At 41.1% G+C, this 1,130,593-nt stretch overlaps 2 protein-coding genes and 2 long non-coding RNA genes across 13 annotated transcripts; 2 read left to right on the top strand and 2 right to left on the bottom strand.

Annotated features, from left to right (window-relative positions):
* Window positions 1-18,240: 18,240 nt before the first annotated feature.
* BCL6 (BCL6 transcription repressor) lies at window positions 18,241-41,956 on the bottom strand. 2 transcript variants are annotated; one of them, XM_058556134.1, is made up of 10 exons: window positions 41,898-41,956; window positions 31,486-31,524; window positions 30,478-30,649; window positions 29,046-29,267; window positions 25,890-26,861; window positions 25,165-25,349; window positions 23,598-23,765; window positions 22,389-22,519; window positions 22,137-22,274; window positions 18,241-19,446 (listed from the first exon to the last, which is right to left on the bottom strand). In XM_058556134.1, the coding sequence occupies exons 3-10, from the start codon at window positions 30,636-30,638 to the stop codon at window positions 19,303-19,305; spliced, it is 2,121 nt and encodes a 706-aa protein (XP_058412117.1). In that variant the 5' UTR covers window positions 30,639-30,649; window positions 31,486-31,524; window positions 41,898-41,956; the 3' UTR covers window positions 18,241-19,302. The 2 variants fall into 2 exon arrangements, with proteins under 2 accessions (XP_058412117.1, XP_058412118.1); XM_058556135.1 differs by lacking the exon at window positions 41,898-41,956 and adding an exon at window positions 32,687-41,877.
* A 391-nt stretch (window positions 41,957-42,347) lies between these two features.
* On the top strand, window positions 42,348-51,240 carry LOC131414872 (uncharacterized). The gene is made up of 3 exons (XR_009222250.1): window positions 42,348-42,564; window positions 47,018-47,100; window positions 49,952-51,240. It is a non-coding gene; the product is annotated as an uncharacterized LOC131414872 (long non-coding RNA).
* Window positions 51,241-227,910: 176,670 nt separating this feature from the next.
* Window positions 227,911-252,913, bottom strand: LOC131414871 (uncharacterized). Of its 2 annotated transcripts, XR_009222249.1 has the most exons (3): window positions 252,628-252,913; window positions 231,695-231,820; window positions 227,911-230,417 (listed from the first exon to the last, which is right to left on the bottom strand). It is a non-coding gene; the product is annotated as an uncharacterized LOC131414871 (long non-coding RNA). The 2 variants fall into 2 exon arrangements; XR_009222248.1 differs by lacking the exons at window positions 227,911-230,417; window positions 231,695-231,820 and adding an exon at window positions 252,159-252,317.
* Window positions 252,914-391,889: 138,976 nt separating this feature from the next.
* On the top strand, window positions 391,890-1,038,818 carry LPP (LIM domain containing preferred translocation partner in lipoma). 8 transcript variants are annotated; one of them, XM_058556128.1, is made up of 13 exons: window positions 391,890-392,022; window positions 461,973-462,105; window positions 547,832-547,942; window positions 566,481-566,544; window positions 613,599-613,800; window positions 682,391-682,503; window positions 711,573-711,695; window positions 795,567-796,256; window positions 885,844-885,970; window positions 932,974-933,143; window positions 1,026,658-1,026,836; window positions 1,032,474-1,032,594; window positions 1,035,336-1,038,818. In XM_058556128.1, the coding sequence occupies exons 5-13, from the start codon at window positions 613,608-613,610 to the stop codon at window positions 1,035,462-1,035,464; spliced, it is 1,845 nt and encodes a 614-aa protein (XP_058412111.1). In that variant the 5' UTR covers window positions 391,890-392,022; window positions 461,973-462,105; window positions 547,832-547,942; window positions 566,481-566,544; window positions 613,599-613,607; the 3' UTR covers window positions 1,035,465-1,038,818. The 8 variants fall into 8 exon arrangements, with proteins under 8 accessions (XP_058412111.1, XP_058412110.1, XP_058412108.1 ...); XM_058556127.1 differs by lacking the exon at window positions 547,832-547,942 and adding an exon at window positions 487,208-487,353; XM_058556125.1 differs by lacking the exon at window positions 547,832-547,942.
* The last annotated feature ends 91,775 nt before the right edge of the window (window positions 1,038,819-1,130,593 follow it).

The following is a 1,130,593-nucleotide window of genomic DNA, read 5'->3' as shown; positions in this document are numbered from 1 at the left end:
CCATCAGACTTCCTCGGCTAGACTCAGAGAACCTGCCAGTTTCTGATGGGCTGAGGCTCAGCACAGATGCACAAACAACCATGACTTCTGTCTGGGACAATCCCAGGCATCATGACAGAGTGAAAAGGAAGTATGGGGGAGCTTACACAGCTTCAAAGCTTCCATTCTGAAATGACATTCCTCACTTACCCTCACATTCTATTGGCCAAAGAAAGTCGTACAGCCAAGCCTGCAGTGGGGCAGGGAAATACATCTTGCCAAAGGGAGTGGGAGGGCACTTTAAGGAGTGGCATCAAATATTTTGAACAACAATAAAATCCATCACAGAACCCCTCTGAATGATGGGCACCTTGCTGGAACAATGGAGCTAAACAGGTTCTATGATGCAGTGTAGTCAGAAATCCTGAATTCTAATGCCTACTCTTTCACTAACTGCTCTGTGACCTTAGTGAAAAAGAGAGCCATGGAGGATGGAGACTGTATGTCCTAGATTCTCCAGGAAGATCTGCATTTCAAGGCTACTGCACTTATTTTGTAAGCGTACAAGTACTTAGCAGACTATGGGAAACAGTGGCCAGTATCTATAAATTGTGAACCTTGATCTAGATCCTTGGGAATCCAGCCCTCAAACCCTAATGAAATGACTTTACTAAGTTTCCTTGCAGAGTGGAGCAGAGAGACATTTGCAAAAATGGTAATTAACAAAATTAAAGCATGCACTTCAACACCACAGCTTCTGACCACCACCCAGACTGTTCTAGAGGACATCATTCTGGTGGTTGGCAGTGAGCATGCTACTCTGCCTAGTCCCAGTTATTGGAGGACAGGACTACAAGGACCAACCTTTCTGCTGACCACAAATTGAAAAATGCTGCTGAAAATAATGTTTATGAAAGCATTAATGATATGATAAGATGGTAAAGCACCCTTAGGCCAAAATCTACCTGAAGGCAGGAACCCAGAAAGATGAGCAGAGCGTTGATGCTACTTTTACTCTGAAGTCAGTTGCCAAATCTGCTGAAATAGAGCTGTCATATTTATCCCTTCAGAGGACCCAGGACATTGGAAGACAGCCCAGGGTCCACCCAAGGCAGGAGCATAATAAGAGACCCTTTGCCCAGAGAGCTGGACCACGAAGGGTCACACATTCAGTAATGGTGAATGTGAATCACCAGGTCCAGCCACAACTCCCAGAGCGCTGCAAGGATAATTGCCTTGACCATGAGTAGGGAAAGGTACTGATTTGCTTCAGAATTGGATAAATACTTATCTTGTAATGATATGAGGATAGCTACTAAATGAATAGGAGGAACAGAGCATATATAACTTTCATACAAAGAGAGAGAAAAATAGTGTAATTATTAGAAAACATATAATCCAAAAGAAAACAAGAAGAAGAGAAAGATAATCAAATATGGTGAGACCAATAGAAAGCAAAAAATCAGATGATGGATATAAATCCAGATATATTAGCAAACATGTTAAGCATAAATAAACTGTATGTCCAGTTAAAAGACAATGATTGTCTGACCGAATTAAAAACAAACTCAAATTACAACCTCAATAGAATATTTTTAGATACACTCCTGATTGGCAAAAATAAAGATGCCGATTGTGCCAAGGGTTGGTGAGGAAGTAGAGCAGCATGAGCTGTCATGGACAGTTGGTGGAAATTTATATAACTCTTTTGGGGAACAATCTATCATTGTCTTGCAAGGCTGAACGTTCAAGAACTATATGATCTAGCAATTATACTCCTGGATGTATACCCTGGAGAAACCCTTTCACATTTTCCCCAGAATTCCTGTTTGATAATGTGCGTAACATCATTGTTTAAAATGACCCAAATTATATTCCAATGCGTTTCATTCCATTTCTCTCTATCCCATTCTATTCCTTTTCATTCATTCTATTCCTTTCCATTCCATTCCATGTCTCTCCACAAATGTCCATCAACAGAATGGATACACACACACACTGGAATACTACAGAACAATAAAAATTAATTACTTCTATGCACATCAACATGACAGAATCTCACAGTGTTGAGCAAAAGAAGTAAATCATATATATAGACAAGTTAAAAAAATTTGAAACTTAAACTATGTCGTTTTGGGATGAATATATATGTGACAAATATATTTTTTTAAAAAACAAGAAAATGATTATCATAAGTGTCAAGGCAGTAGTTATATCTGTGGTGAGGGAGAAAGGCGGTTGTGATAGGGGATTATTACATATTGTACATATCGTGGACGGGAGAGTTTCCAGTGGGCTGGCAAAGTTTTTTCTGGCCTGGGTGTTTGTTATGCAAGTTTTCAATGTATAATTATTCTTTAAATTGTATGTATATGTTTTATGTACTCTTCTGTGTATATGATATATTTCACAATTTCAAACAAAACGGACACCAGCCCCTGTCTGGAACAGACCCCCCTTTCCCCATTGCTCAGGTGGCCCCAAAATACAAGCATCTAGCAATGGACCTCCTGAACATCTTCATTAAGATGGTGATAGAGTTTAAAACTGAAAGAGGCCTAGAAAAACCATCATCCCCCTACCCTGAGAAAGGCATCAGACAGATAAGCGAAGGAAAGTCAAAGAAGGATACAATGAGAGACAGCGCCTGGTAAACAGGAAGCACTGAGGAAATGTCCTGGGATCTTGAACACTCTTCCTTTATAACACCTGCCATACTGTCATTGCATTCCTCCACAGGACTGTCTTATTCATCTTTGTGTTTTCTCCAGTGACTAACAAAACCTCAAAAGCATATTAGGTGCTCAGTAAAGTCTTGTTTAGTGAATGAATATCAATGAGACTTGACTGTGTATGTCCTTTACTGTTCACACTGAATGTAAACTCCAATAACACAGGAACCATATAATGTCTCTCCACAGACCCCATAGCATATGGATTGGCATATAATAGAGGTAAAATAAGTGCTGTGAATTCGATTCAGTTTGTAGCAACAAGGATTCATTTACTATCCATGACATGTGAGGATGAGCACTCAGTGCCATGGGGGACACGTAAATACATGCTCTGCCCAGGCAGGCAGGAAGCACCCTTCAAACGGTGGGATTGAAGGGGAGCTTTAACACTCACAGCATATTGGAATTAGGTTTACAATCAAAAATCTAGAAGATTATTCTTCCTGGTACTATAATCTTAACACAATGCAGATTATCAGAAAGAGGGGTAAAACCCTGAATCCACCCAAAACTGCCCTCAAGGAGGTTATCTAATATTTAAATAGAATTCTTACTTCACTCAGACATATTAGACACCTCAGCCACCATTCTAAGAAGTATCAGAGACCATAATCTGTATGCTAGGGCTACAGACCAGTCTTGGCTGTGGGTGATGCTATTCATAAGCCACTTCAGCAGATAAGCTTGAAAAGACATATTTTTTAAATCATAAGTTCATACTCATATTTTCCAATGGAGTTTTAACATTACTTTATTGCAAAACTGTTTATACTCTAACTGTAATTTCAGCCCTTTCTTCTTATAAAATGATGCTATAAATTAATTAAGCCAATAAAAATAATTGTTTTGTCTGTCAATAAAAAGTCCAAAATGATAATACTGACTGTAAAAACACTAAATAATTAATAATTAGAATATCATTAATTTTTTTTTCATATGTCCCACTCATTACATACACTCAAATCACTTTATTTCAAGTTACAAGTAATAAATTACCTATGCTCTGGTGATTTAATCACTTACATGATAAATTGTATCCTTTAGTTTCATTTATTCATTCAACATTCAACAAATACTCATTGAGTACTTAATGTGTGTCTAAGTCCTTTTTTACCTGCTGGGGATAATACAGTGCAAAAAAGACAAAAATTCCTGCCTTCACAGTGCTACATTCTCCTAGGAGGGGATAAACAATAAAATAAACACTATGGTAGATGCTAATAGAAAGTAGATTTAAAAAATCAACAGGAAAGGGAGATAGAAAAGGTATGGATGAAGGGTAGGGAGGATTACAGTTTAGACAGTGTGGAAGGAGAAGGCTTCAGATGAAAGTGACATTTGAGAAAAACATAAGAGATGAGGAAGGAAGTCATGCATATATGAGGAGAAGCATTCCAGACAGGGAACAGCACATGCAAAGTCCCTGTGTTAGTTTCCTGAGGCTGCTGGAACAAATTACCACGACAGAAATTTATTCTCTCACAGTTCTGGATGCCAAAAGTCTGAAAACAGTATCACGGGGCCAAAACCAAGGTGTTGACAAGGTCACACCCCCTCCGGAAGCCCTAGAGAAGAATCCATTCCTTGGTTTGTGGCCAATCACCACTCTGATCTTCAAGACCAGTGTCCTGGAATCTCTCTCTGCTCTGTCTTCACATCGTCTTCTCTGTGTGTAGTAGAATTTTCCTCTGCCTCTCTCCTATACATGTGATTGCATTTAGGACCCACTCAGATAATCCAGGGAAATCTCCCCATCTCAAGATTCTTAACTTAATCACATCTGCAAAGACCTATTTTTGCTGTATAAAGTAACATTCTCAGGTCCCGAGGATTAGGATGTGACTATCTCTTGGGGGCCATTTTTCAGTCTACCTCAGCCCCTCAGCGGCAGTGCACCTGATGTGTCCCAGGAACAGTGAGAATGCCATGTGGCCAGAGCTGAGCAAGCTGGTGTAGGAGAGTGGGAGGAGATGAAAAACTCACAAGGTGAGAGCCAGATCTCACAGGGCCTGCTAGGTCATTTATGTGGGATGGTAAGAAGCTTTTGAGTAGCAGAGTAACATAATGCTACTTAAATTTTAATAGAATCACCCAAGGGCCATGTTGGAAATAGACTGTGGAGATAAGTGAGGATCCAGAGGGAGAAATTAGGATGCTATTTCAATATAAGAGAAGATTGTATCTTGGCCACAGTGACAGTGTGGTGTGGTCAGACTGTGGTGATATGGCCAGATTCTACACATATTTTAACAGCATGTACCAAAAGATTGAATGTGGAGTATGAGAGAGACAGAGAGAGAAGAGTCAAGGATGACCCCTAGATATTTGACCTGAGCACCTGAGTGGCCATCACAGAGGTAGGAAGAAGGAGAAGCAGGTTTGTGGGGAGATCAGGAGCACAGTTTGGAAGATGTTAAAATTTAAGAAATTCAAGCTGATATGTCAAGTTTGTATTCAGATGTGGTTTAACTGTTACATGGCAATAGCTTTCAGTTATTGGTTCTTATTTGGTAGCAGCATTCAGTTACTGGAGGGTTAGGAAAGATGCTTAGAAAATACAAGCAGCCTAATCCCCACAGTGATGTACCAGAGTCTTTCACACTCCTTTTCGGTAATGACTCAATGTACACTTATATGTACACAGTTTATCTGTGGGTGTCCTTGCTGGATAAACCCCATCTGTATACAATGGACATAGAACTTCTAGTACTGTTATTGAGAATCTTTCAATGTAGCACCCAGAACTCTTGGTTTTAAGTTTGGAGCAAACTACCAATTGACCTCAATGTTACAGGTCAAAGAGAATGAAAGACATGTGTTCTTAGACACTCCTTTCTAGATGTATCCAACTCAACCTCAAATTTACTAAATATTTTCTCATCTTGCTTCAATATTAAATTTTTATATTTATCTTTTCTCCTTTGCAACACCACCAAGCTTTTCCTCTGAGCACACAATGTATTTGGATAAATATGTGCACCACACTTTTTTAAAAGAGGCTTCCAGAAGGGATGAGGCATGAATAAACCCTGGAAGAATGAGCAATTGACAGCTAAACAGAGAAGGAGGATAAATGTATTCTTATTTTTTTTCTTCTTCTTCTTCTTTTTTTTTTTTTTTTTTTTGTAGAGAAGATCAGCCCTGTGCTAACATCTGCCAATCCTCCTCTTTTTTTGCTGGAAGACTGGCCCTGGGCTAACATCCGTGCCCATCTTCCTCCACTTTATATGGGACGCGGCCACAGCAAGGCTTGCCAAGCGGTGCCTTGGTGCGCGCCCGGGGTCCGGGCCGGTGAACCTCGGGCCGCCGCATTGGAGCGCGCGCTTCACCACTTGTGCCACTGGGCCAGCCCCGATAAATGTACTCTAAGCAGAGGGAACCATGGGCAAAGACTTTGAGGATAAAATAATCTAGAATCATTCTTGAAACTCCATATCATTTTGTACGCCTGGATCACAGAGAAAAGTGATAAGGGTTGAGGCCTGAGAGATACGTGGGACCTGGATTACGAAGGACTTTTTTTAAACTTTTTTTTTCCAGTTTTATGGAGATATAATTGACATACATCACTGTGTAGGGTGTAGAGCATAATGGTTTGATTTACATATTTTGTGAAATGATTACCACTGTAAATTTAGTTAGCATCTATCATCTCATATAGATACAATAAAAAGAGAAAGCATAAAAAGAAAAAAAAATTTTTTTCCTTGTGATGATAACTCTTAGGATCTATTCTCTTAACAACTTTCTTGTAATTGTACAGCAGTGTTAACTATAGTCATCATGTTGTACATTACATCCCTAGTACTTCTTCTTGTAACTGGGAGGTACGTATCTTTTGACCATACCTTCCTCCTATTCCTCCTCCACCCTCCCCCACCTCTGATAACCACAAATCTGATCCCTTTTTCTATGAGTTTGGTTTTGGGTTTTCTTTTTTTTTAGATTCTGCTTATAAGTGAGATCATACAGTATTTATCTTTCTGTGACTTATTTCACTTAGCATAATGCCCTCAAGTTCCATCCATGTTGTTGCAAATGGCAGGATTTCCTCATTTTTTTTTGACTGAATAATATCCCATTGTATATATATGCCACGATTTCTTTACCCATTAATCCATTGATGGACACTTAGGTCGTTTCCATGTCTGGGCTAGTGTAAATAATGCTGCAGTGAACATGGCAGTTATCTTTTCGAGTGCAGGTATCTTCTCTAGTTAGTGTTTACGAAGGATTTTTAAATGTCATGAAGAGTTAAGATTTTGTCTAAGAGGAGATGTGGAATCACTAAACTGTTTTAAGCCTGAAGTACATGATCAGATTTGCATATCAACAATGGGCCATTCAGGCCATCACTCTCTCTCTCTTTCCCCATGGATTGGCTGGTGCTTCACAATGCTGTTCTCAAGACACCCTTGCCCTGGGTTCTGATCTATCTAGCTTCTTAAAAATCCAGACTCTGCAGGGAGAGTGGGAAGATCCTTCACTTGATCACACAAAACAACTCCATGGAGAGTTCTGTTGTGTGCTGCCAATCGAGACCTAGGGGATTAAGTGCCATGAGAAAATGGAGAAATAAATAATTTACAGTGTTTATATTGGAAAGCAATTAACACTCAGAATTTGAAATATTAAATGTTTCTTAATGAGTTTATATTGTCAATAAAGCTTCTGTGGACCATTTTCCCCAATGGAGTTCATGTGAGCAAGAAATGGATACACTGAGGCTTATAAATCTGCATTAGTACCTCAGCGTTTGTCAGATGAACACAGACACCCACAGGATATATCCATCAAATTGCCTTAAATCTCCTACCTCTTTTTAAAAGATGATAAAGGGGGGCAGGAAAATCTTAAGGTGGATTTATGCTGATAGGCAGGAGAAAGCGGGACTTTGAAAACAACTTATACTAGAGAGTAAACTCAATGATGATAAAGTAGAAACTGCAATTTCAAGAAGCGTAACAGTTACTTAATCTGTGTCGCTCCCTCCAAGGCAATTAAGCAAAATCCAAGAGGGCGAGGAAACTCTAAGATTCAGTCCAGAATGGTTTCAATGTCCAAGGGGACTTATTGATGGAAACTGGTCAGAGTACAACACCAAACTCATGGGTAGCTGCAGTTTCCACTTGGGAGTCCAGGTCCTTCTTCCAAGAAACTTTATCTGATGCAAGAAACAGCAGAAGCTGCAACCGAGTTCTTGAGGACCCAGGAACTGGGCAAGGAAACAGATTATTTCCTCTTCTTAAAGCCTAATTAGGAGAGAAATCCTAATAAACCTCAATTATAACAAAAGTTAATAGTGAAAGAGTGCTTACTTTGTATCATGAGTTTTTCTAAGTACTTTACATATATTAATTCCTTAAAGCACACAAGAACTCTATGAGGCTGATACTATAATTATTATGCCCATGGTACATATGAGGAAACTGAGGCATAGAAAGGCTGAGTAATTTACTGAGAGTCACATAGTTAATAAGTGACAGTTGCAGGATTTGAACCCAAACAGTCTGGCTCACCAACTACGTGCATTTATCCACTACATTTTCCCTTAGGCCCAGTTTTAAAAGTAATAAACTCATTGTGAAACGTCAAGCAAAACAAAAATATATTAATGAATAAATGAAGGTTCTACAGTCTCTTCACTCCACCTCTCCTTACTCTTCATTTTTTTTTTGTCAAGTTATTATAGGTAAAAATTTAGAATTAATTTGATTATAGAACGTATTTTATTAAAAATGGATCATAATGTCTTATAGTGTCTACAGTTCTTTTTCAGATGTTATATAGCATTGATATCTCTCCAGGTCAGTGCGTAATGACTTCTGAGACACAGAGCCTTGTTTGTGAGCCTGTGTTAGCCACTGAGCGCCCCGTCTGAGGCCAGCATCAGCACCGCAGCAGTGGCATCCCACTGGGCTCACATGTGCTACTGTCGCATCCTTGTGACATCATTGCAATACTGCCTCTGTGTGGAAAATGATTATCAAAAGAGGGAGGAAATTCTATTAAAAGTTGAAAAAGTGGTTAATTTGTGATGTGAAGCCACGCTTTGGCAACCCATGATTCTCTCTAACCGTGATTCCAGGAAAAACCAGAAAGCCTTTGCAAACATCTCTGAGTTTTTGACTTGGGGGATTTCTGGAAGTCCTGGCAAATATTCTGTGGCAAAGTCACGGGTCTACTCCGCTGGCATATGGAGAGCCAGGAGACCTAGGTTCTCTTCTCAAACTTGTCATAACCCCGGATCAGTCACTTTCACTCCCTGAGCATTGATTTTCGTTTTCCAAATTTCACACGTGCTGACCTCTCCAGCCCGTTCACTGCTGAGATTTTGGTGTCAATAGGCACGATGAAAAGCAAGGTGCTCTCGTTGACCCTAGTATGGATGTCCATCCCCTAAATGTACCATTTCTACACACCTCTATCCCTGTTTTGGTGTGCTTTTGCCTCCAGTGGCCCACAGCTTCTTCCAGCTTTGTCTGTACTTAAAGATGCGTCCACAGTGGGGTCTATTTTTTAATCCATCAGTAAACAGTTTTTGCCTCCCTGTTAGTGCTGAGTGTTAGGTGAGGCTCTGAGGTGACCGGGATGATCAAAATACGGTCCCTGCCCTCCTGGACTCAGCCTGGGGCAGCATAGTACTGCTTTTGTTTACCACCTTGAAACAATCGCACCTTCACCTCACGACACCCTATCCGTGCACCCTCAGCTCTCTCACTAGAAAAAACTCCTGCCCTCTTCTTCTCTGATGTGCAAATTGTTTACAAGCTAAAATCTTTTTAAAATTTACACACAAATGGAATTTTTCCAGTTCCCTTTTTATTATCGATTTTTAGCTTAATTATATTGTCTTGAGAAAGCATGGTCTGTATGGTACCAATCATTTGACATTTGTTCTTTCTTTATTATGCATCTCTGTATTTAGTTTTAAAAAATTTACATTTAATCTATTTAGAGACATAGTATAATATTATAATTAAAGCCTCAGACTCTAGAGCCAGATCTGGATTTTAATCTCAGCTCTGCCAGTCACTGGCTGCGTAAAATTGGGTGATGAACTGAGTCTCCACATCTGCAAAGTAGGGACAATAACAGAGACCATTGCAACGGGTTGTTGAGAGGATCAATGAGCTCATCCTTGTACAGAGCTAAAAACAATTCCTGGCACATAGTGAATGCTCAATAAAGGTTATTTATTATTCCACTATATTAGATCGTTATTATGATATTCCATCTATAGAACATTCTCAAAACGACAAAATTATACAGATGAAGAACAGATTAGTGGATGCCAGGGGTTAGGGATGAAGGGAGGGGGAGAGGACGACTATGAAGAGGTAGCAAGAGGGAGCCTTGTAGTGAGGGGACAGTCATGTGTCTTGATTGTGGTACTGGCTCCATGAATCTACACGGAAGATAAAATTGCATAAAACCACCCCCCCACACACACACCCACACACACACCCACACACACACACTAGTGCATGTAAAACTGGTGAAATCTAAACAAGACCTGTGTTTTATACCAACTGTGTCAACTTCCTGGCTTTGATATTCTGCTATAGCTCTGTAAGGCGTCCCATTGGGGAAGCTGGGAGAAGGGGACACAGAACCTCTCTGTACTATTTTCTAACTTCCTGTGAATCTATAATTATTTACAAATAAAAAGTTTTTAAAAAAAGATTCTGAAACACTGTGAGCGTTTAATAAATATTATTATTTCTATTTTTGTCATAGCTATTTTTCAAGTTTTTCTGCATTTAACATATTAATTTTGAAATTAAATAGACAGGTATAAATGTTATTTTTAAAAAGAATGACTATGCCTCAGCAAAGTTACAAATTGTTAAATATACAGGAACTTTGAGCCCCTTGTGAACCGTTAAGTCATTAGAGTTTTTGATAACTAGCGTCGTTTGAATTATGAAAACATGGGGAGGCGTGTACAGGGAAGCCCCAAATCCTGGGTCTGTGAATGTTAGTCTACTAGATACAGGAAACACTGGACACAATAGAGAAGAAGGGGCTCACCTCCAGCATTAGAACTGTGCTCTTGATGAGTGATTTCTCTTCCCAAGACACCCACCCCCAGTAAAAGCAATCTCCCATCTCTGTCTCCCAGTTACTTAGGCTGGAAAAGTATGTCACGGTTTCCAGAAGGGGCCATGGAGATGATCCTGGGCAGTCTTTTCATTTATAGTCAGAAACTGAGAGCCAGGGAGAAGAAGCTTCCTGACCAAGGCCAGTGACCTTGAATCAAGGCCAGAGTGTTTGCCCTGATCTCACTTTGGCGGGGCCCAGGCCGGCAGAGAGTGGATGATGCCCCCACCACAACTACCCAGGGTCACTGAGTACGATGGGGAGAGGAAAGCTTAGGGGCATCCCCCAGACCCTCGGCATTGAAGGGGAGCAGTGAGGTGCCCAGTGCAGCCGGCCCACACCTGGTACCAGGCATCCAGAGTTCAGGACACTGTGACGTAAATAGCGAGCTACATCACATGCCCTGGTGGCTTCCTGTCTACGTTCAGAATTTAGGATTTTGACCCAAAGAGAATTCCAGTTCTGCTATCCTAAACTCTCTTCTTAGACTAGTTGTACAGTTGGAACCTGCACTTTTTTGCTAATTCATCAGCTGACACACAAAGGTACTGTCTGTGCTAGCTGAGCCCCTGACGGCAAGTCAGAGGTAAATGTTCCATTCCCAGCCCTGCCACTTACTAGTCATGTGTTATTAGGCTCTCCTCCCCGAACCTCAGTTTCTTCATCTGCCAAATGGCATTTTTCTTCATTAACTGGCAGGATTGTGGTGAGAATTAAGTGAACTCTTGGAAATGAAAGCCTCTGTTGATCTGTAAAGTTAGTTATACTTATTATTAGTGTCATCTCATAAGCCCCTCCCTCCCTCTAGGATTCTATTAGGGATTGGCCTATTTTGCCTGAGAATTGAGATATGACTCCCTCCTTCCAAGGAGAGCCGCAAACCTAAATCTCAGAAGAATGACTTTCAGAGTGGAAATTTACGCACCCAAGTAGGCCACCAAAGAAGAGATGTTGGGGCCAGAGGAACTCAAGTCCATCCCACAGGCCACTAGCCAATTCCACTGGATGGCTTGGCTGAGAGGAAGGAGAGAATTATAGGAAGGGAACAGGCACAAAGGTAAAGGAGGTGAACTAGAAAAAAGAGCACTGCTCCATTTACACCTTCCTGTATCCTTGCAACCAGAAAAGTGGCGCTGTAGCCTTCACTGCTTGGTCTACCCCGCCACCTTGTGGCTATTTGGTAGACTGCACAGGTAGAACAGCCTCATACAATCTAGGCACCAGGAGAACTTTAAAACCAACTGGAACCCTTAATCACACATTTGCTCTCTCATTCCATCATTCAACAAACCTGTACAGATACTCATGGTTTTCCAGGCTGAGGAAATCCATGGATGGCTGGTCTTGAAGTAGTTTCTGGGGTGGGGTGCGGGGGAGAGTAGAAGGAGAAAAATGACGTGCCAAGCAAAGGGCATGGTGTATACAAGGACAACGGAGCCTGGTATGTTTGGGAGACGATGCATTTCTCCATATGACTGAAAGAGAGGAGCACCAGGGAGAAACAGTGGGAGATGAGGTATAGTCCCACTATCAGGAAACGATGTGTGGGAAACCCCAAGCCAGGGTGAGCGGGAAAAAAAAGAGATGGACACAAGCCACCCCTGGAATGCAGCTTGGTTCAGGGCTACAAGAGCTGTCCAACCCGACAGAAATTGGCCCCAGACTCACGTGATCACGCCCTTCTCTATTGAGAGTCATAGCAGACCCGTGACCTCTTTCCATAATGGGGATAGGATCTTAGATAATCTCAAGCTTGAAAGGGACCTTAGAGTCATTTAGTCCAACCCTCTCCTCCCTGGACCAGCCCCAAGTCAACATCGCTGCCGACTTATCTTGCATCTTCTGCTTTCTCACCTCAAGTATGAGCTCAGGAGCCAGTCATCCTTAGACATCTGTTCAGAAACCCTTTATTCTATCCAGCTGAGTTCTGCTTTTTCATAATTCCTACCCATTGGTCTAAGTTTTGCTCCCCTAGGGTCACACCAAAGAAGTGATTAGATATATGAAGATTTATGAAGAAAGCAATCATTTAAGGGATGTATTAAGGTTTCTGGAAATAGAAAATGCTGGCAGTGTGAGGAAGGCAAAGATTTTAGTGGCAAGAACACCGGCTTAGGTACTTGGGGAGCTGTGTCTTAGTCCTTATAGAATGTCTTTGCTTAGTGTCATTTGGCTTCTTTTTATGTGTGATGAAGGGACTGGATTAGATGAGAGATTCTCACTCTGGCTGCACGTGAGTGTCGCCTGGTGGGCAGGTAGCAGTGCCTTGAAATATTTCCTATGGCGGAGAGCTGGTGGATTAGATCATCCCCAGGGTACTTGCACATACTCCATGACTTTTCAAAATACGATGAACTGTAATAGTCTCCAGTTCTTGTTAAGGGGCTTTTATCAAACCTGTAATGGCCTGGTATACATGTTCTTGGTGATTCCTATTCCACAGAGACCTACAGTGATCTTTTTCTCCCTTCTGGATAACCAAAGTGTGGTTGTTCACTGAGCATTACTTTGTCCCCTTGTGCGACTAAGAGGGGACATGAAAAACACAGCTGGTTGGAGGACAAAGAGGAGAAGCACTGCCCAGCCTCAGCCTAGTGACCCGACTTCTCTGCATCTCATTCCTCTCATCTGTGAGAGGTCAAGCAAGCCCCGCTTAGTGAGTTGTTATGAAGGTGACTGAGAAAATGGGTACAGATCTCAGTGTCTGGCGTCCAGAACACCCTCCAAATCTCAATTCCCTTTGCCTTTGGCAGCAGGGAGAAAGTGCAAAGGAGAAGTGAGGATGGTGCCACTTCTGAGAGCACCTCACTATGGCCCATCCCACAAACAATCCCTTTCGTGGATTGAATTATGTCCCCCCAAAATTTGTATGTTGAAATCCTAACCCCCAGCACCTCATAATGTCACCTGATTTGGAAATAGGGTCATTACATATATGACTAGCTAAGATGAGGTCATTAGGGTGGGCTCTATTCCGATTTTATAGGTAGCCATATAAAAAGGGGAAATTTGGACACAGAGACATGCACACAGGGAGAATGCCATGTGAAGATGAAGACAGAGGTCAAGATGATGTTTCTAAAGCGAAGGAGTGCCAAGGATTGCCACCAAACTTCCAGAAGCTAGGAGAGAAGACTGCAATAAGATTCTTCCTCACAGCCCTCAGAAGAAACCAACACCTTGATCTCGGGCTTCTATCCTCCAGAACTGTGAGACAATGCCCTTCTGTTGTCTGCACAACTCAGTTTGTGGCGCTTTGTTACAGCAGCCTTAGTGAGCTAAATCCCCTCCAGAGACGGCTCTTATTGGTGACATCAAGGAAGACGGCTCTTTCCAGACAGAAGGAGGCACTGCAGTCTCACAGAAGGGAGGAGAGACACTTGCAAGCCCTGAGAACGCTTCTACAGGCTGTCTGCCTCGTGCTTCCCTAAAAAAACAATTTGCCATTCTGACAACACTCCTGCTGAAAGCCCCTGAATCCTCAGGAACGTCATTTATTAGCCATAATGTGATGTCTCTTTGTGTTTCTTGATTTCCCTTCCATATCTGTCCACTTTTGTTTTCCCAACTTGACTGCACCCTTGTTGAAGGCTGGGACTGTGCTACAAAGCAAACAGGGAGTCAGGAGACCTCTTTGATAAAAATAATTTGTGTGACGTTAGGCATGTCACCTTTCCCCTCCAGGCCTGGTTTCTTCACCCATCGAATAGGATCATAATCGCTAAGGCCCCTCCAGTCATGATATTCTGTCTTTCTGACTCTTAGTCAGATGCTTGCTATTTAACCAACCCACCTGATTGGAGTGCAATGGGGAGGGAGAGACCTGGGAATCTCGTCTCTTAGATGTGCTGAGAAGCCAGTCATTTGGGGTTAAATGAGTCAGACTCATTTAATAAGAAGGCTAGACCCCCAGGCGTAGGGGGCAATATGGCACTCCGGGGGCTCCAAGCCCCAGTGGATCCCCATCCTAGACTCCAAGGCCATCCTGCTTCAGCACCTGCCTTTCTAGAAGGCCACTTCCTTAGTGCTCACTGAGGCTTCCTCCTTCCTTGAAGGTGTGTGGCCCTGGATACTATATTGCATGCACCCGTGGGGGGCTGGGCTCCTTCATGTTTTTTGGAAGCCTCATGTCGCTGCATTGGGGGCTTGAAGGAGCACTGTCTTTCCAAGTGGTTATGACATTTTGGTTAGACCATTTTTTGTGTCTTACCTCAGAGGGATTACAGCATGCCTCAGCCCCTACTATTGAGAAGGCTGAACCCAATCTAAGAGTATTTAAAAGTCTTCTTAATGGCAGACACCAGGAGACCAAGGCATCTGTGCAAATTGTGCTCTTTTGGTTCCAGGAAACAGGGACTCACACAGACCAGACCAAGTACGGTGGGTGGTGTAGGAGTAGAAGCATGGACCTCATTATGAAGTGGTTATAAAAGGGATGGAATCTTCTAGAAATCTAAGACCAGAATCCTCCAATCAATGACAAGCTTCATAGAACCTGGTACTGGAAGGTCGTTCTAGTTCCAAGCTTCCTCCAGGACCTCACTCCAGGGCTCTGCCGTTAATGACATCCGACTCCTCCCCAGGGATCAACTTCTCTCTGCATCTCCCTGCTTCTCTTCCCCATTCCCATTCTCTTAGTGTTTTCTGAAGGATGCCTCTGGTAGAACACGAGATAACTTCTAGAAGGCACATGAGTGAACATTTTTATCTCGAATGCTAACTATATTAATTTATATTTGGGGAAAAATATATCTAAAAAGTGAATTGATTTAAAGAAAAATAGTACATAAATATTCAAAGTATGATGCCATAGCAAAATCATGAAGGTGGATCACAAATGACTGAAATTGGAGAAACACTGGACTAGCTGGTTGCCTCCATATTTCACTACAAATTCCTAGGACACAGAAACATAGCAGCCCAATTTATTACCAGTCCCTATTTAGGCAGCATTTTACATGCCATACAGGCTACACGCCTGCCAGTGGTTGGTTTCCCTTGGATCCAGCGTCCATCCTTAGACAAATCAGTGGTTAGGGAGGTAGGTCCCACGATATGGAATATGGCTGCCCGAGTTCTGACTCTTCAGCAGGAGCTGAGGACAAAGCAGTTTCTTTTGGAGAATTTTGTGGGCAGGTACAGTTTGATGCATTCTTATGAGCCCCTGGTTCAACCATAACTCTTGGGGCACTGCCACCATCAGGGAGTTTCCGAGGTGGACATGTGGTTTCCGCCCCCTACTGTAACCTGTACTCCGAAGGGTGGTTGTGAGAATTGAATGTGATCACTGATACAAAAGTGCTTTGAAAATCAAAAGCACCTCAAGATGTTATAATCACTTGTTTAATACAATTATTACTACGAGTGACACAGAGAGAGGAATGGGAACCCAGATTCCAAAGAAAATACCTCATTTTTCCCAAGAAAAGAAAATGATTGAAGTTCTACCAACAACCAGTTGTGCGAACTGAGACCAGTTGGCCAATTCTTAGCTATGCGACTTTGGACAAGTCCCTGTCTCAGTTTCCTCATTTCTAAAATGGGAACATTTGTGTCTGTTCTTCCTTCCCTCAAGGTTGGGTTGAGGAGCGGGAGCCTGTCCTCCACCCTCCGCCCCAGTGTGCTGGCCAACAGTGGGCAAGTTTCTTCATGCCTTTTGCCTCAGTGCCTTCATGGGTAGATGATAGATTTGAACTAGGTGATCCTTACCATCCCCATCCCTTCCAGCTCTTGAATAGCTCTGCTCCATTCCAACCACCACACCTCTCCAATTCTACCCTCCAACCACCACCCTGGTCCTCAGAAAACTTTCTTCTAAAAACCTTACAATATAGAGCAGAACGTCATGCACACTCAGTTTTATAAGTTATGTACTTGTGAAAAGTTGCATTCACATCCCACTTTTGTAATAAAATTCTATGTTCCCTTTGCCCTAGCTTATCTGTTTAGAGATGTTTGCCTTTTACTTATTATTGATCGTCAGTTGGCCACAGTCACTCATTCTTTGATCTTCCCTTTTGTTTGAACTTGAATGCCACCCACACTGTCTGCCCTGGCCCCCTAGTCTTTCCATTAAACAGTAATGATACATAAACAAGCTTGGAGGCCCTCAGGGAGCAAAGGGGCCCTGGGGCCAGCCTCCCTCGGGCCTGTGAATTGTCATTCCTGAAGCCGTCTGTTTTGTTAAGTTCTTCTGCCAAGTTTCTCTGAGAGCAGAGGGATCATTTTCTCCCTTTTCAAAGAGCAGGGTGAGCTGAGGCCTCGAGCTGGCAAGTCCTTTAAAGTCATTTTCAAAGGAAACCTGAGCTGAAAGGCCATGCGGCTGGCCGAGGGCGGCATGACTTTCTGAGGCTGTCTCTGGGGCTTTGGGTGGTCAGTTCCCCTGAGCTTCCCAGCACGTGCTCAGAGCCTGCTGCAAAGGCACTGCCAAGGGACACCACTGTCTAACTGGTAGCCCAAGGGCCCAGGGAAAGTCTTCACTTTGCGTCCCCCCACCCACTGCCACCCAGGAACGGGAAGTGGGCATTGCAAACTTTCTCCTCTGGGCCAGGGGCCAGAACAACACTTGTTGTCACCATTCTTAGGTCTTGTCAATCAAACTTGATCCTTGGGGTTTTTTGAGGTAAAATAAAACTGAATGCCAAAGCAAGCTAGGGTGAACTTATGTCTGAACTGTGGAATCATAAATGATCTAGTTAATCCAATCCCCTCATGGACAGGTTGGGAAGAGGACCCAGAGGGGAAGTGGTTGTCCCAAGACACACAGGAGGAGGTGACTGACTTCCACCAGAGTTCTTTGGACAAAGAGCACTTCTGCAGGGATGGAGGTTTGCTTGGCTAATAGCCATCCATAAAGCTTCTGAGTCTACATTGTCTTTCAATGATCCAGCAGATACCAAAAAGACTCCAAAGGCAGCAAGGCTGAGAAATGTATGATGGGGCCAGATGCCTTCAACTGTCCCCTGGACCCAGAAGAGAGAAATTATGTATGAAACCAGGAGGCAAGATGAGCCTTCTCGCTTCACAGAATGGACAAATTCTCCAAGGCCCAGAGGAGGGAAGGACTCATACACATCTGTGTCAGAAAGGCTAGAACTGAAGTCATTAAATGCTCAGCCTAGAGCTCTGAGTGACAAAACAGACAGAGGAGGGAACTAGCCAGAAATAGAGGTGAGAGGTCCATCCAAATTCCCCCACCTGAGCTCCCCATGACCATGGTCTGGAGTCTGCGGTCCCTCCTGGTGCTGGGAACTGAATGTGGGTCCGCGCTCAGCTGCAAGAAGCAAACCCCAGCCTCGGCCTCTCCAAGACTCCACCAGCCAGCAGCCGCTCCCCTCCGTGAGCGTTTCCCACTAGGTTAAGAGTCGAGAGACCCTTTCAAGTCCCAATTCCAACACAAGGAAAGACTTCCAGAACAAGCCGATTTGACTTTTCAACATTTTATTCTTGTATTTATACAGCTATATTTTACAACGCGGTAATGCAGTTTAGACACAGCCAAACCCTGTCTCCGTAGTAGTTATAACACAAGCATGACGCAGAATGTGATGAGACAAACATTCCCAAAGAGAGCTTAGTTAGTGACAACTTCAAGTCCCTGTGTCTGCCTACACTTCAAAAAAGGATGGCGCGCTCGTCCATCGTTGAAAACTTCCATGAAAAAAGGCACCGTAGGACACGTTGTACAGGTATATACAAACCAAAAACTAAAACAAAACTACACGTTTTTCCTTCTGCAGTTTTTTTTTGTTCTTTTTTTTTTAATACACACTTTGTAAATTGTAAACCTTCACTTGCAAAAAAATACAAATACACTGAGGCATTTTAGACAAAATATTTTCTTACTTATACAGATGCAATACTTAAAATATTCTCTTAAGTGCTCTTTCTCAATAAAGATTCTCAGATCCGTGTCTGCCTGCAGATACAAAATCGAGCCTTTAACGCAGTTTTATATTTTTAATATATCTTTTTTAGGTTTATATATATTTATTATATATATATATTTATATATTTACAACTCTGCCATATATTCCTTCAACTTTGGTTAAAAAAATTAAAGCCCTCTCTTTGATAACATACCGTTAAGTCTCTTCTTTTAAAAGAATGCACATTTACATACAAAAGAAACATCTGTTCCCACAAAACATATACATTCCTCATTTTGCAGACTAAGTCAAGTCAGAACTTTTGCCTACTCCCCCACTTCGATATAGAAAATGATTTTGCTTTTTGCTGACATGGTTCGCCTTACACATAGGAGAAGAAGCAATATTATTTTCTTAAAGTTTTATGGCAGTGGGGGAAGGGGAGCTGCCTCGGCTCCCGGTCCCCACGCCCCTCCCCCCACCCCACCCCCAGCTATGATTTGCACTAGTGGATGAAAGAGGCACTACATCGTGGGATGAACATCGTAAAGTGTTACAGTATCCTTTGGGTAGATTCCGAGAAGGGGCTCGAATGGAAAGCATCAACACTCCATGCTTCAGCAGGCTTTGGGGAGCTCCGGGGGCAGGTCAGTGGCGGACACGCGGTATTGCACCTTGGTGTTGGTGATGGCGCCGTGCTTCTGGCGCAAGTGAAGACGCAGCTGGCTTTTGTGACGGAAATGCAGGTTACACTTCTCGCACTGAAGGAAAAGCAGAGGCACACTGTTAACCGTCATCCACCCAAGAAATAAGTCATTGCTCAAAGACCTAGAAAAGGAGATTCTCCCGGCGAGGGATCCGGCAGCTCTCCCCTCTCGAAAGGCAGGTTAGGAACCCGTATGATTCCCGGCTTCTGCTAAGGGACAAGTAAGCTTTGTGCAAATATCCCTTCCCCGCTTTCCAAAGTGTTGCTCACGCTTTTCCCCTCCTTGAGATGGGTTTCCCTGCCTTGACTCCACAAGTTCAAGTCTTATCCAAAAATGCAGTTCGGATGTAAACTCCTCTAATTATAAGGGCTTTCCTGAACCTCTCTAAGGTGAAAATAATCCATCTTTCCTTTGAACCTCTGTAAGATTTCCAGCCTTGCTATCCCGAGCATTAGCATCCTTATCAGGTGGGGAATGTTTTGAGGGCAGTGACTACTTCTTGCGAAACTTTATCATCTTCCTAGTACCTAGTAGAATATGCCTCTTAGGCAATTATGCAATAAATCTGAACACATTTGGACAAATGAGTTAGACCGGTTTGAATTCATGAAAATTCTCAAGTCCAGGACATACTTTAAAAAACACAGTTATATTCCTTCTTAGTGTGTACACCTTAGATAAGCTAGCAAGGCATTAGCAAGTAGAGCTGTTTCTCGCTTTGATTCAATGAAAGGATGATAAGAGTTTTAGTGAAGAAGTTACTTAAAAGTCAAATGGATGACTAAATGTAATAGGGTAACCTGGATGCAATCCTGGAACAGAAAAAGGACATTTAAGGTCAAAACTAAGAAAATCCAAATAAAGTATGAACTTTAGTTTATAATAATGTATCAGTTATGAGTTCATTAGTTGTGACAAATGTATCCTCCTAATGTAAGACCTTAACAACAGGGGAAACTGGGTGCATATGGGAACTCTCTGTACGATCTTTGCAACTTTTCTATAAATCTAAAACTATTCCCAAATAAAAAGTGTAATAAAATATGTTCATATAAAGAATTTGTTTTAAAGTAAAAATGAAAATACATTTAGAAAACTGAAAAATAAAATGAGTGGGTAGTGAGTAGAAAGAGTCCTGGTCTCGGGAGATGTGGGGCCCACAGAGTCTATGCCACTTGCTGCTGTGTGTCCTGAGTGTGTCATTTCTCTCTCCAGGCCTTGGCTTTCCTTCTGTAAAGGGACAGAGTCTATACATTCTAAAGGTCACCCTTAACTCTGACATTCTGTGCATCTAAACTTCTAGCAAATAATTATAATACCAAATATTTATTGTACTCTTACGATGTGCCAAGCACTATTCTGAACACTATCGAATTCGTTAACTTAATACAACAACTCCATGAGGTAGGTACCAGGATCAGGCTCATTTTACAGATGAGGAAATTAAGGTGCTGAGAGAATAACTAATTTGCCAAGAACAAACAGCAAGTAAGAAGATATTCACTCAAGGAGTGATAAACAAGGGAATGAAAATAACCACATTGCGCAGGCTAACATTTGTGACGTGGGTTAACCACTCATTGATTCATTCCCGTGCCGTCACTACCTAAGTGATGCCATAAACCCACCAAAGGCAGCATTGCCTAGAACAGGAGTTTCCACACTCGTGAGCCATGGGGCTCTTTTTTCAAATTAAATGGAAACTGAAAAGGTGAAAGAGGTTGCAGTCTTAGTCCAGCCCTGCCCTTCGGGGTTGCAGAACCTCAATGACTGAGAGAGCACAGTTTGAAAACTGCTCATCATTTTATACAGAAAGAAAACTGTGGCCCAGCGAGAGGGTCAGGGCTTGCCCGAGGCCTTGAAAAGGGCTAGTGTCAGAGTCAGAATAAGAACCCAGATCTCTCAGCTGCCCAGCCAATATCTTTCCCTTCTCCAGCAGAGATCAGCCAACTATTTCTGTAAAGAGCCAGATAGTAAGTATCTTAGGCTTTGAGGGTCGTACATCCTCTAACACAACTACTCAACCCTGCGGTTGCAGTATAATTATAAGCAGCCATAGACAATACGTAAGCAAAATGAGCGTGGTGGTGTTCCAATAAAACTTTATTTATGGACACTGAAATTTAAATTTTATATAATTTGCAGGTCACAAAATATTATTCTTTTGATTTTTTTTAGCCATTTAAAAATTTAAAAACTATTCTAGCTCACGGAATGTTCAAAAATTAGCCCACAAGCCCCAGTTTGCTGAGAGCCTGCTCTAGAACACTACGATTCCAATGGCCCGATCACGGCATCTTGCTGCTGGCCACCTGCTCCTTCTTGAAATGGACTTTTCTCTGTTTTTTTTTTTTTTTTTTCTTATATCACCACATTCTTCTGGTTCTCCTCCTACTCCTCTGACTGCTCCTTCTCAAACACCTTAGCTCCTCTTGGGCATGTTATAAGCATTCAGTAAGTATTTGTGGAATGAACGAATGACTCCAAAATCTATGCATCCATAGTCCAGACCTCTTCCTAAGGCCCAGATCACCTAGCCCAATACCCCCGCTTTAAAGATGAGCAAACTGAGACCTAGGCCAAGGTCAAGTAGGGTGTCTTTGAAAATCAGGCCCCAATCCAGGGCTTTTGTTCAGTGGTCGTCCCACTGTGTCCTTGAGATTGGAGCAAACAGTTCTGCTGCCCCACCCCTCCACCTCCCTGCCCCTCCCCTGGCAGCCAGTAGCCACAAGAGGCTCACGTACATGGTAAGGTTTCTCTCCCGTGTGGATTCGCAGGTGGCTCTTCAGAGTCTGAAGGTGCCGGAAACGGGTGCCACAGATTTCACAGGGATAGGGCTTCTCGCCAGTGTGGATGAGCACGTGGGCACGGAGGTGGGCCACCTGAATGGGAGACCGAAGCATGAGACGTTCTGTCGGGGTGGGCTGCAGACCCCTCAGCAGCCCCCCATCAGCACGCACAGGTTGAGGGGTCCTTTCCCTACGCCCCCTGCTCACCTGTACAAATCTGGCTCCGCAGGTTTCGCATTTGTAGGGCTTCTCTCCAGAGTGAATTCGAGTATGGGTTTTCAGATTGGCTGGCCGGTTGAACTGGGCCCCACAGATATTACAACGATAGGGTTTCTCACCTATTACCAAGAGAAAGAGAAGAAGGAAAGCCATATTCAGCAGAGGTCTCCATAGTTCCTGGGCCCTGGATTTCAAAGCAAGCTGCCACGTTGGCTTTCTTTCCCATAGAAGATGTCAGAGAAGATCTGGGGTCTGCCTCCTGGCCTGCCACCCTTCTCTCACGCACACATCAGCATGCCTTGCAGGCGACCAGGTCAAGAAGCTGGCGGTGACAAGAAGTGGAAACAATGCCGGGCGTGGGACAGGGAAAGAGCGAGCTTCCAGGAAGCCTTAGAACCAGCTTTGTCATTAGGATTCTCTAACTGCGGGACCTGGATGAGTGACTCCTTCTCTGTGCCTCAGTTTCTCTCTCTGGAACCTGAGAATGTAGATGACCTGGGGAGGCTCTTCCAGCTCTTTGCTTGGATAAGACTGATTCAATAATCACCCTCTCACCAGGGAGATACAATCAGGAGGCTGCTTTTATTTCTCTCTTTTAGAACAAACATGCTCTTGCCCTCATGGCAGCTACAGCTAAATTCCATTTGCAAGAGAGGTGGGGCCTGAGTTGGAGTAGATGCTCAGACCTGGGAACCTAACAGAAGGGCTGAGCCTTCCTCCATGCAAAGTTTCTGGGCTAATGGACCCATTTAAAATATCGAGAGTCAACTCTGGACAACAATCAGGTTATTAGAAGCTACCTGGTAAAGGAATGTGAGTTGATAAGGAACAAGCCCTTAGAGGAAACCAAGAGGCCTTTTGTTTTTTTCTGGATTTACAAAAACTGAATCTGCTTTGCCTTTCTCAGCCTCAGTTTCTTCCCCTGTACAGTGGGAGTAACACTTCTGACGCCAGCGAAGGCAGAGAAACAGGACAGAGCATCTCAGAGGGAAGACAAAGCAGACAGAGAGTGGACGAGTCGCCTGGCGAAGACATGACAGGGCGAAGCCCCTCATTCAGGCGGGGACGGGCCCACTCCCTGCCTCACCCCACCAGGTACCAAGGCCCCGCACTGCTTTCTCCAGGATCCTCTTCCCGTCCTGCCCCGAGGAACCCTGGCAAGCTGGGGCGGGTGGGCGTGGAGGGGCAGGGCCATACCCGTGTGGACGGTCTTGTGGCTGGCGAGGTTGCCTTTGTAGCGGAAGGAGGCCTGGCATCGATCGCACTTGTAGGGTTTGTCACTGTGGGTCTGCAGCGTGTGCCTCTTGAGCGAGGCCTCCTCAGAGAAGCGGCAATCACACTCATTGCAGAAGAAGGCCCCATTCTCTGTTGGATGGTGGGAGGGGGACATCGACGTCAGCACGAGGAAGGGGGAAGGGCTCCGAGGCCTCTCTCTTCTGTAGCTACCCCCAGTGCCAAACTGAACTCCCGGCCCCCTGCCCACCTGACATTTGTAGGAGCCCAGAGCAAAGGGCCTGTGGGGGTTTTATTTTTCTTAGCATTTAGAGTCTAGTCATGGAGGAAAAAGGAGACAGATTTGAATATTAAGGTACAGAAGAGAAACACAAACCAACAGGGCCCCATATGGCCTGCAGCAGCTTGAGGAAGGCTCAGCAGGGCTCTGAGAACAGACTGTTCTTATCAGTTCATAGTTTTATTTACATTCCTACACAGAAGCCCTCAGGCAAGACCCTTCACCTCCCTGAGTCCTGTCTGTGGCTCTATCTCCAAAATCAGGATTATAAATCCCATTCTGCCTACTGTATAACACAAAGCATTACAGGAATGTAAGATATAAATCAAATTCAATGACACTGTGAGGTCACTGAAGGAGGAATTAATGGTGAACATGGTCACCTTTGTCCCCATCTGGATTTCATGTCTCCTGAACACTTCTGTGAGATTGGGAGACCAAGGATGCTGATGGAAGTAGAAACAGAGGCCCAGAGAGAAGGAAATGGAGTGCAGAGCACAGGCAAATGGCCAGGGGGACAGGAGGGGACAGTCCCTGCACTCCCAACTATGGGTCCATGAACCTGTGCCAAACCGCTCAATGTAAGGAAGTAATTTTTTTCTTTTGTTATAACAGTTTGAAAATGACATGTCATGGTGGCTTACCCCCAATTAGGTATTATTGGGCTCTACGACTGCAGCCAGAGCTGGGCAAGAGGCAGACTTTCTTATCTGGCAAAAACTGGGGATGCCAATCAGACCATCCAGAAACTTTAATTTAATAATTCAGGTCAACTAATCGAATTCAGCTACCATTAACTGAGTATCTACTCTGTGCTAGAGACTTACTAGGATCTATGGGAGATGCAGGAATGAATAATTCTTCTCCTCATAGAATGGGCAGCCTAGCAGGGTGAACTAACACGCACCCAGATCAGTAAAGAGGCTGGGTCCGGAGGGACTGAGAAAGTTCTGGGAGTTGTACAGCCAGCCCCACAAGCTACGTTTGCTGGCATGAAGCTGAAGAGGCTATTTGGTCATTCTCTGTTACCCCAGATTAACTCTAAGATGCCATCCTTGTTTGGTCAGCCTAGTTCCCTAAAAGGTCAAGAGAGGGGCGATCGACTGGTGACTTTAAATGCCAACGGACTTCCAATCAGTGACTTCTCCCAGTCGATGACAACAGTGTAAATAAAATGAAAACACAAACCCTGTGGAGCAGAGGCAGGGCCTTCCTTCTCCCTGGCAAGCAGAGGGTAGGGAAGGGACTCACCACAGCTAGAATCCGAGTACTCAGACTGGGTCTCCCCCATCTCCTCGGGGAACGTGGGGCCGGCGGTGTGGAGGCACATCTCCGCGTGCTGCGGGGACTGAGAGCCGCAGGACGTGCACTTGGGGGGGTGCAGGTAGAGTGGCGAGTGGCTCTCGCTGCTGCTGCGGGGGGAGCCTGTCAGGGACCTGCGGGTAGAAGGACAGAGGCTCTGAGCTGGAGCAGGGTGGAGCATTCTGCCTGGCCTCAATGCCATGCCCTCCTCCCAGGGCTCAGGCAAGCCCAGAGGCCCCTCTGGACCTGGGGCCTCAGCTATCCTCAAGCCTACCTCCAAACACATACACACAGAGGCCACTGACAGGGTCAAGCTGAGCCAAAACCCCACTCCAGGGCCCAGTTCTTCCCCTCAGCACTGCAGACACAGTCTCTCTCAGTCCAGGGCAAGAGTGAGGATTCCCTCTGCCACACTGATACCACAGGAGTGGCCTTTGGGATTCACGGAATGCTCTTCTACCATAGAAGAGAATCATCTCTCTTGCTATGAAAAAATATACTAAAGCTTAATATCCTTCCTTAGGCTAACTCAATCAATAGGCACTTATCTCACACCTCTAATATGCTCAGCATTGCAGGCAAGAAAAGAACACAGCCCTGCATCCATCAGAAGTGACCCCAGAACCCTGTCCAGGTAAGCCCTGACCGCAGGCCTGCCCTGCCTTTGAAATCACCTGTTGACAATGTTATTGAGCCGGCTGGCCTGTGGGATGGTAGAGTCCTCCCCGTTGGCACTGAGCTTAGTTGGGGACTGGAGGTCAAGGTTCTCGGGCTCCATGGGCGGCTGGCAGGCCGGTGGTGCAGTGTAGGCTCGAGGGGAAAGGCGGCCCAGCTCAGCCTGCTCGGGCCCCTCTGGTTTGGCATTCTGGTTGAGGCTGTTGAGCACGATGAACTTGTATTTCTTCCAGTTGCAGGCTTTGGGGTCAGTGGGGCTCTTGGCTGGAGGGGAGCCAGAGGTCTGGAGGATGCAGGCATTCTTGCTGCTGCAGGACTCCGTGGGCGAGTTAGGCTGGCAGTCGGACTTCTGGGGGCTCTGTGGACTAACCAGACCCTTCCGGTTCAGGGGTGCACTGGGGGGCTCGAAATGCAGGGCAATCTCATCCTCTGAAGAAGGCCTCTCTTCCTCCTTGCCAGCCTTGTCACAGGGGAAATATGGGGCGTTCCGGGCCAAGGGGGCAGCAGGCTTGGGGCCCTCGGCCACGCTGTAGTGCATGTCACTCCGTGCCTCTTCTGGGGCTGCCTCTTTGGGCGAGTAGATGTTGCTGTGGCATACACTGTGGGACAGCTCCATGGCAGGCCGGCTGTACTCACCAGGGACTGGCCTGGCACTATCGCAGGGGTGGGCCCGCTCCTTAGGGAAGGGATTGGCCACAGGCATCCGGACATCGCGCAACTCCTCATCGGAGAAGAGGAAACTGCTGACCGGGAGGTGGCTGTACACGGGATAAGAGGCTGGCGGTGTGGACAGGCCGCTGTACAGGCTGGGGGGAAAGGCTCTGCTCTCACACCCGGGGGCGTTCCTCAGCGGCAGGCTGTTCTCCATCACCTCACGACCCCGATAGGCCATGATGTCTTGGGGCATCAGCATCCGGCTGTTCAGGAACTCTTCACGGGGAGGTTTGATGGCAGGAACCATCTCTGCTTCACTGTAGGAGAAAAAAGAGAGGAGACACGGGCCTCTAAATCAGAACTGTTAAAGATTTTATTTATTTATTTTTCCCCCCAAAGCCCCAGTAGATAGTTGTATGTCATAGCTGCACATCCTTCTAGTTGCTGTATGTGGGATGCGGTCTCAGCATGGCCGGAGAAGCGGTGCGTCGGTGCGCGCCTGGATCCGAACCCAGGCCGCCAGCAGCAGAGCGCGCGCACTTAACCGCTAAGCCACGGGGCCGGTCCTAAATCAGAACTGTTAAATGGATGACCTTCCAAGTGACACTGGTCTATGTAACCACATTTGTGCTTGGGTCAGCTAGACATCAGGGATGGGCTTTGGAGTCGGGAAGTACTTGCAGTTACAAGGCATTTATGCTAGAAGTCTAGCAAAAGCCCACAGTTGGGGAAACAAGGCCCAGAGAAGGGAAGTGAGTTACCCACACAGTCTGTGCCTACGTAAACATGGTCTTGTAGCTTTAAATCACATGTATGTATGTGTGTGAATCCATATAGAATGTAAAGCTTTCAGAGCCCTTATCTCATTCCCCCCATGCAAAATCCTGCAAAGAAGAAAAGGCAGGTGGAAACTGAGGCTCAGGGAGGGAAGAATTTATACAATACTGGTGCCACACCAGTTTTCGGAGGGTCATAGACAAACTGGTGCTCTGTCAAAGAAAGGACTTGCCCTATATGCCGACCAGAGTCAGTGGGAAGTTGACTGTGGAGAACAGGCAGCGTCTGCCAGTGCAGGAAGCCTGGCTCCGAAGCAGCCAGACCTGCTTTTCAATCCCAGCTGTGCCACTTAGCAGCTATGTGACCTGGAGCAATTTACTTAACCGCTCCAAGCGCAAGGCCTGACGCAGAGAAAGTCCTCACAAATGACAGCAATGATGATCTTGCCACCATTATCATGCACTGGAGACAAAGAGCTCTAGCTGCACATACTTGAAGGGACATTATGTGGGCGAAAAATAGGCCAGCTAAACATGATCACAGTTAACAGAGCTAGAACCAGTGAGTGAAGGTTAAGGGAACCAGATTTCAGTTCGCCATAAAGAAGAGCTTTCTAACTGTCCAAGGTAGACTGCATGGCTCTGGGAACACTGAGTTCCCGGCTCCTGAAGGTGTGCAGACAGAGGCTGGAAACACTTCTGCTTGAGAAGGGATGCAATCACCCTAGAGCAGCTGAATCAAATGATTCTAAAGCAGTCAAGCCCCAAGTCTCTGTTCCACTTAGCAAAGCTCTTCACCTCTTTGGCTCTCAGGTTCCTCCCCTTTATTTTTTACTTATTTATTTTTTTTGTGAGGAAGATCGGCCCTGAGCTAACATCTGCCAACCCTTTTTTTGCTGAAGAGGGCCAACCCTGGGCCAACATCCATGCCCATCCTCCTCTACTTTATATGGGACGCCACCACAGCATGGCTCATCGACAAGCAGTGCGTCGGTGCGTGCCCAGGATCTGAACTGGCGAACCCTGGGCCGCCGCAGCAGAGCGTGCACACTTAACCACTTGTGCCACCGGGCCGGCCCCTGAGGTTCCTCACCTTTAAATGATGGTCATGTCTTACCAGCCCTCAGGTAGTGGGTTAGAGCCAATGAACTCAATTTAATTCCATAAATGTCCTCTCTAGTAGGAACAGGGTGACATAAATGATGAGTAAAGCAGCTCAGAGTCTGGTAGGGGAACTAAGGCACATATGTAAATAGTTATAATAGAAGTCTAAAGGAGAACTAAAACATATATGCAAACATATATAGATAGAAGGAAGATAGAACTTAAGATAGAAGGAAGGTCTAAAGGGCAGGCAAAAGGCTTTGGAACACTTTTTGGAGAGGAAGGGCTGAGGAACGAGCTGAGTGATAATCATAAGAACATGTACCAAGGAGATGGCATCCCAGCTTGGCCTTGTAGGATGGGTGGGAGGTGAGGGTATATCAAGAGAATGGAAGAAAGCATGATGTGAGGATGCACAAGACACATCTGGACAGCAGGAAGGAGTCGAGTCTGTCTAAAGTGTTAAGAGTTAATTAAGGGCAAAAGTGTGCAAAAATAGTGGAAACATAGGTTGTGGTGTGTCACAGAAGATTATTTTTTCTGTATGCATGCATCATCAAGGGTTTCTGCTCCCTTCTGATCCCTTCCATCTCCAAGGCTTCCATCTGCATGGCAGCTCACCTGCCCTTGATAAACTTCCGGCAAGTGTCCACAACATGCTCCATCTGCAGGTACATGGCTGTGGCCATCACGGCCATGATGTTGCCCTCCCGCAGATTGAGCCGTGACGTGTACATGAAGTCCAGGAGGATGCAGAACCCCTCGGGGTTGATCTCAGGATCCAGATTGATCACGCTAAGGTTGCATTTCAACTGGTCTGTGAAGATGCTGTAGAACAGGCCACTGTAAAACAAACGAATGTCTCACTAAACAGACACACAGAATCTGTCATCAATTACAGCCAGCATCAATGCTCAGCCCCTCTCCCCTAGCCCTAGCTCCAGAACTTCCATGGCAATGAATAATAGCTGCCATTTATGGAGAGCTTACTAATACTCACTTATAGAGAGCCAGAGGCATTAAGCACTTCACATACATTATCCTGTGTTCCTCACAACCTTCCAAGGTAGACACTACCATTCTCCCCCTTTACAGATGGGGGAACTAAGATCGGAGAGTTTAAGTGATTTTCTCAAAGTCACAGGACCTGTTTTCCTTTTAGTCTTAACTGCAAAGATTACCAGAGTTAAATTTAGCACTCAATTGCAGTAACAAGTTTTAGTCTCTAACTTTGGGATAAGCATTTCCCTTCTTGTTCCATCACATTATCCTTATTTAAAAAATCCTATTGTATTTTCTTGGAAGCAAGTTGGGTATTGATAACAAATAATTAAAATGATGCCTACATCTACAGTCTATGTCTACAGATAGTCCATAGACTATCATAAGGTCAATATTTCTAGAAGGTTCCAAGTCAAACTTCAAGCCACACCTCCAGGTACCGTGTGGTCTAGTAGAGGAAAGAGCACGTCAGTTCACCTAAGAGTATCTTTGTTTTATCACCTGTAAAATGGAGGTCATCATTATAACACAGGTCACTATGAAGATCCAGGGAGATGAGGTAATACAAAATTGCTCTGAACACTTGAAATACTTGACAAACATAAGAATCAGCTGGCTCACTTTCACTAACTTACATCTACTCTGAAAGACCCATGAAAATATCGTCACAGTATAAAATAAATATGGTTACAGAATAAAAGAGAAAAGATTTCAAATTAACTTGCTTAAAATATTTTATAACTCTCACTTTTCATTTTTTCCCTGGTTAACTGAAGTTATTCTCTATGTTTGCCCCAAGCACGTCCCTTCTTGAGATAGCATATGATTTCTTCTCTCTCTAATCCCACAGAACAGAAACTCTTTCTTTTCTAGAAGTGTGTTCATTCATTCGCTTCCTGGGAAGCTACTCTGCCCAGCCATGTGCTGGAGATCTGGAGACCAATGAGATGTGATCCCAAACACAACAAAAGGCCCATAGGTTCCGCCTTGCTGACGGCCAGCACCATAGCTCCGCCTGTAGCCATCCATCTTTCCCTTCCACAACCCTCACCTGCAGGCCATGAGAACCGTCTTATGGGCTCTAAACTGCTCACGGCTCACCACTATGACAACATCAGTCAAGATGTCACGGCTCCGGAGGCGATTAAGGTTGAGAAGAACGTCACTGGCATGGCGGGTGAACTGGATACAGCTGTCAGCCAGCGAGGTCATTTTGTCTTCACCTGAAAAAAAGGGTCAAAATCCTGTTAGTTCTCCAGAACCTGCTTCCTGCTTACCAGGAGTGTGAGAACAGGTGGCCCGGCCTGCTAACGTGCTGAATGCAAACTGAGGTCCCTTGAGTGGTCTGTGAACAATGCATGGCTCATCTCTGGCCACTATTCTTTACATGTGTAAAATGGGGAGAATAATCTTTACCCAACAAGTTGGACTAGAAAGTGCTTTAGGGGAAAGGGGAAGGGAATGAGTATTTGTGGAGCGTTTTTCCCGCATGCCAAATACTCTGCCAACACCGAGAGGCAGCAAGTGTGTGACAGGGGACAGAATCCATGCTTTGAAGGTTCTAATGCGACCTTTACCTTTTGCTAGCTGTGTGACTTGGAGAGGCCTGTTTACTGTTTCTGGGCTTCTGTTTCCCAAAACGGGAGTAGTAATGCCTATGTGATTGTAAAAATTAGAGATATGTGCCTGGTGCATACTAGATTCTCAAAAATTGCAGCTATTCTCATCAGTATCTCATTTCATTATCCTAGCCACCAGCTGTCTCTCCTCTATTAGGCTTTAGAATTAATTGTTTGAATGTACCTGGAGCACCTAGCACATTGTGCCCCAATTAATTTGAACTAAGAAATGAGTAAGGGAATGCATGATCACACAATGGTGTCAAGATAGTCTAATGCAGGGGTCAGGGGGTGAGGGCTGGGAGCGATGGAGAGGGAATCAGCTATCCTTTATCACATCTAACGGAAAGTGGCAAAGTTCACAAAAACACATGCATTGGCAAATTCAAAAGAAACAGTTTGTCCACAAAATTTTAAAGCATATTATTCAATTTACTTACCCTATGCCTTGATTCACAGTCCAAAGTTTTGCTTAAAACCTGCAAGGAAGAGAAAAAAGCAAACAGAAATTGATTTAACGAATGTAAGATTGTCCACTATAGTCTTATTTTAGGACACACGTATTTAGTTTTACTTTGATAGCTGCAGCCTGCCAGCTGGTGTGGTTTCACCACAAGCTAGCAAACATTTTTCCAGCTCGGCTCTCACAGATACAACAGGCACCCGAAGCTATGTGATAATAATGTTTTTACCCTGAGTACTGGGAATGCAATTACATACATTAATTACATATACATATACACATATATTTCCTTTCTCAAAGTAAAAAATGTATACCATTCAAAGGCCCTTGAGTTTATGGGAAAGAAAAAAAATAAGAAAAGTAATTCTTTCAATATTAACGAGTATGATCCTTGAGGGACCTAAACACTCCGGATGCCTTACAAAATCCACTAAAACATTATCTGTCATGTCTCAGAACGATTCTGCAAGGCCAACAGGGTCAATATCTTTATTCCTATTTCACTGGTGACAAAACTGAGCCTCAGGGGTTCAAGTGGCTTGTTTAGGACAAACAGCCAGGCAGTATTTCCTGATCATCTCAAACACTTAAGACTGAATACGGAAACTGCGGAATACAACCTGAGATGGTGTATCTACACTTTTCTTGAGAATCTTTGCCTTCTTTTTCAAAGTTTCCTCTCCCTTCCCTCCTGGGTCTAAGACCAGATATAACGCTACAAACTTCCAAGTTTGTGCTTCCCCCTACTGGTGAAAGATTTAACTGTGTGGTTTAGCTGAGAACTGGCCAGGGAGCACTCATAAAGTATGTACCCTCTCCAAATTGGTTTCTCTAAAGCAAAATAATTTAAAGTACAGGTGTAAGACTCTTATTTATGATCATATGTGGGCTGCAAAACAAAACAATATTTGAACCTTCTTTCCTCTTTTTTTTTTTAACATAGCCCTTTAGAGCTATTTTCCGGGTAAAGGGGCCTGAGGCCAGGGAGGTCATGTTGGGCCACATAGATGGTCAGTGGCCCGGCCCTAGATCTTCTGGCTCAAATTCCTTTCCCCTTTCCAAATCAGCCTACGTGCTGTGGAACACGCAAGACAGCACCCTGATGTGGGTGAATCTCATTTTTAAGTTTCTTCCCCCACACAAACACTTTGCCCCCATTCCAGGCTGCTGAGTCTTACCAAATGAGCACTCTAAAATGAGAGGTTTCCTTGAGTCTGTAACCAAACACTCTGACATTTCTCTGTGGTCCCAAGTGCCAGTCACTCAATTTCATCAGCTTCAAGGTTAGTGTGTGCATGTGAGTGAGTGGGGACGGGGGGAAGGAAATGGGGAAAGGGAGAGGACAGAAAAAGACAAAAGAACCTATTTCCTCCTCTCCCCATCCTAACTCAAGATGGGCAGAGAGATACACTAAATTGGTCCTAACCAAAGTTCGACGATTATCTCCTCTGTAAAAGAATGCTGAAGACACATGTGAAGTTTATTTATAAACCTTCTCCTCTTTCCCCATGGAAGAGATCTCTAAACACTTCTGGAATACCTAAGGCAGTCCTTTAACCAGCTTCAGCCACTAGCTCGCTTGTGGATTTCTAGTCACTGACTTTTGGAACCACAGGAAGCCCAGATTTGCCATTTCACCTTGACAAGTGGCAATGACTCACTCCAGATAAGGAATGAAACAAACAAACAAAACAATTCCCCTGGGTCCACCGTCAGTCCGGCCCGGGCTAGGCACTTATCACCCTAAAACTCTGCCTGGCTTGGCCAAAAACAAATGCACATACACTAAGGCCCACGTCCTTATTAGGTCCACTCCTTCCTTGGCTAGCTCTGTCTTAGGAGGTCCCATAACTAGTGACTATGTGAGTTATGGTGGGTGTGGGCAATGGTGCCTCCCTCTAGATGCTGCAGGTTTGGAAGCACCACTAGCATTTGGTTTGTTTTTTACAGACCACTCAGGTCTTTCCCATCCATCATTGCATCTGATCCTCAGCCCTGATTTACTGGGGAGGACACTGAGGTTTCAGCCAGTAAGCCTTGCCCAGGATCTCAAAACCCTGTCTACTAGCTTCGGCCATCCTACCAATGCCACACACAAGACTCATTCCACAAAAACAACCAAAAGAGCAGAGCTGTCAAGGAGAAACTGACAACTCAACGGCCCAAACCGGACTCCCCCGACCCCAACCCCACCCGCAGTAACCACCAAGTGAGAGTCAAACTTTGTCTTCTCCACCCCACACACTTTCTCTCCTCTGGTGCTTTCCCTGTGTATTTTCAATTAAGCACCTTGAGAAGAAGGCAGATCTTTTAAAGGATTTAGAGAAGAAAAAAGAGGGACATTCCCCTAAAAAAAAAAAAAAGGCAAAGAGAAAGAAGACAGCAGAAACGAGAGGGAGAGAGACAAGACAGGAGGTGACAGAAGAGCGAGAGGCGAGGTTAAGAGCGAGAGCGAGCCAATACGAAGACCCCATCTTTTCCCTCCCTCCTCCAATCGGCGGGCGCTAGGCAGCCCCACTCTCTCGCTCACACACGTGGGCACAACCTGAGTCCTGCGGCCCCCGGGGCAAACCCGCGCAGCTTCGCCCACCCCCACCATATCATACCTGTCTGCCAGAGACCGCCCACCCCCGGGTGCTCTGCGGGCACTCGAAGCCCCTGCAGGCGCGACGGAGGCCCCGTGGTATGACCGCGGCTGCCCTTAATTTGGTTACATTCGAGTAAAACTTTTTGTGCACCTCGGTAGCTAACATTGTGTGTGCCTTTCTTTTTCCTGTTACGCCGTCAAAGCAGGGGGCAGTGAGGGGAATGGCACAGCCCTCTCATTCCCGGAACGTAGTCGATCTCAGCTCAGCGGATTTCACAGAACACTCTCTGCCTATCGCCGGCTCCAACGAGAAGTAACTTTCCAGGAAGCTGCCGGCCCCGACAGCCGCCAGGATCGCTGCTTGCGCCGCGCGGGCCTCCGGGGATTCACCCGAGGAGGGGGGCTGCCCGAGGAGGCTCGCCGGGAACACGGCATACTTTCCCCTAAATACCTCGTCCGCGCCAGGTCCAGGACTCTTACAGTTCACTTAATCCAACCCTTCCCCCACAACAATTTTATAAACGAGAAAAGGCAGACAAATTAGTAGGAGAGCCGGCCTAGAACCCAGGATTTCGGGTCCAATCCGAGGCTCATTTCAAGACTTCAATTTGCCCAATTCTGGCCTTTTTTGCCTGGTGCATCGTTTCTTCTTTTCTCTTTTTCTCTCTTTTTGTTTGGCCCCCTTCCCTCTTTTTTTAAAGGTGTGATTAGGCGAGGCGTCAAGGTCAAAAAGATGGAGTCCCTAGGGCTGAGGGTCTCCATCCAGCGCGCCCCAGCCGGGTGAGAGAAAAACTAAACCGAAAGTCCCTTCCGCCTACGTTGGCAAGAAGGGGAACCCAGCTCGGCTCTATTTCCGCCCAAAGACTTGAGCATAGGAGCTGCCAGGACGAACCTGGCCAGGTTTCGGGAGTTCTGAATCTCATTTCTCCGAAACGGTAGAGACATGGTTAGGATTTGGCAGAGGCCGGGAGGCAGACGCCAGGGCGCGCACGGGCGCGCTCCAAGGGTGCCTCGCCTTCCCGTGGCCTTCCTTGGAATTATAACTCCGGGGCGCCATCTACTAAGGGGTTTCAGTATGGGCTCCCAGAGGCGCTTTCGGGGGCCGAGGGTAGCGGTTGAGGGGCGAGAAACACGCAGCCTCTAAGGCCGCAGTCCAGTCCTGAAACTGGCGGGTGGCGTCACTGCGCCGCGCATCCTATTAGTGACGGAGGCGGGGTCAGCGTCGGTCCATAAAGACTGGGCCTCTTCCGCCTCATAAAATCCTTCTTTGAGGCTTTCTCATCCCTTCGCCCCGTGGGATAAAGGTGAAAGCCGAGGCTGAAACAATATGGGAAGGGGTGAGAATCTAGAAAGGGAAGTTAAAATAAAGTAAATCCACTTATTGGAAATTAGGAGTCCCACGGTTCCGGGAGCTCAAACCTAATCATGTCTTACCGCTGCCTAACACTAGAGAGAGCCCTCCATCAAGGCTTGAAACCAACAACCCCCTTGTCGCCCCGCCCCTCCTTCCCATTGACCTACTTTAGACACAGTCTCCAGATTTGGAGAACACCTTCCGCCCTTCCCCCCCTCTTCTCTATCCCGGCCGGCCTTTGGATTATTGGTAATCTAATAACTCCAATAACTCGCTGAGAAATCCAAAGGAGAATGTGGAAGTGCAAAGCACTGTTTAGGGGCAAGGACGAGGAATTTTAATAAGGCTGGAGCTGCTGCAGTGAAACCCGCATCAGGGCTTCTGCCGGAGCGCTCCCTTTCTCCGCAGCGTCTCAACTAACGAGCTGTTCAGGTCTGGCCACAGTGGTCCGGCAGTAGGGGGTGGGGTCCACCTGCGGAGTCGTTTTTGTTCTAGGGGCGAAACACTCAGCGCTCTTGGCTGGGAGGCGAGAGGGTGAGGAAACGACAGGAGATGAAAGCGAATTTGATAATGCGGTGGCCTCGGCAGTCGCTTTGAGTGACCGAGGTGCTCGGGGACATTATGCCCGGACTTTCATTTCTATCACGTTTCCTGCTAACAGCGTTCTTGCAAGCCTGCAAGCTTCTAGGAAATGAAATAAAATAGAAGGATGTGTTTTATCATCAAGATCTCTAGAAGAGCTGCAGAAGGGACGTTCCTCATGCGCCCAGCTCGCGACAGCCTGCCAGAAAGGCCGGAAGACAATGCCAGCAAACCACGTCCCCGAGCAAAGATATCTTGGCCATCCTGGCTGGACCGGGCTCGGCCTTTGCAAAAAAAGGCTGGCGGGGGAGGGGAGCGGCATGATCTCCCCCAGCAAACAATGCCTTTAAAAATCCGATACGGACAGAAGTCAGCCAAGGTCTTTATTCACGTTAATGAAGATGGAAGGCACTAACTGTCCTTGGAAAGGGATGAGTCAAACTTGACCGCTCTTCAAACACGTCCCCAGATTCGTTTCCAACCCGAACAGAGGCGCGTTTCTCCGACGCGGCCTCCAACAGCTCCCGCAGTGGGAGAGGCTGAACTCGATTCCGGCCGATCAGGGCGGTGGAGACGACGGCGTCCCCCGCGGGTGTGCGCGCCGGCGGTCGCTAGGGGTCGCCAGCACGCGGACGCCAGTTTGCCATCTTAAGTTTTGAGCTCCGAGAAAGAAAACTTTTCTGAGAAGATGTTGTGGCACAAATTCTAAGAGAATTACACTCTGCCTATCCATATGAGCCCCACACACAAGTGGTTGCTAACCAAGCCACCGAACTAAGATCGGATGGAAAGGGAAGGGAGTGATGTCAGGATCCAATTGTGAGCCATGGGCGCAGGGGGGTGCACCTCCACAAGTCTAGGAACCGGGCCTTAATCACCCCCTAATAAACGCACACACCCCAAGATCTGAGACCCCCACCCCTCAGCACTACAGTAGAACTTTCATGTGTGTTATTGAAAATCTTAGGCCGTACTTTCTAAACAAATTCCTCCAAGATTGCTAAGCAACCGTTTCCAACTACGGTGACCTAAGAGGTTAAAATCATGGCTCTCTCTGAGTGCTGCTCCTTTCTCTTAGATACCTCGAAGGAGCGGAGATAAACTCGCCTTTGAGACACTGACCCGGAATTCAGAAGCTTAAAATCTGGTCCGGGTTAGGTTAGTAACTCACCATTAACAGACCCCCTCATCACGCCTATTTCCTCAATTGTAAAGAGTTATATATCCTACAGCCCCGTGGCATCCTTCCACCACCGACTTCCCCCGGGGAGAGGCTACAGCGACAGGGAGATAGTGTTCAAAACCGGTTATTTTGTGGTTCTATTACTGGAGGCAGATGCCCATCGCTGAGTGACCGTGGACAGGGCAAGCATCCGGAGGCTTTCTAATTTTCATCCATGTTACCCAAACATTGGAGGTTGGAAGTCATCCTCACTGGAGGGTGCCCTCCCTCTGTCAGTTCTAGCGCCTAGTCGGAATACTTGGGGACCCGAAGGGACGCGGTTGGCCCACCGCCCAAGGCGGGGAACTCGGCCACGATCTGCCACTAGGTGGCAGACTCAGTCTGTCCGAAAATCACCGCGCGGCCACAGCCTTCCACATCCGACTGCCCCCCACTTTTTTTTTTTTTCTGTTAGGGGGTGGCGGTTGCCTCCATAGGCAAAGCTGAAAAACGTTTAATTTACTGGATGTAATTCCGTTCTTCTCGATGCTCACGCCTCTAGTAACCATAACACGGTATCTAGAGTTGCGTTCATATATTATACATTGATTTTTCCAGCTGGAAAGGCTGAATGTATTGGGAAGAGAAAGAAACAGTACACTTGTCTTCAAAAAGCAGAATGGCACACGACGGTATTAGCAGAGATTCCTGCCAAACGCTGGTCGACCAGCACAGAAAGTCGGGAATAAACTCCTGATCCCCACGGAGAAAAGGGGCCCTGGAGGCCAAGGGCAGGGTCCCACCCAGGCTTACAGCGCTCGGCAAAGCTGGGGGTGGGGACAGGGGGACGAGCATGGTCTTTGGTGGGGCTGCTCGTCTCAGACTGGGAGGCGGGGAGGGTTGGGAGGAGCCGTTCCTGGCTTCCAGTGGAGAAAAGAGAAACCTGCCAGCTTTGCCACAACACAGCATCCTCACTCGGATCACTGCGGCGGCGTTCCCACTTGTTGCGCAGTGCAGGAAACCGGTGCGCGCCACTCTACTTTGCCTCCCAGGGGGCTCCAAACGCAGCTATAGGCCAGCCTACCATTGCCCCACGCCATCCACAAACCTCCCTCCTCAACCTGCTCCGCACATTCACCACCATCAGCGCCAGCGAAACAGCAGGATTTCCAGTCACTATGGTTTTTTACACCAAAACATTCCTCCATGTCTCAACGTCAGACAAGCAGCAGAATTCAGTTGCCCTAAGTCAAGTCCAAGGAGGAAGGAGGGCCACCTCAGCCTGGAGAACTCGCCTACTTAAAGCCAACCAGTCAACCCCGCCTCGCGCCCGCGCGCACACACTTATTCGAACTGCTTTGCCTGTTATGACACCATCCTCGCTGGAAATCAACTTTTTTCCTCCCCATTTCAGAGATCAACTGTAAAGTCCTTTTTTTTTAAAGTTAGCTTTCTCTCCTCTTCCTAAAGAAAAAAACAAAACAAAACTCTTCATAAAGTCATTTCACAATATTTTTCAAATACTTGACTTTTGCAAATACTAGAGAGTTGCACCCACCGAGGGGTGGCGCTGCCGCACCACCGCCTCTGAATCTCTCTAAGTTTTTCACAACAAAGTGGGTTGTGAGTGTGGCTACCCCGCAGGGGAGAGAGGGAAGGAAGGATTTTGACATCTAGTCATGGCTACCATTTACTCAACCAATAACTGGAACTCTTCAAGGGTCAGCAAACGACAGCTTAAGAGTTTAGAGTCCCATCCCAGTCCACCAAACCCAGAATAAATGCGAGAGTCTTTTCAAGAAAGCACGGGGTAAAACCCTTCAACATAGCAGAGGAAAAGTCCAGTTGGAGAATTCCTGCTTATTCTGGCTGCCTTCTCCTTCAAGTTGCCCAGTTTTTACAAACAGCTTCTAGCCTTATTGTCACTATCAACAGACCCTTAAAATCAGCCAATGCTTGGGCCTGTAGAATTGGAAAATCTTCCAAATAGGATATTGGAAACTTCTATTTATAAATGGGGGGGGGATGGGAGGGAATATTTCCCATCTACAGGTTTCTATTTTGGCCTGAAAACTTAAATGCAGTCATTTTAGCAAGGGAATGCCCATCTCCTCGTGCTCTCTTTCCATTTCCTCCTCCCCTAGAGACAAATATCTTTTCTCCTTAAAAAAAAAAAAAAGTATATATTTTAAAGCGAGAATGTGATTTCACCTTGTTCCTTTGAGCTCATGTTTGCTACCTCCAGGAATAGCGTGTGGACTAGGGCCAGATGAACTTCAACTTGGGCTGCAGATTTACGAGGTTCTGTTCCAGTGCCAAAGGCTCTTGGTAGTAAATAGTGAGCAAAATAGATACCTGTCTCCTGACGGATCTTGCCGGCCCCCCTCTTATTTTTTTAAGTTATTTATTAAAACCACACACACCTTGCAAAGAAAAAGGGAAACTGGCAGTCTCTGTAGAGGAAGCCGGTGGCATCGCTCAGAGCCACAAACTGTATTTCTAAACAGCCCTTTCCCTGGTTCCTTCTCTCCTGCCCCACTTTTTTTTTTTTTTTTTTCCGGACAGTAAAAAATGTATCTATTGACACTCACTTAAAAAAACAGAGAGAGAGAGAGAGAGAGTAAAGCATTACAAGATTTTCCTCCTGGAAACTATAAACTGATTGGAAAAAAAAATCCATAAACGATTAAATCAGTTTCCTGGGGGAGATGACCAGCTCTCTGAGGCGGGTCAGGGACCCAGTCACAGCTCTGGACTTTCAGCACCCTGTTTGGGGTCATTTCCCCGGCTCAGCTGTCAGGACCCCCACCACCAACTCAACCATTGCGAGAAAGGGGGCACAACATAAAAGGGGTCTTTTTCATTCTTTTTTTTATCTATTGGGTAGTGTTCTTGTTTTCCACGAGGGAGCTTTAAAACTCATTATTGCAACACTAGTTCCATTTTTCGCCGGAGTTCCAATAACACGGTATCATAAAGGCAACGCAATCCACAGTTCTCAAGACATTTACCGCGGTCAATACATCCGGCAGCGGGGTGGCCCCTCGCTCCCGCTGCCTCCGAGCGCAGCCCATTTCCGAGGCTCCAACTCCCTACCCGCTCCCGCCCCGGGCCGCCGCCGCCGCCGCCTTCCCCCATTCCTACTCCCTCGAGGAGAGCCACAGGTTGCAAATCCAACCAACCTCGCAATACATTTTTGCAAAATCACTCACAAAGATCTCCCCTTCGCGCCCGCGCCCCCTCCTCCCGCGCCAGGTCCCCCAGCCAGGGTCACAAATTGCCCTTCTCTCCTCCCGGGTCTTGCACATAGGAACGCGGGCTGGGGCTGTTTGTTTTTCCCCTCACCCAGCGCAACTACCTCGGGAATCTGAAGGCTGACGTCGGCTACTCTCCGGCCCGCAGTTATCTTTTTACAAAGCTTGCACCATGGGAAAAATAAAATTTAGGAAAGAGGGGAACAGCCATTGGGAGCTAACACCGAGTCACGCAGCGTCCAAAATACAAACACCGCGACCGCCAGAACTCCCGCCACCTTCCCGCTCGGCTGGGCTGTCCTGTTAAGGTTTCCGGAGTCCCTGCATGCTGAACGGCACCGCAGGTGCAAACGCGCACCCCTTCCCCACCCACCCCCCAAATCCCTGTCCCGCCATCAGCCTCTCTCCGGAGGATGGGGAGAGGGAGCGCGCGGGGGTTCCCGACTCCCTCGACTGCAACCAAGAAAGAATAATTTTCAAAGTATTCAACATCCCCGCCCCCAGGCAAGCTAAACCTCCCCCAAAACACAGGAGAAGGGGACACCGAAACACTCGGATCTCCTTAAGAAGATCACGGCTCTGAAAAGAAATAGTAGAAACGATACTTCATCTGGGTTTATGAAAAGAAGAAAAAAAAACCCGAGGAGTTCGCGTGCATTTTTCCTCCCAAATCTCGCCTCGGAGGCAGGGAATCTAGAGGACCGAGGCCGGTGGAAGGGAGCCAGCGGGGCGAGCGAGCGGGCAGCCTCCCTCCTCGCCTGCCGGAGTTACCAAGAAGGACAGGAGAGGGGAAGGAAGGAGAGGCGAGGGAAAGGAGGAGGGAGGGAGGGAAGGGGAGGCAGGAGCGAGGGAGCAAGGAAGGCAGTTTGCAAGCGAGAGAAAAAGGGAGAAAACACAGCCGCGCGAATCCAGCGAGATCACAAGCCGTAGGCAAGCAGCAGCAGAAAGAGCGAGAGCGCGAGCGCGCGTCCTCTCCGCCGTCTGGGGCCAGACAGCCCCCAGACTTTCCCGAATCACCCCCCAAACACTGTCTCGTCCTCTCTGCTCCGGCCGCCCCCTAATTCCCCTCCTTCCTCTCCTCCACCTCCTTTTCCAAAACCAAAACAACACAAGGGAGGGTGGCAAAAGCCTCCCCAAACCGGCCGATTCACTCCAAGACAGCAAGAATAAAATAATAAATATATAAAAATCTATATCCTAGAATGGGAGAGACGTGGGACTAATCTTCGGCATTTATTTTAACACCTGACAGCTAGAATAAATAAATATATACATTTATAACAATAGATACACATAGGAAACTTGGAGCCAAAGCATTTGGCAAGAGCGGAAAAAAAAAGAATTAAAAGGTAAAATAATGATCATGAGCAGCGGCGGCGGCAGCGGCACCAGCGGCAACAGCGGCGGCGGCGGCGGCAGCAGCAGCGGCGGCAGCAACAGCAATAATCACCTGGTGTCCGGCCTTTCCTAGAAACTTCTTGCATCACCACTTCTAAGAACCCCAGTTCTAAGAATCAACAGAGCTCAATTCTCGGAATTTGAGCTGAAGACTTTACCACTGCTACGTGGCAGGGGAGGACTCGGTGTCAGCTCTCCGGGACTTTTGCCTCCTCTGGCCCATAAAAAGCCTTCCAAGCCACAAAATTTTCCCACTATCCGGCATATTTTGAGGCCCACACAGGCTAGACGTCTCGGATTTGGAGGTTCGGGTTCGAGGTTCGAGGGGCCACACGGTGGTCCACCCTCCCCGGGCCCAGGACTATGGTACGGCCTGCTCCGCCACCGTCACGTGGGCGCCCCCTCTGTGACGTCGGCGTCTTCTCTGTAGCAAAGCTCGGCCTCTGGAATTCTGAGAACTAATTTGCTATTCGGTGACATAAGAGGGGGAGTGCTCTTTGCTTTCCCGGGGTCTGGGGCTAATTCCTCCTCTCTTACCCATAAACTCAGCTCCTCGAGCTAAATACACAAAAGGGAGCGAGAGGTTCGATCCGTTGGAAAAAGTCTGTTATATATAGTAGGGTTAGAGGCGAGTTAAGAGAAAAAAACAATAAACACCACAGCTCTTTCCAGCTAGAATATTAGGCACCACGAGAAAAATATTTGCCAAGCAGTTTTCGGTGGGTTCATTTGCTTTATTTTTATTTGGGACAGTTTTTTGTTGTTGTTGTTGTTTTTTCCTTGTTGGTGTGGTGGCTTGGGATTTTTGGTGCTTGTATTTTGATGATTTTCGGATTTTTGCTTCTGATTTTTGCCTTTTCCAAGTTTGTGATGTTACGTAAATCATAGGATCCCGCATCGGTTGGATTTTCTTTTGAGTGGTTTTTTTCCCTGTCTAATCTCTCAGGCGTTTTAAAGAAGATCTGTTATTTTAATACTGATACTGTGGAAAGAAGGTTAAATTTTTGGTCGTATATAACAATCCTAACCCCCACTTTTTTTTTTTTTTGGGTGCAATTTTCTTTTTCTTCTTGGACTTTTACAGAGAGGAGCCTCTCCTGCACTTGAGAGACATGTTCAAAGGATTTGTTTTGTTTTGGTTTGTTTCTTTCCAGGACAGCAAGTGGTGGGTTTATTCTTTCTGTTATTGTGGACTCATAGGAAATTTCTGGTTGCAAGAAACGTGTGTGTATTTGGGTATGTGTACGCGAGTGTTCTCCAGAATTCTGTAGAGCCAAATATATGTTTGTGTTTTGCTTTTTCTTAAGGTCTTCATCTCCCTCCCTCCCAGCCCTCGTTTCAAGGTCGTTGTAAAAAAATCTCTTCTGTCTGTGTTTGAGAGATCAGCGGAGGGAATTCTAAAGGCCTGCGGTGCCAGTATCACAGATACTGCGTGTATTTAGAACAGACTGTGCTACAACTACGGCGCGCTGCACGCAGCACCGTCCTCTTAGCTTTCGAACTGAGTTGGGAGGCGGAGGAGAAGGGGGAATCTTTCTTTCTTTCTTTCTTCCTTTCTTTTTAAAGGCAAATGCAGTGCAGAATCATTTCACTGTGGGCCTTGGTTTGTTTATTCAGAACTGCCAGTTTCCCTATTTAAATGTTGGTTGGGGTTTTTTCCCCTCCTACTCATCCCTGAATGAGGGAGACTCTTGTTTCTTTTATGTCTCTCTTAAAAGAAGGGTGTGAGGGGAAAATAATATTTCAGATTCCTCAAGAATTAACCCAAAATGTTTGGATCAGAAGCAGCTTTCAAAGGTCAGGCTGTTCTGAGCCTTGGCTATGAGAGTCCTTCAGGCGACTCATTCAATTACAGATGAGTTCTTAAAGGTTCCGCAAAATTTCTGCACATGTTAATTTCCAATAAAGATACTCCCAAAATAATCTCCCTCTCCGAACCCCAAATTTGGGTTTATAATGGAGAAGCGAGCAGAGCTATGAAAGATTGCTGGCTGTTTCCTGGGATATTTGGGATCTTCTTTCCAGAAGAAGTCCATAAGAAGTTCATATCTATCGCTGAAAATGCAGCCCCCCTTTTCGAAAAGGCTGTGTTGGGGGTTTTAGAACCAAGAGAGGTCCAAAGAGGTTGATTATTTCCCCACAAGGGCCAGTGCTCAGGATATATGCATAAGTGTCTATCCCTATGAAATCTGAATATTTTAATTCTTATTGACAGATGGATTACTGCAGCCTCTGCAGAAAAGCCTGTCTTGTGAAGGATTTTTGAAAAATATACATAGGCCTAATCCTGTCATTGTTGTTGAAATGAACATTTTACCCCCAAAGCCACATGATATTGTCAAGTGCAGATTTATTCTGCCAGAAGGCAATCTGCTTTTTTATTGCCTCCTTCCCCCTCATTTTCAGAGTTTAAAATGAATCCCACTGGATTCAAAATGACGCCCCGATTTTGCTGAAGTGATTTTCTTTGTGTATGTATAGGTGTGATATTTTTATTCTATCTCTTATGAACAATAAGAACTTTAGGTGTATCTCTGTGGTTTGGAATGTGAATTATATGGCTGTGCCCTATCCTTGATCCCACAATGAGATTACTTTTGTGATTTTTGGTCACTTTTCTTGTCAAAGTTGCCATCCTGCCTCATTGGTCCCTCCTGCATTCTCTTTGCCACTCCAATTTTAGCCCCGTGGGGGCGCTGCAGAGCAAAGGGAAATGTGCTCCCTCTGGCAGTAGAACCAACCAGAGTGGGGGCTGGGAAGGAATTCACCCTTCTTGTACCTCAGCCCTTTTAACTCTCTGCAAGGAGCCCTTGGAGAACCCACCAGGCCTGGTTTATAGATAACTAACCCCAACACCAGGGACCTCAAAGTTCTCAGCGCAGTATTTCTAGGACCAAGTGCCACAGTCCCACATTTCTACTACTGTTTTTTTTTGCCAAATCAAACTGTTTACATTGAAAGAAATTGATCAGAACAGAAGGAAACCATTAAAAGAAGAAAACGATGATTGAAAATATTCTAAAGTTAGAGACTGACTTTTAGGTAGGTCCCTTTCTCTCTACTGAATGAACAGTGAGGAAAATTGTGTATCCACCTCTTGATCTCTTTTCAATTCCTAGGAAAGTAACTTTATCAAATTTTATACCAATTGAATTTTTTCTAGAATGTCCTTCCTTCTCTCATTCTTGATCTCTCCCCATTAGTAGCCAGATGGCATCACTGTGTGGCCCTCCTTCACTCCAGCAGTGCTATGTTACAGGATTAAAGAAAGAATCGACTTGAATACATTCAAATTCTTTTAAATCATCCTTAAGAAGCTCTTAAGAGAGATTCCATGTCTGGGGTCTTATGTGTGATTCCTGAAGACTTGGAGAGACTATCAACCAGTCCTATGATTTAATGGTTACTGGCAGTTCATATTTGGAACAGAGGACCAGGCCAGCCCCTTTGCCCCGTGGACTGCGCGTCGTAATAGGTTCCTAATCACAGCTGCTGGGTAAATATAAGTTTTGCTACAAAATAAAATAGGCTGGTCTTAATAATACATCTATTTAAGGAAAGGAACAGATTTCGCATCCAGTTCTGCTCACAAAACCTTCCCCACAATCCAGTCATAGCTGAAAAGGAACCTATCCTTGGAATAAACACAGTCTTGTGCTCTTTCTAAGGGGGCTCCACAAAGGAAACTTGTTTCCCTTGTCAGGAACTTCTGGTACTTTGGTAGATCTTGAAACTAATCACACCACAGAATTATAGATTTTAGAACTGGAAGGAAACTTGCAGATAATCCCTCAACTCCTCCAGGCTTCCTTCTTTCCGGAGGACAGGCCGGCCCTCACTAGAGGCGTGCATGACCCCAGAACACAGCTGAAATGGGTCTGCGTGGTGGGATGGTCCTGTTTCATTTTAGAGAATCAGGCTGATCTGCCACCTGGGTTTGGAGGTGAGTGTCTTGTTTTCTGGCAGACTGAGGAAAGCAAGGCTGCTTTGGGCTCTATGTAAACTGAAAACTGGTTCTTGGAACAAACTCCAAGTCACGATGAGTATTGAGTTTTGATAGTCATTTGGGTTGGGTTGTGCTCGTTACCTGTGCTGGAGCCCTTGACAGTACTTTTGATGGGCATGGGAGATGTTATCTACCTGACATGTAAATTTTACTCATTCATTTTATTTCAAATCCTTCATTTAGAACTATTGTAAACAAGCTCCCTATATTATCCCTGGAGAAAGGAGTTTTCTTAGTCTGTTTTAGAGAAATTGAGCAGAGAGTTTTGAGACATAACAACAACAACAAAAAAATAGATTTCCAGCCACTACCTTCTGAAAAGCGTCAAGCAGTGTTTAGTTTTGATCCATATGCTGCCTGCTTTCAGCCTGTATTATTCCGAGACTTTTTTTTTCTTTAGAAACCTTTTCAGCCTAGCTCAAAGTTTTCCCCTAAAACACTGATTTTCCACACTTTTCTCACTTATTTAGAATGAAAATAAATATCTATCGGGAGCTTAAAATAGAGAAGTGATGGGGGGACGCATAATCATTTGTTTATTGCATTTGATCACTGTTTTGAACAGCAGGGTTTTCACTGCCTATGAAACCTTAGCATGAGGGAAAGCAGCAGCTGGACTACGAGGGGGATAAAGGGAGGAGAGCCCTGGAGTGTTTGTAAACTCAGGGTGGCTGGCCGACCCTGCCACCAGACTGCTGCACTTAGCTGTCTTCACTACCTAAGGCTAGAAGTGGAAAAACCTGATTTGCGTGTTGTGCCTGCATTTTTTTCCTTTCGTCTCCACACTGCCCTCTGTACACCTGACCGTGCAGAAGCCTATCCGAAGCCGGCTTGATGTCAGGGAGAGCTGGAGAGCGGAAGAATGTGTGCAGGGAGGGAGTGCTCGGTACTTTTCCATTCACATCTCCACAGTGGCTTTTCTTGTTTATTTCAACCTCCACCCGCAGAAACCTTTCAGCTGCCTGAAATTCGAGTCATTACACTGTTCCCTGAGGTCAGACTACAGATGCTTGGTGCATGCTTCCTACACGTCCGCGTCTGTGTAATGTATGTACATACAGAGACATACACACAAACGTCTAACTCTGCCGGGGCACAGTGTGAGGTAGGGAAAAAAAAACAACAACTGGATTTGTTGCCAGAAAAACCTTGGTTTCTAATTACAGCTCTGCCTGGAACTCCTTAAGGGACCTGAGCAGAACCACTAGTCAGGACTCAGTTTCCTCAACTGGATGAAGGAATAACCCAGGTGATTTGCGTGATGGCTGTCTGTTCTAAATTCCATACCTTTATATCTAAATACATATTTGCATAACTTTGGGGGGTGGAAAGGAGTATATGTGTATATGTGTACCTGCGGTGGGGGAAGGGGTTAAAATTTAAACTTCTAAGTAAAGAAGGCAGTCCCAGAATCCTCACTTCTATCAATTTTTAACCAATTGTAGACCAAAGTCTGGGATAATGCTGAGTGGGTCCAAAAGCCAATTGAACATTTTAAACGTTAAAAGTTGGAGAAGACAAGTTCTTAAGACCTTGTACCTTTGATCTCCAGCATTCGTAATCAGATGTGACAGTTCTCAGTGTCTTTTCCGCACTCTATTTTTTTTTCCTCTTCTGTTTGTTTTTGGAAACTGTCCCAGTCAATGATAGGAAGGAGATGACACTTGTAAACTGGGCAGTCTTTAAGACACTGGGCCCCATGTGGATGTGAGAAATATGTCGTAACATTCACACTCACACACACACAAAAAGAAAGAAAGAAGGAAAGAAAAAGAAAAAAACCTAGAGAGATTCCTAGTAAGAAACTTAGACGTAGCTCAGCCATCACTGCATGAAAGGTGATTATTTGAAGTCAGAGGAAATAACAGATGAGGAGTTTGCCGTTACCAATAAAAAAAAGAAGCCTTGATCTACCAGAGCAAACTTGAAGGCAATGAAAGAGATACTTTCCATCAATATTTCCTATACTTTTTTGATCTCCATTCTTTAAAAAGAAGGATCTGACATTTCTCAGGCCTGATTATATAGACAAAATTAGGCCTTTCACAGACCTCAGCATCCTCAGAAAATAATCAAGTAGTTCCTATTTATTAGCAGTGACCTCCCCACCACCACCATCCCTCTGCTGGCTTAGACCTTCTGCAATATTGATGCCCATGTACAAGGAGAGGTGGAGCCAATCACATTCTCTCAATGGGAAACTACTGAAAGTTATAATATGCTAGAACTAGGAGTGTCCTTAACAGTTGTCCAACCCAACAGAACTGATTTTTTATCATTGGAAATTGAGGCCCAGACAGAATGCATTTGCCACATACACTGAATCACTGACAGAGCTGGATCCGGAACTTTGATGCCCAGGTTCTAAATGCACTGTTTTTTCCATGGCTTGTCATGGAAAGAGGATATGGGTTGGGCAGCCCTGCAAAGGAGCCATTTGCTGTGCCCTTAGATTCAGAGAAGTTTTCACATTTGGACTTTTGACTTGATCTCCACTGAGGTTGTACATCAGTCTTAGTGCTACACTGACAGGATGGAAAGGAGAACACTGTCATACACAAATCATGTGAGTGGGTCCCAGTGTAGGAGCCCCCACTGGCTCCTATGGTACTGTGATTTACTACTCTTGATAAATCTATAATTGTCTTACGAATAGTGCAATTGTATTATAACTATATGTATGTTGGTGTTAAAAACGTAACATTTAAAATATATTTGGCCTAGAAGCAATGATGCCACAGTAGCAATGACAGATCTTGATTTCTGATACTGTTCTCCAGTAATGGGAAACAAAGCTCCTTGGAGAAATGGTTGATTCTAGGCCTGGGTCAAGAAATATACAAAATTAGGATGGAACATCTTGTAGCACCATAAAGTAAGGATTTGCTTTAAAAAAAACCTACACTGGGGGCCAGTCCCATGGCCTAGTGGTTAAGTTTGGCACACTCTGCTTCAGCCGCCCAGGTTCGGTTCCTGGGTGTGGACTTATACCACTTGTCGGTGGCCATGCTGTGGCGACGACCCACATACAAAATAGAGGAAGACTGGCACAGACATTAGCTCAGGGTGAATCTTCCTCAAGCAAAAAGAGGAAGATTGGCAATAGATGTTAGCTCAAGGTGAATCTTCCTCAGCCAAAAAGAAAAAAAAAAAACCCTACATTGATGGGGGATATTTCAAAGAGACGTTGGAGTCACCTGAAGAGCTCCCAATGGCCAAAGGTGGAAAATCTTAAGCAACAAAATAGAGTAATATTAGATTATAACACAAAGTATAAAATAAATATCCATGAGTCCACACAGCTATAAATAAATTATTGAAAAAATTAATAAATGGAAAAGAAGAGACAAATCTCTCTTGCAAAAGAATTCCAAATAATTTATGCAGATACACTGCTCTCAAGGAGAGGGAGTAGCACTCCCCATTCCCTTAAGTGTGAGCTATGCACAGTGACTTCCTTCCTAAGAGTACAGTATGGGAAAGGGGAAGGGGGAGGTAATTTTATGTGGAGAAACCTGACCAACACTACATCAGCCAGGTCATCAAGGTCAATATCAACAGTGATAAACCATGTTGATTGTATGTACCTTTGGTACGAGTTGATAAAAATGGTTCATTACCTCTGTGGTCTTCACACCGTACCCCAGTCTATTTATGAGAAAAGCGTCACACAAATTCCAATAGAGGGGCATCCTACAAAATACTTGACCTCTTCAAAATGATCAAGGTCATCAAAAACAGGGAAAGTCTGAGAAACTGTCACAGCCAAGTGTAGCCTTAGGAGACATGACAACTTAATGTAATGTCGTATCTTGGATGGGTTCATGACAGAAAAAGACCTAAGGTAAACCTAAACAAATCTGAATAAATCATGGACTTTAGTTAATAATATTGTATCAATATTGTTTTGTTAATTGTTACAAATGTGCCATACTAATGTAAATGTTAATAATAGGAGAAACTGGGTACGGAGTTGTTATCCATACAATCTTCTCAATTTTTCTGTATATGTATATGTTTTTTCCTGTATATATATATTTTTTTCTGCATATGTATATTCACTTTTTTCATTTCTCTCTTTTTTTTTCCCCCAATTCCAGAAACCTCCAAAGCTGACCCAGGCCTCTCTTAAAATCTGAGAAGTCCTGCTTCCCACTCAACCACGTCCCCAAAATAGAGTCAGGGAAATGAAGGAACCTGCCATTATTATTTTAGTATACCAAATTGGAAGCAATTTAATAATTTCTGTATGCCACTGTCTGGATAGAGAACTATCAGGAGAACACTGGGGAGGTGCCAAAGGCCAAATGTCTTCATGGTGGTAGATGATTCAAGCCACTTCATCAATCCATTTGTTCAACTTTTCTCTGTGGAAGCCCTCCATGGAAACAAGACCCTGAAAGATGTTGCCGTCGGTCCATACAGGACATATGGAACTTGGAGATTCATCACTGAGGATGGAGATGCCCCAAGAGCTTCCTAGAATATCTGCTATTTGATTGTAGAACGCCAATAGAGCCATGAATCTCATCAGAGTTGTAACTCTGGGTGTCTAGAGAAGAACAGCTGACCGGACCCCATAACTCTATGAGTTTGTCTTCCTTATCTGGATATGACCCCATAATCTAAACTCTCCTCATCTTTCAGTTCTACAGTTCTACATTTGAGAAAGGCCCAGAGAGGGACATGGTTTGCAAAGACCACCCCACAAATTACTGGTAGAGTTGATTCCCATCAACTTGTCCACCCTGAATCATTTATTTTGCTGCAGTATCCATTTTGGTAAACTGAGGACTGGTATTACATTGATGTACATTGTTTCAGAAATGCCTCATTAATTTCTAACCAATTGTCACTTATCAATGGTGTCTAGTTCCAATGCTGCCCTTGAGTTCTAAATGTCTCTTCCTTCTTTCCCTTCACCTTTTCCCACTTCTATCAGCCTCTCTGCCAAGTAGTTATAAGATCTTTGAACCAACACTTAGATTCACTATGGAGGCTGACATTTAAATAATTCTTGGTGAAAATATGGTGAGACTGACTCCTATCATACTCCATATTGGTTAGCATGACTCTTCCAGCGATCTATTTGGTCACATGTATCAAGAATCATAAATGTAGTTATGCCCTTTGACCCAGTAATTCTACTTCTAGAAATCTATCTTCAAGGCACAATTCAACATACAGGGGAAAAATATCTTTGAATAAATATATGCATCCAAGCCTAATATATAACAACAGAAAATTTGCACAACGCACCTGTGCCATCATGACTGGGTTAGGGGAGAGGGTGTTGGATGGAGAATGTTTAAGTAAATTAGTAAATTATAATACAACTTGTTTTTAAAAATTAGAGTTGGAAAATACTTATGGTAACAGGTAAGGTGAAAAGAAGAGGTATATGTATATATAATATATGTATATATAATATATGTATATCATATATTCATAACTATGTTTCAAAATACTCTATAAAAAATAGACTGGATATAAATAAGAGTACATAACTAACAGAAAATATTTATAGTGGCTATCTTAGGGTGGTAGGGTAATGAATGCTTTTCACCTCCTTTATTCTTTTCTTTATCTTCCAAATTATATAATGTTTGCATATTAGTTTGATATCTATCTATCTCACAAGCACACACACAAGAAACTGAAAACCCTTTTAAATGCAAACAATTAGTCCCCTAATTCACAGTTTAGAGTGTTTGACCTAAGTGGAAGCTGCCCACATCTTTAGGGCCTACAGCAAAGTGAGAAGTGCACACTCACTCTTGGAGAAGACCTTTCACTCTGGGAGACACTTGTCTCCACACCAACTAAACAGCACCCTTTCTGAGCACATTGACCATAATGAGATTAAGTAGATACTGTAAATCTTTGATCTGTCTCCACCCCCTTGGTCTTCTTGTGCTTGTTTGTTGGTGTTTCACAGCATTTGCAAATGTCAGAGGGTTTCCTGGTTAATTTGCTGTCTCTGTGAGGCCACCCAGGAGCTCTCCTGGTAGATAGAACTTTTTGGGATCCTTCTGGAGCTACAGGAGGTTTGTTTTTGATTCTTATAACATGTTTGGCTAGTGAATGGTAAGGAAAATAATTTTAAAATAAACTATATCAATTTTTTTTCTTCAGAGAATCACACAGCTGTTAGGAACTTTGGAGGGTATACTATTATTTGAATTACTAGTTCTCGAAAAAGGGCATGAGGATAGACATTAGGATCTAGGGAGTGAGGGTAAGGACCATGGTTCTGATAAGCCCCTCTTCCCTTAAACTACTGATGGAATTCTTCATGCTCAACTCACTCTATTCCCTCACTCATTCACTCATTCAAGCAATACACAGATGATTGGCAGTCTTTTGTGGGGTAGACACTGTGCTAGATGCTGGGGAAACAAATATGAATACAACAGTGGACCCTGACCCCAGGGAGCACACAGTCTACTGAGGAAACACAGGCCCAGAAAGGTGCTAAAACTTGCTTTAGGTCATGCAAAAGATAGTCCCTGAGCCAGGACTGGGCCCCAAATGTCCTGATTCTGAGCCCAATAAAACTCGATGGCTTCTTCTCAGATGCTGCATCCTACCTCCCATTCCAACATCAGTGCAAGGCATTGACTCCCTCACTAGGCAGTTTCAGCCTCTGAGCTTTTCATCCAGTATTGATTAGGACAGGACTAACCCAGCCACCCCAACATACCATCCAGTCATACCCGATACCCAATGTGGGAAGATCCACAAGAGCCTGGAGCACACACAAAGCCTCAACTATCTCCACCACCACAATCAACAGTTTGGCTCATTGTACCTGTACCTTCTTGTACCTGACAGGCTGTACCCTGAACAGACAGATCACCCAGCATCATGCCATTCCAAAGTACACAGCCTCAAGTAACAGCCACAGCCTGGATTCCAGAAGCCAACACCATTCCTAACAGGAAGTGGGCACCTAACAGATCCTGATGCCACTCAACTAAGCCCAAGTTCACCCCAATCCTGTGGGCATCCCAAACCTTTGGGTAATAAACTGACAGGTGATATCTCCAGGTGCCAACCCTGCATCCAGACCAGTTTCCACATCACCCTAGTCACCAAGGCCCAGCCTGCCCTCAGGGTTGGACCTATGTGCCAGAAGTTGTAACCATTTTCTTTCTGTGGCCAGGCAAGGATGAGTTGCATATAATGGCACGTGCATAATACGACCAGACACGATTTCAGCAATCTTACAACTAGTTGGAAGTCCAGCAGCTTTCAACATGTAAACATCAAGTTACTAAGAATTGCTGTACCCTTTGGAGGCACTGGCACAAAAATACCAGCAAAATGCTCAAAAGAAAATGGGACAGAAAAAGATTAGTAATGACATTAATAAAGGCCATAATTTGGGACGGTATATTGAGAAGACTTGATGATGGTGACAGTGAATCAATAAATCAAGCACTTTAGGGCCTCAAACTTCTTTCTAGTCTCATCTCCTACAATATTCTACACCAGACTCTTAGCGTTCTCTGAAGACCCAGGCACTTACCCCGACTCCACACCCATGCCTTGATGTCTGTCTGTCTTTGATAGGTTGGAAGCTCCTTAGGGACAAGAGTAGTTCATTTTTGTTCTTTTAGACTTGTGTCCAACACATGGTACTCACTTAGAAAATGTTGTTTAAATTAAAGTAGGTAGAACTGAAAGAGAATTTGATGTGAAATCTGGTGATCTGGGTTCCAGTTAAAGTTCCACAACTGACTAACTTCTGTGGGTCTCAGTTTCTTGTTCTCTAAAATGGTAATTTCTGTTAAGCGACTACATCACAGGATTCTCATGAGAATCAAGTATAATGGAGGGGAAAGTACTTTGAAAATTATAATGCACGGTTCGAAGTGGTTGTTGACTGTTGAATGAACGGACAAACTAATATGTGAACTATCACGGTTAAGTAAAGCCAACAGGTTAGTCCGTAACAGACTCTGTGACTCAGAATACATCTGGGGAACAATGCATTTAAAGTGCCCTGTCTTGACTTTGTAACCATCCTCAAACATAGTTATTTCACTTCCCAAAATATTTTAACTCTTTAAATGCAGGAAGACATAAATTACTGCTAAGGATTCATACTGATCCAAAAAGAATTAAAAAGACCATCAGAAAGTCTTTTTGTTCTTGAAATGCAGAATTGGAAATGAACCATTTCCCATTAGTGGGAACTGAAATCCAGTGTTAGATCCTCCTTTTTGGTACCTTCTTCCTCTTTCTTCCTCCACTTTCTACGTTAACCCCTCCCAACCCTCCCCTGCACCCAGATGGAAAAAGTCATTTGTTTTGAGCTAACTTCAGTCTTAGAAAAAGGTATAACCCAAGTCCAAATTTATCAGGGCTGTCTTCTAGGATCAACAAAATTTCTATAAATTTTTTGAACGGTTGAGTTGATGGGTGAGTTACTAAAACAAGGTAGGATAACTTTCTACCCAAGGCCTGACCTGAATGATGGGAAGAGCCCTGCGCCAACTCCGTCCTGCTAAGCGAATCCCTGAATCTAACCCTCCCATCTCTGCAACAAATGCAGAGTGGATCCCACAAATGTGGAGGTGAATATAAAAAGGGATTAGGAACAAGTTGGTCTTCATAGGGAGGAGGAAAGAAAACATGAGCTTGGGTGCTGGAGAGAAGGAGTGAGGGCTTCACTCTAGTAATGGAGTGAGGCGATAATCAGAGGAAGCAACAGACATTGTTAGAGTTGAAAAACTACTCAGAAGCCCTTATCCTATGTCCTGCGATCTATAACAGTAGGCATCTAAATGGAACAAAATACCCAGTGGGCTCAGCCAGAACAGGTGCACAGTCTCCAAAAGGACCAGGGGCAGTGGGTGGTGGCCACAAGCGAAAACTCCTAGATTTGGGAGCCTGTCTGCCCATACTTGCCAATTTTGCCAGCACCAAGCCCATGATCAACAGCTTGTTTATTTTTGGATTCCTAGAGGTGGGAAGAAGAGAATACTGGATATATATGGCATTAAAAAAGAAACTCTCATGTGGGTGAGCTGGGATGATGTCCAAGCTGTACAAGGGCAGCCACCTCCCCCATATGGTTCCTTTTTATTGCCTTTCCATCCCTCCTGTTCCCAACACCTCTCACCCAGCCATACCTGTGCAAGCCACCTTCTTGCACAAAGCCAAATGTGTATAGGGGGAGCAAAGCAAAAGAACATAAAATCAAGATACTTCCCTTCTCAACTCTGAAAACTGGTCAGGTTCAGTAAGAAAATGGAGGAGTGCTGCAAGATTCTAGGGGTTGGGAACTGAGAAGATTGGAGAAACAGGACATATTAAACTATATTTCCTTATTTTATTACACATTTGTTTGGACTTTTTCAGCACAAAATAAACATCTGTTGATATTTTCAGGTCTTGCCAATATGCAGCCACATGTGTTATGAATTGAACACCTACTATCTGCTAAGCACTGGGCTGGACTTTGCATCTACGAAGAATAATTGCAGACCTGTTCCTAGAAGAGCCTATAGTCTCGTTGAGAAGACAAGTATTACACAAGTAAATCCACAGATGAGTATTTATGATAAATTATGATAACTGAGATACAGGAAATAAGTAAGGTGCTATGAGATGGGGGAAGGACATAATTTACTCAGTGTACAGGCCTCTCTCTTAAAGTAAGCTGAGATCTGAAAAAAGGAGGATGGGTTAGTTAGGCCAAGAGTGAGGGGGAAAGAGTAAGATGCAGAGGGAATAGAGGTCAAACAACCCTAAAGGGGGTAAAACCGTGGCAGCTTCAGAGACCTGAAAGAGACCGGCATGGCACAAGCAGAGAGAGTGGCAGAGGATGAATTTGGAGGGAGAATGAGGAGCTAGACCATGTAGGCCTTTGTCGACCATGGCCAGGAATTTAGAGTTTATTCTAAGTGTATTGAGAAGGTATTTCAGGTTTATAGGCAGGGTGATGACATAATCTGATTTATATTTTAAGAAAAGCACCCAGCTATTGTGTGGAAGATGAATTAGAAGGGAGCAAGAGTCTTTTAGGGGCTATTGTAGGAGTCCTGGTGAGAGATGAAAGTAGCTTGGACTAGGGAGGTGGCAGTGTAGGTGGTGTGGCGTAGAAAGATTTGAGACATGCTTTGAAGGCAGAATTGACAGGATTGAAAGAAAGATTGGATTGAGCAAGAATGGGTGGTGAAGGAGAGAGGGGTATTAAGAATGAATCCCAAGTTTCCAGTTTGGGCAATTGGGTGGATGTGTTTCCATTTACTGAGTTAGAAATACCGTGAAGGAAAACCTTGCAGGGGGGAAATTGCTGGCAACCAAGATCTCGGTTTTGAACATGGTGTGTTTGAGATGTCTCTGAGGTAGATGTCAACATAGGCAGTTGGATATTCAAGACCTGAACTCAAAATAGATGTCTGGTGTGAAGATATAAATTTGAGGTTCATCAAAATAAAGGTAGTATTTGAAGCTAAGAGAAAGAACTGGTTTTCATATCAGACCATGTATTACAAAATGGAATAATAAAGAGTAAAGGTGGAATGATCCTTAGAAATCCAGTCCAGTCCAAACTCTTCTCAACTGATAGCAAAATTGGGACCTAAAAAAATGAAGCCATTTGTGAAAGTGCAGTTGGTGAGAGACTAGGTCTCCCTTCTGGACCAGTTTTTTTCTTTCACCCTCCCCCTTATTTTATATTCTCACTTGCTGTATATAAACCACCACACCCCCATAACTATTGCTCCCCTCTTCTTTTAGTCAACTTGGAACCTTCTCCCCTGGTTTCTTACTTATTGAAAAAGAAGTTTCAGTCATCCCAAATGAACATACCTGGGCATTTGATATCGAGGAGGTCCAGGACTTAGAGTGGGGACTAAGCTGCTGGAGGCACATTCCTGTGTACTTCCATCCTACTCATTTAGCACCTGTGTCCCCCTGTCATTATTTAGTAACTGGACTGTTTTTCCTCTTTAATGTGAATATCAGGAGCTGTTTTTTCTTCTCCTTGGTATCTTAATCCAGCCCTGGCACCTAGGATAAGTAACTTACCCATCTAATACAGATTTTGAATGGAACCCATTAAACTGAATCCTTTTGTTGGAGTTTATGCACCTTTAGTTATCTATCCATCCTTCCAAGTAAATACATTCACTGAGCACATACTATGTGTCAGGCATGGTGCTAAAAAGTTTAATTTTGTTCAGTCTTTAAAATACAGTTATCATGTAGATGTCGTTATTAGCTATTGTCCATTATATTCAGGTTTATTTACGAGTATACATTTGCTTACCTTCCATCCAACTCAACAAAGATTTAATGTGTATTGACTATGTGCACAGAGGTATAAGAGGAAGGCTCTGTCACTCAGGGCTCGAGGGCCCATGTGGGAGAGATCTCAACACACACACAGTGATGAGGGTTATCACTGAGCTACAACCAATATATTTTGGTTGAATACGGGAACATGATTGCTTTAAACGAAGAGATCTAGGAAAATTTCTTGGAGGGGTGGAGTTTGAACAAAATAATAAGATAATGAACATGTCCTTGAAATAATAAACATTAAAACAACAAGCATAGCCTTGAAATAATGTGTTAACATTTGTATGGTACTTAGGATATATTGTTCTAAGTACTTTACACTTGTTAACTTCTTTAATCCTTACAACCATTTTATAAAATGGGTGATGTTGTTATTCTCACTTTACCGATGGAGAGCTGAAGCACAGAAAGGTTAAGTAACTTACCTAGGACAAACAGGAGAGTTGGGATTTAAACTGTAGCAATTTAAGTCTTTGCTCTTAGCCTTTATGCTCTGCTGCCTTCTGAATGAAGGGTAGGACTTCATCAAGCAAGTTAAGGAGAGGGGATGTGGGGAAGGAGGGCATTTCAGGCAGAGAGAAGAGCTGAAACAATGGCACAGAGATTAGAGATTTATACACCTCATAGTGCTTTATTGGGTCTGGAAAGCTGACTAGTTTGCAAAGAACTTTCTCAGCCATTCTTTAATGTGCTCCTCATTGTGACCCTGTGAAGTATGCCAAGTTATTATTCCAATTAGAAAGACAAGGAAATTGGGACCTACAATGGGAAGATACCAGCGGGCTAGTTAACTGCCATGTGAGGTTCAAAACCTGGTCGTTTAACTTCAGGCAAGTGCCTGTGCCATGTTGCAGTATTGACAAGTAAACACATTCATGGCTCCCTACTCTGAGCAAGGCCGTGTGCTAACCTTTTCATATATGTCCTCATTTCATCCCCACAGTAGCCCTGAGAGGTAGGTGTTGTTACATTTCAAAAGAGGAAACAGTTCAATTCTGCCTCTACTTGACTTTTTTTTTTTTGAAAATACTAGCAATTTCCCATGAGGCATGTTGGTTTTCAGTTTCATGCTTTGCCCACTCTTTGGTCCCTGGGAACCCCTGGGGATGGAGCATCACCTGTACATTAGCACATACAGCTTCTTGAGAATGGAAAATCCCAATTAATCTTTTTGTCAGAATCTTCCAGTCACTCCTGCGTTTGGCCAACCTTTCCTGTGTGGTCAAAGTCAACATTTAAATATGAAACTCAGCTTCAGTTTCCAAAAATGTAATTGTGTCATTAGGAATTGGTTGAAACTGGGCTTTGTGAATCTTTGAGGGAAAGGTTGGGAATAAGGCTGACCAGACATTCAAGGCTGGCCAGCAGTTTGGTGCAGTTGCTGAAATACTTGATGTACTCTGGGAACCGCACGGGTTGGCCGTACCAGCTCCAGCTCAGTGAGTACCGGCTGTGTAGAGCGTGGTTCTAGGCTCTCTGAGGGGAGTAGGAATCAGTGGCTAGAGAAAGAGGCTGGCTCTACCGTGGATACAATGACAAGTACATCAAATGCCTAAGAAAGAGTGAGGCAAGAGCCAGTAAAAATTCACAGCCAGCCCACAGCCTCAGGCAGCAGGGGCTGCATTCCCGAGCATCAGCTTTGTTTGTGCATGTTCAGTGCAGGAACCAGGTACGAAGACTCTGTGTTCAGTCCTGCTGCCTTCTGTTTTTGATTAAGGCTCTTAGGAGAGTCATGACCTCAGCCTTGAATGGCAACATTTGAAGGAGACAACAAAGAAGAGAGAGAAGATGACTGAAGCTTTTAGTGCAAGAGGAGGGAGAATGGATGGAGTGAAAATTGGGAAGTTTCCACTTCAAGGCCAGGGGTATACCGAAGGGCCTTGTTTTTTCGTGCTGTTGTCAAGCCTTTCAAAAGAGTATTCCCTGCAGGCTGGATGCCACACCAAAGGTCTAAGAGGATTTCTCTCCATGCCTCTTGCCTTGGTTCCCTTAGTTGTAAAAGGGGTAAGCAATTGCTACCTCACAGGTCTTCTTTTGAGGATTAAATGCAGTAAAGCACAGTAAATGGCTCGTTAACAAAAATGTGTAGAAAGGAGACTGTTTGATATAATGTTCAGCTATCCCAGCCATCTGGTGAAAAATAGGACTAGATCTTTAGACTCATTTAACAGAACTTTAGAGATCATCTGGCCGAACATCTGAATGTGGTAGGAGAAGGGAGAAGGCCGTAAGTGCCTTGCCCAAGGGTGCTGAGGAGTTCGAGGCTGAGTGAGTGTTTGTGGGTGTGGGGACAGGTGACATGCTGAGAAATGCTATGAGACAGCTACTCTGCTGAGCCCCTTACGATATAGTCTTATTTCATACTGACGGGAGACATAGGCAGGTATCTTCATTTCGTAAGTCAAGAGCCAGAGGTTCTTGGAAATAGCCTCCCTAAGATCAAAGAGATAATAAGCAGATGACTGGGATTCAATCCCTGGTTGAGCTAAACACAAAGCCCGTGTTCTTGACCTTACACCGTCTAACAAAGTTTTCTGCTTCCTTGAAAGACCCATTTTTCAGGGTTTCCATAGCATCTACAGAAAACAGTGATGGCTAGGGAGAGAGTTTTTATTTCTATTTTTTAAAAGTCTGACTATGGGGCTGGCCCGGTGATGTAGTGGTAGGTTCGTGGGCTCCGCTTCGGTGGCCTGAGTTTCGCAGGTTTGGATCCCGGGCATGAACCTACGCACCGCTAGTCAAGCCATGCTGTGTTGGCATCCCATATACAAAGTAGAGGAAGATTGGCACAGATGTTAGCTCAGGGACCATCTTCCTCAAGAAAAAAAGAAAGAAAGAAAGAAAGAAAAGTCTGTCTATGAATCATTGTGTAACCCTCCTTTATGCAGCTCAATTTTGTAATCTAAAATGGCTGAGTGCCCCCGATGACCCAGGTCTCTTTTGCCCCTAACACTCTGTAATTGGTACTTCACACCAAAGGGATAATGGTCCTGCTTTGCCTCCAAATCTAAGTGGTTCTTACCTGCAAACATCACTTATTTAAAAGTGTCTGTTTATGTTTCTTATGGTTATCTGAGGCCCATGCAAAGAGATATGCCTCCCATTTCTTTCCACCAGTAACCAGTAGGTAGTCAATAAACTTCCTGGCACATAAATTTTTAAAGCGAATATTCTGTCAGCATCCTATACATTGTTACAGGCTATTTTTTTGGGGGGGAGGCATTTCTCTGACCAATGGGCCCAGAATCCATCCATCTGTACATCCATCAACCATCCAAATGAATTCACATACCTAATTACCAAAACTGATACCCATTACCATACATGTTATACATATACACAGAGATACCTGCATATATTCAGTGACATTGGTTAAGCCCCAGTATGTGGCAGGCAACAGGCGAGTTGCTGCAGAAGTGTCACCAGTTAAAATTGAGACTGAGATTGCTAATCATCCAAAAAGTCACATCATTTCTTATACCACTGCTTTTAAAAAAATTTCTGATACTTAGAAAGACCAATGGGCACTGTTCCCAGCTTAATTATTCTTATGCTCTTACTGATACTTTAGCTTGAAAGTCTCGTTTCTTCTAAATTGCTACCATGTACTCCTGCAAGCAACCATTCATAGGCCAAGGCAGTGGCCTACAGGAGGGTTGGGACTCACAGGGGACATACCAACCTTGCTTTTCACTTTTAGAATTACATTTATTAGCTCGGACTCTGCTATCTGCCTGGACCCCTGATGTTAGACTCGTGTATTATTCACTTGCCCAAATTCAGGCAACTGAGGCAGCACTGTCGCTGCTGAACTGTTTGCATCAAGGTCTCTGAAAAGGCAGCCTGGAAAGAACACAGACTCTTGAGACAAAGCTGGTTTCTTCTGACTCTGACACCAAATACCTGTGTGACTATGGGCAAGTTACTTTACCTCTCTGAGCCTTGTTTCCTTATCTTTAAAGAAGGGGGTAATGATGCCCAACTCACAAATGTATGTGAGGATGAAAGCAGAAGAAGTAATCCCCAGAACCTGGTGCACAGGGAATAAATAGCACCTCACTGGGACACGAGCCACGTCCTCAGGAAGGTACCTCTTCCAGTCCCCCTCCTGCGTCCCTCTCATACTAGAAAGCCCAGATGAAGGATTTCTGAATTAGTCACCAATTGGGAACCCTCTCCCCCGCTTGCCTTGCCACTGAGGTAGATAATCTATATGTGAGTCTGAGCAATTATTCCAGCGGCACACTCATGCATTTCACTAATCCCCACTACAACCGCCCAGCTCTCAGAGTGTGAAGCACTTTCCCATCCATTACCTCATTTGATCTTTACAAGGACCCCATGAGAACACAAACCGGTGTTGTTATCCTTCTTTGACAGATGACCAAGCAGAGGGTTAGAGAGGTTAAGTGGCTCATCCGGGGTCACACTTCTAGATTCAGGTCTATGACTCTGAGTTCCATCCAGGGCTTTCTATTATACCACACAGCCATGAGATTTTTACTCCATACTAAAAGATAGACAATACGTATTCTGGAAGAAATAAAACTAGGGAGGTAAAGGCAGACGGAGAACGGGTCAGTTAGTCCGGCCCTCCCCATCCCATGGGGCCCCACGCAGCCTTTGCCCAGTGTCTCTCTTTCCCAAGCACTTTTTTCTCAGCCTGTGGTCCCTCAGATCCTCCTCTGGTTCAGAGCATTGCTCAAACCCAGGCTCCTCCCTGAAGCCTTTGGTCAGCCCCCCCCCCCGCCCATTTCTTCAACTAATATTTGCTGAATGCCAGGCACTGTGCTCCACTGTCCTTTGGAGTCTCCTTCTAAAGGGCAAAAACAAACAATAAACTCGATAGTAAATATGTACAGTAGTTTTTATAGTAATAAAGGCTAAAAAAGGGGAAAAAACAGGGAAGAGCGACAGGGCATGTGTGAGGGGGAAGGATGCAATGTGAGATAGGGTCCCAGGGAAGGCACCACTGCGCAGGTTACATTAAAGACTGAGAAGAGGTGAAGGAGAGAACCATTGGGTATCTGGAATAAGGGCACCAGACAGAGGGAGCCGCATGCACCAAGGCCCTGAGCTGAGTGTGCCTGGCATGTTTGAGGAACAGAGAGGAGGCTGGTGCAGCTACAGCGGAGTGGAGGAGGGTGGGGCGGTGGAAGAGGAGGATGGAGAGGAAAAGGAAGTACTTTGTATACACCTCATAGGGCACTGGAAGAACTTTCTATTACCCTGGATGAGATGGAAAGACATTGATGGTTTGGACAGGATCTCAAGTTTATTTTCACAGAATCTCTCTGGCTGCCCTGTTGACATGGGCAAGGTAGGATCATAGAGACCACTTAGGAAGTGGATTATTAGAATAATCCCGGAGAGAGATGATGGGAACTTGGACTAGGACATGGTGAGAAGTGTTCAAATTCTATATATGTATTTAAGGCAGAGCCAAAAGAGTTACTGGTAGTTTGGATGTGGGTTGTGGTGAAACAGGAGTCAAGCCCGGCTCCAAGTTCTTTGGCCTGAGCAACTGTAACAAATAGAATTGTTCTTTCTCCAAATGGACAGGCAGTAGGTGGAGCAGATTTGAAGGAGTTAGCGGCACATCAGGAACTCTAATTTGGATGAGTTCAGTTAGAGAAGGCAAAGAGACAGTCAAGGGGAGATGGCTGAGCAGGCAGCTGGATTCTGAGTCTGGAGTTACAGAGAGAAATCTAAACTGGAGATAGAAATTTAGGAGTTGTCAGCATTAAGATTTTATTAAAACTGTAAAACTGAGCAAGATCCCCAGGGAAGTGCGCACAGAACAAGAAGAGGTCCAATGGCTGAGCCTTGGGACGCCCCCCAGTTACAGGTTTGGAGAAGACACCAGCCATCTTCATTCAAGGAGTGGCCAGGGAGAGAGGAGAAAACCTTAATTAACCTTTCTGCAAAATCCTAACGAAACTTGTCCATCCTCTTCAACTCTTGGGTTATGTTTCCTTGATGGAGGCAGACTAGAGGCACCTTCAGAGTGAGAATCATTTCACTTCTCCACTGTCTACAGTGGTCAGCATTTGGGAGCCTTTCAGTTAAAACTCAACCAGTTGTCTTACAGCTGAATCACAAGACAATCGAGTGTAAGGGACCCAAGAAATCTTCTGGCTTTGTGATTTCCCAACTACATTCTTCTGGAGCAAGTCAAGGAGTTATTTTCTTTCATTATTGGGAAACATATAAAGCTGTGATCCCTCCTTTCCTAGAAGGGCTAATAACAGCACTAGCGTCCTGGCAGTCAAAGGCTTTACCCCTCCCTTCTCAGAAATATTTGTCATTTTCATCAGAACTTCAGACGTTGCAGAAAGTTCCAAGTGTGTGGATCTAGTCAAGAATATCCACAGGGCATAGGGGTGTACACGCTGTACTCTGCCAACTCCGGCCTCGTTTTAGGCTGATTTGAGAAGGGAAGACACCATTAACCACATTCCTCCCTCCTAAGACCAACTGAAGTCCTGGAATCCTAGACAGGATGGTAGAGATTGTCTAGTCCAACCACATCCTAGAAAGATGAGGAACTTGGGCCTAGAAAGTCCCCAGAATCTTGTTCAAAATCATATACTAAATCTGTTCGATCCAAGACTAAAAACCACGTCACCTCAACTCGAAACTTTCTGCTCAGATTCAGGTTCAACTAAACTCTATTAGCATTTCCTATATGCCTGGAAACATCCCAGGTGCTTTTACATTGATCATGCTTTTTTTTTTTTAACTTCCAGGCTTGCTGTTTCTTTTTTTTTTGCAGGGGAAGATTCACCCTAAGCTAACATCTATTGCCAATCTTCCTCCTTTTTCTTCCTTTTTCTCTCCCAAAGCCTCAGTACATAGTTGTGTATAGTTGTAAATTCTTCTGGTACTTCTATGTGAGCTATTGCCACAGCGTGGCTACTGATAGACAACTGGTGTGGTTCCATGCCCAGGAACCGAACCTGGGCCACCAAAGCAGAGTGTGCTGAACTTTAATTGCTAGGCCATCAGGGCTGGCTCTACACTGATCTTTTTTAATCCTCACTACAACCTCCAAGACTGATACCATCATCCCCCTTTTACAGATGAGAACACTGACACTCAGACAGGAAAGTGACGTGGCCAGGGTCGCATGGCTGGCATGTTGGAAGAACAGGATTGGAGCCCATGTCTGTGTGACTCCAAGTCCAGTGCTCATTCCAGCACACCTGCTGCCTTCCTCAGTAGGACTCCTCTTACAATGTTATATATTCCCATAGTATAAGCAACTGCCCCGAGACCCTGCCCTCCTACCAAGAGGTGAGGCCTCTGCAGCTTGGTGTGTTAGTAAGTGACTTAACTTTGAGTCCAGGGGTGGACTCTAGAACCAAACTGCCTGGGTTTGAATCATGACTCCACCACTTGGGCCGTGTAACTTCCCTAAGCCCCAGTTTCTTCATCTATAAAATGGGAGCAATGATGTACTTACCCCTGGGGAGTTAGGTTTAGGTAATATAATACATGTAAATCACTTGGCACAATGTCTCACATGTAGAGCAGATGTTCAAGAAATGTTAAATGTAATAGTCAATGGCTGACTTTTTAAAAACCCTGGAGCTCCAAAATTCTTTTCTGCTCTATGTCCAGGTGGGGAAGCCAATAGCAAAATCCAGACCTGGCATGTTTTAGGAGTTTCAGCAACATGCTCTGTATCAATCAAGGTTCAAGTAGGAAAGAGAAGCATGACAAGTGATACGGAAGTATAGGAACTAGATCTTTCCAACTGATATAAGACCGAAGGTTTGTAGTGATGATAAGTTCTAAAAACCCCTTTGAAATACCAATGAAAAAGTATTAACAGTAAATATGTACGTATACGTACGGAAAGAACACTGGAAGGAAACTCACCAAAATGTTCACAGAGGATATTTCTGAGTGATGGGATAATGAGAAGTTTTATTTTTACTTTCATTTACTTGCATTCTAATTTTGTACAGTAAACAGGTATTCAAATCAGAAATTATTTAATTGTTAATATTTATTGTTCATTTATTTCTTACTTTACCTAACACCTTTTTTCTATTAAAAAAACAATGTATTGGAAGCCTTTACGATTATAAAGCTAATTATGGGGAAGAGACCAGGTGGAAGAAGGAGTTAGAATGAATATAGAGTAGGAATGCAGGGTAGGTAATCGCTTGATTTAAAGTAGTAAATTTAATCCTCTGGATCCTGAGTCATGAACAGAATATATTATTTTATCCAAGTGAGAGCTTAAAGAAAGAAATATCCAGCATGGTAGTGGCAGGGCATCTCAGCTGGGGTGTCAGGGCCTCTGGGCTGGAGTCCAGGACCATCGCAGGAACTGACCAGGTCTCACACTCCCTGTGACTCCCTTTTCTCCTCTTTAAAGTGAGAGCCCTCTGCATGAGGGGTTTCCCAGTGTGTCTGTGTGTTTCATTTGCCAGCATCTAAGGTCACCGGGCAGAGGAAAGGACTGGGGCGGGTGGGGGGTGGGCATCTGGGTGATCACAGTGAAACCTCTAACTACCATTGGAAAAAGGGGCTATTCCTCCTGCCCACTGTCATCCTGGCAACCATGGTAAGAGAGAGGCAAACTCAAGACAAAATGCTTGGGGAACTTTTGGCATTCTTGGTTATGCATGTTCAGACCAGAATCTGATATTCTAGATAGAATCAAAGAATTTCGGGCCTGGAAGTGTCAAAGGCCATAAAGTCTAACTTCCCATTTGATAGATGAGGACACTGAAACTCACAAAGTCAAATCATTTGTCTAAGACCACGCAGAGCCTGGAGAGAAGAGGAGACGTCACACTCCTAGCTGAGTGCACTCTCCACCATACCTTGAGCTCTCCAAGGTCCCACCCGTGGTTGGTGTTATGAGGCTGATAATGATCGAGAGAGGAGGAGAGAGAGAAGGAAAGGCCCTTTAATCTTAGCCTTATTTAGTAGGAACTGGAAAATGTCTCCCACCGGTAGGCACACTAAATTGGTTAGCTTTAAGATTCTGGACTTCTCATAGCAGCAGACCCAGCTTCTGTTCCAACCATCCTCGCTTCTCTTCCCAGTATTCCAGAAGTGATCCAAGTGGTTATCAAACAGTCTAGATGCTGCTAGAAAAAGCTCTCGGGCAGTGCCGACTAACTTGACATGTGCTCTTCATCTTGTTTCTCACACTCAGAACAGATATACACCTGCCTAAAGTTGCTCCCTGGATCTCAACAGAAACTTCATCATCAGTCATTGCTCCCAGAAAACCTTCCTACCAGTACACTTGCACAGAGCTGGCCACTCAGCTAAGACAAGTAATGAGCCAAGAAAAACCAAAAAGAGTATGGTTTTGATATACAGAATTTTATTACTGGCATTAATCAAGTAATTTTGGGCCAGTGAATGTTCAAAGTAGTCTTAAAAAATAATCCTTCCCCTTGAAACTTAGACATTGTTCAGAGAAAGAAGGATGAAAACATAACCTTTTCAAAGCTCCATTTTTCCTAGTCCTTTTAGTAACTCCATGGATCCAACTCTAGAGTCTAAAGACTGAATCTTAAGAGATTATTGTGTGGAAAGAGGCAGCAAGATGTAGAAAAAAACATGCTGAGCCTAAAGTCAGAAAAGTGACTGTGTTTCGGTGCTTCTTTCTATCAGGTGGATGACCCTGAGCAAAGCACTTCCCTTTCTGGCCCTGGTTTCCTCCAGGAAAAATTGGGATAATATTCATACTTGTCCTTTCAAACCCTACTGTGTTGTTCAGAGGATCAACACAGTGGGTATGAAAACATTGGGATATTTTTATTTTCACTAATTATAGTTTTAGTATTAGTTTTCAATGGCGTTAGGCCTCTCCACAAAATTGGTCTCCAGGTATCAGATGCTTGTGTTTCTGAGTGGATTGGGAAAAGAAGGTAGAAGGAGCAAAAAAATAAGTCATTCTTTTCCTGGAAAGCTATGTTGTTTAATCTTCTTCTTGGAGTAAAAAAATCCCAGCCACACTGTAGGGAACAGAACACGGGCTTCTCTTTGATGTCACCACTCACCCCATGGCCAGTATCATTTCCCTTTTTTCACCAACAGATTCAAAACCTTTATGTCTGGGCTTCTCTGATGACCACGTTAAACATTTAAATACCCTGCTTGAACATGTACCACAACCTAAGCAAGCAAAAGGAAGATGGAGGCAGAGGAAGAGGAGAGAGGGCAGAAAGAGAGAGATACGGTTGCAGTCTTTGGAAGGAGGATGGTTAATGAGACTTACATTTTAGTTTAGAGCCAAATAGTTTTCTTCAAACAGAGAAGGTCACAGCAACCCCAGACAGGAGCAGGCAGGAGAAGAAACACGAGCCCTGCTCTACAACTATTGTTACCACACATTAGTGGTTCCTGAGAGAGAACACTGGAGCGAGCCAGGCCCTAACACCCTGCCCAGCATTGACAAGCATGGACCTGGCCTTTCAGTTACAATCCTTCTAGGGATGGGCCTCTCTCCCGGTCTTCAGTTCTGCCTGAAGCCAGGGTGAGTCCTGTAAAGATTCCGAACCTTTCTTGATCCACACAGACCAAGCTGCCATGCCTACCACCATTGGACTACACTACTCCTTTATCCAGCCAGCAAATCAACACAAACCCAAGGTGAGTCATGGAAATCAGAAAAAATGAGGGGAGCATAGGGCCTTCTAAAGAGCCCTAGAAGAGAGTTAGGGTAGGAAACTTCTTCAGTAGCTCCTTTACTATGCCATTCTTTAACTCCTGAGTTACTCTTCACACCCCACAGTTCAAACCAGGACTCAACCGCCTTACCAGATCTGGACGGATGCTGTAAACTACCTCTTGTACGACAATGGCAATTTGACACGGTGTTCTCCCTGTTGCATTTCAGATCTTCCCATGCACCTTCTTTCAAGTGGTCAGTTCTCAGCTGGATCAAGGAAAGACCAGCCTGGCAAAGACAAAGCCAGAGATCATCAGCCAGTGTTGAGCCTTGAGCAGTGCATGCGCAGTTATACTTATCAGTTGATTGATGCAGGTTCAGTTGGGAAATACTACATTTTAAGGAAGTGCAACCTTTTAACTTCTGAGTTGAACAGGCAGCATGCCAAGAGGAGAAGGATTTGATTAAACTATTGAACAATGCTTTGAACCATGGGCACTGAGCTGAGCACAGACCAAGCCGGGATTCTCAGAGGATCCAGGGAGAAGTGGGGAGGCAGATAATTTTCAGGTACCATAGCAAATACCAGAAAGGTGATCTTGCCCCCTCCTGTTTGCCAAGTCCAGGTTTGGGCATGTCAGTTACCTCTACTGAACTTTTTTCACAATACTGCCATCTATATTTAATCAAAATTCATTACCCAGAAACCCATGGCCCAGAATCCTGGAATATTTGTGTCTTTAGTGTTAAAAGACTCAATTAGCCTATGTGCAAAGTTGGCTTCTCTCTCTTCCTCTACAGGTTTGAACAACTCATTTATTTTTTAATATAAAGATAAAACACATCACCCACATTCCCAGAATTAGCCTGATAAGAGTGGGTAGAGCTAGAAAATCACAAAATTGTTGGGTTCGAAAGGACTTTACAGATCACTCCATATCTGAATCTCCCCTAACACCCCTAGCAAAGTGTCATGGAACTCCTTCCTAGATATCTCCAGTCTGGGAACTCTCTGCCTCCCAAGGTGGCCCATTCCACAGTTGGTCAGATTCAGAAGTTTAAACTTGGACTTAATTATTGGTTCAATTATAGGAAGGGATTCATCATACCAAGGTAGCACTTACCAAAGATATTTGGGGCTGTGTGTGGTTGGTGATCTCAATGGATGCAAACAGGATCCATGACCACAGACCATACCCCAAATCCCAACCCATATGTAAGTCCTTGGAAAGCAGAGTGGACAGAAAAAATTGTATGCTGCACATAGTGCATATCTCTTGCCAGGACTAGAGAAATATTTACAAACAACGGTCTTAGGTACTGATGATAAGGCTTGTGTGGAAATCCTTCCTCGGTCACAGAGAAAGGAATTTGATCTGATCTACTTCGACTTTAGCTTTTAAGAGAACATGTGAAAATCAGGTCAGTATCACACTTTTTCAGACATGAGATAGACAGTTAATCTCTCCCACCACCTCGGTCATTTCTACATGTTTTCTTCCTCATAAACCTATGCCTAAGTCAAAAAATCATAAGGTTCGGTACCTAATACAGTTTTAGAACTGGAAGTTTCCCAGAAGAAATCTTATCTTATTTCCTCATCTTAAAACTAGGTAACTGAGGCCCAGAGAGAGGAGATAACTGACCCAAGGTCACAGGGCCCTTTTGAGATAGAGTCAGGACTAGATCACAGCTCTCCCTACTCCTAGTAGAGTGCTCTACTCTTCCATTATCAATGATAATATGTTGAGTATGTACAGAGAGTGATGGTCTCTCCAGTATGCTTTGAAACAGGCACTATAGAAAGTTTTATGGAATAGAGGAATAAGCCAGCCTTTCCTGGTTCCAGGAGAGGTAGCAACCTCATGGAATAAGGATTGCTAACATGCATTTTAAAATATCAATCCACAACCCATAAATACACTGCAAACACCATCTAACTGTATCTGCATGTGAATATATCAAAATGATCCCCATCATAAGAACTGCTGGTCATTGAGCATCTATCTGCTATGTTCCAGGCACTTTATATACCTTATTAGCTCTAATCCTCCCAATGACTCTGTGAGGTTGGTATTATTATGATTGTTTTTCAGGCAAATAAACGGAGGTTCAGAAGACACATAGCCAGTGTGGCAGAGTCAAAATTTGGGGCCCAGTCTTCCTGGCTTCAACGCCTGTGTCATATTCACATAGCCACCACCTTCTCTAGATTATCGCAAACCTACTCCTGTGCCCCATCCAATGACAAGTCCTAAACATGTTATATGGCTGGTGCTGGTGTGGAATAAACTTGATATATTTTTAGGAATTCCTTGACTATTCAACTTAGTTATCTCATTAGTCAATTTGGGAAATATCTCCCCTATTTATTGGTGTGTTCTTCATATTTAATGTATCTTATAGAAAACAGAGCAAATTAAGACCCTAACATCTGGTAGTAAGTTGCACTGTTTGATATGTAAACACAAATAAATAGAAATATTAACATTTTGAAAATATTTATTCATTAGTCATAATCTTTAAAGCTGCTGTTTGTACTAAAACATGTTTATATTAAAAGACTATCTACAAAATTTAAAATCAGAACGTTTTTGCAGCAGAGCTAGGTCCAGCATCTGGTTATAAATTCTTTGCATAAATAATTTTTTTTCTTTAATATAGATATTTTTAAAATACACATTTTGATGTTTTAAATAGAAAAGAAATACATGGATTAAATAAGCATTGCTTTAATAAAACAATATCTACCTTCTAGGTTAGAGTAACGTTTATATACCAAAAATGGATTCTGAGAGGTGCAATGGTCTGGTAAAGTGAAAGAAAATGTAATTGTGTGACTTTAGCAGAATCATTCAATGCTCCTCTTAAAGTCTTGGGTTAAAGTCCACACACATGGAACATCATGCTCCACTTGGAGTTCTACTGCAGAGGACAATTATACGGCAGTTTAGAGAAGCCAGTCCCTGGGCCGATGAGAGAACTGTCATCCTATGAATGAAGCTGTTATGAGATGCAAGATGTATGTATACTCCTATTTCACACCCAAGTGAAATGTAAGCATCCTCTCTTCCTTCTAAAATTCACTGGGGAACCCTTCAGTTCAAATATACAAACAATTAGAGTCAATGGTAGAAGCACAATAAAAATAGCTAAACTTCAGTGAGTGCTTCCTATAAGCCAGGCGTTGTTCTGTGCACTTTATGGATATTAACTCTTTGGTCTTCACAACAACCTAGTGAAAGAGGAATTGTTACTATCTCCACTTTTATATATGCCCCAGTTTGCAGAGGTGCTACAGGAGGAAGCCTTTGTTCAGAGTGAGGCAGTGACTCCAGGAGCCTGGGATCTCCTACCACGATGCTACGCTGCCTCCATGGAGCCCTGGCCAGTGAGCAGATTCTCCACTCCACAGACAGTAGCCCAAGTAGGAAGGGTGAAGTCTATTGTGGTAAATGTTTGAGCAGAGTCTTCACGGTTTCTTCCACCTCGATGCAACCATCTTCCTTACCAGACAGATCTTCCTATTTTGATGGGTGAGTCATCCAGTTATTCTTCGTGATCTTCAGCTGAATTTCCTCTTTGTGGAGAGGATTCTTCCTGGTCAGCATTCGGCTGATTTTATTGGTCACCTCTAAATTTTTGTGGTCATTCCCATAGTTTGAATTATCTTTACTCTGCCAGTGTCTACTCTTTCTTAGGCCTGAAAAATACTGGTCAGTCCTTATCTTACCAAAATATATGCACCCAAAGACCAGGACTCATGTCTGATTTAGTCTTTATTCCTATACCATCTGCCCAGTACATAGCAGCCTTTTGATGAATGTTGAAAGAATGAGTGACTCCCCTTTGAGGGCTTTCTAGACTCAGCAGCTCCCTGACATCGATTCCTTCAGTCATTAACTCAGCAAATATTCATTGAGTGTCCACTGCCTGAAAGGGCATGTAAAGTCCGTGCATAGAATGAGAATATTCATGCTTGCAGATTCACACTTTCTTCATTCACCTCATTCACTCAATACGCATTTCTTGAGTACTTCCTATGCTAAGAAGATGCAGTGAATGGTGGCATAGATGTTATAAAAACCGTAAATTAGACTAGAAATCCATAGTTTCCAATTTGACATCACCCCTTAATAGCTGTGTACTTGGGCAACTTTCTTAACCGCTCTAGGACTCTGTTTTCTCATTTGCAAATTGAGAGAAATACCAGTATCAACATCCTCAGTTAGCTGTAGGGATTAAAGGAGATCACACATGTTAAGTGCTCAATAAATCTTAGCCATTAGCTATTATCATTTCCTTGGTAGGTGAAACTAAGAGGAAGTAGAGATAATCCTTCTTCTCAAGGAACCAACAAATTAATGAGAATATAAATTATTAGAATATGAGGTACAAAGAAAAATGCTCCAGTAGAGATGATTTACAACAGAGAAATCAGAGATGGCATGCTTCCTGAATGAGGCTGAATTTAAGCTGGTTTGGACATGCTGACATGTGGAGGAAAGGCATTCCAGGAGGTGGAAATAGCCCAACAAATACATGGAGGTATTAAGAGCAAGCCCATATTCTGGGATCCTGAGTGACTGGGCAATTAATTTGATAGGAGTACAAGAGGCATAATGAGGATAGAGAGAGATAATCTTAGAGAAAACAGTAGGAAATGTCTTGGGGAGGACTTTGAAAACCAGTCAAGGAGTTTGAGTTTCATTCCATATAGACCAGGTATATCTGTGAATTTGTGTACATCATTCTCTAATTTCATTTTTGTTTTCAACTGTGGATGGGTATGGACATCTGTATTCAAACCTTTTAGATTTTAAGTTATTTACTCCTTCATGTTGGGAAATTTGATCACCTCCCAATGTGCTTTAACATCTGTCATGTCACCCGAGTGACTCAGCAGCCCTATGAAGTAGGCCACATGGACAGATGAAGAAACTCACATGGACAGGTGAGACAACCTGCCTATGGCAAGAGCTGTTACCTGGATGGACTGGGATGCGAAGGTCATGGCTTCTGATCCCAAGACTTTCTGTTTTCTGAGGTGGGGGAATTCAAAGAGACTGCAAGAGGGAAGCCAAGGCCATGTTGCCTGAGTGGCGGAGAAGAGAAATTTTGATAACAGGGCTCTCCAGCTGGGGTTACTTCTTCCAGAACCGGCTGCTCTCTTCTGCTGTGATTTGCAGCAGTAAGTGCTATGTAAAATGAAATCAGCTATAGATATTTCCCTGCTCTTCTGGCTTGGCCTAGTGGGTACCTCTCCTCTGGCCTCAACCCAAGTTTCTTAAAGGGCTTCAAAAGAAATTGTTATTGACTGAACTTGGGTTATTTATAATGGAAATCCAGTCTCTCATTCCTCCCATCCTCCACAGAAGACTTGGGCTCTTAGTCTGAACCTTGGGGAATCAGAGGCCCAGTTTGCTTTATTTAGCTTTCAGAACATTGGATTTTTTTTGCAAAGAGCTCCAAGTTCCACTGAAGATAAAAGTATCCTATGTCCCAGTGTCTTGACCAATTTCAGTAACTCACTTTCTTTTTCTCCAAATCCTATTCTCATATTTCCCAAAGTCAGACATTCTCCCTTATTCCTTTCCTTAAGCAGTTGTATAAAAGGGCAGTTTGGATAAGAACCAACTTTTGAGCACACCCCAGAGGCAATTTACTTCAGAGGTGTACACACACACACAAAATAATTTAAGTGCATTTATCTGACAATTTATCCAGGAGTTTGTGAGGTCCAAGGAGGAGGCTCTGTGACCACGTGTTCTGTGTTCTCCAGACTTGAACAACTGTCCTTGCACACGAGAAGTGCTTGATCATTTGTTGGTCAATGAATCAGTTAGTAAGTGTGCAAGTGTCTGTGTGAAGAAGTGCAGAGCTACAATCTGTGGTCAATTACAGTGATTTTCTTTAGCTTCAATTTTCTTATGCTTTTCTGCCTGTTTCCCCTGCCTTCTAACACACACTCACACAGACACACAAATTCACTAGTTAGGTTTTAACATTTTGCCTATGTTCTATTGTGCTGATACCTTGATTGTAAGCCTCTCAAGACTTTTGAAAAGTTTTATTTTGACAGACGTGGTATAAAGTAATATCAAATATACCATGTATACTTCTAAAAACTTGTCTTTTTCACTTAACACTTGTGTGACCTTAGTCAAGTTATTTAGATGCTTTGGGCTTCAGTTTCCTCATCTATAAAATGGAGATAATAATGGTACCTACCTCTTGATAAGTAAATAAGATGATGGAGAATAGAGTATTTAGCCCAGTCTCTGGCACATATCATGTGCTCAATAAATGCTCAAGTTGACAACAGTGATTTTTTTTGTCTAGGCGAAAGGATTGGCACAATGATGTATATGCATTTATAAGCTAAAAAACCAACTTCTTTTCTCGTAAGAGGTCAGATAAAAAAATCTAATAAAATATTTTAATTATTCATGCACTTATTATCTATAGACTACCCATTTAATCAAAGTATTTGAGAAGGCTTACAATAAAATAGTGTAAACATTATTATTATTACCTTTGGATTAGAAAAACCATGAGCATTTATTGAAACCAAATAGTTATATAGACCTTTACAGACTACCTGGTGCTTTCTCAAACGTTATCTGTTCCTGTCCTAATTTTCACAACTCTTGTTAGGGAGGCATTACTACTTATCCTATCTGAGGAAGAGTACAGTGACTTGTCCTAGCTCTCACTGCTTAGTGTGTGGTTAAGGGATTCAAAAATGTTCAGGAGTCCAGGATCACAGAGTCCAATTGAAGAGCTAGGAGTCAATTACCCCTTGGTATTCCCTTAAACCCCTGGGTTCCCTTTTCCAAGGTCAGGCTGTGCTGAAGGGACAATAAGGCAGTAATCAGCTCTGGCACTAGATCTGATGTAAACCTTGGCCCTACTACTTGCCAGCTGTGTGACCTGAGGCAAGTAAGACAGTCCCCTGAGCTTCATTTGGCTAGTCTATAAGGTTAGAATAATGACACCTCACCGATTTTCATGAAGATTAAATGAGACAGTGCTTACTGTGGGCACAGAAGCTTGGAGCACAGGGCACGTGATGCCTGGCTATATACAAATCGGACTTTGGCTTTGATGGCCCTAAAGACTTGAGAGTCTTGGCTGTCAGAAGATGTGAATCAGAAAAAGGTGTGTGTGGAGATGGGGCAGAAGGGGTGGGGGGATGTCCAAACCGTAAAGAGAAAGGGTGAGGGCTTATAGAAAGAATAAGAGCCTGTGCCTACCCAGCCCATTGGGCCTGGAGGCTAGCCCAAGCGATAGGGGAAAAGAATGGACCAAAACCCAGAAGATCTGAGTTCTAGACTTTTTGTTGCTAATTCAATAGTATGACCTTGGTCAGATCCTTCTCCTTTCTGGGCCTCAGTTTACCATATGAAAAAAATGGACATCAGGTAATCTGATCTCTAAGGTTTCTTTCAGCCTTGATATTCCATCACAAATTCCAGGCAATCAAGATTTGGCTAGAGAAAGAGAACATGAAAGGGTTGAATCCAGAAGTTGTGAGTGTGTCTATTTGGTTCTTAAATGCTAATTGATTTGAAATATTGAGCATTTTACATTTTGTGTCTAAACAACTCTCTCCCCCAGTTATATTCAAACCCTTAGGAAGTAAGGGTTTGATTCTATTCTACATCCTGTGTAGCAACAAACTGGAAAAAATGTCATCTAAGTCAGGTAAGGGTTAGATCCATTAGCAATTCTTAGCCATCGTGTGATTAAATAAGGAAACATGTTGGATCAAAAAGTTTCTAACTAGGCTGTCACTTTAATGATCAAACTAGATCCAGCTAATTGTGAGAATGTCTCAGTGATAAACAGTGGGGCACCTATCAAAGCAAAGAAGGAGCAGAGAAAAGGAGAAGAAGCAAGAGGGAGTCAAGAGGAGGGGTGGAGGGAAGGAAAAGAAAGGGGAGGAGGAGAAGGGAAAGAAGGAGAAAGGGAAGAAGTTACTGACTCTTGGATGGCAATTCACAGTTTGCAAAGCACCTAAACAAAATAGGATCCCATCCTGATCCTCATAATCACTCTGTGGTTACTATGCTTTTGCAGAAGAGGAAACTAAAGCCCAAAGAACTGAAGTGACTGCCAAGGCTGTGTGAATTGATTTCATTCCAGGGGTCTTCCTTTTGACAAATCCCTTTCTGTGTTGTATGAGAGGTTTTTGGGGTATGTGTGTGTGGTCCTCCCCACTATTCTGTGTGAGCCTCTAAGGACAAGAGCCAGATTACATTCAAGTCTATTCTCCCCACAGAGTCTGAGTTTCAACACCTTGCACATAGTGCGTGCTCAGCAGATGTGTTGTTGGGTGAATGAGCAAATCCCCAAGTATAGCACCTAAATCAGACGCCATAAAACTGGACTTCTCCCTCCCCTAGTTTCATTCTCTTGGTGATGGGCAGGGCTCAGGTGACACTGTTTATCTACACATGCCCACTCATCATTTCAGGAGTCAGCCTACAGACCCAGGTAATGGTATTTAGTCATTTATTGAGCAGTTTTTGAGTGTGGAGTCCTGTATACTTTAAGAAATTCTCATACTGGTTATTTCATGCCATGAGGAGGCAAAGCAGGAATCGTTTGTGACTCATATTTTGCAGAAGAGAAGACTGCGGTCTGGGGAAGTTAAGTGGCTTGCTTAACTCCAGTGTGGAGTGGCTGAGCCCAGATTTGAAATCTTCCACCGAGGCTCTGGGCCCTGTTCTCAGGGCTCTTTCTTTGTGTGTATCTCTGACACCTCCTGATGTCTTAACCAGCTAAACAGGAATACCGCCTGCCTGAGCCCAAGCCATCTGATAATGTTAACACTCATAGAATCAAGATAATATGAGAGCCTTACAATCTAAAGAAAGAGCTTCACAACAGTACAGTCACTGTCATGGATGACATGGTTACATGGCACCTCTCTCTGTAAAACTGTTTAAGTTTCCCAGGAGGAAAGAAAACATTGGTCATTTGTACATGCTCTACAACTTGGTAGAAATGGCCCCATGATGAGTGACAGAATAGGACTTCTGGGTCTTCAAGTCTCCTGAACTTTGTCCAGTTGACTGCTCGCTTGGCCCTTCCACAGTGCCCTGAAATTCTCCATGCTTGGTAATGATCTCAGAGGGACTTTTAATACTCTTTGTGGTCACTGTTTTTATATCTGAGAAAAAATAAATTTTTCCTAATTCGAATTATTCTGTCAGAGAGAGTACACATTGCCCAATAAAATAAAATAAAATAGTCAATATATGAAAAAAGTAGCTCACTCTGAATATTCATTTAATAAATATTTATTGAATGTCTACTATATACCACACACACCTCTAAGCACTGGAGATACAAGAATGAATGAATGCAATAGACAAAATCTCTGAACCCATAGAGCTTACATTCTAGCAGGAAGAAACAGATAAGAGAGACATGGATAGGAAATATAAAGACATGGTGATGGGATGCTAAACACTATGCAGAAGAATACATTCGGGGAAGGGAGATATAGACTGATGGGGGCAGAGGGTTACTATTTAGTATAGGTGAGATTTGAACTGAGGTCTGAAGGAAGGAGCACACCCTGTTGCCATCTGGGGGAAGAGTGTTCCAGATGGTGGGAACATCATTTGAAAAGCTCTTGTGATGGAAGTATGTTTGGGTGTCCTTGGAACAGCAAGAAGGCCAGTGTGGCTGGGCAGAATTCATGAGGGAAAAGGGGTAGGAGATGAGGTCTGAGAGGCAGCAGGGGAGCCTTAGAGCCTGTCAGGGCCTGACTGGGATTATGGCTCTGACTCTGAATGAGACAGGAAGTCACCGGAGCATTTTGAGTAGAGGTGTCATGTGATCTGACTTAGGTTTCAATTGGATTACCCTTGCTGCTATGTGGAGAATAGACTTGGTAGGGTGGGCAGAGAAGGGAGGTGAGTATGGCGAGGAGAAGGGAGATGGATAAATAGACTAATCCAAGAGTTTAAGCAGAAAATGATTGTGGCTTGGACCATAATAGTCTATACTGTTGGCCCAAAATAAATCTCTGGGCCAAATGTAGAGATAACTAATCTTTAAAGGCTTGAACTATGGGAGAGAGTTCAGGAAAATTTAAACTCAATTTAAAGTTATGTGACTGTTTCTACCTCTCTAGAGTAATGCAAATAAATATTATCTTTGATAAGTATATATAATTTTTCCTTTCAACTCTGGAAAATAAAGTAACATTCCATATTACTTCTCTTGGTTCTTATACAACTTGAATCATTAAATGGGTTTTGAGCTGCATAATTCAGCCAACTGTTAAGTGATAAAAGAAGCAAAAGAAAATAATTCACAGGACTCTACAGAAGTTAATGGTAAAGTAGAGTATACTACAATCAGAAAAATTGAAATTCTCTCAGAACTCATAGTGTTATCTTAACATATGAAAGAGGCACAGGTCGCTAGACGTGGAAGAGATCTCACTTTGTAAATGAAGAAACTGAGACTCAGAAGGGAGATAAACTGTCCAAATTACCCCAAAATTACTAAGTTTGGACCAGAACCTGATCTCAGTCCCGCATGTTGTCTCCTCCACAAAAATTGTCCTTATAAATATACTTTGTTGCTAATATGTTACAGCGATTCAAGTTGATCATCTATGGCTACTCCTGTCAAGAACCCCAGTCCTCTCCGTTTCTTCAGCACCTGACATGAACTGGCTCCCATCCATGTTGTTCTGACCACACCATCTTGGTCCCTTGATCTCCTCTCTCTGTCTCACACTCTGTCCTCACACAGCCCCATGGGAATTATTGTTCTTCTGCTCTGACTGCTTTTCCTTGGGGAATCTGCCTGCCTGGCTTGTATCCTCTCACTTTATGGAGAGCAAGAAGCTAAGCAGATAATACCTACATGTTCTGATGGGTCAGGAGAACCTCCAAACTTTAATGTTTTTGTTCCTTCACAAAAAGGATTTACATTTTCAAGTCTTGGAATTTCCATGTGTGACTTTGTTCTCACTACTTTATGTTTATTTGTGCATTAATTTTTTGAGGAAGGAACACAGTGTGAATTTGACTGTCAAAAATGCATAGGATTCTTTTTATTATGTTTATGGTAAAACAACTTTGAAAAAAAAATGAAAACAAGCATCAGTTAACTTGGGAAGGCACAAAAAGCTAGACCCAGCTCTAGACTCAGGAGCTTTGTCACTTTCATCAAGGCCATTTTCCTTCAGGGCCTCAACTTTCTGACCTGTGAAATGAAGCGAAGAGGAGCCTGGGGTCTTGCTGCCAGGATCTGCTTGGAGATCTCAAAGGCTCATTCCTAAGACTACCATGTGCATGGCAGACTTTTTCTTCACATCTCCAGGCCATTTATGCAGTACCTTCCGCACCCCACAATCCCAGCATCCTCCTTCATAGTCTCAAATTCTGAGACTCCCATTCAGACTAATAAATATTTGCTGAAAGCTTCTCTTGTGCTCACTGCTGTACTGGTCACTGGGAAGCAATAAAAAAGAAACAGAGGACATCATTTCTTCCCTCAAGGAAAACTAATTGGAAGAGAGGCCTGTTTGCATTAGTGAAAAGTTTGCATTATAGATTTTTTAAAAAAGGAATGAAGTTTTAGTGTCTTTATGCGCCTTTAGTAATTCAAAATAAGCCCAGAAAGCACTGCTTAGGAAAGCACTTAGAGGAATGCTTTAATTAATCCACCAAAGTCTTTGAAATGAACAAATCCAGGGCTTCTTTGTAAATGGGGAGATCAGAGACTCGGAAAACAATTCATTCTCTTAAATATTTTAAACATTTTTGTCATAGTTTTACAATATTAATTTGTTCTATTATAGAGGAAAAAATAGCAGTGTAGGGATTTTCTGAGGGATCACATTTTCAGAATGATTGGAATCTAAAATCTGAATGAAAAGTATAATCCCTCTGCCTGAAATGTTTTGTTGCTCTTTTTCACTTGTCAAAATTCTAACCATCTTTGAAGGTTGAGATCAAATATTGCCTCATTCATAATAATAATAATAATAATGATAATAATAATAATAATAATAATAATAATAATCCCCTCCTTTAAATTCGTGTGTTTGACCATCTGCACTGCCTTAGCGCACTCATGACCTCTCCCTTGCCTCATAGCAATTTGAGTACGTGCCGTCTTTTGTCCTGGGCTGGGCTCCCTGGAGCAGGGAGCATGCCTAATTCACCTGCTCACACTGTACTTTGTTAGTAGCAGGGTTTTACATGATCTTAGAGCAGTGGTCTTGTTGCCATTCTGTGATGGATGACTACATCAGTGAAGATACGGGCACAGCCATTCTAACACAGACCCAAAATTATAATGGCTGAAACAAATTAGAAATGTCTTACTTGTTACATAAAAATCACCCACAAGGAAACTAGGGCTAGCCAGGTAGCGCTAAAACGTTTGGAAGCCAGACCCCTCCTATCTTGTTGCTCTGCCATCTCTAGAATGTTACCCTTATTTACATGGTCTAAAATGGATTCTTCATCATGTCTGTATTCCAGACCATTGGAAGGAGGAAAAGGGGAAGTGAAGGTCCCCCACTTCCACTTAAGGTACAACTGGGCAGCTGCTTCCACTCACATCCCATGGAGAAATTCATCTTATAGTCTCACGTCTCCAGTGGTATGCTGGAGCCCACTCCTGTGGCATGTGAGAGCCAATTGTGTACATTTCCTCCCAACTCCATGTTCAATGAGTCATGTTGGTAGGTTAAAATCAGCCATGGGAGAACTAAGACCACTAATATTAGCAAATGCTACAAATCAGGGCTTATTTTCCCTTTCATGAGAGCTGATTTTTAAACATTTACCTGTAATCTGCTGCACCTAGCTGCAGGAGAAGCTGGAAAATGTAACCTTTTTTTCCTGGACAGCCAGATTTCCAGCTAACAATTCTGTATATGGGAACAAGGAATTGTATTTCTAAAGAAGCTACAAATTAATATTTGAAAACAATTAGAAGTCTTTATAAACATGACATCATCTGGAAACAGAAAAAAGAAAACTGGAAAACCTGTTTTTAACTGTGAGAGAACAGATCTATCTATAAGTATGTGTATATACTGGTTTATTGTGCCATCTTCCAGTTATGAAGGGCCGAACTAGAGAGAAGTTAAGTTTATTTGTGTGGGCTCAAGGTATAGACCTCTGGGTGGAGGTTGCACGAGCCAAATTCTGCTCCATTTTGACTATTAGCACTCTCCAAAGATGCAACACTGGTTCCCATCACCGCAAGTGTCCAGGCAGGAGCTGAATGATCACTTATGATGTTTCCAAAGGGGAGATTTCATTCTGAATGGAGGTTACCCTAGCCATCTCCAAGTCTCAACCTTCAGTCTCAAGAACACTTTTCCTGACTCCTCAGATTCTTAGGGCTTCCAGTACTTTCCTTTGCTCCACTCACCACAGTTGTAATTATTAGTATATTAATTTGGTTAATGTCAATATCCTCAACTAGATTATAAAAGCAGCAACAGTGCTGTTCTCCTCATCGTGTCTGCTGCACAGAGTCAAGTGCACGGCCACAGTCGTGACTCAAGAAATTCGAGCTGAATGGAGGACGGTTGCTATGAGATATCATGTGTGCAAGTGCCTTGTAAACTGCTCACAGTAATTATTCTTTAAAAATAAGATATTTAGATATAAAACAGAACAGAAAGCAGGTGAAGGAAGTGGCAGTAAATATTACCAGACATATATGGGGAACTGAATTTGATTCTAAGCTTCCTGGAAACTAAGCACAAAAAGAGAACACGTTGAGTTACCGAATTTTCTTTTTCTAATGGGACAAAACTTGTGAAGTCACCTACAGAAGCCAAGTTTTCCTAGTGATTTATTAAAATGAGACTATTGTTTCCTTCCAGTTAATGTTTAAACATAATCAAATCTCTCCTAACTTAAAAAGATCGTGAAAGAAAATAAAAGAAACCTTCCTTGACTACCCTTAGCAGCTGTCCTATCTCTCCGAATTCCTTCATACACGGTCTGCGCTGTCTCCACATCCATATCTCCCATTCGTGGTTCAGCTCACTGCAGTCTTGCTTCTGCTCTCACCATTCTGCTGGAGCTGCTGTCATTAGGGCAATAATAAATTTGTCCTGGCCCTATCTCTGCTTCCATCTTTATTGCAGTAGACATTTCCTAATTACTTGAAACTCTGGCCCTTGCTAGATCACATTCCTTGGTCCTGTGACACTGAACTCTACTGGTTTTCTTCTTATCTTTCTGGATGCTCTTGCTCAGTCTCTTTTAAGGACTACTTGAACTCTGTTCCTCTATTAAATGTTGGCATTCCTTGGGCTTTAAAATTTTTTCTTTGACCCTTTTCTTTTCTCACTCTATGTACTCTCCCTAGGAAATTTTATCTGCTCTAATGGCTTTAATTACTCTCTAGATTCTAACGCCTCCCAATTTTAGATCTTTATACTGGATTACCCACTGGAGTTTCAAACCCACATATTTAACTTTCTTGTGGCTATCTCATATGCACCTTATATTCAGCGTGCCCCTAATTTAGCCATATTTTTGCTTCTTCTTAACCTTTTATTCCTCATGTGTTCCCCATCTCAGAGAAGGGCCCTTCCACGTACCTTCCACCAAGTTTCTCAAGATAGAAATCTTGTCATCATCAACTCCTCCCTCTCTTTGACTCCTCATCCCCCAACACTCAACCACCAAGTCTTATCAACTCTACTTCCTAAATATCTCTCAGATCAGTCCACTGATCCCTATCACCAATGTTACTACCTTAGTGCAGGCCCCTGGATTTCTGCCACAGTTCTTAACCAGCTATGCCTTGGGCTTGCCCTCCTTCTAATTGATTTTCCACAAAGCAGCCAAAGTGGTCTTTCTGACGCAACTCTCTGAACTTGTACTTGTCCTGCTTAAAACTTATCAATGGCCTTCAGGATAAAGTCCTAACTCCATAATGAAGTTTAAGCGGCTCAGCCTCATCTGACTCCTACTTACATTCCAGTCTTATCTCCTTCTTACTCCCATACCCCATTCATAAACTCCACATACCCTCAGCTGGACTGCACCTGCTCTCCATGGCACTTGGCTCTCTCTTGGCCTCAGGATCATTGCACATTCCATACTCCTTCTCTACCACATTCCACACTTTCGGATTACTCCAATCATCCTTTCACTCTCACCTTAGAAGTAACCTTGTTCTTTCATTCATTTAATAAATATTTACTGAGTAGCCTACTATGTTCCAAGCACCATATAGGCACTTGTAATACAACAGTGAGCAAGACATACATGGTTTCTGCCCCCATGGTGTTAGTCTAAGAGGCCTTCTTTGACTTTCTAGGACTGTGCTAGGTCTCCCGTGGACCCCTGTCCTTATCACACATGGCACTGTCTCCAGCGTATTTTAAGCACTTTTAAACCAGGGTATAAACCAGGTCAACAAACTTTTTCTGTAAAGGGACAGATGACAGATAATACATATATTTGGCTTTGCAAGACAGACAGTCTCTGCCAGAACTACTCAACTCTGCAGTTGTAGAGGGAAAGCAGCCATAGGCAATACATAGATGAATGGGCGTGCTGTGCCCCAATAAAACTTTATTCACAAAAACAGATGGAGAGCTAGATTTGGCCCATTGGGCGTAGTTGATTGACCCCTGGTCTAAACAGCTAAACTAGATGTTCTTATTCACCTTTGTATCCACAGTGTGAGCATAGTGTGTCACATAGAGGATTCTACATAAAACTTTGTTGGATGAATAAATGAATGATAAGAGATCAAATTAGGACAGACCTCCTTGATCACAATATGTTCCACATTCGTCCTATATAGTCAGTGAACTCCTGGCAGGATGATTTCCATCTGCTGTGCTCATCTAAACATTTGGTTGAGCAAATACCATATCAAAAGTTTTGTTTCCTTTGGTGAGAGTGGTCAAGTTTTAAATCCTTTGTCACCACCCTCCCTACCATCCCCTGTAGCATACTGTTTTATTTTTTCTTAGGTATGACAGGTAAATATTGGATTATCCAGATACACTTCATATAATTCATTATAGACTTAAGTCGTTTTATTTGTGTGTGTATTGATGTATTCAATTGTTTGTTTCATGAATATTTATTTAAACCTACCTTAAAACCTTTCTGGAGCAGACAGGACATTAGAAAAAAAATCCCTCAATTAAATCAATGTACAAAGCACTTATTATGCATTGGGCACTAGGAGAAGTTTCAGTGTGCAGTGGGAGAAAGATAACTCAGATGAGGTATTGTCACTAGGGGTGTATAGCACAGAAAGGAAATAAGGTGAATAAGTAATTCCAATACAATGTAGAAAGTCCTAAGTCCTTTGAGGAAGGGATCAGCAAAGTGTTCTGGGACTTTCATAGGAAGTAAAATTTATCTTCAGCCAAAGAGATCAAAGAAGGCTCTAAGGGAGAGTATTCAACCTGAACATGGAAAGGTAGGTATTTAGAATACTGATATGGCACTAAAGGGCCTTTGAGACAGAGGAAAGTATAGGCACACCCACAAGTTACTAGAAAGCAAGTTTTAATGAATCTATGTCCAGGGACTGGCTGATAAAAGTGCAGCCAAATCCCTTCAAGAAGGTGCCAAGTCCATTCTGATCTGGAATGCATTGATAATTGGGACACTATGCTCAGAGCCTGCAAATTGACATTCTGTCGTCATCCCTCTTAGAATAGAAACCCTGATCCTTTAAAGTAATTAGCACCAATTTGGATCATGTGTGCAAAAATAAATCACAAGTGTCCAAAAACAGATACATTAAGTTCAATGGTTACGAAGCAAACGTTCTTATTAGCTCCGCCTACGTAAACAAAATCAGAAGCAATTAGCATTTAAAAATAGAAGAGACAAGGAGAGTTTGCAGTTCCCACTGGAAAATTATTATTTATATAAATGTCCACAATGATAACTTACACTCGCCCTTCCTGATCTCGGTCACGTTATTTCAACAGCTAAATGATCAGTTTTCTTTCCTGAGGGTTAGGAGGGAGAACCATGATTCTGTGCATGCTGTCCTGTTTGGAATTTAAAGGTATTTGTCCTCTAGCCAACAAACAGGGTAGGGCTCCATCTCCTCTGCCCTACCTCTTCCTTGTGCCTCATGCCATTCTCTGCATGGATGAGAAGATTTGCTGTGTCTCAAGATTGTCAGCAGATCTGACCCCAGAAGCCCACTTGCACAAAGCAATGTTGGCCTTTGCCAATAAGACACCTGCCACAATGGCCCACCCTGGAGAAGGGTGGCAATTCCCGTGAACTCACCAGTGCACACTTTGGAGTGGCCTTGACATGCCCTCCAGAACATGGTATGTATCGGTCAAGGATGGAGCCTCACTGCTCGCGTTAGGTGTCAGAATGGAGAGGCAAACTGGCCATGGAGCACCTGAGGAACTGAGGCGGAGACGTGGGAACGTTTGGTGTAGTAAAGAAGAGCACTGGCAGCTGGCTCAACAGGACTCTGAGTCCTAGCTGTGTCATTAACTTGCTATGTAAACTTGGCCAAGCCACCTGATCTTTCTGGGCCTCAGTTTCCCCAGCCTTAAAATTAGGAGCTGAACTGGGTTATCTTTTTGCTTTATTCCGTATAGTTTTTTTACCCTTTTAAAGATGTAACTCAAGTCTTTTATCTGCCTATTCCCACCTACTTGTCTGAAAAAATGTGGTGAATGTGGTAAATCTACTTGCCTGAAAGATGTCGTGGAGTGGGGTGTAGGATTCATATATTTTTCTATTCATCATTTATAAAATATGTGAAAATGCACTCCACATTTCCTTCCTTGAAAGATTGTGGCTTTAGGAACACAGAAGGCATGGCGGACACAGAAGGTCCACTTGGCAGGGGCATGGCAGAACCCACTAGAATGCTATCAGTCTGAGAAACAAACATCATATTTAAAGTTGATGGGACCTTGGAATAATTAAGTGCTAAACAAGAAGGGAATTGCTCCAAGTGGCATGTTAACAACAGCTATGATCCAACCTCTTGGTTCTAAATCCTCTTTCCACCGTGTCTTTCTTCCTTGGCTTTAGGATGTCGAACCTGGAATCGGGGCTTAGGGATCAATGAAGATACGTCCTCTTTAAAAAAATATATCAGTAGGAAAGTGGATTAAATCTTTGATGTTAGTGTTTTTTAGGGCTTCACTCATTTTTTCATACTTTCTTCCCCAAGTTTTTTGGTTTTTGTCCTTGTAATTAATCCCAGTCCCCCGATCACCTTGTTTTTACACAAGGTGTTTTCTTCTTTTTTTTTGCAAAAATTAATAGCTCAAATATCTCCTTTTTGTGTATCTTCCCATCTGCCAGTAAGTCTATATTCCAATGCCTCATCCATACTTTCCCTAGCAATTACGTCAAGCTTTTCTAATTTCCCTGTGTACAAGTCCCTCCCCTCTGTTGCATTGTAAGCTCTTGGAGAACTGGGAACATCTTTGTATCCCTGTTTCCAACCCCAGAAATGCTGCTCGGTTATGTTTATTGAATAAATTAGTGGAAGAAAGAGGCACTTCATCTGTATCCAGATTGTGCCCTAGAAGCCCCTCAGGGTGATGATAAGCTTAGCCGTGGCCTCCTTTGTATCTGTTACAAAGAACAGGAGAGGTCAGAGAATGAGCAGATCTGTCCTGGCTGCATCAGATCTCCTGTCTATGTCTTTATGACTGTAAATTCACAGCAGTCCTCCACGATCACTCATGGGTGGCCAGAGTACACAGAGAGACTCTGCCCAGGCTTAGGAGATGAGAGAAAAGAGCAAGACGCCAACTCCTAAACTTTGGGTTGCTCGTCTTAGCATGCGGGCATCTCAGAGCCAACCCCCCACTGGCTTTGGACAGGGGTCTGGGTCTGTTCTCTGTGCATCAACATTGGTCAACCTGGCCATTAGAAGGGAATCCTGGCAAGGGTGAGGCACCAGGGGTGGTACCTGAAACAATTTTGGGTAGAGTGGGAGGCTGTATGGCCTCTTTGCTCAGAGGCTTAGAGGAGGAGAAGGAGGAGGAGATAATACATAAAGCCATCTGACTTCTGTCCAACCGTACAGGCAGGAGAGCAAAGGAGAGGCTTCTCAAATGCTGGTGAAAGATGAGTTGGCATGGGGGTGGGGAGTGAGAAGAAGTCCTTATGGACAGGAGAGGGAGGAAGAGTCTGGACTGAGGATGCGGGAATGAGAGGCAGAGATAAGAAAGACTGAGAACAAATAAACATGAGAAGGAAGGGAAGGAGGGAAGGAAGAAAGAAGAAAGGAAGGAAAGAAGGAAGGAGGGGAGGAGAGAGGGGAGGGAGGAAGGAAGGAAGAGAGGGAGGGAGGGAGGGGGGAAGGAAGGAAGGAAGGAAGGAGGGAAGGAAGGAAGGAAGGAAAGAAGGAAGGAAGGAAGGAAGGAAAGAAGGAAGGAAGGAAGGAAGGGAAGTTAAAATGAGAAAAAGAGAAAAGCACAAACATCCAGAGAGAAAATCAGAACTAGGTTGGGAATGGAAGAAAAATTTGAGGCGAGAAAAGAAGTAGGAGAGCAGTGAAGGAGTGTGGGTGCATGCACAAGACACCGACAACTTAAAGCCTACCTGATTTGCTCAGCTCGGGAAACTCTTTTGTAAGCCTGGCACGGGGAAGATCTGTACACAGAAGAAAATGTGCTGACTCCTGCCCAGGGCCTGTCGGAGGACAGAAACAGATCAATTAACCTGGGTGGAGCCTCCTGTGCCAGGCCTGGCACTGCCAGTTCTCAGCACCCGGCCAGGCCAGGCCAAGGACTCTCACATGACCATTAAGCTATTAAAGGGCCATCAGCTGCAGGGCCGAATCAGCCTTTTACCCTGAGAAAAACCATCTTCCTGTGCTGACATCACCTCTGCTGGCCCGGCCACCACCTTTCTGGGTGGCCCAGCCCTGGACTCAGTCAGACCGTGCCCGTTGGCCCAGGGGAATTGGCCATTGGGAATCTGAACAGGCTTCAAGGATCTGCCAGGGGCCAGCACAGCCTGGTACATCCAATTGATGTGATGATCCTGGAGCATATTTGTGGGTGGAGCAGGAGGGGTCTGGAGCGGAATGTTCCCATAGATCTTGCACAACAGGATGCACATTATAGGGAGAAAGATTTCAGCGCCAGGAAGGACTTTGAAATCAAACCTAGACAAAAGCGGGATTCATTAATTCATACATTCATTATCTTTCCAACAATTTTTGAGCATTTATAGTGTATGGGGCACTGTGCTAAATGTTGAAGAGATAAGTCAACATATTTGCTGCCCTCGGGGGAAAGCAATGGTGACAAGTGCTCCCTCTACTTAACATAACAGAAAGTGTGCACTGAGTGTGTCGTGAGCACGGAAGAGAATGTGACTGACAAGGTTTCTAGGAAGGGCACATTTGAGCACAGCCTTAAAGATTGGCTAAGATCCATCAGGCAGAGAAAGCAGAATGCTTCTAGACCAAGAGAAATCCAGGTGAACGTGAGAAGGCGTAGAAGCCCAGGTGTCTCATCTGAGGGATGAATGGTGGCAGACACCAGGCCTGGCAAAAGATAAGGGGGATGGACGTGGGTCCAGGCAAGGATAAGGAAATATAAAAGCACAGAGACACACAAAATTTTAGTCAGAAGGGAGCTTAGAGATGATGGAAGTCATCTTTGTCATTGTACTTGTTTTTTCAATTTTGTGAGTGTGAGTGAAATAGACTTTATTGAAGAGTGCCTGAGGTTGGACACAGAGGAAGGGGACAGGAGAGCAGCTCAAATAATTTAGAACTAAATGTGTTACTCCTCTTCTCTTAAGAGACCTACTAGGATGTTTTCAGTGACTGCTTTACCCTCTGTGGTGGCCCCCAGTCTCATGCTGTCTCAGTGGTTTTTCTCTACATTCTCTGCCATCTCAAGTCCTCATCCATCCCTGCAGACTGCACCCAGGCACAGGAAATTCTCTGTTGGATCTCCTCTAGGTAATGGTAGGTAATCAGAGAACCAAAGAATCTCCTGTTTACCCAGATCCTCCTTCCTTAGAAGGCAGGTGTTAGTTTATATTTGAAAAGTTCTAAAAGTACAAAAAAGTAAAAATTACATAACGAAGCAAAAGTTTCCTCCTTCAGTCTGTTAACATTTATCAGTCAAGATATTTTCCTGAGTTAAATCAAATATATCTTTCTCTACATATATATACATGTACACTCACGTACACATATTTATAGAAAGGAAATTATGCCTTGCACATTGTTCTGATTTTTTATTTAAAAATATATTGTGAAAAATTTTCCAATGCCATACTTCATATACAGTCTAGTCCATAGACTAGATATATCATAAGTTTCAACTATTTTTCTCTTGATAGACATTTACGATAATTCCACCTGTTTACTTTTACAAATGCTGATGTTACAAAACATCCTCGCACAGGAATCCTTATGTATTCTTGCTATTATCTCTACAGATGGATTTCTAGAGGTTAGGTTGTTAAATCAAAGAATAGGCACATTTTACATCTTATTAGGAATTATTCTTTTTAAAAAGTTTGGACTAGTTTACACTCCAACAGACAATTGAATGGGCGTACCTCTTCTACACGCGCCCTCCAATGCTTGAACTGCCTCATCATTTGACGGATGAAGACATGGCATAGAGAGGATTAGCAGTTATCTAATAACACACACCTAGGTTTTGGCAAGGCTGACACCAAGATTTCAGATCTATTGTCACTATACAATGAGATAATGCATGTAAAATATTAAGGACTATGCCTGGCACAATGTAAGTGCTCAATAAATGTTGGTTGTTGCTATTAGTAAAGCACACCGCCATGATAGGGACCTATTAGAAGCTTTTTTTTTTTTTTTTTTTTTTTTTTTTTTTTTTTTTTTTTGTGAGGAGATCAGCCCTGAGCTAACATCCGCCAATCCTCCTCCTTTTTTGCTGAGGAAGACGGCCCTGGGCTAACATCGGTGCCTATCTTCCTCCACTTTATATGGGACGCCGCCACAGCATGGCTTACCAAGCAGTGCGTCGGTGCGCGCCCGGGATCCGAACCAGTGAACCCCGGGCCGCCGCAGCGGAGCGCGCGCACCCAACCGCTTGCGCCACCGGGCCGGCCCCCTATTAGAAGCTTTTAATAGCTGGTTCAGTGTGGAAGATGGACTAGAGAGGAGAGAGAAGAGAGGCAGGGAGGCTCCAGGGAGCTCCTCCCAGGCTGGGTGCAATGCTCCTTCTCCTGTCCTCCCAGAACTCTGTGCCTGCCTCTTCACAACATTAAATTTACTTAGTTGGTTCATTGTCCACCATAATACTGTCCCTGGAGGACAAGAAAGTGAGAAGCTATGTTCTCCAACATCAGAGACTGATGACCTATAGGCTAGGATGCTATAGTCATCCTCAAATAGCCAGAAGGAATTTGAAGTGATAAACTTACAAGTTTGAGATTCTCTCACTCTATTGGTTGTTTAATGCCCAAAAGTTACCAAGAAGAAAGAGACAGTTATTGTCATAAATTATTGTGTGGTTTTTTTTCACATGAGTCTCCTTTCTTCAATTAGGATGCAAACTCTTTAAAGGAGGGATCATATCTTAAACTTCTTTTATGATCTCTCCCACCAAGACAACTAGTGTGTTGAGGAGCCCATGATTGGCACTCAATACACACAAAATGGGGAAAAGTAACAGGACTGGGTTTTGGTGTGATTTAAGGAAACCAGTCCCTTTGCTTTAGAGTCGTGTCTCATAGGTGTTGATTGATTACATCACCATGTGGCTATTTATCTAAAAGTCAATTTCACCTTTGCAAAGTGAGGAACGTACCCTCAACTACCCTCAGAACGGCGCTAGCCTCTCCGCTGCACACGTTCACCAGGGCATGCCTCACATTCTTCAGCTGCAAGTTGTGGATCTGGGTGGGCCAGAGAGGAATGTCTGGGGAAATGGGATTTCAGAAGGTAACAGCCATTGGAAGAATTTGGCCCCAAAGCCAAGGACTCCTCAATCAATATGCATGACTTTCGGAATTCCTATTTTAATCAGCGAAACAGAAATGAAATTCCAATGTATCTTTTAGTTAAAAAAAAAACAAATTACAAGTGGTATATGATATTCATGCATACCATTTCCTCTGAAATTCTTTTTAAGAATTGAAGAAAATAACCATATAACATACTGGAAAGAACACTAGCCTAGGCGTCCAGAGATTTAATTTCATGCCCTAAATTTATCACCTAGTAGCTATGTGATCAAAAGCAGTCAATTCCCCTATCTTACTTCATTTCACTCACTATAGAATGAGAGGATGGATGATATGTAAGCTCCACTTCAGGCCCAATAATAAATGAGTCCATAATTCCTTGACTAGTGTTGAAGACCCATCCATCCATCCATCTATCCATCCATCCATCCATCCATCCTTTCCACAAACATTTACTGAATTCCTACTTGTGCTATGTCCACGTGATTTGAGTCCTTCTGCTTTGGGTTGATAGGTTGATGGCATCATCATCCTTCCAAGTACCCAGACTCAAAATCTTGGGTAAATTCTGACCCCCTCCTCTTCTCTCATCCACTTCACCTTCAACCAGTCCCCAGTGTTTATCCTTTCTCAGTGTCTATCTCTGGTCCTTCCTCTCCATTCCCTGCCCACTCCATTGCTCTTCTTCCAGCCTCAGCAGCTCTCGTTTGAAATGTTGCAAAAACATCCTAAGTGGTCTCTCAGCCTCAATAATCTTCCTTCCCAATCCATTACACACGCCATGCCTAGAATTATCTCCAATCTTTCATTTTAACCAACATTCTCTGAAGGTTTGTTGAACGTAGACACTGTGCCTGGACCTTAAGGAGCTCACAGTCCAGAGAGGAAGGCAGACAAAACTAAAGGTAAGTACAATACGATGCGGGACTTCGATGGGGGAGGAACACTCAGAATGTTAGATTTCTTCCTTTCCTCTCCTAAAGGCTTCTTCCTTAGTTGCTTCCTAAGCCTGCTTCCTCCATGCCCCTCATAGCACTTTTTTTTCTTGTTTCTAGCATCTCACTCATTACGTCCTCTTTCCTGTTCTTTCTCCACCTGTCTCTCTCCTTGACCAGCCTATGAGCTCCTTGATGGCAGGGATATGATCAACAGAAGCCATCCTACCAAGTCAGAAACGTTAGGTGGCTCCCTTTTGCCCTCAGGGGGAAGTCCAAACCTTTATATTGGACATTTAAAGCCCTTAAGAGTTTGAGTCTAACTATCTTTCCAATTAACTGTGCTAATCGACCCATATTCAATCCCATCCCAATCCCAAACCCTCTTATTCTCACCCCACTTAACCTCTGGAATCTCATTCTTTAGGTACACAACAGCTTGACCACACCCAGTACTCTCACATTCACTGTCTTTGGGCAAGCCATTCCCTCTTTTGAGAATACCCAATATACTTTTTTCCCCTATTCCCCTGCCTACAGGGATTTGCTTAAAGGATCCTATCCCCTCATCAAGATCTAGTTTAAATTCTATTCTTTCCAAGAACCTTTGCAGAGATCAGATCCACCCATTCAGAATTAATTTTCACCTGGTCCCAAATACTTCTTATAGCAAATGTTCTAACACATTGTGTGGTCACTCTTTTGTAGAGATTTTATGAACCTTTCTGTCTACTTCTTATATTATGAGCTCCTGGGGAGAAGTGCCCATGTCACTTGGGTTTTTGCATCCTCTATAGCACAGAGCCTAGTGCCTGGCACTTAGGCTCGCTCTGTACTGAGCAGTTGCCATATGCCAGGTACTGCACAGGTTTTGTGACATTTCATCCTCCCAGCAGATCAGGAAACCGGGCTCAGAATGAGGCTAAGTAAACCTGCCCAAGGCACCAGCAGGTATGTGATATGATTTAGATTTGAACACAGGTGACTTTTAACAACCAAGCTACATTGCTTCCCTACAAAGTGCCACAATCAATGCTGAATGGTTTTGAAGCCATTTGGAGGAGAGATTGAAGATACAGTGAACAAACATTTCCTGATTATCTAGGGAGATTTCTAAAGCTTTTTTGAATGAGTTGGCATCTGATCTTGTCCTCGAAGACTAAATAGGAATTTGACAAAGAAAAAAAGGTAAGAATATTCTAGAAAGAGAATAAAATTTGAACTAACTTCCTAATAAAGTGAATAAGGGGTGTTTTGGAGAGAAGATGGGAGCTTTTACTGACTCACTTCCCCAGCCAGACAGTAAGCAATTGAAGGAAGGGAACGTCTTGGTCTTGCTTGGGGTTGCATCTCTATTGCCCACGGCGGAGTCTAACACAGAGCACATGTTGAATAAATATTTTGTATGAATTAATCGACTAAATAAATACTATTGAGGCATTTTTTGTGTTCATGTAATTTTGCACTCACTCTCGGCCTAGAATGCTGAACATCCTAAATGTCTTTTTGGAGGCTGTAAGAGCCCAAACCAAAACTTTCAGACCCCGAAAGTGAAACCTCCAGTCCCTAGAAAGTTTCACTGACCAACCCAGTTTCACTGACTGGCTGAGTAAAAAACAAACATTAAACCAACAGAACAAGCTATGAAAAATCAAATAAGAAAAAAATCTTTCAGTTCCAAGAAACTTAGGTATTTTCAGTAATGTGCCTCCTGAAAGGAAACCAGAGGTCTTAGGCGGTGTCAGTTTCATTTCCAGTAGAGAGCTTTGACCTTCTGTCTCCTAAGGACTGAGGAAAAGCCCCTCCGCCCAGCAGCTGTGCAGGGGGCCTGGGTCTGAAGACACAAAGGGAACTGAGGCAGAATTGATGAGGTTCTTCTCACATTGTATTAGGTCGTTTCACGTCTCCTCGGTTTGTATTAGAATAAGCTGTGAGCAGGTCTGTGTCAGCGAGCATATTCAGATCACATTTGTTGAATCAGTGAGTCAGAAAATAGCTCAAAGCAGAGCTAGTGAGAGAGAATTTAGCATGATCAAGTACAAAATGCATTCAACTTGGAGCCTGAGAATGAGCCTGTTCTTTCTCCACCACATATTAGCTGGGTGACCCTGAGCAGTCACCAATTTTCTCTGGGCCTCAGTTTCCCCGTTCAGCTCTGAATATTTGGCTGATCAGTTAAGAACCACAGTGCCTGAGTTGCATTCCCAACTGAAACTGACAGATTCCTTAGAATAACGCAGCTGAGGATGGACTTGGGAGGGTGTGGAAACCAGGCACGGAGGCTTCCTTCACTCTTAAGGACTTGGAGGTGGGGCATCCCAGGGAGCTTGGGAAAGATAGAAGTACACAGGGTCTGGAGGCAGGAAATTGGCATTTGAATCCCTGCATTATCACCGATTGGCTGTGTGATCTTCATCATACTGCTTAACCTCTCTGAGCCTCAGAGTCCCCATAAATCCAAAGGATGTAATACCTCCTCTCCGTGAATCTTCCTTCCATCTTCCACACACACCACCAAAATATTGTTAGGAAGGCTGAAAGTAATGTATGTGAAAGACACTGTGAGCTAAAAAAGCACAAGTCAAATATGTGTTATCATTCTGAAGATTTTTTTTTCCCTAAGAGAGCACAGAAAAGGAAATTTATTCCTGGATAATTTTTCTGTCAAGAGCAGTAATGGTGACATTGTAGGTACCACCACTGCAGTAATGAAGACAACAAATAATGGAGAAGATTCTCAGGGAATACTGTCACAGTGCCAGCTCCAAGATTTGATTTCCATTGGGTCATGAGTTAGCATTTTTCCAGTAGAAATGAAAGGCCTCCTCAAAGAAGGAATCATGGTGTTAGGCAAAGGCAAGAATGTACCATTTGGCTGTTCAGGTACCTGTAAGTAACTTGGCCCTACACTCACTTGTCAACAAGGCTATCACCCTGGAAGGTGGCTAGGTGACCCATGTCTTTAGCAACTAAGAACTTCAGAACTAAGAGAGGCTTTTGAATGTTGGCTGGTTCCTCAGAGGGGGAGTCAAGGAGCTCTTGCAAGGGCGGCCCTCCCAACGCCTCAGGCCAAGCCAAATCTCACTGGGCCCAGGGTTAGAACTGCACTCTCCAGTTGTGGGAAAGTTCACATCTAGAGTAACATCCTAGCAAGCAGTCTAGATACCAGGCCAACAGGCTGGTGACTGTCCAGGAAGCTTAACTAGCTCAGAAACAATGTAGAATTTCAGATCAGAAACCTCTAGGGCCCAAGGGACAGGTTCAAGTTGGAAAGAATAATATAACTCGCACTTGTAAATGCTTTGATTTATGGATCACTTGTTCGTCCTTTGAGGGAAATATAGAAAAGTGGCTAAGCGCATTCACTTCTGAGCCCCGAGTGTGTATCCTGGCTGTGCTCCTTGCTAGCTGTGCGATCGTGGACACCCAGTGGGTGCTATGTCAATGTTAGCTGTACTCTTTGATGTGCTACTTCATGCTCACAGCAACCTCTGAGGTCAGTGGTATAATCATCTTCTCGTTGCAGATGGGGAATCTAAAGTTCAGACAAGTGTATCCCCACACCCCTTTGCCCTACTCTTCCTCTCAAATGACACTTCCTTCTATATCTGCTATCTAAATGCCATCTGTCCCTTGGGTCTGTTCAAATGCTAGCTCCTCTACAAATTCTGCCTCCAGAATGGAATTAATTTCAGCCTCCTCCAAGATCCATAGCATTTTGTTGGTATCTCTATTACACTATGGCACTCACTTGTGCCATAGTAGGCAATAAAAAGGACCCAGATAAGCACATAGGGCACTGCAGACTGGGATGAAGACCAGAGAGAGAAGCACAGATGAAGAACTCGGGAGGATCAAAGGAAGGAAGGTTTCCTCCCCGACGCATTCATTCCCTGTTTCTCTCATCTGACAGTCACAATACGTCACGGTACCTTTGAAAGCCCTTACCACTTTCTGGTTCCAATCAAATCTAACTCCATATATGCTCTCTCCCTTCTGAGAGGGAGTATCTCAGGGGGTGAAACAGTTCAGATTCACCTCCACATCCTCCACAGCACATGGCCAAAGGTTGCAAGCGCTCAAAAATGCGTATGGCACTGAACTGAGAGAAGCTTGCTGACAGTGGGTGATGGTGCTGGATGACGGCGGAGATGAAATGATAACAGGGAGGTTAACTGAACCGAAACCCAGCCGTCACGAAGGGTGATGTACATACGACATTTCACTATGACTGAGTGATCAACAAGAGATCCACGAATCAGACCTAGAAATGCAGCCTACTCATTGGCAAACTGAAAAGAAACTGGAAAATGGAAAAGTCATATGGGCGGGGACAATCTTAGCTTAAGCCTGATCTATAGATTAATGTAGCAGTTGCATATGGAAATACTGTTTCCCCTGACTGTTTAAAAAATGTAGGTTTTGAAATCACTAGAAAAACTCTATTATTGTTCCTCATTAGGAAGATATAGAAAATATCTAAAGATATAGATAAGAGAAACAGTCTCATCACAGCAAGTTGGGTGTCATTAAATTTCATTGGAGTTCCCTTGATCTTCCTGTCTGATTTTATGTAATTGAGATCATACTGATTCTGTACATTACAAAATATATTTTATTTCTTTTTTGAATAAATAACACACGCATAAGGTACAAAATTGAAGAGGCACAAAAGGGCAGACAGTAAAAAGTCAGTCTATCTCCCACTCCTTCCTCCCACCCCCCAGCTTTCTCCCAAGTCTCTCATGTAAGTAACCTTTGAGAGAAGTCCTGTGCCTACCGTTGTACATTTTTTGAGTGAGTTGGTAGCCCTTAATCCTTCAAGGTTTTCAGGAACCAAAAATTGTCTATAAGAACAAAACATGTCCCTAATGTAATGTATCTGTGCTGATAAAAGACACAATTATGCCACCTTTATGCCAGTTACATAACCAGGATTACACAGTGCAACTCTTTCTAAATAATATTCTCAACCGACAAAGGTAGTTGGAGGTGCTTAATCATGATACAATCCCTTCACAGGCCTCTGTCCCAAAGATTTCCCTGAGATGTTCCCAGTACCTCCACGGTGGTTCAAAAAGCTCAGAACTTGAAATCAGAGTCTGCATGTGTCTGGGTTGTAGTGACTAAGACATTGACCCCAGGCCTATGTCCCTAATGGCAGGACTCCCCTTCTCCCAAGTTCAAGCGTGGCGAGGATTTCTTCATCTTGCTCTGCCCTACAGTGCTGGGCTAGGACGTGTGCGAAGAGTCGGTGGGGGAATTCCAGTTCCAATGAAGCAATTTAAAGAAAGTCATTTCCATAAAATCTAGCACAAAATAGAGAAAGCCATTCTATACTTACCCAAACTCTGTGCTTTTCAAACTCACCTCCCCACCCCACACACAAAGAAGTGGAGGAGTGGAACCCAGAATTTTCCTTGAGAGCTGGTGCCATGCGCTGCCCCACAGGCTCACATTGTCACAAATCATCCCACGGTGAGTATGTGCTGCCCACTACCTCATTGTGGCTCTTCTTCCAGTAGGCAGTGTCAAGAGTTTTTCAGGAAACTGCTGCAATTTGGAAGTTTATTTACCAGTGAAGTGAATTTCCCTCTCTGCTCTCCTTCCTCTCCTCCCAGTACCCATCTGATAAAGTTACAGAAGGCATCTTGGATTCATAACCCCTCCACCAGCCCCTCACTGAATAACACGTTGTCTGGCAACAGGAGGCATTTGCTTACATTTGGAGGGAACGCCTGCATCAACTCCACTTGTCCCTGAATTGGAACCGATGGGCCTCACGTGCTGCAGCCAACAGTTCGCTTTCACCCACTCCCCTCTCTGAGATGAACTTTTCCCAGGGAGAACAAGAAACCTACATGCCATCCTGGGTGAGAGACGAACAGGAGCTGTGTCCCAGCATCACATCCCAGGCATGGCAGGCAAGAACACACTCTGAGGGGTTTCCAACAGCAAGCCATGCTTCAAGCATCGCTGGAGAGACCCTGTAAACCAGATGATACAAATTCTCCCTCCAGAGTACTGTAGGCTCTGTATTTACTTCAGCTCATGGGCATTGAGTTCTTACCGTGTGCAGTATAAGGCACCAAGCTACTGGCTCCTTTAGCAAGCCTCTGTAACCTCCCTCCCCTGAGTCTGACTTTGCTCAGTTAGTCACTGTAGCAGGCAGAACAATGGCTCCCCAAAGATGTCCACATCCTAATATCCAGAAGCTGTGAATATGTTATGTTACATGGCAAGGGGTAGCTAAGATTGTAGATGGAATTAAGCGTGCTAGTCAGTTGATCTTAAAAAATAGAAAGATTATCCAGGATTATCCACGTGGCCACACTGTAATCACCAAGATCCTTAATAGAGAAGACAGAAGCAGAAGAGTCAGAACCAGAGTGGTGTCATGAGGAGAAAGACTCAGGCTGCCATGCTGGCTTCGAATGTCTAGGAAGGGGCTGTGAACCAAGGAATGTGGGCAGTCTCTACAATCTGGAAAAGACAAGAAAATTCGGTCTCCCCTAGAGCTTCCTTGTGGTTTGTACCTTGTACCAGTCATCAGGGTCCAACCAGGGAAACCGAAGCCACTCTAAATGTCTAAACACAGGTAATCTAATACAGATCATTGGCTGTCCAGGTGACAGAAGAAGTTGAGAAGCCAATCCAGCCATTAGCAATAGCAAAGGTTGCTGCTAAGCTGGGCTAGAAGGACAAAGAGAAGAGGTCATGTTACCAGAGTCCAGAGGCCAGAGTCACCTGGTGGCAGATGGACCATGGTGGGCCTGTCCAGCAGGAGCTGGGGCCATGGAGGGGACAGAGCCCTGCAGTAGATGCTGCCTGAGGCAGAAAGGGAGAGAGAGAGATACTCTGGTTTCTCCCTTTCTCTTGCCCTCCAGTCTCCTGCCAAAGCCTCCCATTGGCTGTTGCCAGCTGGAAGACAGCTGAGATGGCAGCCTGGGATACACAGGGGTCAACCCTCCCACAGCACAGAGCAGAGCTGGGGAAGAGCAGTGAATGGGTTAGTGGATCTAAGGATGAACAGGCCCAAGACTGTCACACACCTCCTTTCTGCATTGATCACCACGAATCTGGAAACATAATTTATTATTTAAAATCCAAATTCTTTACCATGGTTTCTTGCAGCCTACATAATCTGGCCTTTTTCTAACTTCTCTGCCCTCATCCTGTAAAGTTCTCCCCTCATTCACAGCACCCTCACCACATTGGGCTTTGCTCTGTTCTCAACATGCCAGCAAGTCCCATCTCAGGACCTTGTACTTGTTTGTTGTGGCCTCTGCTGGACTCCCCACCCCTGTCTCTTCCCCAGCTGACCCCTTTTCATCATTCGCATCTCAGCTCAGATAACACCCTCCCCCATCTAAGATAGGCCCCCTTGCCCAAAGTCACCATCATAGCCCCTTATTTTATTTTCTTCAGAGCACCCATTATTGCCTGAAATTATCTTGGTTATGTTTACTTGTTTATCATAACCTTCCCCAAACTGTAAGCTCCTTGAGGTTAGAGGTCCTGTCTTGTTACTTGCTATTTCCTTGTATCAGAGTTGGCTGGATACACCAACTCTGGATACACCAAAATCTGTTCCTTCTTCCTGCAAACAGAGCAAGGCTCATTTCAGATTCGTTTGTAATTAAATGTGACAGAGTTCTAGCTAATGGAACATGAGTGGAAATGCATGGTGCTGCTTCCAGCCTGGCCGTGAAAACCTCCCAGCATACTCCTGGATGTTTTTCACCTTCTACCAGGTGATGACAAGGCCCTAGGGGATAGTAGAGGCACAAGACGCAAGAAACCTGGGCTCTTGAGTGACTAAGTGAAGGAGAGTTGCCCTAGCAACCTATACACCTATCCAAGACTGTTAGGCGAACAAGAAATAAATGTGTTTTGTGCTGAGTCATGACATTAGCCTACCCTAACTAAAACAATTCCCAATGCCAAGAATTCCCAATGCCTGGTCAGCAATGGACCCTTAATTGCTATTGAATGACTGAATGTTAGGCACTCAATAATTATGCATTCAGTGATGGAATGTCTTTTTCTTGCCCTCACTCCTTACCTACCAATCTCCTGGGGGAAAGGGAAGTGTTATATTAATCTCTGTACTCTTGGTGCTTGCCATTGAATCAAAACCTTAGTAGATGTTCAAGGGATGTGTGTTGCACTGAGTTTCTAGGCAGCAGGAGAGAGACAATGAATGACAAAGCATGCTCTAGAAGCATGAGTTGAAGGAGGAGCTCTACATTGCTGTAACTACCAATGTTTGTGCCCCTCTTTAGAGTTTACAAAGGGCTCTTCACTTGAGTCTTATGATAACTCTGAAAGGAAATTACTATTATGATTCCCATTTTACAGATGATGAATCTGAACTCAGAAGGGTTAATTAACTTGTTCAAGATCTTACGTTTTCAAGAGAAGAAGCTGGAATTAATTCATTGGTCCAAACATTTATGGAGTGCCTGTGATGTGCTAGCCCTTGGCTGAAGCTTCTGCACCTAGTAGGGGCTTAGGAAATAGGAGAACCCAAAGCTCAAAAACATTAGAATTACTTCCCAGGAGCCGAAAGGGAGGCCCCTGGTTCCAGCGGGGGACCGAGGACCAAGAGTATTGCCTGTGACCTGCAGCTTATGTGTTAAGGTGGGACTCTGCTACTGCTGCTATGTGCCTGAGTGCAAGTTTCTGGGTGGTCTGTCAGGCTTGCCTGCAGGCACCAACATTGCAGTGACCCCTCAGCAGCTCTCCCACTTGCCCAGGCTAACGGCCCTGGCATTCTAATCTGCCCTTTTCCATACATTCTTTCTTCCTTCCCGTGCCAAGATTTCAGTCGATGATTTAGGGGGGGTTTCAGGCCATTTAGCTCAGCCAGAGATTTGGGTGAAAGTTTCCTTCCACCCACCCCAGGCCTCAGATAACCCATCAGAGTGTGACAGCCTGCGTGAAGGTGGGGGAAGAAACGCTGTGGAGATTTTCAGGCACAGGACTGGAGCAAAAGTTTCTGCAGCTGCTGCATTTATCCGCTCTATTCTGGCTGTACAAAATGTGTCAGTGATGGGTTGGTTGGAAAACTAAGGACAAAAAGCCAAAGAGGATGTAACGTGTCTAAACAGAGATGGCAAAGGCCTCTGGATGGTCGCCTGCAGCCCAGGTTATTAGTCAATGTGAGGAGGACAAGAGCTGCTGTCTGAGGGGCAGGTGGATGACGAGGAAGAGGAAGGTTAGACGGTCGAGTCTTTGCCAGGGCTCAGTCTTTCCCAGCCTGACGACACTCCTCTCCACACTTGGGTGCCTCTCTCTGTAAATAAATCCTGGCTGCTCTTACAGCGCAGGATATCCCACATACCACACGACTGAGGCGGGGTGAAATACAAATATGCCTTTTCATAATAGCTTTACACCTGGAGCAGCAGAGGACTGGTTTATTACCTTGGTAAACAAAAGTTAGAATTCAAGCAAAGTACAAACTTTGCCCAAGGCACTTCTGACAGTGCACTTTGTGTTTGTGAAGTGAACTCAAGATATATACTATGTGAAGCAATGGAAGGCTGGGCTTTTTCTTTTTTTTTTTCCTCTCCCTTGTCTGATTTCCAAAGTTTAAAAGTTCGTGGGGGATGGCGGGGTTGGGGGAGTGAGGGCAGAGAGAGAATTTGCTTTGGCTCTGGTTTTTTTGAGCATTTTGAAATCATGCTGTTTGGTGTGAAAAACTATGTGAGCCAATTTATATCGTTTTCCAGAGAGGGAGAGTATACTTTCCAGAGAGCGTACTTCTTGAGGCTCTCAAGTTGACAATTAGAGTTCGTGGGTGGGAGGCAGGGTAAACCAGTTTGAGGAACACATAAAGGAATCAAGATTTGTGTTGAACTTAAACATTAAATAAATAATAAATATTTATTCAGTGCCTATTTGGTGCCAAGGGCAGAACCATGAACTTTCATAAACATTATTTCATTTAATCTTCACAACGACATGGAGTAGGAATTATTGATCAAAATGTCCATGTTACAGGTGAGGAAACTAAGGCTATGGTTACTGAAGAGATTCAAACCCCAGTTTTCTTTTTCTTTTTTTCTGGTTTTATTGAGAAATAATGGACATCCATCACTGTATAAGTTTAAGGCGTACAGCATGATGGTTTGATTTACGTATGCTATGAAACGGTTACCGCGATAGGTTCAGCTAACATCCATCTTCTCATATAGATACAATAAAAAGAAAAGAAGAAAAGGAAAAAAATTTCTCCCTGTGATAAGAGCTCTCAGGATCTACTCTCTGAACAACTTTCCTATATATCCTACAGCAGTGTTAGCTGTAGTCACCATGCTGTACATTACGTCCCTAGTACTTGTTTATCAGCCCCATTTTCTAATTCCAAATTTAGCATTTTTTGTACTGTCCTCCAACCTCCATACAGGGTCACAGACTATGTCCTATCCTGTTTCTTTGCTTGTCCCCAGTCGATCCCCTATTTTTCTGCCTCATTCTTGGCCTGCACTTGAGGAAACAACTGGTCTCCATTCTTTGAAGCATTTCTCCCGAGAGGATCACCATACTCGTTACCAGCCACCTGGCCATCTGGGCCGCTCTCTCACCAACCAGCACCTCCATGCATTCAAGTGCAAAGGATTCGAAACATGTGGATTAGATTTCCCCTCAAAACACACGTGAGCTTAAAAGCAAAGGCAGCAACAGGGAAGCGAGAACACATCTCGTGTTCAGTCGGCTCTACAAATGCCTCTGCGTTCTCCCGTCCCCAGCTTGAATAAATCAGATAAGCTTCAGCAAAAGCATCTGAACTTTTTGGGTCCTTTTCCAAAACAAGCCTTTGAACCTGAAGAACTTTGCCCTTCTCTGTTTGTGTGTTTACTTCTCAAACGTTCAGCTGGGGCTTGCCTGTTGTCTAGCTCAAGCCAGTGAAATTTTAACTCTTTCATCTGCAGATTAATTCCCAAGCCTTCTAAAATGAGAGTGGACTCATTAGGGTTATTTTTAAAAGAACTCTAAATGAATGTATCAACTTGTCCCTGTCTTCACAGATGAAGGATTCCTTGTGGGAACATATTGAGCTGAGGCTGGGGAGAGGTGATGTCATTAAGGCATTGTCAAGTCAGCAGTTTCAGGGTACCAGAGCTGTGGCTGCTTGTGTTTAGCGGGATTCCAAGGGAAAGCCCGGTCCCCCTCCTCCAACTCCCCTTCCATCCCCACCCTCTACCATTAATGCACCCTTAATTGCAGCTCCTTGAGGAAGGCCTTTGGCTTTATTTATTGCAAGCTTTTAAAAAATTATTGGAACACAAATATTCGTTGCAAGGAAACAGATTTCAGTTGCAAATGAATTAAACACAATCCTTGTACTGGAACCCTTGAGGGAAAATAAACGGGGATCTCTGGGCTGTGAGGATGCTTGCTTTGAGGACTCTGCTCCGAAAACCCAGGCAAGCCAAATAGTGGAATATTAGCCCTTAAATGAACTTTAAAGAACATCTAACCCAAGCCCTTTCTCTCACATAGGAGGAAACCGAGGCTCAGAGTGGAACAAGTAAGGCTGAGGCTTACATAGACAGCCAGTGACAGGTCTCCTCAACTTCCCTGGCCAGGGCCCATAACTATCCCCCATGCTGTCTTTCACTCTGGGAGAAAGTGAAATTAAATAAAGACAAAAACCTGGTCCTAAATCCTGGCCAGGATACACTTATCCTAGTTTTTCATCACTGCTTGTCAATACGTGTCCATAGATTGAGTCCATGGAAAGATGTTTACCCTAAGAAGAGAGATAGGAAACCTCGAATACTTCTGAAACATTGATTAGAAATCTTATCCAAGGTTAAGAGGTCTTAGTGCATCTTTACATGGTTATGATTATAGACCAGATAAGCAATGCTTAAAAAGAATCCATATTCTTTTCCTACTTTCAATCTCATTCTCATTAGCTTTTTTGATTTTCATGTCGGTGACTTTAAGTTGCTGTGGGTCCCTGTCATCGGGAAATGCAGTTAGTCAGGCCGTGATGGTGTCCTAAATTGAAGTAACTGATAGAACCTTGAACTATTAGGGCTAAAAGGAAATTTAGTGATAGTCTGGACCATATTCCTCACTTTACAGATGAGTATAATGGAGCTGAGAGAGGGTAAGTGACTTATCCGGGGTTACCCAGCATACCAATGGACTACAACCATCCATTCTCCCAGCCGTGTAGAAGGAGGGTCCTTCCATCTGACAAGTACAAAGCAGCACTCTTTGTAATGCTCAGGTGTAATGTATAAATAATGAATGGATTTTGCCCAACTCCAGGGAGTTGAATACTTATTGCAGCCTGGGTCTGACAAATCCACAGGCATCTCCATGAGGTATGGATCATGAGTTGTCCATGCCATCTTTTGTTTCGTGGAAAGACTGGTATACAGGAAACAAGGGAATTTTCCAAGATTATATGATGAATCAGCACAGGCTCTGAGGCGACATGCTATTACTGGATGAGGCATCAGAAGACATAAATTCCAGTCCTCACACTATCTCTAATCATGTGGGATCTTGAGCAACTCACTTCCCTTTCTGAGCCTCAGTTTCCCCATCCATGGAAGGGCTTTGCTGGATGACCTCTAAGAACCTTTCAGCTCTGATGGCCTGTGGATCTAGAAAACAAGGCTCAGAGCTATTTCTTGCCTAGAACATGATGGTATGAAGCCAGAAATTGACTGCTACAATAACACACTGCCAGCATTTTCAAACTGTAGGGGATAAAAGGGTTCTGCCTCCAAAATAGAATAATAGTGTCTTGTAGCAATTTGTATGCAAAAAATAATAAATTCAGTTTTATTTTTTTACGACTTTTTTTCTCAAGCTCTTTGTGCATGTTATCACTTGTCTGCTTGCCAGGACGAGCATATAACACAACAAATAAACTAATAGAAAAATAGCAATAGGGAAACTCAGAAATATGATATCTTCATCATTCTTACTTTTTGAGGTATAGGAAGGAAAATAAATAATATTTATTGGACACTTACTACAGTTTATATACATCATCTTATTTAAGATGTTTAAAGAATCAGTGTTATCTTTACAGGAGAAGGCACTGAGGCTCAGAGATGAAATAATTTGCCTAGTACACACACAACTGTTAAGCAGTAAAGCCCAGATTTGAAGCCACCTTTCCTCACTCTAAAGCCCACATTTTCCACAATCCTAAATTGCATGCATAAAACACAGCCATATTGTTTGTTAGCAAACTTGCTTTTCCATAAGAGACGGAAATGAAATATATCAACATTTCATTGGGTTCCACGAAGAACAACATCATGGTTTCCCTGGGCTCCAACGTCTGATCATCTTTAAAAACAGGCAGAGAATGCAAGGCATTAGTCTGACTTTCCCCAATAATTTTGAAGAGAGGGGACACTTACGTCTAGAAATATTCTAATCAGAAACATTTACTAATATATCCATATTAAAGGCCAGGTGGCTATTTCTTTGTTTAGAATTCATGTTACTTCAAACATGCACGAGGCTTTTTGTTCTGACCCCCTCCCTTGTTATTCAATCCTGTAATCCTCCCAGGGATATAGGGCAAGATTACAGTGGACTTGAAGAACCTGTTTCTGATTCAGTCTCCCCTAAGAGGGAGTACATAGTATCTCCTCAAAGTGGCCCATACACCAGTTCCCAAACCTATGGAGTAACCGGGACCAGATCCCACAAGTTCATTCATCCAACATTTATTGACAGCCTCAGATGCTTCTGGCACAGTGCAAGACTGATGTTACCAAGACAAATATAATTTAGCCTTGACCTGGCCTTGGACACCTAACCCAGGCCTGACCTAGACCCCAGGAACAACCGTGGGAGGCTGCATTGTCTTGTGCCTGCTTCCAGGATTTAGAGATAAAGTCATGTGATGTGGCAAAAGGCCCTGCATTTTCTGCTTTGGCTTTCATCGGAATGAAAATAGCTGTGCCCATTTTATCTCCTGGTAATTGCCAGAAAACCAGAGAATGTTAAAGTTTGAAATGACTGTAGAGATTTGGCTGTCACTTCAGTTCAAATCCCTCCTTTTAGAGATTAGGTTACTGAGGTTCAGAGGGTGGAAGGGTTGTCCAAAGTCACCTATGGAGTGTGGGGCAAGACTGGGATTAAAACTCAGATCTCCTGGCTCCAGGCTGCCTTCACTGCTGTTGTCTAATTGCCTGGGTAGTGGGAAAGACATTAGCCCGATAGGAAGAGAAGTCAATCTTTGTTTAAGGAAAATTTATGACCCAATGGATAGACAGATCTGTACTTCCTCAAACTACAGCGGCTCATGGTTGTGTTGGGCTGATTCTGTGACTTCGTAACAAAAACACCTTATGCTGCAGCCACTCTGAACATCCTGAAGACATCAGATCTTTTCATGCTCTGCACATTATGCCCCGCATCTGGAATATCCTTCCCCGTTCTCCTCCTGACAAACGCTTACCCTTTCAGACTCAATTCCGTCACTTCCTCTGTGGAACTGTGGTGGATTTGTTCTGGCTCAACTTAGGTAAGCTGGAACTGTGTTTCCCAGACTCCTCTTCCCTGCATAGGTCCATAGTCATGTTGGCCACAGGCCACAACCTGCCATGTCTTACGCAGGTTGTCCCTGATCTGCTGGCTCACCTGTTGAGGTGGGGCAGCAGCTGAGCCCTCAGCTCCTCCAGTTCCCACCAGATCTCCTCTTGTAGCTCCTCTGATTCCTGGATCAGCATGGAGAACTCCATGGGGAAGGCCAGCTTGTCCTGCAGGTCTTTAACATCATCACCTGGAGGCAGTGAGAAGCAGAAACAGGCTCCAGTTTGTCCATGCAGGTTGCAGTCTATCCTTGCTTTTTCCACTTCATGCCCATTTGTCTTTCCAACTGCCTGCCCTGCCAATTCCAAGTCGAGCACCGAACTCTGAAGCCGCAGCCTCAGATGAGCCAGTTCCTACAATTATGAGGTTTGAGCCCCTCTAGTGAACCTCTGATTCTATATCACACATAGTGGTTCTGCTTCTCTGATGGCACTCTAACTGATCAGGAGTCTTCTGTGAATCCCTCAGAATCAAGCATCTCTCGGCTGTGCACTTCTATAAAAGCACACAACACACCATGCTGCCCTTTAATGATTGACAAGTCTCTCGCTCCCATTAACGGGGATAGCTGACACGAATTGTATGCTGAATTTGTGCCAGAAACTATTTCGAGCACTCATTCAATCCTAACAACAACCTAATGAGGTAAGTGTTGTTATTATTATTTCCATTTTGTAGACAAGACAGCTGGGGACCAGAAAAGTTAAATGATTCGCCCAGGCTTTCAAAACTAGGAAGGGGAAGACCCGGGATTCAAAACCAGGCAGCCTGGTCCGGAGCCAGCACTCTGACCTTCCCTGTGGTGAGCTCTTCAATGAGCAAGTCTCATCCATTGCTAAACCCTGGCACTAGAATGAATGAATGAATGATCCATCTACTTCATCTGTGGAGAAAATAACTTTTCTACAAAGTCGATGGAGAATTGATGAAAATGGAAGCTTTGGGGCCTAGGATCCTACTGTACCTCGAATGCTATGCTTCCAGACTGGAAGGTGAGATTATAAACGGTCCATGGTCAAGATCTTGTTAGTGGACAAGAGACCTGCTTACACATCCGTCAGCACACCACCGGGTGAGCCTGCTGTTCTCCCCCGCCCAGGCAGATGCCGCACCCTGGGTGGAGCCCTCTCTACTCTGTGAGTCTCCCCAAGTGGAGGGCTGAGCCTGGCTGGAGGGAAGAATTCCTACACAGGTGCCAGGCATACAATTAGTGTTTAACACTTCACTTTTTATATGTAATGATGAAATGTGACTTCAAAATTATCTTGTTGTATGTAGGAAACATGGACTGGGACTCATGGTTAATTTTTAATGTGGTTGTCAATTTCTAGATATCAAACTAGAATAAAAATTCAATTTTGAATTTCAAACTAGAGTATCTTGGGCAATATGTTCATATGAATTTCAATATGAAATTGGGCTTTCCCGGCTCCCCTATCCAGAAGGGATACAGGGAAATTTATGGCCTCTGTCTTATGTATGACACACCAAAAATTTTTAAAAAGAAGAAGAAGAAAGAAAAAAATGGCAAATAAATTAGAATATGTTGGAAAAAATGGTAAGAAACAAACATTAATTGCTACAACAGTTAGGTCAAATGCCCATATTTCTCTTCGAGGACACTGAAGGGAGGCAGATAAAGGTCTAAAGGCTTTGTGCAACTTGAAGTGTTCTACTATTCACACAAGAGGGGAAAACCCTCACGACATTCCAAGTTTCATTAATTTCCAGTATTGATATTATGTACATGTTCTGCATAAGCCAAACCAGGAGAAGTGTTTGTAAGATGCGAATGCAGGGCTTTTATTCAGGGCCAAATTTGGAGAGGACTTCTGAATTGATCTAGTCCAACCTTTCATTTCACAGATGAGGAAACTGAGGCTCTGGGAAGATAGATCATCCAATTTTCAACTGATACTAGCTGACCTGAAAAACAGGCCCAGAGAAAAGATGTCACAGCTGGGAAGCAGGAGAGTCATGTGAGACCCAGGGCTCCACCTCCAACACAGCTCCCACCCTGGTCATGCAGTTTCCTCTGCTTCCTGGAGCCCTACAGCACCCCACGCCTCCTCTGTGGGATGCTAAAGCAAGTGCGCTGACCTGAGGCCCTGCAGGCAATAAAATCCTGTCGCCCAGCCTGTGGCTGGTTCTAACCTTCCTGAGATTTTAGCCCAAGCTCATTAACCCTTTCCATTCTTCCCACCCCTTCTGAGAGGTAGCTTTCCAAAACAGCCCCTGCCACATCCCCCAGTCCCCTGATAGGAGCCTCATAAGAACTCCTTTTTTCATTTCAAATCCAAAGGAGAAAAGGGGCCCAGAAGGTGGGGATAGAGCCCCTAAGGAGATTTATTTCCCCTTCCCTTACAAATCTTCTTCCCATCAAGAAACATTTCCCCTAGAATAAAATACCACCAGTGCTGAGAGCCACTGTAAACATTCCAGGTCAATTCATCCACTTATTGGATGAGACTGAGACCCAGATAAGGGGAGTGCCCTGTCTAAGGGAGTGCACAGAGTGAGGTGGGCTGGGCCAGAGGAGGGATCTCCGTCCCTGGGTACTGCTCCTCCCACCAAACCAGCCCAATGTGTGTGTGTGTGTGTGTGTGTGTGTTGTGTGTGTGTGCGTGCCTGCACGTATGTATTTGATACCAGGAACCAGGATTGCACTGAGAAGTTTTCCTACGTATCAGGGAGGAATGGGCAGTGGAGAAGTGGATATGTTTGCAGGTATAATCAAAAGGACTTGCATATGGTGGATGAAATGTCTATCTTCAACTGAACTAAAAATGAAGAGTCCACCCCACAATTTTGCCTACTACCTATTTTGAACAATCATCAACTGAAAAGTAACGTATGTTTATTACAGAAAATTTGAAAGTTAAAAGAAATGTAAAAGAATTAAAACTATCCATAATTCCACCACCTACAAACAACCTTTGTCAATATTTTGGTTTACATTTTTCAATGTCTTGTTTTTTTTTCAATGTAGTTATATGGCGTGTTCTACTTGGCAATCTAATAACTGTATGTTCTAATGAAACTTTTTTTAATAATACTAAATGTTCTTCCATGGGATGTTTTTAATGGCTACCTAGTTATTCCATTCTAGTGATCTATCCATTCAACCCATTTCTTACTGTTGAGCATTTTGGTAGCTCCTCTTTTTTCCCATCACAAATAATAGAGAGATATATATCTCTGGGTCTTTGGTTATTCCTGGATGAAATTCTCAAAATAGAATTGGTGGAAGTAACAGAATGACACTTTAAAAGTTTGACCTATAATTTCCATGTCATGCTTTGGAAAACTTGGGTCTATTTACACTCCCAGCAGCGGTGTAGTATATGAGCATTTGTTTCTCTATTACCTTTTACACATAATTTTCTAGAACTCCAAGGAACTTTAGAAATTATTTTAACTACTTATATACAGACATTCACTATTTTCCACTTGGTTTTTACAAAAATTATAAAACTGAAAATACTACAAAATGAGGGACTGACCCAGGTCTATTTCACGTTGTTTGAATTTTGGTCTTTCTTAATAAACTTTTTCACAGAATCATAAGTATATGTAGGCAACTTGGCATTCTTTTATGTAAAGTGCCATATTGAGCATACTTGACATTTTAAAACTATGAAATATCTTTAAAGCACTGTAATGATCCAAAGTGTAGATATGTTGTGGTTTGGTGGGCCAGATATTTATTTTTGAGTATTTGAGCCATTTTCAGTTTGATTGGAATTAACAGGTAGAGTGCCTGAAGACTTGCCAAGTTCCTGATATGTGTTAGTATCTCACATTGAACTGTGCTCTGTGCATCATTGGGAACAAAACCAGCCTCCGTAATTGCTTCTGGATGACAATTTTTGCAAACATTTTAATTTTTATATGAATTAACATTTTTTTCAAACTCCCAAATCTCTATTTTACAGTTTACTGTGATCACCCAAAAGGAAATGAAAAACTGAAGGAAGTATTGAAATTATAGTTATATATTTATATGTACTTTTTAAACTTTTTTATTATACACTAATATATGTTATATGTAGGAAGTTACAGAACAGAAATAAAACAGAAGAAAATTAACTTGTAGTCATATCATGCAAAGATAATGCTGTTAATATAATATGTTAATATCCTTCCAGTCTTTTCCCTATGGAAATAAATACGCACTGTCTATAGCACTTTTGTAACCCACCATGATATGTTGTGAAGGTATTATTATGCCAATATGCCACAAGTACATATTTTTAAACAGCTTCTAGTATGTGCCAGGCACAGTGAGACACAATTATGAGCAAAACATGACCCCATCCTCAGGGAGCTTACAGGCCACATTGGAAGAGCAGGAAAGAACACAGGCTTTCTGAGCCCTGGTCTAGTGCCCCTTCTTCCCGGTTAATTCTCATTACTAGGTAAAGCTTGACCCCCTAGCATTCTTTTATTTTTTACTTTTTTTTTTTTTTAACCATCTCAGCAATTTTAAGTCTCAGTTTTCTTAAACTTGTCTTCAGGTCACAGTGTCCTACTTATTTACCTTTCATCCATAAGCAATCAAGACTTTTAGTCATATTGCCTTTTATATTCAGGGAGCCCCTATGTGGCATGGCAGATCCTGGGTACCAGAAGTTGTGGAAGCAAATCTTCCCTATAGCAGGCGCTGCCAGCAGTACTACAAGTAGAAATGGATCCTGGCTTTGGGGAATACAGGTCTTCTTTGTTCCTGCAGCATACCTCTACCAAGGGAGGACCTTCTCACTTCACAGAAGGCTTTCTGCTCCTTAACACCTGCCATGACTCCGGCAGACTCCTGTGAGGTGGGTCGAGCTCTCCAGAAAGGGAAGCTGAGGCTGAGACAGAGGGAGGGATGTGACTGAGGTCCAGCCTAGTAGAGGCAGAGCGGGGACAGGATGAAGCACTGCCTCGTGGTGCCAGCACGGTGCTCTTTCTACTCTTCCTGACCTCCACTGAAGGACTGGCTGACTTGGCTGAAGAACCTGAACAGGTCAAAGATAGGCCACTACTGGCTGCTCTTCTCAAACATGCACAGACACACACACACACACACACATAACCTTGAAACACACATGTGAGCACACTCACATAAAAACAGGCAATCCCAACCAAAATGCTCCCAGGAATTCTGTAAGGGCTCCACCCCTGGAAGGATCTGCCTCGTCTTGTGGTGCTTGCACCGTTGCTGGAGCCTGATTCATACTTAATGATTGTTTGGTCCAGACCACCCACAGCAAGAGACCTTCTCCAGGCAAGCCAGGATCCCTTCCACTGGGAGTTTCCAGCTCTGCATCACACACGCCCCGGAGGCATGCTCTCCCCAGGCAGGTGGGGTCAAGAGGCTCAGTGTGATGAGTCCCAGACAGCAGCCTCCCAGTGAGCATCTCTGAAGAGCAAGATGCAGGTCTAGGTTGTGAAGAGAACCCCGGGATGATATAACATTCTGGAAAGCACTCTATATGCACTAGAATAATATTATCACACAACATGTGGATTATGCTTTATGATTCACAGGTATAGTCTCACCTGCATGAGCCCTGCAGGAAGGGTGTATTATTAATTACATTTAGCAGATGAAGACACTGAGGTTCAGAGAGGCTTACTGGCCTCTAGATCAGACAGTGAGTAGCACAGCTTGGAGCTAAACCCCAGTTATTCTGACTCAGAAACCAATGTCCCACACTCTCTCAAACATCGACCTCAATATGTTATGATTCTCATTTCTCACTGTGACCTAGGAGGTGAATTTGGTGAGGTTCACTATCCTCGTTTGACAGGTGGGGAAACAGGCTCTAAGAAGTGAAGACAGCTAGCCATGGTCACCAGGGGTCTTCTGGCTCCACATCTGGTCCCCTTCCTCTTCACCTGGCCCTTGTTGTGGACAAGCTCCCCAGAGAGCAGGAGATTGTGAACACAGCCAGAATAACAGAGATTTAGAGCAGGTTGTGAGCTCCTTAAGAGGGCTGCGGGCAAATGTTTTGGGTACATCTGCTGAGAACCCTCCCTGGGGGAGCCCTAGCCCCTGTCCAGCACACAAGTTTAATGTATGTTTTGTGGTCATGTCTTGCTTCCTCTTAGATCTTGTCACCTGTAATCTTCCCTCTGGCCTAAGCCAGGATGCCGCTTTCTACTGACCAAGTATAGAGTCCTACCTTAGAATGTCCAACTGTTGTTCAGCAGTGTGGTTTCTTTGAAGACAACTGTGAACAGAGCAAGGTGGGAGGAAGTTGGCAAAGGACCACAAATGCACGTACTGGCATTGTCTACTGCCTGTTCTTGGAAAGGCTTGTAGAGCATTTTACATTGGCCCTGGCCTGTTGCTTTCACTGTGTATATCAAATGTTATGCTCCTCATTTTATAAAGACATCAATGGGAAGTAAGAGTGGGAGATCAGATAGACTATTGCAGAAACTCAGATGGGATACAATGGGGACTTAAAAGTGGCATTAGGGTCAGGAAGTGGACATAGACTAAAGAAAGACTTGAGAGGAAGAACCAAACAGTCTGAGGAATTGGATAGTAGAGAGAAGGAAAGAGAGGGAGAACAGCTTAGGATGACTTCTGGGGTACTAACCTAGGCATCTAGGTGGATGAGCATGCCAGGGAAAGAGCTAAGGACCACAGAAGAAGGAGAAAGTTTGGGGAGAGTATGATGAGCTTAGTTTTTTATATGCTGAAGATACATACCCGGAGAACATTTTCATGAAAGTGACAAGAAGGCAAGGTACTCAGAAAAGAGGTCCTCTGACTCCACTTTAAGTGTTCATGGACATTGCCTCATCACCACTGCAGACCTAATAAGGTGGGATTTGGGAAGGGGGATTGGAAAAGAGTGGGCTCTGTTTATGGAATTCATAATGTACAAAGGAAGGATCTCGATCAGGAGCAAGTAGGCTTCCCGGATTCCCTTACAGCCTATTATTTCCGTGGATTTTTTGTTAGACCGTACCAAGGTCTCAGTGGAAGTGTCATAATGGAATGACTTGAGCATCTGGAGTTAGAAGGCCTGAATTTGGCATCATAAATTATCAGCTGTGTGATCTGGGGCAAAACATTTACCTCTCCTGATCATCCTTCCTTCTCTGTAAAATGGTTGTCTTGTGAAGATGCTGTGTAAATTATAAGCGATTGTTCAGTAGATTATCAGTTTAATATGTCATACCAACAAGCAACTAATTTTGTAACTGAAATTAAATGCTTACCAATTTGAGAAGCTAAAGCTTTAAGGAGGAAGTACTAACAGATTGGAAAAACCCTGTAAATTTTTCAGACCAAATTATAGGAAACCCTCAGAGCTCCAGTATCCTGTAGCAACGTCTTTAGGGAAAAGAAGATGCAAGAATGGAAGTCAGGGGATGTCCCACCAGCCTCCTCACCCCATCCCCCGATCACCAGCAGTGGTGGTGTTTGCATGTGATATAAATCTCTATACTTGTGGGTGCTGTGTTTACTGCTGTGGCACAGCTCTATGTCATTCTGTATATCCCTGGGTCTCATATAGGTTTTAGGTTTTCACCTTCTTGGGTACCAGCTGCTTGGTATCACTCAACAAGTAATCAATTCAGCACCAACTCTTGAGGCTATAAAAGGGGTATGGGGTATGAACTTCCATTTAATAAAAAACAAACTCCTTGCACTTTCCAGGCACTGTGCTAAACAATGGAGATTGAATGCCGAACCAGAGGCCAGCCCAGCAGCGTAGCAGTTAAGTTCTCGAGCTCTGCTTTGGTGGCCTGGGATTTGCAGGTTCGGATCCTGGGCGCGGACCGACGCACCACTTGTCAAGTCATGCTGTGGCGGCATCTCATATAAAGTAGAGGAAGATGGACATGGATGTTAGCCCAGGACCAATCTTCCTCAGCAAAAAGAGGAGGATTGGCATCGGATGTTAGCTCAGGGCTAATCTTCCTCACACAAAAAAAAGAATGCTGAACCAAACAGACCAGGTCTCTGCCCTCAGGAAGCTTTCACTCTGCCAAATTTCAGAACTGGAAGAGATCTTAGAGACTGTCTGGATGAACATAATGGAAAAAGAAGCATGGCATGAAAAATGGAAGCCACAATTTGGAGTAATGATTCAGAGTCAGTCACTCAAAACCTATACAATTTTGGACAAGTTTATGTCACTGAGAAATGAGAATGATGATAAAAATAAGAACTACCTTCCTTACAGTATACTGTGAAGAAAAAAATGAGGATGCACATTTTAGTTGGCAAAGCACTGGACAAAGAGAAGTTTATTATCAGTAAGATATTTTATTTCAAAAAAGAAAAGGAAGGAAGACATATACTCAGGGCTGATGCATATCTTGAAAAAATACTAAATGCCTATTAAATTCTTTCCTAATTTTTCTATCTCCTCTTGTGTCTATTCACACTGGTATCCTGTTACCAATGAATTGGTCAAGATGGTACTATTAATCGGTACAATATAAGCCAATATTGCTTTGAAAAAAGAGAGGATGTATTTTCTGTTGACACATATATTATAAAAACACTCCAAGAAAAATAAAAACACACACGCATTGGAGTTTGTTGCTCTCATTCTTGTTTTTATTAACAGAGTTCCTGAGTGAGTTCCCCGCAGTCTGAGGCTTCATAAATTTTCTGCAGTCCAGTCTCCAGTTTAGCCGAGAATTCCACGTGAAAAGCCTGCAATGATCAAAGAGTGAAAGGTGTGTGGAGATAATTAGAGGTTACGGAACAAACAATATCATTTGTGTTCACTCATATCTGAAATCAGAAGGGAGTAAATTCCTTGTGTGGACAAGAAAGAGTGGTTGCTTCATACAAAAAAATTTTTTTTAAATACACACATATAAATATATTTACATAATTTTCTTCTATGTATCTGAAAAATGAAATGCATGTTTTCCCAATAGATAACTATGCCTTGTTTAGAATATAATAAATGAGGACACGGATTTCAGTAATTTTAGAGCCATTTTACTAAAGTATAATTTTCAATCTTATGCCTACATCTCTGCTCTAGGATTTGAGAAAATGAAATCTATATGTATGTTGTTAAAAGAAAAGGGCAAGTGGCATTTCCTGAGAGCCTCCTATGTGCTAGGCACTATGTGATACATTTTCTACATATACTATCTCACGATCTCACTAATCCTTACCACCACGCTCTCTCCCATCTAGATCTTTGGACAAGGGAATCCGTGTGCTCAGAACATTTTTTTGGATCCCTCTTCTCCCTCAACAGCATTTGCCCCTTCTCAGTCCACTCTTCACCTGGATAACTCTTCCCCTTCAAGATTTAGCCCAAGCCCAAGTCTGCCTAGGTTTTCCCTGTCCATGTTTCCTCAGTATCCAGAATTTCCTCTATCACACATTATCAGAGTGTAACTTTAGACTGCGATCTATTTTCCTCATTAAAGGGGGAGCTTCAGAAGGACAGGGGACGTCTCTCTTTTCATTGGGATGAGCCCAGTGCATAGGGCGGTTCTTAGCACGTAGAATACCCCCTATGATGTTGAAGGAAAAACTGAATGAGTTATTGAGTGAGCTAAGTAATATTAGTCCCCAATTTTCAGATAAGAAAAAGGAGGCTCAGAGACGGTTGGTAAGTGGTTACGCTATAGTAGACATGTTTGATCTAGTAGGTCTAGGATTGGAACCAAATTGTCTGACTTGTGCTCTCAGTTACTATCAACAAGAGTGGGAGAATCCTGAAGCCCTGCTGCCAATCCTCTCTATCCTCACCTTGTTGGTCTATAATAAGAAAGCATTACTGAAAAACAAGAGTCTCAAAGCATCTAAGGACAACCTAGGGTGCAGGGGCTAGCAATTAATCTGGAGCCCAGGAGCACCCAGAAGCCCTGCTAAGGACAGAGAACTGAGGTAGATGAATTCAGCACAGATTTTGTGTCTACTGTGTATTTCACCCGTGCTGTAAGCTGTGGAGGGTTTTGTCTCACTAATGTGGAGATCGGCATCAGACACATCCCGGCCCTCAGACTGCTTACAGGCTCTCCAACATGACACACACACATGGATGAAATAGTCCAAATCAGAGGAGGCAGATAAGTAGAAGGGAAAGGCCCCCAGCCAGAATCAGAAGGCCTGTCTCTGCCTTTTTCTACCCATGACCTTTGGAGAACCACTTACTTCCCTCTTAGAGTTTCAGTTTCCATACCTGCAAAATTTGGCAAATGGACTAGAATCAGGGCACTCAGCAGGCAGCTCTGACCCTCAGATTTGTTTTTGTCCTGCTCATATGTTATGCACTGAATTGTGTCTCCTCAAAATTCACATGTTGAAGTCCTAACCCTTAGTATCTCAGAATGTGACCTTATTTGGAGAAGAGGTCTTTACAGAGAGAATCAAGTTAAAATGAGGTCATTAGGGTGGGCTCTAATCCGATATGACTGGTGTCCTTATTAAACAGACATGCATATGGGGTGAATGACCTGTGAACTTGAAGACAGCCATCTACAAGCCAAGGAGAGTGGCCTGGAGCAGATCTTTCCTCAGAGCTCTCAGGAGGAAGAAACTCTATCAATACCTTGCCTTCAGACTTGTAGTCTCCAGAACTGTAAGATAATAAATTCCTGTTGTTTAAGCCACCCAATCTATAATACTTTGTTATGGCAGTCCTAGCAAAAAAAAAAAATGTATTTTTTTTTATGTTGGTTTGTTTTTTAATTTAAACACTTTGGGTTTTTCCCCACATTCTGTACCATTCTCTATTTTCTTCCACCCAGCTGCTTGGTCCATTTACTCTATCAGCTGGTTCTTCAAGCATTTAAGTTCGTCTTCCCTGGATGAGACCATCCAAAGGTCTCCTTGAGTGCTCACATTTCATGACTATCCCCTGCAAGTCTTTAAAGACTAAGAAGGAAGGGTCATATTCCACAAGAAGGTCTATTTCTGGACCTAGTAGACCAGACTGAATACACCCAAGCCAGTGGTGTGCTGGTAAATATTTAATAATCAGCTCTCAGGGGAAGGGAGAGGGGAAGCCCTGATTTGTAGTACTTGTCAACTTCCCACCATGACCAATTTCAAGCTTTTGACATGAACTCATTGAAAGTAGAGATGGGAGGGGATGTGTACCATTGGCTCTGGGAGCTGGTGGAAGCGACTCCAGCACACTACTGCCACAGCCTCCCCAGCGCACTACAGTTGGGCACAGAGTTCTCTGCACCTGATGACCTAAAGCCTGAGCTCTTTAAACCACCTGAGCTGAATATCAGGACCAGGGTCCAATTCCACTTCTTCTCTTGACTCACTGAGTGAATTAGGATAAGCCTGCAGGCCTCCACAACTATTTCATTTCTAAAATGAAAACGTTTGAACCAATTTGAGGCTTACCGGTTTGGTAGCTTGTTCTCCACACCACCAGGCAGAGGGCAAGTAAACTAGGCCCCCCAACCGCACTTCCACCAGAGGCGTTTGCCTTTAAATACTTTAGATATTGGGGGTCTAGAGCAGGTTTGGGGGGAAAAAGGGAGCAGGTTCCACTGCTTAGGAAAAAAGGGGTGACTTCTGAGTTTCCTCCAGCTGAAATGTTTTATGACCCTCAGATTCTAGGCCAGAACTCTCAGCTACATCCACAAACTTTAAGAAGGGAGCATGGAAGGGGGTGGTTGAGGGAAGAAGAACCAACAGGGAGCCCAATTCCAAAGAAGCTAGGCAATGGCGGGGACAGGCCACAACCACTGGATGGGCCCCAGTGATGCTGCACATTTCCTGAACATGTTTCTTCCAGAAGGCTACTCCAACAATTTATGTGAAGGGAGGAATATTTTAACTTGTGCTTCGATGACATCCAGGTCTGGGGTGGAAGGTGGCAGCTGTTTAACAGCCCACGGTAACACTGCACAGCACTTAGGGCAGGAAGTGAAGAAGGCTGCATGGCCCTGAAGCTGCCAAGGTGGAATCGAGGTCAAGAGAATGCAATGCCTTCAAATTGAATTCAGCCTCCTGCCCCAACTGGACGTCCTCTACCACTGACTGGGGCATCTGGGGGAGCAGGGGGTGGTTTTCTATGGAGAAGAGGCCTTCTTAAAGCTGTGGCCTAGCTAGATCCCAATGTGCAAGGGCAGAGCAAGGGCAAGAGAATGCCAGCGCAGAGGACACCATCCTCACTGTGCTTGGGGACCATCTGCAGTGGCAATGTGGAGGATGGGTTAAGGGGAGGGCTGGGTCAGGGGGACCAGGCAGTGATGACAGTGATTGTCTGGGTGACAGATCATACACATTTGCCTCAGTCAGAAACAATGACAAAGATGGGGTTCATTCTCAGGGGACCAGGCACTTCATAGGGATTATACATTTTTGCTTGGACCTCCCTTTTGTTGACACTTCCAGCTTCTCCATTGTCCCTCTGGGTTGGCCTCTGGGCTTGGCAGTTCCTCCGATTGAGGGAAAGACAGCCTTTCCTTCTGTATTTCTTTCACGCCATATTTATACTTGGGCACGGAACAGGAACAAGTAAACATCATCCCAGGAACCTCAGGGGTGGAATGGGAGTCACGACTTTCACGTGGGCTTAATATTCGAGTCAAAAAGCAGGAGCCTTGAGAGAATTTGGATCTATTTAAGAAAGTAGCACGGCATCTCTCCCCATACTTGTGCAGGAAAATTTGTGGAGGTGATGATGGGATTCTAGTGCAGTCAAGGAATTTTAGGGCTAGAAGGGGCCATAGAGATTGACCTTGGGTCAAGGAAATTGTGTTGGCTCCATCTTGAAAATATACATGCAGAATCTAATCACTTTTCACCCCCTGCAGCTATCCCTCCCTGGATTGTTGCAATCGCCTCCTACCTGGTTTTCCTGCTTCTACCCTTGTGCTCCTTAGTATATTCTCAACTCAGAAGTCAGAATACCCTTTCAAAATGTGCATCTAATCGTTCTACTCCTCTGCTGAAATCCCTGCCTTGGTGTCCCATTTCTCTCCAAGAGAAACCCCCAGTCCTCAAAATAGCCTACAAGGCCCTACAGGACCTGGCTTTGCACAGTCTCTCCGACCTTACCTCCTACTACCCTCCCAGACCAAGCCCAATCACGCTACCCCAGCCGTGCAGACCTCCTGGGTGTTCCTAGAGGCTGCTCTTGTCTAGACCTCTGCCTTCCCCTGGCATGCTCTTCCCGACCAAGATATCTGCTTGGTTAACTCCCTCCTGTCCTTCAAGTCTACTCGAATCTCATCTTCTCAAGCAAGTCCCCCTTGACCGTTGATGTGACAGTCTGCAGGTCCCTCCCCATCACCCCAAACCTGGGACTTCTGCTCTCCCATATTCTGTTCCACTTTTTCCCCCATAAGACTGAACACTTTCTGTATTAGATTGTATTAACAGACACTTTTCATGTTTCTTGTGTGGATTAATGTTTGTCTCTCCCTGCTAGCGTGTAAGCTCCAAGGACAGAGTTCTCTCTTGTTCACTGAAGTATGCCTGCGTCATGGTGAAACTGGTTGAATGAAAGAGAATGTAATTAAAGAGAATGTAACTTTTTTTTTAACATTTTATTTTGAAGTAATTTCAAACTTACAGAAGGGTTGCAAAAATACTACAAAGTGATCAAATATATCCCTCACAGAGATTTGTTTACATTTTACCACTATGTTTCCTTTGAGAATGTTTAATGATATTAATATTAGCATTAACAATGATAATAGAACCAAAATTCATATGTTGAAATCTTAACCCCGAAGGTGATGGTATTAGGAGGTGGGCCCTTTCAGAGGTGATTAGGTCATGAGGGAGAAGCTCTCATGAATGGGATTAGTGTCCTTATAAACTGAGGTTCCTGAGAGCTCCTTTGCTCTTCCACCATGTGAGGACACAGAAGAAAGTGCCAGCTATGAATCAGAAAGTGGGCCCTCAGCTGAACATGACCACGCTAGTGCCTTGATCTTGGACTTCCCAGCTTCCAGAACTGTAAGACATAATTTTCTGTTCCTTATAAACCACCCAGTCTGTGACGTTTTGTTGTAGCAGCCTGAACAGACTAAAACACGTGCACAACCTTCTAGGTTTGCAAAAGCCTTCTTTTTTCACGCATTAGCCTACTGACAACTCTCCACATCTCCCAGATAGGGCAAGTAAAGACCATTGTACCCATAAACAGATGAGAAGAATGAGGCTCATCAAGTTTACGTGACAACATGCCAAGGTCACACCACTGGAAAGAGCAAGAGCAGAGCTGCGAGTGGAGCTGAAGTTTTCTAACTCAACGGTAGGCACCGTCTCTTCTGCACAGTACTGCCCGTGTAGAGCCTAACTCCCTCTCCTCTGCTCTTAGCCTGGTAGCTGCCTGGGCCCAGAGTGACTCTCTGACAAAGTGAAGATGGCAGCTGCCTCATCCAGGCTGGGATGCTCCCGGAACAGCTGTGACAACACTACAAAGGGCGTGAGTCACCCACATTCTTGTAGTCTCCCTGCATGTGCTTCCTTCACTCAGAGCCTCCGCCCTGTGCCCGCAGTGCCAGTGTGGGAGATGGGCTGCCAGCCTGGGGCTGACCAGAGGGTCCTCAGGCGCCCTCCAACCTGGTGACTGAGATGCCATCTGGCACCCACCACAGCTGCAGGGCCTCCAGCCTGGCCCTGGGAGGCGGGAGGACGGGAACATGGTATAGGTAGGAGAGAGACTTCCCACCTCTGGTCCAGGCTCTGTTGCTTCCTAGATGGGACAAGTTAACGATCCTCTCCAGGCCTCAGCTTCCTCAGCTGTATAATAGAGAGAATAAATCATTCTGAGATTGATCATGATTTCTCGATCCTGAGTTGTCTCAGCCCATGTGTCCTACATTCAAGGAAGAAGTTTCAGGTCTGGATCCCCAAACAGAAAAGCTGCCAGGAGTGGGGATCCACCAGTAGAGATAAAGGAGGGGCAGGAAGTGTCAAAAGGAGAGGGATCTGACTTAGAAGCTACTGTTAGGATTAAATGAGTTAATATAGGGAAAGCATGTGGTCAGTGGTGAAAAAATATTTGCAATTACAGTGATGAGAGAGTATCTGCCCTTGAGTCTCCCTCCGTGCCTGCCACCTGCCCGCAGCCGGGCTCTGGTTTTCTCATTTCTGAAATTCTGCAGTAGCCTCCAGTGCAGTCTTCTGGTCACCAGCACCTCCCCTTTCCAACCCAACCTGCCCACTGCTATTGGAGGACTTTCCCTGAAACACAGTAGTAGCGTGCGGCCCCCTCCTGTTCATAACACTTCAGTGGCCCCTGCAGCCTTCTGAGTTAGGTTCAAATGACTCTCCCTGGCAGTCAAGCCCCTCAACAAACTAAGCCCCAACCTTCCTTTCCCTCTGCATTCCAACTACTCTCCCCTCACCTGTCCAGTGCTTCAGTCAGCATACTCCTCGCTGCCCTCCGTGCAAGCTCTAGCTGTCCATCCCTTGCCGAGAGTGATAAGATGGTGTCATAGTTAAAAGACGGAGTTCTGGAGTCAGAAAACCTAAGTGTAAGTAGTTGTGTGGCCTTGGGTGAGTTGCATAACCTCTCTGAGCTTTAGTTTCCTCATCATCTGTAAACGAGGGTTTAATAATGGTACCTCCTGTAGGGATGGTTGTGAGGATAAAAGTATAAAAAGCCATTGATGTACAGTGAATACTCAATTAATGCTTCTCATTACTTAATCCTTACACTGAATATGTCCTCCCCACCCTGTGGCCCTTGTCAGTTAACATCTTCCTGCCTGCCAGATGAAACCCTCCCCACTCCTCTCCTCCACTCACCTTCTGAGGCACTCCCTTCTTTCCCTTTCACAAGGTAGTCTCTTGATTAGGTTCATTTTCCTCCCTGACTGTGACGTCCTCAAGGGCAGGGAAGAACCCGTGTCTCAAAGGTTTCTGTATCTCAGGATCTAGAACAGCGACCAGCACCTAGAAGTCTTAGTAAGGAAGTGTTGGGTGAAAGAATAAAGGAATGAGATCGTGGAAGGTTCGATGATGCAAAGGTTATGAACTAAGTGAAGTTTGGAGAAGCAAGCATCCTGATGACCTGGCAATATAATGCAACTTCCCAAAACGGGGGACACTTGCTGGCTGAGCACGGTCTCCGGGTTAGAAATGCTCCCCTTTCATCACTGTCCCAGGGATAAAGCCACCCCAGAGCCCAGGGCCGAGAGACCATCTCTGTCCAGGGCCCTGTTGTGCTGGTGTAGGTGCGGGGTGTGATGGACAAGCCCTGGACGAGGTGGGTGGGAGGTAGGGGGAGGGGCTGTCAGAGAGTAGGGCTCTATTCTAGATGTCTCTAACTTGCTAAGGTATCTTGGAGGAGTCTCCTCTCCTCTCCTGGCTCTGAAGGGAAAATTTGGTCTGGATCAGTGGTTCTCACAGCTCATCCCCAGAACAATAACACTGGGGACCCGTGGGAGCTGGTTAGCAATACAGAATATCAGCCCCACCCCAACATATTGACTCAGCACCTCTGGGGAGGGACCCAGCCATCTGTGTTTTATCTAGCCCTCCAGGAGATCTGAGGCATGCTCAAGTTCGAGAAACACTGGGCTAGATCAACGGGGGCTTCCAAGGTTGTCTGTTTTTTTGTTTGTAATTGCAGTGGACTCTTTCTTGTTTAGTTTTTCCCAATGAAATCTCAGGCAGATGCCCAATATGTAAAGTGGATTAGAGCAGAGCCCCTCTGGTTGATGGAGGGGCCAGGCCCACCCACTCTGACTCTCCCTCATCATGGGCACTCAGCTGGATAAGACTCCCCGGTCTAGCAGCCCTCCAGCCAGCAAAAGAGTATAGGATTCAAGACTTGCCAAGCCCGGCGCTGCCAGTGGACCGTGCCTCCCGAGAAGGCACCCCTTGCTGGCTCTGTCCGTGCTCACTCCCCCAGCAGACACTGCTGTGTATCCAGGAAGCTTGACATGGAGTGGGACCCCAGGCCATGGGGATGGCAGCCTTGAGGCCTGGGGGAGCCCTGACCTAGGAGGGTGGCTGAAGCCCTTGGTGCTGACCAATAGGCGTCTGTCCTGAGGCTCCCCTGCCAGCCGCTGAGCCACATTTGAGCGTGTGAGGCAGGAGCTGCCCTGCATTATGGGGAGGCAGCAGTCACACTTCATTTTCATGCTGGCTGCTTTTAGAGACAATATGGCACCACTCAGATTTTTATATCTTCCCTTTCATGAAGCTCAGCAGATCGTGCGAAGCAATCAAGAGGCCTGCAGACATACTCATCTGGACCCACAAACTCCCTCTCTCTGCTTCTCCCCTCCTGCTACATACCCTGATGAGTCACTTGACTTTCTTTTTCATTCTTTTTCTGAGATGAAGATGATGGTGAGGGGGAGCCTGTGGGGGTGGGGAGGTGTTGGGGAAACCCATGGTTAGACAACTTCACAGAAGAGGCCACACTGTTGGAGAAGCAGAAGAGAGAATGCTCTGGAGACAGTTATAAAAGGTAGATGACGGCTGGGAGATTCTTTAAGGGCAGAGAACCGGAGAGAGGCCAGAGATTACTTCCCTGATCTAAGGGAGGACCAGAGGATGCGCCCTTTGCCCTAGAGCAGAGCCCATACCAATAGCAGAGGGTGGCGGGGGGCGGGGAGGGGGGGGCTGAGCAGTGGGAATGTGTGAAGAAGAGAAGTAGGTGCTGGGGCAACCCATTTGATGTGAAAGTGGCCATCTTCCTGATTCCATCGCAGGATATGTGTGCCCTCCTGCAGCTGGGCAGAAGGAAATCTCCATGGTCTGGGGCACTGCCCCAGACAGTTATGTAATGGTGTCATTCTCAGAAGGAGAGGAAGTACCAGGCCGTGGGCAGGCACTGAAGTCCTCCCAACGTAGGAAGACCTCTTGGTCCAGGTTCTATGGAGCAGGACTCACGTACCTTCACATCTCTGCGCCTTGATTTCAGCATCTCGAAATAGAGAATAATAACATCAAGTTGCTTCAGAAAAAGCACATAAAGCAGGCATCATCATATTAGCACCTCCCATTTATCTAATGTTACAAAGTGCTTCACATTCATGATCTCATCTGATCCTCCAATCAAGCCAATTGTCACCCTTGTGAGGAAACCGAAACTCAGAGAGGTTAAGTGTTCTCCTGAGATCAAGCAGCAAGTCAATGGTGGCACAGGTTTCCTGATTCCCAGTTCATTGCTTTCTCCTGGATCCTGCTGCTTCCCCATCTGTGAAATGCAAAGACCTTTCAAGAGACAGATTACTCCTAGTTGTGCCATTATCCTTTCTTGTTGCTCCAAACACTTGCAATCTTAACAAACTATATTACATTTCCCCCGCTCCTGGAACTCTGTCTCTTCCCTCCATAAAGATGCGCTCTGTGTTTCCTTGGGGCAGGCTAGCAGCAGAGTTGGCTTTGACTTTTGCCCTACTTATCCCTGGGCCCAGACAGAATTCCTTAGAATTCCATGGGGCTCATTCCACTTTCTACATCACAATTAGAGTCAGTGGGAAACATTGCTTTCCTGTGGATTCCAGAGAGCTTGACTCCCTGTCTTCAGAGACTATTCTCACCCTGACACTGTGTAACTTTATCACCTAGAAGGGAAAAACTCAAAGGAGTTCCCGGGGGGTGGTGGGATCATGGTGTGTGGTTGGAAATCACTGAGTCAAGATCCAGTTGAGAAGTGTGTAGGCTCAGGCGCTGGGCAGTTCTGGAACTAGGGGCCTCTTCCCACCTGCTCACGTGGTGGCAGGCCCCTCAACAGTCTCTGAACTCCCTTTTCACCACATTTCTGAAATAGAAGTTGTAACAGCTGTCTGTGAAATGCTTTGTGACCAAGCAGCAGGCGTTGTACGGTGGCCAAGTACAGATGAGCTTTGTCTGAACCCATCTTCCAAGGCATCCAAGTGTAGAATATTTGGAGGAACACAAAATTCCATTGCTGGAAGGGGTATTTTAGCTGTTATCTAGCCAAACCATCTACTATCTAAATATATGCTCTGTACACCACTCTCAAGGAGGGATGTTCCAGCCTCTGCTTGAATGCTTCCAAGGACAGCAAGCTCACTATTCCAGAAGGCAGCCCCTTTCTCTGTTGTACACTTCTGTCAGGAAGCACTGCCTTGTAAGGAGTAGGAAGCTGGTTGCTTTTAATTTTCACCTCTTTCCTCTAATTCTGTCTGCTAGGGACTCCTCAAAGTAAATCTAGCTTCTACCCCTACTTCTACCCTTTTTATATAGAATGTACTTGAAGGTGGCTCCAATGGCCTTTCCTTAAGGGAGCCCGTGGTTGCCATCTGACCAGGTATGGATGATATGTTCGGAGAAGGTGGGAAATGTGGCATTGAGACACTGGGTTCTGCCTTGGTCTCTTCCAGCCCTCCCTATACATCCTCACGTCCCTGACTCCAGCAGGTGCATGGAGGCCAGTCCATTTTACTAGGCAGCTTATCAATCAGAGTGCTGTTTATCATACCTCTGCATAAGGGCACAGTCAAACATTAATAAGAAAATTAAAAAAGGAAGGAAGGATTAACTGACTGAGTGGAGGATGGAATGCTTCTGTGATGGTTTCGGCACTGAGGCGGAAAAGAAAGACGCTCACTCTGTCGTGTGCGCCTCTGGCCCTTGGACGGGATATTTATCACAGATGGACTGGGCTTCTGTTCAGGGATTAGAAGCCACTAGTGCCCCCTGCCATGCACAATCCTCAAGACTGCAGGCTCATACAGAACAGCACTTCAAAACACCAAAAGGGAGGCTATTTATTCTATGGCTATGGTAAAGAATTTCCGATAGCTCAAATGTCTGATGTTCTAGGATTCATTTTCTGTTTGAGGAGCAGAGCAGAGAAAGATTAAGGGATTTGAGTCCAAAAGACTGGGTTTGGATATGGGATCTGTCACTTCTTGGCTATATGATTATTGGGCTTGTCACTTCACCCTATAAGTCTCAGTTTCTGAATCAGTAAGCTAGAGAAAGAAAAATTCCTAAACTGTGTGTGGGGGGATGTTGTGTGTTTGTTATTTTCAGGATTAAATGAGCTCAAGTTTCCTCTGTAAACTGCATTAACTATTGTCACCTTTAGAATGGTCTGCCTCAAAGTCCTTCTCCAGTCATCAAAGATATCAAGTGCCAGTTTGTAAGGTGACGGTTCTTTGTTGTACTCAGTTTTTTGGAAAGTTAGATTATATAAATATAAGTTTGAGTCTTTATCAACCAATCAACATATGTTAAAGAGTATAGCATAACTCTTACATGCTTTTATAAATATTGGGAAATGAAACTCTTGTCTTCCATTTTAGTTGAAATCTTTGTAATATATTATAGGCCCGTATATCTTTGTAGTTTGCACCTCAGGCCATCAGGAAAAATATCAAGTTACATTCTAAAGAAACCACACCCAACCTAGGGCTTTGGCTTTTTTCCACCCATCCATTCATTCTTCCATCCATCCACTACTTCATTCATTCAATGACCACGCTTACTACGTCTCTGCTATGTGCTGTGAAGGATCCAGTGTGGTACCTTGTCTAAAGAGCTCACAGTATAGCTCGGGAAATGAGAGATGTGCACACATAACAGCAATATATGGCAGGATGAAGTAAGTATCACATGATATTTACAAATAAGCTGTCATGGAAACTCAAGGAGAGAGCAGCTAATTCCATCTCCCCATTCGTAGGGAGAGGAAGAGGGTTTAGTGAAAGCTTTACTTGTTTAAACAAGTAAAATTAAACTAAAACACACACACAGTGATAGAATGTGGGAATTTGGAATCCTCCTGGATTTGGTTCCTGGCTTCCCCATTTCCTAGCTCTGTGGTTTTGGGCAGGTCTCTGTCTCTCAGCTTTCTCATAATTGTACCTGTCTCTTGGAATTATTGTGAAGGTTAAATGAGATAATACAGGGTCTGGTAGGTAGTAAGAGGTCAATAAATTTTAGCTGATATTGTTATTATTTTACACGGGAGGTGGAGGCTCAGTAAAACTTTGAAAGATAGCAGTGGAGAGCAAGGGTGTTCCAAGCAGAGGGAACAACCTGAACAAAGGCCCAGAGGAGGAAAGTTTTCAGAGAAAGATGAGCAGCCCTGTGTGTTTGTATAGTGCAGCGTGTGGGTGATTATGGGAATGGGCAGGGCTGGTGACGGTTGGAGGTATGTCTAAAGAATTAGGTCACTGATCTCAGAAGACTAAGGAATCTGATCTTGGTAGATAAGGGGTTTCTAAAGAGGAGTGTATGCTCCCAGGAGGGTGTGTAAATCATACTGAAATCTTCATTTATATTTCATTTATTTACATAAAAGAAGGTAAAAATTCCTATTATTTCCCATATAGTTTGACTATGGGACCCTTCTTGAATCCCTATGTCAAATGAATTCGTCACACCTCCAGCTAAGGTTATTTTGAGGAAGGGGTAGGGATTCTATGCCCCAGAAAGTCCATGAGGTACCCATACTGCTGTTCTCATTTAACTAGTTTCTTGGATTTATAGATTCTTTACCTATATTTTACTAAATAAATCCTCACAAAATGGACAAGTGGTTTTAAAAGATTCCTGCAAAGAACCCGTGGATTGAGAATAATACTTAAAACAAACACAAGAAAACAACAAGAAAATGGCAGAGCTGAGTTTTCTCCTATTCCTGGCTTTCCACTGGCCACATTTCAGGGGTTAAAGCCAATGATGACCTAATCAGATACAGCAAGCAGTCAGCCAAAAAAAAAAAAATTTCAAAATTCTTAGGAAGAATACTTGAAATATGGGTTTACATTCACTATTATTAATGATGAACTCCACCTGGAGTGTTGATTATACATTGAGATAGTAGAAAAAATAGTATGATGTTATGAAGATAACCAGACATTTTAAAGTATTCTTTATTTCATATTTATCTCTTCTTTTATAATTTCTATTTTTTATTTTTAGAACATGCATAACGTATTGACGTGGTTTTACACACATTCACACACATATTATAAATCTATTTGAAGCAGGCAAATCTTTTTCCTGATGGGGCTACATACTCAGAAATGTTTGGAAGCTGCTGACTGGGGCCATAGGAGACCACTATTGGAGGCTCTTGAGCAGTGGGAGACATGATCAGAGCTGAGTTTGAGATTATAAACCTCATCACATTTTCTCAAGGAAAAAAAAGAATGTGTTGCACAATGAATACAGGAAAGTGGAGTCTGGAAGAGAGTCATTCAACAGCTTGGCTCTTCCTCTTCCAAAAATGTTGTTCTCTCTTTCCTACTAAGGTAAACCACTGACCTCGTCAAACCACCAGCGGGAGCTATGTAGGACATGTTCCCTGAGCCAGGCTTTCTCTGGCTGCCTGCACAGGAAGAAGACTGCCTAGAACATCCTTCAGCTAATTTCCACTCTTCCGTGCTTTATGAGAAGCCAACTCTAAGACAGTCCTCAGCTTTGACTCACCATTGAGGTGACTGAACTTGTCGTGTGACATGGGGGTTCCAGGCTTTCCTACCTGAAGGAGGCAGAATTCCAGAATGGTCAGAGGCATGGCCTCTGGAGGTAGACAACCTATGTCCAGCTCTACTGGGTATTCCTGGACTCACCTTGGCTAACTACTTACTTTCTTCACGCTAGTTTCCTCATCTGTAAAATGGCGATAACCATTTACCTGTGCATTAGTGATGAGAAGTAAACAAGATAATAAGTGTAAAAGGCAGAGCACAATTCCTGGCATAGAATAAGTTCCCAAGGAATGTGAATTCTTCTCGTTACAAAAGAATGAATTGGAGCCTGGTCTGAAGGGCCCCAGGGAACAAAAGGGGAAGGAGGCTTCCAGGAATACAGATCCTTTAATCTCCTTAAAGCAATATCCAAACAAAAGTATAAATTTCTATGGAAGCCAGCAAGCTCAAAGATGCCAGTTAGGGGGAGCTGAGATGGTTGCCTCTGAGTCACCCTCTCTCCTTGACTCATCTGTCACCTCTGTCATCTCTGGCTATTGCCACAGAGAAATTATGAAATAAATGGCCTGCGCAGTAATGCCTGGGTGAATAGGTGAACCCCGGGCATGTGGCCAACTCTCCACGCACTTTAAACATCCTTCACTTTAGTAGACTTTATGTGATTTAATTTCCTTAAAGAAAAAAAAAATGCTACTAATCCTGTTCAGGAGGACTTACAAATGCAAAGCGAACATTGTGAGGCCTTACAGGGTGGGATTTACCCAAAGAAGAAAGATGTGGTGGGTGGCAAGAGTAAACTGCTCATTTGGAGCCACACCCTCTTGTTTCCAGATGTAAGCAACAGCCTGGAGTACAGGGACAGGTCATGGTGGTAATAATTAAGTCATCATGCCAATAACTCTGCTCATTTATACTGGGCTAGAGAATTTCCAAAGTGCTTGCATAGGTGATGATATCAACGATGATGATGATGACGATGACGATGATAATAATAATAAATTCTTTTGCTTGGCCCTTTATCACCTCCTTTCTCTTTCAATCTCTCAGCAGTTCCTGTGAAAGTGCAATAATCCTCATTTTACGTGTGACAAAACCGAGACCCAGAGATTTTGAGGAACCCGATCGCAATAACACAGCTGGAAAATAGTAGTCAGGTGAAAACCCAGGTCTTCAGGCTAGAAGCAGAGTCCTTTTTCCACTCCACTATGGCTATCTCCCCATTTTGTTCATGTGCTCTTCATAAAATAATCCAGATCACTTTGGTCTGGAGGGAATTTTCCTTCTCTGTCAGACGTTTTGTCTTCCCCAGGCAGATCCGGCCATTGCTTTAACATGGCTTGGTCAATTCCTCTGTGAAAGCATGTGTTACACCATATGATGATCATCTTCTTATGAGTGTCCTCTCCCATGGGACTGTGATCTCCTGAAGGACTGAGATGTTATCTAACTCATCTGTGTGTGCCCAGCACCTAGCTCAGAGCCTGGCATGTGGTAGATGCTTATCGATTGAATGATGAATAAATGAATGCCTCCAAACTAAATGTCCTCCATACTCCTTTCTGCCTCTTCTATTCTGATCTGTCTTTCTAGCCCCAGCTTAGGGCCCATGATGTTATCCATCTCTTCTGAACCTCTATAGAATCACAGTCTCAGCCATATTCTTAGAGCATATATATCTTATCTCTTCAGTCCACAGGGTTCTTGAGGGTAAAGATTACATCTGAGTGTCCAATGGGTCCCTCTGGGGATCTAGGTCAGTTCTAGGCAGAGTGCGTGCATGGTGATTGCCTGTGCCCACGTTCCCATGGTTGCCTGCACTTTGGCAAGAGCTGGTGGGACATGTTGGTGGCAGAGCCCAAGGTGCCATGGCAAAGACTTAATTGGTAAGAGCAGATGGCCAGGATCCCAGTCTTTACCTGGCTTATCAGTATGCCCCTTTCACAATCACTGTAACTGTGTCTCATGGATGCTTTTGCAGATGAGGAATTCTCTGAAGCCAGACAATAGACCTTTGAAGGGATCAAGCTTCAGGGTGAAAAGTTATCACTGCAACTTATTTGTGTAAAGAAGATATATAAAGCAGAGTTCATTTTCAGGAAGGAGCAAATATAAAGGACTCTGTGAACAAGTTAAATGTGAACAGGGACAAATCAGGAAACTGAGACCTTGAGCTAGTTAATTACTGAGTTGGTAAACTAATGAGTTAGTTTGCCTAAATGAGGGAGGAAAACTGTGATTAAAAATAAATAAATTGAAGGAAGTAACAACCAACAATTTCATCAAGTTCCCATCTCTTTTGACCCAACAATTCCACTGTTGGAGATTTATTCTAAGAAAATAATCCAAGACTAGGAAAAGAGATGGCAGAAAAGTGGCCAAAGAGGTATTATTGATAACAGAAGTGAATTGGAGATAAAATAAATGTCTCACAATAATTTTGGAATGCTGATATAAATGACAGTATATTCACTAGAGTAATATTTTGAAGCCATTCAAATAGGTCATTATAAAGACCACATTGGAATTGTTCATTGTATGATGCTTATGAAAAAGATAAGGATGCAAAATTATATTTGTGCTGCATGTCCAACACTGTGAGAAAAGATGCTTTTTTGGAAAAGACAGGAAAGAATGAAAATAGATGATTTATAAAGATAGTAAGCTTGTGGGTGGCTTTTTATTTCCATAATCATGGTATTATGTTTTCGTATAATATAAAAAAATTTATGTTAATCAGATATTTAAATGAAAAGCTCCTTAACAAAAGGTGTGTTGCACCCAGCGGTCATTTCAGAGAAGCTAAATATCAAACATGTTTCTTTTCATACTCTCATCTTCAAACACAGGTCCAGTTTAGATTTCTCTCACTGGTAACAAGTTTGAAATTGCATACTTGAAAGTCAGAAAGACTTTGGATACACAGCTATAGATATAGATACAGACATGGATATGGATACAGATATGGATATAGATATAATTTCCCATGAAAGATACACCTCATGAGTTCCCTCATGTATCAAATGCCTCACACAAAATGAGTCCTGTATATGACGAGCAGAAAAATTATGAATGTGTGACTATAAATATCCTTCAAAATGCGTGAGAGCTTAAAAACCAAGGGAGACTGTGTTTAAGGGATCCAAGTGGGAAAAAGTTCTGATCTTGTTTTCAAATGTTTCCCAGACACCCAGACACCACCTGTCTTTCCCCAGTCACCTTGTCACTTGGTCCTGGGAGTTAGCCCTGCCAGATATCTTAGCAATTGGAAAACCCAGACATCTTTGAGCTCACAGAAAGATTACTAGTCCACGTTCTCAATAAGTATCAAAGTCAACAATAAGAAGGAAATCATCATAATAAATCCAAAAACACTCCTTCCCCTTTCTTAAAGAGCTAGATGTCTGCCTTTCAGGAATCTTATTTCTCTAACTCTCAGAAAAAATTCCAGGTCTTTCTTGGGTGGTTCAACATCAGATTATCCTGTTCATCCACTTGCCTCAGACACTAGCAACTGCAATTGTTGATAAAAGTATTAAAGCAATACTTAGATTAAAAAAATGAACTGATAAGTTTTGCATAACATTTTTCAGCATTGTTATGAATCACGTTTTATAGAGTATTACTATCACAGAAGGCAATTGTATGTCTCTATTAAGTACATCGCAATTTCCACAGGCCTTTAACGTTCTAGTGCTCACAGTATTTCTTAGTTTCTTCCAATTTTTTTTAATGCTGGAATGTTATAACAAAAAACTGAATATAGAAGTAGATTCCTCAATTTATTCAAGTTTCTCTTTAAATAGCCAGATCTATAATAGCCAGAAAGTAGATTCTATAGTTAGTTTGGGGTTATTTATATATGAATCCTCTTTCTCATATTTTTTCTTCTGATTTTATTATATTTTATTGGAGTATCACTTATATTTTATATCTGACAGTTTTCAATTTAGAAAAACCATTTTCTCTAAATAAATGAATAAACCTTTAAAAGTGAGAAAGTCAAACTTTGATCTGTTTGGTTGTAATAGATTGCTAATAGTATTAACAGCAAGCAATAATTCATATTAAATAACAGGGGTTAGGGTAAATTCAAAATTAATTTTATTTTCCTCCAAAGATCATAATTCAATGTTTCTTTGAAGATCTTCTACTGTTTTGCTTATTTCTTCTAGTGCATTTTATGTCTTATTTCTATTAAATTTAATTGCTTTAATAGCATTCTCCATCAGGTGTTCAAGAATCCTTGTCAGGTCAAATATGATGGATGTTGCTCTGTCTTTGGAAGATCCACAAAAAAGGAATATAATCTTTGAATTGTTCCAAAGAATGTGATTTCAATTAGCATGACTGAGGCTCATCTTCCGGTAACAAATTTAAACTATGAACCATATATAGCACAAAGAATGCTTCTGGATTTTGGGTAAAACCCCAGTGTATATATTCTTTTCCTTATCATCTATGTTAGCGTCATTACCATTATAGGTTTGCCTTCGACAACCTTTCTTTTTTAAACCACTTTATTGAGACATAATTGACATAAAAAAAGTTTACACATATTTAACTCACACAACTTAATGAGTTTGGACATAAGTATCCACTCATGAAACCATCACTACAATCTATGCCATAAACATATCCATCACCTCCACAAGTTTCCTCCTGCACTCTTTTATTTACTTATTTACTTATTATTATTATTATTGTGTTACAAACACTTAACATAAGATCTACGCTCTTTGCAAGTTTTTTAGTATACCATACAGCATTGTTAACTATAGGCACTATGCCGTACAGTAGATGTCTAGGACTTACTCATCTTGTGTAACTGAAACGTTGTACACTTTGACTAATATTAACTCATTTCTCCCTCTCCCCAGCCCCTGGCAACCACCATTCTACTCTCTGCTTCTATGAGTTTGACTATTTTATATTCCCCTTATAAGTGGTAGCATGTCAAAATGGCTTAAAGACTTAAACATAAGATCTGACGCCGTAAAACTCCTAGAAGAAAACATAGGGAAAAAGCTTCTAGACATTGGCCTTGGCATGATTTCTTGAATATGACACCAAAAGCACAGACAACAAAAGCAAAATAGACAAGTGGGACTACATCAAACTAAAAAGCTCTGCGCAGCAAAGGAAACAATCAACAAAATGAAAAGGCAACCTACAGAATGGGAGAAATAGTTGCAAATCATATATCTGATAAAGGGTTAAAATCCAAAATATATAAGGAACTCCTAAAACTCAATAGCAAACAACAAATAATCCAGTTTAAAAATGGGCAGAGAGGAGGCTGGCCCAGTAACATAGTGGTTAAGTTCACACGCTCCACTTCAGCAGCCTGGGGTTTGCAGGTTTGGATCCTGGGTGCGGACCTACACCACTCATCAAGTCATGCTGTGGTGGCATCCCGTATACAAACTAGAGGAAGACGGACAAAGATGTTAGCTCAGGGCCAGTCTTCCTCAAGCAAAAAGAGGAGGATTGGCAACAGATGTTAGCTCAGGGCTAATCTTCCTCACCAAAAAAAAAAAAGAAAAAGAAAAAAAGTGGGCAGAGGAATTGAATAGGCATTTCTCCAAAGAAGACATACAAATGGCAACCTTCTAAATAAACACTAAAAGCTGAAAATTGCTTTTTTTAGTCTTTTACTTAAATAAAAACCTGTACTTTTTTACGAGAGATGTAAAACCAATGAAATATTCCTGAAAAGATGGATCCATTTATGCCATGAAAAGCATCATATTTGGCTAAGTATTCACTAAATAATATTACTATAAAAACTTCATACTAACATTCAAGCATTTGCTTTGTCTTTATCTTCTCAATTACTATTTTTTCCAGCATTTTTTTTTCAGTTCATGTAATTGCATATAGGCTTTTTCTGCGCAGGTCTATTTGCTCACTTTCATTACTTCTATTTTAAAGAATTAGGCAGACCATCTCTTTATTTATTCTTCTCTTCAAACTTTCTTCTTTTCTTAGGTCTTCCTGTGCTTTTTCTATTTCTATTATCACCTAGACTTCTGCTCATTGTCAATGACCTGAAAATGTGTTGTCCAATATAAAAGCCACTAGCCACATGTGGATATTTAAATTTAAATCAGTTAAAATTTAATATAAATTAAATTAAAAGTTCTTCACTTGCACTAGTCACATTTCATATGCTCAATAGCCACATATATCTAGTGACTACCATCTAGACAGCACAGACGTAGACTATTTCCATCACAGCAGAAAGTTCTACTGGACTGTGCTGATCTAAAGGGTTATAAAACAAATTGTTAATTGTATTATAAGGGTATAAAATTTGAATATATTTTCATTAAAAATGTAAATGAAAATAAGTGTAAAAAAGTTAAAAATTAAAATTCCTTTCCATCTATATTTTCAAAAATATTTCTTCAAAAATATTTTAAATATCAAAAATTATTAATTAAAACTAAAAAGGAAACTACAAATAAGTTAAAATTAATAGATATCAACATTTAACTAAAAATTATTTAAGTAAAGCTAATATTTTTAATTTAATTTTTTAAAAATTTAATTAAATTTTATATATTTCTTTAAAAATTAAACTATTTACAATGCCGGCTTTTAATGTCTACTTAGTTGAAAATGTTATGAATCTGTATCACACTTGGCATATAGATTATATGACAACCTACATATACACAAATTTAAGAGTAATATGAACCGTTTAATTTTATAAAATATTCGTCAGCTGCCATGTAAAACAGTTGGAAATCCATGCTAATTCAGGACTACCTCCAGAGTCATGAATTATAACATAAAGAGAAGTAAGAAAATGGACACTCAGCACTACTTTCTGATCAAAGCTCTATGCATTTATGCTACCTGAAAGGAGGGATTTGACAAGTTAATTCATTGTTTAATTTCTCTTACCTAAGTGCTTTAACCATTCAAATGTTCCCTTCTCCAAAGCAGTATTTTCCTTCAAAGTGGGTAAAGGCACAACCCTTAAACTTTGAGAGCATCCAGACATAGTTGCCTTTTGTTTCAAGGACATAGGGCAAAAGATCTGAAGACGTGGGGGCCTGAATGGTGTTTGTCATAAGAGTGGATGTTTTTGGTTATAAGTCTTGCTGTGCCAGCTCTGAGTACAGGATCCTGAATGACAAAGTGCCTATGTCTTCTTTTTCAGATTTATTTGTTTTCAAATGTGATATCTGTCCTCAAGAGTAAAGCCAGGAGCCCTCTTGCCTGAGTCTTAGGGCAGCACCGTCAAGAGTCACATGGCTGTGTTAAATAACAGTGCTAGGAAACACCGGTTGGACACGCCTATCACACACATAATTGATGAAGCACTTCCATGTGCTACAAATCAGGCCCTCCTCAAGGAAACACTGAGGAAAGCATTAGTATCCTTCAAATCCATTTTTCAGAGGACAAACTGAGGCTTTAGAAGAGGGAAGTAACTTGGTAAAGATAATAGAGCTGATAAGAGGCAGAGCCAACTTTCAAAACTAGGACTATCTGAAGCCAAATCTCTCTATCTAACCACTTCACTGTCTCACCTCATATGGACGGCTGAGCTGTGGATGGGGGAGCCCCTAGCTCCCTGGAGTCGATCACCTGAAGGGAAGCTCTTTCTGAGAAGAGGTTGGTGCTGAAATCTGCCTTATTTTATGGCTGAGGAGAGTAGGACTGAAGGTTGATGAGATGATACCTGAGAATGTGGATTCCCAGCAGGAAGGTGACTGGGGAAGAGAGCACGTAGATCTACTCGCATCTCTACTCCACCCAAAAATCTCTACTGGTACTGTGGTGCCTTCAGGACAGGACACACTCCTTGGCTTCTTGTTAAGAACAGCCCCAATCTTTCCCCAACCAACTTATTCAGAGATATCTCCTCCATTCCCACCTACCCCCAACATAGCCCTGATTTTAGTCTCCAAGAACTCCATATTCTCAGAAAACAATATGCTCTTTCGTCCCTCCCACCTTTGAATATGCTGTTCCTCTACCTAGAATGCCCTGTTTCCCTCCCACCCGTCTGGAGAAACTTTACTCATCCTTTGAGTTATAATTCAAATGTCACCTCCTGGGTCACTTGTTCCTAGATCCTCACAGGGGTTTAGTCACACCCTCTTCCGAGGCCTCTAGAGTTTCATTCAGACCTAAGTTAGAGCCTCCTCAACACAGACCATGATATTTCCCTCTATGTCCAGCTTTCTCTCTAGATAGTGAGCTCCTGGATGACAGAGGCCATTTCATATTGATCTCTGCATTCTCTCTGCCCCCATCCCCATGCTCCAAGCAGAATCCCTAAGATACAGTAGGCTTACTAACTCTTGAGTGTTGAATGAATAAACAAGTAAGAACCAAGGGAAGGTGACCTGGGGGCTTGGTTTTCTAGGAGGAGACTGCCTTTAGCACACACAGCCCCCTTTGAGCAATGTCCTATCCCTGGCATTGAGCCACTAGCTGAGGCCATTGCAGCAGCAGGAGCTTAGGGTGGGGCTGATGTAAAAACAAATAAGGAAGGCAAAACAAGGAGTATGTTGAAACCTTGAAAATGTTCTACTCCTTGGTGCTCAAAGTCGCCACACCTTCTAAGTCAGGTGGTTCTTAGCCTGGAGAAGACCAATTGTAGGTACAGGGGCTTTGGGATCAGGGCCAAGGGGCAAGGGAGAGACAAGGGATGTGAAACTGGCTTCCTTGTTTAGCTTTTCTCTTTGTGGGCATGTTTGTCTTTCCAGACAGAAGAAATCCTAACCTTTCCCTGCTTTAATTACCTATTTGGACACATTGGGCTGTTGCATCACCACATGACATTGTTCTGTCAGAGATACTGCACTGGGATGGATCTAGGTTTAGGGAGATGCAACTGACAGGAAACAGGTTCTGACAGCCAGGGAAATGTTGCACAGAGGAAGAGTTCTAGGGGAGGGAGCGAAGGGAGGGGACAGGAGGAAAGAGGAAATGTTTGGTACAGCGGGAAGAAAATATCTTGGGTGAGGTGGCAGCAAGGTTAGCAAAACTGGATGTCTCCATCTGGATTTCCCAGATCGGGCCTCAGGGAGATTGTGCCCAAGCAGACAAACCGGTATGCTACAGGGCCCTGAAAGGAACAAAGTTAGAGAGCTCAGGTTGTCATTCTGGGGACGACATCTGGCTGAGAAGTTTTCTTCACTCTGGACCTCAGTTTCCTCTCCTTAGAAACAAGGCTAGATTTGGCATTTTTCTCAGAAGCCCCAAAAAGCTTCTTACTTAAATACTCTCGAGACAAAAATGGAAGACATAATCAAAACAATCATAAAGCCCTTCACAAATAATGCTATTCAAGCAGTTAATATTGAGGATTCTGAAAACACACACAGTCAGAGTATTTGTCACAATTGTGAAACACAGTCCTAGCAAAGTTTAATTCTAGTCTCTAAATATTGTATATGGAGGAATCTAAGGAGGACATGTTGCACAGAAGCTAAAAGCTTGAAGATCTTGAAACTTGAGGGCAAAGCAGTGTGTTTCAGTGTGATGAGCCTGGGCTGGGGATCTGGAGACCTGGGTTTTAGACCAACTCTGTATTTATTACTTTACATATGTGAACCTAGATTTCTCAGGGGTAGAATAAAAGGATGAATTTCTGTAGGGTTCGTGTTCCTCAGGGTAGGGGTGCGGGATTATGCAGCAAGATACTGGAGGCCGCAGTTAAGTATAATCTTATCTTCCTGGATCATCAATTTTACTTCATGGCAAACACTTTAAAACATTATTTTTCATCCAAAAATTAAATCATTTGTTTAATAGATATTTATTGAGCCCTCGCTATATGCCAGGTACTGTTTTAAGCACTGTTTTAATATCAAAGTAAAGCTGGATATGTTGTGGAACAATGTGCATAGTTTATATGACCTAAGGTAAACAGGGTCCCTAAAATTATTTCTCACGTGCTGGGGTACTGCTGGTTGTGTCCGTCTACTCTCACCTCCAACCAAATAATATGTATTTGTTCTCCTTTACCCCTGGCACACTTCAAAGGATAGGTGTGCCAGTGGTCTTAAACCCCTTCCGAGTAGATACAGCCTATCCTGTCAAGACCACCTGAATTAAGCAAATCTTTGTTGTTAACAATAGGCTGGATATTCATATCCACCAGACAAAAGCAAGGAAAGGGAGCTAACTTATAGTAAGTACCACTACCTGCCTACAGATAATAAGTGTGTCAGCCTTTTTAAAGCAATTTCATGTGGAATTGCTGGATTCTATGGTAGTTCTATTTTTAATTTTTTGAGGAACCTCCATAGTATTTTCCATAGTGGCTGCACCAATTTATATTCCCACCAACAATGAGCAAGGGTTCCCTTTTCTCCATAGCCTCATCAACATTTGTTATTTGTTTTCTTTTTGATAATAGCCATTCTGACAGGTATGAGGTAATATTTCATTGTGGTTTTGATTTGCATTTCCCTGAGGATTAGATATGGCGAGCATCTTTTTGTGTGTCTGTTGGCCTCTGTATGTCTTCTTTGGAAAGAAGTCTATTTAGGTCTTCCCCCCATTTTTTAATCAGATTGTTTTTTTGTTGATATTCAGTTGTATGAGTTCTTTACATATTTTGGATATTAACCCCTTGGAAATATATATAGATTTTTATTTTTTGTATATCATTTGCAAATATTTTCTCCCATTCAGTAGATTGCCTTTTTGTTTCCAGCAATTCCACTTCTGGGTATCTATTTGAAGAAAATTAAAACACTAACTTGAAAAGAAATATACACCCCTATGTTCATTGCAGCATTATTTACAATAGCCAAGATAGAGAAGCAACCTAAGTGTCCACTGATAGATGAATTGATAAAGAAGATTCTGTATATATATACAATGGAATATTACTCCAGTCATAAAAAAGAATGAAATCTTGCCATTTGTGACAACATGGACGGACCTAGAGTGTATTACACTAAGTGAAATAAGTCAGACAGAGAAAGACAAATACCATATGATTTCACCTATATGTGGAATTAAAAAACAAAACAGGGGGGCCGGCCCGGTGGCGCAAGCGGTTAAGTGTGCACGCTCCGCTGCGGTGGCCCGGGGTTCGCTGGTTCGGATCCCGGGCGCGCACCGACGCACTGCTTGGCAAGCCATGCTGTGGCGGCGTCCCATATAAAGTGGAGGAAGATGGGCACAGATGTTAGCCCAGGGCCGTCTTCCTCAGCAAAAAAAGAGGAGGATTGGCGGATGTTAGCACAGGGCTGATCTCCTCACAAAAAAAAAAAAAAAACAAAAAAAAAACAGGGCCTGCCCCGTGGCTTAGCAGTTAAGTGCACGCACTCTGCTGCTGGCGGCCTGGGTTCGGATCCCGGGCACACACCGACGCACCGCTTCTCCAGCCACGCTGTGGCGGTGTCCCACATACAGCAACTGGAAGGATGTGCAGCTATGTCATACAACTATCTACTGGGGCTTTGGGGGAAAAAATAAATAAATAAAATTATAAAAAAAAAAAACAAATGAACAAACAAGACAAAACAGAAACACACTTATAGATACAAAGGACAAACTGGTGGTCACTAGAGGGGAAGCAGGTGGGAAGATGGGTGAAATAGGTGTGGGGGTTAACAGGTACAAACTTTCACTTATAAAATAAATAAGCCACAGAGATGTAATGTACAGCATAGAGAATATAGTCAATAATATTGTAATAACTTTGTATGGTGACAGATGGTTACTAGATGTATCGTGGCGATCACTTTGTAGTATATATAAACGTCGAATCACTACGTTGTACACCTGAAACTAATATAATATTGTTTGTCAATTATACTTCAATAAATAAATAAATAAGACAATTGTATCTTCACAACCATCCATCCAGAGAAAGGAAGCAATTTTCCCAAGGTCTCCCAGAAAAACAAAGTCAGGCTCTGCACAGGAACTCAGGTCTCCCAACTCCCATCCACCCAATCCTAAACTCCACCCCCAGTTTCTCCCCAGGCCATCTCCTCTGAATCAACAAGGTGAACTCACAGGCAGAACACTCTTCAGTGCCCTGTCAAACACACCACAATGCCTCCAGCTCCACTGGAGCGCCCTCTCCAAAGTTCCCCAAGTGCGATCCTGCTATCGCCACACCAGCCCCGAGAGGAGAAATGTGGAAAACACTCACCCTCTCATGGTATCATTGGAGAAACTGAAGCCCAGAAAAGACTCAACGTCTGCCTGTGAATCAGTATCATAAAACACCAGAACCCGGGAATCAATCCCGCTTCTCACGCTTTGCCACCGGACTCTTCCCTCTCCCCGCTTTGTGGCCTCCTGGAGAGAAGAGGCTGAGTTTTCATAGGCTGTGGCAGCCCCTGGCACCTCCTAGCACCAGGCATGGCTCGTGATAGGTACTGCGCACACGGTTGATCAGTGACTGAGACACTAACTTCTCTCTGAGCTTCCTGTTTTCTCATCTGTAAAATGCCAGGGTTAAATTAGATGACCTCTGAGACACTTTCCACTTCTAACGGGTATTTTTAGGCAAGTAGAGTACCTTAGCTTGGTAAATGGGAATAGTGGACATCAAATTAGGAGAGTAGGTTGGGGTCCCAACGATTAATGGAGGACCTACCACTGGGTGAACAGAGGTTAAAATGAGGGAGATCTGTGAGAGATAAGCCCTGCCCTCATGGAGCCCACAGCCTGGGGCAAAGTAACATCCTCACTAAGAATGGGGACAGACAGGCAGGGCTGCTCAGTGGAAAGAACCTCCATAAGCTTGGGAGTCGGGAGAACTGGGTTCCTGTGCAGAGCTTGATTTTGTTTTGCTGGGGGACCCTGGGAAAATTATTTCCTTTCTCTAGACCTCATTGGTTTTAAGTCATATATGTCCACTCCTCTACAAGGTCATGAAAGGAAGATCTTCTCTCCCTTGACAGGGGTGGAGCAGGGAGACCTCTTCTCCTATTGCCTGGGATTCTTTCTTCAAAACACTGGTCACGTAGCTAACATGGCTCATTTTTACATGAGAATTCTTTGGAGCAGGCCATGGCCTCAGTTCTGACTCTGTGTTTACAGAAATTTGTGGAAACCTGCGTACGTTATAGACCTTGATCTCCTCTAATTCCTTCAAGTGTGTTCCCTTCTCCTTCCTTTTGTTAATATTTTAGGTCAGACACCCTGCACAAAGCAAATTACAGACTCTCTGGGTTAGAAGTGATCTGAGGGTCTTTATATCTTGATCTTCTTCTATCTCAACATATACACATCCAGGATCTGTCTGAACATCCCCAGAAGCAAGGATCTCACCAACTCCCAATTCTGTCTGGGACAGTTCTGTCTATTAGAAAGTTTTTTGAAGGAAAGCTGACAGCTTCCTTATTTAAACACACCTCAATGCTGTCAGTGGTCAGCTCGCCAGCTATTTTTTGGGGATCTGTCTCTGGAAAAATAGCTTGGTTTTCCCCGGGAGGATTATCCTTCCACACAGGTCATACTTGTAGATGAATTGCCTCAGCAGGTGTTCCCACTTCCAATCCCAAATCATAGCCTTCACACTTTAGGTCCATCTTGATCATTCACAAATCCCACAGTTACTTGTTGCTTGCTAAGTAATATTTGACTTTGACACTTTTTTTTTGTACTCCATTTTCTTTAAGGGAGTGTAACTCAGTGGTTAATTCCACGAGTTAATTTCATACAACCGATCAGGTTTAAGTCTTGACTTGATCCAGGTCTTAGTTCTTGCACATCCAGTAGTGGTGTGACCTTGGTTAAGTTATTTACCCTCTCTCAGTTTCCTAGTCGACAAAAATTAATTATACTTACCTCATGGGTTGTTGAAGGAATTAAACTAAATAGCGCAGATAAAGTGTTTGTTCTAGGAAGAGGACTTACGTACCTTGTAGTTCATCTTTATGTAGAGTCCAAATCCATCTCTCTGGAGCAATTACCATCTTCTTTGTCCTAGTTCTATCTTCTGGGACCATGCAGAATAGGCCTAAATCCCTCTTCCACACGGCAACCCTTCAAATATTTCCATTTGACCACAACTCCTCTACATGGCAAAGCGCCTCACCAGAGAAACTGAGGTGGGATAAAGCATATCCAGAGCCTCGCCACAATCTGGAAGGAGAACCGAGAAACGCTGACTTGCCTGGCCTGGAGTGACCACTCCAACATCTGCCTCCAAGAAGAGTGGAGTGAGCCAGGGTTCCTGGAAAACTCAACTCTGGCAACACATGACATTGAAGTGTTGAAACATGCCACTTTGATGCGGCATTAGGTCATGATATTGCTTTATTTTCTTAATTTAGAAGAAAAGCACAGCTGCTAGAATTTTTAATATAATAATAAGTATGGTGGTGCACCAAAGATTTTTAGGAATTTTTCCACAAGAGCACTGCACCCAATTGTGTAATTTTTTTTATATCCATGCAAATGTACTTTTCACTATTATGCAAAGACCTTCTTTTAAATTGTTTTCTAACCTTTCCACCTTTGAACAATTGAAACCTGAGTGACTAATGTACTCTGTCTAGTTGAAACAATTTCTAGAACGAGATAGGGTTTAAATAAATAAACAAATACTTAGACTAAATTGCTCTATTTGTTGAATGGAGATTTTAGGAAATCTGTTTGCTGTCTTTCCACCTGCTTGGCATGTGAGCATTATTTGATCCCACGTTTTGAACTCACTAGAATGAGACCACTAGATAAACGCAAAGTATTATTCTTATCAGCCAGTTCCATAACCTATTCCATAGGCAAGTTTCCTATCTCTGGATGCTTTTCAAGGTTAGACTGCTGTGACCACAGTTCCAGGGTTCTATTATGTTATTTTCTGTGTAATACTAGAAATTTCTCTATCTCATGGTAAACAGCGTGGTCAAGATAGGACCAATCAAAGATCAATAATTTTTCTTTTGTTTTCTTTACCAGTCTCAATGCCCAATTCATTGATTATTTATTGGGCAGAATAAATTTGGTAACTATTTTTATTAGTCATATTTATCTACCTTCAGAACTTCCCACATAGTGTTTGCCCAATGGGTTCCAAAAGTGGCCAGAAATTGATGCTATCAGCCTTCTGGACCTAGAGCAGCCAGGATTCTGGACCAGTTGCCTCCAGTAGCAAGCAGCCTTCTCTGTTTACCCCAGTATAACAAAGAAATATATCAGTTTCTTTGTGTGCCATGCCATGGAAGGGTTTGGGAAGCACTGAGCTTCACTGTAAATTTTAGATCTTTCAAAATGCACAATATAATTTCAATATTGTGGAGACAGTTGAAACTGGCCACTTTGTTTTCTTCATATATATTTTTTTAAGTTATACTTATGGGGATCCTCTCCATTCCATGCGACCTAGTGACCATGGGTTAGTCATCCCTGCCTGACTCCATTTGCCATCTGGAGAACAGTAGCTATAACTTTGAAGACAGTTAAATCTCAGGAGCTCCGTCAAGTAAAATGAGCAAAACATTCTCACCAATACGCTTCCCTCACTGCCCTCAAATAGGCCCCTACCTCAGATCCTATACATTCAGCTCAGATGCAATTTCCTCTAAGAAGCGTTCTCTGACTCATCACATTCCATCACTCAAATTAGAAATAATCTCTCTATTCTCTGAATTTCCTTAGCTCTTGTCCTGTCCTTTTCTGACAACATTTAGCCGTTTTTGAATCCTGGTCAGTCATATGATAATAGCTCTACTTGAATGTAAACTTTTGGAGGGTAACGTCATGTCTTATTTTCAATATCCCTTAAAACATTCCTGACAGGACTTGAATTACACATGAAAGGCGCTCAACCAGCTAAACAAAAGACAGATTAATTTGACACTTCTCTTTGCTTTGGCCACAAAGCACTTATATCTGATTAATATGGAAATTTGTGTTCCTTTTCAAAAAATTCTGAAAATTTATGGCAGCTTATTTTTAATTTTAATAATATGATCTAGACAAGAAGAAAAACACATGGAAAGCATTAAACTTTACTACTAAACAGAGAAGTACAAATGACAACAAATTTGAAGCACTGTTTTCTACATATTTAAGTAGAAAAAAACTTCAAGCCATGCGTGGAAGAGTTGTGGTTCACTTGGTTAACAGTATTTTAAATTAACACTTTTTTTTAAGTAGTATACAAAAGTCATAAAGACTTCCCCAGTCATCCCATTCATAGGGATTTTAGAATTTGTGCAAAGGTAACAACTCAACAGCTACAAAAACAAAAAGCAAAATATGCAAAAGGGACAAGGATGTCCATGACAGCATTCACTATAATAGCAAAAAAGCAAAGAAACAACAAAAAGATTAAAGACAATCCAAATGTCTCAAAGTAGGGGAATGATTTTATTAATTATAAAACAGTATCAAAAATTGTATTATCTAGTCATTAAAATGCAAACTTTAGAATGAAAATGCTTATTATATAATGTTAAGTGGAAAAAAATCAGGCCATAAAATGAAATGTGCATTATGCATGCATGATAATGACTACAAGCAATAGACAAGAATGTATAAAAATACAAATAGTTGAATATGATGCAGGATCCTGGCTTGTTTTCTGTTTTAAAGTCATTACATCACCTTTTCAATGACAGACTACAGTTTAAGTAATTGAAAGCAAAGTCTCATTAGCCTTGTCCTTGTGTAAATTCCCAAAGAACACATCGTTCTTATTCATTTCTACCTCTACTACTTGTCTTTGATTTGGACCGGCTCCATCCTCTTCTCCCACTTCTTACCCCGCTAGCTAGACGGGAAAAAGACCCTCATCAAACAAGGAAGCAAAAGGCACCAAGTTTACCAGAAGCCGTGTATCCAAATAGGCAAACGTCGGAGGGCAGGATCTGATATCTCGCTCCCACTGTTGCAAAGGCAGATCCAGATTCTTCAACGACCACAAGTGGCCTTGGTTTAACAAGCCTTGCCAACAAAGCACAATGTTCCCGTCCTCAGAAATAGTCCCCGACAGAGCTTCTAGGGGCCCATAAAAGTCTTCACTCTTTGAACAATGTGACAACTCTGGCGTAAAACACCAATTTGTCATTTTCTATAATAATAGAATGTTCAGTTGCATCTGGCTTTTTTAGCAGGGCCAACACTTAGTAAAATTTTGAGGTTGGCAAAGTGAGCTTTCACCTAGCCCAAGACTCCTTTCCCTGCCTCCAGATGATCAATAAAGTCACTTCACGTTACAGTTTACAGAGCCCTTTCACATCCAATATCTCATTTGAATCTTGCATCAGCCCAGTGAGGTTGGTGTTATTATTTACTTTTCAGAAGGATCCTGAGAATCGAGGAAGTGAAATGACTTGTCTAAGGCCACACAGCGAGTCAATAATTGAATGAGAACACAAGCCCAACCCTGACTTCCAATCGGTCCTCCTTCCACTTTCCCTATGTGCTGCCTCTTCTTCCAGGTCAGGGGAAGCACTGACCCAGTGCACCCCCTCACACCAGTACTCAGGGTGCTGCCATCCCAGGGATACCTATGAGTTAAATGGAAGGATGATGTGTGACCTATAAGGACAGTCAAGTGGAGTTCCTAAGAAGATGCTGCACTAGCCTGAACTATTGGCTCCTTCCCCCAAGGTCAACTCTGAGGAAATATGGAGGAAAAAGATTAAGTTGGAGAGAAAGCTGTGAGAACCCCCTAGAGAGAGAAAAGCAGTTTTGACTGGCATGTATGTGTGTCTGGAATGGTCCTAACCTAAGGTAGAGAGTATCCAGGCTGCTGTGGCAGGACAAAATAAGAAAGCAGCAGTTGCTTTTTAGAGTCTTCATCTCCCCTCTACCCTTACCCCCATTGCCTTAGGACAGACAGGACTCGAGCTTACACTTCTTGAGCAAGTGCTCCTCAGGTGTAAAACCAGGGCAGTGCAGAAGCCCTGCACCTGATGGGAGGTGAGGAAAACACACAAAGATTGACTGGTCTCAGGTGGTCACTGCCCTCTCCTTCGAAACCCCCAAGGCTGGTAGATTACAACAGCTCTTCTAGATACTAATTCTTCCCAATGTAAAGAACACATCTGAGGAGCTGTTTGGTGGGGTGAGGAATGATTAGCTCTGCTTTTCTGATGCTTGGAACCCTCCACTCTAGGTTCATCCTCCATTCTCAACCCCCGACTTTGAACACACTGGTGCCGACACAGATGGAGGTCTGGACTGCAGCACTTCCTCCATCGGCATTGCTGGACAGACTAGCCTATAATCCCAGAGGAATGGAAGCTCATGAGCCAAAAGAAAAGCACTAATATTTCCAAAGAAAAACAACAAGCTGAGTTTCAGATTTCACAGGAACCAGGGGTACTAGAAGTGACAGATCAAGAATTTACATACATTTTTAAGAATTTATTAAATTTTTATATTTAAAAAATAAGGGATGATATTAGCAATGTATAATGAAAACCTGAAACCATAAAATGAATCAAGCGGAAATGTGAAGTATGAAAAATATAATAGGTGAGATAATGAACACAATAAATGGTAATAGGTAGAATGGATTCCACTGAGGAATGAATTAGTGAACTGGGGGGTCAGATTGAGGAATTCCCCCTACCAGAAAATTATTTAAAAAATAGAAAATATAAAAGTTAAAGTATAAAAAGCAAAAGTAGTCCCAGAAAGAAAAAAAATAGATACAAATGGAGAGGAGGAAATATTTGAAGGAATATGGAGATAATTCACCCAGAATTAATGAAAAATAAAAAGCCTTAGATTGAAAGGATCCCTAGAGAGCAAAAGAGGAGACAGAAGGAAAATCATACTTCTAGACATAAATTATGTTGAAATTTAAGAATATCAAAGACAAGGTAAAACTGTAAAACTTTCAGAGAGAAAAGGAAAGATCACTTTCAAAGGAACAAGAATAGTACTGATATCAGATTTTTCAGCAGTATGCAAGGAAGCAAGAAGGCAATAGAGAAGTGTTTTCAAAATTTTGAAAGTACAGAATTTCATATCCAGCTACACTTTCATTCAAATGTGAAGGCATGATAAAAATACTCTAAGACCTACAGAGTCTCAGAGCGTTTGCCACACAAAGACTCATGTATAAAACATTTTTTAATGACATACTTACATAGATAGAAACAAATCTAAGGGATGATGGAAGAAATACGTGAAGTAAAGGTGATTAAATACATGTATAAAGTTTGTGGTTGTCTTAAAAAATAACTGAGACCAAAAAAAGAGAGAAAGCAAAAGCATATCCATAAAAAACAAGAATTAAAATTCTAGATAAACTCAACATGATGGAGTAGGGGGGAGCCAAGGACATCTGATCATATCAATGCCCTTGTCTTATCTGAAAGAAAACATAGACAACTTTAAAACAATAAACAAAAGAATAAAAAACGTAGAAAGAAGTGTGACAAACTGAAATAATCAACTAATAGAGTAGAAGAAGGTCCTGATGTATGGATAACTGCCCTAAATGAAAATGAACTAACTCGCCAAATAAAAAACAAAATCCAGGTATCTGCTACTCACTAGACACGTTCTAAAGTAACATACATGCAAAAGATGAAAATAAAAGGATGAAAAATGATTAATCAGGCAAGTAGAGCAAAATAAAGCTACTGTCAATATAATATTATCAGAGGACCGGCCCGGTGGCTTAGCGGTTAAGTGCACGCACCTCGCTACTGGTGGCCCGGGTTCGGATCCCAGCCGCGCACTGACGCACCGCTTCTCCCGCCATGCTGACGCCATGTCCCATATACAGCAACTAGAAGGATGTGCAACTATGATATACAACTATCTAATGGGGCTTTGGGGAAGAAAAAAAAGAGGAGGATTGGCAATAGATGTTAGCTCAGAGCTGGTCTTCCTCAGCAAAAAGAGGAGGATTAGCACGGATGTTAGCGCAGGGCTGACCTCCCTCACAAAAAAAATAAAAAAAAAATAAAAAAAAATATATATATAATATTATCAGATAACATGAAGATTGCAACCTTTAAACCAAAACTAACAAAGAGCTGTAAGAAAGGACAATCACATAGCTATGCCACTTATTGCTATAGATATAAAAGTCCTAAAGAAAGTTTTGGTAAATCAAATCCAATAGTGCATTAAAATTACCATATACCACACTCAGCTTTCCCCAGGTATATGAGGATAGTTTTAACATCAGAAAATCTATAAACATAATTCACCATATCAGCTAAATATTGCTAGTACAATAAGAAAAGAAAAAGATATTAGAAGCTTAAGAATTGAAAAGGAGGAAATAAAATTATTTTCAGGTGATGTTATTTTTTTTGACCAGTTTTCATGGTTGTTTTTGGTGAGAAGCTTAGTCATGGCTGGAACTGGAAGTTTGTAAAACCACCTAGAAAAACATCTTGATATTACAGTCACACATCGCTTAACAACAGAGAGACATTCTGAGAAATGCGTCGTTAGGTGATTTTGTTATATGAACATCATAGAGTGCACTTATACAAACCTAGGTGGTACAGCCTACTTCTTACCTAGGCTCTATGGTACTAATCGTATAAGATCACCATTGTATATGTCATCTGTCATTGACTGAAACGTCATTATGCAGTGCATGACTGTACGTCATAAAATTGAACTTTATGAACCCTATAACTCAGCAATTCTCCTCCTATGACTACGCTTAAAAGAATCACTTGCATATGTACACCAGAAAATGCAGATCAGAGTGTTCATAACACTACTGTACATATTAACAGACAAAAAAATTCCCATCAATAGGGGAGTTGATGAATAAGCTATGGCATATTCAAATTAAATGAACTACAGGAAGAAGCAATAATATGGACAAATCTTCACAATATAATATCAATTAAAAAGTAAAGGGCCAGTCCAGTGGCATAGTGGTTAAGTTTGTGCACTCCGCTTCGGCAGCCCGGGGTTCGCAGATTTGAACCACGGGCTCAGACTGATGCATCGCTCATCAAGCCATGCTGTGGCAGCATCCCATATACAAAAAATAGAGGAAGATGGGCACAGATGTTAGCTCAGAGCTAATCTTCCTCAGCAAAAAGAGGAGGATTGGTGATGGATGTTAGCTCAGAGCCAGTCCTCCTCACCAAAAAAAAAAAAACAACAACAAAGTAAAAATATCAAAGCATGATGTCTTTTCTACAATATTAAGAACAATGTTAATAAAATATACTTTTAAAGGAATGCATATAAATGAGATAAAACTAAAAAGGAAAGCAAAGGAATGATGAATACAAGATTCATGATGGTGGTTACCTTGGGTGTGGGTAGCAGGGGTTGAGCAGGGGAAGACCACAGGGGAAGATGTGGTCAAGTTACTATCAAAGTCCTAGTTTTCACATTGAAGAATCATTCATGAATGCTTATTATATTAGATTAACTAAGTAAATAAATACAATAGTGGAATACATGAAACAAGGATTGTGATTAATCCAGTTCCAAGTCCCTGAGATCTAAAAGAAATATTTCAAATGGGAGACTTAAGGCAGAGGCCCTGGAGGCGGAGATTTCTTTGAGCAGGAGAGCTCTTTGAGTCATGCATTTTAGTGGCCATTTGCTCCATTAGCCCTGGAGGCCGGCCTAGTTCCTTAAATATTGGTACCAAACCTGTTTAGAAGGTCATGGGCAAAGATCCTAAATTTCCATGCTCAGACATCCTGACATTAACCAGAGGCAGGGGTTTGCTTCTCCTGCAGCAGTAGTATCCTAACTAGTCTCCTTACCTCAAGCCCTACCCTCCCTTACAGTTCTCCCCCATACTGCCTCCACAGTGTTACGGCTAAGCTGCAAAGCTGACCAGATTACTTTTCCTATATCACTATCTCTAGAATCAAGTCTTTGGCTGGGTATTATAGGACCTCAGTGATCTTTCCCCAGCAAAATACCTCTGCATTACTCACCAATCCTTGAATACTTCCTGCAGTTTCACACCACCCTGCGTTTGCTCACGCTGTTCAGTCTATCTGAAATGCCCTTATCCTTATCTGTTGACATTTCTCTCATTTTCAAATATCAGTCCCCTTCTTCATATTCTATGATGTCCCGGAGGGAGAGGGCAGTGGTCAGGGAGGGTGGGACTATCCAGGTGCTCAGGAATAGCTGCAGCTTTAATATGGACAACGTTTAGACATATAGAATTAAGCCAGTGACAGAGTCTGCAAATCACATCCAGGCTGAGGCTTGATTCTGGTGATCCCCACCTGTGTCAGTAGTGACACTCTAGGTGGGCCTGAAATTCTGATCCCTTTCCCAGTCTCCCAGAGGCGGTTTCTAGGCAGCAGTGTGGAAAGAGCTAGGGCTTTGGAGTCAGGCTGACTTGAGTCAATTCTGGATTTACCCTTTAAAATACATCAAATCTCTGGGAATTTAAATATTAGCACTCTGAAAAATGAGAGAACAATTTAAATAGTGCATATGATTCCGCCCATCATTTCATTAAGTTGGCAGGCATACCCCAGGGAACCTGAGATGACACGTAAGAATCTGTTGCTTACGCAAAACCACATATACTGTACTTTACTGACAAATTAAAGGATTTCCAATGTAATTTTGACTACGAGCACTGTTTACCTTGATTTTGAAATCCCGACCCCTGGGTGAGATGCTATTCCATTGTATGAACTATGTGACTTTGTACATGTCTCTCAATCTCCCTGAACTTTGATTTCCTCATTCTTATGTTCTTTTAGGAGCGTGGCAGGCTGTATTTTCCAGAGGGGTCACAGCAATATCTGCCATCCTACCTGAGCTCTCTTCCCACAAAGGGTGGGATCTATGTCCCTTCCCTTGGAATATAGGTACGCTAGTGACTTGCTTATAACCAATAGAGTAAAGCAAAAAGAATACACTGTGACTTCAGAGTTGGTCACAAAAGGTGACCCAGCTCCCAGCTTTTTTTTTCTGAAACACTTGCTTTTGGAGCACAGAGCCTCAGTGTAAGAAATTTGATTACCATGAGGCCACCATGCTGTGTGGAAGCCCAGGCCACAGAGAGAGGCCACATATAGGTGCTCCCGTCCCTGTAGACAGGTAGTAGCAACTGCCAGACCTGTGATTGATGATGCCTCCAGAAGATTCCAATTCACAGCTGTTGAGCCCCTCAGATTTTGCATCTTTCAGCTGAGGACTCAGACATCATGGAGCAGAAACAAGCTGTCTCTTTTATGACCTTCCTGAATTCCTGACCCACAGAATCCATGCTCATAATAAAATTGTTGTTTTATACCACTAAGTTTGAGGGTAGTTTTTAAAGCAGCAATAAAAACTGAATCAAAGATTTTTCTGAGGGCTGAATAAAATAACTCAACATAAATTACCTAGCACAAAGCATGTGCTCAGAGAGTGGTAGCTGGTATCTGTATTGTGTCCCACACCTGGCCTAGCAGCATTAGATCAGCCACTCTATTTTTCTGGGCCTAAAACTTCTCTTTAGGAATACCTGCCTGAGTAACTCAAAAGTTTGTTGTGTGGATTAAATAGGATGACAGACATGAAAGTGCTTCAGAAACTGTAATGTTCTGTACTAATCAAAGGAATTCTTATATTTATGTTATATCCATCCACTAAGGGCTTAAGCTAGGAAGGCACTCTTAATAATCCTTTAGTGGCAGTCAGTGTCTGAAACTCTGATATCAAAGGACCTTGACCTGAGGCCCCACATTTCCTCCCTTTTAGAAATCATTAATTTCAACCATTCATCTAATAAGCTTTTGTTAAGAACCTACTGCAAGCAGAAAACTATTAAATGTTGTGCATTTTCTGAAGAAATTTGGATACTCCATCCAGTCACCTAAGAAAATTCTGTGTTAGAAATAAATGTAATGGTGGTAGAATGGAGGCTTTCTGCATGGTTATGTTTCAGGAGGTACCTAAAAGAGAGAGAGGAAGAAGAGGACTATTGTGTTTTGAGAACCTGAGATGTGTCAGGTTCTGTGCGAATCTCTTTACATACATTGTCTTCCTCAATTCTCACGATGACTCTACAAGATGGGTTATTTATTAGATGGCTTTACAAATGAGGAAACAGATGCTTGGAGAGAATAAATGTCTGATCCAACATCACAGCAGTAGCAAATCAGCATTGAAATCCAGGTCTGGAGACACTCTACCATGCTGTTACCCTTGAATATATTTTTCTGCCTCAAAGAATTATTTCTCCATCCAGACTACCAAAAAATATACTCATCTGAGATTGAAATATTTACCTATTAGATAATAACATTCCTGTTCAATTAATTTTCTTCTGAAACTTCATGTCATATAATTAATAATAATAATGTCGCATTAGCACAGAACTTTAGCATTTACAAAGCACATTCACATCTTTTTCTTCCTTGGTCCTTCGACAGCCCCATGTGAGAGGCATAGCATTATACCCAAGGTCTCACAGATAACAAGTGAGCAAAGGGTTGCACTTTAGTTTGTCGCTACATTGTAAGAAGAATACTAAATGTTTCCTTAATGGTATGTATTTTGTCTCATATTATATATCACATGATTTTAAACATCCCTGAAAATTTTATAAAGGCTTGTCATCATGTTCAAGATGTCTTAGAAATGATGATGGCTCATCCCATCATTGACAAAATATGCATCTCATGACACAACATACATGTACGTTGTGGACAACTGTGGATATAAATTCATCTTCAAAATATCTTCTTGATAATTTCAATTACTTTTTGGTCAACTTCCTATCAGCTCAAGTGAGATGATTACCGTGTTTTCCTTGAAATGTGTGGCAGAGAGTTTTTACCAGGAGTAGAAGGGTGAGCTCTGTCATTTCCTTGTTTGGTTGTGCTTGCAGCATAGGTATTTTCTTCAATCTACTGCTTGTCAAAATCTTTTAAGGCAGAAATCATTTTAACTCATTGAGGTCCATTTTGAAAAGGTTAGTTTAGTTGAAATTGGATAATGTAATCCATAGATCCACTTGATGGGGCTCACGTAAACTAAAGAATGTCACAATACTCTGAGAGCCTAAGAAAGAATGAGAGTGATTGCCACACCATTCAACATCTGTTCTCCCTTCAAGAGTCTCAGGTATGTTTACAAGGATGCGATTATCTCACGTATGTATGGACACCGAAATGGGTAGCAGTACCCGCCCATTTATTAAACATTGGTAAAGTTTTCTATTTTTTTAGATTTAAAATATAAAAATAGAAGTTCTTGGTGGTTACACAAATCTACACGTGAAAAAATTGCATAGAACCACACACATACATATACATACACACAAATAAGTTTAAGTAAAAATTGGGGAAAGGTGAACAAGCTTTGTCAACTGTACTGATGTTGATATCCTTCTTTTGACATTGGACTATAGTTATGCAAAATGCTATCTCTGGGGAAAACTAGGTGAAGAGTACAATATGATCTCCTTTAATTTTGTTTTTGCAACTTCCTGTGAATCTATAATTATGTCAAAAGTTACAAAAACAAAAGTTCTAATACCTTTTTGGCATCTCATTTGATTGTTTGGTGCACTCCCAAACATGCCCTTTTTGAAGACCATGGCTCTGGCTGACCTGGGAGAATTGGTTTCCTCTCTTCAGGCCTCATTTTCCTCATCTATAAAAATGGATAGGTCGGCCTAAATCTCCCCTCAGCTCCAAAATTCTAGGATTGTGTATGCACAATTTTGGGGAGGTGTAAATCTCTCTCAGCTTATAAAATCACACAGAACATCTCTAGCTGGTAGAGGGAAATGTGGTCAGCTGTTTGATACCAAGTCCTTTTTCCTGGAAACTGGACTTGGAGCCATTCACCCCCTCCCACAGGCTCCTTCTAAGGATAATCTGCTAAGCAAAACTCAGAAATTTTGAAAATATTTTCATCAAGAACTTTGAATAAAACATCACAGAAACAATAAAAGAAAAATGTAACATTATCTGCTGAAGATGATGTCCTCAGTAGCATACCCTCAGAGTCCATATAGAGCACTTGGTAGCTATACCCTACTTTCCATGACCTGTTCAGGCTGTCCAGAATGCTGGCTGTGAAGGAAAATACCCTTTCAGCAGCCAAGTTGGAAGAGATGTAAAGGGATTTGTAAATAAGACTTAGCGCCTGCAGGAATTTGTAAATGTCACCCTGACATTGAAGGAGGAAAGCTGATTGTTCTCCAGTGCAGAGTAATTAAACAGCTCATCCTTGGAGAAAGCCAAGGGGTGTGGCTATATTTTTTTCACATCTGTAGACACTCCCTTAACTCTGGTAACTGCTCTGTTGGGAATATTTATTTACCTTGGATATAGGAAACAGGAAAAATACTTCTTGTCATGGTTTTCATGGTAGTCCAAATCTTAGAGTTTTTTCAGCTATATATTTCCGTCTCTTTCTTTCTCTCTCTCTCTCCCCCTCTTCCTCTCTCCCTCTCTCTCTCTCTCTTTCTTTCTTTTCTTTCTGTCTACTTGATATTTTAGAGCAGTGTTAGGTTCACAGCAAAATTGCGTGGAAAGTAGAGAGATTTCTCATATACTCCCTGCTCCTACACATGTATAGCCCCCTCCATTATCACCCTCCCTGGCTAGAGTGGTACATTTGTTACAATTGAACTGACACATCATTATCACCCAGAGTCCATAGTTCAGAATAGGTTTTACTCTTAGTGTTGCACATTCTATGAGTTTGGACAAATGTATAGTGATATGTATCTGCCACTGTAGCATCCAAGAGAATAGTTTCCCTAAAAATATAATTGCCCTAAAAATCCTCTATGCTCTGCCTATCGATCCCTTCTTGCCCCCTAATTCCTGGCAACCACTTATCTTTTTACTGTCTCCATAATTTTGCCTTTTCCAGAATGTCATATAATTGGAATCATTTGGTATGTAGTCTTTTCAGATTGGCTTGTTTCACTTAGTAATATGCACTTAAGTTTCCTCCATGTCTTTTCATGGCTTGATAGCTTATTTCTTACTAGTGCTGAAAAATATTCCATTGTTCGGATGTACCACAGTTTATTTATCCATTCACCTACTGAAGGACATCTTGGTCACTTCCAAGTTTTAGCAATTATGAATAAGGCTAAACATCCATGTGTAAGTTTTTGTGTGGACATAAGTTTTCAATTCATTTGGGTAAATACCAAAGAGCAGGATCATTGGATTTATGGTAAGTGTATGTTTAGTTTTGCAAGAAACTGCCAAACTGTCTTCCAAAGTGATAGTACTGTTTTGCATTTCCACAAACAATGAATGAGAGTTCCTATTGCTCTATATCCGTGTTAGCATTTGGTGCTGTCAGTGTTCCAGATTTTGGCCATTCTAATAGATATGTAGTGGTATCTCATTGTACTAATTTTCAATTCCCTGACTACATATGATATAGAGCATCTTTTCAAATGCTTATTGCCATCTGTATATCTTCTTTGGCAAGATATCTGTTCAGGTCCTTTGCCTATATTTTAATCTATTAGTTCTATTTCCTATTATTGAGTTTTAAGAGTTCTTTGCATAATTTGGATAATGGTTTTTTATCAGATGTGTCTTTTGCTAATATTTTCTTCCAATCTGTGACTTGTCTCCTCATTCTCTTGACATTGTCTTTCATAAAGCAGAAGTTTTTAATTTTAGTAAAGTCCAGTTTATCAATTATTTCTTTCATTGATCATGTCTTTGGTATTGTGTCTAAAAAGTCATTGTCATATCTGAAGTCATCTAGATTTTCTCCTATGTTATCTCAAAGGAATTTTATAGTTGTGCATGTTACATTTAGGTCTATGATCCATTTTGAGTTAATTTTTGTGAAGAGTGTAAGGTCTGTGTCTAGATTAATGTTTTTGCATCTGCATATCCATTTGTTTCATCACCATTTGTTGAAAAGACTATGTTTGTTCCATTATATTGCCTTTGCCCCTTTGTCAAAGATCAGCTGACTATATTTACGAGGATCTATTTCTAAGCTCTCTATTCTGTTCCATTGATCTGTCTATTCTTTTACCAATACCACACTATCTTGATTACTGTAGCTTTAAGGTAAGTCTTGAAGTTGGGTAGTGTCAGTCCTCTGGCTTTGGTCTTCTTCAATGTGAGTTGGCTACTCTGGGTCTTCTGCCTCTCCATAAAATCTGTAGAATTAGTTTGTCAATATCCACAAAATAGCTTTCTGTAATTTTGATTGGGATTGCATTGAATCTATAGATCAAGTTGGGAAGATCTGGCACCTTGGCAATATTGAATCTTCCTATCCATAAACATGGAATAGCTCTTCATTTATTTAGTTCTTCTTTGATATCTTTCATCAGAGTTTTGTGGTTTTCCTCATAAAGGTCTTGTACATAATTTTGCTAGAGTCATACCTAACTATGTCATTTTTTTGGAGTACTAATGTAAATGGTAGTGTTTTTAATTTCAAATTTTACTTGTTCATTGCTGGTATATAGGGAAGTGATTGACTTTTATATATTAATCTTGTATCCTGCAGCTTTGCTATAAACACTTATTAGTTCCAAGAGGTTTTTTTAATTGATTCTTTCAGATTTGCTACATAGACAATCAAGTCAACTGAGATCAAAGACAGTTTTATTTTTTTCTTCCCAATCTGTATACCTTTTATTTACTTTTCACGCCTTATTGCATTAGCAAGGACTTTCAGTATGATGTTGAAAAGCAGTTGTGGGAGAATACATCTTTGCCTTGTTCCTGATCTTAGCAGGAAAGCTTTGAGTTTCTCTTCATAAAGTATGATGTTAGCTATAGGTTTTTTTTTTTTGCTGAGGAATATTAGCGCTGAGCCAACATCTGTTGCCAATCTTCCTCTTTTTGCTTGAGGAAGACTCACCCTGAGCTAACATCTGTGCCAATCTTCCTCTCTTTTGTATGTGGGGCATTGCCACAGCGTGGCTGCCAACAAGTGGTATAGGTCCTCGCCTGGAACTGAACCCGGGCCCGTGAAGCAGAGTGCACCAAAATTAACCACTAGGCCATGGGGATGGCCCCATGGTAGATTTTTTATGGCTATTCTTTGTCAAATTGAGGAAGTTCCCCTTTATTCTTAGATTGCTGAGAGTTTTTATCATGAATGGGTTTTGGATTTTGTCAAATGCTTTTTCTGCATCTGTTGATGTGATCATGTGATATTTCTTCTTTAGCCCATTGATATGATGGATTACATTAATTGATTTTCAAATATTGAATAAGTCTTGCATACCTAGAATAAATTTCACTTGGTCATGGTGTATAAATCTTTTTATACATTGTTGGATTCAATTTGCTAATATATTTTGAGGATCTTTGCAACTATGTTTATGAGAGATATTGATCTGTAGTTTTCTTTGTCTTTGTCTGGTTTTCATATTAAGTAATGCTGGCCTCATACAGTGATTTAGGAAGTATTCCCTCTGTTTCTGTCTTATGGAAGAGATTGTAGAGAATTTATATTATTTCTTCCTTAAATGTTTTGTAGAATTCACCATTAAATCTATCTGGGCCACATTTTCTTAAATGAAAATTTGACTGAGATTTTTATAGATTCACATACAGGCACAAGAAATAATACAGAAAGATCCCATGTGCCCTTTATCCAGTTTCCCCCAATGATAACATCTTTCACTACTATAGTGCAATATCACAGTCAAGATATTGACATTGATACAGTCCATCTATCTTACTCATAGTTCCAATTTGTGTGGGTGTATTTAGTTCTATACAATTGTATCACATGTGTAGGCTTGTTATCCACTACCACAGTTAAGATCCAAATAAATTCAGGTTTCTTTTTATTGTTTCTGCAGAAGTCTGGATACTGTAATACTAAGTGACAGAAACTCAGTGAGTAATTATCAACCCATTTTCTTAAGAGATTTCATATGTTACAACTCATAGGTGTTTTCTAGGATCTCTTTTGTTCTTTTGTCCCTAGAACCAACCCCATAGGCCATTGCAAAGGACTATGGTTGATGGGCTTATTTCTGCATCAGAGTTGCTGAATTCGCATCTTGTTCTTGTCCTATACACATCACATTTTAACTTTTAGAAGTTAATGAGAGTGACACAACCTCCTTCCCCAGGTGAAATAACCCATCTACATTTCCAGGGCTGAGGAATGACACTTTACATCCATGACGGTCAACAGGATAAGTATCAGGTTCAACTTGACTTCTGAGATTCTAAGATATAATCACACAATTCATTGATGGTGTGGAGGAAAAAGTACCATATGATATAACTTATTTATTCATTAAACAAGTTTTGAGAGATGCTTATGCATCACCTTTGGTAGGGATACAAAGATGAATTGAACAAAGATTTTTGCTCTAAAAGAACATATGTACTAGCCAGGGAGATATGACATATAAATATAACTAGTCTTTTTTCCCACTATTTCATTTCCCAGCCCTGTGCTCTAGCCAAACAAACTACCCATTCACTAGTCACCAAACTTCACATGGTTTCCCTGTCTCTGATTGGCCTCCTCTTGCTTTTGCTTCTCAGGGCCATTCCTTTACCAAAACCAAGTTCAAATGCAAACTCCTCCACAAAGACTTTCCTGATAGCTATACAAACAGTAAGGGATCTCTCTCCCCTCTAAATTCCTTTCTATTCACTTTAAAATGTCGTATTCTGTTTGAGTTATTTATATCCATGTCTGAGCTCCCTGGTAGATATGAGCTCTGAAGGCAAGATCTATGCCTTCAGAAGCTGAGGATCCAATCGTGTTCCACCAAATGTAATCAACTGCAATACTATTTGGACAGAGCATGGTTAATTTTCATAGCAAGTGTTACTTCTATCTTCCCTTCTTCCTCTCCACATATGAAAATTAAAATGTGGTTGTGCTGTGAACATTTGATATGGACCTTAGAAAATACGAGCCAAGAGCACAGGACAGCATAATATTCTTATGTTTCTTTTCTAATATTTGTTTTAAATCCTAAGGCTTGCAAGCATTCCCAGACTTCCTGTGGCAAAGATCATCCTAGTTGCTAAGCAAATTCCCCTAAGGAAGAAAAGTATTGGGCAATATTCTGCTATGGAATGTCAGAGCTGGAAGGTAGCTTAGGGATTATTTAGTTGAATCAACTTGTTTTAAATATGGGGAAACTGAGGCTTGGAAGTGGGTGAGGCTTGTCCAAGGTCACAAGGTGATTCAGGGACCAAGATAGACCTAGAACATGGGTCTCTTGTTGGTTACTGCAATGTCTCTGTCTGTATACAAGGCCAGGTTGCCAAGCTGACTCTGCCCAACACCCTGTCTGAAGATTCTGCCTGAAATGAGCCCAGACCATCATAAGCATTACAACAGGCCTTCCAGAAGCTTTGCTGAGCAGATCACTTGCCCAGCCTTACATGAAATTGAAGAACTCTGCAATGAGGGAAGTAGCTGGACACAATGGGTCACCAAGAGTCCCAAAAGAAGCACATGGTTATCAACACAATACTAAGCCCAAAGACAGCAGCCAGAGCTGGTATGGGACTATGTCTTCAGAGTGATGGACTCCTGGAGCTGGAGAAAACCTTGGAGATCATCTGGAAGAGAAAGCAGCACTGCAACATGAGGTAGGGGTCTTGTCTTCTAGAAACAACCCTATTATTTACCTGCCGTGTAACATTAGGCAAGTTACTCCCCCCATCTACGCATCTACGCCTCAGTTTCCCAGGGTATAAAATAAACAGGTTGGGTTAAAAGGTACTTTTTGAATATGATACTTTGCTATTCTACAAAGCATCCCATTTCCCAGTTTGACAGGTGATGAAAAGGAGGCTTACAGAGGTTGAATAACTTGCCTAAGATCACACAGTGTGTTGGTAGCACAGTGGTGACCAGAGCCCAGGCCAGCATTTTATCTACTGCCCCACATGGCTAGAATCATCCCTTCCAAGCTGCCTTGTGGTCTTGTGGTGAATTGTGCAAGTGCTGTCCCAAGGCTGTTGCAATTGCCCTCTTCTCTACCCCTTAGGACTACTGGCAGCATGCAGAGGGTGCCAGAGAGAGGTCTGAGCAGTCTCTACCCTGGAAGTGGAGCAAGGATCAAATCAGCTCTTTCTTTCCTCTGTCTGGTAAAATGAAGCCAAAACCAAACTCCTTAACTTAGGGGGTAGAGATGCTGGAGAAGAGGTGCCCCTCATCCTCTGCTTATGAAGAGCCCCAGCACTACTCACACCTGGGTGTGAAGGCTCTTCTCCAGAGGTAGGTGGATCTCCTGCCTGAGTCTCTGCAGAATGAAGCCAAATGCTGAGTGAGAACCAGAACAAGGCACTTGACCCAGGAGAAGCACCACTGGGTCAAGGTGCAGAAAGACTCTATCCCTCACGGCTCAAAGACTTACTTTCTGAGTGACTCTGAGTCACTTCAGATCCCAACTAGAAATGGAGAAGGGGATATGCAGAAGGAAAAAGAATTATGCTTTAAATCTAACATCGCCTTTGAGATTTACAGCTTCTCTTGGGGCCAGATACAGAAAGTATTTTCCTTACCTATTTCCTTTGCAATATAGTAGAAAAGCTGTTTTAAAAAGAGCAATTGAAGTGGACCAGCCCTGAATATCAGACATTGTTATTAGAAAATCTGATTGGTTTCTTATCTTAAAGGCACATATAACCTAAGTCTTTTATTTCTTCCTCAAGAGGAAGCCACATGGCTTCACAAACCCTCAAGCCAGGAGAACCCTTATTGGAAATCCTGCTTTTGATGTGACTTGCCCAGAGTTACAAGAAAGGCAGCAGCAGAGGCAAAAATTACATGCAGATTGCGGGTCTTCCAGTTCCCTTTCCCTGTTGTTGAAGGAACATAATGGAAGTAAGAAAGGAAGCGGGTCTCCAGAGAGATATAATGGTTATTCCTAAGCCTTTTTAAAAATAAGCTTGAGATAATCAGAAGTTCGAGGTCAGAGGATAACTTAAGGCCATTAGAAGTTGGCCAAATTGGACTCAGGTCCTCTAGAGAATTCTGTCCTTTTGGCAATCAGATACAGGGATGAACGCCAAGCCAAGCCTGCGATTTGGGCACAGCTCCAGGCTCCAGCCCCCTCTGAGCCTGGGCTTCAATATGCACAAGGACTGCAGCAGCAAGCAGGAGCCATTCCTGAACATACGCTTTTAATCAGAAGCGCTGGGACCTGGATGGGACCTTGGGTATGATTTAATTCCTCTCACTTTGCAGATGTAGAAATCAAAGGCCAGACTGGAGGATGGGACATGGCACGCTTGCACAAGGTCACTTGGCAATTTAGGAAACATCACGGTAGGGTGGAAAGGGGTAGCTTTGGGTGGTAATAACCTAGTTCCAAGTCCCAGCTCTGCCACTTATTAGCTAAGAAACCCCAGGTAAGTCACTTGAGCTCCCTGAGTATCAATGTTCTAATCCATAAAATGGGAGGGAACCATAATTACATTGCCTAAATTACAGAATTTTTATGATAATTAAAGGAGATGAAAAATATCAAAGTGATTTGTAAACAGGAAGTCATTATTCATACTTTAATGTTAGTATTAAATTATAATAAAACACAATCTAATAACAACAACAGTGCACACTTTTCTGAATGCCTACCACATGTCAAATCCTTCACATACAGCATTTCTTTTGATTCCTGCAAAGACCCAAGAAAGACTCTCACCAATAACCATATACTTGGGGCAGGGTTTAAACCAGGTCTTATACACAGCAGGATTTAAACACAATCTCTCACACACTACCTTCAACTCTACAGTCCAGAAGCCTGGGCCTGGCGTTCCGTTCCCAGGCCACACTTGCTTCCCCCTTCTCTCACGCACCCCCTCTCCATTGAATGGGTGGCTCTTGGCTGTTGAGAGCAGGGCACTCTCCTCATGTTTGTTTGCCCGAGGAGATATCGCAGTACTTTGCACAAGGTAAATATCAGTTAAAAGTAAATAAATAAATATAAAGTAGGGGCTGGCCTCGTAGTGTAGTGGTTAAGTTTAGCACAGTCCACTTCAGTGGCTGGGGTTCGCAGGTTCAGTTCCCAGGCATGGACCTACACCACTCATCAGTCATGCTGTGGTGGTGACCTACATACAAAATAGAGGAAGATTGGCATAGACGTTAGTTCAGGGCTAATCTTCCTCAAGCAGAAAGAGGAAGATTGGCAACAGATGTTAGCTCAGGGTGAATCTTCTTCAGTAAAATATATATGTGTGTACATATATATAAAATAAAGAGCAACCTGATAGATAAATTAATATTTCTTCTTAAAAAATAGCTTCATTGACGGTTAATTGAGTGGGAAAGGATCTTTGCTTTCTATTCAGAATCCACCAACTTTCAGCTAAGCCAAGTGGAGGATAAGGATGTTCCAAGATAACTAAACCCTGTAGAAAACCTGAGCTTGTAAACGTTTTCAAACGAGAAGTTGAGTCTATAAGATATAATCTGGAACTTTGTAAAGAGCTCTTTCATAAACATCCTCTCTGTTAGCTTTTCACTACACTGATTAATCTGCAGAAATACAATTTTAGGACCTTCCCTAATACGCCCCCTCCCACTGCCAGTTTAACATACTCCTTTGTTAAATGATAGGACGTTGCTGGTATTTTTTCAGCCTCTTCACTAAGGGACTTGTCTGTCAATAAGAGACTATGCTTTATAATTAACTTACTTGGTGCAGAAATAACTGCCCCTTCTTCCCAGGGTTTGAGACACTTAATCTTTTCTCTGAGAGTGTTACAGCCTTTCCTTCCTTGGCAGACTGCATTTTTTTAATTATTATTTTATTGAGGTGGTAATAGTTTATAACGTTGTGAAATTTCTGGTGTACATTATTATTTATCAGTCACCATATATATGTGCCCTTTACCCCGTTTGCCCACCCCAAACCCCCTTCCCCTCTGGTAACCCTAATCTGTTCTCTTTGTCCATGTATTTGTTTATCTTCCACATATGAGTGAAATCATGCGGTGATTGTCTTTCTCTGTCTGGCTATTTCTCTTAACATAATACCCTCAAGGTCCATCCGTATTGCTGCAAATGGGACGATTTTGTCTTTTTTTATGGTGGAGTAATATTCATTGTATACATATACCACATCTTCTTTACCCATTCATCAATTGATAGGCACTTGTGTTGCTTCCACATCTTGGCTATTGTGAATAATGCTGCAATGAACATAGGGGTGCATAAGTCTCTTTGAACTGTTGATTTCAAGTTCTTTAGATAACTACTCAGTAGTGTAGGGACAGCTGGGTCCTATGGTATTTCTATTCTTAATTTTTTGAAGAATCTCCGTACTGTTTTCCACAGTAGCTGTACCAGTTTGCATTCCCAGCAGCAATGTATGAGGGTTCCATTTTCTCCATATCCACTCCAACATTTGTTATTTTTTAGGCAGACTGCATTTTTTGAAGATGACTGCAACAATCTCTCCCACACCATGTGTTCTTCTAGAAACTTGCCATTCCTCCCATCAAAAGGTGGGGTCTAAATCTCCTTTTGAATCTGGGTGTGGTTGCGACGCACTTGCAATCATTTCAGTACAGTGTAAGTGATGCTGTATGATTTCTGAAGCTACATCGTGAAAGGCAATGATGCTGTTTCTTCCTTGTTCATGAGGAGCCCTGAGCTGCCAAGTAAGCAGTCTGACTGCCCTGAGGCTGCCATGCTGTGGGGAAGCTCAAAGTGGCCCACACAGAGGGACCACATGGAGGAGTCCTGAGAGATGCCTGGCCAGCTCTCAGCTGCTCCAATACTCCCTTCCCAACTCTTCCCACTGTGTGCAACCACATGAGAGCCTCTGAGCCAGAAATGCCCAGCCTAGCCCCTCCCAAACTCCTAACCCACAGTTTAAACCACTAGGTTTTAGGATGCTTTGTTTGCTGCAATAACAACTAGAATATGCCCTTTTCTCCATCCTGCTGCTGAATCTGTTACAGCAGCATAGACACATGCCAGGGAATCATGGAAAACATTCATCCACACTCCTTTCTTCTGCTATTTGGTAAGAGCAATGCACGCTGGCTCTGTCATCTACCACACGAATGCTCTTAGGAAGATCACGACATCTCAGACCTGGTTTCCCTCAACAGGAAAAGGGGAATAAGAATTGTTGCTCAATAGGACAATCTGTGAGGGCTCTACAGACAACAATTTTTATGATATTGTACAACACTCCACGATTTCCTGACAATGTCCACACACACTGTCTCATGTTAATATTTACAACAACCTGGTGAGGGAAGATGTCATTATCCCTCTTGCCCAGTTGAGGAAAAGGATATCCAGAGAGGTTGAATGACTTAGGTAAATCCAAGGAGCACCTGGTCCAGTTGGAACCAGAGTCCAGAAAATTTCTGGAACCTAACCTTGGTTGGCACAATCCCATGAAATATCACGGTTCCTGACCTGCTTTCGTTTCTCTCCACTTATATTTTATCTTTCTTCTCTGAGAATCTGCTCCATTTTGCCTGCTGCACCTAACCAACCTTCTCTCCATCTTTAGCTCTCCCAATTCAGTAGAGACTCAGTCTATCAAGGCCCTATAATGTCCCCTCGGATCATTACTCTCAAAGAAACATGAGGTGCACTCTCTTGGGAAGGGGAGCTGGATTGCGTGGAATTCTCCATGAATGAACAAGAGTTTAGATTTCAGATAGCCAGAGCCAGAATCCATTTAGAGGTTCCCATCACTAACCTCATATATTTGGAATTTCAACCAACCCCATCAAACTGATCTCCTGGAATTGAGAAATCCAGATCTGGGAGGTTATCTAGTCCTGCTCCTGGTTAGCCCACAATTGCAGAATGAGATAAGAGCCAAGCTGAGTCTTGACCTCCAGTATTATGGCTTCAAAGCCAATACTTGTTTTACTCCTTGCTTTGGGCACGGGGAAAAATTTTGCAAAAGCTCTGCTCACCACTTCCAGTGGGTGCTGGTCATCATGAAGCAGAACCTACAAAGAGTCAAGGAAGGGACTTCAACCTCTTATGGGAAAGTCTTGTGCCTCAACACATGCAGAACCCCAGGTAGTACACCTGAGAAGAGCCAAATCTGGGGCCCAAGGAAGAAGGCCTTTGAACGTTATTCAGTTCTCTTGGGTTTGCAAGGACTCAGAGAGCTTTAAGGTAGTGTCAAAGGGAAGAGTTAAGACCAATTATTTAGTAAACTTAAATTTTGGAAGTCATAAGGAGCACTAAATAAATACATGACTTGGGGACAATCAATTCCTCTCACTTTCTTTCTTTTGTAAAGGGATCAACTAGAAGTGGTATGGATAGCCAGCTCTACCATGTTCTACTGTGATGTTCTAGAACATTACTTAATCCTTCTGAGCCCCAGCTTCCGCATCTGTAAAACAGGAATAATAGCTACATAACAAGGTTGTAGTGAGAATTAAATTAGATGGTATGTATGGAAAAGTGTAGCCTTGTATCTTGAACTAAGTGGTTGATAAATGCTATTTCCCTTCCACCAACTCCTTCCCCTTGCATTCTAATATTCTCTGTTCTTCTGACCAAATTTACCAGACAGTTGCTAGATTTTCTCTGATCCCAGTCAAGTCAGAGAAGGCTAGTGAGGTCGTGGTGCATAAACCATTCTGAGGGTCAAGGGTGAGTTTTAGGTAAATTGTGGTTTTAATGTTTGAGAAAGAGCCCATAACTAGTGTGGGTTTCCATTTTCCAGGGGCGAAATGCAGCAAGCATGGATTTGCAGTAATGCAAAGCTCCTCTGCTCTTGGCAATCTTCTGGCCAAAGATGTTTTAAAAGGCCCTGTGCTCGGATGACCCTGTTACTGATTAGCAAAGTGTCATTTCTATTTTTAGTTCCACAAAGAGAAAGGCAAGTGAAATTTGCCCTACCTCACCATCTCCAAATGGGTGATATTTGGGGAAAAAAATCTGTTTTATTTATATTTTTAGGTCCATATTGAAAGTGCAAGTTCATGGATAACCCAGATGTCCAAAATCCAATACACACCTGGTTATTTTCCTTACAAAAACTTTTCTCCCTTTTTTAGAATCAGAGTGTTTGTCACATGCCACAACGTATGTGTTGAGTGAAGAAGAGATTAAGCTGGAAAATTCTATGTTTCTAAAATAATGATGATGATGATAACAGGAGTTCACACTTGTAGAGCATTTTATAGGCGGTAAAGAGATTTCATTGCTCTCTTTTCTCTTAAGTCTCCCAGCCACCCTGTGAGGTAGATACGGAAAGAAATTTTATCCCCGAGAGACAGTTGGGAAAATAGAGAGTTTGGGGTTTAAGTGACTGGCCCAAAGTCAAGCTGCATTTCCTGAGCCCGAGTGCCCCAGGAAGACTTCCGGCAACCTCCAGGCATGGAGCCCATGAGTTTATCAGTTATAAATCCCAGCAATGCAGGAGCTCCATGTTGGCCCACCGAAGAAGGAGAGCAGGTGGAGGGAGACTTGGGCACAGCCCACTAGCCTACTCAGAAGCTGGGTACAAGTTGGGAGGAAGAAAACAGGAGCCTTAGTGCTTGGGGACTGGGGAGCTCAAGGTAGAAGTAACGTGAGTTTCCTATTGCTGCTGTAACAAATTACCACAAACTGGATGGCTTAAAGCAACAAAGCTATTCTCTTACAGTTCTGGAAGCCAGAAATCCAAATTTAGTTTTTTGGGGCTTTGAAGTCAAGATGTCTGCAGGGAGGGCTCCTTCTGGAGGCTGTAAAGGAGAATTTGTTTCTTTGCCTATTTCAATTTCTAGAGGCTACTTGTATTCTTTGCTTTGTGGCCCCTTCCTCCATCTTCACAGATTATCACTCCAGTCTCTGCTTCCATTGTCACATAGCCATCTCTCTGACTCTGACTCTGTCACATCCCTCTTATAAAGACCTTTGTGATTACATTGGGCCCATTTGCATAATCCAGGATAATCTACCCATCTCAAGATCCTTAACTTAATCACATCTATAAAGTCCCTTTACTCTGTAATGTAACATATTCACAGGTTCCTGCGATTAGAATATGGGCACCTTTGGGGCCATTACTCAGCCTACTACAGGTGACAAGGTGACAGGTGGATGGTGACAGCCGTTTTTTTGCTGGTAAATGCATCACTTGCATGGCTATGTTTGCTTGTCTGAAAGCCACACTCTTCGCTGCCACCTGACGTGTAGGGGACAAAATAGAACCCATATCTTGTGATTCCAAGTAACGTGCTCTTTCAGGCACATCACACCCGCCATCTCAACACTATATTTACATTCATTTTTGCAAATAGCTCACCCTTGTATAGAAGGTAATTAATATTTGCATAATGCTTTAGAGTTTATAATGTCCTTTTTTATTTACATGAAGTCATTTAAATCTCTACAATAACCCTCTGAGACAGTTATTATTAACACATTTTACATATGAAGAAGCTAAGTCTAGAAGGGGTGAAGAGATTTGCCCAAGGTCACCCAGCTGGTAAGGGCAAGACCACAATGCAAATCCCAAAAGTTTCACTACACGCAGCTCTAAATAATGAATCTACGCTTAAGTCCACTTTACTAGAAGTGGTAGTTTATCTTTTGGGAATACTGTGAAGGTGACTGGGATCTCCAGTGTGTTTTTGAGAGAAAATGAACCAATAAATGTGAAAGTGCTTTGTAGCAGTATGACTCACTACTATAGAAAGTTATTGATGGCGTGATCATCATCATTATCATCATCATCATTATCATCAACTGCCCCGGAGACCGAGAGAATGCATACAGGTCAACACCTCTAATTGCTGTGTTTAAAACATTGACCCTACCATCTTGCAGTCCCTGGGGACAGTGTCATAATAACACATCTCAGGGTTCTGTGGTTTCCTGACCACTGTGCAGGTGTGGCTGATGGGAGCAGAGCCCTGAATGGATAAACCAAGTTCCTGTGCCCTTGCAGATAAAAAAGTGGCCCCTTGCTCTATAAAGCAGGAGTTCCCAGAAAAATTTAATTTGTGTGAAAGGACACTGACCCTTCCAGGTGCATGGTGATATTTTACAGCTTTTACAGTTTTTTGGGTTTTTTTTTTCCCTCCTGTCTTTATTCTTTTTTCAATGAGACCATTTGCTCTGCATTTCCAATGTGTCTAATGTGGTGGGGAGGAGGGGGTTGGGAGGTAATTGATAGCAATGGAGAGTGAGATGCAGAGTGCTGCTGGCAAGTCCTGAGACCAGTCAGCTCTCTGGCAGGTAAAATTTCACTTCAACTCTCCCTCTCCTCCCTCACCTTTTTAAAGAGCAGCATCAACCTTCTAAAATTTGCAACTTCAAAACCAGACCGTAACACTGAGAAGGAATAACCAGGGCATCCTGCAAGTGTGGCTGAGCAGTCAGCCGGCCGCCACCTCATTTGAGTGAGACCGCCAAAAGCCTTCACGTGGGGCTTGGGCCACAGGACCACAATTAGGAAGCACTCCCTGCCCCTCACAACGGCCACCCTCACCAGGCAGGGGGGACGGAAGAGAGGCAGGTGCATTCAAATCATCCTGGTTTGACCAAGGGAAATGAAGCACTAAAACAGCTTGGTCCCACAATGAGTCAGGAGGGGGGCAGGGAGGGGCGCCCAGAGCCTTCTGACCCTTCTTGGGAACTAGTCCTGCTTATGGTCGTCCAGCCCTGAGAATCCAGCATTTGGCGTGAGTCTCAGCTCTTGCACGCCATTGCTGCAGGACGGGAGGCAAGAAACTGCCTGAGGTCTCAACAGTTGATTCCACCTGTAAACACAGTTGCTTATCAAACAAGCTCTCTCCACCTGAAATGCGCCCCCATCCCTAACAACCGCCACCTCTGCCTGCTCAAATCCTACCCGCGCTTTGTGCCTATATCCCACCTCTTCTAGGAAGCCTTCCTCATGCCTCTAGTGAAATCTAGGAATCTCCTCTTCCTCTGAACCATCTTTAGCCCTTCTCTCAGATATTCATGTACATCACTTTCTGAATGAAAATAATTTCTCCCCTATTAAATCAGGCACCTTGCTAAGCACTTTCACACTTGCTGTTTAATTTGCTGTTTAGCTCCCCCTAACATTAGACAGAAACTCCTTGAAGACAGAGACCACGTCTGACTCATCACTCTACTCCCCACTAGGCACTATGCTCTCAATAAATAGTTATTGGGTTAATAATTTTAGAAAATTATTTGAAAAAAATGGTAAATTAGTAGAGACTTTGAAGTAAGCATGAAACAATCTATTTGTCCATGTCCCACTCAAAGAAGCCGGGCTGACCTCAATGAGAACTGCCCTGGCGAGTCCCTGTCTCATAAGAACTCTGGGTCCAAGAAGGGCCTTCAAAGTATACTCAGGTTCCACCTTGGGTCTTCATCTGTCCCCACTCCGCAGACCTCCCTCGGGACGCTCACTTAGTTCTAGACTTTTAAGCACCATCAACATCCTGAGGTCTCCTGTATCTCTATCTCCAGCCCCTACTTCTAGTCCAACTACCACATTCGTCTTCCCAAATGCACCCCACATCTCCAGTGGAGTATTTCTGCAGAAGCTTAAAACAGTATGCTCAAAAGAGAACTCACTTTCCCCACCTCTCACTCCAGCTTTACTAAACCTGCTCCACATCCTTTGTGGTCAGCCCTGGTTAATAGCATTCACATCTAAAGCTAGAAATCACTGGGTCACCCTCAGACGCTTCCTTCCCTCACCCTCCACATGCCAGTCATCAACCCTAGGAGCTTAACTTCAGAAACTAACATCTCTCATGCATCCTGCCTCTCCATCCATGACAGCCTGGCTCAAGCGCTCACTAGTTTCCAGTGGGACCACTGCAACATTTGCTTTCTGCCCTCCAGGTCTCCTTGGGTTATCTTCTTAAAAAGCAAATCTAACCAAGATATGCTCTTGCTTAGGAATCCCTGTTAACGCTCCATTGCCTACAGAATTGAGGCAAAATTCCTCGGCAGGGGTGCATAACACCCTTCACAATCTGATCCCATCTTCATCTCCTGGCTTCTCACCCACGTAGTCACCCTGAACTTCTTACCCCAACATACCAATGTCTTGCACAATTTTGGGCTTTTGCACATGCTGTTCCCCTTTTCTGGAATGTACTTCTTCCCTTCTCTGATTGGAAAACTCAGTCATATTTCATGACCTTACTCACATTTCACCATCTCTGTGAGGTCACCCTTATTCCTTCCAGGCAAAACTATTTGCTCTGTCCTGATCTCCCACAGCACTTGTTTATATCTCCAAATAACACTTACCACACTGTACTATAATTTTCCTTTTCAAGTGTCAGTCCATTATACTTTAAGATCCAGGAGTTTAAGAACCTGCACTTGTTAATTTTTAACATCCCCAGAGTCTAGCCCAAGATCTGCTCATAGTGGGACCTTAGGAAAATACATATCAAATACATTAGTCAATATACTCAAAGGTTCTCTATGCTGAAAGGAGCATTACATCACACTGCATTGACTCTGGATGCTAGTCCCAGTTCTGTTGTTAATGGTTAAAAAAAAAAGATGGACTTTGCAGTCAGACGTATGTTCAACTCCCACCTCTGCAACTTACTAGTTGTGAGATCTCAGGCAAGTAACTCCCAAGTCGATGTTTTAGTTTTCTCATCTCCAAATGGGGATAATAACTACTTCATAGCATTGTCATGGATTATATAAGAAGTTGAATATGTAAAGTGTGTAGCACAGGGTCTGGAACCTAGCAAATAGCCATGATTATTACCATGAATTAATTGTGTTGCCCTGAGCCAGCCTCTTCCTCTCTCTGGGCCTCCTGAGAAACTCTCAGTATAAAAACAAAGGTTCAGGCTGGTATCTCTGAGGTTCCCTCAAGCTCCATCTCTGTAAGACTTGATTGCAGTCCAAAATTGCAGTGTCACTTCATTCAGCCCTGAAACTTACCCTGCCTGGTAAGATGAACTCTAATAGTTTGTTGGGCATAAGCTTTGCTCACTGTAACTGAAGTCAAAATCATCAATGGTACTGGAGCTCTTTAAGGGAACAAACTAGTGCCTTTGTTCTCCTGTAGGATCTGGCTCAGGGCTGGGCGCAGAGAAGGTATCCCAATCTACTCAGTAGAAGAAGCAATAGCATGGATGCCTGTCTCTGAGGGGTCACACGAATTAAAAGGACAGGGTGGTACAGACTCCCATTCACACAATGTGCTCCTCACTAAAATGACTTTGTGAACTTATTTCCCAATTCCTGTGTTTGTCTCCAGCTCATTCTTATTAATGTCCTGTTAACAGCTTAATTTGAATTGTGGCCACTGCATTTCACACAAAAAACACACATGAGTCTATTTAAATTTTCTTTTGGATTCTCCCAGACAGGAGGTGTCTTCTTCCCACATTTGCACATTTAAAATTTATTTTTGACATCTTAATATGATTATTTTTGTTCTTGTAAAATCATAGAGTAAAAAAGAAAAATAGCTGGTTGGGTTTCTTTCCCCAACATTAAAAACAGAGAAAAGAGCCAATTCTTTGGAAGCCAGTTGTTTGGAGTAAGATTTGAGGTCTTGCTGAGTGAAATAATTAGGCACTTCTAAAGAATCAAGCAGCAAAGCATTGTGGGAAAACAGCGCACTTAAACCATTCAGCAGACCTCGGGCAGCTTTCCCGCTCCAGGGCAATAAACATCTCCAGAGTCACCCAGTATCTGGGGAGGAACACGGGCATTGGGGTCAGTCAAACCTGGATTTAACCTCATCCCTCCCACTTGCCAGTTGTGAGATTCAGGCAATTTCTCCAATTCTATGAGACTCAATGAAGTCTCATGTAAAATGAAGATAATGATAATACATACCTCATGGTGATGTTGAGAGAACTAAAAGAAATAATATATATAAGCACATAGTGGATATCAAGAAATATAAGTTCTCTTCTATGAAGAGATCATGGTTGAAGTGGAATGAAGCTACGTATATTTTTACCCTACCTTGTTCCACAAAGGAATTAAGGCAATTTGTACTGATGCTTCTAATATACCAAAGTGAAATTAACGCAAAAAAAGGAAAAGAAAAATGAGGCAAAGGAAAGTAATGATGATAAATTTGGACCCAAGAGATCAGGCTACGTGCCGGCCTGGTGGTATAGTGGTTAAGTGCACATGCTCTGCTTCGGCTGCCCGGGGTTCACAGGTTTGGGTGTGGACCTACGCACTGCTTATCAAGCCATGATATGGCAGGCGTCCCACATATAAAGTAGAGGAAGACGGGCAGGGCATGAATGTTAGCCCAGGGCCAATCTTCCTCAGCAAACAAAGAGGAGGATTGACAACGGATGTTAGCTCAGGGCTAATCTTCCTCACAAAAAAAAAAAGCAAGAAAGAAATCAGGCTGATTTGCAAAATGCATGCAGAATCCTGTGGCCACGATACAGGTGTATGACAAGGTTCAGCAGTTGTAAGGTAACCTGTCACTCAAGAAAAGCCCAGCTATTCCTGATTGAAAAATCAAAAAGATTTTTGTTTCTTATGGCAAATGAGCACTAGGCAACAAAAGACCTAATTTCCCTTCTTTTTTCAGCAGTTATTCCACTATGTGACACTGTACAAATCACATTACCACTCTGGGCCCTCTCTCCTCATCTATGCACATGAAGGTTGGATGAGATGAATTCCAAAACACTTTCTAGCCCCTACATTTAATGACTTGATTCTATTCTGCAAAATGTCTACAGCTTCCTCCTCTAAGCATTTGCTATTCATGTGACGTTCTCATTGAAATATCAGTATACACTAACAAAACTAGTTCTTCATTCTGAAGTGTAGGTTTATTTCCTTTCAGTCCTTCATGGGCCTCACGACAGAACTTATGGAACCAATAGTCTCAGTGTAATAACCACTTGTTACCTAAACCTTACAATGAAACTATTAAAAGCAGTTAATGTTAACTTGGGCAGATCCGGGTTTATTCAGAGCTAAGGTATTTTATTCTCAACCTTCTCTGCGCTCTCAATTTCTAATTCCTTACATATTTGATATGAAATTTTTTCATAATTTCCTTTGGGATGGCTAAGGGTCTGAGTAAGAAAGAGCATAGGAAGTAGCTGATGAAGAGGTTACTGTATGGACTCTGCTCATGAGAATCAATTGCTCAGAAAATGACTCTGGCCTGGCTCTTTAGCCATAGCTTCTTGATTTGTATTCTAAGTGATAACAGGAATTCAATTGAACTGGCTTTGACTTGGGTGGCACAGAGAGGAAAGATATTTTGGACATTAGGAAAAGACTATCTTCTATAACATCTACCTCATCCACCACTACCTTTCCATCTCCTCTGAGCCTGTCCTCTTACAAATTCCCAACTCCTCTCAGCAGGAAAAACTATGACTCCCCACCTTGCACGTTACCCCCCACCACTTCTTTGATGTGCACTACCTTGCTCCAGATTCTGTGTGCTCTTGCTCATGGCTGTTTCTCAGAGAGAGTAAGTAACTCACCCAAGAACATGCACCCACTGAGAGACAGAGCTGAGGTTCAAATTCCAGTCTGCATAACCTCGAAGCCAACAAATTAATCCTCACTGTTAAACTGAATCTCCAATAGAATTTTATACAAACTCTTCCAGAAAAACTTTCTCAATTTCTCTATTAAAATGTCTTTTTACTTTTTTGTGTCTCCCAGTTCTTCCATTATACCAGTGGTTTCCAAAGTGGTTTGCACATTAGAATCTCCTGGGGATCTTTTAAAACTTCCAAAACCCAGGACACACCTCAAACAAATTAAATCAGAATCTCTGGGGGAATGGGATACAGCCATCAATAGTCTCTTAAGCTCCCCAGGAGATTCAAAGTGCAGACAAGTTCATACTACTGTTATAACTCGACATAACTCAGCCCTGTATTATAATTGCCATGATTATAAACTGTAAGCTACTTGAGAGCAGAAATCTTATTTTATTCAAATTTGTGTCCCCCACAGCACCAAGAAAAAAAAAATAGTAGCTCAGTGAGTGTTATTAAATGATCATATCTGTCCAATTTAGGTTCTATCAATTTAAACATAGACAAATTAACAAGAGTCCAAACAACAGGATTGGAAATGCCTGATGTTTTGGAGTGTTTCCTGAAATAGAAAAGGCCACAGAATTGTAATTGCTTTGGGTCAAAACAGAGGACACTGATAAGGTCCTTAACAATTGTCTCCAATCACAAGAAAAGGAAAAAGAGAATGGTATGTGTTTGTTTTTGATCTCTGCTAAGGAAACAGGTTTAGGCTACCACAGAAGTTGAGTGGGTTAGACCTTAGGAACCAACCAACTTTCCATTATCCAGAATGGAAAGTTCTAGAATGGCGACCAAAGAAGTCCACAGAATTGCCTTCTCAAGGGAGGTTGAAGAAAGGATGAGACCACATGTTGCTTTCAGTTCTTGACTTGAAGAGGTTGGATACAACTTCCACTATGAGCTACAAAGATAATTTTATTTTTTGAAGCTGGCAATGTGGTGAGTTCCTGATTCTTTCTGGGGATTACAAAACAATTCATTGTATGGGGTCCAGGCTATAAATTCAGGCTCGCAGATTGCTCAGAAGACAGTTCGAGAAAGCAATAGGCAGATTGTCCAATCTGGCCGCTCCATGTGCCAGGAGTTATTAATTATGTCTGTTCTAATAACAAGAGCTGGGAAGCAGCAAACTCAAAACATGCGGGGAAAACAACACAAAATAAGACAGTGGTTTGCCTTAATGAGAGGAAGTAAGAGGCAACAGCTACAGCACCAGACTCCGTAGACTGGGTCCAAATCCTGCAAGCAACTGATTTTAGCTGCCACTGGGCATGATCACCATAGTAGCTACAGAGGTCGTGGAATCCCAGTGGACTCTCCAACATCTGCCCAGTGACCGATGAGGTCACTTTCTTTTCTGGGACGGGTGAGAGAGGTTGCAAGATGTCATTGAAGAGGGGCAAATCAAGATCTGCTCTTCTGTGGATCATAGATTATCAGAGTTGGAAGGAACATTACAGATCAAACTGTTCAACCCTACCCATTTCTATACATGAAGAAACTGAGGTTCGGAGAAGTTAAGAGACATAACCCAGGTGACCCAACAGTGGCAGACCAGGACCAGAGTTTTCTCCATTCATCTCCTTGCTGGTTAATAGTAGACTTCCTTTCATCGTAAGAAACTGGCTTTCCTTAGACTCCTACCAGCTCCCTGAATAACCAGCAGCCTCAATAGTGCATCTGCCTAGGTGTTTTAGCCTCCATCATAGGCATGGCCCTGGATCAGTTCCGCTTGGTGGGCAGTCATCCTCTACCTTTCTTAGAACTCTTCTCATGGTCTAAACCTCAGAAATGCAGGGTCTAGGAGGCTATGACATTTCTACCAAATGTTATATGGTAGCTTCTGCTTGGTAGGACAGTCATCATTTTACCAGTGAAGCATACATGGGGTTGGTAATACAAACGACTATCAGATTTTCCTGAGGGTGTCATCCCCCGACCTCCTCATCAGCATGCTGCCTAAGAGTTCTTTAAGATCAAAACTTTGGAGGGCTGAGCTCTTCTCTGACCAACTGGACTCTGAGCATATGGAGTTCAGGAACTAGGTTGTTTTCATATTCATATCCTGCTTATCACTTAGAAGATGCTCAGTCAATTTTAATAAATGAATAGGCCCAACACTTAAAGGGAGAACTTTACAAAGTGGAACTCAGAGGAGAGCAACCAAGACTGTGAAAATTTGGAAAGGATAGGGATAGCTTAGAAAATGAGATCTCCAACTTGGGAATACTCACTGAGGAATTAATTGTCATCTTCAAATAGTCAAAGGGCTGTCTTGGGGAAGATGAGGAATGGGAGAAACTAACTATGTGGGGGATGACTTCAGATGAACATAAGCAGAATCTTTGGGAAAGGAAGTCAGCATCCCACCTCTAGTGAGGACCATCTCTCAAAAGAAAGTTGAAGGGAGGAGAGAATCAGCAAGGGAGGGAGGTTGGCTCATGACTTCTAAGTCTATGGAACCTTGGCCACCTGGGAATAGAGGACACTTGGTGGCACTTGCATTGGAGGAAACATTGAAGGAAAGGGGTAAGCATTTGCAGCAAACTGAACTGGACACAGAGGTAGAAAAAAATTGAGTTTGAGGGTAGGAAAAGCATGCTTGGTCCTCCTAAGATCCCTCTTTCTCTAATAATAACAATAGAGGCTAGTGAGTGCTTCTATTTGCCAAGCACCATATTATAACTTTAGTCTGACTGATGATAATTCCGATACAGCAACAATCAGGAAGCCCCATTTCATGCAAGTTCAACTTGAAAAAATAAAGGAAATTGATTTTTAAAAACATGCTGGCAAGGTTTGTGTGAAGCTGGCACACCCGTGTGTGGAACAGAAATTGAATACAAATTGAAACAATCCTTTTGGAGAGCCATTTGGCAATACTTTTCAAGAGCCATAAAACTCATCTAATAATCCCACTCCAAGGGATTTACCCTAATGAAAATAACTCCAAAAAAGAAAAAACCTGTATGTTCAATGCTCTTTAAAATATCAAAACCTGGAAAGAATCCAAATTCCCAACAATTTGGGAATGGTTAAATAATTTATGATATATTAACTCCACGGAAAATTATGTAGCCATTAAAATGATAAATGGGAAGACTTTGTGGCAACATGAAAGGCATATAATAAATAACGTTCAAAGATGAGGGTGAATTGCAAAATTGTACTTGTGCTCTGATTATAACTCTGTAAAAATACTTACGGCTAGAAGTTGAAAGGGACAACAGAGAAATATAAAAAACTATTTTATTTTATGAGATTTTGTATATAATCATTGTTTGTATACCTTAAAAAATGAAAACAGAAGAACTCTTGCCCTAGCTAGGGAAATTTGAGATTCCTAGCGTGTAAGTTTGAAAACATCTTATAGGTCCTTGGCTAACACTCTCATTTGACAGTTAAGGAAACGGAAGCCCTGAGAAAAGTAGCCTGTCTGCCACACAATTTTAGTGGCAGAACTGGGACTAGAACATGGAAGCACAAAGTAGAGGATCTGTGGAAGTTTTTATTCCAGGGACTGGTAATTTGTGGAGACTGATAATCTGTGGAGCAAAGAAGGCAAGAGGAAAAATAGGGAGGCCTGTCATAAAAATTCTCAGATATGGATAGTAAATTCAGTCAGTTAAGAACATAACCTCATCATCTACAGAAGACCAGCTCCCATCCACTCATTAAGTACATAATGAAACTGGAAAGGGAGGATCTGTGTTTCTGCCTTTAAAGGCCATCTCCTCCCCATCCTCATTACCACTTCCAGAGGTCAAGGCCTTGTCAATCATTCTGTAAACACTTTGTGGGCACCTGTTACATCGCAGGTGCTATACTACCTGGAGATACAGTGGTAAGAAAGACACATAGCTCTGGCTCTGATGGTCCTCTCAAGTTAGGATTGGAGACATACGATTCACAGGCATACAAATACATAAGATGATTTAATACGGTAGTGAGTACCACTGAAAAACAACAACAGGAATTTGTGATGAACAATAACCGAGTAGGAGAGATGCATGGAGTATGCAGGGTCGTAAGCGAGGAGGGGATATGATCTGATTTATACATTTGAAAGCTCCCTGGCTGCCTTTATTATTAGGACAATTGCAATGGCCTCCTCAGCAGCAGTCTCTGTCTCTTTTTACTGTGGCCAAAGAGGTCTTAATAAAATGTAAATCTGATGTGACACTTCTCCATCTGGAAACTTTCAAAAGCTGCTTGCCACCCCCAAGATAGAGCTCAAGCACTTGGCACAGATTTGAGATCTCCACAGTAGGCCTACACATCACGTTCACCTGGGCCATAACACGTCCCACATCCCACCCACACAGCCTCTTCAAGAGTCCCACTGGATGCTCACTGCTCTCTTCGCATTTGCACAGGCTGCCCTCACTCTATGATCCCCTTCCTCCCTCTTTGTTTATAAAACTCTTTCTCTTCCTTTCAGGTTTTGTTTGAATGTCACCTCTTCTTAAAAGTCTTCCCTTACTTTTCCAGGCAGAGCAGGTGACTCACTGCCTTCGATGCACTCATAACATGCTTTGTTCACACTTGCATTAAAACGCATCACACTGAATCATAACTATTAATGTGTGTGTACATGGCGAGCAGGGATCATGTCTTAGTCATGTTTTTATATCCGGAGCCAAACACAGGCCAAGCACCTAGTGTTAGTGGATATTTAGCAAGCGAGTTGGTGGATACATCATTGGATGGAAGGATGGGTAGGTGGTTGAATGAATTACTAAATGAATGAATGGAGTCTATCCCCCTCATTTTAAAAGCAAGGCAACTATCTGGTTCATCATCTGTGAAATGAAGTATCAGACTAGATGATTTTTAAGGTTACCTCCAGCTCTGACGTTCCTGGGTCTGAGAGTCTATAGATCACGACTGGTTATTGCCATTGGAGTCACAAAGCCTTCTTGGCTTGACCGCTTGAGAGAATTCAAAAGGCTCCCGGGTTCATGACTAAGGATCAAAAAGCTCATGGAGCCCTGCTGCACTGGAATAAATAAAACCTGGGCGTGGGCTGGGTGTCCTCCTGTCCTAGTTGGCAACACTCACCATACCTCAACATACCTACTGAGGGAAGAAGCCTCAAGCAAAACAGGTTTCAAGACAGCTCAGCAACAGCGCAACTATACATTCCTGTAAATTTCCTGGGCCACGTGAGGGCCTGGGCAGGCGAGCATGGGCCGCTATGTTACATAGTTCCAGTGTCTGCCTTTGCTTATCCCATAATCTGCGGGTGTGGTTTTCAGGATAGACTAGTGTAGATGTAGGTCAGAGGTGAGGACAGAAATAATTCCTAACTTAGCTTTCAATGGAGGGGAAAAGAGTGGGGATGCACCATTTCCTCTCTATCAGGCTAAAGGAGAAGGTGACCTCAGATTCAGTTCAAGCCAGAGGGCCTGTCTTGATGCCAGTCACACGCTCAGCCTTATAAGAGGTGCTATGGAGAATACAAAGAGGGATGAAATGTGTCCTGTCCTCAAAGAATTTGCAGTCTAGAGAGGGAGATCAGAAATATTCTTAAGATGATGTAGGTAAGTTCTTTGGGGAGCAGAGAAGAAAGAAAGTCCATGTGGATGAAGGTTGGAGGAGGAAGAAGGAATACTTCACAAAGGAGAAAGTGTATGCACCAGACAGAAATGGCATTGACCATGTCAGTCAGGAAAAGTACTTGAACGAGTGTCTGGAGGGATCGGAGCACAAGGCAGTAGAGGAAGGCAGGCAGTGTGTTTGACTACAGCAGAGGGTGTATAAGAGAAGGAAGGGGGACTTTTCACCATGCTGGAAAGGGTGGGTCTGAAGGGCTCAGCCAGGTCTTAGAGACTTGCCTCCTTATTTGTTCCAACAGTACTTACTCAGTGCCAGTTTTTGCCAGACCCTGTTCCCATCTTTGAGTGCCAATCTCCAAGGTTTAGAGTGCATTCTTTTGGTAGCGGGGGTCACTGGAGGATCCCCAGAGGGGGTGAGGTAGACAGTATGGAGAGCCTTACTCTGACTGCTTCCCTTTCTTACCTACATGACCACTGGCAGAAGTGGCTTGGGAGTGACATCACTCAAGCCTCATGGAGGGTTGGAACCATGACCTTTATGATCCTTTCTTAGGAGATTCTGTGATCAGTCAACACAAATCTTTTACAGAAAATATCAGGATAACATATGTGCGCGCGCGCGCACACACACACACACACACACACACACACACACACACCTCTGAGAAGAAATCACCTGGAGCTACAAAGATAGAAATAGAAGGCCAGAGATCAAAAGTACCTTTCTGGCAACAGTAATAGCAGGAGTTGGGGCCCTCAGAGCCTAGGATGGGTCTCAGGTGAGATTTCCTCCTTCACTCTGGAAGGCAGTGGAGATCTCAACCCTCTGTGGTTTCGCATGCGCAACAGCAGATTTCCAGGCCGTGATCAAAGGCAGGAGTGAGAGCACAGAGAATGATAAGAGGAAAAGAGACAAATCAGACTTTGAAACTACGGAAAAGAAAACACCTCTAAACCAACAGAGCAACTCATTTTAAAGAGATTGAGTCCTGCCTTTCAAAAATACAATCAGCATTAGAATCATTAATTTCCTTCTTCCTCTTCCTAGACAGAGAGGTGTTTAGCGTCAATTAATTTGGAAGTTAAGTGAGTACAAACTTACTTTTGAAAGTATCCAACAGGTAGAGATAGGAGTGAAGCAAGCCTCAAAACATAGGCAATGCAAAGAAGGATGCTAGGAATTTAAACCCAACTGGTGGCTTTTTATAAAGTTACTCTTGCAGATGTGGGGAGGTGCATGGCTCTTTGCTATTTTTGAAAAGTTTTCATTTTGACTGGATCCTGGGGACTTCATTAGTTCTTTACCCTGGGAACTGTCTCAGAGAAGGGCCAGAGCTTTTATACAGAAGAGGACTTTGATGACCTTTAAACAGTATTGATAATGGTGAGTTCCTAGCATCCCTGTGCAAAGGGAACATTGCTTCTCTGTCTCTCTGTTTCCCGCTGTGCAGAAACTCTGCCTATTGTAGGAGTCAGACTGCTAAAAAGAGCCCTGGCCTTAGCCCCAGGAGGCGTGGGCTCTACCATCCACTCTGACCCTTCACAGCCACAAGACTATAGCAGACTCACCCTCTCTGGGCCTTAGTTTTCTTTTATAAGAATCCATTGAATTAGGCATGTTATTTCTTTGGTCCCCAACAAAACTAATGAACTGAACTATGAACTGAATTTGTTCAGACACTGATCTGGTCGATTAAATGAATGAGATTCTTTTCTTTTTTTCCTGATGTTCTTTAGGGAAAAAAATAAATGGTAAAATAGTAACTTATCATATACCAGATACTGTGCTAATCTGTTTACTTTTACTATTTCACTTGTCAACAAACTGATATCCAGGATGAAATGATTCAACTCGACCACAAGAGCAACTCCAATGGCCTGATTGGGGCTTGCTACAGATGCAGCCCAATGTTCCCACCTTCTGCATTTCCACCCGGTATTCCAGAAAAAGAGGTTACGATCTTCATGATGGTATTGAATGTTAATAGATCCTGAAGTATCTTATGAATGATCAAAGAAAGCTTAAATTATACCAGTGCATGATTTTAGTGTTTACAAAGTGTGTCGTAATTTACTTCTTTGGAAACCAAGAATCAGTAAATGATATAGATGGTAACCAGATGAACCAGAATTTTCCATTGCCCAGAATACCCCATTGCCTAGCCATCTGAGGTAAACAGGAATTTACTACGGCATTAACATAATAATAGCCTCCAAGAACTAAATTCCGGTAGTCTCTGGCTTGCCAACTGTCCAGCAATGTGTCAACTGCAGAGATCACTGTCCACTCCAGCTGGGCATTACCAGGACCCAATCAGACTCCACTTCAGAAATCATGGGCGGTGTTTCCATGGAGCTCTGCCCAAAAAGAGGTGATCTAAATCTTGCATGAGAGATGTACATCAACAGGGAGCTTTGCCTAGAACATTGTGACCTAAAAAATCATATTAAGGAACTCAGAATGCAGAGTCAGTTTCAGAGACACCAAGTGACCTTGTGCAAGGCATCTTGCAGATTGCCTTGCCTACTCGACTCCCCTAAAGAGTGGTGACTGCCTCATGAGTACCTGGGCTGGTGGCACGCCCCAGCCAGGGGCAAACATTCTGATTTTCACTGCCCTATTTTTTAAAGGCAGCCTGCTCCTTCTATTAATCATCTTGCTGTTTGTTTGTTCTGGGAAGGCAACACTGATTCACAGAGGGAAATATCACCTAGTGGTTAGACTGGAACAATATCTTTGCTGCATCTCCTTTTGAAGATAGAGCCCATTTTATTTTTTGATATCCCTTTACTAAAGATGCCTATGATACATTTCTTATGGGGTTTAGGGCCAGGAATGATTTGGTCCATCTCCTTGCCCCCCATCCATACACAGCTGTTCTTCCTTTATTAGACGAAGAGGACTGTATAATACAATACATTTCCCTTTTTGTCTAAGCTGCTAGGAAGCTCAAAATCACACTATATGCTTCATTAAAATTACTCTGAGTTTTCTTCTTCCTCACTGTTCTTTTCTTTCAACACCAGATATTAATCTTTTTATCTGTGTTTTGATGATGTTGTTGTCTCTATATCTTATAAAGTTGCTTTGAATACTTTTTGGAAGTGTCATGCTAATAAATCAATAATGTGGACTAATATGTTTCACAAGTGCTTTCCAGATGAGAAAATTTGGAAGATTAATGCTTATTCTATGATGAAGTCTGAAATTTCACTTCTAACGCAAACTAATCGTGACTATTTAAAAGCTTATATATAGTAGTAACTATGAACTTTTGCACAGTCCTTACCATTCATGAGGTAAATGCATTCAAATATGTGCTCTCATTTTGTAATTAGTGTTCACACTTTACAGATGAGAAAAGTGAAGTTTAGAGAGATTAAGTGGCTTGCCAGAGGTCACAGAGTTAGTAAACACAGATCTTTTCACGCTAAGCCAGGTCTTTTGTTGTTCCCTGCTCTCTTGACATCATCTCGTCCCTCACTGACTTCTCATTTAAACCAGCATTCTTCTCAATATCCTTACCTAAGTTGTTTGTTTGTGTTTTTAATGTGTTGATCAGATTGAAGTAAAAGACCAACTTAGTGGTTATTTCTCTTTCTGAGATCATCTGCAGAAAGTCTGAAAACCACTGATCTAAGGTCTAAAGGGTCAAGCTTGAAATGGTCACTTCCAGAAGATCTGAGCTCCCTCCTGCCATCCTGGGATTTCATGCTTCAATTTAACTGACACATCATGTGCAACTCTGTTTGAGGTATAAAGGGAAAATGGGGAAAACATGATCTCTAACATGCTTTTCTCTTCTAAATAAGTTATTTAAAATACCTCTCCTAGGCCTCCCAGGTACTTGAGTGGCACGCAGAATACCAAATCCACAGATTGTTGGGACAGTCAAGGAGACGAACACTTCATTGCTTCTTAGGGCTTGTTGGTGTGAAAACTCACCATAGCTTCTATACGCAGAGCCTCAGGGTCATGTTGTTCCCTCAGGTGGGCCAGTCAACCAACCTGCCTTAATGTGACTTTGAAAATAAGGTAAATGCTACATTTGTATTTTTGTTTTCTCTCAGTTCGAGCCACCTACCTACCACCAACTGCAAGTTGAAAAGCTTTGGGGATAGTTAGTCCAGAAGGTCTACTGCCTGTAGAACCTTCTGAGAGGCCAAGCACCCTATCAGAGATGTGCACCCGACAACCTTCTCTCTGATCTCCTCCAGAGAGGAGACCCAATTCTGGTTTCCCATTAGGCCTCAGATTCTGCCCACAGTCTGGGGGCTGGAGAGGCTAATCTCAAAGGGCTAGAAATGAGTCAGTTTCCACGCTCAGCTTCAGGCGTGTGGCTTCCTGAAGCACAGACGAGGAAGCTCTGAATTTCAAAGAGCGATTTTTTTTCTTTGCATACTATATCCGGAACTGAAACCACCAATTCATTTCACTTAAGATCTCACACTACATTCAGATCATCAATAACATTCCAGAGATAAGATACCAAGGCTTCATCAACTGGGTCATTCTGTCTCTTTCGCTCTCTTTTCTTTTGGTGGTGGTGATGCTGACTGTTTCTTCTTTTCTTCTTTTTTCTTAGTCCTGACAACACAGAATTTGGAGGCCTTTTTTCTCTTCACAGGTGTTCATGAGAATTAGGAGCCAATACCTAAAACTCTGCTGAGGGTTTGACCCTACTCATAGCTTTCTGCTTTCCCTTGCTAGTCAGCTTGGCTGGGTGTGAGTGAAAGTTCACAGATTCAATGTCCCAGTCCAGAGGGCAATTGACTTCGCTGAGAACTTCCACACTTAGGTAACAGGTCACCTCACTAACCCGTCAAAGTGGTTCAAAAGATGGAGTCTGTGGAGAGAGTCATGCAAACCACTCTCACGAAACAGGAAAGCAACAGAAAATATACTCATCCTCCTGATGCCAGCAGTAACGTCAACATGTTAGGAGGAAGAAGGATCTTCACCATTTATGTAGTACTTTACAATTTATAAACCACATTCGTGATCTCTCTCTGTCTTGATTCTCACCAGAACTTGTGAATCAGCCAGACAAGCATTATTCTCTCAGTTTGAGAAGAAAGTACCCAGTGTTAACAAAAGTGGAGTGATGGGCCCAAGTAGTAACAGTGGAAAAGCCAGAGATCTCAGAGTAGAAGCCAGTTCAATGGATTCCAAGTCCAGTGTTCTTGTAACTCCCATCTAACCTTATATATAATATAATATTACATCATAATCCATGAGCTAATACTAAGCAGTCATTTGTTGACATTTTTAAATTTCAGGTTCTTATAGGGTTAATGGCCATTGGTCATTACTTTTGTATAACCCTTTCAGGCCTCTGCTTTCTTTATTTAAAAAATAGAGGAATGGCATTAAATTCTGTGTTACTCTCAGTTCTAACATTCTGTGTGCCCCTGTGTCAGTGACTACTGAATCCATGAGATTACCCAAAAATGTTACCCAAACTGTTCACTGTGGAGCATCAGCTCCCAGAACGATAGTAGTATTAGGTAAAAATGGTTACCATGGTCAAACAAGTTAGAGAAAAGCAGGATTATTCAAAATGAAACATGTTTCTTTGCTCCAGCTCTTCTCAGAGCCTTTACATGCAAATCTACAAGGGGAGGGGAGGCTGTGGATGGGCAACATTCCTTTAAGCTGGCTCTAGGACATGGATCTTATGGAATTAGCATTCTATGGAGCCCATTTTGATAAAGAGTGGGACATTTTTTGATGATCCCATTGGTGTCTCAAAGCAGCAGCATAAATTCCAACCACCCCAGCACCACCACCCTCCACTGCACCCCACACCAGTGCTGCACTTGTTAGGCCATGGAGGGTGCTCCTCTAAGCCCGGTACCACCAGCACTGAGCACCCAGCTGCACAATGTGGAGCACATCACTTCAGCCACAGAAGCCTTTGTGCTGACAAAACCCCCACAATCCATCTGGAAGCAAGCACTTCCACGTATTGCCTGAACAGAGGACTAGAGGCAGCTCTTTTTGTTGCCCTGGAAATTAACTGTCCTTTCATTTCCCCGAGAGCAGGATCCCATCATTGTCCTATTGTGGAGAAGAAAGGCGAGGCCAGTGAAGGATTTTCCATTCTACTATTGTCATTCTGACTCCCATGGCTCCTCCAGCCCCTTCCTCTTTGGAAAAAGGAATTCTAAACTCTCAGAGAGGCTCTTAGGTGTGACAGACCACAGGAGGCTTTATCCACTCTGCAGGCCCTCTTAGCTTGACTCTTGTCCTTCAGCATCCCTCCCACAGCCTCTCTCAAACAGCTCCTGGGATGTGACGCTCTCTTTCTCAGAGGCAGCCTGGCTCCACGTTTCAACAGTTTAGATTGTTCGAAAGTTCTGAACCACACTCTGTCTTGTGGAAACTTCCTCCTATGGTTGGCTCCAAACACGTCTGATCTTTCTTCCACAAACACGAAATGCATCTCTGCCAGTCTGGCAGCTGCCTCTACTTTTCTTAAATCCATATCTTAAAAGTCCCATGAGCAGCGCGTACTTCCATTCTGGAGCCCAGCGTACCTTGTGAATCACTCTTGGATCACCTCCTCCAGTCTCTCTTGCTCTAGAGGGAAAGTCTTTGTGGTGCCAAAGGTATTATTGACCTATTTGATTGGGGATCCTCCACTCAGTTTAGACTTCCTGCCCTGGGTCTAGGTCAGCAAATGCCATCTTGAGTGTAATGTTTCTGCTTTTGACCTCAGCCACACTGTGCTTGGTTGAAGATTGCTAGCTGTATGATAGACTGAGACAAACTTAGTTCTAGAATGACATGAAACTTCCTAGTACTGAACTATGCAAAGGAAACTTCAGGCTGAAAGAAAGTATATAGGCAAACAGACATTTAAAATGGCCTTGGGGGGCTGGCCTGGTGGCACAAGCGGTTAAGTGCGTGCGCTCCGCTGCAGCGGCCCGGGGTTCACCAGTTCGGATCCCAGGCGCGCACCGACGCACTGCTTGTCAAGCCATGCTGTGGCAGTGTCCCATGTAAAGTAGAGGAAGATGGGCACGGATTTTGGCTCAGTGCCAAGCTTCCACAGGAAAAAAGAGGAGGATTGGGATCAGATGTTAGCTCAGGGCTGATCTTCCTCACACAAAAAAAAAAGGCCTTGGGACTTCCGTTTTATTTGCAATAAGAAAAAAATTCTCACTTTTCTCTTGACAGGGGTGGGTATTTTGCAGTCTTTATCAACCATCTAGTTAGTGCTTTAAGATTTTACATGAATATTTCACATTCATTAGCTTATTTATCCCCATAACAGCCATTTCAGGTCAGATATTATTGTACCATGTCATTACACTTTATGAAAGCACTGGTGTTTCTGAGGCTGTGGTTATGGGCTAGCATTTTAATCTTTTGTTCTATTGTTAGAATCCTGGACTGCAATTCAGAAGCCCTGGGTTCTAACCCCTGCATGACCTTAGGCAAGTTACTTTCTCTCTTTGGCCCTCAGCTTCTCCATCTGTAAAATGGAAGAGGTGTGGGATGAACTAGAACAGCTCCAAGAGCCCTTATCCTGTTCAGCCTCTTGCAACTACTTGTCCCTGTTCACAATGTAAACAGAAGAGACAAAAACACAGCTGGATCCAGGAGGGCAAACCTTTCCCACTATTTGCCACACTCCTGGTGAGTGAGAAATGTTAGCTCATTATCTTTACATCTAAAAGGTCAACATACCCGTAATCATTAATTACAGCTGGCACAGTGACGATTATTTTTTAATGTAGAAATCCTGCTTGGTTCAAGTAAAGAAATTTTTGAGAGAAAGTTCAAGTTTTGAAACCGCTAATGCTTTCCTGTGATGGTATGTGGGACGCGGTGGGGGTGGGGAACAATGGGCCAGACAGTTCATCTTAGGGGTAACCTCTTTGGTTTATGTAAAATATATGACTCAAAGCAAAGTTATTCTTATAGGCTGCCATGCCTGAAAGAGGATGAAGCCTCTCTCAAAAGAGATTGAGCCCTTCCTACGATTAATCAGCTACATCTCTGTGTTGAATGTTGCGATGTCTAATTTCCAGAGGAAAGATCGTTTTCAAACCACATAAATGATGATGCTTTTGGAAAAAAAAAAAAAAAAGCAACAAAAAGGAAAACCCACCTCTCCTAAATGTAAAGATTTCGATATGAACTTGCCTATTGTTTGTATTTCACACCCACAGTCTTGATGCCTCTTATCTCTGAAATCATTTCAGTTTCCAAAAATCATTTGAAACCCTCCTACACTCCGGGGCTTTTGATAAACAGTCCAGCTTTTACAGACAGAAACAGTTGTGTGTGTGTGTGTGTGTGTGTGTGTTTGTGTGTGTGTTTGAGATTGAGAGACAGAGAAAGACAAGTTAAGGAGGAGAGGGAGAGAAAGTGAGAACACGCTTGTGAACTACACGGCATGGACACCTGCAAAGATCTGAGTAGGTTTTACTGCAACATGCAAAGAAATTCTATGAGCATGCATCTCCCCTCCGTGGATCTCTCTTTAGAGACTGCAAGAAAGTTTTGGGTAATTTTATTCTGATGCTAAGAATAAAAATAATGATTAATATTGTTGAGCACTTACAATGCCCTGGCAACTTTTCTAAGAGCTTTAATACATATGAACTCACATATTACTCAGAAGTCTGTGAGGTTGATACTGTTTAATCCCATTCTACAGATGAAAAAACCGAGTCACAGAGAAGTAAACTCCCCAATCTCTGGCTCATTACACTGAATTAAAACTCTGCCTGACCGCCATCGAGACTGAAGTTGCCACTTCTCTGGGAAGCACTTTCAATGAGACAGAATCTCACTCTCCTCTGAACAACCCAGAGCTCTCGTGGCATTGAAGCCCCTGCCTTAAATGACAGAAATCTGTGCACACGCCAAATCATCTCTGTAAGACTCTAAGTTCCTTATGATCAAGGTGGTATTAAAGTTATCCCTGTTTTCCCACAGCCGTAGCAGAGTGCCTGGCAGTGCATTGGCACATAGGAAATATCAGTTGCGTAAATGAATGAAGAGACCCAAGTTTCAGATCTGAGTTCTTACAGTCATGTTAGAAAAATTAATACAGCCAGATCTCCAGGGTCGAAGCCAGCTGAAGCTTGAGACAACTATCTGTGACTTTTAAAATAAAACATCTCCTTTGTTTTTAGCCCTGTAGGGTTTTCCTCTGTACTCATCTTCACCTCTTGGATGGTCATGGTGGGTGGCCTGGAAAGTAGGTTTCAAAAGAAATATTGTAATGAGAGAGAGGAAGCTTAAGTCGTGTCAAGATCTGAAGTTGGTTGTACTCCCCACTGTTGATCCTGAAGTTAACTTCATACACGTTAAATTGATATAATTCGTCTTAGCTTTCAAAGAGTTCCTTACCCTTTTAGAAAGAGAGCAGAACCCTATGAGGACACAGGACAAACCTCATCCCCAAAGCATAGCAAAACCATATAGAAAAACTGAGATGTAGCAAGATGCCTCTGATAAAGGTGTAATCTTATAAGGAGCTCATTAAAATAGACATTTCCCCAAAGGTCACCTAGTTTAACCCTCTCATTTGGCAGATGGGGATAATGTGGTCCACAGAGAGGAAATGAGTTGCCAAAGGTGACAGATCAGTTTAATAAAAGAAGTAGAGTAGACTCAGGACAGGTCACTCCCAAACGAGCCTCCTTTCCCTATCACATTTGGCTAGTCTTCATGACTCAGTTACAAGGCAGTGATTCCTAAAATAAAGCCTATCTGGTTACATTTGGGGTAAAAGTTTGATTTGGGTTTGAGAAAGTCCTCAGGCAAGACCAATCCTAAGGAACTGGATGACAGGGGTCACTATTTTTGATCACATACTAAACATTTGTACCTACCAAGCCATGGCAGGATAAATTAGTTGGCTGGCGTCAAAAGAGCATGAGTCACTGTTCTCACCAGCAATAAATCCAATTGCTGGCACAGAATGGATCAAATGCAAAATGACAGCTGAGATTGGAGCATGTTGGCCCCTCTCCATCCAGAGTCTTCAGTCCATGTCCATGCTGGTAGAAAATGTTACATTGCCCTCACAGTGTTGGTCAAGTGTTTCAAAGTAGTTATGATCTTTAATTTTGCTGGTGGATAAAGCCAGCAAAAATAAACAATGCCTGAGAAAATGGCAATGACAAGCAAGTGAGGTCCCAGCTTTGATCCTGACTCTGTACATGACCTTGGACGTGCCATGTGCCTCTGTGGGCTGCATATCCCCCATCCGAAAATTGAAGGGGTGGGTCCGGGGATGTGTAGATCTCCCTCCACTTCTAGGATTCACTGAGCCTATGAAAGTATCAATTCCTTCTTTCTCTAGTGTGGCTCTGTGAGTCGTCAGGTGAGCAGAAGCTCAGAAACTTGTCATTTCAGCTCATAGTCTTGACATCATCAAATAAAGGCCATTTTACTGGGGCTGGAAAAGTGCACCAATTTTACAGTCAAAAGTACGAGCTCAGTTCCAGTCTCAGCTCTACACCTGGGGGATCTTGAACAACCTCAGTTTCCTTTCTGAACCTCCAATTCTTCCTCTGAAAATTCTGAGTAATAATATCTATTTCATATAGCTGTCTTGCGGGTCAGATGAGATTATGGATGCCAAAGTGCTTGCAACCTGAAAAGCATAAGGGTTGTGTGGGTGAGGATGAGGATGAAGATGTAGAGAAGTTAAGAGCATTTTTTGATTTTCCATAAAGATATAAATGAGCTATAGGTTCAGGGTCAACAGATAAGGGCAGGGAGGGAGATGTTCTATCTGAGCGCCTGTGCTCTGCCCACCCTGAGAACTACACCAGTAGCTCCTGTGTAACCCTTTCCTTACCACCATCACTCCTCTGTCCCCTTAGTCCAATAGAAAGTATCGCCTGCCTTACGTCTTGCGCCTTCCTTCCCCCCACCCTCCTCACTGCAGACCCAGCTGGAGTGTCAAATCAAAACCTCCGTACAGATATTTCACCCTCACTTCTTTAGTCTTCTAGACCATCTAAAAGAAAACAGCAGAGGCGCTCCCTCCACCCACACATTTCCCTTTGTTTTGAGGGCTGTGGCAGCCTAGCCTGGTGGCAGTTAATGCTCCCTTCCAGAAAACCTCCTCCATCTCCCAGCCATCACTTGGCATCAGCTTTCCGGGTGTTCAGCAGGCTACCTGGCATTTTTAGGGTGATAAAGCGTGATGGTGTCTGATTGGAATGACACATTAGGTAGAAAACATGGCTTTTCACATCGATCCACAAGCTTATGGAGCCGCCAAGGACATTAGGAACTATCTGGTTCAAGCCTTTGTTGTTTACAGATGCACAAACTATGCCCTAGAGAAGAGAAGCAACATGTACTGTTATTTAGAAGTAGCACCAGAGGATCTTTAAAGGACGTCTAGACCAAACTCCCCATTGGACAGATGAGGAAACTGAGGCCCAGTGATGTTAACTGACTTGCTGTTGAGTTAAAGAACTGGTACCGAAACCCATAACCTCTGATTCAATGTTCAGATCCTATTTCATGAGACCACATATAAGATACATAGTGTGGAAACTATGTATGTGAATCCAGGTTCTGAGGATATATAGATAAAACAATAGGTTACTATCTTAATGTAAATTTGGGGAAATAAATTTATATCTCTGATTTAGAATTCCTATTTTACTCGACAAGAGATTCTTCCTATATTCTTGTGTATAAAATGTGATGAAGATCATAATTAAATCTGTGGTGAAGGTTTAGGATATATGGCTATAGGCATAAAATAGCTACTAAGAATTACTTTCACCCCAAACTTGAAGCCCAAAGGAGCCTTGTAAAAGCTAATTTTCTATCATCAGGAAGAAGCTTGTCTGTGATGGTCCAAAGCTAGTCTCTACTAGGTGAAAGTTGAGCCTGGAAACAAGGAATCTGTGTGTGTCTTGGGCCCAAAGCCTATTACTTATTGAAGTGTTGTCTGGCTTTGAGGCCAGATCAGTGGTATGCTGGTAAATGTTTAACAACTGGCTCCAAAGGGAAGGGAATTGGTGAGAAGAAGCCCTCATTTGTCATATTTTCCAATATCCCTGGTATAAATATTCCCGCCATGGCCCCTTTCAAGCTACCAGTGCAGCAATCCTAAATGTGGAGTTTGGAAGAGACACACAGCAGAACACCATCATATAATATTTCTAACATATAGATACAAGAAATATTAATGACCTCAAGAGCATATATAATTATAAAATGTCATAGAATAAATAGAAAGTGGTGAATTTTGAGTATTTACCTTCGTTTCATATAATTTATTTATATGTTTACATGATTTAATTTTTAATAATGGTTGTACTTTTCAACCAGTTCACAAAATTCTTGGTAATGTTACAGCTCTTTTAATCTGGAACAAGTCACCTCCTGAGAGTCAGATGTGAGTTGGAATCTTGGCCTATCATTCTGCTAGCTGTGTGACATTGGGTGAGGTTTTGAACTTCTCTGAGCTTTAGTTTCTTCAGCTGTTGAAGGTGACACAGTAATAACAACTTCATGGGTTTATTGGTGATGCTTAAATGAGATAATGCTTAGCACAGTTGCTATACATAATAAATGCTTGACAAATCACTATTAATGGATTCCAAAGCCAAATGCATTCCCTCAATAAACATTTTGCGGGACTGGCCCAGTGGCATACTGGTTACGCATGTTCCGCTTTGGTGGCCCAGAGTTTGCTGGTTCAGATCCTGGGCACAGACATACACACCACTCATGAAGCCATGCTGTGGCAGGCATCCCACATATAAAGTGGAGGAAGATGGGCACGGATGTTAGCCCAGGGCCAGTCTTCCTCAGCAAAAAGAGGAGGCTTGGCAACAGATGTTAGCTCAGGGTTAATCTTCATCACCAAAAAATAAAATAAAATAAAATAAATAAACATTCTGTAGAAATGTATTTTACCAGTGCTTCCTGAAGTACATTGTCTCCAGTATTAGGTACTATGGGGGTACAAAGTGCCTCAAACATTGCTCTTGCCCTGCTCACAAAGAGCTCATGGTCTAGCACAACGGGATATAAGACATGGACACCAGTTGATATAACCCAGAGTAAGCTATGATCAGCTCAGAAAAAAGTAAAGAGCTTGGGAAGGGTAGGAAAAGGAGTGAAGGAAGGATTCATGGAGGCAACTGTATTTGAGCCATATATTTCAGAATAGACTTGGACATGCAGAGATGTCTAGGAAAGAGTGTCCCAAGAGGAGAGAGTAAAGAGAGTAAAGACAAAGCTAAAGGAATATGGAGTCATAGGCGTGTAAGATTTGGTGGAACAAAGAGTATAGAAAGGGGTACTGAGGAGATGTTGGAAAGGCAGACAACTTCCAGGTCATGTTAGCCTTGAATGCCGAGGAATTTGGTTTATGTTCGCTTAGGTGATGATGAGCCCGGGGAACTGTTTTCCTCTGATAAGTGACACAAATCAGATTCTTTGTTTACTTATCATACTACTTTTAATATTTGTTCATTGAATAAGTTTTTTATGGTAACTGTTGTTCTTTCCTTTAACAGGAATAGTTAAGAGTTAACTAGGTAGCAAAATACATTTTTAAACTAAGCAAATTTCCCCTATAGAAAAAAACCCTATGTTCAGGGATAGAGGGTGGCATTATAATTCCCAGTTGAAAACAAAGTCATTATTTAAAGCCTTTGCTAAATATTAGGAAGGCTCAAGCCAGTGGCAGTATTTCATGAGTTTTGAATTGTCTGCTGCGTCCCTCTTGCATTATGCTTCACACACAAAAAAGTCATATGACCTACATCTTTATCTGCTCCAGTCTTAAGCTTCTATATATAGGCTTCGGTTATGAATGTTTTTTCCTATGAAAAGGTCAGACCTTGCACATGTACCATCAATGCAAAGCCCTGCTTATTAAAAAGCAGGCAGGCAAGTTTATAAAAGTCATTGAAATATTACTGATGTAGGGAAAAGCTTGGCAGTTTGCTGAAAAAGAAATGGCCTCCAAACTTCCTCAGAGAGGAGATGGGGAAGCCTCTCTCTTGTGATTACAGAAGCATTTTCCTTTTGGCTAACGCGGCCTGTAGCTGTCTGCGGCACACGTTCACAGAAGCAGGCTGGGACACTCCCGCCCCCAGCTCTCTCGTGCATGGCGGTGCACACACTCGCCTCTATCAGAGACACCAAGCTCCGTTAACTCCTCCTCCACACCTCAAACCCCCATGGAACATCTGGAGGTGGAGCTGGGGAAGGTACCTCAGTCAGACCGATGCAAACCCAATTTGGGGTTTCCGGTTTTACGCAGAGAGCAGCAGCCACCCTTGGCCAAGATTGCAACACCAGAGAGAACTGGGGGAGAGCTGAACTCTTACTTTTAAGCCAAAAGTTCACAGGTTCAAATACCCCTCTAATGTCAGCGGCTCCCTAGGGCTAACCTTTGAGTCTGAATGCTTCGAAAAGATGGAGCTGCTTCCAGAAAGAGGCCCACTGATTCCGTTTGGATCCTTTCTCAACAAGGCCAAGCTCTTTCCCAAAATGAAATTATTTAATAGCTATATAAACTAGGTGTGATGCTCCTTTTCTTTAACAGATAAGAAATTGAAGTTCAAAGAGGGTAAGTGACTTGTCCAAGTTCACTCAACAAGTCGGGCTCTCGTTGATTCGACATGTGGCCAAGGAACCAGTACTGGGATGGACATTGTTGTCATATAAAGCAGTAGATTCCCTTGTGCCTTTGCTCAGTTGGTTCATATCTATTTGCTAAGACAAGCCTCACAAGGGGACCTTAAAAAATAGGGATCACCAGGTTATAGTGAATAAAGTACTGAGTTGAATGTCAGAAGAACTTCATTATGGTTTTAGCTCAGATGCTATCAGACACTTGTTCATTAACTCACTCACTCATTTATTCATCCAATAAATACTTCTTGAGAATGTGCCAGTCCTCTTTCTAGGCACTGGGGTTACAGTGATGTGAAGGAAACAGACACAGTCCTGACCTCATCAGGCTGAGACTGGTGGCCTTGTACGTATACATTTTAGAATCTTTATATAATTTGGCGGGGGCTTACCCCTTTATCTACCTCCTAGAGTGTGAGCCCCTCAGAGACAGGAGCCATGGATAACCCAATTGTGAATTTCCCTGCCTGGCACCCAGATCTGTGAGTCTTCCCCAATCATTCAGCTAAAAGAAGTAGAGGCTTCTCAAAAGGAGTTAGAGTTGAGATTCATTTTGGGTTCTTCATCTGTTTCTTGACTAACAAAGTGATTCCTGAAGCCCTGCTCATGGGCTTTGGCTGAAGAGGCCACAGGGACAGTAGTTCCTTCTTAACTTCCACCTCTAAGCACCGTGTCTTAGGAAGGAAGTCCAGCCAGGTGGACTTCCTTCCCCTATTCTAGCTAAGTTTGTCTTTCTTGAGGGTCCTGAGCCTCGTGAATCCAGTCCCTACAAAATTCCCTTGCACAATAGGTTTTAGGCCTGTGGGGGTTACCAACATGGTGATACTGAGATAAAGACATTCTTAGATTGGAATAAAACAGTGCTGAGCAACTGTTGTTAAATAAGAAAGAAAACAAAAGAACAAAAACTCATCCTAGCAGTCAGACCTGTCCAAGGAGAGCAGGTTGCTTCCTGGGGTAAAGATTCCCCATCACTGGAGGGGTCCACCAGAAGCCAGGCCACCACCCCAACGATGAAGTGGGGAAAGTCAAGCACGGGATGGGGACATGTCACTCCTAAGATCCCTCCCATCTAATCCTCTGTGACTACCTCTCCATTCTTCACCTTTTTGAGAATCAATGATCTACTAAATTCCTGAAATTTCATCCCCTCTTTTTCATGATGAGTCCAACTTGAAAAACTAATTTTCATCTACCTTCATCTTTACCAATCCACAGATTATGGTAATAGTGCTGGTCCAAGATGAATGGCTTTCTCCTATTTTATTAATTTAACACTCTTAAAATTCCACTTTTGATGCACTACATACTCCCCTGCTCTGAAACCCTTCATAGTTCCCTATCAAGTCCAGGCTACACACCAATCACGTTAGCCTGGCACTCAAGATCCTTCACCAGCAGGCTCCAACATCTCACCTTTTCAGCCTCATCTTGAATGATCCTTTATCCACCACCTAGTTCTCTAGTCTGTTAAATGCAGAGCCTCCAGAACACTCTTCATCTTTTCCATCTCCACATTTTTCTTTACATTATTTCAATACCAATCATATTTGTGGTATCTATTTCCTTCTTCCTTGGAATGTTTCCTTATTTGCTTATGCCCCCATGTCTTCATCATCATGTGCCAGTGCCCAGTCTGGCTCTCAGGCCACATTTCTTGGCTGGAATTGACTCAGATTAGAAAACATTTTTCCATGCAAGGAGGCAGAACGACATGTTGGTTAAGAGCACAGATTCTGAAGCCAGCCTCCTTGGTGTGAGTCTTAGTCTTACCACTCACTGGTGGGGTGACCCCAAGTTACTTAAACTTCCAGGGACTCAGTTTCCTCACTTGTAGAATGGGGAAAATAATAGCGCCTACCTCATATCATGGGGTTTAAATGAGTTGATTGGTATGAAGTGTTTACTTCAGTGCCTGGCACACAGCTATCCACTTAGATGGTGCCTATTCATTCTTTAAGATGCCCTTTTATTTCTCCCTCCTTCACGAATATTAATTCTATTTTCCATGTATAAAGCACTTCAGAGTTTACGAAGACCTTTCATATGTGTTTCACATTTAATCATCGCAGTAATATGTGAGGTGGGTGTTGCCATCCCCGGAGACTTTTGGTGACACAGGTAAAAGCGGAGGGAGGGGGACTGTGACAGGAACTCAGCGATTCTGGTTCTCTGTCCCACGTGTGTTCAGCTGCAACATGTGACTCCAGTCTGCCGGCCGTGGCACTGTCCAGCATGATTCCAGATAAGCCTCATCCCTGCCCTAGAGGAAGAGTCCAGAAACCCAGAGCCAAGGCTGTTGTTCCTGCAGTGCCTAAGCACACCTGTTTGCGTTTCTGGACCAGCCTTTGTCTCACAGCCATCTCGGGGAAAGGGATGTCCTGGCTTCACGCACTCCCCGGAGGCTTTGTGGTTTCATTTCACCTTTGCTGAAGATTGTTCTGTGACTTTGCTCCATCTCTGTATGCAAACCTTTCTCACTGCAGAACACCAGGTAACGTAACAACAGAACAGAACACTCATGTTAGAAGGGATCTAGGAGATCATTAAGTCCAGTCTTCCCAAACCGTTTTACAAATGAGAACACTGAGTTTCAGGAAAGGAAATTGCTTGTCCAAAGATTCTACTAGTTTATGTGCTCCAAGGCAGGGTCATGTTCAGGCACTGGAGAAATAAGGACAAGACACTTGCTTTCAGGAAACACATAGTCTAGTAAACTGTGTCCTATTCATCTTAATCTCCAGTGTCTTACCCAGTGCCTAACACACATAGTAGGTACTCCATAAATGCTTCCTGAATAAGTGAGTGAATGAATAAATGAATGTCACTGGCCAGTTACTGGTTGAGCTGGTACTAGACGCTGGGCTCCAGATTACCAAGCTGAGACTCCCCACTGCTCATACTTTCTGCCTCTCCCATTCAGACTCACTTCACAGTAAGGCTTGAGAAACAGCTCAGAAACGTGACCAAAAGGTATTGCAAATACCAAATACAGACATTCTCTCTCCTGAAGTGACGAAAGCTAAACAGGGAAGCAGAGATCCAGCAGAAAACCAGCCTCAACAGACCCAGGACCTGCCAGGGCTATCTAAAACATTCCCGTGTCTTTGCTGTACAGACAGAAACCAACACACAATGCATGTTGGTTCATGATGACTATTTTAACATGTTTCAAATTTCTTCTGATTTCATTCATTTCATAGAATGTCCAAGCTGGAGGGTGCTTGGAGATAATCGGGCTTAATGGCAATCCCTTTATGAGATAGGTAAAAAATCAGGAGTCAGAGGGGGAAATTGAGTGGCTCATAGTCACATAGCATGTCAGCAGCTCAGACTAACCTGGAACCCAGGCTTTCTGGATTCCAGTTAAGAGATTCTTTTCAAGCCCCATACTGCTAGACTTGGCATTAAGCCAGCAGACTACCTCAAGGTAAGCGTCTCAGGAGCCCAGGTTCTATATGACTTGCCTTTCTCTCTTGCACTGCTGGCATAGTGTTTTGCACTTCACAGAAACTCCTTCCCTGCTCAGCACCGTGGAGTTCTCGAAGAGTTTTCACGTTCATCATGAGTCCCATTTTATAGATCAGGGAGCCTCAGGTGGTGCAAAGGGGCAAAGGGTTCATGGCCTCAGAAAAATGGTAGGAGAACTTGAACCTCTGTCTTCTAAAAACCAGTCCACGCCCTTCCTCTACATTGCGTATTCAATCAATAACTATTTGATGACCAAGTGAATGAACGATGATGGGATGAATGAATGAATGAAAGACTGGCATAGGAATCAATTAATTACTCTTGAGAAACAGATTTAAAAAAATTAGTAACTCCAGCTGCTCACTCTGCTTGGACCCGTGGTGACCTGCTTTAGCTCTCTCACCTTTGGTTTCTCGTCACTTGACACCTCACAGGTGTGTTTAAAGGAAGATGAAAAACCTAACACCACCAAACCTCCATGTTCTTTAAGGGGCCAATTTCTCTGATGCTTATTATATCCAATTTGGATGATGCCAGAAAAGCCTAGAGAAAGAAATTTAATCCATCCAAATGTCACCATCCAGGGATTACTAACAGTTAACATTTTGGTGAACATCCATCCTTTCTCAGTCTTTTTTATCAAAGCCTGTATATAATCTGTTTAGTGGATTCATACTAAACAAACTGCTTAACAATGTTTTGGTCATTTAATAATAAATCCAAAATATTTAGTCAGGTCATAAGTGGATCAAGTGAGAGAATGAGCATAATATTTAGACAACATTTGATCTGTTGAGTAATACATGGAAGTGGAGATTCCTAAACACTGCTTTCCATTGTTTCAAGGGCCCAATGGAGCCATTTTACCAGGGTCTGCCTGAGATTTTCTAAAAGTCACTAAGATGGCCATGGCTATAACATTGTTAGGACATGAGTAATTACAATAGCTTGGAATAACAGCTTTCAATTTGCTAACCTCTTTTACACACGTACACACACACACACACACACACACACACACGCACCCCCTATTACATGTCAATCAGTGTGCTCGGTAGGCAGAGAGAGACACCACACATCTCATACATTCCTTGTAACAACCCTGGAAGAGAAGCAGGGCTCACGTCATCATTTTAAAGATGGGAAATAGAGGACAAGGGAGATTACATATACATGCCTGAGGTTTCTGTTTTGTTCCGTCTTCTAAATAATATCTTCAGAAATAAAAGAAGTAAACAAAACTGAGCCAATGTTCAAAGGGGAGTTTCTTATGGTTGAAGATTAATAGAAGATTTAATTCGTTCATAGTGGAGTGGAGACTTGAACTCATTTTTGATCTTTCCTTCCAGACTGCTCTTTATATCAAGCTACACTATCTTCCTGACTCAAAATTCGTTTGGAAGTTTTGGGGATTTTATCATTCATTTCATAGAATAGAATATCCATATATGAAGGTGCCCCACCTCCATCAGCACGAGTGCTGACGGTGCATTCTGTGGCCTCCACAGATGGGCTGACTGCCTGTCACGTCTGTCAACGAGGTTTAATTTGATTAACGTGGGCCACTGGTCAGGACAACCTCCCCTGCTCAGCGAAGCGAGGGCCACTGGGCATGGCTGGCTGGAGGGCCAGAGAAAGGTTGTGATTCATTTCTGCCCCAGGCACCCACCTGGCTGGCCTAGTGCAAGGGCTGTGGGACCAGGGGAAAGTGAGAGGCTGCAGGCGCCCTGCCTGTGAGCTGGGCCTTGGGAGTAATAGCGAGAAGAAGGGTGAGAGGAGCAGCTGCTGAGGTTGATATTTATATAATGACTCTCTGTGTTTGAGGCAGGAAGTGAAACCAAGGTTCTGCTGAGACACTTTCCTTCCCCCATACCGCTGCCCACGGGCAGATCCAAAGGAGTGACATGAGGAGAGCCTCAGCAGGTTATGCCCAAGTGGGTACAGAGATACACCATTCCCCAGGCTGCTCGCTGCAATGTCTGAGCCAAGGATCTGCCTGCTGGACCCCAGAGGCTCCCCTCTCTCAGTGCTCTCTGCCTTGGCCCCTTCTTTCTCTCCACCGAGTTCCCCTCCATGATGGGGAGAGCCCTGCTGTTCTCTTGCAGCTTTGAAGGAATGCTGTGAGGGTACACGAGATAATATCTATAAAACACAGGCCACTCATGCATCTCTGCAGAATTAGCATTAAGCTCTTTGTTGCTTTTCTATAACCATCTCCAACACCAACATCTGTGGTTTTGGTGGATGGTTGTTCCAAGACTTTTCTACCTGCCTCAGGCAAACTTGCTGCCTTGTTCCTCTCTTTTCTTTTCAAGCATTGATATCATTTCAGACTCTCTCAGGCTTCAGAGCAAATATCCCCATCAGTGCCCATCTTCTCTCTTGCTTAAGCCCAGGCTTAGGAATTCTATCCTTACCTCTTTTCAGCAAAAGAGTATTTTATGTAATGGTGTACTATCTAAAGAGGCCTTAGTACTGGGGACTGTTTGAATCAGGGAGTGTTCACAGCCAAAAAGGACCTTAAAAATTATATAGTGCCCAGAGCCGTGGCAGAGTGGTTAAATTTCCACATGCTCTGCTTCGGTGGCCCGGGTTCACAGGTTCGGATCCCGGGTGCGGATACATTCCACTCACCAGCCATGTGGTGGAGATGTCCCACGTACAAAGCAATAGAGGAGGATTGGCATGGATGTCAGCTCAGGGCGAACCTTCCTCAGCAAAAAAAAAAAAAAAAAAAAAAAATTATTTAGCCACCTGCTTCTCCACTAGTGAAAGACCAGGAGCAGCAGCATTGAGGAGCTTGTTAGAACCGCAGAATCTGAGGCCCCACTCCAGAATTACAGAGCCAGGATCTGCATTTTACCAAGATCTCTAGATGATTCATACGCACGTTACACTTTGAGAAGCACTGCCTGAGCCCCAGACTCTCAGCAGGTGGAGGAAATAAGGGCTCAAAGCGGGAGTTAGACCTGCCCAGAGAACGCCATCAGGATGGTACTTAGCGGACTGTCTGGTTCAAGTCTCTTTCCTCTGCATGAGGCCCTAATGATGATAGAGTTCCAGTGCCAGCACTAGGAAACAAGCAGGACAATCTCTTTCCCCTTTTATTTTTGCTCTGAATTTCATTTATGGGTATTTTTGCAATTAACTTGACTAATAGAAAATCAATACAAATGATTTTCCCTCTTCTCCTCCAAGCTCTTGTCTGGTCTAAGATGCCGTTCTCGATGCTGAGGTCCACAGACCCTAGTGTGCTTCGTTAGGGATGTTCACTCAGAGTTTATTTGAAGGCGAGGGAGAGGAGGTACATGATCGGATGTTTCAGGTAACCCAGCCTTGCCCCTTAGGGACCTTGCCAGGAAGAACTAAGAATGACAGTATATTTTAGAACCAAAAAATGATAAAACTGGAAGGTACATTAGAGATCATCTCATCCAACCCCTTCAAGTCTCCGATGGGGACACTGAGCTATAGAGAGAAGTGACTTTCTCAGGTTTATCCAACAAGTTAGTAGCATATTTGGGTCAAGAGTTCAGATCTCTTGCCTCTCAAGTCGGAGTTCCATGCTGTAGTAGTTCTGCCCCCGTCCAACTAAATGGAATGGACAAACTAAATAAATAAATCACCTGGACCAGATGGCATTTACCCCAGAATTCTGAAGTAAGTCATGGGTAGAATTGTAGAGCCTAATTTCCAGAATGAAAATTTCCAGAATAAAGAATCCTCTCTTTATAAATGGCCACTGAACCAGGGGGGTTGTCACACTGCCAATGGGATTCCACCCAAATGAAGGGCTACCTGGGAATTATAAGCCACTGAATCTCACTGCCATGTCTGGAATCTACAATAAAGAGTGGGATCATGGAAATGTAACAAACGCAAGCTATTACGGGAAAAGAAAATAGAAGGACTTGAACAAACCAATGTTCTCTAAGAGACTAGGGCTAGAGTCCAAGTAGGGAACTATTGACACACAATGCTTTCAATTTTCATAGATTCAAGATATCTGTGACTGGATTTTTACATCAAAGAGCAGCTTGATTCCAGAATTGGTTGGCATGGTACTATGTCATCTTTGACAAGGATCATGGAAATAATATGGTAATATTGTTGCAACTTCGCTGAAGAGAGAATATTAACAGAGAGATCTCCAGAAATTAGAAATCACTCCGAATTGGGTTTTACTTCACATTTTAATAAAAGACATGGAAGAAGGAATACGAAGGAGTGAAACTTCTAATTTTGTAAATGTCACTGAACATTTCTAGTCATCATGATGCTTCATTTTCAGACTACCTTAATGGTTTCGCCATTAGTATCTCATCGATGCTCAAGGTGCCCGGTGAGGTAAGCAGAGACAGATCTATCACCCCCATTTGAGATGAGGAACCCAAGCCCCAGGGAGTAGAACTTCTTTCTAAAGCTTTCATCTAATTCAGTTCCAGTTGGACTCCAAATCCAGTGCTCTTTCTGTTACACAATGTTGTTTCCAGGTAAAGAAATACCACAACAAACCATAGCTTCTAATATCTGCACACCTCTTTAGAAGTTGCAAAGCATCTGGACAACTTCGTGACGGGAAGGAACACAACTAATTGCAGAGAACCTGCTGTGTTGGACCAGGAGCTACATTAGATGTTGCACGTAGTTGTCTCATGGAATTATGACAGTCTCTCTGAGATGAACGTTATTATTTCTATCTACATTTTAGGAAACTGTGCAAGGTTAAGCAGCTTGTTCATGATCAGAAAGCTAGAAATTGATGGAGCTAGGATTTGAGTCCTGAGTCTATTTGAGTTCAAAGCCTGTGTTTCCAGGTCGAATATTTCTATTATCTCAATGCCACAGTCAAAGAAATGAATTTAGGGATGTTAATGAACCAAAATAGCGGAGCTAATAAATCATAGAGAAAGGATTCAAACCGGAGTCCCCTGACTTTAAATCTCGGGGCATAAAGATCTCAGGAGAATGAGAAAAAAAAAAAAACATGTAACAACTGAGCTTCAGTTGGGGCAAATCTAAAGCAGTGCTCTTAGGTAAAATATACTCCAGTCTGTATTTATAAAACGATGGACTCTAATGTATCGCAACTCAAGAAATGATTTAAGTTCACTTCATTTCACTCCCATAATGAGGTATTGAGCACAGACTCTGAACCAGGTACCATGCAGACCGTTTGCATGGATCTTCTCTTTCTGGAGTCTCTTAACAATTTTTTGAAGTATTATTTCCCCCATTTTAGAAAGGAAAATTAGAGACCTGTCCAGGGTCACACAGGAATAAGTGGCAGGGCAGAAATTGAGATCAGCTCTGACAAATCTGAACTCCAGTAGCTACTTAAGCTGAGACACTCACAGGAATGTTGGATTTCATCGGAAAGAGTATGTAAGCCAAATAGAAAGGCATTATCCCATGTTCAAATCAAAGCAGTGTGTGGGCTCAGGAAAAATGTGGTAGTTCTATTCTCAGGCCTTCAAGAAAAATTCAGTGGAGCTGGGGAGGTGAGGGAAGGCCAGAGAATTATTCAAATCAGCAATATGATGGAGCTTGTTGGTATAAAGATAGACAACAAAATTAGATTTCCTCAATCAAAAAAGAGAAGACCAACAGGGTATATGACAATGCTTGATAGAATGGAACTATATACTTAATCAGCAAATCTCAGAAAAACAGAACTATCCCAACCTCCTCTTACCCCCAAGTTTGCAAGAGTTAAATTTAGAGAAAATAAAAGGAAGTACTACTTTACATAGTAGATAGTAAACTTAATGAGCCCAAAAGATAGTAACTGACTGGGAGTACAGATGCACAAATGGACTTAAGAAGGGATTATTTAAATACCACAAATACTCATAAATTCTACATGGGTTTAATAAAGAGGTGTGAGACCTTGAAGATCACCAGACCCAACCTCCTACGTCATGGGCATCCACTTGGTCATCTCCAATGGCAAAGAGCTTACTCTCTCCCAAGGCAGATCATTCCAGCTATTGACAGCTCTGCATGTCATAAAGATCTTTCTTAGGTTTAATCAAAACTTATCTCTATTTATTACATCCATTTTGGATCTTGCTCTGCCTTTAGGATTTCACACAAAAAATTCGAAGACTCTTCCTTTTTATATCCCATCGGGTATTTAAATGCAGCCCTTACTCCTAACTGTTGAAATCAATGTCTTGAACAGAAATCATATCTAGCCAGCAATTGTTTAGGGGGACTTTCAAAATTCTAAAAAAGAGTGCAATGTGGTGTTTCCAGCTGTGAGAGGGCTAAAGGAATAAGTATGAACTGGGAATCAGGAGACATAGGTTCTATTCGGGTTCTGTGACTTTTTATATGAAGTCCATGTCACCGTATCTGCCACTAGTAAGTAGTTGGATCTTAGAGGGCAGGGACCTCGCATTTCTGGACCACAGTTCTCTCTCTCTCTCTCCTGTTTTTTTTTTTTTTTTTTTTTAACACATCCCTCTCTCCTTAACCTTCAGAATCATTTTCCAATTGCCTTATGAATATCTTTATTTTCATATCCAGCAGGCAATTTACACTAAGTATGTCCAACACCAAATTCACTGCCTTTCACTCCCACATACACTCCTTTTTTTTCAGTTTAATTGAGATATAATTGACATATAACATTGTAGAAGTTAAGATGTTGATTCGATACACATTTATATTGCAAAATGATTACCACCATAGAGTAAGCTAACACCTGTATCACATCACATAATTACCATTTCTTTTTTGTGGTAAGAACACTTAAGATCTACTCTCTTAGCAATTTTCAAGTATATAATACAGTATTGTTAACTCTAATCACTATGCTGTACATTAGATCCTCGGAACTTACTCATCTTATAACTAGAAGTTTGTGATTTTTAACCAACGTCTTCCCTTTCCCTCTACCCCAGCCCCTGGCAACCACCGTTATAGTATCTGTTTCTATGAGTTTGGCTTTCTAAGATTCCACATATAAGTGAGATCATACAGTATTTGTCTTTCTGTGTCTGACATTTTTCACTTAGCATAATGCCCTCAAGGTCCATCCGTGTTGTCTCAAATGGCAGGATTTCTTTCTTTCTCATGGCTGAAAAATATTCCGTTGTGTTTGTGTGTGTGTGTATATATATATATATCTTCTTTATCTATTCATCTGTTGATGGATGTTTAGGATGCTTCCACGTCTTGGCCATTGTGGCAATGAACCACGGTTCTTTTAACTGTAAGATAAAGAGGTTGAACAAAATAGTGTTTGTTTTCCCTTCTGCCCATGATTCTCTGGCTTAAACTTAGTTAACCAGTGGTGGTTCTGAGACCCAAATCTAAACTTCTGAAACTTCCTTCAATATGTGGTCACTGGAGAGGAGTTTTACCAGTCCCTTAAGATGGACCAACACCATTGGGTGGAAATTTCATTGATCATGATTATTGGGCACTAACTCCCCTACCTCCTTTCCCTGTGAAAGCAAGTTCATCTGACGATAGAGCAGATTTCATCAGATTTTGTTCTTTTTCGGCTAAGCTGCTTACTAATAGCCAGAGAAAAGTTAATATGTAGAAAGCAAGCAAGAAACAGCAAGAACAGTTAGAAATTTAGTTGCATATATTGAACATGATCCATGGGACAAGGACCATTCAATAGACATGTTTAGGGCCAGTGACCCTGGTCCTGTCCCTACATGAATGGGAGTTACCTGAACAAAGGAGTTTCTTGTCTGTGAAAACTCTATGAGATGGTGAAACAGAGGAGGGTCCCCAAGCATTTGTGCTGAAGAAGGTCATATTAGCCAAGGGGCAGTGTTGGAAAGTACGTAGGTGTCCAGAGATTCCCAAGGTCTCCCAGCTAGTTAATGGCACAACTAAACTAGAACAGCTCGCCCAGGTATCTGACGTTGTGAGAGCTATAACTTTATAATTTATTAAGCAGCTACTCCACGCCCAGCATTGTGCTAAGCTCATTAACACATGTCATCAAATTTAATCTCTATTATCACATAAACTTTGAGGGAGCAGGGATTTCAGCTGTCTTGCTCATGATTTTAACTCACTCTCAAGAATATCACCTGGCACATAACAAGAGCTCAATAAATATCTGTGTAATGAATTTAAATAAGCAAATTAATAAGTTAAATATTATTAATATCCTCATCTTAATTGAGGATCAGAGAGATAAATTGATTTGATGAAAATAAAAAAGATTAGGAAACAGCAGAGCTGGCATTTGAGCCCAGGTTTCCTGATGTCAAGGTTAGTGCTCTTCTCAGTAGAGCATAGCTGCCTCTCAGCTTAATCACTTTAAAAACCTAAAATAAAATTGAGGTTAATCTCTTCGAAACATAAAGTTAAATTTGTGGAACACGCATAAATTTCTTAATGCTTGTCTTTTTGCCATTCAAATCCTTCAGATATAATTGGTGACTGTAAATTCTCTGCCCACGAAAGCAACATTCAAGAGATTTAAAAGGTTCCACTAAACTTCAAAACAAAACAAAACAAGCAAACGAACAAAAATAGCTTGCAATTTTCATGGAGGTTGTGAATATCTTTCTTATCGAAGACATATATTCTCCCCAAACTTCCTGTGGCCCTGGAAGAATGATGGCTGGGAACGCGAGTGGGATAAAGACAGAAGCTGACCTACAGAGAACAGCTGGTCAGGAGCGAGTGCCTGCGAGTCTTGTGGGGTACCAGGGGCGCTTCACTCCTAGTCGTCTACCTTGCCCATCCTTCTCATCCACCCCAATCTTGCAAGGGGACAGGATGCAGCACTAGCCCTCAAGTCAGAAGATGTGGATTCTAGCCAAGCTGCCGACAGTCACTGCCTGTTGGACCATGGACAAGCCCATTGCCTCTTGACTCCTGTCCCCACATGCAGAATAGAGGAGTTAGCCAAAATGACACCAGGGCCCCGTCCTTCTCTGACAGCCTCTCATTCCATTATTCCCTTGTTTCTTCCATCCAGCCCCAAACAGTGCGGGTGCTGGTAGCCCAGAGTGATTTCGGGGACTCCCCACCGCTGCCACTGCCAGAGCCTCTCCACGCAGCTGCACAGCGACAGCTGCTGCATCCTGCACCGCTGACCGCTCCGATTTACCTATGCAGATGAGGCTATGAATAAACACAGTCTGCAAAAGTGAAAAGGCTCTCATTCATCATGCTCTTCGCAGCCTTTCACTTTCCCTAAGTCAAGAGTGGCCAAGATGAGGCTCCCTTTCCAGCGCCCTCTCCCTGAGGACTCAATCCTGCATTCCACCTGCACAGTAGGACTAGGTTTGGATAAGGAGGAATTGATGTAGGGTTTTCAGTAGGGTTTTCTATTTCATAGTTTTGTTTAGCGTTCCTGCTCACCACACACATACATACACACCCACAGACACACACAAAACAGTGTGAGCTTATTTAGTCATTCTAAGACATAAACACTGGTCAGTCAATACCCCTTAGTCTTGGAAAAGACAGGCCAGCATTACTGCCTAAGTGGGCATCATAGTCCCCTGTGCTCTGACCCAGTCAGGTTCGCCTTTCTGGGACAGCCTTCCGACTTTAACTCTGTATACCATAGCTCCTTCTCGCAAACAACTTCTGGAGATCAGTGGAAATCTGGCCCGTTCTTGAAGTCTCTGCTCCTCGAACATGTTCTCCATAACGTCTTCCCTCATCTTCGTCCTTGGCTCCTCCTTCCCTTATTTTGAATTACCTGTTGCTTCTTCCATAGTCCCATGGCATGTGTTTTATACATTCTTATGGCACATTTGCAGTATGCTTTGTCTGATTATTTAGAACTATGTCATCTTTTTCCAAGTAGACTGTGAACTCTTTGGGACAAGAGTTGTGTCTTGCCCATGTTGATATTCTTCAAGGGCCTGACTCGAGGTAAGTACTAAACTTGGATAATTTCAATAACTTCATGCCCACTAGTGTGTCAGGCATCTTCTTTCCTCTGGCTTCTACCGCGAGAAAGACACGTGGGGCCAATTAAGGGTTAAATGGAAGACTTATGATTCATCCGGTCGCACCCTAAGATGCTTCTTCCAGCTTCTGTTGGCTTCTCCTGTTACCAGGCAAACACAAACACTGTCGTTTCCCTTCTACCTATTTTCTTGGTCCCCTGGGTTGCACTCCTGTGCCAGGATCTTTTCTTTCTGATCCACCTTTCTTTGAATGTATTTATTTGCATTTCCCTCAACACGTGCCTCAAAACAATATTGTCAGTTTAATTTTGGTTTTATGGTTAACTTTATTTGAAGCATAGATGCTAGAACTCTTCTATCTCCTGTCCCAACAAGTACTCATTCACTAATGTCTTTATTACTTCATCAAATAACTAAATAGCAGCCAAGACACTAAGGAATACAAACTTGAAAGTGATCACTTTCTTGACTGCAAGGTGATCTCAGTCTAGTAGGAGAGATAAGACACGCACAGAAATTATTATGCTACGAGATAGATGGCAATTAAAGCCTTAAAAGAAGAGACCGAGCCATCAGGTATTATATACACTCCGAGGCGTGAGGGATCACTCCCCTGGGAGAGGGGAGAGGGCAGGACCAGGAAAGACGTCATAGCGGAGGTGGCATTGAAGTGGGACCTGAAAGAATGAATTTGGATCTGCACTCACAGGGAGAGTAGAGATGAAGGGAAAAAAACACCAGCAAAGCCCAGAGATGGAAAAGTACAGGACCAGGAAGAGTGAGTAGTTCACCCGGTCTGCAGCGCTGCATGCTCAGGCGGAGCACTGAGAGATATGGCTCAACAGGTAGGTTGGGATCCATGTGGGAGTGGAATGGAGCAGGAGGAGACTGGAGCAGAGAGACTAGCTGAGAGGCATTTGCAACCTTCTGGGTGAGAAGTGAGAGGGTGGTGGCAGTGAAAATGGAGGGAAGGAATGGGTGTGAGAAATGTTTCAACAGAGATGCCTAAGTTCTTCCAAATCTCCTGGACTGATTCTCCTCAATAACTCACACCCATTTTCATTGCTGGTCTCATACTACCTTCCCTGCCCCCTCTTTGGAAGCTTATCTTTTTATCTTCCAGGTGCATGACTTTCTGCCCAATTACTTGTCTTCAACCCATCAGAGCAGGTCAACCGTGCAGCTCAGAAGTCTCACTGTCACACTTGGCCTAGGTTGCTCCCGTGCACTGTCTCTGTCATCAGCACTCTTCGTCTGCGTACTTGGAGAACGATAGCTCTAAGTCTCCTGTGCCCTCATGTGGAGGTTTGGTCGGAAGGTGAAACCTGAGCAGAGACTTTAGCACAGGATAGAGGAGGAAGTGGTGAAGGGGGTGAAATGGAGCCCTCATCCGACTTCATCTTTTGTACCCACCCTGGACTCAACTCCACCACGTCCCTCTCTTACTGGGAGGCCAAGCAAGGACTAAGATAAGAGTCTGGTCAGGGGAGGGATACTGGGAGGAAAAAAGAGGGGCTCATTTTGGCCCAGTGGGACAACCCAGCTGTATAACCACCATCAGTCCTGGGAGTCACTGGCAGAGAAAATCAGAACTGGGAATGCAAAAGTTCTGCTTTGTCTCTACTGAGCAATGTGACCTTGGGTCTCTTTCTCTCTCTGAGCCTCAGTTTTGATGTCTATCAAATAAGGATTATGACATCCACCTGATCTGCCTCCACTGAGCTGTTTGTAAAACTAGAATAAGGTAAGTGAGTATGGACCCACTCTGAACACGTAAAACACTATTTCGTAGGCTTATTCTCATTCAACTCAGACCACTCATTAGGATATGTAGACATGGAGAGAAGAAAGAGAAATATAGACGCCTAGAGAGCAGAAGTTGAAGGGGTCCCTGTTTTCCACAATAGATCTAAGTTGACTGGCAGTGTGAAGCATCTAGTCCAGTCTCCTCATTTGACAGATGAGGAAACTGAAGCGCAAAGAGAGGGAGTGAATGGTCCATGGTCACAAGGTGAATCAAAGGACAAACCTAGGTCCTGAGGATCCCAGGCTAGTCCTTTTCCCGCCCCACATCCCTGGATCTCAAAATTGAAGCCACAATGGAGGCCACTGGCCCAGAAGCTGGGCTTGCTTAACTCCCAAATTATTGGCGAATAGTTACATAATTGGAACCAAAGAAGAAATTAGTGTGAGCTGGATCAGATCCCATTTCTTTTAAATGTTGTATTAGAATCCTGGATAACCATTTCCTAAGATCCAGAACATTCATGTCCTGAAAAGAAAGACTCAAGTTCCAAATTTGGAAGTGCCTATGGACCTTCTCACCTCTTCCTCAGGCACTAGTGGGCTCCACGCTGGGAAAAGAAAGGATGATTCTTCCTATTAGCTAGTAGCTGACAAATATCAAGAACTTTGAGGTGTCAATCCTCCAATAAACATTTTACATGTAGCTCACCTTATTCCATCTTCATAACAACCTTAGGTGGTAAATAATCTCAGTATCTGCATTTTCAGGTTAAAAAAAGAACCCTAAGGGGCCGGCCCGGTGGTGTAGTGGTTAAGTTAGCACACGCTGCTTCGGTGGCCCGGGATTCGCAGGCTCGGATCTCGGGCGCAGACCTACGCACTACTCATCAAGCCATGCTGTGGTGGCATCCCACATACAAAATAGAGGAAGATGGGCACAGATGTTAGTTCAGGGCCAGTCTTCCTCACCAAAAAAAAAAAAAAAACCCCAAGACTCGGACAACTCAAGTGTCTTGTCTTGAGTCATAAGCTGGTGCCAGCTGAGTGCCCAAGATCTCTCAAAACCACAGGGAGATTTTTCATTAGGGAGCTGCAGCTTTGGCTCCAAATTTTTTTTGCATGGGCCCCTACAAAGTATCAGAACTGTCCGATGACATGCTCCTTTCACCCATGAGAGTCTATGAGATACAGACTTTCTCTGCTTCGACCACTAGCTGGTATGTTTCCGTCTTTCAGTTCATTCATCATTACACAAGCATTTTCTGATGATGGCACTGTGCTGGGACTGAGGGGGCTCAACCACACCCCTGCCTTCAAGATTTTGAAGGCTGGCGAAGGTGGGGGATAGGGGGAGACACATCGTCAGATAGCTCCAATCAAAGGAGAATAGCCATGTCACCAGAGAGGCACAGATGTGTATCTGGGGGTGTAGAGGTGGGAGAGCAGAGAAGGGAACACATCCGCACAACTAGTGTGTCCGTATGTTCAGGGAAGGCAAGCAGGGGTGGATGGTCCAGGCTGAGGGTAGGATGAAAGATGAGGAAGAGTGAGAGTTCAGACCAGAAAGCCTGGGGCTAGTGTTTGAAGGACTTCTTCCCAGAGTTTGCCAGCACTAGATCAGCCCAGGTGTAGGTGCCGCCCCTCTGTGGCTACTTAGAGCCTCAGTTTCCCCTTCTGCAAAATGGAAGCCATGAGTGTTGCCTGTAAGTGACCTGTGTGAAGGGGGGGCAGGGGGAAGCAATAGCACAATGTGTTGAACTCCTCCAGGGTAGGGTGTGAAGGGAATGCAAATCACAGATATTTATAATTGCAGCAAACTGAGACTGAAAAGACATTGCTGCGGTCTGCCAAGCACTCCCTCTGGAAATCCTGAAAACCTGCTGCTGTGGGGCTGTGCCCAATTCCCAGCTGGAAGCCGACTTATCTCTTCTCAGCTCCTGCCAGGCTGTTCCTCATACAACAAACACTAAGCTCCCCGCATAATTCCACCTACAGAGGAGGAATCTTGCATCCTTCTGCCCTCCCCTTTCAAAGCTGAGTTCTAAGCTCTCAGGTCATGACAAGCTTCTGTTTTGCCATCCGTGCCTCACCAGCCAGCCCTGTCAAGGCTAGACCCTCGGAGCTAGGAAGGATATGGCTTGGGAAACAATCCGATGTCCCACTAGTCTCCTAACACAATCTCTCATTTATGGAGCCTCCCCCGTGCCAGGCTTGTGCTAGGCATTCAAGGAGCTAATGGGAAAAGCAAGGGAGTGGGGGGCCTGGCCCTGAAGGAGTGACAGGGAGCAGGGTCCTAACATCAGCAGAATTTCCTCTTCTACCAAAGGAAGGGAAAGACCACATTGATTTCAATCTTTTTTCTCTTTTTTCAAGTGCAAATGGAACCTCTTTTCAAATGTTATTTTCTATGGGACCCCAAATATACAACTGGAGAGCACCTGTTAGTGACCCCCTCAGATACTTCAGAGGGATTCTAGAACAATGCTTCCCCAACTTTAATGTGCATACAAATCCATAGTGGATCTCATTCAAATGCAGATTCTGATTTAGAGGTCTGGGATGGGAGCTGGAATTCTGCATTTCTAACAAGATCCCGGTTGATGTTGATGCTGGTGATCCATGGACCACACTTTAAGTAGCAAGAGTCTAGAGCTCTAGGATTATAGTTTGAAAACCACTCGTCTTTAGGATAGAGAGACAATGAGCCTCCCCAGTCCTCATCCCTCGAGCTATTAAACCAAGTCTCCTGGCTTAGATTCTCCTTCTCTGGATTGAAGTCAGCTCTGCAATCAACTCCAAACCAAGATTCTAAGATGGTCTCCTTCATACCTCCCTATGGTTCTAGGTATCTATCGTCTCCACAAGGCAGTCTGGGAAAATCCTTAAGAGGCTTGGCCATGAAGAAGAGCTCTAAGGTGTAGCCTTCACTCTAACAGAAAAATACAAAAGTTTCAGGTAAATCCTCTCCACCCCCACCTGCCACCCCAACACACACAGAGGAAAGAGAGACAGAGAGAGAGGGATCAAGCCAGTGTTCCCAATGGCTCTTGAAAAGGACGGACTTGTGACAGCCACCTTCTCCCTGCCCTCTCCTAAACGCAGCTGACGAATGATGGAAGCCATTTCCCCCACAGCCTCCCTGTCCCTTAGGCTCACCCCCTTCAGGACTGAGATGCTCCCACTGAGGTCAAAGGTATTTTTAGCTATGCTCTTGTGGGCACATGCTTGGCCAACTCTCTCTGGACATTAATCTTGGATTCCACAAATGCCAGGTCTTCTAATCCAGGAGGCACAGAGGCGACAGGGAAATCTGAGTGCACTGGAAAATGCAGCACATGGCCTTTTGAGGATTTTGTCCACATGCCATGTATGATAAAAACAACAACAGTCATATCTAATGCTCAGAAAATGCTTCAGCGTTTACAGACAACTTCCACCAGCATTGCCTCATTTGATCTTCCCAAGAGGCTTATGGGAAAGGTAAGGCAAAAATGATTCTTATTTCTATTTAATGGACAAGCCAGGTAACTCAGCAAGATGGCAGAGCTAACAGGTGGCAAACTTGGGTTTTCAGCCTCCAGGTCCAAACTCAGTGCCCTTTACCATACCCCATACAATCCCAAACTTTTGCTTCTCTCTCTAGCTTGATTTTATTTTTTGGTTAAACATTGCAAGGAGCAATATCTACAGACATTTATGTTAAAAGCCTGGGGTCATAAATGCTTTTAAGAAATGGAAGACTAGAGACAAGGAAGAATGAGGCAGCTTATATCAGTCGTTGTCCTGGGAGGAAGCAGAGGACACACTCGAAAGAAGGTGACCAAAGAGAGATTAATTAAAGGATAATTTACAAAGGTGTGGGTAGGGTTAAGGAAAACCAAGAGATGGCGATGCACCCTGAGGCTAACAACAACTGAGAGCTGTTACCAGTCCTTGGTCTGAAAGGGTAAAGGGAGAGGCAGTTACCAGAATCTGTCAACTGTGCTGGTAAGTTAGGAGAGGGCTGCCCAATAGGAGCTGTGGCCTTTGACAGAAGCGTGCAGCCATTGCCAACCTATAGCCAGCAAAGAGGGGGCTAGGGGAGGAGACAGCCACACTTCTCCCTTCTCCCACTCTCAGATCACCTAGTCAGTGCTGGGCTGAATCCAACCAGAAGCCAGAGGGCATGGGAACCTACTGATCTCCACAAAGGTCAGCCACCTGGAGAGGCAGGAAGAGAAGGAGGGAGAATAGGTTTGGAGGGTCACACAGCTTCTGGCAGCTACTATAGCCAAGAAATTGGGGGAAGGGGACATGGCATAGAGTCTGAGGGGCTGGAATTTGAGGGGGAGATGGTAGCCCCGGTCCTCTCAGAGTGGAGTCACCCCAGAGCCCAGCTGCAGCTCTCTGGGAGCCAATCTGGCCCTGGGTCTCGGGGGAGCATAAGAAAAACCAAACCAAGAACTCTCAAGAGACTCTACTAACCCCACATGCAGCATTGGCCATCCTGGGGCCTGAGTTTAAATCCCAGTTCCTTCATTTTGCTTTGTGTGACCCTAGACAATTCATTTAATCTCTCCGAGTCACTTTGTCCTTGTCTGTGAAATGAGTATAATAATAATCATCTCTGTGCTGCCTGTCTCAGGGCAGGCCAGCACTTTACACACTGGGAAGCCACGTAAGAATGCCGCATAAGGAAGCCACGTAAGAATTCCCCGTAAGTACACCATGTAAGAATGCTGTAGATGCCAAATGACCTAGACCACATAAACCTCGTTTGCTCTCTGTAAAACACAGCTCCTAATACTTAGATTTGAGGAAGGTTGAAGCCAAAGAAGCCCTAGAATTATCTCAACTTTCTCTCATATAAAAAGAGGAACCTGAGAAAGAGGTCCCAGAGTTAGTGGCAGAGCTGGGACCACACAGGTCTCTTCTAACAGTCCCATAGTGCCACTCCTACCTGCCCTTGCACATGACAGTCAAGTGAGATAAAGGACGAGGAAGTGTTTTGTTGATTGTATCATTGGTTGTTATAATTGTCATTAACAATCTTTCCCCTACAAACCTATCCCAGGGCTGAAAAGTCCCATCATAACCTATGTCTTCAAGGGCATGGTAAAATGTGAATATTTTACAGGGGCAAAGTGCATGAATACCCAAGAGCACGCCAGCAGGTGTGTTCATTAGAGTAGCTAATAATAAATGTCACTTATCAGAGGACAGGATCCCAAAGCGACAGGACATAGGACAGGTAAGTTGTGATGGGCAGCAGGTGGCAGGAGCTTGATATGTTCCCTATGAAGGGAGGAAAGCTCAGTGGAGACATAGAGATTAGGAGCTTAGTCCCAGCCCTAACTAGCTAGAGGGGGAACTGGATGCAAGAGGAAAGCCCAGCCCGGAAAGGCTGACGGCCTTTGCCAGGGCCTTCCTGAGAATTGGCAGAATTGGGCTCTGCTCTCAAGGCCCTTCTTTAGCAGCCAGACTCTACGGGGTAGCCTTCAGCAGACATTTCCATACATGGCCTCTTCACTCTCTTCAATGGAGAGTTTGTTTGTTACAAAGGGATAATAAGCTACATTATAGCTTTTGATCTGAAAGCAAAAATCTTAACTCTTAGTGAAGATCTCCAGCTTTCAGCCTGTCTGGACCAGTTCACACTCCACTGAGCTAGTTCTGTTCTGCTTCTCTCAGATTTCCCAGCACTCTAATCCAACTGCTCCTCTACCCCACCAGATTCAATCATTCTTCCATACATTCACTCAACAAACATTCGTTGAACATCTACTACAAGTCAGGCACAGTGCCTATCACTAGGAATACAGTGATGGAGCTCTGCCCGCACAGAGCTGACCATCCAGAGGAGGTTGATGGAAGCCACCAAACTTCACGGAAACAAACACATGAGCAACGACTGGCTCAATCCAGAGCCCAAGACTGAGCAAAGCCCTTTACTGCTCTTGGAAGGACCATCTTCAACACAAATATCCTAAATAGGATTGTCCGTAGTACATCCAGAGAGCCCACCCTCTCTTTATAAAGACAAGGGCAGTATAGTGCTGTGTCTCAGAACAAGAGAGAGAGTTGGACTCCCTATGGGGGGACAATTCCCAACCCCACTGCTTAGTGTGCCACTTTGAGTGAGTTCCTTCATGTCTCTGAGCCTCCTTTTCCTCCTCTGGGCTATGGCAATAATTATAGTGCCTCCCTCAAGGAACTGCTATAAGAATCAGATAGGGTAATACATGTCAAGGTCTGAGAACAGTTCCTGGCATGGAAAATACTCAATAAATAGTCACGGTTACAGGTAAACTGGGGCCAAGGAAGGATGTGACTCCCCTAATGCCTCTCACCTAGTTAGGAGAAGATCTAGGGTTGAAACCTAAATGTCCCAATGCCAGGCCAGTGTTCTTTCCACTCTGCATACCTACTACTTCCCACCAGGCAATCCACAATGTGAATTTAACCATATCCCATTTGAATGTTTAAACAAACTAGGAAATTTGAGATCGTATTACCATACAGAGCCTTTCTTATTTGGGCCACTGGAAAGGTTACGTTTCTTCCACTCAAGTAACCCCATTGCCAGCAGCCAATCATCTGCTTCACCCTCCTTGTTAAAGAAACTGAAGCCTCTGACTGCATAGCCAGCACTCAAGACCAAGTATTTCCTCCCGGCCTTATCTCACTGAATCACTATGCCCCTACAGCCCAAATCTTTACAGTTACTTCCCCATCTCACTTCTTCACTTAGATTGAGCACTGTTTTCACAATCCCCTTGGCTAGAGGTTTACATACAGGTGCAGAATCTATGAGTCCCTGATGTGAAGATCCGCGGCCCTGCAATGGGTCAGCAGATCTACCCAATTCACAGCTGGGGTGGTGGCAAGCCATTGCCAGAACTCAGTGACACTAACAGACACAGGTATCTGTGGCACACCAGAGCATACTTAATAGCCCACTGACAACACACAGCCTGAGCCCTAACCACTTACGATTCCACTGAATCACAAAGTGTTAGAGCTTGGTGCAACTTTAGAAATGATTGGCTCTCATCTCCCTTTTTGTAGAAGTGCTAGAGTCTTAGCATAGAAACTAGAATGAAAAGGAACAGAGTGTAGGGGTTCAGAGTTTGGGCTCTGTAGCCAAACCGCCTGGGCTCATCCTGATTCTAGCAATTACCGTGAGGCCTTGGCCAAATTACTTCACATATCCATGCCTCAGTTTCCTCATCAGTAAAATGGGGTAAAGGTACTTACCTTATAGGACTGTTATGAGAATTGAATAAGTTAATAATTTAAAAAGTGCCTAGCACAGTGCCTGGGACAAAACAAGCACCATGTGTTTGTAGAGTAAATAAACTAAGAAGACAGGAGACTATATGAGTCTCTGTTAGTTACATGCCCACTCGGGGCACTCACAGATTGGATTAAATACTGCCTAGGGGCCCCTGTCTTTCACTATCATGGTGATGGCATTCCTTGCTGGGACAGTTACACTGGAAATCCCACCCTGTGCTGCTCTCCGAGATGTAAAAGCAGCTCTTTGGAAGTGCCAAGGAAAAGGATGATCACCTGAGGCTGAACTCTGCAGTGGCTCACATGGCTGAAGCAAAAGCCTCTGCAACTTTCATTTTGGCCTTGGCCTTAGCCAAAGCCATCGCAGGAGGCTCCTTGGGAGATTGGAAACGAGAGTGTGCCCACTACGATCTCCACGGTGTTGTCAGATCACTGCACCAAGCAGGCGCTGGGCCCTCTCCCGCCTCTCGTCCTCCCTCTCCGTCTCTCCCTGATCCGCCTCCCGTTTGATCTCTTGAAGGTGGCCGAGGACTCAGAAGCCACTCCTGGTTCCACTCAGGTGTTCTCCTTCAGACCCTGATTCCATGAAAATAACTCCATACTTTATTTGATTCTGCTGCTTTGGGGTTTTGGGAGTGAGGAAAAGAGAGTGATGGAGAAAAGGTACAAATTGGATGTGTACAGAGTTCTCATTCGGAGGGTGCGCTGCCCACTGAAGATGAGGCAAGAGTGCCAGTGGCCTCGCTGGTGCCTGGCATGAGACTTGAGTGACAGGAAAGCTCCCCAGACACCTGCGGAACCTCCCAGGGTGCAGGCTGTCTTTATACATCTCCTTTTCTGTTTGCTGTGCCTTTGATGCTGAGAGCAGGGGTGGACCGAGAGATGTTCAGACTCATGTTGCTCTTCTCTTTCCCCCCCGACACCTCTGGCTCAAGCCTGCATCACTGTCACCTTATACTCCAGTCTCTCAGCCACCTCCTCGCCTTCAGACCTCTCTGAGGCCACTTGCACTCGCTGCTAAATCACCACTCCAGGAGACAACTTCCTGCTCCACACTCCCAGGTTCCCTGCAGCCTCCAGGACACAGTCAAACTCCTCACTGGCCCTCAGGTCCCACTGGTCTTAACCCCCATGCCTCCCCTGCCCAATCAAAATGATGCCATGCTTTTCAACTCCAAGTTGTCGTTCTTTATCCTCCACTAAGAATACCTCACCTGCATACCTCCATGGAAACCGTGGGCTCTAATCATTTACTAGCTGGATGGCCTTGGGAAAATTACTTAAACTCTCTGAGCCTCATGTTCTTCATTTACAAAATGATGCTATCCAAGAGACCTGTCCTTGTGGCCATTCCCATATTCTACGTGCTATTATAGTGGTTTTCCCACTTATCCCATGTCCCTCTTTGGAAGCAGAGAATGTGACTGACCCACCTCTGGATCCTTTGTCTCACCTAAAACTAGATCCTGGCATTTCGTAGGTGCTCAGTAAAGGTTTTTTTCATTTCTATATTCCTCTGGACCCTGGAAGGAGGGCCAGAGAATGTCGATGGTGATCCTGAGCTGCTGGAGAGTGATGGGTCCCTCTTCAGAGATGAGAAAGAGCCACTCACTGTGGGACTCCGCCCGCAGGGACACACAGCACAGCCTGGGCAGCCAGAGGGACCAACTGGTTAGCTCTGTGAACTTTGCCCTCATGCCCCAACACCCTACTTCCCAAAGCTGGGAGAAGTGCTGTTCTTGGTCACCAGAAAGAACAGGGGAAGTAAGTGTGAGAAAGTGCTGCATTACCACTGAAAGTCTGCTTGGGAAATGGGAGAAGGGGAGGAGAAGCGATCCTATTCTCTGAGACTTGGGGAAGGAAAATGGCAGTGGGAGGGAAACGATCTGTGGCTTATGCTGCCCCAGGCTCAAAGGGAAGATGCTGCCTGTACATGGACTTTATTAGGCAAATCCTCCTCCTAGGTACACGGAGCTCCACAGCTTGAGGAGGGTGAACGCAGAAGGGTCCCACCTTTCTGATTCATCTAAACCGCAAGCCGTGGTTGGCAGGCGCACAGTTGCCTCTGCCCCAAGCTGACCTCATTTGAAATTCTCTGTGCTGCAGCTGTGGCCAGAGCTAAAGCCTGGTCACAGGACTCAGTCGCTCTAGGCTGTAGGTCAGTTCACTCACAGTAGCTGTCCTCTCTGAATTCTGACCTGAAGAGACAGGCTGGCCTGCCCCACACCTCCCAGGAGTTAAGATCTGAAAGGAGCTCCAGGGACCATGCAGTCTAGTCTAAGACTGGCCCTGAGGGGAAGAGTCACACCATTGGGCGGTGATGGAGCCAGCCCTGGAACGCAGGGCTCTGGCTCTCAATCTGGTGCACTCTCCACTCCCTCAAGATGCTCCCAAGGGCTGTTCAATCCAAGGACATAACCCACGAAGAAAGGAGGAGGTTGTGAAATGCTTCCATTAGAAGCCCAGGGCTGACTGAAAACCTGGGTGGGTCTCTCCCAATCCTCCTAACCTAGTCTCAATTCAGCAGTTTTCAGCTCACTCTTTGGTGTTAACCTGTCTTCCCCACGAGGCCAAGGCCTGCCTTCCAATGAGCAGCCCCTGAGAACAGCTGAGCCGACTTCTGCTTGCACCTTCGCGGACACCTTTACTGGCAAGACCTTTCCATTGAGCAATCACCTTGTGCAAACTGACTCCTCCTTGCCCTCCACAATTACTCGGCAACTCTGCAAAACAGTAACCCAACTGTTTATTTTTATTTCAAGTTCAAGATTGAAAAGCTAGCTTTGTATTTTTTTCTTTCACTTGAGGAAGTTGCTAGAGACCTGAGGGATTTCTGGTCTTTGACTCCTGACTACCAGCTTGACACACCTCCATCTTCTGTTAGCTCCCTGTCTATGCCAGGTGACACAGGAGGGGTCAGGGAGGAAACAGGATATCCCTCTAGAAGGAAGATGCCCCCCACGTGTAGACTTGCCATTCACTCAGTCTCCCCCGAACCACCCACCCCAGGGCCACCAACCAATTCACGCTTCCATTGTATCCCACCAGCCTGGGTCTTGATCTCCCACATTTGTTCAGCCATTTTATAGTTTACGAAGCATTTTAACCTCATTGTATGTGATGTCCAGGATCTCCCTGAAGGATAGTCAGGGCAGATTTTCCCTTTAGAGAGGAGATAATCGTATATATTTATGTATGTATCTGGGACTGATCTGACCAAGTTGACACAGTTAGAAAACAGGACAGTCAGCCTCCTGACTCCAAGTTCAGTGCTCCTTATGATCTTTCTTCTCCCATCTACTTTCCTTATTATCTATCTTGCATACCCAGCTAAAAGGAACTTTTTAGAACACCATTCTTCTCAGACTACTCTCATATTCACAAAGCTTCAGAGCCCCCTAAATACCTGCAGGATAGAATTCCAATCATTCAGCTGATCTTTCAAGGCCTTCCTACACAGCATGACTCCAAAGTATCTCCCCAACGTTATTTCCATGGCTTCAGCCTGGTGGGTCTATTTGAATTTCCTGCAATGTCCTATGCGCTTGTTAAACCTTTAGACCTTTATCTTGCCGCTTCCCTAGACCTCCCCACACTTCAGCTCAGATTTATCCTTCAAGATGCTGCTTCATTAAGTGCTACTTCCTGCTAGAAGTCTCCCCTGGATACCCCCAGCCCACAGTGAACTCTCCTTGTGAAATTACACAGCCTTTGTCAACCACAGTACTCTCTGGGCGTAGAGAACAAGCTTGCATCAGGCTGGGATTGAAACTTGACTCTACCTTCCATCTCCCACCTCAGCCCTGGGCTGGGCTTAGCATGTCAGGAAAGGGTTATCACATGCATCTATTGGTGGTTCTCTGCTAAATATCAGGTTCAAGAAGAGTTTGGGGTAGGATTTGCCTTCTCCTGACTAAACAAGAAACACAGTAGAAAAAATGTTGGATCAAAAGTAAAAAACTTTAATTCCATCACCAAAGTATTAAATGTGCCCTCCTTTGTCAAAGGAGGAAGAGAAAGGGTAGGGAGGAGGAGAGGCTGGAGAGGGATGCTCAAGTTCAGAGCAAAGAGGTCTGATTCTCATCTCCGGCTCCTCAGCGCCTTCTAATGAACAGACAGCACCAGGAGCAGAGTCCCAGCACTATGGGTCACTAGTGGTATCCTTATTCCATTTCGCATTGGAGCCTCAGGTTTCCCAACAGGAAAATGCGGGTGATTGCTTCTGCCCAGCCCATCTCACTGGATAATAGATATGACTGCGTTTTGTAAGTGTGAATACTAGACCTATATGTGGGACAGTTAATTTTCAAAGCCCAGACCATGCCTCCTCCCCAAGCCTGCCCAATGTCTTTCCCCTGCTAAAATCCATGAGACCATTTGGATCCATAGAGGAGTGAATACTCCCTCTTGTACCTATACTGTTGACTGATGGCCCTCTGATGCTGGAAATGTCCCATGATCCTTGAGCTATTATTAGGGATGGTTAGATCGGCAGAGGGAGGCTATAAACAGCCAGCATGGCCATCTCTAACATTTTGGTTTCCCATTTCAGTAACCAGTTTCAACATAAAACCTTTCCTTTAAAGAGAGTACATTTCAGCAGTTCTTCACAACACACTGAAAGGAAGGAGAATTGCGCTTTGCAAGATTGGGGAATTTGTCTTCCGTGAGTTTGCTCAGCCCCAGCCCTTAACCCTGGAACACTCGTTCCAAACTGCTACTTGAGCCTTGACATTCAGCCAAGTTGGGTGGACTTCTGGGAGCCTCCCCTGTTGGCTTGTTTGAGCCTCAGTGCCTTGCCCTGGGACCAATATCCATGACTCCAAATGGGGCAGAACCTCAGGGAACAGCAAGGGGGTTAGGGAGGGAGGAATTTGGGGCTGAGGGACTCCAGGGTTTTTGCTCCCGAGTCCATGCCTGCCTCTGATCTACCCCTGGCAAGTTACACCTCCCGCATTTTCGTCTGAAATACGCTTGGGTTCCGGGGTCCCGTGGCCTGGCAGGCTGCAGTGAACCATCCTTAACCGCCCCCCTCCCCTAACACAAATTTGCAATCTCGCTTCATTTACCACCCCCACCTCCTCTAAAGCAGCCAAGATATTTTAAAACCCTTGTTTTGATCTTCTTTGCATATCAGTTACACTATTTCTGAGCGTGTTTATTTTTATTTTTTTTTCCGGTGGTGAGCCCGTTGCTTTGAGCCCTCTGCTCGCACGTTTCCACTTCCTCTCACTTTCCTGCACACTGCTGTGGCCTCCAGGCCTGTGGCTCAGGCTAGGCTGGATGGTTCTCATGGGTCTGCGGCTTTGATGGAGCCAGGGGAGGTGGGTTCTCCTGACACTGGTGCTCCATTGCTTCTGACATCTCTAGAGGCAAGATGAAATTTCAGTTATGTTTTCTCTGCCTCATCTCCCAAGGAAGTAATTCTATCAGTCGGGGGAGGGGGAGGTGGTTAGGGAAGGGGCCCGGGACCAGGCATGAGAAGATCAGAGTTCTAGTTCCATCTTTGACACTGACCTTGAGATAATCCTCTACTCTCTTACAGTTGGACTTAAAATTTCTAAATCTCCTTCTGGCTCCAACTTTCTAGGATTCTAACCAACATCAGGATGCTGCTCTATCCATATAGTAGGTAGCAAAGGAACTCCTTTATTGAGGGTCGGCTTAGGGCCAGGTTCTGAGATGGATATGATAAAGGTACAGCGATAATTGAGATACCCCACTCTCAGGGAGTGATGATTGAGATTTGTGGGGTAAAGCAGCCCCTCATGGTAGGTTTTTGTGAAATACGTGTGATATGACTTATGCAAGGCCCCTGCTAAACCCTAATGAATCACGACACGTGAAGACCACATGCTTCCTAACATTTTTCGTATTATGGCATACTTAGAAAATGATGTTATTTGTACAGTATACTGGGCAAATGAACAAGGCTGCTCTTGCTTGGTGGCAACCAACCCATTAAATCAGGCTGTTCTGGGCCCTTCCTGGCCCTCCAAGGACTGGGGAGACAATATTTGAGCCCATTGGGGTCCAGATTTGGGAAGACTTTGTTGAAAGGATTAGGGCAACTCCTTGTTGAAGCAGAAAAACAATGGTGTTCTGGTCTATGAAAAATCACAAAATTCTAGAGAAGGCAAAACAGGTAAGAAGGTGGGTCCTGGAACCAGACCATGGGATTCAGATAGAGAATCCACCATTTGCCAACTTGGTGCCTTCTGGAAACATTAAAGCTCAGTTTCCTCTGTCTTGGAAAAGGAAATAATATTCTCAACCTCCATAGGACTAAATAGGGGAATGTACCTCAGCATATTCTAAGGACTCAATAAATGTTAGCTATCATTATTACGGCTGGTGCAAGACGGGAAATTAAAGGTCATCTGGTCCAATCCTCTCATTTGAGAGAAGAGGAGACTTTGGCTCGATCAAAGTCACACAGCTAGCTAGCAGCTGAGCTGGGACTAGAACCTAAGTCTTCAAATTTCAGTTCAGTCCTGTGCTTTTATATAACACAGGGAATGATATATCACTCTGTATTAAAAAGTATCCAAATTCCTTAGTATTTAGGGTGTGTTCTCCTTCCATGATGAAGTTTGGAAGATAGGACTATTCATATCATTTTAAATTGGTTTACCAGTGACCCTGCCTTAGGCACGGGCATGAATGAGATGACCTCCTGGAATTTTGCCTCATATTCCAAGTAGGCAGCCAAGGACCTGCTTCCTTGGCCTCTGAAGGCATGGAACGGGTACAGCTGCTACACACCTAGCATCCCAGATGCCAAAGGCACTCGGTCATCCATCCAGAAGCCGCATTTTATGTGTGAACATGCTGAATCTCTGGTTCACTCAGAGCCACACATCGTGTTCAATAGCAAAATGAAGACTAGAACTTGGATCTCAGACTTGCTGCCAGTGCTCTTTCCACAGAACTCATAAAGAAAGGTAGGATTTAAGACTCATTTTCTGCATACACTGACCATGTCACCCAAGCCTATAAACATACTGACTTGCCCTGCAAACTCAATTACTCATTTAAATGTGTTTTCTTCCTTTCTTTTTTTCCTACCAGCCACAAAGAGTTAAGGCAACTTATAGGGAATACAATAATGAATCAAGTAGCGTGCATAACAATAAACTCTAATATCTTACAAATAAACCTAGGATATCCAGGCCCGTGCTGTCCAATGTGGTAGCCACCAGGCACATGTGTCTATTTAAATTTAAATTAATTAAAATTAAATACAATAAAAAATTTAGTTCCTCAAGTTCACCAGCCGCATTTCAAGTGCTCAGTAGGCACATGTGGCTAGTGGTTACTTATTGGACATTGCAAATACCGAATATTTCCACGATTCTAGAAAGTTCTATTAGACAGTGTTGTCTAGACAGGTAACTAGGTCCTACAGTCCTACACATTTACAATAATTCAGCCAAAATTTTGGTTCTGAGCTTTGCGTTAGCACAGCCAAAAAACCAAGCTAAGTCAGTTGTGTCATGACCAGTTCCTCAAGGGAAGCAAAGCTTTTCTAGCACTTAGACTTAAAAGAATTCCTCATACAGGGCTTTATAGAAAAGGGCACTGAGTGACATGGTGAATAATGTCCTCGGGAATCACAAGGGACAGGGAAGCACAAATTTCAACGTCAACTTTTATATTAACTCACTATAAAAATTGAGGGTATAATTCACCTAAATTCAACTAAATGAAAACACTTCTCCTGTGGGGTTGGGATACTTATGTACATGGTCCTAGAGAGGAATACCTTAGCAACACTGGTCAGGTGAATGACATTTGTGCTGAGGCCTGAATGGCAAGATGAAGCAGCCATTGGAGATCTGGAAGAAGAGCATCTAAATAGAAGAAAAAGCAAGTGCAAATGTCCTCAAATTGGAAAGTATTGGCAGGTTTGAAGGAGAAAAAGGCCAGTGAACACCGTGGACGAGTCTGAGAATGGAGAGAGATGATGCTAGACAGGCAGCCAGGGGCCAGGCCCTGTAGAGTTTTATAGCTCACATTGAGAGGATTCAACAGAGAGGTGACTTTGTGATTTATGGCTTTAAAAACATCATTCTGCCTACTGCATGAAAAGCAGACTTCAGGGGGCAAAACTTTGGACAGGAAAAACATGACGATAGTTGGAATAAGATGGTCAGCAGTTGAGATGAGGAAAAATGGTCTAAGTTGACATATACTTTAGATGGTCACTAGGTCACTAGGACTTAGTGAGGGATTAAACGTGGGGTTTGAGAGAAAGAAAGCAAACCAGAATGACTCAGTTATTTACCCTGAACAAGCGGCTAGGAGGCTCAGCTCCCACTTACTATGACAGGGATGACTTGGGGGTGGGGTAGGGGTAAATCAATTGTTTGGTTTGGGTCGTGGTTTGTGTGAAGTGCCGATTAAATACACAATTAGAGTTATCAAGTCTGGAGCTCAAGGGAGAAGTCAGATGGAGATAGAGATTTGGAGTTATCTGCATATAGATGGTATATTAAAGCCATGGGACTCAATAAGTTCATCCAGGAAATGTAGAGACAGAATAGAGACAAGAACCCCAGAGCAATCCAAAATTTGGTGTAGAGGAGGAAGAACCAGACAAGGAGACAGGTAAGTAAAGGCAAACGGGGTGAGTGTGGAATCACAGAAGCCTAGAGAAGAAAATGGTCAAAGAAGTAGGAAGTATTAGTCATGGCAACTTCTACTGAATAGTCCAGTTAGCTGAGTACTTTTGGCTTTGGAAACACGTAGATCATTGGTGACTTTGATAAGAGCTATTTAAGTGGAGTGAAAGGATCAGAAGAAACTTGGAGAAGAGTTGAGGAGAGAATGAGAGAGGTGACAAATAGAGACAGGAAATGTAGATCTTACTTTTTGATGTTTTTTGTGAAGTCATCAAAAAAATAGGGTGGTAGCTGGAGGGACATGTAAGGTCATGGGAGAGTTGTTGTTTTTTAATGGTTGTTGTAAAGGCATATTTGTATGCTGACAGGATGGGTGTAACTGAACAAAAGAAAACAATGTGGCAGAAAAGTACATGAAAGGAGATAGAATCCAGACAAGTGAAAGGATTGACCTTAGAAGCCATGTCACTCCCTCCAGTGTAATAGGAGGGAGGTGGTGTATGTGGGTAAGGACGCAGGTGAGTTAAGAATTTGGTGGTAGAAAGATGGAATAATTCTCTCATAGCAAAGAAGGAAGGTCATCACCCTGGGGTGTGGAGAGGGTAAAGCATGGTGGAGATTTAAGGAGGGAAGTAAAGGTGCGAAAGAGTTGATCCAGAGACTGAAAAAGCAAATATTCTAGAAGTGTTATAGGGCCCTCTGGCAGGGTCCATTTGAGGTTTGTGGTCGTAAATTTAAAGTGAGTTGGTCAGTATGGTCTGCAATGTTTTAACAGCATTCTGCTGCTTAGGTGCAAGCAAAGGAGGAGGGAGAGGATAATTACATTTTACCAGGATTGAGGTTTTGCCCCAAGGTACAGTGAAGGGAAAAGGAGCAAAAGAATTTAAGGTGTTGGAAAGAGAGTGGTTATGATACATAGCAGAGAGAGTTAAGGCTGGGATAGGAGTTAAGGCTGGTCAGTAACACAACATCATAGGATTCCACGTATATCCAAACTGTCTGCTTGGACCATCAATATGCCCAGAGTTGTCCTTCCCCTGAAAAAGGAGCTCATTACTGACTTCTCTTGATTCTCGCAGCATCTAGAATCCCCCCTTCAGAGTTATGCAACCAATTAGAAACTGAGGGTTGGGCAGCAAACTGGAAGGAAGAGCCACTTCTGAGCACAGAGGGGAACATCTTTCCTAGTAACATACACTCTGCAGCCGAGTCTCACCGCATCGCATGTACCTAGGTGACAGTGTGGCTGGCAGGGAAACACCCCAGACTTGCAGAGAGAAGACCTGGGTTTCCGTCAATGTCTGTTGCACTTACCAAGTGAGAAGATTCCCTCACACCCTGAGCTTCTGTTCCCTCTTGTCGTAACTCTGGCCCTGCCTAAATGACAGCTTGTTGCACAGATCTGATGAGATGGTAAATGCAAAACCATCTCAAGTGCAAGGAATTATGGAGATGTGCAAAATTACATTATTATTATGACCCTATATGATGGCACCAAATGCAAATCGAAGGCAATTACGGGTGTGGGATTTTGATTTCAAATGTCTGCAAATATAGTTCACCATGGTTTATAAGCAATTTGCCTTAAAATTGGAAAATGATGAAATGCTGAAAATGAAAGGCAAGTGCATTTCAAAACAGAAGCAATGGGAAGCAAACTTCTCTCTTTTTTGTGCAACATCCTATGAACTAGTGGCTCTCACAGCCCAGGATATTGCTGCAGTTGGCAGCCCAGTGTGTTTTGAACAGTACAGAGCTAATCCCTGAGTCACTCTGCAATCCTGAGTGAATGACTTTACCTTTCGATACCTCAGTCATCTTCTCTGTAAAGTGGGAAGAATTGTACCACCTCCTACTCAACTTAACGGACATCAGGAAGATTTGATGTTTTTAAAAGAAAGAAAAATCACTGGAAAGCACTCTTGGTTACCTTGAGAAGCAGTTGGTATAAATGTGAAGTGTCGCTATTATTAAGTGTGAAGCAATCCTCCCCACCCCCACCATGTCCCCAGGCTACAACGTGAGCTGTGTGACAAGCTATTTTTAAACTCTCATCTCTGGAAGCATATGGTCCTGCCCAGTGCCAAAAACGAGCAAATTGACCTGCTTCTGTTTGCTGGCTTGTTTGTTTTGATCTGATGGAGCATTTTCTATGTTCTGATAGAGATTATCCTTTCTACCCTAAACTTTTAAAGTGAGTCCTAAAATTTTTTGCAACACAGCCTGAAACAGACGGTGGCAATATACCTTGCTTACGTAACGGTAAAGGCCATCGTAGGGCAATGGTGTGTTTGTACAGATCTCCTTCCCTCTGTATCAGTTAAGAAGTTTCAAGGTTTGCCTGGTTGTTTATTATTATTACTATTTCTTTTGTTTTTGTGTCTTATTAATATCAACTACTACTGATGGAAGCCCTTTCCTACTCCAAATATACAGTACCTCTATTTATAAGCTTCGTTTTTGCTGCCCCCTCTAACTGACCTGACTTCACCCTCTCTGCCTGGCTATTTGGCAAGATTGTTCTGAACCTAGTCAAACTTCCCACTCATTGGATTTGATTTCTGACACCAAATCTCTGGAAAGATGTCCAGCTGACCAATTGAAAAAGGAAAGAGATGAAAACATCTATATTATGGGTTCGTGGGACCTGAATTTCGTGCAAGGGCAAAAAAATCCCCCAGTGGAAGTAAAGAAGAAGGGTAAGAAGGATCTCATAAGTCTTTCTTTGTTTTTTATGTATTCATTTATTCTGTAAGGTCCAGAATCTGACTCTCTTGTCTTTGGGTCAAGTGATAAATAAAAATAGAAGTGACGAGATTTTGTGGCACTTTACTTATTTAATGTAAACAGTAATTTACAAATGAGGGGGATGAGGAAAACTCAGGAAGACGGGGCCTGCATCTTCAATTAAATGGCTGAATCAAGAAGATGTAAGAGGAGTTTAAAGTGTTCTCTATGACCCTGGAGGCCAATAAGAAATCCAATCAGGAAAATTCACAAAAGCTCAAAATTAAAACACTGTGAAACTACAGACAGATCCAACCGTGGAAAGGTCTTCAAGTGGTAATGAACTCCCACCATTAGAGAGGTTCAGGAAGAGGATGGATTAGAACTTGGTGGGGATATTGGAGCAGAAATTCTTAAATGGCCACACATATGACTGGGTAACCTTTATGGTCCCATCCAACTCTGAAAATCTATGATTCTGTGGATTAGCCGACAACTTCAAATTCTTTTTGATAGATAGACGAATAGACACTGTGAGATCAATTTGGATTTTCAAGAATCTTCCAATGTACATATGAAGATACTCCCTACTTTTGCCCCTCCTTGCCCAGTTTAACTCAAATCCCAAAGTTTAGACACCAAGAGAGGAGGACATGACTTGTCCTCCTGCTACAAACATAACTATCCTTCACTTACATGGATTTCTTTCTCTTATCATTTCCATTGATCTGGTCCAGAACCACATCATCCCCAGCCTGGATTTCTACAGCAGCCTCTTCTCTCCTGTATCTCCCTACAAGTCCTTCTTTTACATATACATCCTCCCAAGTCATCATTTCATCATAACCTAGCATTGGTCTAAAAACTGCTCTGACTTCCCCTTACCTGTAACTCTCCTCAAATTCTTAAATCCCTAACTCCAGCTTGACTGGAAGTTCTAACTCCAAGTAAATTGGTCCACCCAAAGTCTACCAAGAAAACCCTCCACTGGTTAACTGAGTTGTGCCACACCCATGAAGACCTTCTTAATCTTCTCTGTCTACTACAACACCCAACTCACGCCCCACCTCCTCCAGGAGATATTCTCAACTTCTCTAGCCAATTAATGATCTCCCACTTCTCTGCACTCCTAAAGGGCTCGGAGTCCTTAGCTATCATTTAAGTAGTAAATACAGCCTTGAGGTGTGACATACCTGTTTAGTTTGGGTGTATCTTGGTTTCCCAATACGGAGTTGTAAGTTTCTGGAGGGTAGGGATCATTTCTTACATTTCTTTTGTTACCCCCCAGTGCCTAGCACACTGTTGGGCACAAAGTAGTAGCAACAATCCTTCACACTCATGGCAGGCTTTAGAGTTTAAACAGTGCTTCCATGTGTCATACATTTTGATGCTCACAATAACTAAGTGAGGTCTGCAAGGCAGATAATGAGTAGTATCTTATGCGTGAGGAAACTGAGGTTCAGAGAGCTTGTTACACTGGCAGGTGCAACAGGTTTTCTAGTCCAATGCTCTCTCAATGATAGTTATTAATTGAGTCGACAAATGAACAGATCTCACAGTTCAAGAGTTTGTGAGTAGCCAAAGGGAACTGTGAGTAGCCAAAGGGAACATATTTGGCAACTGTCCCATTTTGTTGTTGTAGGTTGACCTCCAAAATAGGTCAAAGAATCCACTTTGTATGGATGGACTCCATTTTAGAAACAAATGGCCCGTGTCTCTTTGACTTTGGTCATGTTCTACTAATGAGAAGAGATTCCAGTGAGAACCATGAGTTCATTGGGATGTGTTTATATGGGAGCCTAGATGGAGACCTGCAACCTCAGACATTGCTCTGGGCAACCTCAGGGCCTACCCACCTTGAGGCTTCCAGGACTCTATGACCTAGGCAGACAGAAGGGCCCTGTCTGGAAGAGGCCTTAGGAACCAAATGGTCCTCAGTGCCCTTCATTTTTTTAACTACTAAATTCACCCAATCACATTTAACTACATTTTAAGAGCCTTGGAAATATGTTCCTGTTCCTCCAGAAATTACCTCTGAATTTTCTAGTAAAAGGTCTGCTAGCGTTGTTCAGCCAAGTTCCTTTTCCCCCTCTTTCCTTTGACAGTGAAAGCAGCTTTGGCGCCAACGCTCAGATCTAGCAGGTGTCTGATGCCACATGTTCTGTGATAAATGTTTGTTACGTAAGTTCATTCAAGCTAGCTACCATAGCTTTTGAGGCATCGTTGCTGCTAATCAGAAAACTGTCCTTGAAAGCTAGAAACCCAAGATATTCAACAAGAATCTTTTTTTTTCTTTCTTCTTTTAGATTCTCTGTGTCTCTCCACGTCTGGTGCAATGGAGAGAGGAGACAGGAGAAGTCAAGAGACAGGTGCCTGAATCCCAATTCTGCCCCAAGCTGGCTGTGTGACCCTGGTGAAATCACTTCTCAGGTCTGAGCCTTAGGCTGCTCTTTTGTCCAGTGAAGAGTTGGGAGCTGTGACTGCCAAGGTCTCTGCTGCAAGTTCTGACATGTCTTGACGATATGACAAACTGGTGAGAAAAAAGCAATTTCAGTCAAGTTGAAACACACACTTGCCTTTCCTTACCCAGAATGCACTTTACATAACTGAATTTGCTTCCTTTTTTAATGGCTCATTTTCTAGTCAGGAGCAAGGGGAGCAAAGCTGCCCACACCAGCATGGAGAGGGTGAATATACAGGTATATATGTTGGGGGGTGCTATGCTGATGAGTAAAGGAGGTGCTGACATCACTAATTACTTCAACTGTATCACACTTCTTATTTCTATGATTATATTATATTAGAATTAAAGGACCTTCAGAGTATTTAAAGTATAAAAACCTACAAAACTATTAAGAAACTTTCAGTTCCATGACTTTCCTGATAAGGCATTCAGAAACTCTAATTCTGCAAATCAGATTATTTTTTGAGGGAAAAAAAGTGAGAAAAATATTTTCATATCAAGAAGAAAAAAATATCACCTTGATGTTCTTTTCCCTCAAAACTTTTAACTGGCCCATTTAGAATCAGACTATAGGTCTTTCCATGCATTAAAGTTTGTACCAAAAAACGTTCAAACACATTATATCACTTGATCTTTGAAAGAGCCTTTTGAAAGAAAGCAGTTGTCAATGTGTCCATTCTATAGGTAAGGAAATTGAGGGTCTAACAGGTCTAGCAACTTGTTAGTGTATTCAAACCACAGGTGACAAAGGTGAGAGTTAACCCAGATCCCCTGCCTCCTGGTCGAGAACTCTCTCTGCTACCGTGCTCTAAGGCATTCTTCCACACTGTCCCATGGGCAGCTGTTATTGGCTTCAAGCAGAGAGGTAAATAATTATCTACAAGCCTGGATCGGCGGTTATGTCTTTGTTCTCTCAAGTACTGATGTACAATCAGAGGCTATCAAAGCAACAAAGATCACCTCAGAAATCTCCCAAGTCTTTTTCTTCAGCTCAGTACCTCTCTGGTACCCAGGTGCTCCGAGACAAGTTGGCGGCAAAACCAGCACCGAAATCCTTTAATTCTTATCTTATATTTTTCAAGAGACTTGGTATTAAAAACCAAAGTGATTCAGCAGTTCAATCACTAAATAGCAGATCAAGAATTATTTTTTTCAAGCCACTTAATAGTCCTGTTGGCCAAGGTTGGACAGAGACAACTTTTAGCTCAGTTTCTTCAATGATTTCCATTAACCAGCTCCACCATTATCGTACAGAGGGGCCAAGGCAGAAAGAAATGTGACTGCCCATGAGTCATTAATGCTTGACCTTCAGCATTTTTGAAAACGTATTGTGAAATGCTTACCAATCAATAATTCCATCAGCAGGCAGTAGAGAAGCCATGAGTTGTGCAAGAGGGGAAGCAGGGCATTCATGCCGGCTCACTCAGAAGGTTCCAAACTTCTGCTGAGGGCAGGACCTACAGGAGGACCTAAAGACATAAGGTTCCCATAAAAGTTTTTAAAGGACTGAAAGAGAGGACCAAGGACAAAAGGGGAGTGAAAGGGGACTCCTTTCATCACACGGGCTCAGTAAAGTGCGGCTAGCAGTTGTTTGCAGCTACTCCCAAGCAGCATATCTGTCCTTTTCCGTCAAGGGCTAATACAGATGCTCTATCCCAGGCTGCTGCCAGCAGCCCTTCTCTACGCCCCAGACAGGAGACGGAGCTCCAGGTGCTGCAGGTGTCCTGGGTGAAGGAGAGGGCCTGGCACAAGGGGAAGGAGTGCAGAACAAGGAGGCAGAAGGCCCAGTTCAAGCTCCTGTCTGCCACTTGGTGGTCCTATAACTCTGGGAGTGGTCGTGTCATTTGTCAGATCTTCAGGCCCTTCCTCTCTACCAAGAGGAGAAGGCATCTGCCCCGCAGACCACACAAAGCTCACAAGTGATGAGGGATACGAAAACACTTCGCAAACTATACGAATATGAGGGATATAAGCAGAAAACCATCCATCTGACTTTGCAAGCTCAGACAGAGAGTCTGTGATGTAAGGAATGGCATGATCCCATGAATGGAGTATGACTTGTGGTTAGAGGCAAAACTGACACGGAAGATGATCCCATGCAGATGACAGAGGAGAATTTTCAAACTCTCAGTTTGTGCCTGTCACTGTCAGCTGTAAGCAGTGATGTGCTGGTAAATGTTCAACTGGCTGTCTGGGATGAAAAAGCCCTGGATGGTAACGTGGGCTGATTTCCATGGTGTAAATTCTTGCGCCATAGCCGATTTCAAGCTACTGCTGTGACATCACGAAACCACGAAGTGAGGAAAAGATGCCCACAACTGGCTCTCACTAGTGGGTGCAAGCCAGCTCCAGCTCACCACGGAAACTTGACTGAAGGCTTACATTGGTATAACGAACTTTGGAATCCTTCTCGATACATGGGATTCAAGTTCTAACAGACAGCCACAGTGTCTACTCCTCCAATAATTCAAAAATAGGGATTCTTATTTTTATTTAAATTTGTACTTGGCATTTTTATAACAAATCATAATTGCAAATTCCTTTATGGACATTATTGAGGCCTCAAATATAGTTCTATCATCCTTAGTAACGTTCCTCAACTTTCCAATCTGATAGTGTAAGAGATCAGCAAGCCAGGTGGAATGGAACACAGCGTGAAAACGGAGTCAGGAAAACCGGGATCAGGTGCTAGCAATCTCATCTGTGTGAGCTTGTACCAGTCACCCGCCTTCTCTGAGTCTCAGTTTCTACATCTGTAAAATGGGAACAGCTCTAGTTTGCCTGCCTCGCAAGACTATTATGAGATCAGAGGAAATAATGCAACTGCAAGAGTTTTGAGAACAGCAAAAGCCTATTTGGCTTTGAATGATGATTATTTACTTCAAAAATTGATTACTGGACATTATTATTCATAATAATTACCACTGTATGCTCTTCTGGCCAAGCCCTGCGCAGGAGCTAGCATCCTCTAGCCAGAGTATAAGCCTCTACGGTGTCTCTGCTAAGTAGAGCCGAGTTCAGGTGGGGCCTGTGTGACATGAAAAGAATGGCCCCCGGGGTCTGTGGGGCAGCTTAGCACTATTGAACTGGGCCTGGGGGCATTGGAAACAGCCTGTGCCTACACACCTTCACACCAAATGGCCCGAGGAGGTGAAAAACAAGATCAAGCCCATGCTCTGTAAATTTAGAGCTATAACAGTACCACCCAGGAGCTAGGCAACGGGGCCTGCTTGAAAATTTTCTCTAGCCAACTTTGAGGCCATCTTTGAGGCAGGGGTCTGGGGGGGGTGTGCGAGGAAACATGGGGAATGTGCATTTTAAACAAGTGCCCCAGTTAATTCAGGTACACTTGACAAAAACTCTATATGATATGAAACTTGGTGGAGCGGAGCAAGGAAAGAATTCTCCATGGATGCTATGCCAGGTACTTGATAGAAAGCAATATCTCTTGGGGGAAACCCTGGGTGTACAGGGAGACACTCTTAAAATCCATTTCCTGGTGGGTGGGGCTTCTTCTTTCCCTTAATATAATATTACCTGCCCTACCTTTCCCCCAACCCACCCACACACAGGATGGTCAAGGTATACAGATTTGCCTGGTCAGGCACACAGAAAGTCAGCCAGTGAGGCCTCTGCAAATAGCAAAACCATTCATGTCAGCCACCAGCTTCTACCAGAGGCTAGCACAGAGAGATGAATTCAGAGAGGTTTATCTAAGGAGCTGTCTATCCACCCACTCCTCCAGATATTCTAAAGGAAGAGTTCTGTTGACCCCCATACGACCACTCAACACATCCTAACTCAATCCCACTGGGCCACATAAAACAGTACTCTATCTTCTCATCCACCCATTTGGTCAACAAGTATTTATCAGGCTCCAAGTATGTCACGTACATGTATAGAGTTGGAAACCTAGGATGACTGAGATTCCATTTCTGTCTTTAAGGAGTTGATATTCTAGGAGGATTGAGAAACTAAGCAGTTACAGCACCACGTGGTAAGTATAACTGAGATACACTCAGGAACTGGGGGATATGGAGGGGCGAACCTAACTAGGGTAGGTGTTGAAAGAGGATCAGAAAAGCTTCCCAGAATGGAGGACACCAGGTGTGCAAAGAAGGAGGGATTTCTGCAGGAATAGCCTGTGTAAAGCATAGAGGCACAAGCAGTGATGCGTCCTGAGGAAGCAAAGAGCCTGTGTTAGAGAATTTGTAAGAGGTGTGGCAGCAGACGAGGCTGGAAACTGAGCAGGTGAAAGGCCGCCTCTGCCAAGCCAGGAGTTTAGATTTCACCTTCAAGGCAAAGGGCAGCTTTTGGAGGGTTTTCAGAACGATTAGATTTCCATTTATTATAGATCAGTTTCTAGAGAGGCCGTGTGGAGAACAGGTTGAAATAATAAGAAGGTAAGTTAAGAAGCCATTGCAATAGCCCCGGTGACAGATGGTGAGGGCTTGACAGAAAGTGGTGGTGATGGGGGTGAAGAGGAGAGGAGGGATTTAAACAAAATCAAGGAGACAGAGTTTCCAGGTTTGATTGGATGTGGGCTGGAGGTTGGCGGAGGAGTCATCTAAACATCCTGAGATTTTTCTGGCAAGAACAGCTTGTGTATGTGATGTTTTAACCAAGATAACGAACACAAGGCGATGAACTAATTTCAGAAAGACGTTAACAAGTTCAGTTTGGAATATATTCAGTTTGAGGTGACTCCAGATTATCTAGGTGAAGAAATTTAGTCAGTAGTTAATATGGGCCTGGAGTTCAAAAAGGGAAATGAGATGGAAATATGAGAAGGAATTTCCTGCATTAGATGTAACACTCTTGCTAAAGGCATATTCATTACCCTTGAGAATTACTCAGTATTAAATTCCTTTTCAAAACTAGTACCAGAAAAAAAAAAATTTCAAACAATCAAGATACTCCTTTCAATCAGATAAAAAAATTACATAAGTCATCATGTTTACTTTTTTGCCCTGCCTACCAGGAAGCTCGGAGTTATATTTAATACTCAATTGCAATGGTTATACTAAGCCTTATAACTAACATAGTTGCTTTCTTGCCTTTTTATGGCTTTAATTTTTGATTTACAAATTAATATCCTCAGTGTTTGTCCCATATTATAAGCTGCCTCCACTTTTCTTTGGAAATAAAAAGTATGTTATGTTTTCATTTGATATTATTAAGTTAAGGCTGGGCCCTATCCACTTCAAACATCTTTTAGGCTCCTGAGAAGGAGTTTCTCTTTATAATCTGTAAGAGTAATTATTCTTCCCCCAAGTAAAGAGAGAAAACAAAAAAAAAGCCCTCTTTGAAAAGGTCCTTGGGGACTAGGTAGAGCCCAGGGGGCCAGAAGCTTGCAGATCGTTATAGAAAGCCAGAGCCATTGATCCAAAGAGAGCATCAAAAAGGAATGAGGAACAATATCTAAGCAGATGAATCCAACCCAGCTCCTTTCCTGCTTCTCAGCCAAGTGGCACTTTTTACTCCCAGAATGAAGTGGGACCACAACATAAATAGCATCATAGAGAGTTTGGGTAAATTCCTTTCAGGTTAGGGGCTACCTTTAACCTTTGAGGAAAAAGAATACATCATAATAATAGCAATTGTTGTACTTTTAAAACGCCCTTGCATTATTCTCTAACTTAATGCTCTCCAGTGTTCCGACAGGTAGGCAGAGCAGGAACTGTGGTTGTGCACACTTTGTAGCTATGTGTCCTCTTGTGTAATGTCTCTTGGAGCCACTTTTAGGGAAGGAATACTGAGCTGGGTTTCCTTCCCTCCGCTAAGACCATTCATGGTTGAGGAAGTATAATAACAAGATTGAAAATAATGCTCCCTGATTTTCGCCCAGCATTTTCCGTCTCCAGAGCAGTGTCAGCTCCAACATCGTATGTGACCCTCACAGCCACTCCTTGAGGAAGACTGGGAAGGATTTATCATCCCCATTTCATAGATACAGAAACTGAGTCTCAGAGAGGTACACTAATAAGTTGTGCTCCGTCTGAGCTGGATTTGCAGACTTAAAGGGAGGATACTGAGACCCTGTGCTCCTGAGATGTCCCCCACTGTGCCCTACAGATTGGGGTCCTCTCATGCTTTCAGAGGGAGGCCCTACTTCAGGCTTCAACAACTCGCTTACTGGCATAGTGAGATGCTAATGGTAGAAACCACCAAATGGACCATTCTAGCTAATCTGACTTCCCTCTTCACTAATGAATGCAGCCACTTTGTCCCACAAAATCAGGAGAGGGTTGGGACCCCTTCTTTCCTTCTGATGGAATTCACCTGCCTCTGGTTTCACCAGATAGTGGGCCTGGAAGCAGCCAGTCGATAAAGCAGTAATTTAACAGATTTTCAAAGGAATCAATGAAATTTAGAACAGTGGAGAATAAATAGGCCTCATAGCAGATCTTCTTAGCCATGTGGCCTTATGCAAGTCATTTCACTTCTCTGAGTCTTGGTACAATCTGCAAAATGGGTCAATAATAACCTCTATCCTGCCTCATCTCATAGGCTGGTTATGAAGATCACAGTTATGTATTATTAGCACCTTATAAATGTGTTCTCAGAATATGAGGGATACTTAATCCAATCTGTGCAGGATATTCCAAACCTGTAACTCAAGGGGCAGGGAGGTAGCATAGGAAAAGCACGGGTCTCGTGGGTCAGGTGCTACTGGGCGTGGCCTGTGCAGCACGACCTGCGTCAGTGGGAAGAGAAACACTGGCGTGACATCACAGCTATGCAGTGACCCCCGTCCGCATACATCCAGGCTGACAAATGTCATCAGAAAATACAATCAGAAATTCCTTTCAAAAAATCAATTCAACCATTCTATTCCCCAGGGGAAGATAAAATGTATACACTTCCTGTAATCAATCTACCCCACGAATTTCTTGAAACTTTAATTAGAGACTTTGCAAAATGCTAAATAATACACATTTTTTGAAGGTGACAGACTAGAGATGGGAAGGAAACAGTGGGCTCGTTAATACATGCAAATGAAACCATCACCCTGGTCTTTATAGAGTTCTGAGAAACTCTCAATGTTCCACCAGGAGACCAGAATTTTAAAGTCACAGACAATAGAGTCAGAAAACCTCTTAGAGGCCATTTTTCTAATTTATCCTCCCCCCACCCATTTTACAGAGAAGGAAACACAGACTCAGAGAGACATGACCTGCTTGCAGTCATACCATGAGGCAGAATCCGATGAAAGCATGAGTTACGTCCCTTGTTGCATTTAATCCAGCACATATTTACCGAGCACCTACTAAATTCTTGCTGGGGAAATGAAGGTGAATAAGACAGAGAATCTATCTTCAAGAAATTCAAAGTCCATTAGGGGAGATAAACATATAAGCAGATGATTCCAGCATAAGGTGGTATGTGCAATATTAACAAGGATACAAAACGTTATGGGGACACACAGAATGCAGAGTGGCCGATTCTGCCTGGGCTTATCAGAGAAGGCTCCATCTAGTAGGTGGCATTTGAGTGTACTGAGCAGACAGAGTGGAAGAGCATTCCAGGTAAAGGGAACGGAGTGAGCTGAAGCAAGGGATGGAGAAAGAACACAGCATGCGCTGAGAGCCACACACAAATAGTTTTCAACAGCTGGAGGGTTTATAGAAAGTCCTTCAGAACAATCTCAGGGGATGTTAACAGGTCTCAGCTGCCATCCTACACCTGGTTGGGCACGCTCCCTGGGGCCATGGCCTGTATCCACCTAATGGACCAGTACGACACCTGGCCAAGTGCCGATGGCAGTGTGCAGCTTCATGAGTCCCCTTTGAAGATGAGAGGATTGTGCAGGAGAAAAGAATTTGCCACTCAAATGAGTCAACCGGAATGGAAGGTGTGTCCTGTCTTCTCGGACCCAGCACTCTGGCTGGTCGACCAGATAGCCGGGGTCACCTCCCCTGGGGCCACTGGGTTCCACTTGGGAACATCAAGTCTTTTTTCAGCAAGTCGTTCCTAAGCCACAACACTTCTGGCTCAGCCCTTGCCTTCGTAGTTTTACTAGTGTAATTGATCCCAGAGCTCGGTTTCCACCATACCTGTTGGTTTCCTAGGGGGTGATGGTATATTCGGGTTCCCTACAGCACCAGCACACCTCGGCCTCCTGGGGAATAGCATGGAGGGATGTGTAAGAGGCAGACATAAATAGTCTTCAGTTGTGTTGTCATCCTTTTGGGTGCTCTGAGCTTCCTGTCCTGAGCTAAGGTTTTCTCTTGGGGTCAGCTGAGGCACAAGAGATAAACAAAGCTTTAAAGTGACTCTCCCCATTGGAAAGCTAAAAGCTCTCCCAGCACACTGCTTTTTCCTACCTTCTGATGAAAGTGTCCCAGCCTTCCCATCCTCACACCCTTGTGAAGACTCTCTAAGGTATGTGTGCGGAGTGGAGCGACCACTTGAGTGCGAAACTTCCCTCAGGTGTCCTCCCATATCTGTTGGGTCTACAAAATGTCAAAACAGCCAGGCAAATCATGCCAGGATTCACTGTGGCAGGGGAAACCAGTCACCCCTGCTATTCAGCACTGAGCAGCCCAAACAAGCCTTAGTGAGTAAGGTTTTTTCCACTTACACCTGGTTCTTTTGCTTTCACTACACAATTGTCTTAGCAAATGAGATCCTTGAGTAAGCAAAATAGATCCTTCACAAATTCTCTTTTAAGAACACATTCCTTAGCCTACTACAGATATTTAGAGTCAGGGAACATTCATTCACACAGGCTTTTCAAAATACACCTCCAAGCCATTTTCACCATGTAGTTCCTGTGACCTGAAAAATCAAGTATGTGCAGAAACAGGCAGCCAGTGGCTTGCAAGAGAATAAGAACCGGGCAATGAACAAAATTAAAAGTCAGTCACAGATGCGTTTACAACTTATGTAACTGACAAATGATTAATATCCAAAATACATGGGGAGAAATCCTACACATCCACAAGAAGAAGAAAAAAACAATAGAAATAAATTGGCAGACTATATGAACAAGCAGATCACAGAAAAGAACATGATCCTTGGCATATGGAAGGATGCTCAATTTCACCAATAATCAAAGACATGCAAATTTAAAAATTAAGAGAAGGTATTTCACACACATCAGATTGGGCAAAGTTTTTCAAGTCTGACAATTAAAGTGTTTATATGAAGATATAAAGCAACAACAGAGCACAAACACACTGATAATAGAACTGTAAACGGGTACAAACACTTTAGAGAGAAATTTGGTAATATCTGCTAAATTTGAGGTGACATACACTTTATATCCCAGCAATTCCACTCTCAAGTATACAACTGAGAGAAATTCTTGCACATATACCCAAAGAGCTTTATACAAGGATGTTCACTGCATCATTGTTTACAAGAGGGAAAAGAAATTTAAAAGCCCACTGATAGGGAAATGCTTAATAAATTGTGACACATTCATAAAAAAGAATATGATATAGAAGTTAAAGTGAATAAGCTAAAACTGATGTATCCATATCAGTACATGTAAAACAAAAACATTGAATGAAAAAAGCAATTTGCATAATAAATCAGTGTTATAGCATTCATGCAAATTTTAGAAACATGAAACAACATGTTGTTTTATTATATATAATGTTGGATACATTATGTTGGATACATTCTTATGGAGTAAATGTACCAAACATGGACAGGATAGAAGCATACCATCTTTGGGATGGTAGTTGTGGTGGGGGAAAAGGAGAAGGGCTGTGAAGAGGCAAGGTACAAAGGAACTCAGTTATTTTTGGTGATGTTTGTTTCTTTAAAAAGCTGAAGGAGGCGTAAGGAAATGTTAACATTCTTAAAAGTCAGGATGGTGGGACTATGAATGTAAAGGTCGGGACAGGTTAGCTTTTGCTGCAGTAACAAAAACCCTGAATCTCAGTGTCCTCCAACAACAAAGATTTCTTTTGTGTTCATACATGGAGGGGTTCTGCTTATTGTTGTCACGTAGGGACCAAGGCTAACAGAGTAGCCACCACCTCCTTGCTGGTGGCTGTGCCAGAGGGAAAGAGCAATTACGTGCTCCAGCCTAGAAGTGACACAAGTCACCTCCTCTCACAACGAATTGGCCAGAACTAGTCCCATGGTCCTACCTTGCACAAGGGAGCCAGGAAGTGCAATTCCACCACATGCCCAGAAGGAAAGAACTGGAAATATCTGGCTAACAACAAGAAAGTTTACCGCAATGAGTGTTTATTATGGTACTTGTCATCCTCTTTTACCTATGTGAATTATGTTTCATATTTTATAAAACAGAACAAAAAGCCCTGGTTTGGGAATCAGCAGGCTTGGGCTTTGGACTGAGGAATGGAAAGTGAGAGAGACAGAGTGGGTGGACAGAAGTAGTAAGGCTATCAGCCCAAAAGTCTGTTCCCAGGCCTGTCACCATGATTGTCATACCCACACTGATGCTGCAATTATCTCTTCTTCAGAAACGGACCTCCCTATAAACGACTTTGAGCAGGTTGACCTTCCTTGTTTTTGTTTATTTCCATGGAGGCTGAGTTGGCAATAGGAAGCCTGATCCGAAGAGATGTGGTGCCTAGAGCATGGATCATAAAGTCCAAAGATTTAACTGAGCCTCAGGTCTGCCACTCACACCTCCTGTCACCTTGGACAAGTCACCATACCTCCAGGGTACGTTTTCCTCATCTGTAAAATGGGCATAACAATAACACCAACATCTCCGAATAGTTGTGATAAACAAATGAGCTATGTAAAGTGCTTTGCAACTGTAACGTGCTGCACAAACGTTCACTATTATTAATGACCTAAATTTTGCTGCAAGGGAAGCCTCAGGCCAGATTTACATTTCTGGCCGACAATGACTCATACAACTTCCCTCACCAGAGCCACCTGGTTGACAAAATAGGCCCCGGCATCATCCTGTGGTCCAACCGCTTGAAGAATCTATTGATTTCCTCTTGTGAAAGTGAGTCTGGCAGCAGGGATTAAGCATTGTTGCAGATTCCCTGGGGAGAATAAGAGAGGAGGGACTGGATGGGGAGCTGGTCCAGGCCTAGACTGAAACCTGGGTCCCTGGAATTCATCAAATAATTGACCTGGAAGAGTCTAGAAGGGAGAGAACAGTTCTTCCAATCTCTTTATTTTCCAAATGAAAAAACTGAGGCCAGGTGAGGCCAAAAGGATGACCCTTCCCAAACAGCAATAGATAGAGAATCAAGAGAGCTGGCATTCACTGTGGGGTCTTCTATTAACTCAGAGTAACCAGGGCAAGACTTTTACTGCCAAATCTTTCAATCTCCTCACGTGCAAAGCAAGGGAATTGAATCTGACTCCCACGGTTATTTCTAATGCCTATTGTTTTTAAAACACCCAGTTCCATCAAATATGAAATGCAGTAGAGTCTTCCTTAAAAGTGAGCTTTCTGGTTTGGGTTATTGATTTTGTTGGTTTGACTCTCAGGATTTGTCTTCTTGTCTCCCCACACCCTGAATGCCACCTGTTTGCCTTCCTCTATCTGCTGAAAGACCGTTTCCTGGTGTCTTGTCTTTTTTTCTGTTAGCCCTTGGAGCCCTAATGCTCTGGAGTACCCCTCACATAACAAATATCCCCCTAGCTGCCAGTGTTACTCACTCTGGGGATGGGGCCAGATAAACCTTCACTGGGCAGCAGAGAACACAGGACATCAAACAGCTCACGGGCACCTGAGTCTGGCCCCAAAAGTCACTCCCAGAGGATGCTTTGCACGGCAATATTGCTGCTGACAATACTTCCTCAGAGGTCACAGGAAGCTACACAGCCAGATGCAAGAGTAAGTCTGACCCGCCGGCCACAGGTGCATCCTGCTCTGACAGGAGGAGCAAACTCCACAGGAGGATCTCTCACCATATTACCTGGGGCCTTGTCCCTGAGGCTGTCGCAGCCCCCTTCCCATAGTGGCTAAGTCATTCCACCAGCAATTCCCCCAGGAGTAGAGAAGAGACTAATGTCCCCATCTGTAGTAACAAGAGGTGGCCATTACACCTGCAAAGCATGTCACCTGTAACGCACTTCTCAGTCTGCAAAGCACTTTCATACCCATTAGCTCATTTGACTTTTATGAAGAACTGAGAGCTAGCCAGAGAAAGGATTATTCTCCCGTGTTCTAGATGAGGAAGTTCATGTGAGGCCCAGAGAGGTTGAAAGACTTAAAGTCAGATCTTCTAACTCTAATTCTGATTCTTTCTCCATAGTACAATTAAAGTATTGTTACCTTATTATAAAACTATATTAATGACCAAGCCAGCAGGCTGGTATTTAAATCATTTTCAAATACAAAGGCACTCATTAGCTCACTTCTGCCCTTCAATAAACAGTCTAGGAGGAGAAAGCATTTCTGAAACCAAAACAGCATTTACATTGTGGTTTGTGTCATATCTGGTTTCTATAATCCAGGTCTTCAGCATCTTTCCGCCCCTTGTCCACTTTCACCTTCTAACTGGATTTTTATTTTGAGTCAGTACAACTGAGGAAAGGAGGATATAAAGCAGATGCTCACATGGACCCCACTTGCTGTACCAGTCATGCGTGTGTGTGTGTGTGTGTGTGTGTGTGTGTGCAACCTCAGATGTCAAAGGGATGTGTAAGGCTGGTGATAGCAGGAACTCCTTCCCTACTGTTTAAAATCCTCAGTGATTCCCCGACGCTCGGAGTGGTCCATAGCCAGCAGCGTCAACATCATCTGGGAGTCTATTAGAAATGCAGAATTTCGGGCCCCACCCTACACTTACTGCGTCAGGAACTGTATTTTAATAAGATCTCCAGGGGTCTGCACAGAAAGGTTGAGAAACGCTGATATAAAGAATCTGACCCAATTTCCTGACCCTGGTGGTCTTTACTCATCCTGGCTGCCTGAAGACAACAGTCATCACTCCCCACATCTTCACACTTCCCTTCTCACCTTTGTTCCTGCAATGACCTCTTCTCCTGGTTTTTCCCTGGATCAAATCCTTCCCATTCTTTGAAGTCTGCTTCACAATCCACCTCCTCCAAGAAGCCAAGCCAAATCTTCCCACTGGAGAGTGATCTTTCCTTCCTCTAAACCCCAGTGCTCCAGACCCTGCAGTTTCTATCTTGGATTATAATTTTTATGAGCATGATTTATCTCACACTCTAAATTATGAGCCCTTCAAGGTCAAGGTCAAGGTCTAGGTCTGATTCATTTCTATATTTCCCAAAGCCACACGATACTTTGCAAAGTTCCTACCACAAACTGGTTCCTCAATACATTTGTCTTTAATGTTTCTTTCTGTCTGTAATTGAGGTATCCAGCGAGATGAAGAAATTCAGATTATTATTCTTATTTTAGACAACCATTGCCACGTATGATTATGATCTAGACTTGGAAATGTTTACCTAAAATATTCGGTCACTGTAATCAAGCATATACACAGACCCCCCCCCCCACATACACACATACATTTGCTCTTCACCATTAGAAGAGCAATTGGCCATAACTTACTGAGAGTAGAGGAGAAGTCACTGCTATACACACGCCAGTTCCAGACTGATATAGAATCTTACCAAGAGAGAAGAAAGAACTTGATCCTATTACAGAATGGAACGTAGTACCCAGATCCCAAAGTCTCTATCATGACCTGTACTTGGGACAAGCAAAGTTCCCCTGGCCCTCATTCAGGCACTTAATGGAGAAGACTCCAAAGACAGAACGCCACTGGTGTTCTTCCAATTATAGAGTCATCTGATTAGAATTACAGTAAATGCATAGCTCAGTTTGCATTGTCCTGAGGTGAACCGCAAACCAAGCTGCTCTGATTGGAGCATGTGAGGGTACTGAACTCTGAAAGTCCATTGTCTCATCGCAGTGGGGCCTTCATGCAAGGGCTAACCTGGAAAGGGTACAGACACAAGTTGGGATACTCCATTTCTGGGGCCCCTGGAGCTCTAGGGGCCAGAGCTAGATGTACAAATTCATCAATGTTTGGAAGAAAAACTCAAATAGCACACACTCTAGACATTCAACCAATCCAGACCTTTGGAAAAAAGGTTTGTCTTGGGATAATTTTAGAATTAATTATTCTAGTTTATTTCCACCCTGTCAGCATTGAGCCTTGAGAGGTGGTCTACACAGCACAAGTTTTTCCAACCATGGGGTAATATTTTAGTCCATGGCTAAATGGGTTTTCTTGCTCTGTCTGGCTACAGAAGACAAGGCAGGATTTCTATGGAAGCATCACAAACCCATCCATCGCCTTCTACCTATTCCACTTACAGCATGAAGATTGGGAATCATTAGAGTGTCAGACCAAACCTGACTGCTGTGTTATTGTTGTTTCTAATTTAACTACCAGAATGTCGAGCTTTACTGCCCCAAACCCAGCCAGGGGGTAGGCATCACACTTTGAAGCCACCAAGTCAAAGTGCTATTGGATGAAACTCCGCTCTATTGGACCATGAAATGGGTTTTCAAAGGGACAGAGAATGACAAACATGCAAGCCATGATGAAAACTGTCTCACCAGAGTGGTAACGCTCATAATGGAGCAAAAAAGAAGCACCACCACATGACAGGAATGTGCCCAAGTCCTCAGTAGAGCCAGGCCAGGTAGCAAACCAGAGGACACGTTGGAGATTAGCTATGGAGCCTCTGTTCCCTCATCTACAAAACTAGATTAATATGTGCCTAATGAGAGACACATACAGTTCCACATTCATTTTTTTTTTTTAAGGTAGCAGTTGAATTCTAGTGCTGCAACTTCCTCGCTGGGTGAATTTCTGAGCCTGTCTTTTCTCATCCAGGCCTACCCACCTCACACGGTTGTCATGAGCATCCAAGGAAAACAATGTGAGTTGGGGGTGGCCCTGATTCAAGTCAGGAGAATGAATCTACTTTCTTATTTTCTACAAGTCTTTAGTATGGAAGAGATGAGAAAGCTCATCAATAATAGGCTTTTTCTAGCATTACGGCTCTCGCCCCTTGCCTTTCCTGTTCCGAACCAACCTCAGGAATCAAAGATGTATAAACATCAGGAAAGACACAGGAATCAAACCATAGGATATATATGTATGCACATACACATACATGCACACACATGTAATTGTAAATGTATTTTTACAAAACTTATCAAATTTAACAAGCAAACTCTTAACTGTCAGAGAAATTCATTCTCAGTTAGGAGCTGGGAAGGAGAGCACTGGATAGTGGGGGTGAAGGGGAAAGCTTTAATTACCAGTTGTTTGGAGCAAACCAATCTGCCCATCCCTACCTGGCTATGCCTGATGGTGCTATCCATCACCTTTCCCTTGCCCTACTCTGATTGATCACTGCACTGCCTGTATTATAAACAAAACCTAATTTGGCGTCAGTTCAGACTCACTGGGCCTTCATCAACAGAAAGACTTGAAATTATGGAGAAGTCATCCACGAAATTCTGGTACTGAAAGTGTTGTAGAGAAAGCTTGTTTGCAGCTTGGAATTAGGAGATAGGATGACAGCAAGAAAGAGAATGGGCCCTTCCAGACAACAAACATAGGCCAATGGTGATCCAAACCCAGGATCTGCCAGGATCTAATACTACCCAAGGTCTTCCTGTGAAGGCTTCAAGTACTAGAAACACAGCATGTCAGGGGCTACAAAGACTCAGAAATCTTGGAGCAACCACCTTGTTGTGGAGATGGGGAAACCGGGCCTCAGCTTGTGGAGATGACTGTGTCCAAGGTCACACAACCACTGTGTGGCAGAACTGAAGCTAGAGGCCAAAATGCCCACTGACAATCTGAGGACTATCACTGCCCTTCAAGCTCTTAGGGATAGGAATTTATTGAATAACGTGAACACATTTTCTCATTTGCTTCTGAAGGTTGCAGAATCTAAGCACTCTTAGGCTGTTGTACAACAAACCGGAAAACTCTGCCAGGGCTTCAGCTCTCAGAAAGTGGCAGTTCAGGGCTGTGGAAATCTGGATCCTACTAGTTCAGACACTAATTCTCGTGTCTAACGTGCTTCAGATCCAAACTGAAGCCCCTTTGTAGCCCAAGAAGAAAAAGGGTGCTAGAAATTAAGGAAAATGAAGGCAGTTTTCTCTTTTCAGGAGCATCCCAAGAAGCACAGCGGTGGTGTCAGTACCCTGCATCTATTCAAAGCCCATCTCTTCATTTAGGCATAGGCGGACATGGAAATGAAAACCCACACCTGGCTACTAGAGGCTGACAATATTAAGTCCTGGACTGTGTGTGTGCATGTGTGTGTGTTTAATCAACACTCCGAAGCTCTTTTCTGACTTTTTACATCAACTCCAAATTGTTATTCCTTGAGTGAATATCTAGAGACAACTTGTATTTTGTCACTTCTTATTAATATCAGTATTCTGAAAGGTGCATAGGTGTTTTCTATTCCACTTTATAGATGAAGACACTGAGACGCAAATGTCCTAGTCACAGAGCAAAACCCAGGAGTGGAAGCCACTGAAAGATCCAAGACCAGGGATCAGCTGCCGCTTCCTAGGATGTGTGCAAGGGCAAGGCTTCGATAACCCCAACAAGGTGCCACCAGCTTCCAGACCACTCTGCACTTTTATTTTGCTAGAATGCTTGTTATTTCATTTGTCTTTTCTCTGTTAATGCCATCCTTCTGGGACAATATTTCCTCTCCCTATCCCATCTCCACCACTCCTCAACACACACATGATCTGATTACTCCCATTGACATTTTTAGATTCAGCTTAAGTGCTATTTCTTCAAAGAGGCCCTTCCTTACCATCACCACCCCCCAAAATAGATCCCCTGTTCCATGGTCTCTCACACCATCTTCCTTTCCTTTTGAACATTCTCCAAGTTTGCAAACATCCACTGAATTGTGACCATCTGATACAGGTCTCCAACCTATTTGATGGCAGGGACTGGCCCTGCCTTTTATTCTCCACTGTACCCCTAAACTCCTAGACCTGCATCTGGTACCAAGGAAGAAAGAAAGGGAGTGAATGCAATAAAGAGCTGATGGGTCAACAGAAGAACACACAAATACTCAAATCTTCAGTAATTCATCTCTTGCTAGTAGGGCTTTACAAGCTTTTCTCAACAACTCAACAACTCCCCAACATCTGCCAACCCATGCTACTCTTTCTTTACACCTCACGTTTCCTGAACTTCCTCACCACAGTGAGTTTGCAGTTCCTACAGCCCTGTTTCCCTTCCCAAGGTTCCTTGTCTGTGATAGCCTCAACCATCAATGTCAGTCTAAAAGTAGCTCTGAGAAATCTTCCTTGAACTCTTCATAGAAATACCCCTTCCTTCGCTTGACCCCTGCATCCTGTTGTCAATGTTACAATGTTACAACCCAGGGTTGAGTCCCTGGGTTATCTATCTCCATAGCCCCTGTGTGGCCTCTGCTCATAGGTGCTGCTTAGATAATATTGAGTGACTGAATCAAAGGATCAGGGGTTTCCAACATGAGATGTTGAGCTTCTCGAGAGCAGGATGCCTCTGTTAACCACTTCTGGTGCAGTGTTTTGCACATAGTAGGTACTCAACCACAAGTTGACTTGAATGCCATCCTCCCCTAGAGATGATGTAGGGAGGCAGAGCAATGTAGTTGAAATAGAGTGAGTTTTGAAATCATTCAGATATACTTGCTATGTGACCTTGGGAAAATGGCTTAACCTCACCAGTCTCATGTTCCCCATCTGAGGATAACGCCACTGCCCTAAGGCCAACGCAATGGAGAGTGCATGTTAATACACCTGGCATTTGGCTGGCACTCTGGAGGTGCTCTGTCCATGTCAGCTCCTTGTTCTCTCCTCCTTCCTGGGAGTCACAGAGACTGGCCAGCCTCACTTCTCCCTCTGCCTCCTGGGAAGGGAACAGTGGTAAAAGGATTAGAACCCAGAGTCTAGGACCCTTCCCCTATTCCCATCTGGCCAGAAGATGGCGATACCTATGCCCTTTGGCTCCCGCCCAACACTTTTCCGTCCTGATAGAGGGGAAGGTGACAAGAATAGGCTCAAAGGATGACTCAGCTCCAGTGACTAAGGTGAGGAGGTGGTGGTGGTGGGAAGGGCATGGGGGCTGGAGAGGAAATGAGTGAACACTGTATCTGATGAAGGATGGCTCCCAGATCAAGGGATTTAGCCCTGGTGGGTTCCTGGCTCTGAGACAGGGCAGACAAGCAGGAGCCTGAGTGCTTTACCATGACTCCCTCCTCCTCCCCTCATGGTGAACTCACTGCTGGCCCAGGGGCACCTTCCAGAGCGAACACTGGGCATCTTTCTGCCTCTGGAGACTTTCAGCTCAAGCACTGAGACACATTTGAATACTGCTTTTGATGAACTGGTTTTTAAAAAGTGTTCCACACCACTGAAATCAGTGCGCCTGGGTTCTAATCCTGATGCTGACCTGATTTCCAACCACAGCCTCTCTCCTGGACTCCAGACTGTCTTCTCCACTCACACCACCACTTTGATATCCCCAAACATTGCACATGCAACAAGTTTAAAACTCAACACACAATGCCCTGCCACCCACCTCCCTCAGTTCCTCTCCTGGTTGGCTATACCACCATCTCCCCAGTCATCCAACCTAGGCCCTGAGATATCCTGGGCCCCTCCTCCGCCCCTATTCCCCATCACTCCAATATCCATGTCAATTCCAGTTCCTGAATTTCTCACATCCATTTCCTTCTTCCCTTCTCCACTGCAGCTGACTCTGACCGGGCCTTCATCATTGTTCACTATGACTCTTTCCGACATCTTCTAACTAGTCTCCCTGCCTCCAGTCTCTCTCTAATCCGTTTTCCAGACTTTCCTCAGAATGATATGTTCAAATCTTGTTTCTAATCTTATCATTCTTCAACGGTTTCCCAGTTCCTACAGGACATAGTCCAGACTCATTAGTCTGGCATATAAAGCCCTTCACAATCCAGAGCCTGCCCACCTTCTGGTTTTACCTGCTAACCCCACCCCACAATTCATGCATACAGAGACACACCCTAAATTCCAGCCAGCCCACAGAATCCTTGTATCATGCTGTGCTCTTCCTACCTCTGGGTCTTTGAACTTGTCATTCCTTCTCACAGGGAAGCACTTCTTTGCCTTTGGCAAAATTGTTTGTCTTTCCAGATTTGGCTCAAGTGTCATCTCTGCTGTGTGGCCCTCCGAGGCACCCAGAAATGAGTTGGTAGCTCCTTCTCTGAGCTATCTCTAAACATGGTCACTCTTATTAAGCACCTGTTGGCATTGTGACTTCTTCTTTATACATGCCTCTCTCCACTAGACTGCAAGAACTTTGAAGGTAAGTCCTTCCACAGAATGCCTACTCAACGAATATTTTTTGAATGAATGAATTATTAAAGACAGGCATGAGGTAGTGAAGTCCTCTGATCCTCAATGTTTCCATCCATAAAGTAGGTATCTGATCTAGGTACCTTACGACTCGACCAGCCTCAGATTTTATACTGCATTATCCTTCAAATATAGAGCTCACACTTCTGGCCCACTCATTAGTAGGAGATATTGCTGAGTTATTTTTCCCAAGGAAGGAGTGGGACTGTGGGTCTACCCACACTGCAAAATGGCGGTCTCAGAAGCTCTGAGTGAAGTCACAGAACTGCTCAAAGCCAATGCTCTACAGAGGGACCCAGAAACCCAGGACCCACACCACCACAGGCCGGGACTCTGGCCATGTCCCCAGCACAGTCATGGGTATCGTCCACCCACGTGGGTGCTTGTTTGTGGGCACTCACACAGGCATTGTCGCAGTCCTCATGCAGGCACGGAGGGTGACACATCTGCGCAAAGGAAGCCACCCACACAGTCTCACCTCCCACGGTTCACTGTCTTCGTGATCCCTGCACCTCCCAGCACCACCCACACACTCACACGCCCACAGAGTGTCGGGCTGTCTGTCTGCAAATCTGGAGTTTTACCCATCAGACCATAGCATCTTTCAGCAGGTAGACAGGTACACCTGTATTCTGATGGCTCTCCTCCTCTGACCTCCATCATCAGCCTGCCCCTCACTAAACAGCTTCTGCCAGTATACTGGCATCAGCAGACCTGAGTTCACCTTGCAGCTTTCTCTGGGAAAATTATTTGATAGCCCTGAGCCTCAGTTTTCTCATCTATAAAATGGGACTAGTGGCCCTGCTTATTTTCCTTGCATAGGTATTACCAAGATGCAATGAACTAATGCATGTGAATGTACCTCGTAAACACAGGCACAATGCAAACATGTAGGCTTCACAGAAGTAATACTATTGGTAGACACCAAGTTCTGTCTCTAAGGAAAAGCACCTTTTCAAATAAAAAGAGACAATTCAAATCCAAATATTTTTTGAGGACTTACTACGTGCCACACACAGCACCAGGGATTGTCACCAACCTTAACCATAACTATTCCATAGCTGAATTCGATAGTGCTGTCCCTTAATATTTATATGTCTGAATATTCATGTTTCAAGGTTTTAATATATATACATGTTCATGCGTTTTACGTATATAGGAATAGAAACAATATTTGCATATGTACAGACGTGTGTGTGTGTGTGTGTGTGTGTGTGTTTGAGAGAGAAGAATGCTTGCCCGGGAGTCAGGAATAGAATGGAATGAAACACCATGAGTTTTAGAATAAGACATACATGCCTGGGTTCGAATCCTGACTGCGTCTTACTAGCTTTTTGACAAGTTTTGAATTCACTGAATCCTCAATTTCCTGATACTAAAAATGGAAATCATGAAAACGCGCTCATCAGGCTGTTGTGCAAATTAAACAAAATCATGCGCGCCAAATATTGGACAGTGTCTAACGCAGAGAAGGCTCAATAAATGTCACTGCCCCCATTCCTAACTCTGCCCCTGTGTCCTAACTCTGTTCCACTCACGTGCTATGTGACCTGGGGCAAGTCGCTCAGCCCCCTGGCACATATTTCCTCATCTACAGAATGAGAGGGATGGAGTTGATGATTCCATGGATTCCTTCCAGCCTCAGGATGCCGGTGTCACCTATCGGATATCTATTTTATGCATGTACGTGGATTTAAATAGTGAGCGTCACCAAAGGGAAGCCCCATCAGCCTGGTGTTTGCTGCATTTCCAAAGCATTTCCTTTCTCTGAACGTGCCATTTGCTGGCTCTCATATTTTCAATACAGGGCCCACTGATGGCTATGAAAAGGAATGTCCAGTGCAGCTGCGGGTCCACTTGAGCCCTCCGAGCGAGCGCTCTCAAACCCGCTCTGTCTTTGAGCTCTGTGTTTGCAGAGCCTGTTGCTGCAGCGATGTCTGGAATCCTCAACACCTGCGCGTCAGCTTCCTGGGCATTTCCACTCCCCTCCCCCGGCCCCCACCCTCCTCTCCCATTTGCATCTGAAATGCAGCTGCTGGGGCCCTATAGAGGGGAGCCAAGTGGACAGGACATCTCCTTGTTTGCTCTCCCTCCCGAGTCAAACCGAATCTGAAGCGCCTCTGTGCGCGATCTTTTGTTACCTCCTCGTTATGTTTAAATGAGCCTCATCTGCAGGGGATTTTTTTTTTAATAAAATAAAATAAAACCACCACAAAAGACCAAAGCTGATGACATGTGTTCTTTCGATGGAAGCTTTTTTGGTCCCGAATTAGACTAAAAAAAAGAAGAAAAGAAAAAAATAAAAAAAGAGTGGGGCTGGGCCTCATTTGTACCATTCCTCCCCCCAAACAAAACAAACACAATTAGCTTGTGCTGGGGGCCAAGGGGTGTGGAATAGATAAGAAGAGGAGAAGGCAAGAGGAGGAAAAATTAAAGGCACCCTTCCCACTTCTCCAACAGTTTTGCTATCGCTCCACACCAGGAATATTCAGACATCATTATTTTAAGTGCCACTTATTTTGAAAGAATATCCAGATTTATATTCTCTGTGCTCATTTCATGGGCAAAATGTGTAACAAGTCTTTAGCCGTTCTCCCAGCCTTCTCCAGTAATGTCTGTTTATCGAATACCACAGGTGGGCCTGACGCAGGTGGTACCTGAAATATAATTTGAGGAACAATGATCTACGTTCTGATAACCCCCAAATCTTTGTCCCCATCTTAGCTCTTGTCTGCTAACTAAACCCCACAACCCTGCTCACACTGAACTTCACCCTTCTCTGCCAACACCTGCTTCTTGCTCTGGGTTCCTTTCTCACTGAACCTCACCCAGCGCTGAATCCCTGGGTGTCATCCTCGGAACCTCCTTCCGCCTCAAGCACCCCACATCCAGCCCATTGCCAAGTCCTGTCAATGTTCCCCTGAAACATCTCTTGATCCCTCCTCTTCTCTCCTCCATTGTCAATACCTGAGTCGAGGCCACCTTCATCTCTTGCTTGACACGTGTCTAGACAAGCCCCATCCAGCAGCCAGCATTGCTGATTAGAATCACTCTTTGAGCAAAATGCTTCATGGTTCAAGGATAGAGTCTAAATCCCTCAGCTTGGCTTCTCAGAATGTTCATGAGCTAATCCCCACCTACTGCCTTCTACTCCAGCCCAACCACACTTCCTTCAGTCCTCTACCTTGCTTCACGCTCTTTCCCCTGAGGCCTTTGCATATGCTAGTTTCTCAACCTGGAACAGTCTTCTGACTCTCTGCATGCAGATTTCCTTTACTCACACTTCAGGTCTCAATTTAAATGCCACTCCTCCAGGAAGCCTTCCCTGACCACACCCACTTCCCCCACCACCACCACCAAACTAGGTTAGGTGCCCCTGCTACTGTCTTCTCAGGGCACTGTTTGCTACCCCTCTCAGAGCACTTGCTCAATTTATTGTGATTACTAGTTTAATATTCTGTCTTCTCTGCTGAAAAGTCAGCCACAACAAAGTGGGCATCTCTCTTATTTGCTCTAATATTAACTTGACACGAGTCTCTTAACTGAGAAACCTTGATGCTCTTGCTCCTTTGCTGAAAAGACCACTTTCAGCAAAAAGCAAAAAGCAAAAAAAAAAAAAATCATATATAAATTTGAAATGGAATTCTTCCTCTGGGATTTTTGGTGTATTTCAAAATAGCACCATAAATCCAGACTAGGAAATTTGTCTACAGCTTCGATTTCATTTCCAGGCCCCAGTCCCTGCCCAGCTAAACTTTGGTGAGAGTTCCAAAGGTAAGATTCTTTCATGTACAAAATTTACCTGATAAAGGGGGCTCCTCACCTCCTTCTTCAACCCCTGAGGCCATTTCCACCTGAAATTTTTCTCCTTTATCTTCCTCATAGTCCCTGATATTTGCGAGGCTCCTTCAGCAGAACAGAATATGATGGAATATGGGGAGGTGGGGCAAGGAAGGGCACCAACTACCCTTGATTGTTGACCAAGTGCCAGGCCCTCTCAGTGTCACACATAATCTCTCATAACAACTCTGTGAGGTAGACACCATCTTCCTCCGGTTACCAATAAGGAAACTATGGCACTAACAGGTAAAGTGACTACTGTGGTCACACTGCTGTAAATGGCAGAACTGGTGCGTGAACTCAGATCCACCAACTTAAATTGATCAACTTTTCAACTCCAGGCTGGCACCTTTCAAGGAATGGAAATCTCAGAAGAGGTATCTGGCACAGAGCTGGAAGCTCTCTACCAGCTTGAGAACCTTAGCAGAATCCTACACAGCAGACATAAGAAAAACAAAGGCAGCAGGACCAAAAACCAGTTCTACTGGAAGGCGCACAATATTGGAGAGAAACAGCTGGAAACCAGGAGGTTCTCTCACCCTTTCCAAATGTTGGCGGCCTACTCATGTCTTCCAGGCAGGCATCCTCTTGTCCAAGGCAGATCTTTGGTCTTCTATAAGCATCTTTTCATATCCCCCATCCACTTAGCTTCTTTGAGGTCAAGGACTCTACTGTCTTATGGGAACTGATTTTTTTTTTTTAAAAACCCTCCCTGATTGAGAACTCAACCATTTTTCTCTAGGCCAACATAATAAGCTTAAAGTTCTGTTTTGATGGTGGAATTTGCCAGTAGTTAGGCTACATCTTCTTTATTTCTCTTCTGGTCATCTCACATTCTTTCTAGGATTTTCTCCCTTAGGAATTGGAAATGCAGCAAGTTTGCAAAATCAGACAGTGGGGTGGCTCTACCAAAGACTCCTTTGTTCACTCGATTGCAAGTTATGAATGAGTGGGGGAAATTGAATTTGCTTACCATTAAAACCCCTCCGCATACTGGAATTCTAGAGGCTGAAATCTAGCACACATACACAGCTGAGATGGAAAATCCGATGTGAGGTCAATGCTCCTAACTGATTCGTCTTCTAAACTCAACCCACTTTCCCCCTCTCTTGACAAACAGGTGAACCAACTATAGTGACACTCTCCTCCCATCCTGGGCTGAAGGAATCACATGGATTCTGGAATGGCGAAAAAAGAGCAGAGAGATGTGAAAGCAGTAGATTAACAATCAGTTGACATTTATTGAGCATTGAGTATCAGACATTGTAAAAATACTGTTACGTATGTGATTTAATTTAGTCTTAAATGCCCTGTAAGGTTGGTATTTTTAAACCTCATTTTATAGGTAATTCAAAGTTCAGAGCCATTCACTGGCTTCCCTGAAGATGTGTAGCTCCTTTTGACTCTTTTTATTCTCACCTTCTCTCAGGTTTCTGTGCCCATTCTGGAGGAAATTTGGGGACTAGAAGGAAATCAGAGCCGTGGGTTCTATGCAAACACACCTGGAGAAACTCTAGGCTCTGGCATCTCAGAACTGGGAGAGGCGAGGGAAGGGAAGGCTGAGCAGAAAGCAGAGGGGCTGGACCTGGAGCCTGTTGAGAAGGGATTAGGAGAACAGTGGCATTTTGCACTTGCTGTCTTCTCCAAAATTTTTGAGCATCTCTTTTAAAGTCTCCAAGGTTCTTTAGACAACAGGAAACTCCTAAAGAAAGGGGGAGCGGTGAAGAGTGGGTCTTGACCTGTTGACTTACGTGTTCCCTGGTTAAAGGCAGAGAGGAAGACTGAAGGGGCCAAAGGAAAGGGGATGCAGTAACGGTGTGGCTGCTCTGGCCTGCCACGGGTTGAGGAATAGGGGCTGTGTCTAATCTCTACTGCATGAGCCAGGGAACTTTGAACAGAGGGGAAAAACAAAACTCTCAGTCTTGCATTCCTTCCGTGTCCAAGCCATATCCTAACATCTCAAAGTTCAGTGTAAAACAAATATCAAAATGAGCTTCATAGCTAGCTGTAGAATAAAGATGATTATTTCCATTTTGTGATAAAGGAATTCTAAGTATGATGAAAGTCAGTAGGTTGTCCATTCTTTCTCTCAATAAATATTAATTAAGCTCCTACTATATGCCCAGAAATGGATACAGTGGCAAACAAAGCAGACATAAAGCTTATAGAGTCATGAGTAAACACATATTAAATAAAAATTTAGCATACAAATAAATATAAAATTACAAATTGTGGTACAGTAATGGGAGGGAAAGCACAGGAAGTGTGAGAAAACATCACAGAAGGAAGGGCATCAATTACACTGGTGGGTCAAGGAAGTCCTGTCTAAAGAGGTGACATTGTGCTGTGAGCCAGGAAAGGACAGAGGGGCAAGAGGCAGCAGGAACAGCCTGTGCAAAGGTCCTGAGGCTGGAAAGTTAGTGGCCAGTGTCACAAGGTGGGGGAGCAGGGTAAAAGAGAAGGTCAGAGGGCAAGGCAGGGGCATATTATGTAGGGCCTTCTAAGCCATGGCAAGAACTTTAGACTTTATTATAGGGGCTAAGTGCAATGGAAAGTCATTGAAGGCTTTTAAACAGGGAAGAGATGTGATCTGATTAACACTAATAAAAAATTACCCCGCTAATTGTGGGAAATGGATTGGATGAAGATGAGAAACTATTGCTGAAGTCTCTGTAAAAGTGTTGTATAGGGGCCGGCCCAGTGGTGTAGTGGGTGAGTTCATGTGCTCTGCTTTCACGACCTGGAGTTTGTGGGTTCAGATCCCGGGCACAGACATATGCACCGCTTATCAAGCCATGCCACGGCAGGTGTCCCACATATAAAATAGAGGAAAAGGGGCACAGATGTTAGCTCGGGGCCAATCTTCCTCAGCAAAAAAAGAGGATTGTCAGATGTTAGCTCAGGGCTAACCTTCCTCACCACAAAAAAAAAAAAAAAAAAATTGATGTATAGAGCCCAGGGAAACATAAGTTCTAGTTCTTGACCCAAACCACAAAAGCCTTTTTAAAAAAAAATATTTATGATTTATAATCTAAAAAATATGTCATTTTATTAAACAAAAACATATTTTTTCAAATTTCTTTTCCACCCAGATGACCTAAAATCCTAGGGCATTGCTTCAGAGTAAGGCAATGTCTAGCTGGCTTCCCTAGTCACCTTTTTCTACTTTCCAGGTTTTCCAAGAACAGAAGTTGAGAAGGGTAGTCACAAGTGGGGAATAAATATATCGGTCATTTGCATCTGATTCTCCCACCCAGCCTCAACCTCATTACACAGCAGCAGCAACAAATGTCAGTGGCAGGAAGTATACAACAAGAAGAAGTAACCACAATTTTTTTTCAAGCACACTTAAACACACATTGTCACACACACATACAGTTGGTTTAAAGTGAGGTGAGGGGAGGTAGCCGGCCTTCTCACATTTTTAACCAATAGAATCTCATGTCAGTCATCAAAACAACAGGCTTTCAGTCGGTTGACCTTTCATGAGGGAGGGTTTTGTGGGGAGAGGGGAGAGGAAGGAGAGAGAAAACTCAGGCTTTGCATCATTTGTCATTCTGATAGTTGGACACTGAATCAGTCTTATGTTACAGACACATTAATTTGATTAAGATACAATCCATGGGTCATTCAGGCATATAAAGTACTCTTGCTTAATTGCAAAATTAACAGTGAAATAGGATAAATCATTACCAAGCTAGAGGTTATTCTGGGCCTCATGGATTTATTCTCCCCCACTCAATTCATTTTCTTCATCTAAAGTTGTTTTTGACGCTTAGATGGAAAAATCAGGGCTAAGGCAGCAGTAGATGGGACACCAGTATTCAGCTCCCAAGGCATTAGTTAAGGGAGCTCATGCTCACTCAGACCAGGAACTGCTGGTAGACCCGTCTCACAAGAGGTTCCGAGAGTCCCTCAGCCTCCAAAATGTTCATAACCTTCTCAGATGGACAACTTGCAGGAAGTTATCCATAGCCCCAGGAAATCCACTTTGAAATCTGAAGGCTGAGATCCTGGTTTCCATTTTTGCTACATTACTCTTTGCCTGCCACCTTGTTTCTTTTTAGGAGCAGCTTAATTTTCAGGCAGTGGGCAGCTTTTAATCAAAAATCTGCTATATTCCAGGCACCCCTCTAGGGTTCTCTCCCTTCCGTGACTCTCTGAGAAACCCTGGCTACCGCTTACTGCCCACTAATGTGCTGTAGCAGAGGCGTGCAGAGCACCACGGAGACAGAGAAGAGGAAATTCCTCAGGGAATGTGTGGAGAGTAGGTAGGATTTGAGTTGGCCTCAGACTCAATTAGAAGGAGTCGGTCATTCAGAGAGGGGAGGGGAGGTCATTCCCAGCAGAGGGTACAGCAAGAATCAAGGCAGGGAAGCTTGGGTGCACATGATGTATGCGGTCACTACCGTGGTGTGGCAAGCAACAGCCAGGTGTTTTTCCCATCTTGGGAGAAAGCATTAGTGTCCAAATGTAGGAGAGTTAAGCACTTCTCCCATATAATACAGAGGAAAGAATTCTGGATTGGAATTCAGGACACCCATTGTTCCTGTGTCTAACACACTGTGTGACCTTGGTCTCCTTATTTCACCTGCCTATGCCTCAGTTTGCTCATCTGCAGAATGGGAATAAAGATCCTTTTTCCATCTACTTCACAGGGTGCTTTTGAAGGTTAAGTGGGAAAATATATGTGAAAGTTTAACTTTAAAGCTTCTGATCATTTTTGATAACAGTGTAAATCACTGATAGCAAATCGGAGAAGTTATCAGTATTATTTTAGGTGGGCACTACCATGACATATTCAGGGACCAGCAAGCCATCCAGTGGCTGAAGTGTAGAGAACATAGCTAAGACTAGCTTGGAGAGACCCTTGAATGTGTATGGATTTTTCATTTCATTCAATTTAAAAATGTGGGTTCATCCATTATTTTATTCACTTAACAGATGAATAAAATTAGATCATAAAGAATATTCTAAGTGAAAAGTAGAATCGAGCATCTGAACTACATAGTCTGTGCTCTTGCAAATGACCCTGACATCACTCTACCAACAGGTTCACGATCTAAGAATTTCTGAAGGACACTGCTCAAATGAAAAACAATTTGATTCAGAAAACAGGAGTTTGCAATAGCCTCCAAGATTCCTTTCAGCCTCGACACTTCTTAACTATCCTGAATATTGTGCTGCAGCCACACTCAGCACATAAAACCATTTCTGAGTTCTAAGATGCCTGGGTCTGGGCAGTCCTGTGTGTGGCTCAAAGAGATTGGTGTTTATGTTACGGCTGTGAATGTAGACTATACACTCCCTAGAGACTTTGTGAGACAAGACAGGGGCATTTCTAGAAGAGCTTTCTGCTGGAACCCCAAGCATTTTGGAGAAAACCAAGAAGTGAGAGAAGCAAACTCGTCACTATGTTGAGGGGAAGATTTAACAATGTGTGACACCTAAGATCAACAGATGACAAAAATAAGAAAATACCAAAACAGTTTACTCCCCTCCTGCACCTGTCTTCTGAGGGGCTTAAAGCAGCTTATAGACATAGATGTCCATTTTCATCATTGGCAAGTTACTTCACCTTCCAGAACTGCAAAGCTTCCCCTTCCCTCATTTTTAAGAGATGTTGAGCAAGTCGAGTAAGAAACTCTTTGAGGTCTGCCATGTCTATGGTAAGCATTGTTTAGAGACAGAGCCAGAGCAGGCCTTAACAGTGCTTCCTTTCACCCCAGGTGGCAATCAGCTCTCTGTGTTTCCCTGCTGTTACATGAAGAAGAAAACACAGGTCCACACTGCAAGCCCAGAGGCCCTGCTGGAGATGCCAGCTCAGCTGTGTGTCCTTGAGCAAATTAATTTACATCTCTGGCTTTGGATCTTTTTTCATCATTATCCTCAGAAGGTAGACATGATCTCTAATATCCCTCTCAGTTCTGATACTTTGCAAAACTAAGGTTAGTCCAATTGTGCTCTATTAACTGAGCAAGGACCAAGAGCCATGAAGAGGAAGACCATAGCCAGCACCTCTGCTTCCTCATCTCTAAAGTACGGATAGTAACACCTACTTTGCAGATTGGCTGGAAAGATTAGATAGAATATATGCAAAGCTGCTAGCATAGTGCCTGGCATCCAGTGGGCACCCCATAAATGGCGGTTTTTAAATCAAAATCTAAAGATTTCCGGTCTAAGCCTCTGCCAGCCTGATCTTTTGTCTTCGCAGTCGCAGGCTTCTCCGTGGCTTGAGCACACGGCCTCTGACTTCTAGAAGGCTGGCCACTGTGAGCTCTAAATCCAAACGTTAGAACAATGTTTAGGGCTCTTCTATTCCATCCAGAGGCCACAGGGAAAGTCTGTGAAGTTTTCTGTTTCTTTTGGCTGGAACCTTGTGCCCGTGAGTGCCAGTTATCTCCAGGTGTCTGTGAAAGAGCCAAGGGAGGCCTTTACGAAGACCAACCATTTGTTCCACCATGCTCGAGCCTGCAAACGTTTTCTCCACACCCTGTGATGGCCGGAGGAGGCTGTGCTGGGGATGGGGAGCCTGAAGCAGCAAGCATGATGTCCTTCTGTGTCTGCTTTGCCAAGTTACGATCCTCCCAGGGGGATAAGCACTTGAGAAGGGTGAGTCGTCGTCACAACAGCGATGTCACTGCTGGCTCTGTGCAGGCTGGAGGCCGTAGAGATATATCCCACTTGCTCAGCGTCCCCACCCGCTGCAGAACCTGAAAAAAAAATCAGAAAATTCCACTTGCTTTTTCCTGTTTAATGAGGTCGAACATTCTCAAGGAATGAAAAGCACAGCTCGGTCTGGCTTTTAATTGGCTTCAGGAGTTCTTGTTTCAAGCTAGCCTCGTTCCCAAAGCTATTCTCTCTCTGCTCTGAATGAAATGGAAATTCAATTGCACTCGCCTTGTCAAGCCACAATAAGATGTTCCCCCCACAAGGTCATGTGGGGAAAGACACAGGAGCCAGACAGACACTGCACTTTTTGACCCCAGCAGGACATCAGAACCTGAAAAGGGCAGTTAAAAGAACTCTAGTTCGACCAAACCTTATGGTGTTTTTTTGTAACCCACCAAGTGAACTTGGGCCTGTTTCTCCACACGTACCATGGAAAAAATATGGACTTTAGAGCCAAACGGATGGGGATCAAGTCCTGCCTTCTCGTCCGAGAGCTGATGCAAGTTAACCAAGCACTTGCAGCTTCTGGCCCCGTTTTGTGATACAGATATTGATGTCCACCTTGTAGGATGACCGGAGAGACTAACTGAGATACTGTGAGTCACTCATAATGCCCTGGACACCATCTCAGGAAACACTGTTCCTCCTCTTTCCTCTCATTTGTACAACAGAGTTCATCACCCTACTTTGCCCATTTCACTGGGTTGAAGTAATGACCCAAAGGGATGACATGTAGTCAGAGGCTGCGAGCCGGGTTTGTAGTCAGAGGTCAAGGATCCAGTCACAGTCCTGCTCCCTCCTGCCTGTGCGACCTTGGGCAAGCTCCAGAGCCTCCCCATTTCCTCGTATTGAAAGTGGGCACTGTGAGGACTGAATGAGACAGTTACAAAAGCCCTTGCCTAGTGCCTGGCACATGGTAAGAATGCAATAAATATTAGCTAAGAACAGCAGCAGCAGCCTCTTAGAGTTCGTTGTGAAATTTAAAAATCCTCCAAGATGTCCATCTCAAATCCTTTTTGGAAGGAATGTGCCAATGTTACCGGTGCTTATGTAAATGTAAGTGGTTATTATTTATGTAGGAGAACATTACTGAGTATTATGCAGGAAGAGGGGGAGAACAATGTAGAGAAAGAAAAAATTTATGATGGGCTTCGAAGGAGAAGGAGGAGCATATAACTTCTCACCCAGCACCAGAGAAGCAGCCCCATAAATTAGCTCAGAGCTGCCTGAATGCAAACGTTACATCAATAGAGTCTTCTCCGAAGAAATAAAAAAAGGAAAGGAAAGCAATAGAAAAGAAAGGGGAAGAAATCCTCATTCTATTTCCTCTAAAATTAATCCTAAGGCTGTATTTATCCAACAGAATCTTACTAAACACCCACCCCAGGGGAGATGCAGGGACACAGCAGGCCGGGCTCTGCCCTCAGGGAATTTGCAGTCTAATGAGGACCTTACAACAAGTATATAAATAACTAATTAAAGGCAGAAGGTGAAGTGTCATGAATCATTATCATCATCATTATTAGAAGTCATTTTTATGGAGTTCCCTTTATTTAATATACCATCCTTTTAAAAAAAGGATTTTGGAAGATTTATAACAAAACAAGATAAACAGTGAGATATAAAAAAAACTAGAAATTTAGATTAAAGCTAAAAGAAATGGCAAAGGCTAATAGAATTGTTGGATTGAGCATCAGTTTCCTCAGAGCTTCCTGGAAGTCAGGGCAAAATGGGAAACACATTATTATAATTTAATATTTCTTGAATGCCGATGCTCTCTTAAGCAACATACAGATGACTAGGCAAGGCCTAATCCAGTAATCTTGCATTTTCTGTTCATTTGACAAATGCAAAAGGCATGCATGTCTGTGGAATTTGAGACATACAGGTATGCACTAACCACTGTCAACATTTCTGACCGATGTTTTAGAAAATCATCCGTGTGAATTAATAAACTATTTCTTTGTTGCTTTTTTATTTCTGTTGGGACTCTTTCTCAGCTAGCAGCTATGCAGAATGCAAGTCATTTCACTTCTCATGTTTGTGAGAAGAAGTGTATATACTTTAAAACACTGAGCAATCCTCGTGTCATTATGCTAGACCTGCTAATTTTATTTTCAACAAGATTTCAGTGCTCCAGAGGGCTTTGATCTGTCACAGGGCTCTCTTGGGTTAATTGCTGCCGTTCTCAAGCCATCCCCACTTAGACAGGTAGGTGGGAGTGAGTAGAATTAGCCAATTGCACAGAAAAATCAAAGACACTTGCTTGCAAGGGTACCTACTTCTGACAATTACCATGAATTTTGTATGCCACTGACTAAGAAAGGAAGGAAGGAAGTGACATCTTTAAGATCCTGGGCTTGGGCGGACTGCGGTGAAGCAGACCAGCTGTTATTCTTCTTCTGGCTGGTTTCTGGCTTGTTGTGATGTCTTTTATGAGTCTGGGAGAACTCGAACTTTAAAACCTGTTTTAAAAGATCATGTTTTGCCTTCTTTTTGAGGTAATCCTTAAAAGGTTCGTGAGCTTGATTAATGAGGAAGAATTAAAAAAAAAATAAGACAAGCAAAGTAGGGGAAGAGGTGCTGAACTGAAAGAAATAAAGAGAATTGTAAGAGGAAGGGGAGGGAGACAGAGGGTCAGGAGGTGATGGCATCTGACCGGCTCTCTGTTCCAGGCCCTGCAGCGCCCCTGAAAGGGGGTGTCCAGCCTTCAACCAGTTGAGAGAGCCCTGGTCAGGCACAGGGCTGGACACGGCCTGCTAACACGTGCCGGCCAATACCACACACATCTGTTTGACTTGGCGCTGCTCACTGACCAGCTGCTGGCACGGAATCAGAAGGGGCAGGTGGGAGTGCTGGGGATGGGGAAGGAAGGGGAGAGGGGATTATGCACAGTTGTTCCAAAAAGGGGGAAGGGGAGGAGGCCGGGAGAAATGAGGCTGAGAGAGGCCCGGCAGGGGCAGGAAGCCCACAGCTGTGGTGGTGGGCACTGGTGCTAATCGCCCCCTGCAGCAGGTGAAGGCACTGAGTCAGAGGGCAGAGGCACGGGGATGTGGCATCAGTAGAAAGTCAGGTACTGGGCCAGGCTTGGGCAAAGTGTCAGGAGTGCTGTGTCACTCTCCCCTTTGACCTGTCTACAATCCCACTGACTGTGAGCCTTTCCAGACTTCCAAACTAGCCACCATGTTGCTTCTCTCTTTTTCCTATAAGATTAAACCTTTTGCTTCCTACCTTAAACAATATTTATTTTCTTTCTAAACTCACTTAGACTTACTTTCTCTAAGCTGTTAAGATCCTCCCAACTATCTAGAAAGAAAGCTGGAAAGAATAAGCCTGTCCACTTAACATAGGCCCTAGGAGGTGTGAGCAATATTCCTGAAGGCATCTGACTCAGCCAGTGGAAGAAGAATTTGGGCAAATGCTGACTCTTCCACCTCAGCACCATTGGCTGTGCCAAAATTTGCTCTGGTCCAAAATTTCAACCACGTGCCAAGAGATTGAATTGGCGAGTGGCGAATGTATTCGTTAGGGAGAGTCATGTTATTATGTAATCTCAGTGTGAGATCTTACAGTTCTTTGTTCACCATTAATTCAACACTATGTGCCTAAACCGTGCTGGTTCTCCCAAGCAGCTCACCATGTAGACGATCGCTTCCTAGGTCTCTATCCAGTGTCCATCTCCCTAAGGGAAGCCATTCACGTAACTTCTGCAGGTTTGCAAATCTCACACGTTCATCACCTTGGCTCCTGAAAATGTTCCTTTCCCCTTGCTAACATCACATGGGACACAACAGGCAGGACACAATGCCCCTGAGATTGATGACTGGATCTGCTCACTGGGAGAGCAAGATCTGTTCACCTGTATGACACTCAGTACCCAGAGGGCCAAAATGTCCGTGATATTCAATGTAAAAGATCTAAAAGAAAGACCATTTCGTATTGTTTGCCCTTATAACATAGGTTCTGGCTCTGAAGAGCATCTGAGATTCAAATCACCCCTCTGACACTTATTAGCAGGGTGATTTTTCCTCTCTATGATGTAAAATGAGGATAATTGAACCCAGTGCATAAGGTGGCGGTAGGAAATGGAATCACCCATGGAATGGCATGAACTTTGGCTACTAGTACCCAAGAGTGAAATGGGAGGTCTGTCCTTCATACACAGGATGTCCACAATCACAGCATCCCACCATCAATCTCCCACTGGTTTTTAATACCCTGATTTCCCACCTTGTGCCACTGCGATTCAACATGCACAAATACTGAGAGTTAAGAGATAAAGTTAAAGTCTTCTACTCAGGAAAGGAACTTCATAACATAAACTATCTATAGATAAGAAATTCCAGTGAAGTTAAATCTGATTTCTCAGCATCTTATCAGTACCCAGGCTTACCTTTCGAACCAGCCCACATTAAGTCCCTGGATGCCTTCCAAGCTCTTCCCAGTGCTTGGCCTTCTCGATCCTCCACCTGGAAGGTGGTCTTCCTCTGGTTTTCTTTAACACCATTTCCAGGTATTAAAGAAAGCCTTTACTTCTATTCCTCCTTCCGGATCTCATCCTTCGGCCTTCATCTCTGTCCAATTTCTGAACACTTTGTTGCATCCATCTCCCAGTACCTCACTCACCAGGTCTACATCCCCACGGTGACCACACAGCTCCTCCCTCATCCAACCTTCATGCCTTACACGGTGCACAGCTGCCTAACAGCCTCAACTCTGCCTTTGAATCATGTAGAGTCATAAGGAATTTATTAATGGAATACACATTTTCATTTTCAAATTAGCTTCCATAGACTGTATTACAGTTTTGAAGTACTGTAAATGCCACATTGATAAAAAACACAGGTATCTATAGTTATCCTACATAGAGTTCTTCCTCAGAAGTCCCAACTGCCACAACAAGGACTTGGTGACTAATACTCCGATGAGGTGATGCTCAGAGCATTCCCAACTTAATAATGTTCAACTCCACTCCAGGGCTGAAGGCCTCTCCTGTGACCCAGCATCAAGTTCATCCGTTTTGACCTTGCACCCTAGGTCCAATGACTCATCGTATCCCTGATACTAAATCCCTGATTTCATAACCCACCTGGTGCCCTTGTTCCTACCGAGCTGTCAGCCCTCCCAGGAATGAGCATTGACTACCAGCACCCATATAGCCTGTCTGGCACGTTTAGGAACAGGACTTGCCCCCAGCCACCCCCGGGCCTGATGGTATAGTGGAAACAGACTCCAGATTTGAATTCTCACTCCACCATTTCTTACATGACCAGCCATTTCATCTCTCTGGGCCTCAATTTCCTCATTTGTAAAATAGGAATAAAAATACCCTGACAGAAATGCTGTGAGAATTAGTGAAGATGCAGAGAGTTTGACACATAGTATGGCTCAGTGAGGAGTAGTGGTTTTTCTTTGGATGACCATCTATATGGCTGGCTTGATGCTGACTGCCCCCTGGCCTGTCGCCTCCTGTCTGTCCCCATGTGCTGCTGCACTGCCCACACCCACACCTATGTAACCACCTCATCTGGCCTCTGAGTTCCGACTCCTCCTGATCCTCTGGGTGAGTTCTCCTGTGTCTATTCTGACTGCTGGCTGGTGGTGTGCTGGAGCAGCTCCTACTAGCTCATGAGAGCTGATCGTTGGCATCTCTTCCCAACTCCATGCTCAGTGACCATCATGTTGGTAACTTGAAATCAGCGATGGTGGGACTATTTACACCACAGAAATCAGCAAACAATGCAATAGGGCCCTTTCCCCGGAGAGTTGCTTGTTAAACATTTACAGGCACACCACTGGGGACCCTTCATTCTTTCTGCACCTTCTGTGGACTTGATCATCTGACCTGAACACTCAAGTGTAGCCCTTTTAAGGGAAGACCTCATAAGTTTTCTTATGGACACAGGCTGGCCTTTCATTTCGGTGAGAATGCAGCTAAATCTACGCCAAAGTCTACAGAACAACTCTCAGCTTAGGAATGGAAACATGACACCAGGCAACATAAAAGGCTAAAAAATATACATTAATCTCAGAATTAACCCCACTGCTAATGAGATCTGCTCAGCATGGCCAAAGCGTTTTCATCCTGCCGAGCTCCCTCCTGGTCATGCAGGTTCCAGGGGCCAAGGCCTACACCTGAGCTCTCTGATGAAAGTCTTCCAGACTCTAAATGACCATGCCCTTCATGCCACTCCCTGAATATTTCTGGCTTGGAGACACTGTTGTCCCGTAGCCAAGAGGGTGTGGAAGAAGACAAATCCTTTACACAAAAAAGGAAGCTCTGTCTTTCCTTCTTTTTCCTGAAGGTGTAAGCATTTTGAGGGCCCAAATCCTGTTCCAGTTTGTGTACCTCAGAGGGCTGAGCAACTGCCCTGCCCTTCAGTGGTGTGCAGTTCAGATTTGCTGAACCTAGGACCACATTTGGAGTTTATAACGGTTACTTAGTGCTGGGCCACACTTACCTTTATATCCCTTTGAAGAAATACTCATTAAGCTAATAAACAGGTGGGTGGGCATGTGCATGGTAGGGTGGAGAGAGGAATATTTTTCCTTGTGGGGAAATGCGTTCTCATGGATTTTAGAGGGCAAACCATCATCTGCTATAGTGGAATCCTACTATCTGTGATGACTATCATGGGTCTCCTTTTAGCAGTATTTTGTTCCTACTTGTACTTGAAAGGACTTCCACAGCCCAAATGGGAATACACCCCATCCTTCTGCCCACTAAACCCTAAATCCTCTTTTCTCCCCACACAATCCACAAATTCTACCCATTTTCCTCTCTTCACAATTCCAGACTACCTGCAGAATGCAAAACATTTTCTACCACCCCACTTCCTCCCACATACCCACCCCTTGACTTGCCGCCTCTAAAATAGGCACATAGGCCACGGTTTCGTTTTGACACCTTTAGTGATAATCTTCACAGGGACACCAACTGAATGACAAACATAGGGAAAGGACAAAAGTTCCAGAATTCTCTCCTATATTTTCCTTTCCCAGGTCTCTGGCCCCCAATAAGCGTGAAATGTGAGCTATCATTCTAATCACCCTTCTTTGTCTCCTCCTTATTCTCCCCTCTGGCCTTCTGGGCAACATCTCCTGTCATCAGATTACTACTATTGTGCTTCTAGTAATGGCAGATGCCATGACCTTAATGAAGTAATTCACAGCTTACAAATCACTTTCTGTCCATCACTTTGGTGAACCTCGGAGTGACCTAGTCATTGGTGTGACTGACACCATTTTAATAGACCAATGAGACAGTGCAGAAAGAGTGCCTGGGAGATTCTTGGTCTGGTCGGAGCCCCTGCATCTCTCTTCCTCCCACTCATCTTGCCTTACCAAGGGGATACACCGATTATGCGCTGTTTATATGTGACCCTTAGAAAGAATATGATTCAAGAGATTTTTTCTCAAGGAAAGGGTCTCAAATTGTGTTTTAGCTCCATTTTGTGAGGAAAATCCACATACTTTCTATATTCCATCTCACTGGCAACAGCTTCTTTGCTGGTGACCAGATCCCCACCTCCATTTTGACATAGTAAAGGCGGAGTGCCTCAGATTAGACATCCAGATGACATCTTGCTGTACTTCCAAAATCTAGGTTTAAGCCAGATCTAGATCAAGATGAAAAAATAGCCACTATTCCCCTATTGGTTTTTTATTTCTTGATTTATCTTTCCACACTTTTTCTTCATGCCTTCCTCCCAAATTATCTAAATGCACAAGTACTCCAAACCTCAGAACTTAAGACTCCCTTAATTTCTCTTCCTACTTTCTAGTCCAAACTAACTTAGGAGCATTTAGGTTTGAACTTCAGATATGGAATACCTACTCTCTGCTCCATGTAGTAATAACACAGAATTTATTTCAAAATATTTCTCAATTTAAACTTTTCACTAACTCTTACTGGCCTTTATAATTAAATGGTTTTTCTCTCCATATAAGTTGGGTGTCTCCAATGCCTTCAGCATATCGACATCAGATTATAGAATGGAGAGGACCAAGGGACTGCTTGGTGCCCAGCTTAAGTTACCTTATTAATGAATTGGATAGAAGATTAATTTATTTGTTCAACACACACTTATAATCACTTCACCTGAACTCATACAGTATTTGAGCTCCACTAGCACCTACTTGTTATGAGTATATTATCCACACCTTCCAATTAAACTATGAGGCCCTTCAGAAGAATCTGGTCTCAGCTTGCCATTACCTGTCTTATTACATTGGGCAACTCACTTTGCTTCTCTGGGCCTCAGTTTCCCCATTGTGAGAGGTGAGTAAATAGAGTCTTTTAAATCCACTGATTCACTTTCTTCCCATGTCATTCAGCAAATATAGGTTCAGCACAGAACATGAGAGCTACTAGAGGAGCTCAAAGAAGGAGGGATCAAGTGCTATTTAAGGGGAATCATAATTGTTGAAGCTGGGAGATGGGCACAAAGAAGTTCATCATACAGCTCTGTCTACCTTTGTGCATATTTGAAAATACCCTTACTAAAAATAAAAATAAATAAGGAAATCTAGCAGGCTTCACGTAGCATGTTGCAGCTGAGCAGAATTGAAGCATGGGTAGGATTTCAATGAGCCAACGCTGGGTCAGGGGCCATTCCAGGCAGGGAACATCATGAGCCAAAGCAAAGAGACTGGAAAATACAAGGTGTTCACAAAGATCCAGGAGTAGTCATGTGTGGCCGCAGCCCCGGGTGCAAGAATGAAGCAGTGGGAGATGAGCTGGAAAGGTATCATGGGGTCAGAGCAGAAAGGCCTAGAGAGGCACAGTGAGGGGCCTGTGCTTAATTCAGTTCCAAGGGAAAGTGACCTCATTGGTTAAGCTGGAGCTGGCCCTACCCCTTCCCAGTTGGTCTGGGTGCAGGCCCAGGAGAAGGGCATGTGGTAGAAACTGGCAGCGAGCATGCTGGCAGCACCACCAGGCTTGTTTCTTCACCAGGAAACAAGGTTTCCTGTAACTCAGACCCATGAATCAGCATTTCCTCTGTCAATAATACACAGCAAGAAATGCAACAGCACAGGGCATGGCGGAATGGAAGAAACTAAGGAATATTCCATGACACAGCCAGGCTCTGTTCTCCTTTCCCGTCATGAAACACTCCTGATAAGCTCCCGAATAACACTCAGGTTTCATAAGATAAGTTTCTCAGAGAACTGCACAGTGTCCGTGAAGATTAAGTCCTACAGAACACTCAGCTCTCTTGTCCTATTACGTGTTTCTATCACCAGTAGGATAAGTAAGAGGGCTTTCCGAATTCTTTCACTACGTGATGACTAAACATTAATATAACAGTATTTTATCCTTGCACAGGTTTGAGCATATGTGTGATTTGCCTTTTAGTTTTTATATTTCCATGTCCAATATTTTATTTGATTCTCATGATAATCCTGTGAGGTACACAGGGAACATTATACCTATTTCACAAGTGTAAATACCAAGGCAGGGGAAGGAAACGCTTCTTCCCAGTCGGGTCTGTTTTGAAGAGGCCAGAACTGACCCCAACTCTTCCAACTCGAGTCAAGGTTCTTTTCAAGGTCACAGACCTTTAATAAATGCATAAATACTTACTATACTTATTTTAAATATATTTAATAATTAATAAAAATTAATATATTTAATTTAAAGTATTAAACAACATGTTAAATATATTAAATGTACCTATGTCCTACCTAATACCATAAGAAGTTCATTCACTCCCTCATTCCATTCATTCCTCTATCTAATATTTATTGACTGCCTGCTCTCTGCCAGGCTTTGTTCAAGACACATTCAGTAGTGAATAAAATTGACACAAAGCCCTGCCTTCAGAACGCTTACATTCTAATGGAGGAACTCAGTGAATGAGATAAAAGTCAAATACAGAGTATGTTAGAGATCTGTACATGCTTTGAAGAGTAAAGAAATCAGAAAGGAGGGTAAGAAGTGTTTGGGTGGTGATACAATTTTACATAGGATGTTCAGCAATGATCTCCCTGAAATGTGATGTTTAAGTCAAAACCTGAAGAAGTGAGCAAGCAAGCCATGTGGACATTTGGGGTAGGGAGGAGTCAGCAAGTGTCAAGCTCTGAGGTGGGACCTTCCTGGCACCTGCAAAGAACAGTAAAGAGTCAGGTGAGGCTGGACTGGAGGGAGGAAGGGGGAAAGGGTGGAGAGACAGGGAGTGGAGGCTGGGGATATACCATGTAGATCATTATACAGAATTGGAATTGACTTAGGGAATTTGCTATCATTTACTCAAAACCAAAACAAACAAACAATGGCAAAACTAAAATAAAACACAAGAGTAAAATGCAAAACAAAACAAAAAACAACAACAAAAGCATGTAGAGCTGGTTAAGATTGGCAAAGAAGACAGGGAAAGAAAAAGTGAGAGGCAGAAGAAAGAAAGAGAAGGAAGCGGCCATATCCCATTCACTTGTGCTCACCCTCTGTCTCTCTCTCAGATCTGGAATCCTGATCCAGGATCCAAAGCCTCAAGCCAACTTCCACAGCCGCTTCCGAGGGTGCCATGTGGCTGCACAGTCAGGTCAGGAGCAACATATTACCACCAGCTTGGGCCCAGGCCCCAGACCTCAATTAGGCTCCTATTGAGCTGGGTGGCTAAGACCCATCAGGCCTCCTCCTGCTCAGGAGACAGGCTGAACGCAGCACAAAACCATCCTGAGCCTTCTTCCCCCAGGCCTTCCCAGGGACAGTCACCTTCCAAGTAGAGCCCCCTCCCAAGCAGCGGGGACAAAACATCCAAGCTCTCAGCTCGGCCCTGCAAAAGCCCCCTCCCTAATTCAGGAGCCCATAATACCCTGGTTTTTGACCCTGACTCATCCTTGAGGGTGGAGTATGCATGTGGACATGGACACGGATGTGAAGGAGAAAGGAGAGTAACCTCAAACCCACTCTAGAAGCCAACGTCCCCTTGCGTTTGTTCTTTCTCCTTATTAATCCTGTGAACTTACCAGGCAAGCTCACGTTCAGTTCACACCCATCCTGCCTCCACTACCACTCCACTGGCTTGGAGAGTTTTAGAAAATTTCTTTGTGTGACCTTTCCAAACTTCGACTCTGGGACCAGTGAGAGGGCAGGAGCCTTTTATGAATGCCTCTGATTTGCCTCCAGAAGTCACTGAAATAAATCAGAACAGGGCAATACTTCAAATCAACAGTGGACACTAGGTGGAGAAGTCCCTCACCATTCTTTCTATGAAGTAAGTGAGCAAAGAAGAGAGATGCTGTCACTCAGAGACATATGAACAACCCCAGTCAACCCAGAGATATCATGACGGGGTGGGGGGGGGAGTGACAGCTAAAATAGCTCTTCAAATTGGTTCTCTCGTTCATGCCTGTCTCCATCACCTCCCCCACCAAGACCAGTCCTGCTACCACTATCAGTGTCCTAGTGTGCCTCACCTCTGAACTAATTTTTCTAATTAAACATTTTATTTGTAAGTACCTATAGATTCAAATGTGGCTGTAAAAAATAATAGAGAGAAAGCCTGTATAGCCTTTACCCAGCTTCCCTCAATGTTAATTTCTTGCAAAACTATAGTACAATATCATAATCAACATATCGATGTTCATACAGTCAAGACAGAGAATATTTCCATCACCACAAGGATCTCTCATGTTGCCCTTTTATAGCCAAATCCAATTCCCTACTGCCCCCACCCACTCCTTAATCCCTGGCAACCACCATTCTGTTCTCCATTTCTAAAATCTTGTCAATTAAGAATGGAATTATACCATATGTAACCTTTTGGAATTGGCTTTTCCTATCAGGATAATTCCTATCAGGAGACTCATCCAGTTTAGGTGTGTATTAAGTTAGTTCCTTTATATTATTGAGTAGTGTTCCATGTGTGAATGTACCAAAGTTTATTCACGCATTGAAAGACATTTGAGTTGTTTCCAGTTTGGGGCTACTATGAAAAGGTTTGCTGTAAACACTGCTGTACAGGATTTGTGTGAGCATAAACCTTCGTCTCTCTGAGATAAACGCTCAGGAGTGAAATTGTTGGGACGTATGGTGTTACATGTCTAGTTTTTTTTTAAGACGCTGCCAAACTATTTTCCAGAGAGAGTGTATCATTTTACATTCCCACCAGCAATGTATGAGTGATCCAGTTTCTCTGCATACTTATTAGCACTTGGTGTTGTCACTATTTTTTGTTATTTTAGCCACTTGGGTGTATAGTGATATCTCATGTGTTTTTAATTCGCATTTCCTTCATCACTAATGATGTTGAATATCTTTCCATGTGTTTACTTGCCATCTGTACATACTCTTTGGTAGAATGTCTCTTCTCATCTTTTGTTGATTTTGTATTGGATTGTTTGTTTTTCAACTGTTGAGTTTTGAGAGTTCTGTATATATTCTAGGTATTAGTTCTTTGTCAGATATGTGATTTACAAATATTTTCTTCCCAGTTAATACCTTGTCTTTTCATCCTATTAACAGGGCCTCTTGTGAAGCAAAATTTTTTAATTGTGAACAAGTCTTATTTATCAATATTTTGTTTTTCTTTTATTTATTGTTCTTTTGGTATCAAGTCTAAGAATACTTTACCTAGTTCTAGATCCTGGATATTTCCTCCCACTTTTTTTTCCCTAAAAGTTTTATAATTTCACGGTTTACATTTAAATCCATGATCTATTTTGAGTTAATTTTCATATCAGGTGTGAGACGGGTTGAGGTTTGCTCCTTTGTTTGTTTGTTTGTTTGTTTTTACCTATGGATGTCCAATTACTCCCGTATCATATGTTGAAAAGACTGTCTTTCCCCCAGTGAATTGCTTTTGCACCTTTGTCAAAAACAGATGGGAATATTTGCGTGAGGCTATTTCTGGGCTCTCTATTCTGTTCTGTTGATCTGTGTGTCTATCTCTCTGAAAATCCACAGTCTCACTTATAGTAGCTATATGATATGTATTGAAATTGGATGGACAGATTACTCTTATTTTTCTTTTTCAAAATTGTTTTAGCTATTCAAGTTTCTTTGCCTTTTCATATAAATTTTAGAATAGTCTCGTTCATGCCTACCAAAAATCTTACTGTGATTTTAAGAGGAATTATGATAAAGCTGTATATCAGTTTGGGGAAAATTGACATATTCACTAGTATGGTAAACAGAACAATGGCCCCTCAAAGATTCCTATCTTAATCCCTGGAAACTGTAAATACGTTACTTTATGTGGTAAAAGAGACCTTGCCAATGTGATTAAGTTAATGACCCAGAGATGAAAAGTTTATTGTGGATTATCCAGGTGGGCCCAATGTAATCACAAGGTCCTTACACAAGGGAGATAAGAAGGTCACAGTCAGAGGAAGGGAGATGTGACATGCAAGCAGAGATCAGAAAGAGATTGGAAGGTACTATGCTGCTGGCTTTGAAGATAGAGAACAGGTCCATAAATCAAGGAATGCAGGTGGCTTCTAGAAGCTGAAAAGGCGAGGAAGTGGATTCTCCTCTCAGAGCCTCCAAGAGGAACCAGCCCTGATCACTTTGATTTTGATTTGAGACCCAATCCAGAGCCGTAAGAAAGTAAATTTGCATTGTTTTAAGCCCTAAATTTGTGGTAATTTGTTACAGCAGAAATGGGAAACTAATACAACTATGTTGAGTCTTCTAGTCAATCAGTAGAAATGATATGTTTCTCCATTTATTTAGATCTCCTTTGATTTCTTTCTTCAGCATTTTATAGTTTTCAGTGTACAAGTTCTGACGTGTTTTGTTACATTTACATTTAAGTATTTCATTTTTTGAGTGATGGTCTTATTTTATTCTTAATTTCAATGTCTTTGTATTCAGTGCTAGTATATAGAAATACAATTGATTTTTGTACGTTTATTTTATATCCTGCAAATTTGCTGAACTCACTTATTAATTCTAAGAGGTTTTTTTTTAGCTTCCTTGTAATTTTCTATGTAGATGATCATGTCATCTATAAATATGGGCAATTTTATTTCTTTCTTTCTGATCTTTATTCCTTTTGTTTCCTTTTCTTGCCTTATTGCATTGCCTAGAACTTCCAACTCTATGGATAAGAGAGGTGAGAGTAGACATCCTTGCCTCATTCCTGATCTAAGGAGGAAAGGATTAATCTTTCACCATTAAATATAACAGTAGCTGTAGGATTTTTATAGATACTCTTTATCAAGTTGAGGACATTTTCCTCTAATCCTAGATTTCTTAGAGTTTTTATCAGGAATGAGTGTTGAATTTTGTCAAACGCTTTTTCTGCTTTGACTGATATGATTATGTGGTTTTTCTTATTCAGACAGTGAATGTGGTAGATTAACATTAATTGATTTTTTAATATTGAACCAGACTTGCATCTTTGGAATAAACCCTACTTGGTCATGGTGCATAATTCCTTTTATAATTGCTGAATTCTATTTCATGTCTTGTTCTGTTTTGTTTCATTCTTTTTTTCCTTTTTTTTTTTTTAAGATTTCGCTTCTATATTCTTTAGGGATGTTAGTCTATAGTTTTCTTTATTTGTACTGTATTTGTCTAGTTTTAGTATCAGGGTGATACCACCTTCATAAAATGAGTTGGGAGTAGTTCCCTCCTCTTCTATTTTCTAGGGCATACATAAAATTGGTGTTAACTCTTCTTTGAATGTTTGGAAGAATTCTTCTGTGAAACCATCTGGGGCTGTAGATTTCCTTTTTGACAGTTTTTAAAATTAAGAACGCAATTTTCATAATAGTTATAGGGCTATTCAAATTATCTATATCATATTGGAAAAGTTGTGGTAGTTTTTGAGGAATTGGTCATTTCATCCAAGTTGCCAAATCTTTGTGTATAAAGTTGTCACGTCTACCTGATGTTTAAAGTCTTCTCTATCCAACTCTAACTCACCTCTTCAGTGTCTTACTTCTTTCCACAGGCTCAGTGAATCTCAGTGAACTGGGGTCTCAGTGAATTGGATTCCACTCTAGGATTCCTTTCACACTCTCTGCTTTCTCACTGCCTCACTTTGCTGTGGTCATTCTCTACACCTGGAATACTCCCAAAATTTCAAAAAATTTTTCCCTCTCATTCAAGGGCCACTCAAAAACTGCCACCTATGTTTCCTATTTCCCCTTGAACTCTACAGGCACATATTGTCTGTGGCAGTTCTGTGCTGTGAACTGGATACTGCCTCATATAGAAGTCATTTGTGAGTGTGAACTTAAATCCCCTACTAGACTGTGAGCTCTCTGAGGGATGAAACCCTGTATGATTCTTCTTGGTTTCCTCCATAGGCCCTGACACAGGGTATGGCACAAAATACATCCACAAAGGACGTCTGAAAAATCAACTCACATGATGGTCCATCTAGGTAGTTACTTGACTTCCCATCTTCAGGTATTTAGGGGCTATTTCCCAGGATGAGCTCTTGAAACAGGGATTGAATTAGCATCTGAAGAGGGCTGGTTCCTTGAGTAGTTGCAAGGAAAGTGTCACTCTCAGCATTAAGCCAGATCTCAAGGGAAAGACATACTATGGCCTTCAGAGCTATAAAGACTGTTTCATAAAACTACAGGTTCATTATGAAGAGATGGGACACAGCCAGGGATCTGGAAATTTACCAATTTACGAAAAGAACACCTTCTTCCACCATCCAAATTAATAGTTCAAATTCTCCTTAGTCACACCATATTAAATGGAGATGTGTTAAGGAAGCAGGATGGAAAAGTGATCTCCATCTATTTCTAGCTCAGCAGGCATCTTCATCCAACAATATCATCGAGATTGACTTTGCATCGAGAGGCCCAGGCTGGGAATGAATATTCTCCAGGGAATCCTCTCACCATCCCAAAATAGGAGAAGGTGAAGTGGCTAGGAAGGGAGACAGAGTTGGGAATGAAACAAAGTGGAGAGAAAGGGCAATATTATCCATTCTTGTGACTGTCAAGAGCCACTCTTGGTGATTCCATTGTCCCCCTCCTAGTCTGGGCCTCTTTGTCTCCCACCATATATGCTGCTGTGTCCTTTAATTTGGCCTCACAGCCTGTGTGTTTCCCTGCATCAGTCTATCCTAAACACAAGCACCAAAATGATGTCCCAAAACTTAACTCTGATCGTACCATCTGTATTTTCAAAAAAACCTCCATACATTCCCTTTTGCACAGGAATAGTGTTGACATGCCTTCATCTGGCATTCAAGGCCCTCTGCATGTTCCAACTTCACCTCCCACCATCCCAGTTACACACCACACAGGCAAAAGCAGAATGGAAAGAATATAGAATCTAGAATCAGATCTGAATTCAAATCTAGCCCAGTCTCATATAGCCTCATGATCTTGGGCAAGTTATTTAGCCTTGATAAGCCTCAGTTTCTTACCAAAAAAAATTATGTGAAGAATAATAACTCGAAGGGTTATTATAAGAAATAAATGAGGTCATGAGTGTAAAACACATAGCACATGATAAGTGCTCGATAAATGGTGACTATTTCTACTACGCTAAAGCACACTGAGCAATTTCCCTATTCCTGTAATACCACTGAGTATTTTCTCAGGCCTAATGGCCCTGGCAAGGTTATCAAATGTCCTCGCACAGGAGTAGGGAGAAAGGACCAGCTGAGGATGAAGAGTGGGGTGAGGGAGCTTGTGCATAAAGTAAGTTGCTCATTGTTTGAAAGAAACAATGGACAGAGCTCGGACAGGGGCTGAAGGAAGCGCGGATGAGAGAGCAGGTTCAGAAATTCAGAATGGCCAGGCGGGGTCCAGCAGTCTCAACTTCTGATTTTCTTCCCTGAGCATCAGAACAAGCCCAAGCCTGCCTTTCCGCAACTGATGAGGACACCTCTATCATCCCTTCACACACGTGAATTGTCTGTGCTTCTTTAATAGAGACTTATTCGAGTGCTATGTCCAGCCCAGAGGAGAGGTTGTTGATGGGCAACTCAGCCTGGGGTTTAAATCTGAAGTCTGTTCACTCTGGCTTGTATAACTATCATACCCATTATGTATGTGTGTTGTTATAAAGGGCTCAAGGAAATAGTGTCAAGAGACCCACTTCGTAAGTACATTTATTATTATCTCCGCTGTTCAAGCCACACAAAATAAATGTCTGGCATTTCCAGAAATTGCTATCGATTCAGCAGCAGATTTTACAAGGCCAATCAATAACAGTTTCCTCCATACCCAGTGTATATTTATTTGTAATCAAGCTCTCTGCTGTGCTTTCTAGTGCTTGTAATTGGTCCAGAATAAATGGATGATTTCATCTTTTTCCAGGAAAAAAAAAAAAGAGGAGATAAAAAAACTCTGCTATTAAAAATATTTCCCTCCCCTAGCAAAAAACAAAGCTATGTGCATATATGTATATGTGTGTGAGAGAGAGTCTGCATTCAAGCTTGCCTGCGAGGGCAAGACCCTCAGTACATAAGCCACATGTGGCTTTTCCCTGCACCTAAGCCAAGCTGTAGTGGGAGATAAGGGTCCCAGAAAGCCACAGAGACACTTCTAGCCATGATGCCTTTATATCTCATAGTGTCACCAACTGTATAATAGAGGCTCAGAGCAGGCTAGGACTTCGAAGTTCACCAGCCCAACCCCCTCTTCTTATAGATTAAAGCACAGAGGTTGAAAAAAGGAAAGTGGGTCCAAACTCAGGTTTCTTGCCTCAGAATGTGACCTCATTTGAAGATAGTGTCTTTACAGAGGTCATCAAGTTAAAATGAGGTCATTAAGGTGGTCCCTAATCCAATATAACTGGTGTACCTATAAAAAGGAGAAATTTGGACACTGAGAAAGATGAACAAACAAGCAGAACACCATGTGAAGATGAACGTAGAGATCAGGGAGATGCTTCTTCAAGCCAAGGAACGCCCAAGACTGTCAGCAAATCATGAAAGGCCAGGAGAGAAGCATGGAAGATTCTCCCTCAGAACCCTCGGATGGAACATCTTAATCTTGGACTTCTGGCCTCAGAACTGTGAGACAATAAATTTCTGTTGTTTAAGCCACCCAGGTTGTGATGCTTTGTTACAACATCCCTAGCAAACTAACACACTCCTCTTCCTCAACAGCGAGTGTTCAGGAGGCCCAGCACTAGGGAATCCAAAGCTGAAAGTCAGCAATGTGTTAGAACTATACTAGAGGCTCAGAAACCATCTTTGTTAACCCTACTCCAACTAAATATAGCATCAGGAGAGAGGGTATGGATGTACATGGAGAATACCTACTCCCAACTTCTCAGAGAAGACAAACTTTTTCAACTGTGGAGAAAGTAAAACAACTGCTAAAACTACATAAAATCGGTTGTTTATGTAGTGAAACATAAGTCATGCTACAGTTTGTTCCATGATGGGGTAAAGTTCACGTATTTTTATTCAAGGTAGAATATAAAGATAAAGAAAACCCATGAGCACCTCGGCAAAAAATAATGCTATAGGTTCACGAGAGCTAGTTCACTTATCTCTTCCTGGGAGCACAGGAAGATTGTATTTCCCACTCTCCTTTGCAACTAGAATGGACCACATCACTAGTTCTAACCAGTATATGATAAGTAGAAGTGACATAAGCAGAGGCATTGGAGAGCGTATATGAGTCTTCCATGCTCTCTTCTGCTGCCATGGAGACCACAGAAGTCGTATATTGACATAGGGAGGTACAAAACTAAAGTAGACTGGATCCTTGAGTCACTGATTGAAAGGGAGCTGCCTTGGAGAACCATCTGGCCCTCAGTGAAGTTTCTGTGAGAAAGAAATAGATATTTTTGAGATGTGGGGAGAATAATTTAGCATGACACTTTGGCTTAACTCAACTAATATTGGCCCTCACCCTTGTGATCTGTATTCGGCTAGTATATTATTCCAAAAAAAAAAGCCATTTGAAAAATATTAACTTGGAATTTTTTATCTTTCTTGTTCCTTAGTAAACAGCGATTGGTGGAGCAACCCACCTCAACTACGTCCATGGGATCCCCTCTGAAAACCCAGACCCTGGGCCCCACAATAAAGGAAATGCCTCTTCAGCATTCCTGACTACTCTTCCAGTGGGAGTTTGGACCCTTACAAGAAAAAGAGCATTTCCTACCTCAAAAGGCAGCCATTCTTAGCACAACTCTGATTGTTAGAAATTTATTCCTTAAGATCATCTATAATCAAACTCTCTGTTACTTCCACCCATTGACCTTAGTTCTACCCTCTAGAGTTCTGGAATAACAAAGAATAAGTCCATACTTCTCTCAAACTCCTCTCCCCCAGGCTGATGTTTTAATCAAAGGAGATTTCTTTCCAGAAGCCTTGTTAATCAAGCTATCACTAATAAGTCAAATCCCAATAGAATGCAGGCCAAGCATTGTCCCAATTATTTTGTTGTGTTAGGATTTTAGGAAATCAAAAAAATATTTCAAATAAATGGAATTCCACCTGGGGCCTCACATTCTTTCAGTTATAGAAAGATTCGCATCATAGCAATATTTGTTTTATTAGGATTTAACCTGTCCATCGTTCCACTGAGTGCCTGTGTAGGAATGTGGGAAATAGCTTTGTATCACCAGAAGCTCAGAGAAAATGTGGGTGAAATGCAGGCAGATAGATTATGATTGCGTCGACAGCTCTTTTCGTAAGCTAATGGGCTATCTAACCTATTCACGACTGCTGTCCCCCATAGGGTCTTGTAAGCACATTGCCAAGGAGTTTGTTGAATTTGGCAAATTGATACACTGGGCTTGTTTGTCTTCCCATTTCTGTGAATGATCATTAGGTATTTTAACAATATGTGAACGTGCTTAGAACGCCTAATGGGGCATTAGTTCGGTAAATGTGTGATTCAGTTGAGAACTATAGTGTTAACACAGACAAAAGTCTACTCTCCTTTTTCTTAATAGTGGATTCCCTTCATGTTCTAAGTGGAAAATTTTAAACATGTACATACACATGAGGTATTTCAGTCCTGTAATTCATGTTTGGTCGTCAGGTCTCCTATAGGTGAGATAACATATAATTTTACTTGAAGGACTAAAGGAATCAAATCAACATGAGGACTAAAAAGCACATGAAAAAAATGGAAACTTACTAGTAAACAGTATCTTTTTTTACTTTTTTTACATTTCAAATTAGAATATCTAGCATTGGCATGGCTGGGGGAAACACTTTTATACACTCCTTGTGGGAGCATAAATTGAGATAACCTTTCTGAAAGGCAATTTGGCAAATATATCAAAAATCTTTAAAGTGTGCATACCCTTTGACCCAGACCCAATGATTTCACTTCTAGGAATTTATTCTAAGGAAATAATACCGGATGTGTGCAAAGATTTATTTACAAAGATGCTTATTGCAACGCTATTTACAATTGCAGTAATTAGAAAAAACCAAATTGCCGACAAAAGGAAATTGGCTTTGTAAAAACAAGATACACCCATTTATACAATGATATATGACACAGGCTTTAAACATTGTGTTATAGAAGAATTATTAATGGGAAAAAAATATTCACAATACACTGTTAAGATCAAAAAGTTTTAAAATAGTATTTTTAGGGCCGGCCCCATGGCTTAGGGGTTAAGTGCGGGCGCTCCGCTGCTGGCGGCCTGGGTTTGGATCCCGGGTGCGCATCGCCGCACCGCTTCTCCCGCCATGCTGAGGCCGCGTCCCACATACAGCAACTACAAGGATGTGCAGTTATGACGTACAACTATCTACTGGGGCTTTGGATGAAATAAATAAATAAATAAAATTAAAAAAAATAAAATAAAATAGTATTTTTAGGATATCAATTTTGCAAACACTTTTTAAACAAATATAGATTAAAAACATACCAATACTGAACAATGCTTATCTCCAAAGATTGGGATTATGGGGGATTTTATTTCCTTCTTTATCTCTCCTGAATTTTTCTAAATGTTTTACAATGAATATGTAATATAAAAATATTATAATGAGATTGAACCCTATATGTAAAACACTCTAATTTTTCAAGATGCCATCGTTACTAGGAAACCAGGTGCATATTTCCTGCTAGTTTAACTCACAGTGCTAAGTGAAACTTTCTTTGGCATATGTGACTAGTACAAAGCCAAGCATTCTTCATCTTTTAAAGCAAGTTTGAAAACCAACGGACAATTCCACAGTCAGCCAAGATATCCAACTCAGTTCCATTTGAAATAAAGAGATCTGTGGAATTTTCTAAGCTAGGAATGGAATACTAGCATCATCACCCAAGAGCATTAGCTGTGGAGTCAGAACACCCGACTCAAGTTCTAACTCTTGACATTAGCTCATGACCTTGAGCGAGTTTCTTAGTCCTTCCGTGGGGCTTTCAGACCGGGACTATACATAGAGATTGATATTTTTTTAAATAAGGGATATGAAAAGTCAGTTTATCCAAAATACCGCCAAGGCAGTGACACATTATATATTGCATAGCTTTAGCTGTCTCTAGCCTAGAATCTCAGGAACTGACAACTAATCATGGTTGGAATGACACAAAGGAAGGAACTGATTTTCTTGTCTTCTTTGGCTTTCTGCTTGTTTGTCTGATGTGTGTAAATAAAAGATATACTCATGCAAAAAGTGCATAGGTCGTAAATATACAGCTTAACAAATTATTAGAAAGTGAACCTCTGTGTAACTTCCACCCGAGTGAAGAAATAGAACATGGCCAGCACCTCAAAAGGCCCACACTTCCCCCTTCCCAATCACAACTGCTTTTTCCCTCCTAGAATCACTGCTTTCCTAACATTATTGTGGTCATTTCCTTGACTTGGCTGAACAATATAGTTTACTTGAGTTTATTTTTGAACTTTATATAAATGGAATCATACAGAAAAAATATTGTCATGATAATGGATGTAAAAAATTTTTGTAAAGTGTAATGTATACACAAGTGAATGGTATTATTATCAGTAATTCTGTTGTGTGGGGACAAGACATTGAATTTTGACCCTCTGCAGCGGGTGGCTGGTCTCACAATTTGGGCATTGAGTCATTTCCAGTCAGATCTAGACCGCTTCATCCTTCCAGATGGTGAGCACAAGCTCACGGGGCCCGTCAGATCTCTGTGCTTGTGATTTCTTATGCCACTTGGATGGAAAAGTACTCAGCTGGGGCTGAGGGGGTCTGTAAATACTTGCTTTGTCCATAAATTAGCAGGCTTCCCTCTGTTGAGTGAGTTCCCTAGCCATTATCAAGGCTCTAAGGTCACATCTGGTTAATTGTTGGCTAGAAATCAATACACAGAGAGCGATGGTTTATGATAAGGGCTTACAATAAGCAAATTCAAGTTTAAGAGACTGCCTATCTTTTTGCTCTTAGATGCTGAAAAGAAGCTGCTAATCCCCTTTCCTATTGGAAAAAAACATAACCTCACTTATGTTGCTACCTAAATTAAGAACTATTTGATATATTTTTTTATAGGTCCTCTTCCTCTATTTCGCCATTCGTTGTGTCCTTAGGCTAACCTGTTCAAATGTCACCTAAAATTTTTTTCAGTCCCAGGGAAATGCATCAGCTTATTCTCTGGTGTCACAAGACCTCAGGGTTACAGCTACCCTTTGGCCCAGTTCTGGAACAATCTTGATGCTCTTTGATGTTAGCGGCTACCTTGTGAACTGATCCATGGTGCTCCCAGTGCCTGAGGCTGAGCATCACTGTGGGTTTCCCAGCTGGCATTTGGCCAATGCTTGCCATTCCTCCTGTGCAAGCACCCATGCTTGTGTACATGAGCACATGCGTATGTGAATGGGTGGGTGTGTTCAAGCGTGTGTATGCATACTATCTGCTCATTCCACAAGTAGACAGCATTAACATGAACTGTAGCAATAACAGTAAGAATGCCTTTCATGTAGTAAATGTTGGGTGAATAAGTGAACAAATGAGCAATGCTCCACCTGGCTTCCTACCCCAACATTCCTCTTCTTCTCACAGCTGAGGCCACTTGAATTCCACCTTTAGGCTCAACACTCTATCATTCCTGGACCAATTTAGGATTTAGTCAAGCAGAATTTCAGGGGCCTTAGTCCAGATTCTCAAAAAACTCAGAATTTGGTGTACCTGGTCCATCTTCCCACAGTGATGTTGAGTCTATATTTAGATCACTGCCTTGTTCCTCTCCCATAGCCCCCATGTGCACACCAGTTTTAGTATCTGGAGCACTTGCTACCTATCCCAGGCCCTTGCTAACTGTCTCCACCCCCACTAGAGATTGGATGTCTCCCTCCTGAATCCCAATAGCTAGGACCCTGCTTCTTGATCTCTTATGATGCTCAGACCCTGCCTACATCAGCATGTGGCACTATCTCATCACTGGCAGATTTTCTGATGGAAGCTCCACCTCTCTCTGGTACTCCCTGTTTCTGAACATCAGTCACCTCTCACCACGCTCTCCAGATGCCATGTCTATCTACTGGGATTCCTCACCCCTCTGGAAGCTGGGTCTACTCCCAGCTCAACATGAAGGGCATCTCTAATCTCCAGTTTCACTCTTCTCCTGATCTGCCCAGTCCATTGCCTACTAAAAGCCTTTCAATTTTTAAATTAAAGATAAAATTAATTTTAAAAGACACTATCCAAGTAAGAAAATAAACAAAAAGAAAATGACAATAATCTAACTAAAAACTTTGTTAAAATCAGTGCAAATGGAGACATATACCATGTTCATGGATTGGAAGATTCAATATAGTCAATTCTTAAAGAATTGACACATAAAATGTCAATAAAAATTCTACTAAGTTTTTTTTGTACATACAAAGAAGCTGATTCTAAAGTTTATATGGAAAGGCAAAGGAACTAGAATAACTAAAACAAATTTGAAAAAGAAGAATAAAGTTGGAGAATTCACCTTTCCTGATTTTAGGACCTACTATAAAGTAATCAGGCAGTGTGGTATTGGCAAAAGGATAGACACAGAGATCATTGGAACAGAGTAGAGAGTCCATAAATAGACTCACACAAGTATGGCCAATCGATTTTTTACGGAGACACAAAGACAATTTAATTTATTTTCAAAAAATCATATTGGAACCATTGAACATCTATATGCAAAAATATGAATCGCTTCAACCTAAACCTCACACCTTATAGAAAAAAACTAACTTAAAATGGATCTCAGATATGAATATAAAATGTAAATCTATAAAACTTTTAGAAGTGAAACAGGAGAAAATCAAGACCTGGGGTTAGGCAAAGATTTCTTAGTTATGACACTAAAAGACATAAAAGAAAAAATTAATAAATTAATCAGTCTTCATAAAAATTAAAAACTTTTTCTCTGTGAAAGATACTAACAAGAGAATGAAAAGACAAGGTAAAGACTGGGAGAATATAGTTGCAAATCACATATCTGACAAAGGACTTGCATCTAGAATATATAAAGAACTTTAAAACTCAACTATAAGAAAACATACAATCCAATTTTTCAAAATTGACAAGAGACTTGAATAGACATTTCATCACAGAGGATATGCAGATGGCAAATAAGCACCTGTTGACATCATTAGCCATTAGGAAATGAAAATGAAAACCACGATGAGATACCACCACATACTTATTAGAATGAATAAAATAGAAAAAAGAAGAAAAACACCAACCTGATAATACCAAGTGGTGGCAAGAATACAGAGCAACTGGTACTCTCATACATTGCTGGTGGGAAAGTATAGAGGTAAAACACTCTGTAAAACAGTTTAGTAGTTTTTTTTCTTTATTATCGAGGTCATATTGGTATATAACATAAGTTTCAGGTATACAACATTATAATTCAATATTTGTATACACTACAAAGTGATCACCACTATAAATCTAGTTACCATCTGTCAGCGTACAATTGATCCCCTTCACCCATTTTGACTAACCCCCAGCCCCTTTCCCCTCTGGTTACCACCTCTCTGTTCTTTGTATCTATGAGTTTGTTTTTGTTTTGTTTAGTTTGTTCATTTGTTTTGTTTATTAGATTCCATGTAAAAGCGAAATCATGTGGTATTAGTCTTTCTCTGTCTTACTTATTTCACTTAGCATACTACTACCCTCAAGGTCCATCCATGTTGTAGCAAATGGCAAGATTTCCCCTTTTTTATGTGTGCATAGTATTCCATTGTACATATATACCACATCTTCTTTATCTGTTCATTGATCAATAGACACTTATGTTGTTTACATATTTTCATTATTGTAAATAATGTCGCAATGAACATAGGGGTGCATACATCTTTGCAAATTGATATTTCTGTATTCTTCAGATAGATACCCAGAAGTGGAATAGCTGGATCCTATGGTAGTTTTATTTTTAATTTCTTGAGAAATGTCCATACCATTTTCCTTAGTGGATGCACCAATATACATTCCCACCAATGTTGTACAAGTGTTCCCTTTTCTCCACATCCTCTCCAACACTTGTTATTTCTTGTTTTTTTGATAATAACCATTTTAACAGGTATGAGATGATATCTCACTATGGTTTTACTTGCATTTCCCTGATAATTTGTGATGTTGAATATCTTTTCACATCTGTATGTCTTCTTTAGAAAAATATCTATTCAGATTCTCTGCTAATTTTTTAACTAGGTTGTTTGTTTGTTGTTGAGTTGTATGAGTTCTTTATATATTTTGGATATTAATTCCTTATCAGAGATATGATTTGCAAATATCTTATTCCATTCAGCAGGTTGCCTTTTTGTTTTGTGGATGGTTTCGTTTGCTGTATAAAAGCTTTTTAGTTTAACGTAGTCCCATTTGTTTATTTTTACTTTTGTTTCCCTTGCCTTTGGTGTCAGCTCAAAAAAAAACATTGCTAAAACTGATGTCAAGGAGCTTATAGCCTATGTTTTCTTCTAGGAATGTTATGGTTTCAGGCCTTATATTTAAGTCTTTAATCCATTTTGTGTTAATTTTTGTGTATAGTATAAAATAGTGGTCTAGATTTATTCTTTTGCATGTGGCTGTCCAGTTTTCCCAACACCATTTGTTAAAGAGACCATCCTTTCCCCATTGTATATTGTTGGCTCCTTTCTCATAAATTAATTGTCCATATATGTGTGGGTTTATTTATTGGCTCTCTATTCTGTTCCATTGATCTGTGTGTCTGCTTTTATGCCAGTACCATACTGTTTTGATAGCTATAGCTCTGTAGTACAGTTTGAAATCAGGGAGAACGATGCCTCTAGCTTTGTTATTCTTTCTCAAGAGATTGCTTTGGCTATTCGGGGTCTTTTGTGGCTGCACTCAAATTTTAGAATTATTTGTTCTAGTTCTGTGAAAAATGGCATTGGAATTTTTTTGTAAGGTAAAACGTACACTTACCATACGACCCAGCAAAACATAAATTTACAGAAAAAACCGTACACAAATGTTTATAGCAACTCTATTCATAGTACCCCCCCTAAAGTAGAAACAACCCAATGTTCTTCAACATGTGAATGAATAAACAACTGTGGTACAGCCATTCAATGGAATACCACAGCAATAGAAAGAAAAGAACTTTTAGTGCCATATCTCAAAGGCATTACACTGAGTGAAAGAAGTCAGTTTTTAAGATACATACTGTATAATCCCATTTACATGACATTCTGGAAAAGGTCAAATTATAGCAACAGAGAACACGTTAGTGGTTGCCAGGGATTTGGGTGTAACTCCAAAGGGCAGCATGAGGTTTGTTGTTTTTTTTTTAAGTGATAGAATTGTCCATCCTTATCATTGTGGTGGTTATACAAATTTATGCATAGTTAAAACTCATAGAACTGTACTTTACAGTATGTCAATTTAAAAATGAAAACTAGGGGCCGGCCTGGTGGCATAGTGGTTGAGTTCACACGCTCCACTTCAGTGGCCCAGGATTTGTGGGTTCGGGTTCAGACCTACACACCACTCATCAAGCCATGCTGTGGTGGTGTCCCACATGCAAAATAGAGGACGATTGGCAGAAATGTTAGCTCAGGGACAATCTTCCTCACACAAAAAAATAAATAAATAAAATAAAATAAAAACAAAAACTAAAAAGCACACTCCATCTGAATCATTTCCTATATGCATGTATATTAATAAAATTTTGTACTAGATAATACTGTATAACCCATTTTTTCCAGTTTGATTGAAAAATAATGGACATACATCACTGTATAAGTTTACAGCATGTGGCATGATGGTTTGATTTACATATATTGTGATATGATTACCACAATAGGTTCAGCTAACATCTGTCTTCCCACATAGATACAATGAAAAGGAAAAAGGAAAAAAATTTCTGCTTGTGATAAGAACTCACAGGATCTACTCTCTGAATAACTTTCCTATATATCCTGCAGCCGTGTTAGCTGTAGTCACCATGTTGTACGTTACATCCCTAGTACTTATTTATCTTATAACTGGAAGTTTGTACCTTTTCACCACCTTCCTCCAATTTTCCCTCCTCCCATCCTCTGCCTCTGGTAACCACAAGTGTGATCTCTTTTTCTACATTATTTTTTTTTTCAGATTCCGCCTATAAGTGAGATCGTACAGTATTTGTCTTTCTTTGTCTGACTTATTTCGCTTAGCATAATGTCTTCCATGTTGTCACAAATGGTAGGACTCTCTAATTTTTTATAGCTGGATAATATTCCATTGTATGCATATGCCACAACATCTTTATCTATTCATCCATTCATGGACACTTACGTTGTTTCCATCTCTTGGCTATTGTAAATAATGCTGCTCTGAAGATGAGGGTGGAGATACCTTTTCAAGTTAGTTTTTTGGTTTCCTTTGGATATATTCCAGCAGTGGAATTGCTCAATCACATAGTTTTTAATATTTTGGGGATCTCTATACGGTTTTCCATAGTGGCTGTACCAATTTACAATCCCAACAGTAAACCGAGGTTTCATTTTCTCCACATCCATGCCAGCACCTGTTATCTCTTGTCTTTTTGATAATACCCATTCCAACGGGCGTGAGGTGATATTTCATTGTGGTTTTAATTTACATTTCCCTAATGACTAGTGATATTGAGCATCTTTTCATATACCTGTTGTCTTTTCGTATATCTTCTTTGGAGAAATGCCCATTCAGGTCCTTTGCCCATTTTTTAATTGGGTTATGTTTTTATATTGAGTTGTATGAGTTTTTTAATATATTTTGGATATTAAACCCTTATCAGATATATGATTTTCAAATTTTTTTTCCCATTCTGTAGGTTGTCTTTTCATTTTGTTGATCATTTCTTTTTCTGGGCAGAAGCTTTTTAGTTTGATGTAGTCCCACTTGTCTATTTTTGATTTTGTTGTCTGTGCTTTAGGTGTCATAGCCAAAAAAATAAGTACCAATACCCATGTCAAGAAACTTTATTCTTATGTTTTCTTCTAGGGGTTTCATGTCTTACATTTAAGTTTTTAATTCATTTTTGTGTTAATTTTTGTGTATAATGTAAGGTATGGGTCCAGTTTCATTCTTTTACATGTGAATATTCAATTTTCCCGGCACCATTTATTGAAAAGACTGTCTTTGCTCCACTGAGTAGTCTTGGCTCCCTTGTAAAATATTAGTTGACTGTATATTCTTGGATTTATTTCTGGGCCCTCAATTCTATTTTGTATAATCCATTTTAATTTTAAAATGTTATAAATACCTTTCAATGTAATTAAATATGTACCTACATATCAATTTTTAATGGCTGGGTTGTGTTCCATTGAATGGATATAACATATTACGTAAGCAATCCCACATTGTTGGAAATTTGGGTTGTTTCTGATTTTTCAATATTAGAAATGATGCTGTGATAATCATTCTTGTAGCTAAACATTTGCACAAATCCTTAATTATACTTAGATAAATTCTTAGAAGTGGACTTGCTGGGTCAAGTATGAACTTTTGAGAGGTCTTTGACATATTTGTCAAAATGTCCTCCAGAAAAGTGCCCAAATACCCCCCCAAGAAGGAAATGAGGGTGCCCGTACTCCTATATGCTCCCCTATAACATCACTCACATTCTGTTGTTATATTACGTGGAGTTAAAACTTCTTCAAAGTCCTTCCTACAATACAATATATTGTATTCATCTTTAAACAACAAAACAACCCACAGAGCCTAGCACATTGCTTGGCATGTAGAAGTTGCTATTTAATATTTGTATGTGTTTATTGGCAAGAATAAATGAATAAATTAATGACCCATCCCCCTCTTTGATAATGAATTTTCCTGTTCATCACCAAATACTTTAGAGTTACTTCATACAACAATCACTAATTCAGCACCTAGAGCAGTGGTCCCAAACATATTTTTTTTTTTTTTTTTGGTGAGGAAAATTCACTCTGAGCTAACATCTGCTGCCAATCTCCCTCTTTTTTCACTTGAGGAAGATTAGCACTGAGCTAACATTTGTGCCAATCTTCTTCTATTTTGTATGTGGGTCGCCACCACAGCATGGTTTGATGCGTGGTGTAGGTCTGTGCCCAGGATCCAAACACGCGAACCCTGGCCACCAAAGTGGAGCGTGCCAAAGTGGAGTACATAGTGAAACCACTACACCACAGGGCCAGCCCCCCAAACATTTTTTAATCCAACTTCATCAACAAAAAAGGTTTGAGCATTCATCTCAATACATGTATTCATATTTTATATGTACATACTCCTGTCAATCTATACATTAAAGAATAATAAAGCTTGATTTGTTTCTTATTTTGGATTAGAAATAAGCATAAATGAAGTTCTAGTTTTTCTTCTCACTCTCCAAAAGATTGTTCTTTATATCCCCCCAGGCTGCGCACACTTTGTAGATCACTTCCCTAAGGAGCCTAGACATCTAGGCTTTTGTGCTGGGCGTCACGAAGAACACAGCAGTGGGTAACACAGCCCTGCCCTTGGGATGTCACGGGCAGTCCAGGAACAAATGCCATAAGAACCTCACAGATATCAGAGCGTCTTGTTAAAGCAGAGAAGGGAAAGACTTCTTCCTGTTAGGGAAGAGAAGAGAGTCTTCAAGGAAGAGGAGCCCTGGAGCGGGTCATGAAGTATAAGAAGAGTTTTATGTGCGCTACTCTGAGGAAGCCCCTCCTCTATTTCTACCGAGAAGCCCGGGTCCTACTCACCAGCGTTACAGAATGGCGGGGTGGGGGAGGGCTGTGGAATGAAGAAGAGTCTGTACACCTGCCATGTATGGCTGTTGGTGGGTTTTTTTGTGTGTGTGTTTTTTCCTGTTTGTTTAATGCATATTTTTTTCCTCCTGCCTTCAGGACACAGTGACCCACATTTCAGTTTTGGCAAGGAACAATGTCAGAGAGTGTGGGAAGGAAGAGCCCTGGGCAGATATGGCCAAACTTTGGCAGGCTAATGTTCGATGCTGCTTCATTATCTACTTACTTTTAAATATAAGAACCACAAATTCCAGAGCAGGAACAAGGACAGGTGATCTCTCAAGACCCTCTTCCACTTCACTGACTCTGAGGTGCCCAGGAATAATTTTTTTTAAATGCATGTGCACTAGATGCATAGGACTCCTTGAGTATTCCTAAAATATGACTTGGACCTTGTCGCTACTCTGCTTAACCGCTTGAATGAGTCTCTCCTGTCTAGAGAATAAAACTTCAAATTCCTCATGGTGGCATTCAAGACACTTCACATTCTAGCCTCCACCTTGACACCTGCTACTTTCCTCTAATCTCCCACCAGACACACCAAACTATATGCTCCTCTCTGCACATAGTGGCTTTATCCCCCATGACAGCTCAGCCAGTTCTCTATCACTCTGCCCCATCTGTCCAAGTCCCACTCACCTTCCTGTCCGAGTTCAGAAGTCACCATCTCTGGGATGTCTCCTCACTCCTATCTGCCACCTTCCCAGGCAGAACCAAGCTCATTCTCCTTTGAGTTTCCATTAACATTCTTTTGTTTTTTCGTTTTTTGGTTTTTTTTTTTTTTGCTGTCACACTTTTCTTAATTTGCTTTGGAATCCAGTCAGCTGTGTTCATTCTTGTCTCTTGCTTAAGACTGAAAGCTCTCTGAGGAGAGGGTAAAATGTAGACTTCTCTCTTTCTGCTACACAGCATCTCACACCAAGGAAAAGGCAAGACTGCTAACTTGCCTTGGTAAGCTGAGTCAATTTTCACCTCATCTAGGAAGCTGTTTAGAATTTCCCAAGTTCCAGAGATTTGCTTCAAACTAGAAGAAGAACAGGTTGGACAGGATAAGAAGTTTTCAAAGTTGTGTTTTGACTTCTTGTATTTGACAAGCCTGTGGGACTTTCAAGGGTTGATGTCCGGGAAGTGTTTGGATATACCTGGCTGGATCTGAGAAAAGGTAACAATTTAATATTCATCAGCATACAGATGACAGTCAAAATGCTGAGCATCCACAAGATATCCCAGACAAGATATCCCAGACAAGATATAAAGGGAGAAGAGACGCTCACTGAACTCAGAACCTTAAGGAATACAGATATTTTATAGGCAGGAAAAAAAGTGCCCATAAAGGAGAGCAATAAACTATACTCAAAAAGATACAAAGAAAACCAGGGATTTGAAAATTTCAAAGAGGAAGAAAGAGGGAAACTGTAGAATGTTATAAAAGCCCAATAATGTCAGGGCTGAAATGTGTTCAAGGACTTTGGTAATTGCAAAGTCCTTCATGATCTTAATGAAAGCAGTTTCCATTATGGTTCAGTTATGAACTGGTATTAAGCTAACAAGAGGACAACACTTTCCAAAGCTTGAATTAAAATGGAAGAAGAGGGTTAGGACAGTAGCTTGGGGACATAGAACCCATGAGGTAAGTTTGTTTGGTTCTCTGTTATTATGAAAGAAATTTGAGTATGTTTATTAGCCAAAGGAAAGAAATCAATAGAGTAAAAATATGGAAGCTATAAGAGAAAGAGGGACTCCAGCAACATATAAAAAGGGTTATATACCATGACCAAGTGGGATTTATCCCAGGGATGGAAGGTTGGTTTGACATATGAAAATCAATGCACCATGTTAAGAAGACAAAGAGAAACAAATGATCATTTCAATATACACAGAAAAATTATTTGCCAAAATCCAACACCATTTCATGATGAAAACAGTCAAAAGCTAGGAATAGAAGGGAACTTCCTCACCCTGATAAAGGGCATCTGTGAAAGCCCACAGCTAACATTATACTTAATGGTCAAAGACTGAAAGCTTCCTCTGTAAGATGAGGAACAAGACAAGGACTCCACTATCACTTTTATTCAATGCTAGTACTAGAGGTTCTAGCCAGGGCAATTAGGCAAGAAAAAGAAATTAAAACACATCAAGAGTGAAAAGGAAAACTAAAACTACCTCTAGTCACCTGTGACATAATCTTGTATACAGAAAATCCTAAGTAATCCACAAAAAAACTATTAGAACTAATAATAGGCTCAGCAAGGTTTCAGGATACAAAAATCAATATACAAAAATCAGTTATATTTTTATACACTAGAAATGAAAAAATTTTAAGTGAAATTAAGAAAACAATTCCATTCACAATAATATTAAAAAGAATAAAATACTTCAGAATAAGCTAAACAAACCAGCCCTGGTGGTCTAGTGGCCAAGATTTGGTGCCCTCACCACCATGGCCTGGTTTCATTTCCTGGTCAGGGAACCACACCACCCATCTGTCAGTTGCCATATTGTGGTGGTTGCGGGTCACTGTGATGATGAAAGCTGTGCCACTGGTATTTCAAACAGCAGCAGGGTCACCCATGGTGCATAGGTTTCAGCAGAGCTTTCAGACTGGCCACCCAACCCATTTCTGGAAAAATTGGCCATGAAAACCCTATGAATAGCAGCAGAGCATTGTCTGATATAGTGCCAGAAGGTGAGAGGATGGAGCAAAAAGACCGGAAAGATTCCACTCTGCTGTACACCGAGTTGCTAGGAGTCAGAATCTACCCAATGGCACTAACAACAACAAAAAATTAACAAAAGAAGTACAAGACTTGCTTTCTCCATTGAAAATGACAATGTTAAAAGAAATTAAAGAATATCTAAATAAATGGAAGGACATCCTATGTTCTTGGGTCAAAAGACTGAATGTTAAGATGGCAATACTCCCCAAACTGATCAACAGATTCGGTGCAACCCCTATTAAAATCCCAGTCTTTGCAGAAATTGGTAGTTGATCCTAACATTCACATGGAAATGCAAGAGACCCAGAAAAACCAAAATATCTTGAAAAAGAACAAAGTTGGAGAAATCCCATGTTCCAATTTCAAAATTTCCTATAAAGCTACAGTAATCAAGATAGTGTATACTGGCATAAAGAAGATATATAGATCAATGGAATAAAAATGAGAATCAAGAAATAAAGCCTTACATTTATGATCAATTGATTTTTGACAAGAGTGTCAGGACAATTCATGGGGGAAAGAATATTCTTTTCAACAGATAGTGCTGGGACAACTGGATATCCACATGTGAAAGAATAAATTAGGCCCCTAATTTATACCATATACAAAAATTAACTCAAAATGGATCTAGACCTAAATGTAAGAAAAAAGCTATAAAACTCTTAGAAGAAATATGAGTCAATCTTTGTGCTATTGAACTTGGCAATGGTTTCCTAGACAGGATACCAAAAGCATAAGCAATAACAATAAAAATAGATAAATCGGACTTCATCAAATTTTAAAACTTTTGTGCTTTTAGAAGTACAAGAAAGCAAAAGTGAAAAGAAAGTAAAAGTGAAAAGAAAATCAAGAAAGTAAAAAGATAATCCACAGAATGGGAGAAAATATTTGCAAGTCGTGTCTGATAAGGGACTAGCATCCAGAATATACATATAAAACATAACTCAGTAATAAAAGATAAAATTTCTATTTAAAATGGGCAAAGAGGGGCCGGCGCAGTGGCGCAAGAGATTAAGTGCACACACTCTGCTGCGGGGGCCTGGGGTTCGCCGGTTCGGATCCCGGGCACGCACCAACGCACTGCTTGTTAACCCATGCTGTGGCTGTGTCCCATATAGAGTAGAGGAAGATAGGCATGGATGTTAGCCCAGGGCCAGTCTTCCTCAGCATAAAAGAAGAGGATTGACATCGGATGTTAGCTCAGGGCTGGTCTTCCTCACGAAAAGAAAGAAAAAAATGGGCAAAGAATCTGAATAAACATTTCTCTATAGAAGACTTACAAATAGCCAATAAGCACATGAAAAGATATTCAATATTATTAGTCACTAGGGAAATATTATTAGTCACTAATGAGTCACTAGGCTCCTCGGGGAGCCTGCCCCGAGGCCTGATGGTTAAGTTTGGCTCGCTCCACTTCGGCAGCCCAGGTTCAGTTCCTGGGCATGGACCTACACCACTTGTTAGCAGCCATGCTGTGGTGATGACCCACATACAAAATAGAGGAAGATTGGCACAGATGTTGGCTCAGGGCAAATCTTCCTCAAGAAAAAAACAGGCAGATTGGCAGCAGATGTTAGCTCAGAGTGAATTTTCCTCAGCAAAAAACAATACAATGGGATACCATGTCACATCCACTAGGATGAGTATAATCAAAAAGGCAGATAATAGTAAATGTTGGCAAGGATGTGGAAAAATTAGAAGCCCCATACATTGCTGGTGGGAATGTACAATTATGTAGATGCTTTGGGGAACAATGTGGCTGTTCCTCAAAATGTTAAATATAGGGTTACAGTAAGACTCAGCAATTCTGCTGCTAGGTATATACCCAAGAGAACAGAAAACATATGTCCACATGAAAACGTGTGCATGAATGTTCATAGCATCATATTCATAAGAGCCAAAAAGTGGAAACAACCCAAATATCCATGAACTGATAAATGAGTTTAAAAAATGTGATGGAATATTATTTACCCATAAAAAGGAATGAAGTACTGATACATGATACAGCATAAATAAAACTTGGAAACATTATGCTAACTCAAAGAAGCTGCTTATTCATACTTATCACATGATTCCTTTTATATGAAATGTCCAGAATAGAAAAAACTATGGAAACAACAAGTAGATAAGTGGTTGCCTAGAGTTGGAGGGAGGGTCACAGATAAGGGAGGGAGGGAATGGGAACAAGGATTGACTGCTAATGGGTATGGGGTTTCTTTTCGGGATGATGAAGATATTCTAGAATTAGATAGTGTTGATTAATGCAAAAGTTTATCAATATACTGGAAAACACCGAATTTTACACTTTGAAAGGGGAGCTTTATGGTATATGAATTATATCTCAAAAAAGCTGCTATTAAAAGCCTGTGGGAGGGGCGGGGGCAGCCCAGTGGTGCAAGCAGTTAAGTGCTTGAGCTCTGCTGCGGTGGCCCGGGGTTCAACCGTTCAACGGTTCGGATCCCGGGCGCGCACCGATGCACCACTTGTCAAGACATGCTGTGGCAGCGTCCCATATAAAGTAGAGGAAGACAGGCATGGATGTTAGCCCAGGGCCAGTCTTCCTCAGCAAAAAAAGAGGAGGATTGGCAGATGTCAGCACAGAGCTGATCTCTTCACCAAAAAAAAAAAAAAAGCCTGCAGGGGCTAACTGATGGAAAGAAGGCCTGGAGGACGTAGAAAGGCTAAACCTCCATGTCAACGGCAGAGACAGATTTGAACGGCTCTAAGACTGAGAGGAGGAGGAAAGGAGGGTTTGAAGGTAGGTTTACAGGTACAGGGGCAGGTAGGAATTGAGATGCCTCAACTTTCTAGAAATAGGAAGTGATATTGACTGCTAGAAACAAGGAATTGTGAATTGGATAGGAACTTGCAGAAAAAGATGAAAATTAACAAAATTAGAAGCCCATGAGGAAAATGGAGAGGAAGCTGCCTAAGAATAAACAAAAGAAGGAAACTGATATTTGCTCAGACCTCCTTTGCATGGCATCTGGCCCCGGGTCAGGCACGGCTTGTTCTCCTTTCCCTTTAGCAGCTCCGTATTATTCACAAGGCGTGAGAAGACGGCACTGCCCATAAATTGCTCAAACAGGCAGGTCTGTAGGGTCCCCCAGGGCTGCACAGGACTCCACTGTCAACACCACTGGCCACAGTGCAACAAGGTCAAGCACTGTAAATATTTGTGATTAGGAAGATTCTTTCCTCCCAAACTTGCCATGAGATATTTCTGCAAAATATAAATATTAGAGCAGGGTGATTGATGGCAACGGAAAACTCGAATGCAGGCAATTCAGCCCTGTGTCCCCCATGGTCCCAGCAGTAGGAGAATCATGTCACCATCCAGACAACAGCTGAGAGTCCTTCTCCCATACGTAAGGCTGGGGGGTGAGGCAGGGCAAATTCCCCTCTAGTGCCCCTTCTAGCTCACCGCTAGGTCCGCAGAAAGCTTGACTTCAGCCACCTCTACAACCCAGGCTCCTCTGCGCCAGCTGATAGGACAAACAGTGTAGTGTAAAGGAGCACTTTAAGCTTGGTTAAAAACACACCAATGTCTCCAGGCAAAGTGGCCTGTTATATAATGTAGGTTGAAAAATAGCCGCCCAAATATATGAAGACCTAAGGCCTAGAATTTGTAGATGTTACCTTTTTGGAAAAAGACTCTTTGCAGATGTAATTAAATTAAGCATTTGAGATGAGGAAATTACCCTGGACTATCTGGGAGGGCCCTGAATGCCATCACAAGTGTCCTTATAAGAGAAAAGCAAAGGATGGTGATGCAGCACACAGGAGAAAGGCGTATGAAGACTGAGTAGAGAGATGTGACCAACAGTTAGTCAAGGATTGCGGGCAACACCAGAAGCCGGAAGGGGCAAGGAACGGATTCTCCCCTAGAGCCTCCAGAGGGAGTGTGGCCCTGCTGACACCTCGATTTGAGACTTCTGGCCTCCAGAGCCGTGAGCGAATACATTTCTGTTGTTTTAAGCCACACAGTTTGTGGTGATTTGTTAAGGCAGCCCTATGAATCTAAAATACCTGGCCACACTGTTCTCTTTACTGTCATCAATCCTATCAGCACGCATTTGATTTTGAACCTTTGGAAAGTGAAAGCTTGCAAGAGTCAACGGGTCTATCATCTCAATTCCTCCGTCTCCTTTCAGGAGGTTTGCAGTCTCCTTTCTAGCAATTGCTGCCCCATGCCCACCCCTAGAAACGGCCTTTAGAGGAAAAGAAATAGTTAATTGGTTCTTGATGAAAACTGATTTTCAAGTGTAACAAAAACACGGAATTTGAAGCCAAAACAGGTAGACTGAGTCCTGATCTACCACAAACAGTGTAGCTTTGGCCTTGGGTAGTTCATTTTGCCTCTAGTTTACTCAACTGAAAAACAATGAAAGTAATAATTCCTACCACACAGAAGGACTTTTTGTGAAAATCAATCAAATAAGTTAACGACTGTGTCCTCACCTGGGTTGTCTAGGAAAAACGTGAAGCAAAGCTTACGTAAAGTTTACATGCTGATGCTTTCTTGGTGTGTGTGTGGAGGGGGGGGGGGTTGTAATCCCAGAGTGTCAAGAGTGAGGGGAGAAGGGGAGGGAAGGCAGAAAGGAGAAACAAGTCCAAGAAGGGGAGCACCATACTGGCCACAGAATAGCCAGAAAATGCGGCTGGTGCTTTGTTTGGTTAGATGTCCTCAGATAGGCCTGATGGACCCTCTGCTCTGCGCAACAGTCTGTTCTTGGAACAGGGAGGGCATGGAGGAAGGGTGAGGGTATAACAGTCACCTCCATTCCGCTTCTGTTCTCTCAATGGTCAAACTTCACCCCATGGGGAATGAACATTCCTGGACTTCCAGGTGGTACCACCTTGCTCCTCTTGGCGGCCACTGAGAATCTGAGATCTGACTCATCGTCTGAATCTAGATGGTCAGTCCTGGGCCCTGAGCTGCTACAGTGAGGTTCTCGCCACAGCCCAGCCCTGGCGTGAGGGGGATGCAGTGGCTGAGAAAGCTGGGGGTGGGGTGTAGGAGATGCAGGGTCTCATCCCTGAGCATGTTGAGGGCCCAGGGGGAGAGGTGGGGCCAAGCAAATGGAGCAGCACATAAAATGAGTCCAATGCTTCACGTGAAACAGATTTGGAAAATGTCACCTGCTATACAAATAGTACTTTACTTTAACTGTGTTTACTGCCTTCCTTTAATTTTAACCTTTATTGTCTTGAGTAGTTTTAAAGGAATGAACCTCTATTCTTCCAAGTATACTCACATGTCATTTATTTGGATATGGCTTTCTCAACTTCAAGTACAGGAAGCAAATCTAATAAAAGGCTTTGGAGAGAAATTAGTTCTCGCCTAGGCAATCTGGCAACTGACTGTGGAGGATACAATCAATTAGGGTTTTACACATGTTGTCCTAGGGTTCCCTGGGAAACAGACTCAGAGATGGAACTCTGTGAGCAAGAAGTTTATTGGGAATGTGAAGGAAGCAGGATTGGAGAGCAGGCAAGTTTGGTCTAGAGCTGGCATGGCCCTTCAGAATTGTCCTCTATTGAGGCAAGGGCCCGGCCTTTGTACCCCACATCTAGGCATTGAATGTGAACTGTCCCCAGGGTGGAGGTGTCACCTTGGGTAAGGCAGCTCCCTTTAGCCTAGAACAATTCCTAAGAAGAGATTCAGCTGTGATCCCAGCAGTACTGAGTGGCAGGAATGAGTGCCTCGGTTCTGAAGCGGGGTCAGGGAGGTGCATCGCAGCGTCCAGGACAATGCTTCTCTGGAGAGAGGGGGAGATGCGGACGTTGGACTTTTCCCTCATCTCGGATTTCTTCTGTGGACTAACTGCTTTTGCATGGAAAACTATGTCCACCCTCTTCATAAGTAAGGAAGTTCCCAGTTCCCTGTTCCCAGTCCCCATTTCAAGGTGTGGATTGGACTCTTGCAGATTTTTCAACTTCCCTTGTTTTTACTCTCCCACTTCCCCAAGGAGAAGGGGCAGGCGCCAGTCTGGTAGAGGCTGGACAGCCTCGGAACCACGTGCTCCCTGTGGAGGGGCTCTCTGGGCCACTGTGGCTGCTTGTGGTCCCAAGCATGGATGTTTAGTCCTTGGCCTATTCTCTCCTCACCGCCTGCCTCCTCGCTGCAAGGGTCCTCTAGAATCGGGTGTGGCCCTCCAGCTCTCCCTTGCCCAGCTTCTCTCTCTGTGGCTGGGTAGCAAACCAGCTGGCCTGTGCACCTGTGAATTGCAGGGATGGAGTTGGAGGCCCCACGATGGCCTCAACTCTAAGCTACCTTTTCCAGCAGTTGACCAGATGCATTTTAGGGATTACCAAGCAGTTGACAAAAACTTTATTTTAATCTTCATTTGACTAGTGACCTATGTGTCTATTTTCTACAGTTTTTATTCATTTAACAAATATTTTTGGAGCATGAATTATGTGCCAGGCCCTGTGCTAAGTGCTGGGAAAGTGGAGTAAACAGAATAGATAAGATCTCTGCTTTTACAGAGTTTACATTTTACTGGGCACAGAGAAACAATAAACAAATTAGTAAACAGAGAAACAGACCATGTCGGATCTTGAAAATTGCTTTGAAGGGGCTGAAATGAGGAGTAACTGAGCAAGGTGGGGTGGAGGGGGGTGTGAGACAGCTAGACTAGGTGGTTCCCTGGGGAGGAGCCATCTGAGCTAAGATCTTAATGTCTAGAAAGGCAAGACATGTAAAAATGTGAGGGAAGTGTTCCTGACAGAGATAGCAGCCAGTTCAAAGGCCCTGAGGTGGGAATAAGCTTGGCGGGTTTGAGGAACAAAAAGATCCATGAACCTGGAAGGTTGTGGGCAAGAGGGAACGAGCAGAACATGAGGTCAGAGAGAAAGGCAGGGGGCAGATCATAGAAGGCTTTCTACAGACTCAATCACAGTATTTCCCCAATTGTGCAATGCATGCCACCAGTGTGCAAATATTTATAGTGGTATATGTGCAAAATATTTTTATTGGAATAATTATAAATTTATTTTGTGGTATATTAGGGAAAAGATAATTAGCACATCAAAACCAGGATTTCCCAGATATTATTATTCAGGTGAAACTAAATTAAAAAATGAATCAATTTAAAGAGAATATTAAGTCAATTATAGTACAGGTGTTATGAAGATCTAGCCAAAATCTCAAAGATGGTGTTTGCAAAACTGAACTTTAGGAAAACACTGCTACCAATTAGAAACAAGAGGGGGCCCCATTCTCAACCTCTAACACGTCCCCCACGCTGTCTGCTCAGAAGTGAGCAGCAGAAGAGTCACTCTGATGCAGCAGAGATGGCCTGCTGGCCCCAAATGTCCCCCCTCTCCCACCTCCACTGTGTAAAAGGGGCGGCAGACCAGCCAGGGACTGTGTTTCCCAGTTTGTGTTAGTGTGAGGTGAGACCATAGGACTGGCTCTCGCCAGTGGGGTGAGAGTGGAAAGGTAAGTGTCCCTCCCAGGCTGGCCTCTGTGCTTTCTCCAGCCCCTCTCCCTCCATCGCCGGCAGGAGGTGGTGGAGATCCAAGTTAGCAGGGACCTGGGCCCCTGAATCACCATGTGAAAGAGACCACCCACTGACCAGGCGGTTATAGAGGGAGAAATAAACTTCCTCTGTGTTAGGCTACTGGCGTTTCTGGTTTGTTTGTTACAGAAGTTAGTTAACTCATATCTGGAATCTTTCGGAGGCACCACATCCTGAGAATAAGGCAACTGTATGACATAAAAGATGTGATAACCTGCGGAAGAGAAAGGAGTTAAACGGGAGTAGAGTATATGATCTTTTTTTATACACTCAAAAGACTGTCTTCTAAGAGAGGCATAATCTGAGATCTGGCATAATCTGAGAGGACCAATCACTGGGAGCTACAAGAAGGCAGTTTTCATCATTATCCAGAAGACAGTTCTAAACTAGGACAGGACAAGCTGCCCTGCACAGTCACACATGAAGTGTAAGAAGTGTTCAAATGAAGGCTAAAAGACTAAAGGACAGGAAAGTCACAGGGGGGATTCTGCATTTGCTGGAAGGGTGGTCCCAGGGCCTCTGAGAATCCCCCACCCCTCCCCTGCAATTCTGAGTCTCTCATCTCCTGCCACTTGAGAATGGGGGAGGCAAGAAGGGAGAAGGAGATGGTTTGAGGAGGAAACCCCCCTAAACCACTTTCTCTCCTTGAGATCTGCCCCTGAGTCACCTGATCCAAGAGACTGCGATGCCCCACGAGAACAGGCAAGGTGGGCTCGTCCATGCTCCACGCTGAGGACCCTGTCTTCACAGCTCACAGGCCTCAAAGCTGTTTCCTTCCAAAAGAGAATGACCAGAGCTGCGCCTGGGCCCAGCAGACACAGCTGTGGATCCACAACAGCCACATTTGGTGACGTTGCTCTAGGGGCAGAGAATCCAGGGAGAGCAGGGGAAGAGAAAGAGGCAGGCTTTCTGGGCCAGGGAGGGGGTGGCGGCCCAGTGCCGGGAAGGCAGCTCTGAGAGACCGTCTCCTCTACCCTGACAAGCCCTGACTGTTTGGAGACCAGATAGAGAGTCTTCGGAGGAGATCCAGGCCAGGATGGCAGAGGCACAATGCCCTCAGGTCCAGGCAGATCTGTATAAACAAGTGAAGTGGGTCTAATGTAAGGCAGGAAGAAATGTCAAGGGACTGTAGTAAATAAAAAGTCAAAAACCAGAAAGCAAGAGGGAAAAAAAATGGAGAAGCGTTCCATTTGCAGGCCTTTCGTTTGGGGATGAAAAGACAGAAACTCAAAGATGGGAGGGTCTTCCTGGAGGTCACTGTTTTGAGGGCAGTGTAAGTGCAGAATACAGGCCTCATCTGCCCGTGGTGATGCTCAGCCAGCAGAGGCGGGTGGAGGGCAAGGTCACGGCAAAAGGAGGGCGTCCACAACAGAAGACAGAGGCCTGGCCACTGGGACTTAGAGAACTGGGATCCCACACTGCTCTGCCACTAACACCCAAGCTTGGGCAGTAAGTACCGTGCATTCTCTCGGCCACAAAGACAATTGAGCAGGTGGTCCTAAACATCCCTCCAACTCTGACATTAGCAGGGGATGAGAAGTAGGATTCAACATTTAGATCTTCCTTCTCCCACCTATACCTCCCATCAGACCCTAAGCCTTTATGTATAATTTCTAAACATCCCTCAAGCCCATCCTTTGCTTTCCACTCTCGTGAGCCAGCTTTGGTATAATCCTCATCCTCCCTCTCCCAGAGGACGGCAAGGGCCTCCTGACCAGTCTCCTTCCTCCGAACTCTTCCCCATCTTATCCATCCCCAGCTGTCAAAACACAGCATCAACAACAGAGTTGATTACATCAAGCTCACGCTTACAACACTCTACGGGTCCCCACTGCCTTCTAGAATAGAACCCAGACTTCACACAGTATCCTGGGCCCTCAGGAATGGACCCAGCTTCATTTTCTTTTTTTTTAAAGATTTTATTTATTTATTTTTTCCCCCATAGCCCCAGCAGATAGTTGTATGTCATAGCTGTACATCCCTCTAGTTGCTGTATGTGGGACGCGGCCTCAGCATGGCCGGAGAAGCGGTGTGTCGGTGCACGCCTGGGATCCGAACCCGGGCTGCCAGCAGCGGAGTGCGTGCACTTAACCGCTAAGCCACCGGGCCAGCCCCCAGCTTCATTTTCAGGTCTTCTCCAGCTCTCTTGTTCCAAACAGCCTGTGCCCCATCATACCAAATTGCTTGCCATTCCATTAATATGTTCTAGAGTTTCCTACTTCTGTGCTTTTGGCACATGCTGCTCCTCCTACTTCAAATGCCCTTCCCCATCTTGTGTGCCTAGTAGTAGTGGGGGGGTGGAGGGGGTTGGGGGAGCAATCTAGCCTAGTAGAGCAATAAGGGATGCATTGCTTGTAGGAATTTAAAATCAGTGATAAAACTCACTAAAATTTAGTCTTCTGTTTATTGTCACCTTGCACTGGCAATTCTAAACATCAACAGTGATAAACTACTCCCCACTAGGGCAGATCTCTTTAAACATCACACTCCTGGGGAGCACACTGGAACGTGGAAGGTCCCCACTGTCCTTCAAAGCCCAGCCTAGGTGTAAATTCATTGGTAAAGACCTTCCTGACCCTCCACCCCAGCCCCTCACCTCCACCCTTCTCTCCTCTGGTCGGCTTATTGTTCTGTTTATGCTTTTGTTAGTTGTCCTTGTAATGCCACATTTCCCTCTTGTTTACGAGTCTGTCTCTTCCAGGGGACATTGAATTTCTTGAAGACAGAGTCTAGACCTATGTCTTCCTGAAGCTTAGCACAGTGCCTGGGATGTCACAGGGGCTCAGAAAAGGGTAATAAGTGAACGACTGAGCACAGTTCGAGCTCTTCTGAGTGCTGATTTAGGCGTGATGGGTTTCCAAGTCACAACCCAATTAAAAGCTCCGATTTATGTTGAGAATGTTGCTGCAGGTCAAGTCTTAACGTTCTGGCTGGAGCGCCTCCCCTTGCTGGGACGCCACAGGAAGGGGTTTGGGTGGTATGGAAATGACTCATTGCCCCGGCAGCTTCACGGGATTACCGAGGAGCTCGTGTTGCTCAATGAAGCGTGGTGGGAGCCCCAGTGGTGCCAGCCAGGTCAGGAGCCAAAGCGGTTATCTGTGTGACTCTTTCCCTGGTGCCTGGGGACAGAGGAAATTAAAAATCACTGCAGTCCACTAGCCAAGAAGAGAAAGGTTCAAAAGAAATTCAGAGAATGCCTCTCTCCCCTCACTGAATTTCATCCCTCTTTCTGTGCTCAAGATCCAAGAAAGTCTACCTGAGAGGGACTTTGGATAAAATCTGGGACAATCTCCTCATCTTGCAGATGGGGAAGCAGAGGTCCAGAGAGAGGCATAAACTACTCAAGGCCACACAGCTAATAAGTGACAGAATTGTGAATTGACTCTGCACATCTTCAATCCCTGTTCCGGGAGGGAACATTATGACTGGAACCAGGCAAGGAGGTACAACCGGAAGGCAGGGAGAATAACTTCGTACCTAGTTTCTGTGTGTTGGTGTGTTGTTGTTGTTTTTTTAATTGAAGTGAAAGTCACATAACCTAAATGAAGCATTTTAAAGTCTACGATTTAGTGGCATTTAGGAGAGTCACGATGTGGTGCAACCATCACCCCTGGCTAATTCCAAGACAATTTCATCACTCAAAAGAAAACCCCATACCCATTAAGCAGTCACTCCCATTTCTTCCTCACCCAAGACTAGCAACCACCAGTCTGCTTTCTGCCTCTATGGATTTGCCTTTTCTGGATGTTTCAAATAAATGGAATCATAGCATATGTGGCCTTTTGTGTCTGGCTTCTCTCCCTTGGTATAATGTGTTGGAGCTCCATCCCTGTTGTAGCATGTGTCAGCACTTGATTTCTTTTTGTGGCAGAGTAATAGTCCATTGTGTGTATATACCACATTTGATCTATCACGCCTGATTTTAACTAAGAATGGGTATTGGGGTAATAAGTAGTCCCTCACTTTATTCATGCGTCCTCCACTCTGCACTCTTTGAAAGCAGGGAGAGAGCAAGGGCTTGGGAAAGCCTATTGAATGGGCATTATCGATGCCTGCCATGGTTGAAGCTCTGTGAGGCACCCAAACAGATGGTCTGGCAGTGTGATATAGAAAAGGACCACACACTGAGCCTGGGAGAGATCTGGGTTCCGGGTCCAGCTCATCAGATAATCAAGTGAGTGGCCTAAGACAGGTTTTTCCCCTCTCCGAGCCATAGTTTCCAACCTCTAAGGCAGGACAATAAAGCCTGTCCAGCTGGCTACCTGCCAGCGCCACTGGGAGGCCAGAATGAGACAGTATCTGCAAAGTACCCTGCAAACCACTCCTCATTGTGTGAACTTTTATCTTGCTTAACAAAACAAAACTCCCCACTAGCCACCTTCTTTGAGGGCATGGTTATTGATAGCGGATGGAGAAATGTTATCCACCAGAATTCCTTTCAGGGAGTGATATGTATTTACTTGGGGAAAATACTCAGATGGGCATAGAAGGGGCCTGAAGATGGGGGAACTCTGCTGAGGAAGACAGGGGGAAATCAGCTGCTTGTTGCTCAGGGGAATGATGTTGAGAGAGATGGGAGGGGGTGAAAAGAAAGCAGAAGGCTTCCCAGTCTGTGATGAGACTCCTCCTCAAGACCCTCCATCTGCAGTGAAATTACCGAACTCACAAAGGCCTGGGTGCAACTGGATTTTTGTGAAGATCAGGAAAGGAACTGGGCTTTGCTCCTTGAATTGATGTGGGGCAGAACCAGGCAGCACACGCAGATGAGAGGGCATGATGGCTGAGCAAAGCATGACGACATACACTGTGGGCACTCACGGAAATCGGGCTGTGGATTTGAGGCTCTCACAAGGCTTGGCATTGGGGTTTGGGTCAAGTTTAATCAGATCTCTGAAAGCTTTGGCTGACATTTGGGTTGCACGTAACTGAACACCTGCCAGGAGGGCTGTGCCCATGGGTAGTACCACTGATGATGGCCGCGGTGTCCTCACACTAAGAGTACAGTTACTTGCACCCTGCGGCCCTCACTCCTGCAGCCACAGTCCAAGAACTGGGATCTCAGCACTGGTTTGCTTTTGCTCCCAAACAATTATCCGTTCACAGCCCCTTATATGGCAGCCACAAATGAACAACCTTTGCAAATAAGGCAGAGCCCTGGAATGGCACCCACGTATATTCTGCTGTCAAAAGTAGAGAACCTGTGCAGTAACAGATCTCCCTCAGGGCCTAGTAAACTTCTGCTCTTCTACTCAGTTGCCAGATGACATGCTATTTACTGGCTTAAAGCACCAAGCCAATAACACCAGTATGGAGGCTTAGCGCTCTGCCCGACATAGTTAGCCTTGTACCAGAGGGAATGCTGCTCTCCATAAGGGGGTTTGTACCGTTTGTCCAATTCATCTTCCTCCTTGAATTTGCTCCTAAGGAAATCAACAAAAACACAAAGCTAAATATCCTAAGACGTCCTTTGCAAAATTATCCATAACACTAAGCATCTGGAGACATAAAATTGCAACAATAGGTAAAAGCAAGAAATGTGTTGTGAATCACCACAATGGCATTTCTGCAGCCATAAAATAAAGATTGGAGCAATATGGCAAGTGCTTACAATATTAAGCGAAAACACAGACTGAATAGTATGTGCAATATGATTGCAGCTGTGTAAAATTGTACATCTTTTATGGACAAGAAGATTCAGGGGACTATGGAAAACAAAAATTATTGAAAAGGTGAAAGAACCATAGGTAACGTTTTCTTTAACGTTGTCTTTTATATCGCCTTCTTAGTATTTCAGTGGGTTCAAACCTGTATTCTTATCCAGCTGTTTATCAACATGTTTTCCCCACCCAGTTAGATTTCATACATCTGTCTCTATCAAGATATTCACAGTTCTGTTTGTGTTGTCTTGTTCCTACCTCATTTACCATGTAGATCCTTCTGTAAGTGAAACCTACATGAATTGGGGCAAGAAGTGACTAAACAATATTGTTCCAGGCTGCTGTTGCTTGGGAGACGTCTAATGATACTGCACTGGAAGTGTCGTTGTGCTTGCAAATGGAGGATCCATTTTCAGTTTGGACTGTGATCAGGAAGAGACTCTTCCAACCAAAGAGGCTTTAAAACCCGTCCCAGAAGCCAGCATGCAGAGACCAGAGCTGCCGAGACTGATGAATCCTGATCCTCACTGAGAAAATGCAGCTCCAGCACCACTGATGAACAAGACAGTGCTCCAGCATGATGCGTGAGCAAGACAGTGCTCCACCATGACAGTGAGCGAGACAGTGCTCCAGCATGATGGGTGAGCACGACAGTGCTCCAGCATGATGGGTGAGCGAGACAGTGCTCCAGCATGATGGGTGAGCGAGACAGTGCTCCAGCATGATGGGTGAGCAAGACAGTGCTCCAGCATGATGGGTGAGCGAGACGGTGCTCCAGCATGATGGGTGAGCGAGACAGTGCTCCAGCATGATGGGTGAGCAAGACAGTGCTCCAGCATGATCAGTGAGCGAGACAGTGCTCTAGCATGATCAGTGAGCAGCTGTGGCATTAGTGGAGCTGCCAATCCCAGGGTCAGCAAGCACAGACTAAAGTTTCTCTGTGGTCAGTAAGTGGAGATCTAGAACAAGTGATGGGCATTTCAGTCCAGATCGGGCTATGAAGAACCGGAGAAATATGGCCCAAAACAGAGGCTGCTAACACTGCAGGGCCTCTTCCACTAACCACCTGGATACCAAATCCCCCCCCCCCCCGATCCTTCGCAATTTAGCACCACATACAGTCTTTGTATGATTCATTTTCTATAAGATCATGCAGGGGATGGTATTGACGTTTCATTCCAGAGAGTGTGCTCAGGCGTCCTCAGCACATCGTGACAAAGGGCCAGGCTAAAGGGCATCAAGAATCACTCCATAGACACTTGGGTCAGGCGAGGGCGATCTGACATCCAGAATCAGGGTTGAGCACCCTGAGCAGGCAAACCTGGGAGAGCAACCGCCCCTGGAGAATTTTGTTTGAACAGGCTGCTTCCTCCTGAATGAGCTCTGTCCACTGGATGAGGAAAGTCCTTGATAACTATCCCCAGAAAAACATCACAGCGGAGGATACACAAGAAAATGGTAACATGGGCTGCTTTGGGGGAGAACATCAGGGTAATTGGAGAAAGGATGAGAGGAAGACTTTCCTGTCTTCTCTTTACACTATTCTATTTTTTTGAACAACTCATTACCAAATCAAATAAATGGGTGAATAATGAATGAACGGTTAGATAAAATTAAATAAAATGAAAGTCTGTGTGGGAGATTTGCCAGCAACATTTCCCTGAATTGGAGGCTGAGGCTAGCAGACAATTCAGGTGGTGGTGGTAAAAATTAAGGGTAGCAAGAAGACTCCTGTTTCACATATAGGACCCTAGCCATCATCTGAGTTTGTTATCTGAAATTCTCTCTTTAGAGTTAAGATAATATCTCACCATAAAATGCTCACATATGCCCTCAAAAGAGAAGAAATAAATTCATTGTCATCTAACACAGATTTAAAATGAACCCTACCCATTGAAGGGGCAAGGGAGCAGCCAGTTCCTCCATGACTGGAACTGTAGCTCTGCAGCCCAAAGTTCAGTGTCTGCATTGTGGAGGAAGAAAAAGTTGATGGGAAGCAAGATTTGCTACGGAGATTCACAGCATCAGCTCCTCGGTTTCAGCTCTCACCGCCACAAGGCAGGAACCAGGTGTGAGGATCAGGTTCAAGTCCTTCACAATCCCGCTGCGGAGCCAGCCATGCTGGGCAGTGGACACGGTCAGCCTGACTGGCCAGAACCCAAGGCCAGAACATTGAGAGAGCCCATTGCTGTGCCCGAGAGCACCTCAGATGTTCTCTACGGGCAAGGAGTTATTCCTGCTCCCCTCCCACAGGGGCCCAAGGCACCTTGCAAAGACCAGCCTCAAAAAGAAGCAAAGGAAGCAATAGAGGCGAACACAGGGAGGAGGCCGCCAGTCTGTTATCAGCATCTTAACCCCATCTGAACAGAGTGAATTGTTTACAAAAAGCCTCAACAGGAAAAGAGAAACGATCCAAAGCAGCCAGTCCTAATCCTGTCCTGGGAGAAGCGTTGCTGGTTGTTAAAAAAGCACCTCTAAGACCCAGTGGCACTTGAAACCCTGGGATCTAGGTGGCTGTCTGGAGAGCTAGGCCTCCATTCCCTGGAAAGGGGAATCTGACCCACCCAGGGCTCTGCATGGGGAAGGAGCACTTTCTTGACTTCCCTGAAAGGGGGAAAGTGTGCCCCTCTCTCCAATTCTTCCTGCACGTGTTACCAAAACACACTGCCTAAATCATAGCACTGGTCTCGTCTCTCTGATGCTCAAAAGTTTTCAGTGGCTCCCAGCTGTCTTTCATTTGACTCTCTTCTTCCATTTGGCATTCAGGGACCCCAAAATCCGGTGCTAACCTATTTTCCAACCATAGCTCCATCCTCTCGCAGTTGTACACACCTAGCCATGCCCGTCTCTCCACAGGCACCAAGCAAGACCCAAATTCTCCCACCACCTCGTGTTTGCTTATGCCAGCCCCTCCCCCTGGAAACCATTTCCCCAATTTCCAAGCTCTCAAAATGTCCCTTTTTGAACCCTTAGCTTTTCTTCACCCCAAATGTCATCTCTTCGGTAAGACTTTTACTTGTCCGCTGCTCTGCACACCTAGTCAAAGGAATTTCTCTCTCATCTCAACTGTAAGGTCATCTTCTCTGTGTTTTTCTTAGGGCTCCTAACTTGCTCCTTCACTTTTTGTTCACTGTGTGCTTCTCATGGCTTTGCTCTGGACACTACCTTGGGTCCATACAGCGGACACGCAGGGGGTCACCAGTAGATCTAGGAGGGACTTACTTGAGGGACTGAGTCCATGGTCTCAGGGAGAGCACAGGCTGGCCAAAGGTCTGCCAAGCTTGATTTAGGTGGAGAGCTGGGCTGGCTGACCTGTTTCCTTGAAGCTCCAGGTTGCATGCATCTGTGAATCTATGACTAGGCAAAGCAAAAGGCCATTCTAAGCGTCTTTTCTGCTCCTACCCCCAGTCTCAGGGTCAGGGAGCTCCCTTAGGGATCAATGATAAATCACACCTCATGGCTCCTAGCCATGGAAAGGCGCTCCTTCCAGGGGTTGACTAATGCTGACTGTTCCTTCCCGAGGAGCACTCTCTGTTGCTTTCTGAGCGAGTTATTTTTCCTCTGCGCCACAGTCTTGAGTCTCTCAGGCCCTCTGGCCTGCCCCACACAGGGAAGGAGTCTGAAGAGAGTCGCCCATCTCCTAGGAATGCTCCCCTGGCTCCTGCCCTTCCCTGGGCACCAGCACGAGACTGCCTCCTTCCCACTCTGTCTCAGGTCCTGCCTCTCTGCCCTGGACAGGGCCCAGCGCTGGGAGTTCCGTAGTTACAAGGAGGAGACGACAAGGGTGCAGGGTAGGAAAGGAGGGCAAAGAGCGACCCCTTAACTCATGCATCCTTCAGGGAAAAGAGAGAATTTGACTGGAGCCTGTTTTCTGGATAATTCGGCATCAAACAGCAAGGAGGCCTGGGATCTTGCCAAGTCTTTGTTTTGTTTTGTTTTTTTCCTTTCCTCCAATCAGCCCAGGGCACTGGGGAGTGGGAGGGCATGGAGCGGGTGGGGGCTGCACGCACACTGGGGCTGAGAGGGAATGCTGAGCCTGCAGAAGTGGCCCATTGAGAGCTCCTGCTCACAGCAGAGGGGCGGATGGCACCCCCAGCCTACCACCACAAGGGCAGCTCTGTCCTGTGGGCACAGGGCTCCGTCCCAGCCCCACTGGCTGGGAGAGAACAACATTTCCTTATAAGGCCCCAACTGCCTTGCCAAGGCTGGACGCTCCGACAGACTGTAGCTTTCCATTCTCCTCACCGGCTCCAGTGCAGGCCTTGAATGCAGCCCTTGTTGTCAGGCTCCTCCTTGCCTCCACGGCCCCCACCCCACCCTCTTCCATTCTCTGCCAGAGCCAGCCCCACTGAGCAGGATAAACAGCCCAGAGGCCTCTCCCACGCAGGGCCTGCCTCGGCTCAGGCCTGCTGGAGGCAGCACAGGGTAGCAGAAAGAGCAAGAGGACGGCCCTGCGGTTCCCTCACCTGCGCGTGTGGCTTCAGCGAAGGTCCTAACTTCTGTGAGCCTGTTTCCTCATCTGGAGAGCGGAGATCTAATTGCCACAGGGTCCAAAGTCTTTACATTGTCTTCAAAGCCCTTCCCGGTCAGACTACCTTCACAGCTTCACCTCTGTTTGCTACCCCATGGCCGGTCCCCCAAACTCCTCTCCTCTCCCCCACGTGCACTATGCTTTCTCAGGCCACCAGGGCTTCCTGCACACGGAATGTCCCCAATTAAATGCCGAGGGGACTCACCAGCCAGGCTCACCTGAAGCACGCCTTCCTCCTCTCCCCAGGAAAAAGGAATCATTTTCTCTTCTTTCCTCAGCATTTGTACACACCTCTCTTACAGCCTTTCTATTTTGCAATTGCAATAATTTGTTTACACGCCTTTTCCTGTATCTGATGATGAACTCCTTCAGGTTCAAATGGTCTCCTCTTCCTCCTTATATTCCTGAGCTCTGTCACGGAACCGGGCACATAATCACATCATCGGTGCTTCCTGCAAGACGGTTGTGTAAATGCCTGAACCTACAGTGTTGGGCAGGCTGAAAAGAGACAATTGATGTGCAAATACTTTGTAAACTGTGAAGTGCTGTGTACCTGTGAAGGGTAACAACTGTATCACACTTCCCTCCACAGCAAATTCTACTCTTTGTTTCACCATCATAACCCCTCTCCCTGTTTGCCTAGTTCTGTAGCCTGAATTTTAGGCTCACTGCAATCCCTCAGGTGCTTAACATCTGTCACCAAGACATGACTGGTCCTTAGAATGCCAGTGTTGGGGGCTAAAAGGGCCTCTGGAAATTATCCAATCGTTTCCATGCGGATGTCACATGGCCACACAAGTGGATTAAATGAAGGGGCTCCTATTCCCCAGTGCCACCTCTTTTATCATTTATCCATGCTAAGTTCCCACAGCATTCTCAGAAAAAAGAATCTGATGGCTTTAGAAGTTCAAAGCACACTGATTAATCCAGTCTCAACATTTGACAGTTGAAGAAACTGAGCTCCCTGAAAGAAAAGTGGCTTTCTGAACATCACACGAGTCATGCACAGAATGGGGACCACACCTGGGGTCCCTGACTCTTTCCCTCCCAAGGCTTTGCCCCTGCAGAGTTGCCTGCTTAGGGCAGAGTAATGATGGATGAAGCCACGTATCTTGTCGAGCTGAGTTCTTATGAGTCTGGGATGTGTCAAGTTCCAAATAAAGAATTTTAGCCTCCACCAGAACAAATCTTTCTGAAATGGGGTTTCTGCACATTATTGGGTCAGTGATTTGCAAGCACAGCACAGTTAAGAACCGTAGCGAGCCTCTATCCCCCATGATCCTAGCAACAATTTTAAAGGGCAAAATCTTAACCCAGGATGAAATACCCTGTTCTCTGTCCACATGCTCATTTTCTCAGAGATGATGTTTGTGAGACAAAGCCCACAGTTGATCATGAACCGTGTTCTAACACTATTTGCCAGAGAGCGAAATTCAGGTTATAAGGTGAGTTTGCCTTGGGCTCCATCCAAAAGGATTTATTTACTTGAATATCGAAAAGACTTTATTGTAATGAGGTTTCTCCTAGAAGATGCCTAAGGGTAGACCTTACAGGAAGCAAGGAGAAGCAGAAGGAATACTGAGCTAGGAGGTAGAACAGGTTCTGCTCTCAACTCTGATGCTCACTGTGAAACCTAAAGCAAGTCAACTGTCTTTGGAGGTCTTAGTTTTCTCAATGACAAAATAGGAACAATGATGCCTCCAAGGTCATTTCCAAAGGCAGTAAGAATTAGATGGATTAAGATTATGGATATGAAAGTGCTTTATGAAAGATCTAACAAAATAACTGTGTGCCTAAATAAGGACTAGTTGTTAATAGGCAGTGGTTCTCCCCTTGAGGATGTTCCTCTGAGTACAGAAGAGAAAAAAGCTTCCTTTTCCAGGATCCTGTAATGTTTGCTCCATCCCCCAGCTCCCTCTTGGCCACTCGCAGCCACACTGTTGCTGATCACTTTCCAGGAAATCGAGAGAGAGGTGGGACTGCTCCTGTTAAGGAGTTGCTTCAAGAAGCTTTAGAGCAGACAAAAGGAGCCATTCTCTCACCCTGTATTCCCCTCCCCTTTCTTCTCAAGTACAAAGAGAAGGAGTTTGCCAAGTCCAGGCTCTGGACAAACTCTGGGTGGATTTGGGAAGTCATTTCTCTTCTCCAAGTCTCCATTTCCCAATACGTAAAATGAAGAGGTTGAATAGAATGATATTTAAATTTAGGGGTATATTTAATTTATTGCCAAAAAAGAGACACTTTTGAAAGTAAAAAAGTGTATTACTAATGATTACACCAGGATGACAGTAGCAAATAGAACTATCCCAGGCAAATTGGATGTATGGGCATTTTGTTAAGTCATGTTTCAACTTGCACTATTACTGGAAAAACAAAATGACCTTGAGAAAAAGAAATTTCAGTGTCATTTTGGCCACACTGAACTTTTGACTGGTTCTACAGGTTGTTTTTACATTGTTCTCAGTCACCAAGGGCAAATTCATTATTAAGTCATATATATAAAAGAGCTTGTGTATTATAAAGCATTTCTACATCCTTTATCTCCATGAAACAGCCCTGTGAGGCAAACATGTGAAGGTCTTAATCCCATTTTAGAGTTTTAATGAAAAGACCTAGAGAAAGTCAAAGACTTGCCCAAGGTCATGGAGCAAGGGGAAGCACAGTCATGTCCTAGAATCTTAACCCTGTGCTTGTTCCACCGGGCCAGGTTAGGAAGGAGGGCTTTCAATCTGAAAACGCAGACTGGCTTTAGGCTGACCACCTTCCATCCAAAAAGTTCCTTCTTTATCCATAACAAGGATACTCAAAGCATAAAGACTTTTTTAGACCCCCAAAGCTTGAAGTTGATCAGGATTTTAAGAATCAGCTAAATTTACAGATGAGGAAACCAAAACCCAGAGAGAATGCGTTGTCCAAGATTAGCCATCAAGATCCACATCCAAGTAGAATTTAGATCGCCAAAGTCCTCCTTGAGCACTCACTTAATATTAACTAAACACTAATATACTTAGGACGGTAAACCTAACCTATATCCCTTCACCACCTTTCAAAGACTCATGAATTACCTTTTGCTTTTCCAAAGTTGGGGAGCCTCAAGCTATTCCTCCCTTCCCTTAGCTTGGAGAAGTAAGAGTTCAGAAAATTTAAGTCTAAGACATAGCAACAGCCATTCATTTCTCTTCCCTGCACTTCCAGCAACAATCAAATTAAATGAAGTTTCCCTGTGGACGAAGCTTCCAGAATTCAAAATGGTTACCAGAATCCTGAAGGCAGAACTAAAGAGAGCTTGCCATGCAGGGATAAGCACTTGGAAAACAATAAGGAGCCTTAGGTTCAAGTTCTGGTTCATCTACTCCTTTGCAACACTGCCTGGACCAAGTTATTTCCCCTCTCTGGCCCTCAGTTTCTTCATCTGTAAAATAAAAGAGTTGGATTAGGTAAAATCTAAACATTCTTCCAGCTCTAACAAGTTGTGAGTATCCACACTGTAAGTACAGACGTTTTTGAGTGGAGAGTTGATCAAATTCTTTTCTGTCCGTTATCCTCATAGGAGTCACTGCCCAGGGGAGGTTTTGTCATCACAATTTGCTGGTAGGTATTTCTTGGCCCTTTGCCCAGTGCCCCTTTTCCCTACTGCTGATTAGCACAAATAATTACTTGTGTCAGCTAAAAGAGGCAAAGGGGCTGGTCACCGTCTTCAGTACTAACCATGGGTATTGAGTTAAAGTAGAGGCTTTAGCCAAGTTGCCTAATTAGCTGGTTCCTCATAAATTAATATGGGTCTGGCAAGCTTTGCTCAAAGCCTGATCATTTATTTCCTAATTTATTACCTGTGCTGAGATCATCGCTGTATATATTTCTCTAAGGAACTGTAACTACAAGGCAAAATAATGACTCCATGACATTCATTGATGTCACTGTTTGAGACCAAAAGTCCCTGAAGATGGAGGGAAAACTTTCCAAAAGACATATATAGTGATGACTTGTTTCTAGTACTGAAGACCAACAACACAGCTTGTGATTCTGAGCTGAAGGTTCAGACCCAGGATGCCCATTCTGTCAGTCTTCCTTTTAAGTGGGAGGCAAAGCTGTCTGGAGTCAGCTTCTGTGTTTCTACTTGCCCAGCACCTTCTCTCTTTCTTTCACACAGAAAGTTCTTATTCAGTGGAAAACCCATCCCATGTATTATGTAAGAGACACACTCCTCCCACATAGCCAAAGAGGCAAACATATGGCCTGAGCCTGGTCCCCATAAGAAAATGAAGGTCATGGTGAAGGTGAATATGAGACAAAAGTGACTCATCCCAATTCCTCACCATGACTTTTCTGCTTTCAGTGAAGATGATAATTTTTCCCCATTGGGTTTCCTTAGTTGATAGAATGTGAGTCTTGAAGGTAGCTCTCCTGCCCACAAATAGAGAGAGCTGGAAAGAAGACAACCTGATGATATTATCCGAGCCCTTGGATATAGCCAGGCCTAAAGCAAGACTATGCTTAGGCTTTTTTATTACTGAGCTAATACATCCCCTCTATGTTTTGGACTAGTTTGAGTTAGATTTCTGTAATTTGCACCCAAAAAGAATCCCGACTCCTGTCAGCTTCTTATTAAATCCTCTAAAAAACCTCTGAATATCAGAACTGAAGGAACTTCTAACGTTCAAGTCCATTGTAAATAGAGAGAAACTGAGAGGATCTGCTCAAGATTACCCAAAGAAGTTACAGGACTAGAAGCCAGATCTCTGTATTAGTCTAAAAGGTCCCTCAGAGGTCACTTAATCCAATCTTCAAGTTGATTCTTATGTCAATTTTACATTGTGAAGCACAGAAAAAAATCTCTCAGCGGCAAGCACCATTCTTTTCAAGATCCTTAGGAATGCCAAGCCCCGAGACTCCCAAAAGTGTTCTGATCCTACATATGTGTCATCCTTTTATTTTTCATAGCACTTTTATTGCTATTATATTTCCAGAATAAAATGCCTAGCTTCAAATCCCATCTACTGTTTACTTACAAATTGTATGAACTTGGACAGGTGAGTTATAGTATTGTACACCAGTTTCTTCATCTATGAAACAGAGGTGATAAAAATAGTGTTCACTTCATAGAACCATTGTAAGCATTGACAAAATCCATGCAAAGCATTTAACTCAAGGCTGGCATACAGTGTTCAATAATTTTGACTATTACTATTAGTTTATGGTTTTTGAAACAACACTGAGAGACAAGACAGCTTATAAATAAGAAAGTCAAGGACCAGAGAAGATGAAGGACATGCCTAAGGCAACATGGTAGGTAGTGGAAGAACTGAAACTAGTCCCAGTTCACTTGATTCTTACTTTAAATTGTATTCCATAAACCAGTTGGTCATTTCAAATTGTGTTCACTTGTTCAAACATCCATCAGTTCTTCTATCATTATTTCATGTACTCATTAATTCAGCAAATATTTCCCAAGAACCATAGGTCTTTTCCAGCCCTAGGATCTATCATTTAGAGAGCTGGGTTCTAGTCCCAGTTCTTCACTAATTCGCTATTGAAGCCAAGGGCAAGTGACTTCTCTTTGGAAGCCAATTTCTTCAAAAGACGGGGCAAGATGTCTCTAAGGCTTCTCCCATAGCAAGCTCCTATTGGCTGTCCTCAGTACCACATGCTTGGAGAATTCAAAGATGCAGTCATGGTGCTGGCCTAGAGGAGCCCACAGCCTGGTGGGAAAAACAAATATAACTGATGTGCACTTACTCCACCATGCTGGAGTACAACATACGTCACTTAAACTGGGTTTCTTAATCAAATGAATTTGAGGTGGCTCCCACATGCCAGGGTTGACAGGAAAGTTGACTTCTGGCATATTCTGGGGGTCCTCCCCTCTCCCTCAGATGGATGACCATGTACAAGAACTTCAAATAGAGTTGCACACTGTTGGCCCTTGGGCCCAGTGAAGTCTGTGCAAGTGTTTTGTTTTTGTTTTCTTTCTTTGGCCCACAGTACTTCTAAAAAAGATTAAGTCAACTTTTAACAACTGGGAAGTTTCTCTTTAAAACTTAGATTTCTGATTTCTCTTGAAAAAGCATAAGATCTAGCAACACTGGACTGCAGTCTTGACAACTGACATCTTAAAGCTTTACTCTTTTAGAGGGGATACATCTCTCCCTAATTGAAGGTGAAAGTTGGGCTTCATCTTGAGGCAGACTGTATGAATTCAGGGAAAATGTCAATCATGGTTTTTCTACCATTTGAATTTAAAAATGCTTATGGGAGAGGGTGAGAGGGGAACGGAATGTTTTGTAATAACCTGGATATATATACATATATATTTTAGATTGAGAAATTTATGTTTCTGGACTTAATTAGGTTTTAATTTTAGCCTAGCCAGGGCCCAGAATGCTTTGATACTTCATTGTGAGAAATGTTTCTAGACCTAGACAAATCATTTATAAACGTAATCTTCCTTTCCCCAACGGGCATTTGAGTGGGTGACTCTGGGTCTTATTGTGATGTACTGATAAGCTGGCTCTCTGAAGAAAAAAAGTCCTGAGTAGTAGAGTTTGCCAAATTCCATGTGTAAGTACTCGTGCCATAGCAAAATGCAAGGATGGTTTAACAATTGACTCGCAACATTTCTGAAATTTTAGCCATTCGCTCTTGTGAGTGGGGCAAGCAGACTCAGCACACTAGGTCCTTCTAATTCCAGAACATAAGAATATAAAAATTTTGTTACTTTGTTACTTTGTTTGTAACTTTGTTACTCTGAACTCTGTGGAGGAGATAGAAGAAATATGAAATATGTCATGCCTGCCTTCAGCAGAATTTTGGTCTAGTTCAAGAGAAAGAGCTAACACCTTTGAAATAATTAAATGGTCTTTCAAGAAGAATCAGTGCCTTGTCCAACACCAAACTCACTACATCCAAAATAGTTATCTTGGATTTCCTCCCAAAGCTATATTGTATTGTCCCAGTCTTCCCATCTCAGTAAATAACCTTCCACCCAGTTCTCAACCTAAAAGATAAGGAGTCATCCCTGGTTCCTTCCTACTTCTCAACCCCTTTTCCAATCCAGACACGTGTCTTGTGTATCCACCTCCAAAATTTATCTGAAACTGTCCGCTTCCCTGCATCCTACTGCAACAACACTAGCCCAGTCCCCTTTTTACTCCTCTCCCCCCTGCAGGTCTCTAAACTCTCTCAGTTCTTCCTCCCCATCGACCCCGACCAGTTATTTCTTCTCTCCACCCTGAAGCACTCGCCATGGTTAGCTCCTTCTCATTCTTCAGATACCTGTGTAAATGTCACCTCCTTACAGAAATCTTCTCAGCCTATCCTATCTAAAGTAGCTCTCCCTACCTGACCAGTAATTCCCCATTCCATCAACCTATTAATTATCACATGCTTTGTTTACTTGTTTATGGCTTGCCCCTCCCACCACACACAAACTATAAATTCCATGAGGGTAGGAACCTTCTTTGCCTTGTTTTTTGTTCTATGTCTTCTGCCCAGCACAGTGCTTAACACACGGCAGGCATTAAATAAGTTAAGTGAATGAATGAATAAGCAACTGAATGAATGATAAAGATGAAGTGAGGAGATTTGACATTTCAAAGTTCTCTTTTGGCTCTAACATTTTAGGAATCTGTGGCTTTAAGATAGTAATTTTGTACCTTCTAATGTGGGTCCAACTCTTAAAGTAGAGCAGAATTCACTGGGGAGGTAGATGAATGAAGGCACCAGCAGTCAGCTGTAGTCAGGGGCACCTCCCTGGAGGAAGTGGTAAATACACTGGGCTTTTCGAGTCTTCATAATTACTTACACAAAAGACATCTGTCACCTTACAAAAAGTTTCACCCAATCTTCATTTCAATTGCCAACTAGTCTACTTTATTTCAAATGTGAGTGTGTTTATAAAAACTTGATGGGCACACTTTTCAGGAATATGTAGCTTCTAAACTGCTGTGTCCTCAAATGTCCATGTGTGTGTGTGCATGTGCACTGATTACTGGGTTTAATTTGACACAGATACAGAATATGCATATTTTGCTTAGAGGCCCATAGACTTGACCCCCTTGGTTGGCTTGATATCTGAAGGAAGGATCTGTTCCACACCTCAGAGAAGACCCACTTAGGACAGGAAGTGAGTCATCTGTGTTCCACAGGGGACCTCTCACAGGTTGGACTACACTAAATGTGAAACAGATTGAACTGGAACGAAATCATGACATATTTGTTCCTTCCCACACTGTGGGACATTTCTTAACCCCTTGGTACTTTACCCTGAAACCTTCAGAGCTGGAGAGGTCTTCAGAAATCACCTGTCTGATCTTGTTCTGTGGAGGGGGAAACTGAGGCCCAGAGTAGGCTGGTGCCTTGTCCAAGTTCACACGGCATATTTAGAACAGAGCTGGCATCAGATCCCTGTCCTGAATCCCAGTCAAATGTTCTATAGAAACATCTACATTCAAGAGAAAACCTATTTTATTCTTTTGTTTAATCCTTACTAGTAACTTGATGAACCATTTATTGACTTTTTATATTTGAAAAATAAAATTTTAGTCACTAACATCTAGTTACATTGGGTTCCTACGACATCCCAAAGGAATCCAGCTTAAAATGCTGAAAGAAGTCTTCACGTAATGAACTGTAAAACAATACACAATTTATAACAAGGGGTAAATGCTATTTTAACTTTCAGTAAAGAACTATGTAATTTTAAAAACAACAGAAAAAAACAATTCTTCCCATTTTAATCTCCGTAGTTAAGATTTAGAGATCATCTCTTGCGGTTTTCAGCAACTTAAGTTTGTTTGGGATGTGAAAGACATAGAAGGATGCAGGCCAATCTGTTAAACGTTACACATGAAGTAGTGGAGACTGGCGAGGAGCTAGTAACTTAAAAAAAGAGAAAGAGGAGTTTGTGTGAGTTTTTTCATCTGTCAAATGATCAGTTGGAGTTTAGAGACTAACAGTGTTTCAAGACACATATTTAAACATCATGGTGCTTGAAGGCAAACAGAAGTCATTTGCTCAATTTCTTTACATCTAGTCTGAAAAGATGCAACAAGGCCTTCTCAGACTGCAGGAAGAATTAGAAACAAGACCCCACTCTTCATAGCTCGCCAACTCACCCTGCTGGGTTCGTCCTTCTCCATAGTCACCAGCTCCCGCAGGGCTCTGGTGTCAAAGAGAGAGCCCTGAGCCTGGAGCCAGGAACCCCTCTGCAGAGCTGCTCATGAACCAGCTTTGGAACTTTAGACTAGTGCTTCTCAAACTTGGGGTGTCTAGGAATCACCTGGGGTACTTTCTAAAATGCATATTCCTGGGTCCACTTCCAGAGCATCTGATCTCATAAGTCTGAAATGGCTCCCAAGAATCAGCATTTTAACCAGCACTCCTAGTTGATCCTGATACAGCTAGATGATGGCACAAACATACCAAAAGCCCGCCAGCTGTAGGCAAATCTTCCTCCCTTCTCTGAGCCTCCATTTCCCCATGTGTGGAATAAAGACATTGGATAAGGATCTCTTCCTGATCCAGGCAACGGAGATCTTATGACTTGGGAACAGGCTGGGTCCCTGCCTTGCTCTGGGTTACCTCAGTAGCCCAAACAAGCCATATGATTACAGAAGCATTGAACCCAAATACAAGTACTCATTCTCAAAGAGCTCAGTATGAACTGTGGAGGGGTTCAGGGGTTCTCTGCCAGTTCCTCCCCACTGCACACCATCCACAGTGTGCTCTCTGTGACTGCTCTCCTCTTCACGACTTTAGGTCCTCAGATAGTAGCCCCCCAAACCACCACCTGTCCTTGGGCAGGAATGTCTAGGAAGTGCCTGGTCCTCTAGATCCCTGTTCCTGCTCGAATCCACCCCCTCCAGCCCACTACATAGGATGATGCCCCAGTTTAATCAAATTGAACTACACAGAAAAAATAAAACTTGGAAAGACAGTGAGTTCCTTACAGTTAAGGGATGCTAGGCAAAGGAGATGTTCTTTTTTTCTTCATTAAGATATTCTAATGATTATATAAAACAATTACAAAATTTTTCTTTAACATTTGTAAATCCTTAAAATTTGAGAGCCAACTATTGTAGCTTGACCCAAGAAAAATGTTACTTCCAGCCTCTGGCTCCCCTAGGTAATGGATCTTCTGTTTCCTTCCAAAGCCCTAAAGCTACGATTTGCCCTGGCCATGGTTTCTCCTACTTATAATTACAAGTTCTTTCCCACTGGGCTCAGGTGTGCTCACCAGGTCCTCCCCAAGGTCAAAGAACTTCCACAATTGCCTAATTGCTTCTACATCTTGACTCTGGACCCTTTCTTTGAAGGCCTCTTGAGTCTTGCATTTTAAGCTCCAGTAAGTTATTCGACTTCATTTATTCATCATCCCCCAATACTTATACTCCCATACCCTTTCAGGTATAGAAGCTAAAGCTGTTGACCAGAGCACAACATATATGGCAGAAAGGGAGAGTCCCAGGGGAAAAAATGCAAGTTACCAAAGACTCTCAATTCTCAAAGTGCAGTTGGAGTGCCCATTTAGCCCTTTGTAGTGTAGGTCAGTAATGATTATCGGCTGAAAGAGCACAGTCAAGTTTATTCAGCTCTTATTGGCTGAGAGCATGCACTAGCACTCCAATCCCAGGTGGAACTATTTATGATATGATATGTATGATACAATATGTTGCAAGAAAAAAATTTCATAGAAATTAGGGTTAAAATGAATCAGTGTTGTTAAGTGGGTATGCCAGAAATTCACTCTCCTTTCCATTCTTTATGAGGAAAAGAGCTTCTGGTCAACAAGGGATATCCAGTGTTCCCAAACTGAGCTGATACAATTTCAGACAAAGTCAAAAAAACTTGACATGTTCATTAGCTTCTATGGCTTTAATATTAGCAAATGGGCCAATTCTGTTAGGTTTTTTGAAGCCCTGAAAATATTTTGAAGACACATTTTGTTGGTTTTGCCATGAGAATCAATTCCCTTCTGGTTCTAGTGCTGCCCTGTTTTCCTTTAGGTAGACCCTCCCCAACCTCAGTCCCTAAACCTCCCCTGGCTCCAGGGATGGGCTTAGGCCAGAGTATACTTCCCCTTTGGCTACAAGGACTCTTAACTGATAACAACCTTTAAGAAATAAGCCCAGTACTCTTTTGAAAAAGTTAGGGAAGAAATGGGTTTTTATTTTCCTTGTGGTTGCAACCAGCCATGTTGCCACCACGAGGCGTGTGCCTGAGCATGGAATCAACACAGAAGGAAGCAAAGATGAAAGATGGAGAGCAGAAGCTCAAACATACTGATTGCCAAACTGGAAACCAGCTCTGCCCCCAAAATACCCTTTTTCACTTTAGCCAGTTTGAGTTGGCCTTTTGTCACTTGCAATATATACTTGTATCTGCTCCTCATTACTCATTACTACGTAAATAGATCTCTGGGCTCCAGGGATCCCTGGTTGGAAATCATTAACCAAGCACCAAGGAGATCATAGAAATGAGTTTGTTACATCTGTACAATCTGAATCATATCTAACTTAAATCTCAATCTCAAATTCCTCAGGTCACTGGGTCATGTTTACGGAGCACCTACCATGTACAAAACTTTCCCGGGATCTTTGGGAAGCCAGATGACTCTGCTGGCCCCCATCATACTTACAGATTGCTAAGAGAACTAAGAGGAGGGTGGGGAGAGACAGAATCTTCTGGATGGGAATTTGGGAAAGCTTCATAAAAAAGAGTTCACTGGAGATGAGCCTTGAAGGGATTAAGTGAGTCACAGCTGATCTAGACTAGAACCAGTGTTCTGCCTCCCGGTCCAATATTCAGCTTAAACCCAACAGGGGTCAGTGCGAATGCAGGATCAGGTCCTGGAGAAGTAGGGCTGCAGCTGTTGGTCCCCCACACCCTGCTAGTGGATATGTGGGGCCTCATGTGGAGATAGGAGCTCAGGCCCCCCAAAGGTACATTGGGGGAATCATAAGACAAGGGCCTCATGCTTATAAATTAACCTCAGAGTATTCAGGAATCAAACAGCAGATGCGTATCATAGACTCACAAAATATCAAAGCTGCCAGGGACCTTGGGAATGAATCAGCCTGCTCACTTGACAGATAAGAGCCTGGAAGACTAAACAGGTCAAGGACTTGTCCAAGATCACTGCCGCAGAGTCATTCCCAGGACCCAGGGCTCCAGGACTCTGACCCGCTGAAAGGAGACATCATTATTTCAATTCCATACCAGCAGGAGTGAGAGGAGCAATCTGGAATTGTGTTTTGCTAGACGCTGTCTTTCACCTTAGATGCCTGCCTGTGCCTCACCTTGCTTCAGCACGTCCCTTTATTTTAACATGGAACGAGCCTCTCCTGGGGCCCAGTCATGCAGGCCTGGAGGATTTTCCTTGGCTCTTTAGCCAAAGACTGTTGTTCTACTGGCTTTGTAGCCAATCACTGTAAAATCTCCATAAGAAAGCCCCTGCTGGGGATGCACTCTTCCATGAGCTCCACGTGGGATCCAGTGACATGTGGACACTGCCATATGATGGCAATTTGGGGATCTGGTCCCACTGCTTCCCAAGTCACTCCTCCAGAGTCTCTGAAACATAACAAATGGAAAAAATAATTATTCTACATACAAAAAGGAAGGCAGGGTGTTCACCTAAGGGAAGGCTTTTTTCCAAAACATGTGAAGGGTCCTAGGGTAGGGTGAAGAGGCAGCTGCCTTATTTTCCAATAATCTTTGTTTTCCCCAGACCAATTTTACCATTCACACCCATTTCCATATGACTCCTTCCATAACCTTGTGAAGAAGGCAAAATAGAGTTATATTATCCCCATTTCCTTGATGAAGTAACTGAGGCTCAGAGAGGGGAAGTAACCTGTCCCCTGTCACCTATCTCAGAAGCGGCAGAAGTGGGTCAGTCAGAGCCCAATCTGTCCCACTGGTGGCCAGCACTCATTTTACAACATCCAAGGCGTCTGTCTCTTCCACAGCCAGTTTTGAATCACCACTAGGGCTGACAAAGTAAGAGAAGCCAGGGGACTTTGTGGGAGTGACAAGGAGCTGAGGCAGGAGATTCCTTTGTCCTGCTTCATGAGCCACACCTGACACTCGTCACAAAGCTACTCCTTTCTTAAATCTCTGATATCAGTTATAGGTTTGACTAGAGGTAGTGTTAGATAATGGAAATTGACAACAGACATTGGATCATGAATGAATGAATGAACAGACAAATAATTGAATTTGCTCACACATTAATTTAGTACACAAAGATTGATTATGCTTCAGCTAGGCACTGAAGATGGACCTGAGACCATGTCTAAGACCTGGTCTCTGCCCCAGAGGAGCACACATTCTCATAGGAAAAGAAACAGAGACGCAAACAAATGACCACACATGGTGACAGAAGCTGGCGTGCAGATAGGTAGATGTGCCCCATAAGCCCAGAAGAGGAGGATGTGACTAAGCGGCCTTCCCGTCAATCAAACTTGCAAACCTCTGTCGGCATGCGCTTCCCTAGGGTAGCAGGGACCAGCATGACTCATCTTTCTCTCACTATCAGACATTACACTGGGAGCATCTGAGATCACCAGTTAGTGCTTGCTGAATAAATTCTCCTGGAGGAGTCACGAAAAAGTCTGCAGTGCAGGTGACCTGGGCCACGTGACTGAGTCTGCAAAGCCCTCAAGCCACCTGTCCTGCAGCAAGGACCCCAGCCATCACAGCCTTCCCTGGGATCTGTGCTCAGAATCAGCTGGCCCCAGAGTCCTCTCTCACCTGCCACAGATATCTTAAAAGATGGACTAGATCAAGGCACAGTGAACATCACAGTTGCAGTAGCCCTGCTCATCCATCTGGGCTAGAACACCTCACCTTGAACAAGGGAGATAAGAGAATAAAATAACACCTTACACAGCCTTATCCCCTGATAATACAACCTTAGTTTTTCCATTAAAATAACTGAGAGCCGTAGTCCTGTGCTTTGGCTGATAAAGAGATCACAGGAAACAAAGCTATTAATTTTTATCTCTGCTGTGCAATGGCATATCTGAGTGAATACAATATATCCAAGGGGGAAAAATACTTTTTCTGACGGTGGAAGTTGGATGTGAATATTTTTTCTCTTCTCGCCTTTCATTTCTCACATCTTGTTCATCCACTAACTTCTAGGAATTTTTAATCACAGATGTATTAAACCCAGTGGATCTGGCTATGCTATAGCATCACATAGTGTTATAAATCTCTCTCTCTCTCTCCTTACTCTAACCCCATCCTTAGAGGACTTGATACAAATATTTAGAATACAATTTAAAGGATTTGAGCCAGTTAATTGCCTCTCTAGTCTTCAATATTCCCATCTTTCAAATGAGGGGTGAGCACCGGTCTCTATAATGGCTTCCAGCTTCAATACCCCAGACCCCACGACTGAAGGGGACACAGAGCAGGTCAGTTTTGATGACAAGGGCAGTCTTACTAAGCAGCAGGGTTGCCATATAACAGTAGAACCAGGCAACCACTACACTACCCCTCCCTGGGCCCCATGCCTTAAGGTGCCCAGCTCTGGCCTTTCTCACAAGGCAGGAAGTGCATTGGGCCCATGAACATGTGTACCTAGAGCCCATATCCCCCTTCCAGAGCAAACTGGATACCTGGGACCCTGAAATTTCCTGTGCAAATGGCCCGATGTCTGATTCCAGGTCTCTCCCTTGATTCCTCATCCCCAGAGCAGATCACAGCCCCAGGGTGCACACCCCTAGGACTGGGGCATAGTCCAGGGGTGGAGGGTGTGATTGATGCTCTCCCTCCACATCCCACTCTTCCTGACCTCAGGAAAACTTGGGCAGAAAGTTTGCAGAGCATTTGTCTTTGGGGTGCCAATGCCCGTCAATGCCAGTGTAGCAGAGGGGGAGATGGAAGAAATTGGGTGGGGGGTGGGGTGGGGGTGTGACCAGCAGCCTCCACTGATACTCTTACCTGGCCTGCAAATGTTGTGGTGGGGGGCTTGCTGCCACAGAACAACAGGCTGCAAAGGACCCATGTTGGGGGAGGTGGTGGGAAGAAGAGTGGGCAGCTAAGTGGCGATGTTCTTCCTAAGCAAGAACAGTCTAATTGGTCATTTCGAGGGCCACAGGCAAGCCCAGGCTCCTTCCCAAGCTTGTGTCACGGCTCACCTCTGGAGGAATTTGATTTTATATTTTAAATGTGACTTAGCACCTCTTCGGCTTGCTTCGGAATAAAGCTATCTCAGAATCGGTTTCCTTATCATTGATACCTCTTCTATTTCTAAAAAAACAAAAACAAAAAACTGGAGAAGGCTTATAGTAAAAACACCAGATGGCTAAATATGCAGACCTGCCACTGTATGAAAGAAAGGGGATAATCATGCCAGGAGCCTCAGATACGATTTTTACTAAACACAAGAATAAAACAGCACTGAGCCCCCTGACTGCCAAGGTAAAAATAGGAAAGTGATAAGTTACCTGGATTTTATTATGTGATCAAAAGTACAAATATCCCTCCACCCCCCAAAAAAGTACAAATACCCATTCTTCAGAGGAGACAACCTTCTACTGGGAAAAAAATTTGAGGAAGAGTTTTATCACCTGCACCCTTATATAGGAGACATAAGGATCATAAGGGACCAGCTCTTCAACAATGATTTTGCAAGCAACGCAGAATCACTCTCCACATAACCATTTATTATATTGACACCTGATAAAATCTAAGGACATGATATTAAAAAAGTTATGAAGTTGAAACCAGATACCCGAGGTAAACATTCAATAAGAACGTGATTACCCTTCAACCTTGCTCAGACAAAGACACAGATGAAAAGAAGTTACTCTTGTTAATTTGCTATTTTCTTGTTTAACCTGAGTGGTGACTCAAGGGTCCCAAGGATTTATGAGCTTGTTTTGCAGAAGAAAGAGAATGTCTTCAAGGAAATTACAATCACCAGATAAACAGCCCCCAGCTGCCATTGAGGCCCAGAAGTCTGGTTACCCAAGGGCTTATCTGGAGTGAAAGAAACATGGGTTTCCCCTTTGTTTCTCCAAAACTCCTCCTCCAAAGCCCCTTAGCTCTATAAAAACTGCCTGCTTCCTTCTTTAGTTAAGGTGGATTTCAGAGAACTTGTCTTCTTGCCTTCTCATTTTGACCAATTCAAATAAACCTTTCTCCATCTCCAAGCACTGATGTCTCAGGGATTGGCTTATTGTGCACTGGGCACACAAACTTCAGATTAGGAGGTTCTGTATCAAAGTCATTGCTACAGGAACCTGAGCTAACACCATCAAGTGACCAAAATTAACATAAGAATACAACTCAGAAAAATCAAAGGAATGGATCATTTAAACAAACACTTCTCAAAATTCTCCACCCAATATTCCTAATAGCACCCAATGACAGAGAAAAGTGAAATTCTACCCTGTGGGATTTGGAGGTAGAGGATCAATCATGCCCCCCTCTACCTCTGGGCAAGGTGAAATTTATCTTTAAATTTATTCAATTTTAGCTTACTACTTTATAATAAACTTGGGCTTATTTTAATGTAAAATTGATCTCCCCAAAATCTGTACTAAAGTTGATATCACTATGGCTTTTAGCATTCCCTGGCACTATCAAGTATCCCAAATGTTTGGAAAACCATGGCTGGCTTATATTATCTCTTGTTTGTTTTTTATAACAAACTGATGAAGCAGGTATTACCTGTTTTCATGAATGGGGAAATTGAAGAACAGAGAGATTAAGTAATTTTCCCAATAGCACATGGCACCAGAATACATAATACTTGAATAAAACCCAGACCGCGTGACTATAAGCCCAGTCTTTTTCCCTGTCTTCCATAATGTTATTTTATCACTTAGGAAATAATCAAGGAATGAATTTGGTGGTCCAACTAAGGTTTCTGATGTTGTATTATGAAAGCACAATACCCACTGAGCCTGTAAGGCCACTGCACCAGTCTTCCAATGTCCCCACATATTCCACTCTGGCATTGAGAATCGTCTCCTGATTCATTGCCAGATTCCTCCAGAGGATGAGTCACCCCTTGCTCAAATCTTTCTCTATATCAGTTCATACATCATCAACTTCATGAGCCTGGAGCAGGAGTGAGGAGTCTTTTCCCCCAGACATCCAGCAGATGTCTCAAAACTTTACAACAGTGATGGTAAATCATCTCTTCTCCGGGAGTCAGGTCGTCAATCCTGAAAGCTGCAATGACGCAATGAGCAGGCTGGAAGGCCAGAAGTCTGGCGACCTGAGTCCTGGTCCTAACTCTGCCACCAAATGGTTGTGGGAAAACCACTTAACCCATTGGAGCTGAGTGTGCAGGGCATGATAATGAGAAACAGTGAGATAATGTCTGGGAAGTCCTTTGAGCTCCTCAGAAGGAAGAGGCTACATAAACACAAGGTGTTATTACTTCCAAGCTGGCATCAGCCAAGGACATCACAGTCAAGGTTCCAGCAGAAACCTCCTCTCTCCCCGCACGTGAAAGGACTGGCTGATCCTTCAGTTTCTCATCCAGCTGAAATTCCCCAGCTTTGGAGGATTTGAGGGAGAGTTGACCATCTGGCTAAAGATGAGGAGTGAAGTGAAGACTTAGATCTTAAAATCACAGACCCTCGTGGCTGAATAGGATATTAGCAATTTAGCCCACATTCCTTATTTAGAGAAGGAGAAGCTGAGTCCAGAAAGTTTCATACATAACTCACATTCCCTGAAGGCCTGCTAGACGTTAGACAGACGCTGGGGTAAGAAAATGACTGGGGTCTGGTCTTGAACATCACAGAGCTCTCCACCTGGTAGGGAATATGGAAATATTCACAATTTGTGGACAATGTGATATGAGCATTATTGCAAAGTGCCACCAGGACTGTGAGAAAGACTGAGCCGAACTTGTCCTGCAGCCGCGTGTCTTTAGGCAAATTGTTTCAACTTTGAGGCTGAGAAAATGGAAATAAGAGCAACGACATCACTCTCTAAAATTTTTATTATGTTTGACACTTCCCTAATAATTTCATAATAGCTGGCTGATTTAATTCTTATAAGAAAGCAGGGAAAGAAGCATTATGGTTATCTCTTCTCTACAGAGGCAAAATCTGAGGCTTTGAGAGATGGAATTCCAGGCATGTGGCCCTGACCTGACTCTCAGATGGGTCATCTGGAAAAGCACCAGGAAGGTAACTTGACTCTAGTCCCCCGCGGGGCCTGCCTCTCTGTAGGTGAACATTAGTGATCTTTAAGTTCCTTCTAGCATTAAAGTTCTATAGACCTACAAATTTATCAGAGGCTTTCGATGAGTATTTGTTACGATCAGAAAACTGTGGAAGAGGTCAGCATTTTTTCCCTCTAAACTCAGCTACCAATAAAACATTTCTTAATTCAAGTGACTGAGTATATTTTAGTAAGAACTCCATGTTATTTTATATTTTAATATTTTAAATTGCATAAATAGAACATGAATGTATTTTTATTGCAAAAAACTCAAAAATCTAAAAGCAAACGTCCCGTTGACTGCCCCTCCTGACCCCATCCCTGCTCCTTGCTAACTCCCAACCCTTCTCCTCCTTGTCCCCACCCCACACCCACTGTTAGTACTTATCAGTATGATTTTAGCCCTTCACTCTAAGCAGCTAATTACATGTGCATACAGAAATACCTCAATTTATTTTGCAGTTTCTTGTATAAATGGTCTAATGTTGTATATATTGTTCTACAATTTTTTTAAAACTTAGCACATGGTGGACATCTAGCCACGTTAGCTGCCGTAGATGTGCTATAGTCTGTTGTATTTCATAATATCACCTCACCACAGCTAAGCCATTCTGCTGTGAATGGACCTTTAGTGGTCTCTTTTTCTCTATTACAAAAAATGCTGCAATGAACATTTTTGTATGTGCCACCTTAGAAACACACACCACTCACACAAAATGCTGTATATTACATTCTAAAAGATAATTGCCAAATTTGACTCCGAAGGTATTGTGCTGATTTGCAGACTGACCAACAGTGTATTAGAGGACCTATTTTCTTACACTCTTGCTAAACCTTGGTATCATCAAGCCATTTAATTATTATTATTTTTTTTTGCCAATCTGATAGTAAAAAGAATATGCGTTGTTGATGTTAATTTGCATTTCAAATATATTTCCTTTTAAAATGGGAAGTAATTGGGCCCGCCCCGCGGCTTAGCAGTTAAGTGCACGTGCTCCGCTACTGGCAGCCCGGGTTCCTATCCCGGGCGCACACTGACGCACCGCTTCTCCGGCCATGCTGAGGCCGCGTCCCACATACAGCAACTAGAAGGATGTGCAGCTATGACATACAACTATCTACTGCGGCTTTGGGGGGAACAAAGGAGGAGGATTGGCAATAGATGTTAGCTCAGAGCCAGTCTTCCTCAGCAAAAAGAGGAGGATTAGCATGGATGTTAGCTCAGGGCTGATCTTCCTCACAAAAAAAAAAAAAGAGGAGGTAATAAAAAGTGTTAACACTGAAAATGTATTAACTTTCTCCAGAGAAAACTTGACATATTGAAAGATAAAGGTTTCTGGGGTCAAAAGGCCTGGGCTGGCTGCTTAGATCTACCACTGACAAGCTAGGTGGCCTCTGGCAAGTTGCTCAACCTCTCTTAGCCTCACTTTCCTGTCTATAGAATGGAGATTGGCAGTACTGTGCCTTCGTCCAGGTTGTGAAATGGTTGTTGTGACAGTGCTTCATAAATAGCCAGCACTGTGTAAGTATTAGATATTACCTGACTTTTATAGGGTGAATAAACTGATGCAGATTAGGCTTCTGCATTTTTGTTTATTTCTTGGTTGGTTGGTTTGGGGTTTTGTTTGGTTGCTTGTCTTGTTTTTTATTTAATAGAAGCACATGCAGAGCAAGACCTAGGTTAGTTGGTGGACAGTAGGACGCAATGTTACCTACACTCTGAACCTCCACTTCACCCAGGAAATGCCCCAGTCTCCTCTGAGTTAACTTCTACTGTCACTACTGCACTGTTTACTAGAGAGCAAAGCACTCTCTAATTTGAGGAGATGGAAGATTTGATAAACCTAAAACACAATCAAATTTATTATCAGACATGGGAGCCCTGTGAAGGCATAGAGGTCATTTTTCATGTTTTGGACCCTGAGGCCCATTTCCCTTTCCTAGCAGCACCCCACTCTCAATCCACAGGGTCTGAGTGGGCCCCAGCCCCAGCCTTGGGGTGAAGCACATGGCCCAGGCCTATATCAATGAGCACCTCGCAGTCTCCAGTCCGAGTGATTGGCTCACAGCAGGGCACGTGATACAAGAAAGCCAATCAGAGTGAACTTTGGGGCTTTTGCAGAGAAAGCTGAGACAGAGAACTTTCATATTTTCCCATTACACATGATCCTGAAAGGATTTAGCCCTGGAAACTTCTGGTGGCCTTCTTGAAGGAAAAGAGAATCTTAGAATGGAGGTAATATAAAGAAAGAGGACCTAAGAGATGGAAAGGGTGAAACCCAAGAACATGACAAAGTCAGATGTCCTCCTGGACATCTCAGGTACATAAGCTAATAAATCTCACCTACATGCACACACTCTTTTTTTTTTTTTTTTTTTTTTGCTGATTCTGATGTTCTATCATTTGCAATAACCGACATTAGTGGAACCACACACATACATTCATGCTCAATGTTTCTTTCCACGCATGGAAGGCAGCATGATGTCACAGCAGAAGCCCAGGCCTGGAAGGCAGGAGACCTAGGTCTGTCACTGGCTTTGTCTCTTTGGGCCTCAATTTGCATAGCTGTAAAGTGAGAGAGTTGGACAAACAAGCTTGGAACACCTTCCTGCTCTGACACTCTCTGAATCTGTAAACCTGAAACTCTTGGTGCTCCTGTGATCGTTGGAAGCTGAGATTGTCAGATACTGACTCTTTGAAGCATTTCATTCATTGTGTTAAAGGAGGGCTTAAGTGGCCACAAATAGAGGGGACCTGAAGAACATAAAACAATTAGGTTCTCTGTATCTCCACCAAAATTGGCTCCAGAAAAGGGTCAGGCTTTGGAAAAACACAGAACATTCTTCCCTCTGGGCTCCTTGGGAAAAGCTCTCAGCACTATGGAGGGTGTCTCTCTCACTATTCATGGCTTGCCAGTGGGAACAGCCAAGAAGGAGAAGAGGTCACATGGCCAGGCCTGCGGCTGACACAGGGTGTTCTATGCAGCCGATGGCTAGGCAAGGAAGAGGATTGCCCGATCCCCTACTGAGGCTTCCTAAGAAAGGTGGACCCACAAGTTGCCAAAACATGTTCTGCAATATCCACCATAAAGGTTCCTACAAAGTAGGATTCAAATTCAACAGTCGTCGGTTGTCTCTTGTCTAGGAAGCCTTACGCCATGCATTTTCATGTGCATTCTGTTTTTAAACCTCACAACAACCCTATTGTCCCCTAATATGACCTCCAATTTATAGTTATAGAAACTGAGGCTCAAAGAGGTAAAGTTGAAGTAACTTGATCAGGGTCCCAAAGCAACAGAGCAATAGTTCATTTCATGGATGGAGAACAAGATAAAGGCCTGAATGACTGCTTATGCCTCACATTTGCCCACCCCTCCACCACGCTGTGAACAGACCCACAAACACACGAGTCACAAGCATGTGTTCCAGTCTCTTCCCTTCTCACAGCTGCTTTTGTAAACACTCGGGGACAGAGTGTTCTGGCCACTTATGTGTGTGTCACTTCCTTGACGGGACTGTGAGTTCTTCATCAGGACCAGTGTGATCCAGCTCTGTGGCTCCCACAGTTCCTTGCACAAAATAGGAATGTGAAAGACAGCCCTTCTCTGACCAGCCACTGACCCCAGAGGAGGACTGGACTCAGCCAAAGGTCACCAACTGGATGCACTTAGGGCTTAGGCAGGCAGTGGAAACACAAGAAATTTCAAGCCAGCTGTTGTGAGACAGTAGGGAGTGGTAGGAGACTGAGGGAACAAAATGTGCAGGACCCACCTAAGGCATTCAGGTCCAAAAGTTTCAGAAAGACTGTACAGCCAAAACAACATGCTGACTGGGCCCCAGAGCCAACAGTTTACAGCCCCTTCTATGACTCCACCCCTGACCATTCAGCTTGGCATGGAATTGATGAGCATCCCTCCCACACTGTGACAGCAGTCTTCCAAGATGGAGACTATGGCTAAGAGGTTCCATACATGGTTCTCATTTAGCATAGTGTGTGTCAGACAGTGGACATTTAATAAATGTGTGCTAAATATACTTTTAAAAAATCAGATTAAGTTTTACTCAAACCACTATAGGCCTCACTAAGCCAGCACTCTGTAAAGGAAGCTGTTGACTCAGTTTGCACTGCTCCAGGAACCAGAATATTGATCATAGTGTTTGGGTGGGGAACCCATACCAGGTATCTAAATATACACTCATACCTAGAACAGCCCTCTAGGACAATAAAATGATTCATTGAGTGGTCCTCATACCGTAAAATAAGAAATATATGCAGTTCATGATTCTGTAGAATATCCGATCAATCATCCATTCACTCAACAATTATGGCACTGGGAACATAATGATGTGCAAAACAATCATAGTGCCTTCCCTCATGAAACTTACAGTCTTATAATCAGCTAATCACATAAATAAATGTAAAATCACAATGTGATAAGTCTCAGAAGTATACAGTGCTTTTGGAGGCTTGGCCTGCAAAGATCAAAGAAGTGATCTATGACCTGGCTAAAAAGGGGAAGAAACAGCATGTGCAAAGGCCCCATGGCAGAAGCATGGCAAAGAAAAGGATGTGCAAAGCCAGAGTGGCCTAGCAGAGGAGGGAACACACAGTTCAAGTGGGTGATAGAGGCCAGACCATTCCAGGCTTGTAGGCTATGGTAAGAATTTCTATCTTTATTCTATGAGCATTGTTAGTTATTTACTCTACTAGTGAAAAAAAAAATGATTGGGTGATGCCACAGCTCTCCATTCCTCTAACCTGCACCCTCTGCACAGGATGTTTGTTGTCCATTTCTCTATGGGATCTTGGCAAGGGAGAAGAGTTTTAAACCCTTTTGGATGGAAAAAGTTATTTCATTCTTAGAGTCTCAGCTGCAAATGAGATTCCTCCTTCCGGTGCACCGTGACATTGCCACAGTAACACCATTAGACACCCTTCTGGCAGCAGGAGCTCAGAGCTCTACTGTTAGCTACTTCATGTCCAACATCACGTAAGCCAGCAGTTTTTTGTCTTTTGGATTATACAGACCACGTTTGAACCTAAAAAATATCACCGACCTCCCACTTGATACTAGTCATACTTTCAAAATTTAATGACACAATACCATTTATATTAGCACCAAAAAAACTGCAATATTTAAGTATAAATTTAAAAAATATGTGCAAGATCTATGTGAGAAAAACCACAGAACTCTGATAAAAGAAATTAAAGATCTAAATAAATAAAGAGATATTCCATGTACAAGGATAGGAAAACTCAATGTCATGAAGACATCAGTTCTTCTCAACTTGATCTATAAAGTCAAAGCGATTTTATTCAAGGGATTATTAATCCCAGGAAGCCATTTTGTGGATATCAACAAAGTGATTCTAAAGTTGATATGGAAACGCAAAAGACCCAGAATGACCAATATTCAAGAACAATAAAGTTGGAATACTAATACTATCCAACTACAAGACTTGCTATAAAGCTATGGTAATCAAGACAGTACGGCACTAGCAAAGAATAGACAGATAAACCAGTGGAACAGAAGAGAGAGCCCAGAAACAGACTCACACAAGTATCGTCAGCAGATCTTTGACAAATGAGCAAAGGCAATTCAATGGAAAAAGGACAGTCTTTTCAACAAACGGTGCTGGTACAACTGCATATTCACATGCAAAAAAGTGAACCTAGATACAGACTTTACATCTTTCACAAAAATTGACTCAAAATGAGTCATAGACCTAAATATAATTCAAAACTATACAACTCCCAGAAGATAACGTAGGAGAAAATCTTGGTGACTTTGGGTTTGCCAATGACTATTAGAAACAACACCAAAAGCACAGTCCATGAGAGAAAAAATTGATAAGTTGGCTGTCATTAAAATTAAAAACTTCTACTCTTGAAAGACACTGTTAAAAGAATTAAAAGATAAGCTACAGACTGGGAGAAAATATCTGCAAAACACATGTTTGATAAAGAACTGTTATCCAAAATATACAAAGAACTCCTAAAACTCAACAATTGGAAAACAAACAACCAAATTTAAAAATGGGCAAAAGATCTGAACAAATGCCTCACCTAAGAAGATATATATATGGCAAATTAACATATGAAAAGATGTTCAACAACATATGTCAATAGGGAATTTCAAACTAATACAACACTGAGATACCACTATACACCTATTAGAATGGCCAAAATCCAGAACACTGAGAACACCAAATGCTGATGAGGGTGTAGAGCAACAGGAACTCTCATTCACGTTGGTGGGAGTGCAAAATGGTACAGCCACTTTGGAAGACAGTTTGGCAATTTCTTACAAAAATAACATGCTTTTACCACATAACTCAGCAATCTCATTCCTTGGTATTTTCTCAGATGAATTGAAAACTTATGTTCACACAAAAGCTTGCACATGGAAGTTTATAGCAACCTTTTTCACAATTGCTAAAACTTGGAAGCAACCGAGATGTCCTTCAATAGGAAAATGGATAAACAAACTAGGGTGCATGCATATAATGAAATATTTTTCAGTGATAAAAAGAAATGAGACATCAAACCATGGAAAGACACAGAGGAACCTTAAATGCTTGTTACTATGTGAAAGATGGCAATCTGAAAAGGTTACATACTACATGATCCCAACTATGTGACATTCTACAAACGGTAAAACTATAGAGACAATAAAAAGATTAGTGGTTCAGGGAGAGGAAAGAGGGATTAATTGGTGGAGTGCAGAGGATTTTTAGGGCAGTGAAACTATTCTGTATGATACTGTAATAGTGGATACATGTCATTATACATTTATCAAAACCCATAGAATACACAGCACAAACAGTAAACCCTAATGTAAACTACGGACTTCTTTTCATAATAATGTATCAATATTCGCTCATCAACAATAACAAATACACCACATTAATGCAAGAAGTTAATAATGGGGGAAACTTGGGGAGAAGTGTATGGGAATTTGCTGTACTTTCCACTCAAATTTTCTGTAAACCTCTGCTCAAAAAATAATGTATATTAATTAAAAATTCTAATGACTGATAAAGTATATGAAGACAAAAACACTATGGTTTTAGTAGCATGGTTTTAAAAATTATATTTGATTAATCACAACAGTACCCATGCACACTTGACAAATATAAGTACACATGAGTAAAATATGCCTGTCTTTTGCAGTCTCTAAACAATCTTGAGCACACACATGGATTCAGAGATTCCCTTGCAATAACTCCATAGGCTTAAAATAATCCAGAGTTTGGGAACCATTGCTGAGGGCTTCATGGATATTTTTTGATGAATGAATGAAACATGTTCCCTTGGAAGATGAGAAGAGTATTAACTGCAGGTCAGTGTTGTTGATGTTAAATCTCTCTCGACTCTGGGAGGTGGTAACACCCTTCTCATCTCATAGAAGAGGGGATTAAGTAAGAGATTGTGTGTGAAAGCCTCTAGCACAATGCCTGGCACATGGTAACTGCTCAGTAAATAGTAACCATATCAGAATCCGGTGTTACAAAGGAGATCAATCGTCAGGTGCTAGACTGGACTGGCTGACATCCACTGTTTCTTCCCCTCAGATTTGTGTCTCAGGTCCTACCTCCTTTTTAGTGCTTTGGGACCTCACTTCTGTTCCAGGCCAAAAGTTTTGTGACTACAAGACTGAGTATGAGAATGGGTTACAAAGAGCGATACAAGAGATCTCGGGATGGCTCCCTATCTGAACCACTCTCCAATTTGTCCTCATTTCTCATTGTTTCATGTGCACCTAAAGCATGAGACACAAAGGCAGAACTTTGGAGGGATTCAGTATATCTCAGCATTGAAGAAGAAACTAAAAGCTGCCCTGTCCCTCCACAATGATATAGTAGCTGAAAAATTATTAAAAGATATTCCAAAATCACAGTGCTCTGGAGGAACAGAAATATATATCTATTATGGACAACAAAGCTTTCACTGCATTTATTCACCGTATTTATTCATTCAGCTCCAACTGGCTGTAAGGCGCTGACAATATTGGGTGCTGAACTAGCTGGCTCTAGTCTATGTGATAAAATGTCCTTTCCATGCTGTTCTTGTAACCTCGAGTACACAGGGATCCGACTGTTCCCACCCTGCTCTGCTGCTGGTCCTGGGCCTCTGCTTCCCCCATTTGTTGGGCAAATCATTGATCCTACTTCTGGAATGATGAAAGGCCTGAAACAGTGTCATGAGAAAAATTAAAGGAACTGGGGAGTTTTCATTGGTAATGAGAGAACCAGGAGAGACATGATCCTAGACTTCACAAATCTGAAGAAATATTATAGGAAAGGAGGGTTTGATCTTCTTGATGTGAAGCCAGGAACCAGAATTACAGACCTGTTTTGGAAGAGACAGAGAGACTGATGTCATCTTAGCCAGAGAAAGGACTTTTTAACAGTGACAAGCTTCCAAGCATGAAAAAGACTGTGTTGATAAGTAGTGAGCTCCCCATGACTGGAGGTGTTCAGAGGTCCGATGATGAATAGACAGGGAATTTGAAGAGGAGATTCTTTCAGCAAACTTGGGAACAGTGGGGCTCATCTTAATGACTTTATTTCTCACTCCAAATCTGTTTCTATGAGCGTTGGCTTTATCCATTGATTTCTACATTATGGATCAGATAATACTCTACCTCACCTCTGTTTATCTACAAATCCTTTAGCATTTACAATGTGCTGTCAATTATACAATCTCATTAACTCCTCAGAACAAATTTTTGAGAAAATTAGTAGAAGAATTATTATACCTATATACCAACTATGTAATTTACAGTTGAGGAATCTAAAGAAAGGAAAGGCCGAGAGAAGCAGATGAACGATAAATTCAAAGGAAATTATTAGACTTCAGTGGGGTCCCACTCTTCCCACTAGGCAATCACAGGCCAAGAACACTCATCTCATTTTCAGAATGAAGAGATGAAGAGTATCTGATTCCAGACAAGGGAGATATGTTTTCTGAGGAGCTAAGAAGCTGTCACTGATATCTAATACTGGGCATGACATTTTCTCCATAGCTCAAAAAGCAGAAAGTATTGAGTCTTTGAAGTTAACAAACTTACTACTGATGGGTCGGCTGCTTCTCACTCGTAGCATGCTCCAGGGTGAGACATGCTGACTCCTAACCAGGTGTGAAGGAGCGAGGCTTTTGCCCCAAGAGTGGGAGAAAAAAAAGGAGAGAGAGTGATAGTCTAGGGAAGGTGTTAAACTGAGAAAGTCCCAGGCAGTGACTAGGAAATCAAGAACCACTTGTTTCTTCCTGTAAGAATGTTTTGCATCTGGAAATGCAATGCAGTGACCCCTGAAGAGGGTACAGATTGAACAAACATGGAACTCCCAAAAGCTGATGAAGGTAAGGTATTAATTCCTGTATAATAATCATGTTGTGTTCTTCTCTAAGGTCTTTCATCTGTAGATCTCAGAAGGTTTTGCAAACATCAATTAAATGTTACAACATCCCTTTGAAGTAAGTATTATGATGTCCATTTTCCAGATGAGAAAGCTGAGAGTCTAAGGGTCTTGCCTAGGGGCTACCCAAACAAGATTCTAGGAGGCCAAGCATTTCAAACTTCAGCTGTGCAGAGCTCTGGGCCTCACAGGGAGAGAGAGACTGAGACAATCTGACAATGCTATTCCCAGGCTCTGAGAAAGACTCCTGAAGATGCATTCTCCCTCCTGCTCCACCAGCTCTGTAAGAACATTGGAGGGCTTTTCATTTATCAAAGAACCACAAGACTTGGAGATAGACTTCATGAGTCATTCCTCAGCCTTCCAGTGGGATGTCATTTCTGCTCTTCAAAGCTGTCAAAGACCATTGTTGTTACTTCTTTGATGGTCTACCTTGGGTTATAATTATTTATGTGGGCATCTGGTTTTTCTCTTCAGACTTCAGACAAGGATATCTTACATTATCCTTTATGCCTGGTACATAGTATGAGGTCATAAGTAAATATACTTTGACTTTATTTGAAGTGGAATTGGTGGGGAAAAGTCAGAGGAGCAGACAACTTCTTCAAGGTGCAAGGACCAAAACTGATAACATTTGTCCTGCCCAGAGACAACAATAAGGCTTGCCTACAATCCGTATTTTCATGTGAATAAACTTCTGGGTTTTCATGACTGCTGAAAATCTCTATTTTTACCTTAAGAACCAATGTTCAGTTGGGATAGTCAAGCCTGGCCAAAATTCAGTGAAGGAGCTTCATAGAAAGCCACATGTATGATAAATATATTTGATAATAACAGACATTTATATGAGCATTATCCTTTATGAATTTTACAAAGTATTTTTATAAGCACTTTCAAATTTCAGGCTATTAAAATACCATGAGGTAAGCAATAGAGATGTCATTATCTTGCCTTATTGATGAATTTTGTCAAGGTTAAGTGACCTGCTCTAGGTCATACAATTATTAAATAACAAAACTATGACAGAAACCAAGAAACCTGGAAAAAGAAAAGAACGACCACTCTGTATTCTACAACTTCCTTTCCCTTTCCAGCCTTCCAAAACTGGAATTTTCTTTGTGTTTTCTTCTTTGCCCATCTCTGTTGCTTGCAACCAATGTCCCAGCAGGGTCCATGCTAAACCACTTCTGGTGCTTTTGAGCTCTCATCACTCTGTGGGCAGTGTCTGTCCCCTGGAGATGCAGAGCTCACCTGAACGTGGTTTGACTTTCAAGGAAGAGTTGAGCAGCAGGTTTTGTTGGTTTAGGAACCCACTTTGAGAAGACAAAAAAGGGGGGCCAGCTTGATGGCTTAGTGATTAAGTTCAAGCGCTCTGCTTCAGCAGCCTGGGCTTCGCAGGTTTGGATCCCAGGTGCGGACCTACATGCTGCTCATCAAGCCATGCTGTGGTGGCATCCTGCATACAAAATAGAGGAAGACTGGCACAGATGTTAGCTCAAGGACAATCTTCCTCAAGCAAAAAGAGAAAGATTAGCAACAGATGTTAGCCCAGGGCCAATCTTCCTCACCAAAAAAAAAAAGACAAAAAAGAGGAAAGTCTCCATAAGAACTGTCAATTGCAAATCCATTTGAATATTTTGGTGCAGTTGTCCAAGCCCAACATAGAGAGATGGGAGAATTTGGTTATAGTCCCAGTGCCACTGTGGGCCAACCAACTGTGGGCCCTTGTTTTCATTCTGCAGATATTTAATGAGTACCTACCATATGCTGAATATTGTGGTAGGTGCCAGGGACACAGAGATGAAAAAGACTTGCTTCTTGCTCTCAAGGAGCTAACAATATATTAGACAAGACAGACAAACAAGCAGATAAAAACATTACAATGTGGTGTGTGCTTTTATGGAGGTGTCAATGGCTGAGAGTCTTCCCCAAGGAGAAAACTAAACCAAGTGCGGGCCTCTTCTGAGCACAGGGCGCTGTGTGACTGCACAATTTGCACACCCGTGAAGCTAATCCTGCCAACAGAGATCCTCTGGGTTGCATAGTTTCCCTTCTGAGGGGAGTATGAACACAACTAGGGACAATAAAGTGGTGCAGAAATGGACTCTTAGAGACCTAGGAGTGAGTTGAAGCACCAGACAGGAGACGCCAGGAGACAGGAGAAAAGTAGACCAAAGAAGTCAGCAGCCACTATAGGAAGAAGAACTAAAAGCGAGGACAGGCTGAGGCATGGGGATGCCACAGTGATCGAGGAGCAGTGATGGGCCTCCACAAATGACAGCATGGCCAAAAGTCATGGCAGCTGTTTCCAGAGTGACAGCAAACGATTTCTAATAGCCTGAGGCCCAGCCTCACAGCCACAAAGAGGCTTTACTCTTAATTTCTCCCTAATATTCAACTCCTATAACCTGAGTTCTATTGACCTCATTTCTCTGACTCTTGTAAACAGGACAAAACTAATCCAAATATTTAAAAGTGTTTCATATACTTATGAAACATCACACTTTATGCAAAGGAGACTTGCAACTGAAAGACTCCACCAGCAGCCAAAACAAAGACAAAATTAGTCCTGCAGGTGGGAGACTATGCAGGCATAGGCTACTCTTGACAGTGCCGTCTGCACCTTTCAGAGACTCCCCCCAAAGTGCAATCATTGTGCCCACAAGCCCCTGCCTACTCCTTTGACATTGTCGCTGCTAAAACAGGAAGCACTGACTACTTGATAATTGGCAAGTAACTTGATAATGGCGATAACTGAAGGGTTGGCCAACCCCTTCTGTTATTGCACAATGAGCTTTCCGTGCTAAGCCTTTGGGCCAATCAGCTTTATTTTTCTCAACTCATTAGCATGCCATCAATAATTACAGATTAAACATCAGCAGTTTTTCCCCTCTAATAACCCTAATATTCTAGCTATCTATGAAGATAATTAACCTTCTTAAAGAAAAGTGCCCTGGGAAGCTTTCCTCGACACAATAGACAATTACCTTTGTTAATCACCTTTTCCTTTCATTCGAGTATTAGTGTTCAGGTTAGTTCTTCTGTACAGAATAGTGATGGCTCCTTCCATGACACTCTCGCCATCCTAAATCTCATATGATAGTCATTATCGTCCCCAGCATGCTTCCAGGAAGTTGCTTTATTCTTGCTACTTGGGAGTCAATTCCAGAGACCTCCCAGGCAACAAACGGCTCACAAGCCGGTAAGGCAGATCAGGTGTGCGTCTCCAGTGTCCCGACGAGAAAAGAAAGAAAGTCACCTGGCCAAGGTCTTGGAGCAAAGTGAACTCCCTCTGTTTAGAATCTGAGCCACTCAACTATACTCCAAACACAAGGTGACTGTGCTCAGTAATTCCCTCCATGACGCTTGCTGAGCGTCCACTGTGTGCTAGTCGTCTGCTAAACCCCGGACATTCAGACACAAAGAAGAGGAAAAAAGACATGAGTTTGCCAAGTCTGCCAGCCAGGGCCAGACTCAGCTAACCATGCTGCCAAAAGTGATTCTTTTGTCCATTCTTCCAGGAAGTGTCTAGCAGACGTCTTTGTCAGGCCCTTGAAAGACCTGCTTAAATCTCACCTTCTCCTCGAGCACCCTTCGAACCCACTCCCCGTGAGAATTAAACTCTCCTTCAACAAAGAGCCTGTTCGCACTTCTGCCTTTCATTAGAATTATTTGTGAGCTGTAAGAACGTTTCTTACCCAACTCTGTATCGCCTGCAACAGTGCCTGGTGCACAGTAGGCACTGAATCAGCGCTTGTTGAATTAAATATATGCAAAATGTAGGAGGCTCCTAACAGGGAGAGGTGGGATTACCATTACGTAGGGTCATAGCTGTTAAATGATGGGAATGATTGAAACAAACAACAGCGAAAGTACTTTTTCTGAGAGCTCTTGGTGTCTGTGCATCTCCTAGGGACACAAGTAGATGTGTCCCTTGTTCTCCTGGGCTCTTCTAAGCAGAGTCATGCTCTTCTTCTCATGTGTGGATAATCCCACCAAGAGCTATCACATCTATCCTGTTATCTAAGCCCCTCAACAAGCCAGGAAGATAGACACGGAAAGGAGGCTTATCCCAATTTTCTCAAGGTCAGATAGAGGAGTGACTGCTCAGATCCAAGAGTTAATAAATGGTAGAGCCTGGACTCAAACTCTCCATTCTTGGTTTGGAGTTCTTGGCATTGAACATACCAACACACTTACAAATCCTAATAATTATAGAAAGCTGAGAATCAACAGAGCTGCAATTAAAGATGGGCTTGTTTTTACCTTGAAATATTTTTTTGGTAACGTGTCTACTGTAGTTGATTTGTATAAATCTAAACTGGGATATACATTTGTTAATAGTCTGCAATAAACAGACACAGTTGCACCACCATGCAAAGAACACAGGTGAGGAAGGGTTTACTGAGGTTCATTTGCATTCAGTTATCCAAATAAGATATGAAAAGCACCTCACAGGAGAAATCAGAACTTTTGAACAGTGATATTTCACAGGTCAGTGATTCTTAATAATTCTAGAGACGCCGATGCCCATCTATAGCAACAGCTGTTCTTCACACACACTTATATTTAGTTGGAGAGGATGCTGATGGATAAATAAAAGCAAATTGCAACCGACACACAATATTGGTTCAGGTTTATGCTCCAACAGCTTGAGGACACTTTGTGGTCAAGTTTCTTTTATCGATCATATCAAGGTTCTAATCTATTTCAGTTTAGAGGAACTTCGTTGCTCAGTTTTACAATACGCAAAAAAAAAAAAAATTAGCACTGGATATGAAAACAGATAAGCTATTACATTTTAAATGAAATTAGTGAATATCATTTATATCTTTTTATAGTAATCTGAAACCAGGTGATACTGGAGCAATCTTTTGGTCAGCGTTTAATTATTTCTTTCCCAATAGAATGTGTTGAGATTGAGGTTCATACATCATTCTTCATGTATTTTGGTCCCGTTTTGCTCTCATTTCCTATCCAGTTTAGAGGACTGTTATCCCAGTGGGAATTGGTAAGACAGTTAGGGACTAGAATAAATCTCCCTACTATATGTCCATTAGGAGGGGAAGACCTCTTCCCTACTCTCCATTCTGATGGTTCCTTCAGTGTTGGGAGCTACAAAAGTGGGATACCCTTGGTCTCTCTGCACCCTTACCTGGGTAGAGAAAAACAGAGTGACTTCTCTGACAGGCCCTTTGGAAGTGGGGCTGTGGCCTGTGCACCTTCCCACTTCCTCTCTTTTCCTCTCCTGAGCCAGCCTGCCCTTGGAGAGTCTGTGTTCTCCATTGCTCTGGTCCCAGTGTAAACGTAGCAATCAAGGCCTTGGACATGTGGGAGAACTCTATTGGTCCAGCGCTGTTGTTGGCAGGATGGATAAGTCAACATAATCCTGAGTTCAGTATTAGGAAGTCCACTACCCAGAGTTATAAACCACACTCTCCAGAGAGGTTAAGTGACACCACCACAGAACACAGCAGGTAGAGGCAGCTGGTTCTTCATCAGACCCAAGTTCCTCAAGATGTCAGCATCACCCTTGATCCTCCAGCACCTATCACCTGGCACATAGCAGGCACTCATTACACATTTAGTGAATTAAAGTAAAAGTCAAGATAAGAACTTCGATGTCTCTGACAACACACTGCTGCTGTGGTCACCAAGAACCACACTCCAGTGGGTCAAATACCACAGGCATGCCACCTGTGGCACATCCCCACACACAAGCCATTAGTAGAAACCAAAATGGCTGGCGGGGGGCTGTCTTTCCCACAGGGTTTCTTCCCCCTCAGGGGATCTTGCATTTACCTACCTTCCTCCTTTCCCCCCTCCTTTCACCACTTACCACTGAGGTGACGCCCCTCAAGCCATTTCTCTTTTACATATGAAACACAGCCCCCTGGCCCTCTCCACCTGTCTCTTCTCCAGCTCGCTCTCATTTACCACACACAGGAAATCTCTCTTTTCCCTTCTCTTTCCTTCATCAGCTCAACATGAGCCCTAAACCAAGCTCTCAGACTGATAGCCCTAAGGGTAGTGCTAATGATACACCAACTGAAAGGCGAAGGAAGACGTTCATTTTGTAGTGAAATTAGCATTACAAAAAACCTGTTTCATCATTCCCTTAAAGTCTTTGAAAATGCCCAGAAGTTATTTTGAGAAATTGTGCAAAAGTCCCTATCAATACACTAATCTTCTGTTTTCTTCAAGCCACCTAAAAACTCAAACAAAAATATTACCCTATATTTCAAATTACTAGAGTGTGTTTTACTATTATTAATACAAACATACTATGCTTCAATTATATAATGGGGCCCAGAGCCTTTAGAGCGATGGGTTGGGGCTTGGCTTACCATTTAAAGCATCATCCGTAAGCATGCCCTCAGCCCCAAAGAACCAACTCACAGGTAAACGGTGCATGCTTTGTGATCCTTAAAGAATTCCTGTAGGAGCCGTGTGATGGAGTTGAAAAATGGAAATGTGCAGGCTAATCATTTTGAACAATATTGACCGTCTTTTCAAAAAATGCTGATTTATTGAATTCAATCAAACAATTTTTGCCAGGATGGAGTGGAGTATACATCCTGGGGAACTGTTACGTTTCCACTTTAGGCACTGTGTTCACTCTGATTGCAAGTGTTGTCAGTCTTCCTGTTTGACTCCGGGGCCAGGGTCCATCTGTCAGGCCCTCTGCATGACTGTTCTCCCATCTCCCTAGTCTGAGGAGCTGCAGAGCACGTTTGCATCCATAGTGATTGTGCATAACAAGTCCCTTTGTTGTCACACCTGTCATGCAACATGCAACAGGGCTCAGGGCATGGTATGGGTTACAGAACAGGGCTTATTAGGAAAACTTACACAGGAAAGGTCAGCAGTAGAAGGCACGTGGACCAGTCTCTTCCTTTTCTACGGAGAGGCGTGCTAGGGCCAGGACACACTGCTAGATCTGCCAGGGCTGCATGTTCCTTTTTAAAGGTCACACTTGAAAGCATACCTAAATGTTTATGTGGGGGGTAGGGGGACTGTGGATTGCATGGGTACCAGGCTGTCTGGTTTTTATATGCCAGTGAGTCTTGATGTTTATAGGAGTTACCTAAAAAAGCTAACTAGTGCCTGCAAACCCTGGGGATCATAGGAAGTTGGGTACAGAAACAGACCCTCCTACCTGGGAGAAGAAACCTGCTAGGTCCCATCGGAAGCTGGATTGGGTGCACCTCCTCCTGCTGGGAGAAGAGGAAGCCTCTGGTCCCAAAAGATTAATTGTCCTGGCAATCCAGAATGAGTTCCCAGGGACATTTTTAGGCAATCCTGCCTGTTGTACTAGAGCGAGGCACTGAATATAATCAAAAATCTGTCTGCAGATAAATCTAATTGTTTGCCAGGTCCCGTGACTGCTCCATTTTCAGCCACCTTTGAAAGTCATCCGATCTATACCTTTCACCCCATCTACCTGGCCACTGCCCTCCCGCATATGTTCATTATCTCTTGTTTGGCCTATTGCACTCTCTCCTAACTCTTCTTCCTGCCTCCAATCTCTCCTAAAGACAACCTATCTTGCATACCACAGCACACAATACTCCTGAAGTACAACCCTGTATGACCTGTTACTCGTGTCAGTCAGGACAGGTTGGGCTATGCCGCAGTAACAGACAAACCCAACATTACAGTGACTCAAAACAGGAAAGGCTTATTTCTCACTCGCTACATGTCCATCTTTGGCCTCTGGGGATTCAGCTCCACATCATTATTGTCCCCACTCTGAGACCCAGGCTGATGAAAGTCACTATCTGAAACATTGCTGATGCTGTAGAAGAGAGAAGAGAGAGCTCTAGAAGGTCTCACATGGATAATTAAAGGTTTGCCTGGGGGTGGCAAAAGCCACTTCTGCTCACAGTTCATTGGGCGGAACTGATCCCATGGCCCCACCCACAGGTGGCTAGGAAGTACAATCCCATCAGTGTCCATAAAGCGTGGACCCAAAAATACTCAGTGAATAGCATGAATGACTATTATATTACTCTTATGCTTAAAAAGCAAGCAAGCGAACTGATAAATCCCCATGTTTTTCAGAATAAAGCCAAAATGTCTTAGGCTTCAAGGTCTTCCATCTTCTCAATCTAACTTCAAATTACTAAACCAGCAATATCCCCCACTTTCTACATCACATTTCAAAAAGAATAAACTACTCCCATTTGACTACACAAACTATCCTCATGCATTGCTGCCCCACAGTCCATACCTTTGCTGCTACTGTCACTCCCATCGAATTCTAGCCATTTCTCCAGGCCAAATTCAAGTGATATCCCTTCCATGAAGCCTCCTACAACTCTCCCAGCCAAAAACAACCCCTTCTCCACGTGATATCTTTATTAGGGTCCAATCTGTTCCTCTTCATGGTACTTAACACAATTTCTCTTCTTTTATAATGAAGAATATTTATTATTTAGTCATAAGGCTAAAAGGGACTTAAGAGATCATCTGGTTCTTAAATCTTCCTCACACCACTGCCAAGTCTTCCGTCATCTGTTTAAAAATCCACAGTTTGGGGGAACTCACTACCTCCCAGGTAGTCCATTCAACTCTTCCAAACTTGAACAGCTCTGATTATTTAAAAAGCAACAATAAGAACACATTTTAAAGCCCTTCACCATATCAAGCTAGTACCTATGTGCCTCATTTCCAAACAAGGAAACCAAGGCACCATAAGAGAATAGGATGCTTTTTCTTAAGGAGCAAGGAAAGTTGTGGTTTAATTTATCTCACTGTGCTGCTCAGAGGCTTCTCAGCTTCTGGACTATGATGTGGATAATCTCCTAAGAGACTAAGAGGGATGGAAAGACACCAAGGCAACCACCCTGCCTTGTTTACCAGAGAACTCAAGGGTGCCTTTCGCACAGCTGTGCTGAGTGGAAGTGTTTAGACAGAGGGCTGTGTGGTCCTGGACAGATGTGGCTGTGCTGCGACTCGCTGTCAGACTGTCAACCTGAACTGCTGGGAACACCAAACGACATGCTCTGGGTGGCCCGAGCAGAGCAGCAGAGGAAGCCTGCAAAAGACACTCCCTTGTTACCAAGCAAACACGAGGGCAAGAGACTACCTAGCATGCTGCATGGCCTGACTGACTTCTGATGGCAAAAACCACCAGCTGTGTCTAGAAAACATCCTTAGAATAGTCTGGTGCCTTCTCCAATTGTTCATGGAAAAACACAGCTCTTGAAAAGAACACAGACTTTACAATCACTGCCACTTACTCACTGTGTGTCCCTACATAAGTCACCTCACTTTCACGAGTCTCACCTGTAAAATGGGGCAAGTAATGCTTTCTCAGACTGTAATAAGGATCAAATGACAAACAAAAAGGGCCCTGTCATGGCCAGGCTCAATAAATCATGGTTCCTTCTAGTCTTGCTTTAGACTATAGCATCCCAGGCTCCTGACCTGGATGGTCTAGCAGGACCTTGAACTTTCGAAGCCCCAGGCTGCCCCTTCTGCAGGTCTACTCCTCTCCGCTGGGTGAGGAGTCCACCAGGCCTAGGGGACATGCTCACCTAGAGTCATATTCAGCTTCTAGACCACCCTCCATGAGCCAGGACTCCAGAATTCCCTACCCACATGGCCCTGAACCCATTGCTAGAAACTTGCTTCCCCAGGTCTGTGCTGTGGAGGACAAAACAGGATGTTAATGTGTGCGTGGTGTAGGGATGGGCCAGAGTGGGGATTGGTTGTGGATGGATGTTTTTCATGAGGCTGGATCCCACGTGCACACGTGTCAGGCACGTATAATGCATTAGCAAGCATGGGTGGGAAAAGAAGGAGGCAAGCTACAAGCCAGGGGCCTCATTTTGTACACTTGCCTTAGACTTTGCAAATATTGGAGGCAGACCTTGTTCTCTCTCTCTTTCTCATTTCTGATCCTAATCTAATCTCATCTTATGCATGATTCTGAAGCTACAGTACTTCTTTCCTTTTTATGTCTGAGTAATATTCCATTGTAGATATATGCCACAATTTGTTTATCCATTTATCCATTGATGGACATTTGGTTGTATCCACTATTTGACTGTTGTGAATAATGCAACAATGAATACTGATGTACATGTATCTGTTTGGGTCCCTGTTTCCAACTCCTTGGGTATATAACTAAGACTGAAATTGCTGGATCATATGATAATTCTGTGTTTAACTTGTTGAGGAACAACAAAACTGTTTTCCACAGTGGCTGCACCATTTTACATTCCCGCCAGCAATATACAGAAGTTCCATTTCTCCACATCCTCTCCAACACTTGTTATTTTCCATTTTTTTAATTATAGCCGCTCTAGTGGGTGGGAAGTGGTATCACACTGTGGTTTTGATTTGCATTTCCCTAGTGGCTAATAATATTGAGCATCTTCTCATGTGCTTGTTGGCTATTTGTGTATCTTCTTTAGGGAAATATCAGGGATAACTTAACGGGACAACTAATAGCCTAGGGACAAGGAAAGGGAAGAAAGCTAAGAATGAATAGCTTAAAGTTACTACTAACACCCAGGGTACTTCTGGGGTATCTAACAGAGCCAGTCCCCCATCTTGCTTCTGACCTGCCTCTTTGAGGCCCGGATGGCAAGCTCCACACCAGCAGAACAATTCAGGCATCTGCACGCCTTAGAGTCTGGGTCCACCACACACCACTCACTACACACAACCCGCTGAATAGCCCTCCCCAGCCCCACACACACATAAACACACCCCATCCTCATTTTCAGCTCCAGGATTACATAGCAGCAGCTGGGACTTGGATTCCCTTTATGGGGCAGCCCCAACACATAGTATGTGGTCTGGTCCAGGGCCCCAGTGAAACCATTCCACAGGATACACGAGGCACATTCTGCAAAGCCTGGAACCCCCAGGGCTAGAGAAGCGAGGGGCAGCCACATCCCCTCCAGGAGGGCTGCTCCAGGCACAGCCCTGCTGCTTGCTCCTTTCAACCTCTCCACCCATAGCTTCCAGTACAGAGAAAGGAGCTGTAGAGAGAAAACAGTCAACTTCCCTCCCCTATCCGTTTACCATATGGGGAAACTGAGGCTCAGAGGGTGAAGCACGTGCCCAAGGTCAGCCCATTCAGGTCTAGAGTGTGGGTCCTCAACTTCCCAGACTTTGCTCCTGGAGCACAATATGATACAACAAGTTTTTAGATATTCTTGTGTCAACACCACTAATTCAGGCCCTGGATTGAGTTATGATCAGTTTATTCTGTGCTTGGATTTTCTCACTACAAAATGAGGCTGGGAGTCCTTTCCTCCCAGGAGAACCAATCAAGTGTGTGTGTGCATGTGTGCGTGTGCATGTGTACACATGCATGTGTATATATATGTATATATACATGCTTTGAGCTCACTGGAAGACAGTAACTATACAGATGTATGTGTATGCTTGTACTTACACTTTCTTTCTTCGTGACCTAGTTGAGGTGGAGAACCATTTTGGGACTAGGTGAAAATGGCCCATACTAATTCTACCCATTTCTTCTTGCATGGTCTCGTCTAACAATCCCAGGTAAAATAAGTCCCTTTAACTCTAAAAAGGAAGCAGATTTTGTTCTGTCAGGAGCATTCAAGTCACCCTAGGGGTAAGCTCATAGCTGCGGGCCTACATTTGGGACTGGGGTTATGTCAGTGAAAGTGACAGCTGGTGGGTGAAAGCAACCTGGTGGCCTGCCAAGAGCCCCAGACTGGCACCCAGAGACCAGGGTTCAAGGACGGATGGGCCACCCAATCGCTGGAGTGGAACCTTGAACAAGTTACTCCCCTGCTGGGGTCCTCAGTTTCTCCATCAAAATGAAGGAGTTAGACTGGACTAGCAGATTTCAATTTTTTTAATAGCAAAAATCCTCTTTAAAGGGAAATCTCACACAGATCTCCAAAGAATAAAAGCAGTTAAAAATGGAACCACTTTCACTGAAGCCCCCCTCCCCCCACCCCGAAATATTTGCATAGCCTCCAGCTCACTGGAGTGAAACTCTTCTAATTAAAATAGTGTAGGGTTCTATGTCATGAGAGTAATCAGTTAGATCTAGAAAAAAAGAAGATAGGCTACATAGAGCAGGAGAGTGACAAGGACAGGGGCCTGGGGAGACGGGAGGGGCAGGTGGGCAGAGAATGGGACAGATTTTGGCACTGATGGAGTTCTTAGACAGCAGCCTGCTTTCTCGTCTCAAATTCCCAGACAGGAAACTGAGGCCAGACTTCTAAAATATAAACTTTGTAACTTTTTGACCCAGGAAGTTTTGAGAATCATAATAAGGAAATGATTATAGCATGCTTTGAGCACTTCAGAGACAAGCAGTATTTAAACACAAGGTATTATTACCCCCACAGAGCTCTCCTTTGATGATCACTGTGCTAGAAAATGTGGGCAGACCACTTTTATTTTTCAAAACTCAGGTGTTTAAAAAAAATATTCCCATGTACAATACCTACCCTCTCCCCCTTATAAGCTAATTCGCAGCTTCCTTGTCACTAGACAATTTAAATGTTCAAAGAGATATTATACTAGCTTTATCAGCTAAATTGGCAGTCCCCTATTAAAGACGTCTATCCCTTCCAGCTCATTCTCCACCCACTATTTGAAGGCCTGCTAAATTAACAGTGAAAATAATGTTATATTGGGGATTTTAAATGTCAGAACCAAATATCATTTAACAGATGTACTAGGTAGGAACTTATCTATAAGAGACCCTGAATAAATCAGGTTAGCCCTGGGGTATCAGATTCCTTGAGTCAAATATTCTGCTGTTCAATCTCAGAAAAGTCAACCCCCCAAAATTCAGAATGTCCTGCTTTCAGAGCTGAGTGGGTTGAGCGCTCAGCTTCTACTGGAAGAGCACGAGGCTCAAAGTCAGACAGGGGGTTCAAGTCCTCGTTTACTGAACACAGACTGGTTAACCTTGGCCGATCATTTCACTCCTCTGGCCGTCAGTCTTCTCTTCTGTAAACTGGAGTAGCCTCCCTGCCCTGCCAACTTCACAAGGCTGCTCTGGGGATCAAAATGAAGTGAAGCAGAAAGCCCCGTGTGATCAGCTTGAGCAGGGCCGAAGAGCACAGCCTCTGAACAGAATCAGACAGACCTTGGTTCAAACCCCGGTCCTGCTACTTGCTAGCTGTGTGACCTCAAACAAGTTGCTTATCTGCCCTGAACCTCAGGTTTTTCCTCAGAGAAAGGAGGCTATTAATAGGATTTTTCCCATGGGTTGTTTTGGGGATTTAAAGCACAAAGCCTGGCCCATAGTAAAGGCTCAGTCAGCGTTGACACTTATTAAAAAGCTGTAACACTCCCTCTGCCCAACGGGCACTGTTGTTTCTCCCTAGTTCTGCTTTCAGTGCACAACAGACCTAAAGATAACCATGCATCTATTGTCTCTGAACCTCCTGGGTGCTCTTACTCGAACGAAAGGAAAAAGGAAATACATTGTGGCCCAGAATGGGGCTCTAGAGAAATCCAAAATGAGCTGTGGTCTAAAAGCGACTTCTCTCCAAGCCTATTTTTAACCAGCTGTGAACTTCTCTAATACGCCAAGAGTGATGCTGGGCTCCCTGAATAGCTCCACTGACGAGTTGCTGCCCGCTTCTGCTACTATGTGAATTTATGGAGTTCTGGTCTCACACTTCATTAAAGAAATATACGATGGTGCTGAGACAGGGGGCCAGACACCTATAACTCTTGTCCGGATCTCCCGTTTATAAATATTAGGGCCTCATTCACAGAAGAGGAGCAAATGAAGAGATGTTATCACCTGCTCCTTTGTAGGGGGCTCTCCTTTCTAAGCTGTTTGCAACAGACAACTTTATTAAGAGCTCACCAAACCAAAGGCCTGGCCCATAGCACACTCCCAACTTTGTTAAGGATGCTTCCAGTTGCAAAAGTAACAGAAAACTCAACTAGAGTGACTTAAACTAGTGAAAGTTTATTTTTCTCACATAAAACGTACAGTGGTAGATGATTGCTGGTGCTAGCTTAGAGGTTCAGTGAAGTCACCAAAATTCTGTTAAGCTGAAATTCTCTGGGCTTTTCCCTCATGGTCACATTCTGGCTGCAGCAGCTACAACCGTTGTACATATAATCCAATGAGAAGAAAGAGGAAATGAAAATGGTGGCATCTTTGTCAGGGAATGAAAATATTTCTAGGACTCCCGCACCAGTTTTACCCTTTTATCTTATTGGCTAGAATTGGGTCAAATGACCACCCTTATTTGAAAGGTGATTAGGAATAAATAAAAGGGTTGGAAGTGAAAGTTAGGTCAACCAAGAGTGTCTGCCACAGCTTCCAACAGAGATCTGTTGCATGAAGGAATGAAAGTGAATGATTGAATAATGACCAAAGAAGCAGATGAATGAATGTGTGAGACAGAGACCTACTCTTAGACTGACTCAGCTCACCTGCCATTTTTCTCCAATCCTCTATCCAGGTGTCACACATTTCCATCCCCTTGCTAGCTCCAAATATAGTCCCATAGTACTGTTTTTCCTCCTATATTTAACTTCTTACCCACCTGTCTAGTTTGTTGACTAGTATTTAAACCTTTTAGTGGCAAAGTGTGCCTTATTCACCCCCAGCATAGTGCCTGAAATATACTAGTTAATCTACAAATAATTGTTGCAATATTTGTTGAATATACTCTCAAGAAAAATTCCAGAAAACATAAGTGACTTATTGCTCAGCACATGCATATATGTAAAGCCTTTTATATCCCTCTTTTGGGTTGATCTATCTAAAAAAATAGAAGCAAGTTTGTTGAGGTGACACAGTCAATTAAATGTGAGAGTATATCAGTGTGGTTTCCCTTGTAAATCAAAGAATTCACACAAATTATTTTTATCCTGTTTAGTCTAAAATATTACATATTAATTTTCAGCATTAAATCTCTTCCTGGTTCTGAAGTCTTTGATCTAAACAAAGAGTGATGTATCAAAACCAGAAAAGTGTGTTAAAAAGAAAAATTCATAAGAAGAACACTCTGGATAGGGTATTAGAGAGAGAGAGTGCCCAGTAATATGACAAGGGGTCCCTAAATGGATTATTGACTGACCTCCCCGTTTGCCTTGGGATGGCACCTGAGCCCCTCTCTTCAATTTCCCCCTGACTCTATCCCTCACCCCTGTTAGTAAATATCTTCATCGTATTGGGCCTTGGAAGATAATTAGGGCTTGGATATGCACACATGTGATAAGAACAGCATGGAAAAAGGCATGATGACAGGAAAGCATAGAATGAGAGTAGTTATCTGGGATTAGAGTACATGAGACCAGAGGGGATGTAAAGGAAGAGATAATGCTGGGGAATCAGATAGGGATCAGTTCATAATTGACAAGGGCCTTAAATTTGCAGCTAAAGACTTCAGACTTCATTGCATGAGCAATGAAAAGCCATTTTTGTGTGGAGAATCCTATGACTCAAGCTATAGTTTTATAAAATTTCGTCTAGTAATAGACATGATTATGGAATGGAGAGCTGAAGAGATGAAAACTGAGGAGATCACTTAAAGCCCTATTGCGATAATCGAGGCAAGAGATGAAGCAGATCTGAACTAAGATAGTGGTAGCATGAGTTAGGTTGAGGGAACAGCTGGAGGGTATATGATGCCGTTAAAGTCAGATGTGTAACCGGTCCTTCCACCAGGCATGCGGTCCAGACCAGCTGAAGAGCTATCTAAGAAGGAAATTTAGGAAAAGGGATTAAAGAGAGATATAAAAAATCTCAATTATGGCTTCAAGTCCATCTTGAAGAAGACTCTGACTGACTGAACTTTTATCTCCCCTCATAGAAAGGAAGTGAGGGCCTCTTGTTCTCATCGAGTTTATTCCCTATTGCAGTATGGGAACCAGATATAATAAGGAGAATGAGCAGATCTGCAGGGGTGCATAACAGATGTCTAATACAGTCCACCCCTTCTACCAGGGCAGATCCGCTTGGCCTCACATGTTCCTTGTTTCAGGTCTGTGCGGATTCTGGTGAACTATATACGTACAAACTGACAGTCTCTTGTTCACATCAAACACTGCTCGTCTCCTACTCCAGGGCTTTCTTATTAACGTTGCTGCAGGACCAGGTCAGTATCTCTGAACACGCATGCACAAGCTGGAAGTGTAGGGGACTGAACCCGCTGTGGAGTAAACCTTTGACCAATGGCAGACATGAGCCAGGGGATAAACGCCTTCTCTTTTCTCCCCTCATTTAGAGGGGAGGCAGTTTCTCTTTAGAGGCAGTTTCTCAGGCTGCTTGGGGCTGTAGTCCCACTTACTGAGCAATCAGTATCACTTAGTAATGACCAGCTCAATAACCATTTTTATATTGATTCTCTCTCCTTCCTCAATTTGCTCCCTTTTTCTCTCATGTTGCCTAAGTTGGAATTCTTTAATAAAGTAGAATGATATAGTTCGTCTACTTCAATTTCGACTTGTGGGGAACCCAGGATACAACAAAGAACAACAGAAAAAGTGCTGCTTACAAAGTACACTAGAGGGATAGTCAAGGATGTTTACTGCAGGATTGGTTGGGGGGAAGAAGGGGAAGAGGTCATTTAAAGGTCAAATGATTAATTCAATAAACGTGCATGCATACAATGAAATACCATTCAACTATTAGAAACAACTTACGGGGCTGGCCCAGTGGCATAATGGTTAAGTTCGCACGCTCCGCTTCGCGGCCTGGGGTTTGCAGATTCATGGGTTCTGATCCAGAGTAAGGACCTAGGCACCACTTATCAAGCCATGCTGTGGCAGGCATCCCACATATAAAATGGACAAAGAGGGGCACAGCTCAGGGCCAATCTTCCTCAGCAAAAAGAGGAGAATTGGCAACAGATGTTAGTTCAGAGCTAATCTTCCTCACGCAAAAGAGGAATAGAAACAACTTAGTGTGTTTGCATGTGCAAGGTAGTTTGAGCAAGAATGCAAATTGCCTAGCAGAGTGATCTCATTTGTTTAAATAAGATAAGGATATGTACTTTAAACTAATGTGAGACTAGTACATATGTTTTGCAATTAAGGGTGGCCGTGTGATAAAATTTGACCAAGAGGATGTAAGCAGAAGTGTTATATAGCAGCTCCTGGTACCTTTGCTAAAAGATAATGAGTGTGCTCCTTTATCTCTTCTGTTATCCTGATGCCTGGAGTGTTCATGACATGGTTAGAATTCTAGCCAGTATCTTGGACCATGAGTATAAGGTCCATGCTTCAGGGATGGCAGAGAGACAAGACTGAGGATGAAGGGCACAAGAGCTCTGAGAGAAGAACTCTTGTCCAGAGAAAGCAGCCTTCATTCCAACTCACAAGATTTCATTTGCCTCTCTGCAGGGGCTGGCTTCAGGTTTGGCAGCCATGCGGAAGAAGGCTGCATATCAGGGACGACTGCAGACCTGGGCCCAACAGTGTCTTTCCAAATGGGTGTCTTCTCTCTCATCTTGAGTACAAAGTATTCCTTCTTTCATATAGTAGGATTTTTAAAAAGAGCCCACATTGGGGCTCTTTCTCTTCCCTCATCTCCAAATGAGAAGTCATTCCAGGCTTGGTACATGTCCATAGACAGAGTAGAGAGTTCCCTTGGGTTCTTCTGATAGTCCCGTGTTTCTGTTGGAGCTCTTCTCTAACAACCTTTGCTGGGGGGGTGGTGTATTTGTTCGGTGCATACACATCTCCTGTTCCAATGTCTGCCACTGAGTCATTTCTCTAGGGTGGGCACTGTGTTGTGTTGAAGAGGAAATTCCTGCTTCTCCCACCTAGTCATCTCCCAATGAAGAGGGGGAGGTATTTGTTGTTAACCTGACGTGGTCTACCTGTTTTCAGTGGCCAGAGTCTAAGGCACAGTTTTAAACTAGACATCTCCTTCACTTGTCAATGACTCAAAAGAGACAGGTCCAGGGTGCCCGATAATTCTTGGTGTGGACAGTGCTCCTAGAGCAGATAATCACAATTCCTCCTGGCATGATTTGAACTGCCTTTTAATCCAGTATTATTCCCTGAAAAAAAATAATAAATTTAAGATCAATGCACCAATAGCCAAGCAACCCTGAATTATGTGTTCTGTCAACAGTAGAAAGTACAAAGAAGAGTATTACCGTTGTAAAATGATATTTTGTCTAAACGAAGGGGTAAATTCTCATTCATCCACTTTGCAGAAAATCAGTAACAAATGTTTCTTTCCAAGCCATTTTCTTTCAGACTCCAAGCCAGCTCTGTGCCATGGCTTCAGCAGATGTTTCTGTATGTGGATTTGGGATTATCCACTATTTGTTGTCACTTGTTATCGTTTTGCCACCCTCCCTCTGCCCTCTCTCTGTGTGTAAAATGGTAAATTAACCACAATACTTTCTGCCTCTCTTGCCTGCACCCCCCAGCATCCACTTCAGACTGCCACTGTGAACCAGACTCTGATGCCAGAATAAAGGAGAGCCTGGAACTCTCCCTGTGATGCTAATTTAGGCAAAGCACTCCCTACTCCCACTGTAAGGTAGGTCACCTGCCCCACACCTTCTCTGCTTTCCGTTCCTCCTCAGAGTGGCAGGAAAGAGAGAGGTCGCAGCCCTGCTCAGCTAGTTCTTGCTAAAGAGATCAGAAATGCCTTTGGAAGCTTAGGGGAGGCAGAAGAAAGGCAAGCTCATTTCTTTGGAAGGAGCCTAATAGAAAATGAAGCTTGATATGGGAGTGTGGAGTAGTAATAAAAAGAGATGAAAGACGGGACGGATCATTCTGTTCTTCACTATGTTCTTCGTCTTCAGACCCTGTTTCCCTCCAGTGGCAACCCAGCAGCTGTCTTTTTCTCTCCCCTTCATTTCTCTTTCTTCTTTTCCTGAAACACGTCTTAGAAAGAGAAAGACTTTCTAATGAGGCAAGACAAGCAAGGCATTAGCCCCTAGGACCAATTTTAGCACGGGCAGTTGAAAGCATCCCAGTTAGTCAGTGAACACTACCTGCAGGGCCCATCTGCTTGCCTTTTGAAATGTTTGGCCTTTGCTTTGAAACTTTTTTTTATATAACCAAGCATTCTCTTTATCAAAAGGGCTCTCTATGGCAGAGGTAAGAGGTTGGGCTTTCTACATATTCCTTTGCTCCGGGAAAAATAAGAAAATGATGTTTCCTAAATTTTCAATATGCAGTCCTCCATGGCATCTAGTTCGTTTGTCATTCACTTTCTGAAGGCATGACACGTCCAAGGTGCTGGAAGGTAGAGATACAGAGATGAGTTAGACACTGTCCAGCACTTTAAAGGTTTAGTCTAGGTGAGCAAAGAAAGGCACACACGCAACAAACTTTAACACAAGATAGAAAGCGAACATTGTACCTCTCATCAGGGGCAGGGGCAGAAGGAGTGGGGGTAAGAAAGTATTCTTAATGGAACCACCTTAGGAGTTTTTCCAGAATATGTTGAACTCCTCCCCCCTTGAGCTTCTTATTCAGAATGATTTTGATTGTTTCTTTGTTGGTTGTTTGGTTAGTTGGTGGGTGGGTGGGTATGAGGAGCTTCAGTGTCTCTCTCTCTACATATATATACGTGTGTGTGTGTGTGTGTGTGTGTATGTTAAGATATCTATATATCTATAGATAAATAAAAGTAGATATATCTACATATATCTTTATATATATATATGTTTTTTAATTTATTTATATAAACATTCAAGTGATATTGGTGTGACCAGGCAACCATGAGAACTAACCCAACTGATGCATTCATTCATTCATTCAAGAAATATTTATGTAGTACCTATAACGTGCCAGGCACTGTGCCCTGGTCATACAATAGTGACCAAAAGTGACATGGACCATGTCTTCACGGAACTTACACAGGATTGGAGGAAGTAGACCGTAGCCAAATAATCATGCAAATAAATATAAAATTACTAACAGAAAAATAAAATTTTAGAGGATCGTAGGGGAGGAGGGGGAATTGCTCCTACCTTGGGTACAGGAGGAGGAGGAGGGGTATCAAAGAAGGTTTTATAGATAACATACCGTTTTTGCCAGTTTTGAAGGTTGTGTGAGCTTTGGCTATTGAATCGCAGTAGGGGAAGGGAACTCCATTTAAAGGGCAAAGTGTGAAGGAGGGCAGCAAAGCAGGAAAGGGCAGGCTTTGGACTACGTTCTGGAGTAATGGGAGAGCCACTGAAGTTTTCTGAGTGGTGGAATAATTAGCTACACTTTAGAAAGTTAGTTTGACAGCATTGCAGGAAAGAAGGAGGGACAGACAGGAGGAAGGTAGACCCTCGGGCAGCTACTGAAATATAAAACAGAGGAGCAGTTCAGTGGGAATGCAAGAAGGAAATAGGTAAAAGAAGCATTGCTGACTTATAATCCGTAGGATTTGGCAATAACTAGATGATGAGGGATAGAGTGAAGTTGCTGGTAAGAGAGGGAGGAATAAAAGATTATCCCAATGTTTCTACTCTGGAAACATAGAAATAGAGACTTTCATGATGGGGGTAGGGAGTGGGACAGTAGATTTACAGAGAAATTCTATTTGGGGAATACCAACACGTCAACACAGATATTAAGAAAGAGGAAGCCCTCCTCATAGCCAAACTTTGTCCTTGTTTTCTATCTCTTCTTCTCCCACTCCTGCCCTCTGTGCTTAGCACTTTTCCCACTCCATGTTACAGGTAGTAGATTATAAATTGCCACAATTTTTGATAAGTTAGAAAACTTATCCCAGAGTATTCTCAGTAAATGCATTTCCCATCCAGGGGCCTGGTTAACAATGGAAAATGTGCAATTAGGCATCCAACACCCAGCCAAGCACCTTCCAACATTGCTCGCCTGCCATTCAGCAGCGAGGACCTTGGTCAACTCACTTCACCTCTCTATGCTTCACTTTCCTCATCTGGAGGAAACTGGGGATAATTATACCTATTCTGTCTACCTCAACAGAGTGCCAAATGCTTCAGAAAGAATTCAGAAAAGAGGTAATGAGCCTCTGCCCAAGCAAAGACAGGGGCAATCAAGGTGGAGAGTGATGAGCTCTGAAAGGCGGCCAAGCAGAGAAGAATGCCAGAGTGCGTTGGGCCAAGAAGAAAGGGTTGGAAGACGAGTAAATGACACCCTGAGAGGCTACATGCTTTCTCACTGTGCATCAAAGCAGATTTTGGGAGAAGAACTCAGGTCCTTAAATTCTGTTTTAGAGAGAGGAAAAAAGACTGCCATTATTGTGCCAGAGTCTGCTAATTGCCTCCCAACATCCAGTCTCTCCTTTTCAGTAACTGACTGGGCAGAAAATCAGTCAGCTGAATTTCCCAGCGTCTCCTGCAGCTTGATGCACCCATATGACTAAGTCCCAGTCAGTGAGAAGTCAGCAGATGTATGTGTGCCTTCCAGAAACTCTTCTTAGAGGGACAACTTCTCTCTTCACCCTTTCTTCTACTCAGCCTGCAGATGGAACGGTTGGAGCCTCAGCAGTCATCTTTGTCCTTGAACTAGCCACGCAAATGGAAGTCACACAGTAGAGCAACAAGAGAGAAGGAGCCTAGGTCCTTGATCCCCAGGCCTGTAACTCCCTAGCTCAGGCTGCCTACCTCAGACGTCTTTTAGATGATTGTATTAGTTTCTGATTGCTGCTCTGACAAATTACCACAAACTTAGTGGCTTAAACCAAACAATTTTTTTTTTTTTTTTACCATACAGTTTGTAGGTCAGAAGTCTAACAGGCATCTCACTGGGTTAAGATCAAGGTGTCAGCAGAGCGTATTTCTTTCTTCGGGGGCTTAGGGGAAAATCTGTTTCCTTGTCTTTTCCAGCTTCTAGAAGCTGCCCACATTCCTTGGATCATGACCTTCTTCTGTCTCCAAAGCCAGCAACCATCTTCACAACCAGGGCAATCTTTCTCATGCAGCCATCACTCTGGTTCTCTCTTCCAATTCCCTCTTCTACTTTTAAGGATCCTTAGGATTACATTGGGCCCACCTAGACAATTCAGGATTATCTCCATATTTTAAGGTCAGTTTATTAGCAACCTTAATTCTACCTGTGTCCTTAATTCCCCTTTGCCACATAACCTAACATATTCACAGGTTCTGGAGAACAGGACATGGACATCTTTGTGAGGCCTGCTACGCGGTGGTAGAGAAATAAAATTCTGTCTTGTCCAAACCACTGTTTTTCAGGTCCTTGCTGCCCACTGCTGAGCCAAATGCATTCCCGTAGCAGACACTTGCTGAATACCCGCTCTGTATATGGCACTGCCATGTGGCAGTGGTACTAGCTGTGGTCTGAAAGTCCTGGATAATTCCGATACTCATGATCCTCCAGAGGCTGTGAGACCCACCTTGCAACAGCACCTTGCCCTAGAGAATCCACATGTCCACACTGATGTCACTCACTGCCACAGGAGCAGAAAGAGGCTGTTCACCATGGACTGACCACAACTCCTGCTCCGCAACAGCTGCAGACTTGCCTCAGCACAGAGAAGGAAACTAAGGCCCAGAGCTTGCCCAAGTTCCCACAGCAAGTTCATGGCATTCCAAGACTAGAACCCAGGTCTCTGAATACCACTCTTGCACCATTCTTTTCTTTAAGCCACTCTAGATTTTTCAAGAGAGGACGTATTGGACATACTCCCACAGGTCTATGGTCCCAGGCACTCAGGTCACAAACCTTGGCACAGGCTGAAGACCATGTTTACCTCTATTGCAATGATTCTCACGACACCAAACATTTGCAGCATTTGGCTGAATTTTGTATCTATCTCTGGGATACGCGGTAAAGTTTTCTGGTGTGTAGATTACCTGTTTTCCTGCCCCTCACTCTCATGCTCCATTTCTCATATTTATTAAGTAGGGACCCATCAGGACTTAGTAGGACTTACTAGGTAACATGGATCTGAGAAGACTAAGTTAAGGGCTCAGGCCGGGGAACGTTACGCATTCCAGTGCTATCTCTGACTTTGCCCTCATCTCTTTGAGTGTCAGCATTTCCGTCTTAAAAAATAGGGAAACAGCAAATGTGCTTCAAAATAATTGCAAAGAGCAGCTAATAAAACTCATTGTAAAGCATATTAGCACCCTACACAGTGTCATCTAACTGCTAATAATAAAACATTGAGCAACTAGGAATCTATCTCACCCCATTTGGATCTGAGTCACACTCCCTAGTAACAATGAGTGAAAGTGAGGTGGACTAAACCAGGCCAGGATACAGAGCCAGGAGGTGCCTGCCGGTCGACCTAGCACGGAGATGTGCCTGAGAGCCAGTGGGCTGGGGAGACCTTCACAAGGCCATGTGCCGAAACCCTTTCCTCTGCTGTTCCTAAAGACCTGATTTCCCAAGCTATCTTTGGTAACTGTTTCTGGTTTACACACCCCAGATAGTTGGAAAGACCCCCCTTATGCAATTTAAATGAGTTTGCTTTGGCTCTGTCTTCAATGGAAATGGAAAAAAGCTATTCACACAAACCCCCATACCCCTCCCCTTACAGTCATATCCTTTCTGCCGCCTGATGGTCGGTATTGAGATAACTCTTCCGTAGCATTTCCCAATACTCATTGCACATAAATGCAGTGGGTTTTTTTTGTTCTTGTTTTAATCCGAGAGTTTTTACATTGAGTTAAAAATGCTAGTCTGAGAATTTTAGAGCTGGATGTGATCTTAAAGATCAATTCTTCCAGGGCCGGCCCCGTGGCTTAGTACTTAAGTGCGCGCGCTCCGCTGCTGGTGGCCCAGGGTTCGGATCCTGGGTGCGCACCGACGCACCGCTTCTCCGGCCATGCTGAGGCCGCATCCCACATACAGCAACTAGAAGGATGTGCAACTATGACATACATCTACTGGGGCTTTTGGACAGCTATCTACTGGGGCTTTGGGGAAAAAAAGGAGGAGGATTGGCAATAGATGTTAGCTCAGAGCCAGTCTTTCTCAGCAAAAAGAGGAGGATTAGCATGGATGTTAGCTCAGGGCTGATCTTCCTCACAAAAAAAAAAAAAAGATCAATTCTTCCAAACATCTAGATTTTGCACATGAGAATTGAGATTCCAATGTATACAGTCTTGCTTATGTTTACACGGTTATAGTGTTGAGACAAAGAACTGTAAACAAAGCCTAAGGAATTTTGATAATAGCGTATCATTAAATAATATTTAACTTACACTAATTTCTAATTTTTGCGTCCTTCACATAATACCTTCTGATATTTGTATGGTACTCTGATATTTATTTTGAGCATAAGCAGTCATCCCCCCTTCTTGAATAATAGTTGTTTACTCTTCTTCTGTCAGAGAGCTCATTTTCCCTCAATTAAGCATAATCCTGCACGTTCATGTCAACTTCTCTAATTTAAGGGGTCATACTGAATTGCAATTCTACTTTACTTGGCTTCATCTACCATTTATGGAGCAGCTCCTAAAAGTGAGGCACTGTCACATAGTACTTCATTTGATTCTCAAAAAAGCTCTATCTTGAGGATATTATTATCTGCATTTTAGAGTTGATATAAAATTAGCACAGGCAGGTTAAACAATAGACCCAAGATTGTCCATCTGCTGAGACTCATGTCTTCTGGTTTGTGCTCCTGACAGCATGCGACCTCTCACATAATGTCAGCCATCCCACCGAATTTTCTTATAGCAGACATTCAGGGAATAATACTCCTTTTCCAATATCTCCACATGGGTATAAATGTTAAGTGCATAATTAGCCAAGGCTGATACACAGAGGAGGTTATACACTTTTCAAGTTGAAGGTGAATGATAACTTCAACGCTCCCGATAATGTAGGTCAGTGAGAAGAAAGTGTGACTTTTCCTTTCAATATATAATCTCATATATGTAGACAAGGCAGAAATGAAGACGGTAGAGAGTAAGGCACCACTGGAGTCTGAATGAAGGAAAGATCGTTTCTAAGGGGGGTCAGGAAATGTCTTGGAGAAAGGGCCCAGGCTTCCACAAATGGAAGGACTCAAGCAGGAAGATGTTAGGGGCGAGGCTATTGACTTAGAGACTAAGAGAGGGGTCCAAGCGAGGTAGGGTTTGGTGGAAGGAGTGAAATGAGGAATGCCTGAAGGAACTGGGAATAATTCCTTGGAAAAAACAGATAATTCTGGGTTTCCATGTATCTGAAGGATGATCAAATCAAAGGAGGCACAACTTGCTCTGTAAAGTTTAGATTCCCAATATCAGCTAATTGGGGCCTAAGGCTACATAGTCAGTAGGGGTCTCAGAGAACCAGGACCACAGCCAAGAAAGAGGCACATCTTTTCTAACAATTAGATCTGCTTAATAATGGCATGACTTTCTCTTGGCGAACTGAGGAACTCATCAGGGAAAATATTCAAGTAGAGGTCAGGAGACCCCCAGCCCGAGTAGCTGGGTTGTAGAAGGTATTTCTGCACTTTGTGGGGGTGTGCTTAGATGAACTCAAAGGACGCTTCCATTTCGAAATTTCTAAGATTCCAAAAGTCGAGGGAGCAGACAATGACTCAACACAAGAAGGAACTTTCCAACTTGAAAGCTGCCCCAAGGGAGGCTGGATCTCCTCGGGGGACTAACCTGCCCTGTGCCAACAACAATGCTCAGCCTCCGCATGGAAGGGACAATTTTTGAGGCATCTTCTGACCCAGGTCTTAAACTGCACCTGAACAGGTGCTTTTGCATTTTATATTTTTTATCCCAAAAAAGTTCTTCAAGAAAAATCTTATATTCCTTGCAACCTTCCATCCTAAATTTTTCTGATTGTTGCGCTATAGGTGGATTTTGCGCTAAATATGTGTGATTTGTCTAGTAAACTTGTATTTTGATTGAATAGACTCCATATGTATGTTTATTAACTAATTTTTAAAATAATCATATATAAATTATTTAACTTTTAAATAATCATATATAAGCACATTTTGTAGCTTCGTTATGGTTTTTGTTACATATTCATGATCTCGTTTAATTCTCATGCAAGCCTATGAGGTAGATAGTACTATTGCTACTCTTAGAATGAGGAGAGCAGGTTATGGCGAGCATGAGGGCGGCCTGAGTAACATGAAGTGCTACCCTGGAAGCCCCATCTCCTGACTCCTGCCCCCGGGCTCCTCACACCCCCACCATGGGCCTCCCACAGTGACTCAGGGCACTGTAGAATTGCCAGTTTTCTGAGGAAGAAACTAAGATAACAAAAGGTCAGTTGATTTGGTCTAAGGTCACAGAGTTTGTCTGTGATGGGACCGCATTAGCTTTGAATATGTGGACACAGAATCTTTATTTTTGAAAATCACCCTTAACTCACTCCAGGTCATTCATCTAGAGAATTCTGGAGATATAAACTGACTTCTCCACATCCCCTAACCACAATCACTGAGTCCCCAGTCTGTCACTCTGAGCACAACAGATTTCTTACTATTAATAACAAGCCAAAGAATGAACATCAAGATCCATTTCTTAAGAATCTCAGCCATTTCCATATGCTCTGGACTCCAGACTTGCAAATCACACCTTGACTGGATTATTAAATATTGACATTATTTTTCCAAGTATCTTATTAATGGTTCTTTGTCCCTCAAATGAATATTGGGCAAAATTCTCTATTAAGAACCTTAAGGTAAGTCAATTACAATTAAAGCAACTAAAAACAAAATTAAAAAATCCTATCTTTCTAGTCACTTCTCTGAGATCTCCCATGCTTCTGTGTTTCAGCAATGTGGCCTACTACTGTGCCCTAAAAATACCCAGACTTTCCCACTTGCAATCCTTTATTCATGTCATTATCTCAGCCTGGAATGCCCCCTTTTCCTCATTCTTGATCTATCAAAAGCTTACTCATCGTTTAAGGGCTAGTTCAACGTCACCCTGTATGAAGCCTTTCCTAATCCCCCCAGTTGGAATGAATCCCTCCTTTCTCCAGTTCTTATTTTATTAAGTCTTGTAGAGTGGGTTTTTTATTACATGTCTGTCTCCTATACTAAACTGTGACTTCTCAAGGACCCAAATCAAGTGGGATTCACGTGGGCCGGGTGCACAGGCTCACAGCATGCACTTGACATATGTTTATTGAATGAATAAAATTAACATCAAATGCCATTTCCCCTTTCCCTTTTCTTATCAGACATTCAAAGATATTCAACATCACGAGTGTCTTCCTGCTTACAATCTGTACCTCCTTTTCTACAAATATTCTATAAGGGGTAAGCAAGCTGCTACTGTTATGAAACATTTGCCAGGAATTGCTAGAAATGGTGCATAGTTCACTAATTCTGTTAAATCTTAAAGGTTTCCTTTCTGTTTTTCTTTTGATTACAATTCAGCATAATCTTTTCTCTCCTTGTTAAGCACTAAGGAGAATGCTCACAAATCAGAAATCACCGAATATCAGAGTCAGAGGAGAAAATCTAGTAACTTAGCCCCCCTTCTTTTATTGAGCAAAAAGGAAATTGAGCCTTAGAAAGAGTAAGTGGCCTGCCCACAGTCAAATAGCAAGTTCCTAGCATGCTGAGACAAGGTTGAGCTCTCCTATCTTTCAGACAGGTGATCTTTCCAATTCTGGCAATTTGTTATATGGTTTAATTTCTAAAACAAGTCTGACCCCACTTCCTACTCTCAGCTGTGAATTCCATCTCTTCATTTGAGAAGAGAGAATCGCAGCTTTCTGATGCACCCTCAGTTAGCCTGATGTTCCCAAGGCCCTCAGTGGGCAAGTGGCCAGCGCTGGCCTCCTGCTGCCCCACTGCTCTTTGCTGTTGCCCTTCCCAGATCAGATACCCTCTCTTCTCACCATCTGTCACCCACACACGCACCTCACTCCAGCCTCCAGGCCTCTGCTGTGGCTCTTCTGTTACCAGGGAAGCTCTCTCACTGTGCTTCAGATCCAGTGATTCATTTATGCCTCACAACAAACTTGAGATATGTAGCAGTCTTATCCCCACGTGAAGTACAGAGAGGTTAAGTCGCTTGCTCAAGGTCACACAGTTTGTAAATGGTAGACCTGGCAGTCTAGGTTATAAGAAGTGGAAATATGAGATGAGCCCAGGTCTTCCATCCCAAGGAGGCCCCTGCTCTTTCACATTCATTCCATTCTCTCAGGAAGTGACATCAGTAGTTTCCAAACTCTTCTTTCTTGAATACATTTAGGGAAAAGTTCTTACCTTAGAGAGTCACTTCCTAGGGCAGTTAGATGTGGGAGAGTTGGGTCTTCTAGTTTGGGAATTTTTTTCCTGCTAACAACGGCAAGCACAGTCATGATTAAAAAAAAAAAAAAATCTGTAAATGAGATATTCACATTTCCTCACTAGAAAAATTCACCTTTAGGGTAGAGTATTTGATGGAAAATTCCAGTGGAGAAAGGAAAATTTCTCAGAGAGTGGTGAGCAATTGCGAAGACGAATTTTGAAACAGACAGGACAGGCATTTGGTAACCTCTGATATTTGTTACTGCAAATGCTAGGCCTTGCAGAGATAATAGCTTCAGAACAAATGAGTGTGTTAGTCAGACTTAAGAGGGATTTCGCTCTGGCTTTGGGTATAGACTTTCCCAAAGAAAAGTGTCTGATGGCCCAGTTCTCTAGAATTGTGTTCTTAGGTGGGCAAAGAAGCTGAGAAACAGAATCGAGCACCCTTAAATTAGAGCGATATGTACTAGCTCTTAGAGTGAGGACACTCATTGTTCAATTGATGAACACCTGCAGCCCTGACTTGGAAAATTCCTCAGGAAAAGAAGGAAAAAGAGAGGAAGGGAGAGAAGGAGCAAGGGAAGGAGAGAGGGAAGGAAGAGAGGACAGAAAGAAGGAAGGAAGGAAGGAAGGAAACAAGGAAGGAAGCAAGAAAGAAGAAAATAGCTAAATACTGTTTCTCTCCTCACCCCATTATAAAATTCTCAACTGTTATAAAGATAAATTCTATTCTATTCTAAACTCTATTTTCCACCCATAATACTAACTCTGGTCCCCAACACACAAATACACACAAAAAACAAACGCAGGGAAGGATTAATATGTAGAATTACTCAAAAGAAAGTTTAGTGTTATTTGGAAACTCAGTGATGTGAGTTGCAGCTTATAAAACACTTGCATTTTGCCTCATCCTTGCAGAACTCCGCATGGAGCCATGGCAGTGTTGCACACGTTCCCAACGCCTAGCTTGGAGTGAAGGTGGCACTGTGCGTGACAGGGCTGGCCCTCTATGAGCTCAGCTCCAGCATCTCCCCATCCCACGGCAGAGGGTACTGTCCATAGTGGGACAGATAGAAAGAACAGATCCTCAGTAAAACACAGAAGGTGAAATGTGTAACACACTATGCTGAGAGACAAGGGACAAGGCTGCAGTCTCGGTCACAACCATGCCATCACTCATTTGGTGATCGTAGGCAACCACTCCCTTCTCAGGTCTCAGGAAAATGAAGGAGCATGGCCAGATGTTCCCTAAGATCCCTTTCCAACTCTCATATCTAATGGCGTTTGTGATTCAAATCACATATTTCACTGTTTCCCCACCTATAATGTGGCCAGGTTGGACCAAATGACCTCTAAGTGCCTCTAGCTCTGGAAATCTGTGGTTCTGACTAAATCGGGACTCACTAAACAGATGTAAAAGGAGAGAGGCTGGGGTTGCCAAAAGCATAAAGGGATTTCAGGCTGCTCCTAGCGTTCTAACTCAGCCGAAAGCATGAGGTTCTCCAGTACAAGTCAGAGGGTGAAAGGGTGAGGCTCTTGACCACTTAGGCACTGAGTGGGAGCTTCCCATGTTTGAGGTCATCATTCTCCCACACAATCCTTGCCTCTAGATATGCTGTTCCAGAAATCCTGATCATCAGAAGATTAGATGGGCCTGGGTTTCATAACTCAGAGCCCCTTCTAGGACCTCTGAGGTCATCAACCCCAAAATTCTTGCCATGCATTCCTGATAAATAGTTTTCCAGCCTCTGCCTGAAGGCAGCCTATTCCATCTTAGAAGGCAATGACTATAAGAAATATCTTGGGTCAAGGTGTGTGTCAAAGTCTGTCTTCCTGTAAATTCTACCATTGGCCAGATATGTGCTCTGAGGCCTCCCAAGGCAAGTCTGTCCTCTCTTTTCCCATAAAAACCCATCAGACCTTTGGAGACAGAAGGCAGGTCCTTATTATGTCTTCTCCAGGATAAGGACTCTAGTTCTTCTAATAATGTGGTTTTCAGCTATCTTACTCTCCTGGTCTGTAAATTCCCCAAATTGTCAAACATGACAGGGGACTTGGGGGATGAAAGGACTGGGTTTGAATTGTGCATCCACCAATGGGCTGTATTCCATAAACACAGCTGAATTGAAGTATTTATTTGGGTAAATAAAATGTTGAACACAGAAAGCTTGTAAATGATGAAGTGCTGTATAAAAAATTATTACTGCTGTGAGATATTACTACTAAAATTGACAATTACTACTATTAAATCAAGAATATAATCCAGTTGTCTTCCGAGACTACAGAATAGGAAAGGGGAATGTCGTCCCCTGCTCTGGACATTGCATTCATATGCATTCAGCCTAACACCATCGTAGCTATCTTGGTAGGCTATGTCTCAGAGTTAGTTCATCCTGAGCTTACAGACAACTAAATACTGCAGATTCATTACACATGCTGCTGTCAGCTAGGTTTTCCCAGTTCTTGTTATTGTAAAGTTGAGGAATTTACATTTGTCTGACATTTTATCTTGTTTGTTCACCTTTTTCAGACACTTTTGGACTATGATTCAGCCATCAAAAACAGTGCTTTCCCATCCTGGCTTCATATCAGAATCATCAAGGAAATTTTTTGAGCATAAATATTCCTTCTAAGCTGTCAAGATTTTGATTCATTTGTTCTAGAGAAGGATGCAGGAAGCTATACCTAAAACAAGTATCTTAGGTGGTTATCAGCATATCAGGATCCATTTGGAAATCCAGGGTATTCTACAACCTCGCCTGCTCAGTTTCAACTGCACACTTGCTAACTACGATTTTTCTAGTAGGAACTGCCTGGAGCCTAAGAAGATAATTACATGACAGGGCAGGCAATGACTCTCCCATACCTTTTGCATTCTGTTAATGTTATTCTTTTACAAATCATTTACTTTCTCACTCTATGAAACAATGTAGATATAGCAACCTATAGGTGAGCAGGGCATATGGGTTATCAGTTACACAGAAGCTTCAAAATGTCCTGTTTCTTTTGTATCAGGAAGCATCCTTCCTGCCTATATCAGAAGTTTGCAATCTGTCCAGTCTAAAAGCCCAGAGAAGGTGACCATCTCCTTGGTCCATCTCCATCTTATTTTCCCAATGAAGCCCTCAGTTTGAGTAACAGTTAAACAGTCCTAGATGCAAATATCTTCTGGCTGAGAGATGACACATGCAACCACTTGCTACTCCAATGCCCATGACAGACATGGCTAATCAATCACAGTCCTCTTCCTGGCTAAGCCCAGAGGCAGCCTCCAAATCTTTTTCAAACTGGAGCTCACTTCAGCCAGTACCAATTGATCTGAGTAGGCATGTAAGTTGAAACCTATTTACCATCCCCAATCTAGCCAACACTTTACCCCTTCATTTTACAGGAAAGCCCCAGAAAGAGGAATTTACTTGCCTAGTTCACACAGCCTTTTTTAGAGGGGTCTAGGAGAATTCCTGGACTACAAGGAGTCCTATGTTGTCTGCATTCTGTTTCATCCTTCATTCATTCAGCACACACATACTGAGACTCCTATATGTGTTAGGCAAGCGTTGTAGGGGGAAGAAAAAGAAAGGAACAAGACATAGTCTTTTCTCTCCTGTTTGAAGTCCAGTAAGGTAAGATCTACACACAAATAACGATACAAGGTGGCTGCGGATGGAGGCCAAAGAAGCTCAAGGGAAGAAAGAATCACACGATCGTCATCCTAAGGAAAAGTGTTCTTCTCATCTTTCAGGTAAAAATAAAACAAACAAACGTGAATTTACCATAATAAGAAAACACACTACATTAAATTCATGCCCGTGTCCACATGATCTCTTCAAATCTCCTGCGAGGTAAGGACCCTGTCATGTTATTATCTCAATAACACTTAGCATAACACTATGCACGTCCAGAATTTCACCTCCACCCTCAGCCTAAATCGTCTTATATTTAAGTTCTGCGCGTATAAGGGCACAATTGTGTTACTAAAGACCTTTTAAAATGTCTTAGCTCTGTGACTACTGGATTTCTTCATACAAATCTATGTTAAAAGGCTTTTCCCTCATTACTAAGGCCGTGGTCTACTTCTTATACACCTCTTAGACAAGAGCCTCCTTGTTACATAAATCCAGAGAGCATTCCTCTGGCCTGCTCAGGCCCTCAGAGCCCTACTATAAACCCCTGATTCATTGTTCTCAGAAATAGGCATTTCTGAAAACAAGATGCCATTTTGTTTCTGGGGTCAGAGCTCAAATCTTTCTTATTGCCTCTGGCTAGATGATATTCTGTTCTCCTTCCTCCATGAAGGATAAAACATGCCCTAAAATATGTGCTAATTAATACATCTGTTTGTCTTACAGAGCAGTTGAAAAGCATCTATTTAAACTGTGATTCACATTTTCCCTTTCAGCCTGTCTGCAGATTTTTGTGCATGAATCAAATGAGGAGCCTGATTGCACTACTATTTTAAAGAGCCAATTAAAAAGTTCATTAAGTGATACTGGTGTGTTTTAGTGCAGGCAATAGAAGTGTAAAGTCATACGTGGCATTAATGAGCTGGAAGGTACAACTGATTTGATGGCAGAATTCATTTCTTCACCTTTCCAAAATTGTCTTCTAGAGGAGAACTATGTGTCTCTACTGGATACAAGTAGTGGGCACTTGGTCTGTGCAGGGCACAGTTAGGGTACAAAAAAGTAAGTCACATATATGTACTCAGAGAGTTCAATGGCAATGGCTTTATTGTCACTCCTTTAGAAGAAAAGCTGACCTATATGTCTAAGTTAACACCAATGCCAAATGCCAAGTCTAAACTACATGACTTGCATTTGTCCAATCACAAACTTGCTCCCAGGATTTTGAATGCTTAGGGAATGAGGCACAGATGGAGGAAACATTTGCAGCTCAGGCAGTTCAGAGCACCTACACATGGACCAGACTGTTCCTGACATATGATCTTGACCTTGACTATAGATCCTGCCTATTGCCCATGCTCATTCTTTCAATCTCCCACTTATTTTGCAATCCCTAATATCACTTCCATGTAGTACCTTTTAACATGAGATAACCGGAGTTTGTTTCTGTCGCTTGCAGCCAACAATGCTGATTAGTTCTAAAGGAGATGGCTCCTCCCTTAGAAAGCTTATTACAAATGAATGACACAAAGACATCTTCTAGTCAGTTATTGAGAGACTGCAATTGCAGTATAACTTTATAACTAATTGCTGTACAGGAAAGGGACCAGCTGCCACATTAAAGCAGTATGTTTCCAGTTGCTAGAAAAGTTGAAACAAAGAAGAAGCAATCATTTGCCAGGGATGCTCTGGAAAGGATTCTTGGATTTGGCAGGAGAATGGACTAGAATCTAGTCAACTTGTTGGGAAATGTTTTCCAAATGCTAGAGACCTATGGTCCTAGTCCAGCTATGCCTCTCAGCTGGCTGTGACTCACTGAAGGCTCTCAGGCTGGAAGAGTAGGGACTTGGGCTGAGCAGCAGTGGGAAGGGCTGAAGTTAGCACATTTCTCTGGTCTCCTTGAGACAGAGTTAAATCTAGATCAATTACTTGATTGTTTGTGAGAGGCAGCGAGCCCCATTCTCAATGACGAGGTGGGTACTCACCTCATAGTCGTTTTTGTCTAACTCAAGATGCTTCCCTGTTGGTTCTTTGCACAATTTCAATAATGCCTTTTTGTTCTATAAAGAGCAAAATCTTATTCTGTTCCTGGGGCTGGAATCTTGAATCAGATAATCCACAAGGTAGCTAATTCACAGGCACATCATCTACAAGGTGGACTAGACTAGCCCAAAATGATCTATGAGGCCAAAAGAGGGTCCAAAAGGCATATTTTCAGATCCAACTCTAAAGGACTGAAGTCTATAATCAATGAATGAAGTTATATGATCATGCACGGTCCATCTTACTAAGTTCGTTAGCCATCTGTCAGCCCAGGTGCCTCCTTCTGAGCAGAGAAACTGGGGGCCTGGAAGAACCATGTCTTGCCTGACATCACACTTTGAGTTGGGGTCCATGCTAGAATGGCATCTCATGATGCCTAACACCGTGTTCTTCCCAGCTGTCTCCCACCCTGTTCCCTGTCACCTCCAGCCCCACCTGGCAGGCTACTATCTTCTCAGTAGAGGCTGAGTGGGTCTCTGCTCTCACCCCGTCGGAGAGGTGTCTGTGACACTCCTGTGTGGGGGAAGCTCTCCCTGTGGTTCCTGCTTATGCCAAAAACACCCTGGGAATATATAAAGATCCCTGCTCTGACACCTTCTACTCGTACCAAGTATGCACGTGGAAAAAAAAAAAAGTTTCAAACTAAAACTCACAGAGGTAGGGATTCTCTGCTATTGAAAGAAATTCCTTAACACATATTTCTCAGATAACAATTTATTTGACTGATTCTATGGAAATTTTTCAGAGCTAGAAACAGGGCCTAGGAAAGCAAGTAGTCCAAATTCTCTTATTTACAAGTGGACAAACTGGAGCTAAGAGCAGAAGGACGTTTGGTCAGTTAAGTGGGTTTTCCGCTGAATTGGAAGTTTTCTCTTCCTTAGGGGCTTCCTGAGGTGGTGAGGGTTTGCATGTACAACACAGATTAGGTGGCTAAAGAATACTGATACAGTGGCCAGCCCCATGGCTTAGCAGTTAAGTGCACGTGCTCCGCTGCTGGCGGCCCGAGTTCGGATCCCGGGCGCGCACCAACGCACCGCTTCCCTGGCCATGCTGAGGCCATGTCCCACATACAGCAACTGGAAGGATGTGCAGCTATGACATACAACTATCTACTGGGGCTTTGGGGGAAAAATAAATAAATAAATAAAATTATAAAAAAAAAAAAAAGAATACTGATACATCATTCATTTGAATTCCAGTAAAGAAACTGAGTTACTTTCACCAAAGCCTTCCTGCAGGGCTGCTGGGGTGAAAAGTAGGGACTTTAGAGCCAGCTTGCCGCTTTTAGCAAGGTGATCTTGGACAAGTTAACCTGTCAGAGCTTCAGTTCACCTATTTGCAAAACAGGGAGAATAAAACTTGCTGCCTCTATGGTGGGCAAGAGGATTAAAGAGGATCACTTTTGCAAAGCCCCTAGCCCAGGGCCGGGCATACCGGCCAGTACAAGTTCGTTCCTTTCCTACCCCCTCCCCGCCTCACTTCTTCCTACCTTGGCATATGTGAGAGAACTGAAATAGACAAAGCCACAAGGAGGTTTTTCTTCTTGGAGAAGCCTATCTCCCCAATACGGAAGACATTTGGCCAAGGTTATCTGAGACACCTGAAAACCCGACCATAGATGTTTTTGGTAAAGCAGTGTGCACATATGAAAGGCTGGTGAATTTCAGGTGCCGGGCTAACTGGTCAGAATAAACGTTCTTTATGTTCTAAAAGAGTCCTGAATAAAGTGTTCCTCAATGTTTGGGGATACAGATGCAACAGGACTCTTCTTTGGGGACAAGATTTTCCAGAGAGTCAATAAAAGCAGTAATCCTCACTTAAGACCAAGGACCTGAGTTTTTATAAACTTCCTTATAGGAATCTTAGATGTTGGATTATCCAGCCTCCTAAACAGCCCTGCAGTTCTGTCTGCACCATTCCAGACACCTTAGGGACAGGAGCTCCCAATTTTATGACCGCAATTAGGTTAAAAAAGAATTTTTTTTTTAATATAAGCTACCATCTACCTCTTGTTATTTCCAACTTTTGATTCTACTTCTATACCTCTGGGGTCACAAGGACAAGTTCATTCCTTTTCTGCAGGTTGGTGAAGGAAGAAAGCCATTGCTCTTCTAACATCAGGGTGCAAGACTTTCTACAAGAATGTTAAAACATAGGCTATTTCACTCTCTAACAATTAATCATAAATCTTGGTTTATGGTTACCATGACAAGTGGGCAATATATAATTTTCCTGTGGTTGAGCTTTAAGTCAACAGAGTTATCAGCTCCCAAACATCATTGGCAAGGGTGCAAGATCTGGGTAGAATCAGTAAACTTTTGCCAGAGCCTTACCCAGTCTAAATGATCTCAAGCAAGTATCCGAGTCCAGGTCCCTCATCTGTGGAAAATGGAGATTAGGATGGAGCTGTAGAGTCTGTGGTAAAGAAGTCTGGAAATCTGAGTTCACATGTGTGTGGTGGGGAGGGTTCATTAACTTATTTTGGTTTCTGTCTGTGAATGAGCCATTTGAGCTACGTAAATGTCATTGCACACATTTGTAGCCACTCGAAACTTTCTTAGAGTGAAATCTTAATTGGGCCTTAAAAATTGATAAAAGAGAAGGTTGGTGTGACAGCCCCCAGGTCATTTCCAACTCTGTGACGCCATGTTTGAAACCCCCTGAATTTATGGCTCTGGTCAGCTCTAACAATTTCTTTATTCCAACCCATAAGAGATATTGTAGTTGAAAGTATTTGAGACACTATAAACTGGACTGTACATGTAAAGGTTACTGTGAGTCATTTTGAAAGGCCAGTTCTTCGTAAATCCCGAGTATGTAGTTACCTCATTCCTAAAAATGTCAGAGCCTCTGCAGTGAAAACTCTGTCCCTCAGAACCACCCATTCCATATTTTTTCTCTGTGGTGAGCTTGTGCCCACACTCTTATAATGGCCACTTTCATTTCAGACCCCTCTAAAAGTCCCAAAAGGCCAAGAAGAGTCCTCAACAGTTGGAAGTCCTCAACAGTCCAAATATCTTCACTGAACCTAAGGGCAGATTTTTCTTTCAATGACTTGCACTATGTGTATCAGGTGGTCTTTGCTGTGTAACAAACCAGCTCAAAACTTAGTGGCCTAAAATAGTCATTTATTAGCTCACTATTCCCATGGTCAGTAATTTGGGCTGGGCTCAGCTAGGTGGTCATTCTGATCAACTCGCCTGGGCACACTCATGCAGCTACAGTCAACTGGCAGGTTGGCTTAGAGCTGATTAGTGCTGGCGTTTAGCTAGGCTGTGTGTCTCTAGCATCTAGCAGGCTAGCTCAGGCTTTTTCACATGAAGTTGGGTTGTAAACAGAGCAACAGAGGGGAAGAGCAGAAGCTGCAAGATTTCTTGAGGCCTAAGCTCAGAAGTTGCAAAATATTACTTCTGCTGTATTCTTCTATTGGTCAAAGTCACAAGGCCAGAATAAAAGGAAGGATAAATAGACTCCACCTCTTCATAGGAGGAATAGCAAAGCCACATTGCAAAGGTATGTGCATACAGGGATGGGTGAGATTATTGTGGCCACCTTTGCAAACACGCTATTGTCCCAAACAATGCCAGTTTTTGCTTAAAAATATTACACTTGATATTCTGACTCCCTGATATTTAAACAAGGTATAGCATACAAAAAACGCAATTGGGAACCAAAATATATACAAATTATAGAGAAAGTGAAAATAAATCTGAGTCCTTCATTTGTCTGGACTACTCTAATGCCTTATCTCTTGCCCACAGCTTCCCCACGTCTGGCCTGTGCACTCACTTGCCTCACTCACTTGAGGCTTCTGTTAGGATTTCAGTTTGTCACATATCACTGGGAAATGACCTGTGAAAGTCCTCTACTGGGGGATTCTCAACTCATGGCATGCATGGTTAAGCCAATGAAGTCTTCAGGCATGCTCTGTGCCTGATGCTTGCTGGCAACAGTTACATGGTCCATGAATGGACTTTGCCACAGAGAGAAGAAAGTGGTCAGCTGTAAAAACACAAAAATGAAATAATGCATGTACTAGTAGATATGCTTTGTAAAGCTCACAGAGGGCTCTGATTTATTAACCTAAATCAGTTAGTTCCCCTCAGTCTCCTGAGACATATGTGATTCAATTATTCGCATGTGATCCTGCTTCACATCAGTAGGATTATGTGTATATGGTTTTATGTATCCAATCAGAAAGCAGCTTCCGGGCAGAGGTTACCATAGGGGACAACAACAGCTGACACACATAGCATGTACTAAGCACCAGGCACTCCTAATGCTTATACACATTGACTCGTTTAAGCTCACGGTAAGCCTATGAGACAGGTACTATTATATCCCCATTACACATTAAGTTCACAGTGGTTAAGTGACTTGCTGAAGGCCTGGCTTGTAAGTGGCGGAGCTGGGATGTGAACCCAAGCAGTCTGGTACGCCAGTACCTGGGCTCTTAACCACTATGTTCTACTGTCTCTCAGGGGACAGGTGACTTAGGCATATGGTTCCTGCACTTAACACAGATGCCCCTGGCTCCACCTATAAGCCATGAGGTTTTTCATAATTACAGATAACCCTTAGACTCTGATTCAATGAGTCTAGGGTGGGTATTCATAGAGTGGTATATGATATAAAATATGAACAGGGAGAAAAAATGTAATAAATTTTTTAAAAATATAATACAAATAAAAACATAATAGATGAAGTATAGGGAAGAGGATATATGGATAGACTGAGTGATCACTTATGGTTGAATGAACAAAATAGAATGTCTCCATCTCTATCTACGCAGCAGTGCTGACTATTGGACTCTGCTCTATATTGGCCACAACTTGTCGGGAGCAAGCCTCTCTCGATGCTTCTTAACTACAACACATTTAAAAGTCAACTCAACAATCACTGAAATGAATTCTAGGAGATAATATGGCACACATATATGCGGAAACCATCCATAAACTGTAAAGGTGAAAATAAATGTTAGTTGTCTGTGTTATGGTAGATGATGTGTTATGTATCATCCCAGCTTACAAGGTGTAACTGTGTATCTAATAGATTATCAATAATATTTCCGTTGAATCTATTAAAAGTTGGTCATTTAATTGGAGCTTGAGATAAACACTGTGAAGTGGTACTTGCCTAACTGAGAACCAGTGTGCGAGGAAATTTAATTTTTGATTGTTTGTCATGATGATGGGCTCCTTCAGATTGCTGAGTCATGGGGCCCAGGCACTGGCCTGGTGACTAGGAAAAAGGTAAATTGGGGACAGCTGTGACTATAGAAGGCGTGCCTCCACTTGAGAAGGCAAACAGATCAGAGAGGAAGCCTTTGGCTTTAGGTTGTTCTAGAAAGAAAAAATAACACTATAGCAGAGACTAGATGATATGAGAATCAAGAGAGAATCAGATTGAGCATTCCGTAAATACTAAGCATTATTAATAATTACAGTATTTTGACCTTATAATATTTGGAACACAACAACTGAAATTCCTAAAAGCCAAACTTGGCTTTATCATCATTTTAGGATTATGGAAGGCTAGATTTGGAAGGGGCCTTGGAGAACCCTTAATCCAAACTCATTTCTTCTAATTTTAGAGCAAACAGTTCCTCTGGATCCCAGGAAGCAAGTTGCCCAAGGTAGGATAGCAAGTTGTTCTAAATAAAGAGAGCTACAACACGATCCTTTGGTGTTTTAAAAAACAAACACTTATGTATTTTCTGGGGATTTCCATTTGTCAAGCCTAAAAAGCTACTGATACTTAAACCACGGGGTTCCTATATTAAGCAAATTCAAAGCCATGGTACACAACTGTTAAAAGATAGGAGAAGAAATAGCATGACGTTTCCACAATCTTTTGGACGTGCCTCAAATCCTAGGACAAATTATTAATCATTCATTTAGCAATCACCTATTGATGCTTACTATAATCAGTGTATTTTCAAAACTCCAAAGGGTCCTGAAGAGCTCGCAGTTCAGCAAAGGCATTAGAATATACAACTGCTACTACTATTACCGCTAATAATATGAGATATGAAGCGTTAAAGACCTGAAGAGACATACAGGGAGTTGAAGGAGGGTTAGAATACCAAGGTTTCTAACAATCAGGTAAGTCTTCATGGAGAAGCCGTCACCTTAACTGGCTATTCTCATGATGATAGAAAACATTTTTTTAAGTTTATTTTTATCTATAATAATCAGCTCATTCAAGAAAACTTGAAAAATGTAGAGATTTAAAAAATAATTTTTATTATTTAATAATTTGCTCTATTTCCTTCCAGTATTTTTTAACAGACATAGCTGCTTTGATTTTTTTAAAAATATTGTTCTTCTAATCATATTTAATTGGTTTTCTCAATAATGTTATACCTGTATGAGAGATCGGCCCCGCAAGATAAATTTCTTATGTCCAATTACAGCATTAGTCTCCAAAGAGATAAAAAGCCACAATGAAAGGAATTAAAGGGAAACTGATCCAGATGCTGCTGCGAGAGGGCACCAACCTTCCCTGTTGCTGCAGAGGCATTGCCCCACCTGTTCAGTCAAGGGTGATATTGACCATGTTCCTCAGGGATCTCCTGACCCGGTGGGAGCTCTGTCGACAGTTCACAGAGCAGTTTGCCAATCATTTAAACCATCGCTTCACCATTCCTGAGTTCCTAACTTCTGCTCAGTTCTATCTGTGGAGTATGTCCTAAACCAGTGTTTCTCGGACAGTAACGTGCATAGGAATGACCTGGGACTCTGGTTAAAATGCAGATTCTGATTCAGCAGGTCTGGGATGGGCTGGAGAATCTGCATTTCTAACAAGCTCCCGGAGGATGCCACTGCTGCTGGTCCGCAGACCACACTTTCAGAAGCAAGACGTTCGAGTATTTTCTTTTTCATACCAAGATATCTTTTTGTTGCTTTCACACGAGTAAAACAAAATTCACCTGGCCAAAACCTTTTTCCCACAAATCTACATAAATATTGTTTTATTTACTTTTGACATTTTATTGTGGCTGAAAAAGCTGAGGCCAATGAGATTTTGATTCCTTTCTAGGTAAACTCTTTTTGCCACCCGGATGTTAAAAGGATTCGTGGTTGTCGTTTTGCTTTATTCCTGTGTTACAAACATTTCACCCGGATGTGTCTAAGTGTGAATCTCTTGTCTTGGATATTGCCTTAAATGGGGGGTGGACCTTTTGGCTTCCATTCTCAGGTTAACTTTTTGCAGCTGAGGGAAGCTTCCTCTAATTATGCCCCCCTGTTGTTTCTGATCAATAACTGTTCCTGACCAAGGTCCTGCTTTCTTCCTAAGAACTTTCCTTAATTCTCAGAATCCAATCTGAGACCTATGATTCTATGGACCATTTTCTCCTTTTATTTTAATCTCTTTAGGCATTTCTCTATAGAAGAGATTCTCAAGTTTATCCTTTATATCATTGACTAGATTTTTCCTGGTCATTTCTGCTCTTGGTTCTTGCCCCCCAAAGTGGATGTTAATTCTACTATTACACTTTTAAAATTTCCTAACATATTTTTCCATTTTAGCCATTTCCTATTTCAGTTATTCTGTTGTTTTTCATATTGGACTCTCTCTTCATTACCTATGTGCTTGTTTCAAAAAGGCATGGCCTTTAAGGTTTTAGAGAATGCCAAAAACTTTTTTGTCATTTTCTTCTGGTTCCTCCAGCAAATCATTTCCAGAAGGTTGTTCTCCCTCTATATTTTCAGGATAATGTTCTCTTTTCCCTTGTTCTGTAGTGTAATTTGTCATTCTTTTTGTGTCTCAGCATCTGAATCTCCTCCTTCTCACTGCCAACGTTTGGAGAATCACCCATTTTATGAAGCAAAGCTTATCTTCCATATAAAAACTGAAAATGCCGGAAACTCAATTTCTCAGTCTCCCTTGCAGTTAGGGCACGTGGATTAGGCTCTGCCAGTTAGATATATCTGCTCTAGGCAATGAACTACACAAGTGGTTCAAGCAAGCAGAAGAGAACTGGCCCACTCCAGTTTCCAGAGGCAGCCTGGCAGTAGTTCTAAAGGCAGCACCCAGTGTTGGGGATGTCGGTGATATAAGAAGTCACGTCCATGGCCAGCTGTGGCATTAGGAATGTCACCAGTGGACCAATTAAATAGCTTCATCCCTAGTTGTATAGTCTCTGAATCTGTTCTTTAGTCTCAAAGTAGACTCTGGCAGCTCCTCAATATCTTTTTAATGAATTTATTTTCTCCTTATATTGTCAGAGCCCACTTCACATCTTACAACTAAGAACTCTGCCTGATACAATCAATATCTTTTCAATAGACCCCATAGTTGTCTTATTTTCTGCTTACCATTCCTCAAACGAGTGGTCATCTGCTATTCTGACACAGTAGACCCTTGATTCCATTCTGTTCACCTAGGTCTTTTTCAAACTCATTCCCAGAGGAGAGCTGATGTCATACTCCATTTCTGGCCCAATTCCTGGTGTCTTCAGGCTTTCATCCTGTGCAGGTCTGTTGGTTGGAGCTGGGATTTCCTAGCTCTGAGAAAGTAGAAATAGAGGTCTGATGGGGAAAGGGATAGCTACCCAGTACTCTCTCTGGTACAAACCTTGCCCAGAGGTTCAGTTTCCTCACCTATTAAATTGGAGGGTGGGATTCAGTGATTCCTAAAGGCTGCATACTCGTATATGCATGCAGGTTGATCCACAGGTGATGAGACAGGCTAAGAGGGACCAGAGATAGGAACCGAACTCACACACTCCCAGTCCCACTGTTTAGAACAGCCTTCCTGAGCACAGCTCTGGGCAGCCCATCCCATGCTCAAAAATCCCCCATGGACTTTAGATAAAGTCAATGGCCAGGATAGATTGCCTATTGCTCTGCCACATGCTAATGGTTTTCCCTGTTCTTTTCTCTAAATTATGTCCCCTCTCCACTTTGGTCCAAATTTCTCTAGCTCCATTGCCTCCTCCCTCATAAGCTTATCTTTTCCTATTCTCCCCATATTCTATGCTCAATCCATTATGAACTATTTTTAATTCCCTGATCCTATCATGATCTCACAATTCCCACTCTTTGCTTGTGCTGTATCCTTTGCCTGGAGGACTCCTCCTTACCATACATTTCTTCATTTAATGCTTACTCTTCTCTTGGGTCTCATCAGCAAATCTTCTCTGCACTCCTCCTCTGCAAGACTGAAGTGTTCCTTCTATGGACTCCCATGACACTCTGACTCATCCTTAACACAAATCACTATATATAGTAATTGTGTGTGTGCGTGTGTGTGTGTATATGTGTGTGTGCATGTGTATATATATTTGTTTAGAACATTGACTACCCTCTAGCAAATCCCTCGGCTATGCCTTATTCTCTATTGTATCCCTAATACTTAGTCAAGTGTCTGCAGGTACTTGTAGTAGGTACTTGAAAATATTTGTGAAAGAATAATTAGAAGTACCTCCTCCCCAACTCTGAACATGCATAGCACTTTAAAATACAATGACTTTCTTCTCTATGTGAAGTATTTATATACAGCTTATTAGACTCCATTCTTTTAGAGTAGAATTCATGATTGCTTCGAGTAAATGCCATGTTCAGGGGCTTCCACATTAAGAGTACTCAAGAAATGTTATTTGAAGAAGTCCTGTACTGCTGGGAAACCAAAAAAATCAACTGTCCAAAATGGGCCACTGTTGAGAGTGAAAGGCAGTGCTATTAGTAATTTCTCTGAGACAATAGACATAAGTTGGGACTGTCCAGGGGAACTGGGACGCACAATCACCCTATTTAGGTAGCAACACCTCTTTGCCAGATCATTAATAGTTGTTCTGTAGACTTTGATTTAGGATAGAATGTGCTGGGTCAGGGAGAGCTTCTGGCATTATAGCCACTACCTAAATAAAAGGAGAAACTGAATATGAAGTATTATCATCTCCCAGTCAAATAGTAAGCAGTGAGTTAGTGAGAGGGACAGATAAACTACCCAGCATTCTTGATTCTCTTTTTATTCTTTATTCCATGAATACTACTTGCCTTTTGATTAAGAGGGGCATATGCAATGGGAGACACTGCAATTTAGATAATTTTTGAACTGTAATAATTAGTCATCATAAAATAGAAGGAAACAAAATCAAATCTGTTTCGTCTACCTCTGCCACAGTGATCAAGCATAATCCTTTAATTGTAATCAAAGGCAGGAATAAAATGTCAAAGCCATGTTCTTTAAAGAATTTAATTGGAGATTCAGCCATCATCCCAATGCAGAAACCACTTTTTTTCCTTAAAGAAAAAGCACTTAGAGCATTTAAATATTTGTTCAGTAATCCCCAGTTAAGAGCTTGATGAGGGAAAGTCTTCTCATCCATGCTCTATTTTGGGAAATCAAGGCTCAATATACATTGCATTTGGGTTAGTTTGTGGTTTAGTAGATCCATTGTTATCAATAGGTTGACAAATTAAGGGGTAAATAGACCAAGAGAAAATACTGAAGGCTAACTTTGAAAGGAGTGTTAGAAAAGTTGAGTGGGGATACGAAAAGCAGTGCTAAGAATCAGGGACTCCAATAACACTAGTTTCATAGATTTGCATAGTTTTCACTGTTTGCTTACACATTCATTGTTCTATCTGATTCATGCCATAAAGATACAGAGGAAGGCGGGATAGTAGATCCACATCCAGTAGATGAATGAATGAACGGCTAAGGCCCTGGGACAGGAAATGACTTGCTCATGGTTATACCTTTATTAACAGAGTCGGGACTAGAATCCAAGTCTCTTGACTCCTTCCCTGAGCATCTTCCCCTATGCTCAGTTACGTGGTTGAGTGCTTCATGTGTGCATGGTATGGGAGACCTAAAAAAAAAGTGACCTGTCCTACTTGGAATTTGCAAATGCCACTAAAACCATTCACACTGCTTATATTTCTGTTCAGGAAATTCTGAAGCATTCCAGTTCTTTCCTGGCCTGTCTATTATGCCATGTGTCATGGGGAAAGAGAGAGCTTATAATAAACTAGCCTGCTGAAAGGAAGCTACATCTTATAGCCAGAGTCTTCTCAGCGTCCTGAGCCTCTAGTTACACAGTTGCAGCTGCCTGATCTGGGACTAAAGGGGCCTCAGGATCTGAAGGTGAGATGTTAGGGAAGTGTGGTGCTCTATGAGTCAACCTGACAAATGAACTAATACCACGTACCTGACTGGGTCTTTGTAAGGTTCAAATGGAAGTTGAAAACACCAGCCCCTTTGGTTTAAAAAATCATTGTAGGAGTGCAAACATGAATTACTGACCTATTGTTCTTTATGGATTTCTATTTTTATTCTTTTTTTTTTTTTTTGGTAGAATTGAGCTAATATTGTGTACTCAAATGCATTTGAATTTTCCTGGTGACCATACAGTGCAGCCCCATCTCACATCAGGGTTAGTGACAGAAATGAAAGCATACAGTAGAAACTTTTACCTGAAAAATACTTAAGAAGGTGTCACGTTGGAGCCCAAGCCAGCCCATTTTTCCTCCAGCTTTAGGACTAATTGCTGTTTGTTGGTTGATCACCAGAAGAAGCAGCTGGCTCTTAACTGGGGGCCACGCTGAATAAAAAATGGGTATCTTTAAACAACAAAATCAGCGAGGTGAGAGAGTGCACTATGAAAGGCAGGCAGAGATGGCAAGATCCAGTGTGGGACAGTAGGTTCACACCTTGCATCTCCTGGTCACGAGAACCCCGGTAGAGAGGACCACTAGTGGCATTTAAATTGTCACCTCTCTCTTCTCTCTGCTCGCACATTGAATTTGTGAATGTTAAATGCATAATGATAGGACTGCACTGTAATGAGAACCTAACCTCAGAGAAGGGGACAAATGGAAGAGAACTTTTTAGGGAAGAATTAGTGAGACTTGATAACTCATTGGCCAGAGGAGTTGGGGAGAGAGAGAAGTCAAGAATGACTCTGGGTTGTGACTGGGGTACTTGGAATGGGAGGTGTGGGGTAGGGAGATCTGAGGCATGTTCAACTTAGAGCCATGTTGAGTTTGAAGGTTCTCAAATAAAGGTTGGATAACCTATGGAGGACACTAAGTTTAGTCCACAACTCAAAAGCAAGAAATAAAAATTAGAAAATTGTCTATAAGTGGGACCTTCCGATTAAAATTAAATTTCTTCTGCAAAGTAGGAGGAACCTAGACCCATTCAATTTGAGGTTTACCCTACTCTTTCTCTGGGAATGTACTAAAACAGACTGTCTTAGCTAACTGGGTGAGTGAAGGACCACGGGTTAGAACTATGGGTAAAAAATCTCATCAAATATTTCAAAATAATATCCCACCATAAACCATCTGGCATGGATTCCTAGGAAGAGTCAAGCATCAAAAGAGGGATTGCAAATTTCCAAATATTTGTTGGTTTGTCTTAAAAAAGAAGAGCTTTATTGTCCTTGTCTTATTACAGACACATAGGAAAATTTAAAGGATACGTTATTGTAAGAAAATTTAGACAAGTAAAAAAAAGAAATCATCCTAGCATTTAAGATAACCACTTTTAAAACCTTGGCTCATACCCTTTCAGATCCTTTTTCACACATCTATACTTTTTTCTTCTACTTTAAAATATCATATACTTAAGAGAAATAAGAGTATATGACCACACAAAGAGTTGTACATGAAATGCTCATAGCAGCATCGTTCATAATAGCCCCAAATATTCAGCAACTGAAGAATGGATAAACAGAATATGGTATATCCATACAATGGAATACTACCTGTCCATAAAAAGAGAACAAAGTGTTAAGACATGCTACCACATGGATGAACCTTAAAAATATTATGCTAAGTGAAAGAAGCCAGATGCAAAAGTCTACACATTGTATGATTCTACTTATATGAAATGTCCAGAACAGGCAAATCTATAGAGACAGAAAGCAGATTAGTGGTTGCCTGGGGCTGCAAGCAGGAATGAGGAATGACTGTAAATGAGTGGAAGGTTTCTTTTTGGGATGATGGAACTGTTCTAATATTAGAATGCAGTGATGGTTATACAATTCCACAAATCTATTAAAAATCACTTGTATGCTTAAAATGAGTGAACTTTATGGTATATAAATTATACTTGATTAAGCTGTCAAAATATGTATCATGGACTTTTTTTTTTTTTTGGTGAAGAAGATTGGCCCTAAGCTAGCATCTGTTGACAATCTTCCTCTTTTTGCTTGAGGAAGATTGTCCCTGAGATAACATCTGTGCCAATCTTTCTCTATTTTGTATATGGGACACCACCGCAGCATGGCTTGATGAGCGGTGTGTAGGTCTGTGCCTGGCATCCGGGCATGCAAATCCTTGGATGCCGAAGCAGAGTGCGTGAACTTAACCATTACATCACTGGGCTGGCCCCTATCATGGACCTCTTTTCACTCACCTAAAACTACAGTTGGAAATATAAGTCTAATCAAATCCATGTTCTTGGGCAGACATGCTCTCGCCTGCCCTAATGCCTGCTGTGATTCCCCAGGAGTGGGTGAGGCTGTGTATTACAGCCATGAATGAGGCAAATCACATCCTAAAGCCTAGCCCCAGATGCCCAGATCGCCAACTAGCAGATCTTCTTCAGCAGTCAAGCAACTCTACACAGCTTTGTAAAGGAGCCAGTGAGGCTGTCAAGACCATGCCTGCAGACATGGAACCCTTGGATATCATCCTCTACCTCCTGCTGTTGTGTGAAGACAAAATTGTGCACTCTATGTTTGTGTTCCCCCAACAGGCCCTGGAGTGTGTCTCCAGGCTCATCGTTGCCTGCTCAATCACCATCAAAGGAGTCTCAGAGCTAAAGTAGCAGGTCCAGTCCATCCAGTGGTCCATTGAGAGGTCTCACCCAAGCTATCTCACTGACCCTTTCCCTTGGCGTTGGTATGACGCATTATCTTTGTGTTAGCATGTAGGATAGGGACTGCGTCCGTCTTTCTCAACATTGTATTTCTAGGCCTAATACAGTTAGCAGGTGCATAGTAGATACTTGCTGTTAGAATAAAAAGGTGGTATAGACTGTCCACACATTTTGTGTTTGAGCCACTTTGAAACTTTTCATCGTTAGTGGACCCCAAGAGGGATTAAACCTCCATCCATCAACATTTGCGCTACCATAGACCGGTGCCCCAGACAGACTGTACTGCCTGACCTCTGAAGGTCCGTCCATTGGCTTCCAGGCCTGGTCACAGCTCTCCTATGTTCCAGGCTTACTGGAGGTCAAAAGCCAGTAGACTTGTGAAGAGGGCTGAGTTGGGATAGGCCAAAATACATGCCACATCCTATGATCTGGCAAGATGCAAACAGTGATTACTCTAGAGCCACTGGCTGAAAACTGGGCTTGAAAACTGTAAAATTGTGCAGAAATCCACGGGAAGATACAAGTCATCATTTGTTCATCATAATCATTGGCTTGATTCATCTAAACCAATAAAGAAAGTAGTAGCTTGTGACACCATTTTTCCCTCAGAAAAGACCTAGTACTCAAAAAAACGAGAAAATATTCATTTGGGAAGTCTGATGATGTACTCTTTTTTTTACATTGAGATCATTTTTTCTCATTGTACAATGATGTGTGAAGAACAGAGAGTAAACAAACCTTTTATAAACTGCTTCATTATCTTTTTTTTTTATAATTTTATTTATTTTTTTTCCCCCAAAGCCCCAGTAGATAGCTGTATGTCATAGCTGCACATCCTTCCAGTTGCTGTACGTGGGACGCGGCCTCAGCACGGCCGGAGAAGCGGCGCGTTGGTGCGCGCCAGGGATCCGAACCCGGGCCACCAGCAGCGGAGTGCGCGCACTTAACCGCTAAGCCACAGGGCCGGCCAACTGCTTCATTATCTTTAATGCTGCATTTAGTAAAAGCCTTCCACTACTGTTTACCATATCAAGTTTTCATCTCTTTATGAAAGGCTGATGCTTATCTGACTGGGCTGAGTCACCATCACCCAGGGGGCTTATTTGCATCACACACTGGTACAATAGTCTTAGGAAGAGAACTATGCTCAACTATAGAGCAGGATACATCAAATACTAAAACTGTCACTTGTGCTTAGTTCTTCCTGGAAAAAGATGACCTTAGATATTTTTTAAAAGAATTTATTTGATATAAAGTTGCAAAATAACTATTGCTTTAATTCTGTGTCTACTCCTATAGCAGAATTATATCCTTAGATATTTTATAAAATTCATATATGCTAAATGTGAGAAGCCTAGAACAGTGCACACAGGGCACATTGTAACAAATGACAAATATTAATCCTCTTCCTCTCCCTCATCCCTCATCCCTCATCTGGCACTTTCCCAGAGTCATGGTGTAAGACGGCATAACCAATCTTCCAGAGAGAGGGCATTAATTGTGTTGCTTTCCTAGCCAAGATGAAAGACTCACTCACTCACTGGATAACATTTGATCATAAGACCCTGGTACTGCCTTGGCTGCTGGGGAGAAGAAATGAACAAGATACGAAGCCCTACTCTAAAGGGTTTTATGTTTGAGAGGAGAAGATCAAACACACCTATGAAAAATTACAATGCAATGGGATAATCAAGGGTGTACCTTTCCTAGAAGATAGTGACATTATTTTCACATTAGTGAAGGATGGTTGAAGGGAATGAGCAACAGGAAGGAGATTGCTTGAGAGGGAGCTAATGGGACATCTGCATTTGTGGAGATGGGCCTGGGAAAGTATTTCAGGAGGAGGAAACTAAGTGAGAAGAAGGCCAGAGGCAGGAAGTGCAGGAAGCTCGGGGTGTGTGTGTGCGTGTGTGTGGTGAGGGTGGAGGGTTGGAGGTGCAGTCTGTAGTTGGAAAAGTCCATTAGGGCTTGATCATGGAATGAAGAAGGGGCAGCTGAAGAGCCTGGGCTTAATTCGGTTGATATCATGGAAGCTTTGCAAGTTTTGGAGTATAATGTGGCATGCTATGCTTTGGGAAGGTGAGTTTGGTCAACAAGTTGAAAGTAGCACCAAATTGAAGAGCTGAGAGCATGTTGGAGAACATCAAATCTAAGAACCTAATTGTATGGATAAAGAAACTGAGAAGAGACAGGAAGCGACTTGCCAAGAGGTTACACAGCAGTTTTAGGGCAGGGAAAGGACAAGAAACCTCCCTCTCCTTTGTCTCTTCATGCCAGTCCTTGTCCTACTCCCAAAGGGCCGGATCCTCTGGCTCTGTCTCTCCCTTCCCACTGGTCTGTTTACATCCAGGCCTCATCTCTTGAGCAAGTTATCTGACTTTATTTAAACATCCAGGCCCTATACCTTCTCCATCTTCCTCTGCCTCTGATCAGGAACAGGAAGAAGAAGAAAAAAAAACAGTTGAATGCTTACAATAATCAAGGTAGGCACTAAGTTAAGGAGTCAGAGACGATTTAGACTCTCAGTTCAGTAGCAGAGAAAGACAAGATGACCAAAGACATGATCCAAAGTCATATGGACTGAGGGTTAGTACAGAGCGACAGGATCACTCTGTAGGGGAAATGCATCCATCAGAGGGGGCGGTAGGGGCGACAAGGCCTCTCAGACGATGTGATATTTAAGAGGAGTCTGAAGAGGCTAGGTAAGGGTTGCCAGGTGGATGGAGAAGAAATGGGGCTCTCAGAGAGAGAAGAACCTGTGTAAAGGCAGATAAGCATGGACAGGTGAGGCGTGTTTGGGAAACCACTAGAACTTCAGTTGGCTAGAGGGTGGGGGCATGTGAAGGACTGGCAGAAATGAGGTTGAAAGGCTGTGAAACCACACGAAGTTCGACCACATGATGGGTTTGAAGCTGGGAAGAGGCATATCCAATTGGTATTTACCTTCCATCTTCCACTCCCCTCTTGTCCTTATTATTTTTCCAGTAGCCTCTTCATATCTTTTCCTCTTGGTCAGCTGTGGCAGATTATGAGTTCTGCACATTGGAGTGTTCCAAGTGAGACCAGATGGTCACTCAGCAGTGGGTGAGCAAAGCTTCAGGCCGCCTGGGCTCTGGAAGGAACCTCAGCTTACCCACATTCTAGCTCTGTGTTAAGTGCAACATACTTAACCTTCTTGGGCTTTACTTCCCTCATGGACAAAACAGAGCAAATAATAACGGCAACCTCAGAAGGGTTTTGGGAGGGTTAAATGAAATGCATATGAAAAGTCCTTAGACTATTGCCTGGCATATCATCAGCATGAACAAAGTACTGACATGAGCTAACAAAGGTCTTTGGGTAAGGGACTGTACTAAACACAGGGAATGGTGGGAACACAGCCCAGCCCTCCTCAAAGCCTTCTGTGCTGTCACTGGACCAAAAAGAATGCTTCTATAGGCCTTCAGGTGACCAGTGTGCAATCCTCCGATCACATGACCTCTACTCCATCAGAAATTCCATGCTTCTTTTAGTCTCTGAATTGGTAAACCTGTATTTCCCTTCCATTGAGTCTGCAAATTTACACAACCTTCCCTTCTTTCCCCAGTCCCTGAATGCAGCAGGTTTTAATAGGGATGTTGAGAAAAGTGAGAAGACAAAAGAAACCAGAGCAGCAAATGAGAGTGAGCCTTTTGGTTTGGGTTGGCACTGATAACAACACTGCATGTGGTTGGTCAAGCATCCAATTTATGACTTTGCCTCTGATACTCGTGGTGAGTGCCTCGTGAGTCAAAATTATCTTTTGTGATTAACTTTATAGAATGCTTGTGCTAACCCTGTGCTCACCTGAGCAATTCATAAATATTTCAGGAGGAGAAACACAGTGATCTTCCCCAACACACCCATACAACAGTTTCAACATAATTAGTAGCATTTCTGGATCCAATACAGCACTCTTATAATGTGTGTGATGGAGGAAATGAATGACTCTAATTATACCTTATTAAATCTTATTAATCCTCATTAGAACTCTATTATTCTTTATAAGTAGGTTACTGGGGAAAAGAAAAGAGAAATGCTGGTCCAGTCCCGTTATATCTGATGGGGATGGGGTGAATCCATCATTACTTTGAGTGATATCAGAATTTTTTCATATTAAACAAGAGCACTCAGAATGTTGGTTTGTTGGAATGCTGAAGACAGAGTAAGTGAATTGTGTTGTAATAGGATCTGATGTTTTTAAAGCCCCAGATCAAAATCTCTTTAAAAGCTGATATTTCCTATTTCAAACTATATTAGTTGCAAAGAGAAAAATATTTCATTATTGCGTGGAATAGGTACTCGTGACCTTATCTCTGCCCCTATTTTCATATTTTTGTTTGTGTAGATGAGAAATTGAGAGTAAGACAGATTAAGAAATTTGAACCCAGGAATGTCTGAATTCAAAGACCTTGAACAAAGAAAGTGTGCAATATATGGCAAGTTCAATAATATCTCTTACTACATTTATTTCTTTAATTCTTGGTCAAAGAAATCCCAGAAGAACCAAGTTTTGGAAGTGTCATGAGTAGGTAACTCAGTGTACCCTCAACATTCATGAATGGGAATTACGTCCTGCTGGAGGTCTGGGTGTCCTTGTTGGGTGGAAATATCAGGGAATTAGTCAGGTGACCTGGACCGGGGGAGGTGAGTTCAGGTACTTTTGTGTTGGGCAAGTCACATTCCCTGAGTTTCTTCCCCAAATGTAAAAGAGGGACTACAATTTGTCCTATCTAACACGAAGATCTAAGAAGCCGGTGAGAAAGTGCTTTTATGATGTGCTGAGTCAGGGATTATTTTATATAACAATAGGACAGCAATACAAGGAAACAAAGTCTCCAGGCTGGAACGCCTTCCAGGCAATGGCAGCCGCGCATTATACGCATTATGGTGACCCCTTGATAGAGTAAAGGGTGATTCTCATGGTTGCTCATATTTACAAACGTCAGAGGAAAAAAATTCGACTAAAACTTTCCAAGAACACGCTTGCCTTTATTGAAACCAGTTCACCCAGTTCGCAGATGTTTTTTGAAACTATAAGCACAAAGTACACTTTCCGGGCTTCCGGACAGGGCTGTGAAGTAAACGTTCAACTCCAGGGGTTCTTTTCTTTGAGCACCGGACAGAGGAAGTTGCCCTCAGGAACTGATTGTCATTGCTATTCAGGGCTCACTATCTATCAGAACCTTTCAGGAACTGATATCCGGGACAAGGGAAGTTCGAAATCTCTTCACAGAGTGGTCCGCCTTGTCCGCTGACATCTAACCTGTTCACTGCTGAGTGGGAAGGAGGGACTCAGGGCCCTGCCTGGGGGCGGGGGGGGGGCACGGTAGGGGGGCTGAGCAACTGGGTCCCGCGCCTGGATCTGTGGCATGTATGACCCTGGACAAGTCATTTCTCTTCCGGGAGCTTCAGTTTTCTCCTGTGCGTATGGACGGGTTGGAAGCTGGTCTTTGCCAGCTCTGACATCCAGTATGTTTTGAGTCTTGCTGGGAATCTAGGGCGGGGCTCACGAGTAAGATCTCGGAAGGGGATTCCATGGCAGAATCTCTTCTGCTCTGGCTCAGCGCCCCAATTTGGCGCCTTAATAGCAGGCGCAGGTTCCCCCCTCTCTCCTGCAGCCCCTCCTCTTGGCGGCTTCCTCCTTCTACGCCTCCTTCCTCTTCCTCCAGTGCAGGCAGAACCCCCCCACCTCCCTCTTTTCCTTCCTCCTTTCCAAGCTCCCTGCATCCCCGCGTCTCCTCCTCTTCCTCCCAGGAAATAAATGCCCTCTGTGCGCCCACCTTCTGGCAAAGCCACCGCCCGCTGCGGGCGCCCCCTCCCGCGCCAGGCGAGCGTGGCGCGGCGGCCCCGCGGGCACACGCCTTCCCATACCTTACATGGACAAATGCGTGCAGGCAAAGTCAGGAATTCAGGCCCCTGACGTCAGCCTCCAGCTCTCAGGGCACCGCACGGGAGACCGAGGGGAGGGGGTGGGGACGGTGGGGAGGAAGGAGGGGGAAAGGCACCAACCAGCAGCCGCTCCAGCCTTGCCGAAGTTTCACTTTTTGTCTGTGGGTTCGCTCCCGGGCCCCGCGCGAGCTTTCCCGGGATAAGTAGCTTTAGCGAGCGGGGGAGAGCCGGGCGCTGCAAGGTAAGGGCTGGCTGCACGGCCCGGGGCCCGGGGCGCGGGGCGCGGTGCGGGGTGCGGGGCCGGGCCTCTCCGGGGCTGGGGACAATGGGAGGGGGAGTGCCCGGGCACCTCCTCCTTCGCCTCTGCCTCCGCCTCCAGCCGCCGCCGCCGCCGCCGCTGCCCCGGCTGCCTCCTCCCTGAGGTATTGTTGCAAATCCTCCTTCCTTCCCCCCACCCTCCGCCCGCGGGCGCCTCGGGAACCCCCAGCCGTCCCCGGGCGCGGGCGCCTCCGAGGTGGCAGGAACGCGGGCGCAGGGCGCGGAGTGCGCGCCCTGCCCGGGCCGCAGGGCCCGCGGTGCGGAAGTGCCAGTCGCGGCGCAATCACGGGGTGCACGCCATGGGGGAGGGGGACCCCGAGTTCTTCGGGAAGCGTCGACCGTGGGCTGGGCGGGGTTGCAGTCCTGCACCGCGCGCCCCCCGCCGGGGCTTTTCTGGGCGCCCAGGGGGCGGGGCCACACCCCGACGCTTAGAGCTTTCGCGGAATCACAGTTGTCACAGTAGAAGGGGCCTAGGAACCTAGTCATCCAAGTGCCCCCATTTTATAGTTGGGGCAACTGAGGTCCAGAGAGAAGGAAGGTGTCCCCCAAAGTCACTCTCTGGAGGCCGAGCCATAATTAAAATATATGGCTCCCTACTCCTGGTTCCCTTTTTCCCAGCATTTTTCAAGCACCCACTGTGTGCCAGGCGCCGCGCTGGGTTGTTGGGTCAGGAGGATGAGGCCTAGTTCTTGCTCTCAGGAAGCGCTCAATCAATGGAGGAGCCAAACCTAATGTAAGACAGAAAGTGTGAAGTGTTGGGGAAAAGGCGTGGATAAAGTTTTAAGGGGCTCAGCGAGAGGCGTTTGATTTCCTGGTCCCTGGCGAGGGATCTGAGATGGCCCTTTGGAGGGGGTCGCCCTTCATCAGGGCTTTTGAAGGATGGGGAGTTTTCTGAAGCCAGACAACGACATGGAGGAAGGCCATTTGCGCGCGGGAACTGCAGACCAGAGAAGACTAAATAAAATGCGGAGAGTGGAGATGATACTGTAAATGTTACTGTGTTGGGGGGTGGGATACGTTAGATGAGATAATCAGTAGAATTGTGCCTAAGGACTCCGACAGAGCAGTATCTTTGGGACTCTAGGAGCGAGGGGGACTAAAAGATCTCTCTGGCTTCCCGTCCCTTCCCAGGGATCCACTGCCTTCCAGCTTTCAACACAAAATGCAAAAATGTGGGGTCATCTCCGGTTCTTTTCCTAGTACCATACTCACTTAACTTTGTTTCCAATCCTTTTTCTCTTTCCACCATCTCCACATTTTCTAAATTGCTTGCCTCCCAAGAAAGCTCTTTCTCACTAAGTTGTTAGTGACTTCATGGCTTACCTCTCCCAGACATGTGCGTTTTAAGAAAGCCTGTAAGTGGAGGGAGAGAAAGCAGCTAACCCCCCCTCCCCCAGTCCTCACCCTCCCTCACTCCTACGGGGAAGGAAACAAAAATAAAGGCCCAGGAAGGTGGGTGCTAGTCTTAGAGGCTACAGTAATAAAGGTGGCTGGTGGGGAGCCAGAACTCCCAATAGGGTTCTCTCTACCCCATGACCAGCCTTCTTCCTTCCAGGGCTCCTGCCAGCACCAGGGGGCAACTGAAAGGAAGAGTGTATCTTACATTTAATCTTTGCAAGGCAGTCCCCCAAGCCCAAGACTAGGCCTTACAGTCTAGAATGTAGACTCTGGATAGGAGATAAGTAGTTGAGATTAGCTGTCTGAATGGTAGGAGGGAAGGCCTGGGGCCTTTGGGTCAGGCATTCGCTCAGGGTCACACTCCCTGTAAGCATTGGGTGGGCCTAGAAGTGGCTTTCGGGGTGGGCAGAGGAAGGAGAAGCTGAGCTGCTTACTGTGGCTGGGACTGAGTAGGACCCTTCTTGAGGTGGCATAGTCTGGTGGAGAAGTCATTGTTCTGGGGGAGTAGGGGGTAGACAGTTTCAGGCAGTGGTTGGTGGGAAACAGGGCTCGATTATGAGGGGCCTTAAAAATGCTAGGCTTGGGAGTTTGGCTATGACTCAAAGTCGTCATTTGAGGGTTTTGAGCAGGCTGAGATGTGATTGGGAGGGGAGGAATTGGCATTGGGAAGCCTTCTGCTGCCCAATTCCAGTGAGAGAGGCAATAATTTGGCCTACGAATGTTATTGTTGGTGTTTGCTCATTTACTTGACATATATTACTGAGTACCTATTATGTGCCATTGGCAAATATGATAATTTTATAGCAGGTTCCTGTATTTTATTGAGACAAATAAATTGTATTTCATCAGTTCTAAAACACACTTTTTCACATTTTAATATCGCTGAAATTGGGTTGTCTTGTAATCACAGATGTGGCATAGTCGAGCAGTTTTTCGTTCTAAGTTGGTAATGGTACATCTTACAGTCCATGGTTGAGCTTTGATAAAATTTGTAAATCATACCCTTTATGAATGTACAGTGCTTTGTGCTTTATAAAACACTTTCCTATCAAATATTCTATTTGAATCTGAAAAATTCCCTGAGAATTGGGCCTGGTGACACTGTCATCTCCATTTTAACTCTTGCCCAAGGTTACACAGCTAATTAGAGATGTGCTCAAAATTACAACCCAGAACTTTGACTCGTGGTGTTAATACATGCTTTACCCTGCTGTGGAACTAGCATGGGTTAATTGGGAACAGAAAAGTCTGATTGGATTTGATTTCAGAACTATGGTTTAAGATTCTGTTGATGATGGGATTTTGGCCAAGGGCGGAGTGTAACTCAGGAGGACTGGGAAGTCCCCTTAGCCCAGAGACTTGCTGTGTTAAATAGAAAAAGGACAGGGAGATAGAAGATGCCAGGTAGGATGGTAAAACCAGAGAATGAAGCACACTGCTGTTTCTACAGAAAAGAGCAGAGCAGAGCAGTGCATGAGGCACACAAGTGTGGAGCCTACCTCCTGTGAACCAGGAACAGGCTGGCCCTGGGAGTACAAAGATGAGAGGACATGGTCCCTGTCTTTGAGGAGCACATGGGCCTGTGTGTGTGTGGGGAGGGAGTTCTGTTCTAGGGCTATGTTTTGGCTGCTCTGCACTGAGGAGAGTCAACCACAGAGGGAGTGATGTTGAAGAGAATCTTGAGGGCTACATAGGAGTTGCCCAAGTGGAAGAAGGACCTGTTAGCCATACGCACACTTAGGGAAGAAGATTTATTATTGAGGCTGTATTTTGAGTGGCCAGCATGAAGGGGGCTGTGGAAAATGGAGAAAGGGGAGGACTTTTATTTTTTAAGTAGATTTAAATTATCTTGTAGGCTATAGAGGCCATTAAATGTATGGAGGCCATGAAACCTGGAGACTGACAGGAGGACAGGCCTGGACAGGGGCTCTGGAACCATCCCTGGGATTAGGTATTGAGATGGTAATGCCGGAAGAAGAGTAACACGTTTAGTAACTGGTTCAGTGAACCTGAGACTTTGACCCTAGGCAATAATTAGGAGTCCTAGCTCAGTATGCCTGTTGGTGGGTGGGGACTTTTCGGAGTACGGCATTGGAAGGCTGCTTCTTGCTATAAGAAAGCCAGGTGAGGAAGGGGGAGGTCAAGTTGTGCTGCGTGCTGGAAACTACTGGATGGAAATCCATGGGCTTGAGGTGTGTGAGGCAGGGGTGAGGGGAAGGGAGGAAGGCATGGAAGTGTGTTGTGGGAGTCTGCTCTAGCTTGCCTGGAGGCTTGGAGGAAATGGCGGGTGCATTCCTAATGGAGGTCACAGAAAAGAGAAAGAATTGCACCTCTTTTGACTTTCTACAAATGGGGTGGGTGGGTGGCCAGAGGGTTAATGGCATTTATGCTGGGAAGCAGGTAAACCACAGAATTGAGGCTTGAAAATGTTTATCTTCCTATCATTCTTTCTTTTTCTTTCTTTTTTTTTTTTTTTGGGAGGAAGATCAGCCCTGAGCTAACATCCATGCCAATCCTCCTCTTTTTGCTGAGGAAGACTGGCCTTGGGCTAACATCTGTGCCCATCTTCCTCCACTTTATACGGAACGCCACCACAGCATGGCTTGACAAGCGGTGCGCCGGTGCGCGCCCGGATCCGAACCCGGGCCATCAGCAGCAGAGCACGCGCGCTTAACTGCTACACCACGGGGCCGGCCCCTATTCTTTCTTAATAGTAATAAAAATAATATAATTTTGAAAATTTCTGGAGTGCTTACCATGTGCTTGTACAATTCTTATACTGATTCATTAAAATAGGTTTTATGATTATCGATCTCGTTTTGCAGATGAGAAAATGAGTTTGGTTAGATAAGGTTGCACAACTACTAAACGGCCGAGTTTGGAACCTTTGCCTGTCTCTTCTGTGCCCACAGAACAAAAAGTGTAAATTGACTTTGTTTTTCTGTGTTCTTCCTTGGAATTTAATTCAGTACACATTCATTGGGCCTCGGTGGGACCACAGTTGAGGGTTTATGTGGGCGAGCAGACTTCTTAGTTCTACCCTGGTGCTGTCCCAGCCGCATCTCTCTTAAGATGCTACCATTCCCTCTGCCCTCTGAGTGTTTTCTCTCCCCAAATTTAACCGGAGAGGACAGAGCCTCTTTAGCAAACCCTCTGCCCCTCCTAATACCATCCCTCGCCAGTCCCCTGTAGTGATAAGGATTTGATGAATCCCCATAGAGAGGCAGTTGGGGCAATAAAATAACAAAGTAGGGCGGTGGTGCAGGGTCTTGATCTCGTCATTGCCCTTGATCTATGTATGGCTCCTGTGACGATGCTAGATGTCCTCTGGAGTTGAGCCAAATAGCTCATGTTGGATCCTGCCATCCCCTGGTTCATGCGGACCCCTTCTTCTAAGAAGGCTTTCTGGCTCAGGACTCTGAAGATCAACTCAAGTCCTTCCAGTGGCCTACTTGCATCAGGCAGGTCATTTGCATTTTGATAACTCACAGATAAAGGCCTTTTCTGGTGAGAGGAGACAGACCCTAGGAAGGGCAAAGTAAGTAAGACCTTGGCTTTCTCATCTTTGAATCCCTCTGTCTCTGGTGCCCTGAAGATGTTCAGTAACATCAGTTTGTTAAATGAATGGACAATGTTTACTGCCACAATGTAAGCACGAATCACCACTTGACCATATGTATTTGCTGGTCTTTGTCTTCGCTCCACTCGATCACAAGGATGCCTCCTTTGTTAATGGCCGTGTTCTGGCACCAGGAGGAGTGTCTGGCACATGGTAGGCACTCCGGGAATATTTGTTACATGAAGAAAGGGATTGACTTAGTTTACTGCAACCAGAAGATAGCAGTGATGGGGGAGAGGAACTACTTTTGCTGACCCAGAAACGTGGGCCTGTGGGGTCCCAGGACTGGACTCAGAATCATCTATGCAGTGGCTGCTACAGGTGGCGCTGGGCCGTCCCCCGTCGGGGTCAAGGTTAAGGGCTGGAAATGTCGAGTGGAATCTCTAAACAAGCTATCCTAAGAGTAATGCAGTTGAAACTGCTCCTTCGCTTTCCCTCACACAACCAGGTGGTTGTGTTGTCTTTGAACATTCCTGTTTTCTTATCTGTGCCTTTGCTTCTGCTCTTTTCTCTACCTGGAGTTGCGGGCCTTTCCGTCATCTCTGCGTGTTGTGAATCTTTAATCCTTTGAGTTAGAAGCCAAAACCCACCTTGTGCCATGAAGCCATTCCTTCTACCCCACATACATGTGTGATCACATACACCTCAATCTCTTGTCTTCAGTTCAGCGCGTGTGTATTGAGTGATTACCGTATGTCAGACAGAAATGCTGGAGACAGGCTTACAAAGACAACTAAGGCTCTGTCTTCAAGGATCTTCATTCCAGCATAGGAGAGAGACTGAAATAGAACATGGTAAGGTCCTACTAGAGTGATGAACGCAGGGCTCGTGGGAGCACTAAACAAGAAGTGACCAACCCCTGGAAGGCAAATGCTCATGGAAAAGAAGACATTTGGGTTGGGTTTTGAAGAGTGAGTAGGAGTTTATATGGTGTACAGGGGTGGAAGAGTTTTCCAGGCAGAGAGACCTTGATATATATGCATAGTGGTGTGTACAGTGGAAACTCCCATCTCTAGAGCTCATTTCCTGCTCCTTAACTTCTGCAAGTGAGCAGGAGAAATTGATATGCAAGTCCTTAGCAAGCCCTGTATACAGGTGAGAAACCATTGTTCTTATTATTTCATTGTATGCTAATTAGTAGCATTAGCTGTCTATGTCTGTGACTTTGGAAGACAACTGAGAATGAGGTTGGAGACCCCGGAACCCTGAGGGTCTGGGCTTCACCATGCACATATGATGGTGGGGGTGGGGTTGGGGGTACGGGGGACAGGAGGGCTTTTGTTACTTTTTGAGCAAAGGAAGGTGTTGTTGGATCTGTTTGTCAGAAAGCACTGGTGGCAGAGTGACAGCAGGTCAAGACCAGAGCCAGGGGCCCTGCTTAGGAGGCTCCTGAAATGTTCCAGGGTGGGAGACCCCGGGCCTGTACCAGGTCAGCAGAGCAGAGAGGGAAAAACAGATTCCAGAAGCTGTTAGCTATTAGAATTGTATCAGGCATCTTAGTTCCTACTCTTGTTCTTCTAATTATTTGCCAGCTTATCAGCCTTGGCTGGAGAAAACTAATTTATAGACACCAAAGCTTGTAGGCAGCAGGAGAAGCAGTGAACTGCAATCCAGTTCCTACCTTGGAAGTGTGGGCTGGGGCTTTGGTGACGAGAGTGACCTGATCATCCCTCATTGTGCAGGTGAGGAAACTGATACCCCGGGAAAGGGACAGATTTGCTCAGTCACCCCCTTGTCAGCTGAGCTGGACTTGAGCCGCGGCCCTCACTCCCCTGCCAGCCCTCTTTCCAAGGTGTTTTTGATTCTGTCTCTGCTGAGCCTGGTCAGACACATTCCTTCTCCACCCCGCCCCCACCCCCACCCCCAGGGGCTTTGCTTTGGAGAGTTTGAGAGATGTGACTTGGAGATCATTATTACTGGGCTTGAACCTTGTGCTTTGCACTTTGAAAACAAAGTGATTAAGACAGTTCAGTTTGAGTGTGTGTGCAGTTGGGGATTTATTTCCTTTGCTGCCATTTATGCCTGTCATTTATTTGCAAGAACCAAGCTTCTGACTCCAGATAACTTCAAGGTTCCTTGCCCGTGACAGGCCCCACCCCCACCGCGACAGGCCCCACCACCACCGCAGCAATCCCCTTTTATTTTTACTTATTTTTGCTTGCCCAAGGGTTTTCAGGCTGCCAGTATTAGATCCATGACAGGGTAGATCCTCCTGTTTTTTCCTTCCTTCTTAAACTTGCCCATTACAACCCATCTCACAGAACCCAATAGTATTTCATAGCTCTCATAGCACTTTTGATGTGGCGAGTGCATTTTACAATTGTTTTTATTGCTTAGCTCCCAGTTGCAATCCAAGAGATGGATCAGCAAGATTGGGCTTGTCTTGCAGAGTGTGGGCAAGAATTCAGGGGTGAGGAAACCTTCCCATGGGGATGCCTGGCCTTAAGTGGCAGCGTGAGACTCAGACTCCCGTCTTCAAAGCTCCTGTCCTGCTCCCTAACTTCCGCAGGTGAGCTTGAGAAATTGATGTGAAAGTCCTTAGTAAGCCCTATACATAGGTGAGAAACCATTGTTCGTATTATTTCATTGTGTGCTAGTTAGTAGTATTAGCTGCCTCTGTCTGTGACTTAGGATGACAACTGAGGATGAGGTTGGAGACCCCCGGAACCCTGAGTGTCTGGGCTTCACTGTGCTATCATTCGGCAGTACCACCACCACCAGTTTTTGGTGTCGGAAAAACAAAGACCTGTGTTTGAGCCATCCATTGGCCCTGTGATCTAAAGCAAGTTCCAGAACATCCCTGAGCCTCTATTACCTTCAAATAGAGATCATATGGTATATCACAATGCATTTGTGAGAACCAGAGAAATTTTCATGACTTGATGCTTTATGAAGAGTAATATAATGTGTAATGAGGCCATGTGCTGTGCACATATGGCAGTTCCCGGTGCCCAGCATGGTGTCTAGCACGCAGTGATGACACCTTACCCTACTGGTGGAGATCATGGGATTTAGACCCACATAGCTCCAACCTCAAATCCTAGCTGTGCCACTTAATGGAGGCTGCTCCCTGGGGTGGTCACAGGCCCCATTTGGTTTACTGATTTTCTGATTTTTAGGCACTGCTGTAGAGAATAGCGTGCTCTGCAAAGTGGAATGAGTGCCACAGACGTTCACAGACATTTCCAGGCTGTGCAGAGAGACGGTTTGTCACCAGTGAATGCCTGTGCAATGTCCCTTCTTCCATTGTGACCATCCCACTATCTCTTGGGTTTTGTTTGTGTTGTGTTTGGGTTTTTCAGCCCTGCAGGGCTGCAGTAATTGCTTGTGTCATGGCCTCACATCAAAGCCCCCTGTGCTAATGGACAGCTGGTGCGGAGGGTGGTGCTAGGCCTCCCTGAGAAACTGGTGTGGGAACCTTTCACGGGGCAGGTACGCAGGAGGATCAGGACAGGGCAGGCTTATTTCACTGACCTTCAAGATGTGTGCTTTGGCCTTGTTCCACCCCCAATATGGGCACTTTTCCTGCCATAACCATTGTCAGCATTCCTTAGTCACTCAGGCCATTAAACCAGCAGATCAGCTGCCATGTTGAGACAGCTTCAGGAGGTATAAGTCCCATCTCCCTTAGAAGAAGATGGCCATGGACATATGTAGTACAAGTTTCTTAGTGTCTTTAGCAGACCACTTTTTGGATATTAAATGATTCCTGTCCTTAATGTCAGCATCAGTTTCTTGTCTATAAAAACAGCTGTAGCAACAGTACTTGCTTCACAGATAGAGGGACTGTGCTTTCTGGTTTGCTCAGCACAGCCCTGGTTTATGCCTGTGTCGCAGTATAGTATTAAGAGTGTCCCCTTTCACTCTCAGAGGTGTTCTGATTTGGAGGATAAACTGTCTGGTCACTCTTCTTGTTGGTGAGTATTGAGTGAAGTAGCACAGGTAATGTGCATAAGGCCAGGCCTAGGGTAAAAACTCAACAAACATCGACTGTTTTTGTTAGAGGAGATGTTAGGTGCTCAAAAGGTGTTTGTTCAATGAACTACTTTTATAAAGGTAAGGTTTGAGGATGTTTGAAGGGGATGTCAAGATTGTATGCACTCAGAGTTTATTAGGGTTGATAAAAACATGTAAATACCTATATTCGATTTAGAATATAAGAAAGTGCCATGAGAGTGGTACAAATGGAGCACCGATGGCACACGTGAGTCCACTGAAGCATGTGCAGAAGCTTGTTGGAAGTTCTGAGTCTTGGGTTAGACATTGAAGGACAGGAAGGCTCAGTCCAAGATGTGATGGGGCAGCTAAAATTGCTCTGGCTCCAATACTTAAGAAATAAGATTGATTCTCTGTCCGTGTGTGTACTTTCGCTGGGTTTTTGAATCTATTACTTTCCATCCTTTGGCCCATCTTGATAATGATTTCTAACTATAACTGTGGAAGGCCAGTGTGGTACTAAATTCTGCGCTCAGAGGTCACTAACGTAACCTGCACATGTTCTTCCTAATGAATTTCCACTGAAGTTCCACTGGGTTCTTGTTTAGTTCCCAGGAAGAAAAACACTTAGTTGGCACTTGGAGCGTCTGTCTTGTTTGGTATGAAAAGGAATCATTTTCAGGAACTGCAGTAGGGAGTTGCCACCCAGAGGGTGGGGTGCGTCCTGACTCATGGGAAAGGCAAACTCTGCAGCCACCTGGAGGGTAAGTGGCACCTTTCCTTAGAATGAGGTGAAAGGCAGGTCAACTTTCCAGTATTCTGGTCCTTTCCAACCTTGAAATCTCTCTTGTTGGCCACAGCCTAGCAGCTTCACTTGAAGAATACGTATTAGGGTTCCAGTAATGGCAACTGGATAGGACCCTTAAGATACCATCGATTTGACACATTTGTGTATTTGTTCATTTGACATCATGTGCCAGGTGTACTTGTGAATGAATGAGTGAAACTCTAGTCTGGGTTTTGGGGATGAAAACACGAATGCCAAAAATATCTGGTGGCTCTGATTGGACCACGGTTAACTCTAGGGACCTGGGGGAAACTTCACAGATGAAAAGATTGTCATTTGATTGAGCTTTGAAGGACGAGTGGGAATTTGTTTGGTGCACTAGAGGAGGAGAGGGTAGCCATGTCTGTGTCCAAATAACACGGGCAGAGATATGGAAGTGAGAAAGTGCATGTGCCTTGGAAAATTGGAGTTATTGGGGATGGACTACATAGTAGATAGGCCATGGAAATGAGGGTGAAAAGATGGGTTGGGGCTTAGATTGCTGACTAAAGAGTTGAGACTGCACTCTGAAAGGAGCATCAAGTAAGAAAGTGAAGTGATTGGATCTGTGCTTTTGGAAAGTAATTGTTTACCGTGTGCTGGATGGATTGGAGGGGACATTACTAGAGATGGTGAATGTACCGCAATAGTCCAGGCAAAAGATAAAGGGAAGCTGTGTAAGGATTGAGGCAATGGATATGAGGAACACTTCACAGGTAGAAGAGAGGTCATCCAGTCTTCTCATTGAAACGAGAGGAAACCCAGACCTGGAGCAGGTGACACATGCAAAGTCCACAGTCCTGGTTCCAGCATAACCACAAGATCATCTCATCCTCTGCCCAGTCTCTTTGGAAGAATGACAGAGTGCATGATTGTTGAAATAGCTGTTTGTCAAGAGGAGGATCTCCGTCCTTTCTTATTTTTTAAGAATTCCATGAAATCTCTTAATTCCAAATAGAATTGGCTCTTTCTAGAGTTATTGAATCTCTGATCACTGGAGATATTCAAGCAGTGGCTGATTGAGATGTTATGGTGAAAACTCAGGCATTGGTCCAAGACTTGATCTAGAATGTCTTTGAGGTCTATTAACCCTGACTCTTTTTGTTTATCCCTTCCTTCTTTCCTTCCTTCCTGGGAAAAGATACTTGTAACAGTCTTACTTGGGGGTCTTCTATCCATTTGGCTCCTCAGGAGCATTGTAGTCAAATTGGACAGAAGGCAGAGATAGTTAAAAATGAATGACTAGGCACTAAGAACGGTGGGCAGAGTAGCAACGGAACAACCATTTTGGTGACAATAAGCTAACGCTCACCAGCACCAGGGAGATCTTTGCAGCCTAGGCCAGCCTGCATGATCCTAATCGACATGGAATCCATCAGTATAGTTAGGACACTTTTGACCGGTGGCCATTTTTATAGTGCTTTAGAGTTAATCTTGTTTTCCTAAAATTACAGGTAAATCCTTACAATAGTCCTCTAAGTAGTTATTATTGTCCAAATTTTGCTGATCAAGGACATGAGGCTGAGAAAGATTAAATGGCTTGCCCAGGGCCCAAGCTAGTTGGACATAGAACCAGGACTTGAACTTGAGTTTTCTATTAGCACAATTTCAGATTCCTCTTGCTCCCAGCCTGTGCAGATCCCCGAGACAGACTCTAGCTTTTGTTCACATTCATATCCTTAACATCCATTGTGCATCCTGATAGATGGTAACAATTTAATAAATGTTTGTTGAATGAACATATGAATGAATGAATAATATAAATGAAGTTATAAATGACAACTTGAGTTTTAAGAATATGTTTAGTAATAGAAAAACCTAATTGAGCTCCTTTAAACATTAATCAGTGTGTTATCAAAAGACAATGAAAAAGAACTTAGAATACGTTTACTCAACTTCATTAAAAAGAACACCAAAAAACCCCCACCAAAATTCTTTTACCTGAATACCTCTCTCTGATCTCTCACGAGATCATAACCCTAATCCTAACCCCCAAAAGTGCATCTCCACTTTTCTGTACATGGACGATGTTTCCTTCCACTTCATAGTATTTCCTTCTTTTTGCCTCGGCTTTATACTTATCTTTCACATAACTAAAGATTTGTTGAAATCAATAAATCCTGCTTTAAACATTACCCATGTGGGCACTAGGATAGTTTTCAGTTTTTTAAAAAATTAAATGCAATTCAATATGTTAAAAAATGCAGTGTAAACATCAGTGAACAAATAGCTTTTACTTGCTTCTAAATTATTTCCTAAAGACAATTATTTCTTTAGCACTTCCACTTTCCCTTATGGTGGTTGCCATTCTGGCCCTTGTATTATGTGGTTATGTGAATATGTATCTTATCTCTGTAGGGATGTAGCAGAAAATGCATGGATGATTGGAGAGTCAGATTGGTTTGGGTTCAAATTATGGCTCTGCTATTTGTTAGCCATATAACCTCCACTTTGGTGGCCCGGGGTTCGCGGGTTCAGATCCCCGGCGTGCACTGACGCACCGCTTGTCAAGCCACGTAAAGTAGAGGAAGATGGGCATGGATGTTAGCCCAGGGCCAATCTTCCTCAGCAAAAAAAGGAGGATTGTCATCAGATGTTAGCTCAGGGCTAATCTTCCTCACAAAAAAAAAAAAAGAAGTGATATTTCGTTATTGTTTTAATTTGCATTCCTTTAATTACTAAGAAAATTTCTCAAGTAGTGGTTTAGAGTTTGTGTTTTCCCTTGTGTTAATTGTCAAGTGGTAATATTTAAAAATGGTCGGGACTGGAGAAGCTTGAATAAAAGGGCTAAAAATGATTTTTTGAGGTGTCTAAAATTTAGTTTACATATTCATTCATTCATTCATTTATCAGTCAATATTTATTGAGTACCTACTATGTGCCAGGCACTGTTCCGGAGGCTATACATACTACAAAGAAAAAAATAGATGAATAAAGTCAATGATCTCCAATCCAACCTCCCCATTTGTGGTAGGTGGGACCTAGAAGAGTGAGGTTAATTACCTAGGGTCATATAGCTTGTTCAGTAGCAGAGCCAACCATTTATTGGAACAGTAACTGTGATTTCATGTTTTGTATCAATAGCCTTTTAAACCATGGAAACATACTGGAAATTTCAGAATTGTGACAGCCTAACAACATCTCCAAACTGTACCTACACTGAGAAAGCAGAGTCCTGATTTTTGATTTAGAAAATATCATCACCTGGTTCTTCAGTCTTATGTATCACTCCTTCCTAGACTTCTCTGCCTCTTACATTTACATTCATTATTAAATGAATAAACTTATTGTTAAAGCAGGACTAGAAAACAAAATAACCCCCAACCAAGCAGTTTGGACCAACTGTGAACATTTCTGGACATGTTTTTGGCAAATGAGAAGAACAGATGACATATTTCTCTATCAAATAAAATAGTCAATTTAGATTTAATAAGGCAGTTATCTTCAGGTAATAAAAATTCAACTAACTTGCCATAACTATCTTGTTTAAAGTCAATTAAGAGCCTCATATTCCTTACTTGCTGGGTAAAATTTAATAGAACTTCAGTTAAGCATTTATTGCTTATTTAATTCAAAATTAAGTTAATCACCACAGTTGGTAACAACCACTGAGTATTTAATTAACATTCAGCAAACTATCTTATTAAGTCTAAATTAGATACAGACAGGTCTTGTGTATCCCTATCAGTTTGCAAACACCATTTCCCCACCTCCCACCCCAAAGGGCCTTTGGTTTTCCCGTAGCTTTCCTCTTCTGATTTGTCATCTTCATTTTCTTCCGGTTGACACCCAACTTGGATGAAGGAGGAGGAGAAGAGATAGGAGTCCATCCTGTTTTGGGAACTTCTGGCTTGGGGCGTAGCTGAGAAACTTCCATTTCATTCCATTCCATTCCATTCCTCAAGAATTATTGAGCACATTCTTTGTGTAAGACATACTTTCAAACACTTAGCAAAATATAGAAAAGGTCATGTTGACATATTTGGTTTTATTTTCTCATCTTAGAAATGAGATAATTGGGTTTAGTTCCCTCATTTAACACACTTTTATTGGCCTACAGTTGTAAGGCTCTTCACTGTGTGTCAGGGATATCATGATGATTTGGACAAGGCCCTTGCTCTTAAGGAAGGCACACCATTCAGTATGAGAGGTGCAGTAGTAGAAATATTGGATAAGGTGCTGCTGTAGGAACACTGAGGTCCCTTAGAATCCTGTGATTCTGTAAGACAGTGTTTCCCAAAGTGTTGAATGTTCTATGAGAAAAAAGTCCTGAAGCTAGGTAAGTTTGGAAAAGTTTTGAGTTAAAATTAAATGGGTATCTTTACCATGGGACTTTTCTGAGCCTTTATAATGCACACTGTGACCTCCCAAGAGGTTTGTTTCCCAAAGTTATTTGATCCTAGAATCCCTGCATCGCCACCTTCCTTTTTTTTCCCTAAGACATTTCTGGGGCTTAGGGTTCCAACGTGCTTTGGGAAAAGCTGCCGTGAGCCACGGGTTCTGTCTACCAGCATCTCAGCCTCGGAGGGGTGCTCAGGCATGCACCCTAGTAACTGATACAGGGTTGGAGGTTCTAGTTTGTATGAAAGGTGTGCGGATAAAGTGGGTGATTTCAGACATAGGGACTTCTGGCTGGGGTTGAAGGTGTGAAATCAGAGCAGGCTTTCCTCATGGAGGAGAGCTGGGCTTGTGAGAGAGATACAATTCTATATAAGTGGAGAGGCCTGGAAGATTGCCAAAGAGTCCTTGAGAACAGAACAACTGTGAAATTCTGACATGACTGATTTGGTTGAGACACCCCAACACATGGATACAACTTAGACCAGTTTTTGTGATAGCCTAAATCTGGAGAGGTAAGAGGCAGCAGACTTTTTGGTGCAGAACTCTCTGCTTTAGGCCTTGTTCCAACTGAGTGACTGCCCATCTGCGGAAGTGATCATTTCTGTAAGGCATTCTGACACTCTCTCTGGGGCAGAGCCTCTGTCTTGTGAATCACAATCTCTTTTAAGAGTGAGTCTTGGCTCTCTCGTGGATAGCTTCATTTTAGCAAGTCTAGTTTCATTTGCCCCATCACATACCACTTTCTCCACCTTTCCTTCCTCTCTACCTTCCCTTATTCTGATGAGTCCCCTTTGTCTTCATTTTTCATTCTTATCTATCTGTATCATCCTTTTCATCTAAGGCAAGCTAACCTTTTATCTTCTTCCTGAAGAGTCAGTCATCTATGTCATTTAAAATGATGCTACCGATTTTCTTCTCTCTAGTAGCAACCAGCAGATGGAATATGCTAGATGAAATAGAGGATGATCTACAAATCTGGTCCACCATACCAGGAGAGATTTGACCTCAGGCTGTGTTCTTTCAATACCTACCTTGTTATCCACATCTGTATGGAAAGGAGTACAGGCAAGAATGGGGAGATCTGGGTTCTATTTCTGGGCTTGAGTTTTCCCCTCTCTGAGCCTCAGTTTAACCATCTATAAAATGTTAGGTGTAGGCTGGGTGCACTCTTAGGTTCCTTTCAACTAAAAATGTTGAGTGTTAACGTTTGCTGAGTTAACATAAGCTGAAGTCAATCTGGATTGTTTGATCAGACATACATTATTGAGTCTGGCAATATGAGGAAATGTGCAGTGAGCAAAGCTCCATGCCCATACATAGCAGGCATTCAGTGGAAACTGGTTCTTCTACACCCAGCCTCCTTCAGAACTCATTTTCTTTATATTGCCACTTGCTTTTTAGTCATATCTCCTTCTCCTCTGCCACTCAAGCTTCTCTCTTCTTTGCCTACACTCTCCCTGCTGTAAATTTTCCTCTCCATTCCCCAGCTGGATAGCTCCCTCTCCCCTCATCTCTTGAGGATTCCTTTTTCCCTTCTGGCTCTGCCCATGGAGAGTGTCCACTGTGGAACCTTCTAAAGACATATGGCTAGAGTGGCGGGGCAGATTGGTGAGTGGCCATCCTGGCCAGCTGCAGATCTTTCCAGGAGACTGTTCTTCAGAACCATTTCTTCATTGAACAAATATTGTTCAATGAATGAGATGAAGTCTTACCCTTAGGGAGCCCACAGTGGAGGTAAGAAGCTTTCTGACTTCTCTTTGACAGTTGGTGGAAACCACAGCTCGTGAGGAACATTATAAATTGGAGAGGAGGGGTTTTTGCTTTCTAGAGTTGGGCAATGCATTAGGTTCTCGGCATGGATTCTTAAGCATCTAGGAAAACTAGTCATCTGGAAAGCTTAAGCTTGTTTCGCAGACCTTGAAAAGGCAGCCTGCGTGTTTCATTTCACCATCGACGTGGACAACACTTTAGGGATGAAAATGTCAGCAGGCAGCCTGGCAAGTGGCAGACCAGAAGGCATAACATGAGCTGGTGGTGCAAATCATCAAGAATGATGTGGCAGAGAACACAAGACACAGCACAAGCCCAGAGATGTCGTTCACATGTGGAGAGGCCATTGGTCGTGGCAGTGAGGTTTGGTTCTGCTCCAGGAAAGATTTTCAAAAGCTAGGAATGTACCTCGAGAGTCCTTTTGCTTCCTCTTCTTTGTATTAAACATAATACTCACCTTTCAGTCTTTGGGATTAATCCTTTGGATTTTCCCAGTTATATATGCCGACTTGAAAAATGCAGAAACATTTTGAAAGTTTTCATCTGTGTCACACTTAAGAGCATGGGCTCTGGACCTGGACTGCGTCCTGGATCAACCATTAATATCTTGACTTGTTGCTTAATCTCTTTAGGCCTCTGTTAACCTTATCCGTAAAATGGGAATAAGAAAATTACCTCTCTCCTTGTTGTGAGGATTAAATGAGTTAATACATATCAAGCCCTTAAAACAGAGCCTGACACATGCTAAGCACCCATTAAATATTAGTTACTGTTATTATGTGTTATCCTTATAGAGTCAGAAATTTGTGATTTGGGAAAGATATTAGATGAGTGGGGTTTTTTTTGTTGTTGTTGTCTTTTTTTCTTTTTTTTTGGTGAGGAAGATTAGCCCTGAGCTAACATCTATTGCCAATCCTCCTCTTTTTGCTGAGGAAGACTGGCCCTGGGCTAACATCTGTGCCCATCTTCCTCTACTTTATATGTGGGACACTGCCACAGCATAGCTTGATAAGCGGTGCGTAGGTCTGCACTCGGGATCGAAACCTGTGAACCCCTAGCTGCTGAAGCAAAGCGTGTGAACTTAACCATTACGCCACCGGGCCGGCCCTCTTATTGTTGTCTTTTTAAATAAACTTTTCATTTTGGAATTGTTTTAAGTTTACAGAAAAGTTGTAAAGATTGTACAGAGAATTTCCATACATCCCTCACTCAATTTCTCTCATTTTTGACGTCTTTCATTACCATAGTACTGGTAAGAAACGGACCTTGGTACATTGCTATTGACTATACTCCAGATTCTATGTGGATTTCACCCATTTTTCCATTACTGTCTTCTTTCTTTTCCAGGATGCAGTCCAGGGTACCCACTGCATTTAGTTGTCATATCTCCCTAGCCTAGAGTGGCTTTACAACTTTCATTTTTTTTAATAGCTAGGGAAGGATGTTACAACCTTAACATTGAACGAATAAACTGGAACAGCTATGGATGGAGTGGGGCGGGGTGGGACCCACCATTCTTGCCCTGCTCTTTTCTTTCTATTTGAAGGGGCTCTGGCAAAGCAGGGCATGAATATCGCCACAATCCAGCCTCCTTGTTTTCCGGGGAGGAGACTGACGCACCAAAATGGAGCGACAAGGCTAGGTGAAGCTGCAAGTCCAGAGAAGGTCAAAAAAGGATCGTAGAAATGCCCTGATCCTGTCCATGTTGTTGAATGGATGAGTGGGCAACAGTTAGGGACTCTGGAAGAGCTGGGTTTGGATCCAGGCTCTTCCACTCTACTCCTCAGTTTTCCATTTCTGTAAAGTGGGTTCGGCAGTCAGTGATACCTCACAGTACTTAACGCTCACAAAGTACCACCGTTTTACCTCGTGAAAGTTAAGTGAGCCAGGCTGCTTACTTTTAGCATCACCTGAAACATACTTGGTTCTTAACAAATACTTGAAAAAAGAAGCCTTGAAAATTAGGAAACTTTAGAACTTATTTCAAGAAGACTGAGACAAATCCACGCAAAACAAAGAACAGTCGTTCGTCAGGAAATCTGTGACACTCAGGAATGGAACCAGTGTTTGAGTTTGTGATAAGCAGGCTGTACTGTCTGTTTTTATTCTTGGAGGCTTTATCATACAATACTACATTATGTTGCAGTCGAATTTCACACAAATTGAATCCCAAAACTTCTTACAGGAATTAAAAATACAAACTCGTGGGCAGTATGTGTTTTATAAATTATAGAAAACAGTAGTGTGAAGACATGGCGTAGTGAGTACAGTGAAGCCTGTGGCAGGCACGAGACCTAGGAGGGAGACATGGATGAGGCAGGAGAAGGCATGGGAGCGGGAGCTGGATGAGGTGAGCAGAAGCACAGCCTCGTGTTCAGTGCCAAGAGAGGTGGAGGGAGGCCATCTCCAGTGGGGAGGCTGGGTGAAGAAGCTGAGGGCAGTGACGGCAATGAACTCAGAGAAGTAAACCCTCTGTATATCCTGAACAATTTTTTTTTATTTTAAAGACTTTATTTTTTAACAACAGTTTTAGGTTCACAGCATAATTGAGAGGAAGGTACAGAGATTTCTCATATCCCCCCTGCCTTCACACATGCATAGTCTCCCTACCCCGTTATCAACATCCCCCACCACTGTGGTACATTTGTTAGGGTTTACTCTCAATGTTGTACATTCTGTGGCTTTGGACAAATGTATAATGACGTGTGTCTACCATAGAGTATCATACAGAGTATTTTCATTGCCCTAAAATACTCTGTCATCAACCTATTCATCCCTCCCCCCAACTTCAACCCCTGGCAACCACTGATCTTTTTACTGTTGTCCGTGAATATACTTTTTATCCTGCCGTGCTCTTGTTGAATGGGACCAACTGACTTTTGGAACCCCATCTCCATTGCTTTCCCTCCCTCTTGCCTTTGTCACAGGGTATCCTCAGTCTGGATTGCTGTCTTCTGCCATTATCACCTGTTTGATCTGAATTCATCTTCAAGGTCCAGCACCTCCTCCATGAAGCTGGCCTTGATTTCCACCACTTGCCCTAAGCAGGAAATAATCCTTTCCTCTTATGATCACCCATGGAGCTTTATCTGTGCTGCTTGCCCAGCCCTGAGCACTTTGCACCTTCTGTTGTAGTTATCTATGTGTTCATCTTATTTTGGACTTTTAACTCCTTTAAGACATTCATTCCTGCCTGGAATCTTGCAGACGTATAGCAAACACTTGTTGAAGGGATGAACTGATGGATGGATGGATGGGTGGCCAGTTTTGACACTGCCCACACTTTCCCTAAAACTTAGTCCCTTTAGAGTAAGATTTTAACTTGCTCATCTCCACATCCCCCAGAACCAGCACTGAGAAGGTGCTCTCTCATTCATTCATTCATTTGTTCATTCATTCCACCCTAGAGTTTCAGGTGCTATTTCAGGGTTGCAGCAATGGCAATGAATAGTCCATTTGTGGATAGTCTGCACGGAGAAAATAGCACTCTTTGGGATGTGTTTTCATACTTGTAAGGTTTATCTGGATTTTTTTGTCTTTTGACACTTAAGGACTAAGCAAGAAATGGTTTGTTTCATCTACACGTGTCATTGGTGTACAAGCAAATGCTCTCTCATTCCTTCAGCTGGCTTTGTGCAAAAGAGAGATTGCTGGGTTGAGAAAGGCACTGTCTCTCAGATTTTATGGCAGTTCTTTACTGACTTGCCTCAGGGATAAGCCTCCTTTCCAGTTTTTTAAAGGATGGTGCCAGGATGCCACAGTGCTCATGGTTGGGCTTCCTTGCTAATGTTTTTACTTTTATTTTTTAGTACAGTGACAGCATGCATACCGCTGAGGTGGTAAATGGAAAAAAGAAGTGCAGCGGAGTAAACTGTCTGTTTCTTGGGGCCGTCTGGATTAATCACAGGAGGAAGCGTCGCACATGGCCAGACGAGAGAGCCAGCTGACTTAAGCTCATGCCAGATCGAAATCAGAGGGTCAAAACTGGGAGGAGTTTGATGATGCTGAATTGAGGAAGCTTAGGGTTCTCAGAGTGGTAGAGCTGGAAGGATCATAGAGATCATCGAGTCTAGTGGTTCTCGAACTCAAAGAAGCATCAAGTCATCCAGGAGTGTTTGCTGGGCCCCATCCCAGAGATTCTGACGCAGTAGATCATGAATTTGCGTTTCTGATAAGCTCATAGGTGGTGCCAATGCTGATACAGACCATTGACCTAGTCCAACTGCTGGTTTGTTAGTTTGTTATAGATAGGGAAATGAGATCCCGAGATAGGTGGAAAGGACTTGCCCAGAGTCACACAGCTGTCGGGAGCAAAGCTAGAGTCAAAGCCAGGAATCCTGACTCACAGTCTGTTCCACACTGCAATATTATTTTTAGTTCTACTGCAGAGTGCTAGCTAGGTTTCACCAACTTTGACTGATCTGGTCACAAACTTGTTTTCCAGGGCCTTCCATTTGGCTATCTTGCACCACATTTTCTTATTCAGTTAACTTGTACTTTTGACCACTGCTGTGCACTAGAAATTGCATTTGAACTGGAAGTAGTGTAGTCCTGTGGTAATCTGAGAGGGTGGGCTTCAGCTAGTCAGACTTTGAGTAAATTACTTTTTCATTTTCTCATCTGGAATTGAGGACAGTAATACCTCTTAGGGCTGCAGGTCAAGCACTGAGCATGTGCCTGACCCTCAGCGCACACTCCATGAGTGTTAGCTCTTGTTGCAGTCATTATTACTGAAGAGGATAAGATGTGATCCTCCACCCTCTCATGCATAGGGGGCTTCCTGAGTGTTACAACAGAGTGAAACTGGGAATTAGTGGACCAGACACATGGCTTGGAATTAGGAGAGCTGAGTTCAAGTCCCAGCTTTGCCACTTATTAGCTGTGTGGTCTTGGGCAAGTCACCTGACCTCTCCAAGCTGTAATTTGAAGCAGGTAGACTTAGTCTAATAGGAAAGCATAATGAGCAAGAGGAAGGATGGAAATTGGGAAGAAGTGGGAATCTGTTTGCCAGGTGCAAATTTTGGGAATGAATCTTACTGAAGGAGGAGTTGAGTGGCCTGAGGCTTGGCGTTGGAAGGGGCAACAGGCCTGGGGGTGGTCCAGTGATGGTTGACTGGGCTGGCTAGCCCAGAGAGGGGCTTGCCTGCAATCCAGGAGAGATGTCCTCACTCCCATGTTAGGGTCCCCACCAGTGGAGAGCCTCCAAGACTGGGAGGGCTGGTTGAAGTGAGGTGGAGACCACCATTGGAGCAGGACTGGGTAGTTGGGCCAGAGAGAGGGCATCTGCTTTGGAGTGGGCCCTTGAGGCACATTCGTGGTTCTGCACCCTGGACCAGCACAGGAGGGTCAAAGACAGTGCAGTGATTAGAACCCAGGATTAACCTTGGCATTTTGATTTCTGGATTTATTTACGAGCAAAGAGATTATGATTGCTGTATCTTTCATGATTGGTTCAGGAGCTGGGAGAGGCCTGGCTAGAATTTGGAGTAGTCCCAGGAAAGATAAAGATAAGGTCTTCCACAGCCTCAGTTTCCTCATCTGTAAAATGGGAGTGATGACGGTGATTATGCTGATGTTATCTATTCTGTCTGCATTAAGGATTAAAGTCCTTGTCTGTAGGAAGGCAATTCTTGGTTACGAAATACCTGAGAAGTACATAGTGTTCATATTACAGGAAGGCACCAGAGAGCTGGAGGAGAATGAGGGATGGAGAGATGGAGCTACCCACAGGACTCTGGGAAGTCATCCTGGGGGAGGACTATGAGAGCTGCTGCCCTAGGCAGGACAGGGATGCTGGGAGGAGGTGACTGTGATGATTGTGTAGGGTTTAAGAGTTCATGAAAATGTTGCTGAGCCCAGGCTGATTCATACTCTTTTCCTTTCATGCCCATAGAGCTTTTGGCACAGGGGCTCCACTGGGGCAGACACTGCGGCGCACCAGGTTCACAAGGGTGAGAAGAGCGAGGGGGTGGATGGGGCTCCTAGTGTGTCCAGGCTCTTGTGACTTCATAGCCAGTCTGTGCTTGGAGAGACCTCAGGGATTCAGCTCATTTCACTGATGGGGAGAGCAAGCCGCGCTGGCAAGTCTGTCCCCGTCTAGTAGTGCCCACAGGAAGTGCCTCCTCCTCCTCTTCACAGCCCCTCTCTTCACGCTCCTCCTTCTTTCTCTATGGCAGTCCTAGTTCCCCCCTCATGCTGTACCCCAGTTAGGCCAATCACTCATGTTTTCCCTTTCTCCACCACTGTTGTGAGTCTCCTTTCTCTGTTGCCCAAGGACTACACTAAGCACCTTGCTGGTTGCTACTGTCGGCTTTTCCAAGGTCTTGGAATCTCCCTTTCTTCAGATCTTAACTCAAGACAATACAGTATCATTCTTCCAATGTCTGTCTTCTGCCCAGTGCATCACACTGCTCTTCCTTGTTTGGAATTAATCCCCTAGTAATCATTTACCTCTATGGTTCCCTTAGCTGTGGGTGACACTGTTGATTAGTCAGAGTGAGAATCCATCAGACCTTTTGCTCTTTGCAAATGGAGAGTCATAGCTGACTTGGGCAGCAGCAAAGGACATTTGTTGACGCCATGTTTCTTGTCGGCCATTCCAGGGGCTGGGTGAATAAGATGAATAAGGCACCGTTTCAGCCGGCTAGGAGGTTGTGGTCTACACAGGAAACAGACATGCAAACCAAATTGGGGCAGCGGATGAAGTGTCGTCGTATGGGTGTGTATGTACAATATGCAGAGGAAGTGTCCCAGCAGCAGGGTGGTTGAGAGAGCCCATCAGGGTTGCAGATCCGTGACTCTGCCAACATGCAAACATGTTTGGCTACCGAGAAAGAAAAAAAAGAAGCATTTTGAAAGCATTGATGTGGGTCCTACCTAGCCACATTTCTCCCTATTCCCTATTAATCATGGAAGCCTGCTGACCCCCAGGGCTTTTGAATGTACCACCCCTGAAGGCTGTGCTGACTCTTCCACAGCGGCCTGCTTTTGCGCTGCCTCCTATCTTTGGGTGGAGCATCCCTCTCTGGCTCCTCCACATACCTCTGATGGGCAGCCTTCCGTAGTAGCACTGTGCTGTTTGCCCAGGCTCCTGCCTCAGCTCTCCGGCTGACTTCCTGCCTCAGTCCCAGTGCCACGAGGGGCTTGGAGGGCTGCCCCGACTGGTTTCTCTCCCTTGGTTTCCCCTGTGATTCCAGAGCCTCTGCCCCTCTGAAGTGCCCATTTCAGACACTTGTTTGCCCAGTGCATGCTCTGCCCTCACAGTTTCCTCCCTTGCTCTCATATTTCCATTTAAAGCCCTCTTGAGCAGGTCTGAGAGTCTCCTGCCAGCAGCATTCCTTCTGGTTTACAGGAACCCCATTTCTCATCCTGCTAGGAATCCAGCCGTGAAGGGGACTTCAGCACAGCCTCTCTGCAGCCTCTTCTCCTCCAAGATCATGACCTCCGGCTGGAGAAGTGACCCTCCTGGCCCTGACTTACGTCATCCCCCTTGTCCCTGTTGTGTGAGGCTTTCTTCCTCTTCCTCCTCTTCCAATCAGCCTCATCTTGTCTTGGATCCATTGGACAGAGAATGGCACCTTCAGTCAGACCTTGTTCTTTGCCTGGCGTCTGTGTCTGACGATCAGAAGTAACATGTGAAGCAACATGGAGGGTTGGTTGGGTCTATTTTTAGGAGGAAATCAGAATGGCCCTCTAGCAATGTCTGGGGCAATAAGAATGTGTTGGTTTGATTTGCCAATTAATTTTATTTCTAGACACAAATATATGCACAGCTCTGTTAGGAGAAGATTAAGGAGAACCGTTTTGTGAGTGGAACCGAGTGGAAGACGCTTACCGGTTTTCTTCCTGCCCTGCCCGACGTGGGCTTCCTCCATCTGACTCTGCTTCGGGGAAAGCATTTCTCCTTCAGCTTCCCAGCTGGCTTCCTGCCTTTTCACGCACCATCTCCCATGGCCTGTGGGTAAAATCCTCCCCATGCACACCTGCCATCATCTGACCTTGCCTCGGTTCCAGGATTGTCTCCTGCCATCCCTGCCAGTCACACTCTGTGCTTCAGCTTCCCTGAGTGTGTTACTGGTCACATTGGCTTGCACACCAGTGTGTCTTAACATGTGCTTTCCTGTTGGCCGGAGGCCCCTTTGTTTCCGTCTGGTGAACGCCTGCTCAGCCCTCAAAATGCAGCACAGATATCTTCTGCTCTCGATCCTCCCCTCAATCCCTCAGGAAGAACTGTGAGCAAAAACCAATCCACATTTTATTATGTGTGGTATTGTTCTAAGAGTATACATGCTCATAATTAAATATTTCAAAAGTATAGAACCAAATAAAGAAGAAAATGAGAATCACTCCTAAATCCACTAGTTAGATACAATCACCTTTTATGTTTTTACTATTCTTGAGTAGTTCCCTTCATTACTTTTTGTGAATTTGCATTTTACTGACGTGATGTCTTACTGTATATACAGTTTTAAATGTTGCCATTTCACCCAACAATAGAGCACGGGCACCTTCTCACGGCGTTAGGAATTCTTCAGACGTAAGTTTTGATGATCGCATGTTATTCCCGTCTTAAGACTATACTATAATTGTTTAATCTTTTTTTTTAGTAGCTAAAATTTGAGTTTCTAATTTTTCATCATTTAAAAAGCACTGTGATGAACATCCTTTTTACAAAATTCTTTATCGGCACCTCTGATTATTTTCTAAGATAGATTACTAGGACAAGAAATTGCTTGCTCAAAGGGCAAGAACTTTTTTTCACCCTTAATTTCAAAATAACTCATGGTCACTGAAGAAAATTAGGAACACATGGAAAAGCACAGAGAAGAAAATAAAAACCACCTGTAGCCACTTGCAGTAACCAGTGTGAAACGTGGTGTATAATTGTATCTGTGCATCTCACTGTCTTTCTAGCCCAGGGGATGGGCAAACATTTTCTGTAAAGAGCCAGATAGTAAATATTTTAGGCTTTGTAGCCCTCATATAGTTTCTGTCACATATGTCTTCTTTTTTTTCTATCTTTTAAAAATATAAAAACCGTTCCTGGCTAGTGGGTCGTGCAAGTATATTTTGCCGACCTGGTTCTAGCCTCCAGAGTGGGATCAGCCTATACATACTATTTTGTAATTGTTCTCCACAAGGTAACTACCTCCTCATTGTTCCTCGTGGTTTTCTGCTGCCCAAATATTATTAATGGCTTCTTGCTGGAATGCCCATGAGGCCTTGGCTATGCCTCTGATAGACAATTCAAATCACTTTTTATTGTGAATATTTGCTGAGATGTCTCTTTTTATGTCTTATTCATGTCTGTCTTTCCAGGCACAGCACAGTGGTACTGTACCAAGTGGTACTTAGTAGATGCTCAGCAAATTTGTGTGCAAGTTTGCCCCTTCAAAATGCCTATGTTCAGAACATTGCTATTCAAGGTTTGTTTCTTGGGCCGGTAGAAGAATCTCAGCCCCACCTCAGAATCTGCATCTTACAAATTCCTCCAGTGATGTGAGTGCACAGTAAGGTTTGAGAAGCATTACTCTAGAGCTCACCTCCACTCTTTGGGGCATATATTTATTTACAAGCATCCCCTCCTCATTTTTTCCATGGGTAGGAGCCTTCTGGGAATGGACCATGGGTATTCACTAATTTGAGCATTGGCCTGGTAGGCCAACACAGTTGGTTTCGCATGTGGCACCAGCTGCCATCTTGTCTAGTGGAGCCTATGTGGCTGCCACTGCTTTTGGCCGGGGATAGATGGCATGGTAGAAGAAGCAAACGTTTAATTAGTGCCTGGTGTATGCCAGGCCCTGTGCCAAGCTCTTTATACACGTTCTCCCAAGGGTGAGGCATGATGGTCTCAGCCGAAGGGGACATAGGGATCTATAAGGCTGGTGATTGTTAACCTTCAGAATCAGCCAGAGAATTTAAAACATATATACATGCTCAACTCCCACCCCAGTCCTGCATCAGAATCTCAGAGATAGGCCTGGTCACGAGTACTAAGAAAAAATTCCCTAGGTGTTTCTGTCAGCATCCCTGGTTAAGGAACCAACAGTCTAGGCCAGTATCCTGTTGTATAGATGAGGAAAGTCAGGCTTACAGAAGTCACCGAGCCTCCCAAGGTCATACAGATTTTAGGACAAAGCCAGGCCCGGATCCTTTGTTGTTTGCCCGAGGATGCACTTCTCAGCATGCTGTACTGCTTGCCAACCTCCAGTGAGGCGTAGGACATAGAACTGGGTGAAGAGGTTGCACCCTGTCCGCGGTGCTCCCAAGCAGATGTGTCACACTGTGGCGAGTGACGTGGCAGCCTGGGCATAGAGAGGAGACACCGAGTCATGCACTCTTCTTTTCCCTTTCCCTCTCCACCTTTGCCCTCCTTCCTGGTGCCTGTTTGGGGGACTGTGATTGGAGAGGCTTGAGAATGTCGCCGGCTCCAAGTGACCGAGGCAGCTGCTGTGGCATCTGACGTCCTCCTTCACCTTTGCAGAGTGGCGGACAGCACCCTTAAAGGCAGTCGCAAGAGAAGCTGCGTCCTCTCTGATTTTTCACTGTCCCCTCAGTGCCGGAGTTTTTAACGGGAAGCCTGGTCAATCCTTGCTTCCAGTCATGCCAACCAGCAGCACACAGAATGGCGTATTGGCTGAGGCTTCGCAGAGACATGCTATGGAAGTGTGTACAGACATCGTAGAGGCCAAGGGTGTGATGAGCACTCTGATTACGTGGCGGGCTGCAATGGGAAACAGGAATAGAACTAATTACCATGATAGCTGCCGTTTAGCGAGTGCTCGCTGTGCCGGGCACTCTGCCTGAATTATATTTCCGTTACTGCTTTAATAGCGATGAGAGGCCTGGGGTGGGGGGTGAGTTGATGTCTTCCCCCAAGTGGCAGGCTGGGATGGAAACCCAGTTCTGCTTGATTTCAAAGTCCACGATCTTAGTTGTCGTGCTGCATGCTTCCTAGCTGGTCCTGTGCGCATCCCCTCTCACTTGCCGCTCCCGGGGATTTAACCAAAAAGCCCATGGAGATAGATTGAACTCAATATTTAAGAACACATGGTAAGAGATATCAAAAAATGGAGTGGATTGCACAAAGTGGTAGAAGATTTCTGGTCGTTGGAGGTGTTCAAGGAGAGATCTTGTGCCTCTTGGTGGGAGACTGTCAGATGGGGATTCGACTGGCCAAGATGTTGTGAATCTAACTGGGGGATCCAGTCATAAAACAATAAAAAGTGTATTAGGTAAAAATGTGTAGATTGGGCACTAGCAAGATGCTGAAGTTTTTGATTTTTTACAGCCCACCTCCAGCTATGAGGGTTGTGCCGCGATGGTTTCTGTGTGCCTATGATGTGCCATGGCTGCCAGGCTCTGGGAGTGTTCTGAGTGTGAGGACCTGCCCACAGGGAGCTCCCCATCCCATAGGGGTAGGAGGACATGCTCCCGTGAAAAGATAAACTATCCAAGACCAGACAGTATGGGGAAAGTGGACAGGATCGTGCCTTGGGAGCTTAGAAGAAGGGTTGGTTCTATGAGCAGGGAATTGTGCTTTTAAAATTTTGGACTTGAGCTGGCCTTTGAAGGACACATGGACTCCTTTCGGTGGAGTACACTGAGCTGTGCACTGGGAGGGCACGTCAGGCTCTAGTGTCAAGGGCCTTGGATGGTAAGAAGTTGAAGAGCGAGCCTCTTGGGCTTCTTCCTCAAGTTAATAGGGATCTGTTTAACAATTTTATTTTATTTATTTTTTGCTGTGTGGCTGCTGTGGCTGGAGCCAGCTGAGCTGACCTCTAAGGATGAGCAGGAGTGAGCTGGAAGGAAAGGTAGGGTGGGGGCCCACCAGGAAGAGAGAGCTGTGCAGGGAAAGTTGTGGACGAGACTTGGTTCTCTCAGTGAGGTTGAGATGGGGAAGGGTCGCGCATCTCTTTGCTCTCCTTGATCGTGACAAAGCTGGCAGACCTGGATTCAGTGCCTTGGTATGTGGAGCCGGAAAGACCTGGGAAATTCCTGGTACTTTGATCTCTTTCTCTTTGTCTGGTGCCTTCTAGTAATTGAAAGCTGAGGAAGAAGAGTGACTTGAAGCTCTTGGAAAAAGTTCCTTTTTATCTCTGTTTTTCCCCTCCTTCAGCATGAAATAGATTCCACTGTGTATTACTAACCTATCAGGTCCTTTATCTTCCTCCCACTGCTTCCAGCTAGGGGAAGTGCTGAGAGACGGGAAGAGTATGTTTGAGCATTCGGTCCAGGAGTGCTGGCTTATGGGAAATATGCATTGCTCCCAAGGGAGTGGATGGCATAGTTTTAGCTGTGCCAACACTTGTTTAATAATTTGCTTTTCCATGCCTTCCTAATAGGCTGAATATTTCGAGGGCAGCTTCCGTGTGTTACTCAGCTCTGTACCCAGGTACTTAACATAGCGTAGTGCTTCTGCCAACTAGTTGCTCAATACATTTTTGCCAGATGTATGAGTGAAGGACTTTCCTTGTCTGCCTTCATATGCCTGCCCCCAATGTAGGTTACTTCTTACCTGCTATTACAGTATAAAGCCGTTAAGGATGGGTGAGAGAATGCCTGGAAAGTACCCTTAAATTCATAAGCTGGAAAGTTTTGAAGAATTCATGGAAAATTCTCATGGGAGTATCTGGGTTGCTGGTAGCCAGGTGAACACTTGCTAATGTGTGGCAAACTTACAAACATGGGAGGGGCATGCCGTGCACAGCTATATTTAAGTAGCTAAGCACAGTGCCAACCTTGGTTCAGATTTCGTGATATCCAGATAAAGGGCCAGGAGTGTGCATGTGTATACAAGAAGGGTTGAGGTGAGAGAAACTGATCAGTGGATGTGATGGGGGGAGAGCAATCCTCAGGCTGTTTTTTCAGTTGAACTCCAAACTTTGAGTTTTTTTTGTACAGGATAACAAAGCAATAATGTCCCTAAATCGTGGAGTTGCCACGTGGAATGAGGACATTGGCCTATCCTGTAGCTGAGTTGGATCTCACACTTTTGTTTCGTGACAAGGTCATGATCCAGTCCTATTTGACGCTGCTTTTCTCCTTCCAAAACAGAGGAAGTTTGGCGTCGCTGCTATCAATTTTATGGGGAAAATTTTTGATGGATATGCAGGGAAAATAAGCAGATGGACGTAGAGTGCAGAAGGCAGACCTGTGCAGTGTATTGAAAGACATGTGCCAGGCAGAGCTGCTCTCCTGGGCCACTCACCTGAGGGGCCTGGCTGTATTTGGAGGGTCTCAAGTGGATGCTGAGATGTGAGACGGGGCATGAAGCCAGAGCACCTGATTTCCTAGGCTCATGGCGACGAGCCTCAGACCCATGGGTTTTCGGAGGGTCATGCTATATGATCTCTTCCTACTGAACAAAGCAGGGATCCTGTGGAGTGTGAAATCCTAGGAGATGAACGCTGCATCAGTGCCCAGGTTTTGAAAGGCTCTAAATGCTGAGATGGTGACAGCTAAGGTGTTGGACATTATGAGAAGGAAGCATTAAACACAGACATAGGTGCAGTGTGAAATTTTGGAAATCTCTAAAACCAGAAGTCCATGAGAGTGCTGCTCTGAGCTCAGAAATGTTTGCACGTGGTCACTGCCTCATCTCCTCAGCCCCCTGTGCAGAGATGCCTTCATTTTCTACTCCTTTTGGTGGCACGGGGAGAAAAGGCTTCAGTTTCATAGCCAGAGGCCTGGTTTTGAATTTGTGCTCTGTTACTTGACAACTCTGTGACCTTGGGAAAGTTGTTTCTCCTCCCTGAGCTCCAGATTCTTCATCTGTAAGACAGGGGGAAAATAGTCTTACCCTGTAGGGTGGTTGTAGGGAGAGAATATCTATCAAGAGTCCTTGCTGGGGGCCAGCCTTGTGGCATAGTGGTTAAGTTCGATGTGCTCCGCTTCGGTGGCCTGGGTTCTCGGGTTCAGATCCTGGGCACGGACCTACACCACTTGTCAAGCCATGCTCTGGTGGCGTCCCACATACAAAATAGAGAAAGACTGGCACAGATGTTAGCTCAAGGACAATCTTCCTCAAGCAAAAAGAGGAAAATTAGCACAGGTGTTAGCTCAGGGCTGATCTTCCTTACCAAAAAAAAAAAAAAAAAACAGAACAAAAAACAAATGAAAAAAGAATCCGTGCTGGCACATGGGAGGCACCTGGTAAATGAGAGTCCTGAACATTAATCTTCTTTCCCTGCCCTTGTTCCATCTACAGTGGAGAACTCTCTCCTCCCATATGCCCAGTTTGCAGACTTTGTGCCTTTGTTCATGTAATTTCTTCCTTCTAGAAAGCCAGTTTCCTTCATATGTTCATATTATTTCCATTTGTTCAGGTCGAGCCTCTGCTTGGTTTCTAGGATGCCGTCCCTGGGCATCCCAGTAGGCAGCGGCCTCCTTCCATCCTTCTCTCGTGATGTGGATCATTTTTTATCTAGTGCTGTGTGCTGAGTTCTGTTTACACTCATCTCACCTGTCAGCTCCCTGGGGTCAGGGTTCGGGTCTGATTCATCTCTGCTCTCCTCAGCACTGAGCACATGCCTGGCACATAGCTGGTGCCCAGTAAAGGTCTTAGGTGACTGGGAAAAAGAAATGATCAGGCTGATGGCTGGCATTCGCCTGGTTTTAGAAACCAGAGAGGACAAGAAAAAATGGTTTGGGAACGGAGTGTCAGGCCTGTGGGTTCCTATTTCCTCATTCAGGGTGCAGGTTGGGATTGCCCGGAGCCACAGTTCCTTGAGACTTACCACCTCAGGCCTAAATCTGCCTCCTTTAATTACCTCCTTTCCAGGGAACAGGAGTCCTTGTTGTCTGCCCAGAAGCAGCTAATTATAGCTCCAACCTCCAGGCCTGGGCGCGCTTCTAGGCCACAGGACTGCATGGCCTGAGCTGTCTGTTGATTTTGGGGTTTCCTAAGGGATTCTTTACATTTACAAGTTTTCATTAGGGACTGCTTTTTATTTTGAAGTCAGCAAAGAGCGTTGAGGGTCATAGACTGTTCATAATGTTATAGGAGCACGTTGGGAGAGAGTTAAAGAACTTGGGGAGAGAAGCGGAAGAGGGCAGTTTTTAAGAGGCAGCAAGGTGACTTAAAAAGAGGGCCTCGTCGTGCATTTAGTGATCTCCACAAGAGTGACATTTTGTAATGGTTTTCCCAATAAAGCTCCTTCACATTTGACTTTTGTGACCACTGGGTCATGCTATTGCAGCTAGTCCTTTATCTTTGAAATATTATTTCATTTGAAAAAAATTTAAAAGATGTTAAAATAAATGCTCATAGTAAAAATAAAATCAAATACTACAGAAGCATTTATAAAAAACAAGAATTCTTGTCCCATGTCTCCCCACCCCAGTGCCGTTCCCCACTTGTAACCATTTTTTGTTTTTAATTCTTGTTGTCATATCTCTAAATCATATGCTTCTATCTTTATTTTTTTGAGTTACTGGTCTTAGATATGCCTTGACTTTCTCTTTTGATAGGCAAGGACTAGCTCATGTATACCCCATTGATACTTCCCATCCCCCATTTCAATTTTTAACAATTATATCATTGTTTTACTCTCTCTGTTAGTTTCCTCTATAAGTTATATAATATGCATACATCTCCACTTCTTGGTGTATCAACGATTGACAGTGTCTCTTCATCTACCATTTTATAAGATGAAGATGTTGGAGTTTCTCCCTGCCTTTCCTCTCTCACCTCTACTCTTGTAATTTGTCAGTTGTGTTTTATGTTACCTTTTGCATCCCCAGCGTTTATAATGAAAACATGTATCCATGCTCTTGTATATGGTTTTGTAACCATAACTGAGTCTTCTGTGCTGTGTCTGTGGGTTGATTTCAGAAGCTGAAAACAATCAACAACATTTACATTATGATTTCTAGGTAAATATTGCTCAATACAGGGCTCAGCCATGTGCTGTGGTTTCATTTCCTTTTCTAGGGTTCTGAGGTCACCACCTTTAAGCCACTCACAAGGGACTGAACTTTCTCTTAGCATCAAAATCTAACAGATCCTTCTAATTCTCCTCTGGTTGTTCAAAATCATCCCAGGCTTTTGCTTATTTTATTTCTACAATGAGCTTCTTGCTTTTTTTAAAAAAATATTTCTCGAGTTTGAGGTTGCATTTTTTTTGATTGGGAGAAGAAAATTAAGTATTTGAATTAACTATTTTCTACCATATTTTATATTTTCTAGGCTGTGTATCTTCTGTCTTTCTAATTGTTCTCTTGCCTGCTTGGAGTCTATTTTATGTTTCTTCTTAAAGTTCCATCAACTATTTCTTTTATTTTGTATTGGTTTCTCTAAATTTGGGTCATGATTTCTTATACAGTCTTTTGTTTTTTTTAGAGTTTCTGATTGCTTTCTTCTTTTTAAACCCCTGTGTCTTTATCGCACTTTCAGATATTTCCAGTCTCTCCTGGAGACTCTCCTGAGTCACACCATTAGCTGTTAGTCATCATCATTATTATTCAAAATAAGATATATTATTAAAATATCTAATCTTTTCTTATACATATTCTTACTTGGCAGATTTTTTGCTCTTTTTTTCTCCATTGAATATTCATAAACATTTCTAGATTATTTTATAATTCTCGTATTTTTCATGGCCACTCATATTCCATTGAGTGGATTATTATTTTTAAAATTTAGTTATTTACATATTTTTGCATTTGGATTGTTGCCAATTATCTGCTCTTATAAATAACAATGTTATGAACATTTTAATGTATAATGAAATGTATAATGAACATTTAATGTATTTTAATGAACATTTTTCATTAATTTATTTTATTAGTGCTTAGTAGGGAAAGAAACCTGTGTCATCATCTTTGAGGACATATTCCAATTCCATCCTCTTTGAGGACATTTCCATCCTTGAGGACAATTCTATGCTTGTGTTAGATCCTAATAGGGAATCACCTGGCATTACTTATTAAAAAACTTTTGTTTTGGAAAGGAGCAGGAGGAAGTGGGGAGAGGTACCACTTCTGAATCAGCATGTTGGGTTTTCTTGGCAGCTTTAGGAAGATATAGTGTGACTTCCTGCAAACCTGGTACTGCCTAGGAATCCACTATCACCCTCTTTCAGGGAGTCCCCTGGGGCTAGCTGAGGCTCTGTGATTTATGCCCATGATGTTCTTTATCACCCCAAAACTTTATGTAATAATTTTTTGTGACCAAGTATCACTCAGCATGGTCACCTCCAACTGGATTACCTCCTTTATTCACTAGAATTGTCTCTCAGTGACTGTTGGAAAAATCAGATTTATTCTCAAAAATCAAAGAGGTACTCCCATTAAGAATATTCTGTATGTTAGCTCAGAGCTGGTCTTCCTCAGCAAAAAGAGGAGGATTAGCATGGATGTTAGCTCAGGGCTGATCTTCCTCACACACAAAAAAAGAATATTCTGTAAAATCTACAGCTGCTTCTACACATAGTTTATAAGGAAAGGATTTGAGTAATGGAAGGATTATTAGAACAAAGGGACCACTGTGAAGAAATCCACAGTCACTGGAAGCCTGCATTCTGAGATAGTGAAGAGACTGTCTTATTGTTTTATTGTCATCCTAGGGCATTGCATTACTTTAAAACTTCATCAGTCTGGCAATATTTACTCTGTGGTATTTACAAAGTCTGTGTGACGTAATTACATGAAAATGGGACCCTTGTCTTTGAAAAGCTTTACAATTCATTGATGAACACTGATCACTATATGCTAAAGGATATATACCCAGTTGCACTGTGGAAAAATTCTGAGCTTAATGAGTCACAGTCTAATTATTTTGGATAGTGGGTGATAACATTGTATTGGAGGTGATGATGAGACACATAGATCCAGAATATCACAGCTTGGAGAGGATCTGGTCCAACAGTCCCATTTTAATATGAGAAAAAGGGGACCCGGAGGGGAGGAGGACTCACTCAAGGTCAGATAACTAGTTAGTGGCAGAACTAAGTCTATACTCCGTATCTCCTCGCTTCTGGTCCATGGTTCTTATGCCTTCTCTTATGATTTAAAACATTTGTAATTTTGTTTCTAGGTGTGTAAAGTGTACTTCATGGGGCTGGAAATTAGAGAAATTTTCCGTCATATGCAGAGATGCAGAATATTTAATAGTGGAGAGAATACCTTTGCCTGGAATGGAATCAGGAAGAATCTAAGCTGTGAGACATAAAGAAAGCATTTCTGAAGTGAGGGAAAGTGTTAGGCAAGCCAGGGTCCTTTCTTAGAATATAATTGGAGCCATGATGCTTTTCCTGATCTTTGGGGAATTTGGGGGTTTGTCTTGGCTAAGATATTTCTGTTCTCTGGAAGACAGATTCTACATCTATAAAATAAGAGCGTGGGTCCTGATGGGCTGGGCTTTGTAGACCCTGTAGCTCTGAGCTCTGCGAGTCCATGATGACTTGAAAAAAAAACAAAAAACCTTGCTGAATCACTACCAGTATCACCTGCTTTGGTTTGGCTGGGAAGTAGGTCAGAGCCTGGAAGACACGAAAATGTGGTTGGCTCCAGCTGTGAGCTCTGCCTGGGCCCCCCTTGCAGACACCTGTCTCAGAAAGGGTCTGTGGGAGGGGCTGACGCTCAGAGGTGGAGAAGGACATATTTGTGGCCCTAGTGCCTGCAGGCAGGGAGGGCTGATTGATGGGAGAAGGAGCCACTGGGGGGTGGGTGGGAGATAAAAGAGGCACAGCTGGGGGCTGGTAAAGGGAGAAGCAGGCATTTATAGACTGCTTATCTCGCGTGGAGCACTGGCGAATATTCTTTTTTTTACCTCCTCCCAAACACGCTGGGAAGTAGGTGTCATTATTCGGATTTTAAGAATGAAGAGATTGAGGCTTGGAGAGGTTTAGTTGTTTGTCCATGGTTAGGCTGCTGGTAACTGAGGGTGGAAGAAGTCAGTATTGGTTCTGTCTCCACACTTTTCGCAGTCAAGTTTGCTGTGCTCTGGGCCGGCCCGTGGCTTAGCGGGTAAGTGCGCGCGCTCTGCTGCTGGCGGCCCGGGTTCGGATCCTGGGCGCGCACCGCTTCTCCGGCCATGCTGAGGCTGCGTCCCACATACAGCAACTAGAAGGATGTGCAACTATAACGTACAACTATCTACTGGGGCTTTGGGGAAAAAAAGAAAGGAGGAGGATTGGCAATAGATGTTCGCTCAGAGCCAGGCTTCCTCAGCAAAAAGAGGAGGATTAGCAACGATGTTAGCTCAGGGCTGATCTTCCTCACAAAAAAAAAAAAAGAAAAAAAAAGTTTGCTGTGCTCTCTTCTAGGTGCTGGGGACTGTTCTAGTGATGAAGGAGACAGGCAAAGTCCATGGCCTCATATTGCTTGCAGTCCACGAAGCGAGACAGACAACCATGTAAACAAAGCCAAAGTTTCAGAGAGTGAAGAGTGCTGCTCAGGAGAATACAGCAGCATTAGGAGACAGCGAGCGACAGAGTTACATGTTGTGTTTTTACATCCCAGTCCATGAGATTGTACAGTAATGAGATGAGCTGACCCGAGGAAACCAACTAGCTCTGGATTGCGATTCCTGAGGTTAAGAGTTTAGCCCTGGCGGTGATAGGAACCAACTGTGTTACTTGGAGAAATCACTTCCCCATCATTAATATCAAAGAAAGTAATCCTTCTCCTTCCTACTTTGCTGGATGATGAGGGAGGAAGAAGTGCATCGGTTTGCTGTGGAAGAGTTTTTAAAACCTCAATAGGTCATAAAAATACATAGAGCTGTTTTTTAACAGCTTTAGTTAACTTTTAAAGGGATAACTTCTTTTTACTTAAATTTACTGCCTTTTGTGTGCTTTGAGGAAATATGTTTCCTCGGGTCATTTTCTTATTCCTAGAGTGAGGTCAAGAGTGAGGACCCCCATATCAGTCTGAGGAGAGTTTGGAATGGATTTGTCAGCGTCAGGGACCATCGGAGGTGCGGAGCAGAGCTGGCCTCTAGCTTGTGTCATTGGAAGGGGAGAGGATGGACTGGAGGGACAGCAGCTGGGGTCAGGGAGACGGGCTGCGTAGCTGGGGAGGTGGGAGTCATACTGGGTTTGACTTCAGATTTGCACGCAGTGGGACAGTTGGGCAACAAATACTTACTGAAGGCCTACTATGTGCCAGGCCATGGCTGAGAAGGGAGAGGCGTAGGAGACATTGTGAATCAATGCAGCATTTGCTATGAGCTTTCCCTGTGCAGAGTGTTCCAGATGCTGAGGAGTCATGTGCTTCTGGCCCTTAAGGAGCATCCTGCCGGTAATTAATATCTCTCCTGTTCCAAAAAGTATGTCTATCAACATTCAGTTTAGTAGGTAAGTTATCCATGTAGATGGAGATGATATTTAAATGTGTATAATACCCCGTACTGAAGGGGCACCAACTCTGCCAGGGGGAACCTTTTCATTGCTAAATTGTGGGAGGTTCAGGGAGTCCTAAAGGAGGGATTGGGAAAATTGGGGTGGTAAGAGGACACTTGGGGGCCTCGAAACAGAAGCTGTTTACCCGAGGGCAAGGAAATATTTAAGTATTTTAGCAACCTGTGTTGCCATATCTCTCTTTACTGGTGGATATCAGCCTTGCCTGTGGTTATTCAATTATCTTTTAGTGTCAACGGTGTAATAATTGATGTGCACATGAGGCACAGAGGAGGGAATGATTGGAAAGGCTTCATGGAGGCAGTGATGCTTGAGTTGGGTTTTGTAAGATAAATAGGAGTTTGGTAAAGAACTTTCTAGGAAAAAGGGAGAACAATGGGCAAGAGCACCAGTGTGTGAAAGAGCACAGAACTTGACTGGATGGTTGGGGCGTTGGGGCTTAAGAGATTTTGTGCTTGGGTGACTGTGAGAACAGCTGTTGAAAGAGCAGGGAAGAGAGGAGGAAGAACAGCACATCCATTTTATCCCTCCCACAAGGGAAGGGAAAGGTCCGGAGGCGAGGAACAGGCAATTTTTATTTTTACTTTTATTTTAAATGATAACTGCCAAGTACCAGATATTAGGCAGTTTGCCAGCATTGTCTCTAATCTCCCAGTAACCCCATGAGGTATGGATTTTATCCTTCCTTCCTCTTAGAGGAAAGAAATCAGAACTCAGCATGTGACTTGCACAACGTCATGCAATGGCTGGAACAGGATTTGAACTCGAGTTTGTCTGACTGCAAAGCCGGAACGTTCCATTCCTACACCGTGTCGCCTCTGTGTCCCGTGAATTTGTAGTGGTGTCCATGAGGAACAAGGTGCTTTCCTGGCATGGAAGTGTAACTTGTAACAAAAACTGGAGGCGTCAGTATCCTCTTCTGCAAAATGGGGACCAGAGTCTTTGCTCCAAGTGTTGGCAGTGCTCAGGGAAGAGGGTGCCTTGGCTTGGGTGCCTTCCGGTCCCCTCAGCAACACCACTCATGGGGAGATGGCTGCTTCAGTCTGTCTCTCCTGCTGTGCCTGAGCCCTTGACTTACTTTCACTCTCAGTGAGACCGCCTCATGATGGTGACAGAGAGAAACCACTGAACATGCGGGATGCTGCATGTTTCTGGTCATGTGACAGAGCTTTCTCAGAGCAAATCAGCAGCGTGGCTCCTGGTTAAGTCTTGGCCTCTCCTATAACTTGACTTTAGGGAGAGAATGTGTCAGATGTGCTGAGGATAGTATGTTGGTCTGTGTGCCCTTCATATTTCTTATTGTACATTAATATTTGTTTTCTGGCACCCCCTCCCCCAACAATAAAAAAAAGGACGACAGACAAAACCAACTGAGAGGCAGCATAGACTGGTGGTCAAGAGCACAGACCTTGGGGCCGGTCCCGTGGCATATCGGCTAAGAGCACACGCTCTGCTTTGGCAGCTCAGGGTTCGTGGGTTCGGATCCTGCGGCAGACCTACATACTGCTCATCAAACCATGCTGTGGTGGCATCCCACATACAAAATAGAGGAAAATTGGCACAGATGTTAGCTCAGGGCCACTCTTCCTCACCAAAAAAAAAAGGAGCACAGACCTTGAGCCAGATTGCCTAGATTCAGTTCCCAGCTCTGCCACTGTCTAGCTCTGTGTCTCCCTCTCTGTCTCCATGTTTCCTCAGTTTTCTCATCTGTAAAATGAGAATAATGATTAATGGTACCTACTTCATAGGGCTGTTGGGAAGGTTAAATGAATTAATACTTGTAAAGTGCTTAGAAAATTGCCTGGCATGTAACAAATATTTGTTAATCAACAACAGCAAACGTTCATACACTGGCCCTGCCTTCCACTGCCGTTTAAGATACTACATGACATGATGTGTTAGTGCATTCTGGTTTTTCTTTAAGACCTGGAGGGTGAGGGCACAAGTCTGACTTCTGCTGTGTGTGGTCAGACCCAGAAGGGTGACACATTTCTGTGTGTGGTCTGGCGGAGACTAGTTGTGATGGCTGCTTTGCCCCAAGAACCTTACTGGCTGTGGAAAATCTGTGGCTGAGAAACACCAAGTGGAGCAAGAATTTATCTTTTGCTGGTAGAACAGAGTTTGGATTAAATGGCATTTCCAGCTGAATTTATCTATTTTTTGTTTTTTCCTGACGTTGTAGTCTGCAGCCTATGTATCAGTAGCTTTATCTGGCTGGTTAGTCAGTGGGTAATTTTTATTTTATTTTATTTTTTTTGGTGAGGAAGATTGGCTCTGAGCTAACATCCATTGCCAATCCTCCTCTTTTTGCTGAGGAAGATTGTCCGTGAGCTAACATCTGTGCCCATCTTCCTCTGTTTTGTATGTGGGACGCCACCACAGCATGGCTTGATGAGCAATGTGTTCGTCCTCACTCAGGATCTGAACCTGCGAACCCCGGGCTGCCGAAATGGAGCATGTGAACTTAACTACTACGCCTGTGGGCTGGCCCCATAGTGGGTAATTTTTAATTTGGCTTTTTTAAACAAGTTGGGAGTCACCTAAAAGGAAACAGCAATGATTTGGATTCTGACCAACCAGGGTTTACGGCTCCACCCTGCCACTCACGTAGTGTGACCCCATGGGCACCCCTGACCCCATCGCAGGACCCCCACTTCTTCTTCTTCTTGTGTCTTCCGCACTGAAATTAGGTGCCTGATGGTCAGATGAGCTGCTTCATCTCTGCTGTTGTGAGTGGCCCTCATTCTTGGTCAGTTAGCTGCAGAGTACTGAAGGAAGTGTTTTTAAAATCAGATCTGTCAATGTTGAGCCTGGTCAGCAAAGGAAACAAACTGATCATCTTAATTGTTTTTCTCTCCACTTGGCAATTGTGCCACTTAGAAGTCCTCGTTTCAACTTCATTCCTTTTTTAATCCCCAAAGTATTTCTGTGTATCATACTCAAAAAGCGGAATGAGACCAAATAGTTATTACCATTCAGCTCCTGGATGTTGGGTGGGATGGAGACGATTTTAACTATTAAACTATCAGTGATGTCAGTCTGATACAGGGCATCTTCTGTGTCCCATCTGTGGAAAGGCGATGGAGCCCTCCACCATGCCATCTCCAGGCTTGCTGATGTCCTGCCCCAGCACTTCTAAGTCTCTGCTTTGTAGGTGAGTTTTATCCAGTTCTGCAAACCTTTGAGTGTGGTGGCTCAGGGAAAACCCAGTTGTTTTTCCCTAGGAAAATCAGAGTGACCACATCTTCTGTGGTTTTCGAAGGGAGAAGGGAAGAATAGTGATGTTGCAGATTAAAATACTAACGTTAATCCTAGCCACACAGGGTTTTATTTGTTTATGTATGTGTGCATATAGACATGATTGAAGTTTATAATATTATAAGCTTGTATGATATATATTTATAATATAGGGAGACTTCTGGGTGGTACCTTACTTTTGTATAATACTTTAGTGTTTTCACTATTTTCAGTTTTACAATGAGTCTATGCGATATGCAGAGTTAGCGTTATATTTTGTGGTAGGGAAAATGGAGCCTCAGGGAGGTAAAGTGGCTTGCTTGAGATCTCTGTGGGTGGTAGGTCTTCTGACTAGTGTTTGACAGAGTTGTTTTGCTCTAATAAAATTAGGGAGACTGAGAACACTTGTGATTTTTGAAGGAATAGATGTTATGCTATTTATGTTATTATTAAGCTATACCAAGACGTCAGTCACAATATGACTCAAGACTGGAAATTTAAAGTATAGTTGATAGAGGGAAGGAAGCCATGGAAAGTTCACTAATTTTCTCAATGGAATGACAATCCATCCATCCATCCTTCCATCTATCACCCATCCATTCATTTCGTCATTTTCTTTTTAAACATACAGTGTGCCAGCTACCGTGCTAAGCCTGATTCATCAAAGTTAAATCAGAATGACATGTGGCTGTTGAGGACTTAAAGTGTGGCCAGTTTGAATTGAGATGTGCTGTAAATGTAAAATACTCATTAGATTTCAAAGGCTTAATATAAAAAAATGTAAAATATCTTATTAATGAATTTTATGTTCATTACTTATGAAATGATAATATTTTGGATATATTGGGTTAAATAAAATACATTGTTAAAATTAATTTCTCCTGTTTCTTCTTGCTTCTTAAAAATGTGGCTGCTAGAGAGTTCCACGCACTCCGCTTTGGCGGCCCAGGTTTGGTTCCCGGGTGTGGAGCCACACCACTCTTCTGTCAGTAGCTATGCTGTGGTGGTGGCTTGCATAGAAGTACTAGAAGGACCTACAAGAAAATATACAACTATGTACTGGCACTGTGAGGAGGAAAAAGAAAAAAAGAAAAAGAGGAAGATTGGCAACAGATGTTAGGTCAGGGCGAATCTTTCCCAGGAACAAAAAAATGTGGCTGCTAGAAGATGATAAATTACGTTTGTGGCTTGCATTATATTTCTGTTGGGCAGCACTGCTCTCGAAGCTTGTTGTCTGGTAGGGGAAGTAAGAGATATACCCATATGCCCTTTTCTGACAACATGCCATCCCTCTTCTTTCCTTCTCTGCCTTTATGCTTGTCTCTACTTCTTCACCTTTTTTTGGCTTCTTAGCCTATTTCAGTCAGACGGAAGCTGCTCTCGCCCAGGTCTAGGGGGCCAAATTCGTTTCTTTTTAGCACCGTTCTGATCTGGCCTCTGTGGTATTGCCCCTGTTGACCACTCTCACTTCCTTGGCTTGCTTCATTCTTCCCCCACCTCTCTGGCCTCTCCTCAAGGTTCATTTGTCGGCTCTCTTTCTTCCTTACCACTCATAAATGCTGATATTGTAGAACTTTGTCTTCAGCCACTTTCTATATCTTTGTGCTCGTGACTCCTAGGGCTTTTTTTTGTTTGGAGCTCCTGCGCTGCAGACCCATATTTGTAAGTGCCTTTTGGACACTCCAATTAGAAGTCGTAAAGTTACCTGAGACTCACTGTCTTAGGATTGTCACCTAGGCAAATGATATCACCATCTATCTACTCAATCACTCAAGCCTGAACACCAAGATTCATTCTGGATGCCTCTTCCCCTTCCCTCATCTTTCCATCTAATCATCCTCAGATCTTATTGAGTCAACCATGGTGACTCCTCCTACCCACCCCTCCTCCACCTTCACTGTCCCACTTCTGTTCAGACCCTCAGCATCTCTCTCCTGCAATGTTTCAGTAATTCTCAGCTGGCCTTCATTTTCTTCCTCCATTCTATTTTCTGTTCTTCTTCCAGAGCAATTTTCTAAAAATGCAAATCCATTCATGTCATATCTCTGTTTTTAAAATCCTTCAGTGATTTCTTCATTCAGGGTAAATTCCAAAATCTTTTGCATAAGTTAGAAAACTCTTGGTAATTTGGCCTCTGCCTCTTTCCATCCTCATCATACTAATCCCTGAGACAGATCCTGTACTTCAGGAATATAGATGGGATTCTCTGTAGCCTCCATGACTTAACATATACTGTTACCTTGTTGCGACATTGCTCCTCTCCCCACCTTATCATGGTAGCTCCCCTGTGTCTTTCAAGACTTTGCTCTGATATCACCTCTGCTTGAAATATACCTCTGACCTCTGATATCTCCACTTCCCCCATTTTCAGCTATTTATTGAAGTTGGTTGCATTTTCTTGAGAGCAAGAGTCATTCCTTTCATTTCTGTATCCTCAAGTCCAAAATAGGCGTGCAAGAGGTAAATGCCAAATAATAGACAGTAGAGATAAGGCATTGTGGAACTTGTGATGTAAATTCTAGCTAAGTAGGGATGGGAGCAAGTCAGCCTCCAGAAAATGTGGCATTTGATCTCTGCTTTCAAGTCTGGTGGCATTGGGTTGGGAGGATGCAGAGGGGACCCTAGTGGTCATCATCAGTGTTCTGTGTTCTACAGGACATAAGAGTATAGAATAGGCCCTTCTCCCGGTCAATACCATCATCACCAGAGTAAAATAAGGAGAATAATCTCAGGAGTCCATCTGGCTAGTGTCTGTTTTTGGTCCTGAGCTGGGTTATATAACTTAGCAGAGCCTCCTTCCCCCAGTATACAGCTGGCCTGGCAGGCAGGCACCCCATCCTTGCTCGTGAGCTGCCCTGGAGGAAAGGGATGTGGAGCAGTTGCTTGCGTTTTCATCTTTACTTCTTTGGAGCTGCCTTTCTGGATAGCAGAGAGGTGACCTCAGCAGCCAGAGACAGGAAAGAGCAAAATGAGTCATCTCAGGCCCTAATGAGGTGCATGAGGGACCCTTCCTGGGAGTGAGGGTCAGGTGAGGTCGTGCTGTGCCCGGGGTGAATTTTGCCTCGGGGCTCCAGGCAGCACTGGAGCAGAGCTGAGCTAATTTTACCCACAGGAGCTGACTGTGCTGAAGGGCAGGGCTTATGACATTGGCCTTATCATCCTGTGATGCCCGGAGAGCTCCCAAGGTACAGCCTCGTTAATGTCTGGGCTGTTTTTCCTCCTCCAGTTTAATACATTTTTCCATTAGGTGTGCATATCAGCAAGCAGGATGCTGAGGTGCAAAGAGCTTTGGACTTGGTGGAAGGCTGTGGAACTGGACTGGGATCCTGCCTCCAACCCTTGCTTATTAGCCGTCTGACCTTGGGCAAGTTATATAATCTCTCTGAGTCTCAGTTTCCTCATTTGTAAAATAAGACATATAGCTGGGTCCTAAGATTGCCTCTGGGTTTACACACAAGGTGACCCTTAGCAAGCAATCACTATGTGCCAGTCACTGTTGTAGCTGCTTTATTTATAGTGCTTCACCTAATCCTATAAACGAAGCTCTGAGGAAGGTACTGTTGCTCTCCCTATTTTACAAATAAGGAAACGAGGACAGGAGCAGACATTTCTGGAGGTCTGCTCTGTGGGGCTGCACAGACCAGATGGCTAGGTGTGCAGCTGGCATGCCTTGGAGGCACTGAAGTATTCAGTGGCAAATCTGGAAAACGAAGAGGTCAAGCCAAGAAGTCTCAGGAAAGAGGCAGTAATGATGCTATAACCGTGCTTCATTTTATATGAATTGAAGTTTACATTGACCATAAATGAGTTTGTGTAGTTCTGATTAGCTTACGACATCTGCTACTTGTGTCCCTTAGTTCTGTTTGGCTCATGACAGTAGAGTGAGATATATTTCTTCCCTTCACAGGGGCCAGGGAGAAAGTCTTAGGTATAGATAGACATAGGTCTTACTTGAGTAGATCAAGAAATAGAGGGGGGAATGGACGATCAGTTAATTGATCTGTTGCTTTTTTTTTCCCTTCTGCACCTGTCAGGCTTAAGTGCAGGAAGGACATCACACATAACGTAAGTGGAAAGAGATTAATTCCAGGGAAGAGATGCTAACAAAATTGTTGGAGAGGCTGGAACAGTGGGAACCAAGAGGTTACATCTGGAGCTATTGAGTTTAAGAATTTATTCCAGAGCCACAATCCAGGGGTACGGAAGATGGCATTAGGAAGTCACTGCTGGGGCTTCTGAAACTTTTCTCAACATCCTCATGGCTGGTGGCGGGCCATTGGATTTCCAAATGGAGCTGCATTTGACTCCTAGGGTCCCACAGTGTTGCTTGCCAGTAGAAATAGCTGCAGAAAGATGTAGCTTCACTTCTACCTTCTGAGTCTCACACAAGTACATCTTATTGCTGGAACCTAATTTACTAGCTTCAAGGGAGTCTGGGAAATGTGGTCTTTAGCAGTCTGGGAAATGTAGTCTTTAGCAGTCTGTTTCTGCAGTGCAGGAGGGCACTTTAGAGGATGCAAAGGAACCCTGAGCCACATCCAGAGAATATATCTACTACTAACACATCCATTTAAAAATGCCCTGAGGTTATTATCCTAAAACACTTAATATGCATAATTAATTCTAATTCTGTAATATAATTAGGTATAATAGTCTACTTAATATTTGTTCATTTACATAAAATATGTAACATGAATATACTTAATATCCCAAAAAAGCAGGCCATTTGCCCAATTTCAGTTTCTGAATTGGGTTCTCCTGAGTTTCGACAACAGTGGTTGATTTATAATTTTTCAGTTCAGTTTAATCTCCTCCTGGGAGTCATGCCCTGGGCAGTTGTCTTGTTTACGTAATTTGTTCGCAAATGTTTATTAAACGCGCACTGTGAGCTTGACACTGTGTAGATTTGTCACTGTGGGCAGAGATAAGTCATGGATTCTTCCAGTGGAAGTCCTCTCTGGAAAGGGAATAAGTCAAGTACATGGTAAGAATAGTATAAGGAAGGTCACGATTGATGTCCTGGATAGCAGGCAGAGCAAAATCAGAGAAGAATTGGACTGAGAAGCAAGGGAAGTTTCATAGTGGTCGGGTGATTTTCAGTTGGGGGCAGTATCATCTCCTTAAGGGGCATTTGCAGATGTGGTGGAGTGTTTTTGGTTGTCTCAATGCTGGAGACCAGACTGCCATTGTCGTTTAGTGGCCAGGGCCAGAGATGCTAGGTGTCCTGTCATATATGAGACACTGTGGAAATAACTGCCTTTCTTCAAAGAGCAATCTCATTCCTGTTGAGAACTACCAGTAGGCCTTGAAGGATGTGTGGGATATCTATATTTGATCTTGGGGTGGGAGAGGAAGTAGGTCAAGCAAAGGGAATAATGTGAACTAAGAGTTCAGTCTGACTAAAGCAAAGAATGTGTGCTGAGTGGCAGTGGGAGGGAATTGATGGTGGGATTGGAAGATTGAGTCCAGGTTATTGAGAAACTTGAGATATTAGATAAAGCACTTGGACTTATTCTGTTGCCATTGGGAAGCCACTTAATATATTGGTGCAGCATCCTTGGGAGCAGAAACCTAGCCTCATCTTATCGCTGTGCATCAAGTAGACATCAGTGATGCTTTTTCAATGAATGAATGCCCCAGGCAAGTCATTTACAGGAGTTGGACTAGTTGATACCTGAGTTTTGCCATATCTAGGATCCTGTGGTCCTAGCAGAGCCTGGTAATCAGCATTTGGACTTTAGGAGAATACTTGAAGAGGGTGCGGCAGCCTGCCATACAGAAACTATCTCCACATCCAAGTGAAAGTGTGTGGTCAGTAGTAGTTGCCTACACTAAAGAGAGAAGCCAATGTCTTAAGAATCTTGAAGGAGAGAGGGATTCTTCCATTGCCATCTCTCGTGGAGCCCACAGGCCATGAGGTATGTAAGGCGCATGCTGTGCAGTCTGCATTAATGCTCTTGCATTTTGAGCTGATTAAAAATTGCCAAAGTAGCAATTTGCTGACAACGTTCATGCGCTGTGACCACGACTACAGTTCTTCTTGGGGAGCGGCTTGCTGGTCTGCGTGGTGATGCTGCCACACGGCATTCCCTGTGCCGTCCCATAGAGTCGTGGTAGCTTTTTGACATTTGGGTCAGTCCTTCCTTTTTTTTAGCAAAGCTCGGGTGGAACTGACCAAATTCATGTGTAAGGCATTACCTTGTTCATTCCTCTCTAAGATTTCATTTCTGAAATCTTCAGGAGGAGAGAGAAAGGGGTGTGTAGATGTGTGGGATGACCCCAGAGCCCCCATTTTATGGCTCAGAGAAAGAAAGTGATTTGGCCAGGGTCACACAGTGAGCTAGCCGCAAGGCCAGCACCTTTTATAGATGGATTTCAACTACAGTCTGCTGCTGGAGGAGAGAGTGTAGTGTGCACAGGCTCCGGAGCCAAAAGCCTGCCCTTGACTGCTGGCTCAGCTACTTACTGTATTACGGACCCTCATGGTCTTCATTTGTAAAATGGGTGTCATAGTCATATCTGACATTATGCATTTAAAAAGGCGGGGCATGTCAAAAGATGTACCAACTACAAAGAAATACAGAAATTTCTTCTTATCATGATGTGGCTGTTTATGGACCAGTAATTGTTGGGACCATCTTTAGAGAAAGGATGGGGCAGTGAAGGCACTGCTGACCACACCCCAATCACAGAAGCCTCCTAAGGGGTCCGCTTCCCCACTGCACAGTAAAAAGATTTTGCATTCAGATTTGGAGGCACAGCACTTGGGAGGAAGCATGGCCAAATTTTGGAGTTGTAAGGAATTGGGGGTACGCTCTTGCCTGGAGCCAGGGGTTCATGTAGCAATGTGATGGGAGATGCGGCTGGAAAGATGGGTTGAGGCCCATCCTGGAGGCCCTGAGTGCTGGCCTGAGGGCAGCTGGACAGTATTTTTGTCCAGTTCAGAGCACTGGTGATGGGTCAACTAGGAACTAGGAAAGCCACGATGAAATGAGGGTTAACCTGGCAGGGATGTGCAGGGAACCTGTGGCAAAGCTCAGGTGAGAGACAAGGAATCTGGCAATTGGAGCAGAGGCCTCAAGACAGGGTAATTCCCAAGTTTTGGTCACATTCTAAGTTATTTTTTGCAGTGGTTCAACTTTTACTTGAGGTTATAATAAACATGATGATATTTTATACAGGTATAGAGCAGTGAAGTTTTCAAGAGTTTTCGCACCCATTAATTCCTTGGTTCTACTCAACATTATTGGGAGGTAAAAGGTGGATTGTTCTCATCCTTGTTTTACAGAAAAGGAAATTGAGGCCCAGAGAGCGGATAGGATTTCTCAGACCACTCAGCTGGTGGGTGTGGAAGCGGGGGCCTGGGACACCAAGTCTAACACTTCCTCCTGTGCCACTGACCTGCGTCACTGCGTTTCTCAAACTCACCTTCTCCGCCCTTGACTGTCTAGGTTGACGTCCTTGGAAGCCTAAAATGGCCATGAGTTTCAAAGATTCCAGAGACAAGCTGTTAAGATTTTTCAAAGATGAGCTGTAGGGAATTTGGGACACAAAATGTGTTCCTCCCTCTAGCTTTTTATTGCTGTCGTATTGTTTGTTCAGGTTGGAAATGTCCATGAGAGCAAGGAAGGAAAGAAATGGGCCCCTGTTACTTATTGAGCATCTTCTTTGCCCTGGATACAGTGCTACCTACTTCTCTGTCTGTGGACTTAGATAAAGATGCAGCAATCATAACACAGTATTTATTGTGGGCGTTCTACAAAGCAGCTTATGCATATTAAATTAGTTGTTTCATTTTTTTGGTGAGGAAGATCAGCCCTGAGCTAACATCTGTTGTAAATCTTCCTCTTTTTGCTTGAGGAAGAGTGGCCCTGAGCTAACATCTGTGCCAATCTTCCTCTATTTTGTATATGGGACGCTGCCACAGCGTGGCTTGATGAGCGGTGCATAGGCCCGTGTCCAGGATCTAAACCCGCGAAACCCGGGCCGCCGAAGCGGAGCGCGCAAGCTTAACCACTATGTCGCCGGGCCGACCCTAAATTAGTTAAGTTTTATAAAAACTTATTAGGTAGATAACAATATTATTTCTCATTTTACAGCTGAGAAAACTGAGGCTTAGCATGATTTAAATAACTTGCTTGTGAGAACTCAGGTCCTAAATAGATTATAATCCAAGTTTTCTACTTTGAGAACTTTCTTCCCCGCTACAACACATATTGCCTATCTCGCTGGTAAAAATGCAGAGCTGCTTATTAAGAAGGTACATCTCATACCTCGGAGGTTACTCGATCAGAGCTGGAAGGTACTATGGAGAGCTTAGAAGGCTGATGGTTTTCAAGCTGTGCTCCCCTGAGCCTGGGAGACTCCAGGAGTGGCCTTGGGGTTGTGGTGCTGGGTGGGGGAGGTGACAAGTGGTGGGAAGAATAGGAGGGGGCAGGAACTTGAGTGTGGCCTGAGCAGCTCTGCTGTTACCTACTTTACAAGCTGAGCTTCTGCAAAGCATTTTGTTTAAAGGGGAGAAAAAGTTTGAAAACCACTGTGCTAGCCCAGTCCGTCCTTTTATGAAGGCTGAGAGACAGAGTGGTTTAACACAGGTCACAGTTGTGAGGGATCCTGGAGCTTTTCCCCTTTCTCAAGGAAATGTGCATTGTGCCCACCTCCCTCTAAGGCCTTTGGAGCCCCAGCTGCAGGATCAGGGGCATGCAGCCTCTGACTAGCTGCAGAACCTTGCGGCTGCCCTGTGCACACCATCCTTGACCTATATCTTTCAACTTGGCTCTGCCTCCCCTTTCGACCTTGGGAACTTTGCTGAGATTAGTTCCATTTCTGTGCAGAAGAGAGTGGAACTTACAGCCAGTATTGTGGTACCTCCCTGGCCCAACCTTCAGAGACATTGTTTAATTGAATACATGTAATTATTGAATGTCTACTGTGTGCAGAGTGCTGAGAACATAGGCAAGGTTCCTGACTCCAAGGGCCTTGGGGGGGGGCCACAGAAACAAAAAAGGAATTTTGTCAACTATATTTGGAGATAGTTATGTTTGTTATGTATGGTTATTATGTGTTAGTTATGTGGGGATGAGTTCATCTCATAGAAATGGGACAGGGAGACTCCAGGCAATTGGAAAGAAGAAGGTTAGAAATTGGAGAGTACGTTCTAGAATTGCAAGAGGCTGAGTTGGCATTGTGTGTTAGTTAATCCTGGCATCTTCCAGTTATTCTCTCCGAGACTTGCCTCTGTTTCCTTTTTCTTTAAGCCTTCATTTCCTCATCTGTAATATGGGAGTGGGACTGCCTAGCTCACAGGGTTGTTGATGGGATTAAACGGGATAATGTATGCAACCTGCTTAGTACAATGTTCAGCACAGAGTAAACACTGATTAAATTATAGTGGTTATTGTTATTATTTGGCAGTGAGGAGCCAAAGAGAATACTTATTTAACTTGATCAATGGTGTGATCAGAGCTTTGCTTCTCAAAAAAACACTCTGCTTTTAGAAATAGAATTCAATCACCTTAGCCTACAACAATTATTTGGCTTCAGTTTACCTTTCTGAGTTACCTCTGTCTGTCTCGACCCTTCTGCCCACTTCTGCCACCAGTGGCTCATACATCTTCTGAGCTTAGTCTTCACTGGACATAGCTCCTCCTTGCTTGGGCTCGAATCTTTTCTTTTTCCTGGAAAGTCCTTTGCTCCCTCTCCTCCCCACCCCCGTCCCACTCTCTTTTAATACTTAGCCCAGAAGTCCCTCCTTCTCATTGAGGGGAACTCTACTGAAGTCTGAACTCGTGGAGTTGACCACATCTTGTCCTGCATTATGATCAGCTTCTCTCTCCTACTGTGCTTGTGAGCTCCTTGAAGTTGTTGGCCTCTCACAGCCCTTTGCAGTAGCATCCCCGGGGATTCAGGCACACATTCTTAGTAGGTGCTCACATATCTCTGCAACAAATTAATTTTGTGCCTTTCTTTAATGTTAAGCACAAGGAAGTAGATGTTAAAATGCAAACCAGAAGGCAATCATCATTGAGCTGTGTGCTCATCAGCCTTGGGAATGGATTTCTGGGGAAGCTCCGGCCCCTCCGTAAATGACATCGATGACTTGGATCTTTGCAGAAATTGAAGAGAATCCTGATGACCAGTGTATTTGGAGAGGCCTGAAGGAAGCCAGACCAGCGACTGCACTCTCTGAGCTTTTTGGGTGCCCTCTGGCTCCCAGGTGACCTGCTGCAGGACCTCTGATATGTAAATGGGCCTCTGCTGCCTGGGATGCCCAGAATTCCAAGTTGAGCCTCTGTGAGCTGGGCTGGAGGCTTAATGGATTGGAGAGTTCTATTTTTTTTGGTATCCGCAACGTGAAATATCCTGTGCCCTTGATTAATTCATGCTTGGTAGCTTCCTTCGTGCTCTGTGGTAAATAGCTCCTTGCTGTACGTTTATTTCCCCATGGGCTTATTGCAGAGAGACTGGAGCCTGTGTTTCTAACAACTTCTCCAAGGAAAACATTGCAGATCACGTTTCCGGAACTGAGAATCTCAGGGGGTCTTCCAAACGTCCTTCTCTCTCACCTCCTTTTGGCCCAACATTTGCTTGTAGCTGAAAAGGGCGAGTTTGTCTTGAGCAGTCCTGTAGACGTATGTGACTTGGCAGTTGAAAATCTGACAGTTGCTGCTAAGCTTCAACTGCAAGAGTGGGTAGCATATAGACAGAACCCTGTAGAACATCAGATCATTTCCTTTTAATTCCCAGAGCCTTAATGTTTCTTTGTCTTGGGAATGACCTCACTGCTTTTTGTATTTGTAATGGAATGCACAGTCATTTACAAGTAATCACACAATAATCCCTTACACTTCTGTAACGCCTTCTCCGTTTTCCAGAGGGCTTTCACTAGCATTATCTCATTTGATCCTCATAACTGCTCTGAGAGGTAGACAGAGGGGCTCTTTTAATCTCTAATTTTCAGGTGTAGAAACTGACGTTTAGCAAAGTTAAACAGTTGACCAGAGGTCGTATGGTTAGTGTGTAGCAGAATTGGAACTGGAATCTCCAGTGGTCTAACTCCTAAACCAGTGTTCTTTTTACTACTTACTGTTGGGGTGACCTCGGGAAGATACTTAACCTCTCTGAGCCTCAGTTTTCCTATCATTAAATTGGGTATAATACTACCTACAGGGGTGATTGCCACTAGAGATGAACTGAGACTGTCTGGGAGAGCATTTACCGAACGGTGAAGCGTGCTTCTAATGTGAGGCATCAGTACTATGTGTTCCTTGAATCCAAACAGTGCCATCAGAATTATGACAGAAAAGAACATTTTCCCCTCTTTTTGTGAAGACATTCCCTCTGTGTAAAGAATGGTGCCGGAGTTGTCAGGCATCACGCGCTCCCGGTCCTGGGATCAGCAAATTGGCCCTGCTGTCCCGCTTTGTTAGAGTGCTTGTGCTGGCAAGGCCCTCTTTTCCTACAGAGCTTTCTCTTAATGTTCCTGGGAATAGCTTTGTATCCTGGAGACAGTTTTAGGGCTGGCAGGACCAGAGAGCAGGAGTGGGGAGCTGGGAATTGGATCTGCATCCCTGAGCTTCGTCCACAAAGGATGAGAACGTGGCATGGACGATGGGGTAGAGGTGGGTGGGGAACTGATCTCAAAGGTCTATCTCCCCTCGTTTCTCAATGACTGGGATTTATAGGGTACGTCTTGTGAAACCACAAGGCCAGAGGTACATGTGCAGAATAGGTTGCTTAGCAGTAACACTTATTGGAAAAACCCGAAAAGGATGGATTTCAAGTTGGCAACAAATGCATTAGGAGTTAGCAATGTGGTATGGTCAGGAAACGGCCAGAGTGACCAAGGGATGAGATCTTGGATAGCTTCATTTCTGTATCCATATTTACCTACAAAAATTCCAAACCAATGAGATAGACATAGGTTGTTTGTATGGTTCGAAGAGTCTGAATGGTTGAAGCAGGAGGTTGAAGGCCAGGGAGCCAAATTTTATTTCCAGATGAGGAAGAACTTTGTTGGAAAGATGGAATTTACAGCTGCTAGAGATAATGATCTCCACATCACTGGAGACCCTAGGGATACCATGGGGGGATTCATAAACAAGAAGGACCTTGGGCCTCAGTGGCCTTTATGGTCTTTTCTCCTCTTGAGACCCTGGAGCCAATGGTTCTCAGTGGTCAAGAGGAGGAGAGGTACGTCTGCGTTAAGGAATCAAGGGTGCTTTGGAGGATGTGGAAACTGATCTTCAAGTGCTATTTGCAAAGATGAGGGTAGATATGGACTCTTTCATTCTGGTTTTTGTACCTATTCCTGTAGCTCCCTCCTTGGTCCTGATTTTTCAGTCTTCTCAGGCCATCCGTGGGCAGCTATTTTCCATGGAATATCTCTTTCCTCTGCTGCAATGCTCCTATTAGGATATTGGAAGGGACTCTGAGCTCCTGACAGGATGACAGTCTTTCCACAGAACCACCAAGTCTGATGGCTGGCTTGTCTTCTCAGTTACAAATGAGGACCATCTCTTTACCCTCTTCAGACATACCTCTGGGACCTCCTGGGAGTACTGCAGTGGCAAGAATTCTGTACTGAGTCCTGGTTCTGGCATGTGGTGGAAGTTCTCTGATCCTGTTTCCTTACCTCATTTAATGGTCACTTACATTTGTGTTCATTTATTAAACATACAGTAAATAAGAATTGTTTGCTGTTTTTCAAGTACTTGTGGCATGCTTGCAAAAATATAAAACAAGTAATCAAAATAAGTGTTATGACTATTTGGATAGACCAAGTAGAAGCTGCTTTTAGAGCGCATGGTTGGACAATTTGGGGATATCTACCCAGTTTGTAGATGAGAGGATATAAGCTACAGGAGGAGAACTGATTTGTCCAGAATCTTAAGGAGTGACTCTTCTGGGCTTAGGGCTTGGGTCCCTTTACTCCCTGACCAGTGCTGTTGATTGCTTGAAGATTCTCTGAGGATGAGAACCAGCAGCCTCATGGTTCAGGCCCAAAAGCCAGGAAGTGGGTGATGATTCTGAAAAATGGCTCATCAGACCTACAGAAGCCTTTACAGCCAACAGTAGAACACGATCATGCTAAGAAATAGAACACTGAGAAGCCAAGATATGACTTCCCTTCTCTTGAGCCAACCCCTCCTTCCCACTCTGCTGTTTTCCCCAGCTGTTCATCTCTCTCTCATTTCTCCTCCTCTAATTCAGTCTGGAGTCATTTTAGACCACATTCACCCCTGACTGACTTCACTTGTCCAGTTTACTCATTGAACACTTTACAGGGCCTTCGGATCAGAATTAATCTTGCAAATTAAATTAGCCATTCCATCCTCCTACCCCTGAACCCCCTAATGGTCTCCTGAATGTCTGGTTTTATTCTGGGTCTTCCTGCCTGCTATCTGTCCTATGAACAACTCATGCAAAACTAAGTTCCCAAGAGGCAAGGGAGTCGGGGATTAGAGTCTGAGGGTGAGGATTGTTTTAGGACTCATCTGCCACCAGAAGAACTGGATTGGCTTCTTGGTGACCTCTTCAGGAGCATCCCCCAAACCCCTCCCCCAAATTAATAGATTGACTTCGAAATGTAGTTGCATTCTAGATGGCCCCATTCCTAAGGTGAACTTAAATCCTTTCAAACCAGTCACTTCCTTGTTTGGGCCGGGGAGCCTTTTCTGTGTAACAGGGAAGCATATGGCACAGTTGAGACTCCACTTCTTTTGGGGTTAATCGTTTACTCCGAGTAAGGAATTCTGTCTTAAGTGGGGCATGTTCTTCAAGTGCCAGAGGAGAGAAGGGTGATTTTTCTGACATCCTCCAGCCTGCCTCTCCATATATGGAAATGTTTACCCACCACACTGATCTATTGGAAGGGAAGGAGGTGACTCAGGGTTTAGGAGAAGCAGGATTTGAATTCTTGTTTCCAGAAACAAAGTCGCACCCCCCCCCCGCCCCCACCCCTCCCCCTCCATTCCTTTGCCCCTAGTTCTGGAAGCAGAAGATAGAATATCTCAGTGCTGTTCCCCTCAGGCCTCGGGACCACCTCCTTGCAGTGGGACTCAGGGTGTATGAGAGGGAGTGAGGGCCAGCTGCCTGTGGGGCCTGACATCGCGTGAGTACATCATTATTGCCAGAGCGAATGGCATTTCTGCTCGCAGACCCGGGGCTTACGGTCCTGAGGGCTAGCTTGCTTGCTTGGTGATGGGGCATGTTGCTGGGAGCCCTGGCTGCTTTAATTTGGGGTGTGGACATCTGCTTTCCCAGGGGAGTACTTCTCCAGTGGGATTTAGAGACGGGCTCTGCCTGAGGAAAAGTTCTATTTGTATATTAAAAAAAAAAATTAGAGAGATATTTCCTCCTACCTGAGGCCTAGCTTGAGTTGAGTGGAAAGATAATTTGGGAGTGTTGTCATCTGTCTGATTGCTCGGGCTAAAGCAACAAACCAGAAGGGATATTTGTGGATGTATCGAGAGGGATGGTTTTAGCTTGAAAAGCAGAGTTATGGTTGGGACTTAAGAGTATGTAAAATGTTGCTATATAGCATTTACACGGCATCCACAGTGTGGCATAAATACCTGGTATGTGGGATACTGTGTAGATTTGATGGACTGTCAGAGTTGGAGGGAGTCTTAGAGATTGTTCAGTTGATCTGTCTCATTTTACAACATGATAATGGGCAGTGGAGGCCCAGGGGGCGCAGCTAACTTGCCTTGCAGGTACACGGCTAATTAGGTGGGATTAGAACCCAGATCTTCTCACTCTTCATTCATTCCTCCTTCCACTACACTTAAGCTACCCCTTCAGGCAAAGGCAGGGAAGATGCCCATTGTGCAGAGGAGGAAATTGAGACTCAAGAGATGCCAGAGTTGCCCACACTTACTGATCTAATTAGTGAGAAATTGAGAACTAGAACTATGTTCTCCTGGTTCAGACCTCTTTCTGTCATGTTACCTGGACTCAGACGCCTGACTATATTGTTTTTAAAATTTTACTTTTTTTCCTTCTTTGGTTTCTCCTTACTTTTTTCCGCTTTTGGTCCTATGAACATTGTTTGAATGTGAGCTGCTACCTCCTGATCTGCTTTGCTGCCTGTATCTTTTTTTTTCCTGAAAGGATTATAGCTTGTCCAAAAGGAAGAACTGAATAGTGGAGACTTTATTTCAGTTTCATCCGTGGCAGTGGAAATTATGCACGGGCCTTGAATGAAATTGAGCAGGGCTTTCCGTCTGAGCCTCAACCGCTATTCTTGAAGCTGCAAGAATTCTGGGGTATCATTCCCTCCCATTCAAAGGTGAGCACTGATTCTGAATAGATTTTACACACACACACACACATACCCCTTTAGCCTTCTTAAATGCTATGACAGCCTTCGACAGAGACCGAGAGGGCACCACCCTATTACAGTCCACCAGGTGTTCTATGGCTGTAATGAGTAACTCTTTGTCATCAGTTCAGTTTTCGATCAACGTGGGGGGCGCTTTCTCCAATGCAGGGAAGACGATGGAGATGTGCTTTGGGGGAGCACTTTGATGCCAGTGGCATTAGGTGGCAAATGTTAATAGAGCAGAGAAAGTGCTCTCAGACCTATATTTGTCTGGTCAGTGTGGGAGGGCAGGGAAGCAGCTCTCTAAGCTTCCCAGGACTCCCAGGAACCTGCGTGCAGCCTGTCTCCCCTTCCATGACCTGTGGCTAGGTGATGATTGTAGGCCCTGCTCACGAGGTGGGAGGAAGCCTCCTGGAAGCATGAAGGCTTGGGATGTTTTCCTGCAGTGGTGCTGACAGACAGGGGCACTGAGAGGTTAGCGTTGGTAGTAACAATATGAATGCTGTTCCTGTTAATAAGGAGAAATGACATGAATTGATTGCTTCCTGGGTGCCAGCAATGGGCTAAGCACTTGACCTAGATCGTTGAGTCACTACTACAGCTACCTGTGAATAGATACTATTTTTTTAAACTTTATTTTAAATTTTGGTAAAATACACATAATGTAACATTTACCATCTTAACCTTTTTTTTTTTTTGTGAGGAAGACTGGCTCTGAGCTAACATCCATTGCCAATCCTCCTCTTTTTGCTGAGGAAGATTAGCCCTGAGCTAAGATCTGTGCCCATCTTCCTCTATTTTGTATATGGAATGCCATCACAGCATGACCTGATGAGTGGCGTGTAGGTCCGCGCCTGGATGTGAACTCACAAAGCCGGGGCCAGCGAAGCGGAGCACACAAACTTAACCACTATGCCACTGGGCTGGCCCTCCATCTTAACCGTTTTTAAGTGTAAGGCTCAGTAATGTCAAGTACAGCCACATGTTGTGCAATCCATCTCCAGAACTCTTTCCATCTTGCAAAACCGAAACTGTGCCTATTTAAACAACTCCCCATTCTCTCTTCCCGCCAGCCTCTGACAACCTCCATCCTACTGTCTGTCTCTATGACTGTGACTACTCTAGGTACCTCATATAAGTGGAATCATACAGTATTTTCCCTTTGGGACTGGCTCATTTATTTCACGCAGCATACTGTCTTCAAGGTTCATCCATGTTGTGGCATGTGTCAGAATTTCATTCCTTTTTAAGGCTGAATAATATTCCCTTATATGTATATATCACATTTTGTTTATGCATTTAGGTACTATTTCTTACCTCCATTTTATAGAGGAAGAACCTGAAGCTTCAAAGGGTTAAGTAAGTTGCCCAAAGTCACACAGTCAGTAGTGGAGCTGAGATTTAAGCCCAAGTGATCAGGAGTAAGCAGATAGTGGCTGGCAAGAATGTGACAAGCCAGGGTGATTCTCAACTGGATAGTGACACCTCCTCACGTGTTGCTGTGACATTTCAGTAACCAAGTGTTCCAAAGGACCGTACACAAGTATCTTCCTCTGTTTTGTATTGGCTCTGGGAAGCTCAGAGCCAAATTTGAATCCTACCACTAGCAAATGGTATGAGACATATGGCTCTTATTTTTTTGTCCCTTTCCTTCCCCTTATTTTTCCATCTCCCTCCCTAGTTTTCTCACTTTAAGGAAAATCATGAACTATGTGCATCTTTTGGCAGGTACTTCAGATCCTTTATAGAACAAGGTGGAATATATAAATTGATCGCATATCAGGTATTTTTATTATTATGTCTAAGGATCATTTGGTCTGTAGAGCAGTGGACAGAGACTGAAAATTGAATTTTCTGACTGGGCTGTGCTGCTAATTCAGTGCTTAATGTGGGTAATGATGCGCTGCTTCTTTCTGAGTCTCAGTTTTTGCACATGGAAGGTGGGGTTGCTGTTGATGACAGCGAACATTTCCTCTGTGCTGAGACCTACACTAGGTGTCTCCACGATTTATCTCCTTCAGTTCTCCCAGCTCTCCAACAAGGCAGGTGCTGTTATGCCCATTTTACCTGAGCAAAGGGAAGCCTAGAGAGGTGGGAGAATGTGCCCCAACTCCTCCAGGTCCTGAGTGCAAGCAGTAGTCATCCATGTGTGACTCCAAAGCCGGGATGTTAGCCACGGGGCTGGAGTCCTTGCCCTTAGGCAGGCTGTAAGAGTTCTTCCATCTGTGGCATGTATTCATCTGATTTTGTTAAATCTTTATTGGATTCCTACTTATGTGCCTCGTCCTGTTCTGGGCGCTGATACAGCACTGGGTTTAGAGCAAAGAAAAAGACACAGGAAACAGTGATCCCTTGGAACTTACATTCTAGTAGGGGTGTTGGAGGAGGCAGATAATAAATGAACACGTAAATAGAAGAGAATGATAAATGACACTTACTCCTAAATAATGATAAGTGACACTTAGGAGGATTCACGTAGGGCACTCTGACTGTGAGTGAATGGAGGAAGGACTTGGGGACATGATGTTTAAGCTGAGATCGAAATGGCAAGGAGCCAGCCACGTAAAAGTCAGGGAAGAGCATTGCAGGCACAGGGCGTGGTCAATGCAAGGCCTGTGGAATGGGAATGAGTTTGTGTTTGAGGAACAGCAGGAGCTCAGTGTGCTAGGAGTTTGTGGGCTGCAGCAGGAGAAGCATGAGAGGAGAGCAGGGTAGGTCTAGTAGGTGTTAGTAAGCTAGGAAAGGGGATGGGGCTTGGACCTGAGTCTAGGTGTGACGGGAAGCATCTGAGTTGTTTTACAAGCATCATTCTGGCTGCTGTAGGGGGAAATGGATTGCAAGGAAGTGGGTAAGAGTAGAAGAGGCAAGAAAGTTAGAAGGAGACTCTTGCAATAATCCAGGTGAGAGGTGGTGGGACCTTTGATTAGGGTGATAGAAATGGGGCCAGAGAGAAGCGGATGGGTTCATGACATGTTTTGGAAGGATTGTCTACAGGATATCAAGTGCAGTTTCCTTCAGAGAAATGTCAAGCTCAACGGGCAGGAATCTGGGAGACCCTGACAGAGGTGAAAACACGTGCAGTAGGGGGTGCACAGACTTGCAGGTGATCCGGTCTAATGAGTCTACATGCTCCCCGCTTTGGTTTCTAACCTTGAGCTTCTGGCCAAGGAACAGAGGGCAGTGGCTTCATGCCTTTGACTTCCTGGCTGAGAGCTGCTGGAACGCCCTGAAATAAGCCCTGCAGAACATGCCGCTTCCTTTGCTCTCCCTGGGTATTTGTATAAAGCATTCTTTCCCACCAAAAAGACGGAACATTCAGAGTGATGTTGACTTTATGGGCCATATTTAACATATTGTTTTTCCTTGATGTGCCCTCTGTTCTTGCAGCAATTTCCTGCCTCCTATAAAATCCTTGGTGAAGAGCCTTCCACCACCCTGCACGATGGATCTGGAAGGCTCAGTGAGAGCACAGAAGAGCTGGGGCTTCAACACACCACCCTGGCTTGAGGACCCTGATCCTAGGGCACCTCCCAGCCCTTCTCGCTCATTTACATTTGATACACTTGCTGGCCCTTGCCAGCTCCCCATAATTCCTTCTAATGAGCTGGGCTTTCCTGTAAATGCTCCATTCTTCAATGGAGAAATTGGTCTCAGAGAAGTTAGGCGATTTAGTCAATGTAAAGTAGTGGCTGAGTCAGGGTGGGAATCCAAGATTCCTGATGGAGCTTTGTACTCTGGCCACCACGCCAAAGTGACCTCACATGTGCCCTCATGCTCTTGGATGTCTCATGGCCATCTTATATTACACTTGGCCTAACCCTGGAGATGCTCACAGATCATAAATTAAATCATAAATCATAAATATAGATCATAAATTAGATCGTAAATTCACTTCTGAGGCTTCTTCATACACTTCTCTTCAAATAGTTTGCAGTCTATAGTTACTGGGTTCTTTTTTTTTAAGTCTTTAACATCGTCTCTTAAAAACAATGTTTGGTTTTCGCTCGTTGAAATTTCTTTTAAAATTTCTTTCATATTACCCATTCATTTAGTCAACAAACATTTATTGAGTTCTTACTATATGCCAGGCATTGTGCTAGGTGCTGGGGACTGATTCAAAGATAATTTGCAGGCGTATGGAAGGGGAGTGGATAATTACAGCACAGTGAGATAAGTGCTATAATAGAGGGATATATAAAGAGCTAGAAATAGCAGTATGAATAACATCTGCGAACAAATTGCCTTCTTTTTTCCTTTTGGATTATTCCCTTATGTATATTGCCCAAAGTGGGATTACTGGGTCATTTAAAAGATGAAAACAATTTGGCACAAAAAGATGTAATGAGTTGCCTGGGGAATACAGCTCAATTTTCAGCGGGTGGGAAAAATTGTTGACGAGTCCAGATTTAGATACTTCACCAGAGGATTGGGTAGTTTTTGTATTACCTCTATCAACGCGGTGGCTTTTGGGGGAAGCACCTATTCTAAACATGTCAGCCTGCATGTAGGAACACGTATCCTTATGCTTAATCTTACAAATTAGTTGTTACTTCTCACCAGAACCTAGCGATGTAAAGATGATTGTTTCCATTTTACAAGTGAGGAAACTGTGCCTTCGTTAAAAGGATGTGGCTTGCTCAGGATTCCACAGTTAATTAGTGGAGAATCCAAGAACCAAGTGCAAGTCTTTTGATAATATGACTCTTCTCCTGTTCTCCGTGCTCTGTTCACCAATTGGGGGTACTTATGCTCCAGCTAGGGCCTGGAATTCGTTCAATGAGCTTTGGGGACTTTTGTTAAGAAGATCAGGATCTATGAAATAGGTATAGAAGTCCTAACCTCCAAAGGGTCCAGTGTCCCTCTGTACATGGATCTGAAAGGACCTGAATGCTCATTATTCCTGACCTGGATCAGGTCCTGAAAGGTTAATGCATGGCCTTAGCACTGGAGAATGTAATCTCAAGTAAAGCTGAAACCATTCCACAGTTCTGCTTTGAAACATTTATTATTTTCCCAGTATATTCAGCTGTATGTCCCCAACTGTAAAATCATTTATTTTGTCATTTCATAACATTTTCCTAGTATTTTTGGCATTAAGTAAGAACTTTTGCTCTTGGTACCCAGGGCTCATCATAACCAGATAGCAACACCTGTCCACCGTGAGCTTCCTTGATGCTCCCACATACTCATCCCTAAGTCAGCCACATTCCCTGCCATTCCCCCACGTACCCTGCATTTTCTCACCTTCATACTTTAGTTCCTTTAGCCTGAGATGACCTCTCCTGTCTTCATCCGTAGAACTCCTGCTCCTCCTATAAACTGTGCAGATGCCCCCTTCCGAGTGAAGTAATCTCTGTTCACCATCCACTCCCCACCATCCACACTCCCCGACACTACAAGTGATCTCTCTGTTCTCTGTTCTGCTAACTCACACCACAGTGGGCTGTGGGACAGTAGAGTATTACTGCGTGGTGCTTATGGGCATGGCATCTGGATTCAAATCTTAGCTGTGATACTTCCTGGCTGTGTGATCTGTCAGGTTAGTTAACCTGCTTGAGCCAGAGTTCCCTCCTCTGTCAAATGTGTATAAATAATCACACCAAGACACAAGGTTATTATGAGGATTTGGATTGTTATCTCTGCTTCTTCTGTGGCACTTAACATCTCCTAGTGTGTTTACCTCTTATCTTTCCTCCTAGACTGGGAGTTCCTTAAGGGCAGGAAGGGAATCACATGTTGCCTGTGCCTCTGAAGTATGGGACCTGCTACAAAGCCTCCTTTAAGGATAAAGATTCCATGCAACCTTACTGGTGACACCAGTGCAGTCTCATTACTAGTTGAAGGCCCCAGTCATACGGTACAAGGCTTGGTTGGGAGCTCTGTGCTATGGAGCTTTGGGCATACCTAGTATGGATTAGGGATAGGGTTAGAGTTAGGGTTCCTGCTCCTTCTTGAGTGACAGGAAAGAGGCTAGAGCCTGTGTGCTACCTCTGTTCTTCTGATTCGTCAAGTTGGGTAGTTCTGGCATTTCCCTGAAGGCAAAGTGGAAATCCTGCTGGGAACATGGGACTTCATTTCTTTCCTGGCTCTTCTGTGGGTGAGGGTTCCAGTCAAGAGGAAAGGGTTAGGGGAGGTGTGAGTTTCAGGCAACTTTGAGAGCCACCTACCTCTCTGACTTCTCTACGGGTGGGGCTACAGAGAAGGAGTCCCTTCAGAGGAGCTCTTCTTTAGACAGTCCCACCATTGCTAGGCTTAGAAGCTGACCATGAAAGGGGATTCAGGTCTTAAAGGGATAGCTCTACCCTTCGACTTTCTCTTGCGTCATTTCCCAAAATGCAATACCCACGAGTCTCAGGATCCAAGTATTTTAGCCTGGCACACAAGGTCCTCCATGTTCTGGCCGCAACATTCCTTTCCAGCCTCATGTCCCACCGCATCCCTCCATGTTCTCTGTCACTGGCCTCACCAGATTAGTCATTTTGCCCAAGAACACCCTGAACTCATCCTCCTCAAGGCCTTAGCACATCGTGTTCCCTGGGCCTATTTTCCTCCTCCTTATACATGGAAATTCTCTTGGGTGTTCAGGCTCAGTTTAGAAATCATCATGTGCAGGCTCTTCCAGACCCTTAAAAGGGCATTGCATGTACTTGTGCTTTGCACACTTTTCATTCTGTCTTGTCTATTTGAGTGGGTCCTCAGTGAGCCTGTGAGCTCTTTGAGAGCTCAAGGCATTTCTAACTCAGTGCCTACACCTGCTGGGTCCAGACACTGTGCCTTATTAAGGACAGGAGGTGCTAGCAAATGTCTGTTTTGTGCACCTCTGAATGCAGAGCACATGACATCATGTCAGCTAACAGTTGCACCAGAAGGGTGTTCAGAAGCTCATACTAGGGTTACCCACGATTTGTTTGATCTTGAGCCCAGCCATTTGAACTCTGTTTTTGAATTGGCCTGATATCAGCTCATTGCTAACCTTTCTCAGGCCGGTTTCCCACATACCCAGCAGATTTCTGCTTAGTGCTAGGGCTCTGAACTTTTTATTTCACTTAAGAACATAACTGCAAGATGGAATTCAGGAAGGATCGACCTGCTTCTAATGTGCACAGTTTTTAGTTTGAAAGTTTAGGCTTTGTTTTTTTATCCCAAAGCTCTTTAAAATGTGAAAATAGTTTCTTAGGTATATTTTTGCCTCCAGCAGAATAGCTGTCCGTAGTATAGTTGAAACTGCAAAGTAAGAACCCGGGCCGTGGAGCTTCATTTTGAAGACTTGGGTTCAAGTCCTGGCTTTATCATTTACGAGCCCCAAAATGTTGGGCAGTTGCTTGACCTCCTTGACCATCAGTTTCCTCAGTGGACAATTGGGAAGTCTTTCTCATAGGATTGATGGAAAGTTTACATGAGGTTTTGGACCTTAAATTGGCATTTTTACTACTATCTGGTTCATAAACTGGATTTGAAGGCCATTTTAATTTAATTTACTTTTTTTCTTGAGGTAACATTGGTTTATAACATTATGTAAATTTCAGGTGTACCTCATTGGATTTCGACTTCTGTATAGACTGCATTGTGTTCACCACCAAGTCTGGTTGTCACCTGTCATCACACACATATGCTTCTTTTTCCCTTTTGCTGTCCCCTCACCCCCCTTCCCCTCTGGTAACGACCAACCTGTTCTCTATATTTATGTGTTTGTTTGTTGTTGTTTTATCTTCCATATGTGAGTGAAATCTTACAGTATTTGGCTTTCTCCATCTGACTTATTTTGCTTAGCATAATATCCTCAAGGTCCTTCCATGTTGTCACAAATGGCAAGATTTATGGCTGAGTAGTGTTCCATTGTATATATACCACATCTTCTTTATCCATTCATCCATTGATGGGCACTTAGGTTGCTTCCAAATCCTGGCTATTGTGAAGAGTGCTGCAATGAACATAGGAGTGCATAAATCTCTTTGAATTGTTAATTTCATGTTCTTTGGATAAATACCCAGTAGTGGGATAGCTGGATCATATGGTATTTCTATTTTTAATTTTTTGAGGAATCTCCATACTGTTTTTCATAGTGGCTGCATCAATTTACATTCCCACCAGCAACATATGAGGATTCCCTTTTCTTCACATCCTCTCCAACACTTGTTATTTCTTGTCTCTGTAGTAATAGCCATTCTGATGGGCGTGAGGTGATTTGCATTGATCTGCATTTCCCTAATAATTAGTGATGTTGAACATCTTTTCACGTGCCTGTTGGCCATTTGTATATCTTCTTTGGAAAAATGTCTGTTCAGCTCCTCTGCCCATGTTTTAATCCACTTGTTTTTTTGTTGTTAAGTTATATGAGTTCTTTATATATTTTGGATATTAATCCCTTATTGGATATATGATTTGCAGATATCTTCTTCCAATTGATAGGATATCTTCTTGTTTTGTCAATGTTTTCTTTTGCCATGCAGAAGATTTTTAGTTTGATGTAGTCCTATTTGTTTATTTTTTCTTTTGTTTCCCTTGCCTGGTGAGACATGGTATTCAAAGAGATACTACTAAGACTGATGTCAAAAAGTGTACTGCCTATGTTTTCTTCTAGGAGTTTTTTGGTTTCAGGTCTTGCATTCAAGTCTTTAATCTATTTTGAGTTAATTTTTGTGTATGGTGTAAGATAGTGGTCTACTTTCATTCTTTTGCATTTGGCTGTCCAGTTTTCCCAGCACCATTTTTGAAGAGACTTTTCTTTCTCCATGGTATGTTCTTGGCTCCTTTGTCAAAAATTAGCTGTCCATAGATATATGGGTTTATTTCTGGGCTCTCGATTCTGTTGCATTGATCTGTGTGTCTGTTTTTCTGCTTGTACCATGCTATTTTGATTACTATAGCTTTGTAGTATACTTTGAAATCAGGGAGTGTGATGCCTCTAGCTTTGTTCTTTTTTCTTAAGATTGCTTTGGTTATTTGGGGTCTTTTGTTGTTCCATATAAACTTTAGAATTCTCTGTTGTATTTGCATGAAATATGTTCTTGGAACTTTGATAGAGATTGCATTGAATCTGTAGATTGTTTTAGGTAGTGCAGACATTTTAACTGTGTTTATTCTTCCAGTCCATGAGTATAAAATATTTTTCCATTTCTTTGTGTCTTCTTTGATTTCTTTCAACAATGTTTCATAGTTTTCAGTGTACAGGTCTTTCACCTTCTTGGTTAAATTTATTCTTAGGTGTTTTATTCTTTTTCTTGCAATTGTAGATGGGATTGTATTTTTGATTTCTCTTTCTGCTATTTTGTTGTTAGTGTATAGAAACACAACTGATTTTTGTGTGTTGATTTTGTACCTTGTAACTTTACTGTATTAATTTATTATTTATAATAGTTTTTTGGTGGATTCTTTGTGGTTTTCTGTATATAAAATCATGTCTTCTACAAAATAGTGACAGTTTTACTTCTTCCTTTCCAATTTGGATCCCTTTTATTTCTTTTTTTTGCCTAATTGTTCTGGCTAGGACTTCCAACAATATGTTGAATAAGAGTGGTGAAAGGGGGCATCCTTGTCTTATTCCTGTTCTTAGAGGGATAACTTTTAGTTTTTCACCATTGAGTATTATGTTAACTATAGGTTTGTCATATATAGCCTTTGTTATATTGAGATACTTTCCTTCTGTACCCATGTTATTGAGAGTTTTTATCGTAAATGGGTACTGAATCTTGTCAAATGCTTTGTCTGCATCTATTGAGATGATCATATGATTTTTATTATTCATTTTGTTAATGTGGTGTATCACATTGATTGATTTGCAGATGTTGAACCATCCTTGCATCCCTGGAATAGATTTCACTAGATCATGGTGTATGATCTTTTTAATGTATTGTTGTATGTGATTTGCTAGTATTTTGTTGAGGATTTTTGCATCCATGTTCATCAGCAATATTGGCCTGTAATTTTCCTTTTTTCTGTTGTCCGTGTCTGGTTTCGATATCAGGGTAATGTTGGCCTCGTAAAATGAGTTAGGAAGTATCTCCTCCTCTTTAATTTCTTGGAAGAGTTTGAAAAGGATAGGTATTAAATCTTTGAATGTTTGGCAGCATTCACCAGGGAAGCCATCTGGTGCTGGACTTTCATTTTTTGGGAGGTTTTTGATTACTGTTTCAATCTCCTTACTGTGATCAGTCTGTACAGATTCTCTGTTTCTTCTTGATTCAGTTTTGTAAGGTTGTATGATTTTAAGAATTTATCCATTTCTTGTAGGTTATCCAATTTGTTGGCGTGTAGCTTTTCATATTATTCTCTTATAAGCCTTTGTATTTCTGTGGTATCTGTTGTAATTTCTCCTCTTTCATTTCTGATTTTATTTATTTGAGCCTTCTCTCTTTTTGTCGTAGTAAGTCTGGCTAAAAGTTTGTCAAAATTGTTTATCTTTTCAAAGAACCAGCTATTAGTTTCATTGATCTTTTCTATTGTCTTTTTAGTCTCTTATTTCCTTTATTTCCATTCTGATTTTTACTATTTCTTTCCTTCTACTGATTTTGGGCTTTGTTCTTCTTTTTCTAGTTCTTTTAGGTGTAATGTTCGATTGTTTATTTGAGGTTTTTCTTGTTTTTTGAGGTAGGCCTGGATTGCTAAAACTTCCCCCTCAGTACTGCTTTTGCTGTAATGCATAGATTTTGGTATATTGTATTTTCATTTTCATTTGTCTCCAGGTATTTTTTGATTTTTGCTTTGATTTCTTCATTGAGCCAATAGTTGTTCAATAGTATTTTGTTTATTCTCCACATATTTGTGACTTTTCCAGTTTTTTTCTTGTAGTTGATTTCTAGTTTCATACGGTTGTGGTTGGAAGAGATGCTTGATATTATTTCAGTCTTCTTAAATTTATTGAGACTTGTTTGTGATCTAACATGTGATCTATCCTGGAGAATGTTCCATGTGCATTCAAAAAGAATATGTTTTGCTCTTTTTGAATAAAATGTTCTGTATATATCTATTCAGTCCATCTGGTCTGATGTGTCATTTAAGGCCAGTATTTCCGTATTGATCTGCTGTCTGGATGTTCTATCCATTGATGTAAGTAGGGTGTTGACATTCCCTACTATTATTGTGTTACTGTCAGTTTCTCCTTTTATGTCTGTTAATATTTGCTTTCTGTATTTAGGTGCTGCTATGTTGGGTGCATAGATATTTACAAGGGTTATATCCTCTTGTTGGATTGTTCCCTTTATCATTATATAGTGCCCCTCTTTGTCTCTTGTTTTTTTTTAAGGTCTATTTTGCCTGATATAAGTATTGCTACCCTAGCTTTCTTTTTGTTTCCATTTACATGGAATATCTTTTTCCATCCCTTCACTTTCAGTCCAGGAGTGTCTTTAGATCTGAAGTGTGTCTCTTGTAGGGAGTATTTATATAGGTCTTGTCTTTTTATCCATTCAGCCACCCTATGTCTTTTTTTTTTTAAACACTGCAGATCTCTCCTCTTTTTTTTTTTTTTGAGGAAGATTGGCCCTATGCTAACATCTGTTGCCAATCTTCTTCTCTTTTTTTTTTTTCTCCCTAAAGCCCCAGCATATAGTTTTATATCATAGTTGTAGAGTTGTAGCTCTTCTATGTGGGATGCGGCCTCAGATGGCTTGATGAATGGGGAGTAGGTCTGCACCCAGGATCCAAACTGGTGAACTCTGGGCTGCCGAAGTGGAACGTGTGAACTTAACTGCTACGCCACCAGGCTGGCCCAACCCTATGTCTTTTGATTGGAGCATTTAATCCATTTACATTTAAAGTAACTATTGATAAGTATGTACTTATGGCCATTTTGTTACTTTTTTTCTGGATTTTTTTTGTAGTTCTTATCTGTTTCTTTCTTCTTCTCTTGCTCTCTTCCCTTGCAATTGGATGACTTACTTTAGTGTTATGTTTGCATTCCTTTCTCTTTATTTTTTGTGTATTTATGATGGGTTTTTGGTTTGTGGTTACCATGAGATTCATATATAATAACCTATGTGTATAGCAATCTCTGTTAGGTTGATGGTCACTTAAGTTTGACTTCATACTACAAGCCCTATATTTTTACTGCCCACCCCACATTTTATGTTTTTGACATTATGTTTTACCTCTTTTAATTTTGTGTATCCTTTAACCTCTTATTGTAGGTATAGATGATTTTAGTACTTTTGTCTTTTGACCCTCATACTAGCTTTATAAGTGGTTGATCCACTACCTACACTATATATTTGTAAAGGCCGTTTTTAAATAGCAGTTCCAAAAAGTTTGCTTTTGAAGGAAAATGCTTGGATATGTAAGTTTTCCTGCATGTATTTTATTTCATTTTATTTTTTGAGTGACAAAATAATTGAATTTATAGTTGGGGGACATATAGCATCTAACCGACTTAGGGAACATACATGACTTATAAGACTCAGTTATAGTCCAAATAAATTAGAACCACGGAGCTATAGGCTTTGAGAAATTATAGAAACCTTGGAAGACAAGAGGGTAAACGTTAATTAATGCATATCGTGTGGAGGCTCTGTGCTATGCATGCTGGATATGGTATTCCCAGGAAATGATTATATACACCCTGATGGGTAGGTGGTATTAGCCCCATTTTGAAGACAGAGAAGCTTGAGCTCAGGGAGGTTAAATAATTTGCACAAGTCCAATATCAAAGCCTTGAACTTCCTTCTGTACTCATGACGGCTTCTAGAAATTCTTTGCATTTACAGATGTGACAAGACCTGCCTTTACTTTGTTGATTCTTTATCCTCTTACTCCAGGGCCAGATAAAGCAGTGGAAGTCAATACTCTTGATGTCCCATTAACTTGTTTAATAATCTAGAATAGTGTCTTGACTTTTCCTGCCAAGAATTTGCTCATTTTGATCTCCTCTGACTGCAGTCATTCATCAGCCTTTACTTCTTTTTCTACGTTTTGCGGAGATAGTTGCCATTGCCCATCTCTGCTTTTGAGATCAGGAGTGTATTTGAAGAGGAGGTCATATTTTCTTTTAAAAAATTATAGGTGGAAAATAAAATGCCTTGAGTATTTCCCATCATCTCCTCCAACCAGTGGTGGTGGGAGTTAGGAGCCATGATTCTCCTCTTGAAGCTGTCACTGACCAGTGAGAGGACTTTGAGCCAACCCCTCCTTCCCCTGTCAGGGCCTCAGGGTCTTCATCTGTAAAGAGTGAGGGCACTATGAGGTGACTCCTAAGATTTTAAAATTTTGCATGTTTTGTGGTGTCAAAACCATCAATTTCTGCTGAGCTGCGTAATCCTGCAGCTGTTTCTCTGATACTTTTCAATCTTTAGATTTAATCTATTCAACAATGTATAATTTTTTAAAGGGAAGCTTTTATAGACACTTCTAAAATATAAGGGGGGGATAAATGGATGTTAAAAAATAGAAAACAACCAATTAAATAGTATATAGCATGTAATTCTCCTTGGAAACTTACCATGAAATTGAGGAGCGCTTTAACAACTGGTAATTTAAATTGCATTTGAACTCTGCTAATGGTTTGTTTGCATGGGAACTTCAATCATTTCACAGCGGTTCTTTAGCAAAGCTGCTTGTTCTCTTTATGGAAAAGAAGAAAAAAGTTATTAAAAGAGAAGTTGACTGTGGAAAAGGGAGACCCCTTTGATTTGTGCATTGAGGGAAGCGGGCAAGTGTATGAGAGATTCCCCCAGGGCCAAAGGTGGAGAGCTTTACCTTTCAATGAAGTTGAGAAATCTGGGCAGTCAGATGCCCTTTGCTGCTGTTGTGGAAACCGTTCTGATTTATATCTTCCTCTGCAAGGAGAAGCTGAGGTTTCCTGGGCTTGGGGTGGGGGCTGTTTTTTTGTTTTCTATGAGATTGCACTGTGCACAGGTCCAGTGTTGGCCTCCTAACAGTCCATTCCTCAGCAAGTTTGAAATTATGCCTTTCTCTCATTTCAGTGGAATGGCTTTGAGAATTCTAGTGTCCTTGAGGACCACTAGCTCTCAGGAAACTCATTGCTTTGCGAATTCATCTTGATTATGCTCCATCTTTCTAACTTAATTTCTTTTTACATTTGGCTATATTGCAAGAGCTTGGAAGCAGATGGTCAGAGGCCTGAGTATGTAAGTCCTGGTTTGCTCCAAAGGTGATTGTGTGACCGAGGGCAAGTCTCTCTGCCCCACTGAGTGTCAGTGTCCTCCTCTGTTAAAGTGGCTTATAACTAGGTCCATTGGAGCAAGCCCTGCCATTAATGGTGGGCTCCTGGAGTCACCATTTCCCTGCTCTGGCCCCAGCTTCTCCTCCTATCAGTTGGAAGAGTTGAGGTGGATCGTTTTTAAAGTCCCACCCAACTTTGAGCTTATATGGGTATTTAAAGACTGAATGAGATAATATACATGAAACAATTGTGTGATTGGTTAAATAATGTTTAAAATGACAACAATGAAAATGGGAGTAGCAGTTTTTCTGGTATGTGGATTCTCCTGCATATACAAAACACATATTTTATAACAGCCTGCTGCCTTGGCATTCTTGTCTGTTGGAATATATATTGCATAATCCTTAGCAAAATAGTAATAGCTCTTAATGAAATAAAACCTGTAATGGAGACTTATCAGGAAATGTCTAGATCATCCAGCTCTCTGCTGCTCACTGGCTCTCATTTTTCTGGAAAGGAAACTAAGGTTCACAGGGGTCACTAGGTCCCACAGTTAGAAATTTGTCTCCAAACTCATATACCTTGTCTCTTTTTTTGTTGGAGTTCAGATTTTGCTGTTAATTTTTTCCTTGGTAAAAATGTGAGAGTCTAACTAACTGATCTGTTTCTTTCATGTCTGATATTACAATGAAGCTGTTTTTCCGGAGAGCTGAGGTATGAACACTAGGGTACCAGCATCCTCTTTCCCTATCATTCTGAGAAACTTAGTGAAATAGAAGTGCCAGGAGCTGACTGAGGGCTTAGGAGGTATAAAGGTAAACCACTAGATTTGTGAGTTTTAAGCCTGGCATTATTCCCGGGATAGCCTTAACCAGTGACTTCATAAATCTGGGACTTCTAAAGCTGGTAAGATCCTAGAGTTTCATAAGCAACATCCTTCTCCAGTTTTCCATAGGTGGGAACACTGAGACTCAGAAAGAGAACCGAAGACAGAATCCAGTCAACTGATTCCCAGTCTAGCACCTTTTTCATTGTTCTACTGGGCAGTCATTGGAGGGAAGATATTTTTCCTCAATTGGTGAGTCCTATGCAGAAAAGAAGACTTTTCCCTTTTATAATCAATGTGTATGTTTTAATGAGTTTTAAAACTCAGTGGCTTCCTTTTAAAGCACGGGCACTAGTAACGGATGGACTAAGAACTAGAGAAGAACCGAAATGTTCTTCCTTTTTTTTCTCGAGATAAGACTTCATTGGCGATGGACAAAATATAATAATGTTAATAAAATGTGTGGCAAAGCAAAGGCAGGACTCAGCTCTTGGAAGGTGGCATGAAGAGACATTGGAAGAAAACTTGGAGTAATGATGATTTCGGGTTGCCAATAAGTGTATTGCTTCCTTCTTTCTCCTTTGGCATGGAGGGAAGTGTTCTTGAAACTGAAAGACCAAAATGAGAATCTCGATGAACAGTGTTATGGGCATTTGCAAGGAAAGAATGTAATATTTTTGAGTGGCTCTTGCTTACCCCTGTGCAAGGTACTTCTTCTTCTGTGATCCCATTTTATTTTCATAACAACCCTTTGAGGTAGGGGAGGCTAAATTTGCTTAGGGAAAGGGTATGAACCTGTGTCTTAAGGAGACTGTTAGAGTTCCATTGAGACCTGAGTTTGAATCGTGTTGCACACTCAGAAAGGGAAATGGTGACTAGGTAAGATAAGCTTTCCTTTGTGTTTTGAAATTCCTCTGTGTTTAACAGGAAGAATAGGACATCATGTCCTGAAAAATGGGGGTGATGAAAAGAATCAGAGTTGTGGGCTACCCTGGGCTGTGGGGACATCTGAGGAAAATAGCTGGGGAATTCTGAGAAAGGCTCCATTTAGAATTCTAGATCTGTGGTCTTCATCCTGAGGGCTAGTCCATATGTGTCCCAAGCACTAGCTTTATATTGAACAAATAATATACCTTGCCATGTTTATGTTGTAGTTTTCCAAAATGGAGCAGATGCTTTTGTGATTGATAAAACCTAACTTCATTTAAAAGTGTGGCTGAGTTTATAGATACATTTTACCACCTTTTCTTTTCTTAATCAGTGTATCTGAAAAGAACAACTGACTTTCTGTGCACCTATGGATCTGTGTAAGACAAAAGGCTGGAAACCATGGCTTTGACTCTTGAACATTTTAGTCTGTTAAAATTTCAAATATGGTCTTGAACATTTTGCCTCAAGCAAGTATGTTATCTAGAACAAAGTGGGTGGGGGATCCTGCTGGAAACAGGCAAGTCCAGAGGTAAGTTGGGCTTCAGGCCCAGTTTGAGAAGGACTCCAGCTCTTTTTCTCTGCAGTGCTCCTTGCCCTACCTTCTTTTGTGTGTTGGCTTCATCCTCAAGATGTGTCACCTTATGGTCATGAGGTGGCTGGCTGCCTGCTGCAACCTGGGCTGTAGGCTGCCTCCTTCCCATTTGGGGGAAGAGAGCCTTGTTTGCCATATCCCCGCAGACTTAGGTTACAGCACATTCCTGCACCAGACACTGAGGCCATGAGGAGGAGACTATGCTAATTGGCATGTACGAATTTGGGTTCTACTCTGAATTTGGAAACAATCCCACTCAAACCTCATGGCAGCTACTCAGTGGAGACGAGGTGGTCCCTCAAAAGAATATCTGTCTGTTGTTAGGAGAGGGACTGAGGGCTAAAGTTATGTGGGTGACTAGGAACCTTCTCACCCTCATGTCAGAGTGCCCCTAGAGTGTTGGACTTTAGTCTTTGCCTCATCCTTGGAAAGAGACATTAGCCAGCTGGACTCTTCAGATGAGGATGCTGAGATGACCGGAAATGTTGTCTCGCCAGGATCTGTTATGGGAATGAGACCTTGGAGAAGGCAGGATGCAGGGCACACATGGTTATGGTGTTCAAGAATATAAAACCTGGTCAGAAGAGGGACAGCTTCTCTTGTCACGTGTGTATCCCCAGAGGCTAGTGGGATCTGGCACACAGTAGGTGCACAGTGCATTTTCATGGATAGAAAGAATAAATCCAAAGATAGGAGTGTCTCTTTCCCTGAGGGTGTTCCATCAGGCACTGGCCAATTCTCTGTTGGAGAGTTTTAGGAATTCTAGCACAGATGAGGCTGGACTGCATGGTTTTATGAGAATGAAACAAATGACTGGACAGAAAGAGGCTTTTGGGACTAGTATGGCCTAAGAAGTTTGTGAGTGTGTAAAAAGGCAGTAAGTATGGTGGGATGGCGTATCAGAAGGTCTGCCAATTATGAGATGTGCAATCCTAGAAAAACAACATCCCTCTGCCTTCATTTCCCTGATCTGAGAATTAGGGATAATCATCATTGCCCTGCCTGCCTCTCATGTTTGTTTAGAGCAAATGGGTTGGTAGGTGCCAACCTGTTTTGCAAACTGTAAAGTGTGATCCGTATGTGATAGGTTATTACAGTTGTTTTCTTCTTTAGGTTAAAGACTCATCTTGAATATAAAGAAAAGTATGACAATGTAATGTGCAGTCTCCAGCACTGTGCTGGGTGCACACTATATGCTCAGTGCATGTCCTTCCTCCCTACCCTGCACCCTCATCATCCCAGGATTGGATGGGCACTACTTTGTCCTCAGTCTTGGAAAGGAGCTAGATCTGGAAACTCGATGATGGTGGTTGAAGTTGAAATGAAATTGTGTATTACTATTACTTTTCACGTTTGTTTTTGCTCCAGGCAGCAGGAGGTGGAGGGGGGTGGATTCTGAGACTGAGGATGTCTCAGTACTTGAGAAATCTCTTAGAAGCTGCAGTCTAGACGGTTGGTTCCTGCTTTGTTTGATGAGATAATCACACCTTCTGCTCCAGGCGTGACTGGCCCAGTGGGAGTCAGGAAGGAAATTATTTCCCTCAGTTGATACTAGTGTACAATTGTTGACAGTAGCCAAGGGCTTTCAGTTTTAATATTTCCTCTTTGGTCCTCAGAAGAATCAGGTGTTAGTCTCTGCCGGAAGCCAAGCATTGGTCACTTCCACTTCACTTTCAGAGGTGAATATCTTGGCTCCCTACATTTATTTGGTCAGGTGTTTCTGGGCCTGTGTGACGATTTGCTTAGCCAGCTTGTATTACGTTTATATTATCGCTTCGAAAATTACAAAAGGACTTACTAAGTCTGAGCAGGGACCCAGCCAGCCTCCTGAGGCTCTGTGCCTCTTCTGTAACCCAGGGATGTCTTGTAGGAGGTGTTTGCTGTCCATGAAAGTAAAAAGTAGAGCTATCTCCCTTTCTCTCTTTTGCTTTCTTCCTCCTAATTCCACACACTTCTATTTCCTGACCTCAGCACAGTGCAGATACCTCTACTCTACCTTGGGGAGGACCCTTGGAGGTCAGAGGAATTCTCAGGTTCTCCCTCATAGCTTACTGTGTGGTAGAAGGGGTCTGATGCCAAGTGGATGGAGAGCCCCATGAGTTCTTTGTAGATTGCTGCCAGATGTTGACCCTTGGTTAACAGAGTGTGTGCTTGTTCTCTGCTCTGATCCCAGTATTCATCTGGAAGTCAGTGAACCTCTGGATCCTTTGGATGCCATGGCAAATTAGGCATAGTCCCTGACCTTGAGAAGCTTATAGTCTAGTTGGAGAGAAAGATACACACATGAGAACTACACATTAGAAAGGTACTGTTTACAACACACATTTGTTAATCAGTAGATATCTTTCAGCCCTCCTATTAAGTGCTTGGGAAATCGAGGTAAGTTAGAGCCTCAGATCTCATGGCGCTTAGATGAAAGGTTTGGAGAGTAGAAAGAATTGGGAACATTGGGGGAGGTTTCCAGGAGGAAGGGATCTGATCTGAGAACTTCTCAGTGAGCCATAGAGCCAACCCCTTAGGCTTGGTAGGGTGGGCCTGTGGACATAGATTGGCCCACTAGGGGTGGACAGGTTCTGAGGGCGGATGTAGCTCTTAGCAGAATACAGCTGGGCAGGTAAGGAGTCTCTCATCTTCTATGTGTGGTTCAGTCTCCAGTTCATTTCGTATCAATATGCTGCTGCTGAAAGTGCTACGTTACTTCGACCTACATTATTTCCATGGTCAACTCTGTGTGGCCAGAGCATGCATGGTTATATATCACCAAGCTGGAAAGCATCTCTACGTCCTGGGGGACAAGGGTTCTTTTCAAGAGTTCCTGATAGCAAATCTCTTATAGTCTACTTCCTAGGCCTCATGAAAAATAGTGGAGCTGAACAGGGGTCATTAAAATAATCCAGGGCTGGGCCTCTCAAATTTGGATGCTACCTTCATTATCTATTACTGCATAACAAATTACCCCAAACTTAATTCCTTAAAACAAGAAACATTTATTATCTCACAGTTTCTGTGAGTCAAGAATCTGGGGGCAGCTTTGATGACTACCTCAAGGTCTCTCCTGAGGTTGCAGTCCAGGTGTCTACTGGACCAGCAATCTCATCTGAAGGCTCAGCTGGGGAGGACCCACTACCAAGCTCACTCACATGATTGTTGGCAGGATTCAGTTCTTTGTGGATATTGGACTGAGGGCTTCAGTTCCTTGCTGACTGTTGGCTGGAGGCTGCCCTCAGTTCCTTGCTATGTGGCCCTCTCCATGGGGCAGCTCACAACATGGCAACTGGCTTCCCTCAGAGCAAGTGAGCAAGAGAGAGTCCCTTGGATGCAAGCCACAGCCTTTTTGTAATCTAATCCTGAAGTGACAGACCATTCCTTCTGCCTCATTCTATTTGCTAAAAGCAAGTCCCTAAATTCAGCCCACAGTTAAAGGGAGGGATTGCATAAGGGCATGAATATCAGGAGGTGGAGTTATAGGGGGCCATCTTAGGGGCTGCCTACCACAGATACCCTAGGTTACATGGTATGTGCTAAGGTGGGAGTAGGAATTACACAGAGCCACTGAATAAACTCAACACACCTCTGTGGATCAATTTTACTTGAAGGCTTTTTTGGGGAAAACTCCATTTAAAATCTGAATATAAGCATTGATATATATAATTGCACAGAATGCAAAACTGGCATGGCCTTTCAGGGGAAAAACACAAGTTTTCAACTACTGCTCCCATACTCTACATTTTACCTTCCTTACCAGTTAGAGATGCTTTGATGGAAATGTTTGAATGTTCTTGCTTGAGCTCTTTGCTTGTACGGGTGAGACACCAAGACTGGAGAGGAGACAGACTCTTCCAGGGCTGTGGAGCCATGGGTAGCCATGGGAGGAACCATCTAAAACACCTTTGACTCTGGTCCAATGCTTCCCCTTTATCTGTCCTCCCAGTCTCTGCTTCAGAATCAGTCTATACAACTGGTAGGCATCTCTTATCTGCTTTTTGCAGCCTCTATCCTGTCCCAGAAACAGATTGGGGAAAATAGGTCAAAATTTGGAGTCCTGGGCCGGCCCCGTGGCTTAGCGGTTAAGTGCGCGCTCCACTACTGGCGGCCCGGGTTCGGATCCTGGGCGCGCACCGATGCACTGCTTCTCCGGCCCTGCTGAGGCTGCGTCCCACATACAGCAACTAGAAGGATGTGCAGCTATGACACAACTATCTACTGGGGCTTTGGGGGAAAATAAATTGAAAAAAAAAAATTTGGAGTCCTGAGCCTTGATATTGTCCCTTTAGTTAAATTTCAGGGTCTGTGTCTCCTGTTGAGTCATGCTGTGTCCTGAAAAGTTGCATAAATCGGTATTACTTGGCTCAGACAGTGTGTCTCTGCAGTTATGAATAACATTTGTATTAAGAACAGTGAGCCAATACACAACGTTACTGTGAGACTGACAGAATCAGACATAAAACCTCAGCGAATACCTTCTGTCTGGCAGAAAGTTCTTTTCCAGGGCATCCGTTTCTTCTCCCCACCAAAATAGTCTTTTTATAAAACCAAGCTCGGCAGTACATTTTATAGAAGATGACAGGTTCCTTTAGAGTCTACCTTAACATTCCTAAAAAATTAATGGAAATGGGAGATGTAAAATTATGATCAAGCTCTTTAGTAGCCCTACAGCCAAAATAAGGAAATCCAGCTTTGGTCATTGCCACTGTCACTGGCCAGAATGTTAATACTCCCCCAGCTCCATTGCCCCTTTTGACTCTCAATATTTTTATACTTTTAGTGCTTTCAAAGTGTTTCTTATTATTTAATTTTTATTGAAAGTCCATAGTAGGAAATAGTTTTAATTAGATGAAGGCAACATGGTAAATTAGAATTTGGAGTACCAAGACTTCTAGGTGTTAGTTGTGTAATCTTACCTCAGTCACTTAATTATTTTTAAACTGGGTTCCATATCTGAAAAAAAATGGGGTGAATAGTGCCTACCTCACAGATTCTTTTGTGCTCACAAAGCGGTGTAATGTATATAAAGTGCCTATTGAGTATGGTACTTAGTACGTAGTTGGTGCCCATTCAAGTTAGTTTCCGATCTCCTTTGCTAGAAACCACTCTCAGTTCTTTTCTTATCTCAGTGTCCCCACTTTGTACTCAACTGGGACTAGACCTGCAGCATTTGCATATCAGTCACCCAGATTTCATGTTTTCCTGAATAAACTAAAAGCCTTAACATTTTTAATTTTGCTCAATGGCTCCCAAGACATGAATACAGACACCATAATATGCTCACGTTGTCTGGTATTTGGAAATATAGTAGTTCTGGGAACAAAATATTCATGCACTATGTTTCATGAGGAAGGCCTTTTGGGCATTCCTACTTGAACAGCGTTGGTTTTCAAGACAAGATTGTCTAGGGTGAGCTCCACTCAGCTGCCATCAGCTGCCTTGCCCTTTGTAAATGGAAGCTTCGCTGGAACGTGCCCAGCACTGACCCTCTTTGGTTCCTCTTTGGACTTCTTTAGGATGACATCACCTCACCCTGCTTCAATGGTGACTGGCTTGAGTTATATCAGTTATTAAAAATGATCTAATATTTTCCTTTTAAATCTAGGGCCCTGGCTCATTCTATGATTAAGCTAGTGATTTATTTATAATATGGTACGAGACGGCTGCAGCCACTCTATGATGTAATCTAAGAATGACATGAAAACAAAATAGGCTTTTACATAATGAAAGTGTTCCTGTAATACAGTTTATAGCAAGGCTATTTTTTCATTGAGGATAGAGATACATTCTCTGTTTCCCTCCACTCTTTTCTTGTCTTCTTTTCCCATTTATGAGTCTTAAGGCCTTTAAGTCAATTAAAAAAAAAATCAGCCTTTAAAACAAGACTCTGGTTTACTCTTCTAATCTTGTCTTGTCATCTTCTGTATCTCTCCTCCCCCCACGGCACTCTATGGCTTCTGTGATGGCTACTGCTCTGCTCAGCAGCCCACAGCCTCCTCTCAGCACACAAAGTCTTCACCTTTCCTTTGCTTATGCTGTTCCTTCTACTGGAAATGCTTCCCAATCCTGAATTTTCTTCTGCTAAAGACGGATATACCACACTGGTTGCTACAGATCGCCGATGTCTTCAGGCCAGCTCAAATGCACTTCTGCCTCCAGGCCTTCTCTGACGCTTCTGCCCCCTACTCAGATTGCCTTTATCTTTATTTCTTATAGAATTTAATATGATTGCAAGCTCCTCATCTCCGCTGCAGTGAATGTTTACAGAATATCAGAGTTAGAAGAGAAGTGATTGAGGAGAATGGGGGAAGGGGCCTTTGTAGTTCCAGTTCTGCCCGGAGACTACGCTGAGACCTGGGAAGGTCATGGCCTGTCTTTCAGCTTCAGTTTTCCTCATCTGAAGAATGAGTGGTTTTGCTTTCATTTCATTTGGCCACATGGTGTATTGGTAGTGGCTCCTTGAGATGCTGTGTTGAGAAGGATTCTGAAGCTGTATCCTGATGGAGTAGGAAGGAGTCCATGATCATTTAGCAGTATCTGCCGTGGCTATGGGTGGGGAAGGGAGCATGGAAGCATGCAAGAGGTCTCTTGGCTATTTTTAGACTAGATGATTTAGATTTCTTTTTGTTTTACCTTCTGGGATACTTTGATTTGCTGACTTTAAGTGTCATGCCCGAGGTCACGTGGCAAGCAGTGGCTAGAACCCAATTCTCAGGTGTAGAGATGGTTAAAAACTACCTATTCTAGGGGCCGGCCCAGTGGCGCAAGCGGTTAAGTGCGTGCGCTCTGCTGCAGCGGCCTGGGGTTCACTGGTTCGGATCCCCGGCGTGCACCGACGCACTGTTTGGCAAGCCGTGCTATGGCAGCGTCCCATATAAAGTAGAGGAAGATGGGCACGGATGTTAGCCTAGGGCCAGTCTTCCTCAGCAAAAAAAGGAGGAGGATTGGCAGATGTTAGCAGAGGGCTGATCTCCTCACAAGAAAAAAAAACCAAAAAACTACCTATTTTAATCTCACATTTATCCATGCAGGCTGGCTGTGGGAGTTGAGAAGCTGGGACGAACGGGACTACAGGGGCTGTGGTTTATTGGAGGCACAAGACTCCCGAAGTTCTGTATGTCCTTGAGCTGGAGTGGGGTCAGGAGATGTCTTTCACCTCTTTGTCTTCTTTGCTTTCAAGGAGTTATAATGTCCGCGCTATTCTAACTTATGTCGAAGTTGGCATTTCAAGGTCAAGGTCAAAAAGTTAAGTGACTCTGCAATGGCTTTATTGGGTCAGGGCTCACAGAGTTAACCCATGAATCCTTTGATCCTCTGTGCCCCTCCCCTCGACCCCAGGAAAAATGCTTAGATCTCAGCAGAGTGCTGAATTTCTTGAGCACTAGGTCAGGTCCAAAAAAAAAAAAAAAAAAAAAGTCCTGGGAGAGTGAGAGACAGAGATAGAGGAGGGAAAGGAAGAGGGCAATTTAGATGGCACTGGAAACCAGAACCTTTGAGGGATGAAAGAAAGAGTTGGTTAGTGTGGAGAAGAGAGAAAGGGGGTGGAGGAGGAGAGAGCAGAGTGCGACTCTGCCATGGAAGAGGGCACAAACTTGCTCTTTGTGACCTCAGAAAGAGTTCTGGGAGTAGTGGATAGAAGCAACATAAAGATAGTGTGAGGAAGAACCTCAGTATCAAGAGCAGACCACAAGTAGAATGTGCCATTTCGAGGGGTCTGTGTTCTCCATCGCTGCAGGTATTAGGTAGCGGCTGATACTGACGGGTCCTTTGTAGAAGGGATAAGAAGTTGGACTGGATGCCCTTTATGGTCCTCCTTGTCCTGAGAGTCTGGAATTTTCTGAAGACACGTTTTGTGTGCATTTAAATAATTTCTATTTTAAAATGAGGGCTTTGTGGAGCAAAGTGATTCTTTCTTTCTCTATGATCTTGGCACGCATAAATGCTGACTTATCTTGGGCAATCTTTTCTTCCACTTAGCATTATTGATGAAAGAATGGAGGCTAACTGAGGATGTCTTAGTACTTTTTTGTACTGAATGTATTTTTGAAGATGGTTTCTGTGCTTCTTTTCAAGATAGTTCCAGAGAATTCATGTTCTGTTGGTCTCCCTCAATCCCCCCCCCATTGTCAGCAGTTTGCTTTTTCTGTACCATCAGAGTGCTTTGTTTATACATGCAGTAGAACATTCAATTCTTTGTTCTGCTATATAAGCAGATTTTCAGTCTTCCTTCTCCACTAGATTATAGAAGCTTCTTAGTAGCATGAATCCTGTCTTATTCCACAAGAGGACCTATGGTGCCTACTGTAGTGGTTTGCAAATAATGATGACTCATTGACTTAACAGCTGTTTATTGAGCACCTACTGTGTGCTAGACACTTGGAAATAGAACTGTAAACAAAATTATACAAACCTTCTATTTGATGGCGGCAGACAAAACACAAATTAATGAGTAAATATATAATATTTAGGTTTTAATCTATTTTCAGAAGAAAAATAAAGCAGGTTAAGGGCACAGAGGGTGGAGAAGAGAGATTTCAATTCATTGGTCTGAGAAGATCTTACTGATAAATCACGCGTGAGGGGGAACCTGAATGAAGTGAGGCAGTCAGCCGCAGATAAGAGGAGGAAGAATGTTTCGGGCTGAGAGAAAGTATTTGCAAGGGCTCTGAGGCCGAAGCGTGCTTGGTACATTCCAGAAAAGTGAGAAGGCCAGTGTGGCTGGAGTGGAGTGACTGAGGTGAAGAGTGTAGGAGAGGAAGTCACTCATGGTCATAAAAATAGTTGCAACAACAAATATTTGTTAAGCACATGTTAAAGATGATCAGAAAAAAAAATTAACTTTGTGATTTAAAGAATCTGCAGGAATCTAACAAAAGTATGACAAAAGGTATTTCTGGTTTTCAGCTTTAAGATACAGGGGCAGTGGATGGGGAACTGGGACAGTAGCGGTGGGTGGCTCAGAACAAGTCCGATTGCGGAGGGTACCGGTTTCTCTCCTATCTGTCACCCTCCGTGACGGAGGACCCTCCTTTCCGATTCTCTGCTCCTGTGACAGTCACACCTGCAGGGAGGCTGGGGCCCCGCGTGCAAATGGGCAATTGCATGCCTAATCACCCATTCAGGCAGCCACTTATTTGTTTTCCACATGCAAATATGGGTTTTTTGCAGATGGATTTAATATATTTGTTGCTTCCCCATTTTATTTAAAACAAAACAAACGACCAACCATGTCAGTCGAGGGCAACAAATAGAAACAAGAGTATTACAGTCTTTGCTGTTCGTGCCGATTACACGGCTGAAAGGGATCCTAGGCAAATGAGCCTTCTCTGCGCTCAATTTTATTTTTTACTTTATATTACCCCTTCTTACTATCATTATTGGTTAAAAAAAAAGGTATTAAAGAGGGATGTGGTATTATTTTCTTTAAATCATTTTCTCAATATTTCAGGCTCCATATTTTTACTGTGTGGTTTCCAGTTCCACCGTTTTAGTGTCTGAACTTCTGGCCCATTGTAAAAAAAACAAAAGGGCATCATGGAATCTCCAAAGGCCCTTGGCAGGTGGTGCCTACAACTTCTTTAGCCTGGAACTAAACAAATAAACAAACACAAATTAGAAGTATTTGCCCCTATTGATGTGCTATTATTATTTATTGTGTAAGATCATGCAAAAAGTCACTTCCATTTATCTGGGAGCCCGTGGGTAAACACCAGTACCAGATAGAGGGCTTTGGTGGGTGTTTGCTTTGATTTCTAATGAAATTTCAGAGCTCTAGAGGAGGATGTCAGAATTGGTAGACACTCTGGCATTTATTATATCTCAAACACCTGACTTTAAAGTTAGGGATACTGAGGCCCAGAGAGGTAAAATGACTTGTTCAAGGTCTCAGAGAGTAAGAGGTGGAGATTGGACCTGAGCAGCTGGGACCCTGGCAGATGGCTGCCTCTGTGGCCTGGGGTGATGGAGACACTGCTGGAACCCACAGAGGATCTCATCTCAAGGTGAGGTCTATATGTCGGTGATGTCTGTGTGTCTCATTTTTTTCTCATAAGCTAATTTAAAAGTCTTTCTGGTATCAAATGTTAGAGAAGCAGTGATGAGGAATATGGGTAGGAATTGCTGGTAGCTGTGTAACAAGGTTGTAGACTTGATAGGAGTGAGAGTTGGGGGTGAGAGTGTGTGTGTGTGTCTGTGTGTGAGTGCATGAGACAGAGAGGGTGGAGTGGAGATGGACAAACTAAGGGGGAGAGGGCAGACCACTTGGCAGTAGGAACTTCATAATTAGGCACAGAATTTCTGAGCCAGAAGGAAGTCTAACACTAATTGAATTTGACTTCTTTATTTTGGAGAAAAAGAAACTGATGTCCAGAGTGGCTGAGAGCCTTGCCCCAAATCATCCAACTTTAATTGAGTAGTTAGAATATCAAACCAGCAACATCCTTTGATAGAAACTTTTATTTGGAAAAGTACAAATCATCACTATTAAATCGTGTTTACTGGTCAACCAGTAGGACTGCTCATGTGAGATGAAGTGTCTGCCTTCTTTGGGGTTCTTTCCTCAGACGTGGTTTTGGCAGGGGGAGACGTCAGGGGCTGTCAGAGCTCCAAGCGCAGGACTTCTCTGTCCTAGCAGACATGACAGACACATAATCAGACATGAGATGAACACTTAGTTAACCGGCCTCCCCACTTGCTAGCTCACAAATGATCCTCTGAAAAAGTTAGGTTTGGAGATCAAGGCCAGTTAAGTAACATTTTGTGGATCTGTTGTATGTTCTTAAATGTAGGACTCTTTCACTTTTAAATGTAGAATGTTAAGACACTGGATTATAGGGTATGTATGCAAAGTCCTAGTTGATATTTTTGGACGTAGCCTGAGAGCAGGAAGGTCCATATGTATGAAATGGGCAAACTTTTGTCAGAAATATATCGGGAGAGGGTTACCATTCTGTGTAGTGGCTTTGAGAATGATAAATGGTCCTGAGGACAGCCTTGATGCTGAAGGCCTCCAGCAGCAGAGAGTGGTGAGTGAGTACAGGACTACAGATATAGCATGAATTCAACCTGCTGTGTCTGCCGTCTGTGCAGGGGCCTCGCTGCAGCCGTGTGCCCTGAAGTACATGCTGTCCATTTCTCCCACTGATACAGCATGGCTTGATATAAATGCTTCCCACCACGTGCTGGGCAATCTCAGACACCAGTGGCAGCCTCTGTGTCCCTGTGAGACACAGCATGTCAGGGGTTTGTGTCTACGTACTTGTTCGCCATGTTTTTTTTTCTCCTCCCCTCCCATCCTCACCCACCTCCCCCAAGGACCAAAAAATCATCAGAATTATTTGCAAGTTCATTTATGTTGATTTGTTGGTATTTTTTAACTAATTTGTTTCCTGTTCATATCTGTCATTAATTCACTTTCTGTGAGACCATGTTATAATATACTTGAGTTCTCTTTGGCTCTGTGATTTCTTTTCTTTTTTCTTTTACTTAAAAAAAGTATTATTCTTGTCTCCTCGATCTTCCAGCTTTCTCGTCTGTGCAGACAATCTATTTTTGAAGAATCTTCAGGGAGTTATTGACTTTGTTAGAACTACTACTGTAGAAGCAATTCAGATGACAGAATCCCACATTTAACTTGCTTTTCTAGAAACAATTTATTTTTCCTTTAGTTTCAAGGAAGTAGTGGTGGTGAATAGGGCATTCTGAAAATAAGAAAAACATGCCAAACGAGTTGCTGATTTCCAGCGAGGCCCATGGAAGAAAGGTTTTGATTTCAGTGACCTCTCTGCTTGTTGGAAAACTCTAGGCTGGTGGATTTCATGATCCTGAAGACTGCAAGTGCTCTCGAGTTACAGTGCGAGATGAGAGTAAACCACAGGGTAGAGGATGCTCCCTTATTGGGCTCGGGGGTGTTAATGAAGACATGCCGTCCTTTGGCACTAAGACACATCGTTTCTTCCAGTTGGGTAATGTTTAAGGACTGGCTCCATCAAATCCCCAAATATGTGGAGCACTTAAGGAATGCAGAGCTTTTACAGAGTTAGTCTGAACATGGGTCAAGTTTTGGCATGGCCAGTGGCCAAACTTGGTGATTCCTACTGGATTTGTTCAACATGTTTCTTACCTATATACACAGGCCTGTTTCTCATCCCTTCTCCCCTCCTCCTAACCCTTTTCTGAGGGTTTCTTTATTTACTTCATCTTGGGTTCAGGTCTCTATGGTATTATTAAAATAACATGCTAAATAAGAGGGCAGGAGAGCTGAGCTCAGCTGACCCCAGCTCTGCCACAACCACCTGTGGAACTATTCGCAAACATTTTCATTTATTCAACAAATATTTAAATGAGCCCTTTTTACACCTCAGGGCCCAGAGACACAAAAATGTATAAGACACGGTTCTTACCTTCGCGGCTTACAGTCAGAGGTAGACAGCTAACTACGCAAATAGAACACAAAGTGACTTCTCCTTTCTGGGTCTCCCTTTTACATATGTAAGAGCGGGAACAGGGCTAGGTGATGGCCAAGGTCCCTTCTGATGCTAATATGCAATCATTTGTACAAAATTCGTTAAACATCCAAAAATCACTTATCTAACTGAAAATTGGCAAACATCTCCCCTTTCTTCCCAGTTTATAGGGGGAGATGTTGAAGATGAATGAGGCAATATCTACAAAATGCTTTAATGAGCTAGTTGGAGAAAAATTTGATATAAGTTTGAGGCATTATTATGGGAAAAATGAAAACAAGGGCCGATGTTTTTAGAAAGAGAACAGATGGTTCCTTTGTTTAGAATTTGAGTATAAAGGAGAGAAAAAAAGAGATATTTGCCATATTGTTTAGGCCCCGATGTGAGTGACTTTAAAATGCCAAAACAATCTGGTTAGGAAAGTCCCATGGATTCAAAATAGCTCCTACACTGATCAAACTATAATTAATATAACAAAAAAATGACAGTAAGACGAATCCTAATAAGAAATGCCACGGTGACAATCGACACAACCTAACAAAAACTCCTATTTTTGCGTCAACTCTAGAAACTTAATTTCTTCTGTCTTCCAGAGTTATACCACACAGCGGAACAAATTAGTGGGAACGGATTTAAAACTGTGTTTCTTTCTAAAGTCATCCCGCCTCCCAAGTTATTTCAGTTTTCCATGACTCATATAGGAAATCTTCAGGATTCACAAGAAATTGGCAGTCCTCTCCCACCTTTGCTGTTGGATACTGATAGAAAAATGGTGCGAGTTGGGGCAGGTTAATTAGAGAGCAAACCTCAAAGGACTTGGGGTGGTGTTGCAGAAGGCCAGATCTGAGAAGGCCCTTTGAGAAGCTTGCGAGAAAAGGGTTGTGAAATGGTTTCTTTCTCTCTCTTCCTTTATTTCTTAATTTCCTATGATCTGTCTCTCCCATGCATAGTCTATTAATGTATCCTTTTGGCATGATCCTTTCCCTCCTGGTGCCTATCACTCTTGTGGGCTGTGCAAATGAGGTCATAGGCCACTAAGCTGGGAGCATTTAGTCTAATGTGCTTGATCCTTAGTTCGATTGTTGTCTCACCTGTGGTGTGATTGGGCAGAGTGACCTCAGTGTCTCTGGGCCCCAGTTTCCCCACTGTGGAGAAAGGAGGTTAACCAGAATGTTCATACTGACTCTAATCTGAGTTCAGGTTCACATCTTTTTATGCAGGAAGGCTGGGAATGGCTTTTACTTGGGAGTGTTTAAGTACAAGCATGTCTCCTCAGGACAACAATAACAGAAGGTCCACATTGCCGAGGTGGGAACCTCTTAGCCCCTGTCTGAGCATCTTGCTGAAATGGTTCCTCAGCCCCCTGCTAGCCTGGGGTGGCCGTGTGGCATAGCTGGGGGTGGCCAGCTCATTCACAGACCCAGAGGAGGATGGTGGGCTTGCAGAGGACCACCTTCTATCTGGTTGTCTGGAGTTCTGGGTTCTGGTCCTACTTCTGCTGCTCGCCATGTGCGACCTTCTCTAAGGTTTCTCCCACATCTGATCCACTGGTTGGTCTGTGAGTCATCCAAGCAATTAGAAGACATTCTGCCCTGCCTTCAAGGCTTGGGCTTTGCTCAGAATACTCCTAGGGACCCTCTCACGGTGTGTTGCACGTATTCGAGTCAGAAGTATAATTATTAGTTGTAGAGGTGCCCTTCCCATGTCATCCCTGATAAGCGACCCCCTCTCCTCCGAGTAACCTCTTTTCCTAAAGCTCGTGGTGCACATACCTCTCCTTCGCCCTCACCATGCTGCGTGGTGCTTACTCGGTATTATGCTTGTCTTCTGCTCTGGACTGTGAACTCAGCCATGTCCTGCTCATTTCTGAAGCCTCAGCATGTCTGTAGATACCTGATGTATAGTAAATTTTCAATCAATGTCAGTTGAATGAATGCCTAGTGGATGGATTCTTCTGTATTTCCTCACCAGCTCGTGAGTTCCTTGAGGGCACGGACCATGTCTAATGAGTTTCTTTCTTCCACAGAGTGTTCAGGCCAGGGCTTTGAATGCAGTATGTGATCAACTGCTGTTTGTTGAATTGCGTGAAGAGAGGTGGAGATAGGTCTGGGGCAGGGAAGGCACATTAAGATATAAATTGTTTAGCTTGGCACATTCAGTATCTTTGGAAAACTGGGCTGGCAGAGGTCGTAGAGCATTTGTGGGTCTCTGAGCCCAACGGGGTTGGGATAAGTGCTCCTCTGTCTATTACACGGGGCCCCGATGAAACTATTGGTTTCCCCTCCTGGGTCTGCTGCTGGTGTTAATATTTTCCCTTCTTTTTGAGCTCATCATTCATGGCTCGAATTAGGGTAAATTGTTTGCATAATTCTGCCTCTTTTGATTTTAAACAGGTTGTGGGCAGGGATGATGTTTTCTCATAATTGTGTTCCCCATGGGTTCTGGCACAGAGCCATCCACAGAAAAAATGCTCAGTAAATGTTTGTGGACTTGAATTTTGTTTCACCGCCTTTGTCTCCAGCATTTCACCTCCTCTCGGGAGCCAGCTGGTGTCATAATGCCACCCATACAATGGAGATTGCAAAGTTTACTTAATAATCAAATAACAGAGCATGTCTCCTTCTCCAGTCTCCACAGTTTTTGTAGATCAAAATAACTTTGCTTTTGGGTGTGCCCTGCTTTAAAAAAATCTAATAATGGTAAATATATTGTGCCACCCTTACTGCTCTCGTTTGTCTATGAAATCTTAATTTGTTAGGAAAACAAAATGATTTCTATTTCTTGGCTGAAATTGTTGAAATATATATTCAAAGTTTTCCATTTTATTTTTTGGCTGGTACCATAAAATAGTGTGACATAACATGAGGATTTTCTAATGGAGAAATGATTAGAATATCCCTTGGATGTTCTATCTGGGTCTTAATTGTTTTGTCATTTGAGCAAGTTTTTTTATCCTTCATTATTTCTTTATCTCTAAAATGAGATTGTCGAACAAGATGATCTCCACAACTTTTTTTTTTCATTAACATTCAATCCATGACACCTGAGGGCTTTGGCAAGCGACAGATATTTCTAGGCATCTATTTCATTTTCTACCCTTTTAGTGGGAATGATGACACATAAACCCATGTAATCAACTCAGTGTCTTTGAGAAGCCACTGGAAAGCAGACATCCTGCAATTCATTGCACGAATTTGTTTGTGATTAGTGTCCTCTGCCTCCTTTCATATCCCAAGCTCAGATTTTCATATTTAATTATAGGGAATTATTTCCCTCTTGCACTAAATATCTTGCTCAAAGTTACTAATCCATTGAGTGACTTAATTTATTGATATCTAAGGCTTGTCTTTCATTTACAGCCTTAGATGAGTGGTTATGAGGTCTCAGCCTTCTTTGCTAGAGATGAGTGAACCGTGGCACAGAGAGGCGACTGTGGTTGTCTCAAGTCACCCAGGTAAAATAGAACGGGAACTCTATTCAGTCGATGCTTAAAGGCGCAACAGGAAAGCCTCTGACCTTCAGAAGTCAGAGAGGCGAGTCAGTGTGGAGTGCGCAGACTTGAGTGTGTCTGAGCTCAAATCACTTGAGCCTTCCGAGCCTCACTTGACCTGTCTGTGAAATGGGGTAATGACCTCTTTTCTGCATGAAGGCAGGGAGCTCTTCCTACTTTGGGATCTATGATTCTGTGAGCAAGTACAACCCACACCCAAGGTACTAGTTGCCAGGTACTTTGATAAGGAAAAAAAGGTTGAAGCTATTTTTAGAGGCTTAAACTGTTTATAGATGAGTTGAGCGATAGGAAACCAATATCTTTGTAAAGTTAAGGAATAGTTTTATATATTACCTAAGGAAGATGGTAAAAACTGATATTCACATATGCAAAGTACGTTAAAATTTATTAATATTTTTTTCTACAGACTGGTGAAATTGGTTTGTCCTTTTTGCCATTCTGTATCTGTGGGAATAAAATGATGCTGTCAGTGTCAGTCTGAGCACAGTGTAGAGCAGCAGATGGTCGAAGCTTTTCCTAGAGCTGAGGAGCTGCAAAGAGTTTAGAATCTTCTAGTCCAGTGGTTTGCAAACTTGGCCATCTATAAAAATCTCCAGAGGAACCCTAAAAAAATGCTCTGTCCCTAAGCTGCTCACCCGAATCACGATGTCTGTGGGTAGGGCCTGAGCTCCAGTCTTCTTTTCAAGGTCCTTGGGGAACCATTGATCTGATCTTTGACCTGTGTCTTTGATGGTATCTTGCTTAACATCTCACCGCACAGGCTGTTCTTCTGGGCCCCCACCTCCCTGACACCCCAGGGAAAACTGCTGGATGACGAGAAATTCACCCAGACAACGTGAATGCGAATGCGCTGGCAACTCTACTGAAAAGGCTCATGAGTTCTGTGGGGCCATGACGTAAATGTGTAAAGGGAGAGAAGGAGTTAACATTTTTTACATTGAGACTGACTTCTTTCTATGCTTCTAAGAACGTTTAAAAATGATAGCAAGGAATATATTTCATTGCTTTAATTATTCAAGGTCTTTTTAAAATATGTGCAATAAAATACCATTTAAGCTAACTGACCTTTATATTTTAATGCTTTTTGGAAGGGAATAATACCTAGTATTCAGCTGCGGTATAATTTTTAATTTTATACATATATGTGTGTGTGTATATATATATATATATAGTCAGTCAGCAGAACCTGTTTTGGAATCAGAAGGCTGAGAGTTTTGCTGCCTTCCTGGATGTTTTACCTGTTTCTGCTAAACATCAAATTCCATTTGGTTGATGGTTCTTGACCTCATAATGTCTAACCTTCATATCTTTTTTTTTTTATTCTCCAAACTTACCAGGAAGGAAACTTTAAGGCCTGATTCACTAATGTTTCCTTCTGCTGGGAAGTTCAGGTGTCTAGTGGAAGGCAGCACACGTGACCTAATCCATGTTTTGACCAGAAGAGTGCTCTCTGTTTCCCCTCCTCCCCCCACCCATTTGGTAAATCTTAATCTCAAAGGCCACTGTGGATAGATTTTTAAAATTGATGCTAGCTATTACCTTGTTAGATATAGCTCATCTTCCAACTCTAAACTTGTTCTTTCTAGAAGGGACATAGTACTCAGATTGCAAATGTGGTGAACTGGAATTTCAGAGGCTTGAATTGACCTACGAATCTTGTAATTGTAGCCCTGGTTACATATCCACTGTGGCCTTGGACATTTTATGTATTGTTCACCCCCAAGAGTTTTAGAAGAAATTACAGAATCTTTCTCCACATTAAGAAATTAAAATATATAAAATTTTTTTTTCATATCTCTGAAATATATGTACACATAAATGTTATAGGGAATGAAGTAGCTTGGGCTTAATTTATTTATTATTTTTAAATCCTGTTAGAAAATAGAGCTAATTCTTTTTCTTTTCCTTTTTTCTTTTCTTTTTTTTTTTGCATAGGAAGATTGGCCCTGAGCTAACATCTGTGCCCATCTTCCTCTAGTTTGTATATGGGATGCCACCACAGCATGGCTTGATGAGTGGTGTAGGTCCACGCCCGGGATCCAAACCTTTGCACCCCAGGCCCCGCAGTGGAGCGTGCAAACTTAACCACTATGCCACCAGGCCGGCCCTAGAGCTAATACTTAATTACATTTTTTTCCTTCTCTTTTTCAGTGGTTGTTTTTTCTTTAATTTTTATTGTAAATGATTTCAACTTATAAAATAGTTTCAAGAATAAGAATAGTAGTCCAAATAATACCCGTATGCTTTTACCCAGATTCATTTATTGCTCATATGTTATCCCATTTGCATTCTCCCCATGTATGTGTGTGTGTATATATATAATATATAATATATTAATGTTAATATAATATATATAATTTTTTACTAAAGTATTTGAGAGTAAGTTGCATATATCGTGATCCCTAACCCCTAAATAAAGTCTGTATTTCTCAAGAATAAGGGTGGTTTTTTTCATATTCACAGTATAGTTATCAACTTCAGTCACTTGACGCTGATTCAATACTTAATCTACTGTCTATATTCCTGTTTTGTCAATTTACACGGGTAAGTTCTTGACAGCATTTTTCTCCTCCAGTAGAGAATCCAGCCTGGGATGAGGCAGTGCCTTTAGTTATCATCTCTCTTTAGTCTCTTTTAATCTGGAATGTTTCCTTAGTCTTTCTTTATCTTTTATGGCATTGACATTTTTGAATAATACAGTGCCCCTTCCCCCTTTTAAGAAATATAGTGTTCCTCGTTTGGTGTTAGTCAGTTGTGTCTTTGTGTGTGGACTAGTTATCCATTCCCTGTTAGAGCACTGCTTAGGTGCTACAGAGGAGGCTCATGACGTTGGTTTTGATCACCTGGTCAAGGTGTTGTCCAGTTTCTCCACTATCTAGTTACTGTTTTTTCCTTTGCAAGTATTAAGCCATCGAGGAGGAGATACTTTATTGCTCTTCCTCATCAAAATTTTCCCCTAAACTCTTACCTACATCAATCTTTACTATGATGCTTGCAAAATATGATTTCCCATCTGTAGCACTTCCTTCACACCTATCATTCAGCATTCAGCATTCTGCTCTAAGCCAGAGTCCCTGCCTTCTCTCTTTGTGTTCCTGATATGGGTATGGACTTGCAGATTTCTATTTCAATCTTGTATAATTCGTTAGTGCTATGTAATTATTTTGAGGCTCACATTGTCCTTGTGACATATCCCTATCTTTGTTGTGGTTGTTATCACTTATTTACCTGCTAGAATAAAAAGATGTTCTAGTTTCACCTTGTATCTTCTCTGCCCAAGCCCTGAAATCAACCGTTTCTTCGATATGTCTTGGTTCTTTTTAGTGCGGAATGGTATAGGGATCAATGGTTGAGGGCTAAGTCTGCTTATTGCTACTCTGGTGCCTTTGCTCATAGCCTTTCAACGGCCAGAGCCAGGAAATTTTACACATAAAAGTATATGGGCATGTGCATGTATATATAACACTTACATATACATATACCTCTACCTATATGGATGTGTATACAGATATATGTACACAAATAATAATCGTGACTTTTTTTGCCCATACTACCAGGCAAAACAAACCTGCTAAAAAGAGTTTGGGATTTACTTGTAATGCCCTCTCCTCTAACTTTAACCCTGCCCAAGACTGAGGCTGTATTGTCAAGTGCTGTGTCCAGGAGTTATCTGGATTGATTCTTTTTTTCTTTTTCTTTTTTAAACAGTTTTATTTATTTATTTATTTTTTTGTGAGGAAGATCAGCCCTGAGCTAATATCCGTGCTAATCCTCCTCTTTTTGCTGAGGAAGACCAGCTCTGAGCTAACATCTATTGCCAATCCTCCTCCTTTTTTTTTTTCCCCCCCAAAGCCCCAGTAGATAGGTGTATGTCATAGCTGCACATCCTTCTAGTTGCTGTATGTGGGACGCGGCCTCAGCATGGCGGGAGAAGTGGTGCATCGGTGCGCGGCGGGGATCCGAACCCTGGCCGCCAGTAGCGGAGCGCGTGCACTCAACCGCTAAGCCACAGGGCCGGCCCCTGGTTCTTTTTTTCTTTACGAACCTTGCCCCCAATCCCCCAGAATCATTATGTTGTTCATTTTAGATATATCTGGATTCCATTGTTTCAGTTTGCTTCTAGTTTTAGTTTCCCTCCTTCCTACCCTTGCCTTGTTGATTTAATTTATTTTTGAATATGGGAAACATTACCATGCTTCCAAAGGTCAAATCTATACAAAAAGCTGTACTCAGAGAAGGGCCCCTCCTCCCAATATTCCTTCCACCTTGTGACTCCCTGCATCTCTTGTAGGTAACTAACCTCATTGTTTTCCTGGTTATCCTTCCTGTGTTTCTTTTTAAATCTGATGTATGCGTGTTTTCATATTTCTTCTTCTTTCTTACACTAAAGCTAATATGCTATATATATATGCTCTTTTACATTCTGCTTTTTAAAAATATTTTTCTTCTTTCTTTTTCATCTTCTTCCCTCTTTCTTTCTTTCCTTCCTCCCTCCCTTCCTCCCTTCCTTTCTCCCTCCCCCTTCCTTCCTTCTTTCCTTCCTTCCTTCCTCCCTCCCTCCCTTCCTTCCTTCCTTTTCTCCGTCTCTCTCTCTCTCTTTTTTATCCAACTAATTTCCTACACTCAGATGGTTGACTAGTTTTCTGCAATGAATACTATTATGCATATTTATTTTCCTATAATTGGAGGGATGTCTTCAGGCTGTATTCCTAAAAGTGGGGATACTGGGTCAAGGGTAATTGTTTTGTTAGGTAGTGCCAAATTCCTTATTCATGGGGGTGTCCCATCAGCATTCTCAAACACAGAGTGTATTATCAAGCTTTTGAATTTTTGCCAATCTGATGACTGAGAAATGATATCCCAGTTTAGTTTTAATTTGTATATATCCTATTATGAATGAAGTTGAACAGATTTTTATGTTTAAAGCCTATTTTTGTTAATTTTATAAGTTTATTTTTTTTTTAAGTGATAGTTTTTTTTGTTGTTGTTGTTTTGTTTTGTGAGGAAGATCGGCCCTGAGCTAACATCCATGCTAATCCTCCTTTTTTTTTTTTTTGCTGAGGAAGACCAGCTCTGAGCTAACATCTATTGCCAATCTTCCTCCTTTTTTTTTTCCCCAAAGCCCCAGTAGATAGTTGTATGTCATAGCTGCACATCCTTCTAGTTGCTGTATGTGGGACACGGCTTCAGCATGGCTGAGGAAGCGGTGCGTTGGTGTGCGCCCGGGATCTAAACCTGGGCCACCAGTAGTGGAGCGCGCGCACTTAACCGCTAAGCCGTGGGGCCGGCCCATATAAGTTCCATTTTTGTGAATTTCACGTCTTTCACCCATTTTTTTTTTTCTGTTGGATTTTTGGTCTTTTTTCTCATAAAGTCTTTGTAAATCAGCCCTTTTTTTTTTTGTCATGCAAAAGTTTTGATATTTATATAGACAGATTTAACAATCTTTTATTACTTCTGAACTTCAATCATAGTTAGAAAGCATTTGATAACACCCATGTTCACTCGTGTTATCTTCCAGTATCTGTATAGTTTCATTTTTCACATTTAGATCTCTGATTCATTTGCAGTTTATTCTTGTGTATGATATAATGAATGGATCTAATTTTATCTTTTTTCCAAATGGCTATCTAGTGTCCCAACACTGTGTAGTGAGACAATTCTTTGCCTCTGTGATTTGAGATTTGTGGTTACTTTTTAACCTACACCATAACTAGATGTGAAGGAGGATGAATGATGGTGAACAGTGGAACAGGGTGATCAGAGGAAAATGAGGTTCTGGCTAGATAATGCCTGAGACTGGATTTGAACCTAAATCTCCTGTCAACCCAGAACTCTTTCCCTTTTACAAGTCAACCTCTCTGATCTATTTCTCCTGTTAATAAATTGATTAACATATCTAACAGAAAAGGTGTTTAAAACAAAAGAGGGGTTTAGGTATTATCTGTCCTTTCCCTCTTAATATCTGTAACCCCTCCTCCTCCCTGAAATAGATTATGAGAACTTGACTGGATACATTTCTGTGAGCACCTGTGACTCTACGTCTGCTGTCTCTAGCACCTAGTCACATGTTGATTACACACTGTGCCCTCTTCTGCCAACTGCTGGTGTTTCGGTGACGCCATAGCCACACTGGGTGACAAGTAGACTCTGGAGGTTTTGGGGTTTTGGGGGGCCTAGCTTTCCAGGTCCATAATTCTCTGGCAAGTTGGGAAATATATCAAAGTCTCTTTCTTCCAGATTTTGGGAAGAATTCCAACTAAATAAGTTTTCATACTTTCAAGAGTCAAAACTTAAAAATTCGTTACTTTTGTAGAAAGCATAATAAACTTTCTGGTCTTTTTTAAAATGATAATTTAATTTTGATGTCACAGCCATTATGGTGCATTTTGCAAGCTGAGTTTTGCTAAATGTTAGTCTTCTCTGAGCTGTTGATAGGTATTCCATGAAAAGGGAGATTTCTGTGGTCAAACATGTTTAGAACAGCTTAAGCAAATTTATGCTCGTTTCTTTGCTATATGACTTTTCAGAGCTCTTAGTATGAATTTTTCAAATTTATTTGATCAGGAACAAAAATCTGCTTCCCACACCTACATCCATTAATAGCTTTGATACTCCGAACTGTACAGTCAAGTTTATTAGTGCTGCAATATTGTATCACATAGTATCAGGATTTCACATCTACTTTTTGGTTTTATAGTTTCCTCCTAAATTCTTCTAAAGTTAAGCTCCTATAAGGCAGGAACTGTGCCTGTTTTATTCATTGCTGTGGTTTGAACACCTACCACAGTACCTGGCATTTAGTAGGTGTTTCTGAGCTTGAAGTTGTCAGCTCTCACTTAGCTTGCTGTGGTGTTTCTGGTTTGGTTCCTCTTCCAAATGTATATGTTTTTAACAGCAGTTTCTTCCTTTTCAGTCTAAAAAAATAGATAAACATGTTTGCAAAGAATTATCTGTATAACTCCCTGGCTTCTCTAGAGGTGTAAAGCTTAATCATGAATCATTATTAAATAGGTGATTGAATTGTTGCTGCTTGTCACCCAGGAATAGGCACATAGAATTGCCCCTGGGAGAAGCAGCTAGTTCACAAGCTAATGCCTACAGTTGGGAGCTCTGCCTTAGTGCTTTCAGTGTAAGAGTCGTACTGGAAATCACTGTTGGTTTTCTCTGTCCCATGCATCTTCTATGTTTGAATTGCTTTTCTGATCAGGAGCCACTCTGATATACTCCTGTTTCAGCTGCTCTGAAAGATCACTGCTTATCTCCTGGAGCTTGTCCAGTCTTCCCTGCACCCCCTCTCATCCCAGCCAGGATCCCACAAAGGATCCCATATTTTAGGTTAGTCTTAACCATGCATGTGTGCTCAGGGGCACGCGCACACACACAGATCTTCGAGTAGGGACCGGAGTGTCAAATGTCTAGGTTTAATACAAGAGCTTAAAATTCTGAGTCTATTAGTTTCTTTTTCTTTTCTTTCAGTTTCCATCTCTAGAATATTACTATACTTCATTTTCAACATTTTATTGGTGCTCTTTTTGAATATATACATAATTAATTTTCACTGTAGAAAATTTGGACAAAGTATAAGAAACAAAATCTAGATTGCCTATAATCCTATTACTGCAAAATACATTATAGTGAATAATGTTCCATCGTGTGAGTGCGTGTGTATACACTGCAGACTGCTATTCTGGGGCTTGCTTTTTAAACTAGTCTTTTATTGTTAAATATGTTCTGTACTTTTAACATTAACATTGATGTTTATAATATTTACCTATTGGAATGCTCAACAGTTAACCTTTACTTAGTGCTGCACAATCATGGTGCTGCATGAGTCAATGATTGCATCTTAATTCACCTTTGTACTTCCAGGGTCTTGCTCAGGGCCATCTGTGCACGTGGTTGTTGCTCAAGAAATGCCTGATGGATTTAAGTTACTAGACATTAAATTAGATCTGCCCACCAGTTCTTAAGGAGTCAAATTATACAAATGATGTGTTCCAAAACTACAAAAGAAGGTGAGAGCCAAAACAAATGAAGCTGCCCTTATAAGGGCAGGATGAGTTCAGCAAAATTCTACAATTCACTAGGTATTGCCTGTGGGGATTTGGAAGTGTCTGCCAGTTACAAGATAGGGCCTCACTTGATTGTGTGCATCTTGTCCTTATCATTTTAGACCTGACACTCCCCACCCCATTTTATAAAATAGCAAGTCAGGGATCCAGTGGTGGAATGGGAAGGAAATTGGCTTGCATTAGTCAGATGCATAAGGCAGCCCAGGATCAACTCAATGCCACTTTCATACATGCCTGGGAGCAAGAGCTTTGCGTTAGTTGGCTTGCCCGTGTCTGTGCTTGCCCGTGTCTGTGCTCTGCCTCAGCTGCTGTGGAAATGGAACTGGTTGTCAGAGGCATCGCATGGTAAAGGAAGAATCAGAGCAAAGGGTCTGAAGGATCTAAAGGAGAATATTCCCTGCCCCACAGGGGTCTTCCTCTTTGGGGCACCAACAGCCTCATGCCTACCAGACACAGAGGATAGAATTCCTTCAATGCTTCTCCTCAGGTGAAAAATGTGGCATGTGTAGCCAAATGATCAAAAATCACCCAGGGCAACTGTTACCAAAGGATTGTCACCTTCCTGCAGTGTAACCTCCCAACAAGACTTCTAATAGCAACTGATACCTAAATATTCAGAGGCCTGGAAGGCCTTGTCTTTCTCAACCGTGCTTACCGGTCACAGCATAGTGTCGGTGTTCTCTGTGTAGTGCTGGATAAACACAGATAAACTTTCACATCCTGACTTACGCCTACCTCTTGCCAGGGAAGTTATCAAGTGTTTGAGTGTCTTACTTAAGTATTGTTCTTGCCCTGGCTTCTTGGGAGAGTGTCCTCTGCCTTGATGGAGGTATGGGAAGCATCTTGGTTGCTTTAGCAACAAGGTTCTGAATCCGTATTGCAGGCGACTTATCTAGTTGGCTGAGCTCATCTACTGTGTTTGGATCCATACTGGGAAAGGAGCAGAAAGGACGTGGAATACTGTGTCCACAGGCGGGGACTGTGCTGGATACTTTTGCTAGATGCCTCCTACAGTCTTTCCCACACCCACTCAAAATATAGATGCTACTCTGTTTTACAGAGGAGGAAACCGAGGCTCAGAAACCTTATGTTACTCTCCCAGGTCACAGAGGCGGTAGTCACAGAACTGAGTCTCAAAACCAGGTCTGAAAAACCATGAAATTTGTGGCTTTTACTCTACGCCCTGCCGCCTGACATGTCATTCCAGAGCATCACTCTTTCTTTCATCTTGTTCATGGATTCTGAGTGTCCAGCCTCCATTTGGGGCTTGAATGTCCTATTCTGTGAAGCCTTTCCTGAACCCTGCCTCCCATCACACATACTTCGTATACAAACATCTAGGAACACCATAATGGTTAATTGTGTACTTATTTGTCTCCAGTGCTGGACTCTGAGTTTTTCTAGATGTCTTACTTAGTATAGTGTCTGATTCATGGCAGACTTTTGATACATATGTATCAAAAATGCTAGTTTTGGTCCCATGCTGTATTTCCATGCTAAGACACTAAAAATCTAGCTGTGCCGTCTTAGAATTAGGCGACTCAGTTACCTTTAAGGATGCACTGACGTTCTTTTTTGCTTTAATATTTGCCTAAAGCGGCTCTTCAGCTTAGATCGCTGCTTCAGCCTCTGGAAGGGTAAAATAGCCAGATGCCTGTTTCATTAACATTTTGGGCATCTCTGAGTTTGTGCAGGATGATTGGGTCCATGATCAATGATGCTAGTGTCATATAGGTTATTGTCATATCAGCATAAATACATTAGTAACATGAACAAACATGTATTTCAGATTTGTTGTTTATATCCAGATATTAATTTAAAATTAATTGAAAATTAATATCTGGAAAACTAAGTTAATTTCCAGATAGTTATTTTCAAATATAGGTGAACCTTTGCATGTAACTTGGAGTGAAAAATCTTCTTGAAGTGCTTTATACCCTGAGATTCTACAAATCAATTGAAATATAAAGGTATATATTATAACAGTAAAATGCTACAATATTTAATGATGATTGTGAAAGCTATTAATTTTATGGGTAAAACAACTATTAAGAACTTCTGAATAGCTTAACAATAAGGAAATAAATTGATAGTTAATACCAGTATTAGATTAGTTAAATCTCAGTTAATAGAGCACATTAGCTAGATAACCTTGAGAAGAACATCGTATCCATTCTTAGCTAACAAATGTTTATAGAAATATGAATTGTAACAGGTATTATTATGAGATTAGATTATATCATAATTCTAATTATTATAGGATTGCTTGGTAAATGTATTTATAACATTAAACAGAATAACCATTAAGAATTGTTTTGAGGGTCGGCCCGGTGGTGCAAGTGGTTAAGTGTGTGCACTCTGCTGTGGTGGCCCGGGGTTTGCTGGTTCACATCCCGGGCGCGCACCGACGCACCGCTTGGCAAGCCACGCTGTGGCGGCGTCCCATATAAGGTAGAGGAAGGTGGGCACGGATGTTAGCCCAGGGCCAGTCTTCCTCAGCAAAAAGAGAGGAGGATTGGCAGATGTTAGCATAGGGCTGATCTTCCTCACAAAAAACAAACAAAAAAAAGAATTGTTTTGAAGTTTTTATTTAATTTTATTTAAGACCATGAATCTTTCCAGTAAAGACCTATTTAAGAATTTTTCACATTTTCTGAAGATAGATTAAAAGTCGAATGCCAACTTTGTCCCCTCAACATTTCATGATCAGGAAAACCTCCAAAATCATGTATAGCAACATCAGTGGTAAATTATCTTCAACACAGAGAAATTTCATATTTATTCTTGTATCGAGGAGGTTCAGATGATGATGATGGTGATAGATTTCAGCCTCAGCTTTGGCTTGATATTGAGTTTAACACTCAGCTATTTGGGCATTTGGCCAAGAGGGGTAATGGGTGCAAATCTTCTATCAGTGGATTTCTGTGTTTTTGTACCTGGAGGCAACAGGTGGGTATGTCAAGTTCAGACTAGAACAAATCCCTCACATTTATCTACCTTTAATTTGTTTACAGATTGTTTCCATGATCACCATCCACTAATTCTGCAGTAATCCTTAAGGAAGTCAAGGAGTATCATCTTGCTAGAGAGAGGGAACCTGTGGCTTAGAGAAGTGAAGGGCATTAGTTGTCCAAGGATGCCAGGCAGTGGTGGAGCCTTAGCATCTGACCCCATCTCCATCCCAATGCTTGGAATCCCACAGACCTGGCTTTTAGTTCTGGCTCTTGAGCTGTTTGTCCCTGGCACACATAGAGTAAGGCATTTAATTTCCATACTGCCTGTCTTACGAGAAGAAGTGTTGGTAAATTCATTAATCAGAGTTGTGTTTATAGTTTCATTCTGACTGCTAATGTCTTCTTGCTTTAATTACAACTGACGACCTTCTTGAGGATGGCCGTGCTTCCGATGTATCATGTCGTCCCTGCAAGCCAGGGCTTCTTCTCTTATCTGCACAGTGGGGATGATGGTCATGTCACCTCCAGAGGCCTCTCAGCCATGTCATTCTCTCATGTGATAAGAGTTGAATAGAGTAAAGGCGAGACCTGATGACTTGAAGTCTAAGCCAGTTTGTATTTGCTGAGAGGCATGACTGAGGGCAAGGAATTGACATCTAGGTTTAAATAGGCGGGTTTTTAGTTGACATTGAAAGTGTAAATAATACTTTCTTCTTGGTTTCTGAGATATGAAATTGGTTGTCTACCACATATATTTCTCATTATTGTCTTCAGTTCATGGTTTGGTCATGGAGTGCCATTTTTGAGACAATTTCAAGTTGTTTTATTTGCTCAGTAATAATAATAATGTATTCCTGTCATTTTTTGAGCACCTAGTGTGTGCCAGACTATGTACACACATCAGTCCCAATGTTAAAAGGAAAACAACATGCAAGGCATATATTCTGATTCCCACTTTGCAAATAAGGAAACGGGCTCAGAGAGATGAAAGGACTTGCTTAAGTTTACTTGGGAAGGGGCAGAGGCAGCATTTGCCTAATTGCAAAATCTGCACCCTACTTATACCCCCCACTGCCACGGCATTGAAGGCTAGAAATTGAGATCCACATGCTCCTCCTTCCTCCTGTCCTATCACAGTGATGAGCGGAACTTGGAATGGGCCAGGACTGGCTCCTACTGCCCAGGTGTCCTTGACTTGTGTTCTGATGCGGGAACACACCTTCATTGATTGCAGGATGCTGATGACCCTCCCTGGCATCTGTTGACAGGCCCAGTGGAACCTGACACCCCTTCTACAAAGAGCTCACCCTGGACTTCCCAACCAGAGGGAAAGAGGCCTTGAAAAGGAGCCAGTCCACGATTAGTGATTACTGTGATGCTTGAGCTGAACAGTCAGTTCTTCTCATTTGTTTTGACGTCTTGCTTTTCTTGGAGCATTTTATCCAGATTTCCAGCAGTGACTCTCAACCCTGGCTACACATTAAAATCACCTCAGGAACTTTTTAATAACTACGCCTGGTTTACCTCTCAAGACATTCTGATTTGAATGGGCTGGAGTGGAGCCCTGGGTATCAGCATTTTTTAAAAATAAGTCCTCCAGGGGCTTCTAATGTCCAACCAGAGAGGAGAACCAATGCTTTAGGGGCAGAAAGTCCTCTTTTTACTCTTTCGTGGGTGTGGCATAGTTTTTTTTTTTCTGACTCCAATGAGCTCTTAGTCCTATGATATTATCATTCCATTGAGAGGTAGAATTTACTCACCAAGAGCATTCATGCTTTTTTGAGGTGGCCTAGACTGTGGAGAGGGTGTTACAGGAATGGACACAGATGCTGAATTTAGTGGCCCCAGACGAGAGGAAAGAGGCACTGTATTGAATCACTGGGAACAACCGAAAGACAGAGCCATGACTTTTGCCATCCTCCCTCCTAATTCATTCTCCTCACCCTTCGCAGATTTTCAGCCTTGAAGGGGCGTGTTCACTAGTTTCTGGGGCATTCACAATCACTTCCAATGATTTTACTCCAGAACATATTGTGGCTTTTTGGCACTAGCTTGGATATTTGTTGTAGTCTCTACTTTTTGTTTAGTAATTTAATTTACTACTACATATAAAAGAGTGGCTTCGATTGAAGTAAACACGATGGCAGACAGTATGCATACGGAGACACTACCTTCCTCCGGTGGAAGTACACCCACACTGCCCAGCCTGGCATTCAGTGCTCTCTCCACCATCTGACGCCAGTCTTTCTCTTCAGAATCAAGGCCACTCTTTACTGTCCCTGGGCTCCCGCCAGCTGAACTGTACCCTGGACCAGGATCTGTCCCATCCCTGCCTTTGTTCCCAAGTCTCATCCTGCTGAAACATTACCTCTGTCTTGAAGCCGTCCCTCATCCTGGCAGCTAGAAATAACCTTTCCTTTCCTAGAACCCCACACTGCTCTGAGCGGGAACACTTTTAGAACTTATCACATTGTACCTTGAGCTGTTCTTATTTATGCGTGTGTATAATTCCTCCCCTTCTGTACGCTTCTGGAGGATGGGGCAGCTTCTTAATTTTGGTGTCTCCTGCTGTGCCAAGAATATTGGACGCATTCCCTAAATGCTTTTTGAATAAATGTGTTCCTTTTAGTTCAACTCAGCATTTGTCCAAAATTAACCTCATGAGATATGGGTAGCTTTGGTGAACATTTGGAGAGGTCTACCGTGATGAAGTGAAATCCGGTGACCTAGTTACAGAATATCCCCTGCAGGCTCACTGGTGAGGAAGGCTCATGTTTAAACTCTGTGAAAGGAGAGCCTGGCTTATTTCTGGTGGTGGTTGTTTACCTGTCTTTTAAAATGACCCTCCCTATTTTTTTTTAAAGCATAAAAGCAATGGGTTCTCATGTAGGAAATTCAGAAAATAAAAATCGTCTTTAATTATTAATAAAACCTATCCTATTTTAACAGTACATGATAATGTAGGGTTTCTTGTGCTTGGAGAAAGGAATTTGCTTCTTTGTATTTTTTTTTTCCTTAGGGAGGAAGATTGGCCTTGAGCTAAGATCTGCTGCCAATCTTCCTCTTTTTGCTTGAGTAAGATTGTCTCTGAGCTAACATCCATGCCAATCCTCCTCTATTTTTCGTATGTGGGATGCTACCACAGCATGGCTTGACAAGCCGTATGTAGGTCTGTGCCCAGTATCCGAACCTGCAAACCCCAAGCCACTGAAGCTGAGCGTGTGAACTTAACCACCACGCCACCGGGCCGGCCCCACTTCTTTGTATTTTTAATAACTGATAGGAAGGCCAGTGTGTCCAGTGGGTGGGCTGTTATTATTATTATTATTGTAGGAGGGCTGTTTTTATTATTATTGTTGTTGTCGTCGTCATCATCATCATCATCATCATCACTGAAACTAAACCGAAATAGATATTGTCACCATTGCTACAGCCCCGAGAAGGACTTCACAGGCTGTGCTGTGATTAAGCACCTTACATTTACAAAGTTCTTCTAGTCTTTTTTTAGCAGCTGTGCCTCAACAACAGCTGTGTGAGGGAAGCCACATCGCAGCTGACATCGGTGGAGCCAATGTTGAAAAGGACAGTGTTTCTGGAGGATGGTGGCAGTGTTCCGGCGTGGGGGCTGGGAGGGGTCTAGATGAGGCCTGACTAAGGGCAGCGAGAGGCAGGGGCGGAAAACACCTCCTGAGAGAGGCCCGCAGGCTCTTGCTCCTCTCTGGAAGATGCCCCGAGCCTGCCGCGGTCGCTGCCACCTTAGCGTCCACTGTCCTCTCAGTACTTTTCACCACAGAGTAATGGATTCCAGCTAATTAGGAAAAAAGAGCAAGAGGAGATTTTAAAGAATGACGGACCCCCTCACACAGTGTATCATGTAGACACCGGATCTGGCCAGGGCTGGCAGTAAGATTTGTGCTGAGAAAACATGTTTGGGCAAGTGTGTAGGGCTGGTGGGTATGTTTTTATTTTTATTTTTTCTTCTTTTTAGGTTTTGTCTTGTTCTCTTTTATTTTTAAATAGTTTTATTATTAAAAACAATGTTTTCCAAGCACTGAAGAGAATTTGAACAATGCAGAAAAGTACAAAGAAAAGAATAAAAATTTCTCCAAATCCATTCTTCAGTGATAATCATTGTTAAAGTTTTGAAAACACTTGTTAAAGCCTCTCTCTTTCTCTGTCTCTCTATATAAATATATATTTCTTATATATATATGTGTGTGTCTATGTGTGTAGATACACACATACGTGCACATGCATGACATTTTTATGAATGATTGCATTTCCAATTACATGAATTATTGAAGGCTTTTCTATGATGTACCTTTTCTCTCAACAACATGGCTTAAAAAAATTTTTATGTCAATAAATATAAATCTCTCAGACTCATAAAGTGTAATTTTTTTAAGGACTGGCGGTAATATTTTAAGTCATATATTTATATATACATATATATTATTTTTTCTTAAGGACTGGTGGTATTATTTTAAATCATGTATGTATATGGCTTCATGAATAAAAACCCAATTCTTTAGATATAATTGGATATTATCTGCATCTACTACTGTAGTAGTTCTTAGCAAAGTCGTTTGTTAATTTAGGAAATACTGACCAAGCACTGAGAATGGGGCAGCACGCTGCTAGGTGTAGGGATAAACAAGAGCGTAAGAGGCTGCTTGTGCCGCCTCGGCTCAGCCTGGTGGGAGGCGGGCACACCAAGAAGCCACACGTGCTTCGGGCCATGTGTGGGAGCACAGACGTGATGATGATGGTCCATTCTGTTCTTCGTTGATGAAAATGAGAAGACTGCTTCTCACACAGCTAGTGAGCTGCTTGCTTGTCTCCCCTGATATTTCCTGTCAAGCACAATTCTGGGTATTATAAAAATTAATTAATGAAATTAATATTAAAAATAGTCTTTCTTTTTTTAAGGGTAAAAGTAATATGTGCTTATGTTATAAATTTAGAATGTACAGGCAAGTATAAAGAGAAAATGAAAATCACTTGTAATCCTACCCATTGCAGGTAACTACTGTAACATTTTATTTGTGAAACTCTGTTTGACTATGTGACCCCAGGTTTTTTACCTGAACTCACTGTCCACAACCTAGTTCTCAGCTCTACTTTATATAACACTTTTAAAGGATTCAAGATTTAAAAAAAATCCTATCTCAAACAAAATGCACTTGTATCTATTTGACACCCCTATTCCCCCCAATGTTAACTTTACACATACACACACAAAAGGGAACCATTATTGTAGTTGAGAACCAACCTCTCATTTTACAGATAGAAATACTGAGGCCTAGAACTTGTCCAAGATCATGTTAAAAAAAAAAAAAAGAAAAAAAAGTGGCAATCAACACTCAAACCCAGGTCTCCTGAATTCTGGTCCTGTGCCTTTTCTCTCTACAAGTCATGCCTCCTTACTAGGTCATAGAAGAAGTGGCAGAGAGAGAAAAGGAAAACCACGTCAGTTCTAAAGAGTGCAGTTTTTTTCCTTGTGTCCTTTAGCTGAGCTATTTTTGTGACCATTCAGTGCATGTACAATGCCGCCTCTCGGAGCATTTGGGCTAGACTAAGAGGCCATTCACGCCGATTGCAGCCACGCTGTCCCTCCATGGCAGGCTCCGTGGAATCTTGGCCCGGAAACCAGATGGGAACGGACTATTCTAATATAAAAATCAAATTTAAGGGTCTGAGTGTACACAGAGAAAAATTACTGCATATCCTGTTGGACTATGTACATAACAATGAAAGTGATTTATGAGTGTCTGATGGCTGAGGGGGTAGGAGGTGGTGTTGGGGTTGGTTCGTCTCTGAGTCTATAATCCATTCACAAGCTCTGATGAATCTTATACACAAATGCAAATTATTCATTCTCTCTAAAGGTGACCCTGTTATTCTAGCTCTCACAACCTTCAGTTGTTTCTTTTGGCATATAAAACAAAGCACGGACTCCTCTGTCCAGCATTTAAGGTCTTCTATGATCTTTCCAGCAGACGTTGATATAATATGGGGATGTAACAATGGAGCAGTTAAGAGCCAGATTTTGTAGCCAGTCTGCTCCACCACCAACAAGCACTTTTACCTGGCAGGTTTCTGAACCTCCCATGTTTCAGTTTCCTCTTATGTGAAATGGAAATAGAGTTGTTATGAGGATTAAATGAGTTAGTAATTGTAGAGGTTTAACAGTGACTAGGTCACAATACATCACATGGAAAATACATATTCGTTTATGAAATGAATATCTCTCCAGCTTCTCCACTGACAACATTTCCCTTTTGCACTAGACCTCTGGGCGTTTTTGAGATGGTTCTTTCATTTTCCTGTCTCTGTGCTGCTATAATCCACACCTTTAAAATGTTGGCTTTCTCACTGCTGCCTGTCCAGATCTTACTCATCCTTTTAAGGCTGGGCTCAACGCATCTCTATCCATTTTTTTTCTTCGTTTATTCACATATTCATTCATTCCTTTAACAAATTTTTGTAGAGGGTCTGCTCAGTGCCAGGTACAGTGGCCAGGAAGGCTTCCATGGTTTCCTGGGCTAGAGGAGGTCTGCCGTGTATACCTCTCTCGTAACAGACCACCATCGGTATCATTTTAGTTTCTGATGGGTTTGTTTGATCTCTGTTACTAGAACATTAGCTCTTTGAGAGTAGGGTGCTTGTTAGTAGCTGCTTATTAAGCTCTATTTAAAGTAAATAAATGGGGGCCAGCCCTGTGGCTGAATGGTTCAAGTTCCGCACACTCTGCTTTGGTGGCCCGGGGTTCGCGGGTTCGGATCCTGGGTGTGGACCTACTCTACTCATCAGCCATGCTGTGGAGGCATCCCACATATGAAAAATAGAGGATGATTGGCATAGATGTTAGCTCAGGGCTAATCGTCCTCAAGCAAAAAAAAAAGAGGGGGGGAAGATTGCTAATGGATGTTAGCTCAGGGCGAATCTTCCTCACCAAAAAAATAAATAAATAAATAAATAAAATAAAAAAGTGAATAAATGAATGAATAAAGAATTATCTAACTTTGTGTGTATTTATTACCTTCTAAAAAGGCAAGAAAATAGGAACAAAACTTTGTGTGTGTGTGTGTGTGTGTATGTGTGAGAGAGACAGAGAGAGAGAGAGAGAGGAGAGATTTTGAATGGAAAGAAGGATGAGGCTGGGTCTGAGAGCAAAGAACCACTTCTAAGTAGAAGAAAGGCAAGAAGATGGGGTGAGAGGAGAGCAGAGGTAGAGAGAAACAGGATGAGAGACTCGGTTGTTCTCTGAACCGTAAGGCATTCGCTCCAAGAAGTGGTTTTCCTTAAGTGGTATAAAATGTGAAGTGTATTGGGTCTCACTTTTCCTTTCCCTCTTTAGGAGGTTGGAGCTGATTTTTAAAATGAGATGGGGGAGGGAGGTGGGGTTTGGAGAAGGAAAGTGAAAATTGTTTTCTGAAGCTCTCTTTGCCAAATAAGTCTCTGGAGAGAAAACTTAGAGGGTGGGCCTGCCAAAGGGGACCAGCAGCACACAGGCCGACTCACTATCTCTTTTGTCATTGTCCTGGTCACTCGCCCATTCCCATTCTCCACCTCCAAACACCTCTTCCTTCCTTCCTTCCTTCCTTCCTTCCTTCCTTCCCTCCCTCCTTCCCTTCTTCCCTCCCTTTTTTCCTCCCTCCCTCCCTTCCTTCCTTCCTTCCTTCCTCTCTCCCTTCCTTCTTACAAGTAAGAAGCTGGAGGAAAAAACATCAAAACAGAACACAAAGTAAGCAGATGATTTCAACGTACAATTATTTGCCAGGTTATAAAAATAATCTGTTTTAGATTTAATTTCCCTGATCACCTCATCTATTTTCCACTGAAAGCCTCCCCTCCTCATTTAGTCTCCCAACCTTCTACCCACTTTCTGACTCAAAGCAGGAGAGGGGACTCTAACCACACAGCTGGATTTGAGGAGGGAGAAGGGCAGCTTTCAAGAGCTGACTTGAGAGGTTTAGCAGGAGCAAATTCCTGACCTTTTTCTTCTGAGGATTTTTCAGCTGTTTTTTTTACGTCTCTCTCAAGTTTACTGCTAAAGATGCTTTGCTGTGGAAGGCATGAAGGTTCGATGATGGGCGTGCATGGACCGGTGCTTGGTGGATGCAGGCCTCAAACTACTGTGGGGGATGCAGAGATAGAAAAAGAGGGCCTCTGACTGCAAAGTGCTCAGCGTTTGTGTGTACACTGTGGGTGCTCTGGGGAGACTGGTTTCTGGGGAAAGGGAGGGAGGGTGGGTCAGGGAATAGGTAGATAGGTGTGCCAACAACTAATGAGGACCTGGAGGTAGGCTGTAAGGTGATCAGTGTTAGAGTTTGAGCAGGCAGGACGACAGGTGTTTTGTTTGCTGCCACTGGGGAAGGCTTCACTGGGGGGTGTGTTCTGGGCCTTGAAAGATAGCTAGGACTTTAATAAGCAAGGAAGGGAGAGATGAGTCTTCCAGACAAAGGGAACAGCAGAGGCATGAGAATATGTAGAGCAACGGGGAATGGCAGGCTGAGTCTGGAAGGTGCACGGAGGTGAGGCATCTGTATCAAATCATAGGAGCTTTAAATGTCCCCCTATTGTGTTGGGGCTTTTTTTCTGTAAGCAGTAGGGAGCTGTTAGGGGTTTTGGAAAGAGCTGTGATAAGATTATTCTGGTGTGTGTGTGTTGTTTTGCTTTTACTTTTTAATTTTCCGAGTCTTTTTAGGAACTGTTAGGCAACCTTAACTCTGGGAAGTGTGCACTGGGTGTCTTTATATGTCGTTTCTTCTCTCTTCCGGCCTGGCTTGGCTCCTTCGCAGGCTTCTGGAATGAAGTGTGCCAGTGCCGGCTCCTCGGAGCTGATGTGAGATGTCCGAGTGGACCCTGCTCCTGGTCTTCACTGTTCCTCATCCTGTTCCCCCTCCTTTTCTCATCCTCCTCCTCCTCCCCTAACAACCCCCCACCCCAACCCCGCCAGCAGCAGCAGCACTTCCCTCCCTAAAATAAATAAACTAGTCGCTCCAAAAGGTTCCAAGCACATTAGTCACATATCCCAGAAGTTTCATACAGAATTATTTTGACAGCGAGAACAAGAAGTGTTTTCTAGTTGAACGCACAGAACTTGCTTATTCCAACTGGGCTTTCTGCCGCACAGACAGATGATATGTTTTTTAGATGGATCGGCCACGGAGGAGACTGCGTCGCTTCCCTTGGATACATGACAAACTGCTCACTACCAAAAGTGGTTGGGAAAAGATGTGAAATGGGGGTGGGGTGGGGGGGGAGAAGAATGAAATCGCGTCCTTGTTGCCAACATAACTTTCTCCCTAATAACTTCAATAGGCCACTGAGAGAGTTCTATGTGTTTATTTATTTATTTGGCTGCCTTTGGAGCAAGGAAGTTCTTTTTTAAACCCGGGCTTATGCATGTTCTAAAAGATGAGGACAGATCGAGTGATTGCAATGCGGGTGGCTCTCCAAGCATTCCGGTTGAATAGCTCTTCCAGAAATATTTCTTGACTCACTTATTTAGCACTTTCTATTGCTGTTACTAAGCAGATTGAAGAGTCCTCCCTGCGCTTTCGCCAGACTACTCCAGGGTTGATGTGGATCCCCTTATCCCTATTTGGCATGTGGAAAGATGGAGCAATGAAAAGCTGAAGTCCATTGTCACCCAAAAGGGATTTTTACCTGGGGTGCGAGCGTCTGAAGAGTCAGAGAAAGAATTAAAGCGTGTGCTCACCTCTTTATGGCTTTGTCCTTCTCCTTCAGGGTCATACCACTAAGCAGGAAGACCTTATTGTGAGAAGTTTCACCTGGGTGTGAAGACCTAGAGATGAGCGTGGTGGAGAGAAGCTAAAGGAGTTCCAGACTGAGGATAACTGCTCCTTCTAGCTCCCATGATTTTGTTCCATCTGGCTCCCATGATCTTGTTCCTTCTGGCTACTATGATCTTTCACTTCTTGCTTCTCAAATCCTTCTAGAGATTTCCAGCCTTTTGGAGGGCTGGGCTGACCTCTCTAATTGCAGTGCATGCTCTCTGGAACTTTCTTAACCTCCTCTGCTTGTTTCTTATTAGCCCCTCATTCCCAGGCCTTCCTCCAAGAAACCTCTTTGTGGTCTAGACATTAACTGGCTCATGACCTCGGGCAGTAGATTCACTGAGCCTTGGTACTTTCAGATCTTTTTCCTTCCTGGAATTCTTTTTTAAACCTCTCGTAAAACGTGATGTAGAATCCCAATATGTAACCAAAGTGTAGTTATAATGGGGTGCTGTCATTAAATGGTAGAAGATCGAATAGGCTTCCACCTAGGGCCAAGTCATCTTTCTAAAACTCTTCTGCCTCTGAGGACCCCACTTTGAAAACCACTATATTGGGAGCGCTTCAAGACCCCATCAGGCAGCTCTGATGACCATGGTTCTGCCTTCTTTAAACTTTTGGCCTCTTTGTACACCTCTCAAGTGGCGCCTGTACAGATGAGGAAGGTGGGCGCAGTGGGAGACATGACCCCTGCTGGTTTCCTGATTCTTCTCAGGGGGTCTTGTCAACCCCCAGGCCTCCCCACGCCCCTACACCTGTGCCTGGACTTGCGAGTCTGGGCACCACCCCTTGGCCAGCACTTCCTTATTATTCATTACACTGTGCTGAGTAGTACCCTCAGTGAATTCTTGCCGCCGTTGTTGGGGCTCTGGGCCCACAGCCTCTCTCTCAGGAACATTTATGAGAGAAGTAACATGGCACTCAAGCTATTTTTAAAGATTTTATTTATTTTATTTTTCCCCCCAAAGCCCCAGTAGACAGCCGTATGTCATAGCTGCACATCCTTCTAGTTGCTGTATGTGGGACTCAGCCTCAGGATGGACGGAGAAGTGGCGCCTCGATGCGCACCCGGGATCCGAACCCGGGCCACCAGCATCGCAGCGCGTGCACTTAACCACCAAGCCACAGGGCCGGCCCTCAAGCTATTTTTAAGGAAACTTTTTTTTTTGATGTACTGAGTTTACTTTTTATGAGGAAAGTAAAGCACGGACCATCTCTCATTCCTCCACTGCTGTTTATGCAGTACTTGCATTCGCAGGGCACTCTACTATTCCCCAAAGAAAGTCCTGACCTTTATGGTCATAATTTACAGTTTCACATTGCAAGACAGTTTCTAAAGAGCTTTTCCCACCTAAGATCTCCTTTAAGCCTCACAGCAACTCTGGGAAAAAGGAGACTCAACGAGATGATATAATCACTGTTAGGCTCACAGTTCACAGTTAGGTTGAGAAGAATTGTGGGGATTTGAACCTTAGGTTTCCTGACTTATACCATTGCACCAAACCATTCGTTCTCCTTGTAGCAGGAATTATGAATGAATAGGCTATTAATAGGTACTATTTATTAAGTGCTTACTTACATGTCAAACATTGCTAGGTAGACACTTCATAAAAAGCGCATTTAATCTTTTCAACTACACTATAAGGAAGAAATGATTATGTCCAGTTTGTAGGTGAATCACTAGAGGTATTGAGAGGATAAATAACTTGCTTAAGGTTCTTTACGGAATTGATGGACCTCAGATTCTAACCAGGACTGCCTGCCTCTGGAGGCCTTTCAAGTACAGGATGTGATCCTGCCCATTCTTAGTCCTTGCTAAGGAGATGAAAAGTGCACTCTTGAAAATAAGAAAGCTAGTTTGTGGGTTACCCCATGGGATATTGAGTGCTGTGTACTGTTAGCAGGGGGCAGTTTTCTCTCTTTGCTCTTGGAGGTCATAACGTCTTTGTACAGTCCCTTCTGCTTTCTTTTTAGATGTTATGCACTCCACATTGACATTATGAGTCCTCCATTTTCTTGGTTTCTCCCCCATTAAAAGAGCTGTCCTTTCCTGCTCTGATTATTCTATCCTTCTAAGTTTTACATGCCTAGGGAATGTGTTTGTTGAATTCTCTTCCAAAATATTATTTAGAATTATAGATACTTAATTCTTGTTTTAAATTGGAATGGCAATTACAGATTATCCCTGTTTTCAAAGAGATTTTCTGCTTCTGAAATGTACTTTGTAAAAGTTTGAAAGTCAAACACCACAAGAAGAGATAAGTAAGTCGTATCAAGAAAGATGAATTCCCAATGCATGTTCTGATTGGCTAGCTGGCTGTGTCTTGCTTTCTCAGTGTCAATTTTATCTTTCTAACTCTTACGTTGGAACGACTGCCCTCCCCTCCCCCCAACACACACGTGAGCATGCACTCACGCGCGCACACACACAATTCTTGAGAAAGAAACCCTCCTATATTTGTTAAACTTGTTACTGTCTCCTCAGAATCTGGTTAGCAGACCTTTGGGTGAGCAAAAGAAAAATCTTTTTCTCTGTGCCAAGTTCAGGGTGTGAATCAATTCTCCCTGCCTTTCGCATTTTAGTAAATGTTTCCTAGATGGATTCTTCAGATTTCCAGTAAAGACAAACAGCTCAGAGAGCAGATTGCGTTCATACCCCAGGCCTGAGTTCTGTGACCCAGGCACAGGAGCTCAGTTCCATATATGGCCAAAAGAGGGACAGGGAGAGGGAGTTGAGGGAGAATGCCAGACATACAATGCATTCCTAAGAAATGTGCATTCGCAACTGACAAAACAGGACCCTCATTGATTTCTATCTTATTCAGAACATCAACTGTGAAGTTTTGAGAAAGAAGCCAATGTTCTAAGCATCTGCCACAGGGTACAGTTTATTTTCCCTTTTTCTTTTGGTCACATGTAGGTTTAATTTGGAGTCAGTGTTCAAGTCGATGCTAGCATGGAATGAGGACTAAGAAATTATTCTTGGAGTCAGCAGGTATGGGTTCTCAGCCCAATTCGACCACATCCAGCTGTGAAACTCTCTCTCTGGTGTGTTTTTTTCAATGTCAAAGTGGCAGGGCTGGATTTGATGATCTCCAAGATCTCTACTATTTCTATTTTCTTTAGTTCTAATTTTGCCTGAGATTTTCCACTTCCTGTGGAATTCCCCACAGAAAGTAGTTTCTAATTCTTCCAAAGAGTTTCTGTGGTTTAAACTTAAAAAGGCAAAATAAAACCCTGGTCTTGAATTTTCTTTTTGATTTCCTTAAATATGTTTTGGACACATCATTAGCCTTCACTTGGCAGGTAACTTCTTGCTGAGAGTGGAGATGAATACATTTACTGCATCTTCATGGTCTTCTCCCTCTGCTTGCCCCTCTTGTGGTTGGAGAAGAAATAGGGGTATCCCCAACACAGAGTTGTAGGAACAGGTGTGCACTTAGCAAATGCAGCCTTTTAATCGCCCTGTTAGTTGTCTGCTTCTCTTATAAATTCTGCCTTCTCTGTGGGAGAAGTGGGGCTAGCAGGAGGCAGCTCCCATAGCTTCCTCACACCTTAGGAAATGGAACTAGGGATGTGAAACTGAGGTGTTGGCTTTCCAGTCAGTAATGGGATGAGTCACTTGCCTGTCGCAGATGTTAAGAAGGTTAAGAAGAAATAGAAATGCAAAACTCTGGCCCTAGAGAGGACTACAGTCATTTCTATTTTATGAGACAAGGCCTGATTTCGAATGCTCTTTGTCTTCATCGGTTCTGTAGTCTATTGTCACCACACTACAATAGTCATGTTGCAAAATTTGCCATTTTCGGCTCCTTTTGGAACGGGTTCTAGCTAAAGTTGACTTCTCCTCTTTTTCTTCTAAAAGCATGGCGTTAGTTTCTCTGCTGAGATACAGGGAGGTTTCTTTGTTCCTTGACAAAATATTTCATTCAGCTCCTGGGCTTTAGTGTCTTGATGGCAGCCTGTGCCCCACCAGCACATTGATCGCTTGTGGCAAGTGATTGCTCTGATGAAGCCATGGTGGTTCAGCAGGCACCCAGAGGAATCCCCTTCTCCCTGTGAGGCTGAAGAACCAAGCGTGACTCTGCCTTGCGTTGCTGCGATGGCCCTTTTGCTGGGAGATGGCTACTGCACAGCCACCAAGTCCTGGGTGGAGGACAAGGAGGCGAGTGGGCACTGATAAAGCAGAGAGCGATTTCCCCAGAGAGAGAGGGAGCTAAGAGGTGTGCGTTCTTGGTCAAGATGCTTGAAGTCTCTGGGCCTTCATTTCTCTATCAGGAAAGTGAAGTGCTAGTGGGCCTTGAAGGTCTCTTCTAGCTCTTAAAACATGAATTTAATGTATTTCCAAACTGTCTCTTCATGTCTCGTATCGCTCCTACTTGGTATCCCCAGTAATATTGAGTTGATCAACATGCACAAAGTTCTGACCATGCCGTTATCCTTCTTAATGTCAAACAGAACCCAAACAAGAGGCCTCCTCTGTGGGCTCCTGCTCACCTTAGTATTATGACCAAATTCTTTAGTGCAGCATTCAACTCTCTTCACCGTCCAGTTCCAGCTGATGGTTCTAGTTTTAGGGAATGGGGGCTTCAAGCCTTTCCTCCTGTGTGTGGCATTCATCTTGACTTTGACCTTGCTGTGGGCCCTGTGGTACCATGGAGGAAGGTGTACATATAAAAAGAGGAAACTGTACGATGACATGGCAGCATTACTGGGTCAGGAGTGGAACAGAGAAGAATGAATCAGGATTCTGGAGTTCTGTGATAGACTCTACCACTAATTTAGGGGAGATTTAGGGAAACTGAACACAACGTACTTCCACTTTGGTAGAAAGCATACATTTTAATGGTTACAAATGCTTGGTGCTATTACGAGAAAACCACAGGGAAGACCAATCATAAACAGTAATAATTTATTGACCATGACTAATGCTTTGGGGAGTATGATATGTGACGCAGGTTTGTACAGGGCTTTACAGTGAACTGACCCCTTTCAACACCCATTAACTCATCAGATCCTCACAACAGGTCCATGAGAGTGGCAGGCTAAGGAATATTGCCCTCATTTTACTTAAGAGCAAAGTGATGCTCAAATAAAGTGCAGAGGCTGGTCAGTATCACATGGGAAAGAGGTGGCATAGCGAAGACTTGTCTAGTGCTTTCATGCCTGCACCATGTTTCCTGCCTTTTGAAGCTTCAGCTTAGTAAGTAGAATGCACACGCACCCCCACATCCCCCATCAGAGGATGGTAGAGGATGGTGTTTAATTAGTAGTGAATTGTGTGAACCATAATATTTGGTGAATCAGCTTGGTGATTAGTGGGGTGATGTGTCGGTCGGTTCAGTTTCACAGCTGAATTATTAACTAGGGCACCAAGACGGATAACAGAATTGAGGATTTCTAGTTTCTGACTGTTCATTCTTGCATATGTACTTTCATTTATTTAAGGCAACAAAGAACTAATAATTATTGAACATTTAATATGTGCCAGGCTTTGTGCTAGGTGCTGATTCGTAGAAGTGAATCATAAAGCAAGGGTTGGAAAGGACTTTAAAATTTATGTAGAATACCCCATCTTCCCTCTCATCCTCAGTGCCCCCTCTGATATTCTTGCCAGGTGTTAAGTCCAATTGTACTTGACCATTTTATGTGATATTTTATAGTAGAGGGTAGTTGCTCCAAAGGCTGTTACCTTTCATGTTTAGAAATATACACAAACTGTTTGTAACTTCCATCAATGGTAATTTATTCATCTATTACATGGCTTTATGAAAACTAAACCCTTCTCTTAAATTTATGTTTTCTTCTTAGATTAAGTTTCTTGGTTTGCTCTCTCTGCTCTCTTGGGAGATTATTAACTCTCATTTATCCTAAAATTTCCTTGTATGTGATTTGAAGCTGCCTATCTTGATTCTGGAAATTGAAAATTGGGGAAATAAGCCCATACTGTATTTTTTCCTTTCAATTCCATTTTTGGGATTAGAATTATATCTATGTAATTTCTCAGATTTTGAGTCATGTAGGAACATGTTCCTGCACATGATATTTGAAACCTATTTATACTTTCTTAGAACCACAAAATCTTCAAATTGGAAGGGACCAGAAAGGTCTTCTCAAATAGCCCTAGACTATAAATTCCTTGAGGTCAAGAGCTGTCTGTGTCAGATTTATTTCTGTACCTCCTCTTGCTGCAACTGCAAACACCTAGCCAGGGCCAGGTGGCCTTGATAAATGAGTGTTGGATTGAATTGGATTTCTCATTCTTAGTGCTTTCTTTGCCCCTTACTCAACTTGTCCAGTCATTGGGGGAGGTGTTTGGACCTGCTCAGTGTGATGAATAAGTAAATCATGGGGTTTGCTGCCCTCCACTAGGGCTTTAGCTGTGTTTAGACTTAAGAATGCTGAGTAACTAATAAAAAGCGATTCCAAAGCACTCTGCAGATGGAAAGTGCTTCATATGTAATAAATAATAATAGTCTCTTAAGATTAGGCACAGCCACAGAAGGAAGTGCCGACCTTGCAGGATGTAGAAACTTCTGATAGACCTTGCAGTGGAAGAGTGAGTTGGTTGGTATTGTCTCCCTTCATCATTTTATAATTAGTGGTTTTATCTTCAAGTCACTGTATATCCCTCATGATGGGCAAAGTTTCCTTTCTGAACTATCTAGGAATTAATCCTGCCCATTATCATTAGGAGAGAGACCGAAGGAACAGAATGAGAATTGATAGACAAGTCTTCTAGGGCAAGACTTTAATTCAGTCCTTTAATTCAGTGCTTAAATCCAGTCCTTTACAGATCCTGTCCTCTTCCTCAACTGTTATTTCTTTTAAGGAGTCTGTAGTCAACTCTATTTTAGTTCCAGAGCGTTGGTATTCTCAAGAGGTGGAAATTGGCACCTTTCCCTAAGGAGTCAGTGGAACGGCTAGGGCCCCTCCTGGCTTTGAACCATCAGTTTCAGAGTAAAACATCTTCTGCCTGTGTAGACTGCATTTCCTCAGTTACCCTTTCTGTTTTCACAGAGAGGTCCTGCTTTTTCTCTTGGGATTTCATCCAGGGACTGGCCTGCCTTTCCTTTGTCCTGGAGTGTGGGTCCTTCTGATTCAAATTCGGTGACTATGTGGCGGCTGCCCCCCAGGAGCCATGAACTATGTTTTCACCTGTGTTATCCCATCTTAGTAAAGTGCGTGAACTGAAGTATAAACAGAACCTTGCTATTTTCCTTAGTAACTTTAAAAGCCTCTTTCTTCTCAGCAACAGTGACCCACTGTAGTTGGGCATTATTCACTTAATCAGTAAATATTTATCGAGCACCTACTGTCTTCCAAGAACTCTTCTTGGTGCTGGTCAGTGAACAAAACAAAGTCCCCTTGAGCTAACACTTGAAGTATTTAACAGAAGTATGATTAAAAAAATGATTTGACAGAAGTATGCTTAAAGACACAAACACAACAAACCAAAAGCACAACAGCTCTTTCCTTCTGGCCTTTCCTTCTCCGGTTTCTCTTCTCTCCCATTTCTTTTTCTCTTCATAACCTGAATCAACACCCTTTATTCTCTCACCTTGCCTTACCAAGATGTCCATATTTTCTTCTCATTCCCTTCTTTGTCTCCTCTTTGTGTCTGCTTGTGCTGTGCGTGTAGGATGTAGGGATGAAGCATTTGGGGCTTGATGCTGGCTTGATCCCAACTTCATATCAATTCCTAGTTGCTCCTTTGCTTCTGCTTCACCTCCAGGTGTGGTGTGGAGGGTAGATGCCCATGTTGTGAATCAGAACCTGGAGGTGAGAGAGGCCAGTGGCCCTGCGGCTTTTGGGTCCCCATCCAGCAGTACTGCATTGTCACGATCCTGCTGAAGAAATGGATGTGGCCCAAAAGCTTAGGTACCCCAGCAGATTGTCAACTCAAAGGGGCTTCTCTCAGGAAGTCTTCCTTGATTCTCTCCTTTCTCTTAGTTTTTATTATGCATCTATGCCAGAGTAGGAGCTCAATAAATTTTAGCTTTTCTTTCTTCTCTGAAGTCTCATGTCTCTTTATCTGTGCTTAACTTAATGGGACTTACTATTGAATTTCATGGTTATTGTGCCCATTTCTTACCTCCCTAGGAGGCATGGACTCTGTCCATCTGTGTTAAATGAACTGGGGGTGGGAGGAGCATTTTCCTCCTATGAAAACTAGCTCCTCTTTTTGGCGTGAAGACCTTGGATCTGCATCTAATACTTAGTCCTAGATTTTAGTGGCTCACATGCAGAGAGCTGACCTCTATATTGACCAAGTGGTTGGACTTCCAAGTGCCCCTGGATTTCTACTCAAGCCTGCAGTTTGCAGGTACCTACCATTCCTGGGCTATTGTCATCTACCCCTAAACCAAACATTTGGGAACGGGACCAGTGATGACTCCTTGTATCCTTAGTAGATACAAAGTAGAACTTGTGGGATAGATCTTTTCTTCTCCATGCCCACGACTTATGCCTATGCTTTACTTCTCATTTTCTACTTCTGTGCCGGACTCCAGACCCCCAACCTCTCTTTAGATCATGTGTGGTTACCGTAACTCACATTATTGCACGTGTACTAAATGTCAGGCAGAGTAAATTGCTTTCCATACCTCATTTCATTTAATCCTCAAAGCCAACCTGTGTAGTAGATACTAGTATTATCCGTATTGGATGGATGAGGAAACTCAGGCTTAGAGAGGTTTAAATAACTTGCCCGGCTTCACACAACTGGTAATGGCAGGGTCAGGGTTAGAAGCCAGGTCTCTCTGACATCAGCTTGTGATTTCTGAACGACTCTACTCAACCTGGCTTCCTCTCCTGCCCTTCTCTGCTCACCTTGCTTGGAGTGGGTTCTTCTCTGCATATGAGAAACAAGGACCATGTAGGTGGCTGGAAGGGGTGCTCCGTCCTCACCTCCTTCTCCCATTGGTACCTGTAGCCAGAGCCATTGAATGTGTGCTCTATTCTTCTGACCTCTCACCAGATTCTAAATTGGCTCTCAAGGCTGCATTCGCTGACAAACACCTTATAAGGCGTTCATTGTTTTTCATGGTTTACTTGGTTTATCACCAGCTAGGGACAGCTTGACATTTGCTTTCCTGTATGTTGGATTCAGATCTCCTCTCAAGGTTTCTCCCCACTTAGCAAAGACTCTATGACCACTTGAATTGACAGCAGGTACGATTCTACATATCCATTATAATACATTATGTTATAATAAAATCTAGAGGCATATTGAGAATTTGGGAGCAGTCTAAGAAACGAGAGTGGGGTTTGGAGAGAGGCGTGGCCTTCACATCTTCTGGTGGATGATGGTGGGCACAGCTTGGCCACTTGAAATCATCATGCTCTCTGGGGAACTGCCTCAGCCTGGGGCACTTATATTATTGGTGCTTAGCATTTTTGTATTACTTTACATTTGCAAAGTGCTTTCCAGTGATTTATTAGCCGTTCTTGTTTTTAATAGCCCCTTGAGGTAAGTTGATACTCAGCCTTCTGAGAACAGAAATGCATAGCGAAGGCTCATCTCATCACATATTGTTGGATCTGGGGTCAGGACTCTGAACTCCTGGGATGAGGCTGTTTGGGGTCATTGCCTCATGAGGATTAATAGGAGATCAAGTGGACTTAACTTCAGCTTCCAGAGTCTCTAAGCAGAGCTGGAATGATGGCAGCTATTGAAGGAAATCACATAGAAGCCATTATCAAAAGACCTGGATTCCAGTCCTGACTCTACTGTTGACCAGCTATATTGCCCTTGAGCAACTACTTTGTGTATCTAAGTCTTAGATTTGCCCTCTGGAAAAACAAGAGTTATCTCTTAAGTCCCTTTAGATCTAACATTGTATTAAATATAATTCTATGACGTTAGACCCCTTCTCTGGAAGGGGTAGCCAATACATTATGTGACAGGGAACATGGGTCTAGATCTAAATCATTAGGGGATATGTCATAAAAAGGTGCTCACCTTTTTTCCAGAATCCAAGGACTAACTGACAACGATATGCCTTCAGATTCATTTTAAGAAGCGTATAAACCTCATTCACTATAAAACTGAGATCGTGAGTGGAGCTGCTAGAGGAAAGTCAGACTGGAGCCAAGACTATCAATCCTGTCTCTTATGGGTGTTGTAGAAAGTAATTAGCAGGCTTGATTATCTCACTGGTTTTGACACACGTTTTAGGGATGTGATGTAATGCGAGGAAACATTTAGTTGTCAGATTTTAGGGCTGTATCAAATTTATTCTTGCAGGAAAAGTCTAGTTGTCCTGGCAACCTGAAATTGATTTTCTTTTTGCTCTTGTCAGCTGAAACTGGTCCCCTTTGAATCATTCCTCTAATTTAATATAGAGAACTATATGTCCCCACCTGGTGACCAAATCGTTCTTAATGACAGGTAACCCCAGCAAATCGTTCTCCTTTCCTACCTGAGCCAGAAGCTATAGTTTGTTACTGCCCTCACCCTATGCTGTTCTCTTTGTGGTTATTTGTTTGTCCATAGAGTCAGGTGTACAAGTAAAGTGACATTCAATTAATTAAGAGTTTAATCAAGCCTGTAGAGCAATGACGTAATTGGCAGCCAATCAGGGCCTTTCATTTTCAGTTACTGCCTGGGCAGAGGTGGGATTAGAATGGGTTCCAGGAGAGGAGTCCTTTTGTGGGGATGCCTAGCATTCTGTAGCCCGGGGAGAGTGATGTCATGGCCCAGATGACAGAGAGAAAACGGAGCCGCATGGCTGTTTTCTGCCTCTGTCAGTCATCTCTATCAAGGGAAGAGGGATGAACTTTAAACTAGGGAGGGTAGAATTGACATCATTAAGAAGAAATTGATGTTCACAACAGATGAGGAGGTTGTTAGAGAGCAATTTGCTCTACTGAATAATTGCAAAGTTCGTGAGCCACACATACTGTGTCTCAGGATACAGAGGAGAACTTCTGATGGTGACCGTGGAACTGCTGCCAGTAATTTTGAGAAAACCTGGAAATCAGCAGAAATGCCAGAAGTGAGAGATGAGGAAATAGATATCAGTTATCAAAAAAACAGGTATCCGGAGTCTAGAATCTGCTGACTTTATTGGGATTCCTGGTATATTTCTAGACTGGCTTATTAGACAGGTGATTTATGAGTCTTTGAAAGGAAGTTGTGTTTATTAGGAACCAGAACAGGGTCACTTAGCCATTTCCCTTTTTGTTTGGGTTAACCAGCTGGTGGATTAGAGTGACAGTATAGAGAACGTGTAGATAGTACAGACGTTAGAATCAGGTTGTCTGGGTTTAAATTCAAGGTCCTCTGCATGTAGCCATATGACCTTAGACGAGTTACTTAATTTCTGTGACTCAGCTTCCTCTACTGTGAAATGGGGCTAATGATGGCACTGACGAAGGATGCTGTGAAGACTAAATGAACTAATGCTTGTGAAGTGTTTAAGACAACACCTTGCCCATATTAAGCATTCAATAAATATTGCTAGCATTGCTCTTAGTAGGAAGACATTTGAATTTAGTAAAACATTTAAAAATATTCTACATATTTATGGATAAGATAGAGACATGTAGGCTGGATTATGGAATAGCCAGTGGATGAATTTATGGGTCCATGAATGAATATACACCCATTAGTAACGTCGGTGGAGAAAGAGTCTACCTCTTGGCGGGAGGGGGCTCAAAATTATATTGCAAGGGCGAGAGTTTGTGACCATTTTTGCAAGTTACCAAACCCCTTCCCACTCCCCCATCCTTTTTTCTCCCAAGAGGTAACCATCATTAACAATTTGGTATGTGTCTAGTTTTCCCCTGTACAGTTATATTCCTATAAATATATATTTATTTTTTTAGTTAAAAAAAAAAACCAAAATTATTTGTACAAAGTTTTCATTCTTTGTTTTTTCATAAAATATCAGGACTATCAAAATTGAAACAGTCACTTGGAGCTGCGGCACCATGTTTGTCTTATGTATAATCATCCGGATATCCATAGGCAGAGTGGTACCTATATTGTTTTCCCTTCTTTTCACCCTAGCCGTTGGGAGACTTTTCTTTGTCTCTTCCTTTGTGTCTTCCTTCCTTGTACTTTCCCTTCTCTTCCCTTCCCTTCCCTTCTTATCTGTTCCCTCCTCGTTCTTTCTTCCCTCCCTCCCTTGCTAACTCTCTGCCTTTCTTCCTTTCTTTATTATTATTATGTTTTTGCTTGCAGAAGATAGTCCCTGAGCCAACAACTGTGTCAGTCTTCCTCCGCCGCCACAGCATGGCTTGATGAGTGGTGTGTAGGTCCACACCTGGGATCCGAACCCGCAAACCCTGGGCCGCCAAAGTGGAATGCGTGAACTCACTATGCCGCCACCGGGCTGGCCCCTTCTTTATTATTCTTTTAAATCTCTTGTCGTTCACTTAAATTGGGTCTTAGTGACTAGGCATTTACATGCTGTTATAGTCCTTCGGAGAAGCAGGCTTTGGCCACCTATTTCCAGTTCTGAATTGTCAGGTCCCCACCAATATATTTTCTTGGCTTCTGTGTCCTTGTCCTTAACACTGGAGGTTGTGATGCCCTTGTCCAGCCTCAAGAGGCCATGTTGAGCATGAGTGATACACGTGTCATATGGTTTCCCATCCTGTATGTAGGGTGATAGGAGGGTGGCTTGCATATACATGCACATTCCTTGGGCTTGTGGAGGGGTAGGTTTTATTTTGGTCTGGTGCCCCTGAGATCAGTGAGCTCAGCACCTCTGTCATGAGACTTGCCCTGTGTTTTTCTGGCTGCCCAGTGTCCTTAACATAAGTGATATCCCTACACAGGACTCTACCGGATCTGACTTCAGGCCACCTCTCCACCTGCTCCCTGACTCCTCCTGTACACCCCATGCTCATCCTTTTCATCTCATGTGGAGGGCCATCCTCCATGGCCGGCTCCGCCAGGCAACATCCTTCCACACCCAGCTCAAATCCCACCTTCTCAGAAATGTCAGCATTCCCATTTGGAGTCAGTCTCCCCCCTCCTACATTCCCCGTTACATGGTTTGTGCTTTCAGAAACACTTTCACAGATCACCTTGTGTTTTAGTGGGTGCTAGCTATTTCTGATCTCCGATCTCCAGAGGGCAGGCATCCCTGAGCCCTTGGAGCCTAGCTCCGTGGCTGACATCTATAGCTACTCTGTAAATGTGTGTTAAATGGAATTACTAAGGAGGCCTGAGGGGTTGGAAGGTTAATTACAGTTAACCCAAGGAACTAATCCAAGGGCCCCTGGAAACTGGTTTAGGAGCATATACCTTTTTTTTTTAATTTCAGTACCATTGGTTTATAACATTATATAAATTTCAGGTGTACATCTCATGCTTCAATTTCTGCATAGATTGCATCATGTTCACCTCCCAAAGACTAATTATATTCCATCACCACACACACGTGCCTAATCATCCCTTTCACCCTCCTCCTTCTCCTCTGGTAACCGCCAATCGAATCTCTGTCTCTATGTGTTTGTTTGTTGTTGTTTTTATCTTCTACTTCTGGGTGAGATCATAGGGTATTTGACTTTCTCCCTCTGACTTATTTCGCTTACCATAATACTCTCTATGTCCATCCATGTTGACACAAATGGCTGGATTTCATCGTTTCTTATGGCTGAGTAGTATTCCATTGTGTATATATACCACATCTTCCTCATCCATTCGTCCCTTGATGGGCACTTAGGTTGCTTTAGGAGTGTATAGCTTTTAAGAGCAGCTATCAGCTTTTCCCCAGCCTCTTCCTTAATCCCGTTTCTCTAGAGGCAGAGGGAAAGCTGGTGTTTGCTTAAGATGCTGGTGATATTCCCAGTGAGTTTAGGTCAGAATGTACCACCTCTTCTCCTAGCTCTCAAGCTCTAGAGTATCAACCTCTTTCGATCGGAAAAGCTTAGCTTTTGACGAGGAAGAAGTGGTTTACAAGATGACCTCTGAATTTCTGATTTTGTTTATGAACCTTCTTAATACTAATGCTGGGTCCCATTCTCAGAATTTCTTCCCCCCCCGACCCCAAAGCCCCAGTACATACTTGTATATCCTAGTTGTAGGTCCTTCTAATTCTTTTATGTGAGATGCCACCTCAGCATGGCTTGATGAGCTGTGTGTAGGCCTGCACCCAGGATCTGAACCGGCGAACCTGGGCCGCCGAAGCGGAGCGTGTGAACTTAACCACTGCGCCACCGGGCCAGCCCCAATTATGAACTTTCTTTCTTCCTTTATTCTTATTTTTATTTTTAAAATTTATTTTATTTTAAGTTTTCTTTATTGTGAAATTTTTGTTGTACATTGTTGTTTGTCAGTCCCCATATAAATTCATCCCTTCACCCCTTGTGCCCACCCCCCAGCCCCCTTGCCCCTGGTAGCCACCAAACAGTTCTCTCTGTTGGTTTATCTTCCACTTATGAGTGAAATCATGTGGTGTTTGTCTTTCTCTTTCTGGCTTATTTCACTTAACATAATACCTTCCAGGTCCATCCATGTTGTTGCAAATAGGACGATTTTGTCTTTTTTTATAGCTGAGTAGTATTCCATTGTATATATATACACCACATCTTCTTTATCCAATCATCAGTTGAGGGGCACTTGGGTTGCTTCCATGTCTTGGCTATAGTGAATAATGCTGCAATGAACATAGGGGTGCATAAGCCTCTTTGGATTGTTGATTTTGAGTTTGTTGGGTAGATTCCCAGTAGTGGGATAGCTGGATCATAAGGTATTTCTATTTTTGATTTTTTGAGGAATCTCCATACTGATTTCCATAGAGGCTGCACCAGTTGGCATTCTCACCAGTAGTGAAATAGGGTTCCCATTTCTCCACAGCTTCTCCAGCACTTGTTGTTTTTGTCTTGGTGATTATAGCCATTCTAACAGGTGTAAGATGATATCTTAATGTGGTTTTGATTTGCATTTCCCTGATGATTAGCGATGTTGGATATCCTTTCCTGTGACTATTGGCCATCTGTATATCTTCTTTAGAGAATTGTCTGTTCATTTCCTCTGCCCATTTTTTGATCTGGTTGTTTGTTTGTTTTTGTTGTTCCGTTGTGTGAGTTCTTTATATATTATGGAGATTAATCCCTTGTCGGATATGTGGTTTGCAAATATTTTTTCCCAGCTGGTGGGTTGCCTGTTCGTTTTGATCCTGGTTTCATTTGCCTTGTAGAAGCTTATGAACCTTCTTGAAGAAGACTTTGCAGTTGCCCTTGTCACAAGGAAGGCAGACGTGCCAAGGTGCTGCATTTGTGAAAGTGAGTGAAATTCCAGCCTCATTTTGTGATTCTGACCATTAAGAACAGTGTGGGGTCAGGCTGTGCTGTGATGTGCTCAGTAAATCCATGTTCCACCATCGCTGTTGGGATCTTCACTCAATTGCTGCTTGTGAAACACCTTTTCCTGGCTTGCAGTTCAGATTCTATATGTACTGCTGAATGTTACTTCCAGTGACTCATGCACAGAAAACTTTATTTTATTTTTTTTTATTTTTGCTGAGGAAGATTCGCCCTGAGCTGACATCTGCTGCCAATCTTCCTCTTTTTTTGCTTGAGGAAGATTAGCCATGAGCTAACATCTGTGCCAATCTTCCTCTATTTTGTATGTGAGTCGGTGCCACAGCATGGCTGATGCATTGTGTAGGTCCGTGCCTGGAACCCAAACCTGCGAACCCAGGCCGCTGAAGCGGAGCGCGCCAAACTTAACCACTAGGCCATGGGGCTGGCCCTAGAAACTCTTTATGTTTAACATGCCACAGATACAGAATTTAGGTGGAAAAAGATACGCATAATGCAGAGGAAAGAGAAAAAGAGCAAGCCCAGGACATCTGGTGTCTGTCTTAAATCTGCCAGAGGCATATTGTATGACATGGGGCCTCAGTTTCCAGATCTGTAAAATGGGGACACTAATAATTATTAGGAAGAGTCACTGTATAAGTTAACTGTGATTATTTAGGTATAGCATCCGGCACTGTTCAACGGTAGAGTATCCCTGTGAAGTTGCGTGGACTTGGTTATGAGTCCCGGTTCCAGTAGCTGGTTAAATTGGGATGATTTATATACTCAGCCTTCAATGAGTCTGAGTTACTAAACCTGTCTAAATCCCAGTTTACATGGATTTTATCTGAGATTAAATATACCTTGCACACTAAATTGTAAAGATTAGACAATGTTTGTAAAGGGCCTAGCACAGTGGTGTTTCTCAGCATCTGGCCTGGGGATTGACACTGGCCGCTGCCCCAGCTTCTCTGGAGTGGTGATATGTCCTGGGGTGGCATGCCTCAGAGGTATTGACTGAAGTCTCCCTCCATGGCCATATTTCCTTCCTGTATCATGGGCACAAAACCTTTCTCTCCAGCAACCAGATGCATAGAATAGACCTAGTTATGGAGATGCTGATTTTAGAAGTATACACACCATAGCACGTATGGAGAAGTGCAGCTAATATGGTGGAGGATGTTTTAAAAGCTTTCATATGAAGAGCTATTGAAGACCTGACAGTATTTTACCCAGAGAAAGATGGATTTGGGGTGGGAGAAGAAGATTGAGATTGATAATGGAGAGAGAGTTAGTGCTTGTCCAGGGAGGAGGTGACCAGACCTAACCTAGGACAGTGGCAGGTGAGGATGGAGAAGCGAGGCTGGAAAGAGGGCCTGGGCAGAAGAAAGGGCATGGGAACTAGGAGGCTTAAGGCAGAGGTGGAGGGTTCCGATCAGAGTGTTGGGTGCAGAGGCTGGAAACACTGTATGAACAGCTAGGCTGTAGCTGCAGTGCTTGGCAGGATAAGAAAAATAGGGGCTTTCTGTTGTCACCATCCCGCTGGGTAAATGAAAGGATGGTCCTAGGTGTGTATGTATGTGTGTCTGTATGCATGTGTGTTTGCATTGTGTATGTGCATGTGTGCATGAGTGTGTGTTAGTAACAGGACCAAAGAGATTGGGGACTTACCCAAGGCCATAAAGCTAGGAAACATCTTTCATTTGCTTAAAGTACTGAGTTTAGTAATGACTGTGAGCGACAGAGATGGGCAGGGGGAGTAGGGAAAGGGCCTCGGCCCCATTTCCTGCTCCCTCCCAGGCGGGTAGTGAGTAGGAGTTTTAAAGTTTCACTGTTTGATAGCATCACCTCCTCTGCTTTCCCAGAAATTATTCCTCGAAGTATGACTCGAATCGTTACTCTGTTGGGAGATGTCTCAGTTCAGAGCTGACTTTCTGCTGTGGTTGTTTACTAAAGAAATGGTGGCATTGGCGATTCACAGATGGCATAATCAAGTGGAAAGAACAGGGCTTTAGGGGTTAGGAGGCCCGGATCTGAGTCCTGGCTCTGCTTTGAGAGACCTATGAGAATTGGGCAAATGAGTCTACTTCTTTGTGCCTCCGCTTTTCCTATAGTAAATTGGGGGATAACGATTCCTATTTGATAAATTTGTTGTGACAGTGCTTTGCAGATTGCAATGTTGGTCATAGTACAATAGAGGTAAGGGGGTATCTGGACTGGGGTTCCATTTCTACGTGCGTGAAGTAGTAGAGGGAAGTGGTGAATCAGTCAGCACCTGTGAGTGGTGCAGATCTCTAATGTTATGGTAATGCCAGCACCTTCTTTGTTAGGGGGTTCTTGGAACATAGTGATTAACGACTGTAGAATCTGCTGACTGCTTGGTTCTACCCTGCCTGGGGCTGACCACCAGTAGCATCATGCCTCCCTACTCCCGAAGCCCCCCACCCAGGGACTGAGGATCTCCTAGCTCCTGTGTTGTCTCGGGAGAATTTCTGAACTTCTGGGCCTTCATTTCTTTGTCTGCAAAGTGGGGATAATAATCAACTCAGCTTTGCCTGCCTTATGAGGATTAGCTGAAGAAAGGGATGTGAAGACCCTTTGTAAGTTCTACTGAACTCTTCATATTTTTGGAGCCCGTTTTCTCTCTCTTCTCCCTTCTGCTGATGGTCAAGGGACGTCTTTGGTCTTGAAAAGATGAACAGGTTCAGAGGAAGAAATGGGGGCTTATGGAGGAAAGTGCCTTTCTAAGGACCCAGAGGGAACTGGAGTCCTGGGATCCATGCCCAGTTTTGTCACAACATGTCAAATTCCACCATTCAATGCAAGCCTGATTTGTTCATGCCTAACACCTACCCAGGGGGAGATAGAAACTTCTAGAAGGGGCATCAGCCCTTTGAAGCCTTGAAGCGCGTGGGAGAGGTCTGGTGTGGCTGCTGCTGTGGGTGTTGAAGTTCCTGTTCACTGCTCCTCGTGTCCAGCAGTGACTAGTTACTTGAGTATTTGGGTTTTGGGTGAGTCAACAGGCCCGTGACCCAGAGGACTTGCGGTATGCTCGGCAGCAGGCTGGGATTAGTCAGAAGGCAAAACTGCTTGTCCTGACCCCAGAACCCACGTACTCTGGATGGATGAGAAAGTCCTCTCTGATCCTCAGTTGCTCTATCTACGTCCACTTCTGGAGGATAGGATTTTCTCTCTTTCTGCTTCGTGAGGTTCATATGGAAATCAAAGGAGAGAAGAATTTTTTTTTGTAAATAATATTGTGATATTCAGATTTCATTAGTTTCTGCCCCTTAAAAGAGGCAGCTGACTTCACTTCTTTGCTCCCTCCCAAAGTAAATGTATTGATACCAAAAAAGAAAACCAGTTAAATTCCTGAGGGCAGTTGGTAAGCAGTCTAGTCTTTTTTAATTTGGTGTCTGAGGTCTCTGACTTTAAGCCTGGACCATTTCAAATATATATTGGGGATGCGTGGTAAGAAGGGATCACGTAATGTAAATCAAAGCACAAGTTCAAGAATCTCAGGTTCCCACTTGGCTTACATGTGCCTCGGATTATAATATTCTGTTCTGGGGCTTTGGCCCCATTTTTTAATGTAACCCGCAGAGATTTGCTTCTCGTAGAGACTTAATCATGGGGCTCCAGAAGGTCCCTATGTAGGAAACTGAGGGCTGGCAAGGCCACATGTTGAAGAAATGGCAAAATCAAGAGTAGAAGCCAGCTCTTTGGATCCTCACTTTCCTGCTCTTTCTGACACATCACTCTTCCCTCCTGTCAGGTGAAGAGAGAAGCCAGATGGTTTGACAAATGGTTCTTGTTGCTGTCAAATCTGCCTTCTCTCTTTGCTCAGACAGACAGTTCTTACCTTCTCTTTTTTGGGGGATTAAGTAGGGTGGGCAGAGAGGGAGGAGGTGGATGAAGGAAGAAAAACATTTTATTCCCCAATTCTTGATGTGGCAGAGATGACCAGTAAGCTCTCATTTCTCTGTCAAGAAGCAAAGCTAAGGCACTGAGTAGTCGTCACCTTGAATTCAAAGCACATAGAGGCCTAGAAATGGCAGGCCGTATTGGGAGACAACATTGATTTCATATATATCCATCTTAAAAAAACATGTTTTAGATGCCATATCCATAAATACTAATAAGGCTGTCTGATTCCAATTTTCAGGTGAGATTAGCATTTTATTGAGTATTTTATCTGTCAGATTCAATACTCGATGTACCATCCTCCCAGGCTTATTAGCATAATTGCTGTGCTTAAGCAACAATAAAAAATTCAGCAGTAAAATAGCAGTTAGTGCAGGCAATTTGTTATCAAAAGCTTTTACTTAAGGATAGCTCCAGCCTGCATTTATTAGCAAGTTAGGGTTATAATTTATTTTTATTTGGAAAAACAAAAAGGGGAGAAAAGATTTTGCTCTTTTGTTTTGGAAATAATAGAGAAATTAAAAAGCATTGCCTCTCTGGAAAATTGTCTGCGTCCCTTCTTCCATTGCCAGGAGCAACCTGTGACAGGAAGAGACTCCACTTGTGAGGCACGTTGGCTCAGACAAAAAGTCACCGTCCTCGGCATTGGAATAAATGGTAGTAGTGCCCATTTATGTTTGTACAGGTGTTTCCAAACACTTTCACGTGGTTCTTTTTGCTTAAATCTCACACCAGTCCAGTGAGGACTAAGAATAGAGGACTGAGTTGAAATGACTTTTTCCAAATGAGGCAGTTGAATGGCAGAGCTGAGCTATAAGACCTGGTCTTCCAGCCCCCAGGCCTGTCTAAGCAATTGGACCCTTCACATTCTTGCCCCAAAATGCTTGTGTGGGCGCCGTTTCTCTTGCCCTGTGATGGACGGTTTTCGTTTTACCTCTTACCATGTATGCGTGTGCACATGCATGCTCTCACACTCACACATGTCTATATGCACACACACACACACACACATATTTTTCCCCCCAAATTTAATAATTTACTCTTGCAACTGTTTTTTCTTTGATGTCCTGGTTGAAGCAATTCTGCCGTATGAATTTTCTCTTGGTATCAAATGTCTTCCATTTCTTGCATTTACAGTCTCTCTCTCTCTCTCTCTGTAGCTAGTGACTGACTCAGGAAAGACTTGTGATTACCATCTGTGAAGGACCCGGTGCAAAATAAATGTTTTATGAGTAACGTGACAGTCTTTGTAGAGAAGACAGAGATAAAATTTAAAAATGTAGAGATTGAGAAGTCATTTTTATTCTTTATCTCTTGAGAAATGAATCAGAAATAAATAAGAACATTAAATGGAGGCTTTTTAGTGTGTTTTAGGCTTCAATTATGGGTAATAATTTTCAAATGGAAGATAAAATTTTGGGTGAAAATGGACAACTGAAGCTCCTAAACTTTCAGAGAATTTAGTGTCTTGAATTTTCTTTCCTTAGCAAGTTCAGAGAAAGATCATATAATCGTTAACTCTGAACATCCCTAATATGCAAGGTAGTGTGCTGGCCACTGTGGGGTTTACAGATTAGGTCAGACAGGGCTGTGAGACTCAAGACATGTTTAGACTATAAGAGAGGATATTAAGAATAAATGAATATTGTTTTTGTTTTTGAGCAGCTATTATATGACAGGAACTCTAATAGGAAATTTTGTTACATTATGCCATTTCATCTTAATGTTTTACACAGTTATTTATTGAATTAATTTTTCTTGAGCACTTATTACATACCAGTCATTGTCATAGTGTTTTACATGCATCAGCTCATTTAATTTTTGTAACAACCCTCTGAGATAGTGGCAAGTACTATTATTGTTCGCATTGGTTAGACGAGGAAACTGAGGCACAGAGAGGCTAAGTAACTTTTCCAAATCACACAGCTAGTAAGTGGTGGAACCTCTCTGGTCTCCCTGTCTCTTAAACATGTGTTCTTACCATTGCACCACTTGGCAAAAAATGAATGAATATATAGATAGGTAGACAGACAGTGCTAATGATGAGTAGGGGACTGTGTAGTTTATTGATGTCAGAGCTGGTGCAGAATCTGGATATTTACAAAGAGCACTAAACTTGAAATTAGAGAGGTCTTCAAATACTAGGATGCTTCTTAGTGTTTGTAAAAACCTCGGTTAAATTACTTCTTAGTAAATAAAATTACTTCAGTGTCTTCCTTTGAATTAGGGATAATAAAATCTCTCTCCTGATGTCAATGTGCGAGTAAATTAGAAAATGTATGTGAGAATCTCCAAAGGTGCCTGGTTTAAGATGGGTATTCAGCCAGTGGCAGGAGTGTCATGAACAGGCAGTTTTGTGTACTGGTTAGAACAGCCACCAAAGCCAGATGGTCTGGGTTTACATCTGTTCCGCCATGTAGTATTGTATGACCTTAGGCAAACAACTTCATCTCTTTGTGCCTCAATTTCCTCGTCTATAAAATGGACTTACTTCATAGGATTGTTGCAAAGGTTCAAGAAAATATGTAAAACACATAGAACAATGCCTAGCACAGCAAGTTGTGTATGTGTTTAGCTCTTATTATTCCATCGGAGGTCAATGATGAAGAAAGACAGGTACAAAGGGAACTGTTGAGGACTGTTTTAGGATCCTGGCCTATTCACTCAAGGACACGGAATGCAGGAGTTGCATTTGCACAGCCACCAATGACCTTGGAAAAGTTCTTGACTTCTCCATCCTTAACCTTTGCTTATCTGCAGGTAGTGGCTGAGAGTTAACTTCAGGTGATAGAGTGCATGGGAAGTGGAATGCATCCACATTCTTGATAACTGGCTTAGTGGAGGGTTGCCACATGGCTACCAAGGGTCAGTTTTCTGTTCAAAGATGGCCTGTAGGGCGGTATTTTTTCTGTGTCTTCCAGGCAGGTTCTGTCTTTCCTCAGTCTGCCCGTGTCTGTGTCCTGTCCTCAGGGCTGTCTCCCGTTTTCCTCCTCTCTAGAAGGCATTGATACATTGGGGCCACCTCTTCCTGCGACCATTTCTCCTACACCAGAAGACAGTAGGAGGGAATTGTGGCATACTGTTTTTTGAAAGGTGATATACCCTAACATATATTTTGCCCACCTTCAAAAAATAAGAATACACTGGAAGGCACTTAATTTTAAAGTTGTGCTGCTGAGGATAGGTCTAAGATGGAAGACTCTTCAGGATCTTGTGCTTTCTTGGGCTTATTGTCCTAAACAATAATTATCTTTACAAAGCTTGTGTGTGTGTGTGTGTGTGTGTGTGTGTGTGTGTGAAGCTTCCTGGAATAGGTAGTGTTGATTTTGGGGGTGTTTCTTTGGCTTATTCGGAATAGAAACAGAAAGAGAAAGTGTTTGTTCATGTCATTTAAAAATGCCTTTATAGGAAAGGACATTAAGATAATATCTTACATTGTGTGTCGGGCTTTGTGGTTTTCAAAGCACTTAAATACACATTTTCTTACATGCATCTTATAGCATCCCTGTGAGGTAGGCAAGACAGAACCTATTATTATTTCCCTTTTAGAGATGATATAACTTAGGTTCAGAGGGATGAACCGAGTTTTCTTAAAGCAGTGATGCATGCAAACCCAGCACCTTTAACTCTGGTTCTCTGCTTTACCACCTGGATTTGGGTGTAATGAGGTCATTCTTACCAAGTGCTACCCAGGTTATATAGAGTTGTAACAAATCTAAAAAATGCTTGTCTTTGTTTTCCTTTATCCAAATCGTAAAAGTTAACTATGATTTGATATTAGCTTATTTATCCCCAAGCATAAATCTCCAAGCATAAATCTCCTCAAGCAATGAATCTCTAGGACTTTCTGTTAACCAGCATGTGTTTTTCAAAAATCAAGTGTCAAAGTATTTCCTGAAACCTGTTTTAATGAACAAGAGAGGTAAAGGTAAAATTCCCATTTTTGCATGAGGTAATTAGGAAAACAGGATGTGCAAACTTGCTATAGGAAGTTGAAGAAGAACACTTGTACTGATGTACAAACTGGATGAGTATATTACAGAAGGTTTCATGCTGGTAGAAATTTTAAGTGAAAGAAGTCCTCATGAAGCATATCAATTATTTTTGGTTTGCATGAAAACCTAATCTTTTCCATGAGTTGGATCCAAGGGGGGTATACCTCCCTACACTCCATAAAACAGAGGCATAAATTGAACTTCTACTTTTGATTACAAGGTGCCTTTATTTGGAAGCTCGGGTGTGTCCTCAGAATACAGAACAGAGGAATGGAAGGTGCTCTTGTACTTCTTAATGACTAGGAGGCAGCACTGTGCTTGCTTGAGGGCTGGGAAAGACTGAGTTCTCTTTGGCAAATGTCTTTGAGTCCCTCAGACACGTGGCAGCAAGTAAGCCCAGTGCTGTATTATTAGCCTCATGTACCGGAGTATGGGTTAGATTGTATGTATTTTGGAAACATTTCTTTCCTTCACACTACCTTGTTAAGTGGCAACTTCTGAGTGAATTGCCAGCTTCCTGACATTGTCTTGAAAAGCTTGCTTTAGAACGAGGCAGAAAATGTTTTGGTTTGGACAGATGACTTCCTTGACTTTCTATCTTTGATGGTTTCCTAGGCCTACATAATCCAGTAATGTTACTGATGTGGGTGCTAAAATTAGCTCTGATTTATGCCCCAGATACAGATCAGCAGCAGTTTTTCAGGACACATATAGCTATGAATTTTCTGTCTCCATGAAAGTCTATGTACCATCTATGTTTGTCTTGTAATAATTAGTTACAACTCTACAAATAAGGTTAGAAATGAAATCACTTGCATGACAAATGAGACGTAACAAGTTGAAGATTCCCTTCTCTGAGTTTCTCTCAAACCCTTAATTCTGTTTAATCTGGCATTGATTTGTCCTGTGTGTGTTGGTCTGGTCTCTTCTGCTAGATTTTGAACTCCTGGAGGGCAGGTGTCATATCTTATTAATCACCATGATGGTGTCTGGCACATAGTAGGTGCTTATTACTAAGTAGTTGGGTCATATGTTAAGAAAAAGATGATTTTCCTTGAGAGAGAGATCATTGTGGGTGTTGCTCCTTCAGTGCCCTCCAAGCTATGCTGGGTACCTTGGGGAAGTCAGAGATGCAGACACCAGGGCTCCTTTTTAGGAAACCACAATCTAGCTATGTCATGTTGTTGAGAGCACTTTGTAAACTGTGAAACAATGCACAGGTGGGTCATCCTGATGAGTTTTAAGTTTAAAATGGCTTAGGCTACAAGGCTCTGCTGCCTCCTCCCACATTTGAGAGGTCCCTAACACAGCCTCACTTTCTTCACATATGTAGTGGGATAATCATGAATGGATCATTGAGGGGATAAGCAAACTTGCTGTCAAACTGAGTGCTAAGTAGTTTGCTATTCTTTGGTAGATAGGAGACTGTTTTATTTTTAAAAGGTAGATTGCTGAATGGGTAAACAGAATGTGATGTATCCAAAAAATGGAATATTATTCAGCAATAAAAAAGGAATAAAGTGCTGATATACACTACAATATGAATGAATCTTGAAAACATTATGGTAAGTGAAAGAAGCCAGTCACAAAATACCACATGTTATATGATTCCATTTATATGAAATGTCTATAATAGGCAAATTCGTAGAGTCTATAGAGCCAAAAAGTAGATAAGTGGTTGCTGGCAGGGATGGAATGGGGGATAGGGAGTGACTGCTAATGGATAAGGGTTTCTTTTTGGGGCAATGAAAATGTTTTTAAATTAGATGGTGGCAATGGAATTGTAGACTTTAAATGGGTGAATTGTAGGGTGTGTGAATTATATCTCAATGAACCTATTTAAAAAAAGTACATTGCTTTTCAATCTACAATCTCTGATGGTTGCTTCAGCGAATCAAATCATGTATAGCACCAAGTTTTTAACTCATCTTGATGTGTTTTGGGCCAAGAAGTCATGCGTACTTAACAATGATGACCACGCTTAGGGAAACATTGATAACACAACCAGAGCCACCAAACTTGAAATCTCTTCTCCCCCAACTTCATGCACAATCTTTTCAGGAGCTTTAAAATTTTGTACTTCCAGAAATGTTCTTTAGTGAGATATCCGATAAGAAATAACATGGTACTGACAGCCCTGATTATATAAATAGGCGTTTGGGATTGTGTTCATGGTTCGCTTGTCAGTACAAGAGAAATGTGTGATTATATTGAATGATGGTTAATTTCCTTATCCACCCATTTTAAAAATAAAGGTGTACGACTGGAAGACAGGTGCCCAGAGCAAAAGGGAGCTCTGCTGCTTTGATAACGAACCCCAGAAAGGAACAAGTTCCTATTTAGGAGCTGGCATCGGAGTCCTGGCTAATTTCAGGTTATAGCTGATGAGTTAGGGAACTGTGGCTAGTGCCTCACAAAGGATTTTTTATGTCTTTTGTTTTGTGTTTGTCTGGACAGCTGTTTCCCCTCCTCATTCAAGATCATTGTCCCACCCTTTCTGACTAACTTATTGTGTCAACAGAGTTAGAAGAGCACCCAGCGGATTGTGTAGAGTTTGGAGGGGAGTTGCGCTTTCTAGCTTTATATGTGAACAGTTCATACACAAACTCTTTTCTTTGATTAAGTATCCCGTGAAACCAATTCACATGAACTCCAATTAAACTTTAATGAACAAGTGGGTGTATTAATATCAGCTGAGTAATGCAGGCAGCGCGGATTCCAGTAAGTGACTCACTTCTCTGAGCAGCTCATTCCCCATGCACGGTTAGAGTTACTAGAAAGCTTCCAGCTATATTGAGTGGATCTGGTCTGGGCCTTGTAATTCTAGCAATCCTCCGGGCTTGTTATTCATCTAGTGACAAAACCACAGTTATCCAGACCTCTGTTTTCAGAGGAAGGATTGGGAATGGGGAGACTTATTCACATTGAGCAATTAGGCCCTTCATGGAGCAGTAACCATATAGACTTTTATTTTCTCCATCTTCCATTTTTTTAATAAAGTGAGAATTCCTTTTCTTCTTCAACCCAGGGGCAATATAGATGAAGGTCAAGGCAGTGAAGGTGGAAGCCTTAGTTGTGAGCTGAACTTACCCTCCCTGAGTCACTTCTCATCCCCATCTGCTGTTCTGCCTCAAGTCTACAAGCCTTTCCATAGTTATCCCAGAGACAGCAAGATGTGCTTGAAATGGTGAGCTTTTCTGAGCGCAGATCCTGTTCCTTCTAGAGAATGATAACTATACTCACTTCCTAGGCAAGATTAAACAAGATGATGAATATAATGCTCTTAGTTTCATGCCTGGTACATAGTAAGTTCTCAATAAATTGTTAGTTAACTGGTGCCACTAGAGGAGGGCCAGGGAGGAAGACATGGAGGGAAATGGGGCTCAGTCCTTGACAATGAAGAAACTTAGACTCTCCTAGAGATTTGACTTATGCTTAAAAACATCTGTAATTACAGAAAAAAGACCAAAAGCTTGGAAGAGATAATGAGCAGTGAAGATTCAGGGACTGGAGCGATCCTTGAGGTTGGCTGCTTATGTGAAGGCTGGGTGATCTTGGTCTGGGGGTCAAGGTAGGGTGAGGTAAGGGTTTGGGAAGGTAGTTTGAGGATGGACGAAGAGCATGAACGAAGGCGGAGGCCCTGTTGTACACAGTTGCAAGGGAGGGTGCATTCAGTGTGGTTAGAGTAGACTATACATCGGGGCTTGAGGGGACTAATTGAGACTGATATTAGCCTCTGCCTTGGCCCCCAAGCCTTCGTCCCAGCTCCATTTGCTGTTCTGCTTCCTGTTCTTTTGTACCCATCTAGAAACCCATTGAAAGTAATGCAGCAGACAGGGAGCTGGAGATAAAGACTTAGGTTGTAGAATTGGCTTTAGGTTGTTTAGCTCAGTGGGCTTGCTAACAAAGCATTTCTGAATCAAAGTTTCTCTCTTCCTCTCAGACCACTCCTGTGTTTGACAGCTCCCCCACAGGGGACTGTCCCTGAAAACTCCTTACCTTAAGCAGCAAGGAGTGTATGCTTCCAGCAGTCAGGTAAATCCCAAGACTGGGAGGAAGAGGCTGAGATGCACATGCCCAGTTCCTTCTCCAAATTCAATAATTGAGTAACTCACCCCCTCCTCTCCTGTGGACAAGGAGGGTGGAGGGAGGCCAACATGAAAAGGCAAAAACAAGGTAGAAAGGAGGTTTTCTGCGGCCACTAGGCTCCTCACCCCATCTCTCACCCAAATCCCAACATAGTTCCTTTAGGGAAAAAAATGGGAGGCTGGAAGGTAGGACAGGGCCAAACTGTGGAAGTGAGGGTACAGTATTCTGAACAGAGAATGATGTAATTCAGACACACTTAGACAACTCAAACTACGGTACACAGGTCTTGTGTAAGGCTGTTAAGGTTGGTCGTGCAAGAATCAGCCCCCATTTCAGAAATAAAAACCACTCCTCAGTGTTAAACTTCAGACATCATATGTCAATATGAGACTCTTTGCTTCCCTCCAAGACTTCTTTTTAGAGAACGTCATAGGATGAAGAAATTCATGGATTAAAGGCATAAATTCCATAATAATAACAGAAGTGGGAGAATCTAGTTGAATAGATAAATTCCATTTTTGGAATTTTGGCTAAAGCAGAAGGGATTCTTGCAAATCAAGAATTAAATAGATTGATGATGCAAATTAGGAACTATGTGTTGCTTAGAGAAAACAAAGGAATGTATATTAGATTTTAAAAATGTAAGTCAATAGTTTATTTAGCAATTAGAGTTAGGTATTTCATTATTTAACAACTACCTAGGACATTGTTTCTTTTTGTATACTACTGAGAAAAGTCTATTATGCCCATTTTACAGATGAAGAAACAGTAGACAAATATAAAAAGCGTTATTCAAGGACACTTTGACTACATTTTATTATCCAGCTTAATCCTTTGTTTTATGTTGGGGATTTCATATTGAAGTGAAACAATAGGATTTGTTTATAGGGATTCACAAGACAACTGAATTGGACTTGGTTTTGACATTCAAAGGAATCAGGGGGTGTAATTAGCTAAGCTCTCCACCTTGCTTTGGCTGAAGAGATTTGTCATAGAAATTTAGCAGCCATGATGGATTATACATCTTCGATTTGGGGGCCTGTGACATATTCCTTCCAATTCAAGGTTTCTGTGGAGCCTGTTATTGTTTCAACAATATTTAAAGCAAAATGCAGAGGATATGCTCATCTACTTCCCCCACTGTCATCTTTTTCAAGATTGTAAACTGAACATATTATATAGATTGACTAATTACCCTTTCCAAGGTGAATACTTTTGCAAACCCATCCCTGCAAACCCAAATCCTGCCCCAATTTCCCTATTTCCCTCACTCCAGAACTCCTAAGTGGATTCTCCTTTCTGGAGATCTTTGACAGATCACACCGCTCTTCTCTTGGGGGCAGCTTTCTGTCACCTTGAGGACACTTCTGTTACCTGAGTCACTCTCTGATCCTCCTTTTCTCCCTTTGTCCACTATGAACACAGGTTACTTACTGGCCACTTGATCATCCTGGGGACACGAGCTTGGGTACTCCATTGCTTTTCTTATCTTTGGTTCACTTGAGTACTCATGTTGGTGATAGGTGCATACAACGAGGGTTCTCGCCTGAGTTTGTGGATCAGCTTCCCTTAGAGGAGTTTTACAAGAACTCGGATTTTCAGTCTGCATCCCAAAATCTTTCGGTGTGGGCTTGGGCGTTTGCTTCTTGAAAGCCTTGTCAGGTAATTCCAATGCTTTTTTTTGTTTTGTGAGGAAGATTAGCCCTGAGCTAACATCTGCTGCCAATCCTCTTTTTGCTGAGGAAGATTGGCCCTGGGACAAGATCCGTGCCCATCTTCCTCTACTTTATATGTGGGACGCCTGTCACAGCATGGCTTGATGAACAATGCGTAGGTCCGCTCCCGGGATCTGAACCTGCAAAGCCCGGGCCGCCGAAGCAGAGCACGTGAACTTTACCACTACTCCACCGTGCTGGACCGGCCCCCCTGCTTAAAATTCACTGTTACCAGTTTACTAATGGTGTGCAGTGCTTAGAGTAAAAGCTTTTTAAAAGACATTTAATCCATTGGTTTCAGGATGAGAAAGACACTCAGGGCATGAAAAGAGAGTGAGAAGGTCTCGAAAAGGGTGTGGTCTCAGCTGGAGAGGAAGCTGGATGATGCTACAAGGGAACAAAGGCTCAATGTCCTGACCATCTGCTTCTTTTATACCCCAGGCTTATTCTCATAATGAGTATTTATTCTGCCCAGCTACACTCTTGTTTTTCCTATATGTATATGCTATGGGTTCTATTCTAGAAGTTTCCACAGGAGGGGTTTTGAGGGCAGGAGTTCTTAGCTCAGCCCTACTAAAGGTGAGGCCAATCATGAGGCTCTATCTTGTTCTATGGATGCTAACCTTTCCATAAAGACCCAACTTCCCTTCTCGCCCTTAAGCCCTAAGCTGACCCAGGCTTTTTCTATATATATTCCCTACATATTTAATCTGTCATATACCTTTACTAATGCACCAGATTTGTCAGAATCAGTTAACTCTTTAGTAAAAAACGCAGAATAGGCAGACTGTGGTGAGTTTGCTCACTGGTGGAGATGAAACGGAGGCCAGTGTTCCTTCAACCAGCGTCACACTCTCCCTGGGCTTTTTGAGTGTACTGTGTGGAATCAGTGTTTCAGTCATATCTTCCCTATTTTAAAACTGCAGAATTGATCTTACCACCTTACTGGGAAGCCCATCGTCAGTAAATTCTAATGGAAAAACCTGTGTGATGAATGGGCAGGAAGGCGTCACAGCAGCATTGGTGAGTCATCCCCAAACCAGCTAGATTTGAGCTCTGGTGCTTCTTCGATGCTGACTCTAAACCTCCCTCAGTGTTCTGTGGTGTTAAGCAGCTTTCGAATCTTTGTCTCTGATTTCCTTATCTAGGTCAGACTGTCTTTTTAAAAATTGTGCCTGGACATCCTGTCCCCTTAGTAGATTGGACTGGTCCTGTTAGGGTGATGGGCTTTATACCTTTATGAAGACAGCAGCAGTAGGAAATTTTGTTGTTCTTGAACAGAGGCTCCCCCTCCCAGTGTGGGGTGAGGTGCTTAGGAGCCCAAGTAGGCTTATATGTGCAGTATTGTTTGTTTTAAAGTAGGATGTTGGTACTTTGGGGTGGGAGGAAAGCAAAACAGTTTTGGAGCTCCTTTAGAAAAAATAACAAAAAGCAAAACTTTCCTGGGATAAGTGAATGGACACTGTAAAGAAGACGATAGGACACCAGGAAACAATGAGTCAGGTCTACTCTGTCCCATTTTGTTGTATGAGATTGACTGCTCAGCTGTAGGCGGGGATCCTCGAAACCAACTCTCTGAGTTGTCGAATGGATCAGATGAGTTAATGCATATGAAAACACTCTGTAAATGGAAAATAAGCAAACACATAAACCCTTCCTGTTTGTTATCTTAGCACAGGTGCTGGTATTTTTCCTAAAACAAAATAAACCTTTCTTTTTCAATTACAAAAGTTATGTATACTCATTTTGGAAAATTAAAATGTACAAAGAAGAAAATTAAAACGCCCATAACCCATCAACCAGAGATAACCACTGTTCTATTTTACACGTATAACCACTCCATTCTTTTTTTAAAGGGGAGTCATGTTCTACATATTTAGTTTTATATGTTTATTTACATAATATTATCTTGTAAACATATTCCCATGTCATTAAACATTCTTCAAAAGTATACATTTTAATCACTGCATAATATTGCATTATGTGAGTGGTGTATTTGCATGTATTGTGATATATTTGACCATTGTTTCCATTATTAAGTGTTGACTGTTTACCAAGAAGGGAACTTGTTTTAACAAGTCCAGGGCATTTGACAATATTTTTACAGTTGAGAAATTCGATGTATTTTATTTCATTGTAAGTTAATATGTATTAGGCTGGAGTTTTGCAATACTTTTAGTTAAGATCTCAGTCAAGGTAAAATTAGACCTGTAGAATTGTTAATTTTGAGAAAATCCTGACTGCAACCAAATCTATCAGGCCAGATTCTCTTAATTAACGTAACATTAATTAGAGAAACATTGAAAAACAGTATGGTTAGTCTCATGAATGTACTGCATTAGATAAGTTGCCTTATGCCTCCTGGAAGACTTTTCATTGTCTCTTATTAGGAGGATGTGGTAAATTTGTTTTGCCCAAAGGGTTCATTTTCTGTTGCTGGGCATATACATATTACTATAGTTACCACATTTTGGGATGTGATGACATAATGATGAAGAGAGACCTTTGGATATTTTATAAAATGGAGATTTAAGAAGCAGTAGGCTAGGAGAGGGAACTGTGCTAGCGTTTCAGTCCTGAGATTGAGCTTTTTGTCATGGATTTATCTCTTTGCCTCTCTTTATGCATTTCTTTGTGTCTGCTTAGCATCTTGTCATCTCCCTGAGTTCCGGCCCTCTATTTGTCCATACACCAACCCATCCATCCAATCATCCATTTAATCATCTCTCCTCTGGCCATCCTTACCTACCTCTCTCATTTATCTTTCTCCATCTTCATCTGTCATCCATATCCATCTATTTGCCCTTCCAGATCTATCTGTAAAGTGAATGGAGACTGCTTCGATGGGAACATATGAATTTCTTTTTTGCGTTTTACAAAGGGGATCACAGGAGCCAAGGGCATGAGAACCAGAAAGTGAAAATGACTAGAATGCGACCATTTTTGTTTCACTTCGAAGTCAGGAGGGATGTTCAGAACTTATCTGATTACCCATTCTGTGATACTCATTGGGATGTTCTTAAGGTAAGGCATTTGGGGGAATGTTGTTTCAACTAATATTTGTCTAGAAATCAGTCTCCCAGAGATAGAATAGACAAGAACTGTTATATAGCTTCTGAGTAGTAAATTCAGAAGGGAAAAGAATTTTCTTGAGTTTGGACTAAGAAAGAGTCAAAGATGTACAAATGCCATCTCTCCAAATTTATTGACTTCAAAAAAGTATATTGTGACATTTTCAGGAGTTTAGATATATCACACACAGATATTTTTGAGGTGTGGGGAGCAGTGTTGTATTTGTTATAGGAAAGGAACCGTTACAGAGGAAAAAAGGAAACCTATTTTCCTCTGATTCTGAGAAAGCTGATTTGTATTTACTATCTTGTTTAATTCTCACATCAGCCCTGGGATGTAACTCGTGTTATTCCCATTCTGTAGATAAGAGGCAGAGACTCAAAGAGGCTAAATGATTTGCCCAAGTTTACATGGTTAACGAGTGACGCAGCTTTCGTAGAATCAAGACTTGCTTGATTCTAAAACTGTTACTCTTTGCAGTAAACCATACTGACACTGCGCAGATGACTTGTAAAACCTTAGCTATGTATCAGCTCTCTACTTTAAATTTTACAGTAACTCAGCTTCTGAAAAGGAAAAAATAGCAGTTTTCAGTTCTTTTCTTGAAAGAGGAGAGAGTTTGCATGTAGACATGATAAAGAAGACAGTTCTTAGGATATGGATATAAGATTGAATCTATAAACTTGACTTTGGTATTTGACAGAATGGGGTTTTCCTCGTGTACAGCTGTGTGTTTGTGTTTGACTTAACCCGAGTCTCATTAGTCAGCTTGATCCAAAAGACACAAAGGTCCCATCCACAAGATGCATCTAATGAGGGCAAACAAACTCATGAAATACAATAACTCCTCCCAAACTTTTGTAAGCTCTAGAAATCTAGAAAAGACAGCTATTGTAATATATTTTGCCAGGCCAGCTGTTATGATCACAAATAAGCCTGAAATAGTAATGACTTTTGAAGACACAGCAAATTTATTTAGTTCTTAACTTTTCCATAGGTTTGAAAGCTTTCCTCCTCCCTTTTTATCATGCTAAACTGTAGCGTTGCTAATCACGTTATATCCTGGGTGGAAATTATTTTTGGCATAATTGAGAATGAAGATGGAGACTGAGTGGAAGAGGTTCTGCCATAGGACCCACCTTGTATGAACTTGTTCTCACTTTCCGTCTTTATTTTATTCTCTAAGCATTATTAATTCCCTGCTGTCCACCAGGCACGGTGCTGTGTAGGAAGAATATACTAGAACAGGGGTCAGCAAACTTTTCTGTAAAGGGACAGATGGTAAATATTTTAGCCATTGTGGTCCATATGGCCTCAGTTGCAGCTACTCATTCTCCTATCAGACAATACATAAAATACTCAACTTTGCCACAGACAATATGTAAACAATTGAGTGTGGCTATGTTTCAGTAAAATTTTTTACAACATGCTGTGAGTCAGATTTGGTCTGTGGGCCAAAGTTTGCAAACACCTGTGCTAGAATGTCCATGGAAATAGTGAACTTGGTCTTTTTGATTGCTATATCATTAATGCTCAGAGCAGTGCCTGGCATGTGGTAGATGCTGAATAAATATTTGATGAATAAATGAACGAATGATTGAATGAATCAGACTCCTCTGATCTTTAAGAACTCATAATTCAGTAGAGGAGATAAGAAATATATGTATGAGAATGTGGAGGATAGTGGAATCACGTGGTATTTTAACTGGATCCTGAAGGATAGGTAAGTATATGTCACCAGCCAGGGATGGGAGAAGGACACTGCAAGCAGAAGAAATGCACAAAAGGGCCACGAAGCAGAGCATTTGTGGTGAATAATGAGTAGTTCAGAAGTTCTGTAATAGGATTTCCCTTACTTGCCTGATCATCGAAATTGCTCTTTATTAATAATACAGATTCCCTCCACCTTCCCTGGAGATTCTGACTTTCAGGCAAGTTTGGCCAATAGCAGTTTATAAAATAAAGATTTGAAAGGAAGTAGTAGTGGGCAATGACACTGGAACGATATACTTGGGTCATTTCTGATGGGAAATAAATTTCTTACTTTTCCTACCAACAGAACCAGTATTGACTGATGGCAGCTGGACCTAGAATTACCTTGTACCTTCTGTGCCATAGAATGGAGGGGGAGCCTGATGGAAATCCATCCTACTTAACTGCCTGCCTTCATAGATCCCCTATGATCTTGTAGGAGTACTCCAGCCTTTATGGTGAAATGGCATGTAATTTAGTCAGTTGTGTAAATTACAGTGCAAATATCAAATTCTGTGTAGCTACTAGATTTATTGCTTTTGAATCTCTTGGTTGACAAACATCTAAAAAGGCAAATGGATTCAAACAACACAGTAGAAGACTCGCTTTCCCTTGCTGTAACTCCAATTCAGAAGGCAGTTTAATTTAATGCCCAGAATTGTAGACTGTGACCATTGGGAGGGCCGTATGTTGCCTTTTTCATGACGGGGGAATCTGAAGTCTAAAACGTAGACAGTGACTTACTCAAGTTGTGTCACCAAATTATTGGCAGAACCAGGAATATAATGCAAATGCCAAGTTACTCAATTTAGTTTTCTTTTCATAGTGCCATGCCATATTTATCAATAAAGTTTCTAATTTACATAATTTCTCTCCCCCATGAATCTCATAGCCTTTTGCTCATACCTCTTCTATGCTGATTATCACAGTTACATCTTAGCGTCTTTTCCTGGACCAGTACCCCACTGTTACCCCAAATAAAGACTGAGCTCGGTTTCCCTGGAGAGCTTAACATATTTTCTGGCACTTAGCGTGTGTTCAGCAAATAATTGTAGACTTGAAATATCTTGAGCATCTTTTCTTTTCTTGTGTGTTTTGACTCAAGTTTCTTTGCAGTTATATTGTCAGAAAAGTCAAGTTCTTTCAGAAGTGCTAAAATACAAAGATACTTTCTCTTAAGCTTCCTTAATAAAAAAACAAAGTTGAATTCCCTATTATAGCTAAGACCTTTCTTAACAGCTCTTTTGATAGTTAAATGTCAGCAACTTCAAAAAAGAAATGTCAGTAAATTATCAGAGAAAGAAATTGCATATTTATTTGGTAGATGTATTTTAATTGACCACTTAAAATAAAGATTATAGCAGAATTTTGAAAAATGTCATATCTTGCACATTTCTCTCAACTACCAGAAATTTTTTTGCTTGTATCTCCTAGGAGACTTAATTTTTATTTCTTCTGCATTATGGTTATATATATACATTTGTCTCTTCCAGTCGATGGTGAGCATCTTGAAATCGAAGCACTTAAAAAAAATTAATCTCTGCATCCCCACAAAGCCTAGTTTTGTGGGTACTAATACTCAATATACATTTACTTAAAGAAACAAGGTTAGAAAATGACCCATCTTATCTTCAGTTATTCACTTAACTCACTCTTATTTTGCATCTGACTTTGTGCCATGCTTTGTGTTTAACATTGTTGGGGGGACTGGATTGGGACAGATGTTTAAAAATGAATAAAACAGTTGTCTCTCTCAGGGTATTCTAGTTTAGTGGGGATGTTGACACATACCACATAAATATAATGTGACAAAGAAATCTGAGATAGGTACAAATAACCTGGGGGCGGGTTAATTCTGACAAGGTGAATCAAGAGAGTCTTCGGCAAAAAGAGACAATGTTTGAGATGAACCTGAATGTGTCTTGGTCTTCCATTTCAGTGATTGGTTTTGATCTTTGTCAACACAACACACACAAACACTCACATAGATACACACACACACACACACACACAATGATGTTTTTTTCTTTTTGCCATCTGTTTAGCTGTAGATTTAAGAGTAGAACTACCTTTTTGTGGGTCAAAAGGAAGAGAGGAGCAGGTTTCATTGTGTAATCTTCAGGTTTCTCATTGTCTGAAATTATTGGGATGGTCTTCTTCATCAGTGACATAAACAGCAAGTACATTGGCCAGAGAGAGATATAATATACTGTTCTAAACTAATGGTGTTCTTTCCAAGAATTTTCCCATCTAGTTGTTCTTCTCGATAGTTAAATTGCATGAAATAGTTCCCTGGGTGGAGGAAGCATAGTAAGGTGGAAGAAGTTTCAACTTTGACGTCAAACAGTTCTGGTTCCATACTTAACTTTGCCATTTATTATTTATGCAACCCAAGACCGTAGCTTATCCTCTCCAAGGTTCAGTTTCCTCCTCCTTGAAAATGATGATAATGGAAAATACCTCACAGACTTGTATGATTAAAGAAGCTAGTGTTTGCCAAGCTCCTATTTCAGGGCCCAGGACATGATAGGTCATACACCTACAGGGCCAGGTAAGTTATGTAAAAGAGTGACCAGGTGACATATAAGTTTTATGCTTTTGACACAGACACACTGCATTTGCACAGTTAATATACAGAGATATTCTTGACTTCTGCAAAGAAATGCTTCCAGTGCCTTTTCTTGAAACACAAAGCCCTCTTCTCTAGCTTTCCTTTTCCCACTTTAGAGTCTTGCGTAGAGGAAATATTTTGTTTTCCTCTTTACTATAGGGAAGATAACAGTGCAAGTATGCTGATGAAATGCTACTGGTGCTTGGCCACATGAGCATGTGTGTTGGAGAGAGAGCTACAGGGCGTGATGGGGGACGGGGAGAGCTTGGGAGGGCTCTCTCTGAAAAAGGTGGCAGTTGCCTGGTGCTAATCAATTTTGCCACGTGGGAATGCATTGTCAGAATTTTATGTGAAATCTTTAAGCTTTTAAATGTTAGCAACTCATTCAAATATTTTAAAAACACTGTAAGAGATACTTCCTCAAGGAAGGAGCAAAATGCAATTTATGATCTGACTCAGCAACATCAACTTTGGCTCAGAACAAGAACAAAACGCTTTAAAAGTCCACACGTACATGGCGAGCAGAATTCATCTAACAACTAGATTTGAACTGTGGCCCTCCAGTTTGCATCTTCTGTGCATATTTTTAACTGATAAAGATAACAGTAAATTATGGCCAACATTTACTTAGTCCTTTCCATGTGCTAGGTACTCTGCTGTGATCTTTACATATATTATTTAATTCTTATAATAATCCGAAGAGGTATGTATTACTATTATCATCCCAATTTACAGATAAGGACGCTGAGGCTCAGAGAGATTAAGTATCTTTCCTGAAATCGCTCAGATGACATATAACAGGTGGATTTTAAACCCAGGACTGTTCACCTTCAAAACCAAGCATACCAGTGGTTCTCAACCCTGATGGTCTGTTAGAATCACTGGAATACCCTTAAAAATACTGTTGCCCAAGCCCACCTCCACACTATTTAAGTCAGAATATCTGGGGACGGGACCCAGGCATGGGTATTTTTTAAAAAGCTAAATCAATGATCAGAGGTAGGAGTAATATAGATAACAACAACTTTCTCCACATCAAGTACTCCCTATCTCCTGTACCCTATTTTATTTTTCTTTAAAAGCACTTGTCGCTCTCTGAAAATTATGTGTTTATTTACCTTTGTGAATTTTCTGCCTTCGCCACTGGGATGTAAGCTCCGTGAGTGCAGGAATTTAGTCTTTTTTCATTTTTTACTGTATGCCCACCGTCTAGATTAGTGCCTGGCACATAGTAGGTGCTTAGTAAATATGTGTTTGAATGAATAATTGGTCCTTCACTGCAGGGAACTTATATTTTAGTGAGGGAGACAGATAATACCTACTTGGTCCTGTGAGATAAGCTGATAACAATGATGGTCAAGCCTGCCTCATTGAAATCTGGAACACTTGTTTATCTTTCAGGTGTTGTTAGGATAAATTGTCCTGACATGTACCAAATGAACTGTGGGGCATTTTTGGTCATCTACTGTACTAGACTGGATCCATTTGGTGCTCTGGTATGTGTGTATGTGTGTATAAATTGAGTAATAAGTGACACACTCATGTTACCTCTCTTTGGGCACAATTTTTGAATGAGACAACTAGGCATTACAAGCAAGGCATTCTTAGTTTTGTTACCCAAACATCAGGCCATAGAACAAATTCAGGACTGATGGTATAGGTTTACCCAGCCTACAGGAAATTCAGATATTCTCGTCTCTTTCTAGGAAAGCCAACTTCTGTAGGTCACTCTGCCCCTACCACCTACAACAGTAGTTCTCAGCCTTTATTCATCACGGACTCTTAGGACGGATAATGTTCATATAACAGGACACTATGGGCTCTGACCAAGAGAAGGCAGGCTGAGGTTAAGTGGAATAACTGGAGGCCTGTCTATAACTCTGCCTCTTGTTCTCCCACTTAAGGAAGTAAATGAGTGAGTAAGTGATAATACTATAGGGATAACCTTGAAAGAACGCTGGTTTCTAAATAAAAACAATTCATTTGGAACTTTAGGACTTTAACAATGACTAGTAACAAATTGCGTGTGACACTTCTGACAATTGATGGACCCTGGTGATAGTGAAAATACTTAACCACTGGTATGGCCCAGGCACTGTACGACCAAAACCGACCCTGACGTAAACAATTGTGCCATCAGGTACAAGCTGATGGGCAGTTTTGCTGAGGGAGTCATAGTGTGTCGTGACGAAGCAGCTAAGAGCCAGTGAGGTACAGAGGATCCAGGGGAACTCCAAGTTGCTCTCCTTAGGCAGAGCAGAGAGTGGAAAGAGCTCTTGTTCTGGAATGATAAAACTTGGGTTGAGGACCTGTTCTTGCCACTTATTACTGGGGGCTCCTGGGCAATTCACTTGCCCTTTTTGATCCTAAGTTTCTTCTAATTCATGGCGAGGCTGGGTAGTTTTGGCATCCCCTATTTCCCAGGCTTGATAGGAGAGCTAAGCATCTATGAAGGACCTTTTCAAGATGAAGCACTGGAACCAAGGTGAGGATGATGATTAAGGGAACAATGACAGTGATGGTTTTTCTCCTGTTGTAGACTGACCACCCCTGATTTCTCTGTTCAGATTTAGCCAAAAAAGAAGGTTGAGGGGACTTTAGGGGGAAGAGAAGCTCAGCAAAGGCAGGACTTGGCTTTATTCTGTGCTTCTCCAGAATAGTTATGTTTTGTGTAGTCCAGAGATGAAATCTGGGCAATCTGTTTCATAATTGAGATTGTTTAATACAATAAACTGGGTCTGTATAGGTTCATGCCTCTATGATATTCATGAAAAGTGCCATGTCTGAGGTGGCCTGGTTGTTTTGAAAATGGGCTGATTTTGACAAAGGGGAAAAATTGGGATTCGTTTACTGTAAATTGCAAGTAAGAAACAACAGAAAGTTGAATATTAGAAGAACTTGGCTATCGCAAAAACCACAAACTTTCACATCAGTAAAACATGGAGTTCTGATCTGAGTGAAATGTGAAACTGCTTGCAGACCACAGAGAATAAAAAGGAGTACTTTTGTTTCATTATTAATACCATTGTCCTTGTTTCTTTAAATGAGAATTGATAGCAACCATAATAGAATCTTTCTCAAAGACCCAACACAGAAAGAAAGAAAAATAAAACAAAATAAACACAAAACCTCACCACCACCATCACCACTAACAAAACCCAGTGCTCTAAGGATGCGTCTCTAACTATCCCTTGTTAAGTCATCAGGTTTTAGAGACAGGGGCCCACATTTTTTTCTGTCAGGATAGAGTCTTCATTAATTTTCTTTTTCTTTTTTCACTTCTGGAAGACTGATAATGTTGGCCTTTTATTGCTGCAAGAAGGGTAATTTTGTCTTCTGATGTGCGTGAGCATCAGAAGTGACGACTTTGCATGTACTGGGACTATGTTCACTGGGAGAGAAAGGCCAGGGACCCCTGATTGAGGAGTGCTTTAGGTAGGTGCTTTAGAATAAAAATGGGGCTCTCTGGAGGTAAACCAAGGTAACCTTTCAAAATGAGGGGCCAGTGGAGTTGAGGGAAAGAGGCCCATTCCTTGCTGACACATGAATTGTGGTGACAAGTCTGTGGAATGGAGGTCAATAGATTTGAGTTTTCATCCATTTGGCCAGCTACTCAACTACAGCTGGCCCCTGCTCATTTCTCAGTGAAATGTGGGACTTAAAATAGATGTTTTCCAGTCATTCTCCTGACTGGTATTTGGAATTGGTAGTTATTTATTCAACTCTTACTTCATGGGGACTTGGGGTGTTGTGGTAATGGGAAGGGAAGCTGAGGCCAGAGGAGTCGGAGTGGATGTTGGGGTAAATGTACATATGTGGTTGAGCAGAACAGCACTAGAATTATTATTATGATTATTATTTGAGGAACAGTCCTTACAGTAGTGGCAGCCAATATTTATTGAACACATATTCCTTGCCAGACCTTGGGCTAGGTGCTTTATATATGTTATCTTTTTTTTTAAAGATTTTATTTATTTATTTTTTCCCCCCAAAGCCCCAGTAGATAGTTGTATGTCATAGCTGCACATCCTTCTAGTTGCTGTATGTGGGATGCGGCCTCAGCGTGGCCGGAGAAGCAGTGCGTCGGTGCGCGCCCGGGATCCGAACCCCGGCCGCCAGCAGCAGAGTGCGCACGCTTAACCGCTAAGCCACGGGGCCGGCCCTATATATGTTATCTTATTTAATTTTCACAACAACCTGTTGAGATGTAAATTGTAGCTTTCTGTTTCTCAGCTGTGGAAACTGAGGCACCACAAGAATAAAGAACGTCTCAAAAGTCAAAGCTACTACGTAGCTGCATTAGGCTTTAAACCCTGATATCTTTGCCGTTCTTATTCCAATACGCCATATTAAATTGCAGAGTTGGAAGGTTGCAGGCTGTCTAACTAGCTTCCTTCCCCTGCATTTGAAGTTCTCCTTGATACATTGTTGTCGAGCCTTTGTTTAAAGAAAACTAAAAATTAATTTGAACTAAGCAACACAAAAAATATAGCACAAAATAAAAAAGTTACGAAAAGACTTGTAACGAAAAGTAAATCTTTCTTCTATCAGTGCCTCATCTCTCTACTTTTCCCACCCAGAGGCAAACACCATTATCAGTTTCTTATATCCACTTTTAGAAATAAACTGAGTATAAACAAGCATATATATGTATTTATATTCCTCTATATTCCAGTATATAAAGAGTATTTACACAAAAGGGAGTGTACTACACACATTATTTTGCATTTTGCTTTTTTCATATAATCATATATCTAGATAATCATTTCTGTATCAGCATCTTATGTCTGGTACCTTGTAGGTTTTTTTTTTTTTTTTTTTTTGCTAGGAAGATTTGCCCTGAGCTAACGTCTGTGCCAATCTTCCTCTATTTTGTATGTGGGTCGCCATCACAATATGGCTACCGACAAGTTGGTGTAGGTCCACGCCGGGTAACTGGACCTGGGCCTCTGAAGCGGAGTGTGCTGAACTTAACACCAGGCTGTGGGGCCGGCCCCTGGTATCCTGTAGTTTTAATTTGCATTTCTGTTGTTATTAGTGACTTTGGGCATCATTTTAAATAGGCTATGCCCATTTGTATTTTCTTTTTGTGACTGCCCTTTGCCTCCTTTCCTGTTGGATTGTTGGACTTTTGCATATTGATTTATTACAGTTAAAAAAATTAACCCTTAGTCTGTGATAGTAGGAGCGATACCCCACCATTTTGCACTTGTCTAACTTGCAGATCAAAATAAAAATTTTTTATATAGTCAATTCAATCTTTCGGTTTTATGGTTTTTGGGTTTTGTGTAACACTTAGAAACACCTTCTCCACTTTGTGATTATTTAAAAAAAGTCTTCCAATTTTCCTTCTAGTTATTTCACCTGGGTCTCTCTCTGTCTCTCTCTTTATCCCTATTTCTGTCTCGCACCACCGATCCATTGAAATTATATTTTGGCAAAAGATGAGGTAGGAATCCATTTTGCTATTTTTCCAGAACCAACTGTCCAAACATTATTTATTAATAGTCCACCTTTTGCACACTGATTTGAAAAGCCACCTTTATTATACATTAAATTTCTTAATGTTTAATTACTTAAATGTTTAATACTTAGGAGTTTGCATCATTTTGGGGACCTTCTGTTCTGCAACATCATGCACCATTGTCATGCTTTCAGTTATTGTAGCTGTATCACTGTAGCTGATGGGGCTACTCCGCTCTCATTAGTTCCTCTTTCTCTGAATTTTTCTATCTTTCTGCACTTGTTTATTTTTCCATGAACTTTAGAATGAACTAGTCTAGTTCTAAAAATAATGTCCTGGTGATATTTTTATGGAGATTTTTTCTAAATTTATTCATTAACATTATACATTATGCATTGTAGAGATGTTATTTCTTTTTCTTAGAACACTATGCCTTTCCCATTTGTTGAAGTCTTCCTTTATGTCCCCAGGAGCATTTAAATTTTTCTTCGTGTAGACCATGCATGTTTCTCACAGGTTTATTTTTATTTCCCTAGATATTTTCTGCTTGCTCTTGTTAGTGGAATTATTTCTTTTTTTCTTTCTTTTTTTTGGGGGGAAAGATCAGCCCTGAGCTAACATCGATGCCAATCCTCCTCTTTTTTGCTGAGGAAGATTGGCCCTGGGCTAACACCTGTGCCCATCTTCCTCTACTTTATATGGGACACCACCACAGCATGGCTTGATGAGCGGTGCGTCGGTGCGTGCCCGGGACCTGAACCTGCGAACCAGCGGAGCACGCACACTTAACTGCTGTGCCACCTGGCCGGGCCCTGGAATTATTTCTTATATTATACTGTCTAATTGAACATATGTGTGTGTGTAGCCTCTTGATTTCAGTATACTGACTTTCTATGCAGCCACCTTACTGAATTCTCTCATTATTTGAATAATTTTTGGATGAATTTATCTGTGTTCCTAGTTAAGTAATCATATCATCTCCCAATAACTGTAATTTAGTCTTTTCTCTCTAATATTTATAAGTCTTACAGCTTTCTTCTAATCATCTTATCTAATGCCTCAAGAAGAGGAAATTTTAAATAGTAGTTTTAGAATGAATGTCTTCTCTTTTTCCTGACTTCAGTGGGAATGCTTATAATGTTCCCTATGAATTGTGTTGTTGGGTTTTGGTTGGAGAAATATATTGTGTTAAAAACTATCCATCCCTATTCTGAGAATGTTTTCTTATTTTTATTTTTTAAAATAGAGACTGGTTGTTAAATGTTTATCTAATGCCTTTTTGGAAACTATGGAAATAATTGTCCATTTTCTCCTTTTCTCTTTTCTAAGAAAATATTTTAGATTTTTGTCTTTTGTCCTGTAAATTTGGTGATATATATAAATACGTTGTTCAAACAGGAAATCATGCTAGTGTTCCTGGAATAATATCCACTTGGTCATAGTTCATGCATTAGTTTTTTAGTGTTGGAATCTAGAGGTAGTAATTATTAACAATTTTTGCACCAATTTTCATAAGTGACTTTGTTTGAAAATTGTGTATGTGTGTGTATTAGTGTTGTCAGTGTTCTGCTTAAATCATCATGAAAACAATTTGGAAGATTTTCTTTGTTTCTTTTTGAAATATTTCGAATAGCATTTATATAATCCGTTCCTTAAAACTGTGATAGAATTCCCCTGTGAAATTGCCTTGGCCTGGTGCCTTTTTTGGAGGGGGGGAGGTGTTTACTCTTTAACAACTTTTTATTTCTTCTATAGCTAATCAGACTAATTTGGTTTTATATGGTTTCTATGGCTACTTTTGTTAATTGTATTTTAGGAAAGTCACCTATTTCAAATTGATTTGCATGAAGTTACAGTTTCTTGTAATTATATTCATTTCCTCGCTGTTTATGGTTATTTCCACATTATTATTTAAAGTTTTGTGGTTTTGTTCTTTATTTCTCTATCTCCCTTTTTGATGAGTTTAGCAAAAGTTTTATTTATTATTTATTCAAAAAACATCTCTTGCATTTATTTATTAGCTCTACCGTTCTTTATTTTCTCTTTAAAATCTTCAACAATACACTTTTTTGCTTTCCGTAGGTTTATTTGTTGTTTTTCTAATTGTTTGATCTTGACTCTTAATTCACATATTTTTATTTCTGCTTTTTTATTAGTACAAATAAGGTATAAATTTCCCTCTAAGGATTGCTTTAGCTGTATGCCACACATTTTGTTAAGTAGTGTTTTTGATTTAGTTATTTGACTAGGTACAGTTTTTTAAAATGCCAGATCCAATTATAATGTAAGCCTCATGGGGACAGGAACCTTGTCTGTTTATTCATTTCGAGCCTACCATAGTGCCTGTCACATAGCAGGTGCTTAAGAAATATATTTGTATGAATAAATAAATCCGTATGAAATAATTTTGCAGTTTGTGGCAGGTTCCCATCTGTTGCTCTAGTTCATCTCTGCCATCTTTGGATATTCTCTCTAAGTATCTACTAAAGTATAGGCATAAGAAAATATTAGACATGCTTCACATTACATTTTCAGAGTATGCTATTAATAGATTTATTTTTAAAGTCTACCAATACAATTTCCCTCAAATCAAGTAAACCTGAGTAAAAGATTTTTGGAAAGATTAGCACAGAGAAAACATATTTGAGTAGAATTGGAATGTTAGAGCCGACGGGTTAGTAGAAATCATGCCCATGATTTTTGTGGGCTTGGACCCTTTGTTCAAGCTAAATCTTGCAGAGAGGCCCAAGTCCAGAGTGTAAAATGACAAAAACAGACCTGCTGTAGTTGGAGGGAGGGTGCAGAGCCAGGGGAAGCCCAAAACTGCTGCTGGCTGCCTTCCCTCCTGACCTCCTCCCGTGTCTCATTTGAAAACCAAGAGTGTTAGTTCAAAAACTTTCAATTTTCAGATGAGAAGGAAAACAAAAATGCAAAGAAGGCAAGTGATTCATTCAAAAGTTACTCAGTGAATTAGAGGCTTAACGTGGGAATACAACTCCGGCCTTCTGTCTCTGCTTCTAGTGGTATTTCCAGGTTCCCAAGAAGCTGTCTGTACCTTGCTCCTGTGTGCATTTTTTGATGGACCTGATATTTGATTACCTCCCTTGGCAGGCCAACGATCCTTGCTAAGGCACAGACTGCATATTTGCTAATCTCTGAGGGGAAAGCTGTGATTCAGGCTCTGAGGTCTAAGAATTGCAGACTTAGTTTCTAGTCTCCTGATGAAACTGCTAATCTGGGTGCCAATGGTGTTTCTGCTACACGGACACCTGCCCACACAGCATGATTAGAAATTATAATGATGATGACGATGAGTCTTCCAGGACACCCACGTTCTTCGCAAGATATTTCTGCTAATCGCCTCTCCCAGAACCAGTTGGAGAACTTTTTTTTTCCTTTGAGTTTTTTTCCCCCCTTTCTAAGTCAACTAAAAATGCTGGTCTAATTGTGGTGTAGATTAAAGATTTGTCCTCGGCATTACTGGTGTGTCATTTTTTGTGCAGGGGCTCCTAGAACCTTGGGAGCATGGGGTAAATGGAAAGCACATGGGGCCAGGTATAAGGAGATTTGGTTGCAGGTTCCAGTGATGCCAAAAATTTCCTGTGAGCCGTTGGAAAGGTTACTTTCCATCTCTGCAACTTTGCTTCCCCTTCTGTTAAATGGACATCAAATTCTGTTGTACTTAATTCACTAGAGTGGTGGAAATCAAATGAGGTAGTGAGTAAAGAAATACTTCATTAATTCTACACTATAATTTGAGAGGGTTTTTATTGAAGTTATTTTTGCATTTTGATATCTTAGTCTGTTAAGGTTGTATTAGTGTAGTACAATCAGAGAGTGTAGGTGTGAGGGCTGGGAAGGCAGATTGTTGATTAATCCAACATTGGGAAGGGTCAGGGCAGATAATGGACCAAATAATGCCTGAAATGTAGTATGTGGGCTCTACTTTGAACTCAGAAAAAATGCTGTCATGGGGGCAATGGTGCACAGGGAGAAAAGAGAGGAGTTCAGGAACTAGAAGTCTCAATGGAGAAGTAAAAACAAAAGTTAGAGGTGAGAGAATAGGAAACTAAAGTCAGGGTGTGTGATTCTGGAGTCATGATCTAGAGGCGACAAGAGAAAATTAGAAAAATACCAACACTGGCTTTGGACCCTGTGTATCTGGAGTGTAGGAGGACAGGCAGACACAAATAGAGAGGCTTCAGAGAAAACAGCATCCTCAGGGGCCGGGCCAGCCTGGTGGCGTAGGGGTTCGGCTCCTGGGTGTGCCCGGACACACCGCTTGTCAGGCCATGCTGTAGCGGCATCCCACACAAAGTGGAGGAAGATGGGCACGGATGTTAGCTCAGGGCTGATCTTCCTCACAAAAAACAAACAAACAAACAAAAAAAACCAGCATCCTCAGAGAACAGCCGTCTCCAAAAAAGCTCTCTAAATGCCCTCCAAGGAGGGTACGAGTGGTTCCAAAGCTCCTTAGGGCCAGAAGAGCCGTGTCTTTTTTACTTGTCTCTGCATCCTGCTACTTAGCGTGGTACTTTGTTCACAGTACTTGCTTTTTTTTTTTTAATTGTTTTGGGACTTACCTTTTAATTTAAGGGCTGAATATCTGAAGGACTGTTGAGGAGGGGTTCTGATAAGGAAGAGCTGAGTTGGGTAATTCCGTTTCTATTTGTGTGTGTGTGTGTGTGTGTGTGTGTGTGTGTGTGTGTGTGTGTGTGAGGAAGATTAGCCCTGAGCTATCATCTGTCAGCAATCCTCTTTTTGCTGAGGAAGACTGGCCCTGGGCTAACGTCTATGCTCATCTTCCTCCACTTTATATGGGATGCTGCCACGGCATGGCTTGACAAGTGGTACAGCGGTGTGCACCTGGGATCCGAACCCTGGGCCGCTGCAGCGGAGTGCGAGCACTTAACCACTATGCAACTGGGCCAGACCCCCGTTTCTACTTTTGGTTCACTGTTTCCTCATCCAAAAAGTGTTGGGCTCCATGACTTGGTTTCTATAACAGTCACTGCCTTTGTGGACAGGAAAACAGTTTTCTAAAACTATGATTAAGGGACGAATGGATAAAGAAGCTGTGGTATATATACACAATGGAATACTACTCAGCCATAAGAAACGATGAAATCCAGCCATTTGTGACAACATGGATGGACATTGAGGGTATAATGCAAAGTGAAATAAGTCAGAGGGAGAAGGTCAAATACCATATGATTTCCTTCATTAAGTAGTAGATAATAACAACAATAAACAAACACATAGGGACAGAGATTGGATTGGTGTTTACCAGAGGGGAAGGGGGGAGTGAGGAGGGTGAAAGGGATAATTCGGTACATGTGTGTGGTGATGGGTTGTAATTAGTATTTTGGTGGTGAACATGATGTAATCTATGCAGAAATAGAAGTATAATGATGTACACCTGAAATTTTTACAATGTTATAAACCAATGTTACTGCAATAAACAAAAAATTAAAAAAAAAATAAAAAAAAATAAAACTACGATTAAGAAAAAAATACTCAGTGAATATGCTGATATTTTTGCTTAGGGTTTGGAAAGGAGTAAAATGTTTCCAGAAGTCCTTTTCCTTTAGTGGAGGACTTCAGCTTGTACACTGGGCTCAGATAATTTTAGCCTTTATTCTTTATCTATCTATCTATCTATCTATCTATCTATCTATCTATCTATCTATCTATCTATCTATCCATCCATCCCTCCATCTGCCTGCGTACCTACCTATTTATGGAAGATGTTAGAATTTAATTTCTCTTATTCTTTAGACTTTGGTTGACTTGGTGAATCAAGTAAACTGAGTTGAAGAAAAACTGACTGCTGGAAGAAAAATTTGAAAAAAAAAAGTATCATGATTCTTTGAAAAGGAGTTTTTCCAGGTGAGGTTATATAATTTCACAGACACTTGGGATGGGGACTAAAAAGTCTGGACACACTGAACCTCTGAAAACCCTGTGAATGTGTTGGCTAAGCTTTTTTCCTTCTTAGCATAGGTGGAGACAGACTTTTTTTCAGTAAAACAAAGCCAATATAATCTCTGAAACTTTCAAACGTGATTTGGGAAGATGATTCTCTCTATAATGCCAGTCCAAATATAAAATAAAAATTTTCAACAATTAGCAAAAATGTGAATTTTTCAATTACCAGTCTCTTTTTTGGCAAAGTTGGCCTTTCTCATTTTATTCCTTTATTTATTTGTAATTTTTAAAAAAAGTCTATTTAATTCAGCTAATTTCTAGCTTCCAGTGAGCCTTTTAACTAATCAAATGCATTGGAAATGCTTTTTAATTTATTATAAGAACAACAAAAAGCCAGAAGTCATTTTATGTAATGTCTTTTCTTGTAGTTCAGTGTTGTCAGCTCTTTTCCTGATTGAGTTTCGGTTTGGCTGGAAGCAGCCTGAGGGTGTTCATTGCCCTGTACTGTTTATCTGTTGCTGCTGGTGAATTACAAAAATAGTAGAGAGTTCCTGTATACCCTTCACCCAGCTTCCTCTAATGTTCATAGCTTGCATTTATCAAAGCTAAGAAGTGATCGTTATACAACATGATTAATTAAAATACAGATTTTTATTTGGGTTTCTCCAGTTTTTCCACTAATGCCTTTAGTCTGTTCCATAGTCCAATTCAAGATACTACTCTGCATTTAGTCATCATGTCTTAGTTTCCTCCTGTCTGTAACTGTTTCTCAGCCTTTCCTTGTTTTTCATGACCCTGACCCTTTTTAAGTGTATTGGGCAGATATTTTATAGAATGTCCCTCAATTTGAATTTATCTGATGTTTTCTCAAGATTAGACTGGGAGTGTGGATGTTCAAGAAGACCACCATAGAGGTGAAGCCCTTCTCTTGGCTTCATATCACGGGGTTCATAACGTCAACATGACCTATTACTGGGATGTTAACATTGCTGCTGATCAATTTTGTTTTATTATGTTTTAACTAAAGACCAGTTGTCTGGGACTATTAGCACTGTAACACCTTTGCAAATTAGTGGTGAGTAATTTGACTGACTAGTCTTCAAACTACTAGCTTCATTCTAATGGAAGGCCCAAAATCCCAGAGCAAGTGGCTTCCAGAGCTCAATTACAAAATGTGGTTTGGACCTGAGGCCCATGTTGGGGCTTGCTACAATCTGTTCTCCAGTCGTAACCCTGGGGCCTGCTTGAGGGGAGAGTTGATCGACAGTGCTGGTTTTGTGTATTCTTACCCAGTGAACAACACAGGGATTGGGGCCCACGTCAGAAGCCAAATCTCCAGCAGAAAGGAGAATATTAGGGAAAGCAGTACTCCACCGATCCTTCCTGATGATTCTGGAGATGATCCTTCCCCTTGATTAATATGGCTTACTGGATGTCAGCCATTATCATCCCCCCTCCTATCCTGGAGGACGAAGTAATGGAGAGTGATGGAGGGAGAGCTCTTTATCTTTTGACAAGGAAACAGAATTTTCCATATCCAGGGACCAAAACCAGAAAGTACGAAAAGGTGAAGAGTTTCTTACCTCTTTTTTTCGATAGCCCATGCATTGATGCATTGCAGGTTTACTGAATTTTTACCTACGCTGTATTATTCTCAGAGGATGCACAGTGGGGTTGGGAAACAAAAGTCTTGATGACTAGAGTTGGAAAATAAACCTTGATTCAAGCCAGAAAAGATATGAGGGTAGATCTTAGGTCCTGTATGTGATGATATCAGTATCCTAATGGGTAGAGTGGCTAAGTTGCCATTTTGTTGGTAGTAATCCTTGCTCCTGTTTGGTTTTCCTCATCCTCACATATGAGATGGAGCCATTTTTCCTCTTCAGCATTTGCTGTCACAGCGTCCTGCAGTCTCTTGGTCTTGAGGTATAGGGTTGAGAGAAATATTTTGCAATATTGGGTGGGTCGGGTTGGCCTGTGGGTATCCATGTATCTTGACAACTATTGTCAAACTTAACTCCTTTCCCAAACAAATGTTTTGCTCTGTTCACTTACTAGAAGTGAAGGTTGAGGAGAGGTTGGAGATGTGCTGTCCAATATGATAGCCACTAGCCACATGTGGCCGTTGAACACTTGAAATGTGGCTAGTGCCACATGTCGAAAGGATAATATTTTGCATCTATTTGTAAAATAAATTTCTTTTACTGTTCGTTATAAATGTGGTGACTAGAAAATTTAAAATTGCATATGTGGCCCAATTTTTTTTATTGGTCACTGGTTAGAGCCTAGGAAGAATATGAAGCACAGTAAATTGACCTTGTATTCTCCTCTGAGTTCTAATAATGTTGGCATTCAAGGAAAAAGCTTCAACAGTCATAATTTTCATTAAAAAAGTCTGATTCAGGGGCCGGCCCGGTGGCGCAAGCGGTTAAGTGCGCGTGCTCCGCTGCGGCGGCCTGGGGTTCGCTGGTTCGGATCCCAGGCGCGCACCGACCTACTGCTTGGCAAACCATGCTGTGGCGGCGTCCCATATAAAGTGGAGGAAGATGGGCACAGATGTTAGCCCAGGGCCGTCTTCCTCAGCAAAAAAAAAGAGGCGGATTGGCGGATGTTAGCACAGGGCTGATCTCCTCACAAAAAAAAAAAAAACAAAACAACAAAAAAAAGTCTGATTCAGGAGAGTTGGCTCATTTTACATTATTGCTTGGACTGGAGAAGAATCTGACATTTGGTATTTTCATAATTGAGAACATAACTTGCTGACTTAAAAAAAAATCACAACATTTTGTGCTTGGCCTCAGGTACCAGACTTTTAGTCTTTGAAAATAGGGAGTGTGTCCTTTTCTCTTTCTACCATTTTCCCCCCCAAAACCGCACACTAACTAGCACATAGAAGGTGGTTAACTGGCATTTATTGAGAAACGAAATAAGTTTTAAAAAAGAGAAAACCTTGTGAAGCTACTCTGTGTTTATGGTTGGAAGAGAGAAATATCCACCTTTATAAGTCAACCCTTTTTTTTAAGTTAGCCACCAAAAGTAAAGGACATTGATCCAAGTGTTTATTTACCTCTTGATTTAATTCCCATTCCCATCAGGTGTCCCTGTCAGCTCTGCTTATGATAAAGAATCTTTTCAAAATGCTTAACCTCACCACCCCTCTGGGTAAGGGGAGACAGAATATGATGCTGCTTACACATATTAATCCTCACCTTGTTCAAATACTATATCTAAGGGCCGGAAGACTGGATTATTCTTATTTTTCCTCTTGTTTGAGCCTTTCTGACATCTATGTATACTATAAAGAGTGGGAATAATAATGAAAGGTGAGTTTAAACTTGGACTATATTAACTTTTCATTTATTTTACTTTATTTTATTTTATTCTGCTTCATAATGAGCCAGAGCTTCTGTGAACACATGACTTATAGGCCCTTGGTCTTCCATTATGTCCACTCCCCTGATTCTGCCCTCTTCAGTACAGCCCTGGGGGTGGGTGAGGAGGCATGCTTTGTGTGATGTTGTTATTTGGTCAGAGCACTGTGCTTGGAAATTCAAGAATCTCTGTGATTCTATATTAGGCATGGTGCAGACTCTAACTGATTCCTGAATCCAGATATAGTTAAGAACATGTTGCCTTGGGCAGAGGCAAGCTCTATAGAATCTACAGTGGCTGTGTTGCTCACTATTCCTAGAAAAGGCCTCTTGAAAGAGGCCTTTTGGTTATATGTAGCCTTATTTCTAAGAAATATTTAAAGCTTTGATTCTTCTGCAGAACAGAATGGAAGATTGTGGATTTTCTTGGAAGTGTGTATGGGGAGGCTGTAATGAGTGAAGAAAGTATTGGCCTTGGAGTCAGAAGACCTATGTTTACTTCCTAGCTCTGCTATTTTCTAGTTGTCACACTCTAGACAAATAACATCATCTCTGAGCATTAATTTCTCCATCTGTCCAAATTGGACAATATCTGCTTCACAGGGTTGTCATATGTTAATGTATGTGGAGTACCTATGTTGGGGACCAACACTTAGGCTTTATAAACACTAAATGAATTGGTTTTCTCACACACAGCTCGTGATTTTGCTGGTGATAGACCGATAGTCATCTCTTGTTTTCATTTTGGAGGTGGGGGAGGAGGGCAATGGGGTGATTGTGTGGTAAAATCCACTTTAATTCTAGCTGTGAGAAAAAGAGCAGGGAAAATGTGGTAAGCAATTGCTTCTAAAAAGCTCGGACTAAAAGCACTTGATGGATTTGCGCTGGCTTCCCGGTAGACTCATCTCTCTACTGCCCGCATAGCACAATTAATAGTTATTACTCAAGAAGGAACAAATAAAAAAAAAAGAAAGCAGGCATAAAAACATCCTTTCATCTTCCTGAAGACGGTCCCCTTTGTCAGATCCGTGGAGCCATACCTGTGAATCATCCTGGGAAAGCACAGTGTGGGTGACTAGAAGGAAGATCTTGTGGCTCATTTCTTACCCACTTCCTGGGCTGGGGAAATGTCTAAGCTCATCTTTCTTATCTACTGATGCCTTGTCAATATCTACTACCGTTCAGCATGCATCTTCACAAAGGAGGGCCTCTTTCTCACATCCTCGCTCCCAATGCATCACTGTGTAGAGAGCTGGGTACTCTTCTGGGCAGAAAAAGTTGTAAAGCAAAAGCAGAATAAAGTTGAGAGGGTGAGCATGGAGCCGTGGAAAAGCATTGCAGTAGGAGTATAGAGATGTGAGTCTGAGCATGAGCACAGAAACACTCATATTTATTTTATGAGTATGTGAGATGAGTCATAGTCCTGCTACAGACTGGCCACCTGACCTTGGGTATTTCACTGCTATGCTACTAGAGTCCATGGATCAAGTTTTGCCACTTACCTTCTTGAAGCTTCGTCAGAATGGAGGGAAATCCTGACTTTGAGGATGAAGGTCCGAAGTGGGCATCTAATTCTCCTCGATATTCAACTTCTTAGGCAGAATGGAGGTGAAGGTCATGGATTTTAGGGTTCGTTCCTGTGCTTGAATCCAGCTGTAGCAGGAGTGATTCTGGACAAGCTACATATGTCTCCGAGTTTCAGTTTTGTCATCTGTGAAATAGGAACAGGGTTGTTGTCAGAACTGCAGATAGTACATGTTGTAATGTGCCTGGCACAGAATAAGCTGTCAATAAACAAATAATAAATAATAATAATCATGATTAAATAATAAATAAATAAACCAATCTCAAATGACTGGTATTGTTATTATTATTACCTGTAACCACAATCATTTTCCCTGGCCCTATCTTATAGGGATAGACTGTGGCTATAGGAAATATTAGTTGTGAAAGTGCTTTGCGTTAGATAGATAAAAACTATCTATATAGTGAACAGTATCATTAAAGAAAGCTCAGAGTCAATTTCACCATCTTTTTTTTTTCACTCATGGATTATTTGTCCTCAAGTCTTAGATAGTTTCTTTTTTCTACATCTCTTGGGTTAAACCCTTTTCTCTATTCACCTATTATTACTCTAAGCCAGTCTCTCCTAGCCTCCTGCTCCACAGGTGTTCCAGTCCCCAGACTCTCCTTGAGCCCTGGTTCTCAAAGTGTGGTTCATGGAGCAGTAGCATCAGCATCAAGCCTCACAGCTTGCTAGAAATGCTGCATCTTTAGCCCCACCCAGACCTGCTGAATCATGGGGCTTATTCAACCACCATCTGTAGAGACTCTGTCCAACTCATTTTGCTCAGTCCACTCTTTGCTCAGAGTACATGCTTGGCCAGTATGTGTTTGCTCTGCCTCCAGAATATTTCCTGAGTCTGATTGCATTCACTATCTCTTTTGCAAGTTGAGAGGGTAAGCATGGAGCCATGGAAAAGCACTGGAGTAGGAGTATAGTGACTCAATCAAAGTCACCATCCATTACCTTGACTTAGCAATGGAGTCTCTGAAACGGTCTCTATACTTTTTTTTTAATTTTTATTTTTTTATTGAGGTCATATTGGTTTATAACATTGTGTAAATTTCAAGTGTACGTTATTATATATCAGTTTCTGTACAGACTGTATCGTGCTCACCACCAATATGCTTTCCCCTTGTGGCCCTTTTCCATACCACACAGAGAGATCTTCTAGAATTGTTAATTGGATCGTATCAACTGCCCCCTCCTCCCCCACCGGCCTCCCCGTAAACCATACAGTAGTTTCCATAGTATCTAGAAACGTTCGAAAAACCTTTCTGTGGCCTGCAAGGCCCTATGAGGTGGGCTCTGACTTCTCCTTTACCTCCCACTCCTAACCACTTCACTCAGTAAGCTACAGACTCACAGACCTTCCTTTTGCCTGTATAAAAGCCAAGTTTGTTCCCACCCTACCTTCCTCTGATTCTGTTGATTTCTGGCTTGGAGCCGTCATTCAAGGCTCAGTAAATGTCATCTCAGAGAGATCTTCCTTAATCTCTAGCTAGAGTAGCACACCTGTCCCTTCCCCATCACTTTCTCCTATTAACTTGTTTTATATTCTACATAGACAGCACTCATGGTTCTCCGAAAGCAGGGTTAGTATGTCTTTGTTTTCTTTACGTTCATTGCAAACTGGTTTGGTGAAAGAGCTCTTAGTTATAACAATAACAGTGAAGATTTGCTGAGTGCTTACTATATGCTAGGCACTGTATATAGTAAGCTCTAATGGGTCAGTTCATTTGGATTATTTCATTCTCTTTAATGGATTATTTCTTCATTAAATAATGAAGATGTCAGCTGTTGTCTTAGGATGTCAACTCCCTAAAGGTGGGACAATGTCTGGTTGTTGCCGCTCTATTCCTAGCCTGTAGAAGATTTGCCTGACCTAGGAGAGGAGCTCAGGAAATGGTTGTTTAGGGATTGAGTGGGTTCCAGAAGGTTATCATTTGAGAACAAATCCACATGGAAGGAAAGAACAAAGAGTCTGTCTCACCCCCTATTCCAGATATGTCCCAGGGGAAAATAACCTTGAGATCATCTTTATCTTTACTCTAAGAGAGGGAGCAAGAACCTCTGAGAGAGAGGTTTTTGAGTAGTACCTTAATGCAAACAAGTTTTTTCTGAAGCTTTAAGTTTGGCATTTGGCGTGGTTGGAAATACAAGGCCTTCCGACTTTTACGTTCTTTGTGCGCACATTCTTGATGTGCGCATGTGAATCTTTTATTATTATGGACTCAGTCGACAGTAACCATGGTGAGTAGACCTATCACACAGCATTTTTCTGAGTCAGTTTAAAATGCTGACAATTAAATATACCGTACTCTTTTAAGCGATCCATCAGTCTCCCTTGTTGTCATGGTGACCGGAGTATATTTAGAATTGTGACAAGTACACTGAGTTCAATTGCACTTTTGCCAAAACATAGTTTTGCAGCTAAAATTGAATTTCCTGATTGAAGATCCAAGTGCTGTTAAGGGGGCATGATCATTTCTATACATTATTCTGGAAGCATAACTTACATCATTCTATTAAATCAGCAGTTAAAGTCTTATCAGGCTGGTAAGATATTGATACTTGAGGTGGTTGTACTTAGAGTTGATGAAATAAAGTTAAATAAAGGTGGCCTCATGTTTTTTACTTTAAAAATGAAATTGAGCCCCACTAATATAACTAGTTTAATGACTGACTCCTTTCTATCTTTATAAAGAAATTGTAGGTAAGTGTGCATGCATCTATTCCTCCAAATATTTTTAATTTAAAGACATTTATCAAGGGCCTCCTCTCTCCTACTTGTAATCTACTCTTAGCAATGTGAGGGCATCCTTTTTGCTTCTGGTCTGACCTCAGATTGACGAGCATCCTTATTTTTCCCCAACTTCATTCCTTCTGGGTTTCTAATGAAGTGGAGTAAAGAGATAAAATGAACATGACTTTTTGGCCAAACAAAGGAAAAGTAAAAGTCTTCTCTCTTGTGTAATCAGGAACTTGCTTTGACTCCTCACTCCTCTGTTGTCCTTTGTCCTGTCAACACAGTGCTGACAGTGATGTTGAGTATGAACTGCTTGCTCATTTGACCACAGAAAGTTTAGGAATTTATGCAGTGGCTGGGTCATTTTTACAACCCTGATTTCATTTCTGACCAAAAATAGATTCTCTGCTCTTGAGGTGTGAAACAAGGACTCCTGAATACTTTTGCTTCTCTGCTTTCATGGAACGGAATGCTTCAGCAACTGGGTTCGATTTTGAGCCCCTGGTAATCTATGGTTAAACTGTTTTTATTTCTTTCATGTACATTACAAACAGTCTGTTTGGTAGGAGACATCCTATTTATAATAACAATGGGTAAGATTTACTAATTTGTTACTATATGCTAAGCACTGTGTTTAGTAAGCTCTTTAATGGATCATTTCATTGGAGCTACACAATAATCTTATGAAGTAGGTCCTATTGTCTTTCTTATTTTGCATTTAAGAAACGAGTTTAGAGAGATTTTATATCTTGACCAGGAGTATACCTCAAGTAATAATGGAGTCTGGATTCTGATCCAGGTGCCCTGTTAACCAGTGCCTGCCCCACAGAAGGCGCGCAATGAATATTTGTTACTAATGAAACGCCTGCTCCGTGGTGAAGTTATACAGATGTTTCAGTGTTTCCAGATGCTCACTGACTTGGCAGCTACATACAGGTAAACAGGTAGCCGGATCTGAAAGTAGAGCTGAACCACTCTGTATCTTCCCTCATGGCTGAGAATCAGAGATTAGTACTGAGCAGAAAGGGAGCGTGCAGGAAGGCCATCTAGGCAAGGGGCGTGGTCTCAGGACCTCTTTACGCTGTTCAGCATGAGGTTTTGTTTATGTGAGTTGTAGCAAATAACATTCATCATATTAGAAATTAAAAAACAGAAATAAAGATATTTTAAAGAAAAATATTTGTATGAAAATAGGTACATTTTCCAAAACGAAAAAAATTAGCAAGGAAAGTGGCAACTGGATTTTTATTTCTGCATTTAACTTGTTGTGATATGTGTTTTGATTAAAGTTTATGAAGCAAATCTAGACGGGATTTATAGGAAGGATTGGAAAAGGAAGCAAAAAGGAGGCAATTGTGACTTTTCTGCTTTGATAGTATACCAAAAATTGACAAGTAGTAGTTCCCTAAAGTTTAGTTACAAAGTGAAATCTGAAATCATATCAATAACCTTTTCTTTTTTTTTTTTTCCTGAGGAAGACTCACCCTAAGCTAACATCTGTGCCAGTCTTCTTCTTTTTGTATGTGGGTTGCCACTACACATGGCTGACGTGTGATGTACGTCCACACCTGGGATCCGAACCCACGAACCCCTGGCCGCCAAAGTGGAGTGCACCAAACTTAACCACTGTGCCATGGGGCCGGCCCCTCAATAAACTTTTTTATCCTCTGTTATATTAAAACCCATTGGTCTAATTTTCACTTTGAGTTGATCTTCATCTATGGTTATGTAGCATCACACATTGGTCATTTGGAAAATATTGGTTCACCAAGTTGTGCATATCTTCCAAATGTTGACATGTTTCATTCTATAACATAAAAAACCACATTCATTAATATCACCACTGCTTTCATCAAAAAAGTATTTTAAGTATTAGAAAGATGTCAAGTGTACAATAGTAGATGCAAGATATTTAAAATTCTAATTTTCACTTTAAAACTTGAATTTTATCATTGGCAACCAATACTGTTAGTTGTTTTCCTTGGAATGATGGGTTCTCTTGGCTTATTTTTTTTTTTTAATTTAATTTTATTATTATTTTTTTTTTGTGAGGAGATCAGCCCTATGCCAGCATCTGCCAATCCTCTTCTTTTTTTTGCTGAGGAAGACTGACCCTGGGCTAACATCTGTGCCCGTCTTCCTCCACTTTATATGGGCCGCCGCTGCAGTGTGGCTTGCCAAGCAGTGCGTCGGTGCATGCCTGGGATCCGAACCAGCGAACCCCGGGCTGCTGCAGCAGAGCGCGTGCACTTAACCACTTGCGCCACCAGGCCGGCCCCCTCTCTTGGCTTCTTTTTGAGAAAATGTCTGACGTGACCAAGTTGAATGGCCATACTTTGTCAGTCCTTCTTTCCAATAAAAATGATACTCCATGTGAAAAGCTGTTAGTTCAGCTCTCAAATCAAACAAACAACAAGTGCATTTCTTCGGGACAACCACTGTGGCTTGGGATTCTGCAGAAGTGCTTCTTGCATACTTACTATTCCATCACACAGAATAGTAAAAAGGTGTGTACTCAAGGATGAGATTTAATAAAATTAATTTTTAATGCATTAAGGACAGGCTTAAGTGAAACTAGTCGCCCTCTCCTCCCTTTACTGTGGGTGTCTGGTGGTGAAAAGTACAATGACTATCAGTACATTTTGGTGCCACTGCCTTGGTTCATGTTAAAACTCCAGCCATTTTTACCCACTATTGCTTTTGCACCGTTGGTGCAAATGTCAACACAGTGAAAAAGGCTCATCACATCTTAGTATTATGAACTTGCAGAGCCCTGAAAAGGTCTGGAGGGCCCGCTACGTGTTTATGGACCACATATTGAAACCCACGGATCTAATCCAGTCCTTTCATTTCATGGGAGAGGAGAGCTGGAAGAGACTTAACCAAGACAATGGCACTGGTTAGTGATGGAGCTGGGACAAGAACCCAGTTGTTAGTGCATTCCTCTTTTTTTTCTTTTGATTTCCTATTTCAGTTTCAGGAATTTCAAGGTAAATGTTTCTGAACTTCTTTTATAAATATGGTGATGCCAAATATATATAATTATTGAACTTATTTGTGAACATTTCCATATTTTTTGCATATTAAACTCTTTGCATATTTTCACCACTGCTCTCTCTTCTGCTTTTCAATAGTAATGACTCTGTCCCTTTAAACAGAACGTGCTTTGTCTTTGCCAAGGCTGAGAGAGAAGTTGAAGGAGTAGTTGACTGCTTGTTCATTTTCTGGTTTAGAATTGGAGCTCTGTGGGAAAAAAGATCAGGGAATTTGAGTTGAAGCAACCACTTCTTTCTTCACTTAGATTAGTTATAAGTCACAAGAAGGGAAATTGTGCACACAACCATTATCTTTTATATCACTACAAGTTATCTCACTGGACAGCTACCGCCTCCCCCCAGTTCTCTATCAAAGCTCTCTCTCTCTCTTTCTCTCTTTTTTCCTTCCTGCAGGAGGGAGATTGTCCAATAAAAATTACTCTTAATTTTGCTTTTGCGTATGCTAATATTTTATGTGATCTGTTTTCTTTAATATAAACTGGTCGGACTGTGAAATTGTAGTGAAGAATGCTGAGAAACGCAACAGAACCAGACCCAGATATTAGATTTTCTCTTTAATGCTTCTCTCCTGTTTTAGAGTAGCGTTTTGAGGAGTTGGGTCTTGAGAGAGGTTGCAGTGTATGGAAATGAGTAAATCTGGCAAACCGTGAAAGCAGGCTTGCAGACTCTCAAATGTATTGTTCTCTCATTTTCAAATAAGTTGGATGGTCTTTTGCAAGATCTCATTTTTTCCTATTTCTCATCCAACATTTGATTGCTTTCCCTCACCTGTGATCTTTGTCAGTTAAACTCTGTTTTCTAACATTCTTCTGATTCTTTCTCCATGTCTGTCTCAGTTACCCCAAAGTGAGATCTGATTTGACCTTTGGTCACTCCTTTGAATTAGCTCTTCCCTAAACCTAGGCCTTGGGTGACTTCCTTTTCTTTCTGCAAAACTGATGTTTCCTGCCCGTAGTTACTTACAAGCCATTTAGTCTTTTTTCTTTCTTTCTTAGACTTCTAGTTATGGTTTTTCCTAGCCCTTTATTAGGCTCACAGATTGCCTGGCAGCAGTTCTGTTTTAACTCTTTAAAATGCTTTTTCTGCCTCCTTGTCTAAATTTCTGGAACATGGGGACTGTCTTATGCTTGGCACATGGTAGGCGTTCCATGGATGTATTGAATGAATGTTATTTTTATCCAGGGGTCTCTTCTTCAAAAGGCATTCTTCAAATTTTTATCTAGGGATCTGAGCTGTCGTTTATCTCTCAGTATTGGGCAGCTAAATTTCCGAAACACAGAATTGCACTGGCGCATCTTTTAATGCAGGGTCTCTCCCACTGTCAGGATGTGACACATGCTTTCCCTGACAGATGGCCGTTTAGCCTCTGCTTGAACACTTCCAGTTCGTTGTGAGGCAGTTTGTTCTACTGCTGGACAGCTTCATGTTTAAAGTTCTTTACATTGCTCTGAAACTGGAGTTTTCATTGTTTCAACCCTAATAGTTCTAGCATTGCATATTTTGCGGAAGTATAATATGACTTATACATGGCAGTCCTCAGATGCTCACAGGTAGCTTCAATTCCCCCATCCACCTTCTCTCCGCCTTCAGTCTTTTTCTTGCTACTTACACCCCAGGGCTTAAAAAGGTTTGGATGCTCATTTTCTTTATGCCTTCTCTCTTTACACATCACTTTCTAGATTGCCAACATGTATCCAACGCTATAGTCCTCTTTCAAGCCCTCTTCTTTTGTCTGTTAGATACCAGGAACAGTATGAGTTTGTGGGTCTAAAGGCTAGTATATAAATTCTAGTACCACAATTTACTAGGTGTCTGAACTTGATCAAATTACTTCATCCTTCTAAGCCTTGGTTTACTTACCGTGCAAGATGGATATAATAATGACTTCCAAGAATATTTTTAAGAATTAAAGTATGTAAAATGCTTAGCTCAGTTACAGAAACATAGTGTTTAGTGAATGTTACTTTTAGCTTGAGTAACTCTTTTGTCTTTGATCTATCCAATGAGTTCTTTCTTTTTCTTTTTTACACGCATGGCTTGGTTTTTACAATTCATTATTTCAAGAATTTCTCCCTTCCTCTCTCTTTTTCTCCATTTCTCCTTGTTGCGATTTTATTCATATTTATAGTCCTAAAATTTTTTTCTGTTTCTCTAGATTTGTTTCCTCTTTTATTTTGCAATTTTGTATCTAGAACTTAACATTATTTTCTTGACAAATATTGTTTTTCTCTACATGAATTTTCTCAACTCCTGCCTACATTTTTACTTATATGTTCAGCCTTTATTATTCTTCCTGTGAAAAACATTTCTTCACCCCTTTAGTGGGTTAATGATGACTTGGTCATTGCAGGTTACTTAACTCCTCATTGAACCCCTCACTTACTCAGTAGCTTTTAAAATCATTTAGTTGAACATTATATATATATATTTTTTTCTGTGAGGAAGATCAGCCCTGAGCTAACATCCATGCTAATCCTCCTCTTTTTGCTGAGGAAGACCGGCTCTGAGCTAACATCTATTGCCAATCCTCCTTCTTTTTTTTTCCCCAAAGCCCCAATAAATAGTTGTACATCATAGTTGCACGTCCTTCTAGTTGCTGTATGTGGGACGCAGCCTCAGCATGGCCGGAGAAGCGGTGCGTTGGTGCACGTCCGGGATCTGAAACTGGGCCGCCAGTAGCGGAGCGCATGCACTTAACTGCTAAGCCACAGGGCCGGCCCCTGAACATTATATTTTTTAAATTAAATGTTCAATTAATTGCGATTCAACCAACATTTACTAAGCTCTTCTTATATGACAGGCATTGAGTGAGGTGCTACAGGAATTACATAGAACACTTTTTTCATTTGTTTGTGCATTCATTCAATAAACATTTTCCTGACTACCTACTAAGGACCAGAATCTCGATTGGGGGTTTGGATTCAAGAAACTGAGTTAGACAAGATTTCTGTCTTTGAGGCATACAATCAAATAAAAGTGATAAGACTGTGGTAATTTTAGTGATCTAGGTATGGAACCAGGCATTATGGTGGTCTTCAGAAAGGCTGTTTCACCCAAACTTTCTGGGTCAGGAAAAACTTCACAGCAGGGGAGACACTTAAGGGTTAAGTTGGGGCTCAGAGCCCACTGGAAAGATAAGACCCTACTAGGATTTGGTTATGTTTGGTTATAAAGCCATTTTTGTGAAAACCAACCTCTAAATTCCATGTGTTATCCTTGAATTCCCTGCCCCCCAATTGCATGCATGCAACCTTTTTCATTCTGTTTAATTTAGGGGCTTTAGAACCAACAGAATAACTGAAAGATAGGCTCACTTTTGGGATCTAATTACTGCATGAATGCATATTTCCATATTCCAAAGTAGAAATAGTAACAAGTATAGAAAAATAATCTCATGATGTTAGGACACATTACAAGGTATTTCTCTAGCCGTCATTTCATTTACTTCTTATAGAACAGCTTAGTGCTTGTGAGTCTCCTGGCTGTCTTAAGCACCATTACTGATAGATATTAGCACAAGAATTAGCACTGAATAATTATGTGTGGAGGATTTGCAAAGAATTTTTTTCTCTCTTTATTCCAAAGCGATCATGCTGTCTTTTCTGATTTTATTTAGATCACAAGACCAGGTCTGCCCATAATCAGTTGTCTAGGGAAGAGTCCCTTTACCACTCTTTGTCTCAGCTTTGTCATTTTTCAAATGGGAATATTGCTACTATTATTAACAATAACACCAATTTCACTTCACTGGATTGAGGTGAAGAGTAAAACCATTAATCTGTGTGAGAGCATAATGTATGTAACTGGTCACAATTGTAAATACAAAATGCACCTTTTGAGTGACCAGATTGTCAGCTACTTCAGTCAAGGTGAGTTCAGCTTAATTAATTAATTTTTACCTTCTTCAAACTTCTGAGGTAGCTTCATGTTTTACTCTTCTGTTTACCCAAAAGTGATTGCTGGCAAGTGCTATATGTTCAATAAGCACTTGTTGATTGAATTTTTTTGAAAGTCTTGATCTTTTAAAGATTTTATTTATTTATTTTTTTCCCCCCAAAGCCCCAGTAGATTGTTGTGTGCCATAGCTGCACATCCTTCTAGTTGCTGTATGTGGGACGCGGCCTCAGCATGGCCGGAGAAGCGGTGCGTCGGTGCGCGCCCGGGATCCGAACCCAGGCCGCCAGCAGCGGAGTGCACGTACTCAACCGCCAAGCCACGGGGCCGGCCCATGAAAGTCTTGATCTTTTAAAGTCTAGGAAATTTGTAAGCTACTCATATTTTTGCTTAGGATTCCTAAAATCTTTCATTTAATTTCTAGATTATAAGTTCCATTGATAGAAACCTTATAAATATCACATGAAGAAGTTGAGCATTACCTTTAGGCCAAAGCAATTTACTTTTTAAAAATCTGATTAATTTCAACACAATCAGCCAGGATGTCAGAAGATCTCAGTGCCTCTGATAAATGCTGACAGGTGAGGAAATTAAAATCAGGGAGGGAAGCAATTAAATCCTGCAAACATTACTTTAATGAGACAACCAAATCATTCATAAGCCATGGAATATGTTGTATTCTTGATAGGTATCTTAGGGTGGCAGGTGAGAGACTGCATTTAAAAATGTTCGTCATACGGGATTTGATGATGGCGGTGGAGGACTTGCCATATTTGTTATCTAATGCCTTTGGCCTAATCTAACATTTCAATTGCTTTTGGGGACAGACTTCCTAATAATCATGTTTAAGATAATGACATTGTTTAATTTAAACAAATCTTAGTATAAGTAATCCTCTCACTACACCTACCTCCACCACCACATAAAACTTACCAAAAGGCACAAAGTGTAGACAAAATAATTCCTAACCTTTTCACAGTGGTTTAGGGACAACCAAGGTCAAGACCTGTGAAAAGAGAAACAGAAAAATGTATATTTCATGCAACTTCTAATGCAAAAGATTTGGGAATTGTAGTGCTAAGAGCTGAACCCATGTCCTCAATCCACATGTTTTTTTCAAGATAACACCCCCTGTTCAAAAAGAACATCTGGGACCACCGGGCTAAAGGGTTACCCAGTTCTGGTCTTAGTGGGAGTTTTAACAGCCTATCATGTTGCCCATTTGCACTGTAGCACTTGTGAAATATCTAGTATTAAGAGGCATCTTTACATTGGTCTTAGCAATTCTAATGCCAATGGGTTGGAATTTTTGTTCATAATGTTAGAATCATCATCTAGAGTTATGTTGCCTAAAAGTTGTCCTAGGATGCAGTGGTCAATTCAAAAGATACCATGGTTTGTGAAAAACCTGTTGAAACAAGTCTCTTTGCTTCTCTTCATTTCTCATGTCCCTCCATTCTTTTCTGCTCTTTTCCTTTTTCCCCATCATTTTTCTTTCCACTCTCTTTCTCTCTGTCTCTCTTTTTTTTTTTTGGCTTCATTTGTTCCCTCTTGTTTTTCCCAAAATATAGTAGAAATTATCAATTATTCTATCCTAGTCCCAACTAGGTCTGGCGAGTCTTGCTTTTGCATAGCTTCTAATTAATAGGTTGAAGTTTTATAACTTAGAGGTTGATTATGCAGGTTTCTTTATTTTTGGTTGAAATTGCTTCTGGAGATGAGAACATTTTTCTTGGGAGAAGATGGGTGGTTTGACAAACGATGCAGACCTGCCAGGTTCTGGGTCAGCAGTCATAAAACACACAGAGGCAGCCAAGGATAACTGGCTTCATTACCAAGACGCTAGAGTGGGATTTGTCAGTTGTCCCAGATGTCTTTATGGGTCCAGGGGAGAACTCCATTGCATTAGGAAATACTCACGAGTTACTGGGACACATGATACTCAAACCACGTGAAGAGGGCTGGTAAACTTTCTAGCTAGAAGGCTTCAGTTTTTCTACTGCTTAACATGAGACTTATTGATGAAGGCCACTTCACGAAAATTCAATGGTGCTGACTTCTGTTGTTTTTGTGGCTTGTGTTTCGATAGCTTGCCCAAGGATGTTGCATCTCTGAAACTTCACTGGGGAGAGCTGAGAAAGTGTTGATGGTAACCCTGCATCCAGCACTCCTTCTGCCTCAGCTTAGTAATGTGTCACCTTCTGGTTAGACCACAGATGTAAAGTCTTCTCTTTCTCTTTTCACTTGCCAGTGAAGCAGGACTCGATACTAAATGTGCTTTGGTGCCTTGACAATTGACTTTATATGGTATATGCTCATTTTCCCTTTCCCTCCACATAGAGCGCTCCCAAATGGGAGGCTGCATCATGAGTAGATGAGTCCTTACTGGTTTTGGTATCAAGATACAAGGTTAAATTTTTATCTGCTCTGTATTAACCGTGTGATCTTGGAAGTTTGGTTTCCTTATTGGTAAAATTGGGGTAATAAAGTTTCATTGGAATTATAATGAGGATGATTTAAAATATGATGGTCATGTAATATTTTTCAAACTGTAACATATAATGTTAAAAGGTGATTAATGATTTGCTTTTGATGGCATATGCAAGAATTTCTTGCAGGGTATCCTATGAACCATGTTGTTTTCTTAATCTGATTTGATTCCTATATGAAAATGGGATATTTTAATAAGACTTCCCAGAGTTCTTTTACTTCTCAATCTATCCATTGTATTAAAACAAATTCCCTTGTTCTTGCTGTCCTGTGGGAAGCTCCATCTCTCTGAACCTAAGGCACCATACAGGCACAGACTTTAGAATGGCATGTGATACACCCGCAGGTCTTTCACTAAAGCAGTATCTTTTGCTTTTGTGAGTTGAGGGGACACTTGATTTTTAAATTTGGAGCTTTGTCTTTTGGAACAAAAGTTCTTTGTGTTGTTTTCTTAGATGAGGCCATGTGAGATTGACATACATAAATATTATGGTATTTTAAAGCTAGGGGCATGAATCCAAGACATGGCAATAAAAAGAAAAGCAATACGTGATGTTTATAACACCATTCTTTGATCATATGAACATGGGCTCAGGAAGACATGGTATCGTTTTATATACTACCACTGTCTATATCTACAAATATGAAGTAATGGAGGAGAATCTTCCAAACAGAGTTTAACTGAGCTTTGGCTATGAAGTAGATATTATAATTCTCATTTACATATAAGGAAATTGACACTCGGAGAGTTTAAGTAACTTGCCTAAGGCCATCGGGAAGAGGAAGACAAGTCTGACTGGCTCTAAATCCCATGTGTTTTGTCCTACTTCCGCACGTCTATCAAATAGCTGGTATTATTTTATTATTCTGTCCTCTACCAAGGCTAGTGATCAAGCCAGTGAGTTGTTTTTCTTTGTGTTTTCCTAACCTAATATCCTAGGAGAGACTGAGGTGTAAAGGAAAGACTGCTGGACCAACAGGCAGAGTCCAGAAGGTCCAAAGTCACTCCCTGCCATGTACTGTACTGTGTAGTCTTGGGCAAGTTACCTACCTTTTCTGAACTTCAGTTTCCACATCTGTAAAATGAGGGCAATAATACTCATTTCACATGGTATTTGTGAAGTTAATTATGAGAGATGTTAGATCCCTTGTCTTCCTCCCTATCCCTCTGTGAGCTTCTGTTTCCTCACCTATGAAGTGAGTAGAATAATCTCTTCCTGCTTCTTCACCAGGTTGTTGTGGGGTGAAATGAGATAATGAATGTGAAAATGTTTTGCAAAACAAGAAACTGCTATATAGATATAAGAGTTTATGATGATTAGTGAATAAATATAGTTTCGTACCTAAGAGTAACTTTTGCCTGTTTCATTTCCAGACCCTCGCATTGCAGTTTGCTGAACCTTGTGTCCAGTGACCATTCTGAGAGCTAGCTATCTGAGGTAAGAGAGGATTGGCATCTTCATATTCATGAAATGCTAATAGGCATCTTAGCCAATAACGTTTAAGTTTGATTTCACTCCCAACAGAAGAAATACGAAGGTATTTCATGAGCACCAAAACCTGAACTATGGCCAAGACAGAGCATGGCCCTCTTTTTATGTCTTCTTGGTTTAATTTTCCCTTTCAGTTCTTAGCCCTTAAGGTTTAATACCAAAAGCACAAAAATCTGATCAACACGGAAGATTCAGATTTAACGAGTATTTAAGAGTCTGTAATGTGCCATGTACTAGGATGTTCTTATCTATTGTCTTGTATCCCTAGCTAATGTGTGGCAGGAGGGCTTTCTCTCCAGCTTTCTGGCCCTTGGTTGAGTACATTTTTCACTATACTATGCTGCCAGTGTTACCTGGCTCTGAAGGGGCAAACTTTACTAGTTGGATCCATCACTGTCTCTTAGCCACCCAAAAAAATCACAAAAAGACATAATCTAAGGCAGAATAGCAACAAAAAATCCTAAGAATATGGAAAATGAGTTAGACTCTTTTGAAACCCCGGACCCATAGTATCTGCATGCTACTCTCCTGGGGGACCAGTGTGAAGGAGATAGGTCTTTGGCAGAAGAATGCATTCTTTTTGAGTTTGTCAAGAAAACAGAGACCAATAAAAAAAAAAATTTAAAGGAAATATGATAATTGTAAAATTTGCAAAATGTGAATTTTCTCCTACAGCTAGCCAGCTGATATTTGCACTTCCCAGTTAGCTCTGCTGTGTTCGATGTCATCTTTTAGAAGTCTTGGGCAAAAAAAAGTGAAGTAGCCCATATGGTGTTCTTAACTGCAGGCCCTGTAGAATAGCAACTTTGTGGAAGATTTGACGGCAGCATTGAAAGTACTGTAAACAATTTTTCTACTGAATATTTTCATAATTCCTTTGGTTTGTTATTTCTATGATCTTGAATTGTAAACATGACTTTAGTTACACAGACCTTTGAAAGAATTGAAGTTTGTTCGTACTGCCCCATATTTTTAGGAGTTAGCAATTTAGAATTAAGTGGAGATGATAGTGTTTCATTAATATTGTTTTCAAAGCTCATATTCACCATACACATGGAATAAGCACTCATCATGTGCAGACAAGGTGGGTGACGTATGGGCTGTGAAACTCCTCTATAACTAGATCAGACGTAGCAGTGACTTGTGTGTTGTTTAGATTTTATTCTCATTCCTACAAAAGAGAGGATTATAAAAAAAATGTAATGGCCAAACATATAGGAATGCTCCTGCTCATCTTTTCGTCCCTCTCTAGTCCATAAAATGCCCTTGAAAAAACTCCTTTCTAATATAGTTCATGTATTTTTGTGGATAAATATATCGGAAAAGAATGTATTGTAGACATGTAATATTATAGTTTTGATAGTTCTGCTAGGCAGAGATCTAACTTATTAATTTAGAAAATGCAGTTATTAACTTTTCTCCAAATGCTAATTATTAAATATTAATAGACTCAGCTTTAAAAAGTGGTTAACTATGCTCCCCTTCCCCACTGAAACCTGTCTTGAAACTACAAAGAGGAGTTTAAGCAAGCCTTGAAAGGTTGTGAAAAATTGCGCTTGAGAAAGAGGGATTTTATCTCTATCTATCTATCTGTCTATCTATCTCTCTCTCTATCCATCCATCCATCCTCTATATTTTGGAGGTGGGAGCTGATGATGAGGGAAAGATAAAAACTTCTCAAATAACCTTTGGAAGGTGGAAAAGTAAATATTCTGGGGGCATGATGTAGAAATTTAAAATAATCTTGTTGTAATCATTGGTATCAGTGGCAGGAATGAAGAAAGAATAACAGTTTAAATAAACAATTAGACTTGACAATAGATGTGTCAACAGGTACCCACTTAATGAGTGTAATTATTGTTTTTCTCTGCTTTCAATGTTGATCCACTGACTGTGGTGTGTTCTCTGTCCCATTTCCAAACCAAATCTATTTCAAGCTGCACTTCATGGAATCTGAAACAGTATACCCTGCTTACTATTTAGAGCTGATACCCAATGTTCTTTAATAGGCAAGCTCTGTACTTGATAAAGAACAGGCTTCCTACCTCCTGTAGACCGTTGATTATCTCTGTTTTCCACAGGGCGATTCATTAGCAAGGCTAAATAATACCCAATTACTTCTCATGGACTTGTGTGTATCGCTAGAGTGAATTGTTTATTATAATTTGATGGAAACAGCTCTAGTCGGCCTTAAATCAATCAGTTATTGTTTTTTGAGGTGGAGGTAGAGGCAGTAGTTATAATTGAAAATATTTTCTTAGTTACCTGGATAGAATTTCATTGTTTTGGGGAGTGAAGCAGTGTGTTTTATGTTAGTTATGTGAACCAGAAGTCGTGAGAATCTAATTCTAATCCCAGCTCTGGCTGAGTCACTTTGGGCTTCCAGGCTCCATTTCAGCATCTAACAACAGATAGAGTTGGACCAGTTGATCTTGGCATTACTTTGAGTCAAATGTCCTATTATCTGTGATTTTATTTCTTATCCAGTCCTTTCTCCCTCCTGTTGCCACTTTTCTAAAGTCATAGGAAAGTCCTATTACACTTCTCGAGAGCCAGTGTGTGAAAATTGTTATTCTTCTATTTAGCTTTTGATTCTTTTACATACCATAAGAACAGTTAGAATTTGAATTATGTATACACTGTGATTAGGCATTTATGCATTGGTCATATGCTACCTCCAGCAACATTCAGTTTCTGGTTAAAAAGGAAAAAAAGTCCATCTTCTCCCATGTTTCTCTACTTCTTAATCTGGGTCTCTTTTTTAGAGGATCTGGTCAACTTATCCACTGGCAACATCCATGGGTTCCTGTTCTGTTGTTTGACTTTTTCAGGATGAGTCATTGATCTGTAAGCAGAGGTCGGAATGTTAAAGTCAGAGGGGACTTTAAGAACCAATCTAGGCAAATTATTTCATTTCAGAGATGGAGATTTTGGAGTCAGGGAAGAAATCTGATTTGTCTGTGGGATTAGTGGCAGATCCTGGTCTAGAATTCTTTCTTCTGACTTCATAGTTGTATCTCTGTTTTAAGAGAAAATTTCTTTCTATAAACTGTCCTTTCTCTTCCCAATATTTAATGAGCCATTGTCTTTCAGGCAAAACCAATCTCAGTGTCAGTGCAGGATTGTGACACGGCCTTAAAACATATATAGATGCCAGCCTTCTTCATTAATTCCATGGGGCAGTGGAATAGAGGATTCTGGCTGGCTTCTGCTCTCTGTGTTTATTAGGAGACTGAGGATTCCCCTGCAGTCCTTCCTGAAAGAGATTACTTGACCCTGACATCACCATTAGTTCCTCCACCTACCTCCTGCCCTTTTCTGATCCAGTGAATTATAGGAAGCTAAGGATGAGTTCCTAGCTGGCTGTGTACTGCACATAGCTGGGAACATTAATAAAGAGAAAACAGATGAAGGATTAATAAGCAAGAGGACAGGAGAGCAATAGCCAACATAGTGAAATCTAGTTCAAGGCCTGCAATTCCCAGTTGCTGTGCTATGCAAGATTAATAGCAGCATCTTTCAGACCTTCTCTCTGCCTCATTCTTGTGGGACTGGGCTAGGACTGAGAAGCAGCTGGAGTGATCTTTGCCAAAACCAAACTCATGTTTTTGTGAGATTTCCACGTCCAGAGAAGAGGGTAGTAATTATGCATCAGTTAGAAGATAACTTAGAGGCCACTGTGTCTAAACACTTATCTTGGACCTTATGATACTGAGGTACAGACTGTGGAAATCATTTTTCTGAGTCTGAGGTTCAAATCCTGGCTCTAATTAATTTGCTATGACTTTAGTGAAGGCATGACCTTTTTCTGAACTGCAGTTTCTCCATCTATGAGATGGGAAGAGGAGGAGGAAGGTAGAGGAAATGATGTCAGAGGTTCTGTTAACTCTGATTTTCAGGGATCTCTGATTTGCCCACAATCCTATAGCAAGTTTGCAGCCAAGCCAAGTCTTGAATTCAGAGTTCTTTCTCTGGTTTGAAGTGCTCATCATGGATAACTTCCACTGTCCATACTTTCTAAATAGCATGTTTGTATATTGCAGCCTTGTTTTATTAAATAAACTTTTTCTCTCTCAGTTGACAGGTCCCTTTCTGTCACGGGACTTGCCTAAGCCAGCAGTTCTTAATTTGTGTGTGTGTGTGTGTGTGTGTGTGTATGTGTGTGTGTATGTTTGGGGGTAGGGGAGAGGATTATGGGATATTTGGAAACTCAGATGAATCTATGAAGTAGTTAGAAAATGCAAAATGTTGTCTATAATTTTAGGTTTGTAGACCTTCTGAAGGCCATACATAGGTTCTAGGCTAAGCAAAAGATGTTTTTCAGTGTGGGAAGTCTGAGATGACATTTGGGTAACATGGATTTTTCCCACAGTTCACCAATTGTTCTATTCTGAGTGTTAGACTCATTTACAAGTGCGACTCTGGACATTTATATGTCTCAAACTGTCAAGTGATTTAATACTGAAACTCATATTCTGCTCACTACATTCATTCATTCATTCACTCACTCACTGAAATGTACTTTTAACCCAAAATCTGCTAAATGCTATCAATTTTAATATATTTCATTTAATTTCATAAAACAGAAAATTACTTTTTTTTCCATTTTTCACATGCAGAAACTGAGCTCAGAGATGTTGAGTAATAAGCCCAAAGACATACAGCTAATAAATTGCAATGTCTGGATTTAAATCCCGATCTGCTCCAAAATATGTGAATACCCTCAGCGATAACACTGAATATGAATAGGGGCAATGAAACAATTCTATAAACTGTGGAAATCCCTGGGAGAAAATGCCCCCAATGGGCCCCAGAGGAGTACAGCGAATGTGTGCTACGGGAGTTCAGAGAGGGACAAGGTCACATATGCTGCATCATTTATATGCTAAGTCATTAATTAAATGCTTATCTGGCACCTTAAGTCAGAAAAGAAATGCTGGGCAGTTGTATAAAAATGCGTTATAAATAACTCATATTTTTCCTTTTTTTTTTTGTACTTCTATCAGGTTAGTGGTCTCAATTTCTCCATTTTTGTAAGTGAGATGAGGAGGAGACAGTGATTAGGGTCATCACGCCCTGATCGTACCGTGAGTTATCAACTGACTTGGAATTTCAATGCTTTGGGGAATCCGTTTGTTGTTTTCTCCTTGTTATATTGAGCGTGGGATTTTTAAGAGATAGACTTCTGACCATATGCAGATCAGCAGAAATGCAGATGTGAGCAGCTAGAATTTGGATTGTGCCAAGATGTAATGACTGCCACATGTGTGAAGTTAGTGCTCAGCGCTTGGTGACCCACTGTGAGTCTATGTGGGAGCCATGAGAGGGAAAGCTGGTGTTAGAGATGGAAGAGGACTCGGAGATTGTCGGGGGCAACCCTTTACCTTACAGATGGGGAAACCAAGGTTTTGAGAAGCGGCACAGCTTATCAAAATTCAGGCAGCAGGTTATGGCAGAACAAGAACCAGATTCTATGCCGGCACTCTACAGTAATATCTATGTATATTTTCTCTCTTCCATTGACTTATAGTACTCACGCTTGACTGGCAGATACACCTGGATTGGAAACCGGGCATTATTAGCCGTGTGACTTCGATACATTACTAGATTTCTTTGGGTCTCAGTTTTGTTGTCTGTAAAACGGAAGCCATACCGTATTGACAGGACTGTTGTGAGGATAAGTGAAATACCATTGTGCTGTACAACACACAGACGTATTATTGCCAATATGACTAATAATCCTCATCATAACCTAAGGAGACAGCCGCACATCCTGTTTTTACAGATCCTATTTCCTAACTTCATTTTGATACTTTTTAGATCCTTGCTTCTCAAAGTTTGTTCTGAAGACCAGGAATATCAGCATCACCTGGGAGCTTGTTAGAAATGCAGACCTCAGGCCCCACTCCAGACCTCCGGAATCATAATCTGCATTTTAATAAGTTCCCCAGGTAGTTCATATGCTCATTAGAGTTTCAGAAGTATTGTTTTAGGCCCGAGACCAATTTCAAAGCTATTGGCCATGGCCTGCTTACAACAGCTGGCCCACTGCCAGCATTCTGGGGCATGCCTTACCCCTGCCTTGAGATAGCAGGAGGGAACCCTGTGAAGTTGCTCCCTGGGAATAATGGAAGGCTGGGTTGAAGGAATCCAACAGGCTTTATCTTTTCAGCACCCTTCATTTCCCCAGAAGTACTATTCACCAGGGGTCCAACTGGGATTGGATCCCAAGGTTTCTGCTCCCAAAGTCCATGTTCTTTTTATTAAACCATGATGTCTCAGTCAAGAGGAATGCTGGGCTGTGTGTATGGTAACTCTTCGTTCCCCATAGTGCAAATATTTCCACACTGGCTGTTTTACTCTATTACTCAATTCCTAGAGGGGAAGAATTAAAAAAAAATAAATAAATAAAAAAAAGCTTGAGTTGAAAGCCAGGATCCTGCAGCTTAATCAGTTATTTTCGTTTTTTAATGAGGGAGACTATTGTGAAATAAGTAATTATTAATTACTCAAAACTAATGAAATATTTTAGTTTCCTTGCTAAAAAAGCATATGGAAGCTAAAAGAAAGCATATGGGTGTTTTTCGGAAGCATATTGGTGAATGGACAAATTACAGTGGTGCCAATATGCCTTTGCTGTCTGGCTGGGGCCATCCCTGTGTGTGCTGGCATCTGAGTCCTTGTGTGTTTAAAGGAATTTTTTTAAATTCCCATCTGACGTGTGCCTTGAGTTGCCTCTGGAGTTACGCAGCTCTGCCTCATAAATCTTTCTGCCGTGCTTTCACTCCAACAGTGCTGGTTGAGCATCACTCCATATAAGACCTTTGCTATAGGTGGCTGCCATTCTTGTCCTTTCTGGATGTCTCTCATCCTCTGCGGTCTACTGAATGGGCTTGCCCAGCTGATAGCCAGGTATTGAGACTTTGTCCATCTAACAGTTTATCACAGTGGTAATATCTGTATCCTTTTAGATTTCAGAACTGGACGTCCTTGCTCCACTGGGAACTATGTGTGAGACCCTGGGCCCACCACTGAATCTCTGCACTGCAGATTTCTTCCTTGTAAAACTGGAATGATAATACTAGTGCTCCTCAGCTCATAGGCCTGGCTGTTTATCCAATTTGTGGTCCATGCTCTTTGCTTTTTCTCTCCTTTCCTTTCAGTCTGGTAAATAGCTTGATGGATTTGGAGGTGGTTGAAATGATTCTGGCTGTTCTGGGGATTGCACACATCTAGGCTTGTGATGATCACAGGCAGCATGACATGTCTGAGAAGCTACTTGGATGAGTGTCAGGAAACCAAGGTTCCAGACCACGCTGACTTAATAAGCATCAACTTAGCAACTACCAAGCAAGGTGGCTTGCTAAGAAATTGAAGGAGGGAGCTGGCAGGTGTGTGGAGGTGAGTTTGATTCAGGGCTAGCCAAGACTCAGTGTGATGTGTGGGCTCAGTAATTATACTTTGTGAGTGGGAGAATTTGGGGAACGCTTTTTTTTTTTTCTGAAGAAGATTCGCCCTGAGCTAATATCCGCAGCCAATCTTCCTCTTTTTGTATGTGAGCTGCCACCACAGCATGGCCACTGACAGACGAGTGGTATATGTCTGTGCCCAGGAACCAAACCTCGTCCGCGCCCAGGAACCAAACCCGGGCCGCCAAAGTGGAGCATGCCGAACTTAACCACTAGGCCACTGGGGCTGGCCCGGTGAACACTTTTTACCTGGAGGTTTTTTATGGAACCAGGTACTGGAGGTGGCTTTGAAAGATGATTGAATGGAATTTGATGGGATATTACAGGGAGTTGAGGGGAAATCTCTGGTCAGCAAGAATCAGCTTGAGGCAAGAGGTGAAGACCAGCTGTGTCCAGAGAACTGGGCATAGATGATAGAAATTTGTCATTGAGAAAAATCACTTCTTTTCTGGTGGGCCTCAGTCTCTTCATCTGTAAAACATGAGCTTGGGGTAAGATGGTTCTCAAGAAGTCTCAAGAACTCCAACTGGAATTCTACAGGATCTTCTATCCCACAACCAGATAAGCCATGTAGCTAAACTCTGGCAGCTGATAGTGGCAACAGAGCAGGGCCCAGAACTAAGTGTTCTGTCCCTGCCTCTGTGCTCTTGCTACCACCTGCAGAGCATTATGATGATGGGTGAGTAGAGTGACCACTATCATTCTAGCATTTAATGTATGAAACATAGAATGTTAAAATGATCTAAAACATAAAACAAATAAGACATTTAACATCTTTGATACTGATGACCCTTCCACTGGAGAGGGCCAGCTCTATAAAATGCTACCTGCCTCCGTTTTGTCTGTGTGGGCCTTGCTTGCCTGTCTGAAGGACCAGCACATATTCCTTCTCCAAAAGAAGCCTTTTCTCTCCACCCCTTGGGTCTATAGTATAGTCTTAGCATTGAACTTTGTTTTATAATTAAACTTTGTTTTGTACTGTCATCTTTTCATGTTTCCTTACACCATCCCTTCTCCTGCCCCCTCGCATGCACATATTATAAGGGTTCTGAATCTAAGGACTGCATTCTACTTCTCTTAATTCCATTTAGCTCCTGGCACAGTGCCCTAGATATCATACTCAATAAAGAAGCTCATAACTGTGTTCTTCAACAGTTTTTCCCTCTGCTTATTGCTTGTTTCTAAGATGGATATGAGATTTATAGGCTTATAGAATTTCAGAAGTGGGAAGGAAGTTAAAAACTGTCTGTCTAGTTGAGCCCGCTCCTAGGGAAGAAATGACTTACACTACTTTACCTGCCCAGTTAGCGGCAGGGCTGAGATGGGCACCCGCATCTGACCAAGCAGTAGAGGGATGTTTTGGCCCTGAGTTCCTGCCTACCACTCAGCAGACCTTGGTTGGGTTTCTCCCTCCTTTGAAGACCGTTAGGGATAAAGGTGGTACACTTGATGCTGCTGGATGAAACAGATGGGAACAAGCAGACATTTATTGGGTATCTACTATGCGACAGGCCTGTGACAGGTGCTTTCCCATAGTTTAGCTTGGTCAATCGTCATAAGCTAGAAGTCCCACTCCTACACGTGGGAGACAGGTTGTAAATAAAACATTTAGCAAAAGACCCTTCCTTTAAGCTCTGAAGGGCTCACTGTAGTGGATAGGTGCTTACCTCCTAGAACATGAGCATAGGACTCTGCAGAGTGGCATGCGTGACTCTTCTAAGGGGAACGGATTGTGAAGACAAGTGAACGTAAGCAAGCTTGTGATCAAAATTGAAGTGGGAGGGCCTGTGTTCACCTGAGTATAGGATAGGACTCAGCTCTCCCACTCTTTCCTCCACACATACATCTCTGAGTCTTTGGAGAGCTGGGACTTGAGAGCTTCAGTGTTTGTAGTATGGGCTTGTACTTACTCTTATTACATCTTACTCCCTCCTCTCCCCTAGCATCCAATCCCACTGAGTATACTTTTCTCCCTCTTATTCATTTTTCTTCTCCCCCTCCCTCCTTCTCCTGAGTTAACCCTGGGTGGCCTAAGACCTACAGGCTCTCCAATGGCACAGCCCTCTGTACTGGATGGTGAAAATGCTGGCAGGGAAGACGATACACAAATCTGTTAAATACACAGTAAAAATAGCTTCTGATCTATGGGACTCAGTATTAAGCAAGCTGATATTAACGAGGTTTGAGTGCTGTTCTGAAATGTGGCAGCTGCACACGCACATTGGCTGTGTTTCCTCCCTACCTCTGGCAGCTTGCAAGCAGTGTTGCCATGACACTCCTTGGGCTCTGTTTAGATCGGCTATTTTCTGAAAGAGTCCCTGACCTTCCCCACAATAGAAACCGTTGATGTGGTCATGTCAGTGCCTCTTCAGGAGCTGTGTGACTGGTGAGCCCCCAGTCGTCACTTGCAAACTGTTGGGAACTGTAGGTTAGGACAGACATTGAGCGTTTAGGAGCAAGAAGGGCTTTTACGTATCCTCTGCTCTCGTTTGATGGTGAGGATTCTGAAGCCCTTTGAGTGGAAGTGACTTGCTCAAGGTCACAGAGTGAAGAGGGACAAGGCAGGGACAGGAATGCAGGTCTTCTGATTCCCGCCCTGTAATGTTCTAGCTGTGCCACACTTCTCCCTGCCTGAGGGCACTTTGCAGCCCAGAATGCTGTGGATGGAGATGAGTCAGGCCTGGGGACATCACTGTCCCTAGGAATGGGCAGAGGAGGTGAAGAGAAGGGAGGAGCTCAGTGCAGAGGCAGGAGTGAGGAAATGAGGGGGAGTAATGGATAGTGCGGGGGTGATAGATGCCCAGAGTAAATGCCCGAGGTGCCACTCAGTAACGCCCATCCTCAGAGGCTCTTTCCTATCCGATTCCACAGACTGGTTCATTGAGAAGTAGATGCTTAAAGGGGCAGGGGAAAAATCATGTCATGTTTTCTATTGCTCTGAACCCTTTCCTGACCTCATGCAGGACCTCACAGAAAACTACCATAAGAGCCACTGTCAGCACCATCCTTTTGTTTTTTTATACTTTATTATATAATGTTGAGTATTCTTCAGATAGTTCATATGTGAAACACTGTCTCCTCCTCCACAAGATAACAGAGTTCTAGGGGACAGAAATCGTGACTTAAATGGACCTCCCCCTTCACTCCTCCACCCCCCAGCCTTTTAGTCATGGCACCTGGCGTAGACCTAAATCATATGCGAATTTTTGTCGAGTTGAATTTAGTGGAATTCAGATGACCTCTCAAAATTTTTATTAATTGATGGTGAAAGTTGGCAAATTATGATTTTGGGGAACAGCATTCTCACCAATTTGGATTCTGTAAGACTTCTTGTATGCTCTTAATTTTCATAAAGCCTAGTATGCTGTCCAGTATTATCTTCATTTTACAATGAAGAAACAAAAGTCAAGCGACCTGCTCAAACTTGCTTCAAGTAATAAATGGTGGTGATTTGATTAGCATCTAGGTCTTAATACTGTAATGTGACTTCTGCTCTTCCCCAGTACTTTTGGAGGGGGTATGGTTCCATAGGCAGTGGTTCAGCCTATTATTGAGGAGTCTCCAACCTTTTTAGGTTGTAACCTAACACCTTAAGAGGTTGGGAAAATAGTTATGAGGTCAGGTTCAACCAGTGGTTTATTATAATACCTTGGATAACACTTTAGCTGATTTTTTTTTCCTAGTAAGCCAAGGGAAAAATAGTGCATTTCTATATTTTTTAATTTGCTTAGTTTGCAATAAACCTCCAAATAGTGTATAAGACTCTTTTAACTTTTAATAAATTTGGATACATCCAGAATATGGGGAAAAAAGGCCTTCTGCCCTAAATGAATTGACTAATTTAGCTAAGAACAAAATTAGACCACTTTTTTTGGTTACAAAAGAAAGATGCAAGAATTTTTGAATGCTGCAGCTAAAGCCTAGATTTTGGCTGATGTTAATATTTTGTAGGTTTTTCTCAATATTTGCCATATTTGTTAGATGGTATCCATTATGCTTTTCTAACTATTGTAAGATTTGGATGAGTTTGATTGTTAATATCCTGTATTGTTTCTGAAAAAACATAAATGTGGAACAGTCTTCTTTTTTTATGTATGTGCTTAGGAAGAACACCATTGCCTAATTTGAATTTCAGAACAGACGCAAAGCTGATTTGTAGTGAGTATAATATCTTGGTATATATAGATCTCATGTTTTCTTTTTGTATCTAACTTTCCAGGTGTTTAAGGAGGAGGATGAGTTGAATAATAATGGTATAATGTCCATAGAGAAAGTTGAATACATAAGACAAATATGCTTGTGGATCTATTTTTGTATTTTGTGTGTGTGTGTGTGTGTGTATGATTAGCTTATGGTCTTTTTATGAAGTTTTCTGTACTTTGAAAGTACATAATAACTTTGTAATTGCCAAAGAAAAATTTGAAATCGAACCATGGATGTTCAAGGGGATGAATATTTTATCTTTTGTTTTAGAGTTGCAGGTAAAGTGAAAAGTTAGAAAATTGTATTCTTTGGTGTTAGATGGAAATCAAACACTGTCTTTGTATTATCTTTGAGAAGAAAGTTTGCCTTGGGAATCTGAATGTTCTTGCAAGCTTTCTAAGTTTCTTCAGCCCCCATTGATGCCCATACTCTGTTTAATTCAATTGAATAAGTTTGCTCTGAACAATGGCTTAGGTAAGATGTTATTTACTATGAACAGTGCACATATACACTAAATAAATAAAGACAAGGAAAGAAATAAAAAGGAAAAAGAAGCAGCACGTCACACCTTTCTTGTATGTTTGAAGCCGTCTGCATTACTTGAGCATTGCATATGGATATGTCTGTTTCCCTAGAAAAGATTGTGGATTGGGAGCACTCTGAAGACCAGAGAGGTGTTTATATATGTTTATGACAATGATTTTGTGAACTCACGTGCAGTGAACTAAAACAACTTTTATAACATCCTTTGCTTGGAGTTGATGGGCTTATTCAGAATCTCTTTAGAAGTCATCCTGGCACTTTTGAAATCCCTCTGCTTCATAGACTTTCTGTGGAATGAAGAAACGTTGTCCATCTGCCTACTTGCAAGCGAAATGGGTAGTTAAGGAGTGCAATAGTCTGTTTACACACTGGCCCAAACTGTCACTGTAAGAAAAGGTTCCGTATATTCTAAAATGTCACAGAGCTAGGAAAAATATACACATCTAATATATAGAATGCATATACATGTGCATATATATATATATGATCTGTTCCTTGTCACAATATTTAACCCAACGTGCTATTTACAGTAATGAATCAAAATGTCAGTTTTAAAAATATGAAGTGTCAAAGTGTTCCCACGTTGCGGGAAAGTTTGATGTGACAGTTTGTTAATCATATGACTGTTATATCAAATGTGTCTCACAGTGTGTTTTGCTCAGTGCTCTTTCTTGCAGGCTCCCCACACTTTTTCAGTGAATTCCTAGTTCAAGTTACTAACCCAGGGAGCACACGTAGGTTACGTGTCTCCGACACCTTGCACAAATGCTGCTATGTTTTTCTGCACTTAAAACTGAATGGATTTAGCATCATTTTAGAGTGGTTTGATTTTGTGCCTGACATATTTATGTATCGTAGCTAAAAAAAAATTCTCCTACTATAATTTTTGTGTTTTCACTGCAGAACCATCACATGAAACTTTAACTTATAGAATGAATGTTTGGTGTTTCTCTAAGCTGGGTTTCCCAGGGTATAATTGAGATGTCCTTATTTGCTATTGCTCACTCTTTGATCTTGGGCACATTTTTGAATTTTCCTTGGCACATTGATTACACCAACTTCTTCATCTTACTAAAAGCACAGAATCATAGCACATAAATATTATATATTTGGGAAAAGGCACCATGGTTTCTTTCAGGAGAATTTATGGCTACGCTACTTACTAGCTCTACACTTAATCCCCCGGCCTCAGGGTCCTCTGAAGAATTGTGAAGGTTGAAATTGGATTACATCAGTGAATTTTAAAAATTATGCTTTAAGGAGCCCCAGAGTTCTGGATGGATGTACAGCCTCAGATGATGAGGTGCGGGGTGAGCAGTGAGGACTCTGGGCCACTCTATCCAAGCAGCCTCATTCTTAAATTTGTTTCACTGTAGTTTTATATACTATTTTATTTAAATAAAAAGGTTCTACTGCTTAAATGACCAACTCGCCTACCTGGTGGCAACCATTCTATTAGATGATGTAGATTCAGTGTTCTCTGACTTGTGGTTCATTTCTTGAGAGTTTTCAGTGGGCAACCCTGCCAACAGATCTTGGCTAATCTGGCCTCAGAAGCTGCCTGTGCATCCATGAGGCCTCCATGAAAGTCATTTCAGCGGCAAAGGATTCTCCATGCTGAGATTTGAGGGAAGGGCCAGTAACTGAGGTCATATCTATGTCTGATTTTAATCCTTGCATATTTTTAGTCTTAATAAATTTGCTTTACAATTTAGCAGATTTTCAGGTCAGCAAAGATTGTTATTTAGAATAAGTACAGAAAGAGGAAGGTATAGAAGCTTTGGCAGGTGTTTCATCTGCTTCTGGTCAAGGATGTGAATGTTACTCTTTAAGCTAGAAAGTTTAAGCCAGCCTAGGAAGGAGCATGGGCACCCACAACTTGAAGTTTTGATTCATCTATCACTTTCTCCTTCCCTCTACCCCATACATATGCAACCACCACCACCTTGATCCACTGTGCAGGGCATATCCCTGTGTATATCCCCCAGAATGGTGGGCCAGGCAAAAATAAAAAGTTGTGAATTACAAATCAAGGCAGAGACTGTAAGAACAACAAGTGATCAACAGACATGAATTAGTAACACTATAGAAAAGCCTTTAAGTGTGAACATAATGAAATCAAATTGGAGAAAATAGTTCTCATAGATGAGAAATGTGTCCTAAAGATGGGAGAGAGGATGAATGTCTATTTTGCTAGATGCAGAAGCATCATTTTCAAAGTTCCTCAGGAATCAAATTATGGGATTAGTTTGATTTAACTCTTTTAATAGCTGAAGTCCTGAAGGGAGAGAATGGTCAAGTCTACAGTTTTGTACACGACACTTTCTTGTAGTGAAATGCCCCTCTGGTAACAAATCTCATAAAAACGGTGTGAGCCCAGAAGTAGCAGCTGAGTGCCAAGACAGAATGTTCTTTTATTGAGTCACATATTAGCCACTGGGGATGCACCTGGGTTTATAGAGGTGGGGGGCAGGGAGGGATGACCCAGAATACAGTATAGGGTAATTAGGAAAACCCAGGAGTGATCCCTTGCTCGTTCCCTGAAGAAACTGGTGAGATGAGGAAAAACGTTGTAAACAAATGTTGAACTCTAGAAATACAGTTTTAAATCAAACAGGAAGCATTCTGTGTATAGATCAGTCAAAGTAGAATGGTATAACGGATTGTTGGGATGGAGGGGATGACATGAGGATGAACCAAAACAAAAAGAATATTTGCTATCTTATTTGTTTAGTTCTTCTACTTTTGCATTGACTTTCTTCTGCCTCCTTCTCCTCCTTGCTAGGGTGTAAGTTTCTCGGTTGCCTAGAGTCTCACCTGGCTCATCAATGAGCTCAATAAATGTTTACTGAATGGATGAGTGGTACTGAAAGATAGACATGTTGAGGAAAGAAACATGACATAAATCTGGAAAATTCTGATCTGGCCACTTCTAAACTCCCTGGGACTTTTACTAAATGCTTCTTGAGTTAGGCATTATTCTGAGCTCTTTGCATCATTAACTTACTTAATCCTCACAACCAACCTCTGAGGAAAGTACTGTTATTCTCACCATTTCACAGATGAAAAATTGAGAACCAGAGACATTACACAACTTGCCCGAGGTCGCATAGTTCATAAAAGGTAAAACCAGGACTTGAACTCAGGTGGCCTGGCTCCGCAGCTGCTCTCTTAACCACTAAGCTACAGTGTCTCCATACTATGAGTATAATTATGCCTGTCTGTTCTGCCTCCCAGCATGTTGTGGGACTGAGACAAGATGATAGGTATGAAAGTATTAGGGAAAGAGTGAACTAACTGGTGAGCGTGAGACAGCAAACAAATAAGTATAATTTAAAGTAGAAAATTGAAACTTGCAGAGAAAGTTCTGAGAAGAGAAAAAAATGATCGCTTCTAACCAGGGTGGAGGGCGGGGAATCAAGGAAGTCTTCATGGGAGAAATGACATTGGGTTGGTCTTGAATGGATGGGATTTTTGTAAAGGGAAATGCTTTCTAAGCAAAGGGAATGAACGATGGAACAGAGGTGCCAGTATGCAGGGTGGTGGAAAAAAGGGTGTTAATTCATCGAATGCTGATTATTTTAGCAGATCCTTTCCAAAAGAGTGTGCATTGAGGAATGGGAAAGGGTTTGTGGAGGAAGAGGAGAAAACAGTCAGTAGGTCCTGAATGAGAAGATGAAAAAGCATAACAAAAAAACTTCACAATCTTTCTGCTGTAGGCTGTAGGCAAATAGATGATCCCCGCCTTACCTATATCATGCTTTAACTCATCATTTTCTCATGCATGGTCCATAAATACTAGTCCAAGGAGACACCACTCTAAAAAGAGTGGTCACGTAAGTCTGAAAAATGTTGCATACTCTGGCGCCCTCTTAGGTATTGACAATGTACATTAGCATGCTAAATCTTCTAGGAAGCCCTGTGGGACAACAATCAGCTTGCTTTCACTTGACTCAAACTTTGTTTTTTCCTTTGGGCGACACTAGTTAACATCCCCTAAACTACTCAGGAAACCTCCTCCAACCAGCCAGCCATACTGATTTGTGTCCACCTTCCAACAGATCATCGAAGAGTAGCACTAGATCCATTCTCAGGGCAGCCAAAAGTCCCATTCTGAAAGAAGAAGTTAGAGCACTTTTGCCTGTAGAAATTATGTGTCATTTAGAAAGAAAGCTGTGCTCAAGATAAACTTGAGAACCTGCAGCCCCTCTGAAAAAGTAAGAGTGAGAAGCAGGAAGTGAAGGAGCCTCCGGTCTTGAAATGGAATGTGCCTGAGAACGAGTTACCAACCACAGGAACTCCCCTAGCAGGCCACCCTGTGAACATTTTATGAGAAAACATCCTTAAAGTCAGTAGCTTACCAGCTAGTCCCAGAGAAGGCTCAATGCCTATTTCTTTCTTTCACCCTGCATTGGCCTGAATGGGAAAGAAAGGCAGTAAATGTATTGAGTGTCTACTCCATGCTGGACTATGTTAGGAGCCGTCATGTAAAATTATCTTGCTTAATCCCCTCAACAGTCTGAGTATTAATCTCTTGTTTTGTAGAAGAGGATGCTGAACCCCAGGGTGCCCGCCTCATTGCTGCTGAACAGATCATGTTTTATATCTCAGACCTTTGCCACGTTCCTTTCCTTACTTGTCCACCTGGTGAACTCTTGTTCCTCTAGGTTGTAAAAGGGATTCTCCCTTGAAGAGCCTCATGTGACCTCTAGTCCTGAATTGCATGATGATCTTGTTCCCTGTGTGACCTCTAGTCCTGGTCTTGTTCCTTACGTCTGCACCCTTTCTCTCCTTAAGATTCAAAACTTGGTCTGAGTGACTCTGGAGTCCATGTGCTTATGTGGCACTGCTCTGCCTGCGTTCAGCATTCTCTACAGTATAATTTCATTGGAGCTTTCTAAACCCACTCCTTCAGAGGACACCTCTTCTCCAGCCCATTGTTCTAGACCTTCTTTGTTGACATATTTTGAGTTCTCTGGATTCTGGGCCTCCTTATTTTTAATGTCATCTGTCTGGCCCCCACCGAACACACCTGTTACCTTCTTGTTGTTTGCCCAGGTCCTACCTTAACTTCCAAGCAACACTTTTCAAACTTGGCATGCATTGAAATCAGCTGAGGAATCTCACCCTCAGAGATTATGGTCCGGTAGGTCTGAGAACATAGTGTGGGAGAATTTGTACTTCTAACAAGCTCCTAGATGATTCTGAAACTGTCAGTTTGTGGGCTTTCTTTGATTAGTATGCCTTTAAAGTACTGTTCAAGACCCCTGTTTTCTAGGAAATTTAACTATCTTAACCCAAATTGGTTTCTTCCTTTCTTTCTCCCTCCCTCCCTCCCTTCCTCCCTACCGCCCCCTCTCTCTGCCTCTCTTCTTCCTTCCCTCCCTCCTTTCTTTCTTTCTTTCATATTCCCATGGAACCCATCTGTTGCCCTATCTGAATTAGATAAGTTTTCATTCATATACATCTCAGGGGCTCCATTATCAACTTCTTGTGCCTGGTTAAACACTTTAGATAAGAGAGACAACTTTGTACAAACACACACAAGTCTGGATGGGAAATCTTGAATCTTGAATTCACATCTTGTCACAGCCTCTTACGAGCTGTGTATTTTGGGGCAATTCACATCTTGCAGAGTTGTTTCCTTATCTCTAAAATAATTATTCCGTTTCCTCATGCTGCAGAAGCTCATGGAAAAGATCAAATGAGATAGTGGATAAATATAAAGCTCTATACGAATGTAACGATGTTTACAGTAAATTATTTTTGGTGTTTTGTTTGTTTTGTGCAGTTGACTCATTCACTTTATCATTAATGATGAGGCATGAAGGAAATGTTATTGGTTTTCAATGAGATGTGGTGTGGAGGGTGGGGCTGAAGGGATGCTGAGATTTCAGGAAAGCTCTTTTAGGTTCCTGGAAATGATTTTCACACCAACAGTTGTGAGCCTGTGCTCAGGTCAGAAAAGCAATGTTACATTTATATTGTACTTTTTCTTCAGGTAGACCATGATTATGATTATGAAAATCCTGTTTATATTCTGAACTTATGTAGACTTGAGTAGAGCCATGAAATATTAATAGAGATTGTCATTTACAAGGGTTTGTAGGGTGTTTGCTAGTGGGTAAATTTATAAATTTTTAAAATTCTGTTTCCTATAACAAGAATACCCATAAAAGGAATTATCATCTTCTAGGTTTTCTTAAGAAAGCATTTCCATTCCTTAAGTGCCTACTATGCAAAGCCTAACTCTGGCATTAAAGAATAAAAATATGGTTAAATGTAATTTCTTCTTTCAGTCCAATGGGAGACACAGACATAAATAACTAGTCATTTTACAAAGCAAAACACTGTAGGTGACAAAGGAGAGGTACAGACAGTACTTGTGGGAATCTGGAGGAGGGTTTCAGTGGGTGTACGAGGAGGGGCGACTCCCTGCAGGAGATGGTATTTGAACACACATTTAAGAACTGTGAAGGGATTTCAGCAAATGAACTTTAGAAAGGAACATGCCAGAGGAAGAGACAGTATGTTAGTATCCCAGGCATTTCCTATAGTGTTTTCCAGCCAATGTTATGGGGAAAGTATTGATACATAGAACTATGAGAATATCTCCTTTGAAGATCCCCTGCCGATATGCTGGTCCATATGACTATGCTTATTTTATTTCCTTCAGAATATTTGCCCCCTCCTTTACAGGATATTATTTTTTGCCACTTCCCTTCTTGAGTTTTCTTTCCTGGTCATTAGCCTCTCTCTTCTGCAAAGTTGGCTAACCCTCGCAACTATACTCCCTTGGGCCTCCTCTTTCTCTTGTTCCCAAATATTTTAAACCCCCCTCCCTCCGTTACTCCTCATTTTCATTTTGATTTGCAGCATTAACCATAGCCCGTTTTTTATTTCCCTGTGTTGATTAGATCAATGTGTTTGCGGTATGAAGACACCGATTTTGTCTTCTGCAGGCTCTGGATCATGAAGCTCATAATGCCAAGTCTAGTCGGTACTTATATGCGTACAGTGCGTGTTGTCGCCAAGAGGAGATAAGGTCATAGTGACAGGAAACAGGTTGTTAAAATCTGTTGGAATGAAACATCAGGTGTCAGGCTTGTCTGAGAATGCAGTGTAGACTTTACATTCTGTGGCCGGCGTGTCAGAAGCCTTTGATGTTCAGAGCCTTACATTTTGATACTTATAATAATGTAATATACGTTTACGTCAACTGAATCCAGGCCATTTCACCATCCACTACATTATTAATTCCAGATGGGAAAATTCATTAGGGCTCAAGTTTTGTTTGAGGCCCAACTGTTTCTTAAATTATTATTACAATTATTATCTATTTATTTTTTTACAACTGATGGGAAGGGAAATTTAACAGCTGTGTGATTAGCAGGGCATGAAATTAAAAATGTTTTGCACAGAGTCAAGAGGTTGTTTACTACAGAATTCCTCATCTGAGAATTAAGTATCATTAAGATTGGCCACAAGATTCTCTCTTTTACCGTTTAAGTTCAATTTTTCACATCTTGTTCTTTGCTAAAAGGCCTTTAACCTTTTCTGGAAGGAAAATGCTGGCCAAATCATCGCAAAGGATTTCTAATGTTAACAGTCAAGATAACCACGTTTCTATCACTCACGAAATAACAGGGCAACTGCACGTTCAGCCTCATGACTGTCGGCAAAGAGTAAGTTCCAGTTTGAGGAAGCCAGATAAATTAGAAAAGGCTGCAGCCCGATTAGTGGCTTTAGTCATTCCTTCTCAAACTCCAAGAGTGTCACCTTTCTGAGAATGCAGGTGTAGACGTCTAGAATGTGATGTTTATCCTTGCCTTTTCCTTTACTTGTATGGTATCACTTCTTGGGCCGCTTTGCAAAAATCCCTCCTTTACTGCGTTTAGCAAGTGCCATATCCCTCTTCCTTTGCGCAGGATGTTGAGTGTCTTCTGCAGAAGCAGTAGAGCACGGTGGTCAAGCACGTTAGCTGGAGTCTCTTTGCTGAAGTTTGAAGCCAGTTCTTCTTTTTGCTTGGGCAAGTGGCATGAGCTCTCTGCAGTTCATTTGCCTCATCCTTTTATTTCACAGAGGTAAAAACAGTACCTACCTGCAAGGTTACTTTGGGGATTATAAGAGTTAATATCTGGAAAATGTTTAAGGCTCTGCCTGACTCATAGTTTATGCTCAGTTAATGTTAGCTGCCTCCATTTTTTAAAGGCAATGTATTGTTCTGTATGTGAAGTCTTGTCACACATCTGACATGGACTTGCTTAACTTCCTTCATTTGTTCTTCTTGTCTTTAATAGAGTCTTTCCTGTATGATAATCATTTATATACTTACCTTAATTCTTTCTTTAGATAGATTTTATCTTTGTATTCAATGAATTCAACCAGACCCAGTCTCTGCCTTTAAGGGATTTTTAGGGTGGGAGAGCGGGATTGGTGAAAGTTAGTGCAGATAACTCTTATTGGAGATAGCTCCATTAAGAGTTAAGATATTTAGATAGTATCTCTAAATATTCAGAGGTATAGTTAAGGGATTTGTGGTCATAAAAGGAGAGAGACATTAGTTTTGGTTGGGACTGGAGACAAATGTAGAGAAAATGAAGGAAGTCTTCCAGGAGGAGGAGGGATTTGATCTGGCACATGAAGGCTGGGTAGAATTTAATCTGGTAGAGAAGGGGAAAGGACTTCCGAGGCTAAGTGAAGGGTGTGAGCTGCACTTGATTTTTTCATGTTTCCCTCATCCTGCCCTCTGGCCACCATCCAGGCCCCTGGAGAGCTGTTATTGCAGGTGGGACCTCGAGTGGAAAGCCAGTGAGTGTGTGCATGAGGCTTTCATAGTCTCCAGGTCCTGTATAAAAAAATGATGAAGAACCAGCCCCCTCTGTCCCTGGTGCATTCTAATCAATGTCTTTTAAAGGGCATTTGCTTGTCTGTGGGATGTGAGAGAGGAAGAGAAGGAGAGACAAAGGTGGGAAATGTTGGATGTTTGTAGAGGGATTATAATGAAGGCTATTAAGTGCTCTTTATCTTTCTCAGATCACTTTTAGGGGTGATATGAATACTTTGCTTTTTTTTTTTTAATATCAAAATGTCACTTTTTTCTCCTTATCTCTTCTTTTTCTTAGGAGCCAATACTAAAATCACTCTTGTCTTCTGCCCTTAAAAATAAACCTGGGTGGGGTCAGGCAAGAGAGTATTTCCTGCAATACCTTATGTTCTGGGCAGTAGATCTGAGTGTTTAAATATCTTTCCTCTAGAACAAGGTCATTATAAGTCTGGATGCCACCAGCATCCCTCCGGTGGTTAGTGATTGTGTTTCAACACTGTGGCTACCCTGCCTCAGCTCTCTGCCATGTCAAGGTGGTTTTAAATTTACTGTCACTTTTAGCAAGTGACCTGATGAGGCACCGTGATGTGCATGTTGCTGGCCAAACGTTGCATGGCATGGTTGCAAAATACCGAGACTGAAGTTTTAGCCAACACCCTGGAACGTGTACTTGCAAGCCGTAGAGTTATTCAAGCAGCGCCCTTTGTGGGGGTGCCATTCCGGCACAGGGAGCACTTATTCCTAAGTTGCTGCCATTGCTCAAAACATCCTTGGAATGGCCTTCAGAGATAATGATGAGCCACCCCAAAAAGTCATAGAATGAGGTGTGAGACCGTGAAATCCATTTACCTCCTTCCGAATGTGAGAGAACTGAGGCCCCAGACAAATACTGATGTGTACAGCAGAGTCTTTTACTTAGATGGGGGAAAACCCAGCCCTCCTGGGGTGAGGCTCCTTCTATATTACAAGAAAGCCTCAAGAAATAGGAATCACTTTTACTGTCACAGGTTTTAGTTCATTTATTGTTGTATCTATTATAAAATCTGCTGTAGATAAAGGCAGAGTTAAACATGCAAGTTCTTTTGTTTTTGTTTTTGGTTTTTTTTTTGGTAAAGAAGATTGGCCGTGAGCTAACACATGTAGCCAATCTTCCTTTTTTGCTGAGGAAGATTGGCACTGAGCTAACATCTGTTTATCGATGCTAATCTTCCTCTATTTTGTATGTGGGATGCTGCTGCAGCATGGATGGATGAGTGGCGCATAAGACCGTGCCCGGGATCCAAACCTGCAAACCCCGGGCTACTGAAGCAGAGCGCGTGAACTTAAACCACTATGCCACTGGGCCAGCCCCAAAACATGCAAGTTCTTGATTGGATTGTAGGCCTTACCTTTCAGGAGTAGGGATGCTGTCAGGGATAAAGCCGTGTCCTTGTCATAATCTGTTGTCATTTTCATGGCAGCATTTCCTAAAATGTGCTCCATGGAGTCCTAGCTCTACACATGGTCAAATCAGTTTGGGAATCAGTTGCTCTTAGAGCCACCCATTTTGGAGATTCTCCATGCATCTTTAGCAAGATTAACTCTCTGAGAAGTCCTATACGTAAAAACAATAACCACAACATTCCTTTCTGTTATGTTAAATTCAGGTTTTGTCAAATTTATTTTATAATGGAACCATTTTGTGGACGATTTCCCAGACTTGTGTTTTGCGGAACATTCTTTGGATAGCATGACTTTATTGTTGAAATTCTTAAGGTTCACATCTGTCATCTTGTAATAATCTTGTGTGAAATATAAAGTCATTTGGGCTAAACTATAGACGTCCATCTGCCCTCCCTTCTCCATAGGAGAAGTTACAGGTTTATTTCAGCATGAAACACTTTTCAAATGAAATGTTGTTAGGAGAAGAGAAAACAAAACAAAACAAAACATTTTAGAGCCTAATAATTGCAGAAAGAAGACAGTGTTATACCAGCCAAACCCAATTTTGTGAATTAGGGCTTTAACTCAGAGAGTTGATCCTGAAAATAGCTTGTTTTTAAGCAAAACTTTGTTGGCTTTTGGTGGTAGACTTTTTCGCCATCAAAGGTATGAATATAAATGATTTTAAACTGTGACATGTTTCTTACGTTGGAAACCAGGGCTTGTGGAGGAAACAACACTTTCTTTAACTTTTCTGAAACAGTTGGCTTGACCATCATGACATTTTCTTCTGTTTATTAGGATACTGGCCTTTTTTGTTAAGCTGGAAGGATCCTTGTCGATTTTGTCCAAGCCCGTACTTGACAGATGAGGAAATAGAGGCCCAGAAGGCTTTAGAAACCTTTCCCAGTCTCTCTACTAGTTAATGACAAAACCAGAACTAAAATCAAGGTCTCTCACTTACTTGTTCAATACCTTTGTTTTTAATTGTATACTCTGTTAAAAAGAAAGGAGTTAGTTTCTTCTCTTGATTAGATAGAAGGTAGATAGATAGATACATCCATCCATCCATAGATACGCACATGCAGAGATAGATAAAAACCCATAATTAGAAACTCTCTTTTCTCCTCATGGTAAGAAGACCCTCCGTAGTCCTTGGCTGACTCCCTTTTAGAAGGACTTCACCTACCTCAGGCCAGTCCTTTGTTACTGCTCACTTCAAAAATTGATTCACTTTGACGGAAGAGATGTGTATGAAAGAGAGGGTCGTGCCCCACATTTGATCTCTCTGTCTTATTTCGGGCTGAGAGATTCACTACAGAAAGGCAGTGTTGAAAGTTTCCAACATAAGGAGAAGAACTGGCTCATCACCAAGTGCTTGAGGGATATGGCTTAGTTATAAATCATCGTGTGGTTGTTTCTCTGCTCTTCCCCTCCCCCTTCTCCTAGTTCCAGCCTCTCTCCTCTTTCTCCATTGCCCATCTCTCCAACAGGAGGGCTGTCGTGTCCATAGACAGGACAGCAAGCTCGGATGCAAGAAAGATATTCCTGCTGCTAGATTTAGCCCAGCTGTAGCAAAAGCAGAATAAAATTCTCATGCCTTTGAATTTCTCCCTTTAGATAGAAGGATTGGATAGGTTAGAGATAATGGGAAATTCCCATTAAAAAGTTACTGTAGTCTGGTGCTAGCTGTACTTGTGGTGGAGGGAGTGCATTAAACTCAGTGATGGAAAATATGGGTTCTTAGCTTCACTTCTATGCCAACTAGCTATGGGATCCCGGGAAAACCAAGGAACCTCTCTGAGCCTCTTTTGACCACACCTGTTCACTGAGGCTTGGGGAGTCGTGATTCCTGGAGTTGTTGTGAGGATTAAATGAGATAATGGATATGAAAAGGCTTTGTAAACTACAAAGCAGCCTATAAATATGTGTAAGGCATTATTATTATCAATAATAAGAACAAACACATACACATCCTACCTTTGAGCTAGGTACCGTTTTTTTTTTTTTTTTTTTTGTGACGGGGATCAGCCCTGAGCTAACATCTATGCCAATCCTCCTCCTTTTTGCTGAGGAAGACCGGCCCTGAGCTAACATCTATTGCCAATCCTCCTCCTTTTTTTTTCCCCAAAGCCCCAGTAGATAGTGGTATGTCATAGTTGCACATCCTTCTAGTTGCTGTATGTGGGATGCCGCCTCAGCATGGCCGGAGAAGCAGTGCATTGGTGTGCACCCAGGATCCGAACCTGCAGCCACCAGTAGAGGAGTGCACGCACTTAACCGCTAAGCCGTGGGGCCGGCCCGCCAGGTGCCGTTTTAAGCACTGTACATCTACTAGCTCACGGTTCTGATAGCAGCTCTGTGTGGTAGTGAACAGTACCAGAAGTAGTAAGTCACCAGGCCTGGCTGCTTACCCGGATCAGCCAGTGATTTACTCCTGGGTCGTGAGCACGTCCCTTCCCTTCCCTGGGCCTGAGTTTTAGTCTGGGACTCTGGTTGAATGTAAGGGCCCTTCTGTTCTGGCATTTGTGATTCTGGTAGGCAGATTTTGGGCCTCGCAGACTCAGTCACCTATTATTAATCAGAGCTCACATTTAACTGAGGGCTATCATAACCTTCGTTTTGCAGGTGAGGACACACATAAGCTCAGAGAGCTCATGTAACTTTCCCAAGGCTGCACAGCCAGTGAGTGGTGGAGCTGGGATTCAGACCCTACGGTGGTAGCCTAGCATGACGACGTCTAGATAGATTTGCAGAACTCTCCAGAGATCCCAGGTGTGTCATGTTGTCAGACTCCATATCTAATCAGCCTCATGATTATCGTTTAGCTCTTTAGGGTTTTAGTTGCTGTTGTCATTTAACTCCACAATTAGGTTCCCAGCATCTTGTATGCAGGTTTTCAATACCGGAAGGAGTATTTCCGTGTCTGACGCAGGGTTTGGCACACGGTAGTGTCCCCCTGTATACGCATGGCTTGTTTTCTGCCCAACCTTGAGATTCTTTGAACCCCTCAGTGAGGCCTCCCACTGGCATCTACCAAAACTGTGTTGGGCAGAATGACCTTTTCACATCAAAAGCCACTTGAGGCTGCTGTGGTGTGACTCTGGACAAGTCTCCACAGGAGAGACATGTTTCAAGTTGTGGCCTGTTTGTTTTCTGCATGGCGTGGGCACTCTGACTTTCTCATGGCCGCTTAACTCTTCCAGAGTCTTCTGGCTGCTTCAGCTTAGTTTTTGCTTTGCTGTTATTTTATTTTTCTAAAGGCTTGTTCTTTTGAGGGAGGCTCTGCTTGGATACAACACAAGATTTGTAACGCAGTTGCATCTGGGAAAGTGTCACACCCATTGAAATCTGGAGAAAATTGACTCTTAGAGCCCAGGGAAATTGACATAAATCTTAGACCGCAGACATCTCCCATCTCTGACTCTGCCTTTCTTCTTTGTGTGGTGCTGTTCCAAGATCTCTTATTGGGACCAGCTTTCTTGGAGGGTTGCCTTGAACTCTAATCCACTTAGCATGCTTATTTTACTACTAACACACCATGAATAACCTCTCCAGTCCCCATAAGTGACCCACAATGGAGTTCATTTATTCATTCATCTACATATGAATTATATGATATTACCTACCTATTAGACACTGAAATAAGTACAATAGGTGATACCTAAATTAGTTAAACACAATCCGTGTTTTCAAGGACCTCATACTTTGAAGGGGAGAAGAGTCATTAATTCTATCAACAACTAGTTCTTGAGCGCCCACCCATGACCAAGTATTAGGCCCTTACCCAGAACTGTGGATACCAGGCAGATACCACAGAGTGTTTAAAGAAATCACCTTTTCCCACATTTACATGTAATAATAATGATGTTGGGGCCGGCCCAGTGGCGCAAGGGTTTAAGTGTGCGCGCTCCGCTGTGGCGGCCCGGGGTTCGCTGGTTCGGATCCCAGGCGCGCACCGACGCACTGCTTGGCAAGCCATGCTGTGGCGGCGTCCCATATAAAGTAGAGGAAGATGGGCGTGGATGTTAGCCCAGGGCCAGTCTTCCTCAGCAAAAACAGAGGAGGATTGGCAGATGTTAGCACAGGGCTGATCTCCTCACACACACACAAAAATAAATAATAATAATGATGATGTTTGTTTTCACTCTCCCAGATAAACTCGAAGCTCCTTTGGATTTGTATACACTTTTTTTTTTTTTTTTTAGCCTCCTCAGTACTTAAAACAATGCTTTGTGTATTAGATGTTCGTATGCACAATTATAATTAAGGTCTTATTTCTTTTCTTTTGCTTTTTTTTTGGATTGTTGTTGTTACTGTTATAGCGTTTTTTGAAGCGTTTTTCCTGGAAATCAGTGGGATGTTAACTTCTCCTTGAAGAGCTTGTTCTTTGACCTTCCTGGCCCCTCTCTTGTGTCTTACCCTCTGCATGTATGCTGTCCTCCCACCATCTAAGGTGGGTGTGTCCTGATACTTTTACTCTGCCCCACCCATGATGCCGTTAATGTGTCTGCTGGCACTTAAAATCCTATAGGAACATAGGGTCCAACTGCCTCATAGGACACTAAGTCCCAGAGATGGTTTCTCTGTGTTTGGTTCAAGTCAATAAGGGGGCTGGTTTATGAAGATGCCCATTCTGTGCTTTTCATTGAGGCTTACTAATGTTTAGCTTCTTGCTTTTCTTTCTTTTTTTTTTTTTAGTTTTCAGGGTGAAATTACTGACTTTAGTTACATATTAAAATTTTATGAGGATTCTATTTTTGAAGCCAATTTCATGCCATTCTATTCTAGCTCAAATTGCACTCTTTTTCACCCTGTTGTGGTAGTTGTTCCTAGACATAATCGGGGATGACACCAGACACAGAAAATATTTTGCCATGTATTCGTGGAAAATTTGGTATGTTTGTGTTATCATGTTGAATGTGGACACATATAATTCACACATATGGTTGATTTTTTTGGTAACTATCATTCTCAGTTTTCTCTACTTTCTCCTCCCCTCCTTAGCTTGGTTTGCCCCAAATAGATACACATTTTATTTAATAAAATGTATTTTCTTTACCAGGCACTGTGTAAGATGCTTTATCACTTGAAAAGATGATTAAGGTATAGTTCCTGCCCTCCGGGAGCTTTACATTTGGTGGAAGAGACAGACATTTTAACAGGAAGTTTCTAATACTAGCTAGGCTGGGACACTTCCAACATTAAAAGCACAAAAGTGTGTTAGGAGGATGTGAGAAGAAAAGATTACACTTGAGTGGGGACTCTCAGGAAGTTGCCAGTATACTCATCTTTCATTGTATATTTAACCCCCAAATTCAAAACACTTTCTCTCTGCTGAGATGATTCTTCTTTATATATAATGTAAAATTATATATATATATATATATATATATATATATTTATTTATATATTGTATAAAATTTTACCTGGCTTCTGCCTCATGCCAACTCCCAGTCCTTCAATTTTTATTTTATCATGATTTGAATAATATCAAAGTGGAATGAAAGATTTGTGCTTTTTTTCAGAAGGTGAACAAAAGAAAGCAACAAAAGCAAAAGTAAACACGTGGGACTACATCAAACTAAAAAGCTTCTGCACAGCAAAGGAAACCATCAACAAAATGAAAAGACAACCTACTGAATGGGAGAAAATATTTGCAAAATGTATACCTGATAAGGGGCTAATATCTCAAATATATAAAGAACTCATACAACTCAATAGCAAAAAAGAACTTGTACAACTCAATAGCAAAAAACTAAACAATCCTATTAAAAACTGGGCAGCTCTCAGGGCCAGCCTGGTGGTGTAGTGGTTAAGTTCACACGCTCCGCTTCAGCGACCCAAGGTTCCTGGGTTCCGATCCTGGGTGCATACCTACACGCTGCTCATCAAACCATGCTGTGGCGGATCCCACATACAAAAAATAGAGGAAGATTGGCACAGATGTTAGCTCAGGGCCAATCTTCCTCACCACAAAAAAAAAAGGGGGGGGGCAGATCTGAATAGACAGTTTTCCAAAGAAGACATACGGATGGCTAACAGGCACATGAAAAGATGCTCTACATCATTAATCATTAGGGAAATGTACATTAAAACCACAATGAGATATCACCTCACGCCTGTCAGAATGGCTATTATCAAAAAGACTAGAAATAACAAGTGTTGACAAGGACGTGGAGAAAAGGGAACCCTTGTTCACTGTTGGTGGGAATGTAAATTGGTGCAGACACTATGGAAAAGACTATGGAGATTCCTCAAAAAATTAAAATTAGAACTACCATGTGATCCAGCAATCACACATCTGAGTATTTATCAGAACACTAACTCAAAAAGATATGCACCCCCATGTTCATTGCAGCATTATTTACAATAGCCAAGATATGGAAACAACCTAAGTGTCCATCGATGGATGAATCAGTAAAGAAATTGTAGACATATGTACATATATGTGTATATATATACACACACACAAAATTGAATATCATTAAGCCATAAAAAAGAATGAAATCTTGCCATTTGTGACAACATGGATGGACCTTGAGAGCATTATGCTAAGTGAGATGTCAGACGGAGAAAGACAAATACTGTATGATCTCCCTTATATGTGGAATCTATGAGCTATGAACAGGCTCCTAGATACACAGAACAGATCGATGGTTGCCAGAGGCAGGGGGTGGGGGTGGGAGAAATGGATAAACTGTTTTTGTTTGTCTTTTTTAGTTTAAATAAATTGAATAATAAAGAAAGAGGTATGAGAGATGATTGATGTGTATCTCAAGGTTTGGAAAACCAGAGGCATTAGGGAGAAAGGTCTGTAGCATATCAAGAAATAGGAAACTATCCCACCACTTGCTGGAGGTGGTTGTTTAGACTCTTGAAAAGTATGCCTTCAATAGATAATGCTTAAATCATAGCATATACATACGTACATACACAGTCTCTCTGCTTTATTAACTATTTATTCTTGACTGTCTTTTATTTGATGATTTCTTTTACCTTGTTCCTTTCTAAATATTACCTCCTCTAAGACCTAATTAGAACCCTTCAAAATTCACAGAACATTACTATACATGTGGGCTCCAAATGTTATCTTTAGGCATTAAAGAATACTAGAAACTAATTATGGTTATCCATTGTGTGTACAGGTATATAAACACCTCTTCCGCCAACTTTGTTGTCAGGCTCTAATGAGAAAAGTCAAGGAAACAGTTCTCATTATCTTTTGAATTTGGAAGGAATTTTCTCCCCTAGAGTGATAATACTGCAGATTGAAACTTCTTAGGTTCTAAAGTAAATGTCCACAGCTGAAATTTACCTTAAGTTAATGCTTAATGTAGCACTGAAATTGCTTTATGACTTTATGAGACAAGGACTATTTCTACAAAAGCATGGAAAAGACACACTTTGATGTCCTCTACTCTGTTGAATAGCTGTATTTAGAAAAGAAGTTTAATTCAGACTCCAGCACATCAAAGCAGTTTGTAGGCTTTTTAAAGCTGTTGCTCTCTTAGAGAAGTAATTGAACATTGTTATTTTCATTTACTTATTCATGATATATAAAAATATTAAAATGACCCCAGAGTTGGTTTGCCCATAGAAAAATGACAGCACAAAATGCTGGGTTCTGGTCTCAGTTTCTACCTGTGACTTGATTTGTGGGCCTTAGAAAAGTCAGTTCACATGTCTGAACCTCACTTTTCCAACTTTAATAACAAAAGAATTGTGAAACTTAGATCTGGAAGGCACCTAAAAATTGGTCCCCTCTTTTTTATTATCTTATAAGTAATGGTGCAACATTATATCAAGCTCAGAACATTTAGAAGAAAAAATGTCACCCATAATTTCACCACCTCAATACAGGTACAATCTAACATTTTTGTGCTTTCACTTCTAATCTTTAGCTATTACCATAGATTACCCATAGTGCTATTTGTCACTTGGCATCATACATTAAGGGTTTTCTATATAGCTGCATACTCTTGAATAATTATAATTTTAATATCTCTGTAATATTTCATTGAGTGATTATGTCTTATGTTAGTTAATTATTCCATTATTTTTGTATATTACTGTGATTAATATATTTATGCATAAATATAGCTTAGTCCCTCAAAAAATCTTAAACATGATCTCAGAAGGTTGAAATATCAGAGTCAGAAGTTAACATTTTATGGTTGTTCAAATCCACTGATGACTTGTGTTCTAAAAGGGATGTTCTGTAACTGCAGCAGGAATGTGTGAGTGAGTCAGTATCTTCCTAATGGTGCCAGCATTAGATACATTGTTTTTTTGGTATTAGCATGTGTTTGGTTACTGTAAGGTTAAACATGTCTCCTCATGTCTCATTTCGTGTTATATTTTGTACATGGCATTTGTAAATGAATACTTTGTGAGATTTGAGAACCTATTCGCGGCAAAACAAAGAGTAAATATTTTAATGAGAAGTGTGCTTGGTTTGTATAGAGTCATATGGTGGACTCATTAAATAATTGAAAGCATGTCTTATTCCTAACTGGAAATATAAAGATTGTCAGTAGTTATTTTCCCCTACATCTCATGTAATCTCAGCATAACTTTTAAGGTAATTGGTCTTGAATCTTAACAAAAGAATTCTAAAATTGTCTTGATAATTAACAGGCAAAATAGCTGAGAGAAATTTGAAAAACAAGAGTAATCAGGAACAGGGACCAGTCTGGACAGATGCTAAAGCGCATTAGAAGACAACCCTAATTGAAGTGGGGGAGTGTTGGTGCTGGACTAGATGGAGAACATTACCGTAACATAACCCACTCAGAAGCAGAGCAACTGCATGTGGCACTGAGCATGTAATAAAGGGAGCATCTCACAACGTTCTGAAAAGGAAGGATTATTCTAATAGCGTTGGGATAATTGGTAGGCATTAGTGAAAAACAGTTATACCATGAGCGTATATCAAAATAGACCCTGATATGAAGTAAAGGTCATGTTAAAAAAAAAAAAAAAAACACTGCAGGGGCTGGCCCGGTGGCATAGCGGTTAATTGCGAGCGCTCCGCTGCTGGCGGCCGGGTTGCAGATCCCGGGCGCGCACTGAGGCACCGCTTGTCAAGCCATGCTGTGGCGGCATCCCATATAAAGTGGAGGAAGATGCAGTCTTCCTCGTTAAAAAGAGGAGGATTGGCATGGATGTTAGCTCAGGGCTGATCTTCCTCACACACACACACACACACAAACTGCAAAAGACAAGAAAAAAGGAACAGATTTATTGTATTTGTAGTAATTGGAAACAAAAACTTTTTTAGTTTAGAACTGGAGTTTGCAAAATTTTTCAGTAAAGGGCCAGGCAGTAAATATTTTAGGCTTTGAAGGCCAGACAGTCCTTGTAACATCCACTCAATTCTGCCATTGTAGCACCAAATCAGCCATAGACAAGTTATACATCTAGTAAATAAGTAGAGAATATGTCTGTTTATAAGAAGAAACATAAAATTGTGAGTGTCAGTTTCCCCACACATCCATTCCCAAAGCGAATTTTATGAAGCTTTTAACTTTTTGCCAAACTGTGTGAAAAGTAGTATCTCATTGCTGTTTTAATCTGCATGTCCCTGACTGCTGTTGAAGGTGTGTGTATTTTATTTTTGTTTATTCATTTATTTTTGCTATATTTGTTTGCCAAAGAGGTCTATTCTCTGGTGAATTACAGGTAGGGTTAATTTATCTCGCTTATTTCATCTCCTTGTCACCTGATGCCCTGGAGACCTCTGTGGTATCTCCAGCCCAATGCGGACCAACAAGGTACCATTTTGCTTCATGAATTATAACTCTTCTTGTGACTTTGTGCCCAAGGACCTGGGGCTTGATTTTCAGCTCAGATCTTACCTATGTCCTAGCCTGGCTGCTTGCCAGTAGACTGAGGCTGGAGGACCACTTTGCCTCTCTCAGTCCTGAGTGGTTTTGGCTGTGGTGACCTACTGCTCAGGCTGCCTCCGGCCCCTTTAGAGTTAACTGTCGCCTGAATATTACCTTAGCCTGCTTTACCCTTTGGGTCCTGAAATCCAGATATGGGCACCATCTGCCTTTGCATTTCCATCCATCCAGGTGAGCAGACCTAGAGCTTGGGCCTCCCTCCCTACAATCACACTACTTCAAAGAACTCTCGGTATTATGTCTCACTCCTGAGTGATGGTAATTCTATTTTCCAACAGATATGACTGAGAAAGTGGTGAAGTCCCTTGCACAGAGCCACACAAAAATTCTTCGAGGGCACACACTATGAGATTATTATAAACGCTGAGGTGGAAATGTCATTTTCTTGGCCCAGTGTCTCCATGATCTTGGTGTGCAGCAATCAGGAAGGCTGCTCCTGCCCCTCCCTGCGATCTTTCCATTGTTGTGTGTGCTACAGGAACTGAGACAATTATGACAGAGCTGAGCTGGTTTCTCTTCTCTTTTGGACATCATTGTTTTTCACAATTCTGATCACCCTTTCTTCCCCTAGAATATAAAATTGTAAAATCATTGCTATATTTATATTTCCTTTTGCTGCCTGGGCTTGAGAAGTACCATTCATAGTTTTCCTTAGAAATTCCTTTATTAATAATCTTTCTTTAAATATATATATCATCTGCTGTTTATGAAATGCTTTTGTGTCCAGTATTTCACTTGATCCTCATAAGCAAAGCTCACTTACCTCTGAAGTAAGCAAGGAGGGATTGTTGGCTCCATTTTATGGATGAGGAAATTAAGGCCCAGCAATGTCTGGAAGGCCCTGACCTGAGGCCACCATTGGAGGTGGTATCAGAACTGCCAGTAGATGTATGACCTTGTCTCTCCTGACATTTTTCTTCCTGTCCACGAAACTGCTTCTCTTTTATGAGTTTCAGGGATTTTCTTGTCTGAGATATGAAGAAATTAGTGACTTTTCTTGAGAGATCTAAGCATTACTGCATTTGCCTATATTTCTTTCACTCTGTTATTGGTCTGAGTACTTTAGGAGAAGACAGGACATATAAATATTCCCCTTTTCTTCAGACAGTGAGGCAGACATTTTCGAAGAAGACAGACACCCTGAAGAAACTATGTTTGTTCTCGGGTATTCTTAATAACCACTGCAACCACGATTTTCGACTTTTCTCCCTGAGGCTTTCCAGCTGTAGGCTGCCACAACACATAACATTTGGGGGTCACTGATTCCTGTTCTTATTTTAACTATATGAGGTTTGTGTGTTATATGACCTTTGTGTTCTGACCTTCAGATTTAGGGAAGTGGAAATTTAGGAAGTTTTGTTAGGACTTGAATCCAAGTAAATTCCCTCATGAGTACAAAGACTCATAGAGTTGTGGAATGTTACAGTTTAAAGGGACTTTCATCCATCTTAGCCCCCTTGATTAGAAAACATGGCCAGTTAGTGATAGAGCTGAGGCTAGAATGCTGAGATTAGATTAGGTTTCCTGTTGGCTTGCTCCGTATCACTAAGTACTTCCCGTGTCGTAGCATGCCTCTTCCTATCAGATGGCGGCTCTGAGAGGGCAGTCGCTTTCTGCTTTGTGCATGGCTCTGCTGCCTACAGATGATGAGAGCACTTAGCATAGACACTCAGGATTTGTTTGCACAATGAATGATCTCAACATGTCTCTTGCTGATAGTAGGTCATTATTGTTATTGGCAAACTAACATTTTAAGGATATTGAGGGGGATTTAGTCAGGGTTTACTATGGGAAACAAACCACTCCAGATATTTTAAGCAGAAAAGATTTAACACAGGGTCTTAAGTGCTTTGAAATAATTGGAAGGATTGTACAGAGCAGACTCAAGGCTGAGCTTCCAGTAAGGAATTCTGGAACCACACAAAGTTAGTATGTTTTCCACCATCAGGACAGCAGACTCATGAGGCTATCACAGAACTGTTGAGTTCAAGAGTACAGCACTGTACTTGTGAACCAGAGATTAAGAAGCTGTGATAGGGAAGGTGGTAACTGGACCCTCAGATGTGGAGTCCAGCTACCCCCTCTGCCACAGCTGCTTCTTGACAACCACAAGACTCAAGACTGAAGATGGGAGTGTGGATGCAGAAAAATGCCTGTCTCTGTGACCGTGCTTCCAGCAGAAAACAAGTGGAAGCAGCGGGAAATGGCCTCTATCTTACTTTTGTCTTCCAAATCTCAAACCAGTACGTACATTTCAGCAGACTCTCTTTTGCAATCAAACCCTACCTGTAAGGCAGCCTCTGCAATGTGGTAAGTTTGAGTGCCAACCCATCATATCCAGCACAGTAAAGGGTTATTATGATTTTCCCATTTTGGGCATGTCTTCCATAACGCACTGTGTGTAGTAGATACTAAATTGAGGATAGGTTAATGATTATGTTGTATTATATCTATTTGTCAGTGTAATGACTTATATAACAGAAGGGAATAGGACAGTTTTACTTTAGGGAATCCCTAAGGGGAATTCCTGTTTATCAGAAAAAATGCCGTAAGGAGGGAAGATCCTGAGCTGGGAGAGTATTCTAAACTGTTTTGGTTTCAAACATCTTGGAAAGTACTACAAGGAGACATACAGTATTATGATATAACAGTGCTTACCATGTCTGGGGGGGAGTTCCATCTTTGGCAGAGGTTGTCAACTTTCCATCTTGTAGGCTTCCCTGTCCCACACCCCCCTTGCGAAATATACATTTAGAATCTGCAGTGGAAATCAATATAAAATGGTTTATTTAAAATAAATTAAATAGACATATAGCCTATGGGCCTGCATTGAATTCTTTTGACTTCCTCTCCCTTAACTTTCATGTAACTCCTATTTAGAAATGTACAATTATAAGTAATGCCCTCCATCTTTACTCTTTGTACCCTAGTACATAAATTTGGACACATTTTATTTCTGTTGTTTGTTCACCCTCTTATTTTTCTTGTTCTAAGTTAAGAATCAGGCAAACCTGTTGTCCTATTTGAACCCAAGCAGACATGATAAAATCACTGGTATTATTGATGGGTGTAGGGCACAGGAATGGGCAGGTGGTAAAGATATAACTGAATTAAATAATTTGATTTTCTTAGAAAAGGTGATATTCTTTGCTTCAGGAAAAAGAGGCTGAGCTACTATCAACTACTAGCTTCTGATAGATTTCTGCCGTATCTTGCATTCTTCTACTTCAGCAGAATCATTCAGGTGCAGTCTTGCCTTCTTGACTGAGAAGCACGTGCTTCTGGAGCAGGGAAGCCCCCAAAGCTTCCTCTACTTCCCACTGCTAATCGCTCTGCCCTCTAGCAACTGCAGTAATAAACTCAAAGAATGGGAGGTCTTTGGCTGTATGGAGCCTTTTGGAGAAGACCCAATCGTATTCAGAATTTTCTTGGACTCTGACTAGAACCCTGTTGTCACAGTGTTATAAGTAAAGTGACTGTATATAAGTTATCATCGTAACTGGGACACTTTTGAGAGTGAAAAGGGGCACTGTTAATAATTACACCGAAACAGCAGGCATAAATTGAATGTATGGTTACCTTAATTACAAGGAACTGTGGAGAACAGTGTTTGAAATGTGAACTGACATGATTCAAAAGCAGAGCTTAACTCTTTATATTCCCAAATATTTAAGTTTACCTTCTCTTTTATACGACAATCACTTGCTGAGCACTGATGATGGGACAGGCTCTGTATTAGGCATCAGGAGAATAAAGGAAGGCACCATCTTTATTCTTTATTTACTCACAATCACTGTTGTAATATTTAGAGCAGTGGATTTTCAACCTGACTCATAGCATAGCCCTCATAGGAGGGCCCAAGGATGAAGATTTAAATAAAATCCAAGGAATTCTTTCATCAATTCGTCTATTTTATTCTTGGGAAATTTCTTAAAGATTTGGCATGAAGAAACAATTTTTTGCCAAAGAAAAGTTTGAAAACTACTAGTTTGAGATTTTAAATATTATGTTATTGTTCTAAAGCTGTAAGGCCAATTGGAAAAGGAGGAATTAGACTTTTAAAACTTGGAACACAGAAAAAATAAACTGATTAGGAAACTAAAAAATTATTTTCAATATCTGGAGGGCTGCTGTGTGTAAGAGGGCTTGTGATTCCAGAGGGCAAAGGTCAGTTCTTTGGGAATACAGATTTCAGCCACATGTAACTTTCTAGCAGCTGTAACTTTTCTGCCATGGAAGAGGCTGCCTTGTGAGGTAATGAGTTCCTGGTCACTGGATATGTACAAGCAAACTCACAGATGGTGGTTAAGTTTCAACTTCAGCTCCATGTTAGAAGAAATAATCTTCATTAACAATTTCATACTTCTTGGATATTAAACTTCTGTGTTGGTGAATGTTATGTCGCTAGCTATTACCTTACAAATGTCTAAATTGTTTGTGTTTGTTTCATTTCTCCAGAGTATTAGCCAATTTAGTACATTCTTCATGCATTATGCTGGCTTTTTTGCGTGGTAGTCAATAATTGATAAAAATGCAGAAGGCACAACACCAATACTCTCATCGAGAGAAATTTCAAAGGGAATAACATCCCCGCATGTCGTTCTGAAACTGATCCGAAACAGCCTGGCTCATTTTTACTCAGCTGCTATTGGTCAATGCTTCTACAGATTTTGTCTCTGTTTCAAAATTTTGAAATAAAAGTGGAACAACTTCCAACATGACTTAAGAAAAAGGTCACCGGTTGAAAATAGTTTCAATTGTTTTGGTATTAAATGTAAATTGCAAAACTAGTCTCTCTTATGTAATTTGAATTTATAACACATTCTAATGAGAAGCCTGTCTCTTTTTCATACCATTTCAAATGCTGAGAAATTTCTCCAGGCTCTTGGATTGGTGTTAAACAAAAATTATTATTTCAGAGCATATAATGTATGAAGTGGAATCTCTCAGTTTTCTAAAACTGTGTCTCATGGTCCTTGAAGTTTGACAATTGTATCTCTCTTCCCTCTCCCTTTATTTTTCCAATGTCTAGGCATTTTTATTTAACTTCACAATCTCCTTACATTTTAACTATAGAATGAAATAGATTTTGGGCTTAACAGAAATTTAAGATGAAAATTAAGTACTAGGGAAACAAGGATTAAGTTGGAAACTTTAATTTATGATAATAATAGTATCTAAATTCAATACCATTAATTCAAATTATAGTGTCCAACCTCTATGCAAAAGCTCTAAGCTAATTTACAACCAGTGGGTGTGACAATATACAAACAGCACAGTTGACAGATGACAGTTTTGTGAGCAATAGAATGTTCAGAAGGCTGAAGTGTAACAGTTAACTGTATATCTTGTTGCTGTGATTACTTTTAGCAGGTTACGTAGCCTGAATAAACATTAGTTCACAGAGTCACATGTAGTATTGTCAGATGTAAATATGGCCTGAAATTTGTCAATAGTGGACTCATATTCATTGAAGACAAAATTAAATATTTCTACTTTTTCAAGTTATATCTAAAATAGAATTTTTTTCCTATTATTCTATTTACTTTTATTGGGATATCAAAGTTAATTTGCAATAAAGGAAAATACAAACAAAATTATTAAAAAAAATTAAAATCAATTAAAACATCTCTCAAATGCTAGTAAAATTCTATGGCCTGTCTAATAGGCAGAGCAGACTTGTAAGCAGATAACTATAACATGGTGTTTGTGTGTTTGAATACAAGTTTGAACAAGCTGTCAGAGGAATGCAGACAAGTGAGCAGCAATTAACTTGTGGACCTACCCACTTAGTGGTGGGTTTGGAACGGTGAGATGCCAGATACCACCAGAGAGATTGCTAAGCTTCATTAGAGATTACTTTGGTGATTTTTCCCATCGTCACTTTTTCATCCTAGTGGAGGGGCAAGATATAAACCAGGATTTTTAAAACTCTTATGAATCAGGCACTCAGAATCTGTCTTTATAAATCCAGATTTTCACTTTTAGAAGTAGATTTATTGCGTTCAAATGGCTCAAGGTATTGTTTTCCCATTTCTCTCAGCCTTGTACAGAAAAAGTCTGTTGTTAGAATCAGAGACTTAGAAGAAACCTCCTTCAGAGCACATTTTTTGCAAGCACAGCACACTCCACAGACTAGCCATACCATTATAGAACATAAAACGTTGTTGTAAGAGGGGATTTTGGAGATCATCTTCTTAATGCTTATTATTTTAGAGCTGGAGAAATTGAGGTCCAGAGAGGGTAAATATTTTCTTGGTCACTTAGCCAAGTAGAACCATTGCTATTAGATGTGACCTAGAGTGCAAGTTTGGGGTCACATGACTTCTGTGCTCATTTCCAATGGCATGGGTGCTGACTCTTTGGGGAGAGAAATTCTTTATCCTTGTGTCCATGTCAATGCCTTTTACCCACTCTTTCTAGTTATCATCCAACAGTCAATAGCGTTACTAGCTTGCTTAGTGAAACTTTTCCACTGCAAACACTTTGTGGAAGCAGAACGATTGGGTTTTAATCTAGCCTCTGATGTGTACTAGCTGCTGTATTACCTTGGATAAGCCACTTCAGTTTCTCTAAATCTTGGTTTTTGAATATTCAAATTAGAAGGAACAGATTAGTCCCTAAGATTTCTTCCAGCTGGGACACTCTATGACCTCTTGGCCATTGAATAGCTTGTCCTGGCTATTGTCACTCATGGCTGTTTTTCCCATTACTGATGGGAGTTGTGGCAAATAAAGACCAGTTAGCTAGTAATTGGTTTGGTTCCATTCTTTCTTTAACCTTCTCCTGAGAGTCCTGGGGTACCAGTGCTATTGTTTCCCTATGATGGTGGATTGTTCCCTTTTCGTGTGACATTCTGAATCTGAAATGAAAGTGCAGTGTGGCGATAGGTCCCTATTCTTCCTCCCTTCTTTATCAGAGACAAATGTTCACTTGTCTGGACTGATACTTTTCTCCTGTGCTGCTTCTTAGTTTACCTGGGATCTGCAAAGGCGTTTGGGTTTCTCTTGCCACCGACAGTGTTGCCAGTAATAAGGATTGCTCCTTTACCATTGATTTGTATTCATACTAACTCTGTGCAAGGCAGGTTGGCGTGTAATGTATTGATTCCTATCCTACCTCCCTTCACTCTACACTCCCTGGTCAGTGGGACTCATAGGAGTTAAGAGAGTTTTGTAAGAAACCTGAGTTCACTCAATTTGCAGACTTATAGGAGGAATCACGGAGCATGAGAGTTGGAAGCAATGGTACCAGGCATCTAATCTTTGGTTTACAGATGAGAGAGACACTGAAGTTCAAGGAGGTCAAGGGACGAAAGTCATAGAGCCAATTAGTGGCTGAGCCAGAAATTACACCCAAGTCCTCTACATCTAAGTCCAGTGCTTTTTCCAGTATTTCCAACTGCCTCTCAGATAGTCTATATAAAGGTTTGGCATTTCTGTAGAGTTGTTCTCGTCACCCCTTCCGAGTAATGCCAGCTGTCCATGCAGAGAGTAGGGCACTTAGCCAGCGCTGGGCCAAAGCTGTCTGTAAAGAGAAGTTGAGTGAATACATTGACATTTTCAGCCCATGGCAGATCCTGCTCTGCCCTTCCAGCTTTCATCTGACCTGATGCTTCAGAGGAAGAGTGATTACATTTGCTGTTCAGCTAACAATTGTGTGTAATTTTCAGCCTGCCTTATTCTTTAACGTTGTCTTCCCACGCTTCCATCGCATGCCACAGCATATCTGCTTCGTAATTACACTGGTAGGGACTTACCTACCTCGTTTGGAAAAGGTTTGCCTAAAGTGCTTATTTACTTGTGCATAATAAATCTTGATTGATACCTTGGTAATCTCTAAGATCAATCTAAGATTCCCTCCCACAATGGGAAAGATTGAAGAGTCAGGGAAATAGTGACAAGGAAAAAAAAAAAAACCAGAGAGCTGTGTGTCCTCACTGATGAGCTAAGAGGAGAATTATAGATGATTTGGAATCTCCATGGCTGACATTGGCTTGCTTTGGTTAGTTCTAGAGTCAGGATCTTCCATAGAATATTAAGTTTGTGAGTAGAGTTGTACTTAGCACTCATCTAATCCAATCACCTCATTTTCAGAGGAGGACACTGTGGTCCCAGAGAGAACAATGGTTGCACTCTGAGCTCATGGCCTAGCTAAGGCTGGAAGCTTGGTCTGAATGCGGAAGACAAGTATCCTCCAGCTGAATACTGAGATGTAGAAAAGGATGATTAGCTGTAGCCTGGAGGGGGAAACACATTGTACCATTTTAATAGATCATTAAGAAAGCAGTTTTGAAATTCTAGGAAGGTACTGACTTACATCAAGAGGAAAGATAGTGAAAACCCTCCAAAGTTAAAGAAAAGTGTTATTTAAATCTTAATTGCTTGTTTAAATGAAGAAAATGTGGCTAAGGGATGTGAATCCTTAACCTTAGTCTGCCATCAACTATTTCTCATATTTAAGTCACGTAGAATCTTAGTCTCTCAGTTTTTCTCCCACTAAAATAGTGTTGTTAATACCTGCCTCTTCCCTCAATATCATTCATTTATTCAGCAAACATTGACCAAGAGCCAGGCCTTTGGTTAATTGCCAAGGGAGATTTAGGGACTAATGCAACATGATTTAAAGATTACTATAAATGCTCTAAGTCAATTATCCTCAACCCTTGAATCAGAATATATACGTAAAGAGTCCCAGATGAGTCTAGTGTGCAGACAGTTTTGAAAACCACTTCTGTACACTTTCAGCACTTGGTGTTAGATAATACCATGCAAAGCTTGGTTGGTTGTTTTTAAATTTTGGCGATCTGTGTACATGTTTAAGGAAGAGTACAATATTGATTTTACAAAAGAAAAGAAACTGGAGCAAACACTAGTTAGTTGTATTTTTATGGACGACGCGACTTGTCATTCACATAGTATCCTTAGAGAGGCTTAGTAGCTTTTAGTATTAAATGTCACTTGACCTATAGCTCTGTATTCCCACCTATAGAGGAAGGGTCTTAATCGTCATATGGCCTTTGTAGTTGCTTGCATGCTGTTGTACCCCGATTAGTTTGGTCAGACTATTGACTTCACCAGTTTGTGATCCTGTGGCTCATGATGGTTAGGTTTGATGGAACAAAATAGAGAAGACATTATGGCAAGAAGGATCCAGGAGCCATGAATGGAGATAAGAGGGAAACGTACTGTTTTGAAGTGATGATTTCCTTTGGGTTGTAGTGTTTTCCTTTTGCCTCCATACAGAGAGGTGGTACCATGGTGAAGACCATGGATTTGAGGCTGAAGATCTGTGTCTAAGCTTCAGCTTTACTATTTGTTAACTGTGTATCCTTGAGCAAGTATTTTAACTCTTACAGCCTTACCATCTTGATCTGCTAAATGTGGAGAATGATAATCCTACCTCATATAATAGTCAGGATGATGATGTGGCTGTTAGAAAATTGCTTGGCGTATGGTAAGTCCTCAGTAAACACTTGCTATTTATTGTCAGTCTGTGGCTTTCTTGTACCCACTTAACAGCTAGGAGAAGAAGACAGAAAAGCAAGAGAGAGGGTATAAGTGAAACCTCTTAGATTCTTAATTGCTTTGCATTTGATGACAGTTCCTGAAAGGCCAGTGCCTAGGGAGCCTCAGCTCTCTAATTCCCTTTAGTAGTAGGCATCTTGCTTAGACAAGGGCCATTTCTCTTGTTTTCCTCTCTTCTCATGGTGTTTGTGTGTTTTCAGAGCCCTTGTGGAGATCAGCCCTTTCACTTCTTGCTTTCGTGATGATTGTAAGCTTAGAGTGAAACTGATCTAGAACCAGAGGAAGTAAGAGCAGGGTAAGTTTTGGTCCAGCAAAACCAGCTCTCTTCGCTGATTATTTTTGTGTTTACATTGGTCTCTCTCGGAGAAATTGAGAAACCCAAGCTGACATGTTCTAGTTCATCTGTTCACTAAACTTGTGAGGTTTCCTCAAACCCATTTATCAAAATGAAGGGCTGTAATTAAGATTTCAGAGAAAGAAAGCACTATAGAATATTAGAGCTGATTGGGACTTTACAGACATTCCTTCTGCGAATGAGTCTTCTCTCTTGTTAAAGGTCACACTGGCAAAGCTGAGACTAGAACTTGGGCCATCGGGACTCTGTGTCTATGCTATTGTATTTATTGCCATCCTTGGATCTTTCCTGCGTGGATTAATTTTTCTTACATAGAGTTTTCACTCATGAAATTCCTGTTCAAAGATAAAAGTTCTAGTCTTATTTCTCTATATAAAGTCTTTAAAAAGCAAAGCTTATTTTATCTTCAAAACCTTTTCCCTAAGTATTCTTCCTGAGTCCTTCATTGCAATACAACTGGTCTGCTCCTTGTCCCACAGAAGTGCCTTGCTTCTTCCTTGAGCTCACAGTATTTCCAGGCATCCTCCTTACTGCTCCATGTATTCTTCAGAGCCACCCAGCTTTCAAAGTCCTTGTTAAGGGCTACCCCTGCCAAGCCTGTGGTAGCTCCTGTGATGTACTCCAGTTTTTTTGTATGCTTTGTGTTTCTCTCTTTGTCTTTTCACATATGTGGATATATCTTCCTCAGGTAGGCTTTAAGCTCCTTGAGCTTAAAGGGGAATCTGATTCATCTGGAGCTCCTGTGCTAGGCAAATAAATTTATTCATTCATTAAATTAACAGGCATTGTTATTGAGTGCCTATCATGTATTAGGCCCTGGGATTAGAGAATGATAATCACTTCTGCTCTCAAGGCTCCAAGAGTTTAGTTTGAGATACAGGCAAGCAGAGAGGCAGAGTGACATGTGAAAAGTGTGCTGATGGCAATGTTCCAGGTGCTGTGGAAGTGTAGTAAAAAGGTATGTAACTTGACCTGGAGGATAGAGAATATGAATTATGCCTTTAAGGACTAGTAGGAAGTGATGCTCAGGATCTAAATGATGCATGGTATATGAGACATCATTTTTAATTGAGAGGTAGCATGATTGAAAGGAAGCAGAGATAAAACCTAGAGGAAATGGACGAATTTTCAGCAGAATATAAATACTGAAAACTAACCTCAAAAGAAGCATAAAACTGTTCCAATTATCATAGAAGTTATTGGAAATACGATTAAGATCTATTATTAAAGAAAGTACCATATCTAGATGACTTTACACTGAATTCTGATAAACCTTTAAAGATCAGATAATTCTAATCTCATCATTAAACTAATCCAAATAGTAGAAAAGGATACAGAACACTCATATCAAAACCTAACAGTGATAAGTAAAACAAGTAGAGAAAACACACTACAGAATGATCTTACTTATGATTATAGGTACAAAAATTCTATATAAAGTAGCATATTTAATTCATCAGTATAGAAAAACACTACAACTGTGAATGAGTAGGATTTTTTCTCTAGGAATGCAAAGATGGTTCAATATTTGGAAATCTATCAACATGATTCATTACATTGCTAAATTAAGGGAGGGAAAGACAGATGATTGTATCAGTGGATGCTAAGGAGGGAGATATAGAGATTCTAGAAAGGGATGAATAACCAAGGAGATCAGCATTCATTCATTCACTCCTTCATGCATAACATTTTTCTCAGGGCTTCCTAGCCAAGCTTTTTGCTGGCATATTGAGACCACTCAGGAGCTTCCAGCTTTTGGGGGAGATATGCAGATGAATAAATAGCTTCCATTTGGACTGTTATAAGTATGAAACAAGTACTAGAAGAACCTAGAATTAAGCTACTCTTTTTAGGGGGGAGTTAGGGAAATGTTCATAACATCAGAGACATTTGAGCTGGGTTAAGATTGAAAAAAAAACAAACAGGGCTTGGTAGAAAGTGAAGGGAGGGAAATGGTATTGTAGATGGTGGACACAGCATGAGCAAGGGTTTGAGGTCATGAGAGTTCATTACAATCCTGGGAATGGTGTCACTGGGCCACTGTTGACATACAGAAGAATGGTACGAGAAGATACTGTTAAGGTCATCTGTAAACAGATACTTGGCCAGACCTTGAATCTCTCAGAAGGTAGAGCTAGAGGTGTCTCCATGGGGAAGGCAGTGTCAGGGTAATAGATGGTGCTGAAGGTAACTGAAAAGCTGATGGAGTCAATCATTTGCATACTGGTGCTTAAGTTTTCATTTTTTATACTCTTCCAGAAGTTGCCTGTTCCTTTATACCTATGGCGTATCTGAAAATGCCAGGATTCCACAGTCAATTGGCAATCTGGGATTGCTCTGGAAATGTGCCTCTTTGCTTTAGAAATCAGTGCATCCTATATTAACTCATTTTTTAAAGTTTCTATTTTGGAATAAATTTAGATTTACAGAAAAGTTGCAAGGATAATATTAACCCACTTTTAAAAATTTACAAATAAAATTTATACTACAAATGTGCATGACACATTTAAATCTTTAAACTTTTATTTTATCCTACTTGTTCCCCTCTTATGCTCACTTTGGTCATGTTGAAAGCAGAATCGTCCCTTTTATCACCTTTTAGTAGAAGACCGAGACTCAACTGAAAAAAAATACAAAACCAAAATTAGCGTTTCTCAACCCTGAGAGATGGGCTTGGTTTTGGTATCTAAAAAAAAAAGAATCTTCTCAAACGATTCTAATGTGCTGCTAGGTTTAAGAACCATGAGTAAACCAGACATTTTGGTTGTTTTACTATATTGGTTTTGTTCTGGGCCTTATCTTGGTGGTTTAGGGATATGTAAAATATCTCTTTGCCCTTTCAAGGAAATCACAGTTTAGCAAGTGTGTATGTACATAGCACGTGCACATGGTGCAGCAGAGGAAGAGGAAGAGAAGGGCCCTGCAGCCAGAGTGAAAAGCCAGTGTCACCACTGGCTTCAGCAACAGAAGCCTCCTGGTTCCCAATTTAGAGTCCTCGTTATTGATTCCTGTCATCCTCTCTTATTGAGAAAACTATGCCTCCAACAGTTTTCTTTCCCTCACTTTGCATGGCACTTTACAGTATATAAAACACTCTAATGTCGTTATTTCTTTGGTTGTCATAAAAACTCTGTGAGTTAAGGAGGACAGGGCTTTGATCTTATTTTTGAGGGAGTGAAGGTACCTGAGGCACCCAATGGGGGTTAGGGGCTGCTCAAGGTCGTGTCACTCCTCCTGGTGTGGCCCGATGCTAATACTCAGGCAACACTGTGCCCTAGCTCTCTCCCTCTCCCCCATCTCTCCATTGTCATGGCACGTGCTGAGGTTTTTATTTTTTCCTGCATTTCCAGTGTTCTTTGTCTCTAAAGACATCTGGAGGTAATCATGTAGCCCTCTCAATTAATTCAGTTCAATTAATAAATTACTGGGTGGATTTGGGGCTGGGGGTGGGTGCAGGGTGCCTTCCGGGCCTCTCTGTGCTGGAGAGTTCTTGCAATCAGCCTTGGAGAGCCCTCCTCAGCAGCAGTCTGGGAGGCTCAGCCTCAGCCCGCAGGCTGCCTGGAGTGGTGATTGGCTTACCGTGACATGCACAGCAGACATCATGTTGCTTTCTTTACGTGGTTTATCGTAATCTGATCAGAACAGCGCCTGGGCTGGGCTGGTTTGTTCCCCTCCTAGTTAAGTTTTTCGTGAAGGTCCAATATGCTATCAGCTCAGCATAGCTCCTAATGTGGCATTTCTTTGACATGCAGGGCTGACCTGTGCATTACAGGTGTTGAACATTCTAGTCCCTGGCTACTAAGTGCCAGTAATTGTCTCACATTGTGCAAACAATGTCCCCCTACCCCCAATTTGCAAGTACCCCTTGGTTGGGGGGCATAACTGCTCCTACCAGAGGGATCATTTAAAAGTGTCCTGACGTACACTTGTGATGTCTTGGTTTCAAGAATAAACTTTTGGTAGTTCATTAATGCTTACCGAATAAGTTCCAACTCCTCAAGCTTGCATGCAAAGCTGTCTGTGCTTTGGTTCTATCCCACATTTTAGTTCCTTGCTAGCTACTTTTCTTTGTTCTCCCTCCAGCCATGCTAAACGTTAAGTGCTGTGTACTTTTCTGCCTATGCAGTTTTATTAACACTGTTAAGGCCTGACCTCCACTCAGCACTCCAGGCCCAGTCCGAAGGTCATCTCATTAACGAGGTCTTCGTTCTGCTCCCAGCAAGAAGTGAACTTATCTTTTTCTGCGTTCCAGCAACACTTTTCTTTTTTTTAGCTCGATTAGGTAATATCACCTCATTTAGGTGACTTATCACCATTTAATTGGTGTGGTAATCATTTTAATAGATTATTGATAAAATTGAAGCTTTTTTCCAACCTTGCTGGTATAAGATTCTCCTACCACAGAAACTTCTTCAGGTTAGAAATCATTTCTTATTTATATTTATTTCCTGAATGGTGCGAGGCCCTAAAAGAGGTAACTGTCGGAAGAGAGGTCTTCAAGATTGGTTAAAGGGAGTGTTTAATTTTTCTCCTCCTCCAGTTAAGGTAAGTTTTCATCACTGTCCTCCTCCTTGTTCTTTCTTCCTTCTTCCATCTTTTATCTTTCTTCTTCCTTCTTTTCAGGCAGCTTCATCAGGATTTTGTTAAGTAAGTGTTAAGATGAAATAATAATGAAGTGAGATATGTTGCCTCCAACATATTCATGCTTCTGTGAAAACAACTGTGTGAATTTCTTTTTAATTCCAGATTCCAACCATGTCTCACCCATCGTGGCTGCCACCCAAAAGCACTGGCGAGCCCTTTGGCCATGTGCCTGCGCGGATGGAGACCACCCATTCCTTTGGGACTCCCAGCATTTCAGTGTCCACGCAACAGCCGCCCAAGAAGTTTGCACCAGTGGTTGCTCCAAAGCCCAAGTACAACCCCTACAAGCAATCTGGAGGTGAAGGTCAGTGTGGGGACATGAGAGTTGGGTGCCCAAAGTGGGAGAGTTCAATATAATGGGTGGCTTACAGCACAATGTTGTGTCAGAAAAAGGTAGCTCAAGAACGCGTAATGTGGTTATCATAGTTTATAGACTATCAAAGGTTAAAGAACACCTAGAAACCATCTAGGCCACCCCTTCTCTTAGGGATAAAGAGATTGAGACCTTTTAGGGGTTATATGGCTATGGGTATACTATGAGTTAGAGCTAGAGCCAAAACTAGAACCCTGGTCCCTTCATTCATAGCTCAGTGCCCTTCTACAGCATTATCCTCCACCTCCTCCCATTGTCTTATAAAGATGTGTCTACCACCCATTGTCCCTCCCTCTTGCTGTTGGACAAGTGTCCCAAAATGCTGCCAAACAGTGGTCTGATGGGAAACCCATACAAAGTGAACCTAATAAGGCACCTGAAATTGTTTTGCCTTCTCGGGCTATTTTTCCTCCCCTAGTCGGTTGTAGGATAAAGTTTTCTGGAGAGCTCTGTGAGGTCTGCATTTGTAGAAGCTCACAGACAAATTTGAGTGAAGCCTAGTTTTAGGGATTTTAATAGCAGTCCATTCAGTTTCCATCAAGTGGAGTTTGATGATCTACATGAGCTCAGCATCACAGGTGTGTATGCATGTGCCCACTCACACACTAAACCCCCAGGCAAAGTGAAGAGTGCCATGCTCTTTGGTTGAAGAGGTTTCATATTTTTACCAGTCAATGTCAGCAGCTCATCCAAATCCATGAAACACTAACTTTTGACAAATAGAAGAATGTTAGACTTCTGGGAGCTGAGAGAAAAGAGACAGTGAAAGGAGATTTAGCACCCCTTTCTCTATTTTCTTCCTTATCTCCCCTGCCATCTTACTTTAAAAAAAAAGTTACCTTACCCTCTCCATGATTTTTCTTATTGCTCCTTGGATGACATTAGTGTGTTTGTTTAGGCACTTTTGCGTGAGACTCTTTCGCACTCTGTGACATAGTTCAGTCTTTCTTTTTTCTTCCTAGTCCTCTCCCTGCCCCCAGTAAACACTTCACTAGTCTATTGGTGTTTTAATTACTATCTAATGTCTTCCGAAATCAGAAGCCTAGTCCAGATGTGTAGCTTATATAAGGTGGATGGGTGCTTAGGCAGGTGTGAGGGAGGTCAGGCGTCAGCATGCACACCTGAGCTGTGGCTGTGGATCTTTGGGTATCCTTTCTCCAAGAAAGGGCAACAGCAAGACCATTAGAGAGCAGCTCTGGCAAAACAGTAAATGACACCCTTAGTGTTCTACTAATCTCCACGGTGGTGCCTGGAGTTTTATTGGCCTTGAAGGAGACTACACTTTTGCTGTTAATCAAGGACTTACTGGAGCTGGTTTTCTTTAGCTCATCTTTCTTTAGTGACTGCAAGACTCAGGAATGGGATCTGGAAGAGAATCCCTCTTCCTAAGAACAGGAGGAGCCATGTGTTGGCTTTCTCATTTGGTTTTTCAATGTTTCCCCTTATCTGCTTACTAGGGGGATTGTTATTTTGGTTCCTAACTTTTGGGGGGAGCTAAAATGGACTTCCCTTTAATATTAAGGAATAAGACAGGTCCCTGCGGAGTGGGAGGCAAACATGTGAGGAAGCCTTAGGAGACACACTGGTCGATGAACACTCAAGGGTCAGGGTGGGGGCAGGTCCTATATTAAGTAGGCTAATAAGTGGCATGTATGAGAGGGAGGAGAGAAGCATGCAATGGTCTCCTTTCAGGCCCCTTCACTCCACATGCTATGAATTATGGTGAGTCTGCCCCTCGCGTGACTCTCCCTACCTTGAGATGCCCCACCCTCTTCACTGTACTATGTGAGGTTCACCCACTGTCTATCTTGTTCTCTAGGGACACTGGCATAATCTCTACTACTCTGCAGCTCACAACTCTTTGCTCTTTCTCAACATGTCACCCCACACCCTATGTCACCTGTCAAAATCCTGCTTGTATCACCTTCTCCAAAATGTCTGGGCATGGCCTAGATCAGAAGTAATCACTCCCTTCCCCTGGGTTTCCACATACATCTTAATCTGACTATCAGATTTCTGCTTCCTTTTTTCTTCCTCCTGCTCTTCCTCTGTTATGTATTGGACATGTAGTCTCTGTAAGGCACTATGCTTTTTCATTGTCATTTTACTGCCGTCTCATATAACCCTATGAAGTAAGTGTTTCTTCACATAAAGAAATGGAAGCTTAGAGAGGAGAGGTGACATTCTCAATGGTTTTGTGGGCAATGGTTTCTACAGTGAGGCTGTTGTCCTTACCCAGCGTGCACCACTGCTTGTCCTTCTATTCGTGGCATATGTGGCACTCAGGCCCCATATGATGGTGATACTTCCTTACTTCCTTATAAGAATGTAAGCTTTGTTTCCCCATTTAAGCAACAAGACATGGTTTCTCACTTGTCCTTATGTTCCTCTTGGCTCTTATTATGTGACAGTGTTTTTAGTAGGAATGATTGTGTATGGTCAAAATGTACGTCTGTATGTTCTTATGTATACATATATTTGGATGGATGGCGGATGGCTGGATGGGTGAGTGCACTGCTCAGTAATTCTTCTCTTGCAATAAACAGTTTGGAATATGGCATCCTCATTTGAAGCAATTCAGTCTCATTTAATTTCTGAAGTCTTGATTCTTTCTTGCAATTCTGCCAATCTCTGTCTCTTTTTTAATGTAACCTTTTTTGAATACGTGTAAGAAGAAATTTCCCTTGCATATATACATTTTAAAGATAAATATGAGGAAAAGTTCGTGGATATTCAGACTTCTTGTTTAAATGAAGCTACATCTATTCATCTGCTATATATTATGACATGATACTTGTTAGAAGTGTAAGATTTGCTTTACTTTATATTTAATTTAAATGTTTGTACATTCTCTGTTATCTAAACATTTTTATAATTCATGTTATTTCTCTTTAAATTTTTATACATTTTTAAAGTTTGTGTCCATTTTCTTTTTCTTTTTTGTCCATTTAGAATGTTCTGTACCATTAGTGAGATCCCTAGATAGTAGGTAGCACAGTTTTTAGTTTACAGGATGAATTGATGATGCCAGTTTCTTGTGCCTCAGCTCACTCTCTTCTTTGCCTATAGTACACATTGTCCCTCAATTTCTAGCCCATAAAAATCTGTTCATTCATAACTTAATTCAGAGCCTGACCTCCAGGAAGCTCAACTGCAAAGACGGAAAGTTAGAACTAATAGAAGTCACACAGTCCACCTTTTTCTGATGTAAATGTGAGAACTATAGAGCAGAGAGTGTAAGTTATTTGCTCAGAGATGCAAGGCCTGCTGAGGGCCGAATTGGCACTGGACCTCAGGTGCCCTCTGTCTGAGTCCAGACTTATCCAGGACATCTTATTATATTCTGGTGAGGACTGCTTTCCACCACGCTGTAACCTCTTTATGCATCTCGTACAATTCTTATCATAATGTGCCTTCGAATAGATTTACTTGTATATGAGTCTATCTCCTTCGATAGACTCAGAACTTTTGGAGCAGGGGCTACCAGATTCATGCTTTTACTCCCAACAGCACCTTGCAGGATACCTGACACATGTTAAGTACTCAATAATTTTTGAGGTAATAGTTAAACCACAGAAATAAAAACCTGCTTATCCAGGCACAGATTCTAGCTTCTCAACTGCTTATTAGGTTTTATGATTCTGCAACTCAACCTACACGTTTGAGTTACTTTTACCGTCCTCTACCCATTCGTTGAGCTTTTTAGCCCAGGAGTTGTTTAACCACTGCTACCTTGTAGTTACCGATTACATTTCTCACCTTGCTATTATGTCTGTATTCTCTGGGGTTTGCTTTCTCATTTTTTAATTCTGACTGTGAAAATGGAAAAGTACCCACATGTTTTCCACGTCAACTTATATTTATCTGATACCATGTGTTATGATTTTCTTTTATAAGGTGTTCTGCTAATATCCTTTCTCTAAAGGGCTTTGGCACACTTAAAAGCGGGGTGTGCTTTTTTCCCAGTTAGTAGCTCTTTAGGCTTTAGGGTCCTTTTATTTTACTACTGTTGTTCTTATACTTTTCACTGCGTTTTTTAAACAACTTCTGTTTCCACACCTGTCTTGGAATGCCCCTACATTTCCAAATGGCTTTTTGTGTCCTGTACTATATGCTTATGAGCTCATATATATTTTTTATTAAGTTTTGTCTTCTTCCAAATTTTACTATGTTAAGTGTCTATATCATTTTTTGTGGAATGATTCTGGTATGTATGTGTGGTTTTGTCTCATCATCTTCTGTTCTAGACTGATGAGGGCGACAAGATGATGCAATTTTTCTTCTGCTCTTTAAAGTACTAGCCAGTAGTGTTCTTTATGCTGTAATCTGGGTCCCCTCTCTGCTTCAAATTTGCAAAAAACACAAAGCCTTAGACTTTGATGGCAGACGGAGTATAGATCTTTCTTTTTCTGTTCTTGGTAGGTACTAAAGTAAGCGAGCTTTCCTGCTTTACTAATATATTATTTTCTTGAGGTGATTTTGTAATTTTCCTATTATTACAACTCTGTGAATTGGGAATTCTCTCTCTTAGTAGTTTGGCTGAATGAAATTTGATAATATTTTTAATCCATTATTATGATAGATTATCACCCAGAATGATTTGTAAAGTTTGAAAGTTTGTAAAGTTGGAATTGTCTTGTGACCTGGAGTTGACTTTCTCCAATCTCTGAAGTTTCTTTTAAAAAATATTTTTTATGTAAGATTTTTGAAAAAGTGAATCCATAGGGTACGAATTTAAGGTGACCCTTTCAGTATAATCTCTCTATATTGGTACAGTCCTTTATGCTTTATCCAGCCCTTCCATATTCTTATCATTTAATTCTCAAAAGAGAATTCTGGCTGTAGCTCTCTGAGTTAGGTAGAACAGATGTTATTGCCACTTTAATGAATGGTAAACTACCCGATGTGAAATAACTTATTCAATAATCATGTAGCTAGTAAAATAGTAGAGCTAGGCTCTACTCTTCATTATCTAGGGCTCTTGCTCATTTGAAAGGGCTCTATTTATTGGAGATTGGGCTAAACAGCCCTTTCTGTTCTAACTCTAGTATTTTACTATTTCATGATTCTTCTTTAAAATTAATTTCAAAATGGTTGCTCTCTTCACAAACTGTTCCTACATATGTTACCTTATACACTTTTATGTAATATAAGTAAGGCCTCTGTTATCAAACTTTGCCTACTTTGTTTCAACGAGACTTGTAAAGTCAGATCAGAATGGGTGAAATGAATTCTATTCAATGAAGGTCCTAAACCTTGAAATTTTTTACTAGATCTCTCTGTGCTTTCTACTACCCTGAGATTATTAATCCATTCCATGGAGGGGGAATAGTTATAAGTGATTGCTAACTTGGGGTAGACATAGTAACTAGAACCAAATGCCATCATAAACAATGGAGTCTCCCATGATGGAGATGACAGCCAAGCTTATTTCCTTTCAGTTTTCATGCTAGAGCCATTCTTCATGCCTTAATCACAAAGTCTTTGAGCAGCAGAACTAGAAAAGAATTTGAAGGTTATCTAGTCCAGTTCTTTCATTTGTCAGATGTGAAAACTCAGTCTGAGATGGAAGAGAATGGATTCCCAAGGTTACTCAAGAGTTTTGGGCTGAACTGGGTTCAGAACCCAGGTTTCCTAAATGTGCTCATTCCACTGCATCTCCAATGTCTCAGATTGGGAGAGGCAGGATTGGGGTTTGGTTCCTAGGAATTGATGAGTCCTGGATTATTGATACTTGGTGGAGAACTAGCTGTTAGGGATGTGAAGTCATGTAATCTCGTTAGGCAGGCCATGTTTGTTTTCTCAACAGATAGCCAAAATTTGATGGAAATGGATGGCCACTTATGGCAATATATTTAAAGAAATAATTTAGAATGGATTTTCCCTACCATTTTTATGTGAGTATATAGGCCAATTTGGTGCTGCTTCTTTTCTTACAGTTAGTAAAACCTTTTTTAATTTTTGAAACCTGGAATAATCGATGGTAGAAAATGTATGAGGACTGATTGCAAACTCTGAACAATGATATCTATATATTTAGACTAGCAGTGTGCTCTCCTGTCTCTGGGGTCCTGTAGTCTCTATTCCCTGCCGTGAAGGGTGAATCGGGCCTGTGACTTTGGAGGTACAAATGGGAAATATCTTCTATTGTGTAGTCCTGACAGTCCTGTGAAGTTGCCAGCAATCACAGAAGAGCAATTGCAACTCAGTGTTTGTTATAGTTATGCATGGTCTCTCCTGAGGACCGTCGCAAATTCACTGAGACTTGGGTTTGACTGGCATGCCCCTTTTCTGGTTCAGGGCAAGCATCTTGAGCCCCGTCTATCACTGTGGAGTGCAGTACGTGAGTTTTACTGTTCAGAACCTTGGGGGGGTGGGGCGAGAAGGACAAGCTGTTCATTCATTAAAGAGTCAGATAATAATTGTATTAATTTGGTCTTTACATTGCATCTTCCTGAAGAGAAAAGAACTTGTAATTCTTTGGGTGGCATCAGATCTTACCAAATTTTCTTAGGCCTTGTTGACACTCAGAAGAGCCAAGATTCGGTGCTGACTTGGCGGTCAGGGCATTTACAAACAAGCCTCAGTTTCACATTTGAGTTTGGATGTGACAACTTTCTATTCCATGTTTCCTTAATTTACAAGATTGGCTGGTAATATTAATTATCTTACAAGATTGTTTCGAGGATCAAATATAATGATGAGTGTGAAAATGTTTTTTAAAGCATAAAATATCTTACACTTCTAAGGAATTACTATTGCATACTTATTCAACAATCATTTACTTAAAACATATCTTGTACCAGCACTCTTCTAGGGGTTGAAGTAATGGCAATGAGCAAAACAGAGATCAATCCCTGCCCTCGTGGAATGTACTTCTTGCTATAATAAAAAGAACTAATTGTTTTTATTAATAATAAGTAATATTGATAAAATTATAAAATAGTGTTTATTTTAATAAATGCATTTCATAATCTAATGTATACTATCACTTATTCTAAATTATAATACTAGTACTATATGTCTGTATAATGAATGTGTGGTAATATAAATATAATTATTACTAATAAATATATTCGTTAAATACTGATTAACATTATTCTAATAACAGTGGTAGGAATCACAGTGCTTCAATATTATATAAACTATAAAATTCCAGAACCGGAGTGAATCTTAAAAATTATCTAATACAACCCCTTCATTTCCTAGATGAGGACAGTTAGTTCTCTAATACATTTCTATGAGGTATTAGGTCTTTACCCTAGGAATGCTGTAAATAACAAATCAAAATTGTTGGATACAGGCAGGGATTATTATACCCGGTTTTAGAGGCTCGAAAAGGTCAGGTGGCTCGTTCAATATTACGGAACAGTAAGTGGTAAAGCTGAGCCTTGATCCTGTGGATTCCTTCCATGGTTCCCACAGTTCTGTGTCACCGATGTGTTTTGGGTGACTTCTGTAGAAGCTACAGTGATAGAATTAATACATATGGACAGAGTGGACTAGATGTTTTAGAACAAAAGAAGTTCATATATTGTTGACAAAATTTCTGTTATTTTGTAACCTGTCAGCTTAATTAACTGCTGAAGTGAATTCCTTAATAAGGTGGTAGATCCCTCATACTTGTCTGACTTCCAAAACTGTGAATAATACAAAGTTGTGTGGTGAGGTGCTCTTTAATCTTCTTTATTTTTAAATTATATAAATGTGTAATACTATTTTCACTCCATATATTAAATCTGAACAAAGCTTAATTTCTTTTTTGAGAATAAAAATAAATATAGAACCACAGTAAAGTATCATCACACTCCTATTAGAACAGCTAAAATAAAAAATCATATCATATGCCAGCCAGGATGTGGAGAAACTGGGTCTCTCGTACCCTGCTGGTAGGAATGTGTGAGATGGTATAACCACTCTGGAAAACTCTTTGGCGGTTTTTCACCAAAGTAAACATGTACTAGCCACATGATTCAGAAGTTGTACCCTTGGGCATTTAATCCAGAGACATGAAAAGTTACGTTCATACAAAAAACCTGTACATGAATGTTCATAGCAACTTTTTTCATAATGACAAAATGGTGGAAACAACCCAAATGTTCTTCAGTGGGTCAATGTTTAAACAGCCTCTGGTTTAAAACATGCAGCAGAATAATCCTATTCATTAGTAAAAAGGAATGAACTAGTGATATATGCAAGAGCCTGGATTGACCTCAAGGGCGTTATGGTTAATGAACAAAGAAATAGTCAGTCTTGAAAGGTTACATATACTGTGTGATTCTATTTGTAAGACGTTCTTGAGATGACAAAACTTGAGAGATGGAGAGCAGATCGGTGGTTGCTAGGGGACAGGAATGGGGGATGGAGTGGGGCAGGGAATGGGTGTTCATACCAAGAAAAAGCAGCAGAGAGTCTTTTTGTGTTGGTGGAACAGTTCTGTATCTCGGTCATGGTGGTGGTTACATGAATCTATACATAGGGTAAAATTGCATAGAAATATACACAAACAAATGACTGCAGGTTATAAAATTGTGAAAACTGAATAAGTGCTAGTTAACAGTAATGCAACAATGTCAGGTTCCTAGCTGTGATTTGTCTTATATCTGTATCAGATGTTACCATTGGGAGAAGCGGGGTGAGTGGTACATGGGAGTCTTTTATACTATTTTTATAACTGTCTGTGAGTCTATATTTAAGATAAATAGTTAATAATAGCAAGATAAATACATCCATATAGATTTTATAATGTTTTCTTTTCCTTTTCAAGGTGCCATCTTGCACACATGCTGAATTGCCTGCACCACACTTTGAAGATCACCATTACAATGTATGGTTTAAATCAGTGGTTTTCAAAGCTGGCCAGTCATCAGAAAGACTTGGGGAACATTTTACAAAAAGAAAAAACACAGTCCCTGGGGCTCATGTCAATCCTACAGAATCAGAATCTCAGGCATGGGCCCCAGGAATCTGCATTAAAAACAAAAAAAAATAAAACATAACTTCCCAGATAGTTCTGACTGATGTTCAACCCGAGTTTGGGAGCCATTCATTTATTTCAGTTACTCCAGGGGCCAATGTTTTAATGCGCTTTGAAACTTTTCCAGAATCTGTGGATACACACTCTCTCTTTAGTTAATGACAGTGGCTTTTGAAGTCTTACACGTCTTTTATCACATGAACAATGTAGAGATTCTGGGACTCGAATCATCCTTCATGTTGCCATGCTTTTCCTTCTGTGCTTTCATCATAAACACCAGTTTCCCATGTATGTTGTCCTAAGGAATTTTAATGGGGATCCAAATACAGAAGAAGATGTAAAAAGAAAAGAAAAAAAAGAAATGGATTCTTCTAGAATGGCTCTGTGGTGCTCAAGCTTCTGCATTATAGAGCACTGGCAATTGTGTAACTTCAGGTAGTGATGCCTGAAATCTCAGGTGATTTTGGGTCATGACAGGTCTGTGCAAATCATCTATAAATGGATTCATTATGGGTATTATAAAAATAAATCCGACACCTGAGCCTTTGGGCAAATATACTATATGAAGAAATCATACCCTGCAACAATGATTGACCCTAGGAGCTGTAAAAGAAAAAAAGATCATGGTACTGTATTTTTATCATCCTTCCTTAAATTTACTGTAGCCAGAGACTCAACGCTGAGGATAGCACCAGGGACATAGGAGTACAGGTCCCTGAGATGTGACTCCTCGAGCCTCCGAGTACTTTGACCTTCCAGCATTCTCTCTTATTATCCATTCTTTACATTGTTCTGTATGTTGCTGTTTTCAAACAGAATAGATGGTCTTCTAGTCAAGATGGACATATAATAGCCACTATATACCCATAAAATTGCATTCTGTAAATTCAGTGCCATAAAAGAATATACAGGATGTGTTGAAGGAGGAATTGGGGAAAGCTTCACAGAGGAGGGGACATCTGAGCTGAGTCTTGGAGTTAGTTGTTAGCCAGGCAGAAGAGTGCAGTGGACAGCATAACATGCCAGGCAAAGGGAATAGCATGTGCAAAAGCAGAGAAAGGCGCCTTGTAATTTTGGCGGATCTTTGCTGATGTCCTGATGTGGTGCATCTGGCCTCCTGGGAGTAGCTTTGCACTATGACCAAACTTCACTATGAGTAGACTCAAAAATCTAGTAAGCTCTGAAACATACCTCTGGGAATAGCTTCAGGAATTTGGGTAGCTACAGGGATGAAGCACCTAGAAGCAAGAACATGCCAATCTTATCACATCATGGGCAAGAAGCACCTTCCTGGTGGTCCTGGCCAGAAGGGTCATGCCCTTTCTCTCCAAGCATCTATCATGCTTGAGAATGAAATGTTTCTGTATATACAGATGCTGAGACAAAAAAGAAGGAGAAAAAAGCAATTCTTCCAAAACTAGGTCAACGCAGCCTTTTTACCTATTCAAGCACACACCCTTAAGAATGTGAGATGTGAGCCAACTAGAAATTTTTGTTGTTGTTCTATTTTGCTCTCTTACTTATCTCCACTTTGGGATGATCCTGAGAAAACAGGAAGCAATGAAAGGAGGACTTTATTATGAAATATTTATTACAACTTGCAACTTTAAAGATGTGTGTATTTGTATGAGAATAGATTTTGAAGCACTTTCCCACATAATATCTAATGTAATCACCACAATGCCCTGTAACATTATTATGGTTCCTACATCATTGTGGTTCCTAGAGATAAATGAAAAATCTGAGATTCAGAGGACCCACACTGGGTCTTATACATGTGAAGACCACATTTGACCAAATTTTAGTATTTTTCCTTAAGTAAAGTATTGGTAATATAGAATAACCACTGTATAATAATACAGTATTTAGTAATAATAATTTAGTAATATTTACTAAATAATAATTTACTAAATAATAATTTAGTAAAATTTACTAAAACAATTTAGTAATAATAATATTACTAAAACAATTTCTCTGGCAGAACATTGTAGTAAGGATGTGAAAAACTTTTTAGTGGATTTATTAGTTTATCTAAGTCCATTCAGCTTTACTGTTAACTTAATCTTTTCAGCTACTCTGTTAAAGATCATCACCTTCGGTCTGAAGAGAACGTAAAGCAAAGTGAAACAACCAGTATGGGGCAAAGCTGGGACGTGAACCCTTGGCTCCTAACTTCAAGTCTAGACCTTTTCCTCAGCACTACACTGCCTCTCATGTTAATGCTATTATTATTTTTTATTAAAAGAAGAAAACATTTTCAGTGTTACTTTTCTCAGTCATTACCATTTAGAGCTCTTGGAAAATGGAATTCATCCAAATAACATGTGACAGTTATTTAGAATCACCTGTGCATGGATGTGTATGAGATGATGTACGAAAGTATAAAACAGCCAAAGTAATCTCTAGAAGTCATTACCGAGAAGACATTACTTCAGAAAACCTTTGGAATAACCATTTGAAATATCCATTAATTCAGATGAATTATGTCATCTTGTTTAAACTTGTTAGATATCATTGGTAGTTTTATTGACATTAAAATGAAATTAAAATGACATTTAAATTTGCTGGTATTTTTGTTATTGATCTGTTCGTATATGTTATAATGACTTGGGTTTTATTAAGTACTTCCTTGAAAAGATTATTTACTGGGAAAGAAATTTCCAAGTTAAATGATGTGTATCTAGAAATATCACCATTTGAGGTGACCTCGAAGTGTCATACATGCCCACCCAATGTGGTCCCCAGCAGATGGATTTTGCTTTTTCATGTCTCACCCTCTGCATTTACTTCAGTTCCTCTACTGGGGCCAATTCAGATCCACTTCATACCATTGAACAGGGCTCTATCATAGATGGGAAAGAGTAAAAACACATCCTAGTCCTTAAGCAGTTTATATTTTCATTAGAAACTTGACATATGAAAATGACCAGTTAGCTAACAATATAAAGCTGTAAATTCTATTTTTATTTTATTTATTTATTTATTTAGTGAGGAAGATCGGCCCTGAGCTAACACCTGCCAATCCTCCTGTTTTTGCCGAGGAAGACTGACCCTGGGCCCAGCTTCCTCTACTTTATATGGGACGCTGCCACAGCATGGCTTGACAAGTGGTGTGTCGGTGTGCGCCCGGGATCCGAACCGGTGAACACCGGGCCGCCGCAGCGGAGCGTGCGCACTTAACCGCTTGCGCCACCAGGCCGGCCCCTGTAAATTCTATTTTTAAAGTGGCTCTATGGTTAACTTCTCAGAGGACTCAGAAGGAAGAGTTAACTTGGGGTCAGGACAGGACTGGATGGATGAAAGAAGGAAGACTCGCAGGGAGGCAGTGGGTAAGTACGTAGACTCCAGCGTAAGATAGATCTGGGTCCAAGATTTAATTTTTACCCCTTCTCCAGGAACTTGGGCTAACTAGGTTAAGTAGATACTTAAGCTCTCTCAGTTTGTTCTTACCTTAAAATAGAGATATATGTATCTCAAAGAGTTGTTTTCAAAATTGTGTAAATAAATTGGCACAGTATCCGGCACCAAATAATAGCTAAGTCAATGGAAGCTACTGTCATTATTGTCGCTATTATTATTATAATAATTATAATTAACGTGTGAACATGAGCTCTGGGAGTTATAATCTATAGTTTTTTCATCTATAGATTTTTAATCATAGTTTTCTAAATATAACATACTGGCCATTTTTTAAAATAACCTTAGTTTTATCCTTTTTTCTTCTATGATGATGTTTTGCTAATTGGTATTTTAGCATTGGCTTGTCTTACCTTTGTCCCTGCTAGAATTGTGATGTGTTGATATGTCCTTTTTTGAATTTGCTAACACCTTTCTCAGAGAGCGACTTTATTTGAACTATGTCAGTGTGGAATAAAAGTAAGATTCATATTTTATAGTATCTTTTTAAGAAGGAGCATTTTTACTATTGAACTATTATTACAGAAAACAATGTAAGTGAACATTGTATAAAGCAAACTGTATAAACTAGTGATTTTTATTAATTTTTAAAATCTTTTGTTTTCTAAAATATCAAATGAGGCGGAGAGATTTTAGAGATGTTATTAATTATATCATCACAGAAAAATAGTTAATTAATTTAGCTGGGAATTTTATCTTGGATTCTCTTCATCTCTGGGGTTTACTTGGAATTTAGCCAGTCTCCTGCAGTTGTGTTTAAACTTGGTCCATGTGTATGTCTTTTTCAGGGAAAGGGTCCATATGTCATCAAACCCTCAAAGAGATGCCTAAGTCACTCATTAAGAAAGATAACGTTCCCTGCCTAAGAGGTCAGCAGTCTCCCAAGTCAGTTATGTTGATGCTGCTTAAATAAAAGCCAGGTTTTCATTTTCCTCTCAACAAATTTAGGAGGCAATGTCTGAAGAGAGCACTGAGTATTTGGTGGTGATGGTGGTGGGGGTTCTAATAATTATATTAGAAAATATAATGTATATACAATATAATATGTAGTATATATACACATATATGATATGTGATTTCAATACTCTTTCATATATAGTTGCACATCTCCTCTGGGCAGTGTATGTGCAAGACGAGGCACGGAGATGGACAAGGCATGGGTTCTTTCTTCTGAAAGGGAGGCTACAGAGGGCTGCTCATCCCCATTTGATAGTTGAGAAGATGGAGGTTTGGTGATGCAACTTACTTGTACCTGGTCCTGCAGGTAGAGGTAGTCAAGAGGAAATTCTTGAGTTCTTTATACTGCAATATGCTTTCTGTTTCTTAGCATATAATTATTACCCATACATTTTTACTTATTTCTCTTATATGTGAATTTAAAATGTCATATTTGTTCTGCTTCCATTATTGCAGTTTTGAATGGTGATTCATCAGTGCAGTGGCCTATTTTAGTGAACCACAATAGCTTGGGTAGAAAGAAAAAAAAGATTCAATGTACTTAGGAATGGAAAGCAGCCATCTTTTTATAGCTAAAATTGCAAACATCTGGCAATTACTCTATTCCACCTCCCTTCGAAAAAGAAGAATCGTCCCTTCAACTGGAGCCTGCCGCTGTGTTTAATCAAGGCAGCTTTGCAAGCCTCAAGGAGCAATAGGTTTTGATTCAAGGAGGCCATTGCTTCACCCAGTTGGCCAGAGTGTCTTTGGAAAGTACAGCCTTTAATGCTCCCCATATGCTACTGTGTTATATAATGATAATAATGGTAATATGGCAATTAATGGCTGTAGAAAATCCCCTTTTGCTTTTCTGCCCTGGCTCATTTGTGGCTCTTCTGGCAGCTTTTCTACTTTGCAGCTTAACTGTTCGGGTCACATTCGCCTCTCTCCATCCTCTGAAGCTTTTTGTACTCCTGAGCAGACTACATCGGTACAGCAAACAATTACTGACTTGATTTTATTATAAACTGGTCCAGTAAAATGTTGAAGGAACAAATAAATTTCTTTTTAAAGCCCGACAGTGATCTTATAGTCAAAAAGCAACTCACCATGGTTATGATCCCTTAGTACTCCACCCTCGTTTCTTGTTGTGATAATTGTTTGTGAAACTAGTTCTTCCCTCCCTGGCAAAAGTCAGCTCTGTTGGCAGGGGAAGTGAGAATGGCTGGTGGTTTGCAATAAGGACTGAGAGTTAGAACTTCTGCATTTTTCTCTTGGGGCCAATGCCAGCTTTCGCTCTGGCCTTGACCAATGCGTTCACCTTTCTATTCCGCATTTACCTTTCTCTTCCTCTGAGCCACTGAAGGGCGGAGGTGGACCTTTCCCTTCCCAGGTTCTGCCAACCTTATTAGCACTGTTCCCTTTTGCCGTGGGGTATCTTGGTCAATAATCATCAATAATTGTGAAGGAATGGAAAAGATGTAGTAGGAAAAAAAAACAAGGTTCAACGGCATGGTGATTTTCAAAAACAACTTCAAGTACTAAAAATAGGCTGCTTTCTAGTGTTAACATATTGTGGTGCTTGGAAATCGTAGACATTCAGTGGGGACCTTGAGTCTAGTTTATATGCCTGCGTTTTGCTTTTATGCCTTTAGTAGAACTGTGTTCTATACCCAAAGCCGCAGCTTTACGTTTGATATAATAATTTTACTAAGCTGTCTCTCCTGCCAGTCTTCCCAAAATTCCAGTGAATTTTGCAAACATCTCATTAACCTAAATGCAGCTTTGGAAGAGGTGAGATCGTGACTAAGGAATTTTCTGGTTAAAAAAAATAAATAAAGGAAAGAAAAAGGATAAGAACTCCTACCAACCAAAAATGCATATCTTACTCAATACAGTTATTGCCTGCAGAACCAGGTAGAGTAATGATCTCTGGAATCTCAGACTGTGTGTGTCTCCTTTTCTCTGTCTGCATGTGATGTATTGTTGATAGTGCTGGCCTTTCTTTCTTGTGAGCACATCTTAGAACTTGGACTTGTTTATTACAACCGGTGTTGTTGCTCATTTGTTTGTCTCCTTGTTGACCTGGCTAAAGTGGAAAAGGCTATGCCAATGTCCCTTACCATATTTTCCTTTAACTTTGAGGATCAACATCTTCAAACTTTCTAGAATACAGCCAATGCTGTGTTGCACAGGGCTTTAAATATCTCTCAGTGGTTCTCTACCCTTATGACACATAAGAATCACCTGGAAGCTTCAAAAAATACCAAGACTTGGGTCTCACCCTCGGGTATTGTAATATAATTGGTCTGGAATAGGCACCTTTAAAAAAAAAAAAAGTCAGTCCCAAGTTTTAGAAGTACTAGGGTAGGCCAATCTCTCATCTGATACTTGAGTTCCTACCATCTCTGCTAAGGTGTTTCTCTTGAATATTTCTGGTGCAGGAAACTGAAACTGCCCTGTCTGTCTTCGGACAGCTCTGATTTTTTTGAAAGTTTGTCTTTATTTTGATTTGAAATCTGCCTTTATAAAATGTGAGCATATCTCTTAGTCTTAAAAATTTGTAATATGTAGCCATGGAGTTGAGTTAGTACTTAAAGTTGTAACCACCTGCCCTCCAAAAAGAAAAAAAAGGCTATAAAAATCTGATCACATCTCCCTGATTATGATCCAGTCATCATTAAATGGGACCTCCCCCTTCACCTCTTTTGAGTTATTAATCTCTGGGAAAGGAACGGTGAAGAGCAAACAGGCAAACAAATAAAACAGGTAGTTAGTGAGGTGACATCGGAGTTACCTTGTCAACTAGACGATTTGGCCTTAGGAGCAGGAACTCTGTGCTGGTCACCATTAAATTCACGCTGCTTAACGTGTTTGAGGCTCAGAGGAAGCATTCGGTGAATATTTATTGAATAAATAATAATTATGAAGTTTCTTGAAAGGTGACTCAGTTCAAGTTAAATATAAAAAATGATACTTTTAAATGCAACAATACTTTAGAAAATATAGTGGGAGAAGCTCCCTTTTGCAGAGGGAATAAAGCATAAGATTTAAAAGGCACAAATTTAAAAAGAGATTTGAGGCTTCTGCATCCAAACAACAACAAAACCAAAATAACAACCCTCAAGCTGTCTGGGCAGATGCATGACTTAGTAGGAAAGCCTCTGGGGCACATACATCCACTTAGGTAATCTTAGGTTTGCTTTCCCTTGAATATATGGTGGAGGTGGGAGTGAATTTTCTTTCCATGTTCCTTTTGAATGAAAAGATATTTCCCCATATTTGGGTGAAACCTACTGCTCCCCAAATATAGCTTTGGTCCTAGTTCTGCCCTTGCAGATTGCAAAGAACAAGTTCTCTTCCCTATACAAGCGCTTCAAGCCTTACAACATAGTGATATGTCCTTCGTCCCATCACTCCTCCCCTCCTCCAAACTGAACAGTTCCATTGCAAGGTTTCTAAAACTTTTAGTTATTTTATCCAGCCTATCCTAGAAAGCCTCATTCGTCAGGACCCAGAAATGAACATAATGCCATTGAGTGAAGAGAGAATTCTCTAATAGAATTCCTTTTCCAAAACAAAGGTGCAAGTACCAAGAATTGCCTTTACAATTTGTGCACAGTTTGTCAGGCTCACTTACAGGACTATTCCATGTGGTATTATTATGGTCAACTTATTTTTTTTAATTATGTGTATATTTTTGAAAATACTTTTTCCCTATATGTGGAAAAGAATACAGGGTCTTAGAGGATAGGAAGGTTAACAGGTGAATTTAGACCTTTCCTGTGATTAGATTCAGTAGCTTGATTAGGAGAAATAGGATTTATAGTTGAAGTTGGAGTTCTGGGAACCCAAGCAAGTCTAAATTTTGAGGAAAAAAGTTGGAAAAGCTAGAGTTTAGAATGAGTAATATTAAAGGCAAAACTACGATTATTAAGAAAATCATCAGAATTACCTATGCGATTGTTTTTTGCAACAGCTTTCCCTGGGTTATCTTGTTCATGGGTTTAAGTTGTTTTACAGCTCTTTAATTTTTATTTATTTGTTTATTTTTTTAAGGAAGAAGAATAATCTACTACTTTCCCTCTGCCTATACCAATGATTTATTATTTGGGTCCTGCAGTTAAATGCTACCACTACTTGGTTGTAGTGTGCCTAAAGCATAGGTTAGTTGGAAAGGTGAACAAAAGTCTTAAAACTCAACCTACATAATTAAGGTGATGACATGGCAACAGTCATTCCACAGTTATACTTACCTTTGTGATTTATTTTTCCATGTGTTTATGTAGAATGTAAAGAACACATAGAGTGTTAGAGGCAGATGATTCAATGCCCATAGACATCTGGAGAGGAAGCGCTGGCAAGATCCTCTCCTATAGCTTCTTAACATCTTTCTGTTTGGCAACTTGAGAAGGTATAGGCATAATTCAAAGCCCCATGGATAAGGCCAAGTTCAATAAAATTGAAAACACTTTTACACCATCACTGATGACTTTGAGCCCTTCACCAACCCCACACACCCAACCCCAATGTACATATTTTTTTGGGTATATAGATTTTATTTGTTCTGGTATTTTTCTTTCAATTAATTGAACCGTGTCATAGTTAATTTTCTTTTCTCTCAAGTTTCTCGGATTCCAAATAGTTTGTTTTAGAGAGCTACAGCCATAGTTCTCTTTAAAGAGAGGGCTTTTTGAGGCATCCTATTTTGCTAGTGATGAATCTATAACATTCCTAAGCAGTTTATCTCATGCAGTTTTCTCTATATTGGATATAGCTCAGCTAGAAATTAATCTGTATGAAAATACTGTCAGTTCTAGACTGAAATTGTCATTGGGAATTCCGTCCTCTTATTCTGGAAAACAGTGTCGGTCCAAGGTTGAGGAAAGAGACATCTTAGGATCTGTGCTCATTTTGGGGATTACCAGGGAGTTGTCCTTCTCTAGAACAGCTGCCAGGACTCTTGTCGGTCATAGACTCGTGCATTAGTTGGGCATTTTGCTGGAAGTAGAGGAAGGACAAAGCTAGAGTCACAGAGGGAATGTCAGGGCAGAAGCCTTGTAGTTAGAATCTGGGCACCATGATTGAAGTGCCCTTCAAATATCTTGTTTTCAGAAATAAACCCAACCCTAGTAGCACTTGTTATTTTCTCCCCAGACGGAGTATAAAGAACCATGATTCCAAGTTAATAGCTAAGATCTGTCACAAGGTTTGACTTTGTTCTGAATACAGTCTCAGAATTGGGCATGGATACTCACTTGAAAAAGAGAAGAAAAGGGCCTGCTAGAATAAAGGTAGTTTTTCCTTCCCTACACTGAATAGGAAGCGGCAGCCCATCAGGAAGGCGACCACTGCATGGTCCATGTGATGAGAGCTAACTGGAGGGAAGTGCGGTCCAATGGAAAGGACACTTCTCTGCTGTGCACTTATGGCCTATGTACATCACCAAACCACCCAGGGTTGGTTCCCCCAGTTGTAAAACAATGAGATTGAACAATATTATCTCTTCACTTCCTTCCTGCTCTAAAATTGTATGAAAGTATGATTCAGCTACAGAGATTGCATAAAATTGGTTACTCCTGAAAGGCGTGAAGTAAAATGTTTCCCATGGAATATCACAAATTTAGTGAGGCTGTGAAATGGGCCATAGACTCTCCATTCTGTACGCTCTCAGCATGTTCCTCTACCGCGCCCAGGCCCTCTCAACTCTTCTGTTCTAGGCTAATATCCTCAAACGTTCTTTTCCCTACATCGGAGCAAAATATAAATTCATGTTCTTAACTACACATAGTTCATGAGGGAGCTAACATTTTATTTGTTCCTACTATCTGATATATCATCTTTACAGCATTATTTGAAATTTGGTATTAATATTTCCAATGTTCAAATAATGAAATTGAGGCTTAGAGAGATTTATATGTCTCATGGCTAATAAGTAATGAATCTTTGACTTGAATCCAGCTATTTCTAAATCCAAACTTCATGATCTCTGTATTATATTTTGTATGCTGACTCCTAAAATCTATAAAAGAAATATTTGTTAAATGTGCTCACACTGAGATACAGATGTATAGCTATATCTACCTATATCTGTATATTCATATTTATCTAGCTAGCTAGCTATCAAGAAGAGAGAGAGGTCTAGGTCTTTGAGAGTATGCCAAAGTGGAACCTTGCCAGAAGGACTTCTATTTTTAATAGAAATCAGAGCCTTAAGCTGTGAAGTGAAGCTTAAGTTAAGTATGTGAAGCGTGCTTAAGTGAAGCATGAAGTTCTAATGATAAAAGTTTAGATATCAATTAGGGGAGGAATCTGGGGCCATGATATCTTTGGTTATATGCTATAGACAATATGTGAACTTGGCCTTGTGATAAGAAGAGTGTTAGAATAATAAAAGTTGTTCCAAGCTAACCTCACGGTAGGGAGGAGAGTGAAATAAATACATGAATGAATGTTTGGTTGGCTACCTGAATCTTCCAGGTAATATAAGGGAAATACAAACTAGGAAGATACAGTGGATAAAGATCCAGAATCTTTGTTACTTTCTTACATTGACTTATTTTTTTTAAATTCTAGTCTGTTTTGAGGACATCACAGCCTTTAAAAAGGAATCTGTAACCATTTCTTTTTCCTTTTACTGAAATGTGTGGGTGTGGGAGTGGATAAGGAGTTCAAGGGATGGGAAGAAGAGCTTAATCAGAACACTCAGTCATTTATTCATTCAGCAAACATTCATTGAACACCTAGGACATTTAAGGTGTTCTGCCAAGAGCTGTGTAGGATGAGAGAGAAACCAAGTGTGGCCTTGACTTTGGCTTTGTACTCCAGAAGAAGGAGAGTAGACTGGAGGATTCTGGCTAAGAAGCTATTTAAGGGTTTCCTTACAGCCCCAGGCTGGAGATGAGCTCAGAACATTTTTTGGTCTATTTATTTACCTGTGGAAAAAAAATGATATTAAAAATGAAGAGGTGACATGAATCCTTTATTGAAATGTATTTCAGTATGAGTATTGGCTGCTCAATGGTGGTTACAATTGATCCATCATGACCACCATTTAAAGGAAGATGGGTAAATCCTTAGACCCTTGTGAAAAAGAACTTGGGAAATCTTGATCTGATGGCTGTGAGAGGGTTAAGAGAGTCCATCGTTTTGTAACCAGGCCCTGCGATCCTGTATGGGCCCTGTTAGGTTGTTGTCTGCCCGCCGTCTTTGCTGATCACAGTAATCGGGTCATAAGAGAAAGAGAAGTAATAGAGTGTCTCTTAGCAACCAACCCCAGGAGAAAGAGAAAATTACTTCAACCCGGCCATCCAGCCAGGGAACTAGAAAGAAAAAATATTCTGAAAGTCTGCTGAAAGGACTCAGGGACTTGACTCCTATGTGGCAGCTCCTCTAGGCTGGTTTGGGTCTCCTTCAAAAAAAAAAAAAAAGAAAAAGAAAGAGAGGAGAATGGCAGAAATAAGCAAATAAAAATCTCCAAAATCAAAACCTTTCTTTTCTCTGCCTTCCTTCCTCTCTCTTTTGGTGATTTTTTGTTTGTTTGTTTTTGTTTTTTTTAACTTGTCTCAGAAAGAAGGAGAAAGAGGTGAAGGATGGGCAGGGACCAAGGAATCCTTGTGTCCTAAAACAGGATCTTGGTAGTCCAAAGCATGAGAGGATGTGGGGGAGGGAGGTGTTATCACTTCATTGCACCCAATATTTCCAATTGAGACCTGGATTGCTTTCCCAAGGAAGTCTAGAGGTGGTATTATTAGTTTTATAAGACCTGCTTTTGCCCACCCTGCTTGTAAACTGTGAAGCAGTCAGCTCTGTAGCTATTAATGTTTATTGCTATAGACTTTGGTCCAAAGTAGTGGCTTTCAAACTTTTTAGGACACAAATGGCAATGAGAAATAAATTTTACATTGATAATTCCCTACATACACACACATATGTATATATGTATAAAGATATGAAAGAAAATTTCTTTTAGCAGGATATGCTCTTCCTTTACATGATATACGTTGATGTTTTCTATTCTATTTCCGTTTTTAAAAATACTTTTGAAGATCCAGTAAATTGATTTTATGACCCACTAATGCATTGCTGTCTACAATTTGAAAAACACTAGTCTAGGGTCAGCATTTGCCCTCCATTTTAATTTTATTAAAATGATGCCAAGCAGCAAGTTCAACCATGGTGACAAGCCCTTGGCCAGCGTTATGATGTTCAGAGTAACGATTATTTAAGCTAAATGTTTTCTTGTCGTCTGACAAGTAGATGTATCCTAAGATCCTGGCTTGAAATTTAGGGAAATAAACCTGAGGCAATTCCTCTTGGACTGTCAGCAGTTTAGAGAGATGGCATAGTGTGGCCAAGAAGCACTGGGCTGGACTCAGGAGACTTGTTTCCACTTGGACACATCCTTTTCTCACTTGGACACATCCTTGCTTAATGATGGGATTGAATTAGATAATGTCATAAACTCCTTTTGACTGTAACATCTTGGAATTTACAGCTGGAAAGAGCCCCAGAAATTATCTAGTCAAATCAGTTTATTTCCAAGGTTCAGTTCTAGAAAAAGACCATTGATAGACTCCCTACTTCCTTTAAGGCTCTCTGTTAGGAAGAGATGTATACCAAAGATTGAATCCTAGTTCTTCACTTCAGATATCTCAGTTTGGTATAGGAGTAAAGACATGTACACAACTATATTCAAGAAAAGATGCGATTTGTTAAACATTACAGTTAGGGTAGAATTAAAATATAAAAACTCAGAAGAAGGATAATTTAATCTGACTGGGAAGATCAAGACTGAAGGCTACACTAGCAGAAGCTTTTGGGCTGGACTTTGAGGGAAGGAAAAGATTCATACACGGAGAGGTTGATGATGGTAGGACATTCCAGGTAGACTAAACATTGTAAGTAACGGAAGAATGAAATCTTTTTTTTTTTTAATAATTTTATTTATTTATTTATTTTTCCCCCAAAGCCCCAGTAGATAGTTGTACGTCATAGTTGCACATCTTTCTAGTTGCTGTACGTGGAACGTGGCCTCAGCATGGCCGGAGAAGCGGTGTGGCGGTGCGCGCCTGGGATCCGAACCCGGGCCGCCCAGCAGCTGAGTGCGCGCACTTAACCACTAAGCCACGGGGCCCACCCAAGAAGAATGAAATCTTAATTGCCTCCTCTGAGTTATGTTTTCTGACCTCATTGAACTCACCAGGGATGATTTCTTTTCCCCTGAAATTTTCTGTATTTTATGAGTTTTTTTTCTTCCCAACTATCATGACCCCTCAGTAGTGACCCATTGTCCACTGCCTAATGATAAGGTGAAGTTTGATTAAATAATATCTGTATGGTACTCCCTGCTGCTAGGAGACACATGCTTATATAAATACAAGGTGTTATGACACATTTTTTCTCTCCCAGGAGGGGAAAAAGTAAATAAGGAAATACCAATTAATACCTGTGATCTTTCAGAACAAATAATGCTTGAATATTTTTCTTTTTCTTTTTCTCTTTTAGGCAAGACTTTATGTTGTTTGATCTGATCTTTTAGTAGTTTATAAACCATGGAAATACCCACATTATTAGGGATATTGGAAATAATGTTCTCAGTGATATCACTTTCTGACAAGACTGGTTTGGTTAATAAGTTAATTAAGGGAAATAAGCTCAAAATACAGAATGAAGCTGCAGACTTTTTGTTTGTAAATTTTGCTTCTGTTTTGTGCCTTTCCCTGAGGAGGCTCCAGGCACTCACATATCTTACTCGACAGTCCAATTTTCTAAAGCTTTCCTATTGACATAACAAGACAGAAAGGTGTATTGGTCTACTGAAGTTCATTTACGTATTTTGCTTCCTCTCCACAGGTCTCTTCTAGAGCAACATTCCCACAGATTATACTCCTAGTACTTCCTCTGTCCCAAACCTAGTATTAACAATGAGAGAGGTGAATAAAATTCCTTAATATTGCATGGTATTTTACATTCATAGCACGCATTGACAACCATTATTTTATTTGATCCTCAGAACTTTCTTTCGATAGGTAAATGGCAGGGGTTACTAGTCTCATTTTGTAGATGTCTAAGCTGAATATCCGGAGGTGATGTCCCTTTAGTATCACTCACCTATAAAGTCATAGTGCCAAGACCAAAATAGTAGGGCTTCTGACTTGTGATCCAAGGGGGATTAGGTGGATCGTGGAGGGTCACCACTGATGTCCAATGCAGATGATCTGTTTGAATACTTTTCATTTTAGATGAAGACAGTGAGGCTGAGAGAAATGGAGGTGCTAGTGTTCCGGGGGTCAGTACACGGAAGCAGATCGTCGATTCCCTTTTCCAGGTGTTAAACATAGTACCTCACAGAGTTAGCACTCCCAGGATCCTTTCTTCCAATCGTAGCAATGTGCAGTGCCAGTATCATTTGAGAAGTGGGTGGGCATTTCATAAATACGTCTTATTTATTGTTGCTATCTTCTATGTACAATTAATGTTCTTTTAAGCACATATTTACTTAGGACCAAATGTTTTCTGTTAATTGCCTTGGGAAAAAAACAACAACAAAAACTTAAGACCTGGGATTTATATTTAAAAGACTCGAAAGTGCTTTGGGTGAGCTTTTAAAATAATGAACGAGGGCTGGCCCCGTGGCATAGTGGTTAAGTGCTCGCACTCCACTGTTGGCAGCCCAGGTTGGGATCCTGGGCTTGCACTGAGGCACCACTTGTCAGGCCTTGCTGTGGCGGCATTCCATATAAAAAGTGGAGGAAGATAGGCACAGATGTTAGCCTAGGGCCAGTCTTCCTCAGCAAAAAGAGGAGGATTGGCATGGATGTTAGCTCAGGGCTGATCTTCCTCACCAAAAAAAAAAAAATTAAATTAAATTAAAAAAAATAATGAACTAGTTAGAAAATAATCCAGACTTTAAGTTCAGGAGGAATTTTGAGAAAAAGTGTATATTTTTAGGTCTGGATAGTCAAAAGCAGTTGGGTTCTAAATGTTGGATGAGTACCGATTAGCTGAGGAGTGAGGCATAGGGAGTGGGATGGTGAGTGATAAGCAGGCAGAGTTGCGAGGATGGTCAGCTGGAATAGACATGTGACTCTGATGGGAGTAGGAGATGCGGTGCATAGGCCAGCAGGGAGTGCCAGGTCTCCTAGGTGTAGAAGGGGTGATGGAAGAGAGGGAAGGGTAAAGACTTCCAACCTGGAGCCTAGAACCGAGTGTGAGTTCAGGATGTAAACTCCTTGGAATTAGGGACCACACCTCATCCAACCATTTACGTAGCTGCACACATGGTAATAATTAGAAATTAAGATGATGCTCTTTGATGTGAGCAACCTTCCTAAATAGCACTTAATGCTGCTGATGAATGAGACTTAGGCTCGTTGCTTCTTCTGTGGGCTTCAGGCCTAAATGGGTCTGGAAGGATGTGAGAGCTTCCGTTCCAAAGTGCCTGCCTTTGAGTGACATGCTAAGTAATGCCTGGATATAATTTGGGGAGTACTTGTGTATCCTTCAGGAGGAAAAGTTCCTGCTATTAGGATAATTTGTTATATACTTGAACTTTTCTAATATGTTTCAGTCATATAAATCCTCCTTCGATTTTTTTTTTTCTTTGTGAACTCAGGTAAATTTGAAGATCTTCAATACATTTAAAAATGTGCACAGCTATTTTATAACAAGAAAACGAATTCATTTAAAAAATATGCCCACAATCCTGTCTCCTCAATACGTCAACTCCATTTTCTATGTACTGATTTAGTCCTCAGCAATATGCATCTATAGTTTTGATAATGTGTGGTCAGGGAGAGATATAATTTTGCATTTTTTTTCATTTAATGTTATAGAATAAGAATTTCCCCCATCATATTCAGCAGTGGCATTATAGTCCTTGGAGTAGATATACCAGAATTTATTTAACTTTTGCCATATTTGTGGTCATATCTGTTGCTTCTAGTGTTTTTTGTTAGAGAACGTAATGAAGGTCTTTATGGGTATAGCTTTTTGAGGAGATAGCATGTTTAGGAGATTGGGAGCATGTTTATTACCAGCTTATTATTGGTACTTCCCAAGGTATCCTTTTAATTAAATTCCATTCTGCAGTAAGTGCAACAGCTGTGGTGATGTTTCAACTGGTTGGGGCCAGAAAGGATGTTTCAACTGGTTAGATTAGAAGATTTTTATGTGTTTGAGGTGGGTGAGAGTGGGATGGGCAGGCTATTTCCTTAGCCTGTTGAATTTAAATAGGCAATGGAGGCAAGTCAACAGCCATGAGGGAGAGGGGGTCCAAAGAGATTGCCTGGATATAACATCCTTTTGGGCTGGATCATGTAGTTTCATTGCAGCCAGAACAGCAGAGCACAGTGATGGATCATAAGTGAGCAAGCAGACAGAGATCAGTTGGCATGCATGACCAGAGTTGTAGCTGTGCAAATGGGGGGAACTGATTCTATTTCTGTGAAGAATAATGAAAAAACTCCAATCTTAGACTAACTGCGGTAATAATAATAGGAATAATAGTAAAATTTTCTGAAGTATTAACTATGTTCCAAATACTATTTCAAGCATTTTTTAATATATATATAGTGATATAAAGGTATTAAATTATATATATAACATATTTAACCTATTATATATAATTTAATATCTTTATATCACAATATATATAATATGTATATAAATTTTTATATAAATATATCCTAATTTAATATATATGCCCATTTAATCCTCATAATAATCTTATGAAATAGTGCTATTATTAATTTACATTTGATGGATGAGGAAACTGAGGCACAGAGGAGTGAACTAACTTACTCTAAGTCACATAGCCATTCTGTAGTAGAATTAGGCTTTGAACTCAGGCAATCTGGTCCCAGAGCTTGAACACCCAGGTATTACACTATGCTGCCGGTTTATGAGGTGATGAAACCATGAAGGCAGATGTGGCATACCTTTAGAGTAGGACTAAAATCGTTACGTTTTTAGACCTATTAGATTGACCTGAGGTTCCTTGTACTTTCTGAGGCTACAGAAGAGAACTTATCTCTTAGCCCTAACATCAGTATATACTATAAATAATGTGAAGAGATTTAGCCACAACAATGAACAGAGATCAAAACATTTATTGTAGTTGTTACCTCTTTTATTTAGTTCTTTGTTTCGTAGGAGTATGAATCTGAAACATAGTGATAGGTACCCATTAAATACCTGTTAATTTAAGGTTTGAAGGAAAGAATGAATGGATGAATGAATCACTTAATGCATATGTCAGTTTCTTGGAGATTTAATCCTGACCTCAGTACCTTTGTTCAACTGTAAGTAGCCTGGAGGATGTTTGGTCATTTTGGTAAAGCAAAATCTTAGTGTAGGATTAAAAGAACTCTGCAAAGTGTGAAAGGATGCTGTTAACTAGTTTCAAAATGCATTAGTTTGATTTATTGTTGTCTTTTTCTGATAAAGAAAGGGAGTAGTCTCCCCTACAGTTTAGTGATTAAGTCACCAGCCACCTTTTCTATTTTGGTAGTTGTGGTGATTGATGTTTCCTGGAAATTTTCCCCCTGTTCTATTAATACTGTCAAAGGGGGTTACAGCCGTGACTCACTCCAGGAAGTCAACCATCATTTGCTTCCTCAATCTCACCAAACAGTCCCCATGTACAAAATCAACGACTTCTGCAAATGAGTTACTTTATAGCTCTCAAGAAAGTTCTAGATAATACAGTTTTTGTGGTTCACTCTGTGCTTCCTGCTATGATGGGGAATATAACAAAAGTTCATGTTTTGCTTCTTGGTATTCTTGAAATCATTGACCAATTAGGTTACCAGTGTGGTCTCTCCGTTAAGAGAACTCCCACCTGCTGTCTAGCAAAAAAGTCCCTTGGTAGTCATCTTTGCAAAGTTACACCTGGGGATGGGGGCTTTAGCAGTCAGGGGACTAGAGTTCATGAACTCCAGTGTAGTCTATAATTCTTTTTTTGTGTGTGTGAGGAAGATTAGCCCTGAGCTAACATCCAATGCCAATCCTCCTCTTTTTGCTGAGGAAGATTGGCCCTAGGCTAACATCCATGCCCATCTTCCTCTATTTTACATGGGACGCCACCACAGCATGGCTTGACAAGCGATGCACCGGTGAACGCCCAGGATCTGAACCTGCGAACCTCAGGCGGCCAAAGAGGAGCACGTGCACTTAACCGCTACGGCACTGGGCCAGCCCCTACAATTCTTAATAGTGTACACCTGGATTTATGTTTCTGTATTCATTTGTTCACTTTTTAATTAATTCATTAGCTCATTAATTCATTTAATGCCTAATTCCATGTCTCTTGGGCACCACTGTGTACTAGACACCATCCTAGGCACCGAGGATACAGTACAGAGTACCTGCTCTCAGGAAGCTTCCAGTCTAGTTACTGTGAACTATATTACTGAATTACCCACCAGGAAAACAGATTCAGAGAATACTTAGCCCATAGGCTTATCCTAAAGGAATCAAGCCTCACCTGACATAGGTAAAGTTGTGAAGAATAAGGTTATTCATGCTAATTCTATATTTTTTGCTGCCTGGAATTCATCTCATCTGTGGCCCATCCCCCTCATCTACCCATATACATGTAAACAGTGAAAGGGAACTGTGTATTTCTTGTGGTACTTAAAATTTTTTACCTTAGATTATAGTAATTTATGTTCATATCTTAAGTTTTCAGTAAATTCTTTGGGTAGAACCAGTGCGTGACTTGTTTCTGGATCAGGAATGTCTCCTTTTTGACCTTTCCCCTCCCCCACCTTTTCCGGCCTCCTAGCATAGTGCGAGATAAATGGTAGCTGTTCCATATGTTTGATAAATGCTAGCTGTGTGATCTTACACAAGTTATGAGCTTCTCTGAGTCTCAGTGTTTTCTTCTGTAAAAAAGAGGGTAATAGTTCCTACTTCCTAGGTTGTCGTGAAGTTGAGGTATTACATTGAAAGTTCTTTTAATAGCATCTGGCACTTAGTAAGCAATTTGTTATCATTAATAAATGATTTTACTGCTGCTCATGAAGCAGTAGCATTTCCTTCTAGGATTTTCTCGAGGTTCTTTGTGATTGACAGAGAAGAGACATGCAGTCTAGGATTTCACATCACCCTTCTTTATATTGGAAACTAGATATAAATACGGTGTTTCAGTTGTATACATCTCATAATCTTGTATGATTGCTGACAAAATGTTAAATAAAATTTATGCTCCCGTTTCCCCTCAGTGTCAATTCATGGTATCATTAAAGTTTCAGAATTTTTCCTGATACTTATTGCTGACACCAATTTTACCAGAAGTTATGTTAATCAGTGTCATCATTGAGTGGTGCAGCTTGACCTTTGGGGTTTGACTCAGGTCCTCGGTCCTTTGTTTATTCTGCCCGTGAGCAGAGGAGTCAGGCAGAAAGACTCTGACGTCTTCTTACCCCCTTCTTTCATCTTCCACTGGCGGAGAAAACATCGCGTAAAGAAGGGCAACAGAGTGACTGAGAAATTGCTGTGATGAAAAAAAATGGCAACATAATGAGAAATCCAACCATATATGTATATGAATGTATATGTCTATATGTATATCAGACATTTGGGTTGACATATTTTTGTGTACAAACAATATGCACCTTTCAAAATATGTTTATATTCCATTGTTACTGAAGCCTTACACATCAACCCTGTCTAGTTGTCACAGCAGAGATTATGGTCTCTATTTTATAGATGGGGAAGTTCAGAGTCAACAACTAGTGTGTTCTGGAGCAAGGACTGAATCCAGATTTTCGAAGTGCTAAGGCAATTACAATCTTTCACCATGATATGTATCAGAATATATCGGAAGATAATTTAAAAGTGTGGATATGGGTTGAAGTTGAAGGTTCACTTCTTCTTTTGTAGTGTTGCTTAAGTTCCTAATAAAAATAAAACTGCGGCGAAGCTACATTTGTCATCATTTAGGGGCCTTCCTACTCTTCTCGTTATTTTTATCACAAATGCCTCTGTCCTGTTCTGATATCTGGTCCCTGAAAGGTGCAGTGTTAGAGTTGAATGGATGTTCTCAAATCCTCCAAAACTTATTTGTTGCAGTACTTAGCACAGTTTCTAATTGCATATGTGTGTAATTATTTAATCACTGCCTTCCTTCCCGACTCAACTGTAAATTCCATGGGGGCACCATTGTATCTTGGAGGTCTGAGCATGATGCATGACAGGCAGTAGGTGCTTGGTAAATACCTGTTTAATAAATGAATGAATAAGTGATTAAGTGAGATGGACACAGTCTTTTAAAATCCAGAATGTATTTGAATTTAGCTTAATGAAATATTGCTAAAAACCTCCTCTGTTCTAACCACTGACATAGATGCTTTGGAGTTTATAGGGACAAACAAGGTATGATTTCCATCCTTGGAAACTAATAATTTAATGGGGGGCATTTAAAATATATGAAATGAATTATAACAGAGCTCTAGGCAAAGCCTTTTGGGAACAGCAGAGAGAGATAAGATATTACTTCTGATCATGGACATTAGGCAAGGCTTCCTGGAGATGTATTTCATCCGGATCTTGGGAAGTAGATTTTTCGTGAATGGGAACAATGTTAGGAAAGAACAGTATGTTTACTGAATGGATCATGAGGATGAACCACTGGGTCATAAAGGAGGGACAGTGGGAGTTATGAGTACAGATGTCAGGCTCAGAGTGACTCTGCAAAGTTAAATGTGTTCATTATTCTTTCTCCTTTTCCACCGATTATTGTTTCTTTAACTCCTCTCTCAACTATCCATGCTGCCATTCTCCTTTACTCTTCTCTCCCTCTGTCTTTCTTGCCAGAATCTGATACTTAGAGTGAACAGTTTGTTGGAAAAACTGACATTGTTCATACAACAATATACTTTCTATAATCTGTAGCATGAAACCAAGTGAGGTGCTTCCTGAAATAGGTTTCTTTTCCTTTTCTTGCTCAGATTACTATGTGGCCATGGCTTCAGTTCATACTTTCACTGTGGAGAAGTTTCTAAACTTAAGAATCAAGCTCTGTGTATGCATTTTTTTTTTAATTTTTTGTTTATTGCAGTAACATTGGTTTATAACATTGTAAAAATTTCAGGTGTAAGTGTATGCATTTTTTGCCGAAGTCCTTTTTTAAGGAAACTACTCTTTCAAGGTGCCTAGTGTTTTTTACTGTTATATTTCAGACGGAAGTGTTTTGTCCTGAGAATGTCAACCTGCTTTACAGAGCAGCAGAGCATCTAGGTAACCCAGTGGAGCTCTGATCAGCTCCCAGGGCCTCCTTGCTTAAGAATACATTGAAGGGGTTTGTGTCTCTATTTGTAAAGCCATTTTAGGGATGACAAAAAGCACTCTAAGAAACACACTTTGTTCTTCTGTTTCAAAGGCAGGATAGAGGCAGATGGACAAGTTGATGAAGGCATGTTTGTGATCTGTCCTCTCAGAACTTGATTTTCACTACTTGAGCTTCATTTTCTGTGCTTTTATGACTGACACACCTATACAAAGGAACGCATCATACTTATTAAAGGTAGAAGAAGCCATTTCCATACTTGAGCTCCATTTAATGGTTCATTCATTTACCACTATCCCAACAACAAGAATGGCAATCCCTGTTTGTTGTTGAAAATAATGTAAGCAAAGTGAAAGAGCGGAAGACAAATTGTTGCCTATGTAGCTGCAGTGTAAAGCTGTATCATATAGTGACAGACAAAGTACTGGCCTGCTTTGGAGGCCTGGCTTCATCACTTGCAGGCTCTGTGACATGGGGGAGCTCACTTACCCTATTGAACTCAGTCTCTCCATTTATCAAATGGGGATAAACAGTATTGGCCTGCACTTACTTCTACTTCAAATCGCAAGTGTGTGCAAAAGTGAATTGTAATAAGTGTTGAATGAATATGAAGGGCTGTTATTATTTTACCCCCTGGCTAAGGAGAAAATGGTAGCATGAGTCTTAGGTACCTTTCTTTGCCATTTTGACTCCAGCCCAGAGAGCTTCAGAACTTCTTTTGCTGACATTCCTAATCAGCAATGCCGAATCTCCATGTTGTATCAATCCTCCCCAATCCTTAAGATGGAAACAAGTGTTCCTGTTATAGCTCTACCATGTGCATGACAGGAAAGAATCGTGTTGCCATCAGAACCTTAATTTATCAGTCTTACTGACTTAAATTTTAAATTTGCAAGCTTAGGATGATTCATTAACAAAGTATTTTTCATGCCTTAGCGTTTCTCCAGGGAACAAAAGAAAATGGCTCACACTAGCACTTCTAATAAGCTCTCATTCAGCAAAGGATGGTGTGTCCTTAATTTTGTCAGCATGTGTATAAAGAATGAACTTTAAGGAGAGATTCTTCTCTCTGCAAATACAGTGCATAATTTTCAAATACGCCTTTAAATCTGCCTCAAGCCTGTTCAGAATCTGTGTTTTTCTTCCCTTCATTAAAATGTTCCAACCTGGAAATTTCATCTTTGGAAATTCAGGCATTTTTCACTTCTTGCAAAGAGAACAACTAAATGGTTTCAATTCTTGAAACTACAAGGCTGACGTCTTTTTGGCCTGCACGGCATTGATATGGTTGAGTTGTATTCTTCTTCTAATAACACAAATAGTCTATGTGTATCTATGTGTGTTTGGGTTTGTATCTACGCATGTATATTTTGAAAAGATAAGAGGTATAGAAGTAAATTTTGAGAAATTAAAACACAAATGTGGACAAAATGGTCTTACAACTTTAGCTATGCCTCTAAATCCTTAACTTGAAGTCAAAAGATTACATCTGCTTCTTTGATTACATAGTAACTAGGAAAACGTAGCTGTTATACCTGAACTAGATTGTTCTCAGGATTTTGTGAAAGAAAAGAAAAAAGACACTAATTCGTTCATCCGTTCATTTAGTGAAGCAATGTTTGAGAACCCATCATGTCTCAGACATTGTTTTAGGACTGAGAATAAACAATGACCAAAATCCTTGCCCTACTGGATTTTACATTTAAAAAGCAGGAGAATATACTATAAAGAAATAAATATGTAATGGCAAAAATCACACACACACACATACACACCCACAGCAGGGTAAGGGGATAAAGAATTCCCAGTCATCTGTGATATAAAATAGATGTAATGATTTGCTATCAGTTCATCATTCTTAAAGGCCTCTCTTGTTATAATGAATTATTTACTTCATTTGCTCCTTCCATGTCCCATCTGGGGGGAGTGGGAGTTGTCTACACCTAATGCTTTTATTTTTCAGTAAAAACAATTTTCTCATACTCTGCTTGAAGGTAGTGGCTGCACACATGTGTTTTGTGCTTAATAATCTCAGGAGAGTCCTGTCCACAATACTTACCTTAAAAAAGCTTGCAGGGCACCCCTGAAATGACTAGAAACAGCTCTCTTTAGTAAGCACACTGGAATTGTCTCATCATTTGAAGTGAGCCTACAGGTTCGGCTTCCTTTCACCACTCAAATCTCACATGGACTGTATGAACCAGTGAAAGTAGCAGGTGGTGTTTGGCTTTTAGTCTTTCTTAATGCTGTCTCTTTCTGCCCCTCTCTAGGCTCTGTGCCAGTGGGCTGTCAGGGTCAACACTTCATGAAATGGACCACAGATCATTTCAGCTCTTTCTTTGTAAAAGCTTCTTTGTAACCTGTTGGTTACTGTGGGTGACATTTGACCTCTCTGTCTTTAACTCCTAAAATGACTGCTTGTACAATGCTACCTGAAAGCTTCTGTGGGTTTTCTTTTTATTTGTTAATTTTATTTACTTTTTAATAATCTAGCCCTTCTCTGCTTTTTTAGCCTCATTTCCCTGAGTTTTCTTAATTTTTTAAGACTGTGTAAAATACCGTACTTATTGCCAAACTCATCAGCATCCCTTTGGTCCATTCCTCTCCTTGACGTTCCCTGAGTCCCAGCTCAGAGCCCTGCTTGCTAACATGTATGTTTTCAAAATGGCAATGAAGTAAAGTTGTGTGGAGTAGAATTGGACACTTATCATTGCTCTGTTTACTTTTTCTTTGCGTCCCATTTAGCGTTATCATTTCTAAGCCTTCTAGAAATGTTACGTTTACCATAGAACTGCTGTTTTCATTGTTTTTTTCTAAACTGCAGATGCTAGTGACCACATGACTATTGGAAGAGGAGATCGTGTCTTTTCTTCAGTTGTTGGCATTAAAGAGATTTTCTAAAGTGTGGAAGCTTCAGAAAGCCTGAAGTGGGAATTGTGGCCTAACTCTTTGATGCTTTCGGATCGAGAACCTTAGAAGTCTTGAGAAAAACCTCAAAGATCCTCTGGGTCATCAACCCCTGGCTATACCTGAGAATCAGGAGTGGAGCTTTTATAAAATAAAAACACCAGGGCTTCACCCTCCAGAGGTTCTGATTTAATTGTTCTGCAGTGGGCCTGCACCTCAGTACATTATGAAAGCTTCCCATATAATTCTATGAAACCACCTGATTTTACACAGAGAAAATAAGATCCAAAGCAAAAGTGCCTTGCCCAGGCTCTCATAGCAGTATGGCCCTAGAGTAGAGACAAGAACATATGTCTCCTGATTTCTAGTCAGCACTGTTTCCAGTGCAATTACTACCATTTACTCTCATTTGGTGTGTCAGTTTGTCTACTCTGGTCCTGAGTGGTGGGGAGAATTCCTGAGTGGTGGGGAGAATTCCTGAGTGGTGGGGAGAATTCCTGAGTGGTGGGGAGAATTCCCGAGTCTGAACCACACAGGAGAGTAGACCAGAGAGTGATCAGTGCTCAAAGTATTCAACGTTATCAACAGGTTGAGTTTGTAAGCTTTTGACTCAAGATATAGGGGAATCTGGGTAACTGGTGTATCTGATCAATCTAATGTATATAGATTTTCAAGGAAAGGGTCATAGGATTTAGATTTAGGACTTGATACTTCAAAATATGGGATTGTTCATAAGAGGTATTTTTGGCAAGTTGTATAGCATCATATTTGTTGGCAGATATCTTGTGTTCAAGTTATGATTCTGTCTTTATGAAGTTTTAGAACTTGGACAAATTCTGTTCCTTTTGAGCTTTCGTTCCCCTGTCTTTATAATAGAGATAATATTCCCATCTGCCTGAGTTTTAGGAGGGTTCCTTGAGATGACATATGTGAAAGCTGACAAACACGATAGATACTCAATAAATGTTGGTTGATTTTGAAGCAAGGCAAGTCTATTTAATATTTGCTACTGCAAATAAGATAGAACTAAGTATGTGGCCCAATGAGAAGGGTGATTTCTGTCAATTTTGCCTAGGACATTCAGAAGGACTTAGGTGACAGACTATGGACAAGTCTCACCTCATTGTTGGTACCAATGAGAGGAAACATTTGAACCTGTAAGGCAAATGCTAGTCCTCCCTTCCAACATTAGTATCAAAAATGCATTTTGCACTATTTCTTAGTATACCTGAGGCTTTTTATGTTCGTAAAGATCTTTCATGAGTCCCAGAATCGTGTATTCCTGAAAAACCTTGGAAATTAACTAGTTCAGCCTCTCATCTAGAACTTGCATCCTGGATAAATGGTTGTATAGACTCTGCTTGCACGTCCAAAATGATAAGTGACTCATTACACCCTAAAGCCTGTTGGGTAAACCAAGTGCTGGGAACATGTTTTTCATACTGGATTCTGATTTCTTAAATCTTTTGCCTTCTGAGTTAACACAGAGCAAGTCTGATCTTTTTTCCCACTTGAGGACCTTTCTTAGTCTAATACTATAAGGTTGCAAGAAACAGAAACTAACTCACACTAGCCAAGTGAAGGTTGGTTTGCTGTATGTTAGAAAATCCAAGAGAAGTTGAAAGCCATGAAAGGGAGAACCACAGTAGCTCTGGGGTCCTTAGAACTAGGAGTTTTAAGACTTGCACTCTGTTGCACTTCCATTGCTTGAATCCATGAACATCTCTGCTCTTTCCTCTTTATGGACACCGGATCCATTAGACTGCATTAGCTATATGACTCCAAGGATGGCAAATTTTCATTACTGGCCCTGGTGGAGTTTCTTTCTTTTTTTCGTTTTTATTTTTCTTTCATTTTTTTTCTTTGCCTCATCCTTTAACATCATTCCAATTTCCCTTCCACCTGATAGATTCCTGCTCTAATGTGTTCGGAATAGTCTTTATAGATGTGTGAATCTTTAGAAATGTGTAGTATTTTAATTTACATAATAATAGTGCCTAACATGTATACCCACTTCCCATGTGCTAAGCTGTTTCAAGTCTTTTAAATGTGTTAACTTAAATAATTCTCATAACAAACTCGGTGAGGCAGGGACTATTACCTTTCCTGTTTTATAGATTCAAAAAGTGAGGCACAGAGAGTCACTTTCCCGAGGTGACATAGCTGGTGAGTTAGTAGCTGTGCCAAGATTCAAACCCAAGCAGTCTGACTCTGTACATCTCACTCTTGGCTCTTTTCCCTGTAGATCATGGTACTGTGCTGTAGACCTGGTCCTATTTCTTATCTTTTTTTCTGTTATTGTGGCTCAGCATAGACTTTTTTGGTCCCCAAATTAGTAATATATGTATTATTAATTATAATACATAACATCTATCGATGGTTTAGGTTGTATCAGACATTATTTGTATGGGTTAGATTGTTTAATTTGAATAGTTCCAAGAGATCAGTATTTTTTTTTTTTCTTTACAGATGAGAAAATTGCGTATACTTTAAAACTGGTCGAGCGTGTGTGAGATATATTTAATTATATACACAAATAATGCTCAATAAACATATAATGGTTAGGACACCTGCGGTATCTCTGATACACCCTGCCCACAGAATGGAAACTACTGCTCTACTATTACTAATGGGCTTAAACAATTATATTAACTTGCGTTTGTCTACATGATCAACATAGTCTTTTAAAGATCATTCACATTGCAGACCTCTAGGAAGTTTACTGCTTCTGACACTGCAGAGTATTCCAGAGTGTGTATCCACTGCATTTCATGGATCCGTTTCCCTAATGATATACCTCAAAGCTACTTCCAATTCTCTGTGCCCACAAACTTGGCTATGATGGACATGTTTGTATAAGTATTCTCAGTGATTGATAGAAGTTAGCTCAGGGTTTGTGGCTAGGAGTGGGGTGCTTGGTCCTAGTGCATTTTCACACTCAATTTCATGAGATTCTGCCATTTTTTTTTTTAACATATAGGCTGCACCAAGGTCCATTTCCTCCAGCAAAATATTAGAATTCTTCTTTTCTCCAAGCCATCCCCAATACTTGGTATCATGTGACTTTATAATTTTTGCTAATATGATAGATGTAGAGTGGTAGCTTCTGGTTTCTGCTTTTGTTCCATACACGGTAAGCTGACTCTGTCTTTCAAAATCACTGGGGAGAAAAGTGATTTTCTCATAATGGTAAAGTGTCCTTTTCTGGTCAAATAGATATCTAGGATTGTGGTCATAGGAGAGGCATATTGCCTACCCAGCGGTTTTCGTGGGTGGGAATAGGAAGTGTTGTCAGGGCAGGCCATCCTACTGATGTTACTGAGGGGTCCTTCTTTCTTCCCTTCATTTTTTCAGTAATTTATTGCGTGACAACCATACCCTAGGAATTTCCCCAGGTACAGGGTCTTGGGAACACAATTGTGAGCACAATAGACATGGCCTTTGGTTTTTGGAACATCTAGTCTAGTTGGGGGAATAGCTGTTGATCAGGTAGTCATGCAAATGTGTAAGCGTGGCAAGTGCTATGAAAGGGAAGCAGAAGGAGCTAGGGTAGGGCCGGCCCCTAGCTTAGCGGTTAAGTGCGCACGCTCCGCTACTGGCGGCCTGGGTTCGGATCCCTGGCGCACGCCGACGCACCGCCTCTCTGGCCATGCTGAGGCTGCGTCCCACATACAGCAACTAGAAGGATGTGCAGCTATGACATACAACTATCTACTGGGGCTTTGGGGTAAAAAAAGGAGGAGGATTGGCAATAGATGTTAGCTCAGAGCTGGTCTTCCTCAGCAAAAAGAGGAGGATTAGCACGGATGTTAGCTCAGGGCTGATCTTCCTCACAAAAAAAAAAAAAAGGAGCTAGGGTATATAGTACAGGTAGCTGATCTATTTATGCTTATTTGATGCAAGTGTATGGGAATGCTGTAGGTCAGGAAAGTTATAGATAAGGTAAAGAATATTCAGACAAAGAGATTAATCTGTGCAGGGACCCAGAGGCAAGAAGGAATCTGATATCTTCAAGGAATGGAAAGACCAGTGTTGTTTTGAGGGTTTGGATTCATTTATTTAACACATTTTTATTGAGTGCTTACTATGGTCCAGAATATGGCAGTGAACAAGACATAGTATTAGGGGGTGAGTGAGTTGAAGCTGGGAAGGCAGGGAAGGGGCTCTATCATGTACCCATCTCCCTTGAATTTTCTCTGATTCAAGCAGCCCATGTTCCAATGATCATTATTTTTTATGATCTGGTGTCAGATCTCTCTTAACCTTCTGTTTACCCTCATCAGAAGGTGGTTCAGTTGTCTGGGACCCTTTTCAACAGAGGCCTGAGAACTAAGTGTAATATTTTAAGTTTTACTGTCAAGAAGAGATGTATTCTTGACATTAGTTAAGTTTCCTTGCTGTTATCAGCAAATATCACTCCTTATTTTTCTTCTTTTACCACAAGCCCAGCAATATATTATGTGTGGTTCAAGGGTAATAACCTGTGCAAAATTGCTATAAAAATAGATATCTTTTGGGCTCAGGGCTTATTGTTTATCTCACTGATCTCCACACCTCGTTTCTTCTTCTCCCCAGAAAGACCACACTTTCTACATGATAATCAAGTCAGACTATTGTCTCCTCACTCAGTATTGTCAGGCAAAATGCTTAACAGTTCTTTCAGTTTATTTTTATTTTATCCAAGAGTGATACAGTCTCCTTTTCTTTTAATTAACATGTGATGAAAAGGGAAAACAACAAGTAAGAAAAGACCTTGGACAATTTCCACCTACTCCTGACTTCCCGACCTTACAACTTAATGTTTTACACCTACCACTTTTGCCCCCTACCCTCGAAGTCTGTGAGAGGAAAATGGCTGATATTGAGGGGAGATTTTTTTACTGGCCCTTGCTTCATTTTCTAAGGGATGAAGTGGACATTCTGTTCCTTTCTTTATCCTAGATCTTTGGCTCCAAACTCACCTCTAATGTAAAGTCAGCTGTGATAGCCATACCTGAGCATTGCTCTCATTTGTGTGTAGTGGCCTGCAGGGAATAGATTGCAGTTGGTTGTTTAAGAGTCCTCCCTAGGTGGACCACTGTTTTGAGTTCTTTGATTTCATCTCTTTTAAATCTGTTCCTCCTCAGGCATCTGTTTGTGACACTGCATAGTCATATCATTTTTCGTTGACTCTTCCTTCTTACTCAGGTGTTGAATTCACCTGTTCTACTTCCCCATCATCTCTGCCATCCCATGACATCACGCCCCTCCACTCTTTGGCAGTTGCTTAGTTTAGACCCCTAATGGACTCAGGAACTTCTTTTCTCCAGGCCCTGGGCCTCCAACTACTCTGCACCTTGAGCTCAATTCTTTCTGTATTCTATCTGTCTAGAATACACTTTTCATGTTGACCTGATCCTGCTAACGGCCTATTGCAACCTTTACTATATTGACATTCCCTGTGGGAATAAGTCCCAGTGCAGCCAGGAATCTGTGATCCCTTGCTGATTGAATTTGCTTGTTTAACCTCAACTCCAATTGCTTACCTTTACACCCTTTTGCGCTGGCCAGATTGCACCATGTGCTGTTCTCTGAAAACACGCCATGTCCTTCTTCCTTGTGTCTTTGCTTGAATAGTTCCCTCTGTCTAGAATACGCTTTTCAATGTTTTTACTTCCACATATCTATTCTACAATCTTTATCAAAATAGTACCTTCTCTATTAAGCCTCCTCTGGTTCCTTAGCTGAAGGTTATTTTGATTTCCTCTGAGTTTCTATTACACTTTATGGGCACTTCTGTTCTATTTCTTAGCATCCTACAGATGAGGAAATGGGGATCAGTTTAAATAACTCCATGCCACAAATATAGCAAGTAGAATTCTGGAGGTTCTAACTCATATTTTAACTAAAAATGGTATATTCTTTCCACTATACCATATTCTCATTCTATATAGTTCTACCTTACTTAGTATAGTTGAGGGCAGGGTACTGGAATCATGGCTACCTTTTTTGAGTGCTTAGTGTATTCCAGTCACTGTTTCGCATATTTTGTGTTTATTTAATTCAACCATCATAAAAGTACTTTAAGGCAGTCCCCACATTACATATGAGGAAGTGAGGCACAGAAAGGTTGAGTAACTTGTTTAAGGTTATGTAGCCAGCAAGTGACAGCCAGAATACCAACTCAGGCAGTCTGGCTTCACCGCCTAGGCTCCTAACTGCCCAGCAATGCTATAGTAAGTAGGAGCTCAAAATAGAAGCCTAAAGCCACTGACATTTTCAGTTAATGATGTTTGAGAATTATGGGCTCTGATATTCCTCAGTAACCTTTCTCAATGGAAAACCAACATATCTCTTTGATGTGTGTTTGAAGACTTGAACATTTTCCAAGATTTCTCATTAGTGGACATTTGAAATTTATAATTTGAGATAAACTAATTGTGAAAACTTTCTTTCCTGGAAAGAATCAACTATAAAATCTTTGTATTATTTGAAAACAACTCCAGTTTTATGCGTTATACACAAGAATGAGCTAACTGCTCATCTTGTGTTCTAAAAGACATTCATGATATATTATTGGAGATACAACTTCTCTTTCTAGTGAGCATTTGGAGAAGTATCCCTTATATAAGTGAGATGACACAAATTGTTAATACCGTGTTTTTCTGTTCATCTTTACAAGAGCTGAGCTAGAATGGAGTCATAGTTCCAGAGCGAGACAGTTAGAGTGAAAGACAATTTAATAGATGACACAGGCGCTACTTTGTCAAGTTGTATGGTCTCAGGGCAGTTTATGTAGACAAAACTTTTAGTTGGGAGCCTGATGAAATCTCAAGACCATTATTAATAACAACACTTGGAAATTAGCAAAGTACTAACATGATAAGCCCAACAAGGAGGGAAAAAGGAGGGACGGATCAGATATACTGCCTTCTATTCCTAGAAAGATTCTTAAATGGTTTATGTAAAATGGATTCTACACATTCCCAGGAAAATATGATTTTCTTGAAGCCTAAGACTTGGTTTTGCACATTCCTCATAATAGGGCTCAATTAATGTTTGGAATGAAGAAATCACACTCAGAGGAAGAGTTCTCAAATCCTTGGTTTCCTTGATTAGTGAAGTAATTGATATCATGTATGAGATTTAAGTCATTGGAATTCTATCATTTATCTGCTCTATTCAAAACATAGGGCATGGTTGAAAACAGTAGGTATGTGTAACTGATTTAAAAATTAGGCTTAAACTGAGCTCCCTATCATAAGGTACTCACTGGAGAAGGAGAAGGGCAATGTCGGTGAATTTTTTTAGGGCAAAGAAAAATAAATATGACCTGCTCTGGATATGGTAAAACCAGCTCTCAGTACCTAACCTGTAAAGAGGATAGTAGTTTAGTCCAGCATTTTGCAGGAGATCTTTCTATTAAGGGAACAAAGAGAACTATATTTGACAAATATGGTTGTGAAAAAGTACATCTGTTTTTGTTGGCTGCCTCATTTGTCCATTCGTTCAGCATTTATTGACACTGTGTAAGAAACCCTTGTGCTATGTACTACTGAGAGTGTTACCAAAGTGGATCACAACCAATTAGTAGGTCATGGATCAGATTAATGGGTTGTGATAATGACCAGCAAAAACAAACAATTCACATGTAATTAGAGTAAGTCTTGTTTGGGGAAACTTTTGTTTCATTGTGCATGCATGTGTGTCTGTGTATGTGTGCATGTACTTACTATGTCTGTGCTGGGCTCAGCACAAAATGCATTTTTTTATTATGGGTCATGGTCAAAAATATCTGAAAAACTGCTCTAGGGGACATATAAATCAATCTTAATTTCCACCAGCAGGGAGGTCACAGGTAAGTAGATGCAGATGTAATCATAAAGAAGAAAGTGATAATGCTATAGGGGAGACAGAGGTATCTACTATGAGAATGCAGTGCAAACAGAAAATAACTTGAATGAAGGAATTAGCAAAGCTTTAATGGAGCAGATGACTTTTGTGCTGGACTTGAGCAGTCAGTCAGTTCTGAATGGGGTTTGGTGTATGGGAATCAGGGTGGGGATTGGTGCGTGACAATATGCTTAAAGGTGTGAAAACATTCCATAATATTTCAAAGGAACTTTGGGTTTTTTTTGGGCACTGATGGCAAAGCCAACCTTGGCTTCTGAGGTTAAGAGGAATATGAGCATATTGAACAAATAAGTAAGCTAAACGAGCGGAGCTGGAGCATTAGGAAATGCCTGTTGATTTATGAGAAAAGGAGCTAAGCCCGAGGAAGAAAAGTGTGTGGAGTGACATGATAATCGTCTATAATTACTTTTAAAATTGCCTATATAGGGATGTAGGAGTCATTTATTTCCTGAATCCTTTGAGGAAAGGGCAAGAGGTAACTAGCCAGAGCTAAAGTTACTCCTTGTAGAAAATTAGGCAGCTCTAGTATTTGCTTTAACTCTCTAGAAACTCTGGCACTACCTTTTGGTATCCAAAGCAGAAATTTACTAAAGATTCATAGAATTTTACATCTGGAAGAGAATCATTTGAGAACCACTATAAAGAAGCATTCCGTTTTCTCTGTGAACATTCAGAATGCACATGAGTGGTAGATTTTGAGTAGTGGAATCTTCCCCAGAATATAGTCCTGTTGAAAAATGGAGCAGGGTTCCTCAGAAGGTGCTGAAGTCTTTGAGTTGAGTCTGGGCAATACTACTCCTGGGAGGTCTGTGAGAGGAGATAATTCAGCGAGATAAGAGCTTGGTGCCATGGCATGAAGCTCTTTTCCTGCTCTCAACCTCCCCTTTCTAAACTCGCCATCTTGTTGTACAGTTAAATAATGTAATTTTCAAAAGTTCCTATTACACAGGAAAAATGTCCTGGGATACTGGGACATTTGTGTGCCAATCTAATTTTAATTATGTCTTGTTTTTTAAAGAGAGAAAAAAACCATTAAAATGCTAGAATTTGCCTAGGTAGAGTTTCCCCACTGAGAGTGAAATAGTAGCTCTTCACTGTGATGGGTCTAAGCATGGGAAATGCTCCCATGTTTGGAATCATGCTAAGTGTCAGCTCTCCCAACACTTGGCACTCCTCAGGGAGATGATTTGAGAATTAATATCTGGTAGTGTTCCCCTTATCCTTTGAAGTCACTGGATTGGTGCTATCAAAATAATAATGGCATTGTTAATGATAGTCATGTGCAGCGTATTGGTGTTAAGCTATGAGCTGATATATGAAGCAGTAGATTTTGTATTTTTAGTTCATTTCCTTAGGCAAATGCAAATATTATACTTGCACAGTTACCTCAGGCATTCACAAGTTAGATTTCCAGTGCAAACAGTTTCCAGTAAATATGAATCAAGTGGTTCTATTAGTTTTTCATCTACTAGGCACCTTTTTAAGCTTTTGAAGAGATAGTTGAAGGGGAACACGGATATGGGGTAAATTGTGTATGTGTATAAAAGATTCAGCAGGGATTTAAGGCACTTCTAACCCACATTAAACATACTGGCTGAGACTAGCTGGAAGATGGGCTTTTTCTTGATCTTGAAGAGTTGTCTACTTTTTTATTTTATAAAACAAGATGAGGCAGTGCATTTAAATAAGAAATGAGGTGAATACCGTTAAGCTGCATTACCTTTCTTAGCCTTAAGATAGTGGAACTTGCTATCATAACTTTTAAAAATATATACTTTTCACTTTTTAAATGTTTTTTTAAAACATTTAAAATTCAAACATATCCAAAAGTAACAAGAATACTATTATGACCCTCCATGAATGTGTTATCCAGCTTTGACAATGATTTGACTTAAGTCAATCTTGTTTCATCTATATACCTATTCCTTTCCTCCACCCAAGATTATTTTGAAACTAATCTCAGATATCATATCATTTAATTGCCATTGTAAATTTTAATCTCTAGTAAATGTGTCTAAATGATTTCTCTCAACCAAGAAGAATGTGTTAGGAGGCCTCTTTTGAAAGGTATTCATTGATCTTGTGGTTTTTGCATGAGAGTAGGAGTGGCTACTGTCTTATGGAAGAGGAGATTAGAAAATGCAATCTTTTGTTTTGCCTATTTCTCTGTTTCTGGAGGTAGGCTTAGCTTTAGGGGCATTACGTGGGACTGTTATTGGATAAGAGTTTGAACTCTAAGTGGTATATTTGGTTGGGAGAGACCCCAGATTGGTCTGAGTTTACTCTAGTTATCTAGTCAGATAAACTAGTATGATCGTTTTCCATTGAAGCCAAAACAACTAGCATTCTTACATTATCTAGAATATCTTTTAGTATTCTATTTATAGCAGAGTTGTGGTTTTATTTTAAAAAGTACTATAAGTAAAGATACTGAAATAAGCCCAGGTTGAACACACTCTCTAACAACACTTTGTGACAGTGATTTTTTTTTCCCGTTCCCTACGTCGAGGAAGTGGGTCTTTGTGTACCAAGCACGGTACAAAGTAGGTGTTTGTCTTGGACTAGATTACCTAGAAGATGGAGCCTGAGGCAAAAGTGGATGTTGCTTGATTGGAACAGGTAGACCCAAGGACGCAGGAGTGAGGGAAAAAGAAGAGTGAGACGTGGAAGGAGGGAGAGCAGATATAAAGCGGGTACATTACCAAGCAGCCACAACTTCCTAACAGGTTCACCTGATTGCTTAGTTTCATGGCACATCTTTACAAAGCCCTCATGCATTAGTGTGTCTCAGAATAGTCTACTAATAGGAGGAATGGAGAAGAATTTATGTACTGGTTCCCGATTTCCATTGCTCAAAGTATATGTTTCGTGCTCAGTGTTGACTTTTCCAGGAAACCTGCTTTGTTAGCTCTATTTTCCAAAATAGTTCTCTTAAGTATGGTTTTACTTTTTAAAATATAAACTATGGAAAAGAAAATTCTGGGAATCCATTTTCATGGGAACCTTTCTAGTCTAATGTGACCTCAAGAGAGAGATTGCGTTTCATAATATTCCACAGCAAACCTACTTCTGAGCTTTAATGTCTGATTATTATCAACAGAATCAGATTAAGAGCATACTTTTCATGGGGGAGCCTTCATTTTGAGATCAAGAGAATGCCCCAGTTACATCACGTTTTGTTTTAGTCAACAGTTTTTACTGTTCTTGTATTCATGAATCTTTTACTTGAAATTAGAATGTATACATTCAAGGAAACATTGTTGGAGAGATGGTTGGCAATTTTGTAGTCAGTTTGATGAAATCATTTCCTGCACATTGAGTAAATTAATCAATTGTGTAAAAATTCTAGCTTTAGTTTTGTCTGCCTTTTGATGAAAATTTTTGGAAAGCCAGCAATTGCTTCATTAATTTGAAGACATCTTTCTATTCATCAATGCTAACACCAACTTTCTTGGATATGTCTGCCTTTCCTGTTTTTGAATCTGAACAAGATCCATAAACAAAGGGTACATAGTTCTTAGACTTGGCTGGCATTGGAATGCACGTATTAAGGCTGCTTAGAGCTCTCCTCACAAATTATCCATATGCCCTTGAGAATGGCACCTCCACTTTAGACTCCGTTTCATCCATCCTATACAAAGAGATTGAATGAGATACTCCTTAGCCATTCTCTCTGCTTTGTCCTTTGAAGACTTGGAATGACTGATCTCCAGATTGAACATGTCCTCCTGGAGAGAGTGGGACTTCAAAGCCAAGCTTTGTCTGTTGCAGAAATCTTGACTTGTTCCAGGGCCAGTTACTGTTGGAATAGCGTCCTCCTTAATCCTTTGCCCTCATTATCAGCCGTGATTTTGTTCCTAGTGAGGGAGAATAGACTATTCCAACTTCTTCATTTATAACTTATACAGCATGGTAAAATTTCAGGAAACCATGTTCTTAGTTTCTAAAACCATATGTGTAAGTTTCACTTCTAAACTCTTATTTGGAAAGAACATTGGTAAAGTGTTGAAAACAAGGAACATGATTAAGATGATAAAGAGCCAGTTGATGATGTCTGAAATTGTGTGATTAGACATGTGTTCCTTGGATAAACTTGATATGAGTTAGCAATAGAGAGCAAGGAGTGTCCACTAATGGAGTGGAGTTCTCCTCATGTCTAAGTGTACTCTGGCCTAGCCACGCCTCTGTGGGAGACTTGGTATTCAATTCTGAGCACTCCACTGTAAAATAGATATCGTCATCCAGAGAAAACCAGTCAAGATGGAGAGAGTGCTTGACACCATGTCTTATGAGGAACTGGTGAAAGAAGTTATAATAACTTCAAGAAGACAGTGGTCAGGGGTCCCAGAGTGAGATTTGGAGGGCTCCAGATGATAGAGATAAACCAGAATGCAGAAATTAGAAAGAGGCAGATTTCCATTCAACATAGAGAAAAATGGCTTCTGACAGAGTAATCCAAAGATAGAATGGGCTACCATAGGAAGGGGTGAGCTCCTTCCCACTAAAGGATTTTTAAGCTCCAGTCTAGAGATCCAAGGATGAGTTTGTGATTTAGCTAGATGACTTTCTGCTCTAACCCAAAGACTTTTTTGATGTGCTACTATACATTTCTTACTTCCCATAGTCCTTTTAACACAAAATTATACAGATGATACAGGGTGTTTCATAAAAGAAAATACAAGCCATACTCTCATCACTCAATATGAACATATTGTTATTGTTCCTTCAAGTATTTTTTAACTTTTTATAAAATATAATATATAAATACAGAAGAGTTCACATATCATAAATGTACAGTTCAGTGATTTTTCTAAGTTGAATTCTTTTGTGCAAAAAACACTCAGATCATGAACAGAACCTTACCAATCATCCAGACTACCCCACCTCCTTAAGAAAATTGCCATTGTGGTTTCTAACAGCATAGATTAGTTTTTCCTATTTTTGTACTTGATATAAAAGGGACCATACAGTGTTATCAAGTATTTTTAACCCATGTTTTTCATTTATTGAGTCAGACTTAAATGGCTCTGCTTTTATTATTGATGATTTTTATATATACCTAGCCTTATAACATAAATTTATTAGAGGCAGAATTTTAATGTCCATGTCACCAATATTCTAACATTGGAAATTTAGGTTGTTTTCAGTTTTTCTCTATTAAAGTCTTTGTGCATATAGCTTTCCCACCCCCTCCACCCCCATCTCTCCACTCCTGTTGTCCCACCCAGTATTTCAGATTGATTCTCGTATGTGGAATTATTAGATCAAGCAGTATGATGCATTTTTAAAGCTCTGGATTTATTTTACCAAATTTTTATCCTAAAGTTATCAAATTATACTTCCATTAGTAATGCATGATAATGCCTATTTAACCATATGCTGATAATTTTTTTTAATATGCTACTTTTATGAGAAAACGTTTTTTCTTTTCTTGAGTTATTAATATGGCAATTTTTTTCACATGTTTGTAAACCAGTTATACATTTGGTCAGCCACTGTGCTAAATTCTCTTTACCCATTCATTACCTCTTCTACTTCTTTAAACTAACTTTTAAAATAGATATTATTGTTATTATTAATATTATTCTCATTTTTCAGATGAGGAAACTAGTGGAGACACTAAGTAATATGCTCAAGGTAATGAAGCTAATTAGCGGCACGTTTGTGGTTTAATTTTTTTTTTTTTATAATTTTATTTATTTATTTTTTCCCCCAAAGCCCCAGTAGATAGTTGTATGTCATAGCTGCACATCCTTCTAGTTGCTGTATGTGGGATGCGGCCTCAGCATGGCTGGAGAAGCGGTGCGTGGGTGCACGCCCGGATCCGAACCTGGGCCGCCAGCAGCGGAGCGCACGCACTTAACCACAAAGCCACGGGGCCGGCCTGGTTTACTTTAAATTCCGTAGTCGTCAGCCTGATACTATACTGTCTCTCACATGTATCTCCTTCTCATTGAAATATTTATTTTAAATCATTTGTATACGTTGTATTAGCATCTTTAGAAAATTTGAGCTTTATCTATAAGTGTATGTGTGCATTACCTTATTGGGTATTTATTTTCAATTTTGTTCAAATTTGGAAGCATGTACAAGTTAGTTTCAACTTTTTTTTAATATTCAGCTTTTAACCAAATTGGAACTAATTTTGGTTTAAGGTGAGGATCTTAATTAATTTTTTAAGTGACATATGTTTTTCCAGATCCATTTAATGAATAATCTGACCTTTACTCATTAATTTTGCTATCTCTTTTACTGTATATTTAGTGTGTGTGCATGCATGTTTTGTTCCATTAATGTCTATCTGTTCTTGTGTAAACACCCCACTTCTCCCCCCTCCACCCCCCCGTAATTTTAGATTTTCTTAGCCACCTTTTCAATATCCTTACAAAGAAAGAGGACTTGCATGATCCCAGTTCTGGCCAACTTAATTTTATTAAATGCTCTCTTCTGTGTCAGAGGACATGAGCAGCATCCTAGCTCCTTGTGGCTAGGGTAGACCTGAGTAGAAACCTTACCAGTTTTTTGCTCACTTCCCTTTTGCTGAGATGGAGAATAGCCTTTAACTAGCTTTTGTTCATTGCCTGCTCCATGCTAGGCTTTCCTGAGAAACTTTTCCGTCCTTTCTGTAATTTGATCATCAAACCATCCTTGTGAAGCATAGGCACTGTCTTGTGTAGTGATTTTTCCCAGCTTTACAAGCCCATGGCAGAGCCAGCGCTGAGACCTGGGGCTGTTCACTGTTGCTTTTTACTTTGCATTTTCCAGTGCGTACTAAGAAAACGGTTCTTATTTGTAAGTGTGCTTGACACAGTATTGGATTTGGAGTTTTGAGAGAAAGTAAGGCATGATTCTTCTTCCCACAGGTATTAGTCTATTTAAATAAATGGAAATGCAGGTGTGTGTTCATGTTTCTAGCTCTTAATCTAAAATCTTTAATGAAGTTTAAGTTATTTGTAATTGAAATCTTGAGTCAGACAGAAAGTTGGATTTCTTGCTTTTATGGCAGAATATTTTTGGGAGGGATAGAGAGTGGAACAAATCATTTTAAATATAATATGACTAAATCTGCAAGGTCCAATGTGGTAGCTACAAATCTGAATTTGAATCTAAATTAATTAAAGTTGAATAAAATTTAAAAATTTAGTCTTTCACTCACTAGCCACATTTCAAGCATTCTATAGCCACACGTGACGAGTATTGGCACAGTATAGAACATTTCCAAAATTGCAGAAATTTCTATTGTACAACATTGATCTACACAATTCTACAAATGGACAATTTAGGAAAAAGGAAGGGCAAGTATTGAGGTGTACCTTATCAGTTTCTGTAAGTTTTAGTGCAAAGAACCCTTTCTTTAAAATATTGATGATTGATAAAACATTGAGATATGATTTCAAATGATTTCATAGACAATAATCAACAAAGCAGCAAGACAGATAAACCATTGACTACAGGGTTAAATCAATACTTATTATACTATTTTATAACTGAGGGGATTAAAGGACACTCCACAGCCCAACACCTTAATTATCAGAGAGACAAAAGCAGCAGGTGTTTGAATGAAGTGTCAGAAGTCCTTCTGTTTCTAGAAACATGTGGTTTTCTCACATTTATACCTCTGTTGGTTTGGGAGGAACTGCCATTCGGAGTCCTTTAAATGTTAAGGAAGCTTAAAATGAGACTTTGAATTCCACATACTGGTCTAATTTCAGACCTATTTCAAGGCTGACAAAGCCTTACAATGAAAACAAACAAACGAAAACAAACTAGAACCCAGGGAGATGCCATGATCTTTTATCCAGTTAGGAAAATATGGAATCAGAATATGTAGTGTGATATGTTTTGGGAATTTATTTATTATTTTACGAATGCCCCTGACTGAAATTTAAATAAAAATAAAACCAAGAGTATATCTCACCCTTTAGTTACAGATAGACATGAAACCTAGTTGAATTCCATTTCTGGAGTACTCTGCTTTCATTTTCATCCATTGGTAGTTAAGATCTTGTGTTTTGTTTGTAACTAAGATGAGTGGGGAGCAGATAACATGAGAAATTCCACAATGAATGGGTTGGAACCATTTGGTATTATGTCCAAGAAAGCTCCTATGTCCTAGTTAAGGCTGTGTGAAGTGAACTAGACCCTCCTTATGTGGTGACCCCAAAGACTGGGTTTAATCTTCTGGTGTGACAGCTTTCACAAGTCTTTTCAAGAGCCTAAGTACCATAAAATATTCTCACAAAAGCTTTCATTCCAAAGAATGTGTGTGTCGGCTCATGTCAAGAGCTCTTAGCGAAGAACAATGTTCGTAAAGCCATAATCTAATAAACAAGCAGATTATCTAGTTCAGTTTTGTCCAAGTAATATAATGTCTCTATCAAACTCTTTCCTGCACCTTTAGCTCTATTCACAAGGAAAGGGTTCTGCGTGGGAATGTGTATATATTTTCTCTTAACAGGAGGGCATTTAGCTCCTGTAACTGGATGGCTTGTTTTTCTCTTCTGGGTAGCTCTAGTTGTTTACAGTGGGAATTTTCCGTCTTGGTAATTTGGTATTTTACTTGTTTTTTATTGTAAGGGGTGGAAATGTGTACACCTTAATTTAAGAAATATTGTTGCATCACCTCCATCTCAGTTAACAAGGGCCGGGTCAGAAAGTTCTCACATGTTTGAAGCCTTTCTCCCAGATCTTGATATACCTATTAAGTCAAAGGGAATAGGCTGCTTCTATGAAGCAAGTTTATGGATTCCTGTGGGGTAGGATTTGCAAGGATTGACAGCCTAGGTGCTTCCTTTCATCCCGCTAGGTGAGCACTCATTTGTCCTTCAAAGAATTATGGCCTGATAGTGAGTAGAATACAACTTTTTGGGAAATTCTGAATCTAAATAGCTTCATTTTTTTTTTTTTTAAAGCTGTCAGATGATTTTTTTTGTTGCAATTTTTTTTTTTGTTTGTTTGTTTTTTCAGGAAGATTGGTCCTGCACTAACATCTGTTGCCAATCTTCCTCTTTTTCTTTTTTTCTCCCCAAAGCCCTACTACATAGTTGTGTATCATAGTTGTAGAGTTGTAGCTCTTCTATGTGGGACACTGCCTCAGCACGGCTTGATGAACGATGAGTAGGTCCACGCCCAGGATCTGCACCAGCGAACCCCGGGCTGCTGAAGCGGAATGCACGAACTTAAGCTACACCACCGGGCCGGCCCTATAAATAGCTTCATTTTTAATGGGGCAGTGGACATGGGAGTCAGGGTCAGACATAGGTATTGTCCACATTATGAGTTATTTTTTGCCTGATCTTGCCTAGAGAATTATTTTTATGTGCTTTCCTTGGTAAGCACCTACTTGCAGTTAGGGTAAGTGTCCTGTCGTGGCATCAGGGGGCATTTTCTGAGTATCTCCATTAAAAAGAAGCCTGAATCTCTTATTACCATTACTTGGCCCTAGTACTTTGAGTCATGGGATCATAAACTATCAGTGTTGAAAGGGCCTTTAAAGGACATTTACTGGGTTTCTTGGATTTAGAAACCTCAGATCTCCTTTATAATATTCATGTCAACTAGTCTTCTTGCCTCTGCTTGACTACTTCCAGTTCTTTGGCACTCGTACATTCTAACATCAGGGTAATTTCTCTTCAGTTTTCACTGTTATGCCTCAGGATTTGTAAATGCAGTTACATCTTATTGATATACCTTTGTTAATGTTTCTGTGAAACTCTCCGTATTTTTTCTAAACAAACTTAAAAATTTTCTTTCTATGTCATAATAACACTAAAGGTACTTTTTTTTTTTATGTCTTTTAGTCTCAGTTATATTTTTGTCTAAGGAGGTAAATATAGTTGAAAAATATGTTTCCATCATCTCAGGTATATGCTGTAGATAGCTCTACCTTTTTGCTAAATCATAACATTCACTTTTCTCAAAGTGGTAGATTTTATCACCCCCTTTTTTAGGGCATTGCCATGTACTCCTCACAAAGCTGCTGTACTAACATTTTTCGTTCTGTTTATGAAGTTCAGAGAGATGAAGTCACTTTCCCTAGGTCTTAGCTGTGGTCTGTGTGGGTAGGATCCCACTTTTTCTGAGTTTCCTTATCTGCAAAATGGACTTAAGAAAAGCAATCCCACAAGGAGAGTATGTAACTGGTTTTGCTGAAATTCTAGCTCATACTTCCTTCCTAAAACTGCTCAACCTGATATCTAATAGGGTCTTTTTTTTCTTTTCTTAAATGTGCTATCAAGATGGTAGTTGCAAAAGAAAAGAACACTGTGTATGGAACAAAATGGAACTATTTTAAATAATATATTTAAATTTAAAAATTTTCTGAAATATTTTCAGGAAATTATGGGAAATTCCAGAAAATCTGTACCATGACAGAGCTTTGGTTCTTGTCCACTGTGCCCCTGTGCTCATGACTTGTCCTTTGAGGTTTACAGCACTGTGTGTACTCTTCTCTTCTTATGGCACCTTGTTGTTAGCACAATAATGTTCACCTCCGCCTCCCCAAAAAAAAGATGTCCACGTCCTAATCTCTGGAACCTGTGGATATGTTGAGTTACATGGCAAAAGAGAATTAAGGTTGAAATGGAATTAATGTTGCTAATCAGATAATCTTAAGACAGGGAAATTATCCTGAAGTATTTGGGTGGGCCCGGTGTTACCACAGGGGTCCTTAGAAGTGGAAGATGGACACAGAAGAGGTATTTGGAGTGATGCGATATGAGAAAGAACTCAATAGCCTTTGCTGGTTTTGAAGGAATGGTGGTGGCCTCTGGAAGCTGGAAAACCAAGGGAATAGATTCTCCCTAGAGACTCCAGCAAGGAATGCAACCCTGCCGACACCTTGATTTTAGCCCAGTGATACCCATGATAGCCTTCTTGTTTATAGGACTATAAGATAATAAATTTGTGTTGTTTTAAACAATTGTTTGTGGCAATTTGTTGCAGCAACAATAGAAAGCTAATGCACACAATATTATGTTGAAGTATCTGTTTATGTGTCTGTTCTCTCGTCTAGACAATGAATTTCTCAAGAGTAACAACGTCTTAAAAAAAAATCATCTTAGCACTGCTTCACATTAAAGGAACATAAAATTTCTTGTCGGTCATGGAGAGACCCAGTATTTACTCAGTGTGCATGCACCATATGCCCAACACTGCCCTACTTATTGTGCTTTGAAAATTTTACTTACATCCTTAGAACATTGTTTAACCTTACTGAATCTTAATCTTCTCATCTGTGAAATGAGTTCAAGGACTAGATCAGGGTTAGCAAACTTTTCTGTAGGTCCAGATAGAAAATGTGTTAGGTTTTGCTGGCCATAAGGTCTTTGTCTTGACTACTTAGTTCTGCCAATAAAACAAAAAAAGCAGCACTAGATGATAGTGAATTAAGACCTTAGCTGTGTTCCAATAAAACTATACTTACAAAAGCAGGAGATGGGCTGGATTTGGCCATTTGACAATTGTTTGCTGACCCATAGACTAGCAGACCTCCTTATTCCATTCTAATTTCCTTCTAATCTGATGGTTTTGTGAGTCTATAAAGTTGTACCATTAGTGCCAGTTAAGCCATGAAAGCACCAGTAGGACTTGGAGAGGCAACTTGAGGATGGGATGGGACTGTTTATAAGAAGCAGCATAATATTGCAGACTCAAGTGCCAGGAAGGGAACTGCCACCATGTCCTTGGCAAACAGACTTGAGACAAATGCTCTTAAGGATGAGACATAAGGAGAACCTCGAAGGCCAAGGCTGAGCTTACTGAACTTGAATCTCAGAGAAGTGGAACTACTGTTGGAGAAATAAAAGGGAGCGGTAAATCCATTGCCCTCCGGAATGAAAGACCTTCCGAGGCAACTGGCCAAATGAAGCAGGATGAGGAGATGCATTCCTCACTCAGCTGAATTATGTCTTTGGGCAGCCAGACCAGGTCTGCTAAAATAACAAGGTGCCTGAACTTCTGCCCAGAACACGTCACCAAACTTTGCATTTGGGACTTCCATCATGTTACTTCCTAATCCGAGGGAGTGAAGAAAGCAGAATGAATGAAATACAAGGAATGAGGTTTTTCTTAGAGTGCCTCCCTAGAGACAAAGCTTGATTTTTCAAGAGATTATTGTTGAATTCTCTATTCTAGTTCAAAAAGACCTAAGGTCATAAATGATAAGCATCCAGCAGATTTTGGAGGCCTTTCGAACTTTGGTGCTGATATGGGTCTTGCCCATTGTCAGTGTGGGGGTGTGGGTTTATGAATCAAAGTGGGCCAAGAAGAACTCATCCAGCAGTAAGAAGAGAGCTCTGGGATTTGGGGATGTTCTGTTTTTGTCTGACTGCCTGGTTGTGGTGGTGTTGGTTGTTTTGACTTGGCTATTTCACTGGATTTTCAGGACAAAACTGACCTCTTTGATTGATTTGTTACAATAAACTTGTTTATGTTTTGCAAATTGTTCGAGAACAGTTTGTCTGTTTAAAAAAAAAAGTGACCTAGTAATACTCCCAGTCCCAAGGAAATGTCGGGTTAATCGGTTGCAGAAGCCCTTGATGTGCCAAGTTAGTGCCACCTCGGGGCTCCTTCTGTGGTTCCTTTCCAAGATTTCTAAACATTCCAGAGAGAGCATGGTATTTGTTTATTTGGCTGCTAGGACTTCATTTTGCTGTTGTTTTAGTTACACTCTTAATGCACTGCTCCCCTTTCTCTCTCTTTCTCCGCCTTTACCCCTAACTCTTTGGAACCACTGGATGTGAAGCACCATATTAGGAGCTCAGGATATATCAGCAAGTAGTTATATTTTGTATTCAAATTTCTAAATGTGAAGAAAGGGTTTATGGTTACATCGCATAGGTAATGACTTCACAATAAAAATAATTTATATTTGTATGGGCATTGTGGTTTTACAAGTGTTCCTAAATTTATCTACCTTGGTCTACACAACCCTGTGCGGTATAAAAGACAAGGGCCGTTACTGTCATTTTACAACCAAAAAAGTTGAGACTCAGAAGTTTCATGATTTGCACAAGTTCACACAGCTAGTAAATGGTTCAGATGTGACTGGAAGTGATGTATTTTAATACCACAGTGCTATTTTTTTATATATATATCTAAGTCACCTATCTGAGTCACTGATCAAGTCAAGAGCATGTTCCATTTGTAGAAATCATCCCCATGGGGATGTTCAATTGAGTCTCTTTCAATCTTTCAATCTCTCTTTCATTCTCTCTCTCTCTCTCTCTCACACACACACACACACCACACACCACATACACACACATATTTTGAGATTGCTAGCCACTCAGTTTCTCAGGTTCTTCTTTTAAAGAATAATTTATTTGGCCAGGATGCCACTTATAGTTGTCAAGAATTCATGCATATACCATTTTGGCAAATATTTTCTTAACCCCTCTCCATCCCAACTTTATGAGGCATAGAAAGAGGTGCTGTTGGGCTAGCGTGATGAATCATACATGATGTGTGCCCTCAAAGAACACAAGGTGCAGTAAGGTAAATGGCTCCTGTGTTCTCAATGAGATACACCATGAATGTGCTCGAAAAGTGCTACAGAGGGTGAGAGTTGGGAAGGTGCCTTTGTCAGGGGGCAGCCAAGGAAAGCTGTGTAGGTTTGGCAGGTGACCTGGGCCTCCAAGAATAGCTTGGGTTCCGATAGGAAGAAATAGTGGAGAAGGAAGTCCTGATGGAGAGAAAGGCATGAGCAAATTCTTGGAGTCAAGGAAGCAAGGAGTCAAGGAGCGAATTCTTGGAGTCAAGGAAGCTTGTCCGACAGACTGCTGAGTATGTGGCTTAGCAAAAGTGAGCATTCGGAAGTGCAAAAGTTCCAGAACTGCTGTTTGCAGCAGTAATCTCAAAGAATGCATACTCACCAGAGCATTTTAGGAGAGGATATGGTGAACTGAGCTTGTAAGTTGCTCTCCATTTTCTCATTAACAGGCCCATCCTGTTTCAGGATTCTACTTGTCCAGGATGAAGTCCTGTCAGATCTTGGGAAGCCTGGAGCAGGGGCTTTTCTTAGCCACTCCCAAACCATCATTCTCTAAAACTCTAGCACTGTTGCCATAGAATCAATTGGCCATATGTGTGTGAGTTTATTTCTGGGCTGTCTCTTCTATGTCGTTGGTCTCTATGTCTGTCCTTAAGCCAGCTCCATAATGTTTTGATTACTATAGCGTTGTGCTGAGTTTTGAAATCAGGAAGGGAGAGTCCTCCAACTATGTCCTTTTTCGAGGTTGTTTGGGCTATTCGGGGGCCAATGGAAGTTTTCAGTCTGGCAACAGTGTATAAGATTAGTTGGGAAGGACTAGGTTAGGAAGAATGGAAACCATTTAGGCTGTTTCTTAAGCCTAGATATGAGGTAATTAGGCATTAAATATTTTGGTGGCAGTAGAAATGGAGAGCAGTAAATGGATTTGAAAAATTTGGAATAATTTAATGCAGCTTGCTATAGTCAGTGTGGATGGGTGGGACAAAAAAAGAGAAAAGGGGTTTTCTTCCAACCTTTGTGATTGGGAGAACTGTATTGAAGTAAACAGAAAAATAGAAGACACAAATGGAGGTAAGCAGATCTGTTGGTTAGGGTACCCTAATTCAGTTTTGAGCACTGAGCTAGAGGTTCAGATGGAGATGCCCAGCCATAAATTAGAGATGCAGACACGGAATAAATGAATGCCCTGATTATTTTGGGTCTTGTGTTTCTTATAAGTGGATATTTATGTAGAATTGCTTTTTGAATGTAACGTGTTTACGGTTACTGTAACCGTGGCAAGAGCCAAATGGAGGGAAGTGGTTGGAGACAGCAGCAAAGTTGGAGATCTGGTTAAAGGTAATGTCATGAAGCTTCTGTGCCTTGTTTTAGCTAAGAGTAAACAGAATGCTGGATGCTGTTGACATGTGTTTTATTTTGAAGTGACTGTTATTACTAGGATCTGAAATCCATAGCCTTGATCTCTTGAAGCCTAATGTTCCTATTCTCCAGCTGAGAGAGACTAATTCACCATCTTGTGTTGTAAACACTCACTCATTTTAACTGATTACACCTCCAATGATTCTCAAATCACTAAAATTACTAATTGCTATTCCTTACACATCAAAGAGTGAATCCTGAATAATTAACCCCAAATAAAATTAGATGAATTGGCCCTTTTAATTAGAGTCCCTGCTGCTGTTTGTTCTGAGCTTCCTTTTCTTACTGTTAAGAGACTTTTAGTATGATTAAAACTGTTTAAGACTTAAACAGCCAGTGACCTTTTAATACAATATAAATCCATGAAAGCAATATTTCAGCTAGCAGGTGGTGAAGTAAATTTTTAGAGCAAGTACCTGTCAGCTCTAGTAATCCTTTGGAAAAAAAAAAATTCATGCCAAAAAACAACCACCTTGCAATGAAACGAGTGTCTCTATTTGATTATTTTTAAAGCATTTATGCATTTGCTAAGCTTCAGTCTGGATGAAATGGCAGGGTTGAAGGAGAGTGAGTAATGGTTGGCATCATTTTACATAAATAGTAACAAGAATTTCTCAGTGAGAAGAATTTGAAGTCATTTGTGCGTAAAAGATGAAGACTGGAGAAATCACAGAAGGCTCCTGGTCTCATATAGCCATGCTTATCCTCAAGGATTCTCCTGAGGCAGGGGGAATGGGCTCCAACAGTGGGGAAAAGGAAGCTTTATGGGATTTCGTTGCAGCTGATCTTCGAGCCAGGATTACTGGCCTATCCATGCTGTGGTCAGCCTGGATTTTATTGAAGATATTTCATGTGTTCCTGATCAACTTTTCCAAGTCTCCTAAATAGTAAGAACTTCTCTTCTTCATAGTCTTCTGGAGCTGTAGGGGCAGAGCAAGTTTCCTTGTCATTCCTAAGAAGTCCTAGTTCTCACACTGAATTTGCCATGTGCTGTGATAAATGTATCCTCAGCTAGAAGTAAGTGATACGGGGTCACATTGGGTTTCTTGGTATGGTTCTAGGCTATTTGTGTCTCTTTACCACACTAATTGAAAATTTCTCCATCTATGAAATAAAGTTTTTGGACTAGGTCAGTGACTTTTTTTTCTTAAAATTTAAAAGTAAATTTTTGCTTTTCATTCTGAAATAATTTCAGACTTTACATAAACAATGAAAAACAATGTAAAGGATTTAGCCTTTATCCAGTTTCCCCAAATGTTGGCATCTTATATAATCACAGTATAGTTGCCAAACCCAGGAAATTACACACTGACACAATACTACTTGCCTCCATGTAGACTCTATCTGGATTTCATCAATTGTCCTAATATCCCTTTTCTGGTCTAGGATCCTATCTGGAATCACAAGTTGCATTTACTTGCCGTGTCTCCTTAGTCTTCTTTAATCTAGGATAGTTCCTTATTCTGACTTTGTTTTTCACGGAGGTTAAGACTCTTATCCAGGGCTACACATCAGAATCATCCGGGGAGCCTGCCCAGATGTTTGTGTCTGGGTCCCAACGCCAAAGATTCTAATTTAAGAATTCTAGAATGGGGCCTGGTGTATGTAGTAGAAGAAAGTGCCCCATGAGATTCTGAGGCATGCCCTTGGTTAAAAGTCAGATCTATTTCAATGCCTTAAGCACTAACATTTTGAGATTCCATCCATATGACATCTCTCCTTCCTCTTCCTTCATTTCCCTGCTCCTCCTCCATTCCCATCTCTCCTTTAGGGGAAGAGATTTGACTCGTCAAAATTCCCGGAGGATTTGAAGGAGTTTCTAGATACACTGTGAGATATAGATGCTGTTAATACTTGTCTACAAATCTTTTATTGCAAAAGAAAGATCAAGTGCAGTACACATGGTTGCAATATTTCTGGAGGTAGGGTGCCCCCATAACCAGGTGGTGACTTAAGGATGAGGACTCAGTGCCTACATCTTGAAGACATGCTCTGAGTAAGGTATTGCGTAAAAACAACAACAACAATGACAACAACAACAGCAGCAAAACAAGGTGGCTTCTTTTAGATTAATTTTATTAGCTGTTCCACTCGTAGCATCGTACAGAACCTATGACCGACCAGTACTGTAGTATATTGACTTTATATCAATAATTGGAAAGGGGCAAAGTTGTCTATGGTAAAAATACATAGTCTCCTTCTTTCAGAGTTTAATATAGATTTGTATATGTATTTAATATAGATTTAATATGTAGATTTGTAATAATAATAATTTATAATAATATTGTTACTATTAAGCATCTCTTATGTGCTCCATATAGAGATTAGTAAAACAGCCTGCCCTCAAGGAACTTACAGTCTACTAGGAGAAACCAATAGATATGCAATTAAACTAACAAAGAGCAGATTATGTTTTCTAAGCGAGCTAAATCAGGAAGGAGCCATATGTTGTCATTGGAAGTGAGGGTGTTCAATCTCTCCAGGTAGAGCAGTGGTGAAATAAGTTAAATAAGCGACGTAAAGCATTTTTGTTGTGAAACCGCGCTCCCTTAGCTGCATCACCATTTTTGGAGGCAAGGTAAGCTTCTGGCCTCAATGGCCACCACAAAGTGATGTCCCATCTCTAAGGGAAAGGAAATAGTCTCTCAGCACACTGATATTTGTTTGCCAGCTTCGTTTTTCAGTGTTAAATTATAATTTTTTTGTTTCCCTGGCCTGTTGCCTCATTCTTTGTCAACAACATGAATATTTTATTTTTATTTCATTTTTAAACTGAGAAAATTTCACTTTTTGGTATTGAGGCTGAAGATATCTGAATAGCTGCTAGAAGACTGAAGCTTAGGCTTCACTCATTGCCCTATTTATTTTGAATGCCCATCTTTGGAAGTCAAAATATATGGTGTGGTTTGTTGTTTGGGTAGCAATTACTATATTTTTGTAAGACAAATGACATTTGGTAGATTCAAAAATGCTATTTGGTTCTAGTCCATTTGCAGAACCACACGTCTTCCTAATTTCATATTATTTGAAAATCATTCAATGTTTTTGAGTAAGAAGTTGAATTTTTCAACAAATGGAAACCACTATGTGGTGGAGAAATACAGTATGCTTAGATGTGAGGCGTTTCACCTTCATACAGACGATTTATTTGCAATTAAACATGAGGGCTTTTGAACTCAAAGAAGACCCAGGGGTTCTGTTTTAGCTAAATGTAGAGTGAAACTGTCCATTTGAAAATCAGGGAGACTTCATCTACCTTAGGATATTAATTCTTCTTGCTTTTAATTTGAGAATCTCAAAGAGCATTTCAAGTTAAGTTATTTAGAAAGATGACGGAGACATTACATTTTGGCTTGGGTAAATATAGTGGTGCATTAAAATTAAACACTGGGTTTGAGGAGATTCTGCGATTCATTTCAAAATATCTTCCTTTTGATTTTTTAAAAATGCATGCCTATAATTCACATTTAGTGTGTAACAATTAAACCTAAAGGAGAAAGAATAAAAAAAACCCAACACTTGCCATCCCATGAGCTATAGACAACCATTGTTGGCATATAGGTTTATACAAAAATAGGACCATATTATAAACCCTATTTGGTAGCCCACTTTGTTCCTCACATCATAATATATCAGAAGCAGCTTTTCGTGTTCTTCTCCCAGATACTCCATGAGTCACTCCTTCACTAGATTTAAGTCTTTGTTCAAATACCACTTTGATGAGCCATTTCCCAACCTTTTCTCTTTAAAATTGCTACATTCCACCACCATCCTAGCAGTCCTTTCCCCCTTTCTTGCTCTATATTTCCATATGGTACTTATCACCATTTGATATTAAATGTTTTATTTAATTTATTTTTAAAAGTGTTCTTCTCCTCCTGATAGAGTATAAATTCTATGAACGCAGCACTTTTTCTTCGTTTTCTATATTTGTTTGTTTGATTTTTTCCCCCCTGGTGTCTAAAATAATACCTGACACATAGAAGACACTCAATCAGTGAATAAATAGATGTCAGATCTAGATCACCATCGTCGTTTTGATGGCTACACAATTTGTGTGTGTGACTGACTGCAATTGATTTTCTTTTTTCCAATATATTATTGATGAACATTCTGATTATTTCCGTTATATTTCTTTGTGATGCAGATGCTTGAACGTGCTTCCCGGTATACTCTTCAGTTACTTCTTTAGTAGGATAATTTATTAAAAGTAGTATTGCTGCATCAAAGTGTATCAATATTTTTAAGGCTTTTGGTACCCATTGCCAAATTTTCTTGAGAAAAGTTTTATCTTGAACACTCCTATTTATATACGAGTAGCGTACGAGAGTGCTGATTTTTCTATACCATCATCAATATTGTATTTTATCACTATTTTTAGTCTTAGTCCTTCTATTTAAATGACAGTGCTTAGAAAATTAAGTACAATCAGAATCAACAATTTTTTTTAGATAAGCAGTGTAAAGTTAAAAAAGGAAGAAGAATAGATTAATTTTCTAACGTATAATAAAAGCCTGAACTCCAAAAATGTCTAGTGTGAGAACTGAATTGAGAGAATTGAAATTGAAAGAATTGAAGTTACTTTGTGAAGGTCACATATCTATTCATTTACAGTTGAAGATGTGCCATTTAAGGGGGGGGGGTGTTGTTGCTGTTTTGATAACAATGAGGATGGGGAACCAGGAATGCCCAGCCTGGCCTTGATAATTATCACTTCTCCCAGAGGGTCCTCAAAGGGGCTGTATACTCAAGGAACAGGAGCAAAATGGGAATCCAGGACCTGCTTTATTATTAGCTCCATGAGTGCTTAATCTCTCCAGGACAGAGGTTTGTGGTCACACTGTGATGCTGCACAGACTTTGGCTCTAGGAATAAGCAGAATTTTTATCCAATCTCTAATTAGGAACAGCACATTGAGTAAATCAGGGCAATTCCTTTTATATTTTTGGTAACAACAAATGGATAATAAATAGTTTGAGAAGACTAAGAGGTGATGCATTAAATGGGACTTCACCTCAATGGTTTTTTGACCTCTGCCAAATTCCAGTATTTCCTGGTGATTTTTAAAACTATGTTCAGCTCAACATTTGCAGATGACACATTTCTAGGTACTGAAAATTTCTCTTTTGTTTTGTGTGTGTTATTTTAAAATTATAAATAAGTAAAATATGCCAGGTAAAAAATTTGTATAATGAAAAGTAAGTTCTCTTCCACTCTGTTCTCCAGTTGCAAAATTCAGCTTCTTCTTAGAGGCAACTTGCTGTTAAGAATTTCTTGGGAATTCATTCAAAAGATACTCCATGATAATACAGGCATATAAGTATATATATTATCATGCAAATGATAATATTATACCTGCTCTCCTAAATCTGAATGCTTCATTTTTAAAATATTTCAATCAATGTGCTTTCTGGCACAGTTTTCCTGTTGGCACTTGTGTTTTAATGTATACCGAAGATGGAGTTGATGGTGGAATTATAAATAAAGTCTTCAATTACTTGGTTTAAGAACTTGGTACTTAAGTACTTTAAGTACTTGTTCAATTAGTTGGTTTGAATTGCCTCTCATCTAGGAGGAGAATGCTTTAGCTGTGACATTACTCAGTCACCTTATGGAGGTTGTCACTCCTGTTATATTTGATTCATCTTCCTGCTTGCTCCCTTTACTCAGCCTTGTTCAGAGAGCTTCACCTTCTCAGATTTGGTCTCCTCTACTAAGTGGTCAAGTTTAGACTCAGTTACCCTCTTGTGCGTAAGTGAAAAGAAAGAATTGTGATCTGTCATGTAGACATTGCACAAGTCACTTGCATACAGTTTAGCTCAGCAATGTTCAAACTGTGGTTTGAGACCCATTCATGGGTCACGGTCACTTTAGTGGGTAACAACCCACATTTTTAAAATAAATAAGTATAACATAGAAAATTTCAATGTGCATTACATGCAGTAAGTTTGGTTTCATGAATCCCTTGTTTCAGATATACATGTACTTATATACGTCCAGACAGTAGTATTGCATCATGATATAAAAGGTTATTTCTTTACTCTGGGTTGGGGTCAAAAAAGCTTCAGTCACTGTTTTAGCTGCTTTGATCTGCAGAGCGACACCGTGAAGTGGATATTGTTATCCTCATGCAATAGGTGAGGAAAACGGAACCTGAGATGGTAGCATTGCGTTTTCTGAAGTAAAGGGTAGAGCTGGGGTTGTGTAAGTTTTTGGGTTTGAAATTTTTGTACTGTTTTCTTTCGAACATATTTCCTGTCTCTATTAGTTACTGTTAATGGAAATAAATATTGCCTTTACTTGAAGCTTATGATTTAGTCACCATGATTAATTTTTTCCACCTTTGTGTGTGTTTGTGTGTGTGTGTGTATGTTTCAACCCAATCTGTTTGCCCTCATAATTTAAATTCTTAATTTGAGAAGCCCCTAAATGATTTTATTTATACTTACCTTAAAGTTTAGATTTTCCTTAACCAAAAATTGTCCACGTAAGAAAATTGGAGAACCAAGAACTGCCAACGAGAAGAGCCCTAGAGCCGTGCTACTCCATGTGTGGTCCGTGGATCTACATCAGCATCCCCTGGGAACATGTTAGAAATGCAGAATCTCAGACCTGCCGAATCAGAGTCTGCAGTTGTCTAGTTTCCTTGTTGATTTGCATATTGATGTTTGAAAAGAATCAAAAGCATTAGATCATTTTGTAAAATGTCAGTTGAGTGATTAAATGGATTTTTATTTATTTAATTATTCAACCTGCATTTACTGAGAATGTACCATGGCCCAAACCTTATGACAGGTAGTGGGGTAGAAAGATCAATTATGAATGGGCTCTACTTGTTAGAAGCTTTAGTTCTAACTAGGAGAGACTGACCGTAAACACATAAATACAATCAAGTATTACACATGCTATGATAGAACTGTATCTGAGGCATAAAAGGGCTACTATCTAAATCTCTGTGTGAGGGTGTAGGTTTACATGGATGTTTGAATGAAGAAGAAAGAGAATTATCCTTTCTTTCTTTTATCTGTCTATCTGTCTATTTGTCTGTCTGTCTATCTATCTATCTATCTATCTATCTATCTATCTATCTATCTATCTATCATCTACCATAGCAAATGAATCCAAACTTCAGGGATGATCTGAGTTTAATTACTCCCTTATGTTTTTCCATTATGATTATTCATAACCAGTAATTTATCACCTTATTTGCTGGTAAATTGTTGTTATTTTTTTCCCTCTGATGGAAGCCTTTATTTCATGAAGGGATAAGCGAGCTCTGCCTTCAGATAGATGTCATTCATACATACCTAACTCATGTTACTAGGATAGCTACAGTGGTGATATAACTCAGCTGCGACCAGGTAGCCACATCTCCTCAATGCCACCTAGCCTTGAAAGAGTACCTTGAGAAAATGTGCACAGCTGGGTCTTGGGAGTTTTTCTTCACTGTCTTTTCAAGTCAGGGGTACGCATAACAGGCTATTTTCTGAAGTAAATTGGCATAAAGTGGTGTTTAGGAATCAGGGATATAATAGTTTATTTGCCCAACTCAGCCTTTAACTGCCTCACGGTGCTACCTCTGGCACAAAACGAAAACCTTTTGAATACCAACGGAATGATTTGGGATGATATGGAACACATTAAGTGAGGTCCTTCCCAGCTTCTCTCAAACGCAGAGTGAGGATCCATTTCCAGCTCTGTATTTCACTAGCCGGGTAACTTTGAGTAAACCCTTTTACCTGGTGATTGAGGGATGAATGTATTCTGCATGTAGGTAGGCTTTGAATGGTGAAGAGAGGGCAAGGAGGGAACCTGTTTGTAGGCATGTGTCTGTGGCCACTTCCCTTCTTCTAAAACTGAATGTTTCCATCTTAGATTTTATGTATCACTGCACCGCCCCAATTGTCTGATGGTGTGTTGGTTTTGGCTGCCTGCTTGGTTTATTCAATGCCCCTGCAATTCACAGAGTCTGGGAGTTCCACTGGGATTTCCCCGGCAGTAGAGAGGACAGAGCATGCACTAATGTGAAGGTCTGCAGCTTAGCATTGCCAGTGTGAGGGTACCGCAGCTGATGGGTTCAGATGGTTTTCTCGAGGAGGGTCTCCACCTAACCATCTAAGTCAGATGCTCTTTCATTGTTTTAAAAAATCTGGAATGGAAAGGATCTCCTTCCCACCCTCTTGCCCCCACCCCTGCCACACACACACACACATGCGTGCACACACACACACATATACACATTTTATTCTTTCCATTTTGCCATCTTCCTTAAACATGAAAGTTTTGCCTTCTCTCTTAATCTGAACTTATTTTTACTGTGACTTACTTAGAAACATTCTTCTTTGTTTCCTTGCCTGTTAAAATGGTGAGTTATGTCAGAATTCCCATAGTAGTTTTTAGTCTGATTTAAGATAGTTATTGAGAGTTTTTCTTTCCAACTATCTTAACACGTTATGTTTCCTTCCAAAGGTCCCGTTTTCTATTGTTTATCACGTGTGTCTGTTTTCTAGACATTTACCCATTCCTCCACATTGTTTTAAAATGTGAGCTCCACTCTAAAGAATGCAGTAAGGAGGTCGGCCCCATGGCTTAGCGGTTAAATGCACGCACTTGGCTACTGGCAGCCTGGGTTCGGATCCCAGGCGCACACCGAGGCACCGCTTGTCGGGCCGTGCTGAGGCGGCATCCCACGTATAGCAACTAGCAGGATGTGTAACTATAACATACAACTATCTACTGGGGCTTTGGGGAGAAAAAGGGAAAAAAAGGAAGAGGATTGGCAATAGATGTTAGCTCGGGGCTGGTCTTCTTCACAAAAATGAAATAAAATGAAATAAAATGAAATGAAATAAAATAAAAAAAGCCACTGTCGGAATTTGGGGAAAAAAAAAAAGAATGCAGTAAGAATCCTATGATGGTTGAGCTTGAAGAACTGAAAACTTTGGTCTAACTTAATAACTGAGCAAAATAAAGCAGATAATTATTATGAGGTTGTCATTACAACTTTTTAAAATCTACCTCATCTTACCTAGAATATACAGTCTAGATTTCCGTTGTTTTCAAGTTATTTCTTTGAAAAAATAGATTCTGTTTTCCTTTTCCCCCTTTCAGGATTGTCATCAACCTGTGCCTCACTATATTTAATTTCTATTACAGAAATAGAATCAAGGGGCCAACTAGGTGGCATAGTGGTTAAATTTGCACACTCTGCTTCGGTGGCCCGGGGTTTGTGGGTTCAGATCCCAGGCATGGACCTACACACCGCTCATCAAGCCATGCTGTGGTGGCGTCCCACATACATGATAGAGGAAGATGGGCACAGATGTTAGCTCAGGGACAATCTGTCTCTCCCCCCCCCAAAAAAAAAAAGAAATAGAGTCAAGAAGAATATCGTTGGAAGGGACCTCAGAGACAGGCAGTGTACTTTTTATCTAAAACTAATTTGCTGTTGAATGTGAACTGTTTTTGTGGCTTTTGTGGGCTTCTGTTTCTACCTTTATAATATTATCTCTAAGATTTCATTCCGTTCTGATACTGTGTAATTCTCTGACAATTCTCTAGGACATATCAGAATCTGGTGAAGTATAAGCTGCTCAGAAATCCCCTTTTAAATTGGGTATGAAGAAGACATAGGTCCAGATAGAACATTTGACCCTGAAAACTATGCTGTGTACTAGAATTTGTTAGGTCTCCATCAAGCTAGACCTCCTTTGCTGATCATCTAAGATCTCCTTGTGAGCATTCATCTCATATGTTATGCCTTTTAAAGGCAGAAAATAACTTGGTGACAATTCTTTTTAGTTAACAGGTGTTAAATATTTTTTAGTGTAGTTTTTGGCCAAATGAAGGCAAAGTGAGTTTCTTAATTGTGGATGCACATTAGAATTTTCTAGGTTTTAAAGGAATACTGGCCTCTGACTCCTCCTCCCCACTCCCTTTCCATCATCCCAAGATCCTGATTGAATTAGTGTAAGATAAAGTTTAGCATCAGCATTTTTAGAAAAGCTTCCTTGGTGATTCTAATATGTAGACAATGCTTAGAACTATTGGGTAAAGTTAATAAAGGTTTATGAGACTTATAATCCTAATAAAGATATGGAAAAAGTATGTCTCTAGATGTGCACACACAGAGGGTAAGAGATGTAGAAATGTTTCTATGTGACATAAATCATTGAACCTTTCTAATGGTCTCAGGACCTATAGCATCAACATCACCTGGGAATTTATTAGAACTGCAAATTATCAGGCCCCATCCCAGACCTACTGAATCAGGAGCTCTGGGGTGAGATCCAGCAATCTATGTTAAAGAGACCTTCCAGAGATCCTGATGAACTCTAAAGTTTGAGAACCATCAGCACAGAGAGTTATTGTAGGAATAAGAGGTATCCTATGAAAAATCTTAGTACAGTGCCTGGTGCATAGTGAGGGTCCAAAAAGCAGAGTACTCTAAAGACAGTGTGTTTGACTGCTTTGTAGTCTGAATATGGCTGGGAGCTAGATTTGACAACTGTTAGTTACTCTTCTAGTTCTACTAACGGCAAATTTGTAAGGCAAATGGAGCACAAGTGAACCATCTTAAAGGTGTACCAGAACAACCAATCCAACTCACCATCCTTGCACTGTGCCATTTAGACTCGTCTTTTTCTGAAGACCTAAGTTGTGATGTTTTGGTATGGTCCAAAAGCAACTCATTGAGTGACAAAGACTCCTGCCCTACCACTAAGTGTTGAACAGCTGAAATGCAAGGCAAAGCTACTTATCCGTAAATAGAAGATAACATTTTCCCAACACGTCTAAAATATTATTTTTAAAAGGAAAAGAACAAATAGAGAAAAGTTTTTAAAAAATGGAAATTTCCTTTTCCTAATAAAATTTCTTCAAGAGAGCATTTAAAAAGATTCCATACCATGAACCCATAGGACTCTTGGATATATGTCTACACCTCAAGTCTTAGAGATTAGGTGTACTCTTCCAACAACGCTAACTTCAGTGTGCTTGTCTTGTTGGTCAGCGATGTTGGGGTTTCTTGATATCCTAAACTCTCATTACTTCCTGCCTGGATTGTATATAAATTTCCAAATCAGATGTTTCTTATTCCAGTTTCTCCTAATTTGTCCTGCATGTCCTTTTAGATTAGTTTTTAGTAAATCATATTAAACCAAGTGTTCCCTTCTCAGAAATGCTTGATGGATCCCCACTGCACGCTTATAAAATTCAAACTCTTTGCTAGATGTGCAATATGCTTAAAAGCTGATTTTTATCACTGCTCTGATTTTTATTACCCACTAGTATTATTTTACATTCCTATGGTTATGCTATATTGTAACTTACTCTTTATTCTGTAGGCCCTGAACTTTTTGATCTATGCTTTTATTCTCTCGTCTCTCTGCCTAGAGTGGACTTGCTCTCTACATTGTAATGTTCAGGGCCATTTAAATGCTCCAGTGACGCCTTCCTTGTTCCTCTATCTGGACATACGCCTTCCTTTATCTTAAGTTTCAGAAGAGTTTGTCCATCTTAATAAATTGCGTCTTATATTATCCTTACTTATGTACACTTTTTTTCCCTCCTCTTCCTGATTGAAACTTTATTGAGGGCAAGCACCGAGTCTTATACACCTCATTTAATCCACCACCCCAAGCACCTTCCTTGTTCTAGCTAAATGTACCTGACCCCTCTAGACTAGCTTTTATGTCACTTCTAAATAAAATCTGGTCCTCATTCTTCTTAAAGTTAATGCTGCTATTTAAACTGAGGAGAAGTAAGATAGGGAATGATTGCTATAGTAGACAAAAAATTGTGTTGAAGCCAATTACAAAGCACTAAAATGCCAGCAAATATGTGTTTTTTAAGAGTACTGTAATGTTGGGGCCGGCCGGGTGGCGCAGGTGGTTGGGTGCGCACCCTCCGCTGTGGTGGCCCAGGGTTCGCCGGTTCGGATCCCGGGCGCGCACCGACACACCACTTGTCAAGCCATGCTGTGGCGGCGTCCCATATAAAGTAGAGGAAGATGGGCACAGATGTTAGCTCAGGGCCAGTCTTCCCCAGAAAAAAGAGGAAGATTGGCATCAGATGTTAGCTCAGGGCTGATATTCCTCACACACACACACACACACACACACACACACAAAAGAGTACTGTAATGGTGCGTCCATATTAACCTCATGTGTGTATTTCCTCTCTATAGGTGATTTTCTCCCACCTCCACCTCCACCTCTAGAGGATCCCAGTACTCTTCCATCTGGCTCTGGAAACTTCCCTCCTCCACCACCGCTTGATGAAGGTTCTTTCAGGGCACAGGTAAGATCTGTGGTTGAGGTCACGTTTAGAAGCCATGCTAGGAAGCTCATGAATTCTGCGATTATTTCTGTAGTGGATAAATGTTTATCCAGAGCCTAAAGAAAGCTTTACAACTCACAAAGAGCTAAGGTACCTTAATGCAAAATACTCAACTCAAGCTTCTCAGAGTTCTGCTGGCTTGCACTCTGAAGCCCTAGAAATCCTTTTACCTACTAATTTTGTTTTGAAACTCAAATCTATTTTTTAGGAATGCCATTTGAGAAGTCCATATTTTCTTGTTATCCTGGGGACACACAAACATGCTTTCTTATTGCCTTTTTTCTCTATCCACACACATTGTATTCTATATGAGTAAGGCTGATATTTTCAGGCTCTGGTTGGTCACTGTGGGTCCTAACTGGTCAGCAATATCTTTCTAACAAAAGCAACAACAAACATCCTTCGCCTTTTCTCTTCTGAGTGAGGTCAAGGATGCACATTATAGTACGTATTGATTATACACAACTATTGTGCTCCCGAGAATGTTGATTACAAAGTAAGTCAGGGCTAGAGTCAGAAGCAACATTAGAAGTAGTTCTCAGCCTGTGATCCTGTAGGGGCACTGGTGACCAGCTGTCACCATTTAGGCAGCTAAATGCCATTCATATCAGGAAGGAAAACTAAATCACACAGTCATAGAATTATTGATATTGGAGTGAAAATGTTACTATAGATATGTTGAGAAAAAAATTAGTCCTTATCTTTTAGAGAAAAATCATAAATATTTGTGGAGGAAATGGAATGATGTCTGGTATTTGCTTCAAAATAATAAACATAGGGAGCTCCTGAGTGAGATGATAGGTGAAAAAAGATTGTTATGAGTTGATAATTGTTGGGTGCATGAAGGGTTATTCTATTGTTTGGTCTACCTTTATATGTGTTTAAAACTTCCCTATATAATAAATTTTGACGAGTAAAAGCCATAGAAAATAACTACTGAAATGGTTCAGTCCATTGTCTGGCTTTCTTTCTCCTAAATTTCAGGTTGGGAAAGACAAAGGAAGAAATGATTCATTCATTCAACAAATATTCTGTGTGCCTATATACGCACCCTTATAGCACAGGAATTCTATGGCAAAAAGCCAGACGGGGTTCTACCCTCATGAAACTTACATGTTAGTGAAAGTAGTGGAAGTAAACAAAATATATACATTACGAAGTACATTAGAATGAGACCAGTGTTCTGGGTGGGGGAAAAGGGAAGAGGATATGGCCTACTTGGGGTGGGCGTGGTCAAGAAGGCCTCACTGAGAAGGTGACCTCTAAGCAAAGACTTGGAGGAGGAGAGGAGGGATTAAACCATGTGGATTTCTTAGGGAGTATGTTTTCATATAGTAGATCGTAAGTAATAGAAGAAGCTTTTTATATTATTGATCAGTTGACATTAGCAAGTTCCAGTTATAACCAGTGAGCTCCAATTCAGTTTGGAGACTCGATCTTTTAAAGGTTATTAAAAATTTTATGTCTTAGATATATATGTCGCAAAGTTCCTACATTTTATCTTGTGGTAAGGTAGTAAAATCAAAGATCAGATGCCAGTAATGGACAGGAGTCCTACAAAGTTTATTTTATGCAACAGATAGATCCTTTAGCAAATAAATATAACATGGTCGATTTTCCTTATTTTTAGTCATTTTTTATTAACAATGAAAAAAAGTTTGCCTTTTGTATATCTTTACTCTTATTTTTTTGGGGGTAGTTCTTTGCATATTATTTAATTTACACAGTTAAAAACTTCACTTAGTTCATTTGCTCTCTTGGGTTTTTAGAGAAACTATTTTGTTGCATTTAAAATCTTTAATTCCAAAAGTTTGTTTGATCTTGTGATAGAAGACTTGTGTTTGAATACTAATTGAGTAATAATTCTAGTTATGTGGTCTTGAGCAGGTCACACTAAGTCCTACTTTCCTCATAATTAAAAATAAGGTAACTATATCTACCTCTAATAATTAAATGAAATACATATGGATTTGAAATTGCTAAAGTATCATGGCAATACAGATATTTTGATGTTATAATTATTACTATATAAAAATAACAACGGCAGGAATAATAATAAGGCTTTGCCAAAGGGTTTCATTGAGAAAAATTCAACATGGGGCTTTCATAAGATTGCAAAAAGGCTTTTTCTTTATAGACCTTGTCCTGATAGCTATACTGAAACCATGGCTTTGTTTTTGAAATGGAAGGAAATAAACAAAAAGCCTGTTGCCATGTTGGCTTATGTTCTCTGCAAAACAGAAGGAAGAAGGATAAAAAATGAAATAGAATTTGCCAAATCGAAAAGGACAAATCTGGTAGGAGAGGCGTGTTATTAGTGAATATATGGAAGATTGTTGGCAAGTTTAAGAGAAAACAGGGATGCCCTTCCCTTGGGGGCAGTGACATGATGTGATAGTGGCTTGGCCCTGCTCTCACCATGTTTGCACCACCTTTAGATATAAGCTTTAATGGAGCCCAAAGTAATATAATCATGGAGAAAATTTTGCACTTTTTCCTCTCAGCCATGGTGAAAGCTCATGTTGCCAAGTCCAAATTATAGTTGGTAAATGTGTGTTTTTATGAAGAAGTCTGTTTATGTTTCCAGCCAAATTTTCAGGCCATAGCCAAAAGAACGTCTCCCAAGTGTGACTATAAGAATTATAAGATTTTCAGCGCTGGAAGGGAACTTAGAGATTATTCAGTGCGACTCTGGCGCCAGGCATCTAGTTATAACCTTTTCAAGTACTTGCTAAGTGAATTAACTCTCTCTCTTTGCAAATGGGGAAACTGAGACCCAAGAAGGTATGGATCCTGTAGTTGCTGACAGAGCTCTTACTGAATTTGAGAAATCTCAACTCTTGGATTTGTCCTTCTTCCCACTGTACCAAATAGGCTGTGCACATGGTTTTGCTTTATTTCTCTACCAGCTTGTAAGGCTCAGAGGTTCAGATGAGGGGGTTGCATGCTTTTATTTGAAAAGACCAGGAGTTTTGCTTGGCTTTCTGAAGTTTTGATGTATGTTGTACAATTTTTTTTTTTTAACATAAGGCAAATATTTACTGTCAAGAATTCGCATTTTGAGAATCTCATTTTATTGGGAAAAAAATGAATCTTGGAAAACAAATGTGGGCTTTATCTTTTTTTTTGTTTTCTGTCAGGATCAGTTTGACGTCAGTGCCTGTGAGGTTTAGAGTGACCACTGAGCAGTCACTTCATTCATTCCTTTTTCTTCATTCATTTATTATAAATTGAATGCTTTCTATAAGTCAGGCACATGTACTAGGGATTATAGCCTTAGAACTCGGCATTGTGGGTCTAGTGCCCTGAGTTTCAACCTTGGGACTTTTAGCTTTGTTCTGATGTGATGCTACAGTTGGTAATTTTTTCCTATTTCAGCCAGCTAATGGGAAGGTATATAGCATTGCTTAAAGCAGTTTCAAAGGGGGAGAATGTCTCATAAAATTTCAGGTTTGCAAGGGAATTAGAGATGATAACTCAAGCCCCTTTCTTTTGTTTAAATCTTCTGATTTTTTTCAATTTAACAAAATATTTATAGGTGACTATAATAGGTGAGGCAATGTTGAAGAATAAGGAGATGGATCAGATACAATACCCCCAAATCAAGTTTTGGAGGTGCATACATACTCAGCTTTTAAATTAAGGTGTTTCATGGTAAATTATGCCCTAGTCATCATGCTGTGATCAGAAGCACAATCTAAGTCCTATGTTATGGTAGAGGTGGGGGCGGGATAAATTAACTATGACTGGAGAGCAATAGAACTGAAATTTCGATGGCTGGGTAGGACCTTAATTTTCAGATGGCGGAATGAATTTTTCAGCAGTAAAGTAATTACAGAGGAAGGAAAGCATAAAGTAGGTGTGGTAGGCCTGCATTTCTAGAAAGGCTGTAGAATTTGCCCTTTATTCTGAAACCATTGACAATTTATTGCAATTGTTTGTTATTATTTTAAATAGAAGGGTGGCATCCCCAGATCTGTTATTGGATGCCAAGTGGTGCTTTTAACACACCAGAAGGCAAAAATATGTCACACTTGTGGGAAACCCCATGCAAACAGCTCTGAGTTGTCTGGTAGACTTCCTTGAGCTCCACAGAGACGTATCTGCTGATACCTGATAGCTTTGAGTTTAGGTGCCCGATATTTAGCTTCCTCTTTTCATGACATCTTTGCTTGACTTTTCTTCATGACTGCCCGATGGTATCTCCTAACTCTGCCTCTGTCTCTGTGCCCCAGTTCTGTGGCTTGCTTTTACTTGCCAACTATCCAGTGATTATACACTTTTACTTTCCATCTCTCCTTTTCCACTCATTCAGGCAGGATGGTCTCATTTGCTACTGTAACTCCAGTCCCTCCACTTCAGAAAACAGACCATTTGTGCATCGCTGGTTACTGCAAATGTTAACAACTTCTTTCTCTTATTGAACTGAAATTTGTCCCTTTATGATTTACTCACAGTGATTTTCTTCCTACCCTCTTAGAAAATGATGCACATTCGCGGGAACTGTCAGGCTGGGAGAGAGATAGGTTTTGTCCGCCTCAAGGAGTTGATCAATAAAGCTACTGAAAGAGGTGGCTTTGCTGAGGAGAGAGTGAGAACAGTGTAACGGTATGCACTGAACTCGGGGAAATGCCCAGAGTTAGTTGAAAAGAGAAGGAAGAAGAGAAACTTCTGAAATCATTTATGGTCTTGTCTTAAAGTCAGTCTCCAAAAGTTTGCAGGCCAACTCATTTCTATTCTTGTGAAAACATTCAAAGCTCATATATTTGTCTGGTGAATGGTGGATTATAGTCATTTATCCACTTACCCATTTCATGTATTTTATTTATGAATAATAATTGTAAAGTCTACTTCAGTTTTAGCTGAACTGGCACTGGAATCTGTGTCTTACGACTCTTGGTCTAGTACCATCATGGTCTCTGGGATGGAACGACAGAATTTTACTTGTAGTCATGGAGAACTCAGGCCCACAGCCATGGCCGTGTTCATTCATGAACTCACAGAAATAGGCAGCAGGACTTGCTTTACATGGTTTGGACATATGCTATCATAGAGGGCATCCCCTCTGCTGCCCAGTAGTGGGGTGAGGAAGGAGGAGGCTGGGTAAAAGAAGGTAAAACCAGGCTACAAAGTTTAAGAGTAGAGGTAGCGTGCAATATTGCCAGAGCAAAACCAAATTGTTCCGCAAAGCTTTAATCCACTCTGAAGTGCTTGTCCTTTCTGTGCAGTGAGAATACAAGAATATCTCGATCCATGAAAACATACCCAAGGGGAGATTGAGATGCTTATTTCTTCCTGGCCCTTCTTCTTCCTTTGGGCCTTGGGTTAGCGAGCCCGAGTTGATGTGTAGGGTTGTCTGTGACCCTGGCTACAGCAGTGCCAGCAGCAGCTCGCTTCGCGATTGCCGCCTCCTTTTACAGTCTGCATTTGTAGGTCAGTGCATGTTTAGCAGGCTGGTGGGTTCTTAGGCATGTCGCTGCCTCTGGTCAATGTGACTTTCTAGAAGCAAATGTTAAAGTTTTTCTGTTTGTCTTTCGCTCTGAATCATCCTCTGATTAGTTATTCAAATGAGAAAAGAGAGATATTTTCGGTGTCTAGACTTATAAAAACTTCTTTGAAAGTAGCAGGTCTAGAGCCGATAGGGAGTGTTCTAATGTTTCATTTAGCGATTTGAACATTTTTCATGGAATGTCATAGTTTCTCTTTCTTATTTTTTAAGAATCTATTTAAAGAGGTAAACCTTTTCCCTGGGATCAATAGTGGAGTATGTGCACACACGTACTGCTTCACCCTTATCAACTCAATTACCACTGCTGCCACCACCTTGAAATAATCTCGGACACACGCATGCTGTCTGCAGTGAGAGATTAGTTAATTGCTGGACAAGAAAAGTCTTATGGGAAATTGGTTGTGGTCAGTTCTGCTCTATGTTGGGATAACCAATGAGGTTAGGTTTGCTTTGGCTCTTGAGTTTCTTTATAGGGAGTAATTTACAATATTTGCATATTTCAGAAAATTTCCTTTGCCCAAAGTTAAGTAAAACCGTAGCTGGTTCTTTCTGAGTCAGTGGAAGTTTTTATCCCATTTTGTCTCTCCCATCAAGAATCTTAGTGGTTTCTTCAAAGCTGAAATATATTTATTTTTTCTATGTCTAAAAAGTAATGCATGTTTTTTCTAGTAATGTAAATAAATCAAACAATGTAGATTAAAAATTTTGGAACATGTTTCTCTATCAAGGAAATATTATGATATGCATATAAACCCAACCCCAATATATACACTGTATGAAGTTTGAGCACTCTCCTCCTGCTTCATCAAAGTGTTATTAAAAGAATTTGGAGTATGTGTTGTAATATTTTAAACTTTATAACATCTGTTTTACAAGAATCGTTTCTCACATTAAATTGTACCACCCCATTATTAATAAACTATAACTTTTACTTGTTTATTGCACTGCTTCTTGTTTGATAATTTTTTTTATTGAATTCATCATCCTGATTCTTTTCTTTTTCTTTTTTCTGACATAGCACTTTATCAAGTAATTTATTTTGGAAAGGCTGGATGGATGATATATTTCCTGAGTCTTTGTATATCTGAAAATTGCTTATTTTTGCCTTCATAGTTAAGTTTGGTTGCAAGTAGAATTCTAGCCCCCCTCCTTTTTTTTTTTTTTGGCCAAGGAAGATTTGCCCTGAGCTAACATCTGTGCCAGTCTTCCTGTGCTTTTTAGTATGTGGGCCACCAGCACAGCATGGCCGCTAACAGAGTGGTGTAGGTCCGTGCCTGGGAACCAAACCCGGGCCACTGAAGCAGAGCATGCTTAACTTAACCACTAGGCCACCAAGGCTGGCCTAGGGCTCAAATTTTTTTACCTCAGTATTCAACAAAGATTTCCATACTATTGTTTAGTATCATTTAGCATTTAGTGTTGTAGATGAGAAATCTGATGCCAGTCTAATTCTTTTTCCCATGGAGTAACTTTTTCTTGTTCGACCTGTCAGCTTTATTTGTGGGATTCAGCAATTTTACTAGACTATGTCTAGATACAGGTGCTCTCACCCTCACCCCAATATTTCTACTCAGCATTCAGTGAATCTGTGTGATCTGAGGAGTCACGTTTTTATTTAGCGAAGGGGGATTTTCTTATGTTATTGGGAAAAAGCATTTTAGTTTTTCATTTGCCTTTCTCTTCCTTATGGAACTCCTATTTTATGGTTTGGGATTTGTTCTTCATCCTTCGCATTGGTATTCTTTTTAAATCACTCTACCAGATGAAAGCAACCCTATTGCTTGCTTCCCTTCTTTATTTTCAATTTTTGTGGTGCTAGTCTGCTCTTGACTTATAAATCCTATATCCAGCTAAATTTGGGGGGAAATGTGGTTGCAGTGGTTCTGGATCTGCTGTTCTGGTAGACCTAGCTAGCTTGTGCTCCAAACTTGATCTCTTGTCTAGATCAGGGATATATAGTCCTTTAAATGGCATGGCGGCCGTAGGGTGGGTATCTGCATCCAGCCTTCACCCTGTGTATGTAATTAGGGGAGGCAGGCCAGGGAAAGAGTTTCCCTTAGATACACAGAGCAAAAGCAGACCAGGAAGCTTTACCCCAGTTCTCAAGGCTACTTATTAGTTGTGAGGATCCATGGGCAGATAGTACAACCCCTATTTCACATGCCCTACCTCTATGCCAAATGAGGCAGCAGTGGGCCGTGGACAGCCCTTCTGTGGGGTGGTCTCTGGTTGGTTCTCCAGCCTTTTCAGTTTCCTCCCTCACTATTTCCCCAGCCATATCTCTCAATGACTGTGTCACCAAGAGTGACTGTGTCACCACGAGTGTCAGGGAATGTAGCAAAGTACTTTTTATGAGAAAGGATGAACTCATTGAGTGATTGCACTGCTGTTTTGACATTCTATAGTCCAAACGTCTTTTTCCGAGAGGCTCCCCCAACTGCTCACCCTTTGTGTTGTGGCAGCTTGAAGTCAGCTCAGGTTTTGCAATCTTTTGCTATTTATCTTAAGCTCACTCTCCTGCCCTTGAGTGCTCCACCATAGAAAAGCTGTCCCTGTTTGCATCCTCTACGCCAGTAAAGCTTAGGGACAACATTGTATGATGGCTAACACTGTTAAGTGCTGGACCAGACTTCCCGGGTTCACATCTGGCGCCCCACTCACCAGCTGCATGACTATGGCCATGTTATTTAACCTTTCCATGCCCTAGTTTGCTCATCTGTAAAATGGGCATAATTATTGTATTATTGTAGTGTATTATTGACCTCCTTGGGTTGCTGTGAGGTTTTGAAGAAATAATACACATAGAGAATATTTTATGTGCCTTAGGAAATATTTACTGGTGATGCCAATACTGTTGGGCCATGCTGGGCTAGCTGGTCTCTGTGCTGAGTTCTGGCACAGTTATCACTGTCTTTTGGTTTGCAACATACCTCCCCAAGGTTCACTAATGAACCCATCCCTTGCTCATATATGCTTGGGAATTTTAAGTCCTTTTGCTAAAGAAATATTCCCACAAACTATCTTTGGAGAATGAGTGATTGAATTAAATAATCTTTTCGATCTCTTACAGCTCTAAAATTCAATACCTTGGTAATAAAATATCGCCTCTTTATAACCTCATAGTGATTTACCAACTGCAAAATACTTTATATTATCTTATTTGATTTTCACAAATAAGAACAGTGCAAATATAATTTAACAAAAAAAAAAATTAAGGCCCGAAGTGTCGAGGTAACTTGTTTAGATCTCGAAACAAGCATCATGGAAGCAGTGATTTATTTTCAAATGGACAAAAACAAAAACAAAATGCATTTTGGGCACTTGTAAGCCTCTTGGCTTAGTATCAATTCCCTTACAAATAAGAGAAGGCAGATCATTTTAAATTCTAAAAAAGCAGCCAAAGTCATCAACAATATGTGTTCATGGCTGGTGGCCAGGGGCCACCAAGAGAGCTTTCTCTCTAATTCTTTAGTGGAAATAAGCACGTCTTCCATCCCAGCCTCCAGCATATTCTCCGACAATCCCCTCACAGATTGTACCATGTTCTTCTTATCCATGGATTTGGTAAGGAAGTCCTGCTGTGCTCACAAATCCTTCAGTTCCTTTGTAATTTACATAATCCACTCAACGTGGGCACAAAACAATTTGATCTGAAAGAATGGGTAAAAGAGGGAATAGAGGATGCCAAGACCAAAAACCTAGGGCATTAACTCATATTTTATTTTTGAAACTCTAATGTTTTTGAGAGATTTTCTGTGCATAGGTGATTTTGCTGGATCCACTCAAAAGTCAGGTATTTACAAACTCCCTACTAGATAACAAAATATATTATTGCATGTAATACTTATACCAACCCTTGAGAGGTTAAGCTATTATTGTCATCATTATTTTATTATTAGCTTTCGTGAGTTTGACCTGTCCAAAGCTCCTACCCCATAAACTCCAAAATTGACTTTGAGATTTTTTTTTTGTAGAAGAATTTTATATATTTTATCTCACTTGAGCCTTTAAAAAACTTATGGAAAGAGAAGGGTAGGAGTAATTCTCCATCTTGTGCTAGTGAATTGACTGAGGCTCAGAGAGGTGAAATAATATTCCAGATTTCCATGGTAGGAATCGACCCAGGCAGGAATCAAACCCTACAGTTTTCTGAGTCATGCTAGTCCATTTCTCTCTCTTTTGCCATCACTGCTTTATTATTACTCTTCCTTTATATTCTTTTTTAATGGAGGACACAAAACACCAATTGTCATGTTTTTCTCCAAATAGTCTCGTTATTGGGAAGCTCTTGCTCTTGTGAGTTCTGTTGTCGAATTCTCTATTGCAATATTGTCTTCAGCTTCTTTTGTTTTTTCCTAATTGTCTGTATCTTTATGGATTGGAAGAATGTACTTTCACATTAAAATATAGGAAAGGTGTTTATAGACCTTTAAAATGGAATTATTTCCATAATTTTTTGTTTGTTTTTAAATTTATTTTACCAATAAACTTTAGTGAAGATATCAATTTGTAATTACTATCGAAAACAAGTAAAATTGGTGGTACCTCGTAGAAAAAATGTTGCTATGGCAGTCTTTTAAAAGGTGGATGGGGTTAACACAAGACAGAGAGGATTCACATTTTAAGAAATATAATTTTAGTGTTATTTTTGGAAGTAATGGATTTGGTTTATGAGAGCTCCCCATCCCCTCAAAAAAAGAAAGAAAGGGAGAGAGAGACATAGGAGGAACTCAGAAATTTCCTTCTTTCCCCATAGTTTGTCTCATCCCCTTTAGTCTCATTCCCAGACTCACTTAAAGTCTGTGTCTGCCTGAAATTTATACAATGTTATAAACCAATGTTACTGCAATAAACAAAAAATTAAAAAAAAAAAAAAGTCTGTGTCTGTCCTACAGCCACCTTCTGTTTTGAACTGTAGACGATACATCGGGATGACAGATCTTAATCATCCCTAAGAGCCAGATCTCAGTTTCTTCAGTCATAGAGCTAGTATGATAATCCTATTTCTCTTATCTTCTGGGTTTTTTTGATGATCAGTTGAAAATAACCCATTTGATAGCACTTTCTAAATCAGTAACTAAAGGATTTACGTTAAAAATAATTGTTTCGAAATATTATTTCAACATCCTTGAGCTTTAATTCTTTCCATTAGAAATTATATCACCCCCATATTTAGAATAATAAATAATTACATGGCCTTTAAATGATGTATTTGATGGTATGGTGTATATTGGAAAGAGAGTGACAAACTATCCCCTGCCCAGAGATTTATGGAATCAAGCCATAGCTTACTAAGTGTGTTTCAGAGTCAGGGTCCTGACTTCATAGAGTACCTGGCTGGCTCAGACTTATGTATTCCATGAAGAGATGGTCAAACAATTGAATAAAAAATACGGCAACCAGAAGAGTATTTCACAGTGCACATTCAGGAGACTTTATCATTTTTATCACCATTTTACATCGAGCTATTTTGTAAGTTGAAATGTGCTTAGAGGATTGTTTTCATTTCCTTTTGGCTCATTGAGAGTCATATAAGTGTCACTTTAGTAATTTTCTTCTGACACTGTGGGGATAGAAACCAGTTTTGGGCCATGGCAACTACAGAGAAGTAGTTTAATAGTTACAGATTCATTGAATGAGACTCTTTCTCCTCCCCTCCCTTCCCTGCTCTACCATGTTTCTCTCTGTAAACTGGGATTTAAGCCCCGGTCCTAACATGAACTTAACTCATTTCACCTCTACTGAAATGGTCTTGTATGTGTTTGCCACCTCCTCTGATTCCCCAATGACTGATATTTTTCTGACATCTTCTTCTACCTCTTTCAGGCAGGTAACACTCTTGATGATTTGAACTTCCTCACTTCCTCCTTCGATTTTCACTACACAGAACTTCCTTGGTTCCTCTGCTATATCTGTGACTATTCATTTTCTCTCTCCCTTACCAAATCCCCCTTCTTTCTTTTTCCTGACCCTAAATTTAGGTGCCCACTCAGTGTTCTCCCTTTTGACCTTCTGTTTTCCCTCAGAAGTCACAACTCTAACAGAGTCAACTTCGATATCTGTTTATTTAATGTCTTGAACTGGTTATGACTCTTGGCACTGTGTTTTTATTTGACACCTGCTGTGCCATTTAGCCATAGGATCTTTCCACAGGGAAAACCTTCTGTCTCTTCACATTCGATATGTCCCAAATTGAATTCATCTTCCTCCCCCAAGGCTTCTGTTCTGTTAGAGAGGTACAACCATATCTTCTAGTCTTCCAGATTTTAAACTCTGTGGTCATTATTGATATGTCTTGCTTTTTTTAATATATCTATCACCAGCATCTAATATATTTTGGTTTAAAAATGACCCTCAAGTTTGCTTTAGTCTCTTCATTTTCCTATTCATTGTCCTAGCTCATTCTTTCTCCATATCACAATAGACTCATTGCTTTGATTCTGTTTTTTTTTTTTTTCCATTCTAGCTGCATATCCCCAACCAATTAGTCTTCAGAAAGTATTATTTTCTTCCTATGGATTTTTATTGCCTGCCACATTAAATTTTCTCTCTTGGTTGATTTTCAAAGTACCCCATGACCTACCTCACCCTTTAAAGCATCCCTTGTCTCTCACTGTGCTCTTTACAGTCTTTGCTCTTGTGAGGCTGATATCCTCATTGTCAGCTTCCCATGCTGAGTTAATTTTCCTTGTGTCTTTCCTGCTGCCTGAAGCATCCTCCTCTCTCAGCTGATCAGAAATCCTTCCCATTTTTAAAAGCCTAACTCAGATCCCACTTTCTTCCTCATAACCTCTGACACCACCAGCTCAACCCAATCTCTCCCTTCTCTGCATCCTGACTCTGTTGACTGTGTAGTGTGGTGTAGTGACATGAGCCTAGGGTTTAGTGCCAGGAAGCCCTGCTCTATTGCTTACCAGTTGCATTATCCATCTTCACATGCAAAATGAGAATGATAAGTTAGATAGTTATTTTGAGGATTAATTAAGGTAAAGAATATAGAGTATCAAGTAGTATCTGGGTCGTAGTAAAGGCTACAATGAATCAGTTAATGGAAAAATCAGTTAATTATGTTTCATTTTTCTGCTACTTAATATATACCTTTTTGTGGACTGATGTCATTATATCATATACCTCCAAACTATATATCATAAAGCCAGAATCAAAGTATGACAAGGGGGAGACCTGTAGATATCACTTAATGTCACAAATCATAGAGCCTCAGATTTGAAAGGATCATGATCCAGTCCATCTTTCTTGCAATGTGGAATCGAGGTACTCACCTTTCTTAAGTGAATTGCCCAAAGTGACACAGTTAGTAGGAGAGCTGGCTCCAACTCCAACTAGAGATTTCTGGACTCATACGCCTGGACTCTTTCTATTATCCTCCTGTTCATTCCCCTTTTAGAAACTATCTGAAGGCTAAATTACAACTCATATTCCTATATCACCCATAGTCTTTATATCCTTGAGGGATATTTGGTTGATATCTGTGGATTGATTGATTGATTCATTCTTTGACTAGGCAGTAGGAATTCTCTGGAAACATCCACGGAGTATGTACTATAGATGGGCTTATCACCCTTTTCTGATGCTTTTGATGCTGTTGTAAACATACAAAAGGTTCACCATGTACCACTTCTGTGCACTGACTCAGGGTGGTAAGGAAAGGAAATGGGAGAGGAAGTTATATACATCTTGAGCAAATCAAGCTTTTCTATTTTTAGTCCTTGCTACTGTTTGGAAAGTACAGCTCCTGTTCATGGCAGTCTGGCATGTGTTTCCTTAGTGCCATTTCAAAAGGGGAAAAATAAATATGGGAATTTTTTGTAGTGAAAATAGTTACTCAGTGAAATCACATAAGTTCCTTCTTTTTCTCTTGATGAAACCTCAAACCCACTAGGCACAGATTCCTCAACCTCAACTATGCATGTCGAAGGCTCATGCAGACTGGGAGACTGGAGTCAGCAAAGCCTAGAACAGCAAGATGTGCCCTTGTTCCTGAGAGGGACATGGCAAGGAAGGCGGGGGAGGGAATGGTGACACTCCTTCTTGATAAGTGGATGGCTTGGCCAGCTACCAGATTGTTGCCCCCTAGAGAAAATTGAACCTGAACTACACAGATAGAGAGGCATACAGCATTGTAGCCCTTTGCTTAAGATGTTCCTTCTGCCTGCGTGTCTCTCTCTCTACTGTCTGTCTTTGGTAAAAGTTTCCCTGAATGTCTTACAGCCACTCCCTCAATTCGAATAAATGAATTACTTCTCTGTAATTCATTTCTGATGACAGTTTTGGGATTTTCTCAATCTGAGGCTATATTAGTTATCATTAGGGAACAATGAAGACCTTTATGAAGGAGAATAAAATTTCCTGGTCTCTGTGCAGATGGATTTCTACCATATAGCAGGACTTCGCTGGTCAGAAGTGGCAATGGTAGAATGGCTTGGAGTTGACTGCAGGAGTCTAGTGAGGCAGAAGAAGCCCTGAGCTGGAGCGACGGCCATGACCATGGCAAAGGGGAGCTAGAGTCCAGAGCAATTTGGAAAGAGGGGTCTACAGGAAATGGAGGAGTCCAGGATGCTTTGCAGTATCCTGACTTTCTTCAGGGGAAAGGTGTTTTCTTCCTATCCTAGTGTTTGCCAAATAGAAAGATCCTCTGAAAAATCAGAACTCTGAGGCAAGGGTGATGTGAACTTTACCAGAGGAAATGTTGACATCACTGAGCAAAGATTGTCCCTCATTAATGAGAGAGACTATACAGTCTCCAGACATAAACAGCTCTGCCTAGATAAAATTGTGGCAGTAGGGTGAGAATAATACATTGCTATAATTAATGCTAATTTGTGGATATTGCTGTATTGTTGTCATTGTTTTTTAATTGAATATGTATTAAGCTCCAACAGGGTGCTATGAATAATGCCAACTTATAGTTGATTTATCAGAACACTCAGAAGACTTTGTAAACAGCAATAAATGGAAACTCACAGCACCCCTTTGAGGTGGTAAACGTTGTTGCCATTTCTACAGACGAGCAGAAGTGAAGTAGATTGTGTTTGCTCTGTTGGCACTGTGGGTCAGGACAGAGAACTGTCCAACGAGAGAGAAAAGTATTTTCCCTGTCCCCGGGAATTGGGTTAGAATACATTAGAAAACAATTCTCCTTAAATGCGTTCAGAGTTGTGGGATTTTAATTAAATTGTTCCAGTTATTGTTGGTGCTTGCATTAGTACCGGGCCACCAAATTCTAGACCAGCAGATTTCAAATTTAGTGTGGAAAAGAATTCGGGGAGGGATGAAGGGCTTGTTAAATGCAGATTACTAAGCCCTGCTCCCAAAGATTCAGCTTTAGTAAATCTGGAAAAGAGACTAAATTTTCCCTTTAATGGGCATCTGAGGTGCTTCTGTCCTCAGAGGAGGCTCAACTTCCCTTCGAAACCTCGGCCTTTTCCTTCTTATGGGACCTGTCTTGAGCCACCAAAATGTAGCCTCACCCTGAGACCAAGACTTTTCATTTAATAGCTGTAGGGTCTCCTAGAACTCACCTAGTATATCCTGTAATCCTCTCATTTACAGAACACTACTAGCCAACATTTACAGAAGACCTACTGTATACTTTGCATTCTACTGGACACATGGTTCCCAGGTGGGAAACTTATCCCACCTGGTTTTCAAAATGTCCCTGTGGGGTTTATATTATGATTCCCCTATTTCATAAGAGGACACTAAAACTGAGAGGGGACAACTTGCTCAAACACCTCACTGCTTTACATCCTTTTAATTTAAATCCAAGTGGGGGCCCGGCTTCCGCTTTAAGTTTGAGCCACAGATGGGGACAGAGCCTCTAGGCCTGGTTTAAGTGGAATACATCGTAAAGAAAAAAGTTCACATTGGAACAGGGTAGAGGAAAGAAGAGAAAGTAGAAATGACCACTGCAGTTTTTCATTCTTCCTTTGTTATTTGTCTTGGTTCTTTAATATGGACTAGGTACTAAACTATTGCTAAGTAAATAGCAGTCACTTAAGTATCGCTTGACTTTGAATATTCTGTGGGAAAGGAAGCATTTCTCAGGAAAGCCTGGAATGAGGCATGAGTAGAACTCTGGAGTAGAGGAAGGATTTTTAAGTTGCCATAAGAATAGCGAGACTTGAGGCAGATCATTCCTTGTCTCCTTTAGGTTTTCTTCAGCCTCTACCTAGGAAAATAACAGTCTTTCCAAAGCAGTCTGTTAATTTGTCTTCCTGAAGTCAAAGGCAGAAATGTTTGTCATCTTGTGGATTCACATTCACTCCTGATTAAGGTGAGATCAATAGCTTTCTGATATGGTCCCGTACTCACTTTTTATCAATGGTAACCTTTTCCATAAAAATAGGAATTCCTGCTGGGAGTGTTGTTAATGTAAATTGTCTGTGCACTGCCTAAAATATATGTGATTCACACCATGTGTTTGTTCCCACATCAACACCAAGTCCCAAGATACAATTACCCTGCCCACGCTCTCCTTCGTCATGGGGACCGTGTTTATCCTTTAGATATCTGTACTCTGGATGCCAGCCAAGCTCCTTCTATGCCTAGGGTTTGCACACCTGCGTAATCTGACCACAGCTGACCCTTTGAGTCTGATCTTCCTCTATTTTTACTTAAAAGAACACTTGCATTTGCTACATGTTAGTGCACATTGCAGCATTCCTCCTATATCTTTATGCTCATATGGTAAATATCTTAAATATTTTTTTCTCCGTCCAAGATCTTATCAATTCTTACTGCATCCATGCAGCTCTCTCTGAGTTTTCTATTTAACTGCTCTCTCTACTCTCTCTCATCTGTGTGTGTGTGTGTGTGTGTGTGTGTGTGTGTCTCTAGCATCTTGTGTTTCATATACTTTAATGCTTACCTGTCTGTTTTGAGCCCTGTAATATGGTTATTTTTGGATAAACGAACCTCTCTAACTCAATTATAAGTACTTGGAGGGCAGAGAACCACTGATTTTCCTCCCATCCTTCTTCCCACCCTCCCTCCCTCCTTTCCTTCCTTCCTTCCTTCCTTCCTTCCTTCCTCCCTTCCTCCCTTCCTTCCTTCCTTCCTTCTTTCCTTCCTTCCTTGGTTCTTTTCTCTGTTTAAATAATTCCTGTCTTTCACATCAATGTGTGCTGAATATTTGATAAATATTTATGGAAAAGTGAATGACAACTGCTAAATGGAGAGGTAGAAGGCAAAAGAGAGGATTGGAGCTTGGTTTTAACTGCAGTCACGGTCAAGGCCTAATCCATGGTACCCTATAGTAGGTATGGATAATCTCAGTTTGATGCTTGAAGGCAAGACCTTTCCCCTTTTGCATTTCCAGCATGGTGTCATGGAAAGTATAAGAGCTAGAGCTTTGGAGCAAAACGTTTGAGTCTCAAATTCCAGTTCTTGCATTCACTACCTGAGTGACTTGGAAAAGTCTCTTTTTCTTTGACACTTGGTGTCCTCTTTTGTAAAATAGGAGTAATACTACCTACTACTCTCCAGGATTGCTGGGAGAATCCAGTGAGATAATGTTTTTGAAAGTGCTTTTCTAGACTGAGGCACTTCTCTGTTGATAATGGCGGCGCAGAGGGAGCCATGATTTTCTTTTCCCATGTTCCCAGAGGGAGTTATGTCCCAGGCTGTGTACACTGGACTGGGTAACTGGCTAGTAATGCTACTGGCTCATAGCATATTTCCCAGAACTGTCTCGGAACAGCAATTTCAACCAAGAGAAAATGATGAACAGATTCCAGATGATTATTAGTGAGCTAATGCATCTTTCATTGTTAGAAAATATGATGCCTACCATTTTAGATAATTTCCCCCATATCTTTTCCATTCTTAGTCTTTGTGATAAAACGTAATGTGTGTTTTGTCTTTTCTCCTCCTGCCTGCTTGCTAGGATGTTGTCACTCTTACGTATCTTTTTCCATTTCCATTAATCAGCTAGTGACTCTCAAAACAGTATAACTGAATGCAGCTTCCTCTATAAAGTTGTTATCAGTGACCCTATTTTTGAAATGGGTATTTCAAATTGTATATTGTTAGTATCTGCTCTGTATCTTCTGTATTTTCAACTATCAAAGTAACACTTAAACTAAATAGAAATAGAGTAATCTGATTCCAGTAAGTGGCTATAAGTGAAAAAAATGTCATCACCACCAACAGAAAACTTTAAGCGCCTTATAATGTTAGGTAGGTTGCATTTACATGAATGTGTTAGAATAACATAACTTTTAAACTGGAAGAAAACATAGAGATTAAGTCCAAACCTCTCATTTTGCTGTTGAGAAAACACCAGCTTAGAAAGAAAAAGTGATTTGCCCACTGGCGCCCTATTGAGTTATGGCAGAACCAGGACGAAATGCCTAGTTTATTGCTTCTCTACGCTCCTTGCCTATACATCCACCTCCTTGTTCACTAAGGAGAATTCTGTGGTTGCACTGGAAAGATAATAAGTATCACTTTTCAGATCAACGTTTCTAAATATTCAGAGTCATCTTCTGACATTAGCATACTTCTAAGTTTTTTAGGAGAAGAATTCCAGTACTGTCTTCTTTTACTTGACAGTGAGTTTTGAGTGGGAGAACTGGGACTAGGAAGCATTGATTCAGGTCTCGTTGTCGCATCCTTGTCACTCAGCTGTATAACCATTGGTAAATTACTTATGCTTTCTGGTCCTTTGTTTCCTTTTGGTACAATCATGGAATCGTAATAGATGCTAGGTAAGATTCTTCCTATCTCCAATGTCTATAAATCTAAGCGTCTCCATCCATTCTGACATTTCTGTAGTGCTTGTTTGCACTGGTGTGTCAGTGTAGCATTCTGAACTGGCTTGAGGATGGACTTTGCTCCTACTCTAATTTGTTGATCTTGTTCCACCAGTGAGATTGGAAATCCTTTGACAGTGCCTGTGTTCTTTTCTTCCATAAGGTTTCCTCATCTGGAAGATGGGACGAGAGTAACTTGCTGCTTATTTCATAGGAAGTTCTTAAGAGGAACCTATGAAGTGATGTATGAGATATTGCTTTGGAGAAGATGTTTCACAGTATAAGGTGTTCAGGTTTTAATCCTATTTCAGCCCGCTCACTGAATTATCATCCCAGACATCTAAATCACTTCTTGGGAGGAATTTTATTATCTTGAAATAAAAATGTTGGAATAGCTACTTAAATTCCCCTTCCAGTTCTAATAGTTTGTGTGCATGAGTTACCTTTTCTATGTTAATCATCTGTAATCTATTCACGCTTTCCCAAACATCCTTTATCAGCAAGTCCTGAATGATGGTGTTTAGCACATAGAATCAGAACCACAAATGTTTAAAGAAATTTCTCATCCCTTATCCACTTTGAGGGCATGTTCCTTTGCTTTATAGTTCTCGCTACCTGACATGAAATTCTTGATGTGGGAAGTGAACACTTTCCTTGGTTTTCAATTTTGGTGACATTTTAAGGGGTCATGGAAGGATTCAAGGAAAAAGGGTTTGAGGAGGATGAGCCAATATATAAGTTAACATCAAATTTCTAAGTATTGAAACTTTTGCTTTGGTTATTTCTATTGAGTTGTTGAGAAATGTGAGAAAATGGCTTCTGAAATTTATCATGCCCTAACTCATTGGCTCAGTATTATCATAATGGAAAATATGAGCACTATCTTCCGTGAGATTTTAAAACAAAATCAATAGCAAAAATACTTGACATGGTCTATTTTCTACTGCATGCTACAGTGGGGACCAAAAAGATTTTAGTCAGTCTATTTAATTCATAGGTTCAGATGATTATTATTCTTTTGCTCCCTTCCCCTAGATTAATGTTTCCTTAATGGAAAACTGACCTATTTTTTTGTCTACCTTTTAAAACTCCTACTACTTGTATTATTTTGTGTTAATTGTATTATGCAAAGCATTCCTGGGAAAGTTTCCATGATCCCAGATGATTTTGTAGATATCTTTATAGATATTTCAATTGGATGTACTTCCTTTTTACACACACACACACACACACACACACACACACACAGAGTGCAGAAAAGGCAGCTTGCTATAGTATTTGCTAAACTAGATGTGTGGCCTGGCTGGCAAAGCGACTCGTAAGGATCCTGTTTCTCCGTCTATAGCTTGCCTAGAAAATCTGCAACAGTGATTTTCAAACTGTCTTTTTAGAAGTGCTTCAGGGGACGCTGCTGGAGGCAATGGGGAGGACCCAGTGGGTGGAAACCTAGGCTTCCCCTACTTGTACTTGAACCAGAGCAGCTCTGTGCTTATGTGTTTTAGATAATGGGGTTCCATGTATGATTTCATTTTCACCAGAGGGTTTTGCTGCTTTAAAGAAGACATACCATATGTCTATTTTACTGTCAAATAATTAATCTTATTGTGGTTATTCTTATAGTTCTTATTTTATCAACGGATAGATGGATAATATATGTATTTTTCCATGTTATTATGTAGCTATTCTCATACAAATGAACTTTTATTTTAATTGTAAGGGGCTACTTTAAGAGTATATTATCAATATTATTTTTTATAAAGATTAGAATCAAGCTATTATTCTACTTCGAATAGTGAAAATATTATCTCAATTTTGAATGCTACAATGGTTACTTCCAAGATGGCTTTTTGAGGCACTTTTCCACTGCCCTTAACATGTGGGGTAAATGAACTTTCTTAGATAATAATGAGACTCGGGTTTTAGCCTGGTTTTGCACGCTATAAAAGTTGAGTTGTGGGGCCAGCCCGGTGGCACAAGCGGTTAAGTGCGTGCGCTCCGCTGTGGCGGCCTGGGGTTCGCCGGTTCAGATCCCGGGCGTGCACCGACACAGTGCTTGGCAAGCCATGCTGTGGCGGCGTCCCATATAAAGTGGAGGAAGATGGGCACGGATGTTAGCCCAGGGCCAGTCTTCCTCGGCAAAAAAAGAGGAGGATTGGCAGATGTTAGCACAGGGCTGATCTCCTCATAAAAAAAAAAAAAAAAAAAACGGTTAAGTTGTTTCTCTCAGTCATTAGATAGTAAGCTTCTTAGGGAAGGGAATTGTTTTTGTGTTCAAGTCTTTGTATCCTCCACATAATTTTATAGAAAGCCCCATAGAACATGGTATATTTGATATCACCAGGCAGATGTGAAAGTAATGTTATCCGGTAGACTGTAAACTCCATGCCTTCTTTAGACTGCATGCTACTTAGCACAAGCTATTTCACAGAGCAGCATAGGAGAAGAGCCCACACAAACCAGCAAGAAAGTTCCCCTGTGAGCATTGCTTTTATAGAGAATTAGACAAAGAAGACTCAGTTATCGAATCAGTTGGGTTATCAGTCATGTCTTCATGGAGGAGAGTGCATTTGGTAAGATAAATAAGTGAGTCTTTGGAAAGGCAAGTCCTTCAACTAAATGAATGGGAAGGGGAGTGCACAACTCAACATGAATGAAAGCAATTTTTCTTTTCCCACATATTGGGTCTCATTCAATAAAGTGACATTTCTATGAGGCAAAATAGGAATTCTCACTACTTAACGCTGCTTGTTTCAACTCGACATTACCTGAATCAGTATGATGAGGGTGCTTATATTCTTAGATAGCATGGGGGATTATATTAAGTAACAATGCTACTGTTTCTGTTTTTTTTCATCCAGATCTCTCTTACCCATTATTTGGATTGTCTATTGGTATTTTCATGGCATCATTAACCATGTAACATAACATATGTTGTTTTTAGGATAAAAGTTTATAAATTCACTTCTGCTCACACACACACACATTCACACACACACACACATTTACCCTTTTAAATGTTCATTGTGTTAGAAATCTACTTAGAGCAGTGGTTCTCGTTTTTTTTTTGTGGCTCATCATATATTTTAAAGTCAACATCTAACATTGTTCATCATACGCTTAAAGTTGCACAGGACATAACTCCTGGGATATTACAAATGTTACATCATTCTGAAAATATGCAAGGGAAAAATAACATCATACTGATTTGATTTCCACCATCATCCATTTCAACATACATAAACAAGCTCTTCTTTAATAATCAGAAATTTTATATCATTCCTTTTTTGTCCTAAATTTGTATTTCCATTCTAATTCCCAGGGAGAACTTTATCCTAGTGTAGCCTATTTTATATTTGAAAGTCATTTATTAACCATAATATCATACATATCATAGAGAACTATGAGAACATAGAGAACTGCCACAAATATATGCGTAGTCATGCACCACAGAACGATATTTCGGTCAGCTACGGACGGCATATATGATGGACCGCATGTAAGATGGTGGTCCCGTAACATTAGTACCGTATAGCCTAGATGTCTGGCTATACCATCTAGGTTTATGTAAGTATTCTCTCTGATATTCACACGATGGCAAAATCACCTAATGACTCATTTCTGAGAATGTATCCCCATCATTAAGTGACACATGGCTGTGCATTTGTGTGTGTGTGTATACATGTAAATTTAATTTTTAATTATTTTTATGACCATGAGGCTGTAAGTGTAAAAAAATTCTTTTGGATTGAATTGCACACTTGATCAACACACTAAATATTTGACAAATTTCAGACCAGCACTGTCAGCATTACCTGGGAACTTGTTAGAAATATAAGTTCTAGGGCCGGCCCTGTGGCTTAGCGGTTAAGTGTGCACGCTCCGCTACTGGCGGCCTGGGTTTGGATCCTGGGCGCGCACAGACGCACCGCCTCTCTGGCCATGCTGAGGCCGCGTCCCACATGCAGCAGCTAAAAGGATGTGCAGCTATGACATACAACTATCTACTGGGGCTTTGGGGGAAAAATACATAAAATAAAATTATTAAAAAAAAAAGAAATATAAGTTCTTGGGCTTCACCCAAGATCTAGGGAATCTGAAACTCTGGGTGGAGACCAGTAATCTGTGTTTAACGAGCTCTCCAGGTGGTTCTACACAGGCTAAAGTTTGAGGACCGCTGATCTAGAATTATGTTCTTCACAGTTAATTCTTAGCATGATTACATGTGATAGGAAGTACAGGAGCCTCATAATTGAAGCCCCCAGCAGTGATTATTACTTTGAATCAAAATACTTATAAAAGTTATATAGTCAATTGATTATGTCAGTCAAAGCATTTATTTTGAGACTGTGGTCAAGGTAATAATTGAGTAGTTAACATTTACTGAATACTTATGATGTGAACAGTGCTTGACATGTATGAACTTGTTTAATCCTTACAATAACTGCATGATGAACTGAGACCCAGAGAGCTTAGGTAAATTGCCTAAGGTCACAGAACTGGTAAGTGGCAGATCCAGGTTTCAAACCCCTCCAGTCTGACTCCAGAGATTTTACCACTACTCTGTGTTAGGGGGGCTTTGGAAGAAAAATTTAATAAAAATGATAACAAACAAAGAAATTCATTGATTATGTCCTTAGCTTCATCAAAGATAGAAAAATGATAGATAAATGATAAACAGATACTTAGTTTTATTGTTTATAAATAATACAGCTTCTTTTTATCCCTCTTGTTATCACGAACTATTGTTTTTCTTACTGATATTAGAAATAAGGGAATAAGGACCTTAACTGACCATAAAAGAAAATAAAAATGAAATGAAATTCATGCTGTATTATTAATGCTTAAGTAATACCATTGAAAAGAAAAATCAAAATTGTGTGTAAAGAAAATGTACTGTCTTGGGGTGTAGCCTTCTAGATTTCCCTAAGATGAAATAGTTTTATATTCCTAAGCTATCAGGGCAAGCTTTTCTTTTTCTAATGAATCACAAAAGTAAGCCCAAGTTTGGGTAGGAGCTGGCAGTCCCTTGGTGTTACACATGGAGTCTGGAGGAAATTCTTGAGCTTTGTGAAACACAATTTAAAAATCACGGATTTAGTACTTCTAACATCAAGTGTTCTCGCTAATTATTTGGTTTCTTTCTCAGGTATGTTTTGAGCAGTCACATATAAATCTTGACTCTTCAGATCCCCCTTCTGTGCTGTGTCAATGTGATTGCTTGGCCACATCAAAGATTCTGGAGGTTGTTGTGATTCGGTCAGGATCATGCGTATTTTGAGTGTGACACTGGGTATTGGCTCTAATTCTAGGATGTAAACTTCCTAGAGCAGAGACTGGTTCTTAATTAACTAGACCCTTCTCTTTGATTGTTTGTTTCTCTTAACAGCCTGAACAAGAACTCCCTTTTTAACAGTGTTGATTTGATCATTAGATTCCTGGTGTTTTTTCATAGCAGAGGACTTTGCAATTAGTCCTGTTCCCCCACCTCAAAATGGGAATGAATACTTAATAAATTGTTGTTATGCTAAGCAGGATCCATTTATTTCCATTCATTAATAATGAATACTCTCACCATTTTGCAACCACCAATGCAATAATTAGTTCAGGCAAGGATCATCTATGGATGCTAAAACATTGGGTGAAAGGTTCTTGATGAGCAGAATATTAGCAGTCTCAAAGTATTATCTCACAAATAGTTTAGTGGTTTAAAAGGGAGGAGGAACTTTTACAATGGAGAAATATGGTGGATACCACCTTAATCAAGTCATCAATCTTGGCATCACCAAACTGGGCCAAACTGTCATCCAGAGCTTCCTGATGTTGATGCAACAGGATGGACACAGCATCATACATGTGATATCCCTACCAGACTTGTTTAATCTGAATCTAATCATCAGACAAAGGCAGATTGTTGAACTTTTTATAAAACACTTGGCCTGAATTCTTACGAAAAGTCAATTTCATGAAAGAGAAAAATAAGCTGGGGACCTGTTCTAAATTAAAAGAGACTGAAAAGACATGTCACCTCCATTGTGATCTTTGATTGGATTCTGGATGGAAATTAACAACAACAGATAAAAGGAAATTATTGGGACTGCTGGTGAAATGTGAGCATGCATACGTATTAGATAATACTGCACCCATGTTAAATTTCTCAGGTGTGGTAATGGTACTGAAAAATGAGGCATTCTTAGGAAAAGTATGTGGAGGGGAAGTTTCTTCTACTTTCAAATGGTTTAACTGCAATAACAAACATCTATATATATTCATTTTGTTATTAGAGAGAGAGAGAGCACAAGTATGGCAAAATGTTGGCCATTAATGAATCTGAGTGAAGAGTTTGTGGGTGGAGTTTATTTTACTACTTGTTCAACTTTTCTGGAGTTTAATTATTTTTTTAAAATAAGATAATTAGATATAAAGAATGAATGAATGGTTAAATTAACACAAATGAATACCCTTCACAACTCATTAGTGATACTCCTTGTCTATCACCTGTAGCTAGTGGATTAGTAATATGTGAGCAAAATATGACCCATCTAAAGTCAGATTTTTGAAAATGGCCTCACATGCTGTACATTTGGGTTCTGGGCTCTGTTTTAAAGTTTGTGCCTATGTATTTACAATGGGGGTGTGATCACTCTGTAATTCTACTAGTGCCGCTAATAATTATGCTTTTCCAAGTTATACTAAACCCCAATTGGTGAGTTTGGTGAGTTTTTATTATTTACATATATATTGAATGAATGAAAATAAGTATAGAAAATAATATCTTATGAATGGCTTATTCATGAGGGTTTTGTAACTGTTAATAGAAGTACAGTCACTGGACACCTTTCGTACCTCACCTCTCTTCCTCTCATCCCACCTTCATGCACCAGCCATTGCTGCAGCAGCCACCGCAGCATAGGTATGACCTGGTGGCACCTTGCCTCAGCTGCAATACCTTTCTCTTACTTTCTGTCCTGGGGCTTCTCTGCCACCGCTCCACTTCTTAGAACAAATGTAAGGGAGTTTATAACCCCATAGGCAGCTCCAGACCAATGGAGAACAGGAGCCTAAGGATAGATACTCTTCTAGTCCTTCAATACTGTTTCTTGGGATTAATTCCCAAAATAAATGACCTGCACAGAAGCCTTTGTCTCTGGCTTTGTTTTTTGGCAGAACCTGGACTAAGACAATGGGATCTCTCTAGTTATGGTTGAAGAGTATGAGAATTGTTATTATTGCTATGACCACTGTATAGCTGATCATGTGGTATCTAGTATAAACTGTTGAGAGTAGCAAGATAGTTCCTGAATCTAAAGGTGCTAAGAGAGTAGATGAGAGTACTGAGAGAAGGTTTGGTGGTGGGACTTGGGCAGGACTTCAGTCATTTGAACTGAGACATAAAATAGGCACTCAAGGGCAAGAAAGAGGCCTGTTCTATTCCATAATGGGGATTGAAATGTAGGAGCAAAGCTCTTATCAGAAGGTCAAGTAGGGCAGCAAGGGGACTCTTGGTGCAAAATCCCACAGCATTAGGCTGGGACTTACTAAATTGCATCAACCTAATATGAGAAACTAAAATGGGGGATCATCCCAATTCAGAGGGAAGGATGAATAAGGAGCCTGGATACCAGTTGAAGTCTTACCTGCACAGGCTAGTTGCACACTATAATTGCTTGTTTCATTGCATAGCTTCGGGTAATTCTGTGATTTTTGAGTCTCTGTGGTCAGAAATCCCAGGGACTTAGAGCAGGGGCAGTTGAAGTGCTTTCTGGTAGAGTAAAGTGCAGATGTTGAAGACCTGATTAAATCCTATCTCTTTACTCATACCCCAAGGGAACACTTAATGAATGATGTTCCCCTTAAGAAGAAGAATAATTAACAATAGCTATATTATTCATATTAATTTATAGTTACTGGTTGCTATAATTAATGCTATTTATGAAAATCATCATAATTATAGCACTTCACAATTCACAAAGTATTTTCCCATCCATTTTCTTATCTGAATCTTGTAACATCCCTCTGGCTTGGGTAGGGCAGGTGATGTTCTCCTAGTTTTATAGGTACAGAAACTATGGCCTAGGGAAGAATTTAACCAGGCTCCAATTCTCCATCCTTACCAACATATTGTGCTGTCTATGGGTACATGGAAAAACATTTATCAAATTCATGTTTATTATAATGTTTTGTATCAGCACATAAGAGAATCAGATGCACACACTTCTCGATTGCCTTCCAAAACTATAATGTCCTACCTTGCCTTGTTTTACCAAGGCCCATTGCCAGAATGTTCACATGAATTTTAAATGTTGGAGGGATTTTTTTCTTTACAATACCACAATATTTCACAGTTATTGATACTCATTGGGATGAAGGTGAGATCACCTCTGATAGAGAGATTAGCACTTTGAAAATGTCTCTTCCTAGGGCAAAGACCCACTGGCCTTATAGAGCTTGGTCAAACTGGAAATTCAGACTCTGGGAAAACATAACCAAGCTGTCATTTCACTGTTTTTCCATTTTTGGCTGTGCCAAGGGAACTGAGGAAAACCTCTCAATTTTCACAAGGGCAACCTTCAAGTCTTGGCCTTACAATGTACAATGCACAGACACACGTTGGTGTACACACATGCACGCTGAGCCTATTGGTTCTGCTTCTAAACCACACTGTGGACTTCGTGTTCCTGAGCATCCACTGCTCCTGTTGTACCTCCAGCTGCTTTTACGCAAAAGATGTTGATGTGAGAAAGGTTACTGGCTAGACTTATGGCAGAGTCTGTCATTATTTATTCATTTATTTACTCAAAATATTTATTGAACACTTCTGTGAATGTGAGCAAGATTCTGGGGAAACGGCAAGGAGCGAAACAAAGCCTTGCACTCATGAAGCTTGCATTCTCCTGGGGAGACTGACGATAGACAAATACACATAAAAGATGATGTTGGACAGTGATAGTTATTATGAGAAAAATAAACAAAGTAGGATGAGGGGTTAGAGTGCCATAGAGAGGACGTACAAATACATCCAGAACGAGAAAATGATGAGAAGGCTGCTTTAGGTAACCTGATAGATGAAACCCATATTTAAAGAGGACTCACAAGTAAGGATGCCACTGCCTCTGGGGAAGACAGCAGTCTTCGAATTTGGCTCCAAGGATCTTGGCCACAGCTTCATAGACATTGATGGTATCCATGTGTCTGGTATAGATCAGGTCCAGAGGGATTAACTCTTGCTGGCTAAATTCACAAGAGACTTACTGATACACCAGATCCCATTAGGTCTATTTTATGCAGAGATTTAAATAAGTTCCTAGACTCAAGAAAGGTAGTTTGGTGAGCAAGCTACCAGGTGAATAGGAACAAGTCGTGTTAATAGGTAATACTATTATGCTATCATTGCCTGATGCTGCATATTCACTAAAAAGATAAATTTAGTTAGAGAAGTGTAAGATTTAATGCTAGCTTTTCAGGGTACTGTATTTTTTGTTGTTGCTGAGGATATTCTGGTTTCTTGGCTCATGCTTTTTCTAAGCTCTTCCAGACACTGTCCTGATATGTAACTTCCTTAGACAAGTTCAATGGGGTTGATTAGATTACACTGACTTTCCATTGTTTCATTTCAATTGGGTCTTGCTGCAGATACACTTTGGTTTCTTGAGGGAGTTTTAAGAGACACTCCCATTACAATCCATGATCATTATTACTTTGTTACCTTAAAAGATTATTTTAACTCACCCTGCTTCCAAATCTTAAGGCCACCTCACTTTGTATTTCCTTGCCTTATGCTCTAGGCACCCAGTTTGCTTGGTTTTCCCAAGCCTGCTCACAGTTCCTGGGAATGCCCTTGTGGCAGTGTTATTGCCCTCACTTGCTCCTTATTGATTCTGAGTGCAGGTGGAAGTCGGTGCTTCTGATAATGGCAAAGCACCGATAACATGATGACATATGCAATCCATAGAGCCCCAGCTTCATAATCAGTGATCACTGCCACATACTTCCTCTGCAGCCCTGTGGCCAGAACCCTGGGTAGTCTTATTCTAGTTCACTTTTTGGGCTCATCACTTGGGACTCGCCATCTCTCTCTCGAACGGACACACCTAATATCCACTGGTCCCTCTTCCTGGACTGTAAGTCTCCCGCCCTTGCCCCTTCCTGTGCCAGCTAAAATACCATCGTTCCATGCAATGGTGCCTGAACACAAAGAACTTGCAATATCTCCCCAGTTGGATCTGTATCTTGAGTACAAGGCTGGAGGCATTTATTTCCTTTTACTTGTATATGCCTCCAAAAAAAAAAAGCCACTAAATAAGTATGTGACCTTAAGGAAAATCACCTCATATCTTTCAGTTTTCTTACTTGTCAAAAAGGGATAATTCTACTCTGGACTACCTCACTGAGATTTTATATAAGCTAAAAAAAATAAGGTGTGGAAAAGCTTGGACAAAGCCACACTCTAACTTGGGAAATTTGATCTCAGACTGATATCAATGGAAATTGGAAATTTCCATTGTGTGTGTGTGTGTGTGTGTGTGTGTGTGTGTGTGTAAGATTGGCCCTGAGCTAACATCTGTGCCAATCTTCCTCTCTGTTGTATGTGGGTTGCCCCCTTGGCATGGCTGACGAGTGGTAGGTCTGTGCCCTGGATCCGAACCCATGAACCCGGGCCACCGAAGCAGAGGGCGCTGAACTCAACCACTATGCCACGGGGTCTGCCCTGGAAATTTCCTCTTTTAACATGTCTGTGTTGCTTCTAACAGGGAAATCCTGGAGGCAAGACCCTTGAGGAGAGACGTTCCAGCCTGGATGCTGAGATTGACTCGTTGACTAGCATCTTGGCTGATCTTGAGTGCAGCTCTCCCTACAAGCCTCGGCCCCCCCAGGTAAGAGCTGTTCTTGAATGTCTCCACAGTGCCAGCCACAGATTCTCTACCCGTTTCTGAAAGAGGAAGCTTCTTATAGCCTTTTCATTCTTTTTTGATCTTCTCAGAGTCAACAGTCTAAGTTGTCTTTTTATTTAATATAAACATGTGTTGATTAATGGACAGAAACTTCTTGAATGGATAGTATTAGTATTTTCTTTAAAATAACACAGCAGCATTATACAAAAATGTTGTAGAAGTTAAATCTATTCTTATTGCTTTGGCCTACTCTTTCTGGTTTTGCCTTTGTGGATATTTTGTTACGTGTTGGTATAGTCTTCACAAATATGATTTAGCATGGCTGTGTTCAAGTTAAGGTGACGTCATGTCTTTTGTAAAGAAATTTCTTGTATGTTGGATATCAAGGTGGCTTCCATTTTTTGGTTGTTTTTGTAAATAATGCTACAAGGGGCATGTTTGTGTATATTTTCTTTGGAGCTATTTCCCTACCTCAGATCCACTGAGTAGGATTTCTGTCTCGAGGAGTATGACCACTGTTTTACTTTTCTTTCCAAAGGTTTTGAATAGCTTGTACTGGCACCAACTGTTTGACTATACCAGTTCCTCCTCCATCTCACCAGAAGTTGGTGATAGCAATTAATCTGTATTTTTTAAGTGTAAGAAACGACTTGCTATCAGTTTTTCTTTACATTTCTTGGCTTACTTTGGAGCTTGGCTGTTTTCCTGTATCTTAGTTTATTATCTAGATTTCAGAAACTGATCTTCCACTGCTAGTGGTCATTCGCTGCCTCTCTCAGGTCTTGAGAGGATAATGGCAACTCAATTTCAGGGCTTTCAAGCCCTTGGAGTCCGGCCAGGAGAACTTTAGATGCAAACATTGGCCCGGCACTGTTGTGACCGTGTTGTTTGACTCTTGCGTGATGCTTGATTGACTAAGTGACAGTGCACATGGCACTCTGAGTCTCGCTCTTCTTCTTGAACAGCACCTCCTAAATTCACAATGGTTCCTTTCACAGATTAAAAACCAGTTCTGCTCCTCTGCTGTCAGTCATTTCAACACAGAACTGCACATAAGGTGGCAGTGCTTTCCTCTTTAGACATATTCCCATTACCTTTTCTAGACACATAATGAAACTGTCAGCTACATGGAGGCACAAGGCAAAACACACTAGAGTTTAGTCCTTCCTTAGCTATCTACAGCCCTGTCAGTGGCGAAGATGCTCTTCATTTCTGTAAACATGCACTAAGCGGCAGGTATGGAGCAGGCACTCTGGTCTTTTAGAGGAACTGTTAGGAGAAAGAAGGTGGATGGTTGAAAGGGAGAAAAATAGGATCCAGGACCCAGGAGCCCTTAATATTACAAGTTAAACTATGGCAGATATTGTAGAAGCGTAAGGAAGAGAGTGAAAAATTCTTTTGAAGGTGGCAGAATCTGAGAAGGTTTATCAGAAGACGGGCGTGTTCAGCTGGCAGGATGAGTGGAATTGTAACGTTGGAGGCAAGAGGGGAGAGCAGCCTAAGCCATAGGTCAGGAAGGTCCAGGCTGCATTTGGAGAGCTGCAGAGAGCCAGGTGGCTGCAGACGAGGCCATTGGAGGCTTGAAGTGGGCTATAGGACTGGGAGGTTTCCTATGGAGAGCCTGTGGACAAGTTTGAATGCCAGATTAAGATTTTGGCCTGCCTTTTGTAGATAATGGGGATTAGTTGAAGGTTTTCAAGCAGAGAAAAGCTAAAATTCATTCTGAAAAAGGAACATAGGAAACAAGACCAACTCTGGAAAGATGCGAGAGGATGGGCCCAGGTCTGAGAAATATTTTCCAGCAAGCCTTGCTTACTTCATGGTTTCTGACCATTGTTTGGTGTTAAGCATAGTTCCAATTCTAGCTGAGCAAATCCCTCAAGCCCAGTTTCTCAGGACAGCAAGGCTACTGACTTCGCCATTGGACTCACCTATCATGTGCTCAAATATTTCTATGCCCGCTTCCTTTTTTTTTTTTGAATAGGTTTTTTGTTTAGTCTTTTTTTTTCCTTCCTAAATTCTCATACCCTAATATATATTGGGGAGATGCTGCTTAGAGGTTTGTTTAATATAGCCTTCGTTCTTCAAGGCTATGTCTTCACATGCCTCCCATAAACCACTGCATTTTAATGGGTTTATTCAGCAGCTATGTTTTTGCTTGAGCAATCTTACTGTGCTCACAAACTCAAAATCACTGATATTTGCACAGTATTTGACTGACTGTGAAGCACTTTCACACATATTCTCACTTGAATGAGGTGTAAATATCTCAACTCTGAGATATAGATGTGCTTACTTTGTGAGTGAGGAAACTATGACTGAGCAGATAAGTGACTTGGCTCAGGACACATGCCTACAGTGTGAGCACAGCTGGACCTTGAATTCAGGTCTATGTTTGATTTTTAAGTTCTAAAACCAGGTTGAGGATAGTAGGAATTTTTTTTATTGTTTTTACCAATGACAAAAATTATGAAACCAGTCATGTGAGTAACAGTGTCCCCTGAGTATGGCTTTCTTATAAAAAGAAAAACATTCAGAGGGTTAAAAAAATTAATAATGATAACCCTTCAATAGAATAAGTTGAGAATTTGGGTAAAATATACTTTTGACGTACCTCTTCCATTCAGAAATTAAAGAGTGATCCATTCTAACTTTTTTATTATTCTGATTTAGGAAAGTGACAGTTAATTGGGAGATACAGTTCAGTCTTCTGAATTGTCTTCACTCTGATGGAACTGAATTAGATATGTTAGTATTTATTGGTTAACATAATTATATGCTGTGAGAACAATAATCACACACTTAAAACATTAAAAATATGTGCCAAGAGAAGATGTTGTCTGTAGTAGGCTGTGTTGTGCTGTAATTAAAAGGTACTTGAGAAGTCCTAGAAATGTAGACTGTTAATGCCCAACTTTGATGTTTCCATTTTTGAGCCAAAGCAAATTGCGAAACCCGTTGAGTCACCTGACTACTTAAAGTAGGCTAGTAGGTCTATGATTTCTCATTGTTCAAGCATGTATTTTGTGCCTTCCTGAACCCACCTCTGAATCACCTCGTAAGGCTGCTTTGACTCATGGATCTCATGGGGGAAAATGATCACATATGTGGAATGTTTGCACAGTAAGAGGCCCAAAGGAGCTCTGCTCACATAACAACCTTGAAAAATGTCTGAGCTCTTGAAAATAGATTTTGTGTGACATTTTCCTCCTTTTTCCAAAGGATCGTTTCCCACTCTCAGATTTCCCAACGTTAATTCTGTTCAATTATTTATCCATATCTTTATTTGGGAAATCTGGCTTAATTCTACATTTTCATTCATTCACTTAACATTTATTGAGATCTAACTACGGATTAGGCATTGGAAATATAAAGATTAGTATCAACACGTCCTTGCTCTAGAGTAGTTCCTAGTCCTACAGAAGAGACAAGCACACAAAGAATTCAAAAGGACACAAAAGAAAGGCTTTAGTGTGCTACTTTAAGTTATTACGTGACTCGCCAGATGTTGAAATTGTTGGGAAATCAAAAATAGGGAAATCAAAAATAGGAATATCAATACGATACTTTATGCCTTTCTAGGGAAGCATCGGGGAGGGCAGCACAGAGCAGGTAGCATTTGAGTTCACTTGGCTGCATATATTGTGGGAAGAGCATGGGATTCATGGTGTGAGAATAACAGGAATGGGAAAGTCAGGGACTGTTGAAAGTGAATGCCTTGTTTGAAGAATAAGATAGTTCAACTGAGATGTAGGATATGTGGAGTGCAAAGGGGACTGGCAGATGAAATCACGTGCACGAAGTACGTAAGTAGGCCTCTGGATGCCCAAAGACTCTCGTAGCAAGACGAGTAATTTAGGGGCATTAGCAACAGTGTTTCTGGCTACAGTAGGTTTGCGGGTAACTCCTTCAGCAAATTTTATATAAGATGTAAAAATATACATCCGTGCCACTGCACAGAGTTATGCAATTAAACTACCTTAGTGTTTGGAACTAAAATTTCTAATCATTTTAAAATGTGTTTATTAAGGAGTAGTTTTAGAAGAACAGATGTGAGAAGTTCGGAGGTGGTTGTGGAGTGAATTGCAGACCCAGCGTGATCATAGAGTATTAGAGCTTAGCTGGGCCTTCAAGGTCATGTAGCCCAACTCTTACTTTATAGAAGGAAAGTTTTTGCCCAGGGAGGGAAAGGATATAGCCCAATCAGGCTCCGTTAGAGGCAGGATGAATGATTCTTTCAATTTTTCCTGAACGATGACATAATGGTTCTCTGTGGATGGTAACAGCAACCAAGAGACAGTTTGATTCCCTTTAGCATTTCAATTAGTTTATTCCAAAATATCTCTCTTTTGTGGTACTTTCTCTAAAATATGTCTTGGAAACATAGCAAAGAAGTAGACAAATCAAAAACATAACTCAAAGGTAAACAGAAAATTTATGACAGTGTAGCATCTTTGAGTTAGTGGATGTCTGGACCCCACCCATCTGGCATCATTTGTTAGTAGAAGTACAGCTTAGACTCTCTGAAAGAGCTACACAGGGGGTCAGATGGAAATTCTCTTGATTTCTTAGAAGACAAAGGATAAATCATGGACTTATGACTTGTTTTCCTTCTCTTGGCAGAGCCAGGGCTAGAATGCTGGTCTTCTAATTCCTAGCACAAAGCTGCCGTTTCTTCCCCACAGTGAGTTTGCTAGGGTTGGAGCTGGTGCCTAGGTGACCTGGAAGAACTTTCAGATATTTTATATTAATATTTCACAGTAACTGAAGATTTAGTAATTTCTGAATCAAGTTGCTTTTGAATTGGTTAAATGTGATTTCACTACCCTCATTTAGGCTAGTATGAAAAAATTTGGAGAGATTTTGGGGATAAGGATAGAGTTGGGCATCGTTTAATAGCCTAGGCTCCAAGTTTGCCAATAAGAAGAGCATTGTCTTCTCAATTCCATATGATCACCTCTCTCAAAAGAGCTCCATTTGTGTGAACTGTCTGCATCACCAGCCTGAGCTTCCTTTTCCTTATTTCTAAAACGGGCATGGTAACTACAATGATTCCCTTTTGGCAGGGATGCCATATTGTTCTAGAGTTACAAAAAATGGATGTTGGCTTTAAGTAACAGTCCACTCAATCCTTCCCATTTTGTGTTGGGATTGTTAGCCTGTGTCTGGAGCTTCCTTTAAAGCTTCGGGTCTCTGAAGGTTTGGGGCTTATCCTTTCTGAATGCTGGTTACCCTATAAATGATATATTTAGCTTTCTCATTTAAAGCATTTAAAAAATATTGTAATTTCTTAGTCTATTTGGAAACTGAGTACATAAATGCTGTTTGGTCGCAGGGACACGTCTTTAATTACAATCCCAGTGCTCCCGCACTGAGTTCCTTTCATAGAGCAATAATCTGTGAGGCAAGCTGAGAAATTATTTCAGGTGTGTGTGCTGTATGGAAGGCTTTTTGTTAGGAATTCATGTGGCCTGAGGGCTTGCAGGCAGCGTAATCAGGGTGGAGTCTGTTGGTGCCATGAATCTTCTATTCTCTTGTGCTCCGTGTTCTAGCTTGCAAAAGCCATGAGCAGCTGCAGGGGAGATTAATTAGTAATTAAATTTTTTAATATTTCGTATTATTTAGTGCAACTCAAACATGTAGGCTACCGGGAGATGAAAGCCACAGAATGCTAATACTGTGTGATGAGATGTAGGCTGTCCCTACAGACTGGGACCTTGCTGGTTCTTTGTTTGGCTTCTTGGGAATTGAGATTGGAACTGAGTCTTCTGCTGTTAAAAAGAGAATAGGTGTGGATGGCGTCGTCTGCTTCCTCCTATATTCTCCCGAGAAAAATTTAGGAGCATACCTTGATTTTCTGAAAAAATGGATTTGTCTATGTATCTGTCTTGTGTGTTTACTAATAGCCTTCTTTGAGATTTATGGTAAAAGTTGAAACATTGTAGAAACCTCATATATTAAATACTAATTGGAGTACAGTAAAATAAAATGTGCAAAAATATCATTTTCAAAGAAAAAGGGATCTAATTCTTTGCAATGCCCATGTTTAGAAGATCTGGGTTATTTTGAATTAGTCTGTACCTGCCAGAAAACTTCCAACAGTTAAATAACAATGAGGTGGGGGTGGAGGGGTGGTTAGCTGACTCAGTTTCATGCCATGAGTTTGATGACGGGCAATTAATTTTTAGATTGTATGTAATTGCATCTCAATAACATTTATACCTCCTTTTTTAGAAAATGATGTTTCTGTTTGTGTCATATGTGATGAGCATAATAAAGTTAGCTTTTAATCTTTGTTTTGAGTGCCATGAAAATGTAACATTTTCAGAGTGGAAATTTAGGCTGAAAATCTACCTTGGATTGCAGCTTTAAAAACTTTTGCACAAAAATGTCCATTTTACATGCACCAGTGTAAGAGCGTGCCCCGAGTGTATGGTGGAGGTAAGCTCCCAGCAGTGATACGGGAGAAGCTGAGCAGGTAACTGCTGCAGGGTACCATGGAGAAGCCAGCTCTGCTGGAGCCTGGGATGGTGTGGCGGGACTCTTCTACGGTACCCTGGCCATGGTCCCTGTGGTTGCCTTTAGCTGTGAGTTGTTCGCAAGACCTTGGCTCAGAGGTGATTGTGTTATATTACGCTGAATCACTCAGTCCAGGCATTGCTTTAAAAAGAAAAACACAAAGCTGCCTGTTGAGCTTCTCCATTTTACAACGGCATCTTAGTGGAAATAATTAGCCCTATGTCCATGCAGCAGCACACATCGCATTTGCAAAATTCAAGAGCTTTCTTGTCAGGACTGGTTTCCCTATTTCTTTCCTCCTCTCCCACTGTTTAAATATCTATTTTGGTAGTAGCCTTGGTCTGAAACCCCATGGTCCCATTTTTTTTTTCTTTTTTCTTAATTTAAAAAGCAAATAAACAACAAAATACAAAGCCAGCTGTATTTTTTCCTCAAGATGATTGGACTTGACCATGGCAAATACATAGGAGTGTTGTGCTTTAAGAGAAAAAGCCATATCTCAGATAGGATATGATACTGTTTTGTCCGTTTTGACATCCATTTTTTTTTAATATGCTTTATAGCCAAAATAAAGTATAGTGATGATAAAGGTGGTCACCCTAGACAGATGGGTGGAGGTGGTTAATAACCCATCCTACATGTCACCATTTGTCAAAGTGAGTAACTGGTCTGTCCTCCACACAGAATATCACAGTGGCATATAACGGCTAAAGTTCTTTTCACACTGTGGAAAAACTACCAGGAAAGTCATACATTGCATTTCAGTGAATATATTAATTACAAATATGAAACTTTAATTTGTTATGTTTCACAATTTGAACATACATATTTTCTTATAAAACTGTAAACTGGAATTTCATTGCAATAAAAGATACAAATTGGGCACATGCTGCTATTGATCCAGCAGATATAGTTTTCATTTGTAAGTGCAGATGCGGCCACTTGTGAATTTTGAAATTTGTCTCTCTGCTTTGGTCCCTGGGTGCTCACCCAAATATGCATCTAAGCTATGCTGTCATATTGAGGTTCAGGACCGTAGAAGGGAATTGGATTGTGTTTTATTGTTCTGAGTCTCAGACTACTCAAATGTAAAGTAAAAATTCTAATAATTTAACCTCACAGAGTACACCTTGTAGAGACAATATAAAAATGTATAATGCCTTAAGCTTGAGCAGCTAAGAAATGATTGTGATAAATACCAGACTATGAAGTCCTTGAGGCAAGATTATCTTTAATGTCCTGGCACACAAGAGGCATACAGATTCATTTTTGCTGAATAAATAAGTAACTGTGGGCATCAAATGCTGTAATGATATAGGTATCTACACCCTAGAAATCTGCTAGAGAATCGAATCTGGAATTGACATTGAGTTAGTGCATGACAAAGTTATAGCTGCTTTCTGATTTTTCCATAATTAACGTGTATTTGCACCAATGAAAAATAAGTACAGCTGAGGCAAATGAGTTTTGTAAGGACAACTTAATGGTGGCTGTTGATTCAGCTAAAATTTTTAGCTTTATCCGTATATTGCCTTGTATCACTTGAAGGCAATGAACTTGGTTGAGAGATGATGTTATTTTGGGTGATAATTCCATACTATACCCATTCTCTCATTATTAGGATGATATGAAAATAAACATCAAGTTCTTTTCTGTATTCTCTACAGAACTACTGAAAAGAGAGGACCATTCTATTACTCATTGTTTCCTAATACAAAGATCAATGTCATAAATTCTTTGGATTCAGTGATAGGAGACAAAAAGTTATCTAACTGATGAACTGATATATACTTCCTTTTTTCAGGAAAAAAAGGAAAAAATCTGCAGAATTATCATATGACTCTTTTGCTTAAGCGTCTATGAGTCATCTCCTCCTCCCTTTACCACATCGTTTCTGATACCTCCTGACCTGTATTTGAAGTGTCATAAGTATATGCCAATTACAAACCATTTATAGACTAATTAACTGCTGAAACCTAACCTGTGCTTTTTAAAATGAAAATAAATTTTCTATCTATATGTGCTTGTGAACATCCTTAAAAATATGTAAACTTCCGACTTTTTTTGAAAGAGAGAATTTAATTGTAAATGGATTCTTTGCTTATATTGATGGTAAACAATGGACCCATTAAAGTAACATATTATGCTGGTATAAATAAAATATAAGATTTAAAGTGGGCTAAAGAGATAGAATATTTATTTATTCCTTTAAGAAATGTAGTGTTTCAAAAAGCTTGAAGTGCGAGTAGTCAGATGCATGAGTCCCTTACCGCAATCATTTGTGAAGTGTCTTGAACTCTTTCTAATTCCATCTTGATATTGTACTACTTAGATGAAAATATTGGAAAATGTTACTTCTTTTAGGTACTACTAGAGATGCTAAGCTCCTTAGCAATAAGGAGTCTTCTTGGCTCTGCCACCCAACATACACAGAGTGATGTTTTATTTCCCAAATGGCCAACTTATGTTAAGTTGATCCTTACAAGACAGTCAAAGCCAGGGAACAGATTTTATAAACAGCATCCTGGATGACTTAATATTCTATGTAGTACTAATTTTAGGGCTTCTTTTCGCATCAGCTGGCCTAGCATAGCTAAAATTTATGATTTTTAACTTTGTTTATGGGGAAGTCTACTTTTACGGTCACTTGTAGATCAGACCTCACAACCAAGAGGAGAAAGAAGAGGGAGAATCAGGGTAGTCTGTTTGCAGCTGTGTTAGAACAAGCTTCCTGGAGTATCTTCTGAAGGAATAATGTGAATAAAGATGTGTCATTCAGACCATCACCTCTCTATCAATATCCGTCATATCAGATGGGCAAAAGAGAAAGAAACAATAGAATTTATGGCTGAAAAGGTGAGAAAAAGACTGAAATTTATCTTGAAAATTGGGATGAGTAAAAGGTGGCTTTCTGAGAAGGGAAATGGGATTCAAGAGAGTTGTCATTGTGTGTATTGTTTCAAGAGCTGCTTAGATTCTTTCTCTCTTCCTTATTCATTGATTGGTTTGTTCACTCATTTATTCATTTTTTATTTTATTCACTGACTATAATTGAACAGAAAATCTCTGTTGCATTGTTGAAAGATATTAAAGAAGATCTAATAAGTGGAAAGACCTCCTGTGTTTATTGCTTGGAAGATGTAGTATTGTTAAGATGGCATGCTTCCCAAATTGTTCTGCAGATTCAAAGCAAACCCTATCAGAATTCTAACTTTCTTCTTTGTAGAAATTGACAAGCAAATTATAAAATTCATCTGGAAATTCAAAGGACCCAGAATAGCCAAAATAATCTTGAAAAAAAAGTAGCAAAGACTCACACTTCCCAATTTCAAAACTTATTACAAAGCTACAAGAATCTAGCAGTGTATTACTAGCACAATGTGTACATATATATTGATGGAATAGAATTGATAATCCAGAAATAAACCATTACATTTATGGCCAATTGATCTGCAACAAAGGTGCCAAGATACCCAGTGGGGAAAGTTTTATCAACAAATAATACTGGGACAGCTGGATATCCACATGCAAAAGAGTGCAGTTGGACCTCTACCTCATATCTTATACAAAATTTAACTTAAAAAGGATCAAAGACATAAATATAAGAGGTAAAACTATAAAACTCTTAGAAGAAAACGTAGGAGCAATCTTCATGACCTTGGATTAGTCAGTGACACCAAAAGCACAAACAGCTAAAGAAAAAGTTAATACATTGGAATTCTTCAAAATTAAACACGTTTGTGCTTCAAACGACGTCATCGAGAAAGTGAACAACCAACCGTGGACTGAGAGAATACTTTGCATATCAAATATCTGATAAGGAATTTGTATCTAAAATATATTGACTCAATAAGAAAAATACAAATAACCCAATTAAAAAGTGGACAAGGGATCTGAATAGACATTTCTTCAATGATATACAAGAGGATAATATACATAGAAAAAAATGCTTAATGTCATTAGTCATCTGAGAAATGATCAAATCAAAACTACAATGAAATACCACTTCATGGTTATAGTACAAAAGACACACAATAACATGTGTTGGCAAGGATGTAGTGAAATTGGAATTGTCATATGTTGCTAGTTGATTGTAAAATGGTATAACCACTTTGGAAAAAGTCTAATGCTTCCTCCAAAGATTAGACATAGAGGTATCATATGATCAAGCAATTATATTCCTATATGTATATATATATCGAAGAGAATTGAAACATATATCCACTCAAAAACCTGTCCATGAAGGTGCATAGCAGCATTATTCATAATAGCCAAAAAGTGAAAACAACCTAGATATCCATCAATTGATGAATGAATAAACAAAATGTAGTATAGCCATAAAATTGTATATTATGTAGTTATAAAATGAAATGAAATACTGATGCATGCTATAACATGTATGAATCTTCAAAATTATGCTATATGAAAGAAGCCAGATCCAAAAGACTTAATATTGTAAAATTCAATTTTTGTGAATAGGCTAATCTATAAACACAGAAAGATTAGTGGTTGCCAGTGGCTGGCGGGAGGGGAGACTAAAGAGTGAATACTAATGGGTACAGGAGTTATTGTAGGAATGATTAAAATATTCTAGAATCAGATAGTGATATTGATTGCACAATTCCTTGTATATACTAAGAACCACTGATTATATATTTTTAAAGGGTGAATTTTATGGTATGTGAATTATATCTCAATTAAAAATTTTTTTAAAACAGCTCTATATTGAACAGTGTGCCTGGAATAAAACAGATAAAATTGTGTATGGTCCCCACTTAAAGAAGATCACAAGCTATTGGGAGAATACAAACTGACAATTACAGCACAGAGTATACGTGATAAGGAAGAAGTACATATAGGATGTTTCTTGAAGAAGAAGAGGTGGAACACAGTCTGGATGTCGTGGAAGCTGTCTGTGCCTCCTCTACTTACTTGGTTAGGAATCTCTGCAAATAGGATCAGATTCTATGCAGCTCCAGAGAGCAGAACAAAGACCAGGATTTAGAAGCCAAGAAAGACACTCAACAATATAAGGGCAGTACCTTTCTAACAGTAAGGGCAGTTGAATTTCAGTGTAGGCTGCCTTAGAAGATGGCAAGTTTGCCTTCATTGGAGGCACTTGAAATGATACTCTGACATTTACCAAGTGAGTTCTTTAAACTTGCTAAACCGAAGTTAGTAACCTGACCTAATAACACATCTCAGAGTTGATATGAGGACCACATGAAATAATGGGTGTGTGTATAATGTGCGAATATACTATCCTGCACATAAGAACACTATTATTACTGTTGCTTTCGGTACCATCATCATTATCAAATGAATTTTGGCAATAATTCTGGGAGAGGAATTCAGGCAACAGATGGGAGAATTGATTTGAATGATGCTAGGATTTCATGGTACTCTCATTCTTGGTTACAGGGCTTGGAGTTTTCTGTTTCCTGATATAAAACTTGGAAGGAAAGGCAGAAGACCTTGATTCTATTCCAGGCCCCCAAATTGACTATTTCCGCACCTTAGGCAAACTACTTAGCCTCAATAATAGCTTTGTGCTGTTTGCCATGCTAGCTAGTATAGATGTGTGATTTATTAGAATTGTTACTGACAAGAACCTCCCGTGACCTTGGAAGATGATCTTTATGAATATTCATGGTGAACACCAAGAAGGGTTATAGGTGAAACAGTGTGAGGATCAAGTAGAAGGAGACTACTTCCTCAGCCTTGTAAAGAACATGACATCTGTTAATAACAAACAAGTGAAACAACTTGGTTAGACCTCTGGAAACAATTATTGAAGATGTCTTAAGAGGTCCAGAATTTCTGTGATTGGCCAAGATATTCAATGGGTAGTCGCTACCTCTCTCTGGTCTATTTCAATATCTATAAATTGGACTTGAGGAATGAAATGATCTCTTGTGGTGATTCTAGCTTTGAGCTGGTATGGCTTCTGCCCTGTATAAAAGAAAAACTATATTGATTTTCCTTTCTATCCTGTATTATTTCGCTATAGAAGATTTTTCTTTAACACTGGGTTGAAGTTGATGGGAGTCATTGTGTGCAACCAGAGGGAAGTATCTGCAAATTGAAAGACCAAGTTCAGGTTTTTCAAGATAAGATGAACCCGAATTCATGATGTTCAGGATGGTTTGGAACCAATCTTGTAGAATTTAAGATTATTCGAAAGGCAACATATTGTGGTGATTAAACTCTTGGATTCTAGAACCAGACTGCCTTGGGTTCAAATCTCAGCTCTACCACCTTCTAATTGTGTGACCTGGGTTCAGTCACTTAAACTTTTTGTATCTCAGATTTTTTCATCTCTGTATTGAAGATAATTATAGTATCTACCTCATAGGATTATAATGAAGAATAAATGAGTTATCATGTATAAAGCACTTAAAACAGTGTTTGGCATATAGTTAGCACTATTTGCATGAGCACATCTTATTACTGGGAATTAGATACTTATTCTTAAATTGTCTGAATTCTTGCTTTTATGCAAAAAGATTGATTTATAAATTTGGTCTGTGATATCCACCTAACTTCCTGAAACAGATTATCTATCTAATATAAACTGGGCATCACTCTTACAATGCCCCCAAAGAGTGTGGGGTCTATCTGTCACTGAACCTTTGTCCAGTCCTTTTGGTTATTTCATTCCATGCTTCTAATGCATGGACTCTAAAGCCAAAGCTAGAGCAACAACCAGTCTTGTCCTTTCATCTGACATATGCATGAATCATCAACATCTATTTCTGTGAATTACAAGGTAATTCCTCTGATAACTGAATAAGGTTCACTTTAAAAACTAAAATCATGACTCATCGATTATGAACTTGTCACAGTTTAATAAGCCTAACATTGGGCTATTGGTGTAATTTATTCTCATTATATCTCACCTGCACAGAGACTACAGCATGTAAAACTGTGATTCAAGTTACTGTTCTTCAGAATGCCCTGGAGGGCTTGTTAAGCACAGGGTGCGGGGCTCCACTCCCTGAGTTTCTGATTCAGTAGATCTGCAGTGGGGCTCAAGAATTTGTATTTCTAAGAAATGCCCAGATGGTACTGATGTTGGGATCACACTTTGAGAACCCTTCAAAGGTGCTTGTCAATCAAATGTTTTGTAAGCAGCACCCTCTTCCTCCTTTTTCCCATCTCTACAGCTATATACTCTTTTTTTTTGTTTTTTGTGAGGAAGATCGGCCCTGAGCTAACATCTGCCAATCCTCCTCTTTTTGCTGAGGAAGACTGGCCCTGAGCTAACATCTGTGCCCATCTTCCTCTACTTTATATGGGACGCCGCCACACTGTGGCCTGACAAGCGGTGCCTCGGTGTGCACCCGGGATCCGAACCGGGGCCACCAGCAGCAGAGCGCACGCACTTAACCGCTATGCCACAGTGCCGGCACCTACAGCTATATACTCTTAAGTCTTGCTCTAAGGTCAACAACAGACACTAGTCTAATGTCTTCATTTTCTAGAGGAGGAAACTCTAACTTAGAGATATGTCTTCCCCTGGTTACATACTAAATTGAAAGAATCTGGAAATTCTTTTTTTTTTTTTTTTCACTTGAGAATGATTTGCATCTGCAATTGTTGGATTAAGCATTTAGATTTAGAAAACTAGAATTCCAATTCTAGCTCTGCCGTGTTTGGAAGCATGAATTTCAGCTGTTTTATCTCTCCAAACCTCATTTTCCTCATCCATGATATGAATATCTCCTCTGTTTACCATATATGGTTTTGTGAGAAGTTAATGATATATTGTGCATTTAAGTGCTTTGTAAATTATGAAGCGCTGTACAAATATTTTTCAAACTCATCCCAGTTATCAGATGCAATATCATGTTAAATATGATATATTTTGTGATAGGCACATCCTTCCCCCACCAAGCTACGGTAAATATTGACTTTCTAACTGTTTTCAGGAGGAAGTAGTGCATTATAAAAACTTGTCACCTTTTGCATGGAATCCTTTCATTTCCTTCCTAGATCGATTTCTTTCCTAATCTGCTTTTAAAAATAAGCAATTAGAACATGTCATTTAGCTATTTATGCATCTGAATACTTCCATATGTGTGAGATGTGGTCACACATATATGCACATATTATAAATTTTTCTCATAATATCCTTTTATGTAAGGTGTCCTACAAGTCACATTTAGTAAGAATGAAATAGGTGAGTTGTTATTTTGCTTGAAATGGAATCTTTTTTTTTTGGCATTTGCATTGGAAAGAGAACTGAGCTGAGCCAATAGAAATAGATTCTCCTCCCAGTTCTGCAATTAACAGCCTGTGTAAAATAAGTCAGTTCCTCTCTCTAAGCTCAGATCCCCATTTGTAAATGAGGCTAATTCTTACTCATTCCCTCCACTCTCAATGTCTACAATATTAGAGTTATAAGGCGGCTTTTAAATTACGTCCCTTACCCTCTTGAGAAACTCTGAACGGAGCATCCAAGTTGACCTGGGTCTATTCTAGTAAGATATTTTCCCTTTCATGCCTCAGGCCCAATTGCTGTTTGCATTTCATCCTGACACAATAAAGCTCTTCCAAACCTTTCCTCAGGATATGGCTGGTATCTATGGCGACCTCCCTTAGGGCTTCTTAGGGCTTAGGGTTTCTTAGGGCTGTGTTTCTGTTGGTATGATTGAAAATGTAAGAAGATTGTCCTGTTTTTGATTCCCTGGGATAGATATGTTGGGTGGTGGGGTGGTGACAAGGCTTGCACGTTTATAGTGAGTTTTTCCATTCAGTGATATTCAGAGGATCTACTTTATTAATGCATGGTTAAAAAAATTATTAGTTCTCTATTGCTGTGCAACAAATTGCTTAAAAACCCAGTAGCTTGAAAAAACACAATTTTTCTTATATTTTTGTGGGCCAGGAATCTGGGCACAGCTTAGCTGGACCATCAGTTCACAGTCTCTCACAAGCCTGAAGTCAGGATATTGGCCCAGAGTCTACAGTCTCATCTGAAGGCTTGACTGGGGAATGATCTGCTTCCAAGGTCAGATGGTTGTTGTCAGGGTTCAGTTTCTCCTGTGTTGTTGGACTGAGGGCCTTAGTTTCTAGCTGGCTATTGGCTATGGGCTGCCCTCAGCTCCTTGTCATGTGAATGTCTCCAACATGGCAACTCACTACATCAAAACCTGGAAGCAAAGAAGGCAGTAGGTAGAGTCTTCTCGCAAGATGTAAGTCATAATTGCTTGTAACCTAATCATGGAAGTGACATTCCATCACATTTACCATATTCTGTTGGTTAGAAGTAAGTAACTAGGGTCAGACCACACTCAGGGTGAGGGGATTATGCAAGGCTGTGAATACCAGGAGGTGGGATAATTGGAGGCTGTCTTAGAAAGCTGCCTACCACAGAAGAGAGGGAAGTTAGACTTATTGTCCACAGAGATTTAGCATAAACGTGAATTTGCTTGTGGAATCTGGTGAGTGTGTGAAGTCAAGGAGCGGAGCAGGCAAGTGCCATGTCAAGAGAAGACTACAATCTAGAAGGAGCAAGACTTAATGGAAGGCTCTACCAGATGTAGGAGGAATTCCACACTCTGAGAATGTTAGAGCTGGATGGGGTTTTAGAGGTCTTTTGATCTAACCACCTCATTTTCTCAAGGAGTCCAAGGTTTACAGAGAGCCTTGCTCAGGCCACAGAGATTGTAGCTGAGCCAAGAGTTGGACTGAAGTTATAAAAATCCTTTCTCCAGATTGTCAGCTTGATATAATGGAAAGAGCTCTGGATTTGGAGTAAAAAGATATGGCTTCATGACTTTTATTTGTGTCTGAGTAGCTTTGTGACCTTCAGCAAGTAGCTTCCTTGAGATATGGTTAGTCAGTCTGTAACATGGAGCTATCATTTGTCATGTAGATTTATTTATGTCTGATGAATGCGTTAGCTCTTGTTTGTGGAAATTCTTTATAAACTATAACAACATTTAGAAAAAAGCATGGTTTTGTTGAAATTAATAATGTGTAGTTTGAGGCAAAGCAAGAATCGCCTTTTGCCAGAAAGGATGAGTATCATTTCATAAAAAGACAGATAATTTCATCTGTCTCTATATCTGTACCAATCATCTATTGGTACATGATGAATTACCCCAAAACATAGTGTTGTTTATTTTGCTCACGATTCTACAATTTTGGTAGTGCTCCCTGAGGATGGCTTATCACTACTCTGTGAAATCAGCTCAGATGGCTTGACTTGGGTGTGGAGGACTCACTTTCAAGATACATAACTAATGGCCAGCAGGTTGGTGCTGGGAGCTTGGCTTGAGCTGTGCATCAGGAACTATGGTTTCTCTCCGTGTGGATCTTTGCACAGACTACTAGGGCTTCCTTATAATATGGTGGCTGAGTTCCAAAAGCAAATATCCCAAGAGAATAAGGTGGAAATGCATGCATTTTTATGACCTAGTTTTAGAAGTCACATATAATGTCATTTCCACCATACACTGTTGGTTGAGGTAGTCACAAAGACTTGCCCAGGTTCAAGGGCAAGGGACATATACTCTACCTTTTGATGGAGTTGTGGCAAGATTCTAGAAGATCATGTGTGCAAGAGATACTGTGGTGACCATGTTGGGTAAATACAATCTGCCATTTTATTGTATTGTGTTATATCATGTCATAGTTTATCATATCTTATTATAATGGTTTATGTTGTATTATATTGGTTTCCATTGCTGAGTACTTACTAAGAGCCAGACATGTTTTAAGCTCTGTAATTCTCTTAGAGTTCACTTAATTCATACAACAACCCTGTGAGGTAGTCATTATCCTCACTTTCACAGATGAGAAAACTGAGGCACAAGGATGTTGAATAAGGTCAAACCAGCTCATAAGTGGCAGAGATCAGATTCAAATCCAAGTGATCTAGGAGCCCATATTTTTAATCCCTCTGCCAGATTGTTTCTATGTTTTTATCTATATCTCAAATCATGTCCTTACCGTTCTCTTGCCCATGCCGTTCCCATCCCCGTCTCCATCTGTCTATTTTAGAGAGAGTGTAGATGGAGAAGCAGACTGACTAGGGGGCAACCACATGCAGGAGTAGTATTACCTTTGAAAGTGATGGGTCTGAGCCTGTCCCCACGTGCTCCAGGGGTGCCAATGCTAGGCGGCCCCAAGGAAAGAAACAACTTAACATGTCGTTGGTTCTATACAGAGTTTGCAGTGGCCATGATGATTTTGCCTTTAATTTAAAAAGACATATGGGAGTCTGGGGAAATCGAGGGAGAGCAGCTGAGTAAGGAGAGATAGATCAAAAAAGAAAATGGGAAACAGGGGCCAATATTTCAAACCTAGAAAAATGGAGGGACATCTATTCTTGTCCCTCAAAAGTTCAACTATCTGGTATTCTACCTGGTGATCTATCCAGTAAATTAAATCCTACTGGTTTCTATGTTGGGATTTTTATCAGAGTCCAGACCACAAATTAAGAATACCACAGTCAATTATGTGCTAATTTGTATCAATTTTTAAAATTTATTTATTCGTTGAATCATATACTTCTTCATTCAGCCAACAATGTTAAGCCCCTATTGAATGCAGGGAACTGCCACTTAAAATCAAGGGAGCACAGTTCCTACCTTTCCCCATCCCCCAAGAAACTTGTAGGAAATAGATGTGTAAACTGATGATAGGAGTGTATGGTAAATACAATGGGAGGTGCTCCAGTCTCCTCCTGGAGAGGTCAGTGGAGGCTTTTCAGAGGCAGCGTTTAAACAGATATATTAAGGAACTGGAAATAGTTCAGCCTGCTTGGAGCTCAGGGTATGTAGGGAGAGTGTCATGAGATATGCCTGGAAAGGAAAGCAGGTAGAGATGTTTCTGCAAATGCATTTCCTCCTTCTGTTTTCTTGTCTGCCTTATATACACAGTGATGACTCAGTACTAGATATTTCAGGCAACAAACAGCGAACATACACAATATTACATTTCTCTGTGAGTCCTCTCTATCTGTCCTCAGTCCAATTACCTCGATGCCAGTAATTCACCTGAAAACTGTCAACATGAGGGCTAGAATGTCGTGTGTGCCATCACGGTAAAATCACACCAATCATAAGTCACTGGACATACTAGGGTCAGCCTTCCTCCTCCAGCATCCCTTCTTTATAAAGCCGCTGGGCCTGCCAATAGCAGTAGTGTGGTGACTTTCATGATTTGGAAGAATTTGACTGCATGCAAAGCACATTTAGAGTACATTGTCTCTTGTATTACTTAGCACATATGAATTAGTTGTTAATCCATCTGATATATGACAAAATTGAGGCCTAGAAATGTGAAATGACTTGCCTTAATTCTCACGAAAAGAAAACTAGAGAACCCAGTGCTTAAATTCACATCTTCTGTCTCCAAATCCTAACGTATTTCTAGTACATCAGTGGTCCTCCATAGCTGCGAACTCTGTTCAAATGAACTCTTCCTTGGAAGCTTGATACATAAAATGGCTAAAATGGAACAGATCTGCCTGAAATATGGAGCCGGGGCTCTGGAGCATTGCTGAGCATCATCCTGCTCACTCCACAGGCTGCTCTGAGGCGTCTCCATCTCTAGGATGAAAACCACCCCCATTACACTGTGCTAATTCTTCCTGCCCTTCCTTGGAACTCTCAGGGAAGACCTAATGATATTTTGCTGCCCAGAGTAGGATTCATGTGGGAAGTGAGCCACTGTCCATGTGACGTCAGCCACACCATTCTCCCACTGGTCCTCCTATGAGTTCCTGGGGGTCAAAGCCCAGCCCATGAGAGAATAATGGAGAGAATAATAGAACCAGAAGATGATGAAAGCAATGTGGTTCAGTGGGCAGAACACGTGAATTCTCATCCTAATTATGCCCCTAAGTTGCTGTGTGATTTTTATCAGGCAAGCTACTTCTCTTCTCTTGTGCCAGCATTTCAGTTCACAAACTAAGGATTTGGATTCCAGGTCCCCTCAGGTTCTGATAGAAATATTCCATGAGGCCTTCATTCCTTGAGGAAGACACATAGCTTCTGCCACCTTAGACCCCAAAAGGAGGATCAACCCTGGTGTCTCACACTTTCTTTCATGACTCTTGCAGATGTTTTGAAAGTGTCATTTTTCATGGATAGAAAGAGCTTGACCTGGTGAGTTGGACAAGTTATCATGATGCAGGAATTCAAGTTCTTACTCACTTTTTATCCATGAATTGGTTCACTGGGTTCAAACATTTCTTTAGACTCCCTGCCTTATGTTGCTGCCTTGAATATGGGGATAATAAATGAGGAAATCCTTGGGGTGAAGAAGAGGGAGAGGAAAGGCAGAAAAGGAGGAGGGCTGTGAGTGTAAAAATTGTCAGCCACTGTGTCTCTTGTCCTAGAAGAATCAGGAAAGATTTGATTCGAATTTAAAAGTAGGAAGAAGGACCAGGTAGAAACCAGTAGGGGCATAGATAGTATTGACAGCAGAGCCCTTTGCAAAAGGCTGCACAATTCAACTTTCCTCTCTCCAACACTATGGTGTGGGCAGGGTCCTTGGAGGTCTTCTCGATCAAGTCCCTCAATCTTACAGAGGAGGACAAGGCCTGGACAGGGGACTGACTTGCCTGCTCGCATTGCTGCTGCACATCCCTCTCACAGGATAGTTCGTGGAGAGTGCACTCCTTTGGGAAGCAGTGGGTGCTGGGGCGAGGTGGTCCTAAGATGTCCCAATGCTGATTTGATCTCCTTCCTAGGTCCACCTAAACAATCACCAACAGTTGCTTGGCACTAGGGGTCAGACCTAGTTGAGAAGAAACCAAGACTCCCACAGGAATGGCAGGAAAAGAAAACCATAGACACAATATTTCTATAACAATATGCTCCAGTGTCATTCCCGGAATATACTTGATGGATTTAGAGGCCTTGAATTTATGAAAATAATTATGATGTGTTCCAGTACGAACTGATTCTCCGTGTAAGCTGGATGTTGGGGGACATTTTAAGAGAAGTCTCTATTTCTTTGTTTTGTTTTACTTATTGATTCCTTTTTTTTTGCCTGGAACATATTAAGATATGATTGCAGTACTGGACTATATTATCTCCCCCTGCATATTAAAGCTCTATATTATTAAAAAAATGCAAGAAAGTTATAAATTGATGGAGCCTCACTGTGGGGCTTCCTCCTCTCCAAATCCTTTTTCCTCGTGCCGTGGCCACTGCCTAAGAGCATCGACTGACAGCGCAGAGACCTGCAAACAGTGATTTTTTAAATAATAGTTTTATGTAATTTATGTATTTTTGGTAGCTCAGAGCCTGATTACCAGAAATTCTGCTTTATAGTAGTGCTCTGGCTTTACCACTGAAAGCTGTGGCATTGTGCTTTATCTCATTATCTCCAGCGTGCGGCATCTGAGATGCAGAAAAGACTGATAAACCCAATCAATATAAACTCAGCTTGCCCGAGACTGAGTAGTGCAGAGGCCACCGCTACCACCCATTTCCTTTTCTTCACAGGGGAATGGGGTGTTTCATTAAAAATAGAGTTTACACTCTTCTGACCCCCTCACATCCTTTCTTGAAGTGGGTAAGGAACAGTAAGTGTGGGCAGGCTTACACATCCATCCTCTTTCCCTGTTCGGCAATATCTTGAAAGAGGAGGCCTTTAAAATGGGAAACTTAATCAAAAGATGTGTCACTGTTGTGATGTGAGATATCTAATTGCCCTTCTGCTTGTCAGGATATGTGTTTGTAAAGCTATTATCTGTCAAGGCCTTTTATTTTTATTTGTAAACCAGCTTCCTCCCATCCACCTGATCTTGAGTTCTCTAAATTTTCCTTCTCCCCCTTACCTAGCTCTCCCCAACCCCACATGCACACAAGCATACACACGTACACACATTCACTTATACACCCGTACTCACACACTTATATAAACACACTTACATGTGCACATGCACACGTGCAATGCACATCCCCATGCACATATACATATACACACATGCACACACCTACACATATAACATATATACACACAGAGAGACCCATACATTCTGAGCACCCCTTGGAGGTACAGTCTTTAGTGTCTGGGGATGTAATCGTCATAGTTGGTATTGCTCAAGTTCCTGTTCTTTGTCAGGATCTCTCCTAAATGTTTTGCATGCATTATCTTATTTAATGTTTACACTTAAGAAGTGGTACTCCTAGTATCCCTATTGAAAAGATGAGGAAACTAAGCCATGGGGACGTTATGTAGGTTTCCCAAAGTCATACAGCTCATGACTGTGTAAGTGGGAATTATGGCTGTGGCAGTCTGTTCCAAAGCCCATGCTCCTATCTGCTACGCAGTGGTACTCTGAAATAATACTCAGAAAGGATTTGGCTCCCTACCGGGAAGAATCTTCAAAAATAAATCAGAATTCTTTGCACATTGAACTTCATATCTTGTAACTTTGCTAGACAAGGAGGTCACCTATTGTGGTAGAAATAGGTCTGGACTAGAAATCACAACGTCTATGATCCTTATCACTTTCTCATGATTTTGGGCAAGTACATAAATGGAGAAAATAATTCATTTCATAACCTCATAGAGGTATAATTAAGCTCTGTTGAGATGACGCCAAAAATTTCTGTTAGCATGCAGAGCTATCTGCATTTGAGGTATGCATACTCTGGTCCTATTACCTCTTATGCCATCTTCCACTCTTGACACATTCACCTAGTTGTTTGCTTAGGGAGGGGAAGATATCTCAGATCTCTTCAGTGGCCTCTTGTTTGTTCTAGCAAATAGTTGGAAGGGCTTCGCTATTACCTCATTGCAGGGATAGTCAGAACCGGGACACAGCTCTTAGTTGATGTGTACAATTCCGTTCTCTGCAAGAACGAGTATCTTAGGCCTATCCAGCATTATCTTTTCCCAAGCACTGCCGCATATATGTTGCTCTTACTGTGAATGAAAAAACAGAGACATACGACTGAATTAAAGTTGCACAGTTAACGTTTAGAAGATAGGGAATTTGGAAAATAGGACTTATAATTACCAGTCAAGTTCTCTTTTCATTAGTTTGTCATTCCTGCCTTGGAAGTTGATGGACACATGGAAGATCAAGGTTGGTATCTTAACATATTAGTGCTAAATGTTAATTTCTACTTTTGTGGAAAGTAGTGTTTGTGTTCTCTCTTACTATATTTACAACACCAGTTTGCACACTGGTCATGAAGCTTTCCCAAACTTCATGTAAGTCTCAGATGATGTAGTATTTTGACAGGATACTTTATGGTAAGAGAAAAAGGATGCTGTTTTGGTGTTAACATGACCAAGATACTTCAAAGGCAGTCTTACTTTATCAGAATCTCCCTATTCGACACTCTTCACTTTAATTGAACAAAACCCCTGTGTTCTTAATAGCAATTTGTACAAAATTTAAAAAGTATAATTCAAGAGAGAGCAGGATAATAAATCAAATAAAGCGGCTGCTGGCAACACAACAGTTTTCGAAAAATAAAGCAAACAAAAAAAGTCTTTGGATATTAACCATGGTGGCCATGCCTGGAGCACTCATTTATTTTTGGCAGTTGAGATCTTCAAAAAGCATGAATTTGCTGGTCCATTGCACTTACAGGCTTACGGTTACTGTGAGTTGACTGGAAAGGCTGTTGGTTAGAGGTGGTAGGGCACATAGATCATGGTGAGAAATGTTGAATAAACAGATATCTCTTATTTCCTGAATGGAGACAGTGGTAGCTGTGCTGCCTAACTCATGGGGTTATGTCTTATATGAGATGATATCAGTGAAAGTGCCATTTACATCTGCAAGCATTAGTTGGTGTCTTTGTCTCCTTTGGCAAAATGTCCCCTTATGAGCCTCAGGGAGCTTATTGTATCTATAGAAAGAAACTAGGTCGTAAGAGATTTTCAGTAAGAATTGCATAAATTTCTACATAAAGTCATATCCACACTATGAACTCTTGGAGAGAGTTCATAATCTGTTATTAAACTTAATAATAAACCTAATTGCTTATAAAGCATCTAATATGTCCAAAATTTTTGGCATCTCATCAAACTAATAGGTGTAGATGGGGCAGATTCTATGTTAGTTGCCAGGCTATAAAAAATAAACTTTCCCTCCAGGAACTTACCTTTTAGTTGGGAAACTATAACATATACACTAAGAGAGAACATGGCGGAAGACCTTTGATGTCTCAGAGGAGAGTGGAGAATGTACAGTTTGGTGTGTGTTGGGGAGTGGAGGGATGGTGGCGGCTGTTGAGTCACTTTCTGCCCAGGAGATGGTTCTCCATTGAAAAAAATCATGCTGAGCCTGGCCTTTATTAACTGGTTAGCTGTGAGTATTCAATAATGCTGGTTGGAGTGATGATCTAGGAGAAGAGATCTCTAGCATAGAACATTTCCGGAACCTGAGTAATTTAGCTTTGTTGTGGGAGTAGAGTATGAGAAAGGAGGGATGGTTAAGGTCCAAATTAGAAAGACGTGATACCATCCTGAAGGCCCTTGCAAGACAGGTGGAGAAGCTTGTGCAACTGCAGTCATGCACCACATAACGACCTTTCAGTCCGCATATACAAACATAGGCCCATAAGATTAGTACCATGTAACCTACATGTGTAGCAGGCTATACCATCTATGTTTGTGTAAGTACACTCTATGATGTTCTACAACGACATATTCACCTAATGAGGCATTTCTCAGAACGTGTCACCATTGTTAAGTGGCAGATGACTGTAGTTTGAATATTAACTGATTAATTGAAAGAAAATTACATTGTGTCCATGGGATCTTCCCATCTCTGATCTTCAATTCCCCCCTCTGTCAAATGAGGGTTTTTACTTTCTAATCTCTAAAATTGTGACTCTAATCTCTGATGTTTCATAATTCCTTGGATTATTATATCTTAAACTCACACTGGAAATGATTTATTCAATGCATATTTATGGTAGAATTGCAGTGATTTCTTCAGTAGATCTACAGCACATGTGCTAGGTGCTAGGGATCCAGCATTGAGTAAGCTCCAGGAACGAGAAGTCCAATGAGAACTAGGTTTGGGAGAGCAATCATGTATTGCTGATTTAAAGATGATCTGGAAAACTCTATGAAAGACAGGTAGAGGATACTGTAAGGACCATTATCTCCTCATGAAACATCATGAGCAAAGGCCAGAAGGTAGATGTGAGCTTGGTGTATGTATTAGTTTTCTATTATTGCTATAACAAAATGCTACCAACTTGTGACTTAAAACAACACATTTATTTATTATCTTACAATTGTGTAGGTCAGAAATCTAGTACGAGTTCCATCTGCTAAAATGAAGTTGTTAGCCGAGCTGCATTCATTTCTGGAGGCTTTAAAGAAGAATCAGTTTTCTTGCCTTTTCCAGCTTCTAGAGGTCACCCACATTCCTTGGCTTGTGGTCTCTTCCTCCGAATTCAAAGCCAGCAATATTGCTTCTCTCTGACCATGCTTCTATAATCATGTCTCCCTCTGACCACAGCTGGGAACGGTAGCTGTATGATACCCAACAATCCTCTGCATTTATTTCTATGGGAAAATTAAGTCTATTTTTGACTCCGCATACTTGGGACACATTTCAGTGCTATGTGCATATCATTAATGTTCTCATCGCTTTTTACCATGTTCTTTTCTACCCTTTCCCTACACTTGGTTTTTCTGGAGCCTGAGGATGTGCCATTCATGGTCTATGACTTTTGGGTAGAAAGTTCAGGAAGACTTTCATTGGGCAAAGGTGTCTCAGATTTTGGAAACTGGAACTTGGTAGCAGCAAGGGGTACTTAGGAGGACAAAGAGATGCGTTTTCCTTGGACCAGCAACATGTTGAACTTGTATTTCCTGGAGCTGACATAGCCTGAGTTTGGAGGTGGATGGGCTCTTCATATATTCAACCCAGGAACAACATCCCGTTTTCTCTAGGGTCCCCAAGGAACAGATCTAGGATGTCTGATGAAAAAATTGGCCCTGCTTCCCTGCACCTTTAATGTAAGAGTGGGAAGTTAATTTGTGTGCTTGTTCAGCAATGACTTGTAATACAGAAGAGGAGCTGGTGAATAGAAAAGGAGCCTACTAAATTGAAAGATTCTCCTGATGGAACAGGGAAATTGAGATTTATTGTTCAGTCAGTTCCAATTAAGCTAGGTTGCATAGGAAAGTAGCTAAACAGGATGTTGGCTTGTAACACCACCAAGGTGGAATCAACCTCAAAGGAGATGGTGTCAGAGCACTGTTCAATGCCTGAGCTTCTACCAAGTGAGTCACTTGTGTGAAAATATCTTGACACAGATAGAATCGAGGTGCCCACATTATATCTGATCACAGAAATGTTATTGCAGAATAGCAAACTGGCTTTGATCTTCATGGGATTGTAGGCTGGGGAATAAAGAGGGGGGTGTATTTTTAAAGGTCATCTCTACTACTTATGAGAAAACACATCCCATGCATCTGTGAGACTGCATATCAAGAATGGGAAATGAAAACATTTGAAGGAAAACTGCAAGTTGTTTTTCATGTGTGAATTTTTTTTTTTTTATGTTTTTCTGGAAGAGTTAAACAGCCTGAATACTTGTTCTTTCTGTGTTATAGTTGATAATATCTAACAGCCACTGTGGTGCCTGGAGAGGAAGAACCTTCCATCTCCCACTTTAGATGTTAATGGTGTGACATAATTTTTCAGAAAAGGCACACAATTTCAAATGTTATTGCTTTCCCAATTAACTGAGTTGACAACAGTGAAATGATCTCCTCTATACAAACTCAGAAAGAGTATCTTTTGAACAAGTGGTAGTTGAATTCATACCAAACCATAGAACAATTTGGAGATTTGAGGTGAATTGTCCTTTATTTAGATGAGAGCCCATAGGGATGAAGCTGTTTGTCTGTGGTCATGCAGTAGATCAGTGGCACTGCCAGGACTGGAGCCATCGTCACCTGACTCTCAATTACTTTCTTTCTAGTCCAGCACAGCTGCCTCCCAAGTTTAATAGTCTATGACTCACAGTCCAAATCTATGGTGACATATAATATTTTACTTTGATTCTAAATCAACAAACCACTTTTAGAAGTGCTTACACTGCTGCATTACTTTTTACGCTATTGGATTTTTCAAGTTGGTTCTTATTTCTAGAACTCCAATAAGAGTAGCCAGAAGAACCATTTATTCACTATTATGACAAATATTTGTTGAACACTTGTTGGGTGGCAAGCTCTCTTCTAGAGGATGAGGGTATAGCTATGAATCAAACAAAGTGTATTCCCTCAAACAGTTCATATTCCTCTGGGGTGAGGCATAATAAGCAGATAAACACGTAAACATTTAAGTTTGATGGGGTTAAGTGCTGTAGAGAAAAAATAAAGCACGATAAAGAGGAGAAGGAGTGCATTGGTTGGAGTGGAGAAATAGTTGCTGTTTACATAAGGTGGTTAGAGAAGGCCTTATAAGGAGGTGATGTTTGACCAGAAACCTCAAGCAAGTGAGTGAGTGAGCCATGCAGATATTTGGGACAGAGAGAAGCGTGTTCCAGACAGGAAAGCACAAGAGTGAAGTCCCTAGGATAGGAAACTGGCTGGCAAGTGGGTGTTTAGGAAAGAGTAAAGTAGTCAAGGGTAGTTGGAGCTGAGTGATCTTAAGGGGAGTGAGAAAAGATGAGATAACAAGAACCCTGATTGTCAAATAGGGCCCTGTAGGCTGTCATAAGGACTTTGGCTCTTCCTCTGAGATGGGGAACATTTGGAGTCATGTGATCAGACATATTAATGATCACTCTCGCCGCTTTGTGCACAGTAGAATGTAGGCTATAATGATAATCCAAAGTAGAAATGATGGTTGGTCGATATTGGGAGCTGCTAAAAAGTAGTGGGTTTCTGGATATATTTTAATGGTAGCGTCAACAAGTTTTGTGAACAAATTAGATGTAGAGTGTGAGAGCAAAAGAAGAGTCAAGAATGACTGTTAAGTTTTTAGCCTGAGCAATGAAACGAATAGACATGCCATTTAGTAAAATGTCAGGAAGACAGCAAGAGAGTTTTGTTTTGTTTTTTTGAGAAGAAAGGAGAAGGGATGATTAGGAATTTGGTTTCAGTTATGTTAAATTTGAGCTATCTGTTAGACTTTAAAGTAGTGGTTGAGTAGACAGGTGCATATTCAAGTCTGGGGCAAGGGCAAAGTTTTGACCTGATACTGACTTAGGAATCAGCAGATATAAATTTAAAACCTTGAGACTAAGTGATGTCATCTAAGGTGATGGATTAATTCCTGGGGCCAATATTTTGATGTCTCAGAGAGACACAGAGGAACCGTTAACGGATGTCATGAACAGGGACATTGAGGTAGGAGGAGAATCAAGAGACAATGCTGTCAAGAAATAAAGTGAAAAAGTGCTTTGAGAGTGAGTGAGCAAGTTATCTGCACTGGTGGATCAAATGCATGAGGATTAAAAATTGGACTGTTGGTTCTAGATCTTTGATGGGGATTGCCTTCACAAAAATAGTTCTTACCACTCTTCTGAGCTGTTGGCTAATGCTTGCTTTACTTTTCCTTTGCCCAGGTAGAGCCCACACTAAATAACGGCTCTGGAGTCCAACCCTAGTTCCATATTTACTAGTTGTTTAAGCTTGGACAACTCATTTCACCGTCCTCTGTGCTTCTTTTTAAAGGGAGGAAATGGTATTGTCCACCTCATAGGGTTATTGGGATGACTGAATGAAGTAAACACTTAGCACAGTATCTGTCACATAGTAAAGGACCAATAAGTGTTAGCTCTAATGATTAAGAATAGAACAATGTGTAAAATTAACGAAAATAAGCCTGCCTTATATTTTTTTCTTATCTTGAAAATCACATAATCTCTCTCTAGAATTGAGCCTGAATTGGTTGTCCTACTTCATGTCCTGTGGGTTTTTTTGATTTTGGTTTTGGTTTTTGGTGCATTTTCTCATCGTGACGTGAACTGACTGCATTGTAATCTAGTTACTTCCACATAGTTCCTCTCTCTAGATTGTGAGCTCCCTGAGAAGCCGTATCTTGCTCATATCTCAGAACTTAACGCAGGGCTCAGCACTTTGGGCACTTCAGGCTTGAAATTAAAATGGTTTCTGAATGTCCTGAGGATTGATCAAGATGTCACCTGCAGGGTCATTCTAATACTCAATGTAGTAATGCTGGGATAGAATCTTAATTATTGTATTTTCTTGTAAATGAATTTTAATTTCTAAAATAATTCTTTAGTGTCTTTTTAATCTATCTTTCCTTTCTTCTGTAGATTATTTCACAAATAAACCCCTGTAATTTTCTCACCCTTGTAAGGGATCCTGAGTTATTGTTCAGGACACTTGACCTTTGCGGTTGGTGGTCTTGCCCTATGGTGGGTACTTCTGTGGAGACTGCACTTTCTTTCTTTTTCTAGTGCCTAGCACTTAAAATAGGCCCTTCTTTTGAATTCTTCCCATTTGTAGTCCCAGAAGCTCAAATAATGATATCTTTAACAGTTTTGGAAGTGTCTTCATGAATTAGAAAAAAAAACAGGGTTTGATATTTGTTTCCTTTCTTTTTTTTTGAAATATGTGAGTAAAGGTAACTCTTTACAAATCTGAATTTAAAGATTCTTAAAGCAAGTTTTCAAATCTAAAAGAACACTGGGCCAGAAGTGCATTAAGCAACAACTCCAGCCATGAGTGGTATGTTTTAAGAGTTGTGCCTGTGGACAAAATGAGATTCCATAAGCAAATATCTGCTCTAATTCCTGTGCTTTCCCTTACCAGTTCAGAAGATGGCAACAGGTGTTTCTTACCTTTCTCACAAAGATGTAGTCTAAGTGGTAAAGGTAATACTTTCAACTCCTTAGTTTGCTTCATGAGGAGTAATAAGTTTCTAGTGAAGAGGCTATATCCATACTTCCCACTGGCTTGTCCTTCCTCAGAACACTGTGTAGCCTGTGCCACAACCACAGTGCATTGGCTAACATTTTTTCCTGAGTAAGGGTTAAGAGTCAAGAGGAACCTGAGGGAAACTAGAGGTCGTAGAAGTCAAACCCTATTGTTGCTAATGCCATAATTTATTCAAGATATTATCAAGTCCTTCAAATGCTTGTGAATGTTCTGGTATTTTCCTTTCTGTTCTTGTAATTACACAATAAGCGAAACATCAGAGGACATGAGAGTTGAGAGGGCCCCGTTTCGGTACTTAATGTTATAAATCAAACAGACACAGAGAATTGAACTGACTTGTACAATATCCCACAAACCAATAGAGAATGGATATTATCAATATTCTTGAGCAGAAAGCATGCAAATGTGTGTCTACACCTGCTTGTTCACTCCCACAGAGACACTCAGACAAACTATTATCTCCAGTCCTGGCCAGTAAGTTCCTGGTTTCTCTCTTGGTTCTTCTGCCCTTCTATAGAAACACAAGCCTTTCCCTTAAACTGAAATTAATCTGTGGCAAACTATTATATGCTAAAAACACCAGGATGAAAACCCATATCTTCATACCTTATCCTTCCACCTCACTATGCTGTAATTTACTGAGTTCGTACTCCCTTGTTGCACACCTCTCCAACGGGTTCCATAATTTTCCAGCTCTCGGTCTTTTCTCTAGTAGTGGTTTCTACCTATAATGCCACTCAGCACTATCTGCCTGCCACTCTCGTCCTTTGCCCTTTACCTTGAAACTTGCCTTCCACCCCATTTGACTCGATGCACACATTTCTTCTGGCACTTGTCACATTCTATACTATGATACAGTTATGGTCACCTGTGTACATTCTACTTCTCTGACTAGACTGAAAACTTGTTAAGTGTGGGGATAGTATTTTTCTGTGCTTCCATTTCTGGGTTTTCCATTATATCTAACACATCAGCTCTTGGTATGGGTTAGGCACTCAGTGTATGTTTGCTGAGCAAATGTAGACAAATGGGGAAAAAAGTCAAATCCTTGACATTCTTTAAAACAGTTCAGTGACTAGAGTTACGACGACTGCCAGGCCCTAGTTATTTTGCCTCCCACTTGCTATTCTAAATAAAAGCAAAATAAAACCACAGGTTCCCCAAAGGTCAAAAATGAATGTAATGATCCAAAGGAGAATGGGATTATACTAATTACTTTTGATTAACTTTTTATCTCCTGAGAGACGTGTGTGTGACTCTGTTTTTCTCAGAGCAGCAGTGTCTTTGTTCTATTCTAAATCCATGGGGGAAAAACAGGAGTTATTGTAAAACAAAGATCTTAACTTTTTTCCTCAAATGGGAGACAAGAAGGTATTATAGAGATTAGGAAATGAAATCTCTAGATTCTAGCGAGTGCTCTGCCTCTGCCCCTGTCTAGCTATGTGACTTTCGACATGTCCTGCCCCTGTCTGGGCCTTAGTCTCACCAGATGGAGCATGAGGGAGCTGAAGTACTTAATTTCCAGTGCTTCCTCCAGCCTGGAATTGTAGGTTGGGATTGAGGAGTAATTCTTTCCGATGACATACGGCCTAACCTTCAGCTCTTAATTGGCCCACCATCATGACCACAAGTACCTGATTATTCACACATTTTTGAATATATGAATTGCATAAAGCTGTTCAATGATGGTGAAAATTGAGTCCTAAGTATTCTATCAGATGTATATGTAATGTAACCTATTCAGGATCTCATTAGAGTGTAAAATGATATGTGAAATATGCACCGAGTGAGAAAGACTTAGAACATGATGATAAAAGGGTAATACAATTTGATTTTTATGAGTTAAGGATGATGATATAATAAGAGCTCCAGTTATATGAAGCCTGGAGGTGAAGTATATAGAACTGTGGTGAGTAAGTGTGGATTTAATTCTTGTGTTTCTATGTTCACAGAATCAACTATTTCGCTTGAAACTGGAAAACAAAGCTTCCTATGAGCCCCTTTCTCTAAGTCATTCTGACTCCTCACCCACACCAGTTATATTTATATTTATGCATATTTTATTATTCTTTTACCATGCCAATGCCACAAAGAGAAATATTTTCACTTTAAAAGAGGTACCCAGAATCCCCTAATTTCTCATCAGAGAAAATGAAAACACTTACCTGACATAAACTCACTTCAGAAAATGTGAATGTAACACTGTTCTCCAAACCACTTTCTCCTTTGAATGCCAGCTGTCCACACAGCAGCTTTCCTGACCTCCTCTGTCCGGCACCTCAGACCCTTCCGCCTGCTGGGCTGGGACGTGGTGCGGGGCCGTTCATCCAGCAAAGCAGGAAGAGCCCCTGGTCTTACTCTGGTATCTGGCACCTAGATTCTCCTTCTACCACTCAGCAGCTCTGTGAGTGCTGGTAGGATATTTGACTTCTCTTGATCCTAATTTCCTCATCTTTAAGAAAGGAAAAATTATATTTACTTTTTGACGTGTCTCGAATTACGAGAGAGAATGCATAGAGACCATCCAACCCAGAGACTGACACCTAGTAGGTGCAGGTTTACTTCCTTTCCTATAGATGGCCTGGGGTCTCTGTTTCTTCACCTGGGGTTTCTCTGTGCTGCGCTACCCACAAGGGGTCTTTCACTGCCCAGATAAGGAGGGAAAAATGCCCTGCCATCATCCATCAGGATCCCATCCCATTTAAAGAGGCCTTAAATCACTACCCAGAAATCTCTGCAGCGCTGTGAGGTTGGTTTCCCTGTGTGTTTCTCAGGCTTCTATTGTTTCATAGTCTCCTACATAATGTAGTGTGGGATCCGGGTCTGCCAGATCCCAGTACTAACTCTCAGATTAACCTACACTTTGACCCATGCCAAGTCATTTCCTTCTACATGTTTTTTTTTTTTTTTTGTGAGGATGATCAGCCCTGAGCTAACATCCATACCAATCCTCCTCTTTTTGCTGAGGAAGACTGGCTCTGAACTAACATCTATTGCCAATCCTCCTCCTTTTTTTTTCCCCCCAAAGCCCCAGTAGATAGTTGTATGTCGTAGTTGCGCATCCTTCTAGTTGCTGTATGTGGGACGCAGCCTCAGCATGGCCAGAGAAGCGGTGTGTTGCTGCACACCGGGGATCCAAACCTGGGCTGCCAACAGCGGAGCGCGCGCACTTAACCACTAAGCCACGGAGGCCGGCCCATCCTTCTACATGTTAAAATGACAGTCCTATCCCTCAGGTTCCCCTAGAGCTGCTTAGATTGTTCAGGTCCATTCATTTAGCTTTACTTTATTGGCTATTCGAGTCCTGAGGGCCATCCTGTTCTGTGTTTCTCTCCTTTCCCAGGATTCAAACTTTATATGTCCCCATCATTACCCCTGAAATAGTCACCAGGTAACATTTCTCAGCATGGTTGATCTACAGGCCCTTCAAGGGCTGATCTTCTTTCTTGATAATGATAATTTAACCCTTTCACCTGATATCTTAGAGTTTACAAAGTATCTTCATTTATTTGTTAGTATTGAAGTCTCACAATAAGTCCTGAAGATGGGGATTCTTACCCACATTTCAGAGATGAGGAAACAGGCTGAAAGATGAAATGATTTGCTCAAGAGCCCTCTAGTAAGTGCTACATGGCCTAGATTTCAAGTAGCATCCTTCTTCTCCCATACTAATGTCCTGGCCTTTGCTCTGAATGTAAATGTGACTCCCAACCCAAGTTAGGTTGCCTTTGTGCTTATTAGTCCCTAAGCCAATCTGTCTTTTCTTGCCTGAGAATGAAATGAAACTTTCAACATTTTCTTAAGCCTGTAGGATCTACATTTTCCTCCTTTTCTAATATATTCCTAACTTTAAATTCCTTGCTAAGCTCAAAGAACATTTTACTCCAGTGTAGAAATTCACTGTTACCTTTGGGTTCTGCAGAGCTTAGTGCTACACATTTCTTCATTGTGATCAGCAAGAGAGGTCCAGTTGGTACCTGAATGTACATTGTCTTGGGTATTGTCTCGGGTGGCTGTCACTGTAAAAGGAAGTACACTTGTTTTAAAGAGCACCCTTGATTTTTCTCCCCTCTCTTTGATGGAATGCCATCCCATACTTACTAGTCTATGGAGCTTGTCAGTACCCGCCCCTGTCATTACTCAAAAATGACAGCATGATGTAGAAAGAGCACTGGACTAAAAAGTCAGAAGAGCAGATTCCAGACCCTCGTCTTCCGCTAATTATTTGACTTCGGCAAATCACTTCACTTCTCTGAACATCTAGTTTTTTGTTTTTTTTTTCTTGCTGAGGAAAATTTTCCCTGAGCTAACATCTTTGCCAATCTTCCTCTTTTTGTATGTGAGCCGCCACCAAAACATGGCCACTGGCAGACGAGTGGTGTGGGTCTGCACCTGGCAACTGAACTTGAGCCGCTGAAGCAGAGCACACCAAACTTAACCACTATGCCACTGGGGCTGGCCCTAGTTTCTAAGATCAACTCTAATGTTTGGTAAATTCTCCAGTATGTTATTCTCTCTCCTAATTTATTGGAATACTATCCTTCATTGTTTTATTTTTTCATTTTGCAAGGAAATGCTTGTTGCGTACAAAGTTAAGAGGCTTTACTTATTCCACAGCTATTTATTCAATATTGACTATGTGAAATATAATTAAAGCATAATAGAAGCTTGGCGGAGGGAGACGTGCAGAAGAGGAAACTGTATGAGAACAGATGTAGCAGTTTGAAAGTGCAGGTTCTGATGAGAATGGGGCATCACCGAGAATCTGTAGTGCACGGAGGTGAGCAGTTAGAGACCACGTTGTGGTGAAGGCGGTTTGGCCTGAGTTCAGAGTATCTCTGCAGTGTGTATTCTGTGCACGTGCACACGCACACACAAACACACACACACCCCTTTTCAGGGTCTCCTAACTGCCTGTTGCTCTTTTTATTTTAGCAAGCAGATAAACTGTCAAGATTAAGTAGATTTGTACATTTGAGAAGGAACTCCTTTAATAAGATGGGAAAAATCAAGAGTACTAGCGTCTTTGATCCGTGAGTATCATTTTGAGTTGTCAGACTTTATCTCCCCTGTTGGCTCTGACTTCCCGCAGTACAGGACTTTTTATATAGTCTTTCTTGAATTTCCAATACCAAACATGGGTCCACCATAGCTGGTGCTCCGTTGTAAATGCTTGTTGCATTGAATTTCTGCCTGCTGAACTTCCTAGGAAGGAAGAAAGGAAGGTAGGTAGTTTTTCTTATATAGAATAACTGGGGATGTTTTTTTTTTTTTTAACGAGCTACCAATAACAAAATAAAACTACAACAAAAGAATTGACAGCCTGGATCTGTAATCTGCCTGACCTGACAATTAAAAGAACTTATTACTGTGTCAGCCTGCCAGATGGGTCTTCTTGAAATGTAACGTGCAGTGCTTCTGAACACGATTCAAGTGCAGGCTTCATTTTCTCCCCACTTCGTGTTTGTTGAGTTTGGGAAAGAAGCAGTTTTATTTGAACTAAACCCACTCATCTCAAGTGTGTTTAATGACAGCAGGATGTGACAGATAAAATAAAATCCTACGGCCTCATTTGATGTTTGTTTTCATTTCAGACCTTAGTGAAAAGAGACAGAGAGGATAAAGCAATGTGGCTCCAATGGAGGAGTTTAAAACAAATTATTTATTATCACAAACTTATCAATTTCTCTCCAGGGAAATTAGGAAGGTCAAATAACACAGACAATAATAGTAGTAGTAGTTGGATTTATGTAGAGTGGCTTCAGGTTCGTTATCTCATCCCACCCTCACATCAAGTCTGTGTGTTTCCCTGGACAGAAACTATTACCCCAGTATTATGCACAACATTAAATGAGTTGCCCCAAATCCTACTTCTAAAGTGGAAGAGCTGGGCCTCGTGCTGATCCTGTTGATTTTGAACCCAGTGATTCCTCCACTGTTTTGTGTGGGCCCACCACCACCACCGCCACCACTGCTGTGCAGTACACTGGAGCACATTGGAGGTATCCTGTTCCTTAACTTCATTGAACTACTTATTTGTGTGGAGTGTGTGAATAAATTCTCTTCACAACAGATTCCAGCAGTCAGGAGTATATAGACTCGAACTTAAAAGCCTTTGCTCACTACCCACTCTATTGATTTCTCCTCTACACCCCCAACTCCACTCCTTTTTCATAAAGTAATCACCATTGTCTGTTTGTTGTGCATCTTTTCAATCTTTTACCAACACAAACATAAAGATAGATAGATAACATTTATTTTAAACATAAATGGTATGATAATATTATCTGTTATCTCCAATTTGCTCTTTCCTTCTAGATCTTTTCATGTCAGTAAACAGGGATTTGCCATATTGTTTTTAACACCTGACTAGTGCTCCATAATATGAGTGTACCATCATGTAACCTCTTCTACACTGATGGGCATTAAGGGTGGGCTTCAGCTTTTCTTTATTATAAATAATGTTAAGATGAGCTTCCTTGCATGTGTATCTTTCTGTTTGTGTGAATCCAGTCTTAGATGTCCAGAATTGGAATTGCTTGTTTTTTGAGCAATTGTTGTTTTATCAAAAGTCGGTTTCAACCACCATCCCAAATGTTCGAATCCTCATATTAGCTCATGTTATCGACCTGAGCTTCCACGTAGTTGCTTGGGGATGTGTTGTTCAGACCAATGCAGACACTTCTCTAAACAGACACTGTGGCCAGGAGAGTAAATGCTGGGGAGGTTATTTTCCATGGCCCTGTGGTTTGGATACAAGCATTCACCGTGGAGGAAGAGTAGGGTATTCTGGAGACAGTTTTGTTTACTTAAAACAGCTACACTCTTCACTTGACTAGAATAAGGTACTTAATGCAATAAAATATCTGCCATGATTAAAAATGCAAATGATGTAGTGTACTAAAAAATACCTTTAGCTTATTCTTTGTTAAGAAACAAGTGTTTTGCATAATCAGGCTTTTAAAAAATATGATTGAACTTTCTGTACTGATTATATAATATGAAGGTCCAGAGAGTCAATTCTATGTCCCAAGCCATCCTGCCTCTTTCCACCTTCCCAGCTGCTTTGTATTTATACAAAGGTAATTAATAGAGGCTAAAATCTGAAAATGTGGGTACAGAAGAGAACAGAGCTAAGCCGAATGGCTTGAATGGTATTTAGATTGCAGAAGAGCATTCTCGCGGATATTTCTAAATCACGGATAATGTGTTGCAAGCAGAGAGACACAAAATGATCTCTCCCTCTGTCCTTTTTTTTTTTTTTTTTCATTCTGTTAAAAGGCTTAGTTATTTTTCAAACCATAATGTACCAGTGTTGGTCAGAATCCTGTTTGTCTAAGTTCTTTTAGGATAAAGAAATTGTTTCTCAGGGCTGGTGTAGTTAGGTCCTTTCAGGTTGCAGGAAGCCGAGATGTGCTTAGTTACCTTGGACGACTTTAGATGGTGAGAATTTATGGTAAGGATACAAAGAGAATGAAAGAAGTCCAAAATACCGTGTCAGCAGCCAGACAACTCAGTCTCATGGAAACTTGGAATGTCGTTGAGGACACAACAGTAGCTGATTTTGTCATCCCCTTGAAAGTAAACATCCAGTATTTCCTCATCCAGTGGGCCTCCATTCCTCTGACTTAGCTTCCCTCAGTCTTTCTTTCTGCTGCCTATGGCTCCTCCTGTTGGTGATTCTGTCTAGTCTTCTTCTGGACACCATTTTACTATATCGTGTCCTCTTCTGCCTCAGTCTTCTTCATACTACTCTGTACATCTCTTGCTTTTGTTCCATTCTGTTTCTGCTACCAGCTGTTCTTTCTCTGTATGCCTTGCACTCAAATGCTTGAAGCAATGTGATCCATTATTTTAGCTGGTTCTTCTCCAGTACAAATTGGGAAGGAATTCTTCCTCCAAAACATCTCATGGATCTGGTTTTGGTTCAATCTCTGATCCAATTAGTTGTGGCCAGAATTCAGAATTACCTGTTACAAAGCTGTGGTAGTGTATTTATTAAAAACAAGCAAACGACTTTTTGAGGCTCTTTCCTTCAACAGAGCTGTGGATGCGGTAGAGCCTCAACATTTTATGCACTCCTCTCTCCCAGGGAGTTTTTAACTCAGCCAAATGGAAGGTTTTGCGGATGCAGCATTCAAGTCCACATGCGCAAGAAATATTCAGAAGACTTCGATTCTGGTTGTGACATTACTCTAACTAGCAGTGGAACTTTCTTTGAGTTTAGTTCTCCTCTCTAAGTTTCAGTTTTTCCATCTTGCCAAGAAGTTTGCTGTAAAAAAGGATAAGGGTAGCTTAAGAGAAGAGGAGGACTAAAGTAGTGCCCACTCTCCTCCAAGTAAAAGTGAGATCTGTGTTCAAATGCTGAAGGGAAGGCCCTTGTGGAGTCGGAGCCATGGAAGATACTGAGTGTGGAGAAGGGAGTAATGAGAGAACAAGGTTCTGAAGGAGGCAGTGAGGACTTGAATCAGAACGTGATTGGAAAACTTTGCTTAGCAAGGAGATTGGGCATCTCTTCCTCTGTTCCTGCAGAGCGAGAAGAGAACATCTATGGAAACAGAGATAGGTTGATGAGAAGAGAATAACTAGATGAGAAAATTTATGCTACATAGCCTCACTCTTCTCAAAAGTAGAGAGGGAGGTTATGTGTGATGAAGGGGGCATGGAAGTGTGTGAAGCCCAGGACATTTAGATGGACCCTTTGAGATATGCGGTAAACCTAAACAAATCCATGAAAAGGGTATGATGTAGCACTGAGGGCCGTTTGAAATCTGGTGGTCAGATCTGCATTGTTTCTTGGCTTTCTCAAGAATCTGTACAACCCCAGAACTACAAAAAAAAAAAAAAAAAAAAAAAAAAGGAAGAAGAAAGACACTACAAGTGATTGCTAGTTAAAGGCTAGCAAAAAGGCTGGGTGATAAACAAGGGAACAAGGCTAATTGAGTATTAATTGATGTGACTTCAGCGGACACAATAAGTAGTATCCCCTTCTCTACCCATGTCAGGAGCCATTGAGAAATAGAGGAGTCAGAGAGACGGAGACCAAAATGTCAGCCTTATGACTGAGAAAAGCACCTGGGATGATTGGCATTAGCTTTAGGTCAGGGGAAATTACTGCTGTTTTCCTCTGAATAGACAAATTTACCCTCCTGATAGGGGTCAGCACTGGTCACCTGCAGGCTTCTCCTGAGGTGCCCCCCTCCAAACAAATTGGAGCCTGAAAAAGCAGAGAAAAGCATGGTCTTGCAGGCAGCAGATTCTTAGTGGAACTCCAAAAGGGGCTGAACCATACCTGCCCGGTATCTTTCCTCAAAGTCATCCATCAGTTAAATCATTGCTCATCCTCAAGAGAAGAACAAGTGAGGCATAGACAGATGTTGTGAATGTTTCTCCATGGAAGGTCCCTCCACATGGAAAACTCAAGGAGTAGGGAGTGCACTTTCCCCTTCATTTAATGCCAGTGCTATTTCAAGGTGTTGATGAAAGGGTTTAGCCTCCAGCCTGGTATCACCAAATAGGGTTTCAGGGACTACATAAATGTGGAGTGACTTGATATCTTATAAAGGCAAAAAGACTCCAGATGGCTAAGGCAAATATGATTAAAAAGGGAACACGTTCTGGAAGTAGTGTGGTGATATGTGGAGGCGAGCTCTGGAAAATAGCTGGGTGGTGGGTATTGCTGAGTGAACATGAATGGTTAGTGGGGAAGGACTGAGGGAGGAATTATGAAGTCAGAGTGAACTGTATATTTGAGGTGGGATTTCTCCCCTGAAGCTTGCAGGTTAACAAGTTCTGTAACTTAGAGTCTGCTCCTCTCATTTTTCTACTGCCTCTACCTTGAATTCTAGGTCCACGTTCCACTAGTATTTAGGTTTTACTACAGTTCCAGAAGCTGTTTATCTGTAACACTGTTGGTTAGCACTCTCACACTCCAGCTGAAAGGCAGTGTAGACAATATGATTATTCCTAATGTTCAAATTTGTACAAAAGCTCATGTGGGCTTGCCTCCAGTGGAAGTATCACATCACAGCCTTGTTCCCTCATGTGCAATAAGATGTGCCTACTTTGATAGATTTTAGCGTGTTTGTAAAATAATCATTTTGACTGATCCAGACATTAAAAGGAGTGCTTAGATTTCTGATATGTAGGTCTTGGTGAAATTTAGGTAGCATCTAAAATGGAAATCTTCCCATAAGAGCATGATTAATAAAGAAAATTACTGTCAGTAATTTCAAGTAATGTTCATATCTTAATGACTCTTTAAGGTATACAAAAAAACTTTGGGTATTTGCCTTTTTTACAGATGATAAAACGAATAGCCAGAGAGGTTTAGTGGAAGTGCATTGAGGAAAATCCTTGCAGGAGAAACTGGCTCCCTTGATGCTTCTGCGCTGCTTATTCTATCATGTCAAATGCCAAGTTCCTTACAGAGCATGCCCTTCATACACAAACAGACCTATGAGTATAGGCCAAGTAAGCTCTTGTCCAAGGAGACATTCCTTCAAAGTGCGAATACTCCTTAAAAAGGACAAATTAGCGATACACACACATACTTTACAAAGTTCTGATAAGCAGAATTAACACAGTAATGAGCCCATTAAAAAGCAATTGTGAGACATTATTAGGGCTTTGATAACTTTTAAAAGGTTTTATTCTATTTCTGCCCATTCAAAGCTAATATTTCCAGTAGTTTTTTAAAATCTCGAAGGATTTTTATTTGTTCATCAATATTTTGTCCAGTGCATATTGTGTCTTACGGATTGTGGGGAAAGAATTTGAAGAACCAAATAGAATAAAACATATTTGATATTAAAATAATTGAAAGCATTTAACATTTGATGACTCAGAAGGGACTTTTACTATGCCTCAAGGTTATTTTTATAAACACGTATGGTTGGAAAATGTATAGAACTTCCTTTACCCACAAATTTTCGAAGTTTTGCAGATATGGACAAAGATGTTCACCAGAATTTGCAAGTCATCTCTACCTGCCACTAAGAGATGGTGTGGGTGGGGGATTGTGTACCTTCACTTAGAGTTTAGATACAAAGAGATTTTGGAACAGTCTCTAGTTCTTAACCTCTATGTGAGGAAGGAAGCTTTTAGAGTGTAGTTAATAGAAATTTTTATATGGTAGAAAAATGAATGAATAAGATTTAGCTTTATATTCTCAGTAACTTCTCAACTAGCCAAGATCTTTGATGAGGAGTAATTAGAAAAGTATACAATTGTGTTTCTTTTCAATCTTCCCATACATGATTATAAGATAATATAAAACAGCTTATCGCTTGATTGCTTTTCTTAGTAAGTATGTTAAAATTTCACAGGTGATTTTGAATGTCACATGTCTTGACTTTATATATGTGGGAGCAGGACTCTGCATACAACTTCTCTGTGCTTTGAGGTATTTTATACATAAAGGAATATTGTTTTGAAAATGAGCATTGATAAGGTCTGTGCTCTTTTAAATCTGTGTCATATTTCATATGTTAACTTCATTAGCTATTTCTTATAACCTCACCAATTAACTCAGAATTTTGTTTTTATCATAATCTCAGCTATGATCATCTAAGCACTCTATTCAATCATCAGGTCTTGGTAATATCAAAGTCACATCTCTGAATGTGTCGTAGGTGTTCTTTTTAACACCCCTCGCCCCCTGACCTCCAGTATACGCTCCATACTCCCGGATTTTCTGCGTAGTTCAAAAAGCCATGCTCTCCCTTTCTGTAAATTATACCAAGATTGCCACTAATCACATTCTAGAAGCTAACGATAATATATGCTTGACTTGTGTTTTTTTTAATGTCATGCTGTGGGATATGATGCCAAATTGTATCTCTTTTTGCTTTTAATTAGTCAGCAACATTTATTTAATGCCTACTAAGCTCAGAGCAAAGAGAGTGGAGAGTGGAAAAGGACAGAAAGTAGATGGAAACACAAATAGACTCATCTCCAGAATAACTCCCTGTATCTTTATGAATACGGAAGACAGATAAATGAAAGGATTAAGAAAACTTAAAAGCAAAATCTAAATGAGTGCAAATTGGTCTGGTAAAAACTGAGTTATATAAATGCAAAGAGGATGCAAATTAAGAAAACTTGAAGTTCAGTGTTTAAAACTGCTATCTTTCTACTTTTATTTTTATAATACTTTACCATGAGAATTGTTAGAATTCAGAACACCATACACTTCAGTGAGGAAAATTTCCTGGTTCAATTTTATCATTTAGAGAAGCAAACCTAAATCTTGATATTTTATGGAGAGTTGAAGCTGTAGAACTTCATGAGTCCCTGCTAATCTTTTCTCATCATCGTTCAAACTTGTTGTGTACCTTGAACGAGGTACTTAACCTCCTTGTGCCTCAGTTTCCACAGCTGTAAAATGGGGATAGCAATAGGACCTATATCATAGGAATGTTAGAAGTATTAAATCTATAGTAATATTGTATTTTTTCTATTTTATTAAGCAGCTTTTTTTATGCTTTACTTTCCTTGAGATGGAATTGCATCCTATAATTGATATGATAAGAAATCATTGTGTTATAGATTAACTGGCACCAGTTGTTTCTTTCTTGGTGGTAAAAAAAAGTAATACGCTTACAATCAAAAGCATCATATTGCATGTGTAAAGTGCTTACTAGAACAGAGCCTGGCACACAATACGTCTTAAAGAGTGGTACTGTTATCATTGTCTGAGTACTATATTTGTGGTTTGTAAGACGTTTGCACCTAATCTCATTGACTTCTGCACTATGAGGCAGATATACTTATGATTCCTCATCTTTATTTGAATAAATAGAGCCTAGAAGACTTGTCAGAGATCACACAACTGGCAAATGAAAGACCTAGGCCGTGGACTCAGGTTGTTTTATTTATACTTCATTCATCACACCTTTATTGAGTCCTACTATGTTGTATGAACTCTGAGTATTAGGGATGAGAGATAACTAAGGCAGGTGAGGTTCTTCCTCTGACTGACTTTACATGCTGAAGAGAGGTTAGGGAAGTGTAAAGACATAAACAATAAGCCAGTAAACAAATTCAGATAGTGAAACAGGATAAAAGGTGCAGGTGAGAGTACCTGGAATGATGTTTGCTGAGAAAGTCAGGCAATGCCTCTCTAAGGAGTTGACTTGTGAAGTGACATCTCAATGTCAGGTTGAGAACTTGCACTTGCAGAATAAGGCATGTGCCCCAAGGCAGGAATGAGCTTAGATCTTGTAAGGAAGTGGAATGAGGCAGGGTGCGCCAGGTGAATAGATGCTTACAGTCCTAAGAGAGGGAGGGAGATAGCTCTGATTTTAGGCTTCGGCTAGCACGTGCTGAGTTTTCTCTCTCAGGAGCAAAGGATTTGGGTATTCTTTACTACACCTTATAAGCTTGTATTTTTTGGGTGCTTTAGGGAAATTCTTGCATTCTAGAGACAGAGGTGAGCACATGGATTGTTTTATCCTCTTTTCTAGGTGAGCATTCTAAAGAACAAAGATATGAAATGATTTTCTCTAGTTAGTTTTCTAATGTCGTGTAGTGCTAATGATATCTAATTGAGTCACATACTTACTTCTACGTGTCAATTTTGGAGGGTTTTTCAAAAGCTTAAAATCTTCCAAGTGGAAATTTCCAATACCACAAGTCCTTAAGTGGTGACTTTTCATAGTCTATGGAATTGTTCCATAAAAGAAATCATTAGTGATTTTTTTTCACTTCTGTGGTTCTTTGGTATTGCCTCTCTTGGTATCAGCTGTTTAGAAATATCAATTCTGTCTTGAAATAGCCCATTGAGTAATGACTCATGTCAAGCCAAAAGTTTATTTATTCCTCTTTTCATGATTATCAGCACCTGTTTAATCCGATCATATTAAAAAAAATAACTGATGATCTATTTATTTCCAAATATAGCTTTTAGCACCAGTATTTGATGCTTGCATAGTCCATACTCATAACACTAAATCTGACTTCAGTGATGACATGAATCTTTCTAAGTCTGATACCATTAATGATATTGATTTGGGAGGAGGCATTTTTTGGGGATCCTATCCACATGATCTTGGGTAATTCATTTCTTTTACTGAGCCTGATTCCTTGTGGATTTTGAAATAAATGAATTTTCTAACTGCATAATTTGTGATATCATTATCAATGTACCTACTGAGGAGCATCATATAAATTGGTCATTTGTAGAAAGTGGTTCAAGGGCTTAGAATCTGTCATAACATTTCATTTTTATTAAATCACAGCTAATATAATTGAGCATTTATGGGTACCTGGCTCCACAATAGGGATGCAAGCATATAAGACTTCTGTGCAGCAACTGAGAGGTTAAATTACAATGAAAAACATAGATTAGTAACTGAGATTTTTTTTATAACAGATTTTTTTGATATATAATTTGCTTATCATACAGTTCACTGACTCACATTATTTTTAAAAGAGATGATTAATACACTCACTCAACAAGAATTTTATGAGCATTTGTCATGTGGCAGGGACTTTCTAGGTGCTGGAGTTACAGAAATTGACAACAGTTCTACAAATTCAGGATTATTACAGTTGCTATAATGAATAGTGATAATATTAGCCTTACACAAAATGTCCATCAACAGACTCTTTTCCATACGGTGTTAGAGACCAATATTCAAGGTCAGCAAGGGGTACTCTAGGAATACATCAGAGAGACAAAGAAAACCCAGTCTTGGGAGAGCTGGGGAGGTTTCTGAGAGCTGGTCATCTCTAAACAGAGATCTGAGAAACCTGTGGGAGTGTGCTAGGTCGATGGTATGGGGAAAACAGAGAGGGGAGTGTTTTTCGGGAAGAAAAAAGAAAATGCGCCAAGCCATAGTGGTGAAACGTTAAGTAAGCCACAGTAACTCAGTAAGGTTAGAGCATGGGGGACAGTGTGGGAAGGACAGGTGTGACAAGCGGAGAGTCTGTCAGTGTGTGCTTTCACAGAGATGTGTATGTCTTACTATGAGGTCACAAAGAAGGATGAGGCCAGCTAAAGGATGTGACATTTGAGTTGGGTCACAAAAGATGTCTAGGAGGTTTTTAAAGCAGACTACAGTTAGTCCAGGCAGAAGGAACTATAATTGCAGAAATGTGCAGAATAGAATAGTGTTTAGAGCTGAGTAAGGAATTTGAAGTACCTGAGGATGAGGTAAGTGAAACAGAGAAAGAATATAACCAAAATAACACATTGGTGGGAGTTGGAAGGGCAGCTTAACAATAGATTCCTTGCAATGTAGTGAATTTGTACATTGTGCTTTTTATCCTGTAGGCAGCTGGACGTGTAGGGGCACAGTTTGGGAGAAGATTGAAGCATTTAAGGTTTTAGAAAAGAAATTAGAAGTGTGCTTTAGAAAGATAACTCTGGATGTACTTGAATTGAAGGAGCTCTGGATTGTGAATGAAACTCACGAGTATGTCTTCTATATAGTTTAGGATAGTGCTTATCTAGCCAACATTCTATATAAAATTCTACCTGTTAATTACCCTTTGCAGCAATGGTTAATTCTTTCCAATATTAAGAAATTATAATTAAATAAAAGATATGGAATGATAACTAATATTCATTGAGAACTTCCTACATATGTCATTTCCATATATTAATTCACTTGATCCTTGCAGCCACCCAATGAGGTAGTCTGTCATTTCCTCCCATTTTAAAGATAAGGAGATTGTGGTCCAGAGAGATGTAACTTGGAGCCAGTAAGTGGCAGAGCTGACATTCAAGCCAAGACAGTCTATCTCCGAGGCCTAAATATACGAAATGACGAATGAATGCACAATAAAAAATACTAACAGTAATTGTGTTGCTGGAGAGAGATTTATGGGCAAACAGTTTTTTTTTGTTTGTTTTTTTACAACTCAATAATTAAATGATTTTGCAACCATCACCCCAATCTAATTTTAAAACATTTCTTCCACTCCAAAAAGAAACCTTATCATATCCTTCAGTAGTCACTCTCTATTCTCACCTTCAACCCTAGGTAACCTCGAATCTACTTTAGTGGTCATCAATCTTTAAATGAGTGTGACTGCAGTTTAATGACAGTTTGTTTTGAATAGTAGCAATCTGATAGCCTCACTCAGTAATTCAGGAGTATAACGTAGTTTAAACTTCTAATTTTTAACATCTGCATGCAATTAATGTCCTCTATTCATAATTTGGGGCAGAGAAGGGTAAAAGTGCCAGGCCCTGTGTCAGTTCTTGGTCATATGCACATGAGTAAGACTGCCCCAGGCAGTTTTGAGTTCTCTGCCCCTCCCTTGAGTTCTCTGTCTTTCAGAGAGGCAAACACATAAATAGACACATTATTGAACATTGGAGAATGAAATTCTTCTAGAAATCCTGATGCATTTGTCGAAGGACTTGTGTTAAATTTCTTTTTGCTGGAAGCCATTGAATTGTTTTTAAAAATCTAGTATGTATGAGGCATTTGGAATGCTCGGCATTTTCAGAATAAAATTCACATCAATTTTAAATAAAATAAAACCCTCCATCCAGAATAGACTAGTAATTGCCGGGCATAAAACAGCCCAACTGTGGAGTGGCTTAAAGGACAATTGGTCTCAGGCAGACAGTACCATATAGGACACTGCTACGCAAGTAACTGTAATGCCTGAATTACTCTACCTATTTGGTAGCACATCTATCTAAAATGTCTTAAAATAAAAATTGCAAATGCACCAGATTTGATCAATCTTAGTATTTCTTTCACTTATTCTTTCAATCCCAAGTTAAAAATAAAATCCGCCTGCCTCATTTTCCTGTGTGCTGGTTAGTAGGATTAACTGGAGTTCTCAACAGGAAAGCAATAGATAGAGTAGACGACGTTGTATAGTGGGTGAGAGCCTGGGAGAGATAATTATACAGTCACTCCCACTATATTACCCTTCAAAGAAACTGAGCCTAATGTTCTTTTCCTAAGCAATTTAACTAACTTCTAAAAATAAAAAAAGTATAAAATATTATTTAGAGAATGAAATAGCTACTGTATATAATCAGGAGGGAGAATTATAGCAAATTATGATACTCATTTGATAAGTATGTAAAGAGCTACGCTCAACGCTTTGTATTGTACCTTCTAAGGAATTGTTCAGTTGTGCTAACTGTCCTTAAGAGAGGAGAAGTGATAAAGAACTGCTAAAAAAAAAATCAATTGTTATGCTTATTCAGTAAGGTTTTCCCCTCTGTGCATAGGTTAACTCTAATTTCATGCTCCATGAGGATCAAGCACACATTTGGTTTTCAGATATTTAATAGCAGTGATTTTTTTGCCTTTCCAAAGATAATGTCCATGTAGAAACATAGACACCAATAAAACTAAATGTGACAAAAAAGTGGCTTTTTCCTTTCCAAAGATAATGTCCATGAAGAAACATAGACACCAATAAAACCAAATGTGATACAGAAGTGTTTAAAGATCTACCACATGTATGTATGTGTTGGTATAGAAATTATATGTATATATGTGTTCACTGCATATACATCTCAATATTTTCAAAAGATAGGCCTGTGTGCAGATCTTTCCAACAATTCTTTCAAGATAACCAAAAAGAAGCCCCAGATACCTACTAAATTGTCCATTTATATCAAAAAATTGTCCATTTATATTTATACCTTCACTCACTAGCTGTGGGACCTTCAGCAGGCAATGTAATGTCTCCATGCCTGAGTTTCTGTTTTCAAAATGGCTCTAATAATACAGTGGCTACTTCATGTAGTTGTCGTAGTGGTTGAAAATCAGTACTCTATGTAGATCAGTAAAGCACTATTTCTCACAGACTGATATTTTGTCAATTCTAAGACCCATATTTATTCACATCACTGAATATTTCTGACTAATTATTGTTAGCAAGATGGCAATCATGACATAGTTGTCATTGTCACAAATGCACATCATAACTTGCTTGGAAGGAAATCCTGGAGATGATAGTGGAACCCTCTTTTATTGTTGCTCTTGATGGCCCAGAGGACAAGATTATGGCAAAAAACATAAAATTACCATGATTTTCAGTTGAAAAGTGGTTCAAAGGGTTGAACTCTAAATATGAAGAAGCTTCAGGAATGCTTCAATTCATTTCACTTATACATGTTTTTTGTATATATGCAGTGGAATGACATGATTAAAAAAACTGTCTAAATAATTTAAGACATTTCTTTCAATAAGCATATAATAAAAATTCTAAGTAATAACAAAACACTATGTCATAATTTAAATGGCAGTGTTTTTTGTTTCTAGTGGTGCAATAACTGATGGTGCATTCTGTAATTTGGCATCTTTTTTATTGGGATATTGTAGTAAGCACTCAGTAAATATTAGCAGTTCTAATTAGTATTTGGGTTGAGGTTAATGTGGGTAGGTATGTTGTCCAAGTTAAGGGTCCTAAAGCCTTTGAATCTGAGTGGAGGGCATTGAAAGAATACCTTAGATTTACCAAAAATCTAGAGAACTTGATTTGCAGCTAAATCAGCATGACTTGCCTAAGTTCAATCAGCACTAACTTGGGCTGAAATCCGTCTGCTAAATACATATACACTGTCCTTTTCTCTTGATTAAAGGGTTAAATTGAATATTAGAAGTGAAATCCCTTTGTAAACCAAAGTAAGAAGTATCAGGATAATTCAGGTAATGCTGTGGTAACAAATATTCTCCAAATCTCAATGCTTAAAAGAAGGGTTTATTTTTTTGCTTATGCTACTTGTTCGTTGTGGGTCAAAGGACTTCTCTGCAGGCTGATGGAATATCCACCATCTCAAACCTTGCTGACCCCTATCCCAGAGTAAAAAAGCTCTGAGAGTCTTGACCTGGCAATTGCATTCTCTGGTCTATACGTAGCACGTGTGGACTTTTGCTCACAACTTATTAGCCAAAACTGTTCATACATCTCCACTAGCCATAAGGGTGCCAGAAAGCCGAGAGCTGGAAATATTTGGATAGCAATATTGATGACTACCACAAAATTTGTAATAATAATAATGGTTAGCAACCAATGGGTGCTTCTTGTATACCAGGCACTGTTATAAGTGCTTTACATTTGTGGAGTCCTTTAGTCCTCGTGAAGTAGGTACGCTTATGATGTCCGTTGTACAGGTGGGAAACCAAGGCACAAAGAGGTAGACTAACCTGTGCAGAAGAAAAAGAGCAGGGATTTTGCATCTGTTGCATTGATATGTATATCAAACTATAATGGACTTGAATGCAATTTTTTAAACTGTAAAAGGAAGATACAAATATAGTTGAGAACTCTTCTCTTCTGAAAAACAAGGGAGTGGACTAAGTGATCCCTAAGGTTCCCTAAAATTTCACCTGGATCAGCCTAAAATTACCTGCAGAAAAGGTGACTCCCATGTTTCCTTCGCAACCCTATCCTCAGACGCCAATGGCCCTCCCCTGGCCAGCACACTTCCCTAGGAACTCCCCAAGAGAGGAATATTGTCCCAGTAGATGAGCTGCCGGGTTTTCTGTGAATGCTCCCCATTTGACTTCTTTGAACTTTCTATTTGGGAAATTCAAACATATGTAAGAGCAGAAGAGTAAAGTCAACCCAGTATACTGAATTATCAGTTATCAGTACTCACTTATCAATGCACGCCCAATCTTGCTTGATTTAGCTTTGTAAGTTAATCTGGACACCTATCAAGCAGAGCTTTGAACATAGACTGAAATCCTTGGGTTTGTGGGACTCAGAGAACAGGACTCACAAAACAGAAAGCCGGTGACCAGCTAGCAGTGTTGCGCTGGGGAGGATTAGAAGGGCCATGTGGAGGATAGGACTGAAGAGCTTCAAGTTGAAGAGAGGGCATCATTAATCAATACTTTGGGCAAGTTTTCAGGCTGAGGTTAAATGCTATGACAGCGTTTAATCATTCATGGGATGCTCTTGCAAGGTAAAAGGTGAAAGGAGAGATTTGTTGTTAATGTGTATCAAAATTATTGCCTTTCTCCCTGGCTAAAACCGTAATCATGCCTGCCACTGAGGTAGTTAATAAACAGAGAGAGCTTGACATCTGAGGTTTGTTATAGGACCGTGACAGGAGAGCTCTGTGTTCCAGGCCCTACCACCAGGCAGAGCAGTGGCTGAACTGGAAAGTACGCTGCCTTCAGCACCCTGGGCTTCCAAGTCAGCAACACCCAGAGGGCCCTGGGTCACTGAATCTCCCTGTCTCTTTTTGAAAGACGCGTATCCTAACCGTCTGGGTGCCTTACAAACCTATTACAGCATTTAATTAACAAATGTTCCTCAAATGCTCTGAGCTCCCCGTTCGGATAGATGTGACTGAAATGTAAAGTACCTTTCACTGCCTTATTTATTGCTCCAGCGAACACGCTATATGTTGGCACCATTTATCTTCATTTTAATTTTATCTCCAACAAATATAGGCATTAATTTAAATCACATACAGAACATAACAGTTTTTATAGAGGCAAACTTATTCCAGTGTGCTGCATTTTAATATCGCACTTTACCATCTTTTCTCACTTGATTCAAGAATAGTATCTCTTCCTGCCTCAGCATTTAATCTTAGGACAACAGAAACTTTTTTTGTGCATGCATGTTCTTGCTTTCAAACTTCATCTCTCTCACTGCTTTGCTGTTTGTTGCCTGGAAGTTGTTTTGCGAGTATGAGCACGGGCGTATATTAGTAGTTCTCTTTCTCCTTTGCCAGCTTAATTTCCTGTGGGGGGACCTCGGCATGATGCATTTTATAGGTGAAGTTATTTATAGGTGAAAGTTTGGTATCCACCTTCAGATACCTGTTCTAATAGTAATAGACACAAAGAAAGGTGTCCCCCTCTCCTGGAATTGATACATTACAGAATCTTTGAAAGTGCTCATTTTTTCTGGTCTTTTTTCATTTGAAAAGAAAATTCCCCTTTTTCTTCATAACTGCTACTTTTGCAGCAGCTGAGTCTTTCTCCTGAGGGGAAACATGTTAAATGGGCCTGCTGTATTTATGGCTATGAAACATTCCAGTTAGCTGTTACACCCTAAGCAAGGACGATTTCCCAATCCTTAATTTGTGGCCTGAAAAAGCTGTGTGCCTCCTCAATTAAGACTTGCCGAATTGCCTCTGACATGGCAGTGGATTCCCAGAAGTCAGGACCGTGGGGGCAGTAATAACATGAGCACAACCGTAAGACAACGTGGTTGTGTAAGCCATTTTTGGCCCCTTTCAGAGGCTTTCAGGGTGCTTTCCCTGCAAAGTGGTAAGTTAAAAAGAAAACAAAACTTATTTTTCTAGTTTTCCAGACTTCTGAATATCTAGGTTTAAGGACATCTACCATGGCCTTTTTTTGTTGTTTTTTAACATTTAGTCAGAGTTTAAAATGTACCAATTACTATATAAGTGCTCAAGTTCCCTGTTTTTCCCTTGTGACAACCCTATGAGGCAGATACCATGATTATGCTCATTTTACAGATGAGGAAACAAGGCCTAGAGCAGTTAAATGGTTTTTCTGAAATCATACAGCTAGTACGTGGCAGGGCTGGGATTTTGAATCTAGTCCACCGTAACTATTTTGCTTTTAGTGTACTTCTCTTCAGCATGAATTCTTGACCTCTTGTTTGATGCTGACTCTTCCGAAACCCTTAATCTTTGTGCTACTAGGTGAATTTTATCTGTGGAAAGAACACGGTTACCCTGGAAACCCACTAGCTAGAATGGCAATCCAATTATAGCACCACCACTCTGCTTTTATTAAATTAGTGTTGCCGATGACGTGGACTTCTTGATTGAAGGATGCTGAGAAATGGGTTGCTCACCAGTTGTCTTAGATCTCAGGACCATTTGGGTCATTCTCTCCTACTCATCAAACAAAACAAAAAAAATGCTTCTTTGGGTGATTGATTGGATTTGGGGGATAAGCTGGGATTGTCTTTTTGGCCCATAGGCTTTCAGCAGGAAAGAAGCCTGACTGGATGCTCCCTGCCCTCTGAGTAACCATCCCCAGGCCCCAACAGTCTACTGATTAGGGCCCTGATCTGAATGGCTGAGGTTCATGATCATCTGTTTGAGTGGTTCTTCTTCTACTTCTGGCCATTGGTTTATATCCAGCGTAGGTGAAGATGCAGCTCTTTGATATTCTTTGGCCCTTTACAGACTTCTGATAGACCAAGAATTTGCTTTGGTCAAACTGACTGGTGAGTTTCTTTTAAGTACACAGAATTTAAATCGAATTGAATGAATATAGTCAGTGCCCAGTCCAGTGGCACCAGCTTTCAGAAAATGGTGTTCTTCATGCTAGCTGGTTGTCAGCTCACTCCCTGAGATGGTAACTGGTAGGCTGGTAGAATGTTGCGTTAGTTCCTTCTACATGCTATGCACTGTGCCAGGCACATTGCCTATTACCTAGTTACTTTCATCAGCTCTATTATTAGCTCCATTTTATAGAGGACGTAAAGGTAAAGCTGGAAGAGATGGCTTGCTCCCTTTGCAGGGCTGTTCAGTGATGATGAGTTTTGAGTATAGCTTCCTGACATGCAGTCCAGTGTTCTTTATACTGTCATGTCTCAAGGTCAATCTTCTGTATCTCAGAAAACAAAACAAGGATTAAAAACACTGAATCTGAATTGTTGAAGTCCTAACATCAGAACTATTTTGTCTTGGAAAAATTATTGTAGGTCTGGTCTATCTAGAATAAGAGTAATCAGGGAGGAGAAGGGGCAACATCTTATTCTCTACCCCTGAAGAGGTGATATTTCCATGACTATTTGTCACCAGTGAGCAGATTTCCAGAAGCAGAAATTCAAAATGGCGGAGAGAATTCTACATCTTCTTAAAACATAACACACTCTGTTAGCTTTTCCACCTGTAAATGTTTAAGACATTCATTGAAGTCCTGGCTCCACCATTTACTGGCTTGGTGACCTTAACCAGTGTAGTTGACATCTTTGAGCCTCATTTCCCTGTGAGAAAAATGGAACAACAATAGTATTGCGTAAAAATGTTGAGTTGTTTTGAAGAAATGAGTGAGAAGCATTTTATCAGCTACAAACTGGTGATCTCATGTAAGGTAGTACCATTATTCTTAGGATCACCCAGCTATCTGTCTCACATTCTCCTCTCTCTCTACCCCAATACTTTCCAGTTGTGCAAAACTTAATCTGAGAATATATTTATTCCTCATGTATAATTGTAGGGTCTTAGACTTAAAAATCCTAATTCTGCTTTTAACTCCGATAGTAGCAAATTCTTCTTGTCTAATTTTCTCTATTTGAAATGGGAAATAACACCCTGGTTAATTCCACATCTGTTATATTTTTCTCTTAATTAGATATAAATCTATATATTATATGAATTGTGACATATATTTTCTTACACATATAAGTACATATGAATATTTTAAAACATTTAATGGGATATATAGACTAACTTATTTCTAGGGTTGGAAGAGAAGATTTCTTTCTTATGCTTTTCTACATATTTTTAAAGTTTTTATAATGAGCCTACTTTGTTTTTGTTTTATGTGTATATTTTAATTTATATAAATATTTTTATAAATGTATATAAAATATAATGTGTATTTTTATAAATGTGTATAAATATATGTATGTATGTACATTCACATACATACAGTATTTGGGCAAAGTAAAACATCTTTTAGCAATAAACATCTACAAGGGCAAATTTAAAAGCTATTAAATTTTTTCCTCCCTCTCTCCCTCCCTCCTTCCCTCTTCTCTTCTCTCTCTCTCTTCTTTCTTTCGTGTATCTATCTGTCTATCTGTCTGTCTATCTATCTAATCCATCCATCTATCATATCTATCTAATCTTTCTCTCTCTGTCTTTCTTTTGTCACTGCCCAGCATCTTTCAGAATAGAAACTGAGACAACCTTTGTCTTATATATAGTGTGTTAGAAAAATAAAATGAGTTTTTTAAGAGGAGTTGGCTTGTCCTTGTATCATTGTGATACTTGAACCTATCTCAAAACAAAAGTATAACTATGATTTTTAACACTAATTTCAATATTTGAGTAGAGTGACCCTCCTTCCCAGCCACCTTGGTGAGAGAGAGAACAGAACACTAAAACCCAAGTCTGCTGGTTACAGTAACCCACTTCCAAGTTGAGTGACCGTCATGGTTCCCAGTGACTGTTATGATTTATTTTCCTTTCTTTTCACGTTGTTTGTAAGATCTAGGTTGATTAGCTTTGTGGCAGCCAGGAATTTGGGTCCTAATAACTAAAGCTTATATACTTTCTCTCTCCAGATGTCTGCTATGAGTATGAATTTTATTCCCTCTTCCTGGGACCACTCTTGCTCTACTTATACCTTTTTCTTTGTATGATATTTTCCTCATCAGTCCATGTTATGCTGTTAATTTTAACTATTATGACGTTAATTTAATCCAGAGTGAAGGGAACAAGTGTTTGTGTGTCTCTCTAAATTTTTAAAGGGGAAATATTATGTCTCACTTTAAGGAGACTGACTTTAGCAGTCCATCCTCTCACTTTTTTCTTTTTTCAATTTGATCTGTCCAGCTAAGGAGACCACATTTAGTACTTGCTAGTTGAGACTTACGTTCTCCAATTCTGAGTTAGTTCCTCATCTGGCCCTCTCTCCCCGTGGTGTACTGAGTCACAATGCAATCACCAGCTGCGTGTGCTGCTCTACACACAGCACCTTAGATAGTGGAGTAGCCAAGATTCAGATTGGGAAGTATTTTCAGGAAAAGGTGGAGACCCTTTCTCAACACCGATCGTCTTTGAGTGGCTTAGTGTAGCTGGTATTGATGTTATAAATGATCATCCCTAAGTCTGTCTCAGTTCCAGCCCAGATGGAGTTTTGATTTTAGAAAATCATTCAGTGAAATGTATTTCCTGTGCCTGGTAGTCAATGATCACTTACCAAAAAAGGGGGTGGTGGGAGAATAAAAATAAACTTATGATAATTCACATATACTTAACCTTTATGGAGTGAGTAATACCAAAAAGGGAATGAAGCATGCTTTGCTGACCAGCATTTGCAAATGGATTCCAGGAATGTGGTTAGAGTTGCCAAAGCAGTCTCTGAATCCTGCCAAAAGCATCCTGTGGGATTTTGCTAAGGATGGGGAAAGCAAGGGATTTGGAGGTGTGCATGCGAATGTGTTTTAAAGTTTTCTTACCCAGCGCTGTGTAGTGGAAAGAACACAGGCAAAAAGCGGGGAAACCTGCATTCTAAACTTGGTTACACCTAATCTCCGTGACACTGAAAAAGTTACCTACCTTCCCTAGAACTTTAGTTATCATGTGTAAAATAAGGATGTCAGACTAGGATCTTTCATCATTGATAATCTGTGCTTCAAATTATTCCAACACAGAAAGTTCATGCATTTTCATCATATCTCTGTGTTAACAAAATAAACTAAATTAAAAACAAGAGCAATCATATTTTAAAAAATGAAAAAATATATATATATAGTACTTCCAGTTAGTCATGATCTAACTCATTAACAATTCTGGATCTAACTATACTTTTACCTTTTTTTTTTTTTTTTTTTGGTGAGGAAGATCAGCCCTGAGCTAACATCCATGCTAATCCTCCTCTTTTTGCTGAGAAAGACCGGTTCTGAGCTAACATCTATTGCCAATCCTCTTCCATCCGCCTCCCCCCGCCCCCAAGCCCCAGTTGATAGTTGTATGTCATAGTTGCACATCCTTCTAGTGGATGTGCTATACGTGGGATGCAGCCTCAGCATGGCCGGAGAAGCAGTGCATCGGTGCGCACCCGAGATCCGAACCTGGGCCGCCAGTAGCAGAGCGCGCGCACTTAACCGCTAAGCCAGGGGCCTGGCCCTGGATCTAACTATACTTTTAAAAACCCCATTGAGGCCCGCCCAGTGGCGCAAGCGGTTAAGTGCACGCGCTTCGCTGTGGCGGCCGGGGGTTTGCTGGTTCACATCACGGGCGCGCACCGACACACTGCTTGTCGAGCCATGCGGTGGCGGTGTCCCAGTTAAAGTGGAGGAAGACGGGCATGGATGTTAGCCCAGGGCCGGTCTTCCTCAGCAAAAAAAAAAAAAAAAAAAAAAAAAAAGAGGAGGATTGGCAGATGTTAGCTCAGGGCTGATCTTCCTCACAAAATATAAATAAATAAAAACCCCATTGAGTTAAGAGCTCGGGTTCAAACCATGACTTATGAAAAGTATAATACTATATGCAATACAATTGACAAGGTACCCAGAGCTATTTTAGCAAAAGGTAAAACCATTTTGTCATATTTCCAATGAGAGTAATGCTACTGAAATTGTGTTTTTCTCAATAGATCACTCCTTTACCACTTTTAAAAAATATGACCCAAAGCATTTAGTGTTTAGTTATAATTAAAGGCAGATATAACCTATAAAGGATCGATTATCAGTAATATCTAGGACCTCTCCCTCTTCAATCATTATGTATTTCTCCAAGGTTATTACTACCTTTTGTTCTTCTCTTTCTGATTTTAGTAACTTCATTTTCTATGTAGAGTACTGAGACATTTTTGGTACCTTTCTGTGTCAGGTAATTGCTTCCCCTCTCCCTGTGGGCCAGCTGAAACTTTCCAAGGGATTCAGGAAGTCCCCATCTTGTTGAAAGGCTCTTGAGGAGATATATTCCTAGTATTCTCATTCTCAGCTTATAGTAGGAAGGCTTGTTTCTTCAGAAGCAACCTTACAGTTTTGTTTAGGTTGGAAATCCTAATGCAGCAAGAATGGTCTGCATAGAGTCTTGAGGCGACATTGGCAAGCCTTGTGAATGGTTTGTTTTCTACCAAAAGATCAGCCAGTGTGACTGATGATGCTAGTAGAAGGTATATTAGTCAATGTTTTACCAGAACCAGTAGGATATAAATATTAAGAAATTTATTACAAGGAATTAGCTTATGTGATTGTGTGGGCTGGCTAGGCAATCCTACATCCACAGGGTAGTCCGTTAGGAAGGGCAGATTGAAACTTTGCTCCAGGAGCAGACACTATTGTCCACAGGTAGAATTTCTTCTCCTTTAAAGAAGCCCAGCTCTGTTCTCAAGGCCTTTCAACTTTCAATCGGGCTGACCCCAATTATTTAGGATAATCTCTCTTACTTAAGGTCAATTGATTACGGGCTTTAATTACATCCACAAAATACCTTCACATCCATACCTAGATTGGCGTTTGATTGAATAACTGGGGCCTGTAGCCAAGCAACATTGACACACAAAACTGACCATCACAGAAGGCTAGCCATTTTCTACAGAAGATCAATCTATGGTAGAGAAGCTGTGGGCACTTGGAGGCAAGAATCGGGTAGAGCAGAAATGGTGCAGGAGGAACTGTGAGAATGCCGGCATCATCCTTGAGATTGGTGGCTGGAAGTGATGACAGACGTAGGGGACAGTAAATGTGGACAAACTAGTGTTCTGCCTCAGGCATGTTGAGACCTGAAGAGGCTTCGCCCACCTGCTCTGGGAATAGAACTCTTGTTTGTCAAATAGTTCCTTTGTGTTAATTCTAAGTTACAAACAGCAGAGTTAATTGTAGTTTCTTTTGCATTCTTAAGTTGCAATTAAGTAATATGTTTATATGCTTCTTCAAGGTTGAAAGCACCTGACTAAAATACTTTTTCCTCCGTATTGCCATCATCCCCTAATCTCCTGGTCCTGGCTTTTACTCGTTGACCTCTTGGCAAATGGCTCACGGTCTCCCCTCTGTGTCCAGGTTTTCAGTCTTGTCAGAAGCTTTCAGAGCTCAACTCCCTGACTTCTCAGTCCCTTGACCTCTTATCTCCTGTGACTTATCTCCATTCAGCTGCAGTCACCACTCCCAGGGTTGCACCCTGGATCTTGTCATTGCTTGGTTCATTAGTCGTAAAATTAAAAAAATCAAAAACTCCATCTGAATACAACCTCATATTCTTCCAGCTCTCATTCGGACAACTCCTACTCTCCTCTTCTTCAGCATCTTTGCCTTCCATTACCTTTAATTCTATTTCCCCATCAGTTTCTGTCTCTATTTCTTTTCTTATGCAACTTAGATTCTATGGTTCAATACTTCAGCCCACTCTTCCCACTACTGACTTTCTTTCCATGGACTTTTTCCCGAGTTTCACTTTGTGCATCTGCCCTGCTTAAACCTGTGGCACTTGGCAACTTCTCTAGGTTTTTACCTACAGTGCTCTCTTGGTTTTCTTCCTACTTTTCTAACCCATTCCACTTTCAGGGATCTCCTTAGCTTCTCTTCTTCTGCCTCCCCTTAGATGTTGCTTTTCTTTGATGGTGGTGGTGATAGGGGCGTCTTTCCTCGAGTCTTGTTCTTGTTCTCTCACTTCTGTGGCCTCAACTACCAGTAGTGTAATATAGTTGTATAAATCTGTTTCAGCAAGCTTCCTTGCACTTCAGATCCAGATCTTTCAAACTACTTATTGGCCAAGTGCATTTGGACATATCGCAGAAAGCTTAGCCTCAGTTTGTCCGAAATAAATTCATCAACTTCTCCCTGGAATTCTGTTTACTCCTGTGTTGTTAAATTGAGTGGTGTCACCATCTAACCAGTTTCCTAACCCAGAAACCTGGGTATTATTTCTACACTCCTCTCGTTCCCTTGTTGTCAATTTAACCTCTTAAATATTTCACAAACCCTTCTACTAATCCCCGTCTCCACTGCCTGTAAACAATTTCAGATCACCATCATCTCATATGTACTATTGGTAATACTATCCTAGCTGGTTTCCTTATAGCCACTCTCCCCCCAAATTTATCCACCCAAGTGTTCCTAAAATGCAAATCTCACTGTACTACTCCCTTGTCTAACACCTTATCTCCTTAGCCCAGCAGTATAACAGAGTAATTAAGAAAACAGGCCCTGGAATCAGATAGAAATGGGTTTGAATCTCACTTACATGCTATATGATCTTGGACAAGTAACAATTTTTGGTTCATTCCCGTATGTAAAATGGATTAATAATATCGTTTTTCTTTTTAGATATTTTATAACTCTTTTTGCTTCTTCTCTTAATACTGTCCTTTTTATGATCCATGCTCTAGCCACACTGGACTTCTCTCAGATCCCAGAAGGCATTGAGCTGCCGCTGGACAGTCGCATGCTATTCTCTCTGCCTGGAACACTGACTGCACACCCAGCCCTCAATCGCCATGTCTCCACAGAGATGCCATGTCCCTTGAGAAATGTTCATCAACCTCATCTGCTCTTATTTAGCTTAGGTGCCCTTGCTATGTGCTCCTATATTTTTCTTCTTGAAATTCCTAATCCCCACACTTTCCACTGTGTCCTGTGAATGCTCATTTACTCTCTGCCTCCTTCTCCTGCATGATCACCTACTCTCCACCCATTGTGAGTTCCATGAGGACATTGACCATTGACCTTGACCATCGTGTAAAGCTTCCTGTCCCTGCTGCCCAGTGCTTAACATGTTGTCTAGCAAAGATGGGGCATTCAGTAAATATTTGATGAATGTTTATAAATGAGATCATCTCACTAGTTTACATACATTTCCAATAAAGTGATCGTGTCTTTCCTTCTGTAGGAAAAAATGTATCATAAAGTGTAATTCTCCTACCTCTGTAATGGCTCCCTAGGAAACTGACTACTTCTAGAGAGCTGTTTACACAATCAAATCAAGCGGTATTTTACTAGGAGGGAAAGCCCCAGGACAAGTCCCTTGTCTTGACCACAAAGTTCTATGTTTTCTTTCTTTTCTCTTGAAATCTTGGTTTCAGCAAAGCAAGATTTTTATCCTCCCCCCATAATCCTATAAATGCAATATAGAAATGCGTATACACTAAATCCCCGACCTTAGGTCTCAGACTGGGGGGGCGAACAACAAACCTATTTTTAGCATTACTTGGAAGGAAGTTTCTAGGTATGTAACTGACAAACATTCATGGAGAGCTGCTTTACTTTTCTATGGAGACTTTGGGGGATTTTTTTTTTTAACAGTTCTGCATGCTGAAAGAAAGTTCACAAATTTTAAAAGGAAATGTGGCCCTTTTCATTAGCTCCTTTTACCTCATGCTGAGTCATGGATGAGAGAGAATTTGTAGGCGGCTGAGCTGCAGGAAAAGTAATGCTGTCATTTACACTTGCAGGCTGTTATGCTTTCCAGAAAACTTTTTCCGTAGGTTGCGAAAGTGATTAATCTGCTGTTAAAACTGACAAAGAAGGTCCTCTGATAAGAGCAAGAATTAAATCAGGGATTTTTTCTTTAAAAAGTAAGTTCCCATTGCCAGTTTTAGACTAGAAAAAAATAGATTTGGATGTTTTTTACTTTTGGTCTTTTTGTGTGTGTGTGTGAGTTTGGTCATGACTTAAAACAATCACAGGACTTTTTAAATTTAAATTATGTCTATTTATTGGTATGGTTCATGCCTCATGTTTTATATCTAAATTATTCATTTCTATTTCCCGTTCCCTTGCTGTTTTTTTTCATTTCGTATATCTATATCTGGGTCTTATTTTTTAATACTTTCCACATCATCTTGCTTCTCAACCCCCGATCTCTTCAATCTCTTTTTTAACATTAACACTGGTGAAAATGGTCTAAGTGATATAAATCCCTCCCTCTCTGAAAATTTCCATCCATATAACAATTCTACAACAGTTTTAAAAACTTGAACAAAAGTTATTTGGTACAGTTGAAATGAAACGTCATTGCCTGAAGTGTTTAGAAAATATGTTTTTATTTTTTATGTAAAAAATGACTGAGAGGTAAAGCTTTTCCACTGAGTTCTGGGAAATATACATGTCGTTTGAAATTTTTTCTAGGGACCCCGCATTTCAGCTGGCAACCTAAAGGAACAGATAAATAAATAAATCACATGGTATAACTTAACTTTTTTATACTTCCGCGGGGAACCAGTGACTCATTTAGAGGATTCAGAGCCCTCACAAAGGTAGAATAATATGTTAGAATCTTATTAAATTTGCCTTTAACATTTCAATGCCAGTTTTTATAACAAGTTCATATAGATTGTTGAAATGCACTAGCTTGACCCTCTCCCTTTTTACATTTTTCTGCTCCTAAGCCTCACCATTCTATGTTAGGGTATGTCAGGTTATTTTACTTTTTTTCTTCTTCCTCTTCTTAGTTTTGAAGACTGACTTCTGAGCTTGGGCCATTCCCTTGGCAACTGAATGGACTCATGGGAGTAGAATGGAGAGAAAGTTCTCTCACAACTCTGACAGCACTGCCCCCCAGTGAGGAAGGGAAGATACAAAGAGAAATGGCCCCTTCTTTAACTGAATGGACCAGGCTAGGGGACTCGCATTCTTCTTTTAGTCCTGAAGTTTAGATATATATACTGCTTTTGCCCCGGGGCTACAAATCCAGGTTTTAACATTCTGAAGTTGAAAATGTCAAAACCATTTACAATTGAAACCTGCTAACTATTACTGTATATTTATATGGGTATTTCATAGGGGAAAAAATAAGGAGCATATAAATGGGTTTGTTTTGTATCTGAATTGCCAAGATTATTTCTGTTCCTTCATTAAATGTGTATGAAATATAGGTAAGCACACGCATAAACACATATCTTTATTTATATACTTATATAAATCTATGTAGAGAGCATATATTAGATAACACTGTTGTAGTTTCTTCATCCATCTTTGAGATGCTATCACATAATGTCCATGGCTGCATCTTGTAATAAAAGATTACAGTTTTTTGGAGGGGGTCTCCTTGGGGCAGGACGAGGTGTGGAGATCCTTTACATTCCGCTTTTAAGTAGAGCAAGGTCACTGCTACCTACAGAAGTGGCTACATGCAGGTTTGTCTAAGTTTTCATGGCAACATGGAATAACTTTTAAACCAGAAGGAAAAAAACCCTCTTTGGTTGTTGTTTTTATTGTTGCTATTGAGATTAGCTGTCTTAATTTGCAGTATTTTTAAAAGTTAGGAATACTTTGATTTGACATTTTTAAAACGAAAAGGTTCTATAGATATTATGGAAAAGTCTCTCTCTGAACTAAATGCCAGCGACAAAATTTAGACCAGAAAGTAGTCATGAAGCAACAGTAATGAGATATGATTGTGGTTTAGTGGGAGAAGAAAAGCCCTGCAGGGAACAGCACAAGTGCAGTAAATTATGACTTGCTGCTAAATAGGTCTCATTAGTCCACCGTTGACTATGTTTAATTGACGTTAGAAAAAAATCTAGAAAACTTTGGGGAGTATATACAAGAAAACTTGGTGTTAAACTAATAAAAGTCAGTAGAGTGTCTGTTTTCAAAATCAGAAACAGTTGATTGTGTGCGAGGGTCCACAGGCAGCAGCCGTTTCACTCACACGTGCTTATAGAAAAGCTGTTTATATCTCCTAAGAGAAATGGACCTGCCGAATGCTGGGTGATGTAATATGTGACAATTGTGGATGAGTTTCTCCCCTCCTGCTAGATATTTTCCACAAAATATAGACCTGAAATATTGTTCTAAAGTTGACTCTGCTGGGGACTGGAACACAAGAGGGCATTTATAGTGATTATTTTCATGTTGTTACTCTGCAAAGCCCGAGTGCCAGATGCTAAATCCTATCAACATAATATATCTTTAATTAAATATTATACTTGCAATACAATTAATAATGTGGCCTGTTTCCATAACTGTATTAAAAAATTACCATAATTTTTGTATAATAGGCTAATAAAAAGGCAGTGTGTTTTGAAACAGCCTTTCCTAAAGTGGTTATGTGCTTTGTGTCTGTTGAATTTTGAATTTAGATTAAGAGATTGATGGCCAGAATTATCTGATGCAATGTACTCAGGACTTTAAATTAGGAGGGGGTCTTGTAGGATCTAGTATTATGTTGTTTCTTTTAAGATAAAATAGATTTCTTTCTTTTCAGTGGGCTCACTATTTAAGAGCTTTAGGGAATAATTCACCTGTTTGTGCTCCCTCTTTCCTCTAACTCCTTCTAAAACCCAAGAAATACATAAAATGTTAATTTCGAGGGTACAGTACATTGGACGGTGATGGTTCCTAATGAATGGGAGCTCATGCTTCTGGTTCTGTGGCCATCGTTGATGTCGTTTTAATTTTCACAATGTGTTAACATAATAGTTACATTTCCCTGGCTGTCCTGTGAGGAAAGAATTTTAAATGGTACCACACATGGAGAAAAAACTTTGATATTTAAAAACAATATTTTCTTTTAAACTGAGATCATATGTGGATACAGAAGAATGTATATAGCTATGACAGTAGGGCTTTAATAAAAAAACATTTTGTAAGCTGCCTTTTTCAAGACTGTTTGAAAATGTCACCCTCAGCTAAACAGAAGTAATTTGCATCAGAGATGTGTGTGTCCTTACTCTTAATGAAACAACAGTCCCCTTCTTCAGAGAGTAATTGTTTTCCTTGCTATGTATTTTTTTCTCGACACTGAGTGTCCCTCTCCTGCCCTTCTTATGCCCTAATATTCGTCCCGTAATTCTATCAGATGAGTTGTCAACTGAAATTAAAGGCAGATGTTACCCTTCACAATCTGTCCTGATCCAATTTCTCAGCCTTGCTTTAGGTAGTTGCTTCTAGTGTAAAAGTGGCTAATAGAACAACTTTGGAACCACAAAGTCTAGATTCAGATACCAACATTAGATTGTTCTGTGACCTTGGACAAGTTACTTAAGCTCACTAGAACTCAGTTTCTTCATCTATGAAATGGGAACAATAATAGGCACTTCCTCAGTTATAAGTAAAGCACTTATATACAGATGGCACACAGTGTGTATCAGCTATTATTAAATTCCTGCCGAACTGTTTTCCCTGTGTGCTTTATCCTTTTGTCTGTGCCTCTGCTCACATCATTTGCTTGAAACAGAATCCACTCTCCTGCTGCAACTCAGGCACAAGCACAGGCACAACATGAAGCCACGTTTGTGTTCTGTCTAGCTCACCCCACATGATATAGCTCAGAGAGCCACTCTCTCCCTGCCAGTTTGGTAATAACCCATCTGAAACCTTAATAACTTCTCTTGTGTTGCTTAGCATTCTCAACTGTTATGTGACAGGCATTTACTAGTATTATTTTCTCTCTTTTGCTGGTCTGTGAACTCCTTGGATCCAGGGAACTCATGTGATAAATTTCTCCCTACTCCAAAGAGCCCAGTGCCTTGTGATCTGCTATGCTTATTTAATTAGCAAGGATCGCTTTTCTTAATATATCTCTTATTTGAGACACGTGGTGTGTTCTCTTATTTTTGCATTAATCCTATCACTTCTGGGCATTGGTGAAGATCAGAAAATTAGGAGGAACAAAACTAAATACATTTAGTCCATTTAAGCAATATGTGAGTTCCTCTTGGGTTTCCTTCCCTCATTTAGCTCTCAATAGTTTTGCAAAAGAATGACAAATTCCTTATTTAAAGGAAAATGAAAGCAGATCTGTTACTTCTATCATATGAATGACATTTTTTATCAATGGATAGATAAATAGAACATTTACCTACGTACGGTTTATGCACATATATACTAAATTCATAAAAATTGTGCAAGATACTCTCAGTGCCTGTATAATTTTTTTTGTCATGTTCATGTGGGTTATAAACCAACAACTACATTCTGAAAACTCTAATGCTATTAAATCTTTAAAAATATTATACTCTGGGGGCCGGCCCAGAGGCGTAGCAGTTAAGTTCACATGCTCCACTTCTGCAGCCCGGGGTTCGCAGGTTCAGATCCTGGGCGAGGGACCTACACACTGCTTTCAAGCCATGCTGTGGGGGCATCCCATATAAAGTAGAGGACGATGGGCATAGACTTTAACCCAGGGCCAATCTTCCTTAGCAAAAAGAGGAGGATCAACAATGAATGTTAGCTCAAGGCTAATCTTCCTCGCACACACACAAAAATATATTATTCTCTGCAAAATAAATTTTTAACACTCTATGTTCCACAATGAAAGTTATGTTGCATTATTTCTTTACCACCGAAAACTTTTGAGGCTCAAAATAGTTTAATTTTTATACATTGAAGCTACTTACTTGACCGTGTTTTAAAAACAAATTGTAAAATCATAAAACATGATAATTCATGAATTCTATTGGGGGATATTTTATTATTGGACATTTTAAGGACTGTAGAATTTATTTAAGAATACAAATTTTGAATTAAAGAGATGAAATGTATTGTTTATATAGTTCCATTTGAAAATATGAAAGTTTTGCTATTGGTTTTTACAGCATTTTTGCTTGACTTTGTTTTGGTTTTGCTTTCTGTTATTGTCATTGTTTTGTTTGTTTTTGCAGCATTGCGGGCATGTCTGCTTCTTATTTCTGTGACACCACACAGAAAGTCTCTTTTACATAGCCTTAATTAAGTCTATTTTTAGTCTTTAAGTCTCTTTTACATAGACTTAAATAACCTTTATGGTTCTTCAGTGAGGAATGACAGTTCATTTATTCTAGGGTGGTTAGTGCAATACCTCGGATCCAGGTAAGTCGTCGAAACCAACCAAACATATGGTTTGCTTTATAGTGATATTTTAGGTTGCATTCTTTCTTTATAGATGCTTCTTGTTTGCATAGAGGACACCTAGAAATAATCTACATTTTCTTCCATATTTCCTAAAGCAAATATTCTTTCCATTTTTGAAATAGACAAGTTATTACAAAAGAAGTATTTCACTTTACCCTTCGTTAGAGGACAAACCATGGTGCAAGCAAGCAGACAAATGGTTAATTGATACTTGGCCTCTGATTGCAGAATACTAGGGAGTGGTGAGGAGTGTGGCAGCTTTAACCCAGGCTGTATGTAGGAATGCAGACTCAGTGTTGCTAGACCCCTGGGACTGAGTTCTATTTAATGACCCATCACCTCTAAGGCCTTCAATTTGTGAGATTCAGCACCCCAGAAGACAGTCAGTTTAGTGCTTTATTTGACAAAGCCAAATTGGTGGTTCTTCTCTAACCCCAAATCCCAATTTTAGGTAAACTATTTAGACAAAGTCTAATAAGTATATGAAATAAATACAGTATAATTTCGGGGATTTTGTTGTTTTTTTGTTTCCCCCTTCCCCCTGAGGAATCTCCATAGCCAAATGACTTTCAGTCAGAGGCAAGATTATATCTTTGAATTTTGGCCAGAAGTAAAACCATTTAGGTCTCTTGTACACATACATTGTGCTTCCTCACAAGATTGTCTAGCCCCACTGTTAAGGCATATGCACAACTGCTGTGCTGCTTGGATTTCCCAAAAGAAACAAATCACCCTCTCTCTCAGAGGAGCCATAGACTACTAAATGTGAATAATGTCACTTAATTTTGACTACCAGAATTGAAGCCTTCAGTTTTAACATAGCCTTATTCCATGATTTTGTTTCTCTTTGTTCTGACACCCTAGTTTAGTAGCTGTGTTAACAGTGATCGTTTCAAGCATATTTTCTTGGTTTCCGTCAAATCAGCCACACCAGTGGATCTCATTTGCTCCATACCTACTCATAGTTGGAAATATGATTTTACAAAGTAAAAGATGCTAGAAAAAGTTATGCTTGGACAGAAATTGTACAGGTATCAGCTCTCTAATTAATGCTCTAGGATCCTTTTTCTTCCAATTCTCTGTCCCTCCTTAGGGCCTCATCTTTTTTTTCCCCTGGCTTGTAGCAGTAGCTTCTTGTCTGGCTCCCTTTATGCCCTTCAAAAACATGTGGCTTCCAGCTTAATATTTCTTCAACACAGCCCTGTTCCTGGCATTCTACATTTGGCTTCCTAACAATCAACCTGTTATAGAGAGGAAAGGAATGTGATAATAATAATGGTATAACAATAATAATAAACAAATGCTCTTAGATGCTCCATCTCCAATATCAAATGTTGAGACAGCAAGTCTTTTGGAATTCAATATCACAGGATTTAACACTGAGGTATTTGGCTTGGGTCTGAATTGCAAGTGGATAGTGTGGCTGATTGAGAGAAGATCATCTGATATACATGAGAAGTGAATAGGTGGGGAGTTGACATTTTGTTAGAAGTGTCTGCCTGGTATTTAGATATACCATTGCACCTCCTCAAATCTTTGTTATCAGAAACAAATTACTTTGTGAAGACAGTGTAGCATAACTCAGCACAATGGGAACATCTTAATGCATTGCTTCCTGGTCTTGGTTTTGCAATTAAATATGTATAATAAATAGTAGGTTATTGCATTTGAGTGTTTGTATATGTTAAGGCAGATTAACTACTTGGTTACCACGCTGTAAACAGCTTTTCTGAAGAATTTTAAATTTGTAATCTATCTATAATATGTTAAATGAAAAAATAAGATATAAAATTGCATATAAACAGAGTTCATATTTAAACACCAACGGCCATACCTACCGCACGCATGCAAACATACGTGCACACACATACAAACAAATATACTTGTAAATGCATAGGAAACAAAAAGCTTGGAAATTTACCAAAATTTAATAGTTATTATCACTAAGGTTTTGAATTACGGGTGTTTCCCATCTTCTTTATTAATCTTGTTAATATTTCCCATATTTTCTACAATAAGTATTACGTTTTAATGAAGAAATGTATCTAACATGAGGACTCACCTAACGCTCTCATACACAGCTCTAAGACACAGTGAATGATATGTTGTTCAAACATCATTAAAAACCCATGGAATCACCAAGGAATAAATACAATCAAAGCTAAATTATTTTTTTATAATAGTAAAATATCTTGAATAGTTCTGTTGCCTGCTACCTACGGATGGTATCCCTGGGAAATTGTATGTTTTGCTGCCCCCCCCCTTTTTTTTTTTACCTGCTGTAGTATGGAGTGAAGAAATCTAGCAATAAAATGAATAGCTTTGTAGATTATACCTCTTATGCCTGAGATCACTTGTGGTAATTTAAAAAATTTTTTTGCCTGTGATTTCCCCTTTTTTCACCAAATAATAATGTAGTTGATGCTGCTTACTATGTTCCTATATTTCTGTAATGCCAATCATCCTAGAACCCATCAGGGCTCACACATATGCATGCACACACGAAAACACACAGACTAAAGAAAGAAAAGTAAGAAAATGGGGGATAACTTCATACTTGAATATATTCATTTATTAATGCCTTTATTCGTCCATGATGTTTTGATAGCCTGCTGTGGCTTAATCTTTGTGCTACCATGTTCTAGGTGTCATTAAAGTATGAATTGATGAATATTAGAACATGGTCCCTACTCTCGAGTTTAGAACAACAGTTCTCAAACTTGAGAGTGCATAAGAACGACCTAGGTGATGGCATTTATCTGAGATACATGGGATATCAGAGGAAGAGCCGGCTAGGGGAAGATATTGGAATTCAGCTGCCCGTGTGAAGTGTGAAGAAGTGTTTTTAGCCAGCCCCTTGAAGGGAAGGAGTTGAGTAACAAGAAGACAGGCAACTTGCCTGATGTCATCCATAGTTACAGATTAGAATGAAGGACCCTGGTCCTCGGCCTTTTAAACCAGTGGTCTTTGGTGGGTTGGAACTCAACTCGATGTTTAAAAAACACATGGGTTGCAGTAGAGTATTATATTCCAAGTAGAATTTGTCAGACTTCTGGGAATCTGAGAAGTTTCCCCTAGTTTTCTGCCTGTTTCCCCCGACTGTAGTTGAATTCATTGAGGCCAGGAACCATAGCTTGTTACCCCGCAGCTGGCAAAATTCCTGGTATTTTGGGCCGGCCCCGTGGCTTAGCGGTTAAGTGCGCGCACTCCGCTGCTGGCGGCCCAGGTTCGGATCCCGGGCGCACACCGATGCACCACTTCTCTGGCCATGCTGAGGCTGCGTCCCACATACAGCAACTAGAAGGAAGTGCAACTGTGACATACAACTATCTACTGGGGCTTTGGGGGAAAAAAAATAAAAAAAATAAATAAAAAAAAAATTCCTGGTATTTAGAAAGTGGTCAGTTAATGGTCGATGACTCTATGAATGACGCTATTTTTCAAAAAGAAATTCTAAAGTCATATTTTTAGAGGCAACTAATATCATATTTCTTTGCTTTTCAGTGGTTTGAGAAAATGCAATGTGTTCTCTGAAAGGAAAAGATGTTTGGAGATGCGATTGTTTTTCTCTGTAAATAAAGCTATTTTATTTTAAATATAAGTATATGTGCTCATTTTATAAAAGAAAATGAAGGAAGAAAAAAAAGAGCAAAATACCTATATTCTCAATAGTAACTACTCGGGTCTGTTTTTTCTTCTTCAGATGTTAGACTTTAACCATGCTATATGTACAAGTTTATATCCTGTTATTTTCATGTAACATTACAGCATAAGAGGATTAAACGTTTTGTAACGTAGGTAGATCTTGAGATTTATCAAAATGAATCTTGAAAGTAGTATCAGAATGAGAAAGGTCTCAGTTTATATGTCATTCCGCAGGACCTCAGGTCTCAGAATTTATCTGAGATCAAAGGCAGTCCTTAGACACTTGAAGCTACCGTAGATCTTTGAATTCTTCCAATCAAATCCCTGTATCTTATAAAAAGGAAATTGAAACCCGAAGAACAACATAAAGTGAATTTGTTTTGACCCAGGGCTTTCAGACCTTGTTGTTGCAATTTAAAATTTTGTCCCAAAGAATATTTATCTTTGAATTTGTTATTGTCTGCTATGTTGTAATTCTAAAAAGAAAGAAAACAAGGATAAAATAACTCTTCATTTTACTCTCTTAAGGAAGTTCTACTGGAGGAATAAATCCCAAGTAATTGAGCTCTGTCAGCCACTTGTACCTCTCAGCTGATGAAGAGTTGTAGTCGTGGTGCTGATATCCTGATCTTGGCCTGGCCACCATCCCCTTTCTTTCCCGTAGAACTTGGTCACCATATACCGTGGTCAAAATAGTGGCAATCTCTCCCACAAGCCATCCTCAAATTTCCAAGTGACAGTGGCTATCTAGAAAAGAAAAAACATAAATTCTTTACTACTCCAAATTCTAGCACGTTGACTGCACTGCATCATCTAAAATATCAAATAAACACTATCAGCAAAGCTTTCAAAAATGTACATGGACAAATAGCAAGAGGTGGCTTGGAGGACCATTCAGACCAGGACTGTTTGTTGTTGCTCTTGTCATTGTTATTTTTTTTATTTTTTATTTTTTTGTGAGGGAGATCAGCCCTGAGCTAACATCTGTGCCCGTCTTCCTCTACTTTACGTGGGACGCTGCCACAGCATGGCGTGACAAGCGGTGCGTCAGTGCACGCCCGGGATCTGAACCCATGAACCCTGGGCCGCAGAAGCAGAGCACACGCACTTAACCGCTTGTGCCACCGGGCCAGCCCCTTGTCATTGTTATTTTTAAAAAAGGCTATCCATATATTGAAAAACACTGCTAATTTCCCTTTACCTCTGAGGATATAAACTCCATCCTATTATTTAAATAGTTCCCCAGAGAAAGCAAGAAAGGAGCTACCTTAATTGTGTACTCAGTGATTGAGGGACAAAGACAGGCATGAGAGAAACTTTTGCTTCCAGATCAACTCTTCATCGCCTCACCATGCTCAGGCCACACCATCTACCAGAAATGAATCTACTCCATGTGGTCAGTGCAGGATTTATCTGGGCATTTGCTGAACCTGCTTGCAATTTATTTTTATTTCTTCCGATAGACATAGATTTGGCACAGGAGAGTGAATTCTTTCTGGAACAGCAGATGTGCCCAGTACACTCGTTTGCTATAACCATTTGTGCTGTGGTTGAAAAAAAAATTTTTTTTACAGTGCAGAGTTGTTGAAGGGGGAGGGTTAAAAAACCAGAACCATTTTAGCGATTATGCAAAGTTAGAATGTGAGTAATTTTGCTACAGTTAGTCATTATGTGCTTTCATAGCCTGTTTTACAAGGATAAAGGGATATGTACACGTTTGGTGAATAGAGCTCTTATTTGTCCCTAATAGTCGCTTTTTATGAAAACATTTTCCACTCTTTCTCCTACTCATTGGCAAAAGTGCTCTCTCCTTAGAAATTATACCCTTCTGTGATTCAGCCCTTTATCTGTCTACAATAAGTGGACAAACAGCCTCCATTTCTGAGAACAAATATGTGAAGAGAAGAGAAACTTTTCTTCTGCATACAATATATAATGTGGATGATGTACACTCAGATCATAATAATACAGTGATCATTTAAAAATGAGCATATTTTCTGCAAAAAGAAAAAAAACTGAGCAAACATCTAGTGACTTTGCTATGAGCTTAATGTGCTGTAAATATGGTGTTCTTTCAGTATTTTCTTTGAAATATTTGATAGGTCTTAGCAAATTTTGTTCACAGAATTCTCTAAGGACTGTAATGCACCACCTATTCCTTTTTTGCTTTGCTTTCGGTCACCCAAATTCCTTCGGAAATATGTGAACGAAGGTCTGTTTGTTTCCACTGAAGCAAATATAGCCACTTGCTCACACTGGTGGCTTCCCTTACTGAATTCCACTACTATTTTGGAAACTCCTGTATGAAAACACAGCAACCCAACTTGTCCTCGTTGAGCCTTGTTGGTGATTTCCATGCAGTGCTGCCTGGTGTCTATATGCTGAATTTCACTTTTGGTGGAGAACAAAACTGGGATTGTTCCCTTTTTGTAAGGCTTATTACTAAGTCTGGTGTGATGGTAAGAACACTGGTCTTAGAGTCTGGAAAACTGAGTTTCAGTTCTGACCCTGTCAAGGGCTTTTCACTTTGGGCAAATCTTCCCTGAGCCTTGTTTTCTTGAGGAGAAGATAGAAATTTATGACCTTCAAATTCTTTCAAACTCTAATGCTCTGTGATTCTCTAAAGAATATTGTATATTTTGGTGATGCACAAAAAAGTCAACTCTATTTCTTCTTCCTCAAAAATTCCTTTGTGCCTACATCTGCCCACAGTCTTTTCAGACTGTGTCGCAAAGGTGGTCACATTTTAACTTCTACCACTGACACACAAATTTCAGCAATGAGAATTCCCCACAGGACTTGGGGGTTTCCTGAGAGAAGGGATCACACTCTTTTATTCATCTTTTTGTCTTTTAATGGCTTCTGAGTAGCAGTAATAGACTGCTACTCAGTCTGAGTATTGGTTGGTTCTAATACAGTAGTTGATTATAACCAAAAACTGCTGAACCATGCTTGCTCACCACATTTCGTGTTACCTACAGCTAAGAAACCTAAAATGCATAAAGTAACTCAGATTATATTTTTTTAAAATTAGATTGAATTACAAAACCCTCTGTCATACTTAAATACTTCTTAGATGAGTAACTAGGGGTTTGGCTTCACAAAACTGATGGGGGAAGAGGAAGAGTGTGGGGCAGTTATAATTGAGCCAACTACTGCCATTATTGTTTTATTTTATTAAACATCTCTCTCATAGCATTTGTCAATAACACATTATTGAAATAACTTTCATTCATTGAATAAGTATGTATGGAGTATATGTTTGCTAGATGTTGAGGATGGAATGTTGAATGAGAAAGACAAAGTCCTTGCCCATGTGAAGCTTAGAGGGGAAGAGAACATTAATGAAAGAATTACAAAACAATGGACAAGCGTTATCACAAGGGAAGTACAGTCTGTTAAAGGGACATCATGATGGATACTTTACTCAGACTTGGAGACTCAGGACTGGCTCTCTAGAAGAAGTGTCATTCATTTGAAACTGAAGGATGAATACTAGTTAGGGGTTGGGAGGTGGGAGCAGGTTGGAAAGTATTCAAGTTGGATAACCATAGGTTGGCTGGAGTATAGAGTCCCAGGGGGAGGGAGGTAAGAGAGGAGGCTAGAAAGCAAAGCAGTGGCTCTATCAGGAAAGAATTCAACTTCATCCTAAGAGCAATGAGAACCTTTGGGAGATTTTAATAATGAAAGGCAATGGTCTGATTTGGGTTTTAGGAATATTCTGGGTGCAGCATGGAGAATTTACTAGAGGTCAATAAGAGATCAATTTTCAAAAAATACGTATATAATCATAAGTGTATATGTATGCAATATATATAGTGCAGTAAACTAGGGCACCAATGATAGTGGACTGAACTAGGGTATCAATAAGTTGACACTGAGAACTGGAAAGATTGAAGGCAATTAGAAGATAGAATCAACCATTTTTATAATACCAAGGGAAGAAAAAATAGGATGGCTATATTTATAAGATTCAATCACATTACTGTAAGTCTTTGAGATACCTACTAACCTTGAAATATTACTGGTTTACAAAATTTTTGTCAATATACATATGCACTTTTATTTTACTTTTCTTTCTAGACTGTTATTTTGAATGCACGTTCCCTTGCTTACCAGCTGCATGACATTCCATTGGATCGATGTACCATGATTTCCTCAACTATCCTCTAATTTTTAAAAAATACACCATAAAACATAAGTTATAGCCATTTTAATGACTCTTCATTGCCAGTTTAACCACCAAAATTATTATTCCAAGTTCCAGTGCTGCCAGTCATGTAAAAATACACCTGTACTATCATATACTCACTGAGATTGTGTTTTATTATTTCTTGGCTGATTGTGTTTTATTATTTCTTGGCTAATTGGTTCAACTCTCAATGCATTTCACTAAACCCCTGGCCTGATTAGAGAAAAGTGCATAGGCCCTTGAGGTGATAATTCAGTGTATGAGGTCGTTTGCTATGGAAATAGGCTCTTCTCTCACTACATTCCTTGATTATAGAACACACTCAGATTGAATTAACCCTCATCACAATGGCATTTTATCCAATGCCAGCCGCATGCATGCTAGGGACTAAGTGTACTGTATTATATGGGTATTTATATAAATAGGAGTCTCAGAGACTTCTCAAGTTCAAAACTGATGACTTACCATCTCGTTTGACAGTTATTTGGGGGAAAAAACCACTGCTTAAAATACTGGCTTTCATTGTTTTAACATGAGGACATGATAGTTTTATGAACATGTGAGTGCAAGGCTTCATCTGGATCATTGCTTCTCTGTTTACTAGTTAGGGATTAATAAATGAGGACTTTCAAGGTAGCTTCTTGGTGCTCCCAACTGACTTTATTTTATTTCTGGGAAAACAAGTTGACATACTGGCATTGGTGTCTTCGGTAGTCCATGGAGCCACTTGTCTTCAAAGTATCTTATACCATTCTGAAATGTTGTGAGAATTAATTAAATGGAACAGCTTCTAAGACAAAAACTCTGGAATGCCGCACTAGACCATGCTGATTTTGCTGTCTCTACCTCTGGAACTGTTAAGAATAGCCCCTCACTAGCTAGAGTATGTGTTCACAGAGCACTGCGCTGTGAAATGAACAAGTGCTGATACAATGCACAGAAGTAAGATATTTTTGTTTACATCTCTCCACAAGAGCTCTTTGGGGAACTTGTAAGGGGTGTGTGTGTGTGTGTGTGTGTGTGTGTGTGTGTGTGTTTAGGTGTCCATCAACGACTGAAGATTAGGGTATTAGTAGTGTCCCTGTATTGGCAGCGATGTTTTGAACTCAGTGGCACCAATTAAAATCCTGTGATTTTAATGTCAAAAGTAATTTTTGAGGGGCCGTCCCGGTGGCTCAGCGGTTAAGTGTGCGCGCTCCACTGTGGCAGCTGGGGGTTCCCAGGTTCGGACTCGGGGCACACCGACGCACCGCTCGTCAAGCCATGCTGTGGCAGTGTCCCATATAAAGTAGAGGAAGATGGGCACAGATGTTAGCCCAGGGCCAATCTTCCTTGGCAAAAAAAAGAGGAGGATTGGCATTGGATATTAGCTCAGGGCTGATCTTCCTCACACACAAACAAAAAGTAATTTCTGAGATCATTTTAACCATTCACCACTTTTCAGCTATCATTTATGAGGTAATGTTTTTCTTTAATGTGGAAAATACAGAAAAATATGAAGATAAAAATAAAAATTTCTATTAATTGTGCCAGCTGATACAATTTTAACCTTTTAAAAATATTTTTAAATCACTTTAAATTTTTTACTATATTCCTTTTTTTCTATGTATACACACACACAAGTTGGGATAATACAGTATTATTTGTTTGGTGTGTAACTATTGAAATAATTTATATATTTTGTATATTATTTTTAAAAATTATATATCTTCCACTGATTAAAAAAGTAATATGTGGTTAGAAACTTTGGAAAACATGAAAAATATACAGAACACCCAAAAATCACTCCCTTAAAATAACCACTGTTATTAACTGGAGAATAAATCCATCTAGCTATATATGTTAAGGGCTTGGAAAAAATGATGAAGTAATTTTTTTATTGAGCAAAAAACAAGTAACAAATAAGTAGCGCATGACATTATAATTGAAAGAGGTAAGCTGTGTTTGCATTTTTTCTCATTGTACGAATTCAAACCAAGTGTATCCATTCATCCATCCAGGCTTTATTTATTAAGGATCTACCTGTTGTGAATCCTCAGTGATGAGATCAAGCTCTTATTGGCCGTTAAAACTCATTGGAAATATTCAGAATTTACTCTTGGAGTCACTGGATTTTGAATGTCATTATGTCTTCTTTTATAGAGGAATAATGTTAGAAGAACAGGAAACATGTGGACAGGTTCGCCTCAACTCTGTGCCTCATCCAGGGAAGCTCATCTTTTATGTGGGTTGTAGAGAGACTTTTATTTGAAGGAAAAGATAGACTACTCATTTAAAAAGGATATGGAGAAAATAACCGTATTCCTCTGTCGTCTTCATTGTTCAGATGAGGAGTCAATGTAGAGAAATAATGTGACTTTTTCAGTGTCACTCAACTCTAAACCGTGGCAAAGCTGGAGTTTTTTCCCCTGAGTTCTAGTGCACGACTCTTCAATTTAATTGATGATCCTCCCTGGTGATATTTCTATTTGCCAGTGTCCTTAACTTGGAATGTAAGTTGCAAAATGCACCTCATGCATTACATTTGGCCTGCGGAAATCCTTCTTTTGGCTTCCTAGCATTTGTAAAAAAATGAGTAAAACCTTAAAGTCAGAAGAGGAACATTGGATCCATATTTCACACAGCAGAAATCAGCTGGCACAGGATAGCAGCTGCCTTTAGACAGAATATGAACTCTTTAGTTTTACGTAGTCCACGTGACCCTATTATTTCCCAGGTACCAACACTGAGTATATTTTGCTGTCTGTTATCCCATTTACTTCATTGTTTTTCTTCTAGGAGAAATATTTTTCGGTATCCTCGTCTTGATTGCCTGTCTCTTAAAAATAGGAAAACTATAGATAGACTGAGAAGTCCTCTTGTTTTGTTTTGTTCTTTTTTTCACATGGATCTGTTTTACTGTTTCTTTACCTGAGAGAGGTAGAATGGTTTTTAAAACCCCAAATTTTGGAGCCAGGCTATGTGGGTTTGAATCCTGGATCTGCCACTTGCTAGCTGTGTAACCTTGGGTGGTTACTTAATTTCTCTGTGCTTCAGTATCTTCATCTGGAAAATAGGGATAATAATAGTTTCTGTCTCAAGGGTGCTTGTGAGGATTAAGTACAAACTGTGTTCAACACACAATGTTTACACAAAGTAAATCCTACATAAATGTTTGCTATTATTATACATTTTTTCGATACCGATAGGTATTTTAGTTTGTTTTTCCTGTCACAAGGATATTCAGACAAAGGAGGTAACCACAGTGAAAAACTGTTCATCAGGTCTTATTCAAATAATTTTAAACAATTGTTGTGAGAATAAAATTGAAGTTGAGGGGCTAGCCCGTGGCTGAGTGGTTCAAGTTTCACACGCTCCACTAGGTGGCCCGGGTTTGTGGGTTCGGATCCCGAGTGCAGACGTACTCCACTCATCAGCCAGGTTGTGGAGGCATCCCACATACAAAGTAGAAGAAGGTTGGCACGATGTTAGCTTAGGGCTCAGGGCTAGTCTTCCTCAAGCAAAAAAAAAAAAGAGGAAGATTGCCAGTGCATGTTAGCTCAGGGGGGATCTTCCTCACCAAAGAAAAAAAAAATTGAGGTTGAAATACTTGTAATCCTTTCTAACAAATCACCCTTCTTTCTTTCCACAGTTTGTCTATTCTTTGTCCACATGGAAATATCATTCTATGTAGCATGAGTTGTGTTGTACATATGATTGATTTCATATTCTGTGTTTTTCGTTTAACATTTACATTGTCATTTAACATCTTAAGCATTTTTCCATGTCATTATAATAGCTGGAATCAAAATGTAAGGAAGGGGCTTTGAGTTTTATGTTGTTGTTTACATGTAGGGTCCTAGTTTTTGCATACTTTTCCCTTCTGTTACCTTACAAAGTTTCCTTTCTAAGTAGAAATAATTTTTGCTCATCACATCAAATTTTGTCCAAAAAGTTGAATTAACTAAGAATTCTGTGAGTACAGTGACTCTGATTGCCTTTGTTTTATTGTGGCTTTAGCAACTAGCACACAGCAGAATTTCAGTAAATTTTTATTGAATAAATAATTTGGATTAATTAAATTTCCAGGGATTGGGATATTATTTGCGAACAATCATGCGGAGTGCTATTCCTCAATGTGACTGTAGAAAAATTTAATTGAAGGAAGTACAATGATTGAGATTAGGCAAAACTGTGGTAAATGCGTGCTTACCATAACAACTATAATTTAGTCCAAAAGGAGTGAACCATCCTTTTCCCAAAGTCTAACAATAAATGGGGGTGGAATGGGAAAGCTAGTAATCTGTGTGTTTTATCTTGTTTTTAATATATGGAGGATAATGCATTCTTTAGATTATCCAGATTAAATATGCTTTAGAAATAAAATTCTACTTGGCATTTTGACAAACCCACCCTACATTCCTTAGATTAATTTCTGTGTTAATTTTTACATTACTAATAATTGTATTGTTATAACTAAATCAACTAAATGTTACTGGGGTTTGGGATATAGTTGATTCAAAATGTATTTTGTTTCAGTACATGTTATTGAAGATTATTTTAAAATGCATTAGTCTCTTTCCTTTCATGGTAAGTTTATTTAAAGTCTATCCCTTGACTATTTTTGTAAGAAATTTGAGCCAGCATGAAGTAGAACTTACATATACAATATGACATTAAAATGAAAATAAGCATCTCATATGCTTCTTTGAAAGATAATAATATTAATCAATTCAAAAAGTAAAGTCATTAAACTATTTAGAGGTAGAGAGAGACTAATGAGATTACTGTAATTAAGCATGTGTTAAATGTACCAGAGTTTCTTGATTGTCAAGTAATAAGAGAAATGAGATAGCTCATATTCTGCATGTTTGGTTATAATCTGACAAGGGAAATGCATTTTTCCTTGGGAGATCATTATTCATTCATTCAAATATTTGTTAAATGGCTACTATGTGCTATGATATGAAAAAGCCATAGGGAAGCAGCAGCAAATAAAAGGGACAGTCTCTAACCCTATGACAACAGACATATACAAGTGTGATATGTGCAGAAGGGGAAGAGTAAAGAGCGCTCACTGTGCCAGAGGATTCAGGCAAAGTGTCACGGAGGAACCTGACACTCAGGTTGAGACTTAAAGGGTTCTTTGGAATTAGCTAGACATAGAATTCAAAAAGAGGTGAGGAAGCACATGAGTAGAATCCCTGAGATGGAAGAGAACCTGGCACATTGGATATGAAAGAAGTCAGTGTCAGATAGTGACATAACATGTAACTCTCAAGGAGAAGCAGAGGAGATAGATTGCATCCAAATCATTCCTGTAAGCCATTGAAGACTTTTAAGCAGGAAAATTATGTGATTGGATCTGTCCTTGAGAGAAATCACTCTGTCTACAGAATGATTCATTGAAGGGGAACAAGAGTAGACACTGAGAGACCAGTTTGGATGCTGTTGGAGAATTCTTGATGAGAGGTGGTGGTATCTTGGAACAGAGTTACAGCAGAGGAAATGGTGAAATGTGGATATATTTGAAAGTTATAGAATTCCCTATTTAGGGAATAAGATCAACAGGGTTTAGTACATGAATGGGATGTGAGGGAGAGGCTCAAGAATGACTCCTTGTGTTCTCATTTGAGCATCCACCTGGGTGGATGAGAAAACCAGACAAAAAGCATGAAAAGCAGATTCAAGGAAAATAATGAAATAGTTTTTAACATGTTGAGCCTGAAGAGCTTATGAGACATCCAAGTAGACACATGAAATACACAGTTGGATATTTGCGGCTAGCATTCAGAGTACGGATGAATTCTGGAACTAGAAATTCAAGAGAGTCTTCATAACATAGAAGGTATTTCAAGTTGTGAGTATGGTCCTGGAGAGAGCTAATAGAGAGAGAGAAGAAAGGAGGTTCTGTGTCAGACAAAGAGGATCATTATTCAGGTGCCAGTGGGTAATATGTTGACAAATGTCACCAGTAACAATTTTACAGAAAGATTAGAAAAGTACTTGTAGCAGAAAGCTGGAAAGAGCCTGAGTGCCTGCTGTCACTGTTGAACAGACATACTAGTTCTTGGCTGCCTATCCCTGGATTTTCTATGACAAAAGAAATCTCTTAAATAGACATAGATGATAGATAGATAGATAGATAGATAGATAGATAGATAGATAGATAGACAAATCTGTTTAAGACCGTGATAGTTTGGTTTTCTGTAGCTTACACTCTGACTTCTTCCCAACTTATAAAACATGCAAGTCCATTATAAAAATATTGTAAGGTAATTATTTTAGTGGAGGTATGGACAAAGCCCATTGAGAGTATAACTGAAGGACTGTAGAAAGAACCTCTAAATTCTTCCAGGGGAGTCCAGAAAGACATTACAGAAGAGGCACTGTTTGATCTGAGACTTGAAGAATATGTAGGCAATGCCAGGCAGAAAGAAGATGGCTGTGTTTGAGCAGCAGGGGAGAAGCATGATAGAGAGTCAAATAGAATGGATCAGAGACTGTAGAAGGAGGTCCTAACTGACGGATATAAGTGCATGGTCTATTCCGGTCTCTACGTAAGCTTAATATTGCTGGAGTGTATGCTGTGAGTGATGGAGGAAAAAGGGAGGTGGCTAGACAGGGAGGCAAGGGCTAGATTGGAAAATCTTTGTAAAGTATATTAAAACAAAAACAAAAACAGAAAGAGAGAGAGTACAACATAATGAAAAGAGTTCAATACAAGGCAGAGTCCTTGGCAAATTTGGATCAGCAGAGAGCCAGGGTCAGATGTCCACATTAAAGAGATCACTGTTGGCGGTATTGAGGAGGAGAGATGAGAGGGAAGTGAGGTTAGATAATGGCAATAAATAGCTCAGGGAAGTGATGATGAAGACCAAAACTAGGGAAGAGAAAGTGAGACTGGAATAAAGTGCAGGGATGTGAGAAATAATCAGGATTATATAGAAGACATAGTAGTAGATTAAGTTAGGGGGCTGTGTGTGTGTGTGTGTGTGTGTGTGTGTGTTCGTGCAGGTGTGTTCAGGGAATAGATAGGCAGGGGTAAGAGAGGAATGTAAGGTGTTATCCTGGCTTGGGCAAAAGAAAGTTTAGAGCCTGCTCCCAAAGATGAGCACAAGAGGGGCTCTCGCCCCTGTCTATTCTTGTCCCATGGTCACAGCCAATTCTGCCTGCTGATGGAGACACTCATTCAACAGTTATTGATTATATATTAGGCCCTCTACTGGACCATAAACTCCTGGGGGACGAGAGACATGCACTATTCATCCTAGGATACCATCCTCCATCCATTAACCCCACAGAGCTTTCCACACTGAAGATGCTTAGAAAATAATTAAGGGAAAAATAACCATGTAAAAAGACTGCTACAAAAATTCAAGACTCACAAAAAAATGCATATATCTCTGTATGAGTGTAATTTTTAAATGTGCTTGATTTTCAAAATGAAAATGTTAAATCATGATAAAACTTCAAGGATTCCTGCAAAAACAAAAAGAAATGAAATGCCAAAAATAAATACTTGGAAGCACCAACTAATCCAGTAAGTAGGAAAGATTCACTATGTATTTAGTTGAATATGTGGGCCAGGAAAGTGTTGCCATAGCTTTCTTTAACCATGAAGAACATAAATAAATATGCTTTAAAATGATTTCTGTTCTTTACCCCTTCCACCTCCAATGAGGTAGAGAATGTAAAATTGCAAAGGAAGAAAATATAACTAAATGTGCTATTTTCACGCACGTAGTCAGAAACATGCCGGCACATACACAGCAGAATTCATAATCAAGTTATGAGAAACCTTCTCATCCCCCAAAGAGAGTCCTGCTAGTGAGATATTTCCTAGAAGAAAGCAATGGCTCCTGAAATTGTGCCCTGATGCCTTTCTTCAAAGACTTGAAGATGTTTAAATTGTGTGTGTGTGTGTGTGCGTTCATTCGCCAAGCAGAAAAAGAGAAACAGAAATTTGTTGAAAAAGTTTCCTTCTAAGGAGTTAGTTCTACATTAATTCCTTTTGGTTTGCTTTATGAATGTGATTGGTTTTCATTTTCAAAATATGTGACTTTTGAAGTGTCTGTTTTAGGGGCAGAATTCTTTACAGCTGCAGCAGAGCCTGCCCGTCATTAGCCCAGTTGCTCAGTCACTGTCTCCATTTATAGTTGGGTTTGTAAAGTGTTCAAAATAGGAACTCTGGGTTTCTGCTGATCTTGAGTCATCAAAGAAAAGCAAAGCTTTATTCCTTCTTGTATTCAATTCCATCCATGCTGACATTTTTTAAGACTGACATGGTTGGCTAGAAAAATCTGACCTTACATTTTTTCTAGATTCAGGCTGACTCTTCCATACTCTCTACTACAGAATGTCAGGGTCTTAACTGAATATTTATTTACGAATTTATTCAGGATGTATATTTTAATAAATTGCTTAATGAGGAAACTGCATCTTTTTCTGGTGGGTCCTGTTGGGACCACCTTCATGCAGAAGGGAAAGGCTACTTCACCAAGACAAGAATCTTTAGGTTGCTTAAATTACAAAAGTAAATGGCAAGTTTGCCTCCTGAAAGTCTAGTATCAAAAAGGGAAAAGAGATAACTGTGTTCAACAGCCTCCTGTAACTTAACATAGAACCAAATCTAGAATTACAAAATCCCTAGGAAACTACATTGAGACACATGATATGTGAAAAAAATAGCCGTAACAGTCAGGATCCCAACAAAAACGATAGCACGCTGAAACCAGCTCCTCTCAAGAAGCTGATTTATAAATGTGCTGTGTAAACAGGCTCATTTGGGTGCAGAGAAGCCATAAGGGATGGAGTGATAATCTGGGGCTAGCAGAGTCAGAGCTGTCATCTCTAGGCTCAGGGGACCAGGGGAGATAGCAGTTATTTGAACCAGGAAAGAGAAAGTGTTATAGAGGAGAGATCCTAGAGAGCAGCAGTGACCCTCCTTGGCTGACAGCTGGGAACTTCACAGTCAGGTTGCCAGAAGAAATGTGGCCCGAGAGTCTATCAGGGTCTCTCAACATGGGCACTTGTTGCCATCTTGGATTTGATAATCGTGTTTTGCCACCTACCCATTCAATGATAATAGCATCCGCTAGTCACTTTGATAACAAAAAATATCTGCACTCATTTCCAAATTCTCCCTGGTCAGTAGGTGGTTTCCTCTCCAACCAAGAACCACTTGATGTTAACCAAATGTGCCTGGGGATATTTTCATTTTAATCTCTGAATCAACCTAGAGCACTATTAGAAAGCTTTTCCCAGAAAGCTATATATCTCAATCAGTAGACTTGTATATTATGGTGGGAGCAAGATAGCTATGCACTATCTACAGCCCCCTAACCACATTCCAGGCAGAAAAGAAGAAAAAGACAAAGTAGGAAGAGATGATGCTCGTGTCAGGAGAGCCCTAGTTTTCCCAGAAATGCTTAGCAGATATCTCATTGGCTAGAACTGTGTCACATGGCAACTCCTACCTGCAAAGTAGTCTAGGGAAGTGTTTTAAGTGAGCACATTGCTGCCCCAAACAAAATGGAAATTCTTTATGTAATGAGGAAGGAGAGTGGGTATGAGGAAGCGGTTAGCAGCATCTGTCCCACATGTATACATCTCTAGTGGCTTGGTGTGGGTAAATGAGACTAGAGTAATAGAAAGTCTTGCATCCTCTCTTCTTGTATGTACTAATATTTGCCTGGAAATTAATAAACAACAAAATTAGGGTGTAGTCATTCATTAGTTGTATCAACAAATATAAGCATAGTATCACAGAACAAAATGAAAACATTCTGTCACTGGTATATTTGCAGATAGACTAACGCCTGTGGATGAATGTTTGAATCTCCAAGCCTTCCTTAAGGCTTTACTTATCTCCACCCTAACCAAGCTGTCTTATAGTTTGGCAGCAGATCTTTTCACCCTTGTGTCCTTAGGACTTTCTTAGGACATTCAGTAAGTATTTCTGAATTAAAGGAATAGATGGAACAGAAATCAGGAAGATATAAAAGGAGGAAGAGGCTGCATTTGAGTTATCTCTGGTAAATCACTCTTTGATGGGAATCTTGGATCTAAAATTTAGCATCTCTTTGGTTGTGCCAGGGGTGTTTGTTTCTCTCAACACCTCACTTGGCTTTTTTTGTTCCCTCTACCCAGTCCTCCAGCCCTCTTTCTCTAGTTCCTGCTTTTAGCAGTATGGTGACTAAGTCTTTGGGTAGTTTGATTGAGATCACATTGTTCAATTTGGTTATTTTCTTTTGTTGCTAGTGATTTGGGTGTTATATCAAAAAAATCATTGCCAAATCTAATGTCATCAAGTTTTTCCCCTTTGTTTTCTTCTAAGTGTTTTATAGTTTTAGCTCTTACACTTAGAGCTAAAATTTTGGGAGACTTTTTGTATATGGGATAAAGTAAGGGTCCAACTTCATTCTTCTACATGTGGATATCCAGTTTTCCCAGCACTATTTGTTGAAAAGACTGTCCTTTTTCCGTCAAATAGTCTTGGCACCCTTGTCAAAAATCAATTGACCACATACACAAGGGTTTATTTCTGGGTTCTCTATTCTGTTCCATTGGTCTATATGTCTGTCTTTATGCCACTACCATGCTGTTTTGATTATTGTAGCTTTGTAATAAGTTTTGAAATTGCACAGTGTGAGACCTTCAATTTTGCTCTTCTTTTTCAAGATTGTTTTGGCTATTCAGAATCTCTTGAGATTCCACACGAATTTTAGGCGGGATTTTTCTATTTTTGCAAAAAAGTGCCATTGGGATTTTGGTAGGAATTGCATTAAATCTGCGATTGCTCTGGGTAGTATTAACATCTTTACGATATTAAGTCTTCCAATCCATGAATGCGAGAGGTCTTTCCATTTGTTTGTGTCTTCTTTATTTCAGCCACCTTCGAGACTTTGCAGTGTACAAGTCTTTCACATTTTTGGTTAAGTTTATTCTTAAACATTTTTTCTTCTTTTTGATGTTATCGTGAATGGATTTGTTTCCTTAATTTCCTTTTCCCGTTGTTCATTGGTGGTACACAGAAACACAACAGATGTTTGTGTTAGTCTAGGAACTCTTAGAGGACAGGAACCATTCCGTATTTGTATTTTGCAGAGTTAATACAAAAATAATAAAAGCACTTATTGATATTTGTTCATTTATGTATTTTTATTTTTCACTGGCAGTAACCTTTGTCCTTTTTTTTCCTCTCTCTCCCACTTTAGGGCTCAACTAGTTCAACAGCCTCTCCTCCAGTCTCTACCCCTGTCACAGGACACAAGAGAATGGTCATACCAAACCAACCTCCTCTAACAGCAACCAAAAAGTCTACATTGAAACCACAGCCTGCACCCCAGGCTGGACCCATCCCCGTGGCTCCCATTGGAACCCTAAAACCCCAGCCTCAGCCGGTCCCAGCCTCCTACACTACGGCATCCACCCCTTCAAGGCCTACCTTCAATGTGCAAGTGAAGTCAGCCCAGCCCAGCTCTCATTACATGGCTGCCCCTTCACCAGGACAATTTTATGGTCCGGGGCCAGGGCCCCAGGGTTATAACACTCAACCAGTTCCTGTATCTGGGCAGGTTCCACCTCCTTCAACCCGGGGAGGCGTGGATTATACATATGTTCCACCACCAGGACTTCAACCTGAGCCTGGGTATGGGTATGCCCCCAACCAAGGACGCTATTATGAAGCCTATGGCCCAGCAGGGCCTGGCTATGGGGGCAAAAATGACCCTGATCCTGCCTATGGTCAACAAGGTCACCCAAATACCTGGAAGCGGGAACAAGGGTATACTCCTTCTGGAACAGGAAACCAGAACGCTGCTGCGATGTATCCAGTTGCTGGTCCTAAGAAGACCTATATCACAGATCCCGTTTCAGTCCCCTGTGCACCACCACTGCAAGCAAAGGTAAGAAACTCATTAACACAGTGATGGGAATAAAGGCGTGCCTATCTTGGCCTGCCTTCCCCAGAAATCAGAACCTAAGGCAAAAGTGTATGTGCTACTTTTATTTCATTAGAAAATGTAATCTCAGTGAAGCATGAGTGAAGCAGGAAAGGGGGGAAATCTTATTTGGGGATATGGAGATATGTTACCAATATGGCTACTGTTTAGTATCAAGTGCAACTAATTGTTCAGTCTTGAAGGATCATCTTCCAAAAGACCACGTGAACCATAGCAACTCAGGAAAATCTGTTTGGGGGGAGGAAGGGAAAATAATTTATCTTGCAGTTCTTGTCTCCTATTGGGCAAAGCTTCCCACTGTGGATCAGAAACTTCCTCACACTTAGATATTGTATTTACTTGGGCACTAAATAGATCCGCAGCATCTCATGTCTCAGCAGGGACAGGGAATCCTCAGATGTGGAGGTGAGACGTGTACAGGGCAACATGAGGTGAGCTGCTGTCAGGTCAGCCTCATGTGAAGGTGGTCAGAACCCAAGCAAAGTTGGTACCACAGTGGGAGCTGGGGCAGAACAAGTGGCCAAGGGCCCAGCAGCTGGGTGAGGCCAAGAGGATCTAAGGTAATGCAGGCACCTTGTCTAGTTTCTTTGGAGAAGGGGCTGCAGTGTAGTGGCACCCCTTGTTTATCACCCCTTGTTTATCCACATTAGTGATCCTCCAGGAAGAATCTTATTCTCCAGGCTTTAACCTGGAGGGGCAATTATTAAAATTATTAGGCGATTTTTAAAAATTTTTTACGTTTATCTCTTTCGTTGTTTGATTTAATTGCAAGCATGTGTGTCTTTTAAGTCAAAATGTTCGATTACTTTCTATGAATAGGTAAGATACAATACTACACATACCTACTCACCTACAACTTGGATTTTCCATGAGTATTAGAACCAACATGATAATGTTTCCTCCCACCATGACGAGAAGAACCAGGGAGAATTACTTGCAAGGGATGAGATGGAGAAACCAAGCTAGTTTCCAGCCATTGGTTTGGACCTGAGCTCTCCCTTCCTTTTAGTCAGAGCTGTAAGAAATCAGAAATTGGGGAACCCTTGATTAGCTAGAAGTTGAATGGTAATTTGGAGAGATGGATTGAGTAGAAGTTTGGACTATATATTCTTTTTAATCCTTTACCCATTTGAGATTTTCAATTTACAGACATATCCATTCACATTTTTAAAATTATAACAAAAATTTGTCAGATCCTTGCTCTCTGAGTAAGGTGTTTACTAAACCACTATTGTCACGTGAAAAGATCTGCTCTATTCATGGTGCTCCAAATGAATTTTAGGTTCCTTAGAGGAAAAGAACTCTTCCCAGCAACTGGGGCCTGTGAATAGCTGGAGGCATCCACCAACCTTATGAATGCCCGTTGCGTGAAAGTGGGCCAGCCATGATTGTTTCCAACATGGTAATTCCAAGTTGCAATGCTGTGTTTTAGAAACATTACTTTTGGAAGGCCTTTCTTTCCAAAATCTCTTTATGAAAGGAAATATAATTGAGGGTTCTTTTGTTTGTTTTGTTTTTAAATAAAGTTTGTCCAAAATAACTATAAGCTGGACAGTTTTGCCCTTAGTTAACATTACAGTATATTTGCATTAGCCTCTCCTGGCCCCAAAAACAACTAGTTCAGAAAAAATGGGGTTATTCAACTTACCTTGGTACAACCACAACAAATTCCCCTAGGGAAGATTCAAAGTTTAGTTTGGGGCAATTGCCATCAACACTTAAGTTCAAATAGTTATGCATTTTTGTCCTGTCCGAAGCAGCCTGTCTGACAGGATGGCTGAGTGATGTTCCTAAGGGAAAGAGATGGGCCCTGAGTTGTTTAAGGATCTTCTCACCCCACCTGGGGAAACAGACATGGGGCAGAGCAAAAGAGTGTCTAGGTGGAGGGAATAATCTGGTGAGAAGTACTGAGACAGTCTCGACGTTTCCTGTTTTCCCATCATGTCACTGGGCACTCTGGATAGTCCCTCTTCAAGGTTTGGAACCAATCCAGTGGTGCAGGAAAAAGAATTAGCTCCCACTGCAAGACCTGGAGCTAAGATGTTAGGTCCAGCCACATCACTAGCAGTTGATCTGACTTCACCAACCTACTCGGGGTGACAGAATGAACTTTTATTAACCACTTACCAGAAAGCATGAAACTTTATCTTCCTTCTTATTAAAGTAATTATCCAAGATGATCTATTACATTTTTAGGGATTCTGGATGTCAGTGGATTTCATGTCATTTTTTTAAAATTTTGAAATATTTGTTTCTCAACAGTGTCGTGTTTTAACATCATATTGTGCTTTTTAAAAATGAAAATCAAATCATGTACTTTTCACTGTGGTTATTAAGGAGAATGGTTAGAGGTTGATATTTAGCCATCTGTCTGTGTTCTGGGAAAGGGGAAAGAGGCTGACGAAGCTACAGATATATTCTCTGTGTGTTGTGGAGGCACTGGTGGATGAAGGGGTGGGCTCTTTCACAGTTGGTCTTTGAGCAGAACGATGCTGTATTCAACTGCACCTGTGCACAGAGGCTCTTATTGTCCCGATATTGACTCTGTGTGGCTTAATGATGTGACTACTGGCTTGAGAAATGAGCTCCTAATTCTAATCCCAGTTCCTCCCTTGACATTCCTCTTTCAGCTTGAGGGAAGCCTCTAGACTTCTTTCTGTCACGTTTCTAGCCTCAGTCAAGTGGAATGTCATCTTCACTAATTAATTAATGATTGCAAAGGGCTTGGAAATTTCCAAGGGCTGAATAATTGCCAAGTGAGGACTATTCAGCTTTTTCACTGGCTCCCATTTATTTCCAATTCTTTAGTCACTCATGGAAAACTTACCTTCATGCCTTAAAACAATTATCTCTTGTTACATTGAGACGTTCTGAGGAATTTGGCATTTAACCCACGAAGGAAAACGTTTTTACAAAGTGAAAGAAATAGATTTCTCCTGTATTTGAGATGAGCTGCTTTCAGTTTCCTACATCATAGTGCAGTATAAAAGAAGAAGGAGAAGAAGGGAAGGAGAAAGTAGAAGGAAAGAAAGAAAAGGAAAAGAAAAAGAAGGAAGAATGAAGAAAGGAAGGAGACAAAATCAGAAGCTGCACAGCTTGAGGGATCGTGATTGTGTTTGTGCTGAGCAGTGAATTTGCCTGCTACACTAGACCGTAATGTGTTTCCTGTACCATCTGAGCTGCGTTCCTTGAAAAATATTGTTCTAAGCGAGTCTTTATAAGAGAGAAATGTTCCCTTCTCACTGGAAATCCACTTAAAGACACAGTGGAATCTCTCCTCTTTGCTATTTATATAAAAGCTGGTATCTGCTAGTTGCTGTGTAGTAACAGAACTCTCTTCTTGTGTGTTATCTTCACATCCCTGGGATGTGTATTTTCTCCAATATTCACGTAAGGTGAGTTAGCTTGAAAGCCCAGAGCCAGGACCTGGAGGCTGGTCGTCGCTCTCAAATCCACAGTGGCAGGGCAGCTTTAGCACCCACGTCCTTGTCATAAATCTAATCTATATCAGCCTCAGTTTTGTTGAAGAGACAGCTCTTTGCTTCGTCGTTTGTGAAAGGCACTTGTGCTTTGCATCTCAGGAAAGCTGTAGAGACCCTTCTAGTGTAGGGGTCAGGTTAAATTCTAAAATCGTCTATTCTTAAAATTTCCTTGGCAAATCCTTCAGGAAAGTGAGACCTTGGAGATCAATAAACCAGCTTTCAATAAATCTAACAGAAAGCTTTTCTTATTCAGAGTTAGAACAGATCACTGCTCTTCATTTAGTTTTTGATCTGGGGGATATTTAATGGGTCAGAGAAGAGAGTAAAAGTAATGAACTGTTGGTGTCAGTGTTGAAGGGTTCTCAAGACTTGTAAATTGTTAAGATTAAGAAAATATTTGAGAAGGATTACATAGTAGCATTTCAAACATTCAAGTAATCTCAAAATGTTTAAATTTCTTTTTATTGAGGAAAAGAGACGGACATATATATTAGGTGTACTCCACAGAATTGGTGGCATTTTGGAAAGAACTATCTTTATGGTAATCCCCGTGCTAAATATCTCTCAATTCCAGGTTCAGAGAAACAAAAAAGAAGAGATGGTTATGGTGGGGAGAAAGATGGGTGAAGATATATGCCTCAGGTCAGGTGCTAATACCTGGGTGTGTATAACAATGAGGATGGAAGAAATTGCTTGAGGAGACCAGTGACAGTACTATTAGTAATTCCCCTTTGGACAAGGTTTTTCCATTTCTAAAGAGCTTTGTGGACCTCACAAAATCCGTGAGCATTAAGCACCGATAGAGGTTTTTGTCTCTCTTTTACTGATGAGGGTTCAAAATGAAGCTCAGTCATGAGAGTCACTCACCTAAGGTCATATGTCAGATTCATGGGAGAGCCACAATTCCAATTCAGGTCTTCTGAAGATTGTCCTCATGCTTTCCCCCTGGTCAACCATGGATGTTGGCGTGCTTTGGTGTTTGAGTGGCGCGAGAGCCACATCAGCATCACCAACCACTGAATGTGGCTCCGCTATGGCCCACATACAGGCACGTATGTAAGTGGGCTCAGGCTGTCACAGTGTAGTGTCAGGAGATCAACCGGGGGAAGCACCCATTAAATCCCTGCTCGGCACCCAGGCTTGGGGCCATGGGGATCTACTTCCTCTTCGCCATCATCCATGTACAATTTGTCCCCTTCTTTCTATCTTCATAATGTCTCAGATCTACTTTCTTATCTAAATCCCCCATGCTACTGTCCTAGTTCAGTTGTCCTCATTTCTCACCTGAGCCATTGAAATGGCCTCTTAATGGGCATCTGCACCTCCAGTCTGTCTCCACACTCATTCATTTTACACATGCTCCCACATTAATCTTTCTACTGTACAACTCTCCCCTTGTCATTAATTGCCTTTTTAAAAAACCTTCAGGAGTTCCTAGCCAGCTACAGAATGAACTGAAACCCTAGCCTGGATTTCCAGTTTTATCTCCCCCTTTAAGCGTCCTGGCTTCCAGCTAAGAAGTTATTTTCCTAGTTATTTCTCATCTGTAAAGCTTTTCTCATAGAGCTCCTTCTTCCTGGAATGACTTCCCAGATCTCCTCCAAATAAATAAAATATTTGCACATCCAATGTGACCCATTAAAACCAAGCTAAAGTGTTAATCTCTCTTGCGAAGACTTCTTCTCATTCTGAAATCAAGTTGTACATAATGTCACCCATTTGTGTAGAAGTTTTCATTCTTACTATACAGTCATGCACCGTATAACGATGTTTCAGTCAACGACGGGTCGCATATACGACTGTGGTCCTGTAGGATTAGTACCATATAGCCTAGGTGTGTAGTAAGCTATACCATCTGGGTTTGTGTAAGTACACTCTATGATGTTTACACAATAATGAAATCTCCTACCGGCACATTTCTCAAAACATATCCCTGTCAAGTGACAACTATACTAGAGTCATTTATGTACCTGTCTTCCACTGATCCATGCCCCAGCATATATTAGACTCTAAGATTTAGGGGATAGATATGGTATCTGAGAAACTCTGTTTCCTCCAGAGTAACTAAGAATAATATATTCTTGTAATGACCACACTTGAAGAAACTTCGTATGTGCAACTAAAATAAGGAGCTGGCCCTGCTTTAGAACTTAATAGATGGTTCAGAAAAATGCCAAAACTCAAACTTACTCCAGCGTAGGTGACCTCAGTAACACAAACATTGTCACATCAACAACTCAGTTTCCAAAAAGTAGCTAGATGATTTTTCTGTTCACTGTTGGTCTGACATTTGTCTGGGATATGTGTGTGTGTATGTGTCTACTGTTATGTACACAGTCTTTTTTACTTTCCACATTTGCCAATTGTCCGTGGAATTTATTGATTCATATTCTTTAATCAACTTTTTGAGGTTTAATTTACAGACAATAAAATGTGCCCGATTAAATGCAGAAGTCAATGGACCTTTGACAAATGCAGGCACCTGTGTAACCACTGCCACAATCAAGATAGAGAAAATTTCAAGTACCTGACAGAGCTCCCTCATGCCTGGTAGCAGTCAATCCCCTTTACCTTCAGCCCCAGGCTCTAACATAGATTATTTTTACCCTTTTTAGAATTCCATACAAATAGAATCACATAGTATGCACTCCTGTCTGTGGACTTCTTTTACTCACTATAATTTTTTGAGATTCATTTCTGTTGTTATGTGTATCAGTAGTTCATTCATTTTTATTGCTAAGTAGTGTTCCATTGTATGGATATACTACATTTTGTTTATCCATTCACTTGTTTGGGGGCGTTTATTTCTTTTTCCATTTTGAATTATGAATAAATCTGCTATGAACATTTATGTACCAGTCTTTGTGTGGACATAGTTTTCATTTCTCTTGGATAAATACCTAGCAGAGGAATTTCTGGGTCATGTGGTAACTATATAACTTTATAAGAAACTGCCAAATTTTTTTCCTAAATCTACCATTTTACATTCTCTTCAGCAGTGTCTGAGAGGTCCAGTTGCTCTCCAATCCTGGCAACACTTGGTATTGTCAGTCTTCTTAATCTTAGCTATTTTCGTGCTGCATAGATGTATCTAATTGTGGTTTATATTTACGTTTTCCTTTTGACTAGTGATGTGGATATTGTTCTTACACTTATTGGCCATTTGCATATCTTCTTTTGTGAAATGTCATAAAATTTTTGGCCCATTTTTTAATTGGATTGTTTCTTTTTATTGAGAGTTGTAAGAATACATTATATATTCTGAATGAGTCCTTAGATATACGCATTGCCAATATTTCTTTCTAGTTTGTGGTTTGACTTTTCATTTTCTGAATGTTGTTTTCTGAAGAGCAGAATTTATAATTTTGATGAAGGTCAATTTATCACTTTTATCTTCTATAGTTTGTGCTTTCTGTTTCCTTAGATATTTTTACCTCCTCTTAGTCACAAAAATTTTATTCTGTGATTTCTTTTAGATGGTTTACAGGTATATTTAGGGCTATAAATCACTTCAAGTTAATTTTTGTGTATCCTGTGAGATAAGAATCAAAATTCATTTTTTCCCCTTTGGGATATCCAGTTTTTCGCAGTATGATTTGTTAAAAAGAGTCTTTTCTGCTCCGTTGCGGCGGCCCGGGGTTCGCTGGTTCGGATCCCGGGCGCGCACCGACGCACTGCTTGGTAAGCCATGCTGTGGCGGCGTCCCATATAAAGTGGAGGAAGATAGGCACCGATGTTAGCCCAGGGCCGTCTTCCTCAGCAAAAAAAAAAAAAGAGGAGGATTGGCGGATGTTAGCTCAGGGCTGATCTCCTCACAAAAAAAAAAAAAAAAAAAAAGACTCTTTTCTTTCATTGAAGTACATAGACACCTTTGACAAAAATCTATTGACCATATATATGTGGGTCTATTGGGACCCTCTATTCTATTCCATTAATTTATTTATCTATCTATCCTTAAGGAAGTGTTATGCTATCTTGATCACTGATTTTCGTAGTAGATTTTGAAATCAGGTAGTGTAAGTTTGCCATCTTTGTTCTTTTCCAAATGTGTTTTGATTATTCTAAGTCCTTTCCATCTCCATATAAATTTTAGCATCAGCTTGTAAATTTCCACAAAATAGCCTACTGTGATTTTGATTGAGATTTTGTTGAATCTGCAGATCAATTTAAAAAGAGCTGATATCTTACCAATATTGAGTCTTCCAATCAATGAACATGGTATACTTCTCATTTTATCTATGTTTTCATTAATTTCTCTCAACAATGTATTGTAGTTTTACACACATTTTGTTAAATTATCCCTAAGCATTTCATAGTCTGGATGCTATCGTTAAAGGTATTTTTAAAAATTTCAGTTTGTAGTTGTTTGCTGTCAGTATGTTGGAATACAATTGATCTTTGAATATTGACCTTGTATCTTATGACCTTGTTAAATTTAACAGTTTTGCTACCTTCTTTAAGACTCCTTAGGCTTTTCTACCTGATCATTTCATCTGCAAATAAATTGTTGATTCATTTTTTATTGTTTTTATGGATATGGGTCTATCCATCAACTTCCTATGTTTGGAAGATTTGCTTCTTGATTGAGGAAGAAACAGTTTCCTACAAATTTGAAGGATTTAAATTGAAAAATAAATGATAAATCTGTACTCTCTTCTTCTCTAGATTAGCCTGTTGAAACTGTCAGACATAGAAGTCACCTTCAGAATCATTAGGTCATACCCCTTAAATTGACAGATAAGAGATCTAAAGCCTGAAGAGTTACAGTGACTTGAAGAGTTAGCTATACAATTAATAAGTGGCACATTTGAGTAGAAAACTAATGCATTTTTCTTTACCACAGTTCCTTTCTACATTGGTTCAAGAGCGGTGAGATCGGAAGTATAAAGGACCTTTAAAAGGTGTAATAACTATTGCCCAAAGAGGCTTATCCACTAGTCTTAGACCTCCAACTCAGTTTGTAGGGCCTCTTAATAATAGAAATGGCTATCATTCTAGTGATCTTTGTTCTGTCTCACAGTTCTGGTGGAAAAACTTGTTCTTAGGGTCTGTATGATTGTGATTCAGTCCATAATTTCTCCTTACCTTGATTTTAAAAGTTATCATCAGGATGGGTGTCTTAGTACACTAAGAAATGTCTGTGAATATTATTTATTCATTTTACTCATCTAATCTTTTCCATAGATTTAAATGTTTAAAAATATTCCTATCTTTTTGGAATATTAAATAAATCATTTTAAACAAATGATTCTAGCAATATGTATTTTTTGTGTGTTTATAGAGCAAAGGAACTCACTTCAGTTTACCAGGGTCTTGTCTTTGTTTTATTTCAGTTCTGTTGTAAAACAACCACCCAACTCAGGGATACGTCTCTCTAGGAATCTCATTTCCTTCTTGGCCAGCTCATACCAGCCATACAAATACTCATACTGTCCTATTTCAGAGGAGAGACTGTAGTTGTTCTCTTCTCCAGCAAACAAAGAAGTTTGATCATTATTGATGTATAATGATTAGTGTTAAATAGAAAAGCTTTGCAAGATTCTACACACAAAGTATTAGGAAGTATCCCATAGTGAAAGTCAAATAGTTGACTGTCAAAAGTGCCATTGTCCCATTAGTGAAGATTTACTTGTTATTTTAGCTCTTTAGTTTTCTGGAATATGGAAAACTCATCTTTTAGATATACTCTTAGCAAATAATATGGTGTTTGCTCTATTTCATCCTTGGAATTCAGTGAATGTTCTTCAGAAAATAAATGTGGTTTATTTCAGAAGGTTACTTACTTAACATTTTGAAATATATAACAATAACATGTAACAATTTTATAACCCCTTACAAAATTTGCCAAACATTTTTATATCTGGGGAAAACTCTATAACATGTCCATAGGCTACCTGCCTAGTATCCTACCAACACCAAATGCCAGAAGAAGGATGAGAACTTAGGTCTCTGACTGCCAGCCCAGTGGTTTTTCCACTCCATGACACTTGCCTCTGTTCAAAGCTATGTGTATTTACACGTGTTAGCTTATTGTACAGTTATCCAAACATCAAATATTCCTTGAACCCAGTAGTGTAGAGAATAAAACTTTATAGAGTTGCATTTCTGGGATGTAACATATATTTAACATTATTTGAAACCCAAGATTCAGTCAACATTATATCAAGAGTCAAAGAGTTGAAATTATACCCTAAATCTAAGTTCAAGATAATAGGCCCCCTTTTATTCAGTCTTTTTAAATATTTGATATATTTATATCTCCTCAACCAGGACACCTTGTTTATTTTTGATGTACCTTTGATTCTTGTGAAAAAGGTAGGATAAGAGGGTGTATATATGCTGGTTGTATTGTTTCTGGATCTGTTAGCTATTACTACTTATTTTTCATGGGGCATACATGCAATCTTTAAAATAAATTGGATAGAGTTACTATAAAGATATTCATAATTTTTTCCAGAGGAAACCCCATTTTTAGTCCTGCTATTCCATCCATCCAAAGGACTCAAAGTATTAGTTAAGCAGGCTCTTTAGGAGACAACTGATGCTAGTGATCCCTGCGGAGGCAGGAAAATTGCTAGTGACCAGCAGAGACCTGGAGAAGAGTTCAGGACAGCAGGGTGAGGAATATGGACCTGAGTCCAGCGAACTGCAGCTCACGGGCCAGATCTCACCCACCACCTGGTTTTATTAACAATGTTTTATTGAAATACAGCTATGCTCACTTTTTCATGTGTTATCTATGGCTGCTTTTGCACTACAGCAGTAGAGTTGAGAAGGTTGCAACAGAGGCTGTATGGTCTTCAAAGCCCAAAACATTTACTGTATGTTCCTTTACTGGAAAAGTTTACTGACCCCTTATCTAAATATAGGAAGGACTTTACAAAATGTATATTCTCATTAAAATTACTAGAATATTCCTAAACTATTCTTTCTTATCCAGTAGATCTGAGATCTTGAGCTGGAGGTTGTTGCAACAGTCGGTAGGAATTTTGGGGAGGGAAGAATTAATTATCAAAACCAAAAAGTAACCTGCTGCTTGCAGAATAGTTTCTACATCCCTCCTATTTCTCCAAGTCTGGTGAACTCCTATTTAGCCTTCAAGGTCTGTCTCTAATATTAACTCCTTGGAGAATCTTGACCGTTCATCCAATCTCCACATATTATTAGTTTGCCTTTCCTCTGAATTTTCTTATAATTTTTTTTATTCCTTTACTATAACACACATTTTAGTGGGTATTTTTAAATATTTAATAACTGTTGAGACAGAAATTCACATACAATAGAATTAACCTACTTAAAATGTACTATTCAGGGCTGGCCCGGTGGTACAAGCAGTTTAGTGCGCGCGCTCCGCTGCGCGGCCCGGGGTTCACCGGTTCGGATCCCAGCACGCACTGATGCACTGCTTGGCAAGCCATGCTGTGGCGGCATCTCATATAAAGTGGAGGAAGATGCACACGGATGTTAACCCAGGGCCAGTCTTCCTCAGCAAAAAGAGAAGGATTGGCAGATGTTAGCTCAGGGCCAATCTTCCTCACACACAAAAAAAATGTACAGTTCAATGCAATTATTTTTTTTTTTAGTATATTCCTGAAGTACAACCACCATGACAATTTTCTCACCCCAAAAAGAAAGCCCTTACCTATTAGCAGTCATTCCCCATTTCCTTCAAATCCTCCAGCCCTAGGTAACTACTAGTCTAGTTTTTCTATCTATAGATTTTCCAAGTCTGGCCATTTGGAATCAAACAATATATGGCATTTTGTGACTGGATTCTTAGTGTACTATTTTCAAGTTCTAACCATGTTGTAGCATACATAAGTTGTAGCATATATAAGTATTTCATTCCTTTATATTGCTGAATAATATTCCATTGTATGGATATACTTCATTATATTTACCCTTTCATCAGCTGATGGACACTTGGGTTTTTTCCACTTTGGCTATTATGAATAATGCTGCTATCAATATTTGAGTACAAGTTTTTGTATGGATCTGTGTTTTCAATTCTCTTGGGTATAGATCTGGCAGTGGAATTGCTGGGTTATATGGTAATTTTATGTTTAACTTTTTGAAGAATTGCTGGACTGCTTTCCGAAAGGGCTATACCATTTTACGTTCTCACTAGCAGTGTATGAGCATTCCAGTTTCTCCGCATCTCCACGTCCCATTTGATTTTAATCACATTGTATGTCTGTCTCCTGAAATAGACGTCTGTGGTCTTCAAGAGTGTGAGCCATTTCTAATTCAGTTTTGTTTCTTATATGCCTAGCATAGTACCTTGCATGTATCAGGAACTCATGCATGAATGAATGAATCAATCTATCTATCTGTATGTCAGTAAGTGAAATGACATTTATTGAATTGACATGGATCCACACACAGTTCCTAGTACTGAGTTATGTGTTTTTTTTTCAATAGATGTCTTTTTACGGGTGTTCTATTTTTTATTCCACCTGTGTTTCTCGTCTCTTCTAGCCTTTAGAGCCTAGCTTGTATTACCAATAGATTAATCTTTCAAATGCAATCCATTTTAGTCACTGAGGTTAATTTTCCAGCCTACATCATTGTAATTTTTCTCTTTTACTGTGGTCCGTTTGAACTGCTCTTGTCTCTGTCCAATACAGCGTAGTGTTACGTGTCAAGCCAATGAAGCTTTTTTCATCATTGAGGAAAACGTTACCTCCTGATCTCATCCTGCCCCAGCCTACTCCTCCCGCACACAGTTGTTGCCCTTTTCAGTAATGGTTCTGCTATTCTGGGATCCCAGACCTAAAACCTGAAGTCATTCTTTTTTTTTTTTTTTTTTTTTTTTTGTGAGGAAGATCAGCCCTGAGCTAACGTCCATGCTAATCCTCCTCTTTTTAGCTGAGGAAGACCGGCTCTGAGCTAACATCTATTGCCAATCCTCCTCCTTTTTTTTTTTTTCCCCCCAAAGCCCCAGTAGATAGTTGTATGTCATAGTTGCACATCCTTCTAGTTGCTGTATGTGGGACGCGGCCTCAGCATGGCCGGAGAAGCGGTGCGTCGGTGCACTCCCGAGATCCAAACCTGGGCCGCCAGTAGCGGAGTGCATGCACTTAACCACTAAGCCACGGGGCCGGCCCCCTGAAGTCATTCTTGATTCCTCTCTTCCTCTCACCCAGCAAATGCTTTCATCTCCACCTTTACAGTATATCCGAACTCTGATCATTTCTCACCTCCTCCACTGCCTGTACTCTGGTCCAAGCCCCATCCCATCTTCCTGGGTTATCATAACCACCTCCTACTGCTCTGCTCTTTCCACCCTTGTACAGAGTGATCCTCTGTACAAGTCATATTACTTCACTTCCCTGCTCAAAACCCTACAACAGCTTCCCATCTCAGTCTGAGAAAAAGCCAGAACTGTGCTTGTAAGGCCCGACTCTGTCCACCCGTTCTATCCACATCCCTCCTTCCCTCTGCTCCAGCCTTGCTACATTCAGGCACACTCCGGTTTCAGGGCCTTTGTTCTGCTGTACCCTTTGCCTGAAATGCTTTTCCCCAGACATCCACGTGGCTCCTGCAGGACTTTACACAAATGCTATGTTGTGGGAGAAGTCTTCCCTGGACACCCTATCTAAAATGCCTCCCCTGCCCCAACGTGTCCCTATCCACCTTTACTTCATTTCTTCTGTCATATTTATCACCATCTAACATATTATATATTTTAATCACTTATTCTTTGTGTCTCTCCCCCTAGAATGTGTCACGAGAGCAGACAATTGTGTTTGTTTTGTTAACTACTATATAGCAAACAGTGCCTGGCAAATAGTCAGTCCTCTGAGAAGATGTATTAATAAATGAATGAGCAAGTGCTGGGCACAGAGTCATTCCCTCTGATAACTTTTTATCCAAGTAACTATTATGTGGAAAGGGCACAAAGCCCTGAGGTCCTCCCATGTATGACACCTACTTTGTGTATGATTTACCCAAATTTTGTATTCCCTATCCCACTCACCTTCCACTACCTAAACTTCCCAGCCTTCCCTTTAACATCATGTGTTGTCTATTTTGATAATGTCTACATGGTAGAAAGACCCTGGTACTTGAAATCAAATCTGAGTGTGAGTACCAAACTACAGGGAAAGTTGTGTGTGATGACAGATGAGGGGTACTCTATGAAAGAGATTGTTACTATATTTTGAAGGTCTTAGGCTAAAAGAGAGGGACTAAAAATCTAAGTGATAGGTGGGTCTGTTAAATATTTTACAGCTGTATGGATTAATAGCTTCTAATATTGATTGGACATTTGTAGCAGGTACTGTGCTAAGCACTCTCAATGGGTTAGCTCATGCAATCTTCTGAGTAACACCTTTGGGTAGATAGTGTTATTATTTTCATTTTGCAGATAAAAACTGAGTTTTGAAGAGATTAAGTAGTTTGTCCAATCCAGAAACTCTTTCTTTATAAACTTTCATGAATATAAACTAAGCTAAGTGTTAAAGCAAATGAGATCAATTTTATGAATGCCAATAAATGTGGCTTCATTTGTTCATTCATTAAAATATTATCCAATGCCTGTTTTTGGCTGCTGAGGTTACAGTCAGAAACAGGATAAGATTGCTTTCCTCTTAAAGCTTATATTCTAATAGTGTTTTCAGAAGAAAGGCATAAGACATAATTTTAGGCAGTGATACTTGCTCTGAATAAAATAAAAGAAGGATTTTATTATTGGGATAGCGAGTGGCTGATTTAGATAGCCAACTCAGGAAGGCTGTTGAATAGGTAACATTTGAGCCGAAAGCTGAATAATGTAAAGAACCCAGGTCCTCTAAGTTCTGGGTGAAGAATATTCCAAGCAGAGAACAGCAAGGATAAGTCCTCTGACCTTGGCGTTTACAGGGATAGAAAGAAAGCCAAGGTGGCCGGAACGTAGTCGGTGGAAGAGAATGGAGTAGAATGAGGTGGGAGAAGTAAGCAGGGTACAGCCCTTCTGGGCTTTGGTAAGGAATTTGTCTTTATTCTAAGTAAAACCGAAATCCACTGGAGCATTTTTAGCAAGGGAGTGATAGGGTCTGGTTTTGTTTTCAGAGAATCCCAGCTGCTGTGTAAGATCAAAGTGGATGTAGGAAGATTTGTTAGGCTCTGGTGCTTCTGTGTTTTCCCTTAAAACTCTTGAAAAGATAGCCTTATGAACTTTCTTATTCATAAATAGCAGAGCTTTTATATGAACAAATGTGAAGGTATGGGCCCCCTTATTGGTATAGAATTTCTGTCTCCAGATTCCTATAGTTGTATACTTAAGTAAACTCACTGCCTCTAGCTCCAGGAGCAGTGGAGGGGTATGGTTGTTGAATGAGAAGTGAAAATACAAAAGACACACCACTTATTCTCTCACAAGTGGCAGGGAAAGTTTTCCCAAGGCAAGCAGTAATGGAAGCAGTAATGGTTTGAGACTTCGGAGTTTTGAGGATGGACTAGAGTTGCATATTTTTAAAAATCTTCAGATTTTAATTGCTTAGCCAAAAAATATATAGTGTGACACTGTTTCTTTCTTTTTTTGTTTTTTTTTTTAATGGCAGTTGACCAGTTAAAAACTGAATACTCTAAAGTGAGGGAAGGCATGGGCACAGGTGAGGGATGAAGTTTCACCTACTTCTATTTCTATGACAGGGTCAATAGGTTAACAGGAGTGTTCTTCTAAGCAGCCAGGAATCTTGCTGATCTCCTCATCCAGTCTCTACCCCCGGTGGCAATATAACCAATAAAAGGCAAATAATTACTTCTGTTCTTCAAGACTTCCTGTTCACACCAAGTGTCACTCACCTTGACATGTGCTTGATTTTTATCAGCTTGATTTTCCTTCACCCTCCTCTCTTTACCCTTTTCAAGTTATCCCTTTGAAAAGACCCCTGTAATACTTTTTAGTCGCCTTAATAGTTCATTGTGTAAATGCTCCACAGTGTATTATCAATAGGGGACTGCTTCCTCAGCACCAATATTGGGACATCTTAAGGGCTTTCTGTGCAGCTCATGAGCTGCTTACAAAGTAATTCTCTCTAGACAGGGCCATATGTAGGTTAGCCACATTATTTACTCCATTAACACCACCAAGCATATATGAGTTATGCAGTAATTTTTAGGAAAAAATGTTGACAATATATGTGGTTTTAGTTATAATTCCATTGTCACTATATGGCTGCATAGAACTATTCTGAAAATTTTACTTTCAGTAAATAACACATACCATCTAGATACCATTGTTCTAGATGCCAAAGGACATACAAAAATCAACTAAAACTTATCTCATCCTCAAAGAGCTTAAAATCTAATAGGGAAGATCAAATATGTATTATTGGTGACACTGACTCTGACCACTCTTACCTTCTTACTCATCACTATGAAGTATTATTAAAAAAAAATAGAGGTAACTGCCACGTTTTTAGAGAATAGAGCATTCCCCTCATGATCAGATACATGTGAACAAATAGCTCACACAAAACAAGAATTATAAAAGTGCTAAAAGAAAGGCCCTAGTGATCTTCGGAGGAGGGAGAGAGAGTGGATCAGTTCTACAAGGCTTCACGTAGGGTGTGGCCTTTACTAGTCTTGAGTCAATGGAGATGAGCAGTGGGAGAGTAGGCAAGATTAGATTGTGTAATTGTCCAGAGCCTCTAAGGGCTGGGGAATCAAAAGATCTTTCTCAACTTAGATTTATTTTAATATTAATTGACTGCTTTTGTGATTCTTCACTTTTGTAGCCATCTACCTCTAAAAATAAGATCAATTTCAAGGCTGGCTCGCCACTTATATCTTTGCATCTGATAATAGAGAGACAAGCATGTATAATGAAGATCTTAACATAACTTTTTGATACTGGCCAAAGTTAGTAGGTCAGTGACATCTAACCCAGTGTTGTGTATTCTACAGTAGTGATTCTTAACTACTGTGAGCCCATGTCCCCTTGGGAAGCACGTTCAAATCACTTGGGGAACTTCAAGCTTAAAAAGCTGCAGTGGTAAAATGCCCATGTGATCTGAAATTTAAAACTGCTGTCAAGTGTGAATGCCAGAAATCACCCAAGATAAGTTATTATTTCTCTTTGTGAGACCTTCATGTGCATTGACTCATTTAGTCCTTGCAAAAAGAAAATTTATTAATATCTTGATTCTTTACTGAGTGGGAAACTGAGATAGAGAGGGATTAGGTTACTTACCCAAGACCACATGGCCCAAGCTGTTAGCCATTATACTACACTGCCTCTTTATAAAAGGATGTTAACAAAAATCCTAATGGATGTGCACAACCCAGCTTTACAGCTTAAATCATGTTCTTTTCCCGATCTGGAGCAGGACTCATATGCCAAGCAGCTGAGGATCCCTCTTCTTAGCATGAGGCGTTTGTAAGGGTATCTGCCAGGACAGCTTCCTAATTATTTTTCTAATAGAGGACTTAAGCTCATCTCTTCATTTTTTATCTACCAGTCTGCCCTGCCAGGCACTTATGAAGCACATGGAAGTGTGAGGGGTATGATTTTTGGGCTGTGGAATGGAGTTAAGCAGAATGTCATAGAGGAGAATCTAGCCAATAATCTGGAACCTCGGAGAGGAAAGTAGTGCTGAGCTCTGAGAGATGCAAGACAAGCCGAAAACCTCCTCAGAGCTAATGTGCTGCATCAGCACAATGCCTCTCAGTGAGAAGGAAAGACTTGTGGCAAAACCAACAATGACCAGTTTTCAAGAGGAATATGATTTCACCCAAACATGTGAACTGCTGGCCAAATGCAGGGAGTAACATTGTTTTGTATATTTGCATGAGTAATTTACATCGTCATTGAAGAGCTGATCAGAAAAGGGTAAGGGAAAAGAGAATGTTAAGCTGTAAAATCCAGCCCATTTACATCTGAAATTTAGAGTCAGACAAAGCGAATGTTCCATTTACTGATCACATTTGCTATTGATTCAAAATGAGCCTGTCCTAAGAGTGGATTAAATAAATATCCAAAACTGTCATTCTTGAAACCTTTGAGTAGAACATTGAGTTGCATTCCTAGAGAAATGCCAGATGAGTGAGCCTAGGCCAAGTTTGTTTGGAAAGCCTTATTTGGAGAACCATGGAAGTGTGAACTTGATCACGTGAAAAGCCCGGGCCTGTTCAGCCTTCTGTGGCAGTTCTATGAGTTCTAGTACCAGGCTATTAATAGGGAGTCAAGCACAAGTGTGCTAGTGTGCTGTTGCTTGCTTGCTTGCTTTTTTTTTTTTTAAACTACATAGATCATATTTACAAAGAACCCTTTCCTTTAGCAAGAGGTTGTCAGGTGAGAAAGTCATTGGTTTCCACTTTATATCTTCTTATATCATGCTTATATCCATGCTTAATGTTAAAATTCTCTATTACCAAAAGAGGTCTGGTTTTCTATGTTGACTGTTAACCCATTACAAAGCCAAAAAGAAGTCCTAGAAATTAAAACAAACTTTACCAATAGTCTTCTGGAACATAATAATTACCACAACAAATTTACTCAATGATGAAGAGTTCGTAGCTGTTTTGGCTGTCAGAGATGAAATAAATGGGTTGCCTTTGCTTCTCTAAGAAGCCATCTTGCTCATTCACAAGAAATTAAGGCCTAGAGAATGACTGTCCAAGGTCTCACAGCGGAATTAGGACTTGAAAACAATTCTGAAACCTCTAAATTTGGGACATCAGGATTCTATGTCTTCATTGATAGGGACTTTACCATTGCCTTTGATAAAATAACTGAACATTTTAGTGCAACGCATTTTCATATCCATTGTCTCATTTGCTCCTCAAAAAAAAAAAAACCTTGTTGAGATGGACAGAGAGTGAATAATCTTTTCCAGATGATGACACAATTTCAGAGAAATCAAGTCACTTCCCCAATTTTGCACACAAATCGTAGAATCCTTGTTCCTTGTCTATAACATCTGTAGCATGAAACATGTGGAACTAAAAGAAATTGCATTTCCCAGCTTTTCTGTTTACATAATGCCTCTTGAAGTTGCTTAACATTTAGATTGAAAAATAGGAAATTCATTAAACAGGATACTGAATCAAAGTCTTGGGCTGATATCTGGTGCTATCTAGGTGTTCTTCAGTCCTCCATCGGAGAAGAGTCTGCAGATAGTGACTCTGTAGATAAGGTTACACAAACCTCAGAGGCCAAATAAACTTTTTGATTATATGATTGAATTCTATTTACCAGTTGGTAGTTACTACAATATAAATGACTGTTCAAGATGAAAGTGTTTGTAAAGAAGTATGTATAAAAAGTCAAGATCTCTGACATAATGGCATTGGCTTTAGCTACTATAGTTAATTCACCCAACAGTGAATAGTGCGATTATTGTGTGTGTGTGTGTGTATTGAGATATATTCAGATTTTGTGGGACCTATAGCTTTGAAGCTTAATACTTTGGGGAGACTTTAAATAATACAAAATTATTACCAGAAAATTATTGCATCAGTATACTAGGGCTGCCATAGCGATGTACCACAGACTGAATGGCTTAAACAACAGAAATTTATTTTCTCATATTTCTGGAGGCTAGAACTCTGAGATCAAGGTGTTGGCAGGGTTGGCTTTTTCTGAGACCTCTCTCCTCAGCTTATACATGGGTGGTTTTCTCTTTTTATCTTGACTTGGTCTTTCCTCTGTGTGTCTGTGTCCTGATCTCCTCTTCTTATAAGAACATCAGTTACATTGGATTAGACCCAACATAATGATCCCATTTTAACTTAATTGTCTCTTTGAAGGCCTTGTCTCCAAATACAGTCATATCTGAGGTTCTAGAGGTTAGCACTTCAATATAGGAGTTTTGGGGGACATAATTCATCTCATCGCAATTGTATAAGAAAATGGATATTTATTTCAAATGAGAAAAGCAAATACAACACATTTTAAAGTGATAAAAGGCTGTGAAATATTACAAAAATCCAGAAAAAATATCATCTTAGTTAGTTAATTAATTAAATGCCCAATGACTTTTTCTTAAATTTTGTGGCTATGTGCTTTCTGGTCACCTCCCCATGCAACCTAATTTTGTAATATTTTTTATAGGGAGAAAAGAAAGATAATTTCAGTATTTCCTCTAGCATGATTGATAGAAATTTATTATTAATATTAATATTGTCATTATTATAAGTTTGGAAAACTTCCTTTAATCTGCACAACTTTTTATCAGTAATGTCGTAAAATTTAAGATGATTGTCAAATTTGGGGAAACTGCTACCAAGTTTTTTTTTTTATTTGTAAGCTGTTACAAAAGTACTTGTATTATTGCTGCAAGTGCATATACTAATAAATTCTATTTTGTGAAATTCACATCAAAAAAGAAAATCAAGTAGTGGTACATTTATAATTGCTTCCAATACGTTGTTGAACACATTCCTCCTTTTGCATCATTGAGTACTGAGTAGTCCTCCCTGTGTGTATTCTTTTACACATTTGATGATTGGTAGAATGTTCAGCTGACTTAGCTTCTGACTCCATACATTTCACACCCTACTTCTCTCCTCCACCAACATAGTCCACACGCTGGGTGTTGTAGGACATATTTGTGTCACAGGATTTCTGGCTGCATACCTCTGAGTCCCAGAGCTAGGAGAGCAGTGGGCCCAGGGGATTTTAAAGTATTTCAGGACAATGATAACTGGTGATGGCTAAGCACATACCATAGTGACTGCAACACTTATAAATGTATCACACTGTATTCAACTAAATGTATCCTCAACTCAACTTGTCCTAACCAAACCCCCAAATTCCCAAGACCATTCCAACACTACCCTTCATGTGCCAGAGGGCAGTCAGAGTGGGAAGAGACAGCAGTGAATACACTGCTTGGGCCACTCCTAGGACCTTAGAAGGGGCCCACACAAGCGAGGGGCCCTGAAGCTTCGTTTCCTTCCTTGTCAATCCATGTTTATTTAAACGTATTTCTTCTACTCTGGGTACTTGCTTGAGAAGTTATTCCCTTCCTACTGTCCTTCTTCCTTCCTTCTCTCTCTCTCTTCCTCAAACATTTATTTAGTGCATACCATATGCCAGAACCCATGTTGGGAGGGATAAGACACATATGATGATGTCTACAGCACAAGTATAAAGTGATGGGTAACCAAAGCTGTTAAAGATAAAATCTACTGGATACCCAGATGATTTAGGGGTCACATTCAGCTGGGCGATCAGGGAAGGCTTTATGAGGACGTGACACTTGATCTGGCATAAAGGATGGGTAAGATTGGGACTGGTGATACTGGGAAGAGAGAAGGGCATTCCAGAGAGCTGGTGCTGCATATGGCTGCACCTCTACGAGACGTTTCCTGTATCTGTAACATTTAAAGTTTTATATGGTTACATGGCCAAAACAAATGAACTAAATGAAATCCCTGGTTTGGTGGCCACCTGAATACTGTTGAGAAATGTCCTCCAGAGTTTGATGCCTCTTTCAAGGCTCAAGGTTCAGGACATCTGACCACATCTCTGTTCTGGGATCCCATAAGTAGTTTCTGTGGCAACATCTGAAGGAATTAAGCCAATGACTTTATCCACTTCACCAGAAATAGATTTCAAACAACTCCATGTTTCAATACTAGCACCTGTGGACAAACAGATTTTATTCTTCAGTGATATTTGATAACAACATTGATGTTACACTTTTGACTTGCTCTGTTTCTCTCTCACTAGTCCTCAACTCTGTCCCAATTTTGGTATTTGCTTTTGCTGTCTCTTTTTCCCATCTCGCATTTGCTCCTTTGTTTTGTTTATGCCAGTGACTCTTCTCTCTCCCATAGAAGAGTCTCTAGGCATGACCTTCCTTCTGAACTTTCCTTGGCCCAGAGGGAAAAGAGTCTAGCAAAGTGTCTCACTGATATGCAACCTGAAACAAGTGGTTCATCCAGCGTCACCCAGTGTGACTTGTAGAAGAACCAGCAGAGGTACTTGAATGTTCAATCTTTGCATGATTCTGCCAAGTCATATAGATCTGTTGGTTATTTTCATCTTTATGAAAGAGGTATTTTATCACCACCATACTGGGCTGTGAGCATCTTGAGGGCAAGGAACTGTGTAGTAAAATACATATTATCTTGGTGACTGATTGTGCACAGGCATCAACCAATCTAAACAGAACTGAGCTGGGTGCCTCCCTCTTCACTGCTAAAACACAGTTCTTTGCACAGATCATGTGTTCAGTAAATATTGTATTGATTGTGTCATGGCTTTCTTGACTGTTCTTACTGTAACTTGAGGAGTAAAGGTAATGATGAATCAGTTGCTGGCATAACTGGTATTGTAAGGTTTAATGGTGGCAGAAGCAGCCCTGTGAACACTATTAATACTACTCTCTGGTGGGAATGGCTGTCTGTATACTGAGTTTTTAGGAATAATAATAGAAAAGACTGTACAAAGACTACTCTTCCACTTATAGTGAATGAATACACTTGTCTCAAACACATTTAGATCTCACATCATTTTGCTCCCTGTGGTGATTTTTTTCCCAGATAACTTATTCTAACGGCATGGGTATATTAAAATAAAATTGGGTGGGGTGAGGGGAATATCCCAATAAAAAGAATCAGTCACTCTTCTGACACATGGCAGGTAATACAGTCACAATAATTACAAGTAAAATGGCAGGGATATAATTGAAACATATATCTGTATATCATTCATACAGTAATTCTTCAAACTATCACAGGTCCATCTTTGACGGATGCCTTGTCAACATGTTACATAATGTAATATAGTGCTCTTCCTTTGCACTCTTTTGCTTTTGGTCATGGGAATTAATTTGAAGGCGTTTAACTTTCCGATCTCATTTTCTGCTCTGTTCCAGACGTGGCTCATTCTGTCTGCGGTGGAACTTTCAGATAAACTGCAGAGCTTGACTAGATCAGAACTGTACTACCTGCTTCAGTTAGTCCAGCAGTTCAGCACAAGATATATTTTCAGGGGATCTGTACAAAAGGATGAATGAAAATGTTCCATATAAAGTGTAGTTACATAAACCTTAATGAAAAGAAAGTACTGGGAAGAACTTAGTGCCTCAGATTCTGGAATCAAAGCTTTCTTTCCCTTTCATCTGCTTCTCAGACATTCAAGTGACCACCCTGGTATTTTCTTGGCTGAACTAAACTTTAGCACTGGAGAGGGATTTATAGAACAGCTGGTTCAAGCCCTTATTCTTCTCATTTGTCCGCAGACATTTATTTGGCTCTTACCATGTGCCAGGCACTGTACTAAGTGTTGCATACACTGAGATGGAAATGATATATTTCCTGTTCTCAAACATTTCAGTGGAGGAAGAAATAGGTGAGGAACTAAAGCCTAGGGCCATTTGCTCAAGGCCCTATAAGTATAGAAGATAGAATGGGAACTAGAAAAAGATCTCCCAGCCCACCATTCAGTTTTGGTTCTCCTCAACCACTCCATCTCCCTACCCCAAGGCATAGCAGAAAATTTATAGCTGGATTGAAATAATTATTGTTCCTGGTTACAAATTTCATGGACTTCATGTTGAAAGTCTATGTTTAAAATATGCGTTTTGTATTTATTATTAATTCCACAGACATCTGGAAGGAGAAAGGATAGATTTATGACTTCTCTAAGCTTTCAGAAGTGTCTGATCTCACATTCTGGGTTGTTAGAAAGGTTTCATTTTGTGATAGTGTCTCTTGGGGCATCAGCAGGGGCAGTTTAGAAAGCCTGCCGTTGCATCTAGACAGACACAGAGTTTGGATGTGTTTCTCAAGCCCTTTCATTTGAATTGTGAAGCATAAATCTCACAAGACAGCTTGTTCTCAAGAGGTTACCGGTACGTTTGGTTCTAGCCCCCCCCACCAATACTGTGAGAACAGGCTTTGTCAGACTATTTTGACATGCTCAGACAGGGCGTTCTGAACCATGCGAGAGCTGAACATTTGTGTACAAGGGAAACACAGGCAGCGCTGCTTGATTCTCTCGGCTGCTCCACTTCACGTGTGTGGGCGTGGGAATTGCCTCAATAAATCAACATCTCGTATACCATTTCTGATCTATCAAAATCTGAAAGTTCTCTTTTTTGTAACTTGATGCCATGAGAAATGAGAGGATCTCCTGGAGGGTGGGAGAGAATGATGACTTCCTTTGAAATAATGAACATTTATTCCCAACTTAGAATCTCTCGAATGGCACAATAAGTACTTAGTAAATGTTTGTTAAGTGAACTTTAATACCTGATTTGAGTTTGGTGTTGGAGAGATTTCAGTGACCAACCTGATAAAAATGAAGTGGTGTGAGACATAGGAAAGATACTAGGCTGGATCAAGAGTCCTGGGCTCTAGTTCCAGTTAATAGTAATCCGTAGGTGATTTTAGACAAGTCCTCTATCTCTCTTTCTTCAGTTTTATAAAACAAGGAGATTGGATTACGTTTTTCTTTATAAGGGCCTAAAGAGCCTATGAAATCTACATGCTTAATAATCACTCACAAATTCATTGAGAACTACTATAGGTAGAATATCATGGAAATATCAATAGTGATGTGTCAAATAGTCCATAGTTCTTATCTTCTTTTAGCCAAACTCCAGGTTTATATCTCATTCTCATTCCCTTCATGTTTCTAGTTGATACCTAGCATATTTCTGAGCACCTAGCCAGTGCACAGTCAACATTTCTTAAATGACGACAATGGAATGAGATAATTGTGATTGTGATCCGCCTCCTTTTCCTAAACACAGGCCTATATTAGACTATGTTGAGAAGCGGCTTGAAAGTGACAGATTCTATTTTTGAGACGATACGCCACTATTCACCTGCTCCACTCAGTGTCTGGCATAGATCTTTGAAATGAGAGTTTAATGGTATCACAGATTGAAAATCAGATCCCTAATGACATCCCATGGAAGTCACCTTAAAGGTAAAAATCCAACCCATTCAATGTGGTTACCTCTTTTACAGCATAAATGATTTACACGGACACACTTGCAGTGGCAGGATTCTCATTGCGTTACCATGTATCTCTTTTGGACAACTCCATTTTTCACTTGAATCAGTCAGAATGTCAGTAACTGGCAGCAGATAGGAGAAAAAGCTCTAACCTCAGGTCAAAGACCAGTCTTCATGTCTATACCAGGCCAGGGATTATTGATAGCCAGAGATGTTTTTCCAACCACACCTTTCCACCCAGAAGTTACTGTTCGTTTGTATCATTCCTGAAAAAACGTCTAATGCCATAATATGCTCTTCCAGAAACAGCAGAGTGTACTGTTAAAATGACATGAGTGCATTCTCTATCTCGTCCCAGTTTGTTCTAAATGAGTAATCTGAAGTTAGTTTTCTAAATGTCACCAGTCTCAAGGGAGGAGGGTACATTTGCAGTGGATTTTTCTCAGTAGGTTAAATCTAAAGAAGTAATTAAGACTCCACATTTCTGATTTGCAGGAAACAGTATTATGCATTTCCCTTGGATGAGAATAAGTAAGTAGGATAAAGGAAGACTCTCAAATTGCAGTCTGTGTGACCTGTTTTTGAATAAACATCATCATATTCCACAGTCAATTATCTCCAAAGTACATTGTGTTCTCTAGCCAGAGAGAGAGAGTGAGCACGAGAGAGAGACTGTCAGTTAGAAGTGTTTAGAGAAAAAGACACATGCATTGGAGTGTACATTAATCTATTGTCCCCTGAATAATTTTATACAATTTGGGAGAGGGTAATAGGGAGGATTATACGCTATTTTTATGTGATTTCATAAATATCAAATTGCAGTCGTCAGTGAAAGAGACAAGCATGGCTAGGAAAACAAAATGAGGTATGTGATGTTCAGCCCAGTAATAGGGCTCCTAATACCCAAAGAAAAACAAGTCATTAGTTACAACTATTGAATGGAAGTGGTTTAATCGGAGCAGCAGGATAAGTATCCCATTTTATTATGGCTTCGTTATGTGTTTTGCAAGACTCTCTGGCTCTCCATTTAAATTATTTTCTGCAGCAACACTGTGAGGGTTCAGAACCCAGGCGTGTAACTATTATTTTTGTTTACACCATGCTGCTCGGCTGGGAGAGTAAATAGTATTTTGAGTTTTGTTTGCTTCTTTTATCCTTTCCTTTCTCTTCACCTATGAAAAGATCAAAATTGTAGAGAAATATTTGCTGGAGAAAGATCTTACAAGAAGCTTAGGTTTGATCAAAATACTCTTGGCCACAATGAAGACAGGTATATTACCGTTGCTTCTATAATCAGTTGGGGTTGTTTTGTTTTTCTTTTTCTTCTTTTTTTTTTTTCCTTTTGAGGTAAAGTTGGCCGCAAAAGAAGGTTTCAGATGGACAAAGTACAGACACAACGCTTCTGTTAATTCATATGAGGACCAGGCAACCTCCCACAATAGCTGTGACATTTGGCCTGTTCTGATAGAAGCCCCTTTCTTTCTGTGTGGCCTGGATTTTGAATCTGGAGGACTTTGATCCTTGGCCTTTCTCCTGGCTGGTTGCTGGGTAGGGTGGCCCTGATCATTCATTCTCCCAAGGAAGCCTATTACCATCAGAAGCAAACCACAGCCTTGCTTTTACAGTAGTTAAGCTTGATAATTATAAGTGATACTGGCCTCTGCTCACTCTTATTTTCTTATTCCTAAGTCTGAAGTATTATTTAGAAAAAAGCTAACATCCCACTTTGGGGAGGAATAGAGCATTTTGCCCTTGTTAAACCCTAAGGCTTACTACAGAACACCAGCAGCGGAGTACCCTCCTTCTCATTGTGCCAACAAATCCTCACAAATTATTTATTTCCCATTTTAGACATTGGACAGTGACTCAGTGTGCCCTGGAAATACTATCACTGTAGTAATTTTCTTGTGTGGCTCAGCTTAATGTTAGAGAAATGGGTAGTTACAAGTCCAGACACTATAAAGATGGGGCTAAATATTCTTCTAAAAATAGGATGTTTGGTTAACGTTTAGTAGTCAACAACTTCCCTGCAGCCACACGCAGTGTAGGACTCAGAAATGGAATAAATGTCCTCATGCAGTGTTTGGTAAGGTCTCTCTTTAGGAGATTAACTTTTAGTGTTAGGATTTGGGACATGTTGGCTTCATCTATGAGGCTTGTTATATGGCATGATGGTGTCTTTAACTCAAAGGATCAGCAACTGGGAGGAAATACCATGCTTATGGGTGATGGGTGGCATAAAACTGACTATAGCAGATTCATTAGCTCAACAAAAGGACAATCAGTTCTTCTGAACCTTATATCTGTTGGAAAGAGTCATGCCTAGGTGGCGGTGGCCTGGTGTGGGGTGCAAAGAAGGAAAGGAACAGGAAGAAAGGGGTTAGTATAAATTTTGAATTCAGGCAGAACTAAGCTCAAAATCTGTCTCTGCCTTCTATTAACTATGTGAGGTTGAGTTACTGAATCTCTAAGCTTCAGCTTTCTCACTTGCAAAATGGTATAATAGCATCTACCTACAGGATTGTGATAAAAGGTAAATGAGAAAATACTTGTAAACAATTTGTCCAGTTTGACACATACTGTATACTCAGTTAATGGTTATCTTAATTATTATAAGCTTAATTATCTCCAGTGATGAGATGCTTATTACCTTCCAAAGCAACTTGTCCCATCTTTGAATAGATATATTCTGCTTTTATTAAGCTAAAAGTTTTTGCTCATTATTTCTAAACCCTGGTCCTACTTCTAAGATCTGGAACTTTTGTTTTCTGATATTGGAGGAAGGAAGGAAGGGTATAACTGTCTACATGGCTTTCTTTTAGTATATTGAAGACAGTACTCACAAATGCCTTCAATATTCTCTTCATCTGGGTGGCCATTGCTAGTCCTTAAACAATTCTTCATTAACATGGTTTTGAGGACCATCTGTTTTCAGGTTATTGCCCTCATCTCTGTTAAGAAATGTATGGCTCGAAATCAGATGTCAGCCTTGAGCTGTGACTTACCAATGGAGTGCACTGTCACCTTCTTTTTATTAGATGATAGGTGTCCAATAACAGCTGCTGTGTAGGGACTTGGATCCCTTCTCTCTAACATCAGTTTTGCCATGTGGTCCTTTTAACCAAGGGCAGCTTTGGAGAAACCTACTGAGCCCTTCTTGACTTGCTCATAGGAAAATATTTATAAGGGCATAGTACATTTAGGAGAAATTTGTTGTATGCTTCTTTTACCCTAAGAGAATTATGTAGTTTACCTTGCCCAGAATGCCAAATATAATTCCTTGAACAACAAAAAAAGGAAAGGAATTTCCTCAAAAAATCATTAAATAATTTAGATCAAAAGAATGAATGTGGTTCTAAACAAAATTTGCAGGGGAAACAAAATGTTTCTAAACATTAGGTAAATGTTGAATAACAAACTTATCTTTATATTTTATACTTTTGCCCTTATCTCACAAAACTTGGATTTGAGTTTTCCTAAATTTAAACAAAGAAGTAAAACTAAATCATTTCTAACATTTGTTCTAATTTTGTTGTTATATATGTTTCCTCACCTGTGAAGTGGAGAAAATATTCTTTCCCTATGTCAAAGGGTTGTTGTGAGGAAGGAATGATATTGTTGATATGGTAAGGCATTTTGCTGGAGAAATATACTATGGTAGCTTTAGTCACTCACTCTACTATCCTAGTATCAATCTGCCCTCCATGTTCCTTCAGGATTTACCCAGAAGTGTGGCCAAGCATGGCAGTCAGAACCTCAGTTTGTCACCTGGAGCAGCAATACCTTAGACAGGACTATACCCAACATTCTGCATATTGAAGCAATGGTGGCTGTCAGTGAATGATCAGGAACCTACAAGCTAACCCTTGGAGGAGCAGGAGTGCTGATAATATTTGCAAAATAATTCTTTGTATAGCAAGTGCTATAAACTCATTTGATCCTCCCTGCAAATTTGTAAGTTAGTTAAGGCAGAGTTGTTACTGTCTCCGTTTTACAAGTGAGTCAACTGAAGCCCATGGATGTAAGGTAGCTCATTAAAGTAAGGATATCTAAGTACTGTTACCCATGGTAAGCTGGTATGTTGTGGAGCACGACCTCAAAACCACTGGTGTCTTGCCACATTTAGGTGCAGAAAGTCCCTAGAGTTCCACAGAATTGGAACATTACTACATCTGAAATGTTCCTTAGAAATCATCTCATCTGGTGCCCCCATTTGGCAGAACAAAGCCAAAACATTTCTGAGCTAGGAACAAAACCCAAATTTCTTTATATCACATTTGCTAAAGGTTAGATAAATCCAGGAAATCATCAGTTAACTATAAAAGGACCAAGTGCAGTCTTTGGAATCATTGTGACCTCAGTGCAAATCTCTGTGCCACTTCCTGGACATTTCTGTCTAGCCAAGTTGCTTCCCTTCCTTGAGGCTCATTGTGAATAATATGTGCTAAGCAGGGTGTTGGCATTTTTTAAGCGAGATAACACGTCAGTGCCTGGTGTAATATTTAGCCCATAATGGATGTTCAACTAATATTTACTTTTTTTTGTCCACTTACTCCTCCTCTTGTGCTATTGGGACTGCTGTTTTGGACTATTTATTTCTACTCTGGATTTACCTGTGTGACCTCATTTGGAGATGAGCACAATGCACCCCCGCATCCCCAGCACCCACCGTGACAACTCTGGGTCTGTCTTGTGCAGGACACTGCCTACCTTGGGATGCTAGCAGTGGTCCTCATACAGTACTTACTGTATCAGGGGACCTGGCCTGATCTGGCTAAGGGGCTTCTGCTGCAGAGCCTGGTTGAAAGCACCTACCTGATTGGGAGATAGGGCTTCATGAATGGATCTTTCATTAGTAACAAAATATTTGCCAGGAAGGACTGTAAACAGAAGAGAAGACTTGATTCACTTGCTCCTTTTCTCTTGGCCTCTCTTAGTTTTTGTTTAATTTAGTGTGTTTACACCTCAGGACACAGCTGGTACTAAGGTTCTTCCAAGGTTAAGAGAAACCTTTCTCTGCCATTCCCCTTGTTCCCCCTTGGACATTTTTAAGAGACAATAAAAGGGGTGTGGGTATGATACAGAGTGTGTGTTCACTTGAGTCCTGGTTGTTATGGGGACCTCAGAACAAGCACTACCTCCAGTCTGTCCACAAAGATTTAATAGAGACCATCTGAACACCCAAGCTTACCTCAAGCACATTCTTTCAAGAAAAGGGTCACTGCCGGTCATTTCCCTAATATATCACTGCTGTCCTGACCTGATCCTTCTCTGCTCTACCTTGACTACCCTAGCATATGTATCCCTTCTCAAGAAGTGTTACTCTTCCATAAAGACGAGGCAGCACCAGGTGAAGCGAGCTGCATGGTTTGGTGGCCAGCACGTAGGGTCTGCAGTCGGAAGATAGGATTTCAGTTAAGTCATCAGGTCTTACTGGGCCTCAATGTTTTGATTTATAAATCTGAGATAATTATATTTGACCTATCTATTACACTCTGCTATTGAGAGGTTCAAGTGTTAGATAGACTCAATGAGAAAGGGCTTCGTAGGCAATAGAGCACTGTATAAATAGGAAATTTTCTGTTGGACGTCCCTCATGTCCCATCAATAAATTGCCGCTCTGCATTATAGTGGTAGTTGATCTGAGCACATGATGCAGTTGACTTCAGATTAAATTTTACCTAAGAATTACTTGGAGAAAATGAGCAATCGGTGTGATTCTGTGGGCTTTGCAGGGTACACAAAGGATGATGAGTTCTTTCCACCACCAGTGTAAGCTCCCAATTTCCATTCTATAGATGATGAACCCAGGGAATCCACTGAGCTCACAGGGGTTTTCATAATGCCAAATCAGGATGGAAAGTTAGATCCTTGTTAGTGCTCATGACTGTCGTGTAGGGTCTTTCTTCTCAGATAATGAATACTCACCAAGGAAGATTGGTGGGGAGCCACGAGATGTTTGTTTGTAGGCCTGACTTAGCTCTCATCAAGACATCACCTTTGGCCTATTGCGGTGAAAGCCTTGTCCTCTATCATGCTGGTTTCCTTCCTCCATTCCTTCTGTTCCTCTCTCCAGCACCCACACTTCTTGAACCATTTTCTGCATGGTACCCTTATTTTAAATAAATGGTACTCTTATTTGGATATTGGTTTCCAGTATTCCTGAGGCTGGGAAATTTCTCCAGAGTTTACTGATGACTCTCGTCCTCAAGCACCGAGAAAATTTCCACTCGAGGTGGATCTGGCACTGGAAGTTTATTTTTTCCCCTTTCTATTTTATTATTGGCCAGTTTGGGCCAGCATGTTGCTAGGTTGTGTTGGTTTCTTAGCTCTTGTAACCAAGCTAAGATGCACATGTCAAAAAATATTTTTTCTTTCTCTCTGAAGAAGTCTTTCCTCTTTTCTATAATGCTTCAGGATGGGAAAAGAGTGTTTGCTTGATTCAGATACTGGCATATGAGGTGTTTGCTACAAAATGTTTATATCACTGTGTTATCTGCTATCATCATTGCCATGTTCAACTTAATAGCAGGAATTTTCTATTCGTACCAAGGATATTCCATATTTTAAGTAAATTCAACACAGGAAATTTCAAATGCAAAAAAAAATAAAGTTGATACTGAGAAGCTAATTAGTTTCACATTTCTCGAAACCCTGAAGTTAAAATAGCTTTAAGTTTCCAGTACATCATGCTCTGACAGTACCATTTACAGGTAAAACATGGTACTTAACCCAGGCTATTGTTACACTGTAATTACTCAAGCAAAAAAAAAAAAGTATCCTTGGAGGAAGAGGATAGGCTAATTGCCAGTGTGGCCTCCAGGTTTTGGATGACACTTGAGGGACTTTGATTTAATGCTTCTCTAGTTACAGTGGTTACAACCAAACCAGCCCTCATCTCAGCCTCCCCAAAGGAGACTGGCCTTGACCATAGAGACTCATAGCTCCCGCAGTGAAACCCAGCCCTGTGTCCGAAGTTATAACCACAGATGGAATTGTGAGCTAGATAAAGACCATCTTTCTAGAACTTCAGTGACAGCAAAATCCCTGCATTCCTCTGTCAGGCATCCAAAATCTTTCAGTCCTCAAATAGTTATGGAGGCTTTCACTATATCAGGCCATTCAAGGAGCTACAGAAGAAATAAAGTGGGGCCTAAGACAGAGAGGGACAGAGAGATGAATCAATCATGATTCCTGAGTCAACTGTGATTCCTGTTCTCAGTGGGCTTGGAATTGAAGAATGAAGACAGACGTGTAAATAGCTATTTCCAAATTTGTAAACTAAGTATAATGAACAGGATACCAAGGAAACACATAGGAGACTTTGATGAATTCTTCCTGAGGGAATTTGCCTCAACCATAGGTAATAATTATTAATTTGGCTTCCACCTTGTCCTGTTTCTATATGTCTAATGCCATTTAATATTTATAGCTTGCTCTATCCTCTATCTATCTATCTATCCATCCATCTACCTGCCCATCTATCTATCTATCTATGTATCTATCTGTCTATCTATCTATCTATCTATCTATCTATCTATCTATCTATGTATTGAGTTCCCACCTCATGGTATGTTTCAGATTAGGAAAGATTCCTCACGTGATAACACAGTCTGACTGATACTTTGCATCAATCCATCTATCCATCCGTTCATTCTGCAAAAGTTCATGCCCTCTATATGACAGACATTTTGCTATATCCTAAAGAAGATACAGAATTCAGTTAGGCAGTATCATGTAATTTAGTAATGGAGACCGAAACAGCTGAGAAAATGTTATAGATCCATAAAAGAGTTGAAGAAGAAGATATGGAGAGTTTCTTGAAGGTGATGTTATTATAATCATAAACTCAGGCAGTCCTTGCTGATAATGATGCCTGTGAGCCAGAATCACGTTTTCTCATCATTTATCCCCTGAGTATTTACTTAGCATTCATTCCATGTCAGATACTGTACTAGCATAAAGTGGAGACATGTGATCTTCTAATATCATGAGATATTGTTTCTAACCCTGAATGCTTCTCATTGTGATTGGACCTCTGCTTCTGTCCATCACACCCAAGGGATGTACACATTAGCTCCACTATTCATCTTTCTTCTCTCCTTATGGTTGGGTTTCAATAGACATATACCAGGTACTGTCAGAAGGTGAGAGACTAAAAATCGGAATGCACAAGCATTTTCAGCAGTGTTAAGCACCTGGTTGCAACTTAGGATTGGTTGTTGGAGCAGTAGAGCATTTGATGTATAGCACTTCACATTAAGTGACTTGGAACTGTTGGAAATAGTAGAAAAAGAGATTTGACTTATGTGTCTAGGACAGGGGTCAGCAAACTAAGACCCATGGGTGAAATCCAAACCACTATCTGTGTTTGTAAATAAAGTTTATCAGAACTCAGTCATGCCCATTAGTTTATGTATTGCCTATGGCTGATTTCTGTCTACCCAGCAGAGTTGAGTATTTGTGACAGAGACCAAATGGCCCACAAACCCTACAATATTTGCTACCTGGCTCTTTACAGAAAAAGTTTGCCAATCTAGGAAAACTTATGAATCTCTGAAGGAAAGCAGACAAAGAAAAAAAAAATTCTAGTGTCCCTAATCATATTTTTCAAATTATACAGCATGTGGTTCTAAAACTCACAATCAATAAAACTCAGAATGATTAAAAAGAAAAACACCTGGCCTAAGAGATGATAGACAAGATAACCATAAAGTATAATTCCCACTCTTCTTCAGCCACCTTGTTCTGAGGGTATTGTGTGTTTCAGGATTTTCTGCCAGATGCTGGATATTCAGGCAAATACAACACAATCTGAGCGCCCAGTCTGTTAGCAAAGATGGACATGCAAATCAGCAAATGCTTCTCCCAGTGATAGATGCTATCCAGAAGATAGAATAGAGAAGCAGAGAGGAGGTATGGAGAAGGCTATGCCTTCTTGGAATTCTGGGAAAGATATCACAGGGTTGTTTAAATTTGACCTGTGTCTGAAAGCATGAGGCTTGATAGATGAGCAAGGGTAGAAACAAATGTTTTATTTCTAGAAGCTTCACTTCTACCTTGAAATAGTCGGTATCCTAATAACTGCATCACAGTTTATGAAATACTGTGTCATCTATTATCTCTTTGGTCTTTACAGTGGGGGTTGGTTATAATCATTTTCTCCTTTTTATTAAAAACTAAGGATCAGGGTAGTTATGTTATTTGCTCAAGGTTCCACTGCTTGTAAACGGTAAAATTGATCTGACCCTTCTTCTGACTCCAAAGCCACAGAACTGTCCCCCTGAGTCAAACTTCCCTGGCCTAAGTCTACAAATATTCCTTGGAACTTTTAATTAGTCTGAAATACAGGAGAAAAGGGCCTTTGACTATTCCTGCACTAGAGTAACCTGCCTTGCTTCAGACATCACCCAGAAATGTTTTCTGCACCTGACATTATTGCACATGCTGCTAGTTGAAGTAATAGTGGTCTGGACTCCATATGCTTTCCTCTTATATATGTATGAGTGCCCTTATTAGATTGTCATAGGACTCTCTTTTACTCTCAACTTTCCTTGACAATTTCTCTACTTTCTGTTCTCCTTTTCCCCTTACTTGTTGCGGATACCAGCTCATAGGCACTCTACACCAGTTGTGCCCCCTCATCACACAGTTCCCGCCTTCACTAATAGATTCTTGGGCAGAAGGAGGAGAATCTGTCTAAATGCCATCACCCCTTGGTATGTGAGAGAAGAGGAGGGGCCTCAAATCCCACCCTTCACCAAGTCTCATTATCCACAGTGCTGGTAACCACAAGCCTCCATCCTTCGGCTCACTGCCCTTACCAAGTGCTATTCCAGATGCCTCTTCCACCTTTATGTGCTCAGTCTTCTGTCTAGATCCCTAGCACCAAATGTTCAGGCTCTTCACCCCCCGCTAAAACCTCTATTTTCTCTTTAGTTCTCTGTCTTGGACCATAGAAACCTCTAACACTGTGTTAGAAATGTGTGTTGGAAATGTTTCTCTTCCCACTGTCTGTCTGCAGCTAGAGGAAGAACAGATTCTACTGCCAGTTCTTACCCCAACAAGAGTGGTCTTGAAAAAAATAAGTTGGAGGTTTCAGTACACTTTTTCTTAGCCAGAAGTAATAAAGCATAGAGGTTAAGAGATGGGCTGTGGAATCAGACTACCAGTATTCCAGTCTTGCTACTTCACTTAATAGCCCTGGACCTTAAGCACCTCACCTAACCTCTTTGGGCTAGAGCTCTGCTTACTGGGTTCTTGTAAGGATTAAATGAGCACATGGTAAGTTCTTAGAACAGTTCCTGGCTGTGCAAGTTTTAGTTATTATTATCATTTTTCATAGTTCAAAGTCCTTGAACTCTTTATACCATATGTCCATTTTGGGTTCAGAAAATATGGTTAACATAATCACAGGTTTAATAGAATTTTTGGATTAGGCTTGAAACCTAACGTTCAATTATAGTACTGTTTTTATGAGAGAATGAATTCCTGAGTTCCAAAAGGATGCATTACAAAGAAACTCTCGGACTGATGGCACTCATCTATAAGACATGGTCCAACTTGAAGAAGGAGCTTGATGGTGAAAGATAATTGAGAGTCTGCAAAAATATTTTTATTAAATGTACTGTCCTTTTGAGTTTGCATTCATAAACATTTCTAATGAACCTGCCCCAGTGCAACCAGTCAGGGTCAGGTATATAGTCCTCAATCATTTTGTTTATGAAGTGAATTTATTTTCCCTGTTGGTTTTTGCTTCTTTGCATTTTGATCTCGTCTATTTCTTCATGCATTAAATAAGAAATGACAGTCAGTAGTTGAATGGCATCTGCTCATGGGTCTTAGATGTAAAACTGACAAATATTTCATTGGTTGTCCTATCATATCTGTCCTCAGGCTTGTAAACTGAGCTCAGTTAATGATTTGCCACCATCCCCATTGCTTGGTAGTAGAATGGAGTGCGAGATTACTATACCAGCATCTCCTGTCCTCTGTGAGTTCAGTCTTAATGAAGATATTCCATTGCTTTCTTTATAAAATGTCCATAACCCCTATTGTATACTTTGGAGATACAGTCCTGAAAGATTTTCTGAGGACCCTATGATATGCCTGGAACTAGGAAAAGTACTCTGGTTTATGCAAAGATAAGTCCAATTTGGTTTGCACCAATACACAAAGAAAGCAGAGTATACTAAGTACTATGAAGGGGAACAACGTCCCTTGGGAGTTGAGAGGAGGTTCAGGAGGAAAGTGGTGTTGATTGAGTCTTGCCAACCTGAACTTGGACAATCAGTGACCTCAGGGACAGAAGTATTAGAAGAATGACATTCCTAATAGAGGAAATAATATGAGTAAACAGAGAAATAGGAAATTCTGGAGATTATATCTGTTTGTGTTTGTTAGTATGCCTTAAAAACGGCACATCTTATTAATGTAGACACATGTTACTTCAAGATTCCTCTATAACTTAGGGTGAAAAATCAACAAAACCCTTAAGATGCAGACAATTGAACTGTTTCTCTCTGAATTGTGTGTGTACACACACACAAACTCCACTTTCCCACAAATCAATGACAATACCAAATGGAGCAATTTTCCTCAATTTTCTGCAAATAACTGCATGCTTAAGCACTGCATTCAGCAAAATGATGTTGTCCATCAATATTTCTCAGTCCTGCTGACTTTCTGCATGGTCTCCAATAGCTTAGCCAGTCCCTTCTTGAAAAAGTATTTGAGGATAGGAGATTCTGCATCTGCAAGTGCAAGGAACTCTTCACAAATAAATTCCAGACCACTCCAACCTACTGTACCTTTAGTCAGTCAAGAATTAGGAAGATAGCTTCAACTTGGTTACACCGGCAGGCAGAAAACAATCCTAATCACACCCAGATAACAAACCAATAGAATGGTTTCAGTCCAGAAGTTTTATGGAAATGGACAGGCATCCCAAAAATTGCCCTGGGGTGGGGTGGGGGGAGGCTGATGATTTATGGAAAAAACATATATATATATATATATATATATATATATATATATATATATATATATTAAAATAAAATGGTAGAAGTTGTTAATTGGATGGAGGCACTTATATTGTTGGGAAGACAACTATGAACAGAAGATGTAAAATGACTGTTCTTAGACTTCTGTATGGTTTTGCAGTGAAGAGTATGATGTACTATTCTTTTAGCCTTAATTGACACATCAGCATGATCTAAGCACTTAATGTCAGTGTGGGTATAAAATATGCCCCTGTTCTTCTCTCAACTCCAGAGTAAGATGGTGCCCAGAAGAGAAGGTTCAGTTCTTAGCAGCACCTAGAAGAGAGCCCAGAGCTTGGTAGTCAATAAGTGCTATCAGATTCACGATGAGGGAAGGGACTGCAGAAACGGGTAGAATCGTCCTGCTGGGCTTCAAGTAAGAAATGAAGCCTAAGGTGGATTTTAGAAAATGAATAAGACAAAATTGGCAGATAGACTTAGGGACATTGCTTAATAGACATCACAATATAACAGTGATGATTGGAAGGTGCACGGATTAGCCCAATGACAGGAAAACCAAAATATAGCTCTCTGAAAGAAGACTCCATTGCCTTTTAAAGTAGTAAGTTTGCCATGTCTGGAGAGGCTGAAAGATTGCAGTGGGAATTCAGTCATCAAATGAAGCAGAGTTTAGGGGTTGAATAGATCACCATGGAGGTTGTTTCCAACCTTAAGATTCCAAAATTCTAGTAGTTCAAATGAGTTCTTCTCAAAGGATAGACAAATGTACCTACTAGAGATTAGAGAGAATTGGTCCATCTGCAAGTTTATTTAAATTAGGTAATCCTGACATTGCTCTGAACTTTTCAGGCAAAACCTACTGTATGCAGCTTTTAACTATGACTTCCGAAAACATCAACCTGTGAGGTTGATGAGGTTGATGTTTCCTTGTGCAAATAGCAAACAGTGAAAATCTCACATTTAGAAAGCACTTTGATTTTAAGAAGAGGACCCATGCCAAGGAGTACCCAGGCCCTGCCAGACCTCCAAGTGAGGGTCCTGAAGACAAACCTGAGCGCTCCTTCCACTTGCAATGCCTGCAAATATTGGCTGCTTTTAATGCTCACAGTCTGACAGCTCGTTGGTTTCGTTTCTTAAAACTGATCCTCAAAGCCGTGAAGCAATAGCAAACTGTTTGAGATCCTAAATCCAAGAACAGATTGTGTAGACTCAAAAAAAGCAAACAAACAATTACATTTAAAAACAAAGTGTGGGAAAAAAACAGAGACAACCTTTTTGCTCACCTGCCAAGGCCTTGTGGCTAAGCTTCTGTTTTTGTGAAATTATAGCAAATGACACCAGGCAGCGTCCTATTGACAAGGGAACCATTTCTAGTGATTAAGTCTGGAAGAGTTTGGGAGCCCCCATTCTCAATGTGACTTTCCCACTGGCTAGAGTTGTGATATTGAGCAAATCAAGCTGATTTTCTCCATTTGGAGTAAAGGTTTCATGAAAGCTCTCCACTTGAGGAAATAATGGTGAATAATAACTAACATTGGCGTTGTACATTCACTAGAAGTATGCCACTGGGGGTTCACAACAGCTCTGTGAAATAGGCAAGGAAACTGGGGAGTAGAAAACAGACTTGCTTAACATCACAGGACCAGTAAAATATGAAGCGAGAATTCAAGCCCAGGTTTTCCAATATTACATCACTTGCTCTTTCTACTACATGATCCTGCTTCTAGCTAACCACCCATTCAATAGCTCTTGAAAAGGAGATTCTGTTACCTCCTTTGAAGATACCAGATCCCTGCTTTCTCACAGGGCTTTCCAAACAGAGTCCACATTGGCCTATTTCCATGGGATATTTTGCAAGTTTTCGGGTATTTTATTAATTGCCTAATTGTTTGAGGGGTTTAGGTTGTCCCAGGACATCATATCTGAATTCAATTATTTTCTGCTCTTTCCCTTCCAATGTGCACACTCTCCTTAATACTGTAGTGACGTATAGTTTCCCAGAGCTGTCAAAGAATGTATGCCCCAAAACAGGGTACAAGACATTTATAAGAGTTGTTTTCCTTCCTGCTGGCCCCGTGGCTTAGCAGTTAAGTGCGTGCGCTCCGCTGCTGGCGGCCCGGGTTCGGATCCCGGGCGCGCACCGATGCACCTCTTCTTCGGCCATGCTGAGGCCGCGTCCCACATACAGCAACTAGAAGGATGTGCAGCTATGACATACAACTATTTACTGGGGCTTTGGGGGAATAAATAAATAATATTATAAGAGTTGTTTTCCTTTGATCTGGGTAAGAAACAATATAAAAAGGCAAAGAATTTTGTGACTGTGATTGCAACCTTAGTTTAAGCATTTTTTGTTCTTATATTATTTGCTATACTTGGCCTTCCTCAATATTTTAAAGCATTGATCACACGTTAGTTTAAACTTAGCTTTACTACTGGTTTCTTTATATTTTATGTGCTTTCTCATTTTGCTTTAATTACTTTGCTGCTCATTAATTTAACTTGGAACATCTCTCCATGACTATGGAATCAAGCCTGTACTTCTGATATCCATGGACTTTTTTTGTTACCTCTCCAGTCTTTTTTCCCAATATTCCTCACCATCCCCACAGTTTACCCAAACCAAGCAAAGAACTGGTCCCTATGCATACTAACCCATTTTGTTCATTCCTCTGCTTTTAATCAAATTGTTCCCCTGTGAAGAATGCCTTTTTCTTTTTCCAATCGAGGTTAGCTAAGCTCCAAGACATCCCCTCTGTGACACCTTCACGAATTCCTCCAAATGGAAATAATAATTTCCTCCTCCGCATAGCCAAAGCATATTATTGAGCCTCTTTTAAAGCCCTATGAGAGTGTGTTCTGTAAACTGAACAGTGGCATGTAAAAATATATAATAGTGCAGCTTACATGAGTGCAATCTTAATATCCATACTAAATTTTGATGTCCTTGACTTCCTTGGGGTTATCTGATATATTTGTTTATTAATCAACACAGTGACGATGATGAGTGAGCAACCAATGTTTTTGTCATTTAAACATATGGGTAAATGTTCCATATTTCTCAAGGTTTTTTTTTTAATTATTATTTTATTAAAGTAACACATACTCCTAGCTTAAGAAGTCTAATAAGATCAATAGGTGTAAAACAAACAATATCCTTTTTCTTCCCCACCCCTCTCCATTGTCCCAGTCCAACTTTGCAAGAGACACTCTTAGCTGTTTCTCTCTGCCATTTGCACTGCTCCATGTTTCAAAAAAAAGACAAGTGTTCTATCTGTGGATTCATGAATTTTAGACATGATCTGTGTATTAACAATACAAAGGATATGAATATGCCATCTATATGTGTGTGTTCGACTTTTTAGAGCTTCCTGCTTTTGGGGCCGTTAGCCCTTCTCCCTCTAAAATCAGAAAACTGTGACAATCGGGTCCTTTCTTGCTGCTGGCTTCGTTGCTAACCTGATGTTTTAGGTTGATTATGTTTGCTTTTGAGCCAAAAGAGTTACTTGATGATCCTCTAAGGCCCCATTTCCACACAACACTTAGGCTTGAAAATTGCAAGAGTGGATTTAGAGAAATAATGATAGAACGACTTGGAAATTGTTAATGTCCTTGTAGGAAATACAGGGTGGTCTTAGTGACCACAGAGTTGGCAGCCAATCCTATATCTCAACTTTGTTGTTAACAAATATAGTCTTAATAACAAATATAGTTTCTTAATAAGTGTTAACAAATCATAGTATATCTTGATGGATTCTTTATGGTATAAAACAACCTCTTAGGTATTGGGAATAATTTTTTCTTCAGCATTAGATTGGTTATATATGATATATTTCTCTGCCTCACAGAGACTTTATGATTATGTATAGAGGTGATTGGAATATGATACAGTAGATAGAACGTTATTATCGAAGTCCAGAGACCTGGACTCAGCTGCTTTCTAGCAAGGCAATCTTCACGTGTCACATCTTCTTTCAGTGCCTCAGTTTTTGTATCTATAAAATAGGATTACTAATCTTTGCCCTGAAATCATTTTTAGTGTAACAGTCAAGTGAGCTAGTGTATTTGGTTATCTGTATAGCTCACAAGTTGCTAACGATGGAATCTGGGGTGGCTTTTAATATATTCTTTTGCCATTCATTTATTCAACAAATGTTTCCTCAGTTGTTTCGCAAAATTCAATTTATACTAAAGAAGAGTCTGGCAGGCAAGCAGGTCATTTGGGAGCTTGGGGTAAGCCTCGCTAGAGTCTTGTTCTTTTTCGGACCCTGAGGATCGCTCCAGATCCTTGCTCCATCTCACAGCTTGGCAAGGGTTCTCACCATCAGGCTTCTTACATGAAACCCATTGTGCAGGTAAATATCCGGTTAGTTTATTCAGTTTTGATTTTATATTATTGGTTCCACTTGTGGATTGGGTCCTACACACACACACACACACACACACACACACACGCAGTTTCTCTCTCTCTCTCACATGGCACACACAATTTGAGAGCTGGAAAGGATTTTGCAATCCATTTGACCTTTGTCTGTAATCCCTATAGTTTTCCATCTTTTTTCCCTCATTCTTCATCTCTTATCCAAGTGCTTTTCACTTTACATATAACATAAATGAGTTTATTCTGCACAACGTTGGTTAAGTTCTTTAAGGCAGAGGGAAGCGGAATGGCAGGTGGTACAACTCACGTATTTATGCTTTTGTGCGCATGCTTTTTATTTTATATCCCCAACCTCCTTACTTCTGCCTCTGTCCTCAGGATGTGTGAAAATCCTTCTAAGACCACCAGTCACAAGGTTGTCACCCCCTGCTCCAATTTATTTCCCACAGTGAGTGCAGCAGCGTGACATTTGCTCTCTTTTTGCATATGCAAACAGAAAACCTGTTCTTTGGAGCCAATTCTTTAAGGAAGTTACTTCAGCCACCCAAAAGCAGAACCATGTAATAATGTTTACATGCTTTGAAGTGTGGGGGGCATTTGTGTGTCCCTTATCTCATTCTCATGCTCACAAAACTCCTTATAGGTAGGTGTTTGGTCCCATTTTATAGATGTGGAGATTGTTAGATTAGCTGTTAAACAGCTAGGAAAGATCAGAACCAGGAGTCTAATCCATCCTTTCGTCTTAAATCCCTCTTTCTTTCAACTGTTTTAGGCTCCAATACTAAGCATCATAGGACTTCTTGGCCTTCCCAGCATAAAGTGCATTTCTAAAGATATATGTGCATCTATGTGTGTGTGTATTTTAAAGACTTTACTTTTCAGAGCAGTTTTAGGCTCACAGCAAAATTAAGCAGGAAGTTTTTCAGAGAGTTCCCATTTACCCCCTGCCTTCACACACACATACACACAGCCTCCCCCACTATCAACATCTTAGCACCAGAGTGGTACACTTGTTACAGTCAATGAACCTATATTGACAACATCATCACCCAAGTCCATTTAAGGTTCACTCTAGTGTCGTACCCTCTGTGGGTTTGGACAAACGTATAATGACATCTATCCACCATTATAGTATCATACAGCATAGTTTTACTGCTAAAAATCTTCACTAAAAACCCACTCTACTCTGTCTATTCCTCCCTTCTCCTCCCCACCTCTGGCAACCACTCATCTTTTTACAGTCTCCATAATTTTGCCTTTTCCAGAATGTCATATAGTTGGAATCTTACAGTATTGTAGCCATTTCAGACTGACTTTTTTCACTTTGTAATATACATTTAAATTTCTTCCATGTCTTTTCATGGCTTGATAGCTCATTTCTTTTTAGCACTGAATAATATTCCATTGCTGGATGTACCGCAGTTTATTTATCCATGCACCTGCTGAAGGACATCTTAGTTGCTTCCAAGTTTTGGCGATTATGAATAAAGCTGCTACAAACATCCATGTGCAGGTTTTTGTGTGGACATAAATTTTCAGATCATTTGGGTACATACCAAGGAGTGTGATTGTTGGTCCTTATGGTAAGAGTATGTTTATTTTTGTAAGAAACTGTCAAACTGTCTTCTACAGTGACTGTACCATTTTGCAATTCCACAGCAACGAAGGAGAATTCCTGTTGCTCCACATCCTGGGCAGCATTTGGTGTTGTCAGTGTTCTGGATTTTGGCCATTATAGTAGATATGTAGTGTATCTTGATATTTTAATTTGCAATTCCCTAATAACATTAGACATTTAGCAACTTCTTTTTTTTTTTTTTTTGTGAGGAGATCAGCCCTGTGCTAACATCTGCCAATCCTCTTTTTTTGCTGAGGAAGACTGGCCCTGGGCTAACATCCCTGCCCATCTTCCTCCACTTTATATGGAACGCCACCACAGCATGGCTTGCCAAGCAGTGCGTTGGTGCGTGCCAGGGTGCGAACCCTGGGCCCCCGCAGCTGAGCGCACGCACTTAACCGCTTGCGCCACCGGCCGGCCCCTTAGCCTCTTTTTATTTGCTTATTTGCTGTCTGTGTATCTTCTTTGGTGAGGTGTCTACTTAGGTCTTTTCCAATTTTTTAATCAGGTTGTTTTCTTTTTCTTATTGTTGAGTTTTTTGTATATTTTGAATAACAGTCCTTTATGAGATATCTCTTTTGCAAGTGTTTTCTTTCCATCTGTGGCTTGTCCTCTCATTCTCTTGACAAAGATAAGCTTTTGACCAATCATATTTGCTCCAATGTACCCTCCGTCATCTATAGCATATCATGAAATGGGTTTAAAATTTAACTTAAGAGCAGCTGGGGGGCCAGCCCCACGGCTTAGCGGTTAAGTGCTTGCGCTCCGCTACTGGCGGCCCGGGTTTGGATCCCGGCACGCACCGATGCACTGCTTGTCCAGCCATGCTGAGGCCGTGACCCACATACAGCAACTAGAAGGATATGCAACTATGACATACAACTATCTACTGGGGCTTTGGGAAAAAAAGGAGGAGGATTGGCAATAGATGTTAGCTCAGAACTGGTCTTCCTCAGCAAAAAGAGGAGGATTAGCATGGATGTTAGCTCAGGGCTGATCTTCCTCACAAACAAACAAACAAACAAAAAATAGCAGCTGGTTTTTCTTAGAGAACTTTATATCCCTTTTTTTTCTTTTATGTAATAGAAAGCAGCCTGGTCGCGGTGCTGGGAGGGATGTTACGAGAATATCCTGAGGGTCAGTGAGTGCTTAATCTCTCTTCTTTTTAACTCTTAAGTAAAACTTTTGACTATTGTTGCAATGCACCTGTACACACATGCTGACATTTCAACACCTGCTATTAGTGTGGCCAGAAAGAGATAGGGAAGAGAGAAAGGAAAAGAAGGAAGAATTATTGGCTCAATCCTCTGCTTATGTGAAACGTTAACAGTATTTAAATAATTTCTCTCAGTTATGCAGACATGGTGCTTGTTTCTTCCTAAACTGTGAGCTCCCTAAGAGGAAGAGATTTATGTGGTAGAATCTAAGAGTGCCCAGCAGGTAGTAGGTGTTTAAGCAATGTTTCTTGAGTTAAACTGGCTAGCCTTATTTATTCTGAAGTGATGTGGCGTCATTGGGCGTTTTCTTACCTTCTATATCTCCATGGGCTCAATTGACACGAAAGCTATAAATATTTAAGGGAGCCAGGTACTACGCGCTTCTCTGAGTTTTTGTTCATCATTGCATATACTTGGAAATCCTTCCTGCTGGGTAGGCTATGTAAGTGACAGAACTGATGGATCAATTAATATTTGTTTCATTCATGTTTGGTTTTATTCTTCAGAAAAGCATAATAGAAAAACCCAGCTTAATGAGATAACAAATACAGAAAAAAACTTTGAAAATTGCACTTACTATTTAAATTTAAAGATTAATATTATTGTAGCTGTTAATAAACACAAACATCTTATTAAAAACCCAAAGCTTAATTACATAAAAAGCTTCCTATTGCCTCTCTTCTGCCCCCTTTCCTTCTCCATCACCCACAATGCAGACACAAAAATCAAAGCTATTTAGGGGTGTGTGAATCAGCCTATTGCCTGTATCTGATTTATCTTTACACAATGCACACATTCCTGAATTTCTCAAAGGCATGTGACTTTCAGGAGTTCTTAAATATGTAAATAATATTATAAAGCCCCTGATGAATTCCAGGCACACTGCATTATTCTAGGGGTCTGAGTAATGCAAAGAAAGGCTCAAATTCCCTGCTGAATTCGCCATTCTGCAAGTTACATTAATAAACATCAGTCAGCTTGCAAGATTGGTGTGTTATCTGAATTTAATGAACTTCTGAACTGAATGGAATGCATCTAATTGACAAGGTGTTATCAAACAGAACAGAAGACAGTACAAGTCCCCTGAAAAACCGAAGGGATAGGAGAAACAGGAGGGGAGAAAAAACCCAGGACAAACTGTTGCAGAGTGGGAGCAGAGGTGGGAATATGGAAATCCCTGGAAGGCATCTCTATCTGAACGTGAACCTGTGCAGTATCTGTATGTGCGTGGATGTCCGGTTCCTGTTTCACGAGTAGGCGTTTCAGATCTGGGTGGCTAAAGAGCCCTGATGTCTCTGACTGTTAGGCTTTGTATCTCCTTTAATTGCAGTATACAAACTCCAAAAAGGGATTGGGGAGCCTCCCATAAAAGATAATCCGCAGTAAAGATTTCAAGCTGTTAGGTAAATGAAATGTTTCCACAGGAGGCTATATTTTTTTTGTCTTCTAAATCTCTTTGCGCTCAATAAATTAAACACTTTCAAACAAGTTTTTGCTCTTCTCTTCTCCACCTGATTTTGTCATATTCAGTATCAAGCGTGTTGCTGCTTAAAACTGCAGCAAATAGGGTGGCTGTTGTATGTGGCATGTGTTCGCATGATAAATAGTACACGTATATTCAGAACACAATGCTATGACACTGTTTTCTGATGCAATAAGAAAAGCTATTGTAACTGAGAAAAAGGCAAAATATTTTCATTTGCGTCTACAGAATGTTTTTTTGAAGAATGTAGTTGGGGCACATGATTTTGTAAGGTATTATAATGAAATTGGCTGTAGAATTTATACCGTTAATATTACCTCGTATGCCCACTAAATCCATTACAAGCCACCTATTACAACGTGCCATACTCAGACAGTGTCAGGGAGGGTAGAGCAGGAACCTTTTGTTTTCAGATGCCACCTTGCCTGTGAGCCTTTCGGATCCTTGAGCTAAAACTGAATGTCCCCTCTCTGAATTCCTATTACCCTTAATCATTTGCTGGAAACTTTAATGGAAATTTTAATTTGCTGCTTCTTATTAGAGTTATTGTCTGTATGTCTTAGCACCCCTCGTAGATGTAAAGCTCTGTGAAATGAGTTTTTACTGACTCATTTTGGTATGCTGCTAAGTGAATAAAACCTAGAAGGTCCCATAACTTTGTTTGAATGAACAAACAAAATCACACAAGGTGTTTCAAGTTGACCTATTTCTTTGACTATCAAAAGACTTCTGTTTTTATTAAAATAACTGTGAAGTTCAAGTCCTGCATATTCTAACACTTCCATATACTCAGTGGCCTGATCAAAACAATTTTTAAAATTTTACTTACACTTACTGTTTAAGAAACAGAGAGAGACAGAGAGAGAGAGAGAGAGAGAGAGAGAATGTGTGCATGTGAGAGAGACTCATTGACCCCTTGGCTCAGTCCTCTAGTTTTGTGAAACAATAAAAATATTTAAATAATTTTGAAACCATCAGCGTCTTCCGTTTCATACTCTGTGTTAGTGACCTTTTTGATCAAAGATTGATTTTTTTGTATGTGAAAGCTATGTTAGTCAGGGATTTCCAGAGAAACAGAACCCATTATGATGATGATGATGATGATAATGATGATGATGATTATATATAATAGGAATTGGCTCAAGCAGTTTTGGAGGCTGACAAGTCCCACAGTCTGCCGTCTGCAAGCTGGAGAACCAGGAAAGCTGGTAGTGTAATTCAGTCAGACCCCAAAGGCCTGAGAATCAGAGTGGAGAGTGATGGGGAGGGGTGGGGGTGGAACACTGATGGTGTAAGTCCTGCTCAGAGTCCCAAGGCCTAAGAACCTGGAGCAATGTTTCCAGAGGGCAGGAGAAGATGGATGTCCCAGCTCAAGAAGAGAGCAGATTCACCCTCCTCCACAGTTTTGTTCTATTCAGACATTCAATGGATTGGATGATGCCCACCCACATTGGTGAGGGCCAATTTTCTTTACTCAGTCTACTGATTCAAATGCTAATCTATTCCAGAGACACTTTCACAGACACACCCAGAAATAGTGTTTCATTGGCTCTCTGGGCATCCTTTAGCCAGTCAAATTGACACATAAAATTAACGACCAAAATAGCTGTAGAAATATTGCCAGGGATCAAAATTATGGAAAACTGGGGAGTAAATTAGGGTAGAGTCTGGTGTTTTTCAATTGGTGCTATTCACAATTAGGGCAAGAAAGTTCTTCCTTTTTTGGCAATGTCCAATGCATGGCAGGACATTAGTATGCCACGTCTCTACCCACTAAATGCCAGTAGCACCTCGTCACACACACACCCATTGTGACAACCAAAAACACCCCCAGTGCCTTAAGGCCCCTGGAGGAATATATTCTCTCACTCCTGCATCTTTTGAGAACCACTCTCTAGATTTATGCGCTAAGACTGATTGTGGTTAAGGGTTGCCTGAGGACCGTACTCTTTTTATCTTTCCTCTGGCCCCTCTCAAATTCAGAATTTGCTATGTGCCCTATTTGACCTAACTATCATTTTAATGGAATTGAATGCATTGAATATTGTCATAAGTTGTGTGTGCCCCTTTTCTGTGCTGAATATTGTTAAGTTCTAGAAAATGTAAAATTTCCAGAATTCCAGAAAGATCCTAGCCTATCCTAAAGGTTAGGATTTTAGGACAAAAGAAAGAAGGGTTCTGGTAAATCATTTTATTTCATCATAGTTTCTACAACTCATGTTTGAGTAGTTACTATTTTATTAGAAAATTGTAATTTCATCTCTAAACATGGTTAACGTATTATTTTGTTCCTAAATACAATTTTAAAAATACATGTCTTAAGGCCAACTTGTCTTTTCCTTTGTAACATGTATCAGTTTGGTTGAAAAAGTAGATGGCGAACTATGTATTTTGCATTTAGTGCATAATTTTATCTTAGCCTCTGCTTTATTAGGCAGGCTGTGACCCATCCTATAATTCTACAATTAATGTTTTTGCAGAAATGCAGCCATTTACATTTATCCCTCTAAGATTTCATCACTGTTATTCATTTATCCAGTCATTCAATCTCAGAGTGCCAACTTTGCCAGAGACTATTTATCAAGTGCTGGCCAGTTCATTCACAAGTGGATGAATAAAATAAGTGCCCTGACTCAAGAAGCTTATAAGCTAAGAATCATAATGTTGGTAACTATTAATATTTCTGTAGGGTTTTGTAACTCACAAAGCAAAATCACTTGTTCCTATTTGTACCCAAGGGACTTAAGAACACTTTCTTTTTTCACCATTTACCTACTTATGACTTAATCTCTTTTCCTCCAAGGACTCTCTGAAGTGTGCTATTATCAACTCATCCTTGTAGGTGTGAGACTTGCAAGGACAGAAGGATTCACAGCCTTGTCCGTGGTCAAATGAATTGACCTCATGCCATGGACTTACAAGGCAGTATGGCTTAGTAGAAAGAATAGGGAACTGTGAGTCAGGGCGGGATCCTGCTTCAGATACTCTCTGGAAATGTAAATTTATGTAATATGCTTAATTCTGAACACAGTTACTTTCTTATTTGGGAAAGAGACCATACCTTACAGGTCTCTTTAGAACAATGATTTTTCAGCAAGGAAGAGGGAAACGATTATGCTTCAATAGGCTGTCAATTATTCAAGTCATTCAATAAATATTTTTGAGTACCTACTATGTACCAGTCACTTGTCTAGGCACTGGGGATATGGTATTGAACACAATAATCAAAAATACCTACCGCCTGGGTGCTTACATTCTCACTGTATTATATTGAAGGCCCCAGATTTCAAAGGAAATCGTTCCTAATACTTTGCCAAAAATCCTAAAACTTTCATTCTCCTCTTACAACTCACCCATCCCCATTTGAGTAGTCTTGCTTTAAAGAAAGCCACTGTTTCTAGTCTCATATCCTTCAGGTGTGCAGAGGAAAAGCACTGATGCGAGTTATCATCTCAATTCTTTCTTAAGATTTTCTTGAGATTGACGTACATTATTTGTGAATGAACTATATGAAAGTTTTGTTCTGATTACATAGGATTTTTTTTAAATCCATAAAATCTTTTGCAATTGAACTTGAAGGTCACTGAGACTGTTGCCTCCATTTTTTCATAAAGTGAACTAGGCTCAGACACAAGAAGGGAAAGGCGTGAACCTTGAAAGTCTTGTAGGTGCTTTAATTGCTTTTGACACCTCCCACCTCAACAACTCTGTACAGTAGTTATTGGTAAGCACATCTTCCAGTTCTGGAAACTGAGGCTCGGAGATGCTATGGAACCAATTAGTACAGGAGCTGAAATGAAAGCCTAGGGCTCCCAACTACCGTCCAATCCTTTGTGTTTTTTCACCTGGAACATACATCATTTGTGACCTGTTGATAGAGACTCAGTTCGTCCAGTGTGTTAACTAGAGAAGTTTTCATAGCTGTTTTCTTCCTTGTGTTTTTCATGTCAATTTAAAACATGTACAAAAATCTGAAAAAAGAGTTTCTGAGAAATTGTGTGCAGCTCCTATTTCAAAGAAAAGATAGACTTCTCTTGATGAAGCCTTGACGGCAGCAAATTTAGACAAGAACTGAAAGCAAAACAGCCTCCTCAAGGTTATAAAGTGACTGGAGTCATCTCATGCACTGAAACAATATTTAGGATGACCCTATGTAAACTCACATTATCACTTAAAAGCCAGTATAAAAATACTACCCATCTGCTGTGCGAGTCCTGCTGTTTCTTGCCACATTTCTCTGACAAGCTGTTACCTCAGTATATAGAGAGAGTATACATTTTGGAATCCGGAGTTTGAGTTTCAAAAAAAAAAAATGGTATCTGGTACATATGGACTAGATTCTGTTCTTCCAAATGTAGATTTGTAACCTCATTTATTCTTAAAGATGATGTGTTAAATTTGGGGGTGTTTTTTTTTTTTTTTTTTTTTTTGCTATTTCCTCTTTTTTTTTGACTCTGAGGATGGAAACTCTTATAATTTTAGCCTGTGACATGAACAATGTACAATGGGAAGTCATTTAGTTTACACCCGCCATGTGATCTGCAGAGTGGGTGTTGGGAGGTGTTTATAGCCAGCACCGTAACTAAGTTCTAAGCTGCCCTCAGTGGTATGGCTTCTCTGTGAACCGTCTAACTGTTCAGGTATTAAAGAATTGTTAGATGGCTTAGGAAGTGCAGTATGTGTAATCACTTCCAAACAAGTAATTTTCAGTTCTGAACGAATATTAATTCTAGAATTACCAGTGGTACTGACACAACCACTATGTAATCGGCCTCCTTAATAGGTATTTGAGCATAAGAGGCAAGACTGAATGTTAGATGCTCAGGGCTCATACTTCTCTCACTGATGTGTGAATCTGTGGCTACCCCCTTTAGCTAGGAATCACAGTCTGACATAGAAGTGCAAGATGGCTGAATGATTTGCTGTTTTTCCATGGGACAATTGCTTCCTCTTTTCGTGCTAATTTTCTAAGAGATATGCAAAAGTAAAAAATAACAGGAGCAGCGATGTGTGATCTTCCTTGATATTTATTGTTAACACTTCCTGCAAGATTTTTATGGAAATTCTTTTTGATGAATGTAACCTGCTACGTTACTCAAAAACTCTGACATTCCATTCACCTTTCACTCCACAAATATTTATTGAATGATCATTATTTGTAAGACTCTGGGCTAGGGGCTCTATCAAAGACAAACATGAGTCTAGCAGGATATTAAAGTGGTATATAGACTAGTAAAGAAGGAGCACGTGGAGGTTTCCTTCTTAGGAATGCTGAGAAGGGAAGTAGAGAGCCTTTTGATACTGGGCAGCAGCAATGGGATCGTGATACAGAAGAGGCCATTTCAAATTCCATGTCCACCATGAGGTGGTTGTAGAGTCTTATCTACTCAGAGCACGCAGCGTGTGAAGTCAGATTATTGAAGCTGAAAGACATGCCCTAAATCTTCTAGTCCAAGCTCCTTGTTTACAGGTGAGAAAAGCAAGGGTCTGAGTAAGGAAGAGATTTTCCAATAGTTGTGTAGATATTTAACACTAATAACAAATCCAATGAGAATCCATGCTTCTCGTCATTCAAGTCTTTGCACTCTTTTAGTTTTGTATTTGTGTCCACTGTTACCCAAGGCTACTTCAGGCTGGCCGTTGGGGTTTGAACCAATTCCAGACAAGGGCATTTTTGAGACAGGGATCTCCTGTTGAACTAAACTCACCTCTGTGTTGGCACACACATCACTTCCTCTTCCCCTTTATAATTTTGCCATTGGATTTAATACATGTCGTTAGTGCTAAAGTTTTGACCACAAACATATTTGAAGATTATACTTATTTTTGGATACAGCCTCCTTTGCCTCCAAACTGGATAGTTGAAAGGGGTAGGAGTGAAGGACAAAAATGAATTCAAGTGATTCTGAACTGTCACATCTCATGGCCGCAGGTTTTTTTTTTTCTTCAGTACCATTGCCATCCTAAGCCTTCCATAATTGTCTTTCATTGCCTTTTTGTCCTTGGTGCCCATTGCTGCTTCTTGGCAGTTATATATGTTTCTAACCTGATGGGCCAATTTCAGTTCCCCCCACATATTCCACATAAATTGTCTTTTCTCCACATATTTGTTCATGCAGTTTAGCTCTTCCTGGATTCCTCTCTCCACCTTTGAAAATCCTTTCAAGTTTTAAATCTCAAATCAAGTACCACCCAGCCTAAAATGGCCCTGCCTCTTTTATGGCATTTATTAAAGTCTACCTTGGATTATAGTTATTATTTTGATGCTAGATATTGAAAGTTTAAAAAGAGAAATAGTTTGTATTCATAGTTACTATCCCCATAGGACCTCACATTTTCTCTTTCACTTAATAAATATATGAGGAACAAATTGTTTTGGCATAATATCCTTTATCCCTAAAAATTTCACATGACTTCCTTTGCAATCAAGTTAAAAACTATAAAAGTTGACATCTAGATGTGTTGGCAGAGCTGTCAGCATTTCCTTCAGTTTATCACATTTCAATATTTACTTTATTGAAATTGAAAAAGTTCAGCCATTTTCTCTACAAAAAGCACAAATCCAGTTGATTAATGTCTTCCTCTTCCCTTTCTCTTCAGAAGAGCAACAGGAAGAATTACATCTTAATATGATAAAAAGAGACAATTTTTGGTTAATATTAAGAGTCTGTCCCCTTGCCCCCTTCACCCACAAATTTATGAATTCTAGGAATCTGGCCTAGATCACTCTTCAAACCTGAGTGACACTGGAGTGAAATGAGCCAGGGCAGCTCTGATCCAGTGTTAAATCTCTCAGCTTCTCCGTTAGAACGAGCTGATTAGGCATTGGAAGAAAAGTGATGTGTTCTGAAATTATAACTTTCATGCCACCTGAAATGAAAGTTGGTCAAGAGGGTCACTGAGGCTCCATGCAGCTCCAGCAACATAACGAAGTATAATGGTGAGGTTATTGGATTGACGTCACTGTTAGTTAATAAATCAAGTGCTCTTAGCATTCTCCTTGTAGGTGATAACTAACATTATAGACTTTAGTGGCTACTCTGAGTCCAGCTTCTTTGAGAAGTGTCTTACATCTCCCAGCCTCTTGGAGTTTATGTAATCTTTGGTCTACTCATAGGTGACTCTTATTTTCCATTTTGCACTTTTTATGCATAAAGTTCCACAGTGCCTCAGGCAAAGTAGGCATGCAATATAGTTTGAATGAATGAATGTCCTCAAAGCGCTGGAACTTGATTTATATCTGTTGGTTGAATGACTTGGATGCTACTTCCATCCCCATCTTATATGGCTAGATCCTTCCGTCCTTTAAGGACTTACTCCAGAATTTATTGAATGCCTACCATGTGGTAGGCATTGTCCTAGGTATTGAAGTATTCAGCCCGTCCGTGAACAAAATAAAGTCCCTACTCTCATGGAACTTAAATTCTAGAGCGTAGAGCAGGACAATAAACATAATACTCACACTAAGTTCAATGATAATAAATGCTAGGAAGAAAAATAAAAAATAAGAAGGTGGAGTATGGATGCAGTTGGGTAGATTGTGAAGTACTGTTTCGATTAGGTGCCATTTGTATTGAGACTTGAATGAAGTGTAGGATGTGTGAAGGATCTGAGGAAGAACATGCCAGGCAGAGGGAACAGCAATGCAAGGCTCTGAGGCACAAGCATGTTTGAAATATTCAGGAACAAGAAAAGCCAGGTGCCTGGAGTGCAATGATGGAGGCGAGTGACAGGAGATGAGATCAGAGAGGCAGCCAAGAACCAGACATTGTAGGGTCTTATAAGCCCCACATGGTAAGAACTTGGGTTTTATGAATGAGTTGTGAAAGTATAGGAGGATTTTGAGCTGAGGCGTGACATGAGCTGATTGACTTTCTTCCTTTTTTTGGTGAGGAAGACCAGCCCTGAGGTAACATCCAATGCCAATCCTCCTCTTTTTGCTGAGGAAGATTGGCCCTGGGCTAACAGCCGTGCCCATCTTCCTCTACTTTATATGGGATCCCGCCCCAGCATGGCTTGACAATCGGTGCGTCGGTGCATGCCGAGGATTTGAACCTGTGAACCCTGGGCCGCCGAAGCGGAGCTTGTGCACTTAACTGCTGCGCCACCGGGCTGGCCCCCTGACTGACTTTTTAAAGGGATGACTCTGGTTGCTCGGTGGAGATAGACTGTAGAGGTAAAGGCCAGAAGCAGGAGAGCAGTTAAGAGGCTATTACAATAGATTGGGCGAGAGACTAAGGTAGATGGTAGCTGACATGCTCAGTTAGTGGATATATTTCAAAGGTAGAGTTGATAGTATTTGTTACTGGATTGGGTGTGGGGTGGGAGAGGCAGAGAAGAACCAAAGATGTCATCATTTTCTGTGTGATGCTGACAGAGTGCCTTCTTATTCTGAGCTTCTGTAGTATTTTTATAGATGTCTAAGATTACTTACCATTTGACATCTAGTATTACCAGTAATAATTGAGTTTTGGGAAAACGCCTGGAACTAAAACATAGCTATAGCACACAGACCTCCTCTGTTAAAGGTTGTATAGTTGTCTTGTCTTTGTGCTTGTACACTTCTGCATGGACTGGTGGCACGTGTATCTTTTGATTCCCCACGCAGGACAATGTCTTTTGCATGTAGAGGTACAATAAATATTTCATGAATGAGTGAATTAATTTCAATACCATGTATCATCTATTTTTCTAAAGAGTTGCCTAATGATCTGCCCCATTCCAAACATGATTTTCCTTCTGAAGTGAAGATAACCTAATTAACACGTTTACTGAGCATATGTGTGCACGTGTGTGTGTGCACATGTGTGTTTGTGTGTGGGTTTAAAAAAAGGAGACGACTTACTAAAAAGCAATCAAGAGGCAGTTGCATATGTTATGTTTGGGAAAAAAAACTTCTAGTTAATTCTCTACTGTTCCGTATTTGCATTTTTAAATGTAACTGGTGTAGAGGGGGTGACCCACTCTCTCCTGAAAGCAAGGAGTCTGTTTTAGACAAATTACTGCGATAGGCCCCGGCATTCAATGGAAGCATAGAGCCCTCAGGCCCAGAATGGCTGTAATACCAGAGGTAGCATTTGAATGTAATATCGACTAATTATTTAACTAGAAATGACAGCTCCGAACATTGTGCTCTTTTTGCATCATTTACTGCATTTGTGGGACATCCAATTATGAAAAAAATAAGAATTCTTCAGTGGTCTCGAGCAACCCTGCCGCAGAAGAGAGAGAACACATTCTGTGCAAAACATTATTTAAATAGAACTACTTGAAAATCCTCCATTAATCTTCATTTTTGTATTTTGAATGCTTTCCTGCTCGCACTTTAGGTATCAAGGGACTGAACGAGTCTGAACTGACTGTACAAGAATTTAAGTACGAATTGGGAGGAGCAGAAATGAGGAAACTATTTGCATTCCTGGAAGGCAGAACTCAGGTTTATTATAATCTTTCATGGTCCTAATAAAAGATGGCTCATTTTCCAAATGCTATTTAGAGTGAGCTTTTTGTCTTTCATTTTTGGATTGTTATAAAAGATGTTATTTTTTTAAAAAATCATTCAATGCAGAAATATGTGAAAGAAAAAGTATCAGGGCACCCATATCCTCCCTTACTCCCATGGGCTCACCTGTTGAGTTTGGTGCATTGTCTCCTAGGCTCTTGTTTTATTTTAATACGTGCAACTTTTTTGATCAGTTGTTTTGTTGTTATTATTGTATGGAGATAGTTAAAAGACCCAAGAAAAAATGCTATTTGCCTTTTGCCCCTCCCTCACATTTAGTGTGTATACCTGTGTGGGGTGAAGAGAGAATGAGTTACAGGCACCATTTTGTTTCTATTTGATGCTGCCAACCAGCTCCCTAACCCTGGGAGCTGCAGGCAGGTACAGAATAACTATTTGTGCCCTCCCCACTACTCAATGCCTTTGAAGATTTACACCTTCACTGCTCTTGAATCACCCGTTCTTTCCACAAAAAATTTGTTCATTCTCTTCTCTGCTTTGACAACACCTTTTAAGGTGGCTCCCTGAGCTGCTGCTAAACGAATAGCATGTTTCTCTTCTAAATGTCTGGACCTTGGAAGGAGAGGAGCTGGAGGAATTGAGTCGATACAATATGTAAATTGCTTTATATTTCATTACATAAAATTTAACTTACAAGTTCTATGCCCAAGGATAAAACTAAGTCCATTTTTTAATTTTGTTTTTTGTTTTACTTCTATTCAGTGCTTATTTACTGGAAGTCCCCAAGCTGTCTTAAGTCCCATTTGGAACACTAATATGGATGCAACATGGTCTGTCTGTTCAAGTAGAGGAAATGTAATAACATACAAATAAATAACTTTTCTACAAGTGATGAGTATACGCTTAGGGAGGTTCAAATAAAACAACCTTTGGAGGTTGAAGTGAGAGAGAGCTTATTTCTAGCCAGGAGAGTTCAATTTGAGCTGGGGAAATCGATGATAAAGAATGTCATCTTTTCTTATTTTTATTCCGAGGGCCCTTGTGAGCTTGGTCAGTTTACATCATCTCTTGAATGACTGAGGGCACTACATGTGAAAACCAGCAAACAAACAAAAAACAGCTACAGAATAGCAACGAAGAAAGATGAAGATGTGTTCACCCGTATCAACATTTGTAGAAGTTATTAAATATTTATAAAATGGCTTGACAATATATAACCTCTATAATCAATGGACATAGCACTTTCTCTGTGATACGTCCCCATTTTAAATTAGTATCAACTATATCAATGATAATTTGATTCATGTTTTCTGTCTCTCTGAGACTTTTAAAACATCATGGGGGAGGCCCTTTGGGCAGAATTCACTTACTAGCTAAGGGTTAATTTAACTCACTGATGGTGACCATTCTTTCCTCCCTAAAGCTATGGTTCTGGATTCTGTGTACCTTCCTGCCCCTCTTGGAACAGAAAAACTGGACTAAGTTACTGCTTCTACATATTGAGGACAGGAAATGAAAATTTAGCATGCTCTGCTGAAACTGATGCATGGGGGGTTTTATTGGTGGAGTGATTGCAAAGAGGCAAATTGAATATGACCAAGACCAACACCCCGTCTCTTGAGGAAAATTACAGCCTTTTTTTTTTTTTTTTTTTTTTTGTAATTGTTTTTTTCTTTGTCTTGCCTTCAAAGAAGATTGAGTAAGAGTCAGTCTCTCCAGGAGATGACTGATGAAATATACCCCTTGGGTCATTTGCATCTCATTCCTGTATAATGTGGGGAAGAACATTCTCAACCCATTATAGCCATGGGCATGTCATAACAAACCCAGTAGCTTTCTGGAATATATTATTGAACTCTTGGTTTACTGAATTTGCCTAAAAGCCCTCATTATTGAATTGCCCCATTCTGAACCAGTCATATTTGGTTAAATGTTCACATAGCACATTCTGGGACCCTACGGATACAACAGTTTACAAAAATGTAGATGGAATCTTTTTAACTCCTAATTTTGGCACAAAGGAGTTCCCAACTTTGAAGTTTATGATAGTTTTTCTTCCTACTATTCTTCAACTCATTGTTTCTCAGTTTCTTTTCTATGAACACTTGGGGTAAATTTTTACTGTTTTATGCTTGATTTCTTTCCTTTCTCTCTTCTCACTTTTCATTCATAGCAGAAATGGCTTGGCTTTCCTCCTCCTTCTCCATCCCACCCTGGATACACAGTAATGCATTTAAATCTTCTAGCTTACCACAATATAATTTAGATTAGGAAATTTTTCATTTGTAAACCTCACTGGGTTTTGTTGACACTATTTTGCCCAGGTTCTGAGTTAACTTAATCCCATACTCTTAGTGAAGGTAAGGAGGGAAAACTAACATGTAATGAGTTACTGGTTTACAACAGACATCGGGCTAGGCTTCTTCTTGTACCATTTCTCTTCTAATCTTCATGAGAACCCTGCTAAGTGTGGTTTACCATTCCACTTTGCAATGTGGAATCTGAAGCCCAGAGATATTAGATACCTTGCTTGAGGACACGTAGCAACACTGAGCTTTGAACCCAGACATCTGTGACTTCAAAGTCCATACTCTTTCCACCTCATGGAAAACCATGTAGAAAACAAAGAGATAGGGCCTTCAGAGGTTATGACATATTTATTACTTCAACATTTAAAACCCCCTAGCATGAATGCTGCCTTAGTAACTAGAGGGGTGTGAATGAAATATTAGTATTGCGTTGTATAAATCATTGACAAAATGACCTTTTGGTGCCATTCTGATCCTGGGCTGTTTAGAATAATTATGATTATGAGGCCATAGGAGTAATTCAGAAACATTTTTAAGCAATTTCTACATGCCTAGCATTAGGCTTAGTTATTTGTATACCATAAAAGAAGAAGAATCGTCTTCTAAAAAGATGGAAGAATTGAAACAATTAAATAACTTAAGTGTTCAGACTCGTGGTACTGATTATTAGAATCATTTATAGAGATGAAGCAGGGTGTTCATGTCACTGTTGGCTGGGGTATACTGAGGAGGCCTCACAGAGGGAGGGGAGTCAGTTTTAACGAAACCTGGGGAATGGTAAGATCTGAACAGGTAGCCCGGATCTCCATTTCTATCATTTGGCTTCCTTACCTGTTGGAAAGTCAACAAAAAAACACAGGAAGGAAAGAGGCAAGGATGGAAGGGAGAGAGGAAGGAAGGCAGAGAGGGAGGGAGGGAAGAAGGAAAGAAGGAAAGAAGGAGAGAAACTATGAATACCTCAAGCAAATTAGAGAAATAGTCTCAAGTTTATATTTTCTGCATCTTGTTGTATGTTTATGTGTGAAAGACAACAAATCAAGAAGTGGTGGTGGTAAAATATGCTAAGTTTAGAAGCCAGTTTACCATAGCCCTAGTTCTAGCTCCACAACTGAGTTATCATATAGCCTTAGGCAAGCCATATAACCTCTCAGGCCCCCAGTGTCCTCCTGGAATTGTAGGGATTAGAGTAGGATCATCAAGTTCTATTTCAACTCCAGCATTTAATGAAATTCAAGTTCTTAGTGTGCTTCGATTGCCCATTGCATTGCATGGACATATATTAACTCCTTTCATATGCATCAAAAGAGATGTGTTCTTTCTCCTCAAAATGCTAAAGGCTGACCTTGTTATAGAATCACTCTGGAACCATACATTCAGAATTCTTAATTTCCAGTTTTTCTTTTTGTACTTTAATGTCACTGCTGCTGTGTTCCTCTCTCTTACACTGGAGGCCAGTTTTAAGTTTTGATGATTGAAATCCCCTTTTTTATTAAAGAGAAAGAGTACTAGGAATGAAAGATTACTCATCTCTAGTTCAGAATTTATTCTGACATAGATGAAATAAAAAGATAATATTTTTAAGAGGAAAGCATTAGAAAAGGGAACATGTTGGAGAAAGAATAGGTAGCAGTCACTACCATATTATGGTGGAATTCAATCCTTGAATATTTGTCTATTCATGAATTACTCTAGGTAAAATCCTGTCTTATACTTGTTGAGAGGATACAGCAAATCGTTGAAATAGCTACACTTTATCCCAAGGGCAGATTGTACCAGCTCTCAATTAAGTGTTTTCAATCATCTGTCCTGTGTCTCCCCACTTCTTATGAGATTTAAGGTGGATATAGGACAGGCCAGTAGCGCTCAAGTTGAGTGTAGGGCTAGATTTCAGAACAGGATTAATGCATCTCAAAAAAACCCCTGATTTTTCTAACTGTCCAGGGGTTATATTGTAAAGGTTTTAAAAACAACAACAACAAAAGTGTTTTCTCCGTTCTTTATCATATGTCTTTATGCTTGGCAAAAAAAAACATGCATCTGGTTTCAAACAGATCATGACAGGGTAAAATCTACGTCAACATCTAGGTTCCTTCTCAATCAGAAAATGAAATCTCCTCTCTTGCATTTAGGACCAACGTGGCCTCATAGACAGATACTTATGCAGAAGGCAGAAAATGTCATGAAGTCTGACAGACTCTAAGGTGGCTCACAATTAGCCTCAGTTCCTGGAATTAGTGCCTTTGTGTATGGCGCTTCCTCTGAGCGTGAGTAGAACCTGACTTGCTTCCAACCAAGAGAATAAAGCAAAGGTGATGGGATGTACATGATGACTTGTACAGGATTAGGTTACATAAGATTGTCACATCCATCCTGTGAGGAGACTCCCTCCGTTGGTGGCTTTGAAGAAACATGCTGCCATGTTGTGAGCTGCCATATGGAGAAGGCCATGTGCCAAGAAGCTCAGGGCAACCAGTAGCTAGGGAGAAACTGAAGCCTTCAGTCCAGCGGCCTGCAGGAACTAAATGTTGCCAACAACCGTGTAAACTTGCAAGCAGATCCTTCCCCAGTGGAACCTAATGGTGAGACCACAACCCTGGCCGACTTCTTCCTTACAGTCTGTGAGACCCTAAGGCAGAAGACCCAGCTAAGCCATGACTGTACTCATGACCCACAGAAACTGAGAAAATAAATGTATATTGTTTTACTCCACTAAGTGTTTATTGTTATGCAGCAATAGTTAATACAATCATGGTTTTAGAATTCACCATTTGCTTCATCTTTCATTCTATACAGAATAGTTACTAAGTGAAAGTGGCTTTTTACTCCATCCTCAAAATCGTTAAGGGTATTTTATTTAAGAGTTGATTTATCTGTGGCTTTGTGTAGGTCATAAATGTGGCCCTCAGTTTCTGGTATCTCTTCAGTGGAAATGCCCCTTGACTCTACTTTATAAGGAAGATGGATAAGGTTGAAAATCAATGAGAACTACCTGTTGAATCAGTTGAATTATATGAAGATGAGTTTCTCTGAAAGCTATTTTTAAATCTTCCTGTGGCTATGTCATAGAGGGTGTTATCAGAACTTCTGCTGGGAAATGGGGTAGGAAGATCTTCTTTGAGCTTCCCTGTTATTTGCATACTAGTGAAATTAAGTTAACAATCACATTAAGAGGAGCCTTAAAGTGAAGCAGCTAAATTACAAGGTGGCTCTTCAGCCTGAAGAATGTTACAAAAGTGGAGCAGGCACCCAAACTGGCCAAACGGTGGATGTGTCTACATCAATGCTGGTTCTTTCACCTCCCTCAGGCCTAGGTGACCCCCCTGGTATAGTGTGCTGGAAGAGAGGGGCTTGACAATTTGGAAATGACAGAGGATCCTAATACTCTGAAACAGGTTGTAGCCCTGGGGTAGCCCAAGCACGGCCCCGGTGTGATCACACCACTTCTGACTTACGTGGGAAATTGCCAAACTCTCAACTGTGCTCTCTAGCATTTCTTTACTCACCCAACCAACTAGAAGATAAAGAGCTATTTGGAAAATTCCCAGAAATAGCACTTCATACTTCTTTCTTTATAACTCATCACATCATTCTAGATTCTGTTCCAGTATCAGCAAAGCCCCTCTTCTTTGGTGCCTCAGTTTCCATCATGGTGCTGTCTTCCAGCAGGTTTTCCTCAATCCTGAATGAATGACTGCATGAGTGAATATTCATGAGTGAATGAGCAGATGAGAGTGCTTAAATTTTATCATAACAAACCAATTTCTTCTTCCCTTGAGGGATATTACATTTGGTGTAGCTATCTATAGTTCAGATTTATTTTTATAGGTTAAGCATTTAGTTAAACTATTCCTAAAACATTTCTGAATGGGTCACCCCAAAGAATGTGGGGAAACCAATTGGGCTGTAACTTAACCAAGAAAGTATTGATTATTTTCTAGGCTCAGGATATGTCATATAGTTCTGCCTTACTAGTGAGCAGAGAACTCCTGAAGGTTATGAAGACTTGCCCAAGGACGCACAGCTCGAAAATAGCAGAGAAGAGATATAAATTCTAGTCTTTCTGATTCCAAACTTTATACTTTTTCCACTATGCATATACATATATTCAGCTAACATTTTCTGTGCACCTGTGTACCATGTTAGACATGATGAGGGATACACAGATGAATAAGGACTAGAACTTGCCCCTATGAGGAAAAAGATAATTAAATAGGTTAAATCCTGAGTTTTGTGGGAAGAAAGAAAAAGATACACAAAAAGAAGGCCAGACTTAAGTGAGTGCAATTAAATTACAAATCTGCTGATATAGGGAGGTAACTTGACCTTTCTGAGAGCTGTTTCCTCATGTGAAGAATGGGGATTAATAATCTCTGCTTTACAGATTGGTTGGGAAGATTGAATGAGAAAACATGAGAAGTGGCTGGCATGAATCCATAATCATAATCGGAGTAACAACGTGAGCTTTTGGGTATCTTTGGCAGAGAAGCCCTAACTAAGGGAAGAGTAGTGCTGGGCAGTGGAAGGCATGTGGGGTTGGAACTCGGTGGCCCTGGACTCCAGTCACCCAGCAACCTTGTGACTCTGGGCCAACCACTAACTGCATAGACACCTCAGACTCCTCAGGTGTAAAATGGAGAACACAGAAAAACCTCACAGGGTGGTTAGAAAAAATGCAGATAACAGCACAGGTGTGGTTGTAAACTGTGAAAATCTATGGGAAATCTCATCCATTATTTTTTTTTTTACTATGAAGAATATAATAGGAGCCACTTTCTTTAAAATTGTCTCCTTTCACCCATTTTAAAAATCATGGGAGTTTTTTTGCCATTACTATGTCCACTCTAGCCAAGCGAAGTATTTTAGTCTTTGTCATTGTCTTGCTTTAGCTTGCCAAGACTTTGAATACTGTGTGTGTGTGTGTGTGTGTGTGTGTGTGTGTGTGTGTGTGTGGTGTTTAATTAGTCTTAAAAATATTTGGCCTCTATGGGGAACTGGTGAATTTACATGTACTCATGAATGTGTTATATGGATGCTCTGTAGAGTCACTTTATACCTTACACCTGACTTTATCACAAAGCTTAAGCTTCTCCTCCATCACAGACAAAATTAATAATAATAATAATAAACAATTATAATGGTTTTGGATGAAAACCTTATTAAGATGCATTTCATATTTCTCTCCTTCCATAGAGGCCATTCTAAGCATTTGAAACCTCTTAATGATTCAAGGTCATCGTCATGACCATCTATTATTGTGCTCTGCTGAAATTCAGTGATTTTTCTCTCCTGTCCCCTCAGGCTGTCAGCTGCCATTTCTGCTGTCACTGTGCCGCCTATCACAGTCTTTCTCACCACCTTCTAATTGGTTTATTGGTTCTAATCTCCTCTGATATGAGGAAGAAGCAGCAAAATGGTCATTAGAATTGTTGGTAAATATGAGTCAATAAGTACTGAATGCTTCTTGCTCCCAAAGGGGCATCCGTCAGAGGAAAGAATCATTTTATTCTGGCATTTTCTTAAATCACTATTTTATAAACACAGAACTGGGGCTGCTCTTCCTTCTCCGCCTTCTTCATCTTCTTTTTCTTTTATTTTCCAACTCACAGGGAAATTGGAAACGTGGGCTACGACTATATGCTTTCTTACCCTCCGCGTGGATTTTTTTCTTAAATCTTAACAATTAGAGGAGTGTTTCTAAATTGAATCATTTCAGATTGTCTGAGTTCTCTGCGGCTTGAAGAACAAGCTGAATTGAAGCCACATACTGTTGGCAGCTTGCATCCATGTATTTAGACTATCAAGCAAGAAGGCTCACAATCTTTCAGAAGAAAGAAGACATCTTTATTTCCAGTTCACACCCTTCATAATAAGAAGGGTATTTGAAATAAAGCCAAAAAAGCAAAACTTCTCTAACTTCATATTACAGTTGCCTGCCGTAATGGAAGAACATTTCCTTACTACCAAACCTTATCCCCAAATCAACCACAGACAATGACAGTAATGCATTCAGACTCAAACAGCAAAAAGAAAAAAAGAATCATTTGTTTAAATTGGTAGGCCTCAGCTTTCCTGAAAGTCTGTCTTTAGGAAGTAAGCAGAGCTGCAGACCCAATAGAGGAAGATGCCTTTACTTAGCGTTTTACTTAGAAATCATCTTTGAAAGGATCATTTTTGTGCCATTGTCACCGAAAAGGAGCCTGTGTAATTGCTACCAAAAACTTTGAAATTAGGGAAAATCTCATTATGAAACACGGATCTTGTTTCACTCTGGTTAAGACGAGAACTTGGAGGCTGGAGAACTGAGTTTCCTGGCAGAATTAAGGACTTTCTGTTATGGAGTAAATGGAGCTGAGAACGTAAGTGGGCCAATTCTCCACTGCTGGGAACTGACAGATCCCCTGCTCTGTCTTCCCAGGTTCATCTCCCTTTTGTATACGGGAAGCCACCCGTGTCATAAGTCCATGTTATGATAGTCTCCTATTGGTTACTCCCTCCTTTCTGCCTGGGACAGCCCTCCCCGCCCCAGGCTCTGCATTCCACTCACCTCCAGAAGGGGCTTCCTGAGCCTTTTCCCTCCCAAGTGGAAAATGATCTCTCTGTGAAGGAATTCCCACGGCATTAAACCTACTCTTCTCTGAGATGGCTTTTATTTCGGTGTACCTAGAACGACAGTAATTTATATAATGATTTAATTTTATGCATCTGTAAGCTTCCTGAGGGCAGGCTCTGCTTCTAATTTATCTGCTTCCCTTATGGATCTGCACCCCAATGCAATTCACAACTGCACCTTGATGCAGTTCTCAAAGTATGCTCTTAACCAGTATTTATGGAAGGAAGGAAGGAGAAAGGAAGGAAGGAGGGAAGGAAAGAAGGGAGGGAAGCAGGGTGGGAGGGAAAGAAAGAAACATTGTAACTACAGAAATCTTATATCTAGGGCCCTAATTTAATAGTATTAAATACTACTTTTGACTTCTATGCCATTTTACTATTTACAGGTTTTTCACGTGTATTTACGTAGCATTATATCACCATCCTGATATTGTGTGTATTGCTTCTCTCTCTCTCTCATATAAACACACACATACACACACACACACACACACACACACATATCCCCAGATCCTTGAAAAGTGCCTGACAAGGAGGGAAAGCTCAATAAATATTTACTAGATGAACTTCATTTCATCTTTACCGTAACTTTGTGAAGTGAATATAATATCCATCCTATAGCCTCCTTTTTTGCAAATAGCAAAACTGAGGCCTTGAGCACTGCTCAGGGTCGCATAGCTAGTTATTGGCCAAACCAAGACTTGAACTTAGATTTTTTATTTCCATATTCTTTTCTTTCTGTCTTTTGGGAATCTACTATATTAATAGCAAAGCAAGAAATGTCACACAGGGAAAATTTGTTTCCAAATTTAAACTCATGATGCGTACACAAGAAATTACTGACTTTTCAATCCAATGCTAACACAGATTGTGTGATTTTTTAGGAGGAAAAGCCTTTCTTTTCCATCTCTTGCCTTTATTAGCATATGTGTCAGTGCACACCAACACGCTACACAGCTCTCAGCTTGTACTTTTCCAGTCTCTTGTTAATTCCTCTTGTAGGCTCTCCCTGCCTTCACCATCCCCAGTGCCTGTCAGGGCTGTTGCTTTGTCAGGCCAAGGCCAAGTGACATGCAGCAAAGTTCGTTACGGTTACTTTGGCAAGTGCAAAGAGCTTGAGGGAAGTGGGACAGCAGGCATTTCAGGAGCAGGACTAGGCTGGGTTGTTATTGTAAAAAGTTTATATTCACCCTAATTGTAGCTCACATTGGCAAGCAGAGTAAACACCCATGCAAATTACTGAGTTGTACTGAATGTCCAAGGATGTCAATAATCGCCTTGAAATCCAAATGAAATATTTTTTGCTGAAACAGAAGCCAGACACCGCATGCAGTCTCTACTATTGCAGACAGATTTGGTACATGCACATCAGCCATGAAAGGGCACCCCATAAGGCCCTAACGCATGGAAGGAACTGGGGACACGTATATCGAATCTGGAAGCAAAATCGAGCTGTAGCAACAGTCACTTTCTATTCTCAGGCATCTCTTTGTTTTTTTATTTTTTATCTTAAAACAGGATGACTACAAAGGGGCATAAGGTATACATTGGTATAGCATCCTGTATTAAAGTGCAAGAGAAAACAAGCATTCATTTTTATCTAAAGCCCATTTGGGTAGGGATGAGTCAGTGAAAAGCTGTACCAAGGCTATCTTAAGTCACGCATTGTTACAGACTCTGGCGATGGCAGTGAGTAGTCCAGGAACTCTGCAAGGCATCTTTTCATATTCACTCAGACAGATCATAGTGAGGTGAAAGAGATGTCTATACGAATGCACGAGTCTGATTCTCCGTTTGACCATGAGTCAGGCTGCAGTCTATGTGCTTGGGCTTCTCGGTGGTGGTAGGACTCATTTCTTTCCCTTTTCCTTTCTCATAAATGACTCAGGAGACTCCGTGGAGAACTGTGTGTGCTTCTCTTCCTGGAATATCCTTGTGGAAGTGCATGTCCTCCAAGCTGACTGGAGTCACCCAATGAAACATGCCTCTACTTTGATTTCACCTCCTGTGTGTGGTTTGCAGAGATGGGCTGTTGGGGTTTCCCATCAGTCCATGACTCGAAGTTGCAATTTCCACATTTTGACTGCCAGTTCTATATTTGGTCAAAATCCTGCTTTTTGCCTGGTTTCCTAGGGAAACAGTTTGTAAAAGCTGCTGTTTTTTTTTCCATCTGCCTCGCCCGCCTGGCTTTTTGATTGTGCACTCTGATTATTTCCTAATCTCACAGAAAGGCACAAGACCCCAAATGAGGGAAAACCCCTTGAAATTTGTTAAAAATAAGTTTATGAAAATGAATGGTCAGTTAGGAAGTGATAGTTGTGTGGGGGGTGGGGAGAGTGGTTTGTGTTCATGGTTGTGTGTTTCTAGTTGTCTATACGTTTACAGCCAACAATAAGAAAGCCAGTGTAAGTGAACAGTGGGAGGGTCAAGAAATGTCATTCTGTAGACGCAAAGACATTACATGTGAAATATAAATGCAGACACAGTGACATCTCTGCGAGTACCTTCCAGTCAGAAGTATCAGCTATGACGTAGTTAAAGAAACACTAGACTTGAAGTCAGGAAACCCGAGTTGTTGCATCCTGTTAGCCTCAGGCTGGATCTTTTCATCAAGAGGACCTCATTTTATTTTTGGACTTTGGACCCCTTGTGCTGAAGATTCTACACAGCAAACTACATTTATTAAGTAAATATGCATTCCTTTTTCCAGTTTTTATACCCCAAGGCACATACACATTGACCAATCAGAACTGCCTAACCAATGTCACCGCACCAAGTTAATAATCTATCAATAAACAGTCTCATCCCAGATAAATGCTTGTATATTTTTAGAGTTTTTGAAAGTTGAAATCAACCCCTGAGGCTTCATTATACAGGTATTGTGGACACACCAGGTCCAGGGGCAAGAGGTGGGGAACCATTAACCTAGGCAATTCTGAAGTCTTCTCCTGGTTTTTAGTTGCTAAATTCTCTCTTGAACTTTTTTGGGGAGAGAAAGCTGGCAGAGAAGAAGGAAGTATACTTTCTTACATTATGAAACACCCATGGAGTTGTGTCAGTGAATCCAATGCCTGTGAAGTGTTTGCATATTCTTAAGATATTTCTGCCTTCTGTTAAGTCATAGGTGAGCCAGGTCCTTCACTGCAGCTCATGGATAGAGACTGTTTGGGGTGAGCAGCTGTCCAGGTCTCACATCAGAACATCCTCACATACCTAGTATTGGGAATGGAAGGAACCCTCAGCAGATAGAATCTGTTGTTTCATCTAATTACTTTTCACGATGCCATTACCAGAAATTTTTATGTAAATACATATTTTATTCCCTGAGGCATGTTAGTATGAGACCAAAATTATACAACACTGAAAGGAAAACAAAATTTCCTTTTTGCTAGTTCTCTCTGTGTGTTATTGGGAACGTGCTATAAGATAACGAAGGTGCTCAAACTTAGCCAAAGCCTCTTTCTTTGGTATTCAGTTTGCAGAATCATAGGAATGTGGTATTCATATTCAAGTTCAACCCAATTCAATTCAATGAGCATTTCCTGTTTTCCTTCTCTGGGTCAGGTGCTGTGGAAAGTACGGACACCATTAGTGAGACAAACACTTAAGAGTCCCCATGATGTGCTAAAAGCGTATAACTTACTGGCTAGACAGTAATTGGTGCCTCAGAGAGGTACTTATTTATTTATCAAGTGCTTATATTACACTTATTATATGTCAAGCACTTGTTCCATGTACTTTATTAAGCCATGTCATCCTCAGAACAGCCCTTTGAAATGTGAGTGCCATGATTCTCTCCATTTTGCACTGAGGAAGCTGAGGCACAGAAAGAGTAAGTGATCTGTCCAAGGTCACACAGTCAATAACAGTGGGTCCAGGCAGTAGGCTCTGCTATATGTGCTCCTAATCACTATGCTGTGCTCTGAGGGGCAAGAGGAAGAAGAAATTGCTTTGGGCTTAGTGGATCAAGGAATGAGGCATCTGAATTAGGATTTGCAGACTGGTGGCACTGACCCTACAGAGGATATTTGAGAATGTCTGGCTGTTGGCATTCATAGCAGTGGACAGAATGTGAGTAGGGGGCTTGCAGTGGAAAATGACCTCTGTGGTTGTGCTGAGAGAATAGTAAGTGGACTGGTCTGGAATAGGGAGTGTAGCTAAGTGGAAGATAAGATTGAAAATAAAGCTTAGTGCCAGAATATGAGGGGCTTTGAAAGTCCAACAAAGAGCCCATCCACCTCATCTAATTTGTCTAAGTGGGACCACTAGGCGGTTATAGGTCTGATGCCAGCATGACAAGAAGAGCATGCCTTGTGTCCACAGCAGCACTTCACTTGAGGTCAAGAAGCTAACTGCTAAAACCTGCTGTCCTGAGAGAGAACACCCTCAGATGCATAAACTCATTTAAGCAAGCTAGACCATTTCCCCAAGAAGTATTCACCTCACTATGGGTGAAGGAAGCTTTCCAAATTCAACCGTTGCTTTAGTACAACCTTGTGTCCCATTAGAACCAAGGAATTCTGAGTTGTATACATTTTTCTTGCCCCTTTGGTCAACCTTCTCTACTCTTCTTAAAGAATGATTTCTGGCTCATCCCTTCCTAAGTAGGGATAAGTCTCCACTGGGAAGAGGATAGGCAGGAATAAAGAGCCCACTGAAGGGGGCGCCCTTTAGCAGGACAAAGTGCTGAGGAAAGCATCTTTGCACTCCCTGACATCAGTTCTAACCACTCACACGCAGCCGCAGCTCCGCTTCCTTTCTCCATGGAACTTGCTTGATCAACCAGCAAGAGAAGCCCACTGCCTGGGAGCCGCACAGCTCAGTTTTTCAGATACCACTTGAATCTTTTGGAAAAACATTTGATATCACAGTCTGTGTTGAGTTTAGCTGCCAGCTCTATCACCTATGCTTAAAATATTTCTTAATTTACCAACTGATTTTCCTCTAAAGATTTTTAAAGTCTCTTACCTCCACCAACCACCACCCTCCTTTTCCCCCACCCAGTTTGGCCTTTATTCAGGCCAATGTCAGGGTATTATCAGGCACATAAACAGGTCCAAAGGATGACTTCTTACTCTTGGAGTCACATGTTCACATACTGACAGCTTCATTTTCCCTCTGTGTTTGTGAAGACAGTGATGCAGTCAGGGTATCACCACAGCCTAATGTGCATGATTACAGGCTTTGGAGTCAGGCAGGCTGGGCCAGAGTGCGTCATGCGTTGTTCACCTCACTGAACCTCAGTTTCCTCATCTGTATAGTGAGCATACTAACTGTATTTGCCTCACAGAGATTTTTGGATTATTGAATGCAATAATCTATATAAAATACTTAGCCCAATGCCCTGCACATCATAAGTGGCCAGTAAGTGTAGCCATTATTATTGTTGATAACAACCTGAAGCTTTGAAGATGAACCATGCCAGTCAAAGTACATGGCTCTTCTTCTAGATGATTTTATTTTGTGTAGTCACAGGCCTATACCAAAGGCAGAGATGATAAAAGGAAGGTATAGAAAGTTCTAGGGTCCTTTAAACTAAGGTGAGTGGCTCCAACTTGTCCCCACAGCCCCTCTTGCAACTGTTACCCTGATAGCCATCTCTGGGGAGAAATCTAATGGGTGTCATGGATGCAGGGTGGATGGACGATTCCCCGGGGAAATGCCGGATAGTAAAAAAGATAGAGAAGTTAACATCGTGTATGACTTCCAATGTTTAAACTAACACTTGTTCTTATCCCAATTTGCTTGTCAGAATTATCTGAGGAGCTTTCTAACCACACCAGTTCCTGAGCTTCACCCCCAGAGATACTGATTTAATTGTTCTTGAGTGGCGAGTGGGAGGGTGGGCATTGTTATTTTTTAAGCTCCCCAAGTGATTCTGATGGGCAGCCAGGATTAAGAACCCATAACTGAGATAGAAGATGGGCAAGCCGAGGGAGGAAATGGAAATGCTCTGAAGGCAACCATGAGAAGAATCGAAGTAAAACAGACTCAACCACTGTTCATCTAGCTGAAACTTTGCTTCTGCTCTATCTCTTATCTCATTGTGTCATTTGCAAACAGTACGGAAAAAAAAAGAGGGGAGACTTCAACATCAAGAAGGTGAAGTCTGCTTCTAATCTTCAAATAGATATTAGGCAGGGGCTTTAAGACTTTAGCTTGGGAACAGCAAAGTCACCTGCTATATGCGTGCTGAAGTGAAATATGTGTACTGATATGAGAGCCGCAATGTCAGGTGCTCTGAAAAGGTGGAGATTTTCTTAGCCTTCCTTGCTGCCTAAATAATAAAGATATTAGATTTAATTGCTTGGTTACAGCTTATCTTTTTTCTCCGTGCTTTCTCATTTCTAGTTTCCAAATTATGGGAGATTATCTAGTTCAGTCCCAGCTGCCTCATTTTACAGATGAGCAAACTGAGTGATGCCTGACATCTCATGGTACGATAGAGGCAGATCTCTTGTCTCCTCGTGTAGTACGCCATGGTCTACTCAACACTGGGTTCAAGGGTGGAAGGGCTAACTTTGCAGTGTCTCTAACTCTCTTACTGACTCTTTCTGATTCCTCGACCTGAATATTTCCATCCCATCCTGGCTAGCCAGGTGTCTTATTTTCAAAGTTTCTTCTTTTTGAAAACATAGTTCTTACCTTAACTACCCTAGGCACCACTGCAGAAGAAGCATGACCTTGCTGAGAGCCACTGCATGCCAGATGAGACTTAATTTTCCCTAAGTACTTAGGAGAAGAAAAACAATAATGTATATGATGGGCTTTTGGCCTGCACCCATATCCTTTAGGAGAAGATGGAATTTGGCACAGCTCATATTCTGATTTAAAGAAAAATGTTTTGTTCTGATGTCATTTGTCTAATTAATAGTAAAAAAGGATTGAATTTTTCCTGTGCAATGTCATCTAGCCTTTGAGATTTTAGAGTGAGATGGCCCAAATTAATTGTCTTGTCTTCTGTGACGCTTCTTCATAGATAAATCTAACCTTGGTGTTCACAAGGCATTATTATATTCATGGCTCATATATAGCTCATATCTATCCCTTCTCATATTTGTTTGTTCATTCAATAAACATCTGTTGAATACCACCTATATACCAAGATGGCTGGAGGATATGGAGGTGGTGCACAGGAGATGTGGAAGGGAATGAATCATGGAAGTTGAAGCTAGGAAGGCAGGACTACAAAGAACTTTTTAAAGTAATTCTTGGAGGATGGCAAAGAGCAGCCTGCAGAGGTTTGTGAGCACAGAGGAGTAACATAATTAGATTTGTATTTTAAGAGGGAAAACATCTGATTATGGTTTATCCATTCAGCAAACACTAATTGAGTGCCTTCTGCATGGCAGACAACATGCTTGGCTCTGAAGATACAAGAAAGAATAAAAAATGGTCCTTGCCCTCAAGGAGCTCACAGTCTATTGAGTTGCCTTTCTGACTTTCCCACTAGATTGTGAGCTCCTGGAGGGCAGGCACTTTTGTTCAACTGAAAAAAAGTGCAAGTTTCAGAGTTCAACCTGGATTACAATCCCAGCTCTATTGTTTTTACTATATTCATATCAGTTAACTGATCTGTACATCAGGGCTAATAGTGCCCGTCCCGCTGAGGATGTGGAAAGATTAAATGAGAGAAGAATAGCTTGCACTTGACACAGCAGCAGCTGTCGATCTTTCTCTATCACAGTGCCTGGCACCTGGTAGGCATTCAGTACACTTCTGCTGCCTGGCTGGTTGGAGAGCCTGTGTACTCTGGTGCCTCCGGGTTGGGAGGATTTCAGCCTGGGGTCTGTAGCTAGCGGATCCCTTCTCAGCTCTGTCACTGGTCAAGTTGCTTACTCCAGGCTGTGAACTACAGTCAGGGCCAGTGTTGGGTTCTGGATGCTCAGTTCCTGAATCCCAGGCATGCATCTTGCAAAAGTCAGAACCAAAGTCAAAAGAAAATGACGAAATTTCCTCTCTGGCCAAAGTGCTATTATTTCGCCAAGGGCAACAGATCTTCTTGGCAGGAGAAGTTGATTTGCTTGTGCTTGTGTAATCAATTGTATTTGCAAGTGATGGAGTCCTTCTCACAGTGGCTTAAAGAGAAAGTGTTGGCTATCCCTGGCCTTTGTTGGACATTTTAATGTTTTCAGAGCATTTTCACAATTCATGATCTCACCCGTTCCTAATAAAGTCTCTCTGAGGTCCACATGGTAGGAATTAGTACCCTTCGTTCTATTCATTCAGTCCCTGGGGAGTTTGAGACCCACAGAAGTAAAGTGACTTGCCCAAAGCCATATAGCTCCTTGTACTGTCTGTTGGAAGAGGTTTTGCTGTTATCTGAGAAACTGCGAGAAAGATATTAGTACTTTTTGTCTGGTTAGCACATGATGGCATATCAGGAGATCTGAGCTCATTTTTTGGCTCAGTGAGTGAGCTTAGGAAATTCAGAATGGGATTCCTAAGACTGATGTGCTTCTCTGACCTGTGAAATCACTGTGTCTCTTCCCCTAACACAAGGTAAACCTACTACATCATAGGCCATGTCTTCTATTCAAGATATTGTCAATATTTACATTTGACAAACTCTTAAAGATTATATAATGCTTCCAAGGGTAGTCATCTTCAAACCTACCTTGTAAAGTGTAGGTAGAACCCACCTGATCCAGAATAGGCAAGTGAGGTCTAGAGAGATTATATGACATATAGTAGGTCATGTGACTAGTATGTGGCAGATTTAGGGCTTAAATCCTAGACCTCCGGCTTCTGAATCCAGTGTTTGTCATAGTACATGACACCCCAGTGTCGATCTGACCTCCTTGCTGTTTGCTGTGGGTTAGGCTTTCCCTTTGGAAATAAGAGCTTGGTAAACCTAACCTATAAGCATCTAAGTTTGCCGTAGTGATGCTAGTATGAAGTACTCTTTGAAGTGAAATATAATGTGTTGCTTCAAAGCAACTGCTCCACTTGTTTAAAGAGAAGTTTTCTTTTATTTCCCAATTCTACCTCTAATTTTTCTAATGTCCCAGAAAAACGTTTCAAGTTCCTTTAATCTACAAGTTGGAAGTGAGAGGTTGGCCTAATTTCTACGTTCCCTTCGCAATAACACATTTTAGAGGATGATAAATAGCAGTGAAAAATATAGATGGGTTCTATAAATACTCACCGAAATCCCTGTAGTCAGAACCAGGTAGAATAAGAGAATAGTTAAGGTATTCTTCTCTCCTTCCGCAGCATTCTCCCTCTTCTAGAGGTAGCTTGGTGATTAAGAACACAAACGCTAGAGCCAGACAGACCTGGAGTTGAGTCTTGGCTCTTCCTATCCTACCTCCAAGACTTTAGGCAAGCTACTTAACTTTCCTGGGCCTCTGTTTCCTCATTTGGAGAAAGAGGTTTCATGATATTATATGTAATTTGTAGAACATTCATTTAGTACAATTCCTGCACATTTTTAGTTGGTAATTATGGTTACCTCTTATCACTGCTTTTATCTTCACCTAAGACCTTCTCCTTTACTCTTTAGGATACTTCTATCCATGTCTTTTCCATAAAGAGGAAACAGCATCAGCTACACTGAACATCAATTTAAGTGACTGTCATAGGGTATTTTGCATTTCTAATTTTATCCTTACCTTTATAATCAAAATGCTGACTAATACAGTATCTGCCACCTTGTGCCTACTCAATAAATACGATCTGGATTAATGAATTTTAATTTTTAGTTATGAGAGCAATATAACATAGCCAAAAGTTTATAAAGTAGACAAGGCAAAAGCAATACGCACAATGTGACACTTACAATGCCACGCGTGGTACAGCGGTTAAGGCCAGGGACTGTAGTTGTTTGAATTCTGGCTGCAATGCTTTGAGCACTCTGCTTGCAACTCTGGGCTTCAATTTCTTCATCACTGAATGAGGGCAATAAGAGTAACTACCCAAGCAGGAGGTTGGGAGGATGAGGTGCAGTTGAAGCATTTAAAATAGGGCCTGGCTCGATAAATTTTAGCTGTGATGATGATGAAGGTGAAGAGGAAGAGAGGATGATGATGATTTGTGTGCCCCCTTCATTCATATTGCTGTTCACAAATTACTTAAGTAACTGTATTTCTTTTCTCCCTTTGTTTGTCACAAGAAACGTGCATTAGGAGATAAAGATGATACCGATTTGAGGCAACAAGGCCTGGAGAGAGGAAATGATTATCTAGATAACACTCAGCGAGTTTATGGTAAAGAGGGACCTAGAACTCATAACAACCAGGCTGCTCTGCCTTTATTTTCTATAGACATTTCTTAGTTGGATAAAGAAATTCTTGATTCCTGGTTACTATCTGAGATTGTGGGTTAAGTTACAGAGAGAGTAAAGCACAATGAGTTTTTCAGTCTAGCTTTTATAGTAATACTGGCTTCGTGTGATAGTGTCTCACAGCCACTGATGTAGATGCCTAGTGAGCAAATGGAGGGGACTCCTGGAAACTTAGAGCCATGCTTTACATAAAAACAGCACATAACTCTGTGGAACCTGCAAAATCAAAAAAAAAAAAAAGCAAACAAAAACAGCTTCCATCGTTATTCTCACCCCTTATATGTCAGTATAGCCCTTGCAGCAAAATCCCAGGGCACCCATGTTTTTCCACCCTGGCCTTCCTCTGAGTGTTGAGTTGTTAGCATCATATGTCATCATAGCCACAGTGTTGCTCATTTTCTTCAGCCTCTCATTAAGGCAATCATTTTTTAAGATCGGCAGCAAAAAGCAAACATTGCAGTGTGTAGCATTTGCCCAAGTCTGGAACAGCTGACCTCTTGTGCCAGGGTTCTGGGCTGATCTGCAGACATATCCCCTCATCCAGCCTCATATATGGGTTGACTGTACCAGCAGACAGTTCCTTCACTTTCACTAAAATATCACTGACATCTTCATGCACAGCACAGACGATGAAACAAACAAAAAGGAACGTAGAGGGACATTAGAGCTGGAGGTCAGTTACACATGTTTTTACCCGAAATGAAAGATGGTAACTTGTCACCTCGGCTCACCTCTTGGGGTCTTCACCTGGAATGTCATTCCTGCTACATCTCTGGATGTCCAAATTCTATCTTCATCCAAAACCTGATTAAAATGCCACCTTCTCTTGTGAGTGTCCTTTCATCTCCCCAGCTTGAGCTATCTCCTCTTTCTCTGTGTTCTGATAGCAATGATTAAAACATTTTACTGTGAACATTTTATTTTTGGATGTTTTACTTTGGAATATTCCCAGATGTCTAATATTTCCTACTATATCTCTGAGAGGGCAGGACACATGTTTTAATTATTTCTTTAGCACTAGCACTTACTAGACACTCAGCAAATGTACATTGAGTAAACATATTGTTTATAATCGTCTTCTCAGTTACGTTTAGTTTTTGTGTTATTAGACACTTGCTAGGTTGCATCTCATACGTGAAACAACATGGTCCTTAACCATGTACTGTAACATCGATGTACTGTAACATCTAGTTGCCTGTTCTTCTCCAAAAGACTCTCTTTATATTCAAGAAACATTGGAGGCTGAGTCCCTAACATTGAGCATTGTCATGAGGGTTGAGGCACTGCTGAATGACCTGGGTCAGTCACATGTCTTTATTAGAAGAAGAATAAATTCAATAATACCTTGCTTCCTACCTATTACCCAAGATAGTTAGAATGGTAGCGATGGTGAAGTGTGTATAGTTTTTGATGATATTCATGGTGGTGTTATAATGATAACCCTTTGTATGTTTATGGCACTTAATTATATCAAGCCCATTTCATTCTGATTAGAATGACAGTCTGGACCCCATTCTTCTGGATCTTAATTTTTAATTACTAGAACTTGGAAGGCAATTTCTAGAATCTATGTGGTTGGGTACAAATCCTAATTCCTTCTCATGCCAGCTCTGTGACTTTGAGCAAGTTATTTAGCCCTTCTGTGTCTGTTTCCTCATCTTTAAAGTGAGGTAGCAAAAGTACTTATGTCAATGGATTATTTCAAAGGTTAAAGGACATGTGCAGAGTGGTGACTCCGTAAATGTTATTATTGTAATCCCCACGCATTGTAGAAGGCTCCAGATCAAGAAAATTCTCACCATGTAGCAGAAGTATTTCTTTGTGAAAGGCATGTGATTAGGAAACAGTGGTTAAGACAAAAGGAAAGAGAAGAGATTGAGGCTAGCTTGATCAGGACTCTGGACATACCAGTAACAACAAGAAACTCACGGAGTCTGCCTAAACTGAGGAGGAACAGCCTTTATTAAGTCGAGGAAAAGGAGACTTGCACAGGTATGGCACCAGCACAGCCTGACAGAATCCTCTGGGGACCACATCTGTTTGTGCCAGCTGTTGTCAGACTGTGCAGGCTCGCCAAGAATAACAGCATTGATTTTCACTTTGCAGCAACTTCCATCTCGGGATCTCAGAATGCGGCATAAATGTAGATAAGGGCTCTTAAAATTTTTGCCAAGAACAAGAATACTTTATAGGGCATCAAGAACGCATCACTGTTCTGAGTGAATCTTTCATGGTGGAAGGAGAACTAACTAGTTTCGAATCAGACCTGCTCTCCTGATGTGAGCTTTCTTCTTGAGTCTAGCACTCGTTTTCTGGGTGACCTTGGACAGCTCACTTCCCTCCCTGACTCTCAGTGTTCTCATAAATGAAAGGATTCATCTACCACTGACTAATCTCCAGCATGTCTTCTGTTTCTGAAATTCACAGAGAGTGCAGGGAATCTAGAGCATCCTCCAAAATGGACTGCTGCTTGGCACATTTTGGAGAGGCCCAAGTTCTTGTAGAAGAGAATATTTCGGTAGCATTTTATTCATGGTTAGGCCATAACCCAGCAGAAAAAAAATTGTTACTTTTGTTACCAGGAAATGGCATTATCATAGTTTTTCATGTGAAAGAGTATTAGTGTCTTTTACATGATTTTCCCTTTCCCCACCTCTAAGTGTAGTGTTATTTAGCATCAACCCTCCAGATTGTATCAGAGGTTGATAAAGGAAGCAATCTTCTGAAGAGCAGTTCTCCCTCTCTTGCTGAATCGTCAGTGAAGACATCAAAAATAGCCATGTCTCCTCAAGTCTTGTTCTTAGTCCATCTGCATCAGAATTACCCAGATGTTTTATTTTCTTGGCTGCCATCTTTCTACATAAAGGAGATATTATACCATAAAATGTAGTATTTGTCCCTAAGAAGTGTTCCTTTAATAGTTCAAGACTTTGTAATATGTGATTAAATTCCCCTAAACACAAGCAGATAGGACATAAAATCCCTCTGAAAAAGTGCAGAGGAGTTGAGAGGCTGGGGAACTTTGTGTTCGAGTTAAGCATTCTCTTTTGCTGATGACTTGATTCAAATCCTAAGTTTCCAGTTACTGTCAAGGTGATCTCTGTCCCTGAGCTTTCTCATTTTTAAAATCAGAAGAGTAACTATCTGATAGGATTGTTGTAGTGATAAAATGAGTTAATGCATAATATTTTGAACATTGGCCCCTGTTATACACTCAGTATACCTTAATTATTTTCAGTCTCGTAAATTATAAATCAATAAATATATCAACACTTACGTATTTCTACCTTTCAGAGTTTGTGGAAAGAGATAGTCCTTCAATAGAATTACTTTTATCTGATTCATGGTTGATGGTCAGGTAGAAATATTAAATGTTACTGGTCTTCAGACTGAGTATCAGAGCGCAGTCTTTTTCCCCTCTGCTGCAGTGCTGGTGAATGACACTGAGTCATTCATAGTGCTTCATCCACCTTCCTGCCACACTTGAAAGACATCCATAGCTCAGATTTGACAGACTGTTTGTGAGCATTTAATACAAGTCATGAGCCCCTATTAAATATTAGCACATGCCATATGTATCATCTTAGGTATTACTCACAATGGCCTTGAAATGGAGGCATTCCTTCTCGCCTGCCTACCCACCCCCCAATTCCATTTATAGTTGAAGAAGCTAATGCTAAGAGAAGTTTAAAAAACCTGTGAAATGTTGTACAAAATAAGTGGTAGAACTTAGTGTTTGAACCAGCTTTTTCTGCTTCCGAAGCCCACACTTTCTCCATTACACCACAATCAGTGTTTCTGAAAGTAAAAGGGGCCACATTGGTCTCCAACCTCTGGTATAATTAGCACCATGCTTTCATCAGTGAGGTTGACTGTCTTGATTAACCTTTATGATAGATGATGTAAGTTTCATATTTCTAAATGAATATATAGAGGCAGCTGTAAATTAGTGGAAAAACACTGTGCTTGGATCAGAAGACTCGTGTTTAACTCCTGGCTCTGCCATTTACTATGGGTGTGATTTTGGCTAAGTCACTTAACATAGTCACTGTAACAAACCACTAACTTGGTTTGTTTCTTTATACAAAAAAATACGCTCTCATGCTTTGGGAAGTATTAAATGAAATCTGGTGTGTGTGAGTCTTGCACTGGGGTTCCTTGTTGCCTGTGAAGAAAAGCATAGAAATGTCAAGGGTTTTCTCTCCTTCCTTCAAGTCCTATTCAACCCCTTATCTCTTTGGCATGTTTTTAGTATGCTGCAGTCCACTGTAACCTCTCTCTGCTCTGAATCCATATCATCCATTGATACGTTCGTGTGCTATTTACACAGCATAGCATATCTTTAAGCACATTTTTAAGGATAATAATAATTTCTTAATCAGTGCAGACAGAATGTTTAAATGGACCATCTCATTTAACTCACGAGGTAAATCCTATTGACCTGACTTTATGGTTTAGGCAACTAATATTTAGTGAAATGGAGCATCTTGCCCTGCGTCACATAATTGGTAAGGAGTGGATATGGGATTTGAACTCATGCAGGTAGCCCCTGGAGCCTGTACTCTTAAGCATCTAAGCCATACCAATCCCCATCAGTCAGTGTTTGGCTTTGTTCTTCTATTTTTCCCTCATGTGCCTTCATTTCCAGGCTGGATTATAAATTCCTTGAACTGGACGTATTGCACTTATCTTGATGACTGCCTTCATGCTGAATTACTAGTATTTGTGGATAATTTAATGTAGATTTCACGAGGGGCTACCGTTTTCCACGCTGCTCGAATATCCTGGAAGCAGAGACTTTTGACTTCTTCCTCTTTGTCTCTGGTCGGAAGCTAATCTTCCCACCATGTTGAGCTACATTGATTTTATTTTCACAGGTCAAGCAAGAAACCTTTTCTCTGTTATTCTCATAGAGACGCTTTGCCTGCCTCCCCACCAAAGCCCAGAAATCCACAGTGATCAGTGTGTCTGTCAGATTTGTTTGCCAAGGGTGGCATTGTTATTGAACAAAACACATGCCCTTTCTTTGCATCCGAAGTGCTTTGGATTGCTGAGCAAGGACCTTTCTGACTCAAATGAAAACCAACTTGTGTCAGGTGAAAAATGAGGAGTTAACCATTTGTTTGCTGGCATGCATTTCCCACGAAAAACTCAAAAACAGAAATTTACCTCAGCCATGGAAAGTGATGTGCCAAGCGTCATATTTGCATATTAAAACCGAAAACTGATTTGCATGTTATTTCAGTGTCTTGTGTCACGTTCAGGCATCTGTCGAGCCCACTAGATAGAAACAGCTTGTACAGTAGGAAAGTGTTTCTGTGCATATCAGACTGAAAATCTAGGTGCCTTTATTTTTTTCAACAAATTGTCCCCACTTTAGGTTGTCCATTCTCGCCTGGCTTCATGCCTAAAAATACCAAAGAAAAGACTGTAACCCCCTGTTTTATAAAGTATATTATTATTTTCTAGTGGCCATCCATTTTTTACCATATTCTATTTAGACAATTTAAAAATCATAAAGAAAAAATTTAAATTACTGATAATCCCACCATCCTAACATGAGCTGTTAACATTTTGGTATATTTCCTCTTAGTATCTGTTTTTCTATACCTACATAGACAGACACACTGGCACTTTTGCATATATATTTTTATACATTTGTAATTTTCAGATGGACTATTTTAATATCCACCTGTTTTCAGCATGATAATGACAAGAATCGTGAGACAATCTAAGTATCTAACAATAAGGAATTAGTAAAACCTCATTTTGAACACAGTGAATTGGAACCACCCTCAAGGCTGGAGCCCTGGTAAGAGAACCTCTATGATGTCTGTTTGATAGGACTTTATTAAAAGTGTAGCTTCTGGTTGTGGATAGCTTTCCTGTGGGACAATATGTAGAAAGCAGTGCTTTGTGGTAAAACCTTTCTTCCCAATGTCGGAGCAACTCCCCCTTGGCATTATTCCAGGCAACCAAATAAAGATGAAACGTCTTCTCAGTGGAGGTCGCTGCCGGGCACTAGTGGGGCACAGCAAAGACCAAGACTTGGTTTAGTTTGAAAACACAACCTTGAACAAGAGTCCATTCCGTTCACCAAATTTTGTGTCTTGAGTCTTGTTGATATGAAACCTACCAATGGAAATAATGTCTTATAATTGTCTTGCCTTAGCTATATCAAATCCCTTATTCATAACATGCATAAAGCCTAATTAATGGGGGAAAAAAACACATGTAGATTTTAGCTATAGTATTGTGAAAATAGCTTCTTCTAGTCTTGTGTAGGAACAATGCAAGGTGGTATAGAAAAGGGGGGCAAATTGAGAGAAATCTTATTGCCCCACAGAGGCAACCCACTTTCTGCTTTAAGGAGGTCCTGCCTGGGATTATAGAGGGAAGGGACAGTGAAATGAGAACTATGAATTAGGTTGGCAAGAGGTCTTTTACCTAGCTTCTCCCTGCCCCTGAGATTCTGGGGTTCCTGCTACTCGCCTTTCCTGCTTTTTGCCAACAGGTGGGAGAGCATCCAGGTTTGTCCCTTTTCTGCCTGGAGCTCATCAGACAGGAAAGCATAAGGGAGGCTACTTTGCTCTAAATAGCCAAACATGAGCCTTGCTTTATTATTTATCTTTTGGTGCCAAAGGCTATGATGTAAAAAGGTTAACAATTTGGAGAGCCAGCAAAGCATACACTCACCAAATGTCATGTATGTCAAGATTTATAGTTAAAAGAACTCAGAGTAATTACATCTCTTGCTAAAACAATACGAAATTTACGTATCCTACACTAAAGTACTTTATAGGCAAATAGGAAAGTAGAGAGATACTGGAGAGACATTTTATTGCTCTGCAAACATTCCACTTACACTGCAAACATTCTGAAGGAGAAAATCATCTTTATTAGTGGTTTGTAAGCTGTCCCTCCTGGTAATTATAACGGCCATTTGTTTGATGTTTAATGTTTTACAAAGCTTCTTCATATGAATTAGATATTATTATCTTCCAGTTTATAGATGAGAAAATCAATAATCAAGAAATAAACCCTCGGGAACTGAAATGGTGCCCTAGACATCAGGCCTAGGAACAAGCATGCTCCAAGCCAGGGCACTCTTGGGGCTATACTAACATGAGAAGGCCAAGAGTGGTGGGCGGGGGTAGAGGCCACTTTCCCTCAGCTCTGCCTACATCACCATAACACCCTGTTCTGCACGTACCACAGGGCCCCTTAGTGGACACCCAGCACTTTCCCCTGTTGGTATAACATCCAGCAACTCCACCACCCTGTAATTCAGAATCATCACTCCTTCCTCATGACTCCAAATTGTCTTAAGAAAAGTGACTTTGAGGCATCAGTGCATGGCATGAAAAAGAAGTTATCAGAAAATAAAGCTTTTGAAAGTTGAAGACTAACTGGAATGGGTTTCAAAGCTAGAATCCAACTTTCAAAGTCAAAATTTGTGTGTCTTCTTTGTGCCCTTACCATTCATTCTCCAAGAAAATGGAACTTATGAATAAAAGAACTAAGAGAATGCTTTTCTGCCTCCATGAAGCTGCGAGGAACATTCATTTACGGGTTTCTCGTTGTTAACAGATAGTTCTTCCCTGCCCCTTCCTTCTCTGTGGCCCATTGCTTTAACCTGAAGCAGTATGGGTGTCCAGCAAATCTTCTGCCCTCGGCCTGAAGGGGGGCTTCTTCCGTTAAACAGTGAGACGTTGAGAGTAGAGTGTGATAATTCAGTGAGAGTCAGAAAGTAGAAGCAGCCTCAAGAAATTGCAAACTGCAAAGTTGACACAGTTAAGTAGGGGGGAAAAAAAGAACGAAAATATCAGAAATATATTTTTTATGGCAGGCTTTCAGCTCCAAAATGGGGCTAATTCTACCTTTTGAAAGAAGATAATTTCAATGTTTCTTTTTTCAAGAACACGTAATTGAAGTTATTTTCCCTCTGAGAGAAGGAACCTCTTGTACATCATTACAAATGGACAAGAAAAATGAGCAGCTCTGGTAGCCGAGTGATAGAGTATTCATTATCATGTAATCTCTCTGAATATCTTGGCTGCCCTTTCCTGGTGTTTTATCTGCCTGGGCGGTGCTTTTCTGGTAAGGTTCGGATGTGCACTAAGTTCAAGTTATCTCGCACTATGTAACTAGGAAATCAACAGCAGGTAAGGACTCATGGGAAAAAAATGACCCACACTGAGGTCAATATCAGAGTAAGTCAAGAGGCTGACATGTTGACAGATATTGGGTAGCCATGTTGTCAAATGGATCCTTAGCACATATATTTAAATAGTTAAATTGATGGTAACAAAGATTCAAGGTTGTGGGTGTTCTCCAGGGGTCTTCACTGTTTGCACCTTAGTGCAGGCTATTTACCCTGCTTCATTTCTCTTTAGGAGGGACAATGGAATTCTTTCTCCACCCAAGGAGGGGTGGTGGTAGGATGGGGTGGTTAACCTTTGTATGTTCTTGATTTCATGCCCTATGTGTAGTGAAAGTTCAGTAGGCTGCAGAAACCCTATGACCTGCCAGCTGCTTACTCAGATTCAGAATGCTGAATGAAGTTCTAGATTGTTTCAGGGGATGCTGACAAGTGGTTTAAGTCCTCTTGTAAATGGAAATCTCTGTAATAATGAGGTTTCCACTTACTCAATGTGTGTCTGTTTTTATAGACTACAAAGTATGCATAAATATGAATATCTGTGATTTCACTATAAATATCCATAATGATATGTGCCCTGCATATTATGGGCACAAAAATATGATAGAATAAAATCAAAGGAATCTTTGAAAACACATAAAGATGCTGGGCTCAGAGAATAGAAATGATTTGATCAAAACTACTGGACAAGTTAAATGCAGAACTAAGATTAGAGAGATAAATAGGTCTCTGTACTTATGGGTTCCTATGTAAGAATATATAAAACACTTTAAATACCATGAAGTACTATATAAACATGACGGATATTGTTATTTGTGTTATTCTTAGTCTGGCGAGTTTTCTTGCTCACCAAGGATTCTATCCATGTGTATTTTTTTTTGCAGAAACAATCTTCATTTTTGCACGATCTCACTCATAACTTTTACCAGGGACCTAGATCCAAATTTGGCTGCGATATTCATATTAAGCCTTTCCTAGAATGATTTCTAGCTGGGCCCATAGCAAGTAAACAACCATGGCAGAGAAGAACCAGTTGCAGATACTTGGACATTTTCTGTTTCCTAACAGGAAAGTGTCAGGAAAAAAGTTACATATAAAGAAAAAGAATATAAACCAAGCTCTCATCACTTTCAACCATTCACCTTTGAGCATATTTCTTTCCAGTCTCCCCTCTGTAACAGTCTGAGACAGGCCAGCCTGATCAGTGGATGGCTATCCTCCATGGGGTAAGCTCCTTCCTTCTTGCGCCTCATATGGAAGGGAGAATGGAAAATGTAGTCCAGCTGTGTGCTCAGAAAGACAAGGATGCAGATTTGGTGAGCCGTTAGCAGACTCTGCCTCACTTAGTAAATATCAGAGTCCTTAAGCGTATTAGCCATTAAATTGTTCAGAAATACCATGATGTCTGGTTGCATCTTTTAAGGCGTCATTAGCTGTGGTGTTTGAAGATGTTGCCAGTATGCTTATTTCAAAAGCATGACTTTAGTAAAATCAGTCCCCATTTTTAAATCTCCTAATGATTCTCTATTACCTAAAACAAAGTCTGACATTGACCACAGCCTATTTCTCTAGCCTCATCCTAGCTCTGTTCCTCCTCTGTTTCTTAACTTTTTTTTTAATATACATGTTCTTTTATACATACAGTTCTTGGAATAGCTTGACTTTTTTTCTTTCTCTCTTTTTCTTTCCTTCCCTCTCTTTCTTTCTTTCTTTCTTGCTTTCCTACTTTCCGTCTTTCCTTCTTTCTTTCCTCCTTTCCTTCTTTCTTTCCTTCTTCCTTTCTTCTTTCCTTCCTTCCTTTCTAGTTAAATCCAATTTATCCTTCAGGACCAAACTAAGAAGTCATCTCCTTTCTGGAGGCCTTCTCACATCTCAGAACACTGAATTCATACCTGTGTCTCAGTACTTACACTTTATTATTATTATCTATTTTCATGTCTCTTTCTTCCTAAACTGTGAGTTGTCCGAGACACGAATTCTGAATAATTTGACTTTGTAATGATAGTGTTTGGCACTTGGCAATTCCTTAGAAAAAGTATGTTGAGAGAATTTTGAAGGAGTCCTCTGAAATCTGTTTCTCTGTAACTCATCTGTGGGTCTTATAATGTTTTTTGCCTTTACTAGGAGGTTCAGCCATTTCAAAGAACACAAGTATTAGTGGTGAATATTGATACTTATAAGAATGTCTTTTTCTTAGAAAAGTCTATAGAGACTTTGTTTATATTTGTTTTGCAGTGCTTTTGTTTCACTATTTAGCCGTAAACTTCACTCTGAAAGAGTCTTTGCTTAGATAATAGAGTCAGAAGATTAAAATCCACATTGCTACAGAAGAACAGAGCTAGAAGACATTGAAGACAACAATATTGGAACCCTGAGAGGCATCCCTATGTAGCAGGAACACGCCCAACTCAGCCCCCCTGGGTTTCAGTCTAGGACTCTGTGCTCTTCAGTGAGGTACTTCACTCACGGATGCTCACTTCTCTTCTCTGAGCCTCAATTTCCTCATCCATAAAATGGTACTACAGATCCCATGGGCCTCTTGTATAAACACTTGAGATTGTGTGTATGTGAAAGCAGGCACCTTGAAAAAGGTCGTACGAACATGACGAGTTATTATTATGCTACAATGAATACACTGCTGATACTATTCACATTTCTACTTTTGAAGAAATAAAAAACAAAATAATGGAACTCATCCCCGTCTAACCCCCTACTCCACAAATTTTCTATTACTCAAACACAATGCTAGAAGCTGCATATTAAAAAATGGATTGGAAACAGTTACTAATTTTTCTTAGAACATGTTGAGTCCTAAGCGCTACTGAGAGAGAAAAATTAAAAGGGGTTTCTTCATGCCAGTGAGAAAAGTACTAAACTACTACTTATGGGACTTGAACCCTGAAGAAAGTCCTGGGCTATGTCTTCCTCAGTGTGAGAGACAACTGGAAATTGAGGAACCTGTGTTTTTACCAATATGTATTCCCTATATTAATGTTGAGTATTATGCACTGGGTGTGTGTGAGGTGGGGGTGGAGGGGTTCCGTAGCCAAATAAGGTTCAGAAACACTGGAAGAGATGATCTCTTGGGGTCTTTGTTCATAAGAAATACCAGAAATCCAAGATGAGCATTATATGAGATTAGAATCTAAAAGAAAAGGAAAGAGCCTTTTCAAATGTGTCATTTCAAAAACAGTACTGCAAGCAAATAGGAAGGAGTATTGGGAGATTAAAAGGAATGATATGTTTTTCTTAAAATCTGTGAAATACTAACAATGTACTTTGAAATTAAACCTCTACTTGAAACGTAAGTGCTAAGGGTAGAATCCGAATTGCTGGCTTAGATTTATAGAGAACAGATTTGGCCTTCTTCTTGCCTCTGTTTATGTTAAAAGAGAAACAGATATTGGGCCTAAATAATAATAAATTGTGTCCAGTCCTTGAGGGTCCACCCTAAGACTGGAAGCAGGAATTAGCAGGTTTTCTTTTATAGTTGTTGATTTAAATTAAAACAGCCAGCACTATTAATATCAGTGGTAGTATTTCATAATTTTCTGCACTTTCCCAGTGGGAAGCAATGTTTGGTTGGAAAAAATGCATGGAATTTGGAGTCAGCTGACACCATATTTTGGACTCAAGCTCTTGGACTCAAGCTCAAGCTCTCTATTGTAAACCTAGAAAAAAAAAGTGTAGGTCATTCTTCTATCTTTGTCTTTAATTTTGTCACCTAAACTGGGATAATCCCCTCCCTCAGAGACAGGTTGAGGGATCCAAAGAGAGTCCCTTTGTTAGCATGATTTGAAAGTAGTTAAGCCCTGTATAGCATGAGATGCAAGCTATTTCATTTTATTTCTCATAAAGATGGTGAGGTAGCATTGGCAAGCCCATTCTACAGAGGGAGTCTGAAGTTAGGAGAGGTTCACATGCTCACCTAAGGACACCGAGTTAGTATCATAGTGAAGTCTGTCTCCAGCCGTAATGTCACTGCCGCATAGTATATCCCTTCACTCTCTCTGGCCACAAGTACATTATGATAAATTCCCCACTTCACTCTAGTCTCATAGCTCTCGCATCCACCTTCCATTCCAGCCAGAGCTTTCTAATCTGATTAGCTCACTCCCCTGCTGAAAATCCCTCTTGTAGTTTCTATTGCCTGGATGTTCCTATCTAAGGGTCTTTGGATATGTTTCCTGTAGTCTATGAATCTCTTGAAATTGTAAGTAAATTTTATGTGCATTTTTATGGATGCTATTCTCTGCCCAGAGGGATTTTAGCTCATCAGATTTTCAGAATTGTCTCACACAAGGCCTGGAGCCTCAGGCCCAGAGAGAAGCCCTAAGCACCTCACTATGGCATGGCAGTTATCAGCTGACCCTTCCTATCTCTAACTTCTCCAGTCTTAAACACAGGACCACTTACACTTTTCCCCACTCACAGCCAACTGCTTCTCACCTCTGACCTTTTGCTCCTCTCAGAGTCCCCCACTTGATCTGCGTTAAAAGCCTGTTCTAGGGTTTTCTTAGTATCCAGCATATCTTTATCACTTAAATTCATTGCATTAAAAAAGTTATATTTCATGGATTACAGAAGTAGAATTACATACAATACAATAAAGAAACAAACTTAGAAAGTGCAAGCCCCCCCAGGACTCCAACACTGGAGATAAAACCCTTTCACAGTAGAGTATATGTCCTTTAGGCTTTTTTCCCCTATCTGTATATAGATCTGTAGAGAATTTAACTGTACTTACGTTACAAAAGTGAGACCATCATTTAGATGCTTATTCTACAACTGGATCTGTTCATTGATAACATGGCTAGGTCATCTTTTCATACTTGTACATATGGACTTACAACGTACTCTTTGGCAACCTGCTCACGTTCCATTTTAGGTGTCTATCATTGTCTATTTAGGTGATGCCTTACCCATGGATGGATAGTTACATTGTTACTTTTTCTTCCTCCTTCTCTCAGATATAGTTTCTGTGAACAACCTTGGTCATATAATTTTATGAGTTTGTTGTCAGAGCTGTTGAGTTGATTCCTACTCCAAGACCCATGTGTAAAGCAGAGCGGAACCCTGCCTGGTCTTTCCGCGCCATTCTCTCACCTTCCAGCACTGTATCAGACACTGCTCCGCTGCTATTCATAGGATTTTCGTGACCAATTTTTTGGGAAGTGGGTGGCCAGGTCCTTCTTCCTAATCAGTCGTAGTCTGGAAGCTCTGCTGAAACCTGTCCACTATGGGAAACCCTCCTAGTAGTTCAAATAAATATCGGTGGCATAGCTTTCAGCATCAGAGCAAATTTTATGAGTATTTCTGTGGAGTTTTCCTAGAAGTGCAGTTTAAAGTTTAATAATACTAGCAAGTCGCTCCTTCAGTGTCCATGTCTACATCCCCTCCCATCAATATCCTATGCTTTTTATAATTAATCATTTGTGCATGCTTCTCACCCCCACCAGACTACAATCCTCTCAAAGGCAAAGACTGTGTCTAATACATCTTTGTGTAAATAGACACTGTAAGAATGAGCAGATAAACTAATAAGCAAAAGTATAAATGAATTATTCAAGAGTTCCTTTAACCCTCATACCAACCCTATAGGGCAGGCATTATTTGCAGTTTAGAGGAGGCCTTAAATTTAACATTTAATGTTTATTGAATAAATGAGTGAGTCTAGGAAGGGCTCATGTCCTGGCTTTATCATAACTAGCTCTGCCCTGGTCTTTTTGAGTGTCAATTTCCTTGTCTCACAATAAGTAGATTGAGGTAATGATTCTTCAGGTCCCAGCATGCAGCTCTATTTTTTGTCTCTGTCGCCTGCCACATGCCATAATTTATTCACTGCTTTCCAGTCCCCAATCCACATTGTCCAACAATGAAATAAAATCCCAGGGGTAGGTGGGTGATCAACATAGAAAATTCTTGGCCTTTTCAGCCTTTTGCATGTCTGTACTCCAACTTTTTGTACATTTTTAAAAACTGAAAAATGGGAAATAGTTATAGAGAAGAGGCCAAATAGATACCAATCAACAGTTTCAGTTATGTTTAGAAGGCATTTCATGCTGTAGACATCACACAAATAATTAATACCCATCTTGGAGCTGTTGAAATAAATGTTGGTAGTAACAATGAGGCATTTGTACAAGGATTTGTATTTTATAGGATTTTCACACCCAAGAACTCATTTTGGTATAGTGAAGATAACAGATGAATGCATATGCAACTTCAAGTTTTATTGAATTGATTCTTATAAACTATTCATGAAAGGAGAAACCCTTGGTCAACGATTTTAAGAATGCATAAACGTCAAGGAAGGGCATTCCCAATCTCATATCTGCCCATTAGCCGTGGTGGACATCATCATCATTTCTTTTCTTTTTTTTTTTTTTTAAGATTTTATTTATTTATTTATTTTCCCCCCAATGCCCCAGTAGATAGTTGTATGTCACAGCTGTACATCCTTCTAGTTGCTGCATGTGGGACGCGGCCTCAGCATGGCCGGAGAAGCGGTGCGTTGGTGCGCGCCCGGGATCCGAATCCAGGCCGCCAGCAGCAGAGCGTGCGCACCCAACCACTAAGCCACGGGGCCGGCCCAATCATTTCTAAACCTTTTATAACAGTCTTTCTATTTTTCACACTTCGATTTTAGATATTGGGGTGTGATATTGGAAATGGTCAAGGTTATAGTACATGCAAAGGAAAATATAATCAAGTCCCTTTTTACTGACATAGCACTAAGCTATTTTACATCTGGCATCTGGCCTTTCTCCTTTCTCTACATACTTTGGATTCTTGGTTGATCACCTCAAGTGCTCTTTCACCTGGCACTCGATTCCGTTACATTGCTATAATATATCTGGCTCACCCACCTATTTAAACACCAGCTCAGTGTCAATGCTACTGATGTACCTTCTCCATGTGATATCTGGCTGTTTGCAGAGCTGGGGAAAAAAATTACTCAGCCTCCTTAACATAATCAGAAATCCCTTCACTTTCTAGACCCCTGTTCCTGTTAAGATTCCTATTTCCTATCTCCAACTATATGCATGATCCAGAAATACACAACTTCCACCTGGATTATGCCACCTGGCCTTTTCCTCACCTGTATATGAGAAACATCAACCTGTATGTTTCCTCTCCTTTAGCTGAATAAGTCCTAGTCTGTGCCGCCGCTTCTTCTCTGGAATTTTTCCTCTCAGGCTCCGTGAGAGGTCCCATTTGCACCCTGATTATGCACTTGCTGCAGTAGCTTTATCTTTACTTATTAGTGTGCCTATATCTCTCACTTGACTGTAAGCTCCATAAGGGGGGAGGCTCAATTTATACAGCTTTTGTATAAATATATGACTGGTACATAGCGATTACTCAGCAGTTGTTGAATGAAATAGTGTCCTACTGTTGTAAACATGGATTTCTAAAGCCTGATAGATGAGTCATCTAGATAAGGCAAGTGAATAAAGTGGTGTCTCCAAGGTCAGACACTGGATAACTGAATTCTAAAACCCAGGACTCCTAATAGTCACGTCCAGTGCTTTTTCCTCTATGATGCAAACACTACTTGATTGCCTTCGTTGATGTCTAGATTGCATTTAAAGGACTATGTCTTTTCTGCCTTTCAGGGTGGACAAACAGGATCACTGGGGCCTCCGGCTGCTCCCCCCTCATTCCGCCCTGAAGATGAGCTCGAGCACCTCACCAAGAAGATGCTGTATGACATGGAAAATCCACCTGCCGATGAATACTTTGGTGAGTGGAGTCTAGAGCTGACTTCTGAAGTCAGTACCCTGTTCTGTTTTCCTTAATTAGTAATTAGGAATATTATCAGCTCTACTGGTAAAGGATTTGAGTCTGGGTGCATTGGATTTGGTATGCCTGCCCACATAACCGAGTGTTCTGGAAATCGGTTTGTGAGACTGCCATAATGTGATATCTGTTTAGCTTGTACTAAAATCTCAGGGGTACTGCGGAGTTTCTTGAGATACAAGTTTGATTTAAAAACTTAATTTTTGACAATTTATTAGATTGTCTTTAGGGAGAAAAAGGGTTTCTGTATTATGTTCGGGTTTCTCACTGATGTAAATACTCATATACAAAATACGGAATTGGGTAGTGTCTGAACTCTGTACTCTCTCAATCCTTTCCCTATCTGAGTTCAGGCAAAGATGTGCTCTCTGTGTTTTTTTGGACTTCTACCCTCTCCAAACCTGTGAATAGTTATGAACAGTTAATCCATCCAGTCCATTAGTATAATGTGAATTTATGAATTATATGCCAATTATGAGATGTTATGGATATATAACCTGTCCTCAGGAAGGTTGTAATTATTCTGAAGAGATGAGAAAAGCACACAAATAATTACTAGTCTAAGTAGAAAGTAATAAGAGGCATAAGAGAGGCTTAGGTCAAGCATTATAAAATTTAAAAGCTCATTTATCAGGAACATCAGGAATGCTCTATAGAAGAATTGGTGGCACTTGAACCTGGACCCATTAAAGCAGTGCCTCTCAAATTTTCTGTGATGGTAGAAGTCTGTTGGAGACCAATATTTTTGTAGTGTACAATTAAAATTACTTACTAAGCAAATGAAATAAAAAGAACACAAAATGGAACACCAAGTTTTACCATTATTAGATTCAACAGGAATAAATTGCTCTATTAAATTGCTATAATATTTTCTAAGTACGCACTCTCTGTTTCTGTACTTGTCTCATCACCGGGTGATAAAACTTTCTTAGTCAGATACCCATCCGTGGACCATATTTTGACTAGCACTGCTTTAAGGACGTTTAGAGAAAGGATATTACACCTGGGGAGCAGTGGGAGCAAAGGCACAGAGGTGGAAAAATTGCACAGGGCTTTTCCTTCTTCAAATATTTCCTATTTTTATGTCTCCCCAGTTGCTTCCTATTTGGGAATGTGTAACAACAGGTAAACTGAGGGCACTGGTCCAAAGCCACGTCGTAGATGGACAGGGTTAGGATATGAAAAACATGTCACTTATTTGTATGCAGGAGGAGTGTAGCATAACAAAAGGAACACAATAGTGGGAATAAAGAGTTCTGATTCTGGTCCCTTCTGCCTTCGCTGGCTAAGTGATATTGACATGTTCCCCGTCTGCCTGAGCCCCATTTCCCTCCCACCTTGGTGAATCAGAGGTGTGGAGCATGTGTTCTCTAGCATTTCTTTCAACACTAGTAAGTTCGCTATGGAAACAGCATTAATCCAAAGAAGTATAACAAAGCTAAAAACTAAACGTAAATTGATAGAGATTAGCACAAATGTATGGAGAAGAGTAAAAAAAAGTCTCTAGTTATATTAATGTACTAAAAGTATATCATGCTCTTGTCATTGACGTACAAGAAGGGTTTATATTAGAGTCTAAGATAAACTTATGTTAAAAGTGAAACGTAAGGTCTCTGTATTAAGGTATATTAAAAATGAAAAGCTAACATACCCAGTATATATGCCTCAAATATCATAGCAACAAAATACATAGCAATAAAGAAAATCGAACATAGATGATAATTGTGTTAATGAATATATATTAAGCATTCTGGGAAACAGATACAAATTGAATATTATTTTTGCCTTCAAGTATTGTCCTAGCTCTACTACTTACCAGCTTAGAAAACTTGAACAAATTGCTTAGTCTCTCTAAATCTTTGTTTTTGTTTTGCTTTATCTACAATACGGAAATAATAGCTAGCTTATACTGTTATTGTGAGTATGAATGAAATATTTATACAAAGCACTTAGCCAAGTTCTTGACATATAGAATATGCTCAATAATCAAAGTTATCCCATGCTTTGTTTAAGAAAACAAGATATGACCATTAAAAATCCATTAATAACACTTGATTTAAATTTAAATTTCTGGCAAAAATAGAACATAGAACATATCACCAATTGGTAAATAATCATTGCCAAATGAGGATTACAAACCATGAGAGAAAATTAGAGAATATGGAACAATGGTTAACTTTTATTGAGTGCTTACAATATGGCATTACTATTTTATATACTTTATAGGAATTAACTCGTTTCATCCTTATGGAAAAAATAAAACCCCGTGAAGTAAATGCTATTATTTGAGATTAGGAAATCAAGGCACAGAAATGTTAAGTAATCTGCCCAATATCGACAGCTAATAAATTGCAGGACTGGATTAGAATCCAGACTCCAGGTCTATGCAAGTTTTTCTTCTAAAAGATTTTTCCCAAGCTTTATTGAGGTATACAGAAAACTGCATATAATTATAATGTATACCGTTTGGTAGGTTTGGATGTATGTATACGTTTGTACTGCCATCACCACAGTCCAGGTGATAAACAAATCCGTCACCTCCAAGTTTAGGCTGGATATTTAGAAAAAGTTTATGAAGGAGATCAGCTTTGGACAGATGGAAAATGATAAGAGGGTATTCTCTTCTAAGTAGATAGAATGAACAAAATTTGAGTTGAGGCCGGGATTATTCAAGGAAAATTTACTTTCTGTGGAAAACATCCATCAAGGGCCTGTTACGTGAAGGCTACTCTGCTAGGCGTTGGAGCATATGGAGATAGGCAGACATGAGTCTTACCTTTAAAGGTACATGTAGTATAATAGGGGATGTGTACAGAGTTCTGGTGTTGAATCATAATGCAAGACAGATAATGACAAGTGACTTAATTGAAGTTCAGCCAAAGTTCTCTGAGAATTCAGAAACAGGAGAGAGGACACCCTGAGGCAGGAAGGAAAAGTGTTTATCGAGTAGTTAGCCTTTGTGTTAAGTCTTTAAAATTATGCTGATAGGGATTTGGAAATGGGATGATAGTAGAGAAGTGATGTCATTTCTGATGAGGGAAATTTTAACATTACAGGGAATAAAATCATTGGAGTGAAGCACCTATGAAGGAATAAATATTGGGAAATAAGTTTGGGGAAGTAGGTTGGGACTAATGTGGAGAGGACTTTTAATGCCTGACTAAAGGCTAGGGACTTTATCTTACATAATGAGCCCTTGCATGTCGAGATCAAATGCTATGGGAATTGTTTCATGAATAGTAGTTAAGACCGTGGGCTCCAAAGCCAGAATGCCTTGATTTGATTGCCAGCTCTACCTCTTACTGGCTAGGTAAAAGCAGGAAACAAAGGACGAGTTAACAGAGCTATTGTTTACTGTTCCACTCTTTAAACATTAAACATTTCCCAAGCACATTCTCCATGCCTGCCTCTGCTGGGTGTTAGGGACACCGAGATGCAGAGGCTCTGCCCTCACGGAATTCACAAGTCCCTGGGAAGGACAGGAGAGAGGCAGACATGTAAGGGATGTCAGTGCACATGTCAGCACTGCGTTGGGTCTGCCTGAGGCGTAGTGTAGAAGTCCATGAGTCTGCCTGGAGATGACAGAAGGAAGGCTACATATCAGTGTGTTTGCAAACAAGAGGGGCTGACCCAAGAGAGATGGATGAGTCCTCTCTTGCTCCCCATCAGAATTTTACCTTAGTTCCATTCTGGTCTGGAAATAGCACTGCCAAGCACCACCCTAAAAGAACTTCACTCTCTTGCATTAACATTCCCAGCCCCACCGCAACCTATCACCTATTCTCTTTTTCCATCACTTTGCCTATTTAATGCTAGAATTTTCATTGACGCTATAGCTGATTTGCTGGAGGTCGTTAAGTGCTTTCATGTCAAAGCTCTCCTAGATTCCAAGCTGCAGCAGGGAGTGAAAGGGAACAAAATGTAAATAATCTTGTCAACAGAGTAGGTTCCCCTGTGATCACGTTGCTTTCTTTCCATGCAGCCCCATTTTTCTTTTTTTTTCCTTAAGTTCAATGATTCTTAAATATATTTTTGTGTTTTTGTTTGTTTGTTTGTTTTCATTATGGAGCCTCTCATCACTTTTAACAGTTGTTTTATAATTAACTATAATTGTGGTATGCTTAAAGGTATTGGGAGGGATATCAAAAGATCATCTCACGGATGACTTAAGTACAAAGGAGAAAAGATACTTTTACAATGAAGAGATCTGAAGGAAACCTTCTTAATCTAAGTGACAAAATTTAGCATCACCAATAATGGGACAAATTGACATGTGCCAACTGATATGATGTAGTAAGAAATACAGAACATCATCTATGTAATAGTCTTGCTAAAATATTTAACTTAAATCCAACCATTAGGAAATAGACAAATCTAGATGATGTGACATTCTTCAAGACAATTGTCTTGAATTCTTTAAAAATGTCAGTGTTATAAGAGACTGTTCTAGATTAAAGGAAATTAAAAGAGACATGCTATTCAAATGCAAGGCATGAGTCTTGATTGGATTCTGGATCCAAAAAAAAACTATAAAGTAGTTAGGGCAAGGTCAGAGAAATTTGAATATGATGTTTATATTAGATAACACATTAATGTTAATTTCTTGAGTATAGTAATGGCATAGTGGTTATATAGGACAATATCCTTATTTTGAGGAGTAACATGTTGAAGTATTTAGAGTGAAGTGTCATGGTGTCTACAACTTACTTTGAAACAGTCTAGATGGATGATTGATAGATACAGATATCGATATTGATATAGATATTGTGGGGAAGCCAGAATGACTTCAGATTAAAACAGCTAGAGATGCTACTACTACATAGCTACACAGGACCCCCTTCTTCCTAAAGAAGTATTGAAGCCTGTTGCAAATGAATTATCTTAAGACTCCTTTCTTGGGGGAGAAGTAGAGAGAGTCACATTCCTGTGCCTTCTAAACTTAACTGTTTTAACAATTATAGTGGATCTTTGAGATTTCCCTTTCTTGTGTATGTTTATTTTACATACCCTTTTTATTGTTGGTGAGATGATAACCCTTAAGATGGTGATGACAGAAGCTGATACTTACCTAAAGCTCTACAAGTTTAAAAAGCCTATTCACAACCGTGGTCTGACTGACAGATCTGGTGATGATGTCTTTATTTTTCAGATGAGGAAACCGAGATTCAGAGAAGCTCAGTGAGTTGTTCAAGGTCACATAGCTAATAAGTTTCAGGATTTGGATTTATTCTTCTGATCTCAAGTCCATTCTGATTCATAACCATTACAGAAAGTCATATGTTGTTCCTCCAGCTTGTCAATCGTTGGCTATCCCTGCCTCATGTCATTCCTTCCCTCCTGAAGTCATGATCTTCAAGTGAGAGACCACCTGTGCACAGAGCCATGAGTTTTGTAGCCTGAACTTCAATGTCACTGACAATCTATTTTAACTATCTGTAATTCCTGAATTAACTGGTGTGATGCTAAGCGTGGCCTTTTTGCCATGGCTCCGATACGTTCTTTAGGAAGATAGCACACCTGGTACCTCCCTATCAACCATGTTAGCTGACTGTAGTCTTTCTATTGACCTTGAGGGGAGGCAAATCACTGATAACTACAGCTCATCTTGTTTTCTCAAGCCAGTCCTTGATAAAAGATTACAAGCAGGAACCTTCAACTGAGTCTCAGCTGGTTATTTTTTTTTTATGATTTCTTCAAAAATATGCAAATTTTAGTGTTTCCATGCTATCTTCCATCTTCATCAAAAATCGTGACTGTTGCATTACAGTATTATATAAATGCCACAGAGAATGAACCATAATATAGCAGTTGAGTAAGTCCATATCTTTGAAGGGAAGATAAAGTCTCTCATGCTATGAACATTTTCCGTCTACTTGGGCTTAAGTTTGGTAGATAGCACATTCCCAAGTGTCTTTCTGTTGGCAATGGTGTCCTTGAGTGGGCCTCAAAACACTACCATGTAGGGAGAATAAAGGAAACATAAAAGAAAGTTGGAGATAGGAGAAAATTCTCATCTAATGCAATTAACCAGGCAACGAGTCTTTAGCCCAAATCATTTGCAGTAAGACTGCATGCCTTGGATCAAGTGCGTGCATCTTGGAGCAACCAGTTTCTCTGGGCAACTAGGAAAATATATTTATACTAGAGGAGACTCTCAGTTCTGTGGATGGATTCATAGAAAGAAAGAGGTAGTGAACTATACATTATTATAAGTTAGGGTAAACTTCAGAATTTAAAATAGGAGTGGAAGAATATTAAAATTAGCTATTAAAATGAATGAGGGAGAAAGGTATCATTGCTAGAAAATTGGGGAGCTTACAGGGCTAGTTGCCAGCATCGGAGCTTAGATTTTTCAGACAATTTTGAGGGAGAAATGTAAAAGAAAGTTGTTTGTCTCTAGATATCCTTGACACATCTCTTTGAATTTGTCCAAGAGTTTTCCATGTTGGTTGATACACCCAGAGCCTCTAAGTTTTGTGCTTTCATGCATTTTGAAAGAGAAAGCGTGTTTGTATGTGAGAGGTTCCACATATCTATGTCTGTGACCATGGCATGATTCTCTCCAAAAGGATGGTGTTCTGGCTGTGCAGACCCTATGGCCGAAGATAACACTATTAGAATATAGTATCTCTGGGAATAGATACTGTAATATATCTGAGGATGGACTGAAAATATCTTCCAGCTTATTTTTAAGCACAAAGCTGTAATTATCTTGGCATTGTTTACATAGTGTTGTCTTATTCTTTCTTTTAAAAAAAACTGAAGTGTGTGAGTCTTAAAATTGTTTAGTGAGCTATTTGAAGAACCCTATGCCTTCAGAGCAGCACTAATAAATTCTCTTCACAGCACTTGACATTTATCTAAGAATTTTTTGTTTATCTCTAAGTATTGCTAGTGAGATATATTGAGAAATTTTGCGTAAAGCCCGAAGTATGTTCTGGGGGAACTAGGCTTGACTGCTTCAAAGGACTGTTGGACAGAAGTGGAAGATACGAGGCAGTGGGGACCTGGCACGTGGTAAGCTTCAGGAGAAGAAAAGCACGAATGGGCATGTGCTATGATGACTTTACCGATAGAACCAGCTCACCATATGTGGTGCTATGCATCTTCTCATTTGCGAGCAAAATGGAGGTCCAACGAATGTTCATGGATAGAAGCAGCGTGCCCCAAACAGTGGGGATGATAGTCCATTTCTTTTCTATGAGTAAGACCAGTTGATAAGTGCGCATGTCTAGAGGACTTGGACTAAGATGCTTAGGAAACTGGAAACCGATATTTGAGGTATGGTTGAAGGTGCAGAGAAAAGAACACCTGGAACCCTGATCGCTATTGGAGGACTGCCATGTGGAAAAGGAATTAAACTTAATGTTTGTGTTTCTAAAGTTAGCCACAAAGGCAAGTGAGAGGAAGCTGGCAAACTCCCATTCAGTATAGTGAATTAACTTTTTTAACAGACAGAAGCAAGTTCTTGGCAGAGTTGAAAGAGTCTAGGCCAAAGCCCAATAACCCCTGGTTGAGGAAGTGGTGGTAGGTATTCAAGCATCTCATGGACTATGAGATTAAATTTTGAAAGTACTGTCCAACTCTGATCATCGGTGACTTAGGCATCAAATTTACCTGGGAATCAGCTTCTTACATCCAATTTCTAGTTCTACCCCCAGATTATAATTATTATTACATGATTACAACTAACATTTATATAATGTTTTGTAAAGCACTTTTATACTTCTTATATCATTTGAACTAGACAGCAGCCCCGCAAAACAGCCAGTATGTTTATTTCCATTTGGCGTATGGAGACACAGAGGATCTGAGTCATTAAGGGACTCTCCACTATCCAGGAGCCGCTAACACCACCGCCCCTACAAGCCATAGATCCCTTAAGCAGCAGAATTGCACTGGGGCCCAAGGCTGCTGACTCCAGATCCTGTTCTCTTTCCACCCCGTTGTGCTCCCTTAGCACCATGTTGCTGGATTTGTTGTGGACTATAAGATAAATCAGTTAACATGCTCTGTGTTTTAGCTTTTTCATCGGTACAATAAACAACGTGACTGCTTTGAAAAGTGCTTAGAGGGTCTCAACTGAGAGGTGCTCAGTAATTTGTATGTCATTGTTTTTATTATTTTGTGTCAAAAAAATGGTTTCCAGGGGCCGGCCCGGTGGCGCAAGTGGTTAAGTGCGCGCGCTCCGCTGCGGCGGCCCGGGGTTCACTGGTTCGGATCCCGGGCGCGCACCGACGCACTGCTTGGTAAGCCATGCTGTGGCGGCATCCCATATAAAGTGGAGGAAGATAGGCACCGATGTTAGCCCAGGGCCGTCTTCCTCAGCTAAAAAAGGAGGAGGATTGGCGGATGTTAGCTCAGGGCTGATCTCCTCACAAAAAAAAAAAAAATGGTTTCCAAAGTGCTCCTGTCAGTTACAAACTGGGAAATGACACTAGGTGGGCAGCTGCCTTTAGTACAGATGGAACCTGAGGCCTTAAGGATCTTATTTTCACAGAAAAATGACCTAATTAGTTAAAAACTCCAAAACCACAATGGAAGAAAAATTAGAAAATGAGTGGTTTAGAGAAAAAGTGTATTGATTTGGGAAAAAATGGATTTCTTGGTTTTGTTCCTCTCCAGCTTTTTGTTTAAGGTATCTGTGGGTCGTGGGAATAGAATGTTTTCTAGTTAATGAAGCATATTAAATATATTTCCTTTTGTGGTAGTGATTTCTGGTAAAGTGTTTGCTCAGGGCAATATATGTTTACAGCACTAAATAAATAATAATCCTAAGCATTTTGTGTGTTCCATCTTAGCACACTTTAATTTTTAATTAATTTGGCTATATAGTGTGTTTTTAAGCATTGACTTGGAAACCTAGACTTATAGTATTGTAAAGAATAATTTAATCTTAGAAACTGTCTAGGACAACCTTTCACTTTCCAGAAAACTGTAGCCCAAATGACTCATTCAAGGTCATACAGCTGGGAGTGTTTTGAACTCTATAGCCAAAATTTCCTTTCTGAGTAAAGAATAGAAATTAGTCTCTGCTGGAGGGAAGAGGAATGTCAGGGCTGTTCGCAAAGGTGAGGAAGTAGGGTGGGCCTCCTAATTTTGTGAACTCAGACCTGGATACTCCTTATTCATACTTGGGTGAAGAACACATTGCCCTTATAAATAATAAAATAAAATCAATAACCTGTTAGGACCTATGTATATGTACTGTCCTGAGCTCTTTGATTTTCAAATACAAAAGAACTGAAGAGACCCCCAATATCTTTTTTTTCTCATCCTCATTAAATTACTCACTTTTATATTATATTATAATATAAATATAGTAATATTTATTGTCTATCTTCCTCACTAGAATGGAAGTCTGATTGAAGACAATTTTTGTTTAGTTCACTGCTGTGTGCCGTCTTCGGTCATAGAACAAGGCCTGGCACATAGGAGATGTTTAATATTTGTTTAATTAATTAATGTACCTATAAATGCAAATTGTGAGCAGACATTCCATATTCCCTGTGGCAGGACATGGTATACAGTAAACTACAGGAGAAAATATTTCTTTCATTTAACAGATATTTATTTAGAATCTTATGAATCATATAATATTAGAGCTAGAGGGAATCTTAGAGACTACCTAGGAAAATCCCCTCATTTTTAGAAATGATGAAAATGAGTTTTCTAGGTTTGCAAACTAGTTAGTGACAGAGCCATGTATTATAACTCAGACTTTCTTATTCCTTTTTTTTAATCACTTAAAGGCACTGGAGAATGTATAATGTAGAGTAAGACATGGTTGCACCATTCAATGAACTTCAATCAAAATTAAATTGACATCCTTGAACTTGATGTCTTTTGCATGTGTTTCACGTGAAAATTAAGGATTGAAATTGATCAATGGTTAGGTTACATAGATTTTCTTTTTTAGGTTCTAGATCACATTTTCCCTTACTCTGGGGTTCCTTTGTAGTCCTTGGTTCCTAGGACAATCTCTTACATCCTCAATTTTCTTCTGTTGAAGAAATTTAATTGGGCCGGATGGGCAGGACATCACATTGAAAGAAACATTTTTTCCCATGTTTACATGTGTTTTCCATAGCAACCAGTTGTGAAAGGTCATTCACTTAAACTAGGCCCCTTCAAAGCTGTGAAACACTACCCACAGTTGGTGTTTCATACTCTCTTAGTACAAACAACAGACACCCACTCATTCACTTACATTGGGATCACCATTCTCTTTATCAGAGAATGAAAAGAAAAGTAGAAAAGTTTTACTTCATAATCAAACATCCTTTGCCTAATAACTGTGGAGGCAAACGACATTTTGGGAGAGAAAGAGCTGGTAGGCACACACATTGTGTATGGCAAAAAAAGTCTCAGTTCTTAGGTTGTCTTTGGTTGTGTACTGAGACATGGTGGAGTTGAGACCTGAACCTACAAGTGCTAATTATGCATTTTCTGATCTTAAACACACGAATACAGATAACTGTGAACTCAATTCTCTTTCCCCTCCCCACAGCCCCTGCTTCCCCCCGATCTGCACTTTCCCCACAACTTTCTCTAAAACACACAGATAATCATCTCCTTCCAGACTTTGAAGTGACATTAGAATTGTCAGTTTAGAATGTCACAAGGCATAATTAATTGACTGTCAGCAAAGCCACTGTTTGAACATCTGTGGAGTTCTACTTGGTAGGCATCTGTTGTACTTTTAATTGAATGGATTCATTTGTCTACAAATATTTATTGAGTGCCTACTATAGACCAACCATTGTAGTGTGTACTATAGGAGATAATAGAAATCAGGTAACATAATGGGCAAGGAGAGAAAGCGTTTATTAAATCCTCTAGCATCAAGGGCTTTGATGAAGATCAGATTCCATGACTGGCAGTGGAAAATACATTCTTTTTCATCTGGGTTCAGGGGCTTTTGCCACTATTACCAGCTGACCTGTGCCAGGTAAAATGCCAAAGGAGTTCACATGAAGAGACACCCATTGCTGGAGAGGAAAGAGTGGTTGGCAATGCACTATCTGTGGTTAGAGACAAAGACAGTTGACTGCTTTTAAAGAAAAACAAGCGGAAAATATCCAAGGCCAATAACCTAGGAAGTCTCAGAAGCAGGTCCAAATTAATGACCTTATCCCCATTCTATTCCTAATTCTGACTCGGACATCAGTCATGTTGCATTAAATAATCCCAGGCTCATTACGACACTGCACAGCTGTGATCTCAGTCTTCGTTTGGTTCTCTGCCCATCAACCTTCAATTTATGAGTCCTGGACCCAGCTCCACTGCTACCTGGAAGTGAGCATCATTTGTTAAAATTCAACAAGAACAGACACACTGTACAGGAGTGACTTGTTGAAGAAGCCTAAGAGGATGCAGTAGGCAGGAGGTAATGGAAAACAGTTGTTAACCTCCACTGCCTCTCTTTCTGCCCTATTCAACCTTAAGATCATGGCAAAGTTAGAGTGGTACTTAAAAATCATGTATCTTGAGAGCTTCCCATTCTTTGGTCATTGGAGAGTACCCTTATAATTTTTACCATATACATTAGCTATCTATACTAGTATTTACCTATTATTTTTGTTTAAATCAATTAACTTTTAAAACTACTTTATTTTCATCTATGTCAATAATATCCATAGTTTGATTTGATGGGTTGAAGAACTAGTTGCTTTTTTCCCCTAAAAGACATTAAGCTAAATACTATATTTAAATTTTAGAATGTTTATCCATGAACTCTCTAATGTTCAAAATATTGAGAAATGTGGATATAATTCAACAAGAAGACAAATTGATGGAATATCATGGTGAAATGATGTCCTCAAGGTTACCCATTGAGTTAGGTTTTATAAAATAAACAGTTTTTTTATACCCAGAGTTGGCATGTTATCATGAGAGGCTGGGAAGTGGTGTAAAGAGCCAGACATAAAGCATTCAGAGGCCAGATTTTGGGCCTGACACTTTCCCGCTGACTTGCTGTGACATCTTAGGCCAGCCCCTTTTCCATAGGCCTCATCTCTTGTGTTAGGAGATTGGACTACATAATCTATTGGGATCCTTTGGCCTCTTAATTTCTTTGCCTCAAACACTTTTCATATGTTGTCTTCTATATACTGTTAAAACAGAGGTGGGTAGGAAAATAGCTGCCCTCTGTAGAATTACAACATTGCTTGCTTCAGAGTTCTGCAGAAGAATTGGAAAAGACAATCAAGAATTATATTTCCTAGACCGTTTTATACTCTGCCCTGTACTGTTCCTCATTTCTTAAGGTTTATGAGAAGGTTCCCTGCATTTAAAGTAGCTTTAAGTGTCAGTTAATAAAAATAAAACAAGATTGTAGAATATAAGGAATACTGTATACTGAGTTGGATACCCTAGCATCACTGTTTAAGGATTTTCCTGGGTCAATAATATTGTTCACTAATGGTACTTGGCATACAAAAGTGATAGTGATATCAGTAACCATTAATGTGACAACGGTCTTCAGTGTAGATAATACAGCACTGTCATAAAAATGAATAATTCATCTTGTGTTACATGGCACAGTGAAACAAGCACTGGACTTGGAGTCAGGAAATCCAAGTGTCAATCCTGTATCTTTGTGTGACATTGGTGACATTTGACATTTGTAATGTGCTTTAGAACGTATTGGTATGCATTATTTAAAAACATTATCTAAGCAATTTTGAGATTAGAGTTATCCTATTGCCAGAGAAACCAGCTCATGTAAGGACAGGTTAAGAGATGGAACTAAATTCTTAACTTAGGTTTTTCTGGATTAAATTACACACAGTTTCAGCAATTTTATATAACCTCTTAACCTTCCTGAATGTCAGTTATTTCACCTATTAAAAAATATCATTATCTCTATCTATTTTATATGCTTATTGTGAGGATCAAGTTAAATAAATAGATGTGAAAATGCATTCTAAACCATAACATACCAGAAGTGTACAAGATGTTAGCATCACTTCCCAGCGTAGCATCTGACTTGATTTTTGCCATTTATGATTAGTGTGTAATAATCAACCTCTCTGAATTTTTAATAGTGTTTGTCTCTATTTGAACTAACCTGTTGTGTTTTCTTATGGTGTTCTCTTGTTATTGGAATATCATTAGAGAATACAAAAATTGTTTTTCAGTCATTGTGTGTGAGAAAGCAACACACAAAGACATACCACAGTGTTCTCATTTGCTGAGCAAACTACTCTTGCTTTTTAATGTGGAATGCAGGACAACTAATTGAAAAGAGACAAAAATGAATTTTGACTCAGATTGTGCAGGATGAATCATAACCCACTTTCTCATCTGAGATGTGAAAAAAAAAATTTTAAGAAAACCAGCCACCACACAGCTTACTGTCAGTGTCAGCATAATCAATATGGAGTGTTTTTCAGCAGAACAAAGAGTGCATTACTACTAGGCTAAGAATTGCAGGTAGAAGAAAACTCAGTTAATTTTTCTTTGACTATTGTCTGCTGAAATTGTCTTTCATTTTCTGCCTTGGTTAAAGCATTGCAATCAAGAGAGTTTGAGACCCATCAGCAATTGTTGCCCAAACCATTAAGAAATTTACCTGTGATCTCTATTGAACAGTTAAAGGCCAATCAGAGTCTGGAGACACTTGGACCACATCTTATCCCAGGGTCCTTTTGTCAGGCAGTAGAGAGCAGGGAGACAGCAAAGCGACAGACACCAGGCCAGAGTGGAATTGCTGCTTCCTTGAATTTAACTTACTTGGGTTATTGATGTGAGTGATTAAAGAAAAGTGAAGACTTTGTCCTGCTGGGGTCCAGGATTCAGATGTATAATATACTTCACTTGCAAATGTAGCTTTAAAAAAAATAAATAACGGGAGGTGCGTTATACAAATAGAGAGGCACTGTAAACTACCCTGGGACTTAGTCTCCAATTCCTGTCAGAATTAATTTCCTTCTAATTCTTGTACAGTTGTATTTTATTCATCACTTTGATGGCCTTTATTTTTCATCTGTATACACACACACACGTATGTATATATGTTATATATACTATTTAATATGCATATAATATATAATGTGCATATAATATATATAATATATAATATGTATGTGTGTGTATATATATATATAATATGTTTATATATCTATATCTCCTTCTTTACTGTAAGATCGCCGAGAAGAGAGACCACATCTTCCTTATCTTACTCTTCCCCAAAGAGCAAAATGAGGAGTTAGAGCCAAATGAGCCCTTAAATCTCTCTGTGCCACTCCACCAAGACTTTTACATGCAATAGAGATTCTCTAGTATGACTTGATCCTAAATATTCCCACTAATGGTTCTGTTTAAAATAGACTAGCATAGGGCTGGCCCCGTGGCTTAGCGGTTGAGTGCGCGCGCTCCGCTGCTGGCGGCCTGGGTTCTGATCCCGGCGCGCACCGACGTACCACTTCTCCGGCCATGCTGAGGCCACGTCCCACATACATCAACTAGAAGGATGTGCAGCTATGACATACAACTATGTACTGGGGCTTTGGGGGGAAAAAATAAATAAATAAAATCTTAAAAAAAAAAATAGACTAGCATATATTGAGCACTTACTATATACTATGAGTTTTATATGCATTACTCATATTTTGGGGCTATAAACCTATGACATTGGTACTGTTCTTTTACAGATGAAGAAATTGAAGCAAAGAGAAGTTAAATAATTTGCCTAGGGTCTAGTAATTATTGGAGTTACAATTTGAACCCAGAGCCTGGCTCTTAACCCCTGCATGTACTGTGCCTATGACTATAGCTTTGCAGGTCAGCTAAGTAGGCCTGGCAGAAATTTGGGCCCACAGAGTCTGTGCTCATCATATGGCTTTTCTGCCAAATCTCATTCTGTTTCTCCCTCTGCTTCTCTTGGGAGACTTTTTTAGTATGATTTGATTTCCTCTGATTGAAGGTCCCACCACTGACCAGGCAGCGGGTAGAAATCCAGGTGCACCATCACTCTGTTTGCGCTACACCGGGTGTCTGCAGGGATACGGTCTTGGCTCTCCTACAAGAGTAATAGTGCCCAGCTGGGCCACTTACTCCAGATGATATAAGAGAAGTGCTAAATGTAGCACTATTTCTGTTAACAGCACTTGAGATGTATATCTCTAGTCCTCTGTTCCCTCTTGAACTTGAAACCTGGTTCTTGTGATTTTAGCAATATCTCCACCCAGAAATCCCTTTCCCCCAGTGCTTCATCCCAATCCAGTGCTGCCTTGTTCACATATGGAAATAGTTACTTTTAATTTTTATCAATCCATCTGCAGTGACATCTTCTAGTCTAGTGAGCCTTAGAAAAAGCCAAGTCCAGTCTCACTGCCAAAGTGGAAATGAGAGAGAGCAAGGAGAAGGGAACTCATCTTGAAAATAAGGTCACCCTATTGACATGTCATCAGGAAGAAGAGTGCAGTGCAATAGCTAGCAATTGGCTCGCTCGGTCGGAAGTTGATGCTATTTTAGGCTGTCAGCAGGAGTGTCAATGTATCTGTGAATTTTGGCATTTTGTTTCATTAAGGTGGTTCAGGAAGCCAGACACCGATTAACTGATTCTTCGACTTAGTTCCCACTCCTAATTTTGGATGTGTGGTGTCTTCAAGCAGCTGTTGTGACACCCTGATTTTAAAGAAAACTTTTCTTGTGCTTCTAAAGCAGTACTGGGAACAGTCTACCCCACGTCCTACTATCCTGGATTCTCCCGTGCTCTACATCTCTGGTCATAGATGACGTGGGGATACTGTTGCTTCCGGTTCTCCTCTGGCAGATCAAGGAAGTACAATTCAGGTGTGTGCATCCGGTTGCCATCCAAAATTTGTCTGTAATAGCAGCATTCTCGCTGATGCATTGGGCTCAAGGTGGATTTTCATTTGGAGATCATGTAAGAAGATACCTATGGAAGGAATGGCCTCAGCATTGCAGTTACTTTCGAAGTCAAGAGATACCCTAGACAGGCCACGAGATTTGTTTAGGTAAGACTAGGAAAATTCTAAACTTTGTGTTGTATGTAAGGATTTGGGAACTGATTTCTTCTATAAACATGCTTTAAATAGAAAGATGAGGATTTCTAGATAGGAAATTTATGGTATTTGTTTGTTCCGTCATTTATTTATTCAATTGTTATTGAAGACCTACTAAATGCCAAACACTGCACCAGATATTTCCATTAAACAGTAGTCTGAAAAATAGAGAGAGGCATGTTTACAAATAACTCAATTATGATGATAAATGGATTGCTGGAGTTAGGTAAAAAGTACTGTGGAGGAAGAAAGTTAGAACAGCCTACTATGATTGGAAAAGTGGAAAAGTTTTCTAACATAGGTCATGTTGAGGCTGAATGTGAATAGAATTTTCTGGGTAAACTGTGTATTTAAAGGTGTTTCAGACAAACAATTCAGTGGGTACAAAGAGACCAAACAGAGAATTGCAAAAAGTGCAGTAGGACTAAAGAATAGTGTATAGGAGGGGAAATGAGACTAAAAAGATGATCAGTGGTCAGATCAGAAGAGCTTCTTGTTTCCTAAAGAGTCTAGAATCTATCTTGAAGGCCCTGAGGATCCAATGAAGGGTTTAAACAAGGGAATGATGTGATCTGATAGATATTCATTAAAGATCACTTTGGGTGCTATTGGGGGGACAGGTGTTGAACAGGAGAGGATTTGGGAGACTAGAGGTCAGTCTGGGTGTCATTCGCATTATCTAAAGGGAATGATAAGAGCCTGAACCAAGGCAGCCGTGTTGTGACAACTCAGGGGAGAGTAAGAGGCAGGGATGAGGCTTCTTCCTCGACTTCTGTCTTAGGTTGATGATATCATTAAGGGAACCAAGAAAGCAGAAATTCAATAGTGACATGCCATCAGCCCCCAATGATCCTTCTTATCAGGCAGCAGTTTAGTTCCATTTGTCAATGCTTATTGAGTGCCTACTGTGTGCAGGCACTGTTGTAGGCATTGGCACAGAAGCAGTGAATAAAGCAGACCAAAAGCCCCTGTTCTGGGGCTTCTGTTCTAGTAAAGGAAAGACAACACAAAGATAAGTCAAATCTGAGGCATATCAGATGGTAGCGTGTCCTATAGAGAAAAATTAACTAGGAAAGGGGGATCGTGAGTGCCACAGTGGGGATAGAGGTGGAAATTCGCAGTAAATAATGGAACAAATGTAATTGTAAGCTTCCTATTTTTGGTGAAATCTGGTCTAATTTTGTTTCCTTTCCATTTGTGCTTGTTTTATAACTTATTATTTCTCCTAAACAAAGGAAATATACAGCAATAGCAACATAAACATTTACAAACACGTAGATATATACACAAAGCTTTGTGTTGCCAACATAACACATGCCAGGAAAAACAAAAGAAAACAGCAGCTAGAAAAAATAAATATCAAAAAAAAAAAAAGGGAGAAAATGGAGATTCCCTCTAACCCTAATCCTTGTCATTCAAATCGCTGGATAGTTTGAGTTAGAAAGTCACAGAAAGGAGAGAGAGAATCAATATTTGAACCAGGGTAATAGTTCTGATTTTCCTGATGCTGAGGGACCTTAGATTTAATCCAAATCCCTTAGTTTAGACAGAGAAACCTGGACCTAGTAAGGAAGTAGCTTATTCAAGGACACCCATGTAGGTCTAGAATTCAGGCTTATCTAGAGGCCCTACCATTATCCACCATACCAGAGAAGCCCAAAGCTTGGGATCTGGCATCTGACTTCCTGGATTTGAATTTCTACTTTGCCACAGTGACCTCGAGCAAGTTTCACCTCCCTTTGAACCAGTTTCCTCATTTGCAAAATAGGGATGAGTATAATAGTATTTATGATAGCATTTTTGAGGTTCAAAGAAGTTAATAGTAAAACATGTAAATGACTTACAGCAGTGCCTGACACACAGTGTCAGAAAACGTTCACTACGTTATTGCAATACCAAGGGTGTTAGAACATTATAATGTAGATTACTTCGGCTTTCTGTGTTTGGGCATAAACTTGAAACCAATCTCTGCTGATGGCCACACATAAGATCTTCTGGAATTTCCAGTTAAGATATTAAAATATTAACTAGTTCCTTTGGGTAATTGGGTAAATATAAAACACATTAAAAACACTTTCATATTCATTTCATTCACAGAAGTTCTAGATAATCCATTCTAGAGCTGAGTTATGTGAGATTCTAAACCGGAGGTAGGACGCGACGCTAGCCTTTAAAGACAGAGACACTTCTTACTGGTTTATGTACCTCTAGCACAGATTGGCCTCAAAAGTGTTGACAGTACTCATTTATTGAGTACTGACTATGTGCCAAGCACCATGCTGAGTGCTTTACACGGCTGATCATACTTAATCCTCACTGTGGTGAGGCATTCTTATCTGGATTTTACAGATGAGAAAATTTAGTCGGAAGGCGCTTCAGTACCTTCTCCAAGGTCACACAGATAAGAGTAAGAAGCACAGCCTAGATTTTCATAAACCAATCTCTGTTTCTGTTTGCTCAGCATGTCTGCTTTTAATGATGATACTCTTCTCAACTGGCCACTATATTCTGCAGTTAGTCTGCATTTTACACTGCTGTCCTTTCTATGTCATTTCTACTACTCATTCATAGAATTATAAAATTATAGTTTTTTGCTGGAGGGACCTGGAGGGAGTTTCCTGGTTCTCAACTTGAAAACTAAGAGTCACTTGAGGGAACTTTTATCACTATACCTACACACCCATGCACACCTACCTGGTACACACACACTGATTCTGACGTAACCGTAGGCCCACCTCCACTGGGAAAATGCTATCACTCTGAGAAAATTTAGCTGATGCAGTATGCCATATTCCCCAAGTGTGATGGAAGAGAAAAAATAAAAAGGTTTGAAAATTACTAATCAGTTTTCATGTAATGAAAATTAAGAACCAGAGAGTAGCTAATATATGATGTATCTGCATGTAGATCCTGAGTCCTTCTAAACTCAAGGCTGGGCAATTCTCTTGTTTATTCCTCAAAACTGCCTTTGTGGAATGCACTGTGTTCTCCTTGATGGTTCTAGAGGAATGCAAGGCAAAAAGAAGAGTGTGATCAGGGCCGGCCGGTGGCTTAGCGGTTAAGTTCGCACGCTCCACTTCGGTGGCCTGGGTTTCTCAGGTTCGGATCCCGGGCGTGGACATACGCACTGCTTATAAAGCCATGCTGTGGCGGCGTCCCGTATAAAGTAGAGGAAGATGGTCACGGATGTTAGCCAGGGCCAATTTTCCTCGGCAAAAAGAGGAGGTTTGGCAACAGATGTTAGCTCAGGGCTAATCTTTCTCAGAAAGAAAAAAAAGAAGAGTGTGATTAAATTGCCTGGAATCCTGTAACAAATTAGTTGGTCAAGAGAGCATAAGTTCATTATATTATGCTGCTCTACACCTAGTCACTCGGTTCTAGTTAAGTAACAGCTCATCAATATGGAACGCACATTTTCATAATAGTAGGTTTGTGGGTTGCATAGCTTGTTTGTGTCTGTTTTCAATTTCTGTTCCTTTGATAACTAAACAAATAGCAGAGATGGTGAAACTCAGCAGGAGAATTATCTCCTAGATTTTCTGTGATTTCTTTTCTCTAGTGCCTCAGTATGTCTAGTAAGGACATAGGATATTATAAGGTTATTTGGTTTGTTTGTTAAATATTTGTTGAGAGCCTACTATATATCTATCACTGACCTAGGTGAGATGAATCAAGAGTTACTGTAAATCCTTTCTGGAAAAAAATGTGCTATAAATAATTAAATTTAGAGGTCTTTGCTCCCAAGAAACTCATAGACTATTAGAGGTTAACAGGAATCAAAAATCTATAATAATCCCTTTACCATGGGATAAATGTTATAAAGGAGTTCTGTACATAAGGCTATGGGAAAGAATGTCTGGGGACTCTGGGGTGAGTATGGTTATTAAGGGGTGATATCTGAGCCAAGTCTTCAAGGAGGAACAGAATGTTTCTAAGTAGAGAAGGAGGGAAGGATGTTACATAGGGAAGAAATAGCGTGTGCGAAAGAACAAAGGTAAGAAAGCATCATGTATTGGGAAATAGTAAGACTGCAGGCTTCATCACAGAAGTTCTCTGGGACTGAAGCAAAGTTGAGTTGAAGGAAAAGTGGAGGGACATGGGAGGATAGAGAACCCAATGATGAAAGATGTGCTGTGATATGTAATAGAAAGAATCTTTTTCTGTGCAAAATGGGAAATTGTTGACTCTTGTTAAACAGTCAGTAACATCAGATTAGTGAAAAAATTGAGAGGATAACTACTTTTGTTGCCGTGTAACACTACTAATACCCTAGATAAAGTATGAAGCCACTTCATAGGGATAATGGAGCTAGAAATTTCTTGAGAACAAATTTAAGGGACTTGTAGGATAAGAAAAACATATTGCTATCTTTTTTCTCATAGTTCAAAACAGGAAGTGCCTAGGTATGCAGAAATGCAAGTCAAGTCAACTATGTTTTTGGTGTGTTTTGTGTGTATTTTGAGTTTCACACATCAGCAATACTACTGCTGAAGACTCTGCTATATGAATAATCCACCAGATTCAATTGAAGGAGGATGGTCAGATTTTAAAAGTGTATTATATCAACATATGGATTTAAACATTACTTTCAATTTTCAAAAAATAAGCAAATCCTCAGAAAATCATCGTGTGTGTGTGTGTGGTTTGTGCTGGTCCCACCTTCAAGCAGAAAACCTTTCAAGGTCTTGATGCCAACTTAAAAATTTATATGGGTTTAGAGTGGAAAGTACCTTGAAGTCATCTCTTAATTCTGTCATTTTTTGGATGAAGAAAATGATGTCCAGAGAGAAACAGTTGTCTAAGCCACAGCTGCCAACTGGCAGTGCCCAGGCTAAAACTTGGTTCTTTCCATTATCCCTGGAAACTTTATTTCCTTTTGCATCACTTATTTGCAAAATGTTTAGTAGTTGTGAATTGAGTGAATTCTCCCAAGGTAACAGATATTTTGGTACTCGCTTATAAATGTAGATAAAATAAGAAAAGAATGTTTGGGGAATTTGGTAAGGAAGTATGATTGGATTTATTATATGTAATCTTAGTTCAAATCATCTTTCAAAAGGGGGAAGGGTATGGCATGAGTGGGCAAAACCTGAGAACACCTTAGGCCTTCTCCTCCCTTCTTCACTCTCAAATTGGTTTGATATGATATGAGGGTATTTTATTGACTCTAAAGGATTGTGTCAGTATTAGTTTATGATGCTTGTATTTGTTTTCTGTTGCTGCTATAACAAATTACCAAAAGCTTTGTGGCTTAAAACAATACAAATTTATTATCTTATTATTTTCTGTAGGTCAGAAGTTCAACATGGGTCTAAATGGGCCAAATTCAAGGTGTTAGTAGGGCTGCATTCCGTTCTGAAAGTTTCAGGAGAGAATCCGTTTCCTTACCTTTTCCAACTTCTAGAGGCTGCCAGCATTCCTTAGGTTTTGGCCCATTTCTTCCATCTTCGAAGCCTGCAACACAGTGACCATTTCTCCATAGTCAAGTTTCCCTCTGACCACAGCTGGGAAAGGTCCTCTGATATTAACCCCCTATGTGATTAGATTGGGCCCACCTGGATAACCTCAGCTAATGTCCCTATCTCAAGATCCTTAGCTTAAACACATCTAAAAAATCCCTTTTGTCATGTACAGTAACATATTTACAGGTTCCAGGGGTTAGGACATGGTCGTCTTTGGGAAATCATTGTCTTACCTACTGCAATACCCTTCTGGTAAATTTCCAATGGTCGTCTAGAGATAATAATGCGAGGCTGGTCCTTGGGACATGCATGGAGGTGCCCCCAAAAAGCCTGGCTTTTATGGAGCTCAACTCTTCCTGTAGTTTCTACTCTTGGTGTAAAGGAAAGCTTGCAGTTTGACTACAATTTTTGTGGTGCTGATAGCTACACTGCGGGAAAGGTCATTCTGACTTAACAACCACATGAAGGTCCTGGAGTATCTAGAATGAATTTCCTGATGCCCAAGTAAGCTTGATCCTTTAGATGGAACATTTAAGCTCATAAGTTATTAGAAGCTCAGCTATGGTTTCCCTTGACATTGGTCATCCTTGTCCAATCCTTCAATTAATGCATCTAGGCTCCTTCTTTCCTTTCTTTTTTTCCTTCCTTCCTTCATTCATTGTTTTCTTCCTCTCTCCCCCCCCCATCTCCCTTTCTTTCCTTCTTTTTATTTACAAAGAAGTGCTGGAAAAGAAAGGAGAGGAGTGAGGGAAGAAAGACGCGGGAAAATAAATGTGTTAAAGAGTATATGGGTAAAGAGAAGAGGTTGGGAGGAAAGGTGTTCTACCCTCAATTCCATGCCAGTCTCTGGTAGTCTTATGAAACAGTTTTGTTTTCGGAAAATAGTTAAGACAGGAGTTCCAGAATTGAGTAGTAGAAAACTCCATGGAAGACACTAAAGGGAATTAAGGAATCTTGTGACTGTACTAGGGGAAAGGACGTGTTCATCAAAGCATAGATGCTTTCTGAATTAGAAAACAAACATGGTTCCCAAGTGGAAATGTTAATTTCCAACGATGAGAACCAGGTCAGACACAATTCAGAAATGAATAAAGTTATTCTAAGATCTGGATAGGAGGAGAAATAAAGGAACGTGTTCTAATAGTCCTAAGGATACACTTGCACTGACATTCTAAAATTCCCTCTTCCAAGAACCACTGTGCACTGTAAATTGCCATATTAATGCTGATTATGACAATTAAATTAACTAATATTGATCATAAAAGAATATCCTAGTAAAAAGAGAAAAGACAAAAACTTCTAAGGTATCTCCTACAGTACTGGGATATAAATCAAGCTGAATAATATCAGTGAAAATACTCTTTACACTATTAGAGTTGTAAAAGTTCTTCTTTGTGCTCCTCTTCATTCTATTATCTGACCTTAAAGGTAATTTGTTTTCTCTTACTTGGGCCAGAGAGAAAAGTTGGACCAACCACTACTTTGGCTGCGGGTATCAAAGTGGGAGAATCCCATGTGCAAGTCAAACTCTGTGAAAAATTGCTAAGACTGGCTCTCCTTGATCTCCTGCTGCCATAGTCACCCACGGTTGGTCTGAACTTTGTTACTTTGGAAATGATTACCTTGACAGCAGTCCTAATTCTAATCCAAGTCTCATTTTACTACGTATAGGTACAGTCTAAAGAGAACACTCCTGTATTTCTGTGCTGCAGGGTGGCTATGTCTATAGTAAAGAGTTCTCAACCTATCTTAGGAATTTTGTTTTCCTTCACCAAAAAATGTGTGTGTATATATATATGTGTGTGTACATATATACATGCTAATATGCTTCAATTAAGATACAAAAACCTCTGTAGAAAAACTGAAGAATTCTGTAATACTTCTGAAAAATAATTTACTGTTTGCATGTTGCCCCATAAATCTGTAGAAAGTCATTTTTTAAAAATTAGGCTTCACCATGGTATTCTCTCCCTTAATTTAAGTTGTGTTTCATGCCCTTCAATACATTTTTGTAATTTTCTTCATCTAAGTCATATACTTCCTCTCAATAACTTTATTCCAAGACAAATCAGGTTTTGTTGCTATTGTATAATCTTTTTGTTTCCATTTCTAAGTGGTTATTGCTTGTATAAAAGGAAGCTCTTGAGTTTTGCTTGCCTATCCAAACACCTTACTGAATTCTGTTATTAGTTCTATAACTCTTTTCTTGGGGTCACTTGGATTCTTTGAAGCATTAAGGGTTATTTACACATGTTTATATTGCTTATCTCATTTTCTTGTCTTATGGCTTTACTAAAATTTTTCGAAATATTATTGAATGATAGTGATGGGGTTGGACATCCTTTCTTGTTACTTATTTTATTAGCAAGGCCTTTAGTATTTTATTTTGATATAATGTTCACTGCTAGTTTCAGTTAAATACTTTTTTTAATAGGAGATTTTATTCTACTTCTCTCTTGGATTTTTAAAATTATTAACCATTAAATTTTATTAAGTTTGTAGATTTACTCAACTTTACTTAACATTTTTTTCTCATTTTATTTGTTCGTGTAAATGAATTATGTTACTAGAATTCCTATAGTGGATCCATCCTTACATTGTCAGTATAAATCTCACTTTATAATATGTGCTACTTAATAATCTGGTAGCTTCAAGTTGTTAATGTTATTCATTTAAAATCCTTGTATCTACATATTCATAACTTAGGATTGGCCTATATTTTTCTTTTTGCACATTATCATGGTTTGGTGTTAAGCGTAGGCTAACCTCCTAAAATCAGTTTGAAAACCTCCCATTTTTTTATATGATCTAGAATAGTTTGAATCATTTAGAAATTATGTCTTCCTTAAACATTAGGGTGAACTGACCTTTAAAGCTATATCAGCCTTTTTTATTAGTAGATCTCTAACAAACTTTTAAAATTTCTTCAGTGATTATTGGGCTGCTGATTTTTTTTTTTTCATTTCTATTGGAATCCATTGGGTAGTTTAAATCTTGCTAGAAAATCATCTATTTCATCAAGATTTTTAACTGTGTTGTTAGCATGTTAAGATATTACTCATGTTAGCATATTACTCATGTGTTAGCATATTACTCACTTATAATTTTTTAAATATATTTGTATTTATATCTCTTTTTATTTTATCCGGTTTTTCTGTTTTGCCCTTATCTAAGCTTCCCTAAAAGTTTTCTTCTGTGTGTATGTAAATGAGCGTGGAGTTTGCTTATTCTCTAACTCATTACTTTTGGTCTTGAGCTTTATTAATTTCTACTTCCTACTTTTAGTTTATTTAGTTACTCACTTTTGGCGCATCTTAATCTGAATGTTAGTTCATTCATTCTCTATTTTTTTTTTGTTTAATAATGAAAGCATTTAAATTTATAAATATCCCTCTGACTTCATCTGCATCCCATGGGTGTTGATATGTCTTTTGAAGTTTATTATAAATATTTTATAATTCAGTGTTCTTCCATCTAAGAATTATTTAGAAATTTGTTTCCAAGTCATTTTTATCTTTTTTATTTCTCTAATTTTTGAAATTGAAAGAAATTGAGCGTTGAAATTTATTACTGACATGTAAATTCCTGACAGATCATTATAAAACTTGCCCAGCTCATTGCTGAATTTGATATTTTGTCAGCTGGGAACACTAAAGACCCCACTTAACTTGGTATTTGTAAAGCTCAGAGCAGCATTGGGTTCCTTTACACTTTGGCAATTGCCCCATGGCTAATTTGGCCAATTTCCAATTCCTCAGGGAGAGACAAAGAATTGTCTCATTGCCACCTGCTATTAACTAATGCTTAGGATTCAGTGTCCTAGGGGTGACTGGGAGACATGGGAATGGATTATTGTGGCAGCCTGTGGAACCTCCTTCCCTGGGGAATTTTGAGAACAGCAAAGAACCATCTGTTTGCGGTGGTTTTAAGAGCAGCCCTGCCTAAAGGCAGGTGCACGGATTAGATGACCTGTGAAGATTGTCATCTATCCTAGTGACTTCAATGGAAGGGATGCATTTGGTGAGTTTGAAAAGAGTCCAGGAGGAACACTGATAAGTTGGGGGAGCATATGGTCAAGAGCCTGGGTATTCAGCCCTTCTTGAAATTGGAGCCACTTAGTGTCACCCTGTGCCCTGAATTCAAGAATGCTATGAATGGTTGCTACCATTCATATGGTTTCTACATGTGAACCTGGCAATCACTTATTCCACCCTTGAAAGTTATATGCAAATGTAGTTCAAATTGGAGTAGTTCAAATCTTTGATCATAAGCAGAAATCTTTTTTTCACAGAAAGCTCAACCAATACATACCTAGACATTAAAATACACTGTTGAGTCTGATTCTTTTGGTTAAGCCAGATCATTAGGCTCTGACTCACTGATCTTGACTTTTCTTTCTAACTTTGTTCTTCAAAAATGATTCTGTGTTTGTCACAGGCAATTAAATGGCTTGATTAATCCTTCAGAAGAGCTATCCCAAGTATATCAACAATAAATTTATTACAAGTAGAAAGACAAAATGAGCCAGTGTTGGTGGTCTAATGGTTAAGATTCAGCGCTCCTACTGCCACAGCCCGGGATCATTTCCCAGTCAGGGAACCACACCACCCATCTGTTGGTTGTCATACTATGGCTACTGTGTGTTGCTGTGATGCTGAAAGCTATGCCACCAGTATTTCAAATACCAGCAGGGTCACTCATGGTGAACAGGTTTCAGCAGAGCTTCCAGACTAGACAAACCGGGAATAAGGACCTGGCCACCCACTTCCGGGGGAAAAAAAAAAAAAAGCCATGAAAACTCTATGAATAGCAGCAGAGCATTGTCTGATTGTGCCAGAAGGTGAGAGGATGGCAGAAAAAGACTGGGCAGGGTTCCACTCCGCTGTACACTAGGAGTCAGAATCGACCGGACAGCACTAACAGTAACAAAGATAAAATACTTAAATGAATTAACTAAGTCAAATCACCTTTATAGTGATCAAATTTTCATTGTATGTTAATGTAATAATCTATTTTAAAGTTATGGAGAAAAAGAAATGCCCCCAGATATTTTCACAATGATATTTCAGAGGTAAGAATTGGAGTTACAACCCAACAGTTGGAAAATCATTGTGTATCTACACAGGTGTCAAAGTGGCCAGATAGCAAATGTAGACCTGGACCAGGCCACCTGTTTCATTTGACTATCCCAGCAGAGTTAGCGGGATTATGATTTAGGGGAGACCTGCGTGGGAGAGGTGGTTTAGATGAGCAGAATGAAGAGAGTGGACTCATTAGGAGAGGTAAACAGGCCAGCCATAAACCTCTCTTGAAGTTTAAACTTCTTTCAAATTAAGCACTGTGGCTTATCAAAAATGTAGTGCTTTCAGAAAAAGAAAGATCCTCAACTCACACTATCTACTCAATCCAAATGGATTAAAAAATTCAATGTTTAAAAACTAACAGCAACTTTTTAAAAAAACCTAGAGTGAAATATAAATATTGATCTGATCTAGTATTGAGGAAGGACTTTCTTTATGCTTTAAGCTTATAAAGTAATAAGGAGCAATCACAAAAGAAATTATCAATAGATTTGACAAAAATTTAAAAGTCTATGTGAATGGCAGAGATAAAATTAATAAATAAATGGGAAATATATTTGCAATAAATATGATAAAGAATTAATATCCATATGAAAATTTTCATGCTATTGCAAAAGTCTCAATAGGTAAAGGCAAAGGAGGTAGACATTTGTAAAGGAGTAAATACAAATGGATAATTAACTGAAAAGAAATTTCATTCTCACTGATATGTAATGAAAATTAAAACAACTGAAGTCTAGTTTTTCATCTATGAAATTAGCAAAGATTTAGGAAAATAAACTACTCTGATTTGCAGTTGATGAGAGTGTAAATTTGCCCAATCCTTCTGGAAAATTATTTGGCAATATTCCTCAAGAACTTTAAATGTTTCATATCTCTCAATCCAGATGGAAAGACAGACAGACAGACAGATAGATGTACATATAAAAAAATGTATCTATCTATCCTAAGGAAATAGGAATTTGAACAAAGTCTATTTACAAAAATGTTCACTGAGGAACAATTCCTAGTGACAAATAGAAAGTCTAAATTACCAAAAATAGAGGATTTGTTTTATAAAATATTATAGATCCCAAATGATGAAATATTGTTAAATATTATACAGGTATTTGAAGAATTTAATATACGTAGGAAAATACTCCCCTTTAGGGAGGAAAATAGGTCAAACCTGTGTGTTTAGTGTGATCAAACATATAAAAAATATGTATAGAAGGTCTCTAAGAAAATACATTAAAATGTAAACAGCCTATTTCTCAGTAATCAGATTATATGTGATTATTTTCTACATAATTTTCCTTAATTTTTAAGTTATCTACAATGAACACATGTTATTTTTATAATCATAAAAGACTTTTAAAAAACAGAAATAAATAGAACTAACTAGCAAAATAAGAGTGCATGAAAAAAAAAAAGTAAGGAAAGTTGTCAGTGGGACAGTGGAGATCTCTAGATTCAGAGTCAGCGGACCTGGATTCTAAAATCCAGAGAGATTTGTTGAGGTTGTCTCTTCTGGCTCAAAAATTCCATAAGCCAACATTTTAGCGAAGAGCCGTTCCTCATAGACCTGTGAGCCTGACATCCCTGGTAGACAGGTAAGCAGCCCAGATTAAATTTTCTGTGGATGGATTTCAGAACTCCTCCCCATTGGTCACCTTTTTTCACTCTTCTGGAAGAGAGCTAAGAAATTACTGATGCCATTTGTCCCCTTCCCACTTGACCTCAGCTACGAGACAGGAGAAGCAAATATTCAGCAATGTTTTTAGTCTTAGACAGTTCTAGACCCAGGCACCACTTCAACAACAGTGATTTTTGGCTGACTTTGGCTGTGGTTTGTTGCTGAATATACCCATCATGTTATATTTTGAAATGTTTAGTAGTCTTAGGTAATGTGGCAGTGCCCTCTAGGTATGGACTGTGGAAGCCTTAATCCACCTTTTCCCACCGTGTGATGAGATTGAAATTGTAGTCATCGTGTCTAGGAAACCCTTAGTTGAGAAAAATCTGTGCTACTTGAAAGTTCAACCTTTCAACTACTTCTACAGTTCAACCTTCATTTTACCTCTCTCTCAGCTCCAGCCTACCTTATTCTAAGATGTGGCTTGTTCCACTTCGTTAACCTGTTCTCATTTGCTTTTTTTATTCCAGACATAAATTTGAAATATCTTGTCTGTTGTAACCTCCCTCCTCCACATAAATTCTTTTTCTCCCCTCTCTCTTTTTGCTGTTATTATTTTTGGTATCTGTATACTTTTATTTCAATAGAGTCTTGGAGTGTAATTGTGCTCTTAGTCCACCATCTTGATGTGTTGTGATAAGGAAATAAAATTTTATAGCAAACAAGACCTCAGCAGTGTTATTTCCAAATGATAAGGATCGGTCATGTAGGGAATCTGCAGCCTCTTTGGCAATAACAATAAAGATGATATCTATGGATGTGCCAGGCACAATCCAACACTCTTTTCAAGCATTGACTTATATAAGTTCCACAGCAACTCTGATTAAGTAGGTATGATTATCTCCATGTTTTACAGATAAGGAAACTTATAGCTCAGATAGGTTATGTGACTTGCCCAAGGATGCACAACCAGTAAGTGACAGAGCCAGGTTTTAAAGGCAGAGAATGACTTCAGAAACTCTGAATTGTTCCTTTTTGAATGTAACAATATGACTTGGACTGTCTGGAGGATTTTATTCTACCTCAGTGGTGAATTTAAAGTTCTTTATTTCACTGTGGTGATACTAATATAGGTGCAAGGGATCCGCATTTCCAAACATAGTCACTTGATAGAATGCAGACTGCTTTTAATAACAGATATAAATAGTTCTTAGTTGCTACACCGAGATTTCTAGTGTTCCCTAACTCTTAGCTTTGAACGTATAATTGGATCCCTGGTGCGATGTATATTTGACTCTTGTTGTGAAAGTTACATTCATTTTCTTCCTTTATTTAACATTGGCAACACATAATTCCTATAAACCAATTAGTGATGTACTTTTCAACTCTTACTATAAGAATATTAACTGGCGTAAATATCAAACTTCTTTCTTGCAGAGACTTGCTGTATTGATTAAGTTTTTAAAAACTGTTTCAAAAATGATGGCTTGCCACTTCATATACGTATTTGAAGTTTTTCTGATGTCAGGCATTGGTTGGGATCTTCACGGAGTACATATACAAATGAGCATAGTTTTTGCTGTAGAGGTTCCTCAAGAACTTATAGGGGAGAGAGGCAAGTATATAAATGCCTGTGGCACAAAATGGATAATATGATTGCCTGAAAAGAGTTAAAATCTCTGCAGTAATTTGAAGAACAGAGACATTCAATATACTTTGGGGGTATAAAGAAAGGCTTCATGAACAACCCAATAGAAAAAAGGGCCAAAGATATAAATAGGCAGTTCACAGAAAAAGAAACGTTGCAGTATTCATTAGAAAGAGAGAAGGAAGGGAGGGAGGGAAGGAGGAAAGAAAGAAGGAAAGGACTGATTTCTTGCCTGGCTTTTTGGAGAAGGCAGCATTTGAGACAGGCGTTGGATAATAATGTATGATTGTGATTGTTGAAAATGAGATTCAAGGCATTAAGAAGGTGGAAAAAACCTAAACAAAGACATAGAGTTTGGAAAACATGGAGCACTTGAGAAACAGAAGTCATGAAGGCAACTCACCTAATTCCCTGTAAGACTGAGGATCTGTACTGGTTCTTAGGAGATGTATATGGATCACATTTTATAGTCCTATAATGGAGGGCTTTAAATTTCAAATAGTGTGTCAATGCATAATTTTTTAGGTGATGAAATTCTGGGGAAACTGAGAAGAGAGTGACAAGACAAATCTGGAATTTCTTGAAAATTGGTTCCCATCCAAGAGACTAGGCTAACTCCTAAATAAGATGGGAGTTAGTTACTCCAGGATCACAAATATCCTTGATAAACCAACTCTGCATGGATGTAACAGTGTTATCTATGAGGCTGCTGAGGACCAGAATTTGCAAGAACCCTTTGAATTGCAGTCAACCTATCTTTATCTCCTGTAAAGGCCAGAATTTGGAGTAATCCCTTATGCTTGCTTGACAATAAAACAATTGCCTGACAACAGTGCCATTTTATAATAATCTCTGAAAGTTGTTTCTTAAGTTTTCTGTATCTCACATTTTATGAGAGCAAATAATCAATGACTATCATTCAGTGGCCATCGTTGGCTTGAGTTTGTTGATACTAAAGAGTTATAAAAGATTTGCCTTTTGCTTCTCAGACTCAATGTCCACAGAAGTCAGTAATGGTGTTATCCATGTCAACCCAAGGCCAAAATGTATCCCCATAAATACTGACAGACGCTGTAAGGCAGTTTCCTCCAGGTTGCCAATATGAGAGCTAATGTGGACATTAGCACAGGCATCATCAAGCCAATTACTCTGTTGCTGTAGTTTACTAAATGTTGCTTTTGCAATAGGGACTAAGTTGCCTAGTAGGCTCTGAACTTTAATTTGCTCCTGATAATAACGATGAGTTCATGGATCTACCTGTGGACTTCAGAGTATACTCTTGCATTATAGGTCTGCAAGAAGAAAGTAATGTTTTATGCTGTGCTACATTCATATTTTCTATTAGAGCATACCTATCCAAGCCCAATATCTGACATCAATTTTAATAAAGAGAAATTACATTTAATTGTGCCTCTATCCTTTCATATTAATCCATTATGAATATTTTATTCCACAGCGTTAGAAAAATTACATTCACTTATTAGTGAAGAACATTCCTTTATAAGGAGTGCTTTATACTTTAGAACCTCATAACTTACTTTAAATATTTCAGGCACGATAAATGGTAAGAAATGAAAGATAAGCCTGAATTCATAGGGTAAAGACCATTTAGAAGTCTTTTGTCTTCAGATTGTGATTGTACAGTTAAACTTATTTGATGTGCTCAGCAGGTTGTAAAATTCATATCTTTCTGTAGTGATCTATGAGAGATGACTTCATTATAATGAAACACTTTTAAATTTGAATCTTGTGAGCTGCAAAATGATTATCGTCTTTACTCTACCAAGAAAAGAAAAGTGTGTGTGTTTTTATTTGTTTGTTTGTTTATCAAAAACCAGGTCCTAATTCTGATTTCCTGACAAAATGTAAAATCTCTCTGCTGATCTTCTGCCTCTTCTCAGTTTCCATAACTGTGCACAATTATTGTTTTTAGCAAATAAACAAATTTGGGGCAAACATTAATTTATTTGATAAGATATATACAAATTCCCCACTGGAAGAGAAAATAAATAAAAAGGCAATAGTATGTTTCGCTGGTATGCACCATCAAAAAAAAAACATCAAAGCACTAGTTTTTAATGTCTTCCTAGAGGAAATGAATAAAGGAAGTGTTTTCTTGAACATGTTATTTAAACTAAAACTTTGAAATTTTATGACAAAATTTTATGGAAAAAAATACAACAGAACCTTCTTTAGTGCATTTGGATCCACTGAGCTAATCAAAATGCACTTTGAATTGGGGAATCCCAATTGAGAGAGAGAGAGAGAGATTACAAAATTTAATTTTAATATTTTTATCTTTATGTCTATCCTTGTGCCAGTACCCCCACTGTCTTAATTATGGTAGCTTTAGAGCAAATCTTGATATCAGGTAGTATAAGTGCTCCAACTTTGTTCTTCTTTTTGAAAATTGTTTGGACTATTCTGCATTCTTTGCATTTCCATACAAATTTTACCATCAGTCTGCCAATTTATACCAATAAAATCTGACAGGATTTATGTTTAATAAATCAAACTGTGGAGAAATGACCTTAACAATATTGTCTTCCAGGACGTGAACATGGTATATTACTCCCTTTATTCAGATCTTCTTTAATTTCTCTCAGCAATGCTTTGAGAAAGATCTCATTGTAAAGGTCTTGCACATATTTTGGATCATAGACCTAAATATAAAAGCTAAAGTATAAAACTTTTACAAGAAAACAGAAAATCCTTATGACGTTGGGGGAGGCAAAGATTTCCTAGAGAAAAAAAAAAAAAATACAAGCCAAAGAAGAAAAAAAAGGATAAATTGAATTTTATAAAAAATGTAAAACTTCTGCTTTTCAAAAGGCACCATTTACAAAATGATATGATATACACTGGGAGAAAATAAGTGCAATTTATATGTATCTGACAAAGGACTTGTGTCCAGAATATAGAAAGAACTCATACAACTCAAACAGAAGACAACAATTCAATTAAAAAATAGGCAAAACATTTGAACAGACACTTCTCTAAATAAAATATACAAATAACCAATAAGCAAATGAAAAATGCTCTAAGTCTTTAGTCTTCAGAGAAATACAAATTAAAACTCCATCAAGTACCTCTGAATGGTTAAGATTTAAAAAAGACAGTATCAAGTGTTAACTAGAAGATGGAGCAACTGGAATTCTCATTCATTGCTGGTGAGGAGGTAAAGTGGTACGACCACTTTGGAAAATAGTTTGGTAGTGTCTTTAAAAGTTAAATACATATTTACCATATGACCCAGCATGAGTCCAAAGTCTTTTTTCCATACAAAGACTTGTACACAAAAGTTCATAGCAGCTTTGTTTGCAATAGGCAAAAACTGGAAACAAACGTCAATCAACAGGTGAAAGATCAAATTGTGCTATATCTTTACAATGGAATGCTACCCATTAGTAATAAGGAAATGAACTACTAATAAGTACAGCTACGTGGGAAAACCTCACAAACATTATGCTGAGTGAAAGGATCCAGACCCCTTTTACGCCCCCTCCCCCCAAAAAGAGTATGTGCTGTATAATTGCATTTTTATGAAATTGTAGAAAAGGCAAACTTAATCTATAGAAAACAAGGCTGGGGGAGAGGATTGACTCTAATGGGGCACAAGGGAACTTTTTGAGATAACCGGAATGTTCTAGAACTTGATCATGGTGGTAGTTACAAGGGCCTATGAATTTCTTAAAATTTATCAAAATGCACACTTAAGATTGGTTCATGTATTACATGTAAATTATAATTCAATAGAATTTATTTTAATAAACAACAAAAAGCATATATCACCATTTTTTTTTAATATGGCCAAGGTGTATTTGAGTGAAGGCTGTCTGGCTTGTGTCTGGCAAGAGTCATAGGGCATAATGCCATAATGGCTCCTCTACACTTTCCAGTTTGGGTTCCTTTAAAGGAGAGTAAGAACTTAAAGACACTTGTACGACAATGTGCGTACAGAATGCATTGTGATTTTTAAGCTTTTTTTCCCCTAATATTTTAAATTTGCTTATTCATACTTAATTGAACAATTTATCTTTTTTTTTTCCTAAATGTCTTTATGGAACTTTTCCAAAGCATTCTACTTAGATGTTATTTTTTTAAATTAAAACGTTGTGACTCTTTTTTATTAATTTACATACCAGTTAATTAAATTGTGTAATCACAGTAAGTTCAAATGATATGAGTAGGTTTGGGATCAAACACAGCTGACTCTGGTAGCAAGTTCGAGCAGGAGTGAGGCTGTGCTTATAGCCATGTTGGTTGGTTGTGCACAAAGACACATGACCGAGGGGCCACTGGGATACAAATTGAGGATTCCTAGTTTGACACACAGTGCCTGACATATGGTAAGTGCTCAATATCTGTTTAATGTGAGTGTTTACCCTCCACATTATTGATCACTAGTCTTAAGGATTGGTAGTTAGGTGCTCAATAAATATTAAATTGAATTAATTATTTTCAATCTAACAGGTAATTACATGAATTATTCCTCTATTCGTTTATGAACTTTTGGCAATCGTATATAAAAGTTGCATTTGGAATGTGTGTTCTACAAGGGCATATCTGTCTTACTGTGGTATCTGCTACATTGGCTCATAGTAGGTACTCAATTAACATTTTGTGAAAGCATAACTTCGATGAGTCTTCTGCCTTATCAAAAGTCTTTTGAACAGGAATGGGTCTAAAACCAATCTCTAATACCTTTTTCAAATCTGAAGCTCGTAAATTTCTTGTGCAAACTTTTTTTACGTCAATAAATTCCTGAAAACTTATTCTGAGGAAGTTGACGGTATAGAGATGAAACTCATAAAGGGGCTCTCGTCAGTCACCACTCCCCCCACTCTTCCTTCCTGTTGCAAGGATGCGATACACCTGAATCCTCAGAACCCTTAGGGTTCTTTGGAGCACACTTTAAAAATCTCTAATTCTGCTTCACACTTCAATTTACAAAAGAGGGATCTAAGGCCCATGGTGGTTAAATGACCTTTTTAAGGCCACACAGCTATATATGGTAAAGCAAACGTCTTCTGACTCCTATTCCTTTGCTTTCTCCACTACTCTTCTGTTCCAATTTTGCTGTTTCCCATGGATAACATCATATACATTTAAAATGTTTTTTTTAATAGAGATCTTCCCTTTTCTTTAAGCTACTCCATCACTCCCAGTTGTACCACCTGCACCAAGCTAAATTATTCCTCGGTGTTTACACCTTTCAAATATTTATAGACCATCCCCATGGCACTCCTTAGTCATCCTTCAGCCTCATTTTAGGTACATATATAGCTCCTTTAATCTTTCTGTACGAGTCAGTCTCTCTAGTCCCTTCATCATCTGTACCAGTCTACTCTCTAGTGCCTATAAGAGAATAGTTTGAGTATATTCCAAATGGGAAAAAATAACCCCAACGTGTTGTAACAAGGGGGAGAAAAGCACACTGAATAGATGAAAGGAACAATCTAGAGGTTAATTAGTAGTATGACCCCAAATATGTGCACAGTTTTGTTTCAGAAATAAAGCAAGCTGTATTTGTTGTAACTATCTCTTCTTTGAACTTAACGGAATGCTGATAATGCCAAGCTGTGTTTACAGTCCAAATTTTTGCTAAAGACCTTCAACTTTGCACTCCCGTTGTGTGGTATCTCTTGCCCAAGACAGAACTACAAATAAAGCCATATAGCAGGAGCTGATGCAAGAACCCATTACTGCGCTTATCTGTTTTTGTGCAGTTTCTGTGGATTTATATAGTTTCTGGGAGCTCCCGCTAAGCTTTATCTCACTAGTTATTAGGCACTGGGGTATTAGTCATCCTGTAAAAATTAAGTGTGTTTACCGAATATGATCATCTAAAAATGGAAACTACATTAGTACAAGAGGAATCACCCAGAAATACTCTGCTGACATAAATAGAACATGCCTATTGCCTGGTTTCGTTATTTCTTTTATTTCATAACTTTTACAGTGTTTCAACAAATTTGGGATCTTGAAATACTGTCCAAAGACCATTGAGTGGATTCTCCTTACCCCCAGACAGGCTTACTCTAACTTCAATTTGTGTGCTCATCTTATAAAAGTTATCTTAAAATGAAAAATTGAAGACTGGGAAGATGCTTAGAAAAACACTTGATTCAGTGGATTCAGTTTATAAGAGGAGAAAGAAAATATATGCCCAGCCCAGGTACATGGCTTCTTAAGGAAATGTTCCATTTTTGCAAACTCTCATATGGTCCAGAAAGTGTTCCTTCAATCCCAACCAAATCCTTCCTGTAGAACTTTCTATGCTTTTCTTCTGCAGCTCTCTCCTGATCTCACGGGGCTGTAAGCTCCTACCAAGTAGAAATGTGATTTCTTGCTCTGTTCTTATTATAAAACATTGTGCTACCCAGCAGAAATGATGATAGCTAGTAGAGTTTATTAGAATGGAGTTTAAACTCTTCTACTTTTAAACCCAGTGATTCTGCTAATCTGGAGGTGGCAAAGAAGGGTGGCTATTTATTTCCTCTCTCACACAAAGCAAGATTGTGAAGGGACTTATTCTCTGAATGAAAGGGGAGAGGGGAAAAGTAGGAAACTTCTCATGTTTTATTCAGATGTTAACAAAGAAAATTGAGAAGTGTGTTTCCTTAAAACTGACACCATTTTTATTCCAAACATTCTGGTAAGTGATAGCAGATGACTGTGCAAGCTTCTTGAGAGAGAGAGGAATTTTTCCAGGAGCATAGTCCCAGTGGGAAGTATTACCTAAAAGTAATACACTAATTACTTTCAATCTTGCGTATTTTCACATACTTGTGCATACATACGTGTATTAATAACTGTTCCCGAGACGTCATTCCAGCGCTCAGAGAGCTCAGTGTTGCTATGCAAGCGCCGGAAATGGAATCGATGCAGACTGCAGTTTAGCAACAAGGATTTTACAGACACCCAGGGGCAGAGATGGCCTGAGGTCTAAGACTCCGTGCCTGGGTCTCCCTCTGAGCTCTGATGTAGCATCATGTGTCAAATATTCATGGCATCCGTCTGCCCACTCCACTGAGAAAAGATAAACAGCACCGCCAGCATTTCCAGGAAGCTTAGATCCTCAAAATCTGTCCACTCACATCCAGTACTACCATCCGTTTTATAGCTTTTGCATAGGAATTTCTTAGAACATGATCTCCGGATGGAAGCCCCAGATATATAAGTACCTTCCACTCTATTGTGCATGTGATTTGTATCAGTATTCATGACAAAAGTTACTTCGCAGTAATGTATCTTGAAGGAATTCCTAACACTATATTGTCATTTATATTTCAGTATATATATTCCTCCCAGTAACACTTTGAGTCACCTAGGGCTGGGATTGCTGCTGAGGTACCTAGAACTGGCTCAGATGGATCAAGTAGCTTGCCCAAAGTCACAGATCGTATGTACGGTAGAGCTAGGATTAGAACCCAGTTCTTTTTATTCCACTTGAGTGGTTTTTATTCTTAAAAAAATAAGTAACAAAATAAAACTGGAAACCTTCTATGAAGTGAATATTAAGCATAACTCCAATGTACAAAACAAATAGGTTCAGACCAGCCTGGCCTTCTTGGGCCCTGAGGGACCTCTGCAAAACCCACTACCCACATCTTGCTGCCATTCCTCTGATTTTCAGAACACACAGACATACAAATCCAGAACATACTAGGATGTTTCAGACAGAAGTGGAATGGTTGTGCTGGTTCAGATGGTAATGGAGTTAACCTTGCTCTGCAGTCATGTAGGAGTCATCCTTGTGGACTGCAGTGTCCCACACAGTATTCCCATTCACAATGAAATTTTACCATACGTAGAGGGAGAAAGTCCTTGTGTCCAGGCAACAGCGCCTACTAGTGGAAAGAAACCAATATTTGAGGGAGCACGCTTTGGAGATAGTTCTGTGCAGCTGAAAGAGCACTCTCCTGAGAGCCTGAAGGCCTGGATTCAGGTCCCATCAATGCTATCCGCTTGCTATAGGATCTTAATGAAGGCACTGCCTCTGTCTAAGCCTTTGCTTTTGCATCTGTAAACGAGGTCGGACAGGATGCTTTCTGAGTTTTCCACATGCTCTGATATTCTAGGACTTTTTAAATCCTCTTAACATTGTATTATGAGCATTTCAGCACTAAGAAGAAAAAGCAAAACCCAAAGAAGACTAATTGGCTTCCCCGGGACATAGTGTCGGGTGAGAATATCACCCATCTCTGGGTCCAGCGCCATGCGTGCAGGTAATGTGGCCCAGCTCAAAACCACTAGACTTGGGGTCAGGTGAACTGAGCTTGAATTCCAACACTGCTTATCTACCTGTCTAGTCGTGCACAAGTGTATTCCTAGGTTAATTCATTTGTTAAAAGAGAATAGTTATCTAGCTTTTAGTTACTATAAGATTCAAATAATGGAAATGATGAAATTTTCTGTGAACTTGCAGAATTACTCTCAATCTTCGTGTATCAGAAATGTAAAAGAAGTAATGTTAGTTATAACTTTTATTTTGCTCTTTATGGTAGCTTCAGGTGAGAAAGTACATTTAATATTTTAAAGCACTATATAAATATAAGAAGTGCATGTTAACATCATAAGGGAGAAGATCATCACCGTTGTTGAGCATTGAACTACAATAGTTTTGGAAACACCCTCTTGAGTTACCTCAGTGTTAGGTTTGCTTTTAAATAACCAGAATTTATTTGGAGATTTTTTTGCCAAAAAAAAAAAAAACTAAAAGTAACTGGGCAAATTTAAAGTTTTCTCAGCTTTGAGTGGAGCTTGCGGGAAACGCAAATTCCCATGCGAGATGCCATAGAGCAGACTCGAATCATAAGTCCGAAATAATTGTTGCAGTAGCAGTTGTGACTGTACTAGTAAATATTGATTTTTTCTTTTAGCAGATAAATCATAAAAATGAATTTTAAATATAGAAGAATAGATTAAAAATTAACAGTGGGAATATGAAACTATCCATGTGTAAGAATTAACTTGAAGATAAATCTTGCTTTAGCCAAAATAGATACTGATATTCCTGTCAGGGATGTTGTAAGGTATATACAGCTTCCTGCCAGGCCAGATGTTTCTAGGAATTTAGGAGTTCTAAAGTAAAAAAAAGCCAGGTTAGAGGACAGGTTCTATCATGCTATACTTGGCACAGAATAGAGACACAGTAAGTGCGTTTGTTGAAGGGTTGACAGAATGGCTGGATAGATGACTCAACTAAGACCACCTGTCCTTTGGGGGAGTCTACTTAGTTGCTTGTTTTGAAAACAAGGGACCTCAGGCTCAGAAAATTTAAGAAACTTGTCCAGGCTCCCATAGCTAGTGAGTAACATGGGCAAGACTCACAGTTCTGTCTGATTGCCTTTGCACCATGTTAAATATAACTTTATTTAAAGGGTACCATGTATTATATCCAAAACTGCAAAGCAGTGTTGTTTTTTGTTTTGCTTTTGCTGTTGTTGTTGGTTTTGTTTGTGCTGGTTTTCCTGAGAATAGAAGTTGTTGTCAGAAAGTGATTGTCCTGACTGCTGTGCATGTATATGTTAATGAGTTTAGTGAAGGCTGGGACCAGGGTACATGGTGCCCAGCTTACTGCCTCCAACAGCCCAACAAAGTGCAGTTTCCTAACAGGTAGCTCCATAGGGCCAGGGCTTTTGCTCCTAGCTGTCGTTGCTTTCTAAGAACATTCCAGGACAAACTACACTTGGTGGAACACATAAACACAAGGTTCCCTTTAGAGCGATGGTTCTCAAACCCTCTGCACATTAGCATCTTTATTTCAGGGCCCCACCCCAGACCAAATAAATCAGAATCTCTGGAAGTGGAACATGGGCATCCGTATTTTTTTTTTAAAAGCTTTCCTGGCGGGAAGCCAGAGTTTGAGGTTGAACACGTCCAGATCTTCTCTGAAGGACTCTCACGTGTACTGATTTCCCCACCTGTAGCAGATCCTGACGTTCACTGTGTGCTCCTGAGGCTAGGAGACTTGGGGAGGTTGGAGAAGTCATGCTGTACTGGCTCTTCTTCTTTCCCTAGGAGTGGGAATGGGCCCCACTCCTAAGCAATGCTAAAAACGTCAGTTATGATTGAATAATAAAATGGATTCCTAGGAAAACACGTGCTGATTCAGAAGATGGGCTTTAGAAGTCTGACCTGGTTCCAATTCCAGCTCCACCTCATTCTCCCTCTGAGACTGTGGCCAATTGACTTAATCTCAGGTTTCTTATCTACCAAATAAGAATAGATAAGCGTTGATGGGATTAAGTGAGAGAATGTATGTAGATTGCTTAGGGCAGTGCCTGGCACAGAGAAAAAAACTCAATAATTTTCTTTCATGTTTTTTGTTATGCTTCTTCACAATGCAATATATTTAAATGAGTGAAACATGCTGGCTTTGCAACCCTGTGTGGGACTCCCCCTCCCAGTTTACCTCCTTACTTGAAGGTCCAACCTAAGCAAATATATATCTATAAATGAATCACCTCCTGTTAGACTTCACAGTGACTTCCTTTTATCAGTGGGCCACTCAGCCTTCCCTCCATCTCATCGGGTTATTAGCCCAGGCCTTTGTCCACCCATTCCTGAACTGTTCTGACAATTTTGGGATTCGTTTAGTCTGTTTTGCTTTTTTTGTTGTTGCCCTAGCTTAATTTTTTATTCTGTACTAAAATTTTTCTCACTTTGTCTTTCTCAGAACGCTTCATATGTCTAGCACTGGTCCTAGTCCTACAGCAGCCTTTGCGCCTTTTCCTGCTGTCTGTCTGTGCATATGTGTGCATGAGAGAGAGAGTATAGGGAAGAGAAAGAAAGAGGGGAACAGCCACCTGTCTGCCACCTCCTGCCTGCCATCCATGTGCCCATTGAATCTGTAAGCACCATCTAAGCAATAACACAGTGAAGGAGTATAATGCAATTATATATACACAAGCAGAGTGACTGAACTGAAGTGTCCTACCGTCCAGCTTTTAAGACAGGATAAGGATTCCAGTACTCACAGAGCTAAATCGCACTAACCATAGAAGACGATATTCTTACATTGTTTAAAGGCAGAGTCCAAGAAAATAGTAAAAGCTCAATTTGATGTATGATGTAATATATGATATCATACCTAACATGGCTTTCAGTTGACATTCTTTGTGAGGTCTGTATTGTCTGAGACCATCCAGCTGCACCATATGATAAATTCATTTATGACACAAAAGAGGCCTGTTCTATAGGAGCGCTTCTAATTACTGTAAGTGAACTTCTTTCTCTAGCTCAACGCTGGCAAAATATTTTATGAGAAAACTTAGCTGATTCTGTTCATGTGTGTTATCAATGGGTGGAAAGCCATCGAAAACTCTCTACACTAAGACATAAAGAGACAGCATTAGGGAGATTACTCTCGTTGGTGAAAAGCGACAAATATTACGATGCCACAGAAATTTATTTTTTTCAGCAAACTCATTGTTAACGGTCTGTCCCTGAATTCTTTTTTATGCAGATGAAATTGGACGATATTTGTCAGCTGTTATCCTGACAAGCAGTACAGTAATAGGCACCCCACGGAACAGTGGCTCAACTTGGCTGAACATTAAAATCACCTGCAGAGCTTTTAAAAGTTCTAATCCTAAGACCTCCCACCCCAGACCAGTGAAATCGGAATCTCTGGAGCAGGGAACCCCGAGATCATATTTTTTTAAAGTTCCCCTAGATGACTCCAACATACAGGCAAGGTTGAGAATTACTGTCCTAGGACTTAAATTTAAAAAACAGGTTGTCTGTTATTACATGCATTAATACTACAGGGTTCCATAAAGTAAAAGCTTTGGTGATTAGAAAATGCCATCATCCTAGAACCTTCAGTGAATGTCATATGGACCTGTCACATAAAGAATGCAAACTTGTTCTATTATCTTTTTGTACCTTCAGTGGAAGATAATTTCTGAATTAGCTTAATGGAGCTTTAGGAAGATCACTCCAGTGGCCATATGTAGGATAAATTGGAGCAAGCTTTGATTCTAGGAATACTTTACCATCATTTCACTACCCTGATATAATCTTATTGATTCAACTTTTGGAACAGGACTTCGTTCAGAATATATTTTAAAAGGTGCTTAATGAGAAAGCTGATATATCATAAAATGGCATATAGAGTTTCAATTCATTATAATATTCAAAGATAGAATATTAATTTTGCTTATGCCTAAAATTTGTATTTAAAAGCAAGGAGGCCATGAAGACAAATGTCACCTGGCTTCTTGTCTGCATAAATTTACTGTTTTATTTTTGATGTTGAATAATAAGTGTGGGAGTATGTCACCCCCAGTCAGCATGTCACCAACTCTTAAAATGGCTATGGACATTTTTGGTCCCACTTCAGAAACAATCAGTATTTGCAAAAGAACATTTATGGCCTATTGTATTAATGGTGTGCTGACCACAAGAAAAACATTTTTAAATGAAATTTTTTCACATTATAAGGGAAATAAATTTACATTACAAAAAGAGAAAGCTGGAACCATTAAATATGAAAACCCATATCCCATTACTCCACCTGCCTTCTCAACCTGTTGATTTACCAGGAATGTCACCCCCAGCCATTCCTAAAAATGACTTGTTCAAAAACTGTGTAACCTTGCAGACTTGGCTAAAGTGCTAAGACTTCCTTAAAGCTTTTCCATTTGTCAGAGGAAGTAAATCAGAGATAGTAGAACAATCAGTAGGCCATTGCAATGGCCCGTGAAAGATAATGAAGCCCTATTTAAGTAATAGGCATGTGGTGGAAAGGAAGTGTTTCAGAGATGTTGCAGAGGTTGCTGTCGTTGGGGAGGGAGGTGGGAAGGGGGTGAGAGGAATCCAGAACTGGCTCCGCAGTCGATATAAAGCAATATATATAGCAAACAATAATATATAAGCAAGCTTTTTTTTAGTTCAGGTATCTCGATTCACTGGCAAAATTCTCCCCGTGCTGTCTGATCCTCTGTCATTGGATTCTTTACATTACTGTACTAAGCTTTGCCAACAAGCTCCTCGTACCAGCCCTGGATCTGAACTTACCCTCTTCTTCCTCTTCCTAATCAACTATGTTACCTTCGTGCTCTGATGCCTTCAAGTCTTGTACTGCTCCCTGGTTTTTCTCATTTAAAAGGACTGAGATACATGTCTAAAAGATGGGCATTATGATTGTGGTATGCTTTCAATAATGTGCTATGTAAGCCCCTTTAGGGGCAAGCCTGCACGATGCTTGAGTAACTTTCTTTCTATTGTGAATGCCTCCCTAACAGACATGGTTTGTAAATCTTTGTTAATCTGTAAAGAGAACATTCGAGCACCTTTTCTGTCCTGCTGATGTGTAAGGGCTATTTTTAATTTTTGTTCTTCGCTCTTTTTCTGTGCTTGTGATTTTAAAGGTGCCAGACTGACTGCCCTCCAGCCTGGTGTCCCCGATTTCTCCTAAGAATAGGAAAAAGACAGGAGACAGCCAAGCTGGTCGTGTCTGGGTCCAGCATATTAGCCTGACCTGCTCTGGAAGAATATTCTCCAAAATATAAAGGAGAAGATGTTTCCTTATGAATATAGTCCATCTGCTTTCATAACTGAGAAGACAAAACCTAGTTGTGCCAGCACCAAGTCACTGCAGAGTTTTTGGGTCCAGTAAGCCCAGCCACTCATTCTTTCTTGGAAAAAACTAGAATGGTTTTCTCTCTTCCATCCCCACCTGTCAGAATTCCATCCTTTAAGGTCAGGCTTAAATGCCTCATTCTCCACAAAACCTTTCTTGAGTCCTCTCAGATAAGATTTTCCTCTCTCATCTCTATGGCACTTTCTCATGTGACTACACATTTTTTCGTGTAATTGTAGGACGTATATAGTCTCGTAATGACTGGAAAGAACACTGACATTGTCTAATCCATTTTTGTATATCATACAGAAGCAGAATATAGTACTGGGCAAAGAATAAATACCTGGCGAATGTCTGCTGAACACAGTGAGAACTCCAAAGCTTATCTTTTCAGCCTGACCTTTAGGGCTCTGCTCTGACCTTTCTCTCTAACCAGTGATTGAAATTATCCCAGATCCTCATGGGTAGCTCTCAAATTCTCCATAAACAACGTAGGCTCAGGCTCTTGGATTCCAGATATTACTCTTTGGGCAGCCACAGTCTGAATCAGAATTGCTACCTCTGCCTGCCTCGTAGACCACCATAACCAATAGTTGGTAACATTTGGCCAGAATAATTTTTTCCCTAAGAGTCGTCCACAGATCACTGATAGTCCCTGATGGACCATCAAGGAGTCCAGTTTGGCATCTAGAAAGGGAAAGAATAATAAATAAAAATAATTTCGTTGACCTGCATTTAATAAGTTTAAAATGTAAAATTACAATTTTCACAGGAATCCAATATGCTCTTAATAATCATCACATTCTTAAAGATTGCACCTGTACCACAAAAACTGTGTTGATTGATGTTTAACCAGTGTTCAGCGACTGTGCTGTTCAGCTCAGACTATTTTCGTGTCATTAGTATATTTTTTCTGCTCCTGCTAAACCTACATTTTTCATTATTACTATTGTATTGCATTATTTCTTCAGTTCAGCAAAATAGATCAGTGATTTGAATATGATTCATTGAAGGTGGAAAAAAATAGCAATAAAGATAATACCATAAATACTGCTTCAGATTAATATTACCAATGTAAATTTTAGTGAACAGGATTCCAATATAAATATTGGAAATGAATTAGTACATACTGAGACAAACGTGATGATTTTGCATAAGCAGTTGAAAAAGAAAAGTTTGAATACTAAGTATGATGATGGCTCTTTAAAAATTAGACTTTATGGGGGTGCTGGCCTGGTGGCATAGTGGTTAAGTTCATGCACTCCGCTTCAGTGGCCCAGGGTTCACGGGTTTGGATCCCGGGTGCAGACCCACACACTGCTCATCAAGCCGTGCTGTGGTTGCATCCCACATATCAAAAAAAAAAAAAAGGAAAAATAGAGGACGATTGGCACAGATGTTAGCTTAGGGACGATCTTCCTCAGGCAAACAAAGAGGAAGATTGGCAAGAGATGTTAGCTCAGGACCAATCTTCCTCACACACACACACACACACAAAAATTAGACTTTATGGATTGATGATCCGTTTGCCTGTAATCCCCAAAATGTTTTCTGTAATGAAATGTTGTCAGATGGTGGCATGAAGCTCTCAGAATTTTAGTATCATTTTCAAACACAGCATAGTGAACTTTCTAGTAAACCAATTAAGGTTTTTTTGCCATATGAAATAACCTAATTTTGTTACTAAAGACAATGAAAGTCTAAAATTTTAAAGGCACCTTTCTAGAATATAAGAATACAAGAAAAACATCTTATAATAGAAACAGGTACAAGTTAACTCTTGGATAGAAGTTTGTAAATCAAGCCACAAAATTTATTACAAATATTATACATCAGTTTTTATCAAACGTGAAGATATCAAGACTTCATAATATTATCAACTATAGTGGAGGCAGCTCAGTTTCCAAGAGTTTAACTCTTTTCCCAGCACTTGATATTTCTTATTCCTTAGGGGGAAAAAATGATGTATAGTTTGGGCTATATTTTAAAGATGCATTCAAATCCTGCAACAGAATATGAAGAAATACTTTCTAGGGCCAGTGCAACCAGAGAGGATTAGAAATATATTTACCTATTTTCTCCCAAGTTGAAACTTTTAGCCTTCCCATTTTTAGGTGTGAAACAGTTGTCAATCCACTGCGATGGAGTGTTGAAAGCAGTCTCCAGCGAGAAATCTCTCCATAATGTCAGCTCTGTGTTCAATCCTGATGAACAGAACTAGGCAGGGGCAGAGAACACAGTGGGTAAGATCCTGGAGCTGGACTGCTTGGGTTTGAAGTTAGTTAACCATTCTTGTGACTCAGTTTCCTCATCTGTAATATAGGGATAATAACGGTATCTGTCACATAGGTGGTTGTGAATATGAAATAAGTTAATGTGTAAAAAGGGCCTAGAAAATGCCTGATACATGTGAAGCACTAGATTTTCTATAGCTTACGTGTAAAAGCCTGCAGCTTCTTGCTGACATTTCCAGTAACTTCTAACTATTTGTTAAGATTTTTTACATTAGTAGAAATAGAGTATAAGAGGGGAAACTGGATGTGGATCTAACCTCTGGCTCAAGATTCTCGTGACAGAGCCAGATATAGATACAGATTGCAACCAGCACAATGCCTCAAACTGACATAAATGTTTTCCTTAAATTATGTTTTATTGGTATTATTTAAAACTTAATGTGAATTTTTTTAAAGCTAAACCTAATGTCCATATGTGGTCCCATAAATTAATTTAAGAATGCTAGCACTTTGCAGAACCTGGGGCCATGAGGGACTCAAAACCCTACAGTATGTAGGACTGTTGCAGGATTTAGGGATGTTAAAACTAAGAACAGACTTGGAGGCAATGCTAAGTGAATTGTAATATCTTAGAGGTTAGTAAATATAAGAGATGAGACTTGTTCCATGAGACCCTAAAAGACAGAACTGGAACTATTGGATAGCAGTTAAACTGAGGAGGCATTCCGACTCACTATAAAAAAGAACTTTCTAGCAGTCAGAGCTATCTGAAAATAAAAGGGACTAACTTTTAATCTGCCCAACACCGAGGGCTGGATGCAGAGGTTTTACAACCCAGGCTTTTGTAAAAGGAATTGAAGTTTGAGTTTGGACCCGGTTCCCTCACAGTCTAACAAGATGAGGAGAAGGCTTTCCTAGACTGTGCCTTCCACTCCTACCATCCTGAGTCATGTTCCTCTTACACTTGAGAATGAGATTAGAGGCAGAGCACTGGCCTCGAGGTCAGGAGACCTGAGTCCTACTCTGTCACTTTCTGTGGGAGCTTGGCTGTGAGAATCAACACCTCAACTGACTTGTAAAATCCCCATCACTCCTGCCCTATGTGGAATAGAGGTGGCTAATGCTGGTGATGTTGCTTGTGATAGTGATGTCGGTAGTGGTGGTCCTATTGCTGCTGCTGACATTATGAATCTGCTGTCTCCCCCATGTTGGCTTCTTTAGAAGGACTGAAGGTGTTCTTTGGTGTGTTCTTGACAGTCAATCCCTTTTTTGTTTCAGGCCGCTGTGCTCGCTGTGGGGAAAACGTAGTTGGGGAAGGTACAGGATGCACTGCCATGGATCAGGTCTTCCATGTGGATTGTTTTACCTGCATCATCTGCAGCAACAAGCTCCGAGGGCAGCCCTTCTACGCCGTGGAGAAGAAAGCCTACTGCGAACCCTGCTACATTGTAAGTTCAGATTTGATCCTCAGGTGCTTTGCAAAGATGTCTTCTTTGGCGAAATGCCAATCACTCCAGATAGAATGTAGCCACCAGATCTTTACTTCTCCCCAGACTACAAAATACACCTGTGTGTAACTTAACATATCTTGATTTTTTCCATATGTTCATATGAAGTCAGAAAAGGGTGCATTGGGATAGGGCTGCCATTCAATTAGCAGTCTGCTGGGAAGATCATCACCCAGTGGCTTCCAAGCATGTGTGTGCAAGTTAGCATGTTCTCTCTCGAAGCACCAGAAAGTTTCCCAAGTAGCAGGGTCATACCTCTTGTTATTAGGTCTCACTCTGTACTTGAAGTGGTATTTGTAGAGAAATGTTGCAGGGCCTCTGGTCTTGTCAATGCTCTTTCAAACTCCTGAGCCCTTTGAATCACCTCTTTTCTACCCAGAATATTTCTTTCCTAACATATCTAGTAGGTTTTCAATGATGCAAACAGAGAAACCCTTTATTGTAGAACACCTTAAAGGGAAATGAATCGTAATGCTGACTGAGCTAAAAATTGTTTTCTCTTTTTTTAAGAACATAGCAACTATATTAATAACATAGCTGAGTGCTCAAAAATGCTATGGTCACGTTATCTTAGTTTTTTGCCAGGGTACTTAAATCTACACATTAAGCTGTCTTCCAATGGAGCAATTTGATGAATGAACGTAAATTTTTTTTAATCTAAAGTAAATTTCTTTGCAATCCTTCTGCTTGATTTTAAACCTTTGTTTAACACTTGTTAGTGGAAAAAGTAGTGCCTTTTTGCAAACTCTCAAAAGAGGCATGATTTGGCCCTCTGTGCCCAGGCATTTCAGCATAAAACAAGCCTTGAGTGCAAGGTATTGGGACTTATACGTAGCTTTGGAGATCCCCAAGGTTCAAGCTTATTGCAGAAGTTTCTGGCCTCATTGGTATTTTCCCATAACCTGACAGCTCTAATTCATTGCAGCCCTGGAGTCTGTAGCACAGATCTGAAAGTTCAAGATTAAGATCTGGCAGGATTAAATATTGTTTTGCATCTCTTAGGTCCCATTTTATTTCATTTTCCTCCCCAAAGGCAACTTAAACGCATATAGCATCATTATAGTGCCACACAATGTTGGAGCTGGAAAAAAAAAGTCTTAAGATCATTTGTCTAACTCCTCTCCTTACAAGTGAGAGTAAGAGATGCAGAGAGGAAGAAAGGAACTTTTTATGTTCTCTTATTAGTGTCAGAGCCAGGCTATATCCAGTTGTTCACACCCCTAGTCCCATATTCTTTGCAAACACCACATGGTTTACTTTGTCCAGAACATAAACACAAACACAGTAATGTCCTATTGATCTAGAAGGAACAATTGCATATCAGGAAAAGTGTAGTGGACAAAAGCTTACCTCTTCATTAAATAAGAATATTTCACATATTGCCCTTTGAAATCTTTGTTGAAAAGAGAAAATTATAAAATTCCCTGCCTTTGTAAACAGACTGTGCAGACTGTCATTCACAATGACTTAGGACCACCACTATGAAATTACTTATTGCAGTGAGCTCTGTAACAGTGATGTCAGCAGAGCCTATAGAAGCACCTAAGGCTGCTTGTCCTTACACTAAGTGACCACATACCGCTGTTTTTTTTGTAGTTCTTGTGTCTGTTTTTCATCCTTTTTTGACTACATTGTTGATTCTTGCTACTTTAATGATGCTCCTGTGGCAGCCTCCTTCGGTTTTTCTTTTGTCCCTTATGAGGTAGGAATCATATGAACAATATTGGAAAACAATATAACATGATGTGAAGAACATGGGTTTGAATTTGGTTTCATCACTTAATGCTTTGTTTCCTTGGGAGAGTTATTTGATCTTTCTAAGCCTCAATTTCTTCATCTGTACACTGGGGATGATGGCAGGATTTTCCCCAAAGGCTTGTAAAGATGAAATGAGGCAATCCTTATAAAGCACACTTGGCTTGCTGAGGGAATGGTAGCAGAGTAAATGTTATTCTGAGATTAATTTTGATAGGATTTTAGCCTATTTAGTATTTCTGAACACGAGGACATTACATGTGCAGTGAGATTCATTGGGCTTTACGAAATTGTTTTAACCTCTCAGACATACCCCTCTCCCATTTTTAAATGCTTTGCTTGCTCTCCTGAGTGTGTAATGAGACCAAAGAGAGTCTAATCTGACTAAATTATGGGTTTCTACAGTGTGTGGGCTCAGGTTTCGATTTCCATTCCAGGCGTAGGAGCTCAGTGATTCTTTAGGATGCAGCTCCTCTGCTATGGTTGACTGATGCTATACTATGCTTATGACAAGGAAGATATTCAGTCACATGCTTGGAAGACCTGGGTGAATGCAAATAATGGAAATTCTTACCATCCTTTTTGACTTCTCTCCCTCATAAGAACCTTTAATCAAGATTTTTCTTTAATGAGATCTATCCATGGTGACTCTAAAATGTAATTTAATTCTTACCAGAATTCAGTTAAGCTTTACTCAGAGACCCTTGTTCAGTATTGATCTCAGAGTTCAGTACAGCCCTCAAGCCCTCAGATGGATGTTTTTGCATTTTAATTTCCTCTGAACTTTCGTAAGTCCAATAAGCTGCCACACTAGAAATATAAAGAGTTTTCTTTGGGGGGAATTGGGGAAGCTGGGAGAATAAAATGAAGTAGGTTTGTTTTAAAGCTAGAGTTTGCATTAAGGAGGACGCTAGGACTGTGTGTATCTCTCTTGGAACCAAAGCCCTTAGAACAGGAAGCACCTACGATGTCATCCAGTCAAGTTTCTTCTTGTTGCATCGGTGGAAACTGATGTCTGAAAGACATCCTGTGCAAAGCAGAGAGAACCCAGGCCCTGGGTCTCAGTCTGTACCTTTTTTTTTAATTGATGGAATAAGATATTGAAGATAATGGTTTAGTTAATTATTTCTGTGTAAGGACCACCATGTTTGATGCTCTGAGGCCAGGAAGAGACTAGTCTAATATAAATTTAATTTATTCTTGCCTAAATTGATCAACTTTAAATCATATTTAAATTAAACATTTACATAATTTTCAGGGAAAATATGCCAATAATGTCTTCATCTTTGCTTCAATGATTATCGGTGTTTTCCTATAGTCTTTTAATTTCTTAATCCTTGCACATACATAGCTGTAATTAAACAAATTTGATTTCCTAAGGCATTGTAGTTCTCTTTCATCATTTTTTACATGTTTTGTTTTGTACTCTATTGATTGAATTAATATAAATATGTATATAGCTTTCCATTGTTTTTTTTTTTTTTAATAATTTTCTTTATTTATTTTTCCCCCAAAGCCCCAGCAGATAGTTGTATATCATAGCTGTACATCCTTCTAGTTGCTGTATGTGGGACGCGGCCTTAGCATGGCTGGACAAGCGATGCGTCGGTGCGAGCCCAGGATCTGAACCCGGGCCACCAGCAGCGGAGCGCGCGCACTTAACCACTAAGCCACAGGGCCAGCCCGAGCTTTCCATTGTTAATAATCTTCATTTTTAGCTTTTTATCTGTTTAGTTTTACATTATGTTTATACACTACATTTTAAAATCATTTGCCACTAGAAAAGAATTGGGTATTTTCTGATCTTTTAGTATTATAAATAACATACCTATAAATAACTGAGTAAAATTTTTATATTTCTCTATTTTAAATTACTTCCTCAGCACAAATTCTTTGATTTATATTACTGAGTTTACTGTATGGCAATTTGGAGAACTTTTGCTACATTTCTTTAGAAATATTTTTTCAATTTACAGAACCATCAGCAATAATGAGAACCTATGTTAAAAGTATAACCTATCTACTATTGAAGAGGTTTATGTATATTTATTTTGAACCAATTTAATAAGTGCTTTATGTAATAGTTATTTTAATTTAATTTTGTGTAATTATTAGCAAAATCAACAAGATGCTTTTCTATTTTGGTGATAGATTTCTTAAAATTTTAGTTTTGATTATTCTCACAGATTTATATAAGTGAACAGATTAAAATTAAGAGCACTAAGCTTCCTTGGGAAATAAAGTGACATAAATTGAATATATTGGTTCTAATCTTTGCTCTCCTGGTGTGACCTTGGGTAAGTCATTTAATTTCTGAGTACCATTTATTAAAGGGAGATATTAACTTCCTCTCTTTCTTCAAAGAGAAGGAATGAATAAGTGTTATATTTTATAAATCATGAAATTGTTTACTAATAGAAGGGCTTAATCTGATTAACAACATTATTATCGTTGCTTTCTCCCTTAGCATAATCTGATACAATTTAGAAATCCTCTAAGTTTAGGGTAATTTCATAGCTGCAGTTGCTATGGAAATACTGAAGTAAATAGATGTCATAGAAGGAATATGAGGACATATATGAGAAGAAGACGTTCATGCTTCGCGTAAGAAGATTTTAACATTGGTATGAGTATGAAGGACAGCAACAGTGCCCCCCACTTACATGTCCTTCTGCTTTTAATGAGACGGGTTTACCCATAAGTGTAGATTTACAAAGGAATTGCTGTGTTCTTAGCATTGCCAAGGAGTCTGGGCCTACAGACACAGCACATCAGAGATTCTCAGGAAAAGTCTGTTTATGAAATGGCAGCCAAGGTTCTTCCCCTAAACCAGGGCTCTTACTCAGAGCGGATCGAATCCAACTCCTAACTCTCCAGCAGTGGAAGTTGGTACAGACATTTTTATTAGAGTTAAAATCCAAGTGATTAAAAGGTCTCAGGAAATAGGAGGCCAACTCCACGGGAGACTAAACACTGTAAGGTTCTTGAATCTGACGCATAAGTGGCCAAGACATTAGCGGCCTTTTGCTCCCTTATGTTGCTAAATGGCTACAGTTAAAACATTCTAACTTTTCAACCTACATTAAGAGGTAGGTTTTGTACCTCTGTGGGAAAGTTGTCCTTTTATACGCTCAATTGCTCCTAATAAAATGTTTTAAAAGCAGTTATGGCCGGTGCTTTATATGAGTGTTGGGAAATGAACTGAGAGTTTGGACTAAACGTGAAAAATCCACATGAATTTCCCTCCTTCTCTTTTCTTAATTGCCCACCTTTGCTCTCTCATCTCCAAGGAGTGTCTATCTCTCTTTATGACACCACACACATACACACACACACATACACACTTTCTTCTTGATGTTACACTAGCATCCCCCAAGCACTCTCCCAAGAAGGAGAAAATGGTTCAGGAAAGAGGAGAGTTTGTCAAGTATTCCCTTAAGAGATTTAACCGTGCTAACTACTATGAATAGTAATCTCTTCCATCTGTACAGCCCCTTATATTTTACAGTGCTCCTGGGCTTCTATTATTGCACATTATCATCCGTATTAGAACCTTGGGAAATAGACAAGGGGGAGATTATTCGTCCCATTTTACAGTGGCTTTGATATTTTCGAAGTAAAAGACAAAACAAAGACTAGGAACAGATCTTCTAAACTTGCACTTTATTGCTGGGTCTATGTGATTATAGCCTTCCATTACCACAATTTTAATTGATGACCACATGAACCATGCCTTCCAGTATTACAGAACCTGAAATGCTGAATTTCTACTGGTGAAAAACCGTGAACCCCTGTCTTTTGAGCATTTATATGTGACTTTCCCTGCAATGCTTCAGGCTTTAAGGCAAAAACCTTTTTTTATGGTTAAAAATAAGCATAATAATAACTAACATTTGTTTAGTGCTTTAACTTTTACAGAGCACTTTTCTTTTATCTCACGTCACCTAGAAAATAGGTACAATTATTATTGCCTTTACTTCCAGTAGTCAGAAACTGAGTCTTAAAAAAGTCAGCTTGCTCGGTTCCATAGAGCGTGAGTGTCAGATCTGAGACTTGACGTTGGCCTTTGATTCTCAAGTCCAGCTCTTTCCACATGCCCACCAAATCATTGGACATCTCCTTTGTTATTACTAGGTTTCCTTTTTCCTAATTAATTTTTTATTTATTACCATTTCCTCATAATGTCAAGTTAAAAAAACGTAGTTAACCCAAACTCTTTCGCCTTGTTTTTTAGACATGTTAGAGAAATATTGAGCTCAGATTATTCTTCCTTATAGAGTAATTCTTTTTTTAAAAAACTTTGTTTTTAAATATTATATGCTTACTAGAGAAAAATTAGAAAATGTATTAAAAAGATGCATAACTTTACCATCTACATATTATAACAGTTTACATTTTACCACACACCTTTTCTATTTCAATATACTTGAATATAGTTATTTGTTTATAGATGTAATCACACATGTATGTACGTGTGGTTCACACACACACACAAAATGGGATCATACCATTCTTTCTAATTAGTAACTTGCTTTTGTTACATAACAGTATATCAAACTTTGCCTTCTACAAAAATAGTTTCTTTTAAATATTCCATGGGCCTTCAGAAAGAATGTATATCACCTACATACCCTTCCTGAAAAAGTGACTCAAACAAATATTCCAGCAGACAAATAAATTAATCAAAATAAAGTGTGTGGGGATATCCAGGGCAAATAAAATGGTGATAAACAGTGAACCAATAAAATGAATAGTTAAAGATAAAGAGATAGGAAAAGATGTAATAGCAAATTCAGACCAAAAGAAAATAATATTAATTACCTACTAACTACCATATTAATAGCAGACAAAGTACCAGTCAGGATAAAACTATTAAATAGGCCAAGGTACATTATTTTATTGATAAATGTCCCAGTTCCTGAAGAACAGCCCTGAGCCTTTCTTCATTAAATATCATTACATTGAAATACATAATACAAAAATATTGATGAAATATGAGATAAAAATGGTAAAACCATATTCTTTATAAAACTTTTAACACATTTCTTGCAGTCTTTGACAAGCCAATTATAGAAGTTGAATAATATGATTAATATGATTGATTTAATCCATTCAACCAAAGAGATTATTTCTTCTTTCCAAATCTCCATGGAAATCTTAGAAAAGCATCGTATTATAGTATAAAAGGAAAATGTAGACAGTTCCTACTTTGGCTGGCAGGGTTGCCCATAGCAGTACAGTAAGACAAGAAATCTATGAAAGGATAAACAGATAAACACACTCTTGGGTTAAAGAATTCTTGGGAAGTAGTGATGATGATAAGGCTGCATGACAACGAAAATAAGATGCAGCCAAAGTTGAATTCTAAGTAAAGCTAGGATCATTCATTGTAACCAGAGAGACTGCAAATATAGTAACACAAAAAACTAGAAAAGGAAAACAAAATCAACCTAAAGGAAGAAGAAATTAGTTAAAATAAAGGCAGTTATTGATAAATTGAAAAAATTTAGAATTTTTAGGTCCAGGAGATGATTCTTTGAAAATAAAATAAATATCCAGTGAAGATAATCAAGAAAGAAAGAGAGAAACAAAAATTACGGAAAATTAGGAATGAAAAAGAAGCTCTTAGCATAGGTATAAAAGACATTTAAAACTTATTGCGCTTAAAATTTTATATAAAAGAGGCTATTTTCTGTGCAAATCTGAAATACAGGGGAAGAAAACCTGAATAACCTCATAAACATTGATGAAATGCAGAGCTACTAACTGAGAAAGACCCAAGAAATTTAACTGACAGGATTTTTCAGATCGTTAAGGAACAACTGATTCCTGTGCTATTTCAACTTTCAGAGCCTAGCAAGGGAAGATAAGCTTGCATAATTATTTATAAAGCTAGCCTGATCACAATTAATAATACCTAACCTAGGTTGCCCGCAAAAGAAAACCCTATGCTAATCTAACTTTCACCAACACAGAAATTCTAAATGAAATATTAGCAAATTAAATACCACATAATGAAACATCCCAGGTTATTCCATGACTGTCATGTTAGGACAATATTAGGAACCTTTTAACATAATTCATTGTATTGATATATCAAATTAAAAAAAAAAAAACCCTAGTCATTTCCATAGATGCCAAAAGGGCATTTAATGAAATTTATCACACATTCTTGTTTAAAAATAAAAACAATTGCAATAACACAAAACAAGCTCTAAGTAAACTAGAAGAAAAAAGAAGATTTGTATTTAATAGGATAAAATAAACTAATGGCCAGCCTTCTTCCTAGATCTTCCTAGGTATGCACAGGATGACCACGATTAATATTTTTCTTAACATTCTAGCCTTTTAATGAAAAATTGGGAAACAAAGGAAAAATCTTATATGTATCTTTTTCATGTATATAGCTTTTTCTTTGTTATATATAAATATTTCAATTTATTAGCTTATTTTTCTAATACAGATAAGAATATAAAGCATAATATGATGACATTCCATATACCAATTATCTGATTTAAGAAAAAAAATTAGAAATTTAGTTGAAATCCCTTAGATTCTTGCCCCTAATTATATTATCAAAACTCTTGTACAGGGGTAACCACTATGCTAAATTTTAAATACATTTTTAATGCATTTAATGCTAATATCCATGCATTTCTTTATATTTTTACTATATATCTCTAAAAAATATATAATATTTTTTGCAGATAGTGTTCCTTAATTTTAAATGAATGGCATTTTATCATACCTCTTTTTCTGAGACTTTTTCACTCATAATTATGAGACTAGAATGTATAGATATTTACAAGTGATATGATTATTCTTCTAGAAAATCTAAAGTACTAGACTAGCAAAAGTTTATTAACTTGACAAAATAAAAATAATAAATTTAGGTTTAAAAATTATAACAGGAAAAAAATCTTTATGCAGAAGCAACAAATATAATATATAAATAAATTATTTATATATAAATATAAAAGATAAGTAAATCTTTAAATCCTTAAAAGCATGAATGATCTAAGTGAAGAATGCTATAAAATTTTACAGGGATAGTTAACTCATGAGCAAAATGATTTGGGGATTGAATATGCTTTGGAAAACACCTCTCGGTGTTACTGGCATTCATATTATCACCCTGTAATTATACAACAGCAAGGCTTTCAGTGGGGGAAGAATAGTTACTCCACTATCCTTTGCTAATGGTTTTTATTTAGCCCTTTTCCCCAAATAGCCCCCAGGCCTTTGCTCATCTTGGTTACTGCTCACCACATCCCTGCAGGCTCCAAGGCGGCCTTTGGTAAGGATAGTGAGGCACAGACCTTCAAATAGACGCCCAGAACAAGCAAGAGGCCTAGCTGAACATACCATTTTCCTCCAGTTCCTATCCCAAACTATGTAAATTTCTGTTGTCATAGAATTAGAATGCTTTTTATGGGCCATGAGGAACCTTAGAAATCCAATAACATCATTTTATAGCTGAGAAAACCTAAAGCCCAAGAAAGATGACTGATTTGCCTGAGGTTATATGGTTTATTAATGACAGAGGCAAGAATAGAAACCATGAGCTTGACGATGCCTTCAAAGAACTGCTTTCTCTGGGAGTCACGTGAAGAGGTTTACCCATATGTGGCCACAGGCCCCAGAGAAACATCCCTAGAAAATGTTGGATTCTGTAAATTTTGTTTGTAGAGTGTAGAAATAGGACAGCGTTTGCTTCAGCCCCAACCAAGATGGAGAGTCTCAGATTTCCAGGTTAAATACCTCTGAAACTTTATGCTAGAACCTTCCCGCTGCCCTAGTTTGTTTATTTTTAAATCAAGCATGAACTCACCACTCTGTATTTGCCAGAGTTTGGATGAATGTCAGCATCAGGCCACTGTAATAATGGTTTAAGATTATTTAATCTTATTACTTATACACTTCATTAGGCTGAGTGAATTGTTGGCAGTGGTTCAGTAAACTTCCTACTTTAGAGATAAAAGGATGGAAAGAAAATAGGGAAGGAGTCTGTTCCTCATTTTGTTTCATATTTGTCTGGTATCTCTTAAAGGATAAAGGAATGATAATTACCCTCCTACAGCAAGGAATCTGTGTTAGTAGGGTCTTCTGAAGTGCTCTGTATTCTCAGAAGAGAAAAATGTCTAAAACCTTACATTTCCAATTAGAAGAAAAAGGATTGGGGCATAGAGGAGTGATTGTGTGTGTGTGTGTGTGTGCGTGCGTGTGTGTTATTATGCTTTAAAATCAATCTTAAAAATAATAAAATAATTATGTAAAATATTATTAATACTTATTAATAATATAATATATTATTATAAAATAATAATTAATAATAACCTGAAAATAAGTTCAAGAGTCCTAAGTAAGATACTCAGTCTTTCACTTAGGGGACCTGGTGTGAGGCAGCAAATGATTTTAAGAAAGAACATGGAATTTAAAGTCAGACCTGATGCACACCCAGCTTGACCAGCTACTATTCTTCATCACCTCATTTCTCTTACCTTAAATTTCCCCACAAATAGAATGAAAGTACTATTTCTTACCTTGTAGCTAAATGAGGATTCAGAGATGCTGACAAGGCTGAGAAAAAATCAAAGTGTGGGGGCTTTGAGCAGTAAATAACTGCACAGAACCAAGCCCCGGGGACGTACATACACAATCTGCAAAGGAGGATTTTTACTAACTTGAATCAGCAAAGGACAATTATGAGTCAGCGTTTCGGTCTCTGGAATGCTACCTGCACACTGCTGGTTTGAGAGCTCGCAGAGTCTGAGGGGCAGCAGCAAGTCATGAGACTCTGCGAGCTTAGTTTTCCCAAAATGTGTCACAGGTCACTCGTTTTGGGATCGCCTTGCAGTCCTCATTAAAAAAGTCATATTCTGCGCCACTCCCCAGAATTTCTGCACAAGGAGCCAGGAAATTTGCATCTTTTACAAGGCTCTTGGGGAGAATTCTTATGCATGCTCAAGGTTAACATCCACGTGTCTGTACTTCCAGCCCAGCTCATGTAAGAAATAGTCCCAAAATACTTCACTTTTATCTCCCATCTCCCTCCTACACATTCTTTTGACAACACTTGGGCACACTGGACTCTCTCCTGGACATTGATATCTTAGTCTTCTCTGTTTGTGCCCTAGGCTGCGGTCTCCTTGTGCCTTTCCCCATCTCCATCATTTGAAAATCTACATCAAGCAACCTTAAAAAGCTTTCCTGGAACTTCCCCAAATAGATGTGGCCTTTCCTGAACATGCAAGGCTTTTGTTTCTACCTCTCTCATAGGATTTAACCCTCTACAGCTGGTATTTTAGTCATTCGAGTCTTTGACACATTCTCTTACAAGATTTGAAACCCTTAGCGAGTGTATGTGTTGTGGTGGAGGGTGTCACATTTTATTCATCTTTTTTGTAGTTCTTGTCACAATAGCTGAGTCTATCGCTGCTTTGATATTTACAGGGAGGTGGAGCTGGAGGGGGACCTGGTTTCGCTCTAGACCCCAGTGTCTCCTCCTCAAAGTGTCTTTGACTCTTTGCCCTTTGGTGTACCGTGAATTTGAGACTCTTATGTGTGTGTAAGAAGCAAAGAGGAGAACTTGGCTCTGGGAACCTATGAGCAGTCATTGCTGAAACGTAAATATAAAAGATTGAAGGGAAAGATGTGAGAGTGAAGCCAGCTGTCTAGCTTCCAGCCGTAGAATTATCATAAGAGCTGCCGCACTGAAGGTCAAACACACAAACCCGACTGGCAGATGAAAACTGCCAGAGAGTTTGAGTGGAAGTTGTCTGATGTTCTGATGACTTTGAATGGGACATGATAATTCCCTCCCACAGCCAGGCTTACTTGAAAAAAAAATCTGCTTCCTGGATCTCTCTTTTACTCACCTCCCTGCAGAATCAGAGAATGCCAGCCAAGGTTGGTGTCATCATTACAGAAGGCAAGTGCTCTTTCTGAACACTTCATAGTGACAGAGCTTGGTATATTGTAGGTCTTCAAAAAACATTTGTTTATTTTTTTAACTTAAAGATTATTTAATAATTTAGACTTCTATGTTTACAGTATGGGAAAATAGGATGCCAAGAGAAGGGAAAAGACTTGGTTAGGGGGGTCACAATTGAATGGATGCACTGAGAACTCTTTAAGCAATCTGAACGCACAACACACATATGTAATAAGTTTTTAAATTATATCAATTTTTTTTGAAAGGATAGTAAACATCTTCCACAGAAGTTATTCTTACTTTATGAGCTCTTTAATAATGCTGAAAGATGTTTGAGGCAATTTAGATTAATAAAGCCGTTGGGACACGTTAGTTAAAATAAAACTGAACTTTCTAAAACTTATGCACAAAAAAAGTGAAAATTTATATTTTTAGTCTAGTTTAGGCAAAGACTCCAAATTCTGTTATAAAGCATAACAAATATACAAATAATTTTTCACAAAATACATAGTACTTAGTGTGTTGGGACCTCAGAGGAAAGAACTAGGGGAAGAGTAAGGACATTTGGGAGGTAAAAAAGGAATCCAAAAAGTCTTCATGGAGGAGGAGGCCTGTACTTGTGTGTCATATGGTAATCTTATTTTCTGCTAATACCACATATTTATTCCCCTGACAGATGAGTGGGAACTGTTACTATTCCTTTTTACAAATTGACAAAATCAAGGCTTAAAAAACCAAGGTCTCTGGAAAATCAGGAATTAGTGAAGGATTAGAGTAGAACTTTAAGCTCCTGTGGTCTAAATCTTAGCCTCTACCTTTCTCTTAAATAAATTCAAGCTAACAGATGGCCTGTCATCAGATAGGACTTCTTTTGATCAGCAAGGCTTTTTTACAGCCTTCAGGTCCCAGTTGGTTACCACTGCTTTAAGAATCCTTCCCCATGCCCTTCCAGCTGAAGACGAGCAAGCCCTCTCCTGTATCCCCAGAGCTGTTATCTGTACCTTTGTTTTCATCCTTCACCTTTGTTTTAACCCTTTACTGTCTCCGCCTCATATTGGCAGACCATCTCACCCTCCTGTATGCAGACCGTGAGCTCCTTAGGAACAGCCTCATTTTTCTATTGTTCTTTGTTTCTCTTTTCCCTGTTCACCCCCAAACTTTACTCCACATCTCCCAAAATAGTGCCCAGAGCAATACCTCTCATCTTTGGGAAGTATCTAGTACTTTTTTTAAAAAAATGAGTGTCTTAGCTCAGACTGCCATAATAAAATTACATAGACTGGGTGGCTTAAATGACAGAAGTTTATTTCTCACAGTTCTGGAGGCTGGAAGTCAAAGATCAAGGTGCCAGCATGGTGGGCTTCTGGTGAGAATTCTCTTCCTGGCATGCAGAAGGTCACCTTCTCACTGTGTCTTCACATGGCAGGGAGAGAGAGAGAGCAAGCTCTCTGATGTCTCCTCTTAAGAGGGCACTAATCCCATCCTGAGGGCCCTACCCTCAGAACTTCATCTAAACCTAATTGCCTCCCAAAGGCCCCATCTGCAAATACCATCATATTGGGAGTGAGGGCTTCAACATATGACTTTTGGAGGGACACAGTTCAATCCACAGCAATGATTACAACTTTTGGCCATAGGTCTGTGAATGCATTATTGGCATTGGTTGATGGAATGGTGATTAGAATATCTTGAGTTTCTAGGTACAGAAGCTGCATACTTAGGTATTTAAGAGGTGTTTGTTGAGCATCCTATTGCCTTTAAAGAATTTTGCTAGACACTCAGTAGGGCCCTATTCATGTTTAAACCTTGTATAGCCTCACTGCATTTTAACTTAAGGATACTCTTTTTACCTGCTAGATCTTAACTCATTTATAAGACCAGAGAAAAGAGAAAGACTTGGTTCTTTAGAGGGCTGTTGCACATTCCTATTAGATCATTAGGAAATTGGCACAAGGGGCAGGAAGCCAGACTGGCCTGAGTCTGGCCAGGCAGTGTCTGCAGGTCATTCCAGCAAAGCTGCTGGAATAACGATGTGTTCTCCCATAAAGTGCTTTTTGTCAAAGTCCCTTTTGGAATTAACTCCTCATGCATGGATCAATAAACCTCACCAACTTGCCAATGTAATTAAGAGGTGGCAGGTTAAGCATTACTATTAATTAAGTTCAAAGTAAAATAAAACGAAGAAGGTTGTTTTTGTGAAATTGTGCTGTCAAATTTTGCTCAAGGGTGTCTCTTGAGTTCTTATAGAGGAGAATCCAGGAAGTGGAGGGGATTACTTTCTTCATTGCCTTGGGAAAAGTGAGCATTTAAACATGTCTCTTGAATATTTTTAACTGAAGAGTAAACTATTTGCCAATTGTAAGAGCCATTGAATGAGCACTTTCTGTGTACAAAGGGCTGAGTTCAGTGCTGTGGGAGACATAGAGCAGCATGAGACTCAGTCCATGCTCTCATAGGGCCCTTAGATGAATGAGAAGCACCAGACATGCACATAAATATAATACAAGGCAAAAATCTATCTGTGAGAGAGATTTGGGCAATGGTGAGAGCTCAGAGAAAAGAGTTTGGGGAGGTAGGGACCAGCACCAAGAAAGACTTCCCAGATGATGCAGCATTTGAGCCAGGCCTTGAAAGCGGAGTAGGATTTGATAGGGGGAAAAGAAGGAACCAGAACAATTCTAATTTCTAAACAACTATTTGTCATGTTGAACTCCTTTACAACTTCTGAGGTTAAAGGAAAAGAAATCAGCCTGTCGGTAAGTGTGGATTTATTGAGCATTCATTGTATGTGTATTATTCTGCAGAAAATTTGGGAGCAGAGGAGGTAAAAAATACCTTCAGGTTCATGGGTTTTTTTGCATACGTGACAGATAGTCTTGGACTCATCACCTTCCTCTGATGGCATCTTAATGGGATTCATTACAAAGGCCAAATTCCTTTGTCTTGAGACCACAAGAAACAACAGCCAAGGGAAAAGCCATGTTGATGCTGTCCTTCCTTTTCTGAAAAGTGGGATACTTAAAAGCTAGGAAAGAAGCTGTACTGTCCCTCTACCCAGTTTAAGTCCATTTTGCTGGTAGAATTGAGTGGAAATCCATGTTGATGCCATTGAAGCTGGAAAGGACCTTGAAGATCCTCTAACCCAAGCCCCTTTTGCAGATTAGTAAACTGAAGGCCAGTAAGAGTGCAGTTTTTCCAGGTAAAAGAGAACCATGTGACTTTCCTAAATCATATAACAACCAGTTTGTTATTTGATATATATGTTACCTTCACATGGAAGAGAATGATTAATTAGGCTTTTTCAGGAAAGAATAACTTGTCTCCCAGTTCCCTGAGTCACCATTGGATGGTATTAGGCAACTTCACTTAATAATTTACCTGTTTTCCAGCTATGTTAATTATATATCTTTTAGCATTTACCACCTGTACCAATCGCTTAGCATAATAATACCTTAGACTTAAATGCATGTGCCTAAAGTACTTTTGTAGCTATTTTTCATTTGATGTTCACAACAATCCCACCAGGCGGGTGTTATTCCTGGATTAAACATGAGAAAACTGAGGCTCAGAGAAGGTGCCCACAGTGCTAAGAAACTGAGGCTCTGACATCCATTTTCTGACTACAAGTCTAGTTTTCTTAGCTCTGCACCTCAGTTGCCTGCCTAAATGGTCTTCAGTCATTTATCCATCCAGTGAGTATTTACCGAGCTTCCTCTATGTTTCAAATATTGTAGTGGGCACTGGGCATACAAAGTTGAAAAACACACAATCCCCAGACCTTGGGGAGCTTACCATTTGAAAGAGAGTGCCATCCAAACAGACAAACATGTGGAATGTTAAGTGCATAATGAGTGTATGAACTGTCTTTGGGGGCTAGGAGGGACATAAAGGATTGAGGGACTAATTTTGTAGCTATATATCTAAGCGTGTCACAGTCCTGTCTCCCCAACTAGATTATCAATGTCTTTCCTCATCACATGTCTCTCTGCGTCCCTTGAAGCTCTTTGCCCAAGCCTCACACTCCGTGGGCACTCAGTCAATATTTGTTGATGATGATGCTGATGATTTTTCCCTCTGACTTCCATAACACTGGAGAGGTTTTCTGCTGTCCCTTAGGTAAAATAGTCTTTAATTTATAAATTTGAGTTAGCCTTTTAAAAATCATTTTTAAGGAAAATAAACAACTTTATGAGATAGCTTCTAAATACTAATTAAGCTTAGTTAATATTTAGATAAATTCTAAATGCCAACTAGCAATACTCGATACAGTATTGATACTCTATTTTAACTAGTTAATACCCAAAATTTGTAGTCTAGAAAGTTATACTTGTATCAAATATTCTCTTCTTAAATCGGTGAATTGTCACTTTCATTAGGGGCTAGCACATCAAAACAGCCTTCAATCAGTCTGAAAAAAATTCTGATTATTTCCAAGTATCTAAACATTACTGTTGCATTGATGTTTTAAGTCGTATCAAACATTCCAACCGTTTTCCACAGGAAGGGGATGGATTTCAGTGCCATTCAACGACAAGGAACACCCATATTTTCAAAATTATGGGGAAATTTTTCCTCACAGCAAAGTTGTGATTAAATTTGTGAATTGCACAAGCTTGGAATTCTGCTGCACAGTGCGTGCCTTCTGTATTGCTTTATTTTGGCCATATATTACAAACAGAATATTTCCCAGCACATTTATATACATTTCCTGGTTTCTGAAATCTTACTGGCAAGCTTTGTGAACAAATATTAATTTTCAAAGATACTAGAAATAAAGTGAAAATGAGGTCTTTTCTTTCAAATGTCTAAAAGAAATTCCTTTAATCATTAAGTTCCCAAGATGTAATTAATCCTATTCTGCTGTAGATAGGAGCTCATTATAAAGATTCTAGGTGAGCAGTCTCTCTAGCAGAAGTGACCTTTTGATTCAATCTCCCAGCATTTCCTAAAAATGCCAGTATACAAAATGAATTGGAAGGTAAATGAGTAAATTTCCTAAAAACACTAGAATCCACAGTGAATTGCAAGGTAAATGAGTAAATCAGACTTCATTGCCAAATACCAAGACACACACCCGTGTGTGCATAGAAACACAAGCACAAGTTCACACGAAAGCCAGGAACTCCACAACAAAACAAACCTCCATTTACCCTTAGGGGAAATAAAAATTTATGCCTGCCACAAAATTATTTTCTTGAAAAATAATATGGAAATTTATAAGCAGACACTACAGCACTAATTTATCAACCAAGTAACAATTTAAATGGGACAAGAAAAGAGAAACTATAATTTAAAGATTTTTGAGTGTGCTGTGTGTGTGTGTGTGTGTGTGTGTGTGTGTAGGGATGTATTGAATCTGAGAGTAATTTATGGAAAGTGCTGCCAACATGGTATTTCAAATGCTCCACAATTTGAATTTAAACTGCTCAATGGGATCATTAAGATTATTATGCATGTTTTCCAAAGAGTTTGAATTCAAATGACAACTTTAAAAAAAAAAAAAAAAAAGATGCCCTTTAAAAACTGAGGAATGTTACTGCACTTATAGAAATTCATGCAGTTTAAAGTAATTTGCCACCTCCCCTTCTGAAAAGGTGCCTGATGATAATGTGCTCAAAAGATAGGGATGTTGGAGAAAGTGCCTATTGCAGACACATTCCGTTGGTGAGTAAAACTGGATTGTAAGGCAGACTTTATAGACAATGAATTATTTCATTTGGTGCAATTGACAGCAGAAAATCAAGAAGGGACGTGTCTCCGTGTGGGCTGGAGCACAGAGATCTGATGATGGCAGAGGCTCACTGAGTGGTACATAGAAGGCCCCTTCAAACTCATCAAGTGTGCCTTTTTCTCTTTCTATGGGTGGGTCTTGGAATATGGAGGTCTACTTTCAATGTGTGCCAGTTAGCCAAGTGAACAATTTATGAAAGAAACAAACAGAGTAGTCCTTACTCACTTTTCAAAAGGAGCCTTTTTGCAATGGATTTTGCAAAGTTGTTTTGCAATGGTTTCATCATTATATTATTTTAAATAAGCATGGTTCCAGCGATGGGAAATTTAGTAGCTTTCAAAGCAGCTTTTTCCGTTGTTGAATTCTCTAAAGGTTATAGTCACTTCTTATTTTGGATGGAAGTTTATTTCCTTACAACATCTACTCGTCGGTCCACAGAGAAGACAGCTAATCCAGCTTCCACATGAAAGCCTTTTAGGCATTTGAAGAAAGTTCTCAAGTTCATCTGAATCTTCTCTTGTTCTGGCTAAATTCTAGTTCCTCCATCTATCTGTTGTCTGACCTGATATCAAGGCCTCTTAACCATCCTGACTACTTACTTCTGGATTTATCCAGTATGTCAACATCAGTCTTCTAGTGTAGTGCTTAGAATTTGCATTGCCTTAAATAAAGAAATTGACCTAATGGGACATGTAGAACTTCATTTAAAAGAAAAATAGCGACAACGAAAAAAACAGGAAGATTCTGAGTTATGTTGCAGTAAAGTAAGGTTGCATGTTAGGTCTTGTTCTCTTCAATCTATTTCAAGCATGAGAAATGAGATATATGATGTTTATCATTCTCTAACTTGTATTAAAGTATATGTTTCATCTCCATGCAGGGGTAACTTACTCATTTCTTTATACTTGTAGCACTCAGTGTTTCCTAGTATATGTGATGTTCATTAATTGTTGAATTAAAGAGCAATAATGATAATAACTATTTAGTGCTTTCCGGTTTGTAAAACCTTACCAATGTAAATTTGAGCCTAGTGTGCAGACATCTTTTTTTTTTTTTTGATGAGGAAGATTGGTCCTGAGCTAACATCTGTTGCCAATCTTCCTCTTTTTGCTTGAGGAAGATTGTCGTTGAGCTAACATCTGTGCCCATCTTCCTCTATTTTGTATGTGGGATGCAGCCACAGCATGGCTTGATGAGCGGTATGTATGTCTGCACCCCGGATCCAAACCTGTGAACCCTGAGCCACCGAAGTGGAACATGCAAACTTAACCACTACACCACTGGGCCGGCCCATCTTTTTTTTTATTTAATTCCTTTTTTAGAATCTTTAATATAAGGAAATCAAGGCTCAGACAGCTTAAAGGACTTGCCCAAGAACACAGAGCTTGGTCAGAGGATTTGAATGCAAGGTGTGGTGGCACTAAACCTTGTCCTTTCCACTAGGACATCTGTAAGTCAATTTCCTGTCACTTCCTTGGTTTCTGCCTGGATAGGATGTATTTGTAAATGGTTTGGAGGGAGGGAGAGTTTTGGTTTTTATACCTTTGTCAGAGATGTTATTCAAATTCAATGACTTTTGGTAAATTTGAAAGCAATCCTTTGGGTTTCTAGGGGCTATTAGAGCAGCATTTCTTTGGAACATTTCAGTCTTCCTATCCAAAATGAATCTGTAATAACGTGTGAGATTGGGGAGTCTGTGAGAGCCAAAACTAAGGCAGCAAATGGAACCTCTCAGCTATGGAGTCAGGGAAAGCACTCAACATCGGGGATCCTAGTCTCCAGCCAGTGTCTCCAGCCAGTTGGACACAGTCCTGCAGAAGCCCAAGCTTGTGCTTAGTCTGGACTTTTAGTAAAAATCCAATGTGTCTACTTGTTTTTCCGTTCTAGTGAAAAAACCTCCTCCTCATGCCTCCCTGACCTCAGCACCATCGCGCCACACCCATCCCGCCTCTGTATTGCTCCTGCGCCTTCTCATCACACCATTCTGTTTCTGCATCTGTGTCCTTATCAAATGGAGCCCACTATCTTTCAGAATGCTCCTGAAAATTTGCATGTTTGATTAAGTGTCCCAATCATAACAGCCCTTTCCAGTAATCCCAGTACTGGGCAGCCAATTCCAGTAACGGAGGAGACATTTTCAGCTGTTAGGCAATGGGTTACACTTTCAAAGGAGATTGAGCAATCCTCTTTTCAAGTTGTATTTAAAACATGCATCTAGATGCTGAAAGGCTTTTCTGGACCCAGACGACAGCACTGGAGAGCTTTTGGGTGAAAGAGTAGTTAGACTGGTCCTGTGTGTGTTCATTGGGCGGAACCCACTGGGAGAGGTAAACGGGGTTTTCAGTTTCTTTGTTATGTAAAATGGCTATAACAATATTTATAAGGGTTTTATGAATATGAAATAAAATTTCTTGGGACAGTGGCTAGTGCCATTCATGGGACATATTTAGCTCTCAGCAATATGTACTGCATTAAAAGGAAGGTGGACACTTGAAAGATATCCAAAGAAATAGGATACACCGCATGAAACAGGAGCATCCTGACACTGGAAGGAGAGGGATAGGGACTAGATGACCACTCATCAGAGATGTGGTGGACAGGACTCTTGGCAAGGATGAAAATGACCTATACCTGGCTTTCCAATATGAAAATTGGAGCACAGAAAAAGGACATGTTTGTACATGAATCCCCTGACATGCTTGTACCAACAGCCCACATGGTATATCCTACTTTCTTGAAAGAGTAGCATAATTATTCATGTGCCCTGGATGGAAATAATATGGTAACATCAGTCCATGCCTTTTGCAATTAAAGAGTTCTTGGCTTCACCTGCAATTGCAAATTCATATCAGGAAATATCAAGATGCAAAGTCGAAAATCAGTATCTCATGACATTCAAGACCATCCTGGCCACTTGGCTTAGTTTCCACATACCTGAAGCCTGGAAGGCAATGCACAAAACTCAGCCTTTGAGTCAGAGTGATATCGATTTGAACCCAGACCCTACCACTTTCTACTTTGTGACAAGGGTCAAGGTTCTTCAGTTCTCTAAAGCAAGGGTTTCTCGTCTATACTACTTACCATGTGGGACTACTGGGAAGACTAAATAAGTTCGTGTGAATTAAATGCCAAATACAGTGCCTGCCTCCTAATAGATGTTTAATAAAATGCCAGCTATGTTACTGAGATTCACCCTGAAGACACTTCTCATACCATGCCTTCTCTGGCAAATAGATTATAAATATACCATAAGAATTTATATTATAATGTCTTCCCTCAATCGTTTGTTTTTCTCTCCTGCCACACTCTCTTGGCAGTATTGCAATCTGGATGAACTCAACCACTTGTCTTTTGCTCACCAGAGCAGCTGAATGTTGCTGGAGAAAAGCACACAGCCAAGGATGTTGATGTTATTATAAATTGTGACCAACCTTGACCGCGCTCACAGCCTACATTCTTACACTCTGCTCTCAGCTGTTGCATACATTCTCCACTCTACCCGGATTTCTAACTGCCCCCATCCCCACCTCCTCCTCCTCAAGGGATGACTGCTTCATTCTTAGCAATGTAAATGGAAGCCACCAGAAGACACTCCCTCAGCTTCTGCCATCAAATTTGTGCCCATTCTCTTTGTTCCTTCTGTTACAATAGCAGAAGAGACATCAGATTATCAAATGCCAATTGATCTACACATATGTGCTGATCCCATCCTCCTCGTCCTCTCAGGGCCCTCACTCCCATAGATCGTCTGTTCTTAATCCTACGTTTCTCTCTTGATTGGATTCTTCTCATCAGCGTCCATTTGTGTTCTAGCATGGCCTATATTCTCCCTCCACTGACTACACAGCTCTCTCTAGCTATCGCTATCTCTCCTCCTCACAGGCAAGCTCTAGAAAGTTGTTTATTACATATGCTCCCTCTGTTTCCTTACCTCATGAACTCTGTCTTTCCTTTTGCCTGGCCCCTCTCACCACCACTCCTACCTCCTCTACCCTGGCTGAGGACATCTGTGACTTGTGACTCCCATATTGCCAAAACCATAGGTCAATGTCAGTGTTCATTTGACTTGATACCTCAGCAGGGGATGGTCATTTCATCCTTAAAAAGCTCTACTCCCAACTTCCTTGACATCTCCAGCCTTCTGATATTCTATTTATCTACTTCTCAGTTTCCTTTCCTGTCTTGCTCCCTCTTCCATGACTCCTAATGTGTCTTGTTTTTCTAGGCTACTTTTCTCCCTCAATTCTCTCTTAAGTCACTCTCATTTCCTCCAAAGCTTTCAATACCATCAATGTGCTGACATGTCTCAAATAGGTACCTTGATGGTATCATTACAATTTTTTGTTTTAGCCATTCTGAGAGATGTGTAGTGATGTCTCTTTTTATTCCTAATTTCCATTTCCCTAATGGCTAATAATGTTGAACATCAGTACTGGAAAGGATGTGGAGAAACTGGATCACTCATACTTTGCTGGTAGGAATGTAAAATGGTACAGCCATACTGGAAAGTATTTTAGGAGTTTCTTTAAAAACTAAACATGCAACTACCATATAACCCAGCAATTGACTCCTGGGCATTTATCCCAGAGAAATGAAGATGTGTTCACTCAAAAACCTGTTCATAGCAGCTCTATTTGTAATATCTCCAAACTGGAAACAACCCAGTGTCCTTCAACAAGATGAGTGGTTAAATTGTGGTGCATTCTTACTCTGGAATACTATTCATCAATAAAAAGGAATGTATTATTGATACACACAACTTGGGTGAATCTCAGAAGAATGGTGCTGGGTGGAAAAAGGCAATCCTCAAAGGTTACATACTGTATGATTTTATTTATGCAACATTCTTGAAATGACGTTATAGAAATGGAGAACAAATGAGTGATTATCTGGGGTTGGGGTTAGGGTTGAGGGAAGGAGTCAGGGGTTAAGGATGAGAGGAGTGGATGTGGTTATAAAAGGGCAACAGGAGGGATCCTTGCGGTGAGGGGACTATTCAGTATCTTGGCTGTGATGGTGGATACATGAATCTTTACATGTAAGAAAATTACCTAGAATTAAATATGTGTGTATGCACGTGTGCGTGCACTTGCCAGTACACACAGCACTACTAAGCTTTGTTCTCTCTGCTCTCTCACCTCTTACTCACAACTCAGCTCCCTGCAATGCGGCTTTTGTCCCACCTCTCCACTTACACTATACTCCTCAACATCACCAGTGGCTTCTTTGATGCTAAATGCACTGAGGGCTTTTCAGTCCCTATCTTCCTTGAGCCCTTCGCAGCATTTAAAGCTGTTGACACTATCTCCTTGAAACACTTTTCTTCATTTGGCTTCTGTGAAACCGAACACTCTGGGTTTTCTTCCTACCTCTCTACTCACAACTTCCCACTCTTTTTAATAGATTTCCCTTCCTCTCTTCATTCCTTAAGTTCAATGTTTTTCTGAGTTCCGCCCTAATCCCTCTTCTGGTCTCAATCTACACTCTCCTGAGTGATTTCATCGGCCCCGTGACTACAGATATTATCTATGTGCTGAAAACTCTCTGGCCAAGATCTGCAGCTGAGATCTGTCTCTGAGCTCCAGACTACGTATCTGTCAGCTTACCAGACAGTCTTCAGAAATCGGCTCAGAGGCCCACAAATTCAACACTTTCAAAAAAGAACTCACGATTTTCTCTTTTACTTTTTTTTAAGAGTTTTAGTAGTTTTTTATAATTTTATTTATTTATTTTTTCCCCCAAAGCCCCAGCAGATAGTTGCATGTCATAGCTGCACATCCTTCTAGTTGCCGTATGTGGGACGCGGCCTCAGCATGGCCGGAGAAGCGGTGCGTCGGTGCGCCCCCGGGATCCGAACCCAGGCCGCCAGTAGCGGAGCGCGGGCACGTAACCGCTAAGCCACGGGGCCGGCCCCACGAGTTTCTCTTTTAAACCCGCTTCTCCCTGTGTTGCTGTTCGGTGAGGGGCACCACCTGGTTGCCCTAACCGAAGACGGGGGAGCTGTCCTGAATTCCTGCCCTTCTTTCCCTCTCTCCTCTTACCCACTCACTCACCAAATTCGAGTGTAATACTCTGAATCCCTTTATATCTACCTTCATTTATACGGCAAGTTCCTTCAAAATCCGTCATTGACTTTTCATTCCCTTCAAGATAAATTTCACACCCCTCAGATGGGCATATAAAAAGCCCATAGTCACATGTACACACACGTGCATGCCCATACACACACTCACATACACATACATTTCCAAAACAGAGAGGTTGTCTCTTACCTCTGGGGCGGGGCAAATCTTTCCCTTCCTGGAATGCGCCAGTTTCTCACTTCCATCTCCATCACCTAGCCACGAATTACCCTCCTTCCAGCCTCAATTTAGACATCACTTTTCCCTCAAGAGTGAGTGTGATTCTTGTACCTTATCCTCCCATCATGCTGTGATAGCATCTTCTGCTTTACTCCCATCATACCACTTAGAAGATTGTATTTAAATTACCTATGTATTTCTCGTGTACCCCATTAGCTATAAGCTCTCTGTAAGAGCAGGGATGATATCTTGTCCTTCATTGCATCCTACAGTAAGCACTCAATACATGTTTCTTGACTGATGGATTGTACTGAATTGAACAAAGATGAGATCACTGACTACAAAGCCATATGCATAAGCACTCAAGGGTGGCTGTGGGGTAAATGATCATATACTGGATAAATGATTGCAGTTTCTATATCTGCTGCACAGCCCCTGATTTCCAAACTTTTTAGTCATTTCCTCTGAATCTTGCCAGCACTCTTTTCAATTGTTTTTTCAAGTTCTCTCCTACACTGTATAGACCAGAATGACTCAGGGTCCAAGCCATGCTGACTGTAAGTGTTGCTTCATAAGTCTTTGGAGCCCCTTCTAAGGTTTGTGGCTGCTACTCTGCTGGCTGGCTCGTCGCAGTAGGACCTTGCTGAACCTCCCAGTCCATTGTCCTTCTAACCTCAGCTGTTATTTCACCTAATATGTTAGGTCCACAGTGAGTCGTTTTTTGTTTTGTAACAGTTATTATAACATGCCTGGATTAGGGGAAAGTACATTGAGCTGGAAGTCAAAAAAGCTGACCCCACCTGGTTTAGCGGACTGCCCTGGAGCAACTGACTGTGCCTGTCCATGTAATTCACAAAGAGCTACCCAGGATGCCTTTAAAGGGTCTTTTTATTTTATGATGGGAAGCACTTATCTCATTCTGTCCCACTGTGTGGCCAGATTATGTATGTGCATTGATTTAAAACACTCCAGTGAAGAAATCTCTATAAAATACAAAAATGTGTTCCCAGGGCTTGGCAGTTCTCAATGTGCTTTCTCATCCATTATCACATTTAATCCTTATACATTTGGAAACTGAGGCTCAGTAACTTGTTCATCTGAACAAAAATAATAAACAATGGAGCCAATAATTTTCATTATCTATAAAGATCTCATGAAAATTGATTTAAAAAGCACTCTCCAGGGGCTGGCCTGGTGGCGTAGTGGTTAAGTTTGTGCACTCCCCTTCAGTGGCCCAGGGTTCACAGGTTCTCATCCCAGGCTCAGACCTGCACATCACTCATCAAGCCATGCTGTGGTGGGCGTCCCACATAAAAAATAGAGGAAGATTGGCACAGATGTTAGCCCAGGGACAATCTTCCTCAAGCAAAAAGAGGAAGATTGGTGACAGATGTTAGCTCAGAGCCAATCTTCTTCACCAAAAAAAATGAAAAGCACCCTCCACCAGACAAAAAATGCAGACAGCAACAGGCATTTCATAGAAGAGGCAATAAAAATAGCTAATAACCCTATGAAAAGATGTTCTACTTTATTTTATTTAAAGTAATGCAGTTTAAAATACCATTTTTCCCTTATCAGAATGGCCAAGATTTACAAGTTTGATGCTTGGTTTTGGCAAGGGTGTGGGGAAACATGTATTCTCGTGTGCTTTTGATTGGAAAACAAACTGATAACAACCTTTTGGAAATAAAAGTTTGACACTATGATTTAATTTCAAACAGTAATATGCTGTTTAGTAGATTTGCACAAGGACACAGCAGTACCTGTTCAAGAATACACATTGTGGCATTGTTTGCAGTAGTGTAAAGAGACTAGTAAATAAAATTACGAAATACATAAGATATGGAAAATTCATACAATAATATAGAGGCTATTATAAAAACAAGGTAAATCTATGTGTACTATAAAAGACACCCAAGAAAAACTAGTTTAAGAAAAACGCAGTTACAGAACAGTACATAAAGTATCTCATTTGTGTTTAAAGAAAAACTTTGAAAATGCACATTCATGTGTGAATGTATATGTGTGTAAGGGGGGATCTCACATACACACACACATGCGTATATACAGGCCTAGAAAAATTATAGGAATAGTTAACTTTTGGGGCGTTACCTCTGAGAAGGAGTTTTACTTTTCACTTTATATCCTTCTATGCCAATTCAGTTTTTAAATGAGTATATCAATATATGTATATGCATATAAAAATTTGAAAAGTTGGAATCCATCTTCAACAGCTTTTCTTATTCCAGTGAGCTACAGTGGTTTTCATTGGTTTGCCCAACTTAATTGACCCGGGTAGAAAAACCTTAAAGGAAAAAAAAAAACTTAATTGACCCAAGTAGAAAAACCTTAAAGGAAAAAAAAAAAAAAACAACTTGGAAGCTTTAGATTTATACAACTTTTAAAGTCAAAAAAATGTAATAATTCCACTCAGTAAGTCAGAATTCCCACCTTCAGCCCCAAAACAATAGCAAGCAGGTGACTAATCTTTGGCCTTTTCTGCGCCTTGTGATCTGTCAGCTGTCTCGGAATGTCAGCCTCAGAGTGGAAGGGCCCAGAGGCCCCCATCAGCTCTCAACAATGGCCTCATTCTGCAGATGCAGGCCCTGTGTCTGGGAGAAATGAGTGCCTCCACTCTTTGCTCCCTCAGGCCACTTTGTCACCTAGATACATGCACTTGCCTCCTACTCCAAGATATCTTCCTCAAGGAAAAATGAATGATCTTTCTGAAATTCAAACCTCACTGTGTTGCTCCCCTATTTCAAACCCTTCAGTGGGTTCCTCTTCCCAGTGCTCTCTGTCACTAGTTATTCTGTATATAAAAGCAAAGCTTCTTAACGTATTTTAATATGTCCTTGTTTATGTGACCTTTTATCACTGGCCTTGAGCTGGTGATGTATGTACTGAATGAACGCGCTGCTGCCACTAAGTGGCTGAGATAAGACAGACCTTTTGTATCTCTCCAACCTCCTCTCTTCCCTCTGTGCTCTGATCACATTGGGCTACTTTCAGTTGTCCAGTTGCCCCATGATTGGTCTACCCATGGCCCTTGGTGCATAATCCTTCTCTGGCTAGAACACTCTTCCCTGGGCTTTTGCCTGGCTGACACATTCCCATCCTTCAGGTCTCAGCTGAGTTTTCACTTCCTCCATGGAGCTTCCCTGGCCTCTCAAGACTGTTTTGTCCTGCTGATAATTGCTGCTCATAGTGCTCTGTGGGTTTCCCTTCAGAGCACCCATTACTTTTTAGTGTGGATTTGGGTTTTGTTTGTCTGCATCCACTCTCTGAGGACAGGGAAAGTTTCTGTCCTCCACTTGTATTAAGGACACTATTATATCCCCTGCCATAGCCTGGCGCCTGACACATAGTAGATGCTGTGTTAGTGTGTACTGAATGAATGAGCTCTAGACAAGACAGACCGCATGTCTCTGAGCCCCATCACCTGCTTTTGCTCCTCCGATACCTGGCTCTCTTCCCACCACCTTCCCCTTGTTCTCTTCCCTCAGCCAAGCACTGTGTGCAGCCCAATCGTGCATATTGTATTCTCAGAGTTCGTAGGACAGGGTAGGAGTTAACAATTTAATGTCTTTCAAGATTTTGTTTAACAGGGAAAGGAAAGAATATCTGGAATGATTCTTGCTTCGAGAATTGTTTTCCATCTCTCCTACTTGCAGCTCCAGTCAGATGGAGGCAGCCTGTGCCAGTCAACATCGAGGCTTTGGGGAGTAGCATCATAGTAACTCTTCTCCTCCTGCCTCATGGACACTCGCTGCCTCCACCTCAGATTGTGCCAGGCATTGCCGGTTTACTGGTGCGAAGTGGGGCCCTGAACCTACCTTTCTGTTTAGGGTTTCGGTAAACTTCTCGTTAGAAGTCTTAAGAATTCGAATTTCTACTGACACAATTTTATAATTGGCCCTTCCCTCTTCTTCTGAAGGGCCACTGTTCCTCTAGCAGGACCAACTTCTCTGACACAGTGCGGTGCAGTGGAAATAATTTAAAAGTAGGCACATTTCTTGTAGGAGTAAATAAAGCTACTTGGACAACTCAGGTAGAGGAGAAGTAGCCAAAAACAAGCAAGAATGGATTAGATTAATTTGTCCCTCCTCTTACCTACTCAGTCATAATGTGTGATGAAATCAGAAATAAAGTAAAACCAAAGTGCATTCCTCTGCTCAGTCACCCCACCCTGCTAATAAGACCTTTGGGATACATGAGGCACCGCATCAGCTGTATGGATAGTAAGATAAAGATGATGCTACATTTAGTTTAAAACTTCCTCACTTTTTGGTGTGAAGGAAGATTTTTATAAAGAGGAGAAGGGACAGCGTCTTGAAGCTTCCATGGAGGGGAAGAAGTCAGGGCCGTGGACTGCGAGTGAGTGTGCCTCTAGTCCCTCTGGTGGGCACTGGTCCACATCACAGGAAGCCCAGCTGTGGTTGCTGTTAGCGTCGGAGGCGTTGGCAGACAGCAGTCAGAGGCACAGAGAAGTTTCTTTTTATTTAGAAGTCTAGAAGGAAGAGATCATAACGATAACAGAGTTAAGTCTCCTTTTCCCGTTGTACTGATAGTGAAATTGAGGCCCAGATGAGGGATATAAACAATCATTTCACTGATGTTCTGAAGCCAGAGTAACCACCAGCCTGCCCTTTAAGTGAAGCCTACTCATATGGGGGCATATGAGCTTTCTTAATTAACAAAGGGGTATCCAGGGCCTCTTGAAAGCCATCCCCTCCCCCCATGGGTGAGCTTTTCCAGTCTCCCTTCCAACTGGGTTCAATGTCATTCAAAGAATCTTTAAGGAAAACTTGGTGTCCTTAGGTGCTGGCGCGAGTATTATGGGTGTTGATAGAGCCAGAAACAAGGTACACTGGTCCCTGCCCTCATGGTGCTCACATCCCATGTCTAGAAGGGGCTTTGGGCTTCTCCTGTGTAATAAATACGATGACTTGTTGGCATAATTTCCTCTGGAGGTGGTTTGCAGAACGTAAGTCCTTGTCTTAGTTGACCTCCAGCCAGGCCTTTCTCACCAAGACTCTTCATCAGCGTCCAATCTGGGGTACTCAAATAATGAGTGAAAATCATGGAAAGAAAAGCTGCTTTTCTTCAGGTAATGAATTTAGCTTGATTTTAGTGATGATTTTAGACAGATATCTTTGTAAACAATATTACATTTTATTCCCTGCAAGATTCCTATATGGATAATTCATATTGATAGTTGATAGTCACAGAGAGGTGTACCTCACTGTTTCTCAACTCTTCTTGCACATTAGAATCACCAGGAGAATTTTTTTTTTGCTCTGATGCCCAAGTCCCCACCCTAGAACAATAAAATCGAAATCTTTAAAAGTAAGGCTTGGACATTGGCAATATATTACTACAAATCATTTAATAATCAAATATCACGTAAAAGTCTGAATTTTAATGACTCATTTGTAAGAAAGATAACTACCCAGTCCCGAAGTACCACCCATATAGCAAGTGAATTTAGATTTTTTTCCCTCAAATTTTCTCGCATATTTTGCAACTGTAGTTTAAGTGACTCTGTGGTTGTCCCCCACCATTCTATCTTGCTCTCAATTTATATATACCTAATTTACATATATTATCTATATGAATATAGTTTCATATTAGAAGGCAAGTGACCTTTTTAAACCCATTTCTTTAAGTGTTTAAAGAATAATTCATTGGAAAAAAACATGGAGGAGATTTGGGGTTCAGCACAAGAAGTAATTTTATAATGATTAATACAGGCTGAGAAGAGCTACCTCGAGGGGTCCACATCATAAGTGCTTTCTCTCTTACGAAGGTCTCAGGCTGTTGATGACCTGCGATGAGAAGTCTTACTTTCTGCATTGGCCAGAAGCTAGACAAAATGGCCCCGTGATCATGCCCAGGCCTAGGAATCTACAACTGCTGAAAAAATGGAGCAGTAGACCTGGGCACAAAAGCCGTGTTAGAAGTGGATTTGATTCATCAAATCTACCCTTATGCTTTCACCTCAAGTGAAGCTTTCTCGATAATACTTGAAAGCTTAAAAAATAAATATAATTTTCTTAATGTCTTACTTTATGTATTATTTAAGCAAATAATGTTAATGGCTTTAGCAAACAAACCCCAAATATCAGTGGTTTAACACAATAGTTTATTTCTCTCTAATAAAATACAACTGGATATTTGGCAGATGCTTTCCACTTGGGGAATCAAGGGCTCTGGATTATTCCAACCACTGGCTCCACTATTCCCTAGAGCCTGGGGGTTCTGTGCTAGATTCTCTGCATCTACACTGGGGAACTCTTGAGGTCATGGTGGGGATGGTTGTAGGCCAGAGTGGGAAATGTGGCATAGTGTTCTTTCTACTCATAGTCCATTGGCTGGGACTCAAGTCACTTGGCTACAGTGGCAAAGAAGGCTTGGAATGTAGCTACACTGTGTGCCCCAAAAGAAGAGGAAGTGGTTTCATTTACATCTAGCTAATCTCTGCCATGCTTTAATCATCATCATCATCATCATCATCATCATCATCATCATTGTTGTCATCATAGCTCAATTTGAATAAGTATACTTTCCTGGAATTTCCAAATCAAACTTTTTGGGTTACTTAGCTTAACAAAGCATGTAAAAGACACTTTTCCTATATAATATAATATATTTTTATTCCTAATGTGTTTTCTATCTTGGTCTGATTTAAAATAATGACTAACAAATAGACTCAATTAGCCCCAACTAGATAATTTAACCTCTAACTCCTCCATGTCCACAACTGGGGGATGTACTTTATTTTTGAGGAAGAAAATGTTTATTCAGTTATTCAACAAATACTAGTTGAGAGCCTACCTCATGTCAGTGACTGGATGTTAGGCGGTGATCAAAAACAGACAAGTGACATGCCCTCAGGAAGTTTGTGTTCTATTAAGGGAGGTGGACAGGGTGTTTTAAAAGTAAAGAGTATTGTCCTAAAAGAAGTAAAACAAAGGAACTTAACCTAGACGGAGGGGTCAAGAAAGCATTCCTGAGGAAGTGCTACTTCACTGAGCTATGAGGAATGCGTAGGAGTTTAGATATCTCAGACAGTGGAACATGTTGATTTGAGGAAGTGAAAGAAGGCCAGTGTGGTTAGAGCTCAGAGGTTGAGGGAGAAGCATGATGCAAGATGAGTTTTCAGAGATAGACCATGCAGGACTTAGGCCATGCTAAGGATGTTGGCCTTGCTCCCAAAAGTAAAGGAAAGCCCAGCCATTTCATTACTTCTTATACCACTCATCCATCACAGGCTTTTCCTGAAAGGTCTTTGGCAATAGGGGAGATATGGAAGCAACATCATGAGTAAGTGAATGGCGGAACCTTTTCCCTAAGTGTTGTGGTTTTTAGCCACATGCCATGTAGTCTACGTCTCTCCGACTCTCCTCATTGTTTCCTAGAGCTAAAAGGAAGATGAGCTTGAGGGAAACAGGGCTTAGTTGAGAACACAACCTGAAGAGTGAAAGGTTTTTCCTGTTCCAAATGTGAGCCATGTCTGCATTTTCTACTAGGTGATTTAGTAGAAAGACACATTAGACTTGGAGTCGTATTTCCAGGCCTTTCCTCTGCTAGCCAATTCCATCTTATCACCAACTTTCTAGCAGTTATTTTCAGAAATGGGTCTAGATTACACCCTTCTGATTCCTAGTCCACTATACTTTCCACTTTTCCACACAGATCCAATTGTAGTTCTCCCTTCTCCGTAACCTTAAAAACATCGCTTCTGATCAAACCAGGTCACTTATTGTTCATCCCTTTTTCTCCCCACTGAGAGGACCTTTCTTTTTCTTCTAAAACTTTAACTAACTTTAAAATTGGAGCTCAAGACTCCCATCTCCACAAAATCTGCCCTGACAACAAATTTGTTGATTTTACTCTCTTCTCACTGAATCAAAAGGCTGCTTGAGGGAACTGTCTTCAGCTATTTTTCATGGATACACAACACTGGGCTCTGGACTGGTGAGGGTGGGCTTTGGTGACTTAACAAAGCAGGGGAAGAGAGAAACTAACAGGACACAGAGTCTGTCTTTGTCGTGGATTTGCTAGAAAACCATGGTCAAGCTATTGAGTGCTCATCATTTTGTTAATACATGGTGTGATACATCCCAGGCATTACGATACATGCATAATTATACTGCCCGTGGAAGAGGGTTGAGTTCACGATGATTAAAATTGTGGGAAGGCATTTTGCAGTTACTCCAGTCCATCTGTCCATGCTGCCTAATGAATATTTATTCCTACAGATTAAATGTTGCCTACAGATTAAAATCATGGAATCTTCTAGACTTCTAGATATAGAAGAGTTGAAGAGAACAAAGCCTTGCATATGACTTGAATTATCTGATTTCATCTCATTTCACACATCCTACACTCCAACCATCCTGACCTGCTTTGTATTCCCCAAAAAGTCCCACCCTTTTCTGACCCTCTGCTTTTGCTGGTTCTGTTCCCTGCATTGAAATGCCTTTCCCCACATCTTTAGTCTAAATCTTACATGGCCAACTCCAATGCTGCCTCATCGCTGAAGCTTCCCTTTGTCTCACCACTTGGAAGTAATCATCACCTCTCCTGCTCACTTTATAATGTAGCTTATCTTTATTTATATACTATGCATTTATATGTGTATGTCTTATGTTCTCTGTAAGAGCAGCTTTTGAAAGAAGGGCCTGTAACTTATCTTTGTATTTGTGTTTCCTAGAGCTCCTTCCAGTGGGAAAAAGTGTTTTAAGGTCAGTAAGAATTAAGTTCAAGTTGAGCTCTATGATTCAACCATTTATTTATGACCTTGGACGAGTTTCTTAACCTATCTAAACCTCCTAAATTCTTCACCAGGAGAGTGGGAGTATCTCCTTGGTAAGGAATAAATGAGAAAACTTACAACTCCTGATGTGGGGCTTGACTTATGGTAGATAATCAAAAAGAGTACCTTATATCCTGCATGCATTTATATGTCTGCAGTTGGTATTTAATTTTTACATGAAATACAAAATATCTTATAATTAATAATGATAATTTTAATATTCAATGAATACTTATGTGGTGCCTTTCATCCCATGAATTGGGTACTCTGATCCATCTTATTTTTCAGAAGAGAAAACTGAGACTTAGAGAAGCTTAGTAATTTGTCCAAGTTGGCACAGATATTATAGGAACTGAAACTTGAATTCAGGCAGTCAGACTTCAGGACCTGTGCTCGTGACACTGCTTTCTTGATAGCTTGCCCATATTGAACTATCACTTAACAGACAATGCAACTCATCAATCTAGCCCTGTCCAGGGACATAATAAAGTCTGTTCACTCTCCCAGATATTCAAAGATAAATCTCAGTTCTCCCCTAAGCTGCCTTCTCTGCGAGGTAAACATCCCCAAGTCCCTTCTATCTTTCCTCACAGCTCAGGTTTTCAGCTCTCCCTGTGTTCATCTTGGTCTCTCTGCTTTGGACAGGCTCCAGTTCTTTTATGTGCTTCTTGAAGTGTAGGATATAGTTCCTTCGAAATACTACTTGGAGAGGTGGGAGAAGTACCTAGAAGATATAGTTCCTGGTGTCAAGGAACACTTTAGTGAGACCCTAATGTAGCCACTTGTTGACTGAGTCAAGCACTCATAGTGACTGGGGAAGCCTGAGCTGGGAAGAGGCTGAATAGAAACAGGGGAATGATGCCTCAGGCAAGGGAGCGTTCATCCTCTGTGAAGCCTCTACATGTTTAGATTTTATGAGCTCTGTCACTTGCTGGTGAATTTTCTTGCTCAGTGTCTTAAAATACAGCTACAGTTTGGATTCCGCCCTCTTCACTTAAAAGGGTGATTAACTATTTGTGGTGAATAATTATTTAATTGCCAGTTCAGCTACGTGTACATAGTTGTTTTGCTTCTTTCCCCTTTGGTGTAAGCCAAGTCTTCTCAATAAGAAAAATAATCCAGAATTAGTCAGCTGCCTTTTAACAAGTTTTCATTCAGTCTGGTACAGTGGGAACGTTCCGATTTTACAACATCACCTTTAGCTTAAAAAAATAAATAAATAAAAGCTCCCACTCAGCCAGTCAGATTTTTACCTCTCACGGCATCGCCTGTAACTGTTAATCAAGTCTTTACTTCATTTTGAACATTTTACTCTCTATCTTTGGATAAAAATTTAATCAGAAAGAATTACTGCTCTTTTAATACCCATTTAACCTTTCTATTTGCAACAGATATAAAACCACTTAAAAATTAAACCTCTCTTTTTATGGGCCTGTATGCTGATCCACTTTTACTCGAAGATATTTTTCGCAAGAGTTGTAGGAGCTTGACATGGGGTGACTGCAAGCTTCCAGGCTCCACTATTCTCTGCTTTCCATTTCCATGTCTTCTCGCTCTATTAATTATTTTAACAGTGACTTGCTGTTTTAAGGAAGTTCTTTATTAATGCCACTAAATCCTTTTTCATTGTTGTTAAAATCCTTTTTCTTTCCATCAATAAAGTATTAATGTTTTCTATCTTCAGAATGTGTAAGTGCTGAACTCCCCATAAAGTGTGCCACCGTCATTTTAAAAGCTTTACCATCGCAAGAGTATGTAAGTGGGGTTTACCATACTCTCTTGTACTTCGTGTGTAACTTAAGCTTAAATTTCCTCATTCAGGCAATTTATATGTAGAGAGGCAGCATGCTACATGGTACAGAGTTCTTACTTTTTTAATTATACAAGTAATTCATCTTCTAGTAAAAAATCAAATTATGCAAAAGCAACTAAAATAAAAAGTAAAATTCGTCTCAACTCTTCTTCCTAGAGAAAGCCATTGTTAACAATTCTGTGTATCTTTTTCCAGAACCCAGAATTTTTTATGCATTATAAACACATATATGCACGTATTTATACACACAGACAGTAGTATACATATTGTTTTGCATCTCACTTTTGTTTTTCCCCTAACAATGTATGCTCGATTTCTTTCTGAAAATGATAGTACATATGGGTCTACCTTTGTCTTGTTAATGGTGCCAGAGCATTCTATAGGATTCATGAACCGTAACTTTAGTCATCTCTCCACTGATAGGTATTTACATTGTTTCCATTTTTTGCCATTAAAAGCAAATATCTGTGTGCAATTATCTTTATGCAATTTTAAGACTTTCTGTCAGATAGATTTCTAGACTGAGCTTGCTGAGTCAAAAGTGTATGTTCATTTCCATTTTGATACCTACTGAAATAGCCCTCCAAAAAGAGAGTCCCAGTTCATTCTTCTCAATGGTGTGTAAGAATATCTGATTCCACATACTCACACTAACCCTGAACATGTTCATCTTTTAAATTTCTGACAAAAAGATTGTCTCAAAATTGGATCCCATTGTTTTCTTTTGCATTTTTGTGCTTTTCAGTGGGTTTAGCATCATTTCATATGCCTGGTAGCCACTTGCCTATTCATATCCTTTGTCCATTTTTTTTGGTTGGGTCATTCCTATTTTTCTCATTGATGTGATCAGAAGTTATATGGGTTTTAACCTTTTGTCAGTGGTTATTTTGAAACTGCTGTGCAGAGCCCTGTGAGTTCCTTAGAGGAAGTCCTGAGCAGGGAGAAGTGGCCTGGCTGGAGGGGCTCTTCAGGCCCTACCTCCCCTGCCCCCTCCAGTCACAATACTGAGCAGAGCAGCCCAGTTTTTACCTACATATCATATTGGGCTTTTGGCTTGAAATTACACAAAGGCTTCTGGGACTAAAAAGATGTCAAAAACCACTGCTATGGGAGGAAGAGCCCTAGATTTGTCATAAAGTGATATATCTCAGGCTCTGCAACTTAGCATTTTTAAATTGGAAGTGCATTTAGAGATTAAAAGTTAAGTTCCTATTTTATCTCAAACACCTATATAATATAAACTATACCATTAATATATGTTGATATACATAAAATGCTTACAGACCGCTGTTAGAAAGTTCATAATACCTTAATAATACTAATACTAATAATTACTACTAATGTGTATTTTATTCTTTACAATAACTTCAACATATGTTTGAAACTAGAAGTATGCATATGACTATAGACGTGTGCTCAGGGCTCATTTATTATTATTTTGATTCTTATTTTTTTTATTATCTATTATTTTATTTAGTCTATAGATGACAGGTTCATCTAAGGACTCTGCTAACTCAAAGCCCAGCGGGAATCTGCTGCCCACAGTTGTGAGCAGCTGCTTTGGGTCAAGCTTTCAATTCTATAAGTGGAGAGTGAATCTTTGCAGGCACTCAGGTAGTTCATATCAAAGTGGTACCCAGATCCTTAGTGTCTTGACTCCTAGTGCTGTGTACTTTTTCCCACTTTGCCATCCTTTGCTGGTTAATCGAGGGCAAATCTTCTTAATATCTCTGAGCCTCAGTGCTTTCTTGCCTCTTGCAATGAGAGTACTCATGCATGCATCGTCATCCTGACTAGGGTAGAGTTGGAAGGATAACGAATGTTCATATCTTTTGTGAATAGCATCGTACCATGTGAGGAATAATCTAAGTATCTATTGCCCTTTATTATGAGGTTAACAATTGAATTGCTAGTTTGGACAGTAACTGCAGTAATTAAATGTGCTTTATTTTTAGCATATTCCCGTATCATGTACGCCAGTGTTGATATTTTAGCTCTAGTCTCTTCTGAAATGGGCTTGATTTTTACCAGTTTCATTTTTTAGATTTGAAAGGAAAAAAAAGGAGGTAGCTGTGGCTCTCATTCTTTCATTTTCTCTGAAAAAAGAGTGGAGTAATAACTCTAAATGGTCAAGGTAGTAGCCTGAGGGCATTCTTTTGAATACTTCTTTCTGTATTCGTTCATTTAAGAAAGGCCTAATTTCTGCAGTCATCTACAAGACTGTTTTATACCAGTTTCATCATTAAATGAGACTTATTATAACAGATTTATTCAAAGGCTTATTCAAGACAGATTTTTAAAATGGGAAAGTGGTGCATATTTATATTATAAAGTAATTTACTCTTGCATACTCAAAAATCTCTTTATTCCTTTAAAAAATGTTATTATCTAGAGTTATTTCATAATTATTTATTAAGTCCTTTCAGCAGGTATTCCAGGGTCTTTGGATGCATCAGAGAACAAAACAGCAGAAACCTCTACCTTCCTGATGCTTACATTCTAGCAAGGGAAGACATACAATAAACCTAACACAAAAGTAAATCAGGCAGCATATTTGAAGGTGATATATGCAATGGAAAGAAAAGTTAACAGGATAAAGGAAATCAAGAGTGCAGTGCAAGTGGAGGTTGCAATTTTTAATTGGGTGGTTAGGGTTGACTTCTTCAAAATGATCTTTGAGCAGTGAGTTGAAAGTGGTGAGGGAGGGTGCCGTGTGCAAGACCCTAAGTCAGGAGTGTGCCTTCGGTGTTGGGGGAACATCAAATCGTCCACGTAATCGTGGAGGAGTGAGCAAGCTGGGGAGCAGCAGGAGATGATATCAGAGAGGTAACTTGGGGAAAAGAGTGCTGATCTTTTAGAACCTTGTAGGCTTTTTTAAGGATCCATTTAAAGAGCATATTACTTACCTTGTGAGGTTTAACTCTTCATCTCAAGCTGTGGAATCAGTAATAGCAATGCAAATTATTTGTTCCATCAATCCCAAGTAAATAGTATTAAACCAACTAAATTCACCTAAGAAACATTCATCAAGCTACCATTTTGTTCAAAGCAAGGAACCAAGATGGTCTAGTTGAACCTCCTTATTTTATATGTGAAGAACTGAGTCTCAAGGGAAAAGATTATCAAACAGGATTCATAAGAGCAACCAACAGGTGTCTTTTAAAAAAATAGTAATAAATGGTGTTACTGCTGTACAGATGAAACTTACAGGTAAGTTTAAAAACCTCAAATGTATAGTTGCTTGAAATATCACAAAGTGAACACACTCTTGTAATCACCAATCTGTGAAGAGATGGAACATTAGCCGTGCATGGTACCTCAGAAGCTCCCCTCATGGCGGCCACTCAACACTATTTCTTTCCTCCTTCCCAAGGATGACCACTATCCTGACTTATAATGCTACATATTAGTTTTATCTACTTTTGTTATAGGCTTTTATGCAGGTTTCTTTTGCTAGACATTATGTTTGTGTGGTTCCTCTAAGATTTTAGATATAGACATAGTTCATTAATTTTCTTTTAGAATTTTTATAGTTTTAAGTTTTACATTTAGATCTTTTATTATTTTCAGTTAATTTTTGCATAAGGTTTGAGTTATGGATCAAGGTTCTTTGATATTCCAGTGCAATTTTTTTAAATTAACCATATGTGGGTTGTGAACCATATGAATTATATGGACCATATGAACCATGTTTGAGTCTGTCTCTGGATTTTCTGTTCTGTTCCATCAATCTATATGTCTGTCCATTCTTCGGTTTTCACACTGTCTGGACAGCTATAGTTTTACAGTAAATCTGGAAATCAAGCAGTGTGATTTGTTCTGCTTTTTCAAAATTGTTTTGACTGTTCTAGTTATTTTACCTTTCAATATAAATTTTAGAATCAGTTTGTCAATTTTAAAGAAAAATCCCACTGGGTTTTTGATTAGAATTGTGTTGAATCTGTGCATCAGTATAAGGAGAAATGACATCTTAACAATAATGAGTCCTGCAATATGTGAATACGGTGTAGCTATCCATTTATTTAGCCTTTTAATTTATTTAATCAGTGTCTTGCAGTTTTCTGCATAGAAATCTTGTACATACTTTATAAAATTTATAATGAGGTGTTCATTGCTTTTGTAAGTGGTAATTTTGTGTAATGACTTTATTTAAGTTTGGTATCAGGTTAATGCTAGCCTCGTAAAAGGAGTTAACAAGTGTGTTCTCCTCTCTTATATTCTGAAAGAATTTGTGGGGGTTGGTGTTATTCCTTAAATGTTTGGTAGAATTTGCCAGTGAAGCCACCTGAACCTGGAATTTTCTTTGTTATAAGGCTTTTATCTACAAATTTAGTTTATTCTTAAGTGAACTTTAAGAGCTCGCATCTCTCGAGAAATCATTCTGTTTAAGTGGCTGAATTTATAGGCACAGTGGTGTTTACAGTATTCTCTCATTATCATTTTAATGTGTGTACATACTGTGGTGTTGTTCCCTCTCTCATTCATGATATTTATAATTTATTTGTTATCTATTTTTTCCCATTGGTCGGTCTGGTTAAAGTTTATCAGCTTTATTTTTTTTTTTCTCAAGAATCATCTTTGGGTTCCGTCAATATTTTCGCTATTGTTCCTCTGCTCTCAATTTCATTGATTTCCACTCTATTATTCTGTTCCTTTTTCTTTAGCCTTGGGTTTAATTTGCTCTTCTCTATTTCCTTAAAGTTGTGGCTTCGATCATTGATTTAAGATCTTTTGTCTTTTCTAATTTAAACATTTAATTAATAAGCACTGCTTTAGCTGCATCCTACAAATTTTGATATGTTGTGTTTTGATTTTCATTCAAAATATTTTCTAATTTCCCTCGTGATTTCCTTTTCACCCAAAGGTTATTTAGAAGTATGTTGTTTAATTTCCAAATATTTGGATTTTTTTTCTATGTCTTTCTGTTATTGACTTCTAGTTCACTTCCTTATGGTCTGAACATACATTGTATAACTTCAATTCTTTTAAATGTGTTAAGATTTGTTTTATGTAATCTAACTTGGTGAATGTTCCATGCATTTCAAAAGTATATGTATTCTGCTGTTTTGGAGTGGAGTGTTCTATAAATGTCAATTAGGTTAAGTTGGCTGATAGTACTATTCAGTTTTCTCTATCCTTCCTGGTTTTCTATCTGCTTGTTCTATCAAATACTGAGAGAGGGGTACTGAAACTCCCATCTATAATTGTAGAGTTGTCTATTTCTCTGTTTAGTTGTATACTTTTTGTTTGTTTTAATGTATTTTGAAGCCCTGCTATTAAGTGCATACACATTAGAATTATTATGTTTTCTTTACCCCAGAATTCATGCTATTATCATAATGTGCTTTTTTAACCCTGAAAACATTCTTGTTTTGAACTTTATCTGGTATTAATATAGCTTTCTTTGATTAGTTACCATGGTATTTCTTTTTCCAGCCTTTTGGTTTTTTTCTATCAATGTCTTTATATTTGAAGTCGGTTGCCTTTAGACAACAAATAGTTGGGTCTTGCTTTTTTATCCAGTCTGACAATCTCTTTATTTTAGTTTGTATGTTTAGACTATTTATATTTAATGTCATTATTAATATGGTTGGATTAAAATTAACCGTCTTGCTAGCTTTTTAAAATTTTTCTCTGTTCTTTCTATTTTTCTCTTTCTGCCTTTCATTGGGTTAAGTATTTTTCACAATTACATTTATTTTTACTATTTGCTTATTATTTGTACTCTTGATTTTATTATTAGTGTTGCCCTTTGATTTGAAATATACATCTTTAATTAATCAGAGCCTACCATCAGATAATATTGTATCACTGTATATACAAGACCTTATAATAGTATACTCTCAATCTCTTTGCCATTCTTTGTGCTCCTGTCATTCTTTTTACTTGTATACATGCTATAAACCCACAGCACATTGCTGCTAATTTTTAGTTTGTAGAGCAATTAAAAATAAGAAAAAGTTTATTCATTTATACTTTTCCAGCACTCTTCATTTTTTTTGTGTAAATCCAGATTTCTGTTTGATATCATATTCCTCCTGCCTTAAGAACTTCCTCTAACATGTCTTGCAGTGCAGGTCTACTGGAAATGAATTCCTTCTTAATTTTTGTTTGCCTGAAACAGTTTTTAATTCTCCTTCATTTTGAAAGATATTTTTACTGAGTTGAGCATTTTGTTGACAGCTTTTTCCTCTCATTACTTTGAGGATGTCATTCCATTCTCCCCTCACTTGCATAGTTTCTGACAAGAAGTCTCTGTCAAGTTTTTCTTTCTTGTTTTCTATGCAGTGTGTATTTTTTCTTTGACTGGTTTCAAGATATTTTTGTTTTGTTTTTCAACAGTTAGAAAATATGTTTATGGGGTTTTGTAGTTATTTTAGTTTTAGTTTTGGTTTTTATATGTATCCTGCTGGGCGGTTTCTTAATTTCTTGGGTCTTGGATCTGCAATTGGTTGTTTGTCCTTAATTTCAGAAAATACTCAGCCATTATCTCTTCACATTTTTGTTTGTTGTTTGTTTGTTTCTTGCTTCATTTTCTCTCTCTTTTCCTTCTGAGATTCTAACTGTTCTAACAGTTTTTGTTATTGTCCTACAGCTCCTGGGTGCTCTGTTCTGTGCTTTTGTACTCTCTTTTTTTTCCTGTCTACATAATTTCTATTGACCTATTTTTCAAGTTTAGTGATTCTTTCCCCAGTTGTTGATACTACTCATGAACCTATGGAAAGTATTCTCCTTCTCCATTACTATGTTTTTCATTTCTAGCATTTCCATTTTATTCTCGTAAGAGACAATGAGACGTAGTATCATATGACATAGTCTCTGTGTCTCTGCTGATCATGCATGTTTTCTGCCATTTCCACTAAAGCCTTTAGCATTAATCATAGTTATTTTAAATTCCCTATCTGTGTTCTATCTGAGTCTGTTCCTATTGGTTGCTTTGTCTCTTGACAGTGTATTATTTTTGCTTCTTTATATGCATTGTGAGTTTTTATTGAAAACCAGACATCTTGCATAGGATAGTAGAGACTTAGCCCAATATGTTTTATGCCTGGAAGTAGGCATGTCTTCTCTTCTGTTAGGCCTTTAGTGTGGAGTGTTTGAATCAGTCTAGACCTCAAACTAATCATGAGTTGACCTTAGTTCGAGGTGTGCTTTTTTGCTCCTGTTACCCTCAGCACCACAGATTTCAAATTCCTCTAATGGTGCCTTGTCTCTGCAGTAGGGAGTGGTTTATCAAAGAGATTTTCTCAGTGTCTGCTCCACTCTCAGATTTAGGTCTTCTCTTTGTGCCTGTATCTCAGAGAAGTCTCTCTCTCAATACTAGACTGCTGTTACTTTTTACTTGATGTTCATAAAGCCAGAGAGGTGCTCTCCGATCTGTTTCAGCTAGTTTTAGGGAGGCACTGTGTCTCTGGGTGTCAGGAGCAGGTTGTCTCAATGATCCTTCTCTCCTCCAGGACTAGAGTTGTTATTTTGTTTCCTTCCCTGAGCCACAGTGCATCTTCACTAGTGCTCTAAAGCTAACAGGATTCACTGCCCTTTTCCCAGGGGCATAAGGCTTTTGTTCTGAAGGGAGTGTATCGTAGAAGGATCTGGGCAGGGGTTTAAGCCTGTCACACAGCTGGTGCTGTTCCACTCCCCAGGACTACACCAGGACAGACTCTTTATCAGGACTCTTACCCTACCTCAAGTCTTTCTTGTGAGCATCTGGTGGGATCTGTGGAGAAAACCTACAAAGGAGGGTGAATTGAATCCCCCTCTAGCACTGCCCAGGAGTTCTATGTTCTTATACTAGTCCACAACCAGCCTTTAATAATTTGTTAATAATTTTAGGTGAATTCTTTTTACCAAATAGTATGGCATTCAAAGACATTTGTCCTCAGGTAAGGAAGTGCTCACATCCTGTCACTTCTTGGAGGCATCTATCTTTCCTTAGATTTCAGGTTAGTTGGTTGCTATACAGCTTCAGTTCTCTAATAGGTTCAGAAGAAGTTGTGAATTTGCAGACTTTCTGGCATGTTTTTTGTTGTAAGGATGGAAACAGTAGTACTTCCAGCTTCCTCCATCTTATGCAGAAGCCATAAATCTCACTTTATTATTTTCATTTACATATAGTTTTCATTGTATGAAAAACACCATAATTGTTTCTATTTTATTATTGAGAAAAATTTGTGTTTAGAATTGGGTCCATTACTACAAATAATGCTTCTCTGATCACATGTCTTTTAGTGCACATATGTAAATATTTCTGTAAGGTATAGACATAGGAGCAGAATTGTTAAGTTATAGAGTACATATATGTATATATGAGTTACAAGTTATATATCTATAATTTTTGTAAGTTATTTTTTAAAAAATCTTCAATGAAGTATAAGTTGTAGAAAGGTACACCCATCTTAAATAACCACAGGACATCTTTTAAACTGTAACATGATAAATCTATCATTATTCACATACTCAAACATTAACTGAGAACCTGTTACACAATGGGCACTTAGGAAATGAAAGATGAAGTCACTGCCATTAAGGAGCTTAAAAGATAGGATGTGATCAAGTGCTGTACAACAAAAAAAAGTGAAGAATGAGGAGAGACAAATCGTGGCTGGGAAAATCAGGAAAGGCATATTGGAGAAGGTGTCAGTGAATTTGGACCTTCAACTATAGTACTGTAGATAGCAGCTAAGAACTGGAATCTGGAGATTTGGACTTGAATCCTAGTTCTGCACACCCTAGCTGAATAAAACTCAGTCTTTCTTTCTCTAAAATGTGAATAATCATAATAGCAACATAAATTAAACAGTGCATCATCATGCACCTCTTATATGTTCAAGAAATATTAGCAGCAGCAGCATCCTCCTCCTACATCAATTTTATCTTAGAGTCATCTTCTTCAGAGATTTCATAGAACTTAGAGTCATCGTGTCAAGGGGGAAACATACAGCCTTGTTTTATGGGAATTATTGAGGATATTTGGGTCTTTTGTTGTGGAAGAAATAATCATAGAACCATTCATTAAGGAATGGCAGACCCTTAGATCGCTGGATTCAAAACTCTCACTCACAGATGCGACCACTGAGGCCCAGGGAGAGGAAAGAATCTGCTCAGGGTTGCACTCTGTGGAGATATGTATTTGATGAAATCCCTCAGCTATACTCAAAGCTAAGAGTGGTAGACCATCGTCTTACTCGTCTTCTTATTCTCCTCAAAACCTTGTGTAGTGTACTTTGTGGATCTTTGCAGAAATAAGGAAAGAATTCTTATTCCCTTACGTTCCTCCTGGCTTGTTCAAGGGCAAGGGTGAGCAAGTTTGTAGATATTCTGTAAATATGTTTTGTTTTCCAAAATCAAGTGTAGTTTACGGAGATGATGATGTAGGCAACACAGAATAAAGCAGAATCTGGAGAATCCTGGTTAGTCCATTTCCCTCTGTGTTTCAGCTACAAAATTCTTAATTCTAATGCTTCCCAATTCCTTTTATTGGTGCTTGCCGTGCTAGTGGCCAAACATCATTCTTGATGCAACCAGAGAATTCGGAAAGCTTATTTCTTGCAGCTAGCATAAACCTCCAATTCCACAATGGTAGCAATGGTGATTTTTCCTAGTGTTTTAATGGTGAATGTAATCAGAACATAAAAAGACCTAAATGCATACTTTGAAAGAATTTGCAAAAATGACTAGGAGAACCCAAAAAAGCACAATTCAGTTTGTTTCTTTCGCATCTGTGTTTATTTTTCCCCTTCTCTTTTGCATATAGAGGATTTTTTAAGATTATATTTTAAAAACCAAGTAAACAGTTTCCAAAATGTTCACTGAAGGGGTAGATTAGTGTGCTCTTTATAGATGTGGTTATTAAATAATTCAAAGGTGTAACCCCAGAGTGACATTTTTTCTCTTATTCATGGGTAATTTTTTAAAATTTCCTCCACCCCTAGGAGCTAATTATATTTTACTATTTTTGTATATTGTATCTAATAAATTTTACTCTAGACATCTCATGTTCCAAGTACAGATTTGAGTCAAGAGGAAAATTTACACTTCTGTTAGTGTCCTTTATGTTCTCTTATTAAATTAGAGTATCAGTCAGTGAGGGCAGGGGAAGGGGAGGAAAATGAATCCAAACAAATAGGAGAATTGATGGGTGATTATGAACAAAACATAGCTTCTGAATCAGTGTGAATTTTCTATTGTTGCCCCCAATTTCTAGAGCCTGTCCTGGCAACAGATGTAACATTTAGAGCTTACAGACTTGTGCCACACAGACAGAATTCGTGAATTGAATTAAAAATGGTCTTTGAATAATAGAAATTATATGCTACAGTCTCATATGTGTGAATTTATTACTCTCCAGTGAGAGTAACAAATACCTTGGCTATTTAATTGCAGTATCATCAATACCCATTTATTCATTCATGCATGTCCCTCTGGGTTCTCCAGTAATATCACTTTATGCATTCTTTATTCTGCGCTAGTGTTTGTACTGAGCATTTTGCATGCCTGATCTTATTTAATCATATCAGTGATCTATTAAATCAGTACCATTATTATGATCATTTGCTTGATATTGAAAGAGAAAAGTAGATTACTGTTAAGTTAAAAGAGTAGGTAGGTAATGGTAAAATTTAATTCCAAGTAGTGCCTCCAGAACATGAATTCTTAATGAGTACTCATTTGCTCATTCATTCAATATATCATTAGACGCCTACTATGTGTCAGGCAGACTTCTAGGCCCTCTTCTAGTTGCATTTTTAATCTCCTAGCCGGATAACGCTAGACACCACACAAAGGCTACACTCTGCCCCTTGGAACAGCCAGGCTCCACAATGCTGTTGCAGAGTTCAGGGATCCACTTGAGCAAAATCTAGCTTATTTTAAAGGAACTACTTCCCCAAGGGAATTGGTTAACAAAACACTCATGTAGTATCTGTCATGGGCAATGCATCCCAATATCACCTTAGGAGATGCTAACGAGCCTAGGTTGGGAGAACATCCGGTCTAGCTTTCTCATTGAGTAGAAGAGAAAGTTGCCCAAAAGTATACACTGAGATAGTAACTGAGAAGACAAGCCAGAATAAGGAGTCAGCTTGGGAGCAATTTTACAACCTCAATTCACCAGTATCATTTATATAGCACTGACTCAGTTCAGAAGTAGAGGTGAAGATAATTAGTACCCCAGGAGTAAGTTTAAAATCTCCCTTCCCCCTTTCTGTTTTATACCCTTGCAGTATTACAGTCCGCTCTCGTGGAAGTGGCTCTGGATTAGAGGATTAAGCCTTTCTTTTCACTTCTAGTAATTGAAATTCTACTCGACTGTGCCCTCACCTGGGTTCCATGTATTCCTCTCAGATAAATTAAATGGCTTCCTCCAGATCAAGTGGGATTGGAAATCCTCTTTGTTGTTCCCCAAATTCTTCTTTAGTCTCTTGTAGTATCAGATTCATTCTGGCTCAGATGAGACTTGTTTGTACACATGTGTATTCTCCACCTCTCTTTTGCTCTCCTGCACACATACGCACATATGCACTTAAATGCAGACTATTTTGTAACCTCTCAGAGGGTAGAAACAATGTGTGATTCATCTATTCCTTGCAGGACATTGGGTCCTGTCCAAAACACCCGTAAGACATTTGCTTCATGCCAAAAGGTCCTTGGTATTTGGTTCTGTCCAAAATGTCCATAAGACATTTGGTCCATAAGACATTGGGTCCATGCCAAAAGTTCCTTGACATTTGGTCCCATCCAAAACATCCATGAGCATATTTGGTCGGGGCTAAATGGTTTTGGACGGGACCAAATATCAAGAACCGTTTGGCGTGGACCCAGTGTCTCCATGGACATTTGTACAGGACCAAATATGACCAGATATCAAGGACCTATTGGTGGAGACCAAATGTCTGATGGACGTTTTAGACAGGACCAAATGGTCCTGCAAATATCAAGAACCTTTTGGCATGGACCAAATGTCTCATGGATGTTTTGGACAGGACCAAATATCAAAGACATTTTGGCATGGACCAAATGTCTCATGGACCAAATGTCTTATGGACGTTTTAGACAGGACCAAATATTAAGGACCTTTTGACGTGGACCAATGTCTTATGGATGTTTTGGACAGGACCAAATGTCTACTAATCCATCTGTCACCCACTTTGGGAAGTTGGACCTTGCATTGCTTCAATCTCTCAGCCTTGAGAGGCAATATAGTAGAATGGTTAGAGGCAGGACCCAGGAGACAGGCTTCCCTGCCAGTGAGCTGTGGAGCATTGAGCAAGTTACCTTTCCCCTCTGCAAGACTCAGTGTTCATAACTGAAAAATGGGGATAATGATACTATGTCCTCCTCCCTTTGAGTAATTGTGATGATTAAATGAGAAAACACATGCTAAGCAGCCAACTGAGTGCCTCACACATAGTAAGAGCTTAGTAAACACACTAGTTATTGTTATCCTCAGCCAACATATATTAAACATCTACAAAGATCCAGGCACTAAACAAGTACTTGTTCAATGGATTAGAATTTCGTGCCCCTAACGCTACACTCTGATATCTACAATATGGATAACAAAGCTTTGTTATGCCATTTGGATTTAGTTCCAAACCCAAACCTAGCTCTTGTATTCAAGCCAGCTCCTAGGCCACCTGGATAACTTTTCTGGCATTTCAATAAACACATTGATGTGGTACAGGCATAATTAGATTTTGCATCTATTCCCAAGAGTATTTTCTGAGGAAAGCCAAGATGTTCAAGGACTGCAGGGCCAGGTATAGGTTTGCTATTAAAGCACTTTGACATAGACTCATTTCCTTTCTGGCTGATGTTGGTTAAAATAATGCAAGTCTGGGCTTAAGATTATGTCTTTGAATGAGACAAAATAACAGGGGATTCCAATTGCTTTTAAAAAAAAGAAAAACGAAGTAGTAATTGACCTTTATGTTTAGCCCAGGACTCCACAATGGATTTGTTGAAAAAAGCAATTGTTTTCATGGTTGTATGTGTTGGTTTGGCTTTTCTGTTGTTGTGTGCGTGTTTTGAAAGAAGACTTTGGATAATCATTGTGATTTTCCAAGCAGCTGGTCTTCTCCTGGCGTTGTTACAGGGTCAGTCTATTTCCCCCTAATCTGACCATAATGTCATAAAATGCTGGCTGTTCCCTTGGCAACTGTTCAGGGTAGACTAGGCGCTTTCTCTGCCTCAAGCCAATGGTAGGCTGCAGGCAGGCTCCTACAGGCTGCGGGGAAGCATGTTTCATTACTAAAGGCCTTCACATCAACAGATCACTTATGTTATTTTCATTCTGTTCAGAGAGATCCAAAAGTAAGTTTCATAAGAGAAAAATGAATATATATCTCACTCATATGATTTTTTAGTTTTTTGAGGTTTCTTCTCTTTTCAATTGACTAAAGTTTTTGCCCACTTTTGACCTTGTCTTCAAATGAGATCTTTGATATGAAATCAGAAACGATAATTGATAAACTATAAAATGCTCCCTGGGTACTTCTGTACCTCATACTCATTGCTTTCACTCTCTTTATCTAAGCCGGAATGCAAATGCCCCCTTTCATCCTCTGGGATGTTTTCTGACTTGCCCTTCCAATTCTACCTCCTAAATCAGTCAGAGCTTATACCTCCCTCCATATATATTAAAATCAGTATTAATGAAACCTTTCCTGGGATCTTCTCTCTTATATACCCTCCCCCTTTGCTGAAATCCTATGCTGTTTGGATTCAGTGCCAAACGAATTAATGTTTTTTACTTAGTTGCTGGGGAGTGAACAGAACTTGAATGTACTTGGGAAGCCAAGGCCAAGTCATATGAAATAACTAATCTTGTGTTCCTAAATAATATAAAAGTCTTCTATAATCCCCAACACTTAGCATAGTGCTAAGCACCCAGTAGGGGTACTAAAAATACTGCAATAATCTGAATTACTTACAAAATATTGGTAACAACCCCTGCATTGATAGAGGAAAAGCTACTTTTGATCTTCTCTCTTCTCCCTCAAGACTAAGCAGTGAGAAGCAAGTAGTCCCCTTTTTGATTGTTGCATGGAAATAGGCATTTGTAAATAATCAAGAAGCGAAAATTTGACTCCTTGAAAAGACAAGACTTTTCAAATAAGTTTGAAGTGAACTAATACAGAAGCCAATACAAAGTTTTTAGAGGGGATGGGTCCATTTCCTGTCATGTCTTCATTATTTGTTATTGTTTGTAAGAACGCCCTGTGTCGTGGGCACTGGCTACCAGGGAATTGGGGTTGGAGTAGATGCGGGTGCAGTTCTGTGGACCCTCCCAGCAGCACTTGCCCTGTTTTCACAGAGCTTTATCTAAGTTTGATGCAGACTCCAGTGTACAATGGGCAGGGACCTGCCAGATGACCTTTCTGAACAAGAGCTAGTTTGAGCCAATATATAGCTCTGAATGAATGGGAAACCCATTTTCAGATTTCAAAAGGGCTGCAAAAGCACTTAGCTCTGTAGTATGGAGATACACACATGAATGTAACAAACTGGATGCCTCTTCTGCAGCTGTTTCAAGTAGGATGCCAGGTTTTCGCATCCTTGCTGCTCCTGGCAGTTCATCCCTTCTCAGCAGCATATTGCACCTTCTTCCATCTTACAAGTATTTTCACTGCTACTGCCACTCCCCACCCCAAAATAAAACCCAGCCCTGTTAGAATTCTTGTGGGCTGTGGGATGGAGAGGAGTTCTGCTTGAATTTGAAATGGTTGTAACGTCGCTCTGTATATAGAACAAAAATGGAAAACCAGATCCTGTGTTTGTCTCAAAACTGAAATCCCAAATCCTAACCCAAAGTGAAGAAACAGATGCTACAGAGCAGTGAGATGTCTGGACTCACTTCAAAGGAAAGCAGTGAGGGAATCACCTTCAGACACCTATTTAAAGAGTTTACATTTCTGTTCTTCCTTCTGATTCTTGACTTAGTATCTTCAATGAGGTATAAGTACTTTTAGGAAAATGGTGTGGATCAAATTTGATGTGCATCAAATAATGTTCAGACTGCAGGCATGAACAGAGTCTCTCTTCCTTGTTAGTGCCATCTTGTAGGTCTATCAGTTAGTGGCCTCAGGTTTATAGAATGTTAGAAATAAAGGGCGTGTTGGAAATCATATAATCAACCCCTCTCTTGGGAAAACAGGCAAAAAAAAAAAAAAAAAAACATTTCCAGTGAAGAAAATGACTTACTCAAAATACCACAGCAAGTCCATAGTTTTCTGTACTGAAATCCAAGTTTAATGACTTCTAATCAATGTTCCTTTTATTTTTCTAGTACAGCCACTGATGCTTTTTTGTGAATAGTAACCTACCATGTGTCTAATCTAACAAAACTACTTAATAGTTGATAGAAGTATACATTCTCATTTTAATAATTTTCAAGCTGTTCTGAGTGCTATAATAGTTTCTATTGCTATTTTCTCTCTTGAGCAATTTCTTCCCTTAAGTCTCTAAGCAATTGTCGGGGATTTGTAGTTCCATGTCAATTGGACAGGTGTTATGCTAAAGCCCTGCAAAAATATAAGCTAGTATGAGAATCACTCTCTTTTTAATCTTCAGCTGAATTCTTAATTATGGATATGTGAGAAGGAGCTTGGTGGGGTGAAAAGGGTATAGATTTAGTAGTTCTACAGCCCGGGGTTTGTACTGTTTTCTAGCAATGTGGCCTTGGGCAAATTTTTAACCTTTCTGAGGCTTAGTTTCTTCAAAAAAAAAAAAAAATAGAGTAAGTCTTTCCCTTACAGTGTTTCTATTGGCTTATGTATGTGAAGTACCTGACTTCTTGTAAACACGTAATTCATGCCAGCTTCCTTCCCAGCATTCCATAATCAGCATCTGTTTTCAACCCAGCTTGGGTTGTAGGAAGAGGAGAAGATAATTTGTCATGAAGATAATTGCCTGATAATTGTCGTAAGAATTCAGTTGATGATACTTTAAAGATTCGTTTTCCCTTATCTTTAAAGAGTTGCAACACAGATGTTATCTGCGTTATGTGTATAATTTATGAAATTTTGCCACCTTTGTTATTCCTGTATGCCTCTATTTGATTGGTCCAAATACATTTTTAAAAGTATGTACTGAATACCTGTTGATGCTGTACCCTTGCTGTAGGGGTTACAAAGACTAACACCACAAGGGTCTGCCCTCTGGGAGTTTATAAGAGGAAGGAAAAAACTTAAGTAGTTTGCAAAAAAAAAAAAAAGAGTTGAATTTGAAGGGTGTTATGATAGAAGCATAAAATTGAGTGAAAAAGGAATTCATTCTAACTAGGTGATCACGGAATTCTTTGTAGAGGAGGTGGGAGCTGGGTCTTAAAGACTGAGTAGGATCTTCGACAGATAGTGTTGGGGGCAAAGGAGGAGAAAGATTGAAGAGGCTGAGCCAACGATTAGACCTTGGAAAGATCAACACATAGGTGGTGATCATTTGGCCAGTGGGGCAGGAATGCAAAAAGACAGAAGTAGTATATGAAGGTAGAAAGATCATTTATGGTTGGTTCATGAAGGGTCCTAAATGGTAAACTTACCTCAGGTGGTCACCAGGAAGATTTGTGAGCACTGGAGTAGCAGGACCAAACCTGTATTTTAAGCAACTAACTCTGCCAACCACCAATTTAAAAGCCTAGAGAGATTAAATTGTAAAAATAAGTATATATCTTTGGCCATCTTATTTGAAAAGGAAGCTTTATGTCCTAACTTGAAGCAGACTAGAAGTTTCAAAAGGTTACACAGTGTCTGTGACTTCAGCTACACAAGCATGGTCCACAAGACTCTGAAATTATTTTCACTGTTGTGTAATAGGGCCGGTTTTGTTTTTAGCAGATTCTCCCAAGGAAGTGTGGTAAGCATATTTCTAAAGTCATCACATTAAGTACTGTTAGCAATAAATCATTGCTTCTGTGTTAAAGGTCAAAAATTTCTCCCCCTTAGAACTTCTTTCCTATACTCCCCAGTGTGTGTTGCTGTCCTGTAAACTTGTGTGTGTGTACATGTGTGTGCACAACTGAGTAAAAACCAGAGGAGATTCAAGTTGAAAATTTCAAGTTATTTCGAGTCAAATATTTACAAATATACTTTGGAAGTTATCTCTATAAAACAAAAAGTGTGTGCATGTCTCTGTTTGTGTCTGTGTGAATCTGTGTGTCTAACTGGGGTAAAGGGTATGGAAAGCAGTTCTCAACGGTTCTCATCGAATATTCTTCCCAAAAACCTTACTTTCCTATTTGGTAATGTGAATTATTACATTCTACGTTTGTCTTCGCTTCTCCCCACTACACCCCACCCCCCAACATATTCCTAATTTAAACTTCCTGAATCTGGTCAATTTACGTATCAGAAAGTACTAAACTGAGAAATTAACTTCTGTGGTACAGATATATGGAAGTTCAATGAAAAGGATACACTTTTTAGTTTTCAGTGTTCTTGTATTTTATTATAAATAAATAGTGTCACTTATAGTAAACCCAGATCATTTAGCTCAGTTCACCACTGACGTATTTTCACAGTTAAAATCTAGCACTTTACATTTTGCTTTTATTTTTACCTTTGGCTTTTACAAGCAGTCAGTGTAAGAAACTTCTATAAGAAAAGATGTCTCTGTATTTTTGGTGAAACTGTTTTAAAGATATTTTCCACTATGTCAATGTCATTTTTTGAATGTACAAGATAAGTTCCTCTTAGAATTTAGTTCTAGGCTTCTTTAACAGGAATTATTTTTATTTCATATTATTTCCTTCTTTGTGCCAGGAAGCTCAAGCCTAAATTTAATGCTGTGATACAGTAACCATCTTTTGTAGATTTCTGGTACAGTTCTCTCCTCCATCCCTCTCTGTAGTCTCTGATTTTTTTTTTTTTTCAGATTTTAGTTGCAACAATCCTAATGAATGTGACTTTTAATTGTAACGTCATTCTTTTTTTAACTTGTATATTTAAAATAAATAAAGTATATAGTTGAAAAGAAACATTTTAAAAACTGTGGTTCTCACTTATAGCTAAACGTTAGAATTACCTGGTGCTTTTAAAGTCCTGACGCCCAGGCAGCACCCTAGACCACTGAAATCAGAATATCTGGAGGTGGGTCCCAGGCATCAGTATTTTGAGAACTCTTTAGATGACTCCAATGTTGAGAATTATTGGTTTAAATCTTTTTCATTATGATGTTCACCATTTTTACAGAAACACATTTTTAAAAAGATAAGGAAATTTCAAATCACCTGTAATCCCTTAATCCGCTATTTAATCACTATAAACATTTTGGAATAGCTAACATGCTAATCTTTTCCTTCTTTTTTTTTTTAACACAATTGAGATCATGTTTATATATTATATAAAATTTATATTTTTATGCTTACCTATTTGACATCTATTTACATATTTATGTGTAAGTTGATTATAATGTGTGTGTGTATTTTTATTCCAAATCTGTTTTATTTCCAGGGACATTTTCCCGTATATTTCCAAAAATGTTCTCTAAGAATCTAGTTCTTAATACTTGTGTAATATTTATACTAAATGATTACACTGTGATTTCCTCATTCCTCTGTTCTTACACATTAAGATTGCAGGAAACAGCCTTAAACAACTTTTGGGACATTAATCCAATTTTTACTTTGGGAATAAATTAAGTGATATGATGTACACCTGATTCCTTTCTTTATGGGCTGTTTTTTTCCCACGGGCAGGAGAGTAGTTGCTCCCTAAGAGCTCCCTGGTGCCCCATTGCTTCCTGGCATTTGAAGAAATGACTGTTTTCTGCTCTTACTAAAGACTCAGAACTTAAGCCAGAACCGCCCTGGGGTTTAGAAGCATTGAACCTTGGTATTGAAGGAGTCCTTGCTAACTGACAACATGATCTTGGAAATCATTGGGTACACTTCTCCTCTGAGACAGGAAGAACATGTCATGAAATGACAACAAGAACTCTTTGGGATGAAGTAGAAAAAGATTGGGGAATGTGGCATAAGAACACTGTCTTCTCTGATATAAAAAGTTGAGGTCATCTACTTAGCCAGGAGAAGCGAGCCTGAATTTGGAGGCTTGAGGCATCAGGAAGCTCTGAGCCAAACTGTGGGAGGAATGGGTCAAGAGCGATAGAGGAAGCAGCAGATTGATGGGAGCACTGAAATTCCATTGGGACTTGGGTCACCTAAGTCTGACATGGCCTATGTTCACAGGATGCTGATAATTTGCTTGGAAAATAAGGAAGAAATAAAACATCTGTGTCACGGCTTGGGGTAGTATGTGATTGAATTCCAAATTCAGTGGTCCAAAGAGTGTCCTAGAGGTCCCTACTCTTCACCACTCTGCTGCTCTGCTCATTTGACACAGCCTCATAAACACTTATTTCTGTTCTTACTGCCTTACCCATTCTGATGCATGGATCATTTTTTAGGCCATGTAAATGGGACAGAGCTTGTCATTGTGCCTGGGACATAGTGGGCATTCGGTGGATGTTTGTTGAAGGAAAGAAGCAGGCACAATCACAGCTTTCCCTTCTGGTGATCTGCTTTATGATACAATTTCCAGGAATGCATTGTGTCTAAAATTGGGGACCATATGTACAGGAAATTCTTTCTTATGTCAATGTGAAATCCCTCCAAAGTAAATCCCCCTTCATAATTGTTTTTTTATATAGATATATAGAAAAACTGTAAACCTTATACTAGGATAGTTTTTTTGGGAAGGCAACCGTCCTGCACAAAGGCTTGAGTACAGGTTAGATGGCGTGTCTTTTTCTGCAAAGGTCTTGCTTGGGCATTTTCTGATTCAATTACTTCCTTCTTTAGAATTTCTGTTTAGAATTCTAGCCAATCTGTGAGCCATAGAGAAGCAAGCCAGGATAACAATCAAAATAATGTGGCAAAGAGGTGTGAAATTTCTCAGCCTTTCTCGAAGAGATAGGTGAGAATAAATGTCTCCAGGATCATAAGCAACTTTGCCTAGTAGTCAGAGAGAGAGCATCACTGACCTTGCTAAAGCTGCTACTTTTCCCTAGAAGGATCCCCTCCCAATGCCATCGACTCTTGGAGGGCTCCTCAGATCTCCATGCGGTGATTTATTTCACTGTTTCAGCAGTAAGTCCATCCAAGCTTCAGTGTAAATCTTTGTTTTAAGGAGAGTTCACCCAGGGATCTGAAATAAAATGGGATTTGAATGGAAACTTGGCATCCCAGTTTGGAAACATTTTTTATTGGGTACAGATTTGGATGGGGGGAGGAAAAAAACAAACAATTTCTGTGTTGTAAATGTTAATAAGAAAAGAACAAGTAAAACAAATCAAAATGTTTTGTTTTGATGAGGCTTTTTTGTATTCCCATGACTCCAAAATACTTTTGGATTTTATGAAAATTTATAAATGCTCTAGTATAGAAAGGCAAAGAACAAATGAAATCACATAATGTCAGCGAATAATAGAGGTAAGATGTGGAATTAGAGTAGTTGGTTAGCAAAGATTCTCATGGGTTTTTTTTTAGCATCTTTTTCTTAGTCCAAAAGGATTATGCTATTAATAATAATTTTTAGTATAGGATTTTCAAATTATGTCTTCAACTTGACAATTCTATTATTTGGTAGTTGTAAACTTTTATATTCTGCCCTCTGTGTATCTATTCAATCTCTGTGGCTGACTTTTGTTGTTGTTGCTGTTCCTAATTCTTAAAAACATTAGATCTTAAGTATACTTCACTACCAAAGTCATTAATTTCAGGGAGAAAATGGGAGGTTAATGGTCATGATTTGACTCCCAATCATCTATTTATTTGTATCATAATTTCATCTCAGAAATATGTATTTAAGTGGAAGAGTAATCAGGAGGTTTATATTGTCATCCTGGCTCTGCTGTGGAATGGCTGTGTGATTTTCAGCAAGCAATTTATCCTCTGTAGCCCAGTGTCATCTTCTGAAAAGTGTATTCACTCGTTTGGGTGATGTGAGGTTTAAAAGGGATGACTTACGGTAGGAGCAAAATGAATATTCTGGTCTAGATGATCCAGAGTTGCACTGTCCAATATGGTAGCCACTAGCCACATGTGGCTTATTTAAATTTAAATTAAATAAAATTAAAATTTTAATTTTTAAAATTAAAAATGCAACAACTCAGTGGCATTAGCCACATTTCAAATGCTCAACAGTCACATATAACTAGTGGCTACCATATTGGACAGCACAGAAGAACTATTTCATCATCACAGAGAGTTCTGTTGCACAGCTCTGATCTAGAATGACAGCCCCTTCCAGAGTTCTGGAATTGCTGTTTAAGTTTGGATGGTACTCTTTGAGTTGCTCTGCGAGCTGCTTGGAATAGTCCAGTCCTCAAAGAGCTCTGTCTCTCCTTGAACCACATGCACGATCATGAACCTGGCATGCACGAGGGAGTGGTTATATTGTGCTGAACAGCATGTCAGCTGCATTACCACAGATGTGGAATCAGTGGGCACACTTATTCTGAATTCCATCAGAATCATTTTTAAGTACCATATGTCCAGCGTCGTCTTTGGCACATTTCTCTGGCTTCATCTGAGTTCCAAAATGAAACCTCACAGTCTCCTGCATAAATTTAGCCATCAAAGGCCAAGGTGATGATGACATACTGAGCTTTAGAAGGCTGAAGTGGAGTGGGATAATGGTGCTGGGAATGAGGAGTGAGGGAACATCTGAGAATCGTGTTGCTATTATGGATTGGCAGAAACTCATCTTAAGTGACCAGAAGCAGCTGCATAAGAAGCAGAAAACATTTTCCTCTTCTGTTTATGGTTTGCTACCTCACGGCGTTCTGTGTTAATGTCTGATTTTGAAAGTTGTTTGTGAACTATAAGACCATGTACCATAGTTAGTACTGATTATTAATATTATCACTGATTTTTTTATGACATTATGATAAAGTCAGATAGTGGTGACCAGCTATGCTGCCTTGACAGTCTGAGGTTCATTTCTGTAGAGGTGCAGTGGTGCCTGACTTTCTCTGAGTGTTCGTGTGAGTGTGCACGTGTGTGTGTGTGCATACCTGCACCAGAGGTCACATGTGTGTGAAAGTACTTTTTTTTCTTTGTGCATGGCAGTTTCTCCTGTTTGTTTCCAGCACGGACTCCGAAGCTGTCTATGTTCAAATCCCAGTTCCACCATAAACTAGTTAGGTGACATTGGCAAAGATACTTACCTTCTTTGTGTTTTAGTTTTCATATCTAAAATGAGGATAGTAAGAGTTCCTATAACAGGATTGATATGAGGACTAAATGAGAATGTCTGTGTATATACAAATATATATATATTCATACATATATACCATTTACATATATGCAGGTATATATTCATACATGTATAAATACATATGTGTATGTGCATATACATATATCTCAGTACAGTTCCTTGGACATTATAAGTGCTATTTATAGTATTAGCTATAAATTAGCCATAATTATTAGGGCACTATTATGCTCGTTAGTGGACATACAAAGGCCGTTACTCTCTTTCTCCCAGAACCCTGTGGTCTGCCAAACTGAGGATGATAGCAAGATGACAGCAAGACATGTCCTGTCTTTGGAGAGTGTGAGCCACTTGGGTTGAGCCCTTCCCTTGCAGGATGTCTCCCCAACCCTTGAGTTGATTGGATGTTGCCTTCAGAACTAGTTAACCTCAATGACCTGGGAACTTCATAAGATCTCCCTCCAAACTTCTGCACTGTGAAAGCTTTCTTCACCATCATACTCCAATACCACCCACCCCGCCCCCCCAACACACACACACATACTCCAACTCTGTGTGTTTCTTTTCTTGCCAAATGGTTAATATTTAAAGGCCTTGGAAATCTCTGCTCCCACCTTGACTGAGGTACAGAGATGTCCTATTCTCATGCTGTTGATGTTGACAGAAGTAGGGCACGTTTTTCCTCCATGTGCCGCTGAACTCTCAAACAGAATGTACGAGATGTTTTTTGGTTACCTAGGATACCTGGTGAGCCTTTCTTTCCTCTCTCCACCCCCTCAGCCTCTCCTCTCACCCTGCCCTCCCCTAGGTCTTTATGTGCCGCTCTATGTGGAGTACAGCGCATACTCTATAGCCTGTCACTTATTTTGGTACAGAAGCAACTGCGAGAGGACTGGCTGGAGAGAAGACTTGCAAACACTTCCAGACTCCAGTGGACAGGTTACCTCTTGAGAGAGAGCAACTCATGCTTTCTTATACACTGAGGTTTTTTGCCAGTTGTGAATGCATCCAATTTATGTTTGGTTTGGGTAAGAGGGCTAACAAAATACTCTCTGGTTTCTGCAGATTTACTTATTGGAGACATCCTGCCATCCTCAGTGTAGATTCTTGCCCCATTAACTTTCAGCAGTAATTAGTTCAAGGTCTTATCTGGAAAGTTCTGCCCTATTAGTCCTACATGGTCAGTGTGTCTTAGGATAGACATTCTACATTTTAATAGGCAGAAGACTGCATACAAACAGGAATGTGGCTTAATGTGCAGTGTCAATATGTATCACATAATATCTACATATCTTAGACTGACATTTCAGGTCCTCCATGATCCGACTTTTCACTCTATTCCCCCTAACTCCCTTCATACTCCCCTCACATTAGCAATGGATTTTCCCATCGCCATATCTTTGCTTGTATTGCTATCTCTGCCTGGAATTCCTTCACCACCATCACCATCACCACCACCATCACCACCACTGTCATCACCACTGCCACCACCACCACCACCACTGTCATCACCACCACCACCATCACCACCATCATCACCATCACCACCACCACCATCACCACACCACCACCACCACCACCACTACCACCATCACCACCATTATCACCACCACCACCAGCATGTGTGTATACTGTCCCTTAAGACCCAAATCAAATACCTCTTCCTCTGAAAAGATATTGCCCTAATTGCCCTGACTGAAAGTGACAGTCCTCTCCTCCGAATCCCCACTGTCATCTCTATAGCTCTTTCTTTTGATATTCTGTATCACGTTTTGTCCTGTGTTATTTGTTATTTAGTTGAATATGCCTTAGCTCTACTACTAGATATGAAATTCCATGATGATGGTAGGCTCCTATCTTATCTCCTCCTGCCCCTTCCCTAGTCAGATTTGGGGCAGGTTTACTTCCTCACACAGTATAGCTGTTCAAAGAATACTTATTGAATAGGTGAATGAATAAATGTCAGAAACCATATGTAGAATGCTGATGCAAGCATTTCCATTGACTGGAGCTTTGAAAAGAGATTGATTATATAGGAGATTTGAGAAATTTTAATATTTAATATTAATAAAATTTTAATATGAATGACAAGAACTTCAAAATGATCTAACCACTACCTCCCCTCTAACCATCTTTACTTTCAAATGAGGAAACTAAGATTTATATGTGCCTAGTCCACATAACATAGTAAGGGAATAACAGACTAGGACTTGTCACTCAGACCTGGCATCCACCCCAGCATGTTCTTTTGAAACAAGGCTAGACTAATAGTGACATAAACATACTACTGCTTGCACACATGATTGTGGGAAGATAATTTCCCACCCCGCACACATCACCCCATACATTTATTTCCTTGTTGATATAAATAGTACAAACAAAATAGCAGTAACTTAAGAGGGAAACATGACTACTTCCATCATATGGTGGTTCTGCACAGCTGACTCAGAAACCCGGGTAAGGAGATAAGACGTCTTACTCAATTTTGTACTTGGTGAAAGACTTAATGACTGCAGTTCAGGCTGTCGGGTCACTGACAGCACGAAAGGAAGTGGAAGTTGAGCTGGCTGACATTCCCACAACAGGGAGAGGAGTAGAGAGGAAGAAAATATTGGGAGTCCTGCACTTCAGCTGTAGGAGGGGATGAGGGCAAGAGCCAAATGGTAGGGCGGGGAGAAGATTCCTTCCTTCAAGTATGTAGCAGAGCGATACGTGAGTGAATTCAGAGCTCTGAGTGTGTTCTGAGCTGAATGCCTGTGGAATGTGGACTGTAAATCTCTCTCATCATCCTTCTCACTGACCTGCAAACCACCCCTATTCCTCCCATCTGCTTCCCAACCACCTGCTTTTTAGTCTTTCTTTATCTACATTACTTTTTCCTACCTTCCTCTCTGTCTACCTTTTCATGGTGCATGGCTTCCAAATGTTTCCATCTGGCCACATGTTTCCTTAGCCGTGTGACCCACAATAGGATAATGTGATCTCTTAACATTCATTCATTTATCTGCTCAATAAATTTTATTGGGAACCTATTGTGTCCCAGGTACCATTCTGGTTGTTGAGGATACAACAGGAAGCAAAACAGTGAGAAAACAGACAAAAATTCCTGCCCTCATGGAGCTTCCATTTGAATGGGCAGACAATAAACAAAATAATTGGTAATTTGTGTAGAACATTAAAAGGTAATAAGTGCTGGGGGAGAAATAAGCTGGGAGGGAAAAGAGAGTGCTGGGGAGAGAGGACCAAAGGTCTCAGCGCAGAGCCAGACAGGTGGGGCTGGAATTGGAGTCTCAGCTCCCTCCTTCCCAGTCATGTGACCTGGGCAGGTTAATAGAGCTCCCTGGGCCTCAGTGTCCTCACCTGTATATCAGGAATCGTAAGGGAAACTGGTATCTTCTTGGGTTCTTGTGGAGATTAAATGAGATGATACATGTAAAGTGTTCAACTCAGGGCCTGCTCCCCTATAAACACTTAATGATTGTTTGTATTAATACTAATACAATGGTACATATTGTATTATATATTATATATATTGTGTATATATGTATATGTTATATGTGTAGTATTATGATTTAACTTTGTGCCTGTAATATTCCATTTTTCTCAAAATACCTGTATTTTCGTCTGAGTCTCTTCCTCCCACTAGACTGTGAACTTCTGAAGGCAAGGACCACATCTTGTTGATCTCCTTATTCTCCATCATGCCTGGCACATAGAGGATTCTATGTTTGCTCGCTAAATTAGAAACCAATGGGATACCCTTTTCCTAGGCACAAGAATCTTTTGCGGAAGCCAGTTTGTAGAACCCTTCTCTAGTACTCATCATTCTTATATGACATCTACACAAGAGCCGCATTGTCTTCACCTCCTCTCCCTACCTTCTAATCACCATTCCTTCCCATCTCTTACAGAGTGCCAGACTCATGGTCCTTGTCTCACTGACTCACACACTCCTCTGCTTCTTCACAGAAGCTTTCCATAGACCATTTTATTGTGGATCCAGCCAGTTCCTATAGCCTCGTTCCACCTTCACATGATCTTAACCATTTCTGTCCGTTGGGAGTCCCCACTCCCCTCCCAAAACCTATATGCATGCCCTATATCTCTAGTAAAAATGCTTGTCCACAGCTGTTTAACACTTTATAGTAGAAGACCCAATTTCAAACATTTTCTCGTTTGATACTTAGAACAACTGTGTGAGGTACAAACTTAAAATATTATCAGCTACATGTTTCTGATAAGGAAACAGAAGATCAGAGAGGTGAAGTGAAAAATCCGAGTACACATGGCTAAAAATGGCAGAGTCGACACCTGAAATCTTAGGTTCTGAAGCAATAATACTGAGTTGAAAAAGCTCATGCTTGGCACTTGAATGACCTTAATTCTCATCCCAGCTTTGTTATTTACTCATCATATGACCCTGGAAAATGCCTTAAAGCCTCAGTTTTCACTTCTTTAAAATAAAAGTAACTCTTGCCCTCTCTGACTCACAGGAATATTTTGAAGATTAAAAGACACGTTAAGAAATTTCAGAAAGTATAAATTGCCATGTATGAATGTCAAGGATATGAATAAGCTCTATAAAAATATAATGACTGATGTATGGGAAGGAAAGAAATGGACACTTCTGGTAATTTCCACACACACCAGAAAAACAGAAGCTCTTTAGAATTTTCAGGCATATCTAAGCTTTGACACTGATGGTAAAGAATATAGTTCATGAAAGCTTGTTTAGACTTATACAATGAAAAAATAGAATATGCACGAATATCCCCGGAGTCTAAATATTACTTAAAAATAGCCCCCCTCCCAACGAGCAGACACACTTGAGAAACAGTGAAGAAAGTTGTTTCTGGGCAATTTCCAATTCACTAAGCAAACCCCAGAGGTCTCTATATCTACCTGTACAATTCAGTGATGCTTAGTGACGTGTTGATCTGTCTTGTTATAGTAAGAGACTCAGCATTATGGGCCAAGTTCATTACAGAGTCCGGGAACCTATTCAAATTCTGTAGTTATGCCGGATTGTTGTTGAACTGACTATTGCATCACTAATCAACCATCCTTTGGGACATGGAAATATTAAAGTTGTATAGAGATTTTTGCAAAATCTCAAACCTATAGTGTTTTATATTTTATAATAGATGCTCAATAGATTTAAGTAAGATTTGCAGCAAGGATCTGGGGCCTGGATTATGAAAGTCATCTGTGTTAGGATCCTGAGATTTCTTGATAATCATTCTGTTATGCTCCCCAGAATGCACAAGGGACTACTAGGAGATGGTGTCAGGCAAGAGCTCCATATTTTAATGGATTTTGGTTGAGATCATCTGAGTTGGCAAAGATGGAGAGGAGGGAGATGAGCAGCACATTCCTACAGCATGGCAACATCCCTATAGCTTTGAAACCAGCGATAGTGCAAAGACCAAGAGTGTCATGGGGCACTATGGATGGGGTCAGCTAGATGTCTATATGAAGAGCAAAATTAGGGAGTAGAGCTCAAGGGATTCAGGCCCAACAGCCAGGGGAGAGGGGAGTTCCCTGGTAGTAGTTGTCCCAACAGCTGCTGGAGACTCCTGATTCTTTTAGGCCTAAGCAGCCAGAACTCAGCCCAGTCCCACTTGCCTGGATTTAAAATGACATATTTTTGGTCTCTAGCTGGGCACATTTCCACTCTGTACAATCTGAGAAGGATACGCTTTCCAAGCAGGGAGCCTGGAGGGCAAGCAGAGAACCATGTGGGCCTGACCCCCCCAACCCCACTCTTCTTGGTATTGGATACACAATGCATTGCCTCTGTGGAGACCCAGGTCAGAGAGATCTCTTAGCATTTATGGAGTTTTCCTCAACTTAATTTTAGAATCATAACATTTTGGATGTCGCTGGCCCAAGACCACAACAATGAGTCCATGGGAAAACTGGATGAGAACTCAAGTCTTTTGATTCTCAGTCTAGCACTATCTCCATGATAAAGCAGTACTTCCTTTATTATGAAAATGTATCAAGCTACGTGTACCTTACTATGTATCATAAGGATGACTGTTGTAGGCCATTTGGGCTAAGCACGCCACTCTCTGGATATGCATTACTACCTCCTCCCCGCAGAACAATAAAGGAGGGTCTCATAAAGATGGTGTTAAATATGTGTCTCCTAGATTTTGATGACGCTCCACTAGAAGGAAAGGTGTCATATTTATTCTGAGAGATTAGAAGGGAAAGTTGCAAAGGATCTTAGATTTTCTACATAGACATTTGTGAAGGACAGGCTCTAGTGTGACACCTGCTGTTAAGGTCTTTGTGTAATTCCTTCTCCTTGAGTACAGGTGGGGCCTGTAACTTGCTTCTGATCAATAGAAGATGGCAAAGATATTGGGCTATAACTACCATGATTACAATACATTATATCAGAGTCCATCTTAACAGATTGGAGCGAGAGGCTGTTCTTCTAGGCTTGAGGAAGTAAGTGACTATGTTGGAGAAACCCATGAAGCAGGAAACTGTAAGGGACCTCTAGCAACTGTGGGCTACCTTTAGGACCTAAGGGTGGCCTCTAGCTAATAGCCAACAAAAAGCCAGGGCCCTCAGTCATAGAGCTGAAAGGAAATGACTTTTGCCAACAACCTGAATGAGTTTGGGAATGGATTCTTCCCCACTTGAGCCTCCAGATGAGAATGCATCTCAGCCCACGTCTTAATTGTAGCCTGTGAGACTCTGAGCAGAGGACCCAGCAAAACTATGCATGGACCCTGAGAAACTATGAGATAATAGAAGTATGTTGTTTTAAGTCACTAAGATTGTTAGGCAGCAGTTGAAAGCTAATACAATACTCTTCACAATTTTCTAAACAGAGATTATCTAGAAAAGCCTCACCCAATAAAGTTTTCCCCCCTACAGTTGTCCACGTTGGTGTCTATCAAGGTTCTACTTAAACATCTTCAGTGGCGGAGAGCTACCATTTCAAGGGCAGCCCATTTCAGTATTAAATAGGTTTGCATGCTGTCAAAGTCAGCTCTTCTAAAGGTAATACACTGCAGAGATAGCTTACATTATACCATGGATTCCCAGGTAGGCTGGTGAGGGGGTCCTGGTTCTCTTGGCCCTAGACTGTCTCAAGTAGCTAACAGTCCAGAGTCTTCCTTCTTCATAAAAGAAGGACTAGAGGGGAATGCATGGGACAGATCAATAACGCTGGATGTCTTACTCTAAGTTTTACCACTCGGCAGCAGTGTAATCTTTCCTCTAGTTAAATAAATTAATGAGCCCTACTCTGCATATTTTCTTCACTGAGATGTAGCCATCAAGTGAGATAGCGTCTATGAAAGTGTTGTTGGCTGTAAATCAGCAAATGATAGCAAATGATTATTATTATTAAAATATAGTCATTTGTGAGTAAATATTTGTCAAAGCTGGCCCACACTTATGGAGACAGGCTCTCCAGGGAAGCTGTTGATGTGAAGATAAGGAGGAGACCAGCCTCAGTTTGGAATTGCATCACTAGTTCTGGATTCCCAGCAGTACATTTCAGGTCTTGCTTCAGGAATTTGTTTTTTGTTTTGTTTGGAAGGAACAAGAAGCCCCTGGAGCCAGTTACACTGTCATCAAACTTAGTTGGTAATTAGGCTCCAAAGCAAACCTGAGGCAGCAAGACAGAGTTGAAACTGGAATTCCTTTCCACAGGTGGAGGGTTGGATCCTAGAGGCAGTGTATACAGCTTGGCTATTTTTATGCTTCTGCATGCAAGAAGGTTCAAGAGAATCTGGGTAAAGCAATTAGCGTCCTTCTGTCTGCGGGCGAAACTGGTTTGAACATGTTTGTCTGTTCTTGAAGGGCTGGTGGAGCCTTGGCAGTTTATCTGATGAAAGATTTCACTAAGCAAAATGTCTTCACTTACAAATCCAACCACTTTACACTCTCAGTCAGCCCCAAGTTCATTTGTTTTCTTTAGAGTCCTTCCTACAACCATGAACCACAAAGAAGTAAATTAATCCCTCAGAGCCCAAGAAATTATGAGGATGTTTAGTCTTTCCTTTTGAGGATATCCCAGCAAGCACTGTTAATTCTTTTGGTATATACTATTGATGTATTGCGGTTATCCTCATTTGGAAGAGGAAAATACGTTTAGACATGTATTTTTCAGGGTATATTTCATATATATGTTTATATTGTACTATTCACATGACTATTAAAAGTATCGCTATTTTATTGTAGATTTGTTTTGCCCACTTTAGTAAGAACAAGACCAAGATTTCATTATTGAAACCAAAATCCTCCACAAACTCTTCCTTTTAAAAACTTAGATTAAAAAATGTTCAGTCTGCCAAATGTCTATATAGCCTTGTGTATTTGGTCCCACAGAAGTGTTTCCTACCTTTAGTCTGAATTTTTACCTGTCTCTGTACACACCCTGTTCTCTTGTCAGCATGATGGTACATGTTGTGGTGTCAAGTGGCAGGAACATATAGAAATGTGCTCTCAGTGCTGCATCTTGTATCTTCATCCTTCATCAAACTTAGTTTTTGTCCATGATTTCAGTTTTCATTTTTTGGTTGTTTTTTGTTTGTTTGTTTGTTTTGGTTTTTCATTTGTTTGTTTTTGTTTTCCAGTCTAGGCCTGAGGTCCACTGCTAATTTGAATACTAGTATGAACTATTTGAACCTGGCTCCTTGGAGTTTGTCTGGCTGATTATCTCAGTGGTTCAGATGTCATGCTATCGGCCTTCCCCACCAGGGAAGTTACCTGCTTTCTCATCTTTGATCCTAAAGAACTTTTCACCAACCAACCATAAAATGCACCCTTGAAATTTTAATTTATCTATTTATTTCCTCAGTTTCCCCCACTAGGTGGTCAGCTCTTACGATGCAGAGAACCTGTTTGTCTTGTTCATTATGACAGTGGCTAGCACAAGGCCGTGCAGAAAGCTGATGTTCCATAACTGTTTGTTTCATAAATGAATGAATGTTCACAGGTTACATTTTTCCCATGGACCAGATAATGCAATCCTAGATCTTGCCGTAGCATCTGGGACACCAAGTGAGAAGATCTGAATGATCAGTGAAAATCCGTGTGGGCAGCTCCCAAATTACAGATGGATTGTGTCCCAGTAGTTCAGAGATGAATGAGTATTACAATTCATAGAACGTGACAAAATTCATTTCAGCCTTCTCGTTTCACAGATGAAGCGACTCAATCCTGACGGGGGGGCATTGCCTCACTGAAAGTCCTGGGAAGAGTTTGTGGCAGAGCTAACTCCTACCTGGTTCAGTGTATTTTCTTTACTGCCTGTCCTCATTGTATCACAGACACATATACAAATTAGTTGCATCCTTTAGCCCAAAAGGAAGCACATTTGATTCAGTGTTACATGAAATAATTATTCACGGGGTCCTGGCACTACTAGAGAATAAGCTATAAAGCAAGTGAGAAATAACTCCAGCAACCATCAGTAGTGGCAGCAAGGAAGGACATGCACTACTGTGAGGAAAGGCTCCATCTTGTGATATCGATGGAGGTATGTGTGGGCAGGGTGGCAGTGCTCATTCCTACCTAACAGAAGAGGTGTCCATAATAAGCTAGCAGTTCTTGAATCAAGGACAAGCCTCTGCGCAGTCTTCATAAGCAAGGACAATAGTTTATGTTGCAGATAAACCATTACAATTGTCTCACTTGCTTCTCGTTCCTGTGCATGTCTTTGTATTTTTGATAAGGAAACAAGTGCTTTGTTACATATCTGTGAACACCTGTCTGCTAGGATTTAGAACAAATGTTTTCAGGCCATTTTGCCTTTTATTTCAGATAAATTTCTATATCACTTCTGTCTAGAACTGTAGGGTCATGTTAGGTTTCTCAAAACTCTGGGAAATGTTTATTTTAATTTTCTTTAAAGAAGAAGGAGAATAAAGAAAAATGTATCAAAAGCTTCTACTGCCAAACTACTGTTTTGATTTCTCTTTGTGTGAGCTTTGGCTTCCCCACATCTTGAGCCTTAAACTCTTTGATGTTGTCCCTTTAAGCATAAAATAAAAGATTATTCTCTTTAGTCTACAGGCTTGGAGGAGGGCAAGCACAAAACATTCCTGTGTGTTCATATTTCTATAGCAATAATTGATGCTGGTCTTAGCTGTCATATCTGCCCTCGCTTTCTACAATGAGCATTGGGTGTTCCATGACTTTTCAGTTTTGTCAACTTTCCAATCCTATATGGAGTTTCTTCTTATTGTTTCTGTGTAAGCAACTTGACAAGGGTGGCATCCATGATCTGATTCTTCACTCTATCCCTGCAGGGCTTATAATTATGCTTTGCACACAATAGGGGCTCAACGCATGAATGAATGCATGGATGAATTTTCCAGTTTGATTCCATGAGCTGCTTAATTCTGTTAGATGCACTACCTAGGTTTTCATAAAACACTTAATTGATATATATTTCTTATTGCTTTTTAACACTCAATAAATGGTTTGTGTTACTTGCAGTACGGCCCAAATGAATAGAAATTAAAATATTTGCAATTACAGAGTTAATTTTTTCAATATCTTTCCACAAAATGGCCTTGGGCCCATGAGACTTGATTCCTGGGTTTCATAGCCAGCTTGGTTGCCTAATTTGGTGTTCATGTGGCATAAAATCCTAAAGTCTCAGAGCTGCACAGGCTTTTAGAGATCCTATCTAAATCCTTATCACTTACGGATGAGGAAGCTAACATATTTGCATTCTTTATGGTTAGTGAATGAATTAGGAGTTTGCGCTATCCTTAATCAAGATACTATGTGTATATTCACAATATTTTTTTCCATAAAAATGTAATATCACTCTGTTTTGTGACTGTTCCTAGACTGACTGGGTCTAGAGATAGAGAAGAGCTGAGAAATAATCTGGACTACCTGCCTAATTTCCAGCATGAGACCTCTGTCCTTTGTGTTCATAGCTAAACTGGGGTTGCTTTTGGTCAGGGGAGAGAAGAACAATAGTCACTCTCATAACCAACTGAAAAATTCAGTCTGTTCTAGCGACTTTGTTCATATTTTGCAATAAATATTGAAATTGCCCCTCTTTCAAGTTTCACAGCCAGTGATCAAGTATTAAAGCCATCTTTTGCTTTTTCTGTGCCTGCAGCTCTGCTTTCCAGAATGTTTTCTACCTTAGAGATCTTTCTAAATATTGTCATTACTTTGAAAGAAACAAAACTTAACAAGAATGAGTTAGGATATATAAAGGGATCATTGCTCGAGTCAAGAAAAGGAGGTAGAATAGTAATGAAATAAGCAGAACCTTGCCTTGGTTTTATAAGATCTGGGTCTGAATCCTAGCACTGTGTCCTTTTAGCTTTGTGACCTTAGGAAAGTCAGGAACCCTGGAAGCCTTGTTTCTCTATCTATCTAGTATGGGAAAGTGTGGAACAGCTTTGGGCCAAAGATTAATCTATGCAAACTCATATTATTAAAAACCACTATCTCTAATGGTTCCTATTCCAAGTCTTATTTGGTCAGGTAGCTTCTGATGAAGAACAATCTCAAATGATGGCCGATATTTATTTAACATTTCATGGCTAGCAAAATACTTTATTACTTATCATTCTGTTATTGTTAATATTGTTTATTGTTATTCTAGTATTGAAATAAATGTTCTCTCTTGCTTTAGTATTCTAAAGTATCCACAATACTGTTGGACATATTGTGATCCACATTTTACAGATGAAAAAAGAGAGATTCTAGGAAGATAAAGGATTTTGTGACATAAGTTTGCTTCTAAATAATGGGAGAGATTCAAACCCACATTTTGAAACTCCTAAACCCATGTTCTTTCCTAAGCCTCTGGAGGTATTAAACATTTGACATGGTCAGTCATATAGAAAGGCTGGGCTTATCCAGCCCCTCACCCCTCACTGTCTCCTCTTTCTCTCAAAATACTCTAGAAAGAACTTTGCTCCTTGAAAATGTACAGCCTTAGGTTGGGACCAGTTTCATTTCACACGAGTGGTTGTCATTCCCCATTTGAAAATCTAAAATGCAATTTCTTATAAGACTTTGGAAGTTAAAACTGGGGGATAGGAGTTACTACTTGCAGTGGTATCTCCCACACTTCTGTCTTTTCACAACTTGATAAGGATCACCAAAGAGGATTTCTTCCTTTACCTAAAATTCTTTAGGAAAGAGAGACTTCTGACCGTACCTACAAGTAGGAAAAGGCATTTGGCCTACACAAGGCTGTTTTAAACTCTGAAACTGGCAGACAGTCTGGTGTATAAACAGAGAAACAGTTTTATTGGTGCTTTTAATAGTGTCTTATCTAAATATCTAAGACCTATCTGCAAGTGTCAATTGTTACTCTAGGTTAGATTTCAAGGCCCACACCTCCCTTACAAGGTCAACAAGGACAACTGATGTTTACTCTATAGTTAGAGCCCCCAAGGCTCCAGCAAACATTTTGCACATCACTTCTAGGACCAGCAGTAAATGTGGTAATCATTGCCAAGACTGGGCGAACACATCTGCTAAAAGAGTCATTTATTTGAGGAAACAGCAAGAGAGAGGGGAGCCATAGGGTTGAATCAGACAGGCCTGAGTGTAAAACCGAATTTCACCACTTAAATGTTATACAGCCCGTCGAGGATAAGTACTTAACTTTTCCGAACTTGAGTTTTACTATCCACAACTAGTAAATTATAAATGTGTGCTTTACACGTAAGACATGAGAAAAATGCACGAACCAGTCAAGTTAATTTAGGGTAATTGGTATTATTCCAGTCCTAATTCCTAGAATACCCAGGGACATAAAGATTTATCACTAGACAGAGTTAGTTTTTCCCAGCGCAGTGTTTTCCTATTCCTCCGTATTCTCAGAAACTCAGGATTTCCTTCTTCCTTTTTCCAGCTGTTGGTGGAGGCAGGGAGTGATGGTTCAGATCTTCGTTGCACCCCTTGTCTATTTGGGGACCAGTACCTGTGAATTCAAGGGATAGTTGGGGTCACTGGAGGCTGTGTTTTACCTGCATACAACCATGTCTTCCTCAGACCTAAAGGACCAGATATTAACAATGGGAAAGGAAGCCATACTGCTATTCTCAAGGCTAGGCGAAGGCGTTATGTCACCTCTTACAACAGTGAATCCCTGCATTTGTAGCGGGCTGGACTTTGACTCTCACTATGTCATTTAGTTTTCTCAATTCCACAAAAAGACATTATTATCCTCATTTTACAAATGAGGAAACTACAGTGAAGTGACTTGCCCACGACATGAAATTGCATGAGTCATACCTGTATCCCGGCCTATTCTGAAATCCAGTACCATTCCTTTCCACGTCCAGCCTCATTTCTGGCTCCCTCAGGCCTCCAGAGCAAGCTCGGGCTCAGTTTGTACTAAAGGTGGGGCTCTCTGATGTGGCAGGCATCCAGACCACTTGGGAAATGATGCTCTGTTTGGGATTTGCTTTTCTTCCTCTCAGGTCCCAACGCAGAGGTTGCTGTGGGCTGTGGGGTCGTCAGACTGTCCCTGACCTGTCAAGAGAGTCAGGGGAGCACCTGGGCTGTGGTTAAACTGTTGTTCCTTCATTAAGACGAGCCCAGCGATAAAACGTGTTTGTGAGTCACAGTCTTTGTGGATTCTTTTTGTCAGCCACGTGGAGGACACACTAGAGAAATAATCACTATAATTTGTACCTTTATGCTTTTAGTATTCTTGGTGATGGTGCTTTATAAAGTCGGCTGTCTGAAGGCGGGCTAGCTTTAAGCCATCTCTCAAGGCCATGGGACCGTGTGGTACACTAAAAATTGCTCATCCTGAAAACTTAGAAAACTAACTCATAGTCCTGCCTCTTCTGGTAAAGTTGCCTGCCCTTTCTGAATCTGTTTTCTCAGCTACTCAGTTATATGCTTGAACCAGATGATTTCAAATATCCCTTCCTCCTCTAAAATTGTTCTTTAACTTTTCTATGTAAAAAGTTGATTCAAAGATCTGATTGAAAGAGCTGCAGATCTCATTATGAAAAAAAGGTTAAGTTATGAATAGGAGCTATTTAAGGCAGCAAAGAAATAGAGCGTCCCTTTCTAATGATGTCCTTCCTTGAAAAAAGAAAAAAGCACAATTTTAGTTTGTTTGCACTTGACAGTTAAACCCTTGCCTAGCTAGGACATTCATTATGTTAAATGGGCTATAAAATTAATGTTTTACCTATTTTTATTTATTTACTTTATTTATTTATATTTTATTTATTACATATTAGTATATTATAACATAATATATTTATTTATAATATCACTTGTTAGTATTCTTTCTTGCTTTCTTCTTACTTTTTTTCTCATTTTTAATGGAGGCATAATTTACATGCAATAAAATACTCAGATTATAAGTGTCTCTGCTGAGGCCTCTAAAATATTGATGAGATGTGCCAATTGTATATATCACCCTGGAAGTACCTTCATGACTGTGTCCAGTGAATTCCCACCTGCCACCCTTAGAGGCAACTACTTTCTGACTTCTGTCACCATACATTATTTCTGTCTGTCCTGTTAATTCAGATATGTGGAATCATACCATATTTATTTTTGTACCTAGCTTCTTTCATTCAACATGCAGTTTTTTGAGATTCATGCATTCATCCATGCTGTTGTATCAGAGATTTGTTCCTTTTTGTTGTTGAGCACTCTTACATTGTATGACTGTAGCCCCAATTCATTTATGCTTCTCTTCTTTTTTGATTTGGTCATGAATTTATATACATGGAAAACATGGGGATATAAGTATTGAATCTTCGCATCAAATCCGTCTTCTGTTCAATCCCCAGGGCCTGAGATTTTTGCCATGAAGGGCCCTGACACAAACATTAGGCATTTATTACCCCATTGTTTCTACTAGTGTCTTGTGGAAGTGGGAAGAACACTGGCCTGAGAGCCAAGAGACCTGGGTTCCAACAGCAGCTCTGCCCCCACTCGGCAGTGTAACTGGCCACTTCCTCACCAGGCCTCAATTTCTCCATCAGTAAAATGGTCTGATTGGACTGGATAATCTCTCAGGTCTTTCATCTCAGACATTTTATGGTCCTTTGAAAATCCTCCCCTGGGCTCTGGACATCTCATCCTTCTCAGTGAATCCTGGGATTTTACTCATTTGCATCTCTGTGGTGAAGTATCCAAAGCATCAGATTATTCAAGAAAATCTGTCTGGTCCCTCTTCCTCTCCCACGCCCCACATGCCCCACACTTCCCTTTTCTAGACTTGGAGCATAGAGAAGAAGTGTTGTCTAAAGAAAAACTCCCCTAAAAAGTGTTGGGTCTTAAATTTCACCTATTTGTCTTAGAATATAGTATTAGTCTTAGAATGTAGTATTGTCTTAGAATAATAGTATTCTTAGAATACTATTAATTTGCAAAACTAATCAACAGATACCATACTTGATCATATTTTTTTGTCATGCTTCAAAACTACTTTATGGATTTATTCTTTCTGTCTCCCTCCCACATTTAGCCATTGTCTCTGGTGGTAGCTTGTAAATGGTTGACTTATGTTCTTTCCTCCTGATTTGTAGTAGTAGTTGTGTGATCAGAGTTTAGGCACCAGATGGTCAACGTGTTGGCCTCCCTATATTTCACCTAGTCCTTGGCTAATATTATTCATTTGGCACTGTCAATTTTACTTTAGAACTCAACTTATTAATATTTCCTCTCCTCCTCTTCCCAATTTATTGAAAAAAGGCCTTTGAAACACATCCCTCTCCCTACGGGAAATGCTTTCTATGAATTTTTTATTTTAAAGGCAAACTTTGCTTCAGTTTAAGAAATAGTGTCTGTTCCTAGCATGAAATCCACTGGAGGGAGTTGAACGGTGAAGGAGGATATTTTTCCAGCTTCTCTTAAGTCAATAATATAATCATTTTGGATACCAAGGGAGTTTAGAGGTTAGTATATTTACCCATATATAGTAGAAAATTCAAAATTCCATCTCTAAGCAAAAATGGATTTGGAGAGTATCTGTCATTTTTATTATCTCCTTGGATGTATTCTTTGCAGCACAGTGGGCTGGAAAGAGCATGGACTTGCAGAATCAGAAAGGCTTATTTTTACATCTTGGCCCAGCTACATTCCAGTTAAATAACTTTGGGAAAATCATCTAACCTCTTTCAGCCTTAGTGTTCTTATGTGTAAATTGGAAATAATGATGTCTATTTTTCAAGGTTGTTTTGAGGATCTTAGATAATACATATAAAATTCATGGTATATTCAAGATATGAACCCAATAAAGCTGCCAATGCAATTACTTTGGGGTTGTCATTTCTGCTATTTCTCATTCTAACATCAACATTAAAGTCCAAAGTTTTAAACTTTAAATTTGGAACTTCCAAAATGAAGTGTAAACTTCATTTTCACACTCACTGGATCTGAGACCTTTAACTATTGCCTTATATCTTACCAAATTGTGATTAGAGCCAGAAAATCATATTTTAAAGGCCTGGTGCATGCTGTTTTCTGGTGAAGGACCAGAGGTGCATAATCAGAAAAGGTTTATTAAATGACTGCACTCTGTGCTGCATTGCAGAAATAAGACCTCTGTATGGGGAGATGTGTCTCCTGATTGTGCAGTTGAGGCTCAGACAGCCTCAGAATCTGGAAGTCATCCCCTGTCACTAGAAAGTATGAGGGAGGATGGTAAAAAGCTTGAGAGAGATTAAAAATTCAATGGACTTGAGGGATGATTAGTGAGTTACAAAAAAATTCACACCATGAAGTGAGTTTTCACTTGCAAGAGATACATTATTTATCTAGTATTTTGGAATGGTCCTCTCTTCAGGTAACTGGAGTGTCTGTGATTTGCTCTCCTTGATTGAACCTGAGTGAGTGAGAAGCATATCTAAGCAGGTTTCACAGCCAACTTCTTTCATAAATGTCCTCTGATGTATATTCCGTGTACCCTTAACAAGGAGAACACTGATAATGGAGATAGTATGCTCTGGAACTCAGAGCGCTGACGTGGGAGTTGAGAGTTCTTATATCTGTTGTTTCTGCCAAATCTGACTCTGTGACCTTGGAGCAAGTTGGCGCACACACAAGGTGAAGGCAGTCCTATCTGCCATCGGCTGAGAGTTCATCTGAGTAAGATGCTACAAGACTACAGAGCGTGTATTATTGTTGCTTACCTCGGATAAGGAAAATGGTTATAATTGATGCTCAAACTTCCAGGCTGTTCCCTTTGTCTTCTAAACCCAGCTTTCTTCTATGAAGTGTAGTCTTACGTAAACCAGACGAGGATTCACACTGTTAACCTCAACAAAATCAACTTAAAAGCTTTTTGAAATTTGTGTTTTTGTTTAGTTGTCCATTAGTCAAGGAACGCTTATTGCACACCTACTGCTTTGTACCAGACACTGTTCTAGGGGGTGCGAAAGATGAGTAAGACTTGGTCCCTTCTCCGGGAGCTCAAAATAGGGTGGGAGAGACAGACATGTACACAAAACCAGAACACAGTGTAACAAATGCCACAAGAGGACACCTGCAAAAGTTTTATGGATGAAGAAAGAGGTAGCAACCAGTCCTGCCTGAGAGGGACTCACTCAGGGAAGGTGCTGGAGAAGAGGCCACATATGGCTGGGATCTGGAGCTGTCCAGTCAGAGATGAAGTGGGAAGAGTAATATGAAGAGAGGCACTAGCGGGGAAAGCGTAGGACATAATTAGGGAAATGCTAGCAATCTGATTTGGCTGGAATGTAGGGTACATAAGAGGAATGGCTGACTGTCCACAGAGTCAAAGTTGTGAACGTTCTTACCAGGCTGCCAAGGAGTTGGATTTCTCCTGTAGGCATAGGGGGATCTTTTTATGGCTACCAGGCAAGGCAGAGACCTGATGCTGTCTGCGTTTTGGAAATGAGCTTACAGCCAACTTCTTTCATAAATGTCCTCTGAGGTATATGCCGTGTACCCTTGACAAGGAGAACACTGATAATGGAGATAGTATGCTCTGGAACCTGTGGCACAGGTGATCAACTAGAGTAGGGCAGAGGTCACTCACTGGCTACTTTCAGACCACATATCTTCAGATGTATTTTGTTTGATATTCAAAAGATTTTTAAATTACTTAAACTCATTGCAAACTTAAAATTTGGGAGAATCTAGATTTGCAGCTTCCACTAAAAAGTGGGGTTCACAATTTCTGCCTGGCAACAATCAGCTAGAACTGAGAAGTATCTTCCACCTGAGAAGTAATTGCATTCTGCAATTTACCGCAGTGCCCCTACTGTTGATTACTTACACACAAAGCATGTCACTCATTGATGTTGTTTTTCTGCATCTCGTATTTGAGTATGAGACTTCTGGAGTAAAGCAAGCCTGGTGTCAAAGATCACTGATGAATGATGTTGCAGCTGTACTGCCAGGAATGATGAGAACCTGAACTAGGGTGCGAGCCGTGGGGATGGAGAGGCGGGCCAGGATAGATGGGCTGATTGCTTAGATGTGTAAGGGATGAAAGAGATGGAGAAGTCAAAGAAGACTCTGGGGTTTTTATTTTGGATGATAAGTGGGTAGGATTACCATAAAATCAGAAGAGAAAGCTTTGGAAAGATGACAGTATATTCAGTGTGGCCCTTTGTAGTTCAAGGCTTTGGAAAATAATGATAAGACTGTTGAAAATATATTTGTAGGTCGGTAGCCTAGTTGGTTAGAAGGTACTGTGCTAAAGGATGAAAGCTTACCGTTGTGACCCGAGCAGTTGTATATTTTTTCTCGTTGTCTGTCTCATGCGCTTTATCTTGAACTCTACCAAGTTGTCAGCAAATATCTGTTCTTGAAACCCGGAAAACAAGTAAGGAAAGGAGGATGTATGAAATGCCTCGAATGGGCTTGTAACTGCAAATGATATTTCACAATGGGATCAGTGGAAACAGTCCTTAGTTCAGTTGATGTGAAATAAATGGTTAATGTTAAAATGCAGATTTAAAATGAGTTACAGTCATTAGGTAGAATTTCTTAAGGGGAAAAATATAGTTAATACAAAACGTGAAGCAGGGCCAGGACTAGGGTAAGGGAAGTGAGGCTCCTGGGGAACCAAACTGAAGGACATTCTCAGGCACTTGCAGGACCCTGAAAGTGGGCGCCTCCTTAAATTTTGCTCCCCAAGTGCCTCACTTGCTTTACCCTAGTCTTGGCCCTGATGGGGAGTGTTTGCAAATAAACAAGTCATAAATGTTCATGATCATAGATCATAAAGTGTTATTCTCCATCCTGGGAGATTTCATGGGCATGATTACAATTAATCATTTGAGATTTATGATCTTATCTAATTCTTATGTATGTCCCCACCGTGGGGTGATACTGGCAGAACAAGCTGTGAGTTGAGACTTGTGGATACTATCAAAGCCTCAAGCCTTATCTCATGAGCTTCCAGGTGGGGCTAAGCTGCCTGGAATATCATTGGAATATCCAGTGATAGGCAGTTGCTTGATAGCTGGTTATACTGGCATTCTAGGCAGGATGGATCCCTCTCTTCCTGTAGCTTACACTGATATTGATGTAGCACACTTATGGACCGGTCACTAGCCGGCAGCATGCCAAGCTGATGGAGCAAGGAAGTTTTTGGTTTATTTATTTATTTGCTTTAACAGCTTTATTGAGGTATAATTTTTTTTTTTTTTTTTACCTTTTTTGTGAGGAGATCAGCCCTGTGCTAACGTCTGCCAATCCTCCTCGTTTTTTTGCCGAGGAAGACTGGCCCTGGGCCAACATCCATGCCCATCTTCCTGCACTATATATGGGATGCTGCCACAGCATGGCTTGCCAAGCAGTGCGTCGGTGCGCGCCCGGGATCCTAACCAGCGAAACCTGGGCCGCCACAGCAGAGCGCCAGCACTCAACCGCTTGCGCCACCAGGCGGCCCCTAAGGTATAACTGGTATACAAAGAACTACACGTATTTAATGTGTACAATTTGATGGGTTTGAACACATGCAAACACCCATGATACCATCACCACAATCAAGGTGATAGATAAACATCCAGCACCTCCCAGAGTTTCCTTGTGTTCCTTTGGGTTTTTTGTTTTGTTTTGTGTTTGTTTTTTGTAGTAAGAACACTTAATATGAGATCTGCCATCCTAACAAATTTCAAAGTGTGCAAGACCGTATTGTTAACTATAGGCACTATGTTGTACAGCAGATCTCTAAAATTTACTCATCTAGCATAACCGAAACTTTACAACCATTGAATAATGACTCCGCATTTCTCTCTCCTCTGGCCCCTGGCAACCACTATTGTGTTCTCTGCTTCTATGAGTTTGACTATTTTAGATACCTCATATGAGTGGAATCATGCAGTATTTGTCCCTCTGTGACTGACTTATTTCACTTAGCATAATATCCTCCAGGTTCATCTATGTTGTTGTGAACAGCAGGATTTCCTTCCTTTTTAAGGCTGTGTAATATTCCATTGTTTGTATATACCACATTTTCTTTATCCATTCATCCATCAAGGGACACTTGGGTTGTTTCCGTACGTTGCCTACTGTGGATAATACTGCAGTGAACATGGGAGTGCAGATGTGTCTTTGAGATTCTGATTTCAGTTTGGAGTCTTTTCCTCATGGCATGCCATTCAGTCATAGAGAATGTGAGACCTAAAATGGACCTTAAGTGTCATCTAGTCCATCTTGGTTGCATAAATAAGAAAACTGAGGTACACAGAAGGGGAATAACTGGACTTGATTCACAAAGCAAGTGTGTTAGTTAGGATTGGGTTCAGCTGGAGTGACAGAAAACAGTAATAGTGATGAAGTGAGACAAAGTTCATTTTCTTTCACCAAAGGAAGTAGAAGATCCAGGATAGTGGCGGGCAAGGACCCAATCTCCTTCTTTGTTCCTCTGCCATGCTCAGCTGGTGGCTTCTACTGAGGGGTCCAAGATGGCTGCTCCTGCTTTCCAGTAGACGAGGCTGCACCCTTTCTCTCTGAGAACACTTTCATTCCACCTTCAACCCTTTGGCAAGAACTCAGTCTCATGGCCAAACTTAGCTGCAGGGAAGGCTGAAAAATGTAGTATGTATTCTGGGCAGCTGTGTACCTGGCTAAAATTTGGAGGTTCTAAAGAAAGAAGGGAAGAGCAGCTCTACGGAAACAACCATCAAGGAGTACCACTACAAATTAGTGACCTTGCAGGACTAGTATGCTGTTTCCTGACTCCCAATTAAATGCTCTTTCTACTACACTATAGAGTTTTCTCATAGACATGTGATCTTTAATCAAAGCCTATAAGACCACTTTGAATACATGCAAATTCATCATTTTATGTGTCCGTACAAGATGCAATGTTTCTCCTTTGCTTAAGAAATTTTTGTATTTGTTAATCCCTAGACCTTCTAGATAGGACTCAGGCAGACCCACGTTTAATTCCTGTGTGCCAATTTGTGCCTTTGGGTACATATAAATCAAAAATCTAAACTTCAGTTTCTGCTCTAAAATAGTGATAAAATTATCATGCTGGCATTATTTTAAGGATTAAATGGGACAATATCCATGAAAGGGCCTTGCCCAGTGCTTAGTACCCCATAGGTATCTATGGCTAGAAATGTCAGTGCCCATCTCCTTTCTCTTTCCTTCCTCAGGTTTCCTCCAACCCTAAGATGACCTAGGTTTCCAGAAAGTGATTGAAAAGAATCTAAATCCTTGACAAAACTGTTCTCCAGATAGCTATAATAAATTTGTTTAGATGCATAGTTTTGTTCTTTTTTGCTTTATAAAAACACAAATGCTAGCCAATCTTGATCAAGAAGCTCTGGCACAACCATAGAACTTTCTTAAAGTTATGCATGTTGGAGCCCCAACCCCAGAGATTATGGTTACATAGGTCTGGGGGTGACCCAAGAATCTTTACTTTTTACAGTTGCTTGATGAGTCTGATGTGCTATTGTGTTGTACGCAAATCAATATGGTGGAAGACTGGAGTAGAGAGAAATGGAGAGGCCAAGAGGCCAATTAGGAGGCTACTGTGATTATCTAAGTGAGAGATGATAGAATAATATAGTAGAGATAAAGAATAATGGATAGAATTAAAATATTTATTGGGCAAAATTAATAGGACTTGATACCTGATGGGATGTAGGAAAACGAGAGTTGATGCTGACTCTGATGTCAAACATCTTTCAAAAGTAGAAAAACTGTACCTCTTGAAATTTATCTGATCTGAACTTCCTGGTTTGAGGTAAAGGATGGGAGGAATTGTAATACGTAAAAGATGGTCACTAATATTGTGAAAATTCTCAATTATCTGGAACAATGACCCAAATCCAACAAGATAAAATCTAAGAGAGACAAAAGTCAAATCCTTTTCTTACCTTAAAAAATTAACTATACGAGTCCATATGAGGGTCATTTAATTTGACAGCTGTTCATGTAGAAAAAAATGAAGACTTGTAGGGGAGACAATTTGACTCCAAGATTAATAGTGCTATCTAGGACCACAGAAAAGTAAATACACTCTTTTGCTGCACTCATATAAAGAGGAGTGTGCAGAACAGGGGCAGCAGTAGTTCCTAAAATGATGTCTTCATTTCTGGGCCGTACACCTTGAAGGGAACCTGACAAACTAGAACTTTTGCAGAGGAGGATGTTCAGGAGGGTAAGATGACAGAAATCATGTCTCATAAGGAATTGTTGAAGGAATCTAAGTGCTTATCCCAATAAAGAAAAGACTAAGTGGGGGACAGTATTTTTAATACTCTTTAGGACTGCTACATAGAAAAGGCAACAGACTTGTCCTTAGAAGACAGAAGTAAGGCTACTGAGGTAGAAGGCATTTAAATCAAAATAAAAAATGTTCTAACAATTAGACCTACCAGTAGAATGCACACCTTCCAAGAAAGTCTGCTATGCCTGCTATGCAGGCAGTCCCAGGGCTGCACAAGCACTGACTGACTGACTGACTGACTAGGGGTTTCATAGAGGGAATTTATGGATCAGATTGACTGGGCAGATGACCCCTACGGTCATCCTCACTCTGAAGTTCCTCCATAACTCTCTGTAAAATTCTAGCTCCTTAATTTTTTGACTGTACAATTAGACAATTTGTCTTTATTAATTGATGCCCACACTAAAAGAAAGCTTTTGTCTTTTCACATGTAAAGATGTTAAGAATAGTACTAAATACCTTTGAAGAAAAAGAATTATACATATATTCCTGTACCAATTTATTCTCATGCTATTAGTAGGAATAAACAATAGCTTGCAGAATTTGAAAGCCACATTGTCCCCTGTGTGGAGAAGGAAGGTCTATTTTGCATTCATATCAATTGGGCATTATCGTTGCTCAAAATACCGTAGCTGAATAAACCTAACCAGCCTCATTAGTTAATTTTATGTGGCTATGTCCAAAAGTTAATATTCATTCACTCAAGCATTTATTCAACAAACAATCTCTTCCATATTTCACTCACTCTCTTGACTGCTAGAAACATATATATGTTTTTAATTCCTTGTCTTTGAAGATCTCATATTCAAATGTGCAAGCTATGCCTATATTTCAATTACTACGGCTATGTGCCTAACCCCTCAAAATTTAGTGGCTGAAAAGAACAATTTTTTATTATCTGTCACAGATTGGTGGGTCAGGAATTTGATAGCATCTCAACTCAGCACTTCCCGGCTTGGGGTCCCTCATGAGGTATTTTGGTCTGAGTTCTCTCAAAGACGTCTTCACCTACATTCCTGGTGCCCGGACTGAGAATACATGAACAGCTGTTCTGGACCAACAGGGGTTCTTCAGGCATCTCCTTCTATTTGCCTGTAGTCTCTCTAGCATGGCACCTTCAGGATAGCCCAACTTCTAACATGGCAACTCAAGGCTTCACAGGTATATGTCTCAAAAGAAAACTGTATCACATTTTATGAGTAACATCAGGAGTCATATAGCATTGCTTCTACCACGTTCCATTGGCCAGGCAGTTACAGATGTCCTCCTCAGATGTCCTCCTAGGGCCTCAACTCTCCCTGGTGGACTGTCAGGATCACATTGGAGGAAGAGCATGTGGGATGGGATATGTGTCGGTGTCATCAGCTTTGGAAAGTGCACTTTGTCATAGCATTTCCCATAGCATACAAACACTATACACTAGGTTCTGGCTATAATGAAGGTATGAACAGTGCTGTGAAAGAACAGAAGTTTAGGGAAATGCTTAATAAAGGAGGTAACACTCACACGCCCTAAAAGTTGAGTCATCTAACTTGTTAAGGAAAATGTTCAAGGCTGAGGCAACAGTGGATGTAAAGGCATGCAAGAACAAGGAGCGGGAAGTGTTAAAAAGTTTGGGTTGACAGTAATGAAGACTGCTTTGGGGGAATGGTGGGAGTTGGTGCCTGGAAAGGAGAGGTAAGACAATATCCTGAAGGGCCTTGAGTGTCAAGTTAAAAAATTTGGCACTGGGGAGCAGTCCCTGGCTGTAGAGCACCAGCATAGAGAATGATCCTCTTGTGTAATCTCTTCCATGTACATTCTTTCCTGCCTTTGGTAGTAAACATATCATCTCTGTGAAAGTTTGCTTCCTAGCTGAAACTGAATGCAGACTCTAAACCATCAAATCACTTTAGATTTTTTTTTTTTTACCCACCACAAACAACTCTAGGATGGCATGCATTTGAACAAACCGAAAGTGATTTCGCTCTTGTAATTTTCAGAGCTTTTGGCTAGATGCAGAGTGAGAAATTCATACCTTTTTCAAGGAGCGTGGGTTCTTTTTTCCCAATTCCTCTCATCCATCTGGTTCTCTGGAGGTCTTGGAATCCAGGAAAGTGTTAGTTCACTGTGCTGAAATCCAAAAAAGACTGCTAAACTGTGAAAGAAAATTTGCATTCCAGAGACACTGAAAGAGTTAGTCCACCACCGTTTTGCAGCACCAAGGAGAAAACATCTGTATGTTCTGTCGCCTTGGTCTTTCAACAGTTACAGAATGGAAAACTCTGTACCCGTTGTCTGTGCCTTTCATACCTACTTAATGTTAACCATGTTTGTCATGGTGGGAGTGGAAAGAAGAACCAAAAAAAAAGGAAATTATTTTATTTCTAGTGTCAGAAAATATTACAGCTAAGGTACAGTTTAAGGAAAGCAAATCGTTTCACTGACTTCCCTTTGTGCTCCTCAGAAGGTCACATTCTCGTGAGGGTTCCAGAGCCGAGTGTTTGACATACATGTCAACAGTGCTCTGCTTGGAAGGAAACTACACGGTCGCAGCCATGATGTTGGCATGTCATTCCGGCCTTTCTAAGCTGTGGTGCTTTTGTCTTCCACTGGCAGAAGTATAATTAGAAGGGCTTGTTTTCAACAGAAGCCAAATCATTGCCAAATCTGTTCAACTGATCTCCAGCGAATCAAAGTTAGCTCATGGCCCTCTGGCTGTTCTCTTTGCCACTCCCAGGAGTTAGAGGCTTAAAGTTTTCCCCTTCTTTTTAAAGAGGATCAAGTTTGGTTCAAACAAGCTTTTCTATCATCCCCAGGAGTACAAGGAGAGACCTCCCGTGACCTAGTTGTTTGGTTCAGACCACTTGTGGCTTGTTATAATTTAGGAAGTGATTGCAATTCATAAAGCCAGGTAAAAAATAAACATCTTGGCAAAGCTGAGTTTGAGGCAGCTCTGAAGGGACCCGACACGTGAGCAGAATGGTATTGGGAACATTTCTAGTCTCTGCTTGCAGATCTTGATTCTAATGGATGATTAACAATGGATTTAATTCTCATCTGAAATGTGCAGGCAAGCAGTCATTACTGTGTATACACAGAGGTGAAAACATCATTGCTTAAAGCCCGGTTTTATATTTTGCCCCTGGACGGATCAGTTACCAGTAGTAGACAAATACTAAGTAAAAAGAACATTGTCTGACCTACTACATTGAGTAATTAACTTCAGATCATTTATATTCTCAGCGAAATTTGTAGCGCTAATTTTTTGGAGAAATATACTCTTGCTGAGGTAGACTCAAAGAACCTAAGAGTTGGAAGAGACCTTAGATGTTAGGTAGTTTAATGTCATTTACTTTTTTCATTCAACAAATCCTCATTAAGTGCCTGTTACATGTTAAGCACTGCTTCAGAGGCTGTGAATGTAGTAGTGTCTCAGACAGACTGGTGGGGAGATAAGCAATAAGCATGTCAGCAAATAATACATGAAGTGATATCAGAGAGTGATAATGACTGTGCAGAAAGTAACAGGGTAATGAGATAGAATCTGGCTCGGGAGAGGGGACTGCTTAAAAAGGGTGGTGACGGGAGGCCGTCTGGGACGGTGATGAAATTTTGGGTATGTCTATGGGAGTAGGCGCTATTGGATGACTCTTTGGAGTATTCCTTCTCAGTCATTCATTCATTTACTTAATAAAATATTTATTGAGTTCCTTTTATGTGCCAGGCATTGTTCAGTGAACTGCGGATGAAGCAGTAAACAAGACAAAGAGCCCTGCCTTATTGAAACTTTTGTTCGGTCCTCAAATCAATCACAGAGCTTCAAGGGACCCAGAGGTCTATTAACGTCAGTCTCTTATTTTGTAAGTAAAGGAATTTAGGCCAAGAGAAGCAAATGCCAGTGACTAGCCTTCACAAGACTAGAGTACAGCTCTTGGCTTAGGGTCATTTCTCTTTGTCACTGTACCATGCAGGGTCTCCATAAATATCTATTTCAACAATTCTAGTTTCAAATAGTGCTGACATTAACATCATGACCCAAAGATAAATCATTTTCCCCACTGGGGCCTCCTGTTCACTCTATATTGAACATAACATGATTGAGAGTTGTCAAGATGGTGCCTCACAGTCCGGGCGTCAGGGGCTTAGTTGGGGACCCTGCCAAGTATATCTGCAGCAAACTCTTCATTCCACGAGCCTTCTCTGTATGCAATCTGAATGCATGATATGTAACTGCTCCATAACTTATTAGGTGTTCCAGGTATGTAAATTAAAGAAAGATATAACAAGAAAAAATATCTGTTGGAAATAAAACAACAAAAACAAAAGAAAAAAAACAACACTGTATTTTCCCAAACTTAATATGCACAGGATTGTGAATGTCTGTGTGTGCTTCTCATGTTGTCTGCTTCTCTAGTAATACGAGTAATGGAAAGTGGGCTCAGTTGATTAGTCAGAGACTGAAGAACCAAGAGTTAGGGTCAATCCTCACATGGAACAGCAATTTTGCCCAGAGAAAAGAACTTTTTAATAATCTCTTTACATCTCTTTACATTTTTCTTTTTTTTTTTTTTTTTTTTTGTGAGGAGATCAGCCCTGAGCTAACATCCGCCAATTCTCCTCTTTTTTTTTTTTTTTTTTTTTTTGCTGAGGAAGACGGCCCTGGGCTAACATCTGTGCCTATCTTCCTCCACTTTATATGGGACGCCGCCACAGCATGGCTTACCAAGCAGTGCGTCGGTGCGCGCCCGGGATCCGAACCAGCGAACCCCGGGCCGCCGCAGCGGAGCGCGCGCACTTAACCGCTTGCGCCACCGGGCCGGCCCCACATCTCTTTACATTTTTAACGGGTGCATCTTACATTTCTTATCTCATTTAATTCTCACAACTCTAGGAGGTAACAGGGCAGAATAATTAGTATCCCATTCTATAGAGGAGAAAATTGACACTCAGAGTACGGAATTTTATTCAAGATTCTATGAAATTCCAGCTACTCTGGAAAGTGACTCCCTCAGTGGGCTGGTCTGAGTGTCTATTAATGACCTCTGTTTACAAGTTGCTAGTAGCAGGAATTGTGAAAGCTGGACCTAAGACATCGGGCCACGAGGCTGAGGTTAGGCTTGGCTCCTCTGAGTTATTGGCCTAAGGGCCCTCATATTTATCAGTGTGCAACAGCCTTGTTTTGACAGTGGCAAAAACCCAAGTAATGTAATATACTCAGCCTAGTGATTTTTCATTAGTGATGTAAAATAATTATGTCAATAACTAATGAGCATTAGCCATCACATTCTTATTGTTAACAAGGGCTAGAACACCAAAGAGAAGTTTTGGTAGTCCAAAAAGAATCTAGGGTGGGGTTTGGGAAAGATCACTGTATAGCAACCAGGGCATCTGGGGTCAGACCAGGCACTGGTCTTTCAGGTCAGTGAAAGACCTGAACTCAGCTCTTTCACTAGTTTACATTAGGCAATCAACTTCCCTGAATGGTGTCCTCGTATATAAAGGGAGAGACTTGGACAAGATGATTTTAGTAATTTTTTCAAATTCAAGCAAACTATGTATTTGTGAAAGGCTGTGGCACAGCAGTTTGCTCAAGATTAATAACTGCATTCAGTATAATTGCCATTATATGAAACTAGATGGAAAGGTATGGAGAAACTTGTTAATTGGAGGATAGTGTGAAGTAGACAGTTTTGTCTTTGGACTTAGAAGACGTGGATTCAAATCCTGACCACATCTATAGTCCTGTGGCGTGTAATAGGGATAAGAATTCTACAGTTCTACCTACTTTAACAGATTGTTGTGGAGATTAAATGAGGTGCTGTTTATGTACACTTAGTAAACTCTGAAGACTCTCCAGGGCAAGCCATCAGTTTTTGTTTTGAGAATATAAAATAATGTAAATTACTTTTATGAAGAGCTAAAAATTCATGGATTTGAGGTATAATAATGTTTACATAGCAGTAAGAACAGCTTTTCCACAAAATTCTCAGAGAAACAGGGGGTGGACTCTCTTAGGAATCCAGAAGCCCATTTTATATTATGACATTATTCAGTTGTCCCAGAGTATCATATGCAGGATTCCTTAAATAATCCATTAAAAAAAAAGTAGAGCTACAAAATACAGGAAAATTGATGGCAAAGGAAAAATTTAGGAAAAATGAAAAATGTAGTGCTTAAATATAGTAATTCAATTAAATGATCAAAGAATGCCAAGTTAATTAAATATATGCCCTAGCCCCCTTAGAATTTGTAAGAATTACCCAAAATTAACATTTATTATACAGCCAGACACTGAGTACTTGCTTTCATATATGTGATCTCATTTAGTCCTGACAACACTGCAGTGTAGACACTTTCAATCTTGTTTAGTAGACAAGGAAACCAAAGGCCAGAGACGTCAAGAAAATTGCCTAGACTTCGAACCCAGGTCTCTTGAATCTCTATCACTACTTCTCTTACCGTATATGACAGACTCTGCTCTGGTTCCTGAGTTACCAAGTCCCAACAGACTGTACCTTGAAGATGCTGTGATGGCAAATCCATGATCGGACTTGGCTTGGAAGGCAAAGAATTCTATTCTTTTTTCCCTCACACAATAGTCTCGATGGAGTTGTGATCTTTTCATTTTGCTCCTGGCATGAAGGTTTGACACACTCATCCAGCCCCCCACCCCCATCACATTTCTCAAGCATTAGGAGACCTTCAAGAGAAGTGTTTTGGAAGAACTAGCATACCACAAAGGCTACACATTTTAAAGTAAAATAGCACCTCTACGGGCCTTAAGGTAGAGACAAGCTAAATGTCCTTTAATGTTTTGTTTTGTTTTTTAATTTACTAAAGCTCAGATCATAATCCCAGCCCAAGTGCTTCAGAATAAACAACAGGGCATTATTTACTTTGCGAAGAATGTCATTTGTTGCTCATGGCAAAATTGAATAAGTGACCTAATTGTCCTGATCTTTTTGTCCTTTCTGTTGGCTTTTTTCCTTGTGGTTTTAGGACATATTCCTTAATTTTAATTCCAGTTTATTTAGTCCAAACAAAAACAGAAACTCTTGTGAGAAATTTTTTTTCTAAATTCTGTGTTAATAGGCATACATGTGTTTTGTGTTGATTTGACACATAGATGTTCATCTCCGGCAATATGGACTTCCTCTTCTTCAATGCTGCCAAATACACTGATTTTGTTACAATATTCTTCCTAAGAATTGAGGTTTTGTTCAGTGTAAGCATATCTGGGACTTAGATAATGAAGACTCTTGTTGTAAGATTAATTCCAAAGATTATGAAGCATTTTTTTTCAAGAGCTAATTCAAATCCTACCTAGAATAGGTTCCCAGAATCGTACACCACTATCACGTTGCCTGCTCCCTCACCATTCATTAGTAATTACTCTCTTCTCTGTGTTCCCCATCACACATTTTTCAAGCCTCTGCATAGCAATTTGTTGTGCCCTTTGCCTCTAGTCAGTTATTTATAGAACTGCCTACTTCTTCCACCATACCGGGAACCTCTGAGGGCAGGAATGGTGCCTTTGTCTTTTCTCTCTTCCTCTGTACCAGCCAGGATGCTGAACCCTTGGTTCCAGTCTTTAGACTTTCTTCAGTGCTAGTGGGGAGGCTACTCGGCTCATCAGAAAAGCATGTGAAAAGTTTCTTTAAAGGGGATTTATAAGAAAGCTAAGGCAATATGGGCCTTGGATGCAAAGAGTTACGCTCAAAAACGTTAGTGGAAGTGAACAAAAAATAAGAAAGCTGAAGTTCTTTTACTGAGTTTTCAGTTATGTGTTTCATAGCTGTCTTTTTTTGTGGGTCATGACATAAAAGAAAATATATTTTGAGAGTTTGATGCCATCTAATAAATTGACTCAAAAATTTTCCTATCTTGAAAAATTAGAATTTTCGTCCATAAAGTAGGAATTTTGATTCGGATGAGAAAATCAGAGTCATAGGAATGGGATGACACTAGGTTTACCATTATTATTTTCAGTCTGTTTGAAACACATGTTACATATAGATATAGATACAGATATAGATTAAGATTAAGATATAGATGTAGGTGAAAGATACTTGGACAATGCAAGAAAAGTTTTAATAAGAAATGCATGCTTCACTGGGAGGCAGAGCTGTTGGGACGTTTTGTACTGCAGGCTCATTAGGAGAATTACCAAGGTAAAATGATGTCTTCATCTGCAAAGGAAACCCCAAAGTACCGCCATAATTTGAGAAGCCTTCTTGATTATCAGAATCAAGAATAAGTTTGTATTCCAGAATTAAGTTAGGTAATATAATTATTTGGCATTGGCATTTCAATGAAGGTTTGCTGAATCATAGCCTTGTTCTCTTTTTACTGTACCACATTGCTATTCCGTTGGGAACACCTACACTTGAGCTGTGCTTCCCAACCTTTTTCACATCGTGATTCATGTGGAAAATGATGGCATTCATTCAGCGCACTGGATTAAGTGGATGAGGCTTCTCCTGGCCCGAGGTGACCACCCAGGGGCTATGGAAACCTCTGGCCCCTGCTGACCCTTCCAAATGTGGTACACCTGAAACCCACTTCAGGCACACTGTGTCTCAGCCTGCCAGTTGAGAAGCTCTGAATTAGAGAGCTGTTTTGCATGGTTAAATAGAATAATTTTATTTTATGTAAAGTACTTCTCCAGAGTTTATTATTCATCATCTAACCAATGTTTGTGGACCATCAGTTTTGTGCAAGGATACTGTTGGGGATGCTGGAAATCCAACAATGAGTTTTCTGTCTTATCCTGTGGGAGCCAATGAAACTGACAGTGGACAAACTGTCTTAAGATCTCAACCCATTTTCTCTATTTATATGCATGTGACTTGCAGGTAGTCAGCCTGAATGCCTGATGTTTGCAATATGGAGTGTGTCTACTGAAATATGGAATAGGTATATTGTGATATAGCAGAGGGATTCCCCACTGGATGGAGAATTAGGAAACTTACATTCTAACTCCAAATCTGCCACTAGCTGTTTTCCCTCTCTGTGCCTTAGTTGCTTGAATCTGGTAGTTAGATCAGAATTATGGTTTTTAAACTGTACAATGTGGATCCCCCACAGGTTCCATCCTTTCGTGCTCTTCATCCAGAAGTGGTTTTTGGCTCTTTTGGATGTGCTTCCTTGATAAATTGTTGCCCCAATAAAAGGATTATGGGAGAGGGAGGCAAGTGAAGGGAGTTGAATACTCCTGGACTAAAGTAATCTCTAAAAGCTTTTAGAGGTCTAATACTTTCTAACTCTCGTATTTTTTCTTTTTATTCTTATCCCAACAAGACCAAAACTATATCTAGAACATGAGATGTCACCATTACCTTTCCAAGAGTCTTTCCTGTTTCCATATTGCTTCCACACCTAAGAAAAGAAAAAAAACAATAAAGACTGAATATAAGATCACATTTTAATTTTATGAAATGAAAATTTTAACATTTCTAAATGGCAACCTTTTATAGTCTTCTGAATCTTCAAATACTTATGTCTCTTGATTTAAAATACTCAATTTTGAACGTATATACACCTATGCAATATATAAATTTTAGAAATATTTTTTCTTTATCGTCTAACTAGTAGTTAATGCTTATGTTACCTATATGCTTCATTTATATTCAGATGATTCTTCCACCTCTTCTGCCTGTGAATTAGAGAAGTTATTTATACATTATCCAAGGATAGAAAAGATACAACCAGATTGTATCTCTAATTTAAAAACAGTTGCATTTGGGAGTTTTGTGTACAAGATTTGTTTGTGATTTTATTTTTATTTTCACTTAACTTTTTGTTTTTAATCACAATTGTATTGCCATCATTTCAGAAAAGTTTATAAGCTATGCCTTTTAGCAGCTGACTAATTTCTTGTTTTTTCTGGTACTTTGACATCTTCCTTTAACCATACTTTCATTGGAGTAACTGCCTAAAACATTTTCTAAAAAATCTTCAAACTGCCTATAATTTTAAGAAAAGAATAAAATCTAGACTATTCATTCAATTTAAGCTATAAGGGGTTTCACAGCTGGTTAACAGTTGCCTGCTGTGTTTCATGGACTGTGCAGGCCCTGGGCAAGGAGGGTTACTGTTGTGGATGCTGTGGTGCACAGCCCAGGTCCCCCTGCAGGACTCAGGCTCTCATTCCCCCAACTGCTGGGAGTTCATAGCTGAGTCTGTCTCTGGTCATTACCCTGAACTGAAGGGAACCTCTTCACCCAAGATCACTCCTCCTTCTTGGGAGGAACCTGTATCTATCAACTGGTAGATGCAGGGGTACAAAGGCCCTATCCCAAGCTCCAAGGAAGGACAACTCTGCAGGGCCATCCCCACTCCAGACTTCTCCATGGAACCATTAGAAGCCTTTGTTGTAAATGCATCATAGTTCAACTCCTCCCTCTGCCCAGGAAATTTCCTGCACTCTCCTACAGGTGTGGACCTCAAAGATACTCTTCAATAGCTTCCTGCATGCAAATCTCTGTTTCAGAATCTGTTTCCTGGGAAACTCAACCTATGACCATGGCTCCATGGGGAGAGAAAGGGATAGTCACAGTTTGGTCATGGAGATTCACATAACCATTAACTCAAATACCTCATATTTGGTGTCATAGGAGAAGCAGCATACAATCTTATGAGAGTGGAAGAAATTACTTATTTCGCTTGGAGTATAGCAGAGGAAGCATTAGGAAAGGTTTTGCAGAAGAGGTAACATTTGAGCTTAACCTTGAAGAATGAGTAGATATTCTCTAGGCAAAAATGGATGGGGTAGTCTGGCCTTGTAAAAGAACGTAGCTTATCAAAGATGTGGCGGAGCTCAGTGTGGCAGCTGGAGGGTGGGTCCACGGGGAAGAACAGTAGAGATGGACTCAGAACCAGGTCATGAAGCACTCTACTGATTTGGTAGGTTCTTGTACTGGAGTGTGCTCTTCCCTCCTACCTCCCCATCTATCAAACATAGCACCCCTACTCTACATACAAGATGTGATTTGAGTAGATATACTTAGAGATGTCCTTCTTCCACTTATTTGCTTGAAAACTTCTTATTTATTTTCTTTATTAAACATTTCATTTTAACCTACTTTAGAGAAGCTTCATGTTTATCTGAAGAGTACATCTTTTCATCTGGCTTTAAAATAACCTTCTATAAGAAGACACAGAGATCGTCTATGGTCCTTGAAATTCTACTGTTAGCAATTTCTGGAATTGCAAGTGAGAAGACATTGCAAAGGTTATATAGGCCAGGTTTCTAGCTCATGAACCCTACTTTCAAACCTCAGATGAGAGGTTATCCAGTTGTTTCTAATATATCTTTAGTAATGGAAACATTGGCCTTTTCCTACTTTTGTTCACACTGATATATCAGAGTAATAAAATTGCAGAGTTGGAATTATCATTATTTTACAGATGAGAAAACTGAGGTCTAGAGAGAATACATTATTTGCCCAAAGTCATGCAGTGGATGTTGACAAAGCCAGAGGGACAATTCATATTCTTCACCTACCAAATTTCCCTCTCTATGGTTACATAATGAATTCAACAGATTCCTCTCTGAGTTATTGCGAGTCAGGAAACTGGGGTACCAGTCCCACCTAATGAACTCCATGACTCAAGTCCAACTGTATCAGTGCTCCAGGTCTCTTTTCTCACTTGTGAAATCAGAGGCCTCCCTGACATTGTAAGAGTCTTTATCCTTTCTCTAAGAGAAGATATATCTAAGGGTCCTAGTGGACCAGCTGGAAACTGAAAAGAAAAGAGTATAGTAAAGGCAACTGGCTAGAGAAAGTTAATATATCCTCCTCCACCATTTGCTAGACCAAGCTTCCAGTCAGCTACATTCTTGGAATCTTTATTTTCTGATTTGGGGGCATTTTACAATAGACTCACTTTAGGCATATTTTATACTGTTTTTCCTTTGAAGTAGAAATGTTCAGATTACCTGTCCTTGAACAGTGCTTCTATAGACCATAAAGTCTTTCCTTAGAAACTGACTCAACCTTTTATGTTGCTGCTACTTTGAGTAAATGGGCTGAATCTTGCAGCCAAGCCTCAATGCAAACAAAAACATTTTCTGGTCAAGCATTTTCTGGTTTGTTCAACTCCATTACAGGGCTGGCTTAAAAAAAAAACAAAAAAAGTAAAACCCACAGAGGAGCAAAACACAAGCCCTGAGAAGACAGTTTCCAGCCACATTAGCTCAGATCACCGGGGTAGAAAAGAAGCAGGGCCCTCATTGTCCAGACCATCGTCATCACCAGACCCTCATCTTATGTTCTTCTGCTATTTTAATTTCACCACTTCAAAATGGGGGAAAAAAATAGGTTAATAGTTTCCATGAGTTTAGACTGTGACCAGAGGCGTACTAAGCAATTTCAGAACCTCCAGCAACCGCAGCTTTGAGGAGAGCATGATGATGGATTTACCAATTCATCTTGGGATAGATTCCAGAGTCAGGGGAGTTGGGCCAGCACTGTGCTGCCAGAGTGGGATGTAAACAATATTCCTTCATTCATTCTTTTTGCATGCGTTCATCCCGGGCTTATTTTAATTCCAGGTAGTATACTGGGTGCAGTATGGGACAGAGAAATACAGTCTTAAGACATAGTCCCCGCCCTTAAAGAAACTGCAGTCTCGTAGAGGAAATTGACATATGCACAAATACGTGCTGTAAGCAACGTAAATAGCTTGGGAAGGGGAGAGAAAGAAGCGGTTTATTCCAACTGAGGGCATTGAGAAAGGCTTCACTGTGGAGTAGCCTTCTGACCTCTACCTTGAAAGGTCAGAATGGCAAATTGCGAATCATTCCGGGCACTAGCCAATGCTCAGAAGTATGGAAGTTTCTCATAGGTTTGAACAAGAGTGAGCAGTCTGAGCCATTAGGGGAATCTGAGCCTAGAAAGGGAGATTGAAAGTCAGATAAGGAACTAGCTCTTTTTACATCATGCAGCCCTATAAGTTTTTGCTAGCAGGAAAGTTACTTGGTCACATCTGTGTTTTGGAAAGGAAACTGGAAGTCACTTGGGGATGGGGAAGTATGACAGAAGAGAGATGCAAATAAGGAAGCCCATCAGAGACCATTGCTGTAGTTGAGACGTCAGCACTCTAGGTAACTATCCATAGGCATTTCTTGCCTTGTGGCCATTTAAAGGTTCTCATAGTAAGGGGGCAGTTACTCCTTAATTTCCACTTCCCTTCCAGTTTGCATCCTTCTAACCAGATCCGCATCCCAGATTTATTCTAGGTTGTAAACTCAGTGAGTCAGCCCAGACATCTCAGGTGGAATATAGCATATTACGTGTGAAACACGGTTGCTTGGTAAGACAGCATGGGATTCCAGGGAAGGGTGGAAAGTTAACAGCTAATTTTGTCAATCTTTCTGAGTCCTGACTCAATAAATGATATCCTTTTTCAGGGGGCTATGTATTTTTAAAGCTCAGCATATTTTTAAAGCCAGATAAATTAACTTTCTTAATTCACTTCTTAAAACCAGAACCCCTCTAGGTTCAACATTTCCATCAAGAGTTCACAATGCTCAACTGGGAGATGGCATTTGAATCAAGACCTTAAATGATCAAAAACCTCATTGACTATGCCGGGCTCTGATTGGGTTCTGTAGCTAGCATGCTTTGCGAGTGTCAGTTGTCAGACAGACCACGCTCTAAAATGTTAGGGTCTTTGGTGATCCCACTAGGTCTTTGATGTTGACGCAAGTTTTAGAAGTAATAGTGAAGTGTTCGTCAAGTGAAGATCCTGGGTTGTGTAGTTCTGTCCTCAACAAACTACAGCCATGGACCAAATCCAGCCCACTACCTGCTTTTGCAAATAAAATTTTATTAGAACGCAAGCATGCTTATTTGCTTACTTACTGTCTACAGCTCCCTACATACTACAATGGCAAAATTGAGCTGTTGCAAGAAAGCCACAACTATTTACTATATGGGCCTTTACAGAAAGGTTTGCCATCATCCCTGCTATAGTGGAAAGGAATAAAGGTAGAAGCCATAATTTGTGTGTTCTAAATTCTAGATTTGTTACCTATTACCTGGGTGACCTTAAAAAAGCCACTTGATCATCTAATTGTATTTCTTTCTCATTATAATAAAGATACACACTCTGCCTTCCTCCAGGCACTGTAAGAAGCACATGAGCCAACGTGTTCTGTAAAAGTGCTTGTCATGCTGTGAGTTACTGCATAAATGGATCTCCTCAAGTCCCGGCCTAACACTGGCCCTCTTCCTTCCCTTCACAGAATACCCTGGAGCAGTGCAGCGTGTGCTCCAAGCCTATCATGGAGCGGATTCTCCGAGCCACCGGGAAGGCCTATCATCCTCACTGCTTTACCTGTGTGATGTGCCACCGCAGCCTGGATGGGATCCCGTTCACCGTGGATGCTGGCGGCCTCATCCACTGCATTGAGGACTTCCACAAGTAGGCAATCTACTCTCCCTCCTCCAGTCTGCCAGTCCTCTTGGAGTCTGTGCTTATTGCCTGGCCTCTGGGCCACACATTCTTCTCTCTCAGAGCTATAGAATCTCAAGATTTGGTGGGACCTTAAAAAAAGCTTATTTGTCCCTCACCCAGTGCAGGAATTGATATCTGGTAATCCACGTGGTCCTCCAGCCTGGCATCTGCTTCAAGGCTTCCCTGGGGCTTGTCCGTCGCATCTTTGTGGGGCTTTAATAGTGAGAAAGTTGACTCAGCTGCAGAGTATGTGTATCGGAAAGAGGCAGGATCCCGGGGTAGCCGTCCCTGGCCTAAACCTGAACAAGATGTGTGACATTGGACAAATGGCTCGATTTCTCTGAGCTCTTAGGTTTAGTCATTAGACCAGAGCCTGTCTTAAAACTCTCTGGCTTTGACAGCCCAGAATTCTCTCTAGAGCTGACCTCTACGTCCCTGTCACTCTACAGATAAGAGTTTATGGGAGGACGGACACAGAGAACAATTCAGTCCCTCTTATTGATGCAAGCATCTCACATATTTGGAGGCAGTTTCATGCCATTATTGACATATTCACACCCTCCCATCCCAGGGCTTCTCTTCCTCAGGATATTTGCTAATAAAATTAACTAATCAGTAATGTGCAGTCTTTTGAGGAGGTTTAGAAAGTAGAGCCTCAACGTCAAGACCACTTACTCATGGCCCTGGAAAACCATGTCCCTGCTCTCTCAATTCTCTCATTTGTAGGTCGCTCTTTCCTCTATTATAGCAGGGGTTTTCATGAAAATGCTATAGTTTTGTGTTTTGTTTATTTTTATTTAGCCAGTTTGTTAGTTGGTAAATTGGTAGATCACATTTGTTACATATTTTTAAGAATGGTATGAAAGCCATAGATGTGATTTGTAAATGGTAGACACGAACGTTTTCTGGCTTGTTTCTGCTGGGCAGTGGCTTTGAGGACAGTCTGAGGCTCTCAAAGGGATGAAGTTCGCATGGCTCACCAATTTGGGTATCCGTTCTACGGCCTCCAGATGTGCAGTTTTGTGGGTTAATTTTCACCGCTCTGTTGATTGTCAACAACCGGGAGGTACTTGCCACAAGCAGTTTGGGGACCTGAGACTCATATTTTAAAAATGAATTTCCTGACCACTTTCCTAGTAGCAAAGAAAGTGAAAACCTCACCAAAAGACGTGAGGCTGAATGAATTAAAAAACCCCAGAGGCAGAAATTCTCAACCTGAATTAGACAAGGAAGGGCTCACTTTGAAAGGGCAGTCACAGCATAAATTGTACTTCACATTATTGATATTTTTAGCTTGTAATTACACATGAAAAAAAACCTGCATCTATTTAAGGGAAGTGAAAAAATACCAATGGGGAGTGTGTTTCTGTCACTGCTTCTCTCCTTTCTTACTTAACCTAACCCAAGAAAGACTGATAGATATAATCAGAGCACACGTTTCTGTTGCTAGAAAAGACTGATATATTACACCCCTCAATTAAAACAGGACATCAATTCTGACAAATGTAAGTTTGTATTTAAGCCATTTATCTTTCATTTCTAAGAGTGGGGAGCATAATTAGAGACTTGAGACTGGTGACATAAGTGTGTGGGTCTGAACACTCCAGAAAAGCAGACTTGAGCAACTAAAAGGGAAACATAATCTCAAACCCCCAATCCCCCCAAATAATTCAACGGCATGTTAAAACACAAATTATTTTTTAAAAATAATGTTGTCTGCATGACTGGCAGGTATGTAGAGGAACAAGCTTTTTGATCTTTTCCTCATTTCCCAAAGGAAACTATGAGAAAATTTTACAGAACTCTGTTTCTGGGTGTGGAAAGCACTAGAACTCAAAGCAGCTAAAAGTCCAACCCAGGGTGGGCATTGCAAGGCTAAGGAGAGGATCGATAGGGAGATGCAGCCTCCTTCTGCTTACAATTTTTGGGGGCCTTGTTCTTGGTCATTTTGAAAAGGTCTGCCTTTGTGAGCTTTTAGGAAATGTATTTCCATTCAGTTCAACCACATCTGCAAAGAGTTTTCTGTGTACCAATTACTGTGCTAAGTGCTAAAGGAGAGAGAGACAAAGAGAGAAATTGCATAGGTAGAAATGACACAGATACATAGACAGAAGCCGCTGTCAGCAAGGAGCTCGCCAGGAGGAGGGGCCAGAGTAGGTGCAGAATCTGTGTGATATCAGGCAGAAAGGGCTTTATAAACGCCACGAGATAAGCGCAGGCAAAGGCTTGAGCTGTCAGCATCAGACGAGATTGCTTGGCCCTGGGATCTTAGTAGGCCTCTGGAAGCAGAATTTGAAGAGTGTTTTAAATGGGAAACAAGGAGATTCCTGGCAGAAGAAACAACTCAGGCAAAAATCAAGGGCGCGGAGTTAGGAAAAGCATCTCTACATTCAAGGAAGATTTGCTCGGCTATAACTAGAGCAGCCTAGGAGTGGAAGTTACAGGAGACCCATGAGAAGGGATTTATCTTGCCTGCTTAGTATCCTGTCTTTGAAACCACTGCTTCCCAAACTTTAATGTGCTTACAAGTCACCTAGGAATCTTATTAAATTGCAGGTTCTAATTGAGTCGGTCTGGGGTGGGGCCTAAGATTCTGCATTTCTGACAAGCTCCCAGGTAGTCTTGGACTGCACTTTGAGTAATAACTTTCTGAAATATTATTTTTGAGGCCTTGGTAATGGGCCATCCCCTACATAACTATCTTGAGTAAGGGTTGGCCCAAGTCCTCCAGCCTATTAGGTAGGAACGTTTTTCCCATGTCATTTCAGATGACTTCTCAAACTCAACTCCCTGGGAGACTGACTGTATGTCACCCCCAACCCCCCAACACACACACACACAAACACACACACACACACACACACACACACACACTTTCCCATTTCACCTAAATGGCCATCTTTCAAGGCCCAACTCAATTACCATCTCCTCTAAGTCTTCTCTGATCTCAGCCCCTCCTTATCCGCATGTTTGAACTTATATCTCCTCTGTGTTTTATAGAGTTTTGTAAATTGGCGATCGATAGCACTTGCCATAGATGGTCTGACTAGTAATGAAGAACACACACACACGCACACACACACACACACATAAAATTTTAGAGTAACCACCTTAAATCATTTTTGCAATACTATAGGATAATTACATATAAATTAATAGAACAAATGCAAACATATATAGAACTCCCACCAGTCTGACGGCTGGAGGCCTAGTTTCTTTCTGTATTTGCAGTACCAGGACAGTGGACTCAGAAAAGCAGGCTTATTTAACTGACCCTTTCATTAAGTTGAGTCTTTATTCCACTATCTGTGCCTTCTTATCAGGGATACTACACTCATCCATATATTTGTTTAATCAGCATTCATTTGTTGATTGCCAGAAATGTGCCAGGATACAAGATGATGAAGACCATCCCTCTCTGAGCCTTGGCTCGCATGGCTATAAAGTAGAAATGATAAAAATATTTCTTCATAATGTTGCTGTCAGTAAAAAATAAGGTCAAGTGTCTAGAGTGCTTAACAAGGCTTGGCACATAATAAGCACACAATAAATGGTTGCTATTTTCATCATCAAAGGTGTTTTTATCAAATTTATTTTTATTATTATTATTGCCTGCTTAGTGAGCTGAGCCTTGAAATAGACCACCTGGGATTTTGAACAATCCTCGAAATGCCAGCCAAGGAACACTGTGGGGACTGTTGAAACCACTTCCTGTCTTTTTAATTTGCTTTTTCCCATCATAGAAATGAGGCCAATTGGTAGGAAGGAATCATTACTCAGCAAGAATACAGTTTATGCCTTTCCAGAGAGAAACAACCTTGAGATTGAACATAAAGGCCCAAGTAACATCTTTTTGTAGAGAAAGATGGCAGATACTTCATTTCATTGAATGTAGCCTGAATTTCTACTCTCTGCACCAGTCACAGTGGTTGTTTCTAGAGACTCAGAAATAGAGAAATCCTGTCCTTTGGAAGCTCACAGTTTAGTGGTCCCCAAAGATATGCAAATAATTACTACCAAAATAGGCAAATTCAATGAAAGATATTTTATCCTAGAAGAGTAAGTAATCCTACTTGGGGGAATTGGGGAAGGCTCACAGACACAGTGTTAAGCAAGACATACTGCTGACCTCACAAAGTGTATAGTCCCAATGGGTTTGGGGAAAGGAAATTTTGCAATTAATTCCAGAAGCCTGCTTATTTCACTACTGATGACCCAGATTCAAAAATAATCAGGTAGTCCAAAGCAATTTTGTTGCTGCTAAGTATAAACTTCTTGCATAAAATACCAATTATAACAACTCTGATTACTGCTGCAGTTGTACCATGATCCTTTTAATTTTTCTTTCATAGCAATCAATTGATCTGCTGCTTAATTCATATTTATTTAGATTGCAGCCATACGGATGCCTTTTGGGTGCTGCCAGGAAAATTAATATGTACATATAGAGTATAATGTATGTAAAAATGCTTTGACAACCATAAAGTGCTCTCCAAAGTATTAGATTACGATCATTATTTCTTTTTCAGTCTCACTACAAATAGATAAATTTTAACATCATTAATCTTAAAACCGTTACCATGAAAAACAGAATTGCACAGTCTGTTTTTCTTATTTTTACTCTTTTCAGTTCTTATCCATGTCCATTTCAAACCGTGTCTCATTTCACACCTTCACAAATGCCACCCCTAATTTCCAAAAGATACAGGTGGATGCACGGCCTATATTTGCAGCCTATTAATCCGTATGAGAAAAAAATGTTAGAGTCATTGGTTATATTAAGGACTATTAGGAGATTAGGAAATATTACAATTCCTCACCAACAGTTAACCTCAAAAACACATGTATATGTGTATGTATATGTATGTATATATGTGTCCACATACACATACCCTTTGGAAGTGCTAAAATCCTTTAAAGAATAAAGAACCTGAGAGCTTTTTAACTTTTTCTTTTCAAACAAAAATTTAACACAGCCAAAATGTAAAAAGTGCAAACTTGACTATGTAAGTTTGGTGTAAAGAGTATTTAAACTCTCTAACTTCTGCTGCTTTGAAAAGACATGTATTTGAGGTTTCTTGTGTTAATTCCTAGAATTCAAGGCACATTTCAAAGAAAGAGGCTCTAATAAGTGGGAATGAGGCAAAGTCACCAACCTCAGAATATTTGAGTAGGGCCTGGGAGCACATACAAAAGTCTAGAAGGAAAAGTCAGAAACAAGTAGGGGCCACCAGGACCTTTGTTCTCCCCTCTGGCTAGCCTGCCCAAGCCTAGGGCAATCTATCCACAGATAAATTTCATGCCACATGCCACGTGGCCAGTAGCTCCTAGGTGCTCTTCATGCATAAGCAATTCACACACTCACTCCTCCACTTCACCAATTATCACAATATTTATGATCTAGAAGGACCTAATCAGTCACTGAGTCTAAATCCCTTATTTTATAGCTGAGGAAGCGGACCCAGAGAAGGCAAGTGACTTGCTCGAGGTCACAGGACATGGCAGACCAGATGTCCTGACATCTTTTCTTTTCGCCTCTGGGTCTCACCCCTTTGTCAGTGTCTGTTGCTCAGTATCTAACCAGAATTCTCTCTCCATTTTCAGGAAATTTGCACCCCGATGTTCTGTGTGCAAGGAGCCTATCATGCCAGCCCCGGGCCAGGAGGAGACTGTCCGGATTGTGGCCCTGGATCGCGATTTCCACGTTCACTGCTACCGCTGTGAGGTCTGTCGTCAGCGCCCCCACACCCTACATGGCAGGCACTGAGGCTCGTTAGAGTCAAGTGTTCATAAACATAACAATTATTAAATCTAGGAAAGCCCTAGTGCCTGTGTTCATAGGACCTGGGTCTTAGATCTGACGGGGGCATTTAATGCTAGTGACATTGGATGTCACTTTACCTGTCTCAGTCTCACTTTCCCCACCTGTAAAAAGGACTCAAATTCTTATTAACTCCCTCAAATATGGCTGTGGGACTAAAATGCAAAATTATATATTAAGGGACATTGTAAATCATCAAGTGCTAAATTATTGAGAAATGGTATCATTATTATTATCATCATTATCATTATACTGAATCTTTCACTTTGGCTCTGATACGCCTGTGGGGCAGAGATGCCATTGTCACCAATTGAGAAGGATAAGAATTCATTCCTCTAGGCAGGGTTGGAACTTTATGTTCAAAATCATGGAGATTCAGTAATTTAGCGAGCACTGACTGAGCGCTTAAGACAGGAGTCAGATGACTGCTGACAGCTACAGGACAGCTATGCACAAGGTGCTGTGGGAATACATACAAGAGACCTGCAATCTAGGCTAGAAGTGACAAGGTAGGCTTCTTGCCCAAGGGACATGTAGTCATTTATACAGCATAGGGCAGCAAGTCTTTCCCCTATAGTCTGGGGATCAAAAGATAGCACATTCAGAAAATGATTTTGAAATATTTTCGTATCCTGGTTCTGTAAGTGACCCAGAGTCCCTCTTTTGAAGGGGTTTTGTTTTCCACTAGCTCTTCTGAGTGAGAAACTGAGTGCTGAGCAACTACCAGCTCCCTCTTGTCCCCGTGGGATAATATAAACTTCCTTATTATCATGTCCTCATGAGATCAGCTCCTCTAGTCCCATGAGGAGATGTTCCCAAGACACAGGCTGGCTCTCTGGGACTGCATTCAGCCCAGTCACTGCCTTAGCTGTAACTGACCGCCTGTTTATGCCATGTGCTTTGTTTTGCCCTAGAGCCAAGTTGCATGCCTTTCTCTGGCCTTAACATAAGAAAAGATAATAAAAAACTACTGGCTTATAGCACTAAAGAGGAACAACAATGTTCAGTCCTAAAATTGACCCGAATCATAAGTGTGAAAGAGCTAACAGATTCCTTAAAGATCATTTTGCAGATGAGGATACAAATTAAGTTTGCTTCAAAATACTGTGAATTTTTTTAGAAACAATACTATAGAATGGGAGGAACACTGAATTAGAAGAGGGCAGACCACTGTTCAAGTCCTGCCACGGATGCTGCATAACACTGGACAAATCACTTCCCTCCCTGCCCTCACTTCCCCATCTATAAAATGAGGAAGTTGTAAACTGTATGCCTTGTATGGCTTCTTTTGGTTCTAAGATTCCAGGCATTGATGGTTCCAACACTGTGATCGACTCTGGGCTCTTTAGGGTACTCAGGTGACTGTAGATGTTAGCTCATTAAATGCTTAAAACCTTGTCATTTCTGAAATTTTCTTCTTTCTTTTTATTGCAATGAAAAGATTTCATTGAGTTCCATTGCTCAGTTTCCCGAATGCCTCTAAAGCTGCAAAATATCTGCTTGTTCATTTTGGTAAAGCCGACCTTCCTGGGGAGCATTACTATTGCTGCTGTTGCTGCTGTTGTGGTGTTCTGGGTGACACCCTTTTTGAACTGAAATTTCATTATTTGTCAAATGCAGACATGAGCCCCAATGACCTCCTTGCTGTCATGGTAGACAGCAGAGGTGAGGCGTGCAGCAGTCGTGGCCTTTTAAAAAAAGAGTTTCTACTGAAGTTAGCAAGGGCACACACCACTAGATGAAGTAGTATATTTTTCTTTTTCAAAGAAATTTCTATTTTCTCCAAAGGTAAGGGCCAGCATTTTACTGTTATGTTACACTTCCCAAAATGGCCTCTCAGAGATGCTATCAACGGAAGGATAATCTTTTACAGTTATGTAGCTCTTTGCATTTTTTTAAAGTATGTTCACATCCATTATCCTCTTTGATCCTCCCAACATCTTGGTAAGGTAGGAAATGCAGGAATTATTTTCAGAGCGACAACGGCCCTGCCTGCAGTGACAGAGGCAGCGGCAGAGCCAAGGGAGGTGCCCAGAGGCCCTGTCTCCCAGTCCAGCACTCATTCCTCTACACTGAGGTATCTCCTTTAGGAAGTACAAATCATTACTCCCCACAAACCTTAGGATTTTATTTTCCTACTACAGTTGGAGTAAGTATGCAGAGCCCACCGGTGGCCCTTCTTTCTGCTTAGCTTTTACCGAGAAATTCCATTCCTGCACCTGTGTATTCCCTTTGAGAGATCCTTAAACTAACAATAAAGGGTAAAGATGAATTAGTGGTTAGGGATCTATTCTTGTTTTAGTTTCTCTTGTTCTTGCTGTTGTTGTTGTTGAGTGAGGAGGCAAAATTGCTACTTGGAGCCTAGAAACTTGGACTCTTCCTGTGCCTCTATTTCCTATGAAGTGACCTTAGCTGGGTCATTTCACCCTGTTTGTATTTATGCCCCTAATCTCTAATTCAGTTTAATTCAAGACCTACTGTGTTATATCCTGGGGAAGGAATGGAGGGGGCAGGTGGTATATGAAGAGGAAAGGTAGTAAGTGGCACCTCCTGGAGGGCTTGAATGGAAAGTTAAGGAATTCAGTCTTCATGCACATAGTTGACATTTTCACTGACATCCTTTCCCTCTGTCTTCATTCTTCCAGGATTGTGGTGGTCTCCTGTCTGAAGGAGATAACCAAGGCTGCTACCCTTTGGATGGACACATCCTCTGCAAGGCCTGCAACTCCGCCCGCATCCGAGTGCTGACCGCCAAGGCCAGCACCGACCTTTAAATTCACTCGCCTGTTGTAGCTGGTTAGCTGCTGGTGCGGAGAAGAATGAAACACAAGAAAAAGAGAAGAAAAGAAATAGGAAAATAGAGGAAAGGCTATCAAGCTATGGGATGGTCTCTGTTCTTCATCTACTATTAACCTTTCTTTAGAAACACATAGATTATGAGATTTTTTTTTTAAGTTCTTACCAAGTACACATTTCACATTTAATCATGTAGGACCTTGATGGGCCTTTGTTCCCAAGGAATTCCACATTTTTGCACGGATTATGCTCCATCCCATTCACTTCTGCATTCCTGTAACTTTTAATCCCTATGTTTGTCTCACTTTTCATCTGGTTGAGTGGCTTTTTTTAGTGTGGTATTTGCTATCACACAGTTTTTCCTGGGTGAGTCTGCCAACTCACAGGTGCTTTTAGGCCTGAAGGCTCCAACCTATCACTTCCATGCTGCCTGTGATCATAAAAGAATAGCCATTCTTTTTCTGTGTTTTGAAAAGTATATCTTTCTGTTGCTCTAAATTGAAATGTCCCTTGGGAAAAAAAAATGCACAATTTATATGTTAAGCTATAAAAAATTTAAGCTGTAAGTTACATAGGTTAAAACAAGCCCAAATTTAATTTATGACCATCCCAATACAAAATCTATAGTGACCAGTGGTCAGGGCTCATTTGAAGACAGGTATTGGTGAGAGATCCAAAGTTCAATCTTTTTCTAAACAAATTACAGGTGAAACATGCTGGAAAAAGCATTTTGGGGCTATGTTTGAAAAGCCCATTATTATCCCACAATATTATCTTAAGATTTTCCTTTTCCGTTCTCTCTGGACATAATAATCCAGACAGACTTGATTTTGTCTAGAATATAACATTTCCAATACTGTCCTGCTTTCAGCTCAGAAATATTGCCATGTTTTTCTAATATCCAACACAACTACCAAAGTTGACTACTTCTCTAGAGGAAATAGCTGTAAAGAACAGATCAAATTCTTTTTTTTCGTTAGGCCCAGGTCCTTTATGCCTGACGATCGCAAATTGGGGCATGCAAAATAAAATTGTGTAGTTTTGTTTAATTTACTTTAAAAAGACAGGAAAACTTGAAAAGATTATAAAACCACAGTTTCATTATTCTCATAATCCTTCTGCAATTCAAATTACATATTGCAGGAGACATTTTCATATCATCGATGTGACATTTACACCACACTTGCAAAAACAATCACTGAAAAAAATTGCCTTTCTGAGCTAAAAATATGCAGAGTTTCTGCCTGGAATCTTTATTCAGACTCTTATTGGGCAGTGGAACGCTTGCTTGCCAACTGCAGAACCATCCTTCATTAGGCTCAAACATGTTTCTTTTGAGGAGAGACACCTATCTCAGTAATGGCAGGTTGCCGTTTTGTAAACTAATTATTTTGGATTGAGATTTCTTAAACCTTTCTTCAAGTCTTCCACAAGTATGTACTTTTTAAATTATGAGGTATTTTAAATATACAGAAAAATATAAATAATAATATAATGAATCCCTGTATACCTAAAACCCAGTTTAAGAAATCAAATATAACAAATATAGTTACATTCCCTTTTGTACCCTTCCCTGAACCACAAATGTCTTTTTCATGATTATAAAATGATAAAGTCAGTTTTCCAGTCTGACTTTTTGTTTTAATTTTTAATTTTAAGACTCAGAACAGAAATGAAAAATTACAAGTGCATGTTTTGAATTGCGACCCATGCCTCAGGAATTCCGATTCAACTTATTTTACTTTTGTAGGAATAATCGTAAAAGTGGTGCAATTTTTTTTTTTCCATAAGAAATTCTTAAGCCTGTGGTCACTACAACTCATCTAAGTTAATTTGTGGCTGAGTTGCTTTGGTCACCTAACAATTTTGTTTTAGAGCCACCAAAGTTATAGGTTTTCAGAGTTTCCTTCCACCACTGTCGTTCCCTGACCTTGCTGCTCTAATCCTTGATCTTAGGTTTCTCATAATGTGAAACACAATGGGATTCACTCTGGGCAGCATGTGAATTTTAGGATACAATAGCAACTGTATTGCTGAATTTCTGTCTTCCAAATTAAAGGCCAGACCATGCTGATGACTTTCAAGAACACTGACTATTAGACAATTGGGGTGATAATATAATCTGCATAAATTGCTTCAGTAACTTGTTTTCTATGAAATATTTGGGAGAAATTGTCTTGAGGCCAAAAACCCAATTTATGGAGAGATGGATTTTATCTGTTGAAGTGCAGTCATATTATTATAAATTTTGCAGAAAGAGGAAGCATTTATGAAATATTTATACTATAAAATGCAATAACATTCTACTTGTTTGTTACATTTAAGTCCTTATGTAACTGAATGTTTACATACCAAAAAAAAAGTGATAAGAAAATGCTGTCACAGACCCATCACTGTGGCATCGCCAGAATCCTGCTTGCTTACAATCTTCATAGTGCATTTTTATCACAACCTCAGAGTATCTCTACCAAAGATTTTTAAAGTAAATCTCTTTTTAATATAGACTTATTATACTTTTATAATAATGAATGTGCACACATACATATGCAGAAGTATTTAGATTTAGATTTTTTTCTTTCACACGGTATAATAAGGAAAGGATCCTACAATATTTTATTCCAAAATTTCTTAAATATATGATTTATATTTCTTTCTTGTCTTTTCTATTAATCATGTGGTTTAAACAATGCCAAATCACTCTTTACTGTTTTAGTTACATGAAATTTTGCCTATAACAGAGATATAAAGATCATATTACCTTAACGGTTATAATTCTATTGTTTTTTGATGTATTGTCTTGATTGTTATCATTTAAATTCATATAAATAATAGAAATAATTATAGAATCTATAAGAGAAAGTTTGTAAAAATATACTGGTTTAAAAAAATGTCAAGAACACATATATTTGGTAATTTTATGTAACATGAGAGACATGGAAAAGGGGGAAAAAAACCCACTATGTCATGGGCTTTGCAGACCATTTCAAAACCAGATTTCTTTATTGCTTGGATCCCCAGCTCATGCTGACCCAATGTAGAGTCTCATCTGCAAAAAAAAATTGCCTTTAAAACTCAAAAATAAGTCACGTGTCCCAACATAAGGCATCAAGGCTATGAGATGCTGGATATCTCTGCAGCTCAAAGATGTGGGTTCTTTTTCCCATCATTAACAAATTGTTTCGGTAAGAGCAACTTCTCTGATCAAAATGACTTCCTTGAGTGTATGCTGGTTAATGCAGTAGAGTTATCAACACTATAATTGTTTTCTCACGGTGAAAGATTCTGCAAAGATGTTTATGATGATGTTTAAAATATATAAAACTCTAACTACATTTAAACAAGTTATTTTATATCTAGGTCCAGAGGAAGAAAGAGAGCACTTTTACCATGGGGCTGTAGGAGAGGGTTTATGGAATATAGACAGGACTCTGAAAACACAACTACCGACAGTTTTCCTAGTTAGTAAAAATCCTATTAATGTGAACCAGCCGAGAATAACAGTGTTATTTCTATTTGATATGGTTTGGGCTTCTCTTGTCAAATCTGTGTCGGCTGCCCCCTGATCCCTCCATTATCAAGTTTTGAAGGGTGTTGGGGAAATTATGGCAGCTGCTAGGGAGATCAGGGAAACACTGATGTAACCTCACAGCCTCTCACCATTCCTCTTGGCTTAGAAAGGCTGTTTTTTCCATATACATTTCTAGAAATATTGCTATTCTACCTTAGTATTTCACATTTGTAGTTTAAACAAGCGATTGTCCATCTGTTGCCTAGAGCTACAGTACATGTGTGTTATGAATGAAATATGACAGCATGTTCCATACCCTGCTTTAGCCATCTGTAGGAAGCCAGTAGGCTGAAAAAGATATACCTCTGCAAAATGTGCCTCAAGTCCATTTCCTGAGATAGCTCTTTTGGTGCACTTTCATGGGAAACAATCAGAGAGCAATATATTTGTGCCTTATTTTTAAAGAATCTTTACCCTACTATGAATACTCCACTGAAGAGTCTATAACATAAATAACACTCCCCAAGTCTCAAAGATATACTCATCAAAAAAGTCAAACAAAATCCAGAAAAGTCTGAACTCTTCATCTTAATCTATTCTAATAGCATTACTTTTCTCCCAGTCTCTTGGGAGTACCGTATGGATTCCTAAATTATGAAAACATTCTTATGCCGCAAGGTGACGTATTGAATGTTGGTGGTGGTTATGTTTGGTCTTTCTCTGGTTTTAGTCAGATAATGAAGACAGAGACTTCAACTTGAGCCTTTAACACCCATTCAGCGTATCTACTTTTAATTGCCATAGTTCTTTGGTTTGTCTGTTTTTTTAATTTAATAGTGGACAGAACAAGTTGAGAATCCTGGTTCTGATTCATTATTATGGTGCAACCATGAACACTTCAGATCAAGTTATTTACTTGACAGATAACTATTCTCATGAGGCTGTTGTTTGATTAGCGTACTATTCAAACCTTTAAAAAAATGATCTGATTAAAGCTTCGTGACTAGGTGGGAATTCTTCCTCTCTCTTTCCCTACTTTTCTCCCTCCTTCTTACCTTCTTTCCTCTCTCCCTTCATTCCTTCTTTCCATCCTACCTATTAGTGCTATCCTGCTTGGAGTTTTCATAAATAAATTAAATCAATGCATTATGATCCTTATGGAATTATGATCATATTAACACAAGAAAGCTACTGCAAAATATATGCAGCATTCATAAATCCTTCCTTTAAAAGGGCCTATTTTCCAGATTGTGTTTATTCATAAAGTAAGATGAGATAATAGAGTCTTTCAGTTTTATTTTAATGAGTTTACATCAGGGACTCAGATTATAGAGTTCTTGGCAAATTCATTTATGACAGTCCTACTTTTCTCAGCTATATGCAAAGTGATCTTTCTAAGACTAGGTTAAGATTTTTTTTTTAAATCCAAGGCAGTTTGACCAACAAAACAATCATAAGTGGTGGCGTCTTATTTTATTCCAATGAAACTTGATCATTTTCCTTATGGCAGAAAAAAACTGTTATCCTTCCAAAATTTTTACACATAGTAGCATTTTGCCCATGACAATAATATTAACTCCTAATACTTGAATCACAGTATTTTACAAGGGCTAGATCAGCACTAAGATTTTTCCTGGAGAACCGGTTACAGGCCTCTAGTCTGTTTATAAAAAGCAACCTGAGAAGAACAAATCTCTCAGTAAAGCATTTTATTAAAATTTGGATCTGAAGATTCTTTTGAACTGTGGCTAATACTGATAAAAATATGCCCTCTGTGTCCTTTTTTTTTTTTTAAGTTTGTTTGAAAAACACTTATAATTCTAGGAATATATTTCCATTTTTGGTTTCTGTTCTCACTTCCATTTTCTATAAGTTTTCACGGGGTTGACATTGACTTTCCTTTTTGGGAGGATCACATATGAGGAAAGTAAAACATACTTACTGATATATACTTAATTCAATACAGAAATGAATTTGCCAAGAATTAATGATCATCTCAGTGAGTTCGTGGTTTTGATATTCAGACGGTTTTTTTTAACCTGTGTCCAAGAAGAGTGGGATTCAGGAGGGGAAGGAGGAATTTGAGAGAAGGGGCAGTCTACAATGAAAACAACGGCAGGGGAGTTCTTAGGTAGTGTAACTCTGAGAATTTTCATAGGGGTTTTAGGGATCAGAAATTGTAGTTGTTTAAACAAGTAAAATATTTATATTTCCAAGTTTATGAAGTGTTTAAAAATCACATGGATAATGATATATTTTTCCCTTGTCAGAAGAGAGTATAATAAGAGCTGCTGCTAGGCCCCATGACATGGCCATAACTACACCAGAACTTATCATGTCATTTCATCCCCTCTGAGAGAGGGGCATAGCTCATTATCTTTCCGCCAGATGGTGATACATATTCTGACGTATTCTTAGGCAAGCTGCACTACACCCTAAGCCTCTCTGAAGGTTAGAGGTTTTTATTTCACACTTCCAATGTTCTATCCCTTTCCAATGGACTTAACCTGGTAAGCACAGTAAGGAGGAGATTTTTTGGGCTGTGGTTCTCTTGCCCAAATTCAGTCATCCACTTTCTGTAATGTCTTGCCTAAATAACTATACTATAATTGATTTGTACCAGTTTTCTCTTTTTTAGTTGCAAGCACAGAAAACTAACTTTATCTTACTAAGTTTAAAGAGAAATAAATATAAAATGGCATATTTTTCCTTCAATATAGAAAGGAAAGATACTTATTCCTTTTTCTATGTTACTCTCCTGGTCCTTGTACAAAAAATTGTAGACTCTACTTTAGTTATCCAACATGCATGTGGCTTATTTTGCGGAAAGTTGTGTGGAAGATGCATTTTTATTAAATTCATTGACATTTCCTCCTTGAAGTTAAAAAAAATTACTAAAATCTTTGCTCTGTTTTTCTGATTGTTATTTAATTTACAGCAGTATCTTACCACACTTAATAAGTATCTCTATTTCCAGCCATTGTTATAAACAAAAATTAATATTCTACAAGCAAAAAGTTAGATATACTAGAGAGAGGAAGAAACCCTACAGCTAATTCCTTAGTACTGTAAGATGCTTTCCTTAATCCTTTCTTACTGTATGTCTTCATTAATTTTTCCAAGATCCATCTACTTAGGGTCAAGAGAAAACCTTATTCATGTCACTCGGATAGATATTTAACTAATTTACCCAAATAGAAGCTTTATTAAACAACCCACAAATGCATTCCATCAGCTTGGCACTGAATGTAGCTTCTAATTCAGTTCTCAACCCCAGGAGTAGAATGATATACCAAGAATGAGACAAGTGTCACTATATCATCTTGTGTTCTACACCAGTGTAGAGTTATAGCTGACCCCACACACCAGTGCTCTTCCTAGACAAACATAGAATCATGGGCCCTTTAAGGATCTGAATCTCTGTTATTTTGCTGACAAGTCACCATCCCACAGCTTAGACCTGGCCAATAGGTAGTACTGTGCACAGCAGTCCATTCTACCACTGGGGCATCTCTTTCTACGAAAGTTCTTCCTCACGTTAAACAAAAATCTTTAAGTGACTTGCCAAAAGCAAGACAGCTGTTAAGTGACAGATTTGGGGATGTACCCAGGTCTCGCAGTGCTCTCTCTCCAGTGGGCACTCTCAGGGCACAAAATACCTCAGAGCACAATGTATGCTTCTCACAGACTAAAGTGTCCCCTATTCAAAGGCATCCGGGGAAATTTGCATAGACCATTTAGCAAACAGGCGACAAATCCATGTGTGTACTGTGGTGTTTGAGATCAGTTAGAGCTTGCATGCATCTTCTGTGTCCTCTTCTGGGAAACTACTAGGTATTCTGTCTGATCAGCACGGTGATGAGGTCGGTGGGGAAAGGCCACCACTAAGAACAAACAACTGTGGCATTGAAGCACACTGCAGCAAATTTCCCCAGAGACACTTGGTTTACTTACATTAACTGAAAAACTCTCTGGAACTGTGAGGTTCAGAATATCAACTGAGATCATATCACTTAGAATGCAGTGGAGTGCGGAGGTGACTTGAGGCTTAAAGCAAGTATCTCTCCTGTGGGCTACGATTTATGCCCCACAGAGGCAGAAACGGCTATCAGTAAACAATGCATAGTATTCTCTCTCAGTTTACATTAATTGAGGCTCACGAAGTGTATGTCACTGCATCAGGCTTTTCTGAACCAACAACCAATCCATGACCTTGAAACATCCGTAAACAAATGCCATGGGACTGATTGCAGTTCTGGTCTTTGCCATGGGCTAGACTGGGCTCCCCGGGCTGTTGTAGTTTTGTGATTTGTTTATGCCTATCATGGAGTATGCCTGTCACTGTGTTGTTTCTAGGATACTTATTTGGAAGCCTCGTGTATATTCTAGAAGCTGCTCTACATGGCAGTTCAACAACTGGGCATTCCTTCTCTTGAGTTGTGTCCCTCAGGAAGCTGTGCCTTTTGATGTGTACTCTTGGATTTTTATTTCCTCTCATTTCTCATTATAGTTGTTTGCTTTAAGTTAAAATCTGAACTGATTGAAAAATATTCTTTCTTCATCTGAGTTCAGTCTACTGCAGGAGACCTTTGAAATGATCTTAACTAATAAGCTTTCTAAGCATTTTCCCTCCCTAGAGTCTGCCATCCATCAAGCTGGTCTCATCATCCATCTGCTTATTCCCTGGGATTAATGAGGGCCAAGTTAAATAACAAATGGCCTCCCACCCCTTTCCCATCTTTACACCTGGGAAACACAGAAGGTGCCAGCGGAGTAGTAATCTTGGCTAAGATGGCAACATTCAGAGACTGGAAAGGTGCCTCATCTTCCTATGAGGTTTGATAAATGTTATGGCTGATGGAGTAGAAGACGATTCTTGTAGAATAGATGCAGTACCCCCACCCAGAAGTGGATTAATAGAAGAAGCATTTTGAGAACTTTTCAGAATTATCTAGATGAGTACAGCTGAGGAGAGACTCACTTGGGTGGAACTTGTAACATCTTATTAGAAAGAATAAAAGACAGTGAGGCAGTAAATATGAAAAAGCAGCCCTTTAAAAAAAAGGGAGCCAGAAACCCTGATTTATCTTTATAAGAGTAAAGAAAATTATTAATAAAAATTTTTCCTCCTCCATTCTATACAATATAGTCCCCTGTAGTTAGGGAAAATACAATTGGGTTGTATTTATATTTGAAACACACACCCGTGCACGTGCATGCACCCATGCCCACACACGCTCACACATACTCACACAAACATCTTCCAAGAGAGCTGATCCTTCAAAAAAGAAATCTTATTTTAAAACACTTGGGTTTTTCAGGCCAAGAAACTAATAATTCCTAGACCTGACCCATTTTTGTGGCTGCCAAAAAGGAAAAGAAAAAGCTATTTAAATTTCGTGTGGATCCATTTCTCTCTTAAAATATGCCACAGCAATTTGAGGTGGGGGTGGAAACTAAAGTATTTATCTCTCCTGCTTGCTTCTCTCTTTATAGTTCTATCTGTGCGGAAAAGGGTAAAGAACTATTCTTGGGCCATTATTATTGCTGCATTTTGTCACCGCTGTGTACAGTGGCTGCTTTGCTTCATGCTGAGGCGTAAGAAGACGAGTTGCTTTCTTGACTCCATTTCCTCCATCGTGAGGGAGTAAATATTAACTCTGAATGTCTTTCCTCACAAATTATTTCACTCCATTTCTGAACTAGTTTAAAAAATGTGAAATGAAGAGAGCTAGCTTTCCCTGGGTATATTTTTCCTTTTCTTTCTTGAGAGACTTAAGTACAAAGGGGAAAGAAATCCAGTTCCTTCTCATCTCTCTTTCTCTTTGGGTGACAGTTGACGATTATTTAGTAATTATAAACCAGAAGTAGGAGAATCGCTCAGCCAGGCTGTGATGTATCTGCCAATGTGTTCCATTCCTTCAAACACAGACTTTGAGAGGAAAAGGAATTTTTATTATTTAAATACCAACAATAGGAATGGCCTCATATTTTAACTTGCAGATAGTAAAAGGCGAGTTGATATTTGGGCAGTGTCTGCATTTTACTAACCCTGTATACCTCCTGCTTAGTTTTTAGATGAATGTCAAGTACATCAACATATAAGGGTGAAATTGCCAAAAAAATGTAAAGTGCCTTAGACCTCCCGCACTGGGTAGCAAATTGAAACTGGTATAGACCATTCCAGTCTTTTAACTCAACTGAAATGTCTGAACTGAGGTGTATCCTTGATGAACGAGAGTTAGGAACCTGGAAACTAAATCTTAATCACCAATCTTGTATAATGAAGTAGTTGCAAAATCACTTTTAAATGACTTTCTTCCTTTTACTACCCATTTATTCTCTTGGGAAAGCTGATGAGCAAATTATCCAAAAATTGTTTCCTTATTAAACAAAGTCACAATAATTCCCCCCTAAAAATCTGAATTATGCCCTCATTCCTTTTCAGGAAACATATCAAAGAGCAAATAGAATTGAAATGACACTTGATTGTCTGATTCTTTAGCATGAATAAAATTATCATGTGATTGAATGTGCCTTAAGCAAAAATTTAAACTTAGATGCAAAACTTTCACAGCTGATATTGCGTTGAACATTTCCCACGTGATCTATGCAATGAATTACTTGGTTTTTTTGTTTTGTCTTTTAAACTTCACCTTTATCATTAGTTTAACAGATTTGGGGCTCTCTCTTTCTCTACTGGGAATATGTGCAATCATCAGATACACCAAAAAAAGGAAGGTAAAGAACTTTCTGAGTAGCAAATTGGTGCCACGATGTAGATGTGACATGAAGATGCAGAGCCTGAGGATAGTAATTTTCTCTGAGCCACACACACGAGCTTTTATTTCATGGCTTTATCACAGGCTTTTCTCCTTCTGTGCCGTCACCTTTGAGAAAAATGATTGCACCTTCTCCAAGTCTGCCTTTTTAACAGCTACACTCGACTTGGCAAGACTTCCCCAGTTCTGAATATAGCCATTTGCCGACTCCGGCCTCTTTGCGAGACTGACTCAAATCTGTGATCTTCTCTTCAGCATACACATCAGCAAAGTGAGAAGATGAGCACTAAATATAGTCTCTATTAACTTTACTTTTAGATTTACTGCCTTCAAAAAGTGCCTATTCTGAGAAACATAAACGTTATTCCTACATATGTATGTACACACGGTACCCAGAGTCATACTGTGCAGCCTTCAAAAACATACCATGGAAAGGAGTAGGTGCTGAGATAAGGAAACCTTTGCCAAATGGAAGAAAGTCACTCATTTCCAATATCCCCTCTCGAGTGGCACCGTGAAACAGGCTGCAAACACGTTTCCTGAGCATTCCTTGCTGATACGGCCACTTTATATTTATATCCTACTGGATGGTGGCATATTGCTGAGGTTTCCTGTCCTCTGCTTCAAGGGAATATATGCTTTATGGAATTGGAACATTTAGTCAGGAAAAAGATTGTTTAAGAGAATTAATAGAGCCCGAGTCTGTATTAGGATATGTGTCATAAGTATGTTTTATAAACTGAACATTGGTGGCTTTAGAATGTCAGCACATTTCCACTTCTTTTATCTCTCAAGCTAACATCAGTGAAAACTGAAGAGAAGTCTTGGCTGTGAGGATTAGAGGCTCAGGGGGCCAAATGTCCTTGCCAGATCCTTAGAGCATCTTCACTTTGACTCCTAACAAGTGGCACATATTATTTAATGGCTTTTGTTTTAATAGCTCTGTCACTGACATTATAACTGTAGATATTGTTGCTGGAGCAGCAGCACAGCCTAGAAAGAGGGATTCTTACCCAAGTGTGGCAATAGGAGAGGGTCCAGTAAATAGGACGAGGTAGACAGTGCATGATTTTAGGAAAAGGGTTGAAGGGAGGACGTGCTTCCAAAAAAGATCTTTCTCAATGTGTCGTCTGACTCAACCAGCTGGCAAATTACACTTGCCAATTCGTTCTCTTTTCTTCTAAGTCAGTTGGCTCCATATCCACTTGAATATGCCTCCGCTTTGGGAAAGCAAGAACCTATAGTTATCCTTTCTCCAAAGAAGCTCTTGATGTTCTCTTGGTCACAAAGTTGTCTCCTACCCCACCCAGTTGCACCAAATGGAAGTAAAGGGGGCTAATCTATGGAAGATGGTTTCCATGCCATTGCGGTCAGCCACCATTCTGCCTTCCATATAAGGAGCTCCACTACATAAACTAGGGATGAGGTGGAACAGATTATTATTTCATGATTTCAAGAGTGTGGACCACCCGACTTTAGTTGTCGTCATTTTATGAGACCAGTTGTCTCCTTGGAGAAAGAGTGATACTCTTCACTAAAATTATCCACTGTTCCTATTGATGTTCTTTTTCTGGTTTTGCCTTATTCAATTTCAACACTAGTCATTTTCCATCATTTAGGGAATCAAATTTTAGTGCTAGATAAGAGTTCAAAAATCTCTGTGCAATCTCAGAAGGAGCATTGGGATACAGAGGATTTCCTCCTTGGAAGCAAGATGGATTGGGGGAGAGATAACATGGCTTTGCTCCAGGTTTCAATCTGATGATCATGACTATGAGAGGTAGAGTTTACATGACTATGTAAACGTTAAATGATATTTACAAGTGGATAGATCAAGGAGAAGGGGGAGACAGGGAACAGCCAGGTTCTTCTATGCTGAATGTGCTTACTAAGAGCAAGAACTTCCCACCAAGTACAATCATAGCCACACCATGATCAGCTGCTAGTCTGAATAACATTCCCTGACTTAGGGAAAGCCATGCAAAAACATATCAGGAATATGCCTTTTTTCATACATGTGATACTGACAGAGCCAGGATATTCGTAAAAATATAGGTGTCTCTTTCTTATTTTATTCTTAGCAAATTGCATTTCTCCACTACATCATTAACCATCACTGACGTATCCAAAATAGCCCACATGGATCCTTATGAAAATAAGAGAATAAAAGCTGTTATAAGCAAGTGATTTGGGTATTTTCTTTTGTATTTATGCATTATCTAACTATATTACATGTTTCTATTTACCTTCTATCACTTTTTTCTATCAATTATGTTTTTCCAATAAATATGAAAATCATATTCCTTCTTTTCTGTAAAAGAACTGCAACTACTTTATTATATTTAGAAATCCAATAAACTTAGTACCTTTACTTGTCTTTGTGTGGAATTCTTTTTGAGTTGCATAATCTCTGTTTCCTTTTCTTCTGACCCCTTTTACTGTGATTCATTTTGTACATCATTTGCTTTCCATATGGTCTTCTGAGAAAGGGACTATCTCTTGAAGCAAATATGATGCCAACAAGAACATGAAGGCACCCACTCTTCTCCACTGTTAGCACAGAAGATCTTAAGGGTGGCTGTGTTCCAAAATTACTTGATTACTCTGTGTCTTAACCTTGCAAGTAAAGAATTTTTCCCTTTTAAAGCTGGATCTAAGTAAATGAGTCCCTAGGGGTGGGGGTGGGGGTACTCCACTCATAACCAACAAGGGGCTGATTTTTTCACCCTTTTATTCATCTGTACTATGTATATTTTTCAAACACTGAGAATCCGCTCTGTCTGAGGCACCTTGAGGGATACAGATATGAATCTGACATAGTTCCTGCTTTCAAGGAGTCATTAGTCTAGTAGAGCTAATAGATATGGATACAAATAACTATGAGGAAAGGGAAGGAAGACTCAGACACATGGGAGAGTGTAACAGCATTTTGAAAACTTTCACTGCTCATTATACCATTTTTAATAGCCCTGTGATATGGAATTATTTTATCCTCATTTTATAGATGAAAATGCTGAGAATGCAAGAAATTAATAACCCAAGATCACCATTCATTCACTAAACACTTTTTGTCCATTTTCTAAGTAACATGTCTGCAGTAGAACCCAGTACTCCTGATACCCAGTTTGGTGATCTGTCCACTAAACCTTAAGACTGACTAGAAGTGACACGTAGAAGGTACATGAAACTCCTTCCATGAAATTCAGAAAAGAGTACCCCTCGTCTTTCCCACTTAGGCCTTGGGTTTCGTCTCTCCAACATCACATCGCAGCCTACTACTGCTAAGAGTTTTGAGAACTACAGGTTCATGGACTCGGTGAGAGGCCGCCATTTTTAAAGGTGCCAGACACAAGAGATACCTTTGAATAAACAAATGATAGATAAATCCCTGGGACTCGGGGTATTCATAACTTCTTGCCGGAAAGTCATAGACAAAGAAGGACATATAACATGGAATTTTGTCTTCCCGTCCTCTGTTTTTCTCAAATTACTCTCTTTATGTTCTTGAGCCCCTTTTGCTGTCTGTATCCTAACACTGCTATTCTAACTCTTCATTCATGTGTTCCTATTCACGCAATGTGAGGACTAGAGGGGCCCTTAGAGAGCCTTTACTCTGAACTTGTGAGAGAATACTAAATCCTGGAAACATGAAGGAACTTACCCAAGGTCACAGAACAATGACAAGGCCGGATCTTGAGTTCTGGCCCCCTGACTGTCAAATCCAGTGCTATCATACTGATGACTTTAATAATGTGGAAGAGACGGGAAAAAGAGTTCTATCTACAATTTCCATCTCTAGGAAAAATAAATACATATAAAAATGAACAAAAACTGAGAAGTCTTAATGTCCATAGATCCTAACTAACAGGAATTCTAAAAGATATATTTCAGGAAGAAAGGAAATAAACCAAGAAGGAATATCAGTGCAACAAGGGATGGTGAGCAAAGAAAATGGCAATCACATAATTCAATCTCAATCAAGTTGAGTTTATCCCAGGAATGTGAAAGTAGTGCAACATTAAAGTCTGTTAATGTAATTCAACACTTTCACAGAACAAAACAGAAAAGTCTTGTGATCATAATATCTCAGCAGATGAAGAAAAAGAATGTAATACAATAAAACATTCATAATAAAAAACAACCCTTAGCAAACAAGAAATGGAAAGAAACTTCCTTGACTAAGTAAAGGCTATCTATGCAAAAATCACCCTAAATGGTGAAACATTAGAAGTAATTACTTTAAATGAAAAACAAGAGAAGGACACCCACTATCACCACTTCTATTCAACTTTGTACTGAAGACTCTAGCCAATGCAGTTATAGAAACATGAATAAAATATATAAAGATTGGAATATGAGAAACCAAACTGCCATGAATCATAGACGATCTAATTATAGGAAACTCTATATAGAAACCAAAAATAATGTGAAAATAATTAGCATTAGAAGTTAAGCAAGTTCACTAGATATAACATTAATATGTGAAAATAGCCATCCTATTTCTGTGCAACAGCCACAAAGAGTTTGATAATTTATTTTTGAATAAACCATATATAATAGTAACAAAAAACGTAAAGTATCTAAGAATATCTTTTTTGAAATGTAAAAGGCCTTAATGAAGAAAATCATAAAACTTTACCAAAAGACATTAAAGTAGATCTAAATAAGTCAAAAGGTATACCATACTTAAACATAGGGAAATAATATCATAAAAATGTAAATTCTCCCTAAACCGATTCATATATTTAATGAAATTCTAATTTAAATCTCACCAGAATTTTTATGGACTTTGATAAGCTAATTCTAAAATTTATTTGGAAAAGCAAATGCAAAAATACCCAAGACATTTTTGAAGAACAAAGAAAGATAATTTTCTTTACCAGATAAGACTTTCTATAAAGCTACAGTAATTAAGGCAATACATTATTTGTATTTAAGAACGACAATTATACAAATGGGCCATAGTTGAGAATCCTAGAAAAAAAACATCTATTTGTGGTAGCTTAGTATATGACCTGGATGATATTGCAGATCACTGTGGGAAGGGTAGATGCTGAGATAATTGGTTTTCATGTGGAAAAAAATAATGTCCAATGCCTACCTCATGTAAGCAAAACTTTAAGACCTATTAAAAAAATTTTGTGGGCCTGTCCTGTGGCTTAGCGGTTAAGTGCAAGCGCTCCACTGCTGGTGGCCCGGGTTCGGATCCTGGGCCCGCACACATGCACCACTTCTCCAGCCATGCTGAGGCTGCGTCCCACGGACAGCAACTGGAAGGATGTGCATCTATGGCATGCAGCTATCTACAGGGGCTTTGGGGGAAAAAATAAATAAATAAAATTAAAAAAAAAATTAAAAAAAAAAAATTTTGTGACCTTTAGGATACGACACATTTCTTGAACAAAATAAAAAACATGAAAGTTGTAAATAACAGAACTGACCATTTAGGTTTCATTACAATTAAGAAATATAGTTAATCAAAAGACTCATAATAGCTTCAAGCTGGGAAAAGCTATTTGGTAGATATAAAACTGACAAAGGATTACGGTCCAGAATATCCAAAGAATTTCTAACAAAAAGAAAATTCAACAGAAAAATGGGCACAAGAACAGGCATTTCATGGAAAAGGAAATGCACATAGCCAACTGACGTAAGAAAGAATGCTTAAGTTAGTCACTAGGGAAATGCAAATTAAAACCAATACGAGTTACCATTTCACACCAACCAGATGAGCAAAAATCAAAATGTCCAATAATGTCAAATATTGGGGATGACATGGAGCAATGGGTATATATCTATGATACTGGTGGGAGTGTAAGTTGCTAAAATCACTTTGGAAAATAATTTAGCATTATCAAATAAAGGGGAAGATGGGTAAAGCAATTCTGCTCTTGCTCATGTGCCCCATAGGCACGTACAAAGATACAGGGCTGTACTATCTGTAACGGCAAAAAGCTGACAATAACACAAATGCTCATCCAAGGAAAACTGATAAGTAAATAATAGAATATTCCTGCAATAGAATAATGTATAACAGTGAAAATTAAAGAACAACAGTTGAATAAATCAACATGGTAAATTATCAGAAACACAATAGTAGAGGAAAAAACAGTCATAAAAGGATAAATATATCATTTATAGGAAATTTCAAAACAAGCAAAACTATGTTGTCTACTGATATATCCTGGGGATATAGGATAAAAGAAGGAAGATGTGATTGACGAAAGGCCTATGGGAAGCTTCAGTGATGTTATTAATATTCTATTTCTTTAGTGGAATTGTAGGTTCATAGGCATTCATTTTATTATTTTGCATCATAATATGTGATCTATATCTACCATATATTTCATAATATAATAGTTAAAAGAGAAACAGTGCTCCCTGATATCTCCACTTTCCATTCCAGTGCAGAGACAAGTGCACAACACATCCTTCACGGCCAGTACACATGAGATTAAGGCTGCTTTAGGGGAGGGCTAAGGGAAACCCCAGTACTTCTCAGCACTTTTTAAACAAAATCTTGGAAGCAAGCCCTTTAGTTAATGTAGATGAGGATGAGTGGAAAATGGAAACTGGGGAGCAAAGTTCTCAGTGTGGGCCATGCAATTATAGGACACTTCCCCTGTCTCTTCCCACACTTCTCTGCCTCTGGCACCTTCTATAAAGACTTTTCTTCCATGAAGACTTCACTGCTTTCTTTATTGAAACTGATTTCTCCCTCTTCCAGGTTCCCATTACAGTGCAAACTAGCATATCCTCACTCCTCAGTTGTGTACATGTCTGCATACCCAAACAATTATCAAGATTTTTCTGGGAAGGAAATGATCTTATCAATTTAGGTGTCCCCAAAGTATCTAGCATAGCCTGGCCCACCAGAGATCCTAAAAAAATTATTATTCAATGGAATTAAATTGATCCTCTTTCAACTTCACTTCAGATTTATGTCCAAAGCAAAGCGTTTCACTTCTTTTCTACCTTGATTGTTATGCTCAGGAAGTAAATGAAATACTCATTACTTCCCTGTGATGATGTAAAATTGACAGTGGTCGAGAATTCTGCATGAAGTACCACAAACAAGATTCCTAAATTCAGGTCAGAGAGCCTCCTCCCTCCCTCCTGTCTCATCAAGGGAACAAAGGAAGAAGGAAGAAACAAACACAGGATGGTCGTGTCAACAGTCTGCTGTGTTCTTTGGATCACCCATGGCCTAAACCTCAATTTTGTCCCAAATCCCTCCCATTCCCTCATCGAATGGCTCCCGTATCCTGTCCCTTCCTTCTCCTTAATACCCACATCCCTTACTTTGTCCACACTGCCATAGTTCAGGTTTTCACTCCTTTGAGAAATCATTCCACAGAGTCCACACTTATCTCCCTGTCTCAGTCTTTCTGAACCACCTCACACCCACCTCTACACCATCCTCCACTATGGCCAGACAGTTTCCAAGCCACAAATCGGACCACACTGTTCCCCTGATCTTAACCTTTACTTACTCTCCATTGCCCTCAGGATACAACCCAAATTCCTTGGCATGACCTTGAAGACTCTAATTATCTTTCCAGATTTATCTACTTCCACTCCTCCCCCAACATACCCACCGTTAAACTATGCAACATTTCCAAACAGACCACACCTTCTCAGTTCTCCATGCCCTTGTACTCGCTTCTTTGTATATAGGCTGCCCCTACCCCTTCCCCTCCGGTGCCCACTGAAAACTACAAAAGAACTCTGGCACATAAGCATTCCAACCAAACCCCTGCACTAAGAGACTTGACCAACCCTAGCATGGCTGCTGGCAGCCTAAGGCCACAGCCTGGGGGGATGACCCAGCCCCACTTTGAATTTCTGTCTGAGAAAACTCAAGGCTATCAAAAGAATTTACCATTTGTTCTGACCAAGACCTGATGATAGGCCCCTGACCCCTTCTTTCTTAGAGCATTTGCTTTAAAAAACTCACAATTGTGAATCTTTCCTCTGTCCCTTTGAGAAATATATGTATGCATCTCCTACAGCCAGGGAATGTCTTTCAAGGACCTGAAAGCCATTCCTCTGAAATGTAATTATCAGGAAGGACAGGGCCTCTGTCTCCCAGTCTCTGTGGGAGGATAGAATCCTAATTTCACGATTGCTCGCAGACAAACACAGCTGGCCTGGTCGCATTGACAATAACGGACCCTCTTACTTGCTTTTTGTAATTTTTCACTTCCCTGACTCTATTTGGGCCCCTGGTCCACTCCCCTCCTTACTACCTCATTCTCCCTTTAAAACACCTGGTCACCTTGCACAAATGGAAATGGAGCTCAGCTCTTTCCACTGCTGTCAGTAGTTACAGATTAAAAATCCATTTTATCCACTTTAACTAATGTCTGGCTTTATTTAGCTTTGACATTGCTCACACTCCAAGACCCAGCCCCCATGTTACCTCCTCCAGAAATTTTCTTTCCTTGACTTTCAGGATGGTGTTTGTCACTCTTATGTGTATAAGCCCATACAACTTTGAGCAGACATATACTAGGATACTTACTGCTAAAATTTACTTTTATTCTATTCAAACTGCCACTAAAACTTTGAAGGTTGGAAATTGTGTTTTACTCATTTCCATATGCCTTGATCCAGTGATATAACAGACCTTGAATAAATGAGTATTCAGTGGAGATGGAATGAATGAATGCATGAGTGTGTCTGTATGGGATGGTAAGGGTTAAGATGTGCTGTCTTTCCAGAGTTGTGCCCAAAGGAAATGGAGACTGAGAGGTGTGGTTGCAGAATAAGAGGAAGGCAATTACACTTCTCTAGGAGGAGAGGAAGATCAGCCAGTATAGACTTGTCCTTTCTTGCCACTGAGAGATTTTCCACTCTTTTTTTCCCTTCTCAAATCATTCTAAGTTTGTATATGAAAGCTTTCTCCCATAGGGACCATGAAGAGCCATTTTGTAGCCTTTACTGTAACACAGGGGTGAGGAAGAACTCTAATCCCTTCCAACGGTGGACAAAATTTGCCAACTGAAAGGGCTTCTTCTTGGCCATAACCAGATGCAAATGTGTTATGTCAAGCCAGTCTAAACTATCCCATTTTTTTCGAGTGTGACTAAGTACTGACTAATATTACTTCCTCTGGCACTTTTTTTTTTTTTTTTTTTTTGACTCAGTAGAATGGAAAAGTTCCAGGCTGTTGTTATACTCTGCCGTCTGGACAGAATGACTTCCTGTACGTCATAACCACTTGAGAGGAAAAAAAAATGGAAGGGGAAAAAAATCTCCCAAGAGTTCCCTTAAGTTTAGCAATGACTTTTTGTTCTTGGATTTTGTTTTTGTTGTCCCATGTTATTTACAAAAGCAACAAAGAATATTGAAATCCAAGTTGGAAAGGACGCTGCCCAGGTCGTCTAGTGAAGAGCCAACACTTTCCCTGCCCATTGTGAGATTTGCGGTGTCGCCACGACACCCCTGCCAAGCTGTTTAGGCTCCATGTAAACATTCTCTTTCTTCAGGAGCTCTGTTCCTTCCAAAAAAGTCCTCACACCTTTGGGCTGCCAGCAGTTTCTTCTGCCTCCCTGTAGACCATGCCTCTTAGTTCTGTCTTCTGGGAAACAAGTGGTGTTTTCAGTGAGTAAAGAGATTTGGAACCTTGTTCCATGTGGACTAAACCACTGGAGACAGGATTGGTAGTGACTTCTCTCAGAGAGAAAATGGAGAAATGAACAAGAACGGAAGCTCTGGGAATGTCTTCAAAGAGAACAAACAGAGAGGAAGGACACCCATTAATTGCACCTTTGGAAGATCAGAAAGGTTGCTTCTCCCACACCAATGGCAGATGATAGACAGCCAAAATTGTCTAATCCAAGCCTTTCAGACCAAATGGAGTCCCAATATTTCCTCCCCTCCTTCTTTCCTTCCAAAATCTTGGAAAATCTCGGCCCCTGCCTCACCCAACTCCTCCTGGCTGCAGTCGTTCATTTCCACATTTAGGCTTGGTCCTGAAAGTCAGCAGCCTCAGCTTTTCCTCCTCCCCAACCAATCTGGTGGCAGAGGGATTGGCTGTCCCATGCTCCATTCCAGAGAAAGCCTGCTATCCCTGGGTCAAGAGGAAAATCTCCCCTCTCTGAGATTTTGCTCCTTTCCTTGTAGAAAGCTAGATGCATTCACATAGAGGCACAGTGCCCCTTCAAAAATCAACCAAAGCCCCTTCCAACTGTAGGATTCAATTTTCCCAGGGTGTGAGTCATTACCATAACCATTGATTTTCCACCAGTTTTAGGGTCAAATGAAAAGCCAGCCCCCACAGGGCCTTTCAGCTCCCTGGGAATTAGGAAGAAGGATTCATTACACGGCAGAGCTGATTGCCTTTTTCTTTTCAACTGTGATTGGTGGCCCAGAAACCACAGCCATCAAATGCAGAGGCTCTGCTAAATCATCACTATTTCAGCTACTAATTAGGTCTAATGTTCATAGCAGAGGAGTCTGTGGGGGCAATAAACCACTTCTTTAAGTGATTAAACTTCCAGGCGAACACCCTTTGATTACCACAAGAACCATTTGCTGGCAAAGGTTCTCCAAGGCAACAGCATCCCCAAGACGTGGCTCCGTAAATGAAGGATCAGAAGCCTGGAGATCTGGGTGTGCAGAGGCACCCTGTCTCCTCCTGCCAGACTCCTCTGGTCCTGTTGAGATGCCTCGGGGGACCACATATGTGACAAAGTCAAAGAAGTTTCAGTGAATAGCAAGTTCACTGGCTCACCCACAAGTTCCCAAAGGCTTGGGCCATCGTGGGGAGAATGACTAGGATTACAGCTGGGAAGAGAGTCATCTCTTACTTCTGGGGGATTCGGTCCCCTGCCCCTTGGTTCCGATTTAAAGGGGCAGGTTTAGAGAAAGTTACCGTGGTGGTGAGGAAACCTAAGGCCCTGTGCTAACCACTTTCAAGTGAGTTATCTTGTAGCAAAAGTATAGGCATTTGCTCCAGATCTTTTTCAGAAGTATTCACTTAACGTGCGTTGAAAAAGAACTATATGAGTTGTATGGCGATTGCAGAAAAACTCGAAAATATGAGCCAGCAAAAAGGAAAGTTTTAGTATTCCGTAAGCCCACGTCTAGAGGATTTCTTAACTTCAGCACCACTGACATTTTGAGCTGGATAATCTTTTGTTGTGAGGACAGTCCTGTGCATTGCAGGATGTTTAGCAGCATCCTTATCCTCTACCCACTAGATGCCATTAGTACACTGTCTCCCGCCGCCCCCCATTTGGAACAACCAAAAATGTCACCAGACATTGCCATATGCCCCCTAGCAGTGAAATCACTTCCGTTGAGAACCACCACTCTGGAGATTACAAGTAATGCCATTTTCCAGTCTTTATTCCTGCACACATACAAGTGAATGCATATTTTTAAATGGAGTTGTAGCATTTACATTATTTTGTATTTTCCTTGTTCACTGAACCATAAATCCTGAACATTTTCCCATGTTGATACCTGTTCCACAACTTCATCCTAATGTCTCTGTTATGCTCCATTACATAATTGTACCATGACTTATTTCATTCTGGTTGTGGGACATCGAGATTATTTCCAAGACCTAATGAGAGTGTCAAAACAAAAACAAAACCAAATTATTGTGCCTCTTTCGCCTTCTAAAACAGGAAGAGGTTGGAATAATGCATATGAATGGGGAAATAAATCCGTCTACTGTGCCCTTCACTTACAAAGACAACTGAGAGAGGGTCTCAGGGACAGGGAGGCAAATCTTTAGACTTTGCTGTGCTGTTAACGAGTAAGATCCTGAGTAGAATCCATCCATGAGTCTCTGGTTAGGATGGGGTAGGAACTGAGGAGTAGAGAGCCAGATGAATTTGAAAAATAAAGGGGAAGGGAAATAGCTGAGGGGTGGGTGTCCAAGGAGGAGGCCAAGAATGAGAGATCCTGGAAAACGGAGGAGAGTAGATGGAAAGGGGCCTAGAATGGGGTGTTGCTAAGAAAGGGAGTTGTCTGCTGAATGTCAACCCCTTCATTGTCCAAACGCTTAGTGAGAGTTGACCACATTCCTTGCTTGTGTCCAAGGTACCTGTGGGAGCACAGGGTATTTGGAGTGGATTGCATTATGCAGAGTGGTATTATGCCAAAAAGGGACACGTACAAAATACATGGTGGGGATGGAAAATTAAACAGATTTTGGAGGCAGAGGCAACTCGGAGAACAAGAATCACCAGAGACATTGGGATTGGGGTCACAGGGTTGTCCCTGCACGTGAGATGAGTATCTGAGCCAATCTCGTTTAAATATTAAAGGCCAAAATGACCTCAGCAGGATAAAGTGTTCAAGGACTATCCAGTCAGCAAGACTTAATACACTTTTTTTTGACAGTACATTGAATACCATTGTAGCTAAATATTTGCAAACAATACTTAACTTTTTTCTTTAAGATGAATATTAGAAATGGAATTGCTGGGTCCAAGAGAATGCACATTCTTAAGGCTTTTATTACATATTGTCAAACCTGACAAGGTTTTAGTAATAATTTGAGATTTTGCTATACCACCACCAAGGTATGACAGTTCCCTTTTCCCCATTATTTCACCAACATTGGTATATGTTCTTCCCATTTTACAGGAGAGATAAATGAGGCCTGCCCATGTTCATAGAGTGGTGGAGCTATGACCCAGAGCCCACAGCTTTCTGATTCCAAGTCCTAAGCTCTACTTTGTCCACCATGCTACCTCCTTTATCAGAACTGGGAGTATTTACCTTTTGGAAGACTGATCCTGTTACTCCTCTGCTTAACCTCATTGCTCTTAGGCTAAAGTCCAAACTCTTTCAGTGGCTTGGAAAGCCCTGCACAATCTAGTCCCTATTTACTTCTCCATCCTTTCCCGACCTTGAATTTTAAGCTCTAACCATACAAAATTTCTTTAAGTTCTCAAATGTACTTTGAACTCTCTCTCGCCTCAGGGCCTTTGCACCTTCTCTTCCCTCTCTTCCCATCCATCTTTGCCTAGGTAACTTCTGCTCAACCTTCATATTGAACTTAAACATCAGTCCTTTTGTGACCTTTAAATTCTGGAATATGTACCCCTATCACTCCCGTGTGCTTCTAAGCAATTTTTACTTCCCTGTGATAGTACCTATTAGGTGGGTTGTAATTCCTGCCTAATTATCTGACTTCCCTACTAGTCTTCAAGCTACTTGGACAAGATCCATGTTTATAAAATCCAAGATCAATTCTTGCTGAGTAGTGCATTCTCCTTTAGTCTAGACAGCTATACTTCAGGTTACCAGAATCCCAACCACTTTTGAGGGTTAAGCAGCCCGCCTCACTCCTCTATCTTCCCTGCTTGGCATCTGTAGGCATTTGGGTATACCCTCCTTTCAACAGACAGACATATTTCCTGTTGATATCAGGAAGGACCTTCCCATATTAAGAGCTGTCCAAGAGCAGAGTACACCCTCTCTTTTTTTATGTTGTAAGATGGTCTTCTTCATGTGCTTCTTAGTAACATCCCGTCCTCCCGACAGGACTGAAGGGGCCAGAGGTGGGGAATGAGCCTGCCATCCTCCCAACCAGGCCACCCTACATGTGCCAGGTGGTCTCTGAGTGGGTGTGGAGCCAAATCAAACTAAATGACTGTCTTGGCAACAGATAACTTTCTGAGACTCCAACTTGCTTTCAGCCCAGCCAAAGGCTTGCCGCTCTGAGGCAAATGTCACTGTGGTAGAGTTGTCTTAATGAGAAGGCATGCTTGCTTCTCTTCTGGGGGAGTTTCCTAGAGTGATGCTCTTAGAAACTCCTTGGCAGGAATCCTGAGCCAGGCTTGGCATTGACAGCGTCCTCCTGCTGGCATTAACAAGCCTCTTATTTAAATGTAAATGAGCTCTCAGTGCCAGTTTGTGAGCGAAACACATCGCTTGTGTTAAACCAGAGATGGGAATGCTACAACACACCAAATGTCAGCTTGGTTTCCACTTCCCCACCACATCCGCAGTTCTAAGTGGAGCGCTCTGTGCCTTGTCTTCTGCAGAGTTGGGAGTCCTCAGACAACAGAGAGAATTTGTGGAGTCCGGGGCCCTATTTACGGCCCTAAATCTTCTTTGACATGACCTTGATCAAGTTACTTAGAGTTGCCAAAAAAAAAAAAAAAAAATTGGAGCACTATAAAATTGAAGTCACACATCAAACTTCAGACAGCAAAAGACCCTGCAAAGTCTGTCGGGCCCAGCAGAGGGTCTGATCTGCCCCTTCTGCTTTACTGGCTGTGTCAGTCCAACTTTCCCCAGGAGCGTACCTGTGCTGTAGACGCTCTGATCCTTGTGCACACTCTCTTTTTCCTCTGGCTTGGTTCTATTTTCACCTAAATATATATTGTTCGGTGATCTTGACTACTGTCTGGTCCTACTTAGCCATCTGCTTCTCCACTCTGTTTCCTGGCCCTTATTTGTCCATGTTATATCCAATTTCCGGTTTGGGTATTTCTTTTTTTTTATTTCAGATCTTTCTGGAGTTGACATACGCTCCTCTGATACCTAGATTCTAGCCACTTCTCTCCCAGACACCCCAATGGCCAGCATTTTACAGCACATATCATGCTACATGCTAGACTGTTTCTGTTCTCATATGTCCAGTACAGTTGGACTCTGTATGCACCTTGAGGCCAAAGCCTGGATCTTATCTTTGTTGGTAGCCCCAGAATCTAACCCAAATTCTAGTGAATTAGTAAATGAAAGGGTGGAAGAAAGAGTAGAGAAATTCCATTTCCCCATCAGGATTTAGCTACGAGAGGCCAAGTAGGGCTTTATTCCATTTCACCATCCTTCGGACTGACATATGACTTTTAGCCAAGTGTTTGTTTTGACAAAATCCATAGCATCAAAACAATTGGGTTGGTCTGTAGGATGTGCTATAAACACAAAACAGATGCATTATGGGGGCCTTCCATGAGAAGCACAGTGGGCTGCATTCAGTGAAAGATGCAAAATGATATAAAGGAAGCCCCTGACAGACAATAGGGAGTTTCACCTGGGATGCTTTGAATTCAGCAAAAGTGCCTTTGTTACAAAGGAAAAGCGTGGTCATCAGCTTTGCTGTCTGAACAACTAAATTTTTGTGCTGCCTCAGCCCAGGTACTGATGAAAAGGTATGTTTCTGACGCCCGAACCCAGGCTAAAGTAGTGTAGACGCCACTTCCCACTCCCCCAGTCCCAGTCCCCATCAATGTCCCTTCATAGACTTGGTTGGGGGCTTGTGCTGGGGAAGATGACTCAGGGTACCAATGGTGCCTGCTATCCCTAACTGGTTTGGGACTCCTATGGAGAGAAGGGTTTGAGGCTGATAGAATCTAGAGGATTTGCACAAGCCTTTGTGAGACTGAACACCGAGAACTGCACAGAAGGCATGGGGGAAGGAGGAGATGCTGTCCTGCCTTCTTCAGGAAACCAGTGACTATCTTGCACTCTGCAGACTAGAAACCTTGGAGACAGAAGCCTTAATACCAAATCTGATGTTCTCACATTGGTGGGTGGAAGCAGTGAGGTGTCTATCATTCATTCTGCAGGAATCAGTTATGGACCAGTGAAAGCAGAGGTAAAAGATTAGGGCGGATGACATTCTGCTTTGTGGGCCCATATGAATCTCCTCTTTGAGGACTCCCAGCTATAGGTGGGAGATATCTTAAAGGAAACTAATTTCTGGCAACCGAGCCAGTAGGAGTTTGTAGTATCATCATTCCAGTAAAAAAAATGTGCCCCCTGCTTTTTTTTTTGTTTTTTGTTTTTTTTTGGTAATCACAGACTGGTAATGCCTGAGGCATTTCAATTGCACTCCAAAAGGAAAAGAAGAACAGCATGGAAAGAGTCCTAGATTCCTTCCCTGGAGTCAGGAAACCTGGTGTTTAGTTCTGTCTCAGCCTCTAAGTCATAGTGTGACGCTGAGCAAATTTCTTTCCCGCAGGAATTCAGTTTTCTCATCTGTAAAATGAGGCAATTGGGCTAAACAAGCCTGAAGTAGAATATACTGAAGAGCAGAGTAGGAACCAAATGTTCATTAATTCATTTATTTAACAAATACTAAGTTCCTGCTCCTGCTGTGTATCAGGTAATGTGCCAGGCTCTGCAGAGAGAATGGTGAAGAAGAACAGATGTGAGCCTTGTCTATATGGAAATTTCAGTCAAGCGGGTGAGACAGCCATTAATTAAAGGATAAAAATAAAGATAAAATTGTAACTGTGATAATGCTATGAAGGTGAGAGAAATGGCTCCTTCAGAGTATAAGTAGAAAAATGTTGGAGAGTCTAAACAGCACATGTACTTTGTAGTTCAAAACAGCAAGCATATAGAAGGTGGCATGGGAGGGAGAGAGAGTGTCTAAGTATGTGCAGTGGAAGACGCATGTGAAAGGAAAGATGAGATTGGGGGTGGGGGCCAGGCAGGGCATGATCATAGAGAAGGAAAACGGTGTCACACAAACAAGAAAGGAGAGTGTTAAGAATTAAGAAGTAGGTAAGAACTTGATAGAAAGGACTGTGGTTTTGCTTATCTCCTTTCTCCCCCTTTCCCCACACACACAACAACTAGCCGAGAGCGTGGTACTGAGTGGTGCTTCGTGTATGCTTGTGCAGTGAATGCATTTTTCTTAACTATGCAACAAAGCAAGACTCAAGGGCTTAAATGAATTACACAAGGTCGCTTAATTTGTTGGCGGCCAGAGATAAGACTGAAATCCAACTTTAAAATCATACAGTTCTTTAAAACAGAATTGTTTTCATAACTGCCATCTCAGAACTTATTCATGAACAACAATTTCAACTCCAAAAGGGGCCTGAAGAGGAAGGGATCATTAGAAAGACAGCATTTCAAGAGGCACACACATCCACACATGTGCGTGCACATGCACAGCCCCCTTCAAATCCTCATTAACATCATGCTACAACCATTTGCCTTGTCCACAAAGACAGAAGGGAAAGGACCTTGCCTGAGACAGTCTCTCTCTCCCCCAGTGCACTTTTTCTTCTCCTAAAGGGGCATTGGAGAGAAATGCTGTCTGGGAGGCTGACAGCTGGGCAGTCATCAGATTTACAGTGGCAGTAGAAGAGGTCAGAGGCTAAGTGGAAAACTGTGTAGGTGTAAAACGTCCGCTTCCTTGAAATACTGTCTTCCTCTGTGAAATGGACGTAGGAAGTGATCTATCGTTTCTTGGTTCTCTTCGTCTAAGGAGTTTCAGCATTACCTTCTAAGCGTAAAACCTCCAAGCAGGATGCTTCAGATATTTGCCAGGCGCTGCTGGGCTGACGGCAGTTGGTCTGGTGAGGGACCTCTGAGTGCTTTTGCAAATAGAGCAAGAGGAGACTAGAGAACTTGCCTCGAGAGGTCTGAGTACAGCTAGGGCTCGGCCTGCCCCATTAGCCTTTGGCTTGAGCACCTGAATGATGGAAATGGATTTCACATCAGTGGCACTCATACTTGGAAGAATACAGTGCAACCTGACACCCATTCCATGTCCCTAGAACAGCCTATGCTTCCTGCACTTTTCAAGGTCAGAGAGGAAGCAGTGGCCTGATGGTCTAAAAATCTCCCCGATAGTGAGTTGTATTCAACTAAGTTATATACTCCAGTTGCCTGTATGGCACAATCTGACAATTTATTTTCTGTGGATTATAAATATGTATGTAATATGGACATCTGTGATAAGGGAGTGTTGATGTGCAGCTAGGGTGAGTCCATCCTAGCATGGAGATCTGTCTGCAGAGGACTGGAATGTCTGTGGTGTAGGTTGGCAGATGACTATTTGCAGTGGGGACCAAGATACCTGCTGGGAAGGAAGGTTTCTAAGGGACGAGAGTGAGTGGAGGCCTCTAACAAAGGTCTACAGAACATGGGCCTTGGGGGAAGGAGAGGAGTCCTTCTCAGAGTATTGTATTCATATACCTCTGGTCTGCCTGCTTCCTTGACTCATGCCAGAGCTCAGGAAAATGGGTGCTCATAATAAATCTGTAACAACGGTTTTATTAAAGTTGGTAAAGATTAGGAGCACCAGGCGGCTCTAAATTGGGTTCCGTGGAACATCATCCTACAAAACAGAGGGAGGCAGCGCAAGGCAGCTGTAACTCTTTAAGGGTGAAACTATAAGTGGTGACTGCACCTTTGACAGCTACATGCACTTGAATTTGGGGCAGCAGCACGGCGATTTTGCCTCGTTCAGTTGCCAGAGTCAACAGAAGGAACTGGAGGGAGCAAAATGAAATATTCCAAATGACACTGTGTACAGTAGCACACGAGTCACCCCCCCTAGGCTGCTCAGAAATAATTTGAGAGAAGTTTATAGAAGATTGTAGATGTTCAAGTGTGGATAAGGACCAGGAAAGGACTGTTGGGGAACTAAAATCGTGTCCCCACACTTACTTCCAGGCTAAGGTGGTATACGGAAGACATGGGATTTGTTAGTATTATTAATACATGCAAAACTTTCAGAAGGGTGCCTATCTTATAATAGTCAATAAATGTTAAATAATATTATAAAAATTTCTAATACTGACACATAAACATTGTAAATTGATTACTTTATCGAAAACTATAAAACATTATCTTTATTTAAGAATTATTTACCTTGTCTGCATGTAAAATTTTCATAAATATATATTTTTTTCACATATATATTGTTCATATATACATTCTCTAATTGTTAATTGTTTCTGGAATGCATGTTGTGTATCCTCCAACTAGAGTGAGAATCAGGGCTCCTTCGGATGATCTACTAGAAAGATCAGACATGTCATTTTGTATTCCCTTTTGAAAGACTGACTGAAGCTCATAAACTTTAAAAATTGATGAGCCTCACAGAATCCCAGCTCCCATGTGCCTCTGCCTGACATCTTTCCACCATTCTCCCTTTAATAATATTTAGGGAGAAGGGCAAGAAAGGATGGTTTTCATGTCAGCCATGTGGTTGTCACCATTTGGGGGTATGGATATCCTTTTAACCAGCATCTGCCCCTGGTTGGGAGGAATGAAGGGGGGTGTAAACCTTCCCAGTACATCAGACTTATTCTCTGCACGTGTTTAGAAAGATTTCTAACATCTTTCCTTCTGTTTCACACATATCACCCAAAACAGGAGGAGACGATGGTATAGAAAGAGAACTTCACAAGGAGTAAGGTCTGAGTTATCACTCAAGAACCACCTTTTACTAACTTTGGCCACAGCCCCATCACTTAGTCTCTCCAAGCTTCAGTTTCTTCTCCTGTAAAATGAGGATAATGACACCGACCCCCACTACTTTACAGGATTGTTGTGAGGATCAAACTAAAGAGTGAATGTGCAAGTCCTTTGAAAACTATAGACCAATGCAAATAAGTCCTTTGAAAACTATAGATCAATGCAACTGTAAAATATCATTATTACTGTTAAAGAAGGTGCTTCCAGAACACTTGTTGATTGTCTGGGATTATTTGCTGCTTCCTCTCCTACGCCAGCGGCTCCTCCCTGGTTGTCTAGGTCTTCTGTCAGTCTGACCAGGCCAACATTTAAAATCTGATGACTGAGGCTCCATCCCTTGCACTCTCTCCTACAGCGGATGTCAAAACTGGGGCCAAGAATTCTGAAGTGTGGGACACATTCTCAGGGTTGGAAAGCCCAGTGCTTCCAAGAGGCTGGGGACTGGGACTTCCCTCTTTTCATTTCTGCCAGTTCCTTCCTACTATCCTGGCTAAGTGGGAAAAGATCTCTGTTTCAATCCTGCCATTGTGTGATCCCAAATGAGTCACTTCCTAATGTGGTTGCCTCAGCTTCCTCAACTGGTCAACTGGCCTTCTACCTACATGCACCAGAGCAGCCCCACATTTACCCCTTTTTGCATAATCTTGGCTTTATGTAAGACTTCACAAAAATGATGCACAGCTAATTCTCTAGATCATTTGGACTAGATCTTTTTTGTAAACCATAGCTGATCTCTGATACTCTTGGTTCTTACATGTGGATTCTATAATCCTTTCTTGGGAAAGTCATGTAACCAACTATAAAATGAGAGTATTCATACATTTTTAATTAACAGAGTTTTGAAGTAATGGCTGTGTAAGTACCCATGTGAAGGATTATTCTTGTGAATGGTTCTCCCATCATATGCTTAGAATGAATTTCAGTCTGACTGAATCTTGCCAAGAAATTCATAGGAAAAGCCCTGCTTTCCCTGCAAATATTAAGATGTGTCAACCTCAGAGGGTTGGGTAAGCTTTCTATTTCACTCAAAGTCTGGCATCAAATCCATTTAGCTTTGTGAGGCTTACGCATTAAAGACACTTGGCAGATTTCACTGGCTACTGTGGCAAAGGCATAGTCCATCCCAGAACAAGCAGAATTTGGGATAATGAATAGAGGCTTCCTTATTGGTGTCCACACACAAGAAATGACTTATCTTCCAGGGAACAACCAAGTAAATAAAATACCAGCAAAGCCAGTATCCCACTGCGAATAGTTATGGGGGCCTTTTAGATTGTGTTTTGCATGAAGGGTCCAGGAGGCCATGAGGCCCACTCCTTTGCCTTTAGTCTAAACTTGATGTAGGATTCTCTTTAACAGTCTCCTGGAAATCGTGGCCTAGGGACAGAATGAGATGCTGTTTGTATTAACCCAATGAATAGCAGTAATGCTGAAGGAAGAAGGCCAGGATCTTAAAAGTTACACCTGGGCTCATTCTCCTTGGGGCAGATACAAGCCCTTGCAAATGAACCAGCTATTGGTCTTTCCTTCAAGCTACAAAAGGCAAGTGAACACAGTCAGAATTATGGACTCTTAGCTTTGGAAAAGACCTAAGTGATCAAGCTGTTCAACATTTACTGGCAGCTGGAATCCGCTCTAAAGCATCTCTTCCAAATAGCTGTTGAGCCACTGCTTGATTATCTCCAGTGACAAGAAACTCACCCTCTGAGGCACTCTACTGTTGAACAGTTCTATAAAAAGTCATTTTTTAAATACTGAGCTATAATTCACTTGAATTTCTACCCACTGATTCTAGTTATAACTTCTGGTGCCACAGAGAAGAAATTGGTTGAACAAATCTGCCCCCTTCTCCCAATGGCAATCCTTCCTTGATTTGAGCGTAATGAACATTCTCTCTTAGGAAAGGGAGTGAACTTTTCACTTAGCTCCTACCATATGCTAGCTCCTACGTTACCTCCCATCATCCTCACTATTATTGTATGGGATTGGAATTACCCAATGTTCATTAGCCCACTAAAGCTCAGAGAGATGGAATTCTATAGAGCCACCCTACTTGAAGGTGGAAGATCAGGAATTCAGGACCAGCTCTAGAAAACCCACGTACTTTCAATTATTTTCTGCTGCTTCCCAGCACAAAGGATCTTGGCAAGACCACTGGACTCTCCTTTTCACATTTCTTACCTTAAAACAAACATAGAAAACTAGAGAAGACACCTAGAATTAAATGGTGGTTATGACTGCCTATCTTCGTGCTAGAGATCCTCAAGTGTGAGGTTACCTCTGAAATCTGAAGGTCTAGAACTAGGCAGGAAACTCAGATACAAAACTGAGGCCAGCTCAGAGGGTTCAGAGCTGGGTTTCTGCTCTCTGAGGCAGCAATCATTGCTTAGCAATATATTCAAGAGACAGTTAAAAAATATCTCTTCCCCATTTACTCCTTTAGAAACAGAATCCACTGCCTAATTGAGAATCCTTTCTGCCTAATTACTCCATTCCCAATTTTTTTTAAGCAGCAGAGTTGCTGTGGAATTATGTACTGTATAATTTCATCATTTAGCAATATGTAAATCAGGAGAAGAAAGGAAGAGGGAGAGAGCGACAGGAGAGGGCTGATCATCCTTTTGAATTTCTCTGCAGAAGTGGACAGTGAGGTATGTGTCGACAAGGGAAGAGCTCCAGGCCACATGGCACAGCTGGGTGTGAGTTCCAGTTCCTCCACTGAGTAGCTCTGTACTCTTAGGCAAAATCACATCGTCTTCCTGAGCCTCAGTTTCCCCTTCTGTCACATTGTACACATGTGTTCCTGGCACCTAGCCCAGCTCCTGGCACAGAGTAAAGTCTTGATAACTGCCTGGTAACTCCTTGGTGAATGAATGAGTACCTGGTCTGCCTCCCTCACAGAGTTATTGGCAAGGTGAAGGGATATGATGAATATGAAAACATATAATAAACTAGAAAATGCTGATAATGTATAGAGTGCTTTAAGCACTAATGGAGAAAATACTGTTATAGCCAAAAATCAGAAAACACCTTTCTCTAGCTTTGTTTGTTGATAAAGTGGTCTGCTTCTTTAGAAGTAAAGATAAAACAATGATGTTCTGATGTGCTAGCATCTGTCACAGATGAAATCTCTTTCAATTCCCCTGTCTGTCCTGCCACCCTCTCCAGAGGAGAAAATGGTGGACTTGAGCTTGCCTTTTGTGGTCAGTTGAGGGAAACTCAAGTCCTGCACCTTGTGTCCCTTGAAGGCTCTTAGAGGGGGTCCTCCCCTGGGAGCACCACTCAGGTTCACCTATGGGCCTGGCCTGTTGGCAGCCCACCTGCTCAGGTAGAGGCAGCATGTGGCTAGGGGCAGAGATGTCACACTCACTCTTCAAGGGACAGTGGCTTCAATTCCTCTTGCTGTGAGGTTTGCTCTGAGGGACCTAGGATTGCGCTCTTCTCCACTCCCTGACAGAGGGGCTCTTATTCCTTGTTGCCTCATCAATTCAGGCTTCCCCACCAGGTCATAGAAAATGCAGACCAGGCTCACTGCTTTCTAAAGCAGAAAATCCAGTTTGGCTTGCCCCCACGTCTTCATAAGACACTGAGTAGTTGAGGTACAATGACTTAAAAATCTGGATTCAGGAGAACCAGGAAGTCACTTCCCCTTCTGGGCTTCAGTCTCTCCATTTCTTTTAAAAAGCTAAAAATAGATGAGGTCTAGGTATCTTCAACTTTCCACTGTAACACTCTCTCTCTGTGACCAGAATCCCTTGGCCTTACAACTCAGTGTTTCAGCACAGTTGGACTGATCTTGCATTGGCAGAGAGAAGAATTAAATGGCCCAGTGAACCCACCTGCTTATGCCAGCCTGGATGAGTCAGCAACTGCAGACTGGAGAGTTTGTCTTACGAACACAATTTTTCATGTAATGTAGGGCCTTACCTTACTGGTGGCTGAGATGCAGTGAGGTCTAATGGGAAAGCAGAGGGCTTGGGATCAAGAGAGCTGGAGCCTCTGCCAAAGCCAAGCTGTGTGACCCTGAGCAAATCACTTTACCCCTCTGAGCTTTGAGTTTTCTCACTTGTGAAATAAGATACCAATACCTTCCCCCACAAGAAGTTGTAAGATCAAGTGAGAAAATGCATTTTAAATTACCATCCTCAACAAAAACAAAGAATATTATTGATATAATTTCCAAGAGGCCTGAGAAAGGATTAGACCACCAACTATATATCAAAGAGCAAGCCATTATAATGGAAACTTAAACTTATATTTCATTTTGGAATTTCCAAGGGCATCAGAGGTACACAGAATGAAATGTACAACTGTACAGTTAGGAGAAGCAGAACTTTCTTAGAAATCATCTCTTCCTACTCCTCAACCTTTCTCTGTCTTATGGGTAGTCAAACACTGAGAAAGTATTGAGTACCTAGAATATGGCAAACTCAAAATATGGGGCTGCTGATACAAACCAGCCAGGCAGAGTTCCTGCCCTCAATCTGTTTGTATTCTGGCAGGGGAAGCAGGAAGTAAGCCCACAAACAAACACACAATGATTTCATGTACTCTATTGGTGTTATAACAAATCAAAAATAAGGTGAGGGGGGTGAGGGGTACTTTTGTAGCTTGAATGGTCAGTGAAGGCCTCTATGAGAAGGTGATAGTTATGGAAAAATTTGCTCAAGGTCACAGAGCTAATCAGAAATCAACCCAGGCAGGGGCCGGCCTGGTGGCTTAGCGGTTAAGTGCGCGCGCTCCGCTATTGGCGGCCCGGGTTCAGATCCCGGGAGCGCACCAACGCACTGCTTCTCCGGCCATGCTGAGGCCGCGTCACACACACAGCAACTAGAAGGATGTGCAACTATGACGTGCAACCATCTACTGGGGCTTTGGGAGAAAAAGAAAAGAGAGAAGGATTGGCAATAGATGTTAGCTCAGAACCGGTCTTCCTCAGCAAAAAGAGGAGGATTAGCATGGATGTCAGCTCAGGGCTGATCTTCCTTACCAAAAAAATAAATAAATAAAAAATCAACCCGGGCAGGCCTAGCACCCAGGACTCGAGACCTCCTTTGCTGTACTCACTGACCCATGCTGGTTTTCCTCCTGAATCCTGAGTCCACATGTCTGCTCAGTTAGCCAAGATCTACCTACTTCTGGCCCAGATCCTCTTTTCTCCAGGGTCTAAGATGCCTTACCTCTCCTACTCACGGGCCAACGCAGAGCTATCCTTAAGCTCTCATTGGTTCAACATAATCATATCCCGGGCATCATTATTCCAAGTCTCTCTGCTGTAAGTCACAAGTCATCAACATAACTGAGTTCAACAGTGGTTGACTGAGTTCCAGTTGTTGGAAAGGTATTCGTGGGAGGTACCTTGGGAGTTTAGTAAGAACTGACCCCTGCCCACAAGAAGGTCACACAAAGTCTATTTAATAAAGTGTAGGAGAGAGAGGAAGGGATAACATAAGTGTTCAGCCAACTATTTTTATCCATTCATTCTACATTTGTGGAGCACCGAGAGTGTGCAAGCCATTATGTAAGGTGCTAGCAGGCTCACAGAAATAGATCAGGCAGAATCTGCACTCTGAAGAAATTTTGAGTTTGGTGAGAAAGAGAGCCTTAAATACACAGATGATTATAATACAAAGTAATGGATACTACAGGCAGAGAATCATAAAAGAAATACAACCAGTGGTAGGGAGAGAGCATTATTTCCTTTGAGGTGAACCATGGAAGGCTTCCCAAAGGAGGTAGCATTTGAGCTGCGGCTTGATGGGAAGGAAGAAAGAGCAATCTAAGTAGAAGGAGACGTAATAAGTCACGGAGGCGGGAAAGAGGAAGGAGAGTTTGGCTGGAACATGTATATACGGAGGAGAGTAAGCCCACCCCCTAGAGAGCTCTGTGTTCTTACCCACTCTTCTCTGCCTCTGCTCACAGGCCTGGGCCCCACACAGGCCGTCTTTGGTCACAGATACACAGGGGCACGCTTCTTGTTTCTTTGAAGACAACACCCACAACAGCTGCCTCGTTGTGTCATGTGGAAAAGTCATATCTGAGAATCACTAGCCTAGGGATAGTGCTGGGTCTTCTTGTCACCCTTCCTTCAATCTTAAGAAGTGGAATTTCTGACATGTGATAACAATTCTCAGCAACTCATTTTAAAAACTTACGTTAGCTGTGACCCTTATACCAGACAAACGGGCGGTAGCCAGATGTAAGGGGTCCAGATCTCTCAGTTAAGATCCAGTTCTAAAACTCCACCTACCTCTTAGCATCTCCACCTGGAAGTCCCACAGGCACCTTGGACTCCTAAACTGAACTCATCCTCTTTCTTCCCCAAATCTGCACTTTTTCCCATACACATTTTGGCTACTGGTTCATCTAATTAACAATGATACAAGGGTATCAATTCAAGTTATTGCATTTATAGCTCTGTCTCTTTCGGGTTTCTCACCTTCTATATATAAGTTGTTACCAAATCCTGACAAATTTACCTCTTCAGTGTCTCTAAATCTTCCCCTTTTCCAGCCCCATTGCCAATGGTTTAAGTCATCATCTATTGATTTGGCTACCGCAATAACTTCAAATTGGTTGCCTTGCCTTTAGCCTGCTGCCCCTCTTGTACATCCTCCACGCTGTTACTAGAAAGATCTTTCAGAAGGATAGAACATTTCTCAAAAATGTTGGAGGTACCTGTTTATATAGGGAGCACAAATGGTTTCTGGTGGCGTTCACGGTCCTCCTCAGTTTGGCCTCGACAATATCGTCAGCCTCTTCTCCCAGTGCTTCTCTGCCACATACACCTTATATTCCACTCTCATCAGATTATTTATCACCTTTTTCTCTGTCATTTTGTCCTATAACATCCTGCCTTTCAAGATCAGTCCAAATGCCTCCTCCTTTGTGATGCCCTTCCTGATCTTTAAGCTTCTTGCTGGAATTCACCATGGCTTTCTTTGTACTCCTGAAGTTTCTAATTTTTCCTTCATGTGGTCAACAGAATAATGGCCCCCAATGATGCTCATGCTCTAATCCCCAGAACCTATGACTATATTACCTTACATGGCAAAAGGAACTTTGCAGATGCGATTCCCTTAAGGATCTTGAAATGGGAAAATTATCCTGGATTATCCAAGTGGACACAGTGTCATCAAAAGGATCCTTATAAAAAGGAGGCAGGAGGTTGGAGCAGAGAGAAGATGTTATACTGCTGGCTTTGAAGATGGGAGAGGGGGCCAGGAGCCGAGGAATGCAGGTGGCCTCTAGAAGCTGGCAAAGGTAAGGAAAGTGATTCTTTCCCAGAGCCCCCAGAAGGAATGCAGCCCTATGAATCCATAAACTTCTGACCTCCAGAACTGTATGATGATAAGTTTGTATCATTTTAAGCCACGAAATTTGTGGCAATTTGTTAAAGCTACAATAGGAAACTAATAAATTTTACTTAGCATTTATTTATTTTTCGTCTTGTACTATCTTGTCTTTCATAATATTGTAAACTCCTTGAAAGCAAGGACCAATCACAATAATTGTCTTATCCCCCGGGTGCCTAACACGGGGCTTCACACAAGTAGATGCCTAATATGCCTTTGAATTTAAATCAAATGCCTTCTTTTGGGTATCTGAATTTAAATCAAACCGTCTTTTGGGTGAAGTCCTAGAACGTGATTGAAACTGTTGTGCCTGTGAATCCAGGTGGGCTGGAACTGATACACAGGCATCATTTCAGGCGGTTGGTTTTTTATCAGTTAGTGATGCTGCCAGGCCTAATGGAGGGAAGGCATCTATGTGACATCGGTTAAGCAGTCCCCCTCAGTGATGCCTTTGGGCTTATGCTGCTATTTGGCCTTCTGTCATTTAGATTCCACATTGCTTTTGTTCTCACTGAACTTTCCAAGGGAATAAATATTAGTGGTCTAATAGGGAAAGACACACAGAGACCAAGTTTTTGGTGCGAAGGAGCAGGCTACCTCAGTTAACAGTTGCATTCAGTGTATCCCCGGTTCTAAAGTCAGTTGCCTCTTGATGTATTCATCTATTCCTTTACACATACATGCATTCAACACGCATTAAACAAAACTACTCTGTGCCCGGCAGTGTAATAGGCACCAAGGACACAGAAAAGAAAAAGATAAAGTCTTAGACACCAAGGAGCTTGCATCAGCAGAAGGAAGGGATAGACAGGACAGAGATATAAGCGTGACCTTTAAGAGCGATGTTAGAGGTGTGTGTATATGCAGCCACTTATCAATTCTTTCCCTCTATTGGTTCTGTGGCTTCTGTCACGTAGGTGAGGCCAAGGCAACTGTGAATATTGTCCACTCAAGGCCCACAGACTGGAACAGACCTTTTAAAAGTGTCCCTCTTAAGTCACATTCCACATACACAGCTGCATCTCCAGGATTCTTGACTCATTCAACAATATAGCCTTTCAGTGTCATCTTGCCCAGAAAGATGAACAATGTGCATCCCTTCCAAAGGGAAATCAGCATTCCTCTTCACTGGGCATTAGCAGGTCCAAATTATTAAACTTTCTCCTCCACTCTCTCGTCCCCAAACCCTGGCTGCTCTGCCCCTCATTTACCATGTGATTTGAGGAATCCAATCCTTGTCTCTGGGCCTCAGTTTCTTCTTCTGTAAAGTGGGCATGGTTGCCATCCTGCCCTGCCCACCTCTTACAGGTTTGGTGAAAAGCAAATGCAATAATGAACAGTAAAGAATGTTGCAGACCAAAAACTATTTATGTCTGTTAGCTGTCCTTAAAGTAATAGTAGTTATTTTAATATAATATTTATACTTATAATTATTGCTGCTATTCTTATTTTTATCACTATTATTATTGTTAGCTGCTTCCAAGAATCAGGCAGTTGTCGTTGCCAAGTGCCTCAATCACTACGTAACCAAAAATAGACTAAATTAGAACGCATTTGAAGCCCCCTTCCGTAAAAAGCTATGGCCCTGCTTTTAGCTGCATTTTTCACTGCTTTTTTCTCTCCCTCAGGATCACTATAGCCAGATGTTATGAAAGTGTTCATAGGCAGAGGGGATGACCCAGTCCTGAGCCTCCCCTAGGCATGGTCCTCTCTCTTCCATCCATGTGGAGGATGTGCCTTGGGCCCACAGATGACAAGGATTTTCCAGAAGCACCTCCTCATGCCCATGGCATCCAATCTTACCTGCATTGCAGACCTTGCTGACTTTAGTGCCTGCCACACAGCTTTGCCTTAGTCCTTTTGGTAGGGCAGATCCAGACACATTTACCTTCTCATCACCTGGGGAAGCAGAGGGAGCCAAGGATGGGGCTTCATGGTATTGTGTGACTTTCAGAAGGCAAAGGCACACAATAGTCTCTTCTCTTCACGGAGATCTCCGATTGCAGCTGGTTCAAGATGCTTTTGCTCCTCCTGGTTAATTACAAGTCCCAGATTGGTCTCTTGAATGACTTCCATCTCCCTTGTTGATGAACTACAATCAAGGAAGTCACACAGTTATTTGCAATGCTGCAGCTTAGCAACAAGGGCTCTCTGTTATTCACCACTGGAACTCAGTCCACAAAAGGCAGCTAACTAGAGTGTGGCTACTCTCAGGATGAGCGATAAGATAACTACAGTCATGCACTACATAACAATGTTTTGGTCAACGACGGACCACATAAACAGCAGTGGTCCCCTAAGATTACTACCATATAGCCTAGGTGTGTAGCAGGCTATACCACCTAGGTTTGTGTAAGTACACATTATGGTAGTCACATAACAATGAAATCACCTACTGATGCACCTCTCAGAAGATATCCCCCTTGTTAAGTGGTGCGTGGCTCAAGGGGACTGGGGTATGGCAGTTCATTTCTCTTTTCTCTGTGTCTTCCGTAAAATGGGCATATGTGACGTTCTAAACAGCGAAAATGGAATTATATATGTGTCAATAAATAAATAGAAAATGCCATACAACAATTAGGTAATATTAAAAGACTCTGTTCTAGAAGATTTTAGGGTTTGAAATAAGGCAGACACTTATTCATTATGGAACCCTCCTCCTCTCTGTCCCTAGAATGGTGGAGCACTGGGTGGGCAGCAACTGGAGTTGTTGTAAAGAGCAAATTAAGATAATGGATGTGGAACACGTGCTTGGGTTCCAAGAGCTTGGTTCTAATCGTACTTCACCACTTATTCATTGTGTCACCTTGCCCAAATTCTCCCCGTCTGAGCCTCAGTTTCATCATCTGAAAAAGGCTGTGCTACTAAAACGAAACAAAAGCAAATAAACAAATACTAATGAGAAAACCATTTAACTAGATTATTTCTAAAGTCCTCTCCAGCCATGTAACAGAATAACTTGAATTAAAAATTTCAATGAAATTGATAGGTTCAATACAAAATTCCATCCTAAAGTTAAGTCATGTCACTTCCAGTTAGTACACAGTTTGAGCAAATCTGTGCAGGGAACCATACTGGTCAGTTCATGATTTTAGAAGCTCAGTTCCCAGCTTCACACCTTAGCCCCCTACAAAGGTCAGAGGACAAATCAGGAGGCCTGGCCATGAGCTCCAAGTGTAACCCTGGGTGAGACTGGGCCTTTTATTTTCCTCTCCATCAAACCAAAGGGTGTGGACTCAATGTTCTCTGAGGGAGTTTTCAGTTTAAAAGCTTATGAATCTAACTTCTTCGAGTCTCACTTCTAACGAGTCCCGGGTGCAGGGAATCGGGCTGGCCTCCTGTGTGCACTGAGACGCGCCTTGTTAGAGCAGATGGAGTGTGTCTATCATGGTGGCGGCGTAACCAGTCTGGTCACTTCAGATGTCTCTCCAATTAACACTCATGGCGGCGGCCAACTGCTCAGGCAGCAGAACATGCTGGTGGAGAAGATGGTGGGACCGCCTGGGCCGGCTGCCACACCTATTATCCAAGCCTGGGAGTGGGAGGGGCCAGCCAGACTTCGGAGTGTGTGGGAGGTGGGAGGAGGGGTGGGTAAAAATGGGAGGTGAAATGCGTGCAGGGAGATTTTAGCTGTAGAGTCCTAGAAAGTTAGAAATGGAAAATGCTCGTCTAGTCATGGCCCTCACTATATACTGTGATCTCAGTTCCCTCTCCTCCATTCCCGGTGTGCCTGACATGTCTTGCGACACCATCACCTCTTGCTCTTGCTTCCTGAGCCATCTCCGTGCCTTCCATTTCTTTTCCTCTCCTACCATCCCCTACAAGACAGCCAGAGTGTCACAAATTCAAATGTGATTATGTTATTCCCCAGCATTGCAGTGTTTCCCCAGTGCCTTCAGGAAAAAAATTAGAAAACTAAACCCCATACCCTGACATGCACACAGCCTGATGTACTCAGGTCTCTGGAGGTCTGATTTACCTAATCCTTTACTTCCTTTTCCCTTCTCACCCCACAATGTCATCGGGGAATGACTTGAAATTCTTCAACCCACCAAACTCTCTCCTTTCCGTGTTCTTCCCTCTGCTTCCCTTCTCCTCTTTGTCTGGTGATCAGCCTTTGAATTTCACCTTAGCTGTCACCTCTCTGGGACACACTCTAGGACCACCCTCTCTGTATCTCATAATAGCCGGGTAACTGCTATCAAAGCATTTACCACACTGCCAGGTGATTGTCTTTGGACGTGTCACTCTCCTTCACTACGCTGTGAGCTTTCAGAGGAATGAGAATGTGTCTGATCCATTTCCTTTATAGAGGCAAAACTAACTTTGACATTGGATACTCTACTGATCTCCAGAGTTAAATTTGCCCAATGTGGCTTTTTTGCCGCTCCTTGAGACGTGACCTTGGCCAAGGAGAACCACTTCACCAGAGAGCAGGCATGTGGTAAGTGTCGGTTGATGAGTGAAGGATCCCCCTCATTTCACAGACCAGGAAACCAGCCTGCAAAGAGGAAGTGATTCACCTGAGCTCATATAGAAAGAGGGTCAGCCAGTGCTGGCTCTAGGGAATTCTTCTCTTGACTCCTCATCCAGTGCTCATTCCACTGTCCTACACTCTCAGAGTGTTTCAACTCATCCTCCTCTTGTGTGAGAGAGCAGCAGAGTGCTCTCATTGGATGGTGTGTGAGCACATCAAGGAAATCCTTAGTTCAATCTGGATTTGCCGTATCTCCAAGGTCTTGCAGAATTCCTGGACTTGTGGGCTGGGTATTGAGAGATGTGCAGCAACACAGTCAGGTTGGAAAACGGTAGAGTAAAACCATTTAAAATACATCAGGAGGCCCAGAGTCTTGGCAAGAGTGGGAAGTGTTTAGAGTAAAAAGCAATAGCAATTATGAACCTTATGTGCTGATTCAGGTATGGATGTTATCTGTGGGTCTCACCAGCCAGGCAATGGCGTAGGGCTGCCCAAAGCCTTCATCTCCCAGGCACATAGAAAATCCCTGCCTATGTTGTTCTTGGGAGGGAAGGTTTGGCTTTGAGCAGTTTTTCCTCAAAAATCAAAACAACTCCTCAGAGTGGGCCCAGCTTCCAGGGGCAGCCTGGGAGCTGGGCACGCTTCCCTCAGTCTGGGTGTTAGTGTGCTGGTTTCTGGAGTGGAGAAGGGCATCTGAAGGTCACACAGCAGGGAATGCAAACCTCTGAGCCTGATTTACAGCTCTGGGCCTCAGATCTCCCCCCTCCCAGCCCACATAACCCCCCAGCTTCCTCTGCAAGCCAGCTCTCTGCAGAGCTGGGAAATGAGATCTAACCAGTGGCTTTTTCTGGGCGTACGTATGGATTCTTCCCTGAGAGGATGGCAGGAAGGAACAGAAGTGGTTCTTGAAAATGTGGGCAGGAGAGCATCACCGTTGAGTCAGAGAACAACGGGACTGAAGCAGCTTGGACATCATCTCGTCCAGCATTCTTCTTTGTTTTTTCTTCTTTCTCTCTTTTTTTTCTATTCTTTTCACACGTGAGGTCCTAAGGCCCACGGAGGTGATGGGATTTATTAAAAGTCACACAGGGATTTAGAGATGGAGTTGGGCTCTACAGAGCCCCTCCTGGCTCTCGAGCCTCCTTCTAGTAACCTGTAGCAGGTTCCATGTAGGCTTTGTGAAAGCACAACCGGGCCCTAGGTTCTGCAGTGGGAAATTCTTGTTCTTATTAAGGAAAAAGTCAGTTAGAATTGAAGAAGCCCTAGGTCAGGAGCTCTGGGAAATAAGGACCAGGTCAGCCTGGCTGCTCGTCTCCTTTGGCCCTGGTGCTACAATTCCTCTGCCTGCACATAGAACCTGAGTCCAGTCCTACTGCTCCTCTGCCTGAGGCCCTGCCTTCATAAAGTCTTGGAATGGGATCTTATTGCTAACATCCTTGACTTCATTCTCCTGTTCCCAACCCTAAAAGGACACAGCCTGCCCCCGAGCCTGGCCCAGGTGTGGGAGTGTGTACCTGCTCCTAGGTACCCCAGCCCCAATCACTACCTGCATCTCTGTTCCTTGCTTGTCCCCAACCACACTGCTATGCGCTACTCACCAGCCAGGACCCTCCTAGGACCTTCCCGTCTTAGCACCTGGCCAGGAAGCCTTCTCTCTTTGCCTAGACTTAAGTTCTCCTGACAAGTTGCTTGTGCCCACAAGCCTGGGCTTTCCATAGCCTTTAGGGGAGTGGATGTAAAGGTGGAAGGGGCTGACTGAACTTGAACCTTCCAGGCCCTCCCAGTCTGGCCAGGATAGCCACTATAGACCACACTCTCACAACCTAGTCCGTCTACCTGTGAGCTCCTGGATTTGTGCCAGAAGTATTTGGCAAGACTCTCTCCAGCAATGGCCTCTCCTGCTTGACCCACGAAAGTTCAGAATGAGTGACCCATGGGCTTATTCCAGAGACTTTAGGGAAGGAGGTGGCTCGTGCAGCCCTCCAACCAAGCCCAATCATGTTCCTGACATTATCAAGCCCTTTCCCTTTTGCTGGGTACAAGAAGATACACAAATTCTCTCTGAACCAGCTCCGGTTCAGGCTGGTGCCCAGAACCTTCAAGACACCTTGGACTCTGAGGCCTGTAATTCTGTGACTTCCCCTTTTGCTGCTCCAAACCCATGGCCTTCACCCTGCTAAGGGGCAGTTCCTGCCCATTTCCAGCCCCAGAGATCCCTTTCATACCCTGCCTACACAGGCCAGTCAGGATCCTTGCCTGCCTTGGCTGCATCCAGCTGCCCTTTCAGAATGCAGGCATCAGAATTAGATCCCTACAGGCCATTGCCACAGGCTGGGGAAGCTAACTTGAAGGCCTAGAAGCTGAAGTGGCCTATGCAGTAGCTTCTACCCATCTTCCTCCACAGCAGCCCTGAGGTGGCCTCCTCATACCCTCAGCCCTCCTGGATCCCCTCCCCGACAGTGCCTGGCTCCTGGCAATGAGTCCAGGCCTGCATGCTTTTCTGCCTCTCAGGACCAGAATTAGGCTGGCCTATGTACCCAACTCTCCTAGAGCTGCAGAGCCTGACTCCCCCAAACCCAGACCAGGAAATCCAGGCCATGGTCAGAGAGGCCCCCTGAGGCCCGCATTCCTCCCTGTGGCCCAGAGAGGGAGCTGGAGGGCCCAGGGGGTGCCCTGAAGCCTAGCTGTAAGACGTGGAGCTGCCTGGGGAGAGAGGGAGCAGAGCTACCTGTTAGGCCTGTGGGAGCACTCACACTCACCACCGCAGAGCAGGTGAACAGAGCAGTGGGATCTGGGATCCCAGCCTTGGCTCCACAACTTCTTCCAGAACCAGAGATTTAGTTAAATTCCTGGCTTAAGGGTGCCCTAGAAGCAGTATCCCCTAATTTTGAACTGGAACCTATATCATCAAGGGCTGAGGTAGATAGAACAAACTCTGAGACAAAGATCACAAGGCTTCCCGAGATTGTTAGAGAATGTAACAGTTGTCCCGCCTTCAGGATGACAGCCCTCTCTCCTGAGTCCTGTCTTGACCAGAGACCAAGAGACTCCTTCTGGAACCTACTGTAGGTGTCCCCAGATGCCTACAGGGAACCAGGATGTTCTCAGATGAGGCCATGACTGACTGGAAACCTATACAGGCCGTGCCCACTCAACCTGAGTGAGATAGAGGTGGGCGTGCCACCTGGAGAAGGTCCCCTGCCATAGGGAGACCGCTGTAGATTTGTCATGAGTTTGACAGTGCCCTGCAAGGGCCTCCTAGAGTGAAGAAACCAAGAAGGAACAGACCTGAGAAAGCAAAGCTTCTTAACATCTCCCTCCAGGTTGGCAGCACTATTATTACTGGCTTAGAGAAGCCCCTCCTGGAAGCCTCTAGAACCTCCCTGAAGAGTAGGTGCTCTACAGGGAGAGGGGATGGTGATGTGTCCACCCACCTCTGGCCCAGTCTAGCCTGGAGCTCAGGTTCTGACACCCTACAAGCTGGTTACCTGGCCCCACATCCGGTCACCAGAAAGCCCAGGATCTCAGATGGAGAAGATCTGGGCCTTGAACTCTGTGTAGGCTTGTGTAACTCACTTCATCTTCCCTCACCTCAGTCCTCATCTTGAAAATGGGAGGATAATAGCATCTGCCTCACAGGGATGTTGGGACTTAGCTAAACGCGTGAAACTCCCCCAGAAACAGTAGGCCCTCAATGCCTATTTTCTGAATCTGGATCTGAAAGGTTAAGCCTGGGGAGAAAGCACAGGGTTCAGAGAGTCAGCATGACTGTCCTCCGGGGTCCTGCGGGGGTGCCTGGAGAGTAGTGCATGGGCTCTTCTAGGTTTGCTTTTAAAGATTACATCTATATGATGCATTCTATTCTAGAGCAATGTGCTGGATTTTAACAACTGGGACAGGAGGCAGGAGGCCAGAATTCCTCCCATAGGTCTGCCTCAAAGCTGCTGAGTTAGCCGCTTTGTGACTCAAAAGTTCCAGCCCAGGGAAAAAAAACAATTTCGCCTTCTCTTTCCAGCCCAATGTATGATAACAAAAATCTTTCAAAATATGCAGAGCCTTATAGCTCCCCAATCTTTTTAACATCCTCCTATTGTCACAACCACCCTATGAGGCTGGCAAGGCAGGATTTTGTCCTCATCTTGTGGGGGTGCAGCCTGTAGCCCAGAGAAGTGACTTGGTCAGAGACCCACAGCTGTTTGGTGGCAGAGGGGGGCCCAGAGCACACATTTCCTTCCTTCCACCCACTGCTCTCTGTTGCTCTTCTTTAGTTTCAGACTTAAACGTTTATTTGGAGCTTAATTGCTTAAGTTGTGTCCTGACCAGTATGGTATGCCATCCTCACTCAGCCTCAGTGTCAGGCTAATCAGCTGTCATGTGGACATGTCCTGGGATCTTTCTGTTAGACTAGCCCAGAGGGACTCCTCCTCCACTGTCTGCACAGGCGGGGCTGCCCAGGGCTAAAGAGGCCTGAGATTCAGCCTGGGCAGCAGGAGAGGGGGGCAGGGTGGTTTGGGGCTCTGGTGTACTCTGGGTACAGGTTTATGAGAGAATTGGCGGGGAGAGGGTTTAGCAAAGCATTCTGAAAGCAACAGTGTTGAGCGTGTTAAAGGGCTACCTGCCCCCTCTTGGCATTTGTTTATTTCTTCCATTTGGCTGTAGGAAGGAGAATGGAAGGAAGGGCTCTTGCTAGAGACTTTTGGTCCTTTGTTTATGCAACCCAGAAACCACAAGTCACAAAGAATATAAACGGACTGATTTGTAAAGTATATTTAATGTTTGAATTTTTATTAAAGTAAGATAGCCACGTAGTTGAAACAGGTGCGGACATAGGGCCTATGCGCTCCCCAGTGGGTGGTTCTCAGTTTTCAGGTGGGGAGGGTTCAGTTTGCAGGTAGAAAGGCCAAGAAAAGGCTGCAGTTTGGATTAGGTTGACTCCTCCCCCAAGTCAAATACTCCAGAAGACAGGAACAGTCTCCTGCTTCAGGCTCTTCCCACCGTGAGTCATTTTACTCCTGGGCAATGACTTCTAACCATCCTTGCTCTAGTTTTTATTGTGATTACCTCCACAACTCTAAATAATATGCTTATTAATATTATTATTTCTTGTTTTATTTGCTTTCTTCAACAATAAATATGTATTGGGCACCTCCTGTGTGCCAAGCTCTGTTCTAGGCAACCAGGGAGCTTATACTGTGAATTAATGTTTTACTAAAATAGATGAAGATTTAGCTCACTCAGAACAACCTCTCCTCTGAGTACAGTTATGTCACCAATTTCATTTTGAAAGAAGATATTTGAATGAATGAGGTAGTTTATCATGCAGGGTGAAGGTGACAGGGAGAAGGCACAGTATAGAGAGTTAGGACATAGGTTATTTCCTGAAGGCAGGGGACTTCTTAGATAAAAACATTGAAAGTAAGCCTCTGACATGTCATCAGAGAACCACGGAGACTGAAACACCCTGGGGTGAGCAATTCCATTGCACTGAGACACCTGAAGTGTGTGCCACCAAGTGGCTGGTGTGGCACAAACATACACACAAGCCTCTGACAAGGACCCCCGGGGTCTAGAGAGGAAGTTGCTCACCTGAAAGCCTTACCCTCAGGAGGTTCCTGAGACCCTCGGCAATGTGTCTTAGTCCATTCAGGCTGCTATAACAAACATACCATAGACTGGGTGGCTTAAACAACAAACATTTCTTTCTCACAGTTCTGGAGGCTGGGAAGTCCAAGATCAAGGCACTGGCAGATTTGGTGTCTGGTGAGGGCATGCTTCATGGGTCACAGAGAGCTGTCTTCTCACTGTGTCCTCATGTGGCAGAAGGGAGTAGGGAGCTCTCTGGGGCTTCTTTGATAAGGGCACTAATCCCATTCATGAGGGCTCCACACTCATGACCTAATCACCTCCTAACGACCAACCTCTAAATACCATCACATTGTGGATTAGGTTTAAACGAATGAATTTGGGGTGACTCAAACATTCAGTCTATAGCACAATGCCTGGGAGAAGAGGACCCAGGATATGGTCGGGGTCCTGAGTTTGAGACCCAACTCTAGCACTAAATAATTCCTTGTCCCTCTGCCTGCCTAGAACTTGGTTTTCTTACTGTAACTTGACAATGATCCAGCTTTTCTGTGCTGGTATGAGGATAAAATCACATGTTGATGTACCAGTTGTAAAGTGCTATAGAGTGAATTCTTATCATTAGGGAGTATGTGCAAAGAATGCCTCAATGAGTCTATAAATACAATTTCATTGTGCATTATTAATTTTCCTTTCTAAAAATCAATGACTCCTGCCACTAATTTATCAGTGTAACTATTTTTATTCATACTCTGGATAATAAGAGAAATCATAATTGTGCTTTCTGGTGGAATGACTCCTTTAGTTAAGTCGATCTATGGATGCTTAAAGCTGAGTTTTCCCTCTGGTTCTCAGAGGCTGATGGCCTGTGCTGTGTTACAGTCACTGTGGGAAGAGTTCACTGGCTACTTTAGCCTTTGAGGGTGGGATCTCAACTTAATACATAGTTACACAGTGATTCCACTCTCCTGTGTGAGAAGCTAAATTCAAGTACTAAATCGAAATTTATTGAAAGCCTCTTTTCACCAGGAATTATACTGATGAAGGACCATAGGGGTGTTCAGGGATGGATGTGACCTTCACCCTGCCAATTCAGGGCTCACTCTAGTGGAAGGAGCAGGCACACACGCAAAATATAATGCAAGATGATCAGTGATTGATTCTAAAAAGGAGGTATAAGTCTATGCAGTGGAAAAGTCAAGCAAGAAAAGATTAATTCTGAATTGGGGGTATCTGAGACATAACATGTGGGGAAGGTGCAGTTTAAATAGCTTTGAAAACTTACTAGAACATTGGCAGAGTGAAAGGGAGAGGGACTCCCCTGAGCAAAGGCCCAGGGGAGAGAGGGCTCAGAAAGTGACTGGCGAAGAGCAGGGTTTGAAGCTGGTGGAATTGAGTGTTGCAGGAGTCGTCTGAAGCCAGACAAGGGTGGAGGACCCTTGAAGTCCAGCTGAAGCTTGGTTTTATTCTATAGACAACAACACCTTTGGAGGCGTCAGAGTAGATCAGAGCAGAGTGCAGCTTTCGTGAGAAAAGTGAATCAGCCATCAGCAAATGCCGACACGGTGCTTTGCTTTCCTGCTCCACAGTGGGGTGGTTTTGGGACAGGCAAGGCTGAGCAAAGGCTTCTGGAATGGATCTGACTGGCGCCTCCCAGAAACCGCTCATGACCTTCTTCTGTAAATACCCAATTACCTGTTCATTTCCCCAATTACCTCATCAGTGAAATCAAATCAATCACTGTTAATTCTAACTTTAATAAACATTCTTCAGTTTACATATATGATGCTCTTCCTCAAACCATAAATAACTGCATGTGTGAACTTTGCAAAGGTAGTTTAGGTGGGGAAAGAATAACATTCCCTAACAAGCTTGTCAGAAGCTGAATCATTACAAATGACAGGAAAGCATATTTGTGAAATGGAAAAAACAATGAATTAGAATATATATTTTCCAGAAAGCCATTCCATATTAATAAGAGGAAAAAAACCTATGAATCAAATCTCAGAATAAGCCTGAAAGGACCCTTGTGGGTTAACATCCATAATCATAGGAAGCGCTATAGTATGGTGGGTAAATGCTACGCTTTGAGTGTCAGACCGCCTGCGTCGGGTCCTGATTCTGCCCCTCTGAGCTCCATGACTTCAGGGAAGGACTTCCTCTCCATGAGCTTCCGCTCTCCCACCTATGACAGGTGGATGAAAACAGTTGCTATGAAGACTAAGTGAGTCAATATAAGTAAAGGTCCTAGATCAATGCCTCCTATATTATAAATGCTATATAAACATTAGCTCTTACTACTGTTATTATTATTATTACCTCTTTTCTCTGCTCCTGTGAGGAAGGAAGGAAACCCATATGTTTGGAGACTTACTAGGTGACAGACACTTTCATAGTTATTACCTCATTTAATTTAATATTGGCAACTCTTTTCATACATTGCTGTTATTAGCCACATTATGTGGATAAGGACATTGTGAGAATTTAGGTGACCTTGTTGGGGTCACCCAGCCAAGAAGTGGCTCACTGAGCCTGGGACCCAGGACAATCTGGACCCAAGCTCCCATCCATCAGAATGAACTTGCTTATTTTCAGAATGTTCTGGGCAACGTTGGTTGATCCAGCTTTCTCTGAATAGCTTGGCTATGCTTTGTTATGGAATATTAATGGTGGGAATGTCTGTTTTCTTTTCCTGTCTTACTTGCTCTAACATAAGCATCACAAGCAGCTCTCACAGGCTGGAGGTGCTGAGTAGCCATAGATATGTCACTTTCATTGTAGACAGAGACAGAGAGAGAGCAGCCCAAGAAGGCAAGTGACAGCCTCTTACCATACTTCATGACCCTCAGGGAAAATGGAGTGGTCATTGAGGCAGAAGAAAATCCACCTGACAGGTTTAGTCAGTGCATGATTACAATCTCTGATGTGTGGAGAGTTGAAGAGCACAAAATCCTTTCCCATGTACACATATGATCTATTCTTCATAACAACCTGAGAATGCTCAGGCAAGGATTGTCCTCTTGTTTTGACACTTGATGAAACTGAGGCTCAGGGGAACCAAGAAGCCTGTAAGTGGCAGCGCGGGTTTTTGAACTTGGGCTTTTCCCATCCAGATTTGCTGCCTCCCATCGTAAGGAAAAGAATATCAACATCAAAGGTTAGATAAATAATTTTGAAATGAGGCAAAAATGATAGGCATCCTTTAGAGAGGTGGAGAAGAGTGCTGTGGTCCTGTCCTAGGGCCATTTGCCTTGCAGTAATGTTCTTGTTCCCATAGAAAGGCTCAAGCTAAACATTTTGGGGATTGAAAGAATAAATGACTTGTGCTGATTGTCACCACTAGGCATAATCCCCCTTCACTTCCAGAGGTAGCCAATTCTCCAGGGGGTTGGAGTATGGGCCAGGGTTCAAAATCACTCATATCTGACAACAAATCCCTTTCTTCCTTATACTTCTTTGACTCAAGTAGGAAGCAATTCTAGGAACTTCTGACCCTGTGTCCTTGTCAGTAGTAATTTAAAAGCTTCATTCTTGGCAGATCTGTGAGGGGCTACTTCTGCCGCAGCAGGTCTCCCGAAGGAAGCAGCTTGTTGAGTTCTCATCCTGCCTTTGTTTTTCTCTTTCAAGGAAAAACTCCTTGAGAGCTGAGTATGTCTGCATTAGTCTGGCCTCACCCATCTCCACACCTGACCCTGGATGACTGGTGAGAAACAATGTTCTCTCTGTCGATCATCATGACCAATGCACTGTGTGGTACCCCTCACCTTAGGAAATTCCTTCACACCAGTCTGGCACTTGGCTGGGTTTTCTCATTATTTAAGTTTGGAAACGCTTAGGGGTGTAATCTTTCTATCAGTCAAAGCTAAGATTTCTACTATTGGGAGAATTTTTTCTAGCTCTGTGTGGGTTTATTTTTTCCCCCAAGTCCATCATACTCTTCATGAGGATGCAGGGTTCAACGTGGCTAAGGGGGAATTTAGCTTTGGCTGCTTGGAATGTAGGATGGGGGAGAATGAAGGTAGGGTGAGCTCAGGCTACATGCACAGGTTGGAAGGGTACAGCAGAAGGAGAGATAGTCAAGAAGGTCTTCAAGGCAGAAAGGTGATTTTCCAGGATCTAAGAGCAATGCCTACATTTGTGCCAACAATGAAATGATGTGTAGGGTGTGCCTCTGCTGTCCAGAATCCAGCAAAGGAGGCAGAAACAGGGTACTAGTAGCCTAGAGAATTCTGGAACCCCTCTTATCGAGTCATTATCTGAGGCTCAGGCTGAGCTGCTGTGCAGCAAAAATGGAGGCGGTGTGTCCCAGGGAGTTGTCATCTAAGGCTCACCAACTCCAGCACCCACTCTCGTCAAGTGTCGCCTAAATCCACGCCTTAGTCCTGATTTCCTTCTTTTGCCTGAGTAGTTCCCACTGACGGCTCTTCAACACCTCAAACACCAGATATCCATATCAGAGTCTCTCACTTCATTTCCAACTCCTCCTCCTTTTGCTGTGTTTGCAATCTCTGCTCACATCTCCACTCCCTTCACCCACTCTCCTAGGTAGAAACTCGAGGGTCATTGCTGAATCTCCTTCTCCCTTCTCCTCACATACAATTCCATTCAATCCTTCTACAGCCATGTCTTTGATTTTTTCATTCCTACTAGAGTTGCCCTGGTCAGACCCCATCACTTTTCCATGGATCACTTTAGCAGCCTCCTAATAGTCTCTTTCTCTCCAGTTTCTCTTTCCACCAATCAATCCTTCATAGACCTTCTTGAGCCACTTTTCTAAGTCCCAGCTCTGGTAATTTTATTTCTTTTCTTCAAAAACCACTGATGGTTCCCACTGCTATCCTTTAGCATATCATTTGTGGTGAACACTGGTCTGCTCCTAGTGGTCATTTCAGCCACTCCTATCTGTACTTTTCCTTGTCTTTGCTTCTGGTTATGCTGATCCATCCTCCTGGAATTCTCTTCTCATATATTGTCTTTGTCAGAATCTTTTTCAAAGTCCTGCCCAAATCCTACTTCTTTTGTAAAAAGGTATTCATGTATTCCATGAAAAACTTAAAACTCTACACCCCTGGGCATCAGACACTGTGCTAGGTGTTGGTGAGATAGCCATGAACAAGATAGACTGTTGTTCTTAGTCTGTTGCAGGAGTAGACTTTACACAAGTAAACATATAAAAAATATTAATAGTGAATTGTGCTGTATGTTTTGAAGAAAAAGAACATGGTGTCATGAGGCAGAACGATGCACGGGGGAGGGGGAAAGAGGGTATTAATTTACATCTATGAAGTCAGGGAAGGCTTTTCTGGAAGTGATGTTAGGAAGATGAATAGGATTTAGGCAGAGAGTACCAATGGGGAAATGGGTGTGTGAGGGCCCTGCAGCAGAAAGGAAAGAGCTTTGCCAATCCCTAGGATTAGAATTAACTGCTCTATCTCCTCTGTGCTCACAGAGCCCTTGGCACCTTGGTGATCACTGCTCCGTATTAAAGACAATTGCACAGTTTTATGTCAACTACTAATCCCAGGATTCAGTTTGGGTAAGGATCATGTGTTACTCATTTCATTCAACAATTCATTGGTCCAACAAGTATTTCTGCACACCTAGTAGGTAGGTACCAGAGGCAGAAGTAGGCAGTAGATATACAGTGGTGAGCGAGGTACCCCCGTGCTTCTTTTTTTTTTATAATTTTATTTATTTATTTATTTTTCCCCCAAAGCCCCAGTAGATAGTTGTATGTCACAGTTGCACATCCTTCTAGTTGCTGTATGTGGGATGCGGCCTTAGCATGGCCGGAGAAGCGGTGCGTCGGTGCGCGCCCGGGGATCCGAACCCGGGCCGCCAGCAGCGGAGCGCGCGCACTTAACCACCAAGCCACGGGGCCGGCCCACCCCCATGCCTCTTACAGAGATCCAGTCTTTGTATTTTCAGGATTGGCATAGTACTAATCACACACCAAGGCTTCAGGAAAAATGGAATTGAGTGCTCAGGAATATGCGCTTACATGATAACAAGATGAGGTTGACTTTCCATTGAAACACTTATTACAAATGCCCCCACACAGTTTCTACTCCTCTAGGTTCCTGCGGAGACCAAGGCATCTCTCCGAGATTGCAGGAGTACACATCCAACCCTCCATCCCAGTCCCCTGGATGCTTGGGCACAAACCATCCCCCTCAGATAGCAGACTTTCTGCCAGTTTCCAGTCGTTTGACCATGTTCCAGTCTGAGCTAATTTTGTAAGTCAAATTGCTTAAGAGTGAATATGAAATCTTTGACTGAAGCCCAAATATATAAATACCCATCACATTTCCTTCCTCCCCAATTTTGCAATCATCCAAAAAAGCTGTTCTTGTTGTCCAGCGTAATTAGTTATTTATACACCCTCATGTGGTCCATTGTTCAGAATTAAATTGTCTGGTATACAGAAACACTCTTGCAAGGCTTGTTTTGCTATTTTACTGTTTTTTGGAAGCTGTTTGTAAATATGTCCTTGTGGAACCCTTTGAGATACTTCTGAGCACATCCAGGGTTGTGGGGGGAATAAGCCAGTCCACATAAGCAGATATACCCTCTGAGGTCTCACATGGTGCCTTGCCTTTGAACACAAAAATTACTGAGCGTTATTCATCCTTTCCTTGAAGACATGGGGGAATTAGAATGAACACAAAAATAGTCACAGAGAGGTTGAAGTGGAATCATTTTGGAGATCTAGTCACTAGATTCTAGTAACTCCATTTTGCCCAAGAGGAAGCTAGTTCCCAGAAAGGAGAAGTGAAAGAGACTGGCCCACAGCCTGTTGTGGGTTAGTGGCAGAGCCAGGACCAAACCCTCTTCAGCTGACTCCCATGCTCTTTCTACTAAACCACTGAGTGTACTAGTGCAGGAGAGCCTCAGGCATTTCTGGGGTTGGTATACATTGCCCCTGAACTAGATAGCCCCATACTGCTGTGCTCTGGGTGCTGTGTCTATGTTTTATAGCCTTCTGTCTCCTCCCAAATGGCTTGGCAGCCAGCTATTACTGACGAGCATTGCCTATCACGGAGCAATTCTGCTTTCTCTTTTGTCATGCTGTGGTCAGAGACTCCAGATGGCCCATCAATTTTATGTAAAATAAGACTTGTTTCTGAGTGAGGGTCTGAAGGTCTTTGCTTCATGGGAGACATCCATAAGCTTTATGACCCAGGATATGGTCTATCTTGGTGAATGTTCCATGTGCACTTAAAAAGAATGTGTATTCTGCCCTTGTTGAGCAGAGTGTTCTATAAATGTCAATTATATCCAGTGGTTGATGGTGGTGTTCTGTTCTTCTATATCCTTGCTGGGTTTCTATCCATGAATTTTACTTCGTGAAGTTTGTAAATTAGCGTTGATTATTCAGAAGTCTTTTTAGGTTTTCTTCTCATATGAGAGTATAAGATCCTGGTTCTTATCTTAAAATGGGACTTTCTGGGCAGCCAGGTTAGGGGTCAACAGTTGGGCATTTCTGGAATGCTTGGCCAGATGGTATGATTTGAAGAATCCTGAAAACTTCCTCCTAACACACACATATGCACTGTCAGTATGCAAACCTACCATGAAGGTCTTATATGAATTCTCATTGGAGTAAGACCCCTTGTTATACCTGAGAAATATCACACCATCTAGCCAACACTGTAATATTTCAAACTCATTATTTTCCTATGTCATTATTCATAAAATCTGTAGATTTTCTACAATGACCACATATTAATACCAATACAATTTATTAGATTTTAAATATATTTATTACTTTATATTTTAAACTATTAAATATGTAACCATACAGGAAAGATATAACAGATGTCATGTACTCATCATCAGAATTAACAGATGTTAACATTTTGCCATATTTGCTTCAGATCTCTTTTCTTAAAAGAAATAAACATAATATACATAGTTAAAGCCCCCACCTTCCACTTCCTCTTCCTCTCTCCTTCTCTCCCTCCCACTCTCTACAGAGGAAAACACTATTCTGAATTTGGTGGGTAGCATTCCCATGAATGTTTTGGTACTCTCACTCCAAGAGAATGTATTCGCAAACAATTTATGGCCAAGACAATTTCATGGTTATTTATTAGTTTTTACAATTAGAAGTGCAAAAAGACTCATCTGTAATGTTCAGAAGCCCTAGGTCCATTTTAATCTCTATTTCTTCCAACTGGATTTTGCTTTAATCCTGGTTTTTATGTTCTTTTTCTGGTGATCTTCCTATCCAGCTTTATTTCCTCCTAGCTAAAGTCTTTCCAGAAATGTTAGTTTGGACCCTGCTCCCATAATTTGGCCTTTCTGAATCTGTGATCCACCTGCCTTAGGCATTGTCCACCCCAAATCGCTGTACTCTGGCCCGTAGTGAGGACAACCAGCCAGGCCCCTGTAGCTGGATACTCTGTTGCCTGATGCTTGCCTGATCTGTGAGTGGATGTAGCTGCTGTTGTTGGAACTGACCTGTCTGCTCAGCATTTCAGCACCAGTAGGTGGGTTTGGTTCCCATCCTGCCTTACCTGCTCTGCTTAGATCTTCCATGTTTGGAACCCAAGCCCTTGAGAGGACACATTAGGGGAAAGCTGAGACTGGGAGGATGGGAGCTGATGAGTATGGTGATGATGATTGATAGTAGCTAACATAATACAATCAAAATGGAAAGACCTAAGATGTAACAAGTATTCAAAATGCGTTGTTCAAAATAATAATAGCTGCTGTTTATAAAGCACCTACTGTATGTCAAGTACTGTGCTAGACACTTTACATTTCTTTTATTCTCTAAAATAATCCCCTAGTTTACAGGTGAGAGAGCTGAGGCATAGAGAATCAGTATACTACAATGGAAAAACTATGGGATTTAGAATCAGACAGACTTGAGTTCAAACTCTGGCTCTACCATTTATAACTTACACTGCCTTGGACCAGTTTCTTAACTTTTCTGAGCTTGGCTCAAAATTGGTGCTCAGCAATGATGGCCATTGCTATTGTAGAAGATCTGGCTTCTCACCTAAGGTGACACAGCTGGTGTACAGTAGAACTGGGATTCACACCCAGGTCTGCTTCTCTCAAAGCTACCTTATTTTCAGGGAAATATGAACATTGTATGTTATAATATGAATGTTAATCCATTAAAGGAGGTGTCATGGAGTTTGGAAAGAGCACTAAACTTGAAATTAGAAGTCTTGGGTCCTCTTCTCCATCACAGATGAGCTGGTGACCTTGGACCACTCATTTCCTCTCTCTTTTTCTTTGGTTTTCTCATTTATTACATAAAGGGGTTGCACTACATAACCTCTAGGTTCTGTTTGTTCCACCTCCAGCATTCTGTGCCTCTGATCAAGAAACATAGCACCAAATTGCCTTCTGAAGAGAGATGAAGAAAGAAAACGGCATTGATATTTTAAAGAAGGCTAGCATAGGAGAGTAGGCAAAGCTTCTATCATCTAGCTTTGTCCCAAATCCTTAACAACTGAAACCAGTTGAATTTCTTTTCTGCTACCCAACTTGACCTGGAAAGGCATCCAGGTCATAGAGGGTTTTAGAAGACAAATGTGGCAACAAAACCAGTTGCCCACATTCATAGTTTTCTTGGGTAAGTTCTTTTCTTCTCTCTCACTTTCTTCCCTTCCTTCCTTCTTTTTTTTTTTTTCCTTATTTTAGAAAGAGAGGACTGAAAATAGAAGATGGCTCATTAAGGTAACTAAATAAGAGATGGAAAGTTACAGGAGGAATTTTATTTCTGCTCCAGGTTTCTTCTTTTTCCTTTCTCCCTGATTTTATTTTCTAAAAATAGATGTATTTGAGGGATCATGAAACAAATCCTGCACTCCTGTTTAGTGAATTTAAACTCTTCTCCATCACCCTTGGGCCACCTGTTTGCTGAAGTTAAAGGTAGGAAAAACTTCCTTGGAGCCTCTTTTGACCTCTTCTAGACTATTTTGTGGTCCTTTTGGCCTCGGGATCAAGGAAACACTCATTTGCTCAGCGAGTCTTTATCGAGCTCCCACTATGTGCCAGTCACTGTGGCAGGTCCTAGGGAGAAGTAAGGAAGGAAAGACTCCCGTTCCCATCTCTCATGGAGCTTACATGTCAGTGTAACGAACGAAACACAAAAGCAAATATGCAATTATGAAATCTGAGAGGTGCTGTGAAGGAGCTGTGCAAACACACCAGTTTCTGCCACTTCAGCTCTGGCCATGGAAAAACATTCCTCCCCTCTGTCTCCACTTCTGTTACATGAGATTCTTCAGTTTGACCATGAATCATCATCCCTAGACTATCCCCAGGACATCTTCTCTCCAGGTCATCAGTGAGGATCGCAGGGCCCTCCCGGGCTTGCCCTGACCCCTGGGACTCTGCTGCCTGACCTCCTAGCATACCTCCTGGGCTGTTCTCTGCCAGGCCATGTTCTCTGAATGCTGGTGTACTTGCAGTTCTCTCAACGCTCCCTTTCCAGTCCTGCTTTGGGGCCCTTGCTCTTGCTGATCCTTTTACCAGGAATGTCTTTGTCTCACTTCTATCTCCACTTGCCCAAATCCTGCTCATTCTTCCAGCCTCTGTTCATGCTTCTTTACCTTTGATACAGCCATTCCTGAACTCCTCTCCCCACCTTGGGTTATCTGCTTGCCCTTCCCTGATGCCTCATGGCATTTGATTTATTGTGCTAATCAGAGTGCTCATCACCCTCTGCCTGGTGATACATAGTTATTTGTATATCCATCCCAGGTTAACCTACTTATTCTCAGCTTGAAGGCACGGATATTATTTACCTCTGAATCTCAAACAGGAGGCACAGTTAACACACAACAATATTTGTTGAATCAGTGCCCCAATAATAAAGTTAATAATATAATATGTGAACAATCCTATATAGTTTTACAAAGAATGTTCATATATATTATCTAAATTAATCCTCAGAACAACTCTATGTGAGAGGAACTATCATAATCCCATTTTATAGGTAATAATAATAATAATTTGCTGAGTGCTAACTCTCAGCTAGGCATCACGCTAGGAACTCTCTACACATTACATCATCCAATCTTTATCCAATTCCAAAAAAACAATAGTCATCTGTACTGAGCACTTACTCTGTGCCAGGCACTATTTTTAGTCCTCTATGTCTATTAACTCATTTAATTCACACAACACTTTAAGATAGGCATTCTTATTAACCTCATTTTATACATGAGTCATGTGGAGGTCAAAAAACTTACCTAAGTCCCATAGCTGAATTTGGATTTCAAACTAGGTAGTGTTTATAGAGTCAACCATTCACATATGAGCATTCCCCTCCTTTCCTGGCTCAGCACTGCCAGTACTGTTCAGCACTGCCTCTGTGAGGTATAACGATGCCCATTTTACAGATGAGAAAACCGAGACCTAGAGACAGTAAGCAATTTGCCAATATTGTACAACTGATCAGGGCACAGCCTGGTTTTATATATGCAAAACCCATGTTCTGAACCACTAATCTGTGTTGTCAGAGAGGTGTGACAATGGCCAGCCTAGATATATATGAATTTCCTCAGCCATGTGAAAGTCTTATGCTTCTTTAACATTTCTGTGTGTCTGTTATGCTCCGTGCATTGGGCCAGACCCTGTGTATGTTGGGCTGGGTGGGGACTTACAAAGACTAAGATACAGTCCTTGCTTCCAGGAGGCAAATAAGAAACAGTTAGAATATCCTTCACTCCTATTCCCTCTCCCTTCTTTTTTCAGCATGGTACTTGAAGCTTTATCCATCTGCCCTGGTAGAGATCTTGAGGGGACAGCAATAGCCAGAGGAGACACTGGAAAGACTGAGGTCTAGAGTGGCCAGCAAAGATGAGGGGATGCAGATAGGTCCAGGAGGTGAGCGGGATTGGCCTTGTTATTTAGAGTCTGCAGCAGTGAGTGGGCCTGGAGACTTCTGGCCCTAGAGAAGACAGAAGCTGTTCATGCCCAGTTTCATACTGTGGACTAGGATGGAGGTGGGGGTATGGGAGGCCCGGGGGAGAGGAAGCCAGTGGCCAGGCTGGAGATATCCCGGTCACGTAGAGCAGCCCCTCTCTGACTAGGTTGATCCCTGCTGCCCCTTGCAGTACCCTGAGTACTGGACACAGGCCAGGATGGGGGTGGAGTCCTGGGTTTGCCTCGCAACGTGACCGCTCACCAGCAGATGATTGTGAGCAAGCCACTTCCCCCTTCCAAGATACCATTTCTACAGGGGCTCTGTAAAATGGGCATAAGACTTTTTACTGTGCTTGTGTGGCCTGGATTAGGTCATGATATTCATGAGAACACTTGGCTAACTGTGAGCATTAGGTGCATGTGAGATGCTGAGGAGGAAGAACAGTCTGGGTTTTGCCTCCTCTGCAGTTCCTCTTAACAGGATGAAGCTGATGGAGGGCACATCAGATTGACTCATACAAAACTGACAGGAAAATGGGCATAGTTTTCATGTTACCCAGTTCCCAGGCCTCATGGAAATCTACCCGTGAGATCAGCTGGCATTAGCAAGTTTTTTGCGTGGGAGTGGGCTGGGGTGGGGGTAGGATGGAGGAGGAGCTGAACCAGGGAAGGAGGGGGATGCTCATATGGGTAGGATCCATGCCCACAAATTAATGTTACTGAAGGAAGCCTGCTACGGGTTCCAACCCAGTAAGCAGACCGAGCTCCTTCTCCGCTCTGCACTGACTCACCACGTGCCCCAAGGCACTTCCCAGCTTCTCTCCTAGCCTCACTTTCTCCATCTGTAAAACAAGATACTATTTTCCAAGAGCTTGAAAAGGCCTGGGGTTCTTCTCATCCGCGGGGAGAGTTCTAAAAGGGCGTGAGAGAGACAGGAAAAGGCCCCCAGTCTCTGTCCCGGGTCCCCAGGCCAAGGCCTCTTACACCAATTCTGGAATCCACCTCGGGCGGTGGTGGGAGAGCTAGAGGATTCGTGTCCGTCGGTAAGTGTGCGTGTGTGACAGAGGGCTTTTAAATGAATCACTCTGTATCTAGCAGGGCAGCACCTGCTCCTCAGCCTCCAAAGGCAGAGCGAGCGACACAATCATTCAAAAGCTGCCGCTTTCCATTCACGTCTATAATTAGCGCGCAGGCTGCGGCGGCCGCCGGCGCTGCCCGGGAAGGGCCTGGAGGCGGGGCCTAATCCCTTAGCTCCTCCCCTCCTCCCTCCCCTCCCGGACCCTCCCCGCCCGGAGTCTCCGGCGGCCCCTACCCCCGCCCTCGACCGCGGTCGGGGGCTCGGCTGTCAGCCGCAGGATGCCTTCAGTTACCGCCTGGACGCCAGGGCCTCCGGACCCTCACTTTGGGATCACGCCGGTGCAGTAAACAAGCACCTTGGCGGATGCGTTTGCAGGAGGGCAGCTATATTTAGAGTGGCATCCCCCTGACCCCGCCCCGCCGCTCCTGCGTCCCGCCTCTCCCCTCCCGCCCGCTCGCCCCGCCCGCTCCCCGCCGCCCCTCCCCGCGGCCTCTCCCGCTTTGTCGCATTACATAGTAATCTGAGATGCATTGGATGAGCTCCAGGGAACAGAATGTACTTGGCAGAGACGCGGGGCTTGATGTCTGCAAAATGTCGGAAACGCAGCCAAGAGCTGCTAACTGGGTCATTAACCTCCAAAAGCAAAGCGAGGACTGTAGGCCCGCTCTGCCTCCCTTCATCTCGCCAATAAAAGTGCCTCAGTGTGAGGGGAAGCAAAAGCCCAAGGCTGCCTGCTTTGATTTCTAGGCACCAAAGGCAGGCCGGCCCCTCCTCCTGGCCCGGGCTCTCCGCCGCCCCTGCGCCGCGTCCCAGTGCACAAGTGGCCTTTGAAAGGCCCAGCAACCGTGCGGGGCCGCGCTCGCGCCTCTGGAGAGACGTTACCCGGCAGCGCTTCCCTACCGCACGGCCTCGGGCCCATTCTCTTGGGTCCGGTGGAAAAGGGGAGTAGGGAAAGAAAGGATTAAGGGAGAAGGTTCAAGGTCCATCCTAGACCCCACAACTAAAGTCAAGGGTTTTGCCATCCCTTTCCTCCGATTCTCCTCTTTGTTCCTTCCCTCCTCCCGCTCTGCCTCCCCTTCCTCCCTCCCCTCCTATTCCTCTCCCTTGTCTCCTTTCCAAGAGCAGGCTGTGGGGTTGGTGCCTGCGTACATGGCCTGGCTCCAGGAGACTTGAGCTCTGTCACTTGCTGTGTGACCTTGGATGAGTCACCCATTTGTCTGCTCCTTAATTCCCTTATATGTCAATTGTTCGCAGTAATAACACCTTCCTGACCTATCTCACAAAACTGTGGGGCCCACGTGTGAAAGTCTCTGACAAGCTGCAAAGCTTTGCTCAGTGTCAGATTCTCCCTCACTACCTGGACATCCACCCCTCTGAAAGCCCCATGGTCAGAACTTCCTCTGGACTTGTGCGTCCTCCTGGAAAAGAAGAATATACGTGGTCTCACCATGAAGCTTCAAAGGTTTGAATAGTCACAAGGGGGTAGCCCCTAAAATCTACCCCCCTCAAGCTGTCTATCCCTGTCGGATTGCTAAACAGACATTTCCCGCTAACGTCCAAACTCACTTCTCCAGTAGCTGGATGGAGAGAGAAAGTGCTTGGTACTGAACCCAGAAGAGGTCATGCAGTTCCTCAAACAATGAGACTCCCTTACTTGCGGGAGGGAAGATCGTCGGCCTGGTGAGGCCAGCAGCCACGCGAGTCTGGACATCTGGGCCGTCTCCACCAAAGTCCGAGACAGGAAAGCTGAGCTATGCGACCCCACTGGTGAAAGGAAGACAGCTCATCCCTGGTGCTGGCCACAGGCTTAGAACCAAGTCTGACCGGGTATCAGCACCCTTCCTGCCGCATCCCTCCCTGGTGTCACTGTGCCTTTCACTGCAACCACATCAGATCTCTTCTGCCTCCTTACCATGCCCCACAGAGGCCCCATGCTCCCCTGCCACTGGGTGGCAGGCTTTTTTTGGTTGAGGCTTTTTTAAAAAAAATCACCCGATTAAAAAAAAAATCTCATTGCCACACATTCAGATCCTTTGCATCCCTCAAAACTCAGCTCAAATGCCAACTCCTCTCTCTAGATATATCTTTCTCCTTCAGCTCTTCCTTGGGACTTCTTTATGGTGAGTGTCTCAATATAGCCAACCAGCCTTGGGTTATGCCATCTTCGTGCGTATTATATCCTTGTATCCTCTGATGGAGTGGAGATTTCTCTGTGGATGAGGGACCCTTTGCTATTGGTCTCATCCCTGAAGGCTAAGGCAACCGTATATCCTGGTTTGCTTCACAGTTTGTGCCTGTTTTCTTGGTATAATCATTAATAGCTCCCTCTTTCATCCTGAAGTGTCTGGTTTGGATGATAAAATACACAGTCACCTTACTGAGGATCTCTATCCAAGTACCTGGCACATTAGTAGGAACACAGTAAATGTGATGAACTGCCTTGAAGAACGTGTCAGAGCTGTTTCTTACAGGATTCCCTGGGGCTCTGTGCTCTCCCCTTTTCACCAGCCTGGAGGCGTGTTACCGTTTGTTCCTCTTCCTCTTCCCCAGAGAAGAACTGCGGAAGGACCTCGTACCACTTTCTTTTTGACAAGCCTTTCCAGGATTTCAAAATTGTCTGACCCAACAAAAAATTGCCTTGCCCAACCCTTTCCATCCTTCTCAGCCCCTAAACAGTAGGACGGCCGCTGGATGTTAGACATAGGTATCAGACACTGGAGAAGGTCGGGAGTTGGTCTGTGTGATGAAGACTTCATTTCCAATCCGAACTGGATTTTTGGCCTTGCCCAATTTCTTTGACAGTCCCACTCTCCAGAATTACCTTCATTTATGTAGTTGCCTTAGGAGGAGGCCACAATTTGGAAAGCTCAGAGCTGCTTTATTATAAAATATGTAATTAACATTCTACAGCTCAGAGGTTAGGAAAGACAAGGTACCGTGCCCTTTTGCATCATCATAAAAAGTTTTCACAAAAGTAAGCCTAGAGGGATGAGTGTTTGTTGACTTATTTTTAAAGATATCAAGCATTTGGAAATAACAGCAGGCAAGATGCCTGGCCCCATGAATGGAGCACCAGCGTCAGGAAGCCTGGGTCTTCTTTCTCCTTCTCTCTGACTCACTGCTTTCTGGAGGATGAATCATATGCCCTTTCTCGGCATTGGGTCTCACTTCCTTCATCTCCCCTATAAAATGGGTGTATTTGCCATTCTTACCACACAGGAGAGGGCTGAGGCTTTAAGAGGGCTTGGTGACTACACAAAAAAATATTATTAGAAGTAAAAATGTGCTGTGTGTTTTTGACTCTCTGGAGAGGCCCACATGGAGATAATGTGAGACCATTTTATGATGCTGCTGTAGTGTCTGGGACACCTCAGTTCATTGAGAACAGCCTCTCAGAAACTGGATGGGCAGGAGAATCAGTCTCAAGACGGAGGTGGGAATGAATCTGGTCTGTTTGAGTGGGAGCAAGAGTCACATGAGCAATCAAGAAGGGAGACAGGGAGACAGGAATACAAAGCAAACAGGACTATTCTATGGAGGAATTCAATGCCAGGATGAGAGGTTTGCACTCTTTCCTGAGGGCCATGGTAGATCAATGGAGGTGACTGAGCACGGGCATGGCAGGACCTGCGGTGTGTTTCAGTGAGACGCCTTTATTGGATGGAGGGGCAGACTCTGGACCTGGCATCTCTCGGATCCCGGTTTGGTCTTAAGCAAATGGTGGCTCCCCTCCATCTGAGCTTCAGTTTCCATCTCTGTAAAATAAATTGGTAAAATGGCCCCGAATAGCTCTAGCACACTGTGATTCTACGGTAAAGACCACGAGGAAACAGCCTGCGTGTATGTGTGTGTGTGTGTTTGGGTTGAAGGGAAGAGATGGGAATGAGGTAACTGCTCTGTAAGATACAAAGCCAAGTCCAAGAGCCTTGTTCCTCAGGGAGGAAGCCTGACCAGTCTGAAGATCTCGGGCAGGTCTGAAGGTCTCCCTGTGTGTCCAGATCCCAAAGCCTGTCTTTGGGCCCCAACACAGTATATCTGTACTTTAGGGCCTGGTCAGCAACCTCTGTCTAGACTTGTCTGCTATCTACTTCCTAGTCCGGCTGAGACGGCTGATATTTGAGAAGATTGCATTGAGGTTCATGCTAACCAGCTGTGCTTCAAGATGCTTCAGATCTCTCCCTATTTTGTATTAGGTTTCCAGGAAGCGTTATACCATCTAGGACTACATGGCTTGGGGCCTCAGAACTCTGCCTTAGAAGTACACCTCGACAGTATGCCTTTGACATTTACCAAGGTCCACTATAAAATTGGTGTGTGGATGATTCTTTATTATGAAGGTGCTGTTGGGATATCATCTGTTAAGTTGTTTAATGGCTTTTAGGTAATGACCACCATAGAAAATCTCTCAGTGAACTCATATAGTAAAAAAGAAAATATCATTTAAAAAATTTAGGGGGTCATTTTGGGGTTTGCAACAGTTCTCATAGGTTCAGAGATAGTTGCATTTATGCTCCTGTTTTATAGTTGGGTTTAAAAATACTTATGCCTTTTATTAAGCTTACTCAAATATTTTTCTCAAGTAGGTTTACATAAATAAATAAATAAATAAATAAGGGTTCAGTTGGATCCAAATCAGTGTGCAAAGTGGAGAAATAAGCCTAGTTATGAATAGTGCATTGACTGAAGACCTCCTAAATTTAGTTGAAGCAAATGATCCAAATGTCAGAGCATCACAGGTGAAAGCAGCTTTCACACCAACTATTGACTTAGTGCTTCTGTGTTTGAGTTGTAGTTTTGCGTGAGAAGATTTGAAGGAACTGTGAGTAGTGCAAGAACCCAGTGATAATTAGAAGAAGAAAATCTAAATAGTTCTGGTAGGGTTATGGGATCAGCAAGTGAGGAGGTTTTAGGATAGAAGTTAAATCTAGCCTATAAGGACACCATAATCCAGGTTTATTCTACCAACTACTGTGTGGCCTCGAGATCTGTGTCTCAGCATTTACCAAATGATAAGGCAGAGCAGTTGAGCTCTGAGGTCTCTTCTGGTGCTCATGTTCTATTTGCCTAAAAGTCACAGTCGACGTGGGTTGGCTGATCAAACTCCTCCAACTCAACTTAGAGTCCATAAACCAGCTAAGAACCTGATGCCCTATTCCTTACCTGTAGCCCCCACACCACACCTCCACTGCAGGTGGCTGAAGGGCCTATATGGATGGGGGTGGTTTCTGACACAAGCTCTTCACCTCCCTAAACGACATGTGTGTTCACTGAATAATGACTGAATGACATAGACAGCTATCTTTAATCTGCCTTACGTGGATTCCCTAAAGAAAACTTGAATTTTAATTCTGAGATGCTAGAAACCCATAGACTCAGAATATAAAATATAAAATGAATCTGACAGATTGTGTGGTTCAGTTCTCTCCCTTGATAGACAAGGAAACTGAGGCTTAAAGAGACTTGCGCCAAGGACTTGACCCAAGACACAGAGCCAAGAAGTCTCAGAGCCAGGGCTAGAGCCCAGATCTGCACTGTCCCTTGGTGCTCATTTTTTGCTACTAGCTGGATCTCAATGTCTGGGTTGCGATGGATAAATCTTTTGCTAGGCGACCCAGTTGCTAAGCTTTTTTACATCACTCCTGGGCTCAAAAACCTTTGTGGATTTCTGCTACCCTTTCCTAGTTCGAGGTTCATTTTGTGTCATTACTTGGGCTCTGTCCATGATATCTGCCACTACTTTTTTTTAATTTATGAATTCCCTTGTGGATGGGGGTGGGGTTAGAGAGAGGGAGACAAGTGATCTTGCTTAAACAGATTTGACTATCTCTGACATTTAACCTGGTTAACTTTTGGCTGATTTCTCAGTTCTCAGAAGATTTTCCTTATAATTGCTTAGATGTCACATTTCTCAACTGATTTCCTATCTCTTGAAGACCAGTTAGTCATTTTTTTCTTAGTGGGAAGAGAGGTAGAGCTGGAAAACAGGGTCTTCGGCAGAGTTTAACTGGACTATGAGCAGAACTCTATAAGGCAAGGCAAGAAGGACCAATGATCTGTCTTTCAGGTCAGCACAGAAGGCTCAGATAACACCAAGCCAGCCCTTTGCTGAAGAAGGTTCAAGTTGTCCTTCCAGAGTTTCCCATCACTGTCCCCAATTCTGCTCCAAGAGCGCCCTCTGGTGGATTGGAGCAGGACCCGGTGGTCTCAACCATCTTGGAGGCAGGGCCAACAAGAGCTCTGAAAGGATGAAAAAGACTGGGGTTTACTTGAGAGATGAGTTCCCACTCAGGGAAGCTCGGAGCTGCCCCTATTTAACACAAGCTCAGAATAAGATGGATCCATCCCATGAAGTTCTCTTGCCTCTCTATTTCTCATTCCCTCTATTTCAATTTCTTTCTTTTGTTTCATCTTGCTGATTAGTATTTGGAGAAAGAATTCACTGTGGTAGTTCACCTGAAAGATCATCTTGAGATGAAGAAATAGCATTTAGAGGGGAAATAAGGTCTAGTGCAACGGGCATAAAATTATGAATTCTACCTTCTCCTTGAGGCCTAATGGCTGGGTTACAAAGGGCAATTCTCGGAATAACTCCATTCTAATCTCAGATTTTATTACTTCTTAAGTTAAAAACTTTCATCAGCCATTCATTGCCTACTAAATTAAGTCAACATTCTTTACCTTAGCATTCAAGGTATATTTGTAAATTCATAATGCATTATTTTGTTTGCATTTCATTTATCAAGGCTAATAGCATGCTTATTTTAAACAAGAACTTTACCTTGATCTAGTTTTTAGGAAATGAAAATGTATTGAAATTTTTAAAAGTATATTTAAATTTCAAAGTCATACATTTCACATTAAAAATCAGGCTCAGTAAATACTTAATCTGTTCAGAATTTTGAACACGGCAGAATACCCTGTTTAAATAATTAGCTTTTTCAACAGAAGCAATAATTGATAGATTGCATCGTATCTTTAGCATTGAGGTTAGTCCTAACATGTTCTTTAGGAGGGAAACAAAGTGAAACTTACTGGACATAAAAAAGTTTTGGGGGATTGATAATCTTTGAAGTACCATGTAGACAATGGGAGAGGCAGTGCCTAGGAACATACTTATTGAATAAACAGAGACAACAATAAGGTAACCACTAACATTATGCCAAAAATTTGAAGATTAAAGCTGGATGAATCCTTAAAGAGGACTCTACCCTCTTATAATCCAGATGGTAAAATGAGACCTAGAAAGAAAAATTTTCCCGAAACTTCATGGGCAGTTATTGGAGGAGGCTGAATTGGAATCTGGGTCATCTATTCTCAATCCAGAGTTCTCACCACTCCCCGACACTACCTCTCTATGATGGCATGCGAAAGGACTCGTAGATAAGAGATCACAAAGAGCCTTTGGTAACTGCTGCCAAATCCCGATGAAATTATAAAGGATTTCCTAATTCAGGTTCTGTCTCATTTCACTATATCCTTAAGAGACTGAGAAATGCAGCATTCAGATCCTTTCCTCATGCTGACCCTTGATTCTGTTTACACATGGGCTGGCCAGATGTTAGCGGAATAAAACAAACATTTGCAGCTGTTATTGCGGGGGGGTAGGGTGGAACCCATGGAGTTCCCAGGTTTTGATCCAACATATCAGAACACATTTGATTTTTATTGCTGGCTTAGAGTTTACTGCCTTTAGCTCCCTCTAGAAAGCCTGAAGTTTGCCACTTCATCTCAAAGCCTACACTGAGAGATGCCCAGGGTTTCTGGAGCCAACTTCAGCCCATCACCACAGCAGTCCAGGGGACCAAGGCAGCTACTGCTCCGTTATGGCTTTGGGGGCCCCTCTCTCCTCATCTCCTGCATTCCTTGATGCAAGGTTGGTGGTTCTCCCCAGCAGGAAGAGACGAGGAGGGGCACTCTGCGAGAGACAGTGTATTCCAGTGAGCAGAAATGGGCTGTGGGGTTATATAAGACCCAGTTTTAAGCTTGGCCCAGCCATTCACCAGCCATGTGATTTTGAGTTACTTGCTTAACTCTGAGCCTCCTTATCCTTACTTTTCCTTAAAATAGGGACACTAATATTTATTTTTCAAAGTGAAACAATTTAGTGAAATAATGTATTTGAAGTTTATAGTATGCAGGAGTGTCCAATAAATTGTAGCTATTACTATTATTTCCTAAGGGTTTTTTCTTTTTCCTGAAGCCTGTATAAATAATATAGCTCCTAATTTGTGAGGACCTAGGGGAGAACATTAGGCCTCTTGCCCTTATGACGTTTCTTAAGGGCTCAAAATACATGATGACGTTGTTATTATCAATAATAGTCTATTCTATTTCTGTGTTTAAAATTTTTAAAATGTGTTTTAAAATGTGTTCAAAATAGTCTATATGTGTTTAAAATTTTTGCAAGCACTCTTTTTTCTGTTTTATTGTGAAAAATTTCAAATCTGTTGCAAAAATAAAATAATTTTATAACACCCACATACCCACTTCTTAGGTTCTACCATTAGCATTTTACTGAACTTGCTTCGTCATTTATCCATCCATTTATCCATTCCTCTATCCATCCATCAATCCACTTTTTTAAGTATTTCAAAGTAATTTGCATACATCAGTACTCTTCCCCTTAAATTCTTTAGCGTGAACATCATTAGAGTTCAATATTTGTTTACTGTTTTTTTAATATATATTTATGTACAATGAAATGCACAGTCTTAATTATACATTCACCTAGTTTTGACAAACACACATCTCTGTGTATCCCAAACCTCTATTAGGATATATAGCACATTAACATCACCTTGTAAGGTACTCTCACGTCTCCTCCCAGTCGAGCCCTGTCTTCCTCAACTAGATGGAAAGTGTTCTGATTTTTTTCACCATACATGAGTTTGGCCTGTTCTAGAACTTCATATAAACAGAATAATATAGCATGTACTTGTGTGGATAAGTCTTCTTTCACTCAACATAATGTTTGACACTCATTCTTGTTCCTGTATTTATAGACAGTTTGTTCATTCCCACTAGAAAGCTAACTTTAGGGAATAGTGCACGTACCTCCTTGAGAATACTGAATGGGTAAAAACAAAAGGCTTGTGTGTGTACAAAAATAAAAAATCTGAAAGGATAATCACCAAAACGTGTATATCCTTTACCTCTGAGGTATGCAAGTGTGGCAAGAGGAGGAAATGAGAAATTTTATCCTTGAATGTGTACACTTTTATATTGTTTGAATTTTTTACACATATATAGAGATTTTAAAATACAGCAAAAAAAATTTTAAAGACAAAACAAAACAACAACTAAACTAAGCTCCTTATGGGATGGGAAGAGGGCTTCCCTGAGCCAAGGAGCATGTCTCTTGGCTCCCCTTCTGCCAAAGCTACTGGAAAAACAGAGCCTGGAAAGTGAGTGGAGATGGCAAGCTCTGGATGAGAAGAATACTTAGAGAAAAGGTGGGTCAGAGGCACAAAATATGGGCAGGTTTTGAAGGGAAAAAAGGTATAAAGTGTAATTAAAATGATTGAAAGAAAGAACTCTGAAAGAAAGACTAATAGAAGTAGACTAGCCCAGCAAGCAGAGCCGTACAATCCTACAGCCGTAGACCTGTAAGAGGTTTTAAGAGACATTTATTGACTCCCTTATTTTGAAAAGTACAGAATGAGGCCCTACTTAAGAAAGTGGCATGTAATCTCATTTAATAATTGAACTTTAAAACTGACACTAGAAGTCTCAAAGATTGTCAAAGCTTCTTGAGGGCTGGTCCATGTCTGTGTTTTGTGTGAACAGTGCCAGGTACTTAGATGCTATTTATTGACAGAGTGAATTTAATTGTGGACCCCCATTTTCCAGATACAGACACTGAGACATGAACTGGCGCTTGCTCAGAAGAACACATATAACACCTGGAGGATAATAGCCAATGATTACCAGTCTCCACTGAGACACCACACAAGAAATAGATTGAAATTAACTTTGCGGGATCTAGGTTAAATACAAGGAAGACTTTCTTGGAAGAGAGGGTTGTGAAACCTCTGTTTCTTAGAAATCTTTAAGAATATAATAGAGTCTCACATGTTGAAAAAGTTTAAATGTGGCACTCCTTGCCAGGCTAGAAGATCTCTCCTTTCCTCTCAGCTAAAAACATCCAAGACTTGGGTTCCTCCTCGGAAGTCTGTCCCCTGGTGGTCACCATCTCTGGGTTGGACTGAAAGGAAAAAAAACCAAGAAAATGCAGACAACCCAGACTTTGTTTTGGAAGTGGAAATGAAACTTAGAAATTTCCAATCAAATTATCTAATTGCACAAGAGGACTTAGACCAAATGAATAGCAATGATTCCCCAACAACAGTGACTTTGTAGTAAAGCTCGAAGTGGAGCCCAGGACCTTTCACTGGTGCTCCAGGTTCAAGATCCAATTCCTATATCTCCCAGAGTCTTTCTCCTTCAGTGAATCTGGAAGCTGGAGCCTGGCCAGATATTTCAGCTTCAAATATAGCTGTGGTCCTCTTCACTAGCCATTAAAAAGAAGTTATCTTCTTAAGCTAATAGAGCGTAGAAAAATAATCTGTTCCATACTGAGCACTGTGTCATGGACAGATGACCTCAGATAAACTGCTGCCCTCTCTGAGCCTCAATTTATTAAAACGAGGGAAACCTCGTAATCTCTAAGGGTTTATCCAGCTCAAATGTTTAAGGCTTTCAAACATACATTGTATCTTGGCTCAGAATTCCTAGCAAATGATGAAACTGTTACCATTACAACAGCATTCCTCCCTCTTAGAAGAGGGATCCCTAATCTGGAATTGACAGAATCCTGTAGGATCAGGCTTCATGAGAACATCTATGAGATCTCTGAAGTTGCATCCAGATGTTGATGCATCTGTGCATTTTCTTTAAGAAAAACTTTCTTAGATTTCATCAGAAGAGTCTAGGATCACCTCAAAATTTATAAAAATCACTGAGTTAAAATAGACAGTGGAATGAGGTTTCCAAGAAAGTGAAGGACACAAGCTCTGACACTTAGCTTTAATTCCACAGAATTAGACTTAGTGTCCCTTCAGCCTCTCGTTGACGTAGAGATAGCAGACATACACTGCTTTTGCACTCAGAGTACAGGGATTCGGTTCTCATTCTCTGCTTCTCTTCTGTGTTGAAGAATACTGATTATTCAGCAGATGTACCTTCCACATAACTGACCAAAGTCCTCCATTCCCTTGTAAGGCATTCTGACAGATGCCCGTTGCATACTAAAAACTTATGGATGTTAGGCTGCTCTCTAGTATCCCTCCCACTCCCACTAGTTGAGTTGTGTGCTTACCAAGGGTCAGTTGATTTTTTCCCCCTAAACCTGTTTATGCAGTTGTATTAGTAAATATCATTCTACAATTTAAATTTATGCAAACAGATGAAGTATAAGTATGAAAATAAGGAGACTTGTTCAATGAAAACTGAATTAATTGCTTGGAAAGGCACAAGGGGGATGAGTTGCTGAAAAATACTCAAAATTAGTTTGCGACTGAAGCAACTGTCAGAGTGGCAAAAATTCTGAAAATTTTTAAAGTTTTCTTCCATTCAGATAAACAAGACAAAATAAAAGCGAAAACATCTGAAATGGGAAATAATGGAGGATACATTATAGGAGTGAGTTAGTCAAGAAAAACTGGAAGGAACTCTGGAATTGGAAAACGCATGCTTAAAGATAGGACTTGGTCTCTTGACTGGCAAAAGAATGTCTGAAGTTAAAATATGTGCACTCATATGATTTCCAGCTTTAACCAACTTTTCTGATGAGCTGACATTGGCGACAGTGTTTCTTTAGTATTAAAATTAAAATATCAAAGTAAGGTCCAAGAGAACTGGTTTACTGTGTCTTCTGAATGCTAATCTCTTGAAGGTTTGGTCCTTGAAAATTCCCGTAAGATCTCTTTCTATCCCTGTAAGTCTGTTTCTTGTAGGTACTTGTTACAGACCTTTTCCCCCTTAATAGTAAGTAAGCTTTGCCTTGGAGCCAGGTACCAAGAATTCAGCATTCAAAACCTGTGTTAAATTAATGTTTTTTCACCTTAGCAAACCAGTCATATTCACTCAGAATCTGGAACCAGATTCACTGTTGAATGTCTTAAGATTTCAACAGTGCAGGGCCATTTGTGGTCACCATCAATATTACACTCTCCCTTTTCAGAGTGTATGAGCCACACACATGGACACACCCTTTGCCTCAGTCTTGCCTTTGGGGAGTGTATGCTATAGAAACAATATGACTGATTAAAAAAATGAACCGTGCGAAGATGTTCATTGTAGCGTTATATGTAATAGTAAATACACCAAAGGTTAACTACTTAGCAACAGGGTAATCATTTTATTATGATACTTTGACCAAATATCATTTGGTAGTTGTTGCTGGTTGTTTACAGTCATGAAAATGACAATTACGAAGAATTTTAGTAATAATTATTGGAAAGATGTTCGTGATGGCATGTTAAGTGAAGAAAGAAAAATGCAAAATAGAGTGAATCTCATGATTACAAATGTAACAAACGTGTACATGAAATTGGTGATCTGAGGAAGATCTGGTATATTTATATTTTGTCATTTTTTTACTTATGTCTCATTCTTTCAATGATTAGAAAATCCCACATTATGCAACGATTCACCAGTTTTTCAACCTTGTGTCCTGGGAGGCCTTGAGATGTCTGAGGTTTGTCATAGAGTTGCCCAGAACCACAGAATTATCCCTCAGAGGAGTGGGGATTAGGCAAGTGCTCACTCAATTTTAGATGGACTGGGTTGGAAAGTGCCTTTAAGGTCATGCAGTCCAATCCCCTCATTCTACAAATAAGATTCATTATAGCCCTTACCAGCAATTTGACCTGAACAAGTTACTTACCAACTCTGTACCTCAGTTTCCTCATCTGCAAAATGGAATAAAAAACGTGTCTATGCCCATGGCTTTTTATGTGGTTTAAATGATATAAATATAGTGCATGGCAAGAGAAAGTTCTCAATAAATGTTAGTTATTAATATCACAAGTTAGTGGTTGAGCCATGGCCAGAATTCAGGTTTCCTGACTTCCTCACTGGGGCTATTTCTACCACAGACCTTTCTTCTTACTCCAGGCTGGAATCTTCTGCTTTCCTGAGTATTGGGCAAGAAAAAGGTTATTCCAATAATACGGAGGATGCTATGACTTTGCATAACTCTTGCCTATTAGGTGACCAAAACACACTGTAGTCAGGACTACATATGAAAACTGTTAGGGATGTCATAAGAAGATGGTACGTACTGAACTGAAAATATGCCTTAAATAAGACAGAACTGGGCTCCAGTCCTAAGACCATTTATGTCCTGCTTGACTTCTTGATCTGCACCTGCTTTTGTGAACCTCGGTTTTCTTATTGGCAAGATGGTGATTGATGGGGCTAATCCTTGCTGTGCATATGTGATATGAGTTGCCATATGTGAAAGGACTTTGTAAAATATAAGATGGAATACAATTCAAAGTATTGATTTTGTTTTTTAAAATTATTTTTATTTTAAAAACACTTATATAGTGAGCTGTGTGTGCCAGGCACTATTCCAAGGACTTTACAAGAATTAGTTAATTAAATGGACTCTTCATAGCAGTCATATAAAGCAGGTACTACCATTATCCTAGTTTTACTCAGAGATGCACAGGAAGTTAAGGAACTTACCCTATATCACAGAGCTGGTAAGTGATGGTGTTGAGGTTTGAACCTAGGACTATGTAGTCTGGCCACAGAATCCATGCACGGTTCTCATGCTGCTTTATTATCACTGAAAATACCTTAGCCTAGAAGTAAAGAAATATAGATTCTAGAGTCTGTTCTCCTTCCTTATAAGGCTCAATTCCATATAGTCCAGTCCGATGCAATGCAACGCAATGCAATCCCATCCAATACAATGTAATTCTATTCAGTTTAATTCAATTCAACTCAAGAAATGGTCTTTTGAATGTTTAGTTTGTGCCAGCAGTCACTGCATTAAGCAGTGTGAGGGCTAATGGAGAGGAGTAGGACCCTAGAAACTTGGGTTTTAATGGGGAAGAGTAAGTCACGTACAAAAATAATGGTAAAATGCAGAGTGAATAAGGCAGTCTCAAGAAAGAATGTCAGATCTGGAACTGTGAGGGTCAGAATAAAGGTGCTTTGTAAAATCTCTTCTCTCCACTTCTCATTGAATAAAAAGTGGCCTAGCCAGGAGAGCAGATAAGGGTTTCCTGGAACCACAGAGTCTTGGTGGGGGAAGAGCTGAAAAATAGGTACTTGGACCACTGAAAAGTAAACAGTCTTCGACTGGGTTTACGTCTTCAACACTGGGACCATTGCCCTCTGTCTGGTTCCAGACTGTGCGGCCAGCAGCCTTCGGCTGCCATTTTATGCCAAGATGAAGTCATCTTAGTGGCCTGCTGTGTATGATTTCTTGTTCCTCCTCTCCCACTAAACATTCCAAGGGCAACCGGCATATTGGTGGAATTTTCTATCTTTTGAGCATTAAAAGAGGTAGTCTATATAGAGCACCTTTCACGGTGTCTGGCCAGTAGTTGGTGCTCATAAGGTAGCAAATACTACCATCATTATCCTAAACTTTTGTAATGTGACCACTTTTCCATAGTTCCCCCTGAAAGAGAGTTTGAATGGCCCCACAAGCCCGACTGCATGTGACAATCGTTTGTTTCTTTTAGGGAGTTCTATCTTTCTTTTCAAAGATGAAAAGTGCGACAAACCAGGCTAAGCATTACAGATCATGCTCCTACTTGTCCGGTGGTCACACTGCATGGAATGAGTATTCCCTGTGGGTAAACTGTTCCCTTACACAACTCTTTTGACGTTACACAATTAAAAAAGCTTGCATATTAAAATTTGAGGCATGTGTAAGTACCTCATAATTAACTGCTGTCTATTTAACCAGACAGCTCTAGCAAGTTAATTTGATGTCTGTTACGAGACTTAATAATTGTCAATGATTTTTTAAAACAATTTACTGGTATAATCATTAACTACTCCTAGATTATCTTGTCAAATTGATAATTAAATGCCTCAAAAATTCATTACAGAATCCGTGTATTAACAGGAATGTAATTAAGTAATGTTTGCTTATGTAATGTAGAGTTTATTACCTGTACATTTATTTATCTTTTCTACACTTATTAAATCTTCCTAGAGGACTCTTCGGAATCAATAGAAAACCCAGAGTCAATAAATGTCTTATTAGATCCAAATGAGCAACTTACTTGAGAGACTGTGAAATAAATATGGATTCTCAATATCTGTGAAGAGAGAGGAAAGATTATTTCTATTTTGTAGCAGGATTATCAGTTGGGAAAACAGGGCTCTTTTCATTCTTTCTTCCGTTTCCTCCTGCATCCTTCTTTCTTTCCCCCTCTCTCTCTTCCTTCTTTCTCTTTTCTTTCTTTCATTAAATATTTAAGTACCTGCTATGTGCCATTCATTGGGTGAGTCGTTGAGGATATATAAGGTATGATTCTAGTCTAACATAGCAAAGGGGAGAGACCTGTAAAAACTTGCAATGCATCATGTTTAATGCTACCCCAGAGGTATGTACAAAGTGCTAAGGGAGAACAGAGGAAGGAACAACTAACCCTACCGGTAGTCAGGGAAGGTTTCTCAGAGGAGGTGACATCTGAGCTTGCCAGAGATTGGGATGTAGGGATTTACCAGTGAGAAAACGACAGAGAGGGGCATTCCAGGTAGAGGGCATACATAGCATGTGCAACAACTTGGGGACAGGGAGGAACATGGACCACTCGGGCGTTAGATGGAAAGGGATGCGTTTTAAACTGCTGAGTATCATGATCAGAGCTGTGGTTTTCAAAGGATAACTTTGGAGAATAGAGTTGAGATTTGAGTAGCTATCATTTACACAGTTATGATGTCCGTGACTTGCCCTGATGTCCTTGAGTTCTCAGGATATGCATTCGTATTGCAGTCTGGCTGGCCTTTCCCTTCCACACTCTTTTCTTCCTGGAGATCATCACATGCCTAGCAATTCACGGATTGTGTTGGATTTCTGCTTCGTCATCACTGTAAAGATATTCATGCTTTTCAAATCACATATTCAAATTTTGAGTTTGATAAATAAGATTACAACATATTTCAACCTGGGCCTCCTAAAAAAAAAAAAAAATCCCTAGTTCAGTTTGTTTATTCCCAGAACCTCTCCAAAATATTTAGGAGCAATAGAAATCCAACTCAAGGATGTTTGGTTATATAAACAACCCTGGACAAAATTTAGGAGAGAATGGGACTTAAATTTAAATTAATAGTTTTCAAATATCTATATGGAATCCAGTCATTCATAACCTTCTTATTCGTCATAACCACAGAGACACAGAAGAGTCGGTTGTAATAATTTTTGTCCCTTACCAAATGTCAATCACTATTGAAGTAACTGCCTGTGTGGAGTTTTCCCACCTACCCAGTGGGTGGCTGAGTGCCTTTTGGTGAAGAAGGGAAGGAGGGAGAGAGACAGAGAGGGTGGAAATAAAAAAACATATTCTGATGTTTAAAACTATATTGGCTATACTCAGCAAGTAGAAAATGTGTTCAAAGTCTCTGCAGACTCTTTTTCATGACGCTTAGAAATCGATTTCATACCCTAATGCTAGTCTTCAGCTCCGGCTCGTGGGAGAAGCTGCTTGGAGGGCTTTCCTTGCCCCGGGAAATAAGTATGGTGCATTTCTCCTACCAATATGCTCTGTGTGTGCCAGGCCTCCCTAAGTGCTATGTACTGTGACCAGCAATGTTTTAAAATGACCAAAATGATCACATTAGACAAGGTCAAGGGGGTTCAAAGTCAATGGCTGAGTCATCCCCAGGGGTACAAAATTCTCTAAACTCTGAGCCTGAGATTGTTTACAAGCAAATGACAAAAGACACTCTATAAATACAAAGTAGCTTTAATTAAAAAAAAATTTTTATGTTTATGGAAAGTAGAACTTCAAAACCCTACTCTGAGATCTTTTATAACACATCTGCAGGTTGAGCAGAGAGATAATTCAGTTTATCAAAGCTTGTGGACCAAGATGCTAGATGATGTTTTCTTGAGGCCAGATGTTAGTGAAAACTGGATCTGAGTCTGGTGATCTGGTTTGAAGTCCCTGGTCTGCCACTTACTAAGTGGATGACTCCCAACCAGTAGCCTTGTCTCTCAGGGCCTCAGTTTCCTCATGTGTAAAATGAGAATAATTGTCCCAGGCCCACCCATCTCACATCACTGTTAGGAGGATCAAATGAGATCATGAATGTAAAATACCTTATAAACAGGTCATAAAATCCTACAGAAACGTGAGGGGTAGTATTATGATTAGATCTAAAATGTTGAAAATCTTTCAGAGAAACATATTCAGTATTCAAAGCATATGGTTAGAGGTTGGTGCTGCCTTAAGCATCAGATCCTGGCTCCCAGGCACTGATCAACTGGTTTACACATTTCCATTCTCTGAGAGAGGTTGTTCTTCCAAGGTGCTCCCCTACGGAGGCAGTGATTGTAACTGCCTGTTGACCTGTCTGCATATCTGGTTTGTCTGTTAAGTTCCCTGAGAGTAAGGCTACTGCTCATTCTGGCAGTCTAGCACAGTGGTCAATGTACAAGATTTAGAGACAGGCAACCTGGACCAGTCCCAGTTCTAGCCCTGGCTTTGCAACTTACTCACTATATGACTTTGGACAAATTACTGGACCTCTTCAAATCTTAGTTTTCTCATCTATGATAAGAAGTTAATAAATATGCCTACCTCATAGTGACATTAAAAAGATTGAAGGAGTTAATACATGTCAAGTGCTTAATATAAAACCTGGAGCATAGAAAGTGCTCAAGGAATACTGGGTATTTATTACTATTATTGTTGCTGTTGTTCTTCTGTTCATATCTCCAGTGTCTAGAACAATGTTTAGAATATAATAGGTAAATAAATCGGTTAGTGAAAGAATACACAAGAAAGTTCCTATCCCAGCAGACATTTATACCAAGATTAATGAATCCTAAAAGTCAGAAAAAAAAAATGGAAAAGGATTGAGTTATGTGGGCTGGAGTTTCAAATTTGGGGCTATTTTCATCTTTGATCTCTACTGGTAATAAGAGCATTTCTACCATGCTGGAAATTTGTAGTATTGGTACAGCTCTTTAGAGAGTACAAACAATTTTTAAGGTCAGTGTCTTATTGGATTCCCATACTAACCCTGTGAGTAAGGTATCATTATACTACCCACATCACAGATAAGAACACTGAAGTTCAGAGGGGGGAAAAGTCTTGGCTCAATCGTCACAGATCTGGTAAGCAGAAGCACTGAAATTAGGTCTTCTGGTTCATTGTTCTTTCCTCCCCCTGGGAAGAGACCCAAGGCTAATCCACCTCAGAATTCGGTCTCTGATAGTGTCCATGAAGAGCATTCTGGAGAAGGGCCTGGTTTGTCTCCCTAACTGCAACAACCAAAATTAAGGAGGATCCCCTAAATTTCTCATAGTAATCCATTAAAAATCTCTTACCTATGTGTTTAACTAAACCTTTGTGAAGCTTACCATCAGTTCAGCTTATGCTTTGAATCCTAATTTCCTTGGCATATGAAATATGCTTTACCATCATCGTGCTGGGTTTTCCCCTATGTGAGCTAAGCTACCTCAACCGGTCCCCACTCTGAAGATGAAAACTGGAAGCCCTGGGGGTCTTTCAACCTAGGTCATTTAGGCAAACCAGACCTAGAAGTGTAATTACACCATTGCTGAACTTCATAAATCCTCCAGATTGCCTGCAGAGAAAAGCATTTCTCTCAGTAAATCTGAAACCCCTGATAATTTCCTCTGAGGAATTACCAGCAGGTTGCAAGACTAGCATGCTTATCCACTACTTGAACTTTTCTCCAGTCCCGTTCTCTTGTATCTCACTACAGCATTGCATGCTTTTGAGAATCTTTCGTTCAGTGCTTCCCGAGACCCAGCATTCCTCTGGTTCTTCTCCAATGCTTCCATCCTGGCCTTTTCCAGTTCTTCCACAGCCTCACAACTTCGGACACTTCCCTAGATCTAAGCCCGTGTCCTCTGTTTTCTCTTCTCTCTTTCTCTCACTCCTCTCATTAGCTCTGGTGCCAGCTTTTAAGCTAGGCACTGGGGCTACAAAGATGAGTAAAATATAGTATCTAACCTAAGGAACCTGCAGTCTGGCAGAGGGGAGATGGATGTGTGAACAAAGGCCTCTAAGTCGAATGAAGTGTTGTGCTTTGATCGGGCTGGTTGGGGCTCGAGTGGAGGGAGAGGACAGTAAAGGGTGAAGGGCAGAAAAATCTCCATGGGAGGGGTCTTCAGGGATATCTTAGAAGGTAAGGAGGTGCTCCTCATTCAGATTAGAAAAGGAAGGGCATTTGAGATAACAACACTGTTTATTCAAAAGAACCAAGGGAAGAAACTGCGAGTTTCATTTTCCAAATCTGAAAAATGGGGATAATAATACTTAACTCACGATGTTGATGTGAGCATTGGTGATAATGTACATAAATAGAGCCTGGAACTTAGTAGATAATCAATGAGTAGCCAGTAGTAATAACGAGCCCCTTTCTCTTACCAGTCCAGTTTCCTTTTTTTTGGTAAAAAAGGTGGGATTGGACTACAAGATTTTCAAAGGCCTTTCTGGATCTGACATCTCAAGATGCCTTAAAATCCTCTAGGGAAATTTAACAACAGTGCAATCCCTTCTCCTCAATATATTCCCCTAGTGCTGGCCAAGCCTCAGCACTCTCTCCCCTCTCAACACACAAATCATTTACTCTAAGGACCATCAGTTTTACTGACAAACAAATGCTGCCTCGTGAAGTGTATTTCACCATTGCATGGACCGGCTGGTTTTGTGTTGTTTAACTTTATACTCGGGCTCAGCTTGTCTTCCATTCTTGATTGTAAACTCCCTAAAATAAGTGTGGATGCCACTCAATTCAGAGCAGGAACACAAGATTCCTGTGATGGCTCTGGTACCTACGGGCTACCAGAGCTTGGGCAATTTAGTTAACCTCCATTTTCTCAGATAGTAAATAGAGAGCGTGATAACGGCCAACTTTTGCAATTTTTATAATATTTAAATGAGAAAATGCATATGATGGTGCTTTGTAAACTATAAAGATAGGAATTTTTTATTACATTTGTCTCTGCACCTGGACTAATCAGGACTCCTTTGGTTGCAACTAACAGAAACTCAACTCAAAGTAGACTAAGTGAAAAATCACATTTTGAGCACATAACTGAATAATTGCAACAGGCATCGAGTAAGAAAATCAGAACTATGTTTCTCTCCATCTATCGGCTGTGCTTTTCTCTGTGTCGGCTTCTTTATCAGGCATCTCTTTCTTGGTGTTTCTCAGCAGCTGCATATTTATATCCTATCAGTTTAAAAACCTTAACCAAAAGTTCTTCTTTCTCCCAAGTAATTTTGGCAAAAATTCTACAACCAACTCTCAATGGACTGACATGGATATGTCCATCTCTAATTCAGTTACTGTGGCCAGTGAGGTTAGATATGCTGATTGGCCAAGCCTGGGTCAACTCCGCCATGGGAGTCCAGAGGAATGAGGTCAGTTCCTCATAAGCAACATGGATTGAGAGTGGAGGGGTGGTTCTTTAAAGGAAGAGTGAAGTGCTGTTGCCAGAATAGGAGACAGTAGGTACTGGAAAGACCAAAACAACAGAGATACTGTGCAGCACCCACCACAGCAGCCTCATCAATCAAAGCCATGAGAGCTTGGAAGGACAATCACTCTACGTGGCAACGCCACGCTGCACCCATTGGGAATGATACTGTGATGAACTGGAATCCACGTTGCGTGAGGCACTTCAATTCACTCAACAACAAATCTAAAAGAAGACAGGTTGTGGAAAGTTCCAAAGCAGGGATATTCACAGGGCATGTATTGGGAGTCCAACCAATGTTTAATTGCTTTGATTTTGTTGATTTCAAACTGGCCTAGTTTTCTTATCCTGGCATTGGTGAGCCTGAGAACCAGAGGAACAGAGAAAGTTCTGAAACCATATTTTCAAACAAAGTCTTTTAAAATAAAACATTCACTCATTTGAATACCTGTGTGAAAGTGAGAGGGCCTCTGATGAGTTCACCCCAGGACAAGCTCAGGCTATGGAGCCAGGCTGCCGGGAGGCAGGAAAGGGCAGAGCCCACAGTGACAGCAGTGTATTATCTCCTGCCAGCTGGGGCTGCTCCCTCCTCCAACCAGCCTCCAGGCAGTGGGACCTCCTGAGCTTTGGTGTCCATTCTGGTGGGCATGGTTGGGGGGTCATCTGGGTGCCCGTGTTCAGTCCCTCAGTCCTAGATCTGGTGGCAGCTGGTACATTTGTTGGCAGTCACTGGACAGAATCTAGTGAGAGACTCAGGAAATGCCGGAAGTGGCCCCTGACTTGGTGCTGCTGCCACTTTGTTTGGAAAAGTTGACTAAGCTAAGGGACTAAAGGGTCTTCCACTTCTCCTTTCTCTTCCTCCCGTTTCCCACCTCCCTCCCTATTTTCCTTCCCCACCAACTTTTTCTCTTTTCTCCTGCTCACTTTTGCTCCTTCTACTAGGATTAAATCTCCTTGAGGACAACATTTGTGTCTTAATTATGGATAAAGCCCTTCTTGGGGGAAGATATTAAGACAAATAAAATGCAAATCCTGTCTTTAAACTTTTAATTGTAATGGAAGGAGCAACCCCACTGACAACAAACCCAAGGTAGCCAGCGGTGACTGCCCCCCTCCCACTGAAAAAGGGCACATCTGGAAGTCTGGGAGTTCAGAGGCAGAGGTAATTTCTGCTGGGTATTCATGGAGTGTTTTCTGAAGGAGGTTTTGAGTTAGGTCTTGAAGGCCACTTATTGAGAAAACACAAATAAACCTGGGAAATAAGCAAATGACTTGGGCATAGCCACAAGGAGGACTCAAGCTTAACGCACCAATAGTTCACAGTCTGCTGATGGGCTGCAGTCCTTCACTCACAGCTTGATTAATTTTAGTTCATACAAACTGCTAGTACACTTGGTTACCTACAAATACATATGAGACCAAACCCAGAAAATCAGAAGTGGGAGAAGGGGCTGCCACAGGCAAGCTACTAAAAGTGGAGAGAAGTACGAGGTTGACGGCTTCATAAGAAGAGAGAAGACAGAAAAACAAAACAAAACCCTGCCACAAATCCTCAAGAATGAGAAATCATAGCAATCTGGATTGAGTGTGGAAGTCAAGCAGTCCTTTAAATATAGAGAGTCCTCTAGACTGTCATCGTACCTTAGAGTTCAGTGAAGGAAGTGACAGCCTGTAGTCCCCCCCAAAAGACTAGATTACATTCTTCATTCTCTGTTTTAGAATATAGATAAATGCATAATCAATTTTAGAAAGAGTTCCATCCCAAATGAGTTACAATAAAATTTATATTAAAACCATAAACCATCAGCATTGGAATGCTATGTCTTGAAAAAATAATTTGGTTTGACTTTTAATAAATCTAAAAGTGCTGTGGGTCATTTTATGTCATACATGCCTCTTCCTGTCTTCTTCTTGTCATCTCTATGCTTCCTGTGTTCCTAAGGTTTCTGTTCCTTCTTCCCTGGCTGTGGCTTTCAGCAGTTCCCTCCTGAGTCTGGCATACTGACTGGCTGTTGGTCCCTCTTCTATAGCATTTCCAGTATGGTGGTGAGGGGGCGGGGGCGGAGCCATGTGGCCGGGTCTAGGGACTTGGGCACTGGGCTTGGCTTCCTACCCAAGAACTGGAGATTTGAGAAAAATCACTTTCCTTCTTTGAACCTCTGTTTCCCCATTTGAAAAATGGGATAATAACTCTTATTCATGGAGTTGTGAAAACCAAAGACATTAATGGACGTGAGATTGGCAAATTGACCAGTGGTTCCATTCTTTGTCCACATACAGCACTTATAACTACCCTGACCCTTAATTATCATTTGCATACTCATCTGTCTCTCTCATTTGACTGTTAACTTATTTGAGGCTGTGCTTTTTCTGTTTTCTTTTTTATCCCTTTTTGTACTTCCAGGAAGAAAGGCTGTCTTAAATGGCTCTGCAGGTCACATGCACTATGCAACACTGGGGGAGGGGCATTGTTCCTATGACCATGATGTGAGTAGGGTCCTCGAAGGTTGTGTGATGCAGGGGCTCTGACCAAAGTCCAAGCATGCTGCTATCTCCATGAATATTAATCATGAGAGTCTCTCATTTCCGTTTGTAATATTTAAGCCCTGTCCTGGGGCATAAAATATTGTTGAATACTGGATTCTGGGCCCTGAATTGAAAATTTTGCATTCTATTATTCAATTTCAGGCCCAGCTTTCAGCCTCCCATTTCATCTTTAACTGAATTGTACTGGTCATACTCTTGGCAGATTCCTTCAGCCACCCTAGAGGTCTCCTGGTGAAGAGGAGTTTTCAGCTATCAGGATTTCAAAGTAAAAGTGAGAAACTTGGCAAACCTGATATTTAGACTTTGGTGTTTTAATTCCAGAATCTTTGTAAATGAGGACATCTCAACAGCCAGGCTTGAAAGTAGGGGAAAAAAATCACACATATCTCTCCTACGCTCCCTCACCCCACTCCCACCATTACAGAGATTTAATAGCATCTATGAAATGTTGTAGTCTGACCTCTACTTGTTTCTTGATGGGCTTCAGTCAGTTTCCTCATCTGCATATTGGGACTAATCATATCTACTTCCCAAGTTTACTAAAGAGATGTCACATGAATGTGCCCAGGCACAGAACCTGACTCCTATTATGTGCTCAAAAGTGGTATGTGAATCTGAAATGACGGTGGCAAGAAGCCCACCTTTCCCTCTCTCTGGTAATGTTTTTCATTGTTGGATAGCTTTGACATAGAGCTATCTACCTCACAATGAGAGGAAAAAAATGTATCTCTGTGTAACTTCTACCTATGAGACCCCTGCGCAAGGATGAACTGTCATCCCACGTTCCTGGCCTCCCTGCTAGTGAGGACAGACAGCAGAGGGCTGCTGTGGTCAGAGAGCTGAGGAGCCAGACAAGCCTCTGTGGTCATGCACTTATTTATTTCCTTATTTATTACTTTTGCAGCTAACATTTTTACAATCATGTTATTTTGTGGTTTATTTGCAAAATGCATTGGGAGCCAAGTTTGCTTCCAATGTACTTTGAGTTGGAAAAGGGTTGCATAGGGCAGCCCACTGAGAGGTTAGGGGAGGGCAGGACAGCCGTTACAAAAACATTATATAATTGATATATCTCTTAATAATCCTTTCTTTGTAATCAGGCTCCCCAAGGCAGATGGAGAAATGGAAACCGAAAAAGCACCATAGGCTCATGCGTAACCGCGTGAACAGACTGCAACATTAGAAGTAAAATGCGAAGGGGAGGACAATACAGGAGGAAGCTCCACTCCTGCTGAAGGACCCCCAAGCACCAAAATGGTATCTTTTGAAAGACTTTAGGAGAAAATACAGGTTAGTTATAGAGGAATGATGGGTAATGAATTAATTCATAAGTATTATTATTAGGGAGATTTTATAATTAGTTTTTGAAGATTTTTATAAAAACAAAAACCCAGTTTTCAGAGATGAGGTGAAATGGGGCTCAAGAGACACTCTGCCAGAAACTGCTTTTCCCTTTATATTTTTCCTTTCTCAGCCCCCAGGCAATAGCTGATTCCTGAGAGGATGCCCTGTAGTTGGTGTAGCCCATTTTAACTGTATTCAAGTTTGTTCTTGTATTATTCCATCTGGTGGCTCCCCAAACCACTTTCCTTTTTTACTCTCCTTGTAAATATTTACATAAGAAGGTTCTTGCAATGGCAGGATCCTATATTGGTGGATTGGCGCAAAGCAAAAAGTCTTGATGTGTTTTATTTCTTTTACGAACAATTTGGTTAAGTGGATTCTCTCTCAGCTCATTAAAAAAAATCCTTTCATTTTAGGAACATCATCAAAAGCTAAATAGCATCAGAGAGAAAAATAAGTTTGCAATGCACAGCCTCAAGTGGCAAGTCTGTGAGCTGCTCCATAGCTGTTAATGGTTAATATGAGAACTGGTGATAATAGTTAATGGCTGGAATACAGTGTGCGTTTAAAGGCCTCATCTCCCGAGACAGGACAAGGATCTGTGGTGTTTTCTAGGTTGGATGGATGGATAAGAGATCAGATAACTAAATCTTGAGATCAAGACACGGTTCCCAAACTTCAGACCCCAGCTCATCTTGCCACCCTCCCTAAGGCTCTGTCTCTACTTTCTCATCTCTGCCCTCCCTCTTTGACAAGTTCTTTCTTACCCACAGCTTTAACTGACACCTCTCTACAGGTACAATCAAACCTCTCTCTTTAGTTTTGACCTCTTTTCTGAGCCTCAGTTCTGTATTTTCAGCTTTTTAGACATTTCAACAAGATAGCCATCAGTACCCTAACTCAATAGGACCAAAGCCAACCTCGTCTCCATCTGGACCTGGTGCCACTCTTGCTCTTGTGAATGTAGCCTCCCACCCTCACCCAAAGCAGCATCATTCTCTCAGACACTTACTTCTGAAATCTGTCACCTTTGACTCCTCTGTCTCTCTTGCCCCAAATCTAATCAGTTACCTAGTGCTGTTGATTTTAACATGTCCCGAAGACGTGCATGGATATATCTCTGTTTCTATCCCAGCGGTCATTGCCCTAGGCTTCTTTACATTTTATACATTTATTTATCAATATGCTCATATAGTCAATACACATGTAGATTGGATATATGCTATATTCTATACGTAGGAACTAAGCTGTTGCTGGGGATACAGAAGTGGACAAGACAAAAAAGAATCTGTACCTGCTATCAAGGGGGAAGGTACACACTTAAAAACTTTAATTATTAAACAGCACGTTTAGTGTGACCGTAGGGGTAAAACAGGGGATGTCACAAATCTCTGTATCTTCTTACTCTCCCAAGATCGTGCAGCATACTGTTGCCATATTCATTTATCTGACTGCGTCACTTTCTTTCTCAAATGCCATGAGTGCCCTTTGCTATTACCTACTCATTTCATGCCACTTATTTATTCATTCACTCATCATTCACATATTCTTGTGCTTCTCTCTCACACCATGCTGTTTATTGTCTCCACGCCCTTGCTAATGTGGATCCTTCTTGTAGTACCCTCTCTTCACCTCACTCCACTCAGCCATTCTTCACTTGGTTAATTGGAGAGATACTTTCATTAATGCAGATATTAACACTTCTAGAAAGACCTCTGCACTCCTCACGCTCACCAGCTTCTTCTCTATCCCCTCATCCCAACTACTAAGAACCTGTTCATTCTTCATATCTTTAGGAGAGCATCATACCATTTGATACTGATTACTCTGGCTGTGAACTCTTGGTTCTGTGACACTAGCTTTGACCTAAACTTGATGTTTCTAGCAAGTCTTCCTTGAGTTAAAACCCTTGCTTTCCCTAACACACGATCTTTGATTTGGCTGATCCCTCCCAGCCTTCATCACTCTTGCCTGGGGTAGAGCCTGACTCCTATAAGCAGCAGGCCACAGAAGCTACTATTGACCCGGGCTCCTTGGTCGGTACTGCGCTGTGCCACATTTAGAACATGCAGAAGAGACAGTTTCCATATGATCATTTATTATGTGACCTAGAATAAAAGGGCTGTGCGTTATGAAGCTTGGCAGTAGCATCTTCATGAGAAATAGTATTGCTCTATGTTCCTTCTTTGTCTTTGCCCAATTTGCAGATGGGGAAAGACAAGGTTTAAAGAACAGTATCTTGTAGGCATTATAATAAATTAGAAGAAATGATAGAGACGTTAGAAATCAAATTTATGAATGCAAATTTTTGTATCTGTTTTCCTGTATTTGCCTGGCTGCAATGAAAATTGGTTAGATGGTAAGATGTTTTGTCCAGTTAGTCTACTACGTTTTGATTCCTTTATATTTAGTGTCCCTTCACCCCAGTTCTTTTCAAAAAAAGACCAAGCTTCTTGAGAATGCAGAGCATCTACTGTGGAGACGTTGTAAGCACCAGAGCAGCCCAAGGCTATTGAGTAACACCTGCCTGCAGCTGGACTCAAGATGGGACTGGGTTCTGAGAAAGACTGCACACTTTCCCTATTGGAAAGACAGACATCATTTCGGGAAATATTCAATAAAAAGTTTCTGAGACACAGAGTCCCATTCATGGTGGGAGGGATTGAAGGGAGCTGTTTTCCCTCTTAAGGCTTGGCTCAGTCTGGAAGGATGCTATGTCGTATAACCCAGAATTGATGATTTTGTTGATCATGTTTCAAAACCCCTGCCCTTTAAATGAGTTCCCAGAGAAAATTGAGTGCAATTGTGGGAAATTTAACTTCTTTTCTAAAAAAAAAGTCTCATTATTATTTTTTTGAGATTTGAGAGAGAGGATGACAGGAGACACTGAATGTAAACCCGCCCAAGGACCGAAAAATAAAAGGGGCTGAGGTTGGGGGGATGAATAGAGCAAAGAAAGATGAGAATTCTGGGTCGGAAACTCTTGCTGAATGAGTCATCCTGCAGGACAAATAAAACCTCACTCATCACCCTGTCTTCCTTCTCTGTAGCGACAGAAGCAAACAGGGGGGCCCTGGAAAAACATCAGCAATTTCTTGTAGCATCTGTAGGTGGGGAAGGTTTCCAAGCCACAGAGAGGGCTGTGAACGCGCTTACCGGGGCTCCGGTTTTTCTCAGCCAAATAGGAAGAACCTCCAAATTGACCTTGGAAAAACATACTCACTAAAGGAAAAAATATTCTAAGCTCCCCCGGTGTATTTGTGTTAAGAGATTTTTTTTTTTTAAAAGAAACAAATAGATTGCTTTCCAGTTTTCCATGAAAAGAGTTTGAATGCTCTTGGGTTCGGAGTGGTAGAATCCTTAAAGTGGGTTTTGAAAGGCTGTAGAGAGGACTTAAGCCTTGTCCCTCTTTAATGAATACAAGGTCATCCACAGAGTACAACCGTATTCATATTAAAAAACCTAAGGGGGAAAGCATTCTTGCCACTCCTTTCTGCAAAGATTGCAATTAGCATTTTTATGAAGAACATAAACTCCCTGTGTATCAAAGATGCACTTTTATTACTCTGAAACTGGCTCGAATAAGCATCCCGCAAATGTTTGGCTCTTTCCCTTCCAGGAGGAGGCCAATTAAAACACAGTCTGTCTCATTGCCAACCCCTACCCACCCTGCAGTGGAGCAACAATACCGAGATGGTAGCGTTGGCACCCTCAAAAGCGGCTTTTCAGTTATTGGGCACCTGGAAGGAAAAGAATGATTTCTTGGCTGTCATCACACACACACACACACACACAAAAACAAAAACCCAAGGCTTATTTTACTTTCCCCTCCTCACTCCAGTTATGAATTGCTGAGTTCAGAAGGATGGTTTAACTTGCCACCAATTGTGCCGGCTGTTCTCCCACCTCTGGAGCAGCAAGGCTCTAGGGAGAGTAGCAGTTGACCATGTCTTAGTGGCTCAGCATGCTTTTACAAACTGTATTGCCCTCTGGACAGCAGCCTGCTGGCACAGGCTGCTTTCTGGAGCAGAGACTTGCAGCTGCACAGTCCCCCTGTGGCTACCAACTGGCTGTGCCATTTGACTTTGTTTCCTCAGGTATTGTCTGTTTTGACCAGTGGTTTTTCTATTAGAGGGGGCTCTCTATCATGGTATGGGGGAGAAAGTAGAAAGGACAGTGTCTGGCTGCTTTTGGAGCCAAAGGCAACAGGCCAGGTTTTACCTGACTCATTTGATTCTATGCGTCAGCCAAATGGGTCTTGCTAAAATATTTAGTCTCCATATACATAATAAACAATCTAGAACCAGAATCATGCAAAAGTATAAATAAGCTCAATATCCTTTTCATTGGAAGTGGCACCAAGCTCAATATAAGTAGATGATGCTCAGGAAATGTTTCTTAAACGAAGGAATTAATATGCCAAAGCTGGGGGAGGTGGGAGTACTTTCTATCAAATGACGTTAGGTACAATTTAATGGTATTTTACTAGTGTACCTCTATTCATTTTCCTCCACTTTCTGATGTGAAGAAATTCATTCTTGTGATTGTTGTACTAATATTACCTCTGACAATGAATCTTCCAGATTTCAGACAGAGTTGGACTGACTTCATATGAAATCAGTTCATGCAATGCTGGAAAGTGTAACTGTTTTGATGCTTTTAACTGCAAATAAGAGAGTACTTGTCAAAACGAATTCAAACAATTTAGATTTATTGATAAAACTCGCAAAACAAGATGTCCAGAGATTAGCAGTTCTGGGTTTGGATCAGCAACTCATCGATGTCAAAGGTTAAGATCAATGTCTCTGGAATTTTTTCTTTTTCTGTTTTTTTTCATGCTTTCAAGATGGCTGTTACAAGTCCAAGCATCATGACTTCATAGAATATTGTCTAAAAAACATGAGAAACTTTTTCAAAAGACATTAAAAACTTCCATTATATCTAATTTTCCATAACTGCACCGTATACAAAGTAAAACCAAATTTCCGTGATTAACTTAGGCCCATTATATTAGTTTCCTAAGGCTGCCATAGCAACGTACCACTGACCAGGTGGCTTAAATAACAGATATTTATTTTCTCATAATTCTGGAGGCTAGAAGTCCAAAATTAGGTTGTTTTTTTTCTGAGGTCTCTGTTCTTGGCTTGTAGATGACTGTGTCTACAAGTCTCTGTTCTTGGCTTGTAGATGACTGTGTCTACCTGTGTCTTCACATGGTCCTTCCTCCACGTGTGTCTGTCTTAATCTCCTCTTCTTACAAGAACAACCGTCATAATGGATTAGGAGCCACTCTACTGATTTTATTTTAAGTTGATTTCTCTCTTTAAAGACTCTATCTTCAAATATAGTCACATTCTGAGTTAATGAGGGTTAAGACTTCAATATTTGAGTTCTGAGGGGGACACAATTCAGCCCATAATATCCATCATGACTGATCCTCTGGGATTTGTTATATTACTGCTCAGGCAACATTGGGGTTTGGTTAACAAGAAAGAAGGAAGAGTGACTGGCACAAATGTCCTTACTTATTAGCATTATTATTTTTTCATGTAATGATTGTTGAGATGCCTTCTTTTCCCCAAACGTAACCAGTTTTGAAGAGGCCAGTGTTAGAAGTGATTCAGGGAAATCAAAGATCAGGGTAATTGATCACATCTCTCTCTAGATATGTCCCTTAACACATGGCCAGCCTGTACCCAGTGGCAGCATATTCTTTTGTAACAAGCGCACAGTAAGGAAAATAAGGGTATTTTCTTAACAAATGGTGTAAGAATTTCTCTTAAGGAAAAGATGTCTTCGTTTAGAAAATTTCTTGAAAACTGCTTGGTGGGAAAGCGATATTCAGAGGTCATGGGCTATCAGGAGCCAAGATAACAAAAGAGAAGGCTAAACTTCTTTGAATGAAACAGGAATCACAAACAGGAATTTGGGAGTGTAGGGAGAAATGTGAGGGGATAAAAAGCTGAAGACCTTGGGAGAAAAGTGGACAGTAACAATACCCAGTTGTGGGCAAATCAAAGCCTTCCTAGAACAAAGAAGTCTGGTGCTCAGTTTGAATCTATTTTTCTGGTATGACATAGTACTCTCCTCAGCCACCTTCCTTTGATCATCACTAAAACATACTAAGTGCACACCTAGCTCAAGATAGCAGAGTTTTAGAGAAGGGGCTGTGCTGCAATGCATTGATATGCCATGAGCAGGATTGGTAGATGATTCACAGATGGAACTGATTCAACCAAAGCAGGATTTCAGAAACACAGGTACCTGTGAGCTGTAGTCACTTCCTACTCCTACCTCCAGGTAAGAATAGAAATCTTGAAGACTATTTCAATTTTTATGGAACACTGAAAGAGAAATGAGAGTAAAGGCGTGTTTGACTCAACCTTATCTATACTTTAAGGGACAGGGTGATACCAGATGTCATCTAGGTTACGTATGTATTGTAACAGCATTACTTTTTAGAAATAACAGTCCAAACTTATATTAGATTATGAGTTATTTTAAAATGTTTCTCCATGTATTATTCTTTATTTTCTGTCTTCTGCTTTTATCATACATGATTATTACAATCTGGGAAGACAAGCACAAACTTTTTTTTTAAATATCTTATTTATTTATTTTAAAAGCTTACTTTGAGATAATTTTAAATTGATATGCACTATAAGAAATAACAGAGAGAGATCCCGTGTATCTTTTACCTAGTTTCCACCTACGGTAACAACTTGCAAAACTATAGCACAATATCATGGCCAGGATATTGATTTTCATACAGTCAAGATACAGAACATTTCATCACCACAAAGACCCTTCTTATTGCCCTTTTATAGCCCTACCACTTCCCTCCTGCCCCATCCCCATCTTAACTCCTGGCAGACACAAATCTGTTCTCTATTTCTATAATTTTGTCATTTTAAGAATGTTATGTAAATGGAATCATACAGTATATAATCTTTTGGGATTGGCTTTTTTCACTTAGCATAATTTCCTGGGAATCATCCAGGTTGTTGGATGTATCAACGGTTTTTCCTTTTTAATGCTGACTGATATTCCATGGTACCATGTACCACAGTTTGTTTAAATATTTACCCACTGAAAGACATCTGGGCTGTTTCCATTTATGGGACATTACAAATAAAGCTGCTTGTTATTAATTGCATTGTATCCCCCAGAACTCATATGTTGAAGTCCTAACCCACGGTGACACAGATTATGACTGTATTTGGAGATAGGGTCTTTACAGAGGTAATCAAGTTACGACGAGGTTATTAGCATGGACCCCAATCCAATGTAACTGATGTCCTTATAAAAAGGGTAAATTGGAGACAGGCAAACACAGAGAGAACACAACGTGAAAATGAAGTCAGAGATTGAGGTGATGTTTCAACAAGACAAGGAGCACCAAGAATTGCTAGCAAAACACCAGAAGCTAGGTGAGAGGCATGGAACAGTCTATCTCACAACTGTGAGAAGGAAGCAACCCTGCTGACACATTGATCTTGGACTTCTATCCTTCAAAACTGTGAGACAATAAATTTCTGTTGTTTAAGCCACCCAATATTGGTACTTCGTTACAGCAGTAGTAACAAACTAATGCAGTTCCATAAACATTTGTATATAAGTTTCTGAATAAATACAAGTCTTCATTTCTTTGGGATACTTGCCCAGGAGTACAATTGCTGGTTTGTATGGTAATCACATGTTTAGTTTTTAAAGAAATAGCCAAACTGTTTTCAGAGTGTCCATACCATTTATATTCCCACCAGCAGCATATGAATGATCCAATTTCTCTGCAGCCTCACAAGCATTTGGTGTTGTCACTATTTTTTATTTTAGCCATTCAAATAGGTATGTAGTGGTGTCACGTTATGGTATTAATTTGCATTTCTCTAATGGCAAATGACAATGGACATCTTTCATGTGCTTGGTTGTTCATTTGTTTTTACTGTTGAGTTGTGAGAGCTTTTATATATTCTAAATAATAGTCCTTCATTGGGTATGTAATTTATAAATATTTTCTCCTAGCCTGTAGCTTCTTCTATCATCTCCTTAATAGGCTCTTTCCTGGAGCAAAAGTTTGTAATTTGTATAAAGTCCCCTTTATTTGTGTTGTCTTATGGATCATGCTTTTAGTGTCAATTATAAAAATTGTTGCCTAGCCCAAGATACCAAAGACTTTTCATATGTTTTTAATAAAAGTTTTATACTTTTGCATTTTACACTTGAGTCCATGATCCATTTGAGTTAATTTTTATATAAGATGTGAGGATTAGATTGAAGTTTATTTCTTTGCTTACAGATGCCCAATTACTCCAGCACCATTTGTTGAAAAGGGTGTCTTTCCTCCCTGTTTTTGTGTCTTTGTCAAAAATCAGTTGGGCATATTTTTGTGAATCTATTTCTGGGTTCTCTATCCTGTTCCATTGATCTATGTTTCTATCCCTCCACCGATACCAAACTGTATTGATTACTGTAGGTATATGGTAAATCTTAATATCGGGTAGGGTGATTCTTACCACCTTATTCTTCTTTTCTCCTCTATCAATCTCTGTCTTTTAATTGTATTTAGATCATTTAATACATTTAAATGTATTTAGATCATTTACATTTATTATAATCATTGGTATTTTAGGATTAAGTTGCCATTTTGTTTTACATTTATTCTATTTTTTGTTTCTCTGTTTTCTTTTTTCCTACCATCCTTTAAGTTACTTGGACACTTTTTAAAATCCCGTTTTTATTTTTCTATAGATTTTTTGGATGTTATCTCTTCATATAGCTGTTTTAGTTGTTGCTCTAGATTTTATCTGATATGTACATAACATCACTGCTTACTGGTGTCATTTTAGCAGTTCAAGTGAAGTATGAAAATTTTACCTCCCTTACATTTCTTACCCTTCCTCCATTTAAAATATAATTTTCTTAAATATTTTCTCTATGTATATTTAGATCCACATCAGATAGCATGATAATTTTTGCTTTGATAGTCAAAAATAATTTAGAAAACTCAAGAGAAGAAGGAAAATCTATTTTATTTATCCATATTTTTGCTTACCATGTACTTCCTTCCTGATGTTCCAAGATTCCTTCTTTTTTTTTTTTAGAGAACTTCCTCAGCCATTCTGTTATGGTAGGTTTTCTGATGACAAATTCTCTTAATTTTCCTATTTCTGAGAATGTCTGATTTCCCTTTCACTCCTAAAGGATATTTTCTATGGAAGTTTCCTTCTGGGTTGACAGTTTTTTTATTTAAGCAGTTGAAAAATGTTGTGCCACTTCCTTCTGGCCTCTGTGATTTCTGATGGGAAATACACTGTCATTTGAATGGTCTTTTACATTTAAGTATAGTGTTATTTCTCTTTTGCTGTATTCAATATTTTTCTTTGTCTTTAGTTTTCAAACTTTGATTATGATATGTCTTGGCATGGATTTCTTTGGATTTTTCCTCCCGGGGTTCATTCAGCTTCTTGAATTTGTAGGTTTTTGTGTTATTTTGTGTTTGTTTCTTTTGCCAAGTTTGGGAAGTTTTCATGCATTATTTCTTCAAGTACTTTTTCAGCTCCACTCTTTTTCTCCCTGTTTTCTACCACTCCCATAACACAACTGTTAGATCTTTTGTTCCATTCCCACAAGTCCTTGCAGCTTTGCTCATTTTTCCTCTGCTGTTTAGATTGGGTAATTTCTATTGTTCTTAAAGTACATTCATTAGTCTGCTGAAATTATTGAGTATTAGGGAAAACTCCCAATCAGCTATCTTGGCTAGCTATGTAACTTGCCTCTAGCCACCTGTGGGGCCACTTTGACCTCCGAAATCACTTCTGCCCTTCCAAAATCTCATGTGGGTTTTTCCTACTGACAAATTCTAACTTAGAGTCATACAACAAAGGGATTTCTGGAATATGTAGTTAGAAGTTTTTTGGTTTATCTACATCTCCCTGGTGAGTGAATGGTGCCCTATAATAGGAGAGGTGATGGACAAGAAAACATCCAGCTGGCCCAGGCAATCTGTATTTCTGGAAAATTACTCAAATAGTTAGAAATACATTGCTAAATTCTACCACTGGACCCATGATACAGATAATTAGTTCTCCTTTTCCCAACAGAATGTTGAATTTAGTTTTGTTTTCATCACTTTTCCCAACTGATTCACCCTAAGTTACTATCTAAGGAGGACATCTATAGTATTGTGTAATCTACAACCTTCATTTCTTTTGGAAACCGTTTCTTCTCCCATTCCAACCAATTGTTTTCAGTTGGGGCTACCATGATTTTCCATGACCCTGATCCCATCTTTGGTCACAGTTTATTTGGTATATCAATGGCATACTACTCAAGTTGGACAAATCAGTGTTTTGTTCTCCGAAAATAGTTTATTGGTCTTGTAGGGGTGGAAAAAATTTCCCTTTTTCCTTTATAGGTTCTTTGGCTGGTCTAATAATTAAACTAACATAAGACAGATTAATGGGAGAAAAACAAGTTTAATTTCGTATGTACGGAAGCCCATAAAAACATGAGACTCAAATAAGTGACCAAAGCAGGAAGTTTTTATATCTTTTAGACAAAGAAACAATAAATTTGTGAAGACTTGACAAGACAAAGGGGTTTGGGCTCGGGGTAGTAAATTGGTGAAGAAGTAGCAAGGTTTGTTTATATAGCCTTCTCAACCCTAAATTCCCTATCTCTGGTGATAAGTATGC

Source organism: Diceros bicornis, chromosome 15 (genome assembly GCF_020826845.1).
Source record: "Diceros bicornis minor isolate mBicDic1 chromosome 15, mDicBic1.mat.cur, whole genome shotgun sequence".
NCBI lineage: Eukaryota > Metazoa > Chordata > Mammalia > Perissodactyla > Rhinocerotidae > Diceros > Diceros bicornis.
The sequence above is the reverse complement of the archived record's forward strand: the minus strand, read 5'-3'. Positions and strand labels throughout refer to the sequence as shown.

Bases quoted from the DNA above. Each gene is read 5' to 3' on its own strand.
- BCL6 (XM_058556134.1), bottom strand. From the start codon at position 30,638: ATGACCTCGCTGGCTGACAGCTGTATCCAGTTCACCCGCCATGCCAGT. The intron at 22,520-23,597 runs GTATGGCCCTGC...TCTTGGTAATAG, and splicing joins CCACAAGACCGTCCACACGG to GTGAGAAACCCTATCGTTGT. The intron at 22,275-22,388 runs GTGAGCAGGGGG...TCTCCCATTCAG, and splicing joins GCGGAGCCAGATTTGTACAG to GTGGCCCACCTCCGTGCCCA.
- LPP (XM_058556133.1), top strand. From the start codon at position 613,608: ATGTCTCACCCATCGTGGCTGCCACCCAAAAGCACTGGCGAGCCCTTT. The intron at 682,504-711,572 runs GTAAGATCTGTG...TGCTTCTAACAG, and splicing joins AAGGTTCTTTCAGGGCACAG to GGAAATCCTGGAGGCAAGAC. The intron at 933,144-1,026,657 runs GTAAGTTCAGAT...TTCCCTTCACAG, and splicing joins ACTGCGAACCCTGCTACATT to AATACCCTGGAGCAGTGCAG.